Here is a 1,153,433-nt window from a genome sequence, read left to right as displayed (position 1 = left end):
TAAAATAGAAATTTATTATAGAGCAATGGGAGGTGCCTGCTACGTGGTGCAGGGATAAACAGGGGTTTTAACAATGTAACAATGTCTCAATTTGTGATCTTTAAGTCAGACAAGTACAATGTATAACAAGTTAATGTCAAGCACAAAGAAAAAGGGGAGACCACAAAAGTAGTGAGGATAACCCGAGGTTCATAGGTTTATAGGGTAAAGGTAGTTATATTAGCACTACATTACATAAATTGTGGTGGTAACCAAAAAGTATAGTGTGCACATCCGTGATCGTGGAGAGGTGAACGGCGCAAGTGACACGTGAATAATGAAATAAGGAAACTATGGCGCAAGGAACAATATATAATTGATGGTTACAAAAACAGTCACTGGGACATTTATACAAATTTTACACTGTTTTTAGGAACCTCAAAAACACCTAAAGCTATGTTGAAAAGGCGACAGCGTTTCCACCTGTGTCATTTCAGATCATCATCAGGACTTGGTTACTGTGGTTCGGCCAGTGCTGTGGCAGCAGAAACATTTTGAGTCAAGGTTGAGTCAAAGATATGTGGAAGTTTCCGTGAAGGGTCGCGTCTGCCAGGTTGGGGTAATAGGTCTGCAAGTAGTCAAGCGCCCGGTGATCCAGACCGGTCAATTAGTATTCTTGGGTCGTAATGATTGGGGAAACAGGAAACAGGAAAACTGAAATAGATTAAATCCGGTCTGTAGCTTGTGGGACGTGAGGAATCCAGCATTAGTCTGGAGGCAGAGAGTGAATGAATCAAGCCAGTGCCGAGAAATTGGAGGTGCCTGCCACAGGGTGCCCCCCTTTTCCACTAACCGGAGGCAGCATGGAGAAGGTGGCACTGCTAGGGGACCCCAAAGTCTCTTTCCAACAGGCTTTCCATGTCAGAAAGCCTGACATGTAAAGCCTGCCGGGAACCAACATTGTACTCCCAACGGTGGAAAGGGATTACGTGCCGGTTCTGACTGGCCGACGGGCTCCTTGACTGGCTGGTTTCAATTCCGACGGCCTAGAGTCAATTAGGCTGTCAGAATTGAAACAGTTGATGCCGGTCGGAAAGACTCCGACCTTTTCGACTAGTATCAAAATCAGGCCCTAAGTGTCGAACTCACAAGATGTAACATTTACAAGTCCCAGTCAATGCAACATAGGGAAAGTGTTGGATTGTGGAGAGTAAAATTTACTATTCCCACTGCAGTCAATGAAACAGTAGGTAAAGTGTTGGATTACTGAGGGGTAACATTTACTGCTCCAACTCTAGTCAGTACAACAGTAGGGAAAGTGTTGGATTGAGCAGGGGTAACATTTACTATTCCCACTCCAATGTGTGCAACAATAGAGAAAGTGTTGGATTGCGGAGGGGTAAAAGTAACTATTCCCACTCCAATTAGTGAAATAGAAGGGAAAGTGTTGGATGTCGGAGGGGTAACATTTACTATTCCCACTCCAGTCAATGTAACAGTAGGGAAAGTGTTGGATTACGGAGGGGTAAAATTTACTATTACCACTCCAGTCTGTGCAATAGTAGGGAAAATGTTGGATTGCATATTTATTACCATGTTTAATGCATATTATAATTTAATACAAATATAATTTTTATGACAATACCAACATCTATTGTCAAACTATTTACAACCAATAAAAATAATATCATGTACAATTAAAAAGCATTAAACAATGAACACATACAACAATAATTTACAATTAAAACACTTTTTTTAAACTCTTTTTAATGTTATTCCTTGCATAAAAGTTTACCCTATACCTCTACAAGCTACACAAAACACATCTAAAATTAATATTTACATTCATAATATGTACACATTTTACCTACTTAAATATCCATTAAAATATTAATACTAATTACCTTCTAATAAAACAATTACATTTAATTAACTATTTCACCCTGTATCCATACAAAACAAACAACCCACACCTAATATATAAATTTTAAAAAAATCAATTAACGAATTGACATAATTAATAATCAATTAAACAATTACCATTAATAATTACCTAGGAACACATTAATTATATTTAATTAACTTCCCATCCTTTACACCTACGAATACAACTCACACATATAACCTAAACAATATTTAAATTACACATTTACATAATCATCATTTTAACAATTATTTAAATTAATAATAATTAGGAATTATTATAATTTCCTAAAAATCCTTTACCCATGCCAAAACCACAAAACACCACCACCAAAAAACTAATATATATATATATGTATAATGTTGGACTTAAATAGGCACACATGAGTGCACTTTGCAATCTGACTTCCCTTCTGTGAGCAAGGCAAAACGCCGAAACGTTAGATAAAGGGAAAGCATGCTGTGTCGTTTGGATGCCAAATAAATACTTCACTACCAGCAATGAGCCTCAAAGTGTTTCTGTGGTGTTTGATGGATGGGTTGCTCCGTGCCCATTGTTATAGAGGCTGCCCTGAAGGGTTGGAGGCTCCGGAACAGGCGAAATGCTTTTTGAAAAAAAAAGTATATATATATCATCACCAACAGCAATTTCCAATATGGAAAAATCTCATGGACGCCTTGAATGGATTTGCAGGTCATTTATTCATACAAATACTGCACAGCAACGCGTTTCGACTTTCGTCTTGGTCACGCTGAGAAGCAGAACAGTTTGCGCATCCTTATACACATCCTTACTAAACATAAACGAAGGACTAGTAAAACACTGTGAAAAGCATAACATACATTGAATCAAAGGTGAGGAACAGCGCCATCATTTTATCATGGTCAACACTGTCATGAGGTGTTCAATAAATACAGCTGGTGTGAAACAACCAATGCCTTATATACAAATTCAAAATGTTATGGCAGACTAATAAACATAATATTGTCTTAATTGATTTTATCACAAAATTAAAACATTTTACACCATACTAGACTGATCTTCAGTGGAATAACATATTTGAGGCTCTATTGCTCGAATTTCGAGTTGAATGCACGATATATTCAAAAAGCCCCAAACTTTATTAAATGGGACGTACATGGTAATCAATCACCCCTGATCCCCAGTACTAGAATTGCATGAATTAACTAATTCAGTCTGCCTCATTAGTTGAAAAACAACACCCCACACTAACGCCCCAGTGGGCTAATAACACCTGCTTTAAACTGAAATCACACAATTATGCCCAAGTGGGCAAATTGCAAATTATGCCTCATTAATAATAGTAGAGATAATTCCAAATGGTCTTGTTGCAGGTATAATCATCCAAAGACACCGACCGCCCACACCACAAAAATGTGCCATAACCTAAGAAATGAAAACACAGCATTAAAATTCATCTATTTGTAAGAGACAGCAGATATATACATGTAAAGAGTGTGAACTGCACTGAACGTGCCTACACATTGTCAGGATTAATTACACAAAATCTATACATCATTGTATCTGGTTATTGTTACCTAATTAATGGAGGTGTACAGATAGATCTTCATTTGAATTTAATCCAAGCGGGATCATTGTTTCTAAGTCAATGATATATTTAGACTCAAGTTTACGGAGTAGGAGTTTCCAATTGCCTCCCCATACACTTTCAGGAACATCATCTATGACTACCATCCGTAGTTTTTTTCTCATCCTGAAAATGATGTTCAAAGAAATGTCAGGCAACTGGATATTGTCTGTTGTTGTGCCTGATAGCCCTCACATGTTCTAAGACACGCTTCCTAGCACAATGAATAGTACTGCCAATATAGGCCTTGTTGCACGGACAGAGTAATGCATACACACAATAGGTGATATTGCAGCTTAAGTTCTTCTTGATTATTGCCTCCCTCTTGGTGCCTGCAATGGACAAGATGGTGTGATCCACGCTGTTACTGCAAGCCTTGCATTTTCTGAATTTTTTTAATCCCCCACGTGAGGTTCTGTTGGTACCATCAGCTTCGGTTACCAAATTAGGACTCAATTCATCTCTTAGTGACTTACATCTTTGAAATGTGATCTGGGGATTTGTATTCAGATGTTTTTCAAGATTGTTATCTGTCAGCAGTACGTGCCAGTGTTTGCGCAGTATTTTGCGCACTTGTGGTGTTTGTGCTGAGTAGCTCGTGATAAAACGTAGAGTACTGGTTTCAGGATCTTTTTTTTTATTTTATTTTTTTATTGGGATACAGTAATTGTGTACGGGTTACCGCATCTACCTTAGTGCAGGCCTCAGTAATGGTTTTACTACTGTATCCTCTCTCCTGAAATCGTCCTATCATGATTTATTTTTCTTGTAAGTAACTTTCATCAGAGCTACAATTGCGTCTTGCCCATAACAGTTCACCGTACGGGATACTGTATACTAATTGTCTAGGATGAGAGCTTGCAGCATTTAACATACTGTTACCCGCGGTGCTCTTGCAAAACAATTATGTCTGCATTGAGTTATCAACAATTTCTACTAGAACATCCAAAAATTCAATTTTTGTTGTGCTCATGTGCTCTGTAAACTGTAGATTATACTCGTTGTCATTCAGCTATTTAATAAAGGTTTGAGCAGATTCAATGTCTCCATTCCAAATCAAAAAGATGTCGTCTATGAAGCGCAACCACAGGACACAGCGATCGTACTCTTCCATATGGGCGGCCACCCGCTCCTCCCACCAGCCCATTACCAAATTGGCGTAACTGGGGGCGAAGCAGGTGCCCATAGCTGTGCCCTGTGCTTGGTGATAGACGACATCTTCAAAAAGAAAAAAGATGTTTTCCAAACAAAATTCAATCATTGTAAGAATCATCTTTGAATGGGACAAAAAAGCAATGGAACGTCTATTGAGAAAGTATTCAACTGCTTGCAAACCCAATTCATGGCGTATGCATGTATACAAGCTGCATACATCCAATGTAATCATGATGGAGCCAGGTTCCTAATGTATACCCTCAATAATAGTCAGAAAATGAGTGGTGTCTTTTAAATAGGCAAGTAGGCTGACAACAAATGGTCTTAAGTAGTGATCAATGAACTGTGATGTAGTTTCAAGCAAAGATCCAATGGAATAAACAATCGGTCTCCCTGGTGGGTTCATGGGGTCTTTGTGTACTTTAGGTAATAAGTACAGGTTGGGGATACGACGATAAGGACATTTTAAATATTTATATTCCTCCCACTCTAATAGCCCCTGTTCTTGCCACTCACTTAACATATCTTCGTAGATTTTATTAGACTGCAAGATCGATTTTTCGTCCAATCTACCATAGCACGTAACATCTGATAGTTGTCTAAGCCCTTCATTCAAATAGGCAACTTTGTCAAGAACAACCACATTCCCTCCCTTGTCAGATTGACGTATGACAATGGACGTATCAGACTTCAAACTATCCAAAGCCTCGCATTGACCAGGGGTGAGATTTTTTTCACATTTAGCTACCTTGTTGTATCTTATCTTTTTCAGGGCTTTGAGTACTCATCTCTCAAAGACCGCATCACATTCAACCAAAGGTAAAAATACCGATTTAGGTTTGAAACCACTGACTGAATTGCTGTCGCCTCTTAAATTGTATTGAACCAAATCTGCATTATTGACTTCTCCCAAAAGATCATTCTGAGATGTCAATACATTTAGTAATTCAACATCATCAACATTAAGATTACTATACACTTCTGTTTCCCTGACCACAGTCGACTGATGTTTAGTGTCAAACCATTTTTTTAGTTTAAGTTTACGAGAAAAATAAAACAGAGCAATACGAGTTTGAGGGAAATTGAAATTAGCGGTAGGGCAAAAAGACAAACCTAGTCCCAGTAGTCCAAGCTCTTATGCTGTTAGATGGCGTTCATAAAGATTCATCACAGTCATACTTGAGCCTTCTTTCCCCTTGTTAACATTCCCACTGGGGTTGCCACCTCTTTTTTTGCATCTTGCTTTGGCTTCTTCATTCCTCTGTTTTTGCCTCTGCCTCCTCGTCCTTCCCCTCTCTGGAGATTCTGGCCCTGTTGTTGATATAGTTGTTCTGTCCTTCCCTGATAAATCATTTGAAATTGGTCTAAAAAATTTGCCGTTTTCTTTGGCTTAGGAATTATTGGGTTGGATTTTACGGAAGCATCAGAGAGATTCCCATCTGAGACATCACTTTCAGAGACTATTATAGTTGCTTCCTTTGATAATGGTTTCTTTAATCCCCCTCCATTTTTGTCAAACAGGTGGTCGTATTTTTTGTGAAATGTCAAAGTACGCCCTGATTCATAGTCTTTGTAGTCTCTTAAGAGTTTACGTTGCTTTTTGGCAGTAATTTCTTCCTCAAGTGCTTCCAATCGTTTAAACATATTTTTCGTAAAATATTCAATCACCTCCTTAGTCGCCAGTTTTTCCACTTCAATCATTAACTCATCGATTGCCAACAAAAGTTTATTTCTATCCTTCATTGCATATTTTACTAATATCTGCAGCATGGTTATCGAGCATGCATTAGAATTTTGAGACCAGTCCTCCAACATTTCGGGGTCAGGATCCTCGTATGTAGGGATCGTAAAAATCCTAAGCCCACGTGGTACTCGTGATACTTCAATGTATCGCTGGAGAGATTCCGCCACCCACCATTTTGAAAGTTCCTTACGGTGGAGTTTTTCCAATTGAGTGAAGAGTTCTTGTACTTTAATCTCTTCAGAGATATTCTTATTAGTACTAGGAACCGTAATGTTATCCGTATTCTCACCTCCATGTGCAAAAAATAATTTATCCACTGTCGTTTTTCTTCTTGCTTCCAGAGCAGCAGCCATAGTTGTGTTTAATCCCTGCAACCACCATACAATGCCACCTAGAGGACTTTGTTGTTCAGAATGCACCGGTGGCTCCCTTGGGGTAATGCCCAACCGACGCTCACAGCCGATGTTCAAAGACCCAAGACAAACAGTTGCCAGCCACGGTACACACCGCCAGTCACGGCCGCGTAACCACTTGCACGGCCCCTGCAACCGCCCGGGTCTCTCCACCAGTTGGGTTAGTCGGCAACAATTCCAAAGGTCTAAACGGCAATACCGCTTACTAGTGTGTCACATTCAGCGGTCCAATAAAGGAGTCCCAAACACTTCCTCACTCCTTCGGATGCCGATGACAGTGGCTTTTACGCGGTCAGCTTCGATTTCAATGTAAATAGGAAATAACAGCTCCGGTAGTGAAAGAAGCCGTCTAATAGGGCGGTCCGTGATCAGGGCACTAGCAGTCCTGTATACTATCACCAACAGCAATTTTCAATATGGAAAAATCTCACGGATGCCTTGAATGGGTGTGCAGGTAATTTATTCATACAAAGACTGCACTATAGTGTAGTTCTTATATTCCCAATAGGCTCTGCGCATTGGAATAACATAAATGGCAGTTTAGACGTAGGACTGAGGTCAACTAGGTCTCTACTGAATACGTTAGACTTAATTAGGTATGCCAGCTAGCTCAGAGGTCACTAGAATCTTTCTCGAACTATACACTTCTGTTTCCCTGACCACAGTCGACTGATATTTAGTGTCAAACCATTTTTTTAGTTTAAGTTTACGAGAAAAATAAAACAGAGCAATACGAGTTTGAGGGAAATTGAAATTAGCGGTAGGGCAAAAAGACAAACCTAGTCCCAGTAGTCCAATCTCTTATGCTGTTAGATGGCGTTCATAAAGATTCATCACAGTCATACTTGAGCCTTCTTTCCCCTTGTTAACATTCCCACTGGGGTTGCCACCTCTTTTTTTGCATCTTGCTTTGGCTTCTTCATTCCTCTGTTTTTGCCTCTGCCTCCTCGTCCTTCCCCTCTCTGGAGATTCTGGCCCTGTTGTTGATATAGTTGTTCTGTCCTTCCCTGATAAATCATTTGAAATTGGTCTAAAAAATTTGCTGTTTTCTTTGGCTTAGGAATTATTGGGTTGGATTTTACGGAAGCATCAGAGAGATTCCCATCTGAGACATCACTTTCGGAGACTATTATAGTTGCTTCCTCTGCGCATTGGAATAACATAAATGGCAGTTTAGACGTAGGACTGAGGTCAACTAGGTCTCTACTGAATACGTTAGACTTAATTAGGTATGCCAGCTAGCTCAGAGGTCACTAGAATCTTTCTCGAATGAACAGGGAGGAGTTAACTTCCCTGATTAGACAAGAAGGGATTAGCTTCTGACAACCGCATAAACATTACAACTTTGCTCCCTCCAGAATAAAGAGTATATCTCCAGAGTCGTGTGAAAACAATAGATAGCTATTTCACTCAGTCAATCGTGCATACTTAGTTTCACCAGAGTGCAGAGAAATAGAGAGATGGGCGTTTTCAATAAAAGGTGTTATTTATTAAGCAGTCTTCTTTCTCATGCAAGAGAAATGAATTGCCACAATTGCAATACTTGTCATAAAGTAAAGTGCGTACAGTAAAAGGAGTATTATGAAATAATACTGTAAAAGCATTGGTATGTTTTCTGAGCCATATGATACTTAAAACGGATAAAATATATAAAATTACATACAATGATAAAAGTTGACTAAACGTACTCAACTGGTGCTTCTAAATGTGCCTACCCCAGTGTACCTAACCTAAGCCTAGTACGTGGGAAGGAGTAAGGGAGTTGCAGTTTAAGTTAAGTTAGTTTTGCCAAGAATCTGAATCAAGAATTCTCTAAGGGTCTAATCAGCTCCATACCTTGGTTTTAGAATGAAGGAGGTCTTGTATCTCGTTGTCAGGACTTGATCTCCCAATCACCCGCAAGGGTGACTGGAAACACTGGAGCTGGATTTTCTCGGCAGGAGAAAAGACAGGGTCTTTCTCAGTGCGTCAAATGGGAGGGACGGCTTTCTTCGGCACTCGCATCAGCTGGGCTTCGGGTAAGTAGATAGCCGCTCTGCTCCAAACCACCGTGTGTTGCTTAAGGCAAATGCTGGTATATTTATACCTGGAAGGTGCCGTGTTTAAGAATGGGCGGAAAATCCGTTACGCTCGCGGATTTTGCGGATTTTCGGTAAATTCGCAATCCGCGAGATTCGCGAATTTCCCGCAAAATCCGCAAATTCGCACACAGCGGATTTTTTTTCTTTGCGGTGTAAGTTCGCAATTGCGAACATGTAGGTGCGGCGGGCAGCAACAATCTCGCACTCGCGAAATTACAAAAATTGCAATTCTGCACAAGAAATCTACTAGCAAGCAGCATAGACCTTCTGAAAATGATGATTTTTATCAGAATAACTCCTCAGGTTGACATTTGCCTGCAATTTTTTGGATTTGAGGCCTTTTGATTTTCTTTGGATAACTTTTGGATTAGAAATCAACTTTCTCATATAAACTTGGTGTGGCATTACAGTTGCTGTAATGCTGTTCTGCAGAAAAACGAGTTTTGCAAAAGTGAAAGCAGGTTCAAAAGTTCAAACTCATCATTAGTAACCGTTCCCTGTAGTGCTTCCTGACAAGGGCCCCTCCAGAGTTCAGTTGCTAGTCGCAACAATTGTATGACCCTGCTCTGACCCTCACAGCAGGCTCATAGAATAGCTACAAGTAGGCCACAAAGGTCCTGGAAAAAAAAAATTGCACTGCAACAGAAAGCAAATTACAGATAAGGAAGCAGGTGCTAGACTGGAATTTTAAAACAGTGACACATTAATAAATCAACCCCAAATTAATTCATGTCAGTTGAAGCAGGCAGGTGTGCTTGCTTTTTCCCCCCATAATCTACAGTGATGATGAACCAGCGGGTGGCATAAGGCATTGATGTACCAGAGGGTGGCATGGGTGAAACAGAGGGTGGCAGGGGTGAAACAGAGGGTGCTGGGAACCTGTGATGATGAACCAGACGTAGAAACAACATAATCGTGACCGTTGCGAGCCGACATGTAAGTTCGCAATTGCGAACTGTTACAAAACCCTCGCGAACTGTCAGAAATCCTTGCGAACTGGCAGAAATCCTTGCGAACACAAAAAAAAATCCGCGAATTTGCGGATTGCGAGTTCGCAAATTCGCAAAATTCGCGAACGCCAGATTCGCAAAATTCGCCCATGCTTAGCCGTGTTTGACGTAAGGTTGGACATAAGACGTCAATAAGAACCGTCACTAGGAACTTGCAGTTCTTTCAGGCCTCGCAGGAGTTCTAGGACAAATCAAAACAAAAGCATGGGGAATTCCCAGGTTGCTGGAGGTTTGGTTTTGGTTATAGAACTCGTTGTACTTTCTAGGAGTCTAAGGAAGTAGCCTTGCCGTATTTGGGCTGCATTGGCTATTACTAAATATGGATATGATTCTTATGCCTTTATAAAGATTTGATTTGTTATAACCACATAAGGGCATAAATCTTGAATATTTAATTAGGGTCCTAGATACGTTTACAACAGCACAGCAACGCGTTTCGACTTTCGTCTTGGTCACGCTGAGAAGCAGAACAGTTTGCGCATCCGTATACACATCCTTATTAAACATAAACAAAGGAATAGTAAAACACAGTGAAAGGCATAACATACATTGAATCAAAGGTGAGGAACGGCGCCGCCATTTTATCATGGTCAACACTGTCATGAGGTGTTCAATAAATACAGCTGGTGTGAAACAACCAATGCCTTATATACAAATTAAAAATGTTATGGCAGACTAATAAATATAATATTGTCTTAATTGATTTTATCACAAAATTAAAACATTTTATACCATACTAGACTGATCTTCAGTGGAATAACATATTTGAGGCTCTATTGCTCAAATTTCGAGTTGAATACACGATATATTAAAAAAGCCCCAAACTTTATTAAATGGGACGTACATGGTAATCAATCACCCCTGATCCCCAGTACTAGAATTGCATGAATTAACTAATTCAGTCTGCCTAATTAGTTGAAAAACAACACCCCACACTAACGCCCCAGTGGGCTAATAACACTTGCTGAAAACTGAAATCACACAATTATGCCCAAGTGGGAAAATTGCACATTATGCCTCATTAACACTATGAGTGCTGCAGCTTTTCCCGCTGTGCGCTGAAAATTTTAAAAACCCACTTTACATGACAAAGCCAGCTCGTCATGCGCGCAGCGCAGGAAATGCCCATGACGAGCTGGCTTTGTCATGAGCACCGAAGGGGTTAATAATAGTAGAGATAATTCCAAATGGTCTTGTTGCAGGAATAATCATCCAAAGACACCGACCGCCCACACCACAAAAATGTGCCATAACCTAAGAAATGAAAACACAGCATTAAAATTCATCTATTTGTAAGAGACAGCAGATATATACGTGTAAAAAGTGTGAACTGCACCAAACGTGCCTACACATTGTCAGGATTAATTACACAAAATCTATACATCATTGTATCTGGTTAGTGTTACCTAATTAATGGAGGTGTACAGATAGCTCTTCATTTGAATTTAATCCAAGCGGGATCATTGTTTTCGAAGTCATTGGGAAGTATACAGAGGGGGAGGGTGGGTACGTTTGGGAGCAGACGCACCCGCTCGTCTGCCATTTGCACTACTGTAGGAGATGCCGGCTCCGGTTTGCCGACACTTCAATTTCTCTCGAAGATGTGCACATTTGAATAGGAGTCCAAGTCTCGAATGAGGGGACACGGATGACATTGTAACCAACTCCAATAAACCTACTGTGCCCACAAAAGAAGAGAATATACATCGTCGTGCACGATATAACTATAAATAGCATAAACATAATCAGCAGTGTTCCAGATTAATGTGCCTATGTGATACGATTTCTCTATCACTAGACCAGCGATAACGGTAACGGCAACAGAAACCTTCTAAGTAGAAGGGGGATTTGAACCACAGTTTTTCATGTAAAGAGAAGTGCTCACTATAACAACTACTGTGGCACCACGCATGTGTATGAATCTATCTATTACACAAGGACTCACATTTTATAGTTGCACGTAACATGGAAGGGGAACGCCGTGCAGCGGCAGCAGCATTATTTGCAAGGGCCTCGGGCGTAGGTACAGGCAACATACAAAGAAATGATAACCAATTGGATACATTATTACATACCTAATTGAAGAAATTGGAAAAACTTAAAAAGTCGGAGACATCAAAGTGGTGGGAGGCCATCTCATTGCAAGACTATGCAGATAAACAAATGGTTCCAAGAGGCTTACGCATTTATATCATGCCGTCATATGAATCTTTAAATCCCCAAATGTTATTGGATTGGCAAGAAAATTCCGCCAATGGATCTAGAACCATGATGAACATCTTGTTAAAGTATGCATGGGAAGATCGTGAAGTAATTTTGGCAGAGATAAAGACATTAGAAGACGAATTGACAAAGAGTACTGACCAGGATACGATCAAGAAATTTTTGAAAGACTTAAAACCCAAATTGGAACACCATGAAGAAGATATAAAGAACCGGAAACAACGCAAACTACATAGAGACTGTTTAGACTATGAATCTGGCCGGATTCTTACATATAGTCCCAAGTATGACTATCTCTATGAGGACCTACCACTACAAAAAACCACACAGGCTGGAACTATGACACCTAACGAGAACACAGCAATGGAAGCAAGTGGGTCAGATACTGATCTTTCAGTCCCAATCGTGAGCTCTATCTCCGAAAGACCAATACCAACGAAAAGAGGTAATTTTTTAGACGAATTCACAGTCCTGAGAAGGGGCCGCCAAATACCAAGATCAACTCCCGAGTCACCACCGACGAAAGGAAAATCACGGGAAAGAGGTCGCGGAAGAGGAAGAGGGGGGGGAGGAGCAAACAAAGACGGAAACGTAGAAAACAAAAGCAAACCAAAGAGAAACGCAAAAGAGCCCATGGGAACGAGAACACGAGGCTCAATGAAAAAAGAATAATGGATCCTGTTACAGTAAACCAAACTATTATTAACCTAATTAACAGGCAATTAACATTTGCTGAGAAAAGTACTCTCTGTCTTGGATTAACGTTTTGTCCACCAGAAGTTTTTAATTATGCAGATACTAGAATAGATCTGTATAAATTTGTGAGAAAAGTGAAACTTAAGAAATCACACTATCTGTATAAACAAAATCATATAGGAACAGACTCACAAACAGAGAATATTGCTAGTACCTTCCCGAATCTGACTGTGGGAGACGCATCAGGAATCCATAACATACAGGATTTGGCAAATGTAGATGACACAACTACATCTTTAGACAGTGAATGGGAGTTGGGTATAAATACTGATCGGATTCCTTCTACTACATTTAAACCACAATCCATTTTCTATCCCAACCTACCACATGACAATATAGATACTTTTCAAGATGTCGTAACCCAAGCCCTTTTGAAACTTAAACGTAAAGCTAACAAAAAAGTATGTTTTAATCTTTCATGTGGACAAAGAAAATTCCTCACTAATCTAGCTAATGACACAAATATCATCATTCGCCCCGCAGACAAAGGGGGCAATATTGTCCTTTGGTCAAAGGAATCATATATCAAGGAGGCACAGAGACAGCTAGATGACAAACAGTTCTACATCCAAGTAAATACAGATGTATACAACACTAGTATTATTGACATCTGGGAAAGATTGAAACAATGGGAACAAAAAGGCTTGATAACATGGGAGGAATACTGTTTTTTGAAAGGGGATTACCCCAAACTGTCCATATTGTATCTTCTTCAAAAGGTACATAAGAACCCCACTTCTCCACCAGGGAGACCCATTGTGTCCTCTATTGGAAGCACCTTAGAGAATGTCTCTAAATATGTTGACTTTTTTCTGAGGGAATATGTCACTGGTTTACCATCATATGTGAGGGACAGCACAGATTTTATATGTAAAATACAAGATGTATCATGGGAGTCAACTGACTTATTAATCACTATGGATGTGAACTCTTTGTATACTGTAATTGATCATGAAGATGGTATACAGGATAGTTATCACTACCTGTAAAGGAGACCTATACAATTATTGGAACATACAAGGATGGAATTAGACATGATGTCATTATGTTTAACTGGTAACATTTTTATGTTCAACTGTACCCTTTTCCAACAGATCCGTGGCACTGCTATGGGCACATGTTTTGCCCCAAGTTTCGCCAACCTCTTCCTGGGCAAGTGGGAGGAGTAGATCAGATCTGACCGCACCCTGAACTTTTACTTTTCTAAGGTAAAGGTGTGGCTCAGATATATTGACGATCTGTTTGTAATCTGGACAGGTGGGGAAGCAATGGCAGTAGAATTCATCAACATCTTGAATACCAATAACTATAACATCAAATTGACGAGTCAGATCAACGATACATCTATTGAGTTTCTAGATCTCTGCATAACCTCTGAAGAGAATATCCTGAAAACTAGCCTCTACAGAAAGACAACAGCGGGGAATACTCTTCATGCCCTCAGCAGCCACCCGGATACTCCCAAGGGTAGTATTCCCTACGGTGAGCTGCTGAGGGCAAGAAGAAATTGTAGTACTATCTCTGCTTTTGAACAACAGATGGATATTATGATCAACAGATTCAGGGACAGAGGTTACCCCGATTGGGTACTAAATAAAGCCAAAGAACGAGTTAGGAATGTAGATCCAAACTCATTGCTCAGTGCTAATGAAGAGACTATCACAGAAGATGATACCAAGGAGTCAGAAGCTACAATGAGGGCAATATTTACCTACAGTAGTAATTCAACCCAAATATTGAAGATACTAGCTGATAAATGGGATGTATTAACTAGTGACCCCATCATCGGTCCTAGCATGCCTCGCAGACCAAAAATAACGTACAGAAAAGGGAGAAGCATCCGAGACATCATTGTTCGCAATGATGTTACACCCATAAGAGCAGTGAATGATCATCATTTGAAGGGCTTCTACCCCTGCGGGCACTGTAAAGCCTGTCGCAATACCAACATGGTGAAATCTGTTGTAATCCCAGGTTTTGATGATTGACCAATTTCTGACATGTAGTTCCACCTTTTGTGTATATGTATTGATGTCCCCGTGTAAGATGAAGTATGTGGGAAGTACTACATTAACCACCAAAAAGAGAGTGCTCGAACATATCCGGGCCATAAACAACAAGGACCCACATTACCCAATAGCAAGACATTTTGAACTTTTTCATCGGTCCAATAGCAATTTGTTAAGCTTTTTTGCATTGGAACAAGTTCACATTGGTCCCAGGGGTGGGAGTAGAACCCTTGCCCTCCGAAAACGAGAATCAAAGTGGATAATTAATCTCGAGACCAAATATCCCAAAGGCCATAATCTTGATGAAGAACTTGCCTATCATTTAAAGGACTGATTATTCGTCTTGCTACTAATGGGTTATTGATTCGTATCTGCTTGTACATAGTATTATTCTGCAACCATGTTTTAGTGCTTTTTTGGAAATTTATTATCATGACTAAAAACACAACACCTAATATTGATTTATTCATTTCACATAGGGGTTAATTTTGTTTTTTTGTTTGATTTTACTTATAGGAAGAAAGGACAGGTTACCTGTGCTGCGGACTGTCTCATCCGTTCCTGATAACCTACCCCTTTCTCCCAAGGGTCCTGTTTTTCAGATAAGAATTTACTTTTTCTACATAAAGAATTCACTCTACCTAGTGCACTTTTATTTTCCTTCTTCTCTTTGTTGGTACAGGGACTATTACATAGGCGTTCAATGTATGTACTTCGGTCTATCCTAAAATATATATAACATGACATGTAGGACAATGTTCAGATAAGATTTTTCTGTCATTTATGCAATATATCCAAAAGTTACAATTTTGGTATAAATTGGGCACTATGCCGCATATGATGTTTTACCAATAGGAGACAATTTGGCCAGTCATCTGCTACATTATTTTGACACTATGTCGAAAGAATACGGTACGTTGGCTAAAGCTTGCAATTTTGCATAAATGTATATATATGAATTTTATGTAAATGTATATATATGAATTTTATGTAAATAGTATTTTACTATTATCATCTTTGAGTCACCTAATGGACTTTGGAATTGTACATACATATGTAAATATGTCAAAGATATGAACATGTGCTATATACTACCTATATATAATCACCACTATAAGATGGCCGCCAAGTTTAGATCTGGACACCAGTTACCAAACTATTAGTCCTTTTTCTGTGTCCTAGACCTATGTATAGACTTCCTGTATCAATTGCAAACTGTGTGATCAAGACAGCTTTTGCTGTCGAAACGCATAACTTTGCTTATTATAACTGTGGTTTATCCCAAGTGCGAGTCTTTTCTGTGAAGAAAATTGCTGTGGTTTATATATATGTTAATCCTGACAACTTCTACAATTCTGAAATTCTGTAATACATGTCATGACATATTCTTTTTGATGAACTGCATTGTTATTTCTGGTATAAGTTTGTTAATCATGTTTTGACATTTTGTACATAGGACACAAGCCGATCCACGGCTTTATTGAAGCGTCATAATTCATGGACATTATATAAACTATTCCCCTGTAAATGGGTAGAACACCATTCAAAAATGGCGCCCGTAGTGGTGCAAAGGGGCGAAGTCCTATGTCACTGTCAATGATTGTAAAACAACTTTATTAACTTGCTGTTTGCACGTCAAGAGTGACACACTGACGAAGGCTTACGCCGAAACGCGTTTGTGCTTTCCTTTTTCCCCACATTAAATCATCACCGTGATATCTCTCAGTTTATGAGTGCTGCTTCTTTTCTTGTGAACTAAGAAAGGCTTTGAGCGATATATATATATATATATATATATATATATATATATATTACACAATTTACATAATTAATTATCAATTAAATAGTTATTTATATTTATAAATAATTTTAAAACAATTATAATGAATTTACTTCCCACCCTATACCCATACAAAAGCCAAAACTGGCACGTTAATTATGACTTAAAAAAATATTTATACAATTAAATACATAATTATCAATTTAATAATTAGAAATGAATAGAGGTTATTTATTAATAAATTATACAAATATTTACTTCCCACCCTATGCACCTACAAAAACACAAAACCCACACCTCAAACTTAAAAAAAAGAAAAATTCATTTGACCATTTACATAAATAATTATCATTCAAATAATGAATAAGTAAAAATGAATTATAAATGAATTATAATTAATTTACTTCCCACCCTGTACTCCTGCAAGACCCACAACCCACACCTAAAACTTAAAACCAAAAAATACAATTAACATGAAGAATTAGCAATTAAATAATTGATATTAATTTAAAAATACTTATTAATTAATTATAATTAATTTACTTCCCACCCTTCACCCCAACAACACCGACAATCCGCACCTAACATTGAACAAAAAATATTATTTATACAATTAACATAAATAATTATCAATTAAATAAATAATAATAATGTAAAAATTGTAGTAATTATTTCTAATTAATTTACATCCCACCCAATTCCTCTATAAATTCTACAACCTGCTACGGTACTAAAAGTAAAATTAAATGTAAAAACTACTATTAATTTACAAACCATATTAAAAAACAAACAACATTTAAACAAACATTTCAAAACATGTAATTAATTATATTAAAATACACAAAATATATGTATAAATCAATATTATTAACAATATTTTTAACATCAATATTACTTACCTTTAAATCCATATTCTTGTTACAAAATTCTTGCTCACAATATTTCTTTGCCACAATATTTCGATCTCGATATTTTGGCAGAACACCGATTTTCTCTTCCAAGAAGTGGTTGCATTTCTCCTTCGAAAGCTTTGTGGATAGATTCACAGTGGTATTCGCTCTGTCCTTGATTTCTATGAAGAGTGTTCTGCTTCCGTTTGATATTTTCAGGGTAATTGTAGTGTTGCAAGTAGCACTGGTTTCTGCCATGTACTTCCTCAGGGATGCACAGCAATTCTTCTAGAGGTTACTGCTTCTCATTTCTCCTGACTGCAAGTCTGCTGTCTGTTATTTTTTGTATGCACCATGACAAGTATGGAACGGCTGCAGATGGAAGGCTTGGACTGGGGAGTGTCACCTGTGGTCTGGAAGTCAAGTCAAGTCAAGTCAAAAGATTTATATAGCGCGCTACATACCCAGAGGGTCTCAAGGCGCTTGTAGAAGGGTGGGGAGTTACTTGTCGAATATCTACGTTTTGAGTTGCTTTCTGAATGCTAGGTGGTTCTGAGTAAGGCGAAGGTGAGTGGGAAGTGAGTTCCAAGTTTTAGCTGCTAGGTAGGAGAAGGATCTACCTCCCATGGTGGTTTTGTTGATGCGAGGTACAGTGGCAAGGGCTTGGTTGGAGGATCGTAGCTGGCGGGAGGGGGTGTAGAAGGATAGTCGTGTGTTGAGGCATTCGGGTCCGATTTCGTAGAGTGCTTTGTGTGCGTGGGTTAGGAGCCGGAAAGTGATCCTCTTATTGACGGGGTGCCAGTGGAGGTTTTTCAGGTGAACAGAGATGTGTTCTTTACGCGGGATGTCTAATATGAGCCTGGCTGAGGCGTTCTGGATGCGTTGTAGTTTTTTCTGGAGTTTTGCGGTGGTGCCGGCGTAGAGGGTGTTTCCGTAGTCCAGTCGGCTCGTGACCAGAGCGTGGGTGACTGTTTTTCTAGTTTCGGTAGGGATCCAGCGAAATGTTTTTTTGAGCATGCGAAGAATGTTGAAGCAAGATGAAGAAACGGCGTTGACTTGTCTGTTCATCGAGAGTGAGGAATCCAGGATGACGCCCAGGTTCCGTGCGTGGTCCGTCGGGATGGGTGCTTTTCCAAGGGCCTCTGGCCACCAAGAGTCGTCCCAGGCGGAGGGGGAGGTACCTAAGATGAGGACTTCTGTTTTGTCTGAGTTCAGTTTCAGACGGCTGTGCTTCATCCATTTGGCTACTTCTTTCATTCCTTTGTGTAGGTGTTAGGGTCTCTGGTGAGTGATAGGATCAATTGAGTGTCGTCGGCGTAGGAGATGATGTTGAGGTTATGTTGGCGTGCGATGGCCGCGAGGGGGCTCATGTAAACGTTGAAGAGGGTGGGACTGAGTGAGGACCCTTGAGGTACGCCGCAGATGACTTCAGTGGCCTCTGACTTGAATGGTGGAAGGCGGACTCTCTGGGTTCTTCCGGAGAGGAACGAGGTGATCCATTCCAGTGCTTTTCCTTGGATTCCGATGTTTTTGAGGCGCTGTAGAAGGGTGCTATGGCAGACTGTGTCGAAGGCTGCGGAGAGGTCGAGGAGGATGAGGGCGACTGTGTCTCCATTGTCCAGTAGAGTTCCAATGTCGTCTGTTGCTGCGATGAGGGCGGTTTCGGTGCTGTGCTTGGCTCGGAAGCCGGACTGTGAGGAGTCGAGGGATTTGTTGGTTTCGAGGAATGCGGCGAGCTGGTTGTTGACAGCTTTCTCGATGACTTTGGCCGGGAATGGAAGGAGTGAGATAGGGCGATAGTTTTTGAGTTCGGTGGGGTCAGCTGTGGGTTTCTTCAGGAGGGCGCTGAGTTCGGCATGTTTCCAGCTTTCCGGGAAGGTTGCGGAGTTGAGGGAGCAGTTGATGACGTCTCGGAGGTGCGGTGCAATAATGGAGTCTGCTTTGTTAAAGATGTGGTGAGGGCAAGGGTCTGTGAGGGATCCTGAGTGGATAGAGTTCATCAGACGGATGGTGTCCTCAGTGGAGATTGGCTTCCAGTCATTGAGGATGTTCAGGGGGGGTGGGGGTCCTACAGGGGATTGGGTGGGTTGGTCTTCGGGTTGGTTGTCGAAGCTGTTGTGGATGTCTGCAATTTTGTTGTGGAAGAATGAGGCTAGGGAGTCTCAGAGGGCTTGAGAGGGGGTGATGTCGTTGGAGTTGGCTGAGGGGTTGGTAAATTCCTTGACGATGTTGAATAATTCCTTGCTGTTGTGGGCGTTGTTATCTAGACGGTCCTTGAAGGCTGCTTTCTTGGCATTTCGGATTAGTTGGTGGTGTATGCGGGTGGCGTTTTTGAAGGCGTCCTTGGTGCTGGTGGTTGGGTCTTTTTTCCAGGCCTTCTCGAGGGAGCGACAGAGTTTCTTGGATTTCTTAAGATCATCGTTGAACCAGGAGGCCTTCTTGCTGCCTAGTTTGATTTGTCGTTTTTTCAGTGGTGCTAGGATGTCGGCGCTGTTGGATAACCATTGGGTGAGGTTGGTGGCTGCTTGGTCTGGGTTTGAGGAGTGGGCGGGGGGCTTTTGAAGAAGCGATGAGGAGATCTGGTCGATGGTGATTTTGTTCCAGTTTCTTTGCAGAGTGGGTTGGGGGTGGTTGTTGGATGTGGGCTTGTTGTAGGTGAAGTGAACGCAGCTATGGACAGTCCAAAGGAGAGCTGTGGTGTGGCTGAAGGAAACATGCTTGCTGGAGGTGAAGATAGGGTCGAGTGTGTGACCTGCGATGTGGGTGGGGGTAGTGACAAGTTGTTTAAGTCCGAGGTTTGCGAGGTTGTCCAAAAGGGTGGTGGTGTTGCGGTCGTTGTTCTTTTCAAGGTGAAAGTTGAGGTCTCCCAAAAGGATGTAGTCCTCGGAGGGGAGCGCGTGTGGAGTGATGAAGTCCGTGATGTCTTCACTAAATTGTGCGCGGGGTCCTGGTGGCCTGTAAAGGAGGGTGCCTCTGAGTGTGGTCTTGGGGTCGATGTGGATCTGGAAGTGAAGGTGTTCAGAGTTGGCGAGATTGACGTCTGAGCTGGTTGAGATGCGGATGGATTTCTTATGGACGATAGCGATGCCTCCTCCTGTGTGGCCGGTACGGTCCTTGCGAATGATCTTATAGCCTTCCGGGATGGCGATGGTGATGTCTGGGGCTGAAGAGGCATTCATCTATGTTTCTGTTAGGAAGGCGACGTCCGGAGAGATGGTGTCGAGTAGATTCCAGAGGTCAATGGCGTGTCTGTGAACCGAGCGGGTGTTGAGCAGGAAGCATTGTAGGTGGTTGGGATCGGATATCTGTTGTGTGTTCGTAGATGAGGAGTTGTTCTTGGTGCCGTCGAACTTGCAGGAGTAGCAGGAAAAGGGTCCATGGGTGTGTCCAGGAGCGGCTTGGACGCAGATGGGGGAGCGGCCAGGGTTAAGGGCTAGGAGGGTGGTGGCATCGTAAGTAATGCGGGAGGGGTGGGCATTACGGGGACCAGGGGGTCTGGCGCTGGGCGCGGTCCAGGCGCGGACGGGCGTAGACGGGCTTACCTTTGGCGCACCTTCGGCGCGAGTGGGGCGCGATCGCTGCGCGTGAACGCTGCGCGCAAAAGCCACTGTCATAAGTGGATAGTTGAAGGGGAGGGGCGAGGCAGGCTCAGCTGGGAGGCGGGAGCGTGATTGGAGGGACGGGCTAGGACGTCACAGGAAGCAAATGGCTGCAACAACAACAAACACTTAACGCAGGGAGAGGTTGGGGCGAGCAGTGGGGCGCAATGATCAAAATATATATTTTAGAAAAGAAATGGCTGACATAGAGTAGCGCTATGAGCACAGCACAATAAGAGTGACAGGCGGCGCTATGAAATTGGGCACAGAGCAAACACAGAGCAGCAATCACAAAGCAGCAAAGCAGCGCTGAGGACAGAGCGAGTCAAATGCACAATGCGGCGCTATGGTAGTTCAGCTGAAGAATGCAGATATTAAAGCAGCGTGGGAGAAGCGCTACGATACCCAGCAGGAGAACAGAGGGGAGCAACCGGATTTGCACGAGTCAGGACGAGGAAGGCGTGGCTGAAGTCAGGCAGTAGAGAGCTTACGTTGGCGTTATATGTATTAGCCAGGGCAAGTAGTTCATGAATGTTTTGATGGAGAGTTATTTAAAGCTCAAATCTGTTGATTGGTCAGGCTTAGCTGTACTCTTTGTGCAAGCCTGGAGTGCAGAAGATCAAAGACGATGACCATGCGGTCCAGTTGAGGAGCAGTGGTGGGTAGCAGGTTGTAAAGAAATCCATTAGACACAATAAATATAATTAATTAACATATCTTTAATGGAGCTTGTAAATCAGCTTCCATATCTGTCCTGGTATGTCCCATGAATGTTTCCTCAACATTCTTTATTCTTGACATTCTTTTACATCTAACATTATGATGTCATTTATACATCATTACATTCTCCCCCCTCCCCCCTAAAATAAGTGAAATAATTTAAACAAATAAATAGATTAACATTGTTCAATATTAACATTGTTCAATTAGTCTTTCGGGTCTTTTTGAAATTCTTTCTGATCTCCTTTGTATCTTCCAAATGCTGTTTGGTCAAACGTGGCAGCAGATTTTTATGGGCCTTTGGATTCTGGGCATTACCTACTAGCAGTGGTAGATGAATATTCTCGTTTTCCAATTGTAAAATTGATATCATCTACGTCTACTTCAACAGTACTTCCAATATTAGATGAAATATTCTCAACATGGGGAATACCTAGTATATTAAAAACAGACAATGGGCCACCATTTAGTGGAGAAGATTTTGGAAAATTTATGAACTATTTGGGAATAGTACATAGGAAGATAACTCCAATGTGGCCTAGAGCAAATGGAATGGTAGAAAGATTGATGGCAACAATTAAAAAGGGAGTACAAAGAGCAAAACTTTCACAGATTTCAGTAAATCAAGCTTTATGTCAAATTTTAAGAGACTATAGGAATACCCCTCATCCATCAACTGGGAAGTGCCCTTCAGAATTAATGTTTGGGCAATCAAGGAGAACTCGATTACTACACAGGTGAGGTGGGTAGTGAAGCGTGGATGAAGTAAGTGATGTTGCCTTTCTTGTGGTTTCAGAGATTGGGGAGGACATTGTAGATTGAGGAAGGGCTTCCTCATGCTCTTGGTTGTGCTAGAATGGGTTGGAACTTACCCTGAAAAATTTCGAGAGAATAGCATATTGAGATTGTAGTGACAAGGTTGGAGAGCTTGGAGGAGAAGCAGCAGTGTGACAGACCATGTGGAAAAGTGATGCCTGGACTGTGAAGAGCAGGAGAGAAGCAGCGGTTGTTGCAGGAGTCTACAGGGCCATGAAGATTGTCCTTGGCTAAATAACTCGTAAGAGTGTGGTCTTAACATTGGAGAGCTGCTTTCAGTGCTTTAAATGAAAAAATAAAAGTGTGGGTACTCTGTACTGGAGTACCTGCTTGTTTCTGAGAAGTGCCGGTACTCTCCAATTAAAAGTATTACATTTCTCTTGAGAAGTAGCGGTACTCTCCACCTCAAAATAAAAAATAGCTGATACTCAGTACCGGACAGTACCGGCCCATTTAAAGCACAGGCTGCTTTTACTATTCCGTTCTGTGGCTGCTTGGGTAGGGTATTGTGCAATTTTAACCAGTGGCATGCTTGCTGGAATAGGAGTGAAAGGAGAACCCCACAGTAAACCAGAGATGTTCTAACAAATTTATTATAATTAAAGTAAATATGCTTGATTGACACAGTAAAGTGCAACTATCAGAAAACATATGTTAGCAGCATCGAAAACACAATCAAGGCACTAAAGTCGATGGTGGAACAGCAGCCACACTGAAAAGTGTTCCAGCACCACTGGACGGTGGGGTGAGGGGGCTTATAGTAGTAAAATGCTGCCTGATACCTCTGCTACTACCCCTAGCATTTTGGTGAACTGACGCCCATGCTTAGATCAAAGCGCTTTACAGGTTATGCGAAGGGCAAGGGAAAAACATACAATACAGCATTGAGGTAGTCAACAGTCAGTAAAGTAAAAAGAGTGACTATGCGCTTGGTGTATTTGACAAGGAAGGCGAGCTTATCGGCCTACTTATCAAAAAAGAGAAAAAAAGAACAAGGTCTAATTTGATTCTAAACACTGTAATCATGACCTCTCATCTGCATGTTATTTTCGAAACTCTACATTTTGCAGATTCTATTTCGCCCCAGCAGGTGCAGCCATGCTGTCTGACCCTTGGCTTTTATAGCTCCTCTTCTTCCTCTACGTGCTCTGAGCGCACCCCCAGCCCAACAGCTGCTCAGGCACTGCAGCGTGACCCTGCGTCCGCATAAACCCCTTTGTCCCCGGACAGAATTAAAGGATTACTATGTGCAGCGTCACCACGCCTGTGCGCTGCTGTCCGCGCGCCATACGTGCTGACTCGGCCCTGGGCCCGCGCGCGCTGGGAGGTTTAAAAATAGCTTCACTCTGTGATGCGCTTTCCTAAATCCAGCAAGCTCTTCTTGGCACTGTGAGAGAGCATGAGAGCAAGGGCTGCGTGAACAGCTGGGAAGAAATAAAACGCTTCTCCAGACCGGTCAATAGTGCATGACAGGCAGAATAGCAGAACATAAAGTTCATTTTCCCCTGTTTAAACCAAGTGCATGCAGGATTATTTTTGTGGTAATTGTTTCAGATGCTTAACATAACGTGCTTAGGTCCACTGAACAGCAGCGGTGGAGTTTACAGAAGGGTGGCAGCTGTTTAGATGACCATGAAGGTAACACTTGTATTGCAGGAGGGGGACATCTCAAACGTAAGGGGCTGTATATAAAATATGATGGTGTGTGTGATGTAGCTCCGACCTCATTACCTCATCGACCACTCCTTGTACCTTTCCCTACTCTCTGAGGAGGATGCTCCACTCGGTCTGCTCTGCAAGCCTATAGACAAGCTTGTATTCATTTGTAATCCCTCCTCTGACACACTCACTGCTTGACCTTAGGCGACTCTTGCATTTAAAGCACACCCTGTTCTACTTTGCTCCCATCACCTGCTGCTCGCTTTCTCGATTTTTCAAAACTTCGCTTTCCAGTGAGCAGTTTTTTCCAGCCAGTCTTGTCCTAGCCGCATAACACCACGCCACAATGTATTATACTTTAATAAAGCTACACGGTGAAGCATTTACTAAGGCCACAGTTGTTTCTGACTTGTCCTCGTTTTGGTCGTATTCCGAATGGGGAAGCCAAGGTAAGTTATATGTTTTAAAATTGCACCAAGGAGTGATATTAGCGCTTGCCTACATGCACATGTATGTGTGGTGTTAGTTCATGGGTTGTACACCTCAATAACATGCCATACCATACTTATACCATTGCATACGATACAATAAAAGGCCATGACATACCACAACATACCATATTATACAAAAACAAACCATAACATACCATACTGTATAATAACAGACCATGGGCCATATGCATGAACACATTTTCCCATAGACACAGAATGGGCAAAACCCTTTGATGCATCTGGCCAATTAATACAATGGCAGTCCATACTGTAGCAAACCATAATATACATATTATACAATAACAGGCCATCCCATTCTAAACAAGCATTGGCATAGGCAATAGGTCTCACCTTTGGGAGCTTATAAGTGTTTAGCTTTTCAGGATATTATCCTGGCTGGTGTACCACCCGGAATTTTTGAGCTATACAAAAAATAAGCACAACAATGGACACATGCTTGCAAGTGCGTTCAATTTCACTACTCACAATGACATATTTTATCTACATATTACTAATCCTTACCCTCATATTAATGCTTCCATCTACTGCCAGGGTGTTTATAACACAATCACGGTTGACAAATTCAAATATGGAAAGCTTTCACCACCATCAAATGGACATACAACCAGCAGAAATTTGTCGGAGTGACCAGGTAAAAGCACAGCCTTAAAAATTAAGGCTTCGAATACAGTGTGTGTATGTATGCAGTGCACTCTGGAATCCTCAGAGGCTGAGGTCCATCTGAGTCAGCTGATGCGCGCTGCGCTATGCCTTCGGCTACAGTTCCCGCTATATAACACTACAATATATATATATCTGTGTGTAATAAATAAATGAAAAATGTAATGTACACCGAACATCACTAAAGTCTAGTGTATGTGCACTCACAAGTGGTATAAATGCACAAATAAGCTTTTGTACAATTCTGAACGTCATGCACACTGTGCATCATTGAAGTATGGTGCTCTGTGTGCGCTCACAAGTGCCATAAATAAATAAGCTTTACACAAGACTGTGCACATCACGCACACTGTCCATCACTGAAGCCTGGCTTTGCATGTGCGCCCACAAGTGCCCTGAAGAAATACGGTTAAAACACAACTGTGTACGTCATTCACACTGTTCATCATAGAAAACTGGTGGTGTATGTGCAAGGATAAGAACTTTAATAAATAAATAATTACTTTTGGAGTGCAAAAGAGCGTGTAAGTCGTGCATATTGCCCCTCTGATCAGGCACACAGCAGACAGGCATGTTTTTTAAAGTTTTTTTTTTGCAGTTTTATAAAGCGTGAACACGAACACAGCGTTTTACGGGAGCACCAGTTGCCTTACATCCACATTTTCAATGGAGGAGTATCTGATATACATGCCCCTTAGCATGCGTGGCACTAGTTGTAATATATGTGGAAGAGCATCGACAATTTGGGTAAGAACAGAACTAATCAATCTAAAAAGGAAGATGGCGAATATGCTACGACGTCCTCTCCTCTTTGAGCACTACCCGAGTTCAGCCAGCACAGTCTCGGATCGGAGCTGCGGAGCTGACCGCCGAGCTGAGGCAGACCTCAACAGCATCCACACACCGGGGCACTGTGGCTCTCTAGGAAGCCCAGCCTGCACCACAGGTGTGAGGGGGTGTCACAGTTAGGGTGACCAACTGGCATACAAATTCAGGACAGTGAGTGTAAAAATTCAGGACAGTAGGTCAGAATTCAGGACAAAAATTTGGGACAAAAGGTACATTTTACAGATACATCAGAGGAGGTCGCTGCTGTGGTCCTGCCCTGCCCTCCGGGAGTACTGGCGGGCAATAGGGGATACCTTAAATGAGGCAACGGACAGAATCCTAAAGTTTGATTCAGCGGTATGCATACTGCACTGGTTCCCACGCACGCCCAAAAATAAAACCTCAAGCAAATTCATAGACATGGGATTGGTAATAGCTAAAAGGGAAATAACAAGACATTGGAAGGCGAGGTCGGGCCCTACACACAGAAGATGGTACAACAAATTCTTCAAGTGGGCAGCTTGTGACAGCACACATAGATACCAATTAGCACGCCGAAAACCAGACGTTAGAGCAATGGACACGGAAGCAGCTTGGGAGGCGTTAGTACAAGCCCTGAGAGATAGCATACTAATGGAGGATGAGGAGACCCTAAGCACGGATAGGAACTGCACCCAGGACACACCGGGCACATCACATACCTAGACAATACATAGACCATTATTGTACCCTAGATTGGCAACAGAACGAGTCCTTACGAGCGGGTGGTGAGGGGGGAGGGGAGGGAGGGCATGTAGAAATGTTGAGGGTGTTTCACAGAGTTTATTCTAACTAGGAAAAGAAAAGTAGACATGCACCGTTCCATGCGATGAGGTTAACCCTGATGAAAGCAATCAGACAAATGAGGGTCTAACGATTGTCGCCGCCCGACCTCCGGGTTGTGGGCCTGAATGCTTTGTACAACAAGCAATGAAAACGAGGAGTTAAGAGACCCGAGCTGAACTGTATATGTGTATACTGGTTTGCGTATTGTATGTCTGCAATAAAAATTACTTTAAAAAAAATAAAAAAAATCAGAGGAGGTCGCGCAATATTACATAAGTAAACAGACAACCAACACAAGCACAAGCCAAAATAAGTTTATATTACGTTGAGAGAACCTTTCACTGCATCTGTTGTGTGCCGGAGTGAAAATTAAATACCTGTGTTTGCATATTGGATGCACCTGGTAACATTAGCCAAAATGAGAAAAGTTTGAAAAAAGAGTGGGCAAATGGTGCCTTTCCAAGAATATTTGAGAAAGCAAGAAGGTTAATAAAGCAACTGTGGAAGTGTAGTTTTACATCAATAAGGAGATTTCATATGATAATTACGTAGGGAACCTCTTATTCAGTATAACCACATAGCAGTTAGTTTGTCTGACATGGCTGCCCATCTCTCTCTGGCCTGGCTCCTCTCGAGCCCCAGCCTCTATTTTCCCTCCTGCCAGGCCCAATTGTTTTTGTGCTCTCCCTTATCTCCACCTAGTTCCTAGTCAGTCAACCCCTTGTGCTGCATGTGTTCCCTCTGTTCCAGCACTTTGTTTGTGTGCTAGAAGTCTCCTGTGCTATAGTTTGACACCTTTAGATTGCTCGTATGCTCCCTCTCCTCCTGATGCTCTTTCTGGGCCATCAGCCTCCCGTGGTATCCTTCGACTCCAGTGCTTTAGTGCTGCAATCCCTCTTCCATCTGCTCTCTCCTTCACTGCACACCCAGCCTCCTGCAATCTCAAATCTCAGATCCAGAACATTATGGTAAGTGAATTCTCCAAATCATTCTAAAATACTCTGTTCACAACAAACGCACACTAACTCTAGTACATGCAAAGAACAATCCAGAGAACTGTCGATCTGACAAATCTACAGAACCATTCCTACAGTGACATAATTGATCCGCATTACCCTTAAAATTCTCTGTTCACAACTCCCTTACTCCACACACGCATTCAATGTTGTGATTCACATGGTTTGCGATCGTAAAAAAGCCTTGTACGTGAGGCCTTTACACACCTTTTGCTAGTGGGATACGCTAGATGCACTGTGGGATAGATTATCTTAAATCATTCTTTATGTTAGTCTGACTTCTTTATGTAGCCACACAAAGGAAGGCAACAGAATGGTAGGCAACAGCAACATCAAAATATAAAGAAGAGTAAAATAAGTAAAAGCAACATAACTAAGGAAACAAGACAGTGAGAACTCCGGCTTCCGATAAGCCTGAAAGAGTATATGTACGCTTTGTGGCAAAATCTTCGGTAACACTTTCAGTTTTTATTCATCCCTCTGCTCTGCCGGTCGTCCACTGAGCAGTAGTTCCACTACACCCAACTATACCGGGTGCATAGGAGGCACAGCATAAACAGGAGTATATAAAGCTTCACTGGCCCATGATTAACAGAAGCCATTAATGGAACCCCTTAACCTTAAAGATTTTTTTTTCATTGAGTTTTATATTGCGATGGCTAGACCCAGAGGTATCAGAGCGCTTTACATGAGGAGAGTTACATAGGTTCCACATTAAACATTGTTACAGAAGGTACATCAATTACAAGTTACATCCAAAAGGTACATCAATTACAGGTTACATCCATTGGTTCATGGCATGTAGAAGGGTAGGGGGGTAATGTCAAAGCTCGATGGGGGAAATTGAGCGGAGAATAGACACAAGGAGGAATAAAGCAGGCAGGGGGAGAGAGATTATGGGGAGAGAGGAAAGGAAAAGGGGAGGTAAGCAAGAATGAAGGAGGGAAGAGGTGGGGGATTGGGTAGCAGACACAGCGAGCAGACGAGGAAGTAACTGTGTCTGATGTCCGGCTGCATGGAAGATGCCTCCCCGCGGTAAAGGGGTCATTCCCAGACTTCCATTTTGTGTGATTCCCTTGTCGCGGTGGACTCTCTCAGCGGGGTTGCTGAGACTCCAGGTCATAAATGCTGGATCCCTCCCCAACAAGGGGAGAGGAGTACTTTGGTCACGGGCACACTTAGAAGAATGAAGGAGAGAAAAGGAGGGGGAGGGGTAGAAAACCCAGCGTGAACACAGTGTCCGACATCCGGTAAGTAGGAGACAGTTCCCAGAGTTAAGGGGATCAATCCCAGTCCTCTACTATGCGAGTCTCCCTTGTCTCTGTGGACTCTCTCAGAAGGGTCTCTGAGACTCCAGAGCAAAAATGCTGGATCCATCCCCAACAAGGGGAGTAGGAGTGCTTAGGATAAGGGAATACTTAAGGGGCTGTTTTAGGGAGTTAGGCTGGTAGGGTTACATAGGTTACAAGTTACCAATTGTTACAGAAGGTGCGTCAATTATGGGTTGCATCCTTTGGTTCATCGAGTGTAGAGGGAAGGGGATACTGTAAAAAGGGTGACAGGGAGGGAGATTGAGCGGAGCATAGGCACAGGATAAACAAAGCATGGAGGGAGAAAGAGATTCAGGGAAAAGAGGAAAGGAATAGGAGAGGCAAGCAAAGAATGACAGAGGGAAGAGGTGGGGGAGGGGGTAGGAGACATGGCGAGGAGACAGGGAAGTCCAGGCTGGGCCCGAAGGTACCAGAGCACTTTACATGAGAATTAAGGCAAGTCACAGCGTTACATCAGTTACAGTTAAATTTGTTGCATTCAGTAAACATAGAAAAACAAGATCGATGAAGGGGGGAAAAGGAACATAATGGGTAGATGAGGAAGAAAACAATGTTCGATATCCAGCAGGGTAGGTGACAACCAAGGGGGGTGACCCAGAGTCAAGCTACTCTATAGCTACATGTGATAGCTCCACCGGGCATCAACCAAACGTTATTCTAGCTCCGCAAAAAGTCTGAACAATTCTGGATTCCACCCAGGGGGCAACGTCATAATTCTATCGAAGCAGCGTTGGTCATCTCCTCCTCCAGCTTCCCCTCAGTGAATGTGAAAACAATAGTGAGTGTTTGGGCATTTGCGCAGGCACCTAGTGGAAAAGCTTCATGTTTTCACTAAGTGTCGACACGTATCCTGAATATTGAAGGTGTTAATTGGGGATCAGTATAAATCAGAAATAATGATTGGAAAAAGTAGTTTTATGAACCGAGTCCATGTTCGAGCTAGGGCAACATTATCCTGTGTCTCAAGAGCGGCTGGCATTTTAAAGTCAGGCCGAGTGTAGGGAGGATTTACATGAGACACTATTTCAAATTGAACATACGCCCAGATAACATTTTTGGGAGCAGCCCAGCATGCGTGGTGTGGCACTCGGGCTAGAGCACCAATCTGCATTTTGATGGCTGCCGGTTCTCTGAGCCCACGTTAGGATTGCATGTGGCTGTTCGCCACTCCACAATGCCCCCAGCGATTTTGAACAAATTGGTTAGGCTCCCGCAGTGAGGAGATCATCTCCCACACTGCCAGCGGTATATCCTTACATTGGTATCTCACCCACTGCCTTCTTTTAATCCGGGCTGTTTGTGCAGGAGGATTGGTCTAATCTCACTCACCGCATCACGGAGCCAGGTACGCCGCGGCATCCTCACACTCTAATGTCTGGAAGACAGGGCCTGTCATATCTCTCGTGCTCCTAGGGGGGAAAAGTGCTGGTCTCTGGGCAGCCCCTCTTCTGCTGTTCTTCAGCTGCTGCAGCGCTCTCTTTCTGTTGAAGGCGATGTCTCATCTACAGCTGTCCAGCTCCGCTGCACGTATCTGTCTCTGCTGCAGCTTTCTGCTGCAGGGTTCTAACTCTGCTGCAGGTTCCTGCTGCGGGGTCTCCAGCTCTGCTGCAGCGCTCTCTTTCTGTTGGAGATGCTATCTCTGCAGCAGGTTTCTGTCTCAGCTACAGGTTCCCATCTCCGCCACAGGTTCTTGCTGCGGGGTCTCCAGCTCTGCTGCAGCTCTCTTTCTGATGAAGACACTGTCTCTGCTGCAGGTTTCCGTCTCTGCTACAGGTTTCCGTCTCTGCTGCAGGTTTCCATCACTGCTGCAGGTTTCCGTCTCTGCTGCTAGTTTCTGTCTCTGCTGCAGGTTTCTGTCTCAGCTGCAGGTTTCCGTTTCATCCACGGGGGTTCCTGCTGCAGGGTCTCCAGCGCTGCTGCAGTTCTCCTTCTGTTGGAGACGCTGTCTCTGCTGCAAGTTTCTATCTCTGCTACAGATTTCCGTCTCTGCTGCAGGTTTCCGTCGCTGCTGCAGGTTTCCGTCTCTGCTACAGGTTTTCGTCTCAGCTACAGGTTTCCGTCTCAGCTACAGGTTCATGTCTCTGCTGCAGGTTTCCGTTCTGCTACAGTTTTCCCTCTCTGCTGCAGGTTTCCATCTCCGCTTCAGGTTTCTGTCTCAGCAGCAGGTTTCCATCTCTGCTGCAGGTTTCTGTCTCAGCTACAGGTTTCCGTCTCTGCTGCAGGTTTCCATCTCTGCTGCAGGTTTCCGTCTCTGCTGCAGGTTTCTGTCTCAGCTACAATTCCTTGATTAATCTTAGCTGTTGTTTCATCAACAAAGGCACAATTGAGAAAAGGAGTAACCTAGACTAGACCGATTACCTGCAGTCAATAACTTGCCAGAATCCAGGAGACAAAGAGTGAAACAGAGGAGGAAATCACCCCTTGAGAGGTTTCCGTGGCCGATCGGTCATTTTAGCCCATCAGAAACTGGAACTGCGTTGACTAATGTAACCCACAATAGGCAATTCTCTGGGCTGGGCGCACAAGTGAAACTTATTTGTAGAGTGAAGTCATGATACACTAAGGTTGGTCAAATAAATACCAAAGTGAAAAAGCATGTTTTGGAAAGATCATCTCACTGAATGATGGTGAATAATCTCAGAGAACAATCTATTGATTAGAGTTGCTTTTGGGTTCAGATCAAGCTGGCGTCAATCACTCAGCATAATTTGTAAAGGAATACAATGAGGATCATTATGCAGAAGTGTAATTTCTGTTCCTACACTAGATGGACATAAATCGTTTGGTACTTGTCAATGTGCCTGGTTTCTGATCCCTGCTAAACTGTAACATCAGATTACGATCAACAAATAGCTTGGGTAGATTCAATTGATTTTCCACAGCCCTAAATAATGATAACAAAAGGCATGATGCAATAGCTAGCACTATCTGCCTCCCTTTATTTAAGCCATTTAAAAATGACCTATTTTTGTTTACAAAGTGAAAGGAAACATTAAGTGAGAATCAGGGTAGGTAGCAGGATCTTAAAATATTTCTATTTGCCTTTGTACTTCCAATTAACTTTTTCCTACAAAGAGCAGTTTCTTTTTGAAATAACTAAAGTATTTGAGATGTTAGGAGATTTACAGGTATTCAAAACCGTTGTACTGCACCATATTATAATAGATCAGGTGCCTATTCGAACTGCACTGCATTTTTAGATAAGCTAAAAAAAAGTAAAAGTTCTAAACTTCCTTTACTTTCTTCTTATGATGCAAACACATTTTCATGCAGATGGAAAAAGGGGAGCTTCATAAACCACCTGTTTTACATTGAGTCTAAAATAAGCAACTTTTTCAAGCATAACCGTCCAAAAAAATGCAAGCCACATCATCCTTTGAAATTAAGATTAATTTGTGTTTTGGGGCTGTAATACCTTCTAAGAATGCAGAACAAACTGTGATTCACTAAAGGCAGATTGAATGTGATGCTGCTGCACACATGATCGATCCCTGAGAAGAGCAGTGGGTGCAGGAGTATAAGCGTTGGATAGCGTAGGGGTAAAAATTACTATTCCCACTCCAGAGAGTGCAACAGTAGGGAAAACGTTGGATACCGTGGAATCAACAGAGGAGGGATGCCGTACGCCTGAACGTCGCGAAAAGTGAAACGCACCCGTTTTCACATCGCCTGCATACATGGATCCCCTCCCGGTAACAGCCTAACACGTACCCGTTTTAAGCTCGAACGTTGAATGTACCTTTTACGCCATTGGGTGTCATATAGAAGTAAGAATACCTTCTTGCTCATGAATAAGTTTGGTGTACATTTTCAGTAACCAAGCATACTAAGGAATCTAACCGTACTTTGAACGCTACCACGAGATTCGGACTGATCTCGAACTCAGTTAACCCGAGTTAAGCCACAAGCCCTGAAGAGTCGTGTTGACTCATTGAAGCACGACGAAACACGTGTCGGCTGGCTAACTGTGGACTATTCTTCGAGTGTGGACACAATAAATCATCATCTTGCGAATACAAGAAATAACATGTAAAGAATCTGCTTCTGCCTGCTTAATTGTTTATGTCACACTTATCATGTTTATTTTCACTTGAATGTAGTTGCGAGAGCTCAGCTGTGTTCATATGTTAAGTCATTGACTTATTTAGACGGTTAAGGGCTTTTTTCCGTCTGCTCTTCACGCACTACCTGTTTACCCACCTACACCATACCCTGTAACGTAGAAATTGAGGCAGAGCGCCCCCAGCATCTGAAATCTTAAAAAACCCTGTACAGCTGGCTGTCAGTGCTGGCCATGTCATAGCATTTTTTGTTTCTAACTTTCAACCGTGAAGCACAGCAGTCATAGGCAATACTGCTTTGCTTTGCCGATGCTTGTTGAGAATGGTATTCTGCCTAGCTCTAAGAATGTAAGTCCAAACTATTACTGATTCTTGCATAACTGTTAATGCTTAGACACCATCTATGACTTTGGTGTCACTGAGGTAGATCTGAACTCCTAAGTATTAAAAAGTCACTTGATCCAGTCTAAGGGGTAGCCTTGGCAATTCATTGACGTCCAATGCATTTACAGGTTGGAGGGGAAAGAGGCAAAATGTGCTTACATGCACTCAAAATGGTCCTGACGGGACAACAATTTAAATCAGGAAAACAAATTCACTTGATAATCAAAAGCAAGACATTAATCGTCGCTTAATATCCTAATCAGTATCCTTTAGAAAGAGGTAATGTTCTACTCAATCTAGTTCCTTTTACAGGATAAAGATACAATCCAGGCCAAGTAGAAGGATGCAGAGGTTTTTACCTAAAAAATAAGTGGTCTCTCAGAACCTTTCACATGGGTCTTAATCAAGACAGGTGAGTGGTGCAACCTGTTTGGGGATATTGTCTGTTAAAATTGTGTCTGCTGTGTTCTGTACCTATCATCACTCTTGCATGCAAAACTCACCTAGAGTCGCATAGCACACTCCTCATATGGGCGTGATTACACATGAATACGAAGGATGGTGGGCTCTTCTTATAGGGTTCATAGATCCAGCAGTTTCTGTAAGGTGGAAAAATCCACAAGTCAACCAATATATCTGCCAGATTGGAAGGAAAGATTACGTATTGCTGCTGTGGAGGCACTCACCCATAATAAAAGAATTAGTTTGTGGGTGGGGCATTAGAACAAACCCTTCCTCATAAATGTAGATAGGGCTAAAAAGAAGAAATGAAGAATCATGTTTAGCCGAATGGGGCAGTCATACCCTGCCAGCACCGCCTGTTAGGTCGGTGCTGGGGGAATTTTAGGTCCTCACCCCAGTGAGAAGAGGTAGTCTCATTCCTTGGGAAACCGAGCAGAGACGCAGACTTGCGCAGTGACCTTACCTGGCACTGGATACGAAGAGGAAGCGACTACTTCTTCTCACTGTGGGGGGGAACAAAAATTCCCCAAGCACCGACCTAACAGGCGGTTTTTATTGCGAATACCACATCAGACCCCCAATAAGAAAGGGTTGAACTACGCGTAAATATTATTAACCATCTAACCGCTGAGGCACATGTGGACTGTGACATATGACACACCTGTGAGACACCCTAAGATGTCCCGCTTGGATTATTAATTAACCTGACTTCCCTGATCTCCACTTGGGATCTTCACTTCCTTCTGGTACAGAGGTTGCCCTACTGTCCTGAAAAAGACCCGCAAGCTGAGGCCCCAAAATTATTCCCCAAGCATTAAGTTGGATCGAAACATCGACGCCCTTCTATACTCTCTTGGACCACGCACAATCTCAATCTGTATAAACGTGCCAATAAGTGAATCTCTTGATATAAATGTACTATGTGGTAATAGTAGTTGTGGCCAAGGTTCTTCTGACTTGAACTAGCAAACCAGTCCATGTTTTCAATGTTTTTAAGATGTCACACACTTTTGCTCCTTTTTATTCACCCCTCTAACTCTTGAGCACTTTTCCCTTTGCACGTTCTCTTGAGCATCCTCTTTTTGTACCTAAAGTGATTAGAACCATTTTTGAAATTGAAAAAGAATAGACTACTAGAAGTTGGTGGAATAAAATTATGTATTCTCCACTATGGTAATTTGGGTTGTTGCATATTTTAGTTTAAATGTCTGTATTAAATACTTTGAGCTAAAATAAGGTTAGATCACACTTAGGAACTGATAATTATAAATTGGATTGAATCCACATATCATTTCTGGTCGAGGACCATTGTTTTTGATTCAGTATTATATCCGGGTCCTAGACTACTTTGGGTCACCCCATTTTTTGATAATGGCCACTTCAGTAGACTGCTGAACCTGTGGATATTCTGCTAGGAAGACAGACTCCCGTGCTGCTGAAGGACTGCTGCTCTGAGAGAACTGCTTTTCTGCTGTGCTTCCCTGCCTGTTGCCTGCTGCTTTCTGCCTGGGTGAGAAGGACTGGACTTTCACCACTTGAAACCAAAGTAATTCAAAGGGTTGCCTCCTCTTCTGCAGTCTCAGGGACATCAAAGACTGCCTGCAACTTTCAATCCGGCACCTGGAATCTGCTGGCTGTAAGTCTTACCCTGCCAAGTGGCACCACCCCAGTCCTCATTTCACCATGTTAAGACCAGGTTTTTTCATCCTAATTTTGGTGCTGCCTCCTATTTATGGTGCCCTTTTAAATAGGGGACAGCGTCAAAATCAATGGGTGTTGCAGCAGAACGCCCATTGCAACACCCATTACCCACCCCTTACACGCTTAGTATAGCGTTAAATGGTGCCTTGTTTACAAGGCAGTGTTAAGCGGCTTAACACTGCCATGTAAATAAGGCAAAGCCCATTTTGCCACAGGAACATCTTTAAAAGTGACGTTCCTGTGGCGATAGGAGCTTGTAAATATGCCCCGTAGTCTGTTGAATTGTGCACTAAGAAAAATAATTTGTGTTTGAATTAAGCAGCCTCTATATAAGGTTCTGTTCTCTGAACCTGCCAATGTTTGGTACCCCAAATTTATTTCATTTGTGTTGTGTTATGTTATGGTAATATAATTTATATTGCACATGAATCACCCCCGCAGGGGTATCTCAGCTCCAAGGTGTACCATAGGCAAGCACATTATTATCTGAAAAGCTCAGTTTTGATAAGCTTTCTAAAATGAAAGAGGTCTGTGCACGTCCGTAGATGGGAGGGTAGCTGATTCCAATATAAGGGGTCAGATAAGAGAAAGCTTTCCCCCTGGAGTGTGGTTTTATAATGCGGGCATAATGAGAAGAGATTTCACCTTGGACCTTAAAGGTCTGCTCGGCCGGTATGGAATACGTTTCTCAGTCAGATATCTGGGTCCTCTGCCTTTCAGTGATTTTGCACTATGCATCAGAACTTGAATGTAATTCTTTTGTGTATGGGAAGCCAGTGGAGTGAGAGAGGGAGAGCGGCTGTTCTGGTCGGCATATTCTGAATGAGGCGAGCCACTGTGCTTTGGGCAACATGGAGTTTGTTGAGTAGAGACTCACTAGCGGTGGCCAAAAGGGCATTACAGTAGTCCAGGTGGCTGATCACTAGTGCCTGTACTAGGGTTTTCCACACTGAAAGTGGGAGTAAAGGAAAGACTCTGCGCAAAAGACTCATCATATGAAAGCAGGTGCCAGATCTTTCATAGTGAGAGTTAGGTCCATTCAAACACTCAGATTATTTACTTACAATTTTGGAGTAGGTGCTACACCCAAGTCAGTTGGCCACCAATCCATGGACCAGAGCAGTTGGGCTTTGCCAAACAGCATAATCTCTGTCTTGCTCGCATATAGCTGGAGAAAGTTCTCAGTCATCCAAGCCGAGATGGGTTTCATAGCCTCAAAGAAGTATGCTTTGGTAGTATGCATGCTTTGGTAGTATGAGGGTCGTTATGAAAGGAAATGAGAAGTTGGGTGTCGTCTGCATATGAAACGGGGGTAAATCCATAGGCTCTGATGGTTTTAGTAAGGGGGGCCACATAAATGTTAAACAATGTGGGGCTCAGACAAGACCCCTGATGCACCCACGTGTTGAGCTCTATGGTGCAGCATGTAAAAGGACCTAGATTGAGGGTCTGGGTTCAATGAGTTAGAAAACTCGCGAACCATTGTAGAGCTTTCAATGGTATCCTTTCAATACTCATAGCCTTTCGAGGCTAATTGTATGACAAACACATTTTACTATATAAGCTTAGTTTGTATGAGCATATATTTATTTGCTGGTGTAAGGACAAGTTTAAAATATAAAGATTCTGGTCTAATGAATCATGTCCAGAAAAATGTATGGACTTATTCGAATATGTTTTTGAGCTTTGTGGGCGGGTGGGTTGTTTTTCGGACAATGTACCCATTGTGTGCAATTAAAAAGTGCCTGTTGAACAATAGCTCGATGTAAATAATGATGTCCTTAATGATGATAACAGAACATTTCACCATAATTGGTAGAATTCGGACACAGATCTTCACTTTCAAAACAGTATACAATTCCAGCTCTAACAGCGTGGAGTTCACAGTGTCAACATCTAAATTGTCAGAATGTAACCCAGGCACAATAATATCACCCATAGACTTCTTGAAGATGTAGGGGCTCTGCTATATTTCTGAAGGTCTGAAAATATCATAGGGGACCTTATACCAAACAATTCGATCAGATACTGGGACAGCTGAAATGTTCACAAGGGACAAGTCTCTTTTCAGTTTAAGTGAAGATGAGTGAGGCATTAAGACCTCGTCAAACAGTTCTGTAGTAGAGCGTTCTGGAAGGTAATGGCCATTTGTCAGCAAAAAGAAAACAGTCAAAGTCCAATCCAAAGAAATAGAAAAACCAAGGAAAGTGTTGTCCAAACATATATCCAAGGAGGGACCATATAGTTGTGTTTCAGCCATGAAAAGAAAACACGGGCCCATGTATGCCGAGTGTCTAGGATGGTGGATCTGTCGAAAGAGTTGGATGAAAAACCATCTGTTCCCACATAATAACCAGAAGCAGTTTGCTGGAAAACAGTAGTCACAGGTGTAGTAAGAAAATTGGTAACTTCCACAAGAGGTGGATTAGTAGAAACAACATCATCTGTAGAAGACACAGCAGCAGGTACAGTACTTCCGTCATATGGCTGGCATTTATAGCGGTAGTAGGAGTTAACTGTAGTTCACTCAGGGTCTCCCCAGGTGGGGAGAAATAGCTTCAGTATTGCTCACAAGCTGTAGAGGAATTTCCTGTATGGTAGAGAGAGAAGTTAAGGAACTACCAGAGACTCCTCATGGTCTACTATTCAGAATCGGCTACTAGATGTCATTTGATGTGATCAATGGAGCCTAAATGATTGTATTCAGTATCAACAAGTGGTGGCAATATTACAGTTCTTATACCTTGAATGCCAAGGACTGGCACCGGTTTCACTGTATGATGGGCCAAATTCCTTCTTTACTGCAACCTTTTCTAGAACGAATTTGAGGAATCGAGCTGGAAGTGGCTGGCTGCTCCGTGATTCTGATAGAGGTAGACATCTTCAACTGTTTGTAGGACTGGCTATCGCAGAAAGTTAGTAAATTCTGTATGACAGAACAATGATCATTTACGTCAAAGGGTGTGACTGCCGTCGGTCAAGACCTGGAACATACTTTGTGATTCCAAAGAGGATCTCGTGTTGGTTCCGGCAACCCACGGATCTTTTAGGGGCATTATTAAGTGTTCTTTGTATCCCGTATAGGTAATGGATCCAGCTACACCCTGAACCTAATACTCTAGCTGTTAAGAACTGTTTTAAGTCATGGTTCATTCTCTCCACTACCGAATGTCCCTCAGGATGATAGGGGGAAGAGTAAGGCACTCCTACACCCAGGGATGCCATAGTTTCCCCGTAAGCCTTGGAGGCAAAAGCAGGGCGCTGGTCTGAGTGGAATGTAGTGCCAACATGTGTTCCAAGAAAGACTTGTAAATTTGTAAAAGCAGTGTGAGCATCAGCCTAACATTGAGGTAACACCCAGAGGAACCTTAAGCAAGAATCAACTGCATGTAGGATAAATGTAAATGCCCCATCCGAATGGAGAAGACCTGAATTGTCCAAATAAATGCAGCCGAAAGGTTTGTTGGAAATCAACAGGTGTGTCTGCGATGTGTGTGCCACGGAAGAAATTTTTCTTTGTTGACAAATGTCAAAACAAAGGACAAATTTCTTGGCCTGTTTTTATAAGGCATGCCATCAATAATGTTGCTTTAGTAACACAACTGCGGCCGCCACACCTGCATATGCAGAAGCAACACCTTCTTGCGGGAGACAATACATCATTGTCTACCCTCACATGAAAATGAGTAATCGCAGCAACTGTCGCATCTGCAAATTTGGCCGCTTCATTTGCCAAAGTATTTCCTACACCATGTGGTCCCACACGCTGATGACTCAATGTATGAATGACATGAGCCTATGGCAACCTATCTTTTAGGTCTGCCACCTTCACTCAAATAAATGTGTGCTTTATATTGTTGCTTTTAGAATCTCTGAATCTATTCTGGCTCCAATAATGCAAATTGTCATTAAAAATAAAAATAAATAAAATTAAAAGGCTGGACAAAAAAATACGAATCACACACTATAAACGTGGGGAATTCAGGATCCGTTTGTTTAGTGCATGAAGCAAGGCTTTTAGTTCAACCAACTGTGCAGTCACCTAAGGATTGTGTGCGAGTTTTTGTGGTTGGAATTTTACGTCCAACATCAAATCAAGAACAGTGACGCATGCTGCGGAATATTGGTACTTGGTCCCTATTGCAAGTTGGGCTGTACCATCAGTATAAATAATATATTTATACTACTGAAGTGGCTAAAAAAATTTGCTGGACATGGTATAAACATGCTCCTATTGAAGAAATTCTTGTGTCTGTAAAGAAAAAAGACGAACTCTACATCTGTAGCTGTTAAGGATGTTGCCGATTGGATCCATTGTGGTGTAGTGTAGTTCCTATATTCCCAATAGACTCTGCACATTGGAATAACATAAACAGCATTGTAGACGTAGGACTGAGGTCATCTAGGTCTCTACTGACTATGTTAGACGTAATTAGTTTTTGCCAGCTAGCTCAGAGGTTACTAGAAACTTTCTCGAATGACTAGGGAGGGGTTAACTTCCCTGATTAAGACAAGAAGGGATTAGCTTTTGACAACCATATAACATGACAACTTTGCTCCCCCAGAATAAGGAGTGTATCTCCAGAGTCGTGTGAAAACAATAGACAGCTATTTCACTCAGTCAATCGTGCATGCTTAATTTCACCAGGGTGCAGAGAAATAGAAATACGGGCGTTTTCAATAAAAGGTGTCATTTTATTGAGCAGTCTTCTTTCTCATGCAAGAGAAATGAATTGCCACAATTGCAATACTTATTATGAAGTAAAGTGCGTACAGTAAAAGGAGTATTATGAAATAATACTGTAAAAGCATTGATATGGTTGCTTAGCCATATGATACTTTAAAATGGATAAAATATTTACATACATAAAAACATTGACTAACAAACTCAACTGGTGCTTCTAAGATACGCCTACCCCAGTGTACCTGACCTAAGCCTAATACGTGGGAAGGAATAAGTAAGTTGCAGCTTTAAGTTAAATTAAGTTTTTGCCAAGAATCTGAATCAAGAATTCCCTCTAAAGTTTGAATCAGCTCCGTACCTTAGTTATAGAATGAAGGAGGTCTTTTATCTCGTTTCTCAGGACTCGATCTCCCAGTAGCCCGCAAGGGTGACTGGAAAACACCAGAGCTGGATTTCTCAGCGCGAGAAAGAGCAGCTTCTCCAGTGTGTCAAAGGGGAGGGGCGGCTTCCTTCGGCTCTCGCATCAGCTGGGTTTCGGATAAGTAGATAGCCGCTCTGCTCCACACCACCGTGTGTTTGCTTTAGGCAAGTGTTGGTATATTTATACCTGGAAGGTGCCGTGTTTGACGTAAGGTTGGACATGAGACGTCAATAAAAGATGTCACTAAGAACTGACTGTCCCTTTAGTGCTCGCAGGAGATCAATGACAAATCAAAACAAAGACACGGGGAATTCCCAGGTTGCTGAAGGTTTGGTGTGTCGAAAGAACTCGTTGTGCTCTCTAGGAATCTAAGGAAGTAGCCTTGCCGTATTTGGGCTGCGTGGGCTATTACTGAATATGGGCAAGATTCGTATGTCTTCATTAGATCATGGTTTATCATAACCGCATGAAGGCATGAATCAGGAATATTTAATTAGGGTCCTAGATACATTCACAACAGTGGATGGAGGGCTTTAGCATTTGGAACGCTTGCTCTTGTGACAGCCTCTAAGACTGGAATGGGAATAAAACCATAATGTGTTTTCCTTGTGCAAGTGGCCTTTCTTTAATTATAGACATCTGCACTGCAGTCAGTATTTTTTCATTGGATGCAAAACACTTCTCTGCATTGGAATATAAATGCCATTTTGTATGCAATCGCCACTGTTTCACCTTTATTAAAGGTGACATTGGTAAAGCCAATGGCACCCGCAACTATACAGATGACCAGGTTTGTAATATCTGCACGTGTATGTAAGTGTTGTGTAGCAAGATTTGGAAGAAAGGGGCCCCTGCCTTATGAGATAAACCCTAGCAAGGAAACAGTACTTTAGAAAAAGAGGAGCAAAATTGCACCAGGGTTTTGTGCCTATTATACTTAAGCAAGGAAGAACGCTGTGCTAATGAATCAACTGACACTATGTGTGTTCCTGATATATTCTAATATTTTATTAATTATTATATCATCTTTTTTGTAGAATTTTTGTTGTTGTTAATATAAGGTTTGTACAGACAAAGTTCTAATCCATATGACAAAAAATGTCGTGAATAAAAAATACAAAGGTGATAGCAAACAATCAAATTAATTAATAAAATACAGAAGTACATTCCCATTTCAACTCGTTTCGGCGTGAGCCTTCTTCAGAAAGTTTGTATTCTTACACAATAACGTTTACTTGAAATTGGGATTCAAAGGGGATGACTTCAATCCGTAGGTATGTCAGATATAAATATCACCACGACTTTTGTGTATGTTGCATCGTGCCTTATTGGAAAGATTTCCTCATTGTGTGTAGATAGATAAATCAGAAATTACGAGGGTTGTTTTATATTTTTTACAGACTATATTATTTATAAATGCAGTACTGTGTGTATTTTGTATTGCAAATGTGAGTGTATGACTACTCAAATGTCTATAGTCTAAGATGATACGATATGAATGATCCTGTTTTATGACAGGAAAAACGGGGTTATTCATTTGGGAGACACAGGGTTCAATTACTCCCTGGTACTCTAATTGAGAGAGTATTTCTCTAATAGGCACTTTAGCATTCCATTTTATTAGGTACTGTGGTTGCACTTGTGGGCTGGACCTTATGTGTAATATGTGAAAAGGAGAAACCTAATCCCAGCTGGGAGGATAGTAATATAAAGCTGGGGCAAGTGCAAGAGCCCATTCTGCTGCTTATGCTTGTTTGACCTTATCAGGGACAAGCTCCGAAAGGGATGGAATTATAACATCTTCACCTTGTGGGGAAGTTCGTAAAAATTCCGGGGGGTGGGGGGGCAATCAACCTCTGGTAAGAGAATGGGGTATGATAATGTTAAATATTCCCTGAATAATACCTGATTGGTGCGCTGTATGTCACCCTGAAATTTGTATATCGAAATTATATCATCTATCTGGAGGGGCTAGGCGCCTGTCTGGGGTTTCAACTGTAACATGTTGATCAGTTGTTTTTACTGCCAGAAACTCCTGGAGATTCCAGGACACCATAGTGTTCTCTGCTGCGCTATAAAGGAGAGTTATCACCCACTTCTAATTCAGGAGGAGAGTTCTCATTGTTTGTGGCATATTTTGAAGTTAAAGCCTCAACTTTCCTTTTAGTGAACTTTGGGTTTAAATTGGTCAGGGGGGAACTACATCAGGTAAAACATGTCGGCCTATTGGTTAGTACTTTGCCAGGAACATCGAAGTCCAGGGGGCATATTACCAACAACTAGCGATAATTTTTGTCTCTAACTTGTTTAGAGACAAAAATTATCGCCGCACATCGGCGATTTTTATCGCAGATAAACCTTGCTATTAACAAGGTTTATCGCAAATGCGATAAAAAACGGCCGAAATGCATGAATATCGCTGAAAAGTCAGCGATATTCATGCATTATCGAGCAAATGCTCTTAGCCATGTTATCCACCTCCCATTGGATAACATGGCTAAGAACTGCTCAGGGCAGGTGTTAGCTTTTGGAGATATTCGCGCTTAGCGCGAATATCTCCAAAAGTTGGTAATAGGAGATAGCGATGTTAGGGACTGTTTCCAGTCGCTAACATCTTGGCACGCCCACTTTGCATGTCATTAGTGATAAATATCACTGACATGCAAAGCAAGGCCCAAGATGGTCGCTATCTCCTATTAGCTGTCACTAACTGGTGTTAGCGACAGCTTGGTAATAGGGAGATAATTTTATCTCCGCTTTCTTGGCTTTTAAAGCCAAAAAAGCGGAGATAAACCGCCTTGATAATATGCCCCCAGATTCGTAATGGACAGAGTATTACGTGACTGCATGAGGACCTCTGTGTGGTATAGCAAATCCACCAGTAAAACCTCTCTTGCTGGGGCTAAGGGGATCAAGAAACAGTTCTCCTGTCCTGCCAAGTATATTTCTTCAAGTCTGCGCGCTAGCAGCTCTTTGCAAAAGGAGTCAAACCTGTTCAGCAATGCTTTGCTTTAAAGAGATTTTCCAGCAACCAAGCCTTTGATTGCAGATCAAGTGAATAGATGAGATCCCTATGGTTGTACACCTAATAGTTTTTTCTGTATTACTGTGATTACCATAATATGCAATACTTGCTGTGCGCAGGAAAACATTCCACACTGCTTCTACAAATATCACCACCAAGTGCTTTAAATGGGCAGGTACTGTCCGGTACTGAGGACCAGCACACTTGCACTGCTCAGCACTGCTTGAATACATTTAAAGAGAGAGGGCTGGAATTTCTCAGGAGCAAGCAGGTACTCTAAATAGTAAGTGCTTGGACTTCTATATTTCCGTTAAAGCACTGACACCGCCCGCCATTGATGAAGAGCCCATGGCTTAAAATGCACAGAAGTTTTGAAATAATTTATATTATAATCCATGGATGTGGGTAAATATGAAATCATATAATATAAAATGTAGGGGAGGGATAACAAATAAGTAACACATTTAAAGCAATGAAAGTCCAGCAAAGGATTATCTATAAAATGTGTTTATGTTTTGAAGAAACCCTATTCAAGGGTAAATACTACTACACAATAATTCACTCTGGTTCCAGAGTAATGACGAGCAATACCAGCTTGACATTTATTTATAAATCTATATTTCAACCAATGACAATGCAGCACTCAATAGTTCTGATTGTGATGGTGACAATGTTCTCAGTCATGCAGTCTGAACATAATATTCCAGATTTAAAAACCCTGATTCCTTGCAACAATACAGTACCTATGCAACCACCGCTGATATAAAGTTGACATCACAGATAACGCGATTGGCAGTATCCACTATAGATCTAAATAAGACTCACCAATCTGATGCAAAGTGATTGCTTTAACAGCTGATATAGAAATACACAAACTGCTTTTTGTTGGAATATTTTCCCACTAAAATGTGAAAATTGTGACAGAAGTGTAAATGATAAAAAGATTCGCAATGTTATAAAACTGGAAAAATATTTTCTATACATTTGTCTAGTTATAATTTCTCGCATCCCTAACGCTTAGCCCTAGATTCATCAAAATCCTGTTTTGCAAATCCTTAATAGCGATTATTAAGGAATCGCTATTAAGGACTTGCAAAACGGGATTCATGTAGGAATCGCAAAATAAATTGCGATTCCTACACATTCCTTATTTGCGATTAGCAAATTGCTAATCGCAAATAAGGAATAACTCCCCATTCATTCCTATGGGCCCATAGGAAGGAATGGGGAGTTATTCCTTATTTGCGATTAGCAATTTGCTAATCGCAAATAAGGATGCGATTTCAAGGGTGCTAGGGGTGTCCACAGGACTCCCTGTAGCACCCCTGAAATGTAAATTTAGACTTATGTTGCGCACACACATGTCCAAAGGACATGTGTGTGTGTAACATACAACTGAGAAAAATGCACAAAAGTGCATTTTTCTCAGTTTTCGCTATTTACCACGAAGTCTGACTTCGCGGTAAATAGCGGCAATAAATAGCGAATTCGCAATTTTTTATTGGGTCATTAATAGCATTTAAGGAATCTCAAATTGAGATTCCTTAAATGCGATCGCAATTTCAAAAATCGCATTTTTTTGCGATTTCTCAAATTGCGAGTACATGACCCAATGATGAATTTCGAATGCCATGTTTGCGGGCGCAAACGGCCGAATTCTGAGATTCACACCGTTTGCGCCCGCAAAAATGCTTCATGAATCTAGCTGTTAGACCCTCATTCTAACTCTTGCAAAAATCTTGTGTCGAATTGGCTTCTAATCGGGCACTTGCCTTGCTCCTATTGGTTGCTTTCCTCCCTTTCTTTATTTGACCCACCCACAGGAGCTTTTTTGGTTTCACCGTCTGTAGATTCGTCATTCTTCCTGCTCCGAACGCAGCACTGCAAAGGAGGCCCATTTAAACAACACCGTTTTGCTCCTCTTCAATGCCACCTGGTGGTCACCAGAAAACCTGCAGCAGAAATGTGTAAGATACAACATCGGCCATGACAAACCATAATAAACAAGCGTTGGCAATGTCAATCAACCTCACTTGTATGTATAGATCTCCAATGCTTGTTTCCTTCTTATTTTTCCTCATCCTTGGGTCATTTCCTGCCATCTCCTGGCAGTCCTGGATCAATTTTTCTCCCACTCTTGATCAGGCTTTGAATTTGTATGGTCCTGTACATCATAATTGCCATGAAGAGCCTTTTTATGCCTATCCGCTTTCATTTTTTACCCTTCAAGAAGATGGCTCTTGCTTCCACATGATATTAAGAAGCGCTAAGGTACAAAGTGGCTACTGGAAGAATTTGCTATTACTTTTGTCAGCTTTGACATGAGTAGAGTGTGTGACTGTTTCATCCAGCAATAGACGCAGCACTGCACTACATGCCACTTTTATTACCAGGGAGAACTAACAATAACATTAGTTATTCCCAATCCACATACCTTGAATTTTTCATTGGTAGAAAAAGGACAGAGGTCTCTAGTTGAAGGAATATGCAGAAATGACAAGTTTAATCAATTAAACAACTGAAGTCACAAAAAAAGCCCAGAGTGTCAGTGTAGAATTACGTGCTCGGTGCTCCTTCAACTCATGTGATAAATGTCATAAAAAATCAGATATTCAAAGTGGGTCTGCAGTATATTCAGTCGCTGGTGTTTCACTCCTCAACAAATACCAGGATCATCATCAGGACTTTAGCATCTATCATGAGCCCAAGACCATATCAGCAGGCACTGTAAATTGAAATTGAAGAAGAAAGCAGAGTGAGTAAAACAAAAGAATTGAAAGTGCTGTCCAGGTTCAGAAACGGGGGAAAGTAGATGAGCTCCCCCGAGAAGCATAAAAACTCCCCAGCAAACATCTATGGAAGAAAACGATGTCAGAATAGCCTGTGAATGGTAGTAATAGCAAAAGAGAATTGGAATGACCATGGTACTAGGAATAAGTAAGAATTATAGACACAAGTTCCAAAATGGGCAACAGCCAGTGGCCGGTCGTGTGTGACTGTTTTTGAATGCCTGTTTGTGAAATCACCAGGAGGCAGGCAGAGACCCTGTTCTACCAGTTGCCCCAGGTCCCTGGCGATTACTGGGCATCCATTGAGTTAAAAAAACTCCCATTTTGCATAATCATGAAGAGATGAAAATTACCATTGATAAAACATCACACACAAGATGACGTCATGCATTTCTTGTACAGTGCAAAAGGCTTAAATTGCCACCTCCAGCTGTGATTTCGGGCACCTTGCCCTGCAGTAGTTTAGCAGAGCTTTCACCAACGCCATATCCACAGAGGTTCACTGGATACTGTCATTCTGAAGTGCAGAGTATCCCTTTATCTGCACCCTTGGAGTTACAGACCAACTCAGACTGAAGCCCTCAATTATATCAAAGACTGCTGTAGATAGAGAGAGGGAGAGGAAAGATAGAGGAGACTGTGATATATATATATATATATGTATATGTATATATATATATATATATATATATATATATATATATATATATATATATATATATATATATATATATATATATATATATATATATATATATATCCAAAGAACACCTCTCCAACAAAGAAGCATGAGGACACAGCGGGGAGATTGTCGGGGGTTCTTTATTCAGCAGCTTTTGTGGCATAATGCATTTCTGCTCGCATGAGCCTTCCTCAGATGCCGTAGCTAAAAACAAGGTGAGTCCAAATTCCTTCTTGTACTCCTAGGCCCCTCCCAATGTTGTGAGGTCAGCTAGCTCCTCTGAACGTGTTGCAGCTGTAGTCTATTGTTCCAAACTACAGTTCCCACAATTCACCTCTCCAGTGAGACCAGGTGCGGAGCTGCGGTGTTGTCCTGCAATGGACGCTGAATTGCCAGTCAAGGGGGGAAGTTTGATGATGTGGCCAAACCCCGAAGCTTGAAACGAGAACTCCCTCGAGTCCCCAACGTTCTGCCCCCGAACACACAGTCAGGCTGGGCTGTGAATCGGTGATGCCGTGATCCCTTTTCCCCGTGCAGTCACGGGCTGTTGTGCACAGCAGACACCAGCGAGGCTTGATCCGGAGGCGATCCTGCAAATTCCGATAACTCGGAGAAACGAGTGCCACATTGCCAGTATGTTGCAGGATGCTTGTAGAACGAGGTCCTCAGAACGCGCACTGGCAAGCGCGTAAAATATCCAAAGAACACGTCTCCAACAAAGAAGCATGAGGACACAGCGGGGAGATTGTTGGGGGTTCTTTATTCAGCAGCTTTTGTGGCATAATGCATTTCTGCTCGCATGAGCCTTCCTCAGATGCCGTAGCTAAAAACAAGGTGAGTCCAACTTCATTCTTGTACTCCTAGGCCCCTCCCAATGTTGTGAGGTCAGCTAGCTCCTCTGAACGTGTTGCAGCTGTAGTCTATTGTTCCAAACTACAGTTCCCACAATTCCCCTCTCCAGTGAGACCAGGTGCGGAGCTGCGGTGTTGTCCTGCAATGGACGCTGAATTGCCAGTCAAGGGGGGAAGTTTGATGATGTGGCTAAACCCCGAAGCTTGAAACGAGAACTCCCTCGAGTCCCCAACGTTCTGCCCCCGAACACACAGTCAGGCTGGGCTGTGAATCGGTGATGCCGTGATCCCTTTTCCCCGTGCAGTCACGGGCTGTTGTGCACAGCAGACACCAGCGAGGCTTGATCCGGAGGCGATCCTGCAAATTCCGATAACTCGGAGAAACGAGTGCCACATTGCCAGTATGTTGCAGGATGCTTGCAGAACGAGGTCCTCAGAACGCGCACTGGCAAGCGCGTAAAATATCCAAAGAACACCTCTCCAACAAAGAAGCATGAGGACACAGCGGGGAGATTGTCGGGGGTTCTTTATTCAGCAGCTTTTGTGGCATAATGCATTTCTGCTCGCATGAGCCTTCCTCAGATGCCGTAGCTAAAAACAAGGTGAGTCCAACTTCCTTCTTGTACTCCTAGGCCCCTCCCAATGTTGTGAGGTCAGCTAGCTCCTCTGAACGTGTTGCAGCTGTAGTCTATTGTTCCAAACTACAGTTCCCACAATTCACCTCTCCAGTGAGACCAGGTGCGGAGCTGCGGTGTTGTCCTGCAATGGACGCTGAATTGCCAGTCAAGGGGGAAAGTTTGATGATGTGGCCAAACCCCGAAGCGTGAAACGAGAACTCCCTCGAGTCCCCAACGTTCTGCCCCCGAACACACAGTCAGGCTGGGCTGTGAATCGGTGATGCCGTGATCCCTTTTCCCCGTGCAGTCACGGGCTGTTGTGCACAGCAGACACCAGCGAGGCTTGATCCGGAGGCGATCCTGCAAATTCCGATAACTCGGAGAAACGAGTGCCACATTGCCAGTATGTTGCAGGATGCTTGTAGAACGAGGTCCTCAGAAAGCGCACTGGCAAGCGCGTAAAATATCCAAAGAACACCTCTCCAACAAAGAAGCATGAGGACACAGCGGGGAGATTGTCGGGGGTTCTTTATTCAGCAGCTTTTGTGGCATAATGCATTTCTGCTCGCATGAGCCTTCCTCAGATGCCGTAGCTAAAAACAAGGTGAGTTATGTTATGTTATGTTATGTTATTTATTTATTTATTTATTTAATGGCATTTATAGAGCGCGTGCAATTACCCTTAGGCGTCTCGGCGCTGAAATTGCGTAAAAGTCTCACCCTAGACAGGAAATACGGAAAAGAGAATTACTGGTTGAAAAGCCATGTCTTCAGTTTTTTTCTGAACTGAAGAAGATTGGGACTGGTCCTTATATGAATAGGTAGGGTGTTCCAGAATCTAGGGGCCGCAATTAAAAAGCGGCGATCGCCCCAGGTGGCTGTTCGACTGCGTTGAACCACTAATTGGTTGAGAGAGGTGGATCTGAGCATTCTCGCAGGGATGTAAGGAATCAGTTGCTGTCTGAGGAAAAGAGGTCCTAGGTCCTGAAGTGATTTAAAGACAGTACACAGAGATTTGAATTTGACCCTGTTGTGAACGGACAGCCAATGATATTGTTTAAGCGTGTCCGAAATGGGTGCAAATCTCGGTTTTTTTTAAAGTACTCGGGCGGCGGCATTCTGCACGGTCTGTAATTTTTTAATGACTCTATTCTGAGCATTGAGCAACAGACCGTTGCAGTAGTCTAATGAAGACAACACTAGTGAGGAAACTAGTGTTTTTGCTGCTGATTCTGGTAAGTAAGGAGTGATTTTCCTTACCATTCGCAGCTTAAAATGCGCATTGGCAGCCACCTTATTCGCATGGGCCATGAAGTTGAGCTGGTTGTCAAAGGTGACACCTAAGTTTCTAACTTTGGCCGTGGGGCAGGGAGGAGTGCCCATGGCCGCTGGCCACCAAGTTGCCGACCAGGCTGGGGAGAGATTGCCGAAGATAACCACCTCCGTTTTATCGGAGTTAAGTTTCAGGCAATTTCTTGCCATCCACTCACTAATAGCGGTCATCCCATCTTGGAATCTCTCCGCCATCTTCTGTCCATCGTCCTTTATGGCCAGAACCAGCTGGGTGTCGTCGGCGTATGAGGTCAGGCCCATCCCGTAGGCTTTGATGACACTGGCGAGGTCCGACACATATATATTAAATAGTGTCGGACTCAGGGATGAGCCTTGTGGGACCCCACACGGTAACGACAGGTCGGCCGACTGGAAGGGGCCCAGTGTAACCGCCTGGGTTCTGTTGGTCAGGAAAGAGGCCAGAAGATCTCTGGCAGTGAGCTGAATGCCCATCCTCTCGACACGGTCGACCAGGATCTTGTGGTCGACCGTGTCGAAAGCAGCCGACAAGTCAAGGAGGACTAACACAGCAGTTCCTCCTTGGTCACGGATGACTCTTATATCGTCGGCTGCTTTGATGAGAGCGGTTTCCGTGCCATGGTATTTGCGGAAGCCGAACTGGGTATCATCCAGCAAATGATTGTTCTCTATGTAGGCTGATAACTGCTGGTTCATAGCCTTTTCCATGACCTTCGCTAGGAAAGGGAGACTTGCAATGGGACGGTAGTTCTTCAGTTCGCTTTTATCTAGCCCAGGTTTTTTAAGCAGAGGTTTAATCAGTGTATTTTTCAGAGAGTCAGCGTAGGATCCGGAAGCCAAAATAATGTTACAAAGGGTGGTTATGGTGGGAATGACTGAGTCTGGTACTGTGGCTAGTACAGAGGTGGGGCAGGGATCCAAAGCTGATCCAGCTTTAATCGTGTTGAAAATGCACTTAACTTGATCAGTGGTGAGGGCATTGAAGGAGGTCATAGTAGTACTAGTTGGGTTAGTCAAAGAAGTGGTCAGAGGAGTGGAAGCACTACTGTGGACCTGGTCGAGATTGAATGCTTGATAAATGTCGTTGACTTTAGTAAAGAAGAAGTCTGACAAGGCATCACATAATGATTGTGATGGGGGTGGATTAAGATCTGGGGCATTTCCCGCGAGGGTTTTTGCGACGCCATAAAGCTTTTTACTAGAATTTTTAGCAGCTTCTATTTGGCGGGTGTAATAATCCTTTTTTGCTGTTATTATCATTGATTTATAGGTAGCCAGGGCTTTCTTATAATTGTCCTTGTCTTCAGTATCATAGGTTCTTCGCCACTGTCGTTCCTTGTTCCTAGCGAGTTGTTTTTGGTCTTTTAGTTCTTTCGTGTACCACTGGGCTTTAGGCGTATTTCTGTTTTTAGAAATTGATTTGGTGGGTGCCAACTGAGTTGAAGCTTCACCCAACCATTTTTGAAATTGGTTAGTGGCAATCGTTGGGTCAGTGGATAGTTCCGGGGTTGAGGTGTTGAGAAGCAGCATTAAACCGTTGGGGTTAATGTCCTTCCAAACTCTGAAAGTGCCCTTTGTTGCAGGGTTCACTTTTTTCCTCTGCGGATCTTTGATAGTCAGTTTACTAAAGATGACTGAATGGTCTGTCCAGGTCATAGGAAGTACAGAAGTAATGGACAGTCCTTCCACGTTTGTGAAGATTCCATCCAGCGTGTGGCCTGCCTGGTGGGTGGGGGTAGTGACCAACTGTTTGAGGCCCATCAAGTCAAGATCTGATATGAGGGTTGTAGTGTCCCTATCGCTATGAAGCTCTAAATGAAAATTAAAATCACCTAATATCGTGGTAGATTCTTCTGTTGCTATAGATTCGGTGATATTGGTAAGATTTGCAAGGAATGCAGATCTGGTGCCAGGGGGTCTATATATCAGAGATCCCTTGAAGTTGTACGTAGGGGCCACATTGATGTCAAAATGCATGGCCTCGCATGCTTTAATGGGGATAGGCGAGCAACGGGTTTTGTATTGGTCTCTTGCTATGATGGCTATTCCACCTCCTTTTCCTATGGGCCTGTCCTGCCGATAGGCACTGTAGCCTGGGGGAACTGCCGTAACATAGTCAGGGGCAGATGCTTCGTCGGACCAAGTCTCTGTGATGTAAAGAATATCTAAGTTAAAATCACTAATCAAGTCGGCTATATCCTGGCAGTGCTTACTCAGGGACCGCGCATTAACAAGAGCCATGGAAATGTGCGTGACAGCCTCAGTAGCTCGGGTTTTGAAATCCGACATGGGGTTAGCAAAGTTGGACGGGGAGTTACAGTGTAAACACCGTGTATGTGATGCCGATAGTGTGAGTGATACATCAAGTTTGGTACATAGCGAAGCATAGGGAGGGCGCAGCTCCATGAGCTCGTTGCGGGAATAAGAGATTATGTTAATATGTTATTTAATTTTTATATAGCGCACGGATGCCACAGCAAAGTGGCGTCCCGGCGCTTTGGAGGATTGATAACACAACACATCAGAGAAGGTAAAAGAAGTGGGCCTAAATTGTGGAAAAAAGAAAAGTTTTAAGTGCCTTCCTGAAAGGGAGCAAGTCAGGAATGGAGCGAAGAGGGGCTGGCAGAGAGTTCCAAAGGGCTGTTGCCAACACTGAGAAAGAACGTCCGCCCATCCTAGATTTTTTAAAACGTGGCACAATGGCGAGGTTGGATCCGGCGGAGCGAAGAGCTCTAGCCGGGACATAGTGCTGAATAGTCTGTGCAAGAATGGGAGGGGAGGCTGATTTGAGAATTTTGAAAGTTAAGCAAAGAGCTTTAAACTTAATTCTCTGCCCCACCGGCAACCAATGGAGATCTTGGATAGTCCGACGAGCCGAGACAAACTTCGGGAGGCCAACAAGCATCCTAGCTGCCGCGTTCTGGACTCTCTGAAGGCGAGATAGCTCGGCCTGGTTTAGGCCCAGAAACAGGGAGCTGGCATAGTCCAGCCTGGTAAGAACCAGAACTTGGACAATAATCTGTCTGGTCTCCGCATCGAAGAACTTAAAAATTGGTCGAAGACACTGCAGAGTACCAAAACAGGTGCCAGCCACACGTTTTGTGTGGGAGGTGAAAGAGAGCTTGTTGTCGAACCACACCCCGAGATTTCCAACCTCAGTCACGGGGGAAGGAACGGGGCCAAGATCAGAAGGAACCCACTCAAGGTGGTGATCCCTAAAGTGATGGGGAGACACACAGTGTTGTTTAAATGCCCCTCACACACCAACAGGCCCCTTGGTGTCATGCTTCATCATCGGGGCCTTCGCACCCCTCTACGGGATGCGGCGTGCTACGACTAGCGAATGCGCAGGAGCACTTTGAAGTGAACTATGTGTGGGGGTGTGTGTGTATATAACCAAGGTGTGAGTGAGGTGAGGTGAAAAAAGTGAAAAGGTTAAAAAATACCTGGCACGTGGGAGAAAAACAGAATTTTATTAATCCCCGGCTGGTATTGTTAAAAAGAAGTGCAGAGCGTGGTCGGGTAGATACGAGTTAAGGTATCTGAAACCACTGTGAAAGAGTCAACATGTTTCGGAGGGCAAGCCTCCTTCTTCAGGACAAGGGTTATGCACTTACCCTCACCTTACTCACATGTAGAATGTAAAAGTGTTTCATTAAAAATTACCACAATGTGTAATGTTCCTAACAATGTTATTTAGTGTTAGTGAATGTCGTTGCGCCCAGTTGGCGAGAGAACCTGTAAAAGAGAAATGCATACTTGAATACATACCAACAGATTCATTGGAGAAGAAGGAACAAGCCTTCTCAAAATATCACTAGGTCAAACCCAAAAATTACTGGGACCTTTGTGATGAAAAAACACACAAAAGTACATCACTGTACTGACACACACAAATACATACAAAACACAAAATTACTCTCAGCTCTGATGGAAAAAGAGAGCATATATTCATAAGGAGAAAGTCTTACTCAGAGTTCTAATATGTAAAACCTCATGAGCCTAAGCGTATATTGGGGATCCCTCCTTCCTGCTCAGAAAGACCTAAAACAACATTAGTAATCCAGGTTCAGTTGGAAAAAAGGAAAGTATAAAGTCTACCATACTTGTGGAGAAAAAACGTTCGTCTGCTGTCACCCATTAACTCACGGTTACTGCATATGCCATTCGCCTGCCTTCCCTCAACGCGGCTCCGATGAAGTGAGCCTCTCTAGAATCCAGCTCTTTAAATACACTGCCCCTCGTGATAATTAGTGATGGCCAATTAGTTAATGAGAGTCGGTATATGCCCAAATACGGAGAACGCCATCGCCGGAGATCCGGTAATGCGCTCCCGTGAAACACTATCTGTACGCATGCGCAGAGGAACTGTCTATTGCGCATGCGCGGTCAGAAAAACGATCGCGCATGTCTCGAAACGGGAACGCTACGTCCGCTGGAAGGTGATGTCTCCGCTAGGAGTAACAGGCTGTAGCATGGGCAATGAGTCAGGGATTATTGCACATTGCTATTGATTTTAAAAGTATAATGTGCAATAAAATAAATAAAGGGGTACTGTCGAGCTATGGTTAACCCTCGCTTTGTATCAAAATAACGGAGTGGCTTGGCTATAGAGCACTGATGTATCAGGAGTGCTATGCTGGGTGGTCACATACAAACACACAGGTGGTGGCATTTTGAAGGTTTAGGGAAACAAAGTGATGTTATTATAAACAGTTTATGGGCCAAAACGCCTAGGTGATTTTGTTCAAACAGAGTTTATCTCAAGAGATTCCACGGGATGGAGTCATTCAACCCCGTGACGTCAGTTCCCAACCTGAACACCCACCGCTGTTCCTTTTCCAAAAGGCCCACCTCTGAAGGTAATTGTTCAATGACTGTCCACTGCAATTCATTCACGCAGTGTTGATGTTCAATGAAATGGGTAGACATTTTGGTGGTGAGTTTTTTACATCTAATGTTACTTTTATGTTCGTTGATTCTTGTTTTGACAGGTCTTGTTGTCATACCAACGTATTCTTTTCCACAGGGGCACGTGATTAAATATACAACATTCTTGCTGTTGCAATTTGTAAACATACGTTGCTCCCACTGTGTCCCATTTGAGAAAGTTAAGTTTAGGCTTTTTTTGGTGAGGTGGCAATTGTTACAGTTACCACATGGGTAGTGACCATGTAAGCCCTGAAGTCTCGTTTGATCATTTTTCGTGGGGGGCGGTCTTGTATGGACCAGCATGTCTCTCAGGTTCCTGCCCCTTCTGTGGGCAAATAGAGGTTTTTCCAAAGATAGACCACTACTCGTTAGAGTGCGCCAGTGTTTGTTTACCAACTTGGTCACCTGGTTGGTTACCGGGCTGTATGTGGTAACACATACTGTTCTTTTCTCTGCTTCCTCCCTACGAGGATTATCCTCTAGGAGGGCTTCACGATTATTGTTCCTGGCCCTTTTTGATGCTTTCCTGATCACAGGTTCTGGATATTTTCTCTGTCTTAGTTTTACACTCAGGTCCTTGGCCTGAGATTTATATTTTTCAATATCACTGCAGTTCCGCCGCAGGCGCAGGAACTGTCCATAAGGAAGGTTCTCCCTCAGATGACGTGGATGAAAGCTGTCAAATCTGAGGAGGCAGTTCCTGGCCGTTGATTTGAAATGTGTTTCAGTTTTTAGGGTCCCTGCTTCATGATAAATGTTTAAATCCAGGAATATTATGCTCTGGTTGGATGCCTGGTGGGTAAATTTCAAGAAGGCATTCTGGTTGTTGAGCCAATCAGTAAAGTCAGTTACCGTGGTCATGTCTCCTTCCCAGATAACCAAGATGTCATCAATATATCTCCGCCAGGTACGTATCCTTGTCCTGTAAGGGTTGTCTGGGTGTAGAATTTTGGTAGACTCAAGATGATGGACATATAGTCCAGCCAGGCTCGGGGCAAAAGTACTGCCCATACTGGTCCCATGTTTTTGCCAGAAAAGGGTGCCTTTGTACTCAAAGAAATTTTTAGTCAGGGCCAATGAAATACATTCCAGCACTACATTCCGTGGGGTATGGTATTCCCAGTTTTTAGAGTGTAGGACCTCCTCGATGATTTGTAAGGTCTCCTCGTGTGGGAGGCTAGTATAGAGACTCTCCACATCGAGACTGAGGAGCATCTGGGAGCTGGGATCAAATGTCTGGTCTTTCAGCAATTGGAGTACTGCCTTAGTATCCTTCAGATATGTGTCAGTGGCCTGCACAATTGGTCTGAGAAAGGCATCCGCAAATTTGGACAGAGGTTCCAGAATGGATGAGATGCCTGAGACGATGGGGCGACCGGGAGGGTTGTCAAGGTTTTTATGCACCTTGGGTATAGTGTAAAAATAAGGAGTTCGTGGGTTCTTTTGTGTCAGGAACTCCGACTCCTTCTTGGTGATCCAGTCATGGGCAAGTGCCTCTTCCACCATGCCTCCTATCTGAACTCTCAATGATTCAGTTGGATCTTCAGTGAGGATCTGATAATTTCTATTATCAGACAAGAGCCTCCTGCATTCTTTATCATAGGCTAAGGTGGTTTGGATAACTATTGCCCCACCCTTGTCCGCGGGTTTTATGATCAAGTCTTTTTTCATCCTCAACTCCTTAATGGCCTCATTTTCCATCCTTGACATATTCTGGAAAGTCTTCTGTTTGTTTTCTAGACTCTTTAAGTCTTGCATTATGGCCTTTTCAAAAGCCAACACCTCTACCGGAAGTTGATGATCTAAAGGTGTGAAAGTTGATCTTGGTTTTAAACCGGTGTCTGAGGTCTCTGTGGGTGGCTCCTTGTCTTTGAAAAAAGCCCGCAGTTTTATAGTTCTGATGAACTCCTGCATTTCTTTATGCAATAAGAAAATGTCTGGTTTGTTCGTTGGGACATATCCTAGACCTTTATTTAGTACCTCCCTCTGTAAATCAGTGAGGGGCCAGGGAGTTATGTTAATAACTAGGTCCCCCTGCTGCTCGATGACGCCTGGTTCGCTGCCATGCTTCTCGTCACTACCCGTGGGTCTGCCTCCTCTGCGGGTTGCCAATTGACGTTGTTGCCCTTCTTGTTCCGCCCTCTGCGTGATCCTTGGCCCCAGGATAAAAAAGGCTGTTGGTTCTGGGGAGCATTTGTTTGGTCCGGAACCCATTGTGGGTACATTTGTCCCATCTGTGGTGGTACAAACTGATATTGTGGGAATTGGAACGGCGGTTGGTAAGGATTAAATTGAGGACCTAGAGGATAATCCTCGTAGGGAGGAAGCAGAGAAAAGAACAGTATGTGTTACCACATACAGCCCGGTAACCAACCAGGTGACCAAGTTGGTAAACAAACACTGGCGCACTCTAACGAGTAGTGGTCTATCTTTGGAAAAACCTCTATTTGCCCACAGAAGGGGCAGGAACCTGAGAGACATGCTGGTCCATACAAGACCGCCCCCCACGAAAAATGATCAAACGAGACTTCAGGGCTTACATGGTCACTACCCATGTGGTAACTGTAACAATTGCCACCTCACCAAAAAAAGCCTAAACTTAACTTTCTCAAATGGGACACAGTGGGAGCAACGTATGTTTACAAATTGCAACAGCAAGAATGTTGTATATTTAATCACGTGCCCCTGTGGAAAAGAATACGTTGGTTCCAAACTACAGTTCCCACAATTCACCTCTCCAGTGAGACCAGGTGCGGAGCTGCGGTGTTGTCCTGCAATGGACGCTGAATTGTCAGTCAAGGGGGGAAGTTTGATGATGTGGCCAAACCCCGAAGCTTGAAACGAGAACTCCCTCGAGTCCCCAACGTTCTGCCACCGAACACACAGTCAGGCTGGGCTGTGATTCGGTGATGCCGTGATCCCTTTTCCCCGTGCAGTCACGGGCTGTTGTGCACAGCAGACACCAGCAAGGCTTGATCCGGAGGCGATCCTGCAAATTCCGATAACTCGGAGAAACGAGTGCCACATTGCCAGTATGTTGCAGGATGCTTGTAGAACGAGGTCCTCAGAACGCGCACTGGCAAGCGCGTAAAATATCCAAAGAACACCTCTCCAACAAAGAAGCATGAGGACACAGCGGGGAGATTGTCGGGGGTTCTTTATTCAGCAGCTTTTGTGGCATAATGCATTTCTGCTCGCATGAGCCTTCCTCAGATGCCGTAGCTAAAAACAAGGTGAGTCCAACTTCCTTCTTGTACTCCTAGGCCCCTCCCAATGTTGTGAGGTCAGCTAGCTCCTCTGAACGTGTTGCAGCTGTAGTCTATTGTTCCAAACTACAGTTCCCACAATTCACCTCTCCAGTGAGACCAGGTGCGGAGCTGCGGTGTTGTCCTGCAATGGACGCTGAATTGCCAGTCAAGGGGGGAAGTTTGATGATGTGGCCAAACCCCAAAGCTTGAAACGAGAACTCCCTTGAGTCCCCAACGTTCTGCCCCCGAACACACAGTCAGGCTGGGCTGTGATTCAGTGATGCCGTGATCCCTTTTCCCCGTGCAGTCACGGGCTGTTGTGCACAGCAGACACCAGCGAGGCTTGATCCGGAGGCGATCCTGCAAATTCAGATACCTCGGAGAAACGAGTGCCACATTGCCAGTATGTTGCAGGATGCTTGTAGAACGAGGTCCTCAGAACGCGCACTGGCAAGCGCGTAAAATATCCAAAGAACACCTCTCCAACAAAGAAGCATGAGGACACAGCGGGGAGATTGTCGGGGGTTCTTTATTCAGCAGCTTTTGTGGCATAATGCATTTCTGCTCGCATGAGCCTTCCTCAGATGCCGTAGCTAAAAACAAGGTGAGTCCAACTTCCTTCTTGTACTCCTAGGCCCCTCCCAATGTTGTGAGGTCAGCTAGCTCCTCTGAACGTGTTGCAGCTGTAGTCTATTGTTCCAAACTACAGTTCCCACAATTCACCTCTCCAGTGAGACCAGGTGCGGAGCTGCGGTGTTGTCCTGCAATGGACGCTGAATTGCCAGTCAAGGGGGGAAGTTTGATGATGTGGCCAAACCCCGAAGCTTGAAACGAGAACTCCCTCGAGTCCCCAACGTTCTGCCCCCGAACACACAGTCAGGCTGGGCTGTGAATCGGTGATGCCGTGATCCCTTTTCCCCGTGCAGTCACGGGCTGTTGTGCACAGCAGAGACCAGCGAGGCTTGATCCGGAGGCGATCCTGCAAATTCCGATAACTCGGAGAAACGAGTGCCACATTGCCAGTATGTTGCAGGATGCTTGTAGAACGAGGTCCTCAGAACGCGCACTGGCAAGCGCGTAAAATATCCAAAGCACACCTCTCCAACAAAGAAGCATGAGGACACAGCGGGGAGATTGTCGGGGGTTCTTTATTCAGCAGCTTTTGTGGCATAATGCATTTCTGCTCGCATGAGCCTTCCTCAGATGCCGTAGCTAAAAACAAGGTGAGTCCAACTTCCTTCTTGTACTCCTAGGCCCCTCCCAATGTTGTGAGGTCAGCTAGCTCCTCTGAACGTGTTGCAGCTGTAGTCTATTGTTCCAAACTACAGTTCCCACAATTCACCTCTTCAGTGAGACCAGGTGCGGAGCTGCGGTGTTGTCCTGCAATGGACGCTGAATTGCCAGTCAAGGGGGGAAGTTTGATAATATGGCCAAACCCCGAAGCTTGAAACGAGAACTCCCTCGAGTCCCCAACGTTCTGCCCCCGAACACACAGTCAGGCTGGGCTGTGAATCGGTGATGCCGTGATCCCTTTTCCCCGTGCACTCACGGGCTGTTGTGCACAGCAGACACCAGCGAGGCTTGATCCGGAGGCGATCCTGCAAATTCCGATAACTCGGAGAAACGAGTGCCACATTGCCAGTATGTTAGAGGATGCTTGTAGAAAGAGGTCCTCAAAACGCGCACTGGCAAGCGCGTAAAATATCCAAAGAACACCTCTCCAACAAAGAAGCAGAAGGACACAGCGGGGAGATTGTCGGGGGTTCTTTATTCAGCAGCTTTTGTGGCATAATGCATTTCTGCTCGCATGAGCCTTCCTCAGATGCCGTAGCTAAAAACAAGGTGAGTCCCACTTCCTTCTTGTACTCCTAGGCCCCTCCCAATGTTGTGAGGTCAGCTAGCTCCTCTGAACGTGTTGCAGCTGTAGTCTATTGTTCCAAACTACAGTTCCCACAATTCACCTCTCCAGTGAGACCAGGTGCGGAGCTGCGGTGTTGTCCTGCAATGGACGCTGATCTGTCAGTCAAGGGGGGAAGTTTGATGATGTGGCCAAACCCCGAAGCTTGAAACGAGAACTCCCTCGAGTCCCCAACGTTCTGCCCCCGAACACACAGTCAGGCTGGGCTGTGATTCGGTGATGCCGTGATCCCTTTTCCCCGTGCAGTCACGGGCTGTTGTGCACAGCAGACACCAGCGAGGCTTGATCCGGAGGCGATCCTGCAAATTCCGATAACTCGGAGAAACGAGTGCCACATTGCCAGTATGTTGCAGGATGCTTGTAGAACGAGGTCCTCAGAACGCGCACTGGCAAGCGCGTAAAATATCCAAAGAACACCTCTCCAACAAAGAAGCATGAGGACACAGCGGGGAGATTGTCGGGGGTTCTTTATTCAGCAGCTTTTGTGGCATAATGCATTTCTGCTCGCATGAGCCTTCCTCAGATGCCGTAGCTAAAAACAAGGTGAGTCCAACTTCCTTCTTGTACTCCTAGGCCCCTCCCAATGTTGTGAGGTCAGCTAGCTCCTCTGAACGTGTTGCAGCTGTAGTCTATTGTTCCAAACTACAGTTCCCACAATTCACCTCTCCAGTGAGACCAGGTGCGGAGCTGCGGTGTTGTCCTGCAATGGACGCTGAATTGCCAGTCAAGGGGGGAAGTTTGATGATGTGGCCAAACCCCGAAGCTTGAAACGAGAACTCCCTCGAGTCCCCAACGTTCTGCCCCCGAACACACATTCAGGCTGGGCTGTGATTCGGTGATGCCGTGATCCCTTTTCCCCGTGCAGTCACGGGCTGTTGTGCACAGCAGACACCAGCGAGGCTTGATCCGGAGGCGATCCTGCAAATTCCGATAACTCGGAGAAACGAGTGCCACATTGCCAGTATGTTGCAGGATGCTTGTAGAACAAGGTCCTCAGAACGCGCACTGGCAAGCGCGTAAAATATCCAAAGAACACCTCTCCAACAAAGAAGCATGAGGACACAGCAGGGAGATTGTCGGGGGTTCTTTATTCAGCAGCTTTTGTGGCATAATGCATTTCTGCTCGCATGAGCCTTCCTCAGATGCCGTAGCTAAAAACAAGGTGAGTGCAACTTCCTTCTTGTACTCCTAGGCCCCTCCCAATGTTGTGAGGTCAGCTAGCTCCTCTGAACGTGTTGCAGCTGTAGTCTATTGTTCCAAACTACAGTTCCCACAATTCACCTCTCCAGTGAGATCAGGTGCGGAGCTGCGGTGTTGTCCTGCAATGGACGCTGAATTGCCAGTCAAGGGGGGAAGTTTGATGATGTGGCCAAACCCCGAAGCTTGAAACGAGAACTCCCTCGAGTCCCCAACGTTCTGCCCCCGAACACACAGTCAGGCTGGGCTGTGAATCGGTGATGCCGTGATCCCTTTTCCCCGTGCAGTCACGGGCTGTTGTGCACAGCAGACACCAGCGAGGCTTGATCCGGAGGCGATTCTGCAAATTCCGATAAATCGGAGAAACGAGTGCCACATTGCCAGTATGTTGCAGGATGCTTGTAGAACGAGGTCCTCAGAACGCGCACTGGCAAGCGCGTAAAATATCCAAAGAACACCTCTCCAACAAAGAAGCATGAGGACACAGCGGGGAGATTGTCGGGGGTTCTTTATTCAGCAGCTTTTGTGGCATAATGCATTTCTGCTCGCATGAGCCTTCCTCAGATGCCGTAGCTAAAAACAAGGTGAGTCCAACTTCCTTCTTGTACTCCTAGGCCCCTCCCAATGTTGTGAGGTCAGCTAGCTCCTCTGAACGTGTTGCAGCTGTAGTCTATTGTACCAAACTACAGTTCCCACAATTCACCTCTCCAGTGAGACCAGGTGCGGAGCTGCGGTGTTGTCCTGCAATGGACACTGAATTGCCAGTCAAGGTGGGAAGTTTAATGATGTAGCCAAACCCCAAAGCTTGAAACGAGAACTCCCTCGAGTCCCCAACGTTCTGCCCCCGAACACACAGTCAGGCTGGGCTGTGAATCGGTGATGCCGTGATCCCTTTTCCCCGTGCAGTCACGGGCTGTTGTGCACAGCAGACACCAGCGAGGCTTGATCCGGAGGCGATCCTGCAAATTCCGATAACTCGGAGAAACGAGTGCCACATTGCCAGTATGTTACAGGATGCTTGTAGAAAGAGGTCCTCAAAACGCGCACTGGCAAGCGCGTAAAATATCCAAAGAACACCTCTCCAACAAAGAAGCAGAAGGACACAGCGGGGAGATTGTCGGGGGTTCTTTATTCAGCAGCTTTTGTGGCATAATGCATTTCTGCTCGCATGAGCCTTCCTCAGATGCCGTAGCTAAAAACAAGGTGAGTCCCACTTCCTTCTTGTACTCCTAGGCCCCTCCCAATGTTGTGAGGTCAGCTAGCTCCTCTGAACGTGTTGCAGCTGTAGTCTATTGTTCCAAACTACAGTTCCCACAATTCACCTCTCCAGTGAGACCAGGTGCGGAGCTGCGGTGTTGTCCTGCAATGGACGCTGAATTGTCAGTCAAGGGGGGAAGTTTGATGATGTGGCCAAACCCCGAAGCTTGAAACGAGAACTCCCTCGAGTCCCCAACGTTCTGCCCCCGAACACACAGTCAGGCTGGGCTGTGATTCGGTGATGCCGTGATCCCTTTTCCCCGTGCAGTCACGGGCTGTTGTGCACAGCAGACACCAGCGAGGCTTGATCCGGAGGCGATCCTGCAAATTCCGATAACTCGGAGAAACGAGTGCCACATTGCCAGTATGTTGCAGGATGCTTGTAGAACGAGGTCCTCAGAACGCGCACTGGCAAGCGCGTAAAATATCCAAAGAACACCTCTCCAACAAAGAAGCATGAGGACACAGCGGGGAGATTGTCGGGGGTTCTTTATTCAGCAGCTTTTGTGGCATAATGCATTTCTGCTCGCATGAGCCTTCCTCAGATGCCGTAGCTAAAAACAAGGTGAGTCCAACTTCCTTCTTGTACTCCTAGGCCCCTCCCAATGTTGTGAGGTCAGCTAGCTCCTCTGAACGTGTTGCAGCTGTAGTCTATTGTTCCAAACTACAGTTCCCACAATTCACCTCTCCAGTGAGACCAGGTGCGGAGCTGCGGTGTTGTCCTGCAATGGACGCTGAATTGCCAGTCAAGGGGGGAAGTTTGATAATGTGGCCAAACCCCGAAGCTTGAAACGAGAACTCCCTCGAGTCCCCAACGTTCTGCCCCCGAACACACAGTCAGGCTGGGCTGTGAATCGGTGATGCCGTGATCCCTTTTCCCCGTGCAGTCACGGGCTGTTGTGCACAGCAGACACCAGCGAGGCTTGATCCGGAGGCGATCCTGCAAATTCCGATAACTCGGAGAAACGAGTGCCACATTGCCAGTATGTCACAGGATGCTTGTAGAAAGAGGTCCTCAAAACGCGCACTGGCAAGCGCGTAAAATATCCAAAGAACACCTCTCCAACAAAGAAGCATGAGGACACAGCGGGGAGATTGTCGGGGGTTCTTTATTCAGCAGCTTTTGTGGCATAATGCATTTCTGCTCACATGAGCCTTCCTCAGATGCCGTAGCTAAAAACAAGGTGAGTCCCACTTCCTTCTTGTACTCCTAGGCCCCTCCCAATGTTGTGAGGTCAGCTAGCTCCTCTGAACGTGTTGCAGCTGTAGTCTATTGTTCCAAACTACAGTTCCCACAATTCACCTCTCCAGTGAGACCAGGTGCGGAGCTGCGGTGTTGTGCTGCAATGGACGCTGAATTGTCAGTCAAGGGGGGAAGTTTGATGATGTGGCCAAACCCCGAAGCTTGAAACGAGAACTCCCTCGAGTCCCCAACGTTCTGCCCCCGAACACACAGTCAGGCTGGGCTGTGATTCGGTGATGCCGTGATCCCTTTTCCCCGTGCAGTCACGGGCTGTTGTGCACAGCAGACACCAGCGAGGCTTGATCCGGAGGCGATCCTGCAAATTCCGATAACTCGGAGAAACGAGTGCCACATTGCCAGTATGTTGCAGGATGCTTGTAGAACGAGGTCCTCAGAACGCGCACTGGCAAGCGCGTAAAATATCCAAAGAACACCTCTCCAACAAAGAAGCATGAGGACACAGCGGGGAGATTGTCGGGGTTCTTTATTCAGCAGCTTTTGTGGCATAATGCATTTCTGCTCGCATGAGCCTTCCTCAGATGCCGTAGCTAAAAACAAGGTGAGTGCAACTTCCTTCTTGTACTCCTAGGCCCCTCCCAATGTTGTGAGGTCAGCTAGCTCCTCTGAACGTGTTGCAGCTGTAGTCTATTGTTCCAAACTACAGTTCCCACAATTCACCTCTCCAGTGAGATCAGGTGCGGAGCTGCGGTGTTGTCCTGCAATGGACGCTGAATTGCCAGTCAAGGGGGGAAGTTTGATGATGTGGCCAAACCCCGAAGCTTGAAACGAGAACTCCCTCGAGTCCCCAACGTTCTGCCCCCGAACACACAGTCAGGCTGGGCTGTGAATCGGTGATGCCGTGATCCCTTTTCCCCGTGCAGTCACGGGCTGTTGTGCACAGCAGACACCAGCGAGGCTTGATCCGGAGGCGATTCTGCAAATTCCGATAAATCGGAGAAACGAGTGCCACATTGCCAGTATGTTGCAGGATGCTTGTAGAACGAGGTCCTCAGAACGCGCACTGGCAAGCGCGTAAAATATCCAAAGAACACCTCTCCAACAAAGAAGCATGAGGACACAGCGGGGAGATTGTCGGGGGTTCTTTATTCAGCAGCTTTTGTGGCATAATGCATTTCTGCTCGCATGAGCCTTCCTCAGATGCCGTAGCTAAAAACAAGGTGAGTCCAACTTCCTTCTTGTACTCCTAGGCCCCTCCCAATGTTGTGAGGTCAGCTAGCTCCTCTGAACGTGTTGCAGCTGTAGTCTATTGTACCAAACTACAGTTCCCACAATTCACCTCTCCAGTGAGACCAGGTGCGGAGCTGCGGTGTTGTCCTGCAATGGACACTGAATTGCCAGTCAAGGTGGGAAGTTTAATGATGTAGCCAAACCCCAAAGCTTGAAACGAGAACTCCCTCGAGTCCCCAACGTTCTGCCCCCGAACACACAGTCAGGCTGGGCTGTGAATCGGTGATGCCGTGATCCCTTTTCCCCGTGCAGTCACGGGCTGTTGTGCACAGCAGACACCAGCGAGGCTTGATCCGGAGGCGATCCTGCAAATTCCGATAACTCGGAGAAACGAGTGCCACATTGCCAGTATGTTGCAGGATGCTTGTAGAACGAGGTCCTCAGAACGCGCACTGGCAAGCGCGTAAAATATCCAAAGAACACCTCTCCAACAAAGAAGCATGAGGACACAGCGGGGAGATTGTCGGGGGTTCTTTATTCAGCAGCTTTTGTGGCATAATGCATTTCTGCTCGCATGAGCCTTCCTCAGATGCCGTAGCTAAAAACAAGGTGAGTCCATTTTCCTTCTTGTACTCCTAGGCCCCTCCCAATGTTGTGAGGTCAGCTAGCTCCTCTGAACGTGTTGCAGCTGTAGTCTATTGTTCCAAACTACAGTTCCCACAATTCACCTCTCCAGTGAGACCAGGTGCGGAGCTGCGGTGTTGTCCTGCAATGGACGCTGAATTGCCAGTCAAGGGGGGAAGTTTGATAATGTGGCCAAACCCCGAAGCTTGAAACGAGAACTCCCTCGAGTCCCCAACGTTCTGCCCCCGAACACACAGTCAGGCTGGGCTGTGAATCGGAAATGCCGTGATCCCTTTTCCCCGTGCAGTCACGGGCTGTTGTGCACAGCAGACACCAGCGAGGCTTGATCCGGAGGCGATCCTGCAAATTCCGATAACTCGGAGAAACGAGTGCCACATTGCCAGTATGTCACAGGATGCTTGTAGAAAGAGGTCCTCAAAACGCGCACTGGCAAGCGCGTAAAATATCCAAAGAACACCTCTCCAACAAAGAAGCATGAGGACACAGCGGGGAGATTGTCGGGGGTTCTTTATTCAGCAGCTTTTGTGGCATAATGCATTTCTGCTCACATGAGCCTTCCTCAGATGCCGTAGCTAAAAACAAGGTGAGTCCCACTTCCTTCTTGTACTCCTAGGCCCCTCCCAATGTTGTGAGGTCAGCTAGCTCCTCTGAACGTGTTGCAGCTGTAGTCTATTGTTCCAAACTACAGTTCCCACAATTCACCTCTCCAGTGAGACCAGGTGCGGAGCTGCGGTGTTGTGCTGCAATGGACGCTGAATTGTCAGTCAAGGGGGGAAGTTTGATGATGTGGCCAAACCCCGAAGCTTGAAACGAGAACTCCCTCGAGTCCCCAACGTTCTGCCCCCGAACACACAGTCAGGCTGGGCTGTGATTCGGTGATGCCGTGATCCCTTTTCCCCGTGCAGTCACGGGCTGTTGTGCACAGCAGACACCAGCGAGGCTTGATCCGGAGGCGATCCTGCAAATTCCGATAACTCGGAGAAACGAGTGCCACATTGCCAGTATGTTGCAGGATGCTTGTAGAACGAGGTCCTCAGAACGCGCACTGGCAAGCGCGTAAAATATCCAAAGAACACCTCTCCAACAAAGAAGCATGAGGACACAGCGGGGAGATTGTCGGGGTTCTTTATTCAGCAGCTTTTGTGGCATAATGCATTTCTGCTCGCATGAGCCTTCCTCAGATGCCGTAGCTAAAAACAAGGTGAGTCCAACTTCCTTCTTGTACTCCTAGGCCCCTCCCAATGTTGTGAGGTCAGCTAGCTCCTCTGAACGTGTTGCAGCTGTAGTCTATTGTTCCAAACTACAGTTCCCACAATTCACCTCTCCAGTGAGACCAGGTGCGGAGCTGCAGTGTTGTCCTGCAATGGACGCTGAATTGTCAGTCAAGGGGGGAAGTTTGATGATGTGGCCAAACCCCGAAGCTTGAAACGAGAACTCCCTCGAGTCCCCAACGTTCTGCCCCCGAACACACAGTCAGGCTGGGCTGTGATTCGGTGATGCCGTGATCCCTTTTCCCCGTGCAGTCACGGGCTGTTGTGCACAGCAGACACCAGCGAGGCTTGATTCGGAGGCGATCCTGCAAATTCCGATAACTCGGAGAAACGAGTGCCACATTGCCAGTATGTTGCAGGATGCTTGTAGAACGAGGTCCTCAGAACGCGCACTGGCAAGCGCGTAAAATATCCAAAGAACACCTCTCCAACAAAGAAGCATGAGGACACAGCGGGGAGATTGTCGGGGGTTCTTTATTCAGCAGCTTTTGTGGCATAATGCATTTCTGCTCGCATGAGCCTTCCTCAGATGCCGTAGCTAAAAACAAGGTGAGTCCAACTTCCTTCTTGTACTCCTAGGCCCCTCCCAATGTTGTGAGGTCAGCTAGCTCCTCTGAACGTGTTGCAGCTGTAGTCTATTGTTCCAAACTACAGTTCCCACAATTCACCTCTCCAGTGAGACCAGGTGCGGAGCTGCGGTGTTGTCCTGCAATGGACGCTGAATTGCCAGTCAAGGGGGGAAGTTTGATGATGTGGCCAAACCCCGAAGCTTGAAACGAGAACTCCCTCGAGTCCCCAACGTTCTGCCCCCGAACACACAGTCAGGCTGGGCTGTGATTCGGTGATGCCGTGATCCCTTTTCCCCGTGCAGTCACGGGCTGTTGTGCACAGCAGACACCAGCGAGGCTTGATCCGGAGGCGATCCTGCAAATTCCGATAACTCGGAGAAACGAGTTCCACATTGCCAGTATGTTGCAGGATGCTTGTAGAACGAGGTCCTCAGAACGCGCACTGGCAAGCGCGTAAAATATCCAAAGAACACCTCTCCAACAAAGAAGCATGAGGACACAGCGGGGAGATTGTCGGGGGTTCTTTATTCAGCAGCTTTTGTGGCATAATGCATTTCTGCTCGCATGAGCCTTCCTCAGATGCCGTAGCTAAAAACAAGGTGAGTGCAACTTCCTTCTTGTACTCCTAGGCCCCTCCCAATGTTGTGAGGTCAGCTAGCTCCTCTGAACGTGTTGCAGCTGTAGTCTATTGTTCCAAACTACAGTTCCCACAATTCACCTCTCCAGTGAGATCAGGTGCAGAGCTGCGGTGTTGTCCTGCAATGGACGCTGAATTGCCAGTCAAGGGGGGAAGTTTGATGATGTGGCCAAACCCCGAAGCTTGAAACGAGAACTCCCTCGAGTCCCCAACGTTCTGCCCCCAAACACACAGTCAGGCTGGGCTGTGAATCGGTGATGCCGTGATCCCTTTTCCCCGTGCAGTCACGGGCTGTTGTGCACAGCAGACACAAGCGAGGCTTGATCCGGAGACGATCCTGCAAATTCCGATAACTCGGAGAAACGAGTGCCACATTGCCAGTATGTTGCAGGATGCTTGTAGAACGAGGTCCTCAGAACGCGCACTGGCAAGCGCGTAAAATATCCAAAGAACACCTCTCCAACAAAGAAGCATGAGGACACAGCGGGGAGATTGTCGGGGGTTCTTTATTCAGCAGCTTTTGTGGCATAATGCATTTCTGCTCGCATGAGCCTTCCTCAGATGCCGTAGCTAAAAACAAGGTGAGTCCAACTTCCTTCTTGTACTCCTAGGCCCCTCCCAATGTTGTGAGGTCAGCTAGCTCCTCTGAACGTGTTGCAGCTGTAGTCTATTGTTCCAAACTACAGTTCCCACAATTCACCTCTCCAGTGAGACCAGGTGCGGAGCTGCGGTGTTGTCCTGCAATGGACGCTGAATTGCCAGTCAAGGGGGGAAGTTTGATGATGTGGCCAAACCCCGAAGCTTGAAACGAGAACTCCCTTGAGTCCCCAACGTTCTGCCCCCGAACACACAGTCAGGCTGGGCTGTGAATCAGTGATGCCGTGATCCCTTTTCCCTGTGCAGTCACGGGCTGTTGTGCACAGCAGACACCAGCGAGGCTTGATCCGGAGGCGATCCTGCAAATTCCGATAACTCGGAGAAACGAGTGCCACATTGCCAGTATGTTGCAGGATGCTTGTAGAACGAGGTCCTCAGAACGCGCACTGGCAAGCGCGTAAAATATCCAAAGAACACCTCTCCAACAAAGAAGCATGAGGACACAGCGGGGAGATTGTCGGGAGTTCTTTATTCAGCAGCTTTTGTGGCATAATGCATTTCTGCTCGCATGAGCCTTCCTCAGATGCCATAGCTAAAAACAAGGTGAATCCAACTTCCTTCTTGTACTCCTAGGCCCCTCCCAATGTTGTGAGGTCAGCTAGCTCCTCTGAACGTGTTGCAGCTGTAGTCTATTGTTCCAAACTACAGTTCCCACAATTCACCTCTCCAGTGAGACCAGGTGCGGAGCTGCGGTGTTGTCCTGCAATGGACGCTGAATTGCCAGTCAAGGAGGGAAGTTTGATGATGTGGCCAAACCCCGAAGCTTGAAACGAGAACTCCCTCGAGTCCCCAACGTTCTGCCCCCGAACACACAGTCAGGCTGGGCTGTGAATCGGTGATGCCGTGATCCCTTTTCCCCGTGCAGTCACGGGCTGTTGTGCACAGCAGACACCAGCGAGGCTTGATCCGGAGGCGATCCTGCAAATTCCGATAACTCGGAGAAACGAGTGCCACATTGCCAGTATGTTGCAGGATGCTTGTAGAACGAGGTCCTCAGAACGCGCACTGGCAAGCGCGTAAAATATCCAAAGAACTCCTCTCCAACAAAGAAGCATGAGGATACAGCGGGGAGATTGTCGGGGGTTTTTTATTCAGCAGCTTTTGTGGCATAATGCATTTCTGCTCGCATGAGCCTTCCTCAGATGCCGTAGCTAAAAACAAGGTGAGTCCAACTTCCTTCTTGTACTCCTAGGCCCCTCCAATGTTGTGAGGTCAGCTAGCTCCTCTGAACGTGTTGCAGCTGTAGTCTATTGTTCCAAACTACAGTTCCCACAATTCACCTCTCCAGTGAGACCAGGTGCGGAGCTGCGGTGTTGTCCTGCAATGGACGCTGAATTGCCAGTCAAGGGGGGAAGTTTGATAATGTGGCCAAACCCCGAAGCTTGAAACGAGAACTCCCTCGAGTCCCCAACGTTCTGCCCCCGAACACACAGTCAGGCTGGGCTGTGAATCGGTGATGCCGTGATCCCTTTTCCCCGTGCAGTCACGGGCTGTTGTGCACAGCAGACACCAGCGAGGCTTGATCCGGAGGCGATCCTGCAAATTCCGATAACTCGGAGAAACGAGTGCCACATTGCCAGTATGTCACAGGATGCTTGTAGAAAGAGGTCCTCAAAACGCGCACTGGCAAGCGCGTAAAATATCCAAAGAACACCTCTCCAACAAAGAAGCATGAGGACACAGCGGGGAGATTGTCGGGGGTTCTTTATTCAGCAGCTTTTGTGGCATAATGCATTTCTGCTCACATGAGCCTTCCTCAGATGCCGTAGCTAAAAACAAGGTGAGTCCCACTTCCTTCTTGTACTCCTAGGCCCCTCCCAATGTTGTGAGGTCAGCTAGCTCCTCTGAACGTGTTGCAGCTGTAGTCTATTGTTCCAAACTACAGTTCCCACAATTCACCTCTCCAGTGAGACCAGGTGCGGAGCTGCGGTGTTGTGCTGCAATGGACGCTGAATTGTCAGTCAAGGGGGGAAGTTTGATGATGTGGCCAAACCCCGAAGCTTGAAACGAGAACTCCCTCGAGTCCCCAACGTTCTGCCCCCGAACACACAGTCAGGCTGGGCTGTGATTCGGTGATGCCGTGATCCCTTTTCCCCGTGCAGTCACGGGCTGTTGTGCACAGCAGACACCAGCGAGGCTTGATCCGGAGGCGATCCTGCAAATTCCGATAACTCGGAGAAACGAGTGCCACATTGCCAGTATGTTGCAGGATGCTTGTAGAACGAGGTCCTCAGAACGCGCACTGGCAAGCGCGTAAAATATCCAAAGAACACCTCTCCAACAAAGAAGCATGAGGACACAGCGGGGAGATTGTCGGGGTTCTTTATTCAGCAGCTTTTGTGGCATAATGCATTTCTGCTCGCATGAGCCTTCCTCAGATGCCGTAGCTAAAAACAAGGTGAGTGCAACTTCCTTCTTGTACTCCTAGGCCCCTCCCAATGTTGTGAGGTCAGCTAGCTCCTCTGAACGTGTTGCAGCTGTAGTCTATTGTTCCAAACTACAGTTCCCACAATTCACCTCTCCAGTGAGATCAGGTGCGGAGCTGCGGTGTTGTCCTGCAATGGACGCTGAATTGCCAGTCAAGGGGGGAAGTTTGATGATGTGGCCAAACCCCGAAGCTTGAAACGAGAACTCCCTCGAGTCCCCAACGTTCTGCCCCCGAACACACAGTCAGGCTGGGCTGTGAATCGGTGATGCCGTGATCCCTTTTCCCCGTGCAGTCACGGGCTGTTGTGCACAGCAGACACCAGCGAGGCTTGATCCGGAGGCGATTCTGCAAATTCCGATAAATCGGAGAAACGAGTGCCACATTGCCAGTATGTTGCAGGATGCTTGTAGAACGAGGTCCTCAGAACGCGCACTGGCAAGCGCGTAAAATATCCAAAGAACACCTCTCCAACAAAGAAGCATGAGGACACAGCGGGGAGATTGTCGGGGGTTCTTTATTCAGCAGCTTTTGTGGCATAATGCATTTCTGCTCGCATGAGCCTTCCTCAGATGCCGTAGCTAAAAACAAGGTGAGTCCAACTTCCTTCTTGTACTCCTAGGCCCCTCCCAATGTTGTGAGGTCAGCTAGCTCCTCTGAACGTGTTGCAGCTGTAGTCTATTGTACCAAACTACAGTTCCCACAATTCACCTCTCCAGTGAGACCAGGTGCGGAGCTGCGGTGTTGTCCTGCAATGGACACTGAATTGCCAGTCAAGGTGGGAAGTTTAATGATGTAGCCAAACCCCAAAGCTTGAAACGAGAACTCCCTCGAGTCCCCAACGTTCTGCCCCCGAACACACAGTCAGGCTGGGCTGTGAATCGGTGATGCCGTGATCCCTTTTCCCCGTGCAGTCACGGGCTGTTGTGCACAGCAGACACCAGCGAGGCTTGATCCGGAGGCGATCCTGCAAATTCCGATAACTCGGAGAAACGAGTGCCACATTGCCAGTATGTTGCAGGATGCTTGTAGAACGAGGTCCTCAGAACGCGCACTGGCAAGCGCGTAAAATATCCAAAGAACACCTCTCCAACAAAGAAGCATGAGGACACAGCGGGGAGATTGTCGGGGGTTCTTTATTCAGCAGCTTTTGTGGCATAATGCATTTCTGCTCGCATGAGCCTTCCTCAGATGCCGTAGCTAAAAACAAGGTGAGTCCATTTTCCTTCTTGTACTCCTAGGCCCCTCCCAATGTTGTGAGGTCAGCTAGCTCCTCTGAACGTGTTGCAGCTGTAGTCTATTGTTCCAAACTACAGTTCCCACAATTCACCTCTCCAGTGAGACCAGGTGCGGAGCTGCGGTGTTGTCCTGCAATGGACGCTGAATTGCCAGTCAAGGGGGGAAGTTTGATAATGTGGCCAAACCCCGAAGCTTGAAACGAGAACTCCCTCGAGTCCCCAACGTTCTGCCCCCGAACACACAGTCAGGCTGGGCTGTGAATCGGAAATGCCGTGATCCCTTTTCCCCGTGCAGTCACGGGCTGTTGTGCACAGCAGACACCAGCGAGGCTTGATCCGGAGGCGATCCTGCAAATTCCGATAACTCGGAGAAACGAGTGCCACATTGCCAGTATGTCACAGGATGCTTGTAGAAAGAGGTCCTCAAAACGCGCACTGGCAAGCGCGTAAAATATCCAAAGAACACCTCTCCAACAAAGAAGCATGAGGACACAGCGGGGAGATTGTCGGGGGTTCTTTATTCAGCAGCTTTTGTGGCATAATGCATTTCTGCTCACATGAGCCTTCCTCAGATGCCGTAGCTAAAAACAAGGTGAGTCCCACTTCCTTCTTGTACTCCTAGGCCCCTCCCAATGTTGTGAGGTCAGCTAGCTCCTCTGAACGTGTTGCAGCTGTAGTCTATTGTTCCAAACTACAGTTCCCACAATTCACCTCTCCAGTGAGACCAGGTGCGGAGCTGCGGTGTTGTGCTGCAATGGACGCTGAATTGTCAGTCAAGGGGGGAAGTTTGATGATGTGGCCAAACCCCGAAGCTTGAAACGAGAACTCCCTCGAGTCCCCAACGTTCTGCCCCCGAACACACAGTCAGGCTGGGCTGTGATTCGGTGATGCCGTGATCCCTTTTCCCCGTGCAGTCACGGGCTGTTGTGCACAGCAGACACCAGCGAGGCTTGATCCGGAGGCGATCCTGCAAATTCCGATAACTCGGAGAAACGAGTGCCACATTGCCAGTATGTTGCAGGATGCTTGTAGAACGAGGTCCTCAGATCGCGCACTGGCAAGCGCGTAAAATATCCAAAGAACACCTCTCCAACAAAGAAGCATGAGGACACAGCGGGGAGATTGTCGGGGTTCTTTATTCAGCAGCTTTTGTGGCATAATGCATTTCTGCTCGCATGAGCCTTCCTCAGATGCCGTAGCTAAAAACAAGGTGAGTCCAACTTCCTTCTTGTACTCCTAGGCCCCTCCCAATGTTGTGAGGTCAGCTAGCTCCTCTGAACGTGTTGCAGCTGTAGTCTATTGTTCCAAACTACAGTTCCCACAATTCACCTCTCCAGTGAGACCAGGTGCGGAGCTGCAGTGTTGTCCTGCAATGGACGCTGAATTGTCAGTCAAGGGGGGAAGTTTGATGATGTGGCCAAACCCCGAAGCTTGAAACGAGAACTCCCTCGAGTCCCCAACGTTCTGCCCCCGAACACACAGTCAGGCTGGGCTGTGATTCGGTGATGCCGTGATCCCTTTTCCCCGTGCAGTCACGGGCTGTTGTGCACAGCAGACACCAGCGAGGCTTGATTCGGAGGCGATCCTGCAAATTCCGATAACTCGGAGAAACGAGTGCCACATTGCCAGTATGTTGCAGGATGCTTGTAGAACGAGGTCCTCAGAACGCGCACTGGCAAGCGCGTAAAATATCCAAAGAACACCTCTCCAACAAAGAAGCATGAGGACACAGCGGGGAGATTGTCGGGGGTTCTTTATTCAGCAGCTTTTGTGGCATAATGCATTTCTGCTCGCATGAGCCTTCCTCAGATGCCGTAGCTAAAAACAAGGTGAGTCCAACTTCCTTCTTGTACTCCTAGGCCCCTCCCAATGTTGTGAGGTCAGCTAGCTCCTCTGAACGTGTTGCAGCTGTAGTCTATTGTTCCAAACTACAGTTCCCACAATTCACCTCTCCAGTGAGACCAGGTGCGGAGCTGCGGTGTTGTCCTGCAATGGACGCTGAATTGCCAGTCAAGGGGGGAAGTTTGATGATGTGGCCAAACCCCGAAGCTTGAAACGAGAACTCCCTCGAGTCCCCAACGTTCTGCCCCCGAACACACAGTCAGGCTGGGCTGTGATTCGGTGATGCCGTGATCCCTTTTCCCCGTGCAGTCACGGGCTGTTGTGCACAGCAGACACCAGCGAGGCTTGATCCGGAGGCGATCCTGCAAATTCCGATAACTCGGAGAAACGAGTTCCACATTGCCAGTATGTTGCAGGATGCTTGTAGAACGAGGTCCTCAGAACGCGCACTGGCAAGCGCGTAAAATATCCAAAGAACACCTCTCCAACAAAGAAGCATGAGGACACAGCGGGGAGATTGTCGGGGGTTCTTTATTCAGCAGCTTTTGTGGCATAATGCATTTCTGCTCGCATGAGCCTTCCTCAGATGCCGTAGCTAAAAACAAGGTGAGTGCAACTTCCTTCTTGTACTCCTAGGCCCCTCCCAATGTTGTGAGGTCAGCTAGCTCCTCTGAACGTGTTGCAGCTGTAGTCTATTGTTCCAAACTACAGTTCCCACAATTCACCTCTCCAGTGAGATCAGGTGCAGAGCTGCGGTGTTGTCCTGCAATGGACGCTGAATTGCCAGTCAAGGGGGGAAGTTTGATGATGTGGCCAAACCCCGAAGCTTGAAACGAGAACTCCCTCGAGTCCCCAACGTTCTGCCCCCAAACACACAGTCAGGCTGGGCTGTGAATCGGTGATGCCGTGATCCCTTTTCCCCGTGCAGTCACGGGCTGTTGTGCACAGCAGACACAAGCGAGGCTTGATCCGGAGACGATCCTGCAAATTCCGATAACTCGGAGAAACGAGTGCCACATTGCCAGTATGTTGCAGGATGCTTGTAGAACGAGGTCCTCAGAACGCGCACTGGCAAGCGCGTAAAATATCCAAAGAACACCTCTCCAACAAAGAAGCATGAGGACACAGCGGGGAGATTGTCGGGGGTTCTTTATTCAGCAGCTTTTGTGGCATAATGCATTTCTGCTCGCATGAGCCTTCCTCAGATGCCGTAGCTAAAAACAAGGTGAGTCCAACTTCCTTCTTGTACTCCTAGGCCCCTCCCAATGTTGTGAGGTCAGCTAGCTCCTCTGAACGTGTTGCAGCTGTAGTCTATTGTTCCAAACTACAGTTCCCACAATTCACCTCTCCAGTGAGACCAGGTGCGGAGCTGCGGTGTTGTCCTGCAATGGACGCTGAATTGCCAGTCAAGGGGGGAAGTTTGATGATGTGGCCAAACCCCGAAGCTTGAAACGAGAACTCCCTTGAGTCCCCAACGTTCTGCCCCCGAACACACAGTCAGGCTGGGCTGTGAATCAGTGATGCCGTGATCCCTTTTCCCTGTGCAGTCACGGGCTGTTGTGCACAGCAGACACCAGCGAGGCTTGATCCGGAGGCGATCCTGCAAATTCCGATAACTCGGAGAAACGAGTGCCACATTGCCAGTATGTTGCAGGATGCTTGTAGAACGAGGTCCTCAGAACGCGCACTGGCAAGCGCGTAAAATATCCAAAGAACACCTCTCCAACAAAGAAGCATGAGGACACAGCGGGGAGATTGTCGGGAGTTCTTTATTCAGCAGCTTTTGTGGCATAATGCATTTCTGCTCGCATGAGCCTTCCTCAGATGCCATAGCTAAAAACAAGGTGAATCCAACTTCCTTCTTGTACTCCTAGGCCCCTCCCAATGTTGTGAGGTCAGCTAGCTCCTCTGAACGTGTTGCAGCTGTAGTCTATTGTTCCAAACTACAGTTCCCACAATTCACCTCTCCAGTGAGACCAGGTGCGGAGCTGCGGTGTTGTCCTGCAATGGACGCTGAATTGCCAGTCAAGGAGGGAAGTTTGATGATGTGGCCAAACCCCGAAGCTTGAAACGAGAACTCCCTCGAGTCCCCAACGTTCTGCCCCCGAACACACAGTCAGGCTGGGCTGTGAATCGGTGATGCCGTGATCCCTTTTCCCCGTGCAGTCACGGGCTGTTGTGCACAGCAGACACCAGCGAGGCTTGATCCGGAGGCGATCCTGCAAATTCCGATAACTCGGAGAAACGAGTGCCACATTGCCAGTATGTTGCAGGATGCTTGTAGAACGAGGTCCTCAGAACGCGCACTGGCAAGCGCGTAAAATATCCAAAGAACTCCTCTCCAACAAAGAAGCATGAGGATACAGCGGGGAGATTGTCGGGGGTTTTTTATTCAGCAGCTTTTGTGGCATAATGCATTTCTGCTCGCATGAGCCTTCCTCAGATGCCGTAGCTAAAAACAAGGTGAGTCCAACTTCCTTCTTGTACTCCTAGGCCCCTCCAATGTTGTGAGGTCAGCTAGCTCCTCTGAACGTGTTGCAGCTGTAGTCTATTGTTCCAAACTACAGTTCCCACAATTCACCTCTCCAGTGAGACCAGGTGCGGAGCTGCGGTGTTGTCCTGCAATGGACGCTGAATTGCCAGTCAAGGGGGGAAGTTTGATAATGTGGCCAAACCCCGAAGCTTGAAACGAGAACTCCCTCGAGTCCCCAACGTTCTGCCCCCGAACACACAGTCAGGCTGGGCTGTGAATCGGTGATGCCGTGATCCCTTTTCCCCGTGCAGTCACGGGCTGTTGTGCACAGCAGACACCAGCGAGGCTTGATCCGGAGGCGATCCTGCAAATTCCGATAACTCGGAGAAACGAGTGCCACATTGCCAGTATGTTACAGGATGCTTGTAGAAAGAGGTCCTCAAAACGCGCACTGGCAAGCGCGTAAAATATCCAGAGAACACCTCTCCAACAAAGAAGCATGAGGACACAGCGGGGAGATTGTCGGGGGTTCTTTATTCAGCAGCTTTTGTGGCATAATGCATTTCTGCTCGCATGAGCCTTCCTCAGATGCCATAGCTAAAAACAAGGTGAGTCCAACTTCCTTCTTGTACTCCTAGGCCCCTCCCAATGTTGTGAGGTCAGCTAGCTCCTCTGAACGTGTTGCAGCTGTAGTCTATTGTTCCAAACTACAGTTCCCACAATTCACCTCTCCAGTGAGACCAGGTGCGGAGCTGCGGTGTTGTCCTGCAATGGACGCTGAATTGCCAGTCAAGGGGGGAAGTTTGATGATGTGGCCAAACCCCGAAGCTTGAAACGAGAACTCCCTCGAGTCCCCAACGATCTGCCCCCGAACACACAGTCAGGCTGGGCTGTGATTCGGTGATGCGGTGATCCCTTTTCCCCGTGCAGTCACGGGCTGTTGTGCACAGCAGACACCAGCGAGGCTTGATCCGGAGGCGATCCTGCAAATTCCGATAACTCGGAGAAACGAGTGCCACATTGCCAGTATGTTGCAGGATGCTTGTAGAACGAGGTCCTCAGAACGCGCACTGGCAAGCGCGTAAAATATCCAAAGAACACCTCTCCAACAAAGAAGCATGAGGACACAGCGGGGAGATTGTCGGGGGTTCTTTATTCAGCAGCTTTTGTGGCATAATGCATTTCTGCTCGCATGAGCCTTCCTCAGATGCCGTAGCTAAAAACAAGGTGAGTGCAACTTCCTTCTTGCACTCCTAGGCCCCTCCCAATGTTGTGAGGTCAGCTAGCTCCTCTGAACGTGTTGCAGCTGTAGTCTATTGTTCCAAACTACAGTTCCCACAATTCACCTCGCCAGTGAGATCAGGTGCAGAGCTGCGGTGTTGTCCTGCAATGGACGCTGAATTGCCAGTCAAGGGGGGAAGTTTGATGATGTGGCCAAACCCCGAAGCTTGAAACGAGAACTCCCTCGAGTCCCCAACGTTCTGCCCCCGAACACACAGTCAGGCTGGGCTGTGAATCGGTGATGCCGTGATCCGTTTTCCCCGTGCAGTCACGGGCTGTTGTGCACAGCAGACACAAGCGAGGCTTGATCCGGAGGCGATCCTGCAAATTCCGATAACTCGGAGAAACGAGTGCCACATTGCCAGTATGTTGCAGAATGCTTGTAGAACGAGGTCCTCAGAACGCGCACTGGCAAGCGCGTAAAATATCCAAAGAACACCTCTCCAACAAAGAAGCATGAGGACACAGCGGGGAGATTGTCGGGGGTTCTTTATTCAGCAGCTTTTGTGGCATAATGCATTTCTGCTCGCATGAGCCTTCCTCAGATGCCGTAGCTAAAAACAAGGTGAGTCCAACTTCCTTCTTGTACTCCTAGGCCCCTCCCAATGTTGTGAGGTCAGCTAGCTCCTCTGAACGTGTTGCAGCTGTAGTCTATTGTTCCAAACTACAGTTCCCACAATTCACCTCTCCAGTGAGACCAGGTGCGGAGCTGCGGTGTTGTCCTGCAATGGACGCTGAATTGCCAGTCAAGGAGGGAAGTTTGATGATGTGGCCAAACCCCGAAGCTTGAAACGAGAACTCCCTTGAGTCCCCAACGTTCTGCCCCCGAACACACAGTCAGGCTGGGCTGTGAATCGGTGATGCCGTGATCCCTTTTCCCTGTGCAGTCACGGGCTGTTGTGCACAGCAGACACCAGCGAGGCTTGATCCGGAGGCAATCCTGCAAATTCCGATAACTCGGAGAAACGAGTGCCACATTGCCAGTATGTTGCAGGATGCTTGTAGAACGAGGTCCTCAGAACGCGCACTGGCAAGCGCGTAAAATATCCAAAGAACACCTCTCCAACAAAGAAGCATGAGGACACAGCGGGGAGATTGTCGGGGGTTCTTTATTCAGCAGCTTTTGTGGCATAATGCATTTCTGCTCGCATGAGCCTTCCTCAGATGCCGTAGCTAAAAACAAGGTGAGTCCAACTTCCTTCTTGTACTCCTAGGCCCCTCCCAATGTTGTGAGGTCAGCTAGCTCCTCTGAACGTGTTGCAGCTGTAGTCTATTGTTCCAAACTACAGTTCCCACAATTCACCTCTCCAGTGAGACCAGGTGCGGAGCTGCGGTGTTGTCCTGCAATGGACGCTGAATTGCCAGTCAAGGAGGGAAGTTTGATGATGTGGCCAAACCCCGAAGCTTGAAACGAGAACTCCCTCGAGTCCCCAACGATCTGCCCCCGAACACACAGTCAGGCTGGGCTGTGATTCGGTGATGCGGTGATCCCTTTTCCCCGTGCAGTCACGGGCTGTTGTGCACAGCAGACACCAGCGAGGCTTGATCCGGAGGCGATCCTGCAAATTCCGATAACTCGGAGAAACGAGTGCCACATTGCCAGTATGTTGCAGGATGCTTGTAGAACGAGGTCCTCAGAACGCGCACTGGCAAGCGCGTAAAATATCCAAAGAACACCTCTCCAACAAAGAAGCATGAGGACACAGCGGGGAGATTGTCGGGGGTTCTTTATTCAGCAGCTTTTGTGGCATAATGCATTTCTGCTCGCATGAGCCTTCCTCAGATGCCGTAGCTAAAAACAAGGTGAGTGCAACTTCCTTCTTGCACTCCTAGGCCCCTCCCAATGTTGTGAGGTCAGCTAGCTCCTATGAACGTGTTGCAGCTGTAGTCTATTGTTCCAAACTACAGTTCCCACAATTCACCTCGCCAGTGAGATCAGGTGCAGAGCTGCGGTGTTGTCCTGCAATGGACGCTGAATTGCCAGTCAAGGGGGGAAGTTTGATGATGTGGCCAAACCCCGAAGCTTGAAACGAGAACTCCCTCGAGTCCCCAACGTTCTGCCCCCGAACACACAGTCAGGCTGGGCTGTGAATCGGTGATGCCGTGATCCCTTTTCCCCGTGCAGTCACGGGCTGTTGTGCACAGCAGACACAAGCGAGGCTTGATCCGGAGGCGATCCTGCAAATTCCGATAACTCGGAGAAACGAGTGCCACATTGCCAGTATGTTGCAGAATGCTTGTAGAACGAGGTCCTCAGAACGCGCACTGGCAAGCGCGTAAAATATCCAAAGAACACCTCTCCAACAAAGAAGCATGAGGACACAGCGGGGAGATTGTCGGGGGTTCTTTATTCAGCAGCTTTTGTGGCATAATGCATTTCTGCTCGCATGAGCCTTCCTCAGATGCCGTAGCTAAAAACAAGGTGAGTCCAACTTCCTTCTTGTACTCCTAGGCCCCTCCCAATGTTGTGAGGTCAGCTAGCTCCTCTGAACGTGTTGCAGCTGTAGTCTATTGTTCCAAACTACAGTTCCCACAATTCACCTCTCCAGTGAGACCAGGTGCGGAGCTGCGGTGTTGTCCTGCAATGGACGCTGAATTGCCAGTCAAGGAGGGAAGTTTGATGATGTGGCCAAACCCCGAAGCTTGAAACGAGAACTCCCTTGAGTCCCCAACGTTCTGCCCCCGAACACACAGTCAGGCTGGGCTGTGAATCGGTGATGCCGTGATCCCTTTTCCCTGTGCAGTCACGGGCTGTTGTGCACAGCAGACACCAGCGAGGCTTGATCCGGAGGCAATCCTGCAAATTCCGATAACTCGGAGAAACGAGTGCCACATTGCCAGTATGTTGCAGGATGCTTGTAGAACGAGGTCCTCAGAACGCGCACTGGCAAGCGCGTAAAATATCCAAAGAACACCTCTCCAACAAAGAAGCATGAGGACACAGCGGGGAGATTGTCGGGAGTTCTTTATTCAGCAGCTTTTGTGGCATAATGCATTTCTGCTCGCATGAGCCTTCCTCAGATGCCGTAGCTAAAAACAAGGTGAGTCCAACTTCCTTCTTGTACTCCTAGGCCCCTCCCAATGTTGTGAGGTCAGCTAGCTCCTCTGAACGTGTTGCAGCTGTAGTCTATTGTTCCAAACTACAGTTCCCACAATTCACCTCTCCAGTGAGACCAGGTGCGGAGCTGCGGTGTTGTCCTGCAATGGACGCTGAATTGCCAGTCAAGGGGGGAAGTTTGATGATGTGGCCAAACCCCGAAGCTTGAAACGAGAACTCCCTCGAGTCCCCAACGTTCTGCCCCCGAACACACAGTCAGGCTGGGCTGTGAATCGGTGATGCCGTGATCCCTTTTCCCCGTGCAGTCACGGGCTGTTGTGCACAGCAGACACCAGCGAGGCTTGATCCGGAGGCGATCCTGCAAATTCCGATAACTCGGAGAAACGAGTGCCACATTGCCAGTATGTTGCAGGATGCTTGTAGAACGAGGTCCTCAGAACGCGCACTGGCAAGCGCGTAAAATATCCAAAGAACACCTCTCCAACAAAGAAGCATGAGGATACAGCGGGGAGATTGTCGGGAGTTCTTCATTCAGCAGCTTTTGTGGCATAATGCATTTCTGCTCGCATGAGCCTTCCTCAGATGCCGTAGCTAAAAACAAGGTGAGTCCAACTTCCTTCTTGTACTCCTAGGCCCCTCCCAATGTTGTGAGGTCAGCTAGCTCCTCTGAATGTGTTGCAGCTGTAGTCTATTGTTCCAAACTACAGTTCCCACAATTCACCTCTCCAGTGAGACCAGGTGCGGAGCTGCGGTGTTGTCCTGCAATGGACGCTGAATTGCCAGTCAAGGGGGGAAGTTTGATGATGTGGCCAAACCCCGAAGCTTGAAACGAGAACTCCCTCGAGTCCCCAACGTTCTGCCCCCGAACACACAGTCAGGCTGGGCTGTGAATCGGTGATGCCGTGATCCCTTTTCCCCGTGCAGTCACGGGCTGTTGTGCACAGCAGACACCAGCGAGGCTTGATCCGGAGGCGATCCTGCAAATTCCGATAACTCAGAGAAACGAGTGCCACATTGCCAGTATGTTGCAGGATGCTTGTAGAACGAGGTCCTCAGAACGCGCACTGGCAAGCGCGTAAAATATCCAAAGAACTCCTCTCCAACAAAGAAGCCTGAGGATACAGCGGGGAGATTGTCGGGGGTTCTTTATTCAGCAGCTTTTGTGGCATAATGCATTTCTGCTCGCATGAGCCTTCCTCAGATGCCGTAGCTAAAAACAAGGTGAGTCCAACTTCCTTCTTGTACTCCTAGGCCCCTCCCAATGTTGTGAGGTCAGCTAGCTCCTCTGAACGTGTTGCAGCTGTAGTCTATTGTTCCAAACTACAGTTCCCACAATTCACCTCTCCAGTGAGACCAGGTGCGGAGCTGCGGTGTTGTCCTGCAATGGACGCTGAATTGCCAGTCAAGGGGGGAAGTTTGATAATGTGGCCAAACCCCGAAGCTTGAAACGAGAACTCCCTCGAGTCCCCAACGTTCTGCCCCTGAACACACAGTCAGGCTGGGCTGTGAATCGGTGATGCCGTGATCCCTTTTCCCCGTGCAGTCACGGGCTGTTGTGCACAGCAGACACCAGCGAGGCTTGATCCGGAGGCGATCCTGCAAATTCCGATAACTCGGAGAAACGAGTGCCACATTGCCAGTATGTTACAGGATGCTTGTAGAAAGAGGTCCTCAAAACGCGCACTGGCAAGCGCGTAAAATATCCAGAGAACACCTCTCCAACAAAGAAGCATGAGGACACAGCGGGGAGATTGTCGGGGGTTCTTTATTCAGCAGCTTTTGTGGCATAATGCATTTCTGCTCGCATGAGCCTTCCTCAGATGCCGTAGCTAAAAACAAGGTGAGTCCCACTTCCTTCTTGTACTCCTAGGCCCCTCCCAATGTTGTGAGGTCAGCTAGCTCCTCTGAACGTGTTGCAGCTGTAGTCTATTGTTCCAAACTACAGTTCCCACAATTCACCTCTCCAGTGAGACCAGGTGCGGAGCTGCGGTGTTGTGCTGCAATGGACGCTGAATTGTCAGTCAAGGGGGGAAGTTTGATGATGTGGCCAAACCCCGAAGCTTGAAACGAGAACTCCCTCGAGTCCCCAACGTTCTGCCCCCGAACACACAGTCAGGCTGGGCTGTGATTCGGTGATGCCGTGATCCCTTTTCCCCGTGCAGTCACGGGCTGTTGTGCACAGCAGACACCAGCGAGGCTTGATCCGGAGGCGATCCTGCAAATTCCGATAACTCGGAGAAACGAGTGCCACATTGCCAGTATGTTGCAGGATGCTTGTAGAACGAGGTCCTCAGAACGCGCACTGGCAAGCGCGTAAAATATCCAAAGAACACCTCTCCAACAAAGAAGCATGAGGACACAGCGGGGAGATTGTCGGGGTTCTTTATTCAGCAGCTTTTGTGGCATAATGCATTTCTGCTCGCATGAGCCTTCCTCAGATGCCGTAGCTAAAAACAAGGTGAGTGCAACTTCCTTCTTGTACTCCTAGGCCCCTCCCAATGTTGTGAGGTCAGCTAGCTCCTCTGAACGTGTTGCAGCTGTAGTCTATTGTTCCAAACTACAGTTCCCACAATTCACCTCTCCAGTGAGATCAGGTGCGGAGCTGCGGTGTTGTCCTGCAATGGACGCTGAATTGCCAGTCAAGGGGGGAAGTTTGATGATGTGGCCAAACCCCGAAGCTTGAAACGAGAACTCCCTCGAGTCCCCAACGTTCTGCCCCCGAACACACAGTCAGGCTGGGCTGTGAATCGGTGATGCCGTGATCCCTTTTCCCCGTGCAGTCACGGGCTGTTGTGCACAGCAGACACCAGCGAGGCTTGATCCGGAGGCGATTCTGCAAATTCCGATAAATCGGAGAAACGAGTGCCACATTGCCAGTATGTTGCAGGATGCTTGTAGAACGAGGTCCTCAGAACGCGCACTGGCAAGCGCGTAAAATATCCAAAGAACACCTCTCCAACAAAGAAGCATGAGGACACAGCGGGGAGATTGTCGGGGGTTCTTTATTCAGCAGCTTTTGTGGCATAATGCATTTCTGCTCGCATGAGCCTTCCTCAGATGCCGTAGCTAAAAACAAGGTGAGTCCAACTTCCTTCTTGTACTCCTAGGCCCCTCCCAATGTTGTGAGGTCAGCTAGCTCCTCTGAACGTGTTGCAGCTGTAGTCTATTGTACCAAACTACAGTTCCCACAATTCACCTCTCCAGTGAGACCAGGTGCGGAGCTGCGGTGTTGTCCTGCAATGGACACTGAATTGCCAGTCAAGGTGGGAAGTTTAATGATGTAGCCAAACCCCAAAGCTTGAAACGAGAACTCCCTCGAGTCCCCAACGTTCTGCCCCCGAACACACAGTCAGGCTGGGCTGTGAATCGGTGATGCCGTGATCCCTTTTCCCCGTGCAGTCACGGGCTGTTGTGCACAGCAGACACCAGCGAGGCTTGATCCGGAGGCGATCCTGCAAATTCCGATAACTCGGAGAAACGAGTGCCACATTGCCAGTATGTTGCAGGATGCTTGTAGAACGAGGTCCTCAGAACGCGCACTGGCAAGCGCGTAAAATATCCAAAGAACACCTCTCCAACAAAGAAGCATGAGGACACAGCGGGGAGATTGTCGGGGGTTCTTTATTCAGCAGCTTTTGTGGCATAATGCATTTCTGCTCGCATGAGCCTTCCTCAGATGCCGTAGCTAAAAACAAGGTGAGTCCATTTTCCTTCTTGTACTCCTAGGCCCCTCCCAATGTTGTGAGGTCAGCTAGCTCCTCTGAACGTGTTGCAGCTGTAGTCTATTGTTCCAAACTACAGTTCCCACAATTCACCTCTCCAGTGAGACCAGGTGCGGAGCTGCGGTGTTGTCCTGCAATGGACGCTGAATTGCCAGTCAAGGGGGGAAGTTTGATAATGTGGCCAAACCCCGAAGCTTGAAACGAGAACTCCCTCGAGTCCCCAACGTTCTGCCCCCGAACACACAGTCAGGCTGGGCTGTGAATCGGAAATGCCGTGATCCCTTTTCCCCGTGCAGTCACGGGCTGTTGTGCACAGCAGACACCAGCGAGGCTTGATCCGGAGGCGATCCTGCAAATTCCGATAACTCGGAGAAACGAGTGCCACATTGCCAGTATGTCACAGGATGCTTGTAGAAAGAGGTCCTCAAAACGCGCACTGGCAAGCGCGTAAAATATCCAAAGAACACCTCTCCAACAAAGAAGCATGAGGACACAGCGGGGAGATTGTCGGGGGTTCTTTATTCAGCAGCTTTTGTGGCATAATGCATTTCTGCTCACATGAGCCTTCCTCAGATGCCGTAGCTAAAAACAAGGTGAGTCCCACTTCCTTCTTGTACTCCTAGGCCCCTCCCAATGTTGTGAGGTCAGCTAGCTCCTCTGAACGTGTTGCAGCTGTAGTCTATTGTTCCAAACTACAGTTCCCACAATTCACCTCTCCAGTGAGACCAGGTGCGGAGCTGCGGTGTTGTGCTGCAATGGACGCTGAATTGTCAGTCAAGGGGGGAAGTTTGATGATGTGGCCAAACCCCGAAGCTTGAAACGAGAACTCCCTCGAGTCCCCAACGTTCTGCCCCCGAACACACAGTCAGGCTGGGCTGTGATTCGGTGATGCCGTGATCCCTTTTCCCCGTGCAGTCACGGGCTGTTGTGCACAGCAGACACCAGCGAGGCTTGATCCGGAGGCGATCCTGCAAATTCCGATAACTCGGAGAAACGAGTGCCACATTGCCAGTATGTTGCAGGATGCTTGTAGAACGAGGTCCTCAGATCGCGCACTGGCAAGCGCGTAAAATATCCAAAGAACACCTCTCCAACAAAGAAGCATGAGGACACAGCGGGGAGATTGTCGGGGTTCTTTATTCAGCAGCTTTTGTGGCATAATGCATTTCTGCTCGCATGAGCCTTCCTCAGATGCCGTAGCTAAAAACAAGGTGAGTCCAACTTCCTTCTTGTACTCCTAGGCCCCTCCCAATGTTGTGAGGTCAGCTAGCTCCTCTGAACGTGTTGCAGCTGTAGTCTATTGTTCCAAACTACAGTTCCCACAATTCACCTCTCCAGTGAGACCAGGTGCGGAGCTGCAGTGTTGTCCTGCAATGGACGCTGAATTGTCAGTCAAGGGGGGAAGTTTGATGATGTGGCCAAACCCCGAAGCTTGAAACGAGAACTCCCTCGAGTCCCCAACGTTCTGCCCCCGAACACACAGTCAGGCTGGGCTGTGATTCGGTGATGCCGTGATCCCTTTTCCCCGTGCAGTCACGGGCTGTTGTGCACAGCAGACACCAGCGAGGCTTGATTCGGAGGCGATCCTGCAAATTCCGATAACTCGGAGAAACGAGTGCCACATTGCCAGTATGTTGCAGGATGCTTGTAGAACGAGGTCCTCAGAACGCGCACTGGCAAGCGCGTAAAATATCCAAAGAACACCTCTCCAACAAAGAAGCATGAGGACACAGCGGGGAGATTGTCGGGGGTTCTTTATTCAGCAGCTTTTGTGGCATAATGCATTTCTGCTCGCATGAGCCTTCCTCAGATGCCGTAGCTAAAAACAAGGTGAGTCCAACTTCCTTCTTGTACTCCTAGGCCCCTCCCAATGTTGTGAGGTCAGCTAGCTCCTCTGAACGTGTTGCAGCTGTAGTCTATTGTTCCAAACTACAGTTCCCACAATTCACCTCTCCAGTGAGACCAGGTGCGGAGCTGCGGTGTTGTCCTGCAATGGACGCTGAATTGCCAGTCAAGGGGGGAAGTTTGATGATGTGGCCAAACCCCGAAGCTTGAAACGAGAACTCCCTCGAGTCCCCAACGTTCTGCCCCCGAACACACAGTCAGGCTGGGCTGTGATTCGGTGATGCCGTGATCCCTTTTCCCCGTGCAGTCACGGGCTGTTGTGCACAGCAGACACCAGCGAGGCTTGATCCGGAGGCGATCCTGCAAATTCCGATAACTCGGAGAAACGAGTTCCACATTGCCAGTATGTTGCAGGATGCTTGTAGAACGAGGTCCTCAGAACGCGCACTGGCAAGCGCGTAAAATATCCAAAGAACACCTCTCCAACAAAGAAGCATGAGGACACAGCGGGGAGATTGTCGGGGGTTCTTTATTCAGCAGCTTTTGTGGCATAATGCATTTCTGCTCGCATGAGCCTTCCTCAGATGCCGTAGCTAAAAACAAGGTGAGTGCAACTTCCTTCTTGTACTCCTAGGCCCCTCCCAATGTTGTGAGGTCAGCTAGCTCCTCTGAACGTGTTGCAGCTGTAGTCTATTGTTCCAAACTACAGTTCCCACAATTCACCTCTCCAGTGAGATCAGGTGCAGAGCTGCGGTGTTGTCCTGCAATGGACGCTGAATTGCCAGTCAAGGGGGGAAGTTTGATGATGTGGCCAAACCCCGAAGCTTGAAACGAGAACTCCCTCGAGTCCCCAACGTTCTGCCCCCAAACACACAGTCAGGCTGGGCTGTGAATCGGTGATGCCGTGATCCCTTTTCCCCGTGCAGTCACGGGCTGTTGTGCACAGCAGACACAAGCGAGGCTTGATCCGGAGACGATCCTGCAAATTCCGATAACTCGGAGAAACGAGTGCCACATTGCCAGTATGTTGCAGGATGCTTGTAGAACGAGGTCCTCAGAACGCGCACTGGCAAGCGCGTAAAATATCCAAAGAACACCTCTCCAACAAAGAAGCATGAGGACACAGCGGGGAGATTGTCGGGGGTTCTTTATTCAGCAGCTTTTGTGGCATAATGCATTTCTGCTCGCATGAGCCTTCCTCAGATGCCGTAGCTAAAAACAAGGTGAGTCCAACTTCCTTCTTGTACTCCTAGGCCCCTCCCAATGTTGTGAGGTCAGCTAGCTCCTCTGAACGTGTTGCAGCTGTAGTCTATTGTTCCAAACTACAGTTCCCACAATTCACCTCTCCAGTGAGACCAGGTGCGGAGCTGCGGTGTTGTCCTGCAATGGACGCTGAATTGCCAGTCAAGGGGGGAAGTTTGATGATGTGGCCAAACCCCGAAGCTTGAAACGAGAACTCCCTTGAGTCCCCAACGTTCTGCCCCCGAACACACAGTCAGGCTGGGCTGTGAATCAGTGATGCCGTGATCCCTTTTCCCTGTGCAGTCACGGGCTGTTGTGCACAGCAGACACCAGCGAGGCTTGATCCGGAGGCGATCCTGCAAATTCCGATAACTCGGAGAAACGAGTGCCACATTGCCAGTATGTTGCAGGATGCTTGTAGAACGAGGTCCTCAGAACGCGCACTGGCAAGCGCGTAAAATATCCAAAGAACACCTCTCCAACAAAGAAGCATGAGGACACAGCGGGGAGATTGTCGGGAGTTCTTTATTCAGCAGCTTTTGTGGCATAATGCATTTCTGCTCGCATGAGCCTTCCTCAGATGCCATAGCTAAAAACAAGGTGAATCCAACTTCCTTCTTGTACTCCTAGGCCCCTCCCAATGTTGTGAGGTCAGCTAGCTCCTCTGAACGTGTTGCAGCTGTAGTCTATTGTTCCAAACTACAGTTCCCACAATTCACCTCTCCAGTGAGACCAGGTGCGGAGCTGCGGTGTTGTCCTGCAATGGACGCTGAATTGCCAGTCAAGGAGGGAAGTTTGATGATGTGGCCAAACCCCGAAGCTTGAAACGAGAACTCCCTCGAGTCCCCAACGTTCTGCCCCCGAACACACAGTCAGGCTGGGCTGTGAATCGGTGATGCCGTGATCCCTTTTCCCCGTGCAGTCACGGGCTGTTGTGCACAGCAGACACCAGCGAGGCTTGATCCGGAGGCGATCCTGCAAATTCCGATAACTCGGAGAAACGAGTGCCACATTGCCAGTATGTTGCAGGATGCTTGTAGAACGAGGTCCTCAGAACGCGCACTGGCAAGCGCGTAAAATATCCAAAGAACTCCTCTCCAACAAAGAAGCATGAGGATACAGCGGGGAGATTGTCGGGGGTTTTTTATTCAGCAGCTTTTGTGGCATAATGCATTTCTGCTCGCATGAGCCTTCCTCAGATGCCGTAGCTAAAAACAAGGTGAGTCCAACTTCCTTCTTGTACTCCTAGGCCCCTCCAATGTTGTGAGGTCAGCTAGCTCCTCTGAACGTGTTGCAGCTGTAGTCTATTGTTCCAAACTACAGTTCCCACAATTCACCTCTCCAGTGAGACCAGGTGCGGAGCTGCGGTGTTGTCCTGCAATGGACGCTGAATTGCCAGTCAAGGGGGGAAGTTTGATAATGTGGCCAAACCCCGAAGCTTGAAACGAGAACTCCCTCGAGTCCCCAACGTTCTGCCCCCGAACACACAGTCAGGCTGGGCTGTGAATCGGTGATGCCGTGATCCCTTTTCCCCGTGCAGTCACGGGCTGTTGTGCACAGCAGACACCAGCGAGGCTTGATCCGGAGGCGATCCTGCAAATTCCGATAACTCGGAGAAACGAGTGCCACATTGCCAGTATGTTACAGGATGCTTGTAGAAAGAGGTCCTCAAAACGCGCACTGGCAAGCGCGTAAAATATCCAGAGAACACCTCTCCAACAAAGAAGCATGAGGACACAGCGGGGAGATTGTCGGGGGTTCTTTATTCAGCAGCTTTTGTGGCATAATGCATTTCTGCTCGCATGAGCCTTCCTCAGATGCCATAGCTAAAAACAAGGTGAGTCCAACTTCCTTCTTGTACTCCTAGGCCCCTCCCAATGTTGTGAGGTCAGCTAGCTCCTCTGAACGTGTTGCAGCTGTAGTCTATTGTTCCAAACTACAGTTCCCACAATTCACCTCTCCAGTGAGACCAGGTGCGGAGCTGCGGTGTTGTCCTGCAATGGACGCTGAATTGCCAGTCAAGGGGGGAAGTTTGATGATGTGGCCAAACCCCGAAGCTTGAAACGAGAACTCCCTCGAGTCCCCAACGATCTGCCCCCGAACACACAGTCAGGCTGGGCTGTGATTCGGTGATGCGGTGATCCCTTTTCCCCGTGCAGTCACGGGCTGTTGTGCACAGCAGACACCAGCGAGGCTTGATCCGGAGGCGATCCTGCAAATTCCGATAACTCGGAGAAACGAGTGCCACATTGCCAGTATGTTGCAGGATGCTTGTAGAACGAGGTCCTCAGAACGCGCACTGGCAAGCGCGTAAAATATCCAAAGAACACCTCTCCAACAAAGAAGCATGAGGACACAGCGGGGAGATTGTCGGGGGTTCTTTATTCAGCAGCTTTTGTGGCATAATGCATTTCTGCTCGCATGAGCCTTCCTCAGATGCCGTAGCTAAAAACAAGGTGAGTGCAACTTCCTTCTTGCACTCCTAGGCCCCTCCCAATGTTGTGAGGTCAGCTAGCTCCTCTGAACGTGTTGCAGCTGTAGTCTATTGTTCCAAACTACAGTTCCCACAATTCACCTCGCCAGTGAGATCAGGTGCAGAGCTGCGGTGTTGTCCTGCAATGGACGCTGAATTGCCAGTCAAGGGGGGAAGTTTGATGATGTGGCCAAACCCCGAAGCTTGAAACGAGAACTCCCTCGAGTCCCCAACGTTCTGCCCCCGAACACACAGTCAGGCTGGGCTGTGAATCGGTGATGCCGTGATCCGTTTTCCCCGTGCAGTCACGGGCTGTTGTGCACAGCAGACACAAGCGAGGCTTGATCCGGAGGCGATCCTGCAAATTCCGATAACTCGGAGAAACGAGTGCCACATTGCCAGTATGTTGCAGAATGCTTGTAGAACGAGGTCCTCAGAACGCGCACTGGCAAGCGCGTAAAATATCCAAAGAACACCTCTCCAACAAAGAAGCATGAGGACACAGCGGGGAGATTGTCGGGGGTTCTTTATTCAGCAGCTTTTGTGGCATAATGCATTTCTGCTCGCATGAGCCTTCCTCAGATGCCGTAGCTAAAAACAAGGTGAGTCCAACTTCCTTCTTGTACTCCTAGGCCCCTCCCAATGTTGTGAGGTCAGCTAGCTCCTCTGAACGTGTTGCAGCTGTAGTCTATTGTTCCAAACTACAGTTCCCACAATTCACCTCTCCAGTGAGACCAGGTGCGGAGCTGCGGTGTTGTCCTGCAATGGACGCTGAATTGCCAGTCAAGGAGGGAAGTTTGATGATGTGGCCAAACCCCGAAGCTTGAAACGAGAACTCCCTTGAGTCCCCAACGTTCTGCCCCCGAACACACAGTCAGGCTGGGCTGTGAATCGGTGATGCCGTGATCCCTTTTCCCTGTGCAGTCACGGGCTGTTGTGCACAGCAGACACCAGCGAGGCTTGATCCGGAGGCAATCCTGCAAATTCCGATAACTCGGAGAAACGAGTGCCACATTGCCAGTATGTTGCAGGATGCTTGTAGAACGAGGTCCTCAGAACGCGCACTGGCAAGCGCGTAAAATATCCAAAGAACACCTCTCCAACAAAGAAGCATGAGGACACAGCGGGGAGATTGTCGGGGGTTCTTTATTCAGCAGCTTTTGTGGCATAATGCATTTCTGCTCGCATGAGCCTTCCTCAGATGCCGTAGCTAAAAACAAGGTGAGTCCAACTTCCTTCTTGTACTCCTAGGCCCCTCCCAATGTTGTGAGGTCAGCTAGCTCCTCTGAACGTGTTGCAGCTGTAGTCTATTGTTCCAAACTACAGTTCCCACAATTCACCTCTCCAGTGAGACCAGGTGCGGAGCTGCGGTGTTGTCCTGCAATGGACGCTGAATTGCCAGTCAAGGAGGGAAGTTTGATGATGTGGCCAAACCCCGAAGCTTGAAACGAGAACTCCCTCGAGTCCCCAACGATCTGCCCCCGAACACACAGTCAGGCTGGGCTGTGATTCGGTGATGCGGTGATCCCTTTTCCCCGTGCAGTCACGGGCTGTTGTGCACAGCAGACACCAGCGAGGCTTGATCCGGAGGCGATCCTGCAAATTCCGATAACTCGGAGAAACGAGTGCCACATTGCCAGTATGTTGCAGGATGCTTGTAGAACGAGGTCCTCAGAACGCGCACTGGCAAGCGCGTAAAATATCCAAAGAACACCTCTCCAACAAAGAAGCATGAGGACACAGCGGGGAGATTGTCGGGGGTTCTTTATTCAGCAGCTTTTGTGGCATAATGCATTTCTGCTCGCATGAGCCTTCCTCAGATGCCGTAGCTAAAAACAAGGTGAGTGCAACTTCCTTCTTGCACTCCTAGGCCCCTCCCAATGTTGTGAGGTCAGCTAGCTCCTATGAACGTGTTGCAGCTGTAGTCTATTGTTCCAAACTACAGTTCCCACAATTCACCTCGCCAGTGAGATCAGGTGCAGAGCTGCGGTGTTGTCCTGCAATGGACGCTGAATTGCCAGTCAAGGGGGGAAGTTTGATGATGTGGCCAAACCCCGAAGCTTGAAACGAGAACTCCCTCGAGTCCCCAACGTTCTGCCCCCGAACACACAGTCAGGCTGGGCTGTGAATCGGTGATGCCGTGATCCCTTTTCCCCGTGCAGTCACGGGCTGTTGTGCACAGCAGACACAAGCGAGGCTTGATCCGGAGGCGATCCTGCAAATTCCGATAACTCGGAGAAACGAGTGCCACATTGCCAGTATGTTGCAGAATGCTTGTAGAACGAGGTCCTCAGAACGCGCACTGGCAAGCGCGTAAAATATCCAAAGAACACCTCTCCAACAAAGAAGCATGAGGACACAGCGGGGAGATTGTCGGGGGTTCTTTATTCAGCAGCTTTTGTGGCATAATGCATTTCTGCTCGCATGAGCCTTCCTCAGATGCCGTAGCTAAAAACAAGGTGAGTCCAACTTCCTTCTTGTACTCCTAGGCCCCTCCCAATGTTGTGAGGTCAGCTAGCTCCTCTGAACGTGTTGCAGCTGTAGTCTATTGTTCCAAACTACAGTTCCCACAATTCACCTCTCCAGTGAGACCAGGTGCGGAGCTGCGGTGTTGTCCTGCAATGGACGCTGAATTGCCAGTCAAGGAGGGAAGTTTGATGATGTGGCCAAACCCCGAAGCTTGAAACGAGAACTCCCTTGAGTCCCCAACGTTCTGCCCCCGAACACACAGTCAGGCTGGGCTGTGAATCGGTGATGCCGTGATCCCTTTTCCCTGTGCAGTCACGGGCTGTTGTGCACAGCAGACACCAGCGAGGCTTGATCCGGAGGCAATCCTGCAAATTCCGATAACTCGGAGAAACGAGTGCCACATTGCCAGTATGTTGCAGGATGCTTGTAGAACGAGGTCCTCAGAACGCGCACTGGCAAGCGCGTAAAATATCCAAAGAACACCTCTCCAACAAAGAAGCATGAGGACACAGCGGGGAGATTGTCGGGAGTTCTTTATTCAGCAGCTTTTGTGGCATAATGCATTTCTGCTCGCATGAGCCTTCCTCAGATGCCGTAGCTAAAAACAAGGTGAGTCCAACTTCCTTCTTGTACTCCTAGGCCCCTCCCAATGTTGTGAGGTCAGCTAGCTCCTCTGAACGTGTTGCAGCTGTAGTCTATTGTTCCAAACTACAGTTCCCACAATTCACCTCTCCAGTGAGACCAGGTGCGGAGCTGCGGTGTTGTCCTGCAATGGACGCTGAATTGCCAGTCAAGGGGGGAAGTTTGATGATGTGGCCAAACCCCGAAGCTTGAAACGAGAACTCCCTCGAGTCCCCAACGTTCTGCCCCCGAACACACAGTCAGGCTGGGCTGTGAATCGGTGATGCCGTGATCCCTTTTCCCCGTGCAGTCACGGGCTGTTGTGCACAGCAGACACCAGCGAGGCTTGATCCGGAGGCGATCCTGCAAATTCCGATAACTCGGAGAAACGAGTGCCACATTGCCAGTATGTTGCAGGATGCTTGTAGAACGAGGTCCTCAGAACGCGCACTGGCAAGCGCGTAAAATATCCAAAGAACACCTCTCCAACAAAGAAGCATGAGGATACAGCGGGGAGATTGTCGGGAGTTCTTCATTCAGCAGCTTTTGTGGCATAATGCATTTCTGCTCGCATGAGCCTTCCTCAGATGCCGTAGCTAAAAACAAGGTGAGTCCAACTTCCTTCTTGTACTCCTAGGCCCCTCCCAATGTTGTGAGGTCAGCTAGCTCCTCTGAATGTGTTGCAGCTGTAGTCTATTGTTCCAAACTACAGTTCCCACAATTCACCTCTCCAGTGAGACCAGGTGCGGAGCTGCGGTGTTGTCCTGCAATGGACGCTGAATTGCCAGTCAAGGGGGGAAGTTTGATGATGTGGCCAAACCCCGAAGCTTGAAACGAGAACTCCCTCGAGTCCCCAACGTTCTGCCCCCGAACACACAGTCAGGCTGGGCTGTGAATCGGTGATGCCGTGATCCCTTTTCCCCGTGCAGTCACGGGCTGTTGTGCACAGCAGACACCAGCGAGGCTTGATCCGGAGGCGATCCTGCAAATTCCGATAACTCAGAGAAACGAGTGCCACATTGCCAGTATGTTGCAGGATGCTTGTAGAACGAGGTCCTCAGAACGCGCACTGGCAAGCGCGTAAAATATCCAAAGAACTCCTCTCCAACAAAGAAGCCTGAGGATACAGCGGGGAGATTGTCGGGGGTTCTTTATTCAGCAGCTTTTGTGGCATAATGCATTTCTGCTCGCATGAGCCTTCCTCAGATGCCGTAGCTAAAAACAAGGTGAGTCCAACTTCCTTCTTGTACTCCTAGGCCCCTCCCAATGTTGTGAGGTCAGCTAGCTCCTCTGAACGTGTTGCAGCTGTAGTCTATTGTTCCAAACTACAGTTCCCACAATTCACCTCTCCAGTGAGACCAGGTGCGGAGCTGCGGTGTTGTCCTGCAATGGACGCTGAATTGCCAGTCAAGGGGGGAAGTTTGATAATGTGGCCAAACCCCGAAGCTTGAAACGAGAACTCCCTCGAGTCCCCAACGTTCTGCCCCTGAACACACAGTCAGGCTGGGCTGTGAATCGGTGATGCCGTGATCCCTTTTCCCCGTGCAGTCACGGGCTGTTGTGCACAGCAGACACCAGCGAGGCTTGATCCGGAGGCGATCCTGCAAATTCCGATAACTCGGAGAAACGAGTGCCACATTGCCAGTATGTTACAGGATGCTTGTAGAAAGAGGTCCTCAAAACGCGCACTGGCAAGCGCGTAAAATATCCAGAGAACACCTCTCCAACAAAGAAGCATGAGGACACAGCGGGGAGATTGTCGGGGGTTCTTTATTCAGCAGCTTTTGTGGCATAATGCATTTCTGCTCGCATGAGCCTTCCTCAGATGCCGTAGCTAAAAACAAGGGGGCAGATTTATGAAGGGCTTGCGCCACGTTTACGATGCCGTTGCGTGACGCAACGGCGCGGAAACGTGGCGCATCCCTGCGCCCTATTTACAACGTGACGCATCTAGGAGATGCGTCACGTTTTACAGCACTGCGCCATGAGGAGGCGTTCCTGCGCAGGGGGGGGCGTTCCTGCGCAGGAACGCCTCCTGAAAGTGGCTGAGTGAAATCTATGAGATTTCACTCAGTCACTTTCAGGGCAATGCTGCGTCAAAACCCTGCGCCTGCTTGAAGTAGGCGTAAGGCTTGAGGCAGCATTGAAAGAATAGGCCCCCCCAGAGCATTGCTGGAGCTGCGTCGCGCTTGCGACGCAACTCCAGCAATGCGTCACTTTTACGGCACAGATGCGTGACGCATCTGTGCCGTTTTTGCCCCATGGTGCGCCGCATCATAAATGCGGCGCACCATGGGTGGCGTAGCTGTGGCGCACTATGGCGCATGTTAACTGGCGCATCCCTCGGGATGCGCCAGTTAACATAAATCTGCCCCATGGTGAGTCCAACTTCCTTCTTGTACTCCTAGGCCCCTCCCAATGTTGTGAGGTCAGCTAGCTCCTCTGAACGTGTTGCAGCTGTAGTCTATTGTTCCAAACTACAGTTCCCACAATTCACCTCTCCAGTGAGACCAGGTGCGGAGCTGCGGTGTTGTCCTGCAATGGACGCTGAATTGCCAGTCAAGGGGGGAAGTTTGATAATGTGGCCAAACCCCGAAGCTTGAAACGAGAACTCCCTCGAGTCCCCAACGTTCTGCCCCCAAACACACAGTCAGGCTGGGCTGTGAATCGGTGATGCCATGATCCCTTTTCCCCGTGCAGTCACGGGCTGTTGTGCACAGCAGACACCAGCGAGGCTTGATCCGGAGGCGATCCTGCAAATTCCGATAACTCGGAGAAACGAGTGCCACATTGCCAGTATGTTGCAGGATGCTTGTAGAACGAGGTCCTCAGAACGCGCACTGGCAAGCGCGTAAAATATCCAAAGAACACCTCTCCAACAAAGAAGCATGAGGACACAGCAGGGAGATTGTCGGGGGTTCTTTATTCAGCAGCTTTTGTGGCATAATGCATTTCTGCTCGCATGAGCCTTCCTCAGATGCCGTAGCTAAAAACAAGGTGAGTCCAACTTCCTTCTTGTACTCCTAGGCCCCTCCCAATGTTGTGAGGTCAGCTAGCTCCTCTGAACGTGTTGCAGCTGTAGTCTATTGTTCCAAACTACAGTTCCCACAATTCACCTCTCCAGTGAGACCAGGTGCGGAGCTGCGGTGTTGTCCTGCAATGGACGCTGAATTGCCAGTCAAGGGGGGAAGTTTGATGATGTGGCCAAACCCCGAAGCTTGAAACGATAACTCCCTCGAGTCCCCAACGTTCTGCCCCCGACCACACAGTCAGGCTGGGCTGTGAATCGGTGATGCCGTGATCCCTTTTCCCCGTGCAGTCACGGGCTGTTGTGCACAGCAGACACCAGCGAGGCTTGATCCGGAGGCGATCCTGCAAATTCCGATAACTCGGAGAAACGAGTGCCACATTGCCAGTATGTTGCAGGATGCTTGTAGAACGAGGTCCTCAGAACGCGCACTGGCAAGCGCGTAAAATATCCAAAGAACTCCTCTCCAACAAAGAAGCATGAGGATACAGCGGGGAGATTGTCGGGGGTTCTTTATTCAGCAGCTTTTGTGGCATAATGCATTTCTGCTCGCATGAGCCTTCCTCAGATGCCGTAGCTAAAAACAAGGTGAGTCCAACTTCCTTCTTGTACTCCTAGGCCCCTCCCAATGTTGTGAGGTCAGCTAGCTCCTCTGAACGTGTTGCAGCTGTAGTCTATTGTTCCAAACTACAGTTCCCACAATTCACCTCTCCAGTGAGCCCAGGTGCGGAGCTGCGGTGTTGTCCTGCAATGGACGCTGAATTGCCAGTCATATATTTATATATCCTACTGGCGGTCGCCAGTAGGTTGTTATAGTTAGGACCTAGCTACCATAGGAAATCCGCAACATTCTATTGGGAATAACTTTGGCGCTGATTGAGGAATTTGAGTGTAATTTTCCAAAATTTTGGCCAGCTCCACTCCGCTCCTTCCCTGAAAGTTTCGGGGGGATACATGAAGTGGGGGCTGAGAAAAAAGGGGGGTCCCAAAACCTGTTTTCCCCATGCAATTTTCCATAGGACGTTCTGGCACGGCTCTACAGCCCGAACCGCTGAACGGAATTACGTCAAACTTTGCAAAATTGTAGGGACTGGTACGCAGATGTGCCTTTGCTATATTTGGTGAAATTTGCTCTGGTGGTTTTTTTGAAAATTAACTTCAAAAACACATATATATCTATAGGCGCCCTCCAAGCGTACCGAGAAGCGCACCCGGCGCGCTACAGGAGCGCGCGAGCGGAAAGCTATTTGGCTGTTGGATGTCTGCCAACATTCTAAACAGTCTGGAGAGTCCGCCATCTTGTGTCTCGGTAGAATCGAGACACAAGAGGTGAAAATAAAAAGGGGGAAATATTTAAAAGGGGGCAGGGTACACACCCTCTGACCCCCTAGGTTTTCTGAGGGGGGCCTAGAAGGACCCTGAAGGGTAAAAAACCTTTTTCTTGCAAATTTCACTGGGGAAGCGTTCCAATGTACGCTCACCGGTACGCGCACCCTGAGCTCACCACTTCACTCACTCCTTCACAATATATAAAGAATATAGCTCTTGGAGAATTGGAGGTAGTTCTAAAAAGAACTGTTTTTTTTCTTCTTTTTTAGTTTAGTTTTTTTTCTTTTTACGAACGTTTTTATTTTTTGGGCATTTTTATCAGAACAAAAACAAAAATAGGGAATGCCAAACTGCTCAACAGGAGCAAAAAAAAGGGGAAAAATTAGGGCTGGGGAGGGCAGCGGTGTTCTTCCCTTTTGCGAACAATCAGGAGGATGCTCTTCAACACAAAGCAGTTCATTACACTGCTTACAACAAATGTTGATGTCGCTGAAAACAGGTTGAATGTTGGGAATCAGCTCCACCAATCTTCCTCTCCCCGATGATGTTTGTCCTCCGGTGGAAGTTGAGGCGCTATCTCTTGGGGGATTACGTGCCAGGTCTCTGGCACTCTCCCTGGCATAGTTCTGGGGGTGCCTCCTTTGAACATGCCTTTTCATTGTTGAGTTGCCCAAACTATATTTTTTTCTAGGGTCACCCCGTGAAAGAGCAGTTTGGCAAATTGTGCCCTACACTTTTAGAGCATTAACCTTTTTCTCTCCTGGTGGAATAGTAAAAAATTTCCAGATAAAGTGCTCCTTCACCTTTGGCTGAGGAGTTTCTTCCTCGATAAACCCATCAGAGTCCTCACTGCTGCTAGGTGGTCTTGCAGCCATTCTTTCTAAAGTAATGAAGAGAAACAGGGAACAGGACTTGCTCTCTCCAAAGTGAAAGAGGTAGTGAAGGAAATGGGTGGGGTTTTCATTAGTTGTAAAAAAAAGCTGTAAAGAACCAATGAAAAGTGTTATATTAATGTCACATGACTTGACGCGCTTACGCTGCGCGCACCGGAGCACTTCCGGGGGCACTTACGCGGTGCGAACGTAGGCGCTTCGGGTGGCGCTTAAGTGGCACGAACGTAGGCGCTTCCGGAAGCGTTTACGCGGCGCGCCTAAATGACGTTTTGCTAGCTTTTCGGAAATACGTTTAAAGTTAAAATACGGGTATTTAAAATAAAAAATAGTACTTTTATAAGTATGCCGCTAAATGTCTTGCATTATTTTTTACTTTAAATATAAACTTTTTTTTTATCGCACGCGGGAATAGCACTTTTGCTGCGTTCTCGGGTAAGCTCACCGGTGTGCGCACCCTGAGCGCTCCGAGACAAAATGATTAAAAAAAAAAACCTACATGAAAAATACATTGAAAAATTAATTATAGAATTTTTTTTAAATGAATAGTTATAAAAACAGCTACTAAAAAAAAATAATAATTCACTTTAAAAATCGTAGGTTACAAACTCGATATAGTAAGGAATCGAAATTTGCCTAGCTAGTGTGACGGTAAGTTTCAATTCTATTAAGGACACGGAGGCGAGGATTATCCCACCCAGATCGTCCGCGTGTGACGTCCCGCCCGTATTCCAGTAAGTACGTAGGTTTCCAGTTGATGCTGTTCATTTCATGCCTGTTCTGGTCCGTGATATATTGCTGACATGCATCTGGTTGTACAACTCTCACGCAGTTGTGTTTTGTCACTAGGTAATGATGGTGCCAAGCAGGACCAGTGAGGATGTAGCGTAATTCGCGAAGAAAGAGGAAGAACAGAGAGGGGACTGTTTATATAAGGGTAATGGACACTGTGAAAGGACTACCCTCGGATCCTTACAAGTGGGAGTGCTGGGACTTGAAGTTAAAGTCTGGGACATTTGCACTATGTTGATTTTATTTGATGTTTTTTCTTCTTTTTATTGAAACCGATGATGATGTTCCAATAAGAGTTTTTCTTGGCTGCTGTGCGTTTTGTGTTTTAATAAATGGCGGCGAAAGAAAAGCATAATCTGAGCCTCCGGTCCTGCCATAGAATTAGCTTTTAAAAAACCTTTGAAATTCACTGAAAAAACCATAGGTTTCACAATCGTTATAGTTAGGAATTAGCATTTAAAAAACATTTGAAATTCACTGAAAAAACCATAGGTTTCACACCAGTTATAGTTAGCGGAACATTTTACTCATACAAAACCATTGAAATTCCCACGTTATAGTTAGTTGGACTCACTATAACTCGCGCGCCCGCAATCCACTGCTGATGATGTCACATATTACATCATTCATGACATGGTCAGTGACATCACTGATGACATCACTGATGACATCTCAAATGACATCACTGATGACATCACTGATGACATCATCCAGTGAATGTGTGTTTCTGCAAAGTTAAAATATGCTAACTATATCTGGTGTGAAACCTATGGTTTTTTCAGTGATATATATATATATATATATATATATATATATATATATATATATATATAGAGAGAGAGAGAGAGAGAGTGAGAGAGAGAGAGAGAGAGAAAGAGAGAGAGAGCAATAAAGGGTGAAGCTGAGGCTGACTCTTAGAGCAAAGGCGTAAATCAGTGCACTTTATTCCCTTATGTGGATAACAAGAGTTGTGGTTGAGCCTACAATGCCTGCCTGCATGATATAATAATATCCAGTAGATTATGTGGGCATAAGTAATTGTTTAAAAGTGCAAACTTTTGCATACTAGCTAGCATCTAACTGTACTGTTGTGCTGCGCTCTCAATATACTGTCATACATTGTGTCACTTTGGCAAATAGGTGTGGCACAATCATTATTTTAATATATGTAAAGAGGAAGGGGTATCCCCGACTAGAGTTCCTAATTCGGGATAGGTATACTATATGAAAGAAAAGAAATTAGGAACTAGTTTTAAATGTAGGACATGGACGGACAAGAGACAGCAAAGACTAAGGGAAAACAAAGTGCATGGTACAAAATTAAGGATTTTATTTTATTAGATTATCATTATATTAAAAAACATCTTTAATTTATTACAAATTTTTGTCGTGTGCATGCCTCCACTATACATGTAATTATTGATCTACATATATATACATATTTATTGCATCCTTAGTTTAATTCAGTGCATTTCAAATAATGATCTTGACTTGAAAGCTGTGTGGAAGCTTGTTTAACACACTGTACATAAAAACATGGCTAAGTATGACATCTACGCGCGTTTCGGCTGAGGGCCTTCATCAGGGAGCCATGTGAGTATCCAAATGAACCTATGCACATACAAAAATATAAACAATAACAGTGCTTGTCAGTGTCCGTGAAATGTCCTAATTTTTTGCCCATTTAGACTAGTTATACTGTATAAATAACGCTCCAATGTAGCAAAGCCTCCATGCAAGAAATCAGTACTAATGCCATTTGTATACGACCTTAGACGCACTAGTCTAAATGGGCAACAAATTGTATATAATTATAAATATTAGGACAGGTTTGAGTACTTTTAGGACACTATTGTCTTGTTTCCTATCACTGTATAAATGTATCATAACTTCTCTTAGTTTTTTAACATGTAAATATTTAGGACATTTCACGGACACTGACAAGCACTGTTATTGTTTATATTTTTGTATGTGCATAGGTTCATTTGGATACTCACATGGCTCCCTGATGAAGGCCCTCAGCCGAAACGCGCGTAGATGTCATACTTAGCCATGTTTTTATGTACAGTGTATTAAACAAGCTTCCACACAGCTTTCAAGTCAAGATCATTATTTGAAATGCACTGAATTAAACTAAGGATGCAGTAAATATGTATATATATGTAGGTCAATAATTACATGTATAGTGGAGGCATGCACACAACAAAAATTTGTAATAAATTAAAGATGTTTTTTAATATAATGATAATCTAATAAAATAAAATCCTTAATTTTGTACCACGCACTTTGTTTTCCCTTAGTCTTTGCTGTCTCTTGTCCGTCCATGTCCTACATTTAAAACTAGTTCCTAATTTCTTTTCTTTCATATACAATCATTATTTTAAAACATAAAAACTGGAAAACTCATTCATAGTATGAATGGAGGACTACCTATGATCACATGTGCTCCCCAATGCCTGCCTTCTAAGCATCATGATATGGTATTTTTAGATGTGCATTAACAGATTTCACTGTTTGCTAAATGTCATAAATAATACACAGAGACAGCTTTCAGTCAGTCATTGACTGCTTTGAGGCAGTTCTGCCTAGACAGTTTACATCTTGAAACAGCCCAGAGGGGAATTTCAGTCTCACAATAATGCTGTTGGCTTTTGGTTGTATCATTCCACCTTCAAAAAGGTGCTTCTATTGAAATGCACAAGGCACACTGTTTTAGTGAGCAGACAAGGACTATTTGGCTGTCGCAGAAACAATCTTGAACAGAAGGCGCCCTCCCCCCCACCCCCCCAAAAAGCAACATGTGGTGTATGTTCACCATAGGAATATGTGAACTATGACCTACATAAGCATGGAAATGCTTTATAATTCTTGTCCAGTCTTATTTTTACAGTATGGAAGAAAAATAAAATAATATATAAAAGAAATATGAGAAAAATAAATACATTAAAAAATCAATCTGTGACTCCTCTAATCTCCCCAACCATTTCCCTACAACCAAAATTGCCTTAGCTAGAAGGAAAAACCATCTGGGGGTTAGCTGAAGTAGGGACGTGACAATGAAGGCTTGTATTAAGGGGGTTGTATCACACACCTCAGGATAAGTGTGTAATTCCGTTCATCTTACCCTAACAAGACAAAGTGGAGGTGAGATCTTCACTAAATACCAAACCGTGTCAGACTGATGCTATAGGCCTGAATCAACGATCTACCAGCTGCAATATATGTGATATTACCAAACCCTACTGTGTGTCTGGCATGGGGAAATTTGGTTCAGTGAAACATGCAATATTGTTCTGGTTGCGTTATTTACATCTTTAGATGCATTTATAAGCACATCTCTTGATAGATAGGATCCAGGCTTAAATTCTGTTCCATTGGTTTAAATCAAACAGCTGCATCCATTTGGAGGTTCCAAAGTCTCACTTTCACCTGTGCAGTCCTTATCCTTACTGAATGAGTTACTTGCCTACTCTTGCTCGGTTCAGAAGATCCCAACAAACTCATTTTTTTTGTTGGTAGTAGTTCCATCTGCCCTTGTAGGTTTCATCGGTTGATCCCGCCTCTTGGTCTGTGATGAGTTTTATGTACGTGCTAGCTGCATATAGATGTGCTCTGGGTTACACTGACCTTATAAATGATGCAAAAGTAGAAAATAGAAACAAAAATAAATTTCCACACTTTACACTGAGGCAAGATGATCGTAATGCGATAGAAGTTAGAACCATAACTCACTGGGGCAGCCAACACTAAAGCGCACCCAATGATAAACGCGTTGATACAGCAGAATGAGCAAGTGCTGAATGCAAACACTGTTGTTTTGTAAGGCAAAGGCAAAATGTTAACAAACAATATAGCATCATCAGAACAGGTGCTACAAGAGAACAATTCTCAAACTATAGTTCAAATATAAAAAGAACCCAATAAAATACACAATTAAAAGACAATGCACACAAATAAAGCAGGAATCACTGCTTGCTCACTACCTATTCCGGTGAGTGAAAAAATGGGCCATGCCCGGCCTATCTCTGCCAATGTGGCAGGCGTCACTGATGATATGTACCTGGGTTAATGTTCCACCGCTGGCACAGTATGTGCCACGGTTTATGATGGTGGAGTTGAGAGAGGTGTAGGTAGCTAGATACTAAGTCTAAACCATGGTCTGTGAACTTATAGCCGCAATTACCTGAACCAACCCCTAGAACATGTCAGTGGTGGGGCAGCTGTTCTGCACGCATTGTATGGCGACGTACTATTGGCTAGGTGCAAACTAAGTGGCTGCGTATGCATGGTGCTGGTCTGTCGGTCTTAGAAACTAGTGGCTGGATATGGGATGCATTCAAGGGCTTTCTGCAGGTATTTGCTTATACATTATTTTGCTGCCAATGTCTGAGCAGTGGCCTTGAGCCAGTTTCCTATTCTGTGAAAAGCCAGTAATTGGCATAACTGTATCAGTTCTAATATGCAACCCTGCGCAGTCGCAGGATGTTTAATCTTCTTCGCTGGGCTTCTTTAGAAGTATCTGTTGCTGTGGTCTAAGCAGACAGTTGTCATGTACCTCCCAGTGTGGGCAGCCATGATGTACAGGAAGCCCTTCTCATTGTCACTTGGGCCTGTCTCCCCATCATCCTCAGAATCTGCATCTCTGGGGATGCGAGAGAGCAACCAGATAGCATTACGTCACAACTCATGCACCTACAACAAGTGTTGTGAATAGCCACACCGAATTTCACGCACCAAACAGAGGGGGGCTTACACACATATGTACACCCCCCACACATACCCAGCGCACTAACCTACGCACACGTGCATAAACAATACACACAACAGATGCACAAGCGTGCCCAGACACACAAAATCCATGCACCTATGAGCCCCACTTTTGTTTAGGGGCCTCGTGAAAACAGATCAAAATAATGTTGATTTGATCATGAAAGAAAATTGCAAGCAAGCTTTCCTAAATTGTTTCCAAAAGATAGAAAAAAGTGAATCAACTCAAAGAAAAGAAAATGTTACATTAAATATTCTATAGAGGAAATACTGTATTATTGTAATGTAGCCATAAGCAACGTAAAGTACATAACCCAGAGTCACTGCATCAGATTCACATTACAGTTTGGCTCTTAAAAGCTCATCTTCTGGCAGCTGTCAGTTTGTAAAAAAACATCTGGTGCAAACTAAGTACGCATAATGTACAAGAGTGATGATCATCTCGATCTTCAATGACACAAGAACGACTGAGCTGACTTGCCATTATGGCCACTGAATATCTTGCAAAAGGTAGTCTTCCAAGATATCATGAAAGATTTAACCACAAACTGAGGAAACTGAATATTTAAAGTTGTGTTGGTTTATTAAAATTAAAAATAGGAATTTTTGTTTAATAACAATGAATGAATGAATGTATTAACTGTTCGATTAATTAAAATCATTACAGTAAAAAGCAAGAGCATTGGTAAGAAATAATTAAAATAGAAAGTTCCCCCCACCCCCAAAACCATCCCCTTTCTTTTAATATCCTGGCTTTATATACGGCCGTTGGTCTTTTAGCACATTGTGCAGTCCTCAGTGTTACATGTATTTCTTTTTTGATTGAAAGCAAATAAATACTAAGGGCCCCATTAGGATGGCGGGCGGGCGGGCTTTGCCCGCACGCCATCCTATCGGAAATCGGGACCGCCCGCCCTAAGGGCGGGGGTCCCGCACGCACCATTAGGATGTGCCCGCCACACTGGTGGGCACATCCTGTATTTATGGTATTGTGGCGGGCGGAGCTCTGTGCTCCGCCCACCACAATACTAAAAATGCTTTGCAGCATTTACATAATCAAAGCGGCAGGCAACGCGCGGTGCCTACCGCTTTGATTATGTAAATGCAGGGGGGTACCAACGGTACTCCCCGTGTGCCACCCCCCTTTGGCCTTCACTCCGGGGGCCCACAGGGGGCCCCCAGAGTGAACACCGCCTGCCTTTCCGTGGCGGCATTGCCGCCGCAGAAAGGCATTGCACTCGTGCCATTGTAATATGGCTGGCGGTGTCTCATAGACACCGCCACCATATTAATCATTTTCCGCCCCGACCGCAATGCGAACGGGGCGGAAAAGTGGCTGGCGGTGTTTCCCTATGTTGCGGTCCCCCCGCCATTGTAATGTGGCGGGGGGGAAAAGGGTGGCGGGCGGTCATTTCTGTCGGGCGGATCGCCACGCCACCATGGCGGTGGCGATCCGCCCGACATCCTAATGGAGCCCTAAGGCTTTAAAATACTTGGGACTTTGAGAGTTCTCGTTAATGAGGCGAAACCCTTTGGTGCCTGTCGGGGACCACCCTACGTCCTTCAACATGATATGGCATATGTGTTACAGGAGCGGGATTACATTCTGGTGCCTAATCTAAGGCGATCCTGATCAGATGCGTAAATGTCCCCAGTCTTGTTCATTGTCTTTGATTTGAAGAAGCATAGGGCCGAGGCCTCTCAACAGGACTTTGACCCATTAGAAATGAATATCGGGCGGAGAAGGCGCCAACGTTCATTATTCAGTTTGGGGTAACAGCACAGAAGGTGTAGCCAGGACTCCTTACTGAAGGAACATACCTGCGCTCTTTATTTTCCTTCTTGCATGCCCATGGTGGGTTCTAATCAGTGATACGTAGCGTTGTGAGTCGGATAAAAAGTATTTTCCTGCGTACTTGCGGTGTCAGGGCCTCGCTTAGATAGGGTTGATCTTTTCCCGTCAGGACTTGAGCGGGGGGCTTTGATGTCTTGAGCGAAGGATGTTTCCCGGACTTGTTTGTTTACTGCTTTCTTCCAGGCGGAGAGTCCAATTTCTGAAAGTCGTAAGCTTACTGCCTCAATCCTCAGTGTGTCTATAGCGTGGCCAAGGCTAGCATACCGGGCTGTCCCTACCTCCTCAAAGGCAAATCTCAGTTGATATCGTAGTGAGTCAACTAGAGCCCTCAAAATCCTTAGGTAAAGCTTTATCAGATCCCTCTGGCACGTCAAGTCCGGCCTCCCGAGGCTGAGCTCCAATCTCAGCCTTGATTTCCTGGCTGCCCGCGGGATGAGCAGCACTGATTTGTATGCTTTAGCTTGGACTGTATTTAAAAAATCATCCAGTGATCCAGGGAAGGCCAGGTGTCCATAGCTGATAGCTGGTAGCAGTTTTGCTTTTAGAACGGTCAGTATCGGCCCAGCTGAGGGGCTTAGCAGAGGTTGGCTCAGTGGTCTTAGCAGGTGGATGGTGTTATTGGCCTTAGAGGTCAGATGTTTCCGATGGCTGTTTACGTTGTCCCGTTCTGAGAGCCAGACCCCAAGGTAGTTATAAGATGCCCTTTGACAATATGCAGATCACCCAGGAACCATTACAGGGTGGGATTTTGATTTTGGTGTCTTACTAATTCTTCCAATTCGAGTTGCCTCTTTTATGTCATTTCCCAAAAAAAGCTGACTGTATTGTTCTCACCCAGTCATGAACAGTCTGCAGGGTCAGCAAGAGAACTGTCTAAACTGCCCACATAAGAATAAGAATCTTCCACTTCAGGGTGAAATGAAAACGTAGCACTGTCAGCATGTGAAGGAATACCACTAATGTCTATATTTGCAGAACTATCATCAGCAGAGGGCTACAATGACAGGAGATGTTGTTTCAGAGATTTCAAAAGAATGTGAGCATATGCCTTCACTGCCAGTAGCATCAGGCACGTCTTTTGTTTGTTCTCCTCCTAGTAGAGATGTTCGAGAGGGTGAGTTTCCCTTCTAATGGAGTGCACATAACATCAGGAATTGCTGAAGAGTGTTTGAATACAAGAAGCATAACACATAGAAAAGAAGGCGCTATATCACACAGAAACCAATGCCGTGGTACGCTTTATTAAAGTGTTGAAGGAGAGATTGCAACAATCCTTGGTGTGTGGTGTAGACTGGGTGAGTGGGATGAGAAAGAAAGGGCAAGGGTACAGTCTGACCCCAAACTTTACTACGGGTGTCTCACCATTCCAATTGTTTAAAGGAAGAATTCCTAGTAGTGAAACAGTTCCTGGATGGGTAAATAAAAAAAGAAAGGAAGTAGATGATCAGGTTGGAAATATAGAAGGGTGAAAAGAGATGGAAAGGGAGAAGATGGTGAGAAGGAAGGAAATTTATGATGAGCGGAAAGGTGTTCTGGAAACCCCTGTGCAAGTAGAGGATTGGATAACAATCAAATCTCCAAGAAGAGAGGGTAAGACTTCTAAATGTAGTCAGCCTTTAACCCTTTCCGTGCGTCGACCTTATGGAGGGCGTGTGCGGAGGAAGGCCGGGGGCCATCCTGCCCACGCCCAGTCATAAATCTCCCACACCGCGGCGTAATTCCAGCCACGATCAACGGGTTAAAAGTATAAAAATATAAAAAAACAGTGAAAACAAGTGATCACAGGGTGGCTAGAAACTATTTAGTGGAGGGTCAGGATTCATGACCTCTGATTAGAGAATCATCGGAAAACCAATTTGTGGGACCACAACGCATTAAGAACAAAACTATTCCTTTTACAAGATTATGTTTAAATGGTTCACTGACAGAATATCAACACCTAAAATATCCCCATACCAGTATTGAGTTATAAATATTGATGTCAAAATTATCACCATCCTATATTTCTAATGGTAAGTACAAACATATCTTGAAAAAAATTCCGGTCATTATTATAGCTGTAGAAAATATTGTTTTTTTAATATATATATATATATATATATATATATATATATATATATATATATATATATATATATATATATATATATATACAATAATAAATATTAAATCTATTAAATAATAACTTTCATAAAAAATAAATTAGATTTAATATAACATTTTAAAATTTAACAAATATAACAAATAAATGTAATTTACAAAAGTTAAACACATATATATTAATGAATATATTTATATAAATATATTGTATTACCATAAACCAATTATTAAACCAATAATTAGTTTTATTGTATTTTATCATTTTAAAATTATATAAACATATAACAACTAGCAGCCCGTCCCGACGTTGTCCGGGTATGAAATAGAATGTGTGTAATGTGTGTATTTGGCAAGGGCAATTTATTTTAAAATCTCGCAGTAGACAACATTTTTTGTTTCATTAGAATGGGGACAGAGAAGGCCCAGCTGCAGCCCTGGTTGATGTTAGCAGGCGCGCGTAATTGGTGTAGTGATCCGCCGCCTGAGCCCGGCTACAGCCCTTGTTGATGTTAGCAGGCGCGTGTAATGTCCTTGAATGAGAGAGTTATCAGCTGCGGGTAAATCCGTTTACTGAGAGAGTTGAGTGACAGCGAGTAGGCGAGGCTGCAGTAATTGTCTCCGCAGACACGCTCATTTGCGTGTTCCCCCGCTTGAGGCCCAGATGCAGGCCTGTTTGATGTTAGCAGGCGCGTGTTCCCCCGCTTGAGGCCCAGCTGCAGCCCTGGTTGTTATCAGGCACTCGTGCCATTGTAATATGGCTGGCGGTGTCTCATAGACACCGCCACCATATTAATCATTTTCCGCCCCAACCGCAATGCGAACGGGGCGGAAAAGTGGCTGGCGGTGTTTCCCTATGTTGCGGTCCCCCCGCCATTGTAATGTGGCGGGGGGGAAAAGGGTGGCGGGCGGTCATTTCTGTCGGGCGGATCGCCACGCCACCATGGCGGTGGCGATCCGCCCGAAATCCTAATGGAGCCCTAAGGCTTTAAAATACTTGGGACTTTGAGAGTTCTCGTTAATGAGGCGAAACCCTTTGGTGCCTGTCGGGGACCACCCTACGTCCTTCAACATGATATGGCATATGTGTTACAGGAGCGGGATTACATTCTGGTGCCTAATCTAAGGCGATCCTGATCAGATGCGTAAATGTCCCCAGTCTTGTTCATTGTCTTTGATTTGAAGAAGCATAGGGCCGAGGCCTCTCAACAGGACTTTGACCCATTAGAAATGAATATCGGGCGGAGAAGGCGCCAACGTTCATTATTCAGTTTGGGGTAACAGCACAGAAGGTGTAGCCAGGACTCCTTACTGAAGGAACATACCTGCGCTCTTTATTTTCCTTCTTGCATGCCCATGGTGGGTTCTAATCAGTGATACGTAGCGTTGTGAGTCGGATAAAAAGTATTTTCCTGCGTACTTGCGGTGTCAGGGCCTCGCTTAGATAGGGTTGATCTTTTCCCGTCAGGACTTGAGCGGGGGGCTTTGATGTCTTGAGCGAAGGATGTTTCCCGGACTTGTTTGTTTACTGCTTTCTTCCAGGCGGAGAGTCCAATTTCTGAAAGTCGTAAGCTTACTGCCTCAATCCTCAGTGTGTCTATAGCGTGGCCAAGGCTAGCATACCGGGCTGTCCCTACCTCCTCAAAGGCAAATCTCAGTTGATATCGTAGTGAGTCAACTAGAGCCCTCAAAATCCTTAGGTAAAGCTTTATCAGATCCCTCTGGCACGTCAAGTCCGGCCTCCCGAGGCTGAGCTCCAATCTCAGCCTTGATTTCCTGGCTGCCCGCGGGATGAGCAGCACTGATTTGTATGCTTTAGCTTGGACTGTATTTAAAAAATCATCCAGTGATCCAGGGAAGGCCAGGTGTCCATAGCTGATAGCTGGTAGCAGTTTTGCTTTTAGAACGGTCAGTATCGGCCCAGCTGAGGGGCTTAGCAGAGGTTGGCTCAGTGGTCTTAGCAGGTGGATGGTGTTATTGGCCTTAGAGGTCAGATGTTTCCGATTGCTGTTTACGTTGTCCCGTTCTGAGAGCCAGACCCCAAGGTAGTTATAAGATGCCCTTTGACAATATGCAGATCACCCAGGAACCATTACAGGGTGGGATTTTGATTTTGGTGTCTTACTAATTCTTCCAATTCGAGTTGCCTCTTTTATGTCATTTCCCAAAAAAAGCTGACTGTATTGTTCTCACCCAGTCATGAACAGTCTGCAGGGTCAGCAAGAGAACTGTCTAAACTGCCCACATAAGAATAAGAATCTTCCACTTCAGGGTGAAATGAAAACGTAGCACTGTCAGCATGTAAAGGAATACCACTAATGTCTATATTTGCAGAACTATCATCAGCAGAGGGCTACAATGACAGGAGATGTTGTTTCAGAGATTTCAAAAGAATGTGAGCATATGCCTTCACTGCCAGTAGCATCAGGCACGTCTTTTGTTTGTTCTCCTCCTAGTAGAGATGTTCGAGAGGGTGAGTTTCCCTTCTAATGGAGTGCACATAACATCAGGAATTGCTGAAGAGTGTTTGAATACAAGAAGCATAACACATAGAAAAGAAGGCGCTATATCACACAGAAACCAATGCAGTGGTACGCTTTATTAAAGTGTTGAAGGAGAGATTGCAACAATCCTTGGTGTGTGGTGTAGACTGGGTGAGTGGGATGAGAAAGAAAGGGCAAGGGTACAGTCTGACCCCAAACTTTACTACGGGTGTCTCACCATTCCAATTGTTTAAAGGAAGAATTCCTAGTAGTGAAACAGTTCCTGGATGGGTAAATAAAAAAAGAAAGGAAGTAGATGATCAGGTTGGAAATATGGAAGGGTGAAAAGAGATGGAAAGGGAGAAGATGGTGAGAAGGAAGGAAATTTATGATGAGCGGAAAGGTGTTCTGGAAACCCCTGTGCAAGTAGAGGATTGGATAACAATCAAATCTCCAAGAAGAGAGGGTAAGACTTCTAAATGTAGTCAGCCTTTAACCCTTTCCGTGCGTCGACCTTATGGAGGGCGTGTGCGGAGGAAGGCCGGGGGCCGTCCTGCCCACGCCCAGTCATAAATCTCCCACACCGCGGCGTAATTCCAGCCACGATCAACGGGTTAAAAGTATAAAAATATAAAAAAACAGTGAAAACAAGTGATCACAGGGTGGCTAGAAACTATTTAGTGGAGGGTCAGGATTCATGACCTCTGATTAGAGAATCATCGGAAAACCAATTTGTGGGACCACAACGCATTAAGAACAAAACTATTCCTTTTACAAGATTATGTTTAAATGGTTCACTGACAGAATATCAACACCTAAAATATCCCCATACCAGTATTGAGTTATAAATATTGATGTCAAAATTATCACCATCCTATATTTCTAATGGTAAGTACAAACATATCTTGAAAAAAATTCCGGTCATTATTATAGCTGTAGAAAATATTGTTTTTTTAATATATATATATATATATATATATATATATATATATATATATATATATATATATATATATATATATATATATACAATAATAAATATTAAATCTATTAAATAATAACTTTCATAAAAAATAAATTAGATTTAATATAACATTTTAAAATTTAACAAATATAACAAATAAATGTAATTTACAAAAGTTAAACACATATATATTAATGAATATATTTATATAAATATATTGTATTACCATAAACCAATTATTAAACCAATAATTAGTTTTATTGTATTTTATCATTTTAAAATTATATAAACATATAACAACTAGCAGCCCGTCCCGACGTTGTCCGGGTATGAAATAGAATGTGTGTAATGTGTGTATTTGGCAAGGGCAATTTATTTTAAAATCTCGCAGTAGACAACATTTTTTGTTTCATTAGAATGGGGACAGAGAAGGCCCAGCTGCAGCCCTGGTTGATGTTAGCAGGCGCGCGTAATTGGTGTAGTGATCCGCCGCCTGAGCCCGGCTACAGCCCTTGTTGATGTTAGCAGGCGCGTGTAATGTCCTTGAATGAGAGAGTTATCAGCTGCGGGTAAATCCGTTTACTGAGAGAGTTGAGTGACAGCGAGTAGGCGAGGCTGCAGTAATTGTCTCCGCAGACACGCTCATTTGCGTGTTCCCCCGCTTGAGGCCCAGATGCAGGCCTGTTTGATGTTAGCAGGCGCGTGTTCCCCCGCTTGAGGCCCAGCTGCAGCCCTGGTTGTTATCAGGCACTCGTGCCATTGTAATATGGCTGGCGGTGTCTCATAGACACCGCCACCATATTAATCATTTTCCGCCCCAACCGCAATGCGAACGGGGCGGAAAAGTGGCTGGCGGTGTTTCCCTATGTTGCGGTCCCCCCGCCATTGTAATGTGGCGGGGGGGAAAAGGGTGGCGGGCGGTCATTTCTGTCGGGCGGATCGCCACGCCACCATGGCGGTGGCGATCCGCCCGACATCCTAATGGAGCCCTAAGGCTTTAAAATACTTGGGACTTTGAGAGTTCTCGTTAATGAGGCGAAACCCTTTGGTGCCTGTCGGGGACCACCCTACGTCCTTCAACATGATATGGCATATGTGTTACAGGAGCGGGATTACATTCTGGTGCCTAATCTAAGGCGATCCTGATCAGATGCGTAAATGTCCCCAGTCTTGTTCATTGTCTTTGATTTGAAGAAGCATAGGGCCGAGGCCTCTCAACAGGACTTTGACCCATTAGAAATGAATATCGGGCGGAGAAGGCGCCAACGTTCATTATTCAGTTTGGGGTAACAGCACAGAAGGTGTAGCCAGGACTCCTTACTGAAGGAACATACCTGCGCTCTTTATTTTCCTTCTTGCATGCCCATGGTGGGTTCTAATCAGTGATACGTAGCGTTGTGAGTCGGATAAAAAGTATTTTCCTGCGTACTTGCGGTGTCAGGGCCTCGCTTAGATAGGGTTGATCTTTTCCCGTCAGGACTTGAGCGGGGGGCTTTGATGTCTTGAGCGAAGGATGTTTCCCGGACTTGTTTGTTTACTGCTTTCTTCCAGGCGGAGAGTCCAATTTCTGAAAGTCGTAAGCTTACTGCCTCAATCCTCAGTGTGTCTATAGCGTGGCCAAGGCTAGCATACCGGGCTGTCCCTACCTCCTCAAAGGCAAATCTCAGTTGATATCGTAGTGAGTCAACTAGAGCCCTCAAAATCCTTAGGTAAAGCTTTATCAGATCCCTCTGGCACGTCAAGTCCGGCCTCCCGAGGCTGAGCTCCAATCTCAGCCTTGATTTCCTGGCTGCCCGCGGGATGAGCAGCACTGATTTGTATGCTTTAGCTTGGACTGTATTTAAAAAATCATCCAGTGATCCAGGGAAGGCCAGGTGTCCATAGCTGATAGCTGGTAGCATAACACATAGAAAAGAAGGCGCTATATCACACAGAAACCAATGCCGTGGTACGCTTTATTAAAGTGTTGAAGGAGAGATTGCAACAATCCTTGGTGTGTGGTGTAGACTGGGTGAGTGGGATGAGAAAGAAAGGGCAAGGGTACAGTCTGACCCCAAACTTTACTACGGGTGTCTCACCATTCCAATTGTTTAAAGGAAGAATTCCTAGTAGTGAAACAGTTCCTGGATGGGTAAATAAAAAAAGAAAGGAAGTAGATGATCAGGTTGGAAATATGGAAGGGTGAAAAGAGATGGAAAGGGAGAAGATGGTGAGAAGGAAGGAAATTTATGATGAGCGGAAAGGTGTTCTGGAAACCCCTGTGCAAGTAGAGGATTGGATAACAATCAAATCTCCAAGAAGAGAGGGTAAGACTTCTAAATGTAGTCAGCCTTTAACCCTTTCCGTGCGTCGACCTTATGGAGGGCGTGTGCGGAGGAAGGCCGGGGGCCGTCCTGCCCACGCCCAGTCATAAATCTCCCACACCGCGGCGTAATTCCAGCCACGATCAACGGGTTAAAAGTATAAAAATATTAAAAAACAGTGAAAACAAGTGATCACAGGGTGGCTAGAAACTATTTAGTGGAGGGTCAGGATTCATGACCTCTGATTAGAGAATCATCGGAAAACCAATTTGTGGGACCACAACGCATTAAGAACAAAACTATTCCTTTTACAAGATTATGTTTAAATGGTTCACTGACAGAATATCAACACCTAAAATATCCCCATACCAGTATTGAGTTATAAATATTGATGTCAAAATTATCACCATCCTATATTTCTAATGGTAAGTACAAACATATCTTGAAAAAAATTCCGGTCATTATTATAGCTGTAGAAAATATTGTTTTTTTAATATATATATATATATATATATATATATATATATATATATATATATATATATATATATATATATATATATATATATATATATATATATATATACAATAATAAATATTAAATCTATTAAATAATAACTTTCATAAAAAATAAATTAGATTTAATATAACATTTTAAAATTTAACAAATATAACAAATAAATGTAATTTACAAAAGTTAAACACATATATATTAATGAATATATTTATATAAATATATTGTATTACCATAAACCAATTATTAAACCAATAATTAGTTTTATTGTATTTTATCATTTTAAAATTATATAAACATATAACAACTAGCAGCCCGTCCCGACGTTGTCCGGGTATGAAATAGAATGTGTGTAATGTGTGTATTTGGCAAGGGCAATTTATTTTAAAATCTCGCAGTAGACAACATTTTTTGTTTCATTAGAATGGGGACAGAGAAGGCCCAGCTGCAGCCCTGGTTGATGTTAGCAGGCGCGCGTAATTGGTGTAGTGATCCGCCGCCTGAGCCCGGCTACAGCCCTTGTTGATGTTAGCAGGCGCGTGTAATGTCCTTGAATGAGAGAGTTATCAGCTGCGGGTAAATCCGTTTACTGAGAGAGTTGAGTGACAGCGAGTAGGCGAGGCTGCAGTAATTGTCTCCGCAGACACGCTCATTTGCGTGTTCCCCCGCTTGAGGCCCAGATGCAGGCCTGTTTGATGTTAGCAGGCGCGTGTTCCCCCGCTTGAGGCCCAGCTGCAGCCCTGGTTGTTATCAGGCACGTATAATTAGTGTACTGCTCCGCCGCCTGAGCCCGGCTGGAGCCCTGGTTGATGGTAGCAGGCGCGTGTAATTTCGTTGAATGAGAGAGTTCAGTAACAGCGCGCAGGAGGGCTGCAGTAGTGTTACTTACCAGGTCTCCGGGTGAACGTGTTTGTCACACCCCCAGCACACGGCCACAGCAGACGATCTTCTGATTAATGTACGACCCACATGGCATAAAGGCCGGACACACACCCCCAGCGTTTCTCATGCCCCCAGCGTGTCACGCCCCCAGCGTGCCCCTTGATGCTGCGCAGCAACGTAATTGGCGCTTGTATGTACGACTCACATGGCATGAAGGGCTGACACATGCCCCCAGCGTTTGTCACGCCCCCAGCGTTTGTCACGCCCCCAGCACACGCCCACAGCCCAGATGTGATGGCTGTACCACATGCCCCCAGCGTTAGTCACGCCACCAGCCCACGCCCACAGCACAACGCAGACACGCCTACAAGGGACTTCTTTGCTGGCACAGTTCTTTTACCTTTTAAATGTATAGAGGAGTTGGCCTAACGGCTAAGGCGCTCGACCTCGGACCTGGGGATCTGGGTTCGAGTCTTGGTAACGACGCCAAACATCCTGTGATTCTGGGCAAATCACTTAATCTCCCCGTACCTAACAAAAATGAATGTGTGTCCTCATGTAACATAACTGGTTCTATGTAAAGCGCTCTGATACCTGATTCAGTTCGGGTCAAGTTTGCGCTATATAAAACTCTGCAACAAAAAAATATATATATGGTGGCCATCTGCATAGCCTATGTCCTTCTGCTGCAACTGCCCTTTCCAATGCTGTATTGGATGTTGTGATTGGTGCTGTGAGAACTGAGATTACCCGCCTCAAAGGTTTGGGCTCTCTCTTTATAATGTTAGTTTGGATATATATACATATACCAATAACATAAAATATATTTTAAAAACTTTCTAATTATATTAAAACATTAAACTATTCAAACACTTTATACTTAGTAAAAATAATTTTCTAATTAACAAATATGAATAGTTAAAATTTTTATAATTTCAAATAAACAAAGCGAGTAAGAGAGGCTGCAGTAATTGTCCCCGCAGACACGCTCATTTGCGTGTTCCTCCGCTTGAAGCCCAGATGCAGGCCTGTTTGATGTTAGCAGGCGCACACTGTGGAGGGCACCCCCTGGTGCCTGCCACACTGTCCATAGTCTGAAAGGGCGGACTCATGGGCATGAGTTGGAGGACCCCAAATGAAGGTGGGGCCTGCTACGGGCCCCTCAAAGACCGCTCCGGCAGCCTTTTTGATCCGGGCAAAAGGAATCGTACAGGGTGTTCGAATCGTTCATCGTACTTGCTCGCTTGGAAAATCCGCTCCATAGAGCTGTAAGATTCGGCTCCAGAGGACTCTATCTCTCCGCATGCCTTCCGGAAATGATAAGCTAAGGGTTTCCAGGCATCGTACTTGGTTGTTTAGGAATTGAGAACGAGTTGGTCGGAAACAAGGGCTCCGGATCGGTTTAGTTAAAACCAAATCCGATTCAGAGTCCTTCTGACTGAGATTGGAATCAGGCCCTAATTATTAATTAATTAAAAATAAATAACTCCCTACTTTTTACCCCTATAAACCCAAAACACACACCCCCCAAAAATATAATTAAATAATTAACAAAATTAGTTATCAAATATTTATTATTAATTATCAACTAATTATTACTTAATTAAAACTATTTTTTTTACAAACGATATTAATGACTTCTATATTTTTGAAATTCGCTGTTTCTTACCTTAAATTCGATATTCTTGACCAGGATATTCTTGCTGTTGATATTTCCGTCACGATATTTACAACTCAATATTTGTGTAAGTCGACATTTCCTCCTCTAAATATTGTCTGAATACTGTTCAAATATGTGTATCTGGTCTTCTTATCTTTGGCTGCATTTTAGTTTACTTTCTGCTACTAAAGTGTAAATAACTTTTCTCTCCAGTGATGTATATCTTCTACTTAACAGTTTTGATTTTTTGTTTGCGTTGTGTTGAGTGAGGGAGGTGATGTGGTGTTCTATAACCAAGTGATGTTGGAATGGAATGGAATGGAATGGAATGGAATGGAATGGAATTGGATTTATAGAGCGCATGGCTGCCCTTGAGCGTCCCAGCGCTTAAAACAAATGATAACAGAGCGAAATGAGGAAGAAAAAGTTTAGGGAGCTTTGGGGAAAAGGAAGGTTTTGAGTGACTTTCTGAACTTAAGGTATGAAGGTTCCTTCCGTAGGTCCCTGGGCAGGGCATTCCACTTGTTGTTGCATTCTGTACCCCAACATCATCTCTGGAATGTGAGGGTGTGATGACTACACATGATTCCAATGGGAAACCAACTTAAGGCAGCTGACCGTTGGATGCTGATGTGGATGGGGTCTCTGATATCTTTAATAAAGACCGTTTTGATACATCTCTGCACATGTGAAAGCCTTCTTTCAGAACTTTGCAGTCAACAATAACAAATTGTACTCCTGCCATGGGCTACTGTTTATAGACATTCACAGTATTTAAACAAAAGTGTTCCCTTGGTCGATCCTTATTTATCTGCTCTACGGATATTTTATTTGACCTAATCACTTGCACTCCACATACCGTTATCTCTTACTCAGGCCTCATGCCCATCATATTTAGACTTTACTCACCCCCTTGGTATAAGTGGAACCACAAAAGGCGCTTAACCCAATGAAAAATATTCAACCTCACTATGCCAATTGTACATTACGATCCATTTTATTAAAACAATTAAAACATCTATCTTTGGTTTATCAGCTGAAATATTTACTTCTCAATTTATAGCAACTCATCAGATATCTGCAGTTGGATAACACATTTGCTTGCAAAGTGTGACACTGCAGCAAATGCAACTGCAGATATCTGATGAGATGATAGTACCGAATTTATCTTCTGAAATTTTTCGTAAAATGTTGAATACTATATGCAATTGCTGCAAATGAGAAACTTAATAGTATTTTGTTTGTGTTCATAATGCAGTATAAATAGTTACACAAAATGGTGCCTTTTTAGATTGACAAAGACTGGTGATCAGCCGAAATGCATCTCTATGTGAGGAGTTGCCATATCCAATAAACAGGTTAATCGTCTCCCGTTTCCAGGTGCTGGCTCTCTCTCCTACTGGGAGGTTTCTATGGCATTTTACACCGCCAACGTTCAGCCCACAAACTGCAGTTCTTTGGAGGAGATATATCCATCCTAATACAATAAAGAGAGAGCCCAAACCTTTGAGGCGGGTAATCTCAGGAACCACAGCACCCATCACAACACCCAATACAACGTTCGGAAAGGGCAGTTGCAGCAGAAGGACATAGGCTATGCAGACACCCACCATATACATTTAAAAGGTAAAAGAACCGTGCCAGCAAAGTAGTCCCTTGTGGGCGTGTCTGCATTGTGCTGTGGGCATGACAAACGCTGGGGGCGTGTGGTACGTTCCGCCCTTCATGCCATGTCTCATATTGTGTGCTAATTCCACCCTGCTCCCTTTAAATACCCTTGCACCCCATAATCATAACCCACCCTTACTCCTTAAAATACCCCAACACCCTTAAACACTAACTCATCTTAACCCTATAAATATACCCTGTACCCAAAAAAACCCAAACCTATCCCTAAACCCTAAAAATACCCCTCTACCCCAACACCCAAACCTAGCCCTGAACCCTATAAATACCCATGTACCTCAAAACCCAAACCTACCCCTGAACTCTAAAAATACCCCTGTACCCCAAAACCCAAACCTAGCCCTGAACCCTAAAAATACCACTGTACCCCAAAACCCAAACCTACCATTGAACCCTAAAATACCCCTGTACCCCAAAACCCGAACCTAGCCCTGAACCCTTAAAATACCCCTGTACCCCAAAACATAAACCTACCCCTGAACCCTAAAAATACCCCTGTACCCCAAAACCCAAACCTAGCGGTTCATGAAGATTCATGGGATTTGTGGTCTTTGTACTACATGTTGACCCAATTTTCGGGGACACCCCACAGGCATAACATTGTCTTTTAAAAAAACGAGTGTCATGTGCAATCGCACAGCACAAGACTACAAATCCCATGAGTCTTTGGGAATCAAGAACACACTTGATCCAGGCTCGAAATTATGCAAACATAATTATAAGTGCAAAAATGTCATGTCAAACATCAGGCACGCTTAGCATGCAAAGAGACGCCCGATGGATTGCATTACCCAAAATAAACTACCCGGGATAAAAATTAATCGTAATCCCTCATATGTCAAATAAGAAGGGAGAATATATTATCAAAATAAATCTGAATATACAATAGTATTTTCAGATAAGAACACCATTCACAGTTACGGAAGCGCCAAAGCATAAAACGGGCTTTGCCGGCTTCAAACTACAACTCCCGTGATCCTTTGCGGACCCGGAAGCTCGCCACTTTCATTGTGGACGCGGCGTTAGTGAACAACCGAGAAGAGCTCTAGGAATTCGTGCCCGACCCATATAGGTAAACATCCATACGTTTTATACCAAAAAAGAATCAAACATCGGCACCAAGAGAACACCAGGGTAACAGATGGTTGTTTGGTTTTTCCAGGCGGGAGCACGCGATTTTTGATTAGGGGTGGGCGGGCAGCTACGCTCCATGCACGGAGTGTGCGTAGTGCCGGCTTCTACGCATTTTGCGTAGCAGGCGTATAATTCAGCACTACGCACGCTCCGCAGACGGTGCCTAGCTGGCCGCCACCCGCCTCCCTCCCGCCCTCCCTAAATACTTAGAGGCTGCCGTCTTGGGTACTAATGTGCATGCGCGTGCGGCCGCGCATGCGCATTAGTACCCAAGACGGCGGCGATGAAGAGAGGGAGCCCCGGAGACGCGGCGGGCAGCGGCGGGCAGAGGCGGGCAAGGTAAGTGCCTTTTAATTCTTTCTAACATTTAAATGAAAGTATTTAGGGAGGGCGGGAGGGAGGGAGGCCTGCGGTGCGTAGTGGGGCTACGCGGAGTGCGGAGGTGGGCGTAGTTTCTCGCCCACTTCACGTAGCTCCGCGAAGCCCCACTACGCCCACTACGCCCAGGGCTATTTTTGATACACAGCAACCTGAGCCTACGAGGCAGGTAAGAACAGTCATGAGAACCATATTGATTAACATGTAACAGGTTAGAGGAAAAGAGAACCCATAAAATCGGCTTTTTCTTTTCATAGAGCCAGGCAGTCCATGAGATAGCTGGATAATCAGAACACATATTAAAGTAAGTGCAATTAAGAAAAGTTTTGGATAGAGTATGGAAGTTGAGTATTTGATGTTGATTGTGACTTTTTGCCTATGACCCTTTCTTTGCAATAGAATTGATGTTACGTCGGGGGCAAACTATCAGCACAGGCGCTCTGAAAAACACAGAGGTAAGATGAGGAGGCTAGTAGTGATGGAGGCAGCAGTTCGCACATATAAACAAGAGAAAAATCTCCTAAATAAAGGTTTTTCCCTTTTTTCCTTTTTTCACAGACTTAGGTCCTGATAAGAACTCCTTAACAACACGTAGACTACCAAGGCCAATAAGGATATAAGAAGTCATAGACAATTGATAACAATAGGTTCTTTTGAAAAAAACAAGAAAATTGATGGCTTTCCTGTGAATAGCAGAATTCCAGTATATATTTATAACTTTATGTTGTCTGTGGTTGTATGAGATGGGTGTGACTGAATGTCTGAATGAACTTTGAAAATGTATATAATGTTTTGCAAATTATTGGTTTGATTAATGTATTTGTTATGTACATAAGGTCTTAAAAATTGTTAAATTGGTGAACTAACGGCCACATGCATCATTATTGCTGTTTGCGATTTCTTAATTGCAAAAATTAAGGAATCGCAATTAAGAAATCGCAAAAGGCTATGCATCGGGAAATCGCAATTTTTTTTGCGATTTCTTAAAATTTCTTAATTGCGATTCAGAATTTGCGAATCGCAATTAAGTAATCCCTTCCCATTGATTCCTATGGGCCAAGAGGTCCATAGGAATGAATGGGAAGTCATTCTCAATTTGCGATTAGCAATTTGCGAATCGCAAATTGAGAATGCAATTTCAAGGGTGCAGGGGGGGGTTCCAAGGACCCCCCCTGCACCACTGAAATATAACTTTAAGTGCATTTTTCACACACACATGCCCAAAGGGCATGTGTGTGTGTAAAATGAAACTTTCAAAAATGCACTTTTGTGCATTTTTGAAAGTTTTCGCAAATTACCATGAAGGTCAACTTCATGGTAATTTACCTCTCCCTAGTTGCGAATTCGCAAATTTGAAATGTTCATGCATTGCATTTAAGAAATCTCAAATTGCGATTTCTTAAATGCAATCGTAATTTTAGAAATCGCAACATGATTGCGATTTCTAAAATTGCGAAAAACATGATGCATCCCAATTTTGTCAATTGCATTTGCAAACGGCCGAAAATTGCGATTCGCACCGTTTGCGAATGCAATTGACAATGATGCATGTGCCCGTTTGAATCCAAACTTAAGAATCAAAAATTATTGAGTTAAATAAAGCGACGAAATCAAAACACAGATACGAGTACAAAGCATTTTGTTTAATTCGGATGTTTTGAGACATATGTTGTGTTGAATTGAATAGCAGTACTGGCACCTCTTAAGGCTAAAAGATGCAGCACTGAGTTCTAGCCTATGAAAGGAAATTCAAGTTACTGGTAAGTATGGTTAGAATTACTTTGCAGGATCAGTACTGGGCTCAAAGATGCAGCACTGAGGTCTCTCCTGATAACAGGTGAGTAAATCGGAATTCGTTGTTCGGCTGATTTTAGGTGAATATTTTAAAGTTCCAAAACTCCACACTTAAAAGAATTTCCAAGTGAAACCAGTCAATGTTACCCTATGGAAGGCAATTCACTTAGAAGGTAAGTAGTGTTATTGTTACTTTTTCTTACTCAGTGGTGGATCATGGATCCAGCACTGGTGCAGCTCCTGTAAACAGTTGAAAGAATGCGTTTAAGTCATACAGGCGATTTTTAAGGAATATTTGTAGTTTGTGAAAATAGACACTTAAAAACATTTCTGGTGAAAACCAGACAATGAATTCCTATGGAAGGAAATACAAGTTAACTGGTAAGTATGGTTAGAATTACTTTCCAGGATCAGTGCTGGGCTAAAAGATGCAGCACTGGGTTATCTCCCGATAACAGGTGAGTAAATTGGAATTCGTTGTTCAGATGATTTTAGGTGAATATTTAAAAGTTGCAAAACTCCACACTTAGAAGAATTTCCAAGTGAAACCAGTGAATGTTAGCCTATGGAAGGAAATTCAAGTTACTGGTTAGAATTACTTTTCAGGATCAGTACTGGGCTTAAAGATGCAGCACTGAGTTCTCTCCTGATAACAGGTGAGTAAATCGGAATTCGTAGTACATCCAGTAAGCGCCACAGAGCTGCGAGGCAGAAAGATGTAAAAAGGGGCATGGTCTGCACCACCTCTCTGCAACACAGCACAGTGGCGCTTCCTGGAAGCACCTGGTGGGCTACTTGGCCCCCATGGTCCCTCAGGTTTGAAGTGGAATTTTTTCGCCAACTTAAAATGCGCACATCACGTCAGGTCCCTTCACCACTCTGTAAATGCGCCCTGTCACCGTTCTAAGTTGAGAGATTAAGTCCCCTTCAATCCTAAGGGTGCCTAGGGTCAAACTAGCCCACTAGGTATCTCTACTAAGCGCCACAGAGCTGCGTTGCAACAAGGTGTAAAAAGGAGAGTAGCCTCTAAGCACATGCCTGCAACCCAGCTCCCTGGCGCATACTGGAGATACCTGTTGGCCTATTTGGCCCTCAGGGACCCTCAGTATTGAAAGAGAATTAATTCCCCAACTTAAAATGCGCCACAGGGCGCATTTTGCACAGTGGTGAAGGAAGGAGGTATGGCCTAAGGTGATATGTCTGCAAGCACACCCTGTGGCGCATTTTAGGTTACAGAATTAATTCCTCCTCAATCCTGTGGGTCCCTGGGGGCCAACTAGCCCACCAGGTCCCTTCAGTATGCACCAGGAGGCTGCGTGGCAGAGAGGTGTTCAGAGGCCACACCCCTTTATACAACACTTTGCAACGCAGCTCTGTGGCGCTTACTAGAAGTACCTGGTGGGCTAGTTGGCCTCCAGGGACCCTCAGTATTGACAAGGAATTAATTCCCCAACTTAAACCGCGCCACAGGGCGTGTTTGCATACATGTGAACTCAGGCCCCGCCCCTGCCTTCATCACTGTGCAAACCCGCCCCGTAGCATGTTTTAAGTTGGAGAATTAAGTCCCTTTGAATCTTGGGGGTCCCTGGGGTCCAACTAGCCCACCAGGTACCTCTAGTAAGCGCCACAAGGCAACGTTGCAGAGCGGTGTAAAAAGAGGCGTGGCCTGGAGCACCTCTCTGCAACGCCGCCCTGTGGTGCTTACTGGAGGTACCTGGTGGGCTAGTTGGCCCCCAGGGACCCCCAATATTGAAGGGGAATTAATTCCCCAATTTAAAACGCGCCACAGGGTGCGTTTGCAGAGTTTGTTTTTGTGAGGGGGCAGGGCCTAGGGACGATCGCGTCTTTAAAAATTTTTAAAAATTGAATGGGAGGCTCTGTGGCCCAACTTCCTTTTACTTTTTTTGGGCCGTGGGGACCCCATCCCCCAGCGCCTGACCACCAAATATACATTTTTTTTTTAAATGTACGGGAAGGGGGCCACGTTGCCCCCCTCCCGTGGCCAATTCCGGGCCCCCTCCTCAGGCCACTGGTAGCCCCGGGGACCCCATCCCCTGGGGCTGGCCCTTACTGTTGGGGTCCGTGGGGAGGTCCCCAATCCCCCACGGTCCCAAAGCAAAGGTATCATGAATTTAAGACTTCTGCCTATTTTTTTTTATAAATTCCATATTTGATGATAGATACATCACAGTAGACTGTGGGGTCCATTCGAGGCACAGCTTGTATTATGGCGGGATATATTCATTCCAGGAAAGTCAAGTGTTCTAAACTATAATTACGTGGCTCATTTTCATTAGTAACTCGAGCCATTTCGACCTCTGTTATGTCATTTTGCAAACAGAGACATTTCTTTATGGCATCCACGGGTCAGAAATAATTTGTTGCATTCTTCATGTATGTCGTACAGAGAAAGGAACCTGGCCTTCGGCTACCTCAGATAATGGATCTAATTTTTCTTTTCGCTGTGCAGAGATTGAAAATAGTTTGTTCTGTCGTACCCATAATAAAAATGGCTGTTCCTAGAAATCGTTCCCATGTTGAGGTAATATGAATTTTATGGTCAGTTGTGTCCCCTATCGTAGACCCCACCGGCTCCATGTACGTGCTTCTAGTACATGTAAGTTCCCTCCATTTCCAGCTATGAAGACGCAAATACATTTGCGTCCAACGTTAACATGTTCTCTCTCTTATCCACCATGAATGGGTCAGATATTCCGTTCCTAAGTGTGCCTTGCCAACGTCTTTATATGGTGCACTTTCATGATTTCTAGCTCTGGTGAGTTAGGCCCTGATTTCTGCCATCAAGCCTTTTTCTTCCTTCTGTCTCTGACAGCCGCAGCCTGCTGCTTCCTGACCCTTGACTTACTCCCTGCGCGGCGAGCAGTGCCTAGCTCGGCCTGCCTTGCCTGCCAAGACTGTATTCAACCTTCAAGTTATCTGCTCCGCTCCTCGAAAATACATTCCTGTCTAGTAGTTTACGAAAACATCCTTCCCAGCTGCAGAGCAAAGGGCCCGGCCTCACTGTCTCCATGCAGGAAATTCATAGCTTCCGTTACCATGGTAGGCCCATGGCTCCTCACATCTCATGTAGACACGTAGTCGCATATGCACGCACTAGCAGTCAGTATAGAATAGCCTCTGCCCGAGAGACCTTTCCTTCTAGATAATACAGTTCTTTAAACACAAGATATACCCAAGATATAGATATGATTTGGGTTTAGGTTGTTCTGACACTCCAGACTTTTGTTGCCGCATGTAGGGCTAAATGTCAAGTCCCCTTCACCCTCCAGTTCCACGTCATTCACACGTCATACTGCTGCGCGCGCATCTCTGCCAGGTATTTCTGCTGACTCTGCAGGATTCTACTAAGGATCCACCCACATGTGACACCTCTATGTGACGTTTCTAGCACACACCTCCGTGTACGCCCTCATGCACGCCTTCTGCTACGTACATATGTTCTTATCTTTTTCTCTCAGCTGTTACGCCTTCTGAACCCATCACCACTGTAATGCATTGACTATATATATGATGTACTTGTAATAAAGCATTGTAATTCCCTCCCTGAACCTTCGTGGTGATGGAATATGAATGGACCTGGTTCGAACCAATTCCTTTTTAAGGAATAAAACCCCTTTCAAAACTCAGATGCCACGGATTCTGCCTTTCATTTTGACTGAGTTATTTTATTTGAACTTTACCGCATAAATTCCGCATAGGTAATTAAAATTTACCACATAATTGGCGCCCGAATAGGGACCCCTCCCCCACCCCACGCGCCGGAGGTGCGTTGCAGGCCCGGTCCCCTGCCACAGCGCTGACGGACAACTACGCGTACCTGCAGGATTTCCTGTATCTCCCTCAGGCCAACGGAGGTGACTGAGGCTGCGATCGACACCCAGACGAGGCGGTGAGGAGTGCGGAGGATCCCGACCAGAGCCTAGCTGAGAGAGCAGAGTCCGAGGTATTTGGAGGCCCACCAGTTTCCGAAGTCCCGAAGTACCTACGTCACAAGTCCAGTCCAGTCGAGTCCAGGGTCCAGTCCAGTATCGAGTTTCCGAGGCCTTCTGTTCCGTGCTTCCCGGTGAGTACCGTTGCTGGGGACGCATCTAGACGTGCGCATTAATTTGTGCCGGTCAAGACGGGTTTGGGTACACAGACCCGGTCTGCACTGTTTAGCAGTGTATCTGTACTGTTTAGCAGTATATCAAGTATGGAGGTAGCTAGTTTCATTTTAATCATTGTTGTTCGTTTTAAAAATGTTTAAATGTGTTCTAAATGTCGTGGTATGAATGATTGTTCGATCTACATTACTGTGTTCATTGTATTAATTGTATTAATTGTGTTCAAATCCAAGTAAGTATCAAGTACCAAGTAGTACGGCGGAGACATGCCGCTATTTTCTAAGCTAAGACAGATAGGAACTAGAAAAGGGATACTAGAGGAAGCTGTTCCCATTCCACCCAGGGACACTCCAGGGTACTTTATGTACCATAAACATGGCCTAGACGCTGTATTATATCTTGATTTGTGGGTGGATTACACTAAAGATCTAGCAGAGAATCAAAGATGGCCCTCTGCAGGGACATGGGATGCCGAGTGCATCATGAGAGTAGAAGAAGCATTATGGAAAAAGAAAGCCAGACAGTCACAGAAAGATGCCATTGAATTATGGCGTAAAGAATCGCATAGACGCACAGAAAAAGCACTCAGAAAAGCAGAGAAAAGTAGAGAGGATTCAGATAAAGCCCGAGAAAATCTTTTAGTTGAAGAGGGGATACGAGTCAAGACAGAACAAGTAGACAGACAACGAAACGCTCTTATGAATGGTATGTATCCTCTCCTGGCCGAGGGTTTACCTGAGGCCACTCCGGCAATACCAAAGAATCTGCCCCCTCCATTGGTCCCGATTAAAGTACGTCATAAGGCCACAAAGGACATTTTCCTCTCTTCATATTTAGACGATGTAGCTCCTAAATATGTTAATGTTCCGCCGCCACGCACACCACCTGTTGATGGCACTCCACCCCGAGATAATGTACCGCCACTTCCGCAACATCAAATTCCCGCTCCCATTCTCACTACTATGCACCCAACAAATCCTTTTGGACCTGGCACCTCAGGAGGTGCGACAGGAGGTTTTCAGACCCCGCCACAAGCACATCGGTTGACTTATAGGGATTTAGCACAGCAACGTACACCTCAATCAGCGAATTACGACATACTTAAAGAGCCTCTTACAGATTGTAGATATGATCCAGTACCTGGTAAAGACGACAGAATGATGCTATCATCAGTACGTCTACGACGAGTTGCAAACTATTTAATGATATTACCAGGAATGATTGATCATCTAGACAGAATATATCGTTTTGTCCAAACAGGGGAAGGTCCTGAAAGTATTGGCGATGCCATGGCATACCAGAAAGTTGATACTCAGAAAATGATATTACGTTTTTTCATAAACTGCTTGATAAGAAACCAAGACAGGCCTGGTGTAGACCAGGATGAAATGAAGGCACTTAATAAATGGGGTCAGAATATAGCAGACGGAAAACATGATAAACAGAATAGTATAGAAAATATGTACCGAAGGATCCGAAAAGCAGTAGAACAAATACATGAAAGGAGACAGCCTGAAAGAGAAATAGATGCAGACAAAAGTGAATGCTCGGAGGAGGAGGAGGAACAACTAGAAGCGACTACAGGACAGTTAAAATTACCAGCTAGAGAAATGATAGCATATGTAGGTAAGGGAAGACCTTTTAATAATTCAATGCGTCCGGTACGTCCAGAAAGCAAGAGACTCTTTCAAGCTTCCATGTCAAATCCAAAGACACCTGAACACCTATTTCAGGCTACCGATAAAATACTTCAAGAACGAATGGGGTACCATGTACTCAATTCTATGGATGAACAAGAATTAGCCAGGTCAGCAGTACAATGGGCTGACAGTTCTGATAAATATAATGATGACGCATTAGCACAAACCTTTTTAAATCTTTCCCCTGTTGAACAGAAATTAGCTGGAATATACATGATTCAGCATCTCCTTATATTGTATAAAAGCCAACATTCTGATCCAGGTCCCCTACCTGATATATTAGTAGAGCTACTCATGAATAGATGGAGAGGTCTAGGTACTGACCTAATTAAAATAATTCTAGAACAACGGCACAGATATAGTGCCTTCCTGTGTCCACAGTTTGGTCCAGTTCCCCCTCCAGAAAGAAAAATGTATTACATAGACAGACAGAATCCCTTGCGAGAAGTACATCCAGTCAAGAATGATGATAATACCTTTAGACGTGTGTTTGTGTACACGCCCATAACAAAAATGGAACTGTTAGAAATGAAGAAATTAGTGCCCAGTCATGACAAAGATCCAGCAGGTTTCCACCGTGAAATAAAAGACATGTTACTCATGGGTGATTATACCTATCCCGACATCATGAAAATATTGAAAGTATTATTGCCTGCTGGTATTTACGAGAAACTCAAGGAAAAAGAATGGGAGGTGGGAGACGCAAAGATAGATTGGGCTGCATTAGAGAACGAGGAAAATACTAGAACCCCAGGCCTAGGGCTCGGGGATAAAACTAAGGCATTACCAGGATTGTTAGTACAAGTATTGCCACGTTTGTTAGCAACGAAAAAAGAGGACTGGGATGCAATATCAGCCTGCAAACAGAAACCCGATGAAGACACTAGTGATTTTTATTCCCGATTTGAGAAATGTTTCGTTATTAATAGTGGCCTGAAACCAAGTAGCGAATCATATCCACATCTTTTTGTATCTAAATTGGTCGAAAATTCTCTGCCCCAGGTTAAGAATCGTGTTCTGAAAGTCGAGAGCACATGGCAAGCAAATACGCCTTCACAAATGTTACAAATGTTACAGTACCACCAGAACAGAATTAGAGAAGAACATGATCACGAACAAAGACGTATGAAAGACACAAAGATGAAAATGTTAGTTGCTCAGTCAGTTCCAGCTGACGGTCAGAAAAAGGGTATGACACAGTCCAATAATCCAGCAGCTCCTGTTAAAGGGACATGCAATTATTGTAAACAGCCAGGTCACTATATAAACGATTGTGCAGTTTTGAAACACAATATAGCTACAGGTAAAACTAAAGAGAGACCGCGTCCTCCTAGTCAGGACCAGGTCCAACAACAAGTACCACAGAATATCCAGCCTATGCAAGCCTCACAACAGACAGTAGCGGTACCACAGCCTCAACCCATTGCCGCAACACAACATGCAACACAGCAGATGTACCAGTATGCACAGACGGATTACCCCGATTATCAGCGATACACATGAAACAGCCTAGAGAGGGAAGTTGGCTTGCCTCTCATTGAGGTTCCTGTAGATCAAGAAGGTCCTTATGTACACAGTCAAGTATTAGGGAAAGACCGAAAGTTTCTGATTGATACAGGGGCAAGCAGGACAACTATAAGTCACGACGAGGTTCCAGGGGCACCCCTCTCAGGCTCACAGAATGTTTCCCTTGGATTTTCAGGAAAGCCTATTATTAATGAAGTATCACAACCACTTCCCCTTGCAGTTGGTCCATTGACACGTACTACAGATCTATTACTAACAAAATCATGTCCAGAAAACTTGTTAGGTATAAAGACATTGAAAGCTCTAGGAGCTGTCATTTGCTGTTCTCCGGAAGGAGTAAGACTGTTTTTACGTGACTTTAAAGGTCACTATGTGTTGAGAGATATTGATCCCAGATTACGGAATGTTCCTGCACATTTGTGGGCACAAGGCCCCACTGATGTAGGATGTATGCACATTACACCATATCGAGTCACACTCAGACCAGGAGTAGTCTTGCCACGAATTCGACAATACAAATTACCTCCAGATGCTGTAGTGGCTTTACTGAAAATCATTGACGAGCTCATTGCACAAGGAGTGGTTGTGGAAACAGACTCCAATGTATGTAACTCCCCTATCATTCCAATTCTTAAACGTACTGATCCAAATGCACCCCCAGTTTATCGATTAGTTATCGATCTACGCGAATTGAATAAATGCATTGTACCACAGTATCCTGTGGTCCCTGATATATCGTCTCTATTAACTGCCATTGATTCCGAAGCGACGTTCTTTACTGTGATTGACCTGAAGAACGCCTTCTTTAGTGTCCCCATTGACCCGGAAAGCCAATTTCTTTTCGGATTCTGTTTAAATGGTCGAAGCTTCAAATTTACACGCGCACCTCAAGGATTCACAGAAAGCCCCAGCATCTATAGTCAAGCACTAAAAAGACAACTAGACAGTATACACATGCCTAACAACACTGCCCTGTTACAGTATGTCGATGATCTATTGATCACCGCCCGCAGCGAACCTGAATGTGAGCATGCGTCACTGACGGTTCTGCATTTCCTGGCTGACAAGGGACACTAGGTGTCCCCTTCGAAGTTACAATTCTGTGTTCAGCAAGTGGTATACCTTGGGCACTTGCTGTCCAAATGGGGGAGACAGCTAACACCCGACCGTATCCAGTTAATTGTAAATATGTCACAGCCCAGAACACAAAAGGAGGTACGGGCCTTTATAGGCCTCACTTCTTATTGCAGACAATGGATCCCTCAGTATGCATTTCTAGCAAAGCCACTCATACAGTTGACAACACAGGAGGCAGCGTCTTCGACTGTCCTCCCTTGGACTCAGGAACATACACAAGCTTTTGACGACTTAAAGAAAGCCTTATGTCAAGCACCAGTTTTAGCGACACCATGTTACAGCAAACCCTTTACACTTTTTGTCACAGAACGTGAAGGTACTGCATTGCCAGTACTCACGCAGGATCAAGCAGGTTCACACAAACCGTGTGCCTATTTTTCTAGTACATTGGATCCGGTAGCCCAGGCTTTGCCTGCGTGCTTGAAATCAGTAGCAGCAACAGCTCTAGCAATCAGACAAAGTGATTCCATAGTGTTAGGACATCAATTGACAGTACAAGTTCCACACTCCGTGGAAGTTCTTTTAAACCGAACACAGACCCAGCACTTGACTATAGCACGACTGACGGGTTATGAATTGACATTATTTCAGCCACACATAGAAATTAGACGTTGCAACACGTTGAACCCTGCTACACTTTTGCCATTAAATGAGACAGACCCATTGGCACATGATTGTATTGAAGTTATTACTATTACGACAAAACCCAGACAAGACTTGACAGACACCGCATTACCAGATCCAGACCTGACACTTTATGTGGATGGTTCATGTATGAGAACAAGTACAGGAGAACTAGTGGCTGCTTATGCAGTCACGACAGAAACTGAAGTCATAGAAACAAATTGTATAGACACCCTTTCAGCTCAAGCAGCAGAGCTCATTGCTCTGACCCAAGCCTGTATTCAAGCAAAGAACAAGAGAGTTAACATATACACAGATTCACGTTATGCATTCGGAGTTGTACACGACTTCGGTGTCCTCTGGCGAGAGAGAGGTTTTTTGACCTCTCACGGAGCCAAAATTCAGCACGGTCCCCTCATTCAGGCTCTGTTAGATGCAATACATCTGCCTACAGCGATATCCATCATGAAGTGCAAGGCACATACGAAGGTTGCAGATTCAATTTCTCAGGGTAACGACCTAGCAGACCGAACAGCCAAACATACAGCTCAGACTCACACCACTGATCTGACAAAGACCATAGTCGCGACACCAACACATTGCATGACAGTTAAGGATCCCGCCCTAGATGTAATTGATATACAGACACATGCTACACCAGATGAAATCAAGAAATGGACTGAACTAGGAGGGGTCCAGACAGACCAAGGATGGATGACGAAGGGAAAATGTACATGGTTTCTCCCCGACTCTATGGTTCAAGTAATCATTAACACAGTACATAGTCCTGCACATTTAGGAGAAAAAGCCATGTTAGATAGTATTCAAAACATCTGGTTCAATAAACATTTACGAGCAGCAGCCAAACAGAAAGTGCGTACTTGCATGATTTGTTGTCAGTTCAACCCAGGTAAAAGCATTCCCATAGAGCAAGGTGGATTCCATCCTCCCGATCACCCTTTTGAAGTCCTCCAGATGGATTATATCCAGATGGAACGTTGTCGAGGATTCAAATATGTCCTCGTAGTTGTATGTGCACTTTCCCGTTGGACAGAAGCATATCCAGTCCCAGATTACACTGCTCCGACCACTGCCAAGCAGCTGGTACGTGAATTTTTCCCACGGTACGGTTTGCCCCGTGTCGTGTACTCAGATAATGGACAGCCATTCTCGTCCGAGTTAATGAAACAGGTATCACTCCTGCTCGGCTATCAATGGAAGTTCCATTGTGTCCGACATCCCGAGGCAGCAGGCCTCGTGGAACGCCATAATCAGACTCTGAAAATTCGTCTTGCCAAAATCTCTAGAGAGAAAGGAGTCGACTGGATAGTAGCTTTGCCAGTCGCACTCTTCTATATGAGAATGGTCGCACATTCCAGAACAGGGCTATCCCCGTACGAGGTGGTCTTTGGTAGGCCACCGAATATGTGGGGGACGCCTTTGCCGAGAAAAATTACCGATGTCGACTGTAATATGCTGACAGATTATCTTGCCTCCTTGATGTCTGCACTACAATCTTGTCGTTCACAGGTAGCTGCAGCCTTTCCCGACAACACCGATGTAAAACCACATGGGATCGTTCCGGGAGACCTTATTCTCGTCAGGAATTTTGATCGGAGGAGTCCGCTGGAGCCCCGTTGGCAGGGGCCGAAACTTGTTCTACTGAGGACTGCAATCAAGGTCGAGGGCCGCAAAGGGTGGCTCCACTCCAGCCACATCAAGATATTTCATGGACTGCTTCCAGCTACAGACTCTCAGCCCTCCCCCTCTAAGGACTGCCCAGATTTCAGTGACTCTAAACTTCCCCTGATAGAGAAAACTCCGTCCGAGGAGCATAAATCCAAACTAAGGTCTAGCAAGTCAGACAGTTTAATTGTTTAAGTCCTCCCCTAGGTGAATCGGTTAAACCTGATTCTGACATGTACCCGTTAGACCCCAATAGAGAGAGAGATAGACAGAAACAGCTCAAGAAACGTGAATATTGTAAATCTCTTCGCAGCCACTGCATTGTGACACTATTGATTATGTTTCTTCTAAGTCTTCTGATTATTGCTACAAGTGCGCTTTTACATATGTACTACCCTATTTTCAAACGTGCACAGTCTTCTTCAAATGACACTGTCGAGCACTCTTTCAGTGAACTGCCCCCGCATGAACTTTCTTATCGGCTTGCGCTGCGTAACAACACATTCATTAGTATGTTACATCATTCCCATCAGACCAGCAATGCCACCAATTGTTGGATATGTGGTCGACTCCCTCCCTATCAGAAATACAAGGGAGTCCTACCCCTCTTCCCGTACCCGTTCACACACAATGGTTCCTGTGGGGCATGGTTTAGTTTAATTAATTCCTTAGATTCTGATTCTGTAGTTTATCAGGGCAACTGGGTGTGGGGAAATCTGAACACAGTTTTGCATAGAGTATGCTTCCCTGACAAGGAGGGTCTTCCTAAAAGGATAGGGACTGATCTAGAAAACGAAGTATATGGATTAGGTAACTTTACACTTAACCTCATGATTCTGAATGTTGAATCCGAATCTGAACCAGTCTTACCTGCAATGTCCGTACTACCAGTTAAAGGTGAATTATGTGTCAGAAAGAATGGTTCAGTACGCCTGGGTCATAGTAAATGCCTTATTGTGATCGAATTCAGTGATAAGGGCAAGTCCACATTCAAGGCTTCACGTCATTCCTACTTTATTTGTGGTCATACCGCATATGTACGTTTACCTCTAGATTGGGATGGTACCTGTTACATTGCATTCCTTCTGCCACCTGTTTTCCTAGCCCCTCCTGATTATCATAGGGACACCCATCTAGTACACCATAGACCACAGAGAGATCTCCCGATTGTCGACTATACTGAAACGGCATGGGAGCAATACACAGACTTCAATAAAGGTTTCTTTCCCTACTTAGGTACTGTCTCCAATAGTAAACTGATACGAAAATTAACCAGAACCCTCGAAGCAGTAGTGAACGAAGCTACTTTCGCCCTAAGTAATTTAACAGAGGAGCAGTCTGCTATACGGATTGTTGTTCTTCAAAATCGTCTCGTCCTTGACGTCATTCTGGCCGATAGGGGCGGAGCCTGTAGGGTCACCGGGTCGAGCTGCTGTGTTTTCATTCCAGAAAACGCGCCATCAGTATATAGAGCCATTACCCGTCTTCACAAGATTGCAAGTATGATACACCAGGATCCAGGCACCTGGACTTGGTCCGGTTGGTTCTGGACCACGTTGTCAGCCTGGGGATGGAAAGTCCTATCCTTCCTAGGTATTGCCCTTCTCATAGTATTCAGTTGCTGCCTATGTTTGCAATGTGGGCCAGCGATTTGCGGCTTGTGCGCCACATCATGTATTCCACATTCAAATCCTCATTCAAAACGCCATAAGAAGAAAGAAGAGCAAATGATGTTACATGAACAGATTGATAGATTAATGAGGATTGATATATCATGAAGGGTCCGTAGGGGACAAGGAGGGAATGAGGTAATATGAATTTTATGGTCAGTTGTGTCCCCTATCGTAGACCCCACCGGCTCCATGTACGTGTTTCTAGTACATGTAAGTTCCCTCCATTTCCAGCAATGAAGACGCAAATACATTTGCGTCCAACATTAACATGTTCTCTCTCTTATCCACCATGAATGGGTCAGATATTCCGTTCCTAAGTGTGCCTTGCCAACGTCTTTATATGGTGCACTTTCATGATTTCTAGCTCTGGTGAGTTAGGCCCTGATTTCTGCCATCAAGCCTTTTTCTGCCTTCTGTCTCTGACAGCCGCAGCCTGCTGCTTCCTGACCCTTGACTTACTCTCTGCGCGGCGAGCAGTGCCTAGCTCGGCCTGCCTTGCCTGCCAAGACTGTATTCAACCTTCAAGTTATCTGCTCCGCTCCTCGAAAATACATTCCTGTCTAGTATTTTACGAAAACATCCTTCCCAGCTGCAGAGCAAAGGGCCCGGACTCACTGTCTCCATGCAGGAAATTCATAGCTTCCGTTACCATGGTAGGCCCATGGCTCCTCACATCTCATGTAGACACGTAGTCGCATATGCACGCACTAGCAGTCAGTATAGAATAGCCTCTGCCCGAGAGACCTTTCCTTCTAGATAATACAGTTCTTTAAACACAAGATATACCCAAGATATAGATATGATTTGGGTTTAGGTTGTTCTGACACTCCAGACTTTTGTCGCCGCATGTAGGGCTAAATGTCAAGTCCCCTTCACCCTCCAGTTCCACGTCATTCACACGTCATACTGCTGCGCGCGCATCTCTGCCAGGTATTTCTGCGGACTCTGCAGGATTCTACTAAGGATCCACCCACATGTGACACCTCTATGTGACGTTTCTAGCACACACCTCCGTGTACGCCCTCATGCACGCCTTCTGCTACGTACATATGTTCTTATCTTTTTCTCTCAGCTGTTACGCCTTCTGAACCCATCACCACTGTAATGCATTGACTATATATATGATGTACTTGTAATAAAGCATTGTAATTCCCTTCCTGAACCTTCGTGGTGATGGAATATGAATGAACCTGGTTCGAACCAATTCCTTTTTAAGGAATAAAACCCCTTTCAAAACTCAGATGCCACGGATTCTGCCTTTCATTTTGACTGAGTTATTTTATTTGAACTTTACCGCATAAAGTCCGCATAGGTAATTAAAATTTACCACATGTTGTAAGCAACCATTGTTTTTCACATAGTAAAAAATAAGTAAAAATATCCTTGTACAGTGCGATACGTACTTTGAGCTAATTAAGCCACACCCTACAATCACTGTCCATGCCCCGGGTCCGCGGCCTACCCGTGCGCGCATTGAAGCGTGGTGCGCATCTTTGGCACTGGATGAAAAGATACTGTAGAGCCAGGCTCGGGCGCCTGTCACCACCGTGCCAGGGCCATACTCGTGTTAACACTGTTCCAGCTGCAAGTTTGCCAATCAAGGGCACCGGACTGGGTGAGCCACGCGCGCGCTTATTCGCTTCAAAGCACGGACTGAAGATGCTCCCCAGCGTGCACCCACCCGGCTTCGGCCCGTTCCTGCACCTGCTGCAGAAAACGGCACGACCTGCACTTATAGCATGCACTATAGCATGCTATAAGTGCAGGTCGTGCCGTGACTCTGTGTCTCAGAGCTATGTACTCATGATGGATGTGTGGAACTGTAAGAAAATATTCAAATGCCCTTGTAAAAACTGAATGTATTCTTTTTTTCCAAGTGAGGGCCACAAATACTAACTTCTGTTCTCTAATAAACAGTAATGGAAGCCACGGGCCACAAGCAAAGTGGAAGAGGTCGCAATGGGTGGTCTAGGAGTTACAATTGCGACCCCTGCTGGCCTCTAATTGGTACTGTATGTGCTGTATGTTAGGGTGTAAATTGTGTCTTAACAAGAGCATGGAGGTGCTTGGAGCACGTCCATTACCTCCTCATCCGTCTTCCCTTCCCATTCCTTACACATGAGAAGTTCACATGCTCCACAAAACATATCTAGCTGAGGTCAAAATACTTACCCCCCATATATGTCGCTGTCTACCTGGCATGCATAAAGTAGGAAGCATGTCACAAGGACAGACTGTTCTTTTCATTCTGCGCTGCAAATCAATACCAGGCGGGGTCAGAGGTAAGTTTTGCATGTTTATATTTTTATTTCTTCTTACTAGACTTGCAGGAGCAGTCTTTCTTTTTCAGGTCGAGCTTTCGAAGACCTGTTGTATCTTCTTTTGGGGTAAATTCCACCAACTGCTTCTCATTTGTTTGTTTCAGAGTCCTTTAAAAAATATTTATTGCAAGTGGTCAGTCGTTCCGATTGTCCCTCTTTTTAGGGCTCGACCTCTGCCAATGCGCTTGCGCATTGCAGATGTCGAGACATATTGGGGCTTACCGAGAGCTTAACCATTGAGGCGATTTGATGCTGTGCCCGTGAAAAAGCGCGTGCATGCATCAAAGCCACCAGCCTCCCTCCCACAGGCATCTCAAGCTTCCCCCAGCGTGCGGTCAGCCTCAGGCCGGCATTTCTCCTCCCCTAATTATTCACTGCACGGCTTCACTTTTCATGGCCGCCAGGCCGTGACTCGCATTTTTCCTCCCCCAGCAAATGATTTCGACAGTAGCCCCGGTTTCTCGTCCCAAACTCCTCATTGTTTAACTTTATAACTCAAGAGTGGTGCTACGGGCGCAGTTATGGTTCAGAAATGCCACAACGAAATTGCATTTTATTAAATGTTAAAATACTAAACTAGGCAGAGAAGGGGGTAGCTAGCAACTGTATTTTTATGTTTTGATGTGTAATTGTTATCTGTTAAAGCAATAATTGTGACTTTACTAAGCATGTTCATTTTTGCTGCAACTTGTGCCCAGAGAATACGAGTAATAAAAAACTCTTTCCTCTGGAATGTGCATAGATTTACCAGTTTTCGGTGATTCACAAAACGCAATGTGAATGGTAAAATATGCACTACTTACTCCCTGCACTACTTACTCCCATGTATAAGTATTGTTTAAACAATCCCCTGGAGTGCTCGTGACTGAATTATACAAAGACACCCTTTATTTCTTTTTGAATACATTCTATTCATATTTGCGCACAGACACACAAGCTCCCTTGCACACGGACCAACAAATATACCTGTGCACAGACACAACGGACACACAAGCACCCTTGCACACGGACCAACAAACATACATGCGCACAGACACACAAGCTCCCTTTCACACCGACTAACAACCATACGTGCGCACAGACACAACAGACACACAGGCACCCTTGCACACGAACCCACAAACATACAGGCACACATGGCAGGGCATCCATTTGCTATTTGGTGCCACATTTAAAATTACTTTTGTTTATACATAGGAGTCCATTTTTCTTCTTTCTTTCACTTCCCATCCATCTCTGACCTTTCCTTTTATTTAGTGAGTGCAATCTTTTAGCTGTAAACATTAGGGCTGTTTGGCAGTTTAATTGTTGTTTTATTTGCGGAGTTTGGCTTCCTCTGAAGGGCTGTTTGCTTGCTCTGTGGACAGGCACTTTTGTGACAGCCCCATGTAAAGGAAGCCCTAACTTACATACTGATGTCAAAATCTTTTTTTCTTCCTATGGGTGATGATGCCTTTCACTTCCTCCAGGCCCCCACCCACTCCCCCCCACGTTCCTTTCAGACTTTTCTTTCTTAAACACTCCTGTCTGGCTTCTCCTTCCTGTTCATGCTACTGAAGTTAAGACGCGGGATTGGAAGTTTTCTTTGCGTATTTGCATAAATGTGTTTTTAATTGGCTGCTGACTCCTGAAAACATGTTGTGGAACTTCAAATGCCGGTGTGTCTTTTGTCTTTGTGTTTGTGTTACATCTTACTGTGTGGGTGTTTCAGTTGGCTCAGTATTTCAGCCTGATCCAGTGAGTGAAATCTGGAATTGTGGGCACGTGAACTTCTGAGGCCAAAATCAGTTGGTTACATTTACGACTTTTTCCAGGTTATTAGTGTTTTGTTTGTTTACGTTGTTTTCCACAGCATCACCACATCACTTTGGAACACCACTACATCACTCAGGGACTCCACCACATCAATCAGGGACTCCACCACATCACTCAGGGACACCACCACATCACTCTGGAACACCGCCACATCACTCAGGAACACCACCACATCACTCTAATACACCACCACATCACTCTGGGACACCACCACATCACTCTGGTACACCACCACATCACTCAGGGACACCACCACATCACTCAGGAACACCGCCACATCACTCAGGGACACCACCACATCACTCAGGAACACCACCACATCACTCAGGAACAACACCACATCACTCAGGGGCACCACTCAGGGGCACCACCACATCACTCAGGGACACCACCACATCACTCAGGGGCACCACCACATCACTCAGGGGCACCACTCAGGGGAACCACCACATCACTCAGCACCACCACAGCACCACTCAGCGCCACCACAGCATCACTCAGCACCACCACAGCATCACTCAGCACTACCACAGCCTCACTCAGCACCACCCCAGCATCACTCAGCGCTACCCCAGCATCACTCAGCACCACCACATTATCACTCAGCACCACCACATTGTCACTCAGCACCACCACAGCACCACTCAGCACCACCACAGCATCACTCAGCACCACCACAGCACCACTCAGCATCACCCAGCACCACTCATTGCCACCACAGCATCACGCAGCATCACTCAGCATCACCACAGCACCACTCAGCGCCACCACAGCATCACTCAGCACCACCACAGCATCACTCAGCACCACCACAGCATCACTCAGCACCACCACAGCATCACTCGGCATCACCACAGCACCACTCAGCACCACCCCAGCATCACTCAGCACCACCCCAGTATCACTCAGCACCACCCCAGTATCACTCAGCACCACCACAGCATCACCACAGCATCACTCAGCACCACCACAGCACCGCCACAACATCACTCAGCACCACCACAGCATCACTCAGCGGAAGCACAGCATCACCCAGGCAACCACAGCATCACACAGCGCAACCACAGCATCACTCAGCGCAACTACAGCATCACTCAGCACCACCACAGCATCACTAGTTCAAACATGTTCTTTCAATGTTTCAAGCTGTTTTCAAGCTTTCACGCTTTATTACAAATCACAAACAGATGTTAATATTTCACTTCTGTTCTTGGACTTTCGTTACAATAAAAAACACTGAACATAATCTTCACAAAAGTTATTTACAAAAGTTTAAGCTATTGCCATTACAAATTAAATACATTATTTAAGTATTAATTATTTAAAAAAATTAAAAGCCATTGTTATTTGTAATATCAATACATCTAAGTCACATTTGCGAAAGTTATAACTATTGGCATTGTAAATGACAAAGCTATTAATTTAGCTATTTTAAAAAATAACACATAAATAAAAAAAATTCATTTATAAGACCAGTAGCTCAAACTTTCCTAATGCGAGCCCTATTGCATTTCCAATGCTTGTTTATCTTTCGTTTCGTCCCACACAACATTCCCTAACTACCGAATCTTTATGCCTGGGTTCTTTATCTGAGTTTTGTGTGACTATTTTTATCTTCCTTTCCTGCCCGTGTTTGCTGTTGCCTGTTTTCTGGTCACTCACTTTATTACACATTTGCCATTCATGGAAAGACTGCCCCTTTAACACCTCCTGGTGCGTTTAAGTTATGCTCCTTTAAATTCCTTTAGCTCCGTTGGAGCTGCTGTGAAGGTGGTGCTCCCACTCGATGCCCTGGTAGGTCATCATGTCTTCCTTTATGTTTATTTCTTTTTTTACCCTTTAGATACGGCTTTGCTAACTTTGCCTAATTATTGACTTTATGATAGTGCACGAAAAATATTGTATTCGCGGACTATCGCGTTTTATTTTGGAATTCAACTTATTTGAATGTGGCTGTCTCATCGTCGTCCGCTCACTTAGACCACGCCCATGACATGCTGCATCAACAGCTTCCAGTGTTACACCTCAGGGGCCTCATTTATGAGAAATGACGCATCGCTGCGTGAAAGCAGCGATGCGTCACTTCTCAGTGCGCACTCCATGCGACATTCCTGATGCGTCATATTTAATGTATGACGCATCATGTCGCAAGGAGTTACAGATACGTCAGTATTTCTGACGTATCTGTATGGCGCAAAAGTGACGCATTGCTGGAGTGTGTCACAAAAGTGACGCAACTCCAGCAATGCGTCCTTTCATATGGGGCAAGCCCCATGTGAAAGGGCCTGCGTCAGTTTTACGCCTGCTGTGAGGCAGGTGCAAGTTTTTGACGCAACGGCGTCCTAAAAGTGACGCAGTGAAATCTCATAGATTTTACTGCGTCACTTCTACGACCCTTCCTTGCTTCAATTCGCCCCCTTTGCATACATTATACCTGGCGCAGGTATAATGTGGCGCAGGGGTTTACAAAGTGACGCATCTAGCTAGATGCGTCACTTTGTAAATATGGCCCAACAAGGTGCATTTGTTACACCACTGGTGCGTCACAAAAAGTGACGCACCGGCCGCGTAAAAGTGACGCACAGCCTCATAAATGAGGCCCCAGGGTCTTTTGTGATCTGCCGGCCCTTTCAAGGCTCGAGACAAACATGCCGCGCTTGATCAACAACACTGGAGGCGAGCGCCTTGCTTTTATTTTGCACGACACGCCATGCACCACACCTCCCCCTCCAGATTACTACAGTTCGGGAAGCAGGGGTAGTGGGGGGAAGTGTCTCCGCTCCTTTATATTTTGAGGCAGCACCCGCAACACTACAAAATAGTTGTACACCCATCGACATTGCATGAAATGGTTTGAATTTGCGCTATAATATTGACTTGCTGTGTGGGCACGACTGAGTTGTAACAATATAACCACCTCTCTTCGCCCTTTCCTGGAACAGCAGTGCTCCTTGTCACGCTCAGTGTCATGTTGATAGTTCATTCTTGGCAACGGAGGAGGCTTGCTCTTGACAGGAGCTTTTCTGCACTACCCTTGCACGCATACATCTTAAAGACTGTCGAGAATCGTGTGCTGAGAAACTTAACGTTTGATGTCTTTCTCACTCCACTATGGTGGACTTATTAAATTTAACCTTTGAATATTTTTTAAGCTCATTTGACAGCTCCTATACACCTCTGTAACAGAAAGGGTCATATCGTCTCACGTAGAACAGGTTAAAAAACTCTTTCATTTGGACCTCATCATTTCATTAAAATGATTTATTTCTGTAATTACAAATGATATCGATGGGAACAGAGTTCAGATTTTAAAGTCTTACAAAGAGGTCCTTACAATTGGCCATTTACACGGACGTGTTTGATGTTACAAAATCATTTTCAACTGTTTGCTGGGGCTTCATAGGGAGTGGCCATGCATTGAATTCATAATAGGCAGTGCATAATACATCTAGTTTGCCACAAAGAGCGTTCCCACCCATCATACATCAAAAATTAAATGCAACAAATCTTCAACTGCAAAGTGAGGGACGCGCAAACTGGACAGGTCATTCAGGACGGGAGGCGCCCCTCGATAGGGTGCAACGAAGTGGGCTGCTGGAGGACAGGGGTCTTAATCCCACTCATAAAGCAACCATGAGGGTCTTAAATCTATCTATACACGTGCTGCCCAGAGACAGTGCTACACAATGCCATATCTGAGGAACTGGAGCACTTGTTTACCTTCATAATTGAATAATGTTTATTTTTTTTAAAATGTTTTTATTTTATGGTGTGGGTAGCTATAATTATTTCCTCTAACCCCAAAAGACTATGGGCCCGATTCATAGAATGAATTTCAGACTAAATCCTAAACTTACTACTATTTGGTATTCACAGAATGCACTTACTACTTTTTGGATTCACAGAGTGAACTTACTACTTTCGGGATTCACAGAATGAACTTACTACTTTCGGTATTCACAGAATAGATTTAAGACTTCTAACTTTATGTCCGCACTCGGGCCATAAATTCCAGCCCGGAGGCGGAGTTTCCGGCTTGGGGACGGAGCTTATGGCCAGGAGGCGAGGCTTCCGGGCCAGAGGTGGAGCTTGCAGCTTGGAGGCGGAGCTTCCGGCCCAGAGATGGAGATTTCAGCCATGGCTAAATACTCATCTCCGAGCCGGAAGCTCCACCAAGATACGATTATCCCGATCTTTAAGGAAGGCAAGAACCCGGAGGAATGCTTCTCCTATCACCCCCATCTCCCTCCTCAATGTGGAGGCAAAACTTTATGCAACTATATTGGCTCTCCGCATCAGACGGGTGATTACAGGTCTGATCCACTTAGATCAGACGGGATTCCTCCCGGAGAGGGCAACTAGATATAATTTGAGGAGAACCCACAATTGGCTCATGGAGGTATGCAATAGAAGGGACTCGCATTGGTTCCTCTCCCTAGATGCCGAGAAGGCATTTGACGCGGTTCATTGGCCTTTTCTTGAGGGAGCGTTGGAACACTTTGGATTCGGCCCCAAATTTAAAAAGATGGGGGGCCTCCTATATACGGATCCAAGGGCGAGAGTCAGAGTCAATGGCAAGTTATTAAGGGACTTCCCTATACGACGCAGAACTAGACAAGGGTGTCCACTGTTCCCACTCCTGTTTGCCATATCCATAGAGGTTATGGCATGTGCAATCCGCCAAAATGAAAACATCAGGGGGTTCAGCGTGAGACCGTCAGACACATTTGCAGAGAAGCTTTCCCTATACGCAGATGATGTTCTGCTATTTGTTACACAACCAGAGACTACCATAACGGCGTTATTCTCAGAACTGGAGCGATACGGATCTCACGCGGGCTACCAGATCAACTGGCATAAATCTATTCTATACGATCCCCAATGAAGGGAGGGGGCCTGTATTTCCTGAGCAACTGGAAAAGACATCAGAGGGGTTTACTTATCTTGGGGTATTCATCACGACGGATAACATTCAAAGTATAATACGAAACTTAGCGATGATGCAGCACAATGGAAACTGCTTCCCCTCACACTCCTTGGCCGGGCGGCAATGTTTAAAATGATCACGCTGCCCATGTTTCTGTATGCATTCCAGAATGAATAGTTTCCCCTACAGAACGGGGTGTTCAAGATCATACATGTGGAACTCCGATCGTTTCTCTGGTTGGGAAAGCAGCCTAGAGTGGCGCTCTCGACGCTGCAACGGCATCAGTATAATGGGGGGATCTCCCTGCCCGACTTAGAGGCCTACTACTGGGCAGAGCACTTGATAGCCATTAATGAGTGGATGCATGCCCCGGCCACCCACCCCACCTATGCACTAGAAAGGCACACATTGGATACCCACACATACTTACATTATCTATACGGAGGCAAGGAGAGGGCCAGACTACTTCCCACAACGAGGCTTACTGTAGAGATATGGCTGAGGGCGACGAAAGCGATAGGGTGGGAACGTAAACCGACAAAACAAACCCCACTGTGGAAGTGCGCCTGGCTAAAGGGACTTAATAAGTTAAAGGGATTCAGAGGCTGGGATGTTATAGGACTGTCGACTCTGGGTGATGCCATGAAGAAGGGAGTTCCACAGTCGTTCCCCTCACTCCGCAAGGAATATGGACTTCACCACACACAATACTTTAAATACATGCAATTCAGACACGCATGGAGGGCGGAGGGGGCATTGACAGAGGCACTTCCAGATTATGCTCCGCTGGAGGGTCGTCTACTACAGGAAAGAATAGTTGTCAAGGCAGTGTCGCTCACCTACAACACAATAATGAATAACAGGCCAGATAGGCTGGGAAACGTACGAGCCACGTGGGAGAGAGAAGTTGGGGAAATGGACGAAGTGGACTGGGACACGGTCCTCATGCAGCCTAGGGAGGTAGCGGTTAAATCACGCCTAAGGCTGATCCAATTTAATGTCCTCCACAGGACCTATTTTGATAGAGTACGTCTGCACAAGATAGGGAGAATAAATGACCCGGGCTGTATGAGGTGTGGCACCAATATAGGGGATTTCTACCATACCCTCTGGACATGCCCAAATATCCAAGTCTTCTGGGGGGCGATCCTGACAGAGCTGGGGGAGGTGCTTGAGACCATAATACCCCCAGATCCCAAACTGACCCTACTGGGAATGACAAACGACGTGGATCTGGCTCGACCGCTGCTGATCTTTCTGGTACTGGCATTAGTTGTGGCCAAGAGAGATGTGGCACGGAAGTGGGGGGCACCAGACACACCACAAATAGAAGAGTGGAGGAGAGGGATGGACCTTTAAATGGCCGCCGAAAGAGTTACATACAGGGCAAGGGGGTGCCCCAAAAAATTTTGCAGGGTATGGGGCAAATGGAGACGCTACCACGGGCTAGATGGAGGATTATGAGTCACAAAGGGGTGCACGCTCTCCTGCGCCTATGGAGCAGATCGAGATGTGGGGACTGAGGATGATCTATAGTAGGACATGGGCGGAAGTCTTACCTGAACCATTGAACTCTATGGCGTATGTACTGGATATAAAGAAGGGAAGAGTGGATAAGGGGGCGGGGGGTGGGTGTGTAGCTCTACATTGACATGCTTAATGTTTGTTATTATTATGCAAAAAAAAGCCAATAAAAATGTTTTTTTTTTAAAAAGATTACCTGTCGTGGCTTCTGCCACCGAGGTACCAAACAGTTTCTTCTGCGATGTACTTTCACTCAAACCCAGTTTCCAGGGACTAGATCATAAGCTGGATTTTTCTCTTTAGAATTTGACTCAGTTCTCACCTGGTGGAGCACAGAAGTTACCACATCAGACACATTTTTGCAGTAGTCCAATATATCATCATTTATGTTTAGCAATTTATTAACAGGTACATAAGCTTGTCTCATAACCCTACCCATCAAAATTTCATGTGGACTTAGTCCAGTTTTCCTGTCAGGAATACTTATCAATGTCATCAAAACAAGTGGAAAAGCGTCTGGCCACTTAAGTCCTGTTGCAAAACACATCTTTGCAATTTTATTTTTAATGGTTCCATTTACCTAGTCTACTACCCCTGAAGCCTCAGATCTGTAGGCACAATGCAGCTTCTAGCGAATGTCCAGAGCTTCACAAATCATTTGCATCAACTCATTTTGGAAATGTGGTCTGCGGTCTGATTCAATGGACACTGGGAAACCGAATCGCGGTATTATTTCTCGTAAAAACAATTTAGCAACAGTTATTCCATCATTCCTCCTTGTGGGTAATGCTTCAACCCATCGGGAGAACAAACAGATTATCACAAGAACATACTAAGTCTGTTGCATGGAGGCAATTCCACAAAATCCATCGGAACTCTTGTGAATGGACCACCCTCCTGTCCTATGGTTCCCAAACTCACAACGTTTCTTCTGTTTGGATTGAATTGTTGGCATACTAGACACCTTTGGCACAAACTGTCAGGAATCATCCTGAACTTAGGATTATACCAAGTTTGTCTAAAAAGACGAATCAATGCATCTCTTCCAATATGGGCTTGACCATGGTACATTCAAGCCATGTCTGAAATCATGCTATTGGGCATTACTGGTCTTTCATCTTTGTAAACCCAAATTTCATCTTCTTCTCGCTGTCTACATCCTGCCTTTAACCAAATATCCTTTTCTTCTGATTCTGCCTCTTACTGTATCTGCTTCACTTCCTGCCATGTCTCAACTACAGTAGTTAGCATCAAAGGACTCGGAACATGTTGTTTTGATTTGTCTCAATTGATTGAAATTTGATTTTTCGCACAATGCTTAGCAATGGCATTCGCATAATTATTTCCTTTAGAAATATAATCCTCATTCTTTTTATGTGCTGTACACTTTACCACAGCTATTCTTGTAGGAAGCTGAATTACATCAATCAGTGTCTTTACAAACTCAGCATTCCGAATGGGTGTTCCCGCACAAGTTAAATAACCTCTTTGAGATCAAAGCTGTCCCTAATCTTGAACAACTCCATAACCATATTGACTATCAGTCACTATGGTTACTTTCACCTCTTTTCCCAGTTCACATGCTCGTATCAAAGCAATCAATCCCGCAACTTGAGCAGAATGAATTCCTTTCAAACAAGATGCTTCCAACACTTCAGCTGCTGTGCAAATGGCATAAGCAGCACTCAAAATGCCACTTTCTGTTCTCAGACACGATCCATCTACAAACATCACATAATCTGATTCAGGTAATGGTTCATCCTGAATGTCCGACCTTGGTTTTGTGCAATACTCAGGAACATCCAGACATTTATGATCAAGTTCACCTTTCTCTTCTGCTTCAATTGTGTCAGGTAACAATGTAGAATGATTAACATTCACACATCTGACAATGGTCACATTTTCAGCTCCTAAAATTACTTTTTCATAACGGGTCATTCTGCTGTTAGTCATGTATTGTGTCTTTGCTCTTGTACGGAGAATCTCCACTGAATGAGGTACATACACCCTCACAGGAAATCCCATTACAATTCCTTCACTCTGCTCCAGGCTTACACTGGTTGCTGCTACTTCTTTCAGACACCTGGCAAAGCCTTTGCAACAGGGTCCAACACAGCTGAGAAATACGCAATTGGTTTTCTAATTTTTTTATGTCTCTGAATTATTACTGACAATGCACACCCCTCTCGCTCACTGCAATACAGTTCAAACTCCTTTTCATGATCAGGCATTCCCAATGCTGGTGCTTCACACAATTTTGTTTTCAGTTGTTCAAATGCTTCCATTTCAGATTTGGTCAAAACTATTGGGTCTCTGATGTCTGCTTTTGTCAGTCTCTGCAATGGTTTTGCAATCAATGAAAATCCACTAATCCACTGTCTACAATAACCTACCATTTCCAGGAACATTCTTACTTTTCTTTGAGTTCTGGGCAGTTGCATTCCTTGTATCATTCTGATTCTTTCTATTGTGACTTGTCTGATTCCCTCTGCAATCATATGACCTAAATATTGTACTTCTTTTTGACAGAACTGCAATTTTGACGGAGACACTTTATGTCCTTCTTCTGCCAAATGATTCAACAATGCTACTGTGTCATTTACACATGCATCTTTTGTTTTAGATGCAATCAAAAGATCATCTATGTACTATACTAATACAGACTCTCCAGACATGTTCTGGCTTTCTAATGATTTCTTTAGCAATTGGTTAAAAATCGATGGACTCTCAGTGTACCCTTGTGGAATTCTACACCATGCTAGAATACTTTCTGTATGTAATGGGACAGTAAAGAATGCATTGCATAGATAAATCCCTGTATACCACTCTGCATCATGAGGAATTTGGTACAAAATCACTGCTGGATTTGGAACAATCGGGAAACATGGGACAACAATTTTATTAACCTTTCTACGGTCCTGAACAATTCTAAATGTTCCGTTTGGCTTTTTCAATTCCATGATCGGTGAGTTACAAGGGTTACTTTCTATTTCTCTAAGAATTCCTTGCTCAATCATTTTGTCAATCACAGGTGTGAGTCCCTCAATTATTTCTGCAGTCATCTTATACTGAGGTATATTTGGGTAACTGCACCTTCTTTCACCGTAACTTTTACAGGATCAACACCTTTCATTAATCCTATATCTTTTTCAGTGAAATCCCATAATTTCTCTTTCACTACTTCTTTCAGCTCAACAGGAATCTTTTCTCGATCAAAAACAGGAAATAACTTACTCTGCTCTGCCTCAATCATGAGCATCGTCATTTTGTACAAACTGTCTTCATCTGGGGTTTGCAATTCCATGCCATCTGGGGCCATATGTATCATAGTTCCGTTTTGCGATTCCTAAATAGCGATTTTTAAGGAATCGCTATTTAGGAATCGCAAAATGATATGTATGAAGAAATTCGCTTTTTTTTAGCAATTCCTTAATCTTCCTTAATTGCGAATTTGCATTTTGCGAATTCACAATTAAGGAATAATTTCCAATGCATTCCTATGGGCCAAGAGGCCCATAGGAATGATTGCGAAATAATTCTCAAATTGTGAATTCGCAATTTGCTAATTGCAATTTGAGAATTATTGCAAGGGTGCAGGGGTGTCCCAAGGACACCCTGCTGCACCCCTGTAAATTAAATGCGTGTGCATATGGCGCACATACATGTCCAATGGGCATGTATGTGCATCACACCATCACACATGCACAATTGTGCATATTTACAAGAAATCGCAAATTACCACCAACTACAAGTTGGTGGTAATTTGCGATTTGTAAACCTGGAATCGCAAGTCTAAAAAGCTTCATACATAGCATTTAAGGAATCGCAAAATTGCGATTCCTTAAATGCTTAAGCAAAATAAGGAATCGCAATTTTTTGCGATTCCTTATTTTGCTAATGTTTCTTACATTTCAAAATCGGTAAAAAGGCCGTTTGCGATTCGCTAAGGCCGAAATTCTGCGAATTTCAGCCTTCACGAATCGCAAAAGGCTTGATACATATGGCCCCTGGTGAGCAATATATGGCAAAGTTCATTTTACACAGTATATCCCTAAATAGCAGATTAACAGGACTACTGTCACATACCACAAATCGATGCATATCTTTGTAACTTCCAATTTCTACTTCAACTGGTTCCGTCAAAGGGGTTTGTATCTGTCTATTTGCTACACCTACAACTTGGATGGACTCTCCAGAGAGAGGAAGATTTTGAATTTCCACTGATCTTACAGTAGAACGGGTAGCACCAGTGTCCACTAGGAAAGTTATTTCTACATCATTCACCTTTCCGTTCACAAATGGACCAGACTGATCTACCTCAAGAGTGGCTCCAAGCACACACTCTTCTCCCTCTCTCAGGCACCGTCATAAACTTTTATCCGACTCACTGCCACCTTCTTCTTGTAACCAATACTGAGGACAAGCATTCACTTTTTGCCGTCTTTTTACCTGTTCACCTCGGCTGAATCCTGTCTCTGCACTGTATCTCTGCTGGTTTACACTGTTTGGCAGTGGTGGTTACGGCACCTTACTTTGCTGATTTGCTATCTGCTGTTGTTGTTGTTGTGGATTTATCTCAAACTGCACCTGCGAATTCAATGAATTATTTTCCGCATTAAGCTTGGCGGACATTTACACTCTTTCTTCCAGTGCCCTAACTTACCGCAGTTAAAACAAGGATGCTTCTTCTTCAAATCATCTATGTTTCCCACTAACTTTGGTTTACCCTTAAAGTTTCCTTGATTCCCTGCATTCTTACTTTCCATTTGTGCTACTTGCTGTTCCGCTACCTTTGCTTGTGCCCACATGGCTTTCTCTTTTAGCTTTTTCTGTTTTGCATCAATCTCTTCACTGCAATATTTCGCTTTTCTCAAAACATCATCCACAGTACCGGATTGCCATCCTATCATGTTGTGTCGAATTATATCTCCAATCTATGGTCTTAATCCATACACAAATCTGTATATGAAATGGCTCATATCTTTCTCATTTAATTCCTCATAACCACTATATTGTTTAAAGACTAACAACAATCTTTCATAAAATGAATGTACTGATTCTTTTGGCTCCTGTGTGGTCCTATCTATTTTTACCCAATCAGTTTCTTTCGGAGGTATTTTATTTTTCAGCCATACTATTACCTGTTCATATTTTTGCATCACATCTGGTGACGGAGCTCCTGTAACTTTGTCTTTGGCAAATTCTTTCCTTGGCCAATCTATGGCTATTTTGCATTCTGACCATAAATCTGCTGGCACTACTATGTCAAACAATCCATCTAGAACAATCCACAGAACTTTTGACACTTTCACAAATCTGTCTACTTGTCGATACCATTCTACAGGTTTCTCTCTCAATCTTGGGAAATCATTAGTAAATGACAATATATCCAGTCTGCTCCAAGGAATATGTACATATCCTCCTCCAGGTATCTCTCTCATAGGAAACTCAGTTGTTACTGCCTCTTTTTTCCTGACCGGTAAAGCTAATGTGGATTTATCACTATTTTCTTCCTTCTTCTTTGCCCACTTATGTCTCCATTTACATACATCTCCCCATCTTCGCAACAACACAATTAGCTCTTTTATTTGTAATAATCTTCCTGCAGTATTCATGTTTTCAAAGTCCCTTTCTGCAAAATCCACTCTGTATGATTTCTGCAATGATTTGAATTTTGAAAATTCCACTCCTAATTCATTTGCTTATTCTTCCAATTGATCATATACTGATTTGAATGTCTGACAAAATATCGAAGTCACAATTATCGATATACAAAAATATCGGAACAAAAATATCGATGCCAAAAATATCGGAATCCTATCCCTTACAAGGTAAGTACAAATATATCGAAAAAAATATATAGAATGACAGAAATATTGTTTTTTGTAAAATATTGTTTTTTAATATAAAATAATTATGTAATATTAACAAAAATATACGTATGAATGTAATAAACATATTTAAAAATGTACTATAATAGTTAAAATTAATACATAATTTAATACAAATTAATATTAATAAATATATAATACATAATATATTTTTCATTAATAATAACTCTAAATTAATTATTTTCATACCTTATAAAGAAATAATAATATAATAAATTACTAATACATTTATATACGTTAAATAATCATATAAATAACAATTAATAACAACATAAAAGTAATACAAAAGCAAAATACATTTTAGATAGCGTATGAGTAAAAATTACTATTCCCACTTCAGAGAGTGCGACAGTAGGGAAAGTGTAGGATAGCGTAGGGGCAACAATTACTGTTCCCACTCCAGAGAGTGCAACAGTAGTGAAAGTGTTGGATAGCGTAGGGTTAAAAATTACTATTCCAACTCCAGAGAGTGCAACAGTAGGGAAAGTGTTTGATAGCGTAGGGGTAAAAATTACTATTCCCACTCTAGAGAGTGCAACAGTAGGGAAAGTGTTGGATAGCGTAGGGGTAACAATTACTATTCCCACTCCAGAGAGTGCAACAGTGGGGAAAGTGTTGGATAGCGTAGGGTTATAAATTACTATTCCAACTCCAGAGAGTGCAACAGTAGGGAAAGTGTTGGATAGCGTAGGGGTAAAAATTACTATTCCCACTCCAGAGAGTGCAACAGTAGGGAAAGTGTTGGATAGCGTAGGGGTAACAATTACTATTCCCACTCCAGAGAGTGCAACTGTAGGGAAAGTGTTGGATAGCGAAGGGGTAACAATTACTATTCCCACTCCAGAGAGTGCAACAGTGGGGAAAGTGTTGGATAGCGTAGGGTTAAAAATTACTATTCTAACTCCAGAGAGTGCAACAGTAGGTAAAGTGTTGGATAGCGTAGGGGTAAAAATTACTATTCCCACTCCAGAGAGTGCAACAGTAGGGAAAGTGTTGGATAAAGTAGGGGTAACAATTACTATTCTAACTCCAGAGAGTGTAACAGTAGGGAAAGTGTTGGATAGCGTAGGGGTAACAATTACTATTCCCACTCCAGAGACTGCAACAGTAGGGAAAGTGTTGGATAGCGTAGGGGTAACAATTACTATTCCAACTCCAGAGAGTGCAACAGTAGGGAAAGTGTTGGATAGCGTAGGGGTAAAAATTACTATTCCCACTTCAGAGAGTGCAACAGTAGTGAAAGTGTTGGATAGCGTAGGGGTAAAAATTACTATTCCCACTCCAGAGAGAGCAACAGTAGGGAAAGTGTTGGATAGCGTAGGAGTAACAATTACTATTCCAACTCCAGAGAATGCAACAGTACACCCATAACCCGCTACAGAACATATTTATCAATTATTCAATTACTTAAAATTAAATTAAAAAATCTCAATTAATTAATTAATAAATCCTACTAATTATTAATTATTTGAACATAATTGAAATACTTCCCACCCTATTCCCCTATAAACCCATAACCCACAACAGAACATATTTATCAATTAATCAATTAATTACAATTATTTAAAAATTATTCTCAATTAATTAATTAATAATTCCTACTAATTATTAATTAATTTAACATAATTAAATTGCTTCCCACCCTATTCCCCTATAAACCCATAACCCGCTACAGAACATATTTATCACTTAATCAATTAATTAAAAATATTTAAAAATTATTCTCAATTAATTAATTATTAATTCCTACTAATTAATAATTAATTTAACATAATTAAATTACTTCCTACCCTATTCCCCTATAAACCCATAACCTGCTACAGAACATATTAATCAATTATTTAAAATTATTTAAAAATTATTCTCAATTAATTAATTAATAATTCCTACTAATTAATAATTAATTTAACATAATTAAATTACTTCCGACCCTATTCCCCTATAAACCCACAACCCGCTACAGTACTAAAACACAACTTTTAATTAAATGACATTAAAAATACATGATAAAACATAATAAATACTATATAATATACACTAAATTTATTTAAAAATCGATATTAGTAACATCGAAATTATTTACTTCGATATTACTGACATCGATATTTAAAACTTCGATATTACTAATATCGATATTAAAAGTGTCGATATTACTTACCTTCTATATTATGTCCCTTCGATATTTAAACTTCGATATAATTGTATATCGAAATTTAAAACTCGATATTTTGTCTGTGTACCACTGATTTAGCTCTCCATGTAATGCTTTTACACATAAACATAAGTTCATCATTCTGATACGTTTTCAGTCTATCTTTACCAATTGTTCCAATAATTAATTCTTCCATGTCCACCTTTAGTTTTGCTACATCCAATATTGTCGGTTCATTCTCTTTTAATTTCAAAGTTTTAATCCACTCTCTCAAATTCGTATCTGACGGTCCTACTGGAGTTTGTATTAAATCTATTTTATCTAGACTTCTCTCTGGTGTTGCAGAGTCAGATTCTGCACCAATCGGATATTTGTACAATGAACTTTGGTTAAAAGTCAATTCAGGTGGATTCACATTAACATTTCGCTTTATTTCTTACAAATCAGGATAAATATTATCTCTTGCTTTTTGCAAACCTTGTTGTAACGGGATTGTCAAGCTTGGTTCTTTTATTTTCTGATTTTCAAATACTGGTATTACGGGTCCTATCGTTATGTTGGAGTAAGAATTTTTACCTGCACAGCTATCCAAGGACACACCTGTCACCTGCACAACATGACCCCTGTGTGGGCCCTGCTGTTTAGAGGTTACAGGCCTCAGTTACATTGCCCTGGGCACTGCCATTTTCTCTTAGCTTAAACAGAAGCAGAAAGCAAGTCTGACCCAAGATTCACCCAGCTGCTCTTGCCTGCAAGGACCCGCACCCCTACCAGGCCCCACCTCATTGTATATTTCTCACAAACAGCAAAAGTCAAGTTCCTCCATAAATCTTGCAACATGCCCCACGTCCCCCACCTATGCCATGAATAGAATAAGGGAAGTTCCCACCACAGCTACGTCAAGCAAGATATCCGATAAACTGAGGATAACTGTGGCGAAGTATTATCGCAGACTGCCTGATTGACACATGAATAGAACCCTTCAAAGCAATAATAACACATTTCTGATTAATGACAAACTTCCAGTCAGAATGGCAGGAACTCAGTCTAGGCTAGCATACTTGCCACACAATTACGAGAAAGTAGTCACATCTACACTAATGATGGGAAAGTCACCAGGCAGGGGCGTGAGAGGCGATAGAAGGATATGTGGTTCGAGGTGACGTAATATAGCGTGACCATAGGCCCCTCACCCCTGAACAAGTATAAAAGGGTGGTCCGCCCGATTATCGTTGAACTACTCTCTGTCAGCACATGGGTGGCGGACAAGAGTTTTTCCCAGGGGTTACTCGAGATAGCCCCTGTTTCATGTACTTAGGTTTCATGTACTTAGATTCTACTCTATTGTATATTCTGCTGTAATGAAATGCTTTTTCCTTGTTGCATTTAAAGTTGTATTCCATTATTTGAAATGTTATGCTTTCTCTGACTTTGTTTTATCTCCACTGCATTTGAAGGTTTTTAAACTTATACTTTCAGGACATCTTACAGGTAGTGGTGAGTGTGCCCAATAATATGTGCTTAACCTCTTCTATACAATATGCCTCATGCCTCAGAAGTGTACTTAAAGTATAGTCTCTCTCTCTCTCATAGCAGCTGTAAACTGTACTTTGTAATCTCATACTGGTCCATGTGACTTTCAGGAGAATGCTGGGTACAGGACCAAGTACTATGTGGATTTTATGCTATCACTGATTATTTCTAGAAGCTGTGTCTTCAAATAAATTGTACAACTCCAAGCTTCAGTCTCCAAAAGCTCATATGTATGTTTTTTTCCTGTTTTAGAGCAAGAGGTCCAGGACAGCCCCGGTGCAATTTAAGCCGCCCTATTCCCCTTAGTTTTCACTCACGGTCTCGCCAGCGCGGCTTCTGAAAGCTGTGCACTGAGTCCTCCTGGCCCCTCGTGCCCCTAATAAATCATCCCCTCCGACAAGTGGTGACCTCGTGACGTGATAATAAGAAGTTAAACTGACAGGATGCAGCTGGTTCCTAAGGAGGAAGTACTAAACTGCTAAACGACTCTGCAGCCATCCTGCTGGACCATTGTGAGGGGAGAGCGCAACGCTGAGGGTAAGCATACATAATATTGTGTCTGCCCGCCGCTGCGCTATCTCTCTCTCTTGGGTTCGGCCGAATGGTGGGCTTTGTTGTGATACAGCGGTGCATCTGCCGATGGTCCAGGCTTCCTGTCTGTTAACCTTGTTATTTGATTCTACGCAGAGGAGGGATTGTGTGCTAAGTGGAGACTGAGCCTGACAGTTGGGTCATTATTGAGATATATGTGTTTCTCTTTGCTTTATAAATAGTCGCATGTTATTGCTACGGCTCGTGTAAATACAAAGAAGGATTGTGTCCGTCCTGTAACGCTTATTTTTTACATTTAGCTTTTATTTAGCGGCTAAAGGAAGCCCCTGTTGCATATAGAGTACAGGGAAGGAAAGAACGCATGTGGCAGTTCTTTCAACATTTATTTTGATTGCAGTGCCCCTCTAAAGAGGGGACCCTTGACGCATCGATAGAGTGTTAAGGAAGGGAAGGTGAATTATACATCTTTCAGGCTTTTTAAGTGACCCTCTGAAAGTTTTCAGGGAAGGAGGACCGCACGTGGCAGGTCTCTCAGCTTACTGGAGCCTCTCCGCAGGGGGAGGGCCTTTGATGCATCTGCAACAGGGTGTCAAGGAAGGAAAGGGTTGCGTCTAGCATCTTTTTCAGTATATTCGTGCAAGAGATCCTCTGTTTGATAGGAGTGACAGAGACGAGGTAATCTCTCATGTCAGTAGTCCATGAGAAAGAAGGAGTTTCAGCAGGTCCGATTAGCTACCGTGACCTTTGATCTTTCCTTAATTTAGCGGTGATATCCCCTGCTGTATGTCCAGGGAAGAGTTCTGTGCGGGACTAAGAAGTTTATTTACTCATATTGTAGGCATTATATTTTCGCCAAGCTAAAACGTGATTTATTAATTATTGTTGGTACGCCCCACATGTATAGGGAACACTCTAGCGCACTCTAGTGGCCATAGAGCGTGATTTTTGTAAAAGAATTGTTGAAGTGTTTACATTTTACTTTCCTCTTATTAGATGCCTGTTTAGACACAGACCGGCATGTTAGCGCCTAGTGTTTAATGGTGAATGTATTTTTAGGTTCATAGAACAAAACTTGTGTGATTCTTACTGTTTTCATGGTCTATCGATATATAAGCACATTGTGATTGTTCATCTTTCCTTGACTAATTATAAACTGTGAACATCGAATTTCTGTTTATCATTGTATTGTCTGGCCTCATACCAATATTACCACTTAAGGGTAAAAGGCTCGCTAAGTAGGGACTACTGTGCACAACTGTGATGTCTGGCCCCGTACCATTATCACTTAGGGGGGGGGCCCGCTAAGTAGAAATTGCTGCTAAATATATTTTGTGACCATCATTTGAAGACTGTTCTTTTAGCGAGATTCAATAACTAGGGAGATTGTAAATGCATTTCTGTGTTTCCCATGTATGTTGATCTGCCACTGGCTAAGCTGAAGAGAGTCTATAAGCTACGGCATTTCGAGCCACACGGTTGTCACACATATATATATTTCTTGTTTTCCTTTTTTTCTTGCTGCTGTTAAACTGCGTGCCCTTCTGGCATTCAGGATTTCCCCTTCCCTCTACAAGCAACTGCAGGCTTCGCGAGGGAAGTCTCAGGGAAGTGCTCTGCGTTATTTTTGAACTACAGATCGTTTAGAATAAATAAGAAATGTTTTTATTTTTTTAACTGCATTGAATAGGATACATGAGTATAAGAGGTATCCAGTCATCGTAGAAGCATTGTGCTTGTGGTAAACTGTCCCGACCCCGAAAACAACAGACAGGAGGTCAGCCTGTTTTTAATACATATACATACATATAACAAAAGAAAGTACAGATGAGCTATAGTGGACAACAAATTGAGGTAGTCCTACACATATTGAACAATAAAATTGTATCAGTGCAGAACGTGAGCGCACAAACTTATAGAGAATTTAACAGAAAGGAAATTTCCTTAATATCTAGGGCATGGGACTTGTTGGGAATCCCACTCACACAGGGTACTGAGATAAGGGCATCCACATTGCATCTAGTGAAACTGTGCCTCCCAGTGCCAACGTATACATCCCCCACTGATGACACACAACTTACACTCCAGTCAGTAGGTAGTGTAGTAAGTAGCGAAAGCCCTGATACTGCTCCTCAGTGTTCACTCACACCGCCTCCTCCAAGCACCAGCTGCCCGGAGGGGCAGGAAGAGTCACAGGATACCCTCACTCCACTAGGCTGTGAGCATAACGCCCATGGGTTGCATAACAAGCTGCAGCAGCAGCTATCACCAAGACTCACAGAACTATTACAAAGACATCCTTCCACGACGCATTATCCAGAAATCTGGGCATATTTACAAAGACGCATGTTGAAAGGAGATTAGTTTCGCCACATTTACTGCCACAGATAGCCTACCTCAAAGATAACTCGACTCTAGGAGATGAGCAGACAGCCCACACAAGATCCAAGACTACAGATTACGGTACACATAGTGAACGGCTGTGTTGTTGCCCTTTCTGAGGATACAGCAACATCCCCTGAGTCTGTCTCACCCCTGACATGTACAGTCATTTTGACGCTAATCTCAGCCCTAGGAATTGACATAACACACTTGCAGCAGGTAAGACTGACAATAATACCCGGTGGCGTTGCACACTTACGCCAGCCTACACACAACACAGAAGGATAATGTCAACACCCACAGTACATCCACCAGCCTATGACGCAGATGACATTAATTTAGGACAGGGTATAAAGACTGACATAGAACTCTCATCAGATGTCCAGGCAGCCAGAGGCCATGACGATGCCTCAGCCCCAGACATCTCAGATAATTCACAAGATAGTACATCAGAGAGTACATTAGGTCAGCTATCCCTAAGTTCGCAAAGTCCAATACTGCAGGATGCAGCTTCAGTAATGCCAGGTCAAATTGACACGCTATTGATAATAAAAATGAGACGTGTCCAACTCTGCAGCCCCCAGCAGGAAGAAAATAAAGAGAGCCATGAGGCCTCTGGTGCTTCACAGCACAGCTCCTACATGACACTCCCCAGACTCGACAGCCCAGCACCCACTTCCCTCACTAAGGATCACGATACCCCAAGAACAAGAACAAGACATTATGGCCCATTCCGATTCCCGAGCCACCAGCATTGCAATACACAGAGTCAATATAATGAGTGGCAGCCCCTTAACACAGGTCCTAAAAGAGAGGAAGAACACCTGCTACAATTCGATGAAGTAAAGAAAGACAGCGAACAGTATCACTCTGAGGTAGTAACTGAGGGAGACATTAGCAGGAATAGGACAGACAGTGACCTATGCCAAAGAACAGGTAAAGAAGTAGGGGACGTGTCACACACACAGTACTCAGGAAGCCCTACAGAAAATACAGCAGCCCTCCAGCAACTGTCATTATACCTAGCCAGTATAGGGGATAGAATGACTGAGCAGATGGGTGCAAAGAAAAAACAGGCACCAAATGAAGTAGCTAGTAGTGTGAAGGAGGTAGAGCCACACAGTGGTGGAGTCCAATCTATCATGCCACAGCAAGGGCCATGGATAGACTTACATCAGGAAAATAAAAGTGCAGCCACACCACAGATCAACATAGCAGCTTCTCTCACAGCCAACTTAAGTGTGCCCCAAGCTCCGTCTACAGTCATTAACTATAGCACTCGACCACCTACGCCTATGCCTCAGACATCACCTCCAGTAGTTACACCACGTAGGCTAGAGAGACCACAGCTAGAGCGAGACAATTTGGATCTGCCAAAAATGTTCGAACAGGCAGAAGAGAGGAGAAGGCAGAGAAGAAGAGAGATAGAAAGAATTGCAGTACTAGGTGACTATGGGCGACTGGATGACGTCCAACAGGAATATGATGCATCAGGTACAGCAGGTCTGCACACCGCCAGATTTGGTGTACTGCACCATATGACCCTTGACAGGCCAAGACCACCACTGATCAATGGTCTGACGCCAAAAGAGATAGTGATACTTGGAGAAGGGAGTGACCTTTATGTCAATCCATTCTCAGATAAATTGGCAGACTGGACAGAAGCTAATGCATCTCGAATGAAGGTTTGGCCCCAAGAGGGTTCCTTTGAGCCAGATGAAATGGCCACTGCTGAAGAATGTATATTGCAGGGAAAAGGAAATGACGATTGGAACTATACCTACATGCGTGAAGGCCTAAGGGTCTGGAAGAAATACGCACGCAGGTATTGTCACACAAGACCCACAGGGGTAACACACCAGCTGCCCCTGCTGTCCAAGGAGGTCAATGACCCCCCTACCTCAGTAACTTGGTCCCTAACGGACAAAGAGAATTTAAAGAGAGAACTCCCACCCCTCATGGAGGGTGCGGGAAAGTGGATAGAAGCCTTTGAAAATGACACTTCAAGTGTGTCATTGGCTATTTGGGATATGAAAAGCCTACTCACATCCCTGATTGGAAAGGATGCAGAGGATATGTTTTCACGCATCAACACAAGGCTTTGCACCACTAATTCAGAATTAGATGGTGATCCTTTCAATAAAATAAGATCAGCGCTATGGAACGAACTGCGCCAGAAGTTTCCAGATGTCTCAGACATCGGATCTCTAATGTCACAAATAAGGCAATTAGCTATTGAGAACACAACTGCTGAATTAGAACAGCAGAAATTAAAGAAAAGAAAAACTCTTGATGCAGTTAGGCTAGATACACCAGTGAGTCAAGTGACTACTGTCACCAATGTTTCACAAAGTGCCTTAAATATACCAGGAGGTAACACACAGGTAACAACACATCAGATACAACAGGTACCTCAGCAACACATGCCTGTGTACAAAATGGTGCCCCAGACACAAGCCCCTGTATCACAAGGAGCTTCAGTCCTGCCCCCCATTGATTCGGTTTCACAGGGCACCATCCAGCAGCACAAGGCTGGAGGCAATTCAAGTCAGGATAAACCCACAGACAACTCTAGTGTGTCCCTTGTTGTCATGTCTCACAAAGATTAGAGTGGACCCAGTTGTGAATGTCATGATTAACAACAACACGTATAGTTTTTTGATTGACACAGGTGCCACATTCTCCTGTATCAAGGGGAGGGCACTGCCCACTTCCAACTAGAGCGCAAACACACTAGATTTCTCTGAAAAGATATTAAGGGACCCTTTCACAGAACAAGTACGAATAGAAACAGGAGATAAAGTTATTGAGGAGCGCCTACTCTATGCACCACAGTCCACGTGATCTGATGGCCAAATTAAATATGAAAGATAAGAATATATTTCGATGAAAAAAAAAAGGCACAATGCCCTTTTCGGTTCCCAAGTGCACGCAGACTGTCAGTTCTATGTTTGCATTTTTGTTCAGAAATAGATAGTTATGTTATGTGAATGGTCAAATATAATTCACACTGTATATTTCGCTAAATATTGCAAAATAGAGCAACTAAATAAAATTATTTGTTCTTACGTCCCAAAATTCAGCAGCAGCTGACACAGGCACGAGAAAGATATAAAATGATGGAATGGAATGCACACTAGTTGCATCGCATTTCTTTTCAGATTTGGACATGAGGTCATGTGCTGCTAGGCCTATTGAGCATTTCATCCTTCTAAGGTGGATTCAAGAAATACCTTGAGTTGGGGACAATAGAGATCTGCTGTTTATCATAAATATACCATTCTGAGTGAACATGTGCATTACAAATAAGCCATCTTTATTTCTATAATACGATTCGTATATTTTACATATTGCAAATAGAAACAGCACATGTTTTCAGATATTAAAAAGAACTGAAAAGCCAACGGGGTTGTATTTTTTTTACTTTCAGATCGCGTTCACAAGTAGCTTTCCTGGCCAAGTGCATATTCTGGGCGTAGAGCCAAACAGGAAAAAGGTTTCCTGTAGTCGACAGTTACCAATAAGATTGATGAGAAAGGGAAAAGTATTGTGTAATAATACGTAGGTCTATGGAAATGAGCAAGAGAAATGAGTGGCCCAAGATCACACAGTTAGGTGAAATAAATAGTAAGGAATATGTTAAGATGAATGAGAGGAGATAAGGAATACGTTTTCAGATATGCACAGCTGTACAGTAGTTACTTCACACAGGCCCAGTGCTGGGAAAGAAAAAAAAAAATATAAATAAAAATGAATGCAGATATAAAGTAGATTTCAATGTTAAGAGGACGTATGCAGGGAGAAAGCAATGCTCAGTATTAAAATATTGTCAGACTGAAATGTGCGGATTTTAGAGGTGGTCGTATATCTGAATTATGAATATGAAAGAAGTAGCCAGAAGGCCCGGACATGCACCATCTCTATCCCCAGCACAAACTGACTGTGCCCCCCATTCTGCTTGCCCAAAATACACCCTCAACAGTGCAAGAAGATACATCATGCCCATACACTATTGGTAATACACAGCACTATGATTTCATTGCGCAGCTGCACCTTAGAGAGACACAGAGAAGTGCCCCACCTGAAGAAAAAAGTTGAGAAAAGAGAGGGGAGTACAACAGGATATTTCATATTTTATTTTGCAGACAGACAATGACAGGAAAGCCTGTCATGCCACAGGCCCTTCTGCAAATAGCACCCAGTCAGTTGCACCTTCCTACACAGGCCTCACATGATATCATGTCCACAACTTTGCAGACAGAGTGGTTCATCCCCAGTGCACATGAACAGATACAACCCTTTGTATCCTTTTTTAGGGTCCTTTTTAGAGCTCCACATTAACTATGTAGACATGATTGACAGATGCCTAATAATAAGACACATCATGTTAGTGGTGTGCCCCTTTTTCACGGTGGATTTAAGTTGGACCATGTGTTCATTATGACGCAAAGGCTGCAGCTAACTTCCTACTTCATGAGGTCATATGTCACTGAGGATTACTGGATGCCGTTGCAGTGACCCGCAGTGACAGTGGCGACAATGTTAGGCCTGTTCAAAGCCAAGATCAGAAAGATAAGTGCCACAATTGGGAAGGAATGGCTATATTGCCTTCTCGTTGCTCTGTCTACACTTAGAAACACTCCCAGCTCTGATCATCACATCACATCTCATCGGCTTGTCACTGACAGATCAATGAATATGGTTGTTCTCTCCACCAGACTTAAAATAAGATACTGGGCCCTCTTCTGATATTATAAAAGATGAATAGTTGTTCATTTATGTGCACTAATGCGTGCTCCAAAGTTCCTTTCCATTCAGATATCGAAGAAAAGAACAAGGGTCCTATCTCTGATGAACTTCCGCCTATCTGCTTTGGGACACACATCTTTGTAAAGGAGCAGTCCGGAAGTGGAGAGACTTTAAATTCAACGAACACTTGCAAATGAACTTTTTGAGGTTCCACTCGTCACCATCCAAGATCTGAACATTGAAGACATCATGTACCCACAGACTTTACAAGAATGTGAAGATCGTATGATGGCCTACGGACTGAGACGCAGCAACAGAACAACCCTCCATGTCAAGCTTTTAATTAAAAAGATATGTACAGCAATTATTTTCTTTATTATGTTTGTAGTTTCATTATCAGCATTTCACTGGTTAGCAGTGCAATCTGAGAAAGAGAGAGAAGATACTAGCAATATTAGATTTGTAACGACCACAGAGCTTCCCATGCACAAGACACTTCCTGCTAACAAGCAAACTGGGATAAGCACCAGTAGTAGCTATGACACCTCTGTGCCTGTCTTGATACCTTCTGTACCCCATGCTGACCCTACAGGAAGGGACTTGACACTCGATATCATCTTGATCCCCACTGTGCCAGGTACCCCAAGACGATCCCGCCAAAATAAAAGAAGTCTTACATATAGAATGAGTAGCGAGATAGTGCCAGTTAGATATACATCGCATACCCGACTTATGGCAGACTGGGTTAGTGATATCCAAGACACAGTTGATTACACCTTCGACCAGCACTCTATGCCTGATTTTTCCTCCCAGCGCCCTAGTATGTCAGTACAGAATGATGGTACCCATAACGCATTGTTAGATAACATGTGGTACAGAGACATGAGGGAGGTGGGAAGAAAAGCCACAAATGAGTCATGCTTTGTATGTTCTCACATTCCACACGCTGTAGCCACAGATGAACGATCTTTCCTAAAGAAGTCCCACCACCCACAGCCAAATGTCTTTTACACTTGTTTCTTTGCCGCATACATGGTCAGATACAGCTCCACTCAGCCAAAGTGGATGATGCATTTGTAAATACAACAGAGTGGGATGACAAGTATGGGAACATTTAGGGACATCACAGATACATTGGAAATAGAAAGGAGAATGGAGGTTTACCGTGATATGAAAGTACCTGCCGACATAATGCAGGATTGGGAACATCACTATAAGAAAATAGGGTACTTCACCTTCCCAACACCCCCATCGAAATGCCACTCACCTGAACATCACCGATGTAACAACACCCATGACACATGCCCTTGTCAGTGGAGACATATCCTGCACCTGAAGGCCAACATTTATTTCGACAATAAGTGGAATGGTCCACATGACATAATATGTAAGGCAGCCTCCTTAGGTAGCACAGCTATAGGACAAGAGCACAAACATAATTTAAATGTGGAGACAGAAAGGGAGTGTGATGAGATATGGGGTAGGGAAACTAGAAGATACACGTCCAGTGAGGGTACACCATACACACAGGAAAAAGAATACAAGCTAAAGTCTCCTCTCCTTTGCTTCCTAGGTAATGGAACGGTACCTGTGGGCGGGAATGCCAATTACAAGAGCACTAGTACTAATTCGGACTCGAAGTACAGCACGTCCATCCTCATTGGCATCTATTGGATATGCGGAGAAAATATGTATCTGCAGCTGCCTCCCCAATGGCAAGGACTTTGTTCTATCTTGACGATGCATGAATGGCATCTCGTCGTCCCAGCAGTGAACATTTCCCGCATCCACACACACCCAATGGCAGGTGATGTCACCCTGCCCCACCACCGAAAAAGAGAAATCAATAAGTACTCCTCAGATGACACATTCCATGAGATTTCGGAAGATTTCAACTATGCTGAACTTTTCTTTGGGGGAGCGATCCCCATGTTCCAGACAAAAGCCAATGCTCAATGGCTCCAAGTAACAAGATATGAACTGATGCAGCTTGTTAACAACACCCGTGATGGGTTCAACGCCGTGGAAGAAGAACTACGACCCTTGAGACTAATGGTTCTGGAACAAAGCTATGTTCTAGACCAGTTAATTGCGATGAATAGTGGTGGATGCGACAGAATGGGAAAATAGTTCTGCTGTGTCTTCATTTGGGCCGATGATGCTGATAACGGAACACTTACAAAGGCCATTGAGGACTTGGACAATTTGGGGAGACAGATGCCTGAGGATGGAAGTGCAGAAGCAGATGTTTTAAGTAATTGGTCCAATTTGGACTGGATGCCTTCATGGCTATCTGCAGTACTAAATTTTATAATGCCTATATTATGTGTGCTTGTGGTTGTGTAATTTTGAACACAGATTATGTTGCATTATGTTGGAAGATTAAGGTCTAAGATAGTTAAGATGAACTACACAGGTACACGCATGGGACAAGGGGAAGATGTAGAGATAGCAATGTTGAACATAGAGCGTACCATCCCTGACCCTCACTCAGCGCAGTTCCCCTCTGAAAGTCAATACCTCCCTATGAGATCATGTGTACGAGATTGGACCAGAAGAGGGTTTGGGAACAAATTCTTCATAAAATTGCCCTGGCCACCCCCCATCTCCAGCTAAGTATGCAGTTCGAATGGTGTTTGAAGATGATTTGATAAAGTTCGAATTTCGAACTTAAGGGGGGAATGTTGGAGTAAGAATTTTTACCTGCACAGCTATCCAAGGACACACCTGTCACCTGCACAACATGACCCCTGTGTGGGCCCTGCTGTTTAGAGGTTACAGGCCTCAGTTACATTGCCCTGGGCACTGCCATTTTCTCTTAGCTTAAACAGAAGCAGAAAGCAAGTCTGACCCAAGATTCACCCACCTGCTCTTGCCTGCAAGGACCCGCACCCCTACCAGGCCCCACCTCATTGTATATTTCTCACAAACAGCAAAAGTCAAGTTCCTCCATAAATCTTGCAACATGCCCCACGTCCCCCACCTATGCCATGAATAGAATAAGGGAAGTTCCCACCACAGCTACGTCAAGCAAGATATCCGATAAACTGAGGATAACTGTGGCGAAGTATTATCGCAGACTGCCTGATTGACACATGAATAGAACCCTTCAAAGCAATAATAACACATTTCTGATTAATGACAAACTTCCAGTCAGAATGGCAGGAACTCAGTCTAGGCTAGCATACTTGCCACACAATTACGAGAAAGTAGTCACATCTACACTAATGATGGGAAAGTCACCAGGCAGGGGCGTGAGAGGCGATAGAAGGATATGTGGTTCGAGGTGACGTAATATAGCGTGACCATAGGCCCCTCACCCCTGAACAAGTATAAAAGGGTGGTCCGCCCGATTATCGTTGAACTACTCTCTGTCAGCACATGGGTGGCGGACAAGAGTTTTTCCCAGGGGTTACTCGAGATAGCCCCTGTTTCATGTACTTAGGTTTCATGTACTTAGATTCTACTCTATTGTATATTCTGCTGTAATGAAATGCTTTTTCCTTGTTGCATTTAAAGTTGTATTCCATTATTTGAAATGTTATGCTTTCTCTGACTTTGTTTTATCTCCACTGCATTTGAAGGTTTTTAAACTTATACTTTCAGGACATCTTACAGGTAGTGGTGAGTGTGCCCAATAATATGTGCTTAACCTCTTCTATACAATATGCCTCATGCCTCAGAAGTGTACTTAAAGTATAGTCTCTCTCTCTCTCATAGCAGCTGTAAACTGTACTTTGTAATCTCATACTGGTCCATGTGACTTTCAGGAGAATGCTGGGTACAGGACCAAGTACTATGTGGATTTTATGCTATCACTGATTATTTCTAGAAGCTGTGTCTTCAAATAAATTGTACAACTCCAAGCTTCAGTCTCCAAAAGCTCATATGTATGTTTTTTTCCTGTTTTAGAGCAAGAGGTCCAGGACAGCCCCGGTGCAATTTAAGCCGCCCTATTCCCCTTAGTTTTCACTCACGGTCTCGCCAGCGCGGCTTCTGAAAGCTGTGCACTGAGTCCTCCTGGCCCCTCGTGCCCCTAATAAATCATCCCCTCCGACAAGACAGGTACAGGGACTGTTACTGCTTCCATGTTTTTAGTAAGGTTCTGAATTAATTCATGTGTAGAACGTTCATAATCAGAAATTTTTGGTTGCACATCATTTCTATTTTCACTACTTTGCCCACTTCTGTGTGAGTCATTCCTTGATACAGGAGTACCTGTAATTCTAGCTTCCACAACAGGTGTATTTGGAGTATATCTAACCTCTACTGTGTCTGGCACAACTTTTAAACTTGAATATGGTCTTGGGGTTTCATTATCTCTTTCATCTATTGTTGGAGCATTCGGAATAGTCCATAAAGAACTTGGCTGATATGGTGGTGGTCTCCTATTTAATATTTCTTCTAATACTGCATCTTCTGTTTCACTGTCACCATAACTTTGATTCACTGTCTCTGTATTCTTTTTCTTTTCTGTACATTTCCGACCCTCATATTCATCCACTAATCTAACTGGATACATACCATCAAACATATTACTGTCTCTCCATCTACGCATCCTACTTTCATGAGTTTCACCCCATAAATTTCGACCTCTACCTCTCGGCCTGATATGTATGCATAGCCTTTCACTCTCTTGCTCATGCATCTCATCTTCCCATTCAACTAAAGCCTCAAATTGTGTAGGTCTAGGGCTCGGCTCAAGCTTCATCATTTTGTCTCTCAGATTTCTCAAAACTGCCGCATCAAGCGATCCTTCTTCAGGAAAAGCTAACACACCATCATCCTGAGTATATCTTGCCCAATTCTCTAACCAAACACATGTATGGTAACCATATTTTGATAACATGTAAGAAGCTGGTGTTTTCGGTGGAGGAAGTAATTTTCCCTCTCTAGTCACAATTTCTTTGTCTTTTGAAAAGGCATTTTTTAATTTTTTAAACCATGATTGTTTCTTCTTCTCTTCTTCGTAATAATAAGACATCTCTCTGATAATTCTCTGTCTTACAAAAGATTGCTCACTTCCCTGTTTTCATACACCAACCTATAGCAGCGCGGTTCACACTAACGCACCAATTAGAACACAAAATGCTTTTCTAAGTGCTTAACCAAGTGCTTTTTCGTGATGAGCCTATCAGCTCCTACTCTGTCTTGGTCACGTGAACCAATTCCAGCGCGGCTCTTTTGACGTCACCAGCGCTCCGGCTTCTACAACGCCGACCGACCCCTCCTTTACAGGGTTTTTTCAAAAAGCCGTATTTACAAAATATTTTACAAAAATCAGTTAGTAACTTACAGAAAACAATACCATTTGCCTATTTCACTAATAAAGTGATAGAATTTTCAATCACAAAAGTATTCTGTAACCGGAGTAGACAACACTTATCCCCTCAGAATTCTAGACTCGCCGATAAAGCAACACTACTGGCCTTGCCCTTCTATCAGGCAACAACAAACTCATTTCTGTAGGAAAGCACATACAGAGATCTTTTTCACCTCCTTAGAGACAATCCCAGAGTTTCACTTGAACGCGTATTGCAATTTCATTTACACACGTTCTTGCAGAAAACCCTATTCATATATTCTTGAACTCTGTATCACCAATAGGCAGCGCTTCTAGCTAACCAACCACAGAATTCCTCTATTGTTAGTAGACGCCACTCCTTTACCCTTCTATCAAGCTCGGGTTGAGTCCTACTACTCTCATCAGCGATAAGTTTTAGTCAGGATACGCAATGATGCCTATTCTTGAAAGCCAAGATTTCATAGACTGTCCTCACGATACATTTATCCTTTCACACCTAATGTCCCTAAACAGTGATATACGATGATACCACCGCAGTATATGACAATACTACTTTTTTGAAACAGACTAATGCACTGTGCGACTTTACTTGCCACACTTCCTCTGCCTGCAGACAGAGGCACTAGCTTCACGCAACACTTGGAAGCTTTTCTGAACTACATATAACGTACTACGAACTTAACAGATGTTAGTTCATAAATCTGTACATTTTAAATTCTATATAGTGCTTTATACATAATCCTAGCTAATTTCCTTAGCAACCACTACTCTGCTACCAAGAAATAACTGCTACAGCGGAACTCCAGAAATAAATTCTAAATCACCAATAGCCATTTCTCCAGAACCTCAGAAACACACTTAACATTTGCCAGTGGGGCCCATTGCACTGCATACTTACTCTGCTCATTTAATATAGCTCAGAGATTTGGCCATCAACTCAGGAGTCTCACTATAACATTTGGTGGAGTGTCTAAACCTATTTAACTATTTTATTTACACCTGCAATATAACACAGTTTACCATGGTTTCAATTTAAACACCATTTTATTCAGACACACCGCCATAATGGCAATGGATCTGCTAGAACGAAAATTAGGCGTAGGAAGAATCAAAGACCCGCTTTTATATTCTTCATTTATCTAACTTTTATTCAAAGCAAACTTTAGTATGTCCGACATTTAGGCATTTATTTATTTATTTATTCAATTAACTTTATTTTCAAAAATTATCATTTATTTCAAAAGCTCAGAAATAGACCTTTATTTAGAAGTTTAGCAAAAGTTTAGCAAAGAACAGATAGTTCCAAGTTCATTCTCTCCTAACATCCCTAGCTAACACCCTCATATTATCCTAACAGACCTGCAAAGAAAAATAATCAGTCCGAAATTAAAGTCCTTACATTCCAAGTAATCGATCTTCAGTCCGGCAGCATCTCCAGAGGAAATCGAAAATGCGACCCCTTCTAAGCAAAATCAGGGGTTTTTATACTCTAAATCCCTAATTTAATCTATCTAAAAAGTAACTAACATCAACAATTCGAATTCTGATTGGACAAATTTGGGGTAGATGAGCGCTTCCTCATCATTACAGCATGTGTTTCACGATGAATCATCAGAAAAATAAAGGTTCTTTGTTTAAGACAGTTCGTGGCCCAGGCGCATCCTGCACTTGAAACATGCATCAACTTTCCCAGGCTTTGGGCATTACATCGTCCATGCTTGGCACCCATCCTAGGTTCAGGTGAAAGGTAGCCTTGAAGTTCCCATCAAGCACAGTCAGCTCACTCGAGCTGGCAGAAATTTTTGAAGCGCATGCGTAGACCAGTACTCGCTCGCAGTGGCTCAAAGTGGCCATTTTCATGCTAGGCCTCACAAGCCACAATTGGAACTATCATAGAAACAAACACAAATTCATGTTAATTATGGTAATGAAAACCTTCTGTTTACCTCCCACCATTCTAATATTTCCCTATTAGTTGTTACCTAGCAAATAAGCCACATTAATGCGGTTTATATTTACATATCCATCAACCTTTTAGCACAAAACTTTACAATAAGCACATTTAAATTGCATTTGTTTATAATTGAGCTGCGCATTTATTCACATCACAATGACAACATGTATTAATTAATTATTTCACTCCATGCAAGCAAGATTAGTACTTCCCATGTGTTTGTGAATGCATATTACTCTAAGGTTGGTTATTTAAACACGTCACACCATTAGTAAATGTTAACGTTATGGAACATTAATTTCACAAGGGGTACACAAAATTTTGCATTGACCACCTCGCTCCATCACTCCACGGCCTGCCAGCGTTTTTCTTCGCTGACAGGCACAGCTCACTGTTATTACATTCAATTGTGGTATAAAATTAAATTTCCACACAACCGTAACAGCAAAACTCTTGTTTTTTTTAAACCCATCAGTAGTATCATCCAATAATTCCACAATTTGTTACCCAGCCTGCCAGAACTACGCTGACAGGCACAGCTTCATATTACACTTCAATCTCCTGCTCTACGGTCTCCAGGTCAACCCTTTACTGCATATTATACCTGGTTGAACTTTATTGCTAGAAGGACCGTACATTATAATTGGTAATAGTACATACTGGGATTTATTATTCTTACAGTGTTGAGAGACTGCGTCTCCTTGATTACCAATTATATCTCCAAACATATAACATACACCAGGGTATTTCATGTACAACTTTATTTGAATTTGAATTACTAATTTGTTCCTCTCCTACATCATCTGCTTTTTTCTTTTCTCCCCTTTTCACTCTTCTTCTTCCTTTTCTTTTTCCTCTTCCTTCTTTTCTACTTGCTGCTCCTGTCCGCTATGTCTGCCTTTGCGATGTCCCAACCCCCTTAATTTCTTGATGAAGCAGGGGAGCCCCTCATTCCATGAAAGAAATGGGCCAACCTGTTTGAATCTTATTTAATTGTCATAGGGGGTGACAGATTTTCCGCAGTACGCAAGCAACACATTCTCCTGCACAATTTGGGGAAACATGGTAGAGAAATATTTGATAATCTTCCTGATTCCATAGTTGAAAATGTAAATCTTAATGAGGAAGGGGATGGAGATGTTCAACATGATGTGTATCAAGTTACTCTGAGAAAACTGGAGGCACAATTTGGTGAAAAAATTGACATGGTTCTAGAGCGTCACAAATTCTTTATACGAGCTCAAGGGAAAAATGAAAAAGTGAATAATTATATTGCAGTACTGAGGGGATTGGCCTCAACTTGTGATTTTGAAACTTTGACAGAGTCTCTTATTAGGGATCAACTAATCAGATGCACCAGTGATAAGAAAATACAAGAAAGACTCTTAGCTGAAGCCCCAGATTTAAAACGTGCCATTGACATTGCAAAGAGTATAGAACATACTGCGTATTGCATGAATGAGATGAAAGAAGCAGTTGATGTCAAGCAGGTATTAGACAATGGAGTAAACAAGATCACTAATAGGGACGCCAAACCAAAATCTCCACCTACTGATTCTGAGAGACAAAATGAAAATGGAAACAAGTTGAGGTGCTACAGGTGTGGAAATACCGACCATTTAGCAAACAATGTGAAATGTCCAGTGAGAAGTGTTACATGTAGTAAATGCAAGAAAAGAGGACATTTTTCCAAAGTGTGCCATGAGTTCAAAAAAAGTGTCACCCACATGGTAACAAGGGATCCTGTTCCACAAATTCCCAAAGAGGCCACTGTTTCTCAAGTGTCTAACTTTACTGAGTGTAGTGGTAATACGTATCCTAAGTGCAAAACATTGCTTGACAATGTCACGTATCAAGCATTCGCTGACTCTTGCTCTCCAAGAGTCAGCAAGTGATCCTGTTCCACAAATTCCCAAAGAGGACATTGTTTTTCAAGTGTCTAACTTTACTGAGTGTAGTTGTAATACGTATCCTAAGTGCAAAATATTGCTTGACAATGTCACGTATGAAGTATTCGCTGACTCTTGCTCTCCATATACCCTCTTCAATGAAGCCACTTTCCAAGCTAATTCAGGAAACAAAGAGTACAACCTAATGCCTCCAGACATCAGACCGGGGGATACAATCAGGACTCCATACCTCTGGTGGCAATGCTACTTATGCATATTGACTTTAAGGACAATTCTATGGTAGGGAAGGTCTACATCACCAAAATTGGTTCGAATTTACTTGGGTGGAAACACCAAAAAGACTTAGGGATCAAACTGGATCCAAATGCACCCAAACCAGTTTACCTAGTAGATAGGTCGAACATTGGGAAAGAAGTATGTGAGAGGTTTATAAAGTGTTTACAGACAATCTAGGGCTATTAAAAGGGGTTCTTCACAAGATTAAACTTAAAGCGAATCATAGACCAGTTGTCCATAAAGCCAGATCTGTTCCATTACTTGTAAGGCAACCACTCAAAAGGGAGCTTGACAGACTGGAAGCCAATAAAGTCATCGAGAGAATTGAAAGCTCTGAATGGTTGGCCCCCATTGTGATAGCGTCAAAGGGATGGGGCAAGAGCATCCGCTTATGTGTGGACCTCAGAGACTTAAACGCCAACATATGGATGGACAGACACCCCCTCCCCAACACTAATGAAATGCTTGCTGTCATACAAGGAGCGAAATTCTTTAGTGCCTACCATCAGGTTGCCCTCCATCCCGAGTCTAAATCCCTCACTTCCTTCATAACTCCTTTCGGGCTTATCAGTTCTCAAGATTGCGGTTCGTGCCTGCATCCGTTGGGGCAGTACTTCAATGCATAATGCAGCACATATTGCAAGGATTAGACAAAGCACTTTGCTTCCAGGACGACATCCTGATTTACGAAGTATCAGCTATGGAACACAATAAAGTCCTACAGGAAGTCTTAACGAGATTTAGCAAAGCGGGATTCACCACTCAAAAAGAAAAGTGCAAAATAGGAGTTGAATAAGTAGTTTACCTTGGCCACACCATATCAGGTGAAGGAATCAAGCCTAAATCTAGCCTGGTAGACTCTGTCAAACTTGCCCCTGCTCCTACTAATAAAGAGGAACTCAAGCCCTTCCTGGGCTTGGTGAAATATATGTCCAATTTCATCAAGAACTTTGCAGAACAAGTCCACCCACTCAGGAAATTACTCAAAAAGGGCTCATTGTTTGAGTGGAGCCACCAGTGTCAACACACCTTCACACAAATTAAGGAAGCTATAGTTGAAGCACCCATTCTAAGCACGTTTGAACCCAATGCAAAGACTACCTTGACTATGGATGCCAGCATGAAGCGGTTAGGGGCTTCACTTACACAGCGAGCAAATGGCCAAGAAAAAGTGATAGCATTTGCGTCAAGAACCTTAAAGGATTCTGAACTCAATTACTCCACAATAGAGAAAGAAGTCCTCGTCTGCTATTGGGCTATAAACCACTTCAAATGCTAATTGTGGGGGGTTCCATTCTCCTTGAAGACAGACCACAAACCATTACACCCTCTTTTCTCTACCAAATGTTTAGAAAACACCACTCCTCGCATTTCAAAGTGGGTACTGGAACTACAAGGTTTTAACTACTCCATAAACTACGTCCCAGAAACAGAAAATCGAGTAGCTGATTGTCTCTCCAAATTTTCCGATAACCAATGAGAACCCCGCTTTGAGCCCCCCTGAAGAGACCATCCTCTCAATTGACATTCCTGCCATCAACAAAGTAGAATGGGAGAAATCCGTGAAGGAAGACTCTGTCCTTACTGAACTGAAGAACACTATTTGCAAAGGTTGGCCTAAAAACATAAAGGACTTACTAGAAGATCTCTGTAAGTTCTGGGTTGTGAGAGATGAGTTATCAATCATAAAGGACCATGTCTGCAGGGGAAATAGGATCATTCCTCCTAAAAGCATGTATGAGGGCATTATCCAAATTGCACATGAAGGTCACCCTGGCAGAAACATGAAAAAAGCTAAATCAGGCAAGACTATTGGTTTCCCAATATGGACTCCATGGTTGAGGAGAAGGTAAAAAATTGTCTGGCATTTGGAACCAGTGACAAAACCAAAATCGTCCGCAAATCCCCGCTCTTGCCTGTATCCATCCCTACCAAAACCTGGGACAAACTAGGTTTAGATATTATTGGTCCATTGAACTTGCTCAGTCATTCTCAAAGATACATGTTTGTTCTCATCGATTATCATTCTCACTGGATTGCTACAAAAATGGTCACCTCCATCACCACTTGTTCGTTGATCCAATGTTTGAGGGATACCTTCTCTAAAGAGGGCATACCAAGCAAGTTAATAATGGATAATGGGGTTCAATTCACCTCTGACGAAATGATGCAATTTATGACCAACCTTTCCATAACTCATCTCAAATCCCCACTCTACTGCCCCAAAGCCAATGGGCTAGTAGAAAGGGCCAGTAGGATGATAAAAGACACCATTCAACTGGCTTTGGCCTCCCATGAAACTGTGGAGGAAGCCATAAGGAAGATGTTGTGATCGTACCATATAACACCTAATGCTGTCTCTGGGGTTTCTCTGTTTACCTCCCTCAAAGGAAGGCATCCAGGTTTATTTTTTTTTTATTTTAGTGTATCTTATATAGCGCACGGCTACCCCAACGGGGTGTCCCGGCGCTTGCATTGGGAACCCGTCCTGGCTTTTCCCTGTGAGATAACCCGTACTGGGCATCCCCAAGGTGAAGGCCAGGCATCCCGCCGCAGGGGGCCGTTGTGGAGATTAAGCAAGCTATTGCCCAGAGTTGCAGAGTGTGAACCCGTGGTTCGAGTAGGCACCGAAGTGAGAATTATCGAGTCCGTGGACACTTGGGCTCAGACCCTGCCGCGTCGGGAATTGAACCCTGGTCCCGGGTCTGACCTCAGCTTCCGGGTATGCCTCCTCTAACCATTGAGCCACACTTCTCCACTTTATACAAAACTCACACCTAACTGGCTCAATGGAGGGTCTCCTGTTTGGGTGGACAGGAGATCTGTTTTAAGAAAAGTTGAGAAGCACCAACTAGAGTATAAGTACAGATATGACACGAAATGGGGTACCTCTAACAAGTGCTGGCAAGAAGGTCAATGGGTGGTTGTCAAGAAACCCAAAGTTTCCAGAGCCAAGGCCTCCTCGTTTTCAAAACCCTTGAGAATGAAACGTGTTAACAACAATTCTGTTGAGCTGGAAGATGGAAGCATTTGGAGCATGGACAACATAGTTTGCTGCCCCAAAGTATAAGACTCCTTATCTTCCAGTGGAGAGAACCAAAACCACTCAGCTTCCATCTCACTTGACCTCAAGGAATCCAGGCTCCGCCAACCGCCATCTTGGCAAGCTGATTATAAAATTTAACCACCTGTAGTTACCTGTGAAGGTGCCTTCCATGAGAGGACTGGGTTATGTTGTATGTTTTGCATTTATTGTCCTCATCAATCAAGGGAGGTGTGTTGTAACTATGCTTTATGTTTTTAAAAATATTGTCCTCCTCATTCAAAGAGAGGTGTGTTGTAACTATGCTTTATTTTCCCTTCTCTCCCCCTCCTTTCCCTCCCTCCTTCCCCTCACAATGGTATGTCCCACATATAGAACCTTGAAGTGAAGCTCGTCTTAGAATGTTGGTGAGCCCACTTGACCAGCTGGCACTGAAGGATCTAGTCCAATAAACATTTGCTCCTACCTCATTGTGTGAGCTTCTTCATAACAAAAGGCTGTTACTAGGGGGACATTTTAGAAGTGGCGGGCGGGTGAGAGTGGCTGGATGGCCTAGACTTTCCAGGATTCTTTTCCTTGAGAACATGGAGTTACAACCCACTGGTGGCTGGTACGAAAGAAGGACGGACTCCCTAAAGTGATGCAGAAAAATCTCCTCTTTTCAACTCGGGCTTAAGGCCATCGAGCTAGTGAGGCAGAGCGGGAGGGACGTGTGCATGAGCAGGCATGGGTGGGTGAGAACAACAATGCCAGGGAGTGATCGCTGGCCCATCCTCAACGGAGAGTCATGAGAGGAAGGTGCAGAGGGAGAAGGAATGGTCATTCCCTACTCTCTGGTGTAGTGTGGCTGCAGCAGTCTTGACAGAAGCAAAGTGGGTGATCTCTGAGCTCACTTGTGCCTCGGATTGGCCAAAACATCTTCCCAAGCGGCACAGGTTAGATTACAAGATCAGGGAGGGCACAGGAAGCAAAATTGTTTAGTGAAGCAGTGCTACTAAACTTCTCTCTAGAGGATGTCAACACACCAAAAGGTTTCATTTCGCCAGTGGGGTCGGCGTGAATTACCTTGATAGATTCACACCGTCTGTGGTAATGTTATAGGCTTCCCAATGTGTATGCAGGAACTTTAGGCTGTTCTTCTGACAGAGGTTACAAAGTCAGTGGCGGCTGCCGCACATCTAAAGTGATGGGGCAGGGAGGTGGGGTGTTATGGGAATAATAATAAAAAAACGTGTGGGCCGCATCAGTGCTCCTCTACTGCTGGCAGTCACTGGCTCCCCGCCCAATCCAGACACTGCTCTCATGCTATGCAAAGCATGAGAGAAGCGCTGGGATTGGCTTGAGCGGACTGGTCTGACGCGCGCCTAGGCCCAGGGAGCCTATGCCATTTCTCCACCCACCTGTGCAACACACACCGCATGTGAGTTTGGCTGTCCTACGTCAGCTGGCCAAACCGATATGCGCACTTACAGTACACACCACTCCTCGCTGCCATGGCCCGGCCCCGTACTAGATTCTATGGCTCAGTCAGTCAGTGGAAAATAAAATTATAATATTGTTTTATTGTCTGACTCTGAGCAGTGGGGCGACGCTTCTCCACCATTATGAAGGAGCCGCCCCTGTAAAAATTGTGTTTGTTGCTTTCATGTTATATTGTACCTCTCACGAGTCTCCAAATAACACTAAGTTGAGACTTTGGAGCAACTTTATCTCTAATAAAGTATTGAACTACCCCGTACCTTTCTTTACCCTTTTGATTATAATGTGGCGAGTATTCTATGCCTCTAAGGCATTGGAATTGTAAGAGGGGCTTGTATGCTATCTCCCATGAGTATATTGAGTTTTTCTCGCACGTCTGCTAGAGAGGTTTCAATTCCCCAGGGTCCGAAGATTGACAGATGATCATTAACAATCATCGTATGATTTTAAATCTACCTTTGCCCCTCTTTTCCAAAAATGTTAGTGGCAAACAGCAGGTTAGAGCTAGGCCAGAAATTTGCCGACATTTTTGATCCACCATGAGTGTCTTCAGCAGGGGTTTGATGATGGCATGTTTTATTGAAATGAGACAATGCTCTCTGTGAGGGATGCATTGACCAGGTTTGTAATGTTGATTTCTCGTCATCACCTGAAGTCTGCGCCCTCTGGCTGGTTAGCCTGGTGCATTAAAGCCTGCCTGTCCTGGTAAGTGAGGGGGGAGGCATGCCTGACTCTGTTGTGAGACAACTGCCGGTCAGCTGGCTTCCCAGTATGTTTTCTGACTAGGTTTTCTATGCCTGCACAGAGAAGGCTTGAAAGCGAGACCATCAGTGTGACTGTGATGCTGAAACTTGCTGGCAGGAGCTGACTTTTTTCTACTGACTCTGCAGGGAGCTGGCACCATGGTAAGATAGCATGTAACTGCCAATGGTGTGATATGGCGGGAGTAATTTTGTTAAGGAGGTAAGACAACCTGGGCGTCAGCTGCTGCTTTCCCAGAGCGTTGCATTCTCGACCAACACTAGAGAAAGAATGCAGGACCTCTCGCCCACACCGCTGCTATGAAATTCAAGCAGGACCGCTTGTGCTGCTGTTGTCTGCGAGCCTCACGCTTAAGGTGTCCGGTTGCCCAGTACTTCAGGTAAACCAACCTAGGCCATATTACAGATAGTACCCCAGGGTGCAACAGACATGTGCTATCCTGAGAGGGTGTTCCCTCATATGCATGTAGGCGTGGCTCTATGCAAATGAGGGAATCATTTTACTTCTGACACACTCTGTATTACTGACGCAGGCACACAGGCAAACATGCCTTTAGGAGCACTCTGACAATGTACCACACTGTTAGTACGCCCCAAGAGCATGGCCTTCTCAAAGGCTTAAAACGCGGTCCTGTGGACCCCCCAAACATCCCCATGTAGGCAGGTTTTGTCACTCCATGAAGCTGCCTGCAAGAGGATCTCTCTTCCCTCATTAAGTGCAGGTGAGTAGAAGCCTGCACAGAGAAATGCAGGCAGCAGCTGTTCGTATTTCACTGACTGCACTACCCTTAGGGTTGCACAAGTTTGCTGTTGTCTAGGGAGCAGGGCATTCATTGTAATATGATGCACTGTCCTGATTTGTGCCCGGCACAGCTGTTTAAATGTGTGCCATGGCGCCAACAAGGACAGTGCACCCCATCAGTGCGTCCAAGTGTTCTCGAACATTGACTGCTTTTGTAAAACTTTGCTTGGCCACTAAAGAGAAGTTAACTAGATCGCCCCTCCCTAAGAAAACCTCTAGGAGAGTCATGGGATGGTCTGACTACAACTGCAGAGTATCACACAAAGCCCTAATGGGGGACCTCAAGGATAATGCACGGTCTAACGGTAGAGTGGCAGCCTGTTTGCAACAATACTAATCGGCACTCCAAACCAAGGCAAGCATTGGCATAGCCAATAGGTCTCGCTTTTGGGACCTTATAAGTATTTTGTTATGCAGCACAATATCCTTGGTGCAAAAACATCAACTGTTGCATGGCTAAACACTTAGAAGTTCCCAAAGGCGAGACCTAATGGCTATGCCAATGCTTGTTGCGATACTGACTTGACTTGCTGTAAGCAGCAGTCTAAACCTTAGGCACTCCTGGAAAAACTAGTTGACCGGTGCCTACAATATGTGCAAATCACACAGGTGCGGTTAAATGTCTATGCAAAGGCTTAGGTGTTCTATGAAAAATACGGTGTTAGTGCCTGTGTGAGAGACACAACTGGATATTTACGCCGAGGATTTGTATGCCGATATTAGAAAAAATATATAACCTCTGCTTCTCTCAAACCCAATGTGCACAATGTTGTACGGGAGTGGATGTTTCCTCGCATTGTTTTTTTCTGCTCTCTCTATATACTATGCCCCAAAAGTTTGGGCAAACAAAAAATAAATTATAAGCACAACATCCCACAAATGATTGTGAAAAAATGCTTACTCCTAAAAACAGGAAGAAACACAATCAGCCGCGTATGGATTTTCTAACCCCTTTTAGTGGGCATCACAATTTTACACAGATGGGTGGTGAGTTGTTAGGCTGATACTTGGAGTATGATTTTCTGTGTGTGTATGTTTTGGGTTTCACGTTTATGTGCACTTTATTGTTTCTGTACCTATAAGTGGTTGTATGCAGGTTATACAGAGCCCCCCTGTCAAAGGGCATAAACACGTACCCGGACTGGCCTTTCATTTTACAAATTGTTTTCAGTTGCATTTATTCCATAGTTTATTTAGGGTGAACGAGGAATACAATTCCCAGAATGCATTAGTTTGTTAAACAAAAGCCTACAACTGTGGTATGCGGTTCTCTGTGAAGCGCATACCACATCTGAGGACATTGCGTGTGTAGTTACGGTCTGGCAACTTTGCGTTTGTAGCTGTGTGCGTGGGATAACATTTGGATACAAAAGAGTATTCTGTTAAATCTCAACTACTGATCCCCATCTCTGCTTCGTCTCCAGCCTTAGAAGACCATGATTCCCCCCACCCGCTCGTGTCTGGAGACACCCACCCGTTAATAACGGCACCCTTAAGTGATTGATTTCAAAACAAAGGATCGGAAGTTGGCAACTAAATAACTTCTGAATGATACAAAGCAGATACATTTAAAGAAAATCAGGTGTGCTTCAGCATTGTTCGGGTAAGACATATTAGTCAAAACGGAGGCAGCAGCAAGCTACGATTGGAGACGAGGAAATACACTGTCATAACATACGATGATAAGGATGTAACCATACAAAACAGCTCCTTAATGAAAGAAGAATACGTTACAACCTAGTGACAAAAGAAAGCGTGCTAAGGGGCTCTGATTTGCGGAACTCCTAGGATTTTAAAAGAAATAAAATCTGGCTTATCAGTCTGAAATTAAGCTGATATTTGCGTTGCATTGGACAGCTTGCACCACCATTGTCACCCCCATACAAAACAAGAAAACAAGCCCGGTAGTGCTGCATGCGTGCAGTCTGCTGTTTTTCTAAGCACAGACTCGTGCTTGTGGCGCACCCCTGTGCGCTCTCGCAAGGTGTTTGCCGCCACAAGCACGAGTATGTGCTTAGTAAAACAGCTGAACGACGGCTAAGGGTCTCCTATCCAGCGCATGAGAGATGTGTAGGCGAGACCTAAAAAAGGAGTTAAAATTGATTGCTTAGGAGAACTTAAAGGAGGCATCCATAAACAAAGATCATAGAGCTTTTTGGTCATTCATTCATCTAGGGGCCTGACCATTGAGGTTGCGATCCCTGAGGAGGAGTGTGTTGTTTATTTTTAGTAATATCTATTCTGCCCTGATAGTGGTTGAGCTGGAACACCCTTCTTTGTGGAACGGGGACTATGAGGGTACTTTGATATCAAACGATCCACTTGCTCCTCTTTTTATCCCAGAATGGCAGAGGTGATTATGGCTATTTCCAAGACCTGTAATGGGAAAGCACACAGTCCAGATAGAATGCCCTTTGATTTATACAAATCTAACATTGAGATTTGGGCACCGCTCCTAACCAATTTTCTAAGGGCAATGGGACAGACCGGTAATCTGCCGACATGTTTGGAATCCATTATCATACCAATTTTTTAAAAAGGAGACTGGGATGGGATCACTGACATAATATCGATAACATAAATATCGTGGAGCAAAATATTGAGTTAAAAATATAGAATACAAAAATATCGAACTCCTATCTCCAACAGGTAAGTGCAAAAATATCGAATCAAAAATACAGTTGTAAAAAATATAGATAGTCAAAATATCGAATTTTTCAAATGTCTTAAAAGTAATTGAAAAATCGTAAAATACTAAATATAATTACCTTAAACATACTTAAAATACTTAAATAACCTTAAAATTTTTAAATAATTAATGTAAGTTAAAAATAAATAAACATACAATTTAATTTTTAAATACATACATATATATAAACATAGGGGTCGATTCCGATTCGTGAAAAAAAACGTCCGTATGATTTGTATCCGGATCCCTCTCTGTACGAATCGTATCCGTCCGTCTGAATTGCGTAGTACGATCCGTATTCCGTGAATCCGTCCGAATCGTCGCGATCCATACGTATTGTAAGGCTGAAACCGTGAACCGTACGACTCGTACACATGCCGTACGACCTGACGAGTACGATCCGGACTGGCGTATGAGGACGCGATCATACGGTCAACGTCAGGTAAGGGCGAGTCTTACGGAAAAGCACACAAACACATACACACCGTACGGTCCGTACACCCCATGATCGCAGGGGTACTGTGCGTAACTCTGCGATCATGGGGTGTACGAGCCGAACCCCATGTACGATGGGTGTACGAGCCGTACCCCATGTACGATGGGTGTACGAGCCGTGGAGTACCGCTCGTGCGCACCGTACCCAGGGGGGCCGTACCGTACCTGTTTCGGTGCGAACTCTGCTTTTCTGGCTGTTTTCAGCTCCCGTAGAAAAAGGGTCGTACGGTGCGTACCCGACACGTATCGTACTTGCTGGGTCGTAAAAACCAGCCGCGAACCATACAGATGTCGCGAACAGCGGGTTCGGAGGGGGAATCGTACTGAGATTAGAGTACGGTCTCTGTACGACTCGTACAGAGTACGGCTCTTGGTACGAATCGTACTTCGTGGTACGTACGGGGGACGTTGCAGGGTACGATTTGTATGGGAAAAACGCTCCAAACGGCTATTCAGAGCGGTTTTTCCCGAATCGGAACCGGCCCCATAAAATTAATAAAAACTATACAATATTTTTACCGTAGGTTAGCGGGACAGTAACATTTACTATTACCACACCACTGAGTGTAACAGTAAAGAAAGCGTTGGATAGCGTAGGGGTAAAAATTACTATTCCCACTCCAGTAAGTGCAACAGTAGGGAAAGCGTTGGATAGTGTAGGGGTAACAATTACTATTCCCACTCCAGGGAGTGCAGCAGTAGGGAAAGCGTTGTATAGCGTAGGGATAAAAATTACTATTCCCACTCCAGTGAGTGCAACAGTAGGGAAAGCGTTGGATAGCAGGAAGGTAAAAATTACTATTCCCACTCCAGGGAGTGCAACAGTAGGGAAAGCGTTGGACAGCGTAGGGGTAAAAATTACTATTCCCACTCCAGGGAGGGCAACAGTAGGGAAAGCGTTGGATAGCGGTAGTGTAAAAATTAATATTCCCACTCCAAAGAGTGCAACAGTAGGGAAAGCGTTGGATAGCGTAGGGGTAAAAATTACTATTCCCACTCCAGTGAGTGCAACAGTATGGAAAGCGTTGGACAGCAGGAGGGTAAAAATTACTATTCCCACTCCAGAGAGTGCAACCATAGGGAAAGCGTTGGATAGCATGGGGGTAAAAATTACTATTCCCACTCCAGCGTGTGCAACAATAGGGAAAGCGTTGGATACTGTAGGGGTAAAAATTACTATTCCCACTCCAGGGAGTGCAGCAGTAGGGTAAGCGTTGGATTTTGTATGGATAAAAATTACTTTTCACACTCCAGTGAGTGCAACAGTAGGTAAAGCGTTGGATAGCATGAAGGTAAAAATTACTATTCCCACTTCAAAGAGTGCAACACTAGGGAAAGCGTTGGATAGCGTAGAGATAAAAATTACTATTCCCACTCCAGTGAGTGCAAAGGTAGGGAACGCGTTGGATAGCGGGAGGGTAAAAATTACTATTCCCACTCCAGACAGTGCAACAGTAGGGAAAGCGTTGGATAGCGTAGGGGTAAAAATTACTATTCCCACTCCAGAGAGTGCAACAGTAGGGAAAGCGTTGGATAGAGGGAAGGTAAAAATTACTATTCCCACTCCAGGGAGTGCAACGGTAGGGAAAGCGTTGGATAGCGTAGGGGTAAAAATTACTATTCCCACTCCAGTGAGTGCAACAGTAGGGAAACATTGGATAGCGTAGGGGTAAAAATTACTATTCCCACTCCAGGGAGGGCAACAGTAGGGAAAGCATTGGATAGCGGGAGTCTAAAAATTACTATTCCCACTCCAAAGAGTGCAACGGTAGGGAAAGCGTTGGATAGCGTAGGGGTAAAAATTACTATTCCCACTCCAGAGAGTGCAACAGTAGAGAAAGCGTTGGATAGCGGGAGGGTAAAAATTACTATTGCCACTCCAGGGAGTGCAACAGTGGGGTAAGCATTGGATAGCGTAGGGGTAAGAATTACATTACTATTCCCACTCCAAGGAGAGCAACAGTAGGGAAAGTAAATACTTCATATATGATTAAAAATAAAGTAAATATTAATATCAATTACAAATGAGGTCATTTTCAAAAGATGTCCGACTGTTAAGGAGCTCATAAGTAGTAACTATCTAAATCCAGTGACAGCCAATAATTCTAATTGGTTAACTAAACGTCCATCTGGTTTCTTTATATGTGGCACTTGCAATGTGTGTCAATATGGTTTAAACAAAGTGAAGAACTTCCACTACAATACTAATCAAATATATACGATTAGGGAGTTCATTAATTGTAATAGTGAAGGAGTGGTTTATGCTGTGAAATGTCAATGTGACAAGGTATACATGGGGAGTACTAAAAGGAAACTCAAGACTCGAATTCAAGAACATGTAAGGGCCATTCAGAATCAAGATGAAAAGTCACCTATTTTTCTACATATTAGAGCCCATCATCCTCTAGAGACCAGGATAACATTCCATGGTGTGCAAAAAGTTCTACCATGGAAAAGAGGAGGAGACTGGATCCTCCGATTGAGACAGGCTGAAGCGAAATGGATCTCGTGCTGCAGACTAGTGAAACTAGGATTAAACACTGAGAGTGAGCTCCATTATTTCCTGTAACTTGGGGTTGAATTCTATAGGGTCTATAGATCTTTATTTGTTGATCTGTTTTCCCTCACCTCTGATCATGTATTGGCTGTATTGGGTATAATCCCTTTTAGATTTGTGTTTACTTCTGGAGTTGCATGATATATGTTTTAAAAAAACAATTGTTTCAATTTATTTAGTAACACTCTGAGATATCCTCTCTATTAAGTGTTATTTTCATGATATCAGGTTCTGCTGATCGGGCATTATATTACACATTGCCACATTGGATTTTGAAAGTGACTAATGTATTGTCTGTGTAGGGCATCGGGAACTCGACACTACTCATTGGTATTTTCTATTAGAACACTAATGATATGTATCTTATATATGGAAGTTAGTTTTTGGACTCAGTACGGATATTCTGGCACAGCATAGCATGTACGCGAATCTCATTAAAGTGACGGTAGAGTTTTTCGGCACAGCGATATATTTACATGATTCTCATTATGTTAATTTTGAGAGCACTGCCACGTGACGATTAGGTATATATATTCTTGGACATTTATTATTTCGATCAGAATGAGTCACCGTGTAATCATTAGCCTTTTTCTCTCATTTTGGTGCGGCTCTATGCATTAACTTTCGAATTTATCTATATAGTGTTGTGTTGTAGTAAGCTCTTCTCTTTAAATTGTAATAGATCGTTTATGATTATACGATTGAACTAATTCACTGTTCCTCTATTAAATTCGGCAAGGGACACACTGTTCTTCATATTAGACTCGTTGTTCAGTATGCTCGTTTGCATATTTCTTAGGATATTTCCTCAAATCGTATATGTACGTTGATTTGATACATATTTACGTTCTGCCGTCTTTATAATCTTGAAGGCGAAGGATCGGGTATCTCATTGGTTACTTGTATACCGGATACACTTCGGAAAGGCTGTTTGTGTTACGTTTTGATTCATAAAATATTGAAGAATTGCAACTGCTTTGAACATCACCATCTCTGTTGAAAATCATCAAATAAATGAACATTTTGGAATTCACTTCTGTGAGCCATTTGATTTTGTGGTGAATCAGTTGGTCCCTCAATCTTCTGTACATACCCTATTGTCTTGGCTGGCTTTCACCGGTGGATCCAGATGATGTGTTGAGCTGACTTTGGAAGACTAACATATACTTTTTTCTACTATTGTGTTTGGAAATTTAGTTTTTGTCTGTGCTGATCTTGTACCCTCACCGTTGTTCACATTGAAAATATTAATATCAATTACAAATTAATTAAAATGAATTGCCAATTTAATATAATATATTAATTAATCAATTAAAAGTAATAAAAAAATAATTACTAAAACATATTTACCTATTAATACAAATTAATTACCAATAACAATTAATTAATTAACAATTGAAAAATAATTAACAATTAATTCAAAATAAATACCAATAAATTAAAACATTTAATTAATTATAATTAAATTACTTCCCACCCTATTCCCCTATAAACCCACAACCTGCTACAGAAAATAAATAATTAAAATTAACATAATTATCAATTATTCAATTAATAAAAATAATTAACAATTATATTTTAATTAATTACCAATTAAAAAGTAATTAACAATTAATTCTAAATAAATACCAATAAATAAATTAAAATATTTAATTAATTATATTTAAATTACTTACCACCCTATTCCCCTATAAACCCACAACCCGCTACAGAAAATAAATAAATAACATTAACATAATTATCAATTAATCAATTAATAAAAATGAATTACCAATTATATTTTAATTAATTACCAATTAAAAATTAATTAACAATTAATTCAAAATAAATACCAATAAATTCATTAAAATATTTAATTAATTATATTTAAATTTCTTCCCACCCTATTCCCCTATAAACCCACAACCCGCTCAAGAACTATATTACGCAAAAATTAAATACCATAAAATTAAGTAATTAAAATGAATTATAAAATAAAAATACACTTTGAACACATACACTAACATAAAAAACACTTACATATTATTAAAAAATAAATATTAACTTACCTAAAATTCGATATTTTTGTTGTCTATATTCTGTCCATAGATATTTTTGTTGTCTATATTCTGTCCATTCGATATTTTTTCCATTCTATATTTTGGATTCGATATTACTGCTATTCTATTCGATATTTCTGTAGTCTACATTCTGTCCCTTCGATATTTTGCCCATTCTATATTTTTAACTCGATATTTTGCCCATTCTGTATTTTTTACTCAATATTATGACTGTATACCACTGGGGTGATGGTAAGTGTTATAGACCCATTTCATTATTAAACTCACTGGTCAAAATTGTGGGTCGCATTATCCTGGCCAGATTCTAGACATAGGCGGAACAGAGTTGTGTCTTTACAGACATTCAATATGATATTCCGAGGGGTCTGTGTACTGAGAACCAGTCCTGTATAAATACACCAGGGTTAAACAGGGCACACTGTATCTGGGTTTCATGGACTTGTCCAGTGCATTTGATTGTTTCCCGTGACAAGCTGTTGCTTGTCATGGGAAATATTGGGGTGGACGGGTCCCGGATATCTCTGATTAGGGACATTTACAGCAATGCTACAGCTAGAGAGACGTACAGAAGGGAAAGGAGTGCAGTCAGATGTTCAAAGTTAATAGGGGTATCAGTAAAGTTTGGGTCCTCACCCCCTTCCTTGTTACCCTCTACATTAACCATCTGGAGGGGGAGTTGGTGGAGGGGTGCAGAGACATGCTACAGGTAGGACAGGGACTGATTTCTGCACTCCTCTATGCCGACGAAGCAGTACTTAGGGGCCGCACTCCGAGGCCATTGCAGGCACTCTTAAAATAGTTTCTCCTCCTTCATGGAAGGACTCGATCTGAAAGTAAATGTCGCCCAAAAATGTGTCCTTATTTGTTCTATATAGGGGAAACCGAAACATACGTTCGATCTAGACAACTTACCCATCTCTCAAACTTCTACTTTTTCATATTTGGGGGGTTAATTTTAAGGAGAATGGTTCATGGACCCCTTGAGTAGGTATAATCAATTGATAACATCTATTAATACCCTTCAAAGATCTGCTGTAAAATTGGTAGTCGATCAATTGATCATATGATTCCAATTTACTGTGGCAAATGCTAGATTTGGAGCAGGGGTCAGGCTAATGTCACCACTTTATGTCGTGCTGAAAATAATTTTTGAAAGCCTCAGTGTCCCAAGAAGTACCCCAGCCAATTTATGCCATCAGGAATTGGCTTTACTATTCCAGGAGGATATTATCAGATCTAGCCCCTTCATGTTGAGCCGCCAACTTAGGGCGAACGAAAAGTCTGTGCTTAACAGACAAATTATTACAGACTGCTTGGGTTCTGATCACACGCTAGTCATTCCCTGATTACGGAGCATTAGGGATATGGCCATTGAATTAGATAGAACCAACTTTTTTGATGATCACCCTCTGTGGTGGCTTTCGGAAAGGTGCCAAAGAAAAAACTGTAGAGTGAAATTGGAAGCTGATAAGTTGTAAAGGGTTAGATGTTTTCCATCTGTTTTAGCTTACCTGGATATGAGATGTGAAGTGGTTCGAATCTCACAATACTATTTGACATTTATAGCTTTGCGGAACCAGAGATTTCTTCTTGTTAGATTCAGGTTAAGCATTTTTCATCACCTAATCTTTTTCCCTCTATGTAACAACTAGTCTACACATATGATCTCTTGCCACTGCGATAGTATTTCTAAAGCACATTACAAGTGCTGTTTTTATGTTGTTTGTATTCACTTCTACCTACACACTGTATCAAACCCCTGCCGAGGAAAGAAGGCATTAGAAATTGTATACCTGCACTGCATTTTCTGCAAAGGCTAGAGACAAAGGGTCCATTATGATGTTGGGCGAATCGCCACTGTCCGACCGGCGGTGGCAATCCGCCTGACATTTTTCCCCGGCCGCATGCCAATTACCCTCCGCCTTATTTAGATGGCGGGGGCCCAGTGGCGGACAGAAAGACCGTCCGCTGCTTTACCGCAGGCACGCAATCGTTACGATTGCCTGCCATGCGGTCTTGGGCAATTATATGATGGCGGTGCCTAGCAGGCACCCGCCCACCATATTAGGGTGTCAGCAGAGTTTGGCCTTTCCATGGCGGCGATGACACCATGGAAAGGCATGCTGTGTCTTCCTTTGGGGGCCCATTGCAGGCCCCCATTGTGTTGGGGTTTGGGGGTGCACTTGGGGGGGGTCATTGGCATGCACAAGGTGACAGGCACCGCACGGTGCCTGTCACGTTGTTCATGCGAATGCACAACAGTCATATTTGGCATTATGGCGGGTGCTGCACAGAGCACCGTCCGCCACAATGTTAGATATGCAGGATGCGACCGCCAGGGTGGCGGTCGCATCATAATGGCCACAGTGTCACCGCCGCACCTCTGGCTACAGTCTTGTTCACTGTTACAGTGGCGGGCGGACTTTGTCCACCCGTCATCGTAATAGTCCCATACATTTGTTTGTTTCTCTGTCTATACCTTCTTACCTGATGTAATAAGTATTAGAAAGGAAATTGGTATCGTCATTGAGTCAGACACATGACCCTTTTTAGTGTTCTCTATAATGAATTTTAATTGTATACTAAGCTATTATATTTTATAAGATAAGTTTAGAGTATGTATACTTACTACTGGCTCCACTAGCAATGTTTGTTTTTCTTACTGACCTTTTCTGATTTCAATCTAAATCGAATACAGTATGGATTGAGTGATTGATGTACTGCTCCTGTACCGCTAAAATGAAGGAATGTTTGTTTTTTACATATTGAAGCCCTGAAGGTATATTTTTGCTGTGGACAGTGAAGGGTGCTCACTTATGCCACTGTGAGCTCACACCTGTGCCATAATCTCATCTACTCGTATTCTGAGTGATTATAATCATGGATTGGAACCCTGTTCCTGATTACCTTTACTTTGTGTAGTGTTACGATTTAGTGTGTGATGAAAGTACTTCTATCTATACTACTATTATAAAGAGAGAACTTGCACCTTTTGGCCAGGTAAACTCGGGAACCACAGCGCCAATCTACACACCCGATACATCTATGAAAACGTCAGGGTGTGTAGATGGACATAGGCTATATAAATTTTTTTAAAAAGTAAATTAAAAATATTACGTTTGTAAACAAAGTAGTCCCCTGAAAGTAGCTCCGGCCGAGACCTAGCGCTGGCCGCGACGCGACGTGCGTGATGACGACAAGGAGGAGGGCGGTGCAGTGACGAGCGGCTGTGCAGGGAGGAGCGGCGGCACAGGTAAGGAAAGGGAAAGTGAGACTGTGATGCAAGGGGAGGAAAGAAGGAGGCAGCAGTAAATGAAAATGTCGGGGCGGGAGGGGGGTGCGAGTGAGTCTGGGTGGGAGGGGGGCGCGAGTGAGTCTGGGCGGGAGGGGGGCGCGAGTGAGTCTGGGCGGGAGGGGGGCGCGAGTGAGTCGGGCGGGAGGGAGTCGGTGCGGGAGGGGGTCGGAGCGGGAGCGGGTGTACTGCTCCCAGCCCCTTTCTGAACCCAGGAAACGCTGGGGCGGGCTGCTAGTTTTTCTATAAAGGAAAGACCTGGGTTGAGCAGCATTTATCATTTCTGTTGCATAACTGTTTGAGCTCTGAGTGTCTAGCTCCACACTTCCTCCCGGCGAAACTTTTGCCACCTGCCCTTCCTACGCTGACAGTGAAGTGCTGATGGGGTTTCTTAGAGTCAGTGCCATAAAAGGCCAGGCCTCAGGGCATCAGTGGTAAAAGGGCATAAACGCCACTGTTGAGGGCTATTAACACCTGCTTGCCTGTGGCCCATAAACAGGTCTTGACACATTCTACACCTTGTAAGGGAGATATCTGGGTGAATTTGGCATTTGTATGAGCAGTCTTGGGAAAATCTGCTGTGAAGTTACAGCTAGGCTGTAGGTTTAGGGTAAAATGTGTGTAACCTTCACAAGGTTACGTATATTTTACTTCAGTGGCTGGTTTCACCTGTTTCTTAGTCTTTTGTGTGTATAGATGAACTGTAATGTGGTGTTGTGCAAATAACATTTGTAAAGCGCACTGCTACCTACAGCAGGCCTTACGGCTCTTTCTTAATGACAGGAGCTGTAGTAAATCCCTTAAAATAACCAAGAGTGAATTCCAAACCTTTGCAGCCAGAACAGGGAAGGGACATCTCCTTGTCTTTGACGACGAAACCTGGGCACCATCAACAGAAAGCCTGCCCAGAACTTAAAGACAACCGTGGGACAGAATGATGAAGGTATACTGGACCTGAATGATGAAATGTGCAAAAGAATTGGCAGAGTGGTTTAAATATAATCCATTCCTTAATGGGGAGCCAGCGAAGGGCATGTAGTGCAGAAAAGGCACATGCACTACAGGGCCAGTGCAGTGAAGAGTAAGCCGCATTCTAAATATATTTCAACCTAGCTTAGCAGCTGCACCAAGGAAAAGTGTGTTGCATTTATCACGGAGACTAAGAATGACAGCCTGGCTTACTCTTGGGGGAAAGACTTGGGGCAATAGGGGCAGGATTTTCTGCAACATCCTCATCAAGGCAAAACAGGTCGAGGAAATATGATTAACTTGGCTTGTCAATGATAGAGATGAATCAAATTAGAAGCCTAGAGAGTGGGTCGGGGTATGGTCTCACAGCAGCCGACCAGAAGTCTAGCGGAACAGCAGGGACCAGATATAGGGGCTCATTAGGATGGCGGACGGAAGTGCGACCGCCGTCCTGGAGTATGCGGAAAATGCCTTTTCCGTGTCCACCTGCCGCGGTCACTCCGTCCGCAATATTGGGATTGCAAACACTGTCAAAAGTCTGTGCGCGACGGAAGAGCACGCACCGCCGCGGAACTACACCCGACCCCGCGGCGGACGTTACCAATCCAGAGACACCCCCGTACGGACTGACGTCACCGACCGTCCCCCAAATCACGATGGCAGAAAACACACATAAAACCGCTGCGGAAAAACAACCTGCCTGAACACGGCGGATTCCCCACAGCGAAGAAACCACACATTGCAAAGATACCCACCACAAGCAGCTTGCCCACATGGACCCAGGGCTACACGCATTTCCGATACTCTTCGCACTCCACCGCCAGCAAGTCATGGATCATCATCTACGACGAAGCAGGTACCAACACACCATTTGCTGTTGGAAGGGGAGTGCCTGCCAGGGCTGTGACGTTGGGAGGGGGAGTGCCATGTACGAAAAACCACATCAGATCGCACAAAGATATCCTCAATTGAAGTACACAAGCAGGAATGACAACGACAAACCACTACACATGATTGACTTGCTTTATTAAACATAATCGGGGTAAAATCTCTGAGTATGCAAGAGCATGGGCACTGGGTACAACAGAGCAGGTACATCAGAGGCAGCACTTGAGAGGGCAGAATGCAGTATCAGAACAGCAACAGGGCAGTGTTCGTAACAGAGCAGGTACATCAGAGGCAGCACATGAGAGGGGCTAAGTGCATCAACAGTCCATTGCACAGAACAGGTACATCAGAGGCAGCACATGAGAGGGGCTAAGTGCATCAACAGTCCATTGCACAGAACAGGTATATCAGAGGCAGCACATGAGAGGGGCTAAGTGCAACAACAGTCCATTGCACAGAACAGGTACATCAGAGGCAGCACAAGTACGTGCTTCAAGGTACCCGTCCCAAGGACAACAACAATGCAAGGCTGGTTACAATGGGCAATCTACACACCAAGTCAAATGACATGTGAGTGAAGGGAAATGCACCTCACATCACGGAAGGTGGTGGACTGCCTGAACTACTTGCCTCTGACACACTGCTAGCACCAGAAACTGGAGTGTGAGACACAGCCACAGCTCTAGTGACTGACACATGAGCCATAGACCCAGACGCACTGCCAGCACCAGAAATAGGAGTGTGAGACACAGCCAAAGCTCTAGTGACTGACACATGAGCCATAGACCCAGACACACTACCAGCTAGGAGTGTGAGACACAGCCACAGCTCTAGTGACTGACACATGAGCCATAGACCCAGACACACTGCCAGCACCACAAACAGGAGAGGGCACAACTGAGACAGTGCCACTACATGATGCATGACAGCAAACAACAGACACAGTGCCACTATCTGACAACTGCGAGTGAACTCCTGCTGCGCCACTGGGAACACCGAAATGATGAGCCACAGGGCTGTATGGGCCAGGAGGCAGGGTGGCTCTGGGAGCTGGGGATAGTTGTACTGGAGCGACATCGGGGTGGTCAGGTGTTAATGGTGTGTGTCTAGGTTTCTTAGGGATATGTGAGGGCACCCTGGACATGACCGGACTGGCAAGTGGTGCGGACTCAAATGTAATATCACACACCAAGGGTGGAGCATCTGCTGCTGGGGTCTGCTCTCTGGGGACATGCTGGACCCTGCATGTCGTTTGCTGTGTGCCTGCCTTCTGGCCTCTGCATCATGTGTAATGGGGGATGCCACAACAGGGTACTCCTTCCTCTGCTTCTGATGGGCGTGGATGGGAGTGGAGGTATGGGGGACTCCACCGCGGAGACAACTGTATTCCGTTCCTTCGACAACATCAGCCTCAGTGCAGCCAGGGGTGATGTATGCCTGTCCTTGATGGTGCTAGTGTCTATGGGAGAAGCCTTGTCCCTTGGATGTGCCACGGCCGTACGAGAAGTCTTGTCTCTGGACTTTCCCTGTTCCCTGGATGGTGCCCTGTTCCTGGGTGCAGACTTGTCCTTTGTAGTGTACCTGTCTCTAGAAGCAACCTTGTCCCTGGGAGTGTCCCTGCTCTTGGGAGTCGCCCCTTCCTTAGTAGTGTCCTTGTCCTTGGGAGTGTTCCTGCTCTTTTGAGGTGGCTTTGCCTTTGTAGTGTCCTTGTCCATGCTCTTGGGAGTAGCCCCTTCCTTAGTAGTGTCCTTGTCCTTGGGAGTGTCCCTGCTCTTTTGAAGTGGCCTTGCCTTTGTAGTGTCCTTGTCCCTGCTCTTGGGAGTCGCCCCTTCCTTAGTAGTGTCCTTGTCCTTGGGAGTGTCCCTGCTCTTTTGAGGTGGCTTTGCCTTTGTAGTGTCCTTGTCCCTGCTCTTGGGAGTCGCCTCTTCCTTAGTAGTGTCCTTGTCCTTGGGAGTGTCCCTGCTCTTTTGAGGTGGCTTTGCCTTTGTAGTGTCCTTGTCCCTGCTCTTGGGAGTCGCCCCTTCCTTAGTAGTGTCCTTTCCAAGGGAGTGTCCCTGGACTTGGGAGGTTCCCTTGCCTTGGGAGTACCTTTTGTGTGGGATGCCTGTGTAGCATGTGAAGCCATTTCCCCCGACACCCCTTGGGGATCCTGTGTGTGAACTCCAGTGTAGCTCACGTCGTCTTTGGTAACAGATTTTCCTGTCCTAGGGGATGGTGTCTGTGCCCTCCGTGCCCTGACGTGCTGCATGTGGCTGCTTTTAGTGCAATAACCTGTAAAAGAGTCCTGGTCTGAAAATTCACTCCCCCCTGAGACATCAAGTGGTGTAGATGGGGGAACAGAAGTAGCACCCTGTCTATGCAACTGTACAAGTCACATAGAAGACACAGTGTTTGCCAATGACTGAACTGTTCTGTGTAGACCAGCAACATCGCCATGCATGTCCTCCATAAATGCCACCACCTGCCCCAACTTCCTATCCTGGTCTTGGAATGCATTGATCATGTTGGTCTGCCCTACACACTGCTGTCGCAGCAGATCAACAGCTGCTGCACAAAGTGCACTTTGTGTCACCGGGGCAGGGGCAGCGGTGCCTGCACCGAAGGTCACTCTGCTCACCCTACTTCTGCGTGCACGAGCAGTACTTGGTGCCGTCGGCGGCAGGGTGGGACCTGTGTGCTGTGTCCCGACTGAAGGTGTTGATTGCCCACTCCCTGTCTGTGACAACAGTGCTGACTCACCAACACTGTCGGAAGATGAGGACGATGGTGTTTCCACATGTGAGTCCTCAGGGACGGTCCTGTCCCCCTCTCCGGCGCTGCCCTCTTCTGTGTCAGTCTGCGTGTGTGTGATCTCTGATCCTGAAGCATTGCCACCACTCATCTCCGTCGTCTGTGGCCTCTGCCAAATCTGAAATAGAGAGAAAAGAGGTGTAAGTAAGTGCCACACTCACGTACTGAAGGACAACAAATCTCGAATTCCATTACATACATAGTACATGTAGCACACATCCTGCACACGTCCCACCCCTACCAGTCTTCCTCACATCTAAGAACCAGTGGTGGCTGTCAAACATGTACATCATACGAACAGGGCAAGTGCCTGTAGATCTGCACACATGTCATGCCATGGGACCACAGACCTCAACGGCATGTCCTGGAACCCTCAACTACTGAGCAAGTGGCCTGTCCACCTGGTGGACATGGATGCCAACGCTCACTCCGCTAATGGCACCACATGGTATTTCAGTAAAACATACGCACCAAGGAAGTCACTACTGTGTCTGAGCACCAATACATGCATTGCAGTCCCAAGTAACATACACATACATTCTGCTTACCGCTAGTTTGCTGTTGATCCCCACTCAGCCGGGCGGACAGGTCAGGATGCGTCACAGCGATGATGCGGTACATAAGAGGGGTCATGGTGCGTCAGGCCAGACGTGAAGATCTTGGAATCATCTCCAGTGTCATCTCCGCAACATTCTTGCTAAGCCTGGATATGTCGTCCTATCGCTTGTGGCAGTGTGTGTGTCTTCTATTGCACACCCCCACTGCCCGTACATAACGTGCTATGGTCCTCCACACGGCCTTGCGAAGGTGCAGCTTTACCTACCATGATGGGAGACAAGAGGGTAACGTAAGTGGACAGTATGACATGCACAAACTTAGTAGAAACACGTTTCTACATGCAGCCATGCTCTGCACAACACATGTGAATGTCCCACAGCACACCGCCAGGCTTGCAGAAGACAGGAGCCACTGACCACCTCATGGCCAACAACATGTACACCACTGCACTTACCACCTGTCCGGGTGCACCGTAGAGCCGGTCGTAGTGGCTGAGCACACCGGCCACAAGCACATCTAGTTCCGCTGCGGTGAAAGAACGAGATCGGATCTCTTGCACGCTCTGCATGGCAAGGTCCTGGACTGTGGCACTACAGCAGCAGTCGTTGGTCAGATCAGCAGCAGCAGGTCGAGGTGATGGTCACAGGCAGCAGTCGTTGGTCAGCTCAGCAGCAGCAGGTCGAGGTGATGGTCACAGGCAGCAGTCGTTGGTCAGCTCAGCAGCAGCAGGTCGAGGTGATGGTCACAGGCAGCACTGGATCACAGCAGTGAATGTGTGCTTGTGACGTCACGGTCACACATTGGCAATCGCATGTGCGCACTTCATCGACGGATGCATCTTTTGCAACAATACTCAATCAGTGGCGCCACCATGGCGGTGCACGCATTCCGCGGGGGAGGTGCAGGCCAACACATCCTTGTGATTATGAAATTCAAAATGGCAGTTCATGACCCCCCTTACAGTCACATTGCATCATCCACCGTAGACCGGCTGGCCCAGCCCGGTCCCCCACCACCGTTTCAGGCCAGTCACCCACTGCCGTCCCAGACGGGTCACCCACCGCCATGCCAGGCCAGTCACCCACCGCCGGCCCAGCCCGGTCACCCACCGCCGTGCCCGGCCAGTCACCCACCGCCGGCCCAGCCCGGTCACCCACTGCCGTGCCAGGCCAGTCACCCACCGCCGGCCAAGCCCGATCACCCACTGCCAAGCCAGGCCAGTCACCCACCGCCGGGTGTTGACTGGCCTGGCACGGCGGTGGGTGACTGGCCTGGCACGGCGGTGGGTGACCGGGCTGGGCCGGCGGTGGGTGACTGGCCTGGCACGGCGGTGGGTGACCAGGCTGGGCCGGCAGTGGGTGACTGCCGGGCACGGCGGTGGGTGACCGGGCTGGGCCGGCGGTGGGTGACTGGCCTGGCACGGCGGTGGGTGACTGGGCTGGGCCGGCAGTGAGTGACTGGCCTGAAACAGCGTTGGGTGACCGGGCTGGGCCAGCCGGTCTACGGTGGATGATGCAATGTGACTGTAAGGGGGGTCATGAACTGCCATTTCGAATTTCATAATCACAAAGATGTGTTGGCCTGCACCTTCCCCGCGGAATGCGTGCACCGCCATGGTGGCGCCACTGATTGAACATTGTTGCAAAAGATGCATCTGACACAGAAGCGCGCACCTGCGGTTGCCGATGTGTGACCGTAACGGTCCGTGCACATGCAGCCAATGGGAAGAGGTAACGCGGGGCGCGTATGCGCAATCGAAAATAGCGGAAGCCGTGCACCACCATGGCGATGCCACTGATTGTATATTTTCAAATGCTGCACCGTCGTGGTAGTCCGCACATGCGTTATGAGGGGTGTGACCGTGATGGCTAAACAGCATATGTCATGCACTATATCATGTGTGTTCATACTATGGCCATTGATGTGCACCCAATTTGCTACACATGTGCATGTCGACGTGTCGACCTCTTGTTTTTCCGTACACACGTTTCAACTCATACACATCTACACAGTACATCAAGGCTGTCTGCCCACATTCAGGATCTGTTGTCAGTGTGGTTTGTGTGTGCAAGTAACAATGTTGGGGGTACACATGCATTCTGTGTATGCGTATGTGTGTTGCCTCTTGTGTGACCATGCATGCCATGTGAGGATGCTCACCATTGTAGGTGTGGTCATTGGTGCATGAAGACAAGGAGTTTGTGTTCCATTATCGTATTGTGTGTGCAGGTGCATGTGTGTCTGTGATGACGCTTGTCCACATTTGGGTCCTTAGGCTTGTCTTGTTGGCTGTTCTTTTGAAATGGGTGTATGTTACATTGTACATGTTTGCACACATCATGTTGTCAGTGGCTGCACATTGTTGGCATGCTAAACTGTATTGTATGTAAATCCAGACATGTCACACATATGATAATTGTCGACAACATTTCTCATTTAAATTGTGTTTGCCTACATGTCATGGAGTTGCACAGCTATGCCTTGTTGTCACATTGACATCTACTACCATCTACTCCCACACAGGAGGGCTCCGAATGTGCATCGCCCATACACTGTGCTGGAGGACATGGTTGAGGAGGAGGTGATCAGGAAATTCCGGTTTGATCGACGTAGATTGCTGGAGCTTGTAGACTAATTGTCTCCTCATCTGCAGCCACGAAGAACATATCCTGGTTCCATTACACCCACAGCAAAGGTGATGGCAGCACTTTACTTCTTTGCAACCGGCACCTTCCAATACACAGTTGGACATGCCGGGGGGAAGTCACAATCCATGTTCAGCATGGGACTGCGGGATGTTCTCAAAGCCATGATGATTTACGAGGATGATTACATCCATTTTCCACGGGTGGCAGAGTTGTCAGCAGTCAAAGCAGACTTCTATGCACTGGAACAGATACCACACGTAGTGAGTTCCATTGATGGCACCCATATCGGTCTCATTCCACCCCAGGCAGGTGAGCCTGTATATCGCAATCGGAAGCACTTTCATTCGATCAACGAGCAGGTGGTGTGCCTGGCTGACAACATCATATCCCATGTGTGTGCCAGATTTCCAGGCTCCGCACATGACTCTCACATCCTGAGGAGCAGCATTGTCCCCCAACTGATGGCTAATCTGCGTCCAGAACGTGTGTGGCTTGTTGGTGAGTATGCTGTGGGGACAGTTGTGTTTTCTGTGTGGCATGGGGTACCCACCAATCCTGGTTGTGATATTTGCGTCTGTCATCCCCCCACATAGGCGACTCTGCGTACCCAAACCGGTCGTGGCTGCTGAGTCCCATACGTAATCTAACTACAGCTGGTGAAATGCGATACAATGATGCCCATGGAAGGACACGTAGAGTAGTGGAACGTACTTTTGGACTGCTAAAGTCTAGGTTTCGCTGCCTGGATAAAACCGGAGGGGCCCTGCCTTACTCACCAGGCAAAGTATGCAGGATCGTGATTGCCTGCTGCCTGCTCCACAACCTGGCCTTGCGCAATGACATTGAACTGATCATGGACCCTGAAGACCAACAAGTTGCTCGGCCTCCCATCCCACCCATGTCGACTGATGAGGATAGTGGTGAGGAAGAAGGTGTGAACCAGAGGCGTCAGCTCATTGATCGCTATTTTCCTTGAATGTGAGTTACTACCTCTTGTGCAGGTTGACAATGCGTGATGTATGTTTGCTGGTGGATTGTGGATGTGGTGTTTCTCTGCTGCCTGTACTGGTATGTTATGTTTGCCTGTGTGTGGTATATTGTGTAAATTCAAGGCTCCATGATGTGTGTCCTCTGATCCACATAATTGGTGATGAGTGTGGTTTGTGGGATGTTGCCGTACAGTGTGTTGTGATGGGTGTGATTCAGTTTCCTGACATGTGTTTGTTGTCCCTCATTATCCCTAGGTCACTCCCACTGAGGCATGATTCTCACCGACATAGATCCCTGCACCTGGTAACGTCTGATTCTAAGACAATCATGTGATTAAAACATGGAGACAACACATCATTGAGTATTAACGTGAAATTTATTTACAGGTTGTGAATTGATGTTGGTGGATATTTACAAGTAAGTGTTGGGTGGGGGAGTGTGTGTTGAAGGTCATGGCAGATGTAAAGTCCGTGGGGACACCACATTGGGTGATGTCCAGCTAGTCCAACAGACGTGTGCCAATACTTGGCGTTGTGGGACAGGATAGTTGGCGGGTCAATGGCAGCCTCAGGCAAGGTCAAAGTCATTGGCGGCCCCTCTTGGAGCGGGTAGATGGTTGGGCATCCCCACTGCTCTCACCTACTTCCAGCCTCGGACGGCCCCTCTGTCTTGGAGCCGGAGCGGAGACAGCTGGGGGGGCAGGTTGGTCAGGGGCCACATCCGTGTCCATGGGCTCAGGTGGCGGTGGCGGTGGTGTTGGTGACCGTGGCCGCTGGGCACTTGGGTGAGGGGGGTGGTGTGGTGCGGGATAACCAGTCCCTCCACAGTGCTGTTTGCTGGCCCATGAGGTCCACTATTTGCCCAATGCGGGTGTCAATGGACCGCAAAAGATTACTGTTCTCTACTGAGTCTTGGTGGGCATGATCAGCCTGTGCCAGCCCCCGCTCATAGGTGGCCTGGACTCTGGATAGGGCTTCCAGTGTTTGTGCGCCAGGATGGGGTGGGTGTCCTTCCCACCTCGCTGGTGAGAAGCACTCCTGGTTGTGAGATGTGCCCTCACCTCTGTCCTTTGCCGTCCACTCTCCCTGCTTGGCTGGTATGAAGATGGCCCAGCGTTGTGCGATGGGTCAGGCAGGGTGGCACAGGCAGGAGTGGTGGTGCTGGTGGTGGTGGAGGTGGTGGTGGTGGTGGTGGCTGCACAGCTCACTATGGCAGTTGTTGCTGGAGTGACACAGGCCAAGGTTGTGGAGGCAGGGATGTCCTGTGAGCCTGATGGCCCTTGGAGTCTGCTTGGGCCCGCTTCGTCCTCTACATCGGAGCTGGCAATAGGATCGTCCCCAGAGAGTCCGTGGTATGAGTGGGGCGAATGTTGCTGCCGGTTGCTGGTTTCGCCAGTCAAATTGCGATCACCTGAGGGACAAGATTTTCATGATCATTGCTGTGGACATGACATGTTTTTTGTGCCAACATTACATTTCACTAACCTCTCACACACCCCACCCACCACCACCCTCCCTGTGGACATGGGGGCCTGTTGGGGGTCATAGTACTATCCTCTCACACACCCCACCCACCTCTCACCCCACCCCACCCCCTCCCTGTGGACATGGGGGCCTGTTGGGGGTCGTAGTGCTGGTCTCTCACACACCCCACCCACCACCACCCTCCCTGTTGACATGGGGGCCTGTTGGGAGTTGTAGTACTATCCTCTCACACACCCCACCCACCACCACCCTCCCTGTGGACATGGGGCCTGTTGGGAGTTGTAGTACTATCCTCTCCCACACCCCACCCACCTCTCACCCCACCTCACCACCCTACCTGTGGACATGGTTGCCTGTTGGGGGTCATAGTGCTGGTCTCTCACATACCCCACCCACCTCTCACCACACCCCACTACCCTCCCTGTAGACATGGGGGCCTGTTGGGGGTCGTAGTACTATCCTCTCACACACCCCACCCACCTCTCACCACACCTCACCACCCTCCTTGTGGACATGGGGGCCTGTTGGGGGTCATAGTACTATCCTCTTACACACCCCACCCACCTCTCATCCCACCCCACCCCCTTCCTGTGGACATGGGGGCCTGTTGGGAGTTGTAGTACTATCCTCTCACACACCCTACCAACCAATACCCTCCCTGTGGACATCGGAGCCTGTTGGGAGTTGTAGTACTATCCTCTCACACACCCCACCCACCTCTCACCCCAACCCCACCCCCCTCCCTGTGGACATGGGGGCCTGTTGGGGGTCGTAGTGCTGGTCTCTCACACACCCCACCCACCACCACCCTCCCTGTGGACATGGGGGCCTGTTGGGAGTTGTAGTACTATCCTCTCACACACCCCAACCACCAATACCCTCCCTGTGGACATGGGGGCCTGTTGGGAGTTGTAGTACTATCCTCTCACACACCCCACCCACCACCACCCTCCTTGTGGACATGGGGGCCTGTTGGGAGTTGTAGTACTAACCTCTCACACACCCCACACACCACCACCCTCCCTGTGGACATGGGGGCCTGTTGGGGGTCGTAGTGCTGGACTCTCACACACCCCACCCACCTCTCACCCCACCCCCCTCCCTGTGGACATGGGGGCCTGTTGGGGGTCGTAGTGCTGGTCCCACACACACCCCACCCACCTCTCACCCCACTCCACCAGCCTCCCTGTGGACATGGGGGCCTGTTGGGGGTCGTAGTGCTGGTCTCTCACACACCCCACCCACCACCACCCTCCCTGTGGACATGGGGGCCTGTTGGGGGTTGTAGTTCTGGTCTCTCACATACCCCACTCACCTCTCACCCCACCCCACCACCCTCCCTGTGGACATGGGGGCCTGTTGGGAGTTATAGTACTATCCTCTCACACACCCCACCCACCTCTCACCCCACCCACCACCCTCCCTGTGGACATGGGGACCTGTTGGGAGTTGTAGTACAATCCTCTCACACACCCCACCCACCTCTCACCCCACCCCACCATCCTCCCTGTGGACATGGGGGCCTGTTGGGAGTCGTAGTGCTGGGTGCTTTGGCAACATGCAAGGCTGGGAAGGTATGAGGCAACATTTGTGTTTGGTCATGGTGGGTGCATTTGGGCAATGGCTTTCACATTTTTATGTGTATGTGCCCCACATGCATGGATTGGGGCCTGGGAGATGTGTCTTCTCAGTTGTGTAAGGCAGACCATGTCGGTGTGATAGTGGTGCTTGGTTTGTACTTACCAGCCTCTTCGATTCCTTCCAGGCTCTCCGGGTGCAGTATGCCCAGCACCTTCTCCTCCCATTCTGCATACGGAATGGGCTCCGGGGTGTGCCGCCGCCAGTGTGGTGTGCCCACTGGTGATTTTTTTGCCCGGATGCCTTTGACCCTTGTCTTGAGGTCGTGCCACCGCCTCTGGATATCGTGCTTTGTTCGTGGCACGGTCCCTGACGCATTGACTCGGGTGACTATCCTGTCCCACATGTGGTTTTTGGTTGCCACATTGGTCTGCTGGACTAGTGTGCCGAAAAGGTGCGGTTCAACACGGATGATTTCATCTACCATGACCTTCAATTCTGTGTCAGTGAATTTTGGATTTTTCTTTGGTGCCATGGTGTGTGATGTGCAAGGTGTGGGTGGTGTGGGTTGGGATGTGCAGGTGTGTGGTGTGTAGGAATGGTGTGGTGGGTGTTTGTGTGGTGGGTGTGTTTGTGAGCAGGTTGTATGTGTGATTTTTGTGTGTCTGCTGTTTGTGGTCTTCATCCTCTTGCTTGCAGCTATGCTGTGATGCAAAGGATTGTGGTAGTGGGTTGGATCCATTTTATACTCTGTGTCGTGGTTGTGTCCCAATGGTTGTTGCTAGTCAGGTGCTAGGTGGGTGGGTTGACTTGTGTGAATTTTTAGGTGCTTGGGGGGGTGTCATTGTCAAGTTCACGCTCCACAGGATCCGCCTGCAGCAACAATGCTCCACCTCCGGACCCTCTGAACACCCTGAAGTATAAACACAGGGTGTTCAGACGATACGGCGAGGGAAAAACCCCAAAAGGGGAAAAAACCCAGAAAGAATAAAGAGGAGGAGGAAAGGGGCAGCAGGGATAAAGAAACTGTAAGACAAAAATACAATGGTTAATACAATACTTAACCCTACTCTCAGTAATTCTCACTAGTCCAATAACCCCTACATTCACCTGTAGCAAATGGGCCCAAAAACACCCTAGTGCTGTCTCTCCCGTCTTCCTTCCTTCCTGCACAACACAAAAGAACGTATTATCAACAAGCAGTAACACTTCAGAAATAAAAGCCTTCTTTGTTGATAGCAATATACCCCATAGTACAAAAAAGGCTTTGAAAGATTAGATCCAAAGAAAATGTCAATTGCGCCAGGACTAAATGTCATGCCTGCGCAATAACACTGTGATGAATACCTCCTATGGTATAAGCCAGTGTATTAATATCCTTCAGGTACTTAAACATAAACACGGCATGATGTAGTTCATTCACTACTGTCATCCGCTTTGGTATTTAATTCCACAAATCCAAAATAGTACCCTCAGCTTCGTGACGGCAGTGCGGAGGTCCTACTCCCCCCCTGCACTCCGCCACTTGTACCTCCAAGACAATGGATACTGGCGCACTCCAGAAAACCCTCTCCTGGCACCTGTCAAACAGACACAGTACTTCTCTTTGCTTAACTTCCTCGCATCCGCGAGGCAAACGTATAACATGCAGAGTCACTCCTCTTGGGCAGTAGCAACTACACCACATCGGCAGGAAGAGCGCGCGAATCCCCAAACCACCGGAACGTAGCCTTCTTCCCCTCGCAGCCGCGAGGGATAGAACAAACAAACAGCGTTGCTCCAAAGGCGCCGTGAGCGCCAAAATCTATGCAGAAGAATGTACGTGCTAACTGCGCGTTTACAAAAGTTACCGGAAACCTTGGCCCGAGTGTAATATCAAAGGAATCCCCAGACGCCTGGAAAACACCGGGAGCAGAAGAGCAGCCGCTACCTCCTCCTTCCAGAATCACGAGCACTGATCGTAAGGCTTCGCCCACAGATATCCTGTTCCGCCGGGCATGCTGGGAACAGTAGTTCAGAGCCACAGCTTGCTGGGAAATGTAGTTAGGCAGGCGCGCTGGGATTACATCCTGACAGTACGCCCTCCTCCCAAGCGCCTCCTAGGCCCAGGCTTCGCAGGGAACCTATCATGGAAGGATCTCACCGCCCTAGGAGCATGGACGTGATGTTCGTCCGTGGCGGACGGTGTTTCTTTGGTTCCATTCGCTTGCGGCGTTCTCTGGTGTACTCCGTCGGCCGCGGACGGTGTTTGATGTGGTCCGTCCGCCGCGGTCGGAGTTTATTGACATTATTATCCTAATCGCACAGGCGGTTTATCCACGAAGCGGTCGGGAGTATTTTGTACGTGTCCTTGGCGGACGGAATCCGTTTCCGTCTGCCATCCTAATCGACTCCATAATCTGGATGCCATCATAATCTCTGTTTTTTCAAAACTTAATTTGAGAGAGTTATTTAAAAGCCAAAAGGCTACTGCCATCATACATTCCTGAAATCTGGTGGCTATGAACGTTGTAGATTCTTAAATAGGAATGACTAATTGTGTGGTTGAGCCCGTGTTGTTCAACTGATCATGAACCGTGTTAGGGGTTCCCTGATAGCTGTTGAAGGGGGAGGAGGCTAGAGTGGGCTCAGATAATTCCTGAGAAGTTTTATGTTTATGCCACAAGGAGTCTGACCCTCGCTTAGAAAGGGGGTTGAAATCAACAGTTATTCTGGAGGCTTTTCGTTTTATGTCAGGAGTCATAGCTAATCTATTACAGGCCCTGGGTATGCGTTTATCTTATATAGGCCCTAGATGGTTTGACTCTGTGTGTTCCTGTACCTTTAGGAGACTGAAGGGAGCTCTGAGTATCAGACCAAGGAATCCCATGGTGATCAAGAAATACCGTAGACAATACAAAGCCGCCCTGGCAAAGCGCAAGTCGGCTTTGAGGAGGCCTGGTTAGACTTGATACAGTACAGCACCCTGAAGAATAGCTCCAAGTTTTGGAGCATTTTTATTGGCCCGTTCCTGGCAGTGCCAGACCATTGGCCATGCACATCACAGAGGACACATGGGTGTGCCACTTTGAGGGTAGGCATATCTCAGTTGACTAAAAACATGGCCCCAGGACCTGACAGGATTCCACTAGATCTTTACATCTCGAAATTGGATACTTGGGTTCCTGCCCTTAATTCCATTATTAAGGGCGCAGTCATGACAGGCCACCTGGATTCCTGGGCAATATCCACCATCGCCCCTGTTTTCAAAAAAGGTGATCGGGATAGTACTCACTGTTATAGGACCATCTACCTTTTGGATTCAGTGGTTAAGGTGGTGGGATGTATGGTATTAGACAGCCTTTCGACCTGGGTAGAAGATGACAATATTCTTACAGACGTCCAATATGGTTTTCGCCCTGGATGTTCTACGGTGGACCAGTGTTTAAATCTTTATATGATTGTAAATAAGTACACCGTCGCTCATTGTGCCACTACCTACCTAGTCTTCATGGACTTATTGTCCGTGTTTGACCACGTTAACAGATCTAAGCTCTGGCAGATGATGCTCTCCATTCGAATCGATAAAGACATTGTCTTGTTTGTAAGGGATCTTCACAGAGACACCAAAGCAGTAGTTTGATATTCTAGAGATCTTAAGGTCACTTGTGAGTTGCCTATCCAGAGAGGGGTCCATCAAGGGTGCATCCTGGCCCCTTTTCTTTTTAACTTGTAAATTAATAACCTGGAGAAGGGCCTCTTGAAATCAAAACTTGATTGTCCCCAGGTGGAAAGGTGAAGCTTACCCGTCCTATTGTATGCAGGCGAAACTGCCCTTATGGCAAGGACAGCGAGGGCTTTGCAATCTTTGCTGGACTCCTTTGTTCTTTTTATGGAGGACCTGGACTTACTGGTCAACAATAGCAAATCTTTCATAATGCAGGTTGGCCTCCGCCCAGTTAAGGCCTACACCTTCTTGGTATCCCTAGGACCAACATTTTCTCTTGCCAGGGGGGTAGTGTTTGATGCCGCTTTGAACTGGGGCCTCCTGATTAGTCGTAAGAATGGGGACTTTGTAAGGGACATTGCCTCTGTTTTAAAATTTGCTTCTAGACTGGACAGTAAACCCATCACAGCCCTTACACCAAATGCATAAGATTAAATGTATCTCCAAGGTTATTTATGGTAGTGATATCTGTGACTATATTAAGCATGATGCATTGCAAGTTGTTGAAAACACTTTTTTGAGACGGTTACTCTGCATTGCTAAAGGGCATATCATCCTTTGTAGCCCACGAAGAATTGGGTACGGCCTTCCTCTCAGACACATTGACTTTTCATCCCTTATCGTTGTGGTTAAAAATCTGGCTGAAGAAGGGAAATGCCCAAAGTAAGGATATCTTAACGGACTGTCTTTCTCTTGATTATTCCAACTGCAGTTGCTGGTTCAAGTATGTCACAGAAAGTCTTACCAGCTTGGCAAAGTTAGATCTATTTGACAAGCCCAAGAAAATTGCAGGAGGGACCTGCACTGGGTGAAGGAGAACTTATTTAGAAAGCACATTTGGGATTGAGAAAAAGTTGAGCTGAGGAAGCCCAGTGCTGAACGCATTCCTTATTGAAAACCGTGCCTTTAACGGAGCCCTATCTTTTATGGTCCAAAAGCACCTACAACCGTTTTCTATTGACCAGATTTTGTTTGGACCTCTTTCACAATCTTCTGGCCCATCCTCGTGGGTCCACAAAGGGCAGTACCTCCCACCTTGTGGCTGCGACGGTAAATCTCCACAGGACATGACGCATTTTGTAATGTTCTGTCGTTTTTATGTGGTACCCAGAAAGTCTTTTATTATTCCTAGTCTTAAAAAAGCAAGTTTTAGGCAGGTTTGACCCGCTTATATATTTTAAAAATTACTTTCAAACAATACTGTATTATATGTTCTTAGCTTTTTAAGGGCTGCAATTAGGCTCATATCTAGCTGCAACTAGCTATCCTTGGACAAATCGCGGGCACAGTGTTGTTTTGAGATCTTTCTTAATAAAGCCACTATTATCTATCTTGCTTTTTATAGGGCCAGGATGGCTGGTTATGGTTGTGATGTGAGATTTCTTAATTATTTATTTCGCATCTTATGGTGTTATTATGGGTGGCTTTATCATTTTGTCGAGACTGTTTTTAACATAGTCCCTGTAATCCATCATGTATTTTATGGTGCCTTGATGAATGGTCTTACTATGTTTGACATAATAAGGCAGCAAGAGCGTCTTAGATGGACTTGCCTCGTGGCATGGCAGAAGGGTGCCACCATTCTCGATTGATGGTATGTGAGAAAGCAGCATGGTCCATGTCCGGAATGCGCCACCTATGGTGTAAGCCTCAGATTGATCCCAACTTGTCTCAGCCAGGCACAGGGGGAGTGCCAGATTTGATGTTACATAGATATGGAAGGCCGGGCCCAGGGTCCCACCCAAGTGAACCAAGCGGTCTTCAATTGTGAGCTGAGGAGCAGTGAGAGGCCAAACACAGTTAAAGGGGCAACTCATTCCCAGATAGCGGCTCGGCTGGGGAGCCAAAAAATCACCTAGTGGCAAGAGGAAAGAGATCAGGTGGCCCTATTGCAGGAGAGCTCACAGCAGGCCAGGCTCAGGAGGCAGGTGTGGTAGCTAGTTTGGCTCGAGAGTGGCAGTTCACGATGTATGCAGGCCAGCTGTGCTGCATGAGTGGAACACCTGAGGTGCTGAAGCAAGAGTTAGAGCCCCCGATGTCCCCTTCAGTGGCTCTGATGGTGGGCACGTGATGTCAGGAATGTTAGGGAAGCTATGCTGTGTGATGCCACGGTGTGCCTAGGCCTCTGAAGGCAGCCAGGGAGGACAACCGCTATCCAGAAGTAGGTGTCCCCGCCAGCAGCTTTCAGTGCTGGTCTCCAACAAGGAGGTGGGGGTCTAGCGCAAGGAGGGTATCGCCTCATAAAGGTGCAGCCTAGACCTCAGGGTTAGGCTGATGGGGCAAGCAGTATAGGGCTGGGAGGTGCAGGGCGGTGAGCCTCAAAATAGCAGGGCGGCAGGGCTGGGCAGCTATCCAAGTGCAGAGGAGCTGTAGATAAGTGGGGGCATATATTAGGCCCTGCTGTGCGAGCTCACAGCCAACATTCACCCTACACAGCATGGTGGCGCTGAGACCCAGCATCAGTGAGGGAAGTCAGGAGCCCTCTCACCCCAGGTGCACAGGCTGCAGTGGGCCCCAGCCAGGGGCGGAATCAGCAGCCTCGCTGAGGACAGCGCTGTGTACCACTCCCCCATCCCCATGTTAGCCAGAACTCAGGGGGTCAAAGCATGTCCAGGGCGGGCTGCCCGTTCAGTCCGGCGGGCGGCCCACGTCCCAGCATGTAGCATGCACCATACCACCCAGGACTCTGCGATCAGTGGAGCAGAAGGCCTACAGAAAAGGTTGGGTCTGGCCTAGCGTGCTCCAGTCGAAAGATGTGGGGAGAATGCTGCCAGGTGAGAACCGACCTCAGGATCAATGTTCAGGTAACGGGAGGCAGCAGATGTTCAAGGTTCCAGCTGGGAGTTGATCTTGTTTTGGATGCTGTGGTATGTAGCTGGAAAGGCTACCGAAGGAGCAGAGACATGGAGAGACGTGCCTCACTCCATCGTAGAGCAGGGAAGTTACTTTATTGAACACTTGTTCACTTGTATCCATTATTCTAGTAATGTGGCTATCACAATTCTGTATCTTGATCTAATACGTCTCAATCAACTGAGATATTTAACTTTGTCTATTGTACTAATGGGTGGGGGAGTGGGGGTGAGAGGGTTAAAAATAAGAACAAAACTTACCTGATTACCTAGTCTCTCCTATGCCATCCCTCTGTCGTCTATCCAGCCGGAACAGGAAAGCAGGAAGCACAAGGCTCCCCCGAGCCAATCACAATGCTGAAATCCCGAGAATGGGGGCATGGGCATGTTCTTCATGCAGGCTGTATACAAAGTGTGCATGAATATTTGGCCGGCACAAAAGGGCCGGCCAAATATTCATGCGCAGGTTGGGAGTCCAAACCACTCCTCACCTGCCCTGCTCTGTAAGCAGTGCAGCCCAGCCCGCCCACAAAGTTGCCGCAGCAAGAAAACATAAAACTATAATAACAACAAGTTATTATCATTTAATTTTTTTATTTCACTGCTGCAAGCAGTGCGGCGACACTCCTCCGCATTAGCAGAGGAGCCGCCACTGATCGGCTTGAGTAATGTAATTGTGGGTCCTAGGCCCACATACTTGTAAAAGAATGCACAGGCACAAAGTGACTTATGTACTGGTAACTGGCCCAGGGCACATGCTCCCGGCCCATTTTTATTTGCAGGGTCACCTGACCGGTGACGCCTTTGGTGGGTGGGTGTAAAGGGTGGGGTACAACAGGCAGAACACTAGAACGTGCCCAGCATGACACTACATCCTTCCCAAACTTTAATGAAAAGAAACAAACAAAAGTCCAACCTGTAAAAAAACAATTTAACATCACATAGCACCAAAGGAGTCTCTTCAGGCCGTCAGCCAGGTAGCCCTGGGGCTTTTGACTGCATGGTCAGGATGATTTAGTCTGCCTTGGTGATGTACTTTAGACCGACCTGGTCTCGCGGTGTTGGAGTCTATGTACAAAGTTCAAGTATCAGTGAATCTGGAGCGGTGGTGGAGGCCACTCTGGAGATCTCGCTGGCGCTCAGGTTCGGGTGGACGACAAACCTATAGCTGTTGGGTATGATCTCGTTGTGTGAGGCTTTTCCTTGGAGGTGAAGTCTTTGATGGTCTTACTAGCTCCTGACAGTCGAGCAACTTCAGACTAGCCTCTCTCGCCTGGACTCCTCTCCCACTGGAGCCTCCTGGAGGGCCTTTCTGTTGAGCTGCCATGGGACTGTGTTGACTGTGCTAGCTTCGTGTAAGCCGCGCGGAGGCGTCGCTGAGGAACTGCCAACTGGACTCACAGTCAAGTCGCTCATGTTGCGGCAGAGGTTGGTGTCTCTGTCTAGATGTTCTCGCCGTGGTGACTCAGGTTCTGTGCCTTCCTCCGATGGACTTTGGGTGACCAGTCTTCGACTGTGACCTCCATGCTTCCCGTGCCTGTCATGGAGCTGCTGACAACAAATCTCTCCTGTTCAGATCCCACTCTCACAGGAGCTCTGTCAAGGCCCTTGCCCCTGGATTGCCACGTGACCGAGTGGGCTGTGCGGGCCTTTTATAGGTTGCGCTGAGAGGTCGCTGCAGAACTCCCAACAAGGCCACGGCCAAGCCATGTGTAACCCCAAGGGTGGAAATTCCAATGGTCTGGTATGCTCTACTCGGCAAGCTTCGGGTTGACAGGGGCACACAGAAAGTTCCTGGGTGGCAAGCCTCGTTGAACTCAGGTTGTCTGGAGTGTTGGGATCCACTCAGGTGGTGCGATGCTCCTTTGGTGTCCTTCGTTATGATGCACTTGGATGATGAACAGGGTTATTTTCCTTCAGTTGGGCAAACAAGCAGCGATCTCTGGCTTTAGGTGACCTCCTGGTGTGAGGAGGACTGGAGGGACTTCGCAGCCCGTGCCTCCGTCTTGTGGAGGCTGTTCTTCACCTGTGGCATCTGCGGTGAGGGGCAGGGATGCCGTCCGACTTAGACTGCCGATGCTTGGGACTGGTAGGTTGTGCTGGGAAGCTTTGGAAAGAGGCGCGGTTTGCGCTGGCTGCGGCTTACATTTGGTTCTCTCATTGGGCTGTCTCCAGGGGCATCGGTCTGGCTTTGGGACTGGACGGTCGCGCTGGGAAGCATCGGAGAGAGACGTGGTTCGGGCTAGCTGCAACTTACATTTTGTTCTCCCATTGGGCTGTCTCCAGGGATGTCGGTCCGGCTTGATAGCTGTCTGGTGTCTCTGGGTGTGCTCATCTTGTGTTGATACGAGTCCTCTGTCCTATCGCTCTGCTCCCTTTTCTCCTGCATGCCTGTGGTGGTTGTCTGCCCTGTGGCGTTGTGCCACTGCTCTTTCTTCCTTCACAGAGTGGCGTCCTGCCACTCTCTTCTCCACCTTCCTACCAGGTCCTCACTTGGATGTGGCGTCCTGCCACACGTCTCATGTTTGCACCACATGAACATCCCGCTGGTTGCATCAAGTTCTTGGGGCGGTCTTGCGTCTTCCTCTTGGAGACCTTTCACTGCACCATCCCCTCCTCAGGGATTTCACAGTGCTCCTCTTCACTCGAGGGCGTTGTGCTTTCGCCTCAAGGCTGCATTGTCGTGGCACTTGATCCTGCCTCCCTTTGTACACGTGTGGTGGAGTTGGTCACTTCGAGTGACGTGCTCCATGCTTGCAGTGTGAATGTGACGTCCGGCCACGTGTCGCCTGTCATCAGAGCACATGTTGCGGTGGCAGATTGCCACGTGGAGCATGCAACTCTCCTCTTGCCTGTCTCGGATCACTGGCGTCTCCATCTTGAGGCAGTGTGAGGGAGGACACTGTGTACTGTCTTTGGCCCACGGCGGGTTTTCGCTGGTGCAGTGGAGATGTGGATGCTCTCCTTGCTGCATTCAGCAGTGCTTCTCAGTGGAGATGTCTCTATCTCCTGGGCTCCTGCCCGTGCTGTCACGTTCGCCGGCGCGGCCTTCTGCGCACCTCTAACCTAGTGTGCTCCGTCTTCATCTTGGACGCCCTCTTCTGGCATGTGGTGTGCTAGCTCTTCTTTATTTTATGGTGGCTGTTCACCATCAGGGGCTTTTGTCGCAGTGTCCTTGCATGAGGTGGCGTCAGACAGCCACAATGGCTGCATGTGCAGCGCACGTTCTCCTTGCACCTTAGTCTTTGCTGCCCTTGTCTATTTGACACTTGTCTGGGCGGATGCAACTTCAGCCTTTATTGGGGTTCTTGCATTGTTTCTGCACCTTCTCTTTGTAAGGGTGCACCTTTATAGGCTGGTGGCTTTCACCTGCGCCTCGAATACCTGTACCTTTGCTTGCGGTAATGGGTGTTCGCCACCAGGGGCATGTAGCTGTGTCTTCTTGTGCCTTTAGTGGGCTTGCTGGCGGACTAGCAGGGCTTGGCTGCTTGTGGTTTCACTACCTTGGGTTTAGCTGGAGTCTTGGCAGCGTTCAGGGTTTGTGGCAGGCTCTTAGATAAATGCAATGTTTGCAGCTCTTTGTGCAGAGATCTCCTTTGTTGGGTGCTTTTCTTTTGCTCACTTTGCTAGAGTGCAGTATCACAAAAGGGCACTTCAGAAGGAGGCCGGATCAGGGCACACGCTCATCAAAGATACAGATGGAGGGTGGGGGGGCACGCAGTGCTGTTGCAGGGCCACTCCTTTCACAAAACCAACCCCCATCAGGGCGCTGCATTGAGTCACTCTGGTAAGTGTTGTTGCCATTTAAGTAACAAGGGAGGCTAAGATACTTTGCTTCACTCTGCAGGCTGTCTTCACTTGTGGACGCTGCAGGTACCATGCTGCAGGCCAAGACAGCTCTTCTGAGGATGTGGTCCTTTTCATTGCTGACTGCTCCCTTTTCACGGGCGCAGTAACTGGAGATGGCCACTAGGTAGCTCTGCAGTACAATTTTCTCCCGGCTGGGCAGGCTCAGCTGAAACTGGCGATTGCTCTGGAGTGGGGATGCAGGTGAGGCTGCCAAGGCCCCAGTCCTCGCTGGACGCTATTGGTCAAGGTCGCCTCCCCGGTGAGTGGTTCTCCTTCTTTAAGCTTGGAGGCCATGCTGTCTGCCTCATACTACGGGCCATTTCTCTATCGCCCATGTTTAATTCAATACCTGGAAGACAGATGTTTCTCGACCTTTGCTAGATTTGGCCGCCGGCTCGCTTCTTCTTTTCCTTGGAGCAGTATTGGATGTTGCGGAACTATCTCTCCGGCCGATCGTGGTGCTGGCTCTCGGTGAGAGGGGTTTCAGAGGCAATTTCAGGCGGCAGCCTCACTCTTTTCCACGCCATGGGTGTGTCCTTGGTCCATCATCGGGGCGTCACGCATAGCACGGCAGAATATCCTCATGCACAAAGTACTGGTGGGTAGTTCTGCAGGGTCTTGAGCACGCGAGGCAGGCCTCTCTGCTCTCAGATCGATTCAAATGCGGCACCCTATGCCAGTCACGGAGATGGCAGCGGGCAGCTAGCAGCTCGCTCAGCAGGTCGGGGCAGTATGAGTGGTGCAGAGGTGTGTCTGTAGTGCTTACGATGCGCTTGGACTGCGGATCTCCACTCACCAGGCCGCAATACCAGTTCTCGTCCGCACAGCGGCTCACAGCAGGCCAGGTAGGCAACGCACTTGGACAGCGACTGTCTGGCTAGGTAGCAAGGGTACTCTTCTGTCCTGGTACTGACCGCCAACCTGGGATGTCAGAGGTGATCGGGACCGGCAGCGGCGAGACTTGCAAAAAACACAGTTGATGGACAGAATGCAGAACAATGTCTTACATTCACCCCAGTACAAAGATCTGGGCCTAAATCCATCTTTTTTTGCACTCCATGCCACCCTAGGTCAGACAATGGCTATATGCAAATCAGCCTTGACCCTGTGCCGCATGGGAACAGTCCAGCCCGAACTACCAAGCCATGTCTTTCCTAAACCGGAATCAAGCATCCAAGGACCGGTTTCTGGCTATCAGCCTTCTTCAGCCTGGATAGCTTGACTCCAGTGATGTGGAGAGCCTGGGACTCACGTCTGAGCATACCCAGCCCACTCGGGGTGAAAATTGCAAAAAACACAGTTGATGGACAGAATGCAGAACAATGTCTTACATTCACCCCAGTACAAAGATCTGGGCCTAAATCCATCGTTTTTTTGCACTCCACACCACCCTAGGTCAGACAATGGCTATATGCAAATCAGCCTTGACCCTGTGCCTCATGGGAACAGTCCAGCCCAAACTACCAAGCCATGTCTTTCCTAGACCGGAATCAAGCATCCAAGGACCGGTTTCTGGCTATCCGGCAGCGGCAAGACATCTCGAGCGTGGCGCTGGCTGTGACACTCCCTCTTCCACTCCCTCTCTTTCTCAGCTCTTCACAGCTGGCAGCAGAGGCAGGGAGTGCCCTAGACAATGGCTACTCCTCCCCCCGATGAACCACAGAGTGGTCGTTAGCACACATGGGGTACGACCCCCTCATCGCCATTGTAATGTTGTGGGCGCTAGGCCCACATACTTGTAAAAAAATGCACACGCACACAGTGACTTTGGTACTGGTAACTGGCCCAGGGCACCTGCGCCCGGCCCCTTTTATTTGCAGGGTCACCAGACCAGTGACGTCTGTGGTGCGTGGGTGTAAAGTGTGGGGTACAACAGGCAGAACACTAGAACGCGTCCAGCCGGAAACTATAAGGAAGACATTGCTGAAAAATAAGATCGAAAAGGGGACCGATAGCCTGCTCCTGTCTTGACTGGCAATATTACTGAATCCATTTTAGAGCAGTGTTGTAAATAGCAGGTTCTAAAATCCCCACTTCTTGTAACCTCACAGTTACGTAGTCATGAGGGGGAGACATTTATTTATTTTTTGAAGAGTCTTATAAATAGCTTTGTGTCTTCTTTCGGTGGCATTATATCTGACCCAGGCAGCCTGTTTCTATGCCTGTAATCATGACCCCATTCTTCCGCCTCTGGTGCTCCTCTATTCCCATCATGCTGTTTTCCCAGAGTGCATCTGTTCATTTCCAGCATTCAACATGACTCACCCAGTCTGACTGCTCAGGCATGTCCCTTGGCTCCGTCTCTCTCCCAGTTTTTCAGGACACAGTTTTCCCTTCTGGGACCAGTGTGCTCATTTTACACTGACGTATACTTCAAAGTGAGGACAACCTGCTACCTACCTAAGAGCTCACCTCACTTCCTAATGACCGCATGGTGAGGTGACACAGCCTACCGCACGCCGCGGCGTCCTACTTTACCGTACAGACGCACGGTTATACGTATGAACGCGCAGCGCGCGCGCACTTCCATCCTTGCTCAGAGCTGCGTCACCCGAGGCCTCGGCCCCAGTAGGAATGTCTGAGCCTTAAGCACTCAGAAATGTCTTCCGCAGTTTACAAGAACGCCAACGGAAACAGGTCCATGTTTTTCTTCTTCATCTGACGCACAGACGTCGAGACAGGCAAAGGTTATGTAACTCTAACTGAGTGAACTTTGGTTTCATAAAACGAGCTGAGAGATTACCCCAGAGAAGAATGAACAGCTGTCCAATTCACACTCTCCTCTGTATATGATTTGACTCCCCCAGCGGGTTTGTTTTGAAAAACAATATTTTGCTGTAGGTTTCTCGCCTACACCACTTAAATGGAAACAGTTCAAAACACCAACGAGCTAATTACTTTGAAGAAAAGGCTGTCTGGTGTGTATTTTCTACGTTGCCTCTTTTTAGCACACTTTAGAAAAAGTTTTTGCACATAGAGTTATCTGTGAGTTGTGTGGCAGACATAACAGGAAGTCCAAAACATAATGGGGAGGAAAGCAGATATAAAAAGTTCCTTTCAGGACTAGACTTGAGAACTTTCCTGGTCTCACACGAGTTTATAATATACATACAGGGGCAAAAGGTCATCCCCCAACCTCTGCGTCACTGGATGTTGTGTCATTCACATATTGACCCAACCGCATCTCCTACAGCGGCGTAACAAACCTCGCTCCCGCCTCCCCCCATGTCGCGGGAACTTTTGTTACGCCACTGATCTGCTAGTCATTTAGGGCCCGATGTAGGTGGCCATTTACCGACCGGTAAATGGTCATTTGTGATGTAGGGGCCCTATTTTACCGAATCGGTAAAATACCATATCAGTATTTTTACCGATTCGGTAACTTGGAGATGTAGGTGGGACTCTTCTGACAGGCCTTACAGAATCAGTATTTTAAAACCCAATCCAATTGGGTTGTAAAATACCGAATCCAGGTGTGCATGCACATGTGTGCAAGCACACCTGTGCCATGTGACAGACAGACATGCCCTTAGGGCATGTCTGTGTGCCACATGTCACACGTGCCTGAATTCGGGGGGCTAGAGGGTGTCAAAGTGACACCCCCTGCACCCTTGCAACAATCGGTATTTACCGAATTGGTAAATACCGATTCGGTAATGCCCATTGATTCCTATGGGCTTCAATGCCCATAGGAATCAATGGGCATTACCGATTCGGTATTTACAGAATCGGTAAATACCGAATCAGAACGATTCGGTATTTAACGAATCTGAAATACCTACATCACCCCCCCCTCCATTTTACCACTTCTTAAATACCGAATCAGTATGATTCGGTATTACTGAAGTGGTAAAATGAATTTACCTACATCGGGCCCTTATTGATTTAAACATTCGTGCAGTTTTGGTCTTCACCCTCTCCCAGCTGCTTAATGGACACAGCACTTTATGAACCCTAATAGGGAGAGGTGTGAGTATGGTAAGAAACCCTGTTTACACAGTAGTAGGCTAAGGTGGCCAGACAATATAGAACTGGACGGGGTAGGGAGATAAGTGAGAAATTATCCTGATGATAATTCACTAATGATAACCTATTAAGACAGGCAGGGGTTCAGTAATCAATCCACAATATTAGAAAGTATACTCCACAGATCAAAATTTGTTGGTTGCAAAAAGTGTTAAAACAATTTATTACCTCCCAATATGGGTTACAGTCTAAAACATAATAAAAAACACTTGAAATTAAAAACCACCAAAGGTGGTAAGGCACTGATTATAAAGTACAACAAAAACAGTCGACGCGGCGTTTCGGTGTATTGTAATTCTTCACACCTTCTTCAGGACTTTTGTGCACTATTGATTCAGTATCTACAAAGTTAAAAAACACATTTTACTATATGACTTTGTACTATAAAGCAGCCAACAACCTTATGTTCCTACAACCTTATGTTCCTACTGCCTTACTTACAAGATACAACATTTGTTGTTATTGAATACATTTCTTATCTCAACCCCTAGACCAGACCCCTTTAAATTAGCAAAAGGGGAAAGTTGTTAATTTAAAGGGGTCTGGTCTAGGGGTTGAGATAAGAAATGTATTCAATAACAACAAATTTGAGAGAAATTCAGAGATCCCTTTGTGCTGAGGTTGATTACATGAGCTGCACTAAAGTTAGAAATACAATTCTGTGGTTTAAGCACCTGTTGGTAATTTAGTGTGTGGTGTGCTCTTTACAAACTCTATTATAAAATAGTAATTATCATAAGATGGACTTTGTCTCACAATCTTCTGTTCAGCACAACCTTTCAGAGCATACCCAAAGACTTCTAGCATAGTGCAATTTAGCACTTTTATGTATCCATCATATTTACATATTATACGATAACCATATTAACCTGTGGGCACCGTATTAATTGAAAAACAGTAGGTGCAGTGCTTAATTCGAGCTGGTGGTTTCAGGTGCTTGGCACAGCACTTATTTGTTAGCACCGCCACTTATGAAAGTTTGCCACATGGTGCCGCTGTCTGTCTAATTTACGGATGAGCACAGCAACAGCTGTTTTTTAATTGAATGGACATTAACAACAACTAATTACTACCACCAAGCATACTTATAGCTATGATTGTCACACCTGTAAGAGTGTGATGGTTAGTAGTTGTGCTGATACTGTCATTGACAGCGTTGGCAGGGACAATGCATGGTGCAACCGGCCGTGGACTCCTGACAAGGCCCCTGGCACCATTTTTTTACAAATTAAGCACTGATAGGTTCCTGTATATTTACTTGTAGTGGAAGCCACACCTATAACCAAATTATAATCATTGTATTCATGCTAACTGTATCCATCTAGTTGTCATCTTTTCCCCTCTTAATATGACTCCTGTATATGCCTCGACCACCGGAAACATTTCTTAAATAAATACATTGTTTCTTCATGGTTTCTTTTTCCTTTGAGGGTGCGGTATCACGGGGTGCTTGTTAGTTATATAATAGGGCTTTGCTATTCTAGAGAACTGCTGTAATCTACTGTTGAGTATAATACATTCCCCCCATTGATGTTTTCTTCCCTGCTGCTCAGTCAGTGTGTGAGGTCATTGAAATGTTGAGAGTATTGGTGTTGGACGAGTTCAGTTGGAGTGGATGGGCTGAGCAGCAATGATACTGTTCCTGGTGGGGCTAAACCTCTAACGTGTATCCAAGTTAAATAAACCTACAAGGATCCATCTTCATTGTAACACTGGAGAGAATTGAGGAAAGAACCTGCATGTAGCAGTGAAAAGAAACTGATCCTACATTTGAAATTAAGAGGCCTAATAAAGAGGAAAACTATGTGGAAAATAAATTGAAGCTTGAAGTGAAGAGAAATGCCCTGAAAGCACACACAAGTGTCTGTAACATCTGACAACCTGCAGTCAACTCTTGTTTGAGATGCGTTTTAGACCTGTTTCAACCGTATGCTGATTGATGATCCTGTAACCATGCCTACAATGTCAAGGCACTGTGCTGGATTCAGATTTTATTGAATTTACATTTAATGGTTTGCAAGTGAGCTGTGAGTCAGAATCTACAGCGCTTCACGAGGTGCATTCCTGGCTAATTAAATTAAGGGCGCAGCTTTGTGCATTTGTTTTTAATTGAGACCCATAGCTCTTTAGCACAAGCACTACTTATTTAGCAATGCTGTTAGATCAAGGATTTAAAAGGTAACTTTGCGTGCATTGTGTATACCTTCGACGCAAACATTTGGATGCCTCCTTAGTCTTGCGCTTATGTTTAAAGCAACATTGTAAGACATTGAAGGTCAGTTAATGTGAGCGTGTTTTGGGAAGGACTGTGAGAAGCTGCTATAGTTCAGATTATCACCGCCAAGTCAAAAATATATTTCATGTTCTACAGTTGGTGGCATGAGCCGGCCATTGAGATTTGCATTTTTTTGAGTGTGAGGTAAAGCGTCACTTGGGATGAGCATGCTCGACACATCAGCCATTGGAAGGAATGGTAAATTTTACTTGGGTAGAGGCTGCTGTTCCACTGTCTCTAACACTGGGGAGCGAGGACTGTGAGAATGTCTTATTACTTACCGGTAATCTACATTACCCCGATTAGGGTCCTCCCCGTCCCAGTCCTTACTACATGAGGTAGTCCTGCCTCCACCCAGCCAATCACAACACCAGTATTTCCATACTACATAAGCCCCGCCCACCTACCACCATGCCTGTTATCAAAAAGACTCCGACACAAACACAGCAGGAGGGAGGGAGGGAAGAGGACTGGGACAGGGAGGACCCTAATCGGGGTAATGTAGATTACTGGTAAGTAATAAGACATTACCCCCTCATGGGTCCTCACCATCCCAGTCCTTACTACGTGAGGAACTCACAAGCAGAGAACCAAAAAAAAAAATACGCAGGACACCAGGGATCCATGTAGAGTACAAAACTTTAATCAATAAAAGATCAATGAACAACAGCATTCAAGACGGCAACAGAAAAACTGTCAGAAGAGGCATGTAAAACATCAAGCCGATAATATTGCACAAATGTGTGATGAGACTGCCAGGTGGCCGCCCTACAAATCTCCTGGATAGAGGCCCCCGCCCCCTCAGCCCGGGAAGCAGACACAGGTTGTGTCGACTGACCCTGCACATGAGACGTAGGAGGCAAATCCAAAGACTTGTAAGATTGGCAGACCGCCACACGGACTCACCAACTGATCGTGGAAGTGGAAACCTTCCCTTTAGCCAAACCCCCACAGGAGACAAACAGGGCAGGAGAACTCCGGAACCCCAGGAAACGTTGGAGGTAAATCTGGAGAGCCCTGCGAACATCCAAAGAAGGGGGAACAAGGGAATCCCCTTCAACAGGCAAATCAGGAAGAATCACCTCCTGCTGCAAATGAAAACTCGAAGAAACTTTAGGCAGGAAAGCCGGATCAAGCTGCAAAAAGACCCGATCCAGGAGGAACTGCAAATAAGAAAACGAAATGAGCAAGGCACCCAACTCACCCAACCGGCGAGCGGAGGTAATGGCCAACAGGAAAGCCACCTTAGCGGACAGCCACAACAAATCCGCCTCCATCAAAGGCTCAAAAGGGGGCAACTGCAGACCACACAAAACAGTAGGCAAATCCCAGGAAGGAAGGAGAACAGGAGAAACCGGCCGACGAAGCCGAAAGCTCAGAAGAAGCCGACTAACCAAAGGCGCAACACCCTCCAAGGAGGCCCCAGGACCCCCACAAGCACAAACCGCTGCCAACTGAGCAGACAACGTGAAAGGGGAAAGGCCTTTCAAAAAACCATCTTGGAGAAATTCCAACACAGAAGTAGGAACCCCCAGTACAGGATCCACACCATGAGAAGAACACAGAGAAACAAAATAACTCCAATAACGACCATAGCACTTAAGGGTCAAAGGGCGGCGAGACAACTGGATGTCACAAGCCACCACTGATGAACAAACCGAAGACTCCAACTTCAACCGCTCAGGAGCCAAGCCATCAGCTGCAAACAACGAAGACAAGGCAGAGAGAGGAGCGGAAACTGAGGAGGAAATGGACACAAAGGAAGCCGGATATACCGACCCTCCACCAAACACAGCAGGAGAGGAAACCAAATATGGCAAGGCCAGAAAGGAGCAATCAACAGGACCAAAACTTTCTACCCCCGAATCTTCTGCATCACCCTCGGGAAGAGGGGAATGGGAGGGAATACATACAGAAGGCCCGAAGGCCAGGGAATCGAAAGAGCATCCACCGCCCAAGCCAGAGGGCACAGCACCTCCGCACAAAACCAGGGTAGGAGAGAGTTGTGAGGAGATGCAAAAAGATCGATCCAAGGAGTCCCGAACCAAAGGCAAAGGGACAGGAAGAGAGAGATGGTACAGAACAGAAGATGGAAGGTCGTGGCTTAAAGCGTCCACAAGAAAATTCAACCGTCTCGGAATATACACCGCCCTCAAGGCCAACAGATGAGACTCCTCCCAAGCACAAATCATGGAGGCCAACATGTTCAGAGATGCGCACCTGGTCCCCCCTGATGGTTCAAGCAACAATGAGCCACCTGGTTGTGAGTACAAACCAACAGATTCGCCCTGAGGAGAGGAACCAGAAAGAACTACACCACCTCCCAGATAGCCGCCAACTCCCGCCAGTTTGAGGAACGGGCGCAGTCCCCATGGGACCACCGACCCTTGGCTTCCAAGGACCCCAAAGTGGCCCCCCAACCCCAGAGACTGGCATCCGTCATCAACAAAAGGGGAGGAGGAAGACAAAACTGCACCCCCTTCTCCAGATTGGGAGTGCAAAGCCACCAGTCCAAGCCCTTAATCAGAGCAGGTGAGAGAGGAACCAGAGTCTAGTAATCCGCCCGGGAGGGGTCCCACCAAACCAACAGATGAGTCACTAAGGGCTTGAGATGGAGGTGAGCCCAAGGAACCACAGCAGTGGTCGCAGCCATCAACCTTTGGACCCGTAACCAAACACGAGCTGGGGCAGAGGGACGACTCAACAGATCCCGCAACACAGTCTGTAGGGAAAGGATCCGAACAGGAGAGAGAAACATTGCCCGCAGAGAGGTGTCGAACAGACCCCCGATGAACTGAAGTCTCTGAACAGGATCCAGAAGAGACTTGGCCAAATTCACCTTGAACCACAACTCCTGGAACTGGGACAACATAGCCTCCACCGCCAGAAGAGCCTGAGGGAAAGAGGAAGCAGAGACCAAACAATCATCAATATAGGGAAACACGGAGTAACCCTGATGTTGCAAAACCCCCACAACAGGAGCCAATACCTTGGTAAAAGTCCTGGGAGCAGTGAAGAGGCTGAATGGCAGAACCCGAAACTGGAAATGCATCCCTTGGACCACAAACCTCAGGAACCTCTGACTGGCAGGATGGACCGGAACGTGAAAATAGGCGTCCTCTAAGTCCAGGGAAGCCAAAAACCTCCCTCCTGGATGAGAGAAATGACGGATTGCAATGTGACCATCCGAAAATGATCCAACCACACCAATTTGTTCAGGGAACGAAGATTCAGTATGGGGCGGAAGGAACCATCTGGCTTTGGAACAAGAAACAGACGGGAATAGAACCCCAGGCCCACTTCCTCCACTGGAACCGCCCCCACTGCCCCTTTCCGTAACAACATGGTGACACCGGACAGCATGGCAGACTGTCGCATGGGGTCTCTTGACAACGGGGTAACCAGAAAACAATCCAGAGGGGGAGGGCCCCGGAAGGGAATCTGGCAACCCCACCCGATGACAGCCAAGACCCATTGGTCGGAGATCAGAGCTGACCAGCGGTCTAGAAACAAACGGAGACGAGCCCCCACAGCGGCATAGTCACTTTTATCCAGCACCAGAGGGAGGCTGCTGCTGCTGAGGCCAAGATTTTTAATGGAACGCGGCCCCCCGACCACGGGCCCTACCACGAAAGGGCTGAGAGGATAAAATCCCTTGAAACCCCTGCTTCTGGAAGAAAGACCTTTTCTTAGGAGCAGGCTGAAAAGGCCTCAACAACTTCTCTTCCGCAGAGCGCTGCACCATCGTATTCAAGGTAACCCCAAAGAGAAGGGGACCCTCAAAAGGCAGTTTATGGACTAAGGCCTTCTGTGCAGCTTCAAGACGCCAAGGCTTTCTCCACAGAGACCTCTTCCCAGCCACTGCCGCCCAAGCAGCAGAGGAAGCCCACAAGGAATCAAAAGTGACATCCGAAAGTAATTGCGCCAAGACCTCCATTTGATCCAACACAGCAGTAGGGTTCCCCTGATCCTGAAGAAAGTTAAACAGCTTCTCGAAATCCTTGAGCAGGACCTGTGACGCATGGGCTGCATAAGTGCTAGCACGCACCCCAAAGTGAGAAGTGGCGTAAGAACGTTTGAGAGTGAGAGCAGACTCCATCTTACGCTCCACCGGATCAAACAGGGAAGCCTTGTCCGAAGATAAAGAGGAAGAGGAGGAAGCCATAGTTGACAAAAGAGAATTAACCTTCAGAATCGCAGGAAACTGGCAATCAAAGTCCGCCAGGCGATACCGCTTGCCTAGGAATCACTGAATACCCTGCTTATCCACCTCAAGCCACTCTTTCATGAGGATATCCTTCAGGACATCATGGAAGGGGAGGAGGGGAGGTCATCCGCCACAGAGGAACTATACTGTGCGTAAAATCCCTCCTCAGTCAGGGATTTAGTGTCAAACCCAAGCACATCGCGAATATGGACCAGCATGTCAGAAAAAACTGGACGTACTTTCCCTTAGGGGAATTGCCCATGTCTACCTCATTATCCTTAGCCCGCTTAGCAGTAGGCTCCAGCAGCGCAGATTGGACCACAGAATTAATTAAGTCCTGCAAATCAGCCCTAGAAGTATGCAAAACGTCATCCTCCTGCAGATCCTGAACATTATGCTGCTTGGAAACAGCTTTAGCCAGTACAGGTGAAGAAGCGCCTTCACTCATGTGGAGAAAACCCAGAAGCAACCAAACAGGAAATCACCACAACGAAGGAAGTGCCCAGCAACCTCCAATAAATACTGCCCTCAATCACTTAGTCACGCACTGTGAGACCAGATTTACAAAGAAAAGGAGGGCAGCCCTGAACTCTCCAACCACAGCCACAGTTCAAAAGAGAATGGCAGCTGGGGCCGGACGCTGCAATAGTGCAGCAGCGCCGGAACGACCTGAGTCCAAGACACCACCATAACTCCCGCCTCCGCCCAGCACATGAGTGGGGAGCGTACCAGACCCCAGAACAGGACCGCGGCCGACTGGAAAACCGGAGCAGCCGCGCCGTGCATCAAGAAAGAAACAGCACAATGCTCTTCAAAGAAACACACAAGAAAAACTCACGGAACCGACACCAAAGGAAACTGGATCCAGGGGCCGCAACCGGGAGCACCAGCATTCCAACTGCCGTCGGAGCAGAAAAAAAACAGGCATGGCGGTAGGTGGGCGGGGCTTATGTAGTATGGAAATACTGGTGTTGTGATTGGCTGGATGGAGGCAGGACTGCCTCACGTAGTAAGGACTGGGACGGGGAGGACCCATGAGGGGGTAATGCAGGTGCGACGTGCGTTGTTGGAGAACATTCATATTGTGCGCAAGGCATGCGCTAAAGGCGACATTCTGACTTGAAGGATCAAATGCTAGAACGCTGACCTACGAGGAGCATTATTATGATGTGGCGAGTTAAGGACAACTATTGGCATTTTACACATATCCATGTAAGCCGAGCAAGTTGACTTCATCAACGTGGCGTGGCAGGTTCCCCAACTGGTGTTAAAATATCAGGCAGTGAGCACGGCTGACGTTGTGGTTTCTATTCTGAGTGGTGTATTCAAAGGAAAACATGCATTGGCATAGCCGATTGGTCTCATATTTGGTACCTTAAAATGTTTAGCCAGAGCTACTGACTTTGCCAATGTTTTTAAGCTACATTGTAGAGCATGTTGAAAAGTTATAATAAAAAAGTTTTATAATCATTTTTGTCACCTTATATATAACCAGATCACATTATGTACAACTGAACAACCTTAATAAAAAAAGAATTAACATAAAAAAATGGCTTCTAGTTTTTTTGTCCTTGCAACGTTGGCAAATTCTTCATGTCTGTTCTAATGCTTGTCTGTTATAGTTGTTTTTTGTTATGGAGGTTGGAGATAAACAACGGGAGGATGGAGCTTTGGAAGTAGTACCTAAATTACAACATGAGAAGCGAACAGACAGTAGGGGAGAATCAGCAGATTCCATATTCTGTGGGCAGGCTGAGGTGGTGCTGAGTGATGTTGAGGTGGTGCAGAGGTGGTGGTGTGTTGGTGCGAAGCTGATGCTGAATGATACTCAGGTGGTGCTGAGGGATGCTGAGGTGGTGGTGTGCTGGTGCGGCGGTGATGCTCAGTAATACTGAGGTGGTGCCAAGTGATGCTGAGGTGGTGCAAACGGATGCTGTGTGGCTGAGATAGGGGTGCTGCACTGGTGCTCAGATGGTGATGACTGATGCTGAGTTGCTGCTGTGCTGAACTGATGCTGCAGTGGTGCTGCAGTGATGCTGAAGTGGTGCTGCGTTGGTGCTGAATTGCTGCAGAGGTGGGGCTATGCTGGTGCTGAGGTGGGGCTGTGCTGGTGGTGGTGCACTGATGTGGAGGGGGTGCTCTGCTGATGATGATATGATGCTTTGCCGATGTTGAGGTGGCTATTTCATACAATCCTATTGAAAACTAAAGAGTAAGTAAAATGTCTACTAACCACGAACAACCAAATCCAATCGCACTTTTTTAACAATGGTTCCTTCAGTTCCGCACGGAGGATGATGGTGCTATGCATGCGGTGGATGCTGAAGGCTTGTGATGGGTGCTGGGGGCCTGTAGTGTGTGCTGGGGTCTTACTCTTGTGTTGGATGTTTTAGGGGTGTGCGTCAGGCGATAAAGAACCTGGTACGTGCTGACATCCTGGGTATTTGTTCAGGATTTGTAGTGCACCATTCAGCTTTTAAGTGGCTGCAGAGGGTGAATACTGTCTTCCTCTTCTTATGATGTGCTGAAGGCTTGTGCAGCTGTCTGTTCCAAACATAAAGCCAGCTGAGCTTGCAGCACACCCCCAGCAGCCTCCCTCCCTTATATCAAGAGCACCAGCACAGCCTCAGTCTAGCCTTCTACCCCCAGTTCAGTTTCTGCTTTCACTTCACCCATCCTATGTCGGTCGTTTTCTGTATAGTGATATCCTCCTCAGAGTGCAACCAATGCAAAAAACAATAACAATGGAGCTGTGCCAACCCAGCCGCAATTCCTGAGTATAAACTGATCATATGCTGTATTTTTGGGACACATTACCAATTAAGAAACATATTGTGGTATGCATCTAAATTGAACATTCACGTGGCTCACTGGTTAGAGCAGGCAGACCCTGAAGCAGAGGTCAGACCCGTGACCAGGGTTCAATTCCCGACGCGGCAGGGTCTTGAGCTCAAATGTCCATGGACTCGATAATTCTCGCTTCGGTGCCTGACCTAATCATGGGTTCACACTCTGCAACTCTGGGCATTAAGCTTGCTTAATCTCCACAACGGCCCCCCCGCGGCGGGATGCCTGGTTTTCACCTTGGGGATGCCCTGTAGGGGCTATCTCACAGGGAAAAACCAGGACGGGTTCCCAAGGCAAGCGCGGAGATACCCCTTCGGGGGTCGACTCTGGCGCTATATAAGAATATATAATAATAACAGAGGTCGCAAAGGTGAAAAGGAGGCAAAGCAACTTCCAGCAGGGACATCAGGTCCAATCCTCAAAATAAACATGTGTATCTGCCGTACCTATTTATTAACTTATGCAGCAAATGCATACTATGAACAAGGCTTTATAGGCTTTATAGGCAGAAAATAAATTACAAAAGATAATGACAAGGAAAAATAATTCAAACAAAGGGAAAATGCTAATTCAGGGAGTGGTGAATATGTAACTTGGCAAAGTGGAGCTAAAACGAGTACATGTCTGGTTGTCACACTTTTGGCTTGTCGGCTTGCATGAAGAAAGACTTAAAATTGCAAGACATGAAAAATGCTAAAAAAAAATATACGTGATGACTTCGGTATTGTTCGGAACCCAATGAATGGCAGATTTATTGGAAGATTAGCGGGGATGTACAGGTGAAAACATGTCATGTGTTAGCTCCAGTGAATATAGATACCTACATGTTCCATACCCAGGCAAGCAGACAGAGAGGTAAGAAATCTGGTTAATGAGATTAAAAGGGGTCCTTTATGGTTCTGCCGAGAGACAGGAGGGAGGGCAGGGAACTCACAGTCTGCTGCAGCCCAATCAGGAAGTAGACTGAAAAGTAAACCAAGGTAAACGTAAGCAGACAGTGACAGACTAGGAATGTCAGCATAGAGAGATGCTCTAGACAGCCATGGAACTAGAAAGAGAACACACAGTATTGAATGTTTTAGAAAATTAGACGCTACCACTAAGGATTATGAGGAACCAGAGATCAGAACGATGGAAAAGAAGGCATGTTTTGTAATCATACAGTGCCAACCAGTTAACTAAAGTATTATTATTTATTGATTATTTTAGAGAGGAATTGTGTATTCAACAGTAACTGGTGATTTTGAGACCCCACAGAATACACACGAGGCATTCTCGCAAAGGAGCGCAGCCTCGCAAAGCGAACAGCTGGACAACCAGAAGGAACCCTGAGGCTGCAATGCACAGACAGGAGGAGGGGCCATCGCAGGCTGTGCCAGGAGGAAGCGTGAACATTTTGCGATGGCCTATAAAAAAGGACTACTTAGTGAAAACGCTTAGGAGGGAACCAAGCACCCAAAGGTGGGGCAATTTCAAAGAAAGCACCAATAAAAAGGCAATATTTCTGAATGGCACAACAAAGAACGAATGGCATTGATGGCGTGCCAAAAGCCCACAGAGTAGATACAACATGTCTTGCAGACCAAAAAAGATGGAAGCTTACTTGTGTGTGTAGCTCATTCTGGGTCCTTGGAGCTGTTCCTGGTAACAGGGGGAAACATAAAGCTGCACCTCCTTGAATGTTGTGACAAAAAAAAGAGCGCAGGGTTTAGCGCTGTACAAGGGAGGGGCACAGAATTTATTGTGGGAGCTGTGAGAAGTTAGCCTGGCATATGATGTCCACTAGTTCTAGTGGGCTCCTTGCACCAGTCTAATCGACCCTTATTGGATGTGGTTGTAAAGTGTAAAGCCAACCTTATAGATAGCTGTCCTAGTGGCAGCATGGACCAGCAGTCATCAGGCTAAGACTTCAGAGAACGAATTAAGCAAGTTGGTTTACCAATTATAATCCATTGAGTACCAAATGAAAGGACACCACACAAGGTATATATCAAATATATATGTATTTATTCTAAACACAACCCCTCTGTACTCTTTATGAGGTCAGAGGTAAAAGCACAATACAAGTTACTTCATTAGCATAGGATACGTTGCACAGTATACGTTATGCCCTAGGGGCCTCACAAACCATATACTAAAATAGTGGTATAAGAACCACGTGAGAAAAAGAAAGTAGGCCTACGGAATCGCTGAGGCTACAGTAAATAACCAAAGGTTAGGAAGTAGGAGGCCCACGGTAGACGCTTGCAGTGTCTAAACATAGTCATGAGTTACTATTGACTTTCTATGAGAATCAAAGAAGTTACAAAGTTACAATTTAAGGACACTTCCGGATGGACTACGATGAGACCCTTTTAGACTAGGACAATTCGAGAGTCAAGACCCACGGGAGCACCGGAGTACTCGTGTTACCTCACCCAGGGAAGCCGGGTGCATAGGTGTCTTTTGGTGTCGGGTTTCATCGTCGTTTTCAACGGAGAGCTGCAAAGAAGTGCTGCAGGCGACCAGAGAAAAAGCGTCCGGGTGGATCCAAGGGTGGATCGAAGATCTGAAGAACCTGAAAGCAGAAGGGACAGTGTCTGGGTCACTAGCCAGTGACCAGGAAGGAACGAGGAAGGAACCAGGCGATGTTGGGTGATTTTAGGTGAAGAGGTGAAGCTTTTCTCTGCAGCCACGAGGTCCAGGAAGTGTCGACGATGACCAGGAGCTGGATTTGAGCTGTCCCACAAAGGATCTAGTTGACTGCTGTATCGGTATCCAGATTGAATCCAACAAGCCTTGGCAAACGCAATCCACGCAGGAGATGAAGATTGGCTCTGGAGCAGACCACCAAGGTCTGTGACACTTTTCCTTTGTAGGGAAGCTAGAGAAAGCCTGGAGCAACCAGGAAAGCAAGTTAGATTTAAAAGGAAGTCTTCAGGGGGCTCACTAGCCAACGGACTAGGAACCGGGAAGACGCGTGTACCGACCGGATTCTCAGACCAGATAGAATCAGCACCTCAGAGCACCACCAACCCAGCCGGAACGTAATCACCTCCCTCCTCAGGACCTATTTACAACAGGTATATATACCTTATACCTAAGGATGGGGAAATTAGCAATATACATGCATAAGTTTTCTACAATATCATACTCACACCAGGTAGTCTCGCGGCAGCTTAGGCCCAGACTAGTCTACCCGAGGGCAGTTCTGATTAGCTACCATTACACACCGACCACAATCAGTGCCCACCCAAGCCACGATCCTGTGGGTATAACAAGCCGCAATCCTGCGGGTATAAGCACCAGTTTCCTCCCTGGTGTTCTCTTACTGACATCCCAAGCCGCAATCCTGCGGGTATAAGCACCAGTGTCCCCCCTGGTGTTCTCATTAACGCCGCTTACCAACGACGATCACTTTCCTATAAATACCATTAGAAGGAATCTTTCATTATCTACTAGGGATATGATACTACAATATTATAGATCACACAACGGTTTACCGAATTAGATGATGTACAACCTATTCTCCACTTCAGGGGCCCCTCTCTCCCTCATTGCTCAGTCACTCCTTACCTGACCGGGAATCACGTCCGTTCATGAAAACAATGCCTGACTAGAAGAACAGGTTACCCTGATTGCACAAGAATAAAAGGCACATGCTGGTTCACTAAGAACTGGGGTACTTTATTACAATGATCATAATAACACAATACTATACTATAACATGTAGCCTGCAAAGGAAAGTGAAAGGTTAGAATGTGCACACTAGGGGAAAAAGATCGACGTCACCTGATTAATGTGAAGTCTGGATTCAGCAGTCATCTAGGTTCCCTTCTCGTCTGTGCCTTGGCTCGTCTTAAGGTCACACTTCTGCAGTCACGGATACACGTCTGCACCGCTATGCTCTGTCTTCTCTGCTTCCCTCCAAGTCACTGGAACCTTCCTTTCATTAGCTGCTTTCTCTCTGGCTGTTCTGCACTACTCCTCTCTCCTCTCAATCACGGACCATCTTCACTTCTCGGCTTCGATCTTATAACTCAGTTTCAGCCACTCTGGTATTCGTTCTCTTGACTAACTGCTTCACTCGGAATGCTCTGATCTTATAGGTCAAAGCTCGCCAGCTGCTCCAGCTAAAATAACTTCAATCTGTCTAAGAGAGTATCAGCTTCTTGGTCTTTCTCGGACTTCAAAATGGCGACTGTCTGCCTGGAAATAATTAATGGCATTGATGCTAACGACTAGCTGCCGCCTACAGACTGACTGATTCACGCCTCATGCTTTCACTAATATGGAAGCTTGTTCCTTCATGGAAAGTTACGGCCAGTAACCTGCCGCCCACCAAATTCTTGTACCTCCCCGTACCAAGGACACGTTCCCAGCCGGCCGGCCTGATGTTGTGTCTTCGGAGTGGAGAAAAATACAGTCTTTTGATAAGGGCCAGCCTGAGCCGGTTCTCTCCAAGCGAACAACACCTCGTAACTAAAACATTACATTTGACCTAAAAGCATCTCAAGCTGCCGGGGCAGAAAGAAAGATGGAGTCTCTCCCGTTTGAGGCCTACAAGGCCCGAAATAAGCATAACTCCATAGAAGGTATACTAACACTCTTGCAAAAGGACGGATAATCACTAATACTAATGAATCTATCCCCTAACATAAGTTTATAAGCCCTGATCTAAGAAAAAGGGTACGGAACTATATTACTATGCCTTGTGAATAGGCCCTGTCTATGGTTCTAATCCTTGCACTAGAATGATAGTAGACTGGAGTCACCTCCAATCATCTTCCCTCAAAGGAGGGCCGAAAAAGTCGGTCAGAACAACGCGTCAAGCTGAAATGCAAGAGCGAGCCCCACGGGACACTTGTGGAGTGTGGAGGACTGAGCTTTGGTGCAAATGATTCTCAGGTTTGGGGCTTCTCGTATCCTAATGTACAACTGCGAGATACCTCGGGAGTCGATGCAGTTAGCAAAATGCAGGATGTCCAGGAGTTCCTGTCCCACGTCTCTCGTGCCTGCCACGGGTCTCAGCTTTGCTCGGAACGTTGAGCAGCGTCAGAGATGTCTGGAAGTCTGTGTCCTGTGTCGCAGATTCTTCAGGTTCCAGCAGGAGCCTTGAAAATGCAGACCGGCAAAGTTGCTGTTGGTGCCTGTTTGCACAGGGTGGTCACTCCTTGACCACAAGGGAGATGTCTTCCATCTTCCAATCGAAATTGAATGTTGAATGTCCAGGATATGTTTTGTCAAAGATTCGTCCAGGGTAATCTAAAGTCCTAGGGACACAGCTCCTATACTTATACTAAGTTTAGGGGTTGGACTACCTGGAAGGTCCCTCCTATGGGTGGACCTGGGAAGGGGGTAGTTACACCCCTTTTCGTTTGTCCAGTTTCGCACCAGAGCTGGGGCTGAGTGCCCCAGCAACTGGTTTGAACCGGGCTATGCATGGAGCACCTTGTGTGCCCCAGGCAGTGTCTGGAAAAGCATCCAAAAACACACAGTGCAGCTGACCCTGGTAAGGCACTTCAATTTCTTAGTTTTAACAAATTTAGTCCATGAGTAGTGCAACACGCGTCCGGAGCTTGCCACACTTTGGCTCCACTGTAGACACAGATACCCAATGATTATCCAAAAAGGAAGGTGCACAAAGGAGTACATGTCAACCAATCTTCAAAGGTCTTCGAAAAAAACTTTATTGTTCAATTTCTTGTTTAAAAAAGCCTCAGCATCAGCCAACTGTGGAACTTTGTCAGGGCTGAAATATGCAATAATTAGAAATTATACTGAGTATACACACGAGTACAACATAAAACATTACATATTACATGAACAGTTTACGTACACTTATATACAATTATATATACAAAAACATGTTAAAACACTAGACTTCAGAACAAGACTCATAGAGACAAGGTCACTTAAGGGTAAATTGTACCGCTATACACATAACAAATAACAAATAACAAATATGCAAACTACATCTCCTATGGAGATATATGTATCAATATATATTTTAGATTTTTAAATAAACAAACAAGTGGAAAAAGAAAGGGAGAAAATAGAGAGAGGGAAAGAAGGAATCAGTAGTGTAATATAACAGATTTAATGAAAGGAATCGGAAATGTAATAGAGTTAAGAACCGAAAAAGACGGTGAGAGGGGAATTTGTGAGAGAGGTTCGCGAAAAAGTAATGAGAAGGATATGGATCGGATTAGAGTCTCACCTCCTATATAGTGTCGTGAGATTTAGTTACAGGAAATCACTGGTCAAGGTGGGCCACGAAAATTGATATGTGGACAATCTGATTGTGGAGGAAAATAAATAATGAATCCCTTCTCCAGTGGTTTACAGTGAAATAAGAACAGACTGCACAACAGTTGATCTACACCATGAACCTCATATCTCACCTATATCCCTTTATTCAGTTTTTAGGGCAAATAGAAGGTGAATGTACACCACAGACTTCTTAAATTACTGCAAGTCCTCTCACTCGAGTTCGTCAGATCAATGAAAGTTATACTGGGACTAATGAAAAAATCAAAAGATAACGAAGAGAAAAACATGTTTGTGTCTTGAATGGATAAAAATACAAATAAAAAGAAGGAATAGAGTCTCACCGTTACAAGGATAGCAGAGTGAGTGATGAAGAAAGGGGTTGTTCTGTATATTGATATTCAAAATCCCTGGTACTTGTAAGTTTACACACCAGCACCTGAACACAACAGTCTCAAATTAAGTTTATGCACTCCTGTGTGCCCCTACCTGGTACTGGGGTGGTAAGGCCCAAAGATCAAATATTGATCAAATATGACATAATAAACACCATGTACCTTCTAGCATTACTTGTGCTAGGAAACTTATCGGTTCTATATTGTACACTCTGCAGGCCCAGATGTCCTCAAGATAATAAGGTGAAAATTAAAAATCTCTAGCAACCCAAGTATAGAGGGATCAGTTTCAAAATACCGTGAGTATATTGCTGGTCAGACATAGCTTACCTCGAAATGTAATAATACTATAGGATTAGTAGATCTGAGTTACTTCCAGAGTCTAGAGAGGTATCCCCAGTCTGGTTAGTTAGTGCTTTCAAATTTTCAAGAGGAGAGGACCATCAATAGACCCCTCATGAATACGGACATTGTGCCTAGGGATACGATAGATTCCATAAATAACTCAACCAAATGTAAATCGGTGAACAATACAAACACCAAAATCAAGTCACATGAAAAAGATGAACAAACATGATGAAAAAAAGGGGGCCAGTGATCAGAGATAAATTAACGAACAGGAAAGGGACAAAAGGCCTGCTATTGACAACCCCTTTAAAATATTTTGAGTACTAACGGACACCTATTGTTGAAGCTGGATCTAAACTCATACATTGTGCCTGCGTATCACCACAGTGACGGTAGTCAATTCATCCCCAAAACGTTTTACATCACTGTTATGTAAACATGCATATATTCATCTTAAATAAATACTGCATGCCTGAAAAAACATTTGCTGAATGCAGCCCTCCATGCCCCAATACACTACAGCCTGTCTGGGGAGGTGCCCGCACCTCTCTGGACAGGAAACCTATTGTCCAGGCCTCCCCTGCTAGAGTTTTTCGTCCATCAGCAGGAGGTCAGACTCATGTCTGTGGCAGCAGCATTCATTTTGTGATGCTGAGGCTCCGTTTAACTTTAACCGGGTTTACCAGTAACTACATGTCTTCTCCCTCTAGAAGGGTGGAATGCTATCCCCGCCGCCAGGACTGGCGGGGGGTAGTATTCCAAAGTGTTTGACACTTAACACAACATGTTTTGATATAGCCAAGCCAAATTTAGCATTACCCACGAGGATTATAATGCACTTAAGAGTATATGGTATGGCTATATCATAGAACAGCTATAAGGAGATGGTTCTGAAAGCTGCATAGGGGCTCATCTCATGCTAGGGCACCCTCTCACATAAAACCAAGCACTCTGCCTCCAGGATTGTCGAGGCCTACAATAGGAGTGGCTTATAGGTGGGGGGGCGGAGCTTGCCGGCCTCCATGGTAGACGTGTAAGCGCTGAGCTCCTCGCCGTAGCCCCATCAAAATCCGGCAAAACTATCCTAAAAGTGCCTAACCGGTCCTATTACTGCTGTGCACTCCCCAGCAGCTATCGGAGGTGCGCAACGGAATCTCTTCGGTCTGCCCGACAGTCTAACGGGACGCCCCGGGGGGGAAGACTCCGGCGGTGGCGGACCAGGCCTGCATCCGCGGCCTGGCCTGAAGGGCTGCCCCAGCGACGTCACTGTGCGTGCGGCCAGAGAGGCCCTGGGCGGACCGGTGGTGCGGAACCGGATTTGGAAGTGTGACGCCCAGTACCCGGGGCCACCATACACCCATCCAAGGGGAACAGTGCCTCATACAACCTGCATTGAGGCAACACAGGACTTTGGTGGACAATATTTGTGGCGTTGACGCTGGGAGCCCGGGAACGCTCCTAGCGGTTGGCCCTGTCTCAGCTTCCTCACCCGATCTGCCATCAAGGCTCGGACTGGCCGCGGGAGGCCCTGGACTGCCGGCGTGGACCGCTGTTTGTTCGGGTTCTTGGACGCAGCGGCACGCTCACAGACTGCGGGGGCCCGGCGCTGAGCTGCCTGCGGGCCGAGGCAATGGCAGTGAGTACCTTTGGGGACCCGGTGGCTACGCGATGTGGGAAAACGGCATCGCCTCTGCTGCCCGTGCTGGAGCTGCGCTCTTCACACAACGAGGAGTGAAAAGGGTGGGAGCACTATTAGACACTAAGGTGGGGTAAACTTTGGAAGAGACCTGTGGACACGCTTCCGACCTTACATTTGCCGCCATTTTGGGGACTGGACTGCCACGGAGGCGGCCATTTGCTGCAACACCTGCAGCTTGTATTGGCAGTACAGCACAGAGCCCGGGGCACGAGTACACATTGATGGAGGGTCCGGGACCGCACTGACGGCTGCGGAGAATATGACTGTCTGCCCTGATTCGATTACCCCGTTGCTTGGGTGGTGAGGTGCTGTGAGGGCCCTGGGAACATCTTGCCCCGGATACGGACAGAGTCCTCGACAAAGGGCGTTGTGCGTTGAAGGGTCGCGCCGCACGTGGGCCATAGCGCGATCGACTGAAGGGCCCCACGGTGGGCTACTACTGGGCACTAACGAGGTGTGCGAATCACTGGAGCGGCTACACGCAATCCTGGTGGCACGCACGTGTGGATCGTGCACCGGCGCTTGGGGCTTGGAGTCCGCGGCAGGACGAGGGAGGACATTGAGCCACTTCGACGCAATACAGAAGCCTGCGGTGTAGTACGCTTTGATGTCCACCAGAATAGCCATGGGCAAAACCGATAGAACACAATCCAAACTCACCTTTGAGCAGCGGCGGACCAAGGGGTCCGAAGTGCCGGCTCCGGAGGCGTCCCCGAAGGGAGCCACCTCAGACGGATCCATGGGCGCAGACATCCGAGAAATGCTGGTATCGATGGAAAAGGGGATACAAGACAGTATAGCGTCGATTGGGACTAAAATTGATGCCCTGACATATCGCATGGACCGCATGTCGGAACGGGTGGACAAGCACGCTGAACGTCTTGACATGGCGGAAAGACGGCTGACAGAAGCGGAGGAGGCGCAGTCGGAGTGGGACAAAGATCATAAGCAATTCGGCAGAATTTTGCAGGTGATTCAAGACAAGTCGGAGGATTTGGAGGCGAGGTCGCGGAGATCCAACATTCGTATTACAGTTGTGGCGGAGACTACACAAACCGGCAAGATGGAGCTTTTTGTGGAGAAACTCTTGAAAGTGCTACTTGGAGACAAGGTTTTTTCCCCTATGTTCATAGTGGAAAGGGCCCATCGCACCCTAGGACCCAGACCAAAGCCTGGTGCGAATCCGCGACCCATAATAGCGAAGCTGCTGAATTACCGGGATAGAGACACGGCGCTTCGCTTAGCCAGAGACAAGGGCAAACTACAATATGAAGGGATGGATATCTCACTCTATCCAGACTTCACTGCAAAAGTTCAGGAGGAAAGGAGGCAATTTGCTCCGTACAAAAAACAACTGCGCGAACTAGGGTTGGACTATGCGATGATGTACCCGGCGAAGCTCCGGATCAACAAACAAGGGCATTCGCATTTCTTCACTGACCCCAGGGAGCTGCAAAAATCACTGAAGGAATGGTCCAGAGAGCGCAGGAATAGTCCGAGGAGTGGCCAGGAGGACCTTAATACCTCTTCGCTGTTGGAGGAGCAGGACTGATTACTCAGTATTTGTTTGATCTGGACATAGTGTTGCTATGGTGGGTCCATCCCCCCTGGAAAGATTGTGCTCCAAGTTGAGATGTGCGCTACGAGACAGTTGCGCAATGTTTGCTCCGCATAGGTGGAGCCTTGGAGGTTCTTTGAGGAGGACCTGTTGGGTGAGATCTTACTGATTTATTTTTGCATCATAGGGGACAGGGGGGCTCCTCCGTCAGGGTGGTGGCATCACGTCACAGTCTTTGATGTTTGGGTTGATGGAGCGGGTCGCTGGTGGGGCTAAGAGGGGAGCTGGTCTACAGGATGGGGTGGGGAGTAATACTATGCATTTATTGGACTGGGCCTTATGTGGGCACTGAATGTTCGACAGGGGCGTGGCACTGGAGCGCTTCAGCAATGCAGTTTCGGACTGGTAGATAACTGCTCTTGGCTGGCAACGTCTGCCCCTGTGCTTTTTGGCCTACAGGCTCCGAGGAGAGCCATTTAAGGGACTGTTTAAGTTTGTTCACAGGGGTGATGGGGGGTGGAAATGGGATCTGCCTGACCAGGTTGGGGGAGGTCGGCTGTGGGCGGGGGGAGGGTGATTCCTATCTGATCAGATTGGGGTTGGTCGACTGGGAAGGTCTGGAAATTTGGTTTCAGTGGAGTGTTGTGCCAGGCATGATGTGTGACGTTGCTGCAACTGTGGCCCTGCCTACAGACTCTAGAGGTTTAAGATATCTTGCGAGAGACTACCCACACGTATTGAGTCTAGATGGAGGACAATGAAGCCCTGAGTATGGACGGTGGTCCCGATCTTGTTAGCGTGCTGACCTGGAATGTAAGGGGGCTGAATGACTACAGAAAGCTCAAGAAGGTAATGAGCTATCTTCACAGACACCGTATTGATGTAGCTCTGATGCAGGAAACGCACCTCCCCCTTATGAGTAAAATGTTGTCTGCTAGTGGTCTGGATGGCAACTGTGTGGCGGCAGGTTTCACTACCCACTCGAGGGGGGTGGTGACATGGGTAAACCCCCGATCGCATCTAAAGTTGACCCCCCTGTCTGCTGACCCGGAGGGTCATTACCTCATTCCACGATGTACGGGTAAAGGTCATGATTTGCTGGTGGTGAATGTTTATGGTCCCAATTATGATAATCCTGCTTTTTACTCAGCCCTAGCAGATATGTGCAGGATATATGTTGGTTCCAGAATGGTGTGGGGGGGAGATTTCAACTTTGTAATGCACCCAGATCTGGATCTGTCAGCCGGGTCGACCCGCAGCCCTGCGGCGGCTGACGTTCTTATGCACTCGGAACTAATCAAGTTAGACCTGGTGGATATATGGAGACACAGACACCCAGGGAAGGGAGGGTTCACGCAATACTCAGCCTACCATGATATACACACGAGGATTGATTATTGGTTTATATCTGCCCCTCTCCTGAAGTCTGTGACAGGTTGCACAATCCTAGTCCGCACGCTGTTGGACCACTCGCCACTGCTCCTGTCCCTCACTGCACCCCCTAGGAAGATCCCCCCGTTCACTTGGAGGTTCCCCCCATATTCCTTGCTGGATGAGGTCTTCAGAGGGGAGATAGCGGAGGACATAGAAACTTTCTTCGTCACCAACTTGGGGTCAGTGGACAGCTTTCAGACAGTGTGGGACACCTTTAAGGTTTACATCCGTGGAATGACGATGGCAAAACATTCTGGGGTGCTCAAATCCATTAGGCACAGATTCAAAAGTCTTGAAGCACAATTGGCAGATTTAGAGAAGCAACAAAGGCGCACATCAGACAACGACACAGAAGAGCAGATTAAGAAACTAATTATAGAATTTAATGAGGAAGCGGACAGAGAGGTTAAACATATGGGGAAGTATGCCACGGCGCAAACATATGGGGAGAGGGATCGCCCAGGTTCCTTGTTAGCCAGACTGATACGCAATAGTAGACCCCGACTTGTTGTGGAGGAATTAGTCACATCCACAGGAGAGATAGTTACGGAGGAAGCTGACATCATTGCGGAATTTAAGGAATACTACTCTAAACTTTATAGGTCTAGAGCTGAACATTTGGAGGAGGAAATTGATGACTACTTTAGTTTTATTAAGATGCCCTTCCTGGAAAATTTCCTAAGAGAATTTCTAATGATGCCCATACAGCGAGACGAGATTTTGGAGGCGTTGGAGGGAATGAGATCATCCAGTGCTCCGGGTGCTGATGGACTCACTGTAGCCTTTTATAAGGCCTTTAAAGATACCCTCATACCACATTTGATGTCCCTATTTGATGATATATGTCAACAAGGTAGTATGTCGAAGTCTATGAGAGAAGCCCTTCTTATCACAATCCCTAAACCAGGGAAGTCCCCTAGGGAATGCGGTTCATACAGGCCACTCTCTCTGCTGAATGTGAACGCCAAGTTATACGCGAAAGTACTAGCTGCGAGGTTGGCTATAATCGTTCCGGAGATGGTCGCTCCGGAGCAGGCGGGATTTGTTCCTGCAAGGAACTTGACATATAACCTCCGCACTGTCCTGGGTACTATCCAACATGTGAAACAATACAACAAGGCAGTTGCGATATTTCTAGACATGCAGAAGGCCTTCGACTCTGTGGAGTGGCCCTTCATGCTACGGGTACTGCGGAAGTATGGGTTGGGGGAACCTTTTCTACAAATGCTAGGGGCCCTTTACTACAAACCCTCGGCTCGCCTAAAACTGGGAGATACGGTCACTGACCCAATTGAAATAAGCAGAGGCACTAGACAGGGTTGTCCCCTATCCCCGCTGTTGTGTGCGCTAGTGGCAGAACCCCTGGCGTGTGCGATCAGAGAATACCACGAACACGAGGGGATCAACTTCCCTGCGTATAAGATCGGTATATCCACTTATGCGGATGATACCTTGCTATATGTCAGAGAGCCGGAAGTTAATCTTGCTTCAGTGCTACGGGAGGTGGTGAGATTTGGGGCGCTGTCTGGTTTACGCGTGAACTGGGACAAATCGGTAGCTCTTCGCTCACTCCGGTGACTGTCCCGTTTGCAATGGAATACCCGCTGCAGTGGACCACGGATCCCATACGGTATCTGGGGATACGTCTGCATACGGACCCCGAGTTATTGGTTCGGGAGAACTACGGGAGGGCATACAGCAAACTGGAGGACGATGTGAAGATCTGGTGTAGACTACCACTGTCCTTGATGGGGAGGATAGCGATAATGAAAATGGTGGTACTGCCTCGGTTCCTGTTTCTCTTTACTAACATACCTGTGGTCCTGTCCAAATCCTTCTTTCGGCGGCTCACGCAAATCCTTATTAGGCTGGCGTGGGGAGGTAAACAACCCAGAGTCCAATGGAAGACATTACTGCTTCCCTACGAACAGGGGGGTCTGGGAGCACCGGATCTAGAACAGTATTATCGGATCGCGCAGGCGTCGCACCTGCACACGTGGATCCATGGCGCTCCCGATATACCGCATGTAAAACTAGAACGGCTGTTTGCGGAGCCGGTACCACTCCCAGCCACGATATGTCACCCGGTGGACCGCAGGACGGGGATACTAGATTCCATTAAAGCCACGAATCACGCATGGCATGAGTTGTTGAGAGTGCAGGACGGTGATATGCTGTACTCTCCACTTATGCGGGTGGAGTGGGCTGTGTGGATACCTCCCCTCGCGGACAAGGGGGTGGTAAAGGCACTACAGGAACTAGGTATCGCCAAGTTGGGGGATCTATTCCTTGACGGCACTATGAAGACTCTCCATCAGGTCCTGTAATCGCAGACAGGGAGATCGCTGCTCCACAGCTTCCAATACCATAGGGTGCGCAGTGCCCTACAGGAACTTCTTAGCCCGAAGCTGGCTGAGCCTCCGGAGGTGCCGGAACTCACCTATGTTATTAAGAACCCTGCATCTGGTAAACTGGTATCCAAGCTTAAAAAAATGGGGGACCGACATAAGTCACATCTGCAGTCTACGGCTAGGGCGGCCTGGCAGATTGATCTCCAGACGCAGATCACTGACGAGATGTGGAGTTATTGTTGCACCAACACCAGGAAAATATCTCTGAACAATAGACATAGGTTGATCTACTTTAAGTACTTGCAGCGTGTTTATTACACGCCGGAGAGGCTGCATAGATATGGCCTGAGGGGATCCGCGGAATGTGAACGCTGCCATCTCCTGAGTGCAGACTTCATGCATATGGCTTGGTCTTGCCTCGGAATTCACAGATTTTGGAAGGAGGTATTCACAGAACTGGGGCTGATACTAGGAGTAGACATCCCGCCCGACCCGGCCTTAGCACTGCTGGGTTATTCCAAAACTCTCCCGGTAGAGCTGCGTAGACTGGCAGATATTGCTCTGCTGACTGCCAAACGCACGGTAGCCATGTGCTGGATGAGGGGGCCGCTGCCGACGAAAAAAAGGTGGGAGGCTGATCTGCTATACTGCTGTACACAGTCGGAGACATATAGCGAATTGCTACCTCCCAAGAGTCGTCCCAAGAATTTCTGGGGGCTGCATAGGACCTATCTAAATGCTAGAGACAGCGCAGACACAGGATCGGACCTGGAAGTTGCAGGGGAAGGAGACGATCAGGATGAGGTCGTGGGGCACCAGGGTTGCGACAGCGCACTCACTTGAGGATGCTACTGGCACATGGTGCGGGTTCTGTCCTCATGGGACCTGGTACTGCATAGGGGGAACTATGCCTGGATGTGACAGGAGATACAATAGCGGGAGGGAGGCAGTGGCAATCGGGGGCCTGGGTCCAACTCTGAACATCTACTGGTGGGTGGAACGCAGGGACTAATACAATAGGCTCACGGGCAACACATCCACTGTAGCACACGCTGAGAAGACTGGCACATTTTGGGTTGGGGGGTGTTTATTGGGAAGGGGGTGGGTAGTTTATGGGGTGGGCATTTCGTACAGTTTTTAAAGGGGCACTATTTTATTTTGGCCTACAGCCCCGAGAGCTCTAGCGTATTATGGCACTAACAGCAGCATGGTCGGGGTGGTTTGCACCTCCTGGACGCACAGTTTAGCAGCAAGGGGTGATGGTTGGGGTCCTGACTCCTGTATTGCTGTCCTATCTGTTTATTTTTTCTTTCACGCTATTTGCCGCCAGGCCCCAGGGATGCTGGCATGAAGGCTGTGTAAGATTTATATAGACTGACGTGTTGTGATGATGTAGACTGCTGCCGGCCTCAGGGTTGTAGGCTATACGAGCTGTGTGACAATTGAATATGCAATAAAGTATAAAGTTAATTTAAAAAAAGGAGTGGCTTATAGGTGCATATGTCTCTATATATATAAAATATATAGGTATACTATATCTAAGTAAGGGGGGATTACACCACCTTACCCAGGCTGTGTGAACAGACCTGTGGTGTCAGTTTGGAGGGCCAGCTAGGGGTGGCATAATACATGCTGCTGCCCCTGGTAGGCCTTGGATGCACCTATGCCGTGGGTACCTATGATACAGTATACAGGGACTCACAAAGGTGACCCAATACCCAATCTGGTATGTACCTAAAGTAGATGGTATCAATTTAGAGAGAGAACATCTAGGCTGTGGTCCTGATTAGCAGGGCCACCACCAGACTAAAGTCGAAAAAACAGAGAATCACAGTAAAAAGTGGGGGTAACCATAGGAAGCAGCCCCTACTCTCCTACACAATCCCCCCTCCCCCCCCCAACGCAGAGACATTAAACTAACATTGACCAGATGAGTCTTCATGTTCTAAGTGGAAATATCTGGAGAGTCCATCTGCATTGGCATGGTCAGTTCCAGGTCTATGTTCCACTGTAAAGTCCATACCCTGTAAGGAAATGGACCACCTGAGTAGTTTGGGATTTTCACCCTTCATCTGATTTAGCCACAAGAGGGGCTTATGGTCTGTCTGAATCTTGAAGTGAGTACCAAACAAGTATGGCCTCAGCTTCTTCAGGGCCCAAACCACAGCAAAGGCCTCCACTAAATAGCTGACCAACGTTTCTCTCTAGGGGTCAGCCTTCTCCTAATAAGAGCTACTGGCTGGTCTTGACCATCTTTATTCAATTGTGAAAGCACAGCCCCCACTACCAACTCAGAAGCATCTGTTTGAACAATGAATTCTTTGGAGTAGTCTGGACTTTGCAGAATTGGCGCAGTGCACATGGCCTGCTTCAGGTCATCAAATGCCTTTTGACAGCTGACTGTCCACTAAACTTTCTTTGGCATTTTCTTGGAAGTTATGACATTAAGGGGTGTCACTAAGGAACCATACCCCTTGACAAATTTCCTGTAATACCCAGTCAGGCCCTAGAAAGCTCCGACCTGTGTCTGGGTGGTTGGAGCAGTCCAGTCCATTATGGTCTGGATTTTGCTCTGCAATGGTTGAACCTGGCCTCCACCTACAAGGTAGCCCAGGTATACAACCTGACTCTGCCCTATCTGGCACTTGGTAGCCTTGATAGTTAGCCCTGCCTTTTGCAGGGCTTCCAAAACATTTTTCAGGTGGATCAGGTGATCTTCCCAGGTGTTATGTTATGTTATGTTATGTTAAAAGAATTTGTACAGCGCACGGTCACCGGGCGGTTTCATGGCACTCAGGACGGAAGGGCAAGGAAAAGGTGCATGAGTTACTCATAGACTTGTTGAAAGAAATGGGTTTTTACTAACTTATGAAAACAAACATAACTGGGACAGAGTCTGAGGGTGGTCGGAAGGGAGTTCCAGAACTTAGGGGCCAAAAATTAAAATACAGGCTGCCGTGTTTTTTCCGTTTATACTTCGGAATGACCAGCAAATTGTGGGAGGAAGACCATAGATATTGTTGGGGTGCATAACGCTGGATACTCGACGCAATAAATACTGGGCCTTGATCAGACAGGGCCTTAAAAATAGTGCAACCAAGTTTAAGCAGGCAACGTTTGACCACTGGGAGCCAAAGAAGGTTCCTTAGTAGAGGCGAGACATGTTGGTGTTTAGGTTGGTGAAATACTAGTCTTGCTGCCTGATTTTCCACCAGCTGCAGCCGATAAAGTTGATAGGCAGGGATCCCTACATAGAGGGTGTTGGCGTAGTCAATCCGGGAGGTAATTAATGCCATAATGACGAGGATGAGCGCCTCAGTGGTAAGGAACCTGCAGATTTTGCGAATCCTGCGGAGGTGAAAAAAGCAGGAGGAAGTAACTGCATTCATTTGAGGCTTCATTGACAAGTCACTACAGATAATTATGCCAAGGCTTTTTTACCGAATTGACACGGCTGGGAGGGGACCCAAGGGAGGGGGGCCAGAAGTAGCTGTTCCAGGGGTTGGCCGGCCCACCCGTCAACACCAGCTTCGTTTTGTGGGGAATGAGCTTCAACTGGCTGTGATACATCCACTCAGAGATGGTAAGCATGGTGGATTGAAAGTTGGCACAAGAGGAAGGGGCAGAATCAATAGGGAAGATCAACTGAAGGTCATCAGCGTAGTTGAAGATGGTGACCTGGTTATTACGGAGGGAGGCTATAAGCGGTTGCATATATAAATTAAACAGGAGCGGCGACAGGGCCGAGCCCTGGGGAACTCCACAGGAAAGGGAACAGTGAGAAGCTGAATAAGTGGACAGATGGACCGCCTGGGTGCGCTGGTGCAGGAAAGATCTAATCCATGTCAAAGCCATGCCTTGAACGCCAGCGTTGCTGACACGGTCGATCAATATATCATGATCGACCGTGTCAAAGGCTGCCGACAAATCCAATAGCACAAGGGCCTGGGCGGTGTTCTTGTCGGCACCTTTCCTCAGTATGTCCATTACGGCCACAATGACAGCTTCAGTAGAATGGGCCGGCCGGAAACCAGCTTGTTGGTCGTCCAAAAAAGAAGATCCCTCAATGAACGTGCTGAGGCAACGAGTGACATAGGCCTCCAGGATCTTCCCAAGATAGGGGAGAAGAGAAATGGGCCGAAAGTTACACAATTCCAAAGGGTCGGCGTTAGTTTTTTTAAAAATAGGGACTACAACAGCCCGTTTAAAAGAATCAGGTACAATGCGTGTGGCCAAGGAGTTGTTGAGCAGTGCAAGCGGGGGATCCGGACAAGCCAGGAAGGCCTCTTTAAGGATTTGTGGGGGGCAACAGTCATTGGGCGACCCCGAGCTCACTTTATTCAGCAAGGAAATTAAGTCAGCGGGGAGATGGGGGGGAAAGCATCCAGACGGAAGGTATTCATAGGAGGGAGGACCGGAGGGGAAGGGGAGGACGGAGAAGGAATATTATTTTTTATGGTTGTAATTTTATTAATGAAACAAGAATTGAGAGAGTCACAGAGAGCCTGTGTGGGTTGAGGTTGGACAGTGACTCGGTCTGGTGAAGTGAGCTCATTGACAATGGAAAAAATATCCTTAGCTTTGGAAGCCGAGTTAGTGATTTTCTGGGAGAAATAGATGGTTTTATGCAACACAATGGATTTTTTGTAGAGTTTCAGCAAAACAACATACGCAGATTTGTGTTCCAGGTCGTAATTACGCCTCCAACGGCGCTCAGCTTGACGGAGGACCAATTTGTCCTGCTTCAGTTGTTCTGTGAACCACTGTTGGGCGTCATGAGGACGTTTAGTCTTTATAACTTTCAGCGGAGCAACTTTGTTACTGGCAGACACCAACCAATGCTCAAGATGGAAGGCCTGGCGGGCTACCGAAGACTGGTCACTAGGAGCGGTGGCAGCTAATATGGAATGAAATTCGGCCAGATTGGCACTTTTCCAGTTACGAGCTGTAAAATTACTAATTGGAGTGGGAAGAATGGACGGTATATAGTTCAGGAAAAAGGAAATGAAACAATGATCAGACCAGGAACAAGGGAAAACTAAGGGGGGGGGGGGGATGTCAAGATTGGAGGTCCAGACTTGGTCCAAAGTCTGGCCTTTACTGTGAGTCGCTACTTTAATATGTTGGCTGCAGTTCATGCCCAACAAAAGGTCCAAAAATTCTTCGGAAAGATAGCTTTTCCGTGTATCTGAAGGCCAGTAGTTAAAATCACCGATAATTATGATCTTAGCATGATTGATAATCAATTGGGAGATTAAATCGCCAAACTGTTGGGGGAAGAGAGGCATATAATCCGGAGGTCTGTAAACAAGGACACAGATAAAGGAAAACCTGAGGGAAGATAATTTAAGTATAAGACTGTCAGCTTTAGAGATAATGGCACTTTCAAGAGTCGTGAAATTGTGCTGCGGCCAATAATGGCTGCAACCCCCCCCCTCCTGCTTTCTCAGCGGGCCTGTTAGCTTGCAATATGTAATAGCCGGCGGGGATAGCAGCAAGAATGTCAGGGGCAGAGTCGTCAGTCAACCATGTTTCAGATAAAAGGAGAATATCAGCCATTTTATCATTCAACAACTGAAATATCTCAAGTTGGTGTTTCACCAACGAGCAGGTATTGAGGTAGATCACAACAAGGGGGTGCATCCCAAAAGGCGTAAACCCAGGGGAAGGTACAGGGGGCTCACTAAGGTGCACGGGGATACTAGGTGTGGGTAGGCCTGATAAGAGTCCCTGGGGAACGAAAATACCACAGTCCCGAGCAGCACTTTCTGCCCGGGGATTCAAGGGCCCCGGGTGTTGGAACATATGGAGATCAGCGGGCGTATAGGTGATCAGATGCGCATTCTCGTTGGCCCCTGGTCCCAGCCAAATGCGGATGGGCGCAGACAGGCTTGCCTTAGGCGCTCTTTCGGCGCGCTGTTGGCGCGCCCGCTGCGCTCGTCCACTGCGCTTCTGCCGGAACTCCATATTATATACACCCGGGGGAGTGAGCAACTAGCCCGCTAACCTGCGGGGTCTCAATGGCTGGGCGTAAGTAGTGTAGGATGTAACGCTCACAGAAAGACCCTCCGCAACAAACGGCACAATGCCGGGGCGGACCGGGGCCAGGAGCGGGGAAATGCCAGTAAGTAAGTTTAAAAAAGGTGCAGAGCTCACACAGTTAAAATCATGAGGCAAATACACAAGATTAGGCCAAAGCATAAAAGTAAGGCAAAATTAAGCAACAACGCTTAGAGCACCTCGTCATGCGGCCTAAATCGACATGATCGTCAGAGGAGTGTGCTACTCCCACGCCTGAAATAGAAAAGGTACTGCAACAACTAGCCCGCTAACCTGCGGGGTCTCAATGGCAGGGCGGAAGTAGTGCAGGATGTAACACTCACAGAAACCCCAGGTGGAGCTAAAGACAGCAATATCATCTAGATAAGCTGCACAGTAGTCATCCAGGCCTGAGAGGACTTGGTTCACTAACCTTAGAAATGTGGCAGGTGCGTTTTTCAGACCAAAGGGCATTACCACAAATTGATAATGTCCTCCTGGGGTTGAAAATGCTGTCTTTGACTTTGCATTGTCAGTTAGTCTGATCTGCCAGTAGCCAGCTGTCAGGTCAAATGTGCTCAAAAACTTGGCAGATGCCAATCTGTCTATGAGCTCATCTGTCCTGGGTATTGGATGGGCATCTGTCCTAGTGACAGCATTGAGACCGATGTAATCCACGCAAAACCTCATCTCTCTTTTACCATCTTGGGTGTGAGGTTTAGGCACCAGGACTACTGGACTGGTCCAAGGGCTCTCTGAGGGCTCAATCACTCCCAAATCCAGCATCTTTTGGACTTCTGTCCTGATACGGTCCCTGACATGATCAGGTTGCCTATAAATCTTACTTTTAACAGGTAGACTGTGCCCAGTGTCCACCTCATGAGTGCACCAGGTAGTCTGACTTGGAGTCAGTGAAAAATATGTCTGTAGGCCTGCAAAACTTGTCTGCAGTCCCTCTGCTGCTGATCAGTGAGGCTGCCTGCCAAGGCTACACCATCAACTGACCCATCGTCAGGGTTCTGAGAGAGCAGGTCTGGGAGAGGGTCACTCTCTTCCTCCTGACCTTCATCAGTAGCCATGAGCAAGCCCAAATCTGCCCTGTCAACATATGGTTTCAGTCTGTTGACATGAAGCACCCTGTGGGGGCTCCTGGGAGTTTCAAGATCAACCAAATAGGTTACCTCTCCCTTCTGTTCAACAATAGTGTGGGGTCCACTCCACCTGTCTTGGAGAGCTGCTGGGGCCACTGGCTCCAACACCCACACTTTCTGTCCTGGCTGGTAAACAGTCTGCACATCCTTTTGGTCATGCCCGGCCTTTTGCAATTCCTGACTAGCCTCAAGATCTTTGGATGCCTTTTTCATGTACTCGCCCATCCTGGAGCGGAGACTAAGTACATAGTCCACAATGTCTTGTTTGGGAACTTTGAGAGGTAACTCCCATCCTTCCTTCACTAGGTAAAGGGGTCCTCTTACAGGATGCCCAAACAAAATTTCAAAAGGGCTGTAGCCAACCCCCTTTTGTGGGACCTCTCTATAAGCAAACAAAAGATAGGACAGTAGGATGTCCCATCTCCGCCTGAGCTTTTCAGGGAGACCCTAATCATGCCCTTTAAGGTCTTGTTGAACCTTTAAACTAGACCATTGCATTGTGGGTGATAGGGTGTGGTGAACTTATAGTTCACTCCACACTCCTTCCACATTGCAGTCAGGTAACTAGACATGAAGTTTGCACCTCTGTCTGAAATAACCTCCTTAGGGAAGCCCACTCTTGAGAAAACTCCCAAAAGGGCTCTTGCCACAAAAGGTGTTGTAGTGGTCCTAAGTGGAATGGCTTCTGGGTATCTGGTGGCATGATCCACTACCACCAGAATAAACCTGTGCCCAGATGCTGTTTGGGGATCCATTGGTCCAACAATGTCAATCCCTACACGTGGGAACCCCCACCACAGGTAGTGGTATAAGGGGGGCCTTTGTAGTGCCACCTGATTTGCCACTGGCTTGGCAGGTGACACAGGAGCGACAAAACTCCTTTGTGTCTTCTGACATGTGAGGCCAGTGAAAGTGAGGGACACGCCTGTCCCAATTCTTGTTCTGGCCAAGATGTCCTGCAAGGGAAATATCATGGGCTAGTGTCGAAAGGAACCCCCTGAATGCCAAAGATATAGCCAACCTCCTGGAAGCACCAGGCTTGGGGTCTCTAGCCTCTGAATACAAGAGCCCTTCATCCCAATAGATGCTAGAGGTTCCACTAGCATTCCCTGCAGCCTCAGCAGCAGCTTGCTGTCTGAGGGGTTCAAGAGAAGGGCAGTCCAACTGCGCCTGCCTCAGATCTGACCTGGAAGGGCCCCCTGTCCCAAGAAACTCAACATGATCAGGCTCAAGCTCTTCTAGGACAGTTCCTTCTTCAGGCTCACAATCAGCTTCCTCAGAAGGCTGATCCTCATTCTGAGGCAAGGTGGAAGGCACTGCCTTAACCCTACTGCTTCGCCTCTTGGTAGTCAACTGGTCCAATATTCCAGAATCCAGTGCCTGTTCAGTGTTGCAATTTTTGACCTGTGACCTAGTCACAGCTAGCACATGTGCTGAGATGCCTAACATTTCTGCATGGGTCCCATACTCCACTTCAGACCAGGCTGAAGTCTCTAGGTCATTGCCAAGCAAACATTCTACAGGGAGGTCTGAGCTAACAACAACCTTCTTTAGGCCAGTTGTCCCCCCCAGGAGAAATTAATAACTGCCATACTGTGTGAGTGTTAAGATAACGTCCTCAGGATCGGTTTGTTGAATAGTATGCCCACCTCTAGATCGAACCATCGCCTGAACAACCGTAATGGCACAGAGCATTGAGAAGATCAAGTGAGGGGAAATAAGGGGAGGAACAGGGAAGGAAAGGAAGGGGACAGCAGGGAGGGAGATCTGAAAGACATAAACAGAACACACACATGAAATGGCAATTTCGCTATAGAGCTAACACTTTACATACCAAACATACACCTATTGGTTATACCTGTAAAGAAAAATATAAATCTTGTAGATGTGTAGAGGTATCTGGTAGCGTTGAAGTTGTTGCGGTGAAACTACAGCAAAACACAAAGGCATGGAATAGTCATATGATATATGTCGGAACCAATACCGGAGGACACACAGATCAAAGATATCACAGGTATAAGGACCTACCTAGGTATACCTCTATAATGCTTCACAGGGGTTGAGTGTATTAAAACACCTCCAAGGAACCCCTGTTAATTAGAAGAGGTATAGACAGTAGTTAAACACCAAGACACAATTCAATGCAGGCTGCCACATACGTAAATAGAAATCCAATCCGAAAGGAAATAAGTATGGCAGACCCCACGAACACCAGTATATTCACAGCTCCATATAATGCTTCTTATATGGGTGAGGTAAGAAACCATAGTACTTACGAAGCCCAACCAATAGGGTTTTGGGTGCACAGCAAGGCACCAGTAGTCAGTAACAGAGGAAGTCTTCAAATGAAACCCAAAACAACCTTCTTTTCCTCCGTCGGCCGAAAATGCCAACCGGGACAAAATCCAAAACTCAGCAGTTAGTCAAACAAACACAGAGGTAACCGTGAATACTTCGAGCGGAAACACAGAGTTACTGAATCCAGCGAGCCCGCTGGAAATCACAGAGGCGCCAGGCACCCATACGGCACCGTTGAAGATCAGAACCTAAACGCGAACAGCAAGTGCACCAAAGGAATTCCCGACGCCGATCCCCTGCTTCCGCCTTCCTTATGTTTCCTCACGCGATCTTGCGATCCGTCGCAAGGAATCATGGGACGAGTAGTTCTGGCCCAGGGTATGCCGGGAACTGTAGTACCGTCCTAGCGCGATCATGACAGTGTGGTAGTGACATTGCTAGCATTGGTCACTAGGTAATTTTCACCTAGTATTATCTGTCCAGGGTCCACAAAGCTGGGTGTCACCATTGTGACACTAGCACATGTGTCCCTGTAGGCCTGAGCCACCACTTTATCATTAATTAAAGGAGTCTGTCTGTACTTGCCCAAGTTACTGGGACTCACAGTAGAGGACATAGGTATGTCCTCATCGCAGATCAGAACAGCTTGAGTTGGTATTCTGACTAGGCCAGAAACCATCTCAGTTCCCAGGGTTAACCCTACTACACCCTTCTGTTGAGAGCCACCACTTGTAGCTGAACTAGGGGGAACAGTTGCCTTAGGGGCAATGGTGGCTGGAGTTGTCTACTTCTTGGTGCATTCACTGGTCTAGTGAGTATTTACTTTACACACTTTGCACCATGGTTTCTTAGGACCTTCTTTCATTTTGTATTGTTGGAAACCCCCTACCATTAGAAGCTTTTTGGGGACCTTGAGAAGACTTCTGGTCTTTTGCTTTCTTCCCACTCTTTTGGTCTTGATTCTTCTGGTCAGCACCTTGGTTCTGTACCTTCTGCTTCACCCTGGTTCTGACCCATTTGTCTGCCTTCTTACCCAATTCTTGGGAAGAGGTCAAATCAGAGTCAACCAAGTGCTGATGCAATATTGGGTTCTGACAATTATTAAGAATCTGTTCTCTCATTATAAGGTTATACAATCCTGCATAGTCAATTACTTTACTGCCCAGTAACTAGCCTTCCAGAGCCTTAGTAGCACAATCTACAAAGTCAGTCCAGTCCTGAGTCTGTGTCTTCTGGGTGTTTCTGAACAGCAACCTGTACTGCTCAGTGTTAAGCCAAACCCATCTATCAGAGCACTCTTCAGGACATCGTAGTTGTCAGACTCCTCCTCTCTAACAGCGAGGAGCTTGTCTCTGCCTTTGTCTGCAAAGGAGAGCCACAACATTTCTGCCCACTGACTCTGGGGTACCTGTTGTACTTTGCAGGCCCTCTCCAAAACAGTGATCACCTTGTGGATATCATCCCTAATCTGATAGGGAGGTACAATTTTGTTCAGGTTTCTATGGTCATGAGACCTATCCCTACCTCTAGGGTTGTTGCTGCTTCCGGTGGGCTCTAGCCCACACAATTTCTTCTCTCTTTTAAGAGCCAGGGTCTCTTTTGCAAGGGAAATTTCTTGCCTCTTGATCCTAAGCTTGGCTTCTTTCATCCTAGCTTCATGCTCTCTTCTCTGAGGGGAAGGCATTCACCTTAGAGCTGAGGCATTGGACCCTACTGATGAGTCAGAATGTATAGAGTCTTCTGAATAAGATCTGTGTCTTCTGGGCCCACCATTAGGCCTACTTGGGGGGTCTGGAGTGGGTTCTTCGTAGACCTCCTCCAGTCCCAGGTAATCCTAGATTTTCCAAGTTGTGATTATCTACCTCATCCTGATCTTCAACCTCTTCTTCTTCAGAATACAGTGGGCCTGGCCCAGTAGGATCCTCTTTAGTAGAAGGTTGACCCCCCCTCTTTACTACCCTGGCTATCTGGGTCTGATGCTTTTTCCACATCATCTAACACTTAGATATCTACCAGGTGTTGAAAGGTTGGACTCTGTCCTTGTCTTAGCTTTCTGACTTCACACAAGCTTCTCAATTCCTGAAAAGTGAATAAGTCATACTTAGTAGGCAACCCTGGGTTGTCCTCCAGCAGAGGCTCCCTAGGTCCTGCTTTCAAAGACATGGCTAGTGTGGTGTTGTGTGTGCACCTACCTACACTACTTGTTTTCCTACTAGAACCTCTCTAGGAGTTGTAGTTGGGGTGTGCTAAGCCCTTACCACCTACAACTGCTAAGTTCAGTAGAATGTATCTATTATAAGACTTGATTCATATGTACCTACAGGTACCTTAATAGGATCTTCCAAATAATATTCTCAAGATTATTTGGTAAAACAGTGCAAGCTCTTATCCTTACGCTGCTTCCAATGTGAGAAATTAGCCTGCATATGATGTCCACTAGTTCTAGTGGGCACCTTGTACCAGTCTAATCGACCCTAATTGGATGTGGTTGTAAAGTCAACCTTATAGATAGCTGTCCTAGTGGCAGCATGGACCAGCAGTTATCAGGCTAAGACTTCAGAGAATGAATTAAGCAAGTTGGTTTACCAATTATAATCCCTTGAGTACCAAATGAAAGGACACCGCACAAGGTATATATCAAATATATATGTATTTATTCTAAACACAACCCCTCAACACTCTTTATGAGGTATGGGGTAAAAGTACAATACAAGTTACTTCATTAGCATAGTATAAGTTGCACAGTATATGTTTTGCCCTAGGGGCCTCACTAACCATATACTAAAATAGTGGTATAAGAACCACGTGAGAAATAGAAAGTAAGCCTAGGGCCTAGGGAATCGCTGGGGCTACACTAAACAACCAAAGGTTAGAAAGTAGGAGGCCCACGGGAGACGCGTGCAGTGTCTAAACACAGTCGCAAGTTACCATTGATTTTCTATGGGAAACGAAGAAGTTACAAAGTTACAATTCAAGGACACTTCCAGATGAACTACGATGAAACCTCTTTAGACTAGGACACTTCAAGAGTCAAGACCCACGGGAGCACCGGAGTACTCGTGTGACCTCACCCAGGGAAGCTGGGTGCATAGGTGCCTTTTAGTGTCGGGTTTCGTCGCCGTTTTCAATGGAGAGATGCAAAGAAGTGCTGCAGGCGACCAAAGAAAAAGTGTCTGGGTGGATCCAATGGTGGATCAAAGATCTGAAGAACCTGAAAGCAGAAGGGACAGAGTCTGGGTCACTAGCCAGTGACCAGGAAGGAACCAGGAAGGAACCAGGCGATGTCGGGTGATTTCAGGTGAAGAGGTGAAGCTTGTCTCTGCAGCCACGAGGTCCAGGAGGTGTTGACAATGACCAGGAGCTGGGTTCGATCTGTCCAACAAAGGATCTAGTTGACTCGTACCCCAATGCACAACTGCGAGATACCTCGGGAGTCGATGCAGTTAGCAAAATGCAGGATGTCCAGGAGTTCCGGTCTCACATCTCTCGTGTCGTCCACGGATCTCAGCTTTGCTGGGAACGTTGAGCAGCGTCAGAGATATATGGAAGTCTGTGACCTGTCACAGATTCTTCGGAATCCGGAAGGAGCCTTGAAAATGCAGGACTGGCGGGGGGTAGTATTCCAAAGTGTTTGACACCTTACACGACATGTTTTGATAAAGCCAAACCAAAGTTAGCATTAACCGCGAGGATTATAATGCACTTAAGAGTATATGGTATGGCTATATCATAGAACAGCTAAAAGGAGATGGTTCCAAAAGCTGCAGAGGGGCTCAGCTCATGCCAGGACACCCTCTCACATAAAACCAAGCACTCTGCCTCCAGGATTGTCGAGGCCTGCCATAGGAGTGGCTTATAGGTGCATATGTGTCTCTCTCTCTCTCTCTATATATATATATATATATATATATATATATATATATATATATATATATATATATATATATATATATATATATATATATCTATATATATATTTTATGAACAAAGTTTCTTCCAATCCGTGGCTGCTGATTTCGTGCCTCTAATAAAAACACTTTGAAGCATCCAGAAGTAGCCTGTTCCGTTTTTCGGATTGGGAGAAACTTTGTTCATAAAATTAAGGGTGTCCGGCACCCACACAGGCTCGCCGTGATACGAGACGAGGAACAGCCGGGAAAGGTTGTTTGTATATATATATATATATATATATATATATATATATATATATATGTATATATATATATATATATATATATATATATACATACATACATACATATATATATATATATATATATATATATATATATATATATATATATATATATATATATATATATATATATATATATCAAGCGCTCAACACTTCGAACCAGTTTCCGAAGGAGACGACACAGCGTAGTGAAAGAACCTTCTTTATTTCATAAGTCGCTTACGACGCGTTTCGCCTGACCCAGCAGGCTTGGTCACGATAGGTGTTTTCAACACATACATTCATTTAAAGTGCTCAATACTGACGTGATGCATCACGTGACAAACAAATTCATAGAAATAGAAAAGTTATTTACACATGTTATCATCGTGCACAGCATTAGAGTAAAAAATTATTTTTCAGTGTCATTTAGATAAACGCATCAAAATGCAATTTACATAAATAAAGCCTCTAATCAAAGTGGTAAAAAACGGTGAAAGAATGAATAAGAAACAATAAATATTTCTTTTATATATACTCATTCCTCTACCCCAATTCGGGACATTCACACAGTTTTTGGTAAAGCCAATTCAGCCCAAGTGGGCTTATTTTGATTCACCAAAACCACCTCAAACGGCAATTTATGAGCAGTAATCAGCTTCTAATTTCGATATTATTTAACTAGTATTCTCATTGTGCATAGATGATTTGCTGGTACTTTTTTCAAAAAGATAGAGCCCCAGTGGGCAAACCCAATCTATTCTACTTATTGACTGTAAGAGCACTTAATTAAAAACAATCCATTACTTTTCTCCTAGAGAAAATGAACTTTTGTTTATGCAGGAAGTCGAGTACACCACAAAAAATTAATTAATTTTAAAGTCATAAAGTAAATCATAGGTGAGTGTATAGATCTTCTTCAATGTTTAATCCATACGGGCTTTTTGTATTCAGTTCAACTATGTACCATGACTCCAGTTTGCGCAGTTTTTTTACCCTATCCCGCCCTCTTTCATTCAAGGGCACGGAGTCAATCACATAGTAGGACAGACTGTTCACATTCTTGTCATGGAATTTTTCGAAGTGTCGGGCGACTGGATATGTCCTGTCAGCATTTTTTATCGCCCTCAGATGTTGTAGTATCCGTTGGTGAACGGGTTTAATTGTACTACCAACATACTGTAGATTACATCCACAGCTCAAAACATAAATCGAAAATTCCGTTTTACAGTCAAATTGTCCTTTGATTTTTTTCATTCTATTTGAGAGACCTGGTTTGTATGTACTGGTATTTCTCCCATGTTCACAAGCCTTACATTTCTTGCACTTAAGAAACCCATCCTTTCTAGCCAACCAATCGCTCCTATTTGTCTTCTTCTTTTTTACCTTAGTCAGTGTGGTTTTGACTAGCAGCTGCTTAAAGGATTTTGCCTTTCTAAAAGTGATCAGAGGTCTAGTGCTTAAAGCCGGACCAATAATTGGATAATTTTTAATGACATGCCAATGTCTGCTTAGTATTTTCCTCACAGAGCTATGCAATTTGTTGTAGTTCGTGATTATTCTACAATCGTTCCCTTCCTGTTTTTTAATTTTCCTATCCTTGAAAAGAACTTCCTCTCTTGTCTTTTGTCTGACTTTATTAAAAGATGTCTCCAAACAGTTGTCACTGTATCTTCTTTGCTTGAAACGCTGTTGTAAATCATTTAAAGCATTCTCTCTGTCTTGTGGATCACTACAATTCCTCAACACTCTGAGACCCTCCCCATAAGGGATACTGTTCACCAAGCATGTGGGATGGAAGCTACTGGCATGTAGCACAGTGTTTCCGGAGGTCTCCTTCCTATATATTTTAGTTTGTATTCTACCATCTTTTACATAAACAGTAAGATCTAAGAAGTTGACAGATTCAGTACTAGCGGTACTAGTGAACTTGAGATTCAAGCTGTTCTGCTGTATTCTTGCCAGAAAGAGGTTAAGGTCTAACATAGAGCCTTTCCAGACAACAAACAAGTCATCAATGAAACGACTCCAATGGAGGATGTTATTCTCACATTCATTTTGGTACTGTTTCCGGATCACCTGCTCCTCCCACCAGCCCATATGCAAATTCGCATAGCTGGGGGCGAAGCAGGTGCCCATCGCAGTACCACAGGTTTGATGGAACAATTCATTATTAAAAATGAAAAAATTATTTTTCAAACAGGTAGAAACCATAGACAACAACATTTGCGTGTGGGCCCATAATTTGATTGGTCTGGTTCCTAAAAAGTGTCTGATGGCATTCAAGCCATCGCTGTGTTTAATGCTTGTATACAGTGTGGTAACGTCAATAGTTACCAAAATCAGATCATCCTCCCAAGGTATGTCATAGATGGATTTTAGAAAATCCCCTGTATCAAGAATATATGAGGGTAATTGTGATGCCAGGGGATTAAGAAAAGAATCAATAAATTTGGAGGTGTTCTCCAACCCACTACCAATGGCGGAAATAATTGGCCTACCAGGGGGGTTGTATATATCCTTATGCACCTTCGGGAGCAAATAAAACACTGGGGTGACTGGATTAGATATCTTCAAAAATTTCAATTCATCATGGGTGATTAAAGCTTGGCTATACCAGTTTTCCAGATCTGAATTATACTGTGCATGGCTATTAAACATCATTTCCTGTTTAATCCTCACATAGCAAGCTCTATTATTCAGTTGTTTATAGGCTTCAGATATATATTTCTGCCTGTCCCAGAGAACTACGTTCCCACCCTTATCCGCATTTCGAACAATGCAGTTTTCATTCTGCTTGATTTTTTCAATAAGGGTTGCCTGGGCTTTTTCTTGCTTGCTGAATTTTTTATTGCACACACTGGTACACTTTTCCAAGTTCTTAAGATCATTCACCACTAAATCATTGAAGATATCAATATTGTCCCGTGCAGTGTAAGGAGTGAAACGCGACCTCGGACGGAAACCAGTCGGGTCGCTAGCATTGATGGTTAGTCCTTCAGCTCTTGCCACTTCATCTGCGTGGCTCATAAGTTCCAAAGGTTCTGATGGTTCCTCTTCCTCAAAATTTACATCATTGCCATCTATCCTGAAAGGGGGATGAAAGTCTAACATGAGGTCCATATCTTGTACATTCAATTCACCAGGAATACTCCCACTGTTACTGGGGTTCAAAACTCCGCTGCTCGAGCTCGGGTTCATAGTGAAATGTTTTTTTAGTTTCAGAAGCCTAGCAAACTTGAAGATGTCGATACGTGTTTGGACATAATTAAACTCGGCTTCTGGGCAAAATGACAGGCCCAAGTCGAGTGTTTGCTCCTCTTCAGTAGAGAGTTCCAAATCTGTCAAGTTGATTATCGATGGTTGTTGTTGGCTTATGGTTGGGACAGTGATCGTTGACAGTTGCGCATTTACTCTTTGTTTTGCACCTTGGCGCCTTTTACGCCTTTGCCTTTGCCTTTTGCCCTTGGAGGTTTGGCGTAGTTTACCTTGGTTCTTGGGCGGAGATTGAAGCGCCGGTCCTCCTGAAAAAAAGTGAGTTCATCTATCACAGTGGGAATTTTTTCTCCCATTTCACCACTAGGACCTTCATCCGCCGAGGTAACTACATCCGAGCTAGGTACACTGCTCGCCCCGGATTGAGATACTTGATGTTTCTGGGTGGCACCGCTCATTTTTAATCTTCTCACATTCTCAAATTTTTTGGCAAACGTGTAGATCTGCCCACGATCATAATCTTTCTTGTCCCTTATAAATTTTTGAGCCTTTCGTTCTTTAATGGAAGTTGCCAGTTTTTTTATGCGTTCCCCCATCTCCTTTTTATAAACGGTTATCGGCTCTTGGTTGTCTTCCTTTGCCAACATATCATTAATTTGCCCTATTTCTTCTAGCATCTTTGCACGGTCTTTCTCCGCATATTTAATTAAAATCCTAAGCATGCGGAATGAGGATTCTTGATTATTGTCCGCCCACTCCTGCAACATCATATATATATATATATATATATATTACCTACTGGCAGTCGCCAGTAGGTATATATAGTTAGGATTTTTTCTCTATGGGATTTTTGAAAATTCTATGTCTAGTAACTTTGGCGTTTGTGGACGGAATTGGCTGAAATTTTCAGGAAAATGGAACATTTTGTTTCTGAGCAGCCCCTTAAAATTTGGGGGGGTTTCATCAAGGTGGGGCCGAGAAAAAAGGGTGGTCCCAAAACGCGTTTTTCCCATGTTAATTTCCATAGGGCGGTTGGCCTCACTTTTAGCTCGAACGGCTGAATGGATTTGCACGAAACTTGGCAAAATTGTAGGGACTGTTAGCCCGATGTGCCTTTGCTAGGTCTCAATATATGTGCTCCAGTGGATTTTGAGTAATTTAGGTTCAAAAAAAGATATATATCTGGGCGGAGCCTAACCACACATCTGATCTGATTGGCTGTCAGCACTTCATCCAAGAAGTGTTGGCAGCCATCTTGGGACCAATATACATGATAGCACCTCATTAAAAAGCATTGTAGTTAATAGAGGGTTTTAGGACTTTAGTTACATTATAAATCATTTGTTGATGGTACCATACTCGTTTTAGGAATTGTGGTGGGTTCTAAGGTGATTTTACCATGTGAAAAAACCTTCTGCTGTGATATCATGAATATTGTTACCAATATTGGCATAATTGAAGCCATGTACTTCTCTGTAGCTGACTCCGCGGCAGTTATACTGGCTGGCACCTTAGTTTATAACCCCCCAACCGCCGCCTCCCCTTCACTTACTGCTCTTACCCACCAGCTGGCTGATCTATCCCTTAAACACCAATATTTCCTAGTCCTAGGTGACTTTAACCTCCACGTAGATAACCCTCTCTGCTTGAAGGCGAACAATCTGTTGGAAACCATGGATAGTCTGAACCTTACACAACTAGTCACCGGTCCCACTCATGTGGCTGGTCACACCCTGGACCTTATTTTCGCCAATTTTTCGACTATCACTGTCCTCCCCCCCCTCCCCCTTACTTGGTCCGACCACTATCTTATCCCTTTCTCTCTTGTCCTTGGCCGGAAAGCTGTCGCCCTGGTACCCAGGAAGGAGTTGGGAAGAAAGTGGCACAAGGTCACATGTGCCACCTTGGACCCGGTATTCCACGTCCAGACGGATTACCCTTCCTCTGATATTGACGGAAATGTTTCTAGGCTAAACACTGCCCTTTTCAATGCTATCGACTCCATTGCTCCCCTTAAAATCATTGCCTCCACTAGATCTCGCCCCTCCGCCCCCTGGTTCTCCACCTCCCTCCGTGAGGAAAAAAGCAGATGCAAAGCACTCGAACGTAAGTGGAGACTAAACTATGACCCCGAAGCTAAACTTACTTACAAATCTGCCTTGAAAAAATTCCTCAAACATAAAAAAATCACTATGAAAGACCATTTCTCTCTTCAAATTGCCAATGCCAAAAACTCGTCAAAAACCCTCTTCACCATTGTCAAAGACTTCATTAATCCTCCGGCTAGGGCCACTCAGAACTCTGCGAGTCAGGCCCTGTGCGAGGGACTCTCTGATTATTTCCTTGAAAAAATTAACAAACTCTGCATCTCTTTCCCTAAAGGGCTAGCCTCCCTGCCTCCCCCCACTAGTCCCCCAGCTTCTTCGTCCTTCCTCTCCTTCAATAAACTCAACCGGGACGATGCTATTAGGTTACTTACCCATTGCAAATCTGGCGCTCCCTCTGACCCTGTCCCTGCGAAACTCATGGGAGAGCTGGCGCCCTCGCTAGCCAGCTCCTTCCTCTCCATCTGGAACGCCTCCCTTCACCATGGCGTTTTCCCTACCACTTGGAAGGAGGCCTTGGTGATTCCCATCCTAAAAAAGGCTGATGCTGATCCCACTGTTTTCGCCAACTACCGCCCCATTTCCCTTCTCCCCAAACCCGCTAAGGTCCTGGAAAAAGCCGTGCAGTTGCAACTCACGGAGTATTTGGAAAGCAACTCTCTACTTCACGACTCACAATCCGGATTTCGGGCGGGATTCAGCACGGAGACGGCATTACTGGAAGTATCGGAAACAATTCGGGAATGCGTGGACAGGGGCGAGGAGGCCATGCTGGTCCTCCTCGACCTGTCCGCAGCATTTGATACGGTCTCCCACCTCATCCTCCTTGACCGACTCAAACAGATAGGCATTGGCGGCACTGCCTTTAGCTGGATCGAGTCCTTCCTCTCAGGAAGAAGTCAGAGGGTACTGTTGCGGCCTTTTAAATCGGACGAAAAACCCCTGTCATGCGGTGTGCCACAAGGCTCCGCCCTCAGCCCCCTGTTTTTTAACATCTATCTCGCCCCACTGGCCGATGTTGTGGAGTCCTACGGAGTCAGGGTGGTCTCCTATGCTGACGATACTCAGCTGGTGTTCTCCTTCAGAGACCACTCGGACTCCGCGTTCTCCAACTTCCGCCAGTGCCTCAACAACATCAGTGTCTGGATGACTGATAACCATCTTAGACTCAATGCAGACAAGACAGAGGTGCTGTTTTTCAACCAGAAAAATCCCATCCCTTCCTCTTGCTGGTGGCCCACGGCACTTGATCCCGCTCCCTCTCCTGTCCACTCTGCTCGTAACCTGGGTTTTCAGTTTGACGACTCCCTCTCATGCAAAACTCAGGTCAATAAAGTGACCTCTGCCTGCTTCCTGAAGTTGCGCATGATCAAAAAGATACTCCCCTATCTCCCTCTGGATTCCCGCCGTACAGTGACCCATGCCCTCATCACGTCTCACTTGGACTACGCTAACAGCCTTTATGCTGGTGCCCCCCAATATCTGATAGACCGGCTTCAGATTGTCCAGAATGCGGTGGCCAGATTGATTGGCAACATTCCCTACCGTCAATCAGTCTCCGCTTATCGTAAGGAACTTCACTGGCTACCAGTGGCCAGCCGTATCCAGTTTAAAATCCTTACCCTTACCTACCGAGCCATCAACGACCTCGGACCCAACTACCTGAAAAAACGTGTCTCAATATCCCGCTCCATCAGATCCTTGAGATCCAACGACCTCCGCCTTCTGATCTCTCCCCGTTTTAGACTCTCTAGAATGGGTGGCAGAGGGTTCAGTGTCATCGCGGCAAAACTGTGGAACGCTCTGCCAATCGATCTTAGATTCTGTCCCTCCGAATCCATCTTCCGGGCCAAACTTAAAACTTGGCTCTTCTCTGGACTCTGATTTTACTCTGCTGTGTTCCCTCCATGCTCCTCTCTTCTCCCTGGAGGTTCAGGTTCTAGCGCCGGGACACCCCCTCGGGGGTAGCTGTGCGCTCTAAAAACTACATAAATAAATAAAATAAATTGTTTGAAAGAAAACTAATATCTCATGATTTTCCCACAGTGGTTTGGAAGGGGATCTATAAGCTAAACTGACAGTAACCTCAATATGAGAGACCACATTAACTCGATGGCCAAAGCAGCCAGATTCCACCTGAGCTACCTCTGGAAGCTGAAACCTTTCATCGATGCACCAGACTTAAAAACTGCAGTTCAAGCACTTGTCATCTCCAGACTGGAATACGGCTGTTCTACCCTCACAGGATTACCTAAGACCTCCTTAGCACCTCTAAAAGCGTGCCTCAACGCGGCTGCCAGACTACTCACAGGTACCAGGAAGTTTGACAACATCTCTCCACACATGAAAGCGCTGAACTGGCTCCCCTTGGAGGCCAGGATCCAGTTGAAATTAGCTTGCACTGTACACAAGGCGCTTTACACAAACTCCCCTGCTTATCTGGCACAGAAATTAGTGATATCCGGAGGAAGCAGAAACTCCAGGTCTGCTGGAAACCTACTGCTTCAACCTGCCTCCTTCAAAAAAAAAAGAACTTATAACAGGGCGTTCACCGGAGCAGCACCACGAATCTGGAACTCTCTTCCACCCTCCATCAGAAAAATCCCTCTTCTAGCACGCTTCAAAACTGAGACGAAAACCTTCCTCATGGGTAAATTCTTCGCCTAAGGTCTGCCCAGAACCTCCTCACTGAGTGGGACTAATCTAAGACTACCGCCTCACATATCAAAAGCTACCCACGACAAATACATTTGGAACCTTGCTTTTGTTTCTGTCTATGACAATGAGTGCAACCATTCGTGTGGATCTGTTTGTCCCTGCACCTTAATCTTTTTGCTCAACATTGTATACCGTGTAATGTTTGATCTGTTTGTCCCTGCACCTTAATCCTTTGTTTGCTCAACAATGTATACCGTGTAAAGCGCTCTGATACCCTCACGGGTCATGTTCGCGCTCTATAAAACACAAAAATAAAAATAAATTAAAATAAAAATATTTTCTGTAAATTCACATTATCTTTCTCAGTCATGTGAAAATGAAGTCTGACATTCTCAGTAAAACATGTACATCCAACAAGGACAGAGACTGTCAGTTGATTCCTTTGTGTTCTACTGCAGCCTCCTAGAGTGTTCTAAAGAACAACTAGAGCGCTAACAGTCCTACTTATTACAAAGGTATGGCACACCTGAAGCCATCTTGATTGGAATAAAGTGGTAACTCTTAAAACATTTAATTTAAAAAGAAACAACATGAGGGGGTATATTTTGCCATAGAAAGTATGATTAGTGCTGCAGAATGAAAAATTAGGGCACATTTTGAGTGACTTCTCAAATCCTTTTCTATTTCATTAAAACATTCTGACATGCAGTCCCCCAAAATGGCCACCAGAGACAAAAGAGCCCAAATGTAGCCCAAATATCACCCAGATGTAGCCCAAGTATAGCCCAATGACAGAATGTCCCAGAGTGTTCTAAAGAACAACTAGAGCGCTAACAGTCCTACTTATTACAAAGGTATAGCACACCTGGAGCCATTGTGATGGGAATAAAGTGGTAACTCTTAAAACATTTAATTTAAAAAGGAACAAAATGAGGGGGTATATTAAGCAATAGAAGGTATTATTAGTGCTGCAGAAAGAAAAATTAGGGCACATTTTGAGTGACTTTTCAAATCCTCTTCTATTTCATTAAAAAATTCTGACATGCAGTCTCCCAAAATGGCCACCAGAGACAAAAGAGCCCAAATGTAGCCCAAATATCACCCAGATGTAGCCCAAGTATGGCCCAATGACAGAATGTCCCAGAGTGTTCTAAAGAACAACTAGAGCGCTAACAGTCCTACTTATTACAAAGGTATGGCACACCTTAAGCCATCTTGATTGGAATAAAGTGGTAACTCTTAAAACATTTAATTTAAAAAGGAACAAAATGAGGGGGTATATTTTGCCATATGAATTATGATTAGTGCTGCAGAAAGAAAAATTAGGGCACATTTTGAGTGACTTCTCAAACCCTCTTCAATTTCATTAAAAAATTCTGACATACAGTCTCCCAAGATGGCCACCAGAGACAAAAGAGCCTAAATGTAGCCCAAATATCACCCAGATGTACCCCAAGTATAGCCCAATGACAGAATGTCCCAGAGTGTTCTAAAGAACAACTAGAGCGCTAACAGTCTTACTTATGACAAAAGTATGGCACACCAGAAGCCATCTTGATTGGAATGAAGTGGTAAGTCTGAAAACACTCAATTTAAAAAGGAACAACATGAGGGGGTTAATTTTGCCATAGAAAGTATGATTAGTGCTTCAGAAAGAAAAATTAGGGATCATTTTGAGTGACTTCTCAAATCCTCTTCTATTTCATTAAAAAAATTCTGACATGCAGACTGAAACATGCACTTTGAATACCAGCAGCAGACGTCCCTGGTGAGCAGTAGCTTTACTACAGTGATCTAATGTGCAACTAGAGTGCTAACATTCAGAATTTATGGCAAATGTGTGACACATCTGAATGCCTTCTTGATGGAACCAAAGTAAACAAGCATTGAAAATGCAATAGATCTCGCCCTCGTTTAAGTTAAAGCCATTCTGTTTGTAATGAGGTGGCTTTTTAGCTTTGCTTTTCTTAGTGTTTTTTCAACTTTCATGTAAATAACATGCATCTGTATGCATATAAGTATATGTATGCATGCATTTATGTTTGTATTTATATAGATATACAGATGATATATGTTTATATATGTATGTATATATATATATTCACTGAAAAAACCATAGGTTATAGACCATATATAGTTAGGAATTAGCATTTACAAAACCTTGAAAATTCACTGAAAAAACCATAGGTTATAGACCATATATAGTTAGGAATTAGCATTTACAAAACCTTGAAAATTCACTGAAAAAACCATAGGTTATAGACCATATATAGTTAGGAATTCGCATTTACAAAACCTTATTTTACTCACACAAAACCATTGAAATTCCATATATAGTTAGTTGCACTAACTATATATCGCGCACCCGCAATCCACTGCTGATGATGTCACATATTACATCATTCATGACATGGTCAGTGACATCACTGATGACATCACTGATGACATCTCAAATGACATCACTGATGACATCACTGATGACAACATCCAGTGACTGTATGTTTCTGTAAAGTTAAAATATGTCTTACATATTGAAGAATGAGTGGATGTATAAGTGTCTGGATGAAGGATTTAGTAGGTGCATGACTGACTGTATGAGTGAGTGATTAAATGTGTCTCACTGAGTGCATGGGTTAGTGACTAATCTGTCTTAATTTGTGCATCATTATGTCTGTTGTTCTGTAAACTGTTGCATGTGTTGATAAGTAGCTATATGAGTAACTATATGGGTTATTGATTGGTTGCCCAAGTATTTGTATGGGAGACTGAGTGTGTGTGTGGGTGGCTGGGAGGTGTATGACTCTGTGCATAGATGTGTGAGCAGTTGATTCACTAGATGTATGGTTTCAAAAGTGCATGTGGAAACAGCTGTATGGGAGGTTGACTGTGTGCATGAGTGTATTGGTGAGTGAATGGATATCTCAGTGCTACATGTCAAAGTAAGTACATATGTAAAACACAGTACATGTGAGAGTTGACATATATAAATAACTGTGCATAAGAGCCAGTGAATGTGTGAGTGGCTGTATGGATCATTGTGAACTTGTATCAGGGATTGTATAAGAGAGTAAATATGTGTTAGTATATGTTTGAATAAGTAAAGTTTGTATAACTGTATAGTTGAGGAAATGGAGGTGTGATTGATTCTTTGCATGACTGACTAGGTGTGTGAGTAACTCCATGGATGAGTGACAGTCTGTGAGTGTCTGTTTACACTGATTGTATCTAAGGTTATATTAGAGTCTGAAGAGGTTCATCGTATTATCACATGAATGATATCATCAGTGATGTGATCAGTAATGTCAAATGAGATGTCATCAGTGATGTCATTTGAGATGTCATCAGTGATGTCATTTGAGATGTCATCAGTGATGTCATCAGTGATGTCACTGACCATGTCATGAATGATGTAATATGTGACATCATCAGCAGTGGATTGCGGGTGCGCGATATATAGTTAGTGCAACTAACTATATATGGAATTTCAATGGTTTTGTGTGAGTAAAATAAGGTTTTGTAAATGCGAATTCCTAACTATATATGGTCTATAACCTATGGTTTTTTCAGTGAATATATATATATATATATAAATGATGATGAATGAATGATGTAATATGTGACATCATCAGCAGTGGATTGCGGGTGCGCGATATATAGTTAGTGCAACTAACTATATATGGAATTTCAATGGTTTTGTGTGAGTAAAATAAGGTTTTGTAAATGCGAATTCCTAACTATATATGGTCTATAACCTATGGTTTTTTCAGTGAATTTTCAAGGTTTTGTAAATGCTAATTCCTAACTATATATGGTCTATAACCTATGGTTTTTTCAGTGAATTTTCAAGGTTTTGTAAATGCTAATTCCTAACTATATATGTTCTATAACCTAAGGTTTTTTCAGTGAATTTTCAAGGTTTTGTAAATGCTAATTCCTAACTATATATGGTCTATAACCTATGGTTTTTTCAGTGAATTTTCAAGGTTTTGTAAATGCTAATTCCTAACTATATATGGTCTATAACCTATGGTTTTTTCAGTGAATATATATATATATACATACATATATAAACATATATCATCTGTATATCTATATAAATACAAACATAAATGCATGCATACATATACTTATATGCATACAGATGCATGTTATTTACATGAAAGTTGAAAAAACACTAATAAAAGCAAAGCTAAAAAGCCACCTCATTACAAACAGAATGGCTTTAACTTAAACGAGGGCGAGATCTATTGCATTTTCAATGCTTGTTTACTTTGGTTCCATCAAGAAGGCATTCAGATGTGTCACACATTTGCCATAAATTCTGAATGTTAGCACTCTAGTTGCACATTAGATCACTGTAGTAAAGCTACTGCTCACCAGGGACGTCTGCTGCTGGTATTCAAAGTGCATGTTTCAGTCTGCATGTCAGAATTTTTTTAATGAAATAGAAGAGGATTTGAGAAGTCACTCAAAATGATCCCTAATTTTTCTTTCTGAAGCACTAATCATACTTTCTATGGCAAAATTAACCCCCTCATGTTGTTCCTTTTTAAATTGAGTGTTTTCAGACTTACCACTTCATTCCAATCAAGATGGCTTCTGGTGTGCCATACTTTTGTCATAAGTAAGACTGTTAGCGCTCTAGTTGTTCTTTAGAACACTCTGGGACATTCTGTCATTGGGCTATACTTGGGGTACATCTTGGTGATATTTGGGCTACATTTAGGCTCTTTTGTCTCTGGTGGCCATCTTGGGAGACTGTATGTCAGAATTTTTTAATGAAATTGAAGAGGGTTTGAGAAGTCACTCAAAATGTGCCCTAATTTTTCTTTCTGCAGCACTAATCATAATTCATATGGCAAAATATACCCCCTCATTTTGTTCCTTTTTAAATTAAATGTTTTAAGAGTTACCACTTTATTCCAATCAAGATGGCTTCAGGTGTGCCATACCTTTGTAATAAGTAGGACTGTTAGCGCTCTAGTTGTTCTTTAGAACACTCTGGGACATTCTGTCATTGGGCTATACTTGGGCTACATCTGGGTGATATTTGGGCTACATTTGGGCTCTTTTGTCTCTGGTGGCCATTTTGGGAGACTGCATGTCAGAATTATTTAATGAAATAGAAGAGGATTTGAAAAGTCACTCAAAATGTGCCCTAATTTTTCTTTCTGCAGCACTAATAATACCTTCTATTGCATAATATACCCCCTCATTTTGTTCCTTTTTAAATTAAATGTTTTAAGAGTTACCACTTTATTCCCATCACGATGGCTCCAGGTGTGCTATACCTTTGTAATAAGTAGGACTGTTAGCGCTCTAGTTGTTCTTTAGAACACTCTGGGACATTCTGTCATTGGGCTATACTTGGGCTACATCTGGGTGATATTTGGGCTACATTTGGGCTCTTTTGTCTCTGGTGGCCATTTTGGGGGACTGCATGTCAGAATGTTTTAATGAAATAGAAAAGGATTTGAGAAGTCACTCAAAATGTGCCCTAATTTTTCATTCTGCAGCACTAATCATACTTTCTATGGCAAAATATACCCCCTCATGTTGTTTCTTTTTAAATTAAATGTTTTAAGAGTTACCACTTTATTCCAATCAAGATGGCTTCAGGTGTGCCATACCTTTGTAATAAGTAGGACTGTTAGCGCTCTAGTTGTTCTTTAGAACACTCTGGGACATTCTGTCATTGGGCTATACTTGGGCTACATCTGGGTGATATTTGGGCTACATTTGGGCTCTTTTGTCTCTGGTGGCCATTTTGGGAGACTGCATGTCAGAATGTTTTAATGAAATAGAAAAGGATTTGAGAAGTCACTCAAAATGTGCCCTAATTTTTCATTCTGCAGCACTAATCATACTTTCTATGGCAAAATATACCCCCTCATGTTGTTTCTTTTTAAATTAAATGTTTTAAGAGTTACCACTTTATTCCAATCAAGATGGCTTCAGGTGTGCCATACCTTTGTAATAAGTAGGACTGTTAGCGCTCTAGTTGTTCTTTAGAACACTCTAGGAGGCTGCAGTAGAACACAAAGGAATCAACTGACAGTCTCTGTCCTTGTTGGATGTACATGTTTTACTGAGAATGTCAGACTTCATTTTCACATGACTGAGAAAGATAATGTGAATTTACAGAAAATATGCTTTCAGTTTAGCTTATAGATCCCCTTCCAAACCACTGTGGGAAAATCATGAGATATTAGTTTTCTTTCAAACAATATTCATGATATCACAGCAGAAGGTTTTTTCACATGGTAAAATCACCTTAGAACCCACCACAATTCCTAAAACGAGTATGGTACCATCAACAAATGATTTATAATGTAACTAAAGTCCTAAAACCCTCTATTAACTACAATGCTTTTTAATGAGGTGCTATCATGTATATTGGTCCCAAGATGGCTGCCAACACTTCTTGGATGAAGTGCTGACAGCCAATCAGATCAGATGTGTGGTTAGGCTCCGCCCAGATATATATCTTTTTTTGAACCTAAATTACTCAAAATCCACTGGAGCACATATATTGAGACCTAGCAAAGGCACATCGGGCTAACAGTCCCTACAATTTTGCCAAGTTTCGTGCAAATCCATTCAGCCGTTCGAGCTAAAAGTGAGGCCAACCGCCCTATGGAAATTAACATGGGAAAAACGCGTTTTGGGACCACCCTTTTTTCTCGGCCCCCCCTTGATGAAACCCCCCCAAATTGTCAGGGGCTGCTCAGAAACAAAATGTTCCATTTTCCTGAAAATTTCAGCCAATTCCGTCCACAAACGCCAAAGTTATTAGACATAGAATTTTCAAAAATCCCATAGAGAAAAAATCCTAACTATATATACCTACTGGCGACCGCCAGTAGGTAATATATATATATATATGTATATATATATATATATATATATACATGGATATACCATAGCTAAGTAAGGGGGGATTACACCACCTTACCCTGGCTGTGTGAACAGACCTGTGGTGTCAGTTTGGAGGGCCAGCCAGGGGTGGCATAATACATGCTGCACCCCCTTGTAGGCCTTGGATGCACCTATCCCCTGGGTACCTATGGTACACAATACAGGGACTCACAAAGGTGACTGAATACCCAATCTGGTATGTACCTAAAGTACATGATATCAATTTAGAGAGAGAACAGCTATGCTGTGGTCCTGTTTAGCAGGGCCAAAGCTGACTAAAGTCGAAAAAACAGAGTATCACAGCAAAAAGTGGGGGTAACCATACCATAGGAAGCAAACCCTACTCTCCTACAGGAGCCACATTCTACTGACTGTGAATGGTGAAAGTAACTGTCCCAGTTGACTTTTGGAAACATTGCAATGTGGAACCCAAATCCCATTTCGGGTGAGAAACTGTTCACAGGTGCTGGAGAATATTGTATTGCCAGTCATGGTTGAGTTTTGTTTCTCTATGGCAGTTAGAGTTGCTGCTTATTTGGATGTTCTATGTCATTCTGAGCTTGTTGCCCAAGTTTATGGGTGTTTTGGGCAGGTGTGATGTGCTGTAAAGTTTTTATGCTGTTCTACGTTGGAGTCACATGTGCTGAGTGACATGTGGTGTCTTGTGATTAGTCTTCCCGGTCCTGTTGTGTATGCAGAAAGGGAAGAGTGAGTTGAGTGACATGTTAATGTTGTGTGAATAGTCTTCCCAGTCCTGTGGTGCATGCATAAGGGGGGAAGAGTGTGAGTTATCTTGGTCCTGAAGTTGGACTGTGTTTTTAACCATCCTTCGAAGAGTTTAAGAATGTACGGGCAGGGTGTTAAGCCCGGAGTTGTAGGGCCGACCATCCTTCCTATGGGGTTTAGGAAGTAGGGGCAATGTGTTAAGGCTGGAGTTGTAGAGTTGACCATCCTTCCTAAGGGATTTAGGATGTAGGGGTAGTGTGTTAAGCCCAATGTTTTGGGGGGAATGTGTTACACCCCAGTGATATATGTCAATCCTTCCTATCAGGGTAAGGATGTGGGATTGTGTGTTAAGCCAAATGTTTTAGGGGGTATGTTGTTACACTCCAATGCAGAAGAAGGTAGAAGGAACACTAGTCCCGCCCATTAACGTCTATTGATGCACAAGCACTTTTAGGCGGAAAATGAAGCCCTTTCCAGTTTAAAAAAATCTGGGTCTTTTGGCATGTATGTGTTTATGTCTAAGATGACGGAGTTATGGATTCAGTTTAAAGTTATGGACTTTCATGTGATAAAGCAGTGCGTTCTAGGTGTTGCAGTCTTGCTTTGCTTCTATTTAGTTTAGCGCACCTGAAAACATTGACTTGTGGGTAAAAAGCTGATAATGACCTAGATGAGGTAGCCTCCCTAGTTCTGTCTAACATGGAAGTTGTATGAGTCATCATAGGTAGGGGCTTCCGTCGTCTTCTTTTCCCCATCGCGCTGGCGGGTTCCTGAACCATCAGCAAGGGCCAGCTTCTCTGCGCAGACCCTCCACGGCAATCTGCAAACATCTCAAGTAACATACAAAGGCCATTTTCAGAGACAATGTTCATCCAAGGGAGATGATGACATTTCAAGAATTTAAAAACCTAAAATTGGGAAGGTGGCCACAGACATAGATGGCCCAAAATGCTGACAGTAACAGTCGTATGATGAGCTATTCATTCCTAACATAAGGCAACTCTAGAGCAAATACGATATTTCATTGAAGTCATAGGGATGAAGGGCAAAAGGCTTATAACAAGGAGGGGGAAGTCTATGAGAGGAAACCATGAGGAGTCACATTTATAACTCCTATGTAGATACATATCCTGTGTGACACGTTCACACAGGATTCACTTTTTAGCCCGAAGCACTCTGTATATGTCTATCACAAACCTAAACTACAAGTAACAGAAGGCAAAGTGTTGGAACGGTATACACTTACAAACATTATGTGGGGAAATATAGGAAAGATGTGCATGGATTTGTAAGGAGAATGATTTGTATTTCCTACACAAGGAAAAAAAAGAAAACAGTTGTTTCACATACTTGATTCTCTCTACACCCTCCTTTTCCTCCTGCTCCAGTTGTCAGTTTTAGGACGCAGGGGATTAGCAGCTGCATTGGCGAAGCAGCGGGAGGTGAGCATTCTCAGAGTAGGAGGCATTTGAGCGTGCCCGTCCTTTCTCTTCTTGTTTTGGGTCTGAGGATACCTTTTTGAAATTATTTAAAAGCTCCCCTGGAGGCAAGTAAGCGTTGCATATTTAAAGCAATTTTTTAGTAGTTTTGTTAGGTCTTGGCTCTAGAAGTATCGGAATACGACCTGTTGTATGTACTTTGTGGGCTTCAGCCTGCCCATAGGCTTCTTATTTGCTGGCTCCATCATCGTCACTCTATTATTCCTTCTCCCCATTTGTCCATGGCATACATGCATCATGCCTCTTCCACGGTTTAGCCCTTCCAAAGTGCAGCAACAAATTACTGCTAAACATACGCAGCTGCCATTTTAAGGCATTGTTTTGGGACTACTTTTTTATTTCATTAAGAGCGCTTTTCACAAGCACTGCTGTTTTTATTTGTACCATTCTTTGCTTCCTGCTCCTACCGCCTTATGTTAATGTTAATTGGGAATTGTAAAGCGCCTAATCACCGGCAGGTCTCTAAGTGCTGAGGGAGAGTAGCTATGGCCCATCCAAATGAGTGATTGTTAGCCCCAGGTCAACAGTTGCATTATGTCTTGGCCTCTGTAAAGAGGAGGGTATTCAGTTTTTTTCTAAAAGGAAGGAGGGCTTTTTCTGAACAAAGGTTTCCTGGTAGTTTAATCCATAGCTGCGGGATCAAGACAGAGAAGGCTCGATCCCCTTTGGTTGTAGTGCCGGCCTGCCTCGGATGACCAGAGAGTTTGTCTGGGGACATATCTCCCTAGGCGCTCCTTGATGTATCCTGGAGAATGTCCATGAAGGGCATTATGGGCAATGCAGAGGCTCTTGAACCTGGCTCGCTGTTTGATGGGAAGCCAATGCAGCTGTTGCAACAGAAGTGTTGCTCAGGCCCGTCTAGGGAGCTTGAAGATCAGCCTAGCTGCATCATTCATCGCTACTTGCAGCTTGCCTAGCAGCTTTTCAGATAGTCCAATGTATAGCGCAATGCCATAATCTAAGCGGGACACGATCAGTGCGGTCACCACCGTCCGCAGGGTGGAAAGAGAGAGGAGGGGTTATAATTTCCTTATCTACCTCAGCAGGCCCACGCTAGTCCCAACTACGGAGGACACTTGGTTAGACAATGTGAGTTTTTCATCTATTTTAATGCCTAGACTTTTTACGACTGGGCCTGGAGTAGGTGTGCCACCTAGCTCCGGTGGCCAGAAGAGGCCAGTCCACGGGTTGCTTCTTGTGGTGATGGCTAGGACCTCTGTTTTGTCCAGATTAATTTTAAGTGAGTTAGCTGTCATCCAGTTGACCATGTATCTAAGGATATTTTGCACACATGCGTGGGCTTGTGAGGTGTTGTCAATTTGCAGTGTTAGTTGAGTGTCGTCGGCATAGTTGCACATCTGGCAGTCCATACGGGCCAGGGCCCCCACCAAAGGTCTGCGATAGATATTGAACAGAAGCGGGGTTAGTGCTGACCCTTGTGGGACTCCGCAGGTTAATGTCCCCCCGGTTGACACTCAGTCACCCATCTGGATCCTTTGAGTCTGGTCTGTCAGGAAGGGGGTGAGTCATTGAAGTACCATCCCACTGATGCCTATGTCCCTGATTCGTGCCAAGAGTTGGCTGTGGCTGACCGCGTCGAACGCCGCCGAGAGGTCTAGTAGGACCAGGGCACGCGGCTTCTTGCTGTGGGCCGTGAGCCTGAGTTCATCCATCACCGACAGCATCACCAGCTCTGTGTTGTGGTGGGCTCTGAATCCTGCCTGCCGAACCTCAAGTAACTGATGTTTTAAGGACATGCTGTTCCACTGTTTTAGCCAAGAAAGGAAGTTGGGATACGGGTCTATAATTCTTCATGTTAGTGGCGTCTGCTCCGGCCTCTTTCAGTAGGGGGGTTACTCTGGCTTCCTTGAAGTTATTGGGGACCCTCCCAGTTTCCAGCTATGGATTGATCAGAACGAGGATCTCTCCCTCAATCACTGGAAGAGCCATCTTGAATATCCTTTGGTGGACATCAGTCTGCTGGTGAGCCTGACCTAATTCGGGCCGCAATGTGTGGCAGGGAGTCATGGTCTAGCCTTGGAAAGAAGGTGAGAGGCTCCTTCATGTCACATTGTGGCTCCTTCATAACCAGGGGTCTCTGACTGGTGGGGGTGTTAAGCATGTTTGTTAGGATGTCCTTTACTTTATATAAGAAAAAGGTCAGGAACCTGTTGAAGTGTTCCTGGCTGGTGGCTCCTTCCTGCGCCTGCTTTTGACTGAGTTCCTTTCGACTTCTCAAGGTTTATTTTTGTTATCTGCCTTCATGATCCTGGCGTCATAGTACTCGGCCTTTCTTGTTAGAATGGCTTTTTTGTGTGTGGCTAGCCTGGCCCTGTATTCTTTGAGTGCCTCAGGGTCATATGACTTGCGCCACTGCCTTTCGTGCTGGCATGTGGTCCGTTTCTGTTCCCTTAGTTCCTCAGTGAAACAGGGGGATCCCTTGCCCTTATTCCTCACTCTTTCTCTACAAGTTGGTGCCACCCTATTGATGGCTGCTCTCAACTGGTTGGTCATAGATTCACTCTTCTCCTCAATGTCCTCCAGCCATATTCTCCTCGGCAAGTTGCCTCGCAGAGCATCCCCTAGGCTGTCTGCCTCAATTAATTTTTCTCTAGCTTCGTACCATTCTCCATTCCAGAAAGGTTGCATGGGATGCCTAGCTTGGGGAATCTGGAAGCTGATCAGGTAGTGGTCTGATATTTGTCAGTTTAGCCAGTGGCTGAGTGGACCAAATGTGGTCTAGGGTATGTCCTTTCCCATGGGATGGGGAATCCAGGACCTGCTGCAGCCCCAATGCGGTCATGGTTTCCTCTAACTGCCTGGCCTGTGACTCTCTAGGTATCTGGTCCCAGTGGTAGTCGAAGTCCCCCAACCACCAGGAATTGCTGGTACCAGGAGCAAAGGTGGGTGACTATTCCAGTGAGACAGTCCTTAAACTGGGGGGTCGATCGATGGGGACGATATACCACCATTATTCCCAGGCATGATGGCTTGGAGCATACTTTTGCCACCAAGATTTCGGCGTCCTCTCGGTTTTCTCCAGTAAGTTTTTCTATTGCTAACTCTTTATAATAGAGTAACTCTACCCCCTCCCCTCTTTTCCCATCCTGCCTATTATGCCATAGAGCGTTGTACTCTAAGGGTAGTGCTACTACAATGTCAGGACCTGAGCCATCATCATGCCAGGTTTCTTGGACTGCTAGGATGTCGGGGGACTCCTCCTGAAGGAGGGTGAAGATCTCTAGACTATGCTTCTGGATGGAGTGTGTGTTGAGTACTAGTGCCTTTAAATCATTAGTGTTTCCTGGACCTGTGCCCTTAGGTATCTGGGGCTGTGCAACCCTCTCCTCTCCCCTGTCTAGAGAACAGCCTCTCGGCTATGAGTATGCCTTCTACCTGCCGTTCCAGGGGGAGATCCCTGCACTCTAGAGCCTGTAGCTCTTCCGCCAAGTATGACTGAATTTGGCCAGGGGTCCTGTCACCTGGTACGTTCAGGTGCGAACGGGCGCAGACGGGCTTCGCAGAGGCTGCCCCCAAAGGGGGCTCGAGAGCCGGCGCCATAACCAGCGCTGTGCCCCCAGACACAACCGGTAGAGGCCAGTTTTTGGGCGCCAAAAAGAAGCAGGACAAAGGAGAGGTCCGCCCCCCTCCCACAGCGGCCACGGGAGAAGGCCGGCCAATGGGGACCAAGGCGAGAGGTGAGCCCCCCAATAGGCAGAGGCGACATGGCCTGGAAGACAAAGGAGGGGGGGCCATATAAGCACTGCTCCCCCAAGGCAAGCTCCTATCTTATCGGAGCGGGGGAGCAGCACCGGCGTTGGAGCCAAAATTGTTGAAATGGGTTCCTTTAGCCGAGGCTCCCAGGGGATGGCGGCGGAGCACACCACGGCTGAAGAGCCGGCCGCTGCTGCCCGACGAGGAATTAAGGTTTCCAGAGACGGCCGGGGGCCCACCCCGTTCCCCAGGAGAGCGTGAAAGACGGCCCGGGAGCTCCGAGGCCACCACCAGCCGGAGCAGGAAGCAGTACACCGGCAAACGGGATCCTCTACTGCAGCACCGTGGACCCCGGGTGGGGTTCATCCAGGAGTAGCAGGACAGCATCAGAAGAGGCAGCGCCTCGCGGGAGCCAGGGTCCAGGAGGCTGGGACCAACAACCAGACGTCCGGAAGCGACCGGGGCGGAGCAGGGGACCAGAACGGCGACCCGAATGCACCTTCAGCCAGAACGGCGTTGCCCACGATGAAGCGTCCGGGGCAGCTGTCCAATGATGAAGGAACAGCAGCCAGTGCGGGACCAGGCAGCGGTCGGGGCGGGCGGGGGTGCCCCCGAGACACAAAGGCCGGGGCGGGCGGCAGTGCCCCCGCAGCCATCACAGGAGGTAAGGAACAGGGCAGCGCGAATATGTTGCGGCCCGGCAAGGCGGGAGACAAGGGGATAGGGAGGACAAATAGCCCGACGCCCAGCATCCGGAGAGACCGGTTTACAAGGGGACCGCAGGGCAAACATTAGAGCTCAGCGGAGAGAGAGCCCGCTGCGGAGAGCTGCGCACCACCAGGGTACGAGGGTCAATAACAGGACAAAGGTAAAAGTTCCACAGGTTAGCGAAACGATCATGGCCCCAAATCCTGTCTGCTAGGAAGCTGGTGGTTCCCCGTTTGTAAAGTCCCTTGTTGGCTGCCCTGTAGTAAACTCGTACGGGTAAAGTGAAGCTTAGTGGGCTAGGCCCGAAGGCCGAGATAGGCAGCGCGTCCAGGGCACACACTCGAACTAGGAGCAGTAATCGGCGGTCGACCTCAAATTCGGTAAAGCAACTGGGGCTTGCCTAACGCGCTCTGTTACCCGTTACCAGCTCGAGAGGGAGCAGGGATAGAAATAGAGACAAAATGCCCCCGAGATAGCAGAACAGAGTTGGCGCGGCTGCGGCTGCCCGAGTGTCTTTGCGCACTGTCTGGGGCATGGCTGCAGGGAGCCTGCATAGGCTAATAAATGGTTAATTCCGGCCCGGCGCTACACAAGTATCTTGCCCCAGGCTCCACAAATCCTTAAGGTGCCAGTGCTCATTCTGATATGCGAGGACATATTGGACTAGGTAGACCTTACAGGAGTAAAAATATACCAATTTTTAATTCAGACTCACGGAACCTGAAACATACCACAGTGTCTGCATTTGCATAACGGTGGAGATCCGGTGAAAGGGGATTGGCCAGTATGATTCTGCTTTCTCACATGTATTTGCCTCTTATGGCTTCAACTTTCACACATTTGACTGGCTCAGATCACCAGGATATGGCCTGTATGCTTATGCCGTTGCATACTTGGGGGTTTTCCCCAAGAGTTTGATCCTTGCCTTTCCACACCTGAGTCTCGGGTGAGGGATGAATGCTCGGTTTTTCTCTATTTTCATGTTGTCCATCAAAGAACCGTCACAGTGCAGACTCGATATGATGAATGTTATGGCTATTTTATCGAAACATGCATTTACAGTGTCTATAGTTGCAGCCGGGCCCTAACGGGCCTGTTCCCTGGATCCCCGGCGGTCTGTGGCTTTCCTGCCGAGGTGGAATGTGTCTGACCCTGCTCACGCTATCTGATATTTCCACCCCCACAAATCAATCTGCTGAAAATCTCGAGTAAAACCCCTCGAAGGCGGGCCTCCTCTGTCACTTGCAGAGTGGCAGCTATTCGAATATATTCTTTTGCATATATTCGTGATGACACATGCAGAATGTATTTGTGCTGAGGTCATTTTATTCTATGTAATACTCAGAAGTTCTGAGAGCTGTCGGATGTACCAAAAATCCTGTCGCCCCTAGTCCGACCTGGGTGTTCCTGCTGTTGTGGATTTCTTTCTATGGGAAATAAAGAACCTTCATAAATATATCGTATTTGGGATTCAGTGCCTGTCGCCGTGCCCCTGTCATTAGACCCCCGTGACATTGATTATTGCCGTGCAGAGGTAAACTGGCTCCCGAACTCCACCTAACAGCAGCCTCCCAGCTCCGCTGCTTGCACCCTCTAGACCCGGCCATTGCATCCCATCGAAATGGGAAATCTCAGACTGCGCTGCACTCGCTCCCTCCACCATACCTGCTACTGCCCCCTAGTGGCTTGAGAGCTGTCGCTTTGTCTGTCCTCATGCGCAAGCTACCTGAGGTTAGAAGCTGTGGTAACGCCGAAAGACGACCCAGAGTTAGTGAAATAACTAAAATGCAACCTGTTTAAAGCAGCTTGAGTGTAAAATCTGCATACACGTTTACTATTGCAGATAAGATAAGTGGATGGCTGAAACGATAAGAGCTAGGAACATTTTGCGAGCCTTTTCACCTTCCCAGGGCCGCCATGGTAGCGGACCCAGTAGGCATGTAGCTACAACTTCTACCGCGAGGACACGGTGAGCAACACAGGCACAATTCATGCCAAGTCATGCAGCTGCTTCAAAGTGGGACCCTCGAGAATGGTTGCTGCCGACCGATTATAGCCGGGGCCCCCCGCCGGGGTAAGCTACACCATATCCAGGCCTGTTGTACCTGGTTTCTGCCCGCGTACAAGGCCATTAATCCCCCCCGGCCGGAACGGGCAATGGAAGCACGGGGCTCGGGCAAGGCGCCCCAATACCCGCAGGGCATTTTTGCGCTATATAATAAGGCAACGGGGAAACGGAACACGTTACATAAAGGCAGGGAGACTGAACTGAGGCTAGAAACGAACGCTGTACACGAGGCTGAATAAGCAGTGCCATGCGGGCGGGGCCTTGAATCACCGCCATCTTAGGCCTTGAGGCATCGCCATCTTAGTTAGCGCCCCCACCGTCCCAAAAGGTGCGTGTGGCATGGTGGAAATGCACCTCGGCAACCGCTGGCCCCCAAGACTAGAGGATCAACTTCAGTTGTACTGGCTATGTTTACACTGCCGGCGGGCAGGCCGGGTTTTTGAGGATTCAAACCAACAATTGTGTAATTGCGCAGAATAACAAGTTGTCCTCCTGACACAGCTTACGTTTTCACAAGCGAGGATGCATACTTTTGATTTCTTTTGTAACGCTGTGACATTTGTGAAAGAATAACTAAACAGCCTTCAAGTTATGGAGGGTGAGGTATTGATCTGGAAAGTCTTTGTTTGATATATATTTACCTTTAATGGCTCGCATGAGCAACACTGTCTTAATGAAGCCGCGCAACACATACTGGTGTGAGTTGGTTTTAAAACTGCAAAGGGATTAAAGACATGCCTAAACAACAATTGGAATTTGGTGTGCAACGGGCACAATCCCCTGTCGGGACTTGGCAGGTCCAACCAAGATTCCCCCCGCGCACAGTTCCAGATAAGTCTCAGAGTCGCAAATAAGTTTATGAGTGCGCACAGGTTTATGGGAGAAACGGGTTAGGCGGCCCCACCCGATTCAGTGGCTCACGGAGCATACTACCTGGGCTGGGATAATGCGGGGATGCCTGATCGGATTTCAGGCCAGTATAGCAGGCTCTGACAGAGATGCGCTCACACGCCACAGGCTAATTGATGCAGTGACACCCAGCTCAGGTCCTGAGGTAGATGCAGACAGCGGGGACAATTGGAACATCCAGGGCAGCGGCGGGCAGAAAGGAGCGGACACCGCCCCCCCCACCCACCCCCCCCCCCCACTTTGCCCCCGTGAGCATAGGCACTCCACCATGATAAGAAAGGCAGGAGAGGGGCGGTCCGTAGGCGAGACTGCAGCCGGGGGGTACGGTGGCCCAGGGGCCGAGCCTCAGAGTCGCGCCCGCTTCGGGGGGAGTCCAGGCAAATAATCGCCCGCGCCCGAGGTTTAAGGTAGACTACGGTACTCATGTAAGGCGCGCCAATACCGCGGGGATGCTAGGAATGAGAATAGTGATGGGGAGTGACTTCAATAGAAGCCCCCAGGCACTTTACTAGGGAGATAGGTAATACAGGAATGTACAACTTCAGAATAATGCCTTACGCAGGAAGAAGTACAACTTACCTCAGCGCTAGAGGCTTGTTGTGTAAGAAATAGGGGTTGCAGTCGATAACCTCTTCACGGAGACGACTCATCTGCCCACGGATGTATTACAATTAGGTATCACGGGGGCACATCATTGTTTCAGCGACACGTACTATGGCTAAAGGCCAATGTCAAGGTTACCCGAACACCTATGCCGGCTTCTCATTTCAGCAGAGGGCCCCGGACGCCGGCAGTCTCAAACCAGGCCTATAATCTGTTGAGACACCCATATATAAGGGGGAGTGCACGAGACGTCAAAGTGCAATCCACGTCCTTATTCTTTTCCCCAGATTAAGTTGCCCCCGCTTTATCAGGAGGGGGACCCCACCACCAGGACGCTGGTGGGGTGGTTTACACCACCAGGCAGCACGCCCCCCGGTACTGATTGATATTTGAATTCCAGAGGGGTATCGCTCTCTTGGGGAGGCAATCCTCAAACCGGTTTCTAACGTTATCACAATAGAAGGAAGCGATGGAAGTGTACCAAGCACCGCATGGTAAAGAAGGCTAAACTTGATCTACATGTAGTGGAGGTGAGAGGCCTTGGCCTCAAAGGGATATCGGCCCATCAAGGACAATGGTCCGAAATATTGGGGCGGACTTTACTAGAGACAGGAGGATGGAATTAGGTGCGCCAGGATGCGTACAGGATCCTGCTCGGAAACCTTCAGGTGCAAATGCCTTGCCCCCAGTGAGCAGTTTAATGGCAAGCTTAGTCTCGAAGGGCATCGGAGAAGCCCCCCAGCGCCCACACAGTTGAGTTCTTACAGCAACAGTGGCAGCGGGACGCTCGCCCCCACCAATCCAAGAGCTATACGGCCCACCTAATGACAATAGTGAAGGGGGGGCTAACATGACATATGCAGGCAAAGCACTGGAACTCGGGTACTTACTGCCAGGCTGCCCCCTGGTAAGACGACGAGGATCAGAGGAGCAAGTTTTAAAAAACAGCCAGGGAAGGGCGCTGAGGGAACGAAACTGGAGGAGACAACCGCAGAGAATAGATGCTCAAGCTGGTCCAACCGGAAGGGAGCAAGGGCCTGGTAGGACACAAAGAGGGAAGATCAGGACGTAGTTGGGGGGAGCCGCGGGGAGACGGAAGCCTCCCAGACGGCGTGGCGAAGAACTACGCTGATAACGGTTGGTAGGGAGGCACACCGGAGGGCGGTGTGCCAGAATAGGGCCACTCACCTTCAGATGCCTCACGGCTGGGTGAGTTGGGCCTAAGGACAAGTGCGTAGGACCACTCACTCTGGGATGCCTCACGGCTGGGAAGTTGGCCTACCAAAGATTGGGGGGAGTAGCAAACGGGGACGGCACTCGCAGCCCAGCCCCCTGCCGGAAGGCAGGGCACAACAAGAATCGGACATGGTAGCGAGGTGGCCTAACTCCGGGACAGAAACTACTCCCTCCTGCGCAAAGGGAGCGCAAAAATCCAACCTAACAAAGGAAACGACCCAGAAGGGCCAAGAGACAATAACAAGGCAGTTTGCCAGGACTTAACAGGCAAAAGATGCAAAGTATATATATGTTTCCTTGTATTCCTAATAAACTGCGGCCAATAAATGACCACCACAAGATGAGCGTGTACATTGGTTTTCTTGGCATGAGAAGGAATACTATATGAGAGAATGTATTGTACAAGTGGGAGTGGGGCAGAGTGCGGGGGTTATCGCAGAGGCTGCCCCCAAAGGGGGCTCGAGAGCCGGCGCCATAACCAGCGCTGTGCCCCCAGACACAACCGGTAGAGGCCAGTTTTTGGGCGCCAAAAAGAAGCAGGACAAAGGAGAGGTCCGCCCCCCTCCCACAGCGGCCACGGGAGAAGGCCGGCCAATGGGGACCAAGGCGAGAGGTGAGCCCCCCAATAGGCAGAGGCGACATGGCCTGGAAGACAAAGGAGGGGGGGCCATATAAGCACTGCTCCCCCAAGGCAAGCTCCTATCTTATCGGAGCGGGGGAGCAGCACCGGCGTTGGAGCCAAAATTGTTGACCCACCCACCCACACCTAAGGAACAGCAATGTCGCAGGGCTGAGGAACGAGCGGCGAAGAACTACGCTGATAACGGTTGGTAGGGAGGCACACCGGAGGGCGGTGTGCCAGAATAGGGCCACTCACCTTCAGATGCCTCACGGCTGGGTGAGTTGGGCCTAAGGACAAGTGCGTAGGACCACTCACTCTGGGATGCCTCACGGCTGGGAAGTTGGCCTACCAAAGATTGGGGGGAGTAGCAAACGGGGACGGCACTCGCAGCCCAGCCCCCTGCCGGAAGGCAGGGCACAACAAGAATCGGACATGGTAGCGAGGTGGCCTAACTCCGGGACAGAAACTACTCCCTCCTGCGCAAAGGGAGCGCAAAAATCCAACCTAACAAAGGAAACGACCCAGAAGGGCCAAGAGACAATAACAAGGCAGTTTGCCAGGACTTAACAGGCAAAAGATGCAAAGTATATATATGTTTCCTTGTATTCCTAATAAACTGCGGCCAATAAATGACCACCACAAGATGAGCGTGTACATTGGTTTTCTTGGCATGAGAAGGAATACTATATGAGAGAATGTATTGTACAAGTGGGAGTGGGGCAGAGTGCGGGGGTTATGCCTTAGGCGCACCTTTGGCACGCCAGCGGTGTGCCCGCTGCACGTGTCTGCTGTGCATCTGCTCCAGCGAGCTAGTTATACAGTCCCTCGCCCCTCTCCGCCAATCAGCCCTGCAGGCAGCAGCTGACTTTCCCCGTAACCACTAGACCGCGTTAGCACTGTGGAAGTGGTGTAGAATGAATTCATAGCAGGTATGTGCCTCAGATTCAACACATTAAAATCACATGCTTGCCATGTGTGTTCAAGTCAAGTCTTAATGCTCAGGCTCAATCAGGGCTTTAAGTGGGCCGGGTCTCAAGGGGTCTGAGCACTGGCAGTTTTTCTCAGGGGGCCTCGAAACGGGTCTCTGTCAGGCTCCGTTTTGAGCCCTGACACAGGCAGTCCATTTTTTTCCAAGACTGCAGTGACAGCTGTTTGCTGTCGCTGCAGTCCGGAAAAAAGTGCCAGGGCGCAAAACAAGGCCTGATAGAGACCTGTTTCGAGACAGCAGGCACATGGATGTGCTCTGCTCACACTGCTCACTTCTCAGTAATAGAGAAGTTACAGCATGACGTCATGCCAGGGGAGCGTTGTGGGGGAAGGGAAATCCTTTAAGAGTAATTTTCTTTCTGGATTTCCCTTCTCTTTCTGAAACTCAGGAGCAACATCATTGTGGTAGGGTCACCAGGGATTTAATTGGAAGCTTTGTCACTATTATATACAAGTCATAGTTGCAGCTTATTTATCTTCTGCAAGTAATAACCATTGACAAAGCCAATATTCCTTACTTAATGTAGGTATGAGGTTGCTTATATCAAATATCTGGATGCAATGACGAAAACAGCAAAATACAAGTCGGGCAGCACACTATGCTAAGCACAGATTTTTTTCGTAAGTGATTTAAAGCCACGCCCCTAATTACACTGTCCACGCCCCTTTGAGAGATCCCCCAGTTTTTTCATCCCACTTAAAGCCCTGGGCTCAATACAGCTCAGCTTTGCTCCATGTCTATAGTTTTTACGCTCCCAGACTGCAGTGCCATGCTATTTCTCTTTTCCTCCTTTACTCGTTGTCTTTCTTTCTGTCTCGCTCTCCCTTAGTTTGCCTCCCTCTTTTTTCTCTTTGCCGTTCGCAACCCCTCTATGCTGCTCTCACTCCCCGTTCTTTCACTGTCTGTTGTTGCATCCTCTCTATATGTCTCTTGCTAGTTCTCTCTTTCTCACACTGTCTGTTTTGCTCTTTCTGTCCCCCGTCACTTCGTGCATTTTGTTTATTTCTATTGCGCTCCTCTTTTTTAAAATCTGTCTTTCTATTTCACTAGCCCATACACTCTCAGGCTGTGTGGACCTTTCTCCTTCTGTCTCCCTCTTAACTGGACAAGACGGTGCCAGGACCAGTGTGGCCCTGCGAGATAGCTCAGTGGATTAATGTCCTCACTGCACAGAAGTATGCGATACATGAAGGTTAAAAAATTCACTCCCAGCTCGTCCGCTCAGTCTCTTATCCTCCTGAGGGCGGTAAATGAGTGATGCTGGATTGTTACAACGCCTTGAGTCTTCGCTAATAACCGCATTCTGTTACGATACCAATGAGACATCTCAGCGACCTATGAGGTTGAACGCTTTCCCTATTTACCTAACCGTCAGTCATATTCATGGCTCCTCGCAGGGTCGACTCGGCCCTTTATCCTTCTAAGCTCCATTACATAAGCACTCTAAATTCTGATACCACACTACACTGAACATTATTATTATTATTATTATAAGCTACACATGTCACAGAGTGTCTAAGACAACCCCTTATGAATGGAGGGGGGAAGTCACCAGCACAGGGTAACATGCATGTCTCTGCACCACACTTTACTCTTCCCTGCACATCAAACTACAAATCATGCCCTTTTACAGCTAAAAAATCATGCACTTGTTTTTGCAGCTACGCACTCCAAAAAGAGCATGAGCCACTGATGTGAATTGGAGCGCCTCATGTCTCCTAAGGCATTATGAAGCGCTATATAAGTTCTTCTGTAGAATACGTGTCGGGTTACTTCAAGAGTTAATAACAGAAGTTTGGTTATTTGAAATTCTAAAGAATGAAAGAGGAGCTTCGCCGCACTTTTTCAGAATGGGTAAAACCAGGAGGACCTGTGCTTTGTAGGGTGGGCTCAGTGCCACATGCACCCACACCTGAGACGGGGCAGTCCTCACGACAGATGCTCTGATGTAGGAGGCGGGTCTAGTAGAAATGTTGCTGACATTAAAATTAGGCGTGTAATCAGTCTGCCCACATTGCGATAGCTTGTAGCACCATAGCGCTTTATATTTGCTAATACTTTTTTCCATTTGTTGCTGCCTGCGCACTCCTCCCTGTTATAATTGCTTAATGGCCCCGCCTGCCTGACAAAAAGCTCTATGTGCAGTATCTAATTACTATGCATTTTTTTATGTGTGTGTTTGTGTGCCTCCATCTTTGTGCATGTATCTGTTTGTGCGTGTTTGCATGAATGTTTATATCCAAGTGTCTGCACTGCTGGGTGTGTGAATGCCTCTATATGTGCATGGGTGCAACTTTTTGTTTCTGTTGCACGTCTCTGTAAAAGTGTCTGTATGAAATTCTATAGAAGTGTATAACTAATTATGTACACCGGCTGTCCCTGCCCAAGTCACATTACCTCCCACCTTGACAGCTGCAAATTATGCTCCCAGTTCCATCTGCCCCTGCTACATCATCACTTCCCCTGCTGTTTCAGGTGATGCCCCTCCTTGAGCTCACAGACGGCTAAAAAAACATTAGCATTGACAAAGACAATAGCTCTCGCATTGCTGAGACCTATTGGCTTTGCCAATGCTTGTCTGTTTTGTTGCCAGTCTCCTGATGGGACCTTTTATTATTGAAGTTGGCTAGGGGTAAGCATACTTTCAAGGGGCACCATTTCTCCCTCTCTAGGCCTCTTTATTTTTCTGGTCATGAGACCTCTTCTCCCTCCCCTAGGAGCCGTAAGTAGGGTGGAGTGGAGGATGAGGAGGAGAGGATTCGCCTCGTGGAGATTTTAAAGGCTTCTAAAGATGATTCCAGGAAGAAGAGCTCTAAGGCGAATTTTCGGAAGTCCATTTGAGATCTCTTTTGCCATCAGAAGTGTCTTCAGACAGTGAGGATTCTCTGCCTTTTCCAGATCTCAAAGAGAAATATATATCAAAGGAGGTGTTGCAGGACATTCGTTCTCATATTTGGGAGAACATGGGGTTTCTGGTGGTGGATAAGCCTTCCTCTATTCAGAACAATTTGTTGCCACAGTCTCGCAAACTTTTTAATGTATGTCTTCCAATTCACCAATTTATTTTAGATGCCCTTAGAAGTGAGTGGAAAGATCCTGAGAAGATATTGCTGCCAAGACGCAGGGCTAAACCTTATCCTTTGGAAGACATGGAGAACGTTTTGTTGGATTCTGTCCAGGTAGATTCAGTTGTAGCCAGTTTGGTGGGTTGTTCTTCCTTAGCCGAGGAGAACATTCTTAAAGACACTGGGAAAAGAAAGTGGACTCTTCCTCCATTAAAGTTTTCTCTGGATCTCAGATTGCCCTTAGAGCTGGAGTTTAACGGGCGAATACAACTCAATCAACTCCGCAGAGGGCTAAACTTAGGAATGTAAATCTCCCTCCAGATTGTGTGCCATATGTGGTGGTGCTAACCAATGTTCCACGCTATGAAGAAGTACCAGCCCAACCACATGGAGAATCTTATGATTCTCTAAAGGACAAAACGGTGGCGTGGCTAAACAAAAATTGTGGTTACCCAACTCATTACTATGACCAAATTATTTCCACTGAAAGGGTTAATTGGGTTGGCCCTTCGAGGAAGGCGACCACGGGGGATTGTGTGGTTGTTAATTTCCAGCATCCCCAACATGTCGCGACAGTCTTACTGCGTGCATCCTCATTAGTATATAACGCAAACAGTGTCTGTGTGCGCCCTCTGGGCTACTTCTATGCTCCTGACCAGAATTCCCCTAAAGATCCTCGTAGGTACAGGCTCATATCCCAAGCTCTGACCCCTATTCCGGTAGTACCTTATATGTATAACATTAATACCAATGGGCAGAATGGTTGGCAGACACCGGCAGCAAATTCTAATGCTGTCAATCAGAGTATGAGAGGGTACAATGTTCCAACACATAATCGCTTTGAAATGTTTTCAAGGCTGGACGCTTGCGACTGACTGAGGGTCTCGGATGGTCAGAGTATTGTACAGTCCCCTGTAGGACAGCTGACAGAGGTGAATCCACCAACAACACTTAAAAACAATGTTATATGCTGGAATGTGGCGGGCCTAGAAAACAAAATGCAAGATGAAAGCTGGTTATCATACATTAGGGGCTTTCAGATTATTTGTCTTCAAGAGACCTGGTCAGTAAAATGTGAAATGTATATTGAAGGTTATAAGGCATATTACGTACCTGCTATACCAGTAAACCGGGGAAGGCCAAAGGGTGGCATGGTAATGTTTATCTCGGTAGCACTGACATGTACAATCGATAGCAGGGCATCAAGCAACCTGCCAATTGTAAGGCTGGCCTGATCAATTTTTACAATTCTACTAACAATGGTACAGCTCATGGCAACTTAGAAATTTTAAATGATTATATAGGCACCTCAATGAGGGATTGTTCACATAATCTGTTGATCATGGGCGATTTTAATATTCACCCCTGTGGTGACCCCCTAGGGAAAAACCTTCAGGAATTACATTGCCCCAGACTAAATGGCCTACATCTGGAACATACCAGGGAGGGGGCCCGTTTTAATAATTTCCCTAATGACCATGGTCTTACCCTAGCAATGGCACTATGTGACCCCTCAAAGCGCTTTCTCACCCCAACTTTTAAAGGGCATGGAAAGGGGACTATCATCGACTATATGTTGTTAACCTTGCCCATGCAGGTCTTTATGCGTTCATTTTCTATAGATAATAAAGCACTTAGTGACCATAACCCACTCACCATACATCTAAGGGGGCCCTGGGTGGCCAGCGTAAGTCGCAACCTGGCAAAGGGAAGGGCAAGAGCAATGGATGGCAGACGCCGCCTAAAATGGTCCATGTGCACCCCGGACCTCATACATCAGAATATCCAAAATAACTGTAGTGACATAATCATTAGATGCACTCAGGTTGATTTTGATCCAACTCAGGTCCTGTCTGATTTTCAGAGCTTAACAGATAAAATAGGTATTATAATGACAGAACGCTTAAAGAGTAGTGGGAGGGAGGGCCCGAAATGGTTCAACAAGGAATGCTCTAAAGCAGCTCGTGATCTTAGAGCTGCCTTGTCGGCAAAACCAAGAAACAAGGAATTAGTACAGAGATCACATAAAGACTACAAATCAGTCATTGCCTCACGGAAGGAGGTACTGAAGAATGAGGCTTGGGCTGAGATCCTGGAACCACAAACACTGAAAAATAGTGCTAGATTCTGGGCGGCGCTCAAGAAACCCTTCCTGGTGCAAGATTCAGGTGAGGGGTTAGAATGTGTTATAACAAAAGATGAATGGGTCGCACATTTTAAACAATTGTATGGGGGTAGTGAGGTCAACGCTGTACTTTCTGAATGCACCAAAGGGGGCCCATGCCTTAATGTCAGTATAGGAGAGGTTTTAGTGGGAATAGAGGGGCTCACAGCGGGCAAATCACCAGGCCCTGATGGGATACCCCCGGATCTCTTCAAATCTGATCCTAACTTCTGGGCCCCGATTATTGTGGTGGTTATCAACGCAGCTGCAAGAGTCGGATGCCCGTTATCCTGGGGGCTCTCCACTATTGTGCCTATATTTAAAAAGGGGGATAGGGATAGCCCCCTCTGTTTCAGGCCTATCTCCCTAATTAACTCCATGGCGAAACTAGTGGGGAGAATTGTACTGCGGCGTCTCTCTGAGTGGACACGGGACAACAACATCATGTCTATTACTCAATATGGTTTTTGTAACGGCCGCTCGACCACAACACAATGTTTAAATCTTTTCTTAATACTTAGTAAATATACTATTGCACAAAAGGGTACAGTCCACCTGGCCTTCATGGACCTATCCTCAGCTTTCGACTGTGTGAACAGGGGAAAGCTGTGGGGGTCCATGAGGGACAAGGGAGTAGACAGCGGTATTATAAACTTTTTGGTTGACCTCCATAGCAACACAAGTGCAAATATAAGGTATTGCCAAGACCTGTCAGTAACTGATGATTTTAGAACAGGGAAGGGGGTGCGGCAATGTTGCATATTAGCTCCTTTCCTTTTTAACTTTTACATAAACGAGCTGGATGGCGTTTTACAGGAGGTGAAAGCAGACAGTCCAGAAGTGGGGAAAAGAAGTATCCCTGTCCTGTTATACGCAGATGATGCGGTGTTGTTAGCAAGAACTGAAAAGGGCCTTCAATTACTACTTAACGCATTTAAAAAGTTCATGGAAGATAGAGATCTGTTAGTGAACAACTCTAAATCTTACATAATGCAAGTTGGGAAACAGCCAAACAGACAATATACCTTCAAACTAGATAAGGCAGTAATACCGTTTTCTAACACATTCTCCTATCTAGGAGTTCTCTTTGACTCTAAATTATCCTGGGGCCCGCAACTTGCGAAGAAAAGATGTGATGTGACTAGGGCTAATGCCTCCATTTTTAACTTCGCTTCAAAACTTGGTAAAAAGCCCACGGCTGCTATGATAAAACTATATGACGCTAAATCTGTAGCAAACGCAGCCTATGGGAGTGAGCTTTGGGGTTACATGGCTGGGGTCCAACTTCAGATCACAGAAAATTCCTTCTACAAACGGCTTCTGTGTGTCCCGGCCTCCACCTCCAACTTTACAGTTCACGAGGAATTAGGAGTGGGGTATTTGAGTGATACCCTGTCCCTACGACCTCTGATATGCTGGCTGAAAATATGGTTATGCGAAGACATTCCCTTAACACATTTAATTGTTAATGATTTTATGGCTTATGATAACGCGTCGGGCACTCCCTGGTTGAAGTATCTAAAAACTTGTTTTTCAGAGATGGGTCGTCCTGATCTGTTTGAACACCCGTCAGGAATTGGAAAGGTGGACATTGATCTAGTCAAGCAGGCCTTTCTTCTGCGTAAGAAGGCTGTGAGGGAGGGAGTTGAGTTGCAAAAAGTAAGTGTAAGGAAATTTATTATGGTTAAAACCTGTCTGACAACAGAACCTTACCTACTCGGCACTCTTAGCACTCACGACAAGTTCTTATTAACAAGATTCAGATTTAACCTGTTCCAACATCTGCTTATCAGACCTAAAAAGGAGAGTTTCTGTAAAAATCCAATATCCTGTGGCTGCGACGGAAAGTCTCCACAGGATATGATGCATTTTATGTTTTTATGCAGATTTTACGAATTCCCACGTAAACGCTTTTTAATTGCTCTTTTAAAAAAAAAATGAATTTTAATCAGATACGACCAGCCTTTTTAGGGCGAGGCCTGCGCCACTTCGTCAGAAGTGGGCGGAGTTTCGAGCCGTATTGTTAAAGAAAAAAAAAAAGTATCTCCTAGGGCTTTGGCGAGACACATTCCACACATTCCTTAGTGTGTTATGTCATCTGGCCAGTGATTCGTCTTCGCTGTGGTGTCTTTTTAATAGCCTTGAAGTGATAGGCTAAATGTCGTTTTGGTCGGCCATGTTTGGCATTTTTCGTTCGTGTGCGCGCAAAGAAGTACATTAATTATAATTAGGAGCTGTCAGGGTGCCTCCGTAAGTGAATCCAGATGGCCGGGCGCGTTCACCATTCAGCAGCGCTCAGCACGGGCAAGATTACCAAAATGAAACTCTTTGCAGGGCGCGTGGAATTGACATTCCTTTCAGAGAGAAATTAGAGCGCTTTCGTTGGGAGGGGCAGTTCAGCGGTGCAGGGGAGTCTTGCAGCCCCCACGCTGGCGGTAGCCACTGCTAAAGAAAACTTCTCTGGTTCTTCACCAGCCTTTTCCCAATAAAGAGCAGTTCTGTCCGATAGCTTTGTTTCGCACTCCAAGTACTAAATGTGTTTCCCCATTACTGTCCCCATTAATGTGTGTTTTGTCGCTCGTTTGTTTAGCACTTAATACCATTAGACCGTTTTGAAGCACTAGATCTGCCAAGAGAGATGGACGAGCGAAACACTCATTTGTGAAAAAGTGATATATGCGCTCTGTTACCCAGTCTGCGAGGCGCTCTGATGCCAGTCAGGGCCTTGTCCGCTCTATTGAAAACACACAAATACATGAGTCACTTGGATGCCTGTGGGCGCGCGTACCCTGCACACATCAACATTGCATCCACACATCGCAGACCAGCGGTCACCTCGCCTGACCCCAGCATGCGTGCTCCCAGGGGCCGGGTGCCAAGGCGCTTTCCCTCGAGACATTCGAAATTGCAGATAGATCAGCGCTGCACAGGGAGACACATTCCAGACACGACAAAGCGCTAAGAGGCCACGGCAGCGGTAGATGTTTTCTCTATACATACCCCACTAACGTATTGTGGCACAGAGTTCTATAGATTGAGTGGAAATACAGCCCCCCCTTCCCCTCAGTTTTCCATAACTGCCTGAGTCAGTTGTATTCTTGTTCGACAGAGTTTATAACGTAGCAGTGCAAGTATTTTTTCCGTTATAAACCTTTATACAAAGTTGAAATAACTCCCTTCTGTCCCCAATTATTAAATACAATCACCTGACCTTGTGGACTAGACGTTGTATAGTGGTAAAGTACACGTTTTCTTTGGGGCTAGTGAGAAAATTCCAAGATAAAGCAGTAGGCGCAGGCGCGCCGCCTGGGCTACAGGGGACGAGGTTGAATCTGGCAGGGAATAATCAGCATCTCATCTTTACAGAATCGGTAAAATGAGAACCAAAGAGTTAGGTAAGATCAACACTTGTTATTCAGGCGCTGAGAGAAAATGCCTTGCGTGTATTGTGCAATGTGTACGTAGAGCTGTTGAAACGATGCTGCCTATAGTAACTAACATATTTTATAGGAATAGTGTTTTTTATTTTTTGCTGAGAGTGTCAGGTTTCCCAAATACACGTTCGCTGATGTATTCATCCAATCGCATCCATTTTCATTTTCTGGCCAGGGGAACAGATTCTTAAGAAAGTGGTGGATTTGTTCTGGCCCAGTGAAGTTTCTCTTCGGTGGATCTCGAGTGTCCCACTCTCCTCTGGAATGTTTTACCCACACTAGCTGACGTAGTGTTCATACGTGTGCAGTTCTTTGATCAGGCTGCCTCGCTGTGCCCAGTAGTATGCACACGTGTGGCGCTGTGCAAACAAACACGTTCCAGCGCACGAGACGCCGTCTTGGTTCAGAAACCTCCCCCCTCAGACCAATAGTTACTAGACTGGGCCTGGATGACCCTCAGCGCCTCGTACAACTCACAAATCAACACTCTAGTGGCACCTTGGGAATGGGGACACACTTGGTACATGTCGGCGGGCTCGGGCCCTCTGAGAACGGAGTTCACTTCCTGCTCCTCTCCAAGGGGTGCTAGAGCGCGCAGTTTTCCCCAGGTCACCCGGGATACCAATTCTCTAACACGCACTGGGCCCTTGGCGTGAAGAACACATTAATCTCGTTTGGGTGAAACTGGGTGAGGATTTCTCCTCCTGCACGCTGCTAGGAGTAATCAAGTTTGGATTTACCTCTGCTTACCATGCACCCGACTTACCACAGGCGCAATTCCTTGACGGACCTGGAGCTGTTAAAGAAAAGTAGACAGGCCTAACATCCAATACACCTTAAAATCCTTAAAATACTTTCCACAGTTTTGTAAAATGACCACAGACACCTGATTAAGTTCGAGTTTTTATATAAGATTTCAAAGAGAAGAAGCCAAAATAATAAGCGATACACAGAGTAATATATCAAACATCAAAATCAGTACCAAAAGGTAACTTTGCACAAAAAAATATGACCATTTAGAATATATGGGAAACTACAGGGAGAAGTTTTAGCACGTACTATTCACTGCAACGTTATACTAGAACATAGGAATGGGATGGGACTTAGAACATGTACTTAACCTAAGTGTTCAGAATATTCTTGCTAAGCTCACTGCAAACCACTAAAGGAAAGGGAAAAACGGGAACATGCTATGGTTTATAAAATCAATGAATTTCTAAAGGAGAGGGGGAGAGAAGGAACCAACTAAAATTCAGGCACATATAAGTTCAATGGCAATAAGGCAATAACACAGGTAAAAAATGCTCTAACAGATCAGGCAAGAGAGAGAAAGAGAGAGAGAGAAAAAGAGATACGCAAACCCACAATCTATATTTACCTAATTCAGATTGAAGACCAACCCTGGCCACGGGTCAGTTGGGAAGACGGGGACAGGGACCCTCAGAAAAGGAATGCCAGACTGTGAGCAGGTACAGCTCACGGAGAATAAGGACAGGATACCCCTCAGGTTCGGGTCAGGGACTGGGCCTCCCAGAGTACGACCAACACCCACAGCTTCGGACAGCAACGCCTGCGTTACCCCCTCCTGCAAGTAATCCGCCAGAAACCCCGATTGGATTTTCGAATTCCCCAGCAAAGTGCTTCGCCAGCACTTAGGATTTTCCACCCCTTAGGAGATTGTGGAAAGTATGGACAAAGTGCTCCGCAGCACTTTCAGAATGAGCACCTATTGAGATCGTAGGGTCAGTGACAGGTCTGCTACTCGGACAAGTCGGACAATTTTCCTAAGCTAAACTAGGGTAGTTATACAGTTTGGGGACCCTTAGACCACCCATTAATGTTGCAAGTGACAGTTTCCCACATTGTGATTGGTCAGGAGAGGTGGTGCGGTCTTTACCACCTCCTAGAATTCAGTTTCACAAGATTAAATATGCAATTTTGAATACCCGCCCCTCAGGTTCACGTTCCCATGCATAGAATACAGCAGTACAGGACAGTTTTCAATAGGTAGCAACAGTATTGCTTCTTTCAAGGTGAGACTCCGTATTCCCAGCGATGTTCCCAGGCGCATTGTGCTTCAGGAGCCAGCTGGCTAGGTTTAGCTTCTGCGCAGTTGGAACTTTCTCTGGTCAGGTGACGGTGCCCAGCAGAGCTTCAAGTATGGCTCCGCTCATGAATACCCAGCCCACAAAGACGCGGTACATGAAAAGTAAGTGAAGACAAATTAGAATCATACATAAAAATGATCGCACTGTATACCATGATAAAGGAAAACCAACCCTTACTCTACAATAACTATAGCATTAGGGATTAATGCGAAAGAATAGATAGGCTAAAAGCTGCTGCATTAGGCAGAGAGCGTGGTGAGAGACAAGCGGCCATACTTAGCATCAATGCGCATGAGCACAGAATCCCTCCAGAATGCGAGTGCGTCACATCACATGGGTATGACCGACGCATGCGCAGACTGAATTTGCGGCAAAGCAGCCATTTTCAGTGCAAGCTTCGTTAGTACGTGAAAAGACAAACAAGCAAGCATCCTAGGGACACCCGCGTGTAGGGGAAAACACTTTACAAATGACGAATAATGGTGTTAATATTATTATGTAATTCAGACAAGGGTTTTGCATACGAGCAAGGCGCTATACGTGCGAATCCTTGCTCCATCAATCCCCTCTTTGATGATATTTACTATCATCACTACATGAAGGAAACAGATGCCAACTTTTCTCATTCATTCATATCGTCCATTTCGATTTCAATAAACTTATTGTTTAGTTTTCTTTCAGCTTCCCTATGAGAGTGGTGATTTTTCGCCTTTTTATAAATTGCACTCTTCAGCTCTTCTAATTCTAGCTCATCAATGTTTCTTTTCACCCCCCTCGGATTTACTGTATATTTCTTTTTACACTTCTGACATTTGCAGCAGATAAAAATGATCAATACAATCACACCTATTATGACTATTGGCATCAGTATTTTCCACAAAATGTTTCTACCTAGATTAGTAAACCAACTACCTATAGAGGAGAGACCTCCAGTCAGTCTCGTCCAGGCACTGTCAACCTCTAATGGTTTGAGTTCCTTTTCCAAATTAGTTATGTTCTTCACATATTGTTTTAATTCGATACTCTTATCAGGAATGTAGGTGCAACAATGTTGCGCTCTCAGCATTCTACAGACTCCGCCCTCTTTTGCTAATAGGGTGTCAAGGGCAAGACGGTTTTGTAAAACCATTGATCTGATCGCAACCATTTCAGTATTGACCAGCAGGAAACCAGCAGCAGTGTCCGTTGATAACCGGTCCACCACTGTAGACAATTTGCAGATTCTATGGGTGTTCAGAACTACCCCCATTCCAGGTATCAGTGCACTAAAAATATCACCTACAATTTCGCCTACACTTTCGCGTCTACTACGCACTAAGCCATTAGTTTCATCATCGCTTCCAGCTGCATTGCTCACATGGTATATTTTCGGGAAAACAATGCCAAAGTAGCAGCTTCCATACCAGCGATCCGGCAATTTGAAATAAGCCTTGTTCCCACATATATAATATATTCCGGGAAACACAGGTTCTGACCCATTTTTGAAACCCCAACCTCCGATTACCTTATAATTATGTTCACACTCGCTGGAACCGATGAATACATTGTTATAGTACTCTGTCTTTTCCCTATGGATACAAAGTTTCCCTTTTCCTTCAAAATCCAGCAACAAGGCAGGACTGGCTTCGCCTTCTGAGGTGTTATCCATGTGCTCAGCCCACCTAGGAACTCTTTCCTTCTCGTCATTTGCCTTCTTCTGAAATTTTTCTCTCCTTCTATCTGCCATCTTTATAAACATCTTTTCCTGCTCTTGCAGAGAACAGGTCAGATTGTCTTCTTTTGCTTGATCTAAGTCTATGTTACCTATAGTCAGGAAATATTCTCCCATATAGCGGGTCACGTCACTTGTAGTATGTACACGGTTCAAATGTCTTCTAATGGGAAGTTCAGAGAATACTACGTCCTCATTTGAATAATAGTACTGCAAGGAGCTTCTATAGAACAAGCTAGCTAATATACTACAGGATATTCCATAGGTCAAAGGTAGATGGTGGTATGTCACGCCTTCAGCCACTGAAGTTGGCAGCTTCATGCAGACATAACAGTCCTCTATTTCCATAGCTTCTACATAATGCACTAACAAGTTAGCAAAAACATTTAAGTGCGTCCTGTTCTTCATTTTGTGAAAGTGTAGTCCATCCTCATCTGGTGCTTCTAAATCAGGTCGTGTGTGTGTCAGTCCTACTCTTTTGTCGCGTCTTTCTAGTCTTCGTGGTGTTTCTGCAGTCGGTACAACTCCTACATCTACTACTTCGGGTTCAGTAGGGGACAAGTTAGGATTCTTACTTATCATAAAAGGTAGAAAAACTGTTAGTCCTATCCACATTACTATTAGCATAGCTACACTACACAAGCATATCTTACAACAGGTTTTGAGACACCCACAGCGGGATCTCCCAGAGACACTCGGATCAGACATTTTAGCTTACAGGTGGCTTTTGCTACCCCTCTTCGTTTCTTTGCACCAAAGGCTCACTTCAGGGCTCACTTAAGGAGGGTCTTCGTCCGAACTCCGATCAGCAATGGACTCGTTGTCACTGTTGCCACTGTGGTGAGGCTCGTCAATTTCTTCTAACACAAAGTACGTCCACTCAGGGCTCCGATACAGTCGGTTCTGTTTCTTTATTCTGTCGCTCTTTCTCAGCGATTTGCCTTGGGCTGCATTCCTTTCACTTAAAGCCCTTTTTCGGTCTTTATCGTTTTCTTCGACTGTCTTTAGTCTGAGCCTTAGTCTCTTGACGTATCGAGGTGTACTTCTTCCTCCGTGCCTCCCAGTGGTTGAGGAGACTTCTCCTTCCTCGTGCACTCTTTTCACTTTTTGTTGTGGTACTTCTGATTCCCTGCCTGTCTGACTAGTTCCAGGTCTTTCGTCTATCTCTTCTGCCTGGTCGCTAATCTGTCCCTGCTCAGATTCAAATCGCACTTTCTTTTTATTTCTGGTTACTGTTGTTTTCGTTGTCTGAGCACTTTGATCTAGTTCTATCTGCTCCTGTTCATGCTCTTCGATCTCTTCGTTCTCTTCTGCATGAACGTCAGCCCTAATTTCTAACTGTCCCTTTCTCGGCTCCGGAGTTCCAGGAGGAGTCTCGAGATCTTGATCTGACCCTACTTGGCCTATGTCCTGATCAGGTGTGTCGTGGCTTTCGTTGACCTGACCTGCTCCTTCTATTTCTGACTCACCTGGACTATCCCACTCACTGTCTAAGTAGGAATATTTCCTTGTTCGTATTGGATCATGAACTGGTTCGTCGGCGGGATACCATTCAACGTCTTGACTTGTGCTCGGCAGTTCGATGTCAGCTAGCTCCGGACTCTCTTCCTCGGAGGTCTCTTCAGCTGTGCTGCCTTCAGCTCCAGTCGCGTTTTCTCCAGATACCCGCTTTGTGTGGCTGGCGTGGATCCACTTCGGTACACCAGCGCACTTCACAGCAGTGGTAGTGACGAGGATCACTTGTCGTCGCTTTCCCCACCTTGGCTTCAAGCAGCTGCTCCGGGTGTGTTTCTTTAACACCACCCAGTCTCCTGGCTGCAGGTTGTGTGCTGGAGTCTTTGGCCACTCGTCTTCAGTCTCTCCAATCTGCTGAGAGAGAGAACGCACTTGGTCACCCAGCTGCTTGCAGTATTCTAGCACCATATCATCAGAAATGCTTAGCAGTTTGTTTCCGGGTACCCATGCCTGGCGCATCACTCTTCCCATCAACACTTCATGGGGACTCAGGCCAGTCTTTCGATTCGGGATACTTCTCAGACTCATCAGCACCAGGGGTAAAGCTTCTATCCAGTTCATTTTTGTGGAATCACACATTTTTCCCAGTCTGGACTTCAGAGTGCCATTTATTTGTTCCACTACCCCAGAAGCCTCTGGGTGGTAGGCACAGTGCAGTCTTTGCTTCATTTTGAATGCTCTACAGAGTTCCAATAGGACATCGTTGGCAAAATGCCCACCTTGGTCCGTTTCGATCGTCTCTGGGATCCCATACCTAGGTATCAACTCCCTGAGCAATAGTTTGGCTGTGGTTATAGCGTCATTTTTCTTAGCTGGATATGCTTCCACCCACCTAGAGAATAGACAAACTATGACTAAAACATATCTATATCCGTTGCATCTGGGCATGGTTATGAAGTCTGCCTGTATTCTCACGAAGGGACCTACTGCCTTTCCAATATTACTCTGTTTCACTACAGTCTTCTTTCCTGCATTGAATTGCTGACACACTAGGCACCTCTGGCAAAGCCTGTCCGCCTGGTCCCTGAACTTTGAATTGCAGAACACTTGTTCAAACACCCGACACATCGCATCTCTTCCCATATGTGTTGGCTCATGTATCATTCTGACCATGGGGTCGATCAAGCTATCAGGCAGTACAGGCACCCCCTCCGGATTTACCACCACACCATCTTCTCGCAACTTGCACTCCTTTGCGGCCCACCTGCCTTTTTCTTGCCTGTCTGTGGCTTGTTGTATCTCTCTTAATTCTTCCCACGTTGACACATTATCAAACAACATAAGTTGGCAGCTGGTTCCATCCCACCGGGCAATTTGTAGGGACATCTGGTGTCGGGCACAAAACTGTGCAATTTGGTCAGCGTACCTATTACCGGCAGTCACATCATCATTTCCAGATCTGTGAGCCGCACACTTGACCACAGCCAATTCTTTGGGTAATTGGATGGCTTCCAGTAAGTTATGCACTACTTTCCCATTTCGGATAGGTGTGCCAGAGGAAGTCATGAATTCTCTTTGCAACCACAATTGGCCGAAGTCATGAACAACCCCGAAACAGTACTGACTGTCTGTGTAAACAGTAATTCTTTTGCTTTTTCCCCTCTTGCATGCTCGGGTTAACGCTATAAGCTCCGCCACTTGTGCAGATTTCACCTCGCGCATGTAAGATGCCTCGACGACTCCTGTCAGAGTAACCACAGCATAGGCAGCACTCAGACTCCCACTCTCATGTCTCAAACACGAGCCATCCACAAACATTGTTTTATCCCCATCACGTAGTGCTATTTCACGAATGTCAGGACGGGGCTTGGTGCTATATTCAGTCAGATCGATGCAATTATGTTCCCCACCCTCATCCGATTCTGCATCCAGAGGGACAGGTAACAGTGTCGCAGGATTTAGGACATTGCACCGGGAGATAGTTACATTTTCAGCACCAATCAAAATTCTCTCATACTTAGTCAGCCGACTAGGTGTGAGGTACTGGGTCCTAGTTCTAGTCAGTAGGATGACAACAGAATGAGGAACATAGACAGTGACGGGATGTCCCATGACAATGCCCTCACTCTGTTCCAGGCTGACGCAAGTAGCAGCAACGGCTTTTAAGCAGCCAGGCAATCCAGCGGCCACTGGATCTAGGGTGGCTGAAAAGTAGGCTACTGGTCTCCTGACTGATCCGTGCTCCTGAGTCAGGACTGAAAGAGCACAATTCTCTCTTGTGTCACAGAACAGTTCAAAGGGTTTAGTGTACTCAGGCATACCCAATGCAGGTGCGGTACATAGACAGTTTCTCAGAGTTACCCAAGCATTCATGCTCTCACTGTCCCAGTGGACGGGGTCTTCCACTCCTTTCTTTGTCATATTTATCAGGGGTCGGGCTAGAGCCGCAAATCCTGCAATCCATTGCCTGCAGTAACCCACAACTCCCAAGAACATTCTCACCTCTTTCTGGGTCGTGGGCAGTTCCATTGCTCTAATTATCTTGATCCTTTCGGCAGTGACCTTCCTGATTCCCTTTTCTATCTGGTGCCCCAGATATTTTACTGAGTTTTTACAGAATTGTAATTTGTCAGGCGACACTTTATGTCCTCCTTTTCCTAGGTGATTCAGCAAGGCAATTGTGTCAGTGACACAGTCGGACTGGGTTTTAGATGCCACTAACAGGTCATCTATGTACTGCACCAAAACAGACTCTTTCGGCAGCACTAGGGATTCAAGGCACTTTTTCAGTATCTGGTTGAAAATCGATGGACTTTCAGTGTACCCTTGAGGGACACGATTCCAGACATAGATACGACTGTCGAATTCAAAACTGAAAAGGAACTTGCTTTCTGGATGCAATGGGATGGAAAAGAATGCGTGGCACAGATCGATGACAGTGAACCATTCTGCGTTCCAAGGAATCTGGTAGAGTATCACTGCAGGGTTGGGTACAATAGGACAGCAAGGCACAACAATTTGGTTTACCTTGCGCAAATCTTGCACCACCCGGTACTTCCCACTAGGCTTTTTGATCCCAATGATAGGCGAATTACAGGGGCTGCTCAGCACTTCCTCTATTATTTCTGCTTCTAGCAGCCTCGTGATTTCAGTCGCTACTCCTGCCTTCACTTCTGCACTCATTTTGTACTGCCTGGTTTTGGGGTATACAGCATTTGTTTTTATTGTTACTTTAACCGGGTCCACATTTGCCATCAGGCCTACATCTTTTCCTGTGAAATCCCACACTTCGGGTACTACCCTTAGCTGGAGTTCCTCAGGTAAGTCCTCAATGGTCAAAGGCTTAATGTCAGCATCTTGTCTGACTAACATCAGTTTGTACAGGCCATCTTCATCGGGGGTCTGAATTTCGACGCCATTTGGTGTGCAATAAATGGTACAACGCATCTTGCACAACAAATCACGTCCTAGTAGATTTACAGGACTGGAATCACAGACCACAAATCTGTGCATTTCCTTGAAATTTCCTATAGAAATCTCCATTGGTTCAGTTACAGGGGTACTTATTATCTGATTTGATACGCCCACTACTTGGATCGCTTCTCCCGAGAGGGGTAGGTTAGGAACATCCACTGTTCTTACAGTGGATCTGGTAGCACCAGTGTCCAACAGAAAGGTGACGTCTTTGCCTTCAACCTTTCCTTCAATGTATGGTCCAGTCTGGTCTACCGGTAAGGAGGCGCCAAGTACGCACTCCTCATCCTCCCCTCTCAGGCCCCGTCAATCTTGATCTTCACAAAGGAAGGTATCACTTAGCAGGTACTGTGGAATGACTGCATTTCTTTCACTCTCAACCTCCCATACTTCCGCCCTCTCATTCTGCTGACCCTGATTCTTAAAATTCTGTCTAGGAGCGCGAGGTACTGGAGGTAATTTTACCTGTTGCTGGGTTTTCCTAGTCCCCTCTTTCGGTACCTGTGGATTTAAACCATTTACAGGAGCATTACCGGCCTGTAGGTGTGGACACTCGTCTCTCCAATGCCCCATCTGGCCGCACCCATGGCACGGAAACTTTTTCATGGCCTCCTCACGACTCATTTTAGGTCTGGGCTTTCCTCCCCCCCCAGAATTGGTATTCGGAACATTATTATCAGAAGTCATTTTACTTAACTGTTTTTCTTGCTGTTCGGCTAATTTTACCTGTGCCCACATCACCTTTTCCTTGAGGGCTTTCTTTTTATTTTCAATTTCATCTTCGCAGTATTTTGCATATTTCAGGACATCATCTATGGGCTTTCCCTGCCAACTTATTTTGTTATCTCGAATCCATTGTGATATTTCAGGCCTTAATCCTAGCACAAATCTGTAACTGAAATGGGTCATGTCTTTCATGTCCACATTATCAATACCACTGTAAGTTTTGAATACCTGTAGTAACCTTTCGTAAAATGAATGAACTGTCTCATCACGTTCTTGGGTTGTTCTATCTATTCGGGTCCAATCTGTCTCTTTGGCTGGCACCTTTTTCTTAAGATACTGTATGACCTGGTCATATTTCCTCATAACATCCGCTGAAGGGGCTCCCGTCCTCTCATCTCTGGGATATTCATCATTAGGCCAATCAATCTCTATTTTACATTCCGTCCACAGATCTACAGGGACCACAATATCGAAAAACCCATCCAGGTCTTTCAGCAGGCATTTCTGAACTTTTATGAAACGCTCTACCTGTCGGTACCAGTCAACTGGTTTCTCGCGTAATTTCGGGAAGTCATTGGTAAATGACACAATGTCTTGCCTGGACCAAGGGACATGGACGTACTTCCCTCCCGGGACCTCTCTCATGGGACACAATTTTTCTGTTGGGGTTACTTCCTTTAATACGAATTCTGAAGTTACAGACCCAGCCCTGCTGCCTTCCTTCTTCTTTGCCCACCTTGTTCTCCACTTCCCCACTTCGCCCCATTTCTGCAGGAGTTTCAACAATTCTTTTACTTGGATCTGTTTCCCCATCACATTCAGGCTTTCTAAGTCCTTGTCTGAAAAGTCCACTCTGTAGGGTTTCTGAAGGATTTTGGAGCGACTAACATCAACTCCCATTTCTGTGGCGGCATCCATTATCTTTTCGTGGAGCACCCTAGCACTCCGGGTAAGATTTTTACTGATGAATAGTAACTCTTCTTCATTATACGAGCTCAGGCGCTCAACTCCCACGTTCCCAGCCATCATTTCTTCTATTTCTATTCTTAATTTATATATTTCCAATGTTTTAGGTTGAGAAGTGGTCTCTTTCTCTATCTCCTTTGTCCACCTGTCTAATTCTTCAGGGGAAACTAAAGAGGCGTTCCTGATTCCAGATGCACTTTCAATCACCACTTCCTTTTGTCTAGGCTGACTTCTTGCCCCTACTATACTGGCCCTCGGCTCCCTTATGGGCAAATCCATTAAACTTCCAGATTCACACTCACTTTCCTGATCCTCATCTATGAACACTTCTTTCCTCGGGGTCTGGAAGCTAGTAGTAGGCAGCATTGGGGTGATGACAGGAGGAAGGGGACTAATCAAGTCATTTTTATACATTGGGATAGCAGGACCAATAGTTACCGGAATGGTCAAGGCCTCAGGATGGGGATGCATCTGTGCAATGGTTCTGGCTAAGTCCTCTCGCTGTCTAGTCAGGACTTCTCTCTCCTTTTCCTGCAACCCCCTTTCAGCAGTATTGCCATGTAATACCTGGGGTACTAAGGATGGATAAATACTCGGGGCAGTCGGGGTAACCAGTCGAGGGGGACTTTCCCCGAATGGTTGATAATTCGGGACTGTGGACTTAGGTCTGCAAAACTCATCCCTTCCACTATGCTTACTGCTTGTAGCTGTCCTGTCTGTATCACTTTCCCTCCCACTCCGGGGGTAATTGGTAACAGAACTTTGGGAATGCACCGAATCTGATTCCGCTACATAGGGAGGTGGATCCTTCATTAACAAGTCTTCCAGGTGTTCATCTTCTACATCCCCCATAGGTGCTAGGTGATGGGTTTTTGCTTTACATTTTCCTCTTTTCTCCTCCAATACTCCCATCATGGGGAACAGCCCTTCAGTTAACATAGACTGCCTCCACTGTTTCATTTTCTGCTCTTTGGTTGGCGTTGGAAGTCTGGGATACCACCTACTCACTCCCTTATCCATTCGTGGTTTATCTCGCTCTGCAGCCTCAATCTCCCATTCCTCCAAAGCTTCGTACTGGGTCAACCTAGGTCTAGGGTGTAATTCATTCATGCGGGTCCTTAAGTTAAACAGGATCCGACCATTAAATGTACCTTCAACAGGGAATGCTAGGACTCCGTCATCTACAGTATACTTTGCCCAATTTTCTAGCCAGAGACAAGTGTGATACCCTTTATCAAACATCATAAAAGAGGCAGGGGTATTTGGCGGGGGAATGAGTACGCCTTCTCTCGTTCTAATGGGTTTGTCAGTTTTGAAAAAGTTCTTCACTTTATCCGAAAATGACAATTTTCTCTTTATTCCATACATCATGTGCGGTCTACCTCGTATAAGCTGATCCTTATGAAATCCTAGGTACTTTGGATTCGGTATGAAGTCTGGATACCACATACAACTCTCCAGACTCGCTTCTAACTCGGCTTGATTAATTTTGTTTACTTTCGTGCTTCCAATGCTAGCGCGACTTTTATTTCGCGCCACCCAATCAGGTCAGAGAATACAACTACGGTCAACCAATGGGTGCGCGGCCTTTTCGCAAGACAGAGTCTCCCGTTTCGGCACTCACCCCTCCTTCACAAATTCAGCTCCGCTACCCGCCCGCTGTCCTGACCAATACCAGCGCGGCACGGAGTGACGTCAGAGCAGCTCTCCGACTGACTCCCGCCTTCACAAGGTAACGGAAACTTTTTACTCTCTCTAAAGTGCAAATGCACGTTTTAGTTAACAACACACAACGTTTGCCACTATGTCTGAGTGTTCTAAAGAGAGAAAAGACTTTTCTTTCGCTACTAGTAAACCACTTCTGTCTACTTTTCATTCACTCTGGATAGACTTCTTTGCCTGTCCCTTCACACTAGTAACATAGAACCCGTTATTCTTCTGACTCATCCACCTTGATCGGGGATATGTACTGAGCCAGGATTTCACCAGCGAACTATTTTACTTACCAGACAAGCCTCGGAGACCCTATTACTCCTCCCGTATGCGACCCTTACTAGGTGATATCGCAATGAAAGTTTTATAATGGACTCGTAGCTATCATTCACTCCAGAAACAAAGGTCCTAATTAGTGCTTCCAGTTATCCTTAACCCTGCACTAATATCTCAAACCTAGTGACTTCAACAGCTAACCGGATTCTACTCACCGTTAGCTAAAATACTTCCCCGGGGATTCAGACTACACTGAACATTTACAAACAATTCTGGGTTAATTCAACATGCAGTATTTATAACAGCAATGCAAATTCATGAACATTTACATATAAAAACACATTTCAAAAATATTGTAAAAATACAGTAACAATCAGCATACAGTAACAATCAGCAGCACGTTTTTGTATTCACGGCTATCCTGCCTACCTAATCCAACTAGTCCAAACCATCCTCTGCTAGCCAGAAATTACTGCTAGAGCGCGCAGTTTTCCCCAGGTCACCCGGGATACCAATTCTCTAACACGCACTGGGCCCTTGGCGTGAAGAACACATTAATCTCGTTTGGGTGAAACTGGGTGAGGATTTCTCCTCCTGCACGCTGCTAGGAGTAATCAAGTTTGGATTTACCTCTGCTTACCATGCACCCGACTTACCACAGGCGCAATTCCTTGACGGACCTGGAGCTGTTAAAGAAAAGTAGACAGGCCTAACATCCAATACACCTTAAAATCCTTAAAATACTTTCCACAGTTTTGTAAAATGACCACAGACACCTGATTAAGTTCGAGTTTTTATATAAGATTTCAAAGAGAAGAAGCCAAAATAATAAGCGATACACAGAGTAATATATCAAACATCAAAATCAGTACCAAAAGGTAACTTTGCACAAAAAAATATGACCATTTAGAATATATGGGAAACTACAGGGAGAAGTTTTAGCACGTACTATTCACTGCAACGTTATACTAGAACATAGGAATGGGATGGGACTTAGAACATGTACTTAACCTAAGTGTTCAGAATATTCTTGCTAAGCTCACTGCAAACCACTAAAGGAAAGGGAAAAACGGGAACATGCTATGGTTTATAAAATCAATGAATTTCTAAAGGAGAGGGGGAGAGAAGGAACCAACTAAAATTCAGGCACATATAAGTTCAATGGCAATAAGGCAATAACACAGGTAAAAAATGCTCTAACAGATCAGGCAAGAGAGAGAAAGAGAGAGAGAGAAAAAGAGATACGCAAACCCACAATCTATATTTACCTAATTCAGATTGAAGACCAACCCTGGCCACGGGTCAGTTGGGAAGACGGGGACAGGGACCCTCAGAAAAGGAATGCCAGACTGTGAGCAGGTACAGCTCACGGAGAATAAGGACAGGATACCCCTCAGGTTCGGGTCAGGGACTGGGCCTCCCAGAGTACGACCAACACCCACAGCTTCGGACAGCAACGCCTGCGTTACCCCCTCCTGCAAGTAATCCGCCAGAAACCCCGATTGGATTTTCGAATTCCCCAGCAAAGTGCTTCGCCAGCACTTAGGATTTTCCACCCCTTAGGAGATTGTGGAAAGTATGGACAAAGTGCTCCGCAGCACTTTCAGAATGAGCACCTATTGAGATCGTAGGGTCAGTGACAGGTCTGCTACTCGGACAAGTCGGACAATTTTCCTAAGCTAAACTAGGGTAGTTATACAGTTTGGGGACCCTTAGACCACCCATTAATGTTGCAAGTGACAGTTTCCCACATTGTGATTGGTCAGGAGAGGTGGTGCGGTCTTTACCACCTCCTAGAATTCAGTTTCACATGATTAAATATGCAATTTTGAATACCCGCCCCTCAGGTTCACGTTCCCATGCATAGAATACAGCAGTACAGGACAGTTTTCAATAGGTAGCAACAGTATTGCTTCTTTCAAGGTGAGACTCCGTATTCCCAGCGATGTTCCCAGGCGCATTGTGCTTCAGGAGCCAGCTGGCTAGGTTTAGCTTCTGCGCAGTTGGAACTTTCTCTGGTCAGGTGACGGTGCCCAGCAGAGCTTCAAGTATGGCTCCGCTCATGAATACCCAGCCCACAAAGACGCGGTACATGAAAAGTAAGTGAAGACAAATTAGAATCATACATAAAAATGATCGCACTGTATACCATGATAAAGGAAAACCAACCCTTACTCTACAATAACTATAGCATTAGGGATTAATGCGAAAGAATAGATAGGCTAAAAGCTGCTGCATTAGGCAGAGAGCGTGGTGAGAGACAAGCGGCCATACTTAGCATCAATGCGCATGAGCACAGAATCCCTCCAGAATGCGAGTGCGTCACATCACATGGGTATGACCGACGCATGCGCAGACTGAATTTGCGGCAAAGCAGCCATTTTCAGTGCAAGCTTCGTTAGTACGTGAAAAGACAAACAAGCAAGCATCCTAGGGACACCCGCGTGTAGGGGAAACACTTTACAAATGACGAATAATGGTGTTAATATTATTATGTAATTCAGACAAGGGTTTTGCATACGAGCAAGGCGCTATACGTGCGAATCCTTGCTCCATCAGGGGCACCTTGCGCCGAGGAGGTCACAGCCCCGGTCTTTCCCCCTCTAAATCTTTTTAATGGGAAACGTTTGGTGGTAATAACAGCCATTCTATACATTAAGGGCATTGATGCAGTTTAACTGTAAAGATCACCTTCACTGTGTGGGCAATCATTTACATCCCCCTTTTTTATCAATATTTAACGACAGCTTTAAGATTGATTTGTGGAGCATCGGGCCACTTGGGCGAGGTGAAGGGGGGGCGGGGGGAGGGGGGCGGGGTAGCGGTTACCTTCCCACCCCTAAGCTTCTGAAAAAACATTGGTTAGTGGTCTGTTGACGATTTTATGGACAGTGGTCTGTGTAAAGGAGGCGCGCTATCTCTTTATTAATTGAATGTAACAAGTGTATGTTTTTATCTTTTTTTTTGATCATATATATATATATATTTATAATACGAGAGTCTGTGTTCTCACTAGTTTGTCTCATATTTTTTTTATGGCAAAACTTTATTCTCTCCCTGTGTTCAACAACAGACACTCCCCGTTTGCATGTATATTGTTTTTATTTGTAAATTGTATTTATATAGCACTTACTACCCCTGACGAGGCCTTAAAGCGCTTTCCAACAAGTACCACGCTACTCCAAAACCCAATGTTAGATGCAAATAGGTAGATTAGTAATATGTGATTCCCTTGCCCCTGTAGGATTGGTTGTGGTAAGTGTTTCGAGTGTGTGCTCCTGGGATCGCGTGGTCAGGAGCACATTGAGAGTTGAGAGTGCAGTTTGAGAGTTGAGAGTGCAGTTTGAGAGTTGAGAGTGCAGTTTGAGAGTTGAGAGTGCAGTTTCAGAGTTGAGAGTGCAGTTTCAGAGTGCAGCACGAGAGTTGTGAGTGCAGTTTGAGAGTTGAGAGTGCAGTTTGAGAGTGCAGTTTGAGAGTGCAGTTTGAGAGTGCAGAGTGCAGTTTGAGAGTGCAGAGTGCAGTTTGAGAGTTGAGAGTGCAGATTGAGAGTGCAGATTGAGAGTGCAGTTTGAGAGTGCAGTTTGAGAGTGCAGTTTGAGAGTGCAGTTTGAGAGTGCAGTTTGAGAGTGCAGTTTGAGATTGCAGATTGAGAGTGCAGATTGAGAGTGCAGATTGAGAGTGCAGTTTGAGAGTGCAGTTTGAGAGTGCAGATTGAGAGTGCAGTTTGAGAGTGCAGATTGAGAGTGCAGTTTGAGAGTGCAGTTTGAGAGTGCAGTTTGAGAGTGCAGTTTGAGAGTGCAGTTTGAGAGTTGAGAGTGCAGTCTGAGAGTTGAGAGTGCAGTTTGAGAGTGCAGTTTGAGAGTGCAGTTTGAGAGTGCAGTTTGAGAGTGCAGAGTGCAGATTGCAGTTTGAGAGTGCAGTTTGAGAGTGCAGAGTGCAGTTTGAGAGTGGAGAGTGCAGATTGAGAGTGCAGTTTGAGAGTGCAGTTTGAGAGTGCAGATTGAGAGTGCAGATTGAGAGTGCAGATTGAGAGTGCAGTTTGAGAGTGCAGTTTGAGAGTGCAGTTTGAGAGTGCAGTTTGAGAGTGCAGATTGAGAGTGCAGATTGAGAGTGCAGTTTGAGAGTGCAGTTTGAGAGTGCAGTTTGAGAGTGCAGTTTGAGAGTTGAGAGTGCAGTATGAGAGTTGAGAGTGCAGATTGAGAGTGCAGATTGAGAGTGCAGTTTGAGAGTGCAGAATGAGAGTGCAGAGTGCAGATTGCAGTTTGAGAGTGCAGTTTGAGAGTGCAGAGTGCAGTTTGAGAGTGGAGAGTGCAGTTTGAGAGTGGAGAGTGCAGTTTGAGAGTGGAGAGTGCAGATTGAGAGTGCAGTTTGAGAGTGCAGAGTGGCAGTGAGTGCAGACTGAGTGCAGAGTGACAGTGAGTGCAGACTGAGTGCAGAGTGACAGTGAGTGCAGACTGAGTGCAGAGTGACAGTGAGTGCAGACTGAGTGCAGAGTGACAGTGAGTGCAGACTGAGTGCAGAGTGACAGTGAGTGCAGAGTGACAGTGAGTGCAGAGTGACAGTGAGTGCAGAGTGACAGTGAGTGCAGAGTGACAGTGAGTGCAGAGTGACCGTGAGTGCAGAGTGACAGTGAGTGCAGAGTGACAGTGAGTGCAGAGTGACAGTGAGTGCAGAGTGACAGTGAGTGCAGAGTGACCGTGAGTGCAGAGTGACAGTGAGTGCAGAGTGACAGTGAGTGCAGAGTGACAGTGAGTGCAGAGTGACAGTGAGTGCAGAGTGACAGTGAGTGCAGAGTGACAGTAGAGTGAGTGCAGAGTGAGTGCAGAGTGAGTGCAGAGTGAGTGCAGAGTGAGTGCAGAGTGGCAGTGCGTGCAGAGTGGCAGTGCGTGCAGAGTGGCAGTGCGTGCAGAGTGGCAGTGAGTGCAGAGTGACTGCAGAGACAGTGTGTCAGGGTGCACATTGTGTGAGTGTGCAGAATGAGTGTGCAGGGTAAACAGTGTGTGACTATGCAGGGTGACATTGGGAGTGTGCGGGTGAGCAGTGTGTGAATGTGTAGGGGCAGTGTGTGAGTGTGCAGAAAACACCACACACACATACACCACACACACATAACGCACACACAAACCACACACCTCAGTCTCTCAACACCACACACTTGTCACCACTCAACACAACACACTCACCACCACACTCACTCCCCAGGCTCACCCCCACAGACTCACCACCACACACTCACCAGCACATAGAAAACAACACACACAACAACACACCCCCGGCCGTCAATGAATGCTTTCACCATGCACAAACACCAACAACCATCATCCATCTGTGCACGCTTTTACCAAGCACACACCCACCAGCCGTCAGTGCACCCTTCCACCAGGCACACACACCTCCAGCCGGCAGTGCACTTTTCCACCAAGCAATCGCAGTATGGTACACTTTACTTTTAAACATATTCATATAAAGCACAGCATGCCACCATTGGTAAAATTACAATTCAACCAACATACTTCCACTACACACCACATGCACACACTCCATAACACATGGCAAAAAGACATTGGCATTTACAATGCCATTAGCTCAAACTCAAATAAATCCGAGCCCGATTGCATTTTTTTTTTTTTTTGATTTCTGTAATTTTTTATTGTATGTAAAAAAATATATATTTACATGGAGCATACATGAGTGGCGGAAAGAAAGAGGAGAAAAAAGAAAAGAGAAAAAAAGAAAGGCGCCGGGGGGGGGGGGGGGGGGGGGGGATATAGTAATATTGTCCTGCAATAGTTCGTTCCTTGCCATGGTGCGTGGGGTCGGATAGATCTACTAGTCCAAGAAGGAAGAAGAAGTCCGTTATCCGAGTCTTGCTTGGCGTTGTCTTCTTTCCCCCCTTTGATCTGCCTGGTGGGTATAGCGCCCCGGACGATAGAGAGGAAGAGAGTGATAGAGGTAGGAGATAGAAGAGTGTACTTCCTAGCCGGTTTCTCTTGTTGGAGTGTCGGTCCCTGTGGTGTGTCCCTCTGTGGCTGTCTAGTGTCTGGTGTCTGCGCCTAGGGGGGTTTGTGGGATGAAAGGTAGAGGTCTAAGGGCCTCCACATGTTTGATTGCCTGTGTGTTTTCGGTGTATATTTCGCTGTAATGTTATCTGCCCCTCTTAGGAAAGTGACCCAGTTGAGCCATGCCTGTGGTGTCGCTTTTGTGGTGTCTTTCCAGTTGCTTAGGATTATTTTGACTGCAGCCGTTAACAGTAGGTCAATGAGGTCACGGTCTTCTGTCGTTGTGATGGACGGGGAAGCAAAGCCCAGGACTAGACTTGGAAAGTCTATGTGTATGGCTACACCAGTGATGTCATTGATAAGCTTCCCCGTTCTTTCCCAGAAATCCTTGATCTGGGGGCAGCTGAGTAAGAGATGCTCTAAATCCCCCCTACCATCGTTACAGTTCCAGCATGTGTCGCTCTCTCGGATCCCCAGGGTGGCTAGGCGGGCCGGTGTCCAGTAAGCCTTGTGCACTAACCAGTATTTGGTCTGATTTAGTGAGGCAGTTATCTTTTTCCTAGTGGTCGATCTCCACAATTCGGCCTTTTCTGTCTCGCTTAGTACCTTCCCCGCTACAGTCCCCCAGAAGTTTGTGACTTTGTCATTGAGTTTGGTGTGTTTGGGGCGTAGGGCTCTGTAGAGGTGTGCTATTTGGTGTCCTGTTTTGTTGAGATTGGCTGCAAGCTGTAAGAGCGAAGGTGTCTGACTTGTGAGGTTTGCCTTCCTAATAGCTACTTTTATTTTCAGGAAGTTGTATAGTTCTATGTTTTGTAGGTTGTGCGCTTCCTTGAGTGTGTCAAACGTTGTGTTCTCGCCTTGTCTTAGAAGGTCATGGGCTGTGGATATGCCCTGTCCGTACCACACAGGCATGTCTAGAACCTTATCTCTGTATTTTAAGGTAGGGTTGTGCCAGAGGGATTCAAATTGGCCTCCCCTGATGCTTGTTGATAGTGTTTTGTCGACGCTCAGTAGAGCTGTCCTTGTGTTCTTGAGGACAGGGTTCTCCCTCATTGCTGGGTGACGTGTGGCTGTCAGGAGTGTTATGGGGTTCATGCCCTTTAGTAGGCCGCGCTCAAAGGATAGCCATGCTGGGGTGTATTCCTTTCTTGGGTCTAGCCAATGTAGTCCCTGTCTAGCTATGCATGCCGTCTGAAATCGCTTGAAATTCGTTATGTTCAGGCCACCCTGTTCTTTAGATAGCCTTAGCTTGTGTAGGCTTATTCTTGGTTTCTTTCCCCTCCAAAGGAAACTGTTTAGTAACTTGTCGAGTGTCTTGTGGAAGCTCTCTGTGTTAGTCAGTGGGAGCATTGTTAGCAAATAGTTGACCATCGGTGAGAGCATCATTTTGATCGCCTCTATCCTTCCCCACCATGTTGTGAACCTGGGGGACCACCCTTCTACCTTGTCCTTGATTTTCTGTATCGTTGCGTGCTCGTTGTGTTCCAGTGTCATTCTTAGGTCCCTCTCGAAGAGGATACCCAAATATTTTATAGGTTTTGGTTGCCATGTTAGTCCTGATGTTCCTAATACTGTTCTTGTTGCGTGGATGTTTAGAGGTTTGCATTCAGATTTGTCTCTGTTAAGTTTGTACCCCGAGACCTTGGCGTATTTGTCAATGGTGTCAGTCAGTGCTTTTATGGATCTCTCTGGGTCTTCCGTGACAATTAGTACGTCATCTGCGTACGCCGCTAGCTTGAAAGTCTCTCCCCCTATTGGTATCCCTACAATGTCCACATTGGTTCTGATCATCGTGAGGAGCGGTTCTATGGCTAGCAGGAATAGGGCTGGTGACAGGGGGCATCCTTGTCTAGTTCCCCTTCCCAAATTGAGTGTGTTTGATGTGCCTCCGTTGACCACCACCCTTGCTTTGGGGTTTTCATATAGGGCCATCACCATCTTCCTATAGTTTGGACCTAGCCTGAATTTTCCCATGCACTGATCCAAGAAGGGCCATGAGACTCTATCAAAGGCTTTCTCAGCATCTAAAGCTATCATGACTGCTGCGTTGTCGCTACGTGAGGAGTGGTTAATTACGTGGCATAGGAGTCTCGTGTTATCATGTGACATCCGGTTTTTAAGATAGCCTACTTGCGAGTTGTGTATGAGTTTCGGAAGGTAAGCGTTGAGTCTATTGGCTAGTATTTTTGCATAGATTTTGCAGTCTACATTGATGAGGGAGATCGGTCTAAAGTTCTTCGCCTCTGTTGTGTCTTTCCCTTCCTTGGGTATCACTATTATATTTGCCTCGGCCATTGAGGGTGTCATGTGTCCGCTCTGGGCGCATGCTATGAATACCTCCCTCATTGTGGGTTTAAGTAAGTTCAGGTATTGCTTATAGAAGCCAGCTGTGAACCCGTCTGGTCCGGGTGCCTTGTTATCTTTGAGGCTTTGTGTGGCTCTGTCTATCTCATCCCCCGTTATGGACATTTCCAGGATGTCTCGTTCCTGGTCCGTCAGTGTGGGTGTGGCTATGTTCGCTAGTAGCTCTTTCCCCCCATCATCTTGCAGTGTGTCATCCTTTGTGTACAGTCCCTCATAGAGGTCCCTGAAGACTTCTAGGATGTCTTTGTTTGAGGTCTGGGATATGCCGTGTTTGTCTTTGATGGCACCTATCGTGTGGTGTCTCTGCTTTCCTCTCAGGTAGGATGCTAGGTTTTTGCCCGCTTTGTTTGCGGTACACAGATTAATTGATTTATATTTGTTGATCCAAGTGCCCGCTCTCTCGCTCAGTATTCTGTTTAGTTCGTACTTTAATTTAGTTAGGTTTGTGAGTGTGTTCCTGTCCTCTATTCTGGCTATGTGGCTGTTCTCAAGTTTTTTAATTTCCTTCTTTCTGTCTTTGTTCATCCTTCCCTTGACTGTCATGACTGTTCCCCGAATGGTGGCCTTCAGGGCGTCCCATAGGACTTCCCTGCTTGTGTTTGGTTTATCGTTTAGTAGTAGGTATTCTTTTATTGCCTCCTCTATTTTGGCTCTCGCTGGGGCGTTTTGGAGCAGACTGTCATCGAATCGCCATCTGCGGGTCGGCTCGTCGTTGTGTCTGCCCGATAGTGTTAGGCTTATGTGTGAGTGGTCTGATATAGTTCTGGGTCCTATTTCCGTGTGGTCTATGAGGTGAGTATGTGTTTCTGACATCAGAATGTAATCTATTCGGCTGTATGAGTTGTGTGGGTTGGAGTAAAAAGTGTACTCCCTGGCGTCTGGGTTACTTATGCGCCAAGGGTCACTTAGACTTAGTTTGGAACAGAGATTTTTAAGGATGTGGGGATTGTTTGTTGATTGGCTTGGTCTGTATGGATGCTTATCAATTGCTGGATCTAGGACTTGGTTCATATCCCCCGCGACGATCAGCAGGTCTCCTAGAGGTAGTGAGTACAGTTGTGCGCCCACCCCCTCCCAAAATGTTCTGTCGTCACTGTTGGGTCCATATATGTTAGCTACATGGAATGTCTCCCCTGCCCTTCTGAGTGTCGTCGTGAGCATTCTCCCTTGTGTGTCTGCCTGAGATCCTACCACTTCTATTTTGGAGTGTTTGCTTATAATTGTTACTACCCCGTTCTTCTTATTCTGTGCTGGTGAGCCCTGCACCTCACCTATCCAATTGGCCCCTATGCGGCTGATGTCCTCTGCTTGCAATCTTGTTTCTTGGAGTACGTATATGTCGCTCTTAAGTTTCCTAAGGTGTTCGAGTACCTTCCTCCTTTTTACCGGGCTGTTCAGACCCTTGACGTTTAGGGACACTATCTTAATGTCAGACGCAATGCTACTCTTGTTGCTGTTTATCATTTACAATGCTTTTGTTTCCGCATTTGCAGTGGCTTTTCTCTGCGTCTTTCGGTCTTTGGCTTGTATGTGGGACCATCCCCCTTCTCCTGCGTGTACTTCTCCCCCGTGTGAGTGTAAGGAGAAAGATAGAAAGATAGAAAGATAGAGTATAGAGAGGACAGATGATAGTGAGTAGACCCATGTATGTGCTCCCCCGCTCCCCCCCGTGCTTCCGCCCCCTCCCCCCCGATTGTCCCTCCCCCCCTCCCTTACTTGCTGAGTGGGTGTGCGACGACAAAGTTCCTTTGCTCCGCGTCTTTTCCCTGAGGTAGTGTCGGTTTCCTTCCTTGATGTAGCTCGACTGAGGTGGAAATGGTACCAAGGACAGAGCCCGGCACCCTGCTCTGCTGCGGCTTGATTGTCTCGTTTGGGTAGTGCCATGGTTGACCTTGGATTTTGATGTGCTAGCTGTAGCTCTTCATTCTAGTTATAGTACTTTTTATTTCCCGCTGCGGGTTTAGTGAGGTAGATATGTTCCTTGTGCCATTGGTGATTTTATTCCTTTTCTTTTTTCTTCGGCTTTTATCGCATTCACTTATTCAGGTTGTCCATTCACATCCGGTGAGGCGCTTCTTTACGCTGCTCCTGGGCTTCTGTTGTCCTCCATCTCTTCCACGGGTGGGCCTTGCAGGTATCTCCTTAGTTCCTCCGGGCTTTCAAAAATCATTGTCTTCCACTTGTCCATTACTTTGAATCTGGCAGGACCAACGAAGCTGAAGGTGGCTCCTCTCCTACGTAGTGTTTCTCTGAGGGCCAGGAATCCTTTTCTTGACTCTACTGTGGGTTTGGAGTAGTCTTGGGTTAAGACGATCTTGCTGCCTTCCCACTTCAGGTTCTGTTTTTTCCTAGCGAAGGCGAAGATGGCGTCTGTTTGGCTTAGTCTGAGCGGGCTGCATATTATTGCTCTCGGCCCTTTTCCTGTTGTGGGCTTTCCTGCCGGTATTCTGTATGCCTTTTGCACCTCGAACCTTCTGTCGAATGTGATGCCGGTGAGTTTGGGGATCAGTTCCTCTAACATTGCTGCGCATGATCCCGCTTTGTCTTCTGTCCCCTCCGGCACTCCTAGGATCCTTACGTTGCCTCTTCTTGCTCTATCGTCCTTCTCAGCAAGCTGTTTTTGTATGGCTTTCGTGGTTTTCTGCAGCTCGGCTATGGCCTTGGTGTTGTCCCTTGTCTCATTCTCCACTGCACTTATTCTACCTTCTGTCATCTCAATTCTTGTCGTAGCTTTGTGGAGGTCCGCTCTTATAGCCGCCATCTCAAGCTGCATGTTCTCCACCTTGAGTTTTGTATCTTTTCCCACTTCGATCCCTTCATTTACTCTCCGCAGGATCGTCTCTAGGGTGGCCGTCTCGCTTTTGTTATTTTTCAGAGGCGACCCTTGGTTGTCTATCTTTGGTTTTTTCTGGTCACCAGCTGCTTTCCCTTCGTTGCCTGCCATGGTTATAATGCCCCTCCTTGATAGGATGTTGCCTAGCCTCCCTTCCGCTAGGGTTGTCTTGGGTAGTTCTGTCGCCTTTGACGCTTTCTCTGAGATACCTTGCAGTCTGTATCTGCTCGGTTCTCGGATGTACCTTGTTCTGGTCTTTGCCTTAAGACCTGCCAGCGTGTGCCTTGTCTCGTTCGCTTCTGTCTTACTGCTTTGGGCGCTGGGGCTGCGTGCTTGAGTATGGCGCTCAGAAGGGTAGGCTGGATGTTGTGTTAGTTTTGACTGGTCTCTGCCTGTTGCCTTTAATGTGTGCTGCGCCCGCTCTGCTCTGTGTGCTGCTGTGTGTGCTCTGTGTGCTCTGTGTGCTGCTGTGTGTGCTCTGTGTGCTCTGTGTGCTTTAAGGGACTCGGTCCTGCCCTTGCTATGACGTTGTCTTTGGCCTCTCGCTGACGCCTTTGGCCACTTACACTTATGTGCTCCTTGTGCTCTTTAGGTGGCCGGCTTCTCTTGCTGCAGCTGCCTGCGCCGCTACTGCTTACTGCCACGCCTCTGTGCCGTTCGTACTTCCGGCAGTACTGCTTCGCTTGTTGCCTCTGCCTGTGTTCTGGCCTGCCGTCTGCTGCTGCTTACTGCTGCTGCCGTTTGCTGTGTGGCTGCATGCCCCTCGTTGAGTTTGGACCCGCTATGAGTGCCACGCTTCTTGGTGCAGTTAGCGCAGTGCTTGCGCCTTCACCGCGCTGCCCCCGCGTCGCTTGATCCCGCTTCCGTCGTGCTCTGTCTCACCTCACCTCCACGCTCAGCGTCACTCTATCTGGCATCTGCCGTGCTTTGCACCGCCTCCGCGCCGTTTCGCTCCGGGTTCAAACCTTACTTCCGCTCTCGGGAGGTCCGGCGAGCTTTCCCCCTTTTGTCTCCTTGCTCGAGCATCCACTTCCGGCGCTGGTCGATGACACCCTTCCTCTTCCGGTCCTGTCCGGGACTACCGCCTGGGGTTGCTGTTGAGGAAGACTCCCGGTGATGGCGCCTTCCTTCCTCTCACTTCCGGTGCCTGTGTCCGTGACGGTGTCGGGTCTCCGGTAAGCGCGCCGCTTTGTTTTCGCTGGTGGGGGATTGCTTGTCCGGCGGGCTTACCTCGCTGTGTGTGCTCCTTCTTAGAGCGGAGGCGGTGGTGGTTGCGCGGCTTTTCTGCGTTGAGTGCGTTCCAATCGCTAAATGCTGTCTTACTCTTCTTTTTTCCTTTTCCGTGGGTCCGGTGTTGGTTCTTTGTTTCACTGCTCTCGCAAGCCGGTTTGCTGCACAGTCACCGCTTGTTGTTCTCTCTGTGAGCTCCAGGCGCCATCTTGGGCTTCACGCTTTGAGACTCTCGGCAAAGTTCTCAGGCTGCTTTCTCGGCACTGCGGCTGTTCCCCTTATTCCTGATCGTCTTCCCAGTTGATCGGAACTTTCCCCCACTTGTTCCTCTCCTTTGTTGGCGGAATTGGCTGTTTTGGCGTGTTGTTTTCCCCTCAGGGAAGCGGAGCTGACGGACCTAGACGACAGTGATAGTGTCCTTCAAGTTCTTGAATTTTTAAAACTGTCTCTTAAACTGCGAATTTGTTTGGACCAATGAATGAACTAACGGATTTATCGTAGTCAGTCCTTTTACTACCTGCAATCATATTTTACCTAATGTCATTTTATGTATGTACTGTATGTTTTATGCACTTTTATGGTTGAAATATACAGAATAAAGTCTCTTTTGATTTGATTTGATACAACTCAATCTTTTATTGCAGACTTTATGTTGTTATTTCAAACCATTCAAGTGGGAAAGGGTTGTCTTCCTCCTTTAGAATCATTGGAACAGCAGATTGAGTTTTTACAGACATATTGTTTGATGTGGTTAGATCCTTGACTCTTGCAAGTGGATTATCAAAATTGGCCAGGCAGAATCTGTATTTAAAAGACTGAAATATTGATGTGGCCCAGAGAGCAAACACCTTTAAGATGCCTTTTGAGGGTCAGAAATTGTTTGGAGCAGTATTAGAGGAGAAACTCCATTGTCTCTTCAATGAGAGTTTTAAGAAAAAAGGGGGCGATTTACAATAACTGGCGCATCCCTGCATATCCCCAGGGATGCACCAGTTATTGTGCGCCGCAGTTCCGCCACCCTGGATGCGCCGCATTTACAATGCGGCGCACCATGGGGCAAAAACGACACAGATGCGTCACGCATCTGTGCCGTAAAAGCGACGCATTGCTGGAGTTGCGTCACAAGCGTGACGCAGCTCCAGCAATGCTCTGGGGGGCCCTATCTCCATAATGCTGCGTCAATCCTTACCCCTGCTTCAAGCAGGCGCAGGGTTGTGACGCAGCATGAGCCCAAAAGTGACTGAGTGAAATCTTGTAGATTTCACTCAGCCACTTTTAGGAGGCGTTCTTGCGCCGGCACGCCCCCCTGCGCAAGAACGCCTCCTTCTGACGCAGGGCTTTACAACGTGACGCATCTCCCAGATGCGTCACGTTGTAAATATCCCACACCATGGCGCATCTTTTGCGCTGCCACTGCGTCACAAAAGTGATGCAACGGCAGCGTAAAAGAGGCGCAAGGGGCTTGTAAATCTGCCCCGAAGTGTCCTACTCTTCCTGGTCAAATGATGGAAGTCTTTTAAGCAGCCTTTGAGGGGGCAAACCTTTCATCCCTCTTCCAGGCTGTAGGGAAAATATGCATCTTCATTTCAGCTTTTTGGGAAACAGAAAGCAGGTGCAGGATCCAAGGCGAAGAATTCCTGAGTATATCAGGGGCATGCACCCTTTCAAGGGAGTTTTCCTTCTGATGGAGTTCAGTGGAATGGAATGGAGTTCGGTAACCTCAGACAAGTGCATTCTCAGCATTTTCAAGAGAGGTTACGAGATAGAATTCCAGTCTCCTACTGCTCTGTCTGAAATGATATTGACCCCTGTTCCCCAGGCTTCCTTCAAACATTAAGCCCTGATGGAGGGAGATGCTTCTCTCATAAGGAAGAACATGATTTGTCCATTACCAAAGAAGGAGAGAGGGCAGGGGGTCTATTCAATTGTCTTCCTGATCAGAAATCTTCTGGGGGATATCGCCTGGTGATAGACTTAAAGAATCTTAATACAAAATGGAGAACCTTCATAGGATTTCCCCATTAATTCGGTTTCGGATTTAATAGATGCCTATCTACATATTCCGATTGCAAAAAAGGATTGGAGATTCTTGAAGTTTGAAGTAGGGAGTCATCATTGGCAGTTTATGGTCTCCTTTGGCATAAAATCGGCTCCCAGGGTATTCACAAAAATGATGGCTCCTGTAGTTGCTCATCTTCATTTACAGAGGATTCCAGTTTACCCGTACCTGGACTACTGGCTTCTTCTTGCTCCTCCCATTCAGGAGTCCTTGAACATTTTGCAACTGGGCCTTCCCCTCAATCTTTCCAAATGTCAGCTGACGCCCACCCGGAGGATCAAGTTCATAGGAGTCATATTCAGGATAGATTTGGCAAGAATTTTTCTTCCCCAAGACAGGATCATAAGTATGCAAAGCCAGATCAGGTCGCTTCTTTCCTGTACAGAGGTTGTGGCCCGATTGTGTCTGGAGATACAGGGGCATATAGCCTCATGTGAGTTCAGAGTTCCCTGGGCATGTGTACATTTACGTTCTTTATTTTGCACCTGCACAGGTTCTACTATCAAAAGACTCTTTCTACGGATCACTTGGTTCCTCTCTCCAGTTAGGAACTGGAGTGGTGGATTGATACTAAGAAACTTATCAAGGGTATGCGGATGGAACAACCCCTGGTTTTCGAGATGCCGGCAGGATTGGTTGGGGAGCCACATGTTTTAGTCAGTCATGTTAGCAGAAATAGTCATGGTTGGAGCAGAAGAGGTTGTGGCAATCTACTCATGGTGATCTACAGAGCCCGGATGCATTTCTCGGATCCAATCAAGCAAGAGGGTATACTGGTGAGATCAGACCTCAAGGTCTCCATTCCCTACATAAACCATCAGGGGAGCACCAGATCCAAGACTTTGAATCAAGTGGTGACATTGATGGAGCTCTGGGCAGATTACAATTGTAGTGCTCTAACAGCGTCTCATATCAAAGGTGTACACAAAACTAGGGAAGATGATCTAAGCAGGCCATTTCCTTCGTCAATGAATCTGTCATTGTCTCACAGGATCTCCCACCAGATCTGTAGAAAGTTTGGCCATCCATTTCTGGATCTGTTCACTTCAAGGAACAAATTTGAGGTTCGAAGGCTTTGTTCGAAGTTCCAAGAGGGTAGAGCTTAGGGTATAGGCGCTCTTCTGGTGTATTGGACCCGGAGGAGACTGATAGTCCGGTTCTAGCTGAGACGATCTTGGTCCCCATTTCTACAGTGACTGGCAATTTGCTCTCTTGGGCTTCTCTGGTCAACTCCTCCATTTCAGACTCCTTGCCCTCAACATCTACGTCTCATTCTCAGGCTTGGAGGTCGAGAGGGTAAACCTTTCAAGTAAGAGTCTCCAGCAGTTTTGGTCGTGGCAATTCAGGGTTCCCAACTACCTTCGACTCTCAAAGCCTACTCTAGACATTGGGATAGTTTTCACAGATGTGTTCCCAGCATAATATCTTTACTTCATTCTGTTCTTTTTCTGCAGTCTGGCTGTTTTTAGTGGAAGGTCATCAACTTAAGCTTTCTCTCTCTACTCTTAAGTCTCATTGGTTATCTGTCAAACCTTTTAGAGAGTTTTCTGAACCTGAAGGTGAAATTGATACGCTGATTACCAGTTTTTAACAGTTTCTCTATTTTGAGACCTATGGTGAAATCCTCTCAGGTCATTACACACCTCTTCTTTTAAACTTATAGAGAAAGTTGGTTTGGAACTTCTCTACTGTAAAGTGCTTTTTCTGGTGGCTATCATTTCTGCACTGAGTATTGGGGAACTCTCTGCTATTCTCCATTTATCTGACTTTTTGATGATGGTTTAATGCTCTGCCAACAGCCTTCTTTTCTTCCAAAAGTCAACTCTTCCTTTCACGTTTCTCAAGAGGTGGTTCTCACTGCTTTTTTTCCCTATTTTTCCTCAGAGGAGGAAATGGCTTGTCTCTCTTTTGATGTTAAATGTGCTCTCTCCATTTATCTTAACAGGTTTCAAGCGTTCAGGAACAGAGATCAACTATTTGTGACTTTCCGGCAAGCAGGTCAAGGCAGCACTGCAGCTAGAGCCATATAAAGAAGGTGGTTGAAGGATACCATCATGCAGGCCCAGCAGAGCTCTTATGGAGGTGGCTTGATTCAACGAAGATCTACAGGGGGTGTGGCTCCTCCGAGGCAGAGTTCCAGGGAGTTTTTCTTCCTGAGATTTGGAGTGCAGCCACATGGTCTTCAGACTCTATATAGGAGAGACATTACAGACTGAAAAATGTTCTCGACTGTACTAAATATTTGATTTGGTGGTTGTTAAACTCTGTTCTGGTGTGAATTACTTTAGTTTAACCTCTGTTGTTTTTACAGCTTCAGTGTGCTTTAAATCGTTGGGTGTGAATACTTTGTTGTGTAAGCCCTCAAAGGCTTATAATTTGGTCTGTCTCATGGTGCAATGACTGAGCTGAGGGACTTGGAGTTAATTCCCTGATTATTTACCGGTAATCTTCATTACCCTTAGTCCTACTTGTTCTTGTCATAGTCATCACGAACCCTACCTCCGCGGCTTTGAGTTTGCTTGGATATTATATGAGGATTCTGGGTAAGCCATGCCTTATAGGGTACCCAGGAGGGTGGGTAGAGTTTGCTAGAATTCTCCTGTGTTTTTTTCTATCCAGAGGGTGGAGGCCCCTGTCTCTCATGATGTAAGGACTGTTACAGAACGAGAAGGACCAAGCGTAATGTAAGCGTCTTCCTCAAGATTTCAAGTGTAGATTCTCTCTGGTTTCCAGTTGCAGGCTTATAATGTCCTGCTGGACACATTCCAGTGTCCCCGCATGGACTAGTTTACCCTTGAGGGCTGGCCTTGACACCCACCCCACACCCAACCAACACAGACGTCACCGGTCAGGTGACCCTGCCAATAAAAGAGCTTGAGTGCACATGCTTGTGGATAGTTACTAGTATCATACCTATGTGTTTGTGTGTCTTATTTTTATTTCATGTGGACCCAGGGCCCAAGACATTACACAGGCCCATGTACTTCCAGTCTCTCCAAGACACCATTTACTTGAAATTTGACTCCCTGGCCACCACGATGACAAGTAAACACCAATGGGCCCTTGGCGGCAGCAAGCCTGTGTGGGAGAAAGGAAAGCAGACTTCCCTCCTCTGTTTTGTGTATCTGATGTCAGCTGACATCAGCAGTAAGTTATTCTCTCCCACGCAGAACGTGAGTTAGTTAACAAAGCAAGCATGATAAACGGGTAATTAGATTGCTCAGTTTACAGTGCGCGCTGCCTTTATCCACAAAAAACTGTTCCAACATTCCCCTGCTACATTCTTAGAAGTCCTTACACCCATGGACCATAATCAGGCGCAGTGCCTGGAACATAAAGTAAATAATCAAGGTGCATTATCCAGTGCCTATCAGTGCTTAATTTGTAAAAAATAATTATAATAATAATTTCAGAGGCCCAAAGATTCCCTTAGGAGCCTGCGTCCCGGGCTTCTAAATTCTGGTGCTACACAATACCAAAGCTGCCTGGTGTTGATTCCGCCTTATGCCTCTTTCTTCCACCACCTACACTCCCTCTCTCTTTAACTCACTTATGCAAGCTCATTTTAACCCTCCTTTCTCAGTATGTCACTGTATTCCTCTCTTTTGCGTTCTCCCTCCCTCGTTTCCCCCTTTGCTTCCTGTCAATCTCTTGTTCTGTGTAAAAGTCTTCTGATGAAAAATAAGTCCCAGTTCACATAATTGAGTCTCTGCGCCCACTAACTGCACAAGTCACACACGGAGGATATGAGCCTTTATGGCAAATCTGATCTACACTGTCAATATGATTCTGCAATGAGTATATGAGTCTGTGCGAAGATTGCTGGTCTGCACTTTGACTATGATACTCTTGATGTACTCTTAATAAAAGGTCTGTGCTGGATTATACTGCATATATGGAGCTGTCCTGAGTGTGCGGCATGCCACCCTGGCAAAATCCCCCAGTCCATGCAGAACGTTCTGCTCCAGTCCAGTTTTTATCTTTGCATTTTGGGATTTGTAGTCTTTTTTATGCTGTTAAAAAACTACAAGACCCAGAATTCAAAGAAAAAAAAATCCCGGACTGGATCAGCACATCACAGATATATTTGTTGTTTTAGTCCCACTTGCTAAAAAAGAACATCTACAACTGGTAGAGGCACTAACAGTGCCTTGGTCTTCCCTTAGTATTTTACCACTCATTCGGCAAGCAGAACAGGTTGTACAAAATCTCTCTGTGCCTCTGTGCATCCCTGGCCAGTAGAACAGAGAGCCCAACCTATGCTGGGTTTTTCGAATGCACAAGTGTTCTGGCAAGGGCACATCCAGAGTCGGCTCCTCAGCAGCTAAGAAAACCTTGCAGCTTTGGAGCATATGGATAAAAAAAAATCTTTTTATTAGTTTACATATATATACAGCAAGTACAAACAAAGACCAGCACTGATTGAGACTGGTCATTTGGTTACAATTCTCGATGTCCCCTTTAAACTCAGTCTGAGAAGTTCACCCTTCAAATATCATCCTCGTTGACCTCACTGTCATTGTCTTCCCCACTTAATCTACTTGTACGGGCGAGGGAGGAGTACATAAATTTCCCCATAAGTGTTCCATTTGCCCCATACCCGGTCCCACTTCTTGGGGCATCCTCTATTTTTATAGACTTCCATTTCTGAAATCATGCACCAATTCATGTCCCTCTCCCACTCTACTTGAGTTGGTGTCTCCACTGCCCCCATCCCCGGACAATGTTGCGTTTTGCGATTATGAGTTCCACAGTGGTCCAAAGCTGCTCCGCACGGTTCATATTTGTAGCCTCCCATATGTTGAGTAGGCACAGCTTAGGGGTTAATTGAATAGCCGCGCTACTGGCGTTTTCCGTGCATGTATGTATTGCTTCTCAATATCCCTTGATTGCCGGGCATTCCCATATAGTGTGATAGACTGTGCCGACGAGCCTTCCACATAATCTACTGCACCCAGCCTCCTTTCTCCTACCATTTTTACCAGTTTGGTGCACAAAATGTATGACCTGTGGAGTATTTTCAATTGAATTTATTTAAGCTGCGACAACATTGCGACTTCTCGTGGTGAAGCAAGTGCATCCCGCCAGTCCTCTTCCTCGAGATTCCCTATATCTGCCTGCCAGTGCTCACAAAGACTCAGTAGTGGGTCGGGTAAGTTATGGAGCATACGGAATTGATGCTAGACCAAGTGGCCTTTTTTTTCTTTATTGAGTTTTGCATACAAAAAGGAAACAGGATAATCAATTACAATTGTACAAAAAAAGAGGAAAGGAACAATAAAATCGGTCATAGTGTACAAATATCGATTACAAGGAACCAATCTGCTAATAGTATACAGAGGCGGATGTCTTTACAGTGAGGGGGGGGGGGGGGGCAGTAGCCCCAGGGGATCCTTACAGTCATAATTGGAAAGGTCAGATGTTATTAAAAGATTACTATATGTGGAGTCATACTCCAGGGTAGGGCCCAGTGACAACTTACTGTAGCATTGTGTACATTCAGTACATGGGGACAAAAACCTTTGGTGAAAAATCGATGCTGCAACGCTATTTCCCCGTGATGCATCACACCTGTGAGAGTGGAGAACCAGTGTCTCAAAAGCCCTATTTTTACTCATTACCCGCTAGATAATCCTGGAATAGACTCCAGAAGTTCTTGGGACTGCTTTGGGGGGGGAAGCAATTCACTATATAGTTCGGACTGTGTGTTGTAGAATAACATGTTGTGGAACCATTGCGCTATATTGGGGGGAGGTACTCTGGCCCAGTATATTGCTACCACCCGTTTAGCTATCAATAATCCCATCTCTACTAGGCGCCTAACGCTCTTGTGTACATATTTGGAAAAGCCCAGTAGAGCCAACAATGGTACCGGAGTCAGGGGGATCCAGGTTATGTCGCTAATTTTCAGAAACACGGATATCCATAAATTGACTACGTCCGGACACAGCCATGTCATGTGGATGAATCCTGCAGGATCCATACTATATCTCTTGCATTTCGCTGAATCTCAAAGGCCATATTTATAGGATTTGCTGGCTCTTTTAACATAACATGCGTATTTGTTTATTACAGACGCGGCGATTGTGGTTGCCAGATGCGCACTGCGCTTGTGTTATCTTTCTTACACTGAAAAGAACGTGTGATATTTTTTTAAACTTGTGTGCTAATAATGTCTTTTAAAAACTTACTTGTTATTGCTTCTTGTTTGCTCTAGACCTCTGGTCCGCCGCGGCAAAGTGCCGATTGAGCGGAGGGTCGCTTCTCGAGCAACACCACTTCCGGCCTCCTCCCTCACTTCTGGGGGTTAGCTCTCCTCCCTCTCCGCCCTGTGGGCCATTTAACATGGAGTATCGAAGGATGCACAGCGGACGTGCACAGCGGGCGAGCCAGCGACGCGCCAAAGGCGCGCCAAAGGCAAGCCCATCTGCGCCCGTCCGCGCCAGGTCGGGACCAGGGGCCAGTAATAATGCCCATTTTATTACCTACACCTCGTTAGATCTTTACAAATTGCAACTTGAGGGATCCATGAATTCTTAGGCTAGGCGGGCAGCACTTAACTCTGGTATCTATATCTCTAGACCTACTTGCCCTGGCCAACACACACGACTACCATCTGCTACGCTCCCTGAGATCCCCCATCGCCCCCCTAGACCGACATCTTTGGTCTTAGCCCCATTGACCGTCACCTATCTAAACACACGATCGATGGTGAAACATCAATTTGATATTTTCCAATTACTTGACGCCAATACCATTGACATCCTTCTTCTGTCAGAAACATGGTTAACGGATGACTCCGCACCTGATATCTTAGCCGCTATTCCTACTGGGTACTACATACTTCACTCCAATCGAACCCAGGGTAAAACTGGCGGAGGTGTGGGGGCAGCTATCATACATCAAAAGCATAATTTTACCATCTTAGAAAGGATTAGCCTTCACCGTGTTGATAGCCTTATTTTGAAATTTACCTCTCCTAAGTTTTCTTTTATTCTTACTCTTTTTTACCGACCCCCTGATCATATGCCGCTATTTTCTCAGCTTTTTGGAGAATTGATTTCTCAACTTGTTATCAATCATGCCAGAATCATCGTCATCGGTGACTTCAACTACTGGCCTTTAGACCCTTGTGAAAGCAACCTGTTGGTTGAATTCTCAGATCTTTTGACAGGCTTGAACCTCTCCCAACACATTAATAAAGCTACCCATATCAAGGGGCACATTCTGGACCAGCTCTGGACTACCAACATTGCAATTACCCCCCCCCCCCCCCCACCATCTCCCCCTGTCCTTGGTCTGACCATTCCTTTATTACTTTCATTATTACTCAGACCCCTTATGTTCCTTCGATCCCTATTAATAATCTTTTAGCCCGAAATTGGAATCGGGCTGATCAGAATGAATTTCATAGTCTTCTGATTTCTACTGCTCCTAAGGAACTGGCTTCCATCCCTGACCAGGCACTAAGCATAGCGAGCTGTTTGGAATCAGCAAGTGATAAAGTCGCTCCCTTGAAAAAAATTAAAACCAACGACCTCATGATGCTCAGCGTTGGTTTTCGGATGAACTGAAGAAGGAAAAATTGGCCCTTCGGCAGGCTGTTATTGTGGCTGTGATGGACGAGCTCAGGAGGGGAGCCGATAATAACATCACCCAGGCGCTTGTGCTTCTGGATTTATCGGCTGCTTTTGACACGGTCGATCATGATCTTCTGATCGACCGTGTCAATGGCGCCGGTATCTGGGGTATGGCTCTGGAGTGGATTAGATCCTTCTTATCTCATCGCTCCCAGGCCGTTCATCTATCCAACTTCTCAGCCACTTCTAGGAAATTAACCTGTGGGGTCCCACAGGGGTCTGCCTTATCACCACTCCTTTTTAACTTGTACATGCAACCCCTGATTCGATCCCTACGTAATATCCCAGCCACTATCCGCAATTATGCTGATGATGATATTCAAATGGTTTTTAATCTTGATTCCTCTCACACATCCATCGCTGACTTTCAGTCTATTATGACTCTTATTGGCGATTGGATGCGTCAAAGCCAATTGAAACTTAACCCCGACAAAACGGAGCTTGTTCTAACCGGAGGGTCTCTTAATCCATGGAACCCCAATTTCTGGCCACCCTCCTGGGGTTCCGCTCCCTCCCCTGCCGGCTCCGTGAAGAGTCTAGGGGTTATCATCAGTAAGGATCTCTCTTTAAAATCTCAGATCAATGCAGTCACCTCATCATGTTTTTTTCACCTTCGGAGAATCCGGAAAATCGGCAGGTTCCTGACCAATGAGGCCCTAATATTAGTCATCATGGCATTAGTTACCTCCCGCCTCGACTATGCCAACTCTCTTTATGCTGGCATTCCAGCCTATCAGCTTCGCCAACTACAACTGGTTTAGAATCAAGCGGCGAGACTCATTTTCCATCAACCTAAACACCAACATGTCTCGCCCTTGTTGAAAAGGATCCATTGGCTTCCGGTGGCACAACGCTGTACTTTCAAACTTGGCTGCACCACCTTTAAGTCATTAATGGGCCAGGGCCCTGTGTTTATTGCATCTAAGATTCACCGTTATGTTCCATCTCGTAACCTCCGCTATTTACATCACAACGTTCTTTCTGTTCCCTCCTTTAAACGGAAAAAACATGGTGGCCTTAGGTTTTCATTTCTGGCACCTAAACTATGGAATTCTTTTCCATACAAACTCAGATCTATTTCCAGCTACTCATCCTTCAGGAAAATGTTAAAAACTAATTTGTTCCGTCAAGCCTATGATTAACACTTGCACTTTGCCTCTCACTCTTGCATACTCGTTCCGTTTAGCGCCATGACACCGTTTGGTGTCCGTGCGCTCTATAAATATTTTTTACATTACATTTGTAAAGTGTACGTTCACCCCAGCAACCGGCATCTTGGTGCTGAAATAACAGATGTATATTGTTACTCAACGGTACTCATTTTATTGACCTCAAATGGATGAAAGGCTGAGTGGACTGGCCTGGGTTTGAACCTGTGACCATGAGGTCGAGCACAGGTCCCTGCAGTGGATGCATAAGCCCACTGAGCCACCAGACCCGGCTTAAGCACATGACAGCAATCAAGAGGGCGAATCCTTGCTAGATATGCACAATAGTCACAAATTTACATACATTGAAACGTGGGACGGCTCATCCTTTATGGCGGAGGAGCATCGCCCCACAGAAAAATAAAATGATAATAAAATCATTTTATTATTATTTATCTTTCATGACTCCCAGCCGAGGTTAGTATGGGGGCGGGGCCATCCTGCTGAGCATTTCACTGCAGGAGGAGTGTTTTGGCATTTGCAAGTGCGCATGTATGTTTGGCTGGCTGTCTCAGGCGGGACAAAATTACATGCAAACTCATGTTTCTCCAACCCAGCTGTATTGAACAGCCGAGTTGTAGAAAAGCCCCAGGCTCCCTGGGCCTGAGCGAGCATCAAGCCAGCGTGCTTATGTAAATCACAGCATTGCTTTCATGTTGGTATTACCGGCATGAGAGCAGTGCTGTGACTGCCCCTTGGGATCTTGTGCAGTGTGACCAGCATAGGGAGAGGAGCCCCAAGGTGGCGGCCACAGGAGCAGGTACGTTTTTATTTTATTTATCATTTCCACCTGACCCGCTCCCCCAGCGCGTTGCAACATCACCCCAAAACTGGTGCAGCTGCCACTGAATGAAACTCAGTGGAACTAATTTACAGAGCATTATCCTTTAAATCTGTAATGGATCCGGCTCTCCTAGAGCTCCATTAGACACCATCGTAAAAAGCAATAAGGTATAGTTTTTGTGGTGCTGAAATATATAAACATTGATAATCACTGATTTTCAATATTTATATAAATATCTATTGGTATTCACAAAGATAAACACTAAAAACAGGAAACCATAGGTATTTCTAACAAATATCTGGCTCCATTGTTTCAAATAGTGGATCCATTTCCTTTTTATATATATATCTTATACAGATAACACAGATTTTCATGTTAGTGTCTCTGAGGGCCTGGCTCGTTCTCTACTTTGAGTAGCTTGTATCTGACTGACCAGTTATATGTAAAGCAACGGGCAGGCCGAAATACACATCACTGTGCTATGTAAATCACCACTTCAAACCAGTTGTGGTTTGAAGCTGTTAAGGGTCAGGTCATTGAGCCCATTTTGTTCTGTATTTTGCTTGTTGTTCATGCCAAATAATAGGAGTTCTGTCTTGGGTTGAACTTCATGTAGGCACCGGACATCCAGGTCTGGATGATATACAAGCAGTGTTTTAGGCATTGTATATCTGAAGCAGGGAGACTTACAAGTAGAGTTGTTTGTCATTGGTATATTGGTGAATCTTGACGCTGTTGAGTAGTGCAGCAAGGTGCTGCATATTAAGATTGAAGATGATAGGTGAGAGTATGGAAGCCTGACGGACCTGGGATGCCCACGTGAACAAATTGGTGTTGGTTGGAAAGGTATGAGGAGAACCAGTGAAGGACATTGTCGGTGAATCCCATTCAAGACTTCAGGGGGATTTTGAGAATGGGTAGGTCGACTAAGTGGAAGGCAGATGAGCAATACCAGGAGGCTGAGGTCGTCTTCATCTGTGGTCAAGAAGGAATCGTCTACTAAGTATTAATTAGCGGTCTCCATGCTGCAGCATGATCTGAAGCCAAACTGGTAGTCGTTCAGGGAGATGTAATGTAAAATAAATTTATAAAGCGAGTAAATCATCCAAAGGTCTCAGAACGCTAGCAGATCCTCCAACACAGATACACAAGACAGGACTATGGCTGAAGCTAAAAAAGCCAGGTTTTTAGATGCTTACGGAACCTCAGATGATTGGGTTCTGTCCTAATCTGCAGGGGCAGGGAGTTCCAGGCTTCGGGGGCTGTTTTACTAAATGCCCTATTGTCATTTCTGACCGTGCGTACCCTAGGTACAGTTAGAAGTGACTTGCTAGAGGATCTGGGTGACCTTGCCGGGTTGTGGGATTTAAGCTTTTGTTCCAGGTATGTTGGTCCATGTCCATTGATGGTTTTGTGGACTAGGCAGCATAATTAAAATTTGATGCGCTTCTTTATTGGGAGCCAGTGCAGGGTTTTTAAACAGGGCAGTGACGGGGTGCGAAGGGGAAGGTTGAGCACCAGTCTTGCAGCAGTATTTTGCAGGACCTGTAGACAGGCCAAAAGAGTAGCATTTATTGAGGACAATAGCGAGTTCCCATAGTCTATCCGGCTGACAATGAGTCCCTGCACAATGGGCATGCGCGATGAAAGGGGGATCCATTTAAATATTTTCCTCAGACTGCGCATGAGGCCGAAGCTGGTGTTGACTACTTTATTAATGTGTTCAATCATGGATAGCTTGTTGTCAATTATTACCCCAAGATTTCTAACTGAGGATTTGGGAGAAGGTCAAGGACCAGGGGAGACTGGCCACCATTCTTCAGACCAGATCTTATCGGCCTCCATTTTGCTGGCATTCAGCATCAGGACGTTATCTGTCCTCCAGTTATGAATGTCAACCATGCAGTTTTTAAATCTCAGTTTGGTTTCATCTGGGTCCTGATTGATTGTAATCAGTATTTGGGTGTCATCTGCATAGGACACGGTTCCAAAACCGTGTGCTCGAATCACCTTTGCCAGGGGGGATACATAAAGGTTGAAAAGAGTGGGGCTCAGTATTGACCCCTGTGGGACACCCTTGTCGTTGTCGTGGTAACTAGAGGAGTGGGTGCCAACTTGGACCTTAGACCCTCTGTTGGTCAGGTAGCTTTTTATCCAGAGTAACGCAGAGCCTTCGACACCAACCTCAGCAAGACGTTCTCAAAGAATGAGGTGCAAGATGGTGTCGAAGGCTGCGGACAGGTCGAGTAGGACAAGTATGGTGGACTGATTTGAATCCAGAGTCATTCTGACATTGTCGACAATTTCGAGCAGGGTGGTTTCGGTGCTGTGGAATGCCCTGAAGCCCGATTGGGATGGGTCCAGGAGTTTGTTAGTCTCAAGGTGAGTTATGAGTTGTTTGTTTATCAGTGACTCCATGACTTTGCCAAATAGGGGCAAAGTCATGGAGTCACTGATAATTAGGAAGTAATTTGGGATCGGCTGCGTTTTTTTTTAGAATTGGTATTATTATGGCCTCCTTCCAGTGCATGGGGACGGAGGAATGCAGTAGGGACTGATTCAGGACTTTAGTTAGGTCGGAGACCAGGACAGTTGCAATTTTTGCTAGAATTTGGGGGGAGGCTGGATCTCCCGGGGCTCCTGACTTCATTTTGTACAGGGTTGACTCAACCTCTGTTTCAGAATAAGGTGAAAATTCCCTAAGTATATTGATTTGTTTTTTTGAGTCCCTGTAGCAGTTGGTGGGTGGAGGTATGGTCTGCGACAGAGGGGGAGGTTGGGGGAAAAGTTTCTGGATGTCATTGATTTTTTCATGGAAGTACAGGGCTACAGAGTCAACCCACTCTTTTGACTCATTGGGTGATTGCTGACAGGCAGATGGATTAGTGAACTCTTTTACTATTTTGTATAGTTCTCTCTGTGAGTTTGCTGCCTGGGAAATCCTATTGCCTAAGTACACTTTTTTTGCCATGGCGATATCTTTCATATAGGACCTATGTGCTGCTTTATAATGTTGCCTGTCATTTCCGTCTTTGGTTTGACGCCATTTTCTTTCTGCTATCCTGACCGAGTGTTTAATCTTTTCCAGATCCAGGGTGAACCACGGTGAGCTCTTGGAGGGAGGCCTGAGTGCTCGGGCCGGGGCTATAGAGTCTAAAGCCAAGGAGATTGCGGAGTCGAGATCAGTTGCTGCACTGTTAGGATCAGTTTTACTAGTAATTATGGGAGGGGAAAAGTGGGCAGCAAAGGAATTCAGGGTGATTTTGTTCCATGGTCTGCTCAGTTTTTCTTGAGTAATTTTTTGGGGTTCAACATGGGTGCCAGCAATACATTTTTTTATTACAAAGTGGTCTGTCCAGGGGGCAGGAGAGATCTGATTAATTTCTACTTTATCTGAGTTAGTGCATAATAGATCAAGTGCATGGCCAGCATTGTGCGTAGGGCCTGTCGGTAATAAGCAAAGTCCTAGAGACGTCAGATTGCTGATAAGATCAATGGTATGGGGATCGTGAGTTTGTTCCACATGGTAGTTGAAATCCCCTAATAGAAGGAAGTTCCCTGCGACCAGGAAGTAGGGAGCTATTGCTTCTACGAGCTTGTTTACAAAATGGGTTTTTACTCCTGGGGGTCTATAGATAAGAGCCACCTTCCATGACTCTCTATTACCAAGGATCAAGGTAACAATGCACATTTCACCCCAGTTCTCTAGATAAGAATCATTGTTATGGAGCTTGATGGAGGATTTATATATAATAGCAGTTACCCCTCCTTTTTTGCCAAGACGGTCGAGCCGGTGTATTTTATAATCGAGGGGCAGGGCAATGGAGATGTCGGGGGTGGAAGACTCTTGCAGCCAGGTATCCGTGATAAATAATATATCAGGGTTGTCAGAGTCAAGAAGCGACTACATTTCTAAGGCATGTTTGGGTAGGGATCTAGCGTTGCAGTACATACATACAAGGTTTTTCTGGGGCTGAAGGCCGAGCTTACTGTTGTGGTGTTTAAACAATTTGGCCTTATTTACACTACCTCCGGTGCAGTTACTGGCTGATTGAGGTGTTTTGGTGTCGCTGCCGGTTACGTTTAAGGAGAGGAGCTCCTGATTAGTGTATAGAATGATGCCCATTGGAGATTCAAAGCCCAGAGAGAATAGAGGGGCAGAAAAAGTAGTGAGCATGGATGTGATTTCAGAGTGGAACATAGACTGCTTTTTCAATGATCTTGCAGATGAATGGTAGATGAGCAATGGGCTGGAAGTTGGTGAGGCCTTAAGGGTCTATTGTAGGTTCCTTTAGGAATAGGGGGAACTACTTTGTGCAGAGAAGTGTTAAGACTCACATCCTTGGACTCCTGTATGTTCACACTGGCAACCAAAAGTTGGAGTCTCTGATTGGTCGAGTGGGAAAAAAAATGGAACTTCTTTCTACCAGCGATTTGGTACAGTGCTACTCTGAAATTATGTAAAGCTCTATATACATTAAAGTTATAAATCATTCATAGCCTTTGTTAGACCTGGCATCCTTGGAGTGATTCTCCCCTAAATGTTTTCCTTCGCTCCTCCTGTTTCCCTGACTTTGTTTTTGCTGGCTTTAGGAATCTGAACATTTACCAATGCTAACCAGTGTTAAAGTGTTTGTTCTCTCTCCTTAAAACATGATGGATGTGGCTTACACCCACTTGGCACATTTAATTTACCTGTAAGTCCCTAGTAAAAGTGGTGCTGCATGTACCCATGGCCTGTAAATTATGCACACTGATTGTGCCACACACTTAAGTAGTCCTTTAAACATTGTTCAGGCTTGCCATTGCAGCTTATGTATGCAGTTGTAAGCTGTCCTTTTTTCCTGACAAAATAAAGCTTTTGCCAGGCCCAAACCTTCTTTTTTAATACATATACGTCACCCCTAAGGTAGGCCCTGGACAGCCCAGTGGGCAGGATGCAGTGTATTTAAAACGGAGGACATATACTTTTAAGTGTTACTTGCGCTGGTAATGAAAAACTCCTAAATCTGTTCACTTCTGCAAGGCCTACCTCTCCCGTAGGATATCATTTAGGTTACCTAAATGCATTTAATAAGCAGTAACTTCCAATTGGGAGCAAGTAGACAAGCCGAGTTTGGCAACTAAAGAATCGAAATTAAAATACCTCTTTAATGGTAAAGTAGGATTATTAATCACAATTCTGAAAAGGACACTTTTAGAAAGTTGGCATTTTCTTGTCCTAATCATTTGGTGCCTGTTCCTGGGTTAAATTATTAGATGGCAGTTGTGTTTTGTGTATTGCTCCCAGACACTGAAACAAAGGGACGATAGGTGTTTGGCAGTAAATGAAGGGAAGGAGCTGTCACCTACCATACTTGCACATCACAAAGGCTCTGCCTAGGCACTCTTGCAAAGGGCTTGTCACTAGTCTATTTTGACCCAAGCCAAGCTGGGGCCAGGACAGGGAGGAAACAGATACTTGACACCTCAGCAGGTTGGAAACCTCTAGAAGCTTCCTCCACCTACTACCTACCTTTTTATTAAAATGTACTCTATTCTTCTAAATTGGTGTAGAATTTTTATTGTGTTTTGTTTTCATGTTATTACTATTTGAAGTTCTGCATAAATACTTTACACGGTGCCTCCAGCTTAAGCCTGATTGCTCTGTGCCAATCTACTAGGTGTCTGAGCACATTTTAATTTGCGTTTTGATTGTGCCTCACGTCGACACGGATTGTGGTTGCTGCTTGAGTAGAGTTTGACCTCCCTTAACTAAAAACTCAATTCCACACAGCCTCTATGCTAAAAACATATCTGGGATTAGGAAAAACATGGTTACTACTGTAAAAAGCAATCCTATGGCTGTGTAAAGGAAGCCTTTAACTGGCAAAACATATATGTAATTGTTAAAACATGATATTAACAGTCTATAAAGCAGTGTTTCCAAATTGCAAGCAGAATTTTAGCGGGCCATGAAAGTGCAAGCAATAAATAAGGATTCCTTTTAATTCTGTATTTATCTTGTCTTATTTGCTGCGCTTCAAGGACAGAGTTCAATTGCCATGTTATGTCTTCTGACACATTTTTGCTTTTTTAATTTTAACATGGGAATTGGTATTTACAGACTCCTCTAACTTTGCACCCAGAGAAGGAAAAGTAAAGTGAATTATGTGACAATCTTGCTGGGGTACAGAGAGTGTGAAAGGGAAAGCTGTGGGATGCCATTTTTGTAACACACAACAAAATGTTAACACCAGTAAATTAACTGTACACATACAGCAGTTAGAAAAGCAAACATTAGGTTAACCTTTTGTAGTTCTGAAGTGTGATAGAAATAAAGATGTTGATAGGATCAAAACAAATGAAGGCACTTTTACTTGGTGATCCACAAATGATAAATATTCACTGAAACCTGATTTCCACACATTATCATTTGTGTGAATAATAGTTTTCTCAGTACAACTGTATGTCTGTGCAAATTAAATGGCCATTTCAATGTTGAGTGTGTGCCTATTGCTGACAGTGCATTACCACCAATGCCTTAGCTACATTAAAAATGTGCTGCCTCGTGTCTAGCTTGGTGGGTCACGCACATTTGTCATTCAAAAAGTGGGTTTAAAAAATTTGAAAAGCACTGATCTAAAGCATGTCTGTGTTTATTAAAAACATGATTTTAACTGTGCAAAACATATCTGGCATTGCCAAAAGAATGTATTTGCCAAATACATTTCTGTAATTGTGGCGCTATATTTTTTACGGTTGAAATCATACATATGAATGGCAAAGCTAGTATTTATTACTTGCCTGAACATGAATGTCAATGTGTTTCTGTTTTTGTAAATTTTAAATCTATGATAGCCAGAAATATATCTAGGATTGCCAAAAGCATATCTATGGTTGTCAGTAGCATGTCTGTGATTGTGAAAGCAATGGTGAAAATCATATCTAATTGTGTAAACATGCATTACATTTGCAAAAGCATTTATGTGACTGTAAAAAGTATGTCTTTTTTCCAAAAGCATGACCTTATTCTTAAAACCAATGTGATTGTCACAAGCATGTCTGCAATGATAACACACTCTGACAAAGTAATAGCAAGCCAATAGTTCAGGATTTAATAGGTAGTTTAGTAGTGTAATCCATGTGTGGGGGGTGGAGGGGGGGCGGTCAACAGGGAATGAAGAACAGCTTGCTGGGCACTGGGATTCAGACCTGTGACATGAAAGATTGTATTCGATTGTTCAGTAGAAGGGGGGGGGGCATGTCAATCAATCAGTCAGTCAGCATTTTTATAGCGCAGCACTGTCACCCCTAGGGTGTCTGGGCGCTTGAATGCAACGTCTCCGTCGAAGAGCCAAGTCAGATAAAGGGCAGAAGTGGGCTGAAAAAAAGCAGAACAATGAGCAGAAAGAAGACAGAAAATGAGCAGAGGAGGCACAAACCTATGGCAGCAGAGGGCAGCGGATTGCAGGCAAGCTGGACAGGAGAACTGTCACAGGGGAGCAGGCACCATGACCTGCTCAATGGGGTAGCGCGGTGGCCGACATTAAGTAGGTTCTGGGTGGAGGGCGGAGCGCTGGGTGGAGGGCGGAGGGAAATGGTGGGAAGATGGAAGAAACGAACAGAAAGAGGAAAAATAAAGGTCTCATATTGAGTTTATGTTTCGGAAGTGCTCATACTTCTGTTAAAAATAAAAATGAACCACAACGCACTGGGTAGCCCTCCAGTCTCGCATGTGTCTAATGGAAAATAGCAAGCAGCCAGATAAAAAAATAGCTAGCAGCAGATAAAAGAACAAAAACAACTGTCATTTCAACTGACCAGAGCTCTTGCTAAAAAGGGTTAGTTGGAGCCTAATGCTAACTAACATACATGTAATTTAAAGCAGTTATGTAAGTTTTTTTCTCAAAAGGAGTCTACAGAACATAATTATGTGAGAGTAATTTGTTACTTTCAGCACACACTTATCTATTGAAGAGGTGGCAAGATCCTCTCCTGGAGGAAAGGCGAGAAGATGCTATTCTTCAGTACAACCCTGAGTTCATTATTCTCCTAAAATTGCCCGACTAGTTGCCAAATACTGAAAATGAGGCCACTTCTTGCAAAAATGTGCAAAAGTACTACTCTGAACAAAAAGGCTTCCAGGCTTCCAAAAGTCCTGAAACTTAAAAAAATGCTCAGGGCTAAAGGGCACTTCAGATTCATTAGAAACGACTTTCATATTCAATAATAAAATATATTGGTACACAGAGTGATATGTGGATATTTAAAACAATAATGTTGACGCACACAGGAACACATGATTATGTTTTCCCACTTCTAGTTACATCGAATCCCAGTTTACGAATGAGTAAGACTCCATTATGCAGAGCAGTTATCTTCATTCTCAGCCGTGAGGCTGAAGTTAATTTAATTAGGGGCACCTTCCCTGCTCTACTCCAGTGAGGAAGCAGTGCATAACCGTCCTATGTAAAACATGTAAAGCAGGTTAAGCTATGTCAGTGTTTGGGGCTTTCACAAGGAAGGAGCAGCCAGGGCTCTTTGCGTCAAGCTCTTCTCTTTTCACAATGACACAATGCCACTGCTAAAACGTCATATATATCACAAAAGCAGACATGGCCTCCTTGTGCTATATCTTTTCTGTAAGGTAACCTTAGCCACCACTAGTTGTCGCCATAAAACTAGAGAATGGTCCCAAATTACACTTGTGACATGAGCTCCACAAAAGCTTCTGTCAAGAGTGTGGCCTCTTGTGAAGATGGGCATAACAATACAAAACAGAAACATCAACTGCAGTGCTCAACTTCCACAGAGCTGTGTACGTCTTACTTGAACATGCTGCATACTGAGGCATACAGCTTCATTCCATGATCCTACCGAATATTGCCTTACAGTGGCAGCTATGTGCTTGCCATATGCATTGCTTAATTTGTGCCGGTGTTTGCCCATGCACTGCAGTACTTATTTCTAAAGACCAGCATGCATTTATCAGAGTCTACACATAGTGGTGCTGTATGTCTATTTATTGGCAGAGTTCATTTGTGCCGTATTCAACTATTTTAAATACTTAACCCTTTCGATGCTAGTGACGGAACGGTTCCGCCACGAGCGCCGGTTGGGCTGTGCTTATGACGGAACCGTTCCGTCATGGCCATGCCCGTTTCTTAGAACCTTCAGCACAGCGCGAAAATTCACGCCGCGCTGAAGGTGTTTTAAAATAAAACTAGGTCTTCCATGCAATCCATATATTTTACAGTGTCATGTGGGTGGTGCCAGCTGCAGTTGACTCGAATGAAATACCTTATATTTACTTTTTGGTTTTACAAATTAAACACTGGTAACATGTATGATCTGAGCAGACAACTCCAAGCTGTGATCCTTGTTTTTGGTGTGATGTACAGGTAGAATCCAGGAAAATCAAATGATTCTTAAAATGGTGTCCCATCAAGTCTTGCTGACATGTGCTCTCTACCACTTTTAGTGAAGTTCTGGGGATGCTATGACCTTCTTTATATTTACAAAGCGGCGTTAAGCCACTTTTTGTGACTTAATGCCACCTTGTAAATACAACCACTTTACACGCATCATTTTGTGTGAAAGGGGTGTGCAATGGGTGTTGTTGTGGGTGTTCCACTGCAACACCCACTGCTGTTTGACGCTGCCCCAGATTTACTTGCATCTGTAAATCTGAGGCAGGGCCAAAAACTAACACCATGCAATAGCAGGCATTAGAATGGTGCAACAAGGAGAAATCCTCATTTCTTTGCTTTTTCTATGTGTGCTGCAGAATGCAGCACACATAAAAGTAACAAATCACCATTATTGATTGTTTCTGTGCAGGAAGGGACAACGTCCTGCAATTAAACAATCATTCCCTGCAACACAGGCACCCTTGAACTGTGGTGCAAGGGTGCCTGCGTTGGTGCTAGGTTGTTAGTACGGCGAATCCCTGCGTTTTGAAAATGTCGGAGTGCGGCGCTGCCAAACTTGGTGCAGCTCCGCACTTCGACATTTCCTTGTAATATGCCCCTGTGTCTCCAACCCGTTTGCAGCCTGGAAGCACAACTTATGCTAGGTTTGTGATAAGCATGCCTAAACTATGATTAGCCCTTTGCCTCAAAGTAAACATACTGAGTTCCAAATCATCAGCATAAGACTGCAACTTACATGTAAACGTGAAAAACACAATGTCAACACTTTCCAATGACAAAGGAAACCCAACACAGAGAACATCTCAAGCCACTGATACCATTGACAGCATCAGCTCATGTTTTTTTATTTAAATCTGCTTCCAAATCACAGCAAAGCTTGTGGTCCTCTCCATCAGGCAGGAAATGTGCCCATGTGTCTTATCCGGAGGTGTAAAGTTGGCATGAGAGTAAAAGATTTGAGAGAATCAAAGTTTGAGAACAATCAACAAGACAAATTCTCGATTTGAGCATGACAAGCATCGCCGTGCATCACAGTTTCTTTGTGTGACCAATCTAAAATTCCATCTCGGTGCAGAGTGTATGTGGAGGTTCTTTAATTTCTACACAGGAAAAACCATGATGGATATGCAGATTGCGGCCTTGATTCAGGGATGTGTAGTCATGGAAAATCCTCATCTTTCTAAGTCCTACATCTGGTGGGAGCACCTCCACCAGCTGAATCGCCACTTGAGGAGATTCCTCAGACTGAGGATTTATCACTTACTCCACAAATCGGCGTATTTTCTGATACCACTCAACTCTAGGTCCTGAATGTCATCATTTTATCAGAATAAAATAAGCATTCTGGCTCCCGGAGAGCCTGTTAGCCCGTTAGAATGGAGTCCCACGTAGCTCTGTATTCTGTATATTCTGCGTACGGGCCTGCTTCCTGGAACCAACACTTATCCAGATGAAAATGACAGCTGATCCAACAAGGAGTCCACCAATGGCTGCAAGGATCGGAACCCAGAAGGGTACGGTGTCCACTGCTGATCCCGGAGCTTCTGTGGCCGGAGGTATGCTATCTGGAGCGCGACTGTTTTTAAACGTGTAGATGTATGGCTTCTCCTGCAAGGGAAACCACAAATGTTGTTAGTCAATGAGCATAGGACTTCCACATTTTTGATCGTTTGCCATTAGCAAAGACGAATATAACTAGGATGAATACTCATATTCTCTATGGAAGTCAGAGTTAGTCGCTGGTTCATTTACATCACACATTTTTTCTATACCCCTTGTAACTGGTAACTGCTACATATGCAATGAACAGCTTACCAGGGCTTTAAGTGGGGCGGGGGGGTCTGAGTCCCCCCCAGTTTTTTGGGGGGCCTCGAAAGGGGGCTCTAGTGGGCTCTATTTTCGGGCCTCAAAGGTCAAAGGTCCCGGTTTTTGTTTGGTGTTACTAGTGTGGGTAACATGTCTTGATAGTGAAATACTGCCAATTTCGTTTTTCACTATTGAAAGGCTATCTTGGCCATAGGATAACATGGGGAATGCTGTGTGACATGTTTACCTGCATATCTTCCCATAACGGCAAGATAGGCTTCTGGAATCTGGTATCCCTGAGCTCAGAATTTAAATACACATCCTTTAGTGAAGATGGTTTTTAAATTCTAAGTTTGGAAATAGCACTTTTAGGAAGCGGCTATTTTCATGTTCAACCTTTCTGTGTGCCTCTGCCTGGTTGTGTATTGACTGTCTGGTTTGTGAGTGACAGGGGCTGGGTGCGGCTCCAGGAGGTTGGCTGAGTCAGCACAAGGCTGAATTGACCCATCTGCATGTAGAGTGGTGGGAGGAGTAGCACATGGGTCTCAATAGGGCTGTGCCTGCCTGCCACAATGCTGGCTCCACCTTCTGCGGTGCATCTGATGGCCTGCACACAATGCTAGTTATCCTGATTTAGACCACGCCCATTCTCAGATAGGCCACACTCCTTTAAGAAATTTGCCACGTCCCTTTTAGAGCACCACCAGTTTTTTTCCCACTTAACGCCCGCAGCTTACCAAGCTATCGTATAGACCTAATGCCACCAGTAAACAATGTTCACCTGTTGCACTGCAGTATCGATTTGCCCACTTCTACATCTTAAAAATGTTGTACAGCAGAATGCTTGGCAGTGCAGTTGTTGGGATCAAAGGTCAAGACTAACATGGTGTCTGTACCATCACAATCATTTTTATCTTTCTCCTCAGATGCTCTCTTGGAGCCGGTAAGATAAGGTTGGCCTGTAAGGTAAGGTAGCATGTGCTTTTGGATAGCCAAGTTCTGTCCAGGAATGTAACTAATGTAATGTCTTTAAGGAAATGCTGTTTGAGGTCCCTCTTAGAGGCAGAGATTAACCATTGCTGTGCCGGCTCGCATGATCCGTGTGCTATTAACAGTATGTTCAAGCAGGTAATGCGCGCAACAGGGTTTCTTTACAACAAGCTCACAAGTCTGTTACCTATCACCAGTGGTGAAGCACATTCCATGGTGGTTCGAATTCCTCATCATTAACTGTTGCATGTTTTGAGCATCGTATGTTTCCAAGCTGTACTTTTACTGCCACTAAAATGCACTTCTAAAAGCATGCGTTGGCCAGTGATATGTATTAGTAGGACCACCCATATTGCACGTTTTTAGTTGTACTTTTTTTGCACTGGTGCACGCCTCATCATCTGAAGTGCACAAGTGATGAGGTTCCTTATCACTGGTGCTTAGTCTGATTTTCTTGTCTTTTGCTTACATGGAGTATCCGCAGGAGTGTGTACTGAAACTATTTGCTTTAGTGTTTTTGTGTGTTCTTCAACATTGCATGGTCCTCATCTTTCAGTAGTGTTTGTTCTCTATAAGTATAATAACTGACGCTCTTTTGAGAAGGAAACCTGGATATACTGTTAGGTGAAAATGGGCACTCCTTCACGTCTGACATCCTGTCAGAGTGCCACCAACGGAAATGGAACGTTCATACATAGACCTTTGGACAGCACCACAAGCGGAGGGAAATGGAGCGTACCACATAATATCAATATTTTATAGAATACATATTAATAACGTAAATGTCTGACATGAAATACTAATAAACAAAATTTAGATGTGCCTGATAACTATATAACTCCAAGCTACCAGATTCCTTGTTGTCTTAAAGTTCCTGTTCTCCTGCGTCACATAGTAGGCCTTTTCATTCTTCCTTATGTGTTCATCCAATAGAATCATGTGACTCCCATGCTCGTGTATTGCACGTTTTCCAGGGTCACGCTATTTTCTCATCCTCCTTGCGTGCAAGCTCTCCAGATTTTCCCATTTTCATTCTCATCCTGTAGTGTCCATTCTTCTACTTTGCTTGTTCATCGCTGTCCTGTAATCGGAGTACTGCAGATCCACATACCTCATTTAGAGGTTGGGGACCACCATATTTCCACTGATGGAGCATTAGCTGGCTCCACCATTGACGACCTAGATTCTGATGCCCATCCACCAGAGTGATAGTGGTGGAAGTCCCAACCGATTTAGGGTCAGGTATCTGATCCTCATTTTTCTTGGCTGAACTACCAAACAACACATGTCGATTTTGGTCTGGAAGCAACCGAAAAGTCCCCGACACCCAGACAGAAAACTTCTTTTTCACAGAAACAGAACGTAGTTAGGGAGTTTGTTTCTGTGATGATTAAAACTGTTTGACTAAGCATTCAACATTGATATATAGGTGAACATTATCAGCATATTGCAGGAAGAGTAAACCTTTTTTTCTTAAGACATCACCTAGTGGCTCCATAAAAAGATTAAAAAGTAAGCTGGCAAGAATAAAACATTTATGGATTCCATTTGGGGAATTAATGTAGTTTGAGAACAATTTGCATTGCAATGTCTCTTAGAGATAGGTTCTGAACCCAGCTGAGCACTGTTTCTTCAATACCCATTCTGCTGCCAAGGATTTTTAAGATGGTTTTGTGATCGGTGGTATCAAGGGCCACTGATAAATCAAGAAGGACCAGGAGGCATGAGTTTCCTTTATTGAAAAGACAAAAAGCAACATCAACAATTTTTGGTACAGAGGTTTGAGTGCTATAACCACATTGGAAACCAGATTGGAAATCTTGAAGGAGATTCCTGCTGGTCTAGTCTTTTAGTTGGTTGGCAACACATCTTTCCAGGGTCTTGGAGAGGAAGGGGAGGGGCCAATGACACACCTGTAGTTATTGAGCACTAATGTTTTTTCAGAAGAGGGTGAACAAGGCCCAACTTTAGGGAATCCGTGAGAGAGTCCTAGTTCGGGTTTGATCGGGTTTGAGATTATGGCTTGCAAGAGATGAGGAGGTGTTCATGCTGTTCCTTAGCTTGAGTAGGTGGGCTTGAATCTGAAGAGAAATTTGAAGGTTTTGTGTTTTTGACTGCCTTCTCCACTTTTTGGGGAGCATTAAGCATGAAGGCACTTCAGGGAGCAATAGTTTTTTTTGTTCTTGGTGAAATATATGCTGGCTAATATGGTGTGTGTTCTCTATTTCTTCCCCAACTGCCCTAATTCTGTTGAAAAGGTTACAGCTAGGTCATTGCAAGGAGACTGAATGAGGGGAAGTGGACTAGGCTCTGTAGATGGTTTCTTTATGGTTTGGGAAACTTTTCTGGAGAGATTAAGCACTTGCATAAATTTCAATTTAAGGAAAGAGTATTTTACACAGTATATCATTTGGATTTGAGATTGAGGAGCAGAGTTTCAAGGCACATCATTTTAAATCTCTTTTCAGATGCCCGTGGCGTCTTGCATATCTTATTTACATAATCATTGTACCAGTTGGAGGTTTACTTTCATCTTTTTAGTTTAGAGGTGGGGCATGCTAGTTTTTCATAGTGCTGGAGATCTCATCATTATATTGTTGCACTAACTTAGAACAGTCAGGGTTACAATATAATGGTAGCTTTCCCTAGTGTATCTCCTTTTTGGTACCTAAAGCCCCCCGCCTCTACACTGTGCCCCATTAATTGCCCGCTTATTCGCAATTGGGGCAAGGTAGACATCCCTTCGCTCTGTCTCTCACTGGCTACCACTACCCCCTCCTTACTGGACGAAGCAGGCTCCCCCCTGTCTGTTCACACCCAGGCCGAGAGGATCCATACTTGGGTTGCAGACGCGTGAGATACTGTTGCCCCTCTGAAGAAACTCAGGACCAAGCGCAATCACGACGCACAGTTTTGCAAATCACTACTTGGCCTGAAGTTAGCACTTCGACAAACTGAGCGTAAGTGGAGAGCGGATTACTGTCCACTCAGAAAGCTCATATTCCTTGCAGCGCTGAAAGAATATAAGCTGGCCATTCTTGAGGCCAAAACCGAATACTTTTATGAAAAGATTTTGAACTCCACTAATAAGTCCAGGGAGATATCCACCATTGTTGACGAGTTGGCCAAACCTGATCGGATCACTATGACCCCCTCTTTCTCACAGTCTCTCTGTGACTCCCTTAACAACTACTTTGTTGAGAAAATTGCCTTAATTAAGGCAAGTATTCCTATACCCGATGCAGGCTTCTATACAGGCAGTACTCTCGACAACCCTGCCTCATTTTCGACCTTTACCCCAATCACACGGGAAATATTTATATCCCTTCTTAGGAAGGTTCGCTCTGGTTCCCCCGCCGATTGCTGTCCTGCCCAAATTGCCCGCAAGATCTTTCTTAGTCTTCCAGAGGCACCCCTTTCACTACTTAACAACTCCCTTGCATCGGGGACGGTTCCCAACGCATTTAAATCTGCTGTTGTCTCACCTATCCTTAAGAAACCCGGGGCAGACCCTCTGGTCTTGAACAATTTTCGTCCAATATCTTTGCTCCCTTTCCTGGGTAAACTTCTTGAGGCCTATGTAACTAGCTGCCTTGGCTCCTGTGTAGAAAATTCCCAGTTTCTAGATCAACATCAGGCCGGTTTTAGACCACGACACTCCACAGAATCCGTGATGGTGGCAGTTCATGATGAACTGCCAAAGGGGGCGGACAACAACATCTCCCAAGCCCTGGTGCTCCTTGATTTGTCAGCAGCTTTCGACACCGTTGACCATAGCGGGTCAGCGGGTCGAGAGCACCGGCATCAGGGGCACCTCGATGAGATGGCTCACCTCCTTTCTACAGGATCGTGAGCAAGGCGTTCGCCTTAGTCCTTTTACATCCGAAGCCAAAAATCTGACCTGTGGGGTCCCGCAGGGCTCCTCTCTTTACCCGTTATTATTTAACCTTTACATTTCGCCTCTCATCTCTAAGCTTTGGGAGCAACCAGGGGTCATCCTCAACTATGCAGATGACCTCCAGCTCATTTTTGATATTGATTCCTCCCCTACCTCTATTGAAAATTTCCAATCTGCCATGTCTTTCATCAGCAATTGGATGAATGCAAACCAACTTAAGCTGAACCCAGGAAAGACTGAGCTTCTATTGACTGGGCCCCCGGCTAACCCCTGGAGTTCCAGCTTCTGGCCGCACTCGCTGGGCAGTGCCACATGCCCGGTGAGTTCGGTCAAGAGCCTTGGAGTCGCCATCAGTGAGGACCGGACTATGAAACCCCAAATTAAATTGGTGCTTTCGGCTTGCTTCTACCATCTTCGCCGCATTAGGAAGATCAGCAGGTTCCTCACTTCAGAGGCCTTGGTTCAGACCATGCTTGGGCTGGTCATTTCCCGTATTGCCTACGGGAATGCGCTGTATGCTGGGATCTTCCTCTATCAATCCCACCAGCTTCAGCTGATCCAGAACCAAGCGGATAGGCTGGTCTTTCGCCAGCCTAGGACAAGCTCAGCGAAGCCCCTACTGAAGAGCTTGCACTGGCTCCCTGTGATCCAGCGCTGCCTCTTTAAGGTGGGCTGCTTGACTCATCAAGCCCTTGCCCAACAAGGCCCGGCATTTATATCCGCTCGTCTTCATCGATATATCCCTTCTCGAGCCCTCCGCTCCTCGAGCTCCAATCTGCTACTGTCATGCCCGTTCAAACTGAAAAGATTGGGTGGATTGAGATTTGCCTCCCAAGCTCCCCTCTTTTGGAACTCTCTGCCCCAGGCCTCTGCCTTATTCCTTCCTATCTCACCTTTAGGAAGGCGCTGAAAACCTGGTTATTTTCTCAAGCCTTCGATTAGTCATCATTCTGTCCAGGTTGTCAACTGGCAGTTCTTTCCTCTGTTTGTCCAAAGCGCCAAGAAGCCGTTGGTGTACGTGCGCTAAATACATTCTTTTATCATATCATATCATATCATCAGAGAGCCTAGGGCCTTTTTGTCGATGTGTTTAAGGACTCTCAAGTTAACTGTTAACAGCCAGTGGTGCAGCATGTCGAGGGTGTTTGGCATAAATATTTTTCAAAAGAATGAGTAAATACTCTTACTATTCCTTGTAGAGTTGGAGATTTATTTGTGGTGCTTCTTTGCAAAATGTAGGTCTAGGATGGAGCCTCTATTGAAATGGATGCAATATTGAAAGATATTGTTGTCATGTAGAAAGGAGTTGAGAAATCATTTGTATCCAAGTCTTTTCCACAGTGGAAGCTGAAATCTCTCAGGAAGATCTGGCCACACAAGAAGATGTGTTAATCCATTTTGTAGTCAATGAAATTCTCGTTGAAGTTCTTTTTTGTGCCAGGTGGACAGTATTAAATGTTTCACCTCAAGGGTATGGATGTTGTGTAGGCAATGTGTACAATGAGGCATAGAGAAATGGAAGAGTTACACAACTTTATCATTTGGTATTTGTCTATTTGGGCAGTTCCCATACCTGATTACCCAGTGGTCCTAAGATGACAAGAAACCTTAGTATGGAGAATGAGTGGCACCACGCTACCGTGGGTGCAATAGCATCACAGGCTTGGCCTGGAATGAGGATGGATGTGGATGTGACACTGAAAACCATGAAGCCTACAGTTCATGAGCACATCATTGAAGTGATGAGCAGCTACTAGATTGGGTGTGTGAGAGGAGGTGAGTCTTCTGAGGTTACTGTGGCTGATAGACCTCTGGTTCTGTTCAGGGTGTCTATTTCTGGAAGTAGAGGGAATGGGCTTATGTAGAGTGAACAGACATGACAAGTGAGTTTGAGATTGTGTATTTGATAACATGCTTAAAGTTTTTGGAGGCGGTGTGTGAGCACGCCCTCTGGGGCCAGCAAGTTAAGTGATCTATAAAGGAATGGTCTGGAGTGCAGTTGGTTAAGGTAGAGAGTGGTGGAGCAGTGAAGGCTAAGGGTGGGGACTGGGAAGAGAAGAGGAGATTAGAACCACCAGTTCTTGACAAGATGGAAGGTGATGCCCCAAAAGCAAGTGTATGTTCAGTGTATGGATGCTGGTGCTGTGCTTCATTTCAGCTTGTTCTTTACATGGCAGCTTGTCTGAATAGTCTGAGGTTCATCTAGAAAGGATGTACTCACACATGAGGATGAGCACCATGTCAGATTTACTTTTTGAATTTGGACTTTTCATTGCTATTAGTTTTTCAAATAATTATCTTTGAAGTTGCACGTTATTTGTTTGCCTTTGTCATTACAAATGTATTATGATTTCTTCATAAAAATGCTTGAGTGTTGTAATAACTAATGTTGATCCTGTAGGTCCTATGTTTGAGGTAGCGCATCACAGTTTTAACGTTATAGAAGGGCAAGGGTAATAATGGAGCCATCCAGTCATTGGCCATCCAGTACATCTCAACATTCTAGAATGCCTATTGTTGGGGATTGTTAGTGACGCAGCTCTGGGTACAGAGGACTGTGCTTTTTCTCTACCCTGAATGGCCTCTTTAAGATGACGTCAGGTGGGTTAGGCGGCACAGCAACTGTTAACTGTTCCTAGTGCAGTAAACTCCATACTCCGCCCATGGAAGATACCCCTCCTCTTACATGGCCCCACTGAACACGTCATCATTACAGGCCACTCTACCTACCCACGTCGGGCACTTCAGCTTGGTGCGGTTGTGCGTGAAGTTATTCAAGTTCTGCTTATGACCTTCTGGCTCCAGCTACAAAGAGAAAGGATAAAAAAAACATGTAAACATGCCGTTTGCATCTGTTGTTGTGGTAACTGCTGCTCTTCATGCCTGGAGGCTGATGGGTGAATAGATAAGCCTCTGAAATGTACAGCGCTATCCAGAATGAACACCTCATACATTATTACTTACCGTCATTTGTTTGGGTTCAATGTGCTGATAATAGGTGTTAACTATCACCAGACTCGATGCTACCCACTATTTCTCTCAGAAGGATGACATGCTGAGTGGAACTCTCTCTAACTCTCTCTCTCTCTCTGTGCATGTTTCTCTCTCATTGCTGATTTTATTTGCACAGTTTTATATAGCGCTGGCTATACCTGGAGGTATCAGAGCGTGTTACATGAGGATCAGCAAGTTACAGGACACATAGTTGTATCAGTTGAATCAGCAAGGTACAGGTTACGTAGTTACAACCGTTTGAATCAAAGAATCACAGAGGTAGGGGGAGTGAAGGGGACAAGAACGGGGAGAAGAGGAAAACAATGTCAGATGACCAGCTGGGTAGGTGACGGCCAAGAGGCCAGACTCCTCTATTGCTGTGTAGGACAGCTCCACCGGGGTCACACCTGTACAGGCTATGAAGAGGATTCAACAGCTGGGTGAAGTATCTTTCAACATGTTACCTCATAATTTCACGTCAACATTTCATTCAGTTCATATACAAAGCCCATTTATAGCACTCCACATCACTGCCCGTGTCTGTGGTTGCCTGGGTTATAATGCTGCATTCCATGTAATATAATTCATTTGGGCATCCTATTCATATTGTGTCATATTATTACACATCCCCACTGCATTTCTTTTCTAGTGAAGTAGTGTGGCTCACTGGTTAGAGGCGCCAGACCCGAGAGCAGAGAACGGCCCGGGACCAGGGTTCGATTCCCAGCGCGGCAGGTTTCTGGACCAGGGTCAGCGGACTCGATAATTCTCTCGCCTCGGTGCCCACTCTGATCAGCGATCACACTCGGCAACTCTGGGCATTAGCTTGCCTCATCTTCACTAACGGCCCCACCAGACTGCCAGGGATGCCTGGTCTCACCCTGGAGATACCCATTAAGGGACCATCTCTCAGGGAAGCCAGGAAGGGTTTTGCAGCGGTCGAAGCGCCTTGGGACCCTCCGGGTAAGTAGTGCGCTATATAAATGCTGCCTATACATTTACATACATTTACAGGTCCCCGGCAATCCTTTTTTACACCATACTGTACCATGTTATTTCTCAGCTTTTATACCATCATACACGTCATACTATGCAACATCACAGACTTCAAGGTATCGTTCTCGAGCTGTCCTATGCTATTTAACATATCTAAAAAAAGTGATGGATGGCATGCTTGAATAAATCTCAATCACTGGAAATTACCCTGGGCTGCATCCATCAGTCTTTTATATACCTTACCACCTACGTTTGGACCCAGCCATATGAAATCAGTTTTGACTCTGCTCCAATGGAAACCGTCCAGCCTGAACTGCCAAGCCATGTACTTCCTGAACAGGAACACAAGCAAATAAGGTCCAGTTTCGTCCTAGTTATGGGCTCATCGGCCAGGTACAGCTTGGTTCCAGTGACATAGTGTGCACTGAACCCACATCTGGGCATAACCCGCCCTCTTCATCAAAGTATACAAAACGTATCCAAACTGAGGTTTCATGGTGGTGAGATTAATTCAAGCATTCTATCCATCACTTTGTTGTTTTTGTATGTGATGCCCTAAGTGCGCCAGGTATGCTCATGTGTTCCGGATTCATTATGCCACTGGATCCAAGCTATACCTGGCTGAAGAGCCCTTATGAGGGCGAAACCAATCCTAGGTTGCTTGTCTTCCGGTTCAGGGACGACCTGGCCTGTCAGTCCGGACTGAACTTTTTCCATGAGGAGCAGGGTCAAGACTGATTTGCATGTGGCCGGGGCCAAACTGAGGTGGCATGGTGGGTGAAAAATTATGGATTGGGATGCGGCCCGCGCGATTGTCAGTGGCCGAGATTAATGCAGGAATTCCATCCATCACTGTTGTTTTTGTATTTGTTCTTCCATGTGATTTGCCAGCTTTCGTCAATTTTTATTCCATGTTATTTGTCAGCTTTTGACCCATCCTATACATCATACTATATCATGCAACTTCACAGACTTCAAGGCATCATTTTCATACCGTCCTTTGGTACTCACCAGATTTCTGATCTTGTCACACACTATACTGTGTTAATACCCAGATCTTGAACAATATGTCAAGTAATTTCCCAGGTCACTGGGCATCCCATTCATAGTAAACCATGTTATTACACATGTATTGGACCATCCTATTCAGACTGTGTGTGCATGCTTTGAGTTTCTGGCCCTCTTGTTCATAATTTTACCATGCAATTCTATATCGGCTTTTCCGATTGTTGCGGAGGGAAGACCTCATTAATTTTCACTTCCGGGCGCCTTCTTCCGCCAGGTCAGCGTTCTAGTGGCCAGGCGTGCCTATTTAGAGCCACGCTGGACTGGTTGTATGACATTACAACGCATGCTTTTACTACACATGCCTTTACATTCCACGTTTTACAATGCATGCTGTTACAACGGATAGTGTTGAGGGGTGCTGGATAGTGAATAGTTTAATTTATTATTCCAACTCCAGTCCCCGTGGATAGTAGGGAAGATGTTGGATAGTAAATTAAATATATTCCCTATCCTAGAGCGCCCCCCAGCGCAATGCGTTGTAACAGCATGCTTTGTAAAACTTGCGATGTAAAGGCATGCGTCGTAAAAGTTGCGTTGAAAAGGATGTTCCCCCGCTGGACCGGACGCGCAGCGGGCGCACTGCGGGCGCGACAAAGGCGCGCCTAAGGCAAGCCCGTCTGCGCCCGTCCACGCCTGGACCGTGCCCAGGGCCGGTCATGCTTCCTTTTCCGATCTGGGTGGTGGGGGACGACGCACTTACAATTGAGCAGTACTACTATCTTTGGATCCGGGCACCCATGCAGGTCAGAAACGCTGTGATACCAGCTTTGACCCTGCCTGGGGGTGCCTTGGCTGTAGTTTTCACTTTGACATTAACCAGGCCAGGGTGTGCACTACAGTTCAGAAAAAGTCTGCCATGCTGGCAGCCCTCATTAATGCACGCTCGATGGTCAAACACGCAGTAAATATTTTTGAGTTAATTGTGGACAACAAACTTGATGTTCTGTTTATTACGGAAACTTGACTCAGGGAGTCGTGCGAGCCGGTTGTCGAGCTCGCTGTCCCCCGAAGGTATCATCTAGCACGTGCGGATCGCAAGACTGGGAGAGGGGGGGGGGGGCACTGCTGTAGTGTTCAGGGAATCCTGGGCCTTTGTATGCGAAACCTCCGCAGATGTGCGGGAGGGCGAGGCTCTTGATTTTTCCTTCACCCTATCGCCTCATTTCACGCTAGGGGACACACTGATTTATCGCCCCCTGGGCGAGTCCATGGCCGTGCGTGTTCCGCGTTTTCCTAAATTTCTCCTTCTAGGTGACTTTAATATTTATTTAGATACCTCTGAGGCCCCTTACTCAATGGATCTGCTGGATCTTCTGGGCCTGACTAAGCATGGGCGAATTTTGCGAATTTGCGATCCGCAAAATTCGCGAATTCACGCAAATTTGCGGATTTTTTATTTTTGCGTGTTCGCGGGTGTTCGCGGGGAACTTTTGCGTATTCGCGGGGTGCTTTGCGTGTTCGCGGGGTTTTTTTTGCCTGGTTCATCACTGCCACCCTCTCGTTTTTATGCCCTTCTGCCCTCTCTACCATTTGTTTTTGTGCCTTTCTGCCCTCTGCCCCACTCTTGTTTGTGCCCTTTTGCCCTCTGCCCCACTGGTTTCTGTGCCCTTCTGCCCTCTGCCTAACTCATGCCCTCTGTCCCACTTTGTGCCCTTCTGCCCTCAGCCATGTCAGCTTCAACAGGAAGCACTAATAGATAAAGTATAGCAGGTGCTTGAGTTGAAGGTCAAATTAAGTTACACAGTCATTAATCACCCCAAGTTTGGGGTGATTAATGATTGTGTAACTGAATTTGAGATTCAACTCTAGCACCTGCTTTACTTTATCTATTAGTGCTTCCTGTTGAAGCTGAATTTTTGTAACTATTTTAGAGGCTCTGGCAGCTTGCCGGCGCCATTCTAAAATAGTTACAAAAAGTCAGCTTGAACTTTTGCCCCAATCCGTTCCGCTTGCGGATTTTGTGGGAAATTCGCAAATCTCGCGGATTGCAAATTTACCGAAAATCTGCAAAATCCGCAAGCGGAACGGATCTTCCGCCCATGCTTAGGCCTGACTCAGTTGACTCAGTGGGTCTCTAAGCCCACCCATTTAAGGGGCCACCTGATTGATTTGGTGTGTTCCAATTTAGAATTACGTGTCAAAGAACCTCTGCCAGTGACTTGGTCTGATCATGCTTTGATCATTTTCTCTTGGGACTTAAAGAAATCTTCCCGTCAGCCATATTTGTCACTGGGCCCTGCCGCCCGTAAGATTAATATTCCTGGGCTAATAGAGGCCCTGAACCACTCGAAGGTAGCTGCTGCTGTTGATATGGAGGGCGCGGTTGACTAGTTTAATATCTGGGTAAGCCGGGGAGTTGAATCCACATGCAAACCTCTGCCTAGCACGGTCCATTGATCCTCGCCCTCTCAGCCCAGGTATTCCCTTTTGTTAAAGGAATTGAAACTGGGCTGTAAGAAGCTGGAACGCCAATGGAGGGTTGCGTACTGCCCATTGGCTAAATTCGAATTGCGCTTGGCACAGAGAATTTATTATACAGCTGTCAGAAAAGCCAAAAGCGAGTACTATGCGGCTAGAATTATGAAGGCCAATAACAGTAAAGAGATTGTCACCATTGTTCAAAGCTTTATGTTGCCCCGTGCGGAGCATAAGCCCATCCCTGCTTCCCTGAGATGGTGCGAGGAGCTTTCAGCATTCGTCAATAATAAAATCCAATTAATCCAAGAAAGCCTGGCCTCGTCAGTGACTCCTCAGAGTTCTCCCCTAGCGCCCACTATATGTACCTCTCCCAACCTGCTATTCTCTCAGTTTGCCTTGGTGGAGAAGTCAGACATTTTCACTATTCTCAAATCGCTTAAATCAGGCTCTCCCTCGGATCCATGCCCCGCCAGAGTCCTGGCCGGGGTGGCCGATGCTGTATGTACGGAAGTCACGTCCGTTGTTAACTGGTCGCTTCAGTCGGCGAGGGTGCCAAAACAATGGAAACAAGTTACGCTTCTTCTGCTTCTAAAAAAAATTACAGCGGACCCTTTGGCACTAGCCAACTATCGCCCCATATCCTTACTACCAGCATTGGCCAAAGTCTGTGAGAAGGTGGCTTTTCGACAACTGGATGCCTTTGTGGAAACCTCCGGGGCTCTGCATCGGCACAGTCAGGCTACAGATCATCTTATAGCACATAGACTGCACTAGTGGAGATGACGGAGGCCATCAGGGAATTCCTGGATGGGGCGGCAGAGCGGCTCTAATTCTATTGGACCACTCTGCCACCTTCGACACCGTACCTCACCAGCTTCTTCTCTCCCGCCTTTCTGCCATCTGCCTCTCTGGTGCAGTGTGGGCCTGGCTGGAATCTTTTTTGAACACCCGCTCCCAGCAGGTCTGGATGCCTCCCTTCTCATCCTCGGCCAGGGAGGTCTTGACTGGAGTTCCTCAGGGCTCGACCCTGAGCCCTCTGCTTTTCACCATCTATTTGACTCCACTGATCTCCCTGGCTGAAGAGCTGGGCGCGAAAATTATGGCGTACGCTGATGACACCCAGCTTCTGTTTACCTGGAATGGCCCTGACCTATGCACGGAGATGGCACAATGATGCCTAGCTGCCGTGTTCACATGTCTTGCACAGGCCAAACTCAAGTGTAACGAGGGGAAATCAGAAATCTTACTCTACGGCCAATTTCCTCCTTCCTTTACAGAAGCATTGTGGGCCTCTGATTTGCCCCGTCCACTCTCCGAGGGTGGCCCGGCTAAGAACCTGGGAATCTGGTTTGGGGAGGATCTCAGGTTCTCGGAGCATATCAAGAGACTAACTGGTGTCTGCTTTGGAACTCTTAAATCCCTTAGCAGATTTTTCCCTTTGTTCCCCCAACCGGCCAAGGAAATGGTGGCTCGAGCGCTTATCATATCCCGCTTGGACGATGCCAATGCGCTCCTTCTTGGCATCCCTGGATATTTGGTCAACAAACTGCAATTAATCTAGAACGTGGCGGCCAGACTCTTATTTAACATCTCCAAGAGATCAAGTATTAGATCACACTTGTGTGACCTTCACTGGCTGCCCGTGGTCCAGCGGGTGCAGTTCAAAGCTCTCATTTTAGCCCATAGAGCTTTTCACGACTCGGGTCCCTCCTACATCAGGAAAAGGGTGGCCTTCTACACACCTTGGTGATCTTTACAATCTGCTTCCCATCGGCTGATGGCCACCCCCACTTTCGTCGCTCTAGGATGGGTGGCCAGTCACTTTCAGTCAAATTAGCCACTCTATTGAATGCCCTTCCTGTCGTGCTGCGTTACACCCAGGATTTCCGGTGTTTTAAGAAACTTCTCAAAACTCATCTTTTTAATCAGGCTTATTCCCAATGTTCGACCATCCTACGCTGACTGTATCACGAGTGGCTGTCAATAACATTCATGTTGGTGAACAGGTCTCTGTGCATCGGTGCTTAATTTGGGTCGGTGGTTTCTGGTGCTCAGCACCAACATTCAATTGTGAACCCCAGGACTTATGACAGTCTGTCACATGGTGGCGCTGTGTATCTAATTTAGAGATGAGGATAACAACAGTTGCCAATTTGTTCAATATATAGTAAAAATTATTAATACCTGTCCCACAAGCCATTCCTATAGCATTCGGGGAATGGAATAGCCAGAAGTGTCACCATTGTAGGAGTGTGATTGTTAGTGGTTGTGTTGGTATTGTCATTGCCAACGCTGGCAGGGCAATAGGTGTCACAAACTGCAGTTGCCTCCTGACGAGGGCCCTGGCACTCTTTTTTTGTTTACAAATTAGGCCCTTCTGTGCAGTCCCTCTGTACGCACCCTTTGTGCCATTGCTCAGGTCATGTAATATTCTATTCAGATTGTATCATATAATTTCAAGGCTTCTGGGCATCCTATTCTCCAGCTCCCATGGTTTTTCGGATTTGTGTATAGTCATTCAATGAATACACACCATACTTTTCCATGCCAATTCATCTGTATAGTCTTTCAGTTAAAACTGGAACGTGGCATTTCATTGTGTGTACTCATTCAATTCATACTGTACAATGTTATTCCATATGAGTAAAGTTGTTCCATTGATACTGTGCCATTTAATTTTATATTTATAAAGCTACTCCATTCATACTTTACAAGTCATACCAAGCGCTACGACGCCTCGTCCGGGGTAGTAAGCGCTGTATAAATGCAATTACAATTTTTCCATTTAATTTACACTGTGTTGTGATATTTCATTTGCATAGAGATTTAATTGATAGCATTGCACTTTTTATATACATTTACGTACTCAATTAATATTGTGCCATCTCATTTTATATGTGTACATCCATTAAATTCATACTGTGCCATGTTCTTTCGTGTGTGTATATTAATTAAAATAACACCGTGCCTTCTTTCATTCTTGTGAGGCTGTGCAATAAATACTGTACCATGTTGTTCCACAGGGCTATGGCCATCTCGGCGTGACCTCTTTCACTGAAATGGAAGCAATCCGCAGAGAAGAAACTCAAGTCTGGTGCCCCAGTCTGCAAAAAAAAAAATCTTTAAATATTAGCACCCAGCTGCAGGAGATATGTGCAGAGTAATGTATAAAAAAAAGTATACTAGTCTGGTAAAACTGTTCCACAATTCACTGAGCTACCGTATTATTATGTATTATTATGTATTATTATTTTAAAAAATAATGTTATAAAAGTCCACAGGACAAATTTGTCTCTAAACAAACAGCATGACTATGATCACATATCCGATCACTGACTTAGGCTGATGGCCATATGCAAAAGAAAAGTTGTAAATGCTTTACGCTAGGACTTGCCCGTGCACATTAAAGAAATTATGAAGTTTACCCTTATTTATATAAGACCCAGATGAACACCAGAGACATTTACCATAACGTGTATTTCTAAAGCTCACCAATCGTGGCACGAAATATGTTTTTATTGTAACCCAACTCAATGGTATTCATTTTATCAACCTCAGAAGGATGAATGGCTGAGTGGACCCACTTGGATTTGAACCTTTAGTCGTGAAGTGAAACGCAGGTTTCTGGAGTGAAAGCATGAATCCACCGAGTCCCCTGACCCAACATAATAGCTGGAAAGACATATCAGACATATCAGAAGGCACTGGCTATGTTTACCCGCGGTCAGGAGATTGTTTTCTAGTTTGAGAGTCGGTTGTTTCAGTAGACAACATAAAGCCATACTGGTATTTTTTTTAGGAGAAATTGGTCTTACACTGATGTTGCAGCTGAGAATAGTCTGTCTTTCAGATCTTTGCAATGGCTGGTAGATGTGTGATGGGCTGAAGGTTAGGAACTTCATCAGGACCCAAGGTAGCTTTTTTCAGGAGTTGCAGATGCTAGCCCATCTTGAGTGCTCTGGTTAGATGCTTTAGGTGGAGGATGCAGATGATGGTGAGTAGATGTGACAGAGCTTCCCCACTGAGGGGTGAAGGTAAAGGATGCGGGCAAGGCATCATCCTCAGAGAAGGCGGATTTGAGGCAGTTGAGGATGTTGATGTCTGTGAAAAAGGTAATTGAGGGTTTACCACTGAGGGATGGTGTGAAGAATGGTGGATCAGGAGAGGCACACATGCTGCTGTCTATATGTCCCGTATTCTGAATAGGATGATTGTATAACATTGGGAAGAGGAGTTGGCCTAACGGCTAGGGCGGTTGACCTCGAATCTGGGGAACTGGGTTCGAGTCTCAACAACGACGCTGAATATCCTTTGATTCTGGGCAAATCACTTAATCTCCCCGTGCCTAACAAAATAAAATGAATGTGTCCTCATGTAATGCAACCGTGCTATGCAAAGCACTCTGATACCTGTTTTGGGTGAAGGTTGCGCTATATAAAACTCAGTAAAATAAAAAAAAAATTATTAACTTATGTCAACAGAGTGAGGTACTGAAGTGTCAGGCAGTTGTGCTGATGCAATGCTTGGCTGTCCTGAAGAGTGTTCTGCTTCTTATGGGTGCTTCGCTGATGGTCTTGGTGTGGTATTACTCTGTAGAATAGCTCTCTGCATGTTGTAGAAATGGACTTTAATAGTGTGAGGTCCTTGGGGATCTGCTTGTCTTCCATTTTTTTCTCCTGTCTGTGAATGGTCTGCTTCTTGTTGTTGAAGTCTTTGAGCTACTGGCGTGCTAGCTGTATTTCAGAATATTGTACACATACAATCTGGCAACACGTCACAAACTAAATTTTGTTAGGAAATATCCACCAATTGGATGTAGATATTTTAGGACTAACTCCAATGGGGTGGCATTTTATCGATCCTTGGAACGCGATTAGGACTGGCTGCGGTCAGGCCCCACTCAGTAGGCTTTGCTGTAGAGGGAGATGTGGAAAAGTTTGCAGGCCTGGACCTGAATGTATTTCATATGGCTCGGGACTAGGCATGAGCGGATTTTGCGGATTGGCAATCCGCGAATTTGCGGATTTGCGAACTCGCAATCCGCAAAATCCGCGAATTCCCGCGAATTTGCGGATTTTTTTTTTTTTTGTGTTCGCCCGTGTTTCTGCCAGTTCGCGAGGGTTTTTACAATTTCGCAATTTGCGAACTTACCTGTCGGGTCGCAAGTTTTGCGAACTTGTTGTTTCTACGTGTCCAACCTGTTTGGGACACTCTTCTTCATCACTGCCACTCTCTGTCACCACTGCCACTCTCTGACTACTCATGCCACCCTCTGGCCCACCCATGCCACCCTCTGTTTCATCACCACACCCTCTGGTTGTCCAGTGTACATTATTTTCGGCAAAGCAAAGCACACCTTCCCTGCCTCAAGTGACCTGAATTAATTTGGGGCTGATTAATGTGTCACAGAATATTTTTTTAGCTGGCACCTGCTTCCTTAGTGCGCCCTGATTAGTGATCTTTTGCACTTGCTAAGTGCTTTCATTGTTGCAAAATTAGTTACAACACCTGCCCTGCCCCAACTGACAATAATGAATTAGGGGCTGATTAATGGATTTTAACTTCCAGCCTGGCTCCTGCTTGTCTCCCTTAGCTGTAATTCATGACCTTTGTGGCATATGTGTAACTATTCTGAGGTTCAGAGCAGGGTCACATAATAGTTTCAACTGGCAACTGAACTCTGGAGGGGCCCCTCAGGAAGCACTACAGGAAATGGCTACTAATGATGTGCCTGAACTTTTGAACCTGGTAAGTAGTTACTTTCAGTTTTGCTTAGATCGTATTTCTGCAATTTCGCACTTATTCGCGGGGCGCGAACTCACGCGAACAGTGCGAGCAGTGCGAGCAAAATCCGCTGCTCGCGGATTTGCGGATTTTGCAGGAAATTCGCAAATCTCGCGGATTGCGGATTTCCCGAAAATCCGCAAAATCCGCGAGCGGAACGGATTTTCCGCCCATGCCTACTCGGGACAGGGGTCTGGCACTGGACCTGGCCCCATGTGAAGGGAAGGCCAGGAGCGTCACGAGGGCTCCTGCAGCCCCCGCGGTACGGGGCGGGGCGGGGCGCAGGGTTCCCTGCCCCTCAGCCTTTAAGCCATGCCATTGCATGCCTGGAAGCAATGTCCTTGCATGCCTGACAGAATGCGTGCAAGGCCTTGGAAGGAGAGTTAAGCGCTTGGGAAGGTCGCTCTGCTTTCTGGAGCAGAAACAGAATTGTAACCCTGTTTATTCACTGTTGAATTTTGTTGCTAATATTTTTCTTGCCAGTAACTGATATTTAGACTAACATTTTTCCTCTGAAAACCTTTTCCCTGCGTCGTTCACAGCCATCCCTCAGAGCACCATTTGCCAGTGTATATTTGATCACTGCATTTTAACACATTGATTTAGTGGTATTTAGTTTGTTGCCTGTTTTAACATGTTAAAACTTTCTTTCATTGATTGAGTGCAGTCACCACAGCATGATTATGTTGATATTCAAATCACAAATTATTCTTGCTGCTGGAGTGGGACTATTGTGACTTGTTGCCGTGTGTGGCAGCCATCCGACACAAGGGAAAGGTCTAGCAACAGAGACCACGTCAAAAGCTCAACAAAACATCTCTCGACAAATAACTGGCCCTGTGTCTACCACAAAGCTGGAGATGCAGATGGCAGACACAGGTCCAGCGAAAAGTACCCTATGTCTGGTAGACGCTCCTCTGCTAAGGCGGGGGAGCGTCGCCCCACTGCTCCTTGAGCACTACAAAGGAAAAATATAATAATAATAACAGGACGTTATTATCATTTTATTTTCAGTATGGAGTTTGAATCCAGCTTAGGGTGGGGCTTGGCTCGCGTCAGAGGGAAGAGGAGTGGTTGATGCACCATAAGTGTGCATGACGGTTTGGACGGCCATCTTGGGCTGACTAGACAGTCATTGCGCACTTAGCATGTTCTCCATCCAGCTGTATTGCAATGCCTGGGTCGAGAACATGCACAGGCTCCCACTCCCTGTCTGGGCACCATACCAGGCTGCTTCGACCAATCACAATGCTGTTGTCATACTGTTAAGTCAGCGGTTAGGAGACTGTTTTGTATTAAAAAAAATCCCCCCTGAGGTTCTGCTATTTCAGATTTCGTCTCGTATCTAGCTGCCATTTTGTGGCCTGTCGCCATTTTGTGTTGCCCTCACTCAGGCAGCACGGCGAACGATATGCTTTTGCTTTTCCCAGCTGCTACGTGTCTTTTCAGTTAAAAAGTAGCTCCATTGTCCTTGTTCTGAAACCCGATGTCAGGGTCTGGCCGAGTTCGTTAATCCATGTCTGGCTCGATTGATCCCTGTCTCGGCCGACTATTTGCCCTCTCCTATTCTTCCCTTATACTATCTCATCCGACTGGCCTTCGCTATTCTTTTCTTGTATGCTCCTATTACACAACTATCCTTTGAGACACACATGCATGTCCTGCCACCTGCGAGAGGGGATTGTGAACACCATTACTGATTAATTTGTTGGGAGGGGCAGCACATGGGACTTGAGAAAGGGGTGTATTCTGGATATCCGATAGCTTGTTTTTCAACTTTTCTCATTGGTTCGTTTTGTATGTGTAAGCAATGGGATATTGTAAATGTGTTTTATATATAAGATTGTACGCCACGGATTGAAGTGGCAGTTTCCTTTGAACATACTTTCTGTACTTCAGGGATAACTGTGCTTAGCTGCAGCTAATAAACTTGGCTTCCACGCTCAACGGAGTGTCTCGTGTCTCTGTTAGTACAAGGCAGGTGAATCCGGGGATTTAGGCGTGCCCTGCGCCGCCCGGCCCATAAGGCCCGGTTCTCCAACCCCCCAAAAAGTCATACCGGTGACAGCAGCATCGTGATTGACTAGGGGAGTCTGAGAGCCTGGGTGCTGCCGGGAGCCAGGAAAACAGGGAGGATGGAGAAGAGGTGGCGACTGGCGACCAGCAGGTACGGCTTTTTTTTTCCAAACCCCCCACACCTCCACCTCTGCGACCGTTCCCTACTAACCGTCACTGCCTAAGTCTCTGATTGTCCATGGCAGGGGCATAATGCAGACCCCAGCAGTGCAATGGGTATTCCAACCCTTAGTGTGTGGGTGGGGGGTGCTCCCTTCAGGGGGCGGCCATTGGACCCAAAACAAATGAATCTGTGCAGTCTGGGAGAGTCCAGGGCCCCTTATCGCATTCTGAGGGGGGAGCATTATTTTCATTGTGTCACTGTAGAAAGCCTTATCGAAGCCAAAGTATCGCCCTACCTTCCAGAAGCAGATGTAAAAGAACAACAGCATCCTAATAAATGCAGGGCAAGTGGCAATGATGGTGAATGTTATGATGAACGTGGCATGATCAGGGCCGGCTTTAGGGCAGTGCGACTGGTGCGGCCGCATTGGACGCTGACCTGTGGAGGGGGCGCTGAACTCAGGGGGTAGCGCTGTGTTTAGCAATAACTTATGATTGGAAAGATGAGTGGCACTTTAGCCTGGTGGTGGTGAGAGAATCTGAGGAGGCAGTCATGGGGTGTGGGGGCGCCAAAAATGATTGTCGCACTGGGTGCCACCAGCACTAAAACCGGCCCTGGGCATGATTCAGATCTGAAAGGGTGCTTTTCTGACTGAACCTTTTCCACTGAAAGTGCATTTAAAATGCAGCAAATGCTGGTAAAAGCACAAGTTTTGTCTGTAGCTGTGCTGCATTTTAAAGATCTTGGGCCATATGTATCAAGGCAAAATGGGTTCGCAAACGCCGAAATTCGCAGAATTCCGGCGTTTGCGAACCCATTTTCGCTAAATGGTATGTATGAAACATATTTGGTGCAAAATAAGAAATCGCTAAATTTGCCATTCCTTATTTTGCGATTGCATTTAGGGAATTGCAAATTTTGCGATTCCTTAAATGCAATGTATCACGGAAAAAAACATTCCAAAATGCCATTAAGGAATCACAAATTACCACCAACTTCTAGTTGATGGTAAGTTGCGAATTCTTTTAAAAAAAGCATTTTTTTAAAAATCAAAAGGTGCCAGGTGACGCTCATACATGCCCTTAGGGATGTATGTGCGCCATATGCGCACACATGTCATTTTCAGGGGTGCAGCAGGGTGTTCTTGAGACACCCCTGCACCCTTGAAAATATTCACAATTTGCGATTACCAAATTGCGATTCGCAATTTCCCCTTCATTCCTATGGGACTCCTGGCCCATAGAAATGAATGGGAAATTATTCCTTAATTGCGATTAGCAATTTGCTAATCGCAATTATGGAATTTTAAGGAATCGCTAAAAAGAAGCGATTTTCTACATACATACCATTTTGCGATTTCTAAATAGCGATTCCTTAAAAATCGCTATTTAGGAATCGCAAAACGGAATGTTGATACATATGGCCCCTTATGAAATCAACTTGCTCAAACTCAGTGGGATCTTTGCAACCTTTTTGTTTTGCTGATCCATTTAACTACCCTTGTGTGGCTTCTAAGTCTCCCCTGAAATATGTTTTTTCTTATTTCAGGGGATGGGAGCACTTTTAAAATAGGCACAGAGGCAGCTATTCTCTTCTTTACACTTTTATGCCCAAAATGTGCATTTTCTTCTGTGCTTTACCCTAACCGAGGCTAAATCATACAAAGATTTTCTGGTGACGTTTTTTATACAGTGTGAGATTGATTTAACATGCAATAGTTAAATTGAATATTTAATAAACACTTTTTAATCAGCGGCAAGATGCCCTTTTGGGTGAACTTGCGCATTACAAATACACATGTTAAGTTGTGTTATTTTGTGATGTGAAAGGCATTTCTATTATTTCTGATTACCAAGGTGCACCAATTCTGCTTCTGAAAATCAATTAAAAAGAAAGCATTGAACGTTGGTGTTGGACTGGGGCGAGCAGAAAGCGTTTTGCGGTGACTGATTTGCACACTGGGAAACCTCGGGTCAAGTCCCAGCATCCTCACTTGTACAAACTGTGATCCTAAGCAAATAGCTTTACTTCACTGTACCTCGTGTTCTCTGAGTGCTGAGTTTAGGAGCTCTTACACCTGATTCATGGCAAGGTGCACATTACACACAAACAAAGCGCTCACGTTTGTATGGATTAACAGGCTAGAATGTTGTTACGTGTATGCCAACAATATTAACCACAAACGTCGTACACACTGCACACCGAGTTGTCTCTTGCCTTACTCGTGGCAACACTGTGAATGCATCTTTCTGAGTTAAAAAACATTTATATTAATAAATATCACTGTAATGTACTAAATTAAGATCCAGACAGCTTATATTTTAATTGGTAGAGTCTTTTCACATATTTACACGACAAGCTTTCAGTGAATCACTTTCCCTTTCTTTCCAACTGTGATGTTGGATCTTAGGAGGAAGCCAGGCATCTGCTCACGTATGAAACCTACTCTTCATATGAAGTTGCAGGCCTGTTCACTTTTAGTGGGTACATTTGCACTCCAGGAAACCAGTGAAAAACCCCTCTTGACACTCCTCAAAACTTTGCAGCTATCCTTCCGATTGGCCCAGTAAACCCAATTCACCGCAAATGGGTGTTTTGCTCCCAAATAAGTTTTGCTAGGTATGTGTCATTAATTTTCAAACCCAGAGGGCTCTCTGTACAATACCTTGCACAATTTGTGATAAGGAAAGGCCAATATATTTGCCTACCTTGCAAGGATGTGGTAATACCACACCCAAGGAAAACCGGAAATTCCCCAAGGGGTACTACTGCATCATGTGAGTAAAACACTCATAATGAGCCCTTATATAGTGTCTGGTGAATTCTAAACCGGGGCCCTATGTGACAAGGAGGTGTCTCTACCTCTTCCAGGCACTCCACACTAACACAACTCACATTGTCCTTTGGCACGAGGGTGTTCTTGAAGAAAGGCTGCAGCACCACAGTGAAGTCCTCACGCCTTTCATAGCGCCCACTCTGAACCAGCGCCACGGTCTCTTCCTGGGAGGGGGCAGGAACACAACACGGATGGGTAATGACAGGAACAACTATCCCAACAATACAGTCACAAAAGCATGAATTAAGTTGTGTTGTGGGTGAGACTGGGACATCAGAGGGACACCCCAACACACATTTTATCCGGTGGAGCTGTAGATTCTATTACAGGACCGGAGGCTTCAGATTATGCTTCTCAAACTTTACTGCATCAACACAGCAGCCAATGAAAATATATTATTTTCTCAAGTAAACAATAAATTACTACATTTCCCATGAACACCATGGTTATAGGCACGCCCCCACAGTCCATAAGAACCCCTTGCGTGCACATCACTTCCTCTTTCTTTGCTGCTCAAGCCAGAGTTAAGTGCACCTCCCCTTGGGTCCCCTCACTCTGCTTGTGTTTGGGTTTTCCCTGTGGGGTTTAATTAATTTGCTGATTGTCCCGTTAAGGGCGTTTGTTTAATTGGAGCGAAGCGCTCCGTTTAATGCGTTTTATGCTGTGTTCAAGTGTTATTTCGAATGTTTACAGGTTAGAACGCTACAGCACTTAGCTCGTTTCTTTGCTCTTGACCCATTCCTTTGCCGCCGATCGGGCTCTGCCCGCTTGACCTCGCGCCTAAGGAGCGCCGATTGCTACGGTCCTTGACCGGCAGGGGTCCGCCGCGTTGTTCACGGAGCCCGGTACCGGCAGCCTAGAGGCGCGCAGAGGCTTCCCTAGTCGGCCCTGACGCTCAGGCCGGGTGGCTCTCGGTCGACGCGCGCGCCCCAAACGCTGCCGATTTGGGCTATCTTTTAGTAGGATTTTCGGTAGCGTTTGGGCGGCGCGCCTCGATCCGACTCCTCGGCTCACACGGAGCGCATTTTTCGCGCGTCCTGCATACCGGCGGACCCCCTGTGTGAGCGCCTGCCTTATTGAACCGGCTGGCTGTACAAACTATTGGCCCAGAGTGTGCACACGCTCCAGGGATCTGAGGGGCCAGGATCTTTGATCATTCAGACTACAGCGTTGCTGAGGGGGTTTGGGAAACATTGACAGTTACTTGTGTGCTTGGGCTGACCCCCCCCATTACCCCCATTCGCCCAGTGCTATATTCTGGACTGCTTTGCAGTGTGTGTGCCTTCACAATGGAAGGTTGGGTGCGTTATCCCGATGAGGAGTTCAATGATGGGAAGGAAATTATGGAGGGACAGCAGGAGGCTGTCCTTGAGGACAAGATTGTCAATGCTTTGGATGCCTCGGTCCAAGCTTCTGTGAACAAGGCAATGGAGACGAAAGTCCCACAGACGGTGCAGCAGGCACTTGCGGAGGCACTACGACCCATTAGGAAACAGCTGAAGGGTTTTGCGAAAAGACACGGTTATGAGGATAAAAAGAAGAAACAGGCAGCCTCTTCTTCAGCGGCAGACTCAGGTGACGTCGTTCAATGGCCGCACACTCAATCGTTGGCCTCTCTGCCGCCGAGAGAATCATATAGCTCACAGTACGTAGGTGGCAAGGCCAAGGCTAAGCGTCCTATCCCTGTGGACACTGACACTTCCAACACCGATACAGGGACCGATACTGACACGTCGGAGGAACTCCCTCCTCGCCCAAAGAAGGCCAAAATAGATCCTAAACCGGCTGAGGACAGGATCAGGACATTCGATTTTGACCCTACGGAGATTGTCCATCCCCGGTCTTCGGATTGGACCCCGCCGCCGGCGGTCTGTGAGTACCTGCACGAAAATCTCCGGAAGGGCTTCAATAGGGATGTGCGGACCCGCATGCGGTCGGAATGCCCAAGGCCTGAACTTCCAGACGGCGTGGCAGACACCCCAGAAATCGACGCGAGTATGCTAACCTTCTTGCGGAAGTTCTCCAAGGACCCCAAAAGGGGGCTGGACAGGGCTTGGCGGGGCTGCCAGGACAAGATGCTGGACGTCGTGGGGCCCCTGGCAAAAATCTTGGAGATGGCCCTGAAGGCTAAGGAGGGTCAAGGGGAAGTGAACCCGGATATCCTGGCGGGCTGGGCTCAGCGCGCCATTTGTCTCCTAGGAAACGCCAACTGCGCGATCTCATCGGAGAGACGCAAATCGTTATTGCTCCGGATGGATGGCAATTTGACAGAGTTGGCTGATGCAGAGCCGGGTCCCCTGGCAGGAGGTTTCCTCTTCGGCGACAGGTTTGTCAAAGACATCTCTAAGTACGTCGGTACCTTTACCGCACTGGACAAGGCCCAGAGTCGGATAAAGAGAGCCCTTACTCAGGGGGTTTTCACCAGGGCCGGACGAGGCGGGGGTCGCTCGTCAGGCCGAGGGTTCCAACAAGGATCCCAGCGCGGTGACTTTGGCCGCGGTCGTGGAGAGTGGGACTCCACCCGTGGCGGAACCTTCTATCCGTCCAAGAGAAAGTTCAACCGCGGACATTTCCAGTCGGGGAACAATAGAGCCAACTTCAAATCCTACAAAAATACCGGTGAGTGCCTCAGATGTTTCCCTTCTTCCTTTGGGGGGGCGCACGCAACATTGCATGGCGCAGTGGCGAACTTTGACGCAGGATGCGTGGGTGCTGCAGACGGTGCAGGGCTTTCACCTGGAGTTCTACTCCAGCCCGGCGCAGGCGTTTCCCCCTCCACCTCTCCATTTTTCCCTACAAGAGCGCAGTTTTATAAGCGAGCAGGTGGCAGATTTGCTGATGAAAGGGGCGATATCTCGTTGCAGACAGGGTCCCCGTACTTTCCTCAGCAACGTCTTCCTTGTCCAGAAGAAGGGGGGAGGCAACAGGTTGGTGCTAAACCTAAGAGAGTTCAACCAATACTTGACGTACAATCATTTCAAGATGGAGGGTATTCACCTCCTGGCAGACTTGCTGCAAGAAAAGGATTGGTTCGTACGCCTAGACCTAAAGGATGCATATCTATCTATTCCGATATTTCCACCGCATCGCAGGTTTCTACAATTCATGTGGGAGAACCAGTGTTACGAGTACTCGGCTCTACCCTTCGGTCTTTCCTCGGCTCCATGGTGCTTCACAAAGGTAATGAAGCCAGTGGTAGCGTACCTCAGGGAACGGGGTGTGAGACTAATTATTTATCTCGACGACATCTTGATCATGGCGCAAGACCAGATCACTCTTTCGCGACATCTGACCATGACTACTGCTTTGCTGCAGAGCTTGGGGTTTGTGATCAACCTAAAAAAGTCTGTGATGTCTCCGACACAGATGGTAGACTTCTTGGGATTCATGATCGATTCCCAGTCCTCGCAACTGCGTTTACCGCAGGCCAAGTTACGGGACTTGAAACAGGAGATAAGGAAATTGCTGGACAGACAGGTGGTGAGCCTCAGGACGCTAGCCAGAGTTGTGGGTATACTGGCGTCGTCCATTCAGGCCATATTTCCGGGGCCGTTGCATTACAGGGCACTACAGCGCCTCAAAATTCAACACCTACAAAGAGGCCTTTCTTATACCGATTCGGTTCCTCTGTCGGAAGAAGTTCGGACAGAACTACAGTGGTGGCTCAGTCACGTAGATGCATGGAACGGCAGGGCGATCTTTGGATCCCAACCGGAGGTAGTTATCGAGTCCGACGCCAGCCGGTGGGGCTGGGGCGCGCGCTGTGGAGAGGTTTCTACAGGCGGCAGATGGTCGGCTCAGGAGCTCGAAATGCACATCAACTGTTTAGAACTGTTGGCGGGATCGTTCGCGATTCGCACGTTATCCCCGAAGCAGACATCTTGCTGCATCCTCCTCCGCCTGGACAATGTGTCGGCGGTGAGGTATATCAACAAGTTGGGCGGCACGAGATCGTCCATGCTTGTTCAGATAGCCAAGGACTTTTGGCACTATTGCCTACAGAATCAAATATCAGTGATAGCGGAGTATATCCCGGGCCAAGCCAATCAGGTGGCGGACTGGAATTCCAGGCACCTGAGGGATTACAGCGACTGGAAGCTGTGCCCTCGTGTTTTCCAGTGGCTACAGAGAATCTGGGGTCCTTTTCAGACGGACCTGTTTGCCTCCCGACTGACGTTTCAGATTCCCCGGTTCTTCAGCTGGAGACCGGACCCGCTGGCAGCGGCGACGGACGCCTTTCTTCAGGACTGGTCTCGAGGGACCAACTATGCCTTTCCACCGTTCCTACTGATCCCCAGGGTGATGACGCAAGTTATCAGACAGGGGGCGGAAATTGTCATGGTGACGCCGTGGTGGTCGTCACAGGCGTGGTTCCCCAGGCTCCTTCAGTGGAGCTGCGACAGCCCGAGGATGCTCCCGGGCTCGAGTTGGTTATTGCAGGGCCCTCAACAGGAACAGCATCCGTTGCTGGTAGAGGGCAGGATGTCGCTGATGGCATGGAGGCTTTCCGGCAACAGTGGCACTTGCCAGGCATTTCGGGACAGGCTGCCGAGCTCATCAAGCAGGCATGGGCGCCTTCCACCAGGAAGCGTTATTCCTCGGCCTGGAAAGGCTGGGTGGATTGGTGCATGGGACGACACCTGGATCCCGTGGGGGCAGAGTTGTCCCAAGTTTTGAACTTTCTTACTGAAAAAGCGGGAGCCGGCCTGGCGTACAGGTCGGTGAACAACTTCCGTTCCGCGATTTCTGCGGGCCATAGTCAAATTGACGGCAGACCGGTGGGTATGCACCCTCTGGTATGCAAACTCCTGAAGGGAGTCAGGGTGGCCAATCCGCCCAAACCCAAGTATACTGGGTTATGGGACGTGTCATTGGTTCTGGATTTATTCAACAAATGGCCGGTCAATAATCTCCTCTCTAGGAAACAGTTGTCGGCAAAGCTTGCTATGTTGCTGTGCTTATCATCTTGCAGGCGGACTTCGGATGTAAGAGCACTCGACGTTACAGGTAGAGTGTTTTCCCCGGAAGGGGTTTCTTTTCATATTACAGGTCGCACAAAAACTTTAACGAGACATATTTCATACAATGCTTTTCCTGCAAATGAAAAATTATGTGTGGTTCAATGTTTAAAATGTTACGAGGAATGTACAAAGGCCTTGCGGCCGCAGGGTTGTAATCAGTTGTTGATTGGTGTTAAGAGACCCTTTAAACCAGTGGTGGCAGCCACTATAGCGAGATGGCTTCGTGATGTGATGAAAGAAGCTGGTGTAGATACGCAACTTTTTGGTGCTCATTCTGTGAGAGGCGCTATGGCGTCCAAATCATATGGTTTAGGTTCCAGTATCCAAGATATCATGCATTGTGCAGATTGGTCGTCTGAATCGACATTTAAAACCTTTTATTATAAGCCGGTGGGTGACATTACTTCTGTTGTGTTTACTCAGCGTTAAACCAAGCATAATCTGAAGCCTCCGGTCCTGTAATAGAATCACAAATTTGCTAGCATTCGCGACAAGAATTTGCAATTCTATTAAGGACACGGAGGCGAGGATTATCCCACCCGGCGTAATGTATTGTATATCAATCGCCTACCCACCCAAATATTTCAGTGTTTACGGTGGTGTTATTTCCTTTATTTCAGGAGCTGAGAAAAAGTCGGACTGACTGACGACTGATGTCGAGATGACAACCTGAAGTTCTTCTTCCACGTTGGAGGATTTGTTTGGTTCATGTTATGGACTGTTCTGTTTTGGTTCACGTTATGGACTTATCGCCTCAAAGAAAGAGGAAGTGATGTGCACGCAAGGGGTTCTTATGGACTGTGGGGGCGTGCCTATAACCATGGTGTTCATGGGAAATGTAGTAATTTATTGTTTACTTGAGAAAATAATATATTTTCATTGGCTGCTGTGTTGATGCAGTAAAGTTTGAGAAGCATAATCCTCGCCTCCGTGTCCTTAATAGAATTGCAAATTCTTGTCGCGAATGCTAGCAAATTTGGGATTCACCATCTTAGGTCTTCACAGCACAACCCTCTGGTGAGTAATACTCACTACACCATCACATTACCTTTTACCTTTGGGGCTATGTGAAACTACTGATAGTAATGGGGTACATTCCTCTCTAGTTACCTTAACACTCGAAAAGTTCAATGTTTTGCAATACACATATGAGATAAGTGTACATCCCAATAACTGTGTGCAGGGAATGTTAAGTACCAATATCTGAGCAATTCCTAAAAAAAATAGTAACATATATTGGCTTACTTTCTAAATAACATTATTCCAACAAGTGGTGATTGTTACTTAAAAAAAGTTATTTACTTTACGTCAACACTATATAAAAACCCTCAGGGGTACCTACATTATGGTATTCAGCAATTTGTATTTATGTGACATGTTTTATTACTGTTAATCGGTTACATATGAATATAAGCCACTGCTAATTGTTTACACTGACTGACAAACAACTCCTCGAGAAAGCCGATTTAAATTCGAAACAAGTCTGCGAATAGCAAATACGTTATTTCGGTTTGACCCAAACAATCTGCTGTTAACAATTGCCAGCATGAATCTCATTGCAACTAAATACCACATGAAGTACAAGTCATCTCAAGCACTCATAGACCAGAGCTGACCTCCCAGGGGTGACCCTACCTCCCTCCTTTGCCCTCTCAGCAGCCTTCATTTTGCTCCTGAGCTGTAATACTGATAAACATATCAGGTGTTCCCATGGTATCCATGGGCTTGTGAATATGCAGCCTGTGTTCAACCTGCAAACGCCCTTCCATCCTTTTCAAATTAGCAGAAGCAAGCAAATGTACCATCTAGGTCTATTCATTTAGTGCTACAAGACCTGAGGGAACGGTAAACCCACTGCCAAACCCACTGCGATTGGCGTCACTAGGGTTGTGTCACCCAGTGCGGGTAACTCATGGTGTCACCCCCTCACGACTTACCCCATGAATCCATGATGGACCTCCTCAGAGTCCGCCAGTGCCAAATAACGGGACCATACAGAATGGTTTCAGTGCTAACTCCCACATTGCCCCATCCCTTGTCACCCCCAGTCCCCGCCTCTCATTTGCCCCAATTCCCTCCAGGTAAAATGCTCAACAGTGCAGTCTGTGCATAAACCCCCTTCCCTCCTCTGATAAACAAACAGCCTCGCAAGTCGCAACGCTCTGACCTGTCTATGGCTCACTTTCTGATCTCTGCCCTTCCTTTAATGAAATGTGTTTCCATTAATCTCCTTGTGCCTAAAAAAAATAAATGGATGGAACGATGTGTTTTGTATAGCGCTCTAATACCTTTGTGTCGAGTTTGCTCTATATAAAATTACAAACAAAAAAGAAATCACCTTATATCTTTTTAAATGACCTATAAACAATGATCAACCTAATTTGTAGAAAAAGCAATTAATTCATGTCTAAAGGTCAGCAATTGACAAACTGTGGCTCTACACTCTGCATCACTCTGGATTATAACCCATACAATACCTTCATCTAGAAAACAATACCCGTTCTACAGTACCGCATAGTGTTGGGCTTCATAGCTAAATGATCAAAAACACAGCCTATCACCCCTCCGAGCCTTGCTTCGAAGAGTTCAACGCGCCTCCTTTCTGTTTCACTGGACTCCACTGCTATTTTCTTCATCGGAGACCCTTTGGCTAAAAAATGTTATGTTTTCAATTCTGTTTTGCAACCTATCTAATATGCTAACCAGTCCATAAGACAGTAGCCAAGGGGGCACAATAGGAAGAGAACCAACTCTTACGCTGCGAAAATCGGATAGAACAGGCGGTTGAGGAACTGCTGAAAAGGTCTTAGAATAGCTTGGGGGTCAAGGTTCAACAATCAGCTGAGTCTTCCGTCCTTACGAGATAAGCAGACATGACTCCTGAACAGCTATTATCGATAATAATTTTGCCATTTAATTAAGAGAATAAGCGCCAACATACGATTTTTTGCAGTTTTATATAGCGCGAATTTGGCCCGGGAGCATTAGAGCTCTGTACATGGAACTAGAACACGTTATACTTGTTTTCTCAGATTTATCGTGCGATGTGCCTATGCTGTACAACAAGTCAATTGTATGTAGCATTGCCAAAAGCAATACAAACTCCGATGGGACGCGGGGTCCGTAAAACTGGAAAGCCCTGCGCCTGACAGAGCTCGCAGGGCCCATTCTGATTACAGCGCTTGTCTTCCTGCAGGCCCCAGACTGACAAGCGTCAGCAAGAGGCTGCAGCTTTCATCGGCCAAGCGCAGTGGGCCGGCTTTCCGACAGTTGCACAGAAAAGTGCAGACTAGCAGGCAGGACAGGGCACTGCTGGGATGCAACGCGCCCACTCGCTCTATCTCTCTCTGCCGTTGGCTACAGCCACAGAGGAGTCGCGCTCCGCCCTGCTCCCACCCCCACCCCCACGGCGCTTCCTTACCTGCTGGTGCTGGTGATGATGGACAAAGAAACAGCAGTAACAGTACTTACATTTTAACTAAAGCACGTGTAGTGGTGGGTAGTGGGCTGATGAAAACGGCGGGTGTCACACCATGTGAAGGTGTCACCCGGTGCGGCCCGCACCCCCCGCATCCCTCTAGTGACGCCAGGCAGCGCCCAGCAGCACAGCAGAGAAGCCCGTATGACGTCAGATGATGCACTAGCAAAAGGAACTGGTATAGCATTCTTAGGGCGGAGGGTGCGCTGTACAGGTGCTAATCAATAACAATGTGATTCGTACGTCACTTTAATTTTTGTTTGCATGTCTCTAAGTCATCGGTAATGTGGTAAGACCACCACAACAGTGGATGAGGGGTGAATAGCGCATCGAAGGGGGGATTGAGGCTCTGGTAGTGCTCGGAAAGTATACTCCCTGAAGAAGACCTATTTATGAGTACCAGCCGCAACATTCAAGAACGGGGCTATGTTTACAGCTGGTATATAGGCCTTCCAACCACATGTTTTCTCTCTTTCTGACCGGTTCCTACCGATTTCGGCATTTAGGGTCTGCAGAAATGTTCACAGGGAAAAATTGCATAGCAGTGCATAGCTAGTGCACAACTCGGAATGTCTGCTTGAGCGCAAACACTGTTTTAGCCCAATTAGGTGCTTGTTGCCGACTCTGAATACGCGACTTAAACGTAAACAGTAATTTGGTTAATATTTTGAAGCAGAACAACTATTTTGCAACAGGTAAGAACTGCAATGGCTACCTCTGTGCTGCTGCTTACAATTTTTGGGCGCTCACTTGAAACATTAGTTGTGTAACTGATCTAACTACAGCTCTTTTATAATGAATGGCCATTAGGCTTCGCCTTGTCATTAACATGGTACAATCATTAAAGACCGAACAATGACCGTTCAGTGGGAGTCATAGTCTGTGTGGTTCCATTTCTTGAGATGTCATGGGGTCAAAGGGCATGTGATACCATTTTTGGGACTTGCTGTTAGTTAAGTCAAAATATACTGTTTTATTTTTAAAAATGGTAAAAGTTTGTGTAATCAAGCAAAGTACAATATTAGGAATCGTGTTTTTCCCTACGTAACTCTCTTTAGATGTTGTGGTGGTGCTGATGCTGACTTGTTGCAAGAGACAAAGAGACCTTGGGCTTGGGGGGGAGCTAAGAGCACAGGTCCGATTATCTGTTACTCATATATTCCTGTGTTTCCCCCATTATTATGGTGGTGAAACAGTGGGGACACGTAAGAGAATATATCACACGGTAGGCACAGCGGATGACGATAGATTGGAAGTGACCCAACATGCTGGTCAAATTGCACTCACCATATTCCCAAAGCAGGCTAATTATCAACTTGGTTTATACTAGAGGGAAAATCAATGTGAAGTAATTAAACAGAAAAAGAAGAACGTGGTGTAAGGTAGAAAAGGAGCCAAACTGAAATGGAATACACCTTGGTTCTTGAATTGGAAAAGAAACAAAATGGGAAGCCTTTGCATCCACAAATAAATATGCCGTTATTCTTCCTTTTTTTAAACTAACGAGTGATTACTGTGAACCAAGAAGCCCTAGACATCAATGGATGTGCCCATTGAACCATCCCAGGGCCAGCTTTAGCGCTGTTGACACCCGGTGCAACATTCATTTTTGGCACCCCTCCCCCTTATGACGACCTCCTCGAATTCCCTCACTACTACCGGGCAAATGTGCCCCTCAGTTCTCCATTCCCCTTCTCTCTCTCACACATATATTTAATTTGTTTTAAAGCACTTCTCATGGCTGGCTTTACTATTAAGAATGTCCATCTACCTAAATGAACCATTTTTAAACATTATGAATAGAAAATAAAAGACTGGGGATAGCAACATAACGTCCTAACCTATTGTATGCAGTTTGCATGCAGCTCTTTGATGACAATTTGTAACAGCCACTGTTCTGCATTAGGGTTGTATCTTATGAACTGTGGTAACAAAAGAATATCTGCGACAAAAGCAGTAATGTACTCAGCACTCAGCACTCAGCTATCTACATAAAATACAGATCTCTGATCTGCACGGTACGCGTGCTTTGCAGAAGGCAAACTACCCATCTGTGTTACTTTATGGAGACTCAAAACTGGCACTAGACAAACCTCCGATCTCTCTTCAGCAGGAACATTGGGAGCAAGACTTATCTTGACATTTCTAATGCTCCCTGAAAGCTTGACACAGAACGAACTCTTCAGAAAAGTGCCTTTAAATTGTGAGTTACTGCTAAACAGTGTGCCCCTGCCCCTGAGATCAGTGCCCCACTCCAGGTCAGCGCCCATTGCGACCGCACCAGTCACGCTGCCCTAAAGCCGGCCCTGAAACATCCCCTTCTAACCACAGCTCTGAGTTGGGGCCACAGATAGCTGAAAACCAAAGAAATGAAAACGCATCTTACCTGAAAATCACGATTGACGATCTTCATTTCAGTTAATTCTGGAGAGCCGTCTCTTGATTTGATAAAACATGGGCAGGCATTCCTATAAACAATATAAAGGTAGACGATAAGGCTATTACCCTCATGTTTAACAGCGCAGGCTTAAGTGCTGTTGATGTTTTTATACCTTAGCAATAATCCCTGACAAAGGGTAGACAGTAAAATGAGAAGGGGGGGTTTTTGTCTCTAATTCTATGCCTCTGTGACACCTGCTGTTGTACTTTGATACACTGCGTATTACTATGGATTCAGTCTAAAAGTACTTATAGAAATTCAAACTTAGACTTCTTCCTTATTCTGTCTTTGGAAGCACCTGATGGAGCAGGGGTGAGACGAAAATTTTTGTGTACCCCTTGCGAAATCACACTCACATAACCATAATAATTCTAATTGTTTGGAGCATGAATAATTAACCAACAATAGTGTATTTAGAAACCAACATTACACGTGGGTATTAACCGCCATTGGCAAACTAATTAATTTATTAACAATTGTGAACGAGTCATAGTAACATAGTACTTTAATACGATAACCGCATGTATGTGTTTCTTTTGTAAACATGTAAGTTTATCGTGGCTAAAGAAAATGAAAGCAGTTGCTAAGTATATACATCTATGTGTATGATTGTGCCTCAGCTAGGTAACTTACTAATGGGAATATTAGAAAGGTGGGTGGTTAACAGTGAAATTAGCAATTCTATATTTTAATATTTGTTTGTGTTTGTTCTCGCACAAGTTCTCATTGAGGCCTATGTAAACTGGGTGCTGAAAAATGGTTGCTGACTGTCGCGTTAGCATTAGCCTGAAACTCAGAGATTGTACGCGTGCGCATGAACAGAGAACAAATTCAGCTAAAAGGCCTAGCACATCGAGCGACTAATGTCAAGGCCAGTTTGACCCAAGAGTGCAAGAAGGTGCCAAGAATTGTGTGCATCTGAACCCTGTGGGAACGGAAGAGACGGCATAGTGAATGAATTGACAAAATACAAAACGGAGATGGCATCTATGTGAAAGAGCAAATGACTTTGCAAATTTCGAAAACTGGTTCTACCAAGGATGGATGAGGTGATCGTTGTCATCCTCTTAAGTGGCCAATCAGAATGAATAACTGACTCTAAAAGTTTCAAATTTTAGTCAGATAGTTAGTGAAAAGGGTATAAAAGAACTGATTCGAAAAGGCTGAAAAAAGCTTGCTCCTGATTTTTCTTTGCACCATGACATGCTGTCGGATTGATTGATTTTATGGTTCTAGAGACTTTGAAAAATTATGGACTTTAATTTTGGAACAATGAAGATGACTGAAAGCAGAGATTTTATTTTGAGGGATTAACAAGGAATAGAGAGGCAGATTGAGACTCGTGCAATTCTGTTATGCTCTCATGACAGAGATAGGTAATCAGCAGCCAGATTCATCAAAGACCCGTTTTGCGAGTCTTTAATAGCGATTCATAAGGAATCGCTACTACAGACTCGCAAAACGGGATTCATGTACGAATCACAAAATAAATTGCGATTCCTACACATTCCTTATTTGCGATTAGCTAATTGCTAATCGCAAATAAGGAATACTCCCCATTCATTCCTATGGGCCTAAAGGCCCATAGGAATGAATGGGGAGTATTCCTTATTTGCGATTAGCAATTAGCTAATCGCAAATAAGATAGTGATTTCAAGGGTGCCAGGGGTGTCCAAAGGACACCCTGTAGCACACCTGAAATGTAAATTTACACAGGTGTTGCGCACACACATGTCCAAAGGACATGTGTGTGTGTAACATGCAAAAGAGAAAAATGCACTAAAGTGCTTTTTTCTATTTTTTCGCAATTTACCACGAAGTCAGACTTCGTGGTAAATAGCGACCAAATATTGCGAATTCGCAAATTCTAATTGGTTGATGAATTGCATTTAAGGAATCTCTATTAGAGATTCCTTAAATCCAATTCCTCGCAAATATGCGATTTCGCAAATAGCGATTTTTGCATTTGGATGATGAATTGGTTGATGAATTGCATTTAAGGAATCTCTATTAGAGATTCCTTAAATCCAATTCCTCGCAAATATGCGATTTCGCAAATAGCGATTTTTGCATTTGGGATGATGAATCCCAAATGCAAAAATCTCACTCGCAAAGGGCCAGATTCTCAGAATCTGGCCCTTTGCGAGCCCAATTTTGTTTCATGAATCGGGCTGATAATTTCTAATTTATCTTTCCTTTTAATAGGTACTAATGAATGTCTAAAATCTTCATTTTTATTTGAACAAACAAAAATTTCTGTTTCCTAAATGAATAGATAAAATTATTTTAAATTCAAACTCGAGTGATGTTTCATTTAATTAAAAGTCATGACAGAATAAATGCTAATATTTTATTTGGATTACTATGATTAAGTTGGTCTTAGTCTCCATCAACTAACTTCTACTAGATGATCTATTGACCAAATAGTGGAGTGCCTTGGTGTAGGGTTTTCCAGGTAACATGTTGGTATATAATAGAAGCTAATGTAAATAATGCATAAAATTTAAACCTAGGTACCCGGCTAACCAGCAGCTCTACCTCATTGTCACTGATTCAGATGCAATGTGTATGTATGAGAATGTGTGTAACTCGGGGTGTTATGGACCCCACCGAAGAGTAGATAGTTGTTGCATCTGGGTTTAGTGGAATGGGTATTGAAGGTCTGTAGAGAGCCGCACAGGATAAGATTTCCTGGTAGCAAATGTCTGGTGTCTATAGGTTAGTATGGAGATTTATTGATTATTGGCATTATATGTTCTAACACTTGTATGTTGAGTTTGTATTACGTTATATGTAGTACAATTTGAAAACAACTTCTGTGATGTAGGAAGTTGGTCACTCTGGCTGCAGGCAGAGGAAGTGTGGCAGTTAGGTCACACATTACATTACATAGTCTGTTTCAAAGTAGTAACATCGTCGTGTGTTACAAGTTAGGGACATTCCATGCAAAAGTGGTGAATGTATAGCAAAGGCAACCTATGAAATCTTGGCCTTAAGCACAGGAATCAATGTGTATTCTGACTAAAACTTATCCCTGGGAGAGTAATAGAGTTTAAACTGAGCTTGAGAGAAGGGTAAGGTAGAGAGAAGTGCTATCTTATCGGTAAAAGTAAATTCTGTGGTAGCGAAGAGGTAAGTGTTGTCTACTGGAAATACAGAATACTTGTGAGTCTGGAAAAACTATCACGTTGGTTTAGCGAAGCAGACAAAGGGAAATGTTTTATGTCGTTACTAACTGAAGTTTAGTTGTAAAAAGTGTAAATAAAAATTTGCTGATACATTTTGTAAAGGAGGGGTCCGCAGAAGAAGTAGTAGAAGCTGACATAATAGGAGTTGCGCTGGGATTGGTACTCGTGACTGTGACATTCAAGGTTTTGATTGGTGCATTAGCATAAAGACGTGCTAGGATTGGACAAGAAACTGCGTGACGGAAATCTTTCGGACTGGTGTGTTGGTGTGAGACGCGCTGGTATTGGAGGGAATAGCAGTACAGTCCGGAAGAAAATTAAACGATCAAACTAGAGACAAAACTTGTAAAAATGGATTATTATTATGAAGAAAGTAGGGAAAAACCTTCATGGTTTAAGAAAATAAAGAATTTCTATAAGAATGACAAGAAAATAATAACTAGAGAGGGAAAATTGCTTCCTCCACCAAAAACGCCTGCATCGTATATGATGACAAAATTTGGCTATCACACTTGTATTTGGATAGAGAATTGGGCGAGATATACTAAGAATGATGGAGAATTGGCATTTCCAGAAACAGGTTCATTTAGTTCAGCTGTATTGAGATATTTGAGAGAGAGAATGATGAAGCTTAATCCGAGACCAAGACCGACTCTTTAAATTAAAAAATATATATATTTTATTGTATCAATTAACAAAAATTGTTACAAAAAGTGTCCTATAAAATATCCACAAAACTTGCTTGCTACAGTAATCATCGTTAACTGCTACACATTTGGATGCACTAGATCCTGTAAAACAAATCCTAAAAATACAGATCATAGATAATTAAAACATTAAAACCCATGTGTCAATTTTGAATTCAAGGCATTCAAAGGCCTATTTTGGAAGAGAGATTCCAACAAAGTGCAAAATAGATACAGCTTGTCACAGCGTGCAAATCAAAGTCTGGACATGCCCAAAGTGCAGACTTGAAGTTCTAAAGTGCGAGGTGCGTTACTTAAACGTTCTTTAACTTTATGTGCAAATTTGGCAAACCTAGCCATTCCCATCGGTGTCTCCAGGCTAAACAATAGTTTCATGGCATCCTTACAATTACGTGTCCCAAATTTTAAAAACAATGGCCTTAGTAAAGTGTGACATGCTTGTATTAGGCAATGGCATATGCAGACAAGATGGACCATGGATTCTTCATACTGGTGGCAAAGTCTGCAGGTGGTAATCGCCTCTAGGGATTTCCAGCGCCTGTTGATATCTTTTATCGGTAATGCCATAAGCCTCACTGTTCTTCATAGGAGCTTACAGGTATCCCAATGTTACTTTTGGAACGATTCATCTCCGTCATATCTTCTTCTCTGGATAATGCTCTAACTTGTTTTTTTTTAATATAGATTTTAGTGTACCAGGCTGATAAGTCAGATCCTGCAGTTTCGTCATGTAAAGCTGTAATGCAGTGCAGGCAGTTTTCAGGCCGTTGCTCCATGAATTATTGGCTTTCATAAAGATCATTTTCAGGGTTGACTTCATTGTGTGCGGTGTTGCCGCACAAACCCCTCGGTAGTACCACACGAACGTTGCCCAGTGCTCGTAGTTTTGTTTGCTCAACCCAAATTCCAGTCGCACCAGGATGTTTCGTGTATGCGCTGGGATCTGGAAAATTCGCTTGTAGGCTCGGCAGTTGATATGTTCAAGGCTATTAACAAAAGCCGCAGGAAATGCTAACTGGCCATATGTTATTGAGGGAAGCTGCTTGGCCCTTATAACTCTTCTAATGGATTGGGGGCGGAGCTAGCCGGCGTCGATGGCGGACGTGTGAGCTTTCGGCTCCTCGCTGAAGCCCCTTAAAAATCCTTCAAACTATCCTGCTTAATGCCGAATTGACTGGGTTCGGTGCCTGGCGACCCCCGGAGGCCCCCTGACCCGGTTGTGTGGCCCGGAGTGCCGGTGGCAGTGGGTAAAGACCAGCGCAAGATTGGCGACGGAGAGAGGTGCGGACCAGGCCTGAAGCCGCGGCCTGCCCTGTGGCGCGGCCCGCACGACGTCACCTGACGTGCGGCCCTGACACCCGGAGGAGCCGGAGAACGCAGCCTGCAGATACTGGGACGGGGCGCGACCCGCAAGCCCACCAAGGCCCATCTGGAAGTACAGGCGTAGGGAGGATACGTCTGCAGGGACACTAACATTTGTACACCATCGGGGCCAGTCATTGCACTGGGTGGCTGGCGCACCCTGACACGAGGGGCACTCCTGAGGTCGCCCCCGCGACGCGGCCGCCATTTTAGGCTCGCTAGCGGGGACTGCGGAGTGTACACTATTCTACGCCCGCGGCTACTGCTGAACAGTTCCAGGGTGAGATCAGCTCTGGTACTGGACCGCCAACATGGGGAAAAATGATGCGACACAAGCGAAACTCTCGTTCGACCGCCGGAAAACGAGGGGGCCGGAGTCACAGGCGGCGGATGCCTCCCCGAAAGGAGCCGCGGCGTCCTCGACCCCTGCGGACCTTAGAGAGTTGCTAGCGGCGATGGAGAAAGGCATTCAGAACAGCATTGAGGCGGTGGGCTCCAAGATCGATGATTTGTCGTACCGCATGGACCGCATGGTGGAACGTGTGGACAAACATGCCGAACGCCTAGACATGGCGGAACGGAGGCTCACGGAAGCGGAGGAGGCACAGACCGAGTGGGACAAAGACCGTCGGCAATTCGGCAGGCTGCTCCAAGTGATCCGTGATAAGGCCGAGGACCTGGAAGCGCGCTCCCGTAGATCGAACATTCGCATAACGGGTGTGGCGGAATCAACGCAGACAGGCAAGATGGAGCTCTACGTGGAACGCCTGCTGAAAACGCTACTTGGGGAGGAGGCCTTCTCCCCAATGTTCATAGTGGAGAGAGCACACCGCACTCTGGGCCCTCAACCCCAACCCGGACTGCCACCACGGCCCATAATTGCCAAGCTCCTAAACTACAGGGACAGGGACACGGCCCTGCGACTGGCCAGGGAGAAAGGACAACTACAGGTGGACGGCATGAAGATATCGTTGTACCCTGACTTCACGGCCAAGGTACAGGAGGAACGTCGCCAGTTCATACCGCATAAGAAGCAGTTGCGCGAGCTGGGCCTAGACTATGCGATGCTGTACCCGGCCAAATTGAGAATCAACACCGGCGGGAAATCGTACTTCTTCACGGACCCGAAGGAACTGCAGAAATCACTGAAAACTTGGGCCAAGGAACGCAAGGAACGCCGACAGCGGCACGGGGAGGACTCGGAGGAAGTATCGACTATGGAAGAACAGGACTGAGGCGCCAGGTCGACTGTATTCCCAGTAAGAGTGTAATTGCTGTGTGATGTACTATGAATGCACGCGGAGTCTCCCGGTTATGGGCTGCGGCCTGGACTAGAGACAGTGGCCGAGAGACGGCAAGCGACGTGTCGCAATGACTCATGCTGCATTGTTGTTCGTGGTCCCAATCACGTAAGCTGGTGTGGTGATCACTGGGATATGATTGATACGGGTGGGGGGGCGGAGGGGGAACCAGGTGAATCCAGTCTGAGGTATTACAACACAGGGGGGCGATGCGGGGGGACGGAACTGGAGATAAGTGAACTTTTGCACCACTGGTGGTGACTACGTAGTCTCGGCACGCTTTGCCCCTGTGCTTTTGGCTGAGGACCTCACCAGGGAGTTGGGACTGGTGTTGCCCGCTACTTTGGGGCACTTGTGTTGATGGGGAAATGTGGGGGGTGCTGTCTGGCCGGGTTGGGGGTGGTCAGCTGTGGGTGGGGCGGGGTCAGGGGGGAGGGTGGAGGGGCAAAAGTTGAGGGGTTTGCTGTTTGGGAACCGGAGGGCCCGTGGTTTGCTGTTGATAATTGGCGAATGCTGTGTGAGAATGTGCTGGGTGGATGTCTGCCTGACTTGAGCGATGATGTACTGCTTGGTTGCCCGACATCTCCCGATGGAGTCAATACGATGTGCCGTGATTTAAGATGGCTGCTGCTGTAGAGTCTGGGGACCCGCAACCGAGGCGCGCGCTGTCCCTGCTAACTTGGAACGTGAGAGGGCTGAATGATCATCGGAAGCTGAGGAAGGTGATGAGCTTCCTGAATAGGCATCGAGTGGATGTGGCCCTGCTACAAGAGACACACCTGCCTGTACACAGTAGGATGCTAAAGGTCAGAGGGTTGGTGGGGAATATAGCAGTAGCGGGTTTCACTTCCCACGCCCGCGGTGTAATCACCTGGGTTAACCCTGCCTCGAGACTGAAACTTACCCCACTAACTGTGGACACTGAGGGCAGATACGTAGTGGCTAGGTGCACAGGGAGGGGGCAGGACCTGCTCCTGGTAAATGTTTATGGCCCTAACCATGATAGCCCGGAGTTTTATACAGCACTGTCAGCTGCATGTAGATCACACACACACACTAAAATGTTATGGGGGGGTGATTTCAACTTTGTGTTTGACCCAGACAGGGACCGTTCGGCGGGCCCCGTAAGGCGGCCAGTTGCGTCAGCTATCTACATGAAAGCGGAAATGACGAAGCTGGACCTGGTGGATGTTTGGCGGGAAAAGCACCCTACGCAGGGCGGGTACACGCACTACTCCGCATACCACAACATACATACTAGGATAGACTACTGGCTCGCCTCCTCCTCAATGCTGGGTGGCATCAGCTCCTGTGCGGTTCTCCCACGCACGCTATCGGACCACTCCCCGATATTGCTCAGTCTCTCCACTGTTAGGAAGGAGATACCGCCATATACTTGGCGTTTCCCGCCCTATGCGCTTCTTGATGACGCCTTCCGCGGGGAACTAGCGGAAGACATTGAAAGGTTTTTCGCCACCTATACTAACTCAGTAGACAGTTTCTTTACCGTGTGGGAGGCCTTTAAGGTCTATATTAGGGGAATAGCCATGTCCAAACACTCCAGTGTCCTGCGCACCATTAGAAGAGATCTCTCTGCGCTGGAGGACAAGATAGCTGCCCTGGAGAGGGAACGGCTGATGGACCCGGGGGGAGAGGCGGGACAGGATCTAGCGCCCGCGCTAGCGGAATATCACGCGCTTGCGGATAGGGAAGTTCTCTATATGGGGAAGTATGCCACGGCCCGGTCTTTTGGAGAGGGGGAGAGACCGGGGGCTCTGCTCGCGCGTATGGCCAAGGGGTCCCGTAAACCATTGGTGATAGATGAACTGCAGACCCCGGGGGGCACTCGAGTGGTCGAGGAGGACCAAATATTAGAGACGTTCCGCCGATACTATGCGGACCTGTACCGAGCTAGGGCGGGAGGTGCGGAAGCCGAGATAGACGATTACTTGGATTACATCTCGATGCCGTTCCTTAAGAATTCGGACAGGGAATTCCTGATGGCCCCCTTTCATGAGGACGAGATTCTGGATGCACTGAGTGGCATGCGCTCGGGGAGCGCCCCGGGCTCTGACGGCCTAACGGCAGGCTTTTACAAAGCCTTCAAGGACCTCTTGCTCCCACACTTGCTTGCCCTCTTTGACGCGATCTGCGAAGAGGGCGACATGCCGACCTCGATGCGGGAAGCGTTGCTGGTCACGATCCCGAAACCGGGGAAGCCCCTGGACCAATGTGGGTCGTACCGTCCGCTCAGCTTGCTGAACGTGGACGCGAAGCTCTACGCGAAGGTCCTCTCCAACAGACTCGCGCTGCTGGTCCCGAACTTAGTGGCGCCGGAACAATCGGGCTTTGTACCCAGCAGGAACCTAACCTATAACATCCGCACGGTGCTGGGGACGATGCAGCATGTGAAACAGGAGAACCCCGCCTTGGCAATATTCTTAGACATGGAAAAGGCATTCGACTCTGTCGAATGGCCGTTCATGATTAGGGTCCTGCGCAAACTGGGGCTGGGAGAGCCGTTTCTTCAGAGAATTGGGGCTCTTTATCACCACCCTACGGCCCGCCTGCGTGTCGGTGACAGAGTTTCGGCACCGATACTCATTGGTAGAGGCACCCGGCAGGGATGCCCCCTGTCCCCCCTGTTGTATGCATTGGTTGCTGAGCCATTAGCGTGCGCCATGCGAGAATATCATAGCCTGGAGGGTGTCAGCTTCCCCACATATAAGATTGGCATCTCTACTTATGCAGATGACACCTTACTGTACGTCCGAGACCCGGTCAATAACCTAGCTCCAATTCTCAGGGAGGTGGTACGCTTTGGGGCGCTATCGGGACTCAAAGTGAACTGGGATAAGTCCATCGCTTTCCCCCTGACTCCAGTCACGCAGCCGTTCGAGATGGAATATCCTCTACAGTGGACGGATGACTCAGTGAGATACCTGGGCATCCGTCTCCACACGGACCCAGAGATCCTGATCCGCGATAACTATGGGGTCGCATTCACCAAGCTTGAGGAGGATGTGGATGCCTGGATCAAGCTCCCTCTCTCATTGATGGGCAGGATTGCCCTTATGAAGATGGTGGTACTCCCCCGGTTTCTCTTCCTCTTTGTTAATATTCCGGTGGTCTTGTCGAAAGCGTTCTTTAGACGCCTAAACCAGGTACTGATTAAGCTTGCCTGGGGCGGGAAGCAACCTCGTGTTAAATGGGAGACACTGATGCTCCCGTGTGAAAAGGGGGGCCTGGGGGCGCCGGACCTGGAGCGCTATTACCGGGTGGCACAAGCGACCCATTTACACTCCTGGGTCCATGGGGATGCCCGCATTCCGCATCTCATCCTGGAGAAGCTATTTGCTGATCCTCTTCCCTTACCCGCCACGATCTGTCTCACTACGGACCGAGCAATCGGGCGCATGGACTCGCTTAAAGCAACGAACCATGCGTGGCGAGCTCTGCAGAGGGAAAGGGGGTGCCCCTTGCTGTACTCCCCGCGGATGTCGGTATCCTGGGCCCTGTGGTTAGATCCGCTCAATGAGAGGGGGGTGGTAGAGGCTTTGAAGGCCCTGGGAGTGCACACCATGGAGGACCTATTCTTGGATGGTACGCTGAAAACCTGGGAACAGCTCCCTCCCGTCACCCCGGCCCCATCGCTGCTGCAGAAGTTTCAGTACCACAGGATACGGTCGGCCTGCAGAGTAATACTGGGCCCCGCACTACAGGAGCCTGAAGAGGTCCCAGAACTGACGTACGTCATCAGAACGAACACTCCGGCCAAATTGATTTCTGCGGTTCACAGGCTTGGGCCTTCATATCAGACATTCCCTACTTCAACTCCTAGAGCGGCGTGGGAGGCAGATCTGCAATCCCCTATAGACGACGCCATGTGGCAATACTGCTGCGCCAACACGCGCAGGGTCTCGCTCAATGGCAGACATCGCTTGGTGCACTTCAAATATCTGCAGAGAGTGTACTATACTCCAGAGCGGTTATACCGCTATGGCCTACGTGGCTCCCCGGAGTGTGAGCGATGCGGGACTGGGTCCGCCGATTTTCTACACTTGGCATGGCTGTGCCCGGGAGTGAGTGCGTACTGGGAGGAGGTTTTCGCGGAATTGGGACAAATTATAGGGGAACCTCTGTTGAGATCTCCAGCGCTTGCACTACTGGGCTTCTCCAAGCCGTTGGCCCCTGCGCTGCGCAGATTAGTGGACGTGGCGTTACTACTGGCCAGGAGGGTGGTGGCTGCGTGCTGGATGCGCGGCCCTCTCCCCACAAAGGCGAGATGGCTCAGGGATCTCCAATACTGTTGCACGCAGACGGAAGTGTACAGCGAGCTGTTGCCGCCCAGGAGTAGACCGAAGTCATTTTGGGAACTCTACAAGGAGTACCAGCAAAGGGGGGAGGTGGACGACAGTGACATATCGGAGGAGGTGGACCCACAGGATGAGGGACTAGATACTGCTCTGGAGCGAAGTCACTTGCCGCAGGAGGGGCGTTAATGTTCTTCTGGGGGGAGGTGGGCACAGGGAAGGTGTAGGTATGGGACGGGGACGGGGGGAGGGGTGTGACATGGCTTGGGGACAGGGCTAGCGGGGGGCGGGTGCAGAATATACACGGTACGCACACGACATTACGTAGGCAGGAAGAGACACTAGGACTCCTTTAAGGTACTCAACAGCACACGGGGTGGGCCTGGGGGGGGTTTGGGGGTAGTTTAGGTTAGTTTTTTCCCTTTCCTTACTTCTGGTTTCTTGTCCTTCCCTGGTTCATGGAAGACAGCACTATCATGCCTCCGTTTATTGCCTATCGACTGTCTTGCTGACACGCTGGGGACCAACAGTGCAAGATCGCTTTGCTTTTGATTGAGTTGTGACACTGAGTGACGCCGCTGGGCCTCCGGGATGCCAGCACACCGGCTGTGTATTAGGCGCTGCGAATCTGTCTTTGTAACTTGTGTACACGTTGATGCACTGTATGGTCGGACTGTAATGACATTTGATTTCAGACAGTTGGCAACTTTTGCAATAAAAGTCTTTCTCAAAAAAAAAAAAAAAAAAAACTCTTCTAATGGATTTTGTTGTTGGGCTATTTAGTTTAGCATTCAGCTTGCACAAGGCGAACGTCACTGCTTTTGCCTTTGTTTCGGCTGACAACAAGAGATGCCAGTGCCGCTATTTAATTAGACAAAAAACCCTTTTCTTCTCAAAACATCTGAATAAACAATATGTTTTGTGTTTTTATTTTCTTTCAGTTATTTTATTTTATTCCTAACTTATTTTTCATATTATTGGTTTTTAGAATTTTTCAAACTATACATTTTAAGACCTTATGTACACAACAAAAAATATTATTTTGCACAAAAACCTTTTACATTTCAAAAATAATCATTCAAACAATCAATCATACCCTCTCATACCAATACAGACAACACAAATTTAAAAAATATCTGCTGGAATCAAATTATTCACAGTACAGCCATTAACACAATTTGTTTTTTCAAATAGAAGCCTATTTTATCAACTTCTTTATCTTATTCTATCCTTTATGTCTTTTTACAGTCTACACTTTTCGAACTTGCGCTGTTAAGGAGTTCTCATCAGGACCATAGTCTCTTATATGTAAACAATGCAGAGGATGAAAATTTGTCCCCGACGTGAACTTGATTTTTTATGTGTATTCGATGTTCGGCGTTGGTTTGCTCGACAGCCTGGCTCTCTCTTTTGTAGGCTCAGGCTACCGTGTACATTCGGCGTCTGCTCCCGTCATAAAAAGATCGGGGCATGTAGCTTCAAAAATGCTTTCCTTCTTCGTTCAAAACTCTGCGTGCAATGCGAATGGCATGAGCTTTCGGGTCCACAAAGGTTAACAAAGGGTCACGGGAACCTTTGTGGACCCGGAAGCTCACGCCTTTCGCATTGCACGCAGAGTTTCGAAAGAAGAAGGAAAGCATTTTTGAAGCTACATGCCCGGATCTTTTTAAGACGGGAGCATACGCCGAATGTACACGGTAGCCTGAGCTTACAAAAGAGAGAGCCAGGCAGTCGAGCAAACCAACGCCGAACATCGAATACACATAAAAAATCAATTTCACGTTGGGGACAAATTTTCATCCTCTGCATTGTTTACATATAAGAGACTATGGTCCTGATGAGAACTCCTTAACAGCGCAAGTTCGAAACGCGTAGACTGTAAAAAGCCATAAAGGATAGAATAGGCTAAAGAAGTTAATAAAATAGGCTTCTATTTGAAAAAAACAAATTGTGTTAATGGCTGTGCTGTGAATAATTTGATTCCAGCAGATATTTTGTAAATTTGTCTGTATTGGTATGAGAGGGTATGATTGATTGTTTGAATGATTCTTTTTGAAATGTAAAAGGTTTTTGTGCAAAATAATATTTTTTGTTGTGTACATAAGGTCTTAAAATGTATAGTTTGAAAAATTCTAAAAACCAATAATATGAAAAATAAGTTTGGAATAAAATAAAATAACTGAAAGAAAATAAAAACACAAAACATATTGTTTATTCAGATGTTTTGAGAAGAAAACGTTTTTTTGTCTAATTAAATAGCGGCACTGGCATCTCTTGTTGTTTACTAGTAGCTTGTGCCTAAGCTGTGCTGTTGGGAGCCCAGAGCCAGTGGTTTTATTCTCTTTGTTTCCGCTGAAGCAAGGTAAGCTGTTGATTTCCCATTACTCATCAGCCAAACCCCTAAGTAATTATATTTGGGCACTGTTGTTATCTTCAAGTTGCCCAACCTCCAATGCTGTCCGAGTTTGTTGGCATACTCTCCGAATATAATTACCTTTGTTTTTCCTGCATTTGCTCTCTTAGGTCATTCTTGTTGTTGTAGAGATTTAGTGCGTCCAATAGTCTTTGCAAGCCTACTTTTGTTTGATCTAATAGCACCATATCATCTGCATACTGTATTAAAAATAATCTATTTGAGCCAATTTTCGGAGAAAGAAGATTTGCATTAAGAATAGTTTTAGCAAGGTCTGCCGTATATAAGTTAAAAAGCAAAGGTGCCAATACACAACCTTGTTTTAAACCACGGTCTGTTGGAATCTTTTTGGTAGCTGAGTTCATTGAAGTTTTCACCCGTACCCAAGTTCCAGTGTAAAGGCTAATTATTGCCTTTAAAAGAATCTCTGGTATCCCCCAACCTTGTAGTTTCCGCCGAAAGCAGACTCCGATTGACTCTGTCGAAAGCCGTGGAGTAGTCCAAAAAACATGCAAATAGAGGAAGCAACTTTTTCTGTGTAGTCTGTTCTATCATGTATGCAAGGGCTAAAATATTATCTATTGTGGACGCTTCTGGCCTAAAGCCATTTTGGCAACTTGGTAGGATTTCATTTTCATCAGCCCAGCTCTGCAGGTCTTGTAGCAGGAGGCTAGCATAACCTTTCGGCTCAATGTCTAAAAGGGCTATCAACCTGTAGTTTGAGGGGTCCCCAGTATTGTCCTTTTTGTGGATAGGTTGTAGTAAAGATCCTTTCCAAGTCTCTGGGATGGTTGAATTTGCCAGACAATGCTGGTAGAGCGGCGTGAGTATGCTACTCCAGTAATCACGGTCTTCTTTAAACAATTGTCCTGGTAACCGATTAGGGCCTGGTGCCCCATCCTTTCTAATGTTTTTTAAAATTGTTGTCACACATTTTCCTACGACGGGGGCTTCTGGAGGTATCTCCATATTTAATGGGTTCCTTACCACTGCCGATGCAGGTATGTCTTCTGTGGCAACTAGTGAGATTTCGGGTAGAGCAGTGCTGGTAAGGAGCTCTTGGTTGTATGATGATGTCAAGTTTTGTGTGTCACAATATAATGTAGTAACATGGGTTATCCATATGTCACTAGCAACCACATTGCACCTGTCTTGGCGATGACTGGAAAGCTTGTTAATATATGCCCAGAATTCAGCCTGTTTATTTGGTCTTAGCAGGGAAAAAACACGTAGCCACTCCGAGTCTTGTTGTTTTCTTTTATTGTCCCACACATTTTTCCTGTGGATTTTCTTTGCTAGGAGTTGGTTTTGATGTGTTTCGTATTTTCGTTTTTGCTTATGGATCCGTGTGGCTGTTCTGAGCGGCCTCTTACTTTGCTCCACTTTTTCGCATAGTGGTTGAAATTGACGACAAGACGTTTCTACAGTAACTGGTGAGTGTTCTTTACCTTTCAGAAGTTGGTATACCAAGGTCGTTAATTTGATCCAGTTCTCATTAATATTACCTGTCGTAAAATCTTCAGCTGTTCCAGGCCTATTATTTTTCCACTGTGGTAAAGCTGCTGTGTCTATTTTTGTCCACTTTAGTCTCCTTGGCAGAGCATAGATTTCATCTCCATTGGTCTTACCCACGGAGGTGATAGTCTGAAGGCGGGCAGTGTGAAGGGTGATAGATATGGCAAGTGGGAGATGGTCACTAGACAGGATAGGTAGCTTTTGAAATTCCCCTAGACCGACTCAGTTTGAGGCTTTGATGGAATGGGAAGATGAAATGTATATTAAAGAGGAAGAAAGATTTAGAAGTTTGAATGGTAAACATGGAAATTTTAAAAGATATTGGGGAACTACACATGAGAGTAGAATGAAAAGATTAAGGTTGGCAGATATGTGGGATGGAATGTATCCGGTACGGATGGTAGAGGAGACAATTGGAAGAAAATGTATAGAGAAGGGAAATAATCAGGTTTCAGGAAAAAGTATGTATGGAGTGAGTGATACGGAGGATGAGGTGCTGGAAAGCATATTGAATAAAAGACCTCCCCATATCGATCAAATTCTAGAGAAATAATACCAAATGCTCTGCCTATGAAAGAGAAGGTTGTAGAAACTCCAAAAAGATATTTTGAAGAAAGGCAAAATTATGAATCAGAATGTGTGCAGGCTGAAAAGCAAGCATATCAGAATTAGAAAAAACAACAAAAGAATTGGCAGAAACAATTAAAGAATTGACCAAGCATGTTGAAGCTGTGACTATAGGTCCTGTAATACCGGTTTTTGAAAATCAGAAAAAAGGTGATAATTTATTAGTTGTTCCTTTAAATTTGAGCATATATCAAGACAGAAAAGGGATTTATCCAGATTTAAATGAAACGAGAAATACTGTTAGAACTTCACCACCTAACTTAACTATGAATCAAAGTTGTGTATAGAATACTCCCATGGCTGCTGAATCAGCAACTGTAACTCCAGAGAAAAGTTTAATTGATTTAGATGAAATAAAAAAGCAAAAAGATACAGAACCAAAAGTTCTAGATGTGGTAAAATTAAAAATAGATATGGAAGAGTTGATAATTTGTGACTAGTGGAACATATACATTAAAGACATATCAAGATGATGAATTAAACTTTATGAGTAAAAGTATAACATGGAGAGCTAAGAACCTGCATAATAGATTGGAGGAAATTGCAAATGATTTAGCAATTGATTTTGTTAAAATAAAAATATTGCAGAAGCCTTATAGAGTGGATTTTACAGAAGAAGATATTGATAACATGAATACTGCAGGGAGATTAACCCCCCCCCCACAATTTTTTTTTTTTAGAAGATGGGGAGACTTGAATCGATGAAAAATGAAATGGATGAAAAAGAAGGAAGATTCTAGTAATACAAATCTGTTAACTTTCCCAGTTAGAGAAAAGGGAAAATGGTGGTAAATGAATACCCTATGAGGGAAATACCAGGAGGAGGATATGTTCATGCTCAATAGAGTAGGCAGGATATATTGTCATTTACAAATGATGTCCCCAGATTGAGAGAAAAACCAGTTGAATGGTACAGACAAATGGACAGGTTTGTTAAAGTATCTAAAGTATTATGGGAAGATTTCGACGGATTGTTTGATATAGTAGTACCAGCAGATTTATGGACAGAATGTAAAATCACAGTTGATTGGCCGAAAGAAGAGTACCCAAGAGATGCAAAGACTGGTGCTCCAGCTCCAAAAGTCATGAGGAAATATGACCAGGTTATTACCTTTTTGAAAAACAAAATTCCACCAAAAGAAACTGATTGGTTAAAGATTGATAGAACCACTCAGGAACCAAAAGAAAGAGTACATGCCTATTATGAGAGATTATTATTAGTTTTTAAACAATATAGTGGATATGAGAATCTAAGGGAGAAAAATATGAGTCATTTTGTGCATAGATTTGTGTTTGGGCTAAGACCTGAAATAGACAACATGATTAGACAACATATGATGTGATGGCAGTCTAGTTCTGTGGATGAGGTTTTGAAATATGCAAAGTACTGTAGGGATTATATTGAAGCTAGGCAGCGAAAGCTGAAAGAGAAAGCAATGTGGGCACAGGTAAAAGTTGCAGAACAGCAGGAAGAACAAATTATTAATGGAAGTCAAACTAAATGTAAAAATAATTTGAATAAAATAAAAGTAAGGGACCATTGAATCTCGATGAAGCTAAAAAGAAATGGCCATGTCATAATTGCAGAAAGATGGGGCAATGGAGGAATGAGTGTAAAATACAACCAAGGGTTGACCAAGAAAACAAATCATTGAATCCACAGGTGCAGAATGAGGTAAATCAGCAAATTTAACAGCAGCAGGTAGTCAATCAACAGGATCAGGTGCCATTGCCACCTCTTCCACAGAGTGCTAATCGACAAAGATACAGTGCAGAGACAGGATTCTACGAAGGAGAGTAGGTAAAAAGATCACCACGTGTGACTTGGATTCCAAAATACTGGTTACGGTCGGATGGAAATGAATCAGACAAAAGTTTCTGACAGTGCCTAAGAGAGGAAGTGGAGTGCGTGATTGGCGCAACTCTGGAAGTAGATCAATCTGGTCCTTCTATGAATGGTAAAGTGAATGATGTATATGTTACCTTTCTAGTGGACACAAGTGCTACTCCATCTACAGTTAGATCAGTAGAAGTTCAAAACCTTCCTCTTTCTTGGTAAAGTAATCCAAGTTGTAGGTGTAGCAAATAGACTAATTAAAGCTCCTTTGACACGACCCATGGAAACAGAAATCGGAAATTTTAAAGATTTGCATTATTATTATTATTCTTGCATTTCTTATATAGCGCCAGAATCGACCCCCGAAGGGGTATCTCCGCGCTTGCCTTGGGAACCCGTCCTGGTTTTTCCCTGTGAGATAGCCCCTACAGGGCATCCCCAAGGTGAAAGCCAGGCATCCCGCCGCGGGAGGCCGTTGTGGAGATTAAGCAAGCTTAATGCCCAGAGTTGCAGAGTGTGAACCCATGATTAGGTCAGGCACCGAAGCGAGAATTATCAAGTCCGTGGACATTTGAGCTCAGCACCCTGCCGCGACGGGAATCGAACCCTGATCCCGGGTCTGACCACTGCTTCAGGGTCTGCCTGCTCTAACCAGTGAGCCACACTTCTCCACGTTTTGTAGTATGTGACAGCAGTCCTGAAAATCTACTTGGAAGAGATATACTATGCAAAATGAACTGTGCCATTTATTGTTCTCAAGATGGCATAGCTTTTCAAAAAGCAGATGATGATAGTATGTATAAAATTACGATGTCCATAATTGATTCAGAAAAAAGTGAAGCTTTCCCATTATTTAACAAAGAAGATATTCCAAATGAATTAAAAGAAACAGTTAAAGAAGAGGTGTGGAATTTCACTGGAGAAGAAATAGCGTTAATGAAAGATGTAAGTCCTGTAAAAATCACAGAAAAGGAAGATGCAGTCTATCCAAATATTCCACAGTATAAATTGACACCAGAAATAATTGAAGGATTAACTCCAGTGATTAATAAAATGATCGAACAAGGAATATTAGGAGAAATAATTAGCAGTCCATGTAATTCACCTCTAAAGGGATTGAAAAAGCCAAATGGCACATTTAGAATTATGTAGGACTTGAGAAAAGTTAATAAAATTGTTGTTCCATGTTGTCCAATTGTGCCTAATCCAGCAGTGATATTATATCAGATTCCACACAATGCTGAATGGTATACTGTTACAGATTTATGCAATGCATTCTTTACAGTCCAATTACATCCAGATAGCCAACCGATTTTCGCGTTCCGATTTGGAGAGCGTATTTTGACTTGGTGCCGAATTCCTCAAGGGTATACTGAAAGTCCCTCAATTTTTAATCAATTGTTGAAAAAGTCATTGGAGGATTTAAACATGCCAGGAAAATCAGTCCTAGTTCAGTATATCGATGACCTATTGGTGGCATCAAAAACAAGAGAAAATTACATTACTGATACTATTGAACTGCTGAATCATTTAGCAGAAGGAGGACATGTCTCCATCAAAATTACAGTTTTGCCAACATGAATTACAATATCTAGGTCATATGATTGGAGAGGGAGTAAGAAAAGTGACCTCAGAGAGAATAAAAATGATACAGGGAATGAGTCCACCTAAAACACAGAAGCATGTGAGAATGTTCTAAAGAATGGTTGGTTATTGTCGTCAATGGATTAGTGGATTTAACTAATTGCAAAACCATTATAGTGATTGACCCGAAGTGATGTAGTAGATCTGATTGTGCTGAATGAAGAAGAATTGGAAGCATTTGAAAAATTGAAAAATGGTCTATGTGAAGCACCAGCACTAGGCATGCCTGACTATGAGAAAGTATTTTAACTATATTGCAGTGAAAGAGAAGGATGTGCGTTGTCAGTTTCAACTCAGAGACATGATAAATTGAGGAGACCAATTGCATACTTTTCAGCAGTACTAGATCCAGTAATGAAAGCATTTCCTGGGTGTCTGAAAGCTGTTGCAGCTACAAGTATGAGTCTTGAACAAAATGAAGGAATTGTGATGGGGTAACCGGTGAAATTGTATGTACCACATTCTGTGGACATACTTTAAACCCATACCAAGACCCAATATATGACGGATAATCGCTTAACAAAGTATGAAAGTGATATTGAGTGCTGACAATGTGACAATTGCAAGGTGTGTAAATGTAAATCCTTCAACTTTGTTACCCAATGGAGTGGATGTGGAAGTAAAAGATTAAATTGATCATAAGTGTTTGCATGTACTTGAGTATTATACAAAGCCAAGGCCGGACATAAAAGATGAACCTTTGGCAGAGTCAGATTATGTGTTGTTTGTGGATGGTTCTTGCTTGAGAACAGATGAAGGAACTTTAAGTGCTGCATATGCTGTATGTAAAGTAGCAGATGTCATGGAAGCTTCTTGTCTGAAAGGAGTACGTTCTGCTCAAGCAGCAGAATTAATTGCCTCAATTCAAGCATGTAAACTGGTAGAAAATGTTCGAATTACCATTGTGACTGATAGTCAATATGGATTCGGAGTAGTCCATGACTATGATCAGTTGTGGTCACAGAGAGGATACATGACCTCTGCTGGATCACCTATAAAAAACGGAGAGTTTGTGAAAATGTTGCTTGAGTCGATACAGCTGCCTAAAAGCATTGCAGGTGTAAAATGTGCTGCCCATAAAAATAGAGATGATTATGTGACTGAGGGCAATCGCTTCGCGGATGCCATTGCTCAATATTGTGCTGAAAATTGTACTTCAATCAATCAGTACAGGGAAAAGGAACATGTTTCCGGTTCTTTAATGTTTACTAACATTGTTGAAACTTGGCAGGAAGTGAAACAGATTCAGGATGAGGCAGATAATGAGGAAAAAGACAGATGGATAAAATAAGGTTGTAGACAAGGAGAAGAAGATGAAATTTGCGTTTACAAAGATGAAAGACCAGTAATGCCTGATAGCATGATTTCAAATATGGCCCGAATGTACCAAGGTCAAGCTCACATAGGCAGGGACGCCATGATCCGAATGTTCAAGCAAACTTGGTACAATCCAAAGTTTAGAAAAATAGCTGAGAATGTGTGCCAACGTTGTCCAATATGTCAACAATTGAATCCAGGAAGAAAAACTGTTGTGAGCTTGGGAACCATAGGACGGGAGGGTGGTCCTTTCACATGAATGCAATTAGATTTCATTGAGATGCCTCGATGCAATAGGCTAAGATACGTCTTGGTGATTATCTGTTTATTTTCAAGATGTAAATGTAAATTTAAATGTATTTGAGCTTATATAGCGCACAGCTACCCACAAAGGGTTTCCCGGCGCTTGCTTAGGGAACCCGTCCTGGTATTCCCCTGTGAGATAACCCCAGCAGGGTATCCACAAGGTGAAAGCCAGGAATCCCGCCGCGAGGGGCCATTGTGGAGATTAAGCAAGCTATTGCCCAGAGTCGCAGAGTGTGAACCCGTGAGTTGAGAAGGCACCGGAGCGAGAATTATCGAGTCCATGGAATTTTTGAGCCCAAGACCCGCCGAGGCGGGGATTTGAACCCTGGTCCAGGGCCGATCACAGCTTCCGGGTCTGCCGCCTCTAACCCCTGAGCCACACTTCTCCACATAATAAGATGGATCGAAGCGTTTCCAACCAGACGAAACGTTGCAGTGACTGTTGCTAAACTATTATTAAGAGAGGTAATCCCTAGGTATGGATTTCCAGTAACGATTGAGTCTGATCATGGAAGACACTTTCAGAATGAATTGATACAACTCATCAGTGAGGCTCTGGACATTCAACAAAAATTGCATTGTGTCTACAGACCATAAGCTTCAGGGGTAGTTGAACAAGTAAATGGAACAATTAAAAACAGACTTGGAAAAATGTGTTTGGCAACTGGATTGAAATTGCCTGATGCTTTACCACTTGTTCTAATGACATTGAGAAGCATTCCAGACAGGAAGACTGGTTTAAGTCCACATGAAATTCTGATGGGAAGAGAAATGAGACAAGCATTTGTACCTGTCAACAAATTACTAGCAATAAATGATGATATCATACTGGATTACTGTTGAGGACTGTCTGACACAGTTGATTATGTTTTTCACCAGGTTGGAACCGATGCGTGTACAAAAGAAAAGAATCCAACACATGATTTGTGTCCTGGAGATTGGGTCTGAATAAAGGTACACAGGAGAAGAAACTGTTTGGTTCCAAGGTGGGACAAACCCAGACAGGTGATTATGGTCAGTACGACTGCAGTAAAGTGTGCTGGAGTTAAAAGATGGGTACATGCAAGCCATACAATACGTGTGCCTGAACCTGAGAATCCGGAATTACCAGAAATAGAGTCAGATTCAGATTCTGGTGTGAAAGAAACTGTTAATAAAGTTCCAGTTAAGAAAGGTTGACCTGTGAGGCGACATCTACAGGTACAGCAGGTGGATTTTTAATGGTAAACACTGAAATGGTTGCTATGAGAGCAATGGTAATACAAAATAGACTTGCTCTTGATATTTTATTAACAAAAGAAGGAGGAGTCTGTGGAATATTGAAAGTGCAACATTGTTGTACTTATATTCCTGACAAAAGTCAGAATATACAAAGGTATATTAAAAATATTACTAAATTGCATAAAGAAATTATTCCACTGGAGGTTGATGGTGCTCTTGAAAAACTTGGTAGAAGTTTTCCAATATTAAGAAGTGGTTTGTAGAAATAGGTAACTCACTAATAGGTAAAATACTAATACCTGCAACTATAATACTAATGATAGTAATAATGATAAAATTAGCATGTATTTGTACTAAACGAAAAAGAGCTGAAAGAAGACTAAAAAGAAATATGGAAAAGAGAATTCAGAGAGAACGAAAAATGGGGGAAATTGAACTCGAAGAGTTGAATAACAAAATAATAGAAGATTCAAGAGGGCAAATTATGAGAGATACTAAAGTCTAATATTGAATGAACCTGAACTATGTCCTTAAAAGAAAAATTTGTGTATGGATTGTTTGGTGATAAAATCACCAAAGGGGGGAGTTGATGGAGCACGGGTGAGCCGAAAATTTTTATGTACCCCTTGCAAAATCACACTCACATAACTATAATCATTCTAATTGTTTGGAGCATGAATAATTAATCAACAATAGTGTATTTAGAAACCAACATTACACATGGGTATTAACTGCCATTTGCAAATTAATTAATTTATTAAAAATTGTGAACAAGTCATATTAATATAGTACTTTACCTCGAAAACCGCATGTATGTGTTGCTTTTGTATTGTGGCTAAAGAAAATGAAAGCGGTTGGTAAGTATATAAAGCTATGTGTATGAATGTGCTTCAGCTAGGTAACTTACTAATGGGAATATTAAAAAGGTGGGTGGTTAACAGTGAAATTAGAAATTCTATATTTTAATTTTTGTTTGTGTTTGTTCTCCCACTAGTTCTCATTGAGGCCTATGTAAACTGGGTGCTGAAAAATGGTTGCTGACTGTCGCGTTAACATTAGTCTGAAACTCAGAGATTGTGTGCGTGCGCATGAACAGAGAACAAATTCAGCTAAAAGGCCTAGCACATCGAGCGACTAATGTCAAGGCCAGATTGACCCAAGAGTGCAAGAAGGTGCCAAGAATTGTGTGCATCTGAACCCTGTGGGAACGGAAGAGACGGCATAGTGAATGTATTGACTGAATGAATTGACAAAATAATAAACGGAGATGACATCTATGTGAAAGAGCAAATGACTTTGCAAATTTTGAAAACTAGTTCTACCAAGGATGGATAATTGATTGTTGTCATCCCACTTAAGTGACCAATCAGAATGAATAACGGACTCTAAAAGTTTCACATTTTAGTCAGATAGTTAGTGAAAAGGGTATAAAAGAACTGATTTGAAAAGGCGGAAAATAGCTGTTTCCGATTTTTCTTTGCACCACGACATGCTGTTGGATTGATTTATTTTATGGTTCTAGAGACTTTGAAAATGTTTGGACTTTAAATATGGAACAATGAAGATGACTGAAAGCAGAGATTTTATTTTGAGGCATAACAAGGAATAAAGAGACAGATTGAGACTCGTGCAACTCTGTTATGCTCTCATGACAGAGTTAGGTAATACAATTTCTAATTTATCTTTCCTTTTAAAAGATACTAATGAATGTCTAAAATCTTCGTTTTTATTTGACTAAACAAAAATTTCTGTTTCCTAAATGAATAGATAAAATTCTATTAAATTCAAACTCGAGTGATGTTTCATTTAATTAATTAATTAAAAGTCATGACAGAATAAATGCTAATGTTTCATTTGGATTACTATGATTAAGCTGGTCTTATTATCCATCAACTAACTTCTACTATTTGATTTATTGACCAAATAGTGGAGTGCCTTGGTGTAGGGTTTTCCAGGTAACATGTTGGTATATAATAGAAGCTAATGTAAATAATGTATAACATTTAAACCTAGGTACCCCGCTAACCAGCAGCTCTACCTCGTTGTCACTGATTCAGATGTAATGTGTATGTATGAGAATGTGTGTAACTCGCTGTGTTATGGGCCCCACTGAAGAGCAGATAGTGGTTGCATCTGGGTTTAGTGGAATGGGTATTGAAGGTCTTTAGGGAGCCGCACTGGATCACACCCATCCCACTATTTAGGATTATAACCGTGGCCACCTGGGACTCCTGGCACCCACATTCTATTTACTTCATCCTCTCCAGTAGTCATGAGCTTGTCAATGCCATGCTAGCAAAATAATTTGACTCACTAATTCCTGTTCCTGATGAATACCCACGATAACTTAGCATACAAGCTGAAACATCATGGTGCCAACTATCTATGACATGAATGATTGACAGAAACATTAAGATTTGTCAGAAAGCATAAAATGATTATATATTTGTCAACTATACCTGCTACGGTACATCAGATTTAAATTCCAACCCTATTAGAGTAGTGACTGTGCCCCTTAAGTATGAGCAGTGGAAACAAAGTTGTTCCACATAGTAATTTACTCTGACGGTCTGACAAATATTGATTATGTAAAACAAACAATTGATGGACGGAATGCTGAACAGTGTCAAACAGTCAACCCATTCCAGAGATCTGGGCCTAAATCCATCGTTTTTATGGTCCCCATGCCACTCCAGCTTGGACCCAGCCGTATGCAAATCAGCCTTGACCCTGCCCCCTCACCCCAAATGGGAGCAGCCCATTCCAAACTGCCAGGCTAGGTCAACCCTGGACTGGTACCAAGCATCCTGGGAACTGTTCCAGGGTATCACCCCTCATCGGCCAGGCTAGCTTGACTCCTGTGGCATGGAGAGCATGGAACCCACATCTGGGCATACCCATCCCACTCTGGATGACAAATGCCAAAAGAACAATTGATGGACGGAATGCTGAACAATGTCAAACACTCACAGCCAGTATCGAGATCTGGGCCCAAATCCATAGTTATTTTGCTCACTATGCCATTGCAGCTTGGACTCAACCATATTCAAATCAGTCTTGACCAGGTTGTGACTGGCCGTTGCGGGCACGGGCAATCCCCCTGTGAGCTGCAAGGGTAGGGGCCGGCTTTTGGGCTCAGGGGGCCATTTTTGTTACAGGGCCGTTTTTGCAGCATGGCTCATCATTACGGCTAACAGATCAGAAGATGTCTGGTAGAGAGCTCCCTCGAGGGGCCCGTGGGGCATTGTTGCACCAGCCCAACGAGCAGAAGTCCAATGATGAAGCATGACACCCATCTAGGTGTCCAAAGACAGTACTCACTTCTGATCACTCGGATCCCCTGATCCTGTTAATCACCCCCTCTCCTGGTCCGGACCAAAAGCTTGTCATTTCTCTTTTTCGCTTTGTCTGAAGGAACAGCATCCCTCTTTTGTTTAACGGTGGCATTTAAGGAGCGTGGATGCTGGACCTAATAATTAGCTCCTACTCCCTCTATTGGTTTACTGTTAAAAAAAATTGGCACCACTATTTTGGGTTAGGCTACATCTTGAACCACTCCATATGTAACTATTGTCTTTCTGTTCATCACACAAGCTAAGCGTGCTGTATCATTGCGAATTTGAGTATTTATCACATCTCCTGTTTCTTTTTTGTATGAAATTGTTCTTTATTGGATCACTCTGCCACCCTTTGGGTCTTGTCCATGCTATGAAAGAACGACTATACGTAAATATGAAGACTTTGTAGTTTGGGTCCTTACGGTCTCAGCAAGGCGCAGCCCAGTGTTTGCCTTGAGATCTCTCGAAGACCCTCAATCTCGAAAATCTGGACCATGTTCACGAGGGCGCGAGGCACCTGCAGAAACGACAGAACGAAAGAGGTGCAAATGTAAGGAGCGGGAAAGATGTCAGGATTCAGTGCTCCAGACCAAGTAGAAATTGCTCGCCTCGGATGCTACCCAAACACAGAGAAAAGCAATTTGTGGAATCTTTAGCAGTAATTTGCTGCTGCACCCAGGTGGTGGTGTAAGGCTGCTACCTTACTTCATTTTAGCAATGAAGAACTACAGGAGAGACACCCGTAAATCCAGCTGAGACCTGGGTAAATTCAGCATCAGCCAACAATGTCTCAACAGGTATTATTTCTAGACAGATTGACAAACTGTAAAATCAATTACAAAAGAACAGAAATATGGAGAAAGCAATGATTTTTTTGAAAACGGAGTTAACAATTGTACTAATTATAGCAACACTAATACATAGTTTAGCAGTGTAACTCAAAAATCAGTGCACACAATAATGTTGTCGTTAAAAATGTGAACAGCTCTAGTGAGATACGTGACAGGTTTAAACAAATAAGGACGTGGGATTGTATATGCTATGAAGCAGTGAGCCCCGACGAAGGGCATTAAACAGCCCGAAATGCATTGGGTTTTTATTTAATAAACGCTGCTTCAAATGAACTTGGCACTAATCGAGTTCTTTCAAGAGGTCCGGATGGACACAGGTTGAACACTAGAAACATGAAAAATGGGATTTTATATTCCACGTGTGGATTTAGAGTACTGATAAAAAAGAAAGTAAGTTGAAAAAGACGGAACAAGGGAGGACTATGAAGTTAAAATAAATAAATAAAAAATGGTCTAATAGATTGCCACGGTGACTACATTTCAGCTGTGCGATTGGTTGGGGTGAGATGTCGCCCCATTCTCAAATGTCAGGTTTAAACAAACAGCATGAAAGGCGCAAAATTTCTTTTCTTTAAAAAAAAGTACCTGTAAGGTGCACTCCTTTATCCACTCTGGGACGTACTTTCAAGTTGATTGACAAAAACAATTTATTGTTTCCTTCATGACTGCAGTACTGCTTCTTTAATCACAGCACCGTCTGATTAAAGTGTAATCCTGTCCTGATGATGACCTTAATTTGAATAGGTCGAAACACCGTCGACTACTCAGCATACATCATGGCGTCCTTTGGTTCTTAACATATTCTTAATTAATTCGGGCTTCATTGCCCATGTTTTGTATCAATTTTTTTAAGAAAAGAAAGTTTGCGCCTTTCGTGCTGTTTTTTTTACACCTGTCTAACTGAGGAGTCCCTAAAAGAACATCATGCACTACTGCACAATTTAGGTATATAGTTATTGCCAATTCTGCCTCACTTTGCTAGTTTGAATCCTTGGTTCTGTCACCAATAGCACTAAGATGTGATCTCTGACAGGGTCTTGCAGTGAGTGTCAAGATGAGACCTGTGCCCCATATCTGGTCCAGGATTAAAAACCACAAAGGGCTGATTCACTGATTCACTAGGCAGTTTTGGCGTCAGAAAGAATAGAGACCTAAGCAATGAATGTATTGATTTGTGAGGCTCTTAGGTCTAAGCGTGTGATGATGGACGAATAATGAACAAATGTTAAGGACACACTACAAAAGGTTCGAGAGCGGAAATGGAGAAGAAGAGCAGCAGGTGTATGATGGTGGGAATGATACAGAAACGAGGAGTTTACAAACCGGATGCAATTTTAGGGGTTAACTTGCTGAATAAACTCTCAGGTGCATCACTTATGAGTATTTGGCATAGGGCAGTGCAGCAAGTCACCTAGCTGCGCTGTAAGGGTACAATCGCACCATATTTATGTACTACGGTGCATTCCTGTCCTTTCCCCCAGCACTAGTGCTGCTTTGGCACACTTCCGCCAGTGCAGCCACCCTTGCATCATGGTGCATGCAGGCCTGGGTTGTCGGCAGAATTGTTTTTGTGCAGGAAGGTGCCCCTACCTGCACAAAAACAATTCAGGGAGGCTTTTTCCTCTTAACATGTGTGCTGCCAAATGCAGCACATATGAAAAGAGGAAAAAACGAATAGAAATTAAGATATTTCTCCTTGTTGCGCCTCCCCTGGGGTGTTGTAAGTTTTTGGTGCATCCTCAGGTTTACATGATTTTGTAAATATGTGGAAACATCAAAATCCATGGGTGTTGTGTGGGATCACCCACTGCAACACCCATGGAACACTTTCCCAGCGCGTAAACAAACACAGCCATTTGTGCTGCCTTGCCATACTCTATATCTATGAGGCGATTCGAAGCCACGCATAGTAGCTGCGGTGACATCATAAACATGATTTTGTGGTCTAAGCCAGGGGAGCATCACAAAAGGTGACACTACAGTGGTTCAAGGGGCTCGTAAATATACCCCTTAGTGCAAACTTGGATTTGCAAGCATGGGTCACTGAACATTACACAGTGGTGAGCCTCATCCAATTGTGAATTTTATGTGCCTCCAGGCTAGCTCACCACGTGCTCAGCAGTGTTTTTTCAGACTAGCTGTGCAAAGGAGGAAATTTAATTGGTAATCATACAGCATAAACATGGATAGGAGGCAGTGAAGCTCTGTTCATAACATTGGGATGAGTGTGAGGTAGGGATATAATTGACATATAGCGGGTCGTAAAGGTAATTCGGACCTAGCGGGAAAGTAATTGCAGATCCCTTAGGCTAACAGTGAGGCATACTGACTTTCAGCCCTTTGTTGAAGTGGGCAGGGGTTGGGACTGTGCAGGAGATTGCCAGGGACTTGGATGCCAACTAAGATTCTGATCCCAGATGCAGAGGCCCTGTGTATGGACAGCCATTCTGAAACCATTGTTTAATGGAGCTTTGTTCTAAGAATTAAGGGCTAGTTCTCTTGGCAATTTGAGTCCATTTAATAATTCTCTAATAAGTGCAATCGTCTTCTTAGTAAACATATGTTTGTGTATATAATTGTTAAAATCAGTCGGGATCTACACTGTTACTATGATGTATTTGCTTTTTAATGAATGTATTTGATGTATTTTTCAAGAATTGTATATGTCACTGTTTTACTGTATCATATAATTTGACTTATCATTTGAGTCTCTATATGATTTTTATCTATGTCTAATTAAATGTATATATTTTTTAATATACACATTATCTTTCGACAATTCTTTTTTCTCCATTGGTCCCAGTCTGTATGGTCACTTATTTTGTGGATGGCCTAGGATTTTGAACTCACATTGGTTTTTGCCCTGCCCTAGGAATCTATGTATTATTGATACACAGGGGGTCCTTGTTTATCTCTCAATTGAGGCCCTGTGTATGGACAGCCATTCTGAAACCATTGTTTAATGGAGCTTTGATCTAAGAATTAAGGGCTAGTTCTCTTGGCAATTTAGTTTTGAAGAAGAGGTCGCAATTCAATCATGAACCGAAGTGGTTTCACAATTGCAGAGACTTTGGATGTGAGGTTGTGAAATTCAACCATTCCGGGATTGTGATTTCTTTTGACACTGAGAGTTTTCACTTGGAATGAAGGCCAGGCAATGTTTAAGTTGGAATGTGGAGAATGTAATATATTTTTGTGAATCATGAATCTTACTGCTTGTGAGGAGGCAGGTTCGAGCAAGAAGGATTGTAAGAGCTTCAGGCTTTGAGGAGTTGTTGGAGTGGCTCTCAATAGAGTGACTTTGTGATGGTAGATGGGAGGATGTCATCGTAAGTTGTGGCTGTGAGGGCAGCAAAGAATTATATACGGTCTGTGATTAACAACCTCTTGAAGGTGGCATATTTGGGTATTCTGCAAAGAGGACGTGGTTTAGTTATTGCGGCACTCCACAGTCAATGCGAGTCACTAGGATATGGACACATCCCTTTTGGTTATGTTGCAAGGGAGAACTGGCTTGATCTTCACTGACACACAGCCTTGAAGGTGGTTGAAGAATGCCTGTAGTAAAGTGTTGTTGACTCTCATGCAAGTCATGCAAGTTACATTACTGTTGATCAATAATTAATCGTCTGCTTGGTTTTGATCCCTGTGTGCCTCAAGTTTTCAATTGTTTCAAGTCTGACTTGGACCAGGTAAAAGTTGCACATGGAGATGTTAAGATGTCTGGGGGATATTTTTCAGTAACACGTTTGATTTACACAGCCTTGTTATGGTGGAATGACCATGTTCCACTTATAAATATTACATGGAGTGATTATAAAAGAGGTAAGGCACCTAGAAAAGAGGAAGAGAGGGAGAGACAATGACATGAATGGGGAGAGGGAAGGACATAATAATACAGGACTAGGGGAAGAGGGGCAAACAGGCATGGAACTGGGAAGGGTGAACAGAAATGCAAGGTATAGGGACCCATATAAAGGAGGAGGAATGGAAAGTTTTCTTGGTGAGCAAATACTCCAGATCTGCAATTGATGCTCTAACACATGCATTGATCTTAGGAACATAAAACTCAGTGTCCATTGCTACCCTCTTCTCACCTCTTCATACACGATATCCAGGGTCTCCTGAAGGTGTTTAATGTACCAGTCCACTGACAACGACTCCTGGATAAAGCAAGAACAAATCTGGTCAACAGATAGTCGATGCACCTTCAGCACATCAACAATACCACCAGTGGAACTGAGTGACGTTCATACTTTTTGCACTGTGTAATGTATTTTAAACATGCCAAAGTTTACCTACAATAGTATTAGTCTGCTAATATTTTTAACCATACCTTTAAAAAGCCCACAAATTTTGTGAGGTTTCTAAAGTTCCCAAAGTCTCACACCTTCATCGATGATGTGTTAATTTTATATTTACAATATTTACTGTATTTTCGGGATGCATACTCCTTGATTCCTTTACTTACCTTTAGACCCTCTTCATTCCAGTTACAATGTGATTTACGATGAACGCTAATGTGAATTTGATTAAGAATAGCGGGAAAAGAACTAAAATATACTTGTTGGTGGAGTGCATGTTATTATTGAAAAATATGATATCAATGCTCGTCATGATATATGTACGTTTAATAACGAACTTGCATCCCTGTTTAATTCACCCGATATGACCTCCTCCTCAACCCCGAGTCAGAAGTATGTAGTGAGGCAGGCCCTGTGACCTAGGTCTGAAGCAACTGATGGACAGATCACAGGTGGGGTGACACGTAACCCTTAGACAAATGCGCAAACAGGAAAACCCAGATCGATCCCACAGGGTGAGCAGACATAATATCGAGTTTTTTATTTCGACTAGACATAATATCGAGTATTTAATATCGACCAGACATAATATCGACTAGACATAATATAGACTACAAAAATATCGACTTGAAAAATGTAATATCGACTAGAATAGCAATAATATTGAATCAAAAATATAGAATGGACATAATATCGACTAGACAGAATATAGACAACAAAAATATCGATTTTAAGGTAAGTTAATATTAATGTTTAATTTTTGTGTGATATAATTCTGTAGCGGGTTGTGGGTTTATGGGGGAATAAGGTGGAAAGTAATTTAAATATAATTAATTATATATGTTTTTATACAATTGATATTTATTTAAAAATAATTGTTAATTAATTACTAATTGGTAATTAATTAAAATATTATTAGTAATTAATTACAATTGATGAATTGATAAATATTTTAAATTTAGTAATTTATTTTCTGTAGTGGGTTGTGGGTTTATAGGGGATTAGGGTGGGAAGTAATTTAATAATAATTAATTAAATGTTATTTAATTTATTGGTATTTATTTAGAATTAATAGTTAATTAATTATTAATTGGTAAATAATTACAATATAATTGGTAAATACATATAAATGATTAATTAATACATATGTTAAATTAATTAATTTAATTTCTGTAGTGGGTTGTGTGAGGAATAGTTTTGGAAGTAATTTAATTGTAAGTTATTGCATTGTTTAAATAAATATATTGATTTTAATTAATAAAATATTTGTACATTTTAAAATAATTGATTGTTAATAGGTAAATTATTAATATTAGTAGTTCATTTATATAATGTATTGAATATTATTTCTCAATGTAATAGATTATGTAATATATTTTACTCATTTTTTAAATAATTAAATTATTTTGTCATAGATTTTAAAATGTATGTTATGTATATTTATATAACAAATATTTACTTTCCATAATGTTGTACTCACTGGAGTTGGAATAGTAATTTTAACCCCTACGCTATCCAATGCTTTCCGTACTGTTGCACTCCCTGGAGTTGGAATAGTAATTTTAACCCCTACGCTATCCAACGCTTTCCCTACTGTTACACTCTCTGGAGTTAGAACAGTAATTTTTACCCTTACGCTATCCAATGCTTACCCTACTGTTACACTCACTGGAGTTGGAATAGTAATTTTAACCCCTACGCTATCCAACGGTTTCCCTACTGTTACACTCTCTGGAGTTAGAACAGTAATTTTTACACTTACGCTATCCAATGCTTACCCTACTGTTACACTCACTGGAGTTGGAATAGTAATTTAAAACCCTACGCTATCCAACAATTTCCCTACTGTTGCACTCACTGGAGTTGGAATAGTAATTTTTAACCCTACGCTATCCAACGCTTTCCCTACTGTTGCACTCACTAGAGTTGGAATAGTAATTTTAACCCCTACGCTATCCAAAGCTTTCCCTACTGTTACACTCTCTGGAGTTGGAATAGTAATTTTTACCCTTACGCTATCCAATGCTTATACTACTGTTGCACTCACTGGAGTTGTAATAGTAATTTAAACCCCTACGCTATCCAATGATTACCCTACTGTTGCACTCACTGGAGTTGGAATAGTAATTTAAACCCTCACGCTATCCAATGCTTTCCCTACTGTGGCATTCACTGGAGTTGGAATAGTAATTTAAACCCCTACGCTATCCAACGCTTTCCCTACTGTTACACTCTCTGGAGTTGAAATAGTAATTTTTACCCTTACGCTATCCAATGCTTACCCTACTCTTGCACTCAATGGAGTTGTTACAGTACATTTAACGCTCTTTCTATCATACGGTAAAAATATTGTATATGTTTTGTTAATAATATGATATATATATATATATATATATCAAACCAAAGTTCCTCGATCGTAAGGACGCCACTCCGCACAAGAAGGTTAACAAACCCTTTTATTTCGGCAGATACACATCAATGCTGGTACTGGTAAATTGTTTATAAGCAGATTTTAATAGTGACAAGTGCACGGACCCTAAAGGAGGGGCTGAACTACAACTACCAGTATGCCTCACTGGAGAGTAGCATACAAATTGGATAAATGACGGTTGCTGTTCTCTTCGTCACTTGCTACCTGCCCCATGAAGAAGAGGCATGTTTGCCTTGAAACGCGTTGGGAACTGAAAAATACCAGCATTGATGTGTATCTGCCGAAATAAAAGGTTTTGTTAACCTTCTTGTGCGGAGTGGCGTCCTTACGATCGAGGAACTTTGGTTTGTCATGTCACGCGGCAGCCTCAGCCGCGGAGGATGCACCGCCCGGTGTAACGGAAACGGGTCTGCATGGGTGCTCACTCGCAGCTCATGAACAGCGCACGAGGAATTTCTTGAATTGTGGCAGTGACATTGAAAGGTCTGGGGCCCACTGGAGGGCTGTCAAAATTGTTTATAAGCAGATTTTAATAGTGACAAGTGCACGGACCCTAAAGGAGGGGCTGAACTACAACTACCAGTATGCCTCACTGGAGAGTAGCATACAAATTGGATAAATGACGGTTGCTGTTCTCTTCGTCACTTGCTACCTGCCCCATGAAGAAGAGGCATGTTTGCCTTGAAACGCGTTGGGAACTGAAAAAAACCAGCATTGATGTGTATCTGCCGAAATAAAAGGGTTTGTTAACCTTCTTGTGCGGAGTGGCGTCCTTACGATCGAGGAACTTTGGTTTGTCATGTCACGCGGCAGCCTCAGCCGTGGAGGATGCACCGCCCGGTGTAACGGAAACGGGTCTGCATGGGTGCTCACTCGCAGCTCATGAACAGCGCACGAGGAATTTCTTGAATTGTGGCAGTGACATTGAAAGGTCTGGGGCCCACTGGAGGGCTGTCAAAATTGTTTATAAGCAGATTTTAATAGTGACAAGTGCACGGACCCTAAAGGAGGGGCTGAACTACAACTACCAGTATGCCTCACTGGAGAGTAGCATACAAATTGGATAAATGACGGTTGCTGTTCTCTTCGTCACTTGCTACCTGCCCCATGAAGAAGAGGCATGTTTGCCTTGAAACGCGTTGGGAACTGAAAAATACCAGCATTGATGTGTATCTGCCGAAATAAAAGGGTTTCTTAACCTTCTTGGGCGGAGTGGCGTCCTTACGATCGAGGAACTTTGGTTTGTCATGTCACGCGGCAGCCTCAGCCGCGGAGGATGCACCGCCCGGTGTAACGGAAACGGGTCTGCATGGGTCTCACTCGCAGCTCATGAACAGCGCACGAGGAATTTCTTGAATTGTGGCAGTGACATTGAAAGGTCTGGGGCCCACTGGAGGGCTGTCAAAATTGTTTATAAGCAGATTTTAATAGTGACAAGTGCACGGACCCTAAAGGAGGGGCTGAACTACAACTACCAGTATGCCTCACTGGAGAGTAGCATACAAATTGGATAAATGACGGTTGCTGTTCTCTTCGTCACTTGCTACCTGCCCCATGAAGAAGAGGCATGTTTGCCTTGAAACGCGTTGGGAACTGAAAAATACCAGCATTGATGTGTATCTGCCGAAATAAAAGGGTTTGTTAACCTTCTTGTGCGGAGTGGCGTCCTTACGATCGAGGAACTTTGGTTTGTCATGTCACGCGGCAGCCTCAGCCGCGGAGGATGCACCGCCCGGTGTAACCGAAACGGGTCTGCATGGGTGCTCACTCGCAGCTCATGAACAGCGCACGAGGAATTTCTTGAATTGTGGCAGTGACATTGAAAGGTCTGGGGCCCACTGGAGGGCTGTCAAAATTGTTTATAAGCAGATTTTAATAGTGACAAGTGCACGGACCCTAAAGGAGGGGCTGAACTACAACTACCAGTATGCCTCACTGGAGAGTAGCATACAAATTGGATAAATGACGGTTGCTGTTCTCTTCGTCACTTGCTACCTGCCCCATGAAGAAGAGGCATGTTTGCCTTGAAACGCGTTGGGAACTGAAAAATACCAGCATTGATGTGTATCTGCCGAAATAAAAGGGTTTGTTAACCTTCTTGTGCGGAGTGGCGTCCTTACGATCGAGGAACTTTGGTTTGTCATGTCACGCGGCAGCCTCAGCCGCGGAGGATGCACCGCCCGGTGTAACGGAAACGGGTCTGCATGGGTGCTCACTCGCAGCTCATGAACAGCGCACGAGGAATTTCTTGAATTGTGGCAGTGACATTGAAAGGTCTGGGGCCCACTGGAGGGCTGTCAAAATTGTTTATAAGCAGATTTTAATAGTGACAAGTGCACGGACCCTAAAGGAGGGGCTGAACTACAACTACCAGTATGCCTCACTGGAGAGTAGCATACAAATTGGATAAATGACGGTTGCTGTTCTCTTCGTCACTTGCTACCTGCCCCATGAAGAAGAGGCATGTTTGCCTTGAAACGCGTTGGGAACTAAAAAATACCAGCATTGATGTGTATCTGCCGAAATAAAAGGGTTTGTTAACCTTCTTGTGCGGAGTGGCGTCCTTACGATCGAGGAACTTTGGTTTGTCATGTCACGCGGCAGCCTCAGCCGCGGAGGATGCACCGCCCGGTGTAACGGAAACGGGTCTGCATGGGTGCTCACTCGCAGCTCATGAACAGCGCACGAGGAATTTCTTGAATTGTGGCAGTGACATTGAAAGGTCTGGGGCCCACTGGAGGGCTGTCAAAATTGTTTATAAGCAGATTTTAATAGTGACAAGTGCACGGACCCTAAAGGAGGGGTTGAACTACAACTACCAGTATGCCTCACTGGAGAGTAGCATACAAATTGGATAAATGACGGTTGCTGTTCTCTTCGTCACTTGCTACCTGCCCCATGAAGAAGAGGCATGTTTGCCTTGAAACGCGTTGGGAACTGAAAAATACCAGCATTGATGTGTATCTGACGAAATAAAAGGGTTTGTTAACCTTCTTGTGCGGAGTGGCGTCCTTACGATCGAGGAACTTTGGTTTGTCATGTCACGCGGCAGCCTCAGCCGCGGAGGATGCACCGCCCGGTGTAACGGAAACGGGTCTGCATGGGTGCTCACTCGCAGCTCATGAACAGCGCACGAGGAATTTCTTGAATTGTGGCAGTGACATTGAAAGGTCTGGGGCCCACTGGAGGGCTGTCAAAATTGTTTATAAGCAGATTTTAATAGTGACAAGTGCACGGACCCTAAAGGAGGGGCTGAACTACAACTACCAGTATGCCTCACTGGAGAGTAGCATACAAATTGGATAAAGGACGGTTGCTGTTCTCTTCGTCACTTGCTACCTGCCCCATGAAGAAGAGGCATGTTTGCCTTGAAACGCGTTGGGAACTGAAAAATACCAGCATTGATGTGTATCTGCCGAAATAAAAGGGTTTGTTAACCTTCTTGTGCGGAGTGGTGTCCTTACGATCGAGGAACTTTGGTTTGTCATGTCACGCGGCAGCCTCAGCCGCGGAGGATGCACCGCCCGGTGTAACGGAAACGGGTCTGCATGGGTGCTCACTCGCAGCTCATGAACAGCGCAAGAGGAATTTCTTGAATTATGGCAGTGACATTGAAAGGTCTGGGGCCCACTGGAGGGCTGTCAAAATTGTTTATAAGCAGATTTTAATAGTGACAAGTGCACGGACCCTAAAGGAGGGGCTGAACTACAACTACCAGTATGCCTCACTGGAGAGTAGCATACAAATTGGATAAATGACGGTTGCTGTTCTCTTCGTCACTTGCTACCTACCCCATGAAGAAGAGGCATGTTTGCCTTGAAACGCGTTGGGAACTGAAAAATACCAGCATTGATGTGTATCTGCCGAAATAAAAGGGTTTGTTAACCTTCTTGTGCGGAGTGGCGTCCTTACGATCGAGGAACTTTGGTTTGTCATGTCACGCGGCAGCCTCAGCCGCGGAGGATGCACCGCCCGGTGTAACGGAAACGGGTCTGCATGGGTGCTCACTCGCAGCTCATGAACAGCGCACGAGGAATTTCTTGAATTGTGGCAGTGACATTGAAAGGTCTGGGGCCCACTGGAGGGCTGTCAAAATTGTTTATAAGCAGATTTTAATAGTGACAAGTGCACGGACCCTAAAGGAGGGGCTGAACTACAACTACCAGTATGCCTCACTGGAGAGTAGCATACAAATTGGATAAATGACGGTTGCTGTTCTCTTCGTCACTTGCTACCTGCCCCATGAAGAAGAGGCATGTTTGCCTTGAAACGCGTTGAGAACTGAAAAATACCAGCATTGATGTGTATCTGCCGAAATAAAAGGGTTTGTTAACCTTCTTGTGCGGAGTGGCATCCTTACGATCGAGGAACTTTGGTTTGTCATGTCACGCGGCAGCCTCAGCCGCGGAGGATGCACCGCCCGGTGTAACGGAAACGGGTCTGCATGGGTGCTCACTCGCAGCTCATGAACAGCGCACGAGGAATTTCTTGAATTGTGGCAGTGACATTGAAAGGTCTGGGGCCCACTGGAGGGCTGTCAAAATTGTTTATAAGCAGATTTTAATAGTGACAAGTGCACGGACCCTAAAGGAGGGGCTGAACTACAACTACCAGTATGCCTCACTGGAGAGTAGCATACAAATTGGATAAATGACGGTTGCTGTTCTCTTCGTCACTTGCTACCTGCCCCATGAAGAAGAGGCATGTTTGCCTTGAAACGCGTTGGGAACTGAAAAATACCAGCATTGATGTGTATCTGACGAAATAAAAGGGTTTGTTAACCTTCTTGTGCGGAGTGGCGTCCTTACGATCGAGGAACTTTGGTTTGTCATGTCACGCGGCAGCCTCAGCCGCGGAGGATGCACCGCCCGGTGTAACGGAAACGGGTCTGCATGGGTGCTCACTCGCAGCTCATGAACAGCGCACGAGGAATTTCTTGAATTGTGGCAGTGACATTGAAAGGTCTGGGGCCCACTGGAGGGCTGTCAAAATTGTTTATAAGCAGATTTTAATAGTGACAAGTGCACGGACCCTAAAGGAGGGGCTGAACTACAACTACCAGTATGCCTCACTGGAGAGTAGCATACAAATTGGATAAAGGACGGTTGCTGTTCTCTTCGTCACTTGCTACCTGCCCCATGAAGAAGAGGCATGTTTGCCTTGAAACGCGTTGGGAACTGAAAAAATACCAGCATTGATGTGTATCTGCCGAAATAAAAGGGTTTGTTAACCTTCTTGTGCGGAGTGGTGTCCTTACGATCGAGGAACTTTGGTTTGTCATGTCACGCGGCAGCCTCAGCCGCGGAGGATGCACCGCCCGGTGTAACGGAAACGGGTCTGCATGGGTGCTCACTCGCAGCTCATGAACAGCGCAAGAGGAATTTCTTGAATTGTGGCAGTGACATTGAAAGGTCTGGGGCCCACTGGAGGGCTGTCAAAATTGTTTATAAGCAGATTTTAATAGTGACAAGTGCACGGACCCTAAAGGAGGGGCTGAACTACAACTACCAGTATGCCTCACTGGAGAGTAGCATACAAATTGGATAAATGACGGTTGCTGTTCTCTTCGTCACTTGCTACCTACCCCATGAAGAAGAGGCATGTTTGCCTTGAAACGCGTTGGGAACTGAAAAATACCAGCATTGATGTGTATCTGCCGAAATAAAAGGGTTTGTTAACCTTCTTGTACGGAGTGGCGTCCTTACGATCGAGGAACTTTGGTTTGTCATGTCACGCGGCAGCCTCAGCCGCGGAGGATGCACCGCCCGGTGTAACGGAAACGGGTCTGCATGGGTGCTCACTCGCAGCTCATGAACAGCGCACGAGGAATTTCTTGAATTGTGGCAGTGACATTGAAAGGTCTGGGGCCCACTGGAGTGCTGTCAAAATTGTTTATAAGCAGATTTTAATAGTGACAAGTGCACGGACCCTAAAGGAGGGGCTGAACTACAACTACCAGTATGCCTCACTGGAGAGTAGCATACAAATTGGATAAATGACGGTTGCTGTTCTCTTCGTCACTTGCTACCTGCCCCATGAAGAAGAGGCATGTTTGCCTTGAAACGCGTTGGGAACTGAAAAATACCAGCATTGATGTGTATCTGCCGAAATAAAAGGGTTTGTTAACCTTCTTGTGCGGAGTGGCGTCCTTACGATCGAGGAACTTTGGTTTGTGATATATATATATATATATATATATATATGTGTGTGTGTGTGTGTTAAAAAAATATTTTAAGTTACATTAATTATTTCTTAATTTGTCGTTTATTTGAGTATTTAAAATATGTTTATATTAATTTAATTTAATGTTATATTACTTTTAAGTTACTTTTAACATATTTAAAAAAATCGATATTTTGACATTCTATATTTTTTACACTCGATATTTTGGAGTCGATATTTTTGTACTTACCTGTTTGAAGATAGGAAGTCGATATTCTGTCAGTCGATATTTTATCCTCGATATTTTGGTATCTCGATATTATGTCAATCGATGTTCTGTCAGTGATCCATCCCACAGATAGGCAGCAACACCACTATGGTCTTAGGAAATTGGCCCCAATTAAACAAGTTTGGCCAGATGGACGCGCATTCCCAAAACACCCATCTGTTCTCACAGATCTAGGTTGGCTTTTCCTACCTTAGCATCAAGACACCCAGCTCCATGGTAATTGTGGGCCCCAGAAAATGGCACACAGTCATTTGACTAATCAATCTCAGGCAAGTATCACAGCATACCTTTGGCTGCAAATTAGATGCACCTGGCTGTAGCACTGTCCGACACTGGGGTGTCCTGCTAAAATGTAAATATGGAATGAAATGGTTTTCTTTGAGTCTCAAACCTCACCCTGTTGGCTCACACTGTCGAATGTCCCCATTGTGGAAGAAGACTTCCACACTGTAATTCAATTCATTCATTGATCATTTTATTTGTTATCATTTGGTTGCGGTTCATATCATCTTTCTTTTTTCATTTAAATGATTGTTGGCATTTTCATTGTCATGTCAAACATTGTCATCTCGGTGTATCCAATGCATTTCGGGCATGCAAATATGCCCTTCATCAGGGACAACGACACTGTCAGAAATAATAACTATGGTCAAAAATACGTACAATGTTGTGATATATATAGACAGTCACATTGTGATGAAAAACGCAATTAAAAAAGGTTTAGGTGAGGTAAGTGAATATCTGGTAAAACGTGATGACCTACATTGCATGCACTGTGTCTAAACGATAAATGTGGGTGATAACCGCAGAAGAACCGACTACCAGCAAAGTAACTGAAACTAGTCCTTTTTTAGACCAAGGCCAAGCACAAAAAGGAGACCCAGGAGAGGGTCCGGCAAAGGACAAAGAAAGGGACCCACCGAACACAAGAAGTACAACCATGACCTCCAAAGAGAAGGAGAAGGAGAAGAAAACCAAAAAGAACCAACCACAAAACACTTAGTCATCAACATCAGTGACCATTACTTTAATCCTTATGAATTGGGCTTACTACAAAAAGGAACATCGTTTATACCGACCACTACATCTGACAATCTGGAACTTGAAGTTAGTTTTTTTAAACTAATGCGAAAACTCAAGTTGCGACATTTCTTTGACAATGTACTACCGGAGAGACCACCACAAGAAAAAGATCAACTAGTAGGGTTAAGACCACATAGTACCTTCCAAGCTCCAACCAGTCATAAGACTCTGGATCTATTTGAAAATTTAGTAAAACAAGATATAAAGAAAATCAAACATGTAAAACCGAAAAACAGAAACATCACACAAAAAGATCTTGATACCTTACACAAATTGGCAAGGAATGACAAAGTAACATATACTAAAGCGGATAAAGGTGGCCCCATCGTCATCATGAATACAGAAATGTACAACCGAAAGGTTAAAGAACATATTTCAGACGACAAAACATATTGCAAACTGGACAGAAATCCTACATTGGAATACGCAAAAACACTAAAAAGCATCATTGAAAGTTCATTACAACAGGGTATCATTCTAGAAAGAACAAAAAACTTTTTACTTACTTCTGATCCAAAAAGTCCTACACTAAGAATGCAACCCAAAATACACAAAAACATCAATGACCCACCAATGCGACCAATCGTATCTACGAGAGGGAGCTTGCATGAACCAGTTGGTCAACTCATTGACCGGTACTTTCAACCTATAGTACAGTCCATGCGTACGTATGTCAAAGACACATCTCAATTTTTACAAATTCTTCAACAACTTCAATTGGATCCAACACAAAAAGTAATACTATGTACAGCTGACGTTTGCAGCTTATATACTAGTATCCCCCATGACATGGGCATCGAAGCGATGGAAGCGGCCCTGTTGAATTCAGAATTAGATCATGATTTTCAAACCTTCTTGATGGAACTGATGTATTTTACTTTATACCATAGCTATTTTAAAGTTGAAGAAGCATGGTATCAACAATTGTCAGGCATGGCCATGGGCAATTCAGCAGCCCCTGTGTATGCGAACATTTTCATGCAGTGGTATGAAAACCGACACATATTCTCCAACAATGAATGGACGAAAAACTTAAAACTACTGATCAGATATATCGACGACTACTTTATCGTATGGACAAACACACAAGAAAAACTACAGATGGAATTAACTAAATTCAACGAACATGACCAAAGAATACAACTTACATGGACCATGTCAGATACGTCTGTGAATTTTCTAGATGTTAGGGTAACCATAACAACTGAGGGATTTGTGACTGACTTATACGTCAAACCAACAGACCGTAACAACATGTTGTTATATTCAAGTTTTCATCAACCTACCCTAATCAAAAACCTACCATTCTCACAGATGGCTAGAGTCAAACGAATCACTTCAGACAAAGACACACTTAACATCAGACTAGATGAAATGGTAAATAAGTTCACATCCAGAGGTTACCCCCAATCTCTATTAGACGAATCCAAAAAGAAGATTGACCAAATTGAAAGAAAACAGTTATTAACCAGCAAAACCAAAGCAGAACAGACAAGAACAGTTGTAGTATCCAAATACTCTACTGCGAGCAAGAAATACAAACAGGCAATAATGAAACATTGGACAATTCTCAATATGGAACCTGATTTTAACCAATCCTTTAGGGAACCTCCAATTTTTGCATTTACAAGAGCTAAGAACTTAGGAGAAATTCCAGAAAGTTCTGGACAACACATCATTCACAGGAACAAAACCTTGTTTAAACTGTGGGAATTGTAATAGTGTGATTCGAGGCAACACAATCAGCCATCCCTCCAAAGGTTACCCAATAAAACTGAGAGTGAATGCGACCTGTGAATCGAGCAATTTAATTTATGGAATCAGATGCCCATGTGGCAAGATTTACGTGGGGAAAACCGAGAGACGCATCAAAGTGCGGTTAACGGAACACAGATCCAACATACGACTAAAGAATACTAAATCAGCATTATCGCTGCATTTCACAGAAGAAAGTCATAATGTGTCGCAAATTAAATTCATAATCCTGGAAACAGTTCAAAAAATTGAAGGGAGAAACAACAACAAACACCTACTGATGAGAGAGAACTATTGGATACAAAAATTGTCTACCCAGAAACCAATGGGGTTAAATGATAGAATTGAATTTGCATGTTACCTATAAAATTTATATCAATTGCTCTTATTAGACTGTATCCTGTGTATACTGTGTGCTGTTCACATATCCAACAGACACTTACATTCACACATTACCTTCATCCCCATTAACTTTACCTATGGCTCACTACACTAATCCCCACAACACCAATGCGAACCACATTGGTTCGAATCCCGACTTTTTCCTATATTTTTTTGTGAGGGAATATATATATATATTTTTTTAGAAAGCTCGTGTTTTTTTCCTCAAATATCACTGTCAACTTAGTGAAATATTTTGTTCTGGCCAGAACACCATATTAAACGTGCATATTCAGTTTTGCACGCGATCACCGGTGAATTTTCGTTTTCATAGTCTTTTTTCTATGAGTGTGACGCGTCATTCGTCACATGACCGGAACCTTCTTTGAAAACAACACAAACGCGGCTGATCCATGTACCAGCTCGGACTTCCGAGAGGACCCGCGTGGAACCGGCATTCTCACTGCACAGAAGGTTAGTTACTGAGACGGTTGTCTCTGGCAGCGCGAATTTTAGATTAGATACGGACATGGTGCACAGATACTAGAACCTGGTTCTTTTATTTTTGATTCTTTACAGGTTTCCTCTACCACTGGAAATCCTAGACATGTGAGTCTGTACAAGCCCTTATCACCCACATTTATCGTTTAGACACAGTGCATGCAATGTAGGTCATCACGTTTTACCAGATATTCACTTACCTCACCTAAAGCTTTTTTAATTGCGTTTTTCATCACAATGTGACTGTCTATATATATCACAACATTGTACGTATTTTTGACCATAGTTATTATTTCTGACAGTGTCGTTGTCCCTGATGAAGGGCATATTTGCATGCCCGAAATGCATTGGATACACCGAGATGACAATGTTTGACATGACAATGAAAATGCCAACAATCATTTAAATGAAAAAAGAAAGATGATATGAACCGCAACCAAATGATAACAAATAAAATGATCAATGAATGAATTGAATTACAGTGTGGAAGTCTTCTTACCAGATGGAGACAATGTATTGAGTGCCTATGAAGGGATGGTTCTAGAGTACCTTTAGATCCACAACTTTGACATTATATTGAATACCGTTGGACCCTCGGTATTACCTTCTAGTGCACCAACTAAAGTAAGGAACTGAGAGAAAAGAGAATATAAGCAGTAGCAGTGCATTCATCCCATCCCAAACACCCATTGTGGAAGAGTCATGGAGCCTGGTAGGCTTGAACCATTCCCGTTATATGGTGTTCCCCACCTCAGGTGTTAACACTCCTAGTAATTCATGGTTTGTTTATTGTGCCTTTTGCAGTATGTATTTGTTTAATTGTATGTAATGTTTAACATATTAAAGATACACTGTTAGCATGAACATCAATTCACCAAAACGCCAGGGACAGCGTAAGTGACACCACACGCCCTCTGACCTTCAATTTCATTCACATATGCGTACACATACACACATATTCACACTTACACATACTGTCATACACAAACTCACACTCACGGCAAGCTCGCTCACAACATACATTTCAAAGCATTTTTATTTATACTTACCTTAACTGCCAGGTGATATCATACTCCAACTAATTGTAGTCAATTTTTCTTACACTACTAGTGAATTACTTATTCACTATCAGTGTAATAAAAAAATTAGAGAAAACGAAGCAAGAAGAGCCCCAACTGACATCAAAAAATAACGAGCTGCCCCTGTGTTCCTGTCACTGATGTTGTCCCCTGTAAGGTCAGGGGTCGCAAAGGCAGTGCCAGGGGTCACAAGGGGCAAGTTGGGGGTTGCAGCTACGACTCCTGGTAACTCCTAAATGACATCCATGATTGTTAGTTCAAAATGTGACTCATCTCTGAATATAACCTGAAAATCCCAACACACCAGTTACTGCAAGACCCACAGTTCGAGTTACCAAAATCCCAATAGTGGTTTCAGTGACATCATACACCCTTCGACCTCCCAATGGAATCACAGGTTTCAGAGACGCTTTTAAGAACGGGCCAAATGGGCTCTGGCCCAGGGCCCCAGCCTTTCAGGGAGCCCCTGATAGAGCCAGCGCTGTTCTGCAGAGGGTATTGCCCTGATGACCTTGAACAGTTCTTAAACAGGTTGTTTAAATACTGTTTCATTTTAATGTATTTTTAGTGAGAGTCTATTACAGATATTATGCAGAGAATGTTGTGTTTATGCTTCTTGCAACAACGATAAAAAGGTTTCTTTTAGATCAAAACAGGATCTCGTGTATGAGAAATGGGAGATTGTCACAGAAATTATTTGCAGTTTAATTGGTGAGCTGATGTTGTGTTAGTCACAATATTAACACGTCACTATCCCTGAATATTAGATGTAACAACTGTATTATTTTATTTGGACGAGTATTCCTATGCAATGCCAATGCCAATGACCTGGCCAAAAGGGCATGAAAGAGCTAAAACAGGATAATAAATTCAAATATGATCAGAATGCGGGAACCACATCCTCTTAGTGGGCGTGACAGAAAGTAAGCATTGCTTACGGAGCGCCTGCCAACTTCTGGGACCTGCAACCACTTCCAGGACTCCTGGGGTCCACTTGGCGCCCTTCATAAACACCCATTCAGCATGAACGCCCAATAGAGAATGCATCCTTCTTGGTATAAGAACTTACCCTATCCAGGCAGTACTGGCATAAGTCATTCCCTCCAATGAAAAGAGTGATCAGTTTCCAGTCCTGCTGAAAGTTGATGTCCTGAGAGAACAAAGAAAGAAAATAGCTGATCATGTCACTGAGCAAGATACCAATGCAAATTAGTTTCAGGGAAAGAGATCTGAAGACTCTTTATTCGCCTAATTAAAAACATTATAATTGGAATAACATAACATTAGCATGGCTGAATGAGCACACTGAGAAGAGAGAGCATTGGGTCAGTCAGAGGACGGTAATTACTGCAGTCAAGGTTTCTTCACTGTCTTGTGGAATTTAATGCTCAGCATCTACTCATTGTGTAGGAAGACACATAACAGCGAGTAGTTCATGTTTTAACAAAAACTAAAAATATAGAACTTCAGAGTGATGATCCCATGTCTTTAAGAGCAGCAGAAGAATATCGCATATAGGTATTCCACCATCATATTGACTCCGGAATATCGCATACAGGTATGCAATCAATCAATCAATAACAGCATTTATATAGCGCGCTACTCAGCCGGAGGGTCTCAAGGCGCTTGGGGAGGGCGGGTCCGCTACTGCTCGAACAGCCAGGTCTTGAGCTGCTTCCTGAAGGCGTGGTGGTCTTGGGTCAGGCGGAGGTGGGTCGGGAGGGAGTTCCACGTCTTGGCGGCGAGGTAGAAGGATCTTCCTCCTGTGGTGGCTCTTCGGATGCGGTGGACGGCGGCGAGGGCGTGGTTGGTTGATCGAAGCTGGCGTGTGGGAGTGTAGAAGTTGAGGCGGCTGTTGAGGTATCTTGGGCCTTGGTTGTGTAGGGCTTTGTGTGCGTGGGTGAGGAGTCGGAACATGATTCTCTTGTTGACCGGGAGCAAGTGCAGGTCTCTCAGGTGTCTGGAGATGTCGCTGTGTCAGGGAATGTCCAGGATGAGTCTTGCTGAGGCGTTCTGGATTCGCTGGAGTCTCTTCTGGAGTCTGGCAGTGGTTCCGGCGTAGAGGGAGTTGCCGTGGTCCAGTCGGCTGGTGACGAGGGCCTGGGTGACCGTCTTCCTGGTCTCGGTGGGGATCCAACGGAAGATCTTACGTAGCATGCGCAGGATGTTGAAGCATGACGAGAAGACGGAGTTGAGTTGTCTGGTCATGGAGAGAGAGGAGTCCAGGATGAAGCCCAGGTTGCGTGCGTGGTCTGATGGTTTGGGTGCGCTGCCCAGGGCGGGGGGCCACCAGGAGTTGTCCCAGGTGGGGGGCGAAGATCCCAGGATGAGAACTTCCGTCTTGTCTGAGTTCAGTTTCAGGCGGCTGTTCTTCATCCACTCGGCTACGTCATTCATCCCCTCGTGTAGGCTGGCTCTGGCGGTGGCGGGGTCGTTGGTGAGGGAGAGGATCAGCTGGGTGTCGTCGGCGTAGGAGATGATGTTGAGGTTGTGTTGGTGTGCGATGGCCGCAAGGGAGCTCATGTAGACATTGAAGAGGGTGGGGCTGAGCGAGGAGCCTTGAGGAACGCCGCAGATGACTTCGGTGGCTTCTGATCTGAAGGGGGGGAGGCGGACTCTCTGAGTCCTTCCGGCGAGCAAGGAGATGATCCAATCTAGTGCCTTCCCTTGGATTCCGGCGTTGCTGAGGCGCTGCTCTAGGTTGCGGTGGCAGACAGTGTCGAAAGCCGCGGAAAGGTCCAGGAGGATGAGGACCGCTGTTTTCCCGTTGTCGAGCAGGGTTCGGATGTCATCAGTGGCAGCGATGAGGGCGGTCTCGGTGCTGTGGTTGGCCCGGAAGCCGGACTGCGAGTGGTCGAGGGATCCATTCGTCTCGAGGAAGGCTGCCAGCTGCTTGTTGACGGTCTTCTCGATGACTTTGGCCGGAAACGAGAGGAGCGAGATGGGGCGGTAGTTTGGTGGGGTCCGCTGAAGGTTTCTTCAGTAGAGCGCTGAGTTCGGCATGCTTCCAGGTCTCCGGGAAGGTCGCTGTGTCGAAGGAGGTGTTGATGATGTCTGGCAGGTGGGGTGCGTTGACGGAGTCGGCCTTGTTGAAGACGTGGTGAGGGCAGGGGTCGGTTGGAGATCCGGAGTGGATGGAGTTCATCGTGCGTAAGGTTTCCTCTGTGTTGATCAGGGTCCAGGCGCGGAGGGTGGGGGTGGGGGGTGCAGGTGCTGTTGTGGGGTGCGTCGGCTCTGTGCTGAAGCTGTTGTGTATGTCCGCGATCTTGTTGTGGAAGTAGGAGGCGAGGGAGTTGCAGAGGTCTTGTGATGGGGTGATGTCGTTGTTTCCGGTGCTGGGGATGGAGAGCTCTTTGACGATGTTGAAGAGTTCCTTGCTGTTGTGGGCGTTGTTGTCCAGTCGTTCCTTGAATGCGGTTTTCTTGGTGGTGTGGATCAGTTGGTGGTGTTTTCGAGTGGCGAGCTTGAGGGTGGTCATGTTGTCTGGTGTTGGGTCTCTGCGCGAGGCTCTCTCGAGGGCTCGGCAGTTCCTCTTGGAGCTCTTGAGTTCGTCGGTGAACCATGGTGCTTTCTTACTGCCGGGTCAGCTGGGCGGGGTCCTCAGTGGGGCGAGGTCGTCTGCGCAGTTGCTGATCCACTTCGTGAGGTTGTTGGCGGCCTGGCTGGGGTTCGCTGAGCTTGCGGGGGGGTCTTGGCTCAGGGAAGCGGCGAGCTGGTCGGCTGTGATCTTGTTTCATCTTCTGCGTGCAACCTGTTGCTGGTGGTGGTGTATCGTGTTCTTTTTGTAGCTGAAGTGGACGCAGCTGTGGTCCGTCCAGTGGAGTCCGGTGGCGTGGCTGAAGGAGATGTCCTTGCTGGAGGAGAAGACGGGGTCGAGTGTGTGTCCGGCGTAGTTTGTGGGGGTGGTCACCAGCTGCTTGAGACCGAGGGTGGCGAGGTTGTCCAGCAGGGTGGTGGTGTTGCGGTCGTTGTTGTTCTCCAGGTGGAAGTTAAGGTCCCCGAGGAGGATGTAGTCAGCGGAGGGGAGAGCGTGCGGGCTGATGAAATCGGCGATGTCTTCGCTGAATTGTGTGCGTGGTCCCGGGGGTCTGTAGATGAGGGTGCCTCTGAGGGTGGTCTTGGGGTTGGTGTGGATCTGGAAGTGCAGGTGTTCGGCGGTTGTGAGGGTGTCGTCGGAGTTGCTCGTGATGCGGATGGTGTTCCTGTGGATGATGGCGATGCCTCCTCCGGTCTGGTTGCCGCGGTCCCTACGGATGATCTTGTAACCGCCTGGGATGGCTTTGGCGATGTCGGGCGCTGAGGATGCGTTCATCCATGTTTCCGTGAGGAAGGCGACGTCTGGTGATGTTGTGTCGAGGAGGTTCCAAAGCTCAACGGCGTGTCTGTGGACGGAGTGGGTGTTGAGCAGGATGCACTTCAGGTGGTTGCTGCTGGTTCTCGGCTTGGTGGGTGTGGGTGCGGTGCAGGTCCGGATGCAGGAAAACTTGCAGGAGTGGCAGCAGAAGGGTCCGTGGGTGCGCCTCGGAGTGGCTCGGTAGCATCCAGGGATCCCGCCGGTGTTGAGTGCGATGAGTTTGGTGGCGTCGTAGGTCAGTCGGGTCGTCTTCTGTCGGTGGGGGCCAGGGGTCCTGGCACTGGGCGCGGTCCAGGCGCGGACGGGCGCAGACGGGCTTACCTTTGGCGCGCCTTCGGCGCACAATATTTACAAAAAGGGGTGGTGAGGGACAGAGTCTCTGAATTAAACAGAATACTCTCACCCAGTCAAGAGATCAGGGCTAGATCCAACACCGTTTTTTAGCTCACTGCACCATCCCAGTTTCAGAACCTGACTGTATGCAAATTAGTCTGTTCCTGTCCCAGTGCATGATGGGAACAGGGCAAACCAAACTACAAAAGCCAATTCTTACACTGGGAAGGAAACAAGCTACCGGGGACCGGTTTCTGGCATTTCAGCCGTCTTCGGCCCGGCTTGCTTGAATCCTGATGGTGCAATGAGCAAGGGACTCACATCTGAGTATACCCTTCCACGCTTAGGGTGGACAAAAATATTTACAAAAAGGGGTGGTGAGGGACAGAGTCTCTGAATTAAACAGAATACTCTCACCCAGTCAAGAGATCAGGGCTAGATCCAACACCGTTTTTTAGCTCACTGCACCATCCCAGTTTCAGAACCTGACTGTATGCAAATTAGTCTGTTCCTGTCCCAGTGCATGATGGGAACAGGGCAAACCAAACTTCAAAAGCCAATTCTTACACTGGGAAGGAAACAAGCTACCAGGGACCGGTTTCTGGCATTTCAGCCGTCTTCGGCCCGGCTTGCTTGAATCCTGATGGTGCAATGAGCAAGGGACTCACATCTGAGTATACCCTTCCACGCTTAGGGTGGACAAAAATATTTACAAAAAGGGGTGGTGAGGGACAGAGTCTCTGAATTAAACAGAATACTCTCACCCAGTCAAGAGATCAGGGCTAGATCCAACACCGTTTTTTAGCTCACTGCACCATCCCAGTTTCAGAACCTGACTGTATGCAAATTAGTCTGTTCCTGTCCCAGTGCATGATGGGAACAGGGCAAACCAAACTACAAAAGCCAATTCTTACACTGGGAAGGAAACAAGCTACCGGGGACCGGTTTCTGGCATTTCAGCCGTCTTCGGCCCGGCTTGCTTGAATCCTGATGGTGCAATGAGCAAGGGACTCACATCTGAGTATACCCTTCCACGCTTAGGGTGGACAAAAATATTTACAAAAAGGGGTGGTGAGGGACAGAGTCTCTGAATTAAACAGAATACTCTCACCCAGTCAAGAGATCAGGGCTAGATCCAACACCGTTTTTTAGCTCACTGCACCATCCCAGTTTCAGAACCTGACTGTATGCAAATTAGTCTGTTCCTGTCCCAGTGCATGATGGGAACAGGGCAAACCAAACTACAAAAGCCAATTCTTACACTGGGAAGGAAACAAGCTACCGGGGACCGGTTTCTGGCATTTCAGCCGTCTTCGGCCCGGCTTGCTTGAATCCTGATGGTGCAATGAGCAAGGGACTCACATCTGAGTATACCCTTCCACGCTTAGGGTGGACAAAAATATTTACAAAAAGGGGTGGTGAGGGACAGAGTCTCTGAATTAAACAGAATACTCTCACCCAGTCAAGAGATCAGGGCTAGATCCAACACCGTTTTTTAGCTCACTGCACCATCCCAGTTTCAGAACCTGACTGTATGCAAATTAGTCTGTTCCTGTCCCAGTGCATGATGGGAACAGTGCAAACCAAACTACAAAAGCCAATTCTTACACTGGGAAGGAAACAAGCTACCGGGGACCGGTTTCTGGCATTTCAGCCGTCTTCGGCCCGGCTTGCTTGAATCCTGATGGTGCAATGAGCAAGGGACTCACATCTGAGTATACCCTTCCACGCTTAGGGTGGACAAAAATATTTACAAAAAGGGGTGGTGAGGGACAGAGTCTCTGAATTAAACAGAATACTCTCACCCAGTCAAGAGATCAGGGCTAGATCCAACACCGTTTTTTAGCTCACTGCACCATCCCAGTTTCAGAACCTGACTGTATGCAAATTAGTCTGTTCCTGTCCCAGTGCATGATGGGAACAGGGCAAACCAAACTACAAAAGCCAATTCTTACACTGGGAAGGAAACAAGCTACCGGGGACCGGTTTCTGGCATTTCAGCCGTCTTCGGCGCACCCGCTGCGCGTCAACGCTGCGGTACGCACAGTCGCCATTTATGGCCAAGTGTGAGGGAGGGAGGAGCAGCTGGGAGGCGGGAGCGGGGAGGGCACAGAAGGAAAAGGGGGCATGGCCGCACGCAGGCGGCGGGAAGCGGTGAGCGGGGCGGGGGGCACAGGGATATGCAACCATCATATCGACTCCAGAATATGGCATACAGGTATTCCACCATCATATTGACTCCAGAATATGGCATACAGGTATTCCACCATCATATCGACTCCAGAATATGGCATACAGGTATTCCACCATCATATCGACTCCAGAATATGGCATACAGGTATTCCACCACCATATCCACTCCAGAATATTGTATACAGGTATTCCACCATTATATCAACTCCAGAATATCGCATACAGTTATTCCACCCTCATATCGACTCCAGAATATGGCAAACAGGTATTCCTCCACCATATCCACCCCAGAATATGGTATACAGGTATTCCTCCACCATATCCACTCCAGAATACGGCATTCAGGTATTCCACCACCATATCCACTCCAGAATATTGCATACAGGTATTCCACCATTATATCAACTCCAGAATATCGCATACAGTTATTCCACCCTCATACCGACTCCAGAATATGGCAAAAAGGTATTCCTCCACCATATCCACTCCAGAATATGGCATACAGGTATTCCACCACCATATCGACTCCAGAATATGGCATACAGGTATTCCACCATTATATCAACCCCAGAATATTGTACTACCACAATACTATAGTAGAATATCAAAAATGTACCGAAATATCGACACAATAGGCATATATAGGCAAGCATAGGTTTACTTTACTTAACTTAGCCTATGAAGCTTGAAGATAATCCTCTTCAAGATACGTAGGTGTGGAGTTAAAATATGTTATCTGTATTTGTATGGAGCATTATCACCGGCGAGGGTATCCTGGTGCTGAGCAAGTGTGTGTGCCGTCTGCTTCCTATGGTAGGTTGGTTAATTGAAAATCCTGGCCATCTGATTCTTGCAGAATTCCAGACCACAGGAGGTGGGGATCTGATGTGGAGTAGGAGACGAATTATAATTCTATACTTATCAATATGCACTTACTTTCTGGATTCTTTGACTACAATATTTTGGTTGCACAATATTTCGATATACAACCAAGGTACAGAATTAGAAGTGGATAGATGCAAACACACATACATACATACATACATACATACATAAGGAGGTTGCGAGAGGTTCCAAGTAACATCAAATTGATAACAAGAGCAGAGCAAGAGTTTTCTACAATATCACTTGGAAACTCTAAGTCGGAAAGTTCAAAGCTATTGACAAATGTCCATCTAGAATTTAATTTTGCTTATGGTGGTCCCCTAAATTGACTACCCATACAAAGCAGATTCCATTGATCAGCTGCACGGGTGTAAAGGAGTCATGGGAGACTCTTGCAGAACAGGCATCTCCCCAGCGGTCTGTATCTATGGACGAAAACCATAGACAACAGATATTTTACATTACTCCTAAAGTGCTGAGAAGACCATGCAAGTAGGCGAGCAGCCTGCTTTCCATGAGCTAATAACTTTTAGTTAGTAACATTTTATGTTTGCCTTGCGGGTGGGCAGGTCTGCTCTGCTCTCTGAGCAGGGCAAGGGGGGAGTGGTGTGCACACTCTTGAGTGTAGGCCGCCCAAATCAGTCATGCGCACTTTGCCCTTCTCCCTGCATGGAAAACATGCCCACCCCATAAGCTCGGCACCGTTCCGACCAATCACCACTCTGCATGCAGCATTGTGATTGGCTATGAGGTGGGAGCCTGGCTTCCAGTTCCTGTTGGAGGCAAAAGAGAAGGAGCCGAGAAGACACTTCTTCCTGCGTGACCCCCCCCTGCCTGGCCACCAATCCCGCGCCCGGCCCCTCACCCGCGAGCCATGCCGTCCGCAACTGGTTTTCTGCATGTTGTGTCAAATAGGTCCTTGGAATTTAGGGATTTTGCTGTGGAAGTGAAAGGAGAATGTGTCAATACATTGAAACATTTTCCTTGCAGGCAAAACACACTGAAGTAAAAATGTCTGGATGTGTTTTCCCTGTGGTGAAATCTTCAGTAGTATTCAGAGGTAGGGTGGTCACCTTACTCCATGTCATCTTGGGCACTGTTTCTAGTCCTGGACTTTCATATGAGAACCTAATGCATTCTGGGTGTTGTAGTCATGATTTGTTTCCATGGAACTAATTAGACTCAAATACTTGGTCAAAAATATTTGTTGTTAAATACCAAGGAGTTGAAACCGTTTCCGTCATGACGTGGATTGAGGTGGGCTTCTTACACAGAGGAGGGAAGGTTTTAGAACCCTTTCATGTTTTCTGACTTTATATTGGAGTAGCGCCCCCAGCCCAAATTTTTTTGTGCATTGTGGTACTTGTAGTCCTACACTTCTAAAGGGATAAACATGACTAAGATTACCAGAATGCATAGAGAAACACTTTAATTGATGAGTTACTCTTGCACTGGATCGGGAAACATGAGATATTGGTTCGTGACCTCCTTCATTACATACCCACAGTCACTGATCATGCCACATATTTTTTATCTGCACCCTTCCTTCCACCTCCCCAACTATCCTTTTGAGTCCACTCTTTAGGCCCATAGAGGCAGTGGTTGCTCTTCTAGGCAATATTTTGAAGCTTAACTTGATGTTCCTCGCCAAATTCGACTGCCTGCGGTTGCTACATGACTCCATGTCACTTAGACATTGAGATAGGATATTTCAAGTCCTGGCTTTTATTTAGGAAACTAGTGCATTCTGGTAGTTGTGGTCTTTTTTTAGCTTCAATGGCACCGAAAGGACTAACGCACTTGGAAAATATTAATTGTTAAAGGCGCTAGCCCAGGACCGGCTCTGTGTACACAGTGACATGGAACCCTACTATTGACATTCACTGCAGTAACTAAGTACTTCAGTCGGAAACATTTAACGGAAATGTCCAGAAAAAAACGTAATAGTGCAAATTAAACGGTTCTCATAAACACATACCTGCCACAGAGTCAGTGATCTGACACAGAATGTGCTATCAACATAACTCACGCATAAAACAATTAAAACAAGGCGGGTCCCTCAGTAGCCACTAAGAGCCTGAGCCGGTCTGCTGAGCAGGGGCCGAAGTCTATTAACAATGCTGCATGCAATACGGCCGGGGTCAGAGAGTGCGGGGTGGGGTCAAAGGTATGGCTAAAACACCTAAATATCCTGTAAGGTTTTTTTTGGGTCTTTAACTTTCAGGCAGTTACAAATAGAATAAGGTGCAGCTTAAATGAAAAATAAATATGAGTTAAGGTAACCAGTGAACCAGTGGTGGTGCGCACCACAGAGGAGCGGGGGCAAATGAGCGTGTCAGCAAAGCGAACGTGTTGATTATAAACACATGTTCATAATTTGCGCGTAACAGACACCAATGGGAAGTGGGCAGAGCAAAGGCGGGACATGCGCCCGCCTTTGCCCAATTGCGTGCTGTATTTTTTTGAAAAACGCACGCAAAAGCCAATTGCAGCCGACAAAAACAAAAGACATGCATGAGCGTGTGGTCAGCTTTTTGAAGCCCGTACATGAGATCTTGCACTGCGCACTGCACCGCTAAACGCAAGACCTAAAAACAGCCACAGGCGTAAAGCAACTATCTTTATGTAACTTGCCTTTTAACTATAGAATGATCTCCAACACCTGTATGCCGTGCACATAGCACCTATTCACAAGTATGTACAGGTGTAAATGAGAGTGCCCCAACCACCAGCAAAAGGAAGAAGGGAAAAATATTTTTTATATAGAGCTTAATACTACAGTTTTGCCATTTCCAAGGGACGTAACTAAAGAGGCTACAGTTGCCTAACTGTAAAATACTCAACCTTTTGATCCTGGTACAGTGAAATATTGGGCTGGCCCTGTCATGCCTTGTTGTGACACCAGGTCATACAGAGAAATCACAATGCACTTACAATGCCTTGTTGCTTGAATATGAACTGGTGCCCACAGAGGCATCTCTGGACTGGTACTGTTTATAGGAGGTGTGGGTTAATAAGTGTTCAGTCAGTTGCCAAGCACCTAGATGCCATGCATGCCAACAGTACCTTGCATGCTAGGATTCATGAGCCCGTACAGATAAGCATACATGCAAAACTACAAGTCCCAGAATGCAAATTGCTCTTGGTTAAAAAGCCAGGACTGGCTGAAAGTGCAGATATATGCTCAGGGGAGCAGTTCTGTAGCTCTAGTTTCGCCCCTTAGAGAAGTGTGTATTGTGTGTGCTGACCTAGACATCAGCAGATCCCGAGATGCTGTGTCCAAAAGCTATGTGTGTGATTGTGCCCTGAGGAAACTTCAGACCACACCTCACATATTCCTGTTCAATTCAATTCCTCCGCCTGGTTCATCACGTCCAAGAACGCAGACACACGCTGCCAACTAAGATCTCACGTTTCCCAGTTCCATTGGAGGGCAGCTCGTCCACACCAGTTTATTTAGCTTTGCATTTTTGGAATAGCAATTCTGTTTAGTCCATTATAAAAGGATAACTAGAAGTCCCAGCATGCAAAGCAAATCAAGGCCTTGATGAGCTGCTCAAGCATAGAGCTGGGAATAGAGACCATTCTTTTAAAAAGCTATCAAAATTACAAGTCAAATAGAAACTCTGTGCTGTTTAAAACACGCAAAAAATGTAATTGAAGTATCCTTTTTGCTTCATTTACGTTCAAAGCTGTCACGAATTTACTGTAACTGAGGTTGAGTTGGATATGTGAACCATCTAAGCATACAATTAAGGCTTAGTGACAGGGGGGGTGTTAGACGGGACCTGGAGGGTCGGCCGAGGACAAGGGGAGAGGTCTCCGGGGAGAGCCGTCTCCAGCGATCGTACAGACAAGTAACTTCCCCCCCACAGAATAGGCACCACACAAGGATAAGAGGTAACGTTCTTTATAAGTAATCTCGAAGTACGGTAGAGTGGTACAAGGAGGTCTGGACTCAGGGGTCCCCTCGATTCTAGTCTCTTGGATGGGAAAGGGGTAGCGGGACAGTCTTACTACCAATCGGGTAGTTACGATGAGATGATGGGTAGCTCACAATCCTCGAGCTCGGCGTTCTTGGAGGACGGGTTGCGGCAGCGCCAGCAGATCCCGGAGTGGTCGAAGGTGGCAACAGTCCGCGGCAGCGCCTGCAGGTCCCGACGAAGATGGTAGTCACAACGGGTCGCGGCAGCGCCAGCAGGTCCCAACGAAGATGGTAGTTACAACGGGTCGCGGCAGCGCCAGCAGGTCCCAACGAAGATGGTAGATTGCAGAAGGCCGCGGCAGCGCCAGCGGCAGGACGACAGGTTCACAAGGCAGGGCTGCGGCAGCGCCAGCAGTCCGTCAAGGATGAGTTCTTCTCGGTGTCTCTCGACTCCAGGATACAACTGTCTTCCTGCTCTGGAGCTGCCCCAGTTATAGGTCTGGCGCCCTTTGATGTCCGGACCCTCGCACTTGGAGGTCGGGATGTCCGGGATGAGGGAGTCCAGACACCCAGCAGGGGGGTGGAGCCAGCGCCCGGGGAAGCTGGAGGCGATCGGCACCTGGCGGGGGAGAGCCATCGACACTTCTTTCTCCATTGACCTGCCAAGTGGTCCGTTCACCTCCTGGGTGGATGGTGGTGCCGGGCTGTCGGGGCCTGGCCAGGCCCAGGGTTGGGGTCGAGCTGAGGCCACGCGGCCTCGTGGTGCAGTGTCCAAGATGGCGGCCGGGCCGGGCAATGGTGCTGGCGGTGGGCCGGGCCGGTAATACAGAGATGTCCGGGAGCAGGGGTCCCGTAGGGGACGGGTTGCGAGTCGCATCGTGGGTAGCACCTGGAGAGCCGGTGCCCGGGCCCTGTCGTGCGGGGAGGGAGCGAGCCCTTCATGTGGCCTGTCCAACATGCGTCCCCCCCAGCTGAAGGCGGGGAGAGTCACCCATCTTCTTGGGGACTTTCCTCGTCGAGGCGGAAAAAGCGTGACAGGCCATCCGCGTTGGCGTGATCCTGGCCAGGGCGGTGCTCCACAGTGAAGTCCATCCCCTGCAGGGAGATGGACCATCGCAACAGCTTGGGATTCTCCCCCCGCATCTCCATTAACCATTGCAGGGGGCGATGATCTGTTTGCACCCGAAAGTGGGTACCGAAGAGGTAGGGCCGGAGCTTCTTGAGGGCCCACACTACTGCGAAGGCCTCCCTCTCGATGGTGCTCCAGCGCTGTTCCCGGTCCAGTAGGCGTCTGCTGATGAAGGCTACTGGTTGGTCGACTCCCTCGGGATTCAGTTGGGAGAGGACGGCCCCAATGCCATGGTCGGAGGCATCAGTCTGGACAATGAACTCTCGGCTGTAGTCGGGAGCTTGGAGCACAAGGGCGGTGCACATGGCGGCCTTCAGCTTCTCGAAGGCCGCTTGACAGTCAGGAGTCCAGTTGACTCTTTTTGGTTGGTTCTTGGAGGTAAGTGTCGTGAGGGGCCCCACAATGCTGCCATAGTCCTTCACAAATCGCCGGTAGTATCCGGTGAGCCCCAAGAAGGCTCGGAGCTCGGTTTGGGTGATGGGTGGTTGCCAGGACTGGATGGCAGCGATCTTGAGCTGGAGGGGGGCCACCAGACCGCTCCCCACTTGGTTGTCCGAGGTACGTCACGGACCCCTGGCCAATCTGGCATTTGCTGGCCTTGATTGTGAGGCCGGCCTGTTGGAGGGCCTGCAGGACCTCTCGGAGGTGGTTGAGGTGGTCTGACCAGTGGCGGCTGTATACTGCGATATCGTCCAGGTAGGCGGCGCTGAAGTCTTCGAGGCCCGCCAATACCTGGTTCACCAGTCGCTGGAAAGTGGCGGGAGCATTTTTCATGCCGAATGGCATCACTTTGAATTGGTAGTGGCCATCCGGGGTGGAGAAAGCGGATCGTTCTTGGGCCCTGGGGGTGAGGCCGATCTGCCAGTACCCTGCTGTCAGGTCGAAGATGCTGAGGTAGCGGGCAGCCCCCATGCGGTCGATCAGCTCATCTGCTCGGGGAATGGGGTGAGCGTCGGTTCGGGTGACAGCGTTCAGACCCCGGTAGTCAACACAGAATCGGAGCTCAGGGGTGGTGCCGGGGGTAGCAGCTTTGGGGACCAGTACGACTGGGCTGGCCCAAGGGCTGTCCGAGGGTTCGATGACTCCGAGGGTGAGCATCTTGGAGACTTCGGCTTGGATGCAGGCACGTACCCGATCTGGCACGCGGTATGCCCGATGTTTGATGGGGGGACTGTCCCCCGTGTCCACGTCGTGTAGGCACCAGGGGGTGACCCCTGGGGTGAGGGAAAAGAGAGCTGCGAACTGCAGCAGGAGAGCCCGGCAGTCTTGGCGCTGCTCCGAGGTCAGGGCATCTGACAGCCGGACCCCGTCTACCGAACCATCCTTTTCACGTGTCTTCAGTAGGTCAGGGAGGGGCTCGGAGTCTTCTTCTGTCCCACTGTCAGTAGCCATCAACAGGCTGAGCTCCGAGCGCACAAAGTGAGGCTTGAGTCTGTTAGCGTGGAGGACCCAGAGGGGGTTCCGGGAGGATTCCATGTCGATGAGATAGGTGACGGGGCTCTTGCGCTCGACCACCTTGAAGGGCCCCGTCCACTTATCTTGCAGGGCACAAGGTTCGGTGGGGGACATCACCCACACTTGCTGGCCAGGTACGAACTCTATGGAGGAGGCGTTCCGATCGTACCATTTCTTCATGTCCTCCTGACTGGCTTCAAGATTGGCTTTGGCGATTTCTCGGAACCGCCTGGTCTGATCGCGGAGGGTCAGGAGGTACTTGTAGACGTCTGGAGGGGTCTTCAGGGGGGCCATCTCCCAACCTTCCTTTACTAGGCTGAGGGGCCCTCGGACAGGGTGCCCGTACAGGAGTTCGAAAGGGCTGAAGCCGAGGGACTTCTGAGGGACTTCTCGGTAGGCGAAGAGGAGGCACGGGAGAAGCACATCCCACTGGCGGCGGAGGGGTTCTTCTAACCCCATAACCATTCCCTTGAGTGTACGGTTGAACCGCTCAACCAGTCCGTTCCCCTGTGGGTGATAGGGGGTTGTGAATCGGTAGGTGACCCCGCACTGCTGCCAGAGGGATTTCATGTATTTCGAAATGAAGTTCGTGCCTCTGTCACTGACGACTTCCCAGGGGAAGCCCACTCGGGAGAAAATCCCCATTAAGGCTCGGCCGACCACTGGTGCGGTTACAGTTCGAAGGGGGATGGCCTCGGGATAGCGGGTGGCATGGTCCACCAGTACCAGGATTAAACGATGTCCTTGTGCTGTTCGGGGGTCCAGGGGCCCCACAATGTCTATTCCCACTTTTTCGAACGGGGTGGTAACCACGGGAAAGGGCTGCAGGGGTGCTTTGAGTTTGCGGCCACTCTTCCCGCTGGCCTGACAAGTGGGACAAGACCGGCAGTGGTTGAGCACGTCGTTTCTCATTTTGGGCCAGTAAAAGTGGGTCACCAGGCGGTGATAGGTTTTGTCCTGACCCAAGTGTCCGGCCAGGGGGACATCGTGGGCCAAGTTCAGCAGGAAGTCTCTAAAACGGAGGGGCACCACTAACACTCGACTGGCCCCCAACTCGGCGATTCTCTGTTCACTGTACAATAGATCATTGTCCCAATAGATCCAGTGGGCCCCGGCGGTATCTCCCGTGCTCTGGGCGAGGGCTTGCTGTCGTAGTCCCTCGAGGGAGGGACATGTCTTCTGTTCCTGACGGAATTGCTCCTGTGTGGGTCCCCCTTCTTGACGCCACTGGGCCAGATCTGGGAGATCCTGGGGCTGAACAAGTTCTTCGGGGGTTGGTTCTGGGGGGTCGACGGTGTCGGCGTCCCCCACTGGAGCGATCGGGGGAGGAGGTGCTGGCCATTCTGGTTCTTCTGGTCGGGGGATGGTGCGGGCCGCCATGGACCGGGTGGTTACGCACGCCCAGTCCGGAAGGCCCAACATCCCCAGGTGTTCTCTTCTTTCTACGGCGGCCCATGGAGGCAGTCCACGGGGGCATCGTCGCGGACCGTCACCTTCAGCATGCCGGATACTCCTCCCCACTCGAAGGGGACGCAGGCCATCCGACACATGCTCTCTGAATTGTCGGCTGACCGGACGGGGCAGAGAATGTTCGGTATTATTTGCTCGGGGGTCACCAGGTGACAGCGGACGGCCGTCACACTGGCCCCGGTGTCCCGTAGGGCTTCGGCCTTGCGCCCATTGATGCTCACCCACTGACTATACTTTCTGGTGTTGGCGGGTAGGGGAGCCCGCGGGACCATGTCTCTCCCCCCAGGCACGCCAGGACCATGGCGGCCGGCTCCCACTCTTGTTGCTCGTGTTCGTACTCTTCCTGGTCCTCGGAGACCTGCTCTTCTCCGAGGGCGGCGGCTGCTACCTGGCGGGGCCTCGTAGTCTGGTTCTGTGGACAGTTCGGGTCATTGGCGTAGTGACCAACTCGCTGGCATCGGTGACACGTGACATTGGCTCTGAACCCCGGGCGCATCGGGGGGTTGCCCCTGTTGGCCGGGGGCGGGGTGCTGGTGGCAGGAGTGGCCGGGACGGTGTCTTTCCCCCGGCCCTGGCCTCCTCCTCCTCCTCGGGGGCGGTGATGGCCTTGGTTGTTCCTGTTCTGCTCGTTCGGGCCACCCCGGCCCACTCGGGTGCTCTCCCATCGGTCAGCCTCGGCGGCGAGCTGCCGTGGATCAGTCATTTTACTGTCGAGGAGGTGCTGCCTGAGCTCGACAAAGCAGTTATTGGAAAGGTGCTCCCACACAACAAGGTTAAAAAGCTGCTCGTAGGTCGTTACGTTGCTCCCCTTGATCCACCCCTCGAGGGCTCGGCTGAAATAGTTCACATATTCCACCCAAGTGGTACCCGGGATTCAGGTGCATTCGCGGAACCTCTGGCGGTACATTTCGGGTGTCAGCCCATATCGAGTGACGAGGGCGGCCTTCATGTGATCATAGGACGTCATTTGGTGATCCGGGAGCTGTAAGAGGGCATCACGGCCTTCGTTGACGAACCTCCCCCATAGACCAGCTCCCCAGTCGCTTCGATCGATCCGGTGGGAGGACATGGCGATCTCATAGGCCTTGAACCACTGCTGTATGTCGTCGTTTTGGTAGAACTCTCGGACGACGTCTTTGGGAATGTGGACCTTTGCCTCAGAAGTCCCTGGGGTGCGCGGTCGCTCTGGCACCCCCAGGTCCTTGCCCTGCTTACGTAGTTCTATTTCGGCTAGTTTGCGCTCGTGTTCATATGCCAGTCTTTTTTCTTCAAGCTCTCTTTGTCTTTGTTTTTCCTCTTGCTCTTCTCGGAGCCGTAAGTGTTCTAGGTTCAGTTTTTGTTCCGCTAGTTTTAGTTCTCCATCCATTTTGAGCCGTGCCAACTCTAATTCATGTAGTCTGGTTTTCTCTCGCTCTTTGATCTCTTCCCGGGAGAGACCTGCCCTCCTTTCCTCGGAAGGAGCGGGGTCAGCTTCCGGGGCTTCGCTGTGTTGGTCCCGGGGACCAGCGGCGTTTACCTCCGCCCATGCTTCTAGGGCGTGTTTAAAGTCATCTTTTGTGCTCAGACCGGTGGTAGCAATGCCCAGTTCTATACAAAATTGTTTTAATTCTCGATGGTTGTACTCCTCCAGCTTGTCCATTTGGAATTTCTCTGTAGACCCGCTCTCTTGGGCCGGAATTGTGGTTTAGTCGTGGGGTGAGTTGCTTTCTGTACGATTACGTGTTGGTTCGGATCGCGCCGCTGGCCACCAATGTTAGACGGGACCTGGAGGGTCGGCCGAGGACAAGGGGAGAGGTCTCCGGGGAGAGCCGTCTCCAGCGATCGTACAGACAAGTAACTTCCCCCCCACAGAATAGGCACCACACAAGGATAAGAGGTAACGTTCTTTATAAGTAATCTCGAAGTATGGTAGAGTGGTACAAGGAGGTCTGGACTCAGGGGTCCCCTCGATTCTAGTCTCTTGGATGGGAAAGGGGTAGCGGGACAGTCTTACTACCAATCGGGTAGTTACGATGAGATGATGGGTAGCTCACAATCCTCGAGCTCGGCGTTCTTGGCGGACGGGTTGCGGCAGCGCCAGCAGATCCCGGAGTGGTCGAAGGTGGCAACGGTCCGCGGCAGCGCCTGCAGGTCCCGACGAAGATGGTAGTCACAACGGGTCGCGGCAGCGCCAGCAGGTCCCAACGAAGATGGTAGTTACAACGGGTCGCTGCAGCGCCAGCAGGTCCCAACGAAGATGGTAGATTGCAGAAGGCCGCAGCAGCGCCAGCGGCAGGACGACAGGTTCACAAGGCAGGGCTGCGGCAGCGCCAGCAGTCCGTCAAGGATGAGTTCTTCTCGGTGTCTCTCGACTCCAGGATACAACTGTCTTCCTGCTCTGGAGCTGCCCCAGTTATAGGTCTGGCGCCCTTTGATGTCCGGACCCTTGCACTTGGAGGTCGGGAGGTCCGGGATGAGGGAGTCCAGACACCCAGCAGGGAGGTGGAGCCAGCGCCCGGGGAAGCTGGGGGCGATCGGCACCTGGCGGGGGAGAGCCATCGACACTTCTTTCTCCCATTGACCTGCCAAGTGGTCCGTTCACCTCCTGGGTGGATGGTGGTGCCGGGCTGTCGGGGCCTGGCCAGGCCCAGGGTTGGGGTCGAGCTGAGGCCACGCGGCCTCGTGGTGCAGTGTCCAAGATGGCGGCCGAGCCGGGCAATGGTGCTGGCGGTGGGCCGGGCCGGTAATACAGAGATGTCCGGGAGCAGGGGTCCCGTAGGGGACGGGTTGCGAGTCGCATCGGTGGGTAGCACCTGGAGAGCCGGTGCCCGGGCCTTGTCGTGCGGGGAGGAAGCAAGCCCTTCATGTGGCCTGTCCAACAGGGGGATGTTCAGAAATAAGAAAATCGGTTTAAGAAGGTGTCTGCTTTCCAGTTAGAGTCAGAGCATGTGCATAATAGATGTAAGATTGATTCTGAAGGATAACAACATAATATGCTGCAGATTAAGTTCAGATCTTTGGGCACCCACGGAAGGATTTTATCTTTGGAAGGGAACATCCCAAATCAATGCTGCAGCAGCTTTGGTTTAATTCTTACTACAAAGGTTTGTCACAGGTATTTCTGGCGTCGGAGCCTCCTTTATAAGTTCATCACAGTCCATGCATAGGAAAGTTTGCTGAAATAATGTTTATCCTCCCGATCCTAACGAAAGTTCTCAATCACTGCGGGGGAGAAGGGGAAGTAACAGAGACAATGTCACAGGCCAACATCATAGTCATCCCCAAGGAAGGTAAAGACCCACAATGGCCGAAAAACTACCGGCCAATATCACTCATAAACCTAGACTGCAAAATATACGCCATAATCCTAGCAACAAGACTCAACAGACTACTCCCACAGCTAATAGGGAACACACAGGTAGGATACATGAAAACCCGAATGTCAAGCAACAACACAAGACTCCTCTGTCAGGTCATCGAACACTGCATAAACTCATACAAACCGGCAGTCGCTATCATGCTGGATGCAGAAAAGGCCTTCGACAGAGTCTCCTGGCACTTCCTAGAGAAATGCATGCAGGCATACAACCTGGGTGACAATTTCACTAGGAAGGTCATGGCCCTTTACAAAATTGCCAAAGCACAGATTGCTATCAACAGTGTATTTTTTTTTAATTATGACATTCTTACATCTAAAAGTTCTTCTAATTGTAGTGATTCTTGGGAAGTTTTGAGCAAGTAATACCATGGATTTTTGGAATGTGTGCTGTTGCTAGATATTTCAGCCCAAATATGACGACTCAGTGTGTTGCTGTTGGAAGTGTTCAGTTTATGGATTAGTTTAACAAATGATAGTCATCTTGCTATCAGCTGCTTTAAACAGTTCGCACAGGCATTGAAAGGTGTTTGCTGGTTGTAGCGTCTTCCCCAGCCCAGGAGCATGCAGATGAATCACGCCACACGGAAGCTGCGGTAAGCATTACTTTATTCCTCAGCATACAGTCATGCACTGTCATTACACCGTAACTCCCATTAACCACACCCTAACACCTCCCTGCATATTACGGTTCCTAGTGCTACATCTCCCCTGTTGGTAAATAAAAAGTTAAAGACATCACTAAAATATAAAATTTTCTCAACGAATCACCAAGATGCTCACACTTGTCTGTCTGCTCGGGTGACTTGAGGTGATCGAAGTTCACCCTGATTGGACAACAGTGACTGAGGCTCAGGCACTTGAACAGGACCTGCTGGAAGGTTCACCTCACACGTGGTTTCAGGACTTGACAAGTGTTGCGGTAGGTGTTTAAAATGTGATGTGTCACCAGTGATGGATTGTCCGGGAAGTTGTGGTGTCACCATATGTCCCTTTCATGGCACGACCTATAAAGAGGATCAGCGGCAAAAGGAGTGTTCTTTTTCCGTTTTCATTTCAACTTAACCTGTACCCAGTCTCCTTTGTCAAAAACTGTCTCCTGGGCATGGCGACGCTGATCTGCATAGTTGTCCTTTTTCTTTTCCGAGTTGCGTCGGAGTCTCGAATCTCATCAGCATTCACTGTTTGACCCGGGGTAGGCGGCTGGACTCTCACCAGTTGTGGAGTGAGGAGTTGATCGATAGATACGGAGGGCCTGGAACATATGCTTGGTTCAATTTGATTCCCTCCATTGACGCTTGTTGAATGACCCTTTTGAGGGTGGCCATGAATCGTTCAACTACACCATTGGCTGGAGCCAGAGAGGTGTTTGAAGTTGAATTGGATAAGAAATTCTTTGAACTCTTTGCTATTAAGGGCAAGCTATTATCAGTTTAGAGATTTCGGTGATACCCCATGTTGCAAAGATGTTATCAAGCCGTTTTATTACTTTGTGATAGGTTGTCAAAGATAGGTCTTCCACCAAAGGAAAACGCAAAATGTATCTATGATATCGTGAGATGGTGTCCATTCCCTAAAGGCCCAAAAAACACAACTACAGCCCTCTTCCAGGCATGGACATGAAGGTCAGACATTGAAACTGGGTGCTGCTTCACCTTTGTGGATAAACAATTCATTCAGCTCTTTCTCGACATGCTCATCTAACCAAGAAAACCAGACTCGATCTCTTAAGGTTAATTTGCTGTCTACAAGACCACAGTGTCCTTCATGGGCCAGCTCAATGACCAGATGTCTTAGGCTTCCGGGTATGATGATTCTAGAGCCTCACAGTATTGCACCTTCTTGGGTGACTGCTAACTCATCATGTATATTTTGTAACTTTTGGAATTCAACATCGTCGGCAAGGAGCTAGGTACTTCTCCTCCATGATTGCATGGTAATAAGTTATTTGATTATGGTCATGTCTTTAACTGCAATAGTCCCAGCAATGATTTGCACCATTGACATAGCCACAGGCATGGTGGATCATACAATAAAGTTGATAAATGCTTCAGCTGTCTTTGAGGTCGAACTGTGATGAGCTAGTGGCATTAATGAAAAATAATCTGCTGGGTTTTGATCTTTACTAGGTCTGTGCACCATCTCATAGTCCTACTTATGCAGTCTTAACCCTCAACTCTATATGTGAGGGGGCATCTTAGACTTCAGGTTTCCAAAAATTGTAAGCAACACCTAGGGCCAGATGTAGGTAGGCAAATACCGGTCGGTAACGGCTGAAATTCGGTGATTTCGGCCGTTACCGACCGGTATTTGGAAAATGAGATGTAGGGCCACCTAAAATACAGATTCTGTAATTTTACCGAATAGGTAATTTTACCGATTCTGTAAAATTACCGAATCAGTAAAATTACAGAATCTGTATTTTGCGATGTAGGTAGCACCCAATCAGTGCTACAGGGCTTTCAGAATTCGTTATTTACCACCAAATAGAAGTTGGTGGTAAATAATGAAAAGCCTTGAAAAAGCATTTTTTTTTGCTTTTCAAACGCTGCCATGTTGGGGGGATCCTTACGTAGCACCCATACACGATTGAGGGGTGCAACAGGGTGTCAAAGTGACACCCTGCCACCCTTCAATGTTTCCCCCAATTACCAAATCGGTATTGTACCGCTTTAGGTCTCTCAGTGGGGCACTCATGGTAGCAAAGTTGCGAATGTATCTTGAGCAATACCTGGCCATGCCTAGAAAGGATCGCAGCATAGTAACATTCTTGGGGGCAAGTGGATGACGGTGCTTGCACCTTGTCTGGAGTCACTCACCCATCAGAGAATATGTGGCCAAAAAAATGTGAGAGTGGTTTTGTGTAGGCCTGGGCAGAGTTTGCATAATTTTGCTATGCGGAACTCCTCCAAGTGTTGAAAAATCTCAGTTGGGCTCCGCAAGCTAATTTTTAGTGCTGGGAGTTTGTCACACAATTTTAAAACAGTGGCAAAAACACCACGCACAGCGAAGAGGGTGCTGCTTCTTTCTGCCACTCAATTAGATTTTCTACTTGAGCGTCAGCTTTCTCAACACGAGCGGCAGGTGTCTCAAAGTGAGCGGGAGTGACCTGCCGTGACTGCCCGGTTTGGGAAATCTCACCTGGAGGTGGTCTAGCTTATAATTTTTCTTGCTTGCCAACTCAATGTTGGTGTTCTACGCGAGAGGGAAAACTCTGCTCTGCACCGCTTTGTGGAGTTTTTCGGAACCCTGCACTATGTGTGGAGTGGGCAAAACTCTGCTAACTCTCCCGGTGGAGTGGAATTCGCAGCCCACCCCTAGTTTTGTGAAACTCACACTTTGCTGCATTCAGACTGAGATGCATCAGCAAGTAACTGGCCTACTTGGGTCGGGGCTTTGTCGTGTTCTTTTTGTATTCTCTCAAAAACCAGTATGAGCAACAGGGCGAATGTCTTCATTGATAATGACGCTGTACTTTCATTTTCTTGAGTTTTCCTAGACCACAGACTAACAACGGGAATCGGCTCATGATCTCAGACTGACTACAGAGGTTATAGTTGAGGGATATCAACCCCATGTCAGCAGCGGTGGCAAAACTGAGCAAACAGGCACTCGAAAAAGTCCCTTGTAGAACAAGAATAGTGGCTTGCACCAATGTCTTTTTGTGTTGCATTGTCGCTGTGAATGACCCTTGGCTTTGAAATGGCTCAAAAGCAGCCTAGGTATACACATTTGTGCCTGACGGAGTGAGATGAGATACAAAGGACAGACTGTTAGGCTTTTCCACTGGCATGCCTACCTGCCTCTCTGTTCTTTCTTGGCTTATACAACATCTGGCGAATGAAGGTGAGCAGAAATCTTTCTGAAAATTCCCCAGTTACTGACACCTGGTTCAGTGAAGCAGGTGAGCAAATAGCAAGGAGGAAAACCACTGTGGTCACATGCCACTGCATAGTACCAGTGCTTAATTTGAGCCAGTGGTTTCCTGACAGCCTGCCACAAGGTGGAGCTGTCTTGCCAATTTAGAGATAACTACAATAACAGTTAATTATTAATGCTATATTCATTAAAAATGACTATTGCCTGCCACCCAAGCCATCCTTATATATTTAGGGGCCTGAAGTAGTCCGAATTGTCACACTTGTAGGAGTGTGATGGTTAGTAGTTGTGTTGTGACTATCACTGGCAGCATAGCAGGGCAATGTGTGGCGGAAGCTGCAGTGGCCTCCTGAGAGAACCCTGGAACTTATTTTATGACAAATTAAGCACTGCATAGCACCCCATGCAGCCCCCGTGGTTTTTAACGCAGCAGCAAGAAAGTTGCCAGCACAAGAGCACGCGATACTCCTCAGTGGTATGAGAGAGCACCCAAGAAAACATTCTGAGCCTGTGCTGTAAGTAAGTGACTGCAAGTCAGCCTGCCCCAGAATCTCTACAGTCATTGAAATCAACTGCAATCGTCTTCTTCAGAGCGGTGCCCCAGAAGACAGTGAGGTACACAAAGAACATTAGATCTCTCAACATCAAGCTGCCATTTTGAACCCAGGCGCCCTTCAACAGAAACCAAAAATGAATTAGTCTCTTCAAGTACTACTTATGAACCACATGCAAGAACCAACAATGGATGTACACCAACAAAAACAGTCATTACAATAGAGTGGCCAACAAAGAGGAGATACTTGCTTTCAAGAATGTGCAAGAAAAGCTGTCTGAAATGGAACAAGCAATATTCCTTTGTGGCACAAGAACAGTCACACCACAGACACAATGTTGATAAACATCAACCTTGCACATAAGAGTCACAGAGAGCTAATATCAAACAAAAAGGCACTCGGAGACCAGGCTCTAGATCGTCTGGTGGAAGAACTGACTCAAGCATGTCACCCATGTCAAAGCACAGAGAAGCCCCTACAACCCCAGTAGCTAATACTTACTGACCTCCCATGCGCAGTGTGGTTAACGCTGGCAGCTGACTTCTATGGACCTCTGAACACCAAGGGATACCTCTTACTTGTCACTGATGAATATTCTCACCTTCCTCTGGTACGCCAAGTGCTGTCAACATCAGCGTCAACCTAACCCATCCTAGACTAAATGTTTGCAGCCTGGTGTGTTCCACTCACACAGAAGAATGACAATGTACACCCTTTCTCATTTGAAGTTTCACAAATTTGTGGCTTATTTAGGGATACATCATCAAAAAATAACACTGCTGCAGGCACAGACCAACAGAACGGCCGAAAGATTTGTGGTCTCCATAAAAAAGGTGGTGCAAATAACCAAGGTGAAGTAGATGTCTGTTGGTCAAGCCATATGCCAAGTTCGCCGTGACTATCACAACACACCCCACAGTTCCACAAGGAAGTGCCCATCAGAACTCGTGCTCCAAAGAGTCAGACAACACTTAAACAATTGGAAGACAAAATCCCACAAGATCATTAAGTCATAGTGGCCAGCAACCAAAAGGCCAAGGCAAAAATGAAAAGCAAGCAGATAGGATAGGATAGAGTTTTTTAAAGCACTCGAATGCCGAGGCGTTTTGGCGCTGAGAAGTGAGATAGAGGTACTGCAACAGCTATTCCAAACCTTAGATCGCTGGAAACAGCCAAGTTTTTAGGGATTTCCTAAAGAGAAGCCTATTCAACATTAATCTCATGGCAATGGGCAGCTGGTTCCACAGTTTGGCTGCACAGTGAGGCAGGCTCCTACCTCCCCATCTGACTCTACGTATTTTAGAGATACAGATGAGGACTGCGTTTGTGAATCTGAGGTTTCTGGTGGGAGTGTATCAAGAAAATAAATTCCGGAAATCAGATGCCCCTCCGCCATACAATGCCTTATGGACCAGTCATAAGGCTTTAAACTCCGTCCTTTGCTGAATTGGGAGCCAGTGTAATGACGTGATGGCAGCAGAGGTGGGAAGTCCCCTAGGAATATTTAACAATAAGCGAGCTGCAGCATTTTAAATTGATTGTAATTTTGCCCTCTACTCTTTGTCAATGCCTATAAAAAGTGCATTGCTGTTGTTGTAATACTTTATTCGATAGATATTTATCATAAAAGTACAAACATACAAAATACATAAAAACAATTTACCCAATAGTATTACATTTCCAGCAGAACAGCACAGAACAATTTAAAAAAGGGAAGGGAAAAAGAGTTAAAACAATACAATCATCCTAAATAAGCTTTTATACATTGCCCATCAACCTAGAGCCGATTATCCAGGCACCCGCGAGGTATTTTGCGACCCCACAGACGATATACATAGAGGCAGTGTTGGTTAACATAAAACGCAGGGCTGATCTATGATCCTTCACAATCAGAACCCTGCACACTGGTTTCAACCATTTATTCCTAACATGCTTATAGGCTGTACAAGCGAATAGAAAGTGGCCCAGGGTTTCCTCCGGGCAACTGCAGCCTGGGCAATTTAAGTCATGCCCCCCCTTGCTTTTTCACCCTTCCATAAATTTTTTGAGGGGCAGAGTACCGTATCTCAGCTTCAAAAACAAAGTCCTGTCTCTGGGTAGCTGGATAAAGTCCAGGAAGGGTTCCAGCTTACAAGATGGTTTATGATCAAGGAAGTTGATCGTCAGGGTTCCCAATTTGGGGTTGACATAAACCTTGGCCTCAACCCAATCCCAATATAACTTTTTGACAATTTGTTTAGCAGGTGGACATTGCAAGGCCCAAGACTCTCCCAAGCCGATAGATGTTGCCAACAACTTAAGGTTGTTAAGCCACTTTATCTTGTTGTTGACATTAAGGGATATTAATTCGTCCAGCACTCGAGCATATTCTGTTAATTCTTGAGTCCTTCTAAGGCGCACCCAAAATAACAGCGGCCTAAGATGGACTTTATCAGAAATTGGTTTTTTACCCAAGTCAAAAAATAATGGTATCAAAGGGGTTGACACTGGGAGTGATACCAAATCTCTAATGAACTTGTTCTCTGCAGATGCCAGGGCCTTGATGTTTTCGGTACCCCATAATTCAGAACCATAAACTGCCGAGGCTACAGCCTTCCCTTCATAGACTGCCAAGGCTGGAGCAACCGGTCTGCTAATGGAGAGGCGCTGGTTCTTTAGTATCGCTCCAGAGACCCTTTTGAGATTAAGTACCATTTTAGATATGTGAGAGCCCCAGGACATATTGTTGGATAGCCTGACCCCCAGGTAGTCGAATTCATTCACCACCTCCAGATGGGACCTGAACAGTGTGATATGCACCTTCCTAACCTTTCTATTTGCGGATAAAACCATTAACTTTGTTTTCAAGGTGTTTATCGATAGACCACGCTCTTTGCAGAAGAGAGAGAAACGGTCAAGCAATTTTTGCAGGCCCTTCGGGGTCTTAGACATCAGGAGGGTATCGTCCGCAAAGAGGAATGTGGGGGCCTTCTCTCTGGCAAGGACAGGCGCGTCCGCAGGATCCTCCCTCAAATGGTCCACCACCCCATTTATAAAGAGGGAGAACAACGTTGGAGCCATCACGCATCCCTACCGCACCCCTCTGTTGACTGGTACCCTCCCTGTCAATTGCCCCTGACTCCCCCACTGTATCCTTGCAAAATTGTCCTCATGGAGCTTGATGACAAGTTGCAGCAAATAGCTAGGAAACCCCATGGACAATAATACCTCCCATAGTTTAGCACGTGGAATAACATCAAATGCGGTTTTGAGGTCTATGAAAGCCAAATAAAGGCTGCCCTTATTAATAGATACTGACTTCCAATAGACCGCACAAAACCAAAACACCTGGTCCATTGCACCAACATTCCGCTTAAACCCAGCCTGAAAATGTGTTAGTACACCTTCATCCATAAGCCATGTCTCTACTCTGCTTATAATGACCCTGCCAACTACCTTTTGGATGGTATCAATTAAACTAATTGGTCTGTAGTTGGCAGGGTCCTCTCTATCACCTTTTTATATAAATCGTGATCACCTCCGCCCCTTTCCAAGATTCCAGGACGGGATGACCTAGCTGGATTAGATTCATTAGGCATGCTATGAAGTCTGCCCAAATTAGGGGGTCATAAGATAATAAGTCTCCAGGCAAGCCATCTGGGCCGGCTGCTTTACCTGGAAGGATATTGGAGATAGCATCTCGGACCTCTCGCGGGGAGAATGGGATTGCCTCGGTAGGAGAATCTGTTCTTATGTGGGACGAAGATAATGGTATTGGGTAAGCTTAAGCATCATCATCACAATATAATTTTAAAAAATGGGCATGCCATTGCTGTTCATTAATGTGATTTAAAATGGGATCAACTCCTCTACGGTCTAAAATATTAATTAGTTTCCAAAAAATGACTGAATTCTTTCCACAGGACGCGATTTTAAGCTGCTGCCAATGGTCCTCCTCCCAGTTTTTTTTTTGCTAGAAAAATAGTGTTGCGGTAGTCCCTCCTGGCCAGTCTCACTGCTATGGGGTCTTTTAATTTTATAGCTAGAGCAATAGCCTTCCTCTTGTTTCTACAATTTGCTGTGTACCAAGGATTAGTCTTTGGGGGTCGAGGATCAGCCGGTGGGTTCCCCTTGGAGTTTTTAAGGAAATACTTTCCTATTTCAACTGTAAAATTCTGGTATTGAGCTAATAATTTCGACCCAGAAAAATTTGGATTTGCCAAATCCACCACTGCAAGACGGGAAGTTTCAGCTATAACTAGCTCCTTGATACAGTTAAGTTTCCCCTCTTCGCACTTAACCACATCCCATCTTAGTTTCCTGTTGCAGTTAGAGGGAAAGACCTCCTTAGTGATCAACTTCGGCCCGCACTCTCGCATATCCCATTGGCCCAATTGATTCCCATACACAAAGGGTTATGATCACTGTCTGAGGACTGCCTGACCTCCATATCTACAAGGTTGGCCCAGGATTGGACGTCTAAAAAGATGTAATCAATTCGCGATGGGGAGCCTATCCTATTGTAGGTCATCGCCCCATTGCGATCAGAAGTGGTCCGCCCATTAAGAGCCCGTAGGTTGTGGTCCAAGGCCAGAGCATTCAGCTGGATTGCTCTGGCGGACCATTTCTTGATGGGAGCCAGTACTAGAGGGGGTATAGAGTGTCTCCAGTCCTCCGAGCTCCAACCCAATATGTCCTTATCATCCAGGGGTTCAAATGTGCAGTTGAAATCACCCCCCACCAGGATTTTTGACCCAGGTGGCAGTTCTGCTAACTTAGTATCTAACAGCTCAGTTGTTTGCGAAGTTTGGCCACCCTGTGCCCCTCTTGCATAAACACAAAAAAATTGTATATTACCCCCATGGGGGCTTTTCAGGGAGATATGCAAAATGTCATTGGAGGGGACACTATGCATAGTGACCACATAGTTTAGATTTATATTCACCCATATGAGAAGGCCACCAGACAGGCGACCTTTCCCTGAGGAGACTGCCGGAACGTAATATGTGGAGTACCCATTTTTGTATGGCGGGGACAGACACCAGGTTTCCTGAAACATGCAAATATGGAAGGGATCAATAAAATCGTTCCAATCTGGAATTGCAAGGTTTTTCCTAAGCCCTGCTATGTTCCAGGAAAGAATATTAATGGGAGTGAGGGCTACAGTCGGTGCAGTAGTTAAGTGTGTGACACCGGCTTCCTCTTCACTAAGACTAGAGCCGCAGGATTCCAAGTGTACTTGGCCCTCCCCAGCACAGCCAACTTCAACCCCTGGAGGGTCTATCACTTCCCTCAAGTGCATTGCAGTAATCTAACCGTGAGAGGATGAGGGCCACTACCACTGATTTCCTCAACTCCTGGGGGATGAAAGGAAAAATCTTCCTAAAAAGCTTCAATAAAAAGAAGCAGGAGGAGGTTACACTATTGATCTGAACCGCAAAGTTAAGCTGGTCATCAAAGATAACCCCCAGGTTCTTGGTTTTGTTGGATGGAATGGGACATTCACCCGCCTCTGTCGGCCACCAAGTTGAGTTCCACAGGGAAGGAACATTGCCAAACTTCATCACCTCCGTCTTATCCATATTGATCTGTAGGTAACGACTCATCCAACTCCTGATGTGCGGTAGACCAACATGGAAGTTAGCGGCAGTAGCCTCAGAGTGTTTAGGTACAGAAATGACAATCCGTGAGTCGTTTGCATACGAGACCAATGAGAAATGAGGCTCTCTGATGAGTGTGGCGAATGGGGTGACGTATGTATTCAACAATGTTGGCGATAGTGCTGATCCCTGAGGCACTCCACACGGTAGTAGGAAAGAATCAAATTGCAAGTTTTCCCAATGTATGCTCTGTTCTCTAGAGGACAGAAACGAGAAGAGAAGGGACAGAGCCAGTTCCCCAATCCCCACAGCCTTCAGCCGCCGCACTAACACTGTGGTTCACTGTGTCAAATGCTGCTGATAGGTCTAGGGGGATAAGGATGGCTCTGCCCGCTCCATCCTCCTGCCTGCGAATCTCCTCAGTTGCCATAATCAAGGCCGTCTCGTCGAGTGACATGACCGGAAGCCATCCTGACTAGAGTCCAGCAGATTGTTAGTGTCTAAATATTGCATGAGCTCCTGATTTACCGAACTTTCAAGAATTTTGGCTGTAATTGGCAGACATGAAATGGGTCGAGAATTCTTAACCTCCATGGGATCTAGGACCGTTTTTTTCAAAATTGGTCTTATGCAGGCTTTTTTCCAGACCGATTGATATGTCCCCGATGCAAGTACTTGATTTAGGAAAGGGGTTAAATATGAGATAATCATCCTGGAAGCCAGGTGCATGATGGTTGGTGGACATGGGTCTTTCGGGGAGCCCAATTTAGTTGACAGTAAGATGGTATTCACTTCTTTTGAAGTAAGAGAACTAAAGCTATTTAATTTGCACTGAGGTGACCTTTCCTCCAGTGCTAGGTCGGGGTCATTCTGTACAGACTTCAGGTAGTTGTTAAGGTCATCATAGATTAGTTGCACCTTGGTCTGAAAGAAATTCGCAACTTTATTACAAAAGGCTTGGTCTGGCTTAAATGAACTGACCTGTTGTGGTTTGAATAATGCTTGTACGGATTCAAAAAGCTCCTTAGTGGAGTTTTTAGCCGCCTCGATTTCTGCAGTATAGTAGGTGATTTTTGCTTTTATAATAGCCTCTTTATAACTGTTGAGTTCTATATTAATTGCAGGCACGCTAAGCTGAGCAACCCCATCTTAGTGCTGGTGCGACAACAGCAGAGCCGAAAGCCTGATGCTCCTTTTCTGAACAAGCCACTAACAATCACCAAGTCAAAGGCACCATAGTAACAGAAGTATCACAAAGAATTCTATGTACCTGAAGAAGAAGAAAGGCATGAAAATGAGATTATCAGAGCGCGTTATGGTCACAATTCTGTCGACGGAGAAAGTGGAAGGAACCAGTACAGTGATGTAGGCTCTGACGGGAGCTCTCTGCTGAATGAAGCAATAGAACCAAAGCCTGCAGATGGTTGGAGCCACTCCATAGCAGCCTACACCCGTCACAAACAACCCAACACCCAAGCGGTTAGTCAAGTTATGTCAGCCTTTTTTTCTCTAAGTCTATGCTTTTTTCTCTCTATCTCTCTCGCTCCTCAGGTTTCGCCTTCCTTTAATTTTGTTTGTTGGAAAAAGGGTGGAGATGTCATATTTCATGAGTAGTCAGAGCAATGGAGCCCTGTTGAAACAGAGCAAGGAGGAACTCGACACCACCTCAGGACACCTACAGGGAGGGAATGGAAGTGGTGGGGGATGGGAAGATGTGGGGGATGGGAAGGATATTGCTATATCTGGGGACCACGCGGTAAGAAGGGGGTTCTGCTGCTTACTGTAGGACGGTGTCTGGGACCTCAATAAAAGATAAAAAGCTCAATTACGTGGCTTCACGTGCTCTCTTGTCCCACACGACACACCAGACACACGGCCACACACATGCCTTGTAGTAGACACCAGAGTCAGACCATCCACACTGGAGGCCTTGTTGCTCCTACAAACATACACAGAAAGAGACCTGGTCTCATAGTACACTCATCTCTAAGGAGTGGTCACTACAATAAGATGGGCTGTCCAGGGACAAAGTTACTATCAAGTTCCAAAACGGCCAACATTCAAGTACATATCTAAACAACGTAAATACATATTTTGTCTGTTTGTAAATATATAGAATTGGCATCTAACTAAATATATGAAATATATATACTACATACCTACTGGACCCATTTGCCCTACTTTTTGTGATTTCTGCTACTCCTGGTTTCTTGGTTCATAAATTGTAAGCCCGCGGTTGCCCTTCCCTTAAAGTTCATCCAAATTGTGGTATTTCCTTGCCAGTTTTGTACCACCACTAATCACCTATCCTGCAGGTGGCAGTGGCATTACGCAAAATGATGGGTTACACCAGCATAAAGTGGTGTGGCGGTAGTGAGACTCCCATACCTAATAAATATTCACAGGTCTTAGGCTGATAGGCTGAATTGGGGGGTCTCTGAACGGCGGGGAGGAGGCCCCTTGAGCCGCTGCAGGGGTTTGCCGTAAGCCCTGGAAGGAAGGCCTTGAAATATTGGCTATTTTATTCTGTGTTTCGGTATTTGGTCATTTAAACAATTATGCATACTATCTGTTTCCAAAGATAATTCGCCCGAACGGAGGACAGTGATCCAGTTATGACTTGCTAGGAGCCACATAAGATCAATAGTTGCACACTTTTGTTGTCTGATTTAAAACTGTTTTGCATCGAGGTGAAGTGGGAAAAGCGTGTTTTGTCTCTGCAATTAAAATGTATGTAAACCTTGGGCTCCTTGGCACCTCGTTTCTAATTGCTGGGGTTGCGAAGAGAAGTGATTTCACGTGTCTGTAATTCCGAGAAATGCCTGCAGCTCTGAGTCTCAGAAACAGGAGACGTTGCTTATATTATAATGTACACAAAGGCTGGGGCAGAGGGTCAGCGCCATTTTTAGCGTCAGGCTTCGTTCTGAGGAGGTGTGTGTTCACTGTCTCTGTAGATTAAACGAGTTCTTAGGGGTGCTGGTGCCTGAGAGACATTGTTATTAAAAAACGTTATCCGAGTCTCTCAAAGTAGTCTTCCAAAATATAACTTAGATTTACAATTAGCTTTAGTGAGATCAAATTGCATCTTTATGAAATACCCATTTGCTGCATTTTCTGCTGGAGTTTAACTAACTCCATAACTACCTTCCTTAAACTTTAAGCATCAAACAAACCTGCAGGTACTGAAGAGCAGGACCAAGCAGAGATTTACAGGCTGCGGCCGCCATTTTGAAACACTCAAGGCCCCATTTATGCATCGCTGCAACACTTCTCAGTGCGCCCTCATTGCGACACCAAGGATGCGCAATCATGTCGCATCAGTGTTACTGACGTATCTGTAGGCGCAAAAGTGACGCATTGCTGGGGTGTCTGAAAACAGACACAACTTCAGCAATGTGTCCTTTCACATGGCCTGTGTCACATGGCAGGCATAAGGGTTTGACGCAATGGGGTCTTAGAAGTGGCACACCCACCCTGCATACATTATACCTGACGCAGGTATAATGTAGCGCAGGGGTTTACGAAGTGATGCGTCACTTTGTAGATATGGCTCAACGTGGGGCACTATTTACGCCGCCACAGTGTCACAAAAATGTGTAAATGTGACTCAAGGGCTCATAAATAATATCATCAGAGAGCTGAGGGAATGCGTATTTCAAAACACGGGTGGCTGAATGAAAATAATACCTCAGCATGATAGTTCCCATTCGTTTATGTTGTCGTTTAACGCAATGAAAGGGTTCGGATTACATCGTGAGCAGGAGCAACTGCATATTCAAAAGGACTCAATGGAAAACACAGCCCTTACTTAAAGGGTTAACCCTTCCCAATAACACGTCCCAGTCTCCTATATCTGTAGAACCACACTCACCGAGCTCTGCTTCATCCGGTCCACTAGGTCACGGGCTTGTGCTGCCATATTCCTAGAGGGAGGAAAGACTTTCTGTGATTACAACATAAGGGCTAGCTTGTTTGGTTGAAGTTGGCAAACATAATTGAATTTACAGAGATTTCCAAACCCTGTGTAAATGCAAATGTATAAACATTGCTCTTGCTCCAATTGGTTTGACTCTTTGCCTCAACCAAACCAATTCATTTAATTGCTGTTTTTGTTACTACCAATAACATAGATCCCAACATGCAGTTACTTGAAATGGTAACAAATTATCTCTCCAAGTATTTGGCAACAATGAGTGACCTGAAAGGTGCACTCTCTGGAGTTCATCAATGTGGCGTCTTCCTTATTCCGACAAGAGTAGCTGTCCCAATTTGTTATTTTCATTTTATTGATCTATGTTGCCTTTAATTGTATCTCCTTTAAGCAGACAGTGACAATTGAACACACTGGATTATTTTTAGATGGCTTCTTAGATGATCCTCCTGGGGCCATTAGGAAATTCACCATCGTTACCAACAGTTACATCATAATTTCCTGCTCTTTCTATCTGCAATCTGATCTTCTTGTCTAGTCTCATATGCTATAGCTGGTCATTCTGACTGGAATTCCTCACCATTATCCTTTCATGTTTCTCCAACTTCAGCTGATGCTTCCAGCCCTTCTTGGGTCTCGTGCCTGCAGCCACCTCCCTATTTACCTCAATTTGACCTCCCAAAAACATTCTCAATTCAACCCTCTTTAACTTGATGCCTTATATTTCTGTGTGTACCTTCTATCCGTGGGACTCAGGAGAGATCATTAAGGCTGGAGGTAAAACAGAGCAGGTAGACTTTCAGCCAAATGGTGAGAAAGGAGCGCGAGGATGTGGGACGTGTTGTGTGCAGGGGTTGCACTACTGTAAAAACACAACACAATGATGGATAGAATGCTTGAATGAATCTTATCCATTGGTGATCGCTTGGGGACAGGTTTCAGTTCATCATTTTCACACACACACGGACACTCCAGACAGAGACCAGCTGTATGTATTTCAGTCCTGTCTGCTCCAGTAAGCACGGTGCAACCAAAACTGACAGGCCAGGTATCCTGCCGATGAGTGTGTTTTGCGTGTTTGTTAGTGGGTGGTTGCTGCATAGCAGAGGGTGAGAGCACGGTAGCTTTGTCTGACCACTCCAGTGGCATCAGTGGCAGCTTTTGGGGACGGTATATTGGTGAAAGCCAGACTAGGAATCTTGTATTTGGAATGGGTTGGTTCTGTGACTCTTTGTTTGACATTCATTGTTATTATCAGAGCAAACAGTGTATGAAGAAAGAAACATATCATTGGCATGTTTCGTGAATGACATAATGAGCAGGTCAGTGAGTTTCTAGCTCAAGCTGTTGCTGTACCAGGGAGGTGTGTAGCTCAAGTGGAAAGTGGTCATCTAACACACAAAAGGAGATAGAAGGAATGCTTAAAATGTTCCTCACCTTTGTGTGTTTGATAGAAAATGGTCATCCGACAGTGCAGACAGAGGGACTTAGCAGATTTGGAGCTACATAAAGGTGTTGATGCTTAATTCCTAGAAGGTGCATGGCCAAGAGGCTTTGAGGATGAAAGTGAAGCCTCTACCAGTCTTCTCCGTGTAGTCAGTGTGTCGTATACTGTTGCTGTTGGGAATCGGGACATCTTCAATAAACACATGACCCAGGTCTGACCAGCCCCTCTACTTCTTCCTAACCTATCTTTCCTCAGCCACAGTTTACTGGTTATGTGGTTCATGTCTGAATTATTTCTGGATACATATGACTTCATGTTACCTCCTAAACCAGTAGAATTAGGTTTCAAGGACTCAGAGGGCACAAAACAAAAAGAATCCTGTTTAGTCCAAACGGCCACAAAAAACCACTCCCTAACAAATCTGATGAAAGGTAAAAAACAATGTTTTTCAGACTTAGAAAGTAGTATTTTACATCTCGAAAGCCTGAAAGGACTCGGACAATGAGTTGCCACATGGTATGGTGAAAAAATGCGGTATCTCCATAGAAAGAAGGACTAAGGAATTACCAGTCATAAACAAGAATTTCAATCACTTGAAGGACTACCAAAGTACTAAAGTGGGATTTCATGATAAAAAATTGCCAATGGAACATTGGACAGCAACAGTTTAGGTGGCAAACTAAGGGAAGGTATATTGAGATATGTTTAGGTGCGAGATTGATAGACAGCTTTTTCAGGTGTCAATATTGTGTTTTTGGAAATGTACTGATGTGGTGTGAGGCAAGCTACATATGTCCAGGATTTTCTGAGGATGAAACTGAAGGAAATCCTACGGTAGGTCAAAAATCATATCCAGTTTTCTGAATCCATCATAAAAAGGCCCTAGTCCTGGCCAAGCTGCTTAAGTCAATAATGCTTTCAAAATATCACTTCTTCCTGAATTGTACTAGGTCAAGTTTTTGCATATTTATCAGTGACTTACCCCGCTTTGGCACCACTCACTGCAACATTAAATCTCGCATTCGCTTTCCCGGTCCCAGTGGAAAAGCCGTACAGGTCTGGATTGAACCGTTTTAGAATATCTTCAAAGAGAAAAAACAAGGCTTATTGTAAACTCTTCAGTAGGCGTTTGTACAACGTATGTGGTGAATTTGTTGAACTGTAATTTCATTTATAAAGCGCTTAGACCTTGAAAAACAGCAATTATCATGGTTCAATGGGCCACTGAAGCTCCTATGCCCTGGTGCACTGCACCTGCTGCACCACGGGAGGCTATGCCTCTGGACCCTGTGCAACCAACTAATGCTGCCCTGCTCTAGAACAAGAACTGTACGGTTCCCTAAACCCACAATTAACTCTTGGTGAAAACATGGGTTTCTGTACTCCAATAGAACTTCCACATTGCAGCTCCTGCTATTCCTGCTGCAGCAACACTAAACATTGCAGCTGTGATTTTCACACATTGAGCATTTTTGCAAGGTTAGTAAAAATGGTGGGTTACGCATTCACTACCATTCCAGGGTCTGCGTATTCCAGCAGGACAAGCACCGCAGCCCAGTCATTCATTCATTCCGAGATCTCCCATGGTGCATCTCCCAAATCCATCAAATCACTCTACCTGAACCATTTCAAGACCGCTAATGGCTCCTGAAAGGACCCAAAGCGCTAAAATGCAGCATTCGCAAGATGTGGATAAAAGGTGCTTTTTAATTGCTCCCTGAAAGACTATTATTCCTAGTCTACAGACTAGCAACTTCTTCCACAAATGAGGCATCTGGAAGATGAAGGGCTCTCCTCTGGCGCATGTTCTCTCACAGTTTTGTGCACTCAGCAGCATTTTAATGCTAGATCAAAATTGCTGCATTGGGACACACAGCTTCATCCTGCCTGTAATGTTTCTAGTTGTACCACTGTAATCCTATATAGAGAATAAAGTACACTCTGCCGTACATTATAAGGATATTGAACGTCACTGAGGAGTCCCGTGACCATATACAGGAACAAGGCCGAAGGCAGATTTCCTTTCTAATGTCATGGAACTCTGAGGTGACTTGTAATATACATATAATGTACAGCAGGGAGGACTTTATTCCTTATAATGCATTGGCACACCATGACTATTCACAGAAACCACCTACATCCTTGGTGTGGTGGTCGTTCACATGAAATAGCTAAAATTGTTGTAAATGTGTAGAATACAGTTAGGCTCTCTAGTGAAAAATAAAACACACCTAAAAGCAGTTAGATATTTGTTGAAAAAAGATATTAGACTCAGTCAACCCCTTCACCTTAGGGCTAATTCCCCCGCGGCGTGGGAGGGGAGGGGGGGCCGCGCACGGCACCGCGGTGCTGATGACGAGCCCAGGCTCGTCATGCAGCACGGTGCCCGTGTGCTGGTGATGAGCCTGGGCTCGTCATTAGCCCTCCCGCGCAATGGAACGCTCAGCACAGAGGGGGAATTATCCCAGCGTGTGAGCGTTCCACGGATCATGACGAGCCCAGGCTTGTCACCAGTACACGAGCACCGTGCTGCATGACGAGCCTGGGCTCGTCATCAGCACTGAAGTGGTTAATTACAAGTTAGAGTAATAAAACCTCTGTAGCTGAGAACGTGTTGAAGCATGCAGAGAAATTCTAGATTTTCGACAATTTCCTAAAGTGTGGACAGAAACACGTACCATAAATATCGCCTTTCTGCTTATCACTCTTTATCTAGAAAAACTGAGCAGAAGGAAAACCATGTTTCATTTTTGTTTTTGAAACTGCAGCTTTAATTATGTTCCGTGTCCTGCCTTTCCCTTCAGCTGCTGGCTCTGAAAGCAGGAATTGTGACATCAGAGTTTACCTGTAAAAAGATATTACAGGTGAGTAGATGTAATTTCTTTATTACAGGCAACTAGGGACATTGCCAGCCACCTATAATAAAGAAATTAGAGATGGGCTTTTAAACAGGGATTGCAGGCTCCCATGCATTATATATTATATTATCTTAGCCAAATGTTAATAGCAATCCTGGTAACAGCATGCTGAATTATTTGCAGGGGATGTACCGGTTTTGGTGTGATGCGTGTATAACGTGAAATGCAATGCACAACTTTAGACTCAATGGAGAATGTACATTTCAATTTGACTTTACTTGTGGTAAATGCTTGAGGAAGTAGTTGGAGCATCTACTTAATGAATCAGAGTCAGAGTCGTGCTTACTAAACTTACTCAATGAACGTGAATCACTGCAATGCTTATGGATCTTACTAATGAAAGTGCGTCTGCTTACTGAATGCTTACTAAACCTACTAAATGAATGTGAGTCTCTACATAATGAATCGATGTAATGCTTACTAAACTTACAAGATCAACATGAGTCTACTTACTGAATCAGTCATGCTTAATGAAACAATGTGAGCCTACTTAATGAATCAATGCAGGGCTTACTAAATTTACTACATTAATGAGGTCCCTATTTAATGAATAAATGCAGGGTTTACTAAATTTACTAAATTAATGTAGGTCTCTAATGAATCAATGCAATGCTTACTAATCCTACTAAATGAATGTGCGTCTACTTACTGAATCAGTCATGCTTTCTAAACTTACTGAATGAATGCAAGTTTACTTAATGAATCAATACAATGCTTACTAAGCATAAATGAATGTCAGTCTCTACTTCATGAAACAATGCAATGCTTACTAATCATACTAAATGAATGTGCATCTACTTACTGAATCAGTCATGCTTTCTAAACTTACTGAATGAATGCAAGTTTACTTAATGAATCAATACAATGCTTACTAAGCATAAATGAATGTCAGTCTCTACTTCATGAAACAATGCAATGCTTACTAATCTTACTAAATGAATGTGCGTCTACTTACTGAATCAGTCATGCTTTCTAAACTTACTGAAATGAATGCAAGTTTACTTAATGAATCAATACAATGCTTACTAAGCATAAATGAATGTCAGTCTCTACTTAATGAATCAATGCAATGCTTACTAATCTTACTAAATGAATGTGCGTCTACTTACTGAATCAGTCATGCTTACTAAACTAACTGACTGAATGTGAGTCTCTACTTAATGAATGAATGCAATGCTTACTAAATGTAACACATGCATGTGAGTCTGTACTTAATGAAGGAATTCTATGCTTACTAAACTTACTAAATGAATGTGAGTCAGTCATACTTACTAAATTTACAAAATGACCCTGAGTCTCTACTTAATGAATCAATGCTTAGTTAACTTACTAAAAAATGAGTCTCTTCTTATTGAATCAATGCAATGCTTACTAAATGAATGTGACTCTCCTTAATGAATCATTGTGATGCTCGCCTCTATGCCATCGAATTTGTAGTGTTGGCAAGTATGTTAGCCTCGGCCAGGGATGCTATCTGCAGGAGTGTTACAGGGCCCTGAGGATTCAGGCTTTCAAAGCGCCCCAGCTCTGCTGCGAGCAGCTCCCAGCAAAAGGTGTATTTTGAAAAGGTTGATTCGTGCAGTGTCATGTACGCGCTTCCACTCGCGTGCTGTACTGGGTAGGCATGTTCAAAGGCAGGGCCTGTATCAGTTTGTATAGTCACCTGAACAGCACCTGCGACAAGCATGGTCTTGGCCTGCAGCACCATGGCTGTGCCTCCTGTGAAAGGGGTGATCTCTCCGACAAGGGGTTATTCCCATGATCATTGTTCAGTGGGGGTGGTGCCCTTCACCCCTAGACTGGACAATCTGAATTGCTGTTGCAGTGCCCTGCTGGTGCCTGCCCTCTACTGCAGGTCTTCTCAAAGTGCTACACTTCCCTGAGGGGATGCCCTCTATTGCACATTTCATCCTTCCGAGGTCAATAAAATGAGTACAATGTAGTTGGGTAACATTAAACATCTGTTATTTAGAGCCAACATACCCTTCTGGGTGAACGTGCGCTTTACAAATACACATCTTATGTTATGTTACTGCAGGTCTTTTACAAGTGCTACACTTCCCTGAGGGGCCTGCCCTCTACTGCAGCCTTTCATCCTTCTGCGGTCGATAAAATGGGTACTATTGAGTTGGGCAACAATAAACATCTGTTATTCAGATCCATAATACCCTTGTGGGTGAAAAGTGCACTTTACAAATACACATCTTATGTTATCTTACTACAGATCTTTTAAAAGTGCTACATTTCCCTGGGGGGCTTGCCCTCCCCGGCAGCAGAATAAAGGGGAAAAGAAACAAAACATGGAACACTTATTGTGCCTACTGGGTTGCCAAGCACACAGTCTCTCTGTGCCAACATTTTTCACCCACATACCACATTCATGAGCCCTACGCCTTAGGCTGTGTTAACAAAGTAACTGGTCATTGATGAACAATAATGCCACCCGTACACGTCACAGTGATTGCTGCGCCCTCCAGTGCCATCACAATACTCACTAGGCAAAGTTGTGTATTTATCCAGCGTCCCATCTCCACCCGAGCTGTAAAAGACACAAGATTTGTATTTGTTTAGAAAATGCACAACCTTTACAGGCCAAACAAATGTAACACAGCAGACTTCAGAACCTTTGTAGTGATTGCACAGCTTCAGTGGCAGAACGTGTGCAGGAAGTGCCTTCACTTGCCACGTACACTCGGTGGGCCATTGCTTCCTGGCCTGTCACACTCAGTTATATGTTATCATATTTAAATAAAAAACACTTCAGTCTCGAAATCATGCTCGGAGAAATGCTAGAATCTTTTTTCGTCTGTCTAGGTCACTCCTTCTTTTTGTGGCGGGTAATTCCCAACAAGCCTCCCATAACCCTTTCCGTTGTGGGAAACACCCTTTACTCCTCAGCTCGAACCAGGCTGTTCCTTTACTACATGGGTCGAAACATGGGCGCAATTGTGCTGGTTTTGTTTTGTATACTTTGAATATGTTGTGCTATTTGTAATTGTGTCCTTAGTTGGAGTGTATTGTAACACTGTTAGTTTTGATCATATGTTTCTTTGGTCTGTTGATGTTTTTTGTGGAGACAGGTACCGAAATGATATGTTTTTCTCCCTATTAGATTAGGGCTCCCATGTCTGATTTGAATTTCAAATAATATTGTGTATGTGTAACTTGCTGTATGTGATAAATAATATATAATAAACAAAAGGAAAAAAAGATACATTATTTTTACCGTTTGATAATAAATGAAATTAACTGCTCCTCAGTGGGGCATTATTTATTGTTAATGAATGAATGATGTTAATAATCTGGTAAGGGGTTGATTGTTGTATATTTTGTCGATCCATGAACACATCTTTACAACGTGTTCATTTACCCTGCAAGACGTTACAACAACTTGCCTTAAGGGAAGCGCTGTTGGATTGATGCTGAACTTTAAGTCCTACACTTTCCCTACTGTTGCACAAACTGGAGTTGGAATAGTAAATTATACTGTTCCAATTCCAACGCTTTCCCTTAGGCAAGTCGTTGTAATGACTTGCGGGGTAATGGAACGTGGTGAAAAGACGCGTTCGGACCAAGTTGCGGAAAAAATGTACAACTTCATGGTAATTTGCAAAAACGTTGAAAAATGCATTAAAGTGCATTTTTCCAAGTTTCATGTTGCGCACAGATCAATTTCAGGGGTGCAACAGGGTGTCCTTTGGACACCCCCGCGCCCTTGAAATCGCAATGTCAATATGCGAATCGCTAATTGCAATTCGCAAATTGAGATTGTCTTCCCATAGGAAAGAATGGGGAGGTATTCCTTAATTGCGACTCGCAATTTGTGAGTCGCAATTAAGGAATTCTAAGAAATCGCTATTTTTTAAGTGATTTCTTGATGCATTCCATTTTGCTATTCCTTAATAGCGAATCGGTATTTTTCGCTATTAAGGAATCGCAAAATGGGTTGTTGATGCATCTGGGGGTTAGTCTTTTGGGGAAATGATATATCTGATACACAATAATATTGGCTCCGTTCCTGCATGGCTGTTTGTCTGGTTGCATAACTGAAGAAACATCTGCCCAGACAACCCTGAAAGCAGTCCATTGTTTCTCAGCCCACCGGGGTTTTCCCTGTGTCCCATATGACCAGTCCACACCTGATGCTAAACTTCGTCACACCTTGCCAGCCCATAGTTGTGCATGCAAAATTAATTGAGCTTATGTAAATTATGGTCACCTCGAACCAAGACTCTGCATTTATTCTCTGTAATTTTTGCTCTTTCTTGAGCTTGGCACCTAATCTTGTTGCACCTTGTGGTAGTTCTTAGAAATTGCAGAATGACATAGCCACTAGACAGTGTTATGTAGCTGAAAGTCGGACTAAAGAAACCAACTGGAAGCAGTTTCCATGGACAGCCCCAGTCATGTATAATGAAGATCCTACACCCCCACCCCAAGACAAGGAAACATTCTCAAGGACTATCCATCCAACAGCGCTGTAAAAATGCAGTGGATTACTTTGTCACCCTCTCTTCGGCACATGTGGATCCATATTGCTGGGCCAGTGTCTGCACATTCATATTCTAGAACCAGTGCTTAATTTGAGCCTGTGGTTTCCGGTGCTCAGCACCAGCACATAATTGTCAGCACCAATGCTTGTGACAGTCTGCCAAAAGGTGGCTCTATCTGTCAAATTTAGAGATGCCTACAAAAACAGTTAATTATTAATTCAATATACATCAAAAATGACTATTACCTGCCGACCAAGTCATTCTTATAGCTTTGGGGGCCTGGAATAGTCTGAACTGTCACACTTGTAGGAGTGTGACGGTTAGTAGCTGTGTTGTTACCATCATTGACAGCCCTGGCAGGGGAAACGTGTGGGGCAAACTGTAGTAGCCTCCTGACAAGAGCCCAGGCACACATTTGTTTTTACAAATCAAGCACTGTCTAGAACAATCTATGAGGAGTTTTTGTCTTCAGCTTATGTCCTACACCGGAAGCGTACTATGATTTTCAGGACTCCAGGGGGAATCCTACAGTGCTCCCCATACACAGAAATAATTTACTTATCGGGCCAAATGTACTAACTTTGCACCATGTCTATATGGTGACCTCTTCTCTCCTTATGTCAGTTCTGGTCTGGTTGCTAGGTGGCCCTGTGTCAGCATAGCTTGTTCATCAAGCCTTGATCTTTTGTGTTAGAGACCTATGCACTCTGTGAGTTGTACTCACAGTTCACCTCAGTTGAATGAGGTGGGACAGAAGAAGCGGGCGATGGGGGTTTGATAAAGGCGAGAGGACTTGGACATGGAATGCCCAACAAGGAGGCCTCTGCTGACTTCACATTGGACCTCATTATGTTATACTACTGACATCTGCAAAGCACATAGTCCGCCATCAGTTCAGCCATGCTGGCTTTGATCCCCATTCCAATGTTTCTATTACATGCTAGAGTCTGAAAGTTCTTCTAGTATGTGTAGGGTCTCCAGGTTCTTGTATTGACCTGTGTAGTGTAACTTACTTGGTGTACACACATTGACATGCATTGGATCATCTATTATTTTTGTTTCTATTTATTGAGTTCTTCATGTACCAGGATACATACCCTCAAAGTGGGTGTCAACGCGCTTTACAGTGGTTATGAACGGAAGAAAAATACATTAATTTCAGGAGGAGCAAAGAGAAATTCTTCTATAAACTTACAGCAGTCGTACAGCTAATTGGAGCCAACCCTTTTAAAACGGAAATAAAGACGAGGGGACGGCATTGTTTCATCACAGTTAGTAAGGTACAATATTATTGAGGTATAATAGGTGAAAGATGATGGGAGGAAGAGGAGCAACATCAGAGGGAAAACTTGTTCTGTTTAAAATGTAGGCTCCTTAGAGCACTATTGTAGGGGGTGAACATAATATTGTGGAGAGAGGCAGGATAAGGTGTAGAGCAGTGACAGGTGCACGATGAACAGGGGACTTCATGGTAGGAGGAATAATGTACGCGAGCAGCGTTGTCTGTGGCAGGACGGAGAAGGTGGAAGTTGTGACGACAGGTTAATCAATAGATGCTTTTGGCTTTTTTTTTCAAAGGTATATAAGAAAGATAGGTTGGAGGCACATTTTGAAATCAATGGGTTTTCAGGACATGATTCTAGTGTCAAAGGCAAAAGAGGCTGGGGCGGTCAACAGATTAGTTGGGCATCTCTTGCTAAAATATTGGAAATAGTCTCAGATTGGTATAACTAGCTACATGAGACACAGACTTCTCATTTGTGAGAATGATGTTTGTGGCCTATTAGGCTTTATTGGACATGATGGAACTGTTCTGTGCTCTATACGGGGGCTTACGCATTGTGGTCTTGATTCATCTCTATTGAGCCCCTCTTGACAGCCTACTTACAGCCTCATTATGAGATCCCTGGAGTTTGTCTGATAACTCACCCGACAGAGTTAACAACACTAGGGGCATCAATAACTCCAGGTCAGGGGAGCTGCTGGGTAATAAGAGGTGCACCCCTAGAGCACCCTCGGAAATGAAGATTTATTGGGTGACTGGTAGTTCTGCACCCCATTCCCTGATTATTAAGCAGCTCAAATATCCAGATGAAATGTACTGAAAATACAGTGTTGTTGTGGATCTTGTACTTCCAATGGGGGCCTGCAATGACTATCACCAGAACTGTAGGAATTGAGCGGCCCCTCATAAGGGCAGCCTATAAAGGATGTTTGGCTGTGTTGGATACTCTCTTGAAGCTAAGTGGTCACATCGGACACAGATCCGTCCCTATACCATAGTCAGTGAGGATCTAAAAATGATTTACTTATCCAGTGTATTGAGCGTGTACTTACCTCCAGGAGAGCCCTCTCCATTCTGTCCTTAGGTTAGACAAGTTTGTCGCGTTGGCACCAAAGCCTGCCTGAAAGTAAAACATACAATTAGATGGATAGATTATTAACACAGTATGCACTATTCAGTAGATGAGACAGAGTGATGAGTACTCTCTGCCGTACATTATAAGGATGTTGCAAATCACTGAGGAGTTCTGTGATCGTATACAGGAACAAGGCCTTATAATGTAAAAGAAGGGAGTACTTTATTCCTTATAATGCATGGGCATACAATAACCCTTCCAACAAACCACTTAAATCCTTCATGTGGTGGGCTTTCACATGAAAGAGATAGGATGTTTTCAAACATGAAGAACACAACTAGAATATCCAGTGAAAAATAAAACACACATAAAAAAGTTAGATATTTGTTACAAAAAGACGTTAGAATCAGTTAATTGCACTGTAGATTTAAAAAAAAAACGCTATAGCTCAGAATTGTAGAAACATTAAGCATGGGTGAATTTTGCGAATCTCGCGTTCGCGAATTTTGCGGATTTGCGAACTCGCAATTCGCAAAATCCACGAATTTTTGCGAATTTGCGGATTTTTTTTTTGTGTGTTCGCGCGGGTTTCTTCCAGTTCGCGAGGGTTTTGTACAATTTCGTAAACGCGAACTTACCTGTCAGGTCGCAAGTTTTGCGAACTTGTTGTTTCTACGTGTCCAGCCTGTTTGGGACACTCTTCTTCATCACTGCCACTCTCTGTCACCACTGCCACTCTCTGACTACTCATGCCACCCTCTGGCCCACCCATGCCACCCTCTGTTTCATCACAGCACCCTCTGGTTGTCCAGTCAGTGTACATTATTGTGGCAAAGCAAAGCACACCTTCCCTGCCTCAAGTGACCTGAATTAATTTGGGGCTGATTAATGTGTCACAGAATATTTTTTTAGCTGGCACCTGCTTCCTTAGTGCTTCCTGATTAGTGATCTTTTGCACTTGCTAAGTGCTTTCATTGTTGCAAAATTAGTTACAACACCTGCCCTGCCCCAACTGACAATAATGAATTAGGGGCTGATTAATGGATTTGAACTTCCAGCCTGGCTCCTGCTTGTCTCCCTTAGCTGTAATTCAGGACCTTTGTGGCATATGTGTAACTATTCTGAGGTTCAGAGCAGGGTCACATAATAGTTGCAAGTAGGCTACTGAACTCTGGAGGGGCCCCTCAGGAAGCACTACAGGAAATGGCTACTAATGATGAGCCTGAACTTTTGAACCTGGTAAGTAGTTTCAGTTTTGCTAAGATCGTATTTCTGCAATTTAGCGCTTATTCACGGGGCGCGAAGTTGTACTGGGAAGCCGCGAACTCACGCGAACAGTGCGAGCAAAATCCGCTGCTCGCGGATTTTGCGGGAGATTCGCGAATCTCGCGGATTGCGAATTTACCGAAAATCCGCAAAATCCGCGAGCAAAACGGATTTTCCGCCCATGCTTAAGAAACATGCAGAGATTCTAGATTTCCAACAATTTCCTAAAGTGTGGAAAAATCAACGTTGTCATAAATATGTCATATCTGCTTATCACTGTTCATCAGAAAGATTGAGTAGATTACATGAAAATGGGGCATATCTATCCTCTGCAAAGCAACTACATTGTAGTCGGATGACATTGAGAATTACTGCATTATAGTATGCTGATATGATACAGTGTGAGTTTATTTGCCTTGACAATAGTAAGTGGCAATTTACAGCAATGCATAAAACACCATTACAATAAAATAGGCATGCAAATAAAATAACACACAATACAATATACTAGGAACATACTGTATCTAACAAAGTTCTATAAACAAAAGGGCAAATAGTCCTTAATGTATACTGTTACTGATGAAGATATTCCTAAATTCGTTTAGGGCCGTGTAGCCTTTTTGAAGAGTCTGGTTATATTTCTGTTTAAGGTGCTGGACACAAGAGGGGTAGCACAGATTGAATGTGTCCCTGTCACACTCCAATGCTTCTTGAAGGACAGGCCTGGGTGGACACTCAGAACACTAACTACTGCTAGCTGTCTAGGTTGAGTGGTAGGTGCATGAAATTGTGAAACTGACAGAGACGACTGTAATACGTATTCACCTGGATTGGGAGAAAATATGGAGGGCGGTTGCTCCATTGCCTATATTTTGAGGCTTAGTGCCCATATTTTGTTTGGTGCAAACCGGTGTTAATTGCCCTTCCTCTTATTATGTGCCCAGAGAGTTAACTCCCTGAGCCCCTTTACACCTCCCCAAGCCACCAGACCTCTCTAGGAAACGTTCCTTTCACGGTCATGACTACCGTAGAGATATGAGCCACTTTGTGAAATTCCAACCATTTTTGTCCTTGGATAGTTGCCCCGCCTCTCCTCATAAATTCTTTGTCCGCCATTTTGCATAGACTTCGGATCTAAGAGCTAAGGGCCAGATGTATCAATCATTTTTCCGTTCGCAAACGGGCCGATTTGCAGAATTCTGTCTAGAAATAAATGGGACGCCATTCCTTACTTGCAACTAGCAGTTTGTGAGTCGCAAATAAGGAATGCATAGGATTACCAATTTTATTTGTGAATCCTACATACATTGCATTTTGCGAGTCCATAATAGCGAATCGGTAAAATTCACTATTCAGGACTTGCAAAATACAATGTTAATACATCTGGCCCTAGGAGTCTTCTGGGGCTGCTAGATTTTCTGGTCACCCTGGTTAGAGTTTTTTGGGGCTATGTGAAGTTTTGTTGGGGCCTGGTAAGGATCTGTAGGCGCCATGTGAGGGCATTGTGGACGCTTAACTGCTATGTGAAGGTCTGTGTATGTTGAAAGCTGTATGAACATCTGTGGCCCCTCTGTGAATGTCTCCTGAGCGTTAAGTGATGGTCTTTTGGCACTGTGTGAATATTTTTTGAAGGTCATCATGTAACAGTGAGTTACTGTTTACCTGTGGGTCTTTGGCGATAAGGTGAGGTGTGCTAAGAAGTGATGATATAAGAATGTTGACTACTGTGAGATTTACCTGAGGGTCTGTAGTGAAACAATTGATGGAGCTAGTTAGGGTTACGCCTGGATGTTGAGAGATATTTAGGGGTTGCTGAGAGACATAAGAATATCTGTGAGTAGCTTTGTGATTCCTTATTGGGGCTGACTGGTGGGCAGTGGACAGACAGACAGCTTTCTGATGTTGCTGGGGCACCAATGCAAAGATCTGTAGAGATGCGCCAGCGGTGGGACTTGTTGATCGGTCTGTGAGGGCATGTTGGTGACACTGTTAGGTTTGTGAGAGTGTGTGGGTTGTGTCTGTTAGGCCTTGTTAGATTCTGTTAATGTCTACTTGAGCTTGTGATATTAGATTTTATCTTGTGTAAATCTGAAGAAGAATGAACGTCCTACTCGGTGTACCATGTGACAGTTTCAGGATGTCTGGACTTTCTGAAGTGGCTTTGGTTGTATTTCAGTAGTACCACTTCTCAGGTTTTGCAAGTAATTTAATTAAACTCTGTTATTTCATAAAGGGCTTATCACATTTTTAAACTTAGAGTCACATTAGGTTATAATATACAGTAAGAAAGTAATATGGAGTTGTCCAAGTGAACCTTGTGGACAGCTATTAAAACATTCTTCTCAAAATCATCCTCTAATAAGAGCCACCAAACCCTTCAGAACTAGCCAATAGTCTCGCCTCCTTCTAAAATGCTCACTTTTCTTCAGATTTGTGCACACGCAGATGCAGGCAAGAATGCACCACTAAGTAACTAAGACTGCATTAATTAGCACACTAGATGTATGAGACATTTGCTTTCCTCCCTACCTTCCACTAATCCTCCTCTTGAGAAATATAATTTCAGGTAGCCGACGTTTGCACAGAGCTACATAGAAGGAGCCACAGGGAGATATAGTGATTTGCCAAACGTCATATTATTTTTGTTCAGGTGTCAGATCCATGATTGGAAATCAGAGCTCCGCATTCCAAGGTCAGCAATTTAGCAACAAGAAAACATCTACAGCTTCGCCAGGTGTGTTATGTGTGTACAAATGGCAATAGTTCCTCCAGCTGTAACCCAGATCCCCTTCAATGATTGGTTTACTTACAGTCAGAGAATCACCAAGAGCTCCAATCACCTTGATGTCGGCCGGCCTGAGCTGATGAACTGCAGAAGAAAAGAAAAAGATGGCCGCTGATTCCTGAGACACGTCCGTTTTAAGACAAGGAATGCAATAGAGGATTTATTCAGTAGAATTCTCCAACAAAGATGCATACGAATCTCGACACAAGAGTTTAGTTGCCAGGCTGCATTAACTGGTTTAAACCACTTGACCAAAAATTCATATTACAAAGTCAAAGATGGATCAATGCTTGGTGTCACATTGGATACACCCAAGATGCGTGCCATTGCAGTTGAAGCACAGACACTGGAGTTGACCCTGAATCTGAATCAACCATGTTTCATTAGATGGAATGCAGATCTGGATCCATCTGTTTATTTCTCTTTAGGTGACTACTCCATATTAAGCATCGGTGGGCCCCACAAAAGTCTATGGACCCGATTCACAGAACTAACTTAAGACAAAATCCTAAACTTACTACGATTTTGGTATTCACAGAAGGCACTTACTCATTTTGGTATTCACAGAAGGCACTTACTCATTCCAGTGTTCACAGAAGTTAGGAGTCCTAACCTTAGGACTCCTAAATGCTTTCTGTGAATACCGAAAGTCTTAAAGTTAGGATTTTTCTCAGTTTAGGAGTACTAACGTTAGGACTCCTAACTTTGGGACTCCTAAATGTTTTCTGTGAATACCAAAAGTCTTAAAGTTAGGATTTAGGACTACTAAACTGAGAAAAATCCTAACTTTAAGACTTTCGGTATTCACAGAAAGCATTTAGGAGCCCTAAATTTAGGAGTCCTAACTCTAAAGGTCTAACTCAGTCTAAAAAATGCAATTTTTAGACTGAGTTGGCAGGTGACTGCAGAGAAACTCTGTATTTATTACGCACACACATCTCAATTCTAAGAACAACCTAGCACATGAGGCTGAGACAGGGATTACTAGGGTTGAAGAAGTTCTCAGTTCTGATATGACTCTGCTAGAGCCACCTCCTTACGCTTTACTCAATGCACTGTTAGTTTTGAAAGTGCATGAAGAGTGCCAATAAAATAGTGAAATTAGCATAGAGTGGCGGAAATTGATACCACCTAATTAAAGAAAATATGGAAGCTTGGTTCAGTGAGAGGCTATGAGCAAATTTACACTACTTGATTCTTTCAACCCAACTAGGATGAACTAACCATTCATTGCTAAGGATCAGAGAATTGAGGGGATCATAAAATGTTTGCGTAGATCGCCTCAAATGATTGGGTGTACGCAACGCCTGCACCTGCATTTAAAGTGTGCAAATCAATCCTGTCTGTGTAGCTGAAAGAGCACTGCAAAAGGCAGGTAGAACTTTGGGGCTAAATGATTTATTTTTAATGCAGTTCAGTGCAGCTACCAAATCTGTTGTGTTCACTAGAGAGAGGGCACTGCTCCTGTCATCCCCTGCTCTGGTATTTTAAAGGCAGCCTGGCTCACAGCATAGCCTTCCACCATGGATTAGTCGGGAGTGTGCGCTGTCTGGCATAGGATCTGCACATGAATTATACCTTTGCAGTTAAAATTCCTATGCCTTGACACATTTCAGAAGGATCCCACGCGCTGAATACGTGCTGTGCACTTCAGCGCATATGCAGTGCGAACGTTTTTTGAGGAATGAAAACAGTTCTACTTTTTTAACACCTGCTTAAAGGACAAATTAGTTTATGACCCAAAGCCTAGTCTGGCTATCTTAGTGGTTTGGGCTGTGCATCAAAACCTATAGGTGTTTGTGTTTCTCATCTGCCCAAGTAATGCCCCGTTGGAGCAGAGTGCCACAAAGCAGCCAAAAGGTCTTTTTGTACTGGGAAAAGGACATCATTGCAGCACAAAAACTGGAAACTAAACACCAAGCCCTTGCTTTGTGCTACTTTGCGTCACTTAGCGGTGGTGCAAACCCTATTAAATCTGTTCCTTTGTTTCTTCTTCAGCATGGCTGTATTGCCATCACAGCCAGACAATCAGAGTTGGTTTTCCAGTGAGAAGCTGTAGGAAGAATCTATTTGAAAAGTTCTTTAACAGTAGCTTCTTTAACCTCTGTTATAGGGCTGACAATTTTGAAAGGAATTCACCATAGCATGTGCACAGCAGCCATTGGGGTGACTGGGACACAATGGACCTCTATCTAAAACCAAACCTTCCCGATGATCGCATGACCTGCTCCCTTAAGTGGGGGTACTACTTAAAGATCAATCAAGGAAAGCATAGTTCCGGACCTGGTTATCTGACAGAAACCTCATGATTACAGGATAGGGTCTGGTATAGCCTTATAGTATGCCTGAGCGGGCTATACTGGCAATTAAAGGCCTGCTTCAACATTAACAAGGGAGCGGGTCTTTAATGACTGGTATAGGAGAACAATGGCGGGCTATAAGGCTATTCGAACATTCTGCCACTAGAGGGCAAAATGTTTTAACAAACAAAACAAAGGCTTCAGTGAGCCCAAGGGGATTTAAATCCCCCTTGGGCTCCATGAGGCATTTCTTCATAGCAACAGCTGCGAAAGACAAATATTGGAATGTTTGAACCCAGGGCATTTAACAGGCATTTGGATATCGCCTTGCACATAGCGCTACTCGCTAGAAGCCTGTTGTAATTTTAAAAAAGCCCCGTTTTGTCGTTTCTGTTCTTTTTAATTTTATTCACTTATACCTCGGTTTTAATAATTAGTTTAGATTTGCCTAGATTTCATAGTCACCCCTACCTGTGTCCTTAGACCCGGACCGCATCTCCTGCACTTTAAAATTCTGCTGCATTCACCGCCATTTGGGCGGCCCGGTCCCTGCGCTCTGTTTACCTGGGGCGCCATCTTGGGTGGGTCTAAGAAGCACTCCTCAGCCATTCGCTGGAGCCGACACGTGGACTCGATAGAGCCCTACTTAATTAGCTGGATATGACGCGCAGCGTGTACGCGCATCGTGGACGCCACAGTCACTCCGGAGTCACGCCAGAGTCCAGCCCGTCTGCGCCCGTCCGCGCTGAGGACGTGCTGGGCGCCTGGACTCTGGACTTAGACAAAGCTTTTGCCTCCTCGTGTAGATATTCTCATCAGGAGATGCTACGCCTGAAACCCCGAAGTTTGTGGTGCTCGCACTCCTATGAACATGACGAACTTCTTTTTCCCTTACGATGTGGCTGTTACCACACGCGTAGGCCTGTCAGTCCTGTTCCCCGTCACCTCTCCTCTGACCTCCCCGCCGTCAGTAGACCCAGGACAGTGGGAGTAGAAGGCATTTTGATCAATGCCCGCTCCCTTGTCAAAAACAAGATAATGTTTAGGGAGATGGTCCTAGACAGAAAGCCTGCCCTAGTGTTTATCACTGAAACTTGGGCTAAAGACTCATCTGGTCCTGATCTGATCGAAGCGGTCCCGGAAGGGTACTGCCTGGCCAGACTGGACAGACAGGGACGAGTGGGAGGGGGTATAGCGATCCTCTTTAAAGACCACTTGCAATGCCACACAGGACCTATACCCGACTTTCCGGATAGCTTTCAAGCTTTCTATTTCACCATAAAGGAAGTGCAATGCCCTTTTTTCAATGGAATTCTGCTGTATCGACCTCCTGGCCCGAGGACCGACTTCACACACAACTTCCTCCAGTCCTTGGAACCCTACTTTGGTCGAGAAATTTTTTCCATTCTAGGTGATTTTAATTACCATTTAGAACGGCATGATTTATCTGATACTTCATGTCTTACTGAGGCCTTGGCGTCCTGTGGACTCACGCAGCGAGTTAGCGGGGCTACCCATCGTGCGGACCACACACTAGATGGTATTTTCTCTAACGATCATCGTCTGACCATCAAGGATCCGGTGTATCTGTCTTGGTCCGATCACCTTGCGGTCCCTTTCCTTTTGGAATGCCATAGGATGGATAGAAGTAAAATAGGGAAACACTCAGTGGAAACTGCCAGAAATTTTAGAAATATCAGCAATGACTCCTTCGTGCCATGGGCTGTCAGCCTTTCTACTATTGGCACGGACAGTGTTCAGACCGCGGTTGGTCATTTTGAACAGGTTATTACTGAGGCCCTGAATGAACTGGCCCCAGTACAGACCCGCCGCCGAGCCAGAAAAAGACCATCTGCCCCATGGTTTTCTGAATCTCTCAGACTCCTCAGGCAAGAAGTGAGGAGGATGGAGAGGCTCTGGCACTCAGGCTGGGACCTCAAGAACAAGGAAGCTCACAAACTCCTGGTCAGGAAATACAAGGCTGAGATTGTGCAGGCCAAACAAGATCACTTTGTGGCCATGACAACCTCGCTCTCCTCGCCGAAGGAGCTTTTCAGAATCGTTGACTCCTTAGTCAACCTACAAACACCTGACCCTGTTGTAACCTCGCAAGATCTATGTGATAAAATTGCTTCCTTCTTTCACACCAAAATACAGGATATCTACCTGGCTCTTGAGGAACAAAGAGCATATATCAGTGGGCCCCCTGCACGGGTTGAGATGAACATGACCACCACAGATATCTCCCCATTGAGCACCCTGGACTCCTTTCCCCCGCTGGTTTTACAAGATCTGGAGATCTTGCATAATAAGACCAAATCTGGCTCCCCCTAGATATCTGCCCACTGAAAATCATTAAGCAGTGTAGGGAAACCTTCCTACCGCCTCTGCTAGAAATCAGGAATCTCGGAGTGGAAGAGTGCAGTAGTGAAACCCCTGCTAAAGAAGGCCTCCCTTGATCCGGAGGTCCTAAAAAACTTCCGTCCGATCTCACTGCTCCCAGCCCCTGCGAAGATGCTTGAGGCACATCTAAACAAGCATCTTGCTGCCTTTGTGGAAGACTCGGGCTGTCTGGACTTTTCCCAGCACGGATTCAGGAGGGAACACAGCACCGAGTCGGCCCTCACTATTGTGCTTGATAAGATCCGCACGAAAGTGGATGGGGGCCAGACCACCCTCCTGGTCCTGTTAGATCTAACTGCAGCCTTTGATACCCTCTCCCCCTCAGTACTCACATCTCGTCTGAGGGAAGTGGGGGTGAAGGACGCAGCTCTAGATCTACTGACCTCTTTCCTTAACGGAAGGGAACAAAGAGTCAAGCTGGGGGAGTTCCTATCTCCATCCCGACCGGTGCTTTGTGGGGTCCCGCAAGGGTCGGCTCTTAGTCCGACCCTATTTAACATCTACGTGACCCCACTAGCCAGACTAATTAGAACTTTCGGGATGGAGGTAGTTTCTTATGCAGATGACACTCAAATCCTCGTCTCTCTTTCCCATTCAGATGTACCAACTGCCTCCAACTTTAGATCTTGCATGGAGGCGGTTGGTCAGTGGATGATCCAGAACTCACTCAAACTGAATGGGGAGAAGACTGAGGTAATGGTGTTTGGAGGGAAAGAGAACATCTGGTCAGCCAGCTGGTGGCCTGACTCGCTAGGAGTGTGCCCTTCCCCCACGACATCTGCTAAGAATCTTGGGGTGATGATAGACCCTGCCCTGGATATGGGCAGACAGGTTAGTAGAACCATCTCCACCTGTTGGGGCTTAATCCACACCCTGCGAAGAATCAGGAAATATCTCTCTCAGCAATCCAGAAAGCAAATAGCTGTCGCACTTATCGGCTCACGACTGGACTACTGTAATGCACTGTATGCGGGGCTAAACAGGAGCCTGCTGCAGCGCTTGCAGGTAGTCCAGAATGCTGCAGCCAGATTTGTTCTGGATGTTCCCAGACGCTCCTCGGCCACGTTGGCCAGGAAAGCGCTGCATTGGCTACCGGTAGAGCACCGAGTACGGTTTAAAGTCCTATGCAAGACCTATAGAGCCATTGCAAAGAACAGCGACACGGGAGTTGGTCCCATCATCTCCCATTACACTCCTGGAAGGGACTTGCGCTCCTCCAGGAAACTGCTCCTGACAGTCCCCCGCATATGAAGAGCCAAGTGGGGTGGCAGGGCTTTCTCCACCCTGGCCCCTAAATGGTGGAATGATCTCCCTCTGGATCCCGAAGTGCCCTTAAAACTCGCCTCTTCCTGCAAGCCTATGTGTAAGGATGATGATTCCATTTTTTAGATGTTATTGTTAGGCGCCTTGATACCTGCGGGTTATTGTTTTGCGCATTATAAATCTTTATCAAATCAAATCAAATCATTAGCCTGGAGCGCTCTATTGTCTTCAAAGGAGCTCCCAACATTCCAATGTTCTAATATAGCCTTTGAGCCCACCGTAGTGGGCAATACCGGTCATTAAAGGCCCGAGCCAAAGGCGAGGGCTTTAACAAGGGACAAGGCCTTTAATAGCTGGGAGAGCCCTCTACAAAGGGCTCTAAGCATATTAGAACATTCTGTCCCTGGAGAGCAGAATGTTTTTATTTGTAAAACAGAGGCCTCACGGAGTCCGAGTGGGTTGAAATCCCCTCGGGCTCCGTGAGGCCTTTGTTCAACATTGGAATGTTAATGCTCTGGGCTTCTACCAGCCAATTGAAGCCTGGAGCTACTACATTGTCTTTACTGGAGCTCTCAACATTCTAATGTTCTAATATGAGATAGTTGCTACCTCGTTACGGTCTTTAAGGATTACCCAGGTCAGAAGGACTGTGCTTTGCCTCATGGCTGTCTTGCGTGACAATATCATCTCACTATTCTAAAAGTGCTAGCATTGCAGAGTTTTCTATAACCCTGTTTTCCTATCCAATGAAATCTGAAGTGCAAAATTCATTAATTTCGACAGCCCACTTGGGTGGGTGGAGTCATTTCTCACCGGCAGAACCCAAGCCGTTCGTTTGGGATCATTCACTGCGTCCAAAACCCCCATCACTTGTGGTGTCCCCCAAGGTTCCTCTCTTTCCCCTTTATTATTTAATTTGTACCTCCGCCCCCTCATTCACTCACTCCAAAGCTGGGACGCTACAGTTTTCAACTATGCGGACGATCTGCAGATCGTCCTCCCGCTTCACTCCCCACAAGCTGTCAATAATTTTCACTCACTTATGACCCACATTCAGCAGTGGATGAATCACAACCAACTAAAACTTAATCCTGGGAAGACTGAGCTCCTTCTCCCTGGTTCTAGTGCTACTTACTGGGGTCCGCAGTTTTGGCCCATTGAGCTCGGCCCCCCTCCTGCTCCGGCCAAGACGGGGAAGAGCCTTGGAGTGACAATCGATGCCGAGCTCTCGCTTAAAGCCCAAGTAGGTGCCACGATCTCTTCATGTATGTTCCAGCTCCGAAAGATCCGGAAGATCAGGCACCTACTACCACATGCGGCACTGGCCCAGGTTGTCATGTCCCTGGTTCTTTCCCGCCTGGACTTTTCTAATTCTCTTTATCACGGACTCCCATGTTCTCTTGTGGGCCGTCTCCAGGTTGTGCAGAACCAGGCAGCCCGTCTCATTTTCAAAGTCCCAAAATGGCAGTCTGCGAAGCCCTTGCTCCATAAGCTCCACTGGCTGCCAGTAGAACGGAGGGCGGCCTTTAAGTTGGGCTGTCTTACGTTCAAATCCCTCCACTGCACCAGTCCTGCCTTTCTTAACTCACTGATCACTCCGTACCAACCTGCACGTAACCTTCGGTCAGCTCATCATCACCTACTTGTCACACCGAAAGTCAAAACCAGCAAGGTTGGGGGCCGTCGCTTCGCCCACCTTGCACCTAAATTTTGGAATTCTCTTCCAATAGTCATTAAATCTAATGGTTCCTTACTCCAATTCAGGAAGCTTTTAAAAACTTTTCTGTTCTCCAGCACCGGTTAAGTTTCTGCCTTGGGAGTCTGTTTTTGTTCTGTCAGTTAGCGCCAAGAAACCTCTGGTGTTAGTGCGCTTAAGAAGTTTCACCTAACATAACATAACATAACACTAATCTCCTTCTCATTACCAATACTTATTCCATGCCCATCAATTCAAGGGGCGGGAGTCCGCCATCACAGCAAACATGCGCTAATGACTAAACTACTAAGAAGCTGTATGAAGTTGCAGAGTCCTCTGATAACTTAAGATCTTTGTTGTGGCGCTGTTGTTCAGCGGAGAAACTGCGATAAATACCATACTATCTGTCCACCGAGTACAGTACCCCACCCCCCTCCTAAACGTCTTCCATGTTGGAGTTCCTCCCTCTAGAGCATGGTTCTCCAAAGTCTGTCCTGCAGGGCAGGATCCTTATCCTATGTCCAAGAAGGCACTTTCTCGGAAAAGCACCCACCCCTATGATAATGTTGCAGTGACAACATTTTTAAAGACTCGAGTGGATAATTATAGAAAGAAGGGAAGTGCCCAGTCAGTGGTTGCATAAGAGAGGGAGTCTGCAGGTTTGAGTTTGTCCAAGTGGCCATAACCTTAAATACTTCACTTATCTTCTAGCGTGGTGGTGGGGTGCTGGTGGTGGATGGGAAGCACTATGGTTGGAGCGAAGATCTTGTTGAGAAGTCAACACGATGCTGGTTGTAATAGTTGGTACTTTACTACTTTAATTTGAAGAAAAAAACATAAATTTTATTGCAGTGAAACTGATTTTTGGGCACCATTAATCTTCACTGTCCGGGAAGAGGCTTCTATCTAACTTCAGGTGTTTCTCAAAGGGAATTTAAGGAACTGGAAAGTCTGCTTTCCGCTCAAGTAGAGGGACAACAGTGATTTTCTGATATTGAATTAGTTACTTACAACACCCTAGACAAAGAAACTTATTAATATTAGAATTGTGTGCTGCATCCCAGATCCTAGTCCACTCCTTATTGCTGTGCAGAGTTAGTGGTTGGGGTGAAGCCAAAGACAAAGGGTTCAATTCATTTTCAACAGGGAGACAATCATAGGCAGATGAAAATACTTCCCATTTGAGGACCATTAATTGGGAGCTTCTCCATATATCAAGTTCAAGAACCGCTCTATTTTAATATCTACGGTCAGCTTCTCCATTACAGTGGTCGGGAGCCAACTTCCATTGTAGGTGTATGAGACCCAGGTTGTATTTTGGTTGAATAGTAATGCTCAGTCATATCTGATTTTTATCAAACAGATATTCCTCAGGATACAGAAATGACTTTGGGAAACATGTCTTAGCCTAAACCTAAATAGATCTGAGTTTCTGCTGACAAACGTTGAACAAAAGTAGTGCATTCAATCAGAATGTAGATATTGACTGAACTTACATTGACCTAGAAGATCACATCAAACCTTTGAAGTGTGATTGGCTCTGATCAGGTAATAAACAACAAATTATTAATATCTTATCGTCCCACATCTATTTATTTATTAATGCGCTTTCCTATTGGGAGTACAGAGACCAAAATGCTGGTTAATGGGTTTGGTTTTGAGATAAGAAGTTCTAAATCTATCTTTTTTATGCTTCTCCTATGATGGCAAATGGGCTGGTGGAGTTACCTTTGCCAGCACTTAATTTTCAATAGAATGAGTGCCAGTGACCAAAGCTCTGCTCTGAAACTCCAGCCGGGGCTTTCAAAGGTCGGCGCACCACAGACGAAGTTTGTGTAGTCTTGAATCAACCTCAGAGCTCCTACATCCATTATCAGACACTCCCTCCTCTTTATCTCACTTGTGCAGTTTACTGCTTACTTCCTCCTCAACATTGTCCCTATTTTTCTCTCCCTACATCGCTTCCCTTTGTGTGTTTTTCTTTCTCTTGCTCGTGGTCAGTATCTGATGAGGAAAAATAAGTGCTGGTCGCCAAAATTGAGTGCTGGTGGCCCCCACCTGAAACCAACAGTGCAAATAAAGCACTGCCTTTGCATTAACATTCTCCACCGTAAGGGAATCCTTTAACGGAGGACTTTATGTTTCTTCACGAATTGCAGAATTTTGCGATCAAGTGTGAAACCTAAGTGCAAAAAACACCAATCAAACCCAAACAAACCCATTTTGCATGGGGTAGAGGGTCTTAGGGAGGGGATTTCCAGACCAGGAAAAAGTCTTCCTGGTGAAAAATACATGTGAAAAATGCTTGCTGCGCTAACGCAGCATTCCACAGTAGTTACTTCTATGTGTCCTCTGGACAGTTCACAGGAGTAAGAGAAGACGAGGAATACTCCCAGAAATCTACTACTGGTGTTGATGTCCAGGGGTACTCATGGAGATTTTTTTGAGTCGATAAAAACAAGACATATATGCAGCGGCTGCTCTTACCTGATGTGGGAATCTTGGGTGATGGACCACTTTCAGAACACATCAGATCACTGCCCCAGTTCTTTCAAGAAAGGAGAGAAGAGTACATAGTGAATAAGGATCAACATCTGGAGTTGGACATTTTAGAGGTGGGCTTAATCCAGGCTACTCAAAACACATAGCATAGGCTAGTTTTAGTCTTACATTGTGCTGGACTCATGGATTTCAATGCCACAATAGGCGAATGAATACTATCAGTAGGTGAAGGTATATAAGCAGTAGGCGTGGGAGGAGAAAAAGCTTTTGTTAATTTATACTTTTGGAGGTATGCAAACATTCCAAATATGAGTATGCATTTTTGTGAATGCATGAATACTCACACTCATGTTGAAACTATTGTTTATGATGAAAAAAGTTTACGCATGATGACTAGTGCAACTAATCAGTGAGAAAATGTAAAGCCATTGCATTCCTAAATAATGATTTGTGTGAAGCAATGCTGGTAACAGGATCAGAGAAACACGGATGAACCAAACAAATCTAAATTTTAATTGAGGTCAAGAGCAGTGAGGAAGACCTACAGTTGTAGAGAGAGTAGAATATACTTACCTCAATAGGCTTCTGGGTAGGAGGCGGCCCTGGGTATGAGTAATTGCTGTTCTTATACGTTCTCAAAAATGGTTCTGCCTTTAAGAAGAAGAATGAACAATAATAAATTAAGGAGTGCGCAGCATTGGCATAGAGATGTGAAGAAGATGGTTAAAGAAACAAATGACCAGTATGAGTGCTCTCTGCACCAACACTTGTGAAGCTAAGTGTTGTGAAAAGCTGCACCTGATAACCTTTTAGGGCCTCATTACAATGTCGGTCGGAATGCTCAGTGTCAGAATGGTTCTCGACCGAATTGGATTTGGATTTGGGGAGTGCGACCGACCGATTACGATGTTTCCGAATACCGTTCGGTGGTACTCCCATTGACTTCAATGGGAGCCAGTGTTCCGACTGACAACACAGGCTCCAATTGAAGAAAGAGGTGGTTGTGGAAAACCTTGCACCCTGTGGCGGGCACCCTGTGGTGCCTGCCACACTGTGCATGGTTGGATCGAGGTGCCCCATAGATACCCCATGGGTCCCAACCAGAGGCCTCCAGGTGGAGGAGGGACTATAACTGACCAACAAAGTTAGATTCCGACAGCAGATCCGCCTCGCACAAACTGATTCGGAACAGCTGTCCGAATCCGACAGCGTAATTGATCGATTGGAAAGGCGGCCCATAGAGCTCTATGAGTCGGCTCCGACCTACTCGGAGTCTCCAAATGCCGGTCGGAACCGATTCGGAATGACCGAACGGTTTCCTTTCCGACCCAGAACATCGTAATCAGTCAGTCCAAAATGTTTCCAAGTCGGTCAGAAACGTGGGTTCCGAGTCGGATTTGGACATATCGAATGCCATTCAGAGCCTTTCCGACCGACATTGTAATTGCAGAACCTAGACAATTTTCTTTAGAAGTCCATTGAAGTTCATCATGTTTATATAGAAATGGTAGGAGAGGTGAAAGTATAAAGTAGTAACAGTGAATCCAACTGAAGAAATAAATAGTTTGAAAGTCACTCCATACACTTACACCTATACTTGGATTAAATTGGCGACTTTTCTGGCAGTCTGATAGAATTCAAGGTGTATTCATGAATATCTACATAGGTTCATGGATATCTTCATAGAGAGTATGTCTCTGTGAGCACTCAAAAGCACAACTGTTTACGTATCACACCAAAGTTATTTGTACTTTATTTTTCTGTTGTTTATTCAAGGTGAGATATTTCTACCAGTGGAGAAACCCTCACTCATTTTTGGAGGTATTTCCTCCCAAACTCCCATCATGAAAATGGATCTTCTTGGACTCTAGTCTAGTCTAGTAAATGTTTTCAGGATAAACAAATGCCTGCACATGTTTAGTAACTAGAACAAACCTGTGAGGTTCTAGGTGTTTACTAACTGTTGCTGTTAGGTCCAACCAGGAACACCCACAAGCCCAAATCTGAGCTCTCTAACAATAATCAATATTGACAGAACTTCTGTGTGAGCAAACCCCATTTACAAGGGCGAAATCGAACCACTCCTGAAGGTAAACCCAGGTCTTGCACTTACTTTGAACTCAAGTGCGCAAATGGCTTTAAGAATCGTGCCCAGATGAAGTTAAAAGAGGGGTTTATTTATGGGAACAGAAACAGACCTAGTCTATACTAATAACCAATGCCTCTTGGCCCAACAACCAATGCATCGTAGTGAAAAGATTCAAGGATACGTCTGTGACTTCAGGCTTTGCACTACTAAGCTTTACTCGCAGTCTGGGAAGGAAGGTGTTTTCAAGCTGAGTGCCCACAAGGTCAGTGGCGTAGCTAGGAGAGTTGGAATGGGGGATCAAGGGGCAGAGGGACGGTCCACCCCGGGTGTCACTTTTTTGGGGGTGTCGGTGAGCACAAGGTAAGTTTTCTTTTTTGTAAATGTTATTCTCCCTTGTCATTGTCTGTTGCATCCCTCCTCCCCACTCGTCATCGTCTGTCACCTCCACAGCCTTCCCCCTGCTCTTACCTGCACCAGCCATCACTGGGCAGCAAACTCAGGGATCGCCCCGGGCAGCAAAAGCTCTAGCTATGCCACTGTACAAGGCACAGTAAGTACCACTGGCGTATAAGACCCCCACTCTAGCAGACACAGCTTGGTGAGGATCCGGAGTTGCGGCTTATCAGTGCCCAAAGGGTTACCAAGAGTGGGATAGCGAGGGAACAGTGGAAAAAAGGAAATGCTAAAGGAAGGAAGCTCGGCAGGAAGGATGTGTGGAAATAAGGGTAAGAGGAAAGAAAGTGAAAGGAAGTAAAGATGAACATAAGAAGGGATGAAAGCATGTTAGAGTTTAATGTAGTAGGAATTTAGATCTTGGTGGACGAGTTACTCCGTCACAACGGTGATGGGTATCCCGTACACCGAAATATAAATCCCATTATATTCTTTGGGGTTTATATCTGTCACCGTTGTGATAGAGTAACCTGTCCGTCAAGATCTCAATCAGGCACTAAGGCTGAAAGGAAGTATGAGTGAAGAAAAGGAGGGTGAAGGAAAGAAGGGAAAGGTGAAAGGAAGAAAATGTGAAAGTAAGGAAGGAATGAAAGGCAAAATATAGGCAGGATAGAAGGAAGGCAGTATGAAAGAAATGTAGCTTGAAAGGCAGGAAGGGTGAAAGGAAGGCAGTATGAAAGAAACGATGAAAGGAAGAGTGAAGGGGATGGAAAAAGGGTGACGTGAAGCAAGGATTGGTGACTGAATGCAGGTATGGAAGGATAGAGGGAAGGATAAAATGGCAGATGGGTAGATGGATGGTAGAGTAAACACATCAATGCATGGATGGATGGATGAATGAAGGGAGATAGGCTTGATGTAAGAGGAATTATGGATGAAGGGGTGAGGTTCTGGGTCAATTGACAAGTGAAAGGATGAATGTGTTGGTGGGTAGTTGGGAAAATTATGGATAGATTAAAGAGTGAGTAGGTGGGTAAAAGGATGGGTTAATGTGTGAATTGTTGAATAGCTGGATGGGAGGATGGTTAGGTAGAGAGGTTAAAGGGATAGATAGCTAAATGGAAGGAAAGATGAAAGCTTGGATCATTAAATATTTAAGATTACCTCTCAAACCACCCCTGGTCAGTCACGGAGGTTGAGATACCAGTTATCAGTGGAGAGTGAGTTTGTCAGTCTAGCAATGGAAGGGTTCAGTCCTCTCTGAATATACCTAAGTGCCATTGAGTCTCCCACCATCTCTGATGAATCTCTCCAGCTAGTGATCGGAGCCACTCAAGAATGGACATGAAAGTCACCATTGCAGGACCAGTCCCATCACACGTCAGCTGCATGTCCTATGCTTGCCTTGTTATACCATGCTCAAGCCTGTAGTGTCCTAAGCCTGGTGTTTGCGCAAAGGCAACCTCCTTGTGGTAGCCACAGTTCTGACACAAAACATACTACAGCTAGAGCAAGCCATTCACAAGGAGGCGGTAAGACTACAGAACGCCTCTTTAGTAAGGTGTGGCTTTCTCTTCTTGATGAAGGTAGAAACAATAGTTGAGGACTGTGCCACCTGTCAAGTTGGAGACCGGCTGACCTGCTTGCTCCTGTTCTAACCTAAAATATTCTCACCTGCCTGTGTATTTGGGCCAGTGTAGAACTTGGCAGGAGGTAATATCTCATTGTAATCCATAATTACTAAAAGTTCTTTGAAGTTGAAATAAGGTAGAAATGAGGTAGAAAAAGTGCTGGATACCCATAGGTTGAAGAAAGATCCACATTGACAGTTGGCCGCAGTTGATAAATCAAGGTTTATCCGATTCTCATCCATCATTCAACATCTAAAGATCACTCCCTATTGGCCTCAAGCTCACAAAAGGCTTATGTGGAATGGAATTGGGGTTCACCCAAGTTAGTACATTTAAGAACTAATTTCTTGCTTTGATAATCTCAGGCACTTGCAGTCACTTTAGTCCTTGTCACTGTTACGCTTCCAGGAAAAGGCACACCCATCAGCCTTCATCTGGAGAACCGACAACCGATATGGGAGGATGGGTACAGCTCAAGGACACAGATAAAAAGCACAAACATCTTCAAGAGGGGATCAGTGAATTAAAGACAAGAAACTAGCAACAGCAACTACAAAAAACGTTCGCGAAAGTTTGCATATTACCGGACTTGGACAGCTGAGGGTTAGGTTAGCCTGGAGGTCCAGAACATATGTTTTCTCTCCTATTGGCTGAAGCTAGGGGAATAAAATAAAAGAGTGATTTTTGTAAGGTTTTTGAATTATCCTATACGTACAAACAATTCTGGAAAAATTACAACAAATTGGAAGGAGCAATACAGGACCTGGCAAGTAATACTCCTGATCACTAAAGAAAGATCAAATTATGCATCTTGGCACATCCTCACTTTGATAGTGATTATTAGAATAGTGTTTGTTCATAGGCATAAAAAGCAAGGTACAAGGGAAAAAATACATATAATCAGGAAAACACCCACCAGAAATATATACGTGTTGTAGGGCCAAGTCATTTCGGACAAACATTTTTGACATCACGAATTAAAATGGCTGCTGGTGAGTAGATACATTTAAAAAAAAACCTGATTGGAATGTTCAGTGCTTCCTTGAAAACAATGGATTGCTCAGGGCTTCTAACGACCGGTAGATGCCCGGAGCATCAACATTCCAATGTTCGTTCACAGCAGCAGCTGTGAACAATGTCCTCAAAGAGCCCAAGGGGATTTCAGCCCCCTTGGGCTCCGAGAGTTCTTGGGTTTACAAATTAGAACATTCTGCCCTCTGGGGGCAGAATGTTCTAACAGCCTTAGAGCCCTCCCTAGTGGGCTCTACCAGCCATTTAAGGCCATCTCCCTTGTTAAAGGTCCTCGCCTTTGGCTCTGACCTTTAACGTTAGAGTTGGCCTTTAACCGCATGCGCGCTAGCGGGTTTTCCCGCTGAGCGCTGAAATTTAAAAATCGCGGGTAACGTGACAAAGCCAGCTCTTCATGCGCGCAGCGCAGGTAACGCCCATGACGAGCTGGCTTTGTCATCGCATCGAAGGGGTTAATGGCCGGTAGAGGCTATAGAGGATAATTACACAAAAGTAATATTTAACACACTTGCCCAGTAAAATAAGTGTAGACATACCATGTTGTTCCACAGGGCCCTGGAGAATTTTGAGTGTGATTTCTGACTCATGTGGAAGCAGTCTGGAGCCAGGAAGGACACATCCGGACGTCCGTCCTGAAACATAATAGAAATGGAGTCTTGCAGGAGTGGATCAGATAGTATGAATCCATTACTAGGTCAAGAATATGTATACAGTACAGAGACAGTTTTTTGGTGGTTATGGGTTCAAATTTGTGAAGACCCTTGGAAATGATTCTGTCTGCAAATGGAGAAAATTAAAGCAGTTGGTACATCTATGCTGGATTGTCACACCCAACTCCCACCAGAGGTCGAGAATTACTGTCAGGCTAATGCTGCTGTTAGACATGGCATATTTTGCCGTGGTTTCCCTGTCTTTTTGCTTCCGACCGCCTGTCTTTGACCGTGTGCAGAATTTCGTTTTTGCTGGCTTTCGGACTCTGGGCACTCTACCACTGCTGACCAGTGCTAAAGCGCAAGTACTCTGTATCTAAAACGTAATGGTATTTGGTTTCTCCATGATTAGCATATTTGATTTACTAGTAAGACACTAGTAAAGTGCACCATACGTGCCCAGGGCCTGTAAATCAAATGCTACTAGTTGGCCTGCAGCATTGATTGTGCCACCTACATGAGTAGCCCTGCAAACAAGTCTCAGGCCTGGCACTGCAGAGCCTATGTGTGCAGTTTTAAACTACTATTTTGTGCTCCCACTTGTCAGACCCAAACATTCTCTTTTATTACAGGTAAGACACTCCCAAGTAATGCCCTAGGTAGCCCCATGGGCAGGGTGCAGTGAATTTAAAATGTAGGACATGTACTTGTGAGATTTACAATTCCTGATAGTTAAAAATTGCTCAGTTAGTTTTTCACTACAGCAAGGCCTATCTCTCCATAGGCAGGGCCACTGGAATTATGCAGCAGGAGAGGGCCTAATTATGCGACAGAGTCAAGTAAATTATGTGGCAAATGTGGCACATTGTTTAATTGTATTACTTCATTGTTTTATATTTTTTACACATGTTAACAGTGTCTGGGCATTGGGTGCACCTCCTTAGTACCAGTTTAATGCCCAAGTATAGCAATAAGCCAAAGAAAAGTTCCTATGACTCCCGGGGGTTCCTTGACTTTGTGGCCAACACCTGCCCCACTATTGACCCTGAATCAGGCATTGACTCTATGGAGGGCGGGATAGCCACCTGGCTGCAATCAGCTAGCGACAGGTTTGCCCCTCTCATTAAATTTGCACATACCAGACACGGCAATTCCCATCGATGGTTCTCTGAGGAACTTAAAGCATTAAAATTGAAGCTACGCCAATTAGAACGCAATTGGAGGCGTGGCTACTCTAACGCGGACCGACTAGCGTTCGTGAGGGCCCGCAAAGAATACAAAAACGCAATCATCAAAGCAAAAGGCCTCACATATCTCCGAAAGAATTGACTCAGCCCGCAACAAATCTAAAGAAGTCTTCAAAATTATGAATGACTTCTCATCAGATCACAGAATGCTCCCCACTCAGGCCCCAACCCAAGAAACCTGTAATGTGCTTAACACCTTTTTTATCCAGAAAATTGCAGATATTAAGAATGCTATCTCTTCCCCATCCCTGCCAGCCCGCTAGACCCCCTATCTCTCAATCCCTGTTACCTCACCCAGTTCTCAGCCATAACCCCCAGTATTCTATCAGAGCTTACTACCCGTATTAAATCAGGATCTCCAAAGGACTGCTGTCCCCCCTCAGTCCTCAGAGCGGTTTTCTCATCTTTACCTGACAGTATTATTCCCCTTCTGAATGCCTCCTTAAGCACTGGTACGGTTCCCAGCGCGTTCAAGGAGGCCATACTTGTCCCCCTCTTGAAAAAAACTGGAGCCGACCCCGCTAACCCTGCCAACTACCGGCCCATCTCCCTTCTGCCCTACACCTCTAAACTCCTGGAGGCTCATGTGACTACATGCCTGTCGGCATTCATAGAGAGCTCCGGTTTCTTGGAACCTAAACAAGCCGGCTTCAGGCCAGCGCACTCCACTGAAGCAGTAATCCTGAAAGTCCTTGATACTCTCCGGGAGAATGCTGACAGGGGGTCCCCACAGGCACTGGTTCTCCTGGATTTATCGGCCGCGTTCGGCACGGTGGATCATGACATCCTTCTCCACCGTGTCGGACAGGCGGGCATCCAGGGCCCCGCCCGGGAATGAATTAAGTCCTTCCTCTCGGGCAGAGTGCAAACAGTCCACCTGGGCCTCTTCACAGCAACTCAGGTGCCCACTACTTGTGGAGTACCGCAGGGATCCTCCCTCTCACCATTATTGTTTAACTTATACCTTCGGCCGTTAATCCACTAACTGAGAAACTGGAAATGCACTGTCTTCAATTATGCAGATGACATGCAGATCATCTTCCCCTTAAAATCCCCTGATGCCGCATCTGATTTTCAGGCAGTGATGCTTCACATTCAACAATGGATGATTCTTAACCAGCTCAAATTAAATCCGGCGAAAACTGAACTCATCCTGCCTGGTAACAGTGCGGCACACTGGGGCCCACAGTTTTGGCCAATAGAGCTAGGTACACCTCCCAGTCCGTCGAGCTCGGTAAAAAGCTTGGGCGTCACCATTGATACCGACCTCTCTCTTAAAACCCATGTCGGAGCCATCATCTCGGCCAGCATGTTCCAGTTACGAAAAATTCGTAAAATCTCTCATCTACTCTCGCATGATGCATTGGTGTAAATCGTCATTTCCCTTGTTCTCTCCCGTCTTCACTTTTCTAACTCTCTTCACTGGGGCCTACCTAAGTCCCTGCTTCATCGTCTCCAGATGGTGCAGAACCAGGCAGCAAGGCCCATTTATAAGGTCCCAAATTGGCAGTCAGCAAGACCCCTTTTGTCCAAATTGCACTTGCTGCCTATTGAACTAAGGGCCGCTTTTAAGATCGGCTGCCTAATTTACAAGGCCCGACAGTGCAAGTGTCCTGCTTTTCTGAAATCTCTCATCACCTCGCACTGTCCGGCCCGTAATCTTCGATCAGCCTACCTTCACCTCCTGGCCACTCCGGTGGTCAAACTAAAAAAACTGGGTGGCCGCAGATTCAGCTATCTGGCACCCAAACTGTGGAACTCCCTCCCCCTAGGAATCAAGACCTCTGACACCCTGCTGAGCTTCAGAAAGAGTTTAAAAACCTGGCTCTTCTCGAATTCCAATTAGTCCTCTGCCATCACCTATAATCATTATCTCAGCGCCAGGAAACCTACGGTGTCAGTGCGCTTTTACAAGTGTAGCTTAACATTAACATTAACATTAACAAAGTGACCAATCAATCTTTGGCTTTCTAACATGTGCTCTGCGTTTATTAACTTTTGAACTGCTAGAGCTAGAAACAAACTTTTTTGTGTTAAAATGTGCAGATTATGCAGCAGATGATGAATTATGTGGCAAATGTGGCAAATCTATAATTATGCGAAAATCGCCACAGCCGCACAATCAGGTAATTCAAGTGACCCTCCCTATAGTTTAGCATTGGAGCTGCCTTGTAACATCTTGCAAGTGTATCTTCCATTTGGGAGTAGATAGAACTTTGAAGTTTGGTGTCTCTGGACTCACAATTTAAAACACTTCATTTAGTTAAGTTGATTTTTAAATTGCAGGTCTGAAAATTTCACTTTTAGAAAGTTGGAATTTTCTTTCTTAACCATTTTGTGCCTCGTCTGTACCTAGAATACAGGTCTGAGTTGGATGATAGTTGGGCTTTGTGAATTCACTCTAGACAATCACACACAAAGGGAGCTGGTGGCCCATCAGCAGGAGGACAAGTCTTCCTGAGCTAGAGTGGTGGGAGGAGCTGACACTTGCAACTGAATAGGGCTGTGCCTGTCACCATCCAAAGAAGTCTCCACACCCTGTAGTGTGTCAGGAGCAGGGCCAGGAAGGGCAGGGTCATGTGCAGTACAAAGACCTTTCTTTGAAATCTCCCTACTGCATAGGCTGAAATGGGTATAAGTACTGGAACTCTGAGACCATATACTCGGAACACGTCTGGACTGAGGACATTCTAACAGGAAGAAGAGCTGTTGTGCTGCCAGGTGGGACTGCCACTTTGCTGTTTGCTTTGCTGTGTTGGCTTTCTGCCTGCTACCTCTGTCAAAGGAGTGAGAGAACTGGATTTTGCTCTCTACAGCCTACTTTCTAAAGTTTCTCCAAGTGTTTGATTTGAGCTTGCCACCATCAAAGACTTCACCTGTAGTACCTGGGCTCCTCTGATGATACCCTACCTGCCAAGTGGTACCAATCCCACTTCCTCAGCCCTTGGAAGTGAGTTTAAGTACTACAAGAAGAAACCAACGTCGAGCAACTTTGGTAAGGGTGCCTGTCTGCAACTTTGATGCCGTGCCTGCGCCTGCAACGATGCAACAACTGTGACTTACAACGCAGACTCTGATGAAGAACCACCACTGCAGGAGTCCCAAGCACAGCACTACCGACATCTATGATGCACCGTTCTGACTCCTCCACTGCAGCTGTGGCCCAGTGGTTCGACCTCAATGTCATGAAACCGAAACCTCATGGCTTAACCTGCAAAGCCTCATCAGCACCGTCCAGCACTAAGGAACAGAGGGTCATCTTGGTAACTGCCGCATAATCTCCTCTTTACCTTGCAACGCCCCCAGGCATCAGCGACTCCATGACGCTGCACCCCCGCCAGGAACCAACACCTCACTTGCTTCAGTGATGCCTCTCCTCCTTCATGGAATGCACTGTCTAGTACTGACATGCCAACAACCAGCATAACAGTAAGGAATCAACGCCGCGCTTGATTCCCTGAAACCTCACCTCCCAAGCATCTTGCATTGTCTTTGATTTCCGACACCTACCAGGTACTGTACCGGTGTCTGTTTGACTCCTGACCCTGGTCCTCGCTTTATCCAGGCCAGACTGATTTTGTGAAGTCGTCAACGTCAAGCGCGACAAGATAGCCCCATTGAAGCTATTGTTTTCTGAAAGCTATATTTGATTTAATCTTTGAAAGTTCATTGGAGTGGAGAAGTGTGGCTCACTGGTTAGAGCAGGTAGACCCTGAAGCAGAGGTCAGACCCGGGACCAGGGTTCAATTCCCGACGCGGCAGGGTCTTGAGCTCAAATGTCCATGGACTCGATAATTCTCGCTTCGGTGCCTGACCTAATCATGGGTTCACACTCTGCAACTCTGGGCATTAAGCTTGCTTAATCTCCACAACAGCCCCCCCCCCCCCGCGGCGGGATGCCTGGCTTTCACCTTGGGGATGCCCTGTAGGGGCTATTTCACAGGGAAAAGCCAGGACGGGTTCCCAAGGCAAGCGCGGAGATACCCCTTCGGGGGTCGAATCAGGCGCTATATAAGAATATAATAATAATAATAATAATATCTTGACTTGTGTATGTTGGATTTTTATCAGTTTTGTCTTGTCTTACTCAGAATAATATTGGCTATTTTTCTAAACCGGTGTGGAGTACTTTTCTGGTGTTTTCACTGTGTTACTGGGTGTGTCTGCACATATACTGTACACATTGCCTCTGGGGACAAGCCTGACTGCTCTTGCCAAGCTTCCAAGTGAGTGAGCACGAATTAGTCATATTGTGTAACTTAGTTACCCTGACTAGAGAGAGGATTCATATTGGACCGGGTCCAAACCATTGCCAACTAGAGACCCCATTTCTAACAGCTGCCATTACTGTAACGTGTTAACATAACTTTTCATAGAGATATGTTTCCAACAATCCCACCTGGGAGTCAGGCAGCAACGGTTGCTTGACTTGGGCGGTGGAGCGTTGCAGGAAAAAAAAAAGTTAATGAAAAGATTTCATTGCCATTTTATTTTTCCAAAGTGCACACTTGCCACAGTGTCAGCCCTGAGCCCAAAGACATGCGGATTGTGTCCTCTGCTGCTGATTGGCAGCAGAGGACAGCAGCATTGGATGACTGGATGCTTCAAAGTATGCATGTCACTTTGGCCTCCTTTTTTGCGCTGGCCAAAGTGGCATGGGCACCTACAGTGCCTGAAGGAGCGTCCAGCCAGCCTACTCCATCCAATACTGGTGCTGCTCTTACAGCATGAGAACTGCAAAAGAATTGGTTAAGGGAGTCGGCTGGGACCTTGCTGGAGCAAGAAGATCGAGACCGGTGAGGATGTGCTGCAAGGTAAGTAACTTTTTTTTTAAAGGTTTTTTGTCCCATTATTTACCGTTCTTTTTCTGGGGCCACGTTATGCATCATGTAGGTTTGTTTTTTATTTTTACAGCAGCAGCGGTTTGCACGCTTCACCACTCCCCATAGCTGGCAGTCGCCACTGTAGTCAGGTTGAGGCGTGCTTGTGTTATAATTAGATATTGTTGTTTAACCACTTCCGCGCGGATGACAAAGCCAGCTCGTCATGGGCGTTACCTGCGCTACGCGCATGACGAGCTGGCTTTGTCACGTAACCCGCGATTTTTGAAAATCCAGCGCACAGCGGGAAAACGCGATAGCGCGGAAGCGGGTATATCTGAACCTGATTTCGTTTAGTTGAGAAGGTTATTTGTAATGTTTTCCACACCTTTTTTTAAATGTAATATTTAAGGTTTTTAAAAAGTGCTTCAAATCACCATGCAGAAAAGGGGGTGGTGATGAACAGACGGCTGAAATGCCAGAAACCGGTCCCCGGAAGCTTGTTTCCTTCCCAGTATAAGAATTGGCTTGGTAGTTTGGTTTGCCCTGTTCCCATCATGCACTGGGACAGAAACAGACAAATTTGCATGTAGCCAGGTTCTGAACTGGGATGGTGCAGTGAGCTAAAAAACGGTGATGGATCAAGCCCTGATCTTTGGACTGGGTAAGAGTGGTCTGCTTAATTCAGACACTCTGTTCATCACCACCCCCTTTTCTGAATCATTTTGTCCACCATAAGCGTGTAAGGGTATACTCAGATGTGAGTCCCTTGCTCATTGCACCATCAGGATTCAAGCAAGCCGGGCCGACGACGGCTGAAATGCCAGAAACCGGTCCCCGGAAGCTTGTTTCCTTCCCAGTATAAGAATTGGCTTGGTAGTTTGGTTTGCCATGTTCCCATCATGCACTGGGACAGGAACAGACTAATTTGCATGTAGCCAGGTTCTGAGCTGGGATGGTGCAGTAAGCTAAAAAACGGTGATGGATCAAGCCCTGATCTTTGGACTGGGTAAGAGTGGTCTGCTTAATTCAGACACTCTGTTCATCACCACCCCCTTTTCTGAATCATTTTGTCCACCATAAGCGTGGAAGGGTATACTCAGATGTGAGTCCCTTGCTCATTGCACCATCAGGATTCAAGCAAGCCGGGCCGACGACAGATGAAATGCCAGAAACCGGTCCTCGGAAGCCCTGTTCCCATCATGCACTGGGACAGGAACAGACTAATTTGCATGTAGCCAGGTTCTGAGCTGGGATGGTGCAGTGAGCTAAAAAACAGTGATGGATCAAGCCCTGATCTTTGGACTGGGTAAGAGTGGTCTGCTTAATTCAGACACTCTGTTCATCACCACCCCCTTTTCTGAATCAAATCACCATGCAGCAGTGTCTGAGGTCTTTGTGAAGGGAATTAAGGGTAGAAAAACTCAAGTCTTGCTGTTAGCCAGAGAAGCAGTGTTATTTGTTGGTCTGAATCCTTGTCCAAGATCGCAAAGAATGATGGTTAAGCCTTAAGTCTTCAGAGTAATGTCCTTGGAGGCCTGTGATGTTCAAAGCAGGTGATCGATCTGTCCTTATTTACTTGTATGAATAGCACTTGTTACAACACATGCGTTTACAACACATGCCATTACAATGCAAGTCGTTACAATTATGTGTTGTTACATTGCATGCCATTACAACACAAGCCGTTACAACGACTTGCTGTAGAGGGGGCGCTGGAGTTTGAAATAGTATAATTTACTATTCCAACTGCAGTGTGTGCAACAGTAGGGAAGGTGTTGGATTGAAAATCCAACAAATCCAACACCTTCTGCCCCCTACAGCAAGTCGTTGTAACGACTTGCGTTGTAATGGCATGCAATGTAACAACGTGTCGTTGTAACAACTTGCATTGTAAGGGCATGCATTGTAAACGATGCATTGTAAACGTTGTTTACTACTTGTGCTTACGTTTTGAGGTCCATGTGTGGAGGGGTGGTTGGCTGGTATGGCAGACTTTGAGTGATACAAGGGCACAATGAGAACAAAGTCATGGATTATATGGAGTTTGAAGAAAAGAACGATTTTGCCCATCTTCCAAAATCTTTGTTAATTCGAAGGTTTTGGAAAACTGTGTTGAAAAACAGCTAAATTGTCATAAAGGAAGACGACCTGCTTTATGATCTCCAGTATGTGTCTGACCAGTTTTCCACACAGAGACAGCAACACTACATATAGTTGACAATGCTCTGCATATGTTCGACTCTGGCAAATCATGCCTTCTTGTTCTTCTAGATCTGCCTTTGACACCATCAGCCACGCATCACTGTTAACCTTGGAAGAACGAATGGAGTGGGGAGTATGGGTAATGGTCCTCAACAAGGTGTGCCGCAGTATTTTATCCTATCCCCAACCCTCTCCTGCCTCTTGACACAATCCAACATATTCTTCCATCTATATTCTGATGACACTCAACTATACATGAAAGGCTTCTCCCCGAGGGCATCGCTAGTCTTTCAATAACCCTAGGACTATCCTTAAACATGAACATTATCTCAAATTAAACTCAACAGAGCGGAATACATGCAGTTCTCCCTTTCAAACGACAACACCCTAATGCAAGCTTGACTTGGCTTAATAAATATACCTGACTACAAGCCAACCATAGTGCAGAAAGTAAAATTCCAAGGTTTTACCCTAGACAAGATCTTGAAACTTCAGACCTATATCAGCACTTTTTTGGAGGGTGTTTTATATAGTGCGAACTCGACCGGAAGTTATCAGAGCACTTTACAAGAGCACCAGTTGCATTACAGACTGACACATTAATTTTCTTAGGTACAGGGAGGTGATTTTCCCAGAATCAGAGGATATTGATCATCCCCGCCGAGACTCAAACCCGGTTCCCCAGCTTCGCGGTCGACCGCTCTAGCCATTAGGCCTCATCCTCCCCTCAGCAAGAGACAAGAACCAGATCAGGCTCATTCTAGGAACCAGGTCATTCATCACTATGATATATTTCAAACACTGGTGCTGTCATGACTCAAAAAATTCAACTCATTCCCATAACACACCTGAACATATTAAATGCAGTACGCAACACAGATGGTGCCAGAAGTTCGGACCACATCACCCCAATCCTAATCATCCTTAAAGGGCTCCCCGTTTAAGGAAGAATTCTGTTTAAACTATCCTGAATTGCCTACAAATCCTTAAATATTAACATCACTAAATAGCTAACTAATAAACTAGTCATCTCAGATCACTCCAGCTCTCTACTGAGCACAGAATCACTTCAACTGGAAAGACCTTCATTCAAAAAAACACAAAGGGCCTTATTTATGAGGCCTTACGCTGCATCAAAGTTTGTGATGCTGCGGTGGTGTAAAAAATGTGGCACACTGAGCCCTATTTGCAAGGTGACGCATCTAGGTAGATGCGTCACTTTGTAAAGCCCTTCGTTATATTATACCTGCAATGTAATTAGTAAATTAGCAACACATTTTCTTAGTACACATGCTAATCATATATTCAGTAAATCATATTTGGAATAGTCATGGTATTGTTTGGTCGACGATGTTTCAATACCTCATTGGAATATGGGGACCATCATCAGGACTTAAAATATATGCCTGAGAAAGATAATACCTGTTTGGAATAGTGCTGATTAGGCAATTGCAGGAAGTGGAATTGGCGAGTCTCCTCACAGTATGAGAACCACGTAATCAGATTGGAGTATTTTAGAACAAATCAGGTGCTGGTGTGCACCAGTAGTGGTTCAGCGGCTTGGGGGTATACATCTGAATAAGACACCAGTGGACAACCAATGTGTCCTTTGGCATGTGGGGGAGGTCAGTGATAGAGTGTCAAGCTGTCTGCCGGCTGCTCAGAATAGTGGCTCGTGATCAGGTAGGGAATGGTACGAGTGAGCTTGATGAGTCTGCTGTCAGCAGTGAAAAATTGTAGAGCTGTCCGTCGGCCGCTCAGGATAGCGGCTCGTAGTCCGACTACAACTAATTGTTTCTCTAAAACTAACCTTACCCATCGTCCCTGTCATATCCTTGGGTACCCTTGTTTATGGTAACATGTAGTTTAAATACGGCGCATCCATGGTGTCGCAAGGAGGGTGCACTGAAAAGGGTTGCATCGCTGTTATTATCCAGCGATGTGACACTTTTCATAAATGAGGCCTAAAGGCCCTGTAACAGTCCCCCTCAGGAAGTGACTCCAGAATTGGAACTGCACCACACCAGCGATCCCCTCCCATGAAAACTTTAAGAAAGATCTAAAAGTTCTCTCTTGTAACAGACTTTTCCAGCTATAAATAAAAATTGGTGATCAATTAATGAGCGAAAAATCTCACTCTTAAAATCAAGCCACTTCCAAACTTTCCAATCGCAATGGCTTTACAAATGGGTTTCAGATGTGTAACATAGGGGATATTCGATACGATAAAGTCATGGTAATAGGAGATTTTAACTACTGGTATAATAGTCTGGAAGCCGGACCTCATGCTACAGAACTTTTTGAGCTCCTCTCCAATCTAAAGTCCGTCAACACGTCTTGATCCCCACCCACGAAAAAGGACATATTTTGGACCACATCTGGTCCCATAATATTCCCACCTCCAACCCCACGGCCTCACCATGCATATGGTCTGACCACCATCTCCTAAAATTCTCCATTACCTCTCAAGGCAATTCTAAAAATCATGCGCCCTTGGGAGGGCTAGCCAGGAAATGGAGATCCTTAAACCACCATGATTTCCTATCCACCCTGACTAACTCTATCCCCCCCTCGGCCCCTGATATCGATATCAATTCGATGGATAAGGCACACACTGAATGACTTCTATCTGCATGCAACGAACATGCTCCCTTAACCAGATACGCCCGCGCCCGCCACATGGACGCCCACAGGTGGTTCTCTGCTGACCTAAAAAAACAAAAATTAGAACTTCGCCAACTGGAAAGGAAATGGAGGCATGGCTACCACCAAGAAGATAGAGCATCCTACACGACAGCTCGTACAATTTACAAGAGCGCTATCCTATCTGCCAAAGCAGCCTTTTCTCTGAAAAAATCTCTAATGCTCAAAATAAATTGAGAGAAATCTTCAGAGTCGTAAACGATTTGTGTAACGACTCTAGAACCTCTCCCTCTCAATCACCATCCCAAATGATGTGCAACCGGCTCAATGACTTCTTTAAGGAGAAGATCGACACCATAAAAAATAGTATTCTTACTAACCATGCCATGGCAGACAACCTGTACATTAGCAGCAACCCACACACACTCCAGGAAATCCCCCCATCGATCTACCCAAACTGCTGGAACTGATGAACCGTGTAAAATCTGGGTCCCCCAATGATCCCTGCCCTTCGCACATACTGAAGGAAGTCTATACCTCACTACCTCAAGGTATACTCCCCCTTTTGAACACATCCCTACTACAAGGAATAGTCCCCAACTCATTCAAAGACGCTACTTTAGTCCCTCTTATTAAGAAACCGGGGGCTGATCCCTCCAATCTCTCCAACTACCGCCCCATATCCCTTCTCCCCTATGGCGCCAAACTGCTCGAAGCCCATGTTACCAGCTGCATATCCAATTTTATAGACACATCCAACTACCTGGAGCCTAACCAAGCCGGGTTCCGCCAGGCACATTCCACCGATGCCGTGATCCTCGCTGTCCAGAATACTCTAAGGACCAACGCCGACAATGGAACTCACCAAGCCCTTGTACTCCTCGACCTGTCGGCTGCGTTCGACACGGTGGATCACACCATCTTATTACACCGTGTCGAACAAGCCGGTCTCAACGGCGCAGCCCTCGACTGGATCAAGTCCTTTCTAACGGACAGATCCCAGGCAGTAAAACTGGAGAATTTCATTGCTCCCAAACTCTCCACCTCTTGCGGTGTCCCACAGGGCTCCTCATTATCCCCCCTCCTTTTTAACTTATATCTCAAACCGCTATTGCACTCCCTGAAACACAGAAATGTCACCATTTACAACTATGCGGACGATTTGCAGCTGATATTCCCCCTCAACTCTATGGACTCTACTAAGGAATTTCAAACCACCATGCTGCACATCCAGAGCTGGATGGACCAGAACCATCTTAAGCTCAACCCAGGAAAGACCGAGCTTGTACTCCCCGGTAACAGCGCTTTAAGTTGGGGCCCCCACTTCTGGCCAGCCTCGATGGGCTCCCCTCCTTCCCCCACCCAGTCAGTGAAAAGCCTCGGGGTCACTCTCTGCTCCGACCTCTCATTGAAAACCCAGGTAGGAACAGTGATCTCTTCCTGCTTTTTTCAGCTAAGAAAGATCAAAAAAATCGCCCATTTGCTGTCTCATTCTGCTCTCATTCAGGTGGTAATCGCCTTGGTCCTTTCACGTCTGGACTTTTCCAACTCTATCTACTTGGGCCTTCCTCTCGCCCTCGTTAAACTCATGCAGATTGCTCAAAATCAAGCGGCCGGATTAATATTTAAGAGCAACCGCAGGAAGTCGGCCAAACCCCTACTATCCTCTCTCCACTGGCTCCCCATAGCCCAACGGATCACCTTTAAGGTAGGCTGCATAACCTTCAAAGCCCTTCACGGCAAAAGCCCCAAGTTCGTCAACCATCTCATAAATAAATACGAACCGACCCGGGATCTTCGATCTGCCCACTTGTCCCTTCTCTCGCTACTCATGTACAAAAAGAAACGTCTATGTGGATCTCGTTTCGCCTACCTCGCCCCTAAAATCTGGAACTCCTTTCCCCTGTCTATTCGGAACTGCACTAAGCTAGTTGAATTCAGGGGAGCCTTGAAGACCTGGCTATTCAAAGAAGCGCACGGTTAGAGCATTGTTACCATCTGTCTCTTCAGTCACCTTCTGTCTCTCAGCGCCATGAAACCTCTGGGTGACCATGCGCTTAACAAATCCCGAATAAGATTAGATTCGATGGAATTATTCATCTATGTATAAAGCATTCAACTACACAGATGAGCTGTTAAACATTGGCAGTGCTGGGTACCAAGCCTGCTAGTCCTGATTCCAACACCTGCTTTTTCTTCCACTACCCTACACTTCATGTCTCTGTATCTCACTCTTGGAGCTTCATTCCTTGCCACTGCTTTCTTTATTTTCTACTTTTCGCTTGCACTTGGTTAACGTCTGATAATGAAAAATAAATACTCAGTAGCGGCCGGTGTTTGTGACGAGTGGTGAGGCAGGCAAGAGAGGTGAGACGAGGCATAGGGGTTGTGAAGGGAGGGGGGCAAATTAAAAAGAAATAGAAAAAGCTTACCTCCAACCGGACGCATCTCACGTCGCGCTCCTCTGCTCCTCTTCTTCAGCCTGCCCAGTGGCCAATCCTGAAGCTGCTCTCACATGAAAGCAGCTTCAGGATTGGGCTGAGCACCCTTGATTAGCAGTCCAGGCTAGACTGGAAGTCTGTGGATGCTATCTCGAGCCCCAACAATGCTCTTGGGGTTGGAGAGAGCTTCAATACGCATGAAGGTTTGGCCGGCCTGAGGCGGCTGGCCAAACCGTTATGCATAGTGAAGAGAATGCACTACCACTCCCCTCAGTTCTGTCATCCCCCCAGGCCCGCCCCCAAAACTCGACAGGAAAGGAGAAATAAAACAAGTGTTGTTTTATTTTTTCTTTCCTGCCTGTTTTGGGGGGAGGGGCGACGCTCCTACCCCATAGCGAAGGATGCACCGCTGTAAATACTGGTCCCCACAATGAGTGTCAATGTCAGACTTGAATTTCACTTGTTTCACCCTGTGCCCTTCAGCTGGTTACCATTGTTGTGGAGGACCTGGGGAAGCTGAGACATGTGAGCTTCAGAAAAGAACTAGGGCATGAATGCCCTGGTTCTGGTTCTACTGCTGCTGTGTATACGAGACCTGAGACCAGGCACAGCAGGGCTGTGCCGAGGTAGCCGGGCATTGCCAGGGGTAGCAGGGCAGTGCCAGGGGTAGCAGGGCAGTGCCAGGGATAGCAGGGCAGTGTCAGGGGTAGCAGGGCAGTGCCAGGCTAGCAGCCCAGTGCCAGGGGTAGCAGGGCCGTGCCAGGATTAGCAGGGCAGTGCCAGGGGTGGCAGGGCAGTGCCAGGGGTAGCAGGGCAGTGTCAGGGGTAGCAGGGCAGTGCCAGGGATAGCAGGGCAGTGTCAGGGGTAGCAGGGCAGTGCCGGGGTAGCAGGGCAGTGGCAGGGGTAGCAGGGCAGTGGCATGGATAGCAGGGCAGTGGCAGGGATAGCAGGGCAGTGCCGGGGTAGCAGGGCAGTGCCAGGAGTAGCAGGGCAGTGCCGGGGTAGCAGGGCAGTGGCAGGGGTAGCAGGGCAGTGGCAGGGGTAGCAGGGCAGTGGCAGGGATAGCAGGGCAGTGCTGGGGTAGCAGGGCAGTGCCAGGGGTAGCAGGGCAGTGCCAGGGGTAGCAGGGCAGTGCCAGGGATAGCAGGGCAGTGCCAGGGGTAGCAGGGCAGTACCAGGGATAGCAGGGCAGGGCCAGGGGTAGCAGGGCAGTGCCAGGGGTAGCAGGGCAGTGCCAGGGGTAGCAGGGCAGTACCAGGGATAGCAGGGCAGTGTCAGGGGTAGCAGGGCAGTGCCAGGGGTAGCAGGGCAGTGCCAGGGATAGCAGGGCAGTGCCCGGGGTAGCAGGGCAGTGCCAGGGGTAGCAGGGCAATTCCAGGGGTAGCAGGGCAGTGCCAGGGTAGCAGGGCAGTGCCAGGAGTAGCAGGGCAGTGCCGGGGTAGCAGGGCAGTGCCAGGGGTAGCAGGGCAGTGCCGGGGTAGCAGGGCAGTGCCAGGGGTAGCAGAGCAGTCCCAGGGATAGCAGGGCAGTGCCAGGGGAAGCAGGGCAGTGCCAGGGGTAGCAGGGCAGTGCCGGGGTAGCAGGGCAGTGCCAGGGGTAGCAGAGCAGTGCCAGGGATAGCAGGACAGTGCCAGGGGTAGCAGGGCAGTGGCAGGGATAGCAGGGCAGTGGCACGGATAGCAGGGCAGTGCCGGGGTAGCAGGGCAGTGCCAGGAGTAGCAAGGCAGTGCCGTGGTGGCAGGGCATTGCCAGGGATAGCAGGGCAGTGCCAGGGGTAGCAGAGCAGTGCCAGGGATAGCAGGGCAGTGCCAGGGGTAGCAGGGCAGTTCCAGGGGTAGCAGGGCAGGGCCAGGGGTAGCAGGGCAGTGCCAGGGGTAGCAGAGCAGTGCCAGGGATAGCAGGGCAGTGCCAGGGGTAGCAGGGCAGTGCCAGGGGTAGCAGGGCAGTGGCAGGGATAGCAGGGCAGTGGCAGGGATAGCAGGGCAGTGCTGAGGTAGCAGGGCAGTGCCAGGAGTAGCAGGGCAGTGCCGTGGTAGCAGGGCAGTGCCAGGGATAGCAGGGCAGTGACAGGGGGAGCAGGGCAGTGCCAGGGGTAGCAGGGCAGTGCCAGAGATAGCAGGGCAGGGCCAGGGGTAGCAGGGCAGTGCCGGGGGTAGCAGGGCAGTGCCAGGGGTAGCAGGGCAGTGCCAGGGATAGCAGGGCAGTGACCGGGGTAGCAGGGCTGTGCCCGGGGTAGCAGAGCAGTGCCAGGGATAGCAGGGCAGTGCCAGGGGTAGCAGGGCAGTGCCAGGGGTAGCAGAGCAGTGCCAGGGATAGCAGGGCAGTGCCAGGGATAGCAGGGCAGTGCCTGGGGTAGCAGGGCAGTGCCAGGGGTAGCAGGGCAGTGCCGGGGTAGCAGGGCAGTGCCAGGAGTAGCAGAGCAGTGCCAGGGATAGCAGGGCAGTGCTATGGGTAGCAGAGCAGTGCCAGGAGTAGCAGGGCAGTGCTGGGGTAGCAGGGCAGTGCCAGGGATAGCAGGGCAGTGGCAGGGGTAGCAGGGCAGTGCCAGGGATAGCAGGGAAGTGCCAGGGGTAGCAGGGCAGGGCCAGGGATAGCAGGGCAGTGGCAGGGGTAGCAGGGCAGTGCCAGGGATAGCAGGGCAGTGCCAGGGGTAGCAGGGCAGGGCCAGGGATAGCAGGGCAGGGCCAGGGATAGCAGGGCAGTGCCAGGGGTAGCAGAGCAGTGCCAGGGATAGCAGGGCAGTGCTAGGGGTAGCAGGGAAGTGCCAGGGTAGCAGGGCAGTGCCAGGGGTAGCAGGGCAGTGGCAGGGATAGCAGGGCAGTGGCAGGGATAGCAGGGCAGTTCTGGGATAGCAGGGCAGTGCCAGGAGTAGCAGGGCAGTGCCGGGGTAGCAGGGCAGTGCCAGGGATAGCAGGGCAGTGGCAGGGGTAGCAGGGCAGTGGCAGGGATAGCAGGGCAGTGCCAGGGTAGCAGGACAGTGGCAGGGGTAGCAGGGCAGTGCCAGGGATAGCAGGGCAGTGCCAGGGCAGTGCCAGGGATAGCAGGGCAGTGCCAGGGGTAGCAGGGCTGTCCCGGGGGTAGCACTAAGGGTAGCAGAAGGCAGCAGCTGCTGCCCGTAAAGACATTGCAGTTCCCTTGCTGCGCATTGACTATGATTCTTTCGTGCAGTGCAGACTGAACCTACCCTCTGACGCTTTGCTCCATGTTTAACTAAGTGGTACATTTTGCAGAACTTCATAATATTCATATTTCTTAATATGTCGTTTTTTGCTGCTGTCAGCAAGTTGTCTCATTGGCGGAATAATCTTCTTTGTCGATACTTCAGTAACAAGTAACAGCACAGGCGGCGAAGCTATTTGCCCTTTGCTAAGTTTGCACGATTTTCTCCCATTTTTTAAAAATGATGCTATTAGCGCTGATACCAGGCCCCAGCCACAATAATGTGATTCACAAAGCCCTGCTTTCAAAAGTCACAAACATACTCCTGAAAGGTTCCTCCCACCTTAGTAGTATGCTACTGTTGGTGGTACTCCAGGAAATCTACGACAGCCATGGAGATGTCCAGCAGTTCTCCTACTTGCCCTCATGAACTCATACAGATGTTGTGTCAGGTCAAAGCTCTCGGGTCGAAGTCTGAGAACGTGTGTGGAGCTCAACTTGGTAAAAAATCTGCAAGAGAAAATGAAGTGATATGTTTTCCTGTGTAGGAATGCCTCCTGCACTTTCATACAGGCCATACACTTCACTCTAACTGGGGGAGTGTGATGTGGAGTCCCCGTGTAAACCCCCCCCCCCCCTCCCTGCCAATTGATTGTAGACACTCCCAGGAAGACAAACGGAACAACATGCACCAGGCCTCCCGCACAGACCCCCAGCTGCTGCTGCATCTATAAATAGATTCCTAGAGCAAGCCTGCACTGTTTATCGATGACACTGCAGCGAAAACAGCCTTCCAACAGATGGCACACGATGTGGAGCTGTCGTGGGTTCTTCTTTCTCTGTCAATATATGTTTTTTTCTATCCGTAGAACGAAGAATCCAGAGGGGGCTTGTTGTGACTGATAGTCTCAGTGGGACCTGCATTCGCAGACTTATTCCATGTCAACTTTAGAACGCTGTTACGTCGCGTGGAACTGTGGGCGAAGGGAACAGTGAGGTAGCTTATGCCTCTGATAAAGCAACTGTTTTGCGCTTGGACGCCTATCTTTGTCTCTTTTTTATCATAATTTGTCAGCACCAGTGCCTAATTTGAGCCGGTGCTTTCCGGTTCTCAGCACCTGCACATAATTGGTTTCTGGTTACATGCACGAGAGATGGTTAGTAGTTGTTTTGGAAGTGATGACAAGTGTGATGACTGGTGCAAGCTGCAGAGGCCTCCTTGTCAGAGCCCTGACACTTAATATTCCCCAATGCGGAGTTCTCCTCAGGACCAACAATCTTAGTGTGGTGAAAAAACGCACTTGTAGGGTAGACGGTGTGAAGAACGATAGACAACTAAAACCAGAGAAATTAAGGGCGTACTCATTCTTTAAAATTCTGACTCCTATTCTGAATATTCGGCAGCGTATGATTCAATCTCCCGAGTCCTAAAGCCTTTGGACGCCAGCACTCGAAAGTCCAATTTCCTGGTGCGCTCCAGGAAACAAAAAATTGTTAAAATGTGAATATTGTATATATGTACATCTAAAGAAATTGGTATACAGATTTAGGTCTATTTTTTTGACATTAGACCTTTAGGATTTGCACTGTTTTTTGTTGGATGAATGTAGATGGATGAATGTTTTGGCCAGTGTGCAACTTTGGATGTGTAATAAGACTGTTGGTAAATTGCTATTTGTATTATTTTGTAAATATGTTATTGTATTGATTTTGTGTCTATACACCAAACATTGGTTTTTAATGAAAACATAACAAAAGAAATAATTTTTCCACTAGTGTTGAAATAAGTAAATAAACTAGTGACGTAAATAAAAAAACGCACCTTTATGTTTTTTTCATATAGGTTAAATTTAAAAATAAATTGAACAAAACCCAGTTTTGGCAGCTGTTTTGTTTTTATAAGTCATAGCATTTTTTCCCTAATGGCTAGGGCGGGCAACCTCGAATCTGGGGAACTGGGTTTGAGTCTTGGCAATGACGCTCAACATCCTGTGATTCTGGGAAAATCACTTAATCTCTCCGTGCCTAACAAAAAATTAATCTGTCCTCATGTAATGCAACTGGTGCTATGTAAGGCACTCTGATACCCGATTCAGGTCAAGTTTGCGCTATATAAAACTCGGTAAAAAAAAAAAATACATAAAATAAATTACATCTCTGAAGCAACTGTCTACTTGATTTGATTAACAAGAGTACGTGCCATAATACCAATTTTTTGCGAAAGTAGTTTAAACAACCCTCTTGTTTCAAATGTTGGTCTCTGTCAAAACTGGCTAATTTTCGTAGTTAAGTTCTAGTTTGAAGTTCAAGTTTATTTATTTGAGTGCATAGTTCATTACAACTGTTGCACCAGTCGGTGGAACGAGTACAGCAATTACAAATAATAAAACATCAAGTGTACAGTTCATGCAAGGTGGAGAACGCTGTAAGTTGTGGATTACTGCAACATGATTTGTGACAGTCACTAAAAGTTATTTAATGGTACCACCATCCGTAAACTCATGACCAACAGTGGTCAGTGCTGGTGTTGCGGGACATGGAGGTTCAGCTCAGCGGTCGCTGCAACTTTGGGACCGATGGCCATTCGAGGCAGGTTCCCTCGGATTCCCGTTGTAGGATGACTATTTGGTTCAAGGTATGTAAAGTGGCCGTGCTTAGCTGTGCAAGAAGGTGCAATAAAGAGACAGTGCTTAACAGATCTTGACCTTAAGAAGATCAAGGTTTCATACCTGGCCTGGGCTTATGATTCTTTTCGGCTGCCCAAAGTTCTGAGTTTATGCTCAACTCTTGCCAGATATTTCACCAGTTTGCAGTTTAGCTGGGAATCTGAAGGACCAAATAGGAGCCGATGACAGGCGTTCCTTTGATCATGATTTTTGTTTTCTTTAAGTTTATGTCCATTAGAGTATGCAGCCGTGGCATTTAAGAGTCTCTGGAGACCTAGCTTTGTAAGACTGAGCAAGACTATGTCGTCGGCATACATCAGGCTTGGCAAAGGGTGCGCCCAACCTTTGGAGCATGTGAGTTGACATGGTCTATGGTAGATGGAAGATCTGCCAGGAAGAGGTTGAAAAGCGTGGGAGCTCGCATGCACCCTCGAAAGACGGATGGAGTCCTCAGGCCAATTGTGGAGCTCCACTCACAGAATGCTCCACTGGGATCTCGAGGGAGACAGTGCCAGATCTGCAGGGGTGGCTGGCAGACATCAACCTGACCGGTGGCAGGCCCCTCTTCTCCCACACAGAGTTCATGGTGGTGACAGAAGCATCACTCTTGCTTTGGGGTGTCATCTAAGGGAGGTGAGTTTGGAAGAGAGCCAACGCCATATCAATCTGGCGCTTTACGTAATCTATCTTGCCCTAAAAGCCTTTCTGCTGTCAAACAAAGTAAGGCTGGTGCAAGTCTTCATGGACAGCATGGCCGCATAGGGTAGTGCAACAAAGAAGGAGGAGTGGGTTGCTTGATCCTGTGTCAGGAGGCAGTGCACCTCTGGAGATGGCTGGAGCAACAGAAACAACAGAACATCTTCTTGGTAGCCAACCACCCAGCAGGGTCCTTGAATGTCAGAGGAGACAGACTTAGCAGGCATCATCTGATGCACCACGAGTGGTGTCATCATTCATTGATGATCAACCACCCAGCAGGGTCCTTGAATGTCAGAGGAGACAGACTTAGCAGGCATCATCTGATGCACCACGAGTGGTGTCATCATTCATTGATGATCAACCACCCAGCAGGGTCCTTGAATGTCAGAGGAGACAGGCTTAGCGGGCATCATCTGATGGACTACGAGTGGTGTCATCATTCATTGATGATCAACCATCCAGCAGGGTCCTTGAATGTCAGAGGAGACAGGCTTAGCGGGCATCATCTGATGGACTACGAGTGGTGTCATCATTCATTGATGATCAACCACCCAGCAGGGTCCTTGAATGTCAGAGGAGACAGGCTTAGCGGGCATCATCTGATGGACTACGAGTGGTGTCATCATTCATTGATGATCAACCACCCAGCAGGGTCCTTGAATGTCAGAGGAGACAGGCTTAGCGGGCATCATCTGATGGACTACGAGTGGTGTCATCATTCATTGATGACCAACCCACCAGCTGGGTCCTTGAATGTCAGAGGAGACAGGCTTAGCGGGCATCATCTGATGCACCACGAGTGGTGTCATCATTCATTGATGATCAACCATCCAGCAGGGTCCTTGAATGTCAGAGGAGACAGGCTTAGCGGGCATCATCTGATGGACTACGAGTGGTGTCATCATTCATTGATGATCAACCATCCAGCAGGGTCCTTGAATGTCAGAGGAGACAGGCTTAGCGGGCATCATCTGATGGACTACGAGTGGTGTCATCATTCATTGATGATCAACCACCCAGCAGGGTCCTTGAATGTCAGAGGAGACAGGCTTAGCGGGCATCATCTGATGGACTACGAGTGGTGTCATCATTCATTGATGATCAACCATCCAGCAGGGTCCTTGAATGTCAGAGGAGACAGGCTTAGCGGGCATCATCTGATGGACTACGAGTGGTGTCATCATTCATTGATGATCAACCACCCAGCAGGGTCCTTGAATGTCAGAGGAGACAGGCTTAGCGGGCATCATCTGATGGACTACGAGTGGTGTCATCATTCATTGATGATCAACCACCCAGCAGGGTCCTTGAATGTCAGAGGAGACAGGCTTAGCGGGCATCATCTGATGGACTACGAGTGGTGTCATCATTCATTGATGATCAACCACCCAGCAGGGTCCTTGAATGTCAGAGGAGACAGGCTTAGCGGGCATCATCTGATGGACTACGAGTGGTGTCATCATTCATTGATGACCAACCCACCAGCTGGGTCCTTGAATGTCAGAGGAGACAGGCTTAGCGGGCATCATCTGATGCACCACGAGTGGTGTCATCATTCATTGATGACCAACCCACCAGCAGGGTCCTTGAATGTCAGAGGAGACAGGCTTAGCGGGCATCATCTGATGGACTACGAGTGGTGTCATCATTCATTGATGATCAACCACCCAGCAGGGTCCTTGAATGTCAGAGGAGACAGGCTTAGCGGGCATCATCTGATGGACTACGAGTGGTGTCATCATTCATTGATGATCAACCATCCAGCAGGGTCCTTGAATGTCAGAGGAGACAGGCTTAGCGGGCATCATCTGATGCACCACGAGTGGTGTCATCATTCATTGATGATCAACCACCCAGCAGGGTCCTTGAATGTCAGAGGAGACAGGCTTAGCGGGCATCATCTGATGCACCACGTGTGGTGTCATCATTCATTGATGATCAACCATCCAGCAGGGTCCTTGAATGTCAGAGGAGACAGGCTTAGCGGGCATCATCTGATGGACTACGAGTGGTGTCATCATTCATTGATGATCAACCATCCAGCAGGGTCCTTGAATGTCAGAGGAGACAGGCTTAGCGGGCATCATCTGATGGACTACGAGTGGTGTCATCATTCATTGATGATCAACCACCCAGCAGGGTCCTTGAATGTCAGAGGAGACAGGCTTAGCGGGCATCATCTGATGGACTACGAGTGGTGTCATCATTCATTGATGATCAACCATCCAGCAGGGTCCTTGAATGTCAGAGGAGACAGGCTTAGCGGGCATCATCTGATGGACTACGAGTGGTGTCATCATTCATTGATGATCAACCATCCAGCAGGGTCCTTGAATGTCAGAGGAGACAGGCTTAGCGGGCATCATCTGATGGACTACGAGTGGTGTCATCATTCATTGATGATCAACCACCCAGCAGGGTCCTTGAATGTCAGAGGAGACAGGCTTAGCGGGCATCATCTGATGGACTACGAGTGGTGTCATCATTCATTGATGATCAACCACCCAGCAGGGTCCTTGAATGTCAGAGGAGACAGGCTTAGCGGGCATCATCTGATGCACCACGAGTGGTGTCATCATTCATTGATGACCAACCACCCAGCAGGGTCCTTGAATGTCAGAGGAGACAGGCTTAGCGGGCATCATCTGATGGACCACGAGTGGTGTCATCATTCATTGATGATCAACCACCCAGCAGGGTCCTTGAATGTCAGAGGAGACAGGCTTAGCGGGCATCATCTGATGGACCACGAGTGGTGTCATCATTCATTGATGATCAACCATCCAGCAGGGTCCTTGAATGTCAGAGGAGACAGGCTTAGCGGGCATCATCTGATGGACTACGAGTGGTGTCATCATTCATTGATGATCAACCACCCAGCAGGGTCCTTGAATGTCAGAGGAGACAGGCTTAGCGGGCATCATCTGATGGACTACGAGTGGTGTCATCATTCATTGATGATCAACCATCCAGCAGGGTCCTTGAATGTCAGAGGAGACAGGCTTAGCGGGCATCATCTGATGGACTACGAGTGGTGTCATCATTCATTGATGATCAACCACCCAGCAGGGTCCTTGAATGTCAGAGGAGACAGGCTTAGCGGGCATCATCTGATGGACTACGAGTGGTGTCATCATTCATTGATGATCAACCACCCAGCAGGGTCCTTGAATGTCAGAGGAGACAGGCTTAGCGGGCATCATCTGATGGACTACGAGTGGTGTCATCATTCATTGATGACCAACCCACCAGCTGGGTCCTTGAATGTCAGAGGAGACAGGCTTAGCGGGCATCATCTGATGCACCACGAGTGGTGTCATCATTCATTGATGACCAACCCACCAGCAGGGTCCTTGAATGTCAGAGGAGACAGGCTTAGCGGGCATCATCTGATGGACTACGAGTGGTGTCATCATTCATTGATGATCAACCACCCAGCAGGGTCCTTGAATGTCAGAGGAGACAGGCTTAGCGGGCATCATCTGATGGACTACGAGTGGTGTCATCATTCATTGATGATCAACCATCCAGCAGGGTCCTTGAATGTCAGAGGAGACAGGCTTAGCGGGCATCATCTGATGGACTACGAGTGGTGTCATCATTCATTGATGATCAACCACCCAGCAGGGTCCTTGAATGTCAGAGGAGACAGGCTTAGCGGGCATCATCTGATGGACTACGAGTGGTGTCATCATTCATTGATGATCAACCACCCAGCAGGGTCCTTGAATGTCAGAGGAGACAGGCTTAGCGGGCATCATCTGATGGACTACGAGTGGTGTCATCATTCATTGATGATCAACCACCCAGCAGGGTCCTTGAATGTCAGAGGAGACAGGCTTAGCGGGCATCATCTGATGCACCACGAGTGGTGTCATCATTCATTGATGACCAACCACCCAGCAGGGTCCTTGAATGTCAGAGGAGACAGGCTTAGCGGGCATCATCTGATGGACTACGAGTGGTGTCATCATTCATTGATGACCAACCACCCAGCAGGGTCCTTGAATGTCAGAGGAGACAGGCTTAGCGGGCATCATCTGATGGACTACGAGTGGTGTCATCATTCATTGATGACCAACCATCCAGCAGGGTCCTTGAATGTCAGAGGAGACAGGCTTAGCGGGCATCATCTGATGGACTACGAGTGGTGTCATCATTCATTGATGATCAACCATCCAGCAGGGTCCTTGAATGTCAGAGGAGACAGGCTTAGCGGGCATCATCTGATGGACTACGAGTGGTGTCATCATTCATTGATGATCAACCACCCAGCAGGGTCCTTGAATGTCAGAGGAGACAGGCTTAGCGGGCATCATCTGATGGACTACGAGTGGTGTCATCATTCATTGATGATCAACCACCCAGCAGGGTCCTTGAATGTCAGAGGAGACAGGCTTAGCGGGCATCATCTGATGCACCACGAGTGGTGTCATCATTCATTGATGATCAACCACCCAGCAGGGTCCTTGAATGTCAGAGGAGACAGGCTTAGCGGGCATCATCTGATGGACTACGAGTGGTGTCATCATTCATTGATGACCAACCCACCAGCTGGGTCCTTGAATGTCAGAGGAGACAGGCTTAGCGGGCATCATCTGATGCACCACGAGTGGTGTCATCATTCATTGATGACCAACCCACCAGCAGGGTCCTTGAATGTCAGAGGAGACAGGCTTAGCGGGCATCATCTGATGGACTACGAGTGGTGTCATCATTCATTGATGATCAACCACCCAGCAGGGTCCTTGAATGTCAGAGGAGACAGGCTTAGCGGGCATCATCTGATGCACCACGAGTGGTGTCATCATTCATTGATGATCAACCACCCAGCAGGGTCCTTGAATGTCAGAGGAGACAGGCTTAGCGGGCATCATCTGATGGACTACGAGTGGTGTCATCATTCATTGATGACCAACCCACCAGCTGGGTCCTTGAATGTCAGAGGAGACAGGCTTAGCGGGCATCATCTGATGCACCACGAGTGGTGTCATCATTCATTGATGACCAACCCACCAGCAGGGTCCTTGAATGTCAGAGGAGACAGGCTTAGCAGGCATCATCTGATGGACCTCGAGTGGTGCCATCATTCATTGATGGCACAGGGCATCTTCAAGCAAATGGACACCCTGACTAGATCCATTCACCACTGTTAAGAATCTGAAGTATCTGCAATTTTGCAAGTTGGAGTTTCTTCCAAGCTTGCGGTAGGAGATGCACAGTGGCCCGAATGGAAGGAAGGACTTCTGTAGGTATTTTCACTGCCAACTTTTCTGCCTCGAGTTCTCAGGAAGATTAAGACAGACTGGGCAAATCATTCTCATCATTCCCGACTGGGCCAGGAGAGTGTGGTACACCTATGCCTATTGTGCTCATGGTTCGATAGTGCTATAGGTGCAGACTTTGGTCCATAACTTATTACCCCATGGGAAAACGAGAGGACAACGACGGGAAATAAAGTCCTTGATCGGAGCTGTCTCTGTCAGAAGTGCTGGCGCTCTCTCTAACTCTGGATGTAGAGTGAGAGAGACCGGTGCACTATCCAGTCTACAGCCAGACGGTCTCCCTCCTGGTAGAGGACGATGAGGTCATTTGGAGAACGAAGCACTGAAGTGAGAGATCCAATGATGACACTGTCCACCAAGCCACATGAGTGGAGATGAATATATATATCGCAAACTGAAAGTGTGGTTGAGGGTTTACTAAACAATAAGTACTTGTTTTCTAGATATCTGCCAGGCTGCGACATGGGCGTTAATGCCCGCATTCACAAGAAGCTAACTGCTTTGGCTGGTCTGCAGGAAAGTCCCTTTGTCACATGGTTCTACAGGACCTTCTGGTCTGAGTTAACTCGCCAGACCCTCCACCTTTGAGAGGTACTGCTATGGCATCTATTTTAAAGGTGCAGAATATGCATATAGAAGAATCTATCAAAACACAAACTAGTTACCATTGGTAACACTTTTTCTGGTGGGTACTTTGTATCTTTTCACTCTTTCTTGTGGACACTTTATCTAACCGCAGATTCCTCACAGCTCTCCCACATGCCCCTGCTGTTGAGTGGCCTCTTTACCATCTAAAAAGTTCCCAAGTTAGAAGATCAGCACAATTTGTTCTGCACTTTGTGTAAGGCACAGACGTATAAACATGCTAGAAACTGACATCTGCAAGCAGTCCTGGCACTTATATGAGCTCCACTCCATCATTTCTGGGGCAGTATGGAATCGCTTCAGAGCCACACAGTACTGCCTACCACCATGCAGGAATTTTGTAGGACGAATTCTCTGGATCTCGTCTGGTGCCTGCTGAAGTCAAGGAAACTGCGTTTAGATAATCCACATGAAAATCATTACCAAAGGTAAGTACCTTGTTCCTCAGTTGTGCAAAAATCTCACTAGCTCGGGCACTGATAAAGGCCCGGAAGACATGTTTATTCCTGCTCAGTTTGTTTAGTAGACCTTTATCAACCGGGCTTGCTAGCTAACGTTCTGGAATGGGAAAGGTATTACTGCTTTCTGCAATTGTTCACTTTTTTTAATTAGAAATGTATAGTTCCGCAAGCTATTCATCAATTACATTATTTACTTATCGATTCATAAATCTCATTATTTACTTATGTAGAGCAAAGTGCTTAATTTGTAAATGATTGAGTACCGGTGTCCACATTTCTGCTCAGAAACAAGGGGCAGGTGCAATTAAATGTCGATGCACTGAACACCAAGGGGCAGATTTACAAGCCTCTTGCGCCTCTCTTACGCCGCCGTTGCGTCACTTTTGTGACGCAGCGGCGGCGCAAAGCCTGTGCCATGCAGCGGTGTATTTACAACGTGACGCATATGGGAGATGCGTCACGTTGTAAAGCCCTGCGCCACATGTAGGCGTTCCGGCGCAGAGGGGGGCGTTGCAGCGCAGGAACGCCTCCTAAAAGTGGCTGAGTGAAATCTACAAGATTTCACTCAGTCCCTTTTAAGGGCATGCTGAGTCATAACCCTGCGCCTGCTTGAAGCAGGCGAGAGGATTGATGCAGCATTTTAAGGAAAGGGCCCCCCCCCCCCCCCCCCCCCCGAGCCTTGCTGGAGCTGTGACGCGCTTGCGACGCAACTCCAGCAATGCGCCGCCTTTACGGCAGCAGATGCGTCACACATCTGTCCATTTTTGTCCCATGGGGCACAGGCGGCACATCCATGGTGGCGCAGCCGTGACGCATAATAACTGGCGCTTCCCTGCTGATTGTGCAGGGATGCGCCAGTTATTGTAAATCTGACCCTAAGACTGTGTAGGATTAAACCCACCTCCTGCCTCTTTAATTCATTATCAGGTACAGGGAGCCTTTCTTACTCGGGCTCCTGCTCGCTTTCGGTAAATGTCTGATGCGAAAAATAAGTGTCGGACCCTAAAAATACGTGTTGGTGGTCCCCACTGGTAACCAATGGCTCGAATTAAGCACTGGACAGTTTCCCTAAATCGAGTGACTTTGTGGTGCAAGGAACGCGTTCAGTCAATACGAGCTGAGGTGCAACAAGTTTTCGATTTGGATGTAGCTACTAACTGCAAAGACAACTTATTACTCGTACTAGTGGATAAAAATAAATCTATCTAGTATAGTTGCAGTGGGGCAATGGTGCCACCACGTGGCCAAGTGAGGTAACGTAGCTCTTTTGTCCATTTAGAATGTTTCATAATGCTGTGCAGAGGAACAATAGCGAATATTTTTAGACTTGCCTTGTAGTTTTATGTTCCTGTCGGTAAAAAAAATTGGAAAAAGCTGTGCAATCCAGTATCTTTCCCTTCTGAAATCTAAACCTAAAACAGCATGTGACGAAGTCATTGTTCGAGGGCTGTCTAAATAATATATGAAACATTATTAAACGAAACAGAGGGGTAATTGCTGTGATTCAAAAGAAGATTAAACCTTTTACATAATTGTTTTCACCTACCAGGACTTGATCCTCCTAGTCTAGGGAAATATAAACAAAAGGCTGGTGTTTTGTTCTGAGAAAGGTGGCAACCCAAATTATAACTTAGCATGCAGAACCAAAAGCAACACTAAGAACCACTGCACAATGGTAATAATTCATACCAAGGACTTATAGCAACGCCCGATCAGGCTCACTCCTTCAGTCCAAAAAGAGACTGGAATAGTACAGGTTGCCAAGGAGCTCTAGGTCTCTTCACCAGTGAAGATGCGCCTTCTCACAGGCCCCAGGGCTGGTTTTCTAACCACCAGCACTTTCCATTCTGGGGAGCAGCTGAAAAATGTCAACATGAAAATTAATTTTGTCCAAAACGCGCAGAGTGGTCAAAAGTGTTCCTTGTAACCTGGGGGCAAATGGCCGCCGCAAATGGGCGAAGAGAATCCTCATGGTATTTCCTCTAACTATCTCACTTTTTGCAAATAATCTACACCCAAACCCGGCGCCTTTCTATAATGCACAATAACATAACATAACACAGTACAACACAACTTAGTATAACTTAACTTAACACAACACAACTTAATTTAGCATAACATAATATAACACATATCACACCACAAAACAACTTACATAACATAACATTACGTAACTTAACATAACTTACCATAACACATACCATAACACTACACAATTTACCATAACTCAACATACCATTACATAACTATTACATAACGGAAAGGAATATAACATAACAAAATGTAAGAAAGGACCCGATGTAGGATGACGGTGGTACCGCCACCGGCAGCCCGTCGGTGGCAGTCCCCCCGCCATCGGACCCATCATATCCGCCAGCTATAATTCAATGGCGGGCGGATTGGTGGCGGTCTGAAAGACTGACCGCCATGCCTTCATTGCAGAGGGCGCCGTATTCCCTACAATGGTGGCAGTGCGGTAGGGATTACAATGTCACTTTCCGCCTACCTGTTCATGGCGGTTAACCCGCCATGAACAGGCAGGAGGAAAGGGACTTTGTGGCCCAGTAGCGGGCCCCCCTTCCCCTTGGCCCTTTGCTTTGGGCCCGGGGGGGCATCTATTGTGCCCCCCTATATATACCTGCACCATGTGGTAGGAACTGCATGGTGCCTGCCACAAAATATACGTATATGTACAGGGCGCATTTTTTGCATTGCTGCGGTTGCTGCAGCCAGCAGCCCCGGCCACAATGCTAAGAATACACAGAGTGATCGCCTTGCAGGCGGTCACATCTTAATCCCTATGGTGGGACCGCAGACGGCTAGTCAGTCGGTCCCGTTCCACCCGCCACCCTAATCAGGCCCAAAGTCATTTTAAATAGAACGGGTTTGCGCCTTACCTCTAGAAATGGAATCTCTGGATGACGGAAGAAGGGCTGCAAAACAACTGTGAAGTCCTCCCTGGTATCGTACCGTCCTGTGTCAATGAGCTCCTGAGTGCTGGACTGGAAGAGACAAGAAGAGAAAACTTGGACCAGTCTGTTTCACTTGTGTAGTCAGAACACTGCCCTGCAATGACATGTTTCCACAGTTTTCATCATTTTAAATGTTGTGGGCCTGACAGCCCTGGCCTGCAGTTACCTGCTGTATTACATGAATTAATGGTCTACAGAGCATTAGCATGAGACATGTCTCCACCACCAAAGGTATGCACATATAAAGCTGATAATTCTGCCTAAAATGTTTGTTTATATTATGAAGTCAAGCTCACTGAATGCAGCATCAGTTTAGAAAACCCCTATAAGGGTTTAGCTTCAAGAAGGTATCACTGTCTTCAACCCCCTTTATTCATGTTTGATCTCTAAGAGATGTTCAAATATTTTGGGGAGCTTGCCTGGCACCGTGTTTTCTGTACCCCGACTGCCCCTTTTCATTGCCCACTATAAGCCTTATCCCTGTCAGGAAATGGTCCCCGTGTTTAGTTGTTCGACCTTTCTTCGGGGTCCACCAGCCCCCTTCAGATCTCACACACATTGTAGAGACATTCATGCTGCGTCCAGGAAGATTTCCTGAAATCACTTTCAAGCAAAACGTGAAACCAAACCTCTGTAATAACCTATATTTGCCAAAGTGCTGGGCTCAATAGTGCCAAATGTAATATATAATGTAATGTAAATAGGTAGTACAAAAAAGCACTGGTGCACCACACCACAACACACAATTCAATAGAAGCGATTATGAAGTTCAAATCCAGTAGACAAAGGGGAAAAGGTTCCTGAGTTAAGTCCAAGTACAGGACTTCTTCAGGGCTGTTAAATACAAACATATAAACATACATCACTGTATAAAAGATTCAAAGTGCCTCCATGAGTAGAGGAGGATATAGGAAGTGCACTGCTCAAAAGGAAATATTCCCGTCCGGTAGAATAAGACAAAAAGGATATGGAGGCTGTCCAGATATAAGCCACCCCTTGCCAGAAGGAATCTCATTGCTGCGACGGTCTTGGATGCTTCTCTCGCCGATCGCGACTATTATATTGCAATTCTGTTTCTTCTGCCCTATCGTGCGTTTTGAGAGAAGCTGCATACTGATGGGAATTTACCAGTTACTTGAAAAGAGTGTAGGTCCAATGATATCGCTTACCACATACGAGAGCGTCATTTTAAACTGAAAATTACTCAGAAGCATATTGCATGATTCTCTGCAGATGGGAATCTGACTTTACGCAGCACGTAGATGGTGTCGCCTTTGGACCTCATATCTGGGGGTCGAGTGTCATACTCTTCTGGACTAGCAGTGGCTTATTTCTGGATGGCCTCCATATCCTTTATGTCTTATTCTACTGGACGGGAATATTTCCTTTGAGCAGTGCACTTCATATATCCTCCTCTACTCATGGAGGCACTTTGAAACTTTCATACAGTGAAGTATGTTTATATGTTTGTATTTAACAGCCCTGAATAAGTCCTGTACTTGGACGAAACTCGTCGGCTGTACTGTGTTTTTTTCTATGCAATATGAAAATGGAATAAAGAGATTTAACTGAGGAACCTTTCCCCCGGTGTCTACTGGATTTGGACTTCATAATCGCTTCTATTGAATTGTGTGTTGTGGTGTGGTGCATCCGTGCTTTTTTAGTTCAAATTGTTGAGTTTCTGAGGGAACAAGCACAGTGACGGCGGGTGCTCTTCGGTGTGCACACGGACCCCTGTAAAGATACAAAGGGCAATCATTTTGGAGTAATTGTGGGTTAGGTGCTGGCAGTGAGAAGGTCCCACTGTCTGTCTAAGAATTGTTTGTAATGTAAATAGTTACTTATAGAGCGCACGACTACTCCACGGAGTGTGCCGGCGCTGGAGGACCTCGAGACAGCAATATCACAGAAAGAAGCAGAGAGCAGAAGACCTTTGCTGGAAGAGCCAAGTTTTTAGCTGCTTCCTGAAGGTAAGCAGATCCTCCACCTGCCTGAGAGGCAATGGCAGGCTGTTTCATAAAAGGGAGGCCAGTACTTGAAAGGAGTGGCCGCCCTGACGAGAGCGGGAAAATTTAGAGATGGCACATAGTGTCGAATCCTCTTCCTGATATAGAAGGGGATGTATGTCGTTACTACGCATGTTTTTACAACGCATGCCTTTACCACGCAGGTTTTACAACGCAAGTTGTTACAACGACTTGCGTTGGGGGCGCTAGATAGTGAATAGTTTAATTTACTATTCCAACTCCCGTCCCGTGGATAGTAGGGAAGGTTTTGGATGGTAAATTAAACTATTCCCTATCCTACAGTGCCCCCCAGCGCAAGTCGTTGGAACGACCTGCGTTGTAAAAGTTGCGTGGTAAAGGTACTGCGTGGTAAAAGTTGCGTTGTAAATGCTGTTCCCCATAGAAGGCAACAGTATCATGAAGGGCCCTGAAAGCCAGGACTAGATCTTTAAATTGGGTCCTCTTCCGGACCTGGCAGCAAGGGTAAAGACTTCAGATGCATGGACATTTGTACTCTGGGAACTACCAAGAGAATTGCTCTGGCCACCGCATTCTGGACCACCTGCAGGCGGTTTAATAAAGAATAAGGTAGGCCCAGTACAAGACGTTCACATAGTCCAGCCTTGATACAATCAGGGCTTGGACTACGGTCTTCCTGTGTGTAACCTGCAGAAGGTGAAGAATTTTAAAAAACATTTTTACCAGGCCAAAGCAGGTACCGGTGACAGTTTGAATCAGAGCCTTCATAGAGAGATTGGCATCTATCTTGACCCCTAAGTTCTTCATAGTGTCTACTGAGGTTGCGAGGGGGGGGAGACATATCCTGAAGCCACCATCGGTGCCATGCTTTGCATGATGAAGGCCTGAAGAAATTGATCTCCGATTTCTCTGGGTTGCACTTTAATTGGTTCCATCTCAGCCAGGAGAACACCTCAGCCAAGCAGGTGTTAATCTCACCCCCACTAAAATCGGCACCCTTGTCACAGATGAACTACAATTGTCTAGCATCTGCATAATATACTATTTTACGACGTGTGCCTCAGCTCGAAGCGCAAGGGGAGCTATATAAACAATCAAAAGAGTCGGGCTCAAAATTGATCCCTGCTTAACTCCTATCGTCATGTGGGGAATGGGGTCAGCAAAAGATGAGGGTGGAGGGGAATAGTTTGTTGTCAGTCTCTAAGGAATGAGGAAAACCACTTGAATACCGTGCCACCAACGCTGCAATTCTGGAGTCTCTGCAAGAGCCGGTCGTGGGGCACGGTATCAAAGGCCGCGGAGAGGTCCAAAAGTATTAACACCGCTTTTCCACCTTTATCTAGTGTCTCTTTAATAGCTTCAGAGACTTCCAATAGGGTTGTTTCAGTACTAAAATTAGCTCTGTAACCCAACTGACTATGATGGAGTACATGGTTGGCTTCCACATAGTCAGTGAAGACTAAATTCACACATTTTTCCAGAACTTTGGAAAAGAAGGGGAGTAATGATATTGGTCTATAATTAGAGGCCACGAAAGGGGCAGCCGAAGGTTCCTTACGTAGAGGGAGGATTTTTGCATTTTTCCAGCAATCTGGCAACAGCCCCTCTTGCAGTGAGGTATTCAAAATCAGGTTGATGGCTGGATTGATAATCCCAGCTATAGATGACAGTACTTTGGCTGGAAATGGATCCGAGGGATAGCCTGATTTAAGAGATTTCATTCTCTCCAGAGACTTCTCCAGGGGAATTGCAGGGAACCGGGAGAGAGAAGGGCCTAACACAGGGTTTGCGGGGAGTAACGTCCCTGAAATTACCTCCTTCACTGGAGGCAGAGTCTCAAAAGAATTTTGTATTATTTTCATTTTGTCGTGAAAATAACATGCAAGATAGTTGATCCACTCGCTGTTGGGGGTAAACCGTACTTGGGGATGAGAAATCTTTTACAATTTCAAAGATTTCTTTGCTTTTATTCCCAGCTAACTCAATTTTAGAGAAGAAAAAAAAAATCTTTTCCTTGCTAATTTTATTATAGTGGCTTTTCAGGGCCTGTTTGTAGCTTGTTTTGTCCTCAGGATTGAAATTATTCCGCCACACTATCACCAGGAATTTACAGGCACTTTTGCTCTTTCTAAGAGCTTCTGTAAACCAGGGGGCGAGGTTCGGCAGGTTTTTGCCACAGAAGTGGAGGGGGGACCAGCTACATAGCGCGGCGGTGAAGCCAGTTCTCCAGACAGAGCACGTCGCCCTCAAGATTGCCGCTGAAAGGAATTGGGTGCTGTCTAAGTGCAGCACACATGTCCTTGGGGGTGATCTGATGAAAAGGTCTAAAACTGCTGGGGTGGGACTTGCCATATGTTTGAGGGCCACATCGATCCTTGCAGACTCTAAAACCTAGGAGAAAGTGATCGGACCACGCTAATGGGAGGGAAGCATCTATTTCTATTCCGACATTAGAGAAAATCTGATCTAAGATGTGTCCCTTCTTGTGGGTGGGAAGGTGGAGATAGGGGACCAAATTAAAAATATCTAGAGATTCCCACAGCCTAGTAGGCTCCTGTTTGCTGCTTTGTCCATATGGATATTCAAATCCCCTAGCACCAGGCAATGCTTGTATTTGGCGGCAGTACTAGAAATTACATGACTAATAGACTCAATGAATTTTCTGGCAGGGCCAGGAAGCCTGTAGATAAATACGCCCGCAACGGTTTGATGTTCAGATACAGCAAAATGGAAGCCAAGACCTTCAGCTCAATCTGCTTCATCTGTAGCTAATATAGAGAAGGAAAAAGTAGTTTTTTAAATTATGGTGACGCCTGCCCCTCTACCCACTGACCAATCCTTTCTTATGATCTTGTAGCTGGGAGGAATGGCACTCGCAATGATGGAATTGGAGTCATCATTAAGCCGCGTTTCAGTTAGAAGCATTAGGTCAGCAGAACGTAAAGTAGTGGCTCATGCTTTTTTACAGACCGGATGTTCAGGAGCAAAGCCTTTAACTGCCCACCCACCCTATGAGACTGAGCTAAGTGGGTGCCCGGGATACACTTCGCCTCGACTTAATCTCACTGTAGGGAGGGAAGGCCACCCAGTTACAGTTAAGCAGGCAAGGGAGTTTACATTGGGTTAAGAGCAGAGTGTGGGCAGCTCATACACTTACCGATGTCTAATAGCTGAGCTCTACTGTAGTGTAGGAGGGTTCTATGGTCAAGAGGCCAATTGGCAGGATGGCCGTTGCTGGCCGCCTCCGGGACGCTGATGGGCGCAGATGAGCTTGCCTTAGGCGTGACAGCGGCGCACCCACTGCGTGCATCCCGCCTTCATAGTGCCAGGATCAACAACTAGACCGCTAACACCCCAAAATGGGGGTTCTAGTTGTTGGACAGTATGTAACCCACACAGGGTTCGATTTCCGCCTCCTGACTTACAACAAAGTCCAACAGTGTAAAAGCAACTCCTAAAATAACTAATACTATTTCAAACAAATAGCTGTTCAAAATAGCAGGAGTCTACTCAAGGAGCTAGCAGAAGTGCAACTGACGACACTGTCTCGGGGAATAAGGAAGTAGATATTAGGCAGATACTAAGGAAAAAAGATTGACAACGTCAGACTAAAGCTTCTTCCTGATCACGGCTTAAAGCTAATCGGGGTCCTTTTGAACCCAACCAAAAATGCCTGCAAAACAAAACTAAGAACAGTTTTTGTTTTTTTGTTGATGTTGATTTGATGTATCTAGGCATAGATCCCGTCTAATATCAATTAAAAAAGAAGTGATGGGAGGAGCTACGACAGCAAGCAAGATGGCTGCATAGTCTCCCGGCTCCGCTGACCTCCGTCTTACGCTTCAAGATCCTGTTACTTATCCTGATTTCCTGCCCCGGATCCGTGTGTGTGAACTAATCCGCACTCCGATGGTGTGATCCAGGGGTTTTTCTGACATTGTGGAGCTGAGTAACGTCGAGGACCGATTTGTGGCCTAACCCAGTCTGGAAGCCGGGGTCTCGAGTGCTGGCTTAGCCGGGTCTGAGTTGAACAACAGCGGACTGTTGAGGGCGGCAGGGTCCGGTCTCTGGAACTTTCGAAATTTTTGGATTGCTTTGCTACCATCTGAAGCCTGGTGTTGTGTTGGAGGTGAGGAGACGAATGACGCACGGTGCTGTGTTGCGGGGGTCCCTGACCCGGAGGTCAGGCGCTTGCGTTGCTGGCGCACCTTGGGTTGGAATCTCGTCGCGCACTAATGCATGCTGATGGTTGGTCCCTCATGGCTCAGTCCTGCTCCAGCTGATCTTCCCCGGAGAAGGCGCCTCTCCGTGGGGATCATTATGCCTGAGGAAATATGGAACCGGGTGGAGCAGGCCCAAAGTGGCCCGTCATTGCGGGAGGTGCTTGAGGCCCTAGAGGCACTTCAGGCGATTGTGGCAGCTCAGACCTGCGGCCTGTTGTCGGCGGCAGATAGACTTAAAGGACTGAGACCGGATCCTGACTCGATGCCCGAGACCCGGCAGCCAGCTTGCCTTTTGATCGACGCCCCAGTGGCGCAATTAGACCCGGTGCTGGAAGCTGTGCCTGCCCCTACAGAAGTGGATCTACTTGAATGGGCTGTGATCGGTGACTTAACTAATTTTTTGGAATCCCTGGTTTTGCAGCTGTCGGAACATTCAACTGCTGTCCCTATCCTGGAACCTTTTAATTGGTACTGTGAACTTTTTTGGATTGTGTCGGACCCCCTCCCCAGTGGTTATATCAAGATGGCGGATGTGATAATGCCTGGCTTCGGAGACGGGGAGGGACATCGTCGGTACCAGCTGCTTACTTCGGGATCTACTGTTCTTTTTCAATCTACTGAACTATGTTCCGACCACCTCTGTGTATCTTTTGACATTTTGCTGATGGGGCTTTATTCGTCTGAGGGACTCGGCGAATTCGATAGAGGGGGCCAAGGCTGAGACTGTTGTTTGGGTTGTTCATTGTGGCTTTATCGGTAACGGGAATGCTTCATTGGCTTAACGGAGTCCGGGGCAGGGTTGGTGGTTCCCCCCGGGATGTTTTCTCAGTTTGGACTATTCAGATGTGACAGTTTCGGGGGGACCCATTTGTTAGGGCGGGGGGGAGAGACCGGGAGCACGTAGAAGATAGCCCTCCTCCATTTCCCCTCTTTGGGTGGGGTTTAATTTCTTTCTGTCTTTCTCTGTGTCTTTCTATATTTCGGGTCTCAGTTCTTGGGCAACAGGCACGCTGCTAGGGGGGTAGGCCGTAGTCATCTGCAGGGGTGCAGGCTGGGGGGTTGGGGGATGGGTGTTTTGTTTTTCGTTTTATTTCTATGGCCTTTTTTCTTCTTATCTTTCTTTGCCCTTTTCTTTTCTTCCTTTCCGGGTCAGTGTAATGGGTTCATTTTTATTGCCATCTCTGCTGTTTCATATGTGCCTCAATTCTCGCGACGTTTCAGTGCTACTGGGCGGACATTCAGCTGGAGCAAACTGTATTTGTACGCTAGCTTATCCTGAATAGTATGTTTTAGCACCGCTGACTTACACGAAGATGATTTAACTGTGGACATATGCTATTTCGCCCCCCCCTTTTTTCGCAACTTGAGATATTGTATGGCACCTGATCCTTCTATCTTATATTATAAAATGGAACCTTTTTATCCTGTTACCAACTTGATATGCTTTACAACCAGTACGTATGGTGGACGTGGTGACTCTGCTCCCCGGGATGCTGAGTCTGGGTTTTGATTGTTTTCTTGTGTTGCAACTGCTTAGCGGCCGGCCCTGGGGGTTGTAGGCCCGTGTTTGTACTTGGTTGAAATGTCAAATAAAGGTTTTCCAAAAAAAAAGAAGTGATGTATTCAACAATTAATTACTTGGTTAATAAAGAAAAGAGAAGTTTTGCTGCCCTTAATTTCTTTAATACAGATGAAAAGTTCTCACCACCTTCCCATGTTATAGACATAGAAGACATACCTGGTAGGCGTTGTTGGCATCTGACATCTTCCTCCATTCCAGGGAATCGTCTTCAACTCTAAAGACACAGTGGCACAGGGCACTGCCCAGGGAGAGACAAACAGGAAAAGAGTGCATTAAAAAGTGCAGGCGCGTACATGTGGGGATCCGCCTGTCACTGGCGGCCATTATTCATCATGGCAGCCATTATTTATCATGGCAGCCATTTTTTTTATCATGGCTGCCGGCGTGCGAGTTCACTTCCGCTCTGGTTTGTGTATAATCCACAGAAACAACACAGGTCTACTTTGTATATTTTTGATGATACCCTTTTTATATTTTAATAATTTCATATCACCAAAGCACTACGGGCCAGATGTATCAACATTGCATTTTGTGATTCTATAATAGAGAATGTTACTGATTCGCTATTATAGAGTTGCAAAATTCAATGTATGTAGGTTTCACAAAAGAAATAGCGATTCATACATATTTCTTAATAGCAAATCGCAAATTGTGATTTGCAAAAAAGGAAGGCCTTCCCATTAATTCCTATGGGCCGAGCGGCTCCTATGACTGAATGGGAAGGCATTCGCAATTTGCGATTACCAAATTGGTAATCGCAAATTGCAAATGCAAATTCAAGGTTGATAGGGGCCAAAAGGCCACCCTGATGCACCCCCAAAAAAGGTAAGTGTACACATGGGTTCACACACATGCCCTAAGGGCATGTGTATGCGCCACATGACATTTAGAAAAATGCAAAATTGTGCATTTTTCTAAGGATTTGCAAATTACCACCAACCTGAAGTAGGTGGTAGTTTGCAATTTCTTAATGCAAAGTTGCATTCTGAGAATGCTTCTTGCATTCCATTTAGGGAATCGCAAATTGCGATTCCCAACTGCATTTGCAAAATAGGTAATTGCAAAAAATTGCAATTACCTATTTTGCGAATGCCTTTTGGGATGATACATCCCAAAAGGCTTTTTACCCCTTGCAAACGGGCCTATTCTGCAAATCGGCCCGTTTGCGACAGGTAAACGCCTTTATACATCTGGTCCTACATTTATAAAAAGACAAAAAGGTACAACAATACATTCAGTTCTCGATCACTAAAATGATTCTCAAACACACAAATGATCTCCATATGATGTCTTTCTGCCTTAAATAAATACCACGACAGCCCGAACATTCATGTATTGACTTACATGGTTCTATAATGTATACATCATTATCTCAGTCACTTTCTATGTTGGCATTCTCTATATTCTTCATTGAATATTGGAGTTCGAGGTTACACTAGTATTTCATTATAAAGTGAATTGCTTTCATAACATATATATTTTTTTAAATAACCAATTTCTGCTTCCCACTCTGCTATTTAATATAGTATTCCAAATATGCACAGACAATCTTGCCAATGCTGTATTTAGCATGCATGATCTTTACTACGCAGCCTTTATTACGCAAATAAGTACCACACAGATTACTACATAGTATTGATTTTTACCTTTACTATGTAATACCTTACCACACAGCTAAGTATTTTATTTTTTAGCAGCATAATTTGTCATGCTTATTTCTTTAGAAAAGGAGAAAACGTGTGGGTAGAGGTAAAGGCAGGCATGGGGGATTTTAGGATTAAGGGATGGGTAGATGTAAGGGTCATTTTAGGATTAGGGGTGGTTAGTGGTAGATGGAGGTAAGGGTGACTTTAGGGTTTAAGGGTGGGTAGTGGTAGGGTAATTTTAGAGTTTAGGGTTGGATAAAAGTAGAGTGAGATAAGGGTAATTTTAGGGTTAAGGGGAGGATTGAGGTAAAGGGCGGTAAGGGTACATTTGGGATTTGTGGGTGGGTGTAAAGAGAGGAAAGGGTAATTTGATGGCTGAAAGACAGGTAGTGGTGAAGGGACTGTAAGGGTAAATTGAGGGGTTACACGCGAGTTAAGGTAAAGCGGAGTATGGGTGAATTTCGGGATTTAGGGATTAGGGGTGGGTACATTTAAAGGGAGGTAAGGATACATTTAGGGCTCGGAGGAGGGTAGATGTAAAGGCAGATTAGGAGGAAAAACAGGGGGTTTTGGGAAAACTCCACCAAAAAGAACAAAATAAAATAATTTAAAACATTCTATAGCTATCTATCTATCTATAGATATATATAGATATATCTATATCTATCTATATACATATATATATATACATCTTTCTATCTATCTATCTATCTATCTATCTATCTATCTATCTATCTATCTATCTATCTATCTACATAAATATATATTTATATAAATATAATGTCTCTTTAACCTTTTGTTTTTTCAGTATATAGCTCTGTACTAATCCTATGCTTAAAGACTTTGATAGAAAAGCAGATATTTAAGGTGAGCACATCCAGAGTGTCACTGGTCTTTAGAGTGTTCTATACAGGACCTGCTTTCCACCTAAAGTTGAGAACTACCCAGAGTTCTCTGCTTCCTTTTTGCATAAATTATCCGTCACTCTAGGCCTGAAAGGGTATTTTTTGGACATATACTGGGTGCTCCCTTGTGCCTGGACAAAGCTATACCTCTGAATAGCTTTAATTAGATTGAATCACTGTGTCAAGGGCTGCTGTTACTCATTTCAGGTTGGCTTGAGTTGGTATTTCACTAATTCAAAGCTGTAAGATTGTGCCTGGAGTGATAAATGGCTTTTGTCATTTTACAAACAAAACAAGTGATGGACCGAATGTGGATCAATGTCACACATTCACCCCAGTCCAAAGATCTGGGCCCAAATCCATCGTTTTTTGCACTCCACACCACCCTGGGTTAGACAATGGCGATATGCAAATCAGCTCTGACCCTGTGCCCCATGGGAACAGTCCAGTCCGAACTACAAAAGCCATGTCCTTCCCAGAACGGAATCAAGCATCCGAGGACCGGACCAGTTTCGAGGTAACACCTCTCATCAGCCCGGCTAGCTTGACTCCAGTGGTGTGGAGTGCCTGGGACCCACGTCTGAGCATCCCCAGCGCACTTAGGGCGGAATTTGCAAACAAAACAAGTGATGGACCGAATGTGGATCAATGTCACACATTCACCCCAGTCCAAAGATCTGGGCCCAAATCCATCGTTTTTTTGCACTCCACACCACCCTGGGTTAGACAATGGCGATATGCAAATCAGCTCTGACCCTGTGCCCCATGGGAACAGTCCAGTCCGAACTACAAAAGCCATGTCCTTCCCAGAACGGAATCAAGCATCCGAGGACCGGACCGGTTTCGAGGTAACACCTCTCATCAGCCCGGCTAGCTTGACTCCAGTGGTGTGGAGTGCCTGGGACCCACGTCTGAGCATCCCCAGCGCACTTAGGGCGGAATTTGCAAACAAAACAAGTGATGGACCGAATGTGGATCAATGTCACACATTCACCCCAGTCCAAAGATCTGGGGCCAAATCCATCGTTTTTTTGCACTCCACACCACCCTGGGTTAGACAATGGCGATATGCAAATCAGCTCTGACCCTGTGCCCCATGGGAACAGTCCAGTCCGAACTACAAAAGCCATGTCCTTCCCAGAACGGAATCAAGCATCCGAGGACCGGACCGGTTTCGAGGTAACACCTATCATCAGCCCGGCTAGCTTGACTCCAGTGGTGTGGAGTGCCTGGGACCCACGTCTGAGCATCCCCAGCGCACTTAGGGCGGAATTTGCAAACAAAACAAGTGATGGACCGAATGTGGATCAATGTCACACATTCACCCCAGTCCAAAGATCTGGGCCCAAATCCATCGTTTTTTTGCACTCCACACCACCCTGGGTTAGACAATGGCGATATGCAAATCAGCTCTGACCCTGTGCCCAATGGGAACAGTCCAGTCCGAACTACAAAAGCCATGTCCTTCCCAGAACAGAATCAAGCATCCGAGGACCGGACCGATGCCCAGACGTGGGTCCCAGGCACTCCACACCACTTGGAGTCAAGCTAGCCGGGCTGATGAGAGGTGTTACCTCGAAACCGGTCCGGTCCTCGGATGCTTGATTCCGTTCTGGGAAGGACATGGCTTTTGTAGTTCGGACTGGACTGTTCCCATGGGGCAACAGGGTCAGAGCTGATTTGCATATCGCCATTGTCTAACCCAGGGTGGTGTGGAGTGCAAAAAAACGATGGATTTGGGCCCAGATCTTTTGACTGGGGGAATGTGTGACATTGATCCACATTCGGTCCATCACTTGTTGTTTTTGCAATTGCCGCCCTAATTGCGCTGGGGATGCCCAGACGTGGGTCCCAGGCACTCCACACCACTTGGAGTCAAGCTAGCCGGGCTGATGAGAGGTGTTACCTCGAAACCGGTCCGGTCCTCGGATGCTTGATTCCGTTCTGGGAAGGACATGGCTTTTGTAGTTCGGACTGAACTGTTCCCATGGGGCAACAGGGTCAGAGCTGATTTGCATATCGCCATTGTCTAACCCAGGGTGGTGTGGAGTGCAAAAAAACGATGGATTTGGGCCCAGATCTTTTGACTGGGGGAATGTGTGACATTGATCCACATTCGGTCCATCACTTGTTGTTTTTGCAATTGCCGCCCTAAGTGCGCTGGGGATGCCCAGACGTGGGTCCCAGGCACTCCACACCACTTGGAGTCAAGCTAGCCGGGCTGATGAGAGGTGTTACCTCGAAACCGGTCCGGTCCTCGGATGCTTGATTCCGTTCTGGGAAGGACATGGCTTTTGTAGTTCGGACTGGACTGTTCCCATGGGGCAACAGGTTCAGAGCTGATTTGCATATCGCCATTGTCTAACCCAGGGTGGTGTGGAGTGCAAAAAAACGATGGATTTGGGCCCAGATCTTTTGACTGGGGGAATGTGTGACATTGATCCACATTCGGTCCATCACTTGTTGTTTTTGCAATTGCCGCCCTAAGTGCGCTGGGGATGCCCAGACGTGGGTCCCAGGCACTCCACACCACTTGGAGTCAAGCTAGCCGGGCTGATGAGAGGTGTTACCTCGAAACCGGTCCGGTCCTCGGATGCTTGATTCCGTTCTGGGAAGGACATGGCTTTTGTAGTTCGGACTGGACTGTTCCCATGGGGCAACAGGGTCAGAGCTGATTTGCATATCGCCATTGTCTAACCCAGGGTGGTGTGGAGTGCAAAAAAACGATGGATTTGGGCCCAGATCTTTTGACTGGGGGAATGTGTGACATTGATCCACATTCGGTCCATCACTTGTTGTTTTTGCAATTGCCGCCCTAAGTGCGCTGGGGATGCCCAGACGTGGACCCAGGCACTCCACACCACTTGGAGTCAAGCTAGCCGGGCTGATGAGAGGTGTTACCTCGAAACCGGTCCGGTCCTCGGATGCTTGATTCCGTTCTGGGAAGGACATGGCTTTTGTAGTTCGGACTGGACTGTTCCCATGGGGCAACAGGGTCAGAGCTGATTTGCATATCGCCATTGTCTAACCCAGGGTGGTGTGGAGTGCAAAAAAACGATGGATTTGGGCCCAGATCTTTTGACTGGGGGAATGTGTGACATTGATCCACATTCGGTCCATCACTTGTTGTTTTTGCATTTTGTCATTTTACAGCTCGGCAAGGACAGCACGGTGCTAGTCCTATGCTTAAAGACTTTGCTGTAGAAATGGCAAAAGACTTTGTTCTTTTCTATCTCGGCGTGGATGGCTCTGTGCTAATCCTATGCTAAAAGACTTCGATACAAAGCCAAAGTGCCCATAAGTTAAGAAAACCAACCGAGAACCCACAATAACTCACAGGTTGTGTCACAGAGAGCTCTCAAAGGATGAGGAAAAATACCCATCAGTCACCATTCGGATCCGCCCTTCATCATTTGGGATTTTATCCGTACCACCCGTCAGAGATAACTTGTGCTCTACTCAGAGGTCAACCCGGTGGTAGGGGGTATCCTCAGTGAGTGTTGGAGACGACAGTGTGGTGTACCACTCGATGTAGGTGAGTGGCAATAAAAGTGGGACTGGGTTGTGCAGTGCATAAAAAGTGTGAAAAAAGAGAAACCAAGAAAAAGAGTGTTTAAAATTGGTTTTGAAAAAGCACTAGACAAAATTTATTCCAGGTGTGCTTGACATACCAATGTTAAAAACAGTGCAACCACAGGCTGTCTGTTTATGTAGGCAGCCTAAGGTAAGTATGGTCGACTAGTTTCAGCGAATAATGGACTCTTGCGTCCTTGCCTTCATCAGGACCAGATTTACACCAAATACTACTGCACCAGGTGAAAAAGTAAATCAAATGGAAGGTGACACAAAAGAAACATAAACAAGTGCACATGGTCACCTGAATGCTCCGGGTGCCCTTACAGTCTGTGCAAGTCACTGTAGAGAGAAAAGGGGGAGGTATAGCTATCAATAGCTAATGGGCCAAACAGTAAGACCATAAGTTATGGTTTAAACTAGAAAACACACACGAAGTGTTGATCTAAAAGAGCACTTCATCGATGCAGAAACAGTTTAAATACATTTGGAACGAAATTTCAAATGCCAAATGTTGTTAAGCTCTTACCTAAATCTGTAAGGCAGGCTGGCCTCACCCCACCTGTCAGAGGCTCAGGGGAAAATGAAGCACCGCTCTAGAAAACATGCAGGACACACGTTAAAACATAAAATGCACATGACAGAACCGGGCTCTCCTCACTACCAATAACCGGCAAAGCATGGTCCCATTAACCAACTGAGGTGGTGTCAAACTCTGAGGAAAGGCGCCGTCTAAGTAAAGGTACCCATGGTGGAAAATGCGCAAAAAAGCGGCAGGGTGAAAGGGCTCCTCTCACCTAACCGTCGGTACTCCTGGCCGGCGTCCTGGGCGTCTGGGGAGGTACCGACAGCTGGCGCGGGGCCGTAGATAAACCTCACAACCATAGGGCACGTGGTCACGTGGGGCGTTCCGTAGCGTCTCTGGATTGGTACAGACGCATACAGGGCTACACGCCCACTCGCTGCCAGGCCGGAAAAGACTCTACCGTAGTCAAGGTAAACAGCTACAAGCAGAAACGAAGCTGTTTGGTAACCGCGCTGCTATAGGTCGCGTGGTCACGTGGGGCGCTCAATCGCGTCTCGTGATAGGAGAAGGTGCGCGCTAAGCTGCACTCTAATTGGATATTGGTTCATGCCGAGTTGGTTGCCATGTAGTCAAGGCGATAGGGGTAAACAAATACTAAATACACACGGACTTGTAAAATGTAAGCAGCGCCGGATTTAAAAATGCTGTATGTATTTATTGCTTATTGAGCGCAGCTGTCACCCAAAGGGTATCCTGGCGCTGAGACCTAACCGTGCATCTATTTAAAAGCTACATTACTCTGGGAAACAGGTAAGTTTTAAGGCTCTTTTTAAAAGTGAGCAGATCAGGGCAGCTCCTTAATGCCAGGGGGAGAGTGTTCCACAGCGTGGCAGCCGCAAAACTAAAAGCGCGACCACCCATTCTCGTTCTATTAATTTTAGGGACTTTTGCCAAGAACGCCGAAGATGATCTTAAAGGTCTGGCTGCCTGATACCAGAGGAAGAGAGTCTGAAGAGGTATTGGTCCCAGTCCATGCAGGGCCCTAAAAACAAGGCAGAGAGCCTTAAACGCAATTCTCTGCTGGACTGGGAGCCAGTGCAAATCGGCCAAAGCTGCCGATGAAGAGGCAGACCGTGGTCGAGACAAGGCCAGTTTAGCGGCCATATTCTGTATCCTTTGGAGCTTTAGGACCAGAATCTTCGGGGCACCCAGAAGTAGTGCGTTGCAGTAGTCAATCCTACTGAGAATGGAACTACGCACTACCTCAGCTCTGGAGCCCCGTGGAAGAAGTGGCAAGATTTTCCGTAGAGCACGGAGCAGACCCATACATGTTGCTGCCGTTTTGTTTACGGAGGAATCAAGCTGCAAATTGGGTTCGAATAGAACTCCCAGGTTGCGAGCTGACTCTGCCGCCTCCACCGAGCCCGGGATGGACACTGGCCAGAAATCTGCCGGTAGTGTACGGGGAGTTCGGTCCAAGGAGCAGTGGAGTACCTCCGTTTTTGACCCGTTGAATTGCAGCGCATTGGCTCGCAGCCATGCTGCTGTGGCTGCCATACAACTGTGAAAGACATCCCTTGAAATAGTCTCTGAACCCTCAAATGAAAAAATCAACTGAGTGTCATCGGCATAGTTGACAACAGATATGCCGAATGACTTTATCAGTGCTATCAAGGGACGGAGATATATATTAAATAGGATCGGGCTAATTGCCGATCCTTGAGGGACTCCCTGTTTCACCCGCCTAGTGGCTGATCGAAAAGGTGGTAATGCCACGGCTTGTTGTCGGTTATCCAAATAGGACGTGAGCCAGTCTAGGGCCAGGCCGCACACTCCCGCACTCCGAAGACGGCCAAGTAGAACTTCATGGTCCACCGTGTCGAACGCGGCCGACATGTCAAGTAGCACCAAGAATGCAGACTTGCCCTTGTCGACTCGCGCTCGCAGATCATCCAACACGGTGACCAAGGCCGTCTCGGTGCCGTGCGCTGGCCTAAAGCCAAATTGTGCAGCATCCAGACACAGATTTGTTTCTAGGAAGTTAGATAAGGCTCTTGTGACCCATCTTTCGAGAACTTTAATCGCAAATGGTAGTAGCGAAATTGGCCTGTAATTAGCCGAGCAGAGAGGGTCCAGAGAAGCCTTTTTCAACAGAGGTGTTACAATAGCCATCTTCCAGCTGTCTGGGACTGACGCTGTGGTCAATGATTGACAGCAGATGGAGTGCAGCGGAGGGAAAAGCTCATCTTGAAAGGCCTTCCAGATCTTATGAGGCATTGGGTCCAGCGGTGATCCTGACGATACACTGCTTGCCAGGATAACAAATTCCTCTAACGAGGGAACGGGAAAGCTGGACAGCTGAGGCATACCTTCCTTGTTAGGTGCCCAATTGGAGTCCGGGTTGTCAGACGGGTCCAAAGGAGAGACTGCGGATGTTATAGATTGTTCAGAATTTTTGAGTCCAGTCAGAATAGTCCTGATTTTCTCCTCAAATGCAAGGGCCAGCGAGTCGCACAGTGCCTGCGAGGCCGGGATAGTAGACGCCGTGCAAAGTCTTGACCAATCTAAACAGGGTCTGAGATTTGTTAGAGGCCTTCGCCAAAGTGTCTTCCAAAAACTTGGCTTTTGCGGCTCTTAACTGGGCCTTGTATTCGTGCAAGGCTGCTTTATAAGCTGCCTTATCCTGCTCCCTGTATCCTCTCCTCCATGTACGCTCCGCCTGTTTACAGCGAAGTTTGGAGTGCCCCAATTCGCTGACGAGCAAAGTATAAACGCGCAAGACTCTTAAAGCGCAAGGAATTTAATTTACTGCGTAGGGTCAAGGCGAAGGTGTTTATAATTAACCAGAGAGAAAAAAGCTAAGCTGTCAAGGAGTGCTAACCATCGACCAAAGAGTCACTTGCCAGGGGATCCATAATCCGGTATCATGGTTCACCCACCTGGAGACATAGCTTAAAGCAGGGTGTAACTGTCACGGGGAATGTTGTGTATCTGTCTCCCTCCTGCTGTGAAAATAGCTATCTGCCTCCTATTGTGGGTAAGGCTACACTAGTCAGCGAAGCTGGAATAAGCTGATGGTACTACGGAAGGAATCAATTACAGTGTGGACCACGGAATGTCATCATTCAGACCCTCTTAGTGGGTTTTCAGTTTGAGTACCCATCTTTGTTCTTTTTTCATTAAGTAGCTGGCCAAATCTGATGTGTGTGATGGTATGTAAGGTTGTTCTAGTACAGTCCACTGGAATTCTGTGGCTAGATGTTTGGCCTCCAAGAAATGGGCAGTAAGTTTAGTGGCTTGTCTCGCACACCGGATCGTGCTCTTGTGCTCAGATATCCGTATGCGGACCTTGCGTGTGGTCATGCCCACATACTTGTAACCACAGGGGCAGGTGATGAGGTAGATCACATGGTCACTATTGCAATTAGTGAACTTTATTTGCTTCCAAGGTCTGGTAGTCCCTATGTCAATTTCCAATGTTTTCTTAGTCTGTGCACAAACCTGGCAGTTACCGCAGGGATGATGTCCCTGGACAGGTGGAAGATTCCACAGTGTGCCTATGGCTCTGGGCATCTCATCGCGTGGCCTGGTGTGCACAAGTCTGTCTCTCAGATTCGGGCCCCTCTTAAAGGAGACCAGGGGACGAGGAAGGGTAAGGCGCCCAGAGTTCAGTATAGGCCAATGCTTCTTGACCGCACTTTGAATACTGTTTGAGAGGCTCCCAAATGTATGGACAAAGGTGAGGCGGTCTAGATCCGGCTTGGGAGGTCTTGGTTCCAGTAAGGCTTCCCGATTGTTGTTCATAGCCCTTTTCATGGATCTTTTCACAAGTTTGGGGGGATATTTTCGAGCCACTAGTTGCATACTCAAATCATTCGAATGTTTCTTGAAAGCTGTCCTCGTGGAGCAGTTCCTCTGTACCCGTAGAAATTGGCTAAAAGGGAGGCTCTCCCTCAGTGCTCGTGGGTGGTTGCTGTCGAATAGCAGCAGAGAGTTCCTTGCAGTTGGCTTCCTGTAGAGCTCTGACTGTAGGCCTTCCGGTCCTGCTGTAATCAGAAGATCAAGGAAGGCTAGTTGTAGTTGACCGATCTCAATGGTAAATTTAAGGTGGTTATTCCTACTATTCAGCCACCCCAAGAATTCTAAGCAACTCTCGCTCGTACCTCGCCACACAACAAAGACGTCGTCGATGTACCTTTTCCAGGTTTTTAAACTATCGATGAAGGGATTAGTCTGGTTCAGTACATGATTTTGTTCGAATGAGTGAACATACAGATTCGCTAAGCTGGGGGCATAAACACTCCCCATGCTGGTGCCTGATGTTTGAAGGTAGACCTGGTCCTCGAATTGAAAAAAATTTTGTTTCATGGCCAGGGTGGCACAGGCCATTATAAATTCGACGGGAGTGATGCTATTAAGTTCTCTAGACTCAAGAAGTTGGTGTACCACGTCCAGTGTCTCATCCTGCGGGATGGAAGTATAGAGTGCCTCAACATCGAATGAAACAAGGAGGTCAGTATCTCTATCGAACTCGATGTTAGGTATCAATCTGAGCAGGTCGGTGGTATCTTTGAGATAAGTGGGCATTTCCTGCACCATAGGTCTCAAGAAATGGTCCACAAAGGTGGAGAGGGGTTCCAGGGCTGATCCTATCCCGGAAATGATAGGGCGTCCTGGGGGTGGTCGTTGCTCCTTGTGAACCTTGGGTAAGGTGTAAAAGTAAGGCATCTTGGGGTGCTCAGTGCAAAGGTACAAGACTTCAGCTGGGGTGATCCATCCCTCTGAAGATGCTTCTTCCACCATTGCTTTGATGTTTGATTTCAGCTCATCTGTCGGGTCATAGTTCAAAGGTGCATAGGATTGTCTCATATTGAGTTGTCTGAGGCACTCAGCTCTGTAGACTTGTGTGTACATTAAAACAATCGATCCACCCTTATCGGCTGGCTTTATTGTTAAGTCTTTATTATCAGTCAAAGATTTGAGTGCTGAATGATGAGATTTGGGCAAATTGTGAAAAACTTTGTGGTTGGTACTGAAGAGGTCATCCAGTTCTTTCTCTAGGGCCTGCTCATAAGCCAGTACTTGGGGAGGCATAAGATGAGTGGGGGGAGTGAAGGTGGACTTACATTTCAGTCCAGTGTTGACATCTTCCTCACTCTGTGCACTCGCTTCTTTGTCGGCGAAGAAAAAGTGTAATCTAATCTTCCTGAGAAACCTGGCTAGTTCAAGCCGGGTTTCAAACTCATCATTATAATGAGTAGGCACAAAGCCCAATCCTTTATTCAGGGCCTCCTCCTCTTGCTGATTCAAAACGTGGCTGCTCAAGTTCATGACTATACTGGGGCTGCACTGCTTTGTCCGGTCTCCTTGTTTTTGGACGAGTTGCTCCTCAGTGTCCTCCCTTCTGTTGATGTTGATGGGGGGCTGAAGTGAACTTGAGGCTGTGTGTTCCCTCTCTTCCTGCCTCGAGATCTGCCCCGGCCAAACCCTAAAAAAGGCTGCCCGTTAAAGTTATTTGCTTGGAAATTCCCTTCGAAGTTCGACATATTAGGTCCCATAGGCTGTTGGAATGGGCCCGGTTGTTGGGGTGGGAAGAAAGGGTGCATTACCCCGAACTGCCAAGGATTGGGTGACCACCATTGTTGTTGTTGGTTGCCCCTCCAGTTATGTCTAAAGTTCCTTTTGCCTAGACCCCGACCTCGTGTGTAGGAGTTTTCACTGCCAGTGTCACTACCAGATGAGTTATCGCCGGAGCTAGATGTGCTGTAGGATGATCCCTTCCTACGGGCGTTAGTACCAAAGTCTGGGGGAATGTAAGTGTCGCTAGAGTAAGGATAAATTTTCTCAAACTTAAACTTCTCAAGATCTTTCTTGAATTTATCCATCTTAACCGAAAGTGTGTGCTCTCTAAAATCTCTGTTGTTTTTGTTTGTGTCATCTAAGTTCTTGCTGAAGACCTTAGGAGCTATTGTGGTTTTGATTTTAGACTCTAGGATTTGAATTTCTATAAGCATGGTATCCGCTATGCGTTTCGAGGTTTGGATGATCAAAATCAGCCAATCTCTGGTGCACCTCCAGGCGATCAATGCACCGTTTTTCAAAAACTCCTTATCATTGAGAAATAGTCTGGGTGTGTTAGTGACTATAAGACCTGTGGGTGCACAGTCATTTCGTAGATATTGAGCCATAATTGTACCATGTGTGGCTGTCCTGGTTTGTGATTTTTTTTAAACTAACAGTTTACCCCAGTCATCCTCACTCACAGTGAGTGAGGATGACTGGGGTAAACTGTTAGTTTAGCCAATTTAGCCAATTTCTACGGGTACAGAGGAACTGCTCCACGAGGACAGCTTTCAAGAAACATTCGAATGATTTGAGTATGCAACTAGTGGCTCGAAAACATCCCCCCAAACTTGTGAAAAGATCCATGAAAAGGGCTATGAACAACAATCGGGAAGCCTTACTGGAACCAAGACCTCCCAAGCCGGATCTAGACCGCCTCACCTTTGTCCATACATTTGGGAGCCTCTCAAACAGTATTCAAAGTGCGGTCAAGAAGCATTGGCCTATACTGAACTCTGGGCGCCTTACCCTTCCTCGTCCCCTGGTCTCCTTTAAGAGGGGCCCGAATCTGAGAGACAGACTTGTGCACACCAGGCCACGCGATGAGATGCCCAGAGCCATAGGCACACTGTGGAATCTTCCACCTGTCCAGGGACATCATCCCTGCGGTAACTGCCAGGTTTGTGCACAGACTAAGAAAACATTGGAAATTGACATAGGGACTACCAGACCTTGGAAGCAAATAAAGTTCACTAATTGCAATAGTGACCATGTGATCTACCTCATCACCTGCCCCTGTGGTTACAAGTATGTGGGCATGACCACACGCAAGGTCCGCATACGGATATCTGAGCACAAGAGCACGATTCGGTGTGCGAGACAAGCCACTAAACTTACTGCCCATTTCTTGGAGGCCAAACATCTAGCCACAGAATTCCAGTGGACTGTACTAGAACAACCTTACATACCATCAAACACATCAGATGTGGCCAGCTACTTAATGAAAAAAGAACAAAGATGGGTACTCAAACTGAAAACCCACAAAGAGGGTCTGAATGATGACATTCCGTGGTCCACACTGTTATTGATTCCTTCCGTAGTACCATCAGCTTATTCCAGCTTCGCTGACTAGTGTAGCCTTACCCACAATAGGAGGCAGATAGCTATTTTCACAGCAGGAGGGAGACAGATACACAACATTCCCCGTGACAGTTACACCCTGCTTTAAGCTATGTCTCCAGGTGGGTGAACCATGATACCGGATTATGGATCCCCTGGCAAGTGACTCTTTGGTCGATGGTTAGCACTCCTTGACAGCTTAGCTTTTTTCTCTCTGGTTAATTATAAACACCTTCGCCTTGACCCTACGCAGTAAATTAAATTCCTTGCGATTTAAGAGTCTTGCGCGTTTATACTTTGCTCGTCAGCGTTTTTAAATCCGGCGCTGCTTACATTTTACAAGTCCGTGTGTATTTAGTATTTGTTTACCCCTATCGCCTTGACTACATGGCAACCAACTCGGCATGAACCAATATCCAATTAGAGTGCAGCTTAGCGCGCACCTTCTCCTATCACGAGACGCGATTGAGCGCCCCACGTGACCTATAGCATCGCGGTTACCAAACAGCTTCCTTTCTGCTTGTAGCTGTTTACCTTGACTACGGTAGAGTCTTTTCCGGCCTGGCAGCGAGTGGGCGTGTAGCCCTGTATGCGTCTGTACCAATCCAGAGACGCTACGGAACGCCCCACGTGACCACGTGCCCTATGGTTGTGAGGTTTATCTACGGCCCCGCGCCAGCTGTCGGTACCTCCCCAGACGGCCAGGACGCCGGCCAGGAGTACCGACAGTTAGGTGAGAGGAGCCCTTTCACCCTGCCGCTTTTTTGTGCATTTTCCACCATGGGTACCTTTACTTAGACGGCGCCTTTCCTCAGAGTTTGACACCACCTCAGTTGGTTAATGGGACTATGCTTTGCCGTTTATTGGTAGTGAGGAGAGCCCGGTTCTGTCATGTGCATTTTATGTTTTAACGTGTGTCCTGCATGTTTTCTAGAGCGGTGCTTCATTTTCCCCTGAGCCTCTGCCAGGTGGGGTGAGGCCAGCCTGCCTTACAGATTTAGGTAAGAGCTTAACAACATTTGGCATTTGAAATTTCGTTCCAAATGTATTTAAACTGTTTCTGCATCGATGAAGTGCTCTTTTAGATCAACACTTCGTGTGTGTTTTCTAGTTTAAACCATAACTTATGGTCTTACTGTTTGGCCCATTAGCTATTGATAGCTATACCTCTCCCTTTTCTCTCTACAGTGACTTGCACAGACTGTAAGGGCACCCGGAGCATTCAGGTGACCGTGTGCACTTGTTTATGTTTCTTTTGTGTCACCTTCCATTTGATTTACTTTTTCACCTGGTGCAGTAGTATTTGGTGTAAATCTGGTCCTGATGAAGGCAAGGACGCAAGAGTCCATTAATTGCTGAAACTAGTCGACCATACTTACCTTAGGCTGCCTACATAAACAGACAGCCTGTGGTTGCACTGTTTTTAACATTGGTATGTCAAGCACACCTGGAATAAATTTTGTCTAGTGCTTTTTCAAAACCAATTTTAAACACTCTTTTTCTTGGTTTCTCTTGTTTCACACTTTTTCTGCACTGCACACCCCAGTCCCACTTTTATTGCCACTCACCTACATCGAGTGGTACACCACACTGTCGTCTCCAACACTCACTGAGGATACCCCCTACCACCGGGTTGACCTCTGAGTAGAGCACAAGTTATCTCTGATGGGTGGTACGGATAAAATCCCAAATGATGAAGGGCGGATCCGAATGGTGACTGATGGGTATTTTTCCTCATCCTTTGAGAGCTCTCTGTGACACAACCTGTGAGTTATTGTGGGTTCTCGGTTGGTTTTCTTAACTTATGGGCACTTTGACCTGAGACCCTCTGGTACCTCTGTTGTTTATCAGTTCTTGTGGGGATTGTACCCAGAGCCTGGTCTTTAAACTTCCCCTAGGTCCTCCCCCACCGTATTGTTTTGTTGTTTCGATACAAAGCCGACATTTGAGATGAGCAGGTCTAGAGTGTCGCTGGTGTTGAGAGTGCTCTATACAGGAGCTGCTTTCCACCTAAACTTGAGAACTACCCAGAGTTCTCTGCTTCGTGTGTATATATATATATATGTATATATATATATATATATTTACTGAAAAAAAACAAAAGGTTAAGGTGACATTATATTTAGGTGAAAATTTAATTTAAAACATAATGTTTTAAATTAACAAAACCACTGAAATTCAAGTAACTATAACTCATGCATTAATATAACGATAACTCATACCCCTGCCATGCAGTTTTCTCATCAAGAATTTTATTGAAAATGTGCAAGAATATTATCATTGATGTCATAGAATGTCATGAGTGATGTAATATGTGAGGTAATTAGCAGTGCATGGCAAGGGCATGAGTTATAGTTATCTCCCCTCACCCCCTGGGGCCTCTGCTCCTTCTGGGCCGGTGTCCCGGTGCCAACCCGGGGCACCCTCCAAGCAATTTGTTGTGGGCCATTGTGGGAGCCCTCAGACTTCTGCTCCCCAGCTGGTTCCCTGCATGCACCTATCCTGGGTGCTGCGGGAGCTGGCATTGCTCTCACCCAATGGGAGCCGCTGTTTTGTTTGCTCCTGCCAGTGAGGAGCAATATGTGTTTCCCTGCTGGTCAGAGTGTGGGCAGAGAAGCAAATGTCTGCTCCCATCCAGCAGGATAATTTTTAAAGCTCCCACCAAGTAAGAGCAGACATTCCATTCCCAGCCCGTGTTCCTGCGAGCTGAGAAGGGAAACAATGTTTACCACGCAACAGCCACAATACGGTACTTTACAACGTGGTTGTTACACTGACCACGTTGTTACCACGTGTGTCATTACAACGCAAGTCGTTTCAACAACTTGCTGTAGAGGGTATGTAGCATTGGGGAATGATTTGGAGTTTAAATCCAACACATTCCTTGCTGTTGCGCAAACTGGAGTAGGAATAGTAATTAATAGTATTCCTAAGTCCAGAGCGCCCCATAGAGCAAGCCGTTGAAACGACTTGCGATGCAATGGCACACGTGGTAACAACGCAGTCATTGTAACAACTGCATTTTACACTACTGCGTTGTAAAAGCATGCGTTGTAACGTGCTATATTCGCAGGGAAGGCATGTGTGCTCCCACCCATGGGAATTTTAAAAATGCTACTGCCAGGTGAAAGCGATAATGCGGGCAGGGAACAACTGTGTCCCAGTGGTGGGATCCCTGGGACACAGCAACTGAGCCAGCTCCAGGGGGAATGGGGTCCCCGGGCCGATTAAGGTTCAAGGGGGAGGGCACGCATCCCCTCCCCGAATTAATGACATTCAGCCCTGGGGAATGGGGTCCCCATGGCTGATTAAGGCTCTGGGAGGTGGATACCACCCCCTCCACAAAGCAATATGTGCAGTGCCCCAGGGCGCTGGCCCACTCCATGGGGGCTATGAGTTTATGAAGCATCTAAGCTTTTTTCAATTTTGCTCCGGATTCAAAGATCTCTGCCATTGTGCGGCAAAATTTAAACAAAAATAAATGTCTGTGGGCACCACCAGGCCTTGGGGGTTAGGGTATCCCTACCCTGCTCTATTATGTCTTTTTTTAACCCTTTTATAGGACTTGGGACTGACTTCTAAGATGGCTGCCAATACGTCCTTGTTGATCCCTGCATGAAATATATGAAGGTTTTGAAGCTTAATGTCTCAAAAACTACTGAACTAATTTATAACAAATTATAAAAGTACTCAGTCTTGACCAAGATGTAGCTTTCTGTCAAATTTGGTGTAAATTTGTTCGGCAGTTTGGACTGAAGTTGTGTCTAATATCCCCTTGAAAAAGGAATAGCGAAAACACGTTTTGGGACTGTTTCTCGACCCCGCACTTCACAGATCACCCCAAAACTTTCCACTACGGAAATAAGTGGGAAAAACTTGGCGGAAGAACTTTTAAAAAAAATAATAATTTGTGAAGATCGGTTAAATTGCGCCAAATATATTAGGAAAACAAAAAATGCTACCCTATGGAAATGCGATCCTAACTATATATATTACAAACTCACACTCCTTAGGATGCAAGAACAGAGGAGTCACAGGAGCGAGTCCAAAGTAGTTTATTAACGGACTCTCGCTGCAACCAGATGCGCTTCGAAGCTGATGTTTAGCGGGTGCACCGCCCACATAGGAGCACCCGTTGCGAGTGCACGGAGGAGGTATACAAGTTGGAGCAGTAAGATTTATAGATGTCTCGTCTTTCTCTCCCCCCAAGCAGCCTCCTAGCAACCCCAGGAACCCCAGTAACGTTGTTGCGAATAGGAGCAATTAGAGCCTCACAACAATGACGGGCCTCTTTCCTTTACTGAATTACACCGGAATCAGGGCCTAGCTAAGCCACAAGTGAATCAGAGTGCATTACTTTAATATTCAACAACTGTAAAGAAATTATTTACATGCCTTTGTTATTATTTTTTAACATGACTTGCACTTTTTTGAGACACCAACTCTTCCATGTCAATCAAAAGTCACATGTTAGCTGTGTCACTCACCTGATCCTTAACAAGTCACTTTGCACTAGTATAAATATGGCTCATCATCATGGTGTAAGCAGATGTAGTGAACAAGGCGGACTTGTCTGCCGAAAAGCGTCTGGTCGTTTTTTGGGAAATAAAAAACCTTTGATCTTCATCCACGGAGTCGGTGCCTGTTCTTTCGTATGCCAAACCAGGATTGAATGTATATATATATATATATATATATATATATATATATATATATATATATATATATATATATATATATATATATATATATATATATATATATATATATATATATATATATATATATATATATATATATATATATATATATATATATATATATATATCCAACAAGGTTGCCTGTTGATAAGAGAGCCCACACGAGTGCTTAAGTCGCTGGAACTTAAGCACTCGTGTGGGCTCTCTTATCAACAGGCAACCTTGTTGGATATATATATATATATATATATATATATATATATATATATGCTTGCTTTCCACGGCTCATTTGCGGCGGAACCTCCCGTAGTCTGGTGGCGCGTTTCACACTGGCAGAGCCCCGCCAGTCAATCAATTTTCCAAAAGTATCCAAGTATCCAAGTTAAACGGGCACTCAGAGATCAAGTGGTACACAGTGTTGCTTTATTGCTGTACAGCAATAAAGCAACACTGTGGACCACTTGATCTCTGAGTGCGCGTTTAACTTGGATACTTTTGGAAAAAAAAAAAAAAATATATATATATATATATATATATATATATATATATATATATATATATATATATACATATATATATATATATATATATATATATATATATATATCGACACACACTGGCTTCGTTTCAAGAAAGTAGACGGCACTCCAAGCTTGGAATTTTTCACGATTTATTGGCAGACCCCCCTGCCCCCAAAGAAAGACAAACGCGTTTCCCCGTAAAACGGCTTCCTCAATGTCAAAGTGCATAACGATTCACGCCATTTTATCTCCACCTCTCTGTCAACATTAAGAGAGGACTAAAAAAGCCATGTTGGTAATTTGGCAGACATCTTGTAATGTGCAATAATTCACAGTCTTTGAACTATACAAGGAGAATGGCAATCACAAAGTGCTCGTGCAGTTAAAAACAAACCGCATATATATATATATATATATATATATATATATATATATATATATATATATATATATATATATATATAGTGTGACTCTTTCTGCCAAATAAATCTGTAAATTGCAGCACAGTAGAAGGTTTTGAAAAAGAAAAAGGAATAATGATGAAAAGGTTCCTGGACAGGGGTTACTCAAAGAAAATGATCAAAAAGGCAGAACAAAAAGTAGGTCTACTGGACAGGCAAAATCTCTTAATACCAAAAAAACATGAAGATGAAGAAACGATCAGATTCATCACCACATATAACTGCCAATCTTGGGAGGTTAGACGTGGGTTGAAGAAATATTGGGAGATCCTGAGATTAGACAAAGATCTAGAAAAAGTTATTAATGCTACTCCATCAGTCACCTACAAAAAAGCAAGGTCTCTGAAAGACATGCTGAGTACAACGTTGATCAAAAATCAACCCAAACCAAATGCAATACAAGGATTTTTTCCTTGTAAAAAGTGCAAAGCTTGTAAAACTAGCAGAAACTGCAAATCAATAAAGCTTTCCCCTGACCAAGTTGAACACACCATTGTTAAGCATCTTAGCTGTTTCACTGAATATGCCATATATGCATTGCAGTGCCCGTGCAAAAAAACTTATATTGGATGTACAACGAAACAGGCAAAACTCAGGGTCTTAGAACACCTAAGGGCCATAAAAAACCTGAATCAGCAGTACCCGGTAGCACGACATTTTGCCCTAGAACATGAACAAAACCCCAATTTGCTCACATTTGCTGTAATTGATTGTGTAGAAAATAAGGAGAGGGGTGGCAACAGATGGCTTGACTTAAGAAAACTTGAGTCCAAATACATAATTAAGTACAACACCATCCAACCGGGGGGTCATAACCTTGGAGAAGAGTTAGCAATTCATTTGTATGATTGAATGTAACAATATCCCTCAAACTATGGACTGATGTTGCACACTATGCCTGCGTTCAGTACACATGACTGTGCGTTTTAATTGAAAATAGCAGTTTGTCACCACCTGCTGAGGATATATGCTAACTTTTAATATAGTTATTTGTTTTGCACAGTATATATCACAAAATTGAATATATTTTTTTGAAGACAGAGACACTAATATATACACATTATCCCTTTGTTACAGATTATGGCTGCCTGCCCACTAGGGCTTGATGAAGAATGTGTTAAACATGACCTGCTCGTGAATTCACACTGTTTATGCCCACTGGGGCGCTATAGACTTTGTCACAATTATGGACTATGGTCAAAAATCGCCTGATTGTAATTTGTTGTGTTATTTACACATTATTCGTTGATGTCAGGTTGACAAAAATATTTGCAGGACATTCATTTGAATTGTAACGTATTCACATAATTGTGAAGTATAACCATTTGGGTTGGAATGCATGACGATATTTAAATGCATTTCCAGGACATTCAGTTAAACATTTAAAACAAAACATCTCTCAAATGCTAAATATTTACCAGGCATTCAATGTAACAAAATGTAAATGTGGCAGTAACAAAGTATCGACGTTAGTCTGTCTTCATGTTAATTACCACGTGATATGTGCAATTGTTAACGTGTCACTTTAAAAGTTTGGCGTTGTGAATGACACTCCACCCGTGAGCAAGAGGTAGGCGTACCTCGAAACGCGTAGGGTTGTTTTTTCATGCCAAAATAAATCTTTGAGCACTCGAACATAAATTGGGCTTCGACTCTGGTTTTTCCTGCTAGGACTGTGTAACCAGGATTTGGACATATCAAGGGTTTGGCGACCCTGTCGAACGCCCGCTGTACAAGCGGCGGGAGAACGCTATCTGTGTACCTTTATATATATATATATATATATATATATATATATATATATATATAGTGTGACTCTTTCTGCCAAATAAATCTGTAAAGCATCTCGAGGTCCGTGTCCGGTGTCTACTTGCTGGCTGAGGAAGCAGCGCGAGCTTGTGAGAAACGGAGTTCAGGATATATATATATATATATACGCCGAAAGCGTAAGGGTATTGGCACCGCCGAAGACTGTCTTTGGCATTGTTCTCACCTACCTTGAAAATGGGTGGCTAGAGATGTAACAAACCTGTACAACAAATTAACATCATGTGGCATCATCTACTGGAGGATTTTAAATTACGAAGGGATAGCAAACCGCAAGTACCACAGTGCATTTCGTTAACCATCTGGGCGTCCACTAGGGGGCGAATATTTAAAAGACAGTGATTGACTTGTGAGTTTTCTGGCCCCCATCTGATGTCATAACAGCATACCTCTGAAGAAGGTCTATGGAGATCGAAACATGTAAGGACTGCCGGAGCATTTAATAAATAGGAATTAATCGTTGTGAGGGAGAGGTTTGTGAAGATATATATATATTCACTGAAAACAAAGTTTCATGCCCAAACTACTAGGCAAAAAAGAGCACTGTTTTAAAAGTTTCGTAGAGATTTGTCAAATGGAACCACAGTTTTTAACAACACAAACAAATGCATTTTTTATGGAAACACGATCCTAACTGGGTAATATTTGATCACCACTTGGTAATTTATATATATATATCTATATATATATATATATATATATATATTACCTACTGGCGTCTCGCCAGTAGGTATATATAGTTAGGATTTTTTCCCTATGGGATTTCTGAAAATTCTATGCCTAATAACTTTGGCGTTTGTGGACGGAATCGGCTGAAATTTTCAGGAAAATGGCACATTTTGTTTCTGAGCAGCCCCTAAAAATTTGGGGGGGTTTCGTCAAGGGGGGCCTGAGAAAAAAGGGGGGTCCCAAAACGCGTTTTTCCCATTCATTTTTCCATAGGGCGGTTGGACTCACTTTTAGCTCGAACGGCTGAATGGATTTGCACGAAACTTGGCAAAATTGTAGGGACTGTTAGCCCGATGTGCCTTTGCTAGGTCTCAATATATGTGCTTCAGTGGATTTTGAGAAATTAACGTTTAAATCAAGATATATATCTGTAACAGCGCTCCGGGCAGCGATCCGGTCCGCTTACTTTTCGCTTATCGGAACTTTGCGCGCAGAAAGCTGATTGGCTCTCCGGTGTCTGTCAACATTCTAAACAGTCCGGAGCGGCCGCCATCTTGTCTCTCGGTAGGATCGAGAGAGAAGAAGAGGTGAAAAACGAAAGGGGAATTTAATGAAAGGGGGCAAGGTATCCCCCTCTTGACCCCCTAGGAATGTTGTTGGGGTTATTAAAGGGTCCCGTGGGGAAAATAAAAAAAAAATGATTTTTCACGGTAGAAGCGCTTCACGGGCCGCGAACTGGGCCGCAAACTGGTAGCGAAACGGGAATTCGACATTTTGTGCTTCGTTAATTAAATTACTAGGTATAAGTGGGTGCGGGAGACGTATCCTAATCCCCTATGTTTCCTGAGGGTGGCTGAGGAGGCTGATATATGTTGATACATCTCTTCCAGCGGCTGTGCGTGAGCTTTTTTTTTTTTTGCTGCGTGACAGTCCGGAGCGGCCGCCATCTTGTCTCTCGGTAGGATCGAGAGAGAAGAAAAGGTGAAAAACTAAGGGGGAATTTAATGAAAGGGGGCAAGGTATCCCCCTCTTGACCCCCTAGGAATGTTGTTGGGGTTATTAAAGGGTCCCGTGGGGAAAATAAAAAAAAACTGATTTTTCACGGTAGAAGCGCTTCACGGGCCGCGAACTGGGCCGCAAACTGGTAGCGAAACGGGAATTCGCCATTTTGTGCTTCGTTAATTAAAGTACTAGGTATAAGGGGGTGCGGGAGACGTATCCTAATCCCCTATGTTTCCTGAGGGTGGCTGAGGAGGCTGATATATGTTGATACATCTCTTCCAGCGGCTGCGCCATCTTGCCTTTTTTCCAATGCCACAATTTTGTCGTGCACGGCAGCCATTTTAGATGCCAGGCTGGTCCCAGGCTATCACCTAACCCTGCGGATGTAGTTTATGGCCCCAGCTGTAGAGAATTCAGACATGCCAATCCTCCCGATTCAGGCGTGTGACTACTGATTTCAGTGCTAGTCTCCCGCCTCCCGATTTCTGCAAGCAAAAACCCGGGGGCATATTACGAACAACTAGCGATAATTTTTGTCTCTAACTTGTTTAGAGACAAAAATTATCGCCGTACATCGGCGATTTTTATCGCAGATAAACCTTGCTATTATCGCAGAAAAGTCAGCGATATTCATGTATTATCGAGCAAATGCTCTTAGCCATGTTATCCACCTCCCATTGGATAACATGGCTAAGAACTGCTCAGGGCAGGTGTTAGATTTTGGAGATATTCGCGCTTAGCGCGAATATCTCCAAAAGTTGGTAATAGAAGGTAGCGATGTTAGGGACTGTTTCCAGTCGCTAACATCTTGGCACGCCACTTTGCATGTCATTAGTGATAAGTATCACTGACATGCAAAGCGGGGCCCAAGATGGTCGCTATCTCCTTTTAGCTGTCACTAACTGGTGTTAGCGACAGCTTGGTAATAGGGAGATAATTTTATCTCTGCTTTCAAGGCTTTTAAAGCCAAAAAAGCGGAGATAAACCCCCTTGATAATATGCCCCACGATTCCTTGGGGGTTTCAGCTGACAGGGCTTGGTATTGTGTTACATGGTAATTTTTCCAGGAAACGTCAGAGGGTCGATGCAGGGGTTCTAGAAGAGGTGATAAACCATTTAAGCCTCATGAACAAGCGCATGGTCTTTTAAAGATTTGTGAAGTACTCGGAGCGGCGGTGTGTGTGTTTCCTCTTTCAGGAGCGGGCGGGGGGGCACTGCCAGCAACTTGCCAGGTCAGGTAGTGTTCAACACGTGCATCACCCTTTCTCTGCTTGCTATTGCGCTCCATGCTTCGGAAAGGTAAGAAAAAGAACGTGCATTTGAGTTTGAAATGTCCGATCCTGCAGCAGCACACTTCCAAAGCCCACACATGACAATAACCCGATTCAAGGCCCCATTCACCCGTTTTTAAAAAAATAGATAACACTCCAACAAAGTAAGGTTATAAAACTTTATTAACTATTAACTTTAACGAACGGAACAAAAACTAAAAACATTTAAACATTTCTCAACACAAAAAGCAACAATGGTTAGAAGCTGTCTTTTGTGCGAATAGTCCCAAGGCAGCACAACGTGCAGAGTTCTGGACGGCACCCAGGTGATGTCGCCTGGGTGCCGCACTGGTTTAGGGATCCTACAATGCAGCACAGAAAAACAGCGTGGGGCGTCCCGGGTGGTGCGGGGGGAGGCCTCGTCAGTAGCGGTCTGTGTCCAGTGTCACATGGCTGACACAACATGTACGACAGGCACCCAGGTGATGTCCAGTAAACTGCCGCACTGGTTTTGGTATCCTACAATGCTGCTCCGAAAATTGGCGTGCGGCGGCCCGGGGGGGGGCGTGGGGGAGGCGGCGTGAACGGGCCTCCCCAGGTGGCGGCCATCTAGCTGAGTTGCGCCCGCTCTTGCGGCTACAGCGTCTCGCTCACCATGTTGTTGAGTTGCTCCCACTCTTGCAGTGCAGCGATAGGCGGCTGCCACATGGCTCTTAAAATGGCGGACGGCTCCTCGGTTTTGGGCCTGGTCCACTGAAATGGCCCTGGGACACTTTGGAACTCGGACGCTTGCCTGCTAGGGCTTGGGCTCCATTCTCGAAAAGCGTCCCCTCAGCCGTGAAGATTGTACAAAAGTCTTGGGGGCCCCCGACTCCCGCAGGCTTCCGGTGGGGAGCGGCTGCCATGATTGCTCGCGGAATGACCACGACGGAGCCACGAGATGGTGGTGCTCTCATGCTGACGCCAGCTTCAGTCTGAATGATCCAGAAACAAGGTGGGGCTTTCATCGTTTGGGAAAAAAAAATGTTCTAAACCAATGAAAAGTGTTATTTTTAGGTCATATGACCAAGCCTTCCATCTTTAGGAAACCAAAAGTAAAATGAACCAATGAAAAGTTTTATAAACAAGTCACATGACCTGTTATGCGGCATAGGGCTACAAAAAGCGTAGAAAACCCGTTGGCACGTGAGGCGGCGTCAGTAGCGGACCGATGTGCGAATAGGCCGAAGGCAGCACAACGGGCCGAGATCCGGATGGTACCGAGGTGGTGTCCAGCAAATTGCCGCACTGGTGTGGCCATCCTACAATGCTGCGCCGAAAGACGGCGTGTCCAGCTGAGTTGCGGTCACTGTTGCGGTACAGTGACTCGAACGCGCCGAGATCCGGATGGCACCGAGGTGGTGTCCAGCAAATTGCCGCACTGGTGTGGCCATCCTACAATGCTGCGCCGAAAGACGGCGTGTCCAGCTGAGTTGCGGTCACTGTTGCGGTACAGTGACTCGAACGCGCCGAGATCCGGATGGCACCGAGGTGGTGTCCAGCAAATTGCCGCACTGGTGTGGCCATCCTACAATGCTGCGCCGAAAGACGGCGTGTCCAGCTGAATTGCGGTCACTGTTGCGGTACAGTGACTCGAACGCGCCGAGATCCGGATGGCACCGAGGTGGTGTCCAGCAAATTGCCGCACTGGTGTGGCCATCCTCCAATGCTGCGCCGAAAGACGGCGTGTCCAGCTGAGTTGCGGTCACTGTTGCGGTACAGTGAGTCGAACGCGCCGAGATCTGGATGGCCCCGATGTTGTGTCCAGCAAGTTGCCGCACTGGTGTGGCCATCCTACAATGCTGCGCCGAAAGTCGGCGTGGGGTGCCCCGTTGGCTTATGAGGTGATGTCAGTAGTGGACCGATGTGTGAATAGGTCGGAACCAGCACAAGGCGCCAAGATCCGAATGGCAAGTCCTGGATGTTGAGTGCCTCAGTTGAGAGTTCTGAGCAGTGCTTGTAAGACTGTCTGAAGCTTATTTGCACCTGCTGCAGCTTCACTAGGTCCGGCGGAACTTTTTGCCTTTTCCTTTCTGCTTCTTTTCCTACAATGCGTTTCATCTGAAGACACGACCAGGTCCCTGAATGTGTGCAGGGGGACGCTATTGATTGAATGAAAATGGCGGCTTGACACAAAGCTGACTCAAGCGTTACTGTTGATGCTATACAGACAAAAATTGGTTTTCAGTTTGTACATTCTTCAGGTTTTTTTTTTCCATCCAAGTCTGATTGAGAGTTTGTAGAAAAATGGCTTCAGATTTTCCACATACTACTCTTCAACATTCTTCCTAAATGTAACAATGTGAAACTCACTAGGAGAACGGCTGTTTCTGTTTCCTTTCAAAATGCTGCCAACAATATTTTCTGAATGGAAGACACCATCTTGTAGCATAAAGGGACGAAAGGGGTTCTGGTCTGGCCGATGGTTGGTGGAGACATTTTGACTATATCTTGGACCTGTCGGTCCAAGATATAAATGGGACTCGTCGCCGGTATAAATGGGACTCGTAACTCCTTGCCCGCAAATGTATATCTAGAAAATGTTATTGTAAGTGGCCCTGTTCTATTTTAATTACAAAATGTATGTCCACCGATTCCGCAACTGTTAGACACCTTAGTTCTTGCAACCTAATGGCCCGCTCGTTACGTTCCTCTACAGTGTAAATGTCTCCTCATCATATACGATTTCAGTTTGCTCCGTGGCCGGCCCACATGGTTATAGGCCCGTATTTGTATACTGACATTTTCACAATAAAGGTTTTTAAAACAAAACACGGTAGTAGTATTTACATTGGTAAAGTTTTTACTTTTAGTCACTGTTTTCGAATCAGTAAAAGGCAAGTGAAATAAAGCAGTCCAATTACATGACGGATAAAAGGTATAATATGTAGGAACGCAGTAAAGATAAATGGTCAAGGGCAGTTGTGTTTTTCATGTCTGCAACATAAAGTGATCGATAAGAATCTGATAATCAGGCGTATCGGCGACTAAGACAGCAGGCCGAATCTCTTTTACTCAACGGCTCCGTCATGGAAGGAAGAAACGCCCTTTTTCTCGAAAAAGGAATATATTTTACTTGCAAGACAGTTGTAAATTTTCCGGGAAAGTACATTAGCCTGGAATATTATAACATATGTTTGAAAAAAAAATATTGTTCGAAAATAATAAAAAGCGTAATTTTTAGGTCATATGACCAAGCTTTTCATCATTAAATTAACAAAAGTAAAATGAACCAATGAAAAGTTTTATTAACAAGTCACATGACCTGTTATGCTTACGTTACGCGCTGCGCGCCGCGCCTCGGATCACTTCCGGGTGCGCTAACGCGGCGTGTCATAAAACGCATTACGCGACAACGTAGGTCAAGAATATAGTCTAAATGTCTCCACCAACCAGCGTTCAGAACACAACCCTTTTCAGCAGTCCAAAAAGTTCTGTTAAATGACAACAGAGGGGACAGGCAACAAGAACCATCAGTCAAAGAGGGGAGGGCAAGTTCTTCTCTTCCGGGTCATGTTGGGGCGCTACCGGAACTGATCGAATTGGTAGTCTATAGTGTTTCTGGATGTTTCAGACTAAAGCTGGCGTCAGCATGAGACCACTACCATCTCGTAGCTCCGTCGTGGCCATTCCACGAGCAATCATGGCAGCCGCTCCCCACCAGAAGCCTGCGGGAGTCGGAGGCCCCCAAGACTTTTGTAGAATCTTCACGGCTGAGGGGACGCTTTTCGAGAATGGGACCCAAGCCCTATCAGGGAAGCGTCCGAGTTCCAAGGTGTCCCAGGGCCATTTTAGTGGACCAGGCCCAAAACCGAAGAGCCGGCCGCCATTTTGAGAGTCCTGTGGCAGCCGCCTATCGCTGCACCGCAAGAGCGGGCGCAACTCAACTACATGGTGAGCGAGACGCTGTAGTCGCAAGAGCGGGCGGTAAACAGCTGAATGGCGGAAGAGGCACAGTGTAGCAAAAGCGGGCGGAATGGCAACTAAAACGATAAAGGGGCGCCCCACTACAGCTTGTCTTCAGGTCAAACGGATTGTGGGACAAGGTCCAGAATTGAAGAGTCATCAAAAGGCAAAAAGTTCCGCCGGACCCCGGGAGCCGGCCGCCTATGTCGGGGGCGATCTCAGGCTACACCAGTGCTATAAGACTTGGGGAGGGTGTCGGAGCCAAGCGTCTTCTCCGAGTCCATGGCCATCACACCGCCCCTCAGGGGCCTCCGTCAAGCTGTTTAGGAAGGTAACATATCACATTGTTTTCTAATGCAGTCAGGTCCACAAACGACACTCACTTACTTTGAGAATAGTGAAGCTGCAGTAGGTGGAAATAAGCTTCAGACAGTGTTACAAGCACTGCTCAGAACTCTTAACTATGGCACCCAACATCCAGAACTTATGCTATTTGAGAATGGCAGTGACATCGAAGCATCTCAGGGACCAAAACCATTAACGTACTTTCACGTATGAAAATCTTACTTGGGGAGGGGGCAGGAGCGAAGCGCCCCCTCCCAGTCAGCGCCACCACACCGTATGTTGAAAATCTGAAGCCATCGTTCTACAAAGTCAACCAAACTTGGATTGAAAAATCTAGAAAAATGTACAAACTGAAAACCAGTTTTGGTCTGCATAGCATCAGTAGCAACGCTTGAGTCAGCTTTGTGTCAAGCCGCCATTTTGATTCAACAAAGCACAGGCATTGAAAAAGGCTGAAATTCAGAACTCTAAACTATGGCACCCAACATCCAGGAGCTTGCCATCCGGATCTTGGAGCCTTGTGCTGCTTTCGATCTATTCACACATCGGTCCACTACTGACATCATCTTATAAACCAACGTTATGTAAATAGTTTTTTAATAAAATGTTTTACCCTGTTTCTTTGCTGGTGTGTTGTCTATATTTTTAATATTTGCATAGGGTTTGTCGTTATTTTGTGCGGGATGGGTGATGGAGCCGAGCTGTCTTGCAGCCCTCATGGTGTGGAGCTCAGTTCATCTCACTATTTTCGTATTTTTCATGAAGGGTTGTTCCTAATATTTCTATTTTAGCGAGGTCAAAAAGAGATCCAATTAGTGGCCTACTGATTTTGCTCGATTACTTTTATTTTTTTACACGATTTTTCACTATCTGCAAAGACTAAACAGAGTATTACGACTTTGTGCTTGTTTGTAAATAGAGAATGATCCAAAGAGAACCAATTCTAAAACAGTAAATGCTTGGACAACAATCAATCAAATGGAGAGACAAGGAGGCACGACGGATTACAACGGGGGTAAAGGCCGGCGTTAACTACCCTTCAGTATCTGCAAAGAGAGAGTACTACTAAGACAAAAGAGGGGAGGGGGGGGTGCAGCGTTCAAAGCACATCAGCGTGCATAAATACGAAAATGTTTTTATCTATCACGTACTTGACATTTTAAAGCTTTTCATATTTGCTATTAAAAAACCAATGAAATTCACAGAAAAAAACATAGGTTATAGTGGATATATAGTTAGGAATTTGCATTTACAAAACCTTGAAAATTCAATGAAAAAACCATTGGTTTTAGGCCATATATAGTTAGGAATTAGCATTTACAAAACCTTATTTTACTCGCATAAAACCATTGAAATTCCATATATAGTTAGAAGCGCTAACTATATATCGCGCACCCGCAATCCACTGCTGATGATGTCACATATTACATCATTCATGACATGGTCAGTTACATCACTGATGACATCACTGATGACATCTCAAATGACATCACTGATGACATCACTGATGACAACTCAAATGACATCACTGATGACATCTCAAATGACATCACTGATGACATCACTGATGACAACTCAAATGACATCACTGATGACATCTCATTTGTCATCACTGATCACATCACTCATGTGATAATACAATGAACCTCTTCAGACTCTAATATAACCTTACATACACTCAGTATAAACAGACACTCACAGACTGTCACTCATCCATGGAGTTACTCACACACCTAGTCAGTCATGCAAAGAATCAATCACACCTCCATTTCCTCAACTATACAGTTATACACATCTTACTTATTCAAACATATAATAACACATATTTACTCTCTTATATAATCCCTGATACAAGCTCACAGTGATCGATACAGCCACTCACACATTCACTGGCTCTTATGTTCAGTTATTTATATATCTCAACTCTCACATGTATTGTGTTTTACATACGTACTTACTTGCACATGTAGCAATGAGAAATCCATTCACTCACCAACACACCCATGCACAGTCAACCGCCCATATAGCTGTTTCCACATGCACTCTTGAACTCATACTCCTAGTGAATCAACTGCTTACACATCTATGCACAGAGTCACGCACCTCCCAGCCACCCACACACACACTCAGCCTCCCATTCAAATACTTGGGCAACCAATCAATAACCCATATGGCCACTCTTATAGCTACTGATCAACACATGCAGCAGCTTACACAACAACAAACATACTGATGCACAAATTAAGACAGTTTAGTCACTAACCCATGCACTCAGTGAGACACATTTAATCACTCTTTCATACAGTCAGTCATGCACCTACTAAATTCTTCATCCAGACACTTATACATCCACTCATTCTTCAATATGTAAAACATATTTAAACTTTACAGACACATACAATCACTGGATGATGTCATCAGTGATGTCATTTGAGATGTCATCAGTGATGTCATCAGTGATGTCACTGACCATGTCATGAATGATGTAATATGTGACATCATCAGCAGTGGATTGCGGGTGCGCGATATATAGTTAGCGCTTCTAACTATATATGGAATTTCAATGGTTTTATGCGAGTAAAATAAGGTTTTGTAAATGCTAATTCCTAACTATATATGGCCTAAAACCAATGGTTTTTTCATTGAATATATATATATATATATCCAAGCACAGCAAAGCAGGTCAGCCCACTCTCAGGCAAGGAGACACCCGTGTCTCCTTGCTTGAGAGCGCGCTGACCTGCGTTGCTGTGCTTGGAATCTTTGAATTTGCCGGTTTTCTCGGTCGGCGTGCGAGCCACTTTCCACGGGTCCAGAGGGGTCCAGAAGGAGTTATTTAGGTGTTTGGACATATGTATATGTATATATATATACTAGCAGCCCGTCCAGACGTTATCCAGGTATGAATTGATGCCGGCCAGTAGTATATTGCTTTGTAGGATTTCGTTTTGATAGCATTTCTTATCTGTGACAGGCCTGTGAAACGGTCCGATTCACAGTGCACTGCTGATGCACTTAAGTGTGCGCGTTCAGTAGTGTGTGAACTCGAGTTTCCCTACTTTATTTTTCCTTGCAATATTATATAGCGCAAACTCGACAACATGGCATGAGCACAATTTACATTACAGAAGAACACATTTATTTGTGGTAGGCACGGGGAGACAAAGTGATTTGCCTGAAATCACAGGATGTTGAGCTGATGCCGAGATTCAAACGTAGCTCCCCAGCTCTAAAGTTCGCAATTTTAGAACTTGTGGCGAGAGGTGTGTCTAAAAGTGTATGTCGGTGCTGGCCATCAATGAGAGAGACCTGTGCATTTTTCAAATCGGTGGTGAAAAAATATGAGTATGTTGCTGGAGATGTGAGCCGCCATGCCACCAATGTACTTACCCATTATTCCGCAACTTTCTTTCCGCATACCATCACTCCGCATACTTTCATTACGAAAGTACCATGACTCCGCAATGCCATTATAATGCATGGCATTACATTTTATATGCTTTTACCACACATACATTTACAACGAAATTCGTTGTAAATGCATGCATGGTAAAAACATGTTTATTAAAAATATTTGGATAAGGTAAGTATGGTTATAGGGGTATATGTTTTGGGGTACTGAGGTATATGTTTTGGGGTGTTTGGGTATTTTAATGGTTCAGGTATAGATTTGGGTTATGGGGTACAGGGGTAGTTTTAGGGTTTAGGTATAGGTATGGGTTTTGGGGTACAGGGGTATTTTTAGGGTTCAGGGCTAGGTTTGGGTTTTGGGGTATAGGTGTAGTTTTAGGGTTCAGGGGTAGGTTTGGGTTTTGGGGTACAAGGGTATTTTAAGGGTTCAGGGCTAGGTTTGGGTTTTGGGGTACAGGGGTATTTTTTAGGGTTCAGGGCTACGTTTGGGTTTTGGGGTACAGGGGTATTTTTAGGGTTCAGGGGTAGGTTTGGGTTTTGAGGTACAGGGTTATTTATAGGGTTCAGGGCTAGGTTTGGGTTTTGGCGTACAGGGGTATTTTTAGGGTTTAGGGATAGGTTTGGGTTTTGGGGTACAGGGTATATTTATAGGGTTAAGATGGGTTAGTGTTTAAGGGTGTTGGGGTATTTTAAGGAGTAAGGGTGGGCTATGATTATGTTTATGTTTATGTTTATGTTTATGTTTATGTTTATTAAAACTTTTATAGCGCGCTCTGTTACCACGGGGTATCCTGGCGCGGTGAGTGGATTGAGAACATAAGTGCTGGAGCAAAGCCTGGATGAACTATAAGAGAGGGGCATTGAACAAATGGGTCTTGAGATCTTTCTTAAACACAGAAATGGTTGGCGAGGCTCTGAGGGAAAGGGGGAGAGCATTCCAGGCAGAGGCTGCTTTAACTGAAATGGATTGACCTCCCAGACGTGCATATTTGAATTTAGGGGTGGTTAGTAAACATAGATTGGCCGATCGAAGGGCACGGTTGGGAGTGTAGAATGAAAACCTTTTCTGCAGATATGTTGGTCCCTGGCCATGAACTGCTCTGAATGCCAACACAAGAATTTTAAACAGAATTCGATGTGGTACTGGTAGCCAGTGCAAACTGCGTAAGTGGCTACGCACGCTTGACCTCCTTGGGAGAGAGAAAAGCAAACGTACTGCAGCGTTTTGTATCACCTGCAGGCGGTGAACCATGTACGCAGGTAGACCACTAAATAAGGCATTGGCGTAGTCGAGCCGGGATAAGATCAGAACTCGAAGGACAGACTCCTTGGCTGCCCTAGGCAGAAGAGGAAAAAATTTCCTCAGGGCACGCAAGGTGCCAAAGCAAATGCCGGTCAATTTTTTTATGTGATCCGCAAACTTTAGATCCTGACCGAACCAGACCCCCAGGTTCTTAGCTGGGCCTCCCGTCACACTGGGACAGGGCAGGTCCGGGGGCCAAATCTGGTCCTTAAAATTGTCAGGGATGGAGCCGAAGAATAAGACCTCGGACTTATCTTCGTTGCACTTAAGTTGGACTTGTGCAAGCCACCTGAAAACTTCCGACAGACAATGCTGGACTGCTGATGGATCGGACACACCCTTAGGCCATGTGAATAGCAGCTGAGTGTCATCAGCATAGGCTATTATCTTGGCTCCCAGATGTTCCGCCAGATAAAGTAGAGGGGTCATATAAACGTTAAACAGTAAAGGGCTTAACGTAGAACCCTGCGGGACTCCAGTTGACAGTCTCTTCGGGGCCGACGAGTAGGGGGGCATCCAGACCTGTTGAGTTCTATCGCTCAGGAATGATGACAGCCAGTCAAGGGCCAACCCAGAGATGCCGACGGCACGCAGTCTGGCAATCAGTAAGGCATGTGGGACCGTATCGAAGGCGGCAGAGAGGTCCAATAAAATCAGGACCGCTCTGCCACCTCCGTCCAGGCACTCACGGACAGCCTCTGAAACCTCGACTAAAGCTGTCTCGGTACTGTAGGCAGCTCTGAATCCTGACTGAGCAGGATGTAGGGCGTGAGAGGACTCAATGAAGTTGTCCAGTTGTTTGAAGGCCACCTTTTCGCACACCTTCGCCAGAGCTGGCAACAGTGAAATGGGCCGATAGCTCGATGGTAGTGCTGGGTCTGAACCGGCCTTTTTTAATAAAGGGAGCAGCTTTGCCTCCTTCCAACTTCTCGGGATCGTGGCCGTGGAAAGGGAGAGGTTAATGATGTACGTCACCTCTTGAGTAATGGTGTCCGCTATCCCGCCCAAAACCCTGGCTGGGCAGGGGTCTGAGGGAGATCCAGACTTTAAAGCAGTCAGGATTTGCCGTATGTCCAGTTCCGAGGCCGGGAGGAAGGCAACAAGTTGGTCCTGTAGACATAGTCTATCCGATCCAAAAAGGACAGGAGGAGTCGTAAAGGACTTTTGAGCCATTTCTAAGTCCGATTGTATTTTTGCAATTTTGTCCGTAAAATAGCAGGACAGTTCTTCACACCATTGAGCGGAAGAAGGGAGCTGGGGTTGGGCAGCACAAGGAGATAGAAAATTTTGGACAATTGAGAAGATCTCTTTGCTGTTGTTTTCCGCCTTCTCAATTCTGTCCGAGTAATACCTGCTTTTAGCTGTCTTGATCGCAGCATAATAGTCCATTTGGGCTGCTCGTAAGGATTTCTTTGCGGCAGGCAGGTAGGCTTGTCTCCATGCTCGCTCTAATTTTTTACAGACCAGCTTCTGTTCTCGCAGGGCATGCGTGAACCATGGTTGGGAGGGTCGTGACCGCATTCGCTGGACACCCCCCACATTAGTGGAGGTAGCGACACCATTCGCTATCCAAGAATTGAATGCGTCAACAGTCGCTTCTAGCTCCATGATTGGGGCCGGACGGGTGTCGGAAAGGGACTCAGATAAGGACATCACATTAATCCGGGGGTGGTGTACCATAGAAGGAGTTTTCCTCAAACCCTCATCTAGCTGCCAGGCAAACTTGATCATGTAATGGTCGGACCACACCATAGGCATTGGGGGGGACAGACTAATATCAAAATTAGTGCAGATTAAGTGAAGAACATGACCTCCCACATGTGTGGGGGCGTCGACCCATTGGGAGAGGTGGGCCATGCTGAAAGTCTCACTAAGACGAGTAGCTTCAGTGGTGTTAGCAGAATCCACATGTATATTAAAATCGCCCAGCAGTAAGAAACGAGAGAAGCGTAAGGCTCGTGGCACGATAACTTCCTCCAAAGATCCAATAAAATTTCCGACGTAACCTGGCGGTCGGTACAGTAATGTGCCGCCTAAGGTAAAATGCGGACTAATGTCCAAGCAGAAATGGAGAAGTTCCGCTTCTTTGATTTTGTCCAGATGCTCGCAGGTGAGAGACCAGTGATCCCTATAGATCACGGCAACCCCCCCTCCTCTTCCCACATCAGCAGCGCGATCTACTCTGCAAATTCTGAAACCACGAGGGATAGCTAACTCGACTACCGGCGAGCAGGAGTCAGTCATCCAAGTCTCAGTAACAAAGAGTAGGTCGAAATCATTATCAGCTAATAGGTCAAAGACCTCAGCCGTGTGGCATACCAAAGATCTGGCATTGATCAGGCCCGCCTGTATGATCTTAGTCCCATTACAGGGTTGAGTAGGCGGGGTGACAGGACTAGAAAGAAGATAATTACAGAAGGGGCATGATCGGAACCGATTATCAGAAAGCACCCAGGAATGCGCCGCCTCACAAGGGGGGACCTTAAGGGCTCTAAGGTCGGCAGCGGAATACCGACATGGTGTAGGAGGGACAGAGGTGGAAGGAAAACGGCCAGGGGTCGGGGCCCTGTGCCCGGCCAGAGCACGGACGGGCACAGACGGGCCCTCCTTTGGCGCTCCTTTGGCGCGCAGACGGCGCGCCCGCTGCGCGCGTCCGCTGCGCGGTCGCTGACACATGGCGTTATAAACGGACGTGCGATCTGCCGACTAGAGCATGGGGTATTTAAAGGGAGCAGGGTGGACACCCGGAGCTGGAATGTACAGAACCTGGGAAAAAAAACCAATGAAATATTGGGCACAACGATCGCTTTTTTTCTCGTAATATCGTGCCCCACACACGCCCCCAGCACACGCCCACAGCACACAATATGAGGCATGGCATGAAGGGCGGAACGTACCACACGCCCCCAGCTTTTGTCACGCCCCAGCACACGCCCACAGCACAACGCAGACACGCCCACAAGGGACTACTTTGCTGGCACGGTTCTTTTACCTTTTAAATGTATATGGTGGGCGTCTGCATAGCCTAGGTCCTTCTGCTGCAACTGCCCTTTCCAACGCTGTATTGGGTGTTGTGGTTGGTGCTGTGGTTCCTGAGATTACCCGCCTCAAAGGTTTGGGTTCTCTCTTGATTATATTAGTATAGATATAGATACACAAACACGCGCCGATATCAAGACAATACCCTTTCAGGGTTAGAGTTGCACATAAATTATGCAAAACCATAAGCAGAGAATTCTGGCAAGCTCCCAATTTTAGGTGGAGAGCAGCTCCTTTATATGGAACAACTTACAACACCACAGACACTCTGAATCTGCTCACCTCAAATGTCTGTTTTTTATAACAGAATTTTTAAACATTGGATTGGCCCAGTGCCATCCATGCCAAGCTAGAAAGTGACATAGTTTTTGGGCACTCCAGGCACAGTAAAACAGCTTTGGATCTGTAAAACAGCATCCAAGCCAACCTGGAAAGTATAAAAGCAACCTCTGACATGTGTTTCGCTTCAAAAAGAGCTCTTCAGTGAGGTATGGATTTGTCCAGACACACAGGAGCACCCAGTATAAGTCACGACAATACCCTTTCAGGTTGAGAGTGCCACATACATTATAAAAAAAAGGAAGCAGGGAATTCTGGGTAGCTTTGTCACAAAGAAGGATTAGTATGTCTCAAGGGTGGGAAAGAGTGCTACTGAAGGGTTTTCTCTTCAAGGGATAGTATTTGCCAGATGGGGATTTAAAAAAAAAAGTTACACAATCAAATGCATCTTTAAGGCAATTCTTACTCTTGAGGATTGTCCACTTTGTGAAACTGACCTCAAATGATCTGAAATGAAGGGGACGTGAAACAACTCACCTAACTATAGTGCTTGGGCAGTTGACGCGGTCATCGGACAATACCTGCTTCAAGGGCATGATGTTCATAACTTCTGCCAGGTTGACAAAGGCTTTCGGGACCTGCAGGAATACATGGCGTTAAAAATCTGTAAGGTTATCATTCACAGAAAAAGCACACAATACAAAATGTCAATAAATGCAGCATATGTGACCATGCAGGTATACACAGTCATCGTAATAATAATGCAACATTTTAACAACATTAGTCTTGTGTTGTCCAGGATATGCCTTTTTGTTGGTCTGGATTAGAGACAGGCTTGTGTGATGAAAGAATTCTTTAAATAAATCCTTATATGGCAGTTGCCGTTGGGTAGTTATTGTTAGGCCAGCTGATCCATAGGAAAACCGTTTTTTTTGTTGCTAATAACTCTGCCATTACCGTTAGTCCCTTCGCTGCTTCTGTTTGCCAAAGGCAGTTGCAAGCACTACCTCGGTAGTGCTGCGCACGTCCGTTGGCCGACACTTAATTAAACCGCCGCACCACAGCGGAATTCGTGCCGCGGCTAAGCGGTAAATAATAGAGAATCTACACACTCTGGAAGGATATTTCTGTAAATGACATTGAGGCCACGATATTTATGTCAGACGATAATCCTGTTCTTGATACTCTGACATGAAACCCTATGCGCCTTGAGTGTCAGCTCTCTGTTTGTGCCCGTGTGGTAAGTAAAACTCTACTATCTGTTACTCAAGACATAGATAAGATAACAGAAGTCAACTTGGCACAAGTCACAAGGGAATGTCAAAGGCAGATGAAATCTTGAGCCCACCTCCCTTTGACCATACTGGGGAGGTTAAATTTGGTTAAAATGGTGATATTACCCAAAATAACCTTTCTTTTTAATCCAATCCCTCTACACTTCGATAAAACTAGCTATCGATAAAGTACAGCAGGCAGTAAATTCATTCGTCTGGGACTATAATGTCACTAGAATAGCTTGGAGAAAATTAAGGAGTAGGAGAGAGAAGGGGGGAGGGGGGCTGGCGCTGCCCGATATATACAGTACTATGCGTGGGTGTTTCTGTTTTCACACTCGCTCGTGAATGTTGTTAAAAATGGCGTTAAATACTGGGACAGGAAGCATGTTTTAAGCCATGTTAGGAGGGGCCAGTCTACCTACTGAGGGCTTTATGTTTTAGTTTGGAAATCCAACTTTTTTTTAAAAAAAAGGTCAAACTCAAAGTCATTCAATCAATAGTAAGAGTTTGGGCTAGAGTAAAACATGTGGTGAGCCTTAATTATTTTTCAAATTTAGCACCACTCTGGGACTCACCAGACTCGCCTATATGTCTGCCAGACAGGTTGGCGTTACCACTTAGAGAAGCAGGTCTGAAGGTTTGGGGGGACTTTGCCTATGAGGGTACTCTCTTTTCATGTTAGCAACTAAGAGAGAAAGTGGGAGTAGGCCTTTCAAGGTTCTACTATATTCAACTTCAGAGTTGGGTTAAAACCCAGAAAAACGAGAAGAAACCCAAAGCTGGGGTTAACAGCCTAGAACAACAGCTTGTAGCCAGGCCAGTGAGAAGAAGAGAGGTTTCACACTGGTATTGGGCTATTGAAGAGGCCATGGACGGTGAATTCAAACTTGCGGATGAAATATGGAATGAACATCTTCCAAATGTACAGTGCACGCAACTGTGGCAAAACTCATTTAATACTCTTTTTGACGTTGTGAAACCTACCTGGCTGAAAACAAACCATATATTTACTATACATTGGGCCTATTTTACACCTCAGAGGCTGTCTAAGTTTTCAAAGGAGTTGACTGTATATTGTAAAAAATAGAGGGGTAGGTGTATCAAGATTCCATTTTGCGATTTCTAAATAGCGATTTTTAAGGAATCGCTATTTAGAAATCGCAAAATGGAATGTATGTAGAAAATCACTATTTTTTAGCAATTTCTTATTCTTCCTTATTTGCGAATTCGCAATTAAGGAATAATTTCCCATGCATTCCTATGGGCCAGGAGGCCCATAGGAATTATTGTGAAATATTTCTTAATTTGCGAATCGCAATTTGCGAATTCGCAAATTGAGAATAATTTCAAGTGTGCAGGGGTGTCTCAAAGACACCCTGTTGCACCCCTGAAATTTACATGTGTGTGCATATGGCGCACATACATGCCCTATGAGCATGTATGTGCGTCACATGCCACCTTCACAAATGCCAAATAGGGCATTTTTAAATGAAATCCCAATTTACCGCCAATTACAAGTTGGTGGTATTTTTCGATTTCTTAACACAAATTTGCAATTTCTAAAACCCACATACATCGCATTTAAGGAATTGTACATTTTTGCAATTCCTTATTTTGCGATTTTTTGATACATTTATAAAAATGCAAAAAAGCCTTTTGCGATTCGCAAAGGCCAAAATTTGCAGAATTTCGGCCTTGGCGAATCTCAAAAGGCTTGATACATCTACCTCAGAGAATCTACACCCTCTGGAGGGATATTTCTGTAAATTACATTGAGGCCACGATATTTATGTCAGAGGCTAATCCTGTTCTTGATACTCTGACATGAAACCCTACCCTGTGCGCCCTGAGTGACAGCTCTCAGTTTGTGCCCGTGTGGTAAGTAAAACTCTACTGTCTGTGACATGTAATGTGAGTAGAGAGGAGCTGTTCATTTTTTCCAGGCCCTTCTAAGTCGATTCTCATGCATAATACTTGAGTGGGAATGTATTTGGAACTGACAGTAAAAGGAAGTGGATTACAGAGATGAAAAAGTTAATGGATCTGTTTTTTCAACACTATCATTCCCGAGGCTTTTCAGTTTATTGTTAAGTAAACCGTGCTGGGAAACTTCCCATCTTGCGACGGATTTCTCGATGTTTCGGTGCTTTCTTGGGACCTGGCACCGTCCCCAGGAGAGAGCTGTGCTAATGTGTCTATGGTGCGATATCAGTACATGGTCCGAGACAAAAAAACAGGAGCATTGGCAGCTTTGTGTATGTCTCTGAGGTGGGGTAGTTGAGGAGGTTAGTATTGCTGTTTGTCCTGGGAGCCCTTTGCAGTCTATCTAGGTGCAGTATGTCTCATTCTCCTGGGACACTTGTGCGGCGTGCATCAGATGCACTTTTGTCATCGACACAAGCGGGGTTCGCTACTGTGCTGAAATGAAGCTCCGGGGTACTAACTGCGGCACTATTAGGAGGGGTTAGAATATTTCAAAACTGGTTGTCCTGTAAAATACCCTCCTTTGGCACAGTGTCTCCAAATTGCCCATGGAAGAGAACCCTACAAATGCCCTGGAGAGCCTCGGGCCGCTGGGGAGTTTAAGGCCCACTCATTACACTTGCCACTGGAGTGCAGCCCGAGACGTGCAGCAACATTTTGCCCAGGGCTGCCCTGTGTTCAGCTCTGACCCTGGAAATGTTGTGCCTCCTCCATGGATGTCATTTAAGCAATCACCTGGGGTTCAAAGATGCGACCTTTGGCTTGCCCTTAGCGACCCCTCTCACCTCTTTGCGACCCCTGGCTTCGAAGGGGGAAACATCAGTGCCAAGAGCACAGGGCCGGCTCATCATTATCGGCCGTGCGGCTCTTCCTTCCTTCTTTTTCTGCCATGTTTTTATTAAACTAACAGTGAATAATAATCTACAATGTACTATTGGTAAAATAAAAGTTCCTTTAAATATGTGTTGTGTTTGTGGGTGGGAGTGTGTTTGTATGAGAGAGAGCATATGTATGTGTGAGCGAGTGTGACTATAAGTTTGAGCATGTATATGTGAGTAAAAGTGAGTGGGTGAGAGGCAGTGACAGGGTACTGAGTGAGAATGAATGATATAGTATGTGAGTAAGTGAGTAAGTCGAGTAAGAGTGGCTGTAAATGAGCGAGAGTGGGTGAGTGATAATGAATAAAAATTAGTGCGGCCGTGTTAGAGAGTGTGAAGGAGAGTGAGTGACAGTCACTGAGTGCATCTGTGAGTGAATCTGAGTGACTGAGAATGAGTAAGAGTGAGTGCAGGTGAGAAAGTATAAGTGAGCGAAAGTAGAGAATGAATCTGTGAGATTGAGTGAGCCAGAGTGAGTGAGACTGCTTGAGAGTGAGTGACAATCAGGGAGCTACAGTAAAAGTGAGATATTGTAAGAATGTGTGAGCATGAATGAGTGAAAAGATTGAATGTTCCCCCTTAAAAAGCTCCTTACATTCCTTCTTTTCTTTGTTTTACTATTTTTATGCTCCTTCGCTGTACATTTATATTTGTATACACACTGTTTTCTCCTTTTTTAGGTCGAGCGACCTATCTCAATGCGCATGCGCATTGAGTGGGAGCTCGATATATAGGGGCTTAAACAGAGCTTACCGAGATCAGGCGATTCCCAGGCGATTTCTTGCAGTGCATGTGAAAGCGCGTGCACAATGCCACCAGCCGCTTGCCTCCCATTACCACATCAAAGGCGGCCGCGTCTCAGGCCCCTGCTGCTTCACACCCTCATGCCGCTCTCCCCGCTCCGCCCCCTCCCCTGCCCGCCGTGTCGCATTTCTTCTCGTACTTTCACTTTGACGGCCGCAGGCCGTCTCTCGTGTTTCTCCTTGTTTTTTTTACTTTTCTTGTTTACTCTCTCGTCCTCTTCGCCATTTCTCCTCCCGTTTTGGCTTCTTCTGGCTGCACCTCAGTGACGCTCTGTCTATAAAGACACTACAACAAAACACAGCTGCAGATTGATAAAAATTTTCCCAGTTTTTTGCCAGAAAGGTACATATTTGTGAAGGACTTGGAGGCAAAGGATTTCTCCTCCCCTAATTATTCACGGCCGGCCGGCCGGCCGTACTTTCTCCCTCTCCCCATCTCCCCCTCTGCCTGCTCTCTTCTCTCTCTCCCTCCCCCCTCTCTCCCCTCCGTCCTTCGCACTCGCATGCTCAAAACATGACATTTAACTGTCACATTGGCATCTGGATCGTAAGCACCATTGTGTTTTTCTCTGATTCGGGTTCATAGTTTGTAAAGAACTTTTTACGTTATTATTTGTGCCAGCGATCGTGTTATGTCAATTACAGTAATGTCGTCATCATGCTAAATAAAAGTATTAAGACTTGTTTACTCTCTCGTCCTCTTCGCCATTTCTCCTCCCGTTTTGGCTTCTTCTGGCTGCACCTCAGTGACGCTCTGTCTATAAAGACACTACAACAAAACACAGCTGCAGATTGATAAAGATTTTCCCAGTTTTTTGCCAGAAAGGTACATATCTGTGAAGGACTTGGAGGCAAAGGATTTCTCCTACCCTAATTATTCACGGCCGGCCGGCCATACTTTCTCCCTCTCCCCATCTCCCCCTCTGCCTGCTCTCCTCTCTCTCTCCCTCCCCCCTCTCTCCCCTCCGTCCTTTGCACTCGCATGCTCAAAACATGACATTTAACTGTCACATTGGCATCTGGATCGTAAGCACCATTTTGTTTTTCTCTGATTCGGGTTCATAGTTTGTAAAGAACTTTTTACGTTATTATTTGTGCCAGCGATCGTGTTATGTCAATTACAGTAATGTCGTCATCATGCTAAATAAAAGTATTAAGACTTGGAAAATCCAACCTCATTTTTAAATGTGCAAGATTGGTGTGCCCCGGGACTTTTTAACACAATCTTTAAGCCAGTAATTTTTTATTTAGGAAAGTTTTATGCGGTTTGTTTTGATGTAAGGTGGTTTACGGACCCACCTTCAGCCGCAATGATCAAATGCTGAAAAATGTGCTTTTGTTTCATTTTCGTTCACTTGCATCTGAGACTGCTTCCTCCAGAACGCCGGTATTCCCCTTGTGGCGGAAGTCACTGCCAGATCTGATCATGCCTATACTGTTCTGCGCATTTTTTTTAGGCTCGCTGCTATTTGTTATTGAGTATCTTGGCAGCCAGGCACATTTCAGACTTTTTATATAGGGCTGACCCAATTTGCTAAAAATAAACCTTATTTTGTGCTCTGCGATACCCGTTTTGGCTTCTTCTGGCTGCACCTCGGTGACGCTCTGTCTATAAAGACACTACAACAAAACACAGCTGCAGTTTGATAAAGATGTTCCCAGATTTTTGCCAGAAAGGTACAGATCTGTGAAGGACTTGGAGGCAAAGGCTATGGTGGTTCGCATTGTTCCTGCTCAGAGCAACCAGGACAACGACTTCTAAAATGTTACAAACTATGTTTCCCAGATATGCGGGGTAAATGTCATCTGTAAGACAGTAACTTGTGACCTCCTGGTTACCAGTAGAGCCTTGCTCGAACATGTCAATTCTTCAATTCCCCTCTCTCTCCTCTCTCCCTCTCTTTACCCTCTCCCTGCTCTCCTTTTTCTCCCTCTCCCCATCTCCCCCTCTGCCTGCTCTCCTCTCTCTCTCCCTCCCCTCTCTCTCCCCTCCATCCTTCGCTCTCGTCCTCCCCTCTCTTCTTCCCCTCCCTCTCTCCCTCTACCCTCTCTCCCTTTCCCTCAAACCATTCTTTTTTTCTCTGATTCGGGTTCATAGTTTGTAAAGAACTTTTTACGTTATTATTTGTGCCAGCGATCGTGTAATATCAATTACAGTAATGTCGTCATCATGCTAAATAAAAGTATTAAGACTTGGAAAATCCAACCTCATTTTCAAATGTGCAAGATTGGTGTGCCCCGGGACTTTTTAACCCAATCTTTAAGCTTTTGGATTTTCGTCACAATAAAAAACACTGAACATAATCTTCACAAAAGTTATTTACAAAACTTAAAGCTATTGACATTACAAATTAAATTAATTATTTAAGTATAATTATTTAAAAAAATTAAAATCCATTGTTATTTGTAATATCAATACATCTAAGTCACATAAATACAAAATATGTTGTATTACAAATGCTATAGGTGTCACATTTGCGAAAGTTATAACTATTGGCATTGTAAATGACAAAGCTATTAATTTCGCTATTTTCAAAAAACAACACATAAATAAAAAAAAATCATTTATAAGACCAATAGCTCAAAGTTTCCTAATGCGAGACCTATTGCATTTCCAATGCTTGTTTAGCTTTATTGCCCAGAATTTTTCTTATTATTATTGCTCATAACTATGTTGTTCTCATTACTTACCAATGTTTTCAACATGTTAGACTCTTTTTATATTTTGTATTGACACCTTGTTTTCCTTTATATATCGAATAAAAATTTTCTTGAACTTAAAAAGATTGAATGTAAGAGGGTAAGAATGAGTGAGTGTGAGAATAAATGAGAGCGACTGTGAATGTGTGTTTGTTCGAGATTGTTAGTGTGAAAGTAGAGTTCTGCTTGCAAATGGACTCTTGTCCCCATCATACTGAAGGCAATTCTTGGTGTCGGAATACTGGAATCAATACTTAACATAAAAGGCACCTGTGACAAAACACTGGCACTAGCATGCTGGAGATAATTGCTGGCATAATGGCCACCCAAGGTAAAGTACGGGTTCTGGCCTACTAGATGTAATTCTAGGCACATGGACACCTGTGAAAAAAAGATGGCTCTAGAACATTGGAGGTAATATATTTTTCAAAATGTTACCACTGGCTCCTTGTATGTAAGGGGCACCCCTGGAATATGGGAGGCGCCCACGTAAAAATGCTGGCCCTCACACAATGGAGGTCATTTTGGGTATATGGGAAAAAACTGGGTCATCTCCTATGGAGAGTCAAGTTTCATTGGCTTGGCAGACCTTCAAATGTCTTAAATATATAATGAGTGTCCTACCGAGTATATTGCTTTTAGCAGCTTTATTTGAAAATTGAGGTTTAAAATGCACCTTGTGATCCATTTTTAAACAACATTTTTCTTAATTGCGATCTCTCTGAACCAGTCCAGAAATTTCTGGCTCACTAAGTTTGTGCGGTACAATTCAAGGCAAGTGTCATGCCCCATCACTTTCAATCATGTCAGCACCCTAATATAGGTGGTATCTAATATAGACATGTGTCTGTGTTGTGTTGTTATGTTAACAATGCAGTTATTGTGGACCTTCAGCGTTGTCAATTATTGTGATGCCATCAGGATTAAAGTCATGTGAAATCACATCCTGGTAAGATGCACGTTCAAAGGTCATATGATGAAACTTCCTGTTATGTCATCAAGGTCAAAGGGTGTATAAAGTGACTTCCACTACCCCTGGTAGTTTGATGAATCGATGTCCATGGCCTCCTCTAGTTTCATCAATAGTAATAGGGAAACACAGCTTTATACTTAGGAGAAAAGAGAACTGCAGGGTACCAAGGGCTACACAAGGATTAATCCTATCTTTGTGACTCACTGGGCTATGTATACATGCTGTGCAGTCACCAAATCAATGTTAAGTCTTCACTGGCAACTGCTTGCCAGGAGTAATCAGTTGGCAAATGAAGAACTATCCAAAGAGGGCAACTTCCACTTAGCTACCAGCACCTGCCAGTACTGGGGAAGCAGCCTGGTGTCATTTCTCACAATGTGACCCTGTTTCATTTGGAGGAAAAGGTTGCAAGTGCATGTTGCCTTCAAACGTGCAAGCAAGAACAGAACTCTGGTGTCCCTTCCAGGTCCCCTTCCTGCTCATATACTTATAGTCGCATACAAAAACTGCTTCATGAGGCATCCAATGTGCCCTTCGGCGTGTAAACAAAGCTGAGTACTAAGATCATAACATGTGTATTTGTAATGGGCACATTCACCCACAGGCATCTTGGCACTGAATAACAGATGTTTATTGTTATTCAATGGTACTCATTTTATCAGCCTCAGATTGATGAAAGGCTGAGTGGACCGGCCAGTATTTGAACCTGAGACCATGAGGTTGAACACAAGCCCCTGCAGTGGACATATTAGTCCACTGAGCCACCAGAATGGCCTGATCAGGCATTTAGGACCATCTAGTGGCAGATTGTGGTAGAAGTGATTTTAATTTTAGAGGAGTATCACCCCAACAATGAATCCAAACCATGCCCCAGTGCAAGTCGAATATAAGAGCACATACCTCCCGGTGAAGGATGTCCAGGGCTTCTCGAATCCGGCTGACAAACATAGAAGGTGAGTAATAGTTCTGGTGGAAAAGGAGAGGTAACTTTTGTGAGTTGACCTGTTATGAGCTTGAATTTGCTGATCTCTAGCTGTCTGCTGCAGTTAATACTCTATGCAACCAATGTAGGCAATGGATGGATAGATAGACAGACAGACAGACAGCCAGACAGCCAGACAGACAGACAGGCAGGCTACGACTGCAACAGTAAATTCTCACCTTCCTGAATATTTTTGGCAGGGGATTGACATGGTTACATATTAATCATGGCTACTAAATACTGTGCATACTATTTTCTACATATTTTAATATGACTACACTTAGGGATTTTAAATGATCTACTCCTAAAATCTATTATTGTTTGGGAAAGTGTGGGTGTATATCATGTGGGATTACTGTATGCCACGTGCAATGTTTCCATCGAATACTGGTTCATCTGCCACTAGTAGTAAATTATTCTCCCCAGTAGCATTTATTTGGCAGGGTGGCTTTGTGTTTTCTCAGATTACTCTAAGACATGTGTGTCTAGGTTTTATTACACACTTGACATATTTGACAGGATCCCTAAACTGTTAAAAGTTACAACTAGTCCTGGTTTATTAGCTGATTCAAGCAGTAAAAAGAGAGGGGCAGATTTACTAAGAATGTGCACAGTCCTTTCATGAAGCATGTCCATAAATGGTGTTTACAAAGCCATACAAGAGGCTTTTTGCGCAGCTTTACGTGACTTTGTAAGAAAATGTAATACAACCAAGCGGCTTGTGCTGCGTTGCGTTACAATTTGTTGTGGTAGACGTTCCATGGTTGGAACATGGGCATTCCTCAGCATCCATCCAAGGAATTTGACGCAATCTAAGATTTACTAAAGGCAGTAAACCTGGGATTGCGCAAAATGGTGCGCCTAACACAGACGGGAGTAATAAGGAGCATATCTATATTTCTGCACGTTACCTCCTCTTTCTGTACATGGTGCATTATGCAACTCGTATAGATAGAGAAAATTGGCTCTTATGAATGTTTTTGTGGTATCCCTTCCTGCACAAGACAATCCTGCCTCTAATGCAAGCACCCTTGCAGCATGGCGCTAGGCGCTAGTCACTAGGCAACACACAGTGCGCCCGGTCTTTGAGAAAGCAGAAGTGCACCGTATCGTAGTAGTTATGGCGTACTTCTGCTCTCTTTCATGCACAGCAAGTTGCACTGTGCTGCGCAAAAAATAAGTACATCTGACCCTCAATGAAATTCTCATGTACTATTTCTCAGGGGTGAACGGATACGGTGCTAGTCTTCAGTAGATATATCCACTATTTATTAACGAATACCACTGAAAGGTGGCACAAAAAACCCACTGTGGGCTCTCACGATTCATTCCAGATAATTCTTGGAGGTTTTGCTGCTACTGCAGTCAGAGAAGTTGGTTGATGTGAAATAGCATCAGACATACCACAGGGATAGAAGCGTCACACATCACATCTTGCATGTTGCCTGCCTTTGGGAGAGCTTTCCATCTGGAATATGGATCCTTACCGTGTCTGTACAGTAGGCGCACAGGTCGTTGCCTCCAATAAACACAGTGATCACCTTCCAGTCATTTTCAAAGTTGATTTTCTGTCAACAAACAACAACTACATATTAGTATTAATAGCCTCTCCTCCAACGGTTGTATGTCGTTTCAGCGCATTCCGTTGCAACGCATGCCTTCACCACGCATGCGTTACAACGTGAATGCTATTCCCACACATAACCTTTACCACGAATATTCCTTTACCACGCATACTTTTACAATGATTTTCGTTGTAAATTCAGGCATGGTAAGGGCATACTCTTGGTAAAGGTCATTCCCCCACCCCTAAACCCTTTTTACAAATACGCCTCCCCTGCCTTTAACCCCCAAATCGGAACCCTACGTTTATTTTAAAATCTAAAATTCCCCTTACGTCTCCTTGTCGTCTCTTCTCCATGATCTTCCGTGTTGACGTTGCACTTCGTAAATGGGAAACGGAAGTGTCTTTCCATTTCCTCTAATGACGCCGATTGCCTCCACATCGCTTCTTAAACAGGTGCGTTTTTTGGGGGGGAGAAACCCCCTCAAACCCCCTTTTTTTTGCACGCATATTTTCTTTGGGGGTGGGAGACCACCACAAGCTCCCTTTTTTATTTTTAGCCTTTAACACACATGCCTTTACTACGTATCTCGTAGTAAAGGTATGCATGGTAAAGAATATTTGTGGTACCCGCACATGCGTTGTAATACATGTGTGGAAACGGCTGCGTTGTAGTGGCCATTTCCCTCCTCCAACCTAACCTGTCGCTTTTGGGGAAATGAAACCATTGAGTCGAGTTCAGGGAATCGCTGTATACCCTGCCACACCCCACTCCCCATCCATGAATTTGCACAGAGGTATTTCCTTCACAGCAGAGAATTGTTGGTTTTACAGATTTCACAATCTTCACAATTTGTGAAATATCCAAGATACTTTCAACTTCTCAAAACTTCACCTGTGGGTGTAATTTCGCTTAAAAACATATCTTTCGGTGAATTTTCAGGTATAAACTTGTCAGCTCAGAACCTCTGCCACGGAAGGTGAGCTTTTGAAAATATTTGTTCTAGTAGCAAAATCCACTTCCAACTATATTTTTCTCAATTTTGCACATATATTTTACACAAAATAGGAAACCTACAAACCTTTGAAAAAATCTTCATAACGTTTTTAAAGGACAATCTCTGCACACCAAGAACAAAGAAGTGATCATGAAATTGTGATATGAAATTTACCAGGATCAGATCATTGTGTAGGTAAATGTTAATCCGTAAAACATGTGGCCCTATGATAATAAGAGGTGGTCCACTGTAAGAAAGGACTTTGGTGATCTCATTCCTCTCAAACCTTTCTTGATTTACTTAACTCTGAAATCTTTAACCAAGTAATTCAGATCCTCTATTCACACTGGAGATGAGTTCTGCTGTAACTTTAGTAACACCGGGCACAGGATAACCAAAACAATTATGTAGGAGGTACATATTAGTTCATCATTCTGAAAACATGGCTGCACTTCAACCCACTGACTATTTGGAGTTGAAGATCCTAGCCTAAAACCCTAGGGCCCATCTGGAATTAATTCTTCTCTGCTCAGTTATAAGGGGTCCCATGTTCCTGCACCTGGGATTTAGGGCTGTGGAAACACAAGACCTGATTTTACCAGCCTGAAAAGGCAGCTTGTAAAATCGCATTGCAGCCCAGACTTGTTTCCCTACCCCTTCAGACCACCAGCCAAGGACGGGAAAGGTATGTCATGCTCCCCATTGCCAGGTGGCATCTTCACCCTCCCTCCCCCACCGTGCCACGTGCACAGCCTTACTGATGTCATTACCCACCTGCTCAGAGCTGGTGGAGAATATCTTCACTAGGTTCACCATGCAGACTACTTTGCAGGCTGGCACAGTTCAACCTTATTCCAAGGAAATTCAATGTGCATTGATGCCCTATCGGGTGATAAGCTGCACTTTATAAATCCTGATTGAATTGATTGAATTGCAGGAATTCCATGTGGAGGTCGGAGCTGTTATCAGTAAATCGACTGCTTGAAGGTTCCGCATGGATTTCCACAAGGCTTGAAATCTGGGCCTGTGATGGCAAACCTAATAATTTGCCCCATAGTGCCCAAGTCTCTTGGAAACAAGGGCACTGTGGCTCCTCCACCTCATGTTTCTCAGTCAGGGTAAAAGTCAGAGTCATTTTGGAACAGATCTGAAATGTATTATAAGACATAAAGTACGCTTTCCTCATGTATTGCATCTTTCCCTCCCATTGGATTTGTACAATAATGTCCAATACACACAACAGTGGGTGCCAATACCCGAAACAAAAAAAAGCACAAATAAGACTCTGCCTTCTAGTGGCTAGAGGACAAGAATACGAGGGTTGTTTGCTGTGCCAGCTTCCAACATCAGTACAGCACAAAACAGGGACCCAGGTATATCACAAGACAATAGTATATTGCATCATCTCATTAAACTACTCCAGATCTAAGATGCATGCACAGATTCAACGTGTACAATACATCAGTGCATAGCGATTACAGACTTCTCTCTGATGACTGTGAGAGCTGTCAGTGCTATAAGAGAGCCACTGCAGGCAGCTGCCTTGGGGCACCATGACACAAGGCCTTAGGAGAGCCTCGGCTTACAACAAATGGCCCCGGAAATGGCCTTACTGGTACAGAAGAGAAAATACCCAAATGACAAACTGTAATTTTGCCATGAACTTCAATTTAGACAGAAGCTGTATATGACTGTGCTTGCGCTTGTTCCTTCATCAGGCGGCCTGTTATCCCTATACTTCAGGAGGGTGTGCCTTAGCATGGAACAGTACAAAGAGTTTCCAATATTTCATCTCTCAACATCTGGAATGTTTTGACATTTGACTTTCTTACCACGTCATTTTTCATTAGGTTGATCAACTTCTGAACTTGATCTGGCAAATTTCTGTAGGAAAGAACGATGACCAAACAGTTTTTACAAAGCATATCCACTTGAAAAATAATACAACTATATCCTTTAAACAGTGCTTCATGCTGCAGTTCTTTTACATTTGATCACTGTAAATAGCAATAGTTCTTAATAACAAAATTAATGGCTCTCCATTTGAAAGTAAGCTTATTTGGCCTTGCCGGAAATCAAATTTATGACCTGCAGGATGGACAAAGTCAATATCATCTCAAAGACATCATAAGACACAAATATAATCAAAACATATTATGATTATAAGAATATTGTGCTACAGAATATCGCAGGTAAAAATATATATTTTTTAAGTGTTTCTTATTCTTTTTTAAATATAGTTGTGTGTAATGTAGATTTAGTATTAAATAATGTTTTATAATTTTGTGTGTTTGAATTTATTAATACATTAAACTTAGTTGTTTGCATTTTTTAGTAGTTATTTTATTGTTTCGGTAACCTTTTTAAAGTGTTGTTTTTGAGTTTATTTCAATTGTTTACCATTATTAGTGGGTTCTTGGGTTTGTAGGGGAGTAGGGAAGAAAGACAGGAATTTATATATTTTAATTTTATTACACATTTTTTACAATGTGTGAAATGTAATTGATTCATTACATTATTGTTTATGTGAATTAGTTCACTTTTACCTTAATTAATAATGAATTATATTTTCAGTAATTTCTAAGTCATTATTTATTTATTTTTAATTTTATTTGACATTTTAATTGTATAAATTATTTGTTAATTATTTAAATTATTTTACTGATTGTAGGGGAGTAGGGCGGTATGTGCCTTATTTGTAAATTGGTTTAGTACTTTTAGGGGTCGATTCCGATACGGGAAACAAATCTAAACGACGATTCGAATTCGTAGACGTTTCCGTACGAATTGTACAAATCCGTACGAATCGCGTAGTACGATCCATAGTAAAAGAATACGTCTGAATCGTTGCGTACCGTACGAAAAGCAAGGGAAAATCCGTACGATACGGACCCTGAAAGTAAACCGTACGAATCGTAAACATGCCGTACGACCCGAAAAGTATGATCCCGACCGGGGAATGAGTACCCGATTCGTACAGTAAAAGTCACGTATGACCAATTCCTACGGAGAGCCACACAATCACATACGGTACGGTTCGTACACCCCATGATCGTAGGGGTACGGTTTGAACAACCCATGATCGTAGGGGTAAGCTTCGTACACCCCATGATTGTAGGGGTACAGTTCGTACACCCCATGATTGTAGGGGTACGGTTCGTACACCCCATGATCGTAGGGGTACGGTTTGTACACCTACGATCCTGGGGTGTATGAACCGTACCCCATGATCATAGGTGTACGAACCGTACCCCATGATCATGGGGTGTATGAACTGTACCCCTATGATCATGGGGTACAGTTCGTACACCCCATGATCGTAGGGGTACGGTTCGTACACCTACGATCATGGGGTGTATGAACCGTACCCCATGATCGTAGGTGTACGAACCGTACCCCTATGATCATGGGGTGTACGCACCATACCCCTACGATCATGGGGTACGGTTTGTACACCCAATGATCATAGGGGTACGGTTCGTACACCTACGATCATGGGGTGTATGAACCGTACCCCATGATCACAAGCGTACGAGCCGTACCCCTATGATCATGGGGTGTACGAACCGTACCGGGTCCGTTTTGCACGTATTTCGAGTCGAATTCTGCTTTTCCGGACGTTATGAGCTCTCGTAAAAAAGAGTCATACGGAGTATCGACTGGACGAATCGTACTTGCTGGGTCGGAAAATGATGATTCGATCCGTACAGACATCGCGTACTGCGAGTTCCGAATGCGATTCGTACAAATTATTGAGTCGTATGGGCTTTGGTACGATTCGGATGGAGAACTGCTTGGGGTATGCATCGTACTACATCGTACATACTGTAACATTCGAGGATACGATTCTTATGGGAAAAATGCTCCGTACGGCTATTCGTACGGGATTTTACCGAATCAGAATCGGCCCCTTAGTGTTTTTTTAATTTGGAAATTATGTTTAAATTGGTATTTTTTATGATTCAAATGTTTTGAGTTGTTTAGTAGTTTTGGTACTTAAAAGAATATTAAAAAAAAAATGTTACTATTAAATGAACATTTTGTATTTTTTTATAATACCGCCTAGGGGCCGATTCCGATTCGGTAAAATCCTGTACGAATAGCCGTACAGAGCATTTTTCCCATACGAATCCTATCCTCGAACGTCCCCGTACGTACGATGTAGTACGATGCGTACCCAAAGCAGTTCTCCGTCTGAATCGTACCAAAGCCCGTCTGACTCAATAATCCGGACGAATCGCATTCGGAACGCGCAGTACGCGATGTCCGTACGGATCGAAGCATCATTTTCTGACCCAGCAAGTACAATTCGTCCAGTCAACACTCTGTACGACTCTTTTTTTACGAGAGCTCAAAACGTCCGGAAAAGCAGAATTCGCCTCGAAATGCGTGCAAAACGGACCCCGGTATGGTTAGTACACCCCATGATCGTAGGGGTACGGTTCGTACACCTATGATCATTGGGTACGACTCGTACACCCCATGATCGTACACCGTACTCCTTCAATCATGGGGTGTACGAACCATACCCCAGGATCGTAGGGGTACAGTTCGTACACCCCATGATTGTAGGGTACGGTTCGTACACCTACGATCATGGGGTACGGTTTGTATACCAGATGATCATAGGGGTACGGTTCATACACCTACGATCATGGGGTTCGGTTCGTACACCCCATCATCGTAGGTGTACGAACCGTACCCCTATGATCATGAGGTGTACGAACCGTACCCCTATAATCATGGGCTGAACGACCCGTACCCCTACGATCATGGGGTATACGATCCGTACCCCTACGATCATGGGGTGTACGAATCATACCCTTACGATCATGGGGTGTATGAACCGTACCCTATGTGATTGTGTGGCTCTCTGTAGGAATTGTTCATACGCGACGTTTACCGTACGAATCGGGTACTCATTCCCCGATCCGGATCGGGTCGTACGGTATGTTTACAATTCGTACGGTTCACTTTCAGGATCTGTAACGTATGGATTTTCCCTTGCTTTTCGTACGGTTCGCAACGATTCGGACGTATTTTTTTACTACGGATCGTACTACGCGATTCGGATGGATTTATATGATTCGTACGGAAACAGCTACAAATTTGAATCGTCGCACGGATTTGTTTCCCGAATCGGAATCGACCCCCTAACGTTATGTTTTTTAAATATGTTTTATAACAGTTATTAGATAAAGGTTTTAGATACATTTTCAACACTGTTCCTGCTATTGTTTAGGTTGGAGTGGGAAGAGTAAATTAGACACCTTCAAAAGTTCAGGGCTTTCCCTAGTGTTGCTAAGATTGGAGTGGGAATACTCAATGCCACTCCTCCAACGTCCAGCACTTTCTCGACTGTTATTCAGATTGGAGTGGAAATAGTAAACCTGACCCTCTCAAATCCAAAGCTTTCCCTGCTATTGATCTAGTGGTAATAGGAATAGTACATTTCACCCCCAAACCCACCTCACTTTTCTTAGTAATTGTCGTGTTAATTTGGACATAGCATTTAAAAGTGTTCCCCTTATTGTTTTTAGTTATATATTATCTACTTATTTATCTCCTTAAAATTATTTTTAAGTATTAATTAGGTTTTTTAAAAGTATTACTTTTATGTGTACATCAATTTTTTTCTAAGTTGTTCTATTTTGATCTTTTTTTAAATGTATACTTACCTAATAAATCTCAATATCCAGTACCACAATATTTTAAAGACAAGTTGAAAATGTAAGCATGTTAAGTCGGATCCTCCTTTACAAAGAATTGGCGTAGGGCAGTGGCACAAGTAATTTTGCTGCACTGCCCTATGCCAATTCGAAAGGGCAGGAATGCACTGTATTTACAAGATACTGTGCATTCCTGTCCTGTTCAAAATTTGCAGCCGAGTGCCAACGCATGCCCCCCTTGCAACATGGTGCAAGGATGGCTGTGTTATTGGCATGATTGTTTCTGTGCAGGAAGAGGCACCTTCCTTCATAAAAACAATCATAAGAGGCGTTTTCCTCGTTCTATATGTGCTGGAGAATGCAGAAAGAGGAAAAAACTGTGAGAAATTAAAATATTTCTACTTGTTACGCATGCTCTGGGGAGGCATACGTTTTTGGCGTGCCCCAGGTTTAAGTGATGTTGTAAATCTGGGGCAGTGTCAAAATACATGAGTGTGGAGTAGGAACACCCACAGCTACGCCGATGGAACACCTCCTTGACGCTCTGCGTTGCCTTGCCTTACTTCATATTTATGAGGCTGTTAGACGGAGACCCGGAGGGTCGGCCGAGTACAGGGGGAGAGGCCTCCGGTGAGGGCCGTCTCCGGTGATCGTATAGGCAATTAACTTCCCCCCCACAGATGGACACCACACAAGGATAAGTTCTGCACACTTTATATAAGAATCTTGAGGCAAGGTGATAAACGATACAGCAGGACCAGGACACAAGGATTCTGCCAATTCTAGTTTCTGTAGGGAAAAGGGGTAGCGGGACAGTCTTAGTACCGGTCCGGTACGGGAGCAGCAAGAGGTGAAGCTCACAATCCTCGAGCTTGGGGGATCCGCAAAGAGGGGCCGCGGCAGCGCCAGCAGGCTACGAAGATGGTTCGAGGTGACGAGGGCCGCGGCAGTGCCAGCAGGCTACGAAGATGGTTCGAGGTGATGAGGGCCGCGGCAGCGCCAGCAGGCTACGAAGATAGTTCGAGGTGATGAGGGCCGCGGCAGCGCCAGCAGGCTAGGAGAATGGTTGCGAGGTGATGAGGGCCGCGGCAGCGCCAGCAGGCTAGGAAGATGGTTCACGACGAGGAAGGCCGCGGCAGCACCAGCAGGCCACGACGATGGTTCACGTTGAAGAGGGCCGCGGCAGCACCAGCAGGCTTCGAAGATGGTTCACAAGAAAGGGCCGCGGCAGCACCAGCAGGCCTCCAAGGATGAGTTTGTCTCGGTGTCTCTCGACTCCAGGATACAACTGCCTTCCTGCTCTGGAGCTGCCCCAGTTATAGGTCTGGCCTCCTTTGATGTCCGGACCCTCGCACTTGGAGGTCGGGAGGTCCGGGATGAGGGAGTCGAATTGAATTGAATTGAAACTGCACTTGTATAGCGCTGTCTACCCGGAGGCCTCGTAGCGCTTATGACTGGAAACTTACTTAGCGCGAGCTCAGGGCAGATCAGCAGAATTTAGCATACAGGTGAGTTTTCAAGGCTTTCCTGAAGGAAAGATGATTAGTAGTTCCTCGAAGGGATAGAGGAAGGGTGTTCCAGAGCTTAGCCGCAGTGTGTGAAAAGGAGCGGCCTCCCCAGCGGGCTTTCCTGACTCTGGTGGAGGAGGCCAGCTGGAGGGTACAGGATCGGAGGGAGCGTGACGGGACATAGGGAGTGACCAGAGGCTGTAAAATTGCAGGGCCAAGATGATGGAAGGCTTTGTGTAGAGTACACATGGCCTTGAATTGTACTCTAGCCACTATGGGAAACCAATGAAGTTCCCTTAGGGCATTCCTTGCTGACTGCCAGCGAGGGAGATTATAGAGTAAACGGGCCGCACTGTTTTGGGTGACTTGGAGCTTATGGGTGACAAAGGAGGGGGCTCCCATATAGAGGACATTCCCGTAGTCCAGGCAAGATAGTATAAGAGCCTGGACCAGGATCCTCCTTGCCTGAAATGGAAGCAGAGGGAGCACCTTCCGCAACATCCTCATCAATCTAAAGCAGGTAGCTGCGGTCTTTGTGGCTTGGGCTGAGAAGTTTAAGGCTGTGTCAAACCAAATCCCCAAGCTTTTTATTTGGGACTTGGGAACGGGGGGCGAGCCCAAACATGGTGGCCAGATGGATGCAAAGACAGAGGGAGAGGGGTTACCCAGTAAGATGACATCTGTCTTCTCCCCGTTAAGTTTTAGACAGGAAGATTGCATCCATCTGGCAACAGCCTCCAGACAGGGGCCTAGGGTGTTGGACGATACTTCTGAGTGGTCTAAGGAGACCACCAGTTGGGTATCGTCCGCGTAGGTGACAATACGCACACCGAAGGGATGGACAATCCTGTCTAGGGGTTCCATGTAGGCATTAAACAGGGTGGGGCTCAGGGAAGAGCCCTGAGGAACCCCACACCTGAGTGGATGTTTAGGTGACACCGCCTCGCCCTCAAAGACCTGGAAGAAACGGTCAGCCAGGAAGGATGTCAGCCATTCCAGAGCCGGGCCCGACTCTGGAATGGGTCCGCCAATCGCAGTAATAGCGTGACATGGTTGACCGTGTAGAACGCGCAGCTGAGATCTAATAGGATGATGGCGACTTTACCACCCTGGTCTAACACTGCTCTTGCTTCCTCTGTTACCGCTAGGAGGGCGGTTTCGGTCCCATGTAGAGGGCGAAACCCTGTCTGAGAGGCACGTAGAAGGCTATTTGACTCCAAATAGCTCATCAAGATGTTATTTACATGCCTCTCAAGCAGTTTGCTCAACCAAGGGAGCAAGGAAATAGGACGGTAATTCGCCAAGTTGGATTGGTCAAGATTGGGCTTCTTCAACAAGGCCCTCACCATCGCACACTTCCAAGAAGGAGGTACGGATTTTGAGGAGATGGAAGTGTTGAGAACGTCCAATATGACCGGGCGAATTATGTCCATGGCCTTAATGAGGGTCTGAGGGGGTGCTGGGTCGTTGGGGGAGCCTGAGGTAACTTTGGGAATGAGTCTGTCTAGGGCCGGAATGTCTAATAGTGGAATTGTGTCAAGCCTACAGGAGACAGGGGCATCAGAGGTGGAGGAGACGGGGGGTACCACATCGTTGTTAGCATCCCCAAAAGAGGAGTATATAGTCTAAATTTTATCAGAGAAAAAAACAGCCAATTCATTGCAGCGGTTTTGAGCACCATCAGCAGAGGGGCATTCCACAGGGGGTGAGATGAGTGATTTAACAATTTTAAAAATTTCCCTTGGGGCGTTAGCGGCTGCATTAATTTTGCTGCCGTAAAAAGAGGCTTGTGCCGCCTTTATCTCCTGTTTATAGAGCCTAATGGCGGCTCTGTATTCATCCTTCCTAGGTTTGGAGTAGTCTTGTCTCCAGGCTCTTTCATATTTACAACAGGCTAATTTCATGGTCTTGAGAGTGGGAGTAAACCATGGGGCAGCTTTAGGTCTTTTCGTAAGGTTACTAGCCTGTACAGGGAGGACCATATCAAGTGTGGAGGAGATCCAGTCATCGAAGTTGTTGGCTGCTGTGTTGGAATTCAGTGCCTTCCCGGGTGTGTCTTTAACCAGGGCAGCTTCCCAAGCGGGGAGGGGAAGTGAGGACCATTTCCTACCTCGATGTTTAACGAGGCCGCAAGTGGAGGGAGAGGGGTTGGTACGCCAGGTGAAGGGTATCAAAAAATGATCCGTCCAGGGTAATGGGATAGGGGGCTCAACCATGAGATCATCAATGTTGCTATAAATGTGGTCAAGCAAGTGACCTCTATTGTGAGTAGCATGAAACCCCTTTTGATATAAATCCAGCGCTTGAAGGTTGGAACAGAGGGTGTTAGCTGCAGTATCGTGAGGATCATCTAGATGCAAGTTGAGATCCCCCAACAAAGTGAAGTTGGGTGAGGATAACACGATACTTGCAGCAAGATCCGTAATTTTAACAATGAAATTGTTAAGAGCGCCAGGAGGACGGTAGGCTAGGATGCCAGAAAAGGTGGTAGTGGGGGAGAATTCTAGCGAAAAGTGTAGACTTTCGCAAGTAGGTGAGGTAGTGGGGGTGATTCAGCATTTGTAACTGCCACGATAAACAATGGCTACTCCCCCACCTCTCCCAGTCTGGCGATCCAATCTCTTTAACGTAAATCCTTGAGGAATGGCCCAGACAATAGCTGGATCATTGTCTGTATGGAGCCACGTTTCCGTTAGGAAGAGTGCGTGAGGATTAAGGTCTTCAATCAGTGAGTGTAGCTCGGTATGATGTTTACAGACAGACCTACAATTTAGGAGAAACATTCTCCATTTCTGAGTAGGAGGTAAAGGGCAGGTATGAGGAAGAGATGGACGCCAGTTGCAGCTTTTGCAGACATAATCAGTATGGGATGGAAGGAAAGTGTGATCACATGTCAGACTAATGGAAGGACGAAGGGCAAAAAGCGAAGGCAAATCATAAGACAGCGGAGGTCCTACCATGGTGAACGAACCTAGGCGCCAGTCAGCAGGAAGCGTCTGGACGCGGACTGGCGCAGACTGGCGTCTCTTTGGCGCCTCTTCAGCGCGTCTACGGCGCTACCGCTGCGCGTCACCGCTGCGCGGACAAGTGCGGGGCTAAAAAGGTTAGGCGGAGTGGGAGACTAGCGCGTCAACCCACCGAAGATGGCCGCCTCAGATGGAGCAACCAGGAAGTGGTGCCGCTTGCCTCCCTCCACAACAAACAGCACTGGTTGCTGCGGTGGACCGGGGAGTAAGCGAGCCCAATTCAGGTACTTTACACATTTTGTACAATTTTTAAAAGTAAGCTAAAAGCAGAGCTAAGCAGGAATACAAGAAAATGCTTGTAGCAGTCCTACTTGCTACCAAGCGCCAGCGCTACAAAATTCTCAAGTCAATCTCGAGCGCGATACTGTCCAGCCCTTAAGTAATCAGGGCGGAGTGGGAGACTAGCGCGTCAACCCACCGAAGATGGCCGCCTCAGATGGAGCAACCAGGAAGTGGTGCCGCTTGCCTCCCTCCACAACAAACAGCACTGGTTGCTGCGGTGGACCGGGGAGTAAGCGAGCCCAATTCAGGTACTTTACACAGTTTGTACAATTTTTAAAAGTAAGCTAAAAGCAGAGCTAAGCAGGAATACAAGAAAACGCTTGTAGCAGTCCTACTTGCTACCAAGCGCCAGCGCTACAAAATTCTCAAGTCAAGTCCAGACACCCAGCAGGGGGGTGGAGCCAGCGCCCGGGGAGGCCGGGGGCGATCGACACCTGGCGGAGGGGAGCCATTGACACTCCTTCTCCCATTGACCTGCCAAGTGGTCTCTACACCTCCTGTGTGGAGGGTGGTGCCTCGATGTCGGGGCCTGGCCAGGCCCAGGGTTGGGGTCGAGCCGAGGCCACGCGGCCTTGTCGTGTAGTGTCCAAAGATGGCGGCTGGGCCGGGCCAGTGGTACTGACGGGGGCCCGGGCCAGCCAATACTGGGGTGTTCAGGAGCTGTAGTTCCGTTGTGGATGGGCCGTGGGTTCCCGGGATGGTTCTTGTCTTGGATACAGGGAGAGCAGGGGTCCGGGCCCCGCCATGTGGGGAGGGAGCGGGCCTTCCACGCGGCCTGTCCAACATGCGTCCCCCCCAGCTGAAGGCAGGGAGAGTCACCCATCCTCTTGGGTACTCTCCTCGCCGAGGCGGAAGAAGCGTGACAGGCCGTCTGCGTTGGCGTGGTCCTGGCCTGGACGATGCTCCACAGTGAAGTCCATCCCCTGCAGGGAGATAGACCAGCGCAACAGTTTTGGTTCTCTCCCCGCATCTGCATCAGCCATTGCAGGGGTCGGTGATCTGTTTGCACCCGGAAGTGGGTGCCGAAGAGGTAGGGCCGGAGCTTCTTGAGGGCCCATACTACGGCAAAGGCCTCCCGCTCGATGGTGCTCCAGCGCTGTTCTCGGGCCAGCAGGCGTCGGCTGATGAAGGCCACTGGCTGATCGACTCCCTCGGTATTGAATTGAGAGAGGACGGCCCCAATGCCATGATCTGAGGCGTCCGTCTGCACTATGAATTCCCGGCTGTAGTCGGGGGCCTGGAGCACTGGGGCGGTGCACATGGCGGACTTCAATTGCTCAAAGGCCGCCTGACAGTCCGGAGTCCAGTTGACTGTTTTGGGGTTTTTCTTGGATGTGAGTTCTGTGAGGGGCCCCACAATGCAGCCATAGTCCTTTACAAACCGCCGGTAGTACCCGGTGAGCCCCAAGAAGGCTCGGACCTCGGTTTGGGTGACTGGGGGTTTCCAGGCCTGGATGGCAGCGATCTTGAGCTGGAGGGGGGCCACCAGACTGCTCCCCACTTGGTGTCCCAGGTAGGTCACGGACCCTTGGCCAATCTGGCATTTGCTAGCTGTGATGGTGAGCCCGGCCTGCCGGAGGGTGTGCAGGACCTCCCGGAGGTGGTGGAGGTGGTCTGCCCAGTGGTGACTGTACACAGCAATATCGTCCAGATAGGCGGCGCTGAATTCTTCGAGGCCCGCCAGTACCTGGTTCACGAGTCTCTGGAAGGTAGCTGGGGCGTTTTTCATGCCGAAGGGCATCACTTTGAAGTGGTAGTGGCCATCCGGGGTAGAGAAGGCGGATCGCTCTTGGGCCCCTGGGGTGAGGCCGATCTGCCAGTAGCCCGCTGTCAGATCGAAGATGCTCAGGTAGCGGGCGGCCCCCATGCGGTCAATCAGCTCATCCGCCCGGGGGATGGGGTGAGCGTCGGTTCTGGTAACGGCGTTCAGACCCCAATAGTCCACACAGAACCTGAGCTTGGGGGCAACGCCCGGGGAAGCAGCCTTGGGGACCAGCACGACTGGGCTGGCCCAGGGGCTGTCAGATGGCTCGATCACTCCCAGAGCCAGCATTTTGGAGACTTCTGTCTGGATGCAGGCGCGCACTCGATCCGGCACTCGGTACGCCCTGTGTTGAATAGGGGGGCTATCCCCGGTATCTACGTCGTGAAGGCACCAGGGGGTGACCCCGGGGATGAGGGAAAACAGGTCGGCGAATTGGAGCACAAGGTCTCGACAGTCTTGGCGTTGCTCTGAGGATAAGGCATCGGAGAGTCTGACCATTCCATGGAGCCGTCCTTCTCGAGCGTTCTCAGTAGGTCAGGAAGGGGCTCGGAGTCTTCTTCAGTCCCACTATCGGTAGCCATCAGGAGGCTGAGTTCCGAGCGTACAAAGTGGGGTTTGAGTCTGTTGGCGTGGAGGACCCATAGGGGGTTCCGGGGTGACTCCATGTCGATCAGGTAGGTGACTGGGCCCTTGCGCTCTACCACCTTGAAGGGCCCCGTCCATTTGTCCTGTAGGGGGCAGGGTTCAACCGGGGACATCACCCAGACCTGTTGTCCCGGCTCGAACTCGATGGAGGAGGCATGCTGATCATACCATCGCTTCATGTCCTCCTGACTGGCTTCAAGGTTGGCCTTGGCGAGTTCCCTGAATCGCCGGGTCTGGTTGCGGAGGGTCAGGAGATACTTGTATACATCCGGAGGAGTCTTCTGAGGGGCCACCTCCCACCCTTCTTTGATCAGGATGAGGGGACCCCGGACGGGGTGTCCATACAGGAGTTCGAATGGGCTGAAGCACAGGGATTTCTGGGGGACTTCTCGGTATGCGAACAGGAGGCACAGGAGCAGCACATCCCATTGGCGACGTAGGGGTTCTTCCAGGCCCATGATCATCCCCTTGAGGGTGCGGTTAAACCGTTCGACCAGCCCATTTCCTTGCGGGTGAAAGGGGGTCGTGAATTTGTAGGTGACCCCGCACTGTTGCCAGAGGGACTTCATGTATTTAGAGATAAAGTTCGTGCCCCTGTCGCTGACGACTTCCCGGGGGAAGCCCACTCGAGAGAAGATCCCCATCAGGGCTCGGCCTACCACGGGTGCCGTCACGGTCCGAAGAGGGATGGCCTCGGGATAGCGGGTGGCGTGGTCCACCAGGACCAGGATGAACCGGTGTCCTTGTGCTGTTTGGGGCTCCAGGGGCCCCACAATGTCTATTCCCACCCGTTCAAACGGGGTGGTGACGATGGGGAAAGGCTGCAAGGGTGCTTTGATCTTTCGGCCGCTCTTCCCGCTGGCCTGGCAGGTTGGGCAGGCCCGGCAGTGGTTCGTTACATCATTCCGCATTTTGGGCCAGTAGAAGTGGGTCACCAGACGGCTGTACGTTTTGTCTTGCCCCAGGTTTCCGGCAAGAGGCACATCGTGTGCTAAGTTCAAGAGGAAGTCTCTGAAGCGGAGGGGGACCACCAGCACCCGGCTGGCCCCCAGCTCAGCAATCTTTTGCTCACTGTAGAGCAGGTCATTGTCCCAATAAATCCAGTGGGCCCACCGAGGTGTCTCCTGTGCTCTGGGCGAGGGCTTGCTGTCGGAGTCCCTCGAGGGAGGGACATGTTCTCTGCTTTTGTCAGAATTGTTCCTGAGTGGGACCACCCTCTTGACGCCACTGGGCCAATTCGGGAAGGTCCCGGAGCCGATCAAGTCCTTCTTCGCTGTGCTCCGGAGAACTGGATTCCAGGGCTGTTCCCTCTTGGACGATCGGGGGAGGGGGTTCCGGCCATTCTGGTTCTTCGGGACTGGGGATGGCGCGGGCGGCCATGGACCGGGTCGTTACGCAGACCCATTCCGGGAGGCCCAGCATCTCCAGGTGCTCTCTTCGCTCAACGGCTGACCAGGGGGAACTTTCGAAGTCGTTCCCCAGGAGGCAGTCCACAGGGGCATCGTCGCGGACAGTCACTTTTAGCATTCCAGATACCCCTCCCCACTCGAAGGGGACGCAGGCCATCCGACACAGGCTCTCGGAGTTATCGTCCGACCGTACTGGGCAAAGGACATTTGGTAAGATCTGGTCCGGGGTCACCAGATGGCAGCGGACTGCGGTCACACTGGCCCCGGTGTCGCGGAGGGCTTCAGCCCGGTGCCCATTAATGGTGACCCACTGGCTGTACTTCTGCGTGTTGGCGGGAAGGGGTCCCCGCAGGATCAGGTCTCTTTCCCCTAGGCAGACCAGGGACATGGCGGCTGGTTCCCACTCAGGCTGGTCTGGCTCGTACTCTTCGGTGTCTTCTTGGGTTTGTTCTTCTCCCAGGGCGGCGGCAGCGACCTGGCGGGGCATGGGGCTCTGGTTTTTCGGGCAGTTGGGATCAATGGCGTAGTGGCCGGGTCGTTGGCATCGGTGGCAGGTAACGGCGTGGAACCCTGGTCGCGTCGGAGGGCTTCCTCTTCCGGCCGGGGGCGGGGTGTTGCTGGTGGGAGCCACCGGGACGGTGTCTCTGCCCCGACCCTGGCCTCTTCCTCCCCCTCGGGGGCGATGGGGCCCTTGGGAGGCTCGGTTCTGTTCGCTGGGCCAGTTTCGGGAAACTCGTGTGCTCTCCCATCGGTCTGCCTCGATGGCGAGTTGCCGAGGTTCAGTCAGTTTACTGTCAAGGAGGTGCTGCCTGAGCTCGACGAAGCAGTCATTAGAGAGGTGCTCCCATACAATAAGGTCAAAGAGCTGCTCATAAGTGGTCACCTTGCTGCCCTTGATCCACCCCTCGAAGGCTCGGCTAAAGAAGTTCATGTACTCCACCCAAGTCGTACCCGGGATCCGTTTGCAGTCGCGGAACCTCTGGCGGTACATCTCGGGCGTGAGTCCGTATCGAGTGAGGAGGGCGGCTTTCATGTGGTCGTAGGACGTCATCTGATGGTCCGGGAGTTGCAGCAGGGCGTCTCGCCCTTCGTTGACAAACCTCCCCCATAACCCGGCTCCCCAGTCGCTCCGTGGGATCCGGTGGGAGGTCATGGCTACTTCGTAGGCTTTGAACCATTGCTGGATATCATCGTTCCGGTAATATTCTCTGACGACATCCTTGGGGATGTGGACCTTGGGGTCCATAGTGACAGGGGGGCTCGGGTGCCCGGGGACCCCGAGATCTTTGTTCTGCCTCCGAATCTCTAGTTCCTTCAAGTTGCACTCATGCTCGTAGGCTAGTTTTTTCTCTTCCAGCTCTCTCTGCCTCTGTTTCTCTTCTCGCTCCTCTCGGAGCCGTAAGTGTTCTAAAGTTATTTTTTGTTCCGCCAATTTGAGTTCTCCATCTAAGCGAAGTCGAGCCAGTTCCAATTCGTGGAGCCGGCTCTTCTCCCGTTCTTGGGCCTCCTCCGGTGAGAGACCTGGTCTTCTTTCTTCTGTAGGAGCGGTGCTTGTTTCGGTGGTCTCGAGGCTTTGGTCTTGGGGTACAGCCATACCCGTCTCCGCCCACAATTCTAAGGCGTGTTTGAAGTCATCTTTCGTGCTCAGTCCTGTGGTAGCAATGCCCAGTTCTATGCAGAATTGTTTTAGTTCTCTGTGGCTGTATTCTTCTAGTTTTTCCATCAGGAATTTTTCCGTTGTTACACTCTCTTTTGTCGTCATGGTGGCTGTGTGTCGTGGGGTGAGTTACTCTCTGTACGATTATGCGTCGGTTCGGATCGCGCCGCTGGCCACCAATGTTAGACGGAGACCCGGAGGGTCGGCCGAGTACAGGGGGAGAGGCCTCCGGTGAGGGCCGTCTCCGGTGATCGTACAGACAAGTAAATTCCCCCCCACAGATGGACACCACGCTGTGGGAGCAAAGTACCTTCAAAAGAGACTGGCCTTCTATCATCCGACGCGCTCTCTGAGGTCGGAATCCCTGCTCTTGGCGGCTGTCCCACGTGTGAAGAGAGCTCGCCTGGGAGGCCGCTCTTTTGGACTACTGGCACCACAGCTGTGGAATTCTCTGCCGATCACTTTGCGGGGAGCTACTAGTCTACTTGCCTTTAGAAAAGGCCTTAAAACCTGGCTGTTTACCCAGTAATAATAATAATAATAATAATAAAAACACTTATAAAGCGCCTGGTTACACTTATGACAGTGTGTCCCCGCGCTAAGAAATGCTGCAGTACACCAAAGAGGCCAAGGTCAGGAGCTCACACGGGTACAGGAGTACGAACTAATATTACTTTGGAAAAAGGTGGGTTTTAAGTTTGAGCCTGAACCTTGTTTCAGAGTGCTCCATGCGTAGATCTAGCGGGAGATTGTTTCAGTGCTTACTTGCAAGAAAGCGAAAGGAGCTACCTCCCATCCTGGTCTTGTGTACGCGAGGGAGCTGAAACAGCATTGTTCCCGCGGATCTAAGGTTCCTGGTGGGGCGGTGGATAGTCAACAGGTTGCGTAGGTAACTGGGTCCTTTTCCCTGGGCAATGCGATGGGCAAAGCATAGAGCTTTAAACTTAACACGTTCCTCAATAGGGAGCCAGTGAAGTTTTCGTAGTGCTGTTTTACCGGAGGCCCTGCGGGGAAGATTCAATACCATGCGGGCTGCGGCATTTTGGACACACTGTAATTGATGTAGACATTTACGGCTTAGTCCTAAAAAAAGGGCATTGCCGTAATCCAGGTGTGGAGTAACCAGGGCATGGATGAGCGTCTTCCTGGCGCTGATGGGGAGAAGATCTAAGACTTTCCGGAGAGTTTTTAAAATACCGAAACATTTACCCGTAACTTTACTGATTTGTTGCTTAAAGGAAAGCTCCGCATCTAGCCATATTCCTAAGTTTTTCACTGAGTTAGCGGGGGGGGGGAAACGCACCCAGTTCTGATGGCCACCAAGCCTGCGACCAGGCAGAAGGGGATTTGCCCACTATCAACACTTCTGTTTTCTCGCCATTAAGGCGTAGGCAGTTGTTATGCATCCACCCTGCCACAGAACGCATGCAGTTGGAAAAGTTGATGGCATCCTCTGGCTGATTGTGGGTGAGTTTAATTATCAATTGGGTATCATCAGCGTATGTGATGATATCCACACCGAAAGTTTCCACTATATGGGCTAGCGGCTCCATATAAAGATTAAAAAGCGTGGGGCTCAAGCTTGAGCCCTGTGGTACCCCATGTTTTAATTTGTGGATAGATGATTTAGAAGGGGGACAGTGTACCTGGAAACTTCGGTTTTCCAAAAAGGATGCCATCCATTTTAGAGCTGGCCCATCTACTCCCAGATCCGAGAGGCGAGACAGCAGCATTGAGTGCAGCACGTTATCAAAAGCTGCACTCAGATCTAATAATACCAATGCTGCTGTCTGCCCCTCATCGGCAAGTTGTCTTAAACATTCTGTGGAGAATAGAGCTGCCGACTCAGTAGAGTGACCTGCTCTGAACCCTGATTGCGTGAAGTGAAGAAGCGAATTCTCTTCCACAAACTTCATAAGTTGGCTGTTAACTATCTTCTCCACAACCTTCCCACAGAAGGGGAGGAGAGAGATAGGACGAAGATTTTGTAGCTGAGAAATGTGTATATTAGCCTTTTTTTTCAGAGGTATTACTTGTGCCATTTTCCAAGTATCAGGTACATGGCATTCCTGAAAGGATAGAGTGATCAAGTGTTCCAGTTGCTCGATCATACAGTCAATGACTGCCTTACATCGATTGGGGGCAATCACATCAAGGGGGGAGCCAGACTGAATGCCATTGATGATACTTAGCAAGTCTGCCCTCTCAGGAACAGTGAAATGGGTCAGCGAGGCCTTTATAGTACCGACACTACCCACGACTGGGTCAGTGGTCAACATGCCACCTGTGAAAGTGGCGTGTAGAGAATCCACTTTTTTAATGAAAAAATCAGCGATATCTTCACATATTTCATTAGTGTAGTTATCCTGAGTCTCAAGCCTAGTTGGAATAGTGAGCTCCTTACAGATCAGGAAGAGCTCTTAAGTGGGATTTTTGGCCGATTCAATGCGTCCATTGTAATAAGCGCCTTTGGCTGCTCTAACTAGTTTATAGTAGGTTTTTAATTCCCTTTTATTAAGCAGCTTATCCTCTGGAGTATAATTTTTCCTCCAGCGACGTTCACTATTTTTACACTTAGCTTTGGCTTTCCTAAGTTCCTTAGAAAACCAGGGGGCGCTTTTATTTTTCCTAACGGGAGGTTTGGATGACCAGGGAGCTATTGTATCAAGAGCCCTAGACACCCAATTCTCATAGTGATCCCAAGCCTTAAGCAGGGTGTCGCTGAGGGGCGGCGGGTCTTTAAGTAGGGCACAGATTTAAAATTTTCTGGCGTAAACTTCTTCCAGTTTCTATGTTTCACAGGCTGAGTTGTAGTCCCACTGTCATCCTGAGGATCAACTTTCACTTCAAACGGGATGGAGAAATGGTCTGACCAGGCAATTTGCAGTGGCGTGGCAGTTTTAATTCCTTCCCAGTTGGCAAAAATGGGATCTAAAAGGTGACCACCTTGATGCGATGGGGCCATAAATTGAAGTTTAAGTGACCGAGTCTTCATTGCAACTATCACATCCTGTGCCACCTTACAATCGGGGTTTTCAAAATGTAAATTTAGATCTCCTAATACAAGAAATTTCTTATACCGCAGGGTATGCGTGGTTATCAGCTCTGTTAAGAGTTTACAGAACTGTGAAGCCTTCCCAGGAGGTCGGTATACGAGGAGTCCGTTAATGGTATATTTAGGGTTGACTTTTATCGTGAAGAAGCCACCTTCACAATTGGGCAGTGTGGCCTTTTCTAAGGTGCAGTTAAGCTCACTTTTAAAAATTATTGCCAATCCCCCCCCTATTTGCCTTTCTCTATCAATTCTGAGCAGGCAATATCCTGCGGGAACGGCTTCAAGGGTTTCAGGGGTAGAGGCCTCATCTAACCATGTCTCCGTTAAAAGGAGCATATCAAGATTGTCCTTTATTTAAATGCTTATAGAGCGCCAGAATCGAACCCAAGGGTTATCTCCGCTAATATCAGATCGTATATCTCTAGCTTGTGTTTTTTGAGGGATCTACAGTTTAACAACATTAAATTCAGATTTGTCAAACTCCCTACATTTTTCTTGCCCTCACCAATGGAGTAACCACAGGATCCACAATGAGGCATGGTAAAATCCATTGACATCGTATGACGGCAATTTGTGTCTGCGTTGGGGCGTAGGGCAAGTAGGTAACTTCTAGAGTACCCAATTAGGGTTTTGGGGCAGGCATTGGTGGAGAAATGAGCAGGGATGGTGGCCCCGTGCCCCGGTCTGCCGCGGACGGGCGCAGACGGGCTTGCCTTTGGCGCGCTGCGCCCGCCCGCTGCGCCCGCCCGCTGCGCGGACGGGGAGGTGTCATCATTTTATCCAGTGGGAGGCGGGTGGGAAGCGTCCAACTACTGGACCGCAGCCCTATTCCTTCCCCCAAGATGGCGCCCTTCGTAACCTGCCGGCGTCAGCACCTAAATCGGCTGCACTGGTCAGGAAAAGGTGTCAGGGGGCCTCGGAGCAACGTAGTTCTTGCACCGAGAGGTCCGTAGTGCACGCAGTTAAAAATGCACAATTTAAAATATTTTACACGTTTTAAAAATATTTACTGCAAACGCTCAAATCAATAGCCATAGGCAAGGGATAGCAGGAGAGAGCCCCCGGCTTCCGCCTCAGGGGTGAACAAAAGCAAATCTAAGCTCACTCAAGCCAGCGTAGCCCGTTTCTTTTGTGTATTTGCTCGTTCTGCCTTTCTTCTTCTTTTTTTAATGGTGTTATGTTATTGTGTTGCAGCCTTTCTTTTCCAAAAAGCGCCGGGACACTCTTTTTGAGTAGCCGTCCGCTATACAAAAGAATAAATAACATAACATAACATAACACACAAGGATAAGTTCTGCACACTTTATATAAGAATCTTGAGGCAAGGTGATAAACGATACAGCGGGACCAGGACACGAGGATCCTGCCAATTCTAGTCTCTGTAGGGAAAAGGGGTAGCGGGACAGTCTTAGTACCGGTCCGGTACGGGAGCAGCAAGAGGTGAAGCTCACAATCCTCGAGCTTGGGGGATCCGCAAAGAGGGGCCGCGGCAGCGCCAGCAGGCTACGAAGATGGTTCGAGGTGATGAGGGCCGCGGCAGCGCCAGCAGGCTACGAAGATGGTTCGAGGTGATGAGGCCCGCGGCAGCGCCAGCAGGCTACGAAGATAGTTCGAGGTGATGAGGGCAGCGCCAGCAGGCTAGGAGAATGGTTGCGAGATGATGAGGGCCACGGTAGCGCCAGCAGGCTAGGAAGATGGTTCACGACGAGGAAGGCCGCGGCAGCGCCAGCAGGCCACGACGATGGTTCACGTTGAAGAGGGCCGCTGCAGCGCCAGCAGGCTTCGAAGATGGTTCACAAGAAAGGGCCGCGGCAGCGCCAGCAGGCCTCCAAGGATGAGTTCGTCTCGGTGTCTCTCGACTCCAGGATACAACTGCCTTCCTGCTCTTGAGCTGCCCCAGTTATAGGTCTGGCCTCCTTTGATGTCCGGACCCTCGCACTTGGAGGTCGGGAGGTCCGGGATGAGGGAGTCCAGACACCCAGCAGGGGGGTGGAGCCAGCGCCCGGGGAGGCCGGGGGCGATCGACACCTGGCGGAGGGGAGCCATTGACACTCCTTCTCCCATTGACCTGCCAAGTGGTCTCTTCACCTCCTGGGTGGAGGGTGGTGCCTCGATGTCGGGGCCTGGCCAGGCCCAGGGTTGGGGTCGAGCCGAGGCCACGTGGCCTTGTCGTGTAGTGTCCAAAGATGGCGGCTGGGCCGGGGCAGTGTTACTGACGGGGGCCCGGGCCAGCCGATACTGGGGTGTTCAGGAGCTGTAGTTCCATTGTGGATGGGCCGTGGGTTGCCCCGGTGGGTTGCCGGGATGGTACTTGTCTTGGATACAGGGAGAGCAGGGGTCCGGGCCCCGCCATGCGGGGAGGGAGCGGGCCTTCCACGCGGCCTGTCCAACAGAGGCCATTCAATACCACGCAGGGTGGCTTTGCGTTGCCTCATACATAGGATTGAGAGGCCTGCGCCACCGGACCATCAATAAAATTGACTCACCGGCAGCGCCGGCCTCTTGTAAATAACACCCTCAATATTTAACACCACAATATTTGTGCTGCAATATTTGTTGATTGCAATAGTTATACGTTGATATGTCATAAAAGGCAAAACAGATGTCAGCATTGAGCACTTAGCAAGCTAAGCCATCTTAACAATAAAATTACACATTCCAGGAATTTGCATCCCTATCCAAAACCTTGCTGTGCTGCACTATGCCAAAATGAAAGGGCTGGAATTATCCAAATATAAGCAATATGGTGCATTTCGGTCCTTTCTGCCTGTACTGGTGCAGTTTGGCAGCTTAGCGCCACTGTAGGCACCCTTGCACCATGGTACAACGGTTCCTCTGTTGCAGACAGGATTGTTTTTGTGTAGAAAGGGGCACTTTCCTGCACAAACACAATTCTATGTGGCGTTTCCTCTTTCTATGTGTGCTGCAGAATGCAGCACACATGGAAAGAGGCAAACACAAGGAGAAATTAACATATTTCTCCTCATTTATGCCTCACCTTGGGAGGCATACATATTTGATATTTCTCCAGGTTTCATCACTTTGAAAATCTAAGATAGCTTCAAATTCCAAGGGTGCTCTGTGGCAAAACCCACAGCAACGCCCATGGAACGACTCCTGGGCACAGAGTAAGACGACACAGAGATTTGTGCAGCCTTGCTTCACTCCATATCTATGAGGCCATTCAAAGCCAAGCAGGGTGGCTATGCATAGCTTTATAAATCTTTATGAGAGCCCTGTGTCACGCATGTACCATTGTAGGTGGTGCAAAAGTGACGCAGAACTCTCATAAATAAGTCCCTAAATTTGACGCAAATGTGCTTTCAAAACTTCACATTTATTTTTTAAATTCCTCAATGATGAAATATTTTTGCCATGAGAAACTCCTCCAACTGTGCTATCTTAAATATGGAACATAGAGTGTTTCTTCCACAATCTCACATAGAAAAGGGACCTACTCCCGTCCTTGACATGCATGCAGCTAAGTCTGTTTTGATGAAGGGAACTAAGCGGTTTACTTTTCTGGTAGCTAGGCTGAGCACAAGGCTTTCTTAACAAGAGTGAAGCAAAAGCACCGATAAATGTAAGCCAGTTTAATGGAGCCAGAAAATAAAATGACTCAAAAGCATACATATAAAAATATGCAAGAAGCACCTACTCAGCTTTGGCCCCAGGGACAGCCTGGTTGTAAAAAGCATTTTGTTTGCTTGCATCTCCCTTTCCAGTGGAAAAACCAGTCAGCGATGGGTTAAACTCTCGTAGAATATCTAGGAAAAAATGTACAAAAAGCACAAGTCCATCAACTACAAATATACTATATAGCTGGGAGTTGAGAAACAGGCAAGGATGAACGAGGATAGCGTACACCAGGGGCTGTATCATACATACAGAGCATTTTCCTTGTTTGCGCTGGGCACACCTCCTAAAAGGTGCGCCCGGAGCAAACATGGAAAATATGCCGCATTAGGATGAATGCCCTGCCCCTAGGGCGGCCGTGAACTCGCACTGCCCTGGAGCGGTGCATTCATGTTATACACCGAGCAGGTGCTTTGAAGACGCTACATGTTTCACAGTTTAGGCCGCAACACACCTTCACTTTTAATAGGAATTAGAGATCCCCTTGCAGGCGGGTTCAGTGAGTGATGGCACCCAGCATGAACTGTTAATTTCTTCATTTAGCTATTCAGTCGTGAGGCTGAGGAATAATTGGCAACAGGGAGGTCACTGCCATATATTCGGCATCTTCATGGGCGTGTTTAGTGGCAGCCTTTTGCCGCAGAAAAACGTTGCTGGTAATTATGTTATTACATTGGTGCTTTGCATCCCATATGATTTAATCAATGTTGCTCCTATTTTAAAAGCATGTACGTATTTAGTTTTGGTTTTTCTATGTTTTAATTGCTGTTGTTTGCACCTTTTCTGATTCACAATCTATGAACGCAGCTCTCTTTCAAGTGTTAAATAAAGGTTATTTAAAAGTATAGACAGTACTACATTCAAATCAAAGATCATGTCACATCTAGTGATGTCATTGAGATGTCAAATAGCATATGATGTCAGTTCCGCTTCCTTTGTGATGTTAGGGAAAAGACACCACTGCGTTTTGAGCGTGTGGATAATCTCTCCAAGGAGTGCTTAGTGAAATACTACAGCCTTAGAGCCTTATGTAGCAGGCTACACTGTAGTTTGTCAAATACATCATCATTTGGCTCATCAAAGTGTCCCCAGCGTGGATCCTCTTCATCACTGGGACATTATGGTTCTCCATCGCAGATTACTTTTTTTCAGGTAGAGTCTAAAAATTACACACTTTGGAAGATTGAGCAGTTTAGGTTAAATATCGCGTTAGTTCTCTAGAAGGTGTTTTCTCTGTTCAAAATACGATATGTCTCAGGCAGAGTCTAAAAATTACAGTCTTTACAATATTGTGCAGTTTAGGTTAAATACCGCGTTACTTCTCTAGAAGGTGTTTTCTTTGTTCAAAATACGATGTGTCTCAATACGCGCTGCCCCTTCAAGAAGCGTTGCTGACTAACACCATCGTTGCTGCATCAAGACGCGTTGCTTAGTAACCCCAACACACAAGATTGACCTAAGATGGCCGCCACGTAGAGTGGTTACGTGGCTGCCGCTTCCTGCCATGTCAATTACGTCTTCCGCAGAGAAATTCCAAAGAAGCATAGAGCCACGAGCTCGTCGATTCGAAAGATGACATCCAGAAGATTCCAACAGTGAGTAAGAAGATGACTCGCGCACTGCTCGAGCCAGGCTTTAAATTAAGTTTCAAAAGATGCTTGAGCTCGCGTTTCACTACTCGAGCAGGACAGCGCTGGTCTGTTCTGCCTTGTCAACGTCTTGTTTTCCTTTACAACTGTCACAGCGCTAGTCTCCTCTGTCTTCTCAACGTTTTATTTTCCTTCATAACTGTCACTGCACTAGTTCCTTTTGCTTCTCAAAGTTTTGTTTTTCTTTACAACTGTCACAGCGCTAATCTCTTTAGGCTTTTATTAACAGAACAACGCTAAACACTTCTTCCATGCTACAATTTTTCCAGTTACAGCGCTAGTCCTTTCTGCTTTGCCAGGAAGTTTTAACCAGATAACCATGCAGATCACAACAATACAAGATTTTCTCTTAACAGTCTGGCAAATCTCGATTTCAGGGCGACCGATGTAGAGGTCACTGATGGGGTTAATCTGCCAGTCAACGTTGCACACACACTTTACATCCAGACTTAAAGTGTTTTACCTTAGTGTTTCTTCTGTCTTCTTCAACAGTACTTGTATGTTACCGGTTGTTTATCCTTTTCCTTAGCTCCTTGGTCACAATGAAGTTTTCTTTATATAGTCTTCTTCTTTTAAGTTGCACGCGTAGATTCTTTACAGAATGATCCCCAAAATGTCGCCAAAATGTTGTAATCAAAGGATGCTGGAACTTTAGGTTCTTAAGTTACTTTATTAAGATGTTAAGTTATAATGATAACCCCATCAGGAGCAGCTGTCCTGCTGCTCAGCCCTCACCCAACTGACATTCATAACATACTAACATTCCACTCATCCAACATTCTACAACACATGCATTCTAGCTGAGCAGCAGGGAGACTCAAGATACAACACTCCACCAGCCAAAAAAGGCCCGCTCCAGCGCTAAATGCCCAAGATGAAGGTGAGGGTCTTTAACAAGGGAGAGTGGCTTTAATGGGCTGTATAGCCCAGCTACGGAGGGCTCTAAGGTTAATTGAATATTCTACCCCTAGAGGGCTGAATATTCTATTTTGAAAAAACAAAGGCCTCATGGAGCCCAAGGGGGTTGAAATCTCCTCAAGCTCTGTGAGGCGTTTGTTCACAACATGAGCTGTGACTAAACATTGGACTGTAGATGCTCCGGGCTTCTACCAGCCATTAGAAGCCCGGAGAACTCCATTGTCTTCAATGGAGCGCTCAACATTCCAATGCTGTAATCTGTACATTATGTTCACACTTACTTGGTAGTGTTGTCACTGTGTGCAATGAATGATCACCTCCCACACTGGAAGAGAAGAAAAACAAGATGAGGGCATGAACATTGACATGTCTCTCAAACATGAATTTACTGTGCTGTCTCAAGGTAAAAAATAGGATATCTTGTGTTGCACCGACACATTAACAGCAATAGGAGATGAGACGCCACTGCGTTTATATCTGAACAACAACATTGATGATGTCTGAGACACTGAGCTTCCCCTAATTGATCATACCTAACAAGCACTGTGGAGACAAAGCAGGACGGATTCTAATTGGTATATCTAAGGCACTTACTGCCGTAGGGAAGAGCGGTCCCACGGGTCTACTGTTAGCAAAGATGCACCACGAGTGAGAGTCGGGGATCACAGGCATCGCTCGCATGGAGGAGAGAGGTCATGAGAAGGGTTGGCTCCCACAGGCTTGATGGCTCTGCTTACTGGCAGGTTAGGAAGCCACCCTCCCTTCCATCTGCTACATCTAACATGTACCAACACTCATAGTGCAGGGGGGAAAACCGTGTTTTCTCCTCCCGGTTCCACACATCAGTTCCACCCTGCCCCACGCCTCGGCTCAAGGCTATTCTTCCACGATAGGCACCTTACAAGGAGGATAGCTGGGGCCGCCTTATGAAGTCGCTGCAGCAGGGGCTTTTCACTAATGAGAGCTTACCCATAGGGGCGGGCCCTCACCAGAAGCTGAGAAATGGAAAAGGCGAGGGCTAGCATAGAATGCGCCACCATTATGGCGGGTGCACTAGTCCGCGGCCTTACTCTATTAGGCCAGGCCCCCCCCCCCCACCTTTACCCACACTGGTTTCCTCATTAATACCCGCTCGTTAGTTAAAAATAATATTACCTTTAAGGAATTCTTCTTAGAGAAAGAACCTTCCTGGGTCTTTATTACTGAAACTTGGGCCACGGACTCTTCTGAGCCAGACTTACTAAAAGCTATCCCTGAAGGCTATGCTCTGGCTAGAATGGACAGAGTAGGTTGTGAGGGAGGGGGGTTGGGGATACTGTACCACAGCTCGATAAAATGCCAAACCTTTTACCTGTCCTCTCCGCTTGATCCCCTCCAGGCTATGCATTTCACCCTAAATCCTTTCTCCACGGTCTCCTTTACCGGGATCCTGATCTACAGACCCCCCGGCCCCAGGTCTGCTTTTAGTCATGGACTTCTCAAAATCCTGGGACCCTACATCGATTGACCCAATCTAACCATTCTTGGGGACTTTAATTTCCATTTGGAAAATTCCAACTCCTCCGACACCGCCCATCTGTTGGATTCCCTAGCTTCCTGTGGTCTGCCTCAGTTAGTGGGTACCCCGACCCACTCAGCTGGGAACACTCTGGATGGGGTATTTACCAATGACCCCCAGCTCCAGACTGGTTCCCCCCTCCCTCTGTCCTGGTCGGGCCACCTGGCCGTTCACTTTGAATTCGTACCTCCCCTCCCCACTGGGCCCCAGCCGGATCACAACAAGTGGGAATTGAGGAGGAATTTCATGGATATAAACAATGGCACACTTACTCCCTCTCTGTCCAAATTTAAGCCTCTGCCAAGAAGGGATGCTGACGCTGCGGCTCTTGACCTCTCTAACACTCTGGCAGATGCCGTTGAATCCCTCGCGCCGGCTTTGCAACACTTACTCAGCCAGGAAGCGGCCTTCGGCCCCCTGGTTCTCAGACTCCCTCAGGACCCTTAGACAGGGATGTAGGAAGCAAGAAAGACTATGGAGGTTACACCTGGGCCCCATAGAGGACAAACACAAAACCCTCCTCAAGGGCTATAAAGCAGCAGTGCTGGCATAAAAGAAGGCGCACTATTCCAAATTAACTGCCTCACTTAGTTCCCCCAGAGACCTGTTCAAAATAGTCAACACTTTATCCCTCCTTCAGTCACCTGACCCTATAGTAGACTCCCAAGATCTGTGTGATCAGATTTCCACCTTTTTCCATACTAAAATCATGGATATTTACACATACTTGGAAGCCCTTAATCTCAACCCAGTGATCCCTGCCCCACCCGCCGCGACTCTGAAGAATCAGGTGACCGAACCCCACAGTCGGTTCACCCATTTCCCCCCCCTCACTCCCGACCACCTTAGCCTGCTCCTGGACAAGCTTAAGTCTGGATCCCCGCTTGACTTCTGTCCCCTGAAAATCTTGAAAGAATGCAGGCAGGTAATTTTGCCCCCCCTTGTTGAGGTAATGAATCTGGCTATTTCAGAAGGGGTCGATCCCCTCACTTGGAAAATGGCCATTGTCAAGCCCCTGCTGAAAAAAACCTACTCTGGACCCCGGGATCCTAAAAGACTTCCGCCCCATTTCCCTTCTCCCTGCCCCTGCTAAGCTCCTGGAGGCACACCTTAACCATCATTTGAGTGCCTTCCTCGACAGTTCCAGCTCTCTGGATCCCTCACAGCATGGTTTTCGGAGGGCACACAGCACCGAGTCGGCGCTTACAGTGGTTGTCGCCAGCATCCGGGCTAAGGTCGACAGTGGCCAGACCACTTTACTGGTGCTGTTAGACCTAACGGCGGCTTTCGACACCCTCTCTCCATCTATTCTAGCTAGCCGCCTCAGTAAGCTGGGAGTTGATGGTCCTGCACTCAGCCTTCTTACATCCTTCCTTGACCAACGGAAGCAAAGGGTTAAGCTGGGCGATTTCATCTCGCCAATCAAGCCTGTGAAGTGTGGGGTCCCCCAGGGCTCCTCCCTGAGCCCCACGCTTTTTAACGTCTACGTGGCCCAACTCGTCAGGCTTGTAAGATCCTTTGGGCGAGAAACTCTCTCCTACGCCGATGACACACAGATCATGGCCTCCATATCACAATCTGTAAATATAACAGCTCTAAACTTTAAAAACTGTATGGAGGCGGTCGCCGGCTGGATGGTCAAGAACTTCCTTAAGTTGAATGGGGAGAAAACTGAGGTCCTCATTTTTGGAGGCAAACACGAGACCTGGTCGATGGACTGGTGACCCTCTGCCCTTGGCGCTTGCCCTATGCCATCCTCCTCTGCCCGCAACCTGGGTGTTAACCTGGACACCACTCTTTCCCTTGATAAACAGGTTAGCAGGACAGTTTCCACCTGCTGTAATGCCCTAAGGATTTTAAGAAAAATCACCCACTATCTCTCCCTAAAAGCACGCAAACAGGTCGCGGTGGCTTTTATAGCCTCCAGGCTGGAGTAATGCAATGCACTATATCTAGGTATTAACTACGGCTTGGTCCAACGCCTTCAGATTGTGCAAAATGCAGTGGCTCGGTTTGTTGTGGATGCCCCGAAGTACTCATCAGGCTCTGCCATCAGGAAGAACCTGCATTGGCTCCCCATGCAGGCTAGGATAAACTTTAAGGCCCTCTGCCTTACGCACCGTGCCCTGAACGGGACTGGGCCCGAAGACATTTGTTTACTTGTGTCTCACTATGTTCCAGGTAGGGTTCTTCGCTCCGCCAGCAAAAATCTGCTGGTTGTCCCCCGAGTATCCAATGCCAGATGGGGCAAAAGGGCCTTCCGCCTCCTCGCACCCAGACTTTGGAACACGCTCCCTGATGAACTTAAGGGTCTTGCTTCCCATGCCCCTTTCCGCAAAGCACTCAAGACCTGGCTCTTTCAAGAAGCCTACATGTAATCTGCCCCCTGCCCTCCTCTGATCAATCAGTTGTACCATCTTTCAGCGCCTTGATGCCTACGAGTTTAGTCACGCTCTATAAATCCATAATTCATTCATTCATTCCGGCTAGGAGGGGGAAGCCGCGTCAGCAATGATGCTGCGCTCCCCCGCACCGCTACCAATAGTAAGAGGCGGCCCCCCCCTTTTGGATCGGAAGCACTTCGGTGCTTCCGGCCCAAAACGTACAGCCTGCGCCCAGGTAGACCGGTCTGGTCTGGTCAGCGTGGGAACCAACCCCCCCCGACCCCCCTTATAAGGGGGAAGTGGGGAGTAGAACAGTCTCTTGTTCTTGCTCCCCACAAGAACATGGGGACGATACTAGGCCGAGCAGCAATGTTCAAAATTATCACGTTGCCACGATTTCTGTACGCCCTACAGAACGAATATTTTCCCCTACCCCGACAAACGTTCCAGACAATTAATGCCGAACTGCGCGTCCTTCTCTGGCTGGGAAAGCAACCTAGAGTAGCCTTAGCTACACTCCAACTAAATCAATACAATGGGGGGATCTCCCTGCCGGATGTGGAGGCCTATTACTGAGCTGAGCATCTCGCACCGATAAATGAATGGCTGCATGCACCGACGGATTACCCGACCTATAGGTTAGAGAGGGCCAACATGGCGCACCACACTAGTCTGCACTATTTGTTCGGGGGAACTGGGAGGCGACTGCTACTGCCTGCCACATAGCTTACCATAGATACATGGGACAGGGCGACGAAGATGATGGGGTGGACCCACAAACCGACTAAGCAGACACCGATTTGGACTTGTACGCGGCTGAAAGAACTGCACAATCTTGCCGGCTTTGGTGGGTGGGATGCCATAGGAATTTCAACGCTTTGAGACTTAGTGAAAGGGGGAGAGCTCAGGACATATGAGTCCCTTTAGGTGGAATATGGGCTAACCCCAAAGCAGTTCTTCAAATATGCGTGATTGCGTCGTGCCTGGAAGGCCGAGGCGCCGTTAGCATCACAGCTACCTGAGTATGCCCCCCTGGAGGGTCGACTGCTACAAGAACAGGTTCCCAATAAACTGGTATTCTTGACATATAAAACGTTGAGTAATAATGCACTGGACGGATTAGGGAAATTGAGGACGACCTGGGAGCAGGATGTGGGCGACATGGACACCATAGACTGGGAGACGGCCCTGATGCACCACAGGGAGGTTGTGATCAAGACCCGATTACGTCTCATCCAATGTAAAATACTGCACAGGGTCTATTACGACAGGGTTAGAATGCACGCATGGGAAGGGCTAGTGATCCTTGCTGCTTGAGATGCTGATGCCCGTAGGGAACCTTTTTCCATACCTTGTAGGAATGCCCCTCCATAAACACTTATTGGACACATATCCTGGGTGAGCTCAGTAAAATCCTGGAGGTGAGGTTACCGATGGACCCTAAGTTTGTGTTACTGGGAAGTGCAACAGTGCGCATTAGGTCAAGTGGTTTCGCTTGGTGTTTGTTAGTATTATTGATAAGCACAAATTGGACATTGTGCTAACCTAAGCAGCACGCATACTAGAACGGTGTAATTAAGTTACATATATTTAAAGATAAGGTGTGCCCAGCCTTCACTTCATTTTTCATTCATTTTTTTGAGGTTACCGATGGACCCTAAGTTTGTGTTACTGGGAATCACTACGGAAATAGATCTGACTCGCCCGCACCTGATCTTTGCCCTGCTAGCCCTAGTGGTGGCAAAGAGGCACGTGAATGGGGAGCTCCATTGCCCCCAAAAGTGGGAGATTGACAGAGGGGAATGGACATGTATATGGCTGCAGAGAGAGTGACATATAAAGCTAGGGGCTGCCCTTGAAAGTTTCACAAGGTCTGGGGGAAGTGGAGGAAGTACCATGGATTTGATGCAGGGCTGGGGACTGCCTGAGAAGCTGCTGGAAACATCGGCCAGGACATTGCCCTTGGTCCATGGCCTATGGCTCAAGAAACTAGACTACAGTTGCCCCCTTAGGCAGAGGACACATGTGGGGACATGGTGCTCGAAGGGCCAGGAACGGAAAATGCTGAATTGATGCATGCAATTCTAGTGAAGTGGATGGGGGGCGAGGGGACGGGGGTGCTTGGTTAACTGGAAAATTAACTGTGATGTGCCAATTATCTGTGGTTTGATTCAAAATGCCAATAAAAACAGTTTTAAAAAATAAAAGTATGTTACGTGACTTTGCATTTTTTCAAACACTCATCTTTGTGCTCTAAGGCATATTTATCGGGACTATTTGCGAAAATATTTTAGCTTTACAGGAGATAATCTCGACCAGACCAATAACGACTTGTATGCAAAGTAAGTCCTAGCTGCAAAACATCGAACCGCGGTCACATAAAAACAATTCTTGGCAATATTTCTATTTTCTCTGCTTAAATGTTCACCCTGTGTGAAGGAAAAGATCTGAAAGTTCAATCTGATCATATATCTCACCTCTCTCATGAAAATGACTGAATGAACCAAACCTTGTTGAATTGACAGTCCTTACAGACTTCGCTTCTGAACATGGGCCCTCAGTGACTGGGTCCACACTACCCGCTAATGCGTCATGATTGACATTTTTGTTTAATGTACCTTCGATAACTATATTCATTATACCCGTTAAAAAACAATAGGGACGGACCCTGTGGTAAAGCCTGATTCACTGCATCAAAGGACCAGGGAATAAGGAAAAACCATTGGGTTTTTAAAAAGCACCCTCACCCACCAACTGGTTTGTGGCATGCTTCATCATTGGGTTCCCACCTGGGGTACCGAGTGCATCCCAGGTGTGCTTTGACTCCTAATTACAGCAGATCGGGTGGTTTTGTTCGTACCCCCCTTGTTTCTCACTCTCTTTTTTTCCGAAATTTTAATGTATTTCCAAATTTCACACTATCCCTCTCTGCCCTTTTTTTTAGTGTTTCTTCTCTATAAAGCCCATAGATAGTACTTGGGTCTTCTTCGCACTATTTAAAATCATCAATAAGTTAATTAATAATACCATTCGCACCACCTGGTGAACCACCTGTCTTGCCCATCAGGTGGTCAGCTGTCCAAGGTCGGCTAAGGTCACCAGGGCAGTACCTCCAGGCTTTTCCACCAATCCTGAAACTGCGCTTTCTCTCGCGGCCACCACTTCTCATCACACCCAGACAGCAGACCTCAAGAACACCGGTCAACTCCTCATGCAAAATGTACTTTGCGTATTCACTCCTGCGTCCACCTAGCGCCCTAAAGCAGCTGAAAGGCAGCATGTAGCACTACAACAAACCTCATTAAGTATAAGTGGAGGGGAGGGTCTTTCCTTCATTCATCCTACAGCTCCTGAGAACATGAAACTTAAATACCAGACCTGGTAGCCTGCTTTCTTGGCTGTGTAATAGCTGGTTCGTGGTCATATGCCTCTGACATTCGAACAGAGGGGTCCTAAAAAAAACTGTTTATATTCTCCAACATAGCCTGGGTGAGGGCCAGGGGCCTGGCAGTCTTTTCAGTATGAGTGGAGAGCAGCTGCTGGGCAGCAAGGCTTAAACATTTTACACTTTATATCATGAAGGATAGTTTCAGTTTTGATCTGACCTTTCGGGCACACTTTGTTTTCTAAAAGGCAAATTTTAGCAACGCTGGATAGACATGGACAGTATCATCTTTGGTTACAGTGAGGTTGATTAAACAGGGTTAGTACATTTGAAGTGTCAACAACCCAAACAATTCTAGAAGCTGGCCTGAAGGCTCTGTAAATGAAAAGCTTGCCACTGAAACATGCAGCCCTCAGAGGGTCATGACCCAGGAAGGTCTTGAATGAAATGAAAAGCGATTTGTAGAGCGGAAACCACTGTCCAAAGGCGTTAAGGCCAGGCGCAGCCGGCACAGGTAAGCGAGGTGAGGAAGGGGCGGGGCAGAGGGGGTGTCGGCAGACAACAGGTTAGGTTAAATTAAATTTAAAAAATAAATAAAACTACTTAACTTGGCGATGTGGCTAGTGCAAGGTGAGTGGGGTTATTTATTTTTTTAATACATTTTACCTATCCAGTCGTCTGTTGACTTCTCCCCAAACCCGCCCCACCTCACTTACGCTCTTACCTGTGCCAGTCGTGCCTGGTCAAGTCGCTAATAATCCTTGGAGGAGGGAGCACAGCTGAAAAGGTTTTTCAGAGTCCAGTGACCTTGAAACTTCTTTAGAGGGTGAAGAGCCATCCTTCTGAAGCAAATTAAACCTCAGTTTCTATGGGTCACTCACGGCACATTATCTGGAACAACATCCCACTATCAACGACCTAGCATGGACGGTGCTGGACAACCCGAGATTCTACTCAACTCAGGAGATAAAAAAAAATGACTCTTAAAAAGAGAACATAAATGGGTGTAAAGGCTTAGAAGCCAAGAGATCAGTCTGAATGATGACATTCCATGGAGCACCATAAATGGATAGAAGCGAATTGGTCCACTGCCATTTCATATCATCCACCACTAGGTCTATTCGAGAAGTCCCCAATGGTTGTGATTTTTTAATAACATATCAACTGCAATAATTTGTACCAACCACCCTTCAACTATAAGAGCCTTCCTGTACATAGGGCCCCAGGAATGCACTATTCATTGTGACTGCACTGATAAGCCACACTGAGCGGACAGAACAATCGGGCAGGTACCTTCTCCACCAGGGAGCAATAGCCCATGCACCTTTTAGCAATATAGTAGTCCCGGGTACTTCAGCCAAACTACGTACCAAGAGAGACCCACGTGGCGTAGATTGAGAGTAAGGATCACACTTATATTTGGATCTGTCCCCTGTGTGCCTAATCGACTAGACGAATAAAGCTTTTCTCCGGATTTGGTAAAAAACAACATGTTCAGGATACCACGTCCCTGACAACGCAGTGTTGTCATCACATGCCTGGATCACATGTCACAATCAAGGGGCACGAAACCCGTCACAGGACCAGCACATGACCGGTACTCCTTCTACTATGTAAGGAGCATTGGCATTGCATATCGCCACCTTCACAGCGAGAATCGGATACTTCCAGGCAGGGCACCTACCTTGATAAAGTAAGGAGTTATGGGCGGGAACCCAAGGGAACGAGACCACTTCCATATACCGCTCGCTCCCCGATGGAGGTTTACCCTGCCTCTTTATTCACATGACCACAGAGGGTCCCTGTGGGCAATCAAAAACGATATTGTATATCATTAAGCGAAGGGTCCACCATACAACAAAAACACGTAGGGGTACTGGAAGCTAATCCGGGAACTTGATGAAGGTTATTTTACAAAGCAGAGTGCCTCATCATACTTAGGAAGTACTATTTGTTTAGATTATCATTACTAAACGACACCACCTTCGGTATCCGATCGATCATTAAGAGATTTTATGCTCCTAATTAAATCCTTTCTACTTATGTTTTTATTCCCCACTAGAGTTTGAGTACAGGGCGTCTCTCCCTAAAACCACCTGTTTTAGCACTCTCTAGATGAAACTTTTTGACTTTTTGGTTTGGCTGAAAGGGATGTATGTGTATTAGGGATGTACATAGGACCTTGGATCCTGCGTATTATGATCACTGACTAACTGTATTGAGGATAACTCTCCGTTGACTGTACAATATGTTCGATGAAGGACATATTATAGACAGATCTTTACAACAAAATGGGTCATCTTGGTTGGCACTTATGTGCCCTTATTTTTATGAGGGATAAAGAGTACGTCTATTGTTGGCTTGTGCACTACCACTAGCGATCATAGGAGGAGTCATTTATTTCTTGCCCTGCTGTCTTCCCCTACAGGATACAAGTGTGTGTTAATGAAGGGCACCCTCGCCCTGGAATAATTGGTTCCTAGCTATGAACCGTAGTACAGAGGGTAATCACATGTTGTGGATCCGAAAGGATCCTGAGGAATGCCGGTGTGACCCAATACTGTGGGCACTCACAATACGGCTGAAACATGTCAACACTTTTGCAGTAAGGAGGGGTGAAGGAACTCTTAATACTTTCCTTATCACCACCATCCTTCACGTTTTCAGACCTAGCCGGTGTGTCTAAGGATAAATGTATTGAGCAGAGACACCACCAAGCGAGTTTTAACTTTCACTGCACTTTTTCTTTGGGTGTTCCCGATGTTCAATTTGAACATATTTTTCTGTTTGTATTGTCTTCCCCTCCCTTTTGCTCCACCCCAGGCGTTGGTCTGTGCAGGGGTGTTTGGCAGCAGGCCCGATGATGAGCATGTCACTATTTGTGAGTTAGAGCTAGGCCTGGGCGAAGCACTACGCTACGCTCGCGGAGTTTGCGAAGTTTGCGCAACTTCGCACTACGCGAGCTAAACGTAGCACAGTGCGAACACGCGTAGTGCAGCGTAGCGTAGTGCAGCGCTCATTTTTTGCTTGTTCGCGGTCCTGAACGTCATGTTCGCGACCGCGAGCAAGCAAAATGACATCCCGGCGAGATTCTCAACGCGGGGAGGTAAGGTTTCTCATTGTGAATGGTTGTGCATGCTCGCGACCGCTCTCAATGAGAAACTACCAGTTCGCGTTGAGAAAGCTGCAGCTCGAGTAATAATCTACTCGAGCAGCAGAAAACTACAGCTCGCACTGTGCAAGATGCCGTTTTCAATGATTGCACAGTGCTGGATGCTTGTCCGCACTGTGCAATCATTGAAAACAAATCTTGCACAGTGCGAACATGCTACTACGCAGCTCGCGTAGTGCTACGTGAAGTTCGCGTAGTGCGAAGTGCACTTCGCGTAGCTTCACGTAGCGCTACTTCGCGAACTACGCCCGCCCTTAGTTAGATCAGTATTTTTCCACAGAGCATGTGCCACCTTGGGTTCACAATCCGCTACTCCTCTGTGTGTTTTATATTTGAGATTGAGAAGGTCGGAGTAGTTGGGTTTTACCTCTCCCCCCTTCGGAGTGTGTGAGTTCTTTATTTATTATCACTGCTTTCTCCCTTTATTGCCCTTTTTCCATCTTTCCCTTCCTTCTTCTTTCACTTTTGTGTTTTCTCTCTTATGCTCTGGGTCAAAGCCTGAGGAGCAAAAATAAGTGCCCAGCCACTAACACAATTCTAACTAGGCATTTTTTCACATGTGCAGGTTATAGATCCAATTAGAAAGTCTGCATAAAAAACTTCAAAGTGCAGTTAATGAGTCACACCATGGCATGTCGGAAATCCAATTCTGTATTGATGTGTGTTAGACCTGACATCATTGGCTTGAGTCTCTCCTCCATTTTTTCTGTTTGCCTCTACTGTTTTACGATGTTTTGCTGGTATATGCTTTGGGCGCCATGTCACTGCTGATCAGTGCCATAGCGCAAGTGCTCCCTCTGTTAAAATGATGTATCTAGTGTATCCATGTTTGGCTTATTTGGTTTACTGTCAGTCCCTAGTCTAGCGCACCAGGAGTGCCAGGGCTTGTAAATACAAATGCCGCTCGTGGGCTTGCAGCACGTATTGTGCCACCCACAGGAGCGGCCGTGTAAAAGAATGTCTACGGGTCGGTCATTGCGAGACCCACGTGCAGTCTTGCACTGTCACGTCGGCTGCGCAGGTATACCTACTTGCCAGCCCCTCCAACCTTACCTTAACTTCATGTTAGTCACCCCTATGGTAGGCCCATGGGCAGGGTGCATTGTAAGTGTAAGGTAGGACAAGCCTGACCAAGTTGGCATGTCCTGATAGTGAAGTGCCGCCATCTTAGGGCTTCACTATTGCGAGGTAGCCTGCTCTCCGTTGGATAGAATGGGCCGCCGGGATTATTAACGCTATAATCCTAGCTGGCTCGGGGAGCATGGTGCAATGTCGAGTTTGGTATCCCTGAATTCGGGGTTTAATTACGCATCCGTTGGTGTGGATGGTTTTTGGACTCTGGGTTCGAGAATAGCACTTTTAGAAAGTGTCTATTTTCTTGTCTAACCATATCTGGTCTCTGCTGGTCTTGCGTGTGTGTGACAGGAGCTGGGTGGCTCCAAGAGGTCTGGATGAGTCAGTGTGGGATGAGTGGGACATTACGTTGAGAGTAGGGGGAGAGTAGTTGTTGATAGCCTGCCTTGCCTGATACAATGCTGGCTCCACCTCCTGCCGAGCGACGGATGGCTCTGTACCTGCCATGGACGATCCTGGTCCCACCTCCTGCCAGGAGGGCGATAGCTCTGCTCCTGCCAGTGTCAATGCTGGCTCCACCTCCTGCGGGGCGTCTGAGGACCCGGCCCGGCTCAATGAATAGGCCAGGTGCTACTGCCTAGCTCCACCCACCACAGACCCAGGATGTTGGGAAACCCCCGGCATAGACAAAGGGATCAAAGACGAAAAGGGGTATAAGAGAAGGACCCCTGAACCAAGAATTTAGACCACTTCTGACAAGGAACCCTGTAACCAAGTACAAGAAGCCTGCTGATCTAAAGGACTGCCTACCCCTTCTGCCGGTGTGCTGTTGTTGGGGGAATCCTGCAGTGCTTCTTTATTTTTGCCAAGGAACCAGGAGAGAGGAACTGTGTGTGTACTCTCACGCTTGCTAAGAAAATCTCCAAGGACTGGAAGAGTGCCAGTCTCCTGCCGAAGTCACAGGGCCAAAAGACTTCACCTGCTAAAAAGTGCTATCCGCTGGAAGTGTGAATCCAGCACCTCTGAAAAGACCAGCAACCACGACGATCGGACGCTGGGCCCGACCGACGCCAGCAGCAACGCCAGTGAGTAGGAGTACGGCTCTAACTCCAGAGGACCTCGTGTCTGCCCCGCTGCTGATCGCATCAACCGTGTGCCCTTCGACGCCGTGAGCGCTGCTCACTCTGTGCAACTGCATCATCGACAACGCCTGCTGAGGCCTGATCGACACCGAAGACGCGACGCCGGATTGCTCGACGCCGCTGATCATCGTGTGCTTCATTTTCCTAAGGTACTGTGTTGTTGGGGGTCCGTGTGACTCCAGGCCTGACGCAGCGCTCCTCGCGGTCGACGCCGAACCTGTGGATTGTCTCTGCCCAGCGTTGTGTAGCTCCCGCGTGAGTTACCCTGTTGCTAAGAACTGTGTTTCCAAGAAGAAGATTTGCTTGATATAAAAGACTCTTGTGCTAAAGAAGAAACTACCTTTGAACTATCCTTTTTCCTTCCCGAACGTATTTATTCCGATTGTGTACAGTTTTGCCGTTATTTGGTCTTGTGCTAAGTCTTATATAAAAATACTTATTTTTATAATACTACGGTGTCGTGTCCATTTGTAGTGTATTCACTGTATTACTGTATGTGGTCATAATTGCTTAACACACAGCCTCTGAGATAAGCCTGTTCTGCTCTGCCAAGCTACCAAGGGGGTGAGCGGGGGTTATCGAAGGGTGTGATCCCCTTGCCCTGACTAGAAAAGGAGTGTCCCTATTTGTCGGAAGTGTATACCTCTGCCAACTAGAGACAGCCGGTTCTAACATTGGTGGGTCAGCGGTGAGGATTTGGACCTTGCATTTATGACCCATGTACAGTGATTAGTGTGCGCTACATAGTGAAAGCAGACCATAACGCAGTCACAATCTGATTCGGAAGGATCCTATTTTTGTTCTCCGCTTTCCTGAAACTTGATTTTCTGAACACTGCCAGTTTAACCATGAGTGACAACGGAGTCACTACCCCTGCTATCGTTGTTGTGGAGGAGTTCGAGAGGAGTAAGCTAAAGAGATACAAGAAAGATGAGCTGAAACACTTTTGCAACCAGTTTGAAGTTCCTACCACCGGCCTCTCGAGAAAAGATGATTTTTATAAAGCATTGCAGGCCTGGTGGGAGTCCAGAAATCCCTCTGATGTGGTGGTGGTACCCACAGAGGAAGGGGATGAGGAGGTGCCGGTGAACGGACCTGTGGCCTCTCCCGGAAGCAGTGTTTCCTCCAAAGGTCTTTCCCCTGAAGAAAGAGAAGAAAGGGCGAAAGAGCGAGCTTACAACATGGAGATGGCAAGGCTAAAGATAAATGGGCAGTTGGAGTTAGAAAATGCAAGAGGTAGAAGGGAGGCTGATTTAGAGATCAAAAAGTTGGAGTTTGAACTAGAGAAGTTAGCTTTGGAGCGTGAAGCCAGGTTGAGGGAACTGGATATCCAAGCTAAAAAGTTAGAGTTGAATCCCTCTGGTGGCAGCATTCCATCCGAGCCTGCAGAAAGTAAGTTTTACTTCCCGAAAGATGTGATCAAAGATTACAATAAGAATGAAGATATTGGTCAATGGTTTAAAGCATATGAGTTAGCATTGTTGGCCCACCAGGTCCCTGAGAAGAATTGGGGAGCGGGGTTGTGGGGTCGCTTTGTGAATGAGGGAAGAGATACCCTGTTAGACATGCCTGTTGCGGATAGGATGTCGTATGCTCATATGAAAGATGCTTTAATGTTGCGATATGGTTTAACCCCCGAGCAGTACAGACAAGCTTTTAGAGAATGTAAGAAGTTGCCTGGTACGACGTGGGTTGAATATGTGTCTTATTTTTGCAGAGCCATGGATGGTTGGGTAAAGGGCAGCAAAGTGGAAAGTTATGAAGCTCTCTATGATTTGTTTGCGTGGGAGCACTTGTCTAATAACTGTTTTCCAGAGCTGCGCCAGCACCTGATTGATAGCAAGATATCTAACCCTAGAAAACTTGCTGAGGAGGCGGACCGCTGGGTCAGTACCAGGGTCCACAAGGGTCCAGTGGGAGACTCAGCCAAAGGTGGGCAGGGTCCCCAGCAGAAGAGTGGGGGGGACAAGGGTAAACAGAAGGAGTCTCAGAAAGGGCCCAAAGTAATCCCCAAGGGAACCAAGGGAAGGGTTCCCAGCCTCCCCCTGAGAAGAAGTCAGGGGCCCCGACGGGTAAACCTGTTCATAGGGGCCCCCTAACCTGCTACGGTTGTGGGCAGGTGGGACACCGGTTTTATGACCCCCAGTGTCCCAAGAAGGATTCGAATGCACCGCCGCGTGCACCCCCTCGTCAGTTGGCAAGTGTAGCCTTGGGAGGGGAGGAGATGGTTGTCCATGGTGGGAGGGGTCCCGCAGAAATGTCCCTGGTCTCGCTAGGAGACATGCAAATGGTCCCTCCACCCCCTCTGCCTAGTAACACTAGTAAATATAGTCAGTGGGTGACCATTAATGGCCAGAGAGTGGAAGCTCTCAGAGACACCGGAGCGAGTGTGACAGCTGTCAAGTGTCACTTGGTGTCCAGAGAGCAGGTGGTTCCCCACGCATTCTACCCCGTGATAGCTGCCGATAACTCCCAGAAAGAGTGTGAGGTGGCTCAGGTTTCCTTTGAATGGGGGGGAGTTTCAGGTACTCTTCAAGTTGCTGTGAGGCCCGCCATGCCTGTCGACTGTCTCCTGGGCAATGATTTGGAAGACTCCCCTTGGGCTAAGGTGGAGCGAGCGGCGCATTTGAAAATGTTGGGTGTGCCAGAGTGGGTGTGTGCCACCACTCGATCCATGACAGCGAGTAAGGGTGTTGATGGGGTCCCGGAGCCTGAAAGTACGGCCCAGGACCCAGCTGTGAAGAGAAGAGGCAGGAGGCGCGGGAAACCGGCCCCCGTTGTTCCCGTGGTCCAGAAGGAGGTAGACCCTGAGGGGGATGCCCTGGAGCCCACCGGGGAACAAATTGCCGAACTGGGAGATCTGCCCGAGCTGACCCACTGGCAGCAGGATGGTGGTCCCTCCAGGGAGGAATTCTGTGCGGAACAGAAAGAGTGCCCTTCTCTTGTGGGCATGAGGCAGCAGGCCTCAGCCCAATCCTCAGGTGATCAGTCAGGGTCACATTTTGTGTACTGGGAGAACGACCTCCTGTATAGCGAGCCTAAGGCTGCTGAGCCTGGGTCAGCCCGTGTGCTGGTGGTACCCCAGCGCTTCAGAGCCTTCCTACTGGGTTTGGCTCATGACGTACCGTTAGCTGGACATCTGGGGCAGGACAAGACCTATGACAGGCTTGTCACCCATTTTTATTGGCCTCAGATGCGCAGGGATGTAGACATCCATTGCAAGACTTGTCGCACTTGCCAGGCAAGTGGGAAAAGCGGAAGGAAGCAGAAGGCTCCCCTCCAACCTTTTCCAGTGGTCAGCACCCCCTTTGACCGGGTGGGTATTGACATTGTTGGGCCCCTGGACCCCAAGACAGCCCTGGGCAACAGGTTCATCCTGGTCTTGGTGGACCATGCCACAAGGTACCCGGAAGCCATCCCTCTCAGAACAGTGACGGCCCCGTGGTGGGACGGGCACTGATGGGTGTTTTCTCCCGGATGGGGTTCCCCAGAGAGGTGGTGTCCGACCGAGGCACCAACTTCATTTCGAACTATATGAAGTCTCTGTGGAAGGAGTGTGGGGTAACCTACAAGTTCACCACCCCTTACCACCCTCAAGGAAACGGGCTGGTTGAGAGATTCAACCGGACCCTGAAAGGCATGATTATGGGTCTTGAAGAACCAATGAGGCGGAAATGGGACGTCCTCTTGCCATGCCTGTTGTTTGCTTACCGTGAGGTGCCGCAGAAGGCTCTAGGGTTCAGCCCCTTTGAGCTCTTATACGGTCACCCGGTAAGAGGACCTTTGAGTCTGGTCAAGGAAGGCTGGGAGCAATCTCCCAGGAAACCTCCCCAGGATGTATACAGCTACATGCTGGCCTTTCGGAACCAGACTCGGCGCTTCAGAGAACTTGCTCAGGCAAATCTGGAGGCCAGCCAGGAGGAGATGAAGCGATGGTACGACCGGAATGCCACTCTGGTAGAGCTTCAGCCTGGTCAGGAAGTGTGGGTCATGTCTCCTGTGGAACCTTGTGCGCTCAAGGACAGGTGGACTGGACCGTTTAAGGTTGTGGAGAAGAAGAGCGATGTCACCTACCTGGTGGACTTGAAATCTCCCAGGAACCCCTTGCGGGTCCTGCATGTCAACCGTTTGAATCCCCACTTAGAAAGGTCCGAAGTGGGCATGCTCCTAGCTACAGATGATGGAACGGAGGAGGAGAGTGAGCCTCTTCCTGACCTCCTGTATGCTAAAGAGCAAGACGGGTCAGTGGATGGTGTGGTCCTCTCTGACACACTGACCCTTGAGCAGAAACAGGATTGTCGCCACCTGTTGGGACAATTCCCGGATCTGTTTTCCTTGGTTCCGGGTGTCACGCATTGGTGTGTCCATGACGTTGACACCGGAGACAGCCCTCCTGTGAAGCACAAGGCTTACAGGGTGACTGACAAGGTCAGAGCGTACATTAAGGAGGAGGTCTCCAAAATGTTCGCGTTAGGGGTGATTGAGTCCTCTAGCAGTCCTTGGGCCAGCCCCGTGGTCTTGGTCCCGAAGGCTGCAGCGCCTGGTGCTTCACCGGAACTCCGGTTCTGCGTGGACTACCGAGGGCTCAATTCAGTCACGAAGACTGACGCGCATCCCATCCCCAGAGCTGATGAGCTCATCGATCGGTTGGGGGCTGCCCGGTACCTTAGCACGTTTGACTTAACGTCTGGGTACTGGCAGATCGCCTTGACTGATGGGGCAAAAGAGAGGTCGGCGTTCTCCACACCAGATGGGCTATACCAGTTCCGGGTAATGCCCTTTGGGATGAAGAATGCCCCTGCCACCTTCCAGAGGTTGGTCAACCAGGTTTTGGCTGGACTGGAGGAATTCAGCGCCGCCTACCTGGACGACATCGCAGTGTTCAGCGCCAGCTGGGAGGAACACTTGCGCCACCTCCAGGAAGTGTTGTTGGCCCTGCGCGGAGCAGGCCTCACAATCAAGGCCAGTAAGTGCCAGATTGGGCAGGGTTCTGTGGTGTACTTGGGGCACCAAGTAGGGAGCGGCAAGGTTGCCCCCCTGCAACCCAAGATTGATACCATCCTGGCTTGGGCACCGCCCAAAACCCAAACACAGGTGAGAGCCTTTTTAGGACTCACGGGTTACTACAGGAGGTTTGTCAAGGATTACGGTAACATTGTGCACCCCTTGACTTCGCTGACTTCCAGAAAGCAGCCACGAAACGTGATCTGGACTGATGCCTGTCAAACGGCCTTTGACACCCTGAAAACTGCAATGTGCACAGCACCTATACTCCAGGCACCCGACTTTTCGAAAGAATTAATTGTTCAGACGGACGCTTCAGAGCATGGCGTGGGGGCTGTTCTAGCTCAGGTGAATGAAGAGGGCCGAGACTTGCCTGTAGCCTTCATCAGTAGGAGGTTACTTCCCAGGGAAACGAGGTGGAGTGCGATAGAGAGAGAAGCATTTGCTGTGGTCTGGGCGCTGAAGAAGTTAAGACCCTACCTGTTTGGGACTCACTTCCGGGTTCAGACAGACCACAGGCCCCTCAGATGGTTGATGCAAATGAGGGGTGAGAATCCGAAACTGTTGAGGTGGTCCATTGCTCTACAGGGGATGGACTTTACGGTGGAACACCGCCCTGGTACAGATCACGCCAATGCTGATGGTCTGTCCAGATTTTTCCGCCTTAGTGATGAGGACTCCCTAGGTTAAGGGTAGTTCTCCCCACATTTCAGCTGGAGGGGACACGTGTTAGACTTGACATCATTGGCTTGAGTCTCTCCTCCATTTTTTCTGTTTGCCTCTACTGTTTTACGATGTTTTGCTGGTATATGCTTTGGGCGCCATGTCACTGCTGATCAGTGCCATAGCGCAAGTGCTCCCTCTGTTAAAATGATGTATCTAGTGTATCCATGTTTGGCTTATTTGGTTTACTGTCAGTCCCTAGTCTAGCGCACCAGGAGTGCCAGGGCTTGTAAATACAAATGCCGCTCGTGGGCTTGCAGCACGTGTTGTGCCACCCACAGGAGCAGCCGTGTAAAAGAATGTCTACGGGTCGGTCATTGCGAGACCCACGTGCAGTCTTGCACTGTCACGTCGGCTGCGCAGGTATACCTACTTGCCAGCCCCTCCAACCTTACCTTAACTTCATGTTAGTCACCCCTATGGTAGGCCCATGGGCAGGGTGCATTGTAAGTGTAAGGTAGGACAAGCCTGACCAAGTTGGCATGTCCTGATAGTGAAGTGCCGCCATCTTAGGGCTTCACTATTGCGAGGTAGCCTGCTCTCCGTTGGATAGAATGGGCCGCCAGGATTATTAACGCTATAATCCTAGCTGGCTCGGGGAGCATGGTGCAATGTCGAGTTTGGTATCCCTGAACTCGGGGTTTAATTACGCATCCGTTGGTGTGGATGGTTTTTGGACTCTGGGTTCGAGAATAGCACTTTTAGAAAGTGTCTATTTTCTTGTCTAACCATATCTGGTCTCTGCTGGTCTTGCGTGTGTGTGACAGGAGCTGGGTGGCTCCAAGAGGTCTGGATGAGTCAGTGTGGGATGAGTGGGACATTACGTTGAGAGTAGGGGGAGAGTAGTTGTTGATAGCCTGCCTTGCCTGATACAATGCTGGCTCCACCTCCTGCCGAGCGACGGATGGCTCTGTACCTGCCATGGACGATCCTGGCCCCACCTCCTGCCAGGAGGGCGATAGCTCTGCTCCTGCCAGTGTCAATGCTGGCTCCACCTCCTGCGGGGCGTCTGAGGACCCGGCCCGGCTCAATGAATAGGCCAGGTGCTACTGCCTAGCTCCACCCACCACAGACCCAGGATGTTGGGAAACTCCCGGCATAGACAAAGGGATCAAAGACGAAAAGGGGTATAAGAGAAGGACCCCTGAACCAAGAATTTAGATCACTTCTGACAAGGAACCCTGTAACCAAGGACAAGAAGCCTGCTGATCTAAAGGACTGCCTACCCCTTCTGCCGGTGTGCTGTTGTTGGGGGAATCCTGCAGTGCTTCTTTATTTTTGCCAAGGAACCAGGAGAGAGGAACTGTGTGTGTACTCTCACGCTTGCTAAGAAAATCTCCAAGGACTGGAAGAGTGCCAGTCTCCTGCCGAAGTCACAGGGCCAAAAGACTTCACCTGCTAAAAAGTGCTATCCGCTGGAAGTGTGAATCCAGCACCTCTGAAAAGACCAGCAACCACGACGATCGGACGCTGGGCCCGACCGACGCCAGCAGCAACGCCAGTGAGTAGGAGTACGGCTCTAACTCCAGAGGACCTCGTGTCTGCCCCGCTGCTGATCGCATCAACCGTGTGCCCTTCGACGCCGTGAGCGCTGCTCATTCTGTGCAACTGCATCATCGACAACGCCTGCTGAGGCCTGATCGACACCGAAGACGCGATGCCGGTTTGCTCGACGCCGCTGATCATCGTGTGCTTCATTTTCCTAAGGTACTGTGTTGTTGGGGGTCCGTGTGACTCCAGGCCCGACGCAGCGCTCCTCGCGGTCGACGCCGAACCTGTGGATTATCTCTGCCCAGCGTTGTGTAGCTCCCGTGTGAGTTACCCTGTTGCTAAGAACTGTGTTTCCAAGGAGAAGATTTGCTTGATATAAAAGACTCTTGTGCTAAAGAAGAAACTACCTTTGAACTATCCTTTTTCCTTCCCGAACGTATTTATTCCGATTGTGTACAGTTTTGCCGTTATTTGGTCTTGTGCTAAGTCTTATATAAAAATACTTATTTTTATAATACTACGGTGTCGTGTCCATTTGTAGTGTATTCACTGTATTACTGTATGTGGTCATAATTGCTTAACACACAGCCTCTGAGATAAGCCTGTTCTGCTCTGCCAAGCTACCAAGGGGGTGAGCGGGGGTTATCGAAGGGTGTGATCCCCTTGCCCTGACTAGAAAAGGAGTGTCCCTATTTGTCGGAAGTGTATACCTCTGCCAACTAGAGACAGCCGGTTCTAACAATGTGTTAGCAAGGAAGGCAAAGTTTGTTCATCATCTCGTCCTCTAATCACACAATTTGTATTGTTGTGATGCGTGTATTCCTTAGTTACTGAATCACTAGGTGATTAACATAGGAACATAGGAAACCCTGAAAAGGCAATTTAGTCCTTCACGCTGGCCATTTATTACCCCAGAGCCTTTGAGGTCTGATCTCGTAGACGTGGTCACCTGGTGACAATTTGCAGGCAGGGGGCTTCTCTCTGATGGAGGGCCATGGCGGGCTTTAGTGCTGATGGCTTACAGCGGGGCAATCTTTGTTGGTGCCCTTCAATGATTCCCTCACTATCACCCTCCAACAGTGCCCTCATTTCCCAATCACCCCTCTCTCAAATGTATTTTATTTGCTTTATAGCCCCCATCATACCAGTGTAGGATGTCGGAGCATTTTACATCATACACACATACAGTGACAACGAATAATATGTGTGTAAATCAGTGTATAAAAAATGTTACATAAGACAAAGGGGAACTATAAGGTACAGGAGTTACTTTTATTTATTTTTATTTATTTTTGGAGTTTTCTATAGCGCTGGCCAGACCCGAGGGTATCGGAGCGCTTTACATTTAGTCCGGGAAAAACAGGTGCGAAGATAGTACAGTATAACATAAACAGGGTTCGTATAAGTTCATAGATTAGCATAGAGGTCTTCCGCCTGGGGGGCGGTTTTGAGGTAGTGTTTTCGAGGTAGTGCGAGTTCCATGTTGCGCTCTAGAGGTAGAGTTCGGGAACGCCTGTTGAGGTAGAGGGTTTTTAGACGATTCTTGAATTCTGGAAAGGAGGGGGTAGTTCTGATGTCCACTGGGATGCAGTTCCAAATTTTTGGGGCGTTGCCGGCAAATGAGCGGCTGGCGGTTTTTTGTTTCCGGGTTTTCAGGGGGATGAGTAGTAGGGAGTTCGAGCTTCTGAGATTTCTTGATTGACCCGCTTTCTTGAGCTTGGAGGCTAAATATTCCGGTTTCCCTGTGTGTAGGGCTTTGTGTGTTAGGCAGGCTGTTCTGAAGTTTGCGCGCATTTCCACTGGGAGCCATTTAAGATCTTTGAGTGCGGGGGATATGTGGTCAAATTTCCTTGCACCTGATATCATTCTGGCTGCTGCATTGAGGGTGGTTTTCAGTGGCGCTAGGTGGGATTTGGCTGTGCCGGATAGGGTTGCGATCCCATAGTCCAGTCTGGACAGGACCAGTGCTTGGGTGGCTTGTTGGAGATCTTTTTGTGGGATGTGAGGTTTGATTTTATTGAGGAGTTTCAGGTTAAGGAAGGCGCTTTTCGTGGAGGTCTTGATGTGGTTAGACATAGTTAGTTTATGATCCAGGGTGATTCCAAGTGACTTTACTGAGTTGGTCGGGGTGAGATTTCCTTTGAGAATGTCGATGGCTTTCACCCATTTGGTCATTTGGGGGTTGTTGTCTTTGTTGGAGATGAGGAGGATCTCGGTTTTTCCTTGGTTGAGTTTGAGGTGATTCGATCCTAGCCAGTCTTGGATTTCCCTTAGAGTGTTGTTGAGCCTTAGAATGTCGTTATAGGAAGTAGCTTCTATGTAGATCTGTGTGTCGTCCGCGTATAGATGGAAAGGAATGTTGGCTTTCTTCAGTATGGTGGTGAGAGGGACCATGTATATGTTGAACAGTTGAGGGGAGAGAACGGATCCTTGGGGGACCCCTCTGGTCACTGGGAGAGGGTCGGATGTGAAGGATTTTATTTTTACTGTTTAGAAGCGGTTCTGAAAGAAGGAGTCAAACCATTTCAGGACCACGTCATCCGCACCTACTCGTTCTTTGAGGGCCTTGATGAGGAGCTTGTGGTCAACCGTGTCAAATGCCGCTGACAGGTCAAGGAGGATGAGTATGCAACACTGATCCGAGTCAAGGGAGTTGCGGATGTCGTCTACTATGTTCAGGATTGCGGTTTCGGTGCTGTAGCCTTTTCTGAAGCCTGATTGGTTTTGATCAAGAAGGTTGATGTTGTCGAGCTGGTTGTTGAGTTGGCGTAGTACGCACTTTTCTAGGAATTTGGCTAGGAAGGGTAGACTTGAGACTGGTCTGAAATTGTTTAGGTCGTTGGGGTCAAGACCTTGTTTCTTTAGGAGGGGAGTGACCTGGCCGACTTTGAGGCAGTCCGGGATGATGCCAGATTTTAGGGAGCTGTTGATGATTTTACACCAGAGTGGAGCAAGGGTGAGTTTGAAGTCTTTGGCCATTTGGGCGGGGATGGGATCCAGGATGTGGGAGGAGGGTTTGGAGGATGCGATTAGATTGAGGACCTCGGCTTCATGGACGGGGTCGAAAGAGGACCAGGCGGTAGAGGTTGTGTCTCCAGGGATGGTGAATGTTGTAGTTAGGTTGATGTTGATGGTCGGGGCAGGGTTGATGTTTAGGGATAGTTCGATCTTGGCTATTTTTTCATTGAAGAAGGAGACGAAGTTGTCACATAGGGTTTTGGAGGGTTGAGCATGGACCGTGGAAGGCTTGGAGGTTTGTTTTTTGATGATATCAAAGAGTTCTCTTGGTCTGTTTTTTGCCTTTTCTAGAGCATTGCAGAAGAAGTTTGTTTTTTCATTGTTGATGTGGTTTTTGTACCTTCTTCTCATTGCTCGGAGTTCCTCGTGGCATCTAAGGGAGGGGTTCTTTCTCCAATGTCGTTCTGTGGCTCTGAGTAGTCTCCTTTTCTCGTTGATGTCCTTGTTAAACCAGGTTCTCGATGGGATGTTCCTGGGTTTTTTTTGTTTTAGGGGTGCCAGTTGGTCTAGGATGGCGGACGTGGTGGTGTTGTAGTGTGAGATGAGTTCGGTAGTTGAGAGGCCTTCTGTGGGGATTGGCAGGGAGGAGGCTATTTTTTCTTCTAGATCTTTTGAGTTGACTTGTGATAGATTTCTGGACCACGTGCTGGCGGCTGTGATTGGGGGGAGGGATTGGATCTGTTGTGTGAGGTGGAATAGGATTAGGTGGTGGTCCGACCAATCTACCGGGAGGATGTGTTCAATAGAGATTGTGTTGTTCCTGGCGATGATGGCGTCCAGGGTTGCCCCTTTGTTGTGGGTCTCTTTTGAGCAGTGTTGGGAGAGGTTGTTTGCGTGGAGGAGTTCGTTTAGGGATTTTATAGTGGCATTGTTTTCGTTGTTCCAGTGCAGATTAAGATCCCCTAGAATGATGGTGTTAGACTCTTTGAGGGAGCAGTTGGCGATGAGGTTAGACAGTTGTTCTGCGAATATAGCGTTGTTGCCTGGGGGGTGGTATATTAGGTGGCATTGGAGAAGGTTGTTGTCGATGGTTTTGACATTGGTTGTAAGGCACTCGAAGGCGTTGTAGTTGAAGGCGTCGCATTCGGCCACTGCGAGGTTGTTGTTGTGGATAATAGCCACACCTCCGCATTTTTTTTTGGTCCTTCCTATCTTTGTTGATGATGGAGTAGCCAGGGGGGACAAGCGTATCTAGGATAGGTGTGGAGGATTCGTCAAGCCAGGTCTCAGTGATGAAAGCTAGGTCTATGTTGTGGTTGAGGATGGTCTCTGCTAGCTCGGTCGAGTGTTTGGTGGCGGATCTGCAGTTTATGAGCAAGCAGTTGGTCTGGGGAGATTCTTTTTTCCTGGGTTCGGTGGGAATGGTGATGCGGGTGATCGGGGGTCTGGGGGGTTTGCGTATGGGTTGTTCGTATCTGAGACCAGTGACTACCTGTATGGAGGACTGGGTGGGGAGGGTGGTAGGTGTTGTGTAAGAGGCGGCCAGTTCTAGCGACTTTTCCCAGGTCATGGCTTTCGCCGCTCTTCTAGGTCTCCAGGTCTGGGACGGTGGGGGGGGGGGTGAGTTGGTGTGGGGTGTTGAGTCGGTTGGTCTTGCGGGGGCGTGCAAGTCTAGGGGGGCGGGTTGGGAATTTGGGTGGGTGTTGCGGGGGGTGTCGAGGTTGGTGAGGATAAGGTTCAGACCATGAATTATAGTGTTTATTTGGTTTTCGATGCGGGTGAGGCGGTCGTGTGTGGCCTCCTGCGGGAGGGGGAGTTGGTTTACGGAGACGTTGTGGTTAAGTTGGGTTTTGTGGTCGTTTCGGATGTCCGATTGGGTTGGGATGCCTGTTTGAGTCATGGGCTGGGGAGGGGGGGGTGCGGTGGGTGGGTTGCGTCGGGCGGTTATTCATGACAGGGGAAGGAGAAGGTTGGGAGTGGGGGGGCTCAGGTCCGGCCTTATAGCGGGCTGGGGCTGCTAGGAGGGTGTCTTGTACCGAGCCCGTTTCATTATAGTGGGTTGTGATGTTGGGTAGGACGGTGACTATGTTTTCCTGGGCCTTTGAAAGGGGTGGGGGATGTATGGGTGGGGGTGTGTGCCTGGGGGGTGGTGTGGTTTGGTTTAGCATCATGATGGGCTGGTGTGCCTGGTATGGGTCAGGTGTGATAGGATTTGCAAGGAGGGAGGGGAATAGGCGGTCAAAAACCTCCAGATTGGCGTTGTTGGCTTGGATTAGGACTGTGCCATTCGAGTATATGGTCACAGAGGTGATCCCGTGGTTGGGTAGGTGGTTCGGGGTGAGGAAGGAGAGCTTGCAGCTATGGATTGTCTTCGTCGTCTTTGTGATTAGGCGTTTTTCTCTTAGGTTAGAGATCCAGTAGCTTGGTCTGGCAGTGTGAAAGATGAGGTCCATTTTTATTTGACCTTTTGAGGGGCAGTGGTATATATCTGCGAAGAGGGATTCAGGGAATTGCCTGATTAGTTTGTGCTTAAGGGATTTTTTTGCATTGTGAGAGATGTTGTGAGGGGGGATGATGGAGAAGGAGTTAGGCCCGTGACGTTTAATGAGGGGGGAGGACAAGGCGTTGGGGTTGATGGTCATGGTGGCGGGCGATGGGGAAGTGTGGTACAGTCGGAGCGAATCTGGGATGGGCTAGGTCAGTCGGTGGGGGGGCGGGTGATCACTCTGCTTTCGGGGTAAGGGTAGTGGAGGCGCCTATGGGCTGCGCGCTGTGGTTGTTTCCTGTGCAGTGAAAAGGAAGTTCGGTGGTTCAGCTTCAGTCTTGTTGTGGTCTAACATGCCCTTTTGCGGGATCCCAGAGTTTAGTTGGGGGTCCTATTGGGACCAGGCAGGATGGGAGTCCCTTTCTGATTCGGGATCTTTTGTTCTCTAATGTGTGGCCAGACTATTATGCCGTCATAGAGTGGTTGTCCTCAAGTGTTCTTGGGAATTCGGGTGGATTGAGCGGCTGTGGCGCCGAGGCTTCCTTAGATTAGTGCGAATGGGGGGGGGGTCCTTGTCTCCGTCCTTGCCTCTTCGTGCTAGGGTTAATTTAGAAGTTGTGAGTAGGGCTGTACTTGCGGCTTAGGAAAAGCTGTTGAGGTTCCTAACGCTGATCACGGACCTAGTGGAGACTGGCTTGTTCCCTTGGGATGTCTTGGTCTCCTCGCCATCTTGGGGTCAGGCAGGGGGAAGTCGAGATTCCTTTGCTATGGTGAGTTGTCTGAGCCGGGATGGTCTAGTAGGTGGGTGGCAATGGCATGTTCATTTGCCCTTTTTTTCTTGTTGGCGATTGCAGCGTTGTTGTTCTTGGCTCCGGTCCTGATTACAGTGATGCCGGGTTTGTTCCTACCGGGTGTCCCATTATCACCGCCATCTTAAGGTCAGGCGGGGGCGAGTCTTGCAGTTTCCCTGATTCCTCCGCTCTAGTGTTTCCGCCTGCATTTAGTTTGTTACATGTCATCTATACTGGTAAGCAGAAAGGCATTTTTAAGGTCGCTTGGTCTGAAGAAGCAAAAACTCAGGATTCAAAACGTAACATAGTGGTTATGGTTTACTTTACTAATAAGAAATACTTTCTATCCAAACTCTTTTTAGTAACACTAGGAAAATAAAAGACTGGGAAAATACTTAACTGTCTGACCTGTACGATGCAGTTGGTATGCAGCGCTTTGATGGCAGTTCATTGCTCGCTGTGCTATATTACGATTGCAATTATGAACTGCAATTAACAAAAGTATCTCTGTGACAAAAGCAGTAACCCACTGAGCTATGCACATAAATAGACTACTGTGACCTGCATGGTGCATGCTCTTCGCAGTAGGCATATTAACCCTCTGCTCTACTTTATGATGACTAGACATAATCCGATCGCTCCAAGCAGTAAAGTGATGGATATATAAGGAACCCATAACAATTTATTTTTAAAAACAGTCCCCCCAGCTTCGTTCTCGGTATGGTGGGGGTGACACCGGTCACATTGTCCATAAGCTGGAGTTGATTATGCTGGCTTGCTTATTTTGTTACAGTGGGACAAAATTGAAGCACTACTTCAAAACCTGCCCCCAGTAACAATAGTGTCCTGCCCTTACAGCCTCCTGGGGCAATGTTCGATGCCCGGTACTGCCAGTCAGGCCTTGGTACTGGAGGGTCCCACCTGCAACTACTGACTCAAATTAAGCACTTTAACATTCAATTGTAGCTCCTACTTCTACAAGAAACCCTTATGCTGCACAAAAATGTGGTTTTCTATAAATATTGCCCTCATATATGTTCCTCTTAAGGAACTCGAAACACTCTAGGAGTGGTTAGTGTGAGATATAACACGACTTTTAAGGGTGTGCTTATTAATTACTATGTCATATTGAGTCTTATTCTCTCCTAGATTCTGCTGTGAACAGCAGCAGGTATTGGATTTCATAGAGTTCATTTATTATTACATAACCAAAAATAATCAATCAAAATTCTTCCTTTGAAGAACATTATTTAGGATTAGTTACTGAGATCAGCAAATTCAATATTTAAAAAAAGAATTGTTTCTAGAAAAAAATTTGTAGAGAATTTCCATTACAATCCAAAAAATGTAAATAATTGATGATAAGTTATGGAATTATGGGACAGATGTACAACCCATTTTTGGGTCAGCAATACTTTGAATTTTACTATGTCCAAACTTCATTTTAGGCGTCGGTAAAGTTTTACTGAGTCCTAAAATGGGACTGTGACTGTATATGGAATTGGTATCCAATATATCAATAAATTGTAACGATACAGGGCCCAGTCCCTACCCCGGAGCTCTACCTTCTTCTGCTTCCGGGCACCAAACCGGGACGGACGTACCCGCTGCAAGTGTCAGTGGCCCGTCGATGAATGCAAAGAATTCATCTCATGTCGGCAGAGACCCCGCACCACTGCCCTCGACTGCGGCTGGTCGGCTGGCCCAAACGTGAGGCATACTTCACGACCACCATGCTCCGGGTATGGACGGAACGCAAGATAACTCAAGCGGAGGAGATATTCACAGATGGGCAACTCTGTCCCTATGAGCGGCTCATGGAAGAATACAATCTCCCTCTGGGGCAGTTTTTAACTCACTGACAGCTCAAAGAGGGCTTTCGCCCACAGTCTGACCTTTCTGCGGGCGAACCAGCGACACATCCGGTCATCCACATCATACTATGGGGGTCATTATGATCGCGGACGGACGCCATAGAGGAGGGGGGAACCTCCGCATGGCCTGCGGAGTTCCCTCCTGTGCAATTAGGATGTGACCGCCACCCTGGCGGTCATATCCTCTATTTCTAACATTGCGGCGGGTGCTGCTTCAAGCAGCACCCGCCGCAATGTTAAAAATGAAAGCTGTGCATTTGCATGCACAAAGAGGCAGGCACCGCGCGGTGCCTGCTGCTCTGTGCACGCAAATGCAGGGGGGTACCATAGGTACCCCCCATGTGCACCCCCCACCCACCCTGCACCCCTAGGGGCCCACAACGGGCCCCCAAACAAGAATCCGTATACCTTTGCACGGTGGACATGCCGCAGTGTAAAGACATTAAAATTCAGATATCCTAATATGGCTGCCGCTGTCTGAAAGACACCGCCACCATATTAGGTCTTTTCCGCCGCGGTTGTAAGCCAACCGCGGCGGAAATGCAGCGGACCTAAACCAGGACCCACAGGCCATCCTAATGTGGCGGTGGGTCTTTGGTGGGTCCGCAGAGGATTTTTCGCATCCGCTGGGCCGGCGGTGGCTTCCGCAGGCCCCGGGGATGCAGAAAATCCTCCATCATAATGTGCCCCATAATATGGGTATAGGCTGACACCTGGTTACTTCGCTATATAAGGCATTCGAGAACTGGTTAACAGACCACTGCATGCTCTTCGAGTCATTTGGGAGGACGAAATTGGGAGACAATTACATGACGGGGAGTGGGGACGAGCGCTGGAATTCCCCAAGAAAGTGTCTAGAAATGCACGTTTTAAAAATATTCAGTTTTACGTCCAACACAGAGCATATCAAACACCAGTGCGCCTGCAGCGCTTCTTACCAGATACCCCCTTTCTCTGCCCCAGATGTCACGCTCCAGATGCGCATTTCCAGCACATGTTTTGGAGCTGTCCCTCTCTTCGCCCATATTGGTCTATGGTCCTAGACACGCTCACAGAACTCACAGGACTCACGGGACTCCACACGTGGGAAGCAGTTGCGCTAGGAATACTCAGAAAACCAAAAACTCATAAGGTACAGGTCCGCTTCGCATCCTTAGCCACGCTTCTGGCCAAACGAAATATAGCCATGACCTGGCGAACTGCATCAGGCCCCCGATAGAGGCATGAGTGGGTGCGGTACAGAAGTGGGCGAAAGCAGAAGAGACAATGATGGAGGAGGAAGCTAAGGGTCTACGTAAGCATCCCATATCGCATGAATGGGCCTTACTATCCCATCAGTTTGAGCAATCACGCACGTGCACTGAACCCAATGCCTCTCAGCACGGTCTCACAAGCTCGATGGCGCGTCCCTCACAGCGAAGCATGCACGTCACTGCCCCCCGACCCCGACCGCCACGTGAAGTAGAAGCCTCCCCGCTAGACGCTACACTGTATAATACACACAGCGACACTGTCCAACAGACAGCCCTCAAACAGGGTTAGGTCATGCCAACGGCCTGTATCTAACTTGCCCCAGACACTGCCCATGATGCCTACGCCCTGACTCCCTCCCCCCCTCCCCCACACACCCCCAGTTAACTCTCCCTGGTTCCGACCGACAGCCCGTTACAGAGAGAACAAGTGAACTGCAACTACAAGTGTTCCCTTTACACACACGATGAACGCTCTTTGGTGTAATAACAAGATTATGGTTGCTCCAAATAGTGCATATTACTATGTAACGTGCTTGTATTGAAAAAAAATTAATAAAAATATTTTAAAAAATCAATAATTTGTAACAATGATAGTAGATGCAAACCATTAAAAGATTACCAGCTCGCAAGTTGGTTGGTAACACATTTGCAAAGGGGAAGGGGTATTGTATGGATCCATTCCCCTTTGTGAATGTTGAAAATGTTTCTGGGGTAGTAGGCAACGGTTATGGGGTCTAATGGCATCTCTCAAAGAAACTTTACAATTTTTTTTTGAAAGCATACCTGTTTAGGGAAATTGGTTGTTTTCCCTCAAAAAGTTTCCTTAGTCAAAGGTGATCACAGACATTGTGTTCGGCTAAGCCTTGCAGGCCACCATCCCTGTGATAGCCACTAATCTGTGTGAGTCTAAATTAGCGGCCTACCTTTTGGAAATTATTGAGATAGGCCACAAAATTACTATTCTCACATTGCGACCATTGTATTATTACATCTGGCCCCATGGTTTGTCCCAATACACTACACATGTTCTCACACATGACTTCTAAGGACCTGATTATAAGTTGCACAGTATTGGGGTACCTACTCAGGAGTTGCAAAACTCAAGGTCACGCAGGAACTCACCAATAGAAAAACATACAAACAATTCAAGTATTCCTGGTAAAGTTTAGCAAAGTAGGTAAACAAAATTAGAGAATATCTGTTGGAAATTCCATACTTTATGCTAAAACACCATTTCTTCCTTAAAATATGAGAACGTTATTAATGACATGTACAAATGTTGCATATTTCATTTTATGTTCTGTTCATTGCTGTTTTGGGAAAGAGACAAGGTACATAACTGAGCTCACATGAAGGTTGAGGCAACAAGGAACCTGCACCAAACATCTGGATTATTCCAGGGACACCCATACTCGCTTTCACACGTGCTTGTACATCAAACAAAACTAGAGACCAGAGACAGTCTCCAGCTTTACGCCAGCTGCCCCAACCCATTCTGCCCTTTTTGAGTCACAGGTTTGCTCATGTATGGAATAGGTGTAGTGATGAGCACAGGGAGAGGTGACTAAGGTAATGCAGGAGCCATACATTGACACAACTACTGATGCCTGATGTGTGATTTGAATGTAATTATATTACCTCCAGGATAAGCCTCTGTACTGAGTGAGAACATCCAACACGTTATTTGGTTTGGAACCAATCCCATTCCCAGCCTGAAAAAACATAAAGGACACATCCACCAATATTAGTCTAATAGTGCTAAAAAGCAATAAAGTTGGATAGTAGTTGCTTCTTTTTGAAAGATTAAAGTATGTAGTAAGATACTCCGACCCATAATAGGTTGTACATCAAGACGCTTGTTTAATAACATTTTCTATAGTTGGTTTGACTGTATGTGCCTGAAATATTGTCCTGTTCCTGGAAGGTTGGTGGGCAGACATTTCTCGTTCAATCAGGTTTTTGACTCAATCAATGAATGATTGTTATTAATGTTACAGTGTCAGAGTCTCACAAAGCCTGTGTGTTAAAATAGTAAATCTGTTACTGTATGAGTACGTCTGCGCTTGGTGTAGATTTCCAAACTATTTGCCCCAGGGCACTTTGGTATTACAGAAGGGGCAACAGACGCTGGTGCAGCCCCTTCTGTAATGCTGATAGCACCCACCCACATGCAGTATCTCAAGAGGGCATTGCCTCATTTGAATGGGGCGTGGCCTCATGCAAATGAGGGAATCTCTTTGCCTATGCACTCCAGCCATATTATGGATGTGGGCACAAAGTCGAAGAAGCCACCAGGAGGTGGTGCCCTGTCAGTGCGCCCCCTTAGGATAGTGTAGTACATTACAAGTTATCTTCATTATAATACATTACAAGCTATCTTCATTACAAGTTATCTTTCTAGTCTTTATGGAACTTACTTGTATGGTATTCTGTATTCTATATTTTGTGCTTTGTATGTTCTGTATTCTACTATGTGGCAGTTTACTGGTTGCTACTTTATCTTTCTAGTCTTTATGGAACTGACTTGTATGGTATTCTGTATTCTATATTCTGTGCTTTGTATGTTCTGTATTCTACTATGTGGCAGTTTACTGGTTGCTACTTTATCTTTCTAGTCTTTATGTTACTTACTTGTATGGTATTCTGTATTCTGTGCTTTGTATGTTCTGTATTCTACTATGTGGCAGTTTACTGGTTGCTACTTTATCTTTCTAGTCTTTATGGAACTTTCTTGTTTGGTATTCTGTATTCTATATTTTGTGCTTTGTATGTTCTGTATTCTACTATGTGGCAGTTTACTGGTTGCTACTTTATCTTTCTAGTCTTTATGGAACTGACTTGTATGGTATTCTGTATTCTATATTTTGTGCTTTGTATGTTCTGTATTCTACTATGTGGCAGTTTACTGGTTGCTACTTTATCTTTCTAGTCTTTATGGAACTTTCTTGTTTGGTATTCTGTATTCTATATTCTGTGCTTTGTATGTTCTGTATTCTACTATGTGGCAGTTTACTGGTTGCTACTTTATCTTTCTAGTCTTTATGTTACTTACTTGTATGGTATTCTGTATTCTGTGCTTTGTATGTTCTGTATTCTACTATGTGGCAGTTTACTGGTTGCTACTTTATCTTTCTAGTCTTTATGGAACTTTCTTGTATGGTATTCTGTATTCTATATTCTGTGCTTTGTATGTTCTGTATTGTACTATGTGGCAGTTTACTGGTTGCTACTTTATCTTTTTAGTCTTTATGGAACTTTCTTGTATGGTATTCTGTATTCTATATTCTGTGCTTTGTATGTTCTGTATTGTACTATGTGGCAGTTTACTGGTTGCTACTTTATCTTTCTAGTCTTTATGGAACTGACTTGTATGGTATTCTGTATTCTATATTCTGTGCTTTGTATGTTCTGTATTCTACTATGTGGCAGTTTACTGGTTGCTACTGCAGTGGAGGGTCCTCTCTTGACCTACTCTTTATCTTAAATAAAGAACCCTTCATACTTTACGTACTTGGCCATTGGAACTTATTTACTACAGATAGCCCTCTGGCGGGGACAAAAGGGGTCTAGGACACTCACTTGCAAGCAGGTGGAGTCACCTACAGAGTGATGTCTGTCCCCTCTTTAAATTGCGGGTGTGACAACTGCACAGTGAAACACAGATCATGTGATTAAAGCAGCCGCTCCGTATTTCACTGAATGTGCTGCCACCAGAGCAGTCCACGGTTCACAGCTGCCTTGAGCACAGCACATTCATTGTAATCCCAAAACCTTTTTGTTTTTTAATGGTTCCTTGTTTAAACTACACCTAACAAAACACTGAAGGTCACTATCAAACCATCTTATGCTCAGTTGACAAACTGACAGAGTTTACGTGAATCATTCTATCAATGCTTTTAATTTTCTTGCATACAAACTGGGAAGGTTTCTTACAGTCAAGGAATCTCCCACAGCTGCGATAACCTTCACATCAGCCGGCCTCAATGCATGGACTGAAATTCAAAACAGACACAAATGAGTTATGCAAGTTATACAGGTGGACAAACACACACAAAAAAAATTCAGACAGGTTTGTCCAGCCTTGGTCCATAGGGTGGGAGGAAGGTCAGGCTAGGCAAGAATTTCAGGATATCTACATGAGATGCATTTATAAACAAAGGCATTTTGGAGTTTGTAAATTAGCACTTCTGTAATATTCGTTTACACATTCTTACATGTCTTTCTGAATTGGCCTTAAAACATCAATAATGGGAATAAATTGGGCAGTTGAAAGATTATTTATATACAAGGAGTAAATGGAGAGGGCTGTGCCCACTTTGTTTTTTCACTAATAGGGAGGTGAACGACTCACAACGGCATGCAAGAATATGTTGAAGGGTACTGCCCTAGTACTACTTCCAGACCTTATAAATGCTTAGGTGAATTAGCCCCATTTTATCTGCATACCAGTAAATATTATACTTCGTTGATGCCCTTAAAATTTGGCATGGTTCTCCTGACACGGGCCAGTGTTGGCCTTGAAGCTCCATAACCTATAAACCCTTCTCCTTGGTCTGGTAAATGACTACACCTGGGTATGTGATGACTGCGCCCCTGGCATATGATTACTATGTTCCTGACATTTCGAGGCTGTGCCAACGGTATATCAGAAGGCAACCTTGCTTATATAGGTGTGGAAACTAAAAAAGGCTTTTATCTGAATTTGTAACTTTTTGGTATTTTATTAAGCATGCACTAATTTATTTCAATGAATTCAGGGTCATATTATCAAGGGGGTTTATCTCCGCTTTTTTGGCTTTAAAAGCCAAGAAAGCGGAGATAAAATTATCTCCCTATTACCTAGCTGTCGCTAACACCAGTTAGCGACAGCTAGTAGGAGATAGCGACCATCTTGGGCCCCACTTTGCATGTCAGTGATATTTATCACTAATGACATGCAAAGTGGGCGTGCCAAGATGTTAGCGACTGGAAACAGTCGCTAACATCGCTATCTCCTACTACCAACTTTTGGAGATATTCGCGCTAAGCGCGAATATCTCCAAAAGCTAACACCTGCCTTGAGCAGTTCTTAGCCATGTTATCCAATGGGAGGTGGATAACATGGCTAAGAGCATTAGCTCGGTAATGCATGAATTTCTCTGACTTTTCAGCGATATTCATGCATTGCGGCCGATTTTTATCGCATTTGCGATAAACCTTGGTAATACCAAGGTTTATCTGCGATAAAAATCGCTGCTGCTCAGCGGGAAATTTTTGTCTCTAACCAAGCAATAGCGATAATTATCGCTATTGCTTGGTAATATGCCCCTCAGTTTGTGTGACACCATCATTAATTTCATAAATTGCATGTCACCACCTCTTCTGAAGTGGAGGGTTTGAGATTGGAAGAAGGGATGGGGAAAGGCTGTGTGATGCCACTTTCTAAAATGACACTAGAGCAAAATACAAGCTGGTCACTTCCACAACTCTAGGCATTTTCAATAAAGTAACTCCCATGCATCTAAATTAATTTTAACATAGTCTTCAATTTCCCCTTTAGGTTCACAAAATAAGAAACGTTTATCTGAATGATGGCTGCACAGAAAGAACTGTCATGGAAATGTGTTATGGTATGGTATGTCTGAGACAGCTGACGAGTACAAGTGTAAAGATCATTAACTGTGTTGGTATGCAACATCTTAAAGTCAGGGATTGAAGCGTTTTAAGTTACCAGCATGAACCACTTCCAAGGTGATGGGTTTTACAGTCCTCCCCCACATTTAACTGCTCCTCCTCCTCTTGGTCCCTTTCTTTCTCCTCCTACGGTGGCTCGCCCTCTCCTCCCTTGTCTACTCGCCTCCCCGTCCCCCTTCACCCTCCTCTTCCTCCTGAGTCCCGCTCCCAAGCTCTGACTGAATGACCTTTAACTACATTTCCAAATAGTACATATTAACAGTACACAATTCATGAAAACATTTTTAATTGAAAAACTCGGGGAAAGGGCTGCTCAACCTCTGGTCCCAGAAACCAATTCTAATAGTGTCAAAGCAAGGTCTAGAGAGTTTTATCAATGAGAAAATTGCCTTTCATCATTCATATGGGCCTTGGCACTTGATCAGGATGCAGAGCATGGATGATAGCCAATGGACAAGTGTAATCTTGATCCCATCTAAAATACCGCAGTAGTGCATCCTAATCATTAGTAGTAAGCAATCAAATGTATTCTGTGAAATTGATATTACTGAGGAGATATTTAAAGAACTCCACCTGGAGAATGTGTGTATAGAGAGTGAATAATAAAGGCCTATGTAACATTTATATATATATGAATATGACTGGAGAAGTTCCAAAAATGTGTCCCATTGTGAGTTTAATAAGTTAGAATGTGTATGTGTAAATTAACGTTTAAACATTTATATGTTTGACAAGAATTATTTTTATGTAGGTGCATTTAGAGTGACCTCTTCATTACAATTATACATGTCTTAGAAGCTGCATTTATTGTATGTGTAGAAATGTGCATGTATTCTGTAACCTTGTGCTCTGTTAAAGTTGACTAGCGTGAGTCTCGAGAAACCAGTGCAGGTCATGCTCATGTTTAAAATCTTACAAAAGGGGATGATGAACGGAGCGTTTGAGCAAATCAAACACTCACCCCCAGTCAACTGATCTGGGTTTAATCCATCACCATATTTATCCCACTCAGCCACCCCAGTTCAGACATGGCCATATGCAAATCAGTCTGACCCTGTGCCTCATGGGAACAGTCCAGCCCGAACTGCCAAGACATGGCTTGGCAGTTCGGGCTGAACTGTTCCCATGAGGCACAGGGTCAGACTGATTTGCATATGGCCATGTCTGAACTGGGGTGGGGTGGAGTGCAAAAAAAACGATGGATTTAGGCCCAGATCTCTGTACTGGGGTGAATGTATGACATTGTTCTGCATTCTGTCCATCAACTGTGGTTTTTGCATTTGCCACCCCGAGTGGGATGGGTATGCTCAGACGTGAGTCCCATGCTCTCCACACCACTGGATTCAAGCAAGCCGGGCTGAAGATGGCTGAAATGCCAGAAACCGGTCCTCAGAAGCTTGTTTCCGGTCCATGGAAGGCATGGCTTGGCAGTTCGAGCTGGACTGTTCCCATGAGGCACAGGGTCAGACTGATTTGCATATGGCTAGTCTGAACTGGGGTGGTGTGGAGTGCACAAAAACGATGGATTTAGGCCCAGATCTCTGTACTGGGGTAAATGTAGGACATTGTTCTGCATTCTGTCCATCAACTGTGGTTTTTGCATGTTTAAAATCTAACATGTAATTTGCATTTAAACTTCAATCCAGAATGCATTTGCTTGTATATTGTTTCCAGTGCAGGTATGGAAAAGGCCTCATTAGTTAGCATAGATGGGTTTTGTTTTCATTAGATAGCAAGGTATTAGAAGACAAAGCTGGCCAGGAGAAGCACAGTAATGAGCAAGGAGGTGAATTCTCATTCTAGAGGAGAGGAAGGACAAACAAAGTTGCTACTTATCGATGTGGGAAAGGTGGTGCAAGTATCCAGTTGTGCCGGAGCTATGAAAATCTGCAAACAAGGATCTACCCTGAATGCAATTGATATACTGTGCTGAAACGTAGTGAGGAACAGAGTGAGACATTTCAGGACTTCACGGGGAGCAGATCTATGTGTCTGCTTGTGTGGCTTTATGCTATTTGAAGATTTGAAGCATCCTCTGTGTAGAGGACGACCCTCTGGGCACAGCTTATAGGTTCGCTATAAGGCATTCAAAGTTTGTTCTGATATTAAAACCAAATAAGGTGCACTTTTCAAAGTGTTTATTTAATTGAAGGTAATTGGTGTCATTAGCTTCAAAATTAGTTACTTTTCAGCATTATTTTCATGTTGGTTCATGTTCCACAATTTTTTGCAATGTTCCCAATGCATTTCGTGCACGGAGTGTACTTCGTCAGGGGAATCTAAACATCAAAGATTAAATAATCTCAGTATGAGGAAAACTTTCTACAAAGCATGTAGGTAAACAAATTTACATAATCCATAACATATGTAACTTATAATTCTTTATGCTATTTGACCCATGGTTGGAGTGTCTTCCACTGAAGACTCTGACATCTGACACCTTTCTGATTCCACCTTTGCTAAATGCTGCTTAGTATAGGTTTGTACCTTTAAGGTAGTCTACTTTGTAACATCATCTGATGCAGTTTAATGCTCAATTCTTTTTCCTGATTATTTGCATCGCCATCATAGAGTTATTTGTCTGCTATGTATTTTATAGGGTAAATCTTTTCAGGAGATTTGGACTCATTTTGTTTGTCCTGCATTTGTCCTGTATTTTTATACGATAATGTTAAGATTGGTCTATATTGATTTGTTTCTAAATGTATAATTAAACCCTACCAAACTAAGATTAATTTGTAGAGCTGATTATTGTGTGACCAAATTTACACTGTATTGAGATGTTAACAAGGGATAGTTTTCTCCCTTTACCTCTCATATTATGACCAACGGTCTGGAGATAAATGTTTGAATGGGTTCAAGCTCCATCATCAATTATCTCATGATAATACCTTCCAGAATTTTGATTAACCACATATTAATACACACAAACGTTTTCTAGTTTTATATCACTATATGGATAGCCAAAATATTATCCTGCAATAATATAATATATATATTATATTATATAATAGAATATCAACTGCCACAAAATAGTTACCGTTAGAGTAATATATAGGTGTGTAGAGATCTGCTATTCTTAACTCCACATATGCACACGTCAAAGCTGTATATATGTCAAGGGACATGGATTTGCAGTTAAGTATCAATCTTCTACTGACCTACATATATTTATCTTCATTATATTGTAATAGCCAGTATTCTTGACAACATTTTATGGCTGGATAATATGGTGGAACACCAGGTAAAATCTATGGTGCACAATATAAATTAGTGATTATTATTTTGAGGCTGAAATATCTCTGTGAAGAAGTTAGGGGCCTATTATGATGGCGGGCGGATCGCCACCGCCCGGCTGCAGTGGCGATCCGCCCACTATCACAACTACATTTGCCCCCGCCATATAACCATGGCAGGGGGTACCACGGCAGACGGAAAGTCCGTTCGCCGGTCGGCAAGCCGCACGATTGACAGCCAGGCAGAAAAGGCCCACAATATTGTGGTGGTGCCTTGCAGGCACCACCATCCATATTAAGATGCCTGCGGTGCATATGCCTTTCCATGGCGCAGACTCCGCCATGGAAAGGCATACGGGAAATCACTTTGGGGGCCCGTTGCGGTTCCCCGGGGGTGGCTGCACTTGGGGGGGTGTAGCTATGGTACCCCCTTTATTGCCACGCACAAGTTGGCTGCACCGCGCAGTGCCTGTCACGTTGTGCATGGCATTGCACAACATGCCATTTAAACATGGCGGCGGGTGCTGCTTACAGCACCACTTGCCGCAATTATAAAGATGCTGGATGCTACCGAAAGGGTGAAGGTTGCATCCTAATTGGCCCCGCGGTACCACGTACCTCTGGCGGTTGGTCCCATTTTCCGTTACGGTGGCTGCCATCGTAATGGGGCCCTTAGTGGCAGTATTTTGTGTAAGACAGTCAAAGGAGCTCAACATTCCTGAAAAATCTGACCAGGGGACAATGGCTCACGTACAAAAAGCAGAGGCATGAGAATGGGTGCACAGCAACATCACCACTTAGATCCAGGAAGAAACTGCAATGACTGATTAGTGATGAGATCAGGGTCCTTGAACAGTGAATTTTATTAAGCAAATATTAATGATCTATGAGGTACACCCCTGTTTGATTTTATCAAGATGGATTCGACAAGTTGTACTGTAATTTAATTACTTCTTAAAATTATTTATATGTGATGTATAGATAGGTTTTAATACTATATTGACGATGATGTATTATGATTTTATGATTGTTGTGCTTTTATGACTCAAACTGTCGAATAAAGCTTACTTTGACTTGAAACTGCAATGAAGTGATACGTACCAGAGGTCGGGGTTGTGTTGGACGGTGCTCTGTCTGTGCACGGCAGCTGGCTTCCATAGACCTGCAAGACAGGAGAACATTACGCCAGCTGTCGGTAGAGGAAGGAAGCCTCTCTGTTGCCCTGCCCAGAACCCTATAACTTCAGGGGCACAAAGGTAGCACACATTAGTCACAATAGTGGACAAACCAATAAATCCTACTGGATCGACCATGATCATCACTCTGATCACCTGACTTGAGCTGGCATCTACTCAACACGTTTTCTGATACCATCCTCAGCATCACAGAGAGGATTCAGCGAAGGTCTACATGGGATCATCACAATACATGGAGGGTGGTGTGCTATGCATTTGTACATTGCTCTTCTGATGCGCTCTTTATCGCTACAGACTACTAATGCCTTGTTGTTTGAATAGGCCATTTTGCTTGCTGCAAACAAATATTGATTAATTTCATTCCCGAGTCTTTAATTGCAAGAACATACAGTTCAGTGCATGGAAAAACAATCATCAACATAGATACAGTTAACAAATCCCAATTCAGTCACTACGACTAAATTACACACTCAAACCATAAAATGCTGTCAGTAGGCCAGCCTTCCACTTCCAAGCTATAATTTAGGAGCTCCTGATGTGCTGCCCACTTCCTCATAAAAACTCTTGTATGGAATTGAAGTTGTTAATTTGACATTATGAACAAATCCAATCAAATTTCAGTGGCCAGTCTGCGAAGAACTGCCCACTGATGAGCTAGCTGACCTATTGGAATTCAGCAAAAAAAAGATGCGTAGCTGGCTGGCATGTTTCGTTCAAACCCAAAGATATGAACATGCCAGGATGGAGTAATGTACTGATATATTTAGTAGTTTAATGAGGTACTCGCATGCCAGCTTCCAACTATTAGGAAGGTGACATGCTCAGGAGTCAACTAAACGAGCCAAGAACCCAAGGAGATGATTAATTGTTTGGTGGGTTGCCCACCAGGTGAGCAAAATCTCTGGCCTCTGTAGAAGGTTAGGTGGATGCACTCAAGGCACAGGTGAATGATCAGCTGGAGCCATGTTTGTTTCTGCTGCCTATGGGTTCATGGGGGCACAGGTTCAATAGTTTCTTTTACCTGCCTGGACTTGGACAACAAAAACAAACAGCTTTAGTCTCGTCCTAAATAGGGCGGGATATCACCACTGTGACCTGGTGGCTAAGTGGAGGACAGGTCGCTAGGCCCCTGTTTTCAGACAGCAGAGCTAGCTGAGGCTCCATCATTCAAAACCCAGAGGTTCCACAATTCTACCTGAGGCAGGGAAACTGCAAGTTTGCAGTGCCTACAGATTCTCCAATTATAGTAGAGTTTCTGTTTTACTGAACTACAATTTATGTCTCCAGTTATATCATATGCTGAAGTAACCATCCAGTGGATTTCCCCATGGGTTAGTTCACACTTCAATTCTAGTACGGAGGATCAGTGGTTGGGGGTTTCTAAATACCGAGAAAGTCCTTTCTTTCCTTCTTCTTCCGGTGCTCACAAGTCCGGAGTTAAAAGTCTTCTTGCACAGATGAGTTGTGTGAGCTGTCTTAACACTGGAAAGGCTTTTAGTTGCAGGTTGGGGTTGTTTCACAGACTGTGCCCCTTTCAATGGAAACAGGCATTGCTAATGCCTATAGGATTACATTGGTATTTATATAGTATGGAGGGTGCTGAGACAGAATATCGAGTTGGAAAAGTAGACTTACACAGATATCGAGTTGGAAATATAGTGATTCAAAAATATCGACACCAAGAATATCATGGACAAGAATATCGAATTTAAGGGAAGAAATATAGTTTTTAAAAATATAGAAGTCATTAATATTGTTTGCAAAGATATAGATGTTTAAAATATCGATTTTTTAATTAGTGTTATGTATTTTAGTTTCTATATTAAATGTATGTGATGTATGTTTTTTTGTATAAGTATTGTTTGTTTTTTAATATATGAGTTAAATGTTTAGTAATTATATATTTTTTTAATTAGATGTTGCATTTTTTAGTTCTGTAGAGGGTTGTGGGTTTATAGGGTAATTGGGTGGGAAGTAATATATTTATAATAAATTAATTATAATTCTTTATTTATTTAATTTAGATTTTATAGCGTTAATTGTGGGAAGTAATTTATTTGTTATTAATTATTAATTGGTTGTTAATTAATATTAATGAATTTAATTGATAATTAATCATGGTAGTTCTGTAAACAAATTCGGTGCGGGTTGTGGGGTTTATAGGGGTAATGGGTGGGAAGTATTTTATTTTTGATTAAGAAATAATTAATTGTTTATTTATATTAATTCATTGATTGAAAATTGAATATGGAAATTGTTTTATTAATTGTAGGTGCAGGTTGTGGGGTTTATAGGGGTAAAGTGTGGGAAGTAATTTATGATTAATTAATAATTAGTTGTTAATTTATATTAACTAATTAATTATGGCAATTGTGTGATTTGTTTTACGTGTGAGTTGTGCGGTTTATGGGGTTAAAGGGTGGGAAGTAATATATGTTTAATTAATTAATATTTAGTTGTTAATTATTATTAATAAATTAATTGAACATTTAATATGGAATTTGTGTAATAAATTTTTGGTGTGGGTTGTGGAGTTTGTAGAGGTAAAGGGAGGGGAGTAATTTTTCTTTAATTAATTAAAAATGAGTTGATCATTAATATTAATTAATTAATTTATATTTAATTAGGTTATTTGTTTGTATTTTTTGGTGTGTGGGTTTTATTGTTATAGGGGTAAAGTGTGGGGAGTAAATTAATTTTACTTACTTTATAATTAGTTGTTAAATACTATTAGTTTTTTAATTGAAAATAGGTTTAAATTGTGTAATTAATGTTTTTACAGTTTCATTTTAGCTGTGGGTTGTGGGGATTATAGGGTTAAAGTGTGGGAAGTTAAATAAATTTTATAAGTTTGAATTTTTAATTTGTTTTCTAATTAATAATATTTCTTTAATTGGTAATTAATCATGTTGGTTGAGGAAGTACCTTTTTTTAAATTTAGATGTGGGTTGTGAATTGTGCGGTGGTATAGGGTAGGAAATAAAAAAAGTAAATGTATGTAACAATTAGGGGTTGATTCCGATTTGGGAAACAAATCCGTACGACGATTCGAATTCATAGCCGTTTCCGTACGAATCGTACAAATCCGTCCGAATCGCGTCGTACAATCCGTAGTAAAAAAAATACATCCGAATCGTTGCGAACCGTACAAAAGGAAGGAAAAATCCGTACAATATGGACCCTGAAAGTGTACCGTATGAATCGTAAACACGCCGTACGGCCCGACAAGTACGATCCGGACCGGGGAATGAGTACCTGATTTGTATGTTAAACGTCGCGTATGAGCAATTCGTACGGAGAGCAACACAATCACATAGGGTACTGTTCGTACACCCCATGATCGTACGTATACGAACCGTACCCCTACGATCATGGAGTGTACGAACCGTACTCCATGATCGTGGGTGTACGAACCGTACCCCTATGATCATGGAGTGTATGAACCATACCGGGGGTCCGTTTTGCACACATTTCGAGTCGAATTCTGCTTTTCCGGACGTTTTGAGCTCTCATAAAAAAAAAGATGTATGGAGTGTTGACTGGACTAATCGTACTTGCTGGGTCAGAAAATGATGCTTCGATCCGTACGGACATCGCGTACTGCGCGTTCCGAAAGCTATTCGCACGGATTATTGAGTCGTGCGGGCTATGGTATGATTTGGACGGTGAACTGCTTTGGGTACGCATCGTACTACATCGTACGTACGGGGCCGTTCGAGGATACGATTTGTACAGGAAAAATGCTCTGTACGGCTATTCGTACGGGATTTTACCGAATCGGAATCGGCCCCTTAATGTTTTTGTTTTCAAATAATTTTTTATTACAAATATTTCTTTGGAAATTGTTTTTTATTTTATTTTATGTACTATTTGTAGGTATTTGTTATATGTATTTAACATTATAATATGTTTTTATTTTAATGTAATATTACATATATTTGTATTTTAATTATTAACATATTTATATTTTTTTATATATATTTAAAATAAAACATTTTTGTTAATATTTTGTACATTTTTAATTTTGTACTGACTGTAGTGAGAATATTAATTGTTACCTCTCGGCTATCCAACACTTTCCCTACTGTTGCACTCACTGGAGTGGGAATAGTAATTTCTACCCCTCCGCTATCCAATTCTTTCCCTACTGTTGCGCTCACTGGAGTGGGAACAGTAATTTGTACGCCTCCGCTATCCAACACTTTCCCTACTGTTACGTTCGCTGGAGTGGGAATAGTAATATTTCCCTACTGTTGCTCTCTGAGGAAAACGAAATATCTAACGGCGCTAAGGCCTTCGTGTCCCCTGCATGTACCCTCGCCATTTTGTGTAAACCTGTTCCTCCATTTTAGTGCCCAGCCTCTGCTGTAAGTTTCACTACTTCAGATACCCTGAGGGCTGCAGTTGCATTCTCCTGACCTCGCATATTTGTGGTTGAGCCGATTCTAAGAAGAGGCCTAGCCTGGGGTGACAAGATAGCAGTGTGCAAAAGAGCTATCTGCTAACCTAACAAACTACATGTGGGCCTCGAGTAGGAGGCCCACAGAATGCATCTGCAGAGATAGGGCCCAGCCTTCCTGCCACCACTTAGAGATAAGCAGAGCTCACGGCAAGGGAAACCTCCAAGGCAGCTACACAAAGGACGAACAGGAAGGGCCTAACCGACCCGCCCCGCTAGTCCACTGGCATGAAGCAACCATTCTCCGACAGATAGGAGCCATCTGGATCATGCCCCAGGCTAGAGATAAAACCAGACATACTGGTCACCCTGACACCCAAGGCCCTCCCTAACAGATAGGAAGAATGCAGCCCTCCTGGAAGTTCAGATAAGTTCCGCAAACAGGCAGCACAAGTTTTAGCTGACCACGCAGACCAACCTCTTGCATGCACCCACCCACCTATGACTCATTAAAGTGAACGCCTACATGCTCATATCTTTTTTTACTCTACTTGGAGGGTTCCTCACTATGTATGCAAAGAATGTATAAATATTGTACTCTGTGAATAAAGTTCAGAACACTCCTGAACCCGCTTGGTGAAGGAGCTCTCCCTTAACTCGAGTTAATGCAATAAAGCCCCATTGACTCTAACACCACAGACTCTGCTCCTCATTTATACTTGACCCTTTTGGTATCTATAGAAATTATGATAGTGTAAATAATTTATTTATCACATTTCTGGCGCCCGAATAGGGGCGCATCCCTTCCCGACGAGCCGGTGATGTAGGTCCGGCCCCTGCCCCCTTCTACAGCCTTGACGGACTTCAAGTGTACAAGCCAGCGGGATTTCCCGCCTACTCCCTCAGGCCCACGGAGGAGGCGGACTGTGACCAGACATCCTCACGAGGCGGTGAGGAAGATTGCGGAGCGTCCCGACCCAGAGCCCAACCAATGAGAGCGCCGAGTCCGAGGTCTTCAGAGATCCGCCATTCCTGCGCAAGCGTCAAGTGCCCGATGACCAGGTCTTCAAGTTCTGCTTCCCAGTGAGTACCACTGAGAACGCATAAAGACGGGTTCATTTAATGAACACGGTAAAGACAAGTCTCCTTTATGAGACCGGTATAGTTGTACTGTATTTCAGTGCATAAGGATATACTGTATATGTTTTGAGCTTAAAATTGTTTTAATTAGGTTTTCAACATGCCGCTGTTTCGAAAGTTGCGTAGAATAGGCACTAAAAAGGGAATGTTGGAAGAGGCTGTTAATGTCCCGCCGAGAGATACTCCCAGTCATTTTATGTATAACAAACATGGCATAAGCACCATTATCTATTTAGATCTCTGGGTAGATTAAACAAAGGATCTAGAGACGATGCATAGATGGCCTGCTACCGGCACATGGGATTCGGAATTTATTATGAGAGTAGAGGAACAATTATGGAAAAGGAAATCGAGGCCCTCGCAAAAAGAGGCCATTGAATTATGGCGCAAGGAGGCTAATAGGAGGGTCCTGAAAGAACTTAACAAGGCCGAGAAAGGCAGGCGAATGTCAGAACAGGCAAAAGAAAAAGAGTTACTAGAAGAGGGTGAACAGGTTCGAGCGGAACAAATGGACAGGGAAAGGAATGCTCTTGTTGCTGGTATCTACCCTGTACTCTCAGAGGAGATTGCGGAGGAAGCTCCCCAAAATGTACCCCTTAGAATTAAACCCACGGCACCAGAGGCGTTCCTTTCAGCCTACCTAGTAGAGTCCCCCTCAGCTTACATAGATCTGCCATTTCCCCCGCCACCACCACCAGAGGACCAGGACCAACGGATTCCGGACCAACAGGCTTCCCTGAGTGCAGAAGGAGGGGCAGGGAGAGAAGGGGCAGATAACGAAGACAAAGATGATATTGTACTCCCTAAGTGTAGATACGACCTCGAACAGGGTAAAGGGACAATGCTCATCATATCGAGGAGGTTACAACAAACTGTCGCAGAATTAGCCGACATACCTAACATAAGAGGCTTCTTAGATAATATATACGACTTCATCAGAACTGGTCGAAATCCTGAATCTATATCTCAGGCTATGGAAGGCAGAAAAATGAGAATTAAGAACAACATTCTCCATTTTATTATCAACTGCTTGATCCGGGAACTCGATGAGGGCAATGGGGATGTAGAAGCTGATTTAATAGAATGGAGCGATAACATAGATACCAGTAAACATGATAAGGTAGGACAGACAGACAATCTGGTGACCAAAATAAGAAAGAGAATATTAGCAATACGCAAAGCCGAGGAGGAGGCCAAAGAGAACTCACCCGGGGGGGGGACGAAAACAGTACAGAAGGTGCATCGGGTTTCCCGGGCATGGCGCTGCACAGTATTGGTGCAAAGTGCCACCGTCCTCAGAAAAAGAGATTAGTCAAAGGACAGGGTTTTACCCCCGAGGACCTGTTCCAAACAACTGAAAAAGCACTAGACCATTGGATAGACGACGAGCCACCCCTCACGCCACATGAGAGGGAGTTGGCTCGGTCGGCCACCCAGTGGGTGTCCCAACATCATGTATATAACGCCGACATAGTGGCCAGGATGTTCCTGAGCCTCACACCACTCGAACAACGCTTGGCCAGTATCTATATGGTCCAACATTTGATCACGTTGTATGAGAGCCAATATCACCACCCTGGTAAATTATATAAAATCCTGGAAGACGTCATACTAGATAGATGGATGAAACAGGGCCCGGAACTGATTAACATCATTTTGGACCTGCGTCACCAGTATGAACAATTCCTGTCCGCCTCAATGACACCCGACCCTCACCCCAGAGGGCAGTACCCCCTGCGAGAGGTCCACCCTATAAGAGACGCAAACGGTGCTTTTCACAGGGTATATGTCTATACTTCCTTGACAAAAATAGAAATACTAGAAATGAAAAAGTTGTTACCTTGCCATGATAAAGACCCGGGGGGTTTCATCGAGAAATTAAAGATATCCTCCGCATAGGAGACTATACATACCCTGACATCCTAAAGTTACTAAAAGTCTTGTTACCAGCAGGTATATATAAAAACTTAAAGAAAAAGATTGGGATGTGGGGGACAAAAGGTTAAAATGGGAAGAGCTGGAAACAGAAGAAGCAAGGAGAGGCCCTGGGGCTGGTCTTGGTACCCATGCTAAGGAGCTCCCTGACCTCCTCATACAAATTTTACCAAGATTATTGACAACTAAAAAGGAAGATTGGGATGCAATATCAGCATTTAAACAAAAACCAGAGGAGGATCCGGGCGATTATTACACTAGGCTGGAGAAATGCTTCGGTATCAATAGTGGTTTAACACCCAGTAGCGAGGCACACCCCCATCTCTTTGTGTCCAAACTGGTAGAGAGCGCCCTCCCTCAGATCAGGAACAGAGTGCAGAAGGTTGGAAGTACCTAGCAGGCTAACAGTCCCTCGCAAATGCTGCAAATGCTACAATACCACCATAACAGAATAAGAGAAGAGCAAGAGCAAGAAAAAAGACGACTAAAAGACACAAAAATGAAAGTATTTGTTGCCCAATCAGCGCCTGTGAAAACTACAAAGAATAGTACAGCATCTAATAAAGGGACATGCAATTACTGTAAACAACTGGGCCACTTTGTAAGGGAGTACCTCCATCCTAAAGCACAATATAGCTACAGGTAAAACAAAAGAAAGGCCCTATATACCCAGACAAACTAACACTCAGCAGCCAGAGGGTCCAGGCGCCCGCTGCAGCTGTACCACAAATGTATCAGTACACACAGTCAGACTATCCAGAATACCCATCCTTTTCATGAAACAGCCTCGAGAGGGAAGATACCTTGCCCCTTATCCCAGTTCCTGTGGACCAAGAGGGCCCCTATGTACATGCTTGTTTGCTGGGACAAGATAGAAAGTTTCTGATTGACACAGGGGTGAGCAGAACTACCATCAGTCATGACGAGGTCCCAGGGGCACCTCTCTCGGGCTCACAGAATATATCCCTGGGATTTTCTGGAAAGCCGATTATTAACAAAGTATCAGAACCAGTCTCCATTGGGGTGGGTCCACTGACACGCACAACAGACCTACTACTAACTAAAACATGTCCAGAAAATTTACTTGGTATAAAGATACTAAAGGAACTGGGAGCGGGTATCTGTTGCTTGCCAGAAGGAGTACAACTGTTTCTGCGAGATTTCAAAGGACATTTCGCAGTCAAAGATTTTGATCCCAGACTTCAGGACGTCCCACAGTACCTATGGGCACAAGGTTCGACTGACGTAGGTTACATGAACATCACACCACATTAGGTCACACTCAAAGAAGAAGTAGTCCTACCCCGAATACGACAGTACAGGATCCCACCTGAGGCCGAAGCGGCCTTATTAAAAATTATACAAGAACTCATTGAACAGGGGGTGGTGGTGGAGACAGACTCGAATGTGTGTAATTCACCCGTCCTTCCTGTTCTTAAATGCACAGACCCTCAAGCACCCCCAGTTTACAGACTCGTAGTTGACCTTCGAGAGCTGAACAAATGCGTGGTCCCACAATACCCAGTGGTCCCAGACATTTCCTCACTATTGACTGCTATTGATTCTGAAGCAACATTCTTTACGGTCATGGACCTGAAGAATGCATTCTTCAGTATTCCTATACATCCTGACAGCCAATACCTTTTTGGATTCAGTCTAAAAGGTCGAAGTTTCAGATTCACGAGAGCACCTCAAGGCTATACAGAAAGTCCAAGCGTTTACAGTCAGGCATTGAAGAGACAACTTAACAGTATTAGTATGCCTACCAACACAGCATTAATACAGTACGTGGATGACATTCACATCACAGCAAGGTCAGAAACTGACTGCGAAAAGGCTTCCCTCACAGTCCTACACTTTCTGGCGGACAAGGGGCATGAGGTGTCCCCTTCAAAGTTACAGTTCTGTAAACAGCAAGTGGCTTACTTAGGGCACTTGCTGTCCAAGGAGGGTAGGCAGCTGACACAAGAACGAATTCAATTGATTTCCAACCTTTCACAACCCAAGACACAAAAAGAAGTACGTGCGTTCATCGGCCTTACCTCCTATTGTAGACAATGGATTCCCCAGTACGTCCACATAGTCAAGCCACTCATACAGTTGACTACATTGGAGGCGGCCACTTCTACTGTCCTCCCTTGGACATCAGAGCATACCCTAGCATTTGAAGAACTAAAACGGGCCTTATGTCAAGCGCCAGGACCAGGACCAACGGATTCCGGACCAACAGGCTTCCCTGAGTGCAGAAGGAGGGGCAGGGAGAGAAGGGGCAGATAACGAAGACAAAGATGATATTGTACTCCCTAAGTGTAGATACGACCTCGAACAGGGTAAAGGGACAATGCTCATCATATCGAGGAGGTTACAACAAACTGTCGCAGAATTAGCCGACATACCTAACATAAGAGGCTTCTTAGATAATATATACGACTTCATCAGAACTGGTCGAAATCCTGAATCTATATCTCAGGCTATGGAAGGCAGAAAAATGAGAATTAAGAACAACATTCTCCATTTTATTATCAACTGCTTGATCCGGGAACTCGATGAGGGCAATGGGGATGTAGAAGCTGATTTAATAGAATGGAGCGATAACATAGATACCAGTAAACATGATAAGGTAGGACAGACAGACAATCTGGTGACCAAAATAAGAAAGAGAATATTAGCAATACGCAAAGCCGAGGAGGAGGCCAAAGAGAACTCACCCGGGGGGGGGACGAAAACAGTACAGAAGGTGCATCGGGTTTCCCGGGCATGGCGCTGCACAGTATTGGTGCAAAGTGCCACCGTCCTCAGAAAAAGAGATTAGTCAAAGGACAGGGTTTTACCCCCGAGGACCTGTTCCAAACAACTGAAAAAGCACTAGACCATTGGATAGACGACGAGCCACCCCTCACGCCACATGAGAGGGAGTTGGCTCGGTCGGCCACCCAGTGGGTGTCCCAACATCATGTATATAAAGCCGACATAGTGGCCAGGATGTTCCTGAGCCTCACACCACTCGAACAACGCTTGGCCAGTATCTATATGGTCCAACATTTGATCACGTTGTATGAGAGCCAATATCACCACCCTGGTAAATTATATAAAATCCTGGAAGACGTCATACTAGATAGATGGATGAAACAGGGCCCGGAACTGATTAACATCATTTTGGACCTGCGTCACCAGTATGAACAATTCCTGTCCGCCTCAATGACACCCGACCCTCACCCCAGAGGGCAGTACCCCCTGCGAGAGGTCCACCCTATAAGAGACGCAAACGGTGCTTTTCACAGGGTATATGTCTATACTTCCTTGACAAAAATAGAAATACTAGAAATGAAAAAGTTGTTACCTTGCCATGATAAAGACCCGGGGGGTTTCATCGAGAAATTAAAGATATCCTCCGCATAGGAGACTATACATACCCTGACATCCTAAAGTTACTAAAAGTCTTGTTACCAGCAGGTATATATAAAAACTTAAAGAAAAAGATTGGGATGTGGGGGACAAAAGGTTAAAATGGGAAGAGCTGGAAACAGAAGAAGCAAGGAGAGGCCCTGGGGCTGGTCTTGGTACCCATGCTAAGGAGCTCCCTGACCTCCTCATACAAATTTTACCAAGATTATTGACAACTAAAAAGGAAGATTGGGATGCAATATCAGCATTTAAACAAAAACCAGAGGAGGATCCGGGCAATTATTACACTAGGCTGGAGAAATGCTTCGGTATCAATAGTGGTTTAACACCCAGTAGCGAGGCACACCCCCATCTCTTTGTGTCCAAACTGGTAGAGAGCGCCCTCCCTCAGATCAGGAACAGAGTGCAGAAGGTTGGAAGTACCTAGCAGGCTAACAGTCCCTCGCAAATGCTGCAAATGCTACAATACCACCATAACAGAATAAGAGAAGAGCAAGAGCAAGAAAAAAGACGACTAAAAGACACAAAAATGAAAGTATTTGTTGCCCAATCAGCGCCTGTGAATACTACAAAGAATAGTACAGCATCTAATAAAGGGACATGCAATTACTGTAAACAACTGGGCCACTTTGTAAGGGAGTACCCCCATCCTAAAGCACAATATAGCTACAGGTAAAACAAAAGAAAGGCCCTATATACCCAGACAAACTAACACTCAGCAGCCAGAGGGTCCAGGTGCCCGCTGCAGCTGTACCACAAATGTATCAGTACACACAGTCAGACTATCCAGAATACCCATCCTTTTCATGAAACAGCCTCGAGAGGGAAGATACCTTGCCCCTTATCCCAGTTCCTGTGGACCAAGAGGGCCCCTATGTACATGCTTGTTTGCTGGGACAAGATAGAAAGTTTCTGATTGACACAGGGGTGAGCAGAACTACCATCAGTCATGACGAGGTCCCAGGGGCACCTCTCTCGGGCTCACAGAATATATCCCTGGGATTTTCTGGAAAGCCGATTATTAACAAAGTATCAGAACCAGTCTCCATTGGGGTGGGTCCACTGACACGCACAACAGACCTACTACTAACTAAAACATGTCCAGAAAATTTACTTGGTATAAAGATACTAAAGGAACTGGGAGCGGGTATCTGTTGCTTGCCAGAAGGAGTACAACTGTTTCTGCGAGATTTCAAAGGACATTTCGCAGTCAAAGATTTTGATCCCAGACTTCAGGACGTCCCACAGTACCTATGGGCACAAGGTTCGACTGACGTAGGTTACATGAACATCACACCACATTAGGTCACACTCAAAGAAGAAGTAGTCCTACCCCGAATACGACAGTACAGGATCCCACCTGAGGCCGAAGCGGCCTTATTAAAAATTATACAAGAACTCATTGAACAGGGGGTGGTGGTGGAGACAGACTCGAATGTGTGTAATTCACCCGTCCTTCCTGTTCTTAAATGCACAGACCCTCAAGCACCCCCAGTTTACAGACTCGTAGTTGACCTTCGAGAGCTGAACAAATGCGTGGTCCCACAATACCCAGTGGTCCCAGACATTTCCTCACTATTGACTGCTATTGATTCTGAAGCAACATTCTTTACGGTCATGGACCTGAAGAATGCATTCTTCAGTATTCCTATACATCCTGACAGCCAATACCTTTTTGGATTCAGTCTAAAAGGTCGAAGTTTCAGATTCACGAGAGCACCTCAAGGCTATACAGAAAGTCCAAGCGTTTACAGTCAGGCATTGAAGAGACAACTTAACAGTATTAGTATGCCTACCAACACAGCATTAATACAGTACGTGGATGACATTCACATCACAGCAAGGTCAGAAACTGACTGCGAAAAGGCTTCCCTCACAGTCCTACACTTTCTGGCGGACAAGGGGCATGAGGTGTCCCCTTCAAAGTTACAGTTCTGTGAACAGCAAGTGGCTTACTTAGGGCACTTGCTGTCCAAGGAGGGTAGGCAGCTGACACAAGAACGAATTCAATTGATTTCCAACCTTTCACAACCCAAGACACAAAAAGAAGTACGTGCGTTCATCGGCCTTACCTCCTATTGTAGACAATGGATTCCCCAGTACGTCCACATAGTCAAGCCACTCATACAGTTGACTACATTGGAGGCGGCCACTTCTACTGTCCTCCCTTGGACATCAGAGCATACCCTAGCATTTGAAGAACTAAAACGGGCCTTATGTCAAGCGCCAGTTTCAGCCACTCCTGATTATAATAAACACTTCACCCTGTTCGTGACAGAGCGGGATGGAACGGCACTATCTGTTCTTACACAAGACCAAGCAGGGAAACACAAGCCATGTGCCTATTTTTCTAGTGCATTGGACCCAGTTGCACAGGCCCTACCCGCATACCTGAAATCTGTTGCGGCCACAGCTTTGGCCATAAGACAAAGTGACTCGATAGTGCTGAGACACCCTCTGGCAATACAAGTACCTCATGCAGTGGAAGTTCTCCTGAATAGGACACAGACGCAACACCTGACTGTAGCAAGACTGACAGGATACGAGCTAACACTATTTCAACCCCACATAGAGATAAGAAGATGCAACATACTCAATCCTGCCACTCTTTTACCCTCAAACACAGATGACACCACACCCCATGATTGTGTGGAAGTAATACATATAGTGACGAAGCCAAGACATGACTTGACAGATGTTGCACTCCCAGACCCTGACATAACGTTTTATGTAGATGGATCATGCATGAGAACAGGGGCGGGAGAATTAGTGGCAGCATATGCCGTAACTACTGACCATGAGATCATAGAGACACAAAGAATAGATACCCTGTCAGCGCAAGCAGCAGAGCTCATTGCTTTGACGCAAGCCTGTAAACGAGCGAAACAGTTAAGGGTTAATATTTACACCGATTCACAATATGCATTTGGTGTAGTTCACAACTTTGGAGTGTTATGGAGGGAAAGAGGTTTCTTGACCTCCCACGGGGCCAAGATACAGCTTGGCCCTCTCATACAGGCCCTGTTAGAAGCAATACATCTACCAGCAGCCATAGCTATCCTGAAACCCAAAGCCACTGATGCCATTTCCCAAGGCAATGACCTGGCAGACCGAACTGCGAAACAAACAGCTCAGACCCCAATTGAAACAACACACTCACAGGCATCATTACCGACTACCACTATGGCAGTCAGGGATCCCTCCAAAGATGTACATGATATACAGGCCCATGCAACACCAGATGAAATAAAGAAATGGACTGAACAAGGAGGGGTCCAGACTGACCAGGGTTGGATGACAAAAGGCAAAGCCACATGGTTTCTCCCTGATTCTATGGTACAGGTGATAATAGAGACAGCACATAGTCCGGCACACTTGGGAGAGAAGGGAAGTTTGGATAGCCTGCAGAATATCTGGTTTAACAAACACTTGCAAGCGGCAGCAAAACAGAAAGTGAAGACTTGCATGATTTGTTGCCAATTCAACCCTGGAAAAGGCATCTCGATGGAACAGGGTGGATTTCATCCCCCTGATCACCCATTCGAGGTTCTCCAAATGGATTATATTCAAATGGAGAGATGCAGAGGTTACAAGTATGTCCTGGTAGTAGTGTGTGCCCTTTCCAGGTGGACAGAAGCGTACCCCGTCCCTGATTATGCTGCAGTTACAATGGCCAAACAGTTGGTAAGGGAGTTCTTCCCGAGATACGGGCTACCACGTGTCGTCTATTCGGACAATGGCAAGCCCTTCTCCTCCGAACTCATGAAACAGGTGTCCCTTCTACTGGGATATACCTGGAAGTTCCACTGTGTGAGACATCCCGAAGCAGCAGGTCTGGTAGAGGGACATAACCAGACACTCAAGTCAAAATTAGCCAAAGTCTGTGCAGATAAGGGCGTGGATTGGATGGTAGCCTTACCGGTTGCCCTCTTCTACATGCGTATGGTAGCACATTCCAGAACTGGCCTATCACCGTACGAAGTGGTTTTTGGTAGACCACCACATATGTGGGGTACGCCGATGCCTAAAAGAATAACTGATGTTGACAGTACTATGCTTACAGATTACCTGGCTTCCTTGATGTCTGCACTACTCTCTTGTCATTCGCAGATTGCCGCTGCCTTCCCCGACAACACACAGGTCGAGGACCATGCCATAGCCCCAGGGGACTCGGTGCTAGTGAGGAATTTTGACCGGACAAACCCTCTAGACCCCAGGTGGAAGGCACCAAAGTTAGTCCTGCTGACAACGAGGACGGCCATCAAAGTCGAGGGAAGAAAAGGTTGGCTCCATGCCAGCCATTGCAAGAAATACTTTGGAGATACCAGAATATTTGCCAGAAATAAAGACAGTATAGACTGTGAGCCCCCCTTACTCGAAATAACTCCCCAGCAAGAGTACACTTCCAAACTGAGATCTAGAAGGTCAGCTGACGTTTGATCAATTAAGTCCACCCTTTGGTGAAGCGGTCAAACATGATTTCTGACTTGCATAAGATCATGAACAGTAAGAGCAAAAGGAGTAAGATGAAACAAAAATATTGCAAATTATTACATGGCAGATACATTGTATTCTTGATTTTCCTGTCCCTAATATGTGTTATGATAATGTGCGTCGGCTGGATACTGCATATTGTTTTTCCCCCTACTGCCCCGCTGGTGCATTCCTCACTTAATGGTACCCGAGAGCAGACACATAGTGATTTGCCACCTCATGAACTGAAATATCGGCTGGCCCTGCACAACAATTCCTTCATACAGATGCTGCATTATTCCCACCAAACTAGCAATGCAGCCAATTGCTGGATATGTGGCCGACTCTCACCTTATCAAAAGGTGAAGGGAGGTATGCCCCTTTTCCCCCTCCCATTCTCTTATAATGGGACATGTGAAGCTTGGACTGCCATAAGAAGTGCAGGACTCTTTAATTTCAAGTCCACAGTCTGTCCCGAAGATAATAAATTGTGTAAAGAGGAGTGGCCGTGGGGAAACCTGAATAAGGTCCTGAATGAGGCTTGTTACCCAGATGATGAAGGAGACCCAAAAGGGAGAAGGACCACCCTTGAAAGTGAAGAGTACCAACAAGGAAATGCGTCCCTCCATTATGCAATGCTGAATGTCAAGCCCAAGAAAAATGTGGGTCCAACTTCTATCTCGGTCCTACCGGTGAAGGGTAACTTGTGTGGCCGAAAAAAGGGCACAGTCCAGGTGGGGCACAGCGAATGCCACGATGTAGTGGATTTTAAGGATAAAGGAAACGCCTCTTTCCAAGCATCTCGCCATACCAATTTTATTTGCGGACAGACGGCTTATGTGTGTCTGCCTTTTAATCGGAGGGGAACATGTTATATAGCGTTCCTGTTACCACCTGTCTTCTTGGCTCCATCCACCTATCATCGAGATCTACAGGTAACTCATGTCAGGCATAAGAGGGGGATCGACACCTCCTGAGTTGATCAGACTGAGACTACCTTGGAACAATACACAGACTTCAACAAAGGATTTTTCTTCTTCATAGGCCCCGTCTAGAACAGTAAGCTCATACTCAGGTTGACAAGGACTCTGGAGGCAGTGGTGAATCGGACGGCATCTGCCCTGGGGAACTTAACCCAGGAACAGGCTGCCATAAGGCTGGTTGCCCTTCAGAATCCCCTTGTCCTTGACATCATCCGGGCTGATAGAGGCGGGGCCTGTAGAGTGATTGGCTCTAGTTGCTGCTTTTTCATTCTGGATAATTCTCCCTCAGTATATGCAACCATAACTAAGCTCCATAAGATTGCCGAAAATTTGCACCAAGATCCTGGCACTTGGACCTGGTGCAGCTGGTTCTGGGGATAGGTATCAGCATGGGGATGGAAAATATCGACCGCCCTAGGGTTGATATTACTTATCATCTTCAGCTGCTGCTTATGTCTTCAGTGTGGCCCGGCCATCTGTGGCTTGTGTAGCACTGTTTGTGTTCCCCGCCCACATATTCAGAGTAGAGAAAATGAGAAAATTATGGTGCAAGATCACATCGATGGCCTCATGAGAATGGACTTGACTTAGAGGGTACACTAGGGGACAAGGAGGGAATGAGGAAAACGAAATATCTAACGGCGCTAAGGCCTTCGTGTCCCCTGCATGTACCCTCGCCATTTTGTGTAAACCCGTTCCTCCATTTTAGTGCCCAGCCTCTGCTGTAAGTTTCACTCCTTCAGATACCCTGGGGACTACAGTTGCATTTTCCTGACCTCGCATATTTGTGGTTGAGCCGATTCTAAGAAGAGGCCCAGCCTGGGGTGACAAGATAGCAGTGTGCAAAAGAGCTATCTGCTAACCTAACAAACTACATTTGGGCCTCGAGCAGGAGGCCCACAGAATACATCTGCAGAGATAGAGCCCAGCCTTCCTGCCACCACTTAGAGATAAGCAGAGCTCATGGCAAGAGAAACCTCCAAAGCAGCTACACAAAGGACGAACAGGAAGGGCCTAACCGACCCGCACCGCTAGTCCACTGGTATGAAGCAACCATTCTCCGACAGATAGGAGCCATCTGGATCATGCCCCAGGCAAGAGATAAAACCAGACATACTGGTCACCCTGACACCCAAGGCCCTCCCTAACAGATAGGAAGAATGCAGCCCTCCTGGAAAGTTCAGATAAGTTGCGCAAACAGGCAGCACAAGTTTTAACTGACCACGCAGACCAACCTCTTGCATGCACCCACCCACCTATGACTCATTAAAGTGACCGCCTACATGCTCATATCTTTTTTTACTCTACTTGAAGGGCTACTCCCTATGTATGCAAAGAATGTATAAATATTGTACTCTGTGAATAAAGTTCAGAACACTCCTGAACCCGCTTGGTGAAGGAGCTCTCCCTTAACTCGAGTTAATGCAATAAAGCCCCATTGACTCTAACACCACGGACTCTGCTCCTCATTTATACTTGACCCTTTTGGAATCTATAGAAATTGTGATAGCGTAAATAATTTATTTACCACATTTCACTGGAGTGGGAATAGTAATTTTTACCCCTCCACTCTCCAACACTTACCCTACTGTTACGCTCACTGGAGTGGGAATAGTAATTTTTAGCCCTCTCCTATCAAACACTTTCACTACTGTTTCGCTCACTCGATTTGGCATAGTAATTTTGACCCCTCCACTATTCAACAGTTTCCCCCCTGTTGCACTCACTGGAGTTGAAATAGTAATTTTTACCCCTCCGCTATCCAAAACTTTCCCTACTGGTGCACTCACTGAAGTGAGAAATTTAAGTTTGAAGGTAAATAGTTTGTTTTAATTTATAATAGAATAGGTAGTTATAGGACCTAAATTTCATAGGAAAAGCATTTTTTGATTTTGCCAATATCTTTGGCGCAGTTTGACGAATCTTCGCAAAAGTTTCAAAACTAATGGGGAGCTCCGGTCAGCTCTTGTCTTGAAAGTTTCGGGGTGAATCGTCAATGGGGGGCGAGAAAAAAGGGTGGTCCCGAAACGCGTTTTCTCCATGTTAGACAAAGCTAAAGCCCGAACTGCTGAACGGAATTACATCAAATTTGGCAAAAGGGTAGCTCTTGGTTCAGAAAGCGTGCTTTTTTAAAATGGTGTATATCTGTTTAGTAGTTCCTGAGAAATCTAAAATTAAAACATTTTGATATATGGTGGCCGAGGAGGATCCGCGAACCCTCCTGAGCACAAGCTTGATTCTGATTGGCTGCCAACACTTCAAACCAGAAAGTGTTGGCAGCCGTCTTGAGACTCGATGTACCGAGTCAAAAGCAAAAATGTTGAAAATAAGAAAAGGGGGCAGGGTAGAAACACCCTGACGCCCACAGCCCTGGGGACCACCACCGCCTGGGGCTTTCTTATTCAAATGCGTGAAGGTGCTCCCGCCCATCCTGCCCCAGGTACCGCTCCCCCCCCCGGGCAGTGGTAATAATGAGGTGAGGGCCTCGCGGGCCCCTCAAGGCCTGGGGACTGTCACCTCCCCTGGTGTGAGTGTGGGAGAGGCTCCTGCTCTCAATACCATGAAGCAAAGCAGTATTGCTTTTGGACAAGGAGAGCTGCGTATCAGCAGCTCCCCTTGTCCAAAAGCAATGCCAGCTCCCATAGTAGGCGGGGAGCCGGCTGTGACAGCAGGGGCATTGGCGTTCCCTCGCGGTCCCCAACGTAAGGCCCCGGGAGATGGGTCGCCGGTGCCATAGTTGGCCTCAGGAGGTGTGTCACGCGTCTCCCCCTCCAAAATATATTTAAAAAATAGGAAAGGCTGGCCAGGCTCCGGGGATGGGGTCCCCGGGGCCAATAGTGGCCCTGGGAAGGGTGACTACGCGGCCCCCCTCCAGTGCAAATAAAAAAAAAGAAGAAGATGGCCATGCCCCAGGGGGTGTGGTCCCCGGTGCTGAAATCAGGTTTGGGAGGGGGACTACGTGGCCCCCTTCCCATGTTTTGTTTTTAAATAAATTAAGAGAAGGAGGGAAATATAGCCCCCTTCTGAAAAAAAGAAAAAAGAAAGGAGAATCTGGCATCTCGCTGGAGGCCCACCTCCTCCCTGCACCACTCTGCAAACATGCCTCCTGGCGCGCTCTGGTTGGGAGATTAAGTCCCCTTGAATCTTAAGGGTGCTTAGGGGCCCACTAGCCCACCAGGTAACTCCAGTAAGCACCACACAGCTGGATTGCTGAGAGGTGGCCTGAGGCCATTCCCCTTTTTACACCACTCTGCAAACATGCCTCTTGGCACATTGCTGGTGGGGCGAAGAGGTCCTCTTGTGTCCTGAGGGCCTCAGGGCTAAAGTGGACTTGCTCTCCCCTCAGCAATCCAGATGTGTGAGGCTTACTGGAGGTACCTGGTGGGCTAATTGGACCCAGGGACCCTCAGGATTCAAGGGGACTTAATCCCCCAACCAAGAAACCGCCAGGAGGTGTGTTTGCGGAGTGGTGAAGAAAGGGGCGTGGCCTGTGTCCACCTGTCAGCAATCCCACTATCTGGGGCATACTGGAGGTATCAGGTAGGCTAGTTGGCCCCTAAGGACCCAGAGCAGAGCACGCCAGGAAGCACGCCAGGAAGTGCGTTTGCAGAGTGGTGGGGAAAGTGGGCGTGGGCTGCTATGAGAATTTAGCAATCCCGCTGTGTGGGGCTTACTGGAGGTAACAGGAGGGGTAGTTGGCCCCCAAGGTTGACCTTGAGGGCCAACTAACTCCCCTGTTACGTCTAGTAAGTCTCACACAGTGGGATTGCTAAGAGGTCTTCACAGGCCACGCTCACCTTTCTCCACCACTCTGAAAACGCGCCTCCTGGCACAGTACTGGTTGGGGGATAAAGTCCACTTTACTCCTGAGGGACTTAGGAAGCCAAGTAGCCCTCCTGCTACCTCCTGTAAGTCCTACGTTGTGGAATTCCTGAGCGTTGGTTAGAGGCCCAGGTCCCTTTTTGCACCACTCTGCAAACGCGATTACTACCTTAGAGTTAGAATGTAGCATTTAAAAAACCTTAGAAATTCACTAAAAAAATATAGGTTTCAGAGGATCCTACAGTTGGGCATCCATTATGTTGGATGTAATGCCCTCACACACCCTTTCAGGTGTCATGCTTCATCATCTGGGCTTGCTCCTCATTGGGTCGGCGGTGCAATACCCAACGGGCAACACCTCAAAGAGGGGCTCTTTGGCGGAGATCTTCTATCCAACTGCCGTTTAGATGAAGTGCAGGTGTGGGGGCCAGAGGTGCGTAGACGTGCTGGTGTGAGTTCAAATAAAGCTCGGAGTACCAAGTATGTCTTTATTCTGGCGGATCCTCTGGAACCCTACAACATCCTTCACTCCACAGGGATACGTACATTCCGCTAGCATAAGGAACACCCCAGCAAAATTTTTGGTAATCACTGATGACATCTCAAATGACATCACTGATGCATCACTGATGACATCATCCACGTAATATCTGATGCACCTCCTCACACCCTAATATAACCTTTGATACACCCACTCTAAAATACAGACTAGCATTCTCGAAACAATAGACACATCAATAGCAGTTAGTACATACCCACTCACTGATTCATAGGTCTACACACACATCCACTCACTAACCCATAGTCACTCATACACGCAATCACTCATCAATACAGCCACTGATATGTGAACTCATACACCTATACAGACACCCAGAAACCGCCACTCACCCAGAGTTACTCAACCACCTAGTCAGTCAACCAAAGAATCGATAACACTGCCATTTAGTCACCTATACAGTTATACACACACCACTTCACTTATTCATGCACATTGTAGCACATAGTTACTCTCTTCTACAATCACTGACACAAGCACACATTCATCCACACAGCCACTCTCACAATCACTCACTCTCACATTTAGTCACTTATATACACCAACACTCACATATACTGCCTTTCACATATGTAGTTACTTACACATATACCACAGAGACATCCATTCATTCACCAACCCAGCCATATGCACAGTCAGTCACCCATGCAACCCCTCACAGAAGCATTCATGAACCCATACACCCAGTGAATCACCCACTCACTCATCTATGCAGGGAGGCATACACACCCTCAACCACCCACCCAGACACTCATGCACCCATACAGGTACTCAGAGAACTAATCAATAACCCATATAGAAACTCATGTAGCTACTCACCAACCCATGCAGCCACTTACCCACCAACTGACAGACTGATACAGACATTCACACAGATTAGTCATTCACCCATGCATTCACTAAGATACGTTTAATCACTCACTTATACAGTCAGTCACACACCCACTAAATCATCCATTCAGACACTCGTACACCCACTCATTCTTCAATACACCATGGCATAGATATACATAACATTCATCAACTTTTTAGAGACACTCATAGTCACTGGATGATGCCATCAGTGATGTCATTTGAGATGTCATCAGTGATGTCACTGACCATGTCATGAGTGATGTAATATGTGACGTCATCAGTAGTGAATTGTGGCGGCGCTAATTATAGTTAGCTTAACTAACTATAACGACTGAATTTCTCTGGTTTTGTATGAATAGAATGTTCAACTAACTATAGCGTCCCTGAAAACTGTGTTTTTTTCAGTGCCTATATATATAAATTTATTTGTGAATTTTATATAATTTTAAAATTATAAAATAAATTATAATTACGTTCATTGATTGTTTTAAAGTAAATATATATATGAAGTATTATGCATGTGTGTTTACCTTTTTTAATTAAGTTTATTTATTATACTTTTTTAAATTTATATTAAATCCACTTAATTTTTTATATTAATGTTATTATTTAACATGTTTAATATGTACTATTTTATTTTATATATATATATATATATATATATATATATATATATATATATATATATATATATATATATATATATATATATATATAAAATTGAATATTTTGTACAACTATATTTATTGCATCGATATTTTTTCTCTCGATATTTTTGTACTTACCTTTTTAGGTATAGGGAGTCGATATTTTTGCATTCTATATTTTTTGCATTACTATTTTTTACTTCTATATTTTTAATATCAGTATTTTGTCGGTGAACCGGTATGAAGTAAGTATTGAATTGTAATAGATATGTATATGTATTTACAAATTTCAAATAAAAATACCAACATGGCATTATAAGACATTTGAAAAGAAGGGAAAGTAAGATAGGCTATACTTTTTTTAAATTAAGTATTTGTTGGCTGTGCATTTTTTTAGTTTAATATTGCATATCATGTAACTGTAAAGTATTATAAGATGAGCACAATAAAATTAGAGTGGAGGAAGAGGGCTTGCGTAAGTAGAAGTGTGATAGCTGTTTTATTTTAAAGTGCATTGGAAGTCCTAGTAAATGTTGAAATGGATTGAACTTTAGTTAAATTGTTTAATGCCCATATTCTAAGTTAGAGAGTGATTGTGGTGGGAGTGCTGCTGTGTTATGTCTGAAGCCTAAAAGTTTGGAAGATGTTGAGTGAAGGTTGGTGTCATAGTGCAAAAGATGGAATGTGAGAAGTATGTAGTATGTGGATTGTGTTAGTTTATTCGGAATAGTTTAATCAATTTGATCATACAGCCATTGCAAAACACTTTTTCAAATTATGGGGCCGATTATGATAGCGGATAATCTGCATCCTCCGGGCCTGCGGAAGCCACCGACGGCCCGGAGGATGCGGATTATACGCTGCGGACTGAGAAACGACCCCCCGTCAGATTAGGATGGCTGGGGCATCTTTTTTCAGTCCGCCGCTTTTCCGCCGCGGTCGCCTTCCGACCGCGGCGGAAAATCTCTAACATGGCTGGCGGTGTTAATCAGACACCGCCAGCCATATTAGGATGGTGGCGCTCCTATGCCTTTCCATGGCGGCATTTCCGCCGTGGAAAGGCATACAGTGTTTTCGTCGGGGGCCCGTTGCGGGCCCCCAGGGGTGAAGGTGGGGTGGGGGGTGCACATGGGGGGTACCTATGGTACCCCCCTGCCTTTGCGTGCACGAAGCGGCAGGCACCACGTGGTGCCTGCAGCTTCGTGCATGTAAAGGTAAACATACATTTTTTTAACATTGCGGCGTTTGCTGCTTCAAGCAGCACCCGCCGCAATGTTAAAAATACAGGATGTGACCGTCAGGGTGGCGGTCACATCCTAATTAGCACGGAGGGACCGCTGCTGCCCCTGCAGACGGTCCCTCTTTCTCTGGGGTGGCGGACGGACGCAGGTCCGTCCGCCATCCCTTAATTGGGAGGCACTTCACAAATTCTTCAATGTGGTGAAATTTAACACAAATATAATTTCCGTCTTTTTCACAAAACAGCCATTTCAGGGCTGTGCACTGCAAAGGGCTAGGTAGGTTAGGTATGGTTGGTTTGATACTCTAAGTATGACAGGTTAGGTGTCATTGGTAGGTGCGTTAAGTACAGTAGGTAAGTACAGGAGGTTAGGTATGCCTGGAAGATTTAGTAGGTTGGGTGTGTTAGGATGAGTACTGGTGGTTAGGTTTGGTGGTTAGATGTGATAGTTGATGCATGTCTAGCAGATAGGTAAGGTATGAGGGTATGATAGTGGCTTATAAGAGGTTAGGGACGATAGCCTAGGTAGGATAGGTGTGGGAGGTTAGTGCATTAGGTATGGTTGGTAGGTGTGATACGTAGGTTCAGTGTGGTAGGTAAATTAGGTTAGGTTGGTAGTTAGTTATAATAGGTTAGCTATGTTAGTTTAATTAATGTATGGTAGGCATGTATGTCATATATAGTCAGTAGATATGTATGGTAGGTAGGTATGTTAGCTATAATAGGTATGATATAGTAAGTTAGCGATAATGGGTAGGTAGTGTGCAGCTATGCTTAGTTATGGTAGATGTGATAGGCACAGTAAGTTAGGTATGTCAGAGTAGGCAAAGTATGTAGATATGATAGGAAAGTAGGATAACTAGGTATGGTGACTGTGGTACATAAGTTTGGTAGGCTGCATATGGTAGCGTAGGTAGGTATGATAAGTTGCATTTGGTAGATATGGTAGGTACTTACGTATAGTATAGTTGGTTGGGCATGTTCGGTATGTTGGGTAGATATGGTAGATATGTTAGGTTAAGTGTGATAGGTAAGGTATGGTAGGTAAGTATTGTAGGCAGTTTGTATTAAAGATGCACACAGTGAAAAGACCAAACAATAGAAGAGAACTCTTTTGCTTTGTAGCCTATTCTCACTATGGTTCTTTAACCAGAACTGCAGCATTGTTGCATCTTCAAAAAAGCCTATGCGTGCGTAGCTCTTTCTTTGGAAACAAAAAAGCTGTAAATTCAACATGTTTTCATGAGAGAAAAGTACAACTATATAATGTGCAAAGGTGATTAGTGAACAGCATGGGGTCTTTATGACAGGCTAATGTAGTCACTAGCAGCACCTTCTAAAGAAAAAAAACATACATCAGCAATTAAATGATGTTATGTCAGTAAAGTAAATACATAAAGAACACCATGTTTTTCAATCGCAAGCTGTACCTAAGTAGCACGAGGGAAGGGAGAATCTGGTGTATTACATATAACCTATTCGTTCGATAATCAATGTTGTGTGATAAGATGTATCTTTCTCTCCTGCATAGGAGCAATGAGTTTAGAAAGTAAAGGAGATATAATGGTTGCCAACATGTGAGGAATAATTTTTACACCCCGACAGAGTAAAGAGGTTTGATAGAAAGATGTGCAGAGAGTAGAGTTCTGGTGTTTATTGTTTTTTTAAGCGTGAAAAATAGAGCCCTCAAGAAGCCTTTTTGTGTAGCCTCTGCATGTAAAACACAACATAATAAATGCTCCCTGAAGTTTAAAGAAGGTCTTTCAACATTTCCATTGTCTATTCTGTAGTACTAGGAAGCTGAACAATGACTTGCAATAATTCTGAAAGAATAGTAAGTGGTAACAGTTTTTCCTGCTACCACTTATTAATTTTATTTTGTGCCACTGGGTGTACCAAAGAATCAACAATCTATATGTGTACATTTCAATAACAACTTCCATACATCTCATCTACAGCACACACAGCACTCATAACCCTACAGACGACTTGCCGTCATGCTGTGTGGACGCCTAGCCCTGACCACTCTGGAACTGTCCTCGTTTACTTATAAAAATAAAATGTTCTGATTAAATAATGGTGTTTTCACCATCTGCCAGGACCACTACAGTTGTGCATGCTGTAGTGGAGAATGAATAGCACTGTACTCTAGAGGTCATGGTGTACATTGGTGAGTCCAGACTGTATCCCTAGGGGAAATTTATATTGCTGGTGGGAGATATTATGAATGTTTCAAATGATTTTTCCCTTGTGCTGGTGAGATAATGAATACAAAAGGGGAGATGGACTATTATAAATAGTCTCACCCAATTGAGGCATCAGAAAAGGGAAAAACATGACACTGGTAAAAAATCAGCCCCAAAAAGAATATGAATTAATGAAATCATCTATAGAGCCCCAGCTACTCCACAACTTTAGAAACTCTATAGATGACGACGGGAGTACTCTCCCAAAAATTTCTATACAATTCCTTTTGAATCATTATGGATTCTTGAACTATATGGAGATATTGAACATATTTATGATGGATGGGGACCTGACTATTTGAAGAGAATACGACTTTACCTAGTCTTATATAGTATTGGACCACAGACAGGTCATACCTGGAATGTGGTGTTTGACTTCGTGAAGAGTCTCTTATGCCCCCAAAAAGTCATTGGGTGACTGTTTCCCAGGACGAAACACGTGTCGGCTTTGCTTTTCTCGCTACATTTTGTACGATTCCAATGAATATTGTATGAAGACTGACTTTGTGATGGAAATCTCACGTTTGTGAAGAGAAAATAAAATAAAATAAAAGGAACTGATTTAATGAACTTATGACATGGAAAGAATATGATTAGGTTTCTCTTTTCTCTTAAGACTTAATATTTGCTGTGTTGTGCTCGCGGACAATAATTATTTTTACTCCAAGGAGTGCCCCGGTGCTGCCCTGAAAGTGAGGCAGCGGATTATAATAGGTTTGAAACAAAGAGGTGAGTTTTTAATACTTTCCTGAACTGTCTCTCAAGTGCAAGTATAGCGGGAGCTTGTTCCAGGCCCTGCTCGCAAGAAAAGAGAAGGAATGACCACCAGCTCTCGCCAAACGGAATTTAGGAGTGTGAACTACATACCAGAGATGATGCCGACCTCAATACTCTACAGAAAGCATAGTAGGAGATTCTCTTTGTAAAATAATAAAAACCCCCTCTGAACCCACAACACATAGAAATCATAGCTTTAAACATTATCTTCTTTTTAATCGGTCATGCAGTGCAGTAGAGACAAGGGGGCATATTATCAAGAACGGCGTTAAAATTATCGCTGCTTTAGCAGCAAGAAACTGCCGCTTAATCGGCGATAATGTGCTTGAAAATATGCCGTAGAGAATTCCCAAAGAAGCCCAGGTTCATACCAGAATCTGGGGGTGTATGGGAATTCTCAAGGGCATATTATCAAGCCCATTATCGCCATTTTAGTGGCAGTTTTCTGCCGCTAAACTGGTGTTAATTTTTAACGCCGTTCTTGATAATATGCCCCAAAGTCCCCTTCTTGACAGGCTCATTATGGGTCGGGCAGCTGCATTTTGGACATTCTGCAGTTTCCAGATCAAATAGTCCAGTAAGTCAATGTAAAGGCAATTAGAGTAATCTAACATAGAGGTGATCACCTCATGGATAACAGTCCTCCTAGTTTCGGCTGAGAGGAAATCCAGGACTTTCCGCAAGGAACTTAAGTGACCAAAACAGGTCCCAACCACCAATCCGGTCTGATTGTCAAAAGATAATTTGTCATTGATTATAACCTTCCTGATGTTTAGCTGAATTTACTAGGGGAAGAAGAGATGGCAGTGGGACTACCATGAAAAGCCAGTCAGAAAGGGACATCCTAACCCCTACGGTGGTGCCTGCGCAGGCACCGCATCTATTGTAGGGAAAGGAGTCTGACCGCCGTGCCAACGGGATCTTGGATCCTGTCGAAGGCAGCAGTCTAACCCTCCAACATTATCGCTCCGACTGCCTGCATTGTAATGCTTTGGTCAGACCATTGCCTTGTATATCGGGCGGACGGCCACTTTTGGCCTGTCGGTGGCGGACCGCACAACAGCATAAGGAGGGCCTTTATTGTTAAGGGAAGCCCGCAGATCTAAAAAAAACTTTCGCTAAAACAAAAGTTTCACATTACCATAGTAGTCCCTGGCAATGAAAGGAACTACTTTGTTTGTGGATTTGCACCTTTTGAAATGGCAGAATGTTGTCACTCACTGTGAAATTAACCAGTGTCTAAGATGGGCTCATCCACTGCCCCATTCTGTAAGCTGTAGTGAACCTAAAAAAAGTGACTGACACAATAAAGGGGCAAATGGATGAAGAGGGCTGGCAGAAAGCCCATATAGGTAAGTATATTATACATATAATTATAGCAAAATCAAAATGTCTTTGTCAAGCTTAAACCTAAAAAGGTTAAACACTACTGATAAAGGTGTATCTTGCACTAACCTTGGTTTTTCTTCAGCTTATGCCCGCAGAGGTGCTGGGCTGATTTAATTGAAGTTGACACATTCTACTCTGACCAAAAGCCAAAAAAGTTCCACATTCTTAATGAAGTATTTACAGCTCTTTTTAAGTCAAGAAGTCTTTCAATTTAAAGTATTCTAGGTTTTCAATGAGGTGTCCAGCCCCTCCCCATACATTGCAGCAGGGCAAACCTGCTGAAATGAACACAACAAAAATGCCCCATTAGAAGCGGGGTAAATGAATGATATGAGGCCAATGATCATGATTGCGTGATATATATCACACTAGAACCAGTCTGATTATATTAGGAGCGATAAACATTAAGTTCATTTCCGTGCCAGCTTTCAATATAAGCAATACATTTCCTGCCAGAGTTTATCATATGCAATACATTTCCTGTTCCTAGTCACAACAAAGTATCCTTCCATAAATGTATGTTAGTGTGGGTGTAGACATGAATCAGTCCCTGCTTGTCTAATTTCTGCCTACTTTGGTACTTGTGTGTAGCAACAAATGTTTTGATAAGATCTCAGCATGTTGTGCCACAGGCCCTGTACCCATGCAATAAGTAGTGCTGAACAAAAGCAATTAACTAAAATATTAACCAACGAAACGTTTCAGCCTGGGTTGACGGCATCTTTTTATACCAAGAAAGAACACAATTTGATTCTTTTCATATCCCATCACTCCATGGTCTTACAGGAGTAATTCCCTTTCCAAGCCAATGCATTCTATACCAAATGTCAAGTGCAAAGTTTTTTTATAGGAATCCCCATATTGTTGCAAATTCTCTTCAATTAAAAATAATGGCACATTAAGAAACAGTAGAAATGCAAAGCAAGTCAAGCACATAATGTAAATAATTCCTATTGGAATGCACAATCATCCTTATTGGGCAGCCACCATTTCTCACATTGTAGCTACAAATATGAAGAAGAAACACAACCAACTGTGAATCTGACCCTTCCTTTGAAGACTTTAAAAACAAATTGGTATATGCTAGTGTTTGTAAAATGTCCTCTGCGTGGGCTGCTTACTGGCTTGACCTGCCGATTGGCTGGAGAGTGATGCTCGCTGGTCAAGAAACATGCATTACAATGCTGTCCTTTCTGACTCTACAGTGCAGCCGCTGACACCACAAATGGATGCTGCCCTACTGTAGACAAGCATAATGGTGTCCTCTTCTCTCGCTTTCACCGAGCCCTCAAAAGAAGGATCTGATCTAAAACTACCTAAAACAGCTGGTATGCCCATGAGTACTGATAGACACAGCCATCAAAGCTCTACATTTCATATAGGATCCGTTTATGGTTCTTACCGAGTCAATCTCCTGTGCCACTGTCGTTGTTGGTGGTGTGGGGTAGGTTGGATAAATATAATCGCTGTTATTGAATGTCCTCAGGAAGGGCTGGTCCTACATGAAGAAAAATAAAGTAGAAGTGTAAACGATGGGCACTACGACATTCCGCATTTTAGATGGTCTGAACGCAAAGAATGACTACACAAAAGCATACTAAGCCTACGGAGTGTGTTTATTTGACCCCAAGACCTCACCAGAAACAAGAGAGTTCTAACATGTTCTGACGGGGGAACATATTGTCAGATATGAATACAAAGAAGGTATCCATTGCATTGGTTGCCCAATGAAAAAGACTTAGGGCATAATTACGAGTTTGGGCATCCTACTGTAGACGGTGCAACGCGCCGTCTACTTAAGGACCGCCAAACTCATGTTGTGACTGCCCGCCACACTAGGAGTTAAATTCTGGTCTGGCCGATGCTCCTGCGAGGTCTGACATCAGCAGTCTGCTAGACCCATAGAAGAGCCTATTATGTAGACCACCGCAGTCCAAGCGCTGACTGCACCTTCCTGCACAGTGTAGCATATATGCCACACCGTTCAGGAAGGGAGGGTGCAAATCCAGGGGGGCACTACATGTGTCCCACGCATACACCCTCAGGGCGAAATCCTTTGTTGCTATTCAGCCACCCTTTTCATGGCAAGTTTACGGCCATGAAACTGCAGTGAAATGGCAACTCAGAATATGTTCGGTGGTGCGAGCTGCTGCACCACCAGCAAATTCCTGCTAGTGAAAGCCCGCCTGCCCAGCGGGATCCTTGACCTTTGGTCTCGTAGTGGTCCAACCGCCGTAGTCAGCATACTGCGGGCGGTTTTTGATACACAGGTCTGTTTGCAGACAGCAGGTGTTTTTTATGTTCTGCTCAAAGCTTCTTTAAGGTGTTTTTAAGGCATACCAGGATTCCTGAAGTGTCTTAGAGCAGGGAAGCAAAACACCTCTGCTCTTGAAGGGAAACAGCCATTTGAACGCAACTTTCACAACGCACTACCATTACAACAAAACTTTACAACGCAGAATCCATTACAACGCATGCCATTACAACGCAGATGCTATTACAACGCATGCCATTACAACGTAAGTATGGGTAAGTGTTGTGTATTTAATTTAATTTCAACCCCTACACTATCCAACACTTACCCTACTATTACACCCCCTTGGAGTTAGAATAGTAATTTTAACCACTACACTATCCAACATTTACACTATTACATTCCCATTAATTAAAATAAAAAAAATACTTACCCATACTTACGTTGTAATGGCATGCGTTGTAATAGCATCTGCGTTGTAATGGCATGCGTTGTAATGGGATGTACCATGTTACAACGCATACCATTACAACTACCTACCATTACAACGCGACCATTACAACGCATACCATTACAACGCATAGCGCTTAGAGGTGCTGGATAGTGGTAAGTATAATTTACTATTCTAACTCCAGTCCCCGTGGACACTAGGGAAGGTGTTGGATAGTAAATTATACTTATTCCCTATCCTAGAGCGCCCCCCAGCGCAATGCGTTGTAATGGTATGCGTTGTAAAAGTTGCGTTGTAATAGTAGGTAGTTGTAAAAGTTGCGTTGTAACAGGTGTATACCGTTGTAATGTCATGCGTTGTAATGGATCCTGCTGTAAAAGCTTTGTTGTAATGGTATGCGTTGTGAATGTATGCCTTGTAACGTCATACATTCCTCTTGAGACATACGCAATTTCAGGTTAGCAAATCCAAGAGGGGTTCCCAAGAGATGAGTGTACAATGAACAGAATTGGGGGAGATATTGTCATTACACTTGGTCTTCCCGTAATCCTGGCTGTTTCTTAGACACAGAACTGCTTGTTAGCCTTTCATCCTTCAATGTGTTAGAGATTGAAAGCATTCGTATAGGTCCATTCAACCAGTTCCCAAAGGCTATTAAAGGGCTCTTGCCTTAGACACCATTTGGCTTAATTGCTGTCATCATCTTTGAGTAATGTGTGCCTTGCCAGTGACTGATAAAGATCTGAAATCAGCTACGTGAACAAACTCAGTGGGTTCACTAAGGCGCACTCTCCTAGCACAAGACATGCGGAGCACTGTATTATATACTTATCTTTCCTTGGGACAGTCTCATAGCCAGGAGGTTATCTGAAAGGTGCCACACAGATCTGGGCTGTCAGGATATGCAATGCCACACACATCTAGCTGTTTTTGCACCTCAATTTATGTTACTTCATTAGATTGAACGTGCTACAAGACATATGGGCCAGATGTATCAAAGGGTTTTGTCCATTCTGTGTCTATGGGGAAATATATTGATACATATGGCCCTAGTCATTTCGTATAAGGAATATCGGGTCCTTATTGTTCCACCCAAGGCTTGTAGCATCATTGCAAAATGTCCAGTCCCCTCTCGCATGTACAATATGAAAAATGCTTTTAGATCATGGGAGATTTGCTGCTCTAAAATCTTATGAGATCCAAAGTCTGACAATACCCACATGTTTTAACTTTTGATCAGCTCATCCTGCAGGCTCAAAATCTAATTTCATAGTGGAAAAAACAAAAAGGATGGACAGCAATTTAGATCATGTTCCAGAAAAAGGTAATGGTTGACATACATATTAATTCACTGATTTCTTTTTGTCTTCCATCCTTGGTGGTTTCATGTAGATTAATTAATCACAATGTCTGTTTCAGAGATGTGCAACATACAACAAATTCTAGCTTAAAATGACTCTCATCACAAGTCCGGCTGAGGGAAATCAATCAATCAATCAGAGTACTTGTAAAGCGCACTACTCACCCGTGAGGGTCTCAAGGCGCTGAGGGGAGGGGGGTACCGCTACTGCTCGAAAAGCCAGGTCTTGCGGAGTCTTCTGAAGGCGAGTAGGTCTTGGGTCTGCCGTAGGTGGGTAGGGAAGGTGTTCCAGGTCTTGGCGGCAAGGTAGGAGAAGGATCTGCCACCTGAGGTCGTTCGTTGGATGCGGGGAACAGTGGCGAGGGCGAGGCTGGTGGAGCGGAGCTGGTGGGTGGGGGTATAGAAGCTGAGTCTGCTGTTCAGGTAGGCTTTTCCGGCATTGTGGAATGCTTTGTGTGCATGGGTGAGGAGCTTGAAGGTGATCCTTTTGTCGAGGGAAGCCAGTGTAGGTCTCTCAGGTAAGGGGTGATGTAGCTGTGGCTGGGGACGTTGACGATCACTTGGGCGGAGGTGTTTTGGATGAGTTGTAGTCGTTGTAAGTGTTTGGCTGGGATTCCTGCGTAGAGTGCGTTGCCGTAGTCCAGTCTGCTGCTGATGAGGGCTTGTGTCACCGTTCTTCTTGTTTCAGTCGGGATCCACTTGTAGATCTAGGGGAGCGTGCGGAGGGTGTTGTAGCAGGAGGAGGAGATGGTTTTGACCTGCTTAGACATGGAGAGGGAAGATGCGAGGATGAATCCTAGGTTGCGTGCATGGTCGGTGGGTGTCGGTGCTGCTCCCAGTGTGGTCGGACACCAGGCGTCGTCCCAGGCTGAGGGGGTGGGTCCGAGGATGAGGACCTCCGTCTTGTCCGAGTTCAGTTTCAGATGGCTGCTCCTCATTCAGTCGGCCACGGCCTTCATTCCCTCGTGGAGGTTTGTTTTGGCGGTGTGTGGGTTCTTTGTGAGGGAGAGGATGAGCTGGGTGTCGTCGGCGTAGGAGATGATGTTGAGGTCGTGATGGCGGGCCACTTGTGCAAGGGGGACCATGTAGACGTTGAACAGCGTTGGGCTGAGGGATGAGCTATGGGGGACGCCGCAGATGATGTCTGTGGCTTCGGATCGAAAGGGCGGGAGGAGGACGCTCTGGGTTCCGCCGTAGAGGAAGGACGTGTTCCAGTCAAGGGCCTTCTCTTGGATTCCGACTTCTTGGAGGCGTGTCTTTAGAGTGCGATGGCAGACCGTGTCGAAGGCGGCTGACAGGTCCAGGAGGATGAGGGCTGATGTTTCGCCGTTGTCTAGTTGGCGCCTGATGTCGTCTGTGGCAGCGATGAGGGCTGTCTCGGTGCTGTGGTTTCGTCTGAATCCGGACTGGGACGGGTCCAAGATGTTGTTGTCTTCGAGGTGGCGAGCCAATTGCATGTGGACGATTTTCTCGATGACCTTTGCCGGGAACGGGTGCAGGGAGATGGGCCGGAAGTTCTTTAGGTCCTTGGGGTCCGCCTTGGGCTTCTTGAGGAGGGCGTTGATTTCGGTGTGCTTCCAGCTTTCTGGGAATGTCGCTGTTTCGAAGGAGATGTTGATGACCTTCCGTAGTTGGGGTGCGATGGCTGCTTCTGCTTTGTTGAATACGTGGTGTGGGCACAGGTCTGACGGAGATCCTGAGTGGATGGAGTTCATGACCTTGTGTGTCTCGTTGTCGTTGACGTTGGGCCAGGAGGTCAGGCGGTTGGCGCTGGTGGTGTTCACAGGGGAGGTGGAGTCTGGCGTAGTCGGGGCGGTCGTGGTGTTGAAGCTGTCATGGATGTCAGCGATCTTGCGGTAGAAGAAGATGGCCAGTGAGTCGCACAGTTCTTGTGAGAGCGGGATGACGTTGGCGTTGGCGCTGGTGTTGGAGAGTTCTTTTACGATGCTGAAGACCTCTTTGCTGTGCATTGTTATCAAGGCGGTCTTTGAAGGAGGATCACTTGGCTAATCTGATGAAGTGGTGATGTCTGCGGGTGGCGTCCTTGTGGGCTGTGTGGTTGTCTGGTGTGCGTTCATGGAGCCATTTCTTCTCCAGTTTCCGGCATTCGCTTTTGGAGGTCTGGAGCTTGTCGGTGAACCAGGTGGCTCTCTTGTTGGCGTGGCTGTTGGAGGGTTTCTTGAGTGAGGCGAGGGTGTTGGCGCAGTTGTTGATCCACTGTCTGAGGATGTGGGCTGCCGCGTCTGGGTTGGTGGGGTCGGTGGGTGGGTTCTGGGCGAGTTTGGGGATCAGATGGTCTTTGGTGACTTTGCTCCAGCAGCGGCGAGGCAGCTGTTGGGTGCGGTGGTGTGTGGTTGGTTTCTTGAAGGTGAAATGGATGCAGCGGTGGTCGGTCCAGTGGAGTTCGGTGGTGTGGTCGAAGGCGATGTGGGTGGTTGTGGAGAAGATGGGGTCCAGCGTGTGGCCGGCGGGGTGGGTGCGGTGACGAGTTGTCTCAGGCCGAGGTTGGCGAGGTTGGCGGTCAGCGTGGCGGAGTAGACGTCGTTGTTGTTCTCGAGGTGGAAGTCCAGGTCCCCGAGGAGGATGTAGTCTGTGGAGGTGAGTGCGTGGGTGCTGGAGAGGTAGGCTATGGAGTCGCTGAACTGAGCCCGGGGCCCGGGGGGTCTGTAGACGAGAGTTTCTCTGAGGGTGGAGTTGGGGTCGGTGTGGATCCGGAAGTGCAGGTGTTCGGCAGTGTTGAGGGTGTCGTCTGCGTGGGTGGCGACCTTGAGGGTGGACTTGTGGACAATGGCTATTCCTCCTCCGATTCCGTTGGCGAGTTCCCTGCGGGTGATCTTGGAGCCGTCTGGGATGGCTATGGCGATGTCGGGGGCTGAGGAGTCATTCCACCAGGTCTCGGAAAGGAAGGCCACGTCTGGGGCGGAGGTGTCGAGCAGATCCCAGAGCTCGACGCCGAGTTTGAGTCCGGAGCGGGTGTTGAGGAGTATGCAGCGGAGGTGGTTAGGTCCAGTCCTTGGAGGTTTGTTGGCTCTGTTGCAGGTAAAGCTGCAGGTGCGGCAGGAGAAGGGTCCGTGGGTCCGTTTCGGGGCGGCCTGGAAGCAGGTGTGGTTTCGGCCAGCGTTGAGTGCGTGGAGGGTGCTGGCGTTGTTGCGGAGTCTGGTGTTGCGGTGTTCGTGGGGTCCAGGGATTCTGGCACTGAGCGCGGTCCAGGCGTGGACAGGCGCAGACGCTCTTGCCTTAGGCGCGCCTTTGGCTCGCCCACTGCGCGCGTCTGCTGTGTGGCCGCGCAGCGTCCGGCATATATGGGGAGGTGGGAGGGAGGAGCAGCTGGGAGGCAGGAGGCGGGAGGCGGGAGCAGCGAGTGTGCGGGGGGCGGAGAAACAGTGGGACAGAAAGCAGAATGGGATGCAAAGAGGGGGAAAACAGTGGCACAGAGGTCAAAAACGGGGCACAGAAACGGGGGTTGAGCTCACTTACAAGCGGGTACTCAGCAGCGGCAGCAGAAGCACACTAGCAGAGCTGCGTGGATGGGGAGCGACCCGCCAGGAAAATTGTAAGGAACTGGGTATTTCAGCACTGGATTTCATTAACACATCCTTACATCAATTCATTGGTTTTGAGCTTCCCTGCATGCAATAGTAACGCTCTTCAGAATGTGGCTGCTTGAACAAATGGTCCTCATTAACAAATATTTTTTGTTGCCATCGAATTACATTTATCTTATATGGAGAAGCCCTTTAATGGTTATTAAGAGCTTGGGACTGACCTATGTCCCAAAGTGACTATCGTCATCGGTTCATCATGCTACCTAAAAATTAGGCATGGGCGGTGAATCCCGTTCCGCTCGCGGAATTTGTGGAATTTGGGTAATTTTGCGTTCCACGAAATTGCCCAAAATTCTGCGTTCCGCGGCTTCACAGAATTATTTGCTTGTTCACGTTCTCAAAATGCGTGTTCGTAAGATATTTCTCCCAGAGTACGCAAACAGCAATCGTGAACAGGAAAAAAGCACCGCGAACAAGCAATTCTGCGTGTTCGCGGAATTTCTGTGTGTTCGGGGTAATTTTTTACCATTTCGCTGAACTTTGCGTAGCGCAACTACCCATATTCCGCCCACTCCTACTAAAAATGGTTGGAGAGATCACATTTTCAGAACTAAAATATAAACTTGTGATGGTGGTAAGCTGGCCACCAGATTATGGAACAGCCTACACTAAGAGATGGACACCTTTTTCCCCGTCAAGGTTTTTTTTCACTTTAGTTACAAATACAGTAGTACACAGGAACCAAAAAAAGCTTTTGGTAAGTACATGCAGGTAAAATATACACATCCCATGATACAGTCAACAATGCATGCTTTCGTATGCCACCCCAATGCGTGTTCATCTAATCCCCACATCGCTAATGCACTAGCCATTTCAATCATCTGTTTAACATAAGCAGTGTATACACTTAAGTCCTGGGCATATACCAACTGTAGCAAAGAGAATAAAATAAGATTGAAGAGGTGCCTGTGACAACTTAGCCCACTCCGGTAGGAACTATACCGTGGTCTGCCTGCGTGGGGGGGTGCTTGTTGCTGTGCCTGAAGATATGCCCTGAAAAGTCCCCAGACATCTTTGAGCCTGGAAGTGGAGGGGCTGGGGGATGCGGGGGGTGGGGGGGCGTTGTTGCGTAAATGTCACTGTTTGTAGAGCAAGATGCCATGCTCTTCAGCCATCCTTTTACCGAGGGCGTTGCTCTGCCACCCCAGTAGATTGCCACTTTCCTGTTGGCCAGGAGTAAACTAATAGGAACAAACCTGCGGGTTGCCTGCGGGACCTGTATAACATATCCCAGCAATGCAATCTCAGGGAATTGGGTCATTGGTACCTTGATCATGTCACGATCCCATGAATGGCCACCCAATATGAGTGTACGTTCGGACAGGTCCAAGCAAGATGAGCGAAGTCAGCATTTGGAGCGTTGCATCTGGTGCAATGATGTGATATGATAGGGTCTATTCTATGGAGTCTGGCAGGGGTAATGTACATCCTTATTTAGAAACTTAAAGTGAATTAATTTGTGTTCGCTTTTGAGGGAGACCTTTTTCGTGACCGCACAGCAGGCATCCCATTGTTTGTCCGAGATCGGACTAGCTAAGTCCTCCTCCCATGCTTTGCGTATTTTGTCACCATTCACCGGCAGTAGTAGCAGCGCATGCTCTATAGAGCTGGGACACTATGTGTATCCCTCTCTCACTGCCAATCACCTTAGTAAGGGGGGGGGGAGGAAGGGGGTTCCAGAGGGTAGTCTGGGAAAGTAGCCCACAGGGCAGAATGAATACACAGAAGGACAAATCTGTCCATGAATGTGGCGTCAGAGAAGAGAGATTCATCATCAGGGTGTGTGTGTGTGTGTGTATACTTGTAAAGCGCACTATCACCTGACAGGCATCCTGGCGCTGTATACCGCTGTGGAACCCTTCCTGGCTTTCCCTGTGAGATGCCCTCTACTGGTCACCCCCAAGGTGAAGCCAGGCATCCCAGCGCTTTTGGGCTGTTCTGGAGATTAAGCAAGCTATTGCCCAGAGTTGCAGAGTGGGGACCCATGATTAGAGTAGGCACCGAGGCGAGAATTATCGAGTCTGTGGACATTGAGCCCAAGACCCTGCCGCGTCGGGAATTGAACCCTGGTCCCGGGTCAGACCTCTGCTTCAGGGTCTGCCGCTTCTAACCAGTGAGCTACACTTCTCCTAGGGTCAAATACATGTCCGTTTGGTAATAGGTCGCCCATCTTAGTAATGTCAAATTTATGGCATGTCTTCTGTATTAACTTTTCGCTAGTTATGGGAATCATTTTAGGGTTTGGGAGTGGGAGTTCTGATGAGTAGAGTAGTGGAGTGTGTGTAACATGACGCAATTGTTCCCAAGCCCAGCTAGTGGTCGATGCAGGTTGGATATTGTTGGGGTCTTTGGGGAAACCCTTCGATGATATCGCCGCTAGTGAGTCTGGTAGGACTAAGTCCGACTCCGGTCGGAGATATGGGATTCTGGCGTCGGGGTGGTACCATGCCTGTGCAAAACTACACTGAGCAGCTAAATAATATAGTCTGAGATCGGTGGCCCAAAACCACCTCTACCGCAGGGGAGCGTCATTACCCTCCAGTTAATCCTGGGGTGTCCACCTCCCATACTAGCCTTATTAAATGGGAACGAATAGTTAAAAAAATTCTTTGTGAGTGGAATAGGGATCTTTTGAAATAAATATAAAAATTTAGGAAGCACAACCATTTTAATAAGAGAAACTCGAACCGCCACGGACAGTGGGAGTTGCAGTCATTTCTCGATCTGTGTCTCCAATTTAGTAACAGCTCTCCCGTAATTACGGCAAATGATCTGCTCCATATTGCGAAGTATATGTATGCCTAGATATTTGACCGAATCAGTATTCCATTCCAGAGGGATTTCAAGGTCCCATTGGACTGTACTGGCAGTGAGTGGAAAAATGACAGATTTGTTCCAGTTGATTCCCAGTCCGGAATACACACCAAAACGCAATATTTCCAGAATGAGGGGGTCCAAGTTAGTCTGGGGGTTACGAACATATAAAACTGTATCATCTGCATATAATGAGACTAATAACGGGCCACTACGAAACTGTAACCCTTGATGCAAGTGTTTTTCTTGAAAGTGCCATATAAGGGGGTCCATGGCCAAAATGAACAACAGCGGTGACAGCAGGCAGCCCTGTCTGGTGCCGCATGATAGTGAGAAAGGGGGGTCAATGTACCGTTTAGTCCGAGCCGTCGGTTGACTATATAGCAGGGCAGTAGTGGCAATGAAACCAAACGGCATTCCCATGTGCTGCATGATGGATAAAATGAAAGGCCATTCAAGGGAATCAAATGCCTTTTCCGTATCTAATAGGATAGCCGCCTAAGGGGTTTCAGGGTTGATTCTGTGTAACGTGTTAAACAAAGTGCGTAGATAGATTGAATGCAGTCGATCAGTGAGGTATGAATCCAGACTAAGCATGGGCGAATTTTGCGAATTCGCGATCCGCGAATTTGCGAATTCGCGATCCGCAAAATTCGCGAATTTGTGGATTTTTGTTTTTTTGCGTGTTCGCGGGGTTTTTTGCGTGTTCGCGGGGTTTTTTGCGTGTTTGCAGGGATTTTTGCGTCTTTGCGAGCCGCTTGCATAGCGAAGTTACCCATGCAGTCGTTTATGGGAGAGGGAGAGATAGATAGATAGATAGATAGATAGATAGATAGATAGATAGATAGATAGATAGATAGAGAGAGAAAGAGAGGGAGAGAGAGAACAAGAGAAAGAAAGAGAGGCCGGATCTCTGAAGGGCCAGATTCCTGAGTTGCCCCTACAGAACATACAGCTTTTTATTTTTAGCAAAATGCATATGAAAATTGTGCTGTAAAGGTCTCTTTTAGTTTAACCCCTCCTGACAACTCAAAATGGGTGTATTTGCCATCCTCTCCCTTCTTCCTGTTTTTTATATCTGTAAGTGCTTCCTGATGAGGTTTAATTCCTTGGACAGGTGCCTCGTTGCCTACTTGTAACTATTCTCTGACCCTGCTCAAGGGTCAGAGCAGGGTCAGAGAATAGTTGCAAGTAGGCAACGAGGCGCCAGGAAGCAATTAGCAATTTGTTTGTAACCCTTTTGTAAAAGGTTACAAAGAAATTAGGTTCAGCTTTTGCACCTGCTGTTGTAACCCTTGCTTGGCTGAAAATTCGTCCCCGCTGATTCGCGGATTTTACCACGATTTTGACAGATTCGCGGATCGCGAAATCGCGGAAAATCCGCAAATTCGCCCGCGAAACGGATTTTACGTCCACCCTTAATCCAGACTGGGTCGGGGAGATTACAGACTCCATTAAGAGAGACAGTCGGCATGCCAGAGCCTTAGCCAGTATTTTGTAGTCTAATTTTAGAAGCAACAAGGGACAATAGGAGCCACATAATAAGGGGTCTTTGCCGGGGTTAGGGAGTAAAATAATGACCGCCCCACGCAGGGTGGGGGTTAGCACCTGCTGCTCAGGCGCTTTCAAGGAGATGGGGAATGAATAATTCTTTATAAGCCGTATAAAAGTCAGCTGTGAAACCATCAAGCCCCGGAGCAGATGAGCTCCTCAGGGCAGAGATGGCCTCATCTATACTTTCCTCCGATATGGGTACAGCAAAAAAATGTCCTGCATGAACTTGTCAAGGTACACTAACGCCACCTTGGATAGATAATTCTCTTGATCTGTTTTATCTGTGTCCAGTTTAGTGGTGTATAAAGCCTTAAAATAGGAAAGGAATTTCCCCTGGACATCCAGGGGGTCCGTGATTCGATGCCCTAATGCGGTTATCAACTCAGGGATGTATTCCTTACTACAGGGGGGGTCTAATAATTTGAGCTAGTATTCAGCCTGGTCGCTCGCCCTCGCCGTACACCCTGGTGCTATGATACTTTCCTATAAAAAGTATTTCCCTCTCAGCTGTGTCTCTGAATTCTGTGAGTAGGAAAGCCTACGCACGTCTAGGTCGGGCCAGTCGCCTGGAGCCTTTCAGTGTCTAATGTTCCTAATTCCTGCTCCAGCCGGGCTAACGTGTTGCGCAAATCTTGCAACACACCTGTGTTCTTGGATATGCATACTCCCCTCATGTAGGCTTTAAACCCTCCCACAGCATTACCCCGGTGTCTACTGAGCCAGTGTTAAGGGAAAAGTAGTCTTCTATTGCCTCCCGTAGCTCCCCTGGAAATACTTCATCATCTAGCGCGCGGCTGGGGAATCTCCACTGCCTTTCAAAACCCTCAGGGTGCGGTACCTTCAAAGGTAACAATACTGGAGAGTGGTCTGAGAATGTTCGTAGGAGTATCTTTTACTGCCTGGCACCAGCTGGTTGAATCTGGGGAAACAAGCCAATAGTGTAGCCTCATCCATGTGTTATGACAACTAATGTAATGAGTGAAGTCAGTGTGGTGTGGGCTTTCTGTCCTACCTATGTCATTTAGGGCAAAGTGTTTGCCCGTGGTTTGGGTTCCAGAGCGCTAGATGTAGTGTCACGTGATAAACCCTGAACAATGTTAAACTCACCTCCTACCGAAAGTAGAACCAGGCTCAGCTGTGCCAAGTTGGAAAGCGGGGTGTAATATAAGTCAGGGGAGTCATTATCCGGGCCGTATACACAGACCAATGCTAATTTGTGTCCCATTAAGGCACCCAGTACAATAATATATCTACCTTCGCTGTCATGGAGTACTGAATTCAAATGTCATGGAAGCCGCTTATGGATGAGTATTGCAGTGCCCCTTGCATAGTTACAAAATATCTGTGTGTTCCCCAGCTTTCGGCAAAGTGGGACTGATCGGTAGGAGGCAGATGAGTATCTTGTAAGAATGCTACATCTACCTTGTGATGCAGTAGATACTGTGTTACCTGACTTTTTTTGCCCGTGTTATTCAGTCCACGGACGTTCCAGGTAGCCAAGACTACTTTCGAGGGGCCAGCGTTATGTCCTATCTGAGCAATGGTAGAGGCGAGAATGAGTATTGAATGAAAATCGACCCCATGTACCTATCACCATCGGTAATCTGTGTATTTAAAGATGTCCCAGTGTAGCTAAACAGTCCGGGGTGTCAAACGTACATCTAGGGCTCTAAACCCTGCTCTCATTTCTTGCAGCAGGGAGCCTAGCTGGGTAGTGTTCCCCTCTGGCGTTGCGTCTTTCTGACCACCCTCAGCCATGGTGTCAGTAGTGTCTTGGGCTGTGTCGGAGGCCTTTTCAAAGGGGAGACTTAGGATCCTTGCGGCCCATTCCGCTATTCCCTCCACCAGGCATCAAAGTCGCCCAATATCAGTGTTTTTACTGGTTCTGGCCGCAGTGGGATTGTAAAGGCTGGCAAGGAAGTATTAGGATCTAGGGGAGAAGGTGATCATGAACGGGCCACGTGCACACTAGCCTGAAAACTGTTGAGGTCTTGGCCGCAGTTCAGACAGGGTGTTCCCACAGGGCCTGCTGCTCAGAGACCAGGGAATGTGCAGCCAGCTGGTGCCTCTGTCCCGGTAGAGTGGGGAGGAATGCGGGATGCACACTGTTGGTACCCCTCATCAGAAAGTATGGAGCTGGAATGAGATAGTCCCGGGATGCCAGTGAAGACTTCGGCGTGGAGACAAGGTAATGTAGGGCAAACTGGTATTGCCTTGGGCCTGTTGTGGCTGCAGCTGGTGGCAGCGTCGGACGTGTGAGCTTAGATCTGGAGCTCATTCATGCATGCTTCAGGTGCTGCGTTGTAGCTTGCAATATGGCGGAGAAATTGAGGCCTTGCAGGGGGAGGGGGAAGAGCTACGCGGGCCGCTGCCGAGCAGGAGCACTTTTGGGTCCCCCGGGCGCACTGGAGGGATCGCGCCCGGTTAAGCAGAGGCGGTTGCACAGGCCCTGTCCCTGAGCGCTACCACGAACCGCGCCTCCGTGTTCGCTCAGCGCTTGGTAAGCCGGAGGTCAAACGGACCACCCGCCGTAATCGAGCGCTACACAGGCTGATCTAGTGCCGCTCTCTGCCCAGGCCCCCAGCCCGCAGACTCACCGCACCCCGGTTGCAGTCTCAGGCTCCCGGCCGCGTCTTCAGATACTCCTCATTCCGCCGGAGCCGCCATCTTGGATTGTGGCCTCCCATTGTACGATCGCCATATTTCGCCTCCAAGCTGTGTTAATCTGCTTCGGCCAGGGGTGCATGAAGGTCAGGACCCCTTCCACTGCATCCAGATGTCTTTGCCCTGGTCAGTGGGGTCGCTGTAGGGTGGGAATTCACAGATTTTTCACGTCGACCGGCGGAGCTTCAACGCCGGGCAACCATCTCGGTCTCCGGCTTGGCCACACCCCCTCCCCTTCAAGGTTCACTGTAATATTTTCATTTATAATCATACAACAAATGCCATTGGGCAAAGTATTTACTCAGCGAGGATAGCCCATCAGTCTTTGCAGGAAGGTCAGTTTCAAAATTGTCACAGAAGATGCTGGGAAGTGGACTAACCTCTGCAGGCACATGCACAGTTGAGCATGATTAGCACAGTGACTCAGGTTATCTTGAATATTTAGTTTGATTAGCTAGCAGGCAGATGTGAAATCACGGCTGAGACAATAGGAGCACCTTGATTCATCCATGCCCCTCTCTACTACAATAAAGGAATAAACCAATCCATTGACATTTTCCATCAAGAGTCCTCCCTCTCTAAACCTGGAGCCTGCAGGCCCACTCATTTAATCTCTCTCCACCACATGTCTTGGTGGACTTAGGGTGCCCCCCATGGTCCTGATGAAGACCCTTCTGTAAGGAGCTGAATTTCCTACACTAACCATGGGTTGAAACGTCAACAGCTCCATGTGTTGTATTCAGAATGTTGACAACGGTGATAGATTCACCACGTCACTTCTGACATACTGTTTTGTAAGTAATTTAGCCATGGTTAAGGCTGGACAGGTCTTTTTATGTTTTTGATGTATATACTGTTCACTTACCTTCCTTTATAATGTACCCTCACGTCAGCACTTTGCCGCACCATTTCCTCCCTCCTCCCCCCTTGGCGCACCTATGTATAACTGTTTTGACAAATGTGCTGTTTTTTTAACCTGATTAAATATATGTACACTTGATTAAATATTTTCATCATGTATACGTATTGTTTGGAATTGACTTATTAGGTGATGTTGATATCCATGTAATATTGTGTTTCCACTGGGACCACCCCCTTTTATGTACAGTCTTGAGTATTTAGCCACATTCTTGCATATAAAAGCTCCTTTTTCCCTCCCCCAGGGATGCCTTCTACAGTTGTGTTTCCACTTTACCTGCTACAGTTGTGTTTCCACTTTACCTGGCTTGGGCACGTGAGTTCAATAAGTGCATCAAGGCTCTGGTTATCTGTCTTCTTGCCCAAGGGCTCCAGCTGCATCATCAACCCCCAAAATGGAACAGTAGAAAATAAGAGGGAGGTTAACAATATGAATCGATGGACGGAACACAACAGAGGGCTGATTACATTACTTTTGCAGCAGCTCTCTTATTGCGCCAAGTAGACATCATGCTAAGCTTGCTCGGTCACAGATACATTGAGAAAGCAACACGGCTTACTTAAAAACAAGTTAAAAGTGGACTATATGCCATTGAACATTGGCCACTGGGACAAAGCAGACCATGGTCCTTATTAGGAGTGTGGTGGTACTGGGAAATAATCTTATTTCTGCAGTTCAATTTACTGCTTAGTCAAGCCTTTTGTTCAATGGGGTTCATTTGCAAGTGCGTGTAATTGGGCATGAGTGCGCAGTCATGATAGGTATGAGAGATGGAAAAGAGTGTAGACATAATTGAGAAGACAGTACAATAGATGGTGGATGGAGAGAAGGTTACTGAGGAGAATAAAAAACTTACAGAGGAGAGAGTGTAAAGGATTAAGAGATTGGTAGAATAGAATCTGAGGAGAGTATAAATCAATCAAGACATTGAAGTGACTACAGAGAGTAGAAATGACTGTGGAGAGTGGCTGAGAAAAGAGTGGAGGTTACTGAGTAGCGAATATTGGGCTGGGCAGAAAATAGCAGTTACCAAGGAGATACTAGAATTCAATGATTTACAGAGTGACATTATTTGAGAAAGATAAGGATGAGGTTTGTCTTAGTACTTTGGTGCCTAAAAGAATATATATCAGGCATATGAAAAGATGATGTTGGGAAAGGAATGTGGCGAACATGAGTGTACGCATGCCCTGAACACCAGTCTGCATGTGAAATTGGTATCCTGACATTGTGTTTGGCCCTGCCTCACGCATATCTAGTGTGTGCACCAAAGCCTTGGCTCATCCCTGGTAATGGGTGGTCCAGAGCCTGCTCTGTGACCTGGTAGGTGCACCAAGCGTAGTTTCATTGTAGGCCATGCCTGGGGTAAGTCACAAAAAGGGTTGGTGGCAGCATTCTAAGTATTTGTGAAACAGTAATATGACCAGACCTTTTTCTCTGTGTCAGGAGAGTATAGTCTACCGACCCTTCTCATGTAATGTTCTCTTGTTATGTAAACCCCATATCCTTGTGCTGACATATTCTGGGTGTGTGTCCAGTCTGTATATGTGCAGAAGGGGTGTGACACATGTACGGTAGAAGGTCTCTATGTGTGAGTCTGAGTACTGGGAATATTGGGATCCATTTACAATGGCCACTGACTATATGGTGGTGATCCATACACTGAAGAGAAGGAGGATGGAGACAAAGCTACATTCAGAAATTAATGAGGTCACCTTGTTAGCAAAGGGGCTGCTGATTATCACTTCCTGAACTTTGCCATTTGGTAAATGGTAGGGCTGAGGGGTGGGACTGTAGTTTCTGTTGTTCAAGGTGAGGAAGTTTCTAGGCAGGACCTGTCACTTCATCTGTTCCTGATTCAGGAAGGCTAACAGCAGCCGTTTGCCGAGATCTGACATCTCACTGTCCGCTAGTTTTGATAATCATGTGTAAAGCCAGCATGATTGCTACCTGCCGTGAGAGCCATCACCTACCACAAAAGGCTGTGCCTGGGTAACAGCCAGAAAATAACAACTGAAAGAGAGCTACCTCAAACTGGTTGTGACCTTAGACTGAGGATGCATATGTCCAGAAGCCCGCCTGCCGAAAGAAAGGGAAGGAGTGTGCCTGGTTCTGCAGGAGAGGAGACTAGCCAGAGAGAGTAAGCAATGGCAAGGAAGCCAAGCTAAGCACAACCTAAGTGTGGAATGGGTCATCTGGACTCATTAAACAGCTCTCGTCGATAGCCACATCAAGCATTCTGCGAAAATCAAATATTGAGTGTTCGGCACTCTACTATGACTAAGAGACTGGTGCTGCCATTGCCAAAGTCCGAGATCAATGCTCCATTAATGCTGAGGTAAGTGCCCTAATCGCCCCGGAGCCTGGAAATGCTGAAGTACTCCACAACGTCCGCGATTCGCCATGCATCTCATGGGGACGCTGGCATGACATGCCAGCATCCCGTCAGCATTCAGCCTTTTATTCAAAAGATAAGATAAGCACTGGGATGGACAATATGTTGACTGTTGAGTTCTGAGCTCTGGTCCCCTGAAGCTTTTGGTGACTTGCCCTTGCTACCCTGAGAATCAAGCGCAGAATGGGTGTAGTTGTCAAAGTTTGTGGAACCATTGTAGTGCTGACCCCAGAACACCAATGGCAGATGTCCTCAATAAACAAAGACTGTTTGAGAGCGAAGCACTTTTCACTTGCTCCCGTAGGATGCTCTTTTAGAAACACAATTCCTTCCTATATGTTTCCATTTTTTACAAATTGTACATATATCAAAACAAATTGTCCATATGTCACGTGATTCTTGTCAAGAAACCAAAACGACTCTGATGCTCGTCGATGTCATATATTTTAATGACTGTTTTCTTGCTTTAAATTTCTTCTTTCAGTACATTACATCATGTACAGTGTTTCCTCTTAATATCATTATGGCAGTTCATCCCAATGCATTTCGGTATTATATACCTTCGTCAGGGGAATACTGAAAATTGACATAAAACAATAATCAAAACTCTACTTAGGGTTTTAAGGACCCCACCTCGTGTACATGCAAACACTTGTATAATTTTTATGTGAAGGATGCCATCTCTGTATACATGCTGCTATCTATGTTTGCCGTGGTCTTAAAACTATGTAACCTCCAACATACCATTGTACCCTGTGCTACATCACGACCACATGCTGGTCAATAACATATTAAATCGTACCTGCTCTTATGTTCCAGTATCTAACCAATGTGTATACTAATTAGTGATAACTGACGACAAAAACTGTAAAAAAGAAGGAATAGTGTCACTGTGTTTTCACCTATTTTCAAAGACCTCAACTGTGCCAAAATATGTAATGCAGCATACCTCGATGGCTTGCCAACCTTGCCACTGCCCAGTATTCTCACAGTCGCCGCTTGTCAGGCTGCCTCGTAAAATCAATACTGCCGTCAGACGGACTGTTCTGCCAATAGACGAATACTGTATTACTAACACGCCCAGCTGCACGAGAACGTGCTGCGTGCTTGTATTGTCAGAAACGCTACCGCTGTTTCTTACCTGACTAGTCGGCTCTGACTAACTCCTAATTCTGTCGTGTGGCGTGGAAACTCTCTTCCGTGTTCTGCCCGTTGTGAGACTGAACCGGACTGAACATAAATGACGGACACTAAACATAGGTGACGGACTAGTGTAGTGTTCTGGTGACGGGCGCCATCTTTAAGTGAATACTAATGCCAATATTCCTAGTGAAATCATAAATAAACTATCGGTGATAACTGGACATGCTATCAGGTAATGATAGAAAGATTTGTACATTCATTTATAATAGACAGCGGTATAACATTATTCAGTAGAGGCAATCTCTACATGCCACATTTACAGAGATGATACCTTGTCAACATTAAAAACATAGATCAGAATATGAAAAAACAACAACATTAGTAATTCAGTACATATTTATTTACAAAAAACACATTTATTCAATTTTATCGTTGAGCCCACGTGGTTCAAGCAAATTCAAGTGGCGGATCCAATATGTTTCCCTTTGGGACAGGTGTCGATTGGTGTCAGCATGTGACTTCATGTCTATACTCTCTAACACAGTGTATCGTAATTGAGGCATGGTATGTTGTCGCTCTTTCCAATGTGTGGCCAGGTTAGATTTGGGGTTACAAGTTCTTATCAAACTTTTGTGCTCTGTAATTCGCACCTTCACCTTACGTGTTGTTTTCCCTACATATACTAACCCGCAGGGACATTTGATGGCGTACACTACCATTTCAGTGTTACAATCAGACGTGTGTCTGAGAAGAATCTGTTTGCCTGTGTGGGGGTGTTGAAAAACGTTCCCTACCATCACATTACCACAATGTCCACAATTGTGACATTTCACCTTGCCTCTATGTCTACCTACTTTGGTCTGTGTCTGAGTTTGTTTCAGTATTTCCTTTAAATTTTTGGATCTCGTATGTGCAAACAGAGGTTTGTCTACAAACACTGCCTTAAAATCCGATTCCTGTTCAATTACTTCCCATCTTTTTAATATACTTTTCTTGATTAGTCTACTGGCTGTAGAGTGTTTGATAACAAACACCTCCCTTTGAAGTGTGGGTCTTGTGGTTTTTACTAAAAGTGTCTCCCTGCTGATAGATCTGGCCTTAAGTTTTGCCTGTTGCAATAGCTCCTCTGGGTACCCTCTATCTTTATAGGCCTGTGTCATGACCTCCATCTCCAGTGTTCCTTGTGTTTCTTGTGAACAGATTCTGCGAGCCCGCAGGAACTGCGAGAAGGGTAAATGGTTCTTTAGGGTCATGGTGTGAAAACTGCTACAATGCAATGCATTATTACGGTCAGTCGGTTTTTTATACAGTCTTGTGTGTGTGATTTAATATTACTTATAGTAGAGGAACTTTCCAATATCTTAAAAGAATTAGCCATCGAGGTATGCTGCATTACATATTTTGGCACAGTTGAGGTCTTTGAAAATAGGTGAAAACACAGTGACACTATTCCTTCTTTTTTACAGTCTTTGTCGTCAGTTATCACTAATTAGTATACACATCTGTTAGATACTGGAACATAAGAGCAGGTACGATTTAATATGTTATTGACCAGCATGTGGTCGTGATGTAGCACAGGGTACAATGGTATGTTGGAGGTTACATAGTTTTAAGACCACGGCAAACATAGATAGCAGCATGTATACAGAGATGGCATCCTTCACATAAAAATTATACGAGTGTTTGCATGTACACGAGGTGGGGTCCTTAAAACCCTAAGTAGAGTTTTGATTATTGTTTTATGTCAATTTTCAGTATTCCCCTGACGAAGGTATATAATACCGAAATGCATTGGGATGAACTGCCATAATGATGTTAAGAGGAAACACTGTACATGATGTAATGTACTGAAAGAAGAAATTTAAAGCAAGAAAACAGTCATTAAAATATATGACATCGACGAGCATCAGAGTCGTTTTGGTTTCTTGACAAGAATCACGTGACATATGGACAATTTGTTTTGATATATGTACAATTTGTAAAAAATGGAAACATATAGGAAGGAATTGTGTTTCTAAAAAAGCATCCCACAGGAGCAAGTGAAAAGTGCTTCGCTCTCAAACAGTCTTTGTTTGTTTAGTAGTTTTTGTACTGACTAGGGCCAGTCAGTTTGAGCGAAAGCACCACATAATCAGTTGGATTAAGAATATACATTTAGATTAAAGTATACATTTGGATTATAGCAAAAAAGGTGTGCAAAGTGCCATATCTCTTTGAAATGTCCTCAATAACCATGGTTGGGGTCTAGTAGAATTTGTCTGCCCGGGGTCCTTTCAAACCACATTTGACTGTTTATATAGCTAGGAAAGACCTGACTTTTCAATTAACCAATCCCCTATAGGCTGGACTAGGAACACACAGCAGCTGAGCACCAGGATACCCTCGTAGGTGATGGCGCGCTTTACAAATGCCCATAACCTGCCGCGGCACGTGCAGAGAGCGGTGAGGCAGTGAGGCCGGTGGGGGGAGATTTCGACAGATGATGACAAGGAAAAATTTATTATTTATTTAATTTTCCCTCATCATCATCATCCATAGAAATCCCCCCTCACCCTGCCCCATGGCTCTTACCTGCATGGGCCTTGGCTGCCCATAACATAACAAGAGAAAGATGTGATTGGCATGATAGAAGTAAGAGAGGAGCATGATTAATCAACCAAAGGGACAAGATTTAGGAATAATATGGGCCTGGTGGAGGAAACAGAATAGCAATAGATAACATGCTTGGAGTAAGAGGGTTTGACTGAGGAATGATGAAGGGAGCATAAAGACCATTAATTGGACAACGAAGGGTCATTGTTCAAAAACACAAAATATGGGAACACAAGAGAGGAAAAGGAGGACATCTTTGAGTAGAGATGAGAATGATAGTGAGTAAAGAGTAAATTCGTGAGTAAGAAAGGAAGGACACACAAAGCCCCCACTGCAAATGACTGTTACTCTAGAATGAATACAGTTCTCTCTTCTTGTGGTTTTTACCAATAAGTTATCTATTCTCCATTTACCATACAAAAGAGAAGGAAGAATATTTTAAGAGCTTATTAACTTGAATTACTTATTTTGGGTGTTCTGTATAGTGCATATTACATGCGAGGGCGTCAGCGCACTTTTCAAAAAGAAATCCGAAGGCTATATTAGCGAGGGCAAGCAAAGGTCTAACAATAGTAAGTCAGGAGGTATAATCACTAACCAGGAGGAGGGAAAAGCAAGGAATTATCAAGGTTATTATCAATAGCAAGGTGTTTGAGGGACAGGAAGTTGTCTACAAGTGTACAAATTAAAGAATAACAGTTCTAGGACCTTCTTGATGGTCTTGTTTGACACCTAAGTGTCAAACCCTCAGGGTTTACGAACTGTAGGACCAGTTTATTAGCTGCTTTGGGCTCTTCTTGGAGGCTTCCAATGAGGGGTTTGTGCAGATTGCAGGAGGAGTCTAGTTCCATTTTCCAGGCGCAATTCCAGAGGAAGATTGGGAGATGGTTTTCTATCATTTTTAGCCTGGGAGGTTTTGAGAGTAGGGTTTCGGGACTGCACAGGGAGTGACAGCCCCCCAACAGCATGAGTTTAAGTACACAGAAAACAAGAATAAGGCCAGTCAAACTGTCTAAACAAGTAGGCATCCAATTGAAATATTTTTGCTTCTTATGATTTCCTTCCATAACCAATTGTGAAACATATTAATATACCGCTGCACTGGACTGAAGTATTCACAATAGTTTTATTAGAAAGAAGAGTGGAGGAAGGGGCTTTGGGGAAGTAGCTTTGGGGCCAAAGCAGAGAAGCTCAGGAAGAACCATCCACTTTGTGTTATAAATGTGGTATGACCAAATGTGTTCAAGAGGAAGGCTCAAAAAGTCTTCCTGAGGTGATGAAAATAACTCTGCCTTGAGTTCTTGCTATACCTTTTCATACATTTTGATTCCAGTCAGTGTATTATGTATAACCTGGTGAACAACCAAGTACTGTATGGGAGCAAGCCCTGACAGTGGCATTAGAGAGAGGTAGCATGAAAATGTAGGGATTTTGTGACAGCGGTACTGTTTCAAAAGATGTAAGTGTTCGGCCATATTTAAAGGCATTATTTCTCTAAGAGGTGGTTGGTTTTCAACTTTTTCCTGAATTGTATGAGAGTTGGAGCCATTCTGATGATGATGAGGTTCACCCTTCCGTAATCTGAGTGCGTGAGCAGAGACGACCTGTTTTCAGTTTTTACCTTTTTTCAGTGCTTTGCCTCCAGTCTCGTCATGTCCACTGACCTGGTCTGGTGGTGTCCTCTAGTTATGGTTAATTGTTTGCTAGGTAAGTTATGGTTTTAGTAATAAGAGCTGTGAACAGTGGGCCCTGACGGTAATCCGGGCTTGCAGGGGGAACTAGTGTGGATCCTTCAGCCTGGCCGTGATATGATCACATTTCTGCAGACCCTTGATGAGGCGTGCAGCTGCATGAAGGAAGCCTTATCAAGGATCTAGGGTGATATCTGGAAGACCACTGAGAAAGGCATTGCCTCCATCTCCATGGGAGAGGACTAGGGATTGTAAGGTCATTCTGAATTTTTCATGTGGTAAGGGTTTCACTTTGTTCATCTTGGCTCAGCCCATTGGAGTATTCATCTGTCACTTAATGCTAATGGTTGTTTGAGTATATCCTTCCGCCTCGACTTCAGAACTTTATGAGAACTGCGCGAGGAGCTACTTTGCAACTCTAGCCCTTTCTTTTTGAAATAATAATACAAAACAGGACTGTATCAGACGCAAGGGAGTCTTCAATGTTATCTGCTAATGTTTCTTGTCTCGTTAGAATGTGCTAACACTGCATACATTACTAGTATATCTTTGCATTGACAATGTTTTTCTCTTTTCAGCTGGTATTGATATGGAGATGCAGGTTGAATGATGGAAGTGTTGGAAAGGGAGTGGCCAAAAGATGTGTTCACTCCAGGGCAATCAGAGTCTGGTAGAGGCTATTGGGGGATGCTGAGAGGATGAAGTCCAGTGTATTGCCCTTGGGGAGGGTTGGGTCAGTGATGTGCTGTTTTATTTAAGGTGTGTTGAGTAGCTTATGGAAGACTTCCTTCATCGATTTGGTGTTGAAATCACTGGGCATGTGAGACAGGAGTGTTGATGGAGGCGGAGATGATAAGGTTGATATCTTCCATAAAATACCTGTGGACCCTGGGTGGGCTGCAGATCAAATGAAAGCCATTGTAGAGGCAGAGAGAGGAAATTTAGAAAACAAAATCGAAAGAGTTGAGCCTGGAAGCTGCCCAGTCTGCATGGCAGGGATGACTTCTGAATGACTGTGAGTCCATGTCATGTTTCGTATGAGGTCTATGAGTGGTATGTTGTAAAATGGGAGTATCCTGTATTTGTGTGGCGTAGAACGTGAACAAGGTTTCTGTAATAAAAAGTGCGCCTGTACTGTGATGACTGATCGCAGAGAGTTAAAGTGCTCACCATGTTGTTCCACAGCGCCCGGGCCCCTAGTGCGTGGGTCTTCTCGCTGAAGTGGAAGCAGTCCGGAGAAAAGAATGAGCTGTCTGGCAAACCATCCTGTCAGAAAAGAGGGAAGCAGTTTTAGCAGAGAATTACACTGACCTACTATGTTAATCTATAGCCCCATCTGTGATGAACTACCCTTGCTTCCAAAAGAGGGCAGACATGTCAATTATCCAGATTGGAGCTAAGGTGTATTAAATTATTACCTTCTTGAAGATAATACCTGGCCTCCGTCTTCCCCATGCAGTCCCAAACCTAAGAGCTTCAACATTGTGTACGAATGTATTGACATCCTGAAGAGTTAAGTCAGATTTTTACAACTAGATTAAGATGAACATTTAAATAATACTGAGCAAAAGGGCACGTGCAATTAAAAAGATGGCATCCATGAGAAACTGTGGAGAAACAGATAAACTTAACTCTTTTTGCTTGGTGCAATTATTAAGATTACATTTTACCAGATACTACAGCAACATATCATCACATCCCTATTCCAGTAACATAAACCTGCTATGATAGGCAGCACACAAGCCATAAAAGGACCCCATAAGCAATGGGGATGAGTGCAGGATTGTAGGATAACCCTTGAAGTGGTGTTGGGTGATGTCCCAACATGGAAGTGGGCTTTCAGGAACTGGCCACCTGGCCGCAACGATCTATCAGCAGCCCATGAGACACAGAAAGGTGACAATGCGATACTTGCAATAAGTCTAAGCACTGGCAGTGGATCCGTTGCTCACTGTGGCTTGGGAACCAAGCTACACCCGATTGAAGAGCCCCAATCAGGGTGAAGTTTGTCTTGGGTTGCTTTTGTTGCGTTTCAGAGAGGACCTGGCATGCCAGATCAGGCTAGACTGTTCCTATTGAAGCAGGGCCATGGCAGATTTGCATGAGTGTCCTAATCTGAGGTGGCATGGTGAGCAAAAGAATGGTGGGTCAAAATGCTCCCCCAGGCAATTGTCAGTGATTAGACTTAATGCAAATATCCTTCCATCAACTTTTGTGTGTTTTTGACATCAGTAGTCCATGATCAGAACAACAAGCCGATCAGCTTAATAAAACAGACATGAAACAGTATACCAACTTAACAATAATAAAAAACTACATAACAATTTTGTACATATGCAAATGCACATTTCACCTCATATTCTTAGGAATGAGTGGTTCTCACAGCATCTAATGAGAACCCGAGAGCCCTCACTGTACAGTGTTGAAAACTGCCTCCTTTTTCTCAGCCCCCTGTTTTTTGAGGCCCCATCCTTTCCAACAATCTTGTACCAGAGACCAAGCCGGTCCCTTTTAAAATTATTTCTTCAGATATACCTAATTTCCTATTTGCTTCTCTTACTATAGACCCCAGGCTTTATTTAGAGTTTAGTAAAAGGGTGTTGCACTGTAGCATCCTCCTCAGCATGGGAGCATGTAACAGATCAAGCCACACAAAGAGCTCTGGTTTGCACGTCTTTATTCTTCAGCATGCAACTGTTAACTGAACGCACTGCGTCACAAACTTTATTATTATTGTTATTATTATTATTATTATTATTATTATTATTATTATTATTATTATTATTATTATTATTATTGGGACTCCTGAGAGCACTCTGAACAGACTCCAACAAGTTCAAAACGTGGCAGCACGAACGCTCTACAACATCCCTATGTCTCGCTCTGCTAAACCAGCACTGAGGGCACTACACTGGCTGCCAATACGGGAAAGAGTGAAATTTAAATCGCTATGCCTTGCACACAAAATCTTGCAAGGCAAAGGCCCCCCCGTCCTTCAGAAGATGGTGATCCCGTACAAAGCGAGCAGAACCTTACGTTCAGACCAGCAACACCTGACTGTCGTCCCTAGGGTAAAAAAGGCCCGATCAGGAGGAAGGAGATTTTCAGTCAACGTTTCCACCCTCTGGAATGCCCTCCCCCTAGGTTTACGCGCGGAACCATGTCTCCTGCGCTTTCGAAAACAACTTAAAACTCTCCTCTTCTGTTAATCTTCTCCGGTTCTGCTATTTCTGATACTTGCTGGTGGCAAAAGCGCTGGGATGCTCTAGGGTAACCGGGCGCTATACAAAACCGATTTAATAACAAACTTTAATGACCACATCTAGTCACACCCACCAGATTATGTAATACTTGTAAGGAGCCCGTTGAGTACCACTAGAGGCCTTTTACACATAAACACAGGGAATAGCATCTACCACCAGAGCAGTGCAGTTCGCTGTCTGCCAAACTCACAGTCCCCGCAATGTATTTAAAGTCTGAGGTACCGGTTCCTGAAGGCTGCTTTTCCACTGACTCCACCAGTGGAAACACATGACCGATGACCTGACTGTCATGGACTGAGAAAAGCAAAACAAACAAGATGATGGACGGAATGTTGCACAATGGCAGAACATTCACCCCCAGTCACAGATCTGGGTTTAATCCATCGTTATTTTGCTCACCAAGCAACCCCAGGCCATGTCTGAACTGGGGTGGTGAGGAGTTCAAATAAACAATGGATTTAGGCCCAGATCTCTGTACTGGGGTGAATGTATGACATTGTTATGCATTTTGTTCATCAACTGTTGTTTTTGCATATGTCACCCGAGTGGGACGGGTATGCTCAGACGTGAGTCCCAGGCTCTCCACACCAATGGAGTCAAGCTATCCAGGCTGAAGACGGCTGATAGCCAGAAACCAGTCCTAGGCTGCTTGATTCCGGTCCAGGGAAGGCATGACTTGGTAGTTCGGGCTGGACTGTTCTTATGAGACACAGGGTCAAGACTGATTTGCATATGGCCATGTCTGAACTGGGGTGGTGTGGAGTGCAAAAAAAACGATGGATTTAAGCCCAGATCTCTGTACTGGGGTGAATGTATGACATTGTTCTGCATTCTGTCCACCAACTGTTGTTTTTGCATTTGTCATGGATTGAGGGCACAAATATCTTCACTTGCCTCAAGGAGATCTCTCAGTACGGTGGGCTATAGTCTGCCTCGGCAGCCCAGGACATCCCTCCACTGCCCTTTTGAAGTGCAGTCACCAATCTTCAAGTGAGGCCCTGAATCTTTTTGAGTATTGATTCCTATTTTTTTTTAATTTATTTAAGGGATTTGTAGAGCGCATGGCTGCCTGAGGGCTTCCCAGCGCTTAGGAGAGTTCCACCAGTGAAATGTTGAAGCCACTGCATAATTAGCAGGGAAATAGCCAGGCATTCTGAAAGAGGTTTCATTAGATGCAGTTTGGATTTCCAGTAGGAGGTCATCCTTCCTGTCCCTTCTCGTTCTGATCCCAACTCCTGAGCCCAATCCCTGCTCAAGTTTTAATTTTAAATGCATGTCTTCTACATAGCTTTAATCTTCTTTTTTGAAAATATGAATTTCTCCAAAATCTGACACGTGGCAGATGCTGAAGTGTCATGACAGTGTTGAGGTTTTGCCCACATGGTGGTAATGATAGATAGGGTGAGCTTAAAGTAAGCCGTCCTAGTAGCTATATGTTCTCCCACTGAATCTGCTGGGAAAAACACTTATTTGCCAAAGAGTGAGAATATCAAACAACTGCAGTACTTCCCAATTTATACATTGGATTTAATTTGTACATTTAAAAAGCGCGCAAATGCCCGGTGGCATCTAGGGGTAACTATTAGATGTGAATACAACATCTTAAGAATAAAAAGAAGCATACCATTAAAAATAAAGGAGTGAAGAAACTTTATTTAAGTTTGGCTGGAAATCCTGCAACTTCCAGTGCCCAAGGAGACAGACCAGGGATACCCGGATCTGCAACCCACAGTATGTCTAGGAGATGATGCCAGAGAGTCCAGTAAGGTTGCCGAAGGGACTGTGGATGACATGATAGTTGGCGAAGAGCCAGGTTTTAACTGATTTCCTGAAAGATAGCAGCGTAGGGCTGTTCTTTATGCCAGCGAGTTCCACGTCTTGACTGTCCCTAAGAGAAAGCTTCTTCTGCCCCAACAGGCTTTCTTGAACCTGGGCGTTTGTAGGAGTTTACTATGTGCAGATCTTAGACTTCTGGAAGGCACGTACCAGTTCAGATGTTTCTTCAGGAATTGAGGACCGGCACCGTGCAGCGCTTAGAAGGCTAAGTATTGGGCTTTAAATTTGATCCTCTTGTCCACTGGGAGCCAGTGCAGGGTTCTCAGACAGAACTTTTTTAGGTCGAGCCCATATTTGTCATAGGCTTGTGTAATTTTCCTTTGTAAATGCTGAGTCTGATTAGTTATTAGGCTTGTTAGTCCCTCCTTAGTACCGCCGTGTCTTCATTTGTAACCTTCAATGAGGACTGGCTCATTTACTTCGCTTGTTACACACTACATCTTTTTTTAGTCTGTAAGCACTATTTTCTTTAATTAGTTTATCTTGTTGCAGGTGGGTAGGAGGGTCTCTTGTGGGCAGTTGTGACCACCGGCTTGTTTATTTAACTCATAGCAAGCAATGGAAGACAGAAGGGGGCAACTCAGTGATGTCTTCTAGCATTTGGAATGCAATAGGTCTCTCATTTGCGAGTGTTTAAGCTATTAGGATTTTCAATGACAATACCTCTGATTTATGTTTTAAAAACCAAAACATAAATAAAAGGCATGATAATGTACAAACTTGCGTAAATGTGAGACCTATTGCATTGCAGATGCTTGTTTTAAGTACAATAGGATCTAGAATTTCAACATTCACTGCTAATTTGTGATGGGCTTACTTCTCACTGTTGCTGTTTTAAGTAACATTTTAACAAGAGATACATTTCTACAGAAATGCTGCATTGTACGTGAACCAAGAAGTTGTTGGGGGATATTTACTACGATTTTGCGCCATGTTTGTGTCACAGAAGTGTCTCAAATCGGCTCAAAATGTTTTTTGCCCAGTTTACATTCCAGCACTAAACTTGTTTAGCACTGGAAATAACAGAAAGTAATGCAAAGCACCGCTTATTTGCGCCATGGGGGCGTACCAAGGGTGGTGCATGGGCATTCCCATGCAACCACCCATGATTTCTCACACTAAACCCAATTTATAAATACAGTAGGTTGGATTTAGTGTGAAAAAAACTGTGCCCTTTTTAAGTAGGGTCAAGGAAGGGGAAATGCTTTTATTTCTCCTTCCTTTTGCGACTTTGCGTGTGTGCTGCACTTTAAAGCACACATGCAAAGAGGTAACATAGTTAAAGTGAGTCTGTGCATAGTATTTTGTACTGGAAGGGTTCCTTCCAGTACAAAACCTATGCTAGACCCACAGAAACACCCTTGCACCATGGTGCAAAGGTGTCGCCATGGCGCACGGCAGCTGATTTTAGTTCCGTCTCTAGTGAGAGGGAAGGAGAGGGCCGTATTTTAGTAAATAGGGCGCTCTCCTTTTCATGTATCGCAGCGCAGCATTTGCGGCTGCTGCAGTGCGCTACATGAAAAAATAGTAAACCTGCCCCCTAATCTGTTAAAGTCCCAGGTACTTCATGCCAGTCCCATAATAAGTCAAAGAAAATATCCTGTATTGGCTGTAGCTTTGCAGGACTAAGAACAAATGTTGTGAAGGAGTGAAAACGATGTGTGTGCAATAACAGTGAGGTACCTGGGGTTAGATGCAATCAGGCAAGCCTTCCAGACCACCAACATAAGCACAACCTTCAGCTGTACTGCAACAGAAGGTCTGGCCCTCAGGTCATTGCTAAATGTTCCTATCCAGGCAAATAATAATTTGTGATTGATTTATTATAAGGGAAATATGCCAAAGCGGGCTTGGAAGTAGGTGATGACACCCTAATGTACACCATTGTCCTACACTATGTGTTGTAGTGGAAGGGAGCACAATGTGAGTGGCAACTGAAGAGCCCAATGTATAAAGACTATTGACTAAAAGTCCCTAAATGTTTTTTTTAATATTTTGTTTATGATTTTATGGAAAACATAAAAAAGCTACATTGGCACTGTTTGAAACTGGTTCTTGTGTTGTTTTTGCTTTTATCCACACGGTGGCGCTAGTAGGCTATAAAGAAATTTGAAGATTTAGACCTGTGAATTCGCCTGTGTATTTTTAGGTCTCGCACCTTTTCTATTTTGCAGAAATAGAAAACAGGGGTGAGTCCTTATGTCGCTGATCCAGTTTTTTCCCCAAGGGCTCTCTTCAGGCAGCTGGTTGGCTCTCAAGGAGGATTTCCAACAGTTCATGACGAGCCTTCAAAGCCTCAGCCATTTGCTTCCCAACCAGAGCTGCAGACTTCAAAGGGTTCCCCTGCCACGCCCCCTGCTTCACGGCCATCTGTTCCCCAGCACCTTCCCTCTCTCTCCCCAAATTATTCACTGCTGGCAGGCCGGCACATCTAGTTTTCCATGGCTCTCCGCTTGATTGGTTGCTTTGCTAATGCTTGTTTTCTTTGCGCTTGCATTTCCACATCTAGCAGCTTCCTTAACTTACCCGACCCCGTTTATTTATTTACGTTTAATTTATTCATAATTAAATCACGCTTAAATGATGCAGCCCACGCTGAGGTTCGAACCCTGTTTTCCTACTCCAAAGTCAACAGTGTTATTTGTTGAGCCACCTCCTCCCACAGTTTGTTGTACTTGGTTTCAGATGTTATATTTGTTCATCTCAGCCGTTTTTTTTTGTTCTTCTCAGCCGTGTTTTTTTTTATTGTATCTGTCTCCCCCTCAGTGTGTATTATTTTTTTAAATTTGTTTCTCCCCACCCCCACTCCAAGATTGCCGTTTACTTGTTATCTCCAGAGCTTCGTGTGAAACTAGTGACGTCTGAATATGATTTGGGTGCGCGCATCACGTTAATTCGCTTTAACGAAATAGACTCTGTGCCATTGTTAACGTCTTGTGCGTTGTCCTCGTTTATCGAGGGCTGGGCTGAGCCCTTCTGATACCCCCCGCTGAAGGCGGGCTCCCATATGTGCTGATCGCTTAGCCTGTGACTGGTCTCTTCCCAGCGCGGTGGCCATTTCATATCCAGAGTGTGAAACTCTGGTGGTGCCTTTGAGCGTATACCTGGGCGCGTGCTTGACGGCCCTGGCTGTGTTTATTCTCCTCCCTGACACACAGCGCCATCTAGCGAGCTAGTCCATCTGTAAACAATGTTTTGGGTCAGCTCTCTGCTGCTAATGAGGGGAGCCTGCGGAGTCTGCCGATAATGACTTGTAGTTTTTCAGGTAGCGCGAACTCGAGCCTAAGGTATTGGAACGCTTTACAAAAGCATCCGTTGCATTACAGACAGATTTTAGGCGCGGAGAGATTAAGGGATGTGTCCAGAATCACAAGATGCTTGAGCCTCCCGCCATATTCGAACCTGGTTCCCCAGCTTTAGGGTCTGCTGTTCTAGCCGTTAAGCCACATGATGACCACATTAAGCTGTTTGGCACTGAACATGCAAACGGAGCGCAGCTTTTTGGTGATGCTTTCTGAGGATAAAGAGCTTCACTGTACCATTCATCACTTGCTTAGACTTTGTTGGTCATATTTAGGTTGTGTTCGTGCTGGTGGCAGTGATTAAAAATCGAGCTAAGTTAGTTTCATGCTCATCGGTCTACTGTATTAATTGAACGACTGGAAATGTTTTTAGGTCTAGGTCTAGGGTTTAGATTTAACACTAAAAATGTCCCGCTCTTATAATTGCACTACACTCTGAGCTTGGAAGGGTTCTATTGATGTCATGTTTTCAATACTCTCATGCGCTTCCTAGGCACAGGCATTGTTTCTAAAGTGGCTATATTTAGGGTAGTTTTCTTATATAACCACAATTTCTCGTGTAAAAAGTCTTCCTTTCAATTGGCTAATATGTCTTTCATCCCTCCCTTTTATTATTTCTTACCGCCCACAGAGCAGCGCCTAACTTCTGTTAACTTTCGCCCAGTGCGTTGAAGTGTTTGGTCTTGGAACCATAAGAATGTGCTGTGTAGGCGTGTGCGTGCGTGATTTAATTCAATATTCTGAAGAAAGCAAGTTGGGGTTCGTCACTTTTAGTGCAACAACATAACGCCAGAGTTTCCATCGACAAGACACCGATTTGCAAAGAAAACATTAACATCTGCGTTTGAGAGGAAAAAGTTTCGCCTTTTTTGTGATTATTTTCGATATCTGCTGGGCACTGCTGGAAAAACGTATTTATGCAACATGACTGTATTCGGCGATTTATGCTGCTGTTAAGGTATAATTTGCTCCCGTTAAATTGCCTTCTGTCCAAATGGTATGGTAGTTCAGATATCTGTAATCATTGTAACCTTAATACCCAGGATATGTACCATGTTGTTTTCGTTTGTCCGGCCCTTATGGCATTTAGACGTAAATGGCTAAGACCTATGTGCCTCCAACTGGGCATTCGTACTGCTTATGATTTCATTGAAGCAATGCTTAATCCCCCCGATGAAATGTTTTGTTTTAAATTATTTTATTTCTTTAAATGCTTTTTAACATTATATTGATTACTTAATACTATGTATATTTTCTTTGTACTTTTTATGGAATTTTGTTGTATGACTTTATGAATTCTTATGTGGATCTCTTTTGAGTTCCGTTATCATAATAAATAAATTTGAAATTTGACTGTATTCGGGCGGAAGTATTGTGGCTGCCTCCCAAAACGCCTCCAGGGTCCGACCAGGCACGAAGGAAGTGGCAGGTCGAATGCAATGTTTGGTAGGTGGAGTTAAACAGGACTTAACAAAAGTCGACATAAATATTTAACAGACACGCACTTTTGGAAATCAAAACTACTGCCACACAAGACACTTTCTTTATGCACTGCCAGCTAAAATCAGGCTGTTAATAAAGGTGGCGTCTGGCCCACATGATAGGCACTTCAGCTTTGACAAACAGGCGAAAAGTGGATAATGTGTAGTGAAACTCCAGTTCAATTCCGCGCTGTCAGCTGGAGAAGCACGCACCCCTGAGGTCATGAAGCGGCAGTGGTGTTTTTTGTGTTCCTGGCAAGCCTCAGGAATGTCTGGAAACCCCCATTGCTGCGCACCTGAGCTGCCACTTCGAGTGATTATTTTTGTTGTTGATGTATTATTTATTAATAGCCCCTTATGTAGTTTAATTTTTCCATATCAACCTTTTTTTAACTGCATTTAGTCGTTGAATTGTTTTCTATGCCCGAATCGTCAATCACAGAGTTTGATTTTTTGTTGTTCCCTGATCATTGCAATATGGGAGGTGTGGCTCACTGGTTAGAGGCGGCAGACCTGTAAGCAGAGAACGGCCCGGGACCAGGGGCCCGGGACCAGGGTTCAATTACCGACGCGGCAATGCGAAAGTTATAACTATTGGCATTGTAAATTGAAAACAGCCATTAGTTTCGCTATTTTCAAAACCAACACATAAATAACAAATGTGTCATTTACAATACCAATAGCTGAAACGTTCCTAATGCGAGACCTATTGCATTGCAAATGCTTGTTTATTTTATTCTTACAGATTTAAATACCACAAACTTGTCCCAAGGGCATTAAAGCATTTTATATGAGAAACAGATATAGCATTTTATTTTTATTTGGCACTATCGAGATTAATAGATTTGTGCAGAATCACTGCCTAGGCCAGCAATAAAACAGGTTCTCTAGTTTCAAGTTCAGCAGCTCCAGCCACTGAGCCACACCTCTCCTAATTTCTATTCACCTGACCTCCACGTCAAGAGTGCTCTCAGCCCTTGCCTAATGAGGCGGAGGTCACATCAAAGCACACAGGGCACAAAAGAGATTCCCTTTTTTTAAATGTCAGGTCAGGCTGCTAACGGAGAACCTTTCCCAGCAGCCCAAGGTTGTTTTCTTTTTCAGAATGACAACAGCAATAACTTGAAGGTTAAAGAGAAATGAAATGATAGGTTTAATTTATTTTCAGTTAATTCAGTGCTTGGGGCCTATCCAGTGCTTAATTTGAGCCGATGGTGTCCGGTGCTTTGCACGGCACTTACTTGTCAATACCGGTGCTTGTGACAGTCTGCCAAAAGGCGGTGCTGTCTGCCTAATTTAGATATGTATTAATTCAATACACATTAAAAATGACTATTGCCTGTCGCCAAAGCCATTCTAATAGCTTTGGGGGCCTGGAATAGTCTGAACTGTCACACTTGTAGGAGTGTGATGGTCAATAGTTGTGTTGTTACTATGTGGAGAAGTGTAGCTCAATGGTTAGAGCGGTAAACCCTGATGCAATAGTCTGGTCCGGGACCAGGGTTCAATTCCTGCCTCGGCAGGTCTTGGGCTCAATTTCCTCGGACCTGATAATTCTCGTCTCTGTGTGCCTATTCTAATCATGGGTCCCACTCAGCAACTCTGGGCAATAGCTTGCATAATGGCCCCAACAGTGCTGGGATGCCTGACTCCACCTTGAGGGTGCCCAGGAGTGGACATTTCACAGGGAAAAACCAGGAAGGGTTCCACAGCGGTATGCGTTACAGCTCCAGGACACCCAGTTGGGGTATTAGTGCGCTTTACAAGTACAAATTACATTTACATTTACTATAATTGGCAGCATAACAGGCATGTGGTGTAAGCTGCCGTGGCATCCTGGCGAGAGCCCTGGCACTTATTTCTTTACAAATTAAGCAGTGCACATATCTAAGCCCCTGATCACCAATTCTGATGGGAGAGGTATTATTGGAAAGGGGAAAATCTCCCCTTTCCAACGGTCTCCTTCCCTAGTGGATCCCTGTTTTGGGATTGCCAGCTGCAAGAGGGTGATTCCTAAGAAGGGATCCAAATCCAAGAGCCCAGGAATGTCTTTTTTAGGGGGAGCACACCCAAATGAAATGGACTAGCACTCCTACCCTCCCCTAGGCACATCAGTCTTTCTGACACAGGGGGCAGATCGGACGTACATACATGCCAACAGAACTGATTTTGGCAGTTGAATTACGATTTTGATTAGTTTAAGCCCAAAATGGCTTTATTTAAGGTATCTCCCATAAAAGATCTCCTCTGCTTCAATGTAAGTCAATGGGGAAAATCATTTTCCTTGATTTATTTTTCAAATTTTCCCTCTTATTCCCTCTTCCCTCCACAATATTACCCTCTAACCCACTCCACTCTACGACACTCTACACTATTCCATGACACTCCACAATACTACCATCTAAAACCACTCCACTCTACGACACTCCACTCTACGACACTCTGACACTCACTCTATGACACTCTACTCTTCTCTAATCCACTCCACTCTACTCCACTCTACTCCCCTCTGCTTCACTCTACTTCCTCCACAACACTCCACTCTAATCCACTTCACTCCACTCTACTCCAGTCTACAGCACTCCGCAACGCTCTACACCATTCCATGACACTCCAAAATACTACCCTGTAAACCACTCAACTCTACTCCACTCTACTCCCCTCTGCTTCACTCTACTTCCTCCACAACACTCCACTCTAATCCACTTCACTCCACTCTACTCCAGTCTACAGCACTCCGCAACGCTCTACACCATTCCATGACACTCCAAAATACTACCCTGTAAACCACTCCACTCTACTCCACTCTACTCCCCTCTGCTTCACTCTACTTCCTCCACAACACTCCACTCTAATCCACTTCACTCCACTCTACTCCAGTCTACAGCACTCCGCAACGCTCTACACCATTCCATGACACTCCAAAATACTACCCTGTAAACCACTCCACTCTACTCCACTCTACTCCCCTCTGCTTCACTCTACTTCCTCCACAACACTCCACTCTAATCCACTTCACTCCACTCTACTCCAGTCTACAGCACTCCGCAACGCTCTACACCATTCCATGACACTCCAAAATACTACCCTGTAAACCACTCCGCTCTACGACACTCCACACCGCTCTCCTCTACGTCACTAACATTTAGTCATGCTGAACAGCAGCCACACTCGTGTAAAACATGGCTGAAAAATATTGGCAGAGCCTATAGCTCTTGCATAGGCAATGCTTGTTAATACAAAGCTCAGTGCTTACGAACAAAAACCCCTTCAAAAATGCTTGCCAATCAGTGTCGCCTATCTTGCTTTCCGGCCTGTCAGGTCCCATCTCAATTGCTTTACATGTATGTTATCACTGTCCCTTCGAGGGGATGTTGGACTTACCCTGGACACTTACTTGGTGAATCTCTTTTTGCCAGTGGTTTTACCTTATCTTTTGGAATCGTCACATGCTCCAGGAACGGCTGCACCACTACGGTGAAATCATCTCTTGTGTCATATCGACCACTGTCAACCAGCTGTCGAGTTTTCATCTGGGGGTGGGGCAGAAAATAGCAGAACCAATGTTCACAAAAGCATCTTTGATCTGAAGCAGCATTTCAAATGAAGTTAAAGAGTCTTTAAAACAATCTCAACATTGACACTAAGCCACTTTCTTGGTTTCATAACTAAGTTTACGATTAGGACTAATGCAGTTTAAGGTAAAATATTGCGTGGAGGAGAGAAACTTTAAAAACGTTATGCGAAAAAATGTCATCTAGTGAAAGAATATAATTTTTTTTAAGTTGTCGCTTAAAAAAAATCGAAAATGTTTGTTTCTTATAGGAAAAAGGTAAATTCACTGGTAGCAGGGCCAAGGGGCCAGTCTCCTGATAAAGTAGAGAGGATTATTCACAGTGAGGTTGGAAAAGGGCGGGGGACTGATTAAGGGGTTTTAGGTTTCAAGGAAGGGTAGTTTTAAGAGGTAGTGAGGGGAGGTTAGAGTTCAGGGATTGCCAGTGTAAGGATAAGTGAGGGACGTTTAGGGTTGAGGGATTGGTAGCATTAAGGGAGGATTTGGGTTTTTTACGGATCAGGGATGGGTAGCGTAAAGGATATTTTAGATTTCTGGGATGGGTAGTGTTAAGGGTTAGTAAGGGTGTTTAGGGATCAGAGAAGGGTAGTGTTAAGGGGTAATAAAGGTTTTTAGAGTTCATGGAATGGTAGCAGTACGTCTAAGGGGGTGAGAGAGCGCAATTTGAACGAAAAGTATATAGTAGCCATATTTAGACGTATATGTTATAAACGTAGGAACGAAATGCATATCGTAATGTAAAGTTGGCGATTATAGCATAAAGGCCAATGGATGTGATAACATGGTATAGGAAATGTAAATGTATTCACACGTTAAAATGCATTAGATTTAGAAGACCCGTATACATGAAGGGTAAATGTATAGAAATGTGTAGAAATGCTTAGGAAATATCGAATGTGCACAGTAGAATTCGTGTACGCGTATAAACTTTAAACGTGGAAAGACGTAAACGTGGAGAAACGTGGATAAATGTATAAGAGAACTTACATGACAATGTAACCAAGGAGAATGCATAAGTTATATTCTATGTAGTCGTATTCTATGGATTTCATGTATTTGATGTAGAATGTTTAAGTATAACTAAGGCTTTTGCTAAAATACGAATATATAAATGTATGCCAAAGGTTATGCTGTGTAGAGGGTTTCTGTAGGAATGCTGGAAGAGTTTAGGTCATTTGTGTATGTAACCTAACTGGTCAAGAGCTCGGAGGAGCATAGTCACATGAAATGTAATTTAGTGGTCTTGTGAAGGTCGTAAATAGCTTGATGTGGACATGAGAGCCGAGAAGTCTAGCACTTGTTAGATTTAAGGTGACAATGCCGGACGGAGCTTATTGCTCGAACGTGAGGAGAGACATTCTTGAGGTGGACTATGTTTTGACAAGACCATTCACAGGACCTAGCAGGGTCAAGTTAAGAGACATAAAGTTAAGGCCTTGTCCAAAATTCGTATGTTACATGATCTGAAAGAATCGATAAATGTCGACGATGAAATGATGAAGATGACATCCAAAGGAGAAGGGTCAACTTAACGGACGACGTAAGGAGTGGACCAACGGAAGAAGCAGGAAGTTGACATCATCGGGGAAAGTCCGTGGTGGGCGTCAAGGGGCGTTCCATTCACACGGTGATTGTGTATTTTAGGGACAGCACCCCGGGGAGGAGGTAGCAATTGGCAATTGGGAGGTTAGGAACAGCGAGACGAATTGCTCAGAGCGAGGGCGAAAGGTAGATGCCTTGAGCAGATGCGCTGAGACATCATAGCGCAAGGGAGCAGTAGGCCGAGGACCCTTAGAGAGCGGATGGGTAGGCAGATAGGGTACTGCTTCTGAAACTTAAGTTTTCCTTTAGAGGCTAAAGAGAGTTTGAACTTCTTAGGGAGTCAAACTGCTGACACCTTTTTAGGGAAGAAACTTGCGAAGTAGGATTGTCACATAGCATAGAGTAGGGACAGTTTAACTTGATTATTGTTTTTATCTTACTGCAGATGACGCAGAAGGAACCACTTCACACCGAAGCTTAAAGCGACTGATATTGAAATTGATTTTGTATTTTGTATTCTTTTGAGATTTTATCCTGAGTGGATTGTATCGTATTCAAATTAATCTTTATATAAACTTTTGAAACTTCATCAGTTGTAAGTGGTTCTTCAGAGTGGCGTCAGTTAATGGGGTTTGTCTAACCAATGCGGGGGTGGTCCTTTCCTCAATGACAGATAATAGCGGTCCAAAACAGATGAATGGGATTCTTTATTAAATTTATCATAATCATAAATTGATATCAAAATCCCGTTCCCCGCAGTTGGTAGCAGAGTAATGATGGTTATCTTCTTGAGGAAGACGACCTAGGCCAGGTTAGTTTACCCCAAGGTCCCTAGTCATCGTCGACCAGAAGAAGAATTGCAGCCGAAGACGGTGCTGATGGTGCGTCGAGAGAAAAGCAGCAGAGTCGGTCGAGAGTGAGTATAAGGGTCATGCGTTGTAAGATTGCGGTGTTTTTATGTTGTTCCTGTGTTGTAATGTCAAGCGGAGTTGAATGCCTGTAGTGTGATTGAGGGAAAGTTGTGAGCGCGCGCAACTGGATGAAATCTTATGTCCAGAGGACTTAAGTGGTTCGGGTGTATCGAACACCTAGAGTAATTTGTCTACCATTGAAAGGGGGTCATGAGGTACCATTGATTTCCCGACAGACCGATGATAGGGGGAGCGTATGTGTGAGTGAATGAGTAGCGGACGCTGGTCGTACGTTTACTGCGTGTAAGTAACCTATCAGTTGAGGCAAGTGTCCGACCGTAAGAGGAAAGACGCTGTGCCAGTTGAGGTAGCAATTACAGTTAGACTGTGGCCGTACAGTCAGAGAAAAGTGATCGCTTGGACGGAAGTAGTCATTTTTCAATGTATGAATGAAAACGCATGTGAAATCGTGAGACGAGTCGAGAAACGAGGGAAGCTGCTGAAGAAGAGACAAGTGACGTCAGTGTAGAACCGTGCTGGGATAGGCTGATTAGCGAGAGTCGCACAGGGATTGGTGGTTGTTATCTAGACGCAAATAAGTAAGAAATATCGTACGTTATCAAAATGAAGTGCTTTAAGGGTTTAGGGAAAATCTTTAAAAAGAAAAGGAGAAATTTATATGCCGGAGAAGAAGCTCCACCAGAAGGCACACCAGCACATCATATGGCAATAAATGTAGGCTTACATTCAATATTGTGGATTTCCGAGTGGCATAGGCTAACTGAAGGGCAAAAAGAACTAGCGTTTCCAAGATTTGGAACGTTTAAATTAGAAGTGTTGAACCAACTGAAGGCGACAATGCTTTCAATGAGACCTCTACCGAGGCCAACACAATTTGAAGCTCTTGGTGTGTGGTTTAGAACTGCACACGAAAGGGGCGTAAAGAGGCGCCAAGAAAGAGTGAGAAGATCGGTAAAGGCAGTGCAGGATGCTAAATGGGACGAAGAAGCTAAGAAATGGAGGGTGCAGAAGGTAGAAGCGGACAAATTGTTCACCATGATAGAGGCTACGGGAGAAAGGAAACCTCTAGAACAGGTGGATGAGGAAAGCGAGTCGGAGGAGGATCTAATAGACAGGTTGTTAACAGATAAACCACCTCCATATAGCGGTGAACTTGCGAGTCCCATATTACCGCAAGTAGACGGAACTAGGTGGGGAGAGTATAAGTCGATCCCGGTATCAGAGTGGGACGCTACTAAGACCGTAGAGATACCCCAAACTAGTCCTGAACAGAGAGTAGTGGGAAGATTTGTGGTCCAGAGAGCTCCGGAGACGCAATGCGCTAGGTCATATCAGATGCCGGACGCCTTGCAGGTCCCGGTCACCATAGGCCCTATTGTGTCAATCTACAACCCGGAAGGGGTCCAGCAGGAGGAACAGGCACGATGGGATAATGAAAGAGCAGAAGAAGAGAATAGGAATGCCACAATGAATTCCCACAGGCAAATACGAGCACCGATAAGTCGGAGTACCCCATTAGATTCTGCAACAGGTCCCAGAGTAGAACAGGGAGATCGAAGAGGGCCAATGGATTTGAGGGGTCCTAAACCAAAAACCCATAAGGAATTAAGGGAATACCTGAGAGAATGGGATGCGGCCGAAGAAACTCGGAATAAAGGGTTAGAAACGGGATCCGAGTGGAGAGAGCAAGATAACAGGATTCTCTCTCATTGTGGAGCTGGCGAAAGCAGCCCCGAGTGGGAGAGAGGAAGCCAAGAGAGCAGAAGAGATACTTATCCTACTGATAACAGCAATAGGCTAATGTGCGAAGATAGGAGCGCAGGGTGTGGCGAAGTGCCTCGCGTCACCTTTAGTGAAGGGGAACATAGGACACAGGAGTACCGGAATACCTTCAGGTGCACACACCATGCCCCAGGTGAGAATGCGAGACATTGGAGTCACGGAAATATGGAGAGTCGCGAAGCGTCTCGACATACATCCGGGGACAGTGGTCGGAGTCACGAAAACATAGGGAGTCGCGAAACGTCTCGCCATTCTTCCGGTGATCGCGAAAGAGATCACGGAAACATGGAGGGTCGTGACGGACCCTATCGTTTATTAAGCGACACCAGACAGCAGGCAAGTTATAATGGGTTAGAACGGAACGGTGGATCCTATCTCACATCTGGAGAAACCGAGCTTAGAAATCGGAACGTAGGGTTGGGGGACGGAGCATTATTCCACCATACCCCACGTGGAGATGGAAAGGCTTGGGATCTCGAAGGGTGGGAACGAAAAGATGGAAGTAAAACTCCTCATAATTCACCTGTGCTCAGGCGTAGGGCGCATAGTGGAGGAGAGAGAGACATGAGAGAAGAACATAGAACTGAAATGCTGAAAGCTGAAATAAAAGCAAAACGGCTTGACGTGATGAGTTTGAAGGCAGATCTGGATGAATTGATTGACGGTACAGTGCAACTAGAGAGATTAAACTCATATACACCAGATGAGATACTGTTTCTATCCAAAGATATTACTCGAAGAGCGAGGTCAGTTCATGAGAACTTATCTAATTTAGCAAACAGGTACATGGTAGACCTGTCACGAACTAAGGCTTTACAGAGTAACCACAGGCTAACTTGCACGGATCAGGATTTGGATGATCGCAGAACGATCGCGCTGAAAGTACACATAAGGGAATTGATCGTAAGTATCAGAATATGGAGAGATCTAGATAGATGGGAGGAAAGATGGTCCAGAAAGGGCTCTGTTAGACGGAGTGTACTTGAGGGCTCCCAGGACACAGACTTGATGCGAATGGAAGCCTTCCCTTTGCGAGAGGTCGCGAATGGAAGTTACGTTCATGTGCCTTGGACTAGGGGGGATTTGGCGGCATTCACCAATTCTTTCCCAAAGCTTAGAGATAATCCTGTCGAGTGGTATAAGCAGGTAGAAAGATTCGTGAAGATTTCAAAGGTACTGTGGGTCGATTTGAACACACTGTTCGATATCGTAGTACCCGGAGACCTATGGACGGCGTGCAAGCTCAGTGTTGACTGGCCCACTTGTGAGCCCACGAGAGACGCCAGGACGAATGGTCCATCTCATAGAGTCATGGAGAAATACGAGAGAGTAATAACGTGGCTGAAAGAGAAAGTGCCGGTACAAGACATAGACTGGGTAAAGATAGATCGAACTACTCAGGAGCCGAAAGAGACAGTGCATGAGTTTTACGAGAGATTGCTGAAAGCATTCAAGCAATACAGCGGGTTAGATGTGATGGATCCCAAGGACATAGGACAATTTGTTTCAAAGTTTGTCTTAGGATTAAGACCAGAAATATGCCTAATGATCCAACAGCATCTGATCTGTTGGCAGAACAAACCTTTAGACGAGATTCTGAGGTATGCAAGGTACTGTAGTGACGAGATAGACTCGAAGGCGAAGAAGCTTAAAGAAAAGCTAATGCTAGTGCAAATGCAAGCTGCTGGTAAGGATAAACAGCGACAGCAGGGAATAGGAACGCAGGCAAAGAAACAGAACAATCAGAGCAGAGACGAGGAAGAAAGACCGAGACCGAGAATGGATATCGCGACACTGAAAAAGACAACGAGATGCCATCAGTGTAACGAGGTGGGACACTGGCGACGCGAGTGTCCTTACAATGTTGAGACAGGGGAGTTAGAGCAGGAGGAGGAAGAGGTCCAGAACAACGTGGTTAAGGGAGCCACAGTCCCGAAAGGCAAGTTTGTCAAAGGGGGGACTCAGACTCCTCGAGCCCCGTTCCCTCAACCACCTCGCATCACGAACGGAGGAAAAACATACAGACAGATGCCATTGTTTGTAGGAGGAGAGGAATGTTACTACGTTGATCCTCTTACAGGGCAGCGGGCGAGTAGGGACGAAGACTGTACTCTAGGAGCCGCCTTGGAAGTAGATCAGAGAGGACCATACGTAGAGGCTGAAATAGCGGGATGTCCTACAACCTTTTTGGTGGATACAGGGGCCACTCGATCCACGTTGAGATCTGCAGTAGTCCCGGGTCTGCCAATATCAGGAGAAATGGTTCAGGTGGTAGGAGTTGCAAACAAGAGGATGACGAATCCTCTGACCGAACCAGTGTCAGTGAGAATAGGGAATTACAGTGACGAACACCAGTTCGTGATCTGCGATTCTAGTCCTGTGTGCTTATTAGGGAGAGATTTGCTGTGCAAACTGAATTGCACGATACATTGCACACCTGAGGGAGTAGAAGTGCAGACAAACGATGAGGACGCAGATTTCAAAGTTGTAAACTCAAGGGAATGCGTGGAACTTTATCCTACCTTAACAGTGGAGGAGCTTCCACAAGACTTGAGAGAGAAAGTCTCAGCTGAGGTATGGGATTTTACTGGGGAAGAAATAGGATTGATAAAAGGAGTGGAACCGGTAAAAATCTTGGTAAGACCCCATGCTGAGTATCCAAGAACACCACAGTATAAGCTAACGCCAGAGACGATTGCAGGGATTAAGCCTGTGATTGAATCCATGATTAAGCAAGGGATACTGAAGGAGATCGTGGGAAGTCCATGTAACTCCCCGATCATGGGTTTGCAGAAACCTAGTGGAAAATACAGAATAGTGCAGGATCTTCGAAAGATTAATAACATTGTTGTCTCATGTTGTCCAGTGGTACCGAATCCATCAGTGATATTGTTTCAGATACCGTTCCAAGCTGAATGGTTCACAGTGATAGATTTGTGCCAGGCTTTCTTTTCGATACCGTTAGATGAAGAGAGCCAATATCTTTTCGCTTTCAAACTGGAAGATCGCGTCCTAACATGGTGTCGTATCCCTCAGGGGTATACAGAAAGCCCATCGATCTTTAACCAGTTATTGAAACGAAATCTTGAGAGTCTAGTACTGCCCAAGAATTCAGTTCTGGTCCAGTACATAGACGACCTCCTAGTTGCGTCAGAAACTGAGGAAGCTTGCAAAGAAGACACCATCACCTTGTTAAATCACTTGGCTGAGAACGGACACAAGGTGTCTCCAAGTAAATTGCAATATTGTAAAACTGAGGTGCAATACTTGGGCCATAGGATTGAAAAGGGAAAGCGGAAGGTGTCTCCAGACAGAATAGAGGCGATTATGAAAATGAACGCGCCTACAACACAAAGAGAAGTCAGGATGTTTCTAGGCATGGTTGGTTATTGTCGACAGTGGATAGCAAACTTTTCACTGAAGGCAAAACCGTTATTACAACTGACGCACAAAGGAGTAAGTGATCCGGTACCATGGGACAAAGATTGTTTGATGGCGTTTTTGCAGCTGAGGGAGGACTTATGTCGTGCCCCGGCTTTAGGGATGCCAGATTATAAGAAACCTTTTTTGCTTTACTGCTGCGAGAGAGAGGGATGCGCTTTAGCGGTATTAGCACAGGTCCATGGAGATGCGCGCAGGCCAGTGGCGTACTTTTCGGCTACATTAGATCCAGTAGCCGCAGCGTTGCCCGGATGTCTCAAATCCGTAGCTGCAACGGGTGTCAGCATTGAAAGATCTGAGAGCGTAGTTATGGGTCATCCGTTAGAAGTGTATGTACCACATTCTGTAGAACTGTTAATGACAAGGACGAAGACTCAGCATCTGACGAATAGCAGGCTCACACGCTACGAGCAGGTCATACTGGCTGCCGAGAATGTGACTCTAAAGAGATGCTCTGTCTTGAATCCTGCAACCTTGATGCCACTTCCGAATGAAGTGGAAGATGAAAATTGTACAGAACATGACTGCCTCGATGTGACTGAACTATGTACCAAACCGAGACCTGATATCGTAGATGAGCCATTGACAGACCCAGACGAAATTTTCTTCGTTGATGGTTCATGTGTAAGAAACGATGTCGGTCAGCTGAGAGCCGCTTATGCAGTATGCACGATTACCAGAGTTATAGAAGCCGCTTGCCTGGAAGGAGTACACTCCGCACAGGTAGCTGAAATTGTGGCTTTGACTCGTGCTTGCCTAGCAGGCGATAGACTTCGAGTCACTATATACACCGATAGTCAGTATGGATTTGGCGTAGTTCATGATTACGGGCAGTTGTGGTCTCAAAGAGGTTACATGACCTCCTCGGGTTCTCCTATTAGGAATGGAGAATTCGTGAAACTACTGTTAGAGGCTTTGCAAAAACCTTTGGCCATAGCCGTGGTCAAATGTGTAGCACACACAAAAAATACGGATTTTGTATCACTAGGAAATAAATATGCGGATGAGGTAGCGCGTTATTGCGCAGAGCAGGGATATTCTCACACTGATACAAAAGTGGGGGGAATCCAGGAAATGACTGAATTGACCATGTTGTTAGACACTGTAGATACGTGGGATGAATTGAGAGCAGTACAGGAAAATGCACCAGATGATGAGAAAAAGGGCTGGGAAACAGCAGGGTGCGAGAAAAGCGAAATGAATTTCTGGGTGTCTGCCGACGGAAGGGCAGTATTACCAAATGAACTCATTAGTCCAATGGCAAGAAAATTGCATGGATCAGCTCACATAGGTAGAGATGCTATGGTGAGAGTATTCAGGCAAACGTGGTTTAACCCAAAATTTAGAGTAGCGGCAGAAGCAGTGTGTCAGCGATGTACAATCTGTCAGCAACTAAATGTGGGTAAGAGAACACCAGTTACCTTGAGTCACATAGGAAGGTCTGGGGGGCCTTTCAATAGGATGCAGATTGACTTCATAGAAATGCCTCCATGCAACAGACTCAGATACGTGCTAGTGATTGTTTGTATATTTTCGAGATGGGTTGAGGCTTACCCTACACGTAGGTGCGATACACTTACAGTAGCAAAATTGTTACTTAGAGAGTTGATACCGAGGTTCGGGGTGCCATCCTCTTTGGAATCGGACAGAGGAACTCATTTCAATAGCGAAGTGGTGAAGATGCTGTGTTCAGCTTTAAACATTGATCAGAAGCTACACTGCAGCTATCGACCAGAAGCTTCAGGGATCGTAGAGCAAATTAACAGTACTATCAAGTCCAGACTGGCTAAAGTTTGTTCGTCGACATCCCTGAGTTGGCCAGACGCACTTCCAGTAGTTCTCATGAGTATACGAAGCACACCTGATAGAAGAACAGGCCTCTCTCCACATGAAGTGTTAATGGGGAGAGCTATGAGATTGCCATCGGTTCCGACTGCAGCGCTAGTGAACATCACAGACGATTTGATCTTGGACTACTGCAAGGGACTATCTGATGCCGTTAATTCTGTGTCCCTCCAGGTCCAGGCTGCAGAGGTTCCATCAATACAAGACTTGTGCCATGACCTGAGTCCAGGAGACTGGGTCCTGGTGAAGAAGCATGTCAGGAAGAACTGCTTAGACGTGCGTTGGCGAGGACCGTTTCAAGTCATACTTGTAACGAATACCGCAGTGAAGTGTGGAGGGCTGCCAAACTGGATACATGCCTCACACACCAGAAGAGTGCCAACACCTCCAGAAGACACAGCTCCTCTCTCAGATGAGAATCCGGCGGGAAGCGGAGAAGCCATAGAGGGGGAAAGCCAAGCTGTGGAGGTGATCGAAGAAGCTGAAACTGTGTTGGAACAGGGCGACGAAGGTCAGGACACGAGTGGGACCGAAGTTGCCTCAGGAGAAGAAAGTAACTGGGAATCCGACACAGATATCGAACAAATTGAGAGTGACCAAGAGACAGTTCCTAGAACAAGGAGCGGAAAGACAAAGAGTGAAGAAGCCAGTTGGCCGGAGAGAAGGAAAAGGCCAAGTTCGGAAAGGAAAAAGGAAAGAACTCTTGCCCCGATCGCTGAAGAATCGGATCAGGAGGACGAGACGACAGATTCGGGAACTGAGAGTCCACGAAGATCAAGAAGGGTACGTGTGCCCTGCAGAAGGTACGCCACCCCAGAGTGGACTTATCTAGCAGATGTATTGGGGACAGAAATCTGGGAGAGTGAAGAGTGTGAAAGTAACCACTCTCGATCCAGTCGTGACAGTGGAGATATGGATGTTGGCGCCTGGGCTTGAGACTGAGGGGTTACTGACTTTCACACTTCCCCGACCCCCACGTTTGAGTAAAATTCAAGATCTAGTGCTGAAAAGACTACAATTTCCAACGGCTGGTCAGCAAATGACAGAAGAAGAAGAAAAAGTTATTCGTTTTGAACTGTTAATCATTGTTGTGAAAGCTGCAGGTCCGACAATAATTGTGGATGCATAAAAGACTTTTGTACGTATGTTATAAAGAAGAAGATAACCTAGCGCCGAGTGGAAAGAAGAATAAACTTAGGGATTACATTTAGAGGACGGAGAAGGGCTAGGGTTGTCTGCTGCTAAGAAAAGAAAAAGACATTGTTGTAAAAGATACCTGTTGATAAAAGAGCACTTTAAAGACTGTGAAAGCGAACAAGCAACCAAAGACTGGAAAGAGAACTTTCGCTAGAGAACGAGGTACGCTGTTTTGATAACATGGAGAACGGCAACCCAAACAGAAAAGCTAGATGTATAGTAGGTACACTTATAGCAATAGTGATATTTCTCATAATCATAGTAGTAACGATATCTTACATGACAGGACATGAAAACGATAAAAGAATAGCAAATGTAAAAATTGTAACGACCTTGAAACCTGCTCTTGTGGGAAAGAAGGAGGAGAGCACCGTTACACGTGAAAAGGCGTTACTTGCAGACGAAGCTCGTAGATTACACATAGACGAGTCACAGGGAAACTTTAGGTCAAATGCATATGCTAAATTATTGTACGAATATATCGATGCAATGGAGGCCAAAGATTGCTACGTTTGTATGCAATTGCCGGCTTCTGTAGATGAAGGCATTAGATATCACCATCTCCCATTGACTTATGGGATAACATGTAGTTTACTGCTTAGTATATTTTACGGTAGAGAAGGATTTGAGTACTACTTTTCAAATTATGATTCGGTACTGCCTGAAGTTCCGAATTATAAGCAAATGAATAAGTGGGACTATTACAAAAAGGAAGATAGACTGGCTAAATTCTTTCTTCCTTGGGACACGTTAGATACATCATATGCACGTAGAAATAATCTGACTTGCAAAGTATCAGAAGTAGAGAAAAGGTTTATAGCACAAGTAGATGATCGATACAGACGGCAGAAGATTCTAAAAATGTCAGGACAATGGAAAATAGACTGGACAGAAGAAGAGAAGGCACATAAAAAGAAAGGTAGCAATGGTCCAATAGCATTGGATAGAACGCAGAAAGGAAAGTTATGTTTAACTCGAAGCAAAACGTATTATGAGAGTGAATTTGTAGGTGAAGTTAGTTGTGAGCACTCTTTTAGACTGGAGTACTACACAAAGGATTTTATGAAAGGGATGCAAGCTATTCCGAATGTGTATTTTGTATGTGGGAGAAATGCCTATGTAAAACTTCCAGACAATTGGTATGGTTCGTGTTACTTGGCAATTGTCTTCCCCAAAATATATCATGCAAAGGATTTGGCGATAATAGAAGGAAAGGCTTCGAGGAGAACGAAAAGGGAAGTAGGAGATGCAGAGGTAGTAGGAGATGTATTTGGAGCGATGTTTCCATTGTTAGGTTTGATTCTTAACGATGTTAAGATTAGAAGGTTAGCGACAGTCGTGGATAGATTGTCTGCTAGCACTGCAAGATCATTAATGTTAGTAGAGGGTGAAATGCAGTCGATTAGAGCAATGGTTTTACAAAACAGACTTGCTTTAGATGTAATATTAGCAAAGGAAGGCGGAGTTTGTAAAGCTTTGAAAGTTCAGGAATGTTGTACTTATATTCCTGATAATTCAAAACCACTTGAAAAAGTCATACAGAACATTACACAGATTCATCAAGAAATTGAAGATTTATCAAGAGTAAATGTTTGGGAAAAAGTAGGAAATGGAGTGGGAAAGGTTGGAAGTTGGTTTGCTAATCTAGGCAAAAGTATAGTTTGGTACATATTAAAGCCTGTATTAATAGTATTAATTTGTATAATTACATTATTAGGATTAGTAAAATTGTATAAATGGTATAGGTCGAACCAGTTACAAAGATCAATGAGAGACCAAGAAAGGAGACTAGCTGTTCTACAAGATCAACAGTATAAAAGTCTGAGAACACTTGAGTCGATAAAAAGGGGAACTGATGTAACTAGTTCTATATAACGGACGTATTCAAATTGCTTTTAGTGATGACTCCTAAAAGTCATCAAAGGGGGGAACTGAGAGAGCGCAATTTGAACGAAAAGTATATAGTAGCCATATTTAGACGTATATGTTATAAACGTAGGAACGAAATGCATATCGTAATGTAAAGTTGGCGATTATAGCATAAAGGCCAATGGATGTGATAACATGGTATAGGAAATGTAAATGTATTCACACGTTAAAATGCATTAGATTTAGAAGACCCGTATACATGAAGGGTAAATGTATAGAAATGTGTAGAAATGCTTAGGAAATATCGAATGTGCACAGTAGAATTCGTGTACGCGTATAAACTTTAAACGTGGAAAGACGTAAACGTGGAGAAACGTGGATAAATGTATAAGAGAACTTACATGACAATGTAACCAAGGAGAATGCATAAGTTATATTCTATGTAGTCGTATTCTATGGATTTCATGTATTTGATGTAGAATGTTTAAGTATAACTAAGGCTTTTGCTAAAATACGAATATATAAATGTATGCCAAAGGTTATGCTGTGTAGAGGGTTTCTGTAGGAATGCTGGAAGAGTTTAGGTCATTTGTGTATGTAACCTAACTGGTCAAGAGCTCGGAGGAGCATAGTCACATGAAATGTAATTTAGTGGTCTTGTGAAGGTCGTAAATAGCTTGATGTGGACATGAGAGCCGAGAAGTCTAGCACTTGTTAGATTTAAGGTGACAATGCCGGACGGAGCTTATTGCTCGAACGTGAGGAGAGACATTCTTGAGGTGGACTATGTTTTGACAAGACCATTCACAGGACCTAGCAGGGTCAAGTTAAGAGACATAAAGTTAAGGCCTTGTCCAAAATTCGTATGTTACATGATCTGAAAGAATCGATAAATGTCGACGATGAAATGATGAAGATGACATCCAAAGGAGAAGGGTCAACTTAACGGACGACGTAAGGAGTGGACCAACGGAAGAAGCAGGAAGTTGACATCATCGGGGAAAGTCCGTGGTGGGCGTCAAGGGGCGTTCCATTCACACGGTGATTGTGTATTTTAGGGACAGCACCCCGGGGAGGAGGTAGCAATTGGCAATTGGGAGGTTAGGAACAGCGAGACGAATTGCTCAGAGCGAGGGCGAAAGGTAGATGCCTTGAGCAGATGCGCTGAGACATCATAGCGCAAGGGAGCAGTAGGCCGAGGACCCTTAGAGAGCGGATGGGTAGGCAGATAGGGTACTGCTTCTGAAACTTAAGTTTTCCTTTAGAGGCTAAAGAGAGTTTGAACTTCTTAGGGAGTCAAACTGCTGACACCTTTTTAGGGAAGAAACTTGCGAAGTAGGATTGTCACATAGCATAGAGTAGGGACAGTTTAACTTGATTATTGTTTTTATCTTACTGCAGATGACGCAGAAGGAACCACTTCACACCGAAGCTTAAAGCGACTGATATTGAAATTGATTTTGTATTTTGTATTCTTTTGAGATTTTATCCTGAGTGGATTGTATCGTATTCAAATTAATCTTTATATAAACTTTTGAAACTTCATCAGTTGTAAGTGGTTCTTCAGAGTGGCGTCAGTTAATGGGGTTTGTCTAACCAATGCGGGGGTGGTCCTTTCCTCAATGACAGATAATAGCGGTCCAAAACAGATGAATGGGATTCTTTATTAAATTTATCATAATCATAAATTGATATCAAAATCCCGTTCCCCGCAGTGGTGTTGGTATAGGCAAGGGGTGATTTAAGGTGTTTTGAAGGTTCAGGGAGGGGAACCATTAGAGAGTAGTCAGAGTGTGTGAGGCTCAGGGGTATGATGTGTAAAAGTGTGAAAGGGTTGTAAGGGGTTTTAGGGTTCCAGGAAGGGTAGCAATAAGGCGAGGCAATAGGTTTCGTGAAGGGTAGCGTTAAGGAATTCTAGAGGTTTTAATGGTTCAGGGAAGGGTAGCACGGAACGGAAGTGCGTATTCCCCCATTTTGGCTGGCGTGTTCCACTTTAAGCTCTATGATGCTTACAGGTAAAGCCACCACATGTTACTACGAGGGCGGCGCTCCTTTTATCAGGACGCAAACTTGACCCTCAAAGAAAGCATTTGGGAAATGGAGAGACAGAGACTGATGGCCTGTGTAGCCGCTACAAAAGTACAGAGGAAGCAACAGCAACACATTTGGCTCAAGAGTTACAGGGTGTGGTGCAGCCACCTTCATTTGTTGGTGGCCATTGGCCATGCAAAAGAGACAGTACCGTGGGTAAACATAGACGGCTAAAACATCTTTTGCAAACACATAAGCTCACATTTCAAGGTGAATGACGATCCTTTATGACCACGCCCTGAATGAGTGATACTGAAATACCAATAATTGAAGGGTGCTGGAATGCTGTGGTATTCCGAGATTTCTCCCTAAGGCGTCCTAAGACATTATCCATCGGGCTTCACACACAGATATATACTGAGTTTTACCTGCCTGTCTGGTTTGAGGATGCTTACTGGGAAAGCAATATTCCCATATTCCTTGTAATTCCTTATTCAGAATTACAGAGCGACTTCCAAACCTCGACCCTACAAACACATATATCCCTACAAATTCCAATTTGCATCTAATCCCTGTTCTCTTTGCCCCATACATGCAGCCACATATAGTATCACTCGGGATTGAACGTTAAGTTACTATGAGTCATGTAGAGTGAATGGTGCTGCCACTATAATTGGCACCACCAAACTCACCCTCACCCCTCCCCCTTTTAGAGGTGTGGAAACCGCATGATTTCTGATGACGAAGCCTGAGCCTGCTATGCTTTGGAATCCTTTAACTGGCCACAGGATTCAGTGGCGGTCATTCCACCCTATATAGGGTGTGGTGGTCATCCCTCGTTTTCCCTCGTTGGTACTGCTATACAAGACATGATGGGCCCAGGGAATGGTAATTGCACAGTGGCACAGCGGCACCTAAATTCAGGGAGAAAGCTCCCTACACGCGGCCCCCTGTTGGATTGTTCTGCAAGAAGAAACTCATGATTTCAAGTTTTTTCTTGCGAGCAAAATACTTTTTCAGAGCAGGTGCATCAAACATGGCGCTCCCCCAGGAAAGGATCAGTGCCTTTAATGCCCACCAGACATGCATGGATCTTGAATTGTGGTGGGTGACCTTTGCCAGGCAATAGAGGCCATAGCCTCTGCTGACCCAGTGGGCCAGCCACCTTACTTACATGAGACCCTAAAGTCCTACCATAGCCAGGAAGTAAATTTGGTTGGATTTAGAGATTAAATACAGGACGTAATGTTAGTTTTCTAGGCAGTTGTTTACCTAAAGATGAGCTTTTTTTTCAAACTGTGGTCTCATACTAAAGTGCAAGAGGTACTAGCTCTAGGGACAAAATGGTGGTGGTTTCAATACCAAAGATAGCAATCTAATATAGTTCATTTAATTTGTAAATGTCTTTATTTCAGAAAATTCCATCTTGCGGTGTCCAAAGTTCTCTAGATTTTTAAGGATATCGTTGTTCTTGAGTAGGGCATGCAGTGTTACCTGGTATTCCTTGTTGTATCTCGCCAGAGTCTCAAGGTCTGTGGAGTTATCAGCTGGATTTACAACACAACCACACAGGATCCTGATGAGGGTGAAAGACACAGGTCACAAAAGTGCATAGAAATCAGTAAAATCACTCAAAAACGTGAGCCAATTGGACAGAGCCGAACAGCGACCAAGTCTCAAAACCACGGAAACAGCATGCCTTCAATGGGTAAGAGATGCACCAGGTTCATGTGCACACTATACAGACAGAGACATTTTAAATAAAATAATTAGGTCCCTGTGTTTTCCTAAAATCGGGTGTAAAAACATTCTGACATTCAGTAAAGTTCTTTTGGAGAGCAAGCAAGATAATCCAATGCCTACAACTTTAGAAGTTAATTATCTTTTCAAAATTCAAGACTAAACTTTTAGGAATAAATTGAGCTCTGTCAAAAATGCACCAGTAAAGACAATAGGTTAGACTTTCTGTTAGGGGAAGTGCTTCACAATGGTTAGGGGACTGAGTGTGTATCCCATAATGAAGAAATATCATGGGCTACAATGTTGTAGAAGCTGAGAGCAGGCCCCCTGCTCTCAGCAGAGTTAAACTGCATACTCAGAGAGTGATAGCGAAAGTCAGAAGTTTACGTGTTCGTTCTATGATGAACTTTATTGGCATGCACAGCAAAATGTTTGATAGTGGATATTTTTGACATAAGCCAGTATTTTGATACTCAAAAACTTCAAAACTGCCTATACAAAATAAGGTCAGCAATTAAGTAATTTCATCAAAGAACTCTCACTGACTCAATTACAAGATACACATCCTGCCAAATATGCAGTCTGTGAAAATGCCTCATCACCAACATCTAGTGGCAACACCAATGGGAATATGAGGCAATTCGCAGAAGGCTAAGGCCTTGATGGACATCCCTTCCAAACAACAATAAACCATGGAAAACCAGCCATTGGCTGAAGAGTGCTGACCCAAAGCCCACTATCTCTGTACTTCTTACTGTACTTTTTTGAAGAACTGAAGACATGAAGTTTTACAGACAACTAAAGCTGTATCTAACTAGACCTACACATGGCAGTTAATGTTTTGTGAGGATCCAGGCGGAACCCTCCTGATTTAGAATCTGAGAGCAAACAGAGGGTAGAGCATCCCTTGAGATCTGTAAGAGGACCAATGTATGTACTGGTCAGATGATTCAAGATTTATCACCAGTGCAATCATTAATAAATATGTAGCATTCACTAATGCAATGAAACTCCAAGGCTGAAGAACATTTTACACATGTTTCCGGGTCGGGTCAGTTGGGCACTTGCTAATCGAGGTGTTGTACCATTAGAAACAATGCCCCCCCCCCAAAAAAAAAAGAAATATAAGTGCTCCTGTCCTACCAAAAGCCCACCCTGAGGACCTGGCCGGGTCATAGTCACCCCTCCATCGTGTCACACACCTTTTCTTGTTTATTTGTGACTTCTCGATTGTGTGGTCCACATGATGCTACGGATGGACTATGAGATTTCTCTTGATGAATAATATAATTAATGTTAATTTTGCAAGAGTTTCACATGTGACAAGATACCAATGTTCTGTTTGAGCTTTTTTATCTCCTTTGTGGTTTGTGAGGTAAACGTTTGAGTGTCATTGAATTTCATGTCCATTTGCTTTTTGTATGAAGGGAGCTGTACGGTATTTTGCCTTTTGAGTTGAGTTTTTTTAATGTTGGTGTGCTGTGTAAGCGGATAGGTGTGTGGTGTCCTTATGTGCATGTCTGTGTGAGTGATGATTTGGTGGGTTGATGGTGAGAAAGGCTGTCGAATGATGCTGTGCGATGTTCTGCGCTCTAGAGCTGCTGCCAGGCGGGAATAAACCTTGAGGGTGGCTTTGGCATATCCAGGTGTGGAGTCTTATGAAAGGGCACTTTGTCTGCTGCAGTTTTTTATCAAGATGCCACTGTTATACTGCTTCTGACGGATAATGTTATAGTATTATCATTGCCCAAGTTAGATATGCCAGAGACTTGGAATACACCACAGTTGTCGGCACAGTATGAGCCGACATGTTTGGTCTCCAAAAACAACACTTTGTAGAGAAATTTTAATAGATGAGCTGGAAGTATGCTGAAATATAAAAACAGGAAAATGTATTCTTACACCACATAATTGTGAGCACCCTTCAAGTGAGAATAAAACGTATTTGGTACAACACATCAGTGGAAAATGTTCGAATTGAATCACACCACAGAATAAAAATAGAGTGTATGTCGCTGATAAAACCTAAGGATTTCCCTACACAGTTTCTGTGCATAAATGTTGGTATGGGTGAGATGGTTTGATTGGTGAGAGTGATTGCTTGATGGTTGAGAGTGGGGTTATTTTTCATTTTTATATGTAATGCATATTGATTCTTAGATGTCATGTCCTATGTCAAAAGATATAGGCCCATATATATCAACAACCTGATTTGCGATTCTGAAATAACGATTTTTTAGAAATCGCTATTTCAGAATCGCAAATTGGGATGTATGTACAAATTCACATTTTTTTTGCGAATTCTTAGTATTCCTCAATTGCGATTAGCAAATTGCGAATCGCAATTAAGGAATACTTTCCCATGCATTTCTATGGGCCAGGAGGCCCATAGGAATGAATGGGAAGTTATTCTCAATTTGCGATTCACAATTAGAGAATCACAAATTGAGAATAATTTCAAGGGTGCAGGGGTGTCCAAAGGGCACCCTGTTGCACCCCTGAAATAAGCATGGGTGGACATGTGGCACACATACATGCCCTAAGGGCATGTATGTGCGTCACATGGCACTTTGAAAAATGCAAAAATTAGCATTTTTCAAGGAATTCGCAACTTACCACCAACTTGAAGTTGGTGGTAATTTGCAATTCCTTAAGGACAATTTGCAATTTTTTTTTGCTTCATACATTGCATTTAAGGAAACGCAAAATTTGCGATTTCTTAAATGCAATTGCAAATTAAGGAATCGCAAATTTTGCGATTCCTTATTTTGCACCAGATTTTCCTTAATACATACCATTTAGCAAATTCGCATTCGCCGAAATTCTGTGAATTTCGGCGTTTGCGAATGAGAATTTACTTGATACATATGGCCCATAATACTTTAAAAAAAAAACGAAATCCTTGGATTTATGTAATGATACTTGCTGTTTATCTGTTTACATATGAATTGTGTAACATAAGTGCATACTTGTGAATAATGAATAGATATGAACAAAAAACTACAGAAAATCATTTTATATAAAAAAGGAAAAAACACATTTTATGCAAAAAATATATAAATAAAATGTTTTTTTTAATAATTAGCAGTGTATGATATTTGTACTCAAGAACTGTCTTGCATGTGAGCCCTAGAAGGCCATACATAAAGAAATATAGGTCTGACAAGAGTTCTTCTTTACAGTAATTGTTTTTACCCTTACCCTCGGGACCTGGAAATTCACATAGGGGGTACCTTTTCTCCTTGTTGAACCTTGTTGAACCTCGTAGTCTTACCTTTTTATTCCAGCTCTCATTTCAGCCTTTGGGAAGTGTATTGTTCTTTTACCACTCAAGTAATTTTATATTATTGATTTTCCAACGTCTAGAGCGAAAGCACCAAGGTCACACTCCCGAGCTATATGCCACCCAGTCTTGTCAGAAGCTTTTTTTTTGGATCCGAGCCTACCAATTTTGTGGAACCCTTATAGGTTTCCCATCCAACTGCAAGACGTAATTAAGGAAACTATAATACGGGAGGGCGGCTGGTGGGGGGGGGGGGGAGGAATAACACAGCACTTGGCACCACCTCGCATTTGCTGAATCACAAAGAAAGCGGCCAGGCCTGCTCTTAAACATAGATGTTGTAATACAAGCGCAGGGTCCCAATAACGGCAAAGCCTGGTGCAAAGTGCCCTGGCTGACCCCAAAACCCCCCGCCCCCCCACTCCCCTCGTGCGACGGCCATGACCTCCACCCAACTTCCAAAAACGTGGAAAGGCCGATCTCCTGAGGAACACACACTGCTCCTGCCAGATATCAAAGGTATGTCACCCCCGCTCTGGGTGACCTATCTCATACAGGCTTTAATGGTGCACCAACTCAGAGTGGTGGGGTGCTGATATGGGCGTTGTGCTCTGCCCACTCTTTTTCCACCTTGTGTTTTGCTTGTCTTAAAGAGCATTTAAAAAACAAAGATGCAGGTACTCACATCTGTCCTGCCACCGGCTGTGTGTGCCTGTCACAAATTGCGAAGGCAGGCGGCTGGTCCATATTTGTTGGGCTGGCACGGTCTCAGTCCTGGGGCATGTGACGCTACATCTCCTGCACTAGGGAGCACTTCCTGATGGCCATGCAGGTAAAATTGGCCCCAGGCCTGCAGTGCCCAGCGCGCATGTCAGTGAGGAATGGAGATATGTCACAATACTCCTTCAAAACTTGTCAAAGGGTGGGGTGTGGTCAGCAAGCTTCCTGGCCCTTTGTTATGTTGGGAAAGGTTGAGGTTAAAGTAGGAGAGGCTACAGCAAGGGATTGGCGCCATTTAATTTTCAGGCATGGTTGAATCGCTAGAAGCTCAAACATGCAGCCTGAGAAAAGTGCAGGTAAGAGTTGTCATCAGACTCAGGTCAGCAGACCTGGTTCTTCTGTGGTTTCCTATTTTTAGAACCCAGGACTAAAGGGTAATATTTTCTGACCACATTGGGGAACTTAATATGCTGCTTTCAGTCCACTGCTACGAATGTGTAATTCAACATTTATGTGCAGGCCGTTGTGGAAGTGTCTCTGTCAGCCTCCTGCTGATTGCGCGTGTGCCAGGGCTCTAGTGTGAATGGATTGTCTTGAAAATAGATGGGCAGCCACCAGCCTCCATGTGTAAAAAAATGCTCATTCGGGCTCACCTGTCAGTCTCCTCCCCAGAGTTTAGTCTTGTAAGTATATAGACATGCAGCGTTCATGTGAAAGAGCATCTTCAGCCATGTACTAGTTTCTTTTTCTGAATGTAAATCCTACTTATTAAGGTGCCATTTTCTGGACATTATATGGACTTTTGACATATCAGAAGAAATCATGCAATTAGTGCAATCTAAGGGCAAAGAGTTTTCCATGGAGGCCTGCATAGATAACACATTGAACTACACCCTGCGGAAGTCAATTTCTCCGTACTTAATCAGCATTTACTTAGACTGATTGCGTATTGATCTGCAGCTGTCATCACCAGCTTGGTCTGCCGTGGCCACCACCAGCTTGGTCTGCCGTGGTCATTACCAGCTTGGTCTGCCATGGTCATTACCAGTTTTGTCTGCTGCTGTCACCACCAGCTTGGTCTGCCGCGGTAATCACAAGCTTGGTCTGCCATGGTCATCATCAGCTTGGTCTGCCATGGTCATCATCAGCTTGGTCTGCCATGGTCATCACCAGCTTGGTCTGCCATGGTAATCACCAATTTGGTCTGCCACTGCCACCACCAGCTTGGTCTGCCGTGGTCATCACCAGCTTGGTCTGCTATGGTCATCACCAGCTTGGTCTGCCGCGGTAATCACCAGTTTGGTCTGCCACTGCCACCACCAGCTTGGTCTGCCGTGGTCATCACCAGCTTGGTTATTTCATTAGTGCTATTTTTTGTCGCTTTTATCCCTTTAAGCATGAAATGGAACTTACGTTCAGCAGAAATAAATCAAAGGAAACTAAGGGGAGGAGACATCTTTAGGGGGATGGTAAAGGATAACTTATGGGTATGGTTAGTATCAAGTTAGCAGCAAGGGGTAGGTTCATCTTAGGCAAGATCAGGGCAAGGAGTAGATCTGGGAAAGGGTAAGGATAATGGTAAGGAATATGAATAGTGTTAAAGTAGAGGGGGTTCTAAAGGGAAAGATTAAAGTTATATTTAGAGGGATGGATAGGTTTAGTAACATAGTAAGCTATAGATTTAAGATAAAGGTCTGGGTTAGGAAATGGTCTAGGGTTATGATAAGGATAACATTAAGGGGTAGGATGAGTAATAACTTGGGTGGTCAGATCCGACAAAGTAGAAATACTCTAAAGTATTTTGAGTATAATTTAGATATGCCTGTAAAACCTATTGATTTTTTATCAATTTATCAAAGATTGTTTCTGGAAAATATACAAATTCAATGCCTATTTAAAAAATGTTATTGACAGAAGAAGCCCCCATTCCCCACTCCCCGAACACCCGCAAACTCCTTGGGAGACTTTTGTATGCTTGCTCGCTCAAACAAACACTGGTTTGGTCTTAATCTCCATCAGTCTCAAAGTTCACCAGCTGGCACTACCTACTCACTCATTCAACTAAGCCCTATAGCAGTGAAGCAAATACATGTTATGTTGTGATTCCTACCTCATGAGAGACCTGGGGCACGAAACCCTGTTGTCCTGGAACAAATCCCGTAGGGTTGGTATCTGGAGCACGCTCACCAGATTTACAAACATCCGAGGAACCTACAAGAACAGACAACAAGTGACTGCATACCAGGTGTAGTTGTGCAAGGCATGCTCACAACCTGCCTAATCTCTTAAGCAAAGGTCAACAACTGATATTACAAATAGGGGGAGTGGGACTGCCATTTTTTCCCCCGCAATTTTATATAGCGCGACCTCGACCCGAAGGTATTGGAGCACTTTACATGAGCACCAGTTACATTATATATTACATGGATAATCTAAGGATAGAATCATAGAGTTGTGGAGAACCAAGAACAATGGATTGCCAGTATTCAAACGAGCAATATCGTAGATACGGAGTAAAAGAGGAATCAAAAATGGTGCAGCTTGGTTTTACTTTCAACCCACAAGTACTGCTGCAAATATATGTACATTTGAGTTATACCGGGCAAAGATCAACTCGAACAAATCCTAAAGAAACCCTCCTAAAAAAAACTCATACATTTCTTGCAATTGCATAATCTGAGAGGATTGATGATAAGGGCAATGGTCCCAATTTATTTCTAATGATTATTGCAATATCCTAGCACACATAAATCCCTTTCATCATGTTCATAACATTATATATACACAAAACAGCTGCAATTGTTCTTCTCAATCTTTTTCATCAGTAGCTACTGATAGCCGCGAGGTTCGAATACGGAACCGGAGGTGCTGTTTCGGCACGGAGATACGATATTTTACGCAGCAATTGCTGCGGGGGAAGGCGACGTTACATGGTGCGGGTCGCACTAATCTAATTTAAAAACGTGGAGGCTTTGTTTCTGCATACAAAAGGTGACTGAATCAACGGAATAGGACAACAGAATTTTCCCCACGCAGGCCACTACATTGGCTGGGACGGAAGTGTAACCGGCCGAAAGGCCAGATGCCTCCTACACCAGTGACACAGCTCTGACGAAGTCGCGGGTGACCAACGCAACTAGCGACGAAACGCGTGTTGGCAGGATCAACTGGAATAAAGAGAAAAAAAGATTGAGAAGAACAATTGCAGCTGTTTTGTGTATATATAATGTTATGAACATGATGAACTGCACTATAGACACTTTAGCTCTGGAATTCAGGCAGATATATAACACAAATCCCAAAAGATATCTTGGAATATTTGTATCAGATAGCCTAGACGACCTTTTTGCACTAAATTTTTTACCTTTATTAAAAAAGGTGGGCTCACTTTTAGACCGGTGGAATTTGTTACCCCTGTCTATTATAGGACGGGCATCGCTAATTCGTATGTCGGTATTACCCCTCTTTAATTTCCTTTTTTGTGCAATTCCCTGCGCAATCCAGGCCTCTTATTTTAAAAAAGTAGAAGCGCTGATTTCCTCTTTCCTATGGGCAAAAAAATCTCCCAGACTTGCACTGAGCACTTTGTATTTATCATCTACACAAGGAGGGCTGTCCCTCCCAAATATTAGAGAATATTATTTTGCGTCTTTTGCACATTATAGTCACAGGTTTTCTGTTTTAGATTTTCACGAGACGGATGATTTTTTTATCAAAAAGATGCTGCTGGAATTGAAAATTTATGACCCAGAAAGAATCACTAAAGATCCCAAAAAAGTACGCTATAAATCCCTGCAGTGGATCTTTAAGGTGAAAACTCAGTTTTTTAAGTTCTATGGATTACCTAATTTTAGCAGCAAGACAAATTTAATGAATTTTAGCTTAGGAGACGCTGGATGTATGGACAAATATATATTAACTATTTGGAAGGAGAATGGCTTCGAGAAAATTGAAGACTTCCTCTTGGGTAACAGATGGAAATCCTTGGATGAAATCAATAGTCAGTTAATCCATTCGCACTGCATGCTGAACTGGTCCTTCTTCAGGATAAATCCAAAATTTAGAGAACTCACTATAGGAAATCTATTTGTGAAAGAAAATATTTCCACTATCCTTAACAACAAAACACAAAAGAAAATGAGTATTTGGATTAAAACACTAAGAGAAGGTAAAGATCAGGACCTCTACAACAAGATTACTGAAAGATGGAAAAAGAAGGAAGATATTACAATTAATCAACAGGTATGGGACAAAATAAATAAGTTTAATAAAACCATTTTTCGAGGAGCAAATTTTAAACGTATGCAATTCTTTAACAAATGGTTGATATATAGAACTCCGTCCTTTTTGCATAATATCTTCCCCCAAATAGCTGACAAATGTTTCCGATGTGAAGGAAAAGGCACGTGGAAACACATTGTTTGGGAATGCCCCAAAATCCAGGTATTATGGAAGGAAATAGAAAAATATCTCTCAATTGTCCTTAAAACTAATATTGTCCTGGATGAATTGACTTCCGTCCTAGGTTGCTCTTCTATTCACACCCAACACGATGAGTCCCTTTTTATAGCTTCTTTAATAGCTAAATCCCTTATATTACAGTCCTGGAAAACAGACCTTGTCCCATCTTTTCAAGCATGGAAGATAAAATTACTCCGAATCCAGGATAGGGAAAGAAAATATGCTTTAAGATCAGGGGCTCTGAAAAAATATGATACATTTTGGAGTGGGTTTGATCCTTAAATTTTCCTTGCTCCTATTCAATCGGATTTAAAATTGGTTTATTGAGTTCGTTATGCATATGCACGATGCACTTTACAAATCTAGCTATGAAAAATTAATGGAGAAATCCCACAGGGAGTTTAAAGTTCCTATATTATCTTAATTCTAACAAAATCGTCTGATTATTAGTGAAAGTCTGTTGCCTGTTTGCTTTTACACAATTTTGCACTCTATAATTTAAATGTTATAACTAAAAACTGTATGGTTGTTTTCAAGATTTTTTTTTTTCTTCTAGACTGTATTAATTGGATTTCAAATATGTTATGTCTCCTGTACTGTACTGTATTGTTATATATGAACTCTCAATAAAAAAATAATAATAAAAAAAAAAAAAGAACAATGGATTGCCAGTATTCAAACAAGCAATATCGTAGATACGGAGTAAAAGAGGAATCAAAAATGGTGCAGCTTGGTTTTACTTTCAACCCACAAGTACTGCTGCAAATATATGTACATTTGTGTTATACCGGGCAAAGATCAACTCGAACAAATCCTAAAGAAACCCTCCTAAAAAAAACTCATACATTTCTTGCAATTGTATAATCTGAGAGGATTGATGATAAGGGCAATGGTCCCAATTTATTTCTAATGATTATTGCAATATCCTAGCACACATAAATCCCTTTCATCATGTTCATAACATTATATATACACAAAACAGCTGCAATTGTTCTTCTCAATCTTTTTCATCAGTAGCTACTGATAGCCGCGAGGTTCGAATACGGAACCGGAGGTGCTGTTTCGGCACGGAGATACGATATTTTACGCAGCAATTGCTGCGGGGGAAGGCGACGTTACATGGTGCGGGTCGCACTAATCTAATTTAAAAACGTGGAGGCTTCGTTTCTGCATACAAAAGGTGACTGAATCAACGGAATAGGACAACAGAATTTTCCCCACGCAGGCCACTACATTGGCTGGGACAGAAGTGTAACCGGCCGAAAGGCCAGATGCCTCCTACACCAGTGACACAGCTCTGACGAAGTCGCGGGTGACCAACGCAACTAGCGACGAAACGCGTGTTGGCAGGATCAACTGGAATAAAGAGAAAAAAAGATTGAGAAGAACAATTGCAGCTGTTTTGTGTATATATAATGTTATGAACATGATGAAAGGGATTTATGTGTGCTAGGATAGTGCAATAATTGTATAGGATCTCCTGCAGAGATCTGACTGATGGGGTTGTGGATAATGACCCCCTCCCTAAGCACCATAACATACTAAATCTGGAATACCAATAGACCGAGAACAAAGGGAAGCGCCACTGTCACTAGTCTATACCAATCATTCCCCTAGTTACCCTTATTTGTAATGATGCCCAATAGTATACTGAGTGTGTCGGAAATCTGAATTTCTGGGGCTGTATTACACTATGATCACTGGGGGCGCGACCAAAGTGTGCCCTTTCCCTCTAAACCCCAGGGGCACTACAGAGGGGGACACAGATGCTTGCGTTGCCCCTTCTTTAAAACAGATTGCATCAGTGCTACACATGCAATGGGGAAATTTCAAGTGGGCGTGCAGGGCCCATGCAAATCAGGAAGCACTTTGCCTCTGTACTTGTGCCATATTACAAAATATGTGCCACAGAGAGGTGGGATGGGAGACCGCTCTATCCTTTCCAGGCCTGCTCTTACAGGCATCTGCAGGTGCATGTCTGGAGGGGATCTCTGCCCTCTATTCAAATGCAGGCCATGTTCCCACCTTCAAAGCCGGTGGCTTTAAACAGGCATTTCTACTTTCACGCATGAACTTTTGCCAGTGCAGGCAAAACATCTGCACACTGCTTTGGGAACAGCTCATTCGTTTTGATATGACACATTTCTCCACTCTGATCCTGGTGCACAGACTTAAGTGTTTTACTGTGGTGCAGAGTGTGCCACATACACAATTAGACCCTTGTTGTTTTGGTTAGGACTCGCACAGTATTCAGCCTCCTAATGAGGTACTCTACTTATCAAAATGTGGCCTTGGAGACAGTGGCAGCTGCTACGGAGTGGGGGGGCAAGTGGTGCGGGGGGAAGATAAAAAAATTAAAAAGATCACTTACAGCCGCAGCTTCTCCCCGGTCCTCTCCCCTAAGCCAATCACAACGTTGCTGTCACCAGCATGACATCGGCATTGTGAATGGTCTGAGAAGCCAGTTTTGCCACTCAGAGAGTGCCTGGGAGCCTTGGCCCAGGTCTCCACCCTGCTGTGCAACACAACCAAATGCTAAGTGCGCATGACTGTTTGGCCGGCCAAAGATGGCTGGCCAAACAGTTATGCGCACTTGTGGTGCATACATATTTCCTCCTCCATATGACCCCAGTTCCACCCTAACCTGCCCCCGTAGCCCATACTAAAAATAAAATGATAATAAAGTTGTGTTATTATAATTTTATTTTTCCATTTTCACTGCTTTGAGAGCAGTGGGGCGGCGCTCCTCCGCCGTAGCAGAGGAGCCGTCACCAGGGCCCGACTGGCCTTAGGGGGCATTGGGCATTTTCCCAGGAGTCTGGAAGGGTGGGGGCCCGTTTTTCTGCAGCAAGTGCTGGTTTTGTTACTGAGGGTCGGTTTTGCAACAGCGTTGCAATATTGGCCCCCAGTAACAAAAGCAACAGTGCACACTTGTGCATCCCCGCACCCATCCCCTCCTCTGCCACAATGCCAGGGCTGCTTAGGTTCCGCGTCCGCTCTTTGCCACCACTGCTTGGAGAATACTCAGTAGCTGTAAATTATATGCTCTACATACAAGATATCTCATCATGCAAGGTTTCGATTGAATAAAAAAACACAACACAAACAAACATAAAGACAATTGGATCATTCAAGCGATCACTTTATAGATGTACCAAGCAGACAAATGTTCGTGTACCTGTGCATGGAAGAAGTCCAAGGTTTCCTTCATGTTGAACACAAAGTTTTCAGGAGAATAATAATTCTGAAATTAAAAGTCGAAGGTTAGATTTGTGCATTATCTCATACACATGTAAGGGAGGATATTAGTCACACAAATGAATTGTTTCCCTCCTTATTCTATCCAGCTGCAAGCCAGGCACTGAGTGTGAATGTAAACACAATATACAGACTTCAAGGCCTCATGTCCAAAGTGATTTTGTGGACACAAATCTGGAAATTTGCAGAGTCGCAGGGTTTATGATGACAAATGCCTTTTTGTAATATGTAAAACCTCATTTATGAGTCATAAAAGACTTTCTCGCAGTGGGGTAAAATAGTGGCTTTCCAAATTATTATACATTAGACAGGTAATTTTGTCACCCTTTCCAAATTGGCATTTTATCATATCACCTTTTAGAGCACAGATTCCATAGCAAAATGACAAGCCGTTCCCAAAAAGAAAGAGCACAATTCGCAGCCACTGTTAGCAACCTGCTTGTATGTAAATAAGGTCTCAAGGTTCAGCAATTGCTTAGTTATTTTTTTCACTTTGCATAAAATGCCAAACCTCAGTGGTACCCAAACAGACAGGTATCCTGACTATCAGGTCTAAGTAACCAAAGGCTGTGAGTGATAAGACCCATGTCAGAGGAATTGGGATTCTTCAATTCTGCCCATTATGGTGCAGGATGCTCCTGCTAGGGGAGAGGAGCTCTCCTGAGACTGTTAAACCCAACAATAATGTGTCTCATATCATGACTCTTGCTGGGATGCACTAGAGCCCTGCACAGCGACTGGAGATTCAAACATTTCCATGTGCCTTACTTTTCATAATTTCAGGTCTGAGGACATTAAGGTCCTAATTTAAAAGATGGCAGAAATTTTAGAAATGACTGCCAAGAAGGCACAGTGGTTCCTGTCAATGCTTTGTGAAGTTTACTTGTACCAAACTGTTTTATTTTGCTTCCCAAAGTGGAGTTCTCTTTTTGAAACTAAAAATGCAAAAACTGCCCCCCTCATCATGGGAGTCGACTCCCATGGTGAGGGGAGAATTTAGAAGTTACTGCCCCTTACTGTGAGGGTTTTACTGGAGGGGACGGGCAGGAAAAACTGACCTCTAATTCCACCCATCTAAATCAGATTGTCCCCTCTGATGGCCCTGCAGAGTAAAGCCTGTTGGAGGGGTTTCATTGTGATGGAGACAGAGGAGTCTCTGCTGTGATTAAAGTTATGGTTCATCCACATCTAAATCGGGCAGGCAGACCTCACTCTTGGCGGTAAGGACTCTCCGTCTCGACAGAGCATCCTTACCACTAAGAATTATCTTAGGACCTAACTTGTTTGGCAACAATTACATGATTTGCTGTTAAGCACTAGATCCAGGGTTAGAACCCATGTATGCAGGTTCCAAGTTTGGGAGCTTAGCCACTAGACCGCATCTCCTGTTTTTACTTATAATAAGCATTGTATAAAATTAAAATTATGGACTATAATGCTACCGCCAGTATTTTCAAATAATCAATAAGTATTTGCTCATATCTATGTTTTTATTGCCAGTGGGCCATGAAGCTTTTGCCGTAACACTGGTAATAAACAACATATTAAACTTCATGAATCAGCATATATTGTTCGTACCATGGCATTTTATCTAGGCCTGAGCGGAATTTCAATTATGCCAGAGTCATTTCAGTAACTCCATGTTACTCTTTGGTGTGGAATTACCCATAATCATGCTATCACTTCTGCTCAAGAAACATGGAAGAAAAATCCTACTGCGCGAGCACATTTAGTTCTTCTGGACCACTAGCTTTCTGTAGGTAATCCATCAGTAACACCTCTAATATTAGGGCCTTTCCCTGTCTTGAGCCTCCTTGAGGAGCACAGGGCCCTCAGTTCCTGGAACGTGAGGTCACCGTATCTAGAAGACAGAGAACCACTGGCTTCTCCTGTTGAAGACATACCAGGTGTAGTGAGGTGTTGGACTTACCTAACCTAATGGGAACTAAATTCTTTGAGGTTATATAATGGGTTGTGCTAGACCCTCAACTACAGTAGAACTTACTTATTCTAAGATGTATTATATGTGCCTAATATTAGTGATGGTTTATCAAATAATCCACACCAAGATTATCTGCTAAAACAATGCAGACTTGAATCCCAACAGCTGTACACCAAGGTGAGAGGATGGCTTCGTATATGATGCACCCTTATGTAAGTGGGCACTTTGCACCAACCCAGACAACCCTTATGGTGATTTTAGTGGTCTTAGACACCATTAGAAAGCTCTCTAATTGGTATATGTAGAGAGCAGCCTTCAGGCTTAGTCCAGAAAGAGTGTAAAGCAGATTGTTTTACCAGAACGTAATCTTATAAGTGTAGAGTACATGAAAAAGAACAACACAATTTATTTATAAAAATATGTATTTATTATAAGACACTCACCCGAGTTTGGGTCCGACGGCCACCCCATGTCTGGAGGCAATAAATTTGGGGGTCTGGGTTGATCCTACTCTTTCTTATGAGGGTCACATTCGGCGAGTTGTGGGAAAAGGATTTGGCGTCTTAACTAAACTTTGCAAGACGCTGGATCTCCTCCCATTAGGGGCTAGGAGGGTGCTGGTACATGCTTTAATTACGTCGCGCTTGGATTATGGAAATGTACTCTACCTGGGGGCCACGGCTAAGGGCCTTGGTTGACTACAGGTTCTACAGAATGCCACGGCAAGGCTGACTCTCATGCAGCCTAGGAGAGCGCCATCAAAAAAAGCACTGGACACGTTGCTTTGGCTCCCCGTCAAGGAATGAATACTGTTCAAAACTCTGGTTATATGCCATCGGATAGTTCATGGCAAGGGCCTGGTATATTTAACAGATTTAGTCACCAAGTACGCTCCCAGTAGATGTCTCAGATCTAGCGGGATGGGTCAGCTGGCCATTCCAAAGATAAGGAAGGCTAAAATGGGTGGTCAGTCTTTCCGCTGTCTGGCTGCTCGCAATTGGAACAGTCTCCCGATTGCTTTGAGGCTGGAGTGTTCTGAAAGTAATTTCCGTAAGCAATTGAAGACCTACCTGTTTGTGGCGTAGCCTCGAAGCTGTTGTTCTGTTACTATTGCTCATCTAGCGCGGGGACACGCCGAGATGGCGTAACCATGCGCTTTACAAGTTGTATTATTAATATTAATAACACATACAGATATCTCCTAGCTGGAGATATACACAATGCACACAATACTTTTCAATAGAAACAGGTGAGTAGTACAAAATACACAGTGGTCACCAGGGGGAGATCAAACCATATACTAAAATAGTGGTATGCAAACGCGACTCGAGTCGACTATACCCAGAAGATGTAGAAGTGCCGGGGACCCAAGGACCCACCAGGGGAACACGACCGCAGGAACAATGCAAGTCAATGAGTAAGTCACGGTTACAAATTTAAAGAAGAAGGACCTTCCCAGTGGACCCTGAAGAAACCCTGTGGAAGACAGAAGGTTGGAGAGCCACCCCACCAGGAACCAGGACCCCTACACCAGGGAAGCCGGGTGCATAGGTGGGTAGTGGCGTCAGAAACAGCAGTCAAACTCAATGGAGGACTTCAGGAAGATGCCGCTGCTGAGTAAGATAAAAGTGTCCAGTGGAACCCAAAGGTGGATTCAAGTCGAGAAGTACCTGCAAGCAGAGGGGGCAGTCTATGCCACTCAGGAGTGACCAGGGAGCAAAAAAACTAGTGCCCAGGATTGAAAGGCCTGCTTTAGGGGTGACTTATAGGGTTTAAGTGCAGTGACCCTAGATATAGGGAAACCTATATCTTTTGTAAGTGTTGCTAGCACCGGCTTACACAGGGTGCAATGGCAGGCCTGTAGTTACTGTTTGAGTGGTCACTGATGGGTGGCATAATACATGCTTTAGCCCATGAGGACCCCTGGGTACCTCAGTACCATATACTAGGAACTGATAAGGGTACACAAGTGCCCAATCTGCGATGTACCTAAGTACTAAACATAACAATTTAGGGGTGAAAGCACAGAGACTGGGGTCCTGGTTAGCAGGATTCCAATCAGACTAGTCACAAACAGCTCAGCACCAGGCAAAAAGTGGGGGTAACCATAAAAGCAGATCTTACTTTCCTACATAGAAAGTACCTAGATGTTGCCGATATTGTTGGAGCATTGGGAGGAATTCACTGGAAAAGAGGAGTATGAACTCAGTTTTAGTTGGGCTTATTGTCAGAAAGGGAGAGAATAGGGAAGCATTGCTGATAATCATCTCACTACAACGAGTTCCAAACCTGAACACAACCAGAGCAACATGAAGTCATGCACAAAAACTAGATCAGAACCAGCGTCTCTTACCAGGTCATCACACATGTCGCACAAGTCGTTCCCACCAATAAATATTGTGAGCAGCTTCCAGTCTCCGGTGAAGTTTATTCTCTGCAATCAAAAAAAGAAATGAGTGATTCTCGGCTTTCTGAGCTTCACTAATGCACACTCCATTCCAGGGTGAAAAAGGACCATAACCAGATAAAAGCCTTCACCTATGAACCACAACTTCTGACAACACTGAAAGCAGGCAATGGAAGTGTCTACCTCCATGGAGCTTTGAAAGACAGAAGACAATGCTGGCCTTACTGAGGGCTTGGCCCTCAGGGTTCTCTGTCAAAATATGGCATTTGTCTGTTGGCTATGGCAGTCGGAAATACACAACATTTATGATGAGGGTGGAGAGGTGTGGTGCAACGGCCAGGGCAGCTGACTCCTGAGCACAGGGTTCACAGTGCGATCCCCGGCTGCAGCTCAGCTCAGCACCATGTCACTCTGGGCAATAGCTCACTTAATTTCCCCGACCGCCCCCAGCGCCTTGAGACCCGTAAGGGTGAGTAGTTCACGCTTTACAAATACGGATTTACATTTACATTTAGGTACCTTTTCCGCCAAACTGTAAACATTGCCTAGTTCACGATGGGTCTCTTGAACAGTGATAGCCAATGCAGGGGAGGCAGTCAGCATTGTGCTGGGAAATAGTGAGTAAGTAGCAGCCCAGAATTTGGTCAAACATGGCATTGCTGGGAGGCTGGTGTCATCTCTTCAAGGCTCGGCTTCAATCTATCTAATTCTGTCTCCCACTGCCTGTATCAACAAATGGTGGCGAAGAGGAACTACCAAGGGTGTGTGATATGATCTGGCAGAGAACTAACTGGTTTGTGTGATAACTCTGTCTCAATGGTACCTGGCAGATCCAAAGTGAAGTTTTGTGGTGTCATAAGTGCTTGGGAAGGTCAGTGTGGTTTTTGTTTGGCTCAGAAATGAAAGTATGACTTCTGTGGTGAGATAATTGTTCAGGTTTCATTGTGAAGTACTTAAAATATAACACCCACCTCCCCTACAAGTCACAATCACAAAAGAAGTTTCTTAGTGCATCATCAAAGTTTCACTACATATTCATACTTCATCATTTATTGTGCAGAAGTATCAATATTGAATTCATATAGGATACATAACATCACAAATAGTACATATCAGATCAATTTTCATTGTTTCAACATTTCATTATTTCCTACACTGCCATCATTACACTAAAATCAATGTCACTCATATCACATATGCTCCATTTGTCCAAGACTTGAAATCAAAAACCACCTTAGTCTATGAGATGCCGCTAATGGTGTTCAACAAACCGTATTTATTCGGCTCAACAATTGTCTATGGTATATATTCTTGACATCTATAAATGGAGTATGTGTGATATGAGTGAATTTGATTTTAGTGTAAGGATGGCAGGGTAAGAAATAATGAGATGATGAAACAGTGAACATTGAGCTGATGTGTACTATATTTGATGTTGTGTATACTATATGAATTAAATCTTGATAATTTTGTACGGTAAACAATGAAGTATGAATATGTGGTGAAATATTGGTGACCCGTTAAGAAATTTCACTTGTGATTGTTCGCTGTGAAGTACTGCACTGCGGAGACACTCACAAAGGCATCTGGTACCGCAGTTTGAGGTGTTACTCAGAGCTCCTGTTTGGAACAGCGTTAAGCTTGAGAGGAGGTGGGACATTTTGCCCGGTGACGATGTGCAATTAATGTCAATGGACGGTTTTAATTGTAAAGCTGGATGAATCTTTTTAGATCTTTATGTAGTAATGTGTGGCATGAAGACTGCAGAGAAATGTGCATAGTGGTGCAGAGCTACGAGTAAGTGCCCTACTGAAATATAATAGAACAGAATAGAATAGAACAGAACAGAATAGAACAGAACAGAGAAGAGCAGAACAGAACAGAGCTGAGCAGAATAGAATAGAACAGGAAAGTACAGAACAGAGCTGAGCAGAATAGTTAGTGGAGAAGTGTGGCTCAATGATTTGAGCGGCAGACCCTGATGCAAAGGTCTAGCCCGGGACCAGGGTTCAAATCCCCGCCTCGGCGGTTCTTGGGCACAGAAATTCCACGTACCTGATAATTCTCGCCTCAGTGCCTGTTCCAATCATGGAGTCCCACTCCGCAACTCTGGGCAATAGCTTGCTTAATCTCCACAACGGCCCCCACAACTCGAAGGATGCCTGGCCTCCACCTTGGGGGTGCCCAGGAGTGGACGCCTCACAGGGAAAGCCAGGATGCGTTCCACAGCGGTATTCGTACAAGCGCCTTGAGACCCTTGTGGGTGAGTAGTGCGCTATACAAGTATCAATTTACATTTACATTTACAATAGAGCAGATAGAACATAACAGAGCAGAACAGAACAGAGCTGAGCAGTATAGAATAGAACCGAAAAGTTCAGAAGAGAACAGAGCTGAGCAGAATAGAATAGAATAGAATAGAACAGAACAGTACAGTACAGAAAGGAACTGAACAGAACAGAATGAGATCCCCTTCTGCAATTGTCTATGTGCATCCCTCCCTGTGTGATCAATGAGTGTCTGTGCTGGTGCCTGAGTGCAGGTCTGAGCTCTGGTGTGATTTATGAGGGTTTCTTAGTTAATTGATGCATGGAAGGTGGTGTAGCCTCTTCTAATCCTTCGGTCAATAAGGAGGATATGCATCATGCTGTGGTCACCCATCTTATGTATGATAGAGTGGAAGATGAGGCTCTAGACTATGGAGAGCGAGAAGGTCCTCTGGGTGCTGTGTGAGTGCTAGTACTTAGTAGCACTGCTGGAAGGGTGCGGTAGGCAGCACCTACAGTGGGGGTACTGCATCCTGTTGGAATGTGTGTGCTGAAACAAAGACAGCAAAGTTCCATTCTTCATACAAGAGGACAAGGACATTGTGTGTGTGAGATCCTTCTGAGAGGGGCTTTGTGTTAGGTATTGCAAGTAGAGATGCACTGGACATGTGGCATAAGTCTTCTCTGCAATGCATTATCGTAGATGTAGTCATCGCTTTCATTTTACATCATTCATACTTCCAGCACTATTGTACGCACACACTTAAAAAATCAGCTTACACAGTGCTTCATTGTCTTTACCAATTTTCAGAGGAGCATTTTTTTCCAAATTGGGTGTCTAGCATTTTGTCCCATAAGGAGCTTGGGGGAAACATCTTTAAGAGTGTGATGCAAGTCAGTGGCTCGAATGGCATCAAGAAACATTTGAAGCAAGTGTGGCTCGACTCAATGTGATCTTTGATATTGATTCCAGTTAGTGTGTAGTTTTAGTACTGCTTTAGTTTCAGCCAGTACTCACAGTTCTACCATAGACAACGCCAAGGTAATATTAATGGACTGAATTCTGCCCAGAGTTAAACTTGTAATCGTGCGTGGCGGTAATTCTACGGAAAACCTGAGGAAAACATAACGAGGGCCATGTTGTTCTTCTCAAGTGCAATGGCATCGTGCATAGAAGCACTTTGAACAAGCATTGGTAATGCATCGGTTTCACCTATTTGATGAATAAAGATCTATTTCTATCAATTATCGTTCGAGACAAGGAAAAAGCTCACTGACATCATGGAAGTGGGGAGGGTGTGGCGCAGCAGCCAGAGCTGCTCATGCGATACCTAGGGATCCCAGTTCGAGTCTCGTTGGAGCAACATCCTGTGATTCTATGCAAATCACTTAGGGCCAGATGTATTCATTGGCAAATAAAATTGCGAATCCTACGCATTCCTTATTTGCGACTCGCAAATTGCGGACCATAGGCATAAGCGGGAATTGCATGCACAATTTGCGAGTACCCAATAGGTACTCGCAAATTGCGCATGCAATTTCAAGGGTGCATGGGTGCCAAAAGGACACCCTGTTGCACCCCTAAAATATGCATGTGTGCACATCCGGCGCAAATACATGCCCTAAGGGCATGTGCGCCACATGGCTTTTAGAAAATTGCAAAAAATTTGCATTTTTCTAAGGATTTGCAGTTTACCATCAACTTGAAGTTGGTGGTAAATTGTGATTCCTTAAAGCAGGGTCGCAATTTGAAAAGCGCTTTCTGCATTGCATTAAGAGAATCGCAAACTGCGATTCTCTTAATGCATTAGCAAAATAGGTAATCACAAAAATTGCAATTCCCTATTTTGCGTATGCCTTTTGGGTTGATACATCCCAAAAGGCTTTTTCCAGTTCGCAAACATGAAAACGCTTGATACATCTGGCCCTTAATCTTTCGAATGATAAATTGTTATATAAATATGCTGCAAGAGCAAAAAACAAATAGAGGCAAAACTTTATGGAACAATTGTTCCCCTAAAGCAGATGTTAACATTATTTAAGCTAGGGGAAATTAATAAGAGAGCAAACACAAGGAGATGATGGATGGAGCGCTAAAACTTTTCAGACACTCATCCCCAGTCACAGATCTGGGTTGAATCCATCATCGTTGTTTAGCTCACTTTACAACCCCAGTTCAGACACAGCTATATGCAAATCAGTCATGAGCCTGTGCCTCATGAGAACAGTCCAGCCCGAACTGTCAAGCCATGTCTAACTATAAGTGAAGCAGACGAGGAACAAATATTGGTAAATGCAGGAAGATATGCTACAACCAATAGAAATGAAGGACAAGTAAGTATCACACACATTAACCAATGAGAAGCCAGGAAAGAGAGGAGGCTGGATGTAAGTCCCTTTTAAATTTATACTAAAAACAATAGATTTCGTAAGCGCTGTGCAGGCGAAACCTAAGAAGGAAGCTACCAGAGAAAAATCTGCAAACATTTTCCACAGTACATAGTAATGCTTTGCAAAAAGAGAACTTATGTACAATACTCTGTATATGTTGCATATGTATTACACAATGGCATACAGTGAAAATTATCTTGCAGTACAGTAAAGCACTTTCCTGTGGAAAAGGTAAAATGGAACACTTCACAAAGGGTTAAAATAGATAACGTTGCTATAGGAATTACTTTGCACAACCTAGTTAATTTGAGAGGGAGTCAGTAAACTAGTTTTTGGGAGCCCTATCCATAAAGGTAAATTTGGTTGTAAAAAATAAGTTTATGACCGATTTGACCTGTTTTACACCGGTCAGGAATTCATAAAGGGACTTTGGCAGGTGAAACCCCGTTTAGGTGTGCTTCATTCAATTAGTTAATCAATCAATAATCAATCAGTTGATCAAGCATTGATCTCCCCCACATGTGCAGAGTTCTACGCACGCATAAATCACTCAAGGGGTGTGATTTTTACTTCAGCCACGGGCTGGTTTCAATCCTTTTGCAGAATGGGAAGAAGAATATAATGCCCTTAAATTAGGTGGGAGTGAACAGGAAAGGATCTCTCCACAGGGAAAAATATTTGTGGGGCAAAAAAATGTGTTTGACCCGGGATCCAGTTTCCCATGTGTGATGGTCAATGCTATGAAGAACCCCATGCAGGGGGAATAGGAACTTTTTAAGTTGACATCCTGGGTGGCACACCTGAAAATCTACAGAGGAATCAGCTTTCCAGACATACTACTGGCAGTGTTTGTGAATAGAAAAAAGTAGTAAGTCTGCTCTTGTATGTAGGTGTACATCTACAGGTTCAGATGTATTACTTTCCACGTGGTTGGGCCCCCAAGTGTGTGAATAGAGAAATAAATCATTGAAAGCAAAGATAGATACCACCACTATTTCACAGGTGAGGTGATGTTTGAGTTGTTTAAGAAGAGAGTGCAATATATTTCAATTTAAAGGGGAGAGGCCCCACTACTCCAGGAGACAGGGTTCCATATACAACTTAACTGTCAACAATAAAAAATCTTTTGGAGAAATCAATTCATTCACCCCTTCCACACTTTTGGGTCCCTTTAAAGATGGGTGCTGTAGAGGAGAGTATGAGCTCGAAAGAAGTGTAGTGTGGAAGGGTTGAACTGATTGATATCTCCAAGAGATTTTTGTTGTTGATAATTAAGTTTAAGAAGAGAGCTTGACCACCAATAACTTCCAATAATTTGTTGTGCAAGTGTTTTCTACATTAGAAAAAAAGAATGCAAGACTTACCGTGTCATTCTTCATCAGGTCCACTAGTTTTCCAGCCTGGGTCCTCATGTCACTGAAAAACACCAGACGGATCAACACTTCAAAAGAGGGCACAACACCTGGTCACACTTACACACCACATCTACTTATGATATACACAAATCACGTCCAAGGAATGCCAATGCGGTCAATGAGTGGATTTGAGGACCTCATTCGTGATGTTGGGGTACAGTGATACAGGTAGAGCCTGCTGAAGCATATATCTAAAGAGAGGTAAGGGGTCTGATTAGACAAGTGACTACTCATGCAGCAATACTTTTTGTTGTGCTCAAATCAGAATCCCCTTTGTGCAGCGAATGATTGACTAATTAGTCAATGAACAAATGGGCCTTCTGAATATTATTGAGGTGGGATTGGCTGTGCACCTCATTGTGCAAAGTAGGGACTGTTTTGACAAAGGCCTGCAATTGTCAGCTACCCTCCATTGTATCATTTGTGGTCAAATTTGCCAGCATTGCAACCGCTGGCCCCTAAGGGTCAATGGCACAGAACAGCCCAAAGTGAACCTCACTGTAGTGCAATGATCACACGCAGGCTGCGGGCTAGGTGCCACTGAGTAGAAGTCTGTTTACACAACACTACAGCAGGTATTGAGTAGCATAACTGCTAAAACTCCTTGACTCACCCTTCACCATGACTCCAATCAAGCAAAAATTCAGATTGACCATGAGCCTAGCTGGTGCCTTTTTTGGGTGTATCAGATAGGCAATGGTGCAATTGCTGCACCGTTAGCACACTGGACCAATAAGAATAATTTTCTAGTAGCACACGTAGACTATTTCCAAGAAAGAAAAGCCAGTGGCATTAGAAATAGCTGGTGAGACCCATTATTGCATGTCCACTGCTCCACAGTCCAGTCAGATATTTGGTTCTAGCTTTCAAGCCTTAAGGAAATATGACCGCAGCATACGTCACATGGAAATGGTTGAATCATAGGGTTTGAAGAAGACACTTTGGAGGGAAAAAGGCAGCAGACATGGTGCCAGAGTATTAATGTGGTGAGCTGGCTGAAAGCGAAGGCTACATGATGCTGCTTTAGGACCTTTTTGTCTTCCGAACCTACTGAGCACTCCCTTCATTAGGAGTATAGCTAATGCAGGATACGTGATGTACATGGCAATGTCGTCTGCAGGAGGAAATATCTTTGTGTCTAGACTTTGTTCCTTCACTGCCTGTATGGACTCGCCTTGAATCAGTTTAGCTATTAACCCCTTCGCTGCAGGGGTTATTTTCCCGCTGTGCTGGGGGGGAGCGGGGTGCGCACGGAGCCCGCATGCTCATGACGAGCTGAGCTCATCATGAGGCACGGCGCTCCTGTGCTCATGATGAGTTCAGCTCGTCATGACCACACCCGTTCCCGTGGAACGCTCAGCACAGCAGGGGAATTATCCCTGCATGCAATTCTAGTGCCTGGTCCTTTTTGCCAAAGAGGGTTGAAATTTGTTCATACCACATGCCACCTTTTTCTTTTTTTCTTCAGAGGTTATATAGTGCAAACTTGACCCGAATCGGTTATCAGAGTGCTTTACATAGCACCACAAAAGGAGGTGGTGATGGACGGAGCATCTGAATCAATCAAACACTCACACCCAGTCAAAAGATCTGGGTTTAATCCATCACCGTTCTTTAGCCCACTCTGCCACCCCAGTTCAGACATGGCTATATGCAAATCAGTCTGACCCTGTGCCTCATGGGAACAGTCCAGCCCGAACTGCCAAGCCATGTCTTCCCTGGACCGGAAACAAGCTTCCGAGGACCGGTTTCTGGCATTCCAGCCGTCTTCAGCCCGGCTTGCTTGAATCCAGTGGCAAAGTGAGCAAGGGACTCATGTCTGAGCATACCCTGCCACACTTATGGCGGCCAAAAGCGGTTCAAAAGGGGTTGGTGATGGACGGAGCAGATCTTTGTACTGGGGTGAACGTAAGACATTGTTCTGCATTCTGTCCATCAACTGTGTTTTTTGCAATTTTCACCCCGAGTGGGCTGGGTATGCTCAGACGTGAGTCCCAGGCTCTCCACATCACTGGAGTCAAGCTATCCAGGCGGAAGAAGGCTGATAGCCAGAAACCGGTCCTTGGATGCTTGATTCCGGTCTAGGAAAGACATGGCTTGGTAGTTCGGGCTGGACTGTTCCCATGAGGCACAGGGTCAAGGCTGATTTGCATATAGCCATTGTCTGACCTAGGGTGGTGTGGAGTGCAACAAAACGATGGATTTAGGCCCAGATCTTTGTACTGGGGTGAATGTAAGACATTGTTCTGCATTCTGTCCATCAACTGTGTTTTTTGTAATTTTCACCCTGAGTGGGCTGGGTATGCTCAGACGTGAGTCCCAGGCTCTCCACATCACTGGAGTCAAGCTATCCTGGCTGATGAAGGCTTATAGCCAGAAACCGGTCCTTGGATGCTTGATTCCGGTCTAGGAAAGACATGGCTTGGTAGTTTGGGCTGGACTGCTTCCATGAGGCACAGGGTCAAGGCTGATTTGCATATAGCCATTGTCTGACCGAGGCTGGTGTGGAGTGCAACAAAACGATGGATTTAGGCCCAGATCTTTGTACTGGGGTGAATGTAAGACATTGTTCTGCATTCTGTCCATCAACTGTGTTTTTTGCAATTTACATAGCACCAGTCGCATTACATGAGGACTCATTCTTTTTTTGTTAGGCACGGGAAGAGTAAGTGATTTGCCCAGAATCACAGGATGTTCAGCATCATTGCCGAGACTCGAACCCAGTTCCCCAGTTTCGAGGTCGACCGCCCTAGCCATTAGACAAACTCCTCTTTCAAGATTGCAATCTGTGTTTGCTTGTATTTTGCCCAATGGTAGGTTCTGCTGTACTACAGCCCAACATAAGCACACTTGTAATTTCCAAGTCCCAATCACTGTGTTGCCATACTCTGTGATCAGGAGGCATTCCATGAGTGTTGCAGTGTGTTTTCCCATGCAATTCCTAGGAATTTTGACACTTCCCCAGATTTACAAGAGCATGTAAACCTGGGGAAGTGCCAAAACCTTAGGTGAGGCGTAACGAGGAGAAATATCTTTACTTCTTCTCGCTTTTTCTTTTTTCTATGTGCGCTGCATTCTGCGTTCCTCGTTTTTTCTCTTTCTATGTGTCATCTTCCTATGTGCGCTGCATTCTGCATTCCACAGCACACATAGGAAGAGGAAACCGCCATTCAGGATTGCTTCTTTGCATGAAAGTGCCCCTTCCTGCACAAAACAATTCTGTCGACAACACAGGCGCCCTTGCACCATTATGGAAGGGGGCCTGCATTAGCACTAGGCTGCCGAGACAGCACCAGCGCGGGGGGAAAGGACAGGAATGTACCGTATTGCACCATAGGACAACGCAGCAAGCTGACTTACTACGCTGCCCTACGTCAATGCCCCATAAATAGGCCTGTAGTTCAAACAGAAAGGACTGTGCCCTCAAAACACATGTACTACTAGGGAATCGGACCTTTTGTGACCAGTTCACAAACGAATTCATGAGTGCGCAAAGTAGTACTCCTGTATTGTTACCTATGCACTCTTAAATGCGAAACTGATCCTTTGGTTTTTAACTCCTTCTAAGACAGAGATGTTTTCACTGCAGTAATGGTGAATGCATGTAGAATCTGTGCTGCTAAAATAGACATACCAATACGCAGCCTGTGGTTTATTGCACCTGCATAATGTATGCATAATAATGCTAGCTGATACCAGTGCTAATTTTCTGATCTAGAATGTGTGGTAATGAGAGGGGAGCCTTGAACAGAGAAGCAATATTTAGATAATTGCTGTAAACATATACACAGTCATTGAATGAATTGACAAGAAAAAATAATATGAATTGCCAGTCTGGCTCTGGCAGTAAGTATAGTGACATAAACAACTAAACTGTAACAAGTTATTAGAAAAAGATGATTGATGTCACTGACAAGCATCTGAGTGCCAGTCTGAGATCACTAGTGCAGCCACTGGTGTTTTTGTTTGCTACTTCACTACTTACAATTGCATCCGTGAACTTCACATCACTCCACCCCATTTATCTAGGAAGGAATATAAAGGTAAAGGACAGGACAATTTTTATGCCTCTAATCAGTGTTTATGTCTGTAGGTATGTAATTTGACTTTAAGCAGGCAGAAGCAAATGCTGAGGTTGGACTTTGCCTGGAATTAATGTACTTAACCTATTGATCTACTCATATTGTAATTGGTAGAATCAGTTATTGTGGTAGTGCCTGGTACTGTTTGCAAGGGTTGTTTGCGAGCATGGAAAGTTTTAGTTTATTGTGTGTAATGCCATAGGGCTGGTACAGTAATATACCCTTGACATGATCACTTCCATAGACATGTATGTGCCTGTGCAATATATTTGCTTTCTATCTGTTCTTCGTCAGTTTTTCATCTGTAAAATATATGTGCCCTAAAGCAACTATAACTCGTACCCTTGCTATGCACTGCTTATGTCGTCACATATTACATCGCTCATGACAAGTTCTGTGACACCATTGATAACATTAACGCAACATCTGAAATTACATCATTGATGACAACACCGTGCATGGGCATGAGTTATAGTTACTTGAGATAACTATACCTGGTGAATTTCAGTTGTTGTGTTTCTTTAAAACAGTATGTTTTAACTGACATTTCCTCCTAACTATAACATCCCTTCAACCTTAGTTTTTTTCAGTGAATTTCTAATGTTTTTTTCAATGCAAAGTAATATATTATTACCATACCTATTCATACTGTTACCTTAACTTTGCTTTTTCCAGTGAATTTCAAGTTTTTTTAACCCCTTGCATGCTGATGACGGCCCCCAGCCGTCATGCACTACGCCGCTCGTGTGCTGATGACGACTGGGGGCTGTCATGAACCCGCCCACTCGCGATTTTGCCGCATAGGCGCAGAATCGCGGACGCATGGAAGGGGTTAAACGTAAGTTATATTTTATTGCCATAAGTAATGCCAACCTTAGCCTGCTCAAGGCCTAAAGCTGTGCATGACGTGGGGTTGGCTGCAAGGCATGATCAGAGGACAGACCTTCCATCCAACACCTCCTCCCCCGGCAGCCACCCCAGCTGCGCACAGCCCTTGGAAACTATGATTGAGACCATAGAGACGAAAAATATCAGGACATATTGGAGGGTGGTACAGAGTGGGATAGGAAATGTCCATGGACAATCGTTGGGCTCCATGGAGGAGGATGCATGGGTAGAATTCTTAACGTAGGCCTATAACAATGATGCCACCAATGTTCAGCGCCCTTCTAGATTTCTGGTTAAGAAGCAGACAAAGGAGAGGTTCTCTGGGCTAGCAATCATGAAAACAGTTGAGATGCTGAAACTTACAAGGGCTGCTGGCCCTGATAATTTGCCTGCAGTACTAATAAAAAGAAATACTGCTTGGTGGTCCCATGTGTTTTATACCCTCTTCCAGGAAATATCTCACCAGGAAGATTGCCGGATACCTGGAAGGGAACGGTTGATCATTGCTTTAGCCTATGGGCCATTGCCAAGAAATCCATAGAGCAGTGCAGAGTATTGAATTGTTGTTTTGTTGACTTCAGCTCCGCACTTGATTCTGTTGGTTGAGGCTTGTTATGGAAAGCACTAAAGGAATATCAAGCCTAAATCCTAAAAAGATTTGCTTTTGATCTTGCAAGAACTCCACAGGGAAAATTGGGCCAAAGTTGAGTTGGATAGTGAAGGGTTCCTGTCTAAAAGAATTAACATAAGGAACGGCCTGAGACAAGGGTGTGTATTGGCACCAACACTGTTCTCCCTGTTCCATGCCACCTCCCCAGTGTTCTAAGCCGTCCAAATACTTGTAGCCCAAAAATGATTGGCATGCATAACAGTTGGCTTCATTATGCAGATGACTTGGTGATTCTCGATTTGACAGGAATTAGGCTCCAAATAAATGAAACGTATTTGTGGACTACTGCAAGTAGAAAAAATTAAGAATAAATATGAAAAAGATCAAAGTGCTCCAAATAGGGAAACATAGGCAAAGCATGAGTTGGTTAATAAACAAAGTCAAATTAGAGAGAGTGGACAAATACAAATACCTGAGAGTGTGGTTCTCCCATAATTTAGGATGGAAGGATCACCTTGCCTTGACCCACGCAAAGGAGGTTTCAATGGCAGGGGTCTAAAGAAATTTAACAACCATTATGGGGACCCTCCATGCACCCAGTGCTGATTGCCTATCAGGCCATGATAAGACCACAATTTCAATATGGTGCCGAGGTAGTCGGCTTGGGGGGTAAAAAGAGGTGGGACTTGGAAGAAGGAGGGTCCCTAAAAAGATTACTATCTCTTCCATCTTCCACTATGGTGCAGGCTGTTAGAGTGGAAACTAGGTGACATACTTGGCCCTTGCAGAAATAATGCGATTTTGCACATCAATACAGAGTGGGGAAACCTCTAAAATCTCCCAGCTGTGTAAAAGGGAGATAATGTACAGTGAGCTAACTTGAGCTCGTGGAGTTAGAGGGAGAATTCAACCTTGCTGTAAGGAATTACAATTAAATATAGTAGATGATATCAGTCTGACAGAAGTGAGTAAGGTGGAATTGACAATAAGGCAGGTCTCAAGGGAGGATGACCTTACTAACCTGAGAAAAGAAGCAATGTGTTTCCCATCTGTTAAGTTCCTGGGCAGATGGTGAAACCTTTCCTTACCTGGAGAGATTGCCAAATATCAAGATGTGTCCAAGGCTCCTGAGATTTAGATGTGGGTCAGTAATTCATGGTATGTTTTTAAACAAAGGGAAAATTTGCCATAGTGGCCATAACATGAAAGGGAATTCAGTTCACAACCTTGTGGATTGTTGGCGGTTTTTATCCCAAAGGAATTCTTTTTTTAAAACCTGAGTTTATAAAATACGATACTGGGATAGAGGGCAAGCAATTCAACTATTGGTTGAAATGAGATTCCTAGATGTGACATGAGCCATGGGGCGATTTTTATTGTCTGTTGACACGTTTTTACAGTCAATCTGAGATAAATGAATTTACTTCGGTGGAGTCCTTCATTTAATCCACAGGTGTTTGATATTGTACATATTTTATTGTAGGATGAATTTCGTTTTATCGTATATTATACTTGTATTTTATATTAGGTGTTGTGTGTTATCTTACCATTATATTGTAATTAGAAAATTGTTTAACAAGACTGAGGTCTTAATAAACATTACTTTTACTACTACTAAACTAGCTATAACTCGCTTCCTTGCCATGCACTGTTTATGACCTCACATATTACATCACTCATGGCACGTTCTATGAGAACATTGATAACATCAACGCAACATCTGAAATTACATCATTAATGAAAACACTGTGCATGAAGAGGGCACGAGTTATAGTTACTGTAGGGCATGAGTTATAGTTACATGAGATAACTATGACTAGTGAATTTAAGTGGTTTTGCTTGTTTAAAATATTATGTTTTAAATTACATTTTCACCATCCATTTAACCTTTGTTTTTTTCAGTGAATTTCTAATGTTTTAAAAAAATGCAAAGTTAGATATTATTACCATACCAAACTATACGTTTACTTTAACTGTTTTTTCCACTGAGTTTCAATTTTCTTTTTATCTTAAGTTATATTTTAATACCATACATGAAATTTATGCTAAAGCAGATTTTTCCACTTATGCCATGACTCCTTCCATTGTGTTTCCAGCACAAACTATGGGCCTAATTACGACTACAGCGGTCCATAGGACTGACCACCGCCGCACTCTAGGACTGCCCGCAGTACTATAAGTGTAGCATTCAGACCACCAATGAACGGCTGCTACTGCAGCGGATTAAGGATCCTGCGGCAGTCTGGCAGCGGTTCGAGGGCAAAATATGCTGGTAGTGCAGCAGCGGCACTGCCAAGCATATTTTGAGTTGCTTCCCCACCACCCTTTTCATGGCGGTGCGTCAACAAATGGGGTCCCCACAGGCCCCCTTGCGCCTCTGTGTATGGGGGCACATGCAGGAGGGGTACATGTTGTGTCCCACTGTAGTTTTAGAACCCTAGTTCCTGCACGTAAAGAATTTACAACATGGTCCTGCGGCGGTGCTGTTTAAGGGTTTTATTATGAGTTTGGCGGTGCATGAGCGGGACCTTCCTGCTCCCACACTGCCAAACCCATGTCTGAACCGCCAGATTAGGAGTTTTCTCCTGTCTGGCGGGCTGTTCTTTGGAGTTCCCACGGCAGTGCCTATGAGATAGGTACCGCAATGGGAACGTCAAATTCAGTACCTGCACGGCATTGGCTACTGCAGTCAATGCTGTGCAGGTACTAGTGTGTATGCATTCAGGGGGGCACATGTTGTGCTCCCCTGTGTGCAGTCACAGGGCATGAAGCACCAGAAGCCCCCTTTGTTTCCTCACTGCCACACTTTTCATGGCGGTTGCACTGCCATGAAAAGTGTGGCGGTGAGGAAACTTGTAATATACTTGGTGGGGCCGCAGCGGCCCACCATGCATTTTACAGCCTCAGGACTGCAGCGCAACCCCCAGGGAAAGGTGGTTCCCTGGCGGCTGTGGTAGTTGTGGTGGTCCCAGGGCGACCGACCGCCCTTATCGTAATAAAAAGGTTGGGAGACCGCCACCGTGAGTCTGGCGGTCTGTGGACTGCTTGACTTATAACAAGATTAAACATCACTGCCTTGGGATTGCCACAGCTCCAGCCCGCTAGACCAAAACATTTCTTGTAATCTGGCAGCCGGTCCAGGTGCCATGTGTGTTTAAACTGCACAATGTTATATATGAACATTTTTTATCCATTTACTTGAACTACACAATAAACTGGTTAGGTACTCAGCATCAGTGTTATCTTTTATTTCATTTGTTTTTTTTCCTGAAGTGTTGAATGACACCATTCGGTAGCCTCAGAGTACTTGGGCAGGGGCAGAGATAAGTCGATAATATGTTTAACATCTTGATGTTGGAGGAGCAGTCCATCACCATACTGTCTGCTGGTGTGAGCCTTCATCCAACAGGATAAGGTGCAATACCAGAGCCTTAACTTAAATGATTCATTGATTCCCCTAGAGTCCTATAATGTTGAAGGATGTAACCGGTACAAGGCTTTTAACTGGTAGGACAACATAGTAAGGTGGCAGTGGGCTTTTAAGCAATCATAGCAAAGAAAACTACCCAGGTGCCATTATTTTTAGGAAATCTGTGAATTTTCATGCTTTAGAAAGTTCCTCAAGGAACAAGAAAAGTTGTTCTGTACTCCCACATAACAAAACAGTTGGATGAAGCACCCTGTATGCGCCATTATCTACTGTATGGAAGAACCAATAAAAGGAGACCTCCTATCAAGCTCTTAGGCCATCTAACCCTCCTCAGGTGCAAGGAAGACCAGGATTGGAATCATTGCTGCTCATACAAAGATCAAGCCTTGAGTAGCCAAAAGCCCCAGTACACTGGAGGCGCAAACAGGAATCAACACCCCTCAACTTGCACAGTGGAGATCTGCTGCACTTGTCAGACCATATTGACTTTGCTGATCAGCCGATCCTACAGCAATGAAGTGCGAGCCTAATTTTGCCTCAGGAACCAGAGACATTTTTTTGTTTCTCTGCTTAACTTCCAAAATGGAACAATACTACAACGTACTCGAGAGAGAGGATGATGGCACAGAGTAGCTACTAATGGAGAAGAAAAAAAGAGACCCGGTGGGGTAAGGAGAAATGTTCTCCTATGTAGACATGGTTTTTTACTCCTTTCGCCGCGTTTGTTTTGAAAGGTCCTTAGGTGTAAAGTTTGGACCTTCATTGAAGGAATGTCTTCTTTACAGAAAAAGCTACAGTTCTATTTAGCACAAATCCAGTCTGTATTGGATTCTACCACCTGGTGCATGATGGATGGGCAGTTTTAAGATGATGACTTACCAGGGTTTATTTTGTGAAGTACTGCATCCTGCTATTTCCTTGGTCCTCAGACGTGGAGCCTAGTCTGTGGTGTTATGATAAAGTGCTTTCTGGCTCACACAACTCTAAAGTTATTCAATTCCACAGTCATGGACACAGGATTTAAAGTGCCTGTGGTAGAAGCAGAGATGATTCTTGTGACTAGTCGCAGTAGTCAGGTCTCGTTATATGTGGGAAAGGTGGTGAATAAACATAGACAATGTCTGCCCCAAACCACTGGCACATCTTGATATAACAATAGGCTTGCAAATTCTGATAATGCAACATGTACAATCCTCACTTACCGTACAGTTACACTTACTCAGATTTAGATCCTGGTTTGGCCTGATTAAAGAAGGCATTTGGCTTATTCTCCGCTCCTTTGCCCGTAGAGAACCCCTGCAGCGTAGGGTTAAACTCACGGAGAATATCTGGAAAAAACAAAACAAACAAAGCAGATTACCATCATGAAAATACTTCAGCACCACCATTTATAAAGATGAGTATGCCATAAGACCAAAGCGCAAAGATCCGCTGGAAGTGTGTCACAATGTCAAGTAAAACATATTGTTCTGATGTAATACCGACTTTAAAACATTGCCTTACCACAAAATTGTGAAGATGCGTATATATAGGTAAGTATACATTTATAATCCTTAACTCCACATGTACATAAATGTAAGATATATATCACAAAGATAAGTATATATAAGAAAGGTAGATACACTATTCTTAACTCCACATCTATAAACGTTGAAGAGCTATAGTGTGACAGTAAGTATATATAGATAAGTATTGGTTTGCTATTACATCTATACTTACCTATGTATGTATATCTTTATGATATTGTAGTTGTTCGATATTATGGCAGGATAAAATGTTGACTTATTATTGTGGTAGAATATCAATCTACTCTAGCTTGTTGACCATCATTTTAATGAGCTAGAACTGATGATTTTGCTGTCATCACAAATCACTTATAGGATTTTCTGATATCAAAATGTGTGTGTGTTACAATTTAATTGAAGCTTCACAATCATATATCATTATATATAATAAAAGAATCTTAAACCCTAAACATGTCTTCCAAATGTCCAGTAAGCTAGATACGACATACCACGTATAAATGGCAACTGAATATAAAAGGTATCCGAGCCAGCAACATGTATGTAGAGGCAACTAACTGTAATGAGGCATAAAGACCCATGGGGTGTCTTCAGGGATAAAATAAGTTAATATCTGTGAGGTCACACTCTGATGTGACATAATTCCTCAAAGGATCCATAATTAGACCTAGTAGTCATTTCCTGTCAACTTTCCTAAGAGACTTCCCATATCTGTAATCAGTGTCTGTAGGGCACAGAGAAGTAATCTATGAAGATAACACTTAGACAATGCTGACTCACACCTTTTTCTCATCACATCCTATGCTGCATTTACTTGATGGAACATGAAAGAACAGCAACTCCAAAAGTACAATCCAAATAAGACTTTGGCTAGACACGCAGAATACAGCTTACAAAGTCACATCAGTTAATAAGGTCAATGGCGAGTATGTTTTTCGCTTTATAAAGGAAATGTACTTTAATACACACAGTACAAAAATGCACTGTGAAAACAAGAAGTCTCTAAAACCTTCTGGGCCACTGTTCTGACCATAAACACTATTATAGCATCTGGACACGAAGCGCTATACAAACAGTTAACATTGGAATACACACACTGCACTGGTTTACTCGTCAAAGCTAGAGTAGTGGTACCAATATTTGTATTGCACTGATTTGACTTTAGCAGTTGATAAGAAGACAAATGTTCCTGGTTGACCACTGTCCCAACACTCAAAGGATAACTAGTGCCCGCCTTTCTTGGAGAGGACACCGCTCTTGTAGTCTCAGGGGGTCAGGTGAGGGTTTCTCTGTACCTAGGCACAGTTACTGGAATCCCATTAGTCGAGTAGCCACTGGGCTACGTATTGGTGAGTAGTGGTTGCCCTCGGTGCAAAACCAACCTGATAGCCTCCAATGACACCGGAAGGGGTGGAGACCTGTGCCACAGAGCCCACTGGTCACAGATTAGAGTTTTTAATAGCTGCACACACTGGCTGCTTGCTACTGGTGCAGGACAACCAAGGGAAAAGCTGGAGAATATGTAAGCCCTTGGACAGGGACCAATGTTCAATTAGTGAGTTCTTCAAAAGGGCGATCTTCCCCAGCTACAGAAGCACCCAGATGTCCCCCCAGCACAGGGGAGACGTCAGCAACAAAGCAACCTCACCTTCAATTAGAGTAAGAGCTTACCCTGTTTCCCTTTTTAGGTCTCAGCCTGGCGAAAAGCAGCGCATGGGCTGCTCTGCCATGCAGAGGACCTTTTGGAATCGATACGATTCCAGCGTGCACGCGGGGAGACAAAAGACAAAAGATGGGCACGCGGGGATTGGATGCTTTACTGGCGGCGTGACACTCTGGGGACTTTTTTTTTCGCTGCCAGTAAAGCCAGTCCCCACGTGCACATCTTCTGTCCGCCATGTAAAGAGCCTGCGCTTGTTTTACAAGGATTGGCAAGGAGCAAAGACTTCCTATCTGGAAGTCATAGTCCCTGTTCACCTTCATTGAGTGAAAGTGCCATGCTACGCTGGTTTGTCCAACAAAAACTGTACTTGAGTGGGATGTTTCTGATGGCAAGGAGCTGATCTAGATCTTTCTTTTTTAAATTTCCAAATCAACCAATGCTAATTGAGGAAAGTGAAAGGTCTTGTTTGCTGGTGCTATGTCTATTGTGCCCGGGCTCGCAGCTACTGCTTTTCCAACACGCAAATTGTGCACATTGTGGAAAGATGCAGCCGCTGGTTGTCATCTGCTCGAATATTTACATCCTGACTTTGGCACCGAGCAGCTGAAAGAACTCTGTTCACAGTGAAATCGAACAATAGCAAAAGTTATGTATAAATAGATGCATGAAGGCCCATTCCTGCCACATCAGTGCTCGGACCAAGCTTAAAATGCGACACAATGAAAATACATAAATGATTAACACGTTTGTTTAGAAATAGGTATCCACTTTTTTTTAATGATATGTGGATAACGTTTGCAAAATTAGACTTATTTTGTGAAATATATTCCAGTGAACCTGCAAATATCTCTGCAAGAGTATAACTCGCCAAGAAAAGTCACAGGAGCTACCGGGTTGACTAGAAACTGTATCTGCATGATGTGTTCTAATTAAACTAATCTCCTGCAGGTTATAAAACACACAAACGTTTAGATTAAGCAAAATAATGAAAACTTGCACTTTTAATGGTAGTCCTTCAATGTTTATGGTATGTTTACTACTCACTCTCTACTACTCACGCTCTACTACTCTCTACTACTCACTCTCTAATACTCACTCTCTGCTGCTCGCTACTACTCACTCTCTACTACTCACTCTCTACTACTCACTCTCTACTACTCTCTCTAATACTCTCTACTACTCACTCTCTACTACTCTCTCTCTACTACTCTACTACTCTACTACTCACTCTACTACTCTCTACTACTCACTCTCTACTACTCTCTACTACTCACTCTCTACTACTCTCTGCTACTCTCTACTCCTCACTCTCTACTACTCTCTACTCTCTTCTCACTCTCTACTACTCACTCTCTACTACTCACTCTACTACTGTCTATTACTCACTCCCTACTACTCTCTACTACTTACTCTTTACTACTCTCTACTACTCACTCTTTACTACGCACTCTCTACTACTCTACTACTCTCTCTACTACTCTCTACTACTCACTCTCTACTACTCTCTACTACTCACTCTCTACTACTACTCTCTACTACTCACTCTCTACTACTCTCTACTTCTCAATTCTACTACTCACTCTCTAATACTCCGTCTACTACTCACTCTCTACTACTCACCCGCTATTATTCTCTACTACTCACTCTACTACTCTCTCTCTACTACTCGTTACTACTAACTCTCTACTACTCACTCTCTACTACTCACTCTCTACTAATCACTCTCTACTACCCTCTACTACTCACTCTCTACTATTCTCTACTACTCACTCTCTACTACTCACTTTACTACTCACCCTACTACTCTCTACTACTCACTCTCTACTACTCTATACTACTCTCCTCACTCTCTACTACTCACTCTCTACTACTCACTCTCTACCACTCTCTCTCTACTACTCTCCTCTACTACTCACTCTCTACTACTCACTCTCTATGACTCTACTACTCACTCTCTACTACTCGACTACTCTCTACTCACTCTCTACTACTCTTTACTCTACTCTCTACTACTCACTCTCTACTACACACTCTCTACCACTCTCTACTACACACTCTCTATTACTCACTCTACTACTCTCTATTACTCACTCTCTACTACTCACTCTCTACTACTCACTCTACTACTCACTCTCTACTGCTCTCTACAACTCACTCTCTACTACTCACTCTCTACCACTCTCTCTCTACTACTCTCCTCTACTACTCACTCTCTACTACTCACTCTCTATGACTCTACTACTCACTCTCTACTACTCGACTACTCTCTACTCACTCTCTACTACTCTTTACTCTACTCTCTACTACTCACTCTCTACTACACACTCTCTACCACTCTCTACTACACACTCTCTATTACTCACTCTACTACTCTCTATTACTCACTCTCTACTACTCACTCTCTACTACTCACTCTACTACTCACTCTCTACTTCTCTCTACAACTCACTCTCTACTACTCACTCTCTACTACTCACTCTCTACTACTCACTCTCTACTACTCTCTACTACTCTCTCTCTACTACTCACTCTACTACTCCCTACTACTACTCTCTGATACTCTCTACTACTCAATCTCTACTACTCTCTACTCTCTTCCCACTCCCTACTACTCACTCTCTAATACTCACTCTCTACTTCTCACTCTCTACTACTCACTCTCTACTACTCTCTACTACTCTTTACTACTCTCTACTACTCTCCTCACTCTCTACTACTCGCTCTCTATTACCAACTCTCTACTAATATCTCTACTACTCACTCTACTATTATATACCAGTCACTCTCTACTACTCTCTACTACTCACTCTCTACTACTCACTCTCTACTACTCACTCTCTACTACTCTGGACTACTCACTCTTTACTACTCACTCTCTACTACTCTCTCTACGACTCACTCTCTACTACTCTCTACTACTCACTCTCTACTACTCACTCTCTACTACTCTCTCTACTATTCTCTACTACTCACTCTCTACTACTCTCTACTTCTCACTCTCTACTACTCACTCTCTACTACTCACTTGCTACTATTCTCTTCTCTCTACTACTACTCTACTACTCCCTTACTACTACTCACTCTACTACTCTCTACTACTCTCTCTCTACTACTCATTACTACTCACTCTCTACTACTCACTCTCTACTACTCTCTACTACTCACTCTCTACTACACACTCTCTACTACTCTATACTCTCTACTCACTCTCTACTACTCATTCTCTACTACCCTCTAATACTCACTCTCTACTCCTCACTCTACTATTCACTCTACTACTCTCTACTACTCACTCTCTACTACTCACCTCACTCTCTACTACTCACTCTCTACTACTCACTCTCTACTACTCTCTACTACTCACTCTCTACTACTCTCTACTACTCACTACTACTCACTCTCTACTACTCACTCTGTACTACTCACTCTGTACTACTCTCTACTACTCACTCTCTACTACTCACTCTCTACTACTCCCCACTACTCACTCTATTACTCTCTCTAATCTCTACTACTCACTCTCCTACTCTCTACTACTCCCTCTCTACTGCTCTCTACTACTCACTACTACTCACTCTCTACTACTCACTCTGTACTACTCTCTACTCACTCTTTACTACTCACCTCACTCTCTACTACTCACTCTCTACTACTCCCTCTCTACTACTCTCTCTACTCTCTACTACTCACTCTCTGCTACTCACTCTCCACTCTCTACCTCTCTACCTCACTCTCTACCTCTCTACCTCTACCTCTCTTCCTCTCTCTACCTCTGCCTCTCTCTACCTCTCTACGCACACACCTATGCACATATATATATATGTATATCTATGCATTTATATATATATTTATGTGTATATTTAACCCCTTGCATGCTACTGTCGGCCAATGGCCGTCGTGCGCACTACCTTCATAGTGCTGCGCAAGTCCATTGGCCGACGCAGCCCCGCCCACTCCGCTAAACCACCGCACCAAGGAGGAATTGGCTCCGCAGTTAAGCGAATATACATACATACATATATAAACATATACACATCTGCATATCTATATAAATGCATGCATATATGCATACATATGCATGTTATGTACATGAAAGTTTGAAAAACACTAATAAAAGCAAAGCTAAAAAGCCACCTAATTTCAAACAGAATGGCTTTAAATTAAACGAGGGCGAGACCTATTGCATTTTCAATGCTTGTTGTTGAAGTGCAGCAAGTTTCCTTATCTTGAGCAGCTGCTTCTATTCTCCTTGCGCTCCAAAACTGTTGCCTTCCACAGGCCCTCAAAGATAGCTGGTTTTCTGTTGGGATGCTACCTTCAGCTCGTGAGCTAAAGCCCAGATTCTTGCATCAGAGTGTCAAAACCCTTTCTGCATGCAAATTAGTGACAGAAATACCTTCTCAAATCCAGTCCCTAGTCGAAAACACTCCAAGGCGATTCCACTTCTGGACAAGTGAACTATTGAACAGCTCACTGCCCAATGAGGTCAGTGTTTTATTGTTCCCTGATGGGGAGGGACAGCTGCTAGTTTTGAACTCATGGGAACCCATTCACTCTTCAGGGTATGTTTTCTGCATGTTCCCTGCATGATCAATGCATGAAGTGTAGCATGTGCCTTTCCTCCCCTGCCTCTTAGTAACTGTGGGGCATATTATCAAGGGGGTTTATCTCCGCTTTTTTGGAGAAAGAAAGCGGAGATAACATTATCCCCCTATTACCTAGCTGTCGCTAACACCAGTTAGCGACAGCTAGTAGGAGATAGCAACCATCTTGGGCCCCACTTTGCATGTCAGAGAAATTTATCACTAATGACATGCAAAGTGGACGTGCCAAGATGTTAGCGACTGGAAACAGTCGCTAACATCGCTATATCCTATTACCAACTTTTGGAGATATTCGCGCTAAGCGCGAATATCTCAAAAAGCTAACACCTGCCCTGAGCAGTTCATAGCCATGTTATCCAATGGGAGGTGGATAACATGGCTAAGAGCATTAGCTCAGTAATGCTTGAATATCGCTGACTTTTCAGCGATATTCATGCATTGCTGCCGATTTTTATCGCATTTGCGATAAACCTTGGTAATACCAAAGTTTATCTGCGATAAAAATCGCCACAGGTCGGTGATACATTTTTGTCTCTAACCAAGCAATAGCGATAATTTTCGCTATTGCTTGGTAATATGCCCCTGTGTGTCTTTTCCACAGGGCGGAATGCTAATTAACTCCATTCAAGGGGGGCCTGGTGAATGACCATCACCTAAGGGAGTGGCGGGCTGCCCCAGCTAAAGACTGATAAGAACTGGTTCCTTCCCAAATTCCCCACGCTTCTGCAAGGACTGGAGAGGGGCCTGGTGGAGCTGGAATGCCCACTAGAACACATACCAACCTTGGTTTACATTAAACACTATAGATCACCAATCCATCCTTACCCAGTAGATACTCTCACTCTCAACACACATATCTTAGCTATGATAGAGGCCCGTAGAAACCATGTAGGAGAGACTGCACAGACTTTACCAGGAGGAGCTGGTGGTAACCCCTCTCTAGTGGTGCCGGTACACCCTAATTATAGATTAATGCTGCCACCACTGTCAATCTACCACAGCCTGGGTACAAAGTGTAGTAGCCATTGTCTGTAAAAGAGTGATGCACTTTGCTTGCCCGCCTCGACCTCAAAGCCAAGCTCCAGGGTCAGAATCCATGTAAATAAGAAGACCCTCAGTCAAGAGGTGTGGCTGCCATGTTCATTGGGGTAAAAATAAAAAAAATACCTACAGCACCTTTCCAGTGTCATGCCAGCAGATCAACATAGGGCAGGGAAGCATGCTCTCTAGAGCCATGCAGAAGGCTTTCCATCTCAAAACAGATCAAGCTTTTGTGCAATGTTTTTAGGAAGATCACTTTCGAAAACTGTCATTGAAGGGTGATGCGCAGCAGAATGTGTCGACATTTCACCCCCTTCTTTCAAAGAGTGTAAAAAGGAAGGTTGATTGCCAAAAAATGCAAATCCGATCCACAATCTTATCAATATAGGGATGATACTTTCTATTTTCCATACCCTTCAGGTACCGATCCTGCGTAAAAGGGGCAATCTGTGGAAATAGGTCTCGAAACCCAAAAAGACGTGATCAAACAAAGGATCATTCTGGAATACTAAGATGAAACACTGGGTAAAGAAACTTAAATAGCCCTACTAAGACACCACAGCGACTATGTAAAGTGCCCCCACTCACAGGCCAGCTTTGTTCCCAGAGAACACCAAAAACATTATCGATGAAATGTCTGTTGTGCTAACTGTGGTGAGCCGCATTCCAATCCACTGTCCACTAGAAATATGTGCCAACCATGTGGAAAACAGTCATTGACCTGTTCTAGTAGGAACATTCATGGCTGAAATACCAGGCCATTTACCCTCTGATCTGGGTCAAAAGCAATCCGCACTAGTTTCAGCCTTGTTGGACTCAGTTCTTAATTTGAGCAAGTGGTTGACAGTGGGGCTCACCAGCACTTCTTTATATGCATCAGCCATTTACTGAGAGCAGTAGTGGAGAGTGAAGGTGGAAGTGGAAAGACGGAGGAAGAGAACAATGGCAAAACCGTCATTAAGGCAGAAAGCATGAACCCACAAGTGTGAGATAAAGGTGCAGGGATTGCCAGGTAGTCAATTAAAGAAGGCTGAGTTGGAATCAAGACTACGAAGCCTTGGTTTTGGGTGCACTGACATTGAAAAGCACCAGATGTGTGCTTCTCACCAGAGTTTTGGGCACCAGCACTCATTTTTTTTCTTCAAATTAAGCACTTGTTGGGCCTCATCACTGAATTGCAGCTCTATTACACAGCTCCCATCTAGGCCTGGGCGGATTTTCATGTATACCTGTGTAATCAGAGTAATTTTGTAAATTCTTTGTTACTCTTTGACACTGAATTACCAATGACTGACTGACTGACTGAGACATTTATAAAGTGCACTAATGCCGAGGCGTCTTGGCGCTAAGATAAGGTACCTGCGAGTGCGACTTGATCGATTAGCATTGAGAGTAAAGCCAGGTTTTAATTTGATTCCTAAAAAGTATTCTACTTCGTTGAAGTCGGAGTGGTGTCAAAAGTGAGTTCCACAATTTTGCAGCTAAGTATGAAAATCGCTTTCCTCCCCACCTCACTCTATTTATCTTAGGACATAAAACCAGTACCACATTAGAGGTTCTAAGACGGCGCAACGCATTATAACGAGGGAACAGAGCTTGTAGATCAGACGCCCCTCCACCATAAAAGGCTTTGTGGACTATACACAGAGCCTTAAAATCCACCTGTCGTTTGACTGGAAGCCAGTGTATTTGCTTTACCCCGGCAGATGTGGAGTGATGCTTTGGAAGATTAAGTAAAACTCTTACAGCTGCGTTTTGTAAATATTGGTGTTTGGGAAGCTGGGCTGCCCCCACTCCCAAATATAGAGCCTTGGAGTAATCCAACCTTGACTGCGCCAGAGCTCCAACCACTGTTTTCCTCAATGAGAAAGGGATGAAGAGTAGGATCTTCCGGAGGACCTTTAAGGTGTAAAAACAGGCTGAGGACACCTGGTTAATCTGTGGAGCAAGAGTGAGGTCTTTGTCTATCAGGACACCCAAGTTTATTGCTTTGGGTGCCGGTACCGGGCACGTTCCAGCTTCAGGGGCCCACCATGGTTGAATCCAAATAGATGCTTTTGTGCCAAATTCCACAACTTCGGTTTTACCCGCGTTTAGTTTTAAAAAGTTGTGGTTCATCCAGATCATCAAATCTGTGACACAGTTTTGAAAACGCTCCGCTGTAGCGTCTACGCTGTGTGTTACGGACACCACTAACTGTGTGTCATCAGCGTAGAACAACAAGCGAGAAACTGTGGTTCTTTATTAAGATGGCCAAAGGAGTCACATAAATGTTAAACAAGGTGGGAGAAAGAGCAGAGCCCTGAGGGACTGCACCCCGTAGAGTGAACAGGTGTGACTTAAGTTCATTCCAATGTATTAGTTGTTCGCTATCTGACAGAAAAGATGATAGTAGGGTTAGGGACTTTCTACTAACGCCAACCTTCTGGAGCCTATGTATCAACACTTCATGATTTACCGTATCGAAGGCAGCTGTGAGGTCCAGCAGGATAAGGGCCGCACACTCATCCCTATCCATTGCTTTACAAACTTCCTCTGTCACCAGAATCAAGGCAGACTCAGTGGAATGCCGGGCTCTAAAGCCATGTTGAGTGGAATCTAGTAAGTTGTTATGATCTAGATATGATGTTAATTCAACATTCATGGCTTTCTCCAGAACCTTGGACGGCAGAGGAAGACACGAGATGGGGGCGATCATTTTTGGCCTCTTGGGGATCAAGTGAGGGCTTCTTCAATATAGGTCTTATACAAGCCCTTTTCCAGTCAGATGGGAAACTTCCAGTACTAGTGACGTGATTTAACAGTGGCGTCAAGGAGAGAGCAATCTTCTCTGCATCCAGATGTAAAATATATGGGGTTCAAGGGTCAAGAGGAGACCAGGATTTTGTTTGAAGCAAAAGCTCCTGGACCTTTTCTTTCTCCAACACAGAAAATTGTGTGAAGCTTCCTTGTGGTGATTTTTCTGATTTATCCCCCTGATGAATAATGCCACCTGCTACAGCTGTGATTGCAAATTCATTGTATACATTCTAAACTTTGCTTTGAAAAAACAGAACCAGATCATTCACAAAGTTCTGGTCAGGAGCAAACACAGCATTTCTCGGGGAACTAGACAGGGCATTGACAGTTTTAAATAGCTCCTTCGAGGAGTTAGAGGCCTCCTGGATTTTTGGAGTATATTAGGCTGTGTTGGCCTGTATTATGGCGGTCTTATACTCCTCGAGGGCTAAACAGTAATCCTTCCTGAGGGTTGAACTATAATCAGTTCTCCAGGTGCCTCGATTTAATTTTAATCGACTTTAAATCGGAGGTGTACCAAGGGGATGATACCTGCCTCGCTCTAGGATGTTTGCTTTTTTCTGGTACCAGAGTGTTAGCTACCTGATTAAGCTATTTGTCAAAACTGGTAGCTGCCTCCTTAGTCACGGTCAAAGTTGGGGGCTCCTCTTGTAGTGTTCTAATCAGATCGTTTTGTTGTACTGATTTCCAGGCACGGAATTGAATTAACCCAGGTCTGCTTCTACAACCCAACTTCGTTGGTGGAATTGTAACCTCAAAATTGATTAAAAAGTGATCAGACCAGGGTAATGGCAACACAGTCTTTACTACAATATCCTTATTGTTGGTGAAGATAGCATCAAGGGCATGACCAGCTTGATGGGTGGGTTTTAAGACGTACTGTTTCAGACCAAAACTAGCTAAGGTATCTATCAGAAATGTTGTATCGTAATTATTCTTAGCCTCGAAATGAAAATTAAGATCACCTTGTATTGTCCAGACAGGATTCCAGATGCGTCTGTAGGGATTTGGTAAAAGATGTATGTGAGCCTGAGGGTCTATAAATAAGTAGCCCCAGAAAGAGTTCTACGTTGTTTTTTTTACACTAAAGGAGATCGTGATCGTCTCAGCCTCCAAAGTGATCTCAGGCGAAATCCTCACCATGTAGCAGGCTCTGTGGATCAACACTATAGCCCTAGCCCTCCCTCCCCCCCCCCCCTCCTTGGCCACCGGGACCGCAGTGTTCCAATCTGACTTGCTAGCTTCTGTGGCCCAGGTTTCCGACAGGAAAGGCAGGTCAGGGTCTCTTGTTTGAATAAAAAGCTAATTAAACCTGCTTGCATCATAAGGAGTAATTTGAAGGAAATCATGCATTGACATTTAGCAAGTGCGAGCATCTGCTTGCACTGCTTTTTATATTTGCGCAAAATGCATCCTCGCGTACCTTTTGGTCCTGACGGTACACTTTGCACTAAGAAACTAACACGAAATGCTGGCAGTAGGTTGGTGGTGCACATTTAGCGAGTGTGAGTGTCTGGCTGCTTGTGCTCACTTTTCATGTTCTATTGCATTTAGTGCTCCTTCTTAGTGGGAAATTCATCCTTGTGTCAATTTTGGGCATGAGGGGGCTTTTGTACGCTAAGAAAATATTGCTAAATGCAGAATTATTTTTCTCACATAATTCTGGGAAGTCAAGCTGAATTTTTGGTTAATTACGCTGCCCAAAATTATGAAAGCTCTGCCCACCCTACTACTTTTTTAAATGCAGCAGCCACATAAATCACATGTGCCAGAAATCTAGTTGCACTCACTTGGTAATGTTGTGACCGTACTCAGGTTGCCGTCTCCGCCGATGCTGGAAGACGAGAAAAGAACAAAGGGTTTCTCAGTTCACCCATCTTTGGCAGAAAAGTGGTCTAATAGACTAATGTGGGTGATCTCCAAAACGGTGTTAGCACCATGTACATTAAGGACACAGGGGCATATTAGCAAGAACCTCTTTAAAATTATCACTGTTTTAGCGGCAGGAACCTGCCACTAAAACGGCGATAATGGGCTTGCTAATATGCAATAGAATTACAATAGAAGCCCAGGTTAGATGTGCAGGACATCAAACCTGGGCTACTATTGGAATTCTATAACGCATATTAGCAAGCCCATTATCGCCGTTTTAGTGGCAGGTTCCTGCCGCTAAAACGGCGATAATTTTAACAAGGTTCTTGCTAATATGCCCCAAGTTGGTAAGTCAAGTGTGCTAATTTAACAAGGGGTTTTAAAAATGAGGGAAGACTCACCTCCAGGAAAGTCCTCGGTACTGTGTCAAGACATCAAGGAGATTGCTAGCGCCTGCCCCGTTCCCTGCCTGTAATAAAGAAACACAAAAACGTGGATGAATTTGGCAGCAGAGCAGAAAAAGGATGATGAAATTAGGCAACAAACAACAAAGTGATGGAAGGAATGCTTGAAATAATCTAAAGAGGATTGCACAGGGACAATGCCAGTCTTCCCTTTTTGCACACCGTGCCACTCTTTAGACAAGACATGCCATATGCAAATCAGTCATGGTCCTTCTCCAATAGGAACAGTCAGCACAAACATCCAGGTCAGGTCACCTCCAGACAGGAACTCAAGCAACCCCATTCTGGTTTTGGCCCGATTAGGTCTTGGTGGTGTCAGGCACCTGCTTGTCACAGACTTTTGAATAAACTGATAGATACATTATTGTCAATAACACTTCTGGTAGGAAATTTCACTTTGCAAGTAGTTACAAAGGCAGATGGTGACAAGCCCTGTACATAGTTTTTATTACACAAGCCTAGTCTTGTGTGGTTTCTGATTATTAGTTTACCCACAGGTTCCAGAGTTTTCCTGGTGTTGTTTATGTCACAAACTGGCTAATTCCCTCAAGAGCGCCGGTAGCCACTGTAAGTGGATGTGCCATTTTCTCACAATTCAACTCTAAAAATCCTTGTAACTTTAAAACCAGAAGGATTTTGAAGACCCCCAATCACCATACAGCAATGTGATAGGGGCTCAAAAGTAACTATTTTTATGTGAAAACTCACATGTGAAAATCTTTGATACCTATGTGTAGTAAGCATAGCATTTGCAAAAATTACAGGAAGTTTCCAAGGTAACAAATTAGCAAATTTGCAAAATAGTTACCAGTCAACACTTTGCAGCTGCCTGCGTAGGTGCAAAGTATTGCTATATTTCCTTGAGATCTGGAGCAGACACAATTTTTCCCCATTCGTTGAGACTCACAAAAGATCACAATAGCAGTTGTGAATCTAAAAGGCCCTTTGAGCATTGCTACATGTGCCAAATCTGCTACTTTGCACAGTGTTGGCTTTATGCATACAAAGACTGCTAGACCTGGCTTCCTTGGCATGGTTTCCCCCTAACACTTTGCCTTTAGACCTCCTGTTTGCTGACTTCGTTTTTGCTGGCTCTAGGACTTTGTGCACTTCACCACTACTAACCAGTGCTACAGTGCTTATGCTCTCTCCTTAAAACATGGTAGAATTGAACTATCCCAATTAGCAGGGCCTGTAAATTAAAAGCTACAAGTGCGCCTGTAGCACTGGTAGTACTTTAAACATGTCTCAGGTCTTCAGCATGTGTGACAGTTTTAAACTGCTATTCCAGCCTGGCATAATAAACCTTTTGCCTGGCTCAAACCTTCCTTTTAATACATATATGTCACCCCTAGGGTAGGCCCGAAACAGCCCACAGGACAGCGTGCAGCGTGTTTGAAAGGTTGGACATGTACTTTATGTTTTCCAGGTCCTGGCAGTGAAAAACTCTTAAATTCGTTTTTCACTATTGCAAGGACTCCATCTCCCATGAAATAACATTTGAGTTACCTTATTACATTTAATCATTTAATAAGCTGTAATTTCCAAATGGAAACAGGTAACCAATTCACGTTGGTGTCTTTGGTATTGGAATGAAATATCCTAACTTATGATGAAGTCGGATTTTAAATTACAATTTTGAAAATTGCACTTTTAGAAAGCTGGCATTTTCCTGTCTTAGCCATTTTTTGCCTGCAGCCTGTCTCTGGGTCACATGACTGGGTGTAGTTGACAGTTGGGCTTTGTGAATTCCTCCTAGCCAGCTACACACAATAGGGAGCTTAGATGTGCCTGGATGGGCTGTCACTTGCAGGAATCGAGGGCACAGCCTCATTTGCACTTGAATAGGCTTGCATACCCCCTGCAGTTAGTCTGGAGCAATGGGAAGGAAGACAGGGAGCCTGTGCACTTCAAAGGCCTGCCTCTAGAAGCTTCTCCCCACTTCAGAGGCACAACTGAGTATAAACACTGGACCTCAAACACCAGCTCTTCAGTACACTTCTGGACCTGTGGATACTCAGCCAGTTAGAGGAACGCTGTGCTGCTAAAAAAAACTGTCATTCTGTGGGACTGCGGCTTTGCAGGACTGCTGCCTTACTGTGCTGACCTGCTGCCTTTGTGCCTATGTGAGAAAGACTGGACCTACATCTCTGGAACCTAGAACCCCAGAGTGACTACAAGGGCTCAATGGCTTGCCTCCTGATCTGAACTCTCAGGAGCATAACCGGCTTTCAACAACTCTGCACCTGGACTCTGTTATCTGTGAGACTACCCTGGCAAGTGGTGCCACCCCAGTCCTGGACCTTTGTAAGTGGGCCTAAGGTGCTTGCCAGCCTCTATGGATTCTGCAGAACTGACACATCTCCTCTGCCGAGCAGCGCAAATCCGATCAGAACCGATGCATCGCCGCTGCTGCGTGGACTGACCCCGTCTCAAAGACAAGCATTGCTGACGCAGCCTGCAACCTCCTTTGGAACCACCACTGTGCAACGCATCCTTGGCGCAGGGCCTCACGGCTCTCATTAAAGGCAGACTTGATGACGAAGCTGTATTCCGCATCACAGTCTCACAGCTCCTCGGACCCGACGCATCGCCCTTATTGCACAATGAATCCTCAATGCCAGACTTTGCTTCGCAAGCTCTCGCCTAAAGGATCTTCGATGATGATATAGGTCCTTGCACAGCAGCCTTGCCGCATGTCGGAACTGACGCATGAGCAATGCATCTCCAACCTGGATCCTCACAACACTTTGGAAACCAAGATTTAAGGTACTCTGTTTAGCGGGCCTAAGTGGGTCCTTGTAGCTGGCCAGCATACCATTGCAGTAGGCCTGTACTTGTGACTTTGTCCCGGTCTGGTGCAACCAGATCTCCATAGTTGGCGCTTTGTGCTTTTGGGCGCTGTTTTCTCTAAAATGCTTTAAAATTGCATATCTCTGGTTCTACTGATTGGATTTTATTGTTTACCTGTTGGCGCCGAGTTGGGCAATGAGCTGTCCTTTTGTGGCATGCAGCAGAGGTTTCAATGAGGTGTGATGGGTGATGCAGAGACCTTGCATTCGGGAAGACCACACAGCCACAGTTGTTCTGCTGGGGGCTGAGCCACACAGCAAAAGAGATACATAATTTCTGCTGAGTCGTGTCAGGGTGAAGTCATAAACCAACCCGAAATTAACCTTTGCTCAACCCTCTCGAAGCTTGGCACACAGCAGTAAGGCTTAACTTAGAGGCAATATGTAAAGTATTTATGCAGCACATCAGACATTAATAAAGTGAAAACCCAACAAAAATCCTACACTAATTTATAAAAATGAGTAAGTTTTAATAAATAAAACAAGACCAAAATTACAAAAATCAGTTGAACCAGAGAGATGCAGTTTTAAAGATTTCAGTGAATATAGTGCAAAAAAGCACAAAGCGCCAACTGCGGATATCTGGTTGTGCTACACCAGAGCAAAATTACAAGTTCAGGCTGACTGTGATGGAGTGCAGGCCAGCTACAGGGTCCCACTTAGGCCCGCTGAACACAGTACCGTAATCTTGGTTGCAAAGAGATGCAGAATCATGTGTAAAGGATGTGTCACGCAGCAGAGGCGATGCGAGGTCCAGGCGAGGAGATGCGATGTGCAGCGGTGGTTCCTGGGAGCTATGACAGAAGATGCAATCTGTTTGTGTGGAGATGCATCACACAGCAACGGTTCCAGGGAGCTGAGTTGGGTGATGTCCTATTGTGGAGATGTGGCGCACAGCAGAGGTTCCAATGAACTGCAATGGGCGATGCTGAGTCCTTGCGTTGGTGAAGCCCACGCTGCCGAGGCAATGCTGCAGATCTGCTGGGGGCTGTGCCAGGCAGCAAATGAGATGCATTGGCCCAGCTGAGTCCACAGATGGGCTGGAAAAGAAACATTTGGGCCCACTTTCAAGGGTCCAGGACTGGGACGGCATCACTTGGCAGGGCATGACTCACAGTTGGCAGAGTCCAGGTGCAGGTTACAAAAGATTAGCCCTCGGAGTTAATTTGGTGGTCCAGGCTACAAGGTGCAGATCCAGACATTGTCGCCCAGGCAGGAGGGCAGCATCCATCAGGGTAGCAGTCCAACAGGGTAGCAGTCCAGGTGAGTGGCAGTTCTTTCAGCAGCATAGCAGTCCTTCTTTCTGGCACTCTTTCCCAGGTCCACAAGTCAACTGAATAGTTGATGTCTAAGGTCCAATATTTATACCTTTCAAGTGCTCAGGTCTCCTCCCTCCCCTGCCTTGGCTCCTGACTGACTACTGCGGGTATGCCGTCCTTTGTGTGAAGGCAGAACTTAGCCTATTCTGTTGGAAGTGGGGCTGTGCCCATCTCTGCCCCATCCTGCCAGTGATGGCTCATCCAGGCACACCTAAGCTCTCTATTGTGTGTAGCTGATTGGGAGGAGTTCAACTTCTAACTACACACAGTCCAGTGACATAGAAGCGCGTTGCAAGCTCTATAATGGCTGAGGAAGGAAAATGTCAATTTTCAAAAAATGCATTTTTAAAATTGCAATACAAAATGTGACTGTAGCATTAAAGAGAGATATTCATTACAATTCCAAAGACACACAGTATGAGCGGGTTACCCACTCCCAAATAGACGTTATAGCTTATTAGATGTAATAAGATCACACCAATGTTTTCCTGTGAGTGAGACAGGCCTTCCAGTAGTAAACAACACATTTGAGGGGTTTTCACTACAAGGACATGTAAAAGGTAAAAATCCAGGTCCTAATTTTGAAATACACTTCACCCTGCTCTCTTTGTTGTGTAGGGCCTACTCACTGGGTGACTTGTATGTATTTAAAAGGAAGGTTTAAGCCTGGCAAGAGGTTTAGTTTGCCAGGTCGAAATTGAAGGTTAAAACTGTACACATAGGTGCAATGTCAGGCTTGAGACAAGTTGGTAAGGCTACTTAAGGGAGTGGCACAGTGAGTGCTTCAGACCCACTGTTAGTATTTAATTTACAGACCCTGAGTACATGTAGCACCACGTTCCTAGGGATTACAGGTAAATTATATATGGCAATCAGGTATAAGGCAATGTAACCATGGTTTAAGGAAATGAGCACACCCACTTTAGAACTGGTTAGTAATGGTAAAGTGCACAGAATCCTACGGCCAACAAAACAAGATCAGAAAAATATGGAGGTGTAAGGCAAAACGTTTGAGGGAAGACCACCCTAAGGCTGGTAGGTCTAACATGGAGAAAACACAATTTGTTCCTCTCTGCATTATCAAAAGAATTTGGGACCATGGCAAATATGAGGACTTGGATGTGCAGCCTTTGCTAAGTGTATATACACACATGTTGGGTATAAATAATTTTACTTGTCATAGAGTTGACAATAAAAAAGCCCAGTCCACGCACAAGCATGTTCTTTAAAAAAAAAAGTGAAAATATGTATGCACTGTTTTATCGTTTGTCTAGTTGAAATGGAACAAACTAATGTTGTCTCCAAACTTTTCCTATCTTTCATAGTCGAAAAATTGAGAAAGTTTACTTTAGCCACTTCTTTCTGTAAGACATGGGGGAAATCAGTTTGCATCATATTTGTCTGGTTCAAAGACCATTGTACACCGTTTCTAACTGCACAAGCATTATACATTCTGAAAACAGCGTTGTCAAGTCAAGTCAAGTCAAGTCAAGTCAAGTCAAAAAATGTATATAGCGCGCTACATACCCAGAGGGTCTCAAGGCGCTTGAAGAGGGGTGGGGAATTACTTGTCAAATATCCACGTTTTAAGTTGCTTTCTGAATGCTAGGTGGTTCTGAGTAAGGCGAAGGTAAGTGGGAAGTGAGTTCCAGGTTTTGGCTGCCAGGTAGGAGAAGGATCTACCTCCCATGGTGGTTTTGTTGATGCGAGGTACCGTGGCAAGGGCTTGGTTGGATGATCGTAGCTGGCGGGAGGGGGTGTAGAAGGACAGACGTGTGTTGAGGCATTCGGGTCCGATTTCGTAGAGTGCTTTGTGTGCGTGGGTTAGGAGCCGGAAAGTGATCCTCTTATTGACGGGGATCCAGTGGAGGTTTTTCAGGTGACCAGAGATATGTTCTTTACGCGGGATGTCTAATATGAGCCTGGCTGAAGCGTTCTGGATTCGTTGGAGCTTTTTCTGGAGTTTAGCGGTAGTACCGGCGTAGAGGGTGTTTCCGTAGTCCAGTCGGCTCGTGACCAGAGCGTGAGTGACCGTTTTCCTAGTTTCGGTGGGGATCCAACGAAAAGTTTTTTTGAGCATGCGAAGAATGTTGAAGCAGGATGAAGAGACAGCGTTGACTTGTCTATTCATCGAAAGTGAGGAATCCAGGATGACGCCCAGGTTCCGTGCATGGTCCGTCGGGATGGGTGCTTTTCCAAGGGCTTCTGGCCACCAGGAGTCATCCCAGGCAGAGGGGGAGGTACCTAAGATAAGGACTTCTGTTTTATCTGAGTTCAGTTTCAGACGGCTGTGTTTCATCCACTCGGCTACTTCTTTCATTCCTTCGTGTAGGTTAGTTTTGGCGGTGCTAGGGTCATTGGTGAGTGATAGGATCAGTTGAGTGTCATCCGCGTAGGAGATGATGTTGAGGTTGTGTTGGCGTGCGATGGCCGCGAGGGGGCTCATGTATACGTTGAAAAGGGTGGGACTGAGTGAGGACCCTTGGGGTACGCCGCAGATGACTTCAGTGGCCTCTGAGATGAAAGGTGGGAGGCGGACTCTCTGTGTCCTTCCGGTGAGGAACGAGGTGATCCATTCCAGTGCTTTTCCTTGTAATCCGATGTTTTTGAGGCGCTGTAGAAGGGTGCTATGGCAAACTGTGTCGAAGGCTGCGGAGAGGTCAAGGAGGATGAGGGCGACTGTCTCCATTGTCCAGGAGAGTTTGAATGTCGTCTGTTGCTGCGATGATGGCGGTTTCAGTGCTGTGCTAGGCTCGGAAGCCGGATTGTGAGGAGTCGAGGGATTTGTTTGTTTCGAGGAAGGCGGCGAGCTGGTTGTTGACCGCTTTCTCGATGACTTTGGCTGGGAATGGAAGGAGCGAGATAGGGCGATAGTTTTTGAGTTCGGTGGGGTCAGCTGTGGGTTTTTTCAGAAGGGCGCTGAGTTCTGCGTGTTTCCAGCTTTCCGGGAAGGTTGCGGAGTCGAGGGAGCAGTTGATGACGTCTCGGAGGTGCGGTGCTATGATGGAGTCTGCTTTGTTAAAGATGTGGTGAGGGCATGGGTCTGTGGGGGATCCTGAGTGGATGGAATTCATTAGGCGGATGGTGTCCTCAGTGGAGATTGGTTTCCAGTCATTGAGGGTGTTCAAGGGAGGTGGGGGTCCTGCAGGGGGATGGGTGGGTTGGTCTTCGGGTTGGTTGTCGAAGCTGTTGTGGATGTCTGCAATTTTGTTGTGGAAGAATGAGGCTAGGGAGTCGCAGAGGGCTTGAGAGGGGGTGATGTCGTTGGAGTTGGCCGAGGGATTGGTAAATTCCTTGACGATGTTGAATAGTTCCTTGCTGTTGTGGGCGTTGTTATCTAGTCGGTCCTTGAAAGCGGCTTTCTTGGCATTTCGGATCAGTTGGTGGTGTATGCGGGTGGCGTTTTTGAAGGCGACCTTGGTGCTGGTGGTTGGGTCTTTTTTCCAGGCCTTCTCAAGGGAGCGGCAGAGTTTCTTGGATTTCTTAAGATCATCGTTGAACCAAGAGGCCTTCTTGCTGCCAAGTTTGATTTGTCGTTTTTTCAGTGGTGCTAGGATGTCGGCGCTGTTGGATAACCATAGAGTGAGGTTGGTGGCGGCTTGGTCGGGGTTTGAGGAATGGGCTGGGGGGTTTAGAAGAAGCGATGAGGAGATCTGGTCGATGGTGATTTTGTTCCAGTTTCGTTGCAGAGTTGGTTGGGGGTGGTTGTTGGGTTTGGGCTTGTTGTAGGTAAAGTGAACGCAGCTGTGGTCAGTCCAAAGGAGAGCCGTGGTGTGGCTGAAGGAGACATGATTGCTGGAGGTGAAGATAGGGTCGAGTGTGTGACCTGCGATGTGGGTGGGGGTAGTGACAAGTTGTTTAAGTCCGAGGTTGGCGAGGTTGTCCAAAAGGGTGGTGGAGTTGCGGTCGTTGTTCTTTTCAAGGTGAAAGTTGAGGTCTCCCAGAAGGATGTAATCTTTGGAGGGGAGCGCGTGTGGAGTGATGAAGTCCGTGATGTCCTCACTAAATTGTGAGCGGGGTCCTGGAGGTCTGTAAAGGAGGGTGCCTCTGAGTGTGGTCTTGGGGTCGATGTGGATCTGGAAGTGAAGGTGTTCAGAGTTGGCGAGATTGACGTCTGAGCTGGTTGAGATGTGGATGGATTTCTTATGGACGATAGCGATTCCTCCTCCTGTGTGGCCAGTACGGTCCTTGCGTATGATCTTGTAATCTTCTGGGATGGCAATGGTGATGTCTGGGGCAGAAGAGGCGTTCATCCATGTTTCTGTTAGGAAGGCGACGTCCGGAGAGATGGTGTCTAGTAGATTCCATAGGTCAATGGCGTGCCTGTGCTTGTCAATTTTCTGCACCTGTGCAAAGTTCCCATAATCTAGACCAGGACTCACGTGCACTTTATGGAATTTTAGAAAAACAAGGATTTCGTTTCAGTGTTAGAGGGACTTATAGCTTTTCTTTGAAGGAATATGTGTATGCTGTAGGTTGCCAAATATTCATTCGCCCAAAAAATGAGCCTAAAGGTGTGGAGCTTATTTGCCAGGAACACACTGATCCCTTCCAATGTTGAGACCAATTGGAACAGCGGATTCCAGATGATTACATGTATTAAAATGGCCATTGTTCTACCTCCAGGAATGGTGCAGGGAGTTTCAGCTCTGAAATAAAATGTTCACAACTATAGAGCTCCAAGTCACTGAAAAGGCTTTGTATGGCCTTCTGCTGTTCTTTGAAACCTTCATTGGGTGGCGCTGCAAGTTTGGTATTTCGCCTCACTTAAAGGAATTATGGTCTTGCTGATTCGACATCTAAAGAACTGGTCCATAATTGTTCCAGTATTGGACTGGTGCATCAACAACCCCCCTCATTTACCTACGTCACACATAAGCTTGGTGGTTCTGCACCCGTGGAAGGAGATGGACTCTTCGGAGGCGATAAAACATGCCAAGGTGCTCTCGTCTCACAGTGCCACACCCCAGACAGTCTATGCATCCTCTTATACTTACTGTGAGTGAGTCTCCAAGTGCGGCAACAACCTGTATGTCTGCAGGCCTCAGGCTGTGAACTGGAAAAAAAACAAGTTTAATACATCTATGCGCTACAAATGATGGATTAACACACGATTTATAGTTTGAGCTGTTGTGTATGTCTTGCAAATCAACCTTCCACTGAGTACAGGGTTAGCATACTACTCTTGTGCTTTCTATGATGACGTTTACATCCTGGCTATGCTGTACACCTATCGGATCCATTCTTGTGTACACTGTGGGCTTCCCCCGTATGTATGTCGTTACAACGCATACTTTTACAACACATACCTTTACAACGCATTTTTTACACCGCAACATCCATTACAACGCATTCCATTACAACGCATGCCATTACAACGAATTCTTTGAAACTACCTTCACAACGCATTCCACTACAACGCATACTACATTCACAACGCATACCATTACAACGCATACCATTACATTGCATGTATGGTAATTATTGGATAGTGTAGGGGTAAAAATTTCTATTCTAACTCCAGGGGGGTGCAACAGTAGGGTAAGTGTTGGATAGTGTAGGGGTAAAAATTACTATTATAACTCCAGGAGGTGCAACAGTAGGGTAAGTGTTGGATAGGCTAGGGGTAAAAATTACTATTCTAACTCCAGAGGGTGCAACAGTAGGGTAAGTGTTGGATAGTGTAGGTATGCGTTGTAATGGTATGCGTTGTAATGACTGCGTTGTAATGACATGCGTTGTAATGGTTGCGTTGTAATGGCATGCGTTGTAATGGATGTTGCATTGTAAAAGTTTCATTGTAAAGGTAGTGCATTGTAAAAGTTGCGTTGTAAGTGTTGTTTCCACTTCCCCCCAGGGTGTGCCACACATCATCCCATTGATAGCTCTTCTCCTGTGGATTGAGTTTGACCTCCTGTCTCTACGACATACTTTTGAGTGTACTCATTTAACAGTTTGACTATGTTTTATTTTGCGTGTACAAACTCTACGTTTTGACCCTGTTTTTATTTGTTTTGCTGTACTTTTTGTACAGCATCTGTATATTAACTTTTGCATACTTGAGAGGATTTTCAAATATTTTGCATATACACATATACAATTTATTTTGAGTAGTGCTGACATGAAGCCATGTTCAAACAATAACAAACTTTAGGAAGAAAATGCATGTTCCTTCAGCAAGGAAGGCCGAACCAGACAGCTGAAGCCTGCCCGTCCCCACGGTGTACTCTGGTGCATTTATAGGGGTGCAGTAATCAGGGGTGAAGGGATGATGGACAAGGCAGCTTTCAGATTCAAAGTTATCGTGAGACAGAATCAGGGTCGATTGGTAACACGAGCACTTGGGCAATGGCCGAGGGGCAGGTACCCGAGTTCCAGCTGTGGGCTGCTTTTTTGGACAGCCTAGGGTGCGGATTTGGGCGTTTTCTGCGTTGTTAGGATGCCGCCAGCAGCCCAGTGGGTGCCTGTGTGGCCTTTCTGGAGGCAGATGAGTGTGGAATGACTCCCTTTCTCTCGCTGGGCTGGCCCATTAACCCCTCCCATGCTCGTGACGGAACTGTTCCGTCACGAGCCTCGGGTGGGCTGTGCTGGTGATGGAACAGTTCCGTCACGACCCGCTCGCCGCTCCTGTGCGGCGCGAATCCCGCGCCTGCGCTGACGTTCCGAAGAGCGGGCGGGGCCGTGACGGAACCGTTCCGTCACAAGCACAGCTCACCCGTGGGCCGTGACGGAGCGGTTCCGTCACGAGCACGGGACCGACGCGCGGCCCTGCCTCCCCCTTAGCGCTGCGGCGGAATAGCCGCCGCAGAGAAGGGGTTAATGTAGTCATATTGAGCGGGGCATGGGGCCTGAGCAGGAGTGGCCTCACTTGTTTTCAGGTGTGTTTCACCAGTGTAAACTAATCTGTGTATTTTTTTACAGCCCCACCCCCCTCCTCCTTTTTTATATAAAATTTCGCCAAAGCAGTGTTTTGAGGAAAGTCAATTTCTAATCCCATTGCAACCCTGGACAGAATTTGCGGTGGCTGGGGTGAGCGAAATAATCCAGTCGCAGGACGTTAGTTTTTAGCTGTTGCCACGAGGAGACCAGCCTCCATTTTGCATAAGTATAGCCCTGAAGATTGTCAGCGTTTGCTTTGATCTCAGGTTGCTCGTCAGCATTTCACGAAGAGCTGTTTTTTGTAACAATCCATATATTTGCTTCCCAAAAACATGTGAATATGAGTTTTAGTTTATCCCTAAGTGACTAGTAAAATGTTCTGCAGTCGTCTTTTCAGGTTAAAACACATCAAAGATGCCAACGATTTTAAAGCAAAAAAAAAAGGAAGAGCCTACCGGAACCATGAAGATTTTGAGGAAGATGCCTCACCCACAACTGATTATGCCATGCTTCATCATTGGCGGTTCCCTACACCTTGACAGGTAAATACCACCTTGGTGGACTCAACCATTGTTGGGAGTTCTTATATAAATGCCAAGTGGATTATTGCAGGGTTCCAGATAATTATTAAAAATATCTGGAGGTAAGCCCAAGAAGTATCCTTTATTAATGGTTACCTCAGATATGATTAATAACCTCCTGTATCGGATACCAGATGAGGTTCAATGGCTCATTTATCTGATAACTTTATGTCCACATGTTTCAGCCATTAAAACATCCCGTAAGAGTCTCCAGCCTCCGTCGCAAAGTGGTTCCATTAAAAATATATTACACAGGATTTAGACACCTGCTCCAGAGATCCCTGTGTGCCCAGCATTTTTGAGGGGTTCATAATAATAGTCATAAGATAACGCTAGTGGTTATCAAAGTTCTGGGCCGGTTCTATTTTTTTGCCCAGTCACAGTTTTGACACATACAATAGCATAGAGGGTTAATGTGCCTGCACATCGTAATGTGAGATTTATATTTTATTTAAATAGTTAAGTAGGCTACTGCTTTTGACTCTTACAGTTCATAAGTTGCACGCCTACTAATGTACCGCAGTGATCTATTTATCTGCATCAAGGAGCAGCGTGCAAACTGTAAGCCATGGATTTAGATCTTTATAATTTTTTTCTCAATCTTGTTATTCGGAGATGCAAAGAAATGCTCTTTTTGTGTTAGACCTGTCAGCCCTAGGGCGGTCGTACCCTGTTTTTTTTCCCTTTTTGCCTCATTTTTGCCACCATCTTTTTGTTGGACCTAGGCCTATGGGCCCCTTACCACTGCCAAACAGTGCTGAGGTGCAGGTGCTCTCTCCTAATAACATGGCTGCCACAGGCCCCTGCTACTGCGGAGTGGCCATTGTACATGCATTCACCACTAGTTAGGAGAAGGCTGGGACACACTTTTACTGTATCTTTGCCATCCCGCCTTTTTGTTCCATAGACAGACATGTAGAAGCTTTTGGAACCTTCCAACTCAGGGAGGAGTTATGCTTTGCCGCCTTTCAGGAGGGTCACCTGACCTAGGGGTATAACAGGAAAGGTGGGAAACCTGACTAGTTAGTTGGGGCACCACTGGACCCAGGGGAACCTCTGCCGGAGTATAGGCGGTTGGGCCTAGGGGGGGAACCTACACTACTGAGACTGACTGAGCTTAGGCCCAGCTGTACCCAAGATAGCTGAGGGACTCTGCCAGCCTGCTGACCTTGCCCAGTGAGGGGGAAACCCAGGAGACCAACTCCAGTGTGCTGCAGGGAACCAGCCTGCCTCTTGTGCCTGCCAACCCAACCCTCTACCCTTCGCCCAAGTAACTGCAACTAAAGTCCTGCTGTCAACTAGTGCTTAGATTGGGAGGCGCTGTGAACCTGAGACCTGCCATCCTCTACCAGCGCTGGAGCTGGGAGAGCTAGGGTATCTGACGCCTGAACCATCTACTAACAGAGCTGTGACATCATTGCGCTGTGAGCCTGGCAGCTGAACCCCCCCTGCCTGGACACTGCACGATTACACAAGGTAACTGACTTGGGGGGGTGAGCGCTGTGCCTGGGCTGCCCCGGAAACTCCTCGCCAGCGCTGTGGCCCTTCAGCACAGCCCTTCAGGAACTTCCCGCCTGCTACGAGTGCTGGGGCCTCCAGGCGCTACTCTAGCAACTTGTGCCCCCTGCTGCCACGCTAACCCCCGAGAACCGGCTGCTGCCTTCGGGGTGCCCAGGGCCTGGGGTGGGCGATGCAGTGCTGTGCCAGTGAACGCCGTTGCCTCAGAACACTGCTGTGCCCCAGGAAGGCGAAAGAGGATTAGTTCGGCCAGGTGCGTACTCTCCGCGCCGTCTGAGGCCTGCTGTGTGGCTGTCACGTACCTGAAGAGCGCTGTGGGGGCCGAAACCTTACTCCCGCCACCCGGGCGATACGGCGTGGGAAGACTCTGTTGACCCCAATTGTGGCTGCGGCCCACGGAGTGAGAGGAGGGCCGCCGCAGGGATCGCCGAGGCCGTGCGGGCCTGAAGTGAGCTGAGAGGCGTTGCCCGGCAACGAGGGCACCGGCCACGTCACCGGCTGCACCCCCAAGAAAGCTGCACATCGATTGGCTGCCTGGTCAGAAAGTAGTCTGAAGACGCGGAACCCGCTCCGACCTCGGGAAGGAAGGCATCGAGGAGAGTGGGAGCAGAGAAAGCCTGAAGTAAGTCTGCCTTCCCCGGTCTAGGCCCCAGGTGACGGAAGAGAGGGGCTGACTGGGGAGGAGGCGGTCTGTGCCTGTCGGGGCCAGTACAACTGTGAGGACTGCACCTTTCCTCCGCCGAGACTGAGTGGTGAGTGGCGGGGGGGACTGGGGGACTGTGCACCTGGCCAACATAGCCGGCCGGCCTAATCACTCAACGCCCCCCCGCCCCCTCCCCCACGGCGGAAATGCCCCTTTGACTCTGCTCTGAGACCCTGCAGAGGATCTATTGCCTGCATTGACTAGCCCCAGGGTAGGAGTGGTCGAGATCGTACCTCCTCTCCTGAATGCGCAGTTCTGTGAATAGGTGTAGGAGACCTCGGGCCTAAATTGAATAACGCTCTGCCTAGGTGGGGCCTCTAGTGATGAAGGGATTACCTAGAGTATGAACACTGCATAAGAATTGTAACCTTCACTAACCCTTGCAGAGGGACTGTTCTTTTTAGAGTGCCCCATCTTAGGAAATGTTGTGTATGTTGACTATAGAATACCCATGCCTAAGAAATGTTACTTGAATGATCCAGATGCATAGGAAATGTTTTGATGTTACATTCATGCTCACAAAGTGTTGCATTCTGTGACCATGCATATCAGAAATGTTACCCGAATGGCATTTATGTCCCAGAAGTGTACTTGCATTGATTTTTGGTTATGAGAACGGGTTACCCTGTTTTAGGTGAGAGCCCAGCGTTACCTACCTGAACTTAAAGTAGATAAAGAATCTGATTTTATAAAACAACCTGTGTGGTGTAACTTACTTGCATGCGAGTTACTGTGTCAGTGTGAGTGTGTGCTGCACCACTGCTTTACACATAGCCTTCGGGTGCCTTCCTGCCTCACGCCAAGCTACCGTGTCAGAATCGGTGACCCCGGTTCTAACAGAAAGTAGAAAGTTTTGTTAGTGAAGACATCCAGAATCAGTGTGTTAGTTGTATATCATGACTTAGGGCCCTATATACAAAGGTAAATCCTAGATGTTTGGTCTAAATTTATACTAAGCGTCTACGTTTACAACTTTGGGAATTCACAAAGAGCATTTCCGAGTACTATCTTTATGTCCACACTTGGGCCGGATCTTCGCCCTGAGTGTGGACATAAAGATAGTACTCGTAAATGCCCTTTGTGAGTTCCCAAAGTCGTAAACTTAGATGTTTAGTCTAAGTTTACCTTTGTGAATTAGGTCCTTATGTTTCTCCGACCATTTACTCTTAAATACAATATCTACAAGTATGGACAACATGATGCATACACCTTAGAATTTTCACTGTCTCATGTAACATTTCCTGTACATTTATTTACACAATTGTATAATTTATTGTGCATCTGTCTGTAATGTAAACCGGTCTAACACCCTACACTGGGGTGAATAGCTGTTAGACCTGGCATCATTGGCGTGAGTCTCCCTTCCATTTTTACGGATTGCCTCCTCTGTTTTGATATGTCTTTGCTGGTTTTATGCTTTGGGCATTGTGCCACTGCTAATAAGTGCCACAGTGCAAGTGCTCCCTATGTTAAATTGATGTACTACTTGGTTATTCCATGATTGGGTTATTTAATTTATCTGTGAGCCCCTAGTACAGTGCACCATGTGTGCCCAGGGCTTGTAAATCAAATGCTGCTGGTGGGCTTGCAGCACTGGTTGTGCCACCCACAGAAGCAGCTTGTAAAGTGTGTCTCAGGCCTGCCATTGCAAGGCCTATGTGCAGTCTAGCACTGCCATGTGGACTTGGTCAAGTGCACCCACTTGCCAGTCCCTAAACCTTCCCTTTGCTTCATATTAGACACCCCTACGGTAGGCAAAAGGGCAGGGTGCATTGTAAGTATAAGGTAGGACATGCTCTGATGTGTGTAGCATGTTCTAATGGTGAATTACAGCCATTTTAGTGGTTCACTATTGAAGGCTACCTGTTCACATAGGCCAGAATGGGCAGTTAGATTATTACATACTTATAATCCTAACTGACTCAGGGAACATGGTAGAAATTCGAATTTAGTATGCCTGAACTCAGAATAATAAAGTACATATTTTAGTAAAGTTTATTTTAATATTCTGTGTATGCAAATACCACTTTTAGAAAGCAGGTATTTGCTTGCCTAACCATTTGAGCCTGCCTCTGCTGGGTTGTGAATTCCTTGTCTGAGTTTGAGAGTGACAGGACTGGGGGATTCCAAGAGACAGGCTAGGGCAGCCCAGTGGTGAATAGATAGATCTGCATCTAGATGGGAGGGAGGAGTTGCACCTGGGACCTGAATAGGACTGGGCATTCCCTCTACAATGCTGGCTCCACCCCCTGTGGCTTGTCTGCTGTCTCTGCCCTGCGAAAGGAGAAGAGGAATCATGTCAACAGAGTGCTCCAGAGCTGTATCTTCCCTCCCCTGTGCTGGTTCCACCTCCTGTGGGGCGGCTGATGTCTCTGCCCTGCACAGTGAAAGGAGGAAGAGAGTCATGTAAACAAAGTGCTCAGGAACTGGTTTGGACTAGGCAGAGGCCTCTCTGCCTTCAAAGAACAAAGGATTTTGGGGTATTAATATTGGGACCCTGATCCCAAGGAATGAGATCACTTCTGGAACAGAAACTTTTCTGCCAAGGAGAGGAACCAAGAAAGCTGCAGGAGTCTGAACAGCCCCTCTGCCAGTGTGCTGTTTGCTGGGTTGGCCTGCAGTGGTTGCTTCATTGCCAAGGGAAAGGAGAAGGAACTTTATAAGGACTTTCATCTACAGAATATTCTCCAAGGGCTTGAACTGTGCTTGCCTCCTGCTTAAGTCTCAGGGACAAAAGACTTCACCTCCAGCTCCCTCCTGAATTTCCTTGCTGGGAATTCTGACTCCAGTCACTTCCATGCCGCTGGGAGCTGGAAGGGCGACGCATCGAGAAGAAGCGTGTCGCCGCCGCAGCTGAAATCATCGCATTGCGAGAGAAGCAAGCCTTCGCCACATCTCCCTGAAAGCGTGTGTTCATCGAAGCTGCCTGCTGTCGCATCACCGGAGATGCGTGACGTCATCGAGAGAGTTGCCATTGCATCACCAGAGAAGCGTGTCGCAGGGCCTGTCGCGGCTCTAAAGTACAGAGTCGTCGCAAGGCTGCCAGGGCTTCATCGCATTGTCATCGCATCACCGCATCAAGGGCGCCATCTTCTCGCATCGCAACCGGATCATCGCATCGCATCAAGGCGCCATCTTGAGCACTGCAACGGGCCAGCAGGCCGAGAATCTATGCATCACCTCCGCACCGGTAAGGCTAACGACGAGTCCCCTACTCTCCGCAAGCATTGAGGAAGGATGCAACCATTCCCCAGGGTCACGGAACCGACGCATCTCCCCTTTTGCGAGCCTTTTTTTTACTTTGAGTTACGCATCCTGGTACTTTCCTGCGAACTTTGTCGCATTTAACAGCAACTTAAACTAAGAGACTTTAATCATCTTTTAAGCAATCTTAAGTGTAGTATTGTGGATTTTTGACGTTTATGGTCTTGTGTTGGGTCTATATAAAGAATACTTATTTTTATAAAACCTGTGTTGTGTCCATCTGTAGTGTTATCACTGTATTACTGTGTATATTTACAAATGCTTAACACATTGCCTCTGAGATAAGCCTGTCCGCACGTGCCAAGTTACCAAGGGGATAAACAGGGGTTATTAAGGAGTGTAATCCCCTTATCCTGAAGTAGAAGTAAGGGTCCCTATTTGGACAAAGGTGAATACCATTGCTAACTAGAGAACCCCAGATCTAACAATAGCATTATAAAAGAATTCATTAAAAAAAAATCGTAGGTGCTATTTAAGTCAATATTTGTGTAATTACTCATACAGACAGATACATCTTGCATTCTTACAGCCCAAGCACATACCCTACATAGGAAGTTAAACAAAGTTAAAAACCTGCTTTCAATAGTTTTAAGTACATGTGAAGTGCAGTGGCGGCCGGCACATGTAAGAGCGGTGAGTTGGGTGGGGGGAATTCGACAGACAAGGTATAGGTAAAATTAAATAAAAAAATTAATACAAATACTTACCTTGCCCTCCCTGCATCGCCGAGTCGCTGATGCAGCGAGCTAAGATATGTTAGGTTTATTTATTGTTTTATTTAATTTTACTCATACCTTTGTCTGTCGACTTCCTCCCCCGCCCTACTACTCTTACCTTGTGCCGGCTACCACTGGTAAAGTGGTAATATGCTGTGCGCCCTTCTTTCCTTCCATTCCATTCATCTAGGTGCTAGGCTTCAAATGAAGTTAAAATTAGCAAGCCCCGTGCTGCCTTCAGGTTGCTGCTCCAAACTGAATGCAGACAATATGCGGACGCTTCTAAACTACCTTCCGGTGTCGTAAAATTGCACATGGACAAATTCAGCTTCTTTCCCTGGGTCAGCTGGATCCCAGATTGGGCCCAGAAATAGCTGCCTTACCTAGAATCCGGCAGGATCACCGTACTTTCCATCAATGATCATACCCACCTCAGAAACACACATGCTCACCACAAACTCACAGACGTGCCCAAACAAACAGACAATTGTGCACTCATATGGTGCACACGCACACAGCCAGACACATAAAGAACATCCATAAAATGCCAACACATAGGAGGAGACATGAATGTGGTAATGGACCCTCAGATAGATAGATTAACTGGGGCGGCAAGGGGTAAGGAACCATTGGAGGGATTAATTACAGAAATGGGAATAATTTACTTATGGCGAGTGCATAACCCAACAAACCGACAATACACGCACACCTCAGCCAAGCATAACAGCCACTTCAGAATAGACTATCTGTTTACACCGAAAAGTCAAGCGGGCAATTTTTAGATGCATCTCAATTAGCGTGAGGGATCTCAGATCACTCCCCACTAGTGGTTAAGATACAGGGACCAGTCTAACAAAACGCCCTTTCTCCGTGGCTGGAGCCTTGGTGTTTCATAAACAAAGAATTCACAGCGGAAGTGCAGTTGCGAATGGAGCAATACTTTCAAGAAAGTGAGGGGTCGGTAGAGACTGTATCCACCCTATGGGAGGCATACAAAACTGTGATTAGGGGATATATTCCAGCTCAAATAGTAGTTCTTAAGAAAGAACAAAAAAGAGAGGTGGTAGAGCTTGAGAAAGAAGTGGAGCATTTGGATGCATAAGGCATAAGCAAAAAGAATTGAGAACTTTGGAGGAGCAGAGGGCAAGGACACACATAGTGGTCACCCAGAGGAAGTTAAATGACATAGGCGACGAGGCAAATAAGTTAATTGCTTGGCTAGAAAAAAGAGACAGGGAAAGCAGTTGGGTCCTGGAGATATATACACCGGGGGGACTAGACACAGAACGGGAGAGGAGATAGCAGAGGCATTCACACAATACTACGAGGCACTCTATGCCTCCACTACGGAGAAGAAGCTGCAGATTGTGCTGATTTATTGCGATAGACCAATCTTCGAGTGCTGGGAGGGGAGTATAGGAAGTCACTTGAATAGGATTTCGTGGTGGAGGAGATTGCCAGTGCCTCATGGACCTCCAATCAGGGAAGGCAGCTGGACCCAACGGTTTGCCAGTGGAAATGTATAAATGTGTTGCAAGTAAAATTGCACCACACTTGCTAAATATATATCAGGAATCCCGGGATAGAGGGAAATTGCCCTTAGACATACGAACAACGATGGTCATGGTGATACCCAAGAAAGGTAAACTGGGTGATGAGTGTGGTTCCTATAGACCGATATAGCTATTGAATGTGGAGGCATAAGTGCCAGCCAGGGAGTTGGCGACCAGGCTACAGACAGTTATTGCCACACTGGTTCATCCGGACCAGTCTGGATTTATACCACACAGGGCAACAAGACTGAATCTGAGGAGAATATATGGGGAGCTACACTGGTCCAAAACCAAATGCAAGGAAGACACCGTGCTTCTCTACCTAGATGCGCAAATGGCATTCAATAGTATAGAATGGTAATACATGTTTGAAATGTTAACCAGATTGGGTTTCTGACCTAAGTTCTGTTAATGGGTGTGACTCTTATTTCAAGACCCAAGGGCCAGAGTGAAAATGAAAGGAGTGGTATCGTGCTCGTTCCCATTGAGGAAGGGCACAAGGGAGGGTTGCCCGCTCTCATCCATGTTGTTAGCCTTGGCATTTGGGGCAACTGGCGGCCGGGGTCTGAAATGATCCAGTAATAATAGGCACAGAGACAAGGTGTGCTTGGGAAGATATAATATCCCTCTATGCAGACGATGTGCTCCTCTACCTGGAGAAGCCCCTTAGATCAGTGCATCGGGTGCTGCACATCTTCCAATTTTTTGGCAGCTACTCGGGATATAAGATAAACTGGGGTAAGTCCCTGATTGTTCCCTTACTGGGAGGAGTCCCGCAGAGTCTGACTGAAACGACTCCAATAGTAGTTAAACACACATGCACCAATCTAGTTCTAAAAATATCTGCGAAGAAGAAGACTTCCTGGTGGACAATCTATATCCTCCAATACAGAGATTGAAAACGATCTAGAATGCTAGGGGAAACTGCCGATATCATTGATGGGAAGGGCCGTGGTGTTTAAGATGATGTACCTGCCTAGACTGTTATACGTCTTGCAAAACACACCATACAAAATACAGAAGAAGGTGTACCAAGAAATAGATGGTGATATACGTAGACTCCTATGGGATGGTGGTTCCGCCAGAATAGCATTATGCAAGCTGCAGAGAGGGGTCTATGAAGGGGGACTGGAAGTCCCAGACATCCGAAAGTACTATTGGGTATCGCAGTTAAGTGTGGTGAATGACTGGGCTTTTTCTGATCGGAATGATCCAGCGTTCAGGAGTGACCACTGAGCCATGGGGGAGAGGGGCTACATGGCGGCTCTATATGTAAGAAGCAAGGAGACACTACTCCCACCCCATATGCAAACAGTGATGTGTGTGTGGCGGGTCAAATACCTAGGATGGGAGGGGAAGCTCACTGAGAGGTCTTCTCTTTGGGATAGTAACCAGCTGCAAGAGGTGGGGAACCTGAATGGTTTCAAAAAATGAGAAATACTAGGAAAGTCTGGGAGACATCTGGAGGGGAAGTTCAATGATAACGTTTGAGAATCTGCAAGCTGAATTTGAGTTGGCGGATACAGAAAGGTACAGATATCTGCAGCTGAGTCACGCCCTAAGCAAATATATCAAAGATGGGGATACACTGGCGGAGTACTCTCCACTGGAAGACAGACTACTAACTGACCACATGACGACTAAAGCCACCTCACTGAGATATAAGAAAATGTTCTAAAATTCTCCCAATCCAGTTGATTCCCTGCGGGGAGTATGGGAGTTAGACCTGGGACTCCTGGAGAACGAGGACTGGGAGGAGGCCGGGCAGAGACCTCCTGAGGTGTCAGTGAGGGCAACGTTCCGTCTCATTCAGCTGTGAATCCTCCATCGATCCTCTGCTTCCAGGGCACAGCTACACCGATGGGGCCAGGGAATATCTCAGTATTGTGCAAGTGGATGTGGGGAAGTGGGCTCCTTCTTTCACATTCTCTAGGAGTGAAGGTTTATTCACCAACACTGGAAGGAAGTAACGAAAATAATGGCAGAAGAGATCCCATTAGAACCAAGATGGTGAATACTATGTGTAACAGGTGAGATAAAGCGGCCCAAATACGTCACGATTTGGCTGAAAATAGCAGCAATAGTAGCAAAGCGAAATATTGCCAAGGGGTCGGGGGCAGTTAGGGCACCGGACCCTCGGCATTGGGAGAATGATTTAGACCGGTGCTCAGGGGCCGAGAAGGTAACATACGTAGCAAGAGGTTACCCATAAAAATTGGATAAAATTTGGGGGCGATGGAAGACTTTTGGAGGAATATAAAAAAGCATATACGGCTCAAGGGTAGATAAAGAAGACATTGATAATACTGGAAAGAGAGTAGGGGATTCCTTGGGGATGACAAGTGAAAATTGGTGGAAGGGTTGCGAAATTATAAAATATGTAATTGATGTTGTAAAACAAGAGTGTTCATGCTATTGTACTGTGTGAGTAAGGAATATGTACTGAGCGAAATCAATAAAAAAGATGTTTAAAAAAATAAAATACCAACACAGCACAACATAGCAATAGATTATACACGTACAGGTCCATAATGTGAGTACAAACTCACACTCCTTCATACAGAACGCAACTCACACAACACACACCTCACTATAGAACAATACAGTCCATACACGTCCACTAAACATGCTCTTTCATACAATCCTTAGGGAGCGCACACAGACACACGCACACCCCCACACACAGGAATAGACCACAAATGCACACAATTCTCCATTCCGAATGAAAACAGCTCACACAAAGCCACACTTGGTCAGACAATCCTCCTGTGAACATGTGAAACACCACTAGATTCCAAGACCATGGATGAAATACTTGAAGTGCAGTGCGTGATGAGACACGCCCTGACGTCATCTGGCTTAAGATATAGGTATTGATTCCTACCTGAGACAGGAATGTCCACAGAAGGGTTCATGTCTGGGCACGAGATTGTAGTTCCAATTTTTCTTTCCTAAAAATACAAACCCTATGTTAGTTGTCAACTCTACACCTCCAGTATCCCAGGCAACAAACACTAGAAGGAGTATTCGTGTTCAAGGAGATTCACCTGCCCCGCACTTCCAGTCACGGGTTTGAATCAGTGGCGTAACGAAACATGAGGGGGCCCCCCTGCAAACTACATGGAGGGGGCCCCCCTCCCATCCTCCATGCCTGTCTAGAGCTCTCAGGCCAGCGACCCGCCATACTGCAGGGGATGCGGGCGATTGTTACGCCACTGTCACCAATGCAGCCGTTAATAGTAACACTGGATGGTGGAGTTAAAGGTTGGGCTTAGTCTGCCAGCAGGCTGTCATAGGTGGTGGTCCATTCATTACAGGGTCCCTGCCATCAGTAGGCCGGGGAAGTTTGCCCAAATTTAAGTGCGTTTCCTGATGCAGACTCCTGTCATGATATACAACATCGGGCCCACTCATCATTTAGTTTTGACAAAAGTGCATTCACTGCTCCTTCCCGTTTCCGTTTTAAAACATTGGACAAAGCGACAATGCAGTATTTCAAAAGCAGATATAACTACAAAGAGCACATTTTGATAATACATTTTTATTTTTATTAGACAATAGCAATCTTAAGAGGCATTGCATAGCTTCATACACACTTTGACCCCAATTCCATCACAGTCTCTCTCTCTCTGTCAGTCAGTATCTCTCTTTCAGTCAGTCAGTCTATCTCTCTCTGTCATTCAGTCTCTCTTAGTCAGTCACTCTCAGTCAGTCAGTCTCTCTCTCTCTCTCTCTCTCTCTCTCTCTCTCTCTCTCTCTCTGTCTCTCTCTGTCAGTCAGTCCCTCTCTGTCAGTCAGTCTCTCTCTCTGTCAGTCAGTCTATCACTCTCTGTCATTCAGTCTCTCTCAGTCAGTCTCTCTGTCAGTCAGTCAGTCTCTCGCTCTCTATCTGTCTGTCAGTCAGTCTCTCTCTGTCAGTCTCTCTCTGTCAGTCTCTCTCAGTCAGTCTCTCTCAGTCAGTCTCTCTTAGTCAGTCTCTCTGTCAGTCAGTCTCTCTCTGTCAGTCTCAGTCTCTCTCTCTGTCAGTCAGTCTCTCTCTCTCAGTCAGTCTCTCTCAATCAGTCTCTCTCAGTCTGTCAATTTCTCTCTCTTAGTCAGTCTCTCTCTCTGTCAGTCAGTCTCTCTCTCTGTCAGTCAGTCTCTTTCTCTCTCTGTTAGTCAGTCTCTCTTTCTCTGTCAGTCTCTCAGTCTCTTTCTCTCTCTGTCAGTCTTTGTCAGTCAGTCTCTTTCTCTGTCAGTCAATCTCTCTCTGTCAGCCAGTCTCTCTCCCAGTCATTCTCTCTTTACCCCAGTCAGTCAGTCTCTCTCTCGCTCTGTCAGTCAGTCTCTGTCAGTCAGACTCTCTCACTCAGTCAGTCTCTCTCTCAGTCAGTCTCTCTCTCAGTCAGTCTCTCTCCAAGTCAGTCTCTCTCTGTCAGTCTCTCTGTCAGTCAGTCTCTCTCACAGTCAATCAGTCTATCTCTCTGTCAGTCAGTCTCTGCCTCTCTCTCTCAGTCTCTCTTTCTCACTCAGTTTCTCTCTACCTTAGTCAGTCTCTGTCAGTCAGTCAGTCTCACTCTCAATCAGTCTCTCTCTCTCTGTCAGTCACTCTCTCTCAGTCAGTTTCTCAGTCAGTCAGTCTCTACTCTCTCTCCATTCTCTCTCTCAACTCTGTCCACTCTATCTCTACTGTCTCTCTCTCCACGGTCTCTCCTCTGTCTCTCTCTCCACTTTCTCTCTCCACTCTCTCACTATCTCTCTCTCCACTGTCTCCCTCCACTGTCTCCTTCCACTGTCTCCCTCTACTCTCTCTCTCTCCACTCACTCTCTCCACTCACTCTCTCCACTCACTCTCTCCACTCACTCTCTCCACTCACTCTCTCAACTCACTCTCTCTCCACTCACTCTCTCTCCACTCACTCTCTCTCCACTCACTCTCTCTCCACCCACTCTCTCTCTGCTGTCTCCCTCCACTGTCTCTCCCTCCACTGTCTATCTCTCCACTGTCTCTCTCTACTCTCCACTCTCTCTCTCTCTCTCCACTCTCTCTCTCTCTCTCCACTCTCTCTCTCTCTCTCCACTCTCTCTCTCTCTCTCCACTGTCTCTCTCTTTACACACTCTCTCTCTCTCCACACTCTCTCTCTCCACTCTCTCTCCACTCTCCACTCTATCTCTCTCCACTCTCTCTCTCCCCTCTCTCTCCACTCGCTCTCTCCACTCGCTCTCTCCACTCGCTCTCTCCACTGGCTCCCTCCACTGGCTCCCTCCACTGGCTCTCTCCACTCGCTCTCTCCACTGTCTCTCTCTCCACTCTCTCTCCACTCTCTCTCCACTCTCTCTCTCTCCACTCTATCTTTCTCTCCACTCTATCTTTCTCTCCACTCTATCTTTCTCCCCACTCTATCTTTCTCTCCACTCTCTCTCTCTCCACTCTCTCTCTCTCCACTCTCTCTCTCCACTCTCTCTCTCCACTCTCTCTCTCTCTCTCTCCACTCTCTCTCTCTCCACTCTCTCTCTCCACTCTCTCTTTCTCCACTCTCTCCAGTGTCTCTCCATGCTCTCTCCACTCTCTCTCCACTGTCTACTCTCTCTCCACTGTCTCTCTCCACTCTCTCTCTCTCTCTCTCTCTAGCCACTCTCTCTCTCCACTGTTTCTCTCCACTGTTTCTCTCAACTCTCTCTCTCTCCACTCTCTCCCACTCTCCCTCACAAAGTAGTGTGCGTTCCATGGGTGTCCGCAGAAATGTTTCCAGGGGGGGCACATTTTTAACTTCATCACCATCCCCCTTGCACCCTTCTCTCCTCTGCCTTGCACCCTTCTTGCCCTCCCTCTTGCACCTTTCCCCCCTCCCCCTTGTATCCTTCTCCCCCTCCCCTTGTACCCTAGTCCACCTCCACCTTGAACCCTTTTCTACCTTGCACCATTCTCCCTCTGCCTTGCACCCTTCTCCCCTCTGCCTTGCACCCTTCTCCCCTCTGCCTTGCACCCTTCTCCCCCTCCACCTTGCACCCTTCTCCCCCTTCGCCTTGCACCCTTCTCTACCTTGCATCCTTTTCCTCTCTGCCTTGCACCCTTCTCCCCTCCGCCTTGCACCCTTCTCCTCTCTGCATTGCACCCTTCTCCCCTCTGTCTTGCACCCTTCTCCCCTTTGCCTTGCACCCTTCTCCCCTTTGCCTTGCACCCTTCTCCCCTTTGCCTTGCACCCTTCTCCCCTCTGCCTTGCACCCTTCTCCCCTCTGCCTTGCACCCTTCTCCCCCTCCGCCTTGCACCCTTCTCCTCTCTTCCTTGCACCCTTCTCCTCTCTTCCTTGCACCCTTCTCCCCTCTGCCATGCACCCTTCTCCCCCTCTACCTTGCACCCTTCTCTACCTTGCACCCTTCTCCTCTCTTCCTTGCACCCTTCTCCCCTCTGCCTTGCACCCTTCACCCCTCTGCCTTGCACCCTTCTCCCCTCCACCTTGCACCCTTCTCCCCTCTGCCTTGCACCCTTCTCCCCTCTGCCTTACACCCTTCTCCCCTCCGCCTTGCACCCTTCTCTACCTTGCATCCTTCTCCCCCTCTGCCTTGCACCCTTTTCCCCCTCTGCCTTGCACCCTTCTCGGCCCCCCTCCTCCCCTCCTGCGGATGCCCATGGTGTGTTCTAACAAGAGGGCTTACCTGAGGGCACCATTTTGCTGCCTCGTCCCTTCTCATGTGAGCTTTGCCCTGGAGAATGCTCTCTCTGGGGGCCCCCACTCCCACCCTTGTCAGGGTCCCGAGCACTGCTCTGTGCTGTCTCCTGCTCTTGCTCTCTGAGGCCCCCACCCGTCCTTGTCCCTGTCTCTTCTCTTCTCTTGTGGGGTGGGCTTTGCTTATGGAGAGGAAAGCGTTGGGGCCGGGCTCTGAGCTGCCTCAGAGGGGAAGTGGAGAGTGCTGTCTCTGGGGCCCCCACCCCACCCCATCCTTGTCCCTGTCTCTTCTCTTCTCTTGTGGGATGGGGCCCCCAGCCCATCCTTGTCCCTGTCTCTCCTCGGGTGGGGCCTGTCCCTGTCTCTTCTCTTGTGGGATGGGGCCCCCACCCCATCCTTGTCCCTGTCTCTTCTCTTCTCTTCTCTTGTGGGGAGGGGCCCCCACCCAATCCTTGCCCCTGTCTCTTCTCGGTGGGGTCCTGTCCCTGTCTCTTCTCTTGTGGGATCGGGCCCCCACCCCATCCTTGTCCCTGTCTCTTCTCTTCTCTTGTGGGATGGGGCCCCCACCCAATCCTTGCCCCTGTCTCTTCTCAGTGGAGGCCTGTCCCTGTCTCTTCTCTTGTGGTATGGGCGCCCCCACCCCATCCTTGTCCCTGTCTCTTCTCTTCTCTTGTGGGATGGGGCCTCCAGCCCATCCTTGTCCCTGTCTCTTCTCGGGCGGGGCCTGTCCCTGTCTCTTCTCTTGTGGGATGGGGCACCCACCCCATCTTGTCCCCGTCTCTTCTCTTCTCTTGTGGGGTGGGCCGGGCCCCCACCCAATCCTTGTCCTTGTCTCTTCTCTTCTCTTGTGGGGTGGGGCCCCCACCCAATCCTTGCCCCTGTCTCTTCTCTTGTGGGGTGGGCTTTGCTTATCGGGCGGCTCTGTGCTGCCTCAGAGGAGCAGTGGACTGCTGTCTCTGGGGCCCCGTCCTTGTCCCGGGCCTGCCTCTGGCTCTGACTGAAGAGAAACAATGTTGATACTTTGTTTCTCTTTAGTCAGAGGGAGGGGGTGAGGGGAACGGAGCAGGCTGCACCTGCTTCAGACACAGAGGGAGAGAGGCTTGCTTCAGGCAGGCCTCTCTCACAGCCCTCAGAAGAGCTGAGGGGGCCGGGCCCCCTGGGGGCCCCCTTCATTAACTGTAGAGAGTGAGGCCCCCCGCACTGCGGGGGCTGCAGGGGCGTTTGTTACGCCCCTGGTTTGAATCACATACATTCCCACATGGACGTCATTTAGGGGTCGCAGCTGTGCGACCCCTGGCTTCAAAGGTGGCAAATTCAGTGCCAGGAACACAGGGGCATCTGGGGCTCCCCTCTTTATTATCTGCCAATTGTTTATTACACAAATAGTGAATAAATAAAATAAAATATATTATTCACTAATAGTGTAATAAAAATGGACAGGCCTCTCTAGGACCAAGACCATGGGGTAAAGACCAGAAGGATGAAGACTAGGAAAGCCAGCACAAGGGGACCCGGGCAGCAAAGATCAAGTGCTCGTTTGAGCAGGACCAGAAGGATCTGAACTAAAAAACATGACCATGGGGACCAGCAAGGCAGACATCAGGCGAATGAGGATTAAGAGGATCAGGAGGAGCAAGAGGAGTTAGAAGACGACATGCCCTAGGAGGTCGCACAAGTAGGGCACGAACAGGACCAGGGTCCGGAATATCGAGAGTAGGAGCAGGACCCGGAAGAACACAAGCAAAGAAGATAAACTGCAAGAAGACCAGGGGGATGCGAAGAACCAAGAACAAGTGGATCAGGAGAGCTAGGGCTAACAGGAACAGGTGGTCTAAAGAAACAGAATGAGGAGGACAAGGAGGGTCAGGACATGGATGGACCAGTACAACCAGGTCCAGGGGCACCAGTGGTAGATCCAAAAGGACTGGACCAGGAATGGAACCAAGACCTGGCAAAGATGAGGAGGAACATGGCCCAGAAGATGAGAAGAAACAAGATCAGGAGGCTCAGGGCCAGAAGTACCCCTTAAAGTCCATGAGGAGGAGGACCACAAGGCTCTCGATAAGTAGCAGAAGAAGCACGACCAGGATAGTGAGAAGGAAGACCTGGACCAGGCAGAGGAGGATTAGAAGAGGGATGAAAATATGGGACCCCCACCAAATGGATTGAGGAGTAGACAGAACAGGAGGGTGAGGAGGAAATGTCCTTAGATACAGACACACCTCTTCTAAATAATTCTTAGTTACTTCTCTTATGCCACGCCACAGACCCACAGACTGGTACATTTTTTCTTGTTGACAATTTCTTGGGGGGGCAGAGTTTGTAAAAATAACATACAGGCTGTCATCGATTCTGCTCTTCAGGTCACCGCCTCTCAGAACTCTACCTCTCATGCCCCCAACCACTTTCTGCTGTAGCCAATTTATGAGATGCCAGAGTAAACTTGTTTTCTATTTCTGGTACTGAATGCTGCAACCAGGGTACTGGACTGATCCCACCTTGCAAAATGCTAAGGGGTAACTTGCTGCCCAACCCACTCACAGGTTTACCTGCAACACCCACATACAATTCACCTCTTGGCGTCTTTGGCACCTTATTGCCCACCTGCCTTTGGGCATTTACAGCTGTAAATTGCCCTTTCCCTCATTATGCGCCCTCTCCTTCTGTGCTTCCTCATATTTGTTCCCAAGCACCTCTACAAAGAGAATTAACCACTGCTAACGCCCTGGTCATACAGAAACAATGGTTTAGGAAAGGTCCAAAAACAGTGAACATTGTTTAGCTGTTGAAGATTTCCTAGGGAATAGGTTTATTTTATACCTGGGCCAGGGATGTTTTCTTATCTTTTTTGAGCGGATCAGCAGCCGGTTTGTAGTCCCAATTTTTGGCTGTTAGTAAATATGGATAATCCTGTGGAAAAAAAATAATATTTGTGTATTTGTTTTTGGGCAGCCTCATAGAATGTAGTATGAACAAAGAAAAAAAGATATCTAATTACAGTGATCTCATGCGGACAAGAAAAGAGTTGAAGCTGTATTTGGAAGAAACCACCTTAATTTGTGGCACCAAACGCCAGATGCCCTCTACACTTGCTGGTCTGAGGAGGTGGGAAAAATGTGTGTGTGTGTGCATGTGTATATAGATTTTGTGAGGGAATCTTCCACTGCTTCCGTCCATGCTCTACCGGCAGTGCTTAATTTGTAAAACAATGAGTGCCGGTGCCCATAGCTCTACTCAGAAGCCTGCTGCAGGAGCTTTACCATAAGTATATAATGTACCACCACATATTTCAATTACCTGTTCTTTTCCCGGTATTATCCTACCTACCCTAATTGTGAAGCGCTCTGATACCCGCCTGGGTCAAGTTCACGCTATATAAAACTTGATAAATAACATCAAAATAAATAAATTGTATGGAATTTGTATGTTTCTTTCCTGTACACCCTCATAAACAATAACATTTTGGAAACATGGAATGTTAGTGGACCGATTCCAAAAGCTGCACAGTCCTCAATCCACCTCATGCCCCTCTTATCAACTTCCTGACACTCCTTGCCTCTTCATCTCACTCTTGCAGGTTCCTGCTTTTTCCCTTTAAGAAGGTTTTTCCGTCTTTCTCTTCCTCCATCTTTACTCTTTGTCTGCTTTCCTCTCTTGCTCACAGGAAATGTTCTATGGAGAAAAATAAGTGCTGGTCCCCAAAAGTGCCAGTGGGCTGCACAGACAACCACTGGATCAAATTAAGCACTGTCTACCAGGGCAGTGTCTACACTGAAGCTTGGGGAAAAAATTTCTTTGTCAATGCTTGGCACACTTTTTGTTGTTCCAGTTTCTGAATTCAAAATTAACATTCATGCAACACAGAACAGCACCCAAAAAAGGTGGTGCCAAAGACAGTGGGGGAGAAAGACAGCACTGTATCTACAGAGATATGGCTCTCTACTCCCCTTTCCCTAGCGCCGCCACTGATTTCAGCTGCATGCGACCAGCGCACAGCTTAGTTCCATAGCAGTAGGGTGCGTGCCTGAGTCTAGTATAGGTTCTGTACAGGAAGGGAACCCTTCCTGTACAAAACACCATGCCCAGATAAGTTCAAAAGCTTTACCGACTTTGTCTGTGTGCTGCACCATGCAGCACAAATGCAAAGTCGGAAAAGAAAAAATAAATAAATACATTTCTCCTGTTAGCGCCTCCTTTGAAGTGGTGTTAACTTTTGGCACAAAACCCTGTCTACAATTCTTTGTAGATAGAGTTTTGTGTCAAAAAGGCATGGGTGGTTGCCTGGGAATGCCCATGTACCGGCCATGTATCGCCCCCTTGGCAATAAGTAATGCAAAGCAGTGCTTCACGCTGCTTTGTGCTACTTTTAGGGTAGTTTCCAGCGCAAAACAAGTTTTGTACTAGAAAGTAAATACCAAAACAAAAAAGTAGTGCTGTTAACGTCACTTTTGTGATGCTAACTAGCTAAAATGTTTAAAAATCTACCCTTTGGTGTTTTCTTCAGGAAGTATTGTTTAGTTGACATGTTGCATCACCCCAACCCGTCCTCTTGCTTTTATTCAAGAGCCACGTTCTTGGTAATCTGAGGTATGTCACGCGATGAAGACTGTGGTACTCTACAGTATGCTTATGTTTTAAGTTACTAATTTAGATATTTTAAATCAACTCTGCTGGGACAGACCCTATTGGTTGAAATCAGGGAAACAGAAGTCGGGATGAGGAGGCAACAGTGCTAGCTTACCTGAGAGGAGCACAGTATGCCTTTGAATCCATTGTCTCCCGCGTGTCTTTGCTCACCCTGAAAGAAAGAAAGACAACAACCCCATGAGAACACTTGTGGAATAGACTTCCGTTGGTATATAAATGATGGCAAAGGACACACAATTGATGGATGGAATGCAGAACAAATCAAAACATTCACTCCCAGTCAAGGGATCTGGGTTAAATCCATCATTCTTTTGCTCCCCATTCCACCCCAGTTTAGACCTGGCCATATGCAAATCAGTCTTGATCCTGTGCCTCATGGGAACAGTCCAGCCCGAACTGCCAAGCCAGGTCCTACCTGGACCAGAAACAAGCATCCTAGGACCGGTTTCAGAGTTTCACACCTCTTCAGCCAGGATAGCTTGATTCCAGTGCACAGTGAGCCTAAGACTCATGTCTGGGCACACCTGGCGCACTTAGGGCGAGAAAGCAAAAGACACACAATTGATGAATGAAATGCAGAACAAATCAAAACATTCACACCCAGTCAAGAGATCTGGGTTAAATCCATCATTCTGTTGCTCACCATGCCACCCCAGTTTAGACCCGGCCATATACAAATCAGTCTTAACCCTGTGCCTCATGGGAACAGTCCAGCCCGAACTGCCAGGCCAGGTCCTCCCTGGACCGGAAGCAAGTATCCTAGAACCGGTTTCCCATGAGACACAGGGTCAGACTGATTTGCATATGGCCATGTCTGAACTGGGGTGGCGGAGTGGGCTAAAGAACGGTGATGGATTAAACCCAGATCAGTTGACTGGGGGTGAGTGCTTGCAATGTTCAGCACTCCGTTCATCATCCCCTTTGGTTTTGCTTTGTTTGCCCTAAGTTAGCAGGGTATTTATTTATTATTTATTTATTATTTTATTTATTTATGGATTTTTATATAGCGCAGACTTTACCCGAAGGCGTCAGAGCGCTTCACATTAGGAACAGAAATGAAACATAATGAGAAACATTACAAAAGAGCAGATTACTAAAACATATGTTACTTACATAAGGTAATAGTGACAATTGTGAGCAAACAAAATACTTGAGGTAGTAAAAATTGTGAGCAACCAAAAATACATGAGGTAGTAAAGGTAATAGTGACAATTGTGAGCAAACAAAATACTTGAGGTAGTAAAAATTGTGAACAACCAAAAATACATGAGGTAGTCAAAAGTGCACAAGAGGAAAAGTGACAAGTGTGCAGTTATAAGAGAAAACAGAGTATAATTTGAGGTATAATACTGCAATAAGTGCTGGCACAAGAACAGGCGTTACATAGGCAAGGTGGCCCTTGTGCAAGTATCAAAGGTAAAAACATGTGAGAGGTAGCAACCGTGTGTTACATGGGCAAAGTGTAGTGTGCATGTTACAAAAGGGCGCCGAACACAAGTACATGGAGAATACTGCAAAAAGGCAGACACTCCCACCACAGGAAAACACTGGGAAGGCACTTCCATGGTCATGGAAAGTAGAAAATATCAGTAGTGGGGAGTCTTCCTCCAAATAGCAGGAGGACGTGAATTACTTTTGGAGGTGTCTCTGGAGGAGGAGAACTTTGAGGTCCCTTTTGAAGGCCTGGGAGGAGGCGGTGGTCCGGAGCTCAGGCGGAAACGAGTTCCAGATTCTCACTGCGTTGCCTGAAAAGGATTGGGCCATTGTTCTTTCCTTCTTGAAAGTGGGAGGTTCAAGCAGTAGATTCTCGGCATTGCGTGAAGGTCTAGAGCCTCCAGAGAGTTTCAGTTTATTCGCCAGGTAGCGGGGAGAGGAGGAGTGCAAGGCTTTGTGGGTGATACAAGCGGTCTTGTAGATAGCTCTAGCCTCGAAGGGAAGCCAGCGGAGGGTGGATAACATCGGTGTGATGTGATCGCTTCTTTTGGCCCCATAGATGAAACGAGCTGCTGAATGGAAGACAGACTTAAGTGGAGACAGGTGAGATTTGGGGAGGCCAGTAAGAAGAGAATTGCAGTAGTCTAGTCTGGAGAGGACCAGCGATTGCACCAGGGTTATAAGGTCCTGCTCCGGGAAGAAGCGACGGATTCCCTAAAGAAGGCGCAGTTGGTAGCAAGCAGATTTTGCAATAGAATTGATGTGGGGAGTTAGATTGAGTTTTTTGTCTAGAATGACACCAAGAGATTTTGCGCTGTCAACAATGATGGGTTTGTTGTTTAGTAGATTCATCTGATCCATCCATGATTGAACCGGGGGAGGAGAGAGTGAGGAGGAGAAGAGGAGGAATTCAGTTTTGGAGGGATTCAGAATCAATTGATGAGATGACATCCAGTTTTGAATGGAGTCAAGAGTAGATCTTAGGATGGAGAGATCATGAGTGGAGGCAACCTTGAGGTAGAGTTGAGTGTCATCAGCATAGAGATGATAGTGAATCCCGGATTTGCTTAGGAGGTTTCCCAGTTGTTCTAAGTAGAGATTGAACAGTGTGGGTGCAAGTATAGAGCCTTGGGGAACACCTTGACCCACCGCCACAGGAGAAGAAAGACTGTTCGCTATTTTGATCATTTGAGATCTGTCAGAGAGGAAGGATGCAAACCATTTAAGCACAGTGCCCTCCATGCCCATTCTCTGTTGAAGAATATTGAGGAGGGTGTTGTGATTAACAGTGTCGAAGGCTGCGGAGAGGTCAAGGAGAATTAGCAGACAGGACCCCCCTGAGTCGAGTATCCCCAGCGCATCATCAACCACTTGCAGTTGGGCTGTTTCAGTGCTGCAGTTTTGGATGAAGCCGGACTGACAATTGTCAAGAAGATCATTGTCCTTGATATGACGAGAGAGTTGTTTGGCTACACATCTTTCCGTGATCTTTGCAAGAAAGGGAAGGTTAGTGATGGGGCAGAAGTTGTTGAGGTCATTCGCATCAGCAGTGGGCTTTTTCAGCAGAGGGGTAACCTGCCCAGTTTTGAAGGAGACAGGAAGGGAGCCTTGCCAGAGGGAGAGGTTGATCAGAGTGGTCCAATAGGAGAGGGAATGGGTATAGAAGTCAAAGGCAATGGCACTGGGGATAGGGTCAAGAGAATGGTTGGAGGGCTTTGTTTCGCGTATGCACTTGAGAAGGGCATCTTCAGATATGGGGTCAAAGCTCTGCCAAATGGCTAAGGATTTGCGCTCCTCTGGAGGTGTAGGAGGAGCAACCTGATCCACAAGTGATTTCACCTTTCCATCGAAGAAAGTAGCGAAATCCGCTGCTCTCTTTGTAGAATCCTCCACCTTGGAGGTTGGGGGAGAGCAGCTCGGAGTCTTGATGAGATCGAATAGTTTTTTGGGTCTATTTTTGGCGGAATCAAGGAGGGTTTTGAAGTGCGTCGCTTTCTCAAGGAAGATGTGCTTGTGGTATTTGGATCTTGCTGTGCGAAGCAAGGCTAAATTGTCAGTGGAAGGCAATTGCCTCCATTGCTTCTCCAGGAATCTTAGCTGCTTCCTTTCCTCATAAAGGGATTTGTTGAACCAAGGTGCTGAGGGAGTGGGCCTTATCCTTTTGCTTTTAAGTGGAGCGACGTTATTAATTTCAGCTGCAAGAACTGTGAGGCATTGGGAGGTGAGATCGTCAACAGCTATGTTCGGGTCTAGCCTTGGAAGTGAAAGCAAAGCTGATTCACAGAGGGGACCGACATCAATGTTTTTGGCATCACGGGTATGCCCAGACGTGGGTCCCTTGCTCACTTTGCCACTGGATTCAAGTTAGCCTGGCTGATGACGGCTGATTAGCCAGAAACCGGTCCTCGGAAGCTTGTTTCTGGTCCAGGGAAGACATGGCTTGGCAATTCGGGCTGGACTGTTACCATGAGACACAGGGTCAGACTGATTTGTATATGGCCATGTCTTAACTGGGGTGGCGGAGTGCTGAATCTTAAAATGTCAAGCTGTGTGCACAAACTATTGGAAGATTCCCAGGGGTAGCACTTGCTACCCATGACTTGCTTCTTTGTACTCCTGGCACTGTCCTTGCCACCTCTCCTCAGAAGGAGCAAAGGCAGGATCAGGAATTCCCATATACAAAATGGTCCTGTTTACGTTTTTATTTTAATGTCATTAATCAATCAATCAATCAGGGAAATGTAAGCGCACTACTAACCTGTGAGGGTCTCAAGGTGCTTGGGGGTGGGAAGGGTCAGCCTTAATGTCAAAATCTGAATCTCTATCAGCTGATCTGTAAGTACACCAAGGTCAAGAGGGGGGCGATCCACCTGGCCTTCGTGGATCTCAGCTCCGCTTTTGATAGCGGTAACTGCTCCAAGCTGTGGTCGATTAAGGTCCAGATCAGAATAGAGCCCGCATGAATCCATTTTTTGCATGATTTCCAGAAGGACCTCTCCGCTTCTGTCAGATAAGGGCTTAATGGTGAATGCACACAGCACTTTAAATTGAACTGTGGGGTTCACCAGGGCTGTATTTTAACACCATTCCTATTTATTTGTTATATTAATGAATTAGAATGAGTATTGACCCCCCTCATTTGGACCCCCCCTCATTTCAATTAGACTCTGGCCTCAACTGGCATTCGCTCATAACCCATAATGTGACAGCTAGTGGCACACCCACATAAAATCAGTCTTTGACATTTTCAAGGCAAAGCACACCCCAATAGCCAGCTATGGATGTGGTATCTGGGGATAGGGGCCCGTCGCCCCAATTCAAATCGCTGAAAACAAATTTCTCAGGGGCTATTAGGGGTTCTCCAAAGCACACCCTTCAAAATTGTGCATGAAAGCAGCTTTTGGGCTATATTATTGATCAGCTACGACGTTGCTCCCTGAAGCTCTGGCTCTCAGTTTGGACAAAAGAAGCGTTAAGTCTTACTAGACTGATCACGACAGATTGCGTGAATATGGACAACTCTGCCTTGATTGTATGGCTGTCCTATAACTCCTCTGACATAAAATCTCTAGGAGACCCGAAATTTATACCAATCCAAGCAGTATAGCTAAACCCGATCATAAATGGGTCAATGATGCGTTCAGAGACAAGATGGCAGCAGACCCCGCGGTCATAGCATTACACAATACTCAGTGTGCCATGTGATACTGGTGAAAACTGTCAGTGGACTGGTCACTGGAGCCATACCCTACTTAAATTTGCTCCTGCCACCAGCGGTCTATTGACATGTTTTAGGCTTAATATATTCCTGCGACTCTTGCCGTCTAATCACTGCTGTTTTAAGGACTCCATGATGCCCCTGTGTAAATGTGATAATGTCTCAGTTAACAACACTTTACACATTGTCATGATTTGCCCAAAATACAAGCATTTGCGATTTAAATGAATACGCCCACTCTTAAAGCCTATGAATTTCATTCAAATTAGACCTGCATTATTGTTTTAAATACACCTACAGTATGTTTCTTTTCTCTCATGCTACTTTTCTGCGGTTCTAAAGCAATCAAAATGTTAACATGTGTTGATGCTGATTTTATTGTTTTCTTTTGTACTGTGTCTGACTATTATGTTCTTTCTTTGTAATCGAAAAAAGAATAATGATTGATTGATTGACTCTTCTACTCCTGCACAGCTGATGACAGCAGGTGAAGATGACATAGAGGGTCTACATAACACACAATTAAAGATGGGTAACTCTGAATAAAGGGGATGTTTTTCACCTTGGGGTTCTGAGTGACATCACAGGCAACTCAGGTTTTTTTTTCATTGTCTATTTGATGTCACTCAGAACGCCTCGGTGAATGTCATCTCTGTTATATACAGTCTATAAATATATTAATTTTATAATCATCATCATTATTATTTATTATTATTACAATAAGAATAAAACTAAGAATTGAATTAAAAACAGGAATACAAATTTGAATAATCATATGGTCTTTTTATCTAGAGTTATAGCTGAAATTCTGCCATTGAAAGATCTTCACCTTAATAGCAACTGATTGAGTCACAAACATTCTGTGACTCTAGCAGTTTCCTCAGCGCACAGAAGGCAGGCGGTGTCACGAGTGTTGGCGCCCATTCTTTTCTTATAATCCATCAACCATAAACCACTGCCTTGCGCCTCCAAAAATGGACTATCCATATCTCTTATCGCTGTTTACTGTTGCTCTGATAGTAGATGTACCTTTCCAAGTGGTCATTTGCCAGCAACTCACTGCACCAAGAAGGAAGTGGCTGAAAGAAGAGGTCATTGACCACCAGTTCATCTGGCACTAAACGCAGGGACGACAGACAGAAGCTGTGAATCATCGAGTTAGGTGGTGCGATGCCATCACTCGCTGTCATCAAGGACACAGTTTCTTATCCTGGACTTTTTTGTCTTACTGCCTATTGCATTCTGAGCTTTGTAGTCTTGGTTTGCTTCGATTGAACTCATCGAATGATCACAGCTGATAGCAATGATTGGTAGATTAGAAGTCTAGGGCTGGAAGCTGTGCCTGTGATGACCTGGAGTGAGATGGACGCTGAGACGTTTTTAAGACATGGGCAAAGTTTGAAAATGCCTAGGGCACCCAACTTCCAATAGGCACCCTTGTGAAGGTGAACTATCTCTCTATTGGACCTCTGTCTATTCTACTTTTCTCTCGCTAAACCTCTCTCCCTAAGCCTACCTCTACCCCTGACTCAGCCTCTCCATCCAGTGTCGTCATCAAGAGTTTGGGATTCTAGTCAAGACATATGTCAACTGTTGGGACCCTATTCATTTTGTTTGGCATCACGGAAGGCGTAAATTGTCATGTAATGGGTAGTAAAGTTCAAATGTGTTGCATTCATTATCCCCTAAAACATGTCTTGCCTGGGGCCCCCAAAGTCCTTAAGATGACACTGGAGGTGGTGACCTTAAAGTGAGCCAAATCTTGTCGCGACCACAACTCTGATACCACAACCGCAGCACGTGTTCTTGCTATCTCCGTTCACGGTCAGAGTTTGATGCTGTATCAGTTATGATGAGCTGATAACAACAATCCTTCGCTTTTGTGGCTAATCTGTAACTTTGATCTGATCTTGTGCAAGGGACTTGCGTCGCGAATGTACCTGATAAGAATGTTCGCAGAACAAACACATTTAACCTCCTTATGGATTCCTGAGGAGAAGAGAATGACAGATTGTCTTTATACAGCATGTACCAACACTACCGTATAAAGACAGAGGTCCTCAAATTGTACATGTTGGCTCCGATTCACAAAGGTAAACTCACACTTTTGAGTAAGTTTACTACTTTTTGGTATTCACAAGAAGAAATTTAGACCAAAAGTCCAACTTTACTGGTAGGAACTTACCTTTCTGAATACCGAAAAGTAGTAAAGGTAAACTTATGATGTAAGTTTACCTTTGTGAATACCGTAAGTAGTATACTTGCACAAAAGTGTTAGTTTACCTTTGCGAGTTGGGCCTGTTCTTTTTAAGCATTTACTCATAACTATCTATGGACTGTGTATAAGTAACAGAGCGATTAAAATGGCGTTTAGCTTATTGGTCAAAGTACAAATCAACCCCCCACTGATTTAGTGTATGATTTATTCACCTTTTTTGTTTCCTGTACCATCAAGATGTCACCCAAAAGCGAATTCAGAATGTTTCATTTTAGTATAAAACCAAAACAGTTTGTGGGTGACAGTTTGCAAAACCCAACGCAAGGTTTAGCACTAGAATTGACAGCTTCATACACCGGGGCGAAGTTAGTTAGTGAGGTTTGGGGAGAGTCCATTTCAAATTTCCCAACTAAAAAAGCAGTGGGCTGCAGGGTGAAGGGGTGAGATGACTGATGTTCAGGTGAACAACCTGTACAACGAAACTTTTACAACGCACTATCATTACAACGCAGGCATTACAACGCAAACCATTACAACGCATTGCGCTGGGGGGCGCTCTAGGATAGGGAATAAGTTTAATTTTCTATCCAACACCTTTCCTAGTGTCCACGGGGACTGGAGTTGGAATAGGAAATTAAACTTTTCACTATCCAGCACCCCAAAGCGCTATGCATTGTAAAGGTTTGCGATGTAAAAACCGCGTTGTAAAGGCATGCGTGGTAAAAGTATGCGTTGTAACGTCATACATCCGATGTTCAGGGTGGAGTGTTCCCATGAGGAGAAGGGTCAGTACTGATTTGTATTAGGTTGGACTCTGGTGCTGACTTAAGGGCAGATTTACAAGCCCCATGCGCCACATTTACAGTGTTGTTGCATCACTTCTGTGATGCAGCGGCGGCGTAAACCATGTGCCATGTTGCGCCCTATTTACAACGTGACGCATCTAGGGAGATGAGTCACGTTGTAAAGCCCAGCGCCACATGAAACCTGCGTTTGGTTTCATGTGGGCGTTCCCGCGCAGGATGGGCGTTCCATCGCAGGGTGGGCGTTCCATCGCAGGAACGCCTTGTAAAAGTGACGCAGTGAAATCTACAAGATTTCACTGAGTCACTTTTACATCCATGCTGCGTCAAAACCCTGCCCCTGCTTGAAGCAGGCGTAAGGAGTGACGCAGCATGTTAGGCGTAGGGCGCCCCTAAACAATGCTGGAGCCGCGTCGTGCCTTTGACACGACTCCAGCAATGCACCGCCGTTACGCCACAGGATGCGGCGCGCATCGCCCTATCCCTGTGCCACGATGCGCCTCATTGTAAATGTGACTTATTTGAGGTGGTGCAGGGAGGGAATTGCGTGTCGCATCTGTTCTGGCGTATCCCTACTGATTTGCAGAGATCGCTAGAACTCATAAATCTGCCCCTTAGAGGTTAGTGGACAGGTACTCTATTGCAATGACAACAGACTGCCCTGCCGGTCAAACTAAAGGTCCGCCCCTTTGACTTTGAGTTGGGCAGAATGCAAGATTTACGCTGACAGAGTCAAAGTTACTCCATCATTGTAAAACTTCCTCCAAAGGACCAACGGAATAGGGGCCATCGGAGATAAGGCATCAGACTGCCTGCCCTATTTAGAGTGCTTTAAGTTCCAGGTTTCAAGTTTATTGTTTGAGTTTGTTGAAAAAGGCACATTAGCAGAACCGAAAAAATATACTAAAAACATTAAAGTAATGCCAAAAACGTTATCATGATATTAGTGTCACATCTAAATATTTAGTTAATTAATTTAGTTAAAACATATATAAAAACTTTCTTTGTTCACCTAGTCAGCCGATATAAACCACTTTAGATAAAAAAAATAAAAGCATATTCTTCACCACAACGCATAAATAGTCTGAATTATCTACTCTCAGTAGATAATTATCTACTCTCAGAACTTGTTAGCAATTTAAGAATTTCTGAAAATGTGCAAGACCACTAGTACGTGTTGAATATAGATAAGAGAAACAACCAAAAAGAATAAAATACAAAAAGACTTATCATCACACTCTCGACCCCATCTTCACCTCCAGCAATCATGTCTCCTTCAGCCACACTACGGATCTCTTCTGGACTGACCACAGCTGCGTTCACTTCACCTACAACAAGCCAAAACCCACCAACCACCTCCAACCAACTCTGCAAAGAAACTGGAACAAAATCACCACCGACCAGATCTCCTAATCACTCCTTCTAAACACCCCAGCCCACTCTTCTAACCCAGACCAAGCCGCCGCCAACTTCACCCTATGGTTATCCAACACCGCCAACACCTTAGCACCACTGAAACAACGTCAAAGCAAACCTGGCAACAAGAAGGCCTCATGGTTCAACGATGATCTTAAGAAGTCCAAGAAACTCTGCCGCTCCCTTGAAAAGGCCTGGAAAAAAGACCCAACCACTAGCACCAAGGACGCCTTCAAAAACGCCACCCGCACTCACCACCAACTAATCCGAAAGGCCAAGAAAACAGCATTCAAGGATCGACTTGACAACAACGCCCACAACAGCAAGGAACTTTTCAACATCGTCAAGGAATTTTCCAATCCCTCGGCCAACTCCAACGACATCACCCCCTCTCAAGCCCTCTGCGACTCCCTAGCCTCATTCTTCCACAACAAGATTGCAGACATCCACAACAGCTTCGACAACCAACCCGGAGACCAACCCACCCAACCTTATGCTGAACACTCTTCCCCCGTGAACACCCTTAACGACTGGAACCCAATCTCCACTGAGGACACCATCCGCCTGATGAACTCCATCCACTCAGGATCCCCCACAGACCCATGTCCTCACCACATCTTCAACAAAGCAGACTCCGTCATAGCACCGCACCTCCGAGACGTCATCAATTGCTCCTTCAACTCCGCCACCTTCCCGGAAAACTGGAAACACGCTGAACTCACCGCCCTTCTGAAAAAACCCACAGCGGACCCCACCGAACTCAAAAATTACCGCCCCATTTCGCTCCTTCCATTCCCGGCCAAAGTAATCGAGAAAGCTGTCAACAACCAACTCGCCGCTTTCCTCGAAGCCAACAAATCCCTCGACTCCTCACAATCTGGCTTCCGAGCAAAACACAGCACTGAGACCGCCCTCATCGCAGCAACAGACGACATTCGAACTCTACTGGACAATGGAGACACAGTCGCCCTCATCCTCCTCGACCTCTCTGCAGCCTTCGACACAGTCTGCCACAGCACCCTTTTACAACGCCTCAGTAACATCGGAATACAAGGAAAAGCACTTGAATGGATCACCTCGTTCCTCACCGGAAGAACCCAGAGAGTCCGCCTTCCACCATTCAAGTCCGAGGCCACTGAAGTCATCTGTGGCGTACCACAAGGATCCTCACTCAGCCCCACCCTCTTCAACGTATACATGAGCCCCCTCGCGGCCATCGCCCGCCAACACAACCTCAACATCATCTCTTACGCGGATGACACTCAACTAATCCTTTCTCTCACCAATGACCCCAGCACCGCCAAAACTAACCTACATGAAGGAATGAAAGAAGTTGCCGAATGGATGAAACACAGCCGTCTGAAACTGAACTCAGATAAAACAGAAGTCCTCATCTTAGGTACATCCCCCTCTGCATGGGATGACTCTTGGTGGCCGGAAGCCCTTGGAAAAGCACCCATCCCGACAGACCACGCACGGAACCTAGGCGTCATCCTGGATTCTTCACTCTCAATGAATAGACAAGTCAGCGTCGTATCCTCATCCTGCTTCAACATTCTTCGCATGCTCAAAAAAACATTTCGCTGGATCCCCACCGAAACCAGGAAAACTGTCACCCATGCTCTGGTCACGAGCCGACTGGACTACGGAAACACCCTCTACGCAGGTACCACCGCTAAACTCCAGGAGAAACTCCAACGAATCCAAAACGCCTCAGCCAGGATCATATTAGACATCCCACGCAACGAACACATCTCTGGTCACCTGAAAGACCTCCACTGGCTACCCGTTAATAAGAGAATCACTTTCCGACTGCTAACCCACGCACACAAATCACTCTACGACATCGGACCAGAATGTCTCAACTCACGACTGTCCTTCTACACCCCCTCCCGCCAACTACCTTCTTCCAGCCAAGCCCTCGCCACTGTACCTCGCATCAACAAGACCACCATGGGAGGCAGATCCTTCTCATACCTGGCTGCTAGAACATGGAACTCACTCCCCACTTACCTTCGCCTTACCCAGAACCACCTAGCATTCAGAAAGCAACTTAAAACATGGATATTTGACAAGTAATCCTCCTCCCCTTCCTAAGCGCCTTGAGACCCTCTGGGTATGTAGTGCGCTATATAAATTCTTTGACTTGACTTGACTTGACATATTCTTTTAGCAGCTGCAGTTCATATTCAAAACAAGTATGGAATACAGCATTCTTGTAAATTCCTTATCATTACCTGAAAAGTTCCTCTTTAGTCACCAAGCACAATGCAAAATGCAAACATATAGTTCCACATTTTTAAAGTGCAAACTCATCACCCTAAAGGGTATCCAGGCACCAGGGGCCATCGGGAGATTAAGTGAGCTATCGCCCAGAGTCACATGATACTGAGCTGAGCTGCTGCCTGCAATCAAGCCGTGACCCTCCCCGCTCTGACCACTGCGCCACACCTCTATCTTCATAATAAAGTGACAATGCGCACAGGTTACTTCAGGGACTGCAAACCAGTTCAAGCATGTAAAATCCTTTCATAATATAACGTGCTGCATGTTTATTTAGCAGCAATTTAATTTACTAATGCACTGCATAAAACCTCCAACAATCAGCCCAGGCTATACATTACTACTCCCAAAAATGTACTTAACATAATCTAATATTACTACATGCCATTATAGTTGTAATTCTAAATCAGGACCGGAGGATTCAGATTATGCTTTATCCTTTCTCCGCTTTATTTAACATTTCAAACACAGCAGCAAGTAATAAAAAATGTTTTTTTCCATAAACACAGAAAACTACAACTCCCTACACCCAGGGAGGCCAGTCAGTCCATAGTCCTTCCACCATGTTTAGTACTCCAGGTACTAAGTCCCCTGCTTGTCCTTCCTCGTCCTCTTTCTACGCTGCTTGGTCGGCCAGTTAAGTGCTCTACTACTTTCTTGTTTCATTTTATTGCCTTTAGTAGTTTTTCATGTCTTTTGAATTATAACTAGAACCAGAGAGTGTAAAATTTCTTATTCTAGGCTAGCGCTTTGCGTTTCAGGTTCCCCGCTACCCTCCTGCTGTTGCGGTGCTCAAATCAGACCGCTAGAGGGACTGGGCCCTCTCGTTGCTCTCGCGGCATCGCTCCTCATTCAGGAGTCACACGGCGTGAGCAACGAGCCAGAGTATGTCCCTGACTGCCTCACCGTGACACCCGATCGGGCTGTATTTCCTGCTGTTTCCTACATTGAACGCCCCGGCAGGGGTCAGTCCCAAGCGTTTCTACGCGCTTTCAGGACACGCTCGGTGGAGCGTTGTATAGGCAGTAATCCCGCTGCTTTCTGTTCTCGCGCTGCCGCGCCTACCAAACCTCACGCATCTCGCGGAACGCACAACGGGAGGCAGAAGGCCCGGTCAGTTTCTGCTGAGGGTCGTGCGCGTTCGGGGTGTGTGCTACCCCCATTGTAATCCTCTGGTTTACCCACAAATTACGCAGCAAACCAGCCTGCCTCATATTGGAGGGGTTTTAAGCCCCCTATTGACTACACTCCGAGTGGGGTTTTTCTGCTGTGAGTAGTTAGTTACAGGCATTGTTGTTGATTATGGCAGGCCACTCTGAATATTATGATGAGGAGTCACAGGGTTATTTGCCATGGGACGATGAGTTTTTCGAGGCAGTGGATACCTCCATTTATAGGGTGGTCAATGAGGTGGTTGGTCCAATGGAGCAGCGCCTGTCAGAGAAAATAGTCCAGGAATGCGCTAAGCTTGCGGCGGCGCGGACGGACCCTCCGGGGGAGTCTGGCCAACAGTCTGGGGAGAACCCTCCGCCATCTAAAAAACAGCACCCGGAGGTGGTGGATGTGGAGGCTTTTGCGCGCCTTAAGTCTGCTTTTATTGCTTCAGGGGCTTCCTCTGTCCCCCCTCCCCTACCGACGGATGCCCAACATGAGCCCCTGGACCCCCCTTCCCCTGCAACTGATGATGATGGCACACAGGGGGATGGCAACGACGAGGCGGGGTCTTCACGGCCTTGGCTCTCTTCGGCGACTCAGTCAACCTCCGACGCTACCGCACAGGAGGATGCTGACATGCTCAACCCCGACAAGATCATGCACCCTCGTTTGGCGGCTTGGGTTCCTGGTGATAAGGTGGCCAGATTTGTGGTTAATAGGTTACGGAAACCCTTGGAGAAGTAAGCTCGAGGATGTCTGCGGACTGAGTGCCCCAGGCCTTTGTTATAGAATAAGATTGCCTGTACCCCAGAGCTAGATCCGAAGATGGCCACATTTATGGCAAAGTTCACGAAGGATCCCAGGAAAGGTATTGATAGATCCTGGCGATCCTGTCAGGATAAGTTGCTTGATGTCATTGGGCCCATGACGAAAATTCTCGACATGGCAGAGGAGGCGAAAGTTTCAGGGACTCCCATTTCGCCAGAGGTGCTCTATAATTGGGCCCAGCGGGCTATTATTTTTATGGGCAACGCAAATTGTGCTTTGTCCACAGAGCATAGGAGATCTCTTTTGATTAAGCTGGACCCAAAATTGGGAGATCTGGCCTCCTTGTAGGCAGGGGCCGTGGAGCAGGGAGGCCTTTTACAGCCCCCTTTATAAAGGAATTGGGGAAGTTCGTTGCAACTTTCACTTCCCTGGACAAGGCCCAATCCAGTATAAAAAAGGTCTTTAACCAGCGGGTTTTCCGTGGGGCCGGGCGAGGCATGGCCCGCTCTCCTGGCCGCGGATCGCAGCAACCCTCAGGCAGGGGCCAAGGCTCTGGCCGCGGACAATATAATACGTCCGCAACCTACAACAACTTCTACCCCACACGTGGACAACGATTCTGAGGACGTGGAGGATTCAGAGCCAACTCTGGCAGCAGTTCCAACAGTAAGTCTCCTACAAGCGACTCCTGTGCATATTGGGAGGCGTTTAGCGGCATTTCGAGGTGCTTATGAGGACATAACTTCAGATACATGGGTTCTCCAAACCGTTCAAGGTTTTCATAAAGAGTTCCACGGGGACCCTCGACAGGAGATTCTCCCTCGTCCGCTTTCCTTCAGCGCCCAAGATTCTCAGTTTATCGACGAAGAGGGTTTTCTTGGTGGACAAGGCCGACGGTGGCGGATGTCCTATTATCAATTTCAAGGATTTCAACGGCTGGTTGGTGTATCATCATTTCAAAACGGAGGGGAGACACCTCCTCCACGACATTCTCCTACCAGCCGATTGGATGGTGCTCCTCGACTTGAAGGACGCCTATCTGGTTGTGCCTATCCATCCACTGCATCGTCGATTTTTGCAGTTCTGCAGGAAGGACTTGGTGTTCGAATTCACAGCTCCTCCGTTCGGTCTGTCCTCAGCACCGTGGTGTTTCACCAAGGTGCTGCATCCAGCGGTGTAGATCCTACGAGCTCAGGGTATCCGTATGATCGTGTATTTGGACGATCTGTTGCTCATGGTGCAATGTCCTTGGGTTCTTGCCTCTCAACTCCAGTCTGTTACATGGTCTGGGGTTTGTGATCAACAGGGCCAATCGGTCTTGCATCCTTCTCAGTCGATAACTTTCCTTGGGTTCGTGATAGACTCTGTCCAAGCGACCCTGAGTCTTCCCTCTCGGAAAATGGCAAAGATTCATCACAAATTGCGCCAAACGCTTTTGAAGTCCCATATTTCTCTACACCATCTGGCCCATGTGGTGGGCCTGCTCTCCTCTTCAATTCAAGCGATCTTCCCGGGCCCTCTTCATTACCGGGCACTCCAGTGCCTCAAAGCTTTTCATCTGTGAAGAGGGAGTTCGTATGATCACATGGGTCCCCTTCCAGGAGAGGCCAGAGAGGAAATTACACGGTGGTTGTCTCATATGGAGGCCTGGAACGGGCGGGCGATTTTCGGCTCGATTCCAGATCTGATCATAGAGTCCGACGCCAGTCGTTCGGGCTGGGGCGCACGATGCAGAGATTTTTCCACCAGTGGAGTGTGGTCTGCAGACGAGCAGAGTCTCCACATTAACTGTCTAGAACTCTTAGCGGGTTCCTTCGCGGTCCGTTGCTGGACCAAGGACAGGGTGCAATCCTGTGTCCTTCTGAAAATGGACAACGTTTCCGCTGTCCGGTACGTCAATCGTTTGTGAGGCTCCCGCTCGTGGGCTCTAGCGAACCTGGCGAAAGACTTCTGGACTTTTTGTCTAGATCACCACATTTCAGTCGGGTACGCGTTCCCCCCTTTTCCGATGATCACAAGGGCGGCGGCCCAGATCTGTCGGCAAGGGGCAGAGGTGGTTATGGTGACACCTTGGTGAAGGTCTCAAGTTTGGTTTCTGACTCTTCTGGAACTTTCTTGGGATTTTCCAATCCTACTCCCCCAGTGTCCTCATCTTCTTCTAAATCCGGAGGGGATGTGTCACCATCTGACCGCGCAGAGTCAGCTCCACCTCATGGTGTGGCGGCTTTTCGGCGGCGCTGGTCGCTGCCAGGCCTTTTGGAACCAGCTGCGTCTCTCTTGTCCAAGGCTTGGGCGGACAGCACCACAAAGCGTTATAGGTCAACTTGGACACGATGGCTTCATTGGTGTGTTCGAAGGGATTTGGATCTTGTGGTCGCGGATGTTGTTCACATCCGGAATATTCTGTCGGAATTGGCTTCTGATGGCTTGGCATACCGCTCTATTAATGCGGTTCAGTCATCAATTTCTGCGGGTCATTCCCCGCTCGATGGGAAGCCAGTTGGGGAGCATCCTTTGGTCTGTAGACTCTTACGTGGTATCCGGTTGTCGTTACCTCCGGAACCTCGGTATTCGGCCCTGTGGGATGTCAACTTGGTTTTAAACCTCTTTTTATCTTGGCAGCCGAATAGATACCTTTCTTTGAAAGAATTATCCGCGAAATTGGCTATGCTTCTATGTTTTATCTCCTGCAGGAGAGTTTCAGATGTCCGAGCGTTAGACATTTCAGCAAGGACCTTCTCGCCAGAGGGCGTAGTTTTTACGATTGGACGCCAAACTAAGTTGCACACTGGATACTCCAAAGTTATGTGTGGTGGAATGTCTTAAAGCCTATGAGGACTTGACCCTAGAATTTCGTCCTCCGGGCGAAATCCAATTTTTGGTAGCACTCAAGAAACCGCACAAAGCGGTGTCTTCACCTACAATTGCGAGAAGAGTGCGTTGGGTCATGAATGAAGCGGGCATTGATACAAAACAGTTTGGTGCTCATTCTACTAGAGGAGCCATGGCCTCTGAGGCATTTGTGTTGGGAGCGCCCCTAGAGGATTTGATGTGGGCAGCAGATTGGTCTTCGGATTCCACTTTTAAATGGTTTTATTTTAAACCGGTGGTGAATGTGGCTCAGTTGGTGGTGAGCAAGCTTTAAACTAGCATAATCTGAAGCCTTCGGTCCTGACATAGAATTGTAATTTTCCAAGCAGGGTGACGGTAAGTTCCAATTCTATTAAGGACACGGAGGCGAAGATTATCCCAGCGGAGCACGATGGTGCAAACCCACCCGTATTGCAGTAAGTAACCTCCTTTTGGGTTCTTTTTCAGGGTTAAATCGTACCTTGGTAAGTAAGCATCTTTGCTGTTTTTGCTACTGTTTGATTGAGATGGTTTATCGTAGCTTGGAGCTGAGATCATTGTCGTAACTACTGGACAAGTCCTTTATGTTTCGTCATTTCCTGATCATATCTTGTTCTTTCTAGGAAATGATGGTTCCAAACTATGAAGCATGCCACAACTTGTTGTGTGTGAGGGCAGTTTTGAACAAAGTTTTTGTGCTCTCTTCGCTACTACATATTATTTACGTAAAATAATTCTTGCGACTGGTCTTTGCCTTACCTCCTTTTGTGCTTTCTAGCGTGATTGAGGAGGATGAGGTAGGGCGGCATCCTTCTCCCCCTGCTCTTTGTTGGTTATTTTACTTAGTAGATAAGATTTTGCTAGCAATCTTATGTGGGCCTGGGAACTGGACCACATTGACTCATCATCAGTGAGGACTTCAGCCTATATAAAAGCCATGTACGTACACAAAGCACATAGACAGCAGCATAACAAAGGCCGCTGGGAGGCATCAGGGGTCCCCTCAGCACAGTACCATGGCCTGAGAGATCCTAAGTGAAACTGGAGGGGGGCGCTCTAGGTACTTTGCAGGGGGGCGTTCTCAAGTTGTGTTACTCCACTACACATACTTGCCTCTGTTTCAACGCAGAGGATACTACATACTGTTTATTTATGACGTTAAGCACCCGAAGCAATGAATTGTGCCAATCAGCAATTTTTAGGTCTGACTACTTACAGCTGTACCTGCCTGTTGCCAGCAGTTGAGCGTAAAATGAAGCCGCCCCAGGGAATGAGAAGGCAGTCCCCAGAGTCGCCCATACCTCACAGATATGAATTGGGCTTGGGCGGAATGGGGCCCACTCGGAAGAGTTTGGGGACCCCCCCCTGCGCTGCAGAGGCTCAGGGGCTTGTGTTACGCTGCTGTCTGTTGCAAAACCAATCAATTCTTCATATAACAGAATGGGAAAAACAGATAGAGAGGGCTTAGGTTCAGCCCGAAGCAGTCATTGGCTTTTCTTGTTTTTTTGTGTCAGGCATTGCATGAAAGGGCTGGTTTTCGAGGATGTATTAATTGTGCAATTGACGTTTCATTATTCTTTGATGGTTAATGCTCTCGCCCTCTTTAAGGGCCCTTGCCTGCAGTTTAGGCATATTACTTGAGACAAGGGCCTTAGACAATGGTCGGTTCATTAAAACCATAAAAGTACATGCAGTAAAATCGAAAGTGAGCACAAAATCACCCTATATAACATCATTTTTAAAATTTCACTGATAGTAGTAAAAACTATTAAAACTGATAAATGCTCTCACGGTCCACCAGACTTAAAGGTTGCGTTTGCTGAATGACCGACGCAGTCATCATCAAACAATGAAATAGTATGGAATGTATATTGCTGCTGATTAATATGGGGGTTGCTGGACATGGAAAACTGCTTTATGTATTTGCACAGATTGGCCCTCTAAGAGTTTTTGCATATATCAATGCCTTATTTGGTGCCAGTATTTCCTTTAAAACATTTTTCAACTTTGGAGAAAATATATAATCAAGGGCATGAATTCCACCCACTGCATTACGGATTACTGCCTCACTGCTACTGTTCTAGACTTGCTCAATGCTTATTGCTAAACTATTTTACTACTCCTTTATTGATAATAATCTCTCTGATACTCTAAAACAATTATGGATTATCCTGGTGTAAAAAAAGTCCTCTTTTGAATTCATAGACAAAGCCAACTATGGCCCTACAACAGGCCTCCCATTATTGGCCAAGATCGAAGAAAAAGTTGTTGGTGCTCAACTCATGTGGCCAACTGAGTGATATTCACTCACATTTTAGATCTGGCAGGGTGATGGAATCTGTAGACAGCAGCTATTCTGTGCAGTGGTTTAGAGATTATTGGTTTTGTTGCGCGGCTGAATCTTTCAGCCGTGTTCAGCACGATTGATCACAAAATTTGGATAAATTGTAAAAGTGCTAGGGTAGATAACAAATCAATTGAATGGACTGGATCATTTTAAACTCATGGAATGATGCAGGTCCACAATAGTGGGCCTTCTTCACCCATCTAGATTAAAATGAGCTGTGCTATTAGATTCCAATTTATTACCAGGATTTTTTAACATTTACATGAAACCCTTCCCCAATTTCTTGGTACAGTGTGGTGTTTGGCTGCATGTTTACGCACCTTGTACTCAATTATTTTTCTCCATGTCTGGTGATATCAATAAGCCATTGCAGACTTTAACAATATTTTGAGGTCATCAAGAAATTGATAGAGGCATCTTGGCTTGTCTCAAACTTCATCAGAACTGATATTATGTTAACTAGATCACACCGGGGAATTTCTATGTTGGGTTCTCCTGTTTTTAGTTATGTATTTGAGAAATGCTCACAAAGCTGTCAAAAAAGGTAAAAACTCGTGGCTTTGTCTGATCAGAAATTAAGCATGGAAGATCAGGCTTATATGTTAGCAAAGAACCATGGGTTTTACATCAGCATCTTAGCTACTGTTCATCTCTACCTACAGAAATAGCATTGGGAAAATAGTTAAAAAGGCATTGAGACAACAATCAGTGTAAAATCTTATTCAGAACCTTTAAGGAACCTAACAACTTCTAAAAACTACGGGGTGGTCACGGTGTAGACAGGAATAACTATCATGTACCATTAGGGGATCATACTGGCTTCAAGTGGCGGTAAGAGTTAAACCCCAAGCTCTGTGGTCCATTTCTAGATCATTACATTGGAACTGCCTGAAACACGGCAATGACAGAATTGATTGGAAGGCTCATTTTAGACCTTGATGTCTAATTCCTTGGTGCCGGCAACAATTCCCAGATTCAAGACAAAAGCAATGGCTAGTAACAAAATTCTAGCAATAAGGTCCCAAATTTGTAATGAGTTGCTTTGTTTTATTTCACTTCTGCAGCCAAATGCATTTGTGGTTAAATACAGAGTAACCAGCAAAGTGGGTCATTGACAAGTCTCTGTCTCCCTAATATTTTCTTCAGTGGACAGAAGACATCTCGCTGAATCACCACAAATTGACTTTAACTCTATACTCCATGTTCCTGCCACCAATAAACACAACAGAACTAATCCAAAAATGGATTGTCTCACTCCATCATGGTCTTCACTATCACTGCACACCTTAATGACACATATCTTACCTCAGTTTACTGTCACTTTGATTGTGGATTTACTTTTACGAGTAGTTATTTGAGCCATAAATAGATGAAGGAAGATAAAGAGTTGTCTGTTGAGATTGCCACAATGACCATTAGATCATCTGGCAACAGATGTGGGGATGACAGATGGAATTTTTCTCAGCAGAAATAGGGAATTGGACCACAACTTCTGCACCAATCCACGGATTTTATGAGCCTGGGTGGAGCATGACTATATCACTGATGGTGTTTTGATAAAAAGAATATTCTGCTTTATCAAATATCTTTTTCTTTCATCTGATCTTGTGCAATGTAGTTTTGTTTACAGTGCAGTAGATAACACATTCTGCAGATTAAATAAGGCTGACCTTTTGATCCAGTGCTTTTTAGAAGATAACCTCATTGCTGTTTGATGAAGCTTAAGTTCACACGCTTGTAGTATTGTGTGTTAATGTAATGCAATGTAATGTCACATTTTTATAGCGTGGCTATCACTCCAAGGAGCATATTGGCGCTGTGTAGCGTAGCCAGATGGATCAGGCCGCTGACAGATGGAGTTCAGAAGTCCTATGCGCTTATACTAAGATTTTACAAGCTGTATCAGTTAGTGTATAGATCCATGTTTTCAGCCCTTTCCTGAATTGGCTCTCAGTGGTGAATTGTCACAATTTTGGGGGAAGCTTGTTCCAAGCCCTAGATCCCATGACTACAAGGGATTTTCCTCCCTTGGTGGAGAGCTTATATCTGGGCACCACCAGTAGGTTCATGGTTGATGACCTAAGGACCTGTGAAGGTGCATAGCGCCTGAAACCATTCGCAAGATATTTAGGCCCTTACGAGTGGAAGGCTCTGAAGGTGATTACCAGCAGTTTAAACAGGATTCGCTTATGTATTGGCAACCAGTGGAGGGCTTTGAGCGCGGCCGAGGCAGACGACTTCCTTGGCCAGCCGATGACAAGTGCGGCTGCGTGCTGGACCATCTGCAGTCTGTGGAGCACGGATTGATTGGCTCCCACATACAGACTATTGCAGTAATCCAGCCTAGATGTTATCAGTGCAACCGCCACCGTTTTCCTGGCATCCAAGGGCAGAAGGTCAAAGAATTTTCTGAGACCTCTAATGATGTTAAAACAGGTGCCAGCCACGGTCACGGCCTGTTGCTTAAATGAGAGGGAGTCGTCAAACTTGATGCCCAGGTTGCGGGCGGCAGCAATGGTATTTGGGGGGGCTTCTTCATCTTCCGGCCACCATAGTTTGGGTGAAAACAAGTTTTGCTGCCCGAATGGCAGAATTTCGGTTTTACCCGAGTTACACTTAAGATGATTATTCCTCATCCAGTCAAAAGTGGCTGCGAGGCAGTTTTTAAGGTTTTCTTCTCCTCCGGGCAGCTCCCTATCCAGTACTAGGATAAGCTGAGTGTCGTCAGCATACAAGATCGTACTGATCTGAAAAGAGGAAATTAGTTCGATCAGCGGGACCATTTACAGATTAAAAAGTACAGGGCTCAAACTGGAGCCCTGCAGCACCCCCGACATCAGAACCTTCTCCTCAGAGCAGAACTCGCCTAGTACGGTAACTTGCCGCCTCTGGTTAAGGAAGTTTGTTAGCCACGCCAGTACAGTTCCTGCTATCCCTGATGTTACTAGACGGTCGATCAGTATGGTATGTGACACCGTATCGAACGCCGCCGATAGATCAAGCAGGATCAGAACGGCTTTCTTCCCCTGGTCGATGGCATCCCGCACGGTCTCCACAGTGAAAAGGAGGGCAGATTCTGTCGAATGCTGGGCCCTAAACCCTGCCTGATGGGAATGCAGAATATTATTTCCTTCTAGAAATTCAGTGAGATGTTTATTCACGAATGTTTCGGTGAGTTTAAATAACACTGGAATTAAGGAGATGGGGCGAAGGTTAGAGAGATTTGCCGGATCTGCTGAGGGTTTTTTAATGACACCTCTAAGATGCATTGTCAGAACCTCGTGATGCTAAATTACTGGTGAGGTTGGAAAATGGAGTTGCTTGGATAGCAATGTTGTCAATAAATCCTTGTTTTTTCTTGATTGTGATATAGGAGTAGGTCATTGATATGGTGTTATCAAACCAGAGGAGACAAGATTTTACAAAGAGAACAATAAAGAGAAAGAAAGCCTCACCAAAATGCTTGTTTCTAATTAGGAGGAATGATTGTGTGCTTCAGGTAGAAAGCATTAGGCGTCTGGTTGGTTGGCTGAGAAGAAGGGATCTGAGAAGGTATGGAGAAATACAGAGAATGAAAGAGGGAGCAGATCCCTCATAATGGGGAGGGGTGGGACTTGTAGCCAATGAGGGAGGAGCAGGATGGGAAGGATTTAGTATTTCAGTTAGGTCATGTGGTCCCTGGGGAGAGGTGGACATGCCTTATATAGTACAGTCTGGAACAAGGAAGGGTTGATTCGTTGGTATGTGCCTGGAATTGAGCACTGGTGTCTGAAGTCATAAAAGCGGAAAGTCTATGTTGGGTACTGAAGTGAACTCCTATATTATGGGCACAACAGTGGAAAGAGTGGAGTTGGGGAAAAGGAGAAGGGAAAGGGAGGGTTTTGACAGCTGATGATAAACAAAAGTGGATGATGTCAGCACTTGCGTATTTAGCTTGAACCAGTAAGCAGGCATCCAACATCATATGCAAGAGGGGTGGAAGGCATTTTAGTTTGGACTCAGCTAGCGACAGACTTGGAGGGGGCCTTTCTATGGTGGTCATCAGCAATGAGGTGGTGGTCAGAGCAAAGAAGGGTATCATGTTTCCTAGGAGTATGCATAGAGGGCGAAGAGGAAGGTACAATGACATAGGTTTGGGGACTTAAAATTGGTAGAAACGTAGGGTAGAGCTGGTTAAGCTGAATGAGGCTGTGCTTGTGCAGTCATGGAGGTAATCATGAGAGCGCAACCCTGAATGTTTTTAGAGTACATCATAGTCTATGCTCTGAAGCCGTTAAAGAGGACAGTCGGTGAATGAAGTCACAATATCTCCCCAATCCCAAGCTGGCATGATCAAACAAAGATAAACAAAAACAAAAAAACAACATCCTAGTGTGCCTAATTTTGGTGATTGTAAACGATGCAGGACTGGGTAAAGAGAAGTGTTTTTTTCTCTACACTAGATGGTCTATTTGTAAATGTTGGTTAAGTGCAGAATATAGGAGATGTGATTGTGTTGAGCGAAAGAGAAAATGCTTCAATCATAGTTAGGGTGCTGTAAGTGGAGTAGAGCAATTAAGATTGTAGAGCATTGTTGTGGGTTTTTTTTTTACAGTAGTAGCTGGTAAGATGGTTGAAGGCAATCCTTTCTCGGGTCCTCGTAAAGAGGGTGGAAGGAGACAAATACACCAAGAAGAATATGTTTCTTTTGAGTCTGTCAAGTGCTTAATTTGAGCTGGTGGTTGCAGGGGGGGTCCACCGGCCCTCATTTTTGGGGAACAGCACTTATTTTTCCTCAACAGACTTTGATCCTGAGCAAAACACAGAAGCAGAAAAGAAGGAGGAAGAGAAAGATGGAACAACAGTGACAAAATGAGAAAACAAGGAAGAATAAGTACCTACAAAAACAGGCAGGGAGTGGATGGTGGTGGATTAAAGAGGATTAAAGAGGCCTAAACTTGAATCAACAGTAGACAGGCTTCATATTCAGCACCCCAAACACTCTATAGCACCGACTGCTAGCTTCAGAACAAAAAGTTGGTCCTTGGCACTTATTCCTTTATGAAAGCCACAGTAAGTATCTCAACAACTATCAGAGAAACACACCTCAAATTGAATGAATTGTCCTCCAGAAGAACGTTACAACGTATCTGAAAATGCCCATTATCAACCCCAGCAAAACCAATAATGTTTGGAAAACACAAGGATGATACTGACACATCAAGAGCACTAATGCTGTTAACTGGCCCCAGACCGAGTCTCTCACAAACCAAATCCATGCAGTCCATCACACAACTGAGACAACTTCATAAGACCAATCCTCAATAAATTGACCATGAGGGCTGAACAGTGTAACCAAACTAGTATCACATCAAGCTGAGATCAGATCACATCAAGCTGAGAACCATGCCTGTCATGACTTTATTGGCCAGCCGGGCAACCACGATTCCTCACAGTGCTGTTGGTGGGTGCAGCCAGATGAGCGGGACTTGATCGGGGTTTGGGGGCATGTCTTCTGATATTATGTAAGCAGAATAGAGTCTCTGTTCCTTTCTTCAGTCCTGGTTGCTGGAGGCTTAATTGTTAATGATCAGAACTCAGTTAGTATTCTGGCCATACTCTTTCCTCCTTGTCTTTCCTCATTCTGCCCACACTGGACTTGTCAGATGGACAAGTACACTTAGATAGGTGAGGAGGAGGTTGGGGGAGAGGGCAGAGTAAGGAGGATAAGGCAAAGAAGGAGTAGAGCAACAGCAGCTTTATGTATACATGCAATTTGGATCTGAAAACGGTGTGATAATGCATGCTTTACCTCTGGCCTTGTAATGTGGGCACTGATATAGTAGTGTGTGTTTAACATACTGGTATGTCAGTGTGGTTTGTATACCTAGGAACAATAGCAATACTTGAAAACTGATATATAATTCTAGAACTTGACGTCTGAGTTAGGTTAGTAACCCAGGTAGTAGAGACCCTGCAGCTGTGCTAGGATTCAGAGCAACAGCCGGGGTATTGGTAGGAATTGCTCCCCATCATCCGCTCTCTCCGCAATAAGCAGTCCCGGCCAGCTCAACCATCAGTGCTCACCCCTGACAGGCAGGCACACAGACCAAAACTCCAGCACATTCGATCCAAACTCTTGGTATGAAGACACAGGATGGAGGTGCATTAGCAAATCTGTGCATGAGGGCCCCAATACTGAAATCACGGGGCTTCATGTCTAGGCTGACAGCGCAATTGTTTTATAGAAGGCTCCCAGAAATGTTGTTTGCTATTTCATAGCAGTGACCAGATTCAATGGCACCCATTCAATCGACCTCAAGTGGTTGAAAGGCTGACATATCCGTACAAGATCCAAAACTGTGTCCTACAAAGCCTTTCACTTCTCCAAATGGGCCAACAGGTGTAGTTGGCAAAGGTCTTCGTCGTGGCAATGCCGGGACTAATGCAATATCATCTATCTCGGTCTTACTATTAAAGCCCTCACCATAGTGTAAAGGTTGTGGGAACCAAGCAATCAGAAGGTACGTGAACCTTGTTAATCCCAACCATATCCAGCCCATCGTGGAACCTCTCCACTGGCTTCCAGTAGAAGCCAGGATCACATTCCATGTTCTCTGCACTGTTCACAGAACCTACTGAAGCAAAGGCACAGAATACCTACAGAAATAGGATCCTGAATAAGTCTTGGCCAAGAAACTCTCTCATCACCCGCCCACATAATGCATAAAGGATCCATGAAAGGGATGGATCCATGGACGTGCAGGGTCCCACACTGTGGGACTCTGTGAACATTTCTTTGAGACCTGAGCTCAACACATTCTGATTCAGGAAACTCTTGAAGACTGAAATGTTCAGGGTACAATACTAAAACATCATAGTTAAAAACCTAAATAGGGTTAACAAACAGCGACGTTGTCACTTGATGCTTTCACATCTTAAATGGGGGTTCCCACTGGCCATGATGGCCTGATAAGCTGGGTCTGGCCAACATTAGTTTTATTGGCCTCTCCTTTTGGTAGATATGCAGAAAATGCCTTATGTGACGCTGTAAGGGAATACCAGGGGAGAGCGGAGGTGTGGAGGTAAGAGCTGCTAAGTGAACAAGGACTCAAAGAAAGAAAATTATGAAAATATGGGAAAAGGGCGGGGATCAGTAAACGGAATGTGTACAACAGAGAAAGGAAAGAAAGATTGTAAATAAAAAACTGGAAAGGAGAAAATGGAGAAACAAAGTAAAGTAGTAAGAAATGTTGGAAGGAAAGAAATGTGGAAGGGAACATGGAAATATGGAAGGGTGGAAAAAGGTGACTGAAAAGAGCAAATGAAGGAAGGATTCAAGGAAAAAGGAAGAAAAGATGGATGGACGGACAGGCCCAAGGTTGCGTGAAATGATGGTCGGATGAGTGGAAGGAAAAATGGAAGAAAGTTTGAAAGGATAGGTGCAGGTGGATGCATACATTGATACATAAACAGAATGGTGAATAGATGGATAGAATGGTGAAATAATGGATTGATGGAATAATGAAGAATGGAAGGATGGAAGACAAATGTCGGGTGGGTGAGTGAAAGCACGAATGTATGAACAGATGGATAAATGGAATGGTGAAAAGATGGACTCAAATATTAAAGGATGGAAACTTGGATACATGTATGGGTAGAGAGCAGGGTGTGAGGAAGAATGGACAGATAGATGTATATAAGGGTGAATAAAACTATTCTCGGATGGACCAGACTTACTTGTATCGCCCACCCTGTGTCATGAGACATCTGGTTCCAAGTGGAGGGCATTTTCATTGTATGGCTATTCCTTTGTTTACATAGGTATCACCCCATTTACGTTAGTAATAGATAACAGTAGAAAATCTATACTCAATAAAATGATATTTTTGTACATAATATTTAGTCCACACTATTTACGACACATGATATTTTTGTGATATACAACCCTTGTCACAGTTGCTAACTGAATACCTCACAGATAAGTGGTCATGGTAGATGAACATCATAGAAGGACTATGCTCATCTGATTGGACTCCAACGCCCTGTGTCTCTTCCCAAATCTGTGCATTATCAGGTCAGCTGCCGATCAAAAGTAACTGAAAGGTAACTCGTAACTCTTTACAAAACAACAAAAAAAATACCTAGAGCTAAGGAACATCAGTTTAACTCTCTTGGCCGCCTTGCGAATCATTGGCAGTGGGGGGTAAATGCTTCCTAAAGAACAAAGACTGCAGTGCTAAGGTGGAGAAGCATCGCCTCACCAGAAAAATTAAATAATAATAACTATGTTAATATTTATTTTTCATTATTGGCTGTACAAAGCCGGTATGGGTGGGGCGGGGCTATGCTTCCCGCAGAGCAGGGGAAGGAGTGGTGACACTCTCCTAAGTGTTAATGAGAAGGTTGCCTGGCCATCTCGGGCCAGCCAGACTCCTCATGCGCACTTGACATGTTTCCACCAGGCTGTGTTATTCAGCCTTAGGGAGAAAATGCCCAGCCTCCCATTGCCTGGCTAAGCGCCGAACCACAACGCTGCACTGCAGCGTTGTGATTGGTCAGGAGATTCGGAAGCCTGGGTGCTTCCTGGTTCGTCGACCTGAAGAGGACGAGAACAGAGGAAAGCGCGCTGCCGGCAAGGTAAGTGTTTTTTTTCTTCTTTGCTTTGCCCCTTCTGGGAACAACAGCTGAAGGCCCAGCCATAAAGAGTGGACAAGCATAGGCTGTTGCAGCCATTCAAGTAACGTACAAATAACACAATATTTACAAAGCCAGACTTGCATATGCATGATTCTTGCGTTTCCCCAGAGAAAAACACATACAATTCCATAATGTGTTTTATCAAGGAGCAGTGCTGGTAAAGCTGCTACTTTGCTGCATACATTTTCTTTACTCTCCAAGTCTCTCCTCTCTCATAGTTATTGACAGATGAAGGGTTACTTTCCTGTAAGAGGGCCTCATAAAAATCACATTTCTAGTTCTGATAAGAGATAAATCCCATCAATAAAGACAATAATTTACTCTCATCAAAGTGGGAAAAATGCAGCTCCTCTCCATTGAACTCACCAAAACCTCATACTGTGTGTGAAATTGCAAAGCAGCCTCATGTCCCCACGCGTTGTTTTACACCAGCTCTCCTCAATCTATCAATTAATCAAACATCATTTGTAAAGCGCAACACTGTCACCGCTAGGGGTATCTGGGTGCTGGGGGAGCTGTGTCTCTGCCGAAGAGCCAGGTCTCGAATCTCTTTCTGAAGTCTGCCAGTGAGGGGGCTGTACGGACCTGGAGGGAAAGGTCGTTCCAGCTCTTGGCAGCGATGTAGGAGAAGGAGCGGCCACTGCTGCAGCTGCGACGGATGCGGGGAGTGTGTGCGAGGGCGAGTGAAGAGAAGCATAGGCGTCTAGATGGTTGGTGAAAGATCCATTGATGAGTGAGGCAGACTGCTTTAAGCAGGTGGTAAAAAGACCTGAAAATGCCCCCAGGATCGGGGTAGGAGTGAAAAAAAGGACCCAATTATTCCAGGTCTTCATGGTTATTCCCCATTCCAGGGACTTCTATTCATACTGCACAGAGCAAGGATGAATTACCAATGCAAAATCGATAATTCTGGCCTCGCTGATTCTGCCCCGTCGCCCTCCACACCATGCAATTTTGTAAACGGCTCTTACCACAACCTTTTTGGGAAACATATATTTATGTGTGCAAAAAGAGTGGTAACTTTGGGAAAGTATGTGAAAGTTTTGACTTCGTGGATGTTCGTTACTTTATGTACTGCGGTGTCCGAGCAACCTTTGGCCGATGACCGGTGGAGCTGTCCCATGCAGCTATAGAGGAGTTTGGCTCTGGTTCAGCCCTTGGCCGTCACCTACCCAGCCAGATGTCGGACACTGTTTTTCCTCATCTCCACATTGTGCCTCCTACACCCACTTCTTCCCTCCATTGTCCTCCGTCTACCTCCCCTATTCCTTTCCCTCTCTCCCCTAATCTTCTCTCCCCTTGGCTATTTTCTCCTCATGTTTATGCTATTCTTTTGTACTCATGTTATTCCTGTAACTACGCTCCAGTAACTGATGTAACTTGTAACCATCTTCTGAAACAACGTTTCTTCTTCATTTAAAGCGCTCTGATACCTCGGGTCTAGCCAGCGCTACATAAAACTTTACAAATAAATCAATAAATAAATTCCTTATGGCCAAGCCTTCCCCTACCTTGGCAGCACCATGCTCCTGCCCCAACCACAGAGTCACTACTGAAGAAAATGTTGGTAGATTTTCTGTGGAAGTAAGTGTCATCTGCAGGCGTAAATCACAGTTTACCCTGAGTCTGTTATTCAGGACCTGTCACATTAGATTCCAGGTGGCTTTTTTTCTTACCTAAATTGTTGTCAGGTGCACCAAAAGGTTGCGACCCAGCCACGACCACTTTGCTGTAATCATTTTAATAATATGGGAGGAAATGAAAAAAGAGGAAGGCAGGCTCTGGCCACCCCTATCAAAATGATTTGTAAGAAGAGCTATTGATCTGGTGTGGCTCTCCTAACAATCTGGCACGTGGCCACCTCTCCTGGCCCTCCTCTGGACATCATCTGGTCCCTATATGAAAGCACTCACAAATCCCTCGACTTTTTCTAGTGGCTGGAGATACTGATCAACCCCTAAGGACGCATCCTGCAGTATCTTATCAGTGTATCTTGCCTGCCTTTAAAATGGCGATTAGCTCTGAACTTTGGCATTATCAGCAGGGAGTTTATTATTATAATGACGGAAGTGAGAGGCAAGTACCATGAGGCCTTGTATTCCAAGGAAACGTCCTGGTGATAATCATCACTCTGTGACCTCTGCCAAATTGATAAACAAAACAACAGCTTTGAGAAAGACATTTCCGAGCAAGGTGGTTGTGATGCAACAGTGCAGCTGATCATGGCCTGCTCATAAATGGCGGCAGTAATTGTCTAATGAAGTCTTACCCCTGGTTTTGGCTGTTACATCTTTCCATATAAGAAAATGTTTTGTTAATGGAAGCAGACTATGCCTGGGTGAAATTTCTGCTAAGCATTTTCTGTCCCTAAGGCTCCGATCAGGAGGCCAGCCAACAAGTGCTTGGACCCACTCTGGTGGTCAAGATGCAGGTCCAGTGCTTCTCATTCAGGCAGCAGGGAAGCAGAGTAGCAGGGCACCTTGCGCCATGGGAACTTCACTTTTTGTGAAGTTCCGTGGCCCAGAAGCCTGCGTGATATTTATCAGGCAGCATTGAGCCACTTTTTGTGGCGTACTGCTGCCTGATAAATATCAGTTCCTTTAACACAGTGTTCTGCGTTAAAGGGGCGTGCAATGGGTGTTGCTGGGGGCGTTCCCAGCAACAACCATGCCCTTTTGACACTGCCCCAGATTTACGAGAAAACATAAATCTGAGGCAGTGCCAAAAGCTTACGCCTCCCCAGGGGAGGCGTAAGGGAGGCGCAACGGGGAGAAATATCTTTATTTCTCCTCGTTTTTCCTTTTTCTATGTGTGCTGCATTCTGCAGCACACATAGAAAGAGGAAAAGCCTCTTGTGATTATTTTTGTACAGAGAGGTTTCTCTTCCTGTACAAAAATAATCATCCCCGCACCCTTGAACCATTGTGCAAAGGTGATTGCGCTGGTGCAGGCAGCCCATTGTGCGCCGGTGCAGGGGAATAGGACAGGAATGTGCCATATCTTATAGATACCGCGCATTCCTGCCCTTTTCTTTTGCCATAGGGTAGAGCAGCTTCCCTACGGCAAAACCTCATAAATGAGGCCCTAAGTTTATAAAAGTGGCATTTTCTGAATTGTGACTTAAAATCTGATTTTACCATTAAAGAGGCTTTTAAGTTACAATTCTTTGGGGGCCAACCTCGATATTCCTACCTGCTCCCAATTGAAAGTTATCACTTATTAAATGAAATGAAATAACCCAATGTTACCCTAGGGGAGAGGCAGGCCTTGCTGTAGTGAAAGTAGCGAACAGTTTTTTCACTATTAGCACATGTTAAAGTAAAAAGTACATGTCCCACTTATTAAATAGACTGACCTCTGCCTTATGGACTGTTTAGGGCCTGCCCTAGGTGTGCCTTATATGTATATGTATTTAAAATAAAGGTTTAGTCCTGGGAAAAAGTTTATTTTGCCAGGCCGAAATGGTACTTTATTATTTCACACACTGACTGCAATTGTAGGCCTGGGACGTGTTTAAGGAGCTACGTAAAAGCTTGGTACAATCTGTGCTAAAGGCCCACAAGTAGCATTTCGTTTACAGGCCCTGGGTACATTTGTACCATTTTACCAAGCACTTGAAGGTAAATTAAATGCGCCAATTGGGATCTTTGAAGGAGAGATTGGTGTCAATGTTAAAGCTGACTTATTTTGCATTCAATGTCAGCTAGGTCATGAACCCATCCAGTTTCATTTCGGAAAAAAACAATGGCATGTTCTAACAAGCATTGGCATAGCCAATTGGTCTCTCCTTTGGGACCTTATAATTCTTTATTTATTTATTTTTGATATTTAATAAAGCGCGAACAAATGCCCGCAGGCGTCTCGGCGCTATTACTATTGCAGACTTCTCCTATGCTGGGCTTCATACTTTTAGAGGTTAAACAACCAGGTTTTCAATTGCTTTCTGAATGACAAGAGGTTTGCGCTAGATCTGATGGATTGGGGGAGTGTGTTCCATAATTTCGGGGCAGCAACCAGAAAACGTCGATCTCCCCAAGTGACCAATTTAGTACGGGGTACCACCAAATCGTTCGATTTAGCTGAACGGAGAGGTCGAGAAGGATTGTATGGAGTGAGGTGGTCTCTCAGGAATTGAGGTGCTTGTTGGTGCAGTGATTTATAAACTATGCACAAGGTCTTAAATTTAACTCTGTTCCTGATGGGGAGCCAGTGATAGCTTCTTATGGTGTTGGCTATAGGTTTGTATCTGGGAATTCCCGAAAGAAGTCTGGCAGCTGCGTTCTGCACTGTCTGCATTTTCTTAATGACCCTGATTTGGGCATTGGCTAGCAAGCCATTGCAGTAATCTAACGCAGACAGGACTAGCACGCTTACCAGTGTCTTGCCTGCATTCTTTGGGAGAAAAGGAAGGATCTTTTTTACCAGTCGTAGTTTATAGAAAGCCGTGGCGGCGATCTGATTAGTGTGCGCCATGAAGTTCAGGTTGTTATCGAAAATAACACCTAAGTTCCTCACCTTGGGGGTTGGTTTAGGCAAAGCTCCGAAGGATGCAGGCCACCAAACTGGGGACCAATTGGGGCAGAGATGTCCGAAGGTTACCACCTCTGTTTTTTCGGAGTTCAGTTTTAAACAGTTTGCCGACATCCATTGTCCGATGGCCAGCATACCTGTTTTAAAACTCTCCGCTACTGTTTCTCCATCATTTTTGATGGTTAGAATCAGCTGAGTGTCATCCGCATTAGCCACGCAGCACATTATCCTGGGTGCTAAAACATCTACTTTTACTTAATGAACACTGGAAATGCAATTCATGCCTAGATAGAGCAAGTCTGCAACCTAAAGGAATTTAAACGATGAATACATTTTTTTTTATTCAAATCATGCCTAAACTAGCTGTAACAGATGGTGATACAATAAAAACAAACCTATATTGACTAATGGCAGGAGCGACATGTTTAAGGATTATTTTTTCAGCTTCTTTCTGAAATTTGCAAGTAAAAGCAGGATGAATTTGTCTTATTCTTTGTAGTATCAACACGCTTACTGTAATTCTGCATTGTGTTTAATAGTCTTTATTAACCAGGTATTACCATGTGCAGAGCATAGACAGAGCCTAAATGCGCTATTTTCAATGTATATTGTGTCATATAAGTGTACTTAATGAATTCATCAGACTATCCAATACACCACTAAATCTAAAATAATTAAATGAAAACAGTCTGATATTCATTAACTACCTTCCGGAGAAAGCCTGGAGCACGTAATGAGCTCCCGGCGCACTCAAAAACAGCGTCTGACATTTTAAGTCGGTCTTTGAAAACAACCCAGATAGGATTAGACTTGCTTTTGTGACACTGCCGGCAGCCCATTTCACAAGCGGATTATTTGTTAAAAAATGTAGCGCAGCATAAAACCACATTAAATATATGTGACAGTCTCTGCAAATAATGGGCATGGGGGCTCGATATTGTGAGGCTTAAATATAGCACTCACGTGAATAAAGTGCATATATGAAATTGTTTTGTATCAAACTTTGGGGAAAGTAGAAAGACCTAGAATGTATTGCATATAAAATTGCATTTCAGACTCATTTGTGCATCGTTGGCTGTGTTGTGTATGCTGTTCCGCGCTGTCAGTTACATTATTCTCTCCACTAAAACGTCCTACTTTTCACATAAAATATGGACCGCTGAGAACCAGCCTAAGGACATTTTCACCATTGTCCACGATCTGGCGTTCTCTGATAGAACCTCTTTGAAACCTACTCCGACCCAACACTTGTGCGACTCCTTAAACAACTATTTTTTGAAGAAAATTGAGACCATCAAAACCAATATCCCCCTCCCGTCCCAGTCCTATGTAGACCCCTGTCCCCCCCCTCCTGAGGCCCACCTGTCTTCTATTCCGCCCCTTACTGAATATTCTTTTCTTGCCATCCTCCCCAAAGTCAAGTCAGGCTCCCCTGTTGACATCTGCCCTGCCCGCATTCTTCGTCAAATCTACTCTGCATGCACCCTGCCCCCTCTCTCCTTCCTGAACTGCTCCCTTGCGCAGGGAGTTGTCCCCCCTCTTTTGAAAGCAGCTACCATTGTTCCCATCTTGAAGAAGCCGGGGGCTGACCCCTCCTCCCTAACTAATTATCGCCCCATCTCTTTGCTACCTTTTCTGGGCAAGGTGCTGGAACGCCACGTCACTGCAGTTTTCAGCACATTTGTGGAGGAGAATGAGGGGCTAGCCGCCTGCCAAGCCGGCTTTCGGGCTAGACACTCCACTGAGGCTGTTGTGGTGTCGGTCTTGGATAATCTGAGAGAGGGCCTAGACTCTGACCAACCACAGGCGCTGATCCTCCTGGACCTATCCGCCGCCTTTGACACAGTGGATCATTCCATTCTTCTTTCCCGTCTCAGGGCGGCGGGTATCGGGGGGACAGCCCTTGTCTGGCTCTCCTCTTTTTTGAGAGACCGCACCCAGGTGGTTCAGTTGGGAGATTTCTCCTCTACTCCTCTTCCGATCTCATGTGGGGTTCCCCAGGGTTCTTCTCTTTCCCCTCTTCTGTATAATTTATATATCGCCCCTTTGATTTTTGCTCTTCAGAAGCTGGAGGTCACCGTCTATAAATATGCCGACGACCTCCAGCTCATCTTTAATCTTTCTTCTTCCTCTCACTCTCTCTCCAACTTTCACTCGGTGATGTCTTTTATCAGGGACTGGATGAATCATAATCATCTTAAACTGAACCCAGACAAGACCGAGCTAGTCTTGACGGGGGGTTCATCCAGCCCCTGGAATTCTTTGTTTGGCCTCCTTCTTTAGGTTCCCCTCCCTCTCCTTCTCCCTCCGTTAAAACTCTGGGCATTAAACTCAATGACCATCTCACTCTCCATTCTCAGATCGGGTCTGTTGTTTCCGCTGGTTTCCTAACTCTTCGCACTATCCGCACTGTTTCCCGTTTCTTTTCCTTTTCTGCACGTAAACTTATCTTGTCCGCTCTGGTCATCTCCCGTTTAGACTACGGGAATGCCCTCTATAACGGCATCCCGGCCTATAGTCTACGGAGATTGCAATTGGTACAAAACCAGGCGGCCCGTCTAGTCTACTCTCTCCCTAGATTTCACATTGTCACTCCTCTGCTAAAGGAACTCCATTGGCTCCCGGTTCGTGAGCGAGCATTATTCAAACTGGGATGCATGACTTTCATGGCCCGTTTGGGTCTCGCTCCCGCCTTCATCTCCTCGGCGGTACAGCCATACGTGCCCTGCAGAGAATTGCGCTCATCTTCCCTTTGCTTACTCACGGTACCACGTTTCAAGCGCAAGAAATGGGGTGGAGCTAAATTCTCTTCCTTGGCCCCGGTGTTTTGGAACTCCCTTCCCATTCACCTTAGATCCTCCACCCAGTATCTTCCTTTTCGTAAGCTACTTAAAACCTTCCTCTTTTCTCAAGCTTTTCATTTGTAACTCCTCTCCCATTTCAGCTTAGCGGTCCTTTTTATATGTTCCATCTATGCCTGTACTTATAAGCGCCAAGAAACCGCATGGTGTACGCTGCGCTATATAAATACTTCAAATTCAAATTCAAATTCAAATTCAAATTCAAAATTCTGTGTACCTTGGTTCTTTTCAAAACTGCAGTGCTACTTCTGTCTTTATGGAAAGTTCCAAATTTCAGTTTGTAAAATCTTGTAGCCCTATGCAATGTACACAGTCCAATAGTTACAAATTACCACCTCCAGCCAAAAATGATATGTACGATGGGGGGCACAGAGTGAAGTGCCTGCTGAGGCATTTTTTGGCAGCAGCAGGGAAACTATAGCACGCGGGATGCTACAAAAAATCCCCCGGAAATGTCAGTTCCTCTGGGCTCCCGAGCTGTGTGGCTGTTGTAAGCAAATTCAGCCTCGCATCCAAGAGGATGTAGTGACGAGGATAATTATCCAGGGACATGATGGTTGGGGAGGGGAGCGGAGGAGAAGGAGGGATGGATGAGGGCAAGGCAGGGGGTGGAGGAGCAGGGGGGTTGCAGGTTCCAGTCCATCAAGGAGGGGGTCTGTTGAAGAACCAGGTGTGTATGTTTCTTGCGAAGATGGGAAACAATGTTGTCTGTCTGAGGTGGAGCGGAAGGTCGATCCAGGCTCTGGCTGCGCGGAAGGAGAAGGAGCTGCCTCCTGATCTGGCCTTTCTGGTGCTGGGGACCACAGCCTAGGAGAGCTGGGCTGATCGTAGGGTCCTTTGGGGTGCGTGGAATTTGAGTTGGCTGTTCAGGTATGCTGGTCCGGTGTCGTGGAGGGCCTTGTGAGTGTGGGTTAGCATCTTGAAGGTGACTCTAGCTTCGATGGGGAGCCAGTGGAGTGTGCGCAGGTGCTGGGAGATGTGGCAGTGGCTTGGCAGGTTGAGGACCAGTCTTGCGGCTGCGTTTTGGATGTTCTGTATCTTGTGGGTGAGGTTTTTGTTTATTCTGGCATAGAGTGCGTTGCCGTAGTCGAGCCTGCAGGTGACCAGGGCGTGAGTGACGGTCTTTCTGTGTTTGAGGAGGATCCATTTGAAGGTCTTACGTAGGAGGTGGAGGGTGTGGAAGCAGGAGAACGAGACAAAGTTGATCTGGCGATCCATTTTGAGCTCTAAGTCCAGGATGATTCCCAGGTTGTGTACCTGCTCTGTGGGCGGGCATCCGAGGGCGGGGGGCCCACCAGGTGTCGTTCCAGTCATCGGGGTTTGGGCTCATGATGAGTACTTCCGTTTTGTTGGTGTTTAGTTGTAGGCAGCTGTTTTTCATCTATTTGGCGACAGCTTCAATGCCTTCTCTTAAGTTGTGTCTGGTGGTGTTGGTTAGTTGGATAGGGAGAGGATGCATGTTTGTAAATCAATGCCTCCATGAAGCTGGCGTAACAAGGAGATATAACTGTATTTCTCCTTGTTACTTCCTCTTTCACATAGAAAGGATTGTTCCTTCCTTCACAAAAACAATCCTGCCTGTAACGCAGAAACCCTTGCACCATGATGCAAGTTGCCTCCATTGGCCCTAGGTAGCATATAGTGGCCCAGCACTAGGAGACAGCAAAAATGGACCATAGCATAGTTGATATGGTGCATTTCAGCTGTCTCTCTTTCATGCAACACAGCACAGCAACGTTGCTTGCTGCCCTGCATTGTGCGAAAAATTCATAAATCTGCCCAGAATTTACACTGATGGTGCACAAAGTAGACAGAATTCACTTCCGCCATCTTTGGGGAGGTGTTTTTAGATCTTCATAATGTTGGTGAACATTTTAGAATGAAAAGCAAGTGAGAAATCTATTATAGCACTCTGAAGTGGCTGTTGACCAACATGTAAGCACTTTATAGAACTAAAAAAAAAAACAGAACAGCCACTGCCATTGAAAGAGTAGGTATGATAATGTCAAGCTGGCAGTGGTGGTCCACCAACCGACTGCCAGCTCTCAGAGCACTCACTGGGGCGACATTCATTGTTCCAGCAGACTTACAGCAGTGAGCGGAGGCTGGAGGACAACAGTGAAATCATCTTCTTCGTCATATCTCCCGGAGCTCAGCAGGGTTTCCAGAGCATCCTAAAAGGAAAATTAGCGAAATTACATATGAGGTCGAATTACTTTAAAGTTTATAAACCTCTTATATACTAGCAATAATTCATAAAAACTCCTGGAAGAGCTAGTGATGTCACTGGTTGAAGAAGGTTCCTATCCAATAGGCTCACTACGGTTTTGTCACTACATTTTAGAATTTCCAGCAGATGTCAGAGTTCTAGAGCATTGAATAGAAAATGTTTTCTTTGTAAAAAGGGTTTTTCAGGTAAATCCATAATGCTGATAAATGAGCTCCATTTCTCAGGCACCTCGTGTCATGATGAATTAGACGTTTGTGGACCTCATGTAATGCTGGGCATTGGTGTTTTGCTGTGCAGGAGCCATGGCCAATGAGCCTGCACAGTCAAGTTTATTGTTTTTCAGAAGGAAACTCCCAAACAGAATAAAAATCACTGACACTGACATCCCTGTTGTCTCCCTCTTAGAGGGCCAGATGTATCAAGATTCCGTTTTGCGAATCCTAAATAGCAATTTTTTGCGAATTGCTATTTAGAATTCGCAAAACGGAATGTATGTACAAAATCGCTATTTTTTATCCGATTCCTTATTATTCTTTATTTGCGAATTCGCATTTTGCGAATTCGCAAATAAAGAATAATTTCCAATGCATTCCTATGGGCCAGGAGGCCCATAGGAATGACAGTGCAATAATTCTCAAATTGCGAATTCGCAATTTGCTAATCGCAATTTGAGAATTATGTCAAGGGTGCAGGGGTGTCTCAAAGACACCCTGCTGCACCCCCTGAAATTGACATGTGTGTGCATGTGGCACACATACATGCCCTATGGGCATGTATGTGTGTCACATGCCACTCTCACAAATGCCAAATAGGGCATTTTTAAAAGAAATCGCAAATTACCACCAAGTACAAGTTGGTGGTAATTTGCTATTTCTTAACTCAAAATCGCAATTTCAAAATGTGTCATACATATCATTTAAGGAATCGCAAAATTTGCGATTCCTTAAATGCTATGGCAAAATAAGGAATCGCAAATAATTGCGATTCCTTAAATTGCGATTTTTTCATACATATGAAAAAATGCAAATCAGCCGTTTGCGAGTCGCAAAAGCCTTGATACATCTGGCCCGAAATGCCTTCGCCTGTAGCTCAGGCCTATAATTCTGGTTCAGGGCCTTTAACAACTGATATAGCCCTCAACTGCAGGTTATAAAGCTATACTTAGGAATGTTATCCATCAATCCACACCAGGAAGTCTTGTAATTGCCATTTCAAATTGTTCTTAATTTTCCTCAGGCTGCTAGCAGGCTTTTTACAGGCCAGTACTTTCATTCTTTACGCTGTCTTCTTGTCCCAATGCTATTCAAATTGCCACCCAGCCCTTAAAATGTTTTCTCGCTCATTCCTCATACCTAATGATGTGATTAATTTAAAATAACAATGTAAAAGTCTTAACTCTACCACTCCGATAACCAATTAATATGGCTTAAGGAGTGCCCCCTGCGAGGAACATGTCCTATTTTTTACTGCAATGCTTGGGAAGATGAGACGCCCTTCTCAAAAGCAGCTATACTGTGAATAGACACCGAGAGCACCCTTGGCAAGAACACATATGCATGCATCTTTTCATGATTTGGAAATAAAATCCCAAATCTGTTATTTCGACAGGTTCTTCCACTTTTGACATTTTTTCTCCTGCAGCATTCTAATTCTTAACATCAAATCCAACAGTGGATAAGTGCTAAGCAGCAGCTGGCTGTTAAAACCCAGCATCTTATTGCCAAACTTAAGTGCAATCGTTGCCATTTGGCAGAATGAAAATACAGTCAAATATTAGGATAACTTTGCTTATAAGTCAGTGAAAGGGGTAATTTAGGAACCCTCCAGGGAAACAGAAAGTTCTGTTGTTAGACACTCCTTCTACAACAGAAGTTGATGCGGTTTCAATCAACTGACATTTTGAGAAGTCATTGGTGACAGACTGAGCTTTTTCAAATCATTCTCTGAATTTACCTGACTTTAACCATGACATTGCGATCTTATTGTTCAAGCAATGTTATTCATGTACTCACCAGGTTGTTGTCTTTCCTATACGCACCTGTCAGATAAAGGTGTGCACTTCATAAAGTGCCACTAAAATCTTGAAATGAAATAGATTGTGTCCTGGATTCCTACATTTCGAGACTTTCAAATCCACAGTATGTGTGAGAGTCGTCAAAGAACAGCCACATTTACTACTCAGTAGACAGGTCTACAGCATTCTTATTTCTGCAAGGGACTTCATTCTACGCCCTTGGGCAGGAGTAGTGTCTCACCTGGAAGGACCATCTCAGAAGGGCATCATTTAGCCTGGAAGTGTCTCTGAAACAGGCACACGACTCCCTGGAAAGAGAACCATCAAAGTTGTATCAGAGAAAATCCATGAAATGACTTTATGACATGTTCTAGATGCACAGACATATCTCCTGCTCTGCTGCCTAAACGCATGAGAGCTTTTGATGGGCAGGGCACATGTCACTGTTTAACAACTTACTTATTGCAGATATCAGTGTACTTGAAGTTTAACATTCTCCTCGATAAACATGTGGAATAGCACCTTACCAACTTGTCTTGTGGATCCTGATCCAGTAGCTATACCAAAACACCTGTCACCCAACTTGGTCCAACCAGCTTCCAGTCATCAGTGATGTGATGGAGGCCACTGTGTGTGAGCCGCAACAGTCCCACAAAGAGGGTCTAGAGTATCAGATACGCTTTGTTGTGGACCATGGGTGATTGACACCCCTTGCCTCGATTTTAATTGACTTGGCAGATGACTTTAATAAGGACGAGCATCAAATTTTGTACGAGCATTTGTAGGAGGTGGTAGGATTGGCGCTGAACTCTGTCCACTGTCCAACCCATTTTGGAGAGAAGGGAACAGCATATGCCTTTGGGCCACTCATGATTGATAAAGTGATGTCTGACTCTTGAGTCCCAAAGGAGTCCTCACTGTCACCCCCATCGACAACCACTGGCTGCGGTCATCAGAAAGCACTATTTGGGGTTCTCGTCGTTTGACAAAGACACCCAGCTGTAATAATGCGGTACAACCAATTTGAGAACATTTAGTCATGGATGAATGCCTGCTTGGCCTCAATGGAGTGAAAACTGAGATAAGGATTAGAGGTAGGAAAAGAGGCCACGCAAAATCATGAGGGGACTGACACCTTCCTAATTTTTCCGGTGGCATTTCCGACTCCATAAACACACTGGATCGTAAAATATACTACCAAACGTAGGAGTAAGCCCGTATCCAGGCTGGCAAAGAAAATGTATAATAAGTCACACCATTTATCTAAATCAGCAGATTGTTCCATTGTGGACAATCTACCTAAACAAGACATAGAGAAGGGCATCAAGCCAAGAAGTATGCACTCTATGTTATGTAAGTATATAGTTCCATTAGTAATACAATCACGTTTTGTAAGAGTAAATTTAGCATTAAATAGACTTATTTCTTCCAATGTTGGATGTATTTTTGAATCAGGTCAATGGATCCCATTTTGTGCCTCCCAAAGTAGCTGGAATGAAAGAACACCATTGAAAACATAAAAGAGGCGAGTTTGTCATTGTAGGATGTATTTTTAACAGGTGTGGGTGAGAGAATGAGGTGAACCACCTCTAGGACCTTCTTTGTTATAGAGGCCAAGGCACCCAGGTTAGACTTGCCTATCTGTAAGAGAGTGAACCCAACCTGCAGGACTGGAACCTCCATGCACCCAAGATCTGATGTGACCAATCATACACATCCACTGTTCAATAACAAGGCATAGAACTAATGAATTCATTTGAGGCGTCTTCTTGTTGTGTAATGAACTTTTTATCCAGCGGGTGCAGACACTGGGTACGTGACTCAACACTCATTCCTAGGAACAACCATTGGTGTAATAATGCTGTGTAGGTGCATTGCAATATCAGAAAACATAAACACTGTACACATGCATTAAAGTGGTACTTGGAAGCCCTAAAAACCATAGAGCAGCAAATTGGAGCCCTACTTTTGCAAACTGCACCAGGGACGGGTAACCTATACCTGTGGTGTGTAGTTTTGCACCAATGCCTTGCAGGGCGGTTTGCACATTTTGTCAGTACTGATTTTGGTGTCCTGTACCTGCTCCTTCCAAATGGCCGGTCCAGCCCTGGTGCATTATGTCTCCTGGCGCTCCTCCGGGTTTTAAGGTATCCCTAACAGGAATAGGAGTGCAAAACTGGAACACACCAGGGCAATTTACATACTCTGGCCATAGGTATTTCACCGGGATGGTCCTTCTGGGGTTTAGGACAAAGGGTCAGCATGGAATCTGCTTACCTGTCTTTCATATTGCTTGGGTGGGACAGAGCAGAGGCCACCAGATCAGTAAAATCCACCAGATTCACAATGGCTTTAGGGAGCTGGAAAGAAAAAAAATGATGTTTTAACTCGCTGTGAGTGCAGTAGGAAACCTAGAATAAAAATGTCAGTCCCTCCTGTCTTTTTCATCATTTTTACTCTCCATTCAAAGAGTAATACCCTTCGAGAGGGGCCTGCAAAACAGAAAATACTTAGTTCACTGTATTTTAGCAAAGAGAAAGCAGATTAACCAGATCCTCATCTTTTGGCTAGTAGATCAATGTCGGAGGAAATAAGCCATTTGCCCACAGACGACCGAGAGACTTTCTGTTGGTAAAGGAGTGCAGGCCTCATTTACAGGAGAATGGTGCAGCGCAGTGCCGTAAGCAACTTTGCAGTAATTCGTCATTGGAAAAGTGCAGGAATGCACTGTATTTATAAGAATATGGTGCATTACTACGCTGACCCATGCCCCGGCACTAAAGCAGCAGCCATGTAAAGTGGCTTTGGTTGCCTTGTAAATATGCTGCGGCACATTGCGCTGCCGGAGTGTCGAATAATTGATGCTCAGGCAACACAAAAATGCTGCTGGGGCATGGTAATGAAACCCTCAGTATCTTTTGAATAAGTACAGAATATATGGAGCACATCCGCTAGCCTCCTGTCCACAGCACCACACAGGGACGGCTTTGGCGGTGGGGGGCCAAGTGCGAACGTCTTTTTGGCACTCCCCCATATGACCTCCTTCTCCATGAATTCCCTCACTACCACTCTCCAACAGTGACCCTCATCTCTCTATACTAACTCTCTGGCATACATTCCATTTTTTTAAACGATACTCATAGTTCATTTACACTCAGTTTTGTGATTTGCATGGGACACATTCTCAGCAGCAGGCACATTAACTCTGCGCTACTTTATGATGAGTTAAAATTCCATTCTCTCACCAGAAGGAACAATAATCACCAAAGTTATATTGACATTTTTATTGGTGCCTGAAAACTGCTGGACGCACAAGGAAGTTCACATGCTTTTAATACAATAGTTATTTTAAAACGCACTGCCCTCCAACAAAGTCAGCACCTGGTGCAGCTGAACTGTTCGCGACTCCCTAAAGCCATCCCTTGCAACTGGGGATCTGAAACATAAACACAGTCACTGAAATAGAGCACGAGCTGACGCATAGCACGAGAACCGATAATGCGCCTGTCTTACTTTACCTCCATTCACAGCCCTGTTTAACTCCCCTGTGCCTAGAGTCCCAAGTTGCGGCCCAGTGGCTCTCTACCAGGCTTAGCCAGGGTGTTGTCATTCAGCCGACAGGGCTGTGGAGAACCCGGGCCTGGCATGGCCTTGTCTGGCTTCAGACGTAATGGTGCTCCTTGTTACTGCACCTCCCGTCTCAGGCCAGAAGGAGAGTCCAGCACTGCTCACTTTTTTCGTAGTGGGTGGCAGAAGCCAGGCAGCTCGTGCAACCTGTTGGCAGTGATCAGCAAAACATTGTCCATAGTTGTGTTCAGTGCCAGTGAGTGCTACCCCCCTGAGCTGCTCATGGAGAAAGTGTCACTCAGGTGACAAGAGAAACACAACTGCTGCCTGCCACCACGTGCCTGCTCTCGGCCAATCCTGCAGTGTAGTCACAGTGAGGTAGGCGCCTTGCCATTGTTGGTAAAATAACATCAGGCGAGGCACCGCCCCTGAGTCCATGTGAGGGACTAAAGCACTGCCTCTGCCTGCAGGCTTGGATTGTCTGTATTCATGACTGAGAGACCGTGTGGCCAGGAGGGCCGCTCGCTTCAAAAAACTGCCTCAGGAACTGGGCATGTCCCGGGCCACAGCGTGGTGCAATATATATTCATGTTCTCAGGGTCGATGCGGCCACTGTTGTGAGGACAAAGAGCACACAGCTGTGCATCACATGGCACTTTCTGCTTAAATAGATTGCAGCATCGACGAGTTACAACAGCAGGTCTTGGGGAGGTCCCTGGGGCACTGTATTTTTGCGACTAATGCCCTTCTGTCACCTTTATCATTATGTGACTAATGCATTTATTTGGACACTAGCACTAAAATGCGTTAGTCTAACCCTTAATGTGTGGTACTTTCCGGGCTGATCACAAATTTATCATTATGTAAATCAACTTCCTCAGCATCCTTTTGCGAGGGTAAATGAGATAATATAACAAATCTCAAAACGAAATTCCCGCAATTTAGAAAGAATTCGAATCAAACAAGAGGAGGCTGATGGGACTCAAACAGCACCTTTCCCTAACAAATATGTTAGGGGTTTTGTGATTTATAGAAAGAAGACATTTTGTACCTGAAAGGTATGTTTTGAATCTCTCTACTCCCAGGGGCATGGCAAAGCCTCTTTCTATTGTATTGTATCTGTTTTGGCATCTTCAAGTACTGGGGAAGGAAATACATTGGCATTCACTGAATCCGGCACTCTTTGACAGAGCATAGCTTCAATGCCAACCACATCCAAAGTAATAATGCATTTATGTCCACAAATATAACTATTAAGCGCAGGAACTCTTGAAAAAATGCTCTTAATATTGTCTAAACTTCTGGCTCTTTACCAGCCGCAAAGGTTCTCCTTATTCTTGAGCCTTTTTTGGTAGATTCTATAATTATAGCTAATCCCTTCACAATCCAGGAATATTAATCATTTAGATCGATTAATGATTTAAGTTCATCTTTATATTTAGGACTGTTAACCTCTTTCAATGCTTTTATAAACATCTCCCTTAGGTTTAAGGCATTCAGCAGTAATTGTATGACCCAAATAATCCACGAATTCGGTAAACAAATTATATTATTCTTCTGTTACTGTCATATCATGCTCATTCAGGATATGCAAAACGTTGTCTAAAATACAGTTTTGTTCTTTAAGATTATGTGCATACATAAGAATGTCATCCTGGTTGGCCTGTACTCCAGGAACAACCTTGAAGAGACAATGCATTAATTTCTGAAAAACACTAGCCGTTGAGGCCAGCTCAAATGGCAACCGCAAATACTTGGATGCACCAAATGGAGTTATAAATGTTGTCTAATTTTGAGATTTCTCCTCTAAAGCCACTCAGTGGTAAGCCACTCAAATCTATAGTGCTTAAACATTTGGTACCCCCTAGCAATGTCAACAATCCTTGAACTTTTAGCCAAGAAGTCAGTCAACCACATTTTTATTTTTGATGGCCCTAAGGTCTGCACATAGACAAATTTGCCCCCTTTTTTCTTAGCAATTACTACTGTATTGACCTATTCGAGGAGCTTACATGTTCAATGATACCCTTATTACAAATTTCATTCGGGTATTTTCCACAAATCTTATCTGACAGTTAAAGGAACATCACATACCTAATGGGTAACAAGAATAGCATTGTCTTTTAACATTATTTTATGTTGAAACCCTTTGACTAAAAAAAAAAATAAAAAAAAAAATAAAAAATCAATTTTGGAAAAGGTGATGGACAGAGTTTCTGAATGATGCAGAATACTCCTACCCAGTCAAGAGATCAGGGCTTGATCCATCACCGTTTTTCAGCTCACTGCACCATCCCAGCTCAGAACCTGGCTACATGCAAATTAGTCTGTTCCTGTCCCAGTGCATGATGGGAACAGGGAAGACCAAACTACCAAGCCAATTCTTCACCAGAAAGGAGACAAGCTACCAGGGACCGGTTTCTGGCATTTCAGCCGTCATCGGCCCGGCTTGCTTGAATCCTGATGGTGCAATGAGCTAGGGACTCACGTCTGAGTATACCCTCCCACACATAGTGTGGATAAAATCAATTTTGGAAAAGGTGATGGACAGAGTTTCTGAATGATGCAGAATACTCCTACCCAGTCAAGAGATCAGGGCTTGATCCATCACTGTTTTTTAGCTCACTGCACCATCCCAGCTCAGAACCTGGCTACATGCAAATTAGTCTGTTCCTGTCCCAGTGCATGATGGGAACAGGGCAGACCAAACTACCAAGCCAATTCTTCACCAGAAAGGAGACAAGCTACCGGGGACCCTTTGACTAAACCAATTTGGTCACTGAAAACATCTAAGTATTTTTCCAAAATTCACAAAAGATGTAAATCAGTACTAACATTTTGAACCAACATAACAGGTGTAACTGCACCAGGTTTTAAAACAATACACAGTCCACCTTGGTCAACCCTACCCATGATGTCCCTACCATTGACAGCAATATAGATTTTGATAACAATAAATCTATTGGAAAAATTTAAACCGTCTTAAAAAAATCCTATTGTTTCAATCTCTCGCCACCGCAAGCTACTGCTCTGAAGTCACGGTTCCTCGAGGATTTACCATACCACAAACGTTCAAAGTTAGACTCTGACAGCATAGTAAGAGGGGAAACCAGAATCTTCCATAATGGTCAAACATACATCACCAGTATGTACACTACAAAAGGACCCGTTTTTGTTGGCTAACAACCCCTTATCATCATCCAATTCTACTGTCAAAAAAAATCACATTTTCTTCTATATTAATGTGATTCTGCACAACTTGATTTAGAACCAAATTAAACATAACTGGAGCACTGTTATTTTTGTACACCTTCATACAATGTACAATTTTTTTGCATCAATTGCATCTTTTGCCTTGAGCCGGACAATTACTATAATTTCTTGCATGTTCTGTATTTCCAATATGAAACAAGTATTATTACGAGAAGTTATGACAACATTTTTAGAAGATCCCTCTTGTACTTTTTTTACCACATTTCCCATTTTAGATTCAGATTCAGCAGATTCACCAGAGATAACTTTCATAGACTCTGCTGAGCTCGCTATGCCCTTCGCAATCCTGATAGTCTCTTCTAAGGTGGGATCCGTACAACACAGAAGATGCTCTTACAGCTTCATTGATGCACAGTTTAAAATGATATGATCCTGTATTTTTGATCAGCACAGTATTTAAATGTTACGTACTAAAATTATTATTTTTATTTCTGTAATTTTTTTAATTGAAATTATATATACACGGTGCATTACACTTACATGGGTAGCAATTGGACAAGAGACAGAGAAAGACGCCATGGGGGGGAGAGGAAGGGGGGGTTTACAATATCACATAACATAACATTGGCTTTTGGCATTTCTGTCTGGCCGCATAGTCCTGGCATTGTGTCCTGTTGATCGTGTCTCCTCGTGGGTTACGTCTCGGCTCTCTCCTCCGTCTCCCCCGCCCTCCCTGCATTTGCGGTCGGGCTGTGTATACATTCGCGTGGCCGGTGAGATTGCCCCTTTCGCGGCCTTGAATTGTCCACCCCCTCAGTGGCAGGAAAGAGAAAGAGCAAAAGGTGGGAGGTATAGGGAGAGTTTAGTTTGGTTGTGGCTCTGGAGGGCATGCGTACCTATACTGGGCTAGATTATGTCTCCTGCAGGGGCTTCACTTGTTCCGACGTTTACGGCGGCTTGTGTGAAGACAGGTAGTTGTCCAGAGAGAGCCACATTTCGCACTTTATGTGTGTCTTCGGTGTGTGGTTGGCCATTATGGTGTCTGCCCCCCTTAGAAAGATGACCCCGTTGAACCAGGTTTTGAAGGAGGCCTTCCCTGTGTCTTTCCAGTTGTTCAGTACTGTCTTGACTGCTGCTGTAAGTAGTAGGTCAATCAGGTCCCTGTCTTCTCTGGAATTGATTGTGTGGGTCATAAGGCCTGTGGCTAAGCTGTGAAACTCTAGCTGGAGTGTGGTGCCTGTTATGTCGTTTATAATTTCGCCTATCTTGCGCCAGAATTTTTTAACCTTGGGGCATTGGAAGATCAGGTGTGCTAGATCGCCTTTCTGTCTGTTGCAGTTCCAGCATGTGTCATTTTCGTGTATTCCTACGGAGGCTAGGCGGGCGGGGGTCCAGTATGCTTTGTGTATCAGCCAGAATTTGGTTTGGTTTAGGGTGGTCGTTACTTTCTTTCTCGAGGTGGATGCCCAAAGTTCGGACTTTTCTTAATGATGTAACATACTGATCAATATTTTCCAAGAAAGACTGCTCTGTGAATACAAGTTAAAATCTGCAACAAATACACTTAGTTGCTCAATTTTTTTTGTTGCAAGTCTCCTTTGGGCCTCCATTAAAACATTTCAAGTACCCACTTCACTTTTCGCTGGTTTAGGCTTCAGTAATTGATCGAATAGTTTCTGACTCTCCATACCCAAAAAGTTAAATAATAATACCAGTTTACAGGCTGGTGATTAGTCCAAGGCATCAATTGCGATTATATTTGGGAAAACACGAATTCAATTTTCCCATTGTTGCACTAGTTTACCTAGATTTTGTGAAAATGGTGGTGACTGTTGAATATGACCACCACTCACCATGTTATTCAGCTTTTCAGTGATCCAGCTCACCAGCTAGTTAAAATGTATCTTAGGAGGCATTATATAACTTCAAATTCATCCCGGATAATGAAAATTCAAGCATATGTAAGTATACATATGTTTGTAGCTCATTAAAATTGGGATTACAAATGCAAATTAAGCTACTATGAAAAAGGGCGACAACGTTTACTGAGATTGAATTCAAGATGGCGGCAGATAATCAGTAGCATAGATGTTGCCTGACTATTGCAACACCATGAAAAGACTCTTTGAGTTGACTCCCAGTAATACAGTAATACACAATGGGCCATATGTATGAGCACATTTCCCCATAGAAAGAGAATGGGTAAAACCCTTTGATACATATTGCCCAATGTGACTACACTGCACTTTGGTGAAATAACACACCAACCAGCATCCAGACATCATAAGACCAGGCGGTGCTAAGTCACCATAACACCTCTCAAAATCCTTCAGACAGCACAAAGGCAATGGGCTCCCGGAGGTTGTCCTATCCTCGTCGCCAAATTGTTATGGAAAATAAGGAGTATACCCACAGATAAACAAGAGACTTTCTGTTAGTCAAGAAGAAAATGTGCATTGAATGAGCACAAAATATATGGAGCCCATTTGCCAGCATCCTGTGCACACCGGTCCCGTTCTCTCACCTGCCACAGCACAAGGAGATCTGGGACATGAACATAATCACTGACACCAAGCACAAGCTGGCGCATAGCACGATAATTAATACTTCAAATATTCTAATCAAACAGAAAACATTAGAATGCTACATTCAAAGCCATTCTCACCGAGCACTGCACTCTCAAGTGAGCTTTCCATTCAGGTGAGATATTTGGAAGGAAATATGAAACCAACTCGACTTACTTCTTGCTGTAAGTAATCCAGGACCCTTGCCAATTTAGCCATGTTCTGTAGAGCATTAACATCCTATGGAATCAAAAAGCAAATAGAATCATTAACGTGTAGTTGAGTCCAGTGCACCTTCCCCAGACCATGACCTGAGTGGCAGATAGAAATAAACACGTATACCGATAATCAATATGTAACACCCAAACACAACCGGAGAAGCCTCAGTGGGACCAAGCAATGCTTTCGCTGAAGTTGGTGCTTCTACTGACTGTATGTGGTGTGCATTATTCATATAGGGTGAATGTTTCTGCCCTGCTTTAGCCTTCCCTTCAGGTGTATCTGTGCCTGGCCTGAATTTGCATTATAGTGGGCATGTGTCTGACCTGCATTAGCCTAAGTGAGTGACTGTTCATTCCTGCATTAGTCTCACAAACTGCTTATGCCTGGCCTGCAGGACATCAAGAGTGTGCCTGTATCTTGCCTGCATTTGTTGTAAACTGTGTCTGAGCCAGCATGCATGAGACTGGGAGGGCTATTGTGTTTGGTCTAAATAAGCTGTATAGTAGGCATGTGCTTGATCTGCATTCGGCTTTGGGTGTGCCTTTGTATGCCCTGCTTTTGCCATACAATGTGCATTTGGCCTGCTGTCGCCTGCTGGTGACTTACGCTGTGCCTGGCTTGCATTAACTTTAAGTATGCCTGTATCTAGCCTGCATTAGGCAAATAGCATGTCTGTGTCTGGCCTACATTAGCCTTAATTCCTACGACAGAAAGTCCTTTGGGGGAAAAGTTTTTCCAATCTGACATCCCACTCTCTGGAATACAAATACAATGGTGAGTTACTTCAAAAGTATATCACTTCTCTCATGCTTCAGACATAAATGCCATCCTGTTTAAGGCAGTCTGGTCTATACTAAAATATGAATTTTAAATCTCTTTCACTGATCTGCACCTGCTGAAGGCCACCCTCAATGTACCACCACCTATTAACACGCCACTCTCCCATCATCACAATTACCAATTGATCGCGGGAACAGTCAATAAAAGTACGAGGTTTATAGACGCTGATCGCAGGTACAGCCGATAAGAGTGCAAGGTTTATAGACTCACCTGGCTGTTGCAGAAACTGCATGGATCTTCGGCCTTAAGGAAGATGACAATCAATTTCCAACCACTGGAAAAATCTTCATTCTGAGAAAATAAAGATTAAGATACTAAAAATGTCCCTTTCATATTAACTTACAACTAACAAAAGGACAGCATATATTACCTGGCCTCATTTAGGGATTGGCAAACCTGCGGTTCCCCTGCCCTTTGAAGCTTCTTTTATCTGCTATGCGAAGAATGCCGTGCAACCCCAAAATACTGTTAAAAAAAACTCCATGGGCCTCAGGACCCTTATTAAAAAATGTATTTTAGAGAAAACAAACTCCAGCTATGAAAGTTTAGTTCCTCTATACAGAGAAGTTTGGAGAGTGGGGCCTTTAAACATAGTGCCTACTCAGCAAAACTGCAGTACTGTGAAGTGAGCCACTACTGTGGCAGGTTCCTTCACAGAGCACAAATCCCTGCCGTGTGGGCAGGTGTCTCTAAAAATGGCGGGTGGTAGGCCTCAACAGGGTGTCCATATTATTATTATGGCAGTTTATAAAGCGCAATGGTTACTCCAATACGGACTGTCCCCGCGCTGAAGTCCATTCGTGGCTGAGATCATGAATGAGCACAAGTGAACAGTAACACTTGAGGGAGCCGGATTTTTTCTAAACAGCCACGATTTAAGTTGCTTCCTGTAAGCTGCTTCTGATGTCTCCTTTCTAAGGTACATAGGTAGAGAATTCCACTTCTTGGCTGCCAGGTACCTAAAAGAACTACTGCCGAAATGTTTCCTTTTAAGTTTAGCAATGCAGACCAGTCCAGTTCCAGCGGATCTCAGGCTGTGCGTGGGTTGGTAGGAGTGTATCAAGGGACAGAGACATTTCGGGCCCTTCCCTGCCGTATTCTGTGGACATAGCATAGGGCTTAGAAGGCGATCCTCTCCTCAACAGGGAGCCAGTGGAGAGTCTCCAAAGCCCTATCTGTTTGAGAGAGTCTAGGGATGTTTAAAAGCATCCAAGATGCCACTTTCTGCACCAGTTGAAGCAAATGAATGCACCTCTTTGGTGCCCCCAGATAGAAGGCATTGCAATAGTCCAGTCTGGATGTTACAAGTGCATGTTAATGTTCTCAGTCTTCCTGACTGACCGACCATACATCAGTGTCTAGGTAACATCTCGCTCCCCCTCTCCATTAGATCTTTCCAGGACACACACAATGGTCTTCACCAGCACAACATTTGTCTAGAGGTGCAAAAGCTATCATTTTAATTAGTAAAATTAGCAGTGTTTCTCTTACCTAGGATATGGAGCTGCAAACGTGTAAAGGCACTTTCGGTGTACTGGTGGAACGACTTTGTAAGGTATAGAAAGTCTTCAGAAAATCCACCAGTAGGTCAGTAGCTCATTATTTTCATAAGAATAGGTACTTTTAAGGTTGGGACATGGCTGGTTAGATTATAGGGGTCCAAGTGAGGCTATATACCCTTAAATTTCTCAGGTTTGACTGATTCTGTATTGGAGGGTGCCTCAGAAGATCCCTTTCTGATGGGAGATGGTGACAAAAACAACCAGAACATCACTTTTAGCGACGTTCTGGTGGCACTAGGCCCTTCTCCATATTAACAAAGCGGTGTTAAGCCACTTTTTGTGGCTTAACGACCCCTTGTAAACACGGCCTTTTTACGCAGGGCGTGCAATTGGTGTTGCTGTGGGTGTTCCACCGGAACATCCTTTGCTTTTGCAGCTGCCCCAGATTTTCAAGGATGTGTAAATCTGAGGCAGCGCCAAAAACTAACGCCATTCAACTGCAGGGAAATGGAGTAAAAAGGAGCAATACTTTTATTTCTCCTCGTTTTTTCTTTTTCTTAGTGTGCTGCATTCTGCAACGCACTTAGAAAAAACAAAACGTCCTTAATAATTATTTATGTTCAGTAAAGTACACTTTCCTGTGCAAATGCAACCATTAAATAATGATGATTTGCTACTTCTATGTGAGCTGCAGAATGCACACATTATGATAGCAAATCGCCATTATTGATTGGTTATGTGCCGGAAGGGACACCGTCCTACACATCATTCCCTACAATTAAAGCACCCTTGCACTATGGCAGCTAGTTTTAGCGCCAGCGCTAGGGAAAACAGGGGTGCGCCATATTGTTGTAAGTATGGCACATCCCTGCTTTTCGTAAATGTCAGAGTGCAGTGCATGATTGCAAAGTACACAGGTTACAATTGCTGCTTAGGGCCTGGCGGCGCTAAAGATCTTCCTGATTTGAAAGACATCCACCTATTGATTGAACATTAGAATGCAGATAACAAAAATATCAGCTAACACACATATTGTTGCCAAATAATATTTGCAAAAATGTCTCTCCGTTGGGTGTAGATTTTCTATTATTAACTGCAACGGGTGATAGTTTTTCTAAACCATATTTAGGACACAATGTTTTTGTCAGATGATACTTAGGCCATGATGTTCTGGTAGTAGACCCCGCATCACATGATACTACCCACTCTGGAGAGTGCCCGGTCTCGCTTGCGTCTTTGGTCAGTTCGCATTCGATGCTGAAAACACTCGTCCTCGGAGTCCTTACCTGGCTTCGCCTCATGCCGTCCACCATCCTGCGAGCCTGCGCCCAGAGGTCACTACAGGACAATACATAACACACAAAGAAGAAGAAAAATGATGCACTGAGTGTTACATAACTCAATAAATTCACTAGAAACACCAGAGCTTTCTTCTTCATTTGCATTAATCCGACAGCACATGTGAACCTGGCACCGGCGACTGTGGTTAAAGACTACAGGGGCCTCATCTGCAGAAACACTTACAAGCATCACCTCCTGCGGCAGGAGAGCTCTACCTAACACCAAGCACAGCCATGTATGTGTGTTTGACTTTGTAAGCACCTCTGTTGGTTATTTTGGCTTGTTGCCCAGCTTGATTAATATTTCACTGAACGCACAATGCTTACCAAAGGGCACCAACACATGCGCATCCCTCGATGCGTGGCTGTTGGCGGACCTGCGAGCCTATCCGGGATGCTCTCTCTGGCTGGGGAGCGCGCTGGACACCCTCTGTCAATCACCCTGTACTGTCTGGGCCTCACTGCCCCCTTACTTATACTTCCTTCAGGCTGCCGTCTCCTTTGAACTCCAGCAGGCTTCTCCAACGAGTACCTCGTGAGCTACTAGCAGCTCTCTAGCTACCGCTCAGTAGTTCCCCTGGGTGCATCCCAGCCTCTTAAATTGCAACTTTTGCTTGGTTACTTTAACATATGTATGACAAAATTGTTTATACCAAGACGGAAATGTGTGTATTCTCAGAACTCATAAGCCGATGTTTGGAGAAAAGTGGTTGAATTTCCAAAATAAATTGAAAGGTAATTTATTTTAATGTGCATAGACCTATAACTAATTGGATTACTTTTGCATCAGGGGCACTGTAGCTGGCATGTTTTACCTACATATAAGCATTCCAAATAGCCAAAGCTTTTTTTACGCTACTTCTGGTAAACCTCCTGATGCACTGTGGGGATCGCTGCTGGTATCGTGGTCGTGGTGATTACTAATGTAATCTTCTCCGATGTGGTCACTATTACACTAATAATATAATACTAATAATATTAGTAGCTCGCGATGATTTTCGTTTAGTACACAAAAGGTTGGAGACATCAGAACTACAGCCTGTCTCCTCCTCAGGGTTGTAAGATGTTTTTATGGGGCCCAGAGCAAAATCTCTGGTGGGGCCTTTTTCTGGTTTGTAATTGAAGGAGTACCTCATAATTACAAAAACTCTGGGACATATTATCAACGGCCAGCAATAATTATCGCTGGCCGCGCTTAGTGATACATTTTTTATCGCAGGCTATCTCTGGAATGTATCGCCCTGGTAGCGAGTTATAAACAACGCATTTCTCCAGGGCGATAAAAATTCCAGAGATAGCGAGGTTATCGCTGTTTTGCATGGAACATCGCTGGTTTTCCAGCGATGTTCCCTGCAAAACGGTGATAACCTTGCTGATACGACCCTGTGGTCGTATCAGCATAATCCACCCCCTATGTTAAAGCATAGGTAAGTCTGAATTTTAGCAGGCGTTAGTTGTTGGCAAAAACGTCGTTTTCGCCAAAATGTAAAGTGTGCTAAAATCCTGTGGGCTGCCTTGTAAATATTGCGATGTAAATATCAGCGATATTTGCAAGATAGTCCATCCGGGGAACGCTCAGTGATGCCCACTTTGCATCTCATTAGAGATGCAAAGGGAGGCGTTGGGAAAAAGGGTGCTAACATGCGATTATGCATGTTAGCACCCTCTTGTAAATAGGCCGATATTTCTATCTCCGCTTTTTGGGCTTTTTAAGCCAAAAAAGCGAAGATAAAGCCCTTGTAAATATGCCCTATTGTTAGTTGGAGAAAGAGAGAGCACAATATTTGGTAACAACTAGTGGTGTGGCGATGATAGCTGCATCAGGAAGGAATAGGTCAAGCCTGTTTTTTTGTTATTGAAAAATAATTTGAACAATGGTGGCCCAGGATAAAGAGCTTTGGCCAATGCGGTTGGTGGGATACGCACTCCCTTTTGTAATTTGAATGTAATCAAAAGTCAATATAGGTGGGTGGTGCCCGTGGAGTTGGACCCCCTGTACCTGGGGTTGAACAAGACTGTAGAACGCACTGTTCCCTCGAGATCAGTGTCTCTCCAGAGCACTCTATGCTAAGTTCAATGATTTGTTCATAAAGTGTAAACCAAGTTCAATAGTATGGTTAAATTTATTCTTTTAATTAATTGTTCATTTTCAGTTCATCACATGATTTTTCTCATGGTGTTTTAACAAGTGGCCCAATGCATTTCGGGCTTTAGCCCTTCCTCAGGGGCCGTGTAAGAATCTGTAAGGTAACCAAGTACAGTTTCAAAAGAAAAATTCGATTCAGTCTCATATTATACAATTTCATACATGTTACAGCATTTGTGATCATGCGAAGGGGAAAGAGAAATGGAGTAAACAGTGTTCAATCTGAGTTTTCTTAACAGCGTGATTCATCGTACTTGCTTAAAAGAAAAGTGACTTGATATCATGCGAAAAGTTTTACGAAACTTAAGGTATCTGCGCAATCATGTGAATAAGGGTGAAATGGTGAGGGTTTCAACATAATTATCTGCTACATTGGTGAATAAATGTGTCATGGGTGATATGACGTTCAAACCTGTTTCTAGCAGTGTGTCGGCTTACTTTCGCGAGTGTTGACGAGCCTGCAAGAAGAAGGTGAACTGGGTCAATTAGCGTGTATACGCGGTAGCGGGTTTGCTACGTTGTATCTATGAAGTCGCCTGGTTCTCTATTAGAGGTTACGGGACTTACCGGGATGGTGGTGATCTCGGCGTGTTCCGCGTTCATCCCTTCGAAAACGTTTAACGCACGCTGTGTACAGCGTGTATTCTGGAAATTGTACCAGTACTGCCAGGAAGAGACAACGAACAACATCTCTTAAGGAGAGAACTTCATTGGATACATAGACTATCATCGACAGCTCCAAGAGGATTAAATGAACGGCTGGAATTTAGTTGTTATTTTCATTTATAGATCACTGAACTAATCCGTTAGCCAATGGAATATGAATGTTTATATTATCTATATTACTGTCACTTCAGCTGATTTGCAAGTATACTATCATACTGTGATAAGCATCTTTTGTTTCTGCACACCCCAGTCCACACTTTTCTTGTTACCTGCGATTTCCATTCTTTGTTTCACACATACACTTGTTATATTTGCACACTGTACAGCGCCTGTATATAGTAATCCACTGAAATAGAAAGTTTACACACACATTACACCGGGTCCACGTCATTATCTCTATTTCACAAGCCAGTTACACGGACAACACATTGTTTTGACACGTGACCAGACGCCAGCCAATTGAAACACTAGTTACAAGTCCGGAGTCACATGATCCGATACACCCATTTAGAACGCTGTACACAGCGTGCGTTAAACGTTTTCGAACGGATGAACGCGGAACACGCCGAGATCATCACCATCCCGGTAAGTCCCGTAACCTCTAATAGAGAACCAGGCAACTTTATAGATACAACGTAGCAAACCCGCTACCGCGTATTCATGCTCATTGACCCAGTTCACCTTCTTCTTGCAGGCTCGTCAACACTCGCGAAAGTACGCCGACACACTGCTAGAAACAGGTTTGAACGTCATATCACCCATGGCACATTTATTCACCAATGTAGCAGATAATTATGTTGAAACCCTCACCATTTCACCCTTATTCACATGATTGTGCAGATACCTTAAGTTTCGTAAAACTTTTCGCATGATATCAAGTCACTTTTCTTTTAAGCAAGTACGATGAATCACGCTGTTAAGAAAACTCAGATTGAACACTGTTTACTCCATTTCTCTTTCCCCTTCGCATGATCACAAATGCTGTAACATGTATGAAATTGTATAATATGAGACGGAATCGAATTTTTCTTTTGAAACTGTACTTGGTTACCTTACAGATTCTTACACGGCCCCTGAGGAAGGGCTAAAGCCCGAAATGCATTGGGTCACCGGCCACTTGTTAAAACACCATGAGAAAAATCATGTGATGAACTGAAAATGAACAATTAATTAAAAGAATAAATTTAACCATACTATTGAACTTGGTTTACACTTTATGAACAAATCATTGAACTTAGCATAGAGTGCTCTGGAGAGACACTGATCTCGAGGGAACAGTGCGTTCTACAGCCAGGATAAAGAGCCTCAGCTGCCCCTGTCCAACCCCCACCTCCTCCTGAGACATCATTGCTCCCTCTATCGATACTTCTCTGTCACTGCAACTGGTTGTGTTTTCTCTCTAGCTCTCTGTTTGATCCCTCTCACAGAGGCTACTATATAAGTGCTAGCAGCTGCAAAATGCCCTACCAGGGGTGTGTGCCTCTCGAGCTGTGCCAATCTCTCTCCATTCAATGCATGTTTCCCATCTTTTTTTCCCCTTCACTTCGTCTCCCCTTCCACTGGGGTCGTGGGTTTATATGTGTACCTCTGTAGGATGCTTTGCTGTGGCTAAGAATCTCCACTTCCCTTTATGTGTCCTGCAGGAGAAGCAATGCAATCTGGGAGTTTGGTCAATCATTTTCAAACTTTTACTTAATAATAGAAGAAGAAAAATGTCTTAATCAGTTAAATAAATAACCATAAAAATATAAAACATAATAAAAACAAATACATTCATATTTAATAATAGCTCTATCTATCCTACACGTCACAAAAATTTACTAACATTTAGCACCCTATTTGTATCATAAAGTTGACACAATCCAGCGCAAAGTGTTAAATTGTTATTTACATTCCAACGCTGAACCTTTTTTGCACTTGAAAGTAGTCCTCAAATAACCCAAAGTAGCGCTGTGCTCTGCTTTAGCACAAGGGGCTGTGCTATGAGTGAAACATTGGACTTCCCATGCAACTCCCAATGGGATTGGACACGATTCCCTATCTACTAACAAAGGTGGATAGGGGTTTGTTTCACAAAGTTATGGCTCATCGAGTAAGGCGTGACTTGGGAGAAAAAATACATGTTCTCCATACTTTTCCAACGTTGCCTGTGTGCTGTACTTACTGTACAGCACACATGCAGAGTTGAAAAACGATTCAACTATGTCTAAGCATAGTATTTTGTACCTCCGAATAAAAACCTATGCTAGGCGTCAATCACATACGCCTGCACTAGGGTGGACGCGTGCTTAGTAGATATGTTGCTATTCTGCTCTCTTCCTTTGAAACAGTGTAGTGCTATCTAAGGTGCTGGCTCCCCATCAGAGAGCGGGCTCTCTTTAATCTGGGATGCACAACGTTTCAGGCCCGTGCCGGAACTGCTCCAGCTTTTATGAACTCGGAAATTAAAAACTATAGTCCCGCTAGAGAACTGCGCTCTTCCACCCAGTCTCTACTTTTTGTACCGCGGTTCAGGAAGAATAAATTGGGGAGCATGAAATTCTCTGTTCTTGGCCCCACTTTCTGGAACTCCCTCCCTTCCACTATCCGATCTACACCCACGTATTCTCAGTTCCGCAAGGCGCTCAAAACTTTTCTTTTTCTGCAAGCTTTCTCGCCCTAGCCCCCGCTCCTCTGCCTCCCAGGTTTTGCATCCCTCAGCGCCAAGAAACCGCCTAGTATACGTGCGCTTAACAATACTTTTAAATTCAAATTAATAACATTGCTTATTGCGCTGCGTTGCATAACCGATAGGTAAATTTGCCCCGTAGCCCCTTAAGCCCCTTAAGCGCTCTGAATAGTAATGTTGCAAGTAATACAGGGCATAAATTCTGTACTATGCAACTCAAGAGACCTACAAAGTCCAGTTTATTTTTGTAGCCCGTCCCTCTCATTTACACTAATATGCCTATTGTTTCTGATTGAATCCCTCTTATTGACATGTGGACCCTGTCTGCCTATTAATGGCTCCAATGTACCAGTCAATTTCCTCTTCCTCACTCAGTGTTTTGCAATAGTGTATTTACTGCTCTGCCAGAGGATGGAGCAAATATTGGCCACACTGCCGCTGTATTGGACCAGCCACCCACAGGTAGCTTTGGAATTCAACTACTGTATCCTTTTCTATGGCTACTCCTCAACCTAATGGTAGCGGTTCATCAGCCTGATGGATGCAGCACCTCTAGTTTTCCTGAAATTAGTTTGTGACTCCAGCCTGCTACTGGTTGCATACAAGGCAGTCGCAGGAGGGATCGGATCGGCACCCACCTCATTTATTTTTTAGAATATAGAAATGGTTTGAGTATACATGCACAATATTTATGACATCACAATTCTTTTAGACCAATGAAGTGACATCATGACTAGTCAACAGAGGTTTTTGTGTAGTCACTGTATCAGACCTGTTAACTGGTAAACAAACGTCACAGCGTGAGGAGGGGGGGGGGGCTTGTGCCGAGAGCTACCTAAGAGGCACTCTGCTCTCCACCAAGTCCACAACCCCCTCCCCACTTCTAAAAAAAGACAAAGGGTTGGTGAGGCTGTCGTAGATGCCTTGTGGTGTTTTCACATCCCTTAATGGAAATGACTATAAGCAGTGATGTACAGCTTGTCTACCCTGCCTCCTTGTGAGTTCGGCTCCTAACCCGGTGACCATGTGAAGGGAGCCGAAATCGTGTGATACACGGTGGCACCGTGTGAGTTTGCAGGTCTGCTGAATGTTGTGTATCATTCTTCTTCTGGAAGTCTCATTACAACCCAAATCCAAAGCCAACCTCCATAGTGTTCAACACAGGTATATTCTAAGATGGGGATGTGTAGGTATTGAAGTTACTTGATCATTGGAGACGTTTAATCTGTGTACTCATGCACTCTTGCATCTTTATGGTTTCATATATCAATGTGACTTGCAATATCACACTTACGTATGGCTTATCCTCCACATTGTGCATCTATAGTGCTCTAAAATCGAACAGTTCCACCACAATTGGTGGTCTAGTTGGCAGTCTGTCATATTTAGAGATCTTAGCTAGCCGAGTGGAGATCTCTCCTGCCATGGCGGATCCTCTGAAGGCACTAAGGCCCAGATTTATCAAGGGCCTATGTTGGCCTTGCATCACAAAAGGCGACACAAGGCAATGCAAGCCCTTAAGTAAAATTTACTATGCCACACAGAGCCACCTTGCATTGCACAGTGTGGCATAGTAAATCTGGAGAAACACAAGCCAGCGCAAGTCGCTGCCGTGCAGAGGATAGGATAGGATACAATTTATAAAGCGCTCTTATACTCGAGGGTTTCAAGGCGCTGGGCAGACAGAAGAGAAGAGAAAAGCACAGAGCAACCAACTAGGATGAAAATAGCCATGTTTTCAGCAGTTTTCTGAAAACTGAAAGAGACTCTGCGTTGGAACACTCTGATGGCTGCATCAGCGAGTAGCGGCGAAAGCACCGCTTGAGCATTTAAAAGTTCCCACCACCGAAGATCGATACGGTGTGTCCAGCGCCACATTATCGCGATCTTGACCAGATATTAATCACTGGAATTCGACCGAGTAGTGACACGGTCCACACAGATATTACATTCTCAGAAGGGACACGCTGATTTTTCCGCCCCTTGTGTGTTGCTGTTGCACCCTTCATTTAGGAGCTTTTTGGCCCACCAATCTTATTGCGTCCTCTTTGCAGGAACTTGGTGCCCCCACTTCATCACGGTCCTGATGAAGACCCCCGTGTAAGGTGCTAACCGACCTACGTCGAAACTTTAGGGTCGAAACGTCAACATTTCTCTTTCCTAATGCTAGCACTTGAAACAACAGAGACAATATTAATTGTGTTTCATCAATGTGGTCTAGCTATCAAAAAAAAATCATCGATAATTTATGTACCGTTGGCTTGATATTGAAAGCCTAATTTATTTTGAAGTTGGCATATGAATCCACCCTTTTCACATGCTTTTCCCACGATCACGTATTCTCACTGAATTCACTTAACCCTCCTTCTTTCCCTGTCCTGCTGCGCACCTTTTCTATATATGAAATTTGCTCTTTGTGACATATATGTATAATATTCAATCTCGTGGTAGTGTGATTAAATAACATCTGCTTCATATTATCCTTTTTGAAGAGTATTGCTATTCGGATGCTTATGTGTTTTCTAGTTTTTTTTTTGATTTCAAGAAGATTTTATTGAGAGAGAATGATCCAAGTAATAAAAACCAAGTACAATAGAGGTGATACATTCTGACATAAGTGAAAAAAGATAAGCATATACATCACTTTAGAAGTAAGTAAAATAGATGAAAATAAAATTAAAAAAAAGACAATCAATGCGAAGTTGAGAATATGACCCAATATAGGCTGTCAGTAATCAAAAGCAAAACGCATCACTCTCTAAATTGAGGATGGGGACAAGGGAGGAAGTAGAAGAAAAGAACGAAAAAAGGAAAGAAGGGAGAAAACACAGCAGAAAGAAAGAACGGGATGAGAGGACAGGAAAGCCGAAAGAAGAGAAAAAAGAAGGATTCCCACATGAGCGACCCAATGTGACACAAAGAACAAGCAACAATTAGACAGACGAATCAACAGGGAATTGAGGTACTAACCCTTTCGAAGAGAGTTCCACATAGTCATCCAAGGCTATCCAAACCCCTTTAGAGATGGAAGGCGACAGGTGTTGTAGGTCTACTGAGGTGTGGGAACTGCGTAAGAAGGATACCCACGCCCACCACATATGGTAAGAGACAGACGAAAAGGATTTCTATTCCATAAGAATTATTTTAACCGCTACAGTTAAGAGAAGATCTAGCAGTTGTAATTCTATCGGTTCTAAAGGAAGAGGAGTAGGAGCAGCCAAGGGGCCTAGCAAGACTATAGGAAAGGAAAGTTGGAGCTCAATATTAAAAATAAGGGATAGATGTTGCTGAATAAGGTCCCAGAAAGGTTTAAGTAAGGAGCAATGATAAAACATATGTGGAAAATCACCAGTCACCAAACCGCAACTCCAGCAAAGGTCGTCGTCTTTAAGGTTGAGCGAATGAAGACGCGCAGGCGTCCAATGTAGGAGATTGATCGAGAAAAATTTAGATTGCATTAGGGAAGGAGCTATTTTATTACGGAGAGCCAATTTACCAATGGATTGCCAAGCTTCGGATGAGATATGATCTGTGATGTTGTGATCAAAATGGCGCGACCATTTTTGTTGTGCCACTGTCTGATCAGGAAGCGAAGTGGAAGACAAAAACTTATAAATTTTGGAAGCAACATGACCAGCTTTGAGCCAAATGTGGAAAAGCGAAATGGTGGAGGAGGAGGGGTGAAGACGAGTTTTAGAAACAGCAACCTTGATTTTAAGAAAGGTATAGAAATCAAGATTTGTTAAAGAGTGTTCATGTGCCAAGGTAGAGAAAGGTAATGGATCGCCAGAATCACTATATAAATGTTGGACAAGAGAGATCCCCTTTGCAGCCCAGTAAGACATGAGGGCGGGAGAAATAGTAATCTTGATTTTGGAGTTTCTCCAGATAGAAGACCACCTAGTTTTATGCAAAGGAATTGCCATCTTCCTATCTAATTTCTTAATCGCAGTAATTGTATCAATAATGATAGAGCGGGAAAACAGTATGTGCAAAGTGGATGTAGTACAAAAAGAGGCAATTGGTAAAGGTGATGCTAATTCCTGTTCTATGAGTAGCCAAGAGGGGACATGACGGGTTGGAGTATAAAACCAAAAAGCACCTTGAGAGGCCAAGAAAGCAGTTTGGTATTTTTCCCAGTCCGGAAAGTTACATCCACCCATATCACAGGGTCGACGTAAAAATTTATATGCTAATCGAGCTCGTTTGCCATTCCATAAAAATTTAGAAGTGAGAGCATCAATTTCTCGAAAAAAGGAATCAGACAGTTTAAGCGGCAACATGGAGGAGACAAAATTGATAATCGGCGTGATCATCATTTTAAGGGTTTGTAAACGACCCCACCATGAAATATGTTTTGGAGACCATGTATCCAGAAGACGACGTACTTTGGTAATAGTCTGAGATTCATTATAAGTAACGGTGGCATGCAGAGTGGAACAGAAATAAATTACCAGATATTTGAGATGTGTAGATTGCCATTTAAAACCAGCCGAGCCCATATGAGCAGGAAAGCAATAGGCATTTAAAGGGAACATCTCTGTCTTATCTTTATTTAGAGTATACCCCGAAACCGTTGAAAACAAGGAGATGGTGTCAGAAATAGCAGGGATGGCCAAAGCGATACCATCTGGAAAAATGAGAACATCGTCAGCGTATGCGGCAGTTTTAAGACAGTGAGAACCAAAAGAAAAACCTTTAATATTAGGATGTAAATCAATCAACCGCAGAAGAGGATCAATAGATAATAAAAATAAGAGTGGGGATAGGGGACAACCTTGTCTTGTGCCCTGGCAAAGATTAAAAAATGAAGACGTAGCACCATTGACTCTAATGTTAGCTTTAAGTTGGGAATATAAAGACATTACCATATTAATGAAAGAATCACCAAGGTTATGTGCACATAGGACAGCTCGAAGGAATGGCCAAGAGACCTTATCGAAGGCCTTTTCTGCATCAAGGGCCAAGGCCGCGGCCGGGAGTTGGGAACGTTTGGCAGCACCGATAATATGACAGAAAGTGCGGATATTGTCTCTCGCCAGACGACCCTTAACAAAGCCAGTTTGGGAGGGATGGACAAGGTGGGGAATAAAGGATTCTAAACGCTTAGCCAGGATTTTAGCAAAAATCTTTGCTTCCATATTTAGGAGCGAAATAGGCCGGAAGTTTTTAGGATCCGAATGGTCCTTCCCTTCTTTCGGAATCACAACTATGGTGGCTTCAGCAGCCGTACCAGAAACAGAGCCATCCTGAACAAAAGAATTAAAGACAGAGTGTAGCCTAGGGACAAGCAACGGAAGAAAGGTTTTATAAAATAATATTGGATATCCATCTGGACCAGGGGCTTTCCCAGAGCGGGTGGCCTTGATCGCAGCAACAATTTCCTCTGGAGAAATAGGTTCGTTCAGGATGGAGCGATCTTCCTCATTGACTGACTGAATCGGAATCGATTTTAAAAAATCTTGACACTTGTCAAAAGAAGATTGGTTAGAGGGGGTATATAGTTTGTTATAAAAATCACGAAAAACTTCAAGAATTTCCTCCGTTTGAAACTTTTTAGAGCCAGTGTGATCTGTAATAGAAGAAATTTGCGAGGACTTAAAAGAGAAATCTTGAAATTTTAGGGTAGCAGCCAAAAGTTTCCCAGCCCGATTCTTCAAAAGTAACTTCTTGGACTTTTGTGCTTGGACACCAATATGAGCCCTTTTAGTAACAATTGTATTATATTTGTATTTTAGGAGCTTTATTTGCTGTAGACTAGTCGGATCTTTGGTGTGTCGAAAGGAAGCTTCTAGAGTTTTGATTTCAGATGATAAGTCAGTAAGCTCTTTTTTAATAGTCGAATTACGTTTGGACATACATTTAATGACTTGACCCCGAAAAGTACATTTAAAAGAATCCCAAAGAGTTATTGGAGAAGAAACAGAGTCCTCGTTTTCACGGAAAAAAGTATCTATATCCGTAGAAAATTCTGCCACTTGAGAGGAGTCATGTAACACTTCAGTATTTAATCTCCATGAACGACCATGTGGTTTAGGAGCAAAGGAAGATAGCGTGAAAGTGACCGCGGCATGATCAGAGATGACAATGGGGTGTATAAGCGGAGAAGAAGAAGAGGAGACAAGAGAAGAATGAACTAGGAGATAATCAATATGAGAAAAGGAGGAATGCGGCGAGGAGAAGAAAGAGAAATCACTACCAGTGCGATTATGAAGACGCCAGATATCGAGAAGATGGGAAATGGAACACATGTTAAGCATTTGTTTGTGTGCTTTAGGAGGACGAAACTGAAATGCAGAGTTCCTGTCTAAAAGAGGGTCCATTGGTAAATTAAAATCGCCACCAACAATGAGATTGCCAGCATGTGGGGTATTATGCAAAATTTTAGTAATGGATTTCCAAAACGCTGGATCGTCAACATTCGGAGCGTAAATATTCATAACATACAAATCATGTTGTCCATCCGACAGTTTAGATAGGAGCCAACGACCCTCAGAATCATGCTCAGAAGAGAGAATTGATAGACCGGAATTCCTTGAGATTAAAGTAACAACTCCATTCCGTTTGCCAGAGGCATCGGAACAAGAAACATCCGACACCCATTCCTTCTTCAAAAACAGCGCTTCTCTGCTAGTGATCTTGGATTCTTGAAAAAGAACTAAATCTGCAGAGAGGGACTTACAGTAATCCAAGATTTTAGATCTTTTCACCGGGTGATTCAAACCCTTAACATTAAGGGATAACACATTTAAACCTGGCATGTAATAAAGGAGGGATCAAAAGAAGACAACACTGATAACAGAAAAAGAATGAACGTGAAAAATATAAGGGACCAACTTTTAATCAAAAGAAATTCTGTGGGAGCATCCATGTGGGAGAACCAGGAGAGAAAAAGAAAAAGAAGAGATGAAAATAGAGTAGAAAGGAGAGAGAGAAGAGGCAGGAGGGGAGGTCTAAAAAAGACCCATATCATGCAAGGGGGAACGTGGAAGAAGCGAGTAAGGGACCCGAACTAGGAGCATAAGTGGGTAAAAAAGATGAGCCCAATATGAAAATGCAGCGACTGATAATAAGAAAAGCAAGGAGCAAAGAACACCGGAAAAAACAGTCGTATAATGCAATTCCTAAACTGATAAAGAAGAGAGTACTTCAATGCAGAATGGAGTACCAATAAACTAGCGAGAGTAACATCTATATTAAGCAACAATAGTAGAAAAAGTAATAACAGTGTAATTATGTACGGAAAAGCTAACCAGCATATATCATTAAGTGAATATAATACATATTATAAAAAGTTACAACATAGTTAAAGAATAACGTATACCTGCATATGATAACACTATGAAGTCGACTAACAGAAGTAAGAAAAAGAGGTGCGTGAGAGAATAGAAAAAGAGTATTGTAAACACAAAAAGAGGGAGAGAATAGAAGGAATAGAACAAGTATAGTAAATAACAGAGCAAATAAAGGAGAGAATAGTACATCAACTATAATATAAGAACATCCTAGCAGGAGATATACGTGAGTAAAAATGCTAGTGAAATAAGTAACAGTACGCTAATTATATACGAAAAATCTTAAACAGTAGATAAATGTAAGGCAGGTAAAAATGCATATTTAAATCAATAACATCATAAGTGAAAACAAATTATGACAGTAATAGAGAGGATTATGAAGCTAAATCACCGAAGTGAGAAAACAGAGAGGTAAGGGAACTTGGATGAAAAAAAAGAAGGGAAAAGATTCGGAATAAAAGAGGAATGACAAAGTTAAAGAAATAATCAGGAGGAATTGAAAAAAAAGGACGACATATAGAAAGTAAGGAGAGAAAGAGTGGGAGGATAAGAACAAGTAGTGTCGCAGGATAAACAGCATGAACATATAGGTAGGTTGAATATAAGGAAGAATGAGAAAATCGAGAGTAGTATGGACGAAAGAAGAGCAACGTTAGGACGAATATTGACAGAAGGATAGATCGACATGAAAATTAACTGGAACAAGAGAGGAGGCATCTAGCCATAAGAAGTACATCCAGAGATAGGGAAGAAACAGTTCAAGTTCCTGAGGCAGCCTGCGAAGTTGCTCTTTGGATTTCCATCTCTATCTCCAACTGGTTGTCCAGGAATGTCGCCAAATCCGCCGGTTCATCGAAGATTCTGGAACGACCTTTATGTGTAATGTGAAATTTGGATGGCCCAGAAAACGAAAAAGGAATGCCCATTTCCGTGAGTCGTTTTCGAAGATTCAGGAAGCCCTTCCTTCTTATGACTGTGTCTCTGGCAAAGTCTTGGGAAATGGAGATGCGATGGCCATCCCAACTGAGTTGCTTAACTTTCCGCATATGAGAGAGAATCAGCTCAGTGTGTTGATGTCGCAAAGGCTTATAAATGATTGCTCTTGGCTGAGTTGCTGCCTTAGGTCGAAACGTTGGAACACGGTGTGCTCTTTCTATTTCAAAATCTCTATGGAATGCTATTTGGAGTGTATCCGGAATCCAATGAGATAAAAAGTCTATCATAGAGGAAGATGATTTCTCTGAATCTTCCGGTAGACCAAAAATGCGCAGATTAGATCTACGATTACGGTCCTCCTGCTCAGTGAGATCTCTGCGCAATGCCGCCATTGAGCGTTCCAAGTGGTTGAGGGATCTGGATTGTTTTTGCATACCATCCTCTGCAGAACTGATTCGTGTTTCTGTCGCTGATACACGAAGAGAAAGAGCCTTAAAGTCATTCCTGATAGCAGACACTTCCACTTGTAGCAAGTCTGTGTTAGTTTTTGTTGACTGCGCAATATCATGTACTTCATTAAGGCGTGTTAATATTGTGTCCTATGTGGAAGCAGTGTCTGCCTGAGGAGACTCGGGGGTCGGAGAGACTGACTTAAGCCTTTTCAACGACGTGCCAACATCCTCAGAGTCCTTGTTGGTCGAAGATCGATTCATATTGGCAGTGTTGAGGCAGTAGTCTGCAAGAATACCACTCGAGGAAGAGAGAAAAACACCAAAGTTGCGCAGAGTGACCCACAAATAGTAAAAAATAGGAGAGAAAGCTCAAGTGCGCTATGATATTCTAGCGGTGAAAGTATGAGCAGAGCAAGGGAGCACCGTAGCAAAAATGTCGACACTTCTATGAAAGGAGCGAACTGAGAGAAAAATAGCGTGATAGCAGCTTAAAACTCAACCAAGCAGCAAGAGAGTAACATAAAGAAGGCAAAAATGTTACCAGTAGTGGCGTCGTGGACGAAATGCATTAGGCAGACAAGCCACACAGCAAAATTGTATCCGCGGCGGCGCCTCTGAAGTAAAATGACAGGAACGTCATGAGCGGGAAAATGGCTGCCGCTCGTGAGGAATGCGAGCGCCTGTGAAGCGTGAGGCAGAAATCATGCAGCCGGTGGCCAAAACATCAGGCAAACAGCGTCAACCAGTTCACCACATGTTCCGCTGATGAGGGTTGCTTTTTCCGTCAAGAAGGGCAGCAAGAGACGGAGAAACTCGCTCGACGGGACAAACTCGCCTCGGAGCTCAAGCGCAACACGCCATGCTGAAGCGGCGCGCAAGCCACGCCCCATGTGTTTTCTAGTTTTAATGGTACATTATCGGCCACATGCATCAAAGTCTGTTTTTGCGATTCCTTATTTGCGATTTTTAGGGAATCGCAAATAAGGAATCGCAAAACGGGATGCATGATTGAAATTGCATAAAATTTGTGATTCGGTAAATATCGCAATTTTTACCGAATCGCAAATATTATGCGAATTCCAATTTGCGATTTCGCAATTCTCATTGATTCCTATGGGCCAAAAGGCCCATAGGAATCAATGGGAATTGCGAATCCGCAAATTGGAATTCGCAAAATGTTAATGCATTCCATGGGTGCAGAGGGGGGTCCAAAGGACCCCCCCCTGCACCCCTGAAATGTATTTTAAAATGGATGTTTCACACACACATGTCCTAAGGACATGTGTGTCTGTAACATGACAGTGGTTAAAATGCTAATTTGAGCATTTTAAACCTTTTTCGCAAATTACCACGAGGTTCACCCTCGTGGTAATTTGCCCCCCTAATTGCGAATTCGCAATTTTAAAAACAATCATGCATTCCTTAGAAGCAATCGCATTTTTGGAAATCGCTAAAAATAGCGATTTTTCCAAAAATGATTGATGCATACTAAAAAGGTATTTAGGAATCGCAAACGGCCGATTTTACCGTTAGTCTTTAATTACTGGGGCCACTATAGATTGTACTGGACATGGAGGAAGGCAGGGAATTCCAAAGTTTGGTGGCCACTACCGAAAAACTCTCTGCGTGGGGAAGCCATTCCATGAGTGGAGCATGGGTGTTCCCACACGTCCACCCACAGTTTTTGGCGCATTTCCAAACTCACTAACGCTAGTAATCCTGGGAATGAGTCAAAATGCTATGCCTTCCCAGGTAAGGCATAACATTTAGAAATATGTTTATTTCTCCTTGTTATTCCCTCTTTCTAAGAGTGATGCAGATGCAGTACATACAGAAAGAGGTAAATGACTGTGGGGATTGTTTTTGTGCCGGAAAGCATTCTTTCATGCACAAAAGCAATCCTACCTGTAACACAGGCATCCTAGCACCATGGCACAAGTGTGCCTGCATTGGCGCTTGGCAGCCACAACTGCGCCAGCGAGGAGAGAGAAAGAGAGCAGGAATACACCATATCCTAGTTGTTGTGGCACACTCCTGCTCCCTCCATTTAACACAGAGCAGCAAGTAGTATTAGTAAACCTGGGCATAAACGTTTGCTGAATGGCCACCAGCTTGTTTTAGTAAAAGAAAAAAGACAAATGACCCTGAAACCCTGGGAATTTTCTCCCCTGGAGACCTCCAGACGTTCAGTCATGGTCACGAAGATAAAAAAAGAACATCAGAACATGCGCTCTAAATAGGGCAGATAGCCTGATGTACTTACACGGATGGCCCTAAGTCCTTCAGGCCATCACTGTAAGCTTTCTACTGTCGGAGCCAGCAGGGGCACCGTCGGCAGAAATATGACGCTAAACTCTAAATAAAGCTGGCAGTTTGTCAATTTGGCGACAGGGTAGCCTATCTCCTTTGTAGCGAAGTACCCTGTCCGGCAAACTGTAATTGAGACTTTGCATTACAAAACATTTAGTTTCATCTTCTGTGAGAAAGTGGTTCTATATATACTGGACCAAAGTAAGGTACAGTGTGTTTAGAGACCACCAACCCCAGAGGTATAACAGAGGTTAAAATCAGGGCTGACCTTACTCCTAAAAGTGGTAGCTTGGTCGAGCAGTAAGGCAGTACCAGAGGACAGTGTAAAGCATTTGTTGTACACACTCAGTCAGCAAAAGGTTTCCCACACTCAAGGACTGAACTCCGGGCCAATTGTTTTTATATCAAAAGATATAATTGTTTTATTTTTAGAACCAACAGGTATCAAACTATACTTTTCTCAATAATGAGTGATCTCAGGTAATTACTTTGCAGAAAGGAAACAACTTTGTAAACACAACAGGTACAGGGGTTGTAGTAGGCAACACAATTCTAAACACAATCTAACATTGAGCTTAATGGGTTTTTCTACAGAAAATGCAGTTGATTACTTTGTAAATTACTTTTGTAATTCCAGGACTGGATCCTAGATTCAGTCCTGGGGTCTAAGCTGAAAACAGTTTAGTAATAACGTTTTGGTTATTGCAATGATTTTTAAGGAATATAAAGGTATTTTTATAAGGTCACACTTAGAAACTTTTCAGTGAAAATCTAGCAATGTTATCCAATGGGAGAAAATTCAGGTTACAGGTAAAGAATGTTCTCGTTCCTTTTGTAGTCCAGTACTGGGCTCCTAGGTCCAGCACTGGGATCTCTACTTAAGACAGGTAAGTAATTACGTTTCAGTAGTTGGTACGATTTTTAAGGAATATTTCAAGTTTTCAAAAGTAGACACAGAAGAAATTTCACAGAAAAGCAGACAATGGATTCCTGTGGAGAAAATACAGGTTACTAGTAAACCCGTTAGGATTACTTTTGTGGTTCAGTACTGGGCTACAAGGTACAGTACTGGCTTCTCTCCTGATCACAGGTGAGTACTACGGAGTTCGGTATTCGGCTGATTTTATAGGAATATTTTAGACTTTCAAAACTTCACACTTAGAAGATTTTTCGAGTCAAACCAGTCAATGTTATCCTATAGCAGGAAAGTGAGTTATCAGTTTCCTGGTGAGTACTCGACTGGTGAAGTTAAGGTTCTGGGCATAGACTCAGGGGTCCCCCAGGGTCAGGTAGGTGTAGTTGGCACACCCTCAGCGGCACAGGGGCAGCCGGGTGCAGAGGTAGTTAGGCCCAATGTTATCCAATTGAGGGGAGGGGGCCTTCGGTTGGTGGCTGCAAGCAAGCAGGCCACGCGGCTGTGGGAGGTGAGATCCTGGTCACTTACTCAGGGCAAGTGGGGAAGTAGAGTAGGGTAATAGTTGCACTTCCAGTGGCACTCGGGCGGCAGGGTGCAGGGGGCTTTTGAGCCTTCGGGTGCCCAATGTTATTCAATGGAAAAGGTAAAAAGGGAACAAAGACTGCAGACCTGGGAAACGGAGATTCTTCAGGTGCCATCACCACTTCGAGAGGTAAGTTGGGATCTTGGAGAAGAGTTGAGTACCCCAAAGGCGGGCACAGGGGGCCGTGTGGCGCCGGGTGCAGGGGTGTCTTTGTGTGTCGGGAATCTTACCCTCGGCTGGTCTTGGTTGGTGGGGGCCCAGGTTCTGAGGCTGCAGGCGTCGTCTGGGTCGCCGAGGAAGGTGTTTGGGCACTGGACTTCGGGTCCCAGTTGCCGGGGGGATGTCCTCCTGGTCTTGGATCGTCGGGCACCGGCCGGGCTTGGCGGGTCCAGAGTGGGCTGGATTTGCGGTTCCTGGCTGGCACCAGGGGTATTACTGTTGGAGCAGAGCCTCTACTCATGGGAGTCCCAGTCTGTTAGAGGGTCAAGGCAGGCAGGTCCTCAGGGTTGTCCAAGGTTGCTGTCCGCAGGAGTAGCCGGGATATAGTAGGAGCAGGTTCCAGGGTTGACAGGCTGGTAGGGCTGGGGCCAAGTCAGTGGGTGTCGTCCTGTTGTTAGAAGCTGCACGGCGGGTCTTCTTCTTTTTGATCTTCTTTCTTCTTTCCGTATCGGTATCTGAGGAAGGAAGGTTCAGGGAGCCCCTAAATACTGAATTTAGGGGTGTTACAGGTAGGGCAAAGGCAGGGACCAACAGGTCCCTGTCCCGAGGTGGGTACACCCCCTAGTCTGCTCCTCTCCTGTGGGAGGGTACAGGAACCTAGCTGTGATTGGGCAGGGCTCCCCATCTTCAATATGGTCGGAGCCCGGGTTCGTGCTTCACCTTCCCACCTGAGGGCTGGGTTTGGCACAGGCTGGCATACCCCCCTTCCTGACGTAGGGTTTCCCGCCAGTCTTCCCGCCAGAGTGGGGGGGTCAGAACTGGTGGGGGCCAGTTGCTGGGTACAGCAAATGATCTGGAGAAGCTCACCGAGGCGGCAGGCCTTTGTAGTTTCCCCCTGCCTATCCTGTGGGAGGAGACCTAGCACCTCGCCCAGGATGTGCATTGTTGCAGGCCCTGGATAGCGGGGGCTCTCCACCCAGTTGTCCATCAACATGTCTGCTGTGTGGCAGCCTAGGCAGCCTCTCAGTCCAGACGTGGATTGTAGGTTTAGGTTTCAGGGGGCATCTCTAAGATGCCCTCTGGTGCATTTTACATTAAACTCCTGATACCAAACTTCTCAGTCTTCAGTGAAGCATCATGGTGCTGCGGAGTTTGTAAGGACGACCTCCCAGCACCATATACTCTTAATGGCAGCACTGCACTCACAGTTCCCAGGAATGGCCCTGGGTGCTGTAGGGGCACAGGGCTCATGCACCTGTGCCCACACCACTGGCATAGGGCACTCAGCCAGAGGGGTGACTGATGTATGCCAGGGCAATGGGGTTGTGGGCATGGCACACAGGGATGTGTGCCATGTCGACTCTCAGTTTAGTTCTGTACTTAGACACTCAGCCTGCAAAGGCAGTGTGTGGGTGTCAGGGTACAGGGCCCCTAAGGGTGGCACAATAAGTGCTGCAGCCCTTAGGGGTCTTCTCTGGTCATCATGCCCTGGGTACCTAGGGTACCATTTACTAGGGGCTGCTAGGTGGCCAGAGATGCCAATTGGGTTTTGTTTCAACACAGCTTTAGGGAAGGAACACAGGCCCTGGGCACCTGGTTGGCAGGAGCCCAGGGTACACTCAGTCAAAGCACATCAGCAGTTCAGCAAAAAGTAGGGGCATACCAATGCAAGAAAGATGGCACTTTCTCACATCTTCCATTACACCAAGCATGACTGCCAGCCAAACTTCTAAGAATCTGGCTGCTGACACAGCTTCATGTAGATGCGATCCGGGAACAAAGCTGCATTTGTGAGAATAATTCACCTCCCAGAGCAGCCTCCCTCCCCTTACTCAAAAAGCTTCATTGGCTCCCTATCCACAAGTGGATCAAGTTCAAGATCTATTGCATGGTCGATAAATCCCTTAACAACTTAGGACCACAATACCTGACAGCTAAGCTGTTCAGATACACACCAACCAGGACCTTCGTTCTGGGTCCAAGGAGCTCCTCCACATACCCCACTTACAACAAACTCGGTTGGGAGGGAAAGCTTTCTCCTGTCTGGCTCCACTTTACTGGAACCAACTGCCCATCCATCTACAGCTGTGTTCCAACTATTTCGTCTTCAGAAAGCTGCTAAAAACCACACTGTTTTAATGCTGTCTTCCCTGGTTGGCCAAGGCAGTCACAGCGTGGGGTTACCCTGGCTGGGGTGATTTGGGCGCTCTATAAATGATGTATAAATAAACGCTAAAGAAACAACCAATAATGGACATGGGCGGTCATTCTGATCTCTCTTGTTTCCCTAACACCTCTGTGTTTCTCTCCCAGCACTACTTCTCTTCTTGTCTCTCTCTCTCTGTCTTTCTCTTTATGTTGTGCTCCACAGACACAAGCACTCATTTTCAGAATGACATGCATACACACAGCACACTTATTCATACACACACTCTCAGCCTATGCGCACTGGCACATGAACACACATACGGCCTCATTTATGAGGCCAATTGACCCATCCAGAAGGTCACTTGTTGTTACGTTTCGTGGCGCAGTAGCATTCTGCAGCGCACACAGAAAGAGTAAAAAACCTCTTGTTATTGCTTTTGTGCAGGAAGATTTCCCTTCCTGCATAAAAATAATCATACCTGCAATGCAGGCACCTTTGCAACATGGTGCAAAGAAGCCTGCGTTGGCGCACAGCAGCCCATTGGGCGCCAACACAGGGGAAAAGGACAGGAATGTCCCGTATCTGACAGATATGGTGCATTCCTGCCCTTTTCTTTTGCTGTAGGTCAGTGGTGCAGCAGAAGGACCTGTGGCACTTCCCTCCGACAAAACCTCATAAATGAGGCGCATACTATCTTCCTCTCTTTAAGTACAAGCACACACAAACAATCATACTCACAGACGCATGCACACACATATGTAAATGTAAATTGATACTTGTATAGCGCACTACTCACCCGCAAGGGTCTCAAGGCACTTGTACGAATACCGCTGTGGAACCCAGTGAAGTAGTGGGGCTCACTGGTTAGAGGCGGCAGACCCGAGAGCAGAGGACGGCCCGGGACCAGGGTTCGATTCCCGGCGCGGCAGGTTTCTGGACCAGGGTCAGCGGACTCGATAATTCTCTCACCTCGGTGCCCACTCTGATCAGCGATCACACTCGGCAACTCTGGGCATTAGCTTGCCTCATCTTCACTAACGGCCCCACCAGACCGCCGGGGATGCCTGGTCTCACCCTGGAGATACCCATTAAGGGACCATCTCTCAGGGAAGCCAGGAAGGGTTTCGCAGCGGTCGAAGCGCCTTGGGACCCTACGGGTAAGTAGTGCGCTATATATATGCCTGTACATTACATTACATTACATCCTGGCTTTCCCTGTGAGGCGTCCACTCCTGGGCGCCCCCAAGGTGGAGGCCAGGCATCCTGAGCGTTGTGGGGGCCGTTCTGGAGATTAAGCAAGCTATTGCCCAGAGTTGCAGAGTGGGACTCCATGATTGGAATAGGCACCAAGGCGAGAATTATCAGGTCCGTGGAATTTTTTAGCCCAAGACCCGCCGAGGCGGTGAATTGAACCCTGGTCCCGGGCTAGACCTCTGCATCAGGGTCTGCCACTCTAATCATTGAGCCACACTTCTCCACATACACCCACACACACATGCTAACACACTCTGTTCATTCATACCCATACACAAGCATACACCTCTTTTCTCTCACTCCACACACACACTTTTTTCTTTCACTCTGCACACACACACATACAAACACAAACACACTCCACTGGTCACCTGCTCCTCCACCCTTCTTCCAGAAATTAAAAAAAATAAATAGCGTGTGGCATCTGTCCAGCTATTCTACAACCCACAGTCTTTGTGTGAGCTACAGAGGGTCGGGTTGATCTGCCGCCCTCTCTGTTTTTTAAATGTCTTTTTTTACCCCCTCTCTCATGGACAAGGTGAATCGGGTCACACAATACCTTTCTCCTTCAACAAGGCTCAGGGCTAGATGTAGGTAATTCTATTTTACCACTTCTAAAATACCGAATTTTACCGATTCGGTATTTAAGAAGTGGTAAAATAGAAGGGGGCACATGTAGGTATTTCAGAATCGGTAAGTACAGAATCTGTAAGATTCGGTATTTACCGATTTGGTAAATACAGAATCGGTATCCCCCATTGATTTCTATGGGCCTTGAAGCCCATAGGAATCAATGGTGAATACCGAATCGGTATTTACCGTTTCGGTAAATTCCGATTTTTGCAAGGGTGCAGGGGGTGTCACTTTGACACTCTCTGGCACCCCAATTCCGGACTTGTGACACAGACATGCCCAAAGGGCATGTCTGTGTGTCACATTGCACAGGTGTGCATGCACACCTGGATTCGGTATTTTCCCACCCAATTGGATTGGGTGGTAAAATACCGAATCTGAAAGGCCTGCGGCACTCAAAGATGTGCTACCTACATGTGCTTTTACAGAAACGGTATTTTTACCGAGTCTGTATTTACCGATTCGGTAATTTTACCGAATCTGTAAATACAGATTCGGTAAAATACCGATTCTGTAAAGCATGCTCCTACATTAGAAAACCCTAATACCGGTCGGAAACGGCCAAAATCGTCCGTTTCCGACCGGTATTAGGGCTCCTACATCGGGCCCTGAGCGATTAATATTTATTTTATAATTCGCAACACAAGTGAAGGCACTGATTAAAACAATTAGGAGAAGATTTACTACAAAATCATGACGCATAGTAAAGGAACATGCTGTGCCGTGTTCCATGATAGAAAGAGAGCAGAAATGCACCATATTTATGAAGATATGATGAATTTCTGCTAATTCTCTGCACTGATGCACTGTACTAGCGCCACCGCAGGCACCCGTGCGCCAGGGTGCAAGTGTGCCTGTGTTATGATCAGGATTGTTTTTGTGAAGGAAGGGACACCTTTCTTTGCAACCATATTCTTTCAAGACATTTCCTCTTTGTACGTGTGGTGCAGAATTCAGCAACCTTACAAAGAGGAAGTAATGAGGAGAAATTAAGAGAATTCCCTGTGTTACATCTGGGTCTGGGAGGAACACCATTTGGACGCAATCCTGACTGTAGGAAATCTGGAATTGTTTCAAAATCCCTGTGTGGGTGCATGTGAATGCCCATACTCCACCCAAGGAATGCCTACTTAATGCAGAATAACACAAAGCAGCGATATACGATGCCTTGGGTTACTCTGGATTTACTAAACCACAGAGAGACACACAAGGAGGCTTTGCATGGCTTAGTAAATTCCACATAAGGGCTTTCTTTGCATTGCGTCACCTTATACGAAACAACGACAACACAAGGCCTTAGTAAATCTGGACCACAATCTCTACCTCTCCCAGCTCCCTCCCCAAAGCACTCATTGATGGACCTTAAAGATTATAAAAACAAGAAGCCTGCTTGTGCCTTAATCTATGTAAGAAGGATAATATCCAGTCTGCTCTCAAGGTCCTTTACTGACTACCAGTGAATGCCAGGATCAAAATTAAGTTTCTTAGCACAATCCAAAAAGTCTGATAGGAAGACTTTCCTGTTTCCATTTGTTGTGACTTCTGGTGGTATTTTTTAGTGTTTTCCAATGTTGTAAAAAATTGTAAAAACCAGTGGTAAATCAGTGTTTATTCTTTTTGTACATAATGATGGGAATGGGGGTTTTCCAGTTCTTATAAAGAACTTTGCTTTCATTTCCTTTCTTCCCTCATTCAATCCTAATATCAATTATTCGTACATTCTTTTATGCTCCTAATTCCTTTCTTTGTACCCTTTGATTGAATTTGCTCTTTCAAGTCATTTTTCATTATTTCTCACCACTCCCCGTCTGTCTAGTTTGACTGTGCGCAAACCCTCTTTCCAGAAGTCATGCCCGCACCATGTTAAGGAGGTACATGAACCAGGATTTGATTTAGCAGGTAAACGACCAAAATATAGAATCCAATATATAGAATGGACAGAATATCGACTCCAAAATATAGATAGGACAGAATATCGAATTACCAAAATATAGTTAGTCAGGATATCGAATTTGTGGTAGGAAATATCGATTTCCATAATATCGAATTTAAAATATCGATTTCCATAATATCGATTTTTTTTGTGTTATGTATGGTAGTATATGTGTTAAAATGATGTATTAGTTTTGTAATGTATGCTTAATTTTTTTAAAGCAAGGAATCTTATGTAATTTAAGTTTTGCGTAATTTAATTCCGTAGCGGGTTCTGGGTTTATAGGGGAATAGGGTGCGAAGTAATTTCATTATAGTAAATTAAATATTTATTTTTATTTATATGTATTGATAATTAATTGCTTGATAATTAATTATTAATTGGTAAATAATTGTTATTAATTGGTAATTCATTTTTAATAATTGATTAATAGATAATTATGTTAATTGTATTATTTAATATTTGGAGCGTGTTGTGTGTTTATAGGGGAATAGGGTGGGAAGTAATTTAATAAAGTAAATATTTTTTTATTTATATATGTATTGATAATACATTGATAATAAATTAATAATTGGTAATGAATTGTTATTAATTGGTAATTAATTTTTTTAATTGGTAATTATTTTTAATTTTTTTATTGGTATTGATAATTAATTGAATTTAATTTGAATATTAAATCATAACTTTCCCTACTGTTGCACTCTCTGGAGTGGGAATAGTAATGTTTACCCCTACGCTATCCAACGTTTTCCCTACTGTTGCACTCTCTGGAGTGGGAATAGTAATGTTTACCCCACCGCTATTCAACGCTTTCCCTACTATTGCACTCACTGGAGTGGGAATAGTAAGTTTTACCCTCTCACTATCCAACAAATCCTCTACTTTTTTTTGCATTACATTTATTATTTTTACATTTTAAGCTTCTTACATTATTTTATGTATGTTTTATTTAATTGTTTTTAATAGTTAATTAATTTGATATTATTTTTAATACATTTAAAAAATTCGATATTTTAGTTAACTATATTTTAACATTCTATATTTTGGATTTGATATTTTAGTATTTACCTGTTTGTAAATAGGGATTCTATATTCTGTACTTCGATATTTTGGAGTCGATATTTTGGGCATTCTATCTTATGTCCCTCGATATTAAGTCACTGAACCGATTTAGCAGATTCAAAGATATAGGGGTCGATTAGGATCGCGGACGGACTTGAGTCCGTCCGCGACCCCAGAGTATGAGGGAACGTCCGCATGGGCTGCGGCGTTCCCTCATGTGCGATTAGGATGTGACCGCCACCCTGGCGGTCACATCCTGGATATTTAACATTGCGGCGGGTGCTGCTTCAAGCAGCACCCGCCGCAATGTTAAAAGTGCATGTGTAACATTTACATGCACAAAGCGGCAGGCACCGCGCGGTGCCTGCCGCATTGTGCATGTAAATGCTGGGGGGTACCATAGGTACCCCCCACCCACCAACACCCTGGGGGCCCGCAACGGGCCCCCAAAATCAAAAGTACACATGCTTTTCCACGGCGGAAAAACCGCCGCGGAAAAGCATGTTTTCAAATGCTTCCTAATTTGGCCGGCGGTGTCTGATAGACACTGCCAGCCAAATGAGAGCTTTTCCGCCGCGGTTGTAATCCGACCGCGGCGGAAAAGCAGCGGACAGAAACCAAGACCCACCAGCCATCGTAATGTGGCGGTGGGTCTTTGGTGAGCCCGCAATGGATTTTCCGCCTCCTCCGGGCCGGAGGTGGCTTCCGCCGGCCCGGAGGAGGCGGAAAATCCTCCATCCTAATCGGCCCCTAATAGTGGACATTTAACACACGTTTCTGCTGCTGTGTTCTTCAGACAAATGGCAAAGATCCACTGAATAAAGATTCTCTACTTGGACATGAGCTATTACAGAGTGTTCAGTTATTGCAAGCCACTTGGGTGTATCTTAAATTGGGAATGTAATATTAAATTGGGAAAAACGAGGTTTTAGGTTTTTGTTTATTTGCAAGCCCATTGAGATTTAGTGCATTGAAGACTGTAAAATTTGTGTTTTAGGCCTGGCCCTTGTGACACAGTGGCACTGCGAATTCGGCATAGAACAGGTAGGGGATCACTATATCCTACTGTGGTAATTCTGTGGTGGTTCCCAGATGATTCCTGTGTATGTTGAATAGAAATTTGAAAAAAGCCGTTTGAGAAGTAATTTGTTTTTTTTAAACACTGCATTCTGTTTAGTTGCTTTATCTTTGATTAAATCGTATACCTTCCCATTTCAAAAGGTTCTTGGAAGAGCCCTGTGAATGTCAGTGAAATAATTCTCCTTTTTTAGTTTATAAAGCATGAACAAATATTTCCTTTTTGTGCTCTGTGCTGTATTTATATAACTTACCCCTCTGCATTGCCTGGTAGTGCGTTGGTCAACAGGGGAGTGTGGTCAACTATTGAAGATGACAATCTGCCAAGGATATCTGTAAGAAACAAAATCATAGACATCAACCCCTGCAAGCTCAGTCACAGCCTGTGACCCAGAACTAATCAATGGAAAGGCAGCTGCCAGGATATCAGGCACAGTGCTGACCACACAGCTATGTCTAGCCTCTGATAAGAACTGCTTTCCTGTTACCAGCTTTTGTTGTTATCAGATATTATTATAGATACACGTGTCAACAGTGCTAAATTTCTGTAAGTAATAATGCAGACACATGGGGGCCATATTACTTGAGTTTCCCGGGTGCGCAACTGGCATTTACACATGCTTTGTGCGCCCCTTGGGGCACTTTGGTACTACACCAGGTCTGCAGGCGCTTGTGCATCCCCTTCTGTAACACCGATATCATCAGAGGGCATACTCTCATTTACATGGGGGCGTGGTCTCATGTAAAACGAGGGAATCCCATTGCCTCTATGCCCGTGCCATATTATAGACGTGGACGCAGAGCAAAGAAGGTGTCAGGAGGTGCACTGACAGTTTGCCGCCTAAAGGCGGCACGCTGTCAGTCCACCCCCTGCTGGCAGCCCTCTGGAGGGGGAAAGGAGTCCCATGAAACCCTCAGATATCCCCTTGCAGGTGGGTGCAGTCATTCACTGCACCTGCCCGGAATGGGTATCTCTGATCCGCCGTCAAAATGCAGGTGGGTTGCCACTTACACTGTGAAAACACAGAGCGGCTTCAAAGCAGCCACTCCATTTTTAACCTGACTTAACAGCTGCCCTGGGGGCAGCACATTTACTATACTGAGTAACCCTGGGCGTGGTTCGCGTTATAGCGTTACGCATAGCTACGAGAAGTGCACCTCGCACTACGCGAGCTACGCTAACTGCGTAGTGCACTGTGCAAAATGCTGTTCGCACTGATTGCACAGTGCCGGGTGCTTGTTCGCACTGTGCCATCAGTGCAAACCGGATCTTTCACAGTGCAAGCGGTCATTTTTTGCCGCTCGAGTAGATTTCTACTCGAGCGGAAGCTTTCTCAATGCGTACTGGTAGTTTCGCGAGCATACCCGACCACTCGGAATGAGAAGCCTGACCGCCCGCGTTGAGAATCTCGCTGGGAGGTTTATTTTCCATGCTCGCGATCGGCACCTTGATGTTGCTGATCGCGAACGAGGAAAAAGTTTCGCCGGGATGTCATTTTACTCGCTCGCGGTCGCCAACTTGACGTTGAGGACTCCGAGCAAGCAAAAATTACTGCTACGTGTGTTTGCACTTTGCTACGCGCAATTTGCGTAGTGCGAAGTAGCTCAAACTTCACAAACTACACGAGTGTAGCGTAGTACTTTGCCCAGGGTTAATAATGAGCAGCATTTTCTTGGTTAGCGCTGGGTGCACCTTTTGAAAGATGCGGCCAGCACTAACCAGGAAAATGTGCCCCATACGTAATATGGCCTCTGGAGTGCTCTTCAATTACAGACAGCTCTTTTACTGCTTATACGCAGTGGCTTAGGAAGGGGGCGTGGTGGGTGGGGGCCGCCCAGGGTGTCATCACTGAGGGGAGGGGGGTAACAAAATGGCAAAAAAACTTATGGAGACTTGAGGGGCACATGTTATTTTGATGCCGTAACATTTGACTGCACAAGATGTTACGAACAGCACAAAGGTGTCATGGCGACTACAAAAGACAATGAAGGACTAGTTGAAACACAAGCTGGAGATAGTAGACGTCACAGTGCCACTTCGTGCCTAAAGGAGCTACAACACAGAATGTGTTTAAAAACGACGATGAAAGCTTAAATATATAGTTATTGTTTAAAATGCATATTGAACTATATATTTAAATTATTATATTGTGTACTATATTTTTGAGTTTGAAGAATTTAACGTGCATAACTTGAAAATATTCTCTGAGTAAAAAGGTTATATTTAAAAACCGTGGTTTGGTGTTTTTGCAGAGGCTGGCGATTCCCCCCACTCCATCTACATGGGACACTCGGGTATTACAAGATGGCTGCCAAGTCTTCAAATGTGTTAATTAGTCCTATTAACAGAAGTAGTGTGGGTGAGCTGGCCTCCTCTCTCAGGCCTCGCTGGTCTGTGGTTTTGCTGTGTTCTTGGCGTACACACATTTCTGTGCAAAATAAATACCAGAAAAGGAAACAGGTTTTCAAATGAAACTGATTGTTTCAAAAGCTCCATTGTAGAAATTCTTCTTGCTTTGCATTTACCTTAGCGACCATGGGACGGATTTACAAAGAACTGACGCATCTGCATAGATGCGTCAGTTTCCTTGATTCACCTCCAAATGTCCTTGAGCCACCATGGATGCGCTGTATTTACAATACAGTGCACCATGGTGCAAGGAATTACCGATGCGTCAGAAATTCTGACACATCTGTTGGAGGAAAAGTGACGCATTAATGGAGTTTGGCACAAAAGTGACGCAACGCCAGCAATGCACCAGAAAACATTGGTAGGTCCCATGTAAAATGCCCTGTGTCAATCCTTACGCCTGGACTGAGCAGGCTTAGGGATTTTGATGCAGTGAAGGCGTAGAGTGACGCAATGAAATCTTGTAAGTTTCACTGCGCTAGTTCTACGTGGCTTTGTGCATGGGTACACCTACCCTGCATACATTTATACCTGGCGTAGGTATAATGTGATGCAGGGTTTTACAATGTGACGCATCTCCCTAGATGTGTCACGTTGTAATTTGCTGCATTATTTGCGCTGCCGTTGCTTCAAAAAAAGTGACGCAATGGCAGCGCAAGGTGGCGCAAGGGCCTTGTAATTCTGCCCCTATATTTTCAAATATGCAATAAAAAGATGATGCCATCTCTACATTTTTAGGCGAGGTGCCAATATAATCGAGATGAAAGTTCAGACATTCGCTACCTCTCAAAAGAGTAGGCCGTATTTCCAAGATGGCAGCTATGTTTACTGTGACGTAAATGTGCTTCCTCCCACGCTCGCAGCTGGTGACCAGAGGTGCTTCCGCCCAGGCCACCCCGCCGCCTCCCTGGGCCACTCCCTGGGTCCGCCTGCTGCCAGCTATCCCGCACCTCGCCTACCCCGGCTCCGCCTCCGTATTCCCCTCCTATGACTTTCCCTCGTGTCTGTAGTAGCCCAGCTAGCTAGGTGTGCAGCGGTCCGGAGGAGTGGGATGGACGCTCTGAAGTCTGCCGACAGAGCCCCAGCATCGCCCACCTCCAGAGCCTGGGGGTCTCTTCTCTGCATCAGAGTGAGTTTGTCCTACTCTTGGGTAGAGGGAGGCAGGGGCAGGGCTACATGGTGGCATGTCTCTACACCTAGGCGTGGATGCCCTGCTCTGATTTTCCAGGGCCCACACCCGAGTCTCACTATAGCAATCGCTTGAAGGGTCCAGGGACAGACCTTCTGTCAGAGTGCTGCAGGGACCACTCGCTTCAGCAGAGACAGTGCTTGAAGGGTTCAGGGGCACATTATATGTAACTATCTTTTTTTTCCCTTATTTTAATAATTTCAATGTGGGCGGGGGGGATGACAAGAAATGTTCCACACCGGGTACCACCTGACCTTGCTACACCACTGCTTAAACGTATCTTTGTGTTATGTCTGGGACCCCCAGTGTCCCACAGTTTATTTCTTTTTACAACCCTGCCTTCTCCTCTGCTCCAAGAGAGTAACTTCCTTTCCTCATTTCCAACACTAAGGGGCATATTATCAAGGCGGGCGAAATGAAATTATCGCCGCTTTAGCGGCCGTTTTCGTCCTATTAACAAGCGACAGCTTCTAGGCAATAGCGAGCGGTTTGGGGCCCGCTTTGCATGTCAGCGATATTTATCGCTAATGACATGCAAAGTGGGCGTACCCAACCTGTTAGCGACTGAAAGCAGTCGCTAACATCGCTATCGCCTATTATCAACGCAGGCGTAGCGTTGGAAATATTCGCGCTAAGCGCGAATATCTCCAAAAGCTAACGCCTGCTCAGACCAGTTCTTAGCCATTATATCCAAGGGTAGGTGGATATTATGGCTGAGACCCTATTGGCGTTAATGCGTGAATATCGCTGTATTCTCAGCGATATTCACGCATTTTGCCACTATCGCCGGATATTTTATCGCTTCAGAGATGAACGTTGCTAATAGCACGTTATCTCTGCGATAATATCCAGCGATGCTTGGCGATAAAAAAACTTGCTAAGCCCATTTAGCGATAAATATCACTAGTTGTTGGTAATATGCCCCCTAGTTCCATCCTCTGTCCTGCCCAACACCTCCTTTACACTACCTCTTGTCCTGATACTGCTCTCATGTACCCCATACACCACCCCTCCAGCTCTGCTGTCTCCCTCCTAGGGCCCACCTCTGGTATGTACATCTTTCGAACTTCTGTAGCCCTTCTCTCCTCCCCAGTTACATTGCGTCTTGACACCGCCCTCCTTCCATTTCTCGTATTTCAGGCAAAGGTGTCTGAGGGAAGATGGGACCGCCTTCGTCTCCTCCACAGGTTTTTCAGGTGTGGGTGTGTGAGCAGGCAGATGGTAAGGACCCCATCAGCAGGATGGGATTGGTGGTGGGAAATAAGTTAATCAATCAAATCAAACAGTGTTTGTAAAGCACAGCACTGTCTCGCCTAGGGGTATCTCGGCACTGTGTCTCTGTCGAAGAGCCAGGTCTTGAGTCTCTGCAAGCGAGGAGGCTGTTCAGAGCTGGAGGGGAAGGTCGTTTCAGGTCTTGGTAAGTGGCTTGCCTTAACCTGTGCATCAAGAAGGTCTGTGTTAGGTGTCTGGCGGTACAGAGGGCTCGCTGCATGTTTGTTTGGTGGCATAGGTCTAGAGCAACGGTTCTGTACCTCAGTATAGGGGACCGCTGGGAGGACTGTGACACTTACTTGAAGATCTGCGATTGTTTACAAAATTAAATAATATTAGCAAATTAATAAAGTGCACATACAAAAAAGCTACATTGAAAATATATTACGGCATATCCAAAAATCTCTAACAAAGAGTTCGGAGAACTGAAATCCAAGGAGCAATGTGTGTGTCCTCGGCCTAGCTAAAGCTAAGTAAATCCTTGACAAACTACACCTTCTGCCAGTCAAAACGAGAATTCATTTTAAACCATTATGTCGAGTACATAAATATTCATATGGAACTGCACCAGGATTTCTAAAAGATAAGATAACCAGGTAGTCCCCCCACTCACAAGCTCAGCTACAGCTAACTTCTGCAGACACATTTAAAGATATACTCTAGTGAGGGAAAGGTTTTTCCAAGTTGACCCCATTCCTCCGGAACACCCGACTAAGGGGAGGACAAAACGTGTGTAATTTGCTTTCGTGTTATTAAGCAAAATGTAGGGAAACTTACACAAATGTACACATATTTACGCAAAAAGCAAATCTGGCATGTGGCGCTATATTTTAGTGCAGAATGCAAGGAACCCAAAGATACAGGTCATGCAAAATAATAGCATCAAAACACAAAAAAAATTCACCTGAGCTCGGAATATTCTTTTTTCCCACACTCCTGTGCTAAAACTTCCTCACAGGGTGACATATAGTGAGAATCTCGTCTAACAACCGTAATGTAAAATTGTGCAAATTACAATAGTGTAACTTACATTTCTCCTGGACCTACATTCATCTGCTTTAAAAAGTATATCTTCCCATTTACTTTTCAGAAAAACGTACAACCTTTCTTTTTTCGCAACTATCACAATAGGTGCATCCTTATGTTTTCTTATTTAATTTAATGTAAAGAGCCCCTTGGGTGCACATAACACTTTACTGATATTGAAAGTGAAATAAACAAACTAAACTATGCTACACATTATCCTCTCCTCAGATTGTCCATTAAAAACAAAACACCTTTCTATTCAGCACTTACCTCAAATGCACCTGAGCTCATATTTTCCTTCCTCAACCTAAAGCATGTCTTTTTGCTTCCTATGATGTCCACTCTATATTTGACTTTGCCTTACTGTATTGATTATTATTGAAGCACTTGATGCTTTTTTTCTTTTGACCAAGAGTTAGTCATACTTCTGGAACCTCTTGTGCTGGGCCCTCTAGCTTACTCTTATATATAAGCCTCTCTGCTGCCCATAATGGCGCGGTTTGTGCTCTATAAATACCCCACTAAAATAAAAATGTTGGGGAATATTATCAAGGCGGTTTATCTCCGCTTTTTTGGCTTTAAAAGCCAAGAAAGCAGAGATAAAATGATCTCCCTATTACCTAGCTGTCGCTAACACCAGTTAGCGACAGCTAGTAGGAGATAGCAACCATTTTGGGCCCCGCTTTGCATGTCAGTGATATTTATCACTAATGACATGCAAAGTGGGCGTGACCAAGATGTTAGCGACTGGAAACAGTCGCTAACATCGCTATCTCCTATTACCAACTTTTGGAGATATTCGCGCTAAGCGCGAATACCTCCAAAAGCTAACACCTGCCCCTGAGCAGTTCTTAGCCATGTTATCCAATGGGAGGTGGATAACATGGCTAAGAGCATTAGCTCAGTAATGCATGAATATCGCTGACTTTTCAGCGATATTCATGCATTTCGGCCGATTTTTATCGCTTAGGAGATAAACCTTGATAATAGCAAGGTTCCTAAGCGATAAAAGTCGCCGCAGCTCGGCGATAAAAATATCGCCGCTAAACCAACATAGCGATAATTATCGCTAGTTGTTGGTAATATGCCCCATGGTTCTCTTCCCACTGTTCTCTGGGGTGTGGAGTGGTGTGGCTCACTGGTTAGAGGCGGCAGACCCATAAGCAGAGGACGGCCCAGGACCAGGGTTCGATTCCTGACGCGGCAGGGTCGTGGACCAGGGTCAGCGGGCTCGATAATTCTCGCCTCGGTGCCTACTCCAGTCAGGGACCACACTCGGCAACTCTGGGCATTAGCTTGCCTCATCTTCACAACGGCCCCCCCAGACCGCTGGGGATGCTTGGTCGCACCTTATTGTCCATTAGGGACCATCTCTCAGGGTGAGCCAGGACGGGTTCCCCAGCGGTCGAAGCCCGGAGATACTCCTCCGGGAGTCGATTCTAGTGCTATATAAACCCACAATTAAATTAAGTCAAGTGAATGCTTCTCCTAAAATCTAAGAGGGACCAGATAACAGGAGAAAGAGTTATTTCATTAGGAAATAATGGTTAATGCTGGTAGGTTATTATGGACTTTTACAGATGTATTCATTTTCAGTTCTGAATGGTGGTTATAGTTAACGTGACTAGTTATAAGAGCTCCATATGGTTTCATATTACAAAGTTCCACAAGATATAACAAAGTTCCAGATAAAAATCACAGTTTGAAAAGCAAGACCGACCTGATGTAAGATCTGTTCTGGCCCTGTGGATGCTGCTCTCAATGCTGAAACAAACACATACAAACATTAGACAACTTCCTCATTGGGAACTGTAGCAGCATCACGTTTGACGACAGTAGAGTTAGGTCAACAATTTTACAGGGTGACTACTCAGGTTTCCCTTCATTAAAACATTGTCACTACAGCATTGTGTCAGGAACAAGTGTCGTGATGTCATTTCAGTGTTCTCCAGGTGAAATAGGCTGAGGGCTTCATGAACCCTGATTGACAGCCATTCCACCAAGGAAACAGGGAAGTATTAAAACAAGCATTTTCATGTTCACTTTGAAGACGTTCAAGTGTCAGGAGTGTACCATTTTGCCAAGGTGGCGCTCATTAGGGTGCTTGGGGGACTGCCCCTGGACCAGTTTAGGAAAGGCCACTCATGGACAAATATCGAACTTTGCTCCACTTTTCACACTAATCCTAGTTTCCACAGTAACGTACTGATGCATTATGGTCCATGTCGTTTTTTCATGTTCAAACTTTACCTATATCATGTCGTGGATGCGGAGATGTTCACCCTGTTAGTTCCAGGTTACTGCAAATTCACTGACCCCTACATGCATACTTTTGCGAATTTCCTCTGTCCCTGCGCCAATCCACACTCTAGGGCATATTTACAAGGGCATTGCACCACCGGAGCATCACTATTTTTGACTCCCCGGTGGCGCAATGCCCTGCTTTATATTTACAAGGCATCGCTAAGCCACTTTGTGTGGCTTAACGCCGCCCTGTAAGGATGGCCCTCCTCACCGCAGTTTTCTGAAAGAAAGGGGTGTGCAATGGGTGTACCCATGCAACACCCAATACATTTTCACTCGGCCCCAGATTTACAAGGATCTGTAACTCTGAGGCAGCACAAAAACTAACGCCTTTGAAAAGGAAGTGTTAGAGTGGCGAAACGAGGAGAAATACTTTTATTTCTCCTCGTTTTCTGCTTTTTCTATGTGACCACATATAGAAGGCACAAAACACCATTAATTATTGCTTTTCTGCTGGAAGGTGTTCTTCCTGCCCATACATAATAATCCCTGCAACAAAGGCACCCTTGCACCATGGTGCAAGGGGGCCTGCATTGGTGCTAGTCATCTTTTTAGAACCGGCGCAAGGGAAAACACAGGGGTGCCCCATATTCTTGTGAATCCCTAAATTTTTTAATTTACGCAGTGTTGCACAGCTAAATTGATTGCAGCGGCGCGCCATTTCATTATTAATATGTCACGAGTTGCTGGTCTACCCATTTCGCTTCTTATCTCCTCTCATTTAGTCTTTTCCTCTCCAAGTTACAGTTTAGCCTACACTTTGTAGGTGCAGCACCTAATTCCTTACACCCAGCCCTCTCCCTGCATCTATGCTCATCCCCTGAGTTTCCAGCTGTGTCTTACCTGTAAGCTCAGTGCCCAGTATTCTTTCAGCCATTTCCTGCCCAGACTCTGCGTGAGTCTGCCTGGTCTACCTCGCTGCTGTGCTTGAAGGCCTATTGCTAGCTCCTGTGTGCTTTGCTGATTCATTATTAATTGATTTCTCAGTAGCTGCTTTACTGTTATAGGTCATGAGTTCCTGTTCCTTGTTCCTTGATGATTTTGCTACCTTTGTCCTGTACTCCAGAGTCCCTTCTACTGTCTGCATTATTTTAGTCATGTTCTTGTTTGTATTGCAGTTTCTTTATCGTATATTCAGGGTTCCTTGTTCTATGTCGCAATTATTTTTCCAGTTACTCATATGCCTTTCTTATTAACATGTCTTTCTCTTTTTCTCAAAAATTGACTTTGGTTGTTCTGTATTCTCCTTCTGTGTTGATATTCTTGCCTCCCTCGGCATGCCTTATTATTCAGTCTGCACCGATCCTGATCCCTAGTATATATTGTTACCCTCACCACAGCCCTGCCATTCCTGATCCCTGCATTGTCACCTGCGCAACAGCACTGCCATTCCTGATCCCTGCTCTTTATTGTCAACCGCGCCACAGCACTGCCATTCCTGATCCCTGCATTGTCACTCGCGCCACAGCACTGCCATTCCTGATCCCTGCTCTGTATTGTCACCCGCGCCACAGCACTGCCATTCCTGATCCCTGCTCTGTATTGTCACCCTCACCACAGCCCTGCCATTCCTGATCCCTGCATTGTCACCCGCGCCACAGCACTGCCATTCCTGTTCCCTGCTCTGTATTGTCACCCGCGCCACAGCACTGCCATTCCTGATCCCTGCATTGTCACCTGCGCAACAGCACTGCCATTCCTGATCCCTGCTCTTTATTGTCACCCGCGCCACAGCACTGCCATTCCTGATCCCTGCATTGTCACTCGCGCCACAGCACTGCCATTCCTGATCCCTGCTCTGTATTGTCACCCGCGCCACAGCACTGCCATTCCTGATCCCTGCTCTGTATTGTCACCCTCACCACAGCCCTGCCATTCCTGATCCCTGCATTGTCACCCGCGCCACAGCACTGCCATTCCTGATCCCTGCTCTGTATTGTCACCCACGCCAAAGCAATGCCATTCCTGATCCCTGATCTGTAATGTCACCCGCACCACAGCACTGCCATTCCTGATCCCTGCTCTGTATTGTCACCCGCGCCACAGCAATGCCATTCCTGATCCCTGCTCTGTATTGTCACCCGCGCCACAGCCCTGCCATTCCTGATCCCTGCTCTATATTGTCACCCGCGCCACAGCAATGCCATTCCTGATCCCTGCTCCATATTGTCACCCGCGCCACAGCCCTGCCATTCATGATTCCTGCTCTGTATTGTCACCCGTGCCACAGCCCTGTCATTCTTGATCCTTGCTCTGTATTGTCACCCGCGCCACAGCAATGCCATTCCTGATCCATGCTCTGTATTGTCACCCGCGCCACAGCACTGCCATTCCTGATCCCTGCATTGTCACCCGCGCAACAGCACTGCCATTCCTGATTCCTGCTCTGTATTATCACCCGCGCCACAGCACTGCCATTCCTGATCCATGCTCTGTTTTGTCACCCGCGCCAGAGCACTGCCATTCCTGACCCCTGCTCTGTATTGTCACTCACGCCACAGCACTGCCATTCCTGATCCCTGCTCTGTATTTTCACCCGCGCCACAGCAATGCCATTCCTGATCCCTGCTCTGTATTGTCACCGTGCCACAGCAATGCCATTCCTGATCCCTACTCTGTATTGTCACCCACGCCACAGCACTGCCATTCCTGATTCCTGCTCTGTATTGTCACCCGCGCCACAGCACTGCCATCCCTGATCCCTGCTCTGTATTGTCACCCGCGCCACAGCAATGCCATTCCTGATCCCTGCATTGTCACCCGTGCCACAGCACTGCCATTCCGGATTCCCACTCTGTATTGTCACCCGTGCCACAGCACTTCCATACCTGATCCCTGCTCTGTATTGTCACCCGCGCCACAGCCCAGCCATTCATGATTCCTGCTCTGTATTGTCTACCGCGCCCCAGTCCTGCCATTCTTAAGACCTGTTTCTGTATTCTGTTCTCTTTATTGTATTCCCTTTGTTCTCTCTTATGCTTGTGTTCTAAATCTTAGTTATTTTCATAACTAGAGGGCGCCAGTGGGTTCCGAGACCTCGTGCCCCATTTACGGAGGTTCACGTTGTGCTCCACTTTCTTAAGAGCTACTGGCTTTCTCCCAAGACTCCTTGAGAATAACTGATCCTTACCTTAATGTGATCTCTTTTCCATAATCGACAGATCATTTTCAATGAAGCATAAATAATATCATTTACGGCATTTAGTCCATTGTTTTCCTACTTATTCTTTCATATTGTTTTTGCTATTGCCATTTCCATTGGTTACTCTACATTGCATGTGTTGTTTTTCTAATTTTATTTTGTAGTGGCATTACCCAGCCCCTCTCCAGTCTTCAGATCCTAGTCCACACCAACCGGCTCCGGTCCACCCCTCCTGCCCTCAGTGGCGTCGACAGTAAATAAAAAATAGTAGGGCCCGAAGGAGCATGATTCACCTTAAAATCGGGAGTGTGACTGTTGCGGCACTCCCCTTAGCCTTCCATGAGCAGGAACGACTTCCTTCCTGCTTGTGGAACACATCTCCAACCAATCCTGAAGTTGCTCCCATGCTGTGGAATCAGCTCTAGGATTGGTGGGAGCAGGCTCACCCAGGCCTCATTTTGAGGCTGGTGGTCTGTGCCAGCAATCCCCAGGCTTTTTCACAGCCTTTGGATTAATAGGTCTACACTGCACATGTTAGGCTGGCCGTCCAAGAAGGCCGGCCAATCTGACATGTGCACTGTAGACCAGTGTTGTAATCCTCCATGTGCAGGATTCAGCCTGCCCCAACCCTTGCGCTGGAAAAAAGAAGTGGTGGGAAATAAATAGAATAGTATGAAATGCCATTTCATTTATTCGTGTTTGCCTGTATGCTCGCAGAAGGCAGGCCGATGCTCCTCCCCTCCCGAGGAGGAGCCGCCCCTGCCTGCCCTATACTTTTCTTTCCAGGCTTCAGATACATGGTATATCTACAGAATTCCCTTGTCACTGCAGAGCATGATCTCCCTGTTAGTCATTCAAGTGCCAGCCTCAGCAGGGGTTATGACACCAGGACATGCCCACCTCCCCTCATGGTAGACTACACTAGATGCTCAGAAGAAACACTGATCTTCAGACAAATACTTGTAAAATGCATAGTTACCTGTCAAATAGATTATGGTTCATTCCATGGCCTGGATCCTGTAACAAAGTGACCAACATTTTGCATCAATTTGAGAACCTGTAGTATTTTTTAATAAGCAATAACTTACGACTAACAAAACTTGTATTGATGTCCCTAACGTCTGCACTCTGTTACAGCCGCCAGCATATTAGTTGAAAATCCGTGGCCATGATCCATAGGTCGCTGGTTGCCACTGTCTCTTTGTTCCACATGAATATGTTGCATCACAATTATGATGTTACCTTGGTCATTTCTCTGCTGTGTAGGCCACAATTCAGTGTGTTTGGCCCCTTCTTTCTCAGCATATGGTCCCTTTCGCTGCTATGAGATTTAATGTGGCTTTCACAGTGATTATCTGTGAACCCACTTAGGCAACCTGTAATCAATTTTACTGAAATAACCAGCTGGAGTCATTGCAACCCCATTTATATAACTCTCTAAAAGGTTAAGCCCTATTCTCTTCTCCTTCCATTTCCCATTGTGCAATTTTTCCTTAGCTCTTCTCCACCTCTTTTAATAATAATAACAATAATTCCACATTTGTAAAGCGCAAACTTACTCATCACCCTTAAGAGTATCCAGGCGCTGGGGACCATCGGGGATATTAAGTGAGCTATTGCCCACATGATGCTGAGATGGGCTGCCGCCGGCAATTGACCCGCGAGCCCCGTGCTCCAGAGTCAGCCACTCTGGTCGCTGCACCACACCTCTACCCCAATCTTTAAATCTTTCAATAAATTATCTTTCAGCTTTATTCATTCCAGAGTCCTGGTGTAATATTATACCAAATCTTTATCTTTCATTTCTCATATATCTAGGATTTTTCTTTACTGCTACCATTATATTTGTTGTTGTTAATATAATCCTATTTTTATGACCACCTTCTCCTTCAGGTTCCTACCCTTCAAGCTCCTTTCTTCACATGTACCAATATTAAACTCATTTTCTCAAATTGCATAGTCATCTTTCCAGTGTATTTCACTTGGTTTACTGTCTTACAGCTATGCACAGACCCACTCGAATTATACTGCAGGCGATGACCAAATTATGTGGCAGTGTTGATTAAATTAAGCAGCAAGAAAATACAAATTAGGCGGTGCAATGCAGCATAAATTCCATTACTTCATTCTTTTGTCATTTTGATGCATCTTATTAATATCTTGGCAAAGGTTTCACCTCATTGGTATTAGCTTAACAACTTTAGGAACAAGAAACTAAAATGTGACCAGTTAACATTAACAAAGGACCTTGTACTGTACAGCAGCATGTGAACTGCTGGGTGTGTCCAGTGACCGTCTGCTCAGATATATATGAGAGTAAGCACTTGGAAGTCACAGAACTGCAGTAGGTGCCTTGTTAAGCGAGCACCAGACAAGCCAAGTGTATGGGGACCTGACCTTAAGATAACAGTGTATCTCCTCCAGGAAGGAAGAGTGATGCAACCACTGAAGTGATAATGTGTGGTTTTTTATGACTTGGGTAAATCCGTCATCTGATTGTCTGACCGTGAGTGTCTAGGAGTGTAGGTTTTGCATCGTCACTTCCTAGTAGGAATTGAAAGGAGTACAATGTCACTCATGGATGTGAATTGACATAATCCCTGAAGGGAGGAACCCTGTTAAGCCGAATTAGACCTGAGGGGACATAAGGACTGGTTCCCCGGGTGCTAGGCCTCATGGAGCCACCAACAAGCAGATTTACTGAGGTTTGGTGTGTCGAGCATGAGGGCACACAAGACGGAGTTGCCCATTCCCAACTGCAGATTCTTGGTGGGCAGTAAGTGGGCAACAAACAGCAAATCATCCCTAAATTCTTGTCCCCATGGGAAAGTGACTAGGCATATAGAGGAGCAAAAATTCCTAAAAAGATTCCTACGTACAAATATTGATACCCAGACGTTCCCCAATGTGCTCCTAAGATTGAGAGCATGGGCAAAAGTCCAATACTTTAGGTGGACCCAAGAGGGCTGTCCGGGGAAACACCACCCACATCAGCCTGTGAGATGAGCTGTGCCTCACAGTTCACTGTAACACTGTTCAAAGTAGGTGTGAGCACTTGTAGGAAGGTTTTGCCAATTGTACTACAGAATATCGAGGCTAGGAATAGTGTAATAGACTAATATCGTGGACACAATACAGCGGAAAGGACCACAGGACGGGTGTGTCCAAGGGTGCTCCACGGTAGTATCTACGAAGTAGATCGGAGCATGGGATAAGTGCAGCTTGAAGTAATGTTGGGATCCCGTCCTGTGGTCTTTTTTGCTCACCGGCAATCCTGCATAGCAGTGATCTACTTTACCGTACATACGTGTTCCACCCAAGCTCGCTACGCAGCCAGGTTGCCTTTTCACCGGACCTGCGCCCTGAAGAGTCACATCCTTCACACGATGTGACGAAACACGTGTCGGCTAGTTGTATTTTCGTATGTACTGATCAAGATTGAACCATAAACTAATGTTTACATCACTGGATCTCGTACTCATTTACTTGAACTTTATCTAACTTGTCTGGTTCTGACAGAAAAACCAAGGATTTTTAATACGCGTGCACAGGACTTGTACTCAATGTTCTAGGTAGCTGACATCATCTTTTACTCTGGGGAAGTAAGTAGTTAATGTGAGGCACTGTGAGCTAGCCAGGAAGTGGGCTGGCATATACGGACCTGGTAGAGACTCAGTCCCTACATTATGATGTCCTGTTGTACCAAGGCATGGTTCTGCTTACCGGCAAAATCCCTGCGACACCACGAGAGAGTTCATAGTGCACATGTGATATTATCTTTGTGTCATTACCAGAGAACTCCACATTAGTGTACTCACCAAGGTCACACTTCCAATAGCAGCAAATGCTTTGATGTCAGCAGGCCTCAAGGTGTGAACTGTTTAGATAAAAAAGCACTGACATTTCAAATTCACATGTAAAAATGAAATTTGTTTCATATAATGTAATATAGTCAGCAGACAAGTAAGCCATTCAAACATCTTTCAGTGCCAGTTTGTGGTTAGTTGAACTATTTGCTAACATGACAGCAAACCCTTGAGGTACATTTATTCAGAAGAATGTAAAAAAGAACTCATTGTAGGGAATCTCGCTTCTTAGCTAATTTCTGACTGTACAAACAATATGATATCTGGAAAGATCTGTAAAATTAACACAAAGCCATGGGTTGAACCAGGATGAGGTGAATAATTGCAGCAGACTTTAGTAGAGTGTGTTTTAGAGATGCTTTTATGGTAGAATATTGTTGTGAAGATGCCTCTATAACACTAAGGTATGTGCTAAAGACCATGGCAAAAAAGTTACATGGTTTACTTTTCTAAATAGCAATTCCTTATGCTATCTTGCATGCCCACTAAAGAGATAATCACTCATTTATTTAGATAAGCAGTGTTAAACTTTGTCACCTCACTTTCATAACACCTTCTTAACCATGTAGCAGTGAGGGTGATGCAGTGTGCATTGTGCTGGGCTCTTGCATAATGTCACAGTTTTGAACAGCTGTGTTTTCAGAGCATCTTTGAGTGCCTTAGCTGGTCTAAAACTGTATTGTTTAGGAATTAGTTGCTTACAGAAAATGCTTCGAAAATTGAGTCCAGACTTCTTAAAGCAGTGTTCTAAATTGTTTCCTTGGCATTGAACTTTAGGACTCAAGTGTTCTTAGTAGGCAATGGATTTCATAATACTTTTGGAAGTATTTCTGTAATGGAAGTATTTCTGTAATTTTTCTGTGGACTAGGATTGAGAATTGAACTGTGAGTGTTTCTTTCATTGGTACATAGTAACAGCAGAGGGCTACCAAGTTGGGACTGATATGTTCTTCATTTGTACTTAATAGGCAGACTGTGTGAATTTACTATATTTTCCCGCAAAGTTTATGCTTTCATATGACAATTTGCACTTATCCATCTCTTTTGCTTTTTTGCCATTTTAACTGAAGTACCTTGTGTTGAATACAATCAAAGTGACAGTATCCTTTGCAGAATTCGTTACAATGTTCAGGGTTTCAGTGCTTGAGGTAGCTGCAAAGTAAATGACTCAACCTCAGAAGCAAAAGGGATGTTGAGACTTATTGAAAAATGCCATTTGGAATGAAGTACTTAATGAAAACCCTAGCTAGGCTTAGATTCTTTAAATGCAAACACAAACACACAAACACAATGTAATGCCTATCTTTACAGGGTATTGATCTCAACAGGAATGTTAGTTTCAACATTGATTATTGCAACATCCTTCGTTTGCTGTGATAATCATGTATGCTTTTCGTGAAATTATTTTCTTCAAAGGACACTTGCACCCATGATGTTTTGTATGGGAAACAACCTTTACAACGCAACTTTTACAACGCACTACCATTACAACAAAACTTTTACAACGCAACATCCATCACAACGTATGCATTTACAACGCAACCATTACAATGCATGACACTACAACGCACACCACTACAACGCATGCCATTACAACACAGTCATTACAACGCATACCATTACAACGCATAGCATTACAACACATAGTACCCTTACACTATCCAACACTTACCCTACTGTTGCACCCCCTGGAGTTAGAATAGTAATTTTTACCCCTACACTATCCAACACCTACCCTACTGTTGCACCCCCTGGAGTTAGAATAGTCATTTTTACCCCTACACTATCCAATACTTAACTTACATGCAATGTAATGTTATGCGTTGTAATGGCATGCGTTGTAAATGTAGTATGCGTTGTAGTGGAATGCGTTGTGAAGGTAGTTTCAAAGAATTTGTTGTAGTGGCATGCGTTGTAATGGTATGCGTTGTAATGGATGTTGCGGTGTAAAAAATGCGTTGTAAAGGTAGGCGTTGTAAAAGTATGCGTTGTAACGTCATACATCCGTTTTGTATGTGCCTGCAATGTTAGCACTCCCAGAATTTCAAAGCATTGTTTATATCATCTCATGTTTGCCAGACTTTTAAAACCATGTTTTGACTTTAAACTAGCATATGTGAAGATAAAGAATGCTAATTGCAGGTTATTGAAATATGTTGGTTTGTTGTGTCTTATTTCATGGATTTGAAGTTAAATATTCAGAGTGGACTTTGTGATCCACTAAATGTAAATAACAAAACTCTCTTTGTGAAATCCTTTACTATGATGGGTGGTATGTGGAGATTAAATATAAATGAGTGATTTGGAAGAAATAGACTTCTGTGAAATGTATCTGGTATGACACTTTCTACAACTTTGGTAGTACAACCTGGAGTGAATCTTTGTTCAATATATGAGCTAGGAGTTTTATCATCCATGCACAAGTGTGCAATCACCATCGATCCAGAGATAGGTGGCCCTAAACCTCTGCTGTCAGCAATAACACATACAACTTCTTTTCTTCTAAACATTTTTACATTTTAACTTAATTGCCTTCTTTTGTTTTACTTTTTTCTAAATTGTTTGTATCTTTTTTGATGGTGACACATAGAAGACTACTTAGAAACAAGTCAGAGAAAAACAGAGAAGGCCCAAAACAAACATTCTAGAATAAAATAACGACTTGAAATACCAGCATAACCATAATTTTCATGAATAAATACACAATGCACTTAATTACGGAGTACCGGCATTTTGTCGCACTTCTTGCTGTGAGCTGTGCAGGAGCTGGTAAGAACCACCAGAAGCTCCGGTTACCCTGAGGAATCTGCAGAGCGGTCCACTAACCTGATTCTGGGGTAGGATGAGGGGACACCTGAGAGCTGCATGGAAACAGGAAACGTTTCTGAGACTGGAAGAGAAAGCAGAAGGATGTCCTTGAGAATGCTGTTTCCCTCAAACTCTTTGTCCATTAGAGGTTTATCACCATTTGAAGTCACTTTAGAAGTGCCAAAAGAAGTAAAATACACCAGCTGCATAAGGATCAATATAGAGTACATATAAATAAGCTGTATTCCAAAAGATGCCCTTTCTACAGCCAGTCGGTATAGTAGCGTTTGGTGTACTACATTCCACTATAACAAAAAGCATGTGATAAGTTATGGAATTCCTTTTCAGTAATGCCATTCGCTATAGCACTAAACCTGTAGACTCCCTTAAGGCCAATGATCCTGTCTCTTACTTCTCTTCTAAAATCATCTTCATTCCCTCCCCATTTTGAACTCATTTCAATCTTCCAGGGAACAGCTCTCCTCTATGTCCCTTCTGGTCTCTTTGCCTCACACCTCATTCAAACCTCTGCTCTGTCGAACTTCGTATTCACCTACCTTCCTCAACTTTTCAATCATTTGCTCCTTAGGCACACTGCCCCACTGTTTTTTTTTTAGTTCAAAATATTTTATTCGATGTCATGATAAACAGGACAAACAAAAAATTATACAGTGTTGGTACATATAATGAAATAATGCAGTCATAAAGAATATTACTATGACAATGTTAATATACCAAAAACTTACCATTGTCCTAAACATAAGAAATTATAAAGATTGAAACGGAACAAACAAGGCTACTCTTCCAAAACATTATTCAAAGAATATAATTAATAAAAACAATTAGCAGCACTGAGTAAGTCATAAATACATATTAATATAATCCTCAATCGGTTTCCATAACTGTTGAAATGATAGTGTATTTTTTAATGGTCCCTTAAAGGAGAGATGAGCACCCGACCTGATGAAAGTGACATATGACCACCGGACCTCGATTGATATTGCTTTAGATGATTTACAATTGGAGGTAATGGATTTAACAGTAATGGAGATAAGGAGATTAAAGAGCTTAGACTGGGGTTCTGAGAGGATAGATGATAAAAAATAGGATTTACTAATAAGTATGGTGTACATGAAAGTTTCAGAAATAGGAAGTATTTTAACAACAATATCCCAAAACATTTTGCTAAAATTGAGATATTATATTACAGTCAGAAAGCATTTGCTTCAAAGTACCATCATAACTTTTGCAGTTCCAGCAAAGTGGGGAATCTATACGTTTAGCGTTAAAAAGTTTAAAAGGGTCCATAGAAAATTAAACAAAATAAAGGCGTTCGTTTGAGATAGAGAAACAGGAAACCATCCTGAAATATTAATGGTCCATATTTGGTTCCACTCTTTTAAGGAGAGGTTCGAAGATAGTTCTGCATTCCAAAAGGTAACTAAAAAGGCAATGTTAGTAGCATTACTACAATTAAGAGAAGTTGAAAACGCTTTAAGACAACTTACCGAATTAGGAGTCAAAATTTGGAGTAATACAGTTGAAAGGTTATTAAGCAAAGTATTACACAGCATTTCATATTTAAAAGCTTCAGATTCAGGTAACAAGTATCTGGTTTGTAATTCAGAGAAGGATAATAGGGCATCATCTTCATAAATATCCTGGATAGAGAAAATGCCAGCGGATATCCAAAGTTTTCAGAATGTAAGTGTATGGTTAAATTTTAAAGTAGGGTTATGCTAAAGGGAAATCACAGTAGAACCAGAAATATGTGAGGAGACGGATGCATCAAAATCAGTAAAAACTAATTTAGTAGAAGCAATATTGGGAAAAGATTTAAAAAATGTATTTGAATTAGACACAGTCAAAAGTGAAGGTAAGGGAAAGGGTGACACTAAGTTGCGTTCAATCATTAACCATTTAGGGGAGTAGCTGGGGTCTGGACATGTGAACCAAAGTGAAGCTTGTTTTAAAATAAATGCTTTATGGTATTTAAGAAAATCTGGTAAACCAAACCTGCCATTAGGTTTAGACAGTTTAAGTTTAGAATAAGCCAAAAGAGGGGGTTTATAATTCCATATACATTTCAAAATTAGCTTTTCGATTTTTTTGTATGTGGAGAGAGGCAGTTGTACAGGGTTATAGATAATGTGTGGAAAATAATTGGGTCTAATACCATTTTAATGGATTCAAGTTTCCCCCACCACGATAAATGTAATGTGGACCATTGATAACGTTTTTCTGTAATTTTTGTAAATAAACAATCACAGTTAAGAGTAACAGAATATTTAAAGGGAAGTGAGAATAGTAGACCTAGATATTTAAGTTGTTCTTTTTGCCAGATAATTTCGTTATTAAACATTATGGAAGGAGTGCAGAGAAATTTCAAAGGAAAAAATTATGTTTTATGAGTATTCAAGGAATAACCAGAGACAATAGAATAGTTAAGTATAACCTCTAACACTGCTGGCAGAGATGTGACTGGGTTGCTAAGCTACAACAGAACATCATTCGCAAAAGCAGATGTTTTCAGGTCCACATCAGCTAATACAATTCTTTCAACATCTACAGAATTATGAATGTGAGAGAGAAAAGGTTCAATCGCTAATAAAAAGAGAAGAGGGTACAATGGACAACCCTGTCTTGTTGCCCTATAAAGGAAAAAAGGGACTTGAAAATTAACCATTAATAAAGAGTCGGGCAGAAGGGGAGCCTCCAGAGTTGAAATCATTTTGATAAAATTGGTGCCAAAATTAAAAGAAGACAGCGTTAGAAGAAGACATTGCCAGCGAACTTTATCAAATGCTTTCTCCACGTCTACAGCTAAGAGACCAGCAGGAGAGGTAAGAGTTGAGGCCTTATCGATAAAATGAAAAAGGAGTCTTGTATTATTAACAGAAAGATGTTTTGCACAAAACCAGATTGATCTATATGTATAAGGGATGATAAAACCCGAGCTAATCTTATGGCTAGGATTTTCGCAAAAAATTTACAATCCTGGTTTATTAAAGAAATAGATCTATAATTTGAAACCCTAATCCGGTCTTTATCTGGTTTAGGCAAAACTATAATCAACGCTTCCGTGAAAGATACAGTGAGAAAACCAGATTGGGCAAATGTAGTGAATAAATTATGTAAATAAGGGGTAAGACTGTCTGCAAAAGCTTTATAAAATTCTGCAAGTATGCCATCAGGGCCAGGAGATTTTTGTGGTTTAAGCGAATGAATAGCCATTAAAAGTTCAGTTTTTGTGATAGGAGTATCCAATTTGATTTTATCATTTTGAGAGAGTTGCGGTAAATTGGCAAAGGTTTAAAATGTATTGATAATGTGAGAACCTACAACTTCTGGATTGCTGTAAAATGAGGAGCAAAATTTAAGAAATTAATCTAGAATGTCTGAGGTGGAAACAGCAATAGTGTCATTGTGTCTGTATATGGGGTGGATGTGATTGCTATCTTTCTTAATGCGAAGGTAGTTAGCTAAAAGTTTCTCTGACTTGTTAGCCTTGTAAGCAAATTTAGCTTTCTGATTAGCAATCTGAATGCCAGCTCTTGTACTTAGCATAGAATTATATTCATATCTGAGTTTCTGCAATGTGGTTTTAAAAACAAGATTTTAGGAAGAAATAAACAAACGTTGAAATTTTGCAATTTGCTTTTCTAAGTGTGACAATTTAGTATTAAATGTCTTATTCTCATGTACCATTATAGAAATGACAACACCTCTTAAGATAGCTTTGAAGGCATCTCATCTGATAACAGGAGAGGTAGCATCCTCAGTGTTATATAAAAGTATTCATGAATAGCTTTTAAAAGTGTATCATTATGGCTGTCAAGAACAACATCAACATTCATATGCCAACGGGAATGAGACAGAGATAAATTACCAACTTGCAAGTGAAGGGAAACTATAGCATGGTCAGAAACTTCAATACTACCAATAGTAGGTTGAGTTATAGATTGCAGTAAATCTCTAGACACCAATAAATAATCTAAAATTGAGTGAGAATTGTGGGAGTTGGAGAAAATGTGAATTCTTTCTGTCTAGGGAAATGCAACCTCCATACGTCAATCAATTTAGTGTTTTTAAGTCACGTTCTAAAGGAATGAAATTCTTTAGGAGGTGTGTATTTAGTTGAAGATTATCTATCTAAAAGAGGGTCACTAATCAAATTGAAATCGCCCCCCAAAATTAAGGGAACTCTCCCAAGTTGAAGAATCTCAGAAGTAACATGGTACCAAAAAGAAGGGTCATCTGCTGTTGGATCATAAATATTAACTAAATATAAAATTGTATCTCCAATTTTAATTTTAACTAATAGAAATCTGCCTGCAGCATCAGTTTGTTTGTCTAAAACATGTAGTTGGAGAAAAGAATAGCCACGCCATTCTTTTTACCCTATGCAGGAGAAGAAATATTCTGACCAACCCACTTCCTTTGCATGTGCATTAATAGGGTGTTATCAATGTGATTTTCTTGTAATAAACATATAATAGCTGTATGCCTATGTAAATAATCTAAAATCTTCAGCCTCTTAACTGGATGTCGCAGACCTTTGACATTCAATGAAACAATCTTTTTATTAGCGATTGAAAATTAACACAAACAAAACGGAGGTGATGGAGTTTGGCCCGAGCCAGCCCTTATGGAATATGTCCTGGTGGCCAATGGAGGCTGGAGAATGTCCATGCCTGGCTACCAAGGTTAAGAACCTTGGGGTCATCTTTGATGACCAATTGAACTTTGCAGCCCAGGTAAACAGTCTCACCTCCTCCTGCTTTTTCTGCTAAAAACCTTGAGAATTTTTTTTCCATTCATATCACAAGAGTTACAAAAGATGGCCATGGCTGCACTCTTCCTGTCTAAGTTAGACTACTGCAATGCCCTATTTTTGGGAATCGAAAAGGCCCAAATCAAGAAAATTGCAATCCTTACAGAACGTAGCAGCGAGTCTACTTCTGGGTATACCCAGAGGACAGCCAACTTTAGCAGGAATTAAATCACTACACTGGCTTCCTGTTAAACAGCGTGTGGATTTTAGTCCCTATGCCTTGTACATAAGGCAATATACGGTGGCGGTGCCGAGGACATTCGAAGACTGTTCCCACCTTATATTCCTCTGCGCGCTCTTAGATCTACTAATCTAGGTCTTATTAGGATCATAAAGACCAAACGGGCAAGATGAGGTGGAAGGGCGATATCTCAGCGGCACAGCTTTGGAATAAATTTCCTCTGGCCATGAAGCTGCAACCCAATTTGCAGCTTTTCAGGAAGGATCTGAAAACATGGTTGTTCACTTCCGCATAGGTTCCCGGTTAATACAATGCATTGCTTCTGCTCACATACCACAGCGCCAAGATACCACGGCAATCGTGCGCTATATAAACATAAACATATAAACATAAGTGAAAAAAGAGGAGAAAGAGTGGAGAAAATATATATAAATAGTAGGCGTATTGTAAGAGACCAAAGAAGCCGCCCCAAGACAAATCGGACAACAATTAAAAAAAACAAATATATTTACAGCATAGCAGAGAACATACATTAACATTAAAGAGACACACACATGCATCCAAGAAGAGAGAAGAAAGGATGGTAATACACCTGTGTCAGGTAATTGTCATAATAATAACAGGATTACAACTGTCGCAACATCAAAAATACCTACTAATTACTGCATAGTAATAAAATAGCAAACAGTAACACTATGTAGACAGTTTCAAGGTGGGGAGTCAGATGTATCCATGGTAAGAGGAGAATGATGATCCAAAAAGGCTTGAAGGTCTTCCGGACGATTAAATGATTTGGATATGTCTTCTTTCCAGATAGGCATGATGGAAGGGTCGAAAAGACCATATTTGAAACCAGAAGATTGTAAACGTGGTCGCAAGGCTGCAAAATCTTAGTGAATGAAAATCTTCGAGCCATTGACTAAAAGGGAAGGGATTTCACATGCTGCTTTTCTAATAGAACAAGGTGATGATGGCGTAGAACCTTGAAGATGACTTGCCTGAGTTTAGTCTTGCCTGCCTTCAAATTCAGTAGATTAGGTAATACGTTTTCTAGATAACGTCTGCAATCACTCCTTTTAATATCTTCAGGCAAATTGAAAATGTGTAGGTTATATTGTCTATTTCTATTTTCTAGGTCAAGTAATCAATTATTGATAGAGGGTATTTTTGTAAGCATTGGCAACAGCTTATCAGGTTTAGTAATAACATCATGCAATTTAATTTCATTATCAGCAACTTTCATGGAGAGGCTGCCCATATATTTCAGTATGTTTTTTATTTCCACAGCAATACTGTCAGTATTTGACCTGACAGCCTTTAATTCCTTCAAAATAGTGAGAAGGGAGGGTTGGATGAGTCTACTAATTTTGACTTGACAGGGGAAGGAGAAACAGCCTTTTGCATTTATTTGCCACAGACTTGCTTTTTATTGTCAATATAAATAAGAAAACACAAGCAAAACAGTCAAAATCTACAGATAAAGTAAATAAAGCAGGCAAACCAAGGCAGCAGCTAAACCCAGCAGTGAGAGGCAACCAAGGCCCAAGCCGCGCCCACTCCTGGTGTGAGACTCTGCCTCCCTGACAGCAACTGGGTAGAGAAGTTGAAGGAAGGCTCTTTGTGGAAAGCCGGCCGTGAAAAGTCCTGTGAAACACCAGAGTCACACAAATAATGAGGCAGAAACAGGGCTGCAGGAGCAGGTAAGCGTCCTGAGCAGCAGGAAGAAATTCAATCCTGCCTGTATCGGCTAAATACGGTCGTTGTTCGACGGGCGAACCGGAGCAACACTAATAAGCAACCATTTTGGTTGTGCGCTCACGCGTCTCCCCAACTGCCCCACTGTTTTAAATTGCTGGCATCATTTTATTCAACAAACTCACAAGACAGTCTCCTTCCCAACCACCATACGTGCCCAAATTGTGTCCATACTAGGGGTGGGCGATACATTCTGCTCCACTGGCAGAATTGGCGGAATTTTGGTCACTCCGCATTAAGCCTGTATTGCAGATTTCTGGACAAATTCTGCCAACCGCTGCATGGTGGATTTCTATCTCATGCAGTGTTCGAAAACACTAAGTTGGCAGTGCGAGCACACTTTGACATCCCCTAGCATGGTTTTGGTTGCTGGAAGGGCACCCAGCAAGATTCTGCCAAAACAGGCAGGCGTGACCGTTCATGAATATTTAATACCTCATTTCTCACGAACCAGAAGATGAATTCTTGTTTATCCACAGGCTTGGTTTCTAACTGTACCAGTGTCTACACTGACACATTGTATTACATGTAATAGTTGTGTGCAAGGGTATTCTGTTATGTATCTCTAGTGTGATAGCATTTGCAATCACATAATTGGGGGGTTATAGGGCTTATCCCCTCACCCTTTTTGCACCACAATTTGTACCTAGTATTTCCAGACCCTGTTGCATTCACCTTTGCAGTGCGCCTTTTCCCTGACTTAAAAACCCTTGTGAATTCCGTGACCTAGTGACACAGGGGGGCAGCCGCTTCGCAAGTCCCACACATCTTGAGACACTTAGTTTAGGGTATCTACCCAGAGGCTTTCAATATGGACAGAAACAAAGCCGCTATGGAACTTTTTGATAATTTAGCAAAAGGAATGTCCACACATGTGGCTTCTTCCAGTGGGAACCCTCCAAGAAAAGAAGGACTAAAAGACAAATGTAATAAATTGGAAAGACTCAAAAAACAAGAGAATTCCAGATGGTGGGATGGCACCACCCTAAAACAATACATGAAACTTAAACGTATCCCTAGAGGGCTCAGAGCACAGTTATTCCCTACCTATGATGACCTAGACTTAGACCTTTTAGGTAAATGGGAGGAAGCACTAACTCATAAGTCATACACTTTGATAGACATACTTATAGAGAGTGCGGATCGCAAAGTGTCCAAACTCCAGGCTGAAATAGCGACATTAGAACATGATATCAAAGATTTGAATCTTCCAGAGGTCACAGTTAAAAATTACACTATTCTCGACGACATTGTTCTGAAACATCAGAATGATATTAAAAACAGAAAGGCCAGACAGCTGAAGACAGATGAAACAGACTATATGGCAGGTAGAATGTTTACCTACGCTAAAAAATACTACTCACTTGTACTTAACACCTCAAACACCAAGGAGTCCGCCAAAACAGGAACTGGACTAAGTTCAGTTTCCTCCAGCAACACCTCATTGAGTGCTATTAGCACCAGTGAAAATGAAGCTGGGACTTCAGAAACTACAGGTCAACAAACATCCTCTTTTTTACAAGAGGTACAGCACATCAGAAGAGCCTACAGGATTCCTACAACCAGAGAAGGATTAGATCCAAAACTCGCAGGGGGAGAAGGGTCAAATCCAGAGGAGTACAGAAAGAAATTAAGGTCAGGGACGATGAAGAACTGACAAGCTCCAGCAACAGTGAGGTGCAGGTTATTAACCTTTCATCTAAAACCCTTACACCTGACATGATTTCCCTGCTTAGCAAGGGTCTTTCATTCAATCCTTATGCCATTGGTGATATTTGCAAATTAAAAATTGGCTTATTTAAATTTGTCAGGAGTTTGAAACTCAAGAAACATTTTTCATGCACCTTGTCTACTAATAAAGCATTTAAAAACATTCCAACACTCTTTGAGTCTGATGTGCTTACAATTAACGACATACAAACGACCCAACTTCTCCTGTCTATTGCTGACCATGAACACACACCTTATGACATGGACATACTGTTGGATGAACTTCACATAGAGTCTGACTACAGCATTGCTAGCGGTCTCAGATCCAAGTCAAAGTGGATCCCCACCCTACCAGGGGGTAATGCAATTGACAACTTTTCCAAACAGGTATTAGATGATATTGATAGACTTAACCCACAACACAGTAGGAACACCTTTAAGTACAAGGACAATCTCACAAGAGGTGAACGCACAGCACTAACATCATTAACCAACGATCACGAGATAGTCATAAGAGAAGCAGACAAGGGGGGAAACGTAGTGGTAATGGACACACGCGATTATCAAGATGAGATACTCAACCAACTTAGCGACAACACGTGCTATGAACGACTTTCTTACAACCCAATAGGACCATTGATGATTGAAATCAAAAGAAAGCTGGGGTTGTGGATAGAAGCAGGACTTCTCGACAATGATGAATATCTCTACCTAAAGGTTTCCCGTCCCTCTTTTCCTTGGCTTTATACACTACCTAAAGTGCATAAAAACCTGCCTTTTCCTCCAGGGAGACCAATTGTGTCAGGCATGGGTGAACCCACAGAGAGGATTGCTGAATATGTCTACCTCTTTCTGGGCCCACTTGTGCGCAACCTTCCCTCCTACATCCAGGACATGAAACACATTCTTAGCACACTTTCAGATCTCCAGCGGCAACCGGGTACTATTCTAGCAACTCTGGACGTAGTGGCTCTTTATACGAGCATCAATCCAGAATTAGGGATGAGTGCAGTCACACGACTACTCCACAACAGGCCTGCCACCATGTGGCAACACATGACCATGTTGGTTTCAATGATGGAGACAATTCTAAATAACAACTACTTCATTTTCGACAAAATTTGGTACAGACAAACAAGGGGAGTGGCAATGGGTTTGAAATGTTCCCAATCTCTTCATGGGCACCCTGGAATCAGATCTCATATGGGGACCTAAGGGGCAGAATTCATTGACTCAATAATATTCTGGGGCCGCTATATAGATGATTGCATTCTACTTTGGTCTGGCACCCAAGCGCTCCTACAGAAATTCTTCCAACATCTGAACTCCAACACATGGCAAATGAGTTTCACCATGAATTCCAGTACATGTTAGGTGGAATTTCTTGATATCGAACTCTATGTCAAGCAAGATGAACTACACAGTGGACTCTTCAGAAAAGAAACAGCTTGCAATGCAGTCCTGCACGCCACAAGCTCACATACCAAACACCAGATACAGGCCATACCCTATCGGGAATTCTTGAGAGTCAAGAGAAATTGTAGAGAAACAACTGAATTTGACAAACACCTCTCTGACAAGGGGCAGGTTCTCTAGAAGGTGTTACTCAAAAACCACACTTCAGAAAGCATCAAACAGGATAAACAAAGTGAAGAGAGCGAATACCTTTATATCCTCGGCTCGCACACAATCACAGGACAACACCACTCGTATAATCACAGACTTCAATGACCTGCATCATCCATTACGCAAGAGCCTCTCGAAACATTGGGCTATCCTGCGAGTGGATAAAAGTTTACTTGACCATATCTCTGACAACCGTCAGATTACCTTTAGAAAGGGCCGCACACTGAGAAACAGGTTAAACCCTATGATCCCGCGCAGCGTTACAGCCTCCAACTGGCTAACATTACACAACCTGGGCTTTTACAAAGTGGCTTTTGCTCTGTATGCAGATGGGCTAAACATGGAACTAAGGAATTCATTAGTGCCCATAGAGACAAATATGTCATCAAGACCAACATCAATTGCACAACTAGATTTGTCACATACATAATTGAATGCACTTGTGGTAAATATTATGTAGGTATCACCATTCGACCCTTAAAAAACAGAATCGCTGAACACATACGTGCCATTCATAAACAGGATCCCAAGTATCCTGTTGCACTACACATTGCCACATGCCAAGCTGGGAACATGGGTGAAGTAAAAGTCTGTTTTTTTGGCATAGATACTAGTGTACAAAATGTTCGGGGGTAACAGGTAACAGAGAACTCCAGTTGAGACGCACGGAGGCCATGTGGATTATGCGCCTTCGCACAGTGGAAAGGGGTCTCAACTATGACCAAGAGCTCCAATACTTTCTAGGTGATTAATACAAGACTGGCACCTTTATCCCTTTCTTTTCATTATGCGTGTTGTGTACTCTGTTTACGACTTTACCTCCATGTTGTATAAATGGCTACCAATATCTGCACTATGTTTTCTATGCAATGTTCTTCCAAGAACTTATACTTCGCCCCATCACATGACTTAAAAGCATACTGTTACGTGATTTCAGAACCAGTCCAGCATTTCTCACAATGTATCTATGAATGTCTTAACGTCAACTCTGTACACCCACACAGATTTCCCTATTATTTCACATGTGCTCGATACTCCATACTTATTCCTTTTCTCACCATGTATATATCACGCTTTCATAACCTATGTAGGCATGAGCTCTATCTCCTTACAATCACCACACATCCTTCGATGCATGATCACGTTACAAATGATCTCGTTACATGAATCTTGCTCTCCCTTATATTCCATCCTCTATTAAGTACATTTTCAATTTCTGAGGGTTAAACAATTAACTTTTGGAGATTTGCCTCTGGCCTCTTTTGTTATGTTTTAGACTTCCTCCATTACATCTAATAGTATAGTTACGCGCCGGTACTATTCTTCCTGTCATTTTCGTTTTATTTGTGCACTTATGTCATGCGCTACGGCATAAACTTGAACTACATGAAGAGAGGTTAGCGTTGCAGCCGCTGCAATCCAGGCTTCAACGTAACATACGGCATGCTCCATTCTACGGATTGTTTGGTGCCGAGGTGGACTCTGCCGACTTTAAAGAAACGTACATTGAAGATAAGACCTTCATTTCTGCTGGTAGCTATCCAGGAACTGCTGTCCGGATATAGGATTTCTCATTTGTTGAGATTGAGTTCGAATTTTTAAGAAGAATCTACAAACCTTCCCTTCACTAGTCCATAGACTCGATCTTTCAACAAAGCAGGGGCTCCTTTTTTTGCAATAAATATCTGTCCTGATGATGGTCTTAGAGACTACAGCTACAAAGACCGAAACGTTGACCTACACACCACCTCCAAAGAAATCTACATCTCAAAGAGCTAAAATGATCTATGTTCTCTAGTAGCTCTCACCGGATCAATAGGAGTGGTGGTTTTGTTATGAATTGTGTTGTTGAATTGATTTACACATCCTTTCATGACTTTTTTCATTTGACTGAAGATTTGATGTAGCCCTTTTTAATGAATTTGCAATCTAGCAATTAAATACAGAATGTATATTGTCTACAAAAATTAAGTCCTTCCGTGTGTTACTTTTGCTTCAACAGATTTGTTTTTGTTGTCCTGCGGACACATACGAGATAGTTCATGCTTGATAATCTCATAGATTAAGATCTCAACTAGTAATGTTAAAAATAGTGATTAAGTAAATCCCTTGTAGACAACCTTTCTTTGTCTTGAAAATTGCCCAAGCCTACAAGGGTTGATTGGGTTACCCTTCTCACAATCACTCTTTAATCTCAGCAGGGAGGATTGGCTGGGGGTGAAAGTGTATTCTTACAGGAGCGAGTGGAACAACTGGATCCTCTCACTGCGGAGCAACTTGATTCCCCGATTTCTATGACGGAATTAGAAAGTGCAGTAAATAGTTTGTCCTTAGGGAAAGTGGCAGGACCTGACAGGATTCCTGCAGAAGTTTCTAGGTTGTTTTTTCATTTAGTTAAGGATCAGATGCTGAAGGTTTTTCATATGGCACAATTAGGGCAACCTCCTAAATCTTGGTCGGAAGCTACAATTGCTGTGTTTTGTAAAAAGGGTAAGCCACCGGAGCTGGTGGGATCTTATCACCCAATCTCCTTATTAAATTGCGATAATAAAATTTACTCTAATTAATTTTTAGCTAACTGACTATCTAAAGTCATTACTTCTTTGGTTTCTTTAAATCATCATGGTTTTATTCCTCAACGCGGATCAGTTTTACACGGTAATAAAGTTGTTAGATTATTTGATATTGCTGGTACAAAAAAGAAGGATTTAGGTTTGATTTTATTGGACTTGGCGAAAGCGTTCGATCTTGTGGAATGGGACTATGGGCCTGATGTAGGTAAATCCCATTTACCGAATTTGAAATACCGAATTTTACCGATTCGGTATTTCAAAATCGGTAAATGGAATGTAGGTCCCAACATCTGGAATCGTTACCGATTCCTTACAAATTCGGTATTTACCGATTCGGTAAATACCGAATCGGTATTTGCTATTGAATCCTATGGGCCTTTGAAGCCCATAGGATTAAAGTCAAATACCGAATCGGTATTTACCGAATTGGTAAATACCGAATTTGGCAAGGGTGCAGGGGGTGTCACTTTGACACCCTCTAGCACCCCCAAAACGGGCATGTGTGCAATGTGGCACACAGACATGCCCTAAGGGCACGTCTGTCTGTCACATAGCACATGTGTACATACACAGATGTGCATGTACACAGGAATTGGTATTTTACCATGGATTTGTATTCCATGGTAAAATACCGATTCTGTAAGCCATGTGCTGATGGAACATTGGCTACCTACATTGCATTTTCGGTAATTTTACCGAATCGTTATCATTACCGAATCGGTAAATATTACCGATTCGGTAAATTTACCGATTCGGTAATGATAACGATTCGGTGTTCTATATTAGCTACTTTTATCAGACAGACCAGATGATCTGGATAAATATAATATGAAATGGTCAGGGAGTTGGGATAACTGGATATCTTGTTTGAGAAACTCATTGCAATGTCTAGGGAGACTTTAATGTCAGCAAATTTGAAAGTTCGTTTTTTTAAGACTTTATTTCATTTATATTACACCCCTTATGACACCTAACAGGAGGTTCAGGTGAAGAAGTCAAAATAAAGAATCAAACTTTAAACATAAAGAAAATGAAAAGAAAAGAAAACAAGCCTATATACACACATGAGCAAATTTACAAAAACAGTTATAATTTATTATGCATATACTTTTTAAAAAGGTTCCAAGAAAGAACAATAACGCTCAAGGAAAATGTTGGCAAAACAAAAACAGACAATTCACATGCCAAACAAGTGGCAAACAAACATAATATGTACAAAGAGAACAACAGAAACAAAATAATGTGTCCTTCACAAATTATGGCCACAAAAAGCGTTGACGGCCTTTCAACCGCTAGGTAACTGTGCGGTCATCATCAGGACAGGAGATTATTTGAGCGTTAAATTTCTTGATATAAGACCAGCCAGTCATAAATGGAATGGCGATTGGACAGAAATTCCAGCTTCGGAACGGTAAATGATTACAGCAATCCCATGCTATAGTTCCTGGCGTATAAATACTGCCTTCAGATGTCTCCAATGGAGTGGATGAGGTGGGTAGCCTGTTAGTTGCGCCCACCAGTATGCCCAGTAAATCGGCGAAGACAAGTCTAGCGCCTCGATGGAGCAACCTCTGGTGTGAGTGAATTCTAAGACTTGACTTCGCCGATTTAGAGGGAAAGTGTTTTCGATGTGGGGACGATAACGCTGACAGTGTACATATCTTTTTCATTTGTGATAAACTGTTTAGATTTATTACTGATATAGAAAGAAATGTGTCTTTGGTTATGAACTTTCGTTTGATTATTACTCCTGCTATGATGCTACTAGGAAAGTTGCCTGCAAGTAGTCTCCTTAATATAACTTATCAACATCGATTGTTGATTTTTCTCTCTATGACTGTCGCTCGTCTCTGCATTGCTGGTGAGTGGCTACAGTAAGATCCCCCGCCATTTGAACTCTGGGTGGCAAAAATGTATAATTTATATAAGTTAGAATGGTGTTTATTTTCTGTTAAAGGGCCCAAAACACGTCAGACTGGTATAAGTATTTGGGGTGCTTTTCGTGATTATTTTGAGGGATGAATATTTATTTGTATTTGTATGTCTATGTTTTCTGCCCTTTTTTTCTTCATTGTTATTTATTGTATATTGTATATTGACTTTGTGTTATCTTGCTGCTGTGAAGCTATAAAAAAAAAAGAAGTGCTTGTTTTATGTTTTCCACCCTCTTTAATTTTCTAATGCAGACCTCTTTGTTGTACAGCCACAATGGATGCCTCTTTCTTTGCACAACATATAACTTAAGCCAGGTAAAGAAACAAAATCAATCTCCAATTTAGATATAGTTTATCTACAACAAAGTAACGCATTGTGGTGCTGCAAGCCATTTGGCTGTGCCACGCTGCATTACTTTGGAAGCAAAGGGATGCGTCACATCTACATAAATATGACAGATCCCTTTGCTCTCCCCAGCGGTGGCACACAATGAACTGCCATGCGCTGACGCAGGCACCCTTACACCGTGGAAATACGGCAGAATCCATGGGATGCTGCGTATAAAGGGGACGTATTCACAAAGCCACAAAAAGCCACGCAGGGTGGCTCCACATGTCCTTGTAAATATCGGGCAGTAAGATGTGCCACCTGTGCCTCACAAAAAAGTGATGCACAGGCATTGCAAGGGGCCTGAAAATTAACTCCAGAATTTGGTGGCTCTAGCCACTAATTGGCTGCAGGAGCTATATGAAATTTTGAAAAGGAGGAAGATGGTGCATCAGCGCCGGGACACTCTGCGGAGTAGCCTTGTGCTATACAAATACCACATAACATAACATAACATAACATAACATAACATAACATAACATAACATAACATAACATACCATAACATGGCATTACTTTTATAACACCATTACCAAGCAAACCTCATGAAGTTAAAGCAAAGAAACCCTTAAAATATTAACATCTCTTCCAGTGATTAATTTTTAGATGTTGCTTGCTGGTGGGGGACCACTGTCATTCATTTTTAGGTACTGGCACTGGCAGATATTGTCCGGTGAGCAAAAGAGTGAAAAACACACAAAGTGAAAAGATGAGTTCAAGTTCAAAGTTCAAGTTCAAAGATTTATATAGCGCACTACTCACCCAGAGGGTCTCAAGGCGCTTGGGGAGGCGGGTGCATTTACTTATCGAATATCCAAGTTTTTAGTTGCTTTCTGAAGGAGAGGTGGTTCTGAGCAAGGCGGAGGTGGGTGGGGAGAGAGTTCCAGGTCTTGGCCGCTAAGTAGGAGAAGGATCTTCCCCCCATGGTGGATCTGTGGATGCGCGGAATAGCGGTGAGGGCTTGATTGGATGATCGTAGATGGCGGGTGGGGGAGTAGAAGGACAGTCGCGTGTTGAGGCATTCGGGTCCTAGGTCGTAGAGGGCTTTGTGTGCGTGGGTGAGGAGACGGAACGTTATTCTCTTGTTGACGGGGAGCCAGTGGAGATCTTTCAGGTGACCGGAAATGTGAGCTTGACGAGGGATGTCCAATATGAGTCTGGCTGAGGCGTTTTGGATGCGTTGAAGTTTTTTCTGTAGTTTGGCTGTGGTACCGGCGTAAAGGGTGTTTCCGTAATCCAGTCGGCTGGTGACCAGTGCGTGTGTGACAGTCTTTCTAGTTTCAGTGGGGATCCAATGGAAGACTTTTTTGAGCATGCGTAGGATGTTGAAGCAGGAAGATGAGACGGCATTGGCTTGTCTGGTCATCGAGAGGGAGGAGTCTAGGATGAAGCCCAGGTTACGTGCGTTATCCGTAGGTATGGGTGCTGTTCCTAGGGCTGGTGGCCACCAAGAGTCATCCCAGGCAGAGGGGGATGAGCCTAAGATGAGGACTTCCATTTTGTCCGAGTTCAGTTTTAAACGGCTGTTCTTCATCCACTCGGCTACTTCTTTCATTCCTTCGTGTAGGTTGGTTTTGGCGGTGTTTGGGTCTTTGGTGAGAGAGAGGATCAGCTGGGTGTCGTCTGAGGAAGACATGAGTATGAGGAAGACAAATACGGAAATATCACACAAGGGCATAAAGCAGAGACCGGCAAGATTGAGATAAAGGGGTAGGGAGAGTGTAGTTGTGGGCTAAAGAGGCCTGATGTGAATTCAAGGCTACGCTGCATTGGTATTCGGCCCACCAATTTTTAATAGCACCACTGGGGCTGAGCTTTCTGCACTGGTACTCATTCTTTTATGCACTGTGGAAGTAGGGATCCTTTAGAGTTCAGCAAAGCAGAAGCTTCATTACAAACTTTGGTGCTGCCTCTATGTAGAGGGATTTGTATGTAGGTTTCTAAAGCGCATTATGCCCATAGGTGTCAAAGCACTGCCAACAGAAAAGAAGCTGCCAAAAGAAGATGTAGTTATAGAAGAGAGAATAGCAAAGCCTTCAGCTGCTTACGGAAGGCTATGTGAGAAGCGTGTTCCACAATTTTTCAAAAAGAGCAATTGATGGACAGAATGCAGAACAATGTCCTACATTCACCTCAGTACAGAGATCTGGGCTTAAATCCATAGTTTTTTTTGCTCACCAAGCCATACCAGTTTGAACCCAGCCATATGCAAATCAGTCTTCACCCTGCTCCCTATGGGAGAAGTCTATCCCGAACTGCCAGGCCAGGTCCTTCCTGGACTGGAAGCAAGCATCCTAGGACCGGGTTCGGGTTGTCACCCCTCATCATCCAGGCAAGCTTGACTCCAGTGGCATGGAGAGCACGGGACTCATGGCTGGGCATACCAGTCCCACTCGGGGTGACAAATGGAAAAAGAACAATTGATGGACAGAATGCAGAACAATGTCATATATTAACCCCAATACAGAGATCTGGGCCTAAATCCATTATTTGTTTTGCTCCCCATGCCATTCCAATTTTGCAGCAGCTACCGAAAAGGATGACCAGGTCGCAGAGTTGAGGTGGCCGGACCACCACAGGGCTGCGAGGTCTTGAGTATTTGAAAGTCGGTCTAGACTCCAAACGCACATTGCACTATAAAAGAGGAAGGGGAGTCCCTGGAACTTGCGAAGGGTCCCACGAAAAGGCATTTTAGTAAGTGACTTTGACTAACAAGTTGGGCAGGGAAACTCCTAAATGTTGGTACAGGTTATATGCTGCTATTTGAAATAAGCTGAATGGTTTTAACTAATCAAGCTACTCAAGAACTGTAATTTTGTATATTTAAATTGTGTTATAACAAACTATTGTATTTATATTATGCATTTTATGGTTAGAAATAACCAGATAAAGTTTCTTTCTCTCTCTGGTAAGAGGTGGTAATCTTACCTTTTCCTAGCTGGGAGCTTAATGCAAGGCTTTTCAGCAACAATTCCCCTGACTAGAGTCCAAAGCTTTTTTCAAGTGCTTGAAGATATTGGGCATATTTATTTGCCCATTGTGGTGAAGATTTTAAGAACAAGTTCCAGGTGGGTTAAGGTACTTCTCAGGTCCCTAAGTGGAATGTGAGTCTGTTAGATGTTCTAGCACTCGGCCACTTGCTCATGTACACTGGGTGGCTTCCATGTATTAGATCTTCTCTTGCAGAGGTCACTGAGTATTTCTCTCATGAGCAAGAATGGTCTGCAGGGCCAGTCCAGCCAGCGGCTCCAGAAGGTTGGAGCACCTTGGCTTATGGATATGAGTATGAAAAAGTCGTCGAACGAACTGAAGATCTGGAGTAGGACGGAGAGGCTCTCCCTTTTCTGTACTGGTGCATTGTTTCACTTCAGACTACTTAAGAGTATTCATAAAAGCTTTTGAGTCTTTTGGCTGGAAAGATGTAGTGAGGGTAAATACGAGAGGTACCCCTTAACTAGAGTTAAGGGAAGTAGGGTTAACTAACCAGTAAAACAAAGTGTTCCCTTGAGCGTAATTGAATAGGAAAAGCCAGAGGGTCAAGAAAAAACAATTACAAAATAATGTTAATGTTAATGTTATAGTGATTTGTATAGCGCGCGGCTGCCCCAGCCAAGGGGCGTCCCGGCGCTGCGTGCAGACAGATTGCAGAGAGTTAGAGGCGCAGAGAAATGAAAGAATTATTGGAAGAGATGAGTTTTGACGGCCTTTCTGAAGGCTAAAAGGTCCTGTATACCACGGATAGCTTCGGGAAGGCTATTCCATAGCTTGGCAGCTAGGAAGCTAAAGGATCGGCCGCCTACTCTGGCCAGTCTGGTGCGGGGGATAATCGCGAGATGTTGTCCCTCTGAGCGGAGCGACCTCCTAGGAATGTACTCTGACAGGAGGGGGCACAGCATTGGGGGGGAAGCGGTTTTAAGGATTTTAAAGGCTAAACACAGTGCCTTAAACTGGATCCTTTTACCCACCGGGAGCCAGTGCAGTTTTTTCAAGCCTCCGGATACCGAGGAATGGCGAGGGAGACCTACCAGAGCCCTGGCGGGAGCATTCTGGACTCTCTGCAGTCTGGTGGTTTCGGCAAGGTTTGCCCCCAGTAAAAGAGAGCTGGCATAGTCCAGTCTAGAAAGGATGGTCGCCTGAACAATTAGCTGGCGAGTGCGGCAGTCAAAGAACTTCAAAATGGGTCAGATGTTACGTAAAATGCCGAAGCAAGTGGCAGCCACTTTTTTTGTATGGTGAGTGAACTTTAGTGCAGAGTCCACCCAGACTCCCAGGTTTTTGACGCATTCCTTAGGCTTGGGAGGTTGGCCTAGGACATCAGGCCACCAGTTGTCTCCCCAGGACGAGGTGTTTTTCCCCAGGAGCAGTATCTCTGTTATCCCGGCGTTCAGTTGGAGGAAATTTGCCGTCATCCAGTTGGTGATGTCAGTAAGTGTCTGTTTGAAGTGATGAGCCTCCAGACCACTGTTGTCATTAAGAGCCACCACCAACTGGGTATCATCAGCATAGGATACCAGTGCTAGTCCGTTCCTTCTAGCCACCTCTGCCAGAGGGTGGACATAGACATTGAACAGGGTCGGGCTCAGGGAAGAACCCTGCGGCACTCCCTGTCCGATGTTATGCTCCTTAGAGATGTAAGGGGGGGTGGAGACTCTGAAAGACCTGTTGGAAAGGAAGTCTCTAAATCATCCCAAGGCTATCCCTGTAATTCCAATTTCCTCCAGTCTCGTCAGAAGGACCTCGTGTGACAACGTATCGAAGGCAGCACTGAGGTCCAACAGGACTAGTGCTGCCGATCCGCCGGTGTCAAGAATGGTACGGGGGTCCTCTGTAACACTGAGCAAGGCTGTCTCGGTGCTGTGACCAGCTCTAAACCCGTGTTGGGAGTCATCCAGAATGTTGTTGGTAAGAAGGAAGTTGGTCAGAATGTTGTTGACATGTGCCTCGATGATTTTGGCAGGCCAGGGGAGCAGGGAGATGGGCCTGAAATTCTCAGGAAGCGTAGGGTCTAAGGTGGGTTTTTTTAAGATGGGGGAAACCCAAGCCTGCTTCCATTTAGAAGGAATTCTGGCAGTAGAAAGAGACAAGTTGATAATGTCTCGAATATGTTCTGTGATAAGTTCGTGAGCTTCACAGAAAGTATCCGGTTTTAAGGGATCCGCCGGGGAGCCAGATTTAATTTGAGCCAGAGAAGCAAGCAGTCCTTCGTGATAAAACAGGAAAAGAACCCCATAACACGAGGACATGACGTTAATGCGAAGGACTGCCTGCTTCTCTGGTTCCGTGGAACCAGAGAAGCAGGCAGTCCTTTGTGATAAAACAGGAAAAGAACCCCATAACACGAGGACATGACGTTAATGCCTCTGGGTTTGCAATTTAATGATTAACCGTAACCAGAGAAGCGAGCAGTCCTTTGTGGATAATTAGAGAAACGGAATCTAATACTGCAAGGACAAGACTTAGGCGCCTCTGGATTTTAATATTGTAAAGAAGAGCAGTAGCACACATTGGGCAATATAATTCTGAACTGACTCTATGCCCAAATACCTATATCAACAGGGCAATTATATTGACCCCAATACCTCGACAGAAACTAAATGGTGTCTTGATAAAGGTGGACAAAACTTCTGAAAACCACCGAAATGCGTCGACGCGTCACCCAGTATAATTCATGATCTCGACATCTCTGCTGATATACTTTATAGTGCACATAGCTTAGGTGTTTACAATAGAGTCTGGATATACAACCAGTATTGCACAAATTCCATGTCTTACAGCCTTTTCTGTCCTTGTGATTCAATCTTGCTGGCCAACATTGAATGTCAAAAAACCTTTTATTGTTTTATCTGTGTTGAGTGGGTTCCATTTGGACCACTCTTCTTTTAACATTTGTATTTTCAATAAATTGTAAGAATTCTTTATATTTACTTGTATTTTGTAATTGTTTTTTTCTTGACCCTCTCCTATTCAATTACGCTCAAGGGAACACTTTGTTTTACTGGAAAGATGTAGTGCCAGATGGTAATGAATGCACCTTGCTGGAATCCCAAACTTTTAAGGACTTTAGTAGAAATCTTTAGGTTCAGGTCTCTTGCACCCCTTCAGTGCAACTTAGATCAGGGCAGGTATTGACCCCAAAGACTGCGCCATGCGCATCCTCTGCTCCGCCTAGACTCCAAAGCTGATGGACCATACAGACTTCCCTTCACTTTAGTTTTCTTTAAAAAGTAGAGGGTATCAACAGCAGGTACCGTAAGTACTCTACTATTAGAAAACTGGCATCCCAAGTTCTGATAGACCTGGCCAAACGAGCAGCAGCTCTAGGTGCAACAGGGAATAACAACAGTTAGCTACTTAGACAAGGTTCCAGGACACATCATGCATAACCAACTACCTACTACACAGACTGTTTCACATTTTGGCATATTATGAGGACCAGCTTTAAGTCTGTTGGCTCATGGTAAAGCCCATCAGAAGCCAATTCTGGGCGTTCCTTGAACTGTGCAAAGCTCGATTTTACCATTGTGTGCACTGGCGAATCCTGCAAGATTTCATCCGGAATAACTCCATTCACACATCTTCCCAGCTCCAAGAGTTCTGAGGTCTCAGTTTGCTTGTAAGGTCTCTCTGTGGCCTCTGTTGCCTCTACCTTCCAACTTCAAAGGTAGGGTCACTGATGCCCCATCAGCATTCTGCAATTTCTGTCCATGAGCAATTGCACCAAACTTAGACTACGTAATATGGCTGAGAGTTCATTAACTGGGGCAAGGTGTGATATTCTATCTGGGGTCTCATGTCCCCATGCACGCGTGCGGCTCCTCTCCGGCAGCACAGACGAGGTTTTGTGTTTTTGTATTATGTGATTTACATAATCTTAAGCAATAATTGTCATATGTATGAAAGTAGGATCTAGATTCAAAATGCAGTAACATTTCAGAGGAATCTTCCTAAGTGAAAATATGCTAAGGATTGGCAGTACCAGCAGGGAGATAATACTACAGGGTCAATCCCCTGTAGGTATCATGCTAAAACATGTGCTACAGGGGCAGGATTCAACGACAGGTAAGCTATATGGATGGGAAATTCTCATTTGTATCCATGTCCATTTTCACTGCTCCAGGCAGGGGCTTGACACCCCCATGCACAAAACCACTTTCTTGTGCACACTTTCAATTAAAACGTTGAACTGCCTGGCTGACGAGCAAAATCAATTAGTATTAGCCCGTCCTCATATTTGGATATTATTAATATAGTCCTCATTATGAAAAACCCCAAGTAACTTACATAGTACCACAATGTATGCACATCTTTATAGTGGCATTTTTGTCAAAGGGAATGCATGTTTAATTATCCATATTCCATTAGCTATACATATGTAAGGAAGTGTGATAGACTGAACCTATGACACACAAGGGCCAGCTTATCATTTCATGTTCATAATGTGTTTATCAACAGAATAGCAAAAATGAGGATTTTGCATATAGCCCCCATTCTTGGGCAGGGCTAGAGTTTGTCCTGTGGTGTAGGAGTTGCAGAGGAAACTTCTGCTATTCCTTGGCTTGTTTCTCCTATGGAAAGAGGCAGCAGATATACCCCTAATTTGTTCACCAGCCCTTGTGAAGGACATAAGAGATGGTTGTGCAGAGATCAGCAGGCACATGTACCTCCTGTGCATGTGAATTGCTGTGGCCAATGATGCTTATTTTCAAAATTGTTCACCCAGGAAGGTGTAGGGTTTTATTGTGTTGTATTGTAATTGTATTTATGTAGCTGTGACTATTATGTGACCTAATGGTTGTAGAGCAGGGCACCCTGTGTGTCATAAGGTATCATTTACAAACCAAAGAAGCTACTTAATACACACCCAAACACGTGAAGGAAATGCTGCGCAACCGTAGACATAGACCAAGACAAGAGCCAAATGACCATCGTTCATGTCAACATGAAAACATGAAACTGACAATAATATTGTAGAGTGAGTCTAAACTCCTTTACCACATCAAAGCATCATAGTGGCACCTATGTTAGACACTCCTTCTCCCAGTGCTCAGTATGTGCCAGTGGTGGCAGGTGGGGGACACCAGAACTTATTTTTCATCATCAAACTTTGCCCAAGAAACTGAAAGACTGATAAGGGACAAAGGAGGAAGAGCAAGGGAGGAAGCAGTTGTAAAAGAGAACCTGCAGGAGTGAGATAAAGAGACAGGAAGTGTAGGGTGTTGGAAGAAAGATGTTTTAGATGGAATCAAGACTAGACAGCCATGGGGTTCTGCTAACCCGGCATTCAGCAGTGCCCGCGGTAGACTCCTAAAGGAAACGATCTAAGACCGGTATCATTGCCAGACAGGATCTTGTGCCCTTCCCTCTAGTGTTACTCTCTTGTATTACCCCCACATTCTCTTTGGTCTTCTTTCATCCTTTTTACTTACCAGATATCACACGGTGTTCTCACCTTTTCATTACGCACTTTTTGTAACTATACAATCTAGTAAGTTTTCCAATGTGATATGTATGACATGATTAAACATTTCACCTTACCACTATCAGGCTGGGATCTTCTGGGTTGATATTGTTCAAAGGAACAGCATTCCCTGTAACCAAAGCAATGCAGATTAACTAAATAAGTAAAGCTCAGCTTTTAGGTGCAAATGTATTCAAAATTCTTGAAAAGCAGAATATTGACAGATTCAGATTGCGGTGGGCATTGAACATGAGAGTTGCAGACTCTTACGAACTCATATCCTTAACACATAAAGTAAAATATGGGATATTAATGATATTTCTAAAAATAACATAGATTTCTGACTATGGGGGTATGTGTCCTGGGAAGAAATGATTGTAAACAAGCATTGGCTATGCCAATCGTTCTGGCTTGTGTAAGTTCAAAGCACCGTGCAAAGGATGGGTATTTTGCAGTATGCAGAGTATTTGGCTAGCCGCATGATAATAACAATAATAATATTAATAATAATGGTGAGAATTGTAAAGCGCATTGCTACTACCTACTAAGTGTCTCAGAGCTAGGATCCTGACTCCCAGGAGAGAGACCACCCAACATGCTGAACAACCAGACTCAAAAAGCAAGGTTTTTAATGTTTTACCTGAAAAGAGTTTCAGATGAGGCCTGCCGAGTTGTAAAGGGAAGGGAGTTCCAGATTTTGTGCATGAGGTAGCTAAAAGGGCTACCAACAATTCTGACTCTTTTAAATGTGAACATAACAGAGAGTTTAGCTTCAGCTGATCTCAGATTTCTGGCCCGAGCATAAGGCATAGCCATTGTCTGATGATAGTGTGGACCATTATAAGATAAAGCCTCATAGCAGTAGCAAAGGGCTTTGAAGGTGACTCTCTGCTTCATCGGGAGCCATTGCAGTTTTCGAAGTACGGATCCGAGAGAATACATATTGGTCAAAATTAAGCAATATCTGAGCCGCAGCGTTCAGGACCCATTGCAGTCTGCTTAGGCAAGATTGAGACACACCAAGATAGAGAACATTGCAGTAGTCCAGCTGGATATAATCAGGGTTTGGATTATGGTTTTTTGAGCCGACTCAGGTAAAAAGTGGAGAATTTTCTTCAAAGATCGCAACATCCCAAAGTCTTTCCCTGCTAATGCAGTGATTTGGCTGTTGAAAGTTTATCATTGAACCATATGCCCAATTGTTTTACCTTGGGTTTAGGGGAGGGTAAAGGACCAAGACTGTCAGGCCAGCAGGCATTGGACCAGATGTTAGGGTTTTTAGCCAGAACCAGTCTTCCCTGCACGCAGCTTTAGGCAATTCAAGTCTATCCAGGCGGCAACCGCTGCAAAGCATGGAGAAGAGGCCACATGGTTGCTGTTCTGAGAAAGAGTGGTGACAATGTGTGTGTCCTCTGCATATGAGATGATGGTGAACACGAAGCATTCGGTGACTTGATCCAGAGGGCGGACATAAATATTAATTAAGGTTGGACTTAGTGACTTAGTGGGTACTCCTTGCTACAAAGGGCCCACCTTAGAATTAAAAGGGTTTTGGGAGACCTGAAAGGTACGTCCTTGCAGAAATGAGGCAAACCAGAGCAGCGTTTTGCTGCCAATACACCAGCTCCAGAGTCTTTCAAATCAGGTCAAATAAACTTTTAGTCGGCATGATGCCATAAAAGCAACAGTTCATTCATAAAATTTACAGTACAACACATAAAACATATCAACGCTTCCTATTTAAAAGAGAACACTCTGTATTATAAATAGAATAATAACCAAGAAAAGAATACATAAAAGTTCATCAAATGACTGGTGCTAAAACTTTCAGAGATATATGTTGTTCACACATACATTTATTCAAACAATTATATCTACCTAATGTTTCCTAATGGTTACAAATAATTAAACAAAATGTAAAACAGCGTAACAAATCTCTAAAGTAGGAAGACTTTGCAACAGCTCCAATCCCAGGTGGTAATTTTTGACCACTGAGCTATGCCATACCGAGGCCAAAAGCGGTTGATGTGGTCCTTGATACAGAGGGCAGAACATAATAAAGTGACGTGCTTTGTTTTGTAATGTTATTGCATCTACATGGGGGTAAATCACAGCACCAGTTTTTTTGCATCGGGAAAGCCACCTTAAAACGTACGATATTTAACCTGGAAAGTGTTGGCAGATGCCACTGGAATACATTTTCCACCCAGCACAAGCATGGCTACAAACACCTGGTTGCTGATACCGGCACGTATCGCGCAACTGTTTGTAGATCAAGCACGCCTTCCATTCTTATTTCCATACATCTCCATAGGTACTGATGTTTAATAGACTCCTGTGAATTTGTAACTACTTAGACCATCTCCAGTTTACTACAGATTTTCCGCACATGGGCAACTCAAGGGATTCTATTGGCGACATCTAGAGCCAGGCCGTCTGACATACAGGTTCTGACAATAGTTGCCTTGGGGTTCCCCCAACACTTTATCCATAGCAATAGAGGGGATACTCCTATTTGATCCTCAATATATGGCAAACTGGGGGCCTCATTTATGAAAAGTGACGCATTGCTGCATGAAAGCAGTGATGCGTCACTTTTCATTGTGCCCTCCTTGCGACATGCTGGATGCGTCATATTTACAGTATGATGCTTCATGTCGCAAGGAGTTACAGGTACATCAGTATTTCTAACGTATCTGTAGGCGCAAAAATGACGCATTGCTGGAGTGTGTCACGAAAGTGACGCAACTCCAGCAATGTGTCCTTTCACATGGGGCAAGCCCCATGTGAAAGGGCCTGCGTCAATCTTACGCCTGCTGTGAGGCAGGCGTAAGATATTGACGCAATGGCGTCATAGAAGTGACGCAGTGAAATCTCATAGATTTCACTGCAAAACTTCTATGATCCTTCCTTGCGTGGGAACGCCCCCCCTGCATACATTATACCAGGTATAATGTAGCGAAGGAGTTTACAAAGTGCCACATCTGCTTAGATGCCTCACTTTGTAAATACAACGTAACAGGAGGCATGCTTTACGCTGTCCTTGCGTCACAAATAGTGATGCAACAGCAGTGCAAAACTGACGCATGGCCTCATAAATAAGGCCCCCAGTTCCTCATGTGCAATAAAAGTTGCAATATTTTATGGCACTGCCAAGGATCTGTGGTCCAAAGCATTTTCTAGCTGCTGAAAGGGCCCTTCCTTCCCATAGCTCCAGAACCCTGCACCATATATCACAGAGTTTCTTAATCAAGATGTTGTGCGATGCAGTGGCACAGGTGGCACTGAGGTCCAGCATTAGAATTGCTGCAGAAATGCCAGCATCAAAGATCTGGCGAACTGACTTTGCTGCTAACAGCAGTGCAGATTTGGTACTGTAAGTGGGGCGAAAGCCTGATTGCCTTCTATGCAAGAGTGCAGGAGGTCCTTATCCTTAAACTAGAGGGCTGCCCATTCACATACTACTCAACAATTTTAGAGAAGAGTGGTAGCAGCGAGATGGTTTTCAGACTTAGTGGAGGGGAGTAGAGGCTTATTTAGAAGTGGAACAACCATAGCATGTTTACATTGCTAAAGAACACAGACAGAGGTCAGAGAGAGGTTCTTTAACTCACACAGGAATGGCTGAATTATCTCAAAGCCCTGCCCTGCTCTAAGATGGAAGGAGATACTGTCTCTAGTTGGGAGCCAGACTTGAAGGAAGAGCCTAGGAACGGCAGGTCCTTCGGATAAATAAGATTAAAATGTAAGAAGTTAGAGCTGTCACCTGATGGGTCAAACCATGTGTTGACCTGGTGGTAATCTCTAGCTTCAACAGTGAAACAGGCATACATGTCCTCCCCTTTTTCAGAGAAAAGGGAGGCTAGAGCACTGCAGCTGTCTTCTGAAGGTGGAGCCGAGGGTGAGACTAGGGGCAACGAAGTGAACGATTGATCAATGGAAAAGATTTTGCGTGAGGTGTGATTAACAGATTTAATTTTCTTAGCGTAGTAATCACAGCGAGAGTGGTTGATGAGCCGGTAATAGATTTTCAGAGCCACCATATGATCCGCTTTGCAAGTGGGGTCGTCGGCTCTATGCCATAGGTGCTCAGGATGTTTATACTTCTTTTTAAGAGTTCATCTTTGAACCACCCTAAAGGCTTTTGCCTGTGTGAGACTTGCATTACAAGAGGTACAATTTGATCTAATGCTTCCCTGATACAGTGGTCCAATTGTGTGCTGGCCTTATCTACACAATAATCCAGTGTAGGACAGCTTGAGAGCCTGGCCATGACCACACAGTTGCGGCCGGCATGGCTTGCAGGTGAGGAGGGTGGAGGGGTGGTGTTCGCGCAGAGGGGGTCACGCAGGGGGTGGAGGGTGTTGGTTAATTATAATTATATATATTTTTTAAAGTTACCATATCCGTCCGATCCCTTATCACGTTGTCTCTGCTGCTCGCAGCCGCATGAAGCAGGCAGCCTCCCTCTCCCCCCCTAAGCTAAACACAATGCTGCAATGGCAGCATTTTGATTGGAAGGGATGCTGACCACACAGGTGTCTATGGGGAAGCCGTTTTCTCAATGCAGGCTGCATGCAGCCTACGTGGAAAAAATGGACTGAGTGCGTATTGCTGGTTTGGTCGGCCCCGCAGGGCTGACCAAACAGTCAGGGCCTGCAACATTGTGCTAGCCACTCCTCCCCTGTACTGTTGCAGGATCGTCCCCCCCCAACCCCCAACCAAACGCTTTTGCTTTCTTGCAGTGCTAGAAGCAGTGCCATAAAATGGTATACCATTTTATGTTACTGCTTCTCGCACTGCAAGAAAGCAGGTGGGACGACGTTCCTCCGCCCACATGGAGGAGCCGCTCCTGTGGCCACGCCCATGTTGAATCAGAGTGTCAACTAAAGAGGTGGAGAAATCAGACAGAGGACACGGAGAGGCTTATATCAAGACTCCCAACACAACAAAGTCATTATCACTGAGATTGACAACATCCCAATCAACCTAAATGAGCCAGTCGACTTTCAGGCAGCCCACCCCACCAGCCATCAACTTTCGGCTTTCCCTCCACTGGATCACACCTCATTAACTCAACTAATGAATGGCACTAAATCAGGTTCCCCAGCCGACCCTTGCCCCCCAAGGATCTTCCAGATGGCTGCACCAGGCCTGAAAAATCAGATTCTGGCACTATTAAACTACTCATTGGGGACCGGCTACCTGCCCTCCAACCTAAAGGAAGCAAGAGTAACCCCCCTCCCAAACAAACAGGAGCCGATGCTACCAACCCAAAGAACTGTAGGCCGATCTCCCAAATTCCCTTCCTGGCTAAAGTGATTGAACAACATGTTTTAAAAACACTCTCACTTTTCCTGGAGGATCATCAACTCTTACAAATGCAACAAGCAGGATTCAGAGCACACCACAGCACCGAACTTGTGATGCTCTCGGTGCTTGACGACCAAAGAACTATGGCTGATAAAAAACGAGCGCCCTGATTTTATTAGACCAATCAGCGGCGTTCGATACGGTCAACCACCTTCAACTTCTAGATCGTCTAACAGCCTTGGATCTTCAAGGATCGGCCCATCAGTGGCTGAATTCCTTCCTCACTGGGAGATCCCAAAAGATTCAGCTGGGGGAACAGGTATCAAACAGGGGCGCCCTATCCCCACTCCTTTTAAACATCTACCTACAACCCCTGGTAACAGCCCTGGCCCACATGGACTGCCGTGTCTTTAACTATGCTGATGACACCCAGCTCATTTTTCGGATTGACAACACCGCCCGCGTCCAGGAAACGGCGCAAAACATTCTCAGATTCACCATAAATTGGATGACCAAAAATTCTCTGAAAATCAACCCTGAGAAAACTGAAGTCCTTGTGATTCCCACAATAAACAATCCGTGGAATGACTGCTTCTGGCCCCAGGAGTTGGGCACTACCTCCTCCCCTGCAGCCGCCATAAAAAGCCTAGGCATTAAAGTGGACAAAGAGCTCTCTATGACCAACCAAATAACCACGGTAGTAGGCACCTGAACAGGGCTCCTAAGACAACTACGAAAACTGGTCCCCCTGCTCTCCACTACCTCCCCACAAATGATCGTCCAAGCCACAATTCTTTCCAGACTGGACTATGGAAATGCGCTATACCTTGGCCTGCCTCAAAAACTCATTAACAAACTCCAGGTAGTGCTAAATGATGCAGCCAGGCTGATCTTTAGGCTACCCAGAAGAACCCATGCCTCCCCTCTGCTCAACAAACTCACTGGCTTCCTATAAGGGAAAGAGTGAAGTACAAAGGCCTTTGCATTGCCCATAAAGAGATCTATGGCAAAGCCCCAGCCTACATAAAGGAACGCCTAAAGACCTACATACCAGGGAGCTCGCTTCGGTCAGCCGAGGCATGTAACCTGGCGACCCGCAGAAGCACCCTGGCATCGAAAGAGGGGAGAACCTTCTCTGTCATACTCTCTAAACTCTGGAATCAGCTGCCAGACCATCTACGCAAAGAACCAGTGCTCCTCTTATTCAGGAAACAACTAAAAACACTGCTGTTCAATGAAGCACTGACCAACGTCTAAACCACCCATCATTGTTGGACTTCTTGATCTGTCCACATCGTTTTCAGCCTCGTCTCCAAAAGCGCTTAGAGACCTGCTGGTAATTAGCGCTATACAAATACAAACACATATACAAAGTTGTTTACGAGGGCCAAAGAAAAGAAGGATGCTGCACAACCCTCAATAGGGATCTTGGAGAAGGTGTATTGAAGGTCTTGTTTAAAAATGATAGCAATGCCACCTCCTTTCTACGCCTGCCTATCCTGCCCAACAATAACCCTACACTGGTATGAGTAGCGCTATAAAACAATTGAAATGCATGTGTGAGAGTGGCAGGGGAGTTGTGAGCGCTGTTGGAGGTTGGTTGTGACAGATTCCGTGAAGAAGGAGGTCATGGAGGATGCGCACTGGGCGCCACCAGTGCTAAAGCCAGCCCTGAGAAGAGGTGTCACCTGGGCATCAGAACTGCTCATACAGCACTTTTGACATACACATATCTGACTTGAACTGACTAGGGCAGGAAAAAAAACATTTACATTTTGTAGCTGGGCGCTAGCTCTGCCATTAGTTTTTGCACTGCACACCGCAAGGAAGACACAGAATTGATAATGATGTACAATATGTGTTCCTGAAGCATAAGACATAGCGGCTGGGAGTAATTCATGGCAGATGCTTCCTATCAGCTCAGCCTGCCTATAATCAATGGATGTGGTTGGCCAACATGGAGCCCGCCAGGGTGAGGACACTGGAGAAGCAGGGAAGGGTTCCCTGGTAGAATACAACCTGGACCTGTCAAAGCTTCAGTTAGGCCTTCCGTGTGTATTTTGTTGGTTTCCAGTGGGTCTTTGTTAATTTCTTGGACTTGTTGGTTTTCTATTTTGTTTTACTATCAATTTACTACTCCTCTGCACAAAAGTCTCTCATGCCTTCAGTTTTTTTTTTTTTAGAGTCAGTCATGTAACCTGCCACACAGACATTTGCCTGCAGCAGGAGGTAATAAGGGGAAGGAAACTCCTTTTATCAAAGAAACCTTTTCATCCCAGCTTGATTGATTGCTTTTGTCTGTTTTATAGGAAACATGTAAACACGATCAAACTCGCTACTTGATGTTTTTTTTAAGAGTAATGCATTTGCGTGCCTCCCATCACTCTTAACATAGAAAACCACGGTCTATGCATAACATAAATGTTGTAACCAGTGCTTAATTTGTTCCAGTGCTTTCCGGTGTTCAGCACTAAGGTTTGTGACAGTCTGCCACATGGTGGCGCTATCTCTCCAATTTAGAGATGAGCACAATAACAGTTGTTTTTAATACATTTATTATTTATTAATACAATATACTTGAAAAATTATTATTACCTGTCGACCAAGCCATTCTTATACCTTTCAAGCCCTGAAGTAGTCTGAATTGTCATACTCGTAGGAGTGTGATAGTTAGTAGCTGTGTTGGTACTGCTGTTGGCAGCACTAGGAGGGGCAATGTGTGATGCAAGTTGCAGTGGCCTCCTGAAGAGGGCCCTGGCACCTATATTTTCACAAATTAAGCACTGGTTGTAACCGGGGTAAGTTGCCTTTTGTTTCAAAAATGTTTTGGTAGCAAGTTCTAAGCTCATGTATTCATCATGACAGAAATATATGTGATTTGGAATAGGATAATTGTGATTGGATTTGCTGGCATGTTGTGTGTGACTCTACCTGCACGTGTGAGGAAGGGGTAGGTGTGTTAGGCCTTATTTGGACATTTCTGCCCAGGGAAGCAAAAACTCCAGGGTCAGCCTTGTTTGCTTCTCAACCCTGATGGAGAGGACACTCGTAATACACTTGTCAAGACCACGGCGGTCCTGCCAAGCATATTGCGGCCTCTGACTGCTGGGCCACTGCCAGGAAATGGGGGTTCCCTGGCAGCAGTCCCAGGGCTGTCCGACAGTCCAAGTCGTAATGAGGTGGTCGAACCACCAGTGAGGCCGTGGCTGGACCACCACCGCCATGCCACCACGAGTCTGGCAGTCCTTGGACCACCACACCTGTAGTTAGACCTTTTGTGGCTGATTCACAAATCTAAACATACACTTTTGTGTAAGTTTACGATTGTTTGCTATTCACGAAGGGATTTACGGATATTATCTGTATGAATGCGGGGTCTATGCACATAAAAATGATAGAACTGTTACCTTGTGAATCAGGCAGGTAGGAGGTTATCATGATGTGCTTTCAAGCGACCAGTTCAAAATGGTTTCTAATGGATCCAGTTACTTGCACAAGCAACTTTAGACATCTACCAAACTGATGTGTAGAAAACTCCAATTGATTCCAGTTGCATCTTGAGAGTTGCGAATGGGATGTAATCTTCTGTGATGGTTTCAATGATGTTAGTATTCAAGTATTTAAATGTTGCTTGTATTGTCACTCGACAAAGGGAGACTGTCCATAAACCAGCGAGCCACGACTAGATACAAGAAAAGCTACTTGCACCTGGTGAAGGTTGTTGCACTACGGCTTTTCCACCCGACACAAACGTTCCTCCCTCCCACTGCCTTCGGTCCCTCGTCCTCTGCATTTCCTCAAGGATGCTTGGCCTAAGCATCATTTGGGAGGGTTCATCACCAAGCAGGAAGCACACCTGAAGGTGGTAATGCTTCATGCATTAAGCAAATGCTGAGATGCCACACAAAAAGGAAATAATTCAACTCGGAGAGGGGAGAGGAAGAAAGCAAAAGGAAGAACGCGTGCGAGTTCCAAAGGTCAGCCAAGACTTGTCAGGCGGTTCCAAGAATAGACAACTGATAAGCACTCGGAAATTCATCAAGGTGCTTGTGAGGGAGAAAGGAGAACAAAGGGCGTGGCTTCAAATATGGGTGAACGTTGTATAATACACATTATAGGTGGTTATGCAAAGAATGTTCGCACATTCAAAGCTTGTTCAAGTGTCTCCGGGAATTCAAATGTAAAAATCGAGCAATTCAGTAAGATTTGGTGCTCCCTTGGCATGTGCACCCTGCCACCTGAGGTGCCAAAGCCGGACCAGGAGATGGCATGTTTGGTGTATAATGGTTCAAAAACAATACCGAAGCACTCGAGAAGTCCACAGTAATGTACGTCCGCTCAATGAAGTGGTGAGAAGAAGTTGTGATTGTCTTCAGTGCGGTTTGTTTCTTACACAATGTTGTACATTCTTTATGTCAATTCTTGATACCCAACTGCAGACAGGCAACCGACACGTGTTTCGTCAATGAAACTTTCTCAAGGCTGAAATAAGCAGTGGAATAAAAAAGATGAGGCTGCGCTCCACAGTATGGCGCCTCACTCTTGTATCACAATAACTAACTAGGGCCAAGTTGGCCTTTGAGTTAAAAAGATCTATTCGGTTATGCTTTTAAACTTTATGTGAAATGTGATAATAAACTGCTATGTAGGATTTATGTAAATTACTAAAATATGTGCTTTTATGGTACTTTCTACCGAAATAAAGATTTTAAAGAAAGTAACACAATTTCACGGAACCATGTAGGGACCGTGCCGTAACAGTGGTTGATAAGCCTGTATGTGAACAGCGAAAACGACTGTATGTGATCAGCAGGAACGTCAGAAGAGCAGCCAAGACTTGTCAGGCAGTTCCAAGATTAGACAAAAGAGAAGCACTCGGCAATGCCCCCAGGACCTTTGGAGGAAGGAAGGATATGATGTTTGACATGGTGCAAGAACAAAGGGCGTGGCGTCAAATATGGGTGAACATGGTAACTAAAGGCACTGATTAATTGTAAAATGTAAGGTGGACTTAAAGGGTGGTGCTAAAAATAAATAGGGCCCACATTCTTAAGTCATGACTGATGACTCAATGCTACGGGGGTGGATGAGGTGAGTTGTGGGGTATCCGGTGGTTGTGGATGGAAAGTGCATTGATCAGCGTGTGAGCTGAGCTGCGAGTTTGGGTTCACGGACGGTTGTTGGAGTATGGATGAGGGCATTTGGGCGTTGGAGCATGTGAGGGGTGAAAATGTATGGGGAAGTATGGGTGTGCAGGTTATCATAGAGTGTGACCCTGTTAATTCTGAGAGACGAGAGAGCGGGGCTCATGAGTTGCGTTGTAAAAAGTAAGAATACAACAGGCAGAAGGTCAGGATTCTCGTGGGAAACAACCACTACACTGAGGCCGTTTCCACGAAAACCTTAACCACGCATGCATTACACCGCATGCGTGGTTACAACTAAAGCCTTTACCACGCATACGTTTACTACGAGGTACGTAGTAAAGGCATGTGTGGTAAAGGGTACAATTAAAAAAGGGGGTGTTAGGGGGGGAATCCCCCCTAAAAAAAAATAAAACTAACCTCAAGTCGAGATGGCCTGGCAATCGGCATCGTAGAAGAGGAAACGGAAAAAGAAACCGCTTCCTCATTACGACGTATGACGTCACCACAGAAAATACGTGGAGAAGGATTAGCGTGGAACTACCATTCCGTTGTAACGCATGCGTGGTAAAGGCATGCGTTACAACGGAGATCGTTGTAAGAACATACAACCTTCTAATTGTTATTATAGTGACCCCTGATGAAGGGCACCCAGTTGCCCGAAATGCGCCGGTTTTGTTGTAAATAAACAGCACTGCCTACAGACGAATTTGCTTCTTTCTTGTTTTTGCTAGAGGTTCAGATGGCCCAGCACAAACATCTGAAACTTTGGAAATTGGCAATCATCACTCCGCCTGTGGAGGGAGATAAATTGTGGTGAAAAAGTAGAAGCACAGTGTTGAAAATATGGATTACATCATAATACCTTGATCTATTGGTTTAAATGAATAACAGCCTATCGGGCGATCGCAACTGTGCATTAGGCTGGGGCGAATTTTCGCCCCCATATTCAATGCTTTTCATGACACACTTTTTGAGCAGCATCTGGGTAGTGGACTTTCAGCATAATCTGTGACAAGTCGTAGTTTATAAAGTATATTGGGATAGAACATTGTTCAAAACAAGAAAGGTCTGTAAGGTACCGTATTTGAATAGGGGTTATTAAGTTTTATCCTATAAGGCAAACTAGCGGCAAATGGTGCATTGCAAATCCCTGGGTGTGTGAATGGCTATCAGTAATCACTTTGCAGATAAGTATATCGGGAGTCATTACATCACAGCCAGTGCATCGAGAGTCACTACATCAGGAGTACCTATACATAATAACTTCATAGGTACGTGTATAGGTTTGTTTTTGGATGCATATTTACATATGTATTACCCAATGGCGTTCCCCACTGGGTAGTTATTGTTAGGACCACATTTCCGTATGAAAATAACTTTTTTGTTTTCCTTAGAACTTTGGCACTGTTTGACAAATCTTCACGAAACTTTCACAAAAGAAAGTCTCAGCCATCTCAGCGCCTTTGTGGAAAGTTTCAAGATGATCTGTCAACTGGGGCACAGAAAAAGTCCTAAAACTCATTTTCCCCTTTTCATTTTTTTCATAGGAAATTGATCTGCGATTCTGCAAAAAAAAAAAAAACTGCTGAATGTAATTACACCAAATTTGATCTTGAACCCAAGGCCTGGTGAGGGGATCCTGGAGGGAACTGCCCAGGTCCAAGAAAGGCCAGCGGCCACTTCGCCAAGCCATTGATCCAGATATGTGGGCCCCCAACCCCAGGCTGCTATTGTTGCAGTGTCCTGAGGACTCCATTTCCCAGGACACTTTAGTTCCCTGCCTGGGAGAGTGTGGTCATGCCTTACCCGCGCTGCCCTGGGCGAGGAGCACAGGTTTGTTCCCACCCCGGTAGGAGAAGTGAAAAATACTGCTCTCACCCAGGCGGAAGGGCAGTAACAGAGCCAATGCCTGTTAGCTCCTTGTATGGTGCTGGCAGGACTGCTGGCAAGGGACATCGGGGCCTTGGAGCTGTCTGCCGTTGGGACCTGTGAAAGAAACATTGTGGGTGCCCTGGATGATCACCATGGCACCCAGCAATAACATAAGTGGAAAGCTTCCTCCAGGGGTGCCATCAACGACTTTGGGACAGTGATGGCTGGGGAGCCAACAGGGGCTGCAGGGCTCCCCCACATCCATCAACATTAAAAAATAGTGTGAGTGCCCAGGGAACTCAAAACATTAAAAAACATTAAAACTAAATTAATAATAAATGAGCTGAACACAGCCTTTGGTGGCCAACACCCCTGTGCATTGTGAGGGTTGGACTCAAAAATGAATATTTGCTACAACAATTTTAAAGGGTGTCATTTAAAGTAAGGTTGACCTACTGACTTAGTCAAACAAAAGTCAGCACACCAAAATAAGCGTGCCTATTCGCTTTATCAAGAGGGTCAGCATATCAACATATAAAAGAAAATGTATTACTTAAAAATAAAAATTCAACCTGTCTGAGTTTTTAAAAATCTTTTTCAGGCCACAAAATACACTCTAGCATCTACCACAAGGAGTCACTGCACTTCAGCTGAAGAGCACACAGCTCCAGCTCGGAGTACTTGGAAAACAAAACATGTAAAAAAAAAATGGTAAACTCTCCTTGGGTCATGGATTCACTGACCTAGCAGACTTACTGTGTTTTTTATGCTGCTGGGGTACTGGTGCACTCCATGCTGCCCCCCAAAACATGCAAAAGGTTGGTGGTGCCCTAGCCCCTTCTAGGGACACCACCATAAAAAAACACGATTGAAAAAAAACCCTTACAGGTCTTTATGGGGTGCTCCTTGCTGGAGGAATGAAAAATAAATGAGCGTCTGCTCCCATTTATTTATTATTATTCTTTAATTTTTTTCTGGGTGCCACGGTGTCCACTTAAGGCACCAGCAACATCTTCTAATGTTGGGGGCAGCTGCTGCAGCCCTAGGGCCTGCACCCTTTTTTGGGGGGTAAGTAGGGTGAGTTAAACTGGGATTCACGCTGCCATTGTAGACACCCAATAGGGTGATGGTATGCTCCTCACAAATGGCTACACCCAAATGCCATTGAAAAGGAGATAATGTAAGTAGTTGGCGGAGGTTTGTACCCCTTAAATATGAAATAATTGAAATAATATTCAAGAGTTTTATTTCTACAAACTATGTTTGCTACTATTTTATTATCTTAGTTGGACATAGTAATGCTGCAAACAACAGAACAGCCGACACATGTTTCATCCGGTGGCCAGTTGGCCAAAGGCTTTTTCAAGGAAAAATAATTTCAAGATGCGTTCTCTACAAATAAATTGTGTATTGTGAAGAGCATGGTCTGCAGTCCCGAAAAAATGAGGAGTCCAAACCTCCACCAACTACATACCGCATCCTTTTTTGGCTTATCAGCCAGAACCCATACCAGGTGCCGGTGGAAGCTGGCATGTTTTGAGTGCCACAGTGCCTACCAGTGGCACCCACAACAGTTACAAAAGTTTGGGGCCCACAAGGGAAGCCTAAGCAGGCCCTGCCAGCTCCCCAGCTAGCAGCATGGTGGGAGTCAGCCTTTTTTTTAAAGTAGGTTCCCTGGTGCCCACCTAGGGTATCCACAACATTTCCGAAAGTTAGGGGCTGTAGGAGAGCCCCAGGGCCTCCAGGCCACTGCTGGTTTCCCAGCCAGTGCCATGGAGGAAGTTGAGGCATTTTAAACTTTTTTTTTCCAATTATTCTCATTAAGACAGGAGACATATTGTTTTGCAGATTCCATTGACCCCCTCCAAATTATGTAGAGGTCTTCAATGTACCTCCTCCAACACACAATATTGTCCACCCACTCATCCATAGTATCGGCCCAGGCCACTTGCTTCTCCCACCAGCCAACAAACAGGTTTGCATAACTAGGGTCAAAGCAGATGCGCATTGCCGTACCCTGTATTTGTCTGTATCTTTGGTCCTGGAAGAGAATTTTTTTATTGTTTAACCATAAAGAAATACATTCTTCCAACAATTTGCTATGTTTCAAGAACTTTAGGGGCCTTCCCTTTAAGAAAAATCTTACTGCTTCCAGCCCAATCAGTCTGTCTTATGCTGGTGTACAGACTTGACACATCAAGAGTCACCATCTCAAAATGAGGTTCCCATTCTATCCCTTGTATTTGACTTAGAAAATCCTTTGTGTCTCGTGTGTATGAGGACAACTGTAAAACAAAAGGGAATAAAAAATGGTCCACGTATCTTGGTAAGTTTTCCTTTAAGCCTCCTATTGAGGAGACTATTGGGCGTCCTGGTGGGCTGGTTGCATTCGTGTAGATTTTCGATAGGTGGTAGAATGTCGGGATTCTGGGTTGTTTGTATATATTTATATTTACACACACATGTATATTTGTATATTTAAAACAGGCATAACATCTAAAGTAAACTATAAACAAAATGAACCTGAAGCTTATAAAGTTTAAAACTGAAGTTTCAATATACATATAAACCTAAAGGAAACCATGTGTATATGAGCACATTTAGAGTGTTGCTGGTGTTGTAGGGTGGTCTATATAGGAGCTTCTCTCCACCTAAACTTGGGAGCTACCCAGAGTTCTCTGCTTTTTGTAATGTATAATAATATATTTATTTATATATGACACTTTGCAATACTTCGGTAGATAGGGCTTTGCACCAAAAATGTGCACCTCCTCAAGGTGATTGTAATGGTGCAGAAATGTTTCCCTTTCCCCAACCTTTTCCAACTTTATATGTGGGCTGTACTATAAAGCACACATACAAACTTGAAAACGTGTTAAATGATGTCAAAATATAGTATTGTGTCCTGGAAGGGTACTTGTCTAGTACATAATCTATAATAGATATCACGCAGCCACTCCTGTACTATGGTGCAAGGCTGTATGTGAGGTGCAAGACAGCCAATGTGCAACAGCGCAAGGGGAGTGAGAGACTGCCGCTGACCGCGCGACACACAGGGGAGCATGGGCGGGACAGCGCCCTAGTCCCACACGACGGGCGAGCAGAGCCCTTAGCATGGACCCCTCCCTGAGCCGTCCTCTCGGCGCTAGTAGCCAATAGGGAGGGCTCACCTCGGGATGGGGGCGTTTCTCGCAGTATAAAATGGCGCAGCATCTTGGCTCGGCCTCTCTTCCCGCGCCAGGATTCCCCTGGGAAGAGAGGCCGAGCCAAGATGGTGCGCCATTTTATACTGCGAGGAACGCCCCCATCCCGAGGTGAGCCCTCCCTATTGGCTACTAGCGCCGAGAGGACGGCTCAGGGAGGGATCCATGCTAAGGGCTCTGCTCGCCCGTCGTGTGGGAGTAGGGCGCTGTCCCGCCCATGCTCCCCTGCGTGTCGCGCGGTCAGCGGCAGTCTCTCACTCCCCTTGCGCTTTTGCACATTGGCTGTCTTGCACCTCACGTACAGCCTTGCACATGATGTCAAAATATAGTATTGTGTCCTGGAAGGGTACTTGTCTAGTACATAATCTATACTAGATATCACGCAGCCACTCCTGTACTATGGTGCAAGGCTGTACGTGAGGCGCAAGACAGCCAATGTGCAACAGCGCAAGGGGAGTGAGAGACTGCCGCTGACTGTGCGACACGCAGGGGAGCATGGGCGGGACAGCGCCCTAGTCCCACACGACGGGCGAGCAGAGCCCTTAGCATGGACCCCTCCCTGAGCCGTCCTCTCGGCGCTAGTAGCCAATAGGGAGGGCTCACCTCGGGATGGGGGCGTTCCTCGCAGTATAAAATGGCGCAGCATCTTGGCTCGGCCCCTCTTCCCGCGCCAGGATTCCCCACCTGGAGCCGAAGGAGGCCCAGGAAACAGCATCTGCGCCCCGTTAGTCCTTCGGGCGGTCGGGGGGCCTGAACCGACCGGGGGTGTGCCTCATCGCTCCGCCCTGACAGGGGGGGCGGGAGTATAACGAAATGGTAATTTACTGCACCGTCAGAGCATTGACTCGCCGTGCAAGATGGCTCCTTAGGCATGCGGTCAGCGAGGGGCTGCCGCATTGGATCGCCTGTAAGATGACCCACCTTAACAACTACCTGTTTGTACGAAATAAACCTGCAGCACTGTTTTCCCACAATTATGTCTCATGAGTTTTATTTGGTATATAAGTGTATACAGTGCAATGCGGAGCGAGCGCTGGCGGTGTGGGCACTATGCGTCATATCTTAGTATATATGGTGGTCTTCTGGTCTCTCCCTTTCATGCATCGCAGCACCGCAGCTTTTGCTGGAAAAATGCGAAAATTTTACCCAAATAATCAAAGGTTAATTGTATTTTTGACATATTTGCATTCTTGAATAGCAGCTTAAATGCTTTCTATTTTCATAAAAAAATGCAAGACAGAGAAACTTAAAAGTTGCTTATTCCTTTGAGACCTCTTCTTTAAACTATAAAAATGAAGTAACACCCCACGCAAAACATAAGCGAATGATGTCCCAAATTAATGTTCGAGGGAGGAATGGCTGTCAGCGGCTGAAGCGCTAAGAAATGATAGGACCCCCGCCACGATAGGACACCAGCACGTTGCAGGTTCGTGATCGCACCAGATGGCAGTTACAGGCTCCCCTGCGGCTCTCCATTGCGATGCCTGGATGGCCACGATCAAAGCAGCAGGGGGAACCTACGACCTGGGGTCAGACCACGGCTTGTAGAGGAATAAAATTTGAAGTCTTTGTGGGTGGGACTTCTCAACAACTTGTGAAGGATATAAGCAGGACCCAGACACGGGAGGCAGAAAAGATTCATCCTCATCAGTGACGGCCTCCAGGTTTCTCAACCGGGGATAAGTGTGTGCGTTCTGATTAATTTCTGGCAATGTCGTAGCGCTACCCGATAGAGGGTCGCTGGGGAGGGCTACGACAGCGATTTGGATTTTTCAGAGGAACAAAATTAGGGCACTCTGGATTGTTTAATATAACATGCAAAGTCATCCCAAGGTCTCTGGCACTGCATCAACTCATTTTGAGATTCCCGCCCTCAACCAACCACAGTATGAGCAATTTGCACTGCCTCAGCTCTGAAAAATGACCCTCTCTCTAGGAATCTAGGAGACTGCGAAGAAGGTGCAACTATTAGGAAGGGCCATCATCCCATGGAAGGGGGCACAGAGACAATAATTTTGAATCCCGGGCAGAGCGATAGGTGCACTGAACTTATAGCAGCTATGCCCACTAAGACCTTAATGCTAGAGTGAAGTGATTCTATCTCGAAACCAGAGACTTCTGCTTAAAAAGAAGTTATGAAATATCCCCTCTTCACGAAAGTGAAACAAGGCTCAGGGCCAAATGCAGCTCCCATGACTGATCAGCCCGAGAAGACGTAGCCTTTGCAGCCTTCACAGTCCCTGCAGTCGCCGCAGTTACAGTCACATCTTCCCACTTTGTTCTTCTTGATATAAGCTGATGGTGTTCCAACCTCTGGCATTGTCTAATGAGTCAGCTACAACTCAGTACATATTAGTTCCCGAGTAGGATGATTGAGGAGGTGGAAAGACGCGACAGGATCCACCTCCTCCAGACAGTGAGACATCTCAGGGCAGTCTCCCATCTACGATGCAATGACCATGGTAAATCTCATCCTGGAGGAAATATGGGATTTGAAATCTTAACAGACCATGGAGATCACTGTCCTACATGCACGTCTTACGAAAATTGAGGAGACGGTGGCCGAGATCCCGGAGAAGTTAAGAAAGGCAGAAGGAAGGATCTCTCAGTTAGAAGATCAAGTAGTGAGTCTGCAGGAGAAGACAGCTGCTATTTAGAAATAGAGGGCCAGATGTACTACCATTGGATTTAGCGCCACACAATTTGCGGCAAATTGCGAGTCGCAAATTACGAGGCACTAAATCCAATGTTCAACAGTGTCTCAGACACTGTTTGCGATTCCAAATGGGGTCGCAAATTGCGAGGCTCATAAAAATGAATGAGCCTCTCACAATTTCCGAGCCCATTGGGAAGTACAAGCCCTCCCAGGGATGGTGGTTTACTGGGCTCAGCAGACCACCATGTCTGGGACTGCTTTTAAACAAAGCAGTTTTTCTTTTTTAAATGCAGCCCGTTTTTCCTAAAGGAAAACGGACGGCATTTTAAAAAAAAGAAAAGTTTTTGTTTAATTTTTTACCCTTAAAAAATATGTTTAGAGACAGTCACAAAGTGGAAGGGGTCTCCTGGGACCGCTTCCAAATTCCTACCGCATTACCAACCTCTTGAAGAGGGTGGCAATTTGCGAGCTTTTTGCAAAACATTCATACATAGGGTTGCGGTCGCTATTAGGAAGGAAATGCCCCTTTCTAATAGCAACTCGCAATTCCTAAATAGCGAGTCAAATAAATAAACTGCGACTCGCTATTTGGGAATTGTTCATAGGCCCTTCACATTTTGCATGCGCAAACGGGTCGCAAACCCGTTTGCGCATGCAAAATAGTGTTGTACATTGCTCATTGTTGGGGTCCCGGAAGGTATGGAGGGACAGCAAATGCTGCAATGGGCAAATACTTTCATCAAAAAAGATGTCCTCCTGAACACGTAAGATATCTGTGCACAATCCTGGCGAATTTCGGAGACTACAGGGTGAAGGAGCTAGTGCTATCCAAAGTTATCAAAGAGAAACAGTTTAGCACTCCTGAAATCCCTCTCCATCGCATATTCTCTGATATGTCTGCTGCAGCAGATAGGAGGAGGAAATAATTCGTAAAGATGCTTCATCTTTTCAAGGCTCAAGGAGCTCAAGCAATGATTGCTCCTCAGTCAAAACTGAGGTGATAGTAAAGGGACGGTTCAATATATTTTGCAACGTCTCAGAGGCTCAGGAATTATTACAGCGAATATCAGATAACCCATGGGCAAGGAGTGAGAGATCAGAAGGCAGACTATGAGATATTTTTTGGGGGGTGGCAATCCAAGACTGAGAACCATGGTTATAATAGGTGATTCCCCTCCCTGGGACTGAACGTCAACTTTTAGGGTGGAGGCACACTGTATTACTTTATAAGGATAACGGAATGACGGAAAAGTTGACACGCCCTACTCAGATAATTTCCAACTGGCAAGGGGGGCTTCAATGCCCTTAGTTTTTTAATGTTCTCAAGGGGGCTCTATCAATTTCCTAGCATTGCAGGGGGGGTAAGGGTAGGCTGATCGAGCTGGGCACAAGACCGGGGTGCCAGATACTTGAGGGAGGGAAGCATGTCAGGTGTGTGTGGGATGGCGCACCACTCACCATGGCTATGGAGCATGTGTGGTGAAGGGGGAGTGTTGGGGGCACGTGTTAGGTGGAGGGAAGGGGTCGGAAGAATGATGAATATGGGTCCAGGTGCACAGTCATTTAATGCATACAGTAAAGTTGGTAGCATAGAATGTTAGCCTCCTGTTCTCCCCCCGCAGCTCCGCTGTCAAGTGCCACCACTCCACCACTGTGCTCTGAGCGCTGTTGCTCAAGTAGGTGTTCGAGGCCCTCTTCCACCCGCAGGCTTCTTACTGCGCCTCATCCATGGTTGGCCAGTGGGTGTGCCTTGCCCTTCTGCTGGCCGCTGTTGTCTGTGTCTGTCTTTGTGATGTTTTTTTCTGTATTTTTCTGCCCATTCTCTGTCTTCCTTCTAGCCTCCTCACTTTATCTCTGTTGTGTCTTTTATTGTGCCTACAATTGTAACTGTGTTCTCTCTGTCTTTTATTGTGCCAGTAATTGTACCTGTGTTCTCTCTGTATTAGCCGTTTTTCATCTCCATGCCCGTTTGCCCTCTGTACCCTTCCCGCTGCTGCTGCCCCCATGGCCCCCTGCCCCCTGCCTGTTCCCGCTTCCAACCTCCAAGCTGCGATTCCCTCCCTCACCCCTCCCCTACTTAATTATGGCCGCTGTGCGGCTGCGCCGCCGGCCGCTGAAAGCATGCCAAAGGCAAGCCCGTCTGCGCTCGTCCACAAACCGACTGCGAACTGACTGCGGCAAGTGCCAAGAACCCTGGATCTACGACCCCCCCACAACTACAACTCTGCCGCCTCCCTTGCACTCAACCCTGGCAGGAACAGCAACTGCCAGAGATCGCCGCCGAACTCCTTCCAGTCCTTCACCATGAACAGCCCCCCACGACCACTGAACCCACGCCAGACGCCTGTACCACCGAAGTCCTCCTCAGCTTGCGCTCCCCACAAAGACATGCCATGGAGATCTGAAATCTGCTCGACACCCTCTCGCCAGAAGTCGCCTTCATCAAAGAAACATGGAACAAGGCCACCTCCACCCCCGACATCGGAACCGCCATCCCCGACGGATACATGATCCAGAGAAAGGACTGCCCCCACTGCCCAGGAAGAGGACTCTCCACCACACACAAGAGCACCCTCCGACTCTCCACTTCCAGCATGAGCGACCCCCTCTCCAACACAGAGCACCTCCACTTCCATATCCAGACCAGCCTCAGAACCATGCTGCTCTGGGCCCTTGCCTACAGACTCCTGGGCCTCGCACCTCTTCCGCCACCAACATTGCTGACCTCGTCGCACCTCACGCCATCGCCTTCATGGACTACATTTTCATCAGAGACCTGAACTTCCACCTCGACAACCGCAGCAACCCTGACTCCATCACCCTCCTGGACAACCTGGACAACTTCAGACTAAAACAGCTCATCACTACCCCCACCCGCAGAGCTGAACACATCCTCGACCCCATCTTCGTAGGAGGGAGAAATATCCACTCCATCCACATAACGCAGCCCCTCTGGACAGACCACCACTGTGTGCACTTCATCTTCAACACCACCACCACATCCAAACCTGCCCTGCACCCGCCACGAAGGAACTGGAGTAAGATCACAGAGGAACACCTCAACACCACCCTTCTCAACGACCCCCATCCGCCACAACCAACACGAACTCTGCAGCCAAAGACCTATACCGCTGGATTTCCAGCTGCACAGACAAGCTCGCACCCCTCTGCCACCCTGTCAGACAACTCCCCCTGAAGGCTGCCTGCTTCACCACCAACCACCAAGAAGCCAGGTGCTCCTGCAAACGCCTCGAGAAACTCTGGAGGAACAGGAAAACCACCGAAGACCAGAACACCTACAGGAACACCATGACTGAATTCCACCAGCGCATAATGGACCTTCATCAAGAACAAAATCCACATCAACGTCAATTAAGCAAAAGAACTCTTCAACGTCTTATAGCAGTTCACCAGAGAAGCCGCTGACGTCACACCATCCCAGGACCTCTGCAACAAGCTCAGTTTCTACTTCCACCTGAAAATCAAGGCCCTCTATGACAATTTCAGTGAACAGACTCCAGACACCACTCCCCTCTTGCCCCCCAACCAGCCCACCATCACCTCCTGGAAACCAGCTACAACCGAAGACACCGCCTTGACTATGAAGAAGACCCCCTCAGGAGCCCCCACGAACCCCTGTCCGCTGCTCATCTACCACAGAGCAGCCGCCGCCATACCACCCGAACTATGCCGGGCCATTAACGCCTCCTTCGAGTCCGGCATCTTCCCCGATGATTGAAAGCGGGTAGAGGTCAAGCCCCTCCTCCATAAACCCTCGACTGATCCGACTGACCTGAAAACCTACCGGTACATCTCTCTCCTTCCCTTCGCAGCCAAAGTCACTGAGATATTCGCCAACACCCAGCTGATCACCTTCATCGAAGAGAATGCCATCCTCGTCTCCTCCCAGTCCAGTTGCTGCAGCAACCACCGCTCCAAGACCGCCCTCCTCGCCGCCACCGATAACATCCGCATGCTACTCGACCAGGGCCACACTGCAGCCCTCATCCTACTAGACCTCTCCGCAGCCTTTGGACAACATCTCCCACTGCACTCTTGCAGCCAGACTCCACGACGCCAGCATACGAGGACCCACCCTTGACTGGATCCGCTCCTTTCTCATTGCAGAATTCAAAGGATCACCATTCCTCTCCAAACACACAAAGATCAACTGCGTAGTACCACAAGGATCGCTCAGCCCCACGGTCTTCAACATCTACATGACCCCTCTTGCCGCCATTGTTAGACAGCATGGGCTCAGCATAATATCCTACGCAGACGACACCCAGCTCATCCTCTCCCTCACAAAGAACCCCAAAGACACCAGACTCAGAATGAAATCCAGCCTGGAAGAACAACAGCTGCCCTAAGCTCAACTCGGAGAAGACAGAGATCCTCACCCTTGGACTCTCCTCCACCACTTGGGACAACACCTGGTGGCCTTCCGCCCTCGGAAACCCACCTACTCCATCAGACCACGCCCGAAACCTCTGCATCATCCTAGACTCCTACCTCACCATGACCCACCAGATCAACGCCGTTGCCTCCAACTGCTTCAATTCCCTCCGCATCCTCCGCAAGACCTTCAAGTTGATGCCCCCGAATGCAGAAGGACCCTCACCCACGCACACTCATAACCAGTAGACCTTACTACAGTAACGCCCTCTACGCCGGAATCAACAAAACCCTGCTACACAAGCTCCAAACCATCCAGAACACCGCAGCCTGGCTCGTCCTCTGAATCCCATGACACAAGCACATGACCCAGAACCTATGAGACCTCCACTGGCTACCCATCGAGAAGAGAGTAACCTTAAAGCTACTCATCCAAGCCACAAATCCCTCCACAACATTGGACCCAAATACCTCAACAAAAGAGTCTCCTTCCATGTACCCAAAAGGAACCTCCGCTCCGCCGACTTCGCCCTGGCAGAGACCCCATGCATCCGCAGACCCAGAGCAGGTGAAAAAGCCTTTTTCTACATCGCAGCAAAGACCTTAAACGAACTCCCAGTCAACATCAGACGCTCAACCACTTTTCACACCTTCAGGAAGGGCCTCAAGACCTGGCTCTTTGACTGATCCAGAGCTGCACCCCCTAGCGTCTTGAGACCCTCATGGGTGAGTAGCGTGCATTATAAACCCCTGATTGATTTATTTATTGATTGCCTAAGGGAGACCCAGTTAGCAGCAAGGATCTTTCCCCTTTGTTAGTTTACTGCAAATACAGGTGTGGTGAAAAAGGGAGGAGGCGTATTTTCTCCTTGTGTGAAAGGATACTATTTGACTGAAGTAGCTTTTAATAGAACATTATTCTGAGTAATTCCCTGAAGGTATTTTCCTTTAATGCAAACAGGCCTAATAATGTTAAGAAACTTTGGCCAATTGAAAACTGGATTTTAGCCGAGAACCCGGCAGCCATTTTGATTCAGGAGACTCACATCCCGGCTGTTAAATTGTCGGGACACTCAATGTTTAAAAACTGTCATCCCAAGCTGCTCATCACGGCACAGCTGTTTTTTTTGTCAAAGTGGGTGGGTGGAGAACTGGTTAACAGCGCCACGATACGGAGGGTTGCTGGTGCTGGGTTAGCTGCCTGGTCAGGGGAAAACTTTTCACATTTGCTAGCTTTTATGCTCCGGTGTAAGATAGCATTACTCTGTATGTGAATTTGTTCCAATCACTTATGCAAAACCTGGGGGGTGTTGATTATTGGCAGAGATTTGAATGTGCTGGGGGAGTGGATTTCTAAGGCAAAACCAAATTCTCTGAGAATTATTAGGAACTTTAAGGATATTCTTGCTTAAATTGACTCCTGGATGGCAGCATGCCCTACAGAAGCTGCATATACTTGCTTCTCGGAGAGGTTTCATGCCTAGTTTTCTTTTTTAATTCTAGATTCCTTAAATATAAAGTGCAAACCACTATCCCTAAAGGGTTCTCCGATCATGCAATGCTCAGTCTTGAGCTCAAAGTGAGTAAATCTCCGCTGGGCCCTGAACGATGGGTGTTAAATAAACAATATCTGCAGGAGAAAGGTTGGGTACAAATACTTAAAGATGAGGTCAGGGATTTTTTTGCAATCAATGATTAGACCGTACATGAGGGTATAGTGCTGGATGCCAAAAAGGCATTCATGAGAGGGAGGATAATAAGCAAGGATGCAGAGTATAGCCTCAAAGCCAGAAAAACAAAGGCAGATTTTAGAGCAAAAGGTATCGCAAAGCTAAGATAGGTTTTTGAGGAACTCATCTAGGGCTAATAAAAATGTGTTTGAAGCTGCCAGACAGGCAATGAGCGAAACATACTATGCTAAATGTGCCACATTGACTCAGATGCTCTCTCAAAAAGTGTATAAAGAAAGCAACTTTACTGGCTCATTTTTAGCATTGCAGGAACTGGAAAAAGTGGCCAAGAATCGAATAGATGCCCTGAAATGTCCGATCACTGGAATAGTAAGTAGGGATTCAGAGAAAGTGGGAGAAATACTGTTAAACCATTATTGACAGATTTGCTCACAAAATCAGTCACTTGAGAGAGTCTCTTTAGAAAGATTTTTAACAGATTGCGATTTCACAGCCTTAACTATAGAAGAGGGAGCTGATATGACTCAACCCTTTTCTAAAGAGGAACTATTGAGGGTCATTACGAATCTCCAGAATGGGACAGCCTGTGACCCGGATTGATTCCCTGGAGATTTTATTTTTACATTTCAGACGTTTTAGTTTTCCCTCTTTTATCTTTAGCTACTAGAATGCTACAGGGAGACGACATACCACCTTCTTTCTTTAAATGAAATGTTGTAAGTTTCCTGAAGAAAGACAAGGAGGCTGATGATCCTAATTTGTACCGCCCTATCACACTATTAAATACAGGTTATAAAATAGTGACAAAACTGCTCGCAAATAGATTTAGCTCAATAGCTGTGGGTTTGATTCACTTAGACCAAAATGGCTTTTTAGCAGGTAGACAACACGGGACAAACACTCACTATTTGGCGGATGCTCTGGATTTCTTTGCGGTTAATAATATACAGGTCCTGGTGTTTCTGCTAGAAGTGGAAAAGGCTTTCAATGTAGTGGTCTGCGAAACTTTATTTAATATTCTCACCAGAATTGACATTTTATCACATATTACGGGGCTCATATAGAATATGTATTGTAAAGCCGAAGCTGGTGTTATCATCAACTCAGCAGAAGTAGGCCAAATAAAAGTACTGCATGGCACAAGGCAGGGGTGCCCACTGTCCCCTACCCTTTTTGCCTTCTTTATCGGGCCACTAGCTAGAGCAATCTGAGTATCCAACCTCCACTCCCACAAATGGATAAGATAAAACTACATGTTGATGACATCATGCTAATTTTAGATAGTCAGAAGGAGACTCAAGAAAAGTTTTTTGAGATTTTCGGTCAATTCAAGGCACTGGGAGGGTATAGAATTAAAAGCGAAAGACAGAAATAATACTTTGTGAGTGCACTCCAGAGGTTGTACTTCCAAATTAGGCTGTTTGTGTTAACTCCCAACCAAAGCGATATTTAGGCATAAGGTTCTCTTCTAAAATTGAGAAATTGTACAACCTTAATTTCTCTCCTCTTCTCATAAAGGTACAAGACTTTTTCTCCCTGTGGATCGCCCTCCCTTTGACTATTCTAGGGAGAGATTCCATTATCAAAATGTCAGTCCTCCCTTTATTTAATTTCTTATTCTCTTCTATTCCGTACATTTTAACTACCTATTTTTTTAAAGCTACTGAGTCCATGTTCTCATCCTTTATCTGGCAAGCAAAAGCACCTAGAATTGCACTTAGAACTTTATATAAATCATGGGAGAATGGAGGGTTGGTGCTCCCTAATCTTAGAGATAATTACTCTGCCTATTTTGCACAATATGTGTCTAGATTCAATACTTTATGCAGTTGATTTTTAAAGAGTTTTATATTCGAGACATACTAAAGATAACTAAGCTACCTAAAAGAGTACACTACAAGAGCCTGAAGTGGCTCTTTCGGAAGCGTGGTAATCTCTATAGGAGATATCCCATTACCCAGATCAATGCGTGTAACATCCCTCACTGCGGTTGATATGGGACTAGAGGGAAAGTTTTCGCCTGAAATTGTTCAAAAGTGGGGTAAAGCAGGAAATTGGAAAATATCAGACTTACTCAGGGGAGATGGATGGCAAAACTCAGAGTAAGGAAAACAGTGTATACAGGATGACGTTCTCCTCTCTGGCTCATTCAGAATACTCAATAAAGTTCTGTTTGATTTAGAACTGGGCCAGATCCTTAGGAGCAGAGAGGTGGCATTTACTTTAAGTGGTGATGGTGTTTTGAAAAAGCCAGGGGAATGAAAAAGAATGTTTTTAGTGTGTAAGGGCCCTGAATCCACCCAAAAAGTGAGTAAAGAAATGGGACAAATATGAAGACCTTGAAATAACCGACAAAATGTGGAAAGAAGTCAATATATTAAACTTTAGTGTATTAAGAGGGGCCAGTTGACGATGGATGCTTTTCTTTTCTAACTGGCTTTTATATAGAACCCTAGCCATTTTAACATATATTAACCCCGCTCTCCCAGGTAATTGTCCACGGTGTATAGGGCACTCCCTGGCAAACTGGACGCATGTGATCAGCCACTGATCATCCATACAGGGGTCTGGACTGAAATATTTTAGTATCTTGTAGGTGTGGGGAACGTCAATTTGGTTCCAACTACTTGGCTTAGAGTCTTGTGGTATGACCCGGGACTGGGTCTTCCTAACAAATGTGTAAAATTGTTATATATTGGAACAGCTGTAGCTCGAGCTCTCTTACTCCAAAATTGAGGAACACAGATAATCCCCTCAATGACAGATTGGCTACAAAAAATTAGACTACTTAGAGCTAGTGAACAGCTATATGCAATACGAAAGTGGGGGAATCAGGAAATTTGAGAAACTCTGGGGACAATATTTTCAATCTGAAGATATAGGAGTAGTTTAAAAGGGGAATGATCAATTAAGTTAAGCTTTTACCCCTCTACCCTATTGCAGGCACTATATGAACTATTCCACTTCCTTTTTTTCTCTGATTTTAAGGCAACTGCATTTATAGTATTTATAATATTCTCAGTTTTGGTGATATTTTTTATCATAAGATGTGATACCCTGTGTATTTATTGTATTTATATTGTACCTATTGTATTTATATGTTATGAATTTATATCTGTTTTGAAGACTCCCATCTATAATTTATGAGGAATGCTCACTGTAAGTTATATCTAGGACTTTGCAACAACTGGATCCTAATAAAAATACATTAAAAAAAAACAAATTAATGTTGGGTTCACTTAGCAGATAATTAGCTTTTCCCACTTTATCCTTGTAAAAGATACGAGGTACCACCAAGAGTTTTAGCTTTATGTAATTGAAATCAGATTTTAGAAAAATCCATCAATCTAATCTTATTTACAATATTTAATGAGCTGAGATAATTGCCTGACAAACTAAATTTAATTTGCATTTTCCGTATTACTGCTCAAGATTCTACGCTAGACGCATAGCAAAGGGATGTTTGTTAAGAAATAAATCCTTTACATATGCAGCTGTCTTAGACTTTTTCTTAATCTTTATTTGTCCATTTTCAACTGTATGGAAAAAGACAACAGAAACAACATACTGTATCATGGCATATCACATGACTTCCTTAGCATTCAGTAAGAGGAATGCACTTACAACACAGTAATTTAGATTTAGAAATATGGCGTGTCAATTAGTTGACTGTGACGTCCTAACAAATAGCACACGTATATTTGTCACTTCTGCCATGTCTATGTTCAGTATCTCCACCCTCCAGTCTCAGCGATTGCTAACTCTCCCAACTATCCCAGTTATCTGCCCGTTAGACACACAGGGTCGCACAAGTATGCGACAGTGGTCCATCAGACTCGTCCGAATCTACTATCCTCCTGTTGGCCAGGCTCGCTGTGGGGTCAGCGAGCTTGTAAATTATCTCTGCCCACTGTTCTAACTCAACCATAGCTTTGTCATCATTTCTGACTGCTTTCAGGCACCTCTCTTCATCCAGTGTCCAATCTGTCATGTCATTCAGGCAGACCCTGTGTGAAGGCTCTCTCGCCGACATCCACTGGATCCCTACGCAACATTTCCCCAAAAGAAACCCTAAGGTAGCAAACCTGTCAGCATTTTATCCTTCTTGGGTCTTCTGAGAGTGAGGGTCATAAGCGTCACTCTTCGTAAGGTCTCAACTATCTCTTGCTAGTAGTTCCACACAAGCCCACACTCCCAAAACATGCGCCTTAAGGTTGGTTTTTCTGTGCTACATTTAGGGCTGCTTGGGCACCATTGGCAGATGCCACATTCTTAATAACAGGATTAACAGGTGAACTTACACATTTAATACCTTAAACTTTTTGACCTGGCAGTTCTGTGAGCAAAGCTGCAGTTCCAGTCGTAGGTGCTTTCCCCAGATTTACAAACACATTGCGAGGAGGTTGTGTTACTTTTTTTTAACACAAACCCAATGTAAAGAGTTGTGCAATTTAACTCCAACACAAATCGCGATTCGTGTCCCGAAAGCTACCCATTAAAAAAAAATGTTGCTTACCACAATGCAGACACCGGTGCATTATGGAGCAAGGGTGTCTGCATTGGCGCATGGCAGTCGTAAGTGCCCCAGCACAGGGAACAAGCAGAACAGCTCCACATCATAGTAACATTGACCCTTTTCTTCTTTCTTCCATTCACACAACACAGTGCAGCAACTTTACTTACTGTGCTAGGTCTATGTAAATCTGGGCCGAAGATTTAAAGCTTCCTCCAGTCAACAAAACAAACACATATTTCCCACAGTAGTTCATTGACTGAAAATGTAATCCAATGCAATGATAAGGTTCAGCGTGATTAGCCAAGTCTAAATCCTGCCAGGGAATCATTTGTTTTCTGTAGCTCATTCCTCAGACTTCCTGAATAGAAAGTGGGCACAAATTTTCAATGACGCTTGCATTAAACAAATGAGTCCATTGTACAGGCAGGAAGGACACCCACCCTCTCACGCCTGCTTCTTAGACAATACCTTATATATCAGTTAAACTTTTAATTATTCTAACCCCAACCCATCCTCTAAAGTCATCCTACCCTCAGGTTAACCCCATCCCTTCACCAACGTCAGTCATCACCCCAAATTTAACACTGAGCAGTAGTCAACCTCTAGACAGCTTCCCTTACACCGTTGTCTTACACCGCTCCCTGGAATAACCCAACCCAGATCCTAATGTTGACCTTCCCATACCTCAATATTTTTACTTCATCCTGAACTTTTACCCCAATTCTAATGCTAACATTTATCCCTACCCATCCCTCCTCTTACCCCATTCCTCAAACCATGCCTTACACTGACCCTGACCCTTTACATATTCTAACAATAAACTTAACCCTCATCTCATCGATTACCCTTAGCCTATCTTATACATTTTTCACAACTACTTTTCAAGTCTTTGTGTAATCTAGATTATTGTAGTCTACTTTTGTAGATTGTTGTCTTTACTGTTAGATTTTACTTTTTTCAATTTAATTTTTACTGCAAATCATTGCATCACTACCAGGAGAATCTAGAAAGAACAGAGAGCCCTGGCCATCTACATAGCATGATTGGATCATATGAACACAACAGAGACAAATGATGGATAATGGAGGACCTTTACAATTTTCCTTCGAATATCAATGATGTACTACATTGTTTTAGGTGTTTTACACTGAAACAAGAAACGTGTCTGTCATTAAAGGAAGCTGAGAAAGGGAAGAGGTGGATTTACGTTAGCATGGATAAAGGTTACGACAATAGAGAAGCTACCCTTGACATATGTATGTAGGGTTTCAAAGGTCTGGCAGGATGAGGAAGGCTCAGATGTGCTAACAAACTCTCATGAGCAAGCATCCACACCGGTAGTGTACCAGATGACAACAAAAACAACCTTAAGTAAACCGAGTTCTAGGTAAGGTAAGGAAGCCTCCTGTAATTATTGGAGGACATTTAATGTTGATGGATCAAGCAAGTCAACTCTAGAAGCAGCCAAGGACGGGTCTGTTATTAACTTTTTCACTATTCCTTAGTATTCTTCATCCAAGTGTACATTTTTGGATTCTTATTTTCATAGATATTTATATAATGTGTTTATCCGTTTACACATCCCAGGTCGGATTACCTCTCATTGATATCTTTGGAGCACATTCCAAACACTTTCTGGAGAACTCATGAAAATTACACCATATGGGGTGTCCAGCGTATTTCAGATTTGTAAGAATGTATCATATTTAAATGTTACAGAAATTCCTGCATGCAGAAACCTAATGCAAATATGCATTTACATATTTAACTTTTTCTTTTTTTTTCTTTAATGAGAAACGACAATTTATGAAGAAAATATTCACCTACACCCCTACACCCTACTAAACATGGAGGTGTTGGCAGGAGTATTGCCTGCCTTTGAGGGGTTTCCCTTTTTTTGATTGTAGGACCATCCAGGAACACCCACAGATCCGTCTCTAAGTTCATCGTCTACACCTTGCTGGTAGAATTTCCATATTCACAAAAGCCATTTGTAGTAATAAAGCATATTACGAGTTTGTCCATACAAATACATTTTGTGCCAACTGGGGTGTGCAGAAATGCCTTTGGGATGAGGTCCAATATGCTTTAATCAACCCTGCCCTTTTATCACTTTTAGCAGAAACAACAGATGCAGGTTGTACCCTTCCAAAGGTTTAGTAATGTCGCCTAGTGCCCACCCCACATCTAGGACCCTCATGAATAAATGCTATTCCCCATATAATAAGTAAAACACTGTGATACATCAAAATGCAACGGACACCCACAAGTTAATAGGTTTGTGAGCATAAGTTTGTGGGCATCTATGAAAAAGATTTCAGGGAGTTTCACACCCTGGAATAGCAGAAAAGCACCTGTTAAAAGAAGGGGAAAATGCTTTCACAAGGTGGGAAAAGGAAGTGAACACATTTTATGAGAGGGGGGGGGCAGGAACTTCTTACATTATATGTGTATTTGTAAAGCGTACTTTCACCCAGAAGGGTATCTTGGAGCTGAATAACAGATATTTATTGTTACCCAACTCAATGGTACTCAATTTATCAACCTCAGAAGGATGTAAGTCTCAGTGGACCCACCAGGATTTTAACCTGTGACTATGAGGTCAATCATAGACCCTTACAGTGTACACCTTAGTCCACTAAGCCACCACGCCCTGCGGTATTCTTCAAAGGTAATTACTCAGGGCAAAAATCCACGAGTATTTTTTTGGTACATTTCATTTAGTAGAGGGGTACTCTTTGAATTTCCAAAATTTCAAAAGTACATTTTTAACTTTTGCAAGAAGGTCTTCAGGTACTGGACACTTAAATAAATCTGCTTTTGTTTTACAATCATATTTGCATGTGAAAAAAACAAAAATCTTAACAAAATATTTTTCCAGACGTAGGTTCTAAAAATCCATGCCTCATACAGATTTCCAAGAGAATACTTGGAAACCATAGTTCTACACAAAGCAAGATATCCTGATTAGGAGATCCACTTGTTTGAAAATTGGCCTAACTCTACTTTTGCATGGTATACACTCCCTCCCGCTGAATATGATTGATATATGATGCAGCAGGGTTTAGGGAGATAATGGATATGGACGGGTGGCACAAGGTCCTTTGGCTCAAAAGCATAAAGAAACTTCTGCACGATTTGGACCTCGAAGAAGAGTGGCAAAATAGAACTGCCCCGCCCAAAGCAGAAGTCAAGAGGCTGTAATGGCAGTGAGTTGCTAAAAATTATCTCCTCAACCCAAGAATAGGCAGGCTCACAGAAGAGTTCATGCAGCATAAACTTCTTATCCGTTATGAGCTCTATCTAGATTTTATACAAAAAACACACGATAGAGCCCTCTACTTTGAGTTTAGGACAGGCACATTTCTCACGAGAGAGATGACTGCTCAGTGGAAGTCTCCCCGTCAAACCACAGCTCTTTGCCCAAGTTGCGAGGCTCCCACTGAGTCGATTGCACATTTTATGTTTGTCTGTCCAGCATATAAAGCGGCAAGGAGGTGTTGGCTGAAACCAATATGCAAGGAGATGGGCACTGGCAGCCATCGAGCGGCACTGCGTATCTTAAAATCCGACACTCTGGATCTCTACGCCTGTGGATTAGCTAAATATCGTAAATGGGCATGGAGCATCTGAGCGCAAACAATGAAGGCTAACTCCTGAAGCATAAAATCTGAAAATGGCCGTAGTCTCCAGTAATGCTCCTTTTTCTTGTACCATTACGTAGTTGCCAAGACAACTTTTTAAACTATTTATCGCTTATTGCTTCATGAACTAATAAATTTTAAAGCTCTTTTTGTATATTTTGTTTTTAAAATATGTGCATTATGGTCTACTCTGTATACTTTTTATATTGGATTGTATAGCTTTTAAGATATTTATTTATCGAGATAAAGCTTTATGAACTGAACTGAATATGATAATGTTCTTTTACCTTTCTCGCCCTAGAAACAGATTTACAAAAACGTTTTTTTAAGGTACATTTATGCGTGCTCATATATTTGTGAATTCTACAAATTTCAGATTTTGTAGGAATTCCAAAAACCTTTGCCTGGCCATGCCTCTTCATACCTCATTTCCCACCTCTATCCTTCCTCTTTTTTTCCTGCGCCTCCTGCAGGTACGCGTACAGAAAATTACTCTAGGTACCAAGACTTTTCCTCAACCATAAGTGCATTTTCCTTGAAAATCCTCAGTTTGTAAATTAGTACTTCCATTATGAAATATAGATTAATTGTATGTACTTTTACCATACATGTCTGTCCTGAGCATCTTTAATCACCTGACCCTACTGAACCTCAGTCACCTGTTTTAAAAGGATACAGTAAAGTATATTGAAGCTTGCAAAGTGCCTAGTGTGCATTTTACAAAAGACCAGCTTTACTTACTTTAATAACCTCATAGTGCACTGAAGCATTTACAATGGATTATGAAGCCTCGCCCAGGTGGCAAGTTCACATGTGCCTGCACATCTATAGCATTGCAAGATTGGTGCATTCACAGTACAGCACCCCTTTCCTAGTGTCACAAGCAGAGATGATTCTTAATCAATTACATGTGTGTACGCAAATATACCGACACATGCCCACCCTTCCACACCCCACGGCCCTGCCCACTTAAATTTATCCTGCTGCCATGAATGGAAGCACCATCTCTAACCCCTGCAGTCAGAGAGGTGGATACCACATCCAAGGAAGGAAGCAGGCATGCAAATTGCCCACTGCATACAGAGAAATGTCCTAAACAAAAAAACAAAAATGCTTAAATCATTTGAGTCCCTTAAAGTGGAATGAGTGAGTGTGTGAAACGCTTGGCCCTAACTACTGTTTCTCAAAATACTGACATCTAAGCTTGTCGTTTAGGATTTAAATTTAACCAGTTGGCTCTAAAGTTGCAAAGGACATAAATGACCGTAAACTTGGAGATTCTTAGAGCAGGCCTACCTTGCGTGCATAACAGGCAGAGGAAGATGAGGGGGATTCTGGCCCACAGCAGGAGCAACATGGCTGCCTCTCAGGTGGTGGTTGGCAGCAGAATGAGGCCTCCAGCTGGTTTGCCAGGGATGGTAGCACTCAGTCTGTGTCCTACATTTATAGTTGAGCAGTGCTAATAAGTCAGCAATTGTAGATTCTGTTATCAAGTTCACCTTTGAGTGTTCCCTGCGATCAGTGCACTGTTATCTGATAAGTGTAAACATCTCTATGCTATGCTTGTAAATTGGTATCTCGCACTGTAAATTCGATGCATCTATTACTGTAAGGGACTCAGTCGTGTGGGAATTAAATAAATATATATCTTTATCAGAGTTTTACACTATTGTAATACAATAAACAATCGATGTGTTTGGGCTCTCGCCCACACAGTATCCATGCCTCTGGAGTCCCTCAGGGCGGATGGCTGACATAATATTGGAACCAACAATCTTGGGATAAAAAAAATCAGGCCAAAAATATCGATTACAGCACATTGTTTTCCTATATTTATAATGGTATGTACAAAGATATCGGAAAAGAATATAGTTTTACACTACTATAGTTAAAAAACATACAAAAATATTGTTTTCAATGTTTTTAATGTATAGCTATATATAGTTTAACATATTGATTCTTAAATATTTTAACTTTTAACATCAATATAATCTAAATTACATATGTTTATTCACTATTAAATACTGTATAAAATATATACTTACATCAGCACATGTACATATATATGTGTGTGTAAATGTATATATATATAACTATATATATATATATATATATATATATATATATATATATATATATATATATATATAGAAACACTATTATTAAAATATGTATTTTACATCATAATATTTTTTGTAAGTGTACTGTTATAGAAACGTATATGTGTATATGCATATATGTACATGTACAAAAATAGAAGAAGCGCACTCCAGTGCACAAGGAACGATAAGACAATCGATTGTGTTGCAAAGCTTAATCCAGTGTGGACACCATATAAGCAACCCACGCTTTTCGTGCCTTGATCACGGTTTGAGAATTTAAATAAAAATGTAACTGAAATAAACCTCGCTGTAAACATAAAAGCCGGGCAGGGGCTCATGCATGTGCGCTTGATACAGTAATGGCAGCAGCGGCCATTAGTAAGTGTGGCTAATAAAGTAAACCATTACAAAGTATATCATATAAACATTGGTCTGGTGGTGTAAAACGCCCCAAATGACCAAACAATAGTAAACAGTGTGAACCACATACTAATGGCAAACTCAAAAGGTCTTAACAATAGCAGTACAATAACCATACATTGCATTTAGGATAGAGCAAGGACATGCTGTGGTGTATCAAGTGATATCATCTATAATCCTGAAAAGGGGAAGTGCAGGTAATTAATAGCTAATGTGATTTGTTTCACTACAAGTCTGGCAGTACCTACAATAGTGGAAATCTTCAAAACATTCTAATGAGGGTGGGTATCTGGTCAAATTACTGCATTCCTGCACATACAGAAGGTACCTATTGCAATGAACGTCATCCATCCAATTCTGCCCCAGTATGCAACGTTCAAATGTGTTTGGGCATCTGGTCAAATTACTGTACTACTGCACATATGAAAGGTAGTTATTACAGTAATCGTTGTGCCTACAATTGTGCCCCAGTGGGCCCTACAGGATTGGACGTCCTTATCACCAGTGATGCCATACCTCGGATAAATGCTGGTAACTACAATTGAACTTAATAGACTAATCCCAACTGGACAAACAAGTTGCCTGGATTACCGAAATAGAGGTAAGTGCAGGAAATTACAATTGGGCCCCAGTGGGCCATTCTGATTTAAGAAGGGATAAGTACATAACAGATACCATAGCATATAAAATTTCAAAGGACATCCTGTTTGGCGCCACACATCATATGCATTAGATAATCACAGAAGAAAATAAGGAAGGAGAAGAAGACAATGAAGAAGAAATGATAACAGAAAACTCTGCCTTCTCTCATTGGTTCCCACAGACGCATAGAAGAAGAGAAGAGATTGATATGGTCCCAGAATCAGTAACAGGCAGAGGTGTTGAGTAGAAGGTAACATTCACAGCATAGCCCCCAACCCCGTGTGAACAAAAAACCATGTGAAACAGTCAATTTAAAACACTGAATATTAGGTGGAATAAATTAGCAACATCTCCATATGAACACAGGCAACAGTCCTAGTATACATATGCAGTTGTAGGTGAGCCTAGAATGAAAGACAAATGTAGGCCATCCCAAATAGTAATGGAGGAAATAATCTATAGGACCATGCAATGAAGTTGATGCTCAGAAAAAATATAGAGAAAGAGATATGTTTTGGAGAAATGCACAAGAAGCAGTGTACAAATAAAAACCAGAAGGGATGGATGGTGCACGCTCACACCAATATTGTGGAAACATTTGAAGAAGGTTTTCAAGTTCAGGCCCACAAGTGTACAGACAATTCCTCATCTTTATTAAGTCCATTTAGAATTTTGGTGTTGAGTTAAAGAATATATCTCAATTTAAAACGCCTAAAGATCTACATACAATGGCCACCCCCGGGTACATGGTTACCCTGTCCAAAGCGAAGTATTTCAGCAACCCATTATTACCATCATAGGAATTGACAAAGTGCAGCGCTGCAGTGTACTGCTTGTCCAAGTTTTTATGACCAGCATATGTTCCAACTAGGCAGAGGGTCTTGCCAAAATACAGTTTGTTGCATGCATATATCTCCAACTGTCAGTAGCCAGTAGGTAGCTATAGTTAGGACCAGCTTTTCCCATAGACAAAGCGTTTTTGTTTTACCAATCACTTTGGCGCTGTTTGGCAAATCCCATGAAAGTTTCAAAACAAGTTGGACACTAACTCAAACTGGTGTGAGGAAAGTTTTGAGAGGATTCATGAAGCAGGGGCCAAGATATACAGATATAGATTTATACAACAAAAATATTAAATCAATTTCAAAACATTTTTTATTAAATATAACAAATTCCAAATCCTGATGTTTTTATTATAAAAAATAATATATATATATATATATATATATATATATATATATATATATATATATATATATATATATATATATATATATATGAACAAAATCTTCTAATCAGCAAACCAAACTCCTGCAATGAAGACACGGACCCAAGGCTGCAGTAAGGGAGATTTATTTCAACCTCTCAGGCGACGCGTTTCGAGCAACTAGTGCTCTTGATCACACACCATACACCTGGTCAGCAAACATTTATATACATTTTTTTACTACGTGATGCTCCACCTCCTTTGTGAATCACATGGTGCATAGACATAGATGAAATACTCATCAATACTTCTGGTAAGTGCACACCCATATAAACTTAAAGGGCACGGAAAACAATATAACTGCATGAATGCATAAACCATTTCTTTCTCATATTCCACTATTGAATTCTGGAGTCATGACAAATAACATCATTAATAAAATAATCCAGCATAAAATTGAAACAATGTATATACACGTAGAAAAAAATATATATATATATACATATTTCCTATATACACAGATTTACATATAATATATCTATATACATCTATATTCACAATTTAAATATATAACCCTCCAAGTTTCATGACTTAATATCACAGTACTCAATAATAATATGTATACTGGATTTCAGAATTCATATATGAGATCATAATTCATGTTGAATATATCAAGGGTGCTCCAAGTGCCCATAATATTGGTCAAACCCTAAGTGATTACTGAAATAAAAGTTGTAACGTGATAATATTAAAACAGTGAAAGCAGAAAAAACCTTTTTGTTAATTACAAAAAGTAAATACTCATTAATATGTACATGGTATTGGGAAGAGAGTTTAACAATTTATGAAGCTTGGTATCAGCTTTAATTTTCATTTTAGTTGAAATTTCTCAACTATTTCACCCAAGGTGCAAGTTGACGCAGTTAAATTTTCTGTATTTCATACGAATTCTATAGTTCTGGAAGACCTTTAAAAATGAGATATTAAAAAACCACATAAATGTTTGTTCTATATCTACCTTTGAAGTAGCCTGTAGTACACACAAAATGGACAGAAATCATGTGAATGATTATAACAAGTGATGTAAATCTTCTGTTGTGTTCAGTCCGTTGGGATATTTACTGTCCAGCTCAACTATGTATTCTGTTTCTTTCTTCCTCAGTAATCTCTCTCTGTCTCCTCCCCGTTTGAGAGGAGCCACCACATCTATAACAAAGTATGTCAACTTTGACAAGTCATTGTTGTGAGTTGAACTGAAGTGGCGTGCTACCTGGTATGTGTTGTCATTATTTACTATTGCCCGTAAGTGTTGCAGGATCCTGACATGCACCTGCAGTTTAGTACTGCCTACATATCGTAGGCCACAGGTGCATGTCAGGACATATACTGCGAAATCACTGTGACAATTGTAATTACCCCGGATAGCTTTTCTGATGGAACTAAAAGGTGTGCTGTAGTGAGTGGTATTTACACCAAATTTGCACGCCCTACATGAGGAGCATTTAAAAAAAACCTTCGGTTTTAGCCAGGCGCTGCCACTACCTAGCTCTGGACTGTTTTTCACCAGACTGTTGTGCATGCTTTGAGATTTTTTGTAGGTTATTGTGGGAGTGATCGGTAATGTATCACTGAAGAAACCATCTGTCATAAGGATAGGCCAGTGTTTCTTAACAATAGACCTAATTTGTCTTTCTTGCTTGCTATAGGTCAGAATTAAGCGAGGAGTGTTATTATCTGTTGTTGGCTCTAGTGCTTCCGATCTTAGTAACAATTCCCTAGATTTTTCGCGGCTACGTCTCAAAGCACTATTCAAAACTTTATCATTGTAACCTCTAGCTTTAAGTCTGTTGATGGTGTTTTGGGCTGGCCACTTTCCTCACCCCCCCCCATATGCAGAACACGTCATCAATAAACCGTTTCCAGTATTGCACATGTTGAAATCCCGGTGTTTCAATGAGACCGCGTCCCTCCCACCAGCCCACGTGTAAACACGCGTAGCTGGGGGAGAAGCACAATCCCATTGCCACACCCCGGACCTGTCTCCACACTTCTTTAGCAAACATGAAAGCAAACATGAAATAGTTGTTATGCAAGCACCAATGTATTAGTTCACATAACATTTTGTTGTGAGTATAATATTCACATGATCGTAAAGCAAGATAATGTCTGATTGCTTCTAAACCCTTTAAGTGGTCTATTGAAGTATATAAAGACTCTATATCTAGAGTCAACAGACACCAATTATCTTGCCATTGGATTGAGTCCAATTTGTTAAAAAAATCTATATTATATATATATAATATAAGAGTAAAAAATAAACAAATAATAATAATAGATATATTTAAACAATATTAGGAAAAGTCTAACAATAATATATATATGCTATTACCACTCTATCCTGTGCAACATTAGGGAAAGTGTGGGAATTTGAAGGGGTAAGATTGACTATACCCACTCCAGTCTGTGCAACAATGGTGAAAACGTTGGACTTCGGAGGGGTTTAATTTAATATTCCTACTCCAGTCTGTACAATGGTAGGAAAAGTGTTGGACATCAGAAGGGTAAAATTTACTATTCTTACTCCAGTCTGTGAAAAAAGTAGGGAATGCGTTGGACTTTGGAGGGGTTAAATTTACTAGTCTCACTCCAGTCCGTTCAACAGTAGGGAAAGCTTTGGACTTCAGAGGGATTACATTTACTATTCCCACTCCAGTTTGTGCAACAGTAGAGAAAGTACTTCACTTTAAACATAAAACATATCCAAATCACCCTATTAATTAACGACAAATATATATCTCTTAATAGAATAATGTTTCATTACCCAAAAAATAAATTATGCAGAGAAATAAAGCAATTAAATATTTGATATGATTATTAAAAAATGTAATACTGAAGTATCAATGAGAAAAGTATTACTTAATTCCTTTACCATAATATATCCACACAAACCTAACATCCCACACTAAAAATATAACTGAAATAAATAAGAAGAACATAATTAGCAATCAATAAAAAATATGAATGCATTAATCATTTATTAATATTACTTTAATAACTTCCCTCCCCATGCCTCTACAAACTCAGAAGTCCACACCTAATATATAACTTAAAATATACAATTAATACATAATTAACATCTTTAATGACCATTTAAATATTTATTCATTACCTTCCCACTTTACACCTCCTACAAACCCAGCGACCTACACCTCATATATATTTTGAAAATATATCACACAATGTACATAATTAATAATCAATTAAATATTTAATAATTATTTAGACATTAATTGTTAATTAATTATACTTAACTTCCAATCATATGCCCCTACAAACCTAGCAACCCGCTTTAATACTATACACTAATACCAATACTAGAAATTACTATTAGCAATTGAGTTACAAAATTATAAGTCACTTTAAATTACAAACTATACTTAAAATATTATTAACAATTATACAAACAACAATATTGAATACAATTAATATATGAACTAAAACACATAAAGAAAATTAAAACATAATATTTTAACAGCTATATTATTGAAAATGATATTACTTACCTAACAAAGAAAAATCAATATTCTTGGCAACAATATTTCTGCATCACAATATTTTTTGTGATTGTTCAGCAAATTGATATTTCAAACTTAATATTTTGTCTAAATACCCCTCAAGACGGGGCATATCATAACGCCAGGCAGCAGTCCCGCTACCCCACCCAGCACTGAACAACAAACAGGCATTAACGGGTCCCTGGTGTCACAGTGCACCATAATAATACCTCAAAATGCAGAGCAATTGATTACCAAGAATGTCTTGTGTCATCAACATTACTACTAACAATTCCTCTCTCAGGGTGGCTACTCATCGTTCTTTGCCCTCATGTGTGTCCCACATAGGTCAGTAAAAAAAGGGGCCTTACAGGGCCCCATCTTGCCACTGTGCATGGGGTGCATGCGGGGGGCACATCTTGTACCTTCCTGTAGTTTTGTAGCCTCAGTTCCTGTACATGAAGAAATGCACAATATAGCACATTCCTTCCCGTGCAGGAACGTGCACTGGCGGACCTGCTGCAGTACTGTATAAGGCTCACAATGAGCCTTTAAGCAGCAGCTCCATGGGACTGCCACACCGCCCGCCCACCAGACCTCAAAATTACTAGTAGTCCGGCGATCAGGCAGCAGCACCTCTTGGTGGTACGGGAGCGAGCGGTGGCGGGGCGCCCGCTCCCGCACTTCCAAAAGTAATAATCAGGCACAGGGCCAGTCTACCCTCACACCTTCTCACACCGTTTGTCATCTCTTAATATGTCCTCCGGATTGACAACACAGGCCTCCTCTGTCGGCAAAGTACATGTGTGAACAATCACCCTAGTCAGCCCCAAAGACGGCCACTAGAGATCCAGGGACCTATGTCTCAACAATGAGGTGACCCCAGGGAGGCACTTAGGTGACCCCTGCAAGAGCAACAGGAGAGGGGGGACTAGCAGCCAGCAACAGGGTCCAGGCCCAAGGAATATTAACCCTCTGTGCTATTTTATCATCGCCCAAATCTGTGGCTAGACTGCAGTACACACCAGTATAACCAGCACCTGCATTAATAATCAAGGAATCATAGTGAGCGTCTCAGTGATTGGAGTGATATTTATCACACCTAACAAATCCCATGCTTTCTATTCGAAATTTATGGGGTGCGAATAATGCTCCAGATTATGCAAACATGTTTAGAAGTTGTGCATGTCCTCCAATAGTAGAAACACTGTGTACTCTCCCAGATTTACTCACACTTTTTGATACATTATATGAAAACAATTACCACTTCAAACCAAATAGTAACTTTACAGGATCAAACTTAAAGAGCCAGTTGCCTGGGAAGATTCACTAAAAGTAAATATCCAGAATGAAACACCAGTGGGGGACATTTCAGAGCATATCCTGGAACTAGCAGACCCCCCTACATCCTTCAGTATGATCATAAATACAAGCAAATCTCAGGCAACTCCATCTTAGGGCAACATTTATGAAATAATCAATGACATCTCGTTGCCTGGCCCTCAACTAAGTAAGAGAGAAAATACACGGTCATGGAAAAATAGAAGTAAACTCATAAAATCAATCAAGTGCCTTTCACTTTTAAACATAGGTCCACAAGGTGCTGAGGCGGGATTAATTGGGTCCTGTTTGTGCCCAATATTTAGTGACAGGGGTACATCTCAGATACAAGTGAAGGCTGCCACTGTAAGCGCACAAGGCAATTCCAATGAAATCCCCAAAACGGACACAGATCAACTTGCTCTGACGAAGAATGGAGACAAGCTGGCATCCCACTTGCCTAACAGGATACTTCCATCAATGAATGTAGCCATCACTTAGATTTTGTAGTCTCAAAAAGAACAGATGACAACTACCAGCGAGGTGGGAATATTAGCGGCTTCTAGTGAGACCCAACAAATTTGACACAATTCCTAACCGAGCACAGTAATCCCAATCTACTGTAAGATCTTTGCAAGCGGGGCCCCTTTTTAAGGGACCTGCAATAATGACCTGCCCCATAAGTTGTCAACTCCATTGGCTCCAGAAGTTTCTCGGAGGCAGGTAGCAAAGAGCGGACCAAGTCAGTCGGATGATGTCCAGACAACTACCATCGGCTATCAGGTGTGTCAAACCCAGGCTTCTGGTAACAGACCTCTGCTTGGCAGTGAGATCAAGAATGACTTTAATAACACTCAGCTGGGCATAATCTGGGGTATCAATGGAATGATTTTTATGCCACAATATACATCACGAGACAGAGATGACACGCTAAACAGATCCAATACATTACACCTTCTTCAGCCTATTCCATCGGTAAGGCATCTAAGCTCAGAGGATACTACTGGAATACAATTTCGCCCAATCAATATTCACCAGGAACAGTCTACAGTAGTATCATGGAGATGCCCTTCACATGCTGCTTTGATACTGCAAGAGAAATCACTATTTGCACAGTGGGGATGATAATCCAACGTAGGGTGCAAGAGAGATATCCATTTGTCCTACTTGACCCTAACAGTGATCGGTGTACCAAGAAAAGGACAATGAACTAACCTAGGGGAAAAAAGAGCTTGGTTGTGGAATTAACACACATGAACACACCGATTAGGATGGAAGTTACTGGGACATAAAAACCAGGCAAAGGTTTGGTCCTACATTAACTTCATAAATAAATCCCACAACCAAGCCTCACTGAAGCCAGTTGGTTGTCCATGTGCAGGCCCTTTATGGAGAACATACCCTCAGAAAGTGAGCGCACCTCAAGAGGATGGTCCCTTTCTTCAAAACGAAGGGGGCACTGCGATCACAATATCCTCAGTAAAAGAGGCTTTACATTCAGTTAGAGCTGATGGTGCACCAGGCCCCAATGGTTCTTTTAGTTAGACTTTTAAAGTAGATATCGAGTTTTGGACACACTGAATGGCTCTTCTATTTAAGGATTCATAATTGACTGTGCAAGTCCCTCAATCATGAGTGGTACTATCCTCTGTGCTATTTACAAGAAAGTTGATAACTTGGACCCAGAAAACTATTGTTTAATTGCTCTGCTCAATGTGGATTCCAAAGTATAGGCAGAAATCCTGCTAGAAGCTTTGGAGAAGTGAGTCGAGGCTGAAAAATTGTTTCCTTTTTACCAGACAGGGTTTAGACAGCATTCCTCCACAACAGACAATATTGTGTCTCAGTTCTTCTTGGCATACTGTACATCGTTACCATCATGCCCACCCCTGTTTGTATGGTTTGTTGATTATGCTGCCGTTTTTGATAATATGAATAAGCAACTTTTACATTTCCAAACTGAGCAAGTAGTATCATCATTTTGAAAGAGCGGCAGAGTGCATACCATGTTTTTTTATTTTTCCATGTCTGTATTTGCGTTGTTCTCTCATCCATGGCGTGCTACCCAGAGACGTGGTCAGCCCAAACCACGTTATTAATTCTACAGGAACCTGGTGCGGAACTCCACCCCAATCCGGATGCACAGCTTCATTCCATAGCATATAACAAATGCCACAAAGTTCACCTTTTTTCTTTCGATTTTATTTAATTCATTTTTTCAATGTAATCCAATTTTTATCATTCTTCATGTTGTTCCTCATGTCACAAGATAGGTGCCTATGTCTTCACTATAGTCTTAATGATGCAAAAATGCCAATCCGTCCGCCGCGGACCCCCCCCATCCATCATAATATGGCGGGGTCTTTGCTGTGTGGATGGCGGGCGGATCGCCCACGCCGGGCCGGCGATCAGCCCGCCATGCTAATGGGCCCCTGAATTAGGCGTTCAACAAGGATTGAATGCACTGAAAAAATACAAAGTAATTAAAAAGCTAGCAGGGAATGCAAATAAAACCAAAGTGGTGGCATTAGGAAAAAATTTAAACAAGGACAGGCATTTTTGGACTGTAGACTAGTTAAGGAATGCTTATATGAGGGGGCATAGCCGAGCTGGGGATAAAGATGGCCGCCTGACTCTGAAGCTACTGAGCCGCCCGCTATGTAACTAGCCTCCTACCGCACACGCTGCGCCGATCCCGCATAAAGAAAACTCGAGTGGGAGGTTGCGGACTTGTGGCTGTGCAGGAAACCCTTGATGACTGTTATTGACCCTGTAACAGTGGTTTGCACTCTCCTGGGCATGACGTGGCCCTCGGATGCCGCGACGATAGGAGTCCCTGGTGAGCCTGAAGGCGGGTGCCAGGAGGGGCGGGACTGCAGCGGCTGTGATCCCCGATACCCAGCCGGGTTTGAGGGAGACACAGATTAAGGGGGAAGCCCGGAGGCTGCAGGCGGTGATTGCAGCGGAATTACAGCAGTGAGTACGCGGAGCGGGGAAGCAGCCAGACGCACTGATCTGCGACCCAAGAAACTAGAGCGGTCATAATCTCGTGGAGCAGGCCGACAGAAGCGCCAAATCTCCCCTCCCTTTGCTATAAATGGAGACCAAGGGTGGCCACATGCAGTACTATGTTCTTCTGCCCCACGCCTAAACACCTCTGGGGTCATGCTCGCTGCAGTAACGAGTACACAAAATGAGGGGTCTGCCCCGATACAGCATACTGAGCAGTAGCTGAAGACACAATCGCTGTTAGAAATCCCTAGGCCATGCATACAGAACTGTTGAGTCTTCCCTCCCACCGCCAGTGAGACCTGATGTGCATGGAGGCCAGACGCAGTCATGTGCAGATTTGCATTTCCATGCTTTAAACCGCAGACAGGATGCTTCTGAGATTGCCCAAACAGAGGTCCCTGCAGATCCATAGTGCTCAACTGGGCTGCCATACTTCTGGGTTGGGCCCACATTGTCTGCGCGACCTACATAGGGTCTCATCATGTCATGCCAAGTGTACTGTAGGTGGCCATACCTCACGATGGGGCGGACAGACCCCAAGCAGCGCCAACTGTCCTTTGATGGCACAAAGACCCCCATGTGGGAAGAGACAGAGGGACCATCAGGCGCTGAAGCCCCCGCTTTAAAGGGTGCAGCCGCCATCATGGCGGAACTACACACTGGTTTCAGGGCAATCGACAATCGCCTGGACACCCTCTCTACAAGCCTTAACGACATACATGGACGTCTCTAGCAACACAATACCAGCATTGGTGATGCAGAACAGCGGATATCTAGCCTAGAAGACGTGCAACTTACCACCAGCAAAAGGCTAGAGAGGGTGGAACATTTATTGAAGACAGTTGCCTCCAAGGCCGAAGATTTCGAACCCCGCTCAAGCCACAACAACGTAGGGATTGCTGGGGTGGCCGAGTCACAAATACTGACCCCATGGCCAAGTTTGTTGAGACAGTAGTGCTGGGTATCTTTGGCAAAGAATCCTTTTGCTGGACTTTTGCAGTGGAAAGGGCACATCGAACATTAGGAATGCGCCTGGCACCAGGGGCACCCCGCAGGTTAATTTTAGCGTTGCTCCTTAACTACCACGACCGTGACGTGACACACCAGATGGCCCGAGAACGGGGGAACATTACATACTGAGGAGCAGAGCTAGCGTTCTTCCCAGACTTCACTTCAATGGTACAGGAGGCGGGTCAGAAATATGCGGACATTAAACGAACATTACAGAAGACCAATGTGCAGTACGCTATGCTATATCCAGCACACCTCTGTGTTCAGATCGCTGGAAAGGCACAGATTTTCAAGACCCCTGAAGTGGCTACAAAGTTCTGGAAGTAGCATCAATGTATGCATAACACCCAGAAACAGGGGGAAGCTGAAGCATCTGGGTCGGTATAAAGACTGGCAACTGTATAATCGCTACCTAAACTGTGCTCCCCTTTCGCTTGGTTACTCTCATGCCAGAACTATGCATGCTCTGCAAGACCTGGACGAGAAAGCACGAACAGGCCATCAGGAGGCATGGCTGTGTAAAATGTGCTGGATATCAACGAACGTAGCTGCCTAAGAGATTGATACATGCATGGCAGCACGGACCACATATATTCATTACGCTTTGAGTGGCAGCTCCACAGGGTGTTGCCCACCCCCCTTGGAAGTCTATTCCTGTTGCTCAATTTGGGCTTTTGTTTCCATAGAATTTATGATGGGATTCACTGGGTGCTGTTTTATAGGTATCCAATGTGGGAAGGGGGTATGGGTGATGTTGTTTTCAAATGTTGTCATTTCACTGTTATGATGCAGAGCACCATTTCCCTGACTACATGATTGTATGAGTATCAAGCATATCTAATACGCTCCACGATGTGACACACTGTTTGCATGTACCCGCCTAAAGTAAAGCATAACGGTTTGCGCCTAAAATGTTTATCCTGGAATGTAAGTGGCCTCTCAGAGCCCGTAAGGGGCAACAAGTGTTATCATATATGAACAGGCATGCTGTTCAAATAGCTAACTTCAGGAGACACAATATGCACCAATCTCAACACATCGATTTGCTGCATCCTGGGTAACAACTGTTTCTTCGCCAATTACAGCACATATACCAGAGGTATCTGTATTCTTGTGCGTAGGGCACTCTCCTTTTAGGCACAAGAAGTAGTGGCGGATGTGGAGGATAGGTACATTTTAGTTGTGGGTGTACTGGGTAATGAACCGCTATTGCTGGTTAATATCCATGCCCCGAATGTGGATTCTAGAGTTCTTCCCCAAGATAGATGCACACATTGCAAGATTAGACAGCAATAACATATTAATGGAGGGTGACATCAATCTGACTCTGGATCCCGCCATAGACACTACTGGGGCGAGGCAAATCACCAAACCACAGGCAGTACAGACACTTACCTCCCTGCTGGACACCAAGCTCCTTAAAGATCCCTGGAGCACTCAGCACCTCACAGGTTGCAACTATTCATTTTACTCAGACCCACACAGCACATGGTCAAGAATTCACGCCCGGCTTTTGCTGACCATCCAGACTATCGACTATATGCTACATACATTATCCGATCACTTCACCCCTTTTCCTCACACTGAAGATGCCCAATGTACAAAATCTGCAGTTCGCCTGGAGATTTCCGGCTGATACAGTGTTGGACTCAGTCTCATAGTGAGGTGGGAGATGCCATCTGAGAGTACTTTCAACTAAATGAGGGCACAGTGGATCAACAGTCCGCCTTATGGGACGCATTTAAGGCCTACATTAGAGGGGTATGTATGGCTAAGCAAGCAGGAGTGCTACGGTCCATACGTAGGGACCTAGAACAGGTAGAGAAGAAACTGCGAGATATGGATATAACCGCGCAGGCACCTGACCGCCCCCTCACTTCGTGCCCCAGAGACACTATTAACAGAATTTAATGAGCTAGCGGCGCACAAGGTAAAATACTTGGGCAAACACACTAGAGCATGAACATATGGGAAAGGCGAACGGCCAAGTAGGACACTTGCCAAAATGCTTCCTCTCTAATATCAATCAATGTATATGATACAACTTGATTTAGATGACAGGTTAACGCTACTGAAGGGAAGCGAAATTACAGAGGCATTTTTTGTGTACTATACTAAACTCTACACCTCCCATGATCCACTGATTGGACAAGCTCTTACAGACTACTTAGAAGAGATGCAAACACAACAGGTGATGGACCGAATGTGAATCAATGTCACACACTCACCCCAGTCCAAAGATCTGGGCCCAAATCCATAGTTTTTTTGCACTCCACACCACCCTGGGTTAGACAATGGCGATATACAAATCAGCTCTGACCCTGTGCCCCATGGGAACAGTCCAGTCCGAACTACAAAAGCCATGTCCTTCCCAGAACGGAATCAAGCATCCGAGGACCGGACCGGTTTCGAGGTAACACCTCTCATCAGCCCGGCTAGCTTGACTCCAGTGGTGTGGAGTGCCTGGGACCCACGTCTGGGCATCCCCAGCGCACTTAGGGCGGAATATGCAAACACAACAGGTGATGGACCGAATGTGGATCAATGTCACACACTCACCCCAGTCCAAAGATCTGGGCCCAAATCCATCGTTTTTTTGCACTCCACACCAACCTGGGTTAGACAATGGCGATATGCAAATCAGCTCTGACCCTGTGCCCCATGGGAACAGTCCAGTCCGAACTACAAAAGCCATGTCCTTCCCAGAACGGAATCAAGCATCCGAGGACCGGACCGGTTTCGAGGTAACACCTCTCATCAGCCCGGCTAGCTTGACTCCAGTGGTGTGGAGTGCCTGGGACCCACGTCTGGGCATCCCCAGCGCACTTAGGGCAGAATATGCAAACACAACAGGTGATGGACCGAATGTGGATCAATGTCACACACTCACCCCAGTCCAAAGATCTGGGCCTAAATCCATAAGTACGCTGGGGATGCTCAGACGTGGGTCCCAGGCACTCCACACCACTTGGAGTCAAGCTAGCCGGGCTGATGAGAGGTGTTACCTCGAAACCGGTCCGGTCCTCAGATGCTTGATTCCGTTCTGGGAAGGACATGGCTTTTGTAGTTCGGACTGGACTGTTCCCATGGGGCACAGGGTCAGAGCTGATTTGCATATCGCCATTGTCTAACCCAGGGTGGTGTGGAGTGCAAAAAAACGATGGATTTGGGCCCAGATCTTTGGACTGGGGTGAATGTGTGACATTGATCCACATTCGGTCCATCACCTGTTTTGTTTGCAATTGCCGCCATAAGTGCGCTGGGGATGCTCAGACGTGGGTCCCAGGCACTCCACACCACTTGGAGCCAAGCTAGCCGGGATGATGAGAGGTGTTACCTCGAAACCGGTCCGGTCCTCGGATGCTTGATTCCGTTCTGGGAAGGACATGGCTTTTGTAGTTCGGACTGGACTGTTCCCATGGGGCACAGGGTCAGAGCTGATTTGCATATCGCCATTGTCTAACCCAGGGTGGCGTGGAGTGCAAAAAAACGATGGATTTGGGCCCAGATCTTTGGACTGGGGTGAATGTGTGACATTGATCCACATTCGGTCCATCACCTGTTTTATTTGCAATTGCCGCCATAAGTGCGCTGGGGATGCTCAGACGTGGGTCCCAGGCACTCCACACCACTTGGAGTCAAGCTAGCCGGGCTGATGAGAGGTGTTACCTCGAAACCGGTCCGGTCCTCGGATGCTTGATTCCGTTCTGGGAAGGACATGGCTTTTGTAGTTCGGACTGGACTGTTCCCATGGGGCACAGGGTCAGAGCTGATTTGCATATCGCCATTGTCTAACCCAGGGTGGTGTGGAGTGCAAAAAAAACATGGATTTGGGCCCAGATCTTTGGACTGGGGTGAATGTGTGACATTGATCACATTCGGTCCATCACCTGTTTTGTTTGCAATTGCCGCCATAAGTATGCTGGGGATGCTCAGACGTGGGTCCCAGGCACTCCACACCACTTGGAGTCAAGCTAGCCGGGCTGATGAGAGGTGTTACCTCGAAACCGGTCCGGTCTTCGGATGCTTGATTCCGTTCTGGGAAGGACATGGCTTTTGTAGTTCGGACTGGACTGTTCCCATGGGGCACAGGGTCAGAGCTGATTTGCATATCGCCATTGTCTAACCCAGGGTGGTGTGGAGTGCAAAAAAACGATGGATTTGGGCCCAGATCTTTGGACTGGGGTGAATGTGTGACATTGATCCACATTCGGTCCATCACCTGTTTTGTTTGCAATTGCCGCCATAAGTGCGCTGGGGATGCTCAGACGTGGGTCCCAGGCACTCCACACCACTTGGAGTCAAGCTAGCCGGGCTGATGAGAGGTGTTACTTCGAAACCGGTCCGGTCCTCGGATGCTTGATTCCGTTCTGGGAAGGACATGGCTTTTGTAGTTTGGACTGGACTGTTCCCATGGGGCACAGGGTCAGAGCTGATTTGCATATCGCCATTGTCTAACCCAGGGTGGTGTGGAGTGCAAAAAAACGATGGATTTGGGCCCAGATCTTTGGACTGGGGTGAATGTGTGACATTGATCCACATTCGGTCCATCACCTGTTTTGTTTGCAATTGCCGCCATAAGTGCGCTGGGGATGCTCAGACGTGGGTCCCAGGCACTCCACACCACTTGGAGTCAAGCTAGCCGGGCTGATGAGAGGTGTTACCTCGAAACCGGTCCGTTCCTCGGATGCTTGATTCCATTCTGGGAAGGACATGGCTTTTGTAGTTCGGACTGGACTGTTCCCATGGGGCACAGGGTCAGAGCTGATTTGCATATCGCCATTGTCTAACCCAGGGTGGTGTGGAGTGCAAAAAAACGATGGATTTGGGCCCAGATCTTTTTACTGGGGTGAATATCTGTCATTGATCCACATTCGGTCCATCACCTGTTTTGTTTGCAATTGCCGCCATAAGTGCGCTGGGGATGCTCAGACGTGGGTCCCAGGCACTCCACACCACTTGGAGTCAAGCTAGCCGGGCTGATGAGAGGTGTTACCTCGAAACCGGTCCGGTCCTCGGATGCTTGATTCCGTTCAGGGAAGGACATGGCTTTTGTAGTTCGGACTGGACTCTTCCCATGGGGCACAGGGTCAGAGCTGATTTGCATATCGCCATTGTCTAACCCAGGGTGGTGTGGAGTACAAAAAACAATGGATTTGGGCCCAGATCTTTGGACTGGGGTGAATGTGTGACATTGATCCACATTCGGTCCATCACCTGTTTTGTTTGCAATTGCCGCCATAAGTGCGCTGGGGATACTCAGACGTGGGTCCCAGGCACTCCACACCACTTGGAGTCAAGCTAGCCGGGCTGATGAGAGGTGTTACCTCGAAACCGGTCCGGTCCTCGGATGCTTGATTCCGTTCTGGGAAGGACATGGCTTTTGTAGTTCGGACTGGACTGTTCCCATGGGGCACAGGGTCAGAGCTGATTTGCATATCGCCATTGTCTAACCCAGGGTGGTGTGGAGTGCAAAAAAACCATGGATTTGGGCCCAGATCTTTGGACTGGGGTGAATGTGTGACATTGATCCACATTCGGTCCATCACCTGTTTTGTTTACTTAGAAGAGATAGCCATGGTCTGGATTGTCGATGACCAGCACGAATTTCTTGCTGTCTCTATTGATGATGACGAAATTAAACGGGCAAATGAGAGTTTTGCTGGCCACCGAGTCTCCCGCTTCGGATGGCCTAATGGGTGAGTTTTACAAAACTTACAAGGCCCTGTTGGCCCCTCGACTGGCAGAGGTGTATGAGGAAGCCCTACAAGAGGGCATACCCCTCCACTATGCACAAAGTCAAAATCACGCTTCTTCTTAAGTCAGGTAAAACACCCTGAAGTTGCGCTTCATACAGGCTGCTGTCAGATCTTAATCGAGATTACAAAATATTAGTTAAGATCCTAGCCACCCGCCTCTCTCTATTAATTGACAAGATCATTTGACCCTTCCAGGTAGGGTTCGTTCCAAACTGATCGACGTGGTAAATCTGGGAGCAACCTTTGCTGTCATGAACCAACTGGAACCTACACTCACAGCGGCGGCTATATTATTGGATGCAGAAAAGGCATTCAACTCTTTTGAATGGCCTTTTCTATACGCGGTATTGCAGAAACTGGGTACCCCGATCGGTTTCACCAGATTGATGAGGCTTCTATACTCTACAACCGCCTCAAACTGAATGGCGAGATCTCCCCCTAATTTACACTCTTGCGAGGCACCAAGCTGGGTGGCCCACTCTCACCCCTGTTTTTCATTATTACTATGGACCCTATGGCGAGGCAAATCCAACAGATGCATATCCACCATGGGTTGAGATGCCATTGTGGGCCGCTAGAGGCTTTGTTTTACACCGACGATTTGATGCTGTTTGTAAGAGAGCCGAGTGTTAATCTCTCTTCAATACTACGCGAAGTGGTTCGATTTGGAGTATATTCTGGACTCATAATCAACTGGAATAAGTCAGAGCTTTTTCCATTGACTCGGCCATTGTACAGGTGGATGTCGATTTTCCATTGCAGTGGTGCACAGATGCCCCCAGATATCTAGGTATCTTTCTACATTGTAGGGCTCCTGAGGTGATTCGCCTAAACTACAGGCTAGCAATCGATAAGCGCAAAACACATGTTGAGCGGTGAATCAAACTCCCTCTTTCGATTGCTGGTAGAATTGCCATTATGAAAATGGTTGTCCTTCCATGTTTTCTGAATCTTGTTTTAAATATTCCCATTGCGCTTACTGCAAAATTCTTTGACACATTGCTGGCCCTGCTCATTCGATTGATATGGGCGATATTGGGTGGAACATACTAGTTATGCCATATCAGCTTAGAGGGTTCGTAGTCCATGATTTCTATTAGTATTATTTGATTGCTCAAATTCATTTAACTTATTACTGGTACCACATGGATGCCAGGCTACAATATCTTAAGCCAGAGAGCTCTCAGGTCCACCCAAACCCACTTTCAGTCATCCTACCACAGGGATGCTTACATGCCGAATTCCTGTATTACCCTCATATACCATTAGCTAATAATTCTTGGCTACCCCAACAGCTTAAACACTTACCAGGCCCACTCTAGCTCGATATGGATTGCATACTGTAAGCAATATCCTCAATGACTCTCAGTTAGGCATTCTGGGAGATCTGACTTCGAAAGGGGATATGTCATTTATGGATAGGTTTGTCCTGCACAGGGTGCGTAGATCCCTAAGAGGAGCCCTCCCAAACATGGGGACAGAACCGGCAGATTTCTTACTGCTTACTCTGACTATCACTGCATCAGATTCAACACAGTTGGTGTCACAACTCTATCACACAGCCCTGGCCCTTCGTACAGCTGTAGGAGGCAAGGTATGTCAAGCCTGGGTACAGGATCTTGGATTCCCATTGACAGATCAAATATGGTCATATTGTTGTGAATAAACGAGACACGTATCCAATAATAACTGGCTTAAACTACTACACCTTAAGAACCTACACCAGGCATATATCAAGCCGCGGCTGCTGGCCAAGATGGATCCCAACATACCATACTTATGTCCCAGATATGCTGCTGATCAGGGGGGGGGGGTTTGCACCTGACTTGGAGCTGCGCCCCCATATTTACATACTGGGGGAGGTTTTTAGGCTTTTATCCCTGATGATGGAAAGCACCATACAACCTACACCACTGATGGCCTTACTGGGTTATGTTAAACCTTTACAGAAAGGAGCACGTTGGTTCTCTGCCATTGCCCTACTAGTGGCGAAGCGTCAGATCTCATTGCACTGGGGTAGCTCCTGGGTCCCGACATCAAAGGCCTGGATACGAGATCTGATATACTGTGATACCACCAGTGTCATATATGCCACACTGCAAACGCCAGCCGTGTGCCCAAATTACATCTGGCACACATTGGGGGTTATCTGCAGGCAGATCCATTGGCGATGGATTAAGGATACTGTGTGCATTTGCCCACAGGGCTCACCTTTGCAGGAGCGGGGAATAAGCTGCTTGCTACCCCCAGATAACACCGGAGTAACACACTTACAAGAAAGAGGGGGGTGGTTTGCACATATTGAATACAATTTGCTAACAAGCCTACAGCGTGCTTCTTGGGGGGAGGATGCCATGCCTATAGTGTGGGGTGTGATCTGCATTGCCTATCTCACTGAACTGTAAATGTTCTAAGGAATATACTTATGATATATGATTGTTCAAGACTAATACTCATGGACATAATGATTATCAGTGCGAACGGCTGTGATAATAGTTTTTTAAATTGAAGGGGAGCTCTGTATTGTGTTTGATGTTTCATTTACATTGCTTTTGTTATTACATTCTGAGATGTTCAAGATTATTTTCTTAACGAGCATTGATAATATACCTTTACGCAATACGAATATCTCATTTTTTTTAAAGAATTGTTTATATAGTAACATACAATTATCTTAGAGTTTGGTTAAACCCCAATGGTAGTGCAACCCTGCAGATAAACAACATCAGGAAAAAAGCCAGTGCTCTTTCATTCTCACTGTGCAAACTGAATTCACATCTATGCAGTCCCTCAGCAGAGGCAATCTTAAAAGTTATTAAAGTAAAGCTGATCCCAACAATTTCTTATGACCATCTTGCTTTCCTTTTTAATTTATCACCAGAAAACTAGACGAGCTACAATGTATAACTGTAAGAAAATGGGTTACAGGTTGAGGGCTTGAAACACTTCTCAAGCAGCGATCCCAATTCTTCTCAGGGTGAAGTCACAAGCAAACCCTAAATTATCCTGTGCTCCGCCCTCGGGTAGCTTGGAACAGTCAGTCTTAACTGAGAGGCAATGTGTAAAGTATTTGTGAAACCCTTCATATAGTAACTCTCTCAAAACACACCACAAAAAGAGTCCACTACAGGATCAGAAAAATAGAGTGATTTGTAATAAATAGAAAAAGACGAAAATGACAAATATCCAAATAGTAGAACCGGAGATATTTAATTTGAAAGATTTCAGAGACTTTAATGGCAAAGGTGTGAAAGGCCAACTGTGGATATCTGGTTGCGCCGGACCAGGACAATGTCCAGGCCTCGAAAAATAATAAAAATGTTACTGGACCTGCAGGTCTAATAACTTAAATAATCTACTCCACCTACCTGCAATAGTTTTGACCCATAAACTGGTTTCAAATATGTGATGCTGGGCAAATATTTTAATTCACTGGGCTATCAGTTTCTTCATTATCACATATGGGAGCACCTTCAAATATGCACGGTCAGCATGCCTGCTGTACAAAAACTGTTTTGTTTGATTTAAAAGACTAAACCTTTGCTCCATATATAATACAAGTCTAGTTACATAGAGAATACACCTGACCTCAGACTTTCCTCTTAGTTCATTAACTGCAGGGCAGGGACGTGAATGTTTCTCAAATCATGTTTAAATAGAAAATCCCTTTTAATAAATATATAACTAAAGCATGAAGTGGTCATTTGCAATCAGCACATTTTCCATCGAAATGGCAACAACATTTCCCACTGATATGCGGTTTTACTGAGAAAAATATGGTGTACAAACAATAACGTTTGAAAATCGAGTTTCTGCAAATATTTGTCATTGGCACATCACCAAGTATGTGGTCTGATGTGTTTTGCTCTTATTTAAATCTTTGTTTGTATTACACCTCAGAATTAAAAAAAATAATGTCGTTTTGTATTTCCTGATATATTTTGAAATATTTATACTATTTATTCAATATCTATTTAAATGTTGGACTTTACAAAAGAACTGACAACTTACATACTTTGTTTCATAATGATTGTGACAGCTCACTTTACAAAATCCTCTAACTGTAGAAAGGGAAAGAAAGATAATCACCATTTTCTAGGATAAGATAAGCAGCAATTAGTAAAAAGACAAACTGACATGTGACCCCTGTCCTTGAACAGACAAGAAATGAGTCAAGATAAAAATAAGATTTAAAGGTGTCTTTATTGCTCATTCACTTTTTGAATGAGCAGAACACCTGTTGCTTTCCAGCTCAAGTTCACTCCCAAGAATGGACCTGTGGGTACTAAAAATAGCTCGACCTAGTAAAATCTGACTCACCATAGCGAGTGGATTTTTCGAGGCCTGAAGTCACAAGTTCAGGCCGACTAAGATGGAGTGTGTTGAGTTGCAATGGGGTATACCCTAAGAACTCTCTGACCTGGGTCAGTAAAGGTAAGTACAAAAGCAATGGTCAGAGACTATCGATTAAATGTGACAACAAATGTGATATACTCATTCAGTTAGAAGGGAAAAGCAAAAAGCTAAATCCAAAGTGTGCTTCTATTTTTATTCATTATGTTAGCACATTGTTGATTGAATACCCAATTCAAGTCATTGGGTACTAGAATTATGTAGAGTATCTTACTATACAGAAATACACATTACAATATTCAATTCCTTCATTGAATCACACAATTCTCTTGAGGCACAAATCTCAATTGGTTATATGGAATTTACAAGGAGAAAGCCGCACAATTGATACCAAGTCATAATATTTCAATGCGCTCGAAGTGACGGGAAAGAGGGAAAGTTTAGATGGGATGGGTGTGATGGGAAAAGGTGAGGACCAGGTAAAGGTAGTTGTGACCTTAAAACAATCACAGTGCTATAAAATACATCCTTTACAGTCTAGATAACGATCTGTAGTTCCAAAAAACTCATTAGCATAGGGTCCGTTTTGCTCCGTTAATTATTCCTATGCGTAGAGAGTAAGTATGGTCTGGTCTACGTTTCGACCCCCTGGGTGAAGGGTAAATTAATTCCTCAGGCTGGGGTCTTCTTCAGGACAATGAGAGACAGGAGCGCTTAGTGTGAGGCCCATAGGTGGCCATTGTCATTGGACCGGCGTGGGTTCCTTTCCATCTGGTAATGTTTCTGCAATTATTGGGATCCGAGGGTTTCCATCTCAGACATCCTGTTTTAACAATGGTTACACCTGGACCGATATAGTTGCGGTTTGGAAATCACGCAACCTCCCTGGTTCATTAGTTTACTCAGTCCGGAGAGTCTCCGTGATGCTGTCTCCTTGCTGCAGACGCCGTGAATGCACGGCGTCTGCAGCGAGGAGACAGCATCACGGAGACTCAGGGGGTCGAAACGTAGACCAGACCATACTTACTCTCTACGCATAGGAATAATTAACGGAGCAAAACGGACCCTATGCTAATGAGTTTTTTGGAACTACAGATCGTTATCTAGACTGTAAAGGATGTATTTTATAGCACTGTGATTGTTTTAAGGTCACAACTACCTTTACCTGGTCCTCACCTTTTCCCATCAAACCCATCCCATCTAAACTTTCCCTCTTTCCCGTCACTTCGAGCGCATTGAAATATTATGACTTGGTATCAATTGTGCGGCTTTCTCCTTGTAAATTCCATATAACCAATTGAGATTTGTGCCTCAAGAGAATTGTGTGATTCAATGAAGGAATTGAATATTGTAATGTGTATTTCTGTATAGTAAGATGCTCTACATAATTCTAGTACCCAATGACTTGAATTGGGTATTCAATCAACAATGTGCTAACATAATGAATAAAAATAGAAGCACACTTTGGATTTAGCTTTTTGCTTTTCCCTTCTAACTGAATGAGTATATCACATTTGTTGTCACATTTAATCGATAGTCTCTGACCATTGCTTTTGTACTTACCTAAGATGGAGTGTGGGCAGGTTACAGGGACCCAGTTAGGCCAGCTGATCAAATGTACATTCAATCCTAATGTGAAGAGCATTACATACTGTTGTAATCCAAATAAGCAGACAAGGTAGTTGGTAGGAAGTTTATTGTAGAGAGACAGCTTAAACAACCACCTCCAGCAGAAGACAGGTTATAACAGTTACATAGAGCACATAAAGAATGTTACAACAAGAATGTATCATAACAATTCCAATAGAGAATACTATACATACATTTACGGTGAAGATGCAGTGTGCAGACAAAGCGATGCATCAGTTACGAGTTGTGCGAGACTGTGGTGCGAGGTCCTGTTGCTTTGACATCAAGGATCTCATCAATTGAGGCTTGCAATGTGAAGTCCGGAGTCAAGGGGGCGTTGTGCAGTCGAGGCAATTTGTCGGTCCCAAGAAGCTGCGAAACTGCGATGCGGAGTCCGTTATGGACGCTGCAGTTGACGAGAGATGTGAGGACCTGCACCGAGGATGCTTCGTGCAGTGGTGGCTTCAAAGGCGATGCAGGCAGCAGTGGCAATGTGAGTGTTTGTGACGGGTCCAATCTATGCAACAGCTGTGATTCATTCTGCTCAGAGTTGCCTCGCAAAGCAGAGGCAATGCATCAGTTCTACTGGATCCTTAGAGGCTGGCACAGCACCCTAAGCCCACTTCTAAGGGTTCAGGACTGGAGTCACATCATTTGGCAGAGTAGACTCGCAAATGGCAGAATCCAGGTGCAGATGTAAGGTTGTTGGAAGCCTGTTCTGTCCTTGAGGCTTCAGATCTGGAGGCCAGCCGACTAGCCTTTGGAGTAACTCTGGGTTCTGGGTTCAAGAGATGCAGGTCCAGTAGAGTGCAGTACAGCAGTCACACTCCTTCAGCAGCACAGCAGTCCTTCTTCCTGGCAGAGAATCCACAAGCCCAGAAGTTTACTGAAGTGGTGATGTCTGAGGTCCAGTATTTACACCTAGCTGTGCCTTCGAAGTGGAGGGGGAGCTTCTATAGATTTCTCTTTGAGAAGTTTTCAGACATCCTGCCTTCCCTGTCCTGGCTCCAGACTAACTACAGGGAGTATGCAGCCCTTTGTGTGGAGGGAGGGTGCAGCCTATTCAGGTGTAAGTGGGGCTGTGCACAGCTCCTCCCTCCCATCCTGACAGTGATGACCCATCCAGGCACACCTAAGCACACTGTTGTCTGTTACTCTCCAGGACAAATAAACAAAGCCCAACAGTCAGCTATACCCAGCCATGTAACCAGAGACAGGCTACAGGCATTAAATGGATATGGAGGAAAAATGCAAACTTGCTAAAACTTGCATTTTCAGAATGTCAATTCAAAATCTGACTTTACCATAAGTTAGGATTTTGAATTGTGATTCCAAGGACACCACACCTGAACTGCTTATCTCTTCAAATTTGGAAATTGCACTTATAAAATGTAACGAGGCACTCCAATCTTATCCTATGAGAGAGATAGGCCTTACAGTAGTGAACATTTAAGAGTTTTTCACTACAAGGACATATAAAACTTGAAAGTACATGTCCTGCTTATTTTCTTGCATTGCACCCTGCCCTCTGGGCTGTCCAGGGTATATTTTAGGGGTGAGTTATATGTATTAGAAAGGAAAGTTTTGGGCCTGGCAAAGGGTTTATTTTGCCAGGTCAAAATGGCAGTTTATACTGCAAACATAGACTTTGCAATGGCATGTTTAAAGAGCTACTTAAGTGGGTGGCAGAATCAGTGCTGCAGGCCACTAGTAGCATTTAATTTACAGCCCCAGGGAACATGTAGTGCCACTTTACTAGGGACTTATAAGTAAATTAAGTATGCCAGTTGGGGAGACATGAGTATTTTACCATGCTTATTGGAGAGAGCACAAGCACTTTCGCACTGGGTAACAGAGGTAAAGTGAGCACAGGCCAGCAAAAATTAGACCAGGAAAAATAGAGGAGGAAGGCGAAATGTTTGGAGGAAGACAAGCCTAAGACTGCCAGCTCTAACGATAATATACATAAGGATATTTCATATTCCACATTACACTCAATGAGCCCAGATTTGCCTTCATAAGCAAGACTTGAAATTCAGATCAGGAACCATAAAATATTATTAGATGGTCACAAAGGCAAAACCAGACACACTCAAAAGTGTGATTCAAGAAATGTTTAAATTAGAAAACACCCCCTGGTCGAGATACCTAGAGACAGACATTAAAGATGTAAAGCTCATTAAGGAGGGCCTATTAGAAATCAATACTGACCGGGTCCTAAAAACCACATTGAAAAGGCAAGTTACACCGATATGGAAGGAGGCTGACTTAAGCAATCTGTAATCAGATGGTCTTTTCGATGCAATCTGCAACCTACATCCTGCACGTTAGAGTTATGGTATTACTCATAGAAGAAGAGGACAGAGCATCATGGAAGCAGAGCCCACACTTAACATGCCCCTCAGGTTTTGCAATCATAGGAGGGAATCCATTTTTCATCTGCTTTGCTGTTTCCCTGACTTTTTAACCGCACATCGCACTCTACTTAACCCTTTAAAATAAATTAAATGGGGTCTCCACATGTAAGGAAGCATTTTACTTGTGTTTTATTACTAACAATATCACAGAACTAGCTAGGTTTGGTAAATACATGTATATCATTTTTAATAAAATGAAATCTCTTACAAGATGTTAGGATTCAATGTATGAAGTATGCCTGTCTGAGGTACCATGCAGCTTTATCCACGACGATTGTGTACCACATGCATTTGATAGTAGTAATTCCTCCATTGTAACATGTTTGTAATTATGTATTATCTAGATTGATTTTATTGCTATTATATTTATTGTAACAATGTGTATTGATTGAACTAATAAATATTCATTCATTTATTCAGCATGAAGCATGATTGCTCCAAGACTTTGTAATCCTAAGGGCAAATAAAATACCTATCTCCAACAATTCTGATGGCTGAGAAAGTCAGAAATGTGAGTATGTTCTTTCAGGAAGATATGACAAAGCACAACTAAATTAGTGAGATAGTCAGCAGCAGCTCTTGTCAGCTAAGCAAGTTAAGAGTCATCCTTCCACTTCATTCAGTACTCAGCAGAGCCTAAGTAGCAGAAATGTTGTTAACTACCAGTATACTGCAATGCCTGTGTGCTTTCCTGCTGGCTGGCTAGATCCACCGATTGCAGTGGGCACCCAATACAGCAGTCCATCTTCTTTTGGGGTTAAGGAGAAAGAATCATGTTACAATAGACAGAAAACCCTTATATTGTTCACCAATGAAAGCAAGATCCAGTTTAAAACATGCTGCCTAGTTATCAAGCGCGTACATGCCCAAGCTACTTCATATATGAGTTTATGTATGTTCATGAGGTCATTTGAGGAGTACTCAGGCTCAGCTCAGTCTGATTGACAGACCTTGGTTCAAAATAGAGTCTAAGGAAGAAAAATCCTTCCCATATCAGGCCTCTCTGATGGAATTCTCTAATTTTACGCTCGCACCATCTCACACCCTTGACAGCCTCCAAGAAGTCTTTAAAAACACACGTTTATGAAAGAAAATCTGCATACACCCTAATTGAAGTCTGAAAGAGTTCATCAGCAAACGAAAAAATAATAGTCAGGGGGTTTGCCATTAAACTATACGCATGGTCTGGAGCATGCTCAACAAAGCAAAGGTAAAGCAAACTTTATAGAAGGGTACACACTGTCTGTGTTGGAGGCACGTGACACAGTGAAACAAAGAGAACACACATGTCCCAAGTCTGAGATCATGAGATAGGAAGAAGAGGACCTTCAAATTGCAACATATATGCAAACATTTAAGCTGAGCAAGCTAATCAACACTTTATTGTTTTGGGAGCCAAGCCATGAAACAGAGGTGTGAAATGCCAGAGACAGGCACTTCCTTTAGGTAATTGTTGGCATGAACAGAAAACATTGCTTGAGTAAGTTATAGCTGCGTTAATGGAAATGATATCCCACTTCTCTTCTAGACATCACTGAGGCATCTATTTTTAAGACCCAAAGCTAGACACCAATTGGTAGTGTGCACTTCATAAATGTTATCAGTCGGTCAGAGGTGAGGGTGTTGATGAAGAAGCCACAAACTGCATCCAAATCTATCACACGGTTGGGGAGAAATAACATTTTGAAACCTCAGCCCAACTTGCAAGGATAGGCTAGGCTCCGGGTCTGCTCATGGCAAGTCCCTGGCTCAGTGAGCACACTTGCACTATATAAACTCAATGACAACTATACTGTAGATGAGCAACATGCAAGAGTAAAGCTACTGTAAGATGGCAACCAAGCTACATACCCTTTCATACTATACCATCCTCATCATCTCCACCCCCCGCCCCCGTTTTTGGACTCAAGACTTTTCGGTCACTTCAAGATCTTCATTCTAAATCCATTGGAACCCGAACTACATGGCCGATTCCCGGTGCAGCTGCACCGACAGCTATAGAGGAGATTGGCTCCGGCGCACCGCTATGGACATCTTCAACTCTGGGATCCCTTCAGACCCAAGACCACCACCCTTGAGTGCAACACCACCTGAACACTTGGCTGAACGATGGCAAGAATTTCCTGCGCAGTAAATGTGTAATATATAATTGTCTAAGCCTAATTGCTGTTGAGTCGTAATCCTGAGTGAATTTTCTATTTGTATATGTGTATATATATATATATAAGCTCCTATTGCACCAAAACAGCCGGTGCACTCGTGGGCGGGTGCTCTTCGCGGCGGTGCCCCGCGATATAGATTAATGCTCCAAGATTGAACTTTCTCCCAAGAAAAGCCAAACAAAAGCAGTCAGGCAGCGTAAAGGATATTTAATCAGCCAAGCAGTAGTTTAAGACAGACACGTTTCGTTTCCTTCGTCAGTGTCAGCAATTCGCGCCACACGGACACCATTTTTACTGTTTTTTCTTTCGTTGCTGTGGCTACACGCCCAGTAATTCCAAAACACATAAGTTTGTGAGAGAGTTGTCGGCCATTTCAACATAGTCGAAAATACTTATATCTCTATTGCATAAATTAACTTTACATCAATAGAATTTCATCGTGCTCGCATCTGATGGCTCAATATTTTACGGGGAAAATATATACAGAAAAGCCCATATTATTGGGATATGATTATTTACAAACCATTTACCACAATATTTACAATGGTACATCGTGTATTGCAAATCAGTCTTTTTAGTAAATATTTTTGTTTATATTGTGTGTGTAACTTGATGAAATAACACACATATCTTTGCATCCCGCTATCCAGCATTTTGCAAGTTTCACATCATTGATTGATATGTATCAACTAAACCCTGAAAACTCGAGAATAAGGCCGTGAATCGGCTAACCATTTATGAAATTCAAATTACAATAATGCAAAAGAGTCTTCTCTGAGACTGACATACTACTCATTAGTGCACATATATACAGTGTGGGGTACTTAAATGTGATCTCATAAATTACAGGAAACTTCATCAAAGCAAAATGTCAGAAAGTATTCCTAAAGCTCTAAAATTCAGTAACATTCTCATTATGTATTTTTTTGTTCTGGAAAATATTACAGATATTGTTACAATATTCTCTCATGAAACATAATCTCGACCTTGGTATGAGGAACCTAAAAAAGGAGTTACTTGCCCAGGTGTACAGCTAATTCTTCCCCGCGATTCAGGCCCCCCGGCACCTTTGTCTGTAGATCGATTATGGTGCATGATTCCAATCCATTTGTCTATAAGCCCCGTCCTTTTCAGACTGGTGGGCGTGTTTTTGACTGTTGTTTACAGCCTAGAAAGAAAGTAAAAAAACATGCCCCCCAATCTGAAAAGGACGGGGCTTAGATCGAAAGAAGAACGTCACAAGACCCTGTGAGGCCACTGACGGTGCCACGACACCCCGGCTGCTCTCACTTGGACCCCACCCTCAGGGGCGTAATGACCCCCCTCCTCCCAGAATATGACAAGAGGGTCTCCTGAAGAGTCATTAGCTGAAGGGTGGGGGCGGTGCTTGTGCTGTTTCATCACAGCTCTCTTTAGATGGCTCCGACACACCGATCCCCGCTGCACTCACTGGCTTTCACACTGCACTCTTCCAGCTGCCGAACAGCAACCCAGCCACCATACTGCCTTCGCCGAACACCATACTGCTCTCAACAGATTGCTATAATATACTCCCTGGCTGTCACACTGTACTTCCTGCCATAAACACAATCCCTACTACTCCCTCTGCACTTCCGATCTCCGATTGTGCACCGCCGGAATCCAGCATTCATATTGCACTCCCACATTCTCCCTTCCCGCTACACTTCACCAGTGTAATGCAACCGGTGCTCATGTAAAGCACGCTCGGATACCTTCGGGTCGAGTTCGCGCTATATAACAGGCGCTCGCCATTTGTCTCTAAGCCCCGTCCTTTTCAGACTTGGGGGCATGTTTTTGACTGTTGTTTACAGCCTAGAAAGAAAGTAAAAAAACACGCCCCCCAATCTGAAAAGGACTGGGTTAGATCGAAAGAATAACATCACTAGGACCTCTTCTCCAATGGATGGCCACCGTTTAGGAGGCCAGCCAATAGAGAACCTCGTTAGTGAAGTTCACTCTACCCCATTAAGTCTCGCCAGCGAGACTGCGCATGTGTGCAGTCTTTCGCATGCCGAGACCTAAAAAGCAAGTTACACCTACAATAATTAAACAGATGCAGCAGATTAGTCAATGGTCGAACACAGTTCAAGCAACAATTAAGATGGTGGTGTCACATTATGAGTGTAGTTGGTATCCTGGTGGCGAGATTACTTATGTCTGGTTGAGGGTAATTAACCAAGGTGTCTGTGAAATAGGGGGAGCTTGAGGTCATTTTTGAAGGTGGCTTTGCAGGTTGATAGGCAAAGAGAGGGAGGTAAGAAGTTGATTCTGTTCAAGCACTGAAGGCAGAAGAATGAGGAGTAGAGGATAAACTGAATGTAAGAGGAGATGAGTGACTGTGGAAAGAGTACTTTGAAGAAGACTAATGGAGAGACATGAGAGGAAAGAAAATCTATAAGGGGATAGATGAGAGGCAGTGAAAATTCTAAATCATGACTTGTACCCCGCCTACCTTGCTGTCAAGCACCCCACTTGTGGTGGCTTTCAATCATACCCACAGCCAGCACACCACCAGACTGAAGACAAAGTAATGACAAAAAGAAAACTATAAAGTTAACCTCATCCATGCCCATGACGAGCTGAGCTCGTAATGAGCCGCGGAAATTTCACACGCGGGGATAATTTCCCTTCTGTGCTGAGCGTTCCACGGGAACGGGTGTGGTCATGACGAGCTCAGCTCGTCATGAGCACACGAGCGCCGTGCCTCATGACGAGCTGAGCTCGTCATGAGCATGGGGGCGCTGCGCGCACCCCTGCCCCCCAGCACAGCGGGGGAATTACGCCTGCACAGAAGGGGTTAAAGGTCTTCTCCATGTATTCACCCAGGATCTCAAATTACATCCCTGTAGCTATCTGCACTACTCCAGCCCTGCTACAGTTTAGAGAAAAACTGCAGACAACCTTCTTCAAAGAACACTATATCGGACAAAATAACAGTCCACCTGTGCTCTTAGATTCCAGCATCTTTATATTTACCCTAGTCCCTGTGCAGCACCCTGCTGCCTGGTGTCTAGGTGTGTGCTATACATAATACCACTCCCAAACGATCATATATACATGCATGCATACATACATACTAAATGGAGAATTTAAGTTGGCGAGAAAACCCTTAAATTAAGTATGACCTAGAGAATAAGAGGAAATTGGTGATATTTAAAGGGTTTCAGTGAGAAAGGAGAGTAATAAAGACATCATCCTGCCTTGTAATAATGATGAAATATGGAAACCAGTAAGTGCAGTCATTTTTCAATTCCCTTTGTTAATGAAGAGGACATCTTGGTAAGCATGGGCTGAAAATTTGTTCCGCTCGCGAAATTTGCGGATTTTTGGCAATTTCGCGACACGCAAATCGTGCGAAATTGCCAAACTATCCGCAATTGGCAGGTTTGCGATTTTTTTTTGCTTGTTCGCGCTTCAAAAATACAATCTCGCGCGCGCTGCGTTGACTTACCTTGATTCTGAGTTTGCCGAGTTGTTTTCCTCCCGCGAACAAGATGGCCACGCCCAAAAACAACCGGATGGGTAAGTTCACGGTAGCCGCGCTGAAAAAAAAACAAGCAAACACGCCAAAATAAAAAAATTCGCAAGTTCGCGGATTTTGCGGACCGCCAATTCGCTTTCCCGCAAATTCGCGGACTTACATCTTGGCTTCGGTTTAAAGGGACATAACATCAACAACATTCTAGGAATTAGAAGTAGACTGATAAACTTTCCACAGCAGATTGGTTAGGAAAGTTTGAGAATTAAGTGGCTCTATAATTAATAGGCTTCAAAAATAAAGGTAATGAAATCAAAACTGAGTTTGATTTTATATAATTGTATAAAATATTGCATTATTTTTCTAAAAAGCATTTTTTATTAGTTTGAATGTTATTAGTTATTAATATGTAATTGTTAATAATTTTTCTTAATTTTTTAGTATAGTTTATTGTTTTTTGGTTTCATATTATACAGTTATATTTTATTTACCTCTAATGTTTTGGGGTTGTTTGTAGGTTGTTGAACTTTTAGGGGGTAGAATGGGAAGGGTATTGCAATATGTGTGTGTGTTATAATAATACATTGCTCACATTTTAATTGGTTATTTGGATTATTAGCTACATTAATAATTCATTTTAATATGCACATTCTTTTGTAGTTGCTTTTAATGTTAATGTATTAATTTTATATTGTTTATTTAATAGTATTTTAGAGTAATGTTAGTGTGTTATATATCCCTAAATTAAAACATTTTTTAGAGGCCAGATTGATTTGTGAGTTTGTAGAGAAATAGAATAGAAAGTGTTTTAAATATATATTTTGTATTTTTAAATTTATTCATTGGTATTTAATTAGTAAATGTAGGTATTTAACCTATCAAATATTACATTTTCCTAAAATCATGAATGTTGTTTTTGTAAAATTGAAAAATATTTATTTTTTTATTCTTTTTGTTAATTAATATGTTCATTTTATTGGATTTGTGTTTATTATGTTTGAAATATTTAATGATTAACATTATTTATTTTGTTTTTTATGAATTGTGTTTCTATAAAAGTAGTAGCGGTAGTGTAGATAAATAAATATTTATGACTTGTAAATTGTATTTATTTATTAACTAATTACTGGTGAAACTGGTTGTCATGTTTTTGAATTGTCTTTTGATATTTCATATTGAGTTTATATGTTTTTGTTTATTTGATTACACTTTGTAATGTATGTATACATTTTATTAAGTAGTTTCTTTTACCTTAATGCTTATTTTTTATTATATGTATAGTTATTTGTCATTCTACAGTTATTGCTTTTTTTAAACTATTTATCATTGACATTTGTTTTTTTTATATATTCATTTTTAAGTTGAGATTTAATATTTTTTTTATTTTTTTATTTATTTAGTTGGATTTATTTTATTTTTCTACTGCTGTTCAGGTTGGATTGAGGTTATTAAATATTATCCCTCCAAATTTCAAAACTGTCCCTAATGTTGCTAATTTAGGCTTGAATGGTAAATCTGACCTCTCTGAAGTCTAGCGCTTTCCCTACTTTTGCTCAGGTCAGAGTAGGAATAGTCAATCTGACCCCTCCAAAGTCCAACATCGCTTTCCTGACTGCTGCTTAGATTGGAGTGGGAATTGCACTTATCACTCTTCCAAATTTCAACACTTTCCGATCTGTTGCTTATATTGGAGTGAGAACAGTAAATCTGACCCCCTTCAAAGACGAACACGTTCCCAACTGTGGGTTACGTCGGAGTGTGAATAGTAAATTTGCCCCCCTATGCCCTATGGGCACCATAGGTACCCCCCACGTGCAGCACCCCACCCCCAACCCCCGGGGGCCCGCAACGGGCCCCCAAAGGCATTCACCGCCTGTCTTTTTGCGGCAGCATCGCTGTAAAAAAAGACAGGCATCCTAATGCCCATGGCGGTGCCTGCACGGCACCGCCGCCATAGCCCCATTGTACCTTGCGGGACCACGGCGGACAGTCTTTCCATCCGCTGCGGTACCTTTCCCATTCCCACCGCCATCCTAATTTGGCAGTGGGAATATTCAGGGTGATGGCGGGAAGTCTGCCACTGCCGGCGGCCCAGCGGTGGCGTACTTCCCGCCATCGTAATAGGCCCCAAGTTAGTATCCTTTCTTTACTGTTTTTCGTGTTGGAGAAGGATTTGTAATTTAGATTTTCTTTGCTGTATGTCTTCTTTACATTTGTTTGAATGTGGTATGTTTTATATGTATTTTAGAATGCTTATTAAATTGAAATGAGAATTATATCCCCTTGTATCCAGGTCACATATAATCTTAATAACTTTTGTTGGACTTTTTTTATTTATTTAACTCTTTTGTTTATTGGCATTTCCAAAATTACAACAAGGTAGTACTGTATAAACACTGAGTCAGATTCTTATGATTACAGCTATTAGTAATGCAGTACTAAATAAACACTGGATCAGATTCTTAGTTTTATAATCACACTGCAAACGCAAACAAACACCAACTAGGCATGTGGTTATGTTCTCTCTTTCAGGAGCACTAAATGCCATAAGATAATAATAACACACATTTAACATGTAAACAATAACTGTGTCCAATATAAACAACTGTGTCCATGCTTGTCTAAGGCTTATTACAGAAGGCAAGAACAACATCAATTGCAGCAAAGCCAGTGGAGTAGGAGAGGGAGAGGGCAGAGGAGGGCAGTCCATTCTATCTTTTTGTTCGATTTTATTTATTGTATTTTGTATGAATAATTTTTTATTTCATTTTTTTATTGTTTTGCATTTGTTTAGGATTTGTATATATAGATTTGTAATTTAATATTAAAGTCCATATCTAATCTTGCACTTTTATATTAGATCTTTTTACAAATGTATTATTGTTTCATTCATTTTAAATGTAATATTGTCGTATTGTCCGTTATAGTTTAATTAATTAATAATTATCTTGCAGAATTTATTGTTTATAATCATATATATGGGCGTTGATTCTGATTTGGGAAACTAATCCGTACGATGATTCGTATTCATAGCCCTTTCCGTACGAATCGTACAAATCCGTCCGAATCGCGTAGTGCGATCCGTTGGAAAAAAATACGTCCGAATCTTTGCGAACCGTACGAAAAGCAAGGGAAAATTTGTACGATACGGAGCCTCACGGTGAACCGTACGAATCGTAAACTTGCTGTACAACCCAACAAGTATGATCTGGGCCGGGGAACGAGAGCGTGATTCGTACGGAAAACGTCGTATGAGCAATTCGTACGGAGAGCCACACAATCACATATGCACCGTACCCCTGCAATCATGGGGGTACGCACAGTATCCCTAAGCACCGTACCCCTACGCACCGAACTCCTAAGCCCCTTACCCCTACGCACCGTACCCCTGCAATCATGGGGTGTACTCGCATACCCGAGGGGGTCCGTTTCGTATGCGGTTCGAGTCGAAACCTGCTTTTACGGACGTTTTGGGCTCCCGTATAAAAAGAGTCATACGGAGTGTTGACGTGACGAATCGTACTTGCTGGGTCGGAAAAAGCTGCTTTAATCCGTACGGACGTTGCGTACTGCGTGTTCCGAGTGCGATTTGTACGGATTTTTGAGTCATATGGTCTTTCGTACGATTCGTACGGAGATCTGCTTTGGGTTCGGATCATACTTCATCGTACGTACGGGGACGTTTAAGGTGTACGATTCGTACTGGAAATATGCTCCGTACGGCTATTCGCATGGGGTTTTACCAAATCGGAATCGGCCCCATAGTGTTTATATAAAGTTTAAATATGGCTTTATTTTTAGTTAATGTATTTTGATTTATTATTTTATTTATTTTATATTAATGATGTTTACATGTATTTTAAAGTTACTAATATTTATTTTTCATTGCTATTTTCTTTATTATAAATATATTTAATGCAATACTTGTTTAAAGTTAATTAATATTTTTTAAAGATATTAAAATGTTAATATACATACTTACCTATGTAATGTTAATATGTGTCCACTATATTTTTGTGGTTAATAATTTTAAACTTGACATAGTAAGGGCCTCATTATGATGGCGGTAGGATGAGCATCTGACCTCAATTGTTTCGGGCACAAAACTATCCGACAAGGGTCAGTGGTCCAGACATCCCAATTACGATACGACTACCGTACAGGTGGTCGTAAAATGCTTTTTACTATTGCGGTTTGTGCAGCGGACCAGGAAAAAGGCCTCAGCACAAGTCGCAACAGTAAACTTTATTTTGCAAACATCCATGCGCCGTGTGCCAGGTACCATGTGGTGCCTGGCACACGGTGCATGGATGTTTGGGGGACACCACATCTGCCCCCCTGGTAACTTAGCAGTGGCCATGGGGAATGGGGGCCCTGCTGGGGGCCCCCAAAGTCCCTTTCTGACAGTATTTTTATGGAGGTGGGACCTCCATGAAAAGGCTGTCGGAAACTGGCATCCCTACGGTGGTGCCTCCGCAGGCACCGCCTCCATTGTAGGGATTAGGCTCTGGCCACTGCCTTGAAGGCCTCCTTGAGCCTGTTGGAGACAGCAGTCTTTCTCCCCAACCAAATGGCTCTGACCGCAGGTATTGTAATCCAGGCCGTCGGACCGACACCCTGGTCAGCCTGACATCGTAATCGGACCCTAAAAATATGTAAGGCAAAATTTGTATCCTCCATATTTTTTCGCTATATTTATATATTGCAATATTTTTGACCTTGATATTATTTAAAAAAAAACCTATATTATGCTATATAATGCATGAATCTTAAAATATGATATGAACTGAAAAAATTAATATTTATGTAAAACGGTGGCAACTCTGTTCATTTATTTAATTGCAAAATGATTTTTGTAACATGCTAGTGCACAACCTTCAGTTATTTTAGGGTGCAAGGTGAAAAGATGTCAACAGTGTTAGAACATTCCTATTTTCAGCTTCCTTACTTTAGGCATTTAGAGGCCTAATGCAAAAAGACACTTTGCAGTTGTATGCCTACGATAGACAAAATGATCTGGCATGTGACAGCAAAAAGGCTATTTGTTATGTTCTAAACCGATTTTGTAATTCAGCAACAGGTTACCAAACCGCAAGATGAATCACTATTTGAAAGGGGTGTTTTTACGCCATCCCCCCACATCAAAATTCGTCACAAGGTGTATCAATATTTTGCAATTGTAATCCACTCTCAAAGTATTGAAAAGTTACTGACTCCCCATATGTGCTCCTAATAGAATCACAGAAGGTAAGGGGTCCCATTGGGAATTTAAAAAAAGATTGTTAAGGAGTAGGCAGTGGTTTAAGGGACTACTGCTAACTCTCAAACAATCTTTACAGAAATAATAAACTTTCTTTCTTGTCAGTGACAACCCCTCCTACCACTCTAGCTCAGGAAGACCCATCGGCCTGGTGATAGCTCATCAGAATATACAGGACACACCTTAGCTCCTTCTGTGTGACTGTCTTGGCTCTGTGCCTCATGGGAACAGTCCAGCCCAAACTGCCTATCCAGATCCTCACTGGACCGCAAACAAGCATCCTGGGACTGGTTAAACTAAATAATATATCAAACTTAAAAAAAAATATTTAGAATTATTTGTAAATTTTAACAATTATAAGTAATACATTTAGGGGTCGATTCTAATTCAGGAAACGAATCCGTACGACGATTCGTATTTGTAGCCACTTCGGTTCATATCGTACGGATCCGTCCGAATCGCATATTACGATCCGTTGCGAGGAAATACGTCCGAATCATTGCGAACCGTATGAAAATGAAGGGTAAATCCGTAAGACATCGACCGGCACAGTGAACCGTATGATTAGTAAAAATGCCGTACGACCCGCCAAGTACGATCCGGACCGGGGAATGAGTAAGCGATTCGTATGGTAAACGTCCCGTATGGGCAATTCGTACGGAGGGCAACACTATCACATACGCACCGTACCCCTGAAATCAAGGGGTTTATGCACGGGGTGTACGCACCGTACACCTATGACCTAGGGGTGTACGAACTGTACCCCTACAGTCCGTACTCCTACGATCATGGGGTGTACGCACGGGGACATACTCACCATACCCCTGAAATCCAGGGGTGTACGCACCGTACCCCGATGTACTGTACCCCTGCAATCTTGGGGTGTTCGCACCGTACCTGGGGGGGTCCGTTTTGTACGCATTTCGAGGTGAAATCTGCTTTTATGGACGTTTTAAGCTCCCGTAGAAAAAGAGTTGTACGGAGTGTTGTCGATACGATTCGTACTTGCTGTGTCGGAAAATGCAGCTTCGATCCGTACGGACATCGCGTACTTCGCGTTCCGAATGTGATTCGTACAGATTTTTGAGTTGTACGGTCTCCGGTGCGATTCGTACGGAGAACTGCTTTGGGTACACATCGTACTACATCGTACGTACGGGTACGGTTCTGCATACGATTCGTACTGGAAAAAAGCTCCATACGGCTATTCAGAGGGCATTTTACCGAATCATAATGTAAAAATATATTAAACATACATATATAAAATGTAATATATATATTTACTTAATAATAATTAATAATTATTTTAAATTAATTATAAACTGTTAGAAATATATATATATATATATATATATATATATATATATATATATATATATATATATATATATATACATACAACACACAATTTACAACACACATCTAAATTAAAAAAACAGTGTCCCTTAACACAATTAATTAACAACTAACAATTATACAAATATTATACAAATATTAATAATTAAAGAACACATTTAAAAAGGTAGAAATGTATGTACTAAGAAAACATTACAGCTACAGAACAAAAATACCCAAACAAAATAAAAACTAAACAATTAACAAAAATATTTATCAATTAATAAATTAATTTTGATGATCAAGTAATGATCAATTAATTTACACTAAGTTATTTTCTACCCTATACCCCAATAAACACCAAAACACACACCTAAACATATTTACACAATTTCCATAACTAATTTTACATTATTAAATTAATATCGATTAACATCAAATCATTAATTCATTCAAAAAACATTTACTTGACACCATTTACCACTATAAACCCCACAACTCACACATCAAAATTATTACACAATTGACAAAATTGAAATGTAATTAATTAATTAATTAACATCAATTAACAAAGAATGTATTAATTAAAAAATAAATTTCCTCTACCATATTCCCCTATAAATGCCACCACCAATTTTGTAAAAGATTACACAATTAACATAATTAATTAAAAATAAATTAATTAATAACAATTAACAATCAAAATATAAATACTTATTAATATTTTAATTCAATCAATTAACACTCCAAAATAATAATAAATAAATATTATATAAAAATATGAATACATTTATTAAAATTAATTTACTTCCCACCCTACTCCCTTATCAACCCACAACCCGCTCCTAATACAAATGACACAATTAAAATATTTACCAATTCATTAATCAATACAAATTACCAGCCAATTATGAATTACTTAATAATAAATTAATTACCATAATTAACACTATAAAATCAAGATTAAATAAATACGACTAAATAAAAATTAATATTCAATTTATTATAATTAAATTACTTCCCACCCTATTCCCCAATGACCCACAACCTGCTATGGAACTAAAACACAAAATGTAATCAAAATAAAATTAATATTCAATTTATTATAATTAAGTTACTTCCCACCCTCATCCCCTATGAACCCACAACCCACTACGGAACTAAAACGCAAAATGTAATTAAAATAAAATTAATAACTTCTAAAAAATTAACACATACATTAAGAAAAAAATGCAATACTTAGACAATAAAATATAGCACATACATTTAAAATACACACTAAAATACATACCACTAACTAAAACAACTATATTTTTAACAACTATATTTTTGCAAACGATATTAATGACTTTGATATTTTGGAAAATGATATTTATTACCTTAAACTCGATATTCTTGACCACGATATTCTGGCAGTCGTTATTTCTGGATCATGATATTTTCACTCGATATTAATGCAAGTCGACATTTCCTACTCGATATTCTGACCGTTTACCCACTAAATGGTGTATTTTCAATTTCTGAGTTCAGGGAGCCCAAACTCCAAATATCCATATCTTCCCAATTGAAAGGTACACTTGTAAAATGTCATAAGGCAGCTCCAATGATATCCTATAGGAGAGATAGGCCTTGAAATAGTTGAAAGGAAATTTGGCAGTATTTAATTATCAGGGCATGTAAAATACACCAGCACATGTCCTACCTTTTGTATACGCAGCACACTGCCCATGGGGCTACCTAGTGCCTGCCTTAAGGGTGCTCTACACGGAAGGTTTGAACCTGGCCAGTGGGTGTTCTTGCGAGGTCGACATGGCAGTTAAAAACTGCACTCCCAAACACTGCAATGGCAGGCCTGAGACAAATTTACAGGGCTATTCATGAGGGTGGCGCGACCAGTGGCCACCTTCACAAGCCCTGGGCACATACAGTATACTTTACTAGGGACTAATGCAAAAAGAACAATTGATGGACAGAATGCAGAACAATATCATACATTCACCCCAGTACAGAGATCTGGGCCTAAATCCATAGGGGCAGATTTACAAGCCCCTTGCGCCTCATTTACGCCGCCGTTGCGTCACTTTTGTGAGGCAGCCGCAGCGCAAATCCTGCTCCATGGTGCAGGGGTACTTACAATGTGACGCATCTGGGAGATGCGTCACGTTGTAATGCCCTGCGCCACATGTAGGCGTTCCTGTGCAGGGGGCGGGGGGGCGTTCCGGCGCAGGAACGCCTCCTAAAAGTGGCTGAGTGAAATCTACAAGATTTCACTCAGTCACTTTTAGGCCCATGCTGCGTCAAAACCCTGCTCCTGCATGAAGCAGGCGCAAGGATTGACGCAGTATTAACTAGATAGGTTCCCCAGAGCATTGCTGGAGCTGCGTCACGCTTGCGACGCAACTCCAGCAATGCGTCACTTTTACGGCACAGATGCATCACGCATCTGTGCCGTTTTTGCATCATGGTGCGCCGCATTGTAAATGCAGTGCATCCATGATGGCGGAGCTGTGGCGCACAATAACTGGCGCATCTCTGCTGATTTGCAGGGATGCGCCAGTTATTGTAAATATGCCCCATAGTTTTTTTTGCTCACCATGCCTTTCCAGTTTGGACCCAGCCTTTACTAGGGACTAACTAGGAACCCAAAAATGCCAATCATGGATAACCAATCAGAATAACAATTTACACAGAGAGAACGTGCACTTTAGTACTGATCAGCAGTGGTAAAGTGCCCAGAATATTTAAACCAGCAAAAACGAAGTCCATCAAAACATCAAAAATACATGAGGTAGAGGCTAAAAGGGGAGACCACAAGGAGGATGCCAGGTCTAACACGCGGAGTGAAGATTTTTCAACAATCACGTTGGCAGATAATAATATTAAAATACATACAACAAGCAGGGTACACGAGAGTGGCTCAAAGGGCAGTGGGAAAGGAGAGGAATGTGGATTGTTTGGGGCGTTAACTAAGGGTAAACACATTTTTTTGTGAAAGAACCAATATTTTTTAAGTCTTTCCAAACAGAGAGAGGGGGAGCCTGTGCTTGCATTTTTGTCTGTGTATTAAAATTCTTGCTGCAATCCGACCAACACCTCATCATACCTGACTTAAAGCACCTGCTCCCAACTATTTATCACAACATTCATTTCTGAGGGAAGTGTAAAACCCAATCTCCCCTTATCCCCCTGAAGCTAAGCCCCTGCGTCATGGGTCTGGAAAAATGTGTTGTTATAGATAATGTTTTACAAGTGCAGAGTATTTATTTTCACTTTGTCAGATCGCAGTCTTAGCCTCTAACATTTCTAGATCTAGTGAAAAAGGCAACCAGGGTCGAGTCAGGGGTACACACAGGTACACGGCGTCCCCCCACTCTTTTGACAGGGTGGACGCCGTCCCCCCTGCCAAGAAGTTGGGCCCCACAGAAATATGCTGAACTTGTCCTGGTGTAATTTTCAGACACCGGGACATGTTCAGCAGTGTCTGCACGTTGCCTGCTTTCCATTCCCAGCAGCAACGTGCAGGCAGCGAGGAAGCCTTTTTTCACCTCCAGCTGGGGTGAAGTTTAGGGGCCAGCAGGCCTCCTTTTAATTGTATATGCTGACTGGGGGCCGCCTGGAACCTTACATTTCAATGTAAATGCCCCACAGAGTGAAACAAAAGCACACAGCTTGCCTTCTCTTCATAGGTACTGAAGGGAGGTATGCTTTTGCCTTTGTTCTGTCCCTGTATATAAATGCAGACACTGTAAAACTGTTGAATGGGTTAGTCTGTTCCAGTATTTACATAAATATTTTAAATAGCACTGTTCTATTTCTTTTATAGCGCTACTTCGTGACGTCATGCGGTCATTTGCATATTGTCTTACTTGGTCAGTCTCCCCACTTCTATTTATAGGACTTGTGCCCTGAAGGCAACTATTTCATTTGTTTGCAGCAGCATGTGGACAGTAGTTTATATTTTATGCGTTATTGGAATTTAAAATATGACTGTGCTAAAGCAATACTGCCACCTGCTGGCAAACTTAAAATAAGTACAGAGAAGAAAACTAAGCTGTTCCTCGGTGGTAGACGAGGGATCGGTCCAAGTTAACTTTGAAAGACAATCTATTTATTTATTTAATGTGATTTTATATAGTTTGAACATTACCCAAAGGTGTCAGAGGGCTTTACAAAAGAACCGGTTGCGTTACATAAGGACTTTGGATTACATGAGTTACATAAGAGATATAAACAGGAAAAAAGAATGTGCAAATGCACAAGTGGAGCGAAAGGAGGGAAAATTGCAAATGTGCAAGTTGTAAAGTCATTCAAGAAAGATGTACAAACAGATACACTCTAAAATCACATAGGAATGGTAGTAAGTACAAAGTTATACTACATATACTAGTGGTTGGAGTTATATATTCAAGTGGAGTGAAAGGAGGGAAAAATTACAAATGTACAAGTTGTAAAGTCACTCAAGGAAGAGTCATGCTGCGCTCCATCTTTGGATAGAGGAGGGCACTCAAGGGCCGGAGGAACTGTGCCGTGAAGTCAGGTCTCGCGACTGGCTCAAGCACCCGCAGTGAGGCCCCGGCCATCTTGGTAGCTCCTATCTAGCACAGCCAAATACTGGGTGTTAACTCTGCAGTATGCAGTGACGTCTCTTATTACTTACTTCCATTCCGAATTTTTCCTGTAAATGCAACCTATATTTAAGAGACCAATAATTCATATGAAGAAGATGTTTCTTGAAAAATGAGTGATTAAAAACTGACGGGGTTGAAATTCAAAAGAAAATGTGAAGCTTAATCTTTCCTATGCTCTTTGTCTGTAATGACGTCATCACGCAGGACGAGAATGACGTGCTTGCTTTCTGCATATTGATTTTGTACCAGTGTGTATACTAAACCTTCAACATGTGCCCAAATGTATTCTGTGGTAAGTAAACATTGTATAAAATAAAAAATATCATCCCTAAAACATGTATCAAATAAGATACGATAATAAAAAGTCCATGAAAAGAAATTGAATTTAAAAGAGGGCAAGTTAATAGACACAGAATGAGCGTGCAAAGTAATTATACTTTTAGTAAATCTGTTCTGCATAAATTAGAAACATGCAGAAAAAAAATACTTTTTGGTTCCAGCTAGATTTGCCCCGATCATATAGCACTAGATGTATACACGCTTTACAGCATTGTAACCAAGAGCACGAGGCACAGCAACAGGAGGGAAAATAAATGAGTACGTGAGTGATTGCGTAAATAACTGGGTAAAAACACTTATATGAAATGAAATGAAATGAAATGAAAATTACATTTATATAGCGCATAGAGTACCCTGAGGCCTCGCAGCGCTGGTGTCTGAATCAGAGAAGACCAGGTTGGCGTGCTAGCAGGATGTTCCGAACAAATGGGTTTTTAAAAGCTTTCTAAATGCCAACAGGTTGGTATTCTTTCTGAGAGCGAGAAGAAGGGAGTTCCAGATGTTTGTGGCATTAAAAGAGAACGAACGACCTCCCCAACGGGCCTTGTTTATCTTATGCAAAGTGGCCAGGTGTGATGAGCTAGAGCGTAAAGCTCTGTGGGGGAGATAAGGAGTGACTAAAGGATGCATTATAGCTGGGCCGGTCCTCCAAATTGCTTTCTGAGTGAGACACATGGCTTTGAACTGTATCCTTGCTGCAATAGGAAGCCAATGCAGCTTCTTGAGCGCCGGTTTGGCGGATTGCCTACGTGGAATTTGGTAGAGCAGTCGAGCGGCACAGTTCTGCGTGACCTGCAGCCTGTTGATTGTGGCCTTTGGAGCTCCCAAGTAGAGAGCATTGCCATAATCCAGGCGAGAGAGTATCAAAGCCTAAACCATGATTCTCCTCGTCTGGAAGGGAAGCAGGGGAAGAATCTTCCGGAGCATTCTCATCAGACCATAACAGGTAGATGAGGTCTTAGTGGCCTGGACCATGAAGTCGAGGAAACTGTCCAACCAAACTCCCAGGCTCTTTATCTGTGTCTTGGGAGGGGGTCCCAGGCATTTAGGCCACAAAGGGGCAAGAATATTGGGTGTTGTGGATTACCCAATAACATGATTTCGTTTTTTCCCCATTTAGTATGAGGCAGGAAAGTTCCATCCATCTGGCAACTGCCTCCAGACAGGGATTCCGGTATATGCTGCACAGCCCCAAGCACTAAACACTGTTTCAACAACAGTGGAAGAACAGTGGATGACATCCATGTAGTAAACACTATAAATGTTTTATCCACATGTAAGTTTATCTCTTTCACCATAGAAAATAATCTAAATTGGATGCCGGTCATTAATTGTTCAGATGTTTGGCGGGACTTATCTCTCCTCTTTTGCTGGTTACAGTGTTATAGCATTTTTTAAAGTATACCAAAATGTGCAACTAACGTGTGAAAATTATTTTTGAAATGTTCTAGTTTTTATGATGCATAAAGTTGTAACCGATGAACTGATGCATCTGAAAAGAGGTACCTATGTTTAATTAGAAGTCTAGATAATGTAATAAATAGTTATGGAAAAGTTGTGTGTGGTACGCCATTATTTTTAAAATGGGTGCAGTTTCTTCTGATCAATTTTCTTTGCTCATTCCCCCTCCCAATCAGTGTCCCGCTGCAAAGCCATCTCTCCCCTGTCTCCGCAGAGAAGCGAGCAAGTGACGTCAGTGAATTATAATTGTATAATATCTTAGAAAGTGTGTGTTGTAAATTACGGTTCCATGATGTACCCAAAGTATAACCTTTAATGACTTCCACTGGAAGTTCCGCTTAAGATGTGTTAGGTCTATGAGCCATTGTTCAAGTAGTGTTTCATTTGAATCATATATTTCCAGAGTGCTGATTGCTGAGGTAGCAATGGAAGATTGCTCTTACCTTAAGAAATGGATTAGTGCTAAATAATAGTACGTTTCTTTAATCATTGCGTTCATTTATTTATTTATTTAGGTATAAAGTTTTTTATAGCGGGAACATGACCCTAGGGGGAATTAGAGCGCTTTACATTATATCAATCGGAAACATTAGACGGTTGCGGGGGTAATATACATACATACAATGTTCGACATTCAATACAAAAAGTGGTAGACAGTGGTAGACAATATAACAAATGTTGCTAACAGTAATGTATGGTTTAGAGACTTAAGGATGTGAATTTGTCAATTACAAGCATTTTCACTTCTTTAAAGGAGGAGGAGGAAGGGATTCTGCGAACATCTGGTGGCAAGAAGTTCCAAATCTGCAGTGCGATACCTGAGAAGGATCTGCAACACGTTCTCTTTTTGTGGAAGGACTGTGGCTTCAGTAGTAGTGAGCCCCCTCTTTGCGAATATCTGCAACCTCTTGATAGCTCTAGCTTTTGTGCTGAGTAACTGGGGGTTTTGAGATGAAGGGCTTTATGGGTCATGCAGACGATCTTTTGTTGTATTCTTGCCTCGTATGGTAGCTAGTTTAGTTATTTTAAGGTGTAAGAAGTGTGGTTATTTCTTTTTGTTCCAGATACCAGCCTGGCCGCGGGGTTAAGAGATTCCCTCAGTGGGGCCAATTTGTATTTGGGAAGTCCGCATAGAGTGGTGCTTCCGTAGTCTAATCTTGGCAACACTAGAGCTTGTACCATCATTGTTAAGTCAGCCTGTGGGAGGAAGGGTTTACGTTTCTTTAGGATCATCATCTGATGGTTAGCTCCTTTGGTGATATTACTGAAATCCACCTGCATATTCAGATGTTTGTCTAGGGTGATTCCCAAAGGATTAAGCGCGCCAATGTGGTGGGGAGAGCAGTCAAAGGTTGTTAGATGCTTCAGCCAGAGGTTTATCTTAGGTGTGTGGTTGGGGAGGGAGATTAGGAGGAATTTGTTGTTTTGGTGTTAAGCATGAGGTGGTTGTCAGTGAACCAACTTTGAATATTATGCAGAATAGCATTGAGGGAGATGAAGTCTTCTGGAGAGACGATTTTCATATACAATTGTGTGTCCTCTGAATACAGGTGATATAGAATGTTCGCAGAGTTCAACGTGTTTGCCAAGGTTTCCATAAGTAGATTGAAAAGAATGGGTGATTGTGCTGAACCACGTGGAACCCCTGGGGTGACCATGGAGGGTAGAGAGAGTGATTGCTTCATCTTGAGTCTTTGGGTTCTGTTGTTTAGGAAAGATTTAAACTATTGTAGCACGGGATCAGATAGGCCCATCCTTCGTTCTAGGTTGTCATGTTTAACCGTGTCAAAAGCGGAGGATAAGTCGAGGAGTATCAAAAGACATGATTCGTTATGGGCTAGCATTTTTTATCTGTTGTCCATTATGTGGGTGAGTGTTGATTCGGTGCTGTGTCCTTGATGGAAGCCGGATTGGTGTTGGTCTAGGAGGATGAATTTCTCAATGTGGTTGCATAATTGAATTTGTACATATTTTTCAAGTAGCTTCGCCAGAGTGGCATGTTGGATATAGGGCGGTAGTTGTTGAGATCTGAGGAGAGGGAAGTTGCTTTCTTTAGTATGGGTATTACCTGCCCTACTTTAAGGCAGTCAGGTATGGTGCCTTGCCTAAGAGAGGCATTTACAATCTTTGACCATAAGGGTAGATAAGAGGTTGTTAACATTTTGAATAAGGAAGGAGGTAGTGGATCTGTGAAGTGACTGGAGGGATTAAACGCTGGAAGAGTACTATATATGTAATTTTCCGTGTCGGGCGTGAAGGTGTGCCAAGAGGCATTGGCCCACATGCATCATTGTAACATTTTGCGATTCCTTAATTGTGAAAATTAAGGAATCGCAATTAAGAAATCGCAAAATGCTATGCATTAAAAAAATCGCAATATTTTTTGCGATTCGGTATTTTTCCTTAATTGCGATTCACAATTTGCGAATCGCAATTAAGGAAAACCCTTCCCATTGATTCCTAAGGGCCAAAAGACCCATAGGAATGAATGGGAAGGCATTCACATTTTACGAATTTCAAATTGCGATTCGCAAAATGTGAATGCAATTTCAAGGGTGCAGAGGGGGGGTCCAAAGAACCCCTCCCTGCACCCCTGAAATTTAACTTTAAGTGCAATTTACACACACACATGAACCAAGGACATGTGTGTGTGTAAATTAAAACTTTCAGATATGCATCTAGTGCATGTTTGAAAGTTTGCGGTAAATTAGCATGAAGTTCAGCTTCATGCTAATTTACCCCTTCCAAAGTGCGAATTCGCAATTTAAAAATAATCATGCATTGCATTTAAGAAATCTGAAATTGCGATTTCTTAAATGCAATTGCAATTTTAGAAATCGCAACATGGTTGCGATTCCTAAAATTGCGAAATGCATGATGCATTCCAAATTAGTCAATTGCATTCGCAAATGGCCGAAAATTGCGATTTGCACCGTTTGCGAATGCAATTGTCTTTGATGCATGTGGGCAATTGTTTTTAGGAGTTGCCACTGGTGTACTAAATTGGATCTTGACCTGGGCGTGAGATGTAGACTCATGATCGGAAGCTGGTGGAAGGACATTCTTAGATTGTATGTCGTATTCAATGGCTTTTGTTTTTTCTAGGAAGAAATTGGCAAGCTCCTCACAGCTTGTGGTAGACGTTCTAAAGAAGTCCATCTTAGCCTTTAAGATTTTCCTGTTGTATGTATTCCTCAGCGCTCTAAGGTGATTTAGATGTTCAATAGAGGGTACCGATCTCCATAGTCGTTCAGCTGATCTAAGCTAGCACTGGTCAGAGTTCAGATTCTCGTTGAATCATGGTTTGAATATTTTGGTGGACATTTTTTTTTGTTGGAGGGGGCTGTTCAGTCAAGTATTTCAAGAATAGTGAAAATGTAAAAGACTGTGAGGTGATGAACATCTACCATGCATGTCTGGGGGATCAGGTCGGTGTTGCATCGGTTTGCTAGGGTTGATATTTTGGATATTCCTTTTCCATTGTTTTTTTTTTGTTTGGACTCTTTTCGGAGTCACCTCAATATTGATAGATAAGATGGAGTAATGGTCTGACCAATCACAGGGGATAATGGAATCCAATGAGACATTGTTCGTTTTGGCTATGATGAGGTCTAATGTTTCTCCCTTGTTATGGGTTGGACTGTCACAGAATTGGGTCAGATCCTGATCTGACAGGAAGGATTTAAGACAGCTTACAGCATGATTGTTCATATTATTCTAGTGGAGATTGAAATCTCCTAGAAAAATCTGCAACACTTGTGAGTTGTCGTTGGATGTAATGACTTCCATTATCTGTTCGATGAACAGCAGATTACCACCGGGGGTGCATATTATGTGAAGTTTGCTAATGAGGCACTTGTCATTTGAGATGTTGATGCTGAGATATTCACAGGTGGATAAAGAGACGGTATCTGTTTAATTAACTCAGAGTATGTTTCGGTAAATGCAGGCTAACCTGCCGCCAGGTTTCACAGTTGTGGAGAAGTGTGGCTCACCGGTTAGAGGAGGCAGTCCCTGATGCAGAGGTCAGACCCGGGACCAGGGTTCAATCCCCGACGCGGCAGGGCCTTGAGCTCAAAATGTCCACGGACTTGATAATTCTCGCCTCGGTGCCTACTTGAATCGTGGGTTCACACTCTGCAACTCTGGGCAACAGCTTTCTTAATCTCCACTACGGCCCCACCGCAATGGGATACCTGGTCTTCACCTTGGGGATGCCCAGTAGGGGTAGTCTCGCAGGGAAAGGCCAGGACGGGTTCCCAAAGCAAGCGCCTTGAGACCTTACGGTGAAAGGCACTATATAAGAAGGTATGATTTACGATTTTCAATTCTGCCTAGGCGGATTATGTCATGACTAGGAGGGACCAGTAGGTCTAGGATAGGTGAGGAGGAGCTGTTTAGCCATGTTTCAGTCAGGATAACAATATCAAGCTCCATTGAGAGGGTGAGATTGTGGATGTCGGGCACATGTTTGCTAGCTGATCTGCAGTTGAGGGGTAAGCACTTCAGTTTGCTGGTAGAGTGGGTGAGGGCTGCCTGCACTATGTTAATATTTTTGAGGTTTTTGCTATTTATACATCTGTTGTAGTGCGTGGGTTCTCTGTAAGGGTTAATTTGAATGGTTTGAATACTATCATGCAGAGGCTTGCTGTTGTCTATAGGACTGGCATACGATAGGAGGAGATCACATATGTCATTGTCAGATAACTCAGCATTTAGTCTCTTATGACCAGAATGGTCGTTGGGGGAAGGTATAGTATTTTGAATAGTATACTCAGAATGTGGATTTTTGTGATGTAACTGATTCGGTTCACGGTGGCACTATTGGCTCTGTGCCAGTTTAGGAGTTCTTTGGTGATGGTTGATAGATTTTGTATTTCGTCCTTGAGATGGGATAGATCAAGGGATATGTCAAGTCAAGTCAAGTCAAAGAATTTATATAGCGCACTACATACCCAGAGGGTCTCAAGGTGCTTAAGGAGGGGGGGAGGATTACTTGTCAAATATCCACGTTTTAAGTTGCTTTCTGAATGCTAGGTGGTTCTGGGTAAGGCGAAGGTAAGTGGGGAGTGAGTTCCATGTTTTAGCAGCCAGGTATGAGAAGGATCTGCCTCCCATGGTGGTCTTGTTGATGCGAGGTACAGTGGCGAGGGCTTGGCTGGAAGAGCGTAGTAGGCGGGGGGGGTGTAGAAGGACAGTCGTGAGTTGAGGCTTTCTGGTCCGATGTCGTAGAGTGATTTGTGTGCGTGGGTTAGCAGTCGGAAAGTGATCCTCTTATTGACGGGTAGCCAGTGGAGGTCTTTCAGGTGGTCAGAGATGTGTTCGTTGCGCGGGATGTCTAATATGATCCTGGCTGAGGCGTTTTGGATACGTTGGAGTTTCTTCTGGAGTTTAGCGGTAGTACCTGCGTAGAGGGTGTTTCCGTAGTCCAGTCGGCTTGTGACCAGAGCATGGGTGACTGTTTTTCTGGTTTCGGTGGGGATCCAGCGAAATGTTTTTTTGAGCATGCGGAGAATGTTGAAGCAGGATGATGATACGGCGCTGACTTGTCTGTTCATTGAGAGTGAAGAGTCCAGGATAACGCCTAGGTTCCGTGCATGGTCTGTCGGGATGGGTGCTTTTCCAAGGGCTTCCGGCCACCAAGAGTCGTCCCATGCAGAGGGGGATGTACCTAAGATGAGGACTTCTGTTTTATCTGAGTTCAGTTTCAGACGGCTGTGTTTCATCCATTCGGCAACTTCTTTCATTCCTTCGTGTAGGTTAATTTTGGCGGTGCTGGGGTCATTGGTGAGAGAAAGGATCAGTTGAGTGTCGTCCGCGTAAGAGATGATGTTGAGGTTGTGTTGGCGGGCGATGGCCGCGAGGGGGCTCATGTATACGTTGAAAAGGGTGGGGCTGAGTGAGGATCCCTGTGGTACGCCGCAGATGACTTCAGTGGCCTCTGACTTGAATGGTGGGAGGCGGACTTTCTGGGTTCTTCCGGAGAGGAACGAGGTGATCCATTCCAGTGCATTTCCTTGTATTCCGATGTTGCGGAGGCGTTGTAAAAGGGTGCTGTGGCAGACTGTGTCGAAGGCTGCAGAGAGGTCGAGGAGGATGAGGGCGACTGTGTCTCCATTGTCCAGTAAATTTCGAATGTCGTCTGTTGCTGCGATGAGGGCGGTCTCGGTGCTGTGTTTTGCACGGAAGCCAGATTGTGAGGAGTCGAGGGATTTGTTGGCTTCGAGGAAAGCGGCGAGTTGGTTGTTGACAGCTTTCTCGATAACTTTGGCCGGGAATGGAAGGAGCGAGATGGGGCGGTAATTTTTGAGTTCGGTGGGGTCCGCTGTGGGTTTTTTCAGAAGGGCGGTGAGTTCAGCGTGTTTCCAGCTTTCCGGGAAGGTGGCGGAGTTGAAGGAGCAGTTGATGACATCTCGGAGGTGCGGTGCTATGACGGAGTCTGCTTTGTTGAAGATGTGGTGAGGACATGGGTCTGTGGGGGAACCTGAGTGGATGGAGTTCATCAGACGGATGGTGTCCTCAGTGGAGATTGGGTTCCAGTCGTTAAGGGTGTTCAAGGGGGGAGGGGGTCCAGCAGAGGGTTGGGTGGGTAGGTCTTCGGGTCGGTTGTTGAAGCTGTTGTGGATGTCTGCGATTTTGTTGTGGAAGAATGAGGCTAGGGAGTCGCAGAGCGTTTGAGAGGGGGTGATGTCGTTGGAATTGGCCGAGGGGTTGGTAAATTCCTTGACGATGTTGAAAAGTTCCTTGCTGTTGTGGGCGTTGTTATCAAGTCGATCCTTGAATGCTGTTTTCTTGGCCTTTCGGATTAATTGGTGGTGTGTGCGGGTGGCGTTTTTGAAGGCGTCCTTGGTGCTGGTGGTTGGGTCTTTTTTCCAGGCCTTTTCGAGGGAACGGCAGAGTTTCTTGGACTTCTTAAGATCATCGTTGAACCATGAGGCCTTCTTGCTGCCAGGTTTGCTTTGACGTTTTTTCAGTGGTGCTAAGGTGTCGGCGGTGTTGGATAGCCAAAGGGTGAAGTTGGCGGCGGCTTGGTTAGGGTTAGAAGAGTGGGCTGGGGTGTTTAGAAGGAGCGATGAGGAGATCTGGTCGATGGTGATTTTGTTCCAGTTTCTTTGCAGAGTTGGTTGGAGGTGGTTGGTGGGTTTTGGCTTTTTGTAGGTGAAGTGAACGCAGCTGTGATCAGTCCAGATGAGATCCGTAGTGTGGTCGAAGGAGACATGTTTGCTGGAGGTGAAGATGGGGTCGAGTGTGTGGCCGGCGATGTGGGTGGGGGAGGTGACCAGTTGTTTAAGTCCGAGGTTGGCGAGGTTGTCCAAGAGGGTGGTGGTGTTGCGGTCGTTGATATTTTCAAGGTGAAAGTTGAGGTCTCCCAAAAGGATGTAATCTTTGGAGGGGAGCGCGTGTGGAGTGATGAAGTCCGTGATGTCTTCACTGAATTTTGCGCGTGGTCCTGGAGGTCTGTAGAGGAGGGTGCCTCTGAGTGTGGTCTTGGGGTCGATGTGGATCTGGAAGTGAAGGTGTTCGGAGTTGGCGAGGTTGGTGTCAGAGCTGGTTGAGATGCGGATTGATTTTTTATGGACGATAGCGATTCCTCCTCCTATTTGGCCGGTACGGTCCTTGCGTGTGATCTTATAATCTTCAGGGATGGCAATGGTGATGTCTGGGGCGGAGGAAGCGTTCATCCATGTTTCTGTTAGGAAGGCGACGTCTGGAGAGATGGTGTCTAGTAGATTCCATAGGTCAATGGCGTGCCTGTGGACCGATCGGGTGTTGAGAAGGATGCATTGTAGGTGATTGGGGTCGGGAATCTGTGGTGTGGTCGTAGTGGAGATGTTGTCGGTGCCGCTGAATTTGCAGGAGTAGCAGGAGAAAGGTCCATGGGTGTGTCCAGGAGCGGCTTGGACGCAGTTGGGGGCGCGACCGGGGTTAAGGGCTAGGAGGGAGGCGGCATCGTAGGTAATGCGGGAGGGCTGGGCAGGGCGAGGGGCAGGGGGTCTGGCGCTGGGCGCGGTCCAGGCGCGGACGGGCGTAGACGGGCTTACCTTTGGCGCACCTTCGGCGCGGATTGGGCGCGGTCGCTGCGCGTGAATGCTGCGCGCGGGAAGAACTGTCATATATGGATAGTGGAGGGGGAGGGGCGAGGGCGTCTCAGCTGGGAGGTGGGGCGGGCACACGAGGACGGCGATAACAACAAACAAAATGGAGGCGGAGGGGGGAGCAGATCGGAGCGCTGGAGGCAAGCGCGCAAATTACGTTTAAACAGCACAATTGCTTAAAACACAGTGTTAAACAGTCTAAGCGGTAACTGGGCAAGCAGGCAAGATGAAAATGCAGCTTTCAGGGCAATGAGCGGAGCGCTGGAGGCAAATGCGCAGATAACGTTAAACACAGCACAATCAGGTAAATTACAGCGTAAATCAGTCTAAGCGGTAGCTAGGCACAGGCAGGCAAGGTGAAATGCAGCTTTTAAGGCAATGCAGCGCTACGATACCACGTGTCAGCAGGGACACTGGGAGCGACCACTCGGCTCGTGAGAGAGGAGCGAGTCATCTCATTGAAGCGTGCAAACCAATCAGAGTTTGGATAGCTAGTTATGTGTTAAGGTGTGCGTTCTGTTAGAGGGGGGAGACTGCATGTAAGGTCAAGTTGCGTGTGGATAGCGATATTGGGTTCCAATGGGGTTAGTTAATCAGGACGGATTGGGGGGCTCCGTATGAGTATGGGTGATGGCCTGGATAGGTGGCAGCATTTTGGTGCCTGTAGCATGTGGAAGGGTATGATCGAAGAGTGGTGAGTCAAATTGGGGGGTACAAGTTTTGAGACCAATCATAGTGGAGAGGTGTGGCTCACTGGTTAGAGGCAGCAGACCCGGAAGCAGAAGTCGGCCCAGGACCAGGGTTCAATTCACGACGCGGCAGGGTTCTGGACCAAGGCCAGCGGACTTGATAATTCTCGCCTCGGTGTCTACTCTAACCAGGGGTCCCACTCGGCAACTCTGGGCATTAGCTTGCCTAATCTCCACAACGGCCCCATCAACGCCGGGGATGCCTGGCTCCACCTTGGGGACTCCCAGTAGGGACCATCCCACAGGGAAAGCCAGGACGGGTTACCCAGCGGTATACTGCGCCAGGACGCCAGCTGGCAACAGTGCGCTTTAGAAGTAATACATTACATTTACATTACATTTTTAGAACAGAGTTGTTGGCAAGTTATAGGGAGCCTTGCGTGTTGGTTCTTCTGTGGTTGAAACGTGTGGGTTATCGGGAGTGGAATCAGAGTTGTTGGAATCTCCATTGGTCATCAAGGATGTCAGGGGTGTGTATGCACTGGGTTGGCCGGAAGCTAAGTGGATTCTTGTCCATTTTGGACCTGGGGACCCTGGAGTGGTTGGGTCTGTTATAACGGACGGGTAGCAGTCGTTGGCAGTATGGGGAGATGTAAGTACAGTTGATGATAGTCATGGAAGTTTGTGGTAGAGTTGAAGTACCGTCAGGATAAACAGGGTGATTAATGATGGGGAGTGGGTTTTTCTTGTTCAATACTATCTTGAGAATAGGGAAGGTCTTGTCTGTAATAGCGAGATTGACATTCAAAGCTTGTATAAGGATATTCCCATTGCTGTACAGGGATATAGTAGCGTTTGCATTGCAGAATTCCGAGGCAGATACCAACAGTTGGAGGGCATGAGGGGTTTTTCTTGTATCGGAGATTCGAAGCATGGAGTAGAAGATACTCCTCCATAGTGCACATTTTTTGGTGTGGAAGATGAGGTATGTGGTTAGTATGCCTCAGTTAATGCAGAAAAAGGGATCTGAGATAAGTGTATCTGGGTGAGTTTTGATTAGCCTGTGTTTGAACTTTTTTGCAGCATTTTGGGATATATTGGGTGGATATTTAATGGTGAAGGCAAGTAGACCTGAGGGTTCTAGGTTTTGATCCATTTGTTTTCATTTTTCTTTTCTCCTTCTCCTTTTTTACCTTATTTCTCTACGCCTCCCTTTCTACTTCCTTTCTGCCTTACCTAAAAACGTCCTTCTCCTGTTCGCTAGTATCTCTCTTTTATTCTTTTTTTGTCTGGTGTGGGCATTGATGGGGGTTGATATAATTCAAAAATGGCCGCCGCTTTTTCAGGCTTTGTTTGTTGGTCCTACTTTGATATCTATTTTAAGTACAGAGAAAGACCATCTTCGGAGGGAGAGCTGGTAGAGTGGATTATCTCATTTTTGATTCCTCTCTGCAGCCACAGGAGTTTTTGCAGTATGAATTCGTTCATCCTGCTCCTCTGATCATGCGGCCACTTGAGGATTTCCATTGTATCATTTACACTGAGGGTTCCGCGCAACCGGCTATGGATGTAAAATACGCCTATTCTTCCGCCAGCGCAATAGTGGTTGGTACAATGGTGGATGGTGAATTCAAGTCCGATGTCGTGCATACACAGACATTAGCGGACTGTACCACCAAATTGGCAGAGCTTCGTGCTCTGATGCTTGCTTTGGAGTACGCGGATCCCAGTATGACTACTTTTGTCGTAAGTGACTCTTACTACTGTGTTCAATCATAGAATGACAATTTCTTTTTTTGGGCTCAAAATGACTATCGTGACTCCAAAGGACGTGCAATAAAACATAAAATGATCTGGGCTCGAGTGACTGAACTTAAATAGCTCCCACTCGTCTTTGTAATTCATACTCTTGGTCACCAGCGTGTTGCAGTTGACACTGTTGTTAATAGTCTTGCCGATGAAGCGGCCAAGACAGCAGTTGTAGCATAATCAGTAGCAGCAGTTACATGTTACAAAAGTAAGATTGATGATGACATCTTGGCAGCTATTGCTGCAACAGAGAAGGAAGGTAATTACCCGAAAGGTTTCCCTTCTAAATACTCTTATCATTTAAGTCCTGATAAAGTTCCTTATGTGAGAATTAACGACGTTGGTGACAGGTTGATTCCCAAAGCGGACCACAAGCAGACTTTGTTTACATGGCTCACGAGGGTATGCCTCAGTGCATGCTGTTGTGTTGGCTACTGTATCTCTCCTACAACAGCGTTACTGGTGGCGCGGATTGTACAAACAGACGCGTGATTTTGTCCTTCATTTTTTACTGTAGTTCCTATATTCCCAATAGGCTCTGCGCATTGGAAAAATATATCCTGTAGCTTAGACGTAGGACTGAGGTCTACTAGGTCTCTCCCGGATATATTAGACTTAATTGTGAGTGCCAGCTAGCTCAGAGGTCACTAGAAACTTTCTCGAATAAACAAGAAGGGATTCGTTTCTGACAACCGCATAAAACATGACAACTTTGTTTCCCAAGAATAAGAAATCAAATCTCTAGAGTTGCGGAAACAATAGATAACTATTTCACTCAGTCAATCGTGGATGCTTAGTTTCACCAGAGGTGCAAGAGAAATAGAGAGACTGGCGTTTTCAATAAAAAGGTATTTATTGAACAGTCTTCTTTCTCAAGCATTGAAAATGAACTGCTACAATAGTAAAGCTTACTATGAAGTACAATGCATATAATACAAACAGTATTATAAAGTAGTACTGTAAAAGCATGATATGGTTTCTAAGCCATAAAGTGCATAAAATGTATAAAATACATAAAATACATACAGTGATAAAAGGATGACTAAAATACTCAACTGGTGCTTCTAGAATACTCCTACCCTGGTGTACCTAATCTAAGTCTGGTAAGAGAGAGGGAGTATAAGAGGAGGAGTTTAAGTCTGGGAGTGCTCTGCCAGGAATCTGATTCCAATAATTCTCTAAGAGGTCTAATCAGCTCCGTACCTTTGTTCTAGAATGAAGGAGGTCTTGTATCTCGTTCTCGGGACTCGATTTCCCAGATACCCGCAAGGGTAGCCTGGAAACACTGGAGCTGGATTTCTCAGCAGGAGAAATGACAGAGTCTCGCAGTGCGTCTGCTGGAGGGTCAGCTTCCTTCGGCACTTGCTGCTGCAGGGCGTCGGGCAAGTAGATAGTCGATCTGCTCCAAACCACTGTGTGTTTATTTTAGGCAAATCAAGGCATATTTATACTTTGAAGGTGCCGAGTTTGACGCATGTTTGGATTTAATAACATCACTCAAAGGCTCATTTCTTGGAAAACGCCGGGAGCTCTAGGAGAACTTAATATTCAAGCAGGGGGAAGTCCCGGGTTGCTGAAGGTGGGTTTTTCCAAGAAAACTTTGTTAATTCTTGGAGCTTAGTGGAAGCATCCATGCCGTATTTGGGCTGTATGGTTTAGGACAAATATGGTAATGATTTCTATGCCTATATAAGAGAATGATAAAGTATACCTATATAAGGGCATGAATCGGGAAATTTATACTAGGGTACGAGATTCATTTACAACACCCACTCCACAGATATTAAGTTCAATAAAGCTAATCTAGCAAGCACTGAACATATCTAAAACTAGTGTTTACAATCCCGCCCCAATACAAAGAATGCATTTGAACTGGGCAAGCAGAAATAATATTTTTAGCATTTCTACAGTACTCAATATACTTAAGGGAAAAATTTCTAAGCATGCAGTCTTTTAGTCTAATTTATGCAATTTGAAAAGAATCATGAGATTACATTTATGAGAACGTCTCTTAAATACAGAAGAAAAAGTCAAGATCATTTCATAACATGTCATAGCCATCTTTCTATTAATAGGGATGAGGCCTAAATAGTTCTTTTAGTCAGTCTTCAAAAAATGACTTGTTCTCTAGGAATAGTTCTACTTTAAGCAGATTAGTCTGTGCCAAAAGTGCAGTGTTTTGGAAAGAGAGAAAAACTACAAATTTGTTGTGAAAATAGAGTTCCAAATGTTAGAAGTCATTGTTTTGAAAAAACGAATGCCGATTTTAGAGTTCAGAGAACACTGTGTGCATGACACAAAAGTTATTCTCTGTGTCAGGAGAAAATATCAAGTCGTCTAGGCTGGCAAAGAAATCATCTACCACAGTAGGTGAAAGTGAAACAACTTGATCCAGCAGATCAAATGTGCATAGATGAGAAGCATTGCCGTCAGCGCTTGTTGCCGCGTTAGCAATGGTCATATCAGATGGTACCTGTGTGCTTGGTGTTTCTCGTACCTCACCCTCAGTTAGACTTACTGATGAGATCTTAATGAATGCCGTCATCAGGATCTGTAGCTGTTGGGGGCAACACAATGCATGAGCCGTTACAGGACCCAGCAAGGCGTCGACATCCGATGGCAGGACTGATGGAAGTGTAAGACAAATGTCTAACACGCATTACTCTCCGCAAAGCAGGCATCGTAGAACAGGTAAGATGCAATCTTGCCAGATTGGTCTGAACGATAGAAGCCATGTCGTATTCAGATCTCTTAAACGAGCCAAGCCGAGAATCTGTGTTATCCTCTCACGATACCTCTGGGCACGGACCGTCTGTTCCATGAGGTTCTGGGTATCGCCGGTTACTGGACTTGCCATATCGGAGCAGAAGAAATTAAAAAAAAAATAGCATTCCTGCTACGATTCCCAAGATGAGAGGCAGGCCACCGAACACAGCGTGTACGAAATTTGGAAAAATGCCGAGGACTGCTTCAAATGGTGCTAACAGTCCCGAAAAAATTGTCTTAACTACATGTGCGATGCTATTGGTATTAGACATGTTTAAGATTTGACTTAACATTTCTGTGAAATGTACAGGACAGTTTGTTGATAATAATGCATGTATCTCTGCAGATGTCCTTGCAACTTGCAGATCATACGTTTCTTTTGATGATGTCAGTGGCACAGATTTTTGCAAAAGAATAGACTTTAGTCTGCTTAAAGTATCAATTCGTATAGAAGAGATATTCAATGAAGGCCATATTGCCGTCTGACTGTCTACTTGCGAGTTGGATACAATACTTGCAATCAACAAGTGACCATGGACAACACACTAACCAGATAAACTTTTCCTGGCACCATTCCACAGCAGCTGTGATCATTTAACATAACGTAACTGCCATTGGATAGCTGCCTGAAAACAGATTCTATCAGTGTGGAGGGAGTACCGTGCAGGTGGCATGAAAGGTTATTCGCAGAACCATCACAGGCTCTGTGTAAATTAATACCCTGGCACAGAAGTGTACCAATTAGTGAATTTTTACAATGTTTCCCACTAAGGAATACTTCTTTCCCCTTATTCCAACAACTGTGTGTATATGGTAATGTCCATGTTGACTTTCACACAGGCCTTCTGGTATATACTGTAGACAATACTGAAACTGGAAAATCGTCACTGTAATCATGATGGTGCCATGATTTATCCATTCTATTACAGGTTTCTCAGAAACTGTCAATGGTAATCTTTCCAGTTTTTCAATGCTCAGCACCCTATAGTCTGCTCCTCTTTGTGCCAAAGAGATTTGTTTATCTGTAAGGTTAAACCCAGTAAACAATGACGTTGTGTTGAGAAGCCTCCATGACACGTAGCCTGAACGCAGATTTTGCAATGTCCAGCCTAGCTGCATTATAGAGCGTAATTGAGACTGGCCATGGTGTAACATTAGCAAGTCTTGTTCAATTATGTCAATTGCAGAGGATACAATGCTGTCCAATGAATATATTCTGGAGGACAGAGTAGTTAACCCATTGTCCACTACAGAGAGAGCTTTCTCCAAGTTAATACGATCAATTTCCAAGCCTCGTTGTACGCAGCATATATACCGGTGTATATGAAACTTTTTTGCCGTGGTTTGCGAGGTCCCAATAAGAAATCTCGTAATTAATTGCTTTAATTAAGTAAAGTCAAGTGTTGTTTAATTTCTGGAAGTGTAGAAGTTTTCAGCCATTCAAGGCATAGTTTCCCTACACTATATGTTGTTACTATCCCTGGATGTTGTCTCTGGGAGTATCTTGGGTCTGGCCTTTTAAGAATTAAACCCTGTGTTTTGTTCAGGAATCTATCTTGACAGTTATTGGTGTCTGTGGGCCAGATTAACCATTTTTTCCAATTAGGACTAGTTCTGTTCAATTTGAAAACATATTGTACGGCTATCTACCCTTCTGTAGTTTTGTTATTTTCAGGTATGGGCTTTGGTATAGACGGTTTATTCAAACCTTTTATTTTTGATATGCCAAGACAAGAGGTTTGTTGCACAGTGTCATTTAAAAACATTACTTGTTCAGGTATAATGCAGGCTCTGAATAAAGCTTCCAGACCTTGAACCTGCCATTCTTTTGTGCCCCAGATAGTTTTTTTCTCGATGTTGTCTTTCCATAAGTTGTAACCCAATGTGGACAACTTACCATAAAAGTTTGCAGAATAAATTTGTTTGGTATTGGTCAACATTGTTTTCAATCCTGTCTTATTTACATTTTTGAAATAAAACGTTTCTGGATCTGTAACATTAAACCCTGAGGAGTAAGGAAACTTTTCATTAAATGTTTTAGAGCTGCCTTTTTGTGGTGTTGGACAATGTTCCCATTGATTATACATAAAAACATTTCTCGGGCTTGCAGATTTGTGCAAATAGTGATGACCAAAATGGTTAAAACAATACATTTGTTCATAGTCTGATAACCCTTCTAAATAGTCATGTTCAGTATATTTCGCAGACATTTCTAAATCTGACATCATATTATTAATTGTCTCAAAGTCCCAATCATCAGAGAATGTGCTGGGTGTTACAAAGTCATTCACAGAAACCTTGAACTGATGTGGAATCCTCAGCATCTCTACCGGGCCATAGATATCATAATCAGTTCTATCCCATACTATACCTCCTGGTATAGGGATGGCAGTGATGTTTACTTATGACAGTTCTCTTTTTTCAACATGTGATGATTTGTGTGATTTTAGGACCAAGTTGATTTTCTGACTTGCTGTGTCCATTGTGCTGTATTTTCCATCTATCATTTGCCCCAGGCTAAAAACCAATATTAGCCAGAGCAGGAGGAAAAATGCACCTAAACCAATCCAAAATTCAGTCCATGGTGAAACCACATATATTTTTTCAAGTTCATGAAAATGTTCTGTCGTTTTTTCTTTGAGAGATTTCTTTGTTGTTGTATCTTCAGGTTCACTTGGATCCTCAGACAATTTATCAAAGTTGATGAAATATCCATATGCAGTTCTGTCAATTGTTTGAATGGCATCGGGGTTTGTTGAAATTGCTGGAACTGATTTCTCCTTTGTCATGTTAGTGTATTCAGGTGCTACATCATTGTAGACTTGTGTTTCTGGTCGAACAGATATTTTGGTCTCAAGAGGCACGAGTTCCATTGCTTTGTTGCATAGTCCTTCTTTTCTTACTGTAGGTTTATCAAAGGTAATAAGTCTTTCAGTTTGAACCTCTTGGATTGTAGCAAGATTTGGCTGTCTGCTACATCGTGGGAGTCCACTTGGCCTAGTACTTATTATTGGCCACATGTTGTGGTTTTACAAGGTCGATGGACACGACTCTGTTCTCCTTTTTACCAGCAAGGGGCGGTAGTACTACTGATCTCGTTCCTTGGATTGCTAAGCCAGGTACTGCTTTTCTGTAAGAAGGCCCAAATTCCTTCTTCACCGCTATCTTTTCCCTGACTAGATCCCCAATCTTTGGAATTCAGACAGGTCTTGCTGGGACAGGTGGTTTATCTTCAGTGGCTTTTGGCTTTTGTGTTGTGTTACTCAGACTTCTTCTTGTTTCATTTCAGTCCTGTAAGACAGCCAAACGATCTTTGACATCAAAGGGTTTCTGTTTTACCACTGAAGTCTGACAATCGAGATCCTCGATTATCATTCTAGTACCAAATAGTAGCTCATAAGGAGTGATTCCCCCCAGAGAATTTCTTGGCAGATTGTTAAGACTACGTTGGACACTTATTAGATGTTTGACCTACCCATCACTCGACCCTAATACCTTTGCTGTTATGGATTGCTTTATGTCACGGTTTTTTCTTTCTACTACTGCATTACCCTCAGGATGGAAGGGACTAGAATACCACAACGCAACGCCCAAACTAACCATGGCATCTTTGTAAGCTCAAAAGCTAAACTCAGGACCCTGATCAGAATATAGCGTGCCTATTGCGTATGTGCCGATAAAAACTCGCAAATCCTTTATAACAGTTCTGGCGTCAGCCGAGTGCTGGGGCCATAACCAAATAAATCTTGTGCAGGAATCCACTGCGACCATGATATATTTATAGTTGCCATCCCGTGTTAAGGGACCACAGTGGTCCAGATAAACACACGCTAGTGGTTTATCTGAAATCAAAAGGGGCGTTTGTGCAGGACGTTTCACTGTAGAGACTTTCATTTTCATTTTCATTTTCTGGCAGATTTCACATTCAAGTACATAGTCTCTAGTTTGTTTCCTCATGCGTGGCCACCAGTATCTCTGTTTTAATAATGATACCGTGGCGGAAACACCTGCGTTTGCAGAAGCAAGTCCTTCATGTGCTGCAATGTTTGGTATTGCCCTATCCCCCACTCCAGGGATTCGAGCAAAAGGAACATTGTTTGCATCAGTTATATATGAGTATTTTACTGGAAAGCCTTTCAGGAGTGTCTTACCACTGTCTTTGATTGAAGCAGTGACAGCTTGCATTATTTCGCTGTCTATTTTTGATTTTGACCGGGTGATAGCAGCTACGGAAGCCGTTTACACAGCTGCCTTCGCGGCCGATATTCATGTGCCTCTATCACAAATATAACTTTACCGCCTCTCGATGATACCCCATTTTCTATAAATTTTATAGTTATGGTTTTCCTTATATTTGCTGGGATGAATATAGCATCCGGGTCATTTTGTTGGAGAGCTGTGTCATCTAAGACTGCTTGAGCTGCTATTCTAGCTCTCTCCCTTTCGTCGTCACTCTACGACATTTTCATTTGCTAAAAGTTCTGCAGAACAATTTTCAAGAAAACAAAGATCAGGTGCACAATATTTTGGAACACTGTATCCTTCAACGTTGACTAAACCAAAAACTAATACATAGGATTCTCGTCCTACTAAGTTTTGGCGGATATTATGCCCTTTCACCCACTCCAGATGTCTATTGGAGTTTTTACGGGAAAGAGGGGTCTGTGTGAAAAGCACGACTGAGTTACTCTAGTATCCAGCGTTAAATTATCGCCTTACCAAACGTTGGGCGCCATGTAGTGTAGTTCCTATATTCCCAATAGGCTCTGCGCATTGGAATAATATATCCTGTAGCTTAGACGTAGGACTGAGGTCTACTAGGTCTCTACCGGCTATATTAGACTTAATTGTGAGTGCCAGCTAGCTCAGAGGTCACTAGAAACTTTCTCAAATAAACAAGAAGGGATTAGTGTCTGACAACCGCATAAAACATGACAACTTTGTTTCCCAAGAATAAGAAATCAAATCTCTAGAGTCACAGAAACAATAGATAACTATTTCACTCAGTCAATCGTGCATGCTTAGTTTCACCAGAGGTGAAAGAGAAATAGAGAGACGGGCGTTTTCAATAAAAAGGTATTTATTGAACAGTCTTCTTTCTCAAGCATTGAAAATGAACTGCTACAATAGTAAAGCTTACTATGAAGTACAATGCATATAATACGAACAGTATTATAAAGTAGTACTGTAAAAGCATGATATGGTTTTTAAGCCATAAAGTGCATAAAATGTATAAAATACATAAAATGCATACAGTGAAAATAGGATGACTAAAACACTCAACTGGTGCTTCTAGAATAAGCCTACCCCGGTGTACCTAACTTAAGTCTGGTAAGAGGGAGAGAATATAAGTGGAGGAGTTTAAGTCTAGGAGTTCTCTGCCAGGAATCTGATTCCAATAATTCTCTAAGAGGTCTAATCAGCTTCGTACCTTTGTTCTAGAATGAGGGAGGTCTTGTATCTCGTTCTCGGGACTCGATTTCCCAGATACCTACAAGGGTAGCCTGGAAACACTGGAGCTGGATTTCTGGATTTCTTGGCAGGAGAAATAACAGAGTCTCTCAAAGGCTCATTTCTTGGAAAACGCTGGAAGTACTAGGAGAACTTAATATTCAAGCAGGGGGATGTCCGGGCTGCTGAAGGCGGGTTTTTCCAAGAAAACGTTGTTAATTCTTGGCGCTTAGTGGAATTATCCTTGCCGTATTTGGGCTGTATGGTTTAGGCCAAATATCGTAATGATTTCTATGCCTATATAAGGGAATGATAAAGTATACCTATATAAGGGCATGAATCGGGAAATTTATAGTAGGGTCCGAGATTCATTTACAACAATTTGACATTTGCCAGCAGATTAAACCTTCTACTGCTGCACGCCCGCCCTAGACACAGTTGTACATTTCTAATAAACCACTTGGGTGCGTTTATTTAGATCACTGTGGTCCTTTCTCTTCTGATACTGCGTAGAAGTACATCTTAGTAGCAGTTGATTCTTGTACGTGTATTGTGTGCCGGTGGCCCAAAAGGAGTGTTGATTCTCGAACTGTCGTAAGGGATTTGCGTGTATTTGTGGGAATTTTTGCATGTGGTACCTTCCACTCAGACCAGGGTCCAGCGTTTGCCTCTAAGGCAAACAAGGATGCCATGCGTTCATTGGGGTCCAAGTCAAATTTTCGTCTCTGAAGGCAATAGTGTTGTGGAGCGAATGAACCTTGACTTAAAGCAATCCTTGACAGCTAGGGTGTTAGGTACAGTCCGGAACTGGATAGCCCACCTCAATAGTGTTCAGCGTGCACTTAATAATCTTCCTAGAAGGTCTCTGGGTGGGCGGACCCCATACGAGATGCTCTTTGGCATCAAAATGTTTGTTCTGGACCTTGAGGGTTTGGACATAGCGGCATCTGCTGCATCCTTTGACGTAGATGAAAATTCTAATGTTTTACAGAAACTACAAAAGACCAAAGACAGTCTTGCAAAGCAACATTTGCCCACCACATCTGATGCTGCGTTGCAGATTCCGGTAGTTGGCTGGCTACCCCGAGTTGGTGAACTGGTCCGAGAGAAGATTGAAAACAAGAAGGAATTCGGCCCCTCATATCGTTCTCCAGTTCCTGTGCTTGGTGTGCAGGGTACAAGGACAGTCATTTTACCTCCACTTCTTGGTCGAAAGGAAAACAGGTACATCTCTATTGACAATGTCAAACTACACAGAGTGGCCGGTTCTTCTTAGTATGACACCTGCGGTCTCTTGTCCAGCGATGCTGAGAAACTCTGTTTTGGCTCCTGCACCTACCACCAGGCCTGATGTTGCCATTGAGATGAATACAGTTACAAATCCTTTGTTGAATCCACCGGCTGGTGATCCTCTTGATGATACTGAGTACACTTATCCCACAGACTTATCTATGCTCGATTTAGAGACCTATGTGGCTAATCAATCATTTTTTTTTATTTGACACTAACTCTACCACATCAAAGTCCCCCTCAAAGATTTAGATTTTTGCTGTTTTGTTTAAAAAACAATTCCATTTTTAATTCCCCCATGGACTTACATTTGGCTGGTGCTTTTTTCAATTTTTTTATTCATGTCTATTGGATTTGTGGTGTATTTTTTCCGTATTGTGAATGGACACTATGTTAAAGAAAGGACTACAATTAGACTAATTGATGGAACGTTGGAACCCCACTCCTCATCACACAGAATGAAGAGGGACCAGACTTTCATGAATATCACTTCTTGGCCTGTCTTAGATGGGATTGTATGGGATGCTGTCAAATTTCAGATTCAAGGACCCACAGAGGATAATAATGTTCCTAATGTACTTTGTGTTTCAATGGGGGGTGTGGTTGAACAAAATATTTGCTCTGATGATTGGGACGTCCAAGCCATAGTGGCTCTGTTTTCTGATTTGAAATATTATGCTGCCTTTGATGCTGAAGATTTGTACTTAGATTCTGCTAATTATGCTGATTTGTTTTGTCACCAACACTATGGCAATCATTTTCTGAACAAAGCAAACACATTTAAAAATATATTTAATTACACACAATGGGAACATTTTCCCGCTCCCGTTGAAGGCAGCTCCAAGACTCTTTTGAATTCTTTTTCATACACTACTGATTTTAATCAATCAAATCCTGATGCATTTTATTTTAAGATGACCGAGAAGTCCTCTTCCAAGGTTAGACTCACCCACACAAAATTGTTGTATTCAAAGTCCTTCATCGACCAATTGGCAGTAGGGGGCTACGTGCTGGCGAAAGATACTATTGATCTTAAATCTGTTTGGGGTTCTAAAAATTGGCAAGTGCAAGGCTCTGAGGATTTGCATCTAGCGTGTCTCATCCCGAATCATATGTTGTTTCTGAATTCGACTGTTTCTCAAACCACCTGCTTTGGATTGGCTGCGTCTAAAAATGTAAATGCTCCCTCTCTTCCTGATTTAGGAGAATATTCCAATTGGAATAATCACACCAGTGGGCCCCTTAGTGATTTACAGACTCTGTTGCAAAATTCGTCCTTTAACATTTCCAGTTTGGATCCCAAAGGCTGGTTAGTACGGCAGGAAAGTGCAGATTCATGCCAGCATTGTTTTCTGGGTTTGGCCCCTGGCTATACACACGTTCAGGTGGACCCCGTTTTGAGAATGAAAATTCTATCACTAATTATTCTGTTGGCAAGCTATGTCAGTCTTGGCTCAAACACTCAACCTTAGCGTCAGTTAAACTACATTTGTCTAAATTGACTGACGCCGGTGACTTTAATGACTTTGTAAAAGATCCTGCAACAGGCAGGTACAAGCGATGGATTTATGCAGTTTCCAACAAAGTTTGGAAGCTGTCCCAAATTGAAGCTGCTTCTAGGTTAGGTGCTATTGATCAAGCTAATTTAGAAAAAGTGCTTGCAGTTGTAGATAATAGCATTAACACACTTTCTTCCCGAATGTATACATTAGATAATATTGTCTCTTCTGTTGTTGATATTGTGCAAGATGAAGCCTCAGTTTTGTACCATGGTCAAAATCATTTGCATTCTATTAAGCAGTTTGCATGGACTTTACAAACGTTGAAGGCTGAGAAGGTGCCTTGGGACTATAAGATCACTTCTTCACTGTTTTTACCATTTAATTTGACTGTTAAACAACAATTTATGTCAATGAAAGATGCTACATTTTCACTTTTGCATATTGAAAAGCTAGAACCCGTACCATTTTCTGTGGCTGAGACAAATTTAGCAGTTTGGCTTATTCGTGGATTAATAACGCTACCTTTCCCACTGTTTAAATTTGAAGCATGCATGAAGCATTATGCCATATGTACCAACTGCGCGATGTCACGGATTGCAGGCTATCAGGAGACGGTGTGCCTACGGAACAGTTGTGTTCTCTGGCGACCTCCCTGCCGGACACCAGTTCGGGTTTATGGATCTCATAAACTTGTGAATGTATTCCCGCACTACAGGGATCAGTCTCCACACATAACTTAGGAAGGGTACGGATCTAGTGGACCTGCCTGTTCCTTGGGATCCATCGTCCGAATTACGGGAGGACCCAGAGTGGCACTGATTGCGACAGTCCTGAATAAGACCGGAGTGACCTATAGAGGCACACAAGAAGCGGTCGAAACATGTTGACTCTAGCAGTGGTAGGAGGGAAGCCTTGAGATTCCCAATTTTCTCCTCAAGGCATTTCCCATCCTTTTCTTATTTTTAATCCTGATAGGGGTACCAAGGAAAGTTTAAAAAAGATACTTGTTTGGTTGGCACCCCTAATCAGTTTTAAGCACTTCCCTTGAAAATGCACTTTTGGTCGCACTTTCAGTTTTGGTCACTGGGTGTTTGCACAGCTCTCACCGCAGTTCATGTTATGTGTTGTATTATGTTGAACTACTCTGGTTGTACGTCTTGTTAAGTGGATTATTTTTCCCCCTCCCTAATGCTCCGCCCTGAGTGTGGCTACACCAGGGCGTATTGCAAGCAGGCCCAATGATGAAGCATGTCACATACTTCGGTATGTGAGTGAGGGCAGTTTTTCCAAGCAGAGCAATTTGCCTGATTAGGGTGTTTGTGTTTTGTTTGTATGGTCTACTCTATACACCCCCTGTGTGTGTACATTTGAGATTCCTGGGGGTCTGGGGTGGTAGAGTCTAAACCTATATGACCCTCGCCCCTCTTTTGTGCGTAACATATGTAGATATGAACCATTGGGTAGCACCTATCTCCATGAAGTTTGGTCTCTTCTGTTACAGGTGTCTGAGGGAGGGCAAATAAGTTTATTTAAAAGGAGAAGATTGCACTTCTACCCCCGATCACTCATTGGTCTGTAGGAATTTACAATTGCATAGTTCCTGTAATTCAGACGCCCCAAATTTGGCCTGTATTTTAAAAGGCACACCTGCCCCGGCTATTACATCTACGTTCACGTTATTAGCAAACTGTAGTTATTTACTTTTAAGTAATGAAGATTGCTGTGGAATGCTGGCAGGGATTCCGTACCTAGTGACTGTTTTCCAACGTGTTGTCTGCTGTAATAACGTCTTGTTTCCTCCTCCATATGGGAAGCTTGATGTATCCATCTGGCCTTCGATTCCGACCATGAAAGCAGAGTTCAACAAGATGAGTCGAATAAGGGCTCTTTTGCCTCAAAAAGAAGTCGCCCTTACATCTGCGCGTGAAACATTCGTACTTCACATGGCAAATACTCGTACTGAGTTACATGCCTTACACAGTCTCCCCCTACATTTTGGGGCGTTGATTCATACTATTTTTAATGCCTTGTCGACCATGGGCTTGGCACACTTTTTTAAAGTAGTAAGTTCTGGCCTTGTAACCTCGTTCCAAACTATATTCGGTGTCATACCAGCATTTTTTCATTCTATTTTTTCCAGCCTCTTTGGTGGTTTCCCGTTAATTCTCACCTTGGCTGCTGGTGTACTGCTGTTAATTTGCTTACTCCAAAATGGTTGCACATTTTTTGCCCCACGACGGTCTGCCCGGCTGCTCCAACTTCGTAACTGGATGCTTGAATACTATGGATCGCTACCTCTAGCGACTCTGAGTGTGGTGTGTGGTTTATCTTTCTGTTTTTTGTACTTCACATGCATGCAGCCAGTTTTCCACTGCCTGGATTGCAGATTTGAATGGGCTCTGGATTTGTGTCTCTGCAATACGGTGTCTCCTAACCCGGATTATGATCTACTAATGAGTTCCTTAGTTGCTCATGAACTAGACTTTTCTGGAGTCGGGATTATGGCCTGCGCAGTGGCTCATGGGGTCCTAGGCAATTGAAATATATGGACTGGAGCCCATGACTTTCTGGCACGCAGTTATCTCGAAGAACACCTGAGTTGTCCTCTGATGGTGCTAGAGGCTCCGGCTGTTGAAGAACATGTGTGTTCTTTTCCATTACTGAATTGGATGGCTGAAATTTTCACCGACGATAACAACGACTTCCTATTGGAGGCGGTTGCAACGTACTGTGCCTATACGCTCTTGGATTGAAGTTATGACCTTTTTCTGCTTCAGAGACACGTAATGGACTGATGGATTTTTTCCCGTCATTTTTTTTCTCTATCACTATTTAGGTTACATGTGTTTTAACACTATACATCCCTATTGGGTTTTAAAATTTTAAAGGTTACTAATTCAGATTTTACTACCAATTATCTACGTTGGTGAAACTTTGAACTTGGTTCTGTCTCATTCGAACTTGAACTCTGCGTTCGAAAAATTGGCCCTGCTATTGTGCGTTCTCCGATCAAGGGAGGGCTAAGTGAGGGCTGGGCCTTGTAACTCACACTGCTATGTTAGCATAGGCTTATTAGAAGTTTAGACGCCATTTTACCTTTTTGCTGCTTTTGCACACAACACTGCATATAACTGTTGTTGTAAGTTAGGCTGCGTGAAATGCTTCACATGAGAATTGCTTGTTTTCGGCATCCCTAGATTTACATTGTGGCTCTAGTCTGCACACTGAGTGCTAAAGCGTCCAAGGTTATCATAACAAGGAAGCTGTTGTTACGGCTGATCGGCTCACGTTCTAGCCATAACATACATGCAGCTGCAAGCCAAAGTGATTCTGGCGCCTTTAATAATGCACTGTAAGCATGATTTCAGGCACTTGGAAGAAGCCCGTTTTTCTAGAGAGACAGAGAGCTTTTGCAGATCCTGATGTGATTCACACCTGCTGATCTTTGAGGTATGGGGTCCCCCAAACAAGCCTAAGAGACCTTCTATATTTGATAAAACATAGTTCCTAGGTATTGAGGGTGATATACTAGGCGCTATAAGACCTTTTTTCACCATCATTGTAATATGATTTCTCCTTTTGTGTTTTATGGAATTGTAACAATGCTGATCATATTACTTTTAATCATATGGCTGCTTATGTGAGCAAAGATACTGCATCTTAGAGCACATCGTTAAAATAAATATTTTAACCTTTCCCGTGTCGCTTTTTTACTCCTGTTGTGGACTGGTATGAGATTATAACGAAAGAGTGTTCTTGCTTCCCACCATTCCTGAGTATAATCTAAGTCACTTGTTATGGGTTGCCTAATCATTGGTTCCTTTGCTATAGGACGAAGAGCTAATGTGACACTGATGCTAGCTGGTTAGGGTTTCTAGGCACTGAGGTGAGTTTCTTGGTACACCACAGTTCACTGCGGTCCTGGGTCTCTGTGCACAGTTCTGTGTAGGAGCAGAATCCCTGCGACAGGACCAGCCTTTGTTTACCAGATTCTTCATGGTCTTGGCATTGTCCATTTAAAAAAATGCCATATTCTTGTTTGGCTGCTGTATCTAGGCAACCAAATAATGCGGCTACCGACCTTTCGCGGGAACCACCTTCTTAAAAACAGGTACGCTTCAGGTTTGGAGCGATTAGTGCCCAAAATTATTTAAAAGGAAAATTCAACAATGCGACAGGCATGGCTGGTACAGGTAAAAGCGGTGGGGCGGTAAAGTTGACAGATGACAGAATAGGGAAAGTAAAATAAAAAAATAAAAACAAATTACCTTGCGCTCGCCGCATCGCCAAGTCAGCGATGTAGCGACAGCAAGGTAAGTGGTTTTATTGATTTTTTTTATTTTATTTTCCATATTCCGTCATCTATCAACATCCCTACCCCGCCCCACCACTCTTACGTGTACCCTACCCCCACCCCACCAAGCTTACCTGTACCGGCCGTGCTCAACAATGAAAGAAATAGACTGCTCAGCGAGTCCTGTAAATAAATTATTACCACTTTATACAGGGGGGGCTCCTCCGCTAAGGCAGAGGAGTGTCGCCCCACTGCTTTTTAGCAGGTAAATAAAGGAAAAATAAAATGATAATAACTCGACGTTATTATCATTTTATTTGTCCCTGCTGTGGAGCTTTGCGGGTGGGGTTGCTCTGATGACAGAGGAGCAGGGGGAGGATTGGTGGGCACTCTGAAAGTGAGCATTGCAGCGTTGTGATTGGTTCAGGGGAGCCTGGGTGCCTCCTTCTTCCAGCAGGAGCGGAAGGGCAACGAGAAGGAAATACGAGAGACGCGGCGATCAGGAAATTTATTTTTCGATTTTTTAACCCCCTTAATCCTCCTCTCCCCCAGCCCTCCGTCTTTCCACTCCTGATCCGTGGCAGCCGCCACTGGCTTTATAGCAGGGGTTATGATTACCCAACTCAACTGTACAATTTCTATAGTCATTGGAATGATTAAGAACTGAGATGGCCTTGCCCAGATTGAGGTATGTGTATCACACACATATATCAGCATTAATCACATACGTCACTGAGTCATTTTATTGGCTTGTTTGCTTGTGGAAACAACTATATGTGTGGCAGTTTAATGAATACACAAAGAAAGAAAACGCACAAAGTGAACCTCACTTTTGAAATGCACTACTCAGCTAGCTTGACTTAAATAATGTGAACTCTACATATCTCACTGTGCCTAATAACCTGACTTAAACACCCTTCTCCACAGGTATTAATAGAATTTCAGTGATGCATGTACCAGCATGGAATGTGGTGCAATTTCAGAGCAAAAGGTGTGGTGTCAACGTAAGATATAGCGCTACTCTCCAAACGTGTCATACTGGGCGCTGTTTGCTTAGAGGACATGAAAAAGAAAAGATTTACATGGTTACACTGAAGCCTAGTCTTGGTGATATCATGATGTGTCTCTTAATATTATATGCACTTGTTTTTCACTTACTGTTTTGTATAGTGCTTGGCAACAGGGTAGCTGCATCAGAGCGATCGTGGAGAAGCTCCAGGATTTGAGATGGGCAAAGTAACCCTCTTAGTGGAAGGATTCTGCATTCAAAACAAAGAGCACCAAAATGACAAAGCTTAAGGTGTAAGGACCTGGCAGCAAAGCACGTCACAGTTCTGTTGGGAGGAGGGCATTTTTAGGCATTTGGTCAGGTGGTAGAGAAGACAGCAGGTTGGATGTGTATGAAATGTTCATGCAGGGCCTGGTAAACCAGGCAGTGAGTTTGTAGTCGACCCCCTGCCTGACAGCAGCCAGGGTGAGACGTGACAGGTCCTGCTTAGGCCAAGGATTTTTTGGAGCTCAGACATTATGTTGGCAGAAGGCAGTGGCGGCTGGTCTTAATGGGCGAAAGGGGCATTGCCCTACTAGCATCCGGGAGAAGTGAGAAAATGTGTACACCATGTGGAGCAGCTTTAAATTAAGCACTCACTGATTCATTAGTTGTAATTCCAAAACAAAGTCTAGTTTTTTTTTTAAATGAAGGAGTGAGGTCATTCAGGTCAGAGCCGAGTCCTGCGCATGAACTGTCCGGGGGCGAGAGCTATTGCTCGCCCTTGAGGCACACACGAGGAGAGTGATGTCAGCATGGTGGGAGTGGCCGGAGGAAGCATCAATAATTAACCTTTAAATAGGGTGCTTATGCCGTAACCCAGGGATTTTCAGGAGAGCGCCATTGAACGAAATGCTAAGGGCCAGGGCTGGCCTACATCCACATAGTGAAGTGGGTGGCAACAGCTGCAGAAGCACTCGCCTTCATGTGTGCACTACTAAGCTTCCTGATTGGACAATAGAAGCTGGGGGAGTGGGCTGTTGATTTTGTCTACGCAGCTCCGAGTTCAGTTTTGTGATAATCAGCACGCAGCAGGCGTTTGTAGTTTAAGAGGGAAACCAGCACTCACGCGCAAAGTATTTACTGCATTAGTCTCACAGTGGAAGGCTCAGGTAAGAAAACAGAACACTTCCGTAAAGACAATTAAATTGCAATAAATGCATTCACAACATTGGTAGCTCGCAGCATTCCTTTAGCGTTAAGTCTTGCTGAATGGGAGGATGTTGGGAGGGAGGGGCAAGGGGGGGGGGGTGAGCAGACCACCAGACAAATATATGTGTGTGAAAAAGGCCGCTTTATTGAAACAGGTGCACATTAACAAATTAAAAACCTCGGCCAATGCCTTACAAAGCTAAACCTCACTAAATAATAACTTCCTTAGTTTCCACTATCCCACCCCCACCCCTAAAACGGCATTGACCCCGCCCCCACCCAAACATTACATCATTACAAATCCAACAATGCAAACACCCCGCATAAACATTTCAACTTATCAAACCCTCCAAACCATAAAACAAACTCCACAGTTTACCCTCAAACCCCTCTTGGTCCCCCAACCTATGCAACCATCCCAAACAGTCATCATGCCCAATTCCCCCTGCCGAATGTGCCAACCAAGTAAAAACCAACCACAAAATTACCAAGCCTGCCAAAAACAACTAAACCCCGCACAGCACCTGTTCCAAGCTACATATATAACAGAGAACAAAGCCCATGTAAACCTGCTCCAACAACATCGCCTAAAACGAAAGAAAAAAGGCAGAAAAAACCCCAAGAAATATAAAATTAGTAAAAAGTAAAAAGAATACTCAGAAGAAAATGAATAATAAAACTTACCGAAAAAGAGGGAGGGAGGGAGGGAAAAAATTCTCTAAACTACCTCCCGGCCACCAGGTCACCAAACCAAAACCGTGGCCGGGGGGAGGGGCCAGCAGCATTTATGCTTTGGCTACCTCTAGTAGGAAAAGCAAGACCAAAATTATTAAAATGCCCAGAGGACTGAAACACCCACCCCCTAGCCTGACCCTCCCAAACTGCCCGGGGGGGGACCTCCCTACGGTCGGCTGCCCCCCCCAAACCTCCCTTGGGAGGGAGGGGCAAGGGGGTTGAGCAGACCACCAGACAAATATATGTGTGTGAAAAAGGCCGCTTTATTGAAACAGGTGCACATTAACAAATTAAAAACCTCGGCCAATGCCTTACAAAACTAAACCTCACTAAATAATAACTTCCTTAGTTTCCACCATCCCACCCCCACCCCTAAAACGTCATTGACCCCGCCCCCACCCAAACATTACATCATTACAAATCCAACAATGCAAACACCCCGCATAAACATTTCAACTTATCAAACCCTCCAAACCATAAAGCAAACTCCACAGTTTACCCTCAAACCCCTCTTGGTCCCCCAACCTATGCAACCATCCCAAACAGTCATCATGGCCAATTCCCCCTGCCGAATGTGCCAACCAAGTAAAAAACAACCACAAAATTACCAAGCCTACCTAAGACAACTAAACCCTGCCACCCAGAAAGCGGGGGGGGGGAGAAATACACCCCCCTTTCTGCCCCCCAAAACAGTACAAATACACTAAAGAGCTAAAAAGAGAAAGGAAAATTAACCAGTAAACGACTGAATCTTCAAACAGCGAGACAAAACTTCACGCAATTCCAAAAGATACAAGTCCATACCCAAATGAGAAAGGTGAACACCATCATCCCGAAAGAACTCCACCGCATCATACCGTATGCCACCATGCGACACACGACCAAAACCCAAATGCCTGCAGAACTTGGAAACTTCTGAGTTGATCTTTTTCCGCGCCTTATCAATTGCCTTGGGCTTGTAGGCTCCTCTCCAAGATCTCCTCGGGACCAATTCCGTCCAAAAAACATGACAACCCGCCCACTGCTGCCCCAATAGAGAAAGATCCTTCTTTATTGCACGTAAAAGAACCACTCCCTTCACCTTGCACAGATCATTCTCTCCCAGGTGAATAACTAAAACATCAGGACAGTGGCCCCCACCCAACCAGGAATTAAGAGCAGGAAACAATTCCTTCCAGCACATCCCCCCTTTGCCTCTCCAAATAACATTGAAAAAACGTTCATTAAAACCAAGCAGTGATCCAAAAATAGCTATTTCGTGCTTGAATCTGTGCCCACTTCATGAATGAATGACCCACAATCCAAATGGTGAGAGCCGTAGACCGGGGACCAGCCACCGAACCTGGAATGAGAAAAGCAGCATCAAATTTTTAAGACAAAGAAGATGACGCAAGCGCCTCGCCCACCTCAGAACGTACATAGCGCTGAAAACACCTGGATGACCAATGACCTAAGCGCATGATATCCTGCCCAGACCATCCCCGATTATGCGCCTCAGTCGCTGCCCCAATTCGAAAAGAATGAGTGCCATACTTCTGTTCATCCAGACCAATGCTCTTCAACGCTTTGCGTAGTACCATGCTCAATTGATAATCAGTAACCCTGGCGCCATTTGCGTGCTGGAAAACGCCAGCTTCCATAGCCCCACCAGAAACAGTACACCATCTCCTGGCCCACTGCAAGGGACTCGTTACAAAAGGGGAAGATGCTTCTAACCAGACCCCTTTACCCTTACTTCTTTGATCCGTTTTTGAAAGATGAAGCCATACATGAACACCTTTCTCGGACAGATGAACATCCCCCCACCCAACACCATCATGAAACTTAGAACCCAACAACTCGTAAACCCTGAATGCCCCAAAAAACATCCACACCATAAGTGTGGAAAACAAGCAAACCTCAAAATCATCAGTACAAATAAAAGGAAGTGCCTCCACCACCCGGGCCAGATTCTGCCAAGACAATGGTTTCCGAACTGACTGCTGCACACTGTGTTCACGAGACCACCCCTCTAACAAGCTCCTCCCAACTTCACCTGCTGATGGAGAGTAACCCCAAAGGATTTTACCAATAAAGGAGATGCCCGCTAACTTACCAGCAATAGTAACCCTGGATAACCCTTTATCTATCAAGCACAGAATAAATTGAACTACATCATCCAAACGCCTCCAGCCAGGTTCACGCCTGCGAGCTCCAGACGCCAAAAATTCCCTCCAAGCCAGGTCATATGCGGCTTGAGTAGATGAAGACAATGAATCTACCACCAACTGTAGGACCCTGTGTTGCCGACCTCCCAAAGGTGCTCCGGCATGCGTGTCGGTGTCCTGTCCGCCTCCGAGGCAAGCCCATGGAACCTCTCCCACTGCGAACGAGACAAAGCATCCGCAATGTCATTGTCCACACCAGGAATGTGCAGAGCCCTAAAGCTGATGTCATACTTAAGGCACCCCAACACAAAAACTCGTAGCAATTTCAGAATCTGGGGATCCCTGGCCGACTGTTTGTTGATGATGTCCACCACAGCCCGATTGTCAATTCGGAACAAAACCTTCTTGTGGGCTAACTCCTGCCTCCACAGCGACAATGCAACCACCACTGGAAACAATTCCAAAAAGGCAATGCTTCTGCCACCATCCTTCCACAGATCTGGACACTTCTCTGCGTACCACCTGCCTTGCCAATACAAACCAAAACCATCACTGCCTGCTGCGTCTGAGAAAATTTGAACCTCCCACAGCCAGTCCTCCTCACAAGCCAAAGGCACTCCATTAAAGGAATGCAAAAAGGTGGACCACATCCGCAAATCCTCTTTCACACCAGCAGTCAATCTCACACGGTGATGAGGCAAATGATGTCCTGACAGTGCCCTGCCTAGACACCTGCAAAAAGTTCTGCCCGCTCTCACCACCCTGCAGGCAAAATTCAAATGACCCAATAGGACCTGTACTTCTTTCACTGTAACCTTTGGTTTTGCTAACATTGTCTGTAAAAGATCCAACATTTTCACTTTCTTATCCAGTGGCAAACGAGCCTGCATGGCTCTTGAATCAAGCTCAATTCCCAACAAGCATTTACAATGCAACGGTCTCGCCTTTGCAAAAGTTAGAGCTATTGGCATTGTAAATTACAACATTTTTATTTATGTATTGGTTTTGAAAACAGATAACTAAATGGCATTGTCAATTACAATGCCAATAGCTTAATCTCTTGCAAATGCGAGACCTAGTAGTAGAGTGAGTGATAGTGAGTAAGTAGTAGAGAGTGCATAGTAGGGAGTGTGTAGTAGAGTTGTAGAGTGAGTACTAGAGAGTAATAGAGTGATTAATAGTTAGTGAGTAGTAGTGAGTAGTAGAGAGTTGTAGAGAGGACTAGAGTGAGTAGTAGTGAGTATAGTGAGTATTAGAGAGTCAAGTTTTCCATACCTGTGCCCCCATGCTGCGGCCCCCTAGGATCCGGATGGGCGCTTGTTCCTGGATCACGGATCCGAGCAGATCTGCCACTGTTGATGAGGACAGCTCAAAAGGGCAGGAGTGCGGGGTCCTCGGAGCACAGGGGGGTGGGGGGCTCTGTGCGAACCTCCTCTCTTTCTTCAGTCTCACCCCTCCAAACCATCACCCCTCCCCTTCGCTCTCTTTGCTTTAATTCCTTAGTTAGGATGCCACAGCGAACTTATCCATGAGGCTTTGGAGAAAGAGTCCGCACGCATGGCAAGCCCGGGAACACCACAACAGCAGCGCAAGTGACTAGCTGTTGTGTCGCTATGCAGTTGTCTGGAGCACTTCCGCTGTGCAGCTAATTTGAATGCGCTTGGTGTCAAGACCGGTCTCCTCCGGCAGGCAGCCTAATGATGCAAAAAAAAAACAAGAACAAGCAGTAAAACGAGCCAACAGACCCAAATCAGGCTGGATTCTCTAGATTTTCCAAGCCCAAAATGGCTTGATGTAGCTGTAGCCCGCCTGAACTTGCCTTTACTTCAATAGAAGTCAATGGAAGAATACATGCACTAGATTTTTTCATGCTCCCGGTTATAAAACCTTGGCATGTATGAGGGTCTGAAAACCACACTACTGCTTATTACCTTCAACTGAACTTCAAGAACTACAATTAAAAATATCTGTCTATAACCCTAACACCTACTGTACTCTTACCGTTCTCTACATTTATACTCTGTACTACCTAACAGCGCTCTGAAGGGACAGACCCCTAGGAGTAACAACTTCTGGGAAGTTGCTGTTCCGTTCTTGCTCCGAGTTATAGTTGAAAACACTGCCTTTCACCGCAGATGGAATATTTCCAGCAAAGTTAAACATTGGCCTTGGCATTTTTAGATGCACGCTTGTCCCTTCTGAGCACAGACACGATACGCTGCAATGTTCTGCCTCTGTCGTGACATCTAAGGTTACAAAGCTTGCAGCACACAGCGAGTTCTCCAGCTACCTGCTCAACCTTCGCTCCCGGGAAAGTCCGCCCCGGAGACCTATTGAAGCTCGTGCTTTCACACGGTTTACCACCGGTCTGCACAAACAGAAACCTGCATTCGCCTGCCCTCAAAACACACATCCAAAGGACGCTGTGTAATCACGTGATCAGGAGATAACAGTGGGAGGGGGAATTCAACAGGGCTTCAGCCAATCAGGAGGTCGCGTCTTCCTCAGATGTACTAGCGCGAAAGCGGAGGCACGCAGCGTACCCGGGGGACGTTCGGATGTGAAGTGGGGAAGCATGGCTGCCAAGCAAGGTAAGTCTAGCATTGCTACTGACATAAGGGTCAGAAAGCAGCAAACGTTTTCCGCTGTGCTGCAGGTGCTCACGGTAGTCAGGCAGCACTGGCACAGACACTGCCAACACAAACTCAGAATATTCTTCAAACCTCATAACAACCCAAAGTTTAACAAAAAAACCAAACATTTTTGACGATGGAGGGGTCATGCCCTGTTATCCTAAAGAAACTGCATTTTGACGAGAAGCAGTTTATTTGGATTTGCGCTCAACGAGGATATGAGGCTCTCCCTAACTAAGTGCTTTTTATGCAAAGATGTGAATTTAGGTTATCCCATCAAAGCACCGCATAGCAGCTGACAATTCACCTTCACGTCGCAGCTCCCCTTGATCAGAAACACTCGCTGCTCTAGTTGAACCCATCGATCACTCCACAGAAGTACCTGGCGGAGAGAAAAGAACCCTGCTTCAAAGTGGATTGCAGTTTTCAGACAAATACCTTAACAAGCTGAGGATCGCCGGGCGCGAAACAGCGCGGTGAGAGCGCACGAGACGCAGTGCCGTGAGCGTGCACATCAGCTGTCGCGGCGCAAGCTGAAGATCACCGGAGGAGACACGCCGACCACTGACTCTGCCTGCTGCCGAGACTGAACCGCTGCGGAGGGACTCGCCGAAATAGCCCAGTGAGTGGGGGGGTGGTGGAGGGGGGGGCAGAGAGGGAGGGGATGTGTGTGTGTGTGTGTGTGTGTGTGTGTGTGTGTGTGTGTGTGTCTGCGTCTGCGTGTGCGTCCACAGTCCCGAATTGCCGCGCGTGCCCCGGTCTGTCTCCCTTGAGCGGCATCTCGGCAGCAATAGGTCTCGAGGACGAGACCTAACAAGAAATAATGAAGACTGTTGCGGTTCTACACAGCATTAAAATGTAGTCTAGAATGCCAGTAATATAGCTTAGTAAGTTAATGCCTAGTAGCAAAGAATTGAATACAACATGAGAATCACTCATTTCATGACTTAATTTAGAAGTAAATAAAATGAGCACCACTGAGTTAGTTTTTAAAGTAGTATCAAGTCCCACGACTAATGCAGTAAGTCCTATATTTAAAAAAAGGTTATACCTTACATGTTGCAGAAAGTTTTACTACCCACGGCACACCTCTTTGCTTCTGCCTGACTGCAGCAGAAACCGGGCAGCCCCATATTAGCAAACTGACTCGAACGTAGTGAGATAAGACACGAGAACTACAGGCTACACTTTACTGAGACTGCCTTTAAGGTCAACTACCCTGCTTGTTGAACGGGTAATATTAATATTTTAGGTGTAAAGCTCTTTCACTTTAGGTATAACACTAACAGTAAGGGTGTCCGCCAAATGAAAGTATTTTGGAATGCCTTGCATTTCAAAAGTGTCTTTTATATTTTTGAACCACGGAATGTCTAAAACCCTATCCAGGATTAGACAATCGTCCAGCATGGACCTACAAAAATGGGCCGCTGGGTTGTTCCATACCTTAAGCCTGAGTAACAAGGGCTGCAGCTGAATATGGTCTTCTATAAATCCTAACTGAACTCGTTTAAGACAGACGTTTGCAGACATCGAATGAGGAACTGGGAGAAGCCTTTTCAAAAATGTGTTGTCTATAATCTGTAAACGATTGGGGTTGAAATATCCCCTTACCCCAGCCCCAAAAATGGCAACAGCGTGGTACTTACTTCTAAAAATACATAGAAGTCCCTTCGCTGGTTTACGTCCCAATTTTTCAGAAAATCTAAAAACTGCATCAACTGACCTTTTAAATTGCAAGGCCCTAACTCTTAAAATACATTTTCAATTAAAACGACACCCAAAAGCACACATACAAATGTTAAATGGAGAACTTGTATAATCTCTGAGTCACCCAAAACAAATGTCCTCGTTTTAGTAATCTAGGGGCCACACTTCATTATAAAAGACTTTGTTCTATTTGTCTTGAGGCCCAGATTGGTCATACATGTATTAAAGGCATCCAGCAAAGTTTGGAGGACATTGGATGTTCTGGTTATGAGAACTGTGTCATTGGCATAAAATAAGTAAGTTAATGCCTAGTAGCAAAGAATTTAATACAACATGAGAATCACTCATTTCATGACTTAATTTAGAAGAAAATAAAATGAGCACCACCGAGTTAGTTTTTAAAATAGTATCAAGTCCCACGACTAATGCAGTAAGTCCTACATTTAAAAAAAGGTTATACCTTACATGTTGCAGAAAGATTTACTACCCACGGCACACATCTTTGCTTCAGCCTGACTGCAGCAGAAACCGGGCAGCCCCATATTAGCAAACTGCCTCGAACGTAGTGAGATAAGACACGAGAACTACAGGCTACACTTTACTGAGACTGCCTTTAAGGTCATAGCTGTCAAGGTTTCAGATTGCTAAGTACGACATTTTCACAGGTTCAGTGTAAGTATGAGGGACATTTTAACGAATATGAGTGACACCTTCTCACAAGCAATTCAGACATACAAATAATATCAGAAATTACACCCATTTGAGCAACGAGAAACTAAGAAAGTACATGAACTTAAGTATACTAACGGCAGGCAGCTGAAAACTGAACAGAGGAGCCTTACGCTGCATGACTGCAAAGTTTTTAGAGTCTGTACACCACAGGCAACCCAGATTGATTGAAGCATCAATGTTATTTATCAACAGTATCCAAAGTAAGTTGGCTTACTTACTAAAAGGCAGATGCCCTAGCAGCCTCGCCCACACTGGCCCCCTGGGTCCTTCTTACTGCTGGCAATTAATTAAGTCAACATGTAGAGAATTAGTGTAGATTCCAGGGCCGGCTCTCTGTCCCACGAGGGGCCCAGGCCAGAAACAGAAGGATGTGAGCCCCCAACATGAAAAACACGTACCTCAGCTGTAATGTCTATACGTTGAAACAGTAGTGGACCCACTCATTGCAGTCACTGAAGCTTTTTCTCGCCTGTTCTATTTAGTACTACATGCAGTGCGGGAACCGGGCTCACTGCGCAGAGTCATTTGTAATGATAGCAGAATCACCACTGTGACCCAAGCTCTTGATGCGAGGCCGTGACTGCAAGCCTTGTCACGGCTGGCCTGTGCCTTCTGAGAGAACCGTGCTCGTGGAGCGGCGCTACCGGTATGGAAGACAGCAGGTGATTTGGCATAACATAATTGACTCTAACGGCCCTTACACCAAAAAAGGCCTCATGGTTTGCATTATACTTAGTAATGTTATTTTATTTTAACATCTAGCACGCAAACCTTTAGTCGAAGATGGAAAGTAGCGTGAAATATTAACTATTGCAGAGTGCACCAGTTGGGAAACCAGCAGCCGCATACATGGAGCAGCGGACTGACCCCATTAAGCTACATAATTTAAACAAATGATAACAGCTCTCTATTAGTGCAGGCAATACAAATGTGCTTAGTAAACTTAGTTCAGCAATTAGTTTCTAACATCCATAAACTGTGCAAGAACGTGCAGATGAAACGCTCCATTGACTACATATTTTCCCAGGCAAGTGTTAACAAGCCGTGAGCGTGCACTCTCCCGAACTTCCGGTTTCGGGATGTGCACGCTCACGGCTGTCGTGGGGCGGGACTTCCGTCTTTGCGAGAAGCCCGCGCCCATGGAGTGGATGGCCAGAGGACCGGTGGCGTCAGGAGTGGCGGCTGAAGCCACTGATGCGGTAAGTGGGGCTTGGTAAGTGGGGCTTGGCACGTGTGTGTGTGTCTGCGTGTGTGTGACTGTGTGTGTGAGTGTGTGTGTGCGTGTGTGTGCGTGTGTGTGTGTGTGTGTGTGTGTTTCGTGAGTGTGAAAGTGGAGCAAGAGATGTGCGTATGCCTGTACGTGCGCATTCACGTTCCTGAATCGCCGCGCGTGCACCCCTCTACGTCCCTTGAGGAGGAACTCAATCACAATAGGTCGAGAGAGCTCGACCTAAAAAGGACATGGTCGCGCCAGGACCCATGGTCTTTTCCGGGGCCAAAGGCACTCCTAAATAATCCATAAGTTCTTGAAATGTGTCCAAGGCTGCCTGACACTCAGAAGATCCCTGAGGCCCCACAAAAAATAAATCGTCTAGATAGTGTGTGACAAGCTCATGACCAGATTGATGAGTGAAAACCCACAGCAAGAAAGTGCTAAAAGTTTCAAAAAGAGCACAGAACATTGAACAACCCATTGGCAGTGCCTTGTCCACGTACCATTTTCCATGGAAATGGATACCCAGAAGACACCAGTCTTCAGGATGGGCTGGAAGCAGTCTAAATGCAGATTTGATGTTGCATTTTGCCATTTCGGCCAAGGGACCCGCTGTCACCACCAAAGACATGGCCACATCAACAGAAGAATAGGACACTGAAGCTGACTCTTCATCAATGAAATCATTCACTGATGCCCCTTCTGGCCATGATAAGTGCTGAATCAACCTATATTGACCAGGCTCCTTTTTAGGAACGACCCCTATAGGTGAAAATATCAAATCTTCCAAAGGCCACTCGTCAAAAGGGCCTGCCATTCTCCCTTCAAACACCTTTTTATCCAGTTTGTCCTGTACCACTGTTGGAAGCTCTTCAGCCGATTTCAAATTCCTGGACCAACGCCGCACACGAGGACCTGCATATCCCAATCTGAAACCTTCACGAAAACCTGTTAACAAAATTTCTTGAGCTCTCACATCACTATACCCTGTCAGACTGTCAGCCAACTGGACCAATCTAACCGGAGTACGAGCCTTTGGGCCCAACCCCAGTAGCACTCTTCCCCCCTCTGTTTGCCTGGGATTGTTGGGAGGGGCCGGATGTGCCAGCACTCTGCTGTGACCACTGTTGCCCCCCTGTCGGTCTAGGCCCCCAGCATTTGACTGAAGGGTGTTTCCTACCACATTGGGAGCATTCTTGTCGAAATCTGCAGAATTCCCTGGAACACAACCCTTTGTTAAAATCCCAACAAGCCCCCCCCTCCTGATTGCGTAACTGCTGTGCTTCCCACCCCTCCCCTGGTGGGCTTTCCTTGAAAGGGCCGATAAACTAACGGTGAGCCACTAGCTGTGAAAATGGTTTTACCCCCTACTGAAACACCCATCGTGTGTTGCCAAAGATCAGTGTCCAATTCGCCCCACTTGGCGTCAGGGTCCCACGCCAAACGGGCCCTGAACTCCTCATCATATTGTGCCCAAGCAAAACCACTACCAGTGATCTGCGCTTTCCTGATAATGTCCATGTACTTAAATAATGCAACGCAGCGCTCTGGAAACTTTTCGCAATACACGCTAGCGTAAATTAAGAATGCTGACATCCAGTTCTCAATAGTCAGTGGTACCTTAGGGCGCTTAGCTAGCTCATACTCTTCCTCCTTTGAGCCTTCCTTAGAACGGACTTCCCTATATAGCAACTTCAAAAGCTCCACATACTCACCTTTCCAAATCCTTTCTTTAGTTGAAAGGATCAAATGTGCTCCTAAAGGCTTAGTTACACCCATGTAGGGTAATTTCTTAATTTTCAATTCCTTGCTATGCAAAGGATCTTTCCCGTCCCCTACAGACTCAGTGCACGTGCCACTGTCAACCTTGGTGGCCGCCTTCTCACCATCATCTGTACCTACCCCCTGATCTTTAACATAGCGACCCTTAAACAATTTTCCTCCTGACTCACCCTCTAAAGACTCACCCCCGATCCCCACCGACACCATTTTTGGTTTGGCCCGTGGTTCACGAAACTCACCTGGGTTTAATACGGGGGCTTGCCCTGGCCCCGATCTCCATGCCATATGGTCCACGTTGTCCACCATCCGAGGAACCTTTCCTGCGGCGCCGCGCTCTCAAGTTGGTCTGGACTCCACCACTTTCTTTGCTTGCACCGCCACCGGTGCCTGTTAAACACTATGAGAAGCATGAAAATGCCCCCCCCCCCGACACAGTATCCCGCAGTTCCCCTTCCTGTGGGCTTTCCTCATCATAGTCCAAGAGTAAAGATTCCTCCATCCGGGGAGGGCTTGGCGCCAACCACCTTTTATGAGCTTTACCAGGCTCTACCACACTGGATTGGGCCTTACCAACCCTCTGTTGAACACTCAAAGGAGGAGCCGACTGTACGCGCCGGTACTCCCCTGACTTTTTACTACTCCTGTAAAGATTTGCCGCAGACCAATCCATCTTCCGTGTGTGAAGATGTGTAGGGGCCAGCGAGGTCGCGCTGGACCTGCATTTGCTGACCGCGCCGGGATCCCCCGACGGTACGGAATGTGCCGCGCCGGGCTCCACCCTCCCTTCTCCTCGGTGAAAATGGGCTGGACTCCGCCCTACCGAGTCTGCTGTCCCATGCGGTCCCTAACCTGAAAAGAAAAAGGCTGGACTGATGTGCCAGGCCCCTGACTACGAACCACACCAGGACCAACTGACCCCTTTACAACATCTCCCTGCATGATCCCTTTATCTTGCAACACCACATCACCTGACGGGAAACAAACCCTACCAGGAGGAGGAGAAGGCTCCACCACTTCCTCCCCACTGCTCCAATCTAAGACAGCCTGCAATACAGCCGACGCAGGGCCTAGAGATTGGCCTCCAAAAGCCACCTGTTTCTGCACCAAAACATCAGGAGCCTCCATCACTCGACTCCCCAACTTAGGGTTATGCAATTGAACAAAACGCCCTGACTGATCCTGAAAACCAAAACTAACCCCACTTCTACCCCTACCAGATTCACGAAGACCCTCAGACCATGAGGGAAAAATATCCAACCCTTCCCAGGACCCTGCTCCCACACCAAGCCCCTTTTTCACCCCCTCCTTAGAAGAAAAAGAGCCTGCCTGCAACAAATTAAAAGGAGCCACCCTGCTGGGCCCTAAGGAAAAAACTGGAGAAGTAAACCTGCCTGTTTCCTGTCCCTGCGCCTCAAAAGACATATCCACCCAACCCCCTGTCTGAGCCCACTCTCCCTCCCCAACTGACCCACTCCGAACAGAAAGTACTTCACCCCTATTAGAAACTGCAGGGGAAAACAACAAAGGGCTGAATTGCCCCATTGCTCCCTGATCTAAAACGTCCTCTGCCACTTGCACTGGCAACTGCTTGTGCTGCACAATCACCTCCTGACCCCTCACAGTCGAACGAACATGCGCAAAGGAGCTCGCTTTCCTCCCTGACACACTAAAAAGTGGCACAGAAGCAGTACCTGCGACCTCACCCAAAGCCTGTCCCTCACCTTCACTCGTAAAGATATCCAGCTGAGGGAGAGACGGGGAGCACGAAACGCGCACCCGCTCCTCCCCCCCCCCTCCCCCGAGTAACGGTCTCAGATACCAGCGCGGAGGCCGAAGCAGAGCGCTTCTGGCCGCCGCGCAAAGCACCTCTCTTCCCCCGCTGCGCCGCCAGAGCCCGCCCGTATTAAAGCAGCCGGAGCAAGAGGCAGCTCCTGCGGCAACCCCGCAGTCAAAGCCCCCACCAACGCGGGTCTTACCGGCACCAGAGTCTGCTGGGTTTCAACGGTCGCCGCTTCCTTCGTCCTCGACTGGGCCGACTTCTTAGTGCGAGTGCGGCCGCGCTCGCTCAGAGCCCCCGAGCGGGAGCGCTTGGGGGTGACACAAGCCGCCACCACAGCGGCAACACCGTCGGAAGCTTGACGGTGGGGTCGCGAAGGGCCTTCCATATTACCTATAACCAGGTCAAGTCTCCCAGCCTCACTGAGAACCCGAATGGCTTACAAAAGCCTATAGTCTTCAGCCGCCATAATTCTAATTAATTACGTCGAAAAAGACTAATTAAATGCAACGCTAAATTACCTTCAAGAAAAAATTCTCTAAACTACCTCCCGGCCACCAGGTCACCAAACCTAAAATGGTGGCCGGGGGGAGGAGCCAGCAGCATTTATGCTTGGGCTACCTCTAGTAGGAAAAGCAAGCCCAAAATTATTAAAATGCCCGGAGGACTGAAACACCCACCCCCTAGCCTGACCCTCCCAAACTGCACGGGTGGGGGACCTCCCTACGGTTGGCTGCCCCCCCAAGCCCCTCTTGCGTCACTGCCAGAGCAGCCGCGTTTGAAACTGGGAAACTCAGTTAAAGTTCCTGCGTGGTCTAAAAGTCCTGTGTTTTTGTGAAAATCCTTTAATCTTCATGAACCTGTAAACGAAAAACGAATCTGACCAAGCATAATATGACGTCCCTCATGTAAAGCGCTGCAATGCCCACAGGCCAAGTTGGTACTAATAAAAAACGGGAAGAAATGGGCCTTATGTTTACTATGATTAAATAGGAGGCCATGTTTCATATTTTTTGTTAAATAAATTCAAGACTAAATGGATGTAGCACACTTTCTAATACCGCGACATACTTGGGAGCTCGGAAGTAGGAATGAGACACGTAATCATGTCTGACAGGTCAAAGGCAAGGAAGACCAGGGAAACTTCTGTTACGTCTTTCCTCTAATTTGTGTTTTAAAAAAACCAAACAAACATTCCTGAACGGTTAATATCGAAAATGAAGGGCCTCTGGCTGATTGGGACAGGGAGGGAATCCTGTGCTATCAACTATGGTAGATTCAATATGAGAGTATGCCAGGTACCAGAAAGAAATGTAAATGTGTGACATTAGTTAATTAGCAAATCTAAAGGCTGCATGGATCAGGATACGGCTTTAATTCATTGAGACATTTGAGGCGTAATGGTGAAAAAGATGTATATTCACCGAAAATGTGCTACCACCAGCTGAGTTATGGAGTGTTATTTTCGTGCAACACAAAAAAAAGTCTAAAAGGGGGCGTGGCCCAGATGGCGACCGGGATGGACGTGTGTTAGTGAAGCTCCCGTCCCGATTCTTCTCCCGGGCCCTTTATTAGCACTCAAGAACCCCCAAGCAGAATCAGCGGGCCCTCGTGAAACCGGACTACATGGCCTGGTCCTGCGGGAGAGGCCGGTGACGGTTTTCCCGCGGCTGCGGAGCGCCGTTGGATCTCCCCGTGGCCTGCCCTTCAGAAAATGGCGGCCGCGGTCCCGGAGTAGCAGACGCTGATTCTTCCCGGAGGTGCGGGGACGGCGGAGCACCTGGAAGCCTAGACGCGAGCTCCGCCGCGGATCGCAGCTTTAGCGGCTGTGCCTGGAGAGCGGCCGATCGGCGGGGGGTTCCCGCAGCACCCGGGTGGAAGCACCCACTCGGAGGACACACGGCAGAGAGCCCGGCGCCCGGACCCACAGTGAGTCTCCTCCCCACAAACAGATCCCCGCCGCTCCGCGACCTGCGGCTGCACGGGGGGAGATAGGAGAGCTCTGCGTGGAGAGGGAGGCGGGCGTGGAGGCCCATAGGCCGCAGCAGCGAAGACGTCTGGCAAAGCGGCTGGGAGGCGGAAATCGAGCCCCAGGCCTGGGGGCCTACCTGCGGGGCTCCGACCTCAGCCCAGAGAGACATGGGCTGCGGCCAAAAGCGGACCGGCTCCAGCCAACATCCCAAGGCAGCGGCTCAACACTGCAGGCCCCGTCTGGGGGCGAGGGCATGACGCACTGGCGCCCGGCGACGGGGTGATATCCTGAGGACCACGTGGCACCCAACAGGAGTCCTGAAATTTAGCCCCGGGCTTCCCGGCCTGCCAGGGGAGGACCTTGATGTGACAGAGCTGAGCCACCCCTGCAAGGAAAGCGTCGGGCCTCAGGTCCTGCAAGAAATAAGCAACACATAGTGCAGAGGCTAGCGGCACCGACGGTCAGTTGGTCGCAGGTCAGTGGCTTCGGATGCGGCAGTACTGGCACGGGCCACGGATCTGACGCACGGGGACCACACAGCTTTGGACCGTTTCTCTGGCTGCACGTCTATCCCGCCATTATCGGGTCATCACGGGCTTTGCGGCGCAGGCCAGCGACGAAGCCCGGTCCCTAAAAGCATCGGGGGCTACATTTTTGTCCCTCTCTCGCCCGACGGGAGGCGCGCAGCCTCTTTGGTGTCCACAAGCGGCCGGTTGGCTGAGTCTGCACGGATTGCTTCTTGGTGTGGGAGAGTGCCTGCGGCCCATGGGGTCGGCGGACCCAATCAACATGTCTTCAGGGCCACGAAGAGGGGGCCGGACAATCACAGACATGTTGACAAAAGACGCCCAGAAAGGTGAAAAGAGCCCGGGGATCATGGCGCCGGCGAAAGGCGCCGCGGGGCGTGAGGAGGATGAAGCCCCCATCACTAAGTGTTTCTAGAGTCTCTTTTCAACACGCTGAGGGACGACTTCCACACCATAAAGCAGGACATGGCGAGCGAATTTCGGGACATACAGAAAGAGGTGGACAGCCTGGGTGAGCGAGTGGCCGCCGTGGAGGAGGCTGACCACACTAGGAGTGAAGAGATAGATCAGCTACAGCAGGAGGTGGTGCGTCTCCGAGACCCACAAGTAGATTTACAAGCGCACGCAGAAGACCTGGAGAACCGCTCCCGCAGAAATAACATACGGGTACGGGGCGTCCCGCTTCAGGCAGAAGGGAAAGATATAACCCTCTTCTTGCAAGGCCTTTTCCGCGATATCCTGGACGAGGGGGAGGATTTTGAAGTACGCATTGACAGGGCGCACAGGGTGGGCCTGGCTCGCCGAGTGCCCGCCCCCCCCGCCAGACATTCTAGCGTTTCTTCCAGACTTTCCCCTAAAGGAACGCATCCTCCAGGCGGCCCGCAGGAAACAACCCCTCCGCTACCAAGTTCACCAATTCGCCCTCTATCAAGATCTCTCAGCGATTACCTTGCAGAAGCGCAGGACCTTCAGGCCGGCTACTGCCCTGCTGCGAGAAAAGGGAATCCCCTACTCCTGGGGCCACCCATTCCGATTAATCTTTAGGTGGAACGGTGTTCTCCAGCAACTTCGCTCCTTCAGCGACACGTGCGCCGTGCTGGGCATGGAAAAAGAAGAAGATAAGAATTTGGGAGATCCTCCAGGATGCCCTTCGAACGGGGAATCGCTGAGGTCCTCCAACGGCGGATGGCAGCGGGTGGGTCGATGTCGCTCACCGAAGCTGTCCCTCAAGCCGGATCCAACAACAGTGGCGCAAGCGAAGGCGGAGGCCATCGTGGAGGTCTCCAGGGACACGGCGCCTACCGACTGAGAACACGGGACACTAGCTGTGCCTTGGATGCCTCCCTCTCTGCAAGTCAGTACGGGGGTTTCTTATCCTTTGCTTCAAAGTCCAGGGTTTGGGAGGGGAAGGGGGGAGCCATGAAGGTTGCCACCGCCACATACTCCAACACGTTAGGACTCCAGAGGCCTGAACTGTGATTGGATAGGCCGAGGACTATGTTTTGGTTGGGATTTACTCAGTTGGCTTTGGGGAAGGGGGTTGTTGGGGAAGGGGGTTGTTGGGAGAGTGAAATGGGGGAGAGAAGGGGGTTCGGGGAGGGCCGGTTTTGGGGAAAGGGGGGAACTCCCGGTGTGGTTCATCCGCGGCAGGGTAACACGGGTCTGGGAGTCCGGAGACCTCCTGACATACACTGCAACCCTTACACCTTCCATGTATGGCGGACTCCACATTAAAGGTTCTTACCTTGAATGTTAAGGGGCTTAACAACCCCATCAAACGTATGGCCTTCCTGTCCTACCTAGAGAATTCTGAGGCAGAAGTGTGCCTACTTCACGAAACTCACCTGCTCCCCAAAGACTGGCACAGGATGCGCTCCAGGACCTTCCTGTTCCAATACTACTCTTCAACACCTGAGAAAAAGGCAGGGGTGGCCCTTCTAGTGGTGCGACATTTCAAGGGGCAGGTAGGAGACAAAGTGGCCGAAATTAAAGGGAGATTCCTAGCTTACAACCTCCAGATAGGTGGGTTAGCGGTGGTCGTGGGGTCACTTTATGCTCCAAACTCTAAATAAGAACCATTTCTTAAAGGAGCCCTGGCAGACGCATTAGCATCCAATACGAAATCCATACTGGTGGGTGGAGACACTAACTTAGTGATGGACTCCAGCAGGGACAGGTCGGGCCAACGATTTGGGTTTACAGGTGCGATCTCTGTGGAAGGGGGCCAGTGGCTAGCGGATAGGGGGTTTGTAGACCTATGGAGAAAACATCGCCCCACCACTCCGGGCTACACCTTTTATTCACACGTACACCACACATATGCTCGAATTGATCACTTCTTCGGAAACACTGAATTGGCCCCTCTGGTTGATGACATCGAGGCTCTTCCGGCAGCACTCTCCGATCACGACGCTCTCATGACACATGAATCACGATGCAGAAAGGCAGATGGCGCCTCAAAGAAGCCCTCTTGCAGCGCACTGGGGTCAAGCAACAGCGTCATGACCGCATTACAGAATACCTGCGCATGAACGATAACCCTGAGGTCCCACTGACAGCGGTGTGGGTGCGCTTAAGGTGGTGGTGAGGGGACACTTAATCGCTGTGGCCGCTTTGGAAGCCAGGGAACGGAGAGACAAGCGACAATCCCTTTCCGGGCAGGCGCTTGAGCTGGAACGGGCTCACAGTCGAACCGGGGCCCCAGGATCTGGCGCCAGCTCAAAGCAGTTAGGGCCCAGCTCGCGAGCCTAGACCTGGACAGAGCACAATACGCGGCTCTTCGCTTACGCCACACGAATTACGTAGGTGGCGATAGAACAGGGCTCTTACTTGCGAGCCGCCTCAAGGCCAAGACTCTGCGCTCCAAAGTCTCCTCCATTCAAACCCGAGAGGGGCAAACAACTCAAGGGGACAACTGCATCGCGGAGGCGTTCCGGGCATTTTATGCCTCCCTGTATGCGGCAGAGCCACCCCCCGAACAGGGGGCTGCAGAGCCCTACCTAGAAGAGGCGTCAATTACACCTCTCAATGAGGCTAATCGGGGCTCTCTGGATGCGCCTATCAGAACGGCAGAAGTTATCTCTGTGATCGCGTGCCTTAAGCCGCTCAAAGCTCCGGGACCCAATGGCTTCTCTGCGGGCTTTTATAAATCCTTTTGCCCCCAATTGGCGCCACTATTAGCCAGACTGTTTAATTCCTTCCAGGGTAAGGGCTCTACTCCCCAGGACATGCTGGAGGCCGACATCGTGGTCCTTCCCAAGCCGGGCAAGGACTTGTCTCAATGCGCGGCCTATAGACCCATTTCGCTCCTCAACCTGGACCTCAAACTATTCACCAGCATGCTGGCAGCGTGACTGGGTCCCTGTTTGCCAGGTATCAACGAGCCAGACCAGGCGGGATTCATCACGAACAGGCAATGCGTGGACAATACCAAGCGCCTGCTCCACATCATCGACAAGGCCCACTTCATCGACTCGGATGCAGCCCTCCTATCGGTAGATGCGGAAAAAGCGTTCGATAGGGTGGACTGGGGTTATCTTGATGCAGTCTTGGTGCGGTTCGGGATGGGGGATCGATTCCGCACATGGGTCGCTAGTTGCTACGCGGCCCCTCAAGCGGCGATCAGAGTTAACAGGGAGCGCTCCCGGCCATTTGACATCCAAAGGGGCACCAGGCAGGGGTGCCTACTCTCGCCCCTGCTGTTTGCATTATACATCGAACCCTTCGCGCAGAAGGTCAGGGATAACCCGGCCATTGTCGGTATTCCGTTCGGCGGGGAGCCGCAGACCATAAGTCTTTACGCGGATGATATCCTCGCAGCTGTAGAAGATCCCACAAGGTTGGTACTGGCATTCCTGACGGAGATCGAGGCGTTTGGAAAAGTGTTGGGTTTCAAGATGAATGTCGAGAAATCGGTGATCCTACCTTTGGGGCGGAACGCCCGCACGGCTAAGCGCGATCCGCTGCGCTACGGGGGCCTTTTGTCCCGGATGTCGCTGCCATACCTGGGTATCTCCCTGATACCGAGCACGGCCCAAATAGTCGAACAAAACTACACGGCACTGCTCACTGAACTGCAGGGTGATCTGACACGTTGGCGTCGGCAGCCACTCTCTGGCTGGGGCGAGTGGCGGCAATCAAAATGTCATTGTTGCCAAAAGTCTTGTACTTGTTTCAAACCATCCCGGTGACACAGCCGATAGGACTACTTAAGAAACTACAAGACAGCATAAGGCAATTCGTTTGGCCTGGTAAATGACCGCGACTTCGCAGGGACCTGAACGCGCGCGCCATGTCAGAGGGCGGCCTAGGGGTCCCCGACCTGCTTCGCTACTTCCAGGCGACGCAACTCCGGTACCTTCTGGAGTGGAGCCGACCTGAATCGGAAAAACAATGGCTATTTCAGGACCGAGCAATGGGCCAAATGTCCTTGTCGAAGGTTCCATTCTTGAAACGCACCGATAGGCCCTTGTACCTTAAGAGATCACCCATCACCCGAACAGTGATGCAGGTATGGGACAAGGTAGCGGTTACACATGGCCTCACCACATTTCCATTCCCTTTGACGCCCCTGTTTGATAATCCGGCCTTTCAGCCGGGCACGGTCCCCAGGTCGTTCCCACAATGGAGGTCATCGGAGTGCAAGCCGGCTGGTCATCTCTTCGACCTTGACGGCTTCATGCAAATACACACCCTACAAGATTATTACACGCTCCCCCAGATTCGGCGTTTCCAATATTTCCAGATCAGGCACTGGCTTACCGCGAGAGAGGTGTTGCCCCACGTGAGCAGACATCGCACAGCTTATGAAAAGTGGCTACACACGAAAAGGACGGATAAACAGGTGATCACGGACCTTTACAAATTGCTCAGCCCACCCCCTTCAACCTCGCGCTCCGTGGGCCAAAAGCGATGGGAGCGAGAACTGGATCGCTCCTTTACGGACAAAGAGTGGCAGGACATTTACTTCAGGGCCCACCACACTGCCTGAAACGTGGCTAGCAGAGAATCAGCTGTAAAAATAGCATATTACTGGCACCTGACACCTGCACGATTACATCAAAGCAATCTGCGCAGGGATATGACATGATGGAGAGGGTGCGGCCATATAGGAACACTTACTCACATACTGTGGGAATGTGCGGACATGAAGGAGTACTGGGAACAGGTGCTACGCGACATAGATAAACACTTTGAGACGGAGATCCCCCAATTTCCAGCATATGCACTGTTAGGTCTTCCCAACGCAATCACATTCCCCCTCAAGTCACTCAGAGGGAAGCAGATGGGGCTGGCAATGGGGGCAGCCACACAATATATCCTATCACTATGGGGCACCAAGAGAACACCCACGCACACGGTGTGGCTTCCCAGGCTTTGGTACATAATGGGAATGGAACGGATACAAGCATCCCTCACTCAGACATGGGACACATTCCTGGACACGTGGCAACCCTTGGTCTCTCTCCTGTCGGATGAATTTAACGAACTCACATGCCCAAAATACCTCAGGGTGCTTCACAGGGCAGACGAATTCAGGCAGGACACAGAGACCTCAACATAAACCTCACACTGTATATATACCTCAGAACGCTTGACGGCTGCTTATTGACCACACCGAGAGAGAGGGGGGTGGGGGGGGTTGGGGGAGGAGGGGAAGTTGTTTGTTGATGGGGTTGATTGACGACATTGTCGGCCGGATCCGGGCCCTCACCCACCTTCATGGACACATTCTCCAACATCGATGTGAGGCTTGCCCTCGGGCCGGAGGGGAGGGTTGCCGGGTGGAAGCTTGGGGGGTCCTTTGCACTACTCCTTTGCCGACTTGGCATATGTTTGATGTCACAAAATGTATTAAAAATTATTTAAACAAAAAAAGTCTAAAAAAAGAGCTTGAGAAAATCTGATTGTGTATTATTATTATTATTATTATTATTATTATTATTATTATTATTAATAAGATACATTTTTTAATTACTTGTTTTATCTGAACAATAAACTATTTTGCAGTAACTGTTCATTGTGAGGAATGCATTTTTAAAATAAAAGTGAAAAAAAGCGCTGTGGGATGGCCACGCAGACTGAATTATAGCGCTTTTTTTCTTTACTTTCAGCCATGCCGCACACTAGCCTTGTTGCTGTACAACATGGCTGAAAAAATGCTTTTACGGACAGCTATCGGTGTTGTCAATGTTATTTTACACATGCACAGCAGAGTGGCTGCTGTAAATTATGCTTGAGAGTTATACAAAAAAAGAACTGACATGTAGAGCTGCCACATCATAGTGCTTTTTTTTAGACTTTCAACTGCGCTGTTGTACAATATGTAAAAAAAAATATATTGAGAATGTCAATAGCTCTTGTGGATGAGGCTATGTGGCTTTACCAATGCTTGTTAGTCCACTTCAACTGCTGGGTTTTAAGGGAATCTGTAGAACACACAATTGTCCCTAACCCATGTAAGGCATCTAGCCTGGGGCACAGTTATTCAGGTTAGTCTTCTTGAGCCTCAGTTAAATCCGCTGACGGTGTGGAGCCGCTAATCGGTCCCTACAGTGGGGGGCATAGACCGGCCACATAACTGACTCTTCTCCACCCCCGCAGGCTTTTTAGCATCACTAGCCTGTCAGGAATGTTAGACAGTCAAAGTGGACTTTATGGTTTATGTCACTAGCTTCTTGGCTCAGATAATGTAGTGCTGAGAGGGCTGGGCGATCCTGATCGATGAGTTTTAGGACAGGAAAAGTTTGTTTTCAGGTTGTAAATAGCAATAATACTGTATTCTATCAAATATTAAAGACATCAGAAATGTACAACACGAATATTTAAACACAACTTCTGACAGGCAGAGAGCTTTGACTATTTGTGAACTAGAAAGCAAGAGAAAACATTTGAAAAGCAGGGTATTTCAGATGTTTCTGTTCACTCTATACTTCTGCAGTTCTGTTGCATCGTCACAAATTCCAAAGCACAAGTCAAATTAGTTTGTCTGGATCTTCAGTCTGGATTTCAGTCAGGTTCGCTTGTTGACTGTAAATCTCCCCCCTCCCAACTTTTACACCTCACCATTTGGAAAAGTCACCAGCCGCCCCAGGCAGGAGGGATCCATGGACCACATTACAGTTGTCAGTCTGTGATAGGGCCGTGTAGTTACAGTAATATCTATGTTGTGTCAACGGTAAGGTCTGGATCCGACAAAGTTACTGTCAGTATTTAGACGTTCTTAGTGTAACATCTTATTAGAGGATGAAAACAGCTCCAAATCAAAGTTGACCCCAAGGTTTCATAGGCTGCGCCTGCTAGAGAAATGAGTGGAACTTGAAGGGGGCGCTCAAGTGAGCACTCCTAGTGCCTCGTTATACTAATCAATCAATCAGGATTTGTAAAGCACAGCAAATCCCCGTGAGGTTTTCAAGGCGCTACAGTAGCAAATTGTTTTGTGGCGATTTATGCCGGGCCCCGGGGAAAGCAGAGTCGCAGACTAGTCTTTCCCCGGGGTCTTTCGCGCAGGGGATAGTCCAGGCAGGGGAAGGGGAGGAGCTAGGGGGTGGGTACTTAAGCGCGGGGGAGGAAGGGATCTTCCTCTTTTCCGCGCCTGGCACCATCGGGAGGGAGCTCGAAAAGAGTTGTAGTTAGTGCGTAGTTTGAGGCCTAGTGCTACTTTTAGAAATTGTTCTCGGAGCTGTTCTTACGACAGCTGGGTTTTGTACTTCTTTCTCTTGCTTTTGTTGCTGATTTGGCCGGGATGTCTGGGGTGTCTGCGGAACAGGTCCGTGAGGCCTTGTTACTGCTCGCTAGGGCCGGCCGCGATGACTTGATTAGGCCCGGGGTCATGGACCAGGCCTGGGTGGGGGCCACCAGAGGCACGAGGGCTGCCTCGGCGGGGGTGCAGGCGGCGGTTTTCGCCTGCCTGGAGGACGACCAGGTTCAGGAGGGTGGCTCGGGGGCCATGAGGGGGGCGGGTGTCCCTAAGGATACTGCGCGGGGCGGGAAGCGTCGGACGACTTCCACACGCCCCTTCCCCCAATTGGAGTTTTTGCCTGGGGCCTCGGGGGCGGCCGTGCCCGAGGAGCTTCCGCTCCAGGGTCCTCTGTTGGCGCCGGACGGTGCTGCGCTGGGGGTGGAGCCAGGTGACGCCCGGGCTGGGCCCGCGCAGGGCCTGGTCGGGTCGGAGGGTGACGGCGGGGCCCCCGGGGCCTTGGTTCGTTTGGATGGGGCTTCTTTTAGTGGGGATGGGCCTGGGCTGGACCTGCGGGTGTCTGGGGGCGGCCCGATTGACTTGTCCCGGGGCTCCAGGGCGGGCACCCCGGCCGTGGTTCGGCCGCTGGTGCCTGGGTTTGCGGTGGGCAGGAGTGCTTCCCCCTCTCTGGTTCCCATTGGCGGCCCGGGTTGGGTCCATGGTTTCCACCAGGTGGGGTTCTTCCCACGGGGGGGTGAATTTTTTGGCCACGGCCAGCCGCTCCCCCCTCCGATTTGGGGTTCTGTCTCCTGGGAGGAGAGGGCCAGGGGAGAGCGTATCTTGGAACAGATTCAGGAGGTCAGGTGGGCTGAGGAGACGAGGGCCCGGGTTGGTTCCGTGTGGGGCCCCGACATTGAGGGGCCCCCCACCCCTACCTCGGAGGAGGAGAGGGAGGCAGAGAGGCAGGAGGAGGAGATACGGCAGGCGAGGTTAAGGAGGTCAGGCCTGGCCGCCCACTCTACTGGGGGCGCGGCCGGGGTAGGGACGGCCAGCACGGCTTTGAGGCCCGATGGTGCCGGGGCCCTGCCAGGTTCGAGCGGCCTGGGGGGCGGGAGGGGATCCAAGTCGGCAGTTGTCGGCAGGGCCAAGGGGGGCCTAGCGGGGCGCAACACGGCTCCAAGACGCAGGTTGGAAGCAGTAGGGCAGTCCGCGGCAGCTGTCCCTCCCCCGCGGGATCGGGCAACGATTTCTGGTGGCGCCACCGTACAGCGTGGCCGCGAGTGTGGAGCCAAGGGTGTGAAGCGTGCAGTGAAGTGTGTCTCGACTGAAGGTGCGGATCAGGAACCGGTGCTTGAACTGGATTACAGTGCTGAGAGCGAGGAGTTGGAAGAGGGGGAGGTGCGGGATGACCTGGAAGGCGTAGGCCGCGCTGCGGGGGGTGACGACCTTGGTGTCTTGCAGGTCGACCCCGGATCTCAGAAGAAGAATGGACCGGTGAAGGCCCGTGGAAAGGAGTCCAGAGGACGGCCCCGGGAGCGGACAGAGGCACTAACAGGTGAGAGTGCCTGGTGGGCGGTTTGGGATGACGCACCCCGGGGTGGGGAGGGGAGGAAGCGGGCCTGCCGGTCGGTGGGAGTGGGGGATGGGTCTGTGAGGGAGGGGGGGGCGCCTTCCGGCGGTCCACCTGAGGATGGTAAGAAGGTGGATGGTAAGTCGGTAACTTTGGGGGTGCAGACTGACAAGAGTGATGGGAAAGATGAAAAAGGGGTGAAGGTACCGAAGAAAATGCCGTACATGGGGCTGGCAATGCCGTTGGGGTCACATTTGTCCGAGAAAATGAGGGAGAAGATTTGGAAACATGAGTTTGTGGATGTTTTTAAGTTGCTGCACCGGGAGGTTCAGGCGAAGGAGGGTTCCAAGGAGGAGGAGTGGTAATTGACGAGGCGGCCTAGAGTGCCTATCACCATGGAGAATTGGACTTCGGCTTTTCTGATCTATGCTAGCGTCTATTGTGTGAAGTATCTCGATCGGGCGATTGCGTTGTTCAAATACATGGACATTATCCGCAAGGCTCAGATGCAGTTTGGGGGGTTTGCTTGGCTGAGCTATGACGAGGAGTTCCGGGCCAGAGTCAGCGCCGATCCGGAAAAAAGCTGGGGGGAGGTGGATCAGGAACTTTGGATGCAGTGGATGGCGTCGTCGCACTCGTCGGCCTCTACACATACAGCCAGCGGTTTGCCGGTGTTGTATCGGTCTTTTCCGACGCTCCCCACCCAGGGCGGGGCGGGGGGCGGAACTGTGCCCAGCACCATTGTGTCCGGACAGCCGCCCAAACCGGGGGGGGCCACCACGGGGGTGTGTTGGAGCTACAGTCGGGGTTTCTGCTCCAGGTACCCGTGCAAGTTTAAACATGAGTGTTCTAAGTGCGGAGGGAAGCACCCCATCACTCAGTGCCTCTCGCTCGCCACCCCTTTGGAACAGTGGCGGAACGCCAGGGGGCGAGGACAGCCTGGCCCGAGGGCGCCTACTCCGGTTAAGGTGGAGGCTATGGCCCCGTGGCTCGCGTGCTATCCTGACCGCGAGGCCGCGGCGCGGCTCTTTTGGGGTTTCACCGAAGGCTTTCGGGTGGGTTATCAGGGCCCCAGGGAGCGGCGGTGGGCAGAGAATTTGAAGTCAGCGAAGGAGTTGCCGGGTGTGGTGGGTGCAAAGTTGAGGAAGGAGGTGTCGGAGGGGCGGGTTGCGGGGCCATTCCTGGATTGGCCGCTGCCGGACCTGATTGTCTCGCCACTGGGGGTTGTGCCGAAGAAGGAGGTAGGGGAGTTCAGGATGATTCACCACTTGTCATGGCCAGAGGGGAGGTCTGTGAATGACTTCATTGCGGAAGAGGACTCGAGGGTGCTGTATGCGTCGGTGGACGATGCGGTCCGGATGGTGCGTTCTTGTGGTCCCGGGGCGGAGCTGGCGAAGTGCGACATCAAGTCAGCTTTCCGGCTCCTGCCGATTCACCCGGCGGATTTCGGGCTCTTGGGCATGCAGTTCGGGGGTGCCATCTATGTCGACAAGGTCCTTCCCATGGGTTGTGCCATCTCCTGTGCCTTGTTTGAATTGTTTAGCTCTTTCCTGCAGTGGGTCATGGTACCTGGACGATTTCCTCTTCCTGGGCAGGGCGGGGTCGGGGGATTGTGGCAGGGCTCTGTCACGTTTCCAGGCCTTGGCGGTGCAGTTCGGGGTGCCTCTTGCGCCGGAGAAGACGGCTGGTCCCAGCTGTTGCCTCACGTTCCTGGGGATCGAGTTGGACTCGGTTGCATGGTTGGCGCGTCTGCCTGCGGCTAAGGTGAAGGAGATTTTGAAGTGTCTGGAGTGGGCTGTGGGGGAGAGGAGGATCCCTTTGCGGGCGGTTCAGAGGCTGCTGGGTTTCCTTAACTTTGCTTGCCGGGTTGTGCGGGCGGGGCGCACGTTCTGTCGGCGGCTCGGCATGGCCATGTTGGGGGCAGTGCTTCCGCATCACCGTGTGAGGATCTCGCTGGGGGTGCGGTCGGATCTACGGACTTGGATCACTTTTTTGCAGGAGTTTCATGGAGTGCCCTTGGAGTTTGATGAGGAGAGGGCGGTGTGGCAATGCCAGATCTTTTCTGACGCGGCTGGGTCAGCGGGGTTTGGAGTCTTTTGGGATGGGCGGTGGTGCGCGGAGAGCTGGCCGGCCTCCTGGATGAAGCAGGGCAGGAGTATTGCTTTTCTCGAGTTCTTCCCTTTGCTTGTGGCCCTGGTGGTGTGGGGGATGACTTTCGGGACAGGACAGTGCTTTTCCACGTGGACAACATGACGGTTGTGGACCTTGTGAATAACCAAAGGGCGAGGGACCTGCGAGTGTTGAAGCTGTTGCGAAGGTTCATGCTGGCGTGTCTGCAATTGAATGTGGTGTTTCGGGCCAAGCATGTCCCTGGGGCAAATAATGACATTGCGGATGCTTTGTCTCATTCGCAGTGGCAGCGGTTCCGACATCTGGCGCCGGGAGCGGACGCCTGCAAGACCGAGCTGCCGGCCGGCATCTGGGCATTGGGGGAGTGAGGATGATTGGTCTGGTGGAGGGTTCGTTGGCACCGTCCACAAGGAGGACATATCGGTTGGCATGGTCTGAATTTAGTTCTTTTATGGGTTGGACGGTGGAGGGTGTGGTGAGTGGGGAGTCGGAGGTGCTGGGTGGTGTGAGGGGCTATGTGCTCTCCTGCATGGACCGGGGCCTGACTGCTGCTACGATTTCTGGAAAGTTGGCTGGCATTTCCTTTTACTGTATTCTGTTTCTGGGTTTCGACCCCACCAAGGATGTGGTACTGGCTCGCATGTTGCGGGGGTGGGGCCGGGAGAGGGGTGTCGGGGGGAGGCGCCTGCGGGAGGCGGTGACGTTTGACCTGTTGGTGCGTCTGGTGGGGGTGTTGCCTGAGTGTTGCTATAACGGGGCCGAGGTGGGCTTGTTTCGCCTGTGCATGGTGTGGATGTTTTTCGGGGCGTTTCGCGTGTCTGAGTTGCTGGGCACGAGGCGGGGGCCCGGGCGGTTGTACGAGGATGTGCGGGGGGATGCGGGGCGTTTGGGGATTTGGCTGGGCCGCTCGAAGACTGATCAGATGGGCCGTGGTACGTGGGTGTGGCTGAACGAGTCTGGTGGGGCGGTTTGCCCGGTGCGAGAGTGGCGCTCCTTCTGCGGGGCTGGGGGCCCGCGGGGAGGTGAAATTTTCCTGCATACTTCGGGTGCGAGATTGTCGGCGGGCCAGCTGTTGGCGGTGTTGAGGATGGCTCTGGGTCGACTGGGGATGAATGGTGCGGGGTTTGGTACTCATTCTTTCCGTATTGGGGCTGCCACTGCAGCGGCTCGTTTGGGTTGGTCCTGGGACCGGATCCGGAGTATTGGTCGTTGGAAGTCTCGCTGCTGCGAGCGGTATGTGAGAAAGTAGGTGGGGTCCCAGGCAGGTTGTTGGTTTGTGATTTCTGTTTTGCACGTTTCTAACATCTTTTTTCTTCGTAGGATGCGTGGGTGGCCCGGGTGGTAAGACGGTGACGTGGATCGTTGGGCACTCCTTTGTGCACTGGGCATCCAAGTACGCTGACCAGCAGGTTTACGGACGTAACCTGGGACTGAGAGGACAATTGCACGAGGTGAAATGGTGGGGAAAGAGCGGAATGCGATGGGGGGCACTACTGCCCTGGCTCGCGAAGATGGTCCCACAAAGGGGGTGCCCGGATCTGTTGATCATCCATCTGGGCGAGAACGACCTGGTGCAATTGTCTGGACTGGCTCTGTTGCAATTGATGCAGAGGGACTTGGATGTGCTTAAATCAAGGATGTCGGGGGCCTGCATTGCCTGGACGGAGCTGGTCCCCCGTAAAGTTTGGAGAGGGGCCATGAAACACGGGGCCATTGAGAAGGCCCGGAGAAAGTTGAATCGGGCAATGAGACTCTACTGTGTTGATAGGGGGGTGAAAGTTATCTCACATCCTGGACTTCGCCTGGAGGAGCCTTTAGCCTTTAGGGAGGACGGTGTGCATCTGTCTCGTCTGGGGAATGCATGGTATATGATGGAAATGAGGGATGTGGTGAGCAAGTTGTGGAACGAGTCGATCTGGTGTCGGAGGGAGTGACTTTGCGCGGACGGACGGACGGCCCCTTGGTGGGGGGGGTGGGGCAGTGTACCGCCCTACAGGGGGTCCACTGGGTGGCAGGTTCCGAAGGGATAGGGGGTCAAGAGCGGGCATACCCATCCCTTGGGGGGGGAGACTTGGTCAGGACGGATCGAAGTTGGTTTGAAGTTGGCAATGGCTGGGGGCTGGAAGGGTGATTGACGGCAAGTGGAGGGTGTTTGGAGCCGCTAGGGCTCAGTATTGACATGAATGATTGAAACGAATGGGGGGGATGTATGAGTGGGGTGTTTTCTGTTATTGTTTACTGTTCTATTGTTATGCGCAGTTCTGGTCTAATAAATGGCCTTTTACGCCTATAACTGCGTGGTCTGTTTATTGCGCGATGCCGGGCCCCGGGGAAAGCAGAGTCGCAGACTAGTCTTTCCCCGGGGTCTTTCGCGCAGGGGATAGTCCAGGCAGGGGAAGGGGAGGAGCTAGGGGGTGGGTACTTAAGCGCGGGGGAGGAAGGGATCTTCCTCTTTTCCGCGCCTGGCACCATCGGGAGGGAGCTCGAAAAGACCGCCCACCCACCCGGCAGTTAGAGGTGGTTCTTGGGTTGGCTTTGTTGCGTTGCCAGTTTAGGCCAGAGCTGCGGTAGGCAGGTTCCGAAGGGATAGGGGGTCAAGAGCGGGCATACCCATCCCTTGGGGGGGGGAGACTTGGTCAGGACGGATCGAAGTTGGTTTGAAGTTGGCAATGGCTGGGGGCTGGAAGGGTGATTGACGGCAAGTGGAGGGTGTTTGGAGCCGCTAGGGCTCAGTATTGACATGAATGATTGAAACGAATGGGGGGGATGTATGAGTGGGGTGTTTTCTGTTATTGTTTACTGTTCTATTGTTATGCGCAGTTCTGGTCTAATAATTGGCCTTTTACGCCTATAACTGCGTGGTCTGTTTATTGCGCGATTGTTCATTTGAACAGCTAGGTCTCGAGTCCTTTCCTGGATTCCCTGGGGTGATGAGGCGGTCCTGGTGTGCAGGGGAAGGCTGCACGAAGCTTTGGCCACCAGATTTGAAAGGGAGCGTCTTCCGCTGTTGCCTTGGCTAATTCGAGGGGAGGCTATCATAGGGGCCTGGTCGGTTGGGGAAAGGTCTTTTGATGTACGCTGGTCCCACGTTGTGCAAGACTTTGTATGGGTATTGTGATTTACCAAAGTTTTATAAAGTGCTTTTTTTCTTGCGCAAACCTCGTTTACCCTGAACAGATGACTTTGTAAGAAAATGTTATACCAATATAGTACAAACGACTCAATCAGTTAGTTACATGAAGCAAATCTAAATATAAAAGTCTCGCTATACTGCCTATGTAACACTAGGGTGCGCTGTTGTCCACTACATGGCTAAAGGTAAAGTCGCCTTCTTATAGGAAACCTGCCAATCACCCTCTTACTTTACACATACAGTAGAGTAGTTACGTTACCGTCTGCGTTCGGACATGGTTTAAGGCCGCCTATCTGAGTTTATTGCCTCTTCAGAGATGACGGCGAGCTATTTGTTTTGCTGCAATGTTTTTATTGGGGTGCAAACAAATAATTCTGTCGTGAGTCTCAGTGGCACAGAATGGCTGGTGCTACAAAGAGCTCAGGTGTCTTCCAGGATGTCCTATTTAGGTCTGCTGAAAGGAGCTGTATCTCTCCAAGCCAGAAATACACAACCTGGCTGACATAGCTAGATTTCATGTATCACCATTTAAAAAAACACAATTACAGTTTTATATAGCGTACAATCCCCTTGCACCACATTTGCGTCACTTTTGACATGGGAAAAGAGGTGCACAAGTGGTGCAAGGGGGGAGATGAAGTGATCTGCCAAGAATCACAGGGTGTTGAGCCGACTCCGAGACTCAAGCCTGGTTCCCCAGCTCCAAAGTCGGCAGCTCAATTTAAGAGCACTAGCCCACGATACTGTACTATATGCTACTGACCCCACCACACTGCACTGCATCCAGTGAACACTATGTTACTGCAGTGCAACACCGTGGCACAAACCCACCGCTTTGCATTATATCCTGAGAGCACCAACTACTACACTGCAACGCCCTTACCAGATGCCAATCTACCACAATGAAGGCCATAAACATTAACCCACCTCAGTGCACTATATTCAATTGGCCTTACCCTACCACTCTACCCTGAATTCCATGCATCCTTACAAACTCACTGCATGAGGGATACCACACTACACTCTATACTAGTGACACTAACTTCCCAAACTGTACCCTAGAGTCACTACCCTCCCCCATTGCACTATATCCAGGGACCCCCAACCCACCAGGGTCACCTACAAACCCCACTGCGTGCACCTTAGGGTTTCTAACCCACCACAATGCGATTTCCAGCAGAATATCTAGGAAACAAAATATCATAGACAAAATATAGGCACTAACTTCCCAAACTGTACCCTAGAGTCACTACCCTCCCCCATTGCACTATATCCAGGGACCCCCAACCCACCAGGGTCACCTACCAACCCCACTGCGTGCACCTTAGGGTTTCTAACCCACCACAATGCGATTTCCACCAGAATATCTAGGAAACAAAATATCATAGACAAAATATAGGAGTATGTGTAAGTTTACTGTATTTAACTTGACACACATGTATTGTACAGTGGGGGCTGTCACAGAATAGTACGAGTGGGGCGGTAGGAAAAAAAAGAAAAATTTATCTACCCGCTGGTAACTGCAGGCGGAGGCTCCGCCCACGGAGTGTGCAGAGATTTGCCTACTCCGCGTTCTGCAGAGACCGCGGAGTAGGCAAATCTCTGCACACTCAGCAGCGGAGCGGAGTTGATCGGCCCTCGCCTCCACCCCCCCATTAAGAATGAATTAAGGGGAGGAGCCAAGCTCGCGACCACGATGGCCGCACTGTAGCTCAGCTCCGTCAACCTTCCTGCCTGAACCGTAAATCCTGTACTTTATCCTGCCCAAAGGAGACACATTCGACGAAATATGGGAATATGAAAGGCTGCTTGCACTCACCATTTGTCCCGGGAGCTCCTGGTTGCCGCGGATCTTGAGCTGTTCCCTTGTTTGCTCCGGAGCCTCCGTGGCGTGCAGGCCGGGGACTCGCCTGCGACGGTCGGCCGGAGCGGGGTATAGATGCCGACCCCTGGTGGAGGAGAGGAGTTGGCTGAAGAGGCCATTGTGCGGTTGGACCGGTGGCGACTGACTGGGCCCGGTCTGGTGGCCCAGGGGCCCAGCTGCGAGGCGCGGCCTCCCTCGGACGGGGGTTGACCGTACGGGAGGCTTGTCCCCCCTTTGTTCTCCTGTCCAGCCATCTTGAAGCCCTTAGCCTGGAATCGGCGGGCGGTGCCCATGAGACGGTGGCGCCGGCTACCCCCTGTGTCTTGGCGACCCATCTTTCTGCACCAAGATTGCCATTAGCGGAACCCGGCGAGACTCCGCTGGGCCTTGTTCGACGGCCCGGACCGGGGTTGAGGAGCGGAGTGGCCTTGTTGCGCCGACAAAATGGCGGTCGGCGCCTTGGGTCTCGGACCTGTTGAGGGCGGCGACACTGGTCTGTCGAACTGCACGTTGGCTGAAGAGAGTGAGAGTGAGCCCACGATTGGCGATGTCTTCGTCGCCCTGTGTTCCTGGCGTGCAACCATGGCCTTTGCCGCAACTGTGCAAGATAACGGTTCCGCCGCTGGGCCTGTTGGGCCGCCCCCCATGTATGCGGCCCGACCGAGGGAATGTGCTGATTTGTCTCTCCCGGCTGTTGAAGGGAATGCGACCGCCGTTCATTTGGGAGTTCATATGTCTGTTGCCTCGAGTCTCCAGAAGGTTTTGCTTGAGGTGGACGTGGGAGAGGGCCCCACGCTGGGGTCCGTCCAGGTCAGTCTTGTTATGTTATGTTATGTTATGTTATAATGGGACTTCTATAGCGCGCGGCTACTCCAAAGGAGTGTCCCGGCGCTTTGTGCTCCAGACCCAGAAAAGGAAACTGGAAAACAAAACAAAAATACAGAAAAAGGCAGAGCCAGAGGAGAGGACTAAAAAAAGAAACTCTAACCTGTGAAAAGCCAGGTCTTCAAACCCTTCCTGAAAGTGAGTAGGTTAGAAGTGGACCGCAGGGACAGCGGTAGAGAATTCCACAATTGGGGAGCCAGCATTCTAAAAGACCGTCCTCCAACACAGGCTTTCTTTATGCGGGGGACTACTGCGAGTTCCAGAGACTCCGATCTTAACGATCGTGTCGGCAGATAAAATGCCAGCCTCTTTTGTAGATATTTGGCACCCGTGGCGTGTAAGGCCTTATGAGCTAAAGTCATGGCTTTAAATATTATCCTCTTCCGTATGGGGAGCCAGTGTAGAGTTTGCAACAAATTCGAAGCACTGGCTCGACGGTGCAGGCCAAATATGGCTCGTGCAGCTGCATTCTGGGTCACCTGCATACGCTGTATGCTGTCTTGCTGGGGTATCCGGCGTTTTTTTGACCCGAATTGCTTTGAGGGGGTCCCATGGTTGTTCCGTGAGGGACACCTCCCCCCTTTGGTCGGCGGGACTGCACCCACGCTGCCTGCTGCTCTTGACGTTGCTCTTTGCCAGTTTGGTCCGCGGCCGCCATTGTTTGATTTGCTGCCCGAGACTTGGATCCCCTGTTTTGCACCCTTGGCCTGCCTTGTTCCGATCCTATGTACACTCCGTGCCTAACTGCTTGCAGTATTCTCCTTTACTGTGTACTAAAGTAATGATCAGGAGAGGACAGGGGTGAGTTGGACTCACCTCGGCGGACTGCCAATTAATATGTGGAGATGAGGACTGCTAGCAGCTGTAACAGTATGACCAATTCCTCTTCATGTTCCTGATGTTTGAGTTCGTGTCGATCTCATCTCGATGTGGGTTCTAATTGTGTTAAGGCGTGGGATGGGAGCTGACGGTTCGATTGCATATCTCCTCTTCCACTGGTTTTTTCTTCCCCCTTTCTTTCCTATTTTTGTCTGTAGTGTTCTTTCCTTACTTTCTGATTCTTCTGTATTTCGGGTTCTACTTAGGGCGACAGGCACGCTGCCGGGGGGGTAGGCCGTAGCCTTCTGCAGGGGTGCAGGGTGGTGTGGGTGGGATGGGGTCCGTATATTGTTTGTTTTTTCTTAGTTCTATGGCTCTTTTGTATCTCTTTATCGGGACGCTGTGTCCGCACGCATACTCCATGGGGTTTTCGCTGGCAGTGTAGGACATGACTTCTTCGCGTTAATGATAATGATAGCACACTTACACGTCCTACTTGCCTCGACCCTGATTGTGGGTCTTGAGTATTGTTTGCCTTATTCGTCATGGGGCGCGCACTGCGGCGCTGCGTTCTTTCTTCATTGTTTTTCACGTTCCTTCTTCTACCCTTCCTCTCTTTTTCCCCTTCTTTGGGTTAGTATAGCGGATGGCTAACTTTGTGTTGCTGTTCTGACTCCTTTGATTGGTACCAGCACATATTCAAGAGGTGACGGGTGGACGGTGGGCAGCGGTGGGAACTGACTTGAAAAGGGGGAACTATGCGTTACCTTTGCCAATTGTTGCTATTCTTTCTGATTCTCACTGCTCCTTTGCACTGCTGCTTCAGCAACTGCCCGCCATAGGAATTCGGAAATTAACAGTTGCAATGGTTCCTGCTATACTTCCTACTATATTATAAAATTAACCTTCTCCTGTCCTGCTCCTAGCGGTTATACTGGGCCTTTTAATGTTTACTGATTGTTCATAGAATGCTGAGGAACTGCTGGAGAATTTCTATCCTGATTTTGTGCGCCCGTAATGTGTTGTGGCCGGCCTGATTGGTTGTAGGCCCGTATTTGTACGCTTATGCTTGCACAATAAAGGTTTTCACAAAAAAAAAAGAATGAATTAAAACTACATTAAAGGTAAAAGAATAAAGACTTACCATGACTGCGGTGTCCCCGGGCTGCAGCATGGGCGCACTCAGGCGCGTGCATGCGGAGATCACCCTGAGATGCGGATAAAAAGGAGGACGGCAGCCTGGGGACACCGCAGTCAAGATAACTCTTTATTCTTTATCCTTTAATGTAGTTTTAATTAATTCTTAATGGGGGGGGGGTGGAGGTGGGTGGCGGAGCGGAGTTCCATGGAGTTTGTCCCAAACTCTGTGGACCTCCGCATAGTCCCAATTCGCCAGCTCCGCCCAGGGTTATTTGCTGGTTGCCACCTCTCCTCTGTCCTCTTCGGTCGCCGCACGGAAGCACACAGACTCCTCTAAGTTAATCACGGCGCTGCTGTCCTGCTGGACACCCGTCATCAGCCTGGCTGATGACGGGTGTTACCCCGAAACCGGACCCAGGATGCTTGTTTCCAGTCCTGGCCTGGCATTTTGGGCTGACATGTTCCCATGAGGAGCAGGGTCAAGACTGATTTGCATATGGTTGGGTCCAAACTGGGGTGGCACACTGAGCAATAGAATAATGGATTAAACCCAGATCTCTTGACTGGGGGAGAATGGTTGATTCATTCAGCATTCCATCCATCATTGGTTGCCATAGCACTTTTCACCCTGAGTGGGACAAGTATGCCCAGACGTGGGTCCCTTGCCTGCTATGCCCTTGGATTCAGGCTAGCCTGGCTGATGAGGGTTGTAACCCTGAACCCAGTCCCAGGATGCTTGTTTCTGGTCCAGGGAGGACCTGGTCTGGCAGTTCGAGCTCGACTATCCCCATAAAGACCAGGGTCAAGACTGAATTCCATATGGCTGGGCCCACACTGGGGTGGCGAAGTGAGCTAAAGAACAATGGATTTAACCAAGATCTCTTGACAGGGGGTGAATGGTTGATTCATTCAATATTCCATCCATCATTGGTTGCCATAGCACTTTTCACCCTGAGTGGGACGGGTATGCCCAGACGTGGGTCCCTTGCCTGCTATGCCCTTGGATTCAGGCTAGCCTGGCTGATTAGGGTTGTAATCCTGAACCCAGTCCCAGGATGCTTGTTTCTGGTCCAGGGGGGACCTGGTCTGGCAGTTCGAGCTGGACTATTCCCATAAAGACCCGGGTCAAGACTGATTTCCATATGGCTGGGCCCAAACTGGGGTGGCGAAGTCAGTTAAAGAACAATGGATTTAACCAAGATCTCTTGACAGGGGGTGAATGGTTGATTCATTAAGCATTCCGTGCATCATTTGTTGCTGCAGCTGTAATAATATTACCAAGCAACAATGAGGGTTTTGGCTAGAGCACAGTAAGGCTGCGCCAATGAACTAATAAACAAAAAGATTGCCAGTACTGTGCAACAAATCAATATTTAACAAGGGCAACGAGCTGAAAGTCGCTCATTCCCACAGACCACTCTTTCAGTCAAGATTTTTATCAAAGTTCAATGAATTTATTTTGATTTTATTTTTATTTTTGAAAAAAGGTTTTTTCTTTTTATTGAGACACAACAAAATGTATAATTTTGGCTTCAGTCTAGTACATTCATTGTGAATAATGTGGGGGAGGAATACCAGGCCCCCCCAGAAAAGGGGGGGCCTGGTATTCCTATTTGTATTGGCAGGTAAAACCTAATCCACTCAATGGAAGGATACAAAAATTCAGTTATATTCATGAAATAATATGCAAAATGAAAAAAAAAGCAAAATCGATCCAGCACGTGAATACAGCTTGGTACTTCTTGTGTGTCATACCTATTTGGGCGAACACCTAGCTGGACCTACCGCTCTCTCTTTTGAGTGGGAAACTCGCCTCCCCTACCTCCTTCCCCTCTTTGAAGATATATGTTTGTATAGGCCAATCGATAACAAATATGTACTGTAAAATTAAATAGTGATTGATGGTCTATTTCATGAATGTAACTGAATTTTTGTATCCTTCCATTGAGTGGATTAGGTTTTACCTGCCAATACAAATAGATTCCTTGCAGGGCCTATAATATAAAATAAATCCCTGTCAGAAAATACCCCTTTCCCACCATCATTCTTTGTTGTCTGTCGTCAATTTATGTCCATGAGTGAAATGTGTTAAGTGTCTAATTTTTCCCTCCCCATTCGGTGGCATCTTGCCCCCCCCCCCTTTTCTTAAATCTTGCAGCCCAAAGGCCTGGTATTCCTCCCCCACGTTATTCACAATGAATGTACTAGACTGAAGCTAAAATTATACATTTTGTTGTGTCTCAATAAAAAGAAAAAAACTTTTTTCAAAAAGAAAAAGAAAATCAAAATAAATTCATTGAACTTTGATAAAAATCTTGACTGAAAGAGTGGTCTGCGGGAATGAGCGACTTTCAGCTCGTTGCCCTTGTTAAATATTGATTTGTTGCACAGGACTGGCAATCTTTTTGTTTATTCTCTACCACTCAAATTTGGCTTAAACACCTAACCGCACTCAATGTCCAACCCACCATCGTGGACTCAGCAAAATCTTTAGGCATAACACTTGACACCAATCTCAACATGCAGCAACACATCAGCAAGGCAACTAAGGGAGCAAACTTCCAAATCAATACCCTGAGGAAACTTAAACCCTTCCTCCCAGCCAAAGACTTCCAAACTGCAGTACAAGCACTAGTCATCCCTCGAATAGAATACGGCAGCACCGCCCTCTGCGGACTCCCCCTAACTACTACCGCACCCCTAAGAGCTTCTCTAAACGCTGCGGCGAGACTCATCACTGGGTCAAAAAAGCACTCACATATTTCCCCTGACTTGAAATCCCTGAACTGGCTGCCTCTTGAAGCCAGAATACATCTGAAAATCACCTGCATGACACACAATGCGGTACACCTGAACTCACCCGGCTACCTAACTCAGAAGTTGACAATTTCTGGCGGCTCTAGAAACACTGGAGGCACAAACAATCTTCTGCTGAAGCCTCGAAGATTCCGGGAGGAAAAAACCTATAAACGCTCCTTCTCAGGAATGGCACCCAGGATCTGGAACTCACTCCCTCCCGAAACCAGGCTCATCTCCTCCACTACACTTTTTAAGAAAGAAGTAAAAGCTATCCTCATGGCTAAATACACTTGAACTATTATTTCGGACTCTTTAAGACTCTGCACCGATCTGTACTACTTGTTCGATCCCTTTGATTATTTGTATTACTTGTATTATCGATTTACATGATTGTCTTTGCTCCCACCTATTTGTACTGTTAGCTTTATTGACTTACCTGTTTGACTATGCTCCCTCATGTACCTACCACACCCCACTTATTACCTACAACTACGCTATGCCTAATTGGCCTGTTATTCACTCTCCTGTTCGCACCCCTTCTTTGTAAAGCGCTCTGATATCTGCAAAGATCTTGTTCGCGCTATATAAAACTTTCAAAATAAATAAAATTAATAAATAAATATTAGTAATAATATTACCAGCATGACGGCAGCATCGTGATTGGTCTGAGCAGCCTGGATCGCCGCTCAGACTGGGACTAAGAGCCTGTGACTGTTCTCCAACCGCACCCACCTCTCCCCTGCTTTGGACACACCAGCCCCGCCCCACCTGCACCTAAAATGAAAATAAACTGAGCCAGTACAGAAAAATAAAAATATAATAACATTCTGTTACTTTCATTTTCTTTTTTCTTTTAGTACTTCTCAGAGAGCAGTGGGGCGGCGCTCCTGCATCCCACGGATCCACAAGACCAGAACCGGAGGAAGATCCTTCTGCCTCGCAGCCAAGACCTGGAACACCCTGCCCCTCCACCTCAGGCAATTAGCATTGTTGACACAGTTCAGGTAAGACCTCTAGACCTGGCTCTTTGACTGAACCTCCACACCCAGAAAGAACAGCAGCCCCCTTCTTCAGCGCCTTGAGACCCTCACTGGTGCATAGCCGCACTTTACAAATCCCTGATTGATTGATATATTGATTGATTGATTGATTGATTGAGCCACCACTGGTATTGTATCGTACTGTACCTTATAAGAGATATTTATTAGCCCTGGGCATAGTCGATTTCGAGGTGCTATGCGGAGGGCCACGGAGTTGAGAACAAACTCCGCTACGCCACCCACCTCCACCCCCCATTAACAATTAACCATAAATGACGTAAAAGTAAAGAAAAACCATTTACCTGGACTGCTACGTCCCCGGGCTTCCCTCCTCCTCTTTCTCCGGTCCCTGTAAAAACTGTGCATGCGCGCGTGCCCGCACATTTCTTGCGAGAAATGCGCATGCGCTGGCGGACACGCATGCTCCGTTTTTGCAGAGACGGCGAGGAAGAGGCGGAGGGCAGCCTGAGGACGCCTCAGTCCAGGTAAGTTGTTTTTCTTTACTTTTATGTCATGTATAATGAATTGTTAATAGGGGGGGTGGAGGCAAGGGCTGGCCAACTCCGCTCTGCTGTGGAGTGTGCAAGATTTGCCTTCTCTGCGGAGCGTGAAGGAGGCAAATCTCCGCACATTCCGTGGGTGGAGCATAGTTCTCCGCCCAGGCTTAAAATTTATGGGTTTATATTTTTATCATTAACAATGAGCATGTTGGAGTGCTATTTCTGTTGCAACAATGTCTATATGATGAGTAGAAGAGCGTTTGTATGGTGTATGATAAATACGAAGCATTTTAGTGCTAACGCCATGTTGTCCAAGATAGAAGTCTTCTCTGTCACTTATCTTGCTTCCCTCCTGCTCATCCTCTCTCAAACTCTGAAGCACACTGTCAAGCTGAGATGTAATGGTTTATTTCTCCTATTCCTGTTGTTCTGCCCTGGATGAACCTTCCCCTGTTCTGCTATGATTTGAAACATTTACAAGTTTATTCCATTGGTTCCCTGTGCTCTTTTCATTCAAATAACACGTTATTGTAAATGCATCTAGTTATGTTCTAACATCTCTAGATGACGTTAGCATAGAGGGTACTGAATCATTTTTCATGTAGTGGGTCAGTGATTAGGCTTTAAGAAACTAGACTTTATTTAGAAAGTGTTCCGATATGGTGATGAAACAATACATTTGCCCACACCACAGTAAGATTGTGGTGTCTGTAATTTCGTATGTGAAAATAATGTATAAAACCACCCCTCAATATTGAGGGTGAGCCAGAAAACTTTCTTTTTCTACTAGAGATGCAGTCTGATTCTGTTCTGATTTTACAGCCCATTTGAGACTTAGACTAATTTCCAATACTTGTTTACTCTGTATAACTCTGCATTTAAGAGCCTTCATGGCATTGACTCTGTCCCACTTTATTTCTGAATATTGTACTCAAACCCCTCAACTTTTCATTAACATAGAACTCCGTTATTGAGTGCGCCCATTTAATCGGTCTCATTTAACTAATGAATTGTATTTCTGAGTTTTGATGTTTTGGAAGATGCCTTAATTTGGGAGACATTGCCTCATGAAACTAAGGTTAACGATGTCTCTGATCCAGGGAAATTTAGGAAATTTGATTGAGGTAAATTTTGGAGGTGTTTCAATTTAGGGTTAACATTTTCCTCTCACAACCTTGATGTTAAATAAATGAGAAGAGGGGAACCGGGGAAACCAGGTTCATGCTGACATCATGGCATAAAGTGACCAAAGAGAAAAATATTCAGTAAGTCAAAAACTATTCTGGTATGTTTACTCTAATGGGAAAGAGTTGGTGCACTTTTTTAAAGCCAGTAATATCTACTGGTACATCTCCTTACTCCCACTCCCTGTATTTCAGTTCACTTTCTGATCAAAGAGTTGCTGTTGACTCCAAAACAGCACAAATGAGGCCAACTTACGCAAAGCGCCCAGAGACGCAACAAGTGTGTGCATCCATTTTCTGCACCTGGGCACTTTGGTATCATGGGGGCTGCAGAGGTATGGAGATGCTTCTGAAATACTGATCCTGCTGGCAGTACATGTGCACCAAAATGTCAAGAGGATGTTTCTTCATTTGCATGGGGGCGTGCCTTGTGCAAATGGCATACACTTTGCATCTACGACTGTGCTGTTTCATAGACGCGGGTGTAGATATGCAGGAGCCCTCAGGAGGTGCACTGACTGTTCCTCACAAAGAGCTGCTCCCCACAAAGAGATCTCTGCTCCCTTCTCAAACGCAGGCCATGTTACATCCTGCACATTGAAAGACATGCTGGCCACGTCAAACAGTTGGCACTGCGGCACAGACCAGGGCAGTGCACCGTATACGTAAAATGGGCCCAGATGTATGCAGGAACTTGACAATGGCTGCCGCAATCTGAACTAGCTTACATTTTTTAGAATGAATGGGACAGGCCCTGCCATGTAGTTAGGACAAGCTCTCAATTGTGACAGCAATCTTGTAAATGGGGGAGGCATTTGTAGTAGAAATTGCTGATGTTGAAAGGGAATCTATGGGTTCTTAAATGTGGTAGGATTAAGGTACTCACAGTATTAAAGGAAACCCTAAGATTTGCCTTACCTAGTTTACTAGAATTGAAAAGGATCAAATCTTAAAACTACTTTACCAAAAATGCTGAGCGTGAGTCACAAAGCAAACATGCAAATCTGTTTGTAACCATGCATGAACCTCTATCGAAAGATGGAGATTTGTGGGGGGGAATTCATGCTTAATTCCAAAGGTAGACCTGGAAAGCTGCAGAAGTCACAGAATTCCAGGCGTAAAACTGGGAAATTCATATGACATCTTTTTGAGGTAACAAGTTCCCCAATGTGTAATTGTACATAGAGTACCACTATGCATTAGGGAAAGGCCTCCATATATGAAAATGCAAATGTTTTCTTTTCTTTTACCTTTTCCTCTTGCATGCAGAGTCTTTACCTTCTATAACTTCTATGAAGTTTGTGTGTGTTCCAATCTCCTTCACTCCCTAAAGAGGATTTATTCCATCCCTTAGCTGGAGTAAAAGAGCAATCATCCTCAGGATGGGCAAGAGAAGAGTTTTAGAATGCCCACGTGTGGGCATTAAAAACTCTCAAAGAAAACCACCCCTTGATCCACCAGCTCCTCAACGCTTGTGTTAACTTTACTTCTGACTAATTGTATGCAGAAGTGGTTAAATAAAAGTGATTACACCTGCTACGTATCTTTTTGCAGATACATAACAGGCATAAGCGGAGTCATTTTTGGCCTTTAACATACATTTACTGCTGACTACAGCTTTGTGAATTGAGCCTGCTGTTTTTTTTACAGTTCAGCCTCTTCCTCCTACTCTTCCAATGAATGCCTGAGATTAGCACCTCAGCCAAGAACCCCACCCTTGCACAACACCGCTCCCCTTTCCCAGCTAAAGCTCTGAACTGATACTAAGGACTTCCTTTAAACACACCCTTGGCAGGGCCATTGCAAATGCTATGCATTCTGTCTTTTCCTGGAGGGAAAACCCTAGGTCAGGGTCCGAGACACAGACAAATGAAGGATAGAAGTTCACCCTATTTATGAAAATTGCGACTCCCTTAATTCTCTTTGTTTCCATCCTGTAAGATATCGGGTTATTAGTTGAGGGGGATACGTTTCCACCTCAAGTAATAATCACAAACTTTGTCAGAGTGAACGGCTAAAGTTACTAAATAAACCTGGCTCAACCCTGGTAGCTACGGCACAGAGCTGACAGGGTTAACCTAGAGGAAATGTATAACGCACTTATGTAGTACTAAAACACTAATCAAGTCAAAATGCAAAATGATAAAAATCCCAAAATGACTTTGAAATCTAGAGTAAAATTTAATAAACAAATTAACACTTAAATTACAAAAATCCAATAAGTGAAACCAAAGGTATGAATTGGTACAATTTTAAGTAAAAATAGCACCAAGAAGCACAAAGTGCCCATGATACTCAATGGTCACAGTAGAACAGAACCTAGGAACACCTTGACACTGATCGCGACTGACCGGGGATTGGATACTCTAACCTGGTTTGTCCTCGTCAAAGATTTTATCTTCTGATTTTAGTTTCATAAGTCCCCATCCACCATAGCAGTACACTTCTAGCCCCACCCTGGACCTCAGAGGAGGCACTCAAAGACACACAAGGTGTCAGGAAGAGGCCACAGCAGGGTCCGGTCCAGGTCCACTGGAAAGTTGCAGAAGAATGCTCTTGCAATTTGTTGTGTCCATTTAGCTTTTTCAGGAGGTCAGCCTTATGACCCTTGTCATCAGATTTATCTCTTACTCAAAAACAGCTCAGTGCAGCAGCTGCAAATGCTGCACTGCGTTGCGTTAAAAGGAGAGAGGAAGAGAGCACCATATTTACAGAAATATGCCACTCTCCTCCCCTTTCCCTAGCGTCCGCGCTGAAATCAGCTGAAATGCGCCATAGTGCAAGGGTGTCTCCATGAGTCTAGCATAGGTTTCTACTGGGAGGGTATACTTCCAGTAGAAATTTCTATGCATAAACTGACTTTAACCCTTTTTTCCTCTTTGTATGTGTGCTGTAAAGTGTAGCACACGCACAAAGTTAGAAAAGGAAGGGGAGATGAAAGCATTTCTACTTCGTTGTGCCTACTTCAAAGGGACGCCGTTTTCTGAGGCTAAACAGTGTCAACTTTATTTAATATAAAGGTTTTAGCATCAGAAACCTTGGGTGGGTGCACGGTAAGGCCCATGCTTCATCCATGGTATGCCCCCTTGGCGCTGAGTAATGCAAAGCAGAGCTGTGCGCAGCTTTGCATTACTTTTACATTATTTCCAGAACTAAACAAGTTTAATACTGGAAAGTAAATCGAAAAAAATATTTTGTGCTCATTTACGTCACTTTTGTGATGCAACATGGTGTAACCCCTTAGGAGTCCACTTCTTTGCTCTGGGTACAACAAAGCAAGCAGGTCCAGTCCTTAGGGTGCTTCACAGATTGCAGACAGCAGGTTCAGTCCGCTTCTGATCTTTCTCAAGTCCTGAAGTGTTCTGAACTGGGTGCCTGAAGAGGACACATTTATGGTACGAACTAGTGGGTGGGAATGACCCCTGGGGACACCCTAATCAATGGAGTAAAGGTTCCAGGGGTTAACCCTACCCACTTTGGGCCCTAAATGCTATATGTAAACCTAGCAGACCTGACAAACAGGCTGTGATACCGTAAGGTCAAAAGGAGGCCTACTGTGATTGGGGCCTGTCTGGCTTGGGTACAAAAAAAGGCCCTGCCAAAGTGTCCGTTAACATTTGCCAGTGACAGGGGAGTCCTCTTCAAAGTGCACACCAACTGTCATATGGAAAAACCCCAGAAGACCAGTCAAACAGGCTGGAGAAGTTCACTGCATTTTAATGTAAAAAAGGTTCCTCCCAGCCCCACTGTATATTCTGTCAGGTTCAGATGGGTCATCTTAGCCTACTCAGGTCAACCTATTGGTTGCTCCTAGGAGCACGCTTACAACTCATTCACATTTATTTAAGTGCTAAATACTTGCTGGCAGAGGCTGAATGGAAAAAGGCAGATGCAGCTTCTAGGGATTTCAGGAAAGGCAAAGGTAACTTAGCATCCCAGTATTTTCCTATAGAATAGCCTGTCTTGCTACAGTGAACATAGCTTTGAGGTGCTAGTCATTGTAAAGACATGTTTAACATTCAACCTTTATATGCCCTACTTTTAAATACCATGCATTCTGCCTGTACAATGAGACCTAGTTAGTGGTGGCTTATAAATATTTAAAAAGGAAAGTTTAAGCCTATCAAAAGAGGTTATTTTGAAAGGTCGAATTTGCAGTTAAAACCTGAACAGACAGGCTCCAGATGACAGACCTGCAGAAATGTTTATGTTGTCCCTCTAGTGGATGGCGCAATAGGTGCTGCTGTTAACTTGTGACATTTAACTTACAGGCCCTGGATACTCTTTGGTACCATATACTACGGTCTTAAAGGTAAGTTAAATATGGCAATCAGGAGTATGTCTATGTTACCATGTTGAAAGGACCAATGGTTAGAAGGGGCAATGTGCACAAAGTTCAATAACCAGAAAAAGTAAGGTTCAGAAAAAGGCTAAACAAATCAGGCATGACCTTGCAGAAAGGGAAACATTTCCAACACATTCGTTCTTTGAAAGGAAAGAAGATTTTGCTGTTTCAATTGTGCTTTTTAAATGCAGAATGTTATGCTGACCTTATTTGCATTTCTTTTCTGTTGTATCATTAAAATCTTCACAACAAAATGTAGGGGTGATTTCACAAAGATCACGGTGCATCTGTTTCAGAGGGGTACTATGGACATGTTCCAAATTGTATTTTAACCACTAAACCACCACTTCCTCAGCACCAGAGGTTAGTTAGCACAAAGTGCTGAAGAAGGGGCTGAGTGGTTGTGTCCTTCTACATTTCTAATGCAAGCATAAGCAAATACTCAAACTGCATCCAGATTGGTTTCAGTGTAATGCATGCACTGCAGCACAGAGGTTTTGCAGTGCCCCCCACATTGAATGTTTAATGTGAACAGGAAGTGAGCACCACCACCTATTTTAGGACAGAGACATGGGGGTAAATTAGGATGGCGGATGGTCTTTCCCGTCCGCCGCGGACGGAGGCAGGCAGGCGCCCTACCACGAAGGCTCGGGTGTGAAGCACTTTCGATCCCGGCCATCTGGTCGCACGGTACCGCTCGGGCATCTGGTCGCACGCAATGCTTTCAGATGGGGGGGACCAGATGGCCAAACTTCCCTAAAAGTCCATATGAGGTGCCATTTGCCTCCCCGATCCCAGCGAGGGCTCCAGGAGGTCGGGTACTTTTGCGCCTTGGTTCCCCTCTGTCACCTCATGTGCAAGGATTACAAGAAAAAAAGGGTAATTTTCCTCCGGATTACTAGCGAGAGGGTCAGTCGGACCTCCGTGTGGTGTGGTGATTCTGAATCGGGGCAAGGCAGGACACCCCTCCCAGGCTGGTGAGTGGGACCCCATGATTGGGATAGGCACCGAGGCGAAAATTATCAGTTCCGTGGGATTTTGAGCCCAAGACCCGTCGAGGCGGGGAATCGAACCCTGGTCCCGGGCTAGACCTCTGCATCAGGGTCTGACTCGCTAACCATTGAGCCACACTTCTCCACTACATAGCCGAGTGCCTGGGACGGGCCTTCACTTTCGCGTCCGCCCTGCAGATGGTCTTTCCTGTCCGTTGCCACCGCGGACGGTCTTTCCCGTCCTCCGCGGACGGTCTTTCCCGTCCTCCGCGCACGGTGTTTCCCGTCCGCCATCATAATCGGCCCCATCGTCCTGGCTATGTTAAGGGTGGCCCGTTAAGCCTGGGGAAAATTAGGATGGCGGGTGGTCTTTCCCGGCCGCGGACGCAGGCAGGCAGGCAGGCAGGCAGGAGCCCTACCACGAAGGCTCGGGGTGTGAAGCACTTTCGATCCCGGCCATCTGGTCGCACGGTACCGCTCGGGCATCTGGTCGCACGCAATGCTTTCCAATGGGGGAGACCAGATGGCCAAACTTCCCTGGAAGTCCCGATGAGGTGCCATTCGCCTCCCGGATCCCAGCGAGGGCTCCAGGAGGTCGGGTACTTTTGCGCCTTGGGTCCCCTCTGTCACCTCGAGTGCACGGATTACAAGAAAGGGGGGTAATTTTCCTCCGGATTAGTAGGGAGAGGGTCAGTCAGACCTCCGTGTGGTCTTGCGATTCTGAATCAGGGGAAGGCAGGACCTGGGCATGCCCGCCGGGGCCCCCAGGGGCCCGGGTATGTACCTGCCGCTCAGCCCCCTTGCCGATGGGCCTTTTCCTCCGAGTTTGCTCAGGCAGGCCTCCGCGAGGTCTGGCCATGCTGAGACAGGGCCAGGCAGCACCCGGGACAGCCCGCCGGGGCCCCCAGGGGCCCGGGAACGCACCTGCCTCTCAGCCCCTTCCCGATGGTTCCTTTTCTCCGAGTTTTTTTCCTACATTCCGACCTCCGATAGGTCTGGCGGTTCTGAATCCGGGGATGGTAGGACCCGGGCCCGCCCGCCGGGGCCCCCAGGGGCCCGGGTACGCACCTGCCTCTCAGCCCCATCGCCGATGGGCCTTTTCCTCCGAGTTTGCTCAGGCAGGCCTCCGCGAGGTCTGGCCATGCTGAGACGGGGCCAGGCAGCACCCGGGCCCGCCTGCCTGTGCTGGCGGTCCCCTTCCTGGGGACCAGATGGGATGTGCCCCGGGCAACACCTCCCAGGCATCCGGGGCTCCCTCCTCCGACCCGCGGCGTGGGGAAGAGCCTGGGACGGGCTCCATGGGTCCTGGGACGGGCTCCATGGGTCCCGGGCCCTGCAACCCCAGAGCCCTGCTGCTCTGGAGCCCTGCAGCCCGCGAGCCCTGGAGCCCTGGATCCCCGGAGCCCCGGAGCCCCGGAGCCCTGCAGCCGTGGAGCCCTGCAGTCCCCGAGCCCTGCAGTCCCCGAGCCCAGGGGCCCCGCAGCTCCTGAGCCCTACAGGCCCGGGGCAGGCAGATTGGGCGTCATTTCGGTCCCGGCCATCTGGTCGCCCCTCTCGCCTCGGCCATCTGGTCGCCCGCAATGCTTTCCTATGGGGGCGACTAGATGGCCGGACTTCCCTGGAAGTCCCGATGAGGTGCCATTCGCCTCCCGGACCCCAGCAAGGGCTCCAGGAGGTCGGGCACGTTTGCGCCCTGGGTCCCCTCTGTCACCTCGCGTGCACGGATTACAAGAAAGGAGGGTAATTTCCCTCCGGATTAGTAGGTGCAAGGGTATGCCCAAACAACCTCCCGGGGCTGGTGGTTCCCTGCCGGGGACCAGATAGGAAGTGCCCCGGGCAACACCTCCCAGGTGTCCAGGGGCTCCCTCCTCCGACCCGCGGCGTGGGGAAGAGCCCGGGACGGGCTCCATGGGTCCCGGGCCCTGCAACCCCGGAGCCCTGCTGCCCTGGAGCCCTGCAGCCCCCGAGCCCTGGAGCCCTGGAGCCCAGCAGCCCCGGAGCCCCGGAGCCCTGCAGCCCCCAAGCCCTGGAGCCCAGCAGCCCCGGAGCCCTGCAGCCCTGCAGCCCTGCAGCCCCGGAGCCCCGGAGCCCCGGAGCCCTGCAGCCGTCGAGCCCTGCAGCCGTCGAGCCCTGCAGCCCCCGAGCCCTACAGGCCCGGGGCAGGCAAATTGGGCGTCATTTCGGTCCCGGCCATCTGGTCTCCAGGATCGCCTCGGCCATCTGGTCTCCCGCAATGCTTTCCTATATGGGGCGACCAGATGGCCGGGCTTCCCTGGAAGTCCCGATGGGGTGCCATTCGCCTCCCGGACCCTAGCCAGGGCTCCAGGATCGGGCACGTTTGCGCCCTGGGTCCCCTCTGTCACCTCATGTGCACGGATTACAAGAAAAGAGGGTGATTTTCCTCCGGATTACTAGGGAGAGGGTCAGTCAGACCTCCGTGTGGTCTGTTGATTCTGAAGCAGGGGAAGGCAGGACAAGGCCTCCCAGGCTGGTGAGTGGGACTCCATGATTGGAATAGGCACCGAGGCGAAAATTATCAGTTCCGTGGGATTTTGAGCCCAAGACCTGCCGAGGCGGGGAATCGAACCCTGGTCCCGGGCTAGACCGCTGCATCAGGGTCTGCTGCTCTAACCATTGGGCCACACTTCTCCACTGCATGGCCGAGTGCCCGGGACGGGCTCCATGGTTTCCCCGGTAGTCCTCCCCATGGTGTCCGTGGCTTTAGGGTGCCCGGGACGGGCTTCATTGGTCCCTGGGTTATTCTCCCCTGGGCGTTCGGGTCTCCAGGCCAATGGTGTGGACGAGTGCTCCATGGTTTCCCCCCCGGTATTCCTCTTACGGGTGTCCAAGCCCGAGAGCTCCAGCATCCCCACCTGTGCCTGAGGGCCAGCAGCCGGGGTCTCCGAGCCCCTCGGGAAGCCAAAGCCCTGTGTGGGCAGGCAGGAGCCCTGCCGCGAAGGCCTCGGGGCGGCCCTTTCGGTCTTGGCTATCTGGCTGCCCTGACCCCCTCGGCTATCTGGTCGCACGCAATGCTTTCCTATGGGGCGACCAGAGGGCCGGGCTTCCCTGGAAGTCCCGATGGGGTGCCATTTGCCTCCCGGATCCCAGCGAGGGCTCCAGGAGGTCGGGTACTTTCGCGCCTTGGTTCCCCTCTGTCACCTCATGTGCACGGATTACAAAAAAAGAGGGTAATTTTCCTCCGGATTACTAGGGAGAGGGTCAGTCAGACCTCCGTGTGGTCTGGTGATTCTGAATCAGGGGAAGGCAGGACACCCCTCCCAGGCTGGTGAGTGGGACTCCATGATTGGAATAGGCACCGAGGCGAAAATTATCAGCTCCGTGGGATTTTGAGCCCAAGACCCGCCGAGACGGGGAATCGAACCCTGGTCCTGGGCTAGACCTCTGCATCAGGGTCTGACTCGCTAACCATTGAGCCACACTTCTCCACTGCATGGCCGAGTGCCCGGGACGGGCCTTCACTTTCGCGTCCGCCCTGCAGATGGTCTTTCCTGTCCGTTGCCACCGCGGACGGTCTTTCCCGTCCGCCGCGGACGGTCTTTCCCGTCCGCCGCGGACGGTCTTTCCCGTCCTCCGCGGACGGTCTTTCCCGTCCGCCGCGGACGGTCTTTCCCGTCCTCCGCGGACGGTCTTTCCCGTCCGCGATCCTAATCGGCCCCATGATCGGCCCCATCGTCCTGGCTATGTTAAGGGTGGCCCGTTAAGCCTGGGACAAATGGGGGTAAATTAGGATGGCGGATGGTCTTTCCCGTCCGCCGCGGACGGAGGCAGGCAGGCGCCCTACCACGAAGGCTCGGGTGTGAAGCACTTTCGATCCCGGCCATCTGGTCGCACGGTACCGCTCGGGCATCTGGTCGCACGCAATGCTTTCAGATGGGGGGGACCAGATGGCCAAACTTCCCTAAAAGTCCATATGAGGTGCCATTTGCCTCCCCGATCCCAGCGAGGGCTCCAGGAGGTCGGGTACTTTTGCGCCTTGGTTCCCCTCTGTCACCTCATGTGCAAGGATTACAAGAAAAAAAGGGTAATTTTCCTCCGGATTACTAGCGAGAGGGTCAGTCGGACCTCCGTGTGGTGTGGTGATTCTGAATCGGGGCAAGGCAGGACACCCCTCCCAGGCTGGTGAGTGGGACCCCATGATTGGGATAGGCACCGAGGCGAAAATTATCAGTTCCGTGGGATTTTGAGCCCAAGACCCATCGAGGCGGGGAATCGAACCCTGGTCCCGGGCTAGACCTCTGCATCAGGGTCTGACTCGCTAACCATTGAGCCACACTTCTCCACTACATAGCCGAGTGCCTGGGACGGGCCTTCACTTTCGCGTCCGCCCTGCAGATGGTCTTTCCTGTCCGTTGCCACCGCGGACGGTCTTTCCCGTCCTCCGCGGACGGTCTTTCCCGTCCTCCGCGCACGGTGTTTCCCGTCCGCCATCATAATCGGCCCCATCGTCCTGGCTATGTTAAGGGTGGCCCGTTAAGCCTGGGGAAAATTAGGATGGCGGGTGGTCTTTCCCGGCCGCGGACGGAGGCAGGCAGGCAGGCAGGCAGGCAGGCAGGAGCCCTACCACGAAGGCTCGGGGTGTGAAGCACTTTCGATCCCGGCCATCTGGTCGCACGGTACCGCTCGGGCATCTGGTCGCACGCAATGCTTTCCAATGGGGGAGACCAGATGGCCAAACTTCCCTGGAAGTCCCGATGAGGTGCCATTCGCCTCCCGGATCCCAGCGAGGGCTCCAGGAGGTCGGGTACTTTTGCGCCTTGGGTCCCCTCTGTCACCTCGAGTGCACGGATTACAAGAAAGGGGGGTAATTTTCCTCCGGATTAGTAGGGAGAGGGTCAGTCAGACCTCCGTGTGGTCTTGCGATTCTGAATCAGGGGAAGGCAGGACCTGGGCATGCCCGCCGGGGCCCCCAGGGGCCCGGGTATGTACCTGCCGCTCAGCCCCCTTGCCGATGGGCCTTTTCCTCCGAGTTTGCTCAGGCAGGCCTCCGCGAGGTCTGGCCATGCTGAGACAGGGCCAGGCAGCACCCGGGACAGCCCGCCGGGGCCCCCAGGGGCCCGGGAACGCACCTGCCTCTCAGCCCCTTCCCGATGGTTCCTTTTCTCCGAGTTTTTTTCCTACATTCCGACCTCCGATAGGTCTGGCGGTTCTGAATCCGGGGATGGTAGGACCCGGGCCCGCCCGCCGGGGCCCCCAGGGGCCCGGGTACGCACCTGCCTCTCAGCCCCATCGCCGATGGGCCTTTTCCTCCGAGTTTGCTCAGGCAGGCCTCCGCGAGGTCTGGCCATGCTGAGACGGGGCCAGGCAGCACCCGGGCCCGCCTGCCTGTGCTGGCGGTCCCCTTCCTGGGGACCAGATGGGATGTGCCCCGGGCAACACCTCCCAGGCATCCGGGGCTCCCTCCTCCGACCCGCGGCGTGGGGAAGAGCCTGGGACGGGCTCCATGGGTCCTGGGACGGGCTCCATGGGTCCCGGGCCCTGCAACCCCAGAGCCCTGCTGCTCTGGAGCCCTGCAGCCCGCGAGCCCTGGAGCCCTGGATCCCCGGAGCCCCGGAGCCCCGGAGCCCTGCAGCCGTGGAGCCCTGCAGTCCCCGAGCCCTGCAGTCCCCGAGCCCAGGGGCCCCGCAGCTCCTGAGCCCTACAGGCCCGGGGCAGGCAGATTGGGCGTCATTTCGGTCCCGGCCATCTGGTCGCCCCTCTCGCCTCGGCCATCTGGTCGCCCGCAATGCTTTCCTATGGGGGCGACTAGATGGCCGGACTTCCCTGGAAGTCCCGATGAGGTGCCATTCGCCTCCCGGACCCCAGCAAGGGCTCCAGGAGGTCGGGCACGTTTGCGCCCTGGGTCCCCTCTGTCACCTCGCGTGCACGGATTACAAGAAAGGAGGGTAATTTCCCTCCGGATTAGTAGGTGCAAGGGTATGCCCAAACAACCTCCCGGGGCTGGTGGTTCCCTGCCGGGGACCAGATAGGATGTGCCCCGGGCAACACCTCCCAGGTGTCCAGGGGCTCCCTCCTCCGACCCGCGGCGTGGGGAAGAGCCCGGGACGGGCTCCATGGGTCCCGGGCCCTGCAACCCCGGAGCCCTGCTGCCCTGGAGCCCTGCAGCCCCCGAGCCCTGGAGCCCTGGAGCCCAGCAGCCCCGGAGCCCCGGAGCCCTGCAGCCCCCAAGCCCTGGAGCCCAGCAGCCCCGGAGCCCTGCAGCCCTGCAGCCCTGCAGCCCCGGAGCCCCGGAGCCCCGGAGCCCCGGAGCCCTGCAGCCGTCGAGCCCTGCAGCCGTCGAGCCCTGCAGCCCCCGAGCCCTACAGGCCCGGGGCAGGCAGATTGGGCGTCATTTCGGTCCCGGCCATCTGGTCTCCAGGATCGCCTCGGCCATCTGGTCTCCCGCAATGCTTTCCTATATGGGGCGACCAGATGGCCGGGCTTCCCTGGAAGTCCCGATGGGGTGCCATTCGCCTCCCGGACCCTAGCCAGGGCTCCAGGAGGTCGGGCACGTTTGCGCCCTGGGTCCCCTCTGTCACCTCATGTGCACGGATTACAAGAAAAGAGGGTGATTTTCCTCCGGATTACTAGGGAGAGGGTCAGTCAGACCTCCGTGTGGTCTGTTGATTCTGAAGCAGGGGAAGGCAGGACACGGCCTCCCAGGCTGGTGAGTGGGACTCCATGATTGGAATAGGCACCGAGGCGAAAATTATCAGTTCCGTGGGATTTTGAGCCCAAGACCTGCCGAGGCGGGGAATCGAACCCTGGTCCCGGGCTAGACCGCTGCATCAGGGTCTGCTGCTCTAACCATTGGGCCACACTTCTCCACTGCATGGCCGAGTGCCCGGGACGGGCTCCATGGTTTCCCCGGTAGTCCTCCCCATGGTGTCCGTGGCTTTAGGGTGCCCGGGACGGGCTTCATTGGTCCCTGGGTTATTCTCCCCTGGGCGTTCGGGTCTCCAGGCCAATGGTATGGACGAGTGCTCCATGGTTTCCCCCCCGGTATTCCTCTTACGGGTGTCCAAGCCCGAGAGCTCCAGCATCCCCACCTGTGCCTGAGGGCCAGCAGCCGGGGTCTCCGAGCCCCTCGGGAAGCCAAAGCCCTGTGTGGGCAGGCAGGAGCCCTGCCGCGAAGGCCTCGGGGCGGCCCTTTCGGTCTTGGCTATCTGGCTGCCCTGACCCCCTCGGCTATCTGGTCGCACGCAATGCTTTCCTATGGGGCGACCAGAGGGCCGGGCTTCCCTGGAAGTCCCGATGGGGTGCCATTTGCCTCCCGGATCCCAGCGAGGGCTCCAGGAGGTCGGGTACTTTCGCGCCTTGGTTCCCCTCTGTCACCTCATGTGCACGGATTACAAAAAAAGAGGGTAATTTTCCTCCGGATTACTAGGGAGAGGGTCAGTCAGACCTCCGTGTGGTCTGGTGATTCTGAATCAGGGGAAGGCAGGACACCCCTCCCAGGCTGGTGAGTGGGACTCCATGATTGGAATAGGCACCGAGGCGAAAATTATCAGCTCCGTGGGATTTTGAGCCCAAGACCCGCCGAGACGGGGAATCGAACCCTGGTCCTGGGCTAGACCTCTGCATCAGGGTCTGACTCGCTAACCATTGAGCCACACTTCTCCACTGCATGGCCGAGTGCCCGGGACGGGCCTTCACTTTCACGTCCGCCCTGCAGATGGTCTTTCCTGTCCGTTGCCACCGCGGACGGTCTTTCCCGTCCGCCGCGGACGGTCTTTCCCGTCCGCCGCGGACGGTCTTTCCCGTCCTCCGCGGACGGTCTTTCCCGTCCGCGATCCTAATCGGCCCCATGATCGGCCCCATCGTCCTGGCTATGTTAAGGGTGGCCCGTTAAGCCTGGGACAAATGGGGGTAAATTAGGATGGCGGATGGTCTTTCCCGTCCGCCGCGGACGGAGGCAGGCAGGCGCCCTACCACGAAGGCTCGGGTGTGAAGCACTTTCGATCCCGGCCATCTGGTCGCACGGTACCGCTCGGGCATCTGGTCGCACGCAATGCTTTCAGATGGGGGGGACCAGATGGCCAAACTTCCCTAAAAGTCCATATGAGGTGCCATTTGCCTCCCCGATCCCAGCGAGGGCTCCAGGAGGTCGGGTACTTTTGCGCCTTGGTTCCCCTCTGTCACCTCATGTGCAAGGATTACAAGAAAAAAAGGGTAATTTTCCTCCGGATTACTAGCGAGAGGGTCAGTCGGACCTCCGTGTGGTGTGGTGATTCTGAATCGGGGCAAGGCAGGACACCCCTCCCAGGCTGGTGAGTGGGACCCCATGATTGGGATAGGCACCGAGGCGAAAATTATCAGTTCCGTGGGATTTTGAGCCCAAGACCCGTCGAGGCGGGGAATCGAACCCTGGTCCCGGGCTAGACCTCTGCATCAGGGTCTGACTCGCTAACCATTGAGCCACACTTCTCCACTACATAGCCGAGTGCCTGGGACGGGCCTTCACTTTCGCGTCCGCCCTGCAGATGGTCTTTCCTGTCCGTTGCCACCGCGGACGGTCTTTCCCGTCCTCCGCGGACGGTCTTTCCCGTCCTCCGCGCACGGTGTTTCCCGTCCGCCATCATAATCGGCCCCATCGTCCTGGCTATGTTAAGGGTGGCCCGTTAAGCCTGGGGAAAATTAGGATGGCGGGTGGTCTTTCCCGGCCGCGGACGGAGGCAGGCAGGCAGGCAGGCAGGCAGGAGCCCTACCACGAAGGCTCGGGGTGTGAAGCACTTTCGATCCCGGCCATCTGGTCGCACGGTACCGCTCGGGCATCTGGTCGCACGCAATGCTTTCCAATGGGGGAGACCAGATGGCCAAACTTCCCTGGAAGTCCCGATGAGGTGCCATTCGCCTCCCGGATCCCAGCGAGGGCTCCAGGAGGTCGGGTACTTTTGCGCCTTGGGTCCCCTCTGTCACCTCGAGTGCACGGATTACAAGAAAGGGGGGTAATTTTCCTCCGGATTAGTAGGGAGAGGGTCAGTCAGACCTCCGTGTGGTCTTGCGATTCTGAATCAGGGGAAGGCAGGACCTGGGCATGCCCGCCGGGGCCCCCAGGGGCCCGGGTATGTACCTGCCGCTCAGCCCCCTTGCCGATGGGCCTTTTCCTCCGAGTTTGCTCAGGCAGGCCTCCGCGAGGTCTGGCCATGCTGAGACAGGGCCAGGCAGCACCCGGGACAGCCCGCCGGGGCCCCCAGGGGCCCGGGAACGCACCTGCCTCTCAGCCCCTTCCCGATGGTTCCTTTTCTCCGAGTTTTTTTCCTACATTCCGACCTCCGATAGGTCTGGCGGTTCTGAATCCGGGGATGGTAGGACCCGGGCCCGCCCGCCGGGGCCCCCAGGGGCCCGGGTACGCACCTGCCTCTCAGCCCCATCGCCGATGGGCCTTTTCCTCCGAGTTTGCTCAGGCAGGCCTCCGCGAGGTCTGGCCATGCTGAGACGGGGCCAGGCGGCACCCGGGCCCGCCTGCCTGTGCTGGCGGTCCCCTTCCTGGGGACCAGATGGGATGTGCCCCGGGCAACACCTCCCAGGCATCCGGGGCTCCCTCCTCCGACCCGCGGCGTGGGGAAGAGCCTGGGACGGGCTCCATGGGTCCTGGGACGGGCTCCATGGGTCCCGGGCCCTGCAACCCCAGAGCCCTGCTGCTCTGGAGCCCTGCAGCCCGCGAGCCCTGGAGCCCTGGATCCCCGGAGCCCCGGAGCCCCGGAGCCCTGCAGCCGTGGAGCCCTGCAGTCCCCGAGCCCTGCAGTCCCCGAGCCCAGGGGCCCCGCAGCTCCTGAGCCCTACAGGCCCGGGGCAGGCAGATTGGGCGTCATTTCGGTCCCGGCCATCTGGTCGCCCCTCTCGCCTCGGCCATCTGGTCGCCCGCAATGCTTTCCTATGGGGGCGACTAGATGGCCGGACTTCCCTGGAAGTCCCGATGAGGTGCCATTCGCCTCCCGGACCCCAGCAAGGGCTCCAGGAGGTCGGGCACGTTTGCGCCCTGGGTCCCCTCTGTCACCTCGCGTGCACGGATTACAAGAAAGGAGGGTAATTTCCCTCCGGATTAGTAGGTGCAAGGGTATGCCCAAACAACCTCCCGGGGCTGGTGGTTCCCTGCCGGGGACCAGATAGGATGTGCCCCGGGCAACACCTCCCATGTGTCCAGGGGCTCCCTCCTCCGACCCGCGGCGTGGGGAAGAGCCCGGGACGGGCTCCATGGGTCCCGGGCCCTGCAACCCCGGAGCCCTGCTGCCCTGGAGCCCTGCAGCCCCCGAGCCCTGGAGCCCTGGAGCCCAGCAGCCCCGGAGCCCCGGAGCCCTGCAGCCCCCAAGCCCTGGAGCCCAGCAGCCCCGGAGCCCTGCAGCCCTGCAGCCCTGCAGCCCCGGAGCCCCGGAGCCCCGGAGCCCTGCAGCCGTCGAGCCCTGCAGCCGTCGAGCCCTGCAGCCCCCGAGCCCTACAGGCCCGGGGCAGGCAGATTGGGCGTCATTTTGGTCCCGGCCATCTGGTCTCCAGGATCGCCTCGGCCATCTGGTCTCCCGCAATGCTTTCCTATATGGGGCGACCAGATGGCCGGGCTTCCCTGGAAGTCCCGATGGGGTGCCATTCGCCTCCCGGACCCTAGCCAGGGCTCCAGGAGGTCGGGCACGTTTGCGCCCTGGGTCCCCTCTGTCACCTCATGTGCACGGATTACAAGAAAAGAGGGTGATTTTCCTCCGGATTACTAGGGAGAGGGTCAGTCAGACCTCCGTGTGGTCTGTTGATTCTGAAGCAGGGGAAGGCAGGACACGGCCTCCCAGGCTGGTGAGTGGGACTCCATGATTGGAATAGGCACCGAGGCGAAAATTATCAGTTCCGTGGGATTTTGAGCCCAAGACCTGCCGAGGCGGTGAATCGAACCCTGGTCCCGGGCTAGACCGCTGCATCAGGGTCTGCTGCTCTAACCATTGGGCCACACTTCTCCACTGCATGGCCGAGTGCCCGGGACGGGCTCCATGGTTTCCCCGGTAGTCCTCCCCATGGTGTCCGTGGCTTTAGGGTGCCCGGGACGGGCTTCATTGGTCCCTGGGTTATTCTCCCCTGGGCGTTCGGGTCTCCAGGCCAATGGTATGGACGAGTGCTCCATGGTTTCCCCCCCGGTATTCCTCTTACGGGTGTCCAAGCCCGAGAGCTCCAGCATCCCCACCTGTGCCTGAGGGCCAGCAGCCGGGGTCTCCGAGCCCCTCGGGAAGCCAAAGCCCTGTGTGGGCAGGCAGGAGCCCTGCCGCGAAGGCCTCGGGGCGGCCCTTTCGGTCTTGGCTATCTGGCTGCCCTGACCCCCTCGGCTATCTGGTCGCACGCAATGCTTTCCTATGGGGCGACCAGAGGGCCTGGCTTCCCTGGAAGTCCCGATGGGGTGCCATTTGCCTCCCGGATCCCAGCGAGGGCTCCAGGAGGTCGGGTACTTTCGCGCCTTGGTTCCCCTCTGTCACCTCATGTGCACGGATTACAAAAAAAGAGGGTAATTTTCCTCCGGATTACTAGGGAGAGGGTCAGTCAGACCTCCGTGTGGTCTGGTGATTCTGAATCAGGGGAAGGCAGGACACCCCTCCCAGGCTGGTGAGTGGGACTCCATGATTGGAATAGGCACCGAGGCGAAAATTATCAGCTCCGTGGGATTTTGAGCCCAAGACCCGCCGAGACGGGGAATCGAACCCTGGTCCTGGGCTAGACCTCTGCATCAGGGTCTGACTCGCTAACCATTGAGCCACACTTCTCCACTGCATGGCCGAGTGCCCGGGACGGGCCTTCACTTTCGCGTCCGCCCTGCAGATGGTCTTTCCTGTCCGTTGCCACCGCGGACGGTCTTTCCCGTCCGCCGCGGACGGTCTTTCCCGTCCTCCGCGGACGGTCTTTCCCGTCCGCCGCGGACGGTCTTTCCCGTCCTCCGCGGACGGTCTTTCCCGTCCGCGATCCTAATCGGCCCCATGATCGGCCCCATCGTCCTGGCTATGTTAAGGGTGGCCCGTTAAGCCTGGGACAAATGGGGGTAAATTAGGATGGCGGATGGTCTTTCCCGTCCGCCGCGGACGGAGGCAGGCAGGCGCCCTACCACGAAGGCTCGGGTGTGAAGCACTTTCGATCCCGGCCATCTGGTCGCACGGTACCGCTCGGGCATCTGGTCGCACGCAATGCTTTCAGATGGGGGGGACCAGATGGCCAAACTTCCCTAAAAGTCCATATGAGGTGCCATTTGCCTCCCCGATCCCAGCGAGGGCTCCAGGAGGTCGGGTACTTTTGCGCCTTGGTTCCCCTCTGTCACCTCATGTGCAAGGATTACAAGAAAAAAAGGGTAATTTTCCTCCGGATTACTAGCGAGAGGGTCAGTCGGACCTCCGTGTGGTGTGGTGATTCTGAATCGGGGCAAGGCAGGACACCCCTCCCAGGCTGGTGAGTGGGACCCCATGATTGGGATAGGCACCGAGGCGAAAATTATCAGTTCCGTGGGATTTTGAGCCCAAGACCCGTCGAGGCGGGGAATCGAACCCTGGTCCCGGGCTAGACCTCTGCATCAGGGTCTGACTCGCTAACCATTGAGCCACACTTCTCCACTACATAGCCGAGTGCCTGGGACGGGCCTTCACTTTCGCGTCCGCCCTGCAGATGGTCTTTCCTGTCCGTTGCCACCGCGGACGGTCTTTCCCGTCCTCCGCGGACGGTCTTTCCCGTCCTCCGCGCACGGTGTTTCCCGTCCGCCATCATAATCGGCCCCATCGTCCTGGCTATGTTAAGGGTGGCCCGTTAAGCCTGGGGAAAATTAGGATGGCGGGTGGTCTTTCCCGGCCGCGGACGCAGGCAGGCAGGCAGGCAGGCAGGAGCCCTACCACGAAGGCTCGGGGTGTGAAGCACTTTCGATCCCGGCCATCTGGTCGCACGGTACCGCTCGGGCATCTGGTCGCACGCAATGCTTTCCAATGGGGGAGACCAGATGGCCAAACTTCCCTGGAAGTCCCGATGAGGTGCCATTCGCCTCCCGGATCCCAGCGAGGGCTCCAGGAGGTCGGGTACTTTTGCGCCTTGGGTCCCCTCTGTCACCTCGAGTGCACGGATTACAAGAAAGGGGGGTAATTTTCCTCCGGATTAGTAGGGAGAGGGTCAGTCAGACCTCCGTGTGGTCTTGCGATTCTGAATCAGGGGAAGGCAGGACCTGGGCATGCCCGCCGGGGCCCCCAGGGGCCCGGGTATGTACCTGCCGCTCAGCCCCCTTGCCGATGGGCCTTTTCCTCCGAGTTTGCTCAGGCAGGCCTCCGCGAGGTCTGGCCATGCTGAGACAGGGCCAGGCAGCACCCGGGACAGCCCGCCGGGGCCCCCAGGGGCCCGGGAACGCACCTGCCTCTCAGCCCCTTCCCGATGGTTCCTTTTCTCCGAGTTTTTTTCCTACATTCCGACCTCCGATAGGTCTGGCGGTTCTGAATCCGGGGATGGTAGGACCCGGGCCCGCCCGCCGGGGCCCCCAGGGGCCCGGGTACGCACCTGCCTCTCAGCCCCATCGCCGATGGGCCTTTTCCTCCGAGTTTGCTCAGGCAGGCCTCCGCGAGGTCTGGCCATGCTGAGACGGGGCCAGGCAGCACCCGGGCCCGCCTGCCTGTGCTGGCGGTCCCCTTCCTGGGGACCAGATGGGATGTGCCCCGGGCAACACCTCCCAGGCATCCGGGGCTCCCTCCTCCGACCCGCGGCGTGGGGAAGAGCCTGGGACGGGCTCCATGGGTCCTGGGACGGGCTCCATGGGTCCCGGGCCCTGCAACCCCAGAGCCCTGCTGCTCTGGAGCCCTGCAGCCCGCGAGCCCTGGAGCCCTGGATCCCCGGAGCCCCGGAGCCCCGGAGCCCTGCAGCCGTGGAGCCCTGCAGTCCCCGAGCCCTGCAGTCCCCGAGCCCAGGGGCCCCGCAGCTCCTGAGCCCTACAGGCCCGGGGCAGGCAGATTGGGCGTCATTTCGGTCCCGGCCATCTGGTCGCCCCTCTCGCCTCGGCCATCTGGTCGCCCGCAATGCTTTCCTATGGGGGCGACTAGATGGCCGGACTTCCCTGGAAGTCCCGATGAGGTGCCATTCGCCTCCCGGACCCCAGCAAGGGCTCCAGGAGGTCGGGCACGTTTGCGCCCTGGGTCCCCTCTGTCACCTCGCGTGCACGGATTACAAGAAAGGAGGGTAATTTCCCTCCGGATTAGTAGGTGCAAGGGTATGCCCAAACAACCTCCCGGGGCTGGTGGTTCCCTGCCGGGGACCAGATAGGATGTGCCCCGGGCAACACCTCCCAGGTGTCCAGGGGCTCCCTCCTCCGACCCGCGGCGTGGGGAAGAGCCCGGGACGGGCTCCATGGGTCCCGGGCCCTGCAACCCCGGAGCCCTGCTGCCCTGGAGCCCTGCAGCCCCCGAGCCCTGGAGCCCTGGAGCCCAGCAGCCCCGGAGCCCCGGAGCCCTGCAGCCCCCAAGCCCTGGAGCCCAGCAGCCCCGGAGCCCTGCAGCCCTGCAGCCCTGCAGCCCCGGAGCCCCGGAGCCCCGGAGCCCCGGAGCCCTGCAGCCGTCGAGCCCTGCAGCCGTCGAGCCCTGCAGCCCCCGAGCCCTACAGGCCCGGGGCAGGCAGATTGGGCGTCATTTCGGTCCCGGCCATCTGGTCTCCAGGATCGCCTCGGCCATCTGGTCTCCCGCAATGATTTCCTATATGGGGCGACCAGATGGCCGGGCTGCCCTGGAAGTCCCGATGGGGTGCCATTCGCCTCCCGGACCCTAGCCAGGGCTCCAGGAGGTCGGGCACGTTTGCGCCCTGGGTCCCCTCTGTCACCTCATGTGCACGGATTACAAGAAAAGAGGGTGATTTTCCTCCGGATTACTAGGGAGAGGGTCAGTCAGACCTCCGTGTGGTCTGTTGATTCTGAAGCAGGGGAAGGCAGGACACGGCCTCCCAGGCTGGTGAGTGGGACTCCATGATTGGAATAGGCACCGAGGCGAAAATTATCAGTTCCGTGGGATTTTGAGCCCAAGACCTGCCGAGGCGGGGAATCGAACCCTGGTCCCGGGCTAGACCGCTGCATCAGGGTCTGCTGCTCTAACCATTGGGCCACACTTCTCCACTGCATGGCCAAGTGCCCGGGACGGGCTCCATGGTTTCCCCGGTAGTCCTCCCCATGGTGTCCGTGGCTTTAGGGTGCCCGGGACGGGCTTCATTGGTCCCTGGGTTATTCTCCCCTGGGCGTTCGGGTCTCCAGGCCAATGGTATGGACGAGTGCTCCATGGTTTCCCCCCCGGTATTCCTCTTACGGGTGTCCAAGCCCGAGAGCTCCAGCATCCCCACCTGTGCCTGAGGGCCAGCAGCCGGGGTCTCCGAGCCCCTCGGGAAGCCAAAGCCCTGTGTGGGCAGGCAGGAGCCCTGCTGCGAAGGCCTCGGGGCGGCCCTTTCGGTCTTGGCTATCTGGCTGCCCTGACCCCCTCGGCTATCTGGTCGCACGCAATGCTTTCCTATGGGGCGACCAGAGGGCCGGGCTTCCCTGGAAGTCCCGATGGGGTGCCATTTGCCTCCCGGATCCCAGCGAGGGCTCCAGGAGGTCGGGTACTTTCGCGCCTTGGTTCCCCTCTGTCACCTCATGTGCACGGATTACAAAAAAAGAGGGTAATTTTCCTCCGGATTACTAGGGAGAGGGTCAGTCAGACCTCCGTGTGGTCTGGTGATTCTGAATCAGGGGAAGGCAGGACACCCCTCCCAGGCTGGTGAGTGGGACTCCATGATTGGAATAGGCACCGAGGCGAAAATTATCAGCTCCGTGGGATTTTGAGCCCAAGACCCGCCGAGACGGGGAATCGAACCCTGGTCCTGGGCTAGACCTCTGCATCAGGGTCTGACTCGCTAACCATTGAGCCACACTTCTCCACTGCATGGCCGAGTGCCCGGGACGGGCCTTCACTTTCGCGTCCGCCCTGCAGATGGTCTTTCCTGTCCGTTGCCACCGCGGACGGTCTTTCCCGTCCGCCGCGGACGGTCTTTCCCGTCCTCCGCGGACGGTCTTTCCCGTCCGCCGCGGACGGTCTTTCCCGTCCTCCGCGGACGGTCTTTCCCGTCCGCGATCCTAATCGGCCCCATGATCGGCCCCATCGTCCTGGCTATGTTAAGGGTGGCCCGTTAAGCCTGGGACAAATGGGGGTAAATTAGGATGGCGGATGGTCTTTCCCGTCCGCCGCGGACGGAGGCAGGCAGGCGCCCTACCACGAAGGCTCGGGTGTGAAGCACTTTCGATCCCGGCCATCTGGTCGCACGGTACCGCTCGGGCATCTGGTCGCACGCAATGCTTTCAGATGGGGGGGACCAGATGGCCAAACTTCCCTAAAAGTCCATATGAGGTGCCATTTTCCTCCCCGATCCCAGCGAGGGCTCCAGGAGGTCGGGTACTTTTGCGCCTTGGTTCCCCTCTGTCACCTCATGTGCAAGGATTACAAGAAAAAAAGGGTAATTTTCCTCCGGATTACTAGCGAGAGGGTCAGTCGGACCTCCGTGTGGTGTGGTGATTCTGAATCGGGGCAAGGCAGGACACCCCTCCCAGGCTGGTGAGTGGGACCCCATGATTGGGATAGGCACCGAGGCGAAAATTATCAGTTCCGTGGGATTTTGAGCCCAAGACCCGTCGAGGCGGGGAATCGAACCCTGGTCCCGGGCTAGACCTCTGCATCAGGGTCTGACTCGCTAACCATTGAGCCACACTTCTCCACTACATAGCCGAGTGCCTGGGACGGGCCTTCACTTTCGCGTCCGCCCTGCAGATGGTCTTTCCTGTCCGTTGCCACCGCGGACGGTCTTTCCCGTCCTCCGCGGACGGTCTTTCCCGTCCTCCGCGCACGGTGTTTCCCGTCCGCCATCATAATCGGCCCCATCGTCCTGGCTATGTTAAGGGTGGCCCGTTAAGCCTGGGGAAAATTAGGATGGCGGGTGGTCTTTCCCGGCCGCGGACGGAGGCAGGCAGGCAGGCAGGCAGGAGCCCTACCACGAAGGCTCGGGGTGTGAAGCACTTTCGATCCCGGCCATCTGGTCGCACGGTACCGCTCGTGCATCTGGTCGCACGCAATGCTTTCCAATGGGGGAGACCAGATGGCCAAACTTCCCTGGAAGTCCCGATGAGGTGCCATTCGCCTCCCGGATCCCAGCGAGGGCTCCAGGAGGTCGGGTACTTTTGCGCCTTGGGTCCCCTCTGTCACCTCGAGTGCACGGATTACAAGAAAGGGGGGTAATTTTCCTCCGGATTAGTAGGGAGAGGGTCAGTCAGACCTCCGTGTGGTCTTGCGATTCTGAATCAGGGGAAGGCAGGACCTGGGCATGCCCGCCGGGGCCCCCAGGGGCCCGGGTATGTACCTGCCGCTCAGCCCCCTTGCCGATGGGCCTTTTCCTCCGAGTTTGCTCAGGCAGGCCTCCGCGAGGTCTGGCCATGCTGAGACAGGGCCAGGCAGCACCCGGGACAGCCCGCCGGGGCCCCCAGGGGCCCGGGAACGCACCTGACTCTCAGCCCCTTCCCGATGGTTCCTTTTCTCCGAGTTTTTTTCCTACATTCCGACCTCCGATAGGTCTGGCGGTTCTGAATCCGGGGATGGTAGGACCCAGGCCCGCCCGCCGGGGCCCCCAGGGGCCCGGGTACGCACCTGCCTCTCAGCCCCATCGCCGATGGGCCTTTTCCTCCGAGTTTGCTCAGGCAGGCCTCCGCGAGGTCTGGCCATGCTGAGACGGGGCCAGGCAGCACCCGGGCCCGCCTGCCTGTGCTGGCGGTCCCCTTCCTGGGGACCAGATGGGATGTGCCCCGGGCAACACCTCCCAGGCATCCGGGGCTCCCTCCTCCGACCCGCGGCGTGGGGAAGAGCCTGGGACGGGCTCCATGGGTCCTGGGACGGGCTCCATGGGTCCCGGGCCCTGCAACCCCAGAGCCCTGCTGCTCTGGAGCCCTGCAGCCCGCGAGCCCTGGAGCCCTGGATCCCCGGAGCCCCGGAGCCCTGCAGCCGTGGAGCCCTGCAGTCCCCGAGCCCTGCAGTCCCCGAGCCCAGGGGCCCCGCAGCTCCTGAGCCCTACAGGCCCGGGGCAGGCAGATTGGGCGTCATTTCGGTCCCGGCCATCTGGTCGCCCCTCTTGCCTCGGCCATCTGGTCGCCCGCAATGCTTTCCTATGGGGGCGACTAGATGGCCGGACTTCCCTGGAAGTCCCGATGAGGTGCCATTCGCCTCCCGGACCCCAGCAAGGGCTCCAGGAGGTCGGGCACGTTTGCGCCCTGGGTCCCCTCTGTCACCTCGCGTGCACGGATTACAAGAAAGGAGGGTAATTTCCCTCCGGATTAGTAGGTGCAAGGGTATGCCCAAACAACCTCCCGGGGCTGGTGGTTCCCTGCCGGGGACCAGATAGGATGTGCCCCGGGCAACACCTCCCAGGTGTCCAGGGGCTCCCTCCTCCGACCCGCGGCGTGGGGAAGAGCCCGGGACGGGCTCCATGGGTCCCGGGCCCTGCAACCCCGGAGCCCTGCTGCCCTGGAGCCCTGCAGCCCCCGAGCCCTGGAGCCCTGGAGCCCAGCAGCCCCGGAGCCCCGGAGCCCTGCAGCCCTGCAGCCCTGGAGCCCAGCAGCCCCGGAGCCCTGCAGCCCTGCAGCCCCGGAGCCCCGGAGCCCCGGAGCCCCGGAGCCCTGCAGCCGTCGAGCCCTGCAGCCGTCGAGCCCTGCAGCCCCCGAGCCCTACAGGCCCGGGGCAGGCAGATTGGGCGTCATTTCGGTCCCGGCCATCTGGTCTCCAGGATCGCCTCGGCCATCTGGTCTCCCGCAATGCTTTCCTATATGGGGCGACCAGATGGCCGGGCTTCCCTGGAAGTCCCGATGGGGTGCCATTCGCCTCCCGGACCCTAGCCAGGGCTCCAGGAGGTCGGGCACGTTTGCGCCCTGGGTCCCCTCTGTCACCTCATGTGCACGGATTACAAGAAAAGAGGGTGATTTTCCTCCGGATTACTAGGGAGAGGGTCAGTCAGACCTCCGTGTGGTCTGTTGATTCTGAAGCAGGGGAAGGCAGGACACGGCCTCCCAGGCTGGTGAGTGGGACTCCATGATTGGAATAGGCACCGAGGCGAAAATTATCAGTTCCGTGGGATTTTGAGCCCAAGACCTGCGGAGGCGGGGAATCGAACCCTGGTCCCGTGCTAGACCGCTGCATCAGGGTCTGCTGCTCTAACCATTGGGCCACACTTCTCCACTGCATGGCCGAGTGCCCGGGACGGGCTCCATGGTTTCCCCGGTAGTCCTCCCCATGGTGTCCGTGGCTTTAGGGTGCCCGGGACGGGCTTCATTGGTCCCTGGGTTATTCTCCCCTGGGCGTTCGGGTCTCCAGGCCAATGGTATGGACGAGTGCTCCATGGTTTCCCCCCCGGTATTCCTCTTACGGGTGTCCAAGCCCGAGAGCTCCAGCATCCCCACCTGTGCCTGAGGGCCAGCAGCCGGGGTCTCCGAGCCCCTCGGGAAGCCAAAGCCCTGTGTGGGCAGGCAGGAGCCCTGCCGCGAAGGCCTCGGGGCGGCCCTTTCGGTCTTGGCTATCTGGCTGCCCTGACCCCCTCGGCTATCTGGTCGCACGCAATGCTTTCCTATGGGGCGACCAGAGGGCCGGGCTTCCCTGGAAGTCCCGATGGGGTGCCATTTGCCTCCCGGATCCCAGCGAGGGCTCCAGGAGGTCGGGTACTTTCGCGCCTTGGTTCCCCTCTGTCACCTCATGTGCACGGATTACAAAAAAAGAGGGTAATTTTCCTCCGGATTACTAGGGAGAGGGTCAGTCAGACCTCCGTGTGGTCTGGTGATTCTGAATCAGGGGAAGGCAGGACACCCCTCCCAGGCTGGTGAGTGGGACTCCATGATTGGAATAGGCACCGAGGCGAAAATTATCAGCTCCGTGGGATTTTGAGCCCAAGACCCGCCGAGACGGGGAATCGAACCCTGGTCCTGGGCTAGACCTCTGCATCAGGGTCTGACTCGCTAACCATTGAGCCACACTTCTCCACTGCATGGCCGAGTGCCCGGGACGGGCCTTCACTTTCGCGTCCGCCCTGCAGATGGTCTTTCCTGTCCGTTGCCACCGCGGACGGTCTTTCCCGTCCGCCGCGGACGGTCTTTCCCGTCCGCCGCGGACGGTCTTTCCCGTCCTCCGCGGACGGTCTTTCCCGTCCGCCGCGGACAGTCTTTCCCGTCCGCGATCCTAATCGGCCCCATGATCGGCCCCATCGTCCTGGCTATGTTAAGGGTGGCCCGTTAAGCCTGGGACAAATGGGGGTAAATTAGGATGGCGGATGGTCTTTCCCGTCCGCCGCGGACGGAGGCAGGCAGGCGCCCTACCACGAAGGCTCGGGTGTGAAGCACTTTCGATCCCGGCCATCTGGTCGCACGGAACCGCTCGGGCATCTGGTCGCACGCAATGCTTTCAGATGGGGGGGACCAGATGGCCAAACTTCCCTAAAAGTCCATATGAGGTGCCATTTGCCTCCCCGATCCCAGCGAGGGCTCCAGGAGGTCGGGTACTTTTGCGCCTTGGTTCCCCTCTGTCACCTCATGTGCAAGGATTACAAGAAAAAAAGGGTAATTTTCCTCCGGATTACTAGCGAGAGGGTCAGTCGGACCTCCGTGTGGTGTGGTGATTCTGAATCGGGGCAAGGCAGGACACCCCTCCCAGGCTGGTGAGTGGGACCCCATGATTGGGATAGGCACCGAGGCGAAAATTATCAGTTCCGTGGGATTTTGAGCCCAAGACCCGTCGAGGCGGGGAATCGAACCCTGGTCCCGGGCTAGACCTCTGCATCAGGGTCTGACTCGCTAACCATTGAGCCACACTTCTCCACTACATAGCCGAGTGCCTGGGACGGGCCTTCACTTTCGCGTCCGCCCTGCAGATGGTCTTTCCTGTCCGTTGCCACCGCGGACGGTCTTTCCCGTCCTCCGCGGACGGTCTTTCCCGTCCTCCGCGCACGGTGTTTCCCGTCCGCCATCATAATCGGCCCCATCGTCCTGGCTATGTTAAGGGTGGCCCGTTAAGCCTGGGGAAAATTAGGATGGCGGGTGGTCTTTCCCGGCCGCGGACGGAGGCAGGCAGGCAGGCAGGCAGGCAGGAGCCCTACCACGAAGGCTCGGGGTGTGAAGCACTTTCGATCCCGGCCATCTGGTCGCACGGTACCGCTCGGGCATCTGGTCGCACGCAATGCTTTCCAATGGGGGAGACCAGATGGCCAAACTTCCCTGGAAGTCCCGATGAGGTGCCATTCGCCTCCCGGATCCCAGCGAGGGCTCCAGGAGGTCGGGTACTTTTGCGCCTTGGGTCCCCTCTGTCACCTCGAGTGCACGGATTACAAGAAAGGGGGGTAATTTTCCTCCGGATTAGTAGGGAGAGGGTCAGTCAGACCTCCGTGTGGTCTTGCGATTCTGAATCAGGGGAAGGCAGGACCTGGGCATGCCCGCCGGGGCCCCCAGGGGCCCGGGTATGTACCTGCCGCTCAGCCCCCTTGCCGATGGGCCTTTTCCTCCGAGTTTGCTCAGGCAGGCCTCCGCGAGGTCTGGCCATGCTGAGACAGGGCCAGGCAGCACCCGGGACAGCCCGCCGGGGCCCCCAGGGGCCCGGGAACGCACCTGCCTCTCAGCCCCTTCCCGATGGTTCCTTTTCTCCGAGTTTTTTTCCTACATTCCGACCTCCGATAGGTCTGGCGGTTCTGAATCCGGGGATGGTAGGACCCGGGCCCGCCCGCCGGGGCCCCCAGGGGCCCGGGTACGCACCTGCCTCTCAGCCCCATCGCCGATGGGCCTTTTCCTCCGAGTTTGCTCAGGCAGGCCTCCGCGAGGTCTGGCCATGCTGAGACGGGGCCAGGCAGCACCCGGGCCCGCCTGCCTGTGCTGGCGGTCCCCTTCCTGGGGACCAGATGGGATGTGCCCCGGGCAACACCTCCCAGGCATCCGGGGCTCCCTCCTCCGACCCGCGGCGTGGGGAAGAGCCTGGGACGGGCTCCATGGGTCCTGGGACGGGCTCCATGGGTCCCGGGCCCTGCAACCCCAGAGCCCTGCTGCTCTGGAGCCCTGCAGCCCGCGAGCCCTGGAGCCCTGGATCCCCGGAGCCCCGGAGCCCCGGAGCCCTGCAGCCGTGGAGCCCTGCAGTCCCCGAGCCCTGCAGTCCCCGAGCCCAGGGGCCCCGCAGCTCCTGAGCCCTACAGGCCCGGGGCAGGCAGATTGGGCGTCATTTCGGTCCCGGCCATCTGGTCGCCCCTCTCGCCTCGGCCATCTGGTCGCCCGCAATGCTTTCCTATGGGGGCGACTAGATGGCCGGACTTCCCTGGAAGTCCCGATGAGGTGCCATTCGCCTCCCGGACCCCAGCAAGGGCTCCAGGAGGTCGGGCACGTTTGCGCCCTGGGTCCCCTCTGTCACCTCGCGTGCACGGATTACAAGAAAGGAGGGTAATTTCCCTCCGGATTAGTAGGTGCAAGGGTATGCCCAAACAACCTCCCGGGGCTGGTGGTTCCCTGCCGGGGACCAGATAGGATGTGCCCCGGGCAACACCTCCCAGGTGTCCAGGGGCTCCCTCCTCCGACCCGCGGCGTGGGGAAGAGCCCGGGACGGGCTCCATGGGTCCCGGGCCCTGCAACCCCGGAGCCCTGCTGCCCTGGAGCCCTGCAGCCCCCGAGCCCTGGAGCCCTGGAGCCCAGCAGCCCCGGAGCCCCGGAGCCCTGCAGCCCCCAAGCCCTGGAGCCCAGCAGCCCCGGAGCCCTGCAGCCCTGCAGCCCTGCAGCCCCGGAGCCCCGGAGCCCCGGAGCCCTGCAGCCGTCGAGCCCTGCAGCCGTCGAGCCCTGCAGCCCCCGAGCCCTACAGGCCCGGGGCAGGCAGATTGGGCGTCATTTCGGTCCCGGCCATCTGGTCTCCAGGATCGCCTCGGCCATCTGGTCTCCCGCAATGCTTTCCTATATGGGGCGACCAGATGGCCGGGCTTCCCTGGAAGTCCCGATGGGGTGCCATTCGCCTCCCGGACCCTAGCCAGGGCTCCAGGAGGTCGGGCACGTTTGCGCCCTGGGTCCCCTCTGTCACCTCATGTGCACGGATTACAAGAAAAGAGGGTGATTTTCCTCCGGATTACTAGGGAGAGGGTCAGTCAGACCTCCGTGTGGTCTGTTGATTCTGAAGCAGGGGAAGGCAGGACACGGCCTCCCAGGCTGGTGAGTGGGACTCCATGATTGGAATAGGCACCGAGGCGAAAATTATCAGTTCCGTGGGATTTTGAGCCCAAGACCTGCCGAGGCGGGGAATCGAACCCTGGTCCCGGGCTAGACCGCTGCATCAGGGTCTGCTGCTCTAACCATTGGGCCACACTTCTCCACTGCATGGCCGAGTGCCCGGGACGGGCTCCATGGTTTCCCCGGTAGTCCTCCCCATGGTGTCCGTGGCTTTAGGGTGCCCGGGACGGGCTTCATTGGTCCCTGGGTTATTCTCCCCTGGGCGTTCGGGTCTCCAGGCCAATGGTATGGACGAGTGCTCCATGGTTTCCCCCCCGGTATTCCTCTTACGGGTGTCCAAGCCCGAGAGCTCCAGCATCCCCACCTGTGCCTGAGGGCCAGCAGCCGGGGTCTCCGAGCCCCTCGGGAAGCCAAAGCCCTGTGTGGGCAGGCAGGAGCCCTGCCGCGAAGGCCTCGGGGCGGCCCTTTCGGTCTTGGCTATCTGGCTGCCCTGACCCCCTCGGCTATCTGGTCGCACGCAATGCTTTCCTATGGGGCGACCAGAGGGCCGGGCTTCCCTGGAAGTCCCGATGGGGTGCCATTTGCCTCCCGGATCCCAGCGAGGGCTCCAGGAGGTCGGGTACTTTCGCGCCTTGGTTCCCCTCTGTCACCTCATGTGCACGGATTACAAAAAAAGAGGGTAATTTTCCTCCGGATTACTAGGGAGAGGGTCAGTCAGACCTCCGTGTGGTCTGGTGATTCTGAATCAGGGGAAGGCAGGACACCCCTCCCAGGCTGGTGAGTGGGACTCCATGATTGGAATAGGCACCGAGGCGAAAATTATCAGCTCCGTGGGATTTTGAGCCCAAGAACCGCCGAGACGGGGAATCGAACCCTGGTCCTGGGCTAGACCTCTGCATCAGGGTCTGACTCACTAACCATTGAGCCACACTTCTCCACTGCATGGCCGAGTGCCCGGGACGGGCCTTCACTTTCGCGTCCGCCCTGCAGATGGTCTTTCCTGTCCGTTGCCACCGCGGACGGTCTTTCCCGTCCGCCGCGGACGGTCTTTCCCGTCCGCCGCGGACGGTCTTTCCCGTCCTCCGCGGACGGTCTTTCCCGTCCGCGATCCTAATCGGCCCCTTACTCTTCCCCTTCCTCAGACTTTGTTGAAAAGGGAGAACAAAGTTGAAAGAGAAAAATTCTAAAAGTGTCACAAGAGCTAGCGTGGATTAAGCCAATATGTCTGGCTTGCATTTTCTGGGCTAAACCAGACCTATTGGTTGGCTAATAAGGTGTTGTTTGCATTCTGGGACTTGTAGATCTGAAATACACTGGAGAAGGCAAAACTACATTTCTCCAAAGAAAATAATACAAACAATACCAAAGCTATAGGGCTGCGTTTAAAGCACCAACTGGTGCAAACACTGGCATCCACAAATACTCTTTGCAAGTGTTATACGAATCATTTGGAAAAGGTATGAGGTCTACTTGGGAACCCTTTCTGTTTGTGAATGTAAAATAAAATGCATGTTGAGAGTAGGCAGTGGTCCAACAAACAAAAAGAAGTAAACTTCTTTTTTAAGCGCAGTCCATTTTTCTTTAAATAAAACAGACTACATGAAAACAAGTTTGTATTCTTAAAAAGCAATCACAGCCATGGTGGTCTGCTGACCCCATCCGACACCATCACTTTATTTTCCTCCAATTGTAGTGGGTCGCAGTTTTGTTACCTACCTCATCCATTTTCATGAGGCAGGTTGGATTCTGATCCACTATGAGTCAGATTTTTAAGAGCCAACCTTTTAGTACATAGCTCACTTCTTAAAAATCTTTACTGGCTGCAAAAATTGTTTTGTGACCAGATATTTGTACATCAGGCCATGAATGTGACAAACAGCGCTATCATTGGGTGTACTTTTCTACTATGAAATAGTCCTTCATGCATTTCAATGGAAGCACAACCAAAAGATTCAAATGAACAGCCACTAGCATGAGCTGAGACAGAATTCCTCTTCTGAGTGGCCATTCTATGTTTATTTTAAAGAACTGGTAACAATAGCTAAAAAGTACCTGTACGAGTGAGATACAGAACCAGGAAGCATAGGGTGGTGGAAAAAAGAGGCATGAGGTGCAGTGGTGTGTGCTGTAGTTTCGCACCGTCCATGCTAAAATCCAGTCGGCGCTAATAAAAGGTTGGGCCCTGTGCAGGAAAAGGCGCACTCTCTTCTGACAAATGGTGCCCCTTCCGGTGAGCCATACATTTGTGCAAAAATGCAGAGGTAGCTTTAAGCAACGTGACAGTCCATTGGGCTAGGTATTGATCTTGGATCTGGGCTAGGTATGAGGAGGGTAAAGGGCGGAGGCATACCTGCCAAGGTGAACACAAATCTCACTGTGTGATGAGGGGGCAGGCCTTGTGCTGAAATGTACCTAGGAGGCACTTTCGAACCCCACCCTACCCCCAAGCCCTCTCCTCCCCAAAAACAATAAAAAGCTTGCTGCAGGGGCGTAACAAACGCCCCCGCAGACCCCGCAGTGCGGGGGGCCTCACTCTCTACAGTTAATGAAGGGGCCCCCAGGGGTCCCCGGCCCCTCAGCTCTTCTGAGAGCTGTGAGAGAGGTCTGCGCTGAAGCAAGCCTCTCTCTCTCTGCATCTGAAGCAGGTGCAGCCTGCTCGGAGCCCCTCGCCCCCTCCCTCTGACTGAAGAGAAACAAAGTATCAACATACATTGTTTCTCTTCAGTCAGAGCCAGAGGCAGTCCCGGAAAGAGGATGGGGGCACCAGAGACAGCAGTCTCCACTGCTCCTCTGAGGCAGCACAGAGCCCGGCCCCCACTCTCTCCATAAACATAGCCCACCCCACAAGAAAAGAGAAGAGACAGGGACAAGGGTGGGGGGCCCACCCCACAAGAGAAGAGAAGAGACAGGGACAGGCCCCCATCCGAGAAGAGACAGGGACAAGGATGGGGTGGGGGGCCCACCCCACAAGAGAAGAGAAGAGAAGAGAAAGGGACAGGCCCCCATCCAAGAAGAGACAGGGACAAGGATGGGGTGGGGGCCCAACCCACAAGAGAAGAGAAGAGACAGGGACAGTCCCCCATCCGAGAAGAGATAGGGACAAGGATGGGGTGGGGGGCCCACCCCACAAGAGAAGAAAAGAGACAGGAACAGGCCCCCATCCGAGAAGAGACAGGGACAAGGATGGGGTGAGGGGCCCACCCCACAAGAGAAGAGAAAGGGACAGGCCCCCATCCGAGAAGAGACAGGGACAAGGATGGGGTGGGGGGCCCACCCCACAAGAGAAGAGAAGAGAAGAGAAAGGGACAGGCCCCCATCCGAGAAGAGACAGGGACAAGGATGGAGTGGGGGGCCCACCCACAAGAGTAAAGAAGAGACAGGGACAAGGATGGGGTTGGGGGCCCACCCCACAAGAGAAGAGAAGAGAGGGTGGGGGGCCCACCCCACAAGAGAAGAGAAGAGACAGGGACACCCCCCCACCCCACAAGAGAAGAGAAGAGACAGGGACAGGCCCCCATCCGAGAAGAGACAGGGACAAGGATGGGGTGGGGGGCCCACCCCACAAGAGAAGAGAAGAGAAGAGAAAGGGACAGGCCCCCATCCGAGAAGAGACAGGGACAAGGATGGGGTGGGGGGCCCACCGGGGGCCCACCCCACAAGAGAAGAGAAGAGACAGGGACAAGGATGGGGTGGGGGCCTCAGAGAGCAAGAGCAAGAGAAGAGACAGGGACAAGGACGGGGTGGGGGGCCCACCCCACAAGAGAAGAGAGGAGACAGGGACAAGGGTGGGGGGCCCACCCCACAAGAGAAGAGAAGAGACAGGGACAGGCCCCCATCCGAGAAGAGACAGGGACAAGGATGGGGTGGGGGGCCCACCCCACAAGAGAAGAGAAAGGGACAGGCCCCCATCCGAGAAGAGACAGGGACAAGGATGGGGTGGGGGGCCCACCCACAAGAGAACAGAAGAGACAGGGACAAGGATGGGGTGGGGGGCCCACCCCACAAGAGAAGAGAAGAGAGGGTGGGGGGCCCACCCCACAAGAGAAGAGAAGAGACAGGGACAAGGATGGGGTGGGGGCCCCACCCCACAAGAGAAGAGAAGAGAAGAGACAGGGACAGGCCCCCATCCGAGAAGAGACAGAGACAGGGACAAGGATGGGGTGGGGGCCCACCCACAAGAGAAGAGAAGAGACAGGGACAAGGATGGGGTGGGGGGCCCACCCCACAAGAGAAGAGAAGAGAGGGTGGGGGGCCCACCCCACAAGAGAAGAGAAGAGACAGGGACAAGGATGGGGTGGGGGCTCCACCCCACAAGAGAAGAGAAGAGACAGGGACAAGAAGAGACAGGGACAAGGATGGGGTGGGGGCCTCAGAGAGCAAGAGCAAGAGACAGCACAGAGCAGTGCTCGGGACCCTGACAAGGGTGGGAGTGGGGGCCCCCAGACAGAGTATTCTCCAGGGCAAAGCTCACATGAGAAGGGACGAGGCAGCAAAATGGTGCCCTCAGGTAAGCACGCTTGTTAGAACACACCATGGGCGTCCGCAGGGAGAGGGAAATGGGGGGCCGAGAAGGGTGCAAGGCAGAGGGGGAGAAGGGTGCAAGGCAGAGGGGGAGAAGGATGCATGGTAGAGAAGGGTGCAAGGCAGAGGGGAGAAGGGTGCAAGGCAGAGGGGAGAAGGGTGCAAGGCAGAGGGGAGAGGGTGCATGGCAGAGCGGAGAAGGGTGCAAGGCAGAGGAGAAGGGTGCAAGGCAGAGGGGAGAAGGGTGCAAGGCAGAGAGGAGAATGGTGCAAGGCAGAGAAGAGAAGGGTGCAAGGCACAGAGGAGAAGGGTGCAAGGGAGAGAGGAGAAGGGTGCAAGGCACAGAGGAGAAGGGTGCAAGGCAAAGAGGAGAAGGGTGCAAGGCACAGAAGAGAAGGGTGCAAGGAAGAGAGGAGAAGGGTGCAAGGTAGAGAAGGGTGCAAGGCGGAGAAGGGTGCAAGGTAGAGAGGAGAAGGGTGAAAGGCGGAGGGGAGAAGGGTGCAAGGCGGAGGGGAGAAGGGTGCAAGGCAGAGGAGAAGGGTGCAAGGCAGAGGGGAGAAGGGTGCAAGGCAGAGAGGAGAAGGGTGCAAGGCAGAGAGGAGAAGGGTGCAAGGCAAAGAGGAGAAGGGTGCAAGGCAGAGAAGAGAAGGGTGCAAGGCACAGAGGAGAAGGGTGCAAGGCAAAGAGGAGAAGGGTGCAAGGCAGAGAAGAGAAGGGTGCAAGGCACAGAGGAGAAGGGTGCAAGGCAAAGAGGAGAAGGGTGCAAGGAAGAGAGGAGAAGGGTGCAAGGTAGAGAAGGGTGCAAGGCGGAGAAGGGTGCAAGGTAGAGAGGAGAAGGGTGCAAGGCGGAGGGGAGAAGGGTGCAAGGCGGAGGGGAGAAGGGTGCAAGGCAGATAGGAGAAGGGTGCAAGGCGGAGGGGAAAAGGGTGCAAGGCAAAGAGGAGAAGGGTGCAAGGCAAAGAGGAGAAGGGTGCAAGCAAAGAGGAGAAGGGTGCAAGGCAGAGAAGAGAAGGGTGCAAGGCAAAGAGGAGAAGGGTGCAAGGCAAAGAGGAGAAGGGTGCAAGGAAGAGAGGAGAAGGGTGCAAGGTAGAGAAGGGTGCAAGGTAGAGAAGGGTGCAAGGCGGAGAAGGGTGCAAGGTAGAGAAGGGTGCAAGGCGGAGGGGAGAAGGGTGCAAGGCAGATAGGAGAAGGGTGCAAGGCGGAGGGGAGAAGGGTGCAAGGCGGAGGGGAGAAGGGTGCAAGGCAAAGAGGAGAAGGGTGCAAGGCAAAGAGGAGAAGGGTGCAAGGCAAAGAGGAGAAGGGTGCAAGGCAGAGAAGAGAAGGGTGCAAGGCAAAGAGGAGAAGGGTGCAAGGCAAAGAGGAGAAGGGTGCAAGGAAGAGAGGAGAAGGGTGCAAGGTAGAGAAGGGTGCAAGGCGGAGGGGGAGAAGGGTGCAAGGTAGAGAGGAGAAGGGTGCAAGGCGGAGGGGAGAAGGGTGCAAGGCAGATAGGAGAAGGGTGCAAGGCAGAGAGGAGAAGGGTGCAAGGCAGAGGGGAGAAGGGTGCAAGGCAGAGAGGAGAAGGGTGCAAGGCAGAGGGGAGAAGGGTGCAAGGCAGAGAGGAGAAGGGTGCAAGGCAGAGAGGAGAAGGGTGCAAGGCAAAGAGGAGAAGGGTGCAAGGCAGAGAAGAGAAGGGTGCAAGGGACAGAGGAGAAGGGTGCAAGGCAAAGAGGAGAAGGGTGCAAGGAAGAGAGGAGAAGGGTGCAAGGTAGAGAAGATTGCAAGGCGGAGAAGGGTGCAACGATAAAGAGGAGAAGGGTGCAAGGCGGAGGGGAGAAGGGTGCAAGACAAGGAGGAGAAGGGTGCAAGGCAAAGAGGAGAAGGGTGCAAGGCAAAGAGGAGAAGGGTGCAAGGCAGAGAAGAGAAGGGTGCAAGGCAATGAGGAGAAGGGTGCAAGGCAAAGAGGAGAAGGGTGCAAGGAAGAGAGGAGAAGGGTGCAAGGTAGAGAAGGGTGCAAGGCGGAGGGGGAGAAGGGTGCAAGGTAGAGAGGAGAAGGGTGCAAGGTAGAGAGGAGAAGGGTGCAAGGCGGAGGGGAGAAGGGTGCAAGGCAGATAGGAGAAGGGTGCAAGGCGGAGGGGAGAAGGGTGCAAGGCTGAGGGGAGAAGGGTGCAAGGTGGAGGGGAGAAGGGTGCAAGGTAGAGAAGGGTGCAAGGCAGAGGGGGAGAAGGGTGCATGGCAGATGGGATAAGGGTGAAAGGCAGAGGGGAGAAGGGTGAAAGGCAGAGGGGAGAAGGGTGAAAGGTAGAGGGGAGAAGGGTGCAAGGCAGAGGGGAGAAGGGTGCAAGGCAGAGGGGAGAAGTGTGCAAGGCAGAGAAGAGAAGGGTGCAAGGCAAAGAGGAGAAGGGTGCAAGGCAAAGAGGAGAAGGGTGCAAGGAAGAGAGGAGAAGGGTGGAAGGTAGAGAAGGGTGCAAGGCGGAGGGGGAGAAGGGTGCAAGGTAGAGGGGAGAAGGGTGCAAGGCAGAGTGGAGAAGGGTGCAAGGCGGAGGGGGAGAAGGGTGCATGGCAGATGGGAGAAGGGTGAAAGGCAGAGGGGAGAAGGGTGCAAGGAAGAGAGGAGAAGGGTGCAAGGTAGAGAAGGGTACAAGGCGGAGGGGGAGAAGGGTGCAAGGCAGAGGTGAGAAGGGTGCAAGGCAGAGGTGAGAAGGGTGCAAGGCAAAGGGGAGAAGGGTACAAGGCAAAGGGGAGATGGGTGCAAGGCAGAGGGGAAAAGGGTGCAAGACAGAGGGGAGAAGGATGCAGGGTAGAGAAAGGTGCAAGGCGGCGGGGGAGAAGGGTGCAAGGCAGAGAGGAGAAGGATGCAAGGTAAGTGTTACTTATAACAGCTGTATTGGTGACAGTGGCATAACAATCGCCCCGCATCCCCTGCAGTATGGCGGGTTGCTGGCCTGAGAGCTCTAGACTGGCACGGAGAATGGGAGGGGGGCCCCACCCATGTAGTTTGCAGGGGGGCCCCCTCATGTTTTGTTACGCCACTGGCTTGCTGAGGCTGGTGCTGATGTCCTGGAGTGTTTTCACACCCCTTAATGAACGTTGAAATTACAAAGCCTTGGAAAACGAGCATATTTATAATGGTTTTCAGCTCGTTTTCCCTGTCACCTTGTGATATCGGATCCTCACCGGGTGGCCGTGTGATGGGAGACGACATTGTGTGTAACACGGTGGCACCGTGTGAGTTGGTAGGTTTGTAGAGGTCAAATGCTTAGACACTTAAGAGCCGGAAGTCCATAGAGCAGTATCCCTATTGTGCCCTTCTCCTCATTTCAACATCCTGACTAATCAGGTACTCTTAACCAGTTGCGAAACGCTTTTCATGAATCTTGAGTTCGATCATAACTTATTTGCACATGATAAGGCTATTGTTCTCAAGCTGAAAGTTTTACTTCTCAGTAAAAGAGGGTCACCTAAAGCGTGCTTACACCCTTAGGACTAGAAAGTAATGACTTAACCATTCCATTGAGATACAGACATGTAGTGGCAGATATAAAAATGTATTTTTGTACTGAGATCCCTGGTGCAATTAAACTGCCATTCCTTCATATTAAAAATAGGCCCCAGTGATTTTTTTTCCCGCTGGCGTAATACTGGATAATAGCCAATATTTCACATTATGCTTGTTGTGTGGAATGCCTAAGATCACTCCATTATGCCTTGACATGATTAGGAACCGGAACACCACGCGTCCTCCCAGGCCGCCCAGCCAACTAACTACCATCCAACACAGTAGTAAAATATAAAACACATCTTCAGAGAAAAGGCCTCCTTTTTTCGAGGCCAACTTGTCAGGTCTTCAACCTCATCAAACAGCAAACCTCCTCTTTCCCCTAACACTCAATAATGACTAGTGGTGGGAGGCAAATTCCACTCTGCCAGCGGAGTTCGCTGAGTTTTTGCTACTCCGCACTCCGCCTCGAGCACATAGTTCAGCAATTTACCAGCACCCACTACTAATTGCGTGGTGAATGCCAGGCTGTTGTTTGCTGTTACCAGTTAACAATTCCACTGCTGCAAATTATGAAATATACAAGCAGGGTTGTATTGAATTGCACAATATTCTGTATTGAAAAAATATTTTATTTGACATTTTAAATGTCTTGTCATATTCTCAAGCAGGCAATTGAGATCGCAGTGTCTGTTTAATCGCTTTCAGGGTAACAGCGTGATATTGTTAAAGCGAAGACACATTTATTCAAGAAGTATTGATAAAACACGTCTGGTGGACAAATCATCTACTTCAGTCCTATGCTCTCCATGGGCTGTGGAAACATGAGGCAAGACGGATTCGCATATTCGGGCTAGACAATTAAAGGTGCTTGCTGTGAGCATACACTAAAAACAGAAAGGTGTGCTGTTTTATTGACAGGTTCTTGCAAAAGATCCTTGACCAGTGTCACCAAAACGCTGATACACCGTCTGCAGGCACTTGAATCGAGAGGTGACAGAACCGCCAAGCACTTCAGCAATTCCCGAAGATGGCGAAGTTCCAACATTTAAATTAAAAAAATAGCATACAAAGACAACCGATGATGGGGTCAACACAAGTGAAGGATAAAAGTAAATTCAATGAATAAGTGTTGTCCAAATAATGACTTGCTTTGACCATACGTTCAGGAATCTTCAATATAGCCTTATAGCCCGCCGTAGAGGGCTATACCGGCTATTAAAGGCGCTCTCCAGCGTTAAAGGCCTAAGCCGAAGGCGAGGGCCTTTAACAAGGGAGAGGGACTTTAATAGCGGTATAGCCCATCTACGAAGGGCTATAAGGCTATTAGAACATTCTGTCACTAGAGGGCAGAATGTTATAACAAATAAAACAAAGGCTTTTGGGAGCGTGAGGGGATTGGAATCCCCTCAGGTTCCCTGAAGCCTTTGTTCACAGCCAGAGCTGTGAACAAAGAAACATTGGAATGTTGGAGCTCCAGGCTTATACCAGCCATTATAAGCCCGGAACACTCCATTGTTTTCAATGGAGCTCCCAACATTCCAATGTTCTAACTGCAATTAGTATTTCACCTGCACCTCAGGCATTTACATCATCCTGCAGGATGCAGCCCCTTTGTGGGTAAATACAGTATTGGAACGCTTGCACAAGATGCATATGATCAACATCCACTTATACACCCAAGAGTGTGATAGGGTCAGAACACTTATCGAAGCTTGCACTAGTTGCACTTTACACATTCTGCAGCTCCTCCCCCTCATGACACTGGGGGCAGTCGTAGTGCGTGTTCACTTATTACAGTCGGCTTTTCTCGCTCCCTCTTCTGGACATCTCGCGCTCTGTGGGCAAGGGTTGTGGGTGTTTACGATGTTAGCAGTTACTGGAATTCACTCCTGGACTGGTACATGTGCAGGCAGCTACGCTGACACAACGTTAATCAAGCCGTGCCAGGGACACTTAATGTAGTAGGCACTTCGTTGAAACAAAGTTGGGGCAGTTACGGTGTCTGTGCACTTTTGTGCCACCGGAGAATGGAGAGGGAAAAGCAGTAGTCTTCGCAGGGTGCAGAAGGAGCAATTAAGGCAAAGTGCACTTAACTCACCAGCAGGGCTTACAGTACCACAATTTACTTGTGAAGGCAACTGCATTATGGGTGAGTTTGCAACAACATTCTTCTGTGTCAGAGGCACTTTCAGCAGCCTGCACTTCCTTTATATCTTTGCACAGTGAGGAGTGATTAACCTGGATTTACTAAGGAGCACCTCTGCACCTCAGGAAATGCCTGCCTCCAGTACTCAAAGCAACCTTCTCTGTTTTGTTAACAGTGTCAGAGTTCTTGCAGGAGGGACGCTTACACTAATCACATCAACCTGCAACATAGGGACTTGACATACCTACAAGGGCGGGAACCAGGGCGCTGCACCCGTCACTTCCACAACTTCTAACACAAAATGCACTACCAGTACTTTGAAGCACTCTTCATCTGCACTTGCATCAGTGACACTTAGAGCACTTTTTACCTGAGGCATTTCCCATTTACAGTACTTGCGTCGGGTGAGCATCAGTTGCATTGGGTGCCTCCAATGGTGTGTGGGGACCTGCAGACTCTTATACTGTGACAAAACTCAGCGAACACCACCACAACCCACAGGGTGTGCTGTGCTTCTCACATGAGGGGGATGCTTCATGGGCACCATGGGAACTTGCAAGCTGGATAACCTTGTAAACCAACAACAATGGTGTGCACTGAATGAAACAATTCAAAAATAAAACCAACACTTTGGCCCCCATTTGGACAAAAGTCCACCCGCCATCCCATCGGAAAGAGGGACCGCCCGCCTTAAGGGCGGGGGTCCCGATGTGTGCATTTGGATGCGCCCGCCGAAGTGGCAGGCGCATCCCTCATTTTTAACATTGTGGCGGGCGGTGCTCACTGCACCGCCTGCCAAAATGTTAAAAATGTGTCCATGCATTTGCATACACGAAGCAGCAGGCACCGCACGGTGCATGCCAGAGTGAAGGCATCAGATTGGGCCCATCATAATATGGCAGGCGGTGTCTATTAGACACCGCCACCATATTAATCCTTTTCCACCCCAGCCGCAAGGTGACCGAGGCGGAAAAGCGGCGGACTGTCTTTCCGCCCGCCACGGCCCCCCCCGCCATACTAATATGGCGAGGGTAATTCAGGAGAGGATGTCGGGCTGATTGCCCTCACCAGGCCGGCGGTGGCTACCGCCAGCCTGGCGGGGGCAATTCGCCCGACATCCTAATGGCCCCTTTGTAATGTTCCTGCTGGGATTAAGACCTGTGAACAGAGAGACCCCTGCTGCTTCATTATATTTACCAGCAGCAGCAAGGGCACCAAATGTATTTCCACCAGGGCAGGGTCTATCTTATTTAGTGTGTGCTACTGCTAAATGTATGTTCGGGTATACTCCACCCACTTGTGGAACTTCACGGATTCTCACAGAGTTTTTCAGTAAGTCTGCAGAATTCCACTGAGTAAAGCTCCGCAATCTCCACACAGGTCTCTCTTAAACCACCCACCTCCCTACCCTACACCTTGCACCACCTTGCAAAAAGGTTCCACCTAAAGCCCTGCCCCCACCCCTTCCAATTGAAAAATGATGCAACCTGGACTGAATTTAACCATATCAATAAAGAAGTCCTCAAATTACTCGCTAGCATGAAGCCAACATCACACATCTCCACCCTCTTCCCTGCGGCGCATATTAAAATCTCAGATACATCATCTCTCCTATATGGACAAAAATCATTAACTCCTCCCTATCAAGTGGCTCCTTGCGGGCCCTATTCAAACCTGGTGAAGTCAGGTCCATCATCAAAAAACAGATGCCGACCAGAATGACCATACTAACTACAGACCTATAACTAACCTCCCTCTCCTTGCCAAAACCATTGAAAAGTGTGTGCTTGCACAACTCAACAATCACATTTAAAAATACAACTTGCACGGCCCCTTCCAATCTGGGTTCAGGAAAGGCTGCGTTACAGAGACTGCACTACTGAACATCATAGACAACCTACACAGATCTCTGGATGATGGGCAGGCATGCCTACTAGCCCTTCTAAAACCTTTGGCTGCCTTTGATATTGTCAACCATGACATCCGCCTAAACACCCTCTCACAGCGTGCAGGCATCAATGGAACGGTCCTTCAGTGGTTTGCTTCTTTCCTCAACCAACGCTTACAGAGAATCAAATAAAATATCTCAACCTCAAAAGCAATGCCAGTCCCACAGGGAGTACCCCAAGGTCGTTCCTGTCTCCTGTCCTATTCAACCTCATGCAGATTTCCTTGCAATGATCCTGAAGCAAGCCAAAACTGCCTATCATCTCTATGCAGATGACAACCAACTATACATGAAAATCTCATTAGTACAAGACATCCAGCACTTAAATAGCACACTCTACACAGTTCAATTGTTGCAGGGATTTTTCTCAGGAACAGAACAATGCTTGGGACCATAGAAAATTAGTAGATAGGGACGGAGTCACCATACCACCACAGTCCGACTAGCTATAGTGTCTCACTTGCCCTTCTACCCATATCCAGAAAGAAAAATGAATGACACCCCAGAACACAACACAACCTCTCAGGGATCATAGTAACAGGACACACCTTTTCGCTCACACACTCATAACCATATTAAGATATGACAAAGACATGAAGGAAGTTTGAAATATTTATTAAAACTATCGTGCTCTAGAATGCAGTATACGTGCCATAATCAGAAAACAACTGGCTAGCAAAAATACCATCTGCAAAGTTAGTAAACCATATTTTATGAAAAGCCCTGTCATAATGTAAGACAGATTAACCTACCCCCTTCTTCTACTTCTACTACTTCTAACTACTTCTACAGAGGAAAACTGATTATACAGCAAAGATCTCTGGAATTAGTAGTGGACCCCGTACCTTAGCATAGACAGATGAACGTTCTACATCTCAGATACAACTGTGATCTTCTCTCAGAAATCTCTTTCTCTCTCTCTCTGTTACATTGCTGTGCATACCTATATGACAAGGTTTACATATTCATAAACAACAGCTGCATTTCTGTGTTGTGTGTAGGTGCGAGTGCCTAACAGAACAAAAGAACAAGGGGCATTTTTGTTTGACCTTGTCTACAGTGTTCAGATTAAATCCCAGAAAAGAACAGAACGAGGAAACAGCAGGTTTCTATGTGAAAATACAATGTGGCACACAAGCAAATGTGTTTATATAGTAATTTGTAAAAAGCTAATGCGGCCTGTGTTGTGCACAGTAAGGCTAATTTAGGGAAAACCAAAATGGACCGAGTACGGAACGCATGGCATAATCCTTGCTGACAAGCAACCATCTTAAGCTCAACCCCAACAAAACAAAAACTTCTTCTCATCCAACCCAAAGAAAACTCCTTTCCTGTAGATATATGGCTTGACAATGTCACTGCATTAAATTGCAAACTATCCATATCCAACTATGTTAAATCCCTGGGGATTATATTTGACAGACACCTGAGCATGAAAGAGCATTATCAAGCCTTTATTAAAAGTGCCTTATGCACGCTCAAAGACATTAAAAAGTCAAACCCTTCATCCCCATTGAAGACCTAAAGACTGTGGTGCAATCGTTGGTTCTCCCCAAGCTAGACTATGACAACATTACAGTTATGGGTGCCCCAAAAACTCTCCTAGCCCCTCTGAATGCCACTCTCCACGTAGGAGCTAGATTGCTGTCGGGGAAGAGTCGCTTCAAACACATCACTCCCATTATTAAGAAACTCAACTGATTCCCAATTGAGGCAAGAGCTACACTAAAAAATGCTTGCATAACCCACAAAGATCTACATGGAAAAGCCGGTCAAAGGAGATCTCTTTGAAGCTCTAACAGTCTACTCTTGATCCTGCTAAAATCTAATAAACTGAAAGCTCACCCCCACTCCATCTCTGGGAATGCTCACAGAATTTGGAGCTCCCTGCCTCAGGATCTAAGTGACAATCAATCATTCCCTCATTCCAAAAAGAAACAGAAACTTCTTCTCTTCAACAAATATCTCAACCATTTCCCCTAAACCATTTGAATTGTCTGTTGGCTTCCACCTCACCCTTTAAATAAATCTGACTATTACTAACTAGGGCAAAACTGTGCCACTACTCTCCCCACCCTCACAACACCCTACCTTAGCTACCTCAGAATGTAAATTGTCCATCTATACTTCTGTCCATCATAAATTACCTTTATATATTGTCATTATGTATTTTATTTACTGCACATGTGTAACTTGTGCACTTGATGCTGTGTTAACTCAGTCAAGATATATATATATATATATATATATATATATATATATATATATATATATATATATATATATATATATATATATATACACATATATATACTAGCAGCCCGCCCCGACGTTGTACGGGTATGAATTGCTGCCAGCCAGTAGTATATTGTTTTGTAGGATTTCTTTTTGATAGCATTTCTTATCTGTGACAGGCCTGTGAAACGCACCGATATGGCTGAGATACCCGCCACCCCCTCTCAACACAATCCCCAAGAATGGGAATACAGAAACATATCTGAACTTTTGGAAGGCGGGAGGGAGTTACCCTCCCGGCCGTATTTATTAAAATATGAAACAAAATTAAAACATTAAAATAACAGTTTCATATCATGTACAATTTCATTTCCACATTACGATGTTTTGGCTAACCTTAACACATTTCTAATACAAAGGTTCTCCTAGCCGATACTAACATCCTACAAATACTTTCTTAAATTGAAATTGTACATCCTAACGTTAAGGGCCAACGGCAAGGTCGTAACCGGTGTCAGATCCCTACACCAGAACTCCCCCCTCACTTGTGAGGGGCGGCCGCACAGAGGACTGTACCTCATGTGCACATACCAATTTCCCTTGTCTTGACGGGGGCCCCAATTAACTCGACGCCATTTTATGGTCGTCCGAGGACTCGTGTGAGGTGTCTAGAAGGTAGCGTAGACCCCCCTCCCCACCCCACACAACTTACCACATCTGCCGTCGCAGATGTCCTGGCCCCGGGAAATTCCCAGGAGGGGCCCGTAGCCCCTCCTATCCAGGGAGGGGCCTTGACCGCCTTCCCTTTCCTTTCGGCGTCCCATCCTTAGAAGGGACCGCCTCCCCGTTGAGGGGCCAATGGCCACCTCCCCCCGGGCGCTCCCATCCGTAATGGGTGACGCCCCCCCCATAGGGATCTTCCAATTACTGCTCACCGATCATGACCTTACCGCCACAGGCCGGATAGTTGACCGGCTATCCGGACCCCCCACAAAACTCCTACCTAAAGGTCATGCTGTAAACTCTTTAGCCATGCTACGAGGTCTCCTATGAGTAAAGAATTCCCCACCCGAGACAAATGTACCCCATCCTCTAGATACATACTGTCCCCCCTAATACAACCATGAGGAATCGAATGCAATGAACTTGAACGGAACAGTCTACCCAATTTGTTATTTACCTTCTTCACTGAATGATTTATAGCAGACACAGAATTCGCCCCCCGCCACACCTTTCGTGGAATCATATGGGACCATGCAATCGTGCACCCTGGAACTCTCCTCGCCAACCAACTTACTGTGGATAGTATCGCCTCGAGAAGTAGTCGTCTACCAGTGGTCACCAAGTCATTGCCCCCAAGATGCACTATGATTATAGATGGCGGTGACCTTGTCCGCCCTAACAAACCCTCGAAAAAAGGTTGAAACTGGAAAATACAGAGCCCACCCCTTCCGTAGAAGGTCACCCTGTACCCGTATTCCCCAGCCATGTGAATCATGTCACCTGCTTTGAATACGTCAGCGGCACGCCTCACGTATGAGTGGCCCACGACCCACACCACTTTTTCCTCAGCCGGTGATCTTTGACCGCTGGTTCCCAGGTGTCGGGTCGACTGCACAGTCTGCCCCGCCTCGTAAGCTTGCGAAACTGTAAACCAAACAAAAACAAGAAGCGTGAGTACATGACATTAGCTTCACAACATGTGCAACCGCACATACCTTTTGTAACAATTCGAGGACCAACGCCCCAATTGTTTCACTTTTTCCACACTCAGACCCCTGGCTGTAGCCTCTGTAGCAGCCCCTATCCGGAAGGAATGGGTCCCAAACTCGCCCGGGTTCAAGCCCGCGGCCGAGATTGCCATTGCAAGCACCCGCTGGAACTGAAACCTCGTCAGTGGGGTGGCATCAGTGTGTCTCAACAAGGTCCCCCCCCATGATGCCGCCCTCTGCGCCAAATATTCCTCAACGCATACGACGGGGCACATGGGAGATCCGGGAATCCGATGGACTACTACACTGTCCCCGATCGCACCCTGATCGGTCTTGGACCTGGCAAACGAGACAATCATCGTGTCCCCCTTAACTTGAACGTGCTCTCGGCACAGTCCCCCCCCCCCGTATCCTGCTTGTTTCTTGCCACCAGTTCGCTTACCCGCATAGCCCCATGGAATGCTAATGCAAAAGCGGCCCGGAATAACACTGTTTCAGACTGGGATGAACATATCGCAGGGAGTACGGACAATAACAGGGCCAACCTTTCCAGACCTATCGGGTGCCTTTCATCTACTCTGCGACCCTCAAGGCGTTGCCACCCACGCAGCGCTTTCTGTACTATGAAAGATGCTGTAGGGTCCTGGATACCATGAGCCCGCGCCATGAAGGAAATGGCGGCCCGATGCCTCTGGGCCGTGGCTACCGATTTGCCTGCCTGATGTAAAGACAGCAAAAATTTTACGACAGACTCTTCCTGGCCCCAAAGCTCCCCCCTAGCAGAACCCAAAAAGGACAAATAGGAACGGAACGCCCCTTCATATGCCTTCCTTGTCCTGGGTGCTAAACTCTCTCCCACGAGGTTTTGTAGTTCGGGGCACCGAGAGACCAGAGAGCTTCGGGAAATGGTGCCGCCACCGGGTCCGCTGTGGGCAGGAAACCCCAGAAGGCCTGCATACGGAAACGAGAAAGCGCATCAGCGGCCCGATTAAGTACTCCGGGCACATGCCTCGCCCTAAAGAGCACGTTCAATTGCATACATAGTAACACAATTTCCTTGAGCAATCTCAGAATCCATTTGCATCGTGCTGCCTGACTATTGATACACTCAACCACGGTCATGTTATCAGACCAGAACACCACAGAGTGATCCCGAAACCCTTCAGGCCATGTTTTTAAGGCCACCAGAATAGGGAACAGCTCGAGAAAGGCAATGTTACTCGTCAGTCCACACTCATGCCACCATGACGGCCACTTTTGAGCCGACCAGTGATTACCGAATATGGCGCCGAAGCCTATACTCCCCGCCGAATCTGTCCACAGCCCCAACTCTTCGGAGGACACCGCCGGCTTGTTCCAGACAATCCGACCATTGAAGTCCGCCAGGAATGCCAACCAAATGCGCATGTCCTGGCGAATCTCTGCCGAGAGCCTCGTGCGGTGGTGTCCCTCTTTAAGACCGACCATGGCTTGTGCAATCGAGCGGGAAAAAGGGCGGGCCATTGGCATAACTCTAAGGGCAAAATTCAACTGACCCACAGTTTGCTGCAATTGATGCAAGTTCACCTTGGTCTCCCGAATACATGTTTCGAGGGAGGCCCTGAATTTCACCACCTTTTCCTTAGGCAACCGGAAGCAACCTTCTTCTGAATCGAGCTCTATTCCAAGAAACTCGAGCGAAGTTGATGGCCCCACAGTCTTACCTGGCGCCAATGGCACACCGAACTGATTCATCAGACTACAAAACTCTTTTAAAGCCTGTGCACATTCCGGATCCCCGGCCGCCCCCAGGAACAGAAAATCGTCAAGATAATGCATAACATGCTGAAACCCCGTCATTCTTGTGAAAACCCATTGCAGAAAACAACTGAATTTCTCGAAATAAGCACAAGATATGGAGCATCCCATTGGCATACATTTATCCATGTAATAGCGACCCTGAAACATAAAACCAAGGAGACGCTGATCGTCTGGGTGTACCGGGAGCAACCGGAACGCTGACTTGATGTCTGATTTGGCCATCAGCGCTCCGGGCCCCAGGCGATTCAACATGGCGACGGCCTCATCGAAAGATGCGTACCGCACCGAACACACCTCCGGGTCTATCGCATCATTCACAGAAAGACCTCTCGGGGCTGACAAGTTATGTATTAATCTAAACTCACCCGGGTCCTTCTTGGGGACCACTCCCAAGGGGGAACAAACAAAATTAGCAACTGGTGGCATGTCGAAAGGTCCGGCAACCCGACCCCGGGTCACCTCTTTCCAATCTTCGCCTGTACCACCGCCGTATTCTGCAGGACCGACAGTTGGTTCCTACAATGTGCCTTACCCTGAAAATTCCCCACTGGGATGCGGAAACCATACGAAAACCCGTCTCGTAACACCCCAGCGGAGACATGATCCGGGTATTCATTGAGCCAAGGAATCATTGCCATGGTATCAACCGGGGTAGGTAAAGGCGCCCCTCGGACTATTTCAGACCTGTTTGGCGCTTCCCCTACCTCCGTTATCACCCGTTTTGGCTCTGCACATGGTCTCAGGATGAGAGGACTGCCCACACCCCCCACAGTCGTGCCTAAACTTGCATGACCCCTGGGGCCTTGTACATTTTCCCCTGTTAAAATTCCAGCAGATCCCTTTTTTACCTGTGTTGCCACTCGACCTTGAGTGATGCTCGTTACTTGCACCCGCCCGAAAGGGCGCCCCAGATGAATGGCGGGAAAACTCACCCCCGTTTCCCCCCAACAATGGTGCCTTTAACATGCCTGATTTCTCCATCTTTTGCCAAGAAATGGAGTCGTAACAATCCCACGTCAGAGATGCGTCGAACTCCTTGGCCTTCCGAAAAACATTATCATAGCAAAACCACTGATTGCCCTCATATGAGAAAATTCCATAATACGTGTCTGGTACACGGGTAACTCGGCTAACAGTTCAGGCCTTCGTTCCCCCATAATTGAAGTGAATATGCCAAAAGCTCTGCCCCAATTACCTATGTTCTCATCGACTTTAAAGGCGGCCATCTTGGCGCGCCAAACACTCGGATGCAGAAACTCTTTTTGACCCTTCACATGCTCGATCTCGTAATTATCAGTTAGCAAAGAAAACATGTTTACATACTTCTCAGCCCATATCTTTTCCTTGATTTCAATCGGAATATGCTGAGCCACTTTCTCCCTTCTCGAGGGTACGGACCCCTCCCCCGCAATCGGCAGTAGCCGCTTACCTAAATTAGAAGCTGTAACCGTAGTCGCTGCCGAACTCGTGCCCGCTGCGGTTTCACCCACTGGAGCCTGCGGGGGAACAAAAGAACCTGGTGCCTTTGCAGCCTCTCTTGATTGCCGCAACTGCCTCATTACTGCCCTGGCGTCATCTGCCGTGGTGCCCTCACTATCTTTCCCCAACCACGCTGCCAGCTGTGCAGCCAACTCGGGAGGCATATCCTCCCCGTTCACAGGGGTGACTACGACGGGAATTGGTTGCCCCTCCTTCGGAACCGGGATCGGCTCCTCAGTCGGTGTATCGGGGAGCGCCGGCGGTGCCTCGGGAACCAGGGCCTCTCCCCCAGTTGCCCACCTCTTGGACCTCTTGCCTCTCCCGCTAGGGACTATTCCCGGCAATGCTGGTCCGACGACTCGCTTAGGGCCCCCTACGCCGTTCATTGCCGCCATCTGTTTCTTCATCTCGGCCATGTCTTTTACGAGCATGCGGAGCATCTGATCGGTACCGACCCGCTTTCCGACCTTCTTGCCCGGCATTCTCCAACGATGATTTTCTGAAAGAACAAAGACAAAATTACAACGCTCAAAAATGGCTCTTCGTTCCGTCTCGAGCTCACGTGCAGCGGGGAGATGCAGCTTCAGAGCACAGGAACAAGAGGATGCTACTTTGGCTTGTCGCTCCTTTTATCCTTCTTCGGGCGGGCGTAAACCCGCCTCCGGCCGCCTCCGGGGGCGTGGCTGGCGGCTTCGGTGTCTAGGACAACCCACTCTAGGGCGGGAAAAGGCTACGCCGCTTCGGGCATACCAGCCGAGACTCGCCTCCCGCCCAAGATGGCTTCCCGGGGGGATCGGGGTACTCCACCATACGTTCGGGGGGACCGATTGGTCGCCCCTTTCCATTCACAGTGCACTGCTGATGCACTTAAGAGTGCGCGTTCAGTAGTGTGTGAACTCGAGTTTCCCTACTTTATTTTTCCTTTCAATATTACATAGCGCGAACTCGACAACATGGCATGAGCACAATTTACATTACAGAAGAACACATTCATTTGTGATAGGCTCTGGGAGACAAAGCGATTTGCCTGGAATCACAGGATGTTGAGCTGATGCCGAAATTCATACGTAGCTCCCCAGCTCTAAAGTTCGCAATTCTAGAACTTGTGGCGGGAGGTGTGTCTAAAAGTGTATGTCGGTGCTGGCCATCAATGAGAGAGACCTGTGCATTTTTCAAATGGGTGGTGAAAAAATATGAGTATGTTGCTGGAGATGTGGGCCGCCGTGCCACCAATGTACTTACCAAGGAGGGTAAACACCCATTATTCAGCAACTTTCTTTCCGCATGCCATTACTCCGCATACTTTCATTACGAAAGTATCATGACTCCGCAATGCCATTATAATGCATTGCATTACATTTTATATGCTTTTACCACGCATACATGTTTTGGGGTACTGAGGTATATGTTTTGGGGTGTTTGGGTATTTTAAGGGTTCAGATATAGTTTTGGGTTATGGGGAACAGGGGTAGTTTTAGGGTTTAGGGATAGGTATGGGTTTTGGGGTACAGGGGTATTTTGAGGGTTCAGGGCTAGGTTTGGGTTTTGGGGTATAGGGGTATTTTTAGGGTTCAGAGGTAGGTTTGGGTTTTGGGGTACATGGGTATTTTAAGGGTTCAGGGCTAGGTTTGGGTTTTGGGGTACAGGGGTATTTTTAGTGTTCAGGGCTAGGTTTGGGTTTTGGGGTACAGGGGTATTTTAGGGTTCAGGGGTAGGTTTCGATTTTGGGGAACAGGGTTATTTTTAGGGTTCAGGGCTAGGTTTGGGTTTTGGGGTACAGGGGTATTTTTAGGGTTCAGGGGTAGGTTTGGGTTTTGGGGTACAGGGGTATTTTAAGGGTTCAGGGCTAGGCTTGGGTTTTGGGGTACAGGGGTATTTTAGGGTTCAGGGGTAGGTTTGGGTTTGGGGTACAGTGGTATTTTTAGGGTCAGGGCTAGGTTTGGGTTTTGGGGTACAGAGGTATTTTTAGGGTTCAGGGGTAGGTTTGGGTTTTGGGGTACAGGGGTATTTTTAGGGTTTAGGGATAGGTTTGGGTTTTGGGGTACAGGGTATATTTATAGGGTTAAGATGGGTTAGTGTTTAAGGGTGTTGGGGTATTTTAAGGAGTAAGGGTGGGTTTATAATTATGGTGTGCAGGGGTATTTAAAGGGAGCTGGGTGGGATTAGCATACGATATGAGACATGGCATGAAGGGCAGAACGTACCACACGCCCCCAGCGTTTGTCAGGCCCCAGCACATGCCCACAGCACAACGCAGACACGCCCACAAGGGACTGCTTTGCTGGCACGGTTCTTTTACCTATTAAATGTATATGGTGGGCGTCTGCATAGCCTATGTCCTTCTGCTGCAACTGCTCTTTCCAACGCTGTATTGGGTGTTGTGATTGGTGCTGTGGTTCCTGAGATTACCATATATATATATATATATATATATATATATATATATATATATATATTCAATGAAAAAACCATAGGTTATAGGCCATATATAGTTAGGAATTAGCATTTACAAAACCTTATTTTACTCGCATAAAACCATTGAAATTCCATATATAGTTAGCTAACTATAAGCGCTAACTATATATCGCGCACCCGCAATCCACTGCTGATGATGTCACATATTACATCATTCATGACATGGTCAGTGACATCACTGATGACATCACTGATGACATCTCAAATGACATCACTGATGACATCACTGATCACAACATCCAGTGATTGTATGTGTCTGTAAAGTTTAAATATGTTTCACATATTGAAGAATGAGTGGATGTATAAGTGTCTGGATGAAGAATTTAGTAGGTGCATGACTGACTGTATGAGTGAGTGATTAAATGTGTCTCACTGAGTACATGGGTTAGTGACTAAACTGTCTTAATTCGTGCATCAGTATGTTTGATGTTGTGTAAGCTGCTGCATGTGTTGATCAGTAGCTATAAGAGTGGCCATATGGGTTATTGATTGGTTGCCCAAATATTTGAATGGGAGGCTGAGTGTGTGTGTGGGTGGCTGGGAGGTGCGTGACTCTGTGCATAGATGTGTAAGCAGTTGATTCACTAGGAGTATGAGTTCAAGAGTGCATGTGGAAACAGCTATATGGGCGGTTGACTGTGCATGGGTGTGTTGGTGAGTGAATGGATTTCTCATTGCTACATGTGCAAGTAAGTACGTATGTAAAACACAATACATGTGAGAGTTGAGATATATAAATAACTGAACATAAGAGCCAGTGAATGTGTGAGTGGCTGTATCGATCACTGTGAGCTTGTATCAGGGATTATATAAGAGAGTAAATATGTGTTATTATATGTTTGAATAAGTAAGATGTGTATAACTGTATAGTTGAGGAAATGGAGGTGTGATTGATTCTTTGCATGACTGACTAGGTGTGTGAGTAAGTCCATGGATGAGTGACAGTCTGTAAGTGTCTGTTTATACTGAGTGTATGTAAGGTTATATTAGAGTCTGAAGAGGTTCATTGTATTATCACATGAGTGATGTGATCAGTGATGACAAATGAGATGTCATCAGTGATGTCATTTGAGTTGTCATCAGTGATGTCATTTGAGATGTCATCATTGATATCATTTGAGTTGTCATCAGTGATGTCATTTGAGATGTCATCAGTGATGTCATCAGTGATGTCACTGACCATGTCATGAATGATGTAATATGTGACATCATCAGCAGTGGATTGCGGGTGCGCGATATATAGTTAGCGCTTATAGTTAGCTAACTATATATGGAATTTCAATGGTTTTATGCGAGTAAAATAAGGTTTTGTAAATGCTAATTCCTAACTATATATGGCCTATAACCTATGGTTTTTTCATTGAATTTTCAAGGTTTTGTAAATGCAAATTCCTAACTATATATCCACTATAACCTATGGTTTTTTCTGTGAATTTCATTGGTTTTTTAATAGCAAATATGAAAAGCTTTAAAATGTCAAGTACGTGATAGATAAAAACATTTTCGTATTTATGCACGCTGATGTGCTTTGAACGCTGCCCCCCCCCCCCTCCCCTCTTTTGCCTTTGTTAGTACTCTCTCTTTGCAGATACAGAAGGGTAGTTAACGCAGGCCTTTACCCCCGTTGTAATCCGTCGTACCTCCTTGTCTCTCCATTTGATTGATTGTTGTCCAAGCATTTACTGTTTTAGAATTGGTTCTCTTTGGATCATTCTCTATTTACAAACAAGCACAAAGTCGCAATACTCTGTTTAGTCTTTGCAGATAGTGAAAAATCGTGTAAAAAAATAAAAGTAATCGAGCAAAATCAGTAGGCCACTAATTGGATCTCTTTTTGACCTCGCTAAAATAGAAATATTAGGAACAACCCTTCTTGAGAAATACGAAAATAGTGAGATGAACTGAGCTCCACACCATGAGGGCTGCAAGACAGCTCGGCTCCATCACCCATCCCGCACAAAATAATGACAAACCCTATGCAAATATTAAAAATATAGACAACACACCAGCAAAGAAACAGGGTAAAACATTTTATTAAAAAACTATTTACATAACGTTGGTTTATAAGATGATGTCAGTAGTAGACCGATGTGTGAATAGATCGAAAACAGCACAAGGCTCCAAGATCCGGATAGCAAGCTCCTGGATGTTGGGTGCCATAGTTTAGAGTTCTGAATTTCAGCCTTTTTCAATGCCTGTGCTTTGTTGAATCAAAATGGCGGCTTGACACAAAGCTGACTCAAGCGTTGTTACTGATGCTATGCAGACCAAAACTGGTTTTCAGTTTGTACATTTTTCTAGATTTTTCAATCCAAGTTTGATTGACTTTGTAGAACGATGGCTTCAGATTTTCAACATACGGTGTGGTGGCGCTGACTGGGAGGGGGCGCTTCGCTCCTGCCCCCTCCCCAAGTAAGATTTTCATACGTGAAAGTACGTTAATGGTTTTGGTCCCCGAGATGCTTCGATGTCACTACCATTCTCAAATAGCATAAGTTCTGGATGTTGGGTGCCATAGTTAAGAGTTCTGAGCAGCGCTTGTAACACTGTCTGAAGCTTATTTCCTCCTACTGCAGCTTCACTATTCTCAAAGTAAGTGAGTGTCGTTTGTGGACCTGACTGCATTAGAAAACAATATGATATGTTACCTTCCTAAACAGCTTGACGGAGGCCCCTGAGGGGCGCTGTGATGGCCATGGACTCGGAGAAGACGCTTGGCTCCGACACCCTCCCCAAGTCTTATAGCACTGGTGTAGCCTGAGATCGCCCCCGACATAGGCGGCCGGCTCCCGGGGTCCGGCGGTACTTTTTGCCTTTTGATGACTCTTCAATTCTGTACCTTGTCCCACAATCCGTTTGACCTGAAGACAAGCTGTAGTGAGGCGCCCCTTTATCGTTTTAGTTGCCATTCCGCCCGCTTTTGCTACACTGTGCCTCTTCCGCCATTCAGCTGTTTTCCGCCCGCTCTTGCGACTACAGCGTCTCGCTCACCATGTAGTTGAGATGCGCCCGCTCTAGCGGTGCAGCGATAGGCGGCTGCCACAGGACTCTCAAAATGGCGGCCGGCTCTTCGGTTTTGGGCCTGGTCCACTAAAATGGCCCTGGGACACCTTGGAACTCGGACGCTTGTCTGCTAGGGCTTGGATCCCATTCTCGAAAAGCGTCCCCTCAGCCGTGAAGATTCTACAAAAGTCATGGGGGCCTCCGACTCCCGCAGGCTTCTGGTGGGGAGCGGCTGCCATGATTGCTCGTGGAATGGCCACGACGGAGCTACGAGATGGTAGTGGTCTCATGCTGACGCCAGCTTTAGTCTGAAACATCCAGAAACACTGTAGACTACCAATTCGATCAGTTCCGGTAGCGCCCCAACATGACCCGGAAGAGAAGAACTTGCCCTCCCCTCTTTGACTGATGGTTCTTGTTGCCTGTCCCCTCTGTTGTCATTTAACAGAACTTTTTGGACTGCTGAAAGGGGTTGTGTTCTGAACGCTGGTTGGTGGAGACATTTAGACTATATTCTTGACCTACGTTGTCACGTAATGCGTTTTATGACACGCCGCGTTAGCGCACCCGGAAGTGATCCGAGGCGCGGCGCGCAGCGCGTAACGTAAGCATAACAGGTCATGTGACTTGTTAATAAAACTTTTCATTGGTTCATTTTACTTTTGTTAATTTAATGATGAAAAGCTTGGTCATATGACCTAAAAATTACGCTTTTTATTATTTTCGAACAATATTTTTTTTTCAAACATATGTTATAATATTCCAGGCTAATGTACTTTCCCGGAAAATTTACAACTGTCTGGCAAGTAAAATATATTCCTTTTTCGAGAAAAAGGGCGTTTCTTCCTTCCATGACGGAGCCGTTGAGTAAAAGAGATTCGACCTGCTGTCTTAGTCGCCGATGCGCCTGATTATCAGATTCTTATCGATCACTTTATGTTGCAGACATGAAAAACACAACTGCCCTTGACCATCTATCTTTACTGCGTTCCTACATATTATACCTTTTATCCGTCATGTAATTGGACTGCTTTATTTCACTTGCCTTTTACTGATTCGAAAACAGTCACTAAAAGTAAAAACTTTACAAATGAAAATACTACTACCGTGTTTTGTTTTAAAAACCTTTATTGTGAAAATGTCAGTATACAAATACGGGCCTATAACCACGTGGGCCGGCCACGGAGCAAACTCAAATCATATATGATGAGGAGACATTTACACTGTAGAAGAACGTAACGAGCGGGCCATTAGGTGACAAGAACAAAGGTGTCTAACAGTTGCGGAATCGGTGGACGTACATTTTGTAATTAAAATACGACAGGGCCACTTACAATAACATTTTCTAGATATACATTTGCGGGCAAAGAGTTACGAGTCCCATTTATACCGGCGCCATTTTGGGCGAGGCCGGGCAGGTCCAAGATATAGTCAAAATGTCTCCACCAACCATCGGCCAGACCAGAACCCCTTTCGGCCCTTTATGCTACAAGATGGTGTCTTCCATTCAGAAAATATTGGTGGCAGCATTTTGAAAGGAAACAGAAACAGCCGTTCTCCTAGTGAGTTTCACATTGTTACATTTAGGAAGAATGTTGAAGAGTAGTATGTGGAAAATCTGAAGCCATTTTTCTACAAACTCTCAATCAGACTTGGATGGAAAAAAAAACCTGAAGAATGTACAAACTGAAAACCAATTTTTGTCTGTATAGCACCAACAGTAACGCTTGAGTCAGCTTTGTGTCAAGCCGCCATTTTCATTCAATCAATAGCGTCCCCCTGCACACATTCAGGGACCTGGTCGTGTCTTCAGATGAAACGCATTGTAGGAAAAGATGCAGAAAGGAAAAGGAAAAAAGTTCCGCCGGACCTAGTGAAGCTGCAGCAGGTGCAAATAAGCTTCAGACAGTCTTACAAGCACTGCTCAGAACTCTCAACTGAGGCACTCAACATCCAGGACTTGCCATTCGGATCTTAGCGCCTTGTATTTTTGTTTTGTTCTTGATGGAGGGGAAACAACAAAAAACAGGCATTGAAAACGGCTCAACTGGAGAAAAAAAAAAATTACTTCTTGGGTGCATTAGGGCATTTATGATTTTCGAATGCCGTATTCATCAGGTTGATGCTCATGTTGCCATAGGACAGCATAGCACCACAGTGTATACAACTTAACTTCATATGTTCAGATGAGGCAGGTGGCATATTTAGCATTCACCTTCTTTGATCCAGGAGGGATGGAGAAAAACTGCCAGATGAAACTTGAAACTTGGCCATCCAGATCTCGGCACATCGGTCCGCTACTGACAGTGACCGCAACTCAGCTGGACACGCCGTCTTTCGGCGCAGCATTGTAGGATGGCCACACCAGTGCGGCAATTTGCTGGACACCACATCGGTGCCATCCGCATCTCGACGCGTTGTGCTGCCTTCGGCCTATTCGCACATCGGTCCGCTACTGACAGTGACCGCAACTCAGCTGGACACGCCGTCTTTCGGCGCAGCATTGTAGGATGGCCACACCAGTGCGGCAATTTGCTGGACACCACATCGGTGCCATCCGCATCTCGACGCGTTGTGCTGCCTTCGGCCTATTCGCACATCGGTCCGCTACTGACAGTGACCAGCTGGACACGCCGTCTTTCGGCGCAGCATTGTAGGATGGCCACACCAGTGCGGCAATTTGCTGGACACCACCTCGGTGCCATCCGGATCTCGACGCGTTGTGCTGCCTTCGGCCTATTCGCACATCGGTCCGCTACTGACGCCGCCTCACGTGCCAACGGATTTTCTACGCTTTTTGTAGCCCTATGCCGCAGAACAGGTCATGTGACTTGTTTATAAAACTTTTCATTGGTTCATTTTACTTTTGGTTTCCTAAAGATGGAAGGCTTGGTCATATGACCTAAAAATAACACTTTTCATTGGTTTAGAACATTTTTTTTCCCAAACGATGAAAGCCCCACCTTGTTTCTGGATCATTCAGACTGAAGCTGGCGTCAGCATGAGAGCACCACCATCTCGTGGCTCCGTCGTGGTCATTCCGCGAGCAATCATGGCAGCCGCTCCCCACCGGAAGCCTGCGGGAGTCGGGGGCCCCCAAGACTTTTATACAATCTTCACGGCTGAGGGGACGCTTTTCGAGAATGGAGCCCAAGCCCTAGCAGGCAAGCGTCCGACTTCCAAGGTGTCCCAGGGCCATTTCAGTGGACCAGGCCCAAAACCGAAGAGCCGTCCGCCATTTTGACAGCCATGTGGCAGCCGCCTATCGCTGCACTGCAAGAGTGGGAGCAACTCCACAACATGGTGAGCGAGACGCAACTCAGCTAGATGGCCGCCACCTGGGGAGGCCCGTTCACGCCGCCTCCCCCCCCCCCCGGGCCGCCGCACGCCAATTTTCGGAGCAGCATTGTAGGATACCAAAACCAGTGCGGCAGTTTACTGGACATCACCTGGGTGCCTGTCGTACATGTTGTGTCAGCCATGTGACACTGGACACAGACCGCTACTGACGAGGCCTCCCCCCGCACCACCCGGGACGCCCCACGCTGTTTTTCTGTGCTGCATTGTAGGATCCCTAAACCAGTGCGGCACCCAGGCGACATCACCTGGGTGCCGTCCAGAACTCTGCACGTTGTGCTGCCTTGGGACTATTCGCACAACAGACCGCTACTGACGAGGCCTCCCCCCGCCCCACCCGGGACACCCCACGCCAATTTTCGGAGCAGCATTGTAGGATCCCTAAACCAGTGCGGCACCCAGGCGACATCACCTGGGTGCCGTCCAGAACTCTGCACGTTGTGCTGCCTTGGGACTATTCGCACAAAAGACAGCTTCTAACCATTGTTGCTTTTTGTGTTAATAAATGTTTAAATGTTTTTAGTTTTTGTTCTGTTCATTATCGTTAAAAGTTAATAAAGTTTTATAACCTTACTTTGTTGGACTGTTATCTATTTTTTGAAAAACGGGTGAATGGGGCCTTGAATCGGGTTATTGTCATGTGTGGGCTTTGGAAGTGTGCTGCTGCAGGATCGGACATTTCAAACTCAAATGCACGTTCTTTTTCTTACCTTTCCGAAGCATGGAGCGCAATAGCAAGCAGAGAAAGGGTGATGCACGTGTTGAACACTACCTGACCTGGCAAGTTGCTGGCAGTGCCCCCCCGCCCGCTCCTGAAAGAGGGCACACACACACCGCCGCCCCGAGTACTTCACAAATCTTTAAAAGACCATGCGCTTGTTCATGAGGCTTAAATGGTTTATCACCTCTTCTAGAACCCCTGCATCGACCCTCTGACGTTTCATGGAAAAATTACCATGTAACACAATACCAAGCCCTATCAGCTGAAACCCCCAAGGAATCGTGGGGCATATTAGCAAGGGGGTTTATCTCCGCTTTTTTGGCTTTAAAAACCATGAAAGCGGAGATAAAATTATTTCCCTATTATCAAGCTGTCGCTAACACCAGTTAGTGACACCTAAAAGGAGATAGCGACCATCTTGGGCCCGGCTTTGCATGTCAGTGATACTTATCACTAATGACATGCAAAGTGGCGTGCCAAGATGTTAGCGACTGGAAACAGTCCCTAACATCGCTACCTTCTATTACCAACTTTTGGAGATATTCGCGCTAAGCGCGAATATCTCCAAAAGCTAACACCTGCCCTGAGCAGTTCTTAGCCATGTTATCCAATGGGAGGTGGATAACATGGCTAAGAGCATTTGCTCGATAATACATGAATATCGCTGACTTTTCTGCGATAATAGCAAGGTTTATCTGCGATAAAAATCGCCGATGTGCGGCGATAATTTTTGTCTCTAAACAAGTTATAGACAAAAATTATCGCTAGTTGTTCATAATATGCCCCCGGGTTTTTGCTTGCAGAAATCGGGAGGCGGGAGACTAGCACTGAAATCAGTACTCACACGCCTGAATCAGGAGGATTGGCATGTCTGAATTCTCTACAGCTGAGGCCATAAACTACATCCGCAGGGGTAGGTGATAGCCTGGGACCAGCCTGGCATCTAAAATGGCTGCCGTGCACGACAAAATTGTGGCATTCGAAAAAAGGCAAGATGGCGCAGCCGCTGGAAGAGATATATCAACATATATCAGCCTCCTCAGCCACCCTCAGGAAACATAGGGGATTAGGATATGTCTCCCGCACCCCCTTATACCTAGTACTTTAATTAACGAAGCACAAAATGGCGAATTCCCGTTTCGCTACCAGTTTGCGGCCCAGTTCGCGGCCCGTGAAGCGCTTCTACCGTGAAAAATCATTTTTTTTTTATTTTCCCCACGGGACCCTTTAATAACCCCAACAACATTCCTAGGGGGTCAAGAGGGGGATACCTTGCCCCCTTTCATTAAATTCCCCCTTAGTTTTTCACCTTTTCTTCTCTCTCGATCCTACCGAGAGACAAGATGGCGGCCGCTCCGGACTGTCACGCAGCAAAAAAAAAAAAAAAGCTCACGCACAGCCGCTGGAAGAGATGTATCAACATATATCAGCCTCCTCACCCACCCTCAGGAAACATAGGGGATTAGGATACGTCTCCCGTACCCACTTATAACTAGTAATTTAATTTACGAAGCACAAAATGGCGAATTCCCGTTTCGCTACCAGTTCGCGGCCGCGCTTCTACCGTGAAAAATCATTTTTTTTTATTTTCCCCACGGGACCCTTTAATAACCCCAACAACATTCCTAGGAGGTCAAGAGGGGGATACCTTGCCCCCTTTCATTAAATTCCCCCTTCGTTTTCCACCTCTTCTTCTCTCTCGATCCTACCGAGAGACAAGATGGCGTCCGCTCCGGACTGTTTAGAATGTTGACAGACACCGGAGAGCCAATCAGCTTTCTGCGCGCAAAGTTCCGATAAGCGAAAAGTAAGCGGACCGGATCGCTGCCCAGAGCGCTGTTACAGATATATATCTTGGTTTGAACGTTAATTTCTCAAAAACTACTGGAGCACATATATTGAGACCTAGCAAAGGCACATCGGGCTAACAGTCCCTACAATTTTGCCAAGTTTCGTGCAAATCCATTCAGCCGTTCGAGCTAAAAGTGAGTCCAACCGCCCTATGGAAAACTCAATGCAAAAAACGCGTTTTGGGACCCCCCTTTTTTCTCAGCCCCCCCTTGACGAAACCCCACCAAATTTTCAGGAGCTGCTCAGAAACAAAATGTGCCATTTTCCTGAAAATTTCAGCCGATTCCATCCACAAACGCCAAAGTTATTAGACATAGAATTTTCAAAAGTCCCATAGGGAATTTATCCTAACTATATATACCTACTGGCGAACGCCAGTAGGTAATATATATATATATATATATATATATATTACCTACTGGCTATCGCCAGTAGGTATATATAGTTAGGATTAATTCCCTATGGCATTTCTGAAAATTCTATGTCTAATAACTTTGGCGTTTGTGGACGGAATCGGCTGAAATTTTCAGGAAAATGGCACATCTTGTTTCTGAGCAAATTTGGGGGGGTTTCGTCAAGGGGGGGCCGAGAAAAAAGGGGGGTCCCAAAACGCGTTTTTCCCATGTTAATTTCCATAGGGAGGTTGGACTCACTTTTAGCTCGAACGGCTGAATGGATTTGCACGAAACTTGGCAAAATTGTAGGGACTGTTAGCCCGATGTGCCTTTGCTAGGTCTCAATATATGTGCTTCAGTGGATTTTGAGAAATTAACGTTCAAATCAAGATATATATCTGTAACAGCGCTCTGGGCAGCGATCCGGTCCGCTTACTTTTCGCGTTTCGGAACTTTGCGCGCAGAAAGCTGATTGGCTCTCCGGTGTCTGTCAACATTCTAAACAGTCCGGAGCGGCCGCCATCTTGTCTCTCGGTAGGATCGAGAGAGAAGAAGAGGTGAAAAACGAAGGGGGAATTTAATGAAAGGGGGCAAGGTATCACCCTCTTGACCCCCTAGGAATGTTGTTGGGGTTATTAAAGGGTCCCGTGGGGGAAAAAAAAAATGATTTTTCACGGTAGAAGCGCTTCACGGGCCGCGAACTGGGCCGCAAACTGGTAGCGAAACGGGAATTCGCCATTTTGTGCTTCGTTAATTAAATTACTAGGTATAAGGGGGTGCGGGAGACGTATCCTAATCCCCTATGTTTCCTGAGGGTGGCTGAGGAGGCTGATATATGTTGATACATCTCTTCCAGCGGCTGCGCCATCTTGCCTTTTTTCCAATGCCACAATTTTGTCGTGCACGGCAGCCATTTTAGATGCCAGGCTGGTCCCAGGCTATCACCTACCCCTGCGGATGTAGTTTATGGCCCCAGCTGTAGAGAATTCAGACATGCCAACCCTCCCGATTCAGGCGTGTGACTACTGATTTCAGTGCTAGTCTCCCGCCTCCCGATTTCTGCAAGCAAAAACCCGGGGGCATATTACGAACAACTAGCGATAATTTTTGTCTCTAACTTGTTTAGAGACAAAAATTATTGCCGCACATCGGCGATTTTTATCGCAGATAAACCTTGCTATTATCGCAGAAAAGTCAGCGATATTCATGTATTATCGAGCAAATGCTCTTAGCCATGTTATCCACCTCCCATTGGATAACATGGCTAAGAACTGCTCAGGGCAGGTGTTAGATTTTGGAGATATCCGCGCTTAGCGCGAATATCTCCAAAAGTTGGTAATAGGAGATAGCGATGTTAGGGACTGTTTGCAGTCGCTAACATCTTGGCACGCCACTTTGCATGTCATTAGTGATAAGTATCACTGACATGCAAAGCGGGGCCCAAGATGGTCGCTATCTCCTTTTAGCTGTCACTAACTGGTGTTAGCGACAGCTTGGTAATAGGGAGATAATTTTATCTCCGCTTTCATGGCTTTTAAAGCCAAAAAAGCGGAGATAAACCCCCTTGATAATATGCCCCACGATTCTTTGGGGGTTTCAGCTGACAGGGCTTGGTATTGTGTTACATGGTAATTTTTCCAGGAAACGTCAGAGGGTCGATGCAGGGGTTCTAGAAGAGGTGATAAACCATTTAAGCCTCATGAACAAGCGCATGGTCTTTTAAAGATTTGTGAAGTACTCGGGGCGGCGGTGTGTGTGTGCCCTCTTTCAGGAGCGGGCGGGGGGGCACTGCCAGCAACTTGCCAGGTCAGGTAGTGTTCAACACGTGCATCACCCTTTCTCTGCCTGCTATTGCGCTCCATGCTTCGGAAAGGTAAGAAAAAGAACGTGCATTTGAGTTTGAAATGTCCGATCCTGCAGCAGCACACTTCCAAAGCCCACACATGACAATAACCCGATTCAAGGCCCTATTCACCCGTTTTTAAAAAAATAGATAACACTCCGACAAAGTAAGATTATAAAACTTTATTAACTTTTAACTATAATGAACGGAACAAAAACTAAAAACATTTAAACATTTTTCAACTCAAAAAGCAACAATGGTTAGAAGCTGTCTTTTGTGCGAATAGTCCCAAGGCAGCACAACGTGCAGAGTTCTGGACGGCACCCAGGTGATGTCGCCTGGGTGCCGCACTGGTTTTGGGATCCTACAATGCAGCACAGAAAAACAGCGTGGGGCGTCCCGGGTGGTGCGGGGGGAGGCCTCGTCAGTAGCGGTCTGTTGTGCGAATAGTCCCAAGGCAGCAGAACGCGTTGAGATGTTGATGGGACTGTGTCCAGTGTCCCATGGCTGACACAACATGTACGACAGGCACCCAGGTGATGTCCAGTAAACTGCCGCACTGGTTTTGGTATCCTACAATGCTGCTCCGAAAATTGGCGTGCGGCGCCCCGGGGGGGGGGAGGGGCGTGGGGGAGGCGGCGTGAACGGGCCTCCCCAGGTGGCGGCCATCTAGCTGAGTTGCGCCTGCTCTTGCGGCTACAGCGTCTCGCTCACCATGTTGTTCAGTTGCTCCCACTCTTGCAGTGCAGCGATAGGCGGCTGCCACATGGCTCTTAAAATGGCGGACGGCTCCTCGGTTTTGGGCCTGGTCCACTGAAATGGCCCTGGGACACCTTGGAACTCGGACGCTTGCCTGCTAGGGCTTGGGCTCCATTCTCGAAAAGCGTCCCCTCAGCCGTGAAGATTCTACAAAAGACTTGGGGGCCCCCGACTCCCGCAGGCTTCCGGTGGGGAGCGGCTGCCATGATTGCTCGCGGAATGACCACGACGGAGCCACGAGATGGTGGTGCTCTCATGCTGACGCCAGCTTCAGTCTGAGATGTCAACAGTGATGTCATCAGTGATGTCACTGACCATGTCATGAATGATGTAATATGTGACATCATTAGCAGTGGATTGCGGGTCCGCGATATATAGTTAGTGCAACTAACTATATATGGAATTTCAATGGTTTTGTGCAAATAAAATAAGGTTTTTTAAATGCTAATCCCTAACTATATATGGTCTATAACCTATGGTTTTTTCAGTGAATTTTCAAGGTTTTGTAAATGCAAATTCCTAACTATATATGGTCTATAACCTATGGTTTTTTCTGTGAATTTCATTGGTTTTTTAAAAGCTAATATCTATAGCTGTAAAATATATTCTTTATTAAGTGACGTATCACGTAGCCCGTGAGACGCCTCATGATGCATCGCATAACCGTGACGTATCGTCTCTGCAGCGCAAACCAAACCCAAAACGTAAGCGCGCCAGAACACGCTTAAAGATATATATATATTTTTTTAACCTTAATTAGACAAAATCCACACGTGCACATATCACAAACGTTCAAAAAACACAATATGTCGGACTCCCGTTACGCTGCCGGTTAGCTGCCCGGTTAACGTACCAGGAAGCACCTTTACCGCGAAAAATCGCAATTTTTTTTTTCTTTTGCCCCGCAGGGAACTTTAATAGCCCCCTCATCAATCCTAGGGGTTCAGGAGGGGTCTGCCTTACCCCTTTCATTCATTTACACCTTTTTTTTTTCCACCTCTTGTCTCTCGATCCTACCGAGAGACAAGATGGCGGCCGCTCTGGACTGTTTACAATGTTGACAGCCAATCAGCTACTCCTCAGGATTTTTTTTTTTTTTTTTGGGCCCCGCGTGGTTTTATAATATCCCCCTCATCAATCCTATGGGGTCAGAAGGGGTCTACCTTGCCCTCTTTCCTTCATTTCCCCCTTTGTTTTGGTCTCCTCTTGTCTCTTGATCCTACCGAGAGACAAGATGGCGGCCGCTCCGGACTGTTTACAATGTTGACAGCCAATCAGCTACTCCTCAGACTCCCGTTACACTGCCGGTTAGCTTCCCGGTTAGCTGCCCGGTTAGCTGCCCGGTTCGCTTACCAAGACGCGTCTCTACGGCGAAAAAATCGTATTTTTTTTTTTTTGGGGCCCCGCGTGGCTCTATAATATCCCCTTCATCAATCCTAGGGGGTCAGAAGGGGTCTACCTTGCCCCCTTTCCTTCATTTCCCCCTTTGTTTTGGCCTCCTCTTGTCTCTCGATCCTACCGAGAGACAAGATGGCGGCCGCTCCGGACTGTTTAGAATGTTGACAGACACCGGAGGGCCAATCAGCTTCGCATCGCAAAGTTCCGATACGCGAAAAGTTCGCTAACCGGATCGCTGCCCGGAGCGCTGTTACAGATATATATCTTGATTTAAACGTTAATTTCTCAAAATCCACTGAAGCACATATATTGAGACCTAGCAAAGGCACATCGGGCTAACAGTCCCTACAATTTTGCCAAGTTTCGTGGAAATCCATTCAGCCGTTCGGGCTAAAAGTGAGTCCAACCGCCCTATGGAAATTAACATGGGAAAAATGCGTTTTGGGACCCCCTTTTTTCTCGGCCCCCCCTTGACGAACCCCCCCCCCAAATTTCCAGGAGCTGCTCAGAAACAAAATGTGCCATTTTCCTGAAAATTTCAGCCGATTCCGTCCACAAACGCCAACGTTATTAGACATAGAATTTTCAGAAATCCCATAGGGAAAAAATCCTAACTATATATACCTACTGGCGACCGCCAGTAGGTAATATATATATATATATATATATATCTGTGTGTAAATATATATATATACATATATATATACATATATATATATATATATATATATATATATATATATATATATATATATATATATATATATATATATATATATATATATATATATATATATATATATATATATATATATATATATATATATATATATATGTAATCCAAACCTTTGTTCCAACGATACGAAAAAAGGTGCTGACTCCGTGGGATTCAGTCAAAAAGGAGTTTTATTCACCCAACGATGATGGTATATATATATATATATATATATATATATATATATATATATATATATATATATTACCTACTGGCTGTCGCCAGTAGGTAGTTATAGTTAGGATTTTTTTTCAATGCAAAATCTCAAAATTCTATTGTGAATAACTTTGGCACCGGTTGACGAACCTGCCTGAAAATGTCCTCAAATTTGTCTCGCGAAGCTCCGGTCCTTCCTTGAAAGTTTGGGGGGGATTCGTCAAGCGGGGGCCGAGATAAAAGGGGGGTCCCAAAAAGTGTTTTCCCCATGTTAATTTCCATAGGGCGGACAACCTCACTTTTAGCCCGAACGGCTGAATGGATTTCCACCAAACTTGGCAAAATTGTAGGGACTGGTAGCCCGATGTGCCTTTGCTATGTCTCAAGAAATGTGCTCCAGTGGTTTTTGAGTAATTTAGGTTCAAAAAAATATATATATCTGTGGCCGCGCCCCGGTACGCACACGCGAGGTGTGCACGGAAAGCTGATTGGCTCTCGGGTGTCTGTAAACATTCGAAACAGTCCGGAGTGGCCGCCATCTTGTGTCTCGGTAGGATCGAGACACAAGAGGTGGTAAAACCAAAGGGGGAAATGACCATAAGGGGGCAGAGTAGACCCCCCTGACCCCTAGGTTTGATGTGGGGGCTATAAAAGGGCCCCGCGGGGCAAAAACTATTTTTTTTATTTGCGCGGGGGGGGAGCGCCCGGTACGCGCACGGCGGAGCGTACCGGGGAGCGTTCCATGGGAAAAAAGAATGATAGAGTTTAAAAAAATGTAGCCTTTTTTTATAATTTGGAGGTAGTTCTAAAAAGAAATGTTTTTTGTTGTTTTATATTTTTTTATGTTTTATGAACATTTTGTACTTTTTTGGCTTTTATGAGCTATTTTGTATTTTTTTTGTTCTTTCTATGGGGAGAAGCAAAAAACAGGGAATTGAAAATGGCTCAACTGGAGTAAAAAAAAATAAGGAAAAATTAGGGTTTTTTGGGGCAATTGTGGTTGTCACCAGCAAGGAGGATGAGCTTTAGGCTCTGCTCACCATAGGAGATGGTCTTACCACCAAAAATACATGTGACCCTAAATTCTCCAAACCGTGGTTGTATGCAAGGAATTGTCTCCCTTGTCTCTGGTCCATATGGAGTGGGTTGTTTTCATTTGGAGGTGCTGGGTGTAGATTGGGGAGGGTTGCTGGCCAGTTCTCTCATCTCTGCGGCAGCATGGTTGTTCGGATGCTTGCGCTGCATGTGCCTAATCATGGTATTATTCCCAAATGAATATTTTTTATTTGGGTTACCCCTTGAAAGTTCTATGTCACAGATAACGGAAGTCACCTTTGCCGCATTCACTTTCTTTTTTCCCTCAGGGATGGAAAAAAACTCCCATACAATGTGTGGCTTGGGCTGGTATGGGGTATTGTGTTCTTCCGGCCACCTCCTCCTCCTCCCCTCCTCCTCTTCCTCCTCCTCCTCTTCTTCTTGACCACCAATGTGATGTTGTGGTGGTCCTCTTGGTGGTGGTGGTGGTGGTGGTGGTGGTGGTGCAGATGCTCCAGCTGATGCTGCTACTGTAGCCATTTCAAAGTACAAAATATACCTCAAAGATTTCAAAACAGGTCTTCCTCAGTCAAAGGACAAAGTCAGAATAAGGAAAAAAGGTGGGGGCTTTCATCATTTGGAAAACAAAAATGTCCTGAACCAATGAGAAGTGTTATTTTCAGGTCACAAGACCAGGGGTTTCATCATTATGAAACCAAAACTGTTCTGCACCTATTAAAAGTGTTATTTTCAGGTCACATAACCCGACGCGCTTACGCGATGCGCCCCCAGGCGCGCCCTGGGGCGCGTCGCGTAAACGCGACGGATGCTTACGTTGCGTGATCGTATGCGCTCGAGTGCTTCCGGGTGCGTTTACGCCGGCGTATCATGTGGACGCGGCTATGCGGTACGTCACAATGATGTTTTCGGTCGCGGCATTGGCGCTAACGGGATGCTCCTTGGTGCGCGACCCGGGGCGCTTCAAAAGACTACGCTTTCCGGGGCGCTCGCCGGGGCGCTCACCGGGGCGCGCCCCGGGAGCGCTCCAGGGCAAAAAAAAAAAATTATATATATATATATATATATATATATATATATACATTAAAAAAAATTTTTAAATACAAATATAATATAGGGTTCATTCATTTTCAAAAATATTACATTTCATAGCTATAGACATTTGCTATTAACAACATTTTGAAATTCATTGAAAAAAACATAATTTTGGGGCCTTATATATTGTTACGAATTAGCATTTAAAAACCTATGAAATTCACTGAAAAAAACATAGGTTTCACACCAGTTACAGTTAGGAATTAGCATTTAAAAAAACTATTACATTCACTGAAAAAAACCATAGGTTTCACACCAGTTATAGTTAGCTGGAAATTTTACTGACATAAAACCATTGAAATTCCCACGTTATAGTTAGTTGGACTCACTATAACTTGCGCGCCTGCAATGCACTGCTGATGACGTCACATATTATATCACTCATGACATGGTCAGTGACATCAGTGACATCACTCATGACATCACTGATGACACCATCCTATTCAAAAATAGAAACTAACATTTTCAAAAAAATGGAGATACCCATACCAGTTACAACAACCAATTCAGTAATACCACCATCTATATACACATCCACTCATTCAGCAACAGTTCTATATAGTTACTCATACATATACTCACTCATCATATGTAGTGATACACATATACATCCTGTTACACAACGACAGTCTTCCAAAAGTTACTCACACACATACTCACACATGCAAATAAACTATTGAACATCCATTTATTAGCATATACAACTATACACACACTACCACCTTACTTCTAAGGAAACTTACACATACTTACTCTCTTAAACAATCACTTATAGAAACACATACTTATTTAAACAGGAACTCTCACTCTCACATATACTCACTTATATACATCAATACTCACATATACTAGATTAAAACATATGTAGTTACTGATAAAGACACTAGTGAGACAGTCATTCACTCACTAACACACACATATACACACTGATCCACCCATACAGTCCTGCACATATGTTGTGTTCAAAACACATACAAACAGAGAGTCAGTCATTGATGCATCTATGTGCTAAGTCATACCCCCACCAAACCATACAGACACTCATACTGATACTAAAAATAACATCCAATAACCCATATACACACACATGTAGCTACTCACCAACCCATGCAGCCACTTATACACAAAGTGAAACACTAATACATATATTTAAATATTTAAACATTTCTCACTAATATATGTATTCACTAAGATACACTTAATAAACCAGTTACCCAATCATTTTTTTTAAAAAAAAACATCCATTTAGACACTTAGTTAAACATGTATTCTTCCATTGACTTTTACATATACATATATAAAACATATTTATTTTTCAGAAAGACACACATTCCCTGGATGGTGTCATCATTAATGTCATGAGTGATGTCACTGACCATGTCATGAGTGATGTAATATGTGATGTCATCAGCAGTGCATTGCAGGCGCGCAAGTTATAGTGAGTCCAACTAACTATAACGTAGGAATTTCAATGGTTTTATGTCAGTAAAATTTCCAGCTAACTATAACTGGTGTGAAACCAATGTTTTTTTCAGTGAATTTAATAGGTTTTTTAAATGCTAATTCCTAACTATAACTGGTGTGAAACCTATGGTTTTTTCAGTGAATATATATATGTGTGCGTGTGTGTGTATATATATGTCATATATTGCATCTACCTCAAATGCCGTCCTATATTTATATACTGTATCTACCTCAAATGTCATCCATGTATACTACTGTCGGTCGTAAATTTCCTTTATATATTAATATTATGTATTTTTATTTACTCCACATGTAATTTGTCCACTTACTGCTTCGCTAACTCTGTACAGTGTTATATGCATTTATGCTGTATCCCCTTCAAAACTGTATTGCCAACATGTGTTCCTATACTTCATTCACAGACTTTCACTATGTATTTATATTTACTGCAAATGTAACTCAAGTAATTGCTGCTATGCAAACTCTGTGAAGCTCTCTGATACATTTGTGTCAAGTTTGCACTATACAAAACTTGATAAACAAACAATTAATACAATTACTAAAACATACCCTAACACACAAATTCAAGGATGCTTTTTTCACTTTTCCCAGGCACATTGGCGAAGAATTAAAAAAGGCATCCTTAGCTAAGGATTGTATGTCAAATAGTAAACTGCAACATACATTTAAAAAGTGAACTGCATTGTGTCTTGTACCTCCTAAATGCACGAATGACTTCTACACTTCAATTATACAAACAGATTTGTTTCACAAAACTTATAAAAATTGGCTTCACTTCTAAATTACTTCAAAGATAAATAGATTGGCCATCTAAGCAGGCAGGGTCACAGCATGAAACCAAGATTTCATATTGAATGGTGGAGCTGTTATCAAGCTACTTAGAAGAAGGAGCAAAAACCAATAATGCCATAAAAGGTTGGCATAATTCATTCGAAAACTCAATACTAAAAGCTTACCCTAACCTCTAAAATTTCTGTGAAATTTAGAAAAAAGAACAAAGGGGCATATTCAGGTGAAAGCCATGCAGTGCAGCAAAGGGCTGTATTTAAAAGAAAATGTGGCATTCCTGCCTTTGTCCCTGCCCTGGCGCCGTTTTGGCTGCCTAGCACCACCGCAAGAACCCTTGAACCATTATTATGCCTCCCCTGAGAAGGTGTATCTTTTGACATATTCCAAGGTCTACCACTTTTGTTAAATCTGGGAATGAGTGGAGTGGCATGAGAATGCCCATGCAATGCTCATGGAACACCTTCCCAGGGCACAGAAACGCAATGCAGCAATTTGCGCTGAGTTGCGTTACTCCAGATTTATGATGCCACTGATGACCATGCAAGGTTGCCTTGGGTGGCTCATAAATGGCATTTTGGGCTTGCGTCTCTCTTGCACCACGATGCCTGGTGCAAGAGTGACGCATCTCTCCTCATAAATATGCCCCAAATTTTCCGGGAAATGAGAATGGTGTAATTATTGACAGGTAGTCTGAATTCTCGGATATCCAAAAAAGTTAAGCGATGTCAGAAAGACTATAGGCAAAGATTCCTCAGTTTCCATTGATGGGAGCCTCAGACCACCCAGACAATATTGCATACATTTTACATTACTGTCACTAACTAAAGCCTCTAAAATTACCCTCTTATTTTGAGTCTATAAACTGATTAAATTGACATTTTAAAGATTATTATTTTTATTTTAGATCCTACCTGTAGTTGTCTTCTTTCTTCAACTCTTAATGATATTTTGGAAAACCTCTCACAGGTAGTCTTAAATAATCCCACAATCCAAAGCGTTCACCACAAAACCAAACAAACCATGAAAAAAAAGTAGCATTTTTCAACAAACCATAAATAAGGCAATCCCAAAATCAAAGTACCTGAAAAAGATAATTAAAATAAAATGATAAATCAAATTCATTTCCCAAAATGAAATGCATAGAGAAACAGAAAGCCAATCCAAAAATCCCGAATGTTTTCTTTAGAAAGCATTGTCTTCTTCTGACAAAATTGAAGAACAATAAAAAAAGACGCAACAAAAATTAAAATGTTGCTTTTAATTCAAGTAGGTTTGAAAATGAGTTAACATGATTTTTCCATCTTGTGAAACCTACGATTAAAAAAAACAACCTTCCCAACATGTGCATAAGAAAACAACCTGTATGTAGATGTTAAAGTGGTTACAACTCATATAACACACATTTTGTTAATAAATAACATCTATCTACCTCCCGTCATCTCTCCCTACAATACATTTTGTCACCAATACGTCTTAAAAAGTACAATAAATTGGTTCCAATAAATAAACCAATTATTACATATAAACTTGATGTGTTTTTTTAAATTGCAATTAACTTATTTAAAATGTACTTTTGTTTTCTTTAGAAAAATGATTTTCCTGCTGTACTATGTTAAAAATTTGATTATCACTTTGTATAAATAAGTTTACTTTTTTAATTGAAAATATATATTCATAAATATTTTATAATGTTTGTTAAAATTATATCTGCTGTAGTACCTGAGCATTAATACACTTTCCCACCAATTGCCCCTTTATCCCTTGCATTGGTCTAAATTATTTAAAAAATATATAAATTATACCTAAGGGCCCACTTATGATGTCGGGCAGAAAGCCATCCGATAGCTAGTCGGAGGCTTTTAACCCGCCATCAATGTTTTCCATCCAACTGCCGTATTACAACACTGGCAGTCGGAGGAAATCCCGTGGGGGAATTCGACTCCGATTCCGATGGGTTCATGGAGCTCGTCTGGGTGGAGGGTGAATTGTAATCCCAGAATAACGGTGGATCCAGCCTCGGCTCCGCTGACGGGATTACGATGTCACTTTCAACCTGCCGGCGGAAAGTGACTTTAGGGGCCCCTAGCAGGACCCCTTTCCCCCCAGGCCCTCCCGCTCACTCGAATTGCAATGTCATTTTCAACCTGTCCTTTCATGGTGGTCCGCCCGCCATGAACAGGAAGGGCGAAAGTGACATTGGGGGCCCTTAGCAGGGCCTCCTTAGACCCTGGTCCTCGGCTATGAGGCTTTGTGGGCACTTATGGTGCCCCCCTAAACATACCTGCACCATGTGACAGGCAATGCATGGTGCCTGCCACACTGTGCAAGGATGTTTGAAAACATCCATTTTATAATTGCAGCTTGTGCTGCAGCCCTTTCCCGTCTGTCACACAAGCTGCAATTGTAAAATGGATGCTTCAAACCGCCCATAGGGCGGTCTCATCCAAATACAGCGGGAGGAACCGCCGATCCATGGTCTGAGAGTTCCATTCCGCAACGGAGCGTCTGACTGATATCGTGATTAGGTCGTAAGTATCAATAAACTTCCCCACTCATTACCCCTTGCATTCCGCTCCCAAAACTTTATTATGATATTTTGTAATTACTTTACATAAATTATTTAAAAAATATTTAAACAATTATTACATGGATTACATATATAATACTCAGGTATCACAACTGATACATGATTATTAATATTCTTCCTCTCCCATTAACCCTATACCTCTTGCACCCCACTTCTAAAACTTTGTGATATTTTTAAATAATTTGCATAAATCATTTTTAAAATAATAAATAACTTTTAAATAAATGTCTTATTTAATACTAAGGCATCATAGTTGATAGCTGAGTATTAATACACACCCCCACCCTTTTTCCCTTATATTTATTGCATCCCATTCCTAAAACTTTATTCTGATATTTTTAAAATGATTTGCATAAATTATTTAAAAAATATATTCATTAATTTTAAATCAATTTCTTATTTAAAACTCAAGTATCACATATGATACCTGAGTATTAATACACGTCCCCAACCTTTACCACTATATCCTTTGCGTCATGCTACTAAAACTGTATTCTGATATTTTTACATTTTTGAGCAGAAATTATTTTTAAAATATATAAATTATTATTAAATGGATTTCTTATTTAACATACATATTTAAAATGCATTATTTAATTTTTTTTAACACTTAACAATACTTACACATACTTACCAATATGCTTACCAATGTGCGTAGTAAAGGCATGCCTGGTAAAGGAATTCATGGTAAAAACATTTGCGTAGTAAAGGCATATGCGTTGTAAAGGCTGTGTGGGGTTGTATGACAGTACCTCGTCTTCCTTCACCACACACGTCTTTATATCGCACATTTCACAACGCATACCACTACCACACATTTACATTCATTTACATTAGAAACACCTTCTCCACGCATTCCACTACCATGCACACTTTTACCACGCTTACTGTCTCTATATATATGTATATATTTATATGCCAGTAGGTAGTTATAGTTAGGACCTGATTTCTATTAAAAAGCTGTTTTCATTTGCCAATAACTTTAGCGTCGTTAGACGAATCTTCATGAAATTTTCAAAACGAATTTGGAGTTCACTTCAGCTGCTGTTTTGAAACTTTCGGGGTGATCCATAAATCGGGGGTCAAGAAAAACGGAGGGTTCCCCAATGCTTTTTCCCCATGTTAATTTTTGTGGGAAAAGTTAGACAGGGCTATAGCCAAAACTTCTGAACGAAATTACACTACATTTGGCAAAAAGGTAGCTCTTGGTTCAGAAATCACTCTTTTCATTAAATGGTGTAAATCCGTTCAGTAGTTCCTGCGAAATTTAAAGATTTCTCAGATATAGAACTGTGGCAGTGGTGGATCCCCGACCCCTCCAGATATCGTGCCTGGGATCTGATTGGCTGCCAACACTGTTGGCAGCCATCTTGTGACTCGGTTGAACCGAGGCACAGGAAAAAAATGTTAACTAAAAGAAAAGGGGGTGTGGTAGAAACACCCTGCCCCATAGGCCTCTTCATGGAGTCCCACAGGGACCCCAGGGCTGAAGAAAGCATGTTTTTAAAAACATTTCGGCTTGTGTCACAGTGGATCTGCATATCCGGCCCAAACTGTTTTTTAAAACGAAGTGAGGTGTCCCGCGCTTCATTTAAATTCGGCTCCCGGGTGGGCAAGGTTCCGGGGGCAATAAAAAATATTGATGGGGGTCCCTGCGCTGGCCACCCATTGCCCTGGAGACCACCACATCCCCAGCGCTGATTCAGTGAAATGCTGTGGGGGGCCATGCGGCCCACTGACAGCCAAGGGACTGCCACCTCCCCAGGGCTATTTTAAAGGAAAGTGCGTGGGAAAGCTCCAGGCCCCCCACGCAGCCCTGGGGACTGCCGCTTCCCTGTGCTAGTAAATGTGGGGGGGTACACGCCCCCCTGCTGCCCCGGGGACCACCACCTCCCCATTGCTAATATAGTAAAATGTGGGAGGAGCACATTCCCCAAGCTGCCCCGGGGACCTTCACCTCCCCGAAGCTGATTCAGTGAAATAAGGGGGCCACACGGCCCCCAGCAGCCCCAGGGACCACCATCTCCCTGGGGTTATATTAAATTATAGTGCATGGGAGGGCTTCAGCCTCCCCACCAGGCACCGGGACTGCCACCTCCCTGGGGCTAATATAGTAAAATGCGGGGCACCACATATCCCCCGCTGCCCCCAGAACCACCACCTCCCCGGGGCTGATTCAGTGAAATGCGGGGGGCCACGCAGCCCTCCTACTGCCCAAGGGACCGCCACCTCCCCAGGGCTATATTAAATTAAAAAGCATGGGGGCTCCAGTTCCCATGCAGTCCCGGGGACTACCATCTCCCCGGGGCTTCATAGTTGTTGGACGGGGACGAGTAGCCCCCCTTGTGGAGCTGTAAATGGCCCTGGGGACTGCCACCTCCAGAGCCAGCATGAGCAATGTCACGGGGTGCCCACCCCTGGGACATTGCAGGTTGCTATGGCTTGGCGGGAGACCAAACTCTGGTCTGCCTCATGGAAGCTAGGGCATTAATAATGCTCTCGCTTCCATGAAGAGGAGCAGAATTGCTTTTGGACAGATGGAGCTTCATGTCAGAGGAAGCTGCATGTTGGCAGCTTCCTCTGCCAAAAGCAATCCTAGCTCTGGCAGGGACCGCAGGGACCTTGAGGCTCTGCCCACAGTCATCAGCATGGTGGCCATGCCCCAGGGGATAGGGTCCCCAGGGCAATATCGGCCCAGGGAGGGGGCCACATTAGCCCCCTCCACATTAAAAAAAAATGTTGCATGCTTATCCCGGGGGATGGGGCCCCGGGCCAAAATAGGCCTGGGGAATGGGGCCATGTGGCCCTCCTTCCCATGTCAAAAAAATATCAAGGCCTGGTCCCAGGAGATGGGGGACCCTGGGGCTGAATTCGGCCTATGGAGGGGGGCCACATAGCCCCCTCCTATTCTTTTTTTTAAATGGGCTTGCACTGGTGGATGGGGTCCCTGGGACCATAATGGCCCAGGGACCCTCAGCCATCCCAACTTTGTACTTTAAAAAAAATTAAGATAAAGGCCCGGCACCAGGAGAAGGGGTCCCTGGGACCTAAAATTGTCCAGGAAAGGGTGCCAACGTAGCCCCTTGTTCCTAAAAAATATTTTTGAAAAAGAGCTGCAACTCGTGGGAGGCCCGTCCCCTTTCTCCACTACTCTGCAAATGCGCCTACTGGTGCGCTCCTGGTTGGGGGATGAAGTCCCATTAGCTGCTTATGGTACTTAATGGCCAGTTACCTCCAGTAAGCCCCACACAGCAGGATTGCTGAGCAGTGGTCAGAGCTCACGCTCATTTCTTCACCACTCTACAAGCGTACCTTTCGGCGCACTGCTGGTGGGGATATGACATTGGCAGTGTGCCCGACGGCGTGTTTGCCGAGTGGTGGAGATAGAGCGGTGGCCTCTGACCACCTCTCAGCAATCCAGTTGTGTGAGCCTTACTGGAGGTAAGAGGTGGGCTAGTTGCCCCCAAGGACCCTCAAGAACCAAAGGGGATTTCATCCCCCAAATAGTAGTGCGCTAGGATGCGTGTTTGCAAAGTGGTGAAGAAAGGGGACAGAAATCGTGAATCAAGCGGCTTTTGTCACTAATGTATGTCCTGTATATAATTCACTTTTGACTTCACTTGAACCTGTTTTTTCACTTAATTTCACAACAGTCATCTTTGTTGCGCCGCAATTTAATTGTGTTCAATGCAGCCATATTTAATTGTCTCGTGAATAAGAAAAGAGTGAAAAACTCTGCTTTTTGCAAATCTTCCTCTCTTGAAGTGTTCTTACCATACATGCTTTTAACCCCTTCGATGCGGCCGCTTTTTTTCCCATGTGCGGCCGCCGGCCGTACACGGGCGGGCCATGACGAACCCCAGCCGTCATCAGCACATGAGCACCGTAGTGCATGACGGCTGGGGTTCGTCACCAGCATGGAAGGGGTTAAAAAATTTTTTTTGCATTTATTGAAAATAATTTGAAAGGTTTCATTGCTTTTGTATTAAGTGCATGGAACACAGCAATTGTATTACCCAACAGAACCAATTGTTCACTATACCATAAATACCGAGGTTCTGAGGGACACAGGATCACCCCATTAACTCTAATGAGAAGTTGACAGAGGAATGCCCCTTTTCTCCGCGACTCTGTAAACGTGCCTCCTTGCACACCACTAGCTGCGGGATTAAGTCCCCTTGGCTCCAGAGGGACGTTGGGGGCCAATAAACCTTCATGGTACCAACTGTAAGTCCTACACAGCGGAATTCCTGTGAGCTGGTCTGGAGCCCCACCCCTTTCTCCACCACTCTGCAAACACAACTACTAGTGAAAAAAAAAGGAATTCACTGAAAAAAACAAAGGTTACAGTGACGTTATAGTTAGGAATTGGCATTTAAAAATCCTTAGAAATTCGCAAAAAAAAAAAAAAGGTTACAGGGACATTATAGTTAGGGACAGATTTTACTCATACTAAACCAGAGAAACTCAGCTGTTATAGTTAGCTGAGTTAACAATAACTCGCCCCCTCACATTGGACTGCTTATGACCTCACATATTACATCACTCATGACATGGTCAGTGACATCACTGATGACATCTCAAATGACATCATTGAAGACATCGTCCAGTGACTGTGAGTGTTTTTAAAACGTTTATGAGAGTTAAATATATATATCAAGGAGTATTGGTGAATCAGTGGGTGTATGAGTGTCTGTATGGATGACTTAGTGGGTGCATGACTGACTGTATAAGTGAGTGATTAGGTGTCTGAGTGAATATTTGGGTGAATGACTGGTAGTGTGAATGTGTGTATCTGTCTGTCAGTTCATGGCACGCAGAAAGTGGCTTTTGGGGCCCCTGTCAGAGCCCCTTTCCCCCCCTGGCCCTCCTTTAGGGGGCCTGGGGGGGGGACCTGTGTTGCCCCTGAAACCTTTCTGCACTATGTTGCAGGCACTGCATTGTACCTTCCACAAGGTGCTGGCATGTTTGAAAACATCACATTTTTTTTGCTTGTGCTGCTAACCTTTTCATGCCGCTGCACAAGCTTCAATAGAAAAATGGATGTTTCAGACAGCCCATAGTGCGGTCGCATCATAATACTGCGGGTGGAACCGCTGACTAATAGTCGGGGGATTCCATCCCGCTATGGCGTCCGGCCGACATTGTAACAGGGCCCTATGATGTTTTCTTTTACCCAACTCCTCTACCCCTGCCCACCTCATCCCTACCTTTACCAACTTGTACCTCTTCACATACCCTAGTCACTCTAGCTACATGTATCCTAGTACCTCTGCCAGAGCCTATACCTAGTACTCTACCCTTGCCTATAACCAATTTCTTACCTTTATCCCTCTCACAGTACTTATTCAAATACCCCAATCCTTTTTCAACTACCTATTGCACAGATCATTTACCAATATGCTAGTACATCCCAGCATCTCTACCCCTACCTGTCCACTTTCCTGATATTTTAATTTGTGGAAACTCGCTCAACGTTTTATTTTGGAAATTCATCAAAACGAAGAGGCAGATTTAGAAAGATGTCACACAACTTTGGTTGCTGTGCTGTGTTGTTGCGTGAGAGAGGGAGTGGGCCGGACAGCACCAAAGCTACTAAAATATGTACTGCTACTTTCTTCCCGAGCTCAGGTGTATTATCTTGCTGCCTTGTGCACACACACACCCATCTTTGCACCGTATTGCAAGGTTGTGTGTGTCTGTGTGTGTATATATATGTGTGGATGTGTGTGTGTGTGTTTGTAATATCTAGTATGGGTTTTGTACTGGAAGAATACTTAAAAACATTTCAAACTTTCTATGTGCAGCACACATGCAAAGTAGGAATAGTTTGGAGAAAAAATCTTGTCTCCTACTTTGCTCCTAAGTCAAGGAGTATATTTTGCCACAAAGCGGTGTCTACAAATGTTAGTAGATAGGGCATTGCTTAAAAAAGACATGGGAGGTAGTGTAGGAACGCCCATTGGATGCCCCATAAAAGCAACGTAACGTTGTGTTCAAATGTTTGCATTTTTGAAATTTTCCCCCAAAAATGTGGTGAAACGTGAACTTGGAAAATTGTTAAAATGTATTAAAAATGTGAAGCAATTGGGTTCACAAGATACTACAGTGTTGATTGTCCATCATTCAAACTTTCTGGACTCATACTGGAGACGCAACACCATGCCTGGTAAATAACTTGCAGCGTCAGTATTTACTAGGTGCAAAATTACCTCCTCAAATTCTGGGGCAGCCGTGAAGATGCCCACTATAGACACTCGGGACCAGAGTGGCACAATATAAACCATCTGCACCCACAAGTGACAGATCTCAATGACTGAGTTAGGATTTATGGATCTCTACTGGAGCACATGGCACCTGAACTGTGTCAAATCAGACAGGTAGAAGGATTAAGCTACAGTCTCAAGTGTGGTAAAAGAGTGAGTCAGAAGTGTGGCTATTTCAAATCTGTTTGCAAACATTGGGATGCCTTCTGGCACCCCATTTGTGCACCTAAATTAAATTATAAACATTTGGGTGAATCAATGAAAGAGAATCTTTAACGCACACGATTAACCAGACAAAGGGTCCCAGGCTATCACAGCAAGAGGCATTATCAGCAAAGAGACGGGTTTGCAGAAAGTGAGGTGATAGCTATAACCACGGAGCTCAGAGGGAAGAGAATGCCAAAATGTCTAATCTGGATCTGAAAATGTTGAGCTCAGCTAAAGCGCAAAAAGTTTGGCAGATATCAGGATGTGATGTGCAATGTAGCTGGTTGAAGTTCCATATAGCGCCTTGTGGCACAGACAAGGGTCTTAAACATGCCACACTTCTGGTTAGGCAACCAGTGTAGAGATTGAAGATGTGTCATAATCTGGGATCCTCTGTTGAATGCAAGAATAAAACGAGCTGCAGTGTTTAACTCTTGGAGATAATGCACACCAGAGTAAGACAGGGTGCCCTATATACTCACAAGCTTTCATGGGGTGGTGGGTTAGGGGGGGGGGGGGGTTATAACAGCACGCCTCTACTACGCACCCTTTAACATGCAATGCCTTCACCCACATTGCATTACCATGCATGCCTTTAAAAACGAAAGGTAAGTATATTTAAGGTAGGTGTATGAGTGTTTATTCATATACAGTCACTGAGAAAACCAAAGGTTACAGGTACATTATGGTTAGTTTGTCGTTTTACCCACACAAAACCATACAAATTCATCAGTTATAGTTATACTTATGTAAAGAAACTATAACTTGTGTCCTAAAGTTACTTAACGGCATCTGTGATAGATTCCTCAGATAACCATAGCAATAATTATAACTATAACTGCTGAATGTCTATGGTTTTGTGTGGTTAAATAGTCAACCTAACTATAATGCTCCTGTAACCTTTGATTTTTTCAGTGAATTTCTAAGGCTTTTTTTACTTAAAGTAATATATAATTACCTTACATTAATACAAACACCACTGCCCAGTGGGGGTATGGTGTGTGAGAGGGTGAGGGTAAGGGTATCGGTGGGTAAGGATGATTTTAGGGTTTGGGTGCAAGGGTAATGGGTGATAAGAGTGTTTTTAGGGTTGAGAGGCGGGTAAGAATATCCAGTGGTAATTGTGTTTTTAGTTAGGAGTTCATAAGAGTATTGGGTGGGGAGGGTGTTTTTAGGCTTCAGGGATAGGTGAGGGTTTCGGGTGCTAAGGGTGTTTTTAGGGTTTAAAGGTGGGCAAGAGTATTGAGTGGTAAGAATGTTTTTAGGGTTTAGGGATGGGTAAGGGAATAGGATAGTAAGGTTAAAAAAAGGCAGGATTTGGGGAATTTCCCTCCAAAAGAAAATATTTATTTTTATAATCATTTTTTTAATGTGGGTATTTGTGGGGTCTTCCACAATTTAAAAAATATATATATTTATTAAAAAATAGGGGTTTTATGTACCTTATATATACTTGCCTTGCATTGTAAAGGCATGCATGGTAAAGGTAAATGTGTGATAAATGAGTATGCATTAAAACAATGCGTGGTAAAGGTGTTACATAGCAAAAGATGAATGGTAAAGGCATGTGTGGTAAACGCTTGGGTTAAGATATCCTTATATAATATAATATAATATACATATATAATATATGGCTGAATAAAGGATTGCAACTGGTACTAATGAGGTGTAACCTATGCCAAGACGTGTAAAAATGACAAATTAGAGAAGTAAGACTATCAGTAAAAGTGCTGCACAATTTGTCTTTTCTTGCCACATAATTTAGTCAACCCTGCTGCATAATTTTGCTCTCTTGTGCGGCATAATTCCAGAGGCACTGCCTAAAACATACTTTCTCAAACAGGAATAAAAGTTTGACTAATCCTTTGTCACATTTCCTGTTTTCCACCAACCATTGTCCCTGTTACAATGCCCCATGTCAACCATGCCACCCCGTAAATACATATTGCAAGTTATATTTATGTATGTATTTTCTAGCAATGTATGTACTGCCTTACATCAACACCTGTAACACAATCATATTTATTTTATACACCAAACTGAAAATGTTCAACTATGTACTACAAAGGTTGATGCTGTGTACAGTATCTCTTGCCAAAATGCCCCTCTACATACTTAAATAAATAAATAAATGCATTCTTTACAGCAATAGGAAATAAGTGTGACATGCTTGTTCATTTCTCAACCCCCTACAATAGTAATGAAAGAACACAATTGGTCTCTAGTGACGGTTCCCACACTTCTGGAAAACAATGCAAAATGTGGGAAAATGTGCTAAATCCTGCATACTATTTTGAAAATGTGTTGTGTTATCATGATGTGACAAGTGTGTGCGTGTGTGGGTGTGTGTGTGCGTGTGTGCGTGTGTGTGCATGTATAACCCACTCTGTGAGGACCGGATTGGTCCTCAGATCGGGGATAAACCCTGACAGAACCAGGCAAACACTATCTTTGTGGTACTGGTGCATTCGGAGGACCGGTCCGGTAGCGTATTTTTAGGTAATTTCAAGTGAATGTATCGAAAAACTAAAAGTGGAGTTATATTTGCATCGGTCCACTTTATAATCTACCCTAGTATCAACATATGTGTGGAGTATGAATAGTAAATACACACTCCATTACGGTCAATGGCCAGTCCTCATAATAATAGATATGTTTTGGGTGTGTATGTGTGTGTGCGTGTGTGTGTGTGTGTGTGTATAACCCACTCTGTGAGGACCGGATTGGTCCTCAGATCGGGGATAAACCCTGACAGAACCAGACAAACACTATCTTTGTGGGACTGGTGGATTCGGAGGACCGGTCCGGTCCGGTAGCGTATTTTTAGGTAATTCCAAGTGAACGTATCGAAAAACTAAAAGTGGAGTTATATTTGCCTCGGGCCACTTTATAATCTACCCTAGTATCAACATATGCGTGGAGTTGGAACAGTAAATACACACTCCATTACGGTCAATGGCCAGTCCTCATAATAATAGATATGTTTTGGGTGTGTATGTGTGTGTGCGTGTGTGAGTGTACGCGCATGTTGATAAGATTTTGTTACATGAACTTTGGCACGCAGTAGAGGTAGCCATCTGCAAGTACTCTGGTTCCTGGTTACTAGTCAACACTGCTTTTGAGGTAAGCGGGTAGGGCAGAGCAAAGCTGCCCTGCCCTCTCCTTGTGTCCGACCAGCAGCCTAACTTGAACAGCGGGTGCTATTGTTTGAGACTCTGTGTACTCAGCCCCTCCCCGGCCTTCGCTGTGCTGGAGCCTTATCGTGGGAGCCAGGATCCTGAAAGGACGCAGAGCCTTCCTGGACCCGGCCTGTTTGCTGTGCTCCCGGCCTTTGGATAGGTCAGCGATGCCCAACCCTACAGGTGTGCGCCCAGCTTTATCAGCAGAGATAACAGAAGGCCTGAGTGCCTGACAAGAGCCCACTAAGAGAAGTGGCCAAAAATTGAAGACTGAGCACAAAGCCTACACTTTGCTGCGTTTTCTTCTCATTCTATCATGCCAGTTCACCAAAAAGGTTAGGGTCAGTGTAAACAACATGACACACCCTCTGACCCAGAAATATCCCTCGAAACCCTCCTAGTCCTTTACAACCTCCTAGTTGCTGCTGAGGCTCTAGAAAAAAAGGCGGTGGGAATTGCACACAGTGAACAGGACTTTTAAAGTCCAGTTAACGCTGCCTTCATGGACCCAAACTACCAAAAGCCATGACTAGGAGCTGCTGCAACCCGTTCACATGTACCGTCATGCACTGCAGTCATTGAACACTTTGCTTTTGCATACTGAGTGTCACGAGGCAAAGCTTCTTACTAATAAACTACAGCTGCATTATTTCCTACTTACAATTGGTATTCATTTTACCTATAGTGCAAAAATGTAGAATATGTCACCCATATGCCATATCAGACCTTGCAAATATCCTTCCATTGAAAAGCAGCTTGGGAATGCGTTCGTTGGCGCTAGGGTAAGGGGTTTCAATCGGGGAAGGCCGAAGTTTAAACCCCACCTGCAAACACATTAGAAGTTTCTCGACTTCGGCCGAGGTGAAGTGGGGGCCGTCAGTGGTGACAGCTTCCTGCCTGCGGTGACAGTTTCCTGCCACCGGATGTTGCGCACGCAAGGTGGCTGAGAGAGGCCCCGACAGGTCAAACAGTAAATGTCTGGTGCCGTGAAAGGGTGAGCAGACTCAGGCTGGGTGAGGACTACAAGCCGGTAGAACCAGTTCACCCGTTGCCCCCATACATGCCACCCAGGGCCATAGCTTCGTCAGTATGTTGGGGGTGAGCGTCAGATTTTCCAATAATCCGACTGGAATATAATGTTAAAATACATTATTCGACAAGCAGTGTTGATGAGAGGGGCTAAGGGGCAGTGAAAAGAGAAAGGAATGCAGATTGATATGAGTACTACGAGAGAAAATATTATTTAAAAAAAAAACAACATTTTTGAGGAATTTCAAACCAGAGAGGGAGAGAGAGCGTGTGTGCATTTTTGTCTGTGTATACGTTAAAATTCCTGGTGAAATCTGACCTACATCTCACCATACTCGACCGAAAGCACCTGTACCCAACTACTTATATGAAAGTAAATTTATTAGCACCCCAAACAGGCCCCCTGAAGCTACACCCGTGATGCCAAATGATCCAATTCAGACAGGAGACTCAAGATGTTTTAAGTCAAGTACGGCTTTATTTTGTTTCCTGCCTAAAATTGCCCAAAAGAAGTCAATGGGAAAAATACATTGCCTGGTAATTTTATTGATATACAGTTCCTACTGGAGTGGGAAAAGGGGGGATAAAATATATAAGGCATTCTAACAGGTCAAGTTGTTTGTGGAACTAGGGGGGTGTTTTTTTTGTGGAATTGGAGCCCTCACACACACTAACGAATGTCATGCTTCATCATAGGGCTTATACTCCTCGTCGAGCCAGCACTGCAATCCTCGATTGGCATCCTCTCGGGGTCTGTTTGGTGGAAATAATCTTTTCAAAGCGTATGGAAAGTGCCTGTGTATAGATGTGTGGCAAGTGTATGTTTGGTAAATGTGAGTGACTAAAAGAGATCAGGCATAACTCGAGACTAAATACGCATTATTCTGTGAGATTTACCTGTCTGGTTAAACCCTTCTCTGCGAGGGGTGCTCGTGACAAACCCAGCTCGTCATGAGTCACAGTGGAGCTGTGCTCATGACGAGCTGGGCTCGTCACGACTCCGCCCACTGATTAATTCGCCCACACAGGCGGGAAATCAATCTAGCGTGAGCGGAGCGCAGCGGAGCGCAGCGGAGCGCAGCGGTTATGACGAGCGTAGCTCATCATGAGCACAGCTCCACTGTGACTCATGACGGCTGGGCTCGTCATGAGTGAGAGAGCGCAAATTTGAATAAAAAATATGCATGAGCCATATTTACAAGCACATTGTATAACGTAGGAATGAAATGCATATCGTAACGTGAAGTTGACATTTATAGCATAAAGTTAACCGATGTAATCAAAAGTAATATAGGAAATGTAACTGTATTCACTTTAGAACATGTATTAGATTTAGAAGGCCCGTATACGTAGTGGGTTAATGTCGAAATGTGTAGAAATGCTTACGAAATGTAGAACGTACAAAGTAGAATTCATGTACGTGTGTAACTTTAAATGGAGAAACGGCGTGAAATGTAATATGGAGAAATGTGCAGAGAACATATACGGCGATGTAACAAATGAGAATATAAAGTTATACTCTATGTAGTTTGTATTCTATGTACAATATATTCACTTATACGTAAAGGATTTGCTAAATGCGATTGTATATAAATATGTGTTAAAGGTTATACTGTGTAGAAAGCTTCTTGTAAGAATGTTAGAAGGGTTTAGGTCATTTGTGATTTTAACCTGACTGACCAAGGGTTCGCAGGAGTGTAGTCCGCTGTATGTAATTTAGTGGGCTCACAGGAGTCGTGAATAGCCTTGATGTGAACGTGCGAGCCAAGGAGTCTAGCGCTTCCTAGATTTAAGGTGACAACGCTGGACGGAGTTTATGGCCTAAACGTGATAAGAAGCGCTTGGAATTTGAGAGTTGTTTTGAGAAGTCCGTTCACAGGACCTAGAAAGGTTATATACATAACTATAAAGATTAAAGTTCTGCTGAGGTTGTTGACTTGTGCTCCGAAAATGTCAATTGTAATATTGAATGAAGTCACCAACGAGAAGACGAAGATGGCGTCTAAAGGAGAAAGGTCAACTTAACGGACGGCGAAAGAGACGAAGCAAGGAAGAAGGTAGAAGATGACCTCACGGGGAAAGTCCGTGGTGGGCGTCGAAGGGGCGTTCCACCCACACTGTGATTGTGTATTTTAGGGACAGCACCCCGGGGAGAAGATAGCAATTAGCGGGAACAGCGAAGCGAATTGCTCAGAGCGAGAACAGAGAGAAGGGCGAAGAGTAGATGACTTGAGCAGATGCGCTGAGAGAGATCAGAGCGCAAGAGAGCAGTAGGCCGAGGACCCTTAGAGAGCGGATGGGTAGGCAGCGAGGGTACTGCTTCTTAAACTTAAGTTACCGTTAGAGGCTAAGAGAGTTTGAACTTCTTTGGGAGTCAAACTGCTGACACCTTTTTAGGTTAGGAACTTGCGAAGTAGGGATGTCACTTAGTATAGAGTAAGGACAGATTTAACTTGATTATTTTTCTCTTTCTGTAGATGACGCAAAGGAACCACTTCATATCGATAATTTTTGCTGATTCTTGAACTGACTTTAATTGTATTCTTTTGTATACTTATTGAATCTTATCCTGAGAGGATTGTATATGCACTTAATTCTGATTTTATATAAAACAGTGGTCCTTCAGAGTGGCGTCAGTTTATGGGGTTTATCTAACCTATGCGGGGTTTGTCTTTTACTCAATGACAGATAAAAACCGATCCAAAATTGACGAATGAGATAAGTTATTAAATTGATCATAAATTGATATTAAAATCTCATTCCCCACAGTTGGTAGCAGAGAAAGATGGTTTTCTTCTTGAGGAAGACAACCTAGGTCAGGTCTAGTTTACCCCAAGGTCCCTAGTCATCGACGACCAGAAGAAGAATCCCTGCCGAAGACGGTGCTGACGGTGTGTCGAGAGAAAAGCAGCAGAGTCGGTCGAGAGTGAGTATAAGGGTCATGCGTTGTAAGATTGCAGTGTTTTATGTTGTTCCTGTGTTGTAATGTCAAGCGGAGTTGAATGCCTGTAGTGTGATTGAGGGAAGGTTGTGAGCGCGCGCAACCGGATGAAATCTTAAGCTCCAGGGAAGGACTTAAGTGGTTCGGGTGTATCGAACACCCAGAGTAATTTGTCTACCATTGAAAGGGGGTCATGAGGTACCATTGATCGCCCGACAGACCGATGATAGGGGGAGCGTAAGAGTGAGTGTATGAGTAACGGACGCTGGTCGTACGTTTACTGTGTGTAAGTAACCTATCAGTTGAGGCGATCGTCTGACCGTAAGAGGGAAGACGTTTCGTCAGTTGAGGTGACAATTACAGTTAGACTGTGGCCGTACAGTCAGAGAAAAGTGATCGCTTGGACGGAAGTAGTCATTTTTCAGCGTATGAATGAAAACGCATGCGAAATCGTGAGGCGAGTTGAGAAAGAAGGAGAACTGCTGCAGAGGGAGCGAGTGACGTCAGCATAGAGTCGCACTGAGATTGGTCGGTCAGCGTAGAGTCGCGCTGGGATAGGCCGATTTAGCGAGAGCCGCGTAGGGATTGGTTGGTTTATCATTGGGACGTAAACAAGGAAGAGAAAGAGGAAAATAATAGAGCAGCGAAAATGAAGTGTTTTAAGAGTTTAAGAGCAATCTTTAGGGGGAATAGAAGAAACTTATATGCCGGAGAAGAAGCTCCACCAGAAGGCACACCAGCTTATCATATGGCAGTAAATGTAGGCTTACACTCGATACTATGGATCTCCGAGTGGAATAAGCTAACTGAAGGGAATAAGGAACTGACGTTTCCGAGATTCGGAACGTTTAAGCTAGACGTGTTGAACGAACTGAAAGCGGTAATGCTTGCAACGAGACCTCTACCGAGGCCAACACAGTTTGAAGCCCTTAGTGCATGGTTTAGAGCAGCACACGAAAAGAGCGTAAAGAGGCGCCAAGAAAGAGTGAGAAGATCAGTAAAGGCAGTACAGGATGCCAAATGGGATGAGGAAGCTAAGAAATGGAGGGTGCAGAAGATAGAAGCAGATAAACTGTACCCGATGCTAGAAGTTACGGGAGAAAAGAAACCTCTAGAGGAAGATGAGGAAAGCGAGACGGAGGAGGATCTGATAGAGAGGCTATTAACAGATAGACCACCTCCGTACAGCGGAGGGGCCGCAAGTCCCATATTACAACAGGAAGACGGAGCTAGATGGGGGGAATATAAATCGATCCCAGTAACAGAGTGGGATACCAAGAAAGATGAGGAAGTACCTCAATCTAGTTCCGAACAGAGAGTAGTGGGAAGATTCGTGGTTCAGAAGATGCCAGAAACGCAACATGCAAGGTCCTACCAAATGCCAGATGCTCTACAAGTACCTGTTACCATAGGCCCTATAGTGTCAATCTACAACCCAGAGGGGGTCCAGCAGGAGGAACAGGCACGATGGGACAGGGAAAGGGCAGAGATGGAGAATAGGAATACCATGATAAATCCTCAGAGGCAGATATTAGCACCGATGAGTCGGAGTACCCCATTAGATGCCGCAACAGGTCCCTGGGTAGAACAGGGGGGTCAAAGAGGGCCAATGGACTTGAGGGGACCAAAACCGAAATCCCATAAGGAATTAAGGGAATACCTGAAAGAATGGGATACTGCCGAAGAGATTCGGAATAAAAGTTTAGAAACAGGAGCAGAGTGGAGAGACCAGGATAACAGGATCCTCTCTCATTGTGGAGCTGGCGAAAGCAGCCCGGAGTGGGAGAGAGGGAGCCAGGAAAACAGCGGGAATAATTGTCCTACTATCAGCGGCAATAGGCAAATGTGCGACGACAGGAGTGCAGGGGGGGGCGAAGTGCCTCGCGTCACCTTTAGTGAGGGGGAACGAAGAACGCAGGAGTACCGAAATACTTTCAGATGCACTCACCATACCCCGGGTGAAACAGTGCAACATTGGAATCACGGGAACGTGGAGAGTCGTGAAGGGTCTCGCCATGCATCCGGTGATCGCGAGCGACGTCATGAGAATATAGGGAGTCGCGAAACGTCTCGCCATACTTCTGGTGATCAGGATCGAGATCACGGGAGCATGGAGGGCCATGAAGGACCTTATCGTTTATTGAGCGACACCAGACAGCAAGCGAGTTACAGTGGTTTTGAACAGAACGGTGGATCCTATCTCGCATCTGGAGAAACCGAGCCGAAAAGACGGAATGTAGGGATGGGGGATGGAGCATTGTTCCATCACACCCCACGGGAAGATGGAAAGGCTTGGGATCTAGAGAGGTGGGAACAAAGAGATGGAAGGAAAACTCCTCATAACTCACCCGTGTTTAGGCGTAGGGCGCATAGTGGAGGTGAGAGGGGTATGAGCGAACCACCTAGGACTGACATACTGAGAGCTGAAATAAAAGCAAGACGGATTGATGTAATGAGTTTAAAATCAGACTTGGATGAAATAATTGACGGCACAGTGGCAATAGAGAGGTTAGAGTTGTACGCACCAGATGAAATATTGTTCTTATCCAAGGATGTTACTCGGAAAGCAAGGGCAGCTCATGAAAAACTATCCGAATTAGCAGAAAAGTATATGATAGACATGTCACGAACTAAAGCTTTACAGCCCAATCATAGGTTAAATTGCACAGATCGAGATTTAGATGAACGTAGAACGATTGGACTAAGAGTACACATAAGGGAACTAGTCATGTGTATTAGAATATGGAGAGATCTGGATAGATGGGAGGAAAAATGGTCTAAGAGGGGATCTGTCAGAAGAAGTACAATTGTGAAGTCCCAGGATACAGACCTAATGCGAATGGAAGCTTTCCCTTTGCGAGAAATCGCGAACGGAAACTACGTTCATGTACCTTGGAGTAGGGGGGATTTAGCGGCATTCACTTATTCTTTCCCGAAGCTTAGAGAAAACCCCGTAGAGTGGTACAAGCAGGTAGAGAGATTCGTGAAGATCTCTAAGGTGCTGTGGATCGATTTGAACACATTGTTCGATATCGTAGTACCCGGAGATTTATGGACGGCATGCAAACTTAGTATTGAATGGCCTACTTGTGAGCCTCCGAGAGATACCCAGACAAATGGTCCGTCAGACAGAGTCATGGAAAAATATGAAAGAGTAATAACATGGCTAAAAGAGAAAGTGCCAGTGCAGGACATAGACTGGGTTAAGATAGATCGAACAACTCAGGAGCCTAAAGAGACAGTTCACGAGTTCTATGAGAGGTTACTGAAAGCATTTAAACAATACAGTGGGTTAGACGTAATGGATCCTAAGGACATAGGACAGTTTGTGTCAAAGTTTGTTTTAGGATTGAGACCAGACATAAGCCTGATGATACAACAGCATTTGATCTGTTGGCAGAACAAACCTTTAGATGAGATTCTGAGATATGCAAGGTATTGTAGCGATGAAATAGATTCGAAGGCAAAGAAACTCAAGGAAAAACTAATGCTGGTACAAATGCAAGCAGCTGGAAAGGGTGGACAGCGGCAACAGGGAACAGGAACGCAAGCAAAGAAACAGAATAATCAGAGCAGAGATGAGGAAGAAAGACCGAGACCGAGAATAGATATTGCGACACTGAAAAAGACAACAAGGTGCCATCAGTGTAACGAAGTGGGACATTGGCGACGTGAGTGTCCTTACAATGTCGAGACAGGGGAATTAGAACACGAGGAGGAAGAGGTACAGAGTAACGTGGTTAAGGGAGCCGCAGTCCCGAAGGGAAAGTTTATCAAAGGGGGGACTCAGACTCCTCGAGCCCTGTTTCCTCAACCACCTCGCATTACAAATGGAGGGAAAACCTATAGACAAATGCCATTGTTTGTAGGAGGGGAAGAATGCTACTACGTTGATCCTCTTACAGGGCAACGAGTAAACAGGGAGGAAGACTGTACTCTAGGTGCAGCCCTGGAAGTAGATCAGAGGGGACCATACGTAGAGGCTGAAGTAGCTGGATGTCCTACGACATTTTTGGTGGATACAGGGGCCACTCGATCCACGCTGAGATCAGCGGTAGTCCCAGGTCTGCCAATATCGGGAGAGACGATTCAGGTGGTAGGAGTCGCAAACAAGAGGATGACGAATCCTCTGACCGAACCAGTGTCAGTAAGGATAGGGAATTACAGTGACGAACATCAGTTTGTGATCTGTGATTCTAGCCCTGTGTGTTTGCTAGGAAGAGATCTGTTGTGTAAACTGAATTGCACAATACATTGCACACCTGAAGGAGTAGAAGTGCAGACCAATGATGAGGATGCCGATTTTGAGGTTGCCAACTCGCAGGAGTGCGTGGAACTATATCCTACCCTAACAGTGGAGGAGCTTCCACAGGATTTGAGGGAGAAAGTGTCAGCTGAAGTGTGGGATTTTACTGGAGAAGAAATAGGATTGATCAAAGGAGTAGAACCAGTAAAGATCCTGGTAAGACTCAATGCCGAATATCCAAGAACTCCACAATACAAGTTGACACCAGAGACGATTGCAGGAATAAAGCCTGTGATCGAATCCATGATTAAACAGGGAATACTGAAGGAGATCGTGGGTAGTCCATGTAACTCCCCGATTATGGGTTTGCAGAAGCCTAGTGGAAAATACAGAATAGTGCAGGATCTTCGAAAGATTAATAATATTGTTGTTTCATGTTGTCCAGTGGTACCGAATCCATCAGTGATATTATTTCAGATACCGTTCCAAGCTGAATGGTTTACTGTGATAGATTTGTGCCAGGCTTTCTTTTCGATTCCTTTAGATGAAGAGTGTCAGTATCTTTTCGCTTTTAAGCTGGAAGATCGCGTTTTAACATGGTGTCGTATCCCTCAGGGGTATACAGAAAGCCCATCGATCTTTAACCAGCTACTGAAGAGAAATCTTGAAAGTCTAGTACTGCCCAAGAATTCGGTTCTAGTCCAGTACATAGACGACCTCCTAGTTGCGTCAGAAACTGAGGAAGCTTGCAGAGTAGACACCATAACCTTGTTAAATCACTTGGCCGAGAACGGACACAAGGTGTCTCCAAGTAAATTGCAGTATTGTAAGACTGAAGTGCAATACTTGGGCCATAGGATTGAAAAGGGAAAGCGGAAGGTGTCTCCAGACAGAATAGAGGCGATCATGAAAATGAACGCGCCTACAACACAAAGAGAAGTCAGGATGTTTCTAGGCATGGTCGGTTATTGTCGGCAGTGGATAGCCAACTTCTCACTGAAGGCAAAACCTTTATTACAACTGACGCACAAAGGAGTAAGTGATCCGGTACCATGGGACAAAGATTGTTTGATGGCGTTTTTGCAGCTGAGGGAGGACTTATGTCGCGCCCCGGCTTTAGGAATGCCTGATTACACAAAACCATTTTTGCTTTACTGCTGCGAAAGAGAGGGATGCGCGTTAGCAGTTTTGGCCCAGATACATGGAGATGCGCGTAGGCCAGTGGCGTATTTTTCGGCTACATTAGATCCAGTAGCCGCAGCGTTGCCCGGATGTCTCAAATCCGTAGCTGCAACGGGTGTCAGAATTGAACGTTCTGAAAGCGTGGTAATGGGACATCAGTTAGTGGTGTACGTACCACATTCTGTAGAATTGTTAATGACCAGGACTAAGACTCAGCATCTGACAAACAGCAGGCTCACACGCTACGAGCAAGTCATACTGGCTGCCGAGAATGTGACCCTAAAAAGATGCTCCGTCTTGAATCCTGCAACCTTGATGCCACTTCCAAATGAGATCGAGGATGAAATTTGTACAGATCATGCTTGCCTTGACGTGACTGAACTATGCACCAAACCGAGACCCGATATCGTAGATGAGCCATTGACTGACCCCGATGAAATTTTCTTTGTTGATGGTTCATGTGTAAGAGACGATATCGGTCAGCTGAGAGCAGCTTATGCAGTTTGCACAATTACGAGAGTAATAGAAGCCGCTTGCCTGGAAGGAGTACACTCCGCTCAGGTAGCTGAAATTGTTGCTTTGACGCGTGCTTGTTTAGCAGGCGACAAACTTCGAGTCACCATATACACCGATAGCCAGTATGGTTTCGGGGTAGTTCATGATTACGGGCAGTTATGGTCTCAAAGAGGTTACATGACCTCCTCGGGTTCTCCCATTAGGAATGGAGAATTCGTGAGACTCTTGTTAGAGGCATTGCAAGGCCCGTCAGCCATTGCAGTTGTCAAATGTGCTGCGCATACAAAAAATGTAGATTTTGTGTCCCAAGGTAACCGCTATGCGGATGAGGTAGCGCGTTACTGCGCAGAACAGGGATATTCTCCCACTGATGTAAAAGTGGGGGGAATCCAAGAAAGAACTGAATTGACAATGTTGTTAGATACTGTAGATACGTGGGATGAGCTAAGGAGTGTTCAGGAAAATGCACCAGATGATGAGAAAAAGAGTTGGGAAACAGCTGGTTGTATTAGAAGTGAGATGAATTTCTGGATATCTGCAGATGGGAGAGCAGTTTTACCAAATGAACTTGTTAGTCCAATGGCAAGGAAATTGCATGGATCAGCACACATAGGTAGAGATGCTATGGTGAGAGTATTCAGACAAACATGGTTCAATCCAAAGTTTAGAGTAGCGGCAGAAGCAGTGTGTCAGCGATGTGCGATCTGTCAGCAACTAAACGTGGGAAAGAGAACACCAGTCACATTGAGTCACATTGGGAGGTCTGGGGGGCCTTTCAATAGAATGCAGCTTGACTTCATAGAAATGCCTAAATGCAATAGACTCAGATACGTTTTAGTGATTGTTTGCATATTTTCTAGATGGGTTGAGGCTTACCCTACACGTAGGTGCGATACACTTACGGTAGCAAAATTGTTACTTAGAGAGTTAATACCAAGGTTTGGGGTGCCATCCTCTTTGGAATCGGACAGAGGAACTCATTTTAACAGCAAAATAGTGAAGATGCTATGTTCAGCTTTGGGTATCGATCAGAAACTACATTGCAGCTATCGACCAGAAGCTTCAGGGATTGTAGAGCAAATCAACAGTACAATCAAGTCCAGACTTGCCAAAGTTTGTTCAGCAACATCCCTGAGTTGGCCAGATGCACTTCCAGTGGTTCTTATGAGCATACGTAGCACACCAGATAGGAAAACAGGTCTCTCTCCTCATGAAGTGCTAATGGGGAGAGCCATGAGATTGCCATCGGTTCCGACTGCAGCTCTAGTGAACATCACAGACGATTTGATCCTGGACTACTGTAAGGGACTATCTGATGCCGTTAATTCTGTGTCCCTCCAGGTCCAGGCTGCAGAGGTTCCATCAGCACAAGATTTGTGCCATGACCTGAGTCCGGGGGACTGGGTCCTGGTGAAAAAACACGTCAGGAAGAACTGCTTAGACGTGCGCTGGAGAGGACCGTTTCAAGTCATACTTGTGACGAACACTGCAGTAAAGTGTGGAGGCCTGCCAAACTGGATACATGCCTCACACACCCGAAGAGTGCCAACACCTCTAGAAGAAACAGCTCCTCTCACGGATGAGAATCCAGCGGAAAGCGGAGAGGCCATAGAGGGGGAAAGCCAAGCTGTGAAGGTGATCGAAGAGGCTGAGACTGAGACGGAACAGGTCGACGAAGGTCAGGACACCAGTGGGACCGAAGTCGCCTCAGGAGAAGAGAATAATTGGGAGATCGAATCAGATACTGAACAAACAGAGAGTGACGAAACTAGTTGGCCGGAGAGAAGAAGAAGGCCAAGCGTAAAGGCACAACAAGAAGGAACTCTTGTCCCGATCGCTGAAGAATCGGATCAGGAAGAGGAAACGACAGACTCAGGAACTGAAAGTCCAAGAAGATCGAGAAGGGTACGTGTGCCCTGCAGAAGGTACGCCACCCCAGAGTGGACTTATCTAGCAGATGTCTTGGGGACAGAAATCTGGGAGAGTGAAGAAAGTGAAAGTAATCGATCACGATCCATTTGTGGCAGTGGAGATATGGATGTTGACGCCTGGACTCGAGACTGAGGGGTTACTGACTTTCACACTTCCCATACCCCCATATTTGAGTCAAATTCAAGATCTAGTGCTAAATAGATTACAGTTTCCGACCTTTGGTCATCAAATTCCAGAAGAAGAAGAAAAAGTCATTCGTTTTGAATTATTGGAAATTGTTGTGAAAGCTGCAGGTACGAGAATAATTGTAGATGCATAAAGACTTTTGTATATAAGCTATAAAGAAGAAGATAACCTAGCGCCGAGTGGAAAGAAGAATAAAATTAGGGATTACATTTAGAGGACGGAGAAGGGTTAGGGTTGTCTGTTGCTAAAGAGAAAAAGACATTGGTTGCGAAAAAGAGACTTTTGTAGATAAAGAGCACTTTACAGACTGAAAAAGCAAATAAAGCAAACAAAGACTGGAGGAGAAAACTTTTTTCGCAAAAGAAGGAGCTACGCTGTTTGATAACATGGAGAACGGCAACCCAAACCGAAAAGCTAAATGTATAGTAGGTACACTAATAGCAGTAGTAATTTTTCTCATAATTACAGTAGTGACAATATCATACATAATAGGATATGAAGCTGATAAAGAAACAGCAGATGTAAAGCCTGTAACGACTTTGAGACCTGCTCTTGTGGGGAAGAAGGAGGAGAGCAATGTGATACGTGAAAAGGCGTTACTGGCAGATGAAGCTCGTAGATTACATGTAGACGAGTCACAGGGAAACTTTAGGACAAACGCATATGCTAAACTATTGTACGAGTATATCGATGCCATGGAGGCCAAAGATTGCTATGTTTGTATGCAATTGCCGGCTTCTGTAGACGAAGGCATTAGATATCATCATCTCCCACTGACTTATGGGATAACATGTAGTTTACTGCTTAGTATATTTTATGGTAGGGAAGGATTTGAGTACTACTTTTCAAACTATGATTCGGTACTGCCTGAAGTTCCGAATTATAAACAAATGAATAAGTGGGACTATTATAAAAAGGAGGATAGACTAGCTAAGTTCTTTCTTCCGTGGGATACATTGGATACATCATACGCACGCAGAAATAACCTAACTTGCAAAGTGTCAGAGGTAGAGAAAAAGTTTATAGGACAAGTAGATGACAGATACAGAAGGCAGAAGATTCTGAAAATGTCAGGACAGTGGAAGACGGATTGGACCGAAGAAGAGAAGGCACACAAAAGGAAAGGTAGCAATGGTCCAATAGCATTGGATAGAACGCAGAAAGGAAAGTTATGTTTAACTCGAAGCAAGACGTATTATGAGAGTGTATTTGTAGGTGAAGTAAATTGCGAACATGCTTTTAGATTAGAGTACTATACGAAGGATTTCATGAAAGGGATGCAAGCTATTCCGAATGTATATTTTGTATGTGGAAGAAATGCCTATGTAAAACTGCCTGACAATTGGTATGGTTCGTGTTACTTGGCAATTGTCTTCCGCAAAATATATCATGCAAAGGATTTAGCGATTATAGAAGGAAAGGCTTCGACGAGAGCGAAAAGGGAAGTAGGAGATGCAGAAGTAGTAGGAGATGTATTTGGAGCGATGTTTCCTATGTTAGGTTTGATACTTAACGATGTTAAGATCAGGAGACTAGCTACGGTTGTAGATAGATTGTCTGCAAGCACTGCAAGGTCATTAATGCTAGTAGAAGGCGAGATGCAGTCGATTAGAGCAATGGTTCTTCAGAACCGACTTGCTTTAGATGTACTGCTAGCAAAGGAAGGCGGAGTTTGTAAGGCTTTGAAGGTTCAGGAATGTTGTACTTATATTCCTGATAATTCAAAACCACTTGAGAAAGTCATAAGCAACATTACACAGATTCATCAAGAGATCGAAGATTTATCAAAAATAAATGTTTGGGAAAAAGTAGGTCATGGAGTAGGAAAGGTTGGAAGTTGGTTTGCCAACCTTGGTAAAAGCATAGTATGGTATATATTAAAACCTGTATTAATAGTATTAATTTGCATAATCACATTGTTAGGTTTAGTAAAATTGTATAAATGGTATAGGTCGAACCGGTTACAAAGATCCATGAGAGAGCAAGAAAGGAGATTAGCTGCTTTGCAAGACCAACAGTACAAAAGCTTAAGAGCTCTCGAAACGATGAAAAGAGGGAATGTTGTAACTAGTTCTGTGTAAAGGTGCTATTCAAATTGCATTTAGTGATGACTCCTAGAAGTCGTCAAAGGGGGGACTGAGAGAGCGCAAATTGGAATAAAAAATATGCATGAGCCATATTTACAAGCACATTGTATAACGTAGGAATGAAATGCATATCGTAACGTGAAGTTGACATTTATAGCATAAAGTTAACCGATGTAATCAAAAGTAATATAGGAAATGTAACTGTATTCACTTTAGAACATGTATTAGATTTAGAAGGCCCGTATACGTAGTGGGTTAATGTCGAAATGTGTAGAAATGCTTACGAAATGTAGAACGTACAAAGTAGAATTCATGTACGTGTGTAACTTTAAATGGAGAAACGGCGTGAAATGTAATATGGAGAAATGTGCAGAGAACATATACGGCGATGTAACAAATGAGAATATAAAGTTATACTCTATGTAGTTTGTATTCTATGTACAATATATTCACTTATACGTAAAGGATTTGCTAAATGCGATTGTATATAAATATGTGTTAAAGGTTATACTGTGTAGAAAGCTTCTTGTAAGAATGTTAGAAGGGTTTAGGTCATTTGTGATTTTAACCTGACTGACCAAGGGTTCGCAGGAGTGTAGTCCGCTGTATGTAATTTAGTGGGCTCACAGGAGTCGTGAATAGCCTTGATGTGAACGTGCGAGCCAAGGAGTCTAGCGCTTGCTAGATTTAAGGTGACAACGCTGGACGGAGTTTATGGCCTAAACGTGATAAGAAGCGCTTGGAATTTGAGAGTTGTTTTGAGAAGTCCGTTCACAGGACCTAGAAAGGTTATATACATAACTATAAAGATTAAAGTTCTGCTGAGGTTGTTGACTTGTGCTCCGAAAATGTCAATTGTAATATTGAATGAAGTCACCAACGAGAAGACGAAGATGGCGTCTAAAGGAGAAAGGTCAACTTAACGGACGGCGAAAGAGACGAAGCAAGGAAGAAGCTAGAAGATGACCTCACGGGGAAAGTCCGTGGTGGGCGTCGAAGGGGCGTTCCACCCACACTGTGATTGTGTATTTTAGGGACAGCACCCCGGGGAGAAGATAGCAATTAGCGGGAACAGCGAAGCGAATTGCTCAGAGCGAGAACAGAGAGAAGGGCGAAGAGTAGATGACTTGAGCAGATGCGCTGAGAGAGATCAGAGCGCAAGAGAGCAGTAGGCCGAGGACCCTTAGAGAGCGGATGGGTAGGCAGCGAGGGTACTGCTTCTTAAACTTAAGTTACCGTTAGAGGCTAAGAGAGTTTGAACTTCTTTGGGAGTCAAACTGCTGACACCTTTTTAGGTTAGGAACTTGCGAAGTAGGGATGTCACTTAGTATAGAGTAAGGACAGATTTAACTTGATTATTTTTCTCTTTCTGTAGATGACGCAAAGGAACCACTTCATATCGATAATTTTTGCTGATTCTTGAACTGACTTTAATTGTATTCTTTTGTATACTTATTGAATCTTATCCTGAGAGGATTGTATATGCACTTAATTCAGATTTTATATAAAACTTTCAAAACTTCATCAGTTGTCAGTGGTCCTTCAGAGTGGCGTCAGTTTATGGGGTTTATCTAACCTATGCGGGGTTTGTCTTTTACTCAATGACAGATAAAAACCGATCCAAAATTGACGAATGAGATAAGTTATTAAATTGATCATAAATTGATATTAAAATCTCATTCCCCACATGAGCACTGAAGGAGTTAAAAACGTGGCTGCTACAAATGGAGGCAATGATCTCTGGTGGCTTTTTAATATCATGAGGTCGACATGTTTCTTGCCTTATTTTGTAGGTCAAGAATCTAAGGAAATTCTTCGAGACCAATAGGAAAAGCAAAATATTAAAATATCTGCACACTGCTTGGACCCACAGGTGTAGCCAGCGTGATCCAAGCTGTAAGGTAATTCTAAAAAGGTATCATGAAACCCTGCTTAGGCTTTCCAATTTAAAGCCTACCAAGATAGACCCATTTCGGGTTATGTGAGTTGCTCCTTGATGAAGAGGAACTGGAAGTGCAAAACCATGTGTTGCCATTTCCACAAGGCAGGCTATGTGACTGTTAGCCCGGCTTTGATTTGCCTGGGTGATGTCCAATAAAGCCTTCAATATCAGTTGGCTGATTTAAAGAAAAACGTACACAGTCCAAATACAGAAGGCCTTATTTGCAAAAATGTTGCTGTGACTCACTTTTGGGGCACTCCCGATTTACTCCTGAAATTCAGCAGTGGTAGAATGGGAGCTAAAAACAGCCTAGGAAATGTGGTTAGACCTGTCCGAGTGTGCTCAACCTTCTACAGGAGTATTTGGAAGGGAAAATCATACTGATGTCTATGCGAAAATTGGAAGCATTTCCTTGCTGCTCTAGGGCAGGTTGGTTGTCTGATGGGCCCAACATCCACCCACCTCAAAAAGCAGCACCTTGGGGCATATTATCAAGGACAGGCGATACATTATCACCGCTTTTATCGGCAGGAAACTGCCGATAAAGCGGCGATAATGGCCTTGATAATATGCTCTATGAATTCCAATCGAAGCCCATGTTAAATGTGTACACATCTAACACGGGCTTCGATTGGAATTCATAGAGCATATTATCAAGGCCATTATCGCCGCTTTATCGGCAGTTTCCTGCCGATAAAAGTGGCGATAATGTATCACCTGTCCTTGATAATATGCCCCCTAGGAGTTTTCCAGTGCTTTATTTTGGCCAGTGGTTTCAGGTACTTGTGACAGTCTGCACAAGGTGACTAATTTGGAGATGACCGTAACAACAGTTAATTATTAATTCAATATACATTAAAAATGACTATTACCTGCTGCCTGAGCCATTCTTATATCTCTGGGGGCCTGAAAGAATCCTAATTGTCACACTTGTAGGAGTGTGATGGTTAGTAGTTGTGTTGTTACTATCATTAGAGGCGCTGGCAGGGGCAGTGTGTTTTGCAAACTGCAGTGGCCTCCAAACGAGAGCCCTGACACGTATTTGTTTTCCAAATTAAGCCCTGGCGGTTTTCCCTATGTCATGTTTGGCCGGTCCAGCACTCGAAAGCAGGAGTCGGCCCATAGTGAATGAATGATTGAATATGGTGTGTTTGGTACCACTGCTTCCCGAATCATGCTGCTCTCAAACACAGCCTACAAGAACAATGTCAGACCTGAGCCCACCCTGCCCACCCTGTTTATAGGGCCAAAGCAGAGTATATACCTTTCCGGAAACAACTTAAACCTTGCAGGACCCCAAACCAGTTACCTCTTAGGGCCATGCAAAATGGTAGCTAGTTCTGTAGCACTAGGCTACTTTCATTCCCATCGTTTTTTCCACTACTCGGTTTTGCATGAAAAAGTGCTCCACTGGGCAGCTGCTGAAGGTTTTGCGCTGTGCATTCTATTGTTTCAGCAACCAACTCCTGCGTCTATAATCAGCACAGGTGGGGCAGCTTGGGTCACAGGCTACACAGCACACCTCTCGCCACTGGACTTTTCAATGTATTTGTTGTTGTTAGGAAGGAGGAAGAGATCCTCTAATCACAGTTTAATGTGTGAAAGAAATAAGTGCTGGGGCCCTCGCTAGGAGGCCACTTGCAGCTTGCACCACCCTTTGCCACTGCACTAACACAACTACTAATCATCACACTCCTGCAAGTGTTACAATTCAGGCTATTACAGGTCCCCAAAGCTTCAAGACTGGCATGGGACACAGCTATTTGTCATTGTAATTGTCGGATGAATTAATGAACAGATGTCGTTGGATGAATGAATAAACAGATGTCATTGTGCTAATCACTAAATTAGACAAAGAGCACAACCATGTGGCAGTGCCGGTGCTGATAATTAAGTGCCGGTGCCCAGCACCGGAAAGCACAGGCTCAAATTAAGCACTGCCTCTAATGCTGCATTATGACCTGTCTAAATATTACAAAAGGTGTTGCTGCTAAAGAACATTGATTTGTTGTACACTTACATATCAGTAGCAGTGAGTAAATTGATGATAGTGACACAATTAGTTAAGTAGCTGACGTCATTGAGAGAACATTAATTATCTCAATTTTTTTAAGTTTCTGAAACTTTTGAAAGCTTTACACCATAGAAGTGGTACCTCATGATACACATGATGTGAAAAGATGGGCGTGCTTTGAAGCGTAACACAGGACATTGATATTGTTACTTTCCTAAAAGTCAATCGTATATTTGGAGTAATGCATTTATTTATTTATTTATTCTTTTTTGTTGCAATCCACTTTGAGTGAGTTTGTTCATATGTGATAATTGCCAGGAGGTATATATTTGCAGCA

General features: G+C 45.9%; 2 protein-coding genes across 2 annotated transcripts; one reads left to right on the top strand and one right to left on the bottom strand.

Annotated features, from left to right (window-relative positions):
- Positions 1-336,229: 336,229 nt before the first annotated feature.
- On the bottom strand, positions 336,230-941,033 carry PLB1 (phospholipase B1). Its single transcript, XM_086926127.1, has 57 exons — positions 940,891-941,033; positions 907,235-907,287; positions 883,718-883,781; positions 880,844-880,902; positions 878,005-878,042; positions 873,300-873,343; positions 865,937-866,015; positions 839,390-839,441; positions 836,812-836,892; positions 835,717-835,779; positions 828,473-828,555; positions 826,437-826,503; positions 824,042-824,125; positions 786,984-787,040; positions 785,063-785,152; positions 778,478-778,544; positions 765,377-765,435; positions 756,146-756,213; positions 755,663-755,706; positions 743,462-743,570; positions 733,182-733,233; positions 727,106-727,186; positions 722,731-722,796; positions 717,202-717,302; positions 710,843-710,924; positions 694,564-694,668; positions 682,424-682,519; positions 673,735-673,806; positions 659,214-659,309; positions 629,847-629,907; positions 623,770-623,828; positions 621,475-621,548; positions 590,824-590,867; positions 587,998-588,106; positions 567,156-567,207; positions 564,249-564,329; positions 562,680-562,745; positions 553,703-553,803; positions 516,717-516,798; positions 508,696-508,800; positions 479,413-479,508; positions 478,432-478,503; positions 474,308-474,385; positions 473,720-473,780; positions 463,596-463,654; positions 459,497-459,564; positions 455,162-455,205; positions 450,731-450,830; positions 448,242-448,293; positions 416,329-416,409; positions 401,372-401,437; positions 396,846-396,940; positions 371,281-371,362; positions 360,455-360,559; positions 352,605-352,700; positions 344,851-344,925; positions 336,230-337,034 (listed from the first exon to the last, which is right to left on the bottom strand). The coding sequence occupies exons 1-57, from the start codon at positions 940,949-940,951 to the stop codon at positions 336,798-336,800; spliced, it is 4,374 nt and encodes a 1,457-aa protein (XP_086782253.1). The 5' UTR covers positions 940,952-941,033; the 3' UTR covers positions 336,230-336,797.
- Positions 941,034-1,030,741: 89,708 nt separating this feature from the next.
- LOC147706881 (uncharacterized) lies at positions 1,030,742-1,042,338 on the top strand. Its single transcript, XM_086925592.1, has 2 exons — positions 1,030,742-1,031,048; positions 1,041,725-1,042,338. The coding sequence occupies exons 1-2, from the start codon at positions 1,030,742-1,030,744 to the stop codon at positions 1,042,336-1,042,338; spliced, it is 921 nt and encodes a 306-aa protein (XP_086781718.1).
- Positions 1,042,339-1,153,433: the final 111,095 nt, after the last annotated feature.

Source organism: Lissotriton vulgaris, chromosome 6, assembly GCF_964263255.1.
Source record: "Lissotriton vulgaris chromosome 6, aLisVul1.2, whole genome shotgun sequence".
NCBI classification, from domain to species: Eukaryota; Metazoa; Chordata; class Amphibia; order Caudata; family Salamandridae; genus Lissotriton; species Lissotriton vulgaris.
The sequence above is the reverse complement of the archived record's forward strand: the minus strand, read 5'-3'. Positions and strand labels throughout refer to the sequence as shown.

Coding starts and splice junctions, on each gene's coding strand:
- PLB1 (XM_086926127.1), bottom strand. CDS start 940,951: ATGTTGCTCCTGCTGTGGGCCAGAATCCCCCTCATCTTCCTCTGCCTG. Junction 682,520..694,563: donor TGACGATTCCAAAAGATAAG/GTAAAACCACTG, acceptor CTTTTCTGACAG/GATGGTTTGCCAGACAGCTC. Junction 621,549..623,769: donor CTGTGGGAGATTCCTTGACT/GTAAGAAACCTT, acceptor ATGTTTTTTCAG/GCTGGGAATGGGATTGGTTC.
- LOC147706881 (XM_086925592.1), top strand. CDS start 1,030,742: ATGGCGGACTCCACATTAAAGGTTCTTACCTTGAATGTTAAGGGGCTT. Junction 1,031,049..1,041,724: donor AGCTTACAACCTCCAGATAG/GTGGGTTAGCGG, acceptor TTTTCTTCGTAG/GATGCGTGGGTGGCCCGGGT.